Source organism: Pleurodeles waltl, chromosome 10 (genome assembly GCF_031143425.1).
Source record: "Pleurodeles waltl isolate 20211129_DDA chromosome 10, aPleWal1.hap1.20221129, whole genome shotgun sequence".
In the NCBI taxonomy this organism is placed as follows: Eukaryota; Metazoa; Chordata; class Amphibia; order Caudata; family Salamandridae; genus Pleurodeles; species Pleurodeles waltl.
The window spans coordinates 917099707-918253139 of NC_090449.1; the positions used below are offsets into that span (position 1 = coordinate 917099707).

Here is a 1153433-nt window from a genome sequence, read left to right on the forward strand (position 1 = left end):
GTATGTGTGTCAGTGGGTGCCCCTAGGCCAGGTCTGACATTGCAGCATAGGTCCCCTGGTGGCTAGGGTTCAGAAGGGATAATCTTGATACCTAGCTCGTAGGCATCCACAACTGGTCAGGGCTGGGTGGGTCCCAGGTGTGCAGCATTTGGCGGTGTGTGCCCCTCCATTGGCTTGGCTGCTAACTATTTCTCTGCTAGTGCTACGGCATATTGCATAGGGCTGTTCCCTGTGTGTGAGGGTGCTGTGTATGCCAACGGTAGTGTTGGTGCAGCCCTTGACCACGTGTATCCTTTGTCTCCCCCCCTTTTTTTGTCACCCTGTCCTTATATGCATTAGCATCATCTGGCGGAGGCGCAGATGCACCGGCGATGGACGGAGCTGCATCCCACAGGGCCCAGGAGTCAGAGTCCCCCGACGGTGGGGCACCAGTGGGACGGAGGACGAGAGGAGCACCACAGCAGAGACTGGAGGGGACAGTTCTGACAGTGATTCCTCCTCCGATGGAAGCTCCCTGGTGTTGGCAGACACCTCTGTGACTACCCCAGCTATAGGTACATCCGCCACTCCCATACCAACACTGCCCTCCCAGCAGCCCCTCAGCGAGTTGCCCATGCCCGCTCACCCAGGAGAGTGGCCATCTCCTTCGCCCCAGGCACCTCAGGACCTGCCCCACTTAACCCTGCTGCTCTGAGTCAGGAGGCTATTGACCTCCTGAGATCCATCTATGTAGGGCAGTCAACCATTGTGAATGCTATCCAGGGGCAGGCAGCCCAGATGCAACAGACTAATGCATTCCTGGAGGGCATTCACACTGGATTGGCGGCCCAACAGAGATCGATCCAGGCTCTGGCCTCCTCTCTAATGGCAGCCATTGTCTCTGTTTCTACCCACCCCCTCCAACTTCTTCTTCCCAGTCCCATTCTCCTCAACCCCAGCCCATCCCAAGCACACAGACAGACGAGCATGCACACAAGGCAACACACAAGAATGGTACAGGCAAACACAAGCACCACACTTCAGCCCACGGGCACTCACAAACACCATCCAGATGCAGACACACCAACATCCACTATTTCCACTGTCTCCCCCTCCTCCTCCACCACCTCCCTCCCAGTTCCGTCTACACTCACACCTGCATGCACTGCATCATAATCCATTACCAGCATCATCACCACACCAGGTGTAGGAAAGTAGCATCTTTCTAGCCTTGTTACCCCCACTTTTGGCCTGTTTGTGAGTATATGTCAGGGTGTTTTTACTGTCTCACTGGGAACCTGCTAGCCAGGGCCCAGTGCTCATAGTGAAAACCCTATGTTGTCAGTGTGTTTGATATGTGTCACTGGGATCCTGCTAGCCAGGACCCAGTGCTCATAAGTTTGTGGCCTATATGTGTTCCCTGTGTGGTGCCTATCTGATTCACTGAGGCTCTGCTAACAGACCCTCCGTATCTATGCTCTCTCTGCTTTTAAAATTGTCACTGCAGGCTAGTGACTAATTTTACCAATTCTCATTGGCACACTGGAACAACCTTACAATTCCCTAGTATATGGTACCTAGGTACCCAGGGTATTGGTGTTCCAGGAGATCCCTATGGGCTGCATCATTTCTTTTGCCACCCATAGGGAGCTCAGACAATTCTTACAGAGGACTGCCACTGAAGCCTGAGTGGAATAACGTCCATGTTATTTCACAGCCATTTTACACTGCACTTAAGTAACTTATAAGTCACCTAAATGTTTAACCCTCACTTAGTGAAGGTTAGGTGCAAAGTTACTTAGTGTGAGGGCACCCTGGCACTAGCCAAGGTCCCGCAACATTGTTCAGGGCAATTTCCCCGGACTTTGTGAGTGCGGGGACACCATTACATGCGTGCACTACATATAGGTCAATACCTATATGTAGCGTCACCATGGTAACTCTGAACATGGCCATGTAACATGTCTAGGATCATGGAATTGTCACCCCAATACCATTCTGGTATTGAGGGGACAATTCCATGCATCCCCGGGGCTCCAGCACAGAGCCCAGGTACTGCCAAACTAACTTTCCGGGGTTTTCTCTGCAGCTACCATTGCTGCCAACCCTCAGACAGGTTTCTGCCCCCCTGGGGACTGGGCAGCCCAGTCCCAGGAAGGCAGAACAAAGGATTTCCTCTGAGAGAGGGTGTTACACCCTCTCCCTTTGGAAATAGGAGTGAAGAGCCTGAGAGGAGTAGCCTCTCCTGGCCTCTGGAAATGCTTTGAAGGGCACAGATGGTGCCCTCCTTGCATAAGCCAGTCTACACCGGTTCAGGGATCCCCCCAGCCTTGCTCTGGCACGAAACTGGAAAAAGGAAAGGGGAGTGACAGGCAGACAGGGAAGGCAGAACAAAGGATTTCCTCTGAGAGAGGGTGTTACACCCTCTCCCTTTGGAAATAGGAGTGAAGAGCCTGAGAGGAGTAGCCTCTCCTGGCCTCTGGAAATGCTTTGAAGGGCACAGATGGTGCCCTCCTTGCTTAAGCCACTCTACACCGGTTCAGGGATCCCCCCAGCCTTGCTCTGGCACGAAACTGGAAAAAGGAAAGGGGAGTGACCACTCCCCTGACCAGCACCTCCCAAGGGGAGGTGCCCAGAGCTCCTCTAGTGTGTGCCAGACCTCTGCCATCTTGGATGCAGAGGTGTGAGGGCACCATGGACACACAATGGGCCCTCCTGATAGGTGCTTACCTTTCTCTGTAGCCAATACTAGTCTGAGGGCTATTTAGAGTCTCTCCTGTGGGTTTCTCATCAGATAACGAATGCAAGAGCTCACCAGAGTTGCTCTGTTCTTCCCTCTTCGATTTCTGCCAAGGATTGACCACTGACTGCTCCAGGACGCCTGCAAAACTGCAACAAATTAGCAAGAAGACTACCAGCAACATTGTAGCGCCTCATCCTGCCGGCTTTCTTGACTGTTTCCTGGTGGTGCATGCTCTGAGGGCTGTCTGCCTTCACCCTGCACTGGAAGCCAAGAAGAAATCTCCTGTGGGTCGACGGAATCTTCCCCCTGCCAACGCAGGCACCAAACTTCTGCATCACCGATCCTCTGGGTCCCCTCTCATCCTGACGAGCATGGTCCCTGGAACCCATGAGCTGGGTCCAAGTGTCCCCGACAGTCCAGTGGCCCTTCTGTCCAAATTTGGTGGAGGTAAGTCCTTGCCTCCCCACGCCAGACAGTAATCCTGTGTACTGCGTGAACTGCAGCTGCTGGGGCTTCTGTGCACTCTTGCAAGACTTCCTTCATGCACAGCCTAGCCCAAGTCCCGAGCACTCCATCCTGCATTGCCCAACTCAGTGAGTAGGACTCCCTTTTGTTGTGCTGAGTCGACTGTTGTGCTCAGATCTTCTGAACGCCTGTTGAGGTGCTTCTGCGGGTGCTGCCTGCTTCAGCGTGGGCTCTCAGTGATGCTGAGCACCCCCTCTGTCTCCTCCTCCAAGGTGCGACCTCCTGGTCCTTCCTGGGCCTTGGCAGCACCCAAAATCCTCAACCACGACTCTTGAAGCTAGCAAGACTTGTTTGTAGTCTTTCTGCGTGGATACAACTCTGCATCCTCCAGCGTGCCGTGGGACATTTTCTGACCAAAGGAGAAGCTCCTGGCACCTTCCGTTGTTGCAGAATCTTCGGCTTCTTCCACCTGGAGGCAGCCTTTTTGCTCCTGCCCCCCCCTGGACACTTTCGTGACTCTTGGACTTGGTCCCCTTCCTTTACAGATCCTCAGGTCCAGGAATCCGTCTTCAGTGCTTTGCAGTCAATTGTTGTCCTTGCAGAATCCACTAGCTCGACTTTACTGTCTTTCTGAGGTAGTAGAGTAACTTTACTCCTACTTTTCAGGGTGTTGGGTTGGGGTATCTTGGACACCCTTAGTGTTTTCTTACACTCCCAGCTACCCTCTACACACTACACTAGGCCTGGGGTCCATTTGTGGTTCGCATTCCACTTTTGGAGTATATGGTTTTTGTTGCCCCTAGGCCTATTGTCTCCTATTGCATTCTATTGTGTTCTAAAGTGTTTGCACTACTTTTCTAACTGTTTACTTACCTGATTTGGTTTGTATATGTATATTTTGTGTATGTTACTTACCTCTTAAGGGAGTATATCCTCTAAAATACTTTTGGCATATTGTCACTAAAATAAAGTACCTTTATTTTTAGTAACTCTGAGTATTGTGTTTTCTTATGATATAGTGCTAAGTGATATACGTGGTATAGTAGGAGCTTTTCATGTCTATGAGTTCAGCCTAAGCTGCTCTGCTATAGCAAACTCTATCAGCCTAAGCTGCTAGAACACCGCTAATCTACTAATAAGGGATAACTGGACCTGGCACAAGGTGTAAGTACCCCAAGGTACCCACTACAAGCCAGGCCAGCCTCCTACACCAAGCAGAACACACAGCTCACTGACAGATACCTCCAGAATAGCCACGCACATGCCCCATGTCCTCTCCCACTGTGCCTGTCCCCCCCTCCTAAGGTACACAAACGCAAGCACTCAGACACCCGACAGCCATCCGCCTCACAACAGCATACAGCCCATGCACCTGCACCCAAAATCAGCAGACAGACACCTCCAACAACCACTCCCTCTTCTTCCACTCCCATTCCCCAATGTCCCTAAAAAACTGTTCCTATCCACCATTGACCTCTTCCCTACCCCTCCCCCGGTCCTGCACGTATAGCCAGGGTGGGAAGAACCCAGCCAAGCACCTCAGCCACCCAGTCCACAGACCCAGTCGTCACCACACCCACTTGTGGCAGAAAAGGATCCAGGCCACATGTCCTGAAGGTGAAGGAAACTGCACCAGGCAGGTAAACGAGCCTGTCCCAGCTGCCAGGAAGAGCAAGGAGCCTGAACCAGCAGGCAGGAAGAGCAAGGGGCCTGGGGCAGGAACTGTAACGGAGCCCCCGCCACCAACCATGGTTGTGCAGCCATCCGAGGTTGCAGGGGATGGTGCGGCCTGCCCCCTGCAAATCCAGTGGGTATGACACCCACCTGAGAGACTGTGACCTTGCACTCCCCAGGATCAAGATCACAGGGCACGAGTCCCCTTTCAGAACCAGTGGGTAAGATACCCACCTAGCCAATACTCTCCAGGATCAAGAGCACAGGGCATGAGGCCCCCTCCAGAACCAGTGATCAAGTCACCCACTCAAGAGACTGTGGCCTTGCACTCCACAGGATCAAGTACAGGGCATGTTGCCCCCTCCAGTGCAAGTGGGCAAGTCACCTACTCAAGAGACTGTGGCCTTGCACTCCCCAGGATCAAGCACAGGGCATGTTGCCCCCTCCAGAACCAGTGGTCTTGTTCCATCTCCTAGCTGAGGTGCCCCCCCCGCCCCCTGTCCCCCTGAGGTGCCTGCCTATTTACGAACTGATGCCCCTGCAGTGTTCTTCTCTCCGTGTTGATGCAGGTGACATGTGTGGTCTTGGACTTTGGCTTGTGGCCGTTTGGCCTACGAACATTGTAGACTGGACTGTGTCCCTTTTTGTGTACATATGAACATACCTATTATCATGCATAACTTATGTTTCTTGATGTGTTGCTCTCATTACATTCACTTTTTCAAATCTTTTTATCCTTGCATTATTCTTCCGAGTTACGGGGTAAAAATATTTTAGTAATGCAGCTGATTGTGTGTATGGTGTTGGGGTGTGTGTGTGGTTCGTGTGTGTGTGTGTCACTGTCATTTTCCTCCCTTCCTACCTTGTGTGCTAGGTGGCTGTACTCACCGTTGTCGTCTTCGCCGGCATTGATGTTCGTGTTGGAGCAGCATATAGAAGATCATAGGAAAGACATGCAGCTCGGGCTCCATGGCGGCATGGCTATTCCCTGTGTCTTCAATGGTGAGTCCTTTACCTTCTGAGGTCTGTTTCTGCCAGGCTTTTGATATTGTTGGTACCGTACCGGAAAAGGTTTGCTGTGTCTTAATATGGTGGGCGGAACATTGACATCCGCCTGGCTGTAGACGACTACCGCTGCGGTGTCTGTTGTTTCTGCTCTGGCGGTCAGTGTGGTACATTGGCTGTCTATTGGAGATCTTTCCGCCATGGTCATAATTTGGCGGTAATTACCACCAGCCTGTTGGCGGTATTACTGCCACTTTAACACCAACCGCCAGGGTTGTAATTAGCACCTTTGTCTTTTTTGCATTCAACACCATAAGTGCAACTGGTATGCCCAGACATTGGTCTGAGGCTTTAACTGGCTGAAGGGCTCTAACTGGGGGTGAAAATGATCTAAGGTTGTTTGTGTTCTGGTTCAAGGAGGACCTCGACTTGTACTTTGGGCTGGATTGTTTCCATGAAGAGCACAGTCAAGACTGATTTGCATATGGCTAGGTCCAAACTGGCGTAGTATGGTAGCCAAAAAAACATTGGATTAGTAGTTGGTCTGAGCAATTGCCAATGACTGAGATTAATTCAAGAATTCCATCCATCGTTTTTGCATTTGATGTCCTAAGTGCTTTTGGTATTCCCAGACAAGTGTCCCGGGCTCACTGCACCACTGAACCAAGCTATACCTGGCTGACAAGCCCAAACGAAGGCAAAACCAGTCCAAGGTTGTTAGGGACATATTTACAAGCCCCTAGCATCAACTTACACCACCCAAGCATAATTTGCTTGACACTAAGGTGGCTTTAAGAAGGCCTTTCTCCTGCATCATATTTACAAATTGGTGCAATTGCACCACTTTGTAAACACTTGCACCACATTATTCCTGTATCAGGCATCATTTATGCTAGGTAGCGTTCCGACACACGGAGCCCCAAAAAAATGGAGCACTGAAATTGCTAACATTTCACTGCGTCATTCTTTCCATCATTTTAAACACCTGCTCAGAGCAGGTGTCAATATGACACACCCATTTAAATCAAAGGGCCTCCCTGTGCTTTGCTGCACTAGCGTCAAAAGACACTGGTGCAACAAAGTGCCATAAAAGCATCAAAAATGTTGATGCTATTGTCCTATTGACCACCATGGTGTGCCATATTGTAAATACGGCGTGGCCATGGTGACAATAGGTGGGGCAGGGGCGACACAAGAAAAGTGGTGCATCAGGACTAATGCACCACTTTCTTCTGAATATGTCCCTCAGTGTTCTGATTCAAGTAGGACCTGGTCTTGAAGTTCAGGCTGTATTGTTCCCATGAAGAGCAGGGTTAAGACTGATTTGCTTATGGATGGGCCCAAACTGAGGTGGCATGTTGAGCAAAAAATAATGGATTTGGATGTGGCCCGAGCAATTACAATTACCTGTGGCTGACATTATTTCAAGCATTCCATCCATCGCCTTGCTGTTTTTGCACTCGTCTGTGCATGTCATTTATTAGCTGAACAAACAATGGTATTGCTGTGTTAAGTAAAACACCAACAAGTTTCCTTAATTACTTAGACATGGCCCTACCAAAACGATGCAAACAGGCAGTAGGGTCTGTAGAAATATCTTATTTACCTGTGCACTGATTGGTTTTTCTGTTTGCAGCATTTCTAGTTCAACCGTCATGTCATAATACACCATGAAATGTATGAGGCTTCTGTATTCTCATACCTACCTTTGGAGACAAGCTAATCTTTTAGCATTTTTCTTCGTAGGCAGGCTCTGCGCTAGTCGATTTATTCATTTATGTTTAAATCTTTCCTTGAGTTTCGTTTAGAAGCTGACCTTACGTTAGTCTTCTGCCAGAGGTTTACTTTGCCTATTTTATTGACATGGATTACTAAATAACCAATTACTTTCTGTTCTCTATAGTGATTATATTTTTGAATAAACCCATGAATTTCTAATCTGGAATCCTTGCCTCAAACAGGTTTGTTTTTTAGCCTTGGACTGAGTGATATGACGAGTCTCAAGGACTTGTGAAGACAGACAGTCACCATCTTGTGAATCAACCACCATAATCAGTCATTTAGAGCATTGCAACATTCAAATGATTACATATATAGAATGTAAGCGTTCTTGTCATTCATTACACCTCTCAGCTGAAGCTCTTGTTGAACAGTAGGGATCTAAATAAAACACTGACACTGCCGTTGAAACTACATTTCACTCAGCAGGCTAGATATTTGAACATTTGTAGAAACTGTCTCCTCATTTTAGCTTTCTAGAGCTCAGCACTTCTTACTTTTTTCTCACGTGAATGAGGAAGATATTTGTCGATCTGTAGTACGTTTGTTGTTATTCTAACTTCTGAAACATTTATCGTAATTTTCAGGAGAAAATCATGAGAGAAAAAAAATCTTTCTCTGAAATATGGTTTATCAAATCCTGCCAGAGGACCAATACTGTATTTTTCAAAGGTTTGAAGCACCTTATAACTCATCACATTTCCTTAAATTATAACACTATGAACAATGATTTGTAGTGTGAATAACATTTCTTTCACTCTTTCTATATATTCCTTCAGACAAGCATTTACTATAGTACGTTTCAATAGAGCAAAAATGGCAGAGAATTATCACCTAAATAACTGCATCTGATATGCTTCTTTTAAATGTCCACCTAAATAATCCCATGAAAGCCATTCGATCCATCAAATACTTTGATGATTTTTCCCTACATTTCAAGCGCCTGATTTACAATAGCATATTATCCAAGGAGGAGGACACTAGCATATAGATATGGACTAGAATGGATTTCTCTTCCCCCAGGCCCTTCTCATTCTATTTCTTTCAATGTACTCCTTAATTATTCTGTTTTTGGGTGAAATATCTGTTTTCAAATTTTGAATGTTAAACATTAAAAAGGATCCTCATTTTGATCAGTAGTATCTATTATATCAATACACCCTCAACAGCTCACGTTTTATTGAAATAATTTTAAGAACTCAAAACCAAACAAAGGGAATACATTAAGCAATGGTCGACATTTGGATTTGGAGAAAGGCAGATCTCACTATTCACCTTGAACTTTGTGAAATACATAACAAACAATATAGCTTTCAATAGACATTAAGGGCTCGTTTGGATTGATTTCTGCACAAGATAATGTAACTAATTTATAGTCTAAGATTTAAGTAAATTTAAAACACAAAACTGAAACTATAGTACAACCGCATGCAATCACTAAAACATTACAATATGAAAAAACAAAGAACGGCATTCCTTTAAAAAAATTACTTTCTATGTTCAGTATTAATTTTGTTGATCATGACAGTGCAATGATCATTTGAAACAAATAAATAAAAAGTGACCTATTTGCCCCTTCTGACTCCACCAACAAAAAGGAGATCGTCACATACAAATATATCATCAGAATGCCCAATGCTTCAAAAACAAAGCTATTTTGCAAAGAGGTCCTACCAAAATTTAAAACACTCTTGAGCAATCATACGAGTGCTTCTTCCCATGAAACATTCTGCATTTAAAACATTAGTAAACACAAATTAATTTCAGTGTACATCACAGAAACAGTTTCCAAAAATTGGCGATAATTTGAATGACTAATGAGAAACCTGTGCATTTACTAAATCGTAGTATAAGCCTTGCTTTGCTAATAATTCACTGTGGGTGCCTTGCTCAACAACTGAACCGTGATGAATGACTGCTATGACATCAGCATTCTTTATAGTTGACAAGCGATGAGCAATTACAATGCAGGTTCTTCCCAGCCTGGCATCATCCAACGCTTTCTGGACTACCTGTAAATAGAATGATGTTCAATACATTATTTATCTGATTCAGCACTATTCTTTAAGTTCAAAGTTCTTGGGCTTTCCTGTGCATGTTTATAATTGATTTCCTGTTCATTTTTCTAATTGATTTTTAAATATTTAGTAACACTTTTCACTTCAAATAAAATGTGGACAGTTTCCAGCGCACTACAGATTTTTTCAAGTTGCATAAATATAGAATGAAGAATAGTTAATCCATACCTCCCTCTGTGCATTTACCGCCTTGATATTTTGTTGTTTTTTTATATTTTGCTCAAGGTATGTGGTGACTTGATATTCCATGCCACAATCCAGAAATTTCAGCACTAATTTGAAAAAAACAGTACTAGTCCACTTCAGTTTCGTTAAATGTCCAAGTGTGAAGACATATGATGCTAAAGCCCAAGGTAGATAATGACTTTTGTACCCCTTCATCACCAGGGGCCAAATGTATCAACGTTTTTTGTCACCCTTATGCATGGCTTAGTGCAGTTAGAGCAATGCAAGACAGTGTGCATCGCTACCTTGCATTACTCTGCCCCAAGGAGGCATTTGAGGGTGGAGCCTGGTTGTTCCCACGCATTGACCCATGGATTTCAGTGCATTCCTAGATTTGCTATTAGTAGTAATCCTCGGAATGCGTCAAAATGCTACACTTCCCTAGGTGAGGCATAATGAGGAAAAATATATTTTTGTTCTCCTTTTTTAAATCTTTCTATGTGTGCTGCATTCTGCATCACAAATAGAGTAAAAGAGGAAAATGCCTCTCAGCATTGTTTTTTGCAGGAAGGAGTCCCTTCTTGCATAAAAACAATCCTGCCTAGAAACCAGGCATCCTTGCTGCATGACACAAGGGTGCCTGCATTGGCACTAGGCAACCAAAAGTCCACCAGCAATGGGAAAAGGCAGTATAATGTTAAATACAGCACATTCATGCCCTTTCCCTTTCATGCAGTGCAGCACAGCAAGGTGGCTTGCTGAGTTGTTTGTGCTACATGAAAAAGTATAAATATACCCCCATATGTTAAAATACTTAGGGCCTCATTTACAAGGCCTGTGGTTCGGGGCGACACAGCAAGTGCCTTGCTGTGCGGCCCTGCACCACTGGAAAGGTCAGAAATGCACTGTATCTAGAAGATACAGTGCATTTCTGTCCCCCTCTGCACTGGCGCACAAATTGCTGCCATGCGCCAAACCAGGCACCCTTGCACCCTGGTGCAAGGGTGCCTGCGTTGTGGGGATGATTGTTTTTGTGCAGGAAGGTACAGCTTCCTACACAAAAACAATCACAAGAGGGGTTTTCCTCTTTCTGTGTGTGCTGCAAAATGCAGCACACATAGAAAGAGTAAACAAGGGGGAAAATAAATGTATTTCTTCCCATTGTGTCACTCTTACGCCACCCCTGAGGTTGCGTAGGAACCTGACGCATTCCCAGACATGGAAATCTGGTAATGCTTCGGATTCTTTCATGTTCCTTGGGTGTTTGCATAGCAACACCCATTGAACGCCCCTTTTGAGCAGTGTTTTGCGTTAAAGGAGTCCATACTTACAAGGCCATGAAAAGCCATGCAAGGTGGCTTTGCTGACCTTGTAAATATGGGCCAGCTCACTGTGCCGCCAGAGCTTCAAGAAAAATGACACTCCAGTGGTGCAGTGAGCCACAAGGGCCTCATAATTGAGGCCCTCATTACCTTACACTGAAATTGACTGTGCATACCTAGTAAGCATTTTTAAATATCTAAAACCAAACTACAATGTGGCAAGTCAAGCCTTGTCCTCTGATTTGCGGTCACAAAGTACTTAGGCCCATATTTATAGTTTTTTATCACCTCATTTGTGCCGCTTTTTGACGTAAAAGCGGCGCAAACTTACAAAATACAATTGTATTTTGTAACTTTGCACCTCTTTTGGGTTAAAAAATTATGCAAATGCAGAGCTAAAAAAGTATAAATAAGGGCTTTATACTTTACCTAGCCTGTCATTCTGAGTCATATCATGACATTCTGCAGTGGGTCATCACAGAGTCAAGCGCCCTTTCTTTTGCATTTGTAGTGTGTAAAATGTTTAACTATACCAAATTAATGCATGGAATCCAGACAGCACAAGGCAGGAAGACTGAGTTGGAAGTGTCTCTCTCTGTTTCAAACTTGTGGTCTCTCAAGTACATGCATTAACTGGGAAAAATTATTTGTTATATTTATGAATTTTAAACACCTCATATGTAATAAACCAGTGCAGCTCTTCATAATACTTTCACCCAGGGCTATGCTGTTTTCTGCTTTGCACCAGCCGAGAAGGGGTCAGTCCACTTCCTTTTGAAGCATGCAGTTTGTTATGCTTTTCAGATTAGCTTGCAATATATTTTCTAGCTCTGTCTAGTATTTGGGTAACTTACTTTTCTTCTCGGTTCTCTATTTCATTTATTAATGAGCTTTACACAACTGTATAGATCTCTATGTGCCTTTCTACATAGAAGGGAAAACTTAGGCATCTCTTAAGGTGAATAAAGGTAAGATATCATAAATATCTTTTAGAGAAATTGCATAAGAAGTGTTGGCATTTTTCTGTAAGGTGTTTTGATAATAGTGCAAATGAAGAATACATTACAGTGATGTCTACTCTATTTCTACAATAGCTTCAATAACAAGTATGTACACAGATCTATGGTACTCTCCAGAAAGGTTCTCATTATGAAAATATCACCACATACATATGCATACGTGAATACACACATACAACTGTCCTGTGAAAAACTGATGCATCAACCAAATTAACATTAGTGACGTGCTAAACATTTGATTTATTCATTGCTGAAAATTTTAAAATGAAGTGCAAGATAGTAATGTTCAAATATGGAAAAGTGTTTCTTTCCACACACTGTGAAGTTAACATGGTTTGCGAAGTTTAAAAAGTTGGGGAAAATACTCACAAAATTATGCGGCATACTTTTCAGAGAATTGCGCGCCCGGAGTGTCACTTTTCATGATGGTCCGGCACTACAAGCCTCTTAACCATATCTTTTAGGGCAGAATGCAGCAAACATAGAAAGAGGAGAGGAAAGCACCTCTCTGGATTTTTTTTGCGCAGGAAGGTGCCCCTTCCTGCACGAACAAAACCCTGCATGCAATGCAGGCACCCTTGCACTATTGTGCAAGGGTGACTGTGTTGGTACTAGGCAGCCAATTGTGCACTAGTGCAGGGGGGAAGAACAAGAATGCAACATATTGCATACTACAGTGCATTCCTGCCCTTTCACATTGGCGTACAACAGTGCAGCAAGAAGACTTGCAACGCTGCCCTACGCCAATTTCCCATAAATAAGCACCTATGTTTTGTTGGAATTGACTCCTGTTAAACATTTACACATGAGGGGCTCATTACGACTTTGGCGGACGGCCCTCCACGGGCCTTATTACGAGTTTCCAGCTGGGCCGGTGGGTGTAAACAGAGTTTCTACCCCCCGGCCCAGTGAGAAACTCACCACAGCATTGGCGCTGGCTCGTAATCGAGCCTGCGGCAATGTTGCATTGCGTTGGGTGTGACAGCACCCATTGCACTTGCCACTGCCCGTAATTCAGGCAGTGAACAGCTCAATGGGGCTGTCCATGGTTGCCCCTCCACTTCCCATGCCAAGTGCATGGGCAGTGCAGGAGCCCCCATGGGGACCCAATGCCCCCTTTCCAGTCCAACCGTTATACAAAGGCTGGCGGAATGGGGACATGTAATCCGGAGGGCAGCTCTGCTTGCAGCGCTGCCCTGGTGGATTACGACCACCGAGACCACCAGGCTGTTGACTGGTGGCAACCTGGCGGTGCAGGCGGTCCCACCACCACACTCATAATGAGGGCCTGAATGTTTGGTCAGGATTGTTGCCCACAGGAAAGGTGTTTTTTCGGGGGTGGAAGTGACACATTTTGGGAACTGGGAAGCTTGCCATGGTGACAGCAATTTGTTAATTTGGTACATGCACCTTCATAATTCAATCTTAACTACACTAGTCGGGAAAGCGAAACATTAGCTTTGATCTGAATTGTAGACATAAAGGAAATATTGGGATTAATTATGATAGCAATTCAACAATTTTACTTTTTGTACAATAATGAATGCAATGTTTTCCTCTAATGTCATTTTACAAACCTTTTCACTCTCGGTATCCAGGGCAGAGGTAGCTTCATCAAGAAGCAGCACTTTCGGTTTCCGGACAAGAGCTCGAGCAATTGCAATTCTTTGTTTCTGTCCTCCTGAGAGCTGGGTTCCTTTATCTCCAACTGGTGTGCTGTATTTCTAAATTTTGAAAGAGAACGAAGCAAAGATAAATTGAACTCAAATTGATAGAATTTCCTTATTTAGAAGTTCAAAAGACCACGCATCCATCCACGCAAAACAAAAATAGTTCAGTTCCCCACTGACAACTAAGTGTAAACTCAATCACCATCAGACATGCAACACTGTTGTAACAGTCATTTTTCTGCCAAAACCACATCTGAATTGAATAATGGGTTCTAAAAAGATGTGGGCTGAGCGTTTCTTAACAGAAATTAGATAGAAAAGTTTAAATCTTCCTATTTTCTTTACAATGAAAAAAGCAGTGGTTCCTCATCTGTGGTCTGGGCCCCAAGGGGTCCACAACACCTACTCAGGGGGTCATGACTACTTGATTGATCTAGTATGAATAAGTAACGATTCAAATTGTTAAATTGAACCTTTTAAGACATTCTGTAAAGTTTAAAATTGGAGGCTAAAAATTAAGTTAGCATCCACAAATTGATTTATGGGAGGAAGTGCATTAAGCGTAATACAGAATGGACGATGAGTGCCTTCAACTGAACTTAGAAAAACTCCAACCTTCCCATTGAAATTATCTTTTTCAATGTGTTTGTGAATGATATACAATATTTCATCATTGGTGTACTTGTTTGATGAAGATTTGTTTCTTTATTTGTTTTTCAGTTCACATCATTGAAAATGTTTAGGCTGGGCCCTCCAGCTTTCAGTAGTGACTCAGTGGGGGTCCCCGGATTCCACTGGTGGTCCCCTTATTCCAGTAATGAATACGTAGGGTCCACAGAAGTCAAAAGGTTACGATCCACTGAAATGCAACTGTTTTATCGATTCTGGGGGTCAGAGAGACCATGTTACTTACAGAAGCTCCCTGGTATCCACCCAGATATAATAATTGTCTTTCCAAACACCTATTTCAAAAGTTCATTGTAAATATGTGCATTTCATAAAAAGCTGAAAACGTCCATTTTTAATCAAATAGGGAAATCTCACTGTGACCCCTCACCTCCATAAATACCCCATTTCTCTCTCTATCTCTCAAGGCACAACCCACCACCTCTTCTGGATCTAGATCTTGTGACGGGTATCTGTAACCTCTCTGTGTGCACTGGTTTAACTTACTTTGTCATCATGAACGTGTCTTTCCATGACTTTAACCCCTTGGGTGTGGGCGTCGGCCAGTGGCCGACGCCCGCACTACCTCCCTGGTGCTGGTCACAACCAGTGGCCGACACCAGGGAGGGGATTAATAAATCCTCGGGTGCGTCACACCTGAGGATTTATTTGTTTATTTTTTAAACCCCGGGAGACACAGAAGATTATCCGTGTCTCCCCCGCCCCCCACCCGCCCCTTTCACGGCGCGCTGACGTCACTTTGTTGATTTCCCCATCAGAGCAGGTAGCGGCCGCAATGCTCTGATGGAGAAAACGGCCCCAAACGGCCTTCCCCATGTTCGGGAAGGGCTCGTAAGAAAGGGGAGACTCTCCCCTTTCTTACAAGGCCTTCCTGAAAGTGTTTCCTACCCTTCGATCGCAGCACTGCTGCGATCGGGGGCCAGGAAACACCACTAGACACCAGGGATTTCACTTGGGGGGGTCGGCCCCCCCAGGGGCTAAATTTGATTAAAAAAAAAAAAGAATCCCCCTGTGGGGGCAATATTTTTTTTTAGTTGCTGTAGGGTTTCCCTGGGGGCCATTTTGGCCCCCAAGGAAACCATACAACTACTAAAAAAATACAGATATATATATATATATATATATATATAGATATATCTATGTAGATATATCTTTCTACATGGATATATCTATAGATAGATCTGTATATATATATATATATAGATCTATCTATAGATATATCTATGTAGATAGATCTATATATATATATATATATATATATATATATATATATATATATATATATATCACTTTTGTCAATACATGTGTGGTTTCCCAGGGGGCTGCGATCGGCCCCCAGGAAAACAAGACCCACATATAAAAGTGATCTATATATATATATATATATATATATTTGCCACCAGTTCTCTTGCAGTTGCAGCTGGCGTCTTCAAAGCAATGCACATACTTCAACTGACGCGTTTCAACTGTAGCTTTTAGGCAGCAATAAAAAAGTCAAGTAAGTATTGTGATTATGCTTCTGCTACAAAAGGATCAGACTTTTGTCTAGTGGCAGTTTTAGTGCCATAAAGAAGCGCCATAAAGAAGCGCAGAAAGTTTATATCCCTAGTGCAAAGAGCAAATCTGTATTTTATGTAAATAGCTGAGTACATTAGTAAAGTCAGCCATTACCTGCGCTATAATACAAATGAAATGTATGTGCGGGTATGTGCGGGTTGGAGGGTGGCTATGGAGAGATGAAGGGCACTTTTGCTGGGTGGTAATGAGGGAATCCGAGGAGGAGGGAGTGGGAGCACCAATAATGATTGTTGGACTGGGCGCAGGAAGTGCTAAAGACTGTGACGAATGGTATGTGACAAGGTGTTTTTTGAGTGTCTTGAAAGAACGTGCTGATTGAGGGAAGAAGCGCAGGTAAGGTGGCCTCTACTGTTGCACGTATCTCACACACACCATGGATTTTGTGACTGTCTACGTAGGCTAGTGTTTTAGAGCAACAGTTTAGCCAATAGCAGAGATGGCATCTTGATGGATGACTGCTGTCGTCACTCGGGTTATAGAGGACAGCTCTGACATTGGATCAGAGACTGAGACATCAGATACTGAGACAGCATCTGAGGGATAGGACAATGGCGCAGACTCTGGGAGTAATTTTTCAGTCGGAGGAGTCCCATTCGATAACTCCTCTTCCAGTGAATTATGAGGGAAGTGATGAGGACAGTCCTGCTGTCCCTTCGCCAGCACAGTCTGTGCAACGGGGTAATAGTGGGTTAGCCCAACCCAGAGAGCAGGTGAATGCGGCGGAAAGCAGAGAGAGAGAGTGCTCTCTGGGGAGCTCCCCAATTTAGTTCAGCCCCAAATTCCACCGCCCAAATCGTATTGTGGAGACATCAAAATTATCTATCACAAAACAAACTGGTTTTGTAAGGCAGGCACCTGTGTTTTTGGTCCTGGGTTCGGCGGCCATATAGAGAAACATACTAAACCCAAACATTTCTGGAAACTAGACCTTCGGGGGAGTCCACAGAGGAGTGACTTGTTTGCATTCCCCAAAGTTTTCTTACCCAGAATACCCTGCAAAGCTGAAATGTTGAATAAAAACTCTATTTTTCTCGCATCTCTGTCACACAAACTACAGGAATATGCTGAGATCCACAAAATTCCTACCACCCTGTGATTCCTCACCTGTGCTGATAAAAACACGTTCCCCACTTGAGTGCCTATACCTAGTGCCTGCGTCAGGAATGGATCACCCCAGGGTCAACAGCTGCCTTATGTAAGGAACAACATTGACCGTTGTGTGATCTATTCCTGTCGCTGGCACCAGGCCTACCCACACAAGTGAGGTATAATTTTTATTGGGAGACTTGGGGGAACGCTGGGTGGAAGGAAATTTGTGGCTCCTCTCAGATTCCAGAACTTTCTGTCACCAAAATGTGAGGAAAAATTGTTTTTTTAGCCACATTTTTAGGTTTGCAAAGGATTCTGGGTAACAGAACCTGGTCAAACCCCCACAAGTCACCCCATCTTGGATTCCCCTAGGTCTCTAGTTTTCAAAAATGTACAGGTTTGGTAGGTTTCCCTAGGTGCCGGCTGAGCTAGAGGCCAAAATCTACAGCTAGGCACTTTGCAAAAAACACGTCAGATTTCAATGTAAAAATGTGATGTGCCCATGTTGCGTATCCTGCCGCGAGCATTAGGCCTACCCACGCAAGTGAGGTACCATTTTTTTCGGGAGACTTGGGGGAACAAAGAATAACACAACAAGTGTTATTGCCCCTTGTCTTTTTCTACATTTTTTCCTTCCAAATGGAAGACAGTGTAAAAAAAGACATCTATTTGAGAAATGGCCTGTAATTCACATGCCAGTATGGGCACCCCGGAATTCAGAGATGTGGAAATAACCACTGCTTCTCAACACCTTATCTGTTGCCCATTTTGGAAATACAAAGATTTTCTTGATACCTATTTTCCACTCTTTATATTTCAGCAAATGAATTGCTGTAGACCTGGTATAGAATGAAAAACCATTGCAAGGTGCACCTCATTTATTGGCTCTGGGTACCTAGGGATCTTGTGGAACCTACAAGCCCAATATATCCTCGCAACCGGAAGAGTCCAGCACACGTAACGGTATATTGCTTTAAAAAATCTGACATTGCAGGAAAAAGTTACAGAGTAAAACGTGGAGAAAAATTGCTGTTTTTTTTAGCTCACTTTCCATTTTTTAATTTCAGCTGTTATTTTCAGTAGGAAATGACCCCTTGCTGAATTCAGAATTTTGTCTACCTTTCAGAAATGTTTAGCTTTCGGGATTCAGCATTGGTTTCACACCCATTCCTGTCACTAACTGGAAGGAGGCCGAAAGCAACAAAAATAGTAAAAATGGGGTATGTCCCAGTGAAATGCTAAAATTGTGTTGAAAACTGTGGTTTTCCGATTCAAGTCTGCCCGTTTCTGAAAGGTGGGAAGATGGTGATTTTAGCACCAGAAACCCTTTGCTGATGACATTTTCAGGGAAAAAACCACAAGCCTTCTTTGGCAGCCCTTTTTTCCCATTTTTTTGAAAAAAACTAAATTTTCACTGTATTTTGGCTACTTTCTTGGTCTCCTCCAGGGGAAACCACAAACTCTGGGTACCACTAGAATCCCTAGGATGTTGGAAAAAAAGGACGCAAATTTGGCGTGGATAGCTTATGTGGACAAAAAGTTATGAAGGCCTAAGTGCGAACTACCCCAAATAGCCAAAAAAGGGCTCAGAACTGGGGGGGGGAAGGCCCAGCAGCTAAAGGGTTAATAAGCATAAATATATCAGAAATGGCTGTCAGGAAGCACGTATCATGCCAAACAAACCATGCTCAGTAGGACAAGGAGTAGGCATTTAGGACGTGTACAAACATAAAGGAAAATGTTGACCATCTTCTGAAGGATGATAAATGTGTTTGCATGACACATTAAAGGTGTTTTAAGAAAATCACTGTAACTCTTCTCTAGGATTAAGTTATGTAATTCCTGCCTTACAAAGGTACATATTGTTAGAACACAGGACTATTGTGGGATAGTCACAATGTTAAGGTGATTTACATTTGTAACATGTTGGAAGATACTTACTAGTTTGCGGTATTACTGAAGATTAGATGAGAATCTTCCTATGAGTAACCAAAAGTCCTTCAAGCTTGTAGTGGTAAATTTATATGAGCCCAAAACTAAATGACAGGTTAGGTAGCCTAATAACCTCATCCTACCATTTTAGCTAAGGTGCTTATAAAATCAAAAGTGCATATTTATTTATAAAATTAAACCATTGATTTTAAAAGTCCTAAGACGTCCATGCAATGGCAGTATATGCTGAAATATCACATTGAGGATCCAAAATGTTCAAAATCATCACCTTTTCTACATAACAAAATGGAAAATCATGCAGTAACTTGTATGCTGGTTAGTTCTTGTTCATTTTACTAAACATATAATGCATAGAAAAATATTTTTCTTTTTTTGTAACAAGCAGATTTTTATAATAAATTAAATTTACCTCAGGAAGAGTTTCAATGAAACTATGAATATTTGCTGCTTTGGCTGCTTCTTCAATTTCCTCCTGACTGACATTTCTGCTGTTGTCTCCATATTGGATATTTTCAGCAATGCTGCAGTCAAATAGAACAGGCTCTTGAGACACAATACCTAACTGCGATCTGAACCACTGCAAGTTCAATGATCTTGTGTCAATACCATCAGCAAACTGGATTGGGAAAAAAGCAAAATGTTCCTTTAAAACTCAGCTATTTTCAACCAGTCCAATCAATACTTAAATTATATGGCTCTAAACAGCAAGGTAGAAATATTTACCCTGGTACTTTGTATAAACACACAGTTAAAGTAAGAAAGTGAAGAAAGTTACCTTTTAACAGTGTTAATTTAGCTATAGAAAATACATTTCAAGGTTTCACTACTTATTCATAACATGAGGTCCAGTTGGCTTTGGAAAATTGATTTGTTTGCTGCATTCATACATTTGCAGCAACTTCCTAGCTTCCAGTTCACAAATATATCCAGTTGTACTCCAATAATACAGTCATCCTTGCAGTAAATATTTACTAACTCTGACGTGGCAAGTGTGGGGGTAAATGGGTGCATTTAATGCATCAGTGCATTAGCTACTGCTTTTGTCTGCATGAGAAAAGCATATTTCTTGATGGAGAACTTTCTGCTCTATATACCCAAAACATATTTGGGGCTGGTGGTGAGGAATCTCAATGAAGATGAATGAGAACAGATGGGGGCTTCAGAGCCCCATTTACACACTTAAAACAAATTTGATACTCTCCTTGGCAGGGGTAATTCGGTCAATGTTTTCAGGATAAGAAGTTATTTGCAAAATGGAGATGACGCATGCTGATTTGTCAGTGTTCACTATCTTTTGCAGATGTCCTCCAGCTGGAATGCCCACAATCCAACAGTGTTAAAAGATATTATTTATAATAAATAAAATTAAACAACAATTGCAGAAAATCAATTCACAAGAGAATAGTCATGCTTTGTTAATCACAAAATGGAATTTACACTTGTAAACTTAGATACTTGCATGCATATTTTTTGCTTAGATATACAAATAACTTTTATAACTTGGCCCATCTTCTCTAAATGATTTGTTTTTTCTACAAGTTATCTCTAGAAGGGAACATAAAACCTATGGGATATTAAGTGATTTAGAATGAGCACACCTTACACATGAAAACAAGATTTAATATGTATAGTGATATTTTTGTAAGATGAAAGTAAACATATGTCAGACACTTCTATTTTTCATTTATTCTAAAGGGTAAAATAGCCTCCAGCAAGGATGATCAGTTTTGAGCTCTCATGTGCCCATGATTATTCTAGATGGTCAAACACTGAATTCTTCTAGGAACCCTGCCATATATGATGTCTCATATCAGGATAATCAACAGGTACTTGCTGAGGTTTACCTCCTGTCCCCAAAATGTTCCCGTCTTCTTAGTACTGAATTGACACAGCCGAGGGTTGCTTGGGTATTCAACATGGGCTCTACCCAGGAGAACAGGAATGTGAGAACTGCAGCCCTGTACCTTATTTGCATCGCTGGTGTCTACAGAGAGTCTCTTTAAAGCATTGATAAAACAGGGCCAGTAAGGGCATACAGGAGAGGTCACTGCATGTCTATACATCAGAGATAGCCAGGTTTAGACTCATGTCATGCTCAACAGAAAAAGGGCCAGGCTTGGAATTGGCCATACTGTTGCTGTTCTGACCCTGCAAGATAGCCTGTTCATTGAAGATTATATAACTTGCACAGGTCCTGAGCAGTGCTCCTGGTCCTCTTGACTCCAGTCAGTTTTGCAGTGCAGGCTGGACCGATGCACAAGCCTAGATTTCCATCAAAAGCTCTCACTGAATCCTTATGTGAGGAGTGTCCCCGCAGAAGACCCAGGTTCCTGGGATCAGACTCATGGTGGCAAACACATTCACTTTCATCTGTAAGAAATCCCTATGGAAACACAATGCCAGATCAACAAATGATAATTGCTGTTCCTTTGCTGAACTTGGTTTTGTTGGATTTTAGGATTTTTGCACTTAATTCAATGTTTGCACTTTCCCTTCTAAACATTCTAAAATTGGCTTACACATGATTGACACACTTCATTTACTTATGGGTTCCTAGTATATGGTACTACATGTAGCAAGGGCTTGAAAACAAAATGCTGCTAGTGGCTACAACACTCATTGTGCCACCATCTAAAGTAGCTCTGTTAAGCATGTCTTGGTCTTTCCACTCCAGCCTGTAGTGCTGTTTTAAAAGGCCTGGACTATGCATCCTTTTTCATACCCAAAGTCACTCCTAAGGTAGGCACTAAAGGCTCATACAGCAGAGTGCATTGTTTAAAAAAAATAAGAATGTATACTGTAGTTTTACAGTCATTGACAATGAAAAACTCACAAAGGCATTTTCACTGTAGCAAGGCTATCTCTCCAATAGAATAATAATGAGTTACCTTATTACACTTAATAAGTGAAAGCACCACTTTGGGAACCAACAGAGAAATACTTTTTCAAGTTCTTTGAATTGTATTTTAAAATACTCGTTAAAGGTAAAGCCGGGTTTTGAGTTACTACTTTGAAAATACCACTTTCAGACATTCAGGGCATCAAGAAAAAGGTGATAGGTGGAATGGCTAAATTAATCTCAGCCACTGGCAAACACTTGGGCCGAATCACAATTTATTGTTTTTCACCTATCATGCCACCAGAGATTGAACTCAGCTATATGCAAATAAGTCTTGATCCTGCTCCAGTGGGAATAGTCCAGTCCAGACTGCCAGGACAGGTCCTCCCTGAATTGGAACAAAAGCAAGGACTGTTTTTGCCCCCAGTAGGCCTGCGGCCGGCATAAGAGGGGAGGTGGGAGGGTGGAAGTGGCAGCTGGGAGGAGGGAGGGAAACCTCCAATGGGAGTGCGGGGGTGGGGGCAGCAGGAGTCAGGAGCGGGAAGAGCTCCGAGGAGGAGGGAGGGGGCGGGGCCTTCTGGGAGAGGAGAAGCCAAGAAGCCCAAACAAGCCCAAACAAGCCCAGACGAGCCCAGACAAGCCCAAGCAAGCCCAAACAAGCCCACAACAATGGCAACACTTACCGGAGCAGAGGTGAGGAGGAAGCGACCTGCCTACAAGTTTATTGCAGGCAGCTCAGGTGGTTTATTGAGTATTCCATTCAGACTAGCTGACAATAGGGCCCTGGGTGTGGGGCTGGGTGTTCCTTTCCTGAGCAGGATGTCCTTAAGCATTATACTCAGTGCCCACCTCTTTTTCTTTTCTGGGTTTTAAGAGGGGGGCTGCCTGCCACTAACAATTGCAGCTCCCACCTAGATCCATTTGTCTCTCTAGATAGATTGAAGTCAAACCCAGGGCAAGGGGAAGATATAAACTGAAATATTTTGTTTGTAGACCAGAGATTGCTCCCCCACACACACAAAGGTTACCACTGGCTATAAGAATGGCACCCTCATGACCTCTTATCAGAACACTCCTTGATCTGCGAAAGGTTCAGAAATAGGTCTGCCCCACTATCTAAAGAAGGAAAACTGGACCTGCTTGCCATAAACACAGGACCCAAAGAAGTGACTCAAATAGAAAGATGATTGACTTCCTTTCAGAGCTATAGGGACACAACACGCTTCCAGAGGCCTTCCCTGAAACAGCCCAGCTAGATCTGCCTGAGCCCTGCTTCTGTCCTCTGCTGGAGTGAGTTCTGATCCCCAAGAGGTGATTCCCATGTTCTGAGCCCTGGGCTAGCATTAGAGAGTACTCTTGCTCCTTCAAACTAAGCTCTGGACTTTTCGGGATCTTCACAACTGCAAGCAGGCTCCTTGTGTCAGCAACTGTCACCGTGCCTCCTGCTCCAATGTGAAGTTCCAACAGCGACCTGCTCTTCAGACTAAAAAGTGACTGACCAAATCTCCTGCCAACATAAAGCTCTACTGAAGTCCTGCTCCTCAGTCTGACAACAATCTCCTTGTGGAACTCCAGCAGAGGCTCCTCTTGGGAACCAGTACTTTTTGAAGGTAAACTCTTCATCTAGCTCAATTTGGTTCCTTTATCTGACCCACATTCTATTGTGGTCAGTCTGAACTTGTGACTTTCACCAAATTCACGACCAGCTACCAGCAAGTTACGCCTTGTGCAGTTCTGCCTACTGAAGTTTTGTTGATTTTGTGCTATTTTATTTATTAAATTATACTCTATTTTAGGTTTGGGATGTTTATTGTGTTGTGTTTTAACTAATGCCTGTTTGAGTGGTGCTGCAATACTTTAAACATTGTCTGTTAGTTATGCCTGATTGCTTTTTGCGCCAAGCTACCAGAGGGTTAAGCATTTGTTTATTTAATAACTTTTTAGTTAACCCTGACAATGACAGTGGCCATTATTTCAATGGGGCTCTCACCCACTCAACAGATAACCCAATTTCTTACAACACTGCAGGGATTGAGGCCAAAAATCATCTTTATAAAGTATACTGTGAGAAATTAGGTTGTTGGTTCACTGGGGTGTTAGCCCTGGTCAAGCAAAAGCCACAATCCCTGTCAGTGTAAAACAGAAAGACCTCTAAATTGACCTGTGCTTATCCCTGTGTACCATGGCACCAAAAGCAGTCAGGCTAAACTTAGGGGCAATAACTAGAGTGTTTATGTAGCACACAAACAGTAATAAAGTGAGAACATGACACAAGAAAAATCCCACACCAATTTATACAAATAAAGTAGATTTGAAAAACTATTTGAGACCAAAATGACAAATATCCAGTCAATCAAACTGGAGTCATGAATTTTTTAAGTTTTTAGTAAAAACTAACACCTAAAATATCAAAGCACCAACTGCATATATCTTTTCACATGAGACTGGGTCATATTAAAAAAATATGGCCTACTGCAATGGAGTGCAGTTTAGATCCAAGAAGTGGATTGGGCCATGTCAGAGCTTACCTTCGGACTTAGAAGAAATTTTCAAGAAAAAGTTCTGAGAAAGTTGAGTTCAGTGGGGCAAGGCTGAAGGTGGTGTCTGAGGAAGAAGCAGTATCATCAGGGGGTTGCTGGACGAAGTCGCTGTAAAGATGTCTACATTTTGAATGGTCCCTTTTATGTAATTTGAAAATCTCCTGGCAGGATGAGGCAGGGGGCTCTAGCTGACAAGAGTTCTGGGAGTCCGGATATCCATTTAGAGAACGATTGTTGAACAGGATTTGCTGGTGCAGAAAAGAATGTAGCGTGAGCTGTGCTAAGTCAGACCAAACCGCAATGTACCTTGGGCAGATAGACAAGCAGGTCTAGAAAGTGAAATGAAGAGTGGGTTTAAGGGCCCTATTTTTAGGATCGAGGCTGCGTCGCATGCGCTTGTTAGAGTCGAGCCTGCGTCGCATGTGTTTGCGCATGCGTTATGCTTGCGAGACGCTTCAGGAATTAGAAAAGGGCTCGGAGCCCCGTTGACGTCACACCAGTTGTCTTTCCTTGGTTGGCTTGCCTGTTAAAATCTGCTCGCTTTCATTAGTTGAAGGCACACATATGTCATGCCTTTTTGGGTGGATAGCCCTCCTCCAGCACAGCGACCAAGTACTGGAAACATGCAAGGCTCGCTGTTTCCCCTCAGGTTTGTTGACTACTTTTTATCTTTTGTTTGTAGCACGAACTCGCTTGGCAGAAGTCGAGCGCTTTGCATAACATTGACTATAACACTTGTACTTATTCAAGTGTACACAGCATCTGAAAAATATGTCACTTTCTCCCCGGGACCCGGCTAGCCCTCACTGTCTTCAATGTGTAGCTCTCAATCAACTTGAACCCTTCTGTCTTCCTGAGCTCCTTTGTGTTCATTTTACTCTAACAGGGCTTCTCTGCAGCCCCCCCGTCCTCTTCACCATGCTTCAGTCCTCGATGTTCATCTGTTCTCCGTGATCTACTTTCCATCCCCAGGTTCTCAGCTGCCCTCTTTTCGTTGTCCACTTGTTCTCTGGGTTGATCTCTCTGACAACTCTCCCTCCCCATATCGGCTGCCACTGTTCATGGGCGAGTTAAGGCTGATCTCTCTCGCCGAAGGCTCCATGCTGTCATCCTATGCACCTAAAACACTGGTTCCCCTCCACATGCAACAGAGAATGTTATGTGCTCCCTGGTCACCAGCACAAACTTGTATCCCCCAAGACTGTCCCCACCCTCCGACCTCAGCCCCCATAAGGCACCCTCCGGTAAATCAGGATAATGATGTTTAGTGTTCTCAAGGTTGAGTACGCCTCCCTGAACCTGCAGCTGTCATACTCGTTCCTCTTAAATCACGCACTTGCAAGGTAGTGTGGGCTCTCTGTGCCCAAGCACTCCCCTCTGTTCTTGAATCAGTCATAGATAATGCCCGGGGGCGTCTCCCCTCTGCAATCATTGAGCCACACGTTTTCACTACTAAACGCTTCACCGGCTAATCGTCCTGCCTCAGAAGTACTGCCTGTTGCAGGCCTTAGCAGAGGGGGCTGTTCAAGGAGGTAACATACCCCCCAATCCTCCATTCCAAGCCTGTGCCATGGGACACGTTATTCCTGGACGCTTTCACAACCCGATTAAATTGGGCATCCTGTATATAATGGTACTCGATCTACCGACTTGGGAAGGTTGGACGGCTGATTTGCCCATGCCAGGGTTTGAACTCGAGTCGGCTGAAGAGAATACTGGTGTGCAGTTGTCAGGTCTACTCCCCCTGCACCCTCCCCCTCCAAAACATGTTACTCGCATTGTTGTGTGTGAGGGTGGAGGTTCCAACGGGTTTGTTTTCTCCCTCTCACATTTCACATTCAAGAAGGGTTGGGGCGAAGGGTGTCCAATGGCTCTTCCATGCCAGGGGTGATGCCCCACTCCACCTGTCACTTGGCACTTACAGGTGGGGTCAGAATCCCACTCCCAGGTTTGTCATGCTTTCGCAGCACTGCACCATGGGAATCAGCACTGCTTATTCTTCGGTGACCATGGACTGCGAGCCACCATCCATGACGTGTCCATTTAAATCTGAGTCGGGGATGGGGCGCAACCTCAAACGTGCAGCATTCAGCAAGGTGCGCAAACCAATGGATGCCAAGCACACGAGCAAGCCTTAGCTAAGCCAGTCGCTCTGGCCTTTTTGTAGCAAAAAGCTTTTTCTAAGCGCCAGTAAGACACAAATAAAGGCCTTGACAAAGTTGGAGGTTTCCCTGCAGGAATACGGAGTGGGCAGTGCATGAAGTCTCTGCCTCTCAGGCAAGGAGAAGTGATGAGAGCTTCCCTCACATGGATGATGCGGAGCAGAACAGGCTACGCTGTAATTTTAATATTTCACATTTTTATCAGCTTTTATCGGCGCTAAGCGTTAACCACCTGTACCTGCAAAAAGAGGTTGTGGCACTAAAGTGTATGCTCGGCTACAGTTCTAGAAGCAGCACTGCAAGCTTCCCTCCCACAGAGCAGACCGAGGTGGCAATTGAAGGAGCAGACAGGGGCTTTACGTGGGGAGACACTAAAAGGGGGGGGGCAACGCAACTGAAGGTGTTCTTAAGCGCATAATATAAAGCTTTCTGTTACTGCATCCGGATACATACACAACTACTGACGTACGTCTAAACCTGCCAGGACCATTGGCTTTCTATCATAAACGAGTAACAATGATTTTGTTATGGATAATTAATTACGAGTCAACTGCAGCAGCTCTGTTTTTTCTTTCAATGTGGAAAGAAAAATCCAATTGGGAGTTTACAACTACTAATAACAGCGTGATCCTGCTGTTATTTTCTTTCAATATGGAAAGAAAAATCCAGTTGGGAGTTTACAACTACTAACAGCAGCGTGATCCCGCTGTTTTTTTCTTTCAATTTGGAAAGAAAATCCAGTTGGAAGTTTACAACTGCTAATAGCTGTAACTCGGAGAAATGCGAGACCCTAGTGCATTGTAAATGCTTGTTATACCTGGTGCCTTCATTGAAGTAAGAGAAATTTCTAAAGGTTTTTCTTTAAAGTATTTCCTGACTCTCTGCTCTGGCTGGCTACAGAAAAAGCTCAGAGGTGATACGCAAAAGCCCTTTGTGTAAAATTAAAGTACAGCCTCTTCAGTTGAAGTGGGGCTGTGGCTAGCTCTGCACTCCCATCCTGTGGGCAGATGGCCCATTCTGGCATACTCCTCCCTCTATTGTGTTACTGTCTGGGAGGAATTTACAAAGTCTGACTTCAGTCTTGTTACCTAGGACAGGCTGCAAGCACCAAATGGCAAAGGGCAGGAAAATGACAGCTTTCTAAAATTTGCTCTTTCAAAATTGTAATTTAAAATTTGACTGTACCATCAAAGAGGATTTTTATAGATACAAACCATGAAATGCTATCTGCCCCCAGTCAAATGTCACACCTATTAAAAGTAAGAGGGCATCTCAACGTTATCCTATGGGACAATTAGGGCCCACAATAGTGAAAAACGAATTTGGGAGTTTTTCACTTCCAGGATGTGTAAAACTTGAAAAAACATGTCCAACCTTTTAAGTACATTGCACCTGCACTATGAGCTACCTATGCCCTACCCTAGGGAAGATTTATATGTAATAAAAGTAAAGTTTGATGCTGTGAAAAGGGGCTATATTACCAAGTCAAACTGGCAGTTTAAAATTGCATTCAGGCTGCAATGGAAGGCCCGGGACAGGGTTTAGAGGGCTAACTAAGTAGATGAGACAATCATTGCTACAGGCTCACTACTTACATTTAATTTATAGGCCCTAGGCATATGGTATACCACTCTACATGGGACTTCTAAGTAAATTAAAGATGCCAATGAGGAGTAAGCCAATTTTACCATGTTAAGGGGACAGATCAGAAACACTTTAGCACTGGTTAGCAGTAGTAGAGCACACAGAGTCCTAAAGCCAACAAAAATAAATCAGCAAAATAGGAGGAGTGAATGCAAAGAGTTTGGAGAGCCCTGCAGATAGTACCAAGTCCAACATCAACCAGGTTTAATTCTTTAATCAAGGGGATAGTCTAAACTACCCATCTCGGAAACCATGAGCTCCAAGTCTAACTTTCTCAAATCTCACAGGAAATGATAGTAGGGCAATAGTCTCCTTATACCAACACGTTTCCCAAGACCTGAAGCTGCTCCCTTGGATATAGTAATTGCTATGAGGCTCTAGAAAATAAAATTATGTTTCTATAGGCTAACCGGAAGATAAAAACTAAAGAAAGATTCCCTATACAATATTAACAAGACCAAAGACAGGTTCTCCTTTCACTAGCTTTATAGGAGTCTAGCAGAGCATCTGCACTGAATTCTCACTCTGATTCTCTAGCTCACAAACACTCATGATATAAGCATTCCATGACTCCAGCATGCTGTATTTCTCCCCACTAGATTGCCCCCAGTACTCTAGCTCCATTTTACGTGATGGAACTCAGTGATTCTCTGTCTCTACATGAGTGTTTACAAAAAATAGGTAGGAGCACCCACAAAAATGTTATCATCCTTGTCTATCAAATATAACCTTAAGTAACTTTACATCTAAGGTGATAAAAGACTACTCAGGATCCTTTATCAAGGACCAATGTCATGGCATACAAAAGATTCATTAAAAACAAGCCTCTACCTTTTCTTCTGCAACATATTTGATTGGACCAAAACCCTAAGGAGGAAAGTTAAGGTGTCATTATCCAGGAAAATATCAGATGGAATAAAGCTTACAATTTCCTCCATTGAACATTTCAAAGCTGATTCCACCATCTCCATCTTTATCATTGGCAAATTATAGATTCAGTCTATGGTTTAAGTCTATGAACACCACATTTACCAAATTTAACTGACAATTCGAAGCCCTGCTTTATGCACATGAAGCATATTTATCAAAGGTTTTGTGCCACACCTGCACCATGTCAGGGGGTGCTAGGGTGACCCAAAATCTAATCCAGATATACCAAGCCATGCAAGGCCTCCTAGCATGGCCCTGGGTGACTTTATCAATAGGGAGTAATGCAACGTAGTGCAAATCACTATGTTGCATTACTCTGTCGCTGAGAGAGGCATTCCATGGGTGGAGCAAGGGTGTTCCTATGCTTCCACCTATGGATTTTGGTGCATTCCCATATATACTACTATTAGTAGACCTGGGAATGTGTCAAAATCCTACACCTCCCTAGGTGAGGCGTAACGAGGAGAAATATCTTTGTTTCTCCTTGTTTTCCTCTTTCTATGTCCTGCATTCTGAAGCACACAAAGAAAGGGGCAAATGCCTCAGATTATTGTTTGTGTGAAAGAAGGTACTGCAAAAAAAATCCCTATCTACAAAGCTTGCACCCTTGCACCACTGGGCAAGGGAGCCTGTATTGATGCTAGGCAGTCAAAAGGGCACCAGCACATGGAAAGGACAGGAGTGCTCAGAATGATGTTGTATATGGCAAACTCCTGCCTTTTCATGTAACGCAGTGCAGGAAAATTTGATAAATATGCCCTATAAGTGGCATATCATCACCACCAGCTCTACCTCACCTTATAACCAGATTCACCCTCCACAGCAATCACTTGATCCTCCTTCATCTCCTGCCCAACCTTCCTCTCCACTCAACCCTATTTCTCTCTGGTCATGCAATCCATGCACTTCAGACACCCTAGTGTGAACAACATAGGAGTTATATCATCAACCTGTAGTCTCATGTCTAAAGAGATTGATTCTAAAGCAAGAGCTATTCCTCTACCAATTTCCTCACCGGACTACAATCAACTATATCTTAAGTCACTTGAAATCCGTGTAGTGGGTGTAAAAGCTTAGCCAAACACTAACACATTTTGCCTAATACCTCATGTTTCATTCAAGATGCAATCTATCTCAAATTCATGCTCACAATATGAAGATTCCCTGTTCTCCATTGAACATATTCCTTCCTATACCTAGAGCACACCCCTACCTATCAAAATCGTTCCTGGCTCACTCCACACAGTAACAAAGAGCCACTGTCAATGATGTGCCCTGTAATGCTCAACTGACCATTCCAACCAACTTACAACTCAGGTCAAAACACAGGGACCAAATGCAAGCCCTAAAAACCTCTACTGAGTATCAATCCTCTCACACCCAATATTGAAATATTTAAACGGAATCACCTACTCCACAAATGTAGATAAACCTCACAACACATTCTAGAAATTGCAGATATGATTGTCCCTAAACATTTTGACTGACTGATGGAAACTTGGTTAACAAGATAATTTGAACTAGTCCTGGACTTACTCATCCCTCTGACCCTAAGATATTTTTTCTGGGCCAGAAAGAAGAATTTGGTGGTGATGCAGCTGTCATTCACATATGCTCCATCGAAGGTAAAAGTATATCAATACATCAACTCTCAACATCCTAATGTTTGTCAGTGAAAGTAAGAATATTATATAGACCCACAATCTCCAACACCATGTATCATCCAAATGGGGTCAATATCCTATTTACTAAAATATAATGGAATTCATAGCAGGGAAAACAACTCTGCTATAACCAACATTTTCCTAGGAGACACTAATCTTAACCTGTGAGAAATCCATGATCCAGGTACATCCAAATTGGCACTATTCCTGCTGGACAATAACCTCACTGAATCTTACTTCTCTCCAACCCATGACAAGAGCTTAGACCTCGACCTTTTAATCATATTCAAAGAACTAATTCTGCCTGAATTCATTGTTCCAATAGACTAGTTAGACCATCACCAAATCCCCTTCTTGCTCTTGAACACCACCAAAGCACTTCCTTAGGTAAATCAACAAAAAAGTTCTGGTCAGAGACTTCATCAAAAAATCCGGATTCAGATCCAGAACAATTTCTACCCTATTTCAAACATCCCCTTCTTGGCTAAAGTTCTACAACATTGTGTTTCAAATTCACAGAAAGAATACATAGAAAAGAAAACCTACTTTATGGCCATCAATCAGGTTTGAGATCCCAATGTAGTACAAAAATAACTGTCCCTGATAAGCTGAATGCTAAGTTACATATCTTAGACAAAGGCAGGGCCGGATTTGAGGCATTGCAACCAATGCAGCCGCACCTGGGGCTGACCTAAATTGGGGGCACTGACTTCAGAGGGGTGCTGTATTTAGCAATACCTTACGAAGCATGCCATTTAAAAGCACCTGCTAAAAAGTCCTTGTGTGTCCACCCTTCAGGAAGCAATTTAAATGTCAAGATAATGCTTGTGATTAATGTTCCTGCTAGAGAGCGACTGCAACAATGCACCACACTTTAACAAACTTGGCTGACTACTGACAACCTACACGACTTCAAATTAACCACTGTAAATCACTTCTGGATGAAGATTGCTAGGCTTGAGCCTGCATAGCAAGCTAAACTTGCATGCACAACTCTTGCTAGAGTTAAGAGCACCCACCATAAAATTAATTGTCTTGCAAAAATCAAGCCTGTTATCTATAAAAGAACATTACAAACCAACAGTACAAGCATTGTGTTAGACTTGGCATCATTGGCATGGCCTCCCCTAACTTTTTATTTCTACTTCCCAGGTTGCTTCTGTGTGCTGGACTCTGTTTTTGCTCATTTTGTTTGCTCTGGACACTTTACCACTGCCGACCAGTGCTAAAGTGTAAGTGTTCCCTATATAAAGAATATGTGTACATTGGCTTATCCATGATTGGCATATTTGATTTACTTGTAAGACCCTAGTAAAGTGCACTAGAATGCCAGGGCCTGTAAATAAAATGCTACTAGTGGGCCTGCAGCACTAGTTGTGCCACCCACATTAGAACCCCTGTAAACATGTCTCAGACCTGCCACTGCAGTGTATTTGAGTTCAGTTTTGAACTGCAAATTTGACTTGGCAAGTGTACTCACTTGCCAGGCCTAAACCTTCCCTTTTCAGTTATGTAAGGCACCCTTAAAGTAGACCCTAGGTAGCCCTATGGGCAGAGTGCAGTGTATGTTAAAGGTGGGACATGTACTTATGTGTTTTACATGGCCTGACAGTGAAATACTGTCAAATTTTGTTTTCACTGTTGCAAGTCCTATCTCTCTCATAGGTTAACATGGGGGAACCTTTAAATATGATTAAAGTGTGGATTCCCTTTGGTAGTAGATAGACATGTGGAGTTTGGGGTCTCTGAACTCACATTTTAAAAATACATCTTTTAGGGAAGTTGCTTTTTAGATTGTTAGCTTGAAAATGCCACTTTTAGAAAGTAGGCATTTTCTTGCTTAAATCATTCTGTGACTCTGCTTGTTTGTGGATTCCCTGTCTCAGTCAGTTTGACAGTTGGGCTGTTTGCACCTTTCCTCTAGACAGTGAAACAAAGGGAGCTGAGGTGGGCCATCTGGGCTGAGCGGAGGGGAGGAGAGGAGTGGTCACTTACACCAGAAAGGGCTATGCCTGCCCTCACACAATGCAGTCTCCAACCCCCTGGTGTGTGTCTGAGGCCTAGCCTGAGCAAGGCAGGATCTTAAAAAAACAACAGAGACTTCTCTTTGAGGTAGGGCTACCTCAAAGGCAGAAAGGGGTATAAGAAGAGCACCCAAAACCTCTGAAAATCAGACTACTTCTGGAACCAAGAGGAGCCTCTGCCAAGGAGAAAAGCTGGAAGCTGGAGGAGGAGTAATGCCCCTTTACCTGTGACTGTGCTTTGCTGGGTTGTCCTGCAGTAGCTGCTTCAACCTGAGAGAGTACAAAGACTGACTTTTGTGCGACTTCCCACTGGTGAAGAATCTCCAAGCGCTAGACCTGACTTTGCCTCCTGTTGTTGAAGTCTCAGGGACCTCAAAGACTTCTCTCTGCCAGCACCTGGGCTTTCTGCTGAGAGTCCTACCTGCCAAGTGGTGCTCTAACCTATCTGTGGGCCCTGGAAAGGTGAAGCTGGTGGAAAAGGATGGAAACCCATACATACACCGCCGTGCGGGGAAACTTTCGGCTGTTATACGATGCACTGCCAGCCTCACAGCTCAAAACGATGCTCCACGTGCATTGTGACTCAGAGATCGATTCTACGCAGCTGGAGAAATGACACGCAACACCTGTAGCGGCTGCTGTTAACAACGCAAGCCCCACGCAGCGTGATTTCTTGACACCATGCGATCGGATGTCAACGCAACATCGCTGGGTGTGTAAAATCAATGCAAAGCCTGCCTGGAACCAAGGTGCCCGTCCGGACTGATGCATTGCTGTCTTGCAGGAGAGAAGAAATGATACACGCCAATCCGACCAGAGGAGGAATGACGCACGCTCTCAATTGCAATTCAGAAATCGACGTATTGCTGGCCTTCTCCGACACACACTCGCCCATGCGCCTTTATTTTGATGCTACCCCGGTACGTTTGTGCGCTAACAGCATTCTCACTGTTTTCTAAAGGATTTAAGACTCTTTCAATTTTTATATCATAACTTGACTTGTGTATGTTGGATTTTTGTCATTTTGGACTTGTTTTGTTTAGATAAATACTATCTATTTTTCTAAACCTGTGTTGTGTCATTTTGTAGTCCTTTGGCTGAGTTACTGTGTGTGTTGGTACAAATACTTTACACATTGCTTCTGAATTTAAGCCTGCCTGCTCATGCTAAGCTACCCAGGGGGTGAGTAGGGGTTAACTGAGGGTGATTCTCCTTCACCCTGACTGGAGTGAGGGTTCCTTGCTTGAACGGGGGTAACCTGACTGCCAACCAAAGACCCCATTTCTAACATATTTCTACTCTCAAAAAGAAACTACAGAAATGTTCTGCCACAGGGATTCCCAAAACATAACTCCTTGTAGGGCTGCCTATAATGCTGCAGAGTGACTCATACCAGTTGCAAAAGGTCACCCTATTATGGATCCAGTTGATGGAAGATGAAGCTGGCCTGAATTCTTCACTAGACCTTACCTGTTTTAGCATTCTATTTATCACAGACTCTCATTTTATCTGGAAATGAAGCACCAGAACCAATCTTTTTTTTGGGAGTACCCTAAAAGTTTGGAACTCCATTCTTTCTACCTGAAAAACTATTGCAGCAGATGGTACCTTGTGGAAGAACTCAAAGTGCTGCTCATTCAAAGGCACCTGCAGATACAACAATAAAATATCCAAAGGAACCCCCAGAGGGATGGAATATGTAGCATATGTTACCTAATTTGTTTCCCTACTTCATGTGCATCTGCACTACTATATTCACCCTAGCTCCTCAATCACATAAAATTTCCATAACTACAGTATGAAGACCTCCTCTTTCTGTGAACTACCCCACACCAAGAACTGTGCATTCACTGCTTGCATAGTTTTTTGATAATTTTTATATACTGCCTCATTTGTTTTTAAGTTTTGTATATGATCTCTCTATTGCCTTTTGATTACATCACTCTTCGCTTTATGAAGCGCTGCGCTACCCGATAGTAGTGCCAGGCGAAACTTGCATAGGTCTGTCTGCAGAATTCCCTAGAGCTACAGGAAAACATCAAGATTCTGTGGAATGCCACAAACTGGTGAAAAATATACAGCTTGCATTGCAATATAGTACTAGTAGCACCAGTTGGACTGAAAAGCAGCGCAAATGGCACCATGAGTTGCTCAAGAGCACCTGTCTACTCAAGATGGTTTTGCTGTCACTCTAGTAGAAAATCTATTGAACGGCTGCCATCTGACTGCAATCACTATTGAACGACGGCCAACACCTGCATTAGAAAATTACAATAGGGGATGACAAATCTTGCTCGTGGTCACCAGCTCGCACATTCTGAAGCTGTGCAGAAAAAGTTAGCCATGCAGCGATCGACAAAATTTGGCTAGAACTCTGCTTTCATGAGTAACGCGAAGTGGCCAAAATTCCACCAATTCTGCAGGCGGAACAGAATATTTCACATCCCCCCTATTCAATAGGTGTGGTTAGTGCAATGTAAATTGCACATAAATAAAATTGTATGGTGTCTTGCCCTAATGCCCCTGCAGATTTGTCTTATATGTCGATTGTGATTATCATGCCCCTGTGGCACAAATGGCAGGAATTGTGTTTCGGGTGTGCAGGTGATTCAACCTGACATAAAATACAGACAAAAGAGGTGTGCATGTTTTTGTAAGATGTGGCATGCATATATGAAAATAATCTTTCACTGTGACTATAAACAAGGTAATAACAAAATACACTTAAAAGGGTTCCATTCATGCAAGGCTTGACATGTAATATTGCTATTAGTTTTCTTAGTTTATTATTTGATCATTTAAATAGTGCACATTCTCTTGATTTCCGTAGAGCTTGAAAGTAAATTACTATAGTTAGATTTCACAAAAGAACCATGTATTTATTGTTTTGCCTAATCTGTAAATGAATAAGAACAATATATCACCAAAACATGAGGGTACTTCAGGATAAACTTAAAAGCATGGATCATGGCAGTAAAAATGATCGATATTTTTAGGTAGTAAACACGATCTGCTATAGTGTCACAAACATCCTAGATTTTTTTCTTCAAATAACCAACATTCTAATGATTTTGTGTGTGGAGGAATGTTTCCCTGGGTCCGAAGTTCAAAGCTTTCTAACATGGTTGAGTATGACATACTTCAGTAAGCAATTACATAAGGAGATAATATGGAGTAAGCCATGAGCAACATGGGTGGATCTGACTTACTCCACTACACAGTTAAATACAGGAGAAAATATGGAGTAAGCCATGTGAAAGACACACATTTGCAGAAAATAATCTTTGCTCAACAGCTCCTTTAAGAGTTGATATGAGAAAAATCAATAGGGCACTTCCACTGGCCATAATCTATTGACACAAGGTAATCTGGGCAGTTGTAGGGTGCCTCTAGAGCTTGGTGTGTCTCTGTAGCTCAGAACAGGAGGTCAGCTTGCTGACCCTTGGAGTCACTTCAGACTGGGATGAAGGGTGGAGATCCAATCCTCCTTCTCAGCAAGCAGGGCAGCAGGTAGCAGAGCAGCAGACTAGCAGGGCAGCAGAGTGACAGTCCTTCTGGAAGCAAGGGAGCACAGAACTCCTTTTATGTAGTATCCACAGCTTCCTATGTCCATTGCTTATACCTGGTGCCTCACTTGAAGTGGAAGAAGATCCTAGAGGTTTCCCTTTTATAGTGCACAGTTTTCCTGTATGCAATCCTTTGTGAGAAGGTATAACACAGCCTATTCAGGTATAAGTGAAACTGTGTCTAACTTTGCAAGTGATGGTCGATCAGAGCACACCTTTTGTGTGTGACTGAATAGGAGGAATACACAAAGTCTAACTTTCAACTACACCCAGGCATATGACTCAGAGACAGACTGACAGCACTAAATAGCTACAGTAGGCAAATGCCAACCTTCTGAAAGTGGTAATTTCAAAATTGTGATCAAAAACCTGAATTCACCATAAAAGAGGATTTTTTATTGCAGTTCCAGAGACACCAAACATTAACTGTTTTCCTGTTCCCATTTGGAAGTTAAAGCTTATTGAATGTAATAAGGTAACTCCACTGTTGTCCTACGGCAGCAATGAAAAAATGAATCTAAGAGGTGTGCACTATCAGGACATGTAAAGCTTAAAAGTATGTGTCCTACTTTTTTCTAAACATTGTACCCTGCCCCCTTACATTTCACATTCAAGAGGGGTTGGGGCGAAGGGTGGCAATGGCTCTTCCATGCCAGGGGTGATGCCCCACTCCACCAGTCACTTGGCACTTACAGGTGGGCTCAGAATCCCACTCCCAGGTTTGTCATGCTTTCGCAGCACTGCACCATGGGAATCAGCACTGCCGAGCTGTCAGTGGGCCTATGTTCTTCTCATGTGCTCTGCCCACTTCCTCCCGCATTCAGGGCAGACTCACACGTCCGGATGTGTCCCTGCTTATTCTTCAGTGACCATGGACTGCGAGCCACCATCCATGACGAGTCCATTTAAATCTGAGTCAGGGATGGGGCGCAACCTCAAACGTGCAGCATTCAGCAAGGTGTGCAAACCAATGGACGCCAAGCACACGAGCAAGCCTTAGCTAAGCCAGTCGCTCTGGCCTTTGTGTAGCAAAAAGCTTTTTCTAAGCGCCAGTAAGACACAAATAAAGGCCTTGACAAAGTTGGAGGTTTCCCTGCAGGAATACGTAGTGGGCAGTGCATGGAGTCTCTGCCTCTCGGGCAAGGAGAAGTGATGAGAGCTTCCCTCACATGGACGATGCGGAGCAGAACAGGCTATGCTGTAATTTTAATATTTCGCATTTTTATCAGCCTTTATCGGCGCTAAGCATTAACCACCTGTACCTGCAAAAAGAGGTTGTGGCACTAAAGTGTATGCTCGGCTACAGTTCTAGAAGCAGCAGTGCAAGCTTCCCTCCCACAGAGCAGACTGAGGTGGCAATTGAAGGAGCAGGCAGGGGCTTAACGTGGGGAGACACTAAAAGGGGTGGGGCCAACGCAACCGAAGGTGTTCTTAAGCGCATAATATAAAGCTTTCTGTTATTGCATCCGGATACATACACAACTACTGACGTACGTCTAAACCTGCCAGGACCATTGGCTTTCTATCATAAACGAGTAACAATGATTTTGTTATGGATAATTCATTACGAGTGAACTGTAGCAGCTCTGTTTTTTTCTTTCAATGTGGAAAGAAAAATCCAGTTGGGAGTTTACAACTACTAATAGCAGCGTGATCCTGCTGTTTTTTTCTTTCAATTTGGAAAGAAAAATCCAGTTGGGAGTTTACAACTACTAATAGCAGCGTGATCCCGCTGTTTTTTTCTTTCAATTTGGAAAGAAAAATCCAGTTGGAAGTTTACAACTGCTAATAGCTGTAACTCGGAGAAATGCGAGACCCTAGTGCATTGTAAATGCTTGTTATACCTGGTGCCTTCTTTGAAGTAAGAGAAATTTCTAAAGGTTTTTCTTTAAAGTATTTCCTGACTCTCTGCCCTGGCTGGCTACAGAAAAAGCTCAGAGATGATACGCAAAAGCCCTTTGTGTAAAATTAAAGTACAGCCTCTTCAGTTGAAGTGGGGCTGTGGCTAGCTCTGCACCCCCATCCTGTGGGAAGATGGCAAATTCTGGCATACTCCTCCCTCTATTGTGTTACTGTCTGGGATGAATTTACAAAGTCTGACTTCAGTCATGTTACCTAGGACAGGCTGCAAGCACCAAATGGCAAAGGGCAGGAAAATGACAGCTTTCTAAAATTTGCTCTTTCAAAATTGTAATTTAAAATTTGACTGTACCATCAAAGAGGATTTTTATAGATACAAACCATGAAATGCTATCTGTCCCCAGTCAAATGTCACACCTATTAAAAGTAAGAGGGCATCTCAATGTTATCCTATGGGACAATTAGGCCCCACATTAGTGAAAAACGAATTTGGGAGTTTTTCACTTCCAGGATGTGTAAAACTTGAAAAAACATGTCCAACCTTTTAAGTACATTGCACCTGCCATATGAGCTACCTACGCGCTACCCTAGGGAAGATTTATATGTAATAAAAGGGGAGTTTAATGCTTTGAAAAGGGGCTATATTACCAAGTCAAACTGGGAGTTTAAAATTGCATTCAGGCTGCAATGGAAGGCCTGGGACAGGGTTTAGAGGGCTAACTAAGTGGGTGAGACAATCATTGTTACAGGCTCACTACTTACATTTAATTTATAGGCCCTAGGCATATGGTATACCACTCTACATGGGACTTCTAAGTAAATTAAAGATGTCAATGAGGAGTAAGCCAATTTTACCATGTGAAGGGGACAGATCAGAAACACTTTAGCACTGGTTAGGAGTAGGAGAGCACACAGAGTCCTAAAGTCAACAAAAATAAATCACCAAAATAGGAGGAGTGAATGCAAAGAGTTTGGGGAGCCCTGCAGATAGTACCAAGTCCAACATCAACCAGGTTTAATTCTTTAATCAAGGGGATAGTCTAAACTACCCATCTCGGAAACCATGAGCTCCAAGTCTAACTTTCTCAAATCTCACAGGAAATGATAATAGGGCAATAGTCTCATTATACTAACACGTTTCCCAAGACCTGAAGCTGCTCCCTTGGATATAGTAAATGCTATGAGGCTCTAGAAAATCAAATTATGGGGGTGATTCTGACCCCGGCGGTCTTAGACCGCCGGGGCCAGGGTCGGCGGGAGCACCGCCGACAGGCCGGCGGTGCCCCGCAGGGCATTCTGACCGCGGCGGTAAAGCCGCGGTCAGACCGGCAACACTGGCGGGCTCCCGCCAGTGTACCGCTGCCCTGTTGAATCCTCCAAGGCGGCGCAGCTAGCTGCGCCGCCGAGGGGATTCCGACCCCCCCTACCGCCATCCAGTTCCCGGCGGTCCGCCCGCCGGGAACCGGATGGCGGTAGGGGGGGTCGCGGGGCCCCTGGGGGCCCCTGCAGTGCCCATGCCACTGGCATGGGCACTGCAGGGGCCCCCGTAAGAGGGCCCCTACAAGTATTTCACTGTCTGCTTGGCAGACAGTGAAATACGCGACGGGTGCAAATGCACCCGTCGCACCTTCCCACTCCGCCGGCTCAATTACGAGCCGGCATCCTCGTGGGAAGGTCGTTTTCCCGCTGGGCTGGCGGGCGGCCTTTTGGCGGCCGCCCGCCAGCCCAGGGGAAAACTTGAAATACCCGCCGCGGTCTTTTGACCGCGGCGCGGTATTTTGGGGGCGGAATTCTGGCGGGCGGCCTCCGCCGCCCGCCAGAATCAGAATCACCCCCTATGTGTCTAAAGGCTAACTGGAAGATAAAAACTAAAGAAAGATTCCCTATACAATATTAACAAGACCAAAGACAGGTTCTCCTTTCACTAGCTTTATGGGAGTCTAGCAGAGCATCTGCACTGAATTCTCACTCTGATTCTCTAGCTCACAAACACTCATGATATAAGCATTCCATGACTCCAGCATGCTGTATTTCTCCCCACTAGATTGCCCCCAGTACTCTAGCTCCATTTTACGTGATGGAACTCAGTGATTCTCTGTCTCTACATGAGTGTTTACAAAAAATAGGTCAGAGCACCCACAAAAATGTTATCGTCCTTGTCTATCAAAGATAACCTCAAGGAACTTTACATCTAAGGTGATAAAAGACTTCTCAGAATCCTTTATCAAGGACCAATGTCATGGCATACAAAAGATTTATTAAAAACAAGCCTCTACCTTTTCATCTGCAGCATATTTGATTGGACTAAAACCCTAAGGAGGAAAGTTAAGCTCTCATTATCCAGGAAAATATCAGATGGAATCAAGCTTACAATTTCATCCATTGAACAATTCAAAGCTGATTCCACAATCTCCATCTTTATCAATGGCAAATTATAGATTCAGTCTATGGTTGAAGTCTATGAACACCACATTTACCAAATTTAACTGGCAATTCGAAGCCCTGCTTTACGCACATGAAGCATATTTATCAAAGGTTTTGTGCCACACCTGCACCATGCCAGGGGGTTCTAGGGGGACCCAAAATCTAATCCAGATATTCCAAGCCATGCAAGGCCTCCTTGCATGGCCCTGGGTGACTTTATCAATAGGGAGTAATGCATCATAGTGCAAATCACTATGTTGCATTACTCTGTCGCTGAGAGAGGCATTCCATGGGTGGAGCAAGGGTGTTCCCATGCTTCCACCTATGGATTTTGGTGCATTCCCATATGTACTACTATTAGTAGACCTGGGAATGTGTCAAAATCCTACACCTCCCTAGGTGAGGCGTAACGAGGAGAAATATCTTTGTTTCTCCTTTTTTTCCTCTTTCTACGTCCTGCATTCTGAAGCACACAAAGAAAGGGGCAAATGCCTCAGATTATTGTTTTTGTGAAAGAAGGTACTGCAAAAAAACATCCCTGTCCACAACGCTTGTACCCTTGTACCACTGGGCAAGGGAGCCTGTATTGATGCTAGACAGTCAAAAGGGCACCAGCATATGGAAAGGACAGGAGTGCACAGAATGATGTTGTATATGGCAAATTCCTGCCTTTTCATGTAACGCAGTGCAGGAAAATGTGATAAATATCCCCTTAAAGTGGCATATCATCACCACCAGCTCTACCTCACCTTATAACCAGATTCACCCGCCACAGCAATCACTTGATCCTCCTTCATCTCCTGCCCAAACCTTCCTCTCCACTCAACCCTATTTCTCTCTGGTCATACATTCCATGCACTTCAGACACCCTAGTGTGAACAACATAGGAGTTATGTCATCAACCTGTAGTCTCATGTCTAAAGAGATTGATTCTAAAGCAAGAGCTATTCCTCTACCAATTTCCTCACCCGACTACAATCAGCTAGATCTTAAGTCACTTGAAATCCGTGTAGTTGGTGTAAAAGCTCAGCCAAACACTCATACAATTTGCCTAATACCTCATGTTCCATTCAAGATGCAATCCACCTAAAATTCATGCTCACAATATGAAGATTCCCTGTTCTCCATTGAACATAGTCCTTCATATACCTAGAGCACACCCCTACCTATCAAAATTGTTCCTGGCTCACTCCACACAGTAACAAAGAGCCACTGTCAATAATGTGCCCTGTAATGCTCAACTGACCATTCCAGCCAACTCACAACTCAGGTCAAAACACAGGGACCAAATGCAAGCCCCAAAAACCTCTACTGAGTATCAATCCTCTCACACCCAATATTGAAATATTTAAACTGAATCATCTACTGAAATTGCAGATATGATTGTCCCTAAACATTTTGACTGACTGATGGAAACTTGGTTAACAAGATAATTTGAACTGGTCCTGGACTTACTCATCCCTCTGACCCTCAGATCTTTTTTTTGGACAAGAAAAGAAGAATTTGGAGGCGATGCAGCTGTCATTCACAGATGCTCCATCGAAGGTAAAAGCATGTCAATACATCAACTCTCAACATCCTAATGTTTGTCATTGAAAGTAAGAATATTAGATAGATCCACAATCTCCCACACCATGTATCATCCAAATGGGGTCAATATCCTATTTACTAAAATATAATGGAATTCGTAGAAGGGAAAACAACTCTGCTATAACCAACATTTTCCTAGGAGATACTAATCTTCACCTGTGAGAAATCTATGATCCAGGTACATCCAAATTGGCACTATTCCTGCTGGACAATAACCTCACTCAATCTTACTTCTCTCCAACCCATGACAAGAGCTTAGACCTCAACCTTTTAATCATATTCAAAGAACTAATTCTGCCTGAATTCATTGTTCCAATTGACTAGTTAGACCATCACCAAATCCCCTTCTTGCTCTTGAACACCACCAAAGCAGTTCCTTAGGTAAATCAACAAAAAAGTTCTGGTCAGAGACTTCATCAAAAAATCCGGATTCAGATCCAGAACAATTTCTACCCTATTCAAACCTCCCCTTCTTGGCTAAAGTTCTACAACATTGTGTTTCAAATTCACAGAAAGAATACATAGAAAAGAAAATCTACTTTATGGCCATCAATCAGGTTTGAGATCCCAATGTATTACAAAAATAACTGTATAAGCTGAATGCTAAGCTACATATCTTAGACAAAGGCAGGGCCGGATTTGAGGCATTGCAACCAGTGCAGCCGCACCTGGGGCTGACCTAAATTGGGGGCGCTGACTTCAGAGGGGCGCTGTTTTTAGCAATACCTTATGAAGCATGCCATTTAAAAGCACCTGCTAAAAAGTCCTCGTGTGTCCACCCTTCAGGAAGCAATTTAAATGTCAAGATAATGCTTGTGATTAATGTTCCTGCTAGAGAGCGACTGCAACAATGCACCACACTTTAACAAACTTGGCTGACTACTGACAACCTACATGACTTCAAATTAACCACTGTAAATCACTTCCGGATGAAGATTGCTAGGCTTCAGCCTGCATAGCAAGCTAAACTTGCATGCACAACTCTTGCTAGAGTTAAGAGCACCCACCATAAAATTAGTTGTCTTGCAAAAATCAAGCCTGTTATCTACAAAAGAACATTACAAACCAACAGTACAAGCATTGTGTTAGACTTGGCATCATTGGCATGGCCTCCCCTAACTTTTTATCTCTACTTCCCAGGTTGCTTCTGTATGCTGGACTCTGTTTTTGCTGATTTTGTTTGCTCTGGACACTTTACCACTGCCGACCAGTGCTAAAGTGTAAGTGTTCCCTGTATAAAGAATATGTGTACATTGGCTCATCCATGATTTGCATATTTGATTTACTAGTAAGACCCTAGTAAAGTGCACTAGAATGCCAGGGCCTGTAAATAAAATGCTACTAGTGGGCCTGCAGCACTAGTTGTGTCACCCACATTAGAACCCCTGTAAACATGTCTCAGACCTGCCACTGCAGTGTCTTTGAGTGCAGTTTTGAACTGCCAATTTGACTTGGCAAGTGTACCCACTTGCCAGGCCTAAACCTTCCCTTTTCAGTTATGTAAGGCACCCTTAAAGTAGACCCTAGGTAGCCCTATGGGCAGAGTGCAGTGTATGTTAAAGATGGGACATGTACTTATGTGTTTTACATGGCCTGACAGTGAAATACTGCCAAACGCGGGTTTTGACTGTTGCAAATCCTATCTCTCTCATAGGTTAACATGGGGGCAGCCTTTAAATATGATTAAAGTGTGGATTGCCTTCGGTAGTAGATAGACATGTGGAGTTTGGGGTCTCTGAACTCACATTTTAAAAATACATCTTTTAGGGAAGTTGCTTTTTAGATTGTTAGCTTGAAAATGCCACTTTTAGAAAGTAGGCATTTTTTTGCTTAAATCATTCTGTGACTCTTCTTGTTTGTGGATTCCCTGTCTCGGTCAGTTTGACAGTTGGGCTGTTTGCACATTTCCTCTAGACATTGAAACAAAGGGAGCTGAGGTGTAGCCTGCATATCCAGATGGGCCATCTGGGCTGAGCGGAGGGGAGGAGAGGAATGGTCACTTACACTAGAAAGGGCTGTGCCTGCCCTCACACAATGCAGTCTCCAACCCCCTGGTGTGTGTCTGAGGCCTAGCCTGAGCAAGGCAGGATCTTAAAAAAACAACAGAGACTTCTCTTTGAGGTCGGCCTACCTCAAAGGCAGAAAGGGGTATAAGAAGAGCACCCAAAACCTCTGAAAATCAGACTACTTCTGGAACCAAGAGGAGCCTCTGCCAAGGAGAAAAGCTGGAAGCTGGAGGAGGAGTAATGCCCCTTGGCCTGTGACTGTGCTTTGCTGGGTTGGCCTGCAGTAGCTGCTTCAACCTGAGAGAGTACAAATACTGACTTTTGTGAGACTTCCCACTGGTGAAGAATCTCCAAGCGCTAGACCTGACTTTGCTTCCTGTTGTTGAAGTCTCAGGGACCGCAAATACTTCTCTCTGCCAGCACCTGGGCTTTCTGCTGAGAGTCCTACCTGCCAAGTGGTGCTCTAATCTGTCTGTGGGCCCTGGAAAGGTGAAGCTGGTGGAAAAGGACTGAAACCCATACATAAACCGCCGTGCAGGGAAACATTTAGTTGTTATACGATGCACTGCCAGCCTCAGAGCTCAAAACGATGCTCCACCTGCATTGTGACTCGGAGATCGATGCAACGCAGCTGGAGAAATGTCGCGCAAACACCTGTAGCGGCTGCTGTTAACAACGCAAGCCCCACGCAGCGTGGTTTCTTGACACCATGCAATCGGATGTTAATGCAACATCGCTGGGTGTGTAAAATCAATGCAAAGCCTGCCTGGACCCAAGGTGCCCGTCCGGACTGATGCATTGCTGTCTTGCAGGAGTGAAGAAATGACGCACGCCAATCCGACCAGAGGAGGAATGACGCATGCTCTCACTTGCAAGTGAGAGTTCGACGTATTGCTGGCCTTCTCCGACACACACTCGCCCATGCGCCCTTATTTTGATGCTACCCAGGTGCTTTTGTGCGCTAACAGCATTCTCACTGTTTTCTTAAGGATTTAAGACTCTTTCGATTTTTAAATTCATTACTTGACTTGTGTATGTCGAATTTTTGTCATTTTGGACTTGTTTTGTTTAGATAAATACTATCTATTTTTCTAAACCTGTGTTGTGTCATTTCGTAGTCCTTTCGCTGAGTTACTGTGTGTGTTGGTACAAAAACTTTACACATTGCTTCTGAATTTAAACCTGCCTGCCCATGCTAAGCTACCTAGGGGGTGAGTGGGGGTTAACTGAGGGTGATTCTCCTTCTCCCTGACTGGAGTGAGGGTTCCTTGCTTGAACAGGGGTAACCTGACTGCTAACCAAAGACCCCATTTCTAACATATTTCTAATCTCAAAAAGAAACTACAGAAATGTTCTGCCACAGGGAATCTCAAAACATAACTGCTTGTAGGGCTGCCTATAATGCTGCAGAGTGACTCATACTGGTTGCAAGAAGGTCACCCTATTATGGATCCAGGTTGATGGAAGATGAAGCTGGCCTGAATTCTTCACTAGACCTTACCTGTTTTAGCATTCTATTTATCACAGACTCTCATTTTATCTGGCAATGAAGCACCAGAACCAATCATTTTTTTGGGAGTACCCTAAAAGTTTGGAACTCCATTCTTTCTACCTGAAAAACTATTGCAGCAGATGGTGCCTTGTAGAAGAACTCAAAGTGCTGCTCATTCAAAGGCACCTGCAGATACAACAATAAAATATCCAAAGGAACCCCCCCAGAGAGATGGAATATGAGGCATATGTGACCTAATTCGTATCACTACTTCATGTGCATCTGCACTACTATATTCACCCTAGCTCCTCAATCACATAAAATTTCCATAACTACAGTATGAAGACCTCCTCTTTCTGTGAACTACCCCACACAAAGATCTTTGCATTCACTGATTGCATAGTTTTTTGATAATTTTTATATACTGCCTCATTTGTTTTTAAGTTTTGTATATGATCTCTCCGTTGCCTTTTGATTACATCACTCTTCGCTTTATGAAGCGCTGCGCTACCCGATAGTAGTGGAGGGCGAAACTTGCATAGGTCTGTCTGCAGAATTCCCTAGAGCTACAGGAAAACATCAAGATTCCGTGGAATGCCACAAACTGGTTACAAATATACAGCTTGCATTGCAATATAGTACTAGTAGTGGACTGAAAATCAGTGCAAATGGCACAATGAGCTGCTCAAGAGCACCTGGCTACTCATGATGGTTTTGCTGTCACTCCAGTAGAAAATCTATTGAACGGCTGCCCTCTGACCGCAAGCGCTATTGAACGACGGCCACCACCTGCATTTGAAAATTACAATAGGGGATGACAAATCTTGCGCGTGGTCACCAGCTCGCACATTCTGAAGCTGTGCAGAAAAAGTTAGCCATGGAGCGATTGACAAAATTTGGCTAGAACTCTGCTTTCATGAGTAACGCTAAGTGGCCAGAATTCCACCAATTCTGCAGGCGGAACAGAATATTTCACACACCCACCTATTCAATAGGTGTGGTTAGTGCAATGTAAATTTTAGGTCAAGACCGGAGGCTCTATTATGCGTTCTTTTCCAGTCCTATCTCCCACCATTTCCAAAATTCTCTCTCGAAATGTCCTCTCTCATTTCTTTAGAAGTTCAATCCCTACTAAACAAAAATGCCATCCAATTTTGCACTCCAGATCCCACCGGCTTCCTCAGCTCTATTTTTCTCGTCCACAAAAAGAACAAAAAACTAAGACCGGTAATCAACCTAAAAGCATTCAACCAATTTGTCGTCTATTGACACTTCAAGATGGAAACCATCATCCATCTCAGGGATATTTTACTCCAATTCGATTGGTTAGTCAGACTAGATTTGCAAGACGGATATCTGACAATTCCTATTCATCCTTCTCACAAAAAATATTTACAATTCCATTGGGATTCAAAAACTTATCACTTTTCCTCCCTTCCTTTCGGTCTATCGTCGGCACCTTGGTGCTTCACAAAACTTTTGAAACCGGTCGTGGCCTACCTTCGTTCTCTGGGCACCAGACTTATTATCTATCTCGATGATATCCTTATCATGCAGCAGAGCAAGTCTTCCCTTCTATCCCATCTACAGATAAAATCCACTCTCCTCACAGATCTCGGTTTCCTCATGAATCGTGAAAAATCTGTAGTAATCCCATCGCAACAAATAGAATTTCTGGGCTTCCAGATAGACACAGTATCGGCCTCTCTTTTCCTTCCACGTGCCAAAGTCTCCGCAATCAAAAAGGAGCTGGTACTGACACTTCAAAAAGACTCTGGGGGTCATTCTGACCCTGGCGGTCTTTGACCGCCAGGGCGGAGGACCGCGGGAGCACCGCCGACAGGCCGGCGGTGCTCCAATGGGGATTCCGACCGCGGCGGTAAAGCCGCGGTCGGACCGGCACCACTGGCGGGGTCCCGCCAGTGTACCGCGGCCCCATTGAATCCTCCGCGGCGGCGCAGCTTGCTGCACCGCCGCGGGGATTCCGACCCCCCCTACCGCCATCCAGATCCCGGCGGTCGGACCGCCGAGATCCGGATGGCGGTAGGGGGGGTCGCGGGGCCCCTGGGGGCCCCTGCAGTGCCCATGCCACTGGCATGGGCATTGCAGGGGCCCCCGTAAGAGGGCCCCTACATGTATTTCACTGTCTGCTGCGCAGACAGTGAAATACGCGACGGGTGCAACTGCACCCGTCGCACAGCTTCCACTCCGCCGGCTCGATTCCGAGCCGGCTTCATCGTGGAAGCCTCTTTCCCGCTGGGCTGGCTGGCGGTCTGAAGGAGACCGCCCGCCAGCCCAGCGGGAAAGTCAGAATTACCGCCGCGGTCTTTCGACCGCGGAACGGTAACCTGACGGCGGGACTTTGGCGGGCGGCCTCCGCCGCCCGCCAAGGTCAGAATGAGGGCCTCTATTTCCCTCAGAGCGCTTGCAAGAGTCGTCAGCCTTCTCTCCTCTTCGATACAGGCCATTTTTCCAGGTCCACTTCACTATCGCGCCCTCAAGCGTCTCAAAATCCTTCATCACCGCCGAGGTTTGGCCTTTTCCGACCTTGTGTCTCTAGATCAAGAATCTCAAATGGAGATTCAATGGTGGATATCCCATTTAGAGGCTTGGAACGGCAGATCCATCTTCCCCTCTGTGCCCGATCTTGTGTTAGAATCAGATGCAAGTCTCACTGGCTGGGGCGCCCGCTGTGGTTCGATATCGACTGGAGGTATATGGTCCGCAGAGCAGTCCAGATTGCACATAAATTGTTTAGAGGTTCTTGCAGGCTCCTTTGCAATCAGAAGCTTTACAAAAAACAGAACAAGATGCTCCATCCTGCTCCGTATGGACAATATTTCCGCGGTTCGTTATATCAACCACTTAGGAGGCACAAGGTCCAGGCCCCTTGCACTTCTGGCCAAGAGCCTCTGGGAATTTTGTCTGTCCCACAATTTTTCCCTTCTGGCCGAATATCTTCCAGGTTCCTTGAATTCCAATGCAGACTGGCACTCGCGCCATCTCACGGATTCCAGCGACTGGAAACTACACCGCTCAGTTTTTCTCCAAATCAGAAGAAAATGGGGTCCTTTGCAGATAGATCTCTTTACATCCAGACTCAAGAATCAGCTGCCACATTTCTTCAGTTGGCGTCCGGACCCTCTAGCCATCGCTACGGACGCTTACCTCCAAGATTGGTCCAGGACCTTCAATTATGCTTTCACTCCTTTCATTCCGATCAACAGGGTATTGAATCAGGTCAGACGTCAAAAGGCGTCTCTTGTTCTGGTAGTTCCTTTCTGGCAATCACAAGTCTGGTTTCCACTTCTCCTCGAGCTAACGGTGGACTTTCCAATCTTTCTCCTGTCATTTCCGTCCCTTCTCCTGGATCCTTTCGGGCGTCCCCACAATCTCATTCTCAACAAATCACTAACCCTGACGGCTTGGAACATTTCCGGTCTTCCCAACAGTCCTTCTCTATTTCATCAGAAGCTTCAGAGTTTATCAATAACGCATGGGCTCCAGGAACAGGGCGAGCCTACAGATCAGCTTGGTCTCTTTGGTCAGGCTGGTGTGTGGGAAAATGTGCCAATCCCTTTTCAACAGATTTAAATTTAATTATCAATTTTCTAGCTGCCCAGGTTGGTATAGGTAAATCCTATCGGACAATAAACCTTTATAGATCTGCTATATCCATGGACCACGCGAATATTGATGGCAATCCAATCGGAAGCCATCCTTTAATATGCCGTCTCCTAAAAGGTGTGAAACTATCGAGACCTCCAACTGCCAAATATTCCCATGTCTGGGATGTTTCTCTTGTCTTAAATTTACTCCTTTCCTGGCCGGACAATTCAAACCTATCTCTTAAAATGCTTTCTGCCAAGCTTACTATGTTACTGTGTTTGATTTCTATCAAAAGGGTGTCGGATGTTAAGTCTTTAGACGCGTCCGCCCGTCAGTTTTTACCCTCAGGTGTTTTGTTCCATATTTCTAAACGCACAAAAACTAATTTACATTCTGTCTTCTATCCTTTCTTTCCTGACAAACCAAAACTGTGTGCAGGTCTTTGTTTAAAGGAATATGAAAAAAGAACTGGTGACCTGAGAACGTCCTCTTCCAATCAATTGTTGATCTCTTTTCGCAAACCACACAACCCAGTGTCTTCTGCAACTTTAGCTCGTTGGGTTAAATGGATTATGTCCCTGGCGGGGATTGATACCACTGTTTTCAGAGCCCATTCTTCCAGGGGAGCTATGGCCTCCAAAGCCTTCGCCTTGGGGTCCAGTTTAGAGGACATTCTCAGGTCAGCAGATTGGTCTAACGACAATGTTTTCAAAACTTTTTATTGTAAACCTGTTAGAACTGCCTCTTCTTTGGTTATTGACAAGCTTTAAACTTGCATAATAGAGCCTCCAGTCTTGACATAAAATGTCGATTTTCCTAGTAATTTATGACGGAAAGTCTTAATTTTATTAAAGACACGGAGGCGAATATTATCCCACCGTAGTACCTTTATTAATATGTACTTTCTGTCTCCCTCCCAGCGACTCCTGCATTGCCTCCAGCTTCCAGATAATGCCACTGGCTCCATCCTCTCCGTCTTCAAAAAGAAACCTCCGGATTTCTGGCAACTTACTCAGGATCATCTTCCTTCTTCAAAGACTTCTTGGTTCATTGCTGTGGTTCAAGACTTTTGTTCCGTTTCCTTGGCTTTGGCAATTGTTGGTCTTATTTACCCACTGTTTTATGACTCCATTTGACTAACTCGCTCAAGAAAAGAGGGCTGCTTGCAGTCAAGGGTATACTCTATGGTTGATGGCCTCTTCTGATTGGCCTAGCTTAGTTTCTGTTTTTGCTCCCATTGGACAGCCTGTTGCTATTCCTCTTGGGAGCTGTAGTTCTTGACTGCTGCTGTTCAAAATAAAGTAAGAAAAGAACGCATAATATTTGCCTCCGTGTCTTTAATAAAATTAAGACTTTCCGTCATAAATTACTAGGAAAATCTACATTGCACATAAATAAAATTCTATGGTGTCTTGCCCTAATGCCCCTGCAGATTTGTCTTAGATGTGATTATCATGCCCCTGTGGCACAAATGGCAGGAGATGTGTTTCCGGGTGTGCAGGTGATTCAACCTGGCATAAAATACAGACAAAACAGGTGTGCATGTTTTTGTAAGACGGTAATAACAAAATACACTTAAAAGGGTTCCATTCATACAAGACTTGACATGTAATATTGCTAATAGTTTTCTTAGTTTATTATTTGATCATTTAAATAGTGCACATTCTCTTGATTTCCGTAGAGCTTGAAAGTCAAATTCTATAGTTAGATTTCACAAAAGAACCATGTATTTATTGTTTTGCCTAATCTGTAAATGAATAAGAACAATATATCACCAAAACATGAGGGTACTTCAGGATAAACTTAAAAGCATGGATCATGGTAGTAAAAATGATCGATATTTTTAGGTAGTAAACACGATCTGCTATAGTGTCACAAACATCCTAGATTTTTTTCTTCAAATAACCAAAATTCTAATGATTTTGTGTGTGGAGGAATGTTTCCTTGGGTCCGAAGTTCAAAGCTTTCTAACATGGTTGAGTATGACTTACTTCAGTAAGCAATTACATAAGGAGAAAATATGGAGTAAGCCATGAGCAACATGGGTGGATCTGACTTACTCCACTACACAGTTAAATACAGGAGAAAATATGGAGTAAGCCATGTGAAAGACACGCATTTGCAGAAAATAATCTTTTGCTCAACAGCTCCTTTAAGAGTTGGCATGAGAAAAATCAATAGGGCACTTCCACTGGCCATAATCTATTGGCACAAGGTAATCTGGGCTTGGTGTGTCTCTGTAGTTCAGAACAGGAGGTCAGCTTGCTGACCCTTGGAGTCACTTCAGACTGGGATGAAGGGTGGAGATCCAATCCTCCTTCTCAGCAAGCAGGGCAGCAGGTAGCAGAGCAGCAGACTAGCAGGGCAGCAGAGTGACTGTCCTTCTGGAAGCGAGGGAGCACAGAACTCCTTGTATGTAGTACCCACAGGTTCCTATGTCCATTGCTTATACCTGGTGCCTCACTTGAAGTGGAAGAAGATCCTAGAGGTTTCCCTTTGAAGTGCACAGTTTTCCTGTATGCACTCCTTTGTGAGAAGGTATAACACAGCCTATTCAGGTATAAGTGAAACTGTGTCTAACTTTGCAAGTGATGGTCTATCAGAGCACACCTATTGTGTGTGACTGAATAGGAGGAATACACAAAGTCCAACTTCCAACTACACCCAGGCATATGACTCAGAGACAGACTGGCGGCACTAAATAGCTACAGTAGGCAAATGCCATCCTTCTGAAAGTGGTAATTTCAAAATTGTGATCAAAAACCTGAATTCACCATAAAAGAGGAATTTGTATTGCAGTTCCAGAGACAACAAACATTAACTGTTTTCCTGTTCCCATTTGGAAGTTAAAGCTTATTGAATGTAATAAGGTAACTCCACTGTTGTCCTACGGCAGCAATGGAAAAAAGAATCTAAGAGGTGTGGACTATCAGGACATGTAAAGCTTAAAAGTATGTGTCCTACTTTGTAAACATTGTACCCTGCCCTCTGGGCTGTCCAGGCCCCACCCTAGGGGGGACGAATATGTTTTAAAAAGGAAGGTTTGTGCCTGGCAAAAGGTTTATCTTGCCAGGATGGTATGGAAGCTCACAACTGCACACACAGGTTGCAATGGCAGGCATGAGACAGGTTTCAAGGCTTACTTAAGTGGGTGGCATAATCAGCACTGCAGGCCTACTAGTAGCATTTCATTTACAGACCCACTTTACTAGGTACTTATACATAAACTGAACATGCCAGCTGGGGATAGCCAATGTTATTATGTTTTAAGGAGTAAGCACACATACTTCAGCACTGGTTAGCAGTGGTAAAGTGCACAGAGTCCTACTGCCAACAAAAACAAGCTTGGAAGACATGGAGGAGGAAGGCTAAAGGTTTGGGGGAAGACCACATGAAAGCTGGCAGGTCTGACAAATGATTTGCAGAAAACATACTGGAAAGTACCAGCAGAAGAATTAGACAATTCAACCTGTTGGAGTTAAGAGGCAATGGTAAATAGCACTATTTTTTGCAGACACATGGAAAGTGACAATCAGTGCCTAAGATCTGTTTTTTTTAATTTATGCCAGGTATTTTCAAAAATTTGTGTGAGCTATGGTTATTTGAAGGAGTCCAGGAAAACTGCTGTTTCGTTACTAGATTTTCAGAGAGTTGCAAAAAGAACTCTTTCATTATTTGATTGAGGCAACTATTAAAATGGGAGTTTTGCACACAAATTCTTGTGATAATTGTAGTTGAATCCTCACATGAGATATGGTGCAATGAAAAATATTGTAATCCTAAAGGTTTGTCAGTTTGTTGAGGTACCAAGCATAAAACTGAGGAATAACAACTTTTGGAGTTTCTTTGTTACTCATTGAGTGGAACATGATGGTGACTTCAAGAAGGATGTGATCCTGATGAAATTCCTTGGTCTGTTAGATGAGATTTAAATGCTTGGAAAATGTTGGCTACCTTGGTAGGTTGAGGGTAAGTTGTGTGGAACATCTGGAATGTTTTGCAGTCTTCTGAATGTTTGTTTTCCTTCAATTTCCTTCATATCTAAGAACTGTTTTCATCTTTGAAAATCATTGGAAAACCAACTTCTGCCCTCTTTATTTTTTATGCAATTCACTTTTCAGGTATAAGACTATGGGGGTCATTCTGACCCCGGCGGTAAAATGCACTTACCGCCGGTCATAAATCCTCCATAATCCCGCCGCGGTCGCGGAAACCCGCCACGGTCATTCTGACCCGCAGAAGGCAAACCTCCGAAAATCCGACAGCCACAACCGACCGCCAGACCAGCGGTCGGCGGAAAAGTGGAGGTGACAAAACCTCCACCGCCACGCCAACAGAAATACGCCCATGCCATTACGACCCACGAATCCACGCGGCGGTCATTCAAACGCGGTATTCCATTGGCGGGACACACCGCCGCGGTCAGAATACACACAAACGAACAAAACTCAGCCACATTGGACGATTTGAATCCCACACACCTGATACACATACACACACCACTCCCACACACACAATACAATATAAAACACACACCCACATCACCCACAAACCCCTACGCAAAAAAATTCTGAAAGACGGCCAGAGCGAGACACCACCATCCACAAACTAGCAGCCAAAGCCACTCCACACCATCACCCACACACTATCCACACACAAAACAACACACACCACCACACTCAACACACTTAAATACACATACTCCACCCCACACATCATACACACCACCCCATGGCACCCCAAAGACAACCCCGCTTCACAGACGAAGAACTCAGGGTCATGGTGGAGGAAATCGTTCGGGTAGAGCCCCAGCTGTTCGGCACACAGGTCCAATACACCAGCATTGCCCGGAGGACGGAGCTATGGCAGAGGATTGTCGACAGGGTCAACGCTGTGGGACAGCACCCCAGAAATCGGGAAGACATCAGGAAGCGATGGAACGACCTACGGGGGAAGGTGCGTTCCATGGTATCCAGGCACAACATCGCCGTGCAGAAGACTGGCGGAGGACCCCCACCTCAACCCCCACAACTTACATCATGGGAGGAGGAAGTCTTGAACATCCTGCATCCTGACGGCCTCGCAGGAGTCGGCGGAGGAATGGATACTGGTAAGTTGAAGCTTCACTACTGCTTCCCCCCCACCTGCATGCCAAATCATACCCCAACCCTCACCCCCATCCTCGAACCCCACCCTCACCCCCACCCCCACCACCATCCTCAGCCCCACCACCATCCTCACCCCCACCCTCACCCCCACCACCATCCTCACCCCCACCCCCAGCACACCTATTCCCCGCCAATGTCTCACCATCACAACCCACACATCCCAAAACCTAGGCCTGCATGCGTCCACTAAGCATGGACACCCATCACCAAAGCATGCCCAATGCATATACACATCCCCCCCACAAGCCACCCTCACCAAAGCCCCCACACACGAATGCCAGCACTTGGGGACACGGGAACCCACAGATACACCCATATGGCACACATTGAAATTATAACCATACCTCTATACCCCTGCAGGACCCGACCGTCAACACACCGCCGCGGAGGGCCCAGAATTCTCCACACCCCCCACCCAAGAGGCCATCAGCGATGACAGCAGCTCTGTCGACCTGAACACCGATGACCAGCCCGGACCATCGGGGACCTCTGGACAGTCGGTTCCCCTCACACAGGCCCAGGCCACTACAGACCCAAACCCCTCTGGGAACACCAGCACAGCTCCCACCCAGCGGGCCCATGCCTCTGTCTCCAGGGCGCGTCAATCTGCGGTGTGTCTACCACTACAGGGCACCCAGGATAACCCACCACCCCAACAACTACAGGTACCTGGGGGCAGTGGTAGTGGGCACACCGGCCAGGGGGCAGAGGCCCAGAGAAACAGGGCAACTCGGAGGGCAGCTGTGCGACAGGGGGGGGACGGGCCCAGGGAACCCACTCTCCACGAGGTCCTCACCACCATCATGGGAGCATACAACCGCTCCCAGGAGACGATGGCGACGGTACTGGCCCGGTTCCAGGAGATCCAGGTACTGCAGGAGGAACACTATCGGGGGTACAGGGAGGACATCAGAGCCCTCACCTCCACCCTGGTTACCATGGTAGGGCTGCTGCAGGACCTCGTCAACACCAGGGCGGACACTGAACAACACCCAAGGGCCCCTGCCACTAGCCTGGACCAAGAACAGCCAACCACCTCCACCGGCGCTAGTGGACAGGAGGCCCCCGCACAGCAGCAGCCCACCAGACCCCCACCTCCTGCAGGAGAAGAACCACCCCGCAAGAGGGCCCTGAGATCTCGCAAGAAGACAGAGTAGGATGTCAAGACCCCCGCCAGCAATGGATACCACCTGATGTCATCCCACTGTCCCACATTGTCACCCTGTCCATCCTTGAACTGCCCATGCTCCATCTCTCCACAGGCCTCTGGACAATGCACCTGTGTGACTGTTACTCTGGACTCTGCCATGGACATTCCTTCACCATAGCCCCCACCCACTTGAAACCACCCATCCCATTTTGAGCACTTCAATAAACACCTATTTTGCACAAAACTATCTGGAGTCTGGCTGTGATTTCAATATATTGTAATTGACATGACAGTGCAAATATGTCCTTGTACATGGTGAAGTCAACAAACAGCTGCCACAAAGCTGTAGTCCATGGGGAAACGAAGCACAGGACTCGTAGTGGGGACCCCAGATCTGAAATAGGGAGGGAAAAGCCACAACTCAGTCATCATACACTGGGGCAAATAGACAGGCAGCAGAGATGCAGGAGAGTAGTTCACATTTACTAAATTATCTTTGAATTGTTACCTGTGTCCTATTGGAAGTACTGTTCAATGATTCTGTCCCTGTTGTCTGTTTCAGCCCCGTCGTCTTCCTCCTCGTCACTCTCCTCAGGTTCCACAGCTGCCACAACACCACCGTCTCGACCATCCTCCTGCAGGAAAGGCACCTGGCGGCGCAAAGCCAGGTTGTGAAGCATGCAGCAGGCCACGATGATGTGACACACCTTCTTAGGTGAGTACATTAGGGATCCACCTGTCATATGCAGGCACCGAAACCTGGCCTTCAGGAGGCCAAAGGTGCGTTCGATCACCCTCCTAGTACGCCCATGGGCCTCATTGTACCGTTCCTCTGCCCTTGTCCGGGGATTCCTTACTGGGGTCAGTAGCCACGACAGGTTGGGGTACCCAGAGTCCCCCACTAGCCATACACGGTGTCTCTCTAGCTGTTCCATCACGTAAGGGATGCTGCTATTCCTTAGGATGTAGGCGTCATGCACTGACCCTGGGAATTTGGCATTTACATGCGAGATGTACTGGTCAGCCAAACACACCACCTGGATGTTCATTAAATGGTAACTTTTTCTGTTCCTGTACACCTGCTCCCTGTCTCTTGGGGGAACCAAAGCCACATGGGTCCCATCAATGGCACCAATGACGTTGGGAATATGTCCAAGGGCGTAGAAATCACCCTTCACTGTAGCCAATTCGCCCACCTCAGGGAAAATGATGTAGCTCCTCACGGATTTCATCAACACTCTGGATAACACCTTCGAAAACATGGGCTGAGACATCCCAGAAGCAATTCCCACTGTTGTCTGAAATGACCCACTTGCCAAGAAATGGAGTACTGACATGACCTGCACCAGAGGGGGAATCCCTGTGGGTTGGCGGATGGGGGACATCAGGTCGGGCTCCAGCTGGGCACACAGTTCATGTATAGTGGCACGGTTAAGACGGTAGGTCAGGATAATGTGGCGTTCTTCCATTGTCGACAGGTCCACCAGCGGTCGGTACACGGGAGGATTCATCCGTCTCCTCGCCAAACCCAGCGGACGGTGCCTAGGAAGGACAACATGGAGCACACAGTCAAGCAACCCACAGGTACGTACTCACAGCTAGCACAGTAAACGATTCTCTATGCAGTGAATGGCGTGTCTGAGTGGCTATGCAAGGCCTAGGCCTGTGTGACGCAGTTGAAATAGAGCCATGTGGGCCCTGGAAATGGCGGCTGCCTGACCTGTGAAGTGTGACAGTGGGATGTGAGGTCAATGCGCTGGCGTGGCACACCGCGGCGGGCGGCGGGCGAAGACCGCGGCGCGAAGCCGCATTGGTTAACATTGAAGCCTATGGGTTTCAGGAGCCAATGGCGAAGGGCGCCGGCGGTGGCGGGACGCACCGCCGCGGTACGCACCGCCGCGGACGTGACCGCCATTTTCTATCTACTAATCCACTTGCGACTTGAACTTTCACAGGAGAGGACCTATACTGCAAGTGTTGCTGTGACCTCGGTCTGGAAGGGACAATGGCTGCTGCGCCTGGGGAAAGGGCCCCTGCCTTCACTGGAGAGGAGTTGGAGAAACTTGTGGATGGGGTCCTCCCCCAGTATGCGCTACTCTACGGTCCTCCAGACCAACAAGTGAGTTTAATTCAATCTGGATTTGGGGCCACTGGCTGGCTTGGGGGCCTGGCGGGGGGCCTGGCGGGGGGCCTGGCGGGGGGCCTGGCGGGGATGGGGGGCATGTTGGGCCTGGCGGGGGGCATGGCGGGGGGCATGGCGGGGGGCCTGGCGGGGATGGGGGGCATGTTGGGCCTGGCGGGGGGCATGGCGGGGGGCATGGCGGGGATGGGGGGCATGTTGGGCCTGGCGGGGGGCATGGCGGGGATGGGGGACATGTTGGGCCTGGCGGGGGCATGGCGGGGGGCATGGCGGGGATGGGGGACATGTTGGGCCTGGCGGGGGGCATGGCGGGGGGCATGGCGGGGGGCCTGGCGGGGATGGGGGGCATGTTGGGCCTGGCGGGGGGCATGGCGGGGGGCATGGCGGGGATGGGGGGCATGTTGGGCCTGGCGGGGGGCATGGCGGGGATGGGGGGCGTTGGGCCACTGGCAGGGAAAATGCAGACAAACTTGAACGTGGTATTTCTCCCTCCCTGTACGTGTCACATAGGTCCGCGCCCATGAGAAGATCGGGATTTGGCGTGCCATCGCCAAGGGAGTCCGGACCCTGGGGGTCCACCATCGACGGGGCACCCACTGCCGCAAGAGGTGGGAGGACATCCGCCGCGGGACCAAGAAGACCGCCGAGTCTCTGCTGGGGATGGCCTCCCAACGTAGGCGGGGTGCCTGCCGTCAACTGACCCCCCTGATGTTCCGGATCCTGGCGGTGGCCTACCCTGATTTGGATGGGCGCGTGAGGGCAGCACAGCAGACACAAGGGGGTGAGTACAAGCATTATCTACTCTGTTGTCGCGCAGTGGAGGTGTCTGGGTGGGGGAGGAGGGCTGTGGGTCCCCCTAGGCCAGGGCGATATCTGTAGGCTGGGCACCCCCGTAAGCCCCTGTGTCCCCAGCCACCACCCTCAGTAGTTTGTCAGTACAGCCATCCCTGGGTCGTGTCATCCATGGGTGCAGTTGTCAACTCTAGGCGTGTAGGGCATGTTCCACGGAATGCGTAGCGGACCACAAGTGCGCAACTTAGTGCAGGGGGCATCTGTGTCTGTCATGTCCGCTAACTGTACCGGAGATCCATGTGCTCAATATCCCTTTATTTCTCTCTCCCCCCCCCTTTTTGTTTGTCTTTCTGTGCTTGTGTGCATCAGCATCATCAGGCGGAGGAGAAGTGGCATCGGGGCAGGAGGGAGCTGCATCTCACATGGCCCAGGAGGGCCATGCCACAGAGTCAGACTGGACCAGTGAGACGGAGGGCGAGGGGAGCTCCACGACGGGGACGACTGGACCCTGCAGCGACACGGACACGTCCTCGGAAGGGAGCTCCCTTGCGGGGGTGGCACCATCCGTGCCCCCCGCCATTACAGGTACAGCCGCCACCCAGCGCACCATCTCCGCCCTCCCAGCAGCCCCTCAGCGTTCGCCCCGTGCCCGCTCTGCCAGGAAGCCGGGCATCTCCTTCGCCCCAGGAACCTCAGGCCCTGCCCCTGTTACCCCCGCTGCCCTCAGTGAGGAGGTCATTGACCTCCTCCGAACGCTCATTGTTGGGCAGACTACCCTTTTGAATGCCATCCAGGGGGTGGAGAGGGAGGTTCATCGCAGCAATGCGTACCTGGAGGGCATTCATTCGGGTCAGGCTGCCCATCAGCGATCGTTCCAGGCTCTGGCCTCAGCACTGACGGCAGCCATTGTCCCTGTCTCCTGCCTCCCTCTACTAACTCCCTCCTCCCAGTCTCCTGTTCCTCTGCCTGTCCCACCCACACCATCAGACCAGCCTGCACACACCTCAACACCCAAGAGAAGCTCATCCAAACATAAGCACCACAGATCACGCAGACATTCACACACGCAACATTCCGATGCAGACATGCCAACAGTCACTACCACCTCTGTGACCCCCACCTCCTCGTCTCCCTCCTCCCTCCCTGTGACGTCTACACTCACACCTCCATTCACCTCACCATCAGCCAGTGTTTCCATCACCAGCACACCCTCCACTCCAGTCCGCACACGTGCAGTCACCACCCCCACTGCCATTTACACGTCCCCTGTGTCCTCTCCCACTGTGTCTGTCACCCCCTCTTCCACACCACACAAACGCAGCCACCCACCCACCCAACAGCCATCCACCTCACGACAGCCTATCCCTCCTGCACCTGCACCCAAAGACAGCAAACGTGACTCACCTACAACCACATCCTCTCCCTCCACTCCCATTCCCACTGTACCTACCACTCTCCATTGTCCCAAGAAACTCTTCCTCGCCACTGCTAACTTCTTTCCTGACCCTGAGCCCCCCCCTCCTTCTCGTCGGGGTAAGAAGAGCACCTCAGCCACCACCAGCCCTGCAGCCCCCTTGACAAGGGTGCAGGGGTATTGGAGCCCGCCAGCCCGCATGTCTGGATCTTCGCCCAGCAGCAAGGGGACAGCCAGCCCACCCCCTGGGAAGAGGAGCAGAAGGCGGAAGGGGCGCCGCAGGAGCCCGCCTTCTACATCCCCCCCGGACACCACCCAGAGACAGTCACCAGCCACAGCTCCAAAGGGAGGAAAGGGCCACAGACTCACGACTAAGGAGGGCAAGGGCAGCAAGTCGGAGAGGTCAGGCAGCAGGCATGCTGCCCAGGAGGAGCCCACAACCCCCATAGCCGCTGCCCCGGGAGGAACCGGCACAGCTGCCCCGGGAGAGCCTACCACCCCCATAGCCGCTGCCCAGGGAGGACCCAGCCCAGCTGGCCAGGAGGGCCCCACCACCCACAGCCCAGGTGGGCATTGAAGGAGCACCATCCCCGCTGCCCAGGAGGGCACCACCAGGCAATGAGCAGTTGGCCATAGACCGGCCGCCGTCTCAAGCACCGCTCCGCTGGGCCCCGCCGTCTCAAGAACCGCTGAACTGGGCCCCGCCATCTCAAGCACCGCTCCGCTGGGCCCCGCCGTCTCAAGAACCGCTGAACTGGGCCCCGCTGTCTCAAGCACCGCTCCGCTGGGCCCCGCCGTCTCAAGAACCGCTGAACTGGGCCCCGCCGTCTCAAGAACCGCTGAACTGGGCCCCGCCGTCTCAAGCACCGCTCCGCTGGGCCCCGCCGTCTCAAGAACCGCTGAACTGGGCCCCGCCGTCTCAAGAACCGCTGAACTGGGCCCCGCCGTCTCAAGAACCGCTGAACTGGGCCCCGCCGTCTCAAGCACCGCTCCGCTGGGCCCCGCCGTCTCAAGAACCGCTGAACTGGGCCCCGCCGTCTCAAGAACCGCTGAACTGGGCCCGCCGTCTCAAGAACCGCTGAACTGGGCCCCGCCGTCTCAAGCACCGCTCCGCTGGGCCCCGCCGTCTCAAGAACCGCTGAACTGGGCCCCGCCGTCTCAAGAACCGCTGAACTGGGCCCGCCGTCTCAAGCACCGCTCCGCTGGGCCCCGCCGTCTCAAGAACCGCTGAACTGGGCCCTGCCGTCTCAAGAACCGCTGAACTGGGCCCCGCCGTCTCAAGCACCGCTCCGCTGGGCCCCGCCGTCTCAAGAACCGCTGAACTGGGCCCCGCCGTCTCAAGAACCGCTGAACTGGGCCCCGCCGTCTCAAGAACCGCTGAACTGGGCCCCGCCGTCTCAAGCACCGCTCCGCTGGGCCCCGCCGTCTCAAGAACCGCTGAACTGGGCCCCGCCGTCTCAAGGACCGCTGAACTGGGCCCCGCCGTCTCAAGAACCGCTGAACTGGGCCCCGCCGTCTCAAGCACCGCTCCGCTGGGCCCCGCCGTCTCAAGAACCGCTGAACTGGGCCCTTCAAGGCAAGACCCGCTGAACTGGGCCCTTCAAGGCATGAGGCGCTGAACTGGGCCCTTCCAGGCAAGAACCGCTGGCCCTTTGGCAGACGTGGCAGGGCAGGATCTATCTCGGGCAGGGCTGCAGGATGTCCTCTGGCCAACATGCCTCCTCCAGTGGCAGTGGGGTCTGTTATGGACTGTATGGACTGTGGCTTTGCACTCCCCAGGATGGCCCAGTGGGCAGGCCACCCACTGTATGGACTGTATGGACTGTGGCTTTGCACTCCCCAGGATGGCCCAGTGGGCAGGCCACCCACTGTATGGACTGTATGGACTGTGGCTTTGCACTCCCCAGGATGGCCCAGTGGGCAGGCCACCCACTGTATGGACTGTATGGACTGTGGCTTTGCACTCCCCAGGATGGCCCAGTGGGCAGGCCACCCACTGTATGGACTGTTTGGACTGTGGCTTTGCACTCCCCAGGATGGCCCAGTGGGCAGGCCACCCACTGTATGGACTGTTTGGACTGTGGCTTTGCACTCCCCAGGATGGCCCAGTGGTCATGGAGTCCCCTCGTGGATCTGGCGTCGTGTACTCAAGTGGCTGAGGTGCCCCCCCTTCCCTTCCCCCTGAGGTGCCTGTCCTATTTTCTTTCTGATGCCCCTGCAGTGTTCTCTCCGTGGAGTTCTTGTCGTGGGACTGGGCCTTGCCCCTTTGCACAGGACCCCTGTGGTCCACGGACAGTGGTTGGACTACATTTAGTAGCTGTGTATATTTTGTACATAGTTTATTTATTTATTGGGATTACTGGTGTCCATATTTCAATATATCTGCCCGTTTATGATCTCTTCTTTTGGTCTTTGCATTATTTCAGAGGGGGGGGTTTGTGGGTTGTGACAGTGATCTGTGGGAATGCATTGATGTGTGTGTTGTAGTGGGTATGGGTGGGTGGGTGTGTGCCGGTAATCTTTTCCTTCCCCTGTGTCGTAGGTGCAGTACTCACCGATGTCTTCCGCGCCGCCGGGCGTGCTCCTGGTATATGAGCAGGTATAGGAGTGCGGGGATGACCTGCAACTCTGGTTCCATACTGCCGGAATCTCGCGTGGAGTGCGTAGAGGTGAGCGTTTTCCCGTTCGTAGTCTGTTTCCGCCGTGTTTTTATCGGCGGTGCTCCCGCCCCGGAAAAGGTGGCGGATTGGTGGGTCGTGATAGGGTGGGCGGTACATTGTCTGCCGCCTGGCTGTTGGCGGGGACCGCCGCGCTGTTTGTTTGTACCGCCGTGGCGGTCGGAGTGTTAATGCGGCGGGCTGTGTTGGCGGTTCCCGCCAGGGTCAGAATTGCATATTTTGGACCGCCGGCCTGTTGGTGGCTTGGCCGCCGCTTTATCACCGACCGCCAGGGTCAGAATGAGGGCCTATTTGTTGTAACAGGGTAAGTATGAAGGCTGATTATATGTGGGAGAAAGTACCCCATACCAAAAAATTATAAGGATATTGCAAATGCCAGAGTAGTTCTGTAACCATGAGGCCAAAAGTTGAGTGCCTTCATAAGGTTATTGACTTTCAAGGTCACTTGCAGTATTCTTTTTACCTACGGCAGAGACTTTTTTATTTTTTTAGACATATTGTTATGCCATCACCCTTCCTAAAAGAACACTTAAATTGGTAGTGTCCTGCTCTTTCGCATAAAATAGGCACTACGGTTGCACTAAAAAAAATCAAAGGGGAGTATGTAGTATGAAAATTACATAAAAAGGAGTTAGAAATGTATTGACAAAATATAGTAGAATCAGTTTCATGTTAGCCAGATTAAAGTCTTGGATGCTCAGAATGTGGAAAAGCGTGCAGAGAGGTTTTATCTTTATTGACATGACCTATAGTATGACCAACTAAGCTTGTTAACACGATGTATAACTTGAACCAATAAGTGTGTTGTCATCGCCTTTCTTCTGAACACTGCTTGTTTTAGCAAACTGAACCAAACAACAGTTCTAATTCCTTGTTTAAACTGCATCTGCTAACTTCAGTTGATGGTCTGAGAGGACGCACGTATCATATTTAGGAAGACACCATACTTTCCAGCTGATGACAAGACTGATTTCTAGGGTGGCAAAATTATTCCTCTCAACAAGTCAACCATGTTCCTAGATCAGGTAAAAACATACAGGCTTGAATAGATATTGGTAGTATGTTGTGAAAGGCTTGGGATAAATACAGAAACTCTCACATTAATATCTTTGAATCACTTTAATCTATTTATTCTGTAATTAAGATCCAAGATAATCAAAGATCACACATTGTTTCAGATGTCCTTCAAATATTGGTTGACTTTTGCCTCACAGTGACGTGTAATTAATACATCTGTAGGAAGCTGGTAGGTACCTAAGGTACTTACACCTAATACCAGGTCCAGGCATCCCCTAGTAGTGTAGTGTAGTGTAGTCAGTGTCTGGAAACCAGGCTCTCTAGAGGTAGCTGTAGTTGAGCAGCCAAGGGTTATCTGAGACATGCAAAGCTTATGCAATATCACTTTAGTCACACAGCACTTATACACATAAAGGAATACACTCAGTGTTGCAAATGAAAGGTATTTTATTATGGTAACACAAAAACAAAATTACTATAGAAGGAGTACTCCCTTAGGAGGTAAGTAATACACAAGATATATACACTAGTTGCCAGATAGCCATAAGAACAGTTGGGAAACAGTGCAAATAGTAGAAAACACAATTGAGAATAGTGGCCCTATAGGGAGCACAAACCATATACTAAGAAATGGAATGTGAGAGTGTCACCCTCACCCAGGTAAGTGGAGTGTGTAGAGAGTCGCTGGGGTACCAGGAAAGCACAAAGGTAAGTACCACAACACCTCCCAGCAACCAGGATAGCAGGAGTAAATTACTAGAATTTCCCAAGAACATCCACTTAGAAGAAAATAAGAGAATTGCAGAATACAAAGATGACTTCAATAAACCAACAGTGGATTCCTGAGGAGAAAGACCTGTGATAAGAGGCGACCAAGTCCAGAAGACACAACAGAGTCTAGTGAGGGCAGGAGCACCAACCCACCAAGCTGAGGATTGCAGGAGTTGGTCAAGGGTAAAGAAGGAAAGTCAGCACTGCAGCCCTAGAGTCGGAGTTGAGTTCCTAGAGGATGCAGGTGTTGTCCCACTCTGGAAGGAAGATTGCAGTTGGGTTTGCATGTCTGGATTCCACCAACAAGCTGTGGCACAGGCAAAGCTCGTGGTTGGCAGAAAGTGGTCCTGTCAGGGACCAGCAAGGCCCAGGAGGACTCACGCCAGGAGGGGGAATCAGAGAGGGCCCTCAGCGTGGCAGAGAGCCCACAGACACAGAGGCAGCATGCACGGGAGTCCCACAGGATGGGGACTCAGAAAGTGCAAATAGAGCCCATTCAGCATTACGAAAAGAAGTCCCACCCCGCAGGAGAGTTACTCAGGGAGCTGTGCGCTACACGAAGGAGTGCTGGGGTCTGGAGTTACATGAAAGACTGAAGACCCCTTGGAAGAAGTGCCAACAAGCATTGGCAGCTGCAAAGGTCGCAGTGCATGGGGGTACTGCTCTGCATGAGGCAAGGGCTTACCTCCACCCAAGTTGGACAGCTGGTAGAGAGGACCATCTGGAGCACTTCTGACCACCACCCGTGTTGCAGGATCCAGGCAGCTCAACAGAAGAGGGAACCAATGCAGCCCGTCATCTATGCTATTGGTGCCTGCAGATGCAGGGGAGTGACTCCTTCACTCCAATGGAGAGTCCTTCTTCTTTCCTGTGCAGACTGAAAGCGGGCTGTCATCAGAGTATGCAGAACTGGGCAAATGTTACAGAAGCTGGAAGGAGCTGGAGAAACAATGTTGCAGGTGAAGTCTTCAACTTTGTTGCAAATTCTTGGGTCCTGTCGATTCCAGATGCAGTTTGTTTGGTCAGAAGTCGAAGTAAGGGATGCAGAGGAATAATGCTGGAATCTTGCAAGCCGAATCTGAGGAACCACCCAAAGGAGAGACCCTAATCAGCCCTTAAAGGGGGATTGAAGTCCTAGCTGGGTGACCACCTATCAGGAGGGGGCTTTGATGTCACCTGTCTGACCTGGCCACTCAGATGTTCCCAGAGATCCCTGCCAACCTTGGATTCAAGATGGCAAAACCAAGGAACCCCCTGGAGGAGCTCTGGGCACCACCCGTGGGGTGGTGATGGACGGGACAGGGGAGTGGTCACTCTCATTTTCATTGTCCAGTTTCATGCCAGAGTAGGGACTGGAGGTCCCTGAGCTGGTGTAGACTAGTTTATGCACAGAGTGCACCAAATGTGCCCTTCAAAGGATACCAGTGGCTTTGGGAGGCTAACCCCCCCCCCCAAGTCCAGTAACCCCTATTTCCAAAGGGAGAGGGTGTAACACCCTTTTCCAAAAAGAAAATCATTTGTTCTGCCTTCCTGGGCTTGAGCTGCTCGAGCAACTGGAGGGCAGAAACTTGTCTGTGAGGTAGAAGCAGCTACAGAAAGCAGTAGGAGCAATGCTGGAGGTCCTCTAAGGAGCCCCCAGAGTGCATGGAATCATCAAACCAATACTTTGAAAAGTACTGGGGTATGATTCCAACATGTTTTATACCAAACATGCCTAGGTTCGGAGGTATCATTATGTAGCTTGACATAGGTAGTGACCTATGTCCAGTACATGCATAAAATGGTGTTACCGCACTCACAATGTCCAGAAGAGTGATCTGGAGTTTGTGGGGTCACCTCTGCTAGTGCAGGGGTGCCCTCACACACAGCCCTCTGGGTTGAGAGGGCCTATTGTAGGGGTGACTTACAGTAACCTGGTGTAGTGACCTATAGTGAAAATGGGTGAATGCACCTGGTTTACACAGGCTGCAATGGCAGGCTTGCAGAACCCTTTGCATGGGCTCTCTATGGACGGCAGAGTAACTGCTGCAGCCCATAGGGATCCCCTGGAACCTCAATGCCCTGGGTACCTAAGTAGCATATACTAGGAGCGTACATGGGTGCACCAATATGCCAATTGTGGGATGAAATATTACCAATAACCAAATTTAAAGGAGAGAGCATAATCACTGGGGTCCTGGTTAGCAGGATCCTAGTGAACACAACCAAACACATTGACAAACAGGCCCAAAAGTGGGGGTAACCTAGCTAGAAAGAAACTACTTTCCTATACAAGCCCCTCCCCCCCCAAAAAGGACAATAAGGCTAACCTTGGCCATTTGAGACTCTATTGTTTAAGTGGTGATAAGTGGAGAGTAGCTCTGCAGTAGAGTGGTTACTCTCTTTATCATCCACTATGTGGTTCCTTCCCTGTGGGGAGATGAACCACCCTATTTAGTTACTTCTACCTGACGTACATTTAAACTGTGGACCCCGTGATTCTCTAATTTTAAGGTATGGTAAAAGCTTTAGTGTGGGACAGTATGACAGTCCCTGGGTCCCTATCTTAGGATAGGGTTGCTGTCCTAAGAGTTGTACTGCTAGCCAGGGGTACTGTTTGAGTGGGTCTAGAGCAGGACAAAAAGGTTGTACAAAAGTTTGGAAAGGAGGACAAGGTTGCTGTCATTCTTGGGGTAGAGCAGGGCAGGACCTCTGTTCCAAGGGCTCTGCATAAGGAGAGGTTTGCTGTCCTAAGGTTTTAGGGATGGTGCAGCGATGCTGCACTAAAGTTTTTCTGGGAGGGCTGGAAAGTTGCTCCAGGTTTTGTAAGACAGGGCAGGTTTGCTGTTCTGTCTTATGTTTCTCACATGGGGGTACTTTTACCCATGGGGGCTCAGCTGTGGAAGCTTTTTGCTCCTGTGGTTCAGGCTCCATCTTTGGGGTGAAATCCTCCATCAGAGGAATGGGATCCTTAGTGGGGGAGTGGGTAGGGCATAATTTTGTATCCTAAATGCTTGTGTTTTTAGGAGTTTCCTGGGCCATTATTTCAGGCTCAAGGGCTGCTTTCCTACTTTGCTTTTTAGTCTCTTTTGAGATTAAAGGGACCAGTTGTTTTGGGATACACAGCATGGATGCATGGGTAAGGAACTCTACCTCAGCTCAATCAGAGGTCTCTAGGCAATTTCCTAAGAGACATTCAACAGGTAAACTAGATGATACTACCACCTGTTTAGGGCCAGTAACTCCACCCCAGCTAAGGTGTATCACAGCTGAGGGGAGGGACTGAGTGGAGTTGTTAGCATCAGTGACTTGGTACTGGTGACCATGTAGGTTTTGTACAGGTGACATTGCTTTTTTAGTACCTATGGTGACACTTGCACCTGTGTCCCTGTAGGCCTGGGACTCAACATAATTTATATGAATGTGCTGCTTGTACTTATCCATATTAAGAGGACAAGCAGCTAGGGTGGCAAGGCCAGTGCCACCCTGTGAGACAGAACATCAATCAATCAATCAATCAATCAATCACTGTATTTGTAAAGCGCGCCACTTACCCGCAAGGGTCTCAAGGCGCTGGGGAGGGGGGGTGCTACTGGTCGAAGAGCCAGGTCTTGAGGAGTCTTCTGAAGGCCAGCAGGTCCTGGGTCTGTCGTAGGATGGTGGGGAGAGTGTTCCAGGTCTTGGAGGCGAGGTAGGAGAAGGATCTGCCGCCGGCAGTGGTTTTTCGGATGCGGGGGACTGTGGCGAGGGCGAGGTTGGCTGAGCGGAGGCTTCGGGTGGGGGTGTGGAAGCTGAGTCGGTTGTTGAGGTAGGTGGGTCCGGTGTTGTGCAGTGCTTTGTGTGCGTGGATCAGGAGCTTGAAGGTGATCCTTTTGTTGACGGGGAGCCAGTGCAGGCCTCTCAGGTGGAGTGTGATGTGGCTGCGGCGGGGGACATCGAGGATGAGTCGGGCCGAGGCGTTCTGGATGCGTTGGAGTCGTCTCAGGAGCTTGTTTGTAGTTCCTCAGTAGAGGGCGTTCCCGTAGTCGAGTCTGTTGGTGATGAGGGCCTGGGTAACGGTTTTTCTCGTGTCGAGGGGGATCGTGTCGAGGGGGAACATGTCTTGGGGGTTGGGGGTTTCTACACCTACCACAGTTTCTACTATGGACCCAAATGTGAATCCAACTACACCTTTTGGGCTGACTACTGCCAGTAGCCCCACCACTATTAATACTACTACTAAGGGTACTAGGAGTGGAGGTGGAGGTAGTAGTGGAAGAAGAATCAGGGCCTTTACCAGGACAGGATTTGTCCCCTGGTCTATGGCCTTTATTTCTGCATGCATAGCACCAAGGCGTTTTACTGTGTGCAGAGTAGGAAGTGGTTTTGGTCCCACCCCCAGAGGAGGACCTGATGAGGAGCCTTCACTACTATCTTTGTCTCCACCTGTGGTAGGCTGGCCTGGTGTGTGGTGGGTACCTATGATACTTACACCTTATACCAGGTCCAGGTGTCTCTTATTAGTGTAGAGTAGTCTGTGTCTAGAAGCCAGGCTCTCTAGAGGTAGCTGTGGATGAGCAGCCAAGGCTTATCTAGGAGACATGCAAAGCTTATGCTGTATCACTGTAGTCACACAGTACTCATACACATGAAAACAACCCTCAGTGTTACAAAAACTAAGGTACTTTATTTTGGTGGCACAAATACCAAAAATGCCATAGAGGCTATACTCCCTTAGACGGTAAGTAATGCACAAATTATATACACTAGTATGCAGAAATAGGCATAAAACAGTTAGAAAACGGTACAATTAGTGAACATCACAATAGAGAGAAATAGCCCTAGGGGAGCACAAACCACATACTAAAAACATTTAATGCGAAATGCGGTCACCCACCTAGGTAAGTGGAGTCTGTAGAGGGAAACTGGGGTTACTAGGAAAGCCCAAAGGAAAGTACCACAACCCACCCCGGCGACCAGGAAATCCGGAGTAAATCACTGTAAATTCCCCAGAACACACACTTAGAATAATAGAAGAATATTGCAAAACCCAGAAGAGACTTCAAGACACCAACCGTGGATTGCTGGACAAGAGGACCTGTGGAAGAAGGGGACCAAGTCCAAGAAGCACAGCATGTAGGAGGCTAGCCTGGTTTGTAGTGTGTACCAAAGGTACTTACACCTAATACTAGGTCCAGATATTCCTTATTAGTGAAATGTAGCCATTGTCTAGAAGCCAGGCTCTCTAGGGATAGTGTGGATGAGCAGCTAAGGCCTAACTAGGAGACATGCAAAGCTCATGCAATACTGCTGTAGTCACACAGTACTCAAACACATGAAAGAAAATACTCAGTGTTTCAGAATTAAAGGTACTTTGTTTTGGTGACAGAAATGCCAAAAATACCTTAGAGACTATACTTCCTTAGGAGTTAAGTAATATAGACAGTATATACACTAGAATTCAGGAATAGCTGTAAAAAACAGTTACAAAACAGTGCAAATAGTGAAAATAACAATAGTTAGAAATGGGCCTACAGGGAACACAAACCATATACAAAAATAGTGGAAAGCGAAAGTAGGTTTCCCACCTAGGCAAGTGTAGTGTGTAGAGGGGCACTGGGAGTATTAGAAAACACCATAGGTAAGTAATGGAACCCACCCCAGAGCCCAGGAAGGCAGGAGTAATTCACAGTAACTTTCCTAGAACACACAAGAACACGTGGAAGAATATATTGCAAGAACCAGAAGAGACTGCAAGAAACCAATGATGGATTCCTGGACCTGAAGACTGTGGAATAAGGGGGATAATTCCAAGAAGCACTGAAGAGTCCAGGGGGAACATGAGCCCCTGCTAACCCAGATGAAGGTGCAAAAGAACAACCACCAGTGAAGAAGAACAGTCAGTACTGCATCCAAGAAGATGGATGTAAGTTTGTGGTTGCCGCATATGATGTCCCACACCGGATGAATGATTGCAGTCTGGTTTGCATCACTGGATACCGCCAACAAGCCTTGGCACACGCAAAGCTCGTGATTAGCACAAAATGGCACTGCCCGGGACCTGGAGGGACCTGGTGGACTCTACCCAGAAGAAAGAGTCAGAGGGGGGTCTCACCAATTCAGAGAGCCCTCAGAAGATTAGGCAGCATGCACAGGAGCCCCACAGAACAGGGACAAAGAAGGCGCAAAAGGAGGCCCATGCAGCACTACACAACAGATCCCACGCTGCCGAGAACCACGCAGGAAACTGTGCGTCACTGGATAGAGTCCTGGAGGCCAGAGCTCCACGGTGCATGAATAACTTTGTGGAAGGATGCCAACAAGCCTTGGCAACTGCAAAACATGTGGTGCATGGGGGTACTGTCTTGCCTGGGGAGGTAAGCTCTTCCGTCCAACAAAGTTGAACATCTCAACGGTCTGGACCACTTCAGTCCACTACCTGTGTTACTGGATCCACACACACCTTTAGGAGAAGGGCCCCAAGACACCAGTTGTTGCTGCAGAGGGGTGCCAGCTGAAGCAGGGAAGTGATTTCTTCACTTCATGGGAATACCCTTGGTACTTAAGTAGCATATTCTAGGGGCTTACATAGGGGAACCAGTATTCCAATTGTGTGATGAAATGTTACCAGTAACCAAATTTAAAGGAGAGAGCACAATCACTGGGGTATTGGTTAGCAGGATCCCAGTAAACACAGTCAAACACACTGACAAATGGGTCAAAAACAGGGGGGTAACCAAGCTACAACATCTATAGGTAGCTATAGGAGATTGTAAAGCTGCCTTCTTATCTCAAAGTGCATATGGATTGACAGTAATGGATCAAATACATGTTTATATTGGTTTAATGGCTATCATTAAAAAGAGATACCTATAACATTTACTTACCACATGTCCGCCAATGGGATCATAAAATCTCTCGAGGAGTTGAATTGTGGTACTCTTCCCACATCCACTGCTTCCGACTAAGGCAAGAGTTTGGCCTTTCTTAACCTGAATGTTAAGTCCCTGCAGAACTTTAACTTTTGGTCTTGTTGGATAGACAAATCTGGCATGTTTGAATTCAACATCCCCGTCAAAAGTATCCTAAAGATAACAGAAAAAATGCAGTGTACAATTACAAAGCAAATCATCATGGTAATTTCACTAGAGTTGCTATTGTGGTAAGAAGGAAAATTACAATACGTTGTTTTAGTTATTCTCTCTTCAGGTACCTAAATAGTGCGTTACCTTGACCCTTTGTCACTTCCTGATTGTGAGCTTTGTCGCAGTCATGGTTGGGTGAACCAAAGTTCTTTCAGATTACCTGCAATTACTGTTATGAACTACAGAGAAGTAGAGGAGTCCTGTGTTACAAAGGTTAGCTATCCATTGCTCTTGTAAAAAAATACACTGGAACTTGGATCACTTTTGGTACTAAATTACATTAATGGTACAACCAATATGTGGTGGTCCTGGATCACTCGATAGCACTAAAAGTAAATTGACATTATGATATTACTCACAACTTGTTCCACAATGTTTAATGTTGAACATATAATGTGCTGCCTAAAGCCTTTACAGAATCTGGCTGCTTCAATAAATATTCTTTGCAGTCAGTAGCACACAAATGTGTCACCTGCTATTTCAGCTCAAGGTGTACTCATAACCTATAACTAATGTCTGACTAAGAGAGCTCATGGATTATGAAAAGAGAACGCTCTGCAACTTGGAAACTATGGAAAATCAATGTAGCATGTTCATGCATATGAAAAGAACAAAATGATATTTAAAATGAATCATTGCCTTTCCATTGAAATACATAGGCCCTCATTATGACATTGGTGGTAAATCCTACTTACCGCCATGCTGACTGGCGCCAAAAATAACGCCGCTGTGGCGGATATCCACCAACCATATTATGACACACACATACCAATCCGACACTATAAAGCCACACACAAAAGTCCGCCAGCCCAAAGGTCAGTGATAAATTGGAGGTATCAAAACCCACACCGTTACACCAACAGAATTAGGCCCATCACATTATGACCCACAAATCACCACGGCGGACATTTAATGGCGGTAAACCATTGGCGCTACATACCCCCATGCTCAAAATACACACACATACAAAACAACACCACATTCAAACTGTACAAAAATACACACACCTGACACCCATACACACACCACACCCACACACCCACATCACTATAAAACACACACCCACATTATCCAAAACCTTTTACGACTACAAAAAATTACCAACAGAGAGAGATACAGCAAGAGAATCCACACAACCAGAGCCACATACCACCATCACCTATATACCACCCACGCACCTTACATCACACACCCTAAGACATCACGGCACACACCCTCACCCACACCACTCACACTACACTCCTGGCACCACAACAACACCCCAGGTTCTCAGAGGATAAGCTAAGGGTCATGATAGAGGAGATCATCCGGGTAGAGCATGAGCTATAAGGATCACACGGACAGCAGATATCCATTGCTAGGAAGATGGAGCTATGGAGGAGAATCGTGGACAGGGTCAACGCTGTGGGACAGCACCCCAGAACAAGGGATGACATCAGGGAGAGGTGGAACAACCTACGGGGAAGGTACGTTCCATTGCAGCTAGACACCAGCTTGCAGTACAGAGGACTGGGGTGGCCCCCACCTCCTCCCCCACAACCTACAAAATGGGAGGAACAAGTCTTGGCAATCATGGATCCTGATGGCCCCCCTACCTGCATGCCATCACATACCCCCACCCCTACCCTCACTCCCATCACTCCACCACCTCCCACATAGCCCATCGTCACAACCCACTCATCCCAATACCAAGCCCTGCATGCAACACTAATGCATGGACACCCCTCACAAACCTGAATGGACACCTATCACCATTGTATGCATGCTAGAAAGAATCACCTAGCCCACCAAATAACAACCCACACAAGGCAGGGCTATAACAACCAAAGAGGCAACACACCCATGCCCACAGGTACCCCAGCCAATGTCACCGGAGAAGAGGTGCCAGCAACATCCACTCCCCCCACATTAGAGGCCGACAGTGATGACAGCAGCTCTGGTCTCCTGAATCTGGATGACCAACCTGGCCCAGCAAGGATCACCGGACAGTCGGTTACCCAGGCACAGTCTCACAATACCACAGAGCCTCCCCCCTCAGGAAACACCACCACATCACCCTTCCAGCGGGCCCATGCCTCTGTCCCCAGAACACGTCAATCAGCAGTGTGTCCACCACTACAGGGACCCCAGGCCACCCGACAAACAAAGGATGATCAGGGACCTTGGGTCAGTGGCAGTTGGCACACGGTTCAGGGGACAGAGTCACAGGAACACAGGGATGCTGGGAGGACTGCTGTGCGACAGGGGGAGGACAGGACCAGGGAACCGACTCTCCAGGAGGCACTCACCGCGATCCTGGGAGCATACAAACATTTACAGGACATGCTGTGCCAGATACTAGACAAGTTGCAGGAGAACATGCGGCTGCAGGAGGGACAGTACCTCGGGATCAGGGAGGACCCGAAGTACATCAACACCAACCTGGTCTCTATTGCAGGGGTGCTGGCAGACGTGGCCAACACTATGAGGGAGGAAGTGGCACAAAACCGGGCCTCTGACACTAGCCAAACCACCGAACAGTCCTCCACCTCCACAGCCGCTAGTGGACAGGAGGCCCTGCCACAGGAACAACAGGCCACCAGCCCCCTCCCCATGTAGAAGGAGGACCACCCAGCAAACGGTCCCTGCAATCCAGGCAGAAGCCAGAGACTATTGCTAAGACCCCTGCCAGGAAATAAGATTCTCCTGATAGTTACCCTTGTGTCCCACTCTGTCACCCTGTCCACCTTGAACTGCCATTGCTCCCCTTCCTATGCCCCCTTGGACAATGCACCTGTGATACAAATAGACTGGACTCTATCCTGGACTTTTCTCCATCATCACCCCATCCCAATGCACTTACCCCTCTACGATTTAGAAAACACCCATTGAAAAAAAAGTAAGTCAAATGATTTAGTAGTAAACAGAGTTCTCAAAGGGTACAGTGAGTGGCTATTGAAGTTGTAAATCACAGCCTGCCAGTGACAATGTCAAACACAAAACTGTCAATAAAATCTGAAGTTACACTGCCTTACCTGTGTGTCATTGGAAGTATTGACGAATAATTGCACTTCTGGTGTCCTCATCCTCATCCTCTGCCTCCTCATCTTCACTGTCCACAGGGACCGCTGCTGCCACTCGGCCATCTCCAGCCTCCTCCTCCTGCAGAAAAGACACCTGGCCATGCAAGGCAAGGTAGTGCAACATACAGCATGCCAAGATGATCTGGCAGACCTTCTTGGGTGAGTAGCACCTGTTAGATGGAGACAATAAAACCTGGCCTTAAGGAAGCCAAAGGTCCTCTCTATAATTCTTCTTGTTCGCCCATGTGCCTCATTGTAACGTTCCTCTGCCCTTGTTCTGGCATTCCTCGCAGGGGTCAGTAGCCATGAGAGGTTGGGGTAACCAGAGTCACATGCAAATATCGAGGAATAACTGTTAGCCACACACTAACCCTTAGGGCCCACACCAGACCCATACACCAATATATAGTGGGTGGGAACCAGGGCTCACCTATTAGCCATACCCTGTGCCTCCTGAGTTGACCCATCACATTGGGATGCTTTTATTCCTCAGGATATAGGCCTCATGTCATGCACAGACCCAGGATATTTTGCATTGTCATGGGAGATGTACTGGTCTGCTGTGCAAACCATCTGCACATTCGTGGAGTGAAAGCTCCTTTGATTTCTGAACACCTGTTCATTTCACCAGGGGGGGCGAACAAATGCAAAATGAGTTCCATCAATGGCCCCAATAATGTTGGGGATATGTCCCATTGCATAGAAATCAGCTTTCACTAAGGCCAAATCCTCCACCTGGGGGAAAATGATGTATCTGCACATGTGTTCAATCAGGGCAGACAACATTCTACTCAGCACTATTTAGAGCATTAGCTGAGACATTCCTGCTGCCAAGCCCACTGTCACTTGAAAGGAGCCAGTTGCCAGGAAATGGAGCACTGATAGCACTTGCACAAGAGGGGGGATCCCGGTGGGGTGACGGATAGCAGAGATTAGGTCAGGCTCCAATTGGACACACAGCTCCGTTATTGTGGCCAAGTCAAGCCTATAGGTTGCCAAGTCCACCAGGGGTCTGTACACGGGGGGATGTCTCCATCTCCTATTCATCCGTAGCGGTTGCAAACTATAGGGTAAAATAGTGAGCAGCTGGTCATTATCTCAACATTCCAACCACTACAGTTCAATGCATGTTGTGATTGTAACAATATTTAGTTGTAGATGTCCAAATGATGCAGTTAGGATCCATGGTCTGCACCCCCCCTGAAATGATGTTCGCCTGTCCTGGAGGGACAGGTGGAAATGAGGTAATTCTGCTGACGTTGTGCACCGTTGCTGGAGGCGGTCTAGAACCGCAGTGCAACTCCTCATTGGTTAACATTGGGCCCTATGAGGTACAGGGGCCAATTGTGATGAAAGCCGGTGGGAACGGTATGCACCGCCGCGAAAGTCACCACCATTTTCTATCTGATTCCTCACTTGCTACCTGACCTTCAACAGGAGAGGACCTACACTGCATGTGCTGCTATGACCTGTGTCTGGAACTGACCATGGCTCGTGTGACTGGGGAAAGGGTCCCTGCCTTCACCTTGGCGGAGTTGGAGCGACTGGTGAATGGGGTCCTACCCCAGTACCAACTGCTGTATGGGCCTCCAGGCCAACAGGTGAGTATACCGTGAGTACGATGCATGGGGCATAAATGCACAGAGTGCTGTGTGTGAAGGCCTCATGTAGGGGGTGGATCGTGGATAGGCCCTGTGCCGCATGCAGCATGTATGGTGGGCCATGTCTGTGTTAATGGGCCATGATTGTAAGGGTCGGACTAATACATTTCCCTGTGTCTATTTCCCTGCAGGTCAGCGCCCATCAAAAGAATGGAATATTGAGTGCCATCGCCAAGGATGTGCGGACCCTGGGGGTCTATGGCAGGCGGAGCACCCACTTTCGGAAACGGTGGGAGGTCTTGAGACGCTGGGCACGGAAGACGGCGGAGGCCTAGCTGGGGGTGGCCTCCCAACAAGGAAGGGATGCCCGTTGACCCCTGTGGTGGCCCACACACTGGTGGTGGCCTATCCAGAGCTAGATGGGCGCTTGGGGCATCACAGCAGTCACAAGGGGGTGAGTACAGTGCCCTAATACACAACTTGTGCCTAGTAGAGTGGTATCTGGGTGGGAGGTGTGGGCTCTGTGGGTGCCCCTTTCCCAGGCCTGGCATTGCAAGGTAGGTCCCATGTTGGGCAGGCTTCTGATGTGAAAGTACTCCAACCAGGCAAGTAGGCATCTACTACTGGGCAGGGATCTGTGGGTCTCAGGTATGCTGCAATTGGCGTTAGGTGTCCCTATCCATGGCTGGTGACTAGCATTGTGACTGGTAGAGCATTGCCTAGTGCATAGGGCTATTCCCTGTCTGAGAGTGTGTTGTGTACGCCAGCAGTGGGTTTGTTGGTGCCATTGACCAAGTGTATCCTTTGTCTCCCCACCTTTTTGTTTTGTCACCCTGTCCTTATGTGCATTAGCATCATCTGGTGGAGGAACAGAGGCACCGACGACGGAGGGAGCTGCAGCCCATGGGACCCAGGAGGCCGATCCACCAACGGTGAGGGCACCAGTGGGATGGAGGGTGAAGGGAGCACCACAGTGGAGACAGGAGGGAACAGTTCGGACTCTTCTGTTGGGAGCTACCTGGTGGTCGTGGACACTTCTGTGACCACCCCAGCTACAGGTACAGCCACCACACCCTGTACCAGAATTTCCTCCCAGCACCCCCTCAGCGAGTTTCTTGTGCCCGCTCACCCAGGATGGTGGGCATCTCCTTCGCCCCAGGAACCTCAGGCCCTGCCCCAGTTAGCCCTGCTGCCCTGAGTGAGGAGGTTATTGGGCAGTCAGCCATTGTGAATGCCATCCCGGGGGCTGGCAGGACAAATGCAACAGACAAATGCATTCCTGGAGGGCATTCACACTGGCTTGGCAGCCCAACATAGATCAATCCAGGCTCTGGCCTCCTCTCTGATGGCAGACATTATCCCTGTTTCCAGCCTCCCCCTTCCAACTTCCTCCACCCAATCCCATTCTCCTCAACCCCAACCTATCCCAAGCACACAGTCAGACGAGCATGCACCCAGGACAACACACAAGAGTGGACATGGCAAACACAAGCACCACACTTCATCCCACAGGCACTCATACAGACACCACCCAGAAGCAGCCATACCAACATCTGCTGCCTCCACTGTGGCCCCCTCCTCCTCATCGTCCACCTCCCTCCCAGTTGCATCTCCACTCACACTTGCATGCACTACATCCTCACTCACTACCACCATCACTAGCACACCTATCAGTACACACCCCTCACTGGCAGTCACAACCCTCACATCCATGCACACGTCCCCTGTGTCCTCTCCCACTGTACCCCCTTCTCCCAAAGTACACAAACGCAAGCACTCATACACCCAACAGCCATCCACCTCACAACAGCATCCAGCACGTGCACCTGCACCCAAACACAGCAGACAGAAACCTCCTACCACCACTCCCTCTTCCTCTGCTCCCAAACCATCTCCCTCTTCCTGCCCCAATGTCCCTAAGAAGGTTTTCCTCTCCTCCATTGACCTCTTCTCTACCCCTCTTCCAGCCCCAGCTGCAGGACAGAGGGGCAAGGAGGCAGCACCAGCTACAGGCTGGAACAGCAACGGGGGCAGTCCCAGCTGCTGGACGGAGGGGCAAGGGGCCTGCAACAGTAGGCAGTAGAGACAAGGGGCCTGGTGCTATTTGCATAGAGTATTTTTTTGCACAGGAACGCCTACCTTGCATCTCATTAAGACAAGGTAGGTTTTCACTTCCAAAAAATGACTTTAACTCCATTAATTTTGCGCTAGACGGGTCTAGCACCAAAGTATAAATATGGAGTTAGTTTTGCACCGAATTAGAGTGAAGAAAATGACACTAATTCAGTGCAAACAGAGTATAAATATGCCCCTTTGCGTCAAAAAATGACGCTAATCTGGTTAGAGTCATTTATTTTGACTCTAACCTGCCTAACGTCATTTTTTTTACGCTAGCCTACCCTTTGCACTGGCTTGCACCATTCCATAAATATGGTGCCCAGTTGGTGCTAAAAAATGGTGCAAGCCGGTGCAAAACCTTTTGGTGCAAAAATGCATTAGTGCAGTTTTGAACCAAAAAGTATAAATAAGGCCCTCAGTCACTTGAAGGGTGAGCGCAGGGGAAACCACTTGTGGTGAATGTTGTGCAGGTCTTAAGACCAAGCTGTAACAGTCATACTAATGTTACCTCGCTCGTGGGGTCCAGGTGCAGAGGTGTCCCAGCTGTCCTTGGTGCTGAAATGGGAGCCGTGAGTGCTGAAAAATGGTACTTGTGATACTGGGTCACATGCAGGTCGAGTACATGAGAGCACTCTGTGGTTAAGCTTGTGTGGGTCCCTGGACCAGGATCCACCAAACAGAACAGCTCTGCTAGTCTTGGTGTCTCAGGTACAGAGGTGTGCTTGGCTATCCTTTATGCTGAAGAGGAGCTGTTGTTGCTGGTTTTACTACATAGAGGGTGCGGGGAGGAAAAGGATGCAAAAACATGACAACAGAGCCACAAGTGATGTTGGTGTTGAAGTGTTGCCTCGACTTACAGCGTCAAGTAAAGATGGTGATGACCGGACTGGCCACCAACAAGCATTGGCAGTGGTAAGATGAAAGAGAGCCTATCACCCTTTCCAAAAGTCCAGTGAAAAATGGCAGTCAACTGTAACTTGGCAGAGAGCAGAATTACACTTCCCAAAATGACCTGGGCCACCTGTCCTTGGACAATCCCTGGGTGGGCCTGATGGCCAGTGTGTCTTCAGATCCGGTGAGTATTTTTTACCTACAGTGGGTGTGGTACTATTGCCACTAGCCCAAGGGAGTCTCTTCTTGCGTTTGGCTCTCAAAAGGTTCCTCACATGCTGGGGAAAGCACCCCTTGGTGCAGGGTGAGCCGCAGTCAAGCATTTTAAGGATGTTGTCGCAGATTCAAGGTATCACGCCTTTTGTTATGGCAGGGCTCTGTTGTTATTGATGCAGGTCTTCTTTTGTCACAAGTTGTTGCAAATCTGTGGTTCTGATGACAGGGGAGCCCTTTAAATCCTAGAGTTGGAGGTTTTAGGGGTGTGGGTGCAAGTACCCAATGGGCTGCTAGCCCCAGTGGCTAATCTGCTCCTTAGATGACCTCATCTGATTGGCTGTGGCACCTTTTCTACCCAGAACCCTCTTTTCTGCCTCTCTCCAAGTTGGCAGAAGTCTTACTTGACTGTACAGACCAGGCTGCTCACCCTAGAAGTGTGGCTAGGCCTCTGGGGCTGTACGTCTCCTGACTAATTTTACTACCTGCCTAAATACACATGTGCCTGGGGGCAGGAGAACAGCTTTGTCCTCCACTAGGAGAAAGTCTGCCTGCATATCAGAGGCAGTGTGCCCCTTGAAGCTCACTGCCTTGATGTGCCACTTCACTAGTCTTCCTGGGAGGAAGAGAGGTGTGACCTCCTTCCTATCCAGGCCATTGTCCTCACTTCTGGGAGTGTTCAAACCTCTGCCCAGGTAGTCAGAATCTTGTCTTGGTGGAAGCAGCTGCATGCTGGCAGCCAGCGCACAGGAAAAGTGTGCTACCTCAATAATCAACATCTAAGGTTGCTTTCAGGGTCCATGCCGCCTCACCCTGGACACCAGAATCATGTCAGGGGTGAGAGGGCATGTTGTTTGATACCAAACAACCCATTTTGGCGGTACCATAATGGAACTGGCGACTTCAGGTTTGCCCGGGTGCCAGTCCATGTAATTCTATGGCCCCTCGCTCAATTATAGTAGCCTTTAATGGAAAAGGCTACTATAGGGACATATAAGCATGGACCTTTATGTCCACACCTTTAATATCATGCACCCTGCCTCCTGGCCTCTGGAGGCCTATCTCAGGAATGACTACATATATTAATGGCAGTGATGTGATTGTGACACAGATGGTGTGGGTCACAGTTGAGTAGACCTGGCAGAGTTTGCAGTGACAAAAAAACTCTGCCGCACTACACAGAGTTCCACAAGCAGCAGAGTGCGTTAGGTCTTGCTGTTTGTGTTGAATTTTTATGCTGAGTGTTTATCCTGTGCTGAAAAAACAGTGTGAATGGTACCAGGCATTGCACAAGAGGGCATAGCTTCTTTTTTGGCCATCAAATAGATTTTCTACTCGAGCAGTAACTTCCTCAATACAAATGGAAGATTTCTCATTGCAGGTGGTAGTGACCATCCACGATCGCCCGCATTAAGAAATCTTACTGGGAGGTGGTGATTTTCCTCGATCATGCTTGCCAACTTAACAATGGCGAGCGCAAAATAGGAACAAACTCTGCTCTGCTCTGTTCCTCAGGGTTTTTCAGAACTCTGCACTCTATGTGGAGCGCAGAATTGGAAAAACTCTGCAAACTCCGCGACCGGAGCGGAGTTCACCGCCCATCCCTACAGTTGAGTTCAAGAAGTTTGCACAAATTCCCCAGTCTGCAATGGCAGACCTGCAGTCAGTAGTTTGCGTGGGTCATGCACGGTGGCACAACCTGTGCTGCCCATGCCCTGGGTACCACTGGTACAATACAGTAGGGACTTATAATGTGGTAAAAGTGCTTGCCATTGGGGATACACATTCCCAGTTACCTATTTAGTAAGACAGCACTGGGGCCTGTTTGTAGATTCCAGTGCACTTTCAGAGTCATAGCCAATTGCAACTAGAGCAAAACATGGGGGGTGGCCATCCAAATAGGGCACTTTCCTACAATATTGCTGTATATGTTACTGTTTGGTGCACTTTGAAGCTAACATTTTTTATGGATTACAAATATTAGGTATTAATATAAAGTACGAAGACTTCACTGAAATCCCTCTCTCTAACTGCATAAGAGGTGGTACACATAATAAACAGTGCTCTCCTGGCTGCAGATAAAGATGAGCTCTGCACCATGTAATAGCTAAACCTCTCACCTGCCTTTGACACAGTTGGCTACGGCACCCTTGTATGAAACCAAAAGTCTTGAAATGGATTCACTGACAATATGCTTCACGGGTTCTCTTCCAACATTTCCAAACAACACAAGCTTGTTCACATGGGTATCTTCACGTCCTAAAAGATCCCTATCACTTGCAGAGTCCCTTATGGTTCTAAATTGTCCAGTGTCATCTTCAGCCAGTAAACAGATGTAGATGATTAACTTGTCATCTAAAACTGAGTAAAGTGCATTCCATTGTCTTCTTCACACAAGGTTCCCGAATGACTGCATTTCATGTTATAAAGTTTGGAATGGTGCTTGATCCTGGAGGAGGACTAGAGAATTTGTTAGAATATCCCTTATAAGCCCCATGCAGCGACTACTGACCTTACACAGACTTGTCCACGTCATTTGAAAAGCAGTAGATTCAGATTCCTGTGGCTACTTCTGATCCGTTACCACCAACCACAGTACTAATAACATCAGTGCTGCTCTAGATGGACCAATAGGCATTAAATGAAAAACAGAAGGAATGACTAGCGTAATGCACCCCCCCCCCACTTAATCTTATTCTTCTTGGTCAGAACTTAGGGCCAGATATACGAATTTCCGAGTTGCAATATCGGATGCAGAACGGTGTCTCAGACACCGTCTGCGACTCGCTATGGGGTCGCAAAGACCCACCTCATAGATATTAATGAGGTGGGTCGCATTTTGGGACCCCATAGCGAGTCCCTGTACTCACAGGGATGGTGGCCTGCTGAAGTCAGCAGACCTCCATGTCTGTGACTGCTTTTAAAATAAAGCAGTTTATTTTTTTATTTTGCAGCCCGCTTTCCTTAAAGGAAAATGAGTTGCAAAATAAAAAAAATAACGAAACCATTGGGACCCCTTCCCTTTTGCGAGTGAGTTACCACCAGTGTGACACTGGTGGTAACTACGAATTGCTTTGCAACCGCATTCGCGGTCAACAATTAATTCTGCATTGCGATGTGAGTCGCAAATAGGAAGGGAACATACCTTCCTATTTGCGAGTCGCATTTACAATTTGCGAGTCGGTACCGACTCGCAAATTGTGAATGTGCATCGCTGAAGGATGTTTGCATGGCGCAAACTGCGATTTTCGCAGTTTGCACCATGCAAACGGCTTCCTACATCTGGCCCTTAATGCCTAAGTTATTTCTGCAGTGGGGACATTCAACAAAAGTAGGTGAAATCTTCATTCTTAAGGTGTACATGTGCTTCTGATGACTAGAATGGCTTCTTATGTATTTGTCTAATTGACAATAACGATAAGTGTAAGCAGCATCTTCACCTTAATCAGGGTTTAACGTCTAGTTAAGCATCAAGATCACTCTTCTAGCCCATCTTTGTTTGGCAAGAAGGATGACACCATCAAGGCCCAACAAAACCTCTGCCCTTCAATCTACTATATCATAGTGGGCAGAACACTACAAAACATCATCATTTGGCATGAAAAGAGTCTGCATTACAAGTGGGAGTAAGTTACATAAATCCTTGAAGTGTACTCATGCAGAATTCTGTGAGATTATAGTTGAATTACGCAAGAAGATTAATTCTGTATTGAGCATTATTTCTTAGTGCAAAAATCCCCGCTCTTGTCCAAAATGGACATCAGGGTGCATTTTGCACTAAAAAATAGCACTAAATGGAACAGAAGGTGAATAGTGTTAGAAATTGGGTCTCCATTTGGCAGAGGTATACACCCTTGTCCTAGTAGGGACCACAATCCTAGCCAGGGTAAATTACACACAATCCAAATTATCCTGTGCCCACGCTCTGGTAGCTTGGCACTGAGCAGTCAGGCTTAACTTAGAAAGCAATGTCTAAAGTATTTGTGCAATAAATCATGCCAAAACACAGTGAAAACACCACAACAATACACTACACAGGTTTAGAAAAATACAAGATATTTATTTGATTAAATAAAGGTCAAAGTTATAAAGATTCAAAAAGCACAAGTTGAAATATCACTTTTACAATGTTAAGAAGAACCTTAAGTCTATAAAAATCAGAAATTGCCTCTTGTGTGCACAAGTACCTAGTTTGCTTCAAAATTACAGACACGGAGACTGCAGAGGATGAGATGCGTGGAAAAAGGAAGGTGTGCGTCGGATTTCCCAACGCGGCACAGACGATGCTTCATTTCTTCCCATGCTGCAAGGGATTTTCAGCGTGCAGTCTTGGATCCTCACTGCGATGCAGGATTCTTTTGACACCGAGGGATGATGCGTGGAAATCCTGGGTGTGCGGGATGAAATCACAGGCACTGTATTGATCTGGTGGGGGGCGATGCGTTGGAGTTTCTGTCGTACAGCAGGCGCTGCATTTATTCTTCACTCAGGAAGTCGGCTGCATCATTCCGGCTCGGCTGTGCGTCAATCTGATATGGCTGTACATCAAAGTTCTGGTCGCAATGCAGGCGTGGCATCATTCTCCACTCGGGGAGCCTGGCTTCATCATTCCGGTTCTGCTATGCGACAATTCTATCACGGCTGGGCAGGCTGTGCATCGATTCTGGCAGGCTATGCGTCGATTTTTACCACACAAGGAATTTTGTTGAAAAGTAGAAATCATTTTGGCCCTGAGACTTCAGGAACAGGAGGCAAGCTCAATCCAAGCCCTTGGAGAGCACTTCACAGAGGCCAGCAAGGCAGCAGGGTAACAGCAAGGCAGCAGTCCTTCACAGCACAGCAGTCCAGGTGAGTCCTTTGGGCAGCCAGGCAGCACCTCTTGGCAGGTTGCAGGATCTGGTTCAGTGTCTGGCCCATTAAGTGTCTCATTTTATGGGGTCAGTTACCCAGTTTATATACCCAAAAATGCCTTTGAAGTGGAGGAGACTTCAAAGAGTGGATTTGAAGTGCACAAGGTCCCCTTTCAGTACAGGTCTGTCTGCCAGGGTCCCAGTAGGGGGTTTGGCAGTCCATTGTGCAAGGGCAGGCCGCTAGCCTTTGGAATATAAGTGTCAGGCACCTCCACCTTTCCAGCCCAGGAAGACCCAATCCGTATGCAGATTAGTGGAGGTGTGACTGAGTATCCTGTGTATATGGTGTCTGGGTAAAATGCACAAGGGAGCTGTCAACCAGCCCACCCCAGACATGGGTTGGAGTCAGGCTGTTAGGCACAGATGGATTTTAGGTGCAGAGTAATGCTCACTTTCTAAAAGTGGCATTTCTAAAATAGTAATATAAATTCCAACGTCATCAAAAAGCAGGATTTTCTATTACTATTTTACCCCTTTCTGATCAGAATCTACCACTCAAACAGTACATGAGGGTATCCCTAATGATAGCCTATAAAAAAAGAAGCAGGCCTCACAGCAGTGGAAAACGAATTTAAGAGTGTTCCACTACCAGGACACATAAAACACACAGGTATATGTCCTGCCTTTTACTTACACAGCACCCTGCCCTCAGCTAGTCACCTAGTGTGACTTATATGCAGAAAAAGGAGACATTAAGGCTTGGCAAGTACTTTTACATGCCAAGTCAAAGTGGCATTGAAACTGCTTACAAAGGCCTTGCAATGGCAGGCCTGAGACATGGTTAAGGGGCTACTTATGTGATTGGCACAACCAGTGCGGCAGGCCTGCTAGTAGCATTTAATCTAAAGGTCCTGGGCACAGGTACTGCACTTTACTAGGGACTTGCAAGTAGATCAAACATGCCAATTGGGTATGAACTAATATTACGATGTTTTCAGCAGCGATCCTATAAATGGAGGTAATTTGCTCCTCACTCATTTTTAATTGTGCCTTTTAAGTTAGCTCATGCTGTTTTTTAAAATATGTTTTAATACGTTTGTATACTTTTTACTTGTTACTTGCTCAGTGTTTCCTACCCGATGCCCGTGTTCAGTGGCATCCGGTAGGCTTAGCTAAAACCTATCATTTTTTTGCCTTTCTCTCATGCTGTGAACTGCTTTCACTATTGTTGTTGCACTTAGCGTTCTCTTGGCCTCCCACTCACCTGGTGGTCAGCTTCTCTCGGGCCCTGTCAGTCCCCTAAGCTGATCTTCGTAACTTCCATTTTTCCTCTTTAGTTTGGTCCCAATTAGATCTGACATTTTGAGAGGTGGTCTAGTTGTGGAACCAGCTGCCTCCCCGGCCCTTTATAAGGGGCTCCATGCGGCGGACATGCGGAGATCCTATAAACAGAGGTGATTTGCTCCTCACTCATTTTTAATTGTGCGTTTTATGTTATCTCATGCTGTGTTTTTAATGCTTTAATACGCTTAAATACTTTTTTGCTTGTTCAGTGTTTCCTACCTGATGCCCATGTTCAGTGGCATCCGGTAGGCTTAGCTAGAACTCATCACTGTGTTTGCCTTCCTCCTGTGCTGTGTACTGCTTTCACTATCGTTATTGTGCTTAGCGTTCTCTTGGCCTCCCACTCACCTGGTGGTCAGCTTCTCTAGGACCCTGCCAGTCCCCTAAGCTGATCTTCGTAACTTCCATTTTTCCTCTTTAGTTTGGTCCCGATTAGAACTGACATTTTGAGAGGTGGTCTAGTCGTGGAACCAGCTGCCTCCCTGGCCCTTTATAAGGGGCTCCATGCGGCGGACATGCAGAGATCCTATAAACTGAGGTAGTTTGCTCCTCACTCATTTTTTATTGTGCCTTTTATGGTACCTCATGCTGTTTTTTTAATGCTTTAATACGTTTAAATACTTTTTACTTCTTACTTGTTACTTGTTCAATGTTTCCTACCCGATGCCCATGTTCAGTGGCATACGGTAGGCTTAGCTAGAACCCATCACTGTGTTTGCCTTCCTCCTGTGCTGCGTACTGCTTTCACTATGATTATTGTGCTTAGCGTTCTCTTGACCTCCCGCTCACCTGGTGGTCTACTCCTCTCAGACCCTGTCAGTCCCCTTAAGTGATTTTTGAAACCGCCATTTTTCCTCTTTATTTTGGTCCTGATTAGATCTGCCATTTTGAGAGGTGGTATAGTCGTGGAACCAGCTGCCTCCCCGGCCCATTATAAGGGGCTCCATGTGGCGGACATGCAGCGATCTTATAAACTGAGGTAATTTGCTCCTCACTCATTTTTAATTTTGCCTTTTATGTTAGGTCATGCTGTTTTTTTAATATGTTTTAACACGTTTATATACTTTTACTTGGTACTTGCTCAGTGTTTCCTATTTGACGCCCATGTTCAGTGGCATCCTTTAGGCTTAGCTACAACCCATCACTGTTTTTGCCTTCCTCTCATTCTGCGAGCCGCTTGCACTATTGTTATATCGTTATTGCGCTTAGAGCTCTCTTGGCCTCCAGCTCACCTGGTGGTCGGCTCCTCTCGGAACCTGCCAGTCCCCTTAGCTGATCTTCATAATAGCCATTTTTACTCTTTATTTTAGTCCCGATTAGATCCGCCATTTTGAGAGGTGGTCTAGTTGTGGAACGAGCTGCCTTCCCGGCCTAATATAAGGGACCCCATGCGGTGGACGCGTACTGGGCACGACGCTGGTGCACCGAAGGCACTTCAAAGGCAAGCCCGTCTGCGTCCATTGGCTCCAGGGCAGGACCAAAGGCCAGAAATGCTACCCACTTAGGCTCAAAGAAACTAGTCTACTCAGCACACCAATTTCTGTCATGCAGGAACTACACTATGAACACTTGTCAGCATCTTTTAAACTTTGAGCACTCTATCAAGGCTTGAACCACCTGCCAATAGTCTCCTTAGCCTAACCTCCCGCCGCCTCAGGGGAAATACAAGGAACTAGCTGGCAAGTTCCTTTGCCCGTCCTCAACTACTCACAAATTACATATTCACTCACTGTTGAGTGACTATTCCCCAGAAGCTCTGTTTTTAACAGAAACCTGGTTATGCTGGGCATCCTGTCCTGATGTAGCCTCCTGCCTCAGGATCGACTGCCTTACTCACTTTATGTCTATACCTGACTGCAAAAGTATGTCCTTTTCTTTAGCAGTAAGTGCTACTCTTACTCTCTCTGGAGTACTGATACTCCCCATGGGGAGTTCCTACAGACTCTACCAGATATAGTAGCAGATCTATCCTGCAGGAGCTCCAGCTTCACCATCCTTGATGACTTTAATATTCATGTGGATGGGGCAAGTAATTTATCCCCTAACTCCTTACTCACGGATCTAGTGGCACTAGACCTCATTCAGATGGTAAATGGCCCCACTCATATTAAAGGCCATACATTAGATCTGGTATCTAGCAACAGTTCGAACCTATCAGCTCAGGCACTTCTTCCTCTTGTCTGGTCTGATCATTTCTTAATCACGCTTACGCTTCCCAACTCTTCTCCCTCTATACAGCAACAGCCATACAAGCAGACCTATCATCAGTGGTCAAAACTGAGCCGCAGTGAATGGACGGCCACCCTAGAAAACACTCACACTAGTCCTTCCATCCTTGGGCCTTGCTCAGCAGACTAGTTCAACAAGTGACTTTCCACCTCCCTTGAAACTATACTTCCTATGAAGACTGTTTGCAGAAGCACTCAAAGTAAGAAATCATTATGGTTCACTCCCCAGCTGCTGCAGTTAAAAAAGAAGTGTAAGCAACTTGAAAGAAGGTGGAGGAAGATCTAAGATGATGCCTCCACACTCACAGATAGGAAAGTGAATAGATCCTTCTATGCGGAAATTAAATCAGGCACAAGCGGCTTTTTATGTTTCCAAAATAGAACAGTCCTCTAATTCCCCAAAATATATTTTTCTAATTTTTAAAGAGATGATTCAGGACCCACCTCCTGTTGATAAAACTGAAGCCTCCCAGGAACACAGCAATAACCTGGTGTGTTTCTTCCAAAAGAAAATTCTATATATTTATGCTACTTTCCCTAATAATTCCTCTCTAGAGGTTGATTTGGTAGCTCAGGATGAATCTCATCTTCCCAGAGCGGTATTTTCAGTCTTTCGGCCAGTTATGGAATACTTGGTAGGAAATCACCTATGTACCATAAAATCTGGATCTACTTTGGACCCTGCTCCTCCCCACATTTTAGCTTTAGGCTCTGACATCATGGTTCCTGTTTTAACTGAAGTTCTTAATGAATACCTGACATCTGGCCATTTACCGCCACTCTGAAAACATGCAATTGTTAAACCCTTGCTTAAAAAACCCAGGCTTGATGCTACTCTATTAAGGAATTATAGACCTATTGCCTCCTACATATAGCAGCTAAATGAAAAACATGTCAACAGACAAGGGACAGGCTTTCTTGAAGACCATAAGCTTCTTCACCACACTCAAATGGGCTTCAGTCCTCAACATAGCACTGAAACTGCCCTCTTGGCTGTCACAAAAGACACACATCAATGGCTAGATGCTGGTGGATATGCAGCAATCATTTCATTAGACCTGAGCACCGCATTTGATACCGTGGATCACAACATATTGCGTCAAAGAATATCAGATGCAGGAATCAAGGGGACAACATTCAAATGGCGCTCATCTTTTATTTTAGAGAGAAGACCTTTCAAGTTTTCAATTGTTTCTTTCTCTCTAATACTCTCTCCCTCAGTTGTGGGGTTCTACAGATCTCTTCTTTGAGCCCCACCCTTTCAATATCTATATGTCTCCATTGGCTAAGATCGTATATCCCTATCCTATGCCGATAATACACAGTTGGTCTTCTCTTTTTCGACCAATTTCAACTTAGAACAGTCTAGTCTATCATCGTGTCTGCTGGAGGTCACCAAGCAGATGGTGGACTGAAAACGCAAACTTAACAACAAGAAAACAGAGGAAATAATGTTACTGAATCTCTCTCTCCTAAGTCCTTGTTCTAGTCCCTGAAGATTTAAAAGACCTCCCCTCCAAAAGAGAACATAAAAAGCCTAGGTTATTGGTTAGACTCTCGCCTTACGATGGAATGTCATTCCAAAAAACTTGTGGCTACTTGTTTCAGTTTGTTAAGAATCCTTAGGAAAATCTTTAAGGTCCTCCAATTTCTGGCCAAAAGACTCATTATATTGTCATGCCTAGACTATGGGAATGCTCTCTTATTGAGCTCTCCTCACTATGTAATTAAGAGATTGCAGGTGGTGCAAAATGCAGCTGCCCACTTACTCACGAACACCCCTATACATTGTTCTGCCAACTCACTCTAGTTTCGCTCCACTGGCTCCCCACTGAACGGCATATTAACTTGAAAGCTATGTGCAAATTGCATGGAGCCCTTCACAACAAGGGTCCAGCCTTCCTCAGGTGGATCCTAACATTCTACACTCCTCAGAGGTTGCGTAGATCATCAACAGCTTCGCTAATCAACACTTCTCATGTTCAGAAAGCAAGATGGGGAAGCAGATCCTTTGCCTTTAGAGCAGCTAATCTCTGGAATTCACTTACTCTGGAGCTCCGTCAAGATAATGCAGAGCTTTCTTTTCGTAGAAAACTGAAGACTTTATTGTTCTCAGCATAGACTCTCTTTTAGTTTATTGGTCTTGCTTTAGCGCTGGGAAGCCTTTGGGTAGCCATGCACTCTATAAATCCAGTAAACTAAACTAAACTGAGGGAGAGAGCATATGCACTTTAGCATTGGTTAGCAGTGGTAAAGTGTGCAGAGTCTTAAAACTAGCAAAAACAGTGTCAGAAAAGTGGAGAGAGGGAGACAGGCCAAACGTTGAGGGATGACCACCCTAAGGTTGTCAGGTCTAACCAATAGTAAGAGTGAGCAGCCACTTGCACTTGCTAAATCTGCTCTTGGGATGGGATTTCCCCGAAATTATTACTGCCATTTAGCGCTATTTCCTTAGCACAAAATGCACCCTTGAGTCCAAAATGGATGTGAGGATGTATTTTGTGCTAAGAAACGCCTCCAAATTCAGAAGAACATGAATAGCGTACAAAAGTGGCTGCTCAAGCTTGTTAAGTGTGCTCTTGCAGTAGGATTTTTTCTCCCAAATTACTCTTAATTATCCATGGATGGTGTGGCATTTTGTATAACAAGGATTAAAGAAACATTTTCTCTGAGAAGCATATTTCAACAGGGGCGGCTCCTCTGAAGTGACGGAGGAGCGTTGCCCCCCCCGGCTTCACTATTGTTTTATTTTTCATCTGCTGGAACGGGGAGGGGCAAGGCTGTACTGAGGGAGGTGGCAGTGGGGAAGGAAGAGAGAGTGCACTTAAGTGTGCATGTTTGTTTTGCCGGCCATCTGAGGCCGGCCAAACACACATGCAGACTTAGGTTTCTCCTGCCTAACTGTGTTTAACAGCCAGACTGGAGAAAATGCACAGATCCCAGTGTTGTGTCTGAGTCGCAGTCCGAGCTGCTTAGACCAATACTGGTGCTGCTTTCATGCTAGCTTTAGCATGAAAGCAGTGCAGGGATTGCTGGGGAGTCTGTGCTGGTGTCCCAGTGAATGCTGGGACACCAAAAGAGGAGAGACGAGCAATGCGGCAGGAAGCAGAGGAGGGAAAGGAAAGGTAGGTGCTTTTGTTTTTTTAAATGTATTTTATTTTGTTCTTTCCCCCATTGTCCCCGTCATCCCCCTGCCCGCCCCCACTGAGATTTGTAGCAGTCACCATTGTATTTCAGCCCTGTCTATTGCGAACAGTCTAGTCCTTAAAATTATTACTTTAGATCCTGTTAAAACCTTTTTTGTGATACCAGAAGATGTCTCCTATGAGACGCTGATAGAGAGAACGTTTGAATATAAACAGCTGTCACTTTTTTAGGCCATTCTATAGAGAAGGTATGGTGTCTGCGCCACTGGAGACAGATCAAACAGCATGGTGGTGCAACATGGTCCATGTAACAGACCGCCCTGAAGGGAAAGGGTTTAATAGACAAGATATGGTTTATTTCCCCTGTTGAGAGGAAGGAATGTGTTTACATGTATTTAATTGCTGTCCAAATAAAGAAACCATTTCTATGGGCTTGCATAAATAAAATAAAGGAAATACGTGCAATACTATTGCACTGTTAAAACAGTAATATTTAATATATAGATGTAAGAATTTAACTTATTATGTTGTGGATTTTAAATACAGAATACCTGGAGGAGGCTGGCCTGCTGTGTAGTGGGTCACAAAGGTACTTGCACCTTATATCAGGTCCAGTTATCCCTTATTAGTGAAATGTAGTCAATGTCTAGAAGCCAGGCTCCCTAGTGGTATTCTGGATGAGCAGCCAAGGCCTAACTAGGAGACATGCAAAGCTCATGCAATGCCACTGTAGTCACACAGTACTCACACACATAAAAGAAAATACTCAGTGTTACAAAAATAAAGGTACTTTATTTTGGTGACACACATGCCAAAAATACCTCAGAGACTATACGCCCTTAGGAGGTAAGTAATATATACAATATATGCACTAGAATGCAGAATTATCTGTTAGAAAACAGTGCAAATAGTGAAGATCACAATAGTTAGAAATGGGCCTTGGGGAACACAAACCATATACTAAAATAGTGGAATGCGAAAGTCAGTTCCCCACGTAGGCAAGTGTAGTGTGAAGAGGGATGCTGGGAGTATTAGAAAACATCAAAGGTAAGTAATAGGACCCACCCCAGAGCCCAGGAAAGCAGGAGTAAATCACAGTAACTTTCTTAGAACACACAAAAACACGTGATAGAAGATTATGCAAGAACCAGAAGAGACTGCACGACACGAATGATGGATTCCTGGACCTGAAGACCTGTGAAAGAAGGGGACCAAGTCAAAGAATCACTGAAGAGTCCAGTATGAAGGTGCAAAAGAAAAACCACCTGTGAAGAAGAACAGTCAGTACTGCACCTAAGAAGATGGATGTGGGTTCCCGGTTGATGCAGATGATGTCCCACGCCGGATGGATGATTGCAGTCTGGTTTGGGTCGCTTGATTTCGCCAACAAGCCTTGGCACACGCAAAGCTCACGGTTAGCAGAAAATGGCGTTTCCTGGAATCAGGAGGGACCTGGAGGAATCTACACAGGAGGGAGAGACAGAAAGGGCTCTCAGCAACTCAGTGAGCCCTCAGAAGACCAGGCAGCACTCCCAGGAGTCCCACAGCCCGGGGACAAAGAAGGTGCAAAAGGAGGCCCATGTAGCACTACACAAAGGACTCCCACTCCTCCAGAGAACCACGCAGGAGGCTGGGTATCACAGAAGGAGTGTTGGGGGCTGGAGCTGCATGGTGCATGAAGAACTTTGTGGAAGGATGCCAACAAGCCTTGGCAACTGCAAAACATGTGGTGCATGGGGGTACTGTCTTGCGTCGGGAGGCAAGATCTTACCTTCATCAAAGTTGGACAGTTGGACGTCTGGACCATTGGGACCACTTCAGTCCATGACCCATGTTGCTGGATCCATGCACTTTTTCAGGAGAGGGGACTCAAGCCACAGGTTGTCGTTGAAGAGGGGTGTCTGCTGAAGCAGGGAAGTGACTCCTTCACTTCAAGGGAGATTTCTTCATTCTTCTAGTGCAGGCTGTAGACAGGCACTCCTCAGAGGATGCACAACCTGGTAACAGTTGCAGTTGCTGGTAGGAGCTGAAGTTACAATGTTTCAGAAGTCATCTTTGCTTCTTTGTTGCAGTTTGTAGAGTTCCTAGAAGGTCCAGATGCAGTTCTGTAAGAAGGTGAAGTAAAGAATGTAGAGGATTCCAGCTAGAGTCTTGCAATCCTAATCTGAAGAACCACCCAAGAGGGAGACCCTAAATAGCCCTGAAAGCTACACAGGTAAGCACCTATCGGGGAGGGCTCTGACGTCGCCTGCTGTCACTGGCCACTCAGTTGCTCCCAGAGTGCCCCACCACCTTGGAATCGAAGATGGCGAAACCCAGGGACATGCTGGAGGAGCTCTGGGCACCTCCCCTGGGGTGGTGATGGACAGGAGAATGGTCACTCCCCTTTCCTTTGTCCAGTTTCCTACCAGATCAGGGACTTGGGGTCCCTGAAATGGTGTTGACTGTATTATGCAAGTAGGGCACCATCTGTGCCCTTCAAAACATTTCATGAGGCTCTGGGAGGTTACCCCTCCCATTCCTGTAACACCTATTTCCAAAGGGAGAGGGTGTAACATCCCTTTCCCAAAGGATATCCTTTGTTCTGCCTTCCTATACTTGAGCTGCATGAGCAGCAGGAGGGTAGGAGCCTGTCTGTGAGGTGGCAGCAGCTGGGGCTGCCTGGAAAACCTCAGAAGGCCAGAAGGCTGTAATGGCGGTACTGGGGGTCCTCTAAGGAGCCCCCAGAGTGCATGGAATCATATGACCAATGCTTGCAAAAGCCTTGGGGTATGATTCCAACATGTTTGAAACCAAACATGGCCATATTCGGAGTTACCATTGTGAAGCTGTACATAGGTGACCTATGAAGAGGGCATGCGTAAAATGGCTTCCCTGCACTTACAAAGTGTGAGAAAATGGTCCTGGACAATGCGAGGGCACCTCCGCTCTTGCAGGGGTGCCCTCACAGACCGGTACTCTGCACCCAGCCTTCAGGGTTGGAAGGCCTGGAATGTGGGTGACTTATAAGTGACCTGGTGCAGTGTAAATGGCAGTGAACGGGTGTATGCACCATTTCACACAGGCTGCAATGGCAGTCCTTTAGAAGCCTTTGCAAGGGCTCCCTATGGGTGCCAAAAGTAATGCTGCAGCCCATAGGGATCCCCTGGAATCCCAATGAACTCGGTACCTAAGTACCATATATTAGGGACTTATAAGGGGTGAAAAAATGCCCATTTTGGTTGATATTCTGGGTTACCAGTATGCAGTGACAAAATTTAGAAGAGAGAGAGAATAAGCACTGGTGTCCTGGTTAGTAGGATCCCAGTGACACAGTAAAACACACTGACATCAGGCAGAAATTGGGGGTAACATGCCAAAAAGGGGGTACTTTCCTACAGCACCTTATAAGGGTTATCAATTAAATTGAACTGTAGCTGCGCTTAACTGTTGCTGTTAATCGTGTGCCAGTGTCAGCCAGCAGGAGACACCCTCCCCTTCACAGGAAAATGCATGTTACATAAAATGCAAAAATCATTTTCATAACAGCGCTCATGGAATAGGACCATGAAATAGCATTTTCATAATTCATCAGTTTAAAATGTAATATAATGCAACACAAGATAGACTCACGAGTACTTAAGATATACTCACCAGTACTTTTCCCTTTTCACTATAGCTGTCTATTTGTGGTTTCCGATCCAAAAGTTTAGCGATTCTTTGAACAGCAAGGTTTGCTTTGCTGAAGTCTGGTGCAAGTAAACTGGCCTGTCCAATACTCATGGCAGCAAATACAATAGCAGAAAACACTCTACAAAGCAAACAAAATATAATTTAATTGCTCAAATGTCACCAAATACGTCGTATGGCATAGTTATCCAAAGTTTTATGGGTGTAAAGAGATTTAATTTAACCCTGAAACTTAGGGCCATATGTACGAACACTTTTTCCCATAGACACAGAATGGGTAAAAACCTTTGCTACATCTGGCCCTTAGATACTTAATCCAATCTATTCAACAGCATACTTTCGAGTTGCAGTTGCACCGCAACCATTATTAAAGCCAACAGTTCCTACCATCATAGAAGTGGAAGTGATTCTTCATTAATTGGTGAATGCAAGCACGAGCCACAGGTTGGAACAATGGATGGCTTGGTGACTACCTACATGCATGGCGAGTCAGTCATTGAGTGCATGAATGGAAGCATGGATGAATGGTTTCTACCGTAACCTCTTTCCCATCACTCTCCAGTTTTGTAAGTGCGTGATCAAATCTTTCCACGTGGGAGTGGATTACCACACTGACGGTAATAGTCATATATATTGCAATTCACCTGGTGATATTCGTTGCCTGTTTACGTTCTAGCAATACATGGACTGGGTACGTGCAGGCTGAGGACAATACTCCTGCGGCACTTTCTCAACTTCCTGTCGCGAAGTAATTGCGGCACTGGTCATGATAGCGAATATCAGTGGTTAACTAGGATCAATAACCACCCACTGACGGCCACATTGTCGCTCATGGAGGAAACTGCAGTAACTCTCCTGTTTTAATTGGACGCACTTGGCTTGGAGCCAATCTATGCATTTGAATTTCTGTTTGTTCATTTTAACAGCTCAAATTACGTGAAGTTTTGATCTCTTTATTAGAGGAACACTTTTATAATCTTAGGCTGATAGCTGCACAAAATGGGATTTTTAGTTCGAGGTATGTTACATGTCTGAAAGAATCTATGGTGCATATTTATGATGAACCTAGCGCCACCTTGCGCCACATTTGCATCATTTTTTCATGCAAATGTGGCGTTAAGGTGGCATTTCACTCGCACCATAGTTACAAAGTGATGCAATGCAAGCATTGTGCCTCTTTGTAAACCCTAGAGCCACATATGCCTGCACCAGCAATAATCTATGCAAGGGAGCCGTTTCCACGTAGGGAGGCCCAGAAAAATGGTGCAGTGAAATTTACTAGATTTCACTGCACCATTTTTTAGCGTCATTATTAAAGCCTACCTTTGGCGGTTGCTAAAATGACACTCCCATTGCAAACAATGGGCCTCCCTGTGCTTTGATGCATTAGTGCCATAATTTTTGGCCGTAATCCAGCAAAGCGCCACACTAGCGCCATAAATTAGGACGCTAATGTGGACACAACCGTCATGGTGCTCTGTATTGTAAATGCAAGGTATGGTATTGTTAGGGGGATGCAATGGGGCACTAGAAAAGTGGTGTATCATGAATGATGCGCCACTATTTATAAACATGCCCCTTGGAGTCCATGGTCTATAAGAGAGAAATGTATACACAATGTTATATGGTATGTTATGTTGTTATGCTAGTTTTCGCTATGGTGTGTTAGGATATATCACATTATGCTATGTTATGCATGTTATCCTTTTTGTGAAGCACAATTACCACCACAAAGTCTCTTGGCTTTAAAGGCTCTGAAAACTAGAACCTACCAGAAATAAAAAACATCCCTTAAATTCGGAAAAGCATTTCAATTTAATCACGGTAAAAAATAGTTTAAAAAACAGGAACAGATATGGTTTATTAAGCAAACATTCTGAGAACTTAGGGAAGGAAAGCATTTCCATTTCCAATTGCATGCCATCTGCATTGCTGAAAAATGTAACACAAAAAGACTGAAATAACTTTGAAATTGCAAACTAATACGAATTTAATGAGAGAGTTCAAAGGCCATGAATGCTTTGGATCTCAAGATACTTTACTTTGTTGAGGAGGATAATCTTTTCAACAATCATGGAACACACATAGAATCACACGTGATTTCTAACTCCTTTTGGTTGGACTCCATGTGATTCAATTTTTTCCATGGGCATTTACTGATGTTTTAACTTAACCCTTCCTTGGTGACACAGCTGGCAATTTTTGCTGGATCTGCACCTATGCACTCTTCTGACTGATTATCACATTTACAACCAGAATAATCATGTCTCTGTATGTATGTGCAGCCAATGAGTTTTCTGCACTATCTGGTATCCACTTTCTATTATCCACTTCTGCATGGCACTTTTGGTGGACCTTTGGTCGTAGCTTTGACCAGATGACATGTTTAACTTGCATCTACAAGATGGTTCTCTGTCATCGAGTTTGATTTACTATATTTTTGGTGTCTTTTTAATATACTTCCACGGCCTTGAAAAAGTCACTGTTGTGACGAAACACATGTCGGCCTGTTGTATTGGAAACTTGAGAAGTGAAAGAATTGATTACAACATATATAATACAGGAACTGAACTTCTTATTGGCTTCTACGTTTTCTTATCATGGAGAGTTTTGACAAACTATTGGACTTTGTTTGGTGTGCATTTGGTACCTTCTGGACTAAAATGGAACAAGACAAATCAGAGCTCTGGCATGCTGCCATTGATGTCACATTTCAGTTCAAGCATGTAAGAAATCTCAGACAACAGGTCCCAAGGCAGTCAGAAGGTACTGAGTCCCAACTGGGACAACTGAGGTCTTTTACCTTTGTACTATGAATCCCTGAAGTAGGACTTCATAAGACTTGGCAGGGTAAATAAAGCATTCAGGGCATGGGTTAAGAACTCATTAGCACAACATATTGCAGACAGAAGGAACAAATATATTTACACAACAGCAGTTGGAAATATCTATGTTGACACCATCTGAATGGCCTCACAATCTAGAAGGGGTGCACACTAAAAAAAGTTGATGAGTTTCAAGTAAGTCATTAAATGTACCCCATACCCCTTGGTATGCTAAAAGTATGACTAAAAGCCTTAATTCCTAAAAACAAAATATCGCCACATATAACTATCACAAACATGAAGCATGCACTTAAGAAAAGCACGCCTACTAACTTTAACCCATAAAAAACAACTGTAGAACATAATCCCTTTTACAATAAGACATTTCGACAATGCTGGAAGTAATGTTAAGTATTACTCGCATTGATATTAGAATGCAGTGTTTTGACAGAATGCAGCATACATGTAAAGAGGAAGTAACAAGGAAAAATTTAGATGTTTGTTGTTATGTCAGCTTCAGAGAGAGGCTTAAATTAAATAACAATTGAGTAGCAAAAATGATATAAAATCAACTCCAATAGAGGAACTCAGAAATACATTTTTTAAGTGTTAGAGCAAAAACACCAGGAAAGAATAAAGCATGAATCAGATGTCATTTTTCAGGTTTGAATGGTACCTAGGTGCAATTTGAGGCCAACTGAAATGGAGTGGAATTCAGATACACCAAGTGTTTAGCCTTCTGAATTAGTCACTGAAATGGGATGTGAAATCCTTCAGCAGGGCAAAGTTGCAGGTTGTATCCATGGAAGTCTTCTCTAAGTTGGACAGTCATTGGACAAGGCCCAGCAAGAGCCATTAGTTATGGCAGAAAAAGCTCCAAGTGAGAAAATTCTAATTTTGCATCCATCAAAGTCATCTAGTCAGTCAAATACTTTTCACATTTTTTCCCAGTCAAGATTTCTACCTTCGAACTTAAGGGTAGAGCTAGAGTTTGGTGGAGAGGATGCTCCATCACATAAAAGACTGAGTACCCTCTACACCAAACTGAATGTCCAAGCACCTGATTTACACACAGGTGTCCTTCCACTATGCAGATGGCAGAGTACTCTGTCTTAGCTGCCTACATACCCATTCAACAGCTCAAAAGAGTAAAGGTTTGGTTATTTGTCTCCCTCCTGACACTTGGCCAGTTTTTCCTTTCACAAATGGCCACCCAAAACGGGAAATGAAAGTGTACAGTGTGGCAGTGCCATGTTACATTTTCAATGCATTTTCAATGCATTTGCAGGAACTGCTGTGATGACGGTTCTTGTAAATGCAAGATATGTCTGCTAGATCAACAGATATCTTGATATTTGGTGGGTGGATTACCCTCACCATGGTGACAGTAAGGTACTTTTGAAGCTCATAATCTTACCGGGGCAAGCCTGAAGCTGTATCTGATGAAATAGGACACCCCTGCAGAGAGAATTTGCTGATGCTCTTGAGTTCAGGAAGTCCAAACAGTTCCAAAAGTGCCAACATTTGAGACTTTCTAAAAAAATGTTTTTGGTCTCCTCTAAGTCTCCTACGATCTCAACATATAAGGGGTAGGACTCAGTTTAACACAAGCCACCAGAAGTGTCCTGTTGGAAATTACTTTTGTGCGGTAATCCTACAGATTTTGGGGGTCATTCTGTCCTCGGCGGTAAAAGGCGCCTACCCCCGGTCAGAAGACCACCATAACACCGCCGCGGCCGCGGTAAACCGCCACGGTCATTCTGACCCGCAACTGGCAAACCGCCAAAAACCCGACATCCACAAAAGTCCGCCACACCAAAGGTCAGCGAAAAAATGGCGATGACCAAACCTCCACCGCCATGCCAACAGAAATATGCCCATGCCATTCCGACCCACGAATCCACGCGGCGGTCATTCATCCGCGGTATTCCATTGGCGGTACACACCGCCGCTGTCAAAATACACACACACTTACAAAACACAACCACATTGGACAATTCAAAATACACACACCTGACACACATATACACACCACTCCCACACACCCAATACAATATAAAACACACACCCACATCACCCACAAACCCTTACGACCACAATTGCGAATCAAGGACAGAGAGAGACAGCACTGCTTAGAGCAGACCATCACACAGAGGCAAATCACAACATCACCCACACAATTACCACGCACAAAACACCACACACCACCACACACATTACACTCCACAACACATACAACTTCCCTCACCTCATCCACACCACCCCATGGCACCCCAAAGACACCCCAGGTTCTCTGATGCAGAACTCAGGGTCATGGTGGAGGAAATAGTACGTGTAGAGCCCCAGCTATTCGGGGCACAGGTGCAGCACACAACAATTGCTAGGAAGATGGAGCTATGGCAAAGGATTGTCGACAGGGTCAACGCGGTGGGACAGCATCCACGCAATCGGGAGGACATCAGGAAGCGATGGAACGACCTACGGGGGAAGGTGCGTTCCATGGTATCAAGGCACAACATTGCAGTGCAGAAGACTGGCGGCGGACCCCCACCTACTCCCCCAGAATTCACAGCATGGGAAGAGGAAGTCTTTCACATCCTGCATCCTGAGGGCCTCGCAGGAGTATCTGGAGGAATGGACTCTGGTAAGTCTATTCTAACTACTAATTCCCACCCCCACCCCACCTGCATGCCAGCACATACCCCCACCCTCACCCCCACCCCTATCACACCAATTCCTTGCAAATGGCTCACCATCACAACCCACCCATCCCAACACCAAGCCCTGCATGCGACCACAAAGCATGAACACCCATCACCAAAGCATGCCCACTGCACCCCCACATCACCCCCACCAGCCACCCTCACAAAAGCCCCCACAAGGGAATGCCTGCACTTGGGTACACGGACACCCACCCATCACACGAAATGCCACACATAGAAGCAATAACCATACCCTATACCCCTGCAGGACCCGAACGCCACCACTCCACCACGGAGGGTACAGAGATGTCCATCCCACCCCCAGAAGAGGCCCCCAGCGACGACAGCAGCTCTGTCTCCCTGGACCCAGATGACCAGCCCGGCCCATCGGGGACCTCTGGACAGTCGGTTCCCCACAGACAGCCACAGGCTACAGCAGACCTAACCCCCTCTGGGAATACCAGCACAGCTCCCACCCAGCGGGCCCATGCCTCTGTCTCCAGGACACGTCAATCAGCGGTGTGTCCGCCACTACAGGGCACCCAGGTTGACCCACCACCCCAACAACAACAGGGACCTGGGGGCAGTGGTAGTGGGCACACCGTCCAGGGGACAGAGGCCCAGGAACACAGGGGAACTGGGAGGGCTGCTGTGCGACAGGGGGGGGACAGGCCCAGGGAACCCACTCTCCAAGAGGCCCTCACCACCATCATGGGAGCATACCACCACTCCCAGGAGACGATGGCGACGGTACTGGCCAGGTTCCAGGAGATCCAGGCACAACAGGAGGAACGGTACATGGGGTACAGAGAGGAACTGAGGATCATTGCTTCCGCAATGGGGACCGTCGTCCTGGCCCTTAACCAGATAGTCACCACATTGCGGGACCATGTGGCACCCCAAAGGGCCCCTGTCACTAGCCAGGACCAGGAACAGCCTACCACCTCCGCTGGCGCTAGTGGACAGGAGGCCCCCACACAACGACAGGCCACCAGAACCCCACCTCCTGCTGAAGAACAACCACCCCGCAAGCGGAACCTGAGATCTCACAAGAAGACAGAGTAGGATGCCAAGACCCCGCCAGCATAAGATACCCCCGGATGTCATCCCACTGTCCCACATTGTCACCCTGTCCAACCTTAAACTGCCCCTGCTCCATCCTTCCACAGGCATATGGACAATGCACCTGTGCGTCTGAGAACTGGACTCTGCCATGGACATTACTCCACCCCCACCCATGACGTTTTATAACCTGTACCTATATGTAGCACTTGAAATAAATCACTTATTGCACTTACAATAACAGGAGTCTGCTTGTATTTTTCACAAAAGTATTACACATAACGGTCCAATAATGTCCAGTTACATTGTGCTGACAACATACCAATCTCAATAAGCTTTAGTCCATGGGCAAACAAAGCAGAAGTCACGCAGTGGGTCACACAGCTCTGAAAAGGGAAGGGAAAGTCACAACTCAGTTAAAAGGAACTGGGGGGAAACACAGACAGTAGAGACGCAGGAGGCCTCAAGTAAATGTGAAATGGCGTGGGTGATTCATACCTGTGTGCTACTGAAAATATTGTTGTATGACTGTATCCCTGTTGTCCGTGTCGTCCCCGTCGTTTTCCTCCTCTTCACTCTCCACAGGCTCTACAGCTGCCACAACACCACCATCTGGACCATCCTCCTGCAGAAAAGGCACCTGGCGTCGCAAAGCAAGATTGTGAAGCATACAGCAGGCCACGATGATATGGCACACTTTCTTTGGTGAGTACATTAGGGATCCCCCTGTCATATGCAGGCACCTAAACCTGGCCTTCAGGAGGCCGAAGGTCCGCTCGATCACCCTCCTAGTACGCCCATGGGCCTCATTGTACCTTTCCTCTGCCCTGGTCCTGGGATTCCTCACTGGGGTCAGTAGCCACGACAGGTTGGGGTAACCAGAGTCACCTAATAACCACACACGGTGTCTCTGTAGTTGTTCCATCACATAAGGGATGCTGCTACTTCGCATAACATACGCGTCATGCACCGACCCAGGGAACTTGGCATTTACATGTGAGATGTACTGGTCAGCCAAACAGACCACCTGGACATTCATCGAATGATAACTTTTTCTGTTTCTGTACACCTGCTCACTTCCCTTGGGGGGAACCAAAGCCACATGGGTCCCATCAATGGCACCAATGATGTTGGGGATATTTCCAAGGGCATAGAAATCACCCTTCACTGTAGCCAAATCATCCACCTCAGGGAAAACAATGTAGCTCCGCATGTATTTCATCATGGCAGACAACACTCTGGACAAAACCTTAGAAAACATAGGCTGAGACATCCCTGATGACATGGCCACTGTTGTCTGAAAAGACCCACTTGCCAAAAAATTGAGTACTGACAGAACCTGCACCAGAGGGGGAATCCCTGTAGGTTGGCGGATGGGGGACATCAGGTCTGGCTCCAGCTGGGCACACAGTTCATGTATAGTGGCTCGGTCAAGCCTGTATCTAAGTATAATGTGTCGTTCTTCCATTGTCGTCAGGTCCACCAGCGGTCGGTACACGGGAGGATTAATCCTTCTCCTCGCAAGTCCCAGCGGACGGTGTCTAGGAAGGACAACATGGAGCACAGAGTCAGGCAAACCACAGGTTTGTTCACACAGCTTGCACAGTAAAAGATTCGCAATGCATAGAAAGGCTTGTATGAGTGGCAATGCACGGCCTAGGCCTGTGTGACGCAGTTGAAATTATGCCATGTGGGCCCTTGAAATGGCGGCTGCCTGACCTGTGAAGTGTGACATTGGGATGTGAGGTCAATGCGCTTGCGTGGCACACCGTGGCGGTAGGCGGTCGAAGACCGCGGTGCTAAGGCGCATTGGTTAACATTGAAGCCTATGGGTTTCATTAACCAATGACGATGTGCGCCGGCGGTCGCGGGACGCACCGCCGCGGTACGCACCGCTGCGGGCGTGACCATCATTTTCTATCAGCTTAATCACTCGAGACCTGATCATCCACAGGAGAGGACCTATACTGCAAGTGCTGCTGTGACCTCGGTCTGGAAGAGACAATGGCTGCTGCGACTGGGGAAAGGGCCCCTGCCTTCACTTCAGAAGAGTTGGAGAAACTTGTGGATGGGGTCCTCCCCCAGTATGCGCTACTCTACGGTCCTCCAGACAAACAGGTAAGTAAACTGGGAGCACGTAGTATGGGCTTTGCCTGTGTTGAGTGGGGTGGATGTAAGATGGTGGGGAGGGGAGCGAATGAGGAGTAAAAACGCACGACAGATGAGAGCATGTGCCACATGGCAAGGTTGGGGAGGGGGGGCCACTCACATCGACCATGCAGAAAAGTGATGATATCTCCTTTCCATCCCTGTACATGTCACATAGGTCAGCGCCCATCAGAAGATCGACATTTGGCGTGCCATCGCCAAGGACGTCTGGGCCCTGGGGGTCCACAACAGACGGGGCACCCACTGCCGAAAGAGGTGGGAGGACATCCGCCGCGGGACCAGAAAGACCGCCGAGTCTCTGCTGGGGATGGCCTCCCAATGTAGGAGGGGTGCCAGCCGCCAATTGACCCCACTGATGTCCCGGATCCTGGCGGTGGCCTACCCCGATTTGGATGGGCGTGTGAGGACATCACAGCAGACACAAGGGGGTGAGTATCACCACATTCAGCTATCTTTGCGCGCAGTGGAGGTGTCTGGGTGGGGGAGGAGGGCTGTGGCTATCTCTAGGCCAGGGCGCTTTCTGTAGGCTAGGCCCCTCCGTTAGGCATGGCCCCGTGCCCCGCCCCCCACCTCTGTAGGGTGCCAAGTACAGCTATCCATGGTCCTACATCACCCATGTGTGCATTTGTCGTCGATAGACCTGTAGGCCTAGTCACAAGTGCCGATTGCGCGGCGTAGTGCAGGGGGCTTCTGTGTCTGTCCTCTCCGCCAACGGTGTTGACAATGCATGTACTCAACCTGTCTTTATTTCTCCCCCCACCCTTTTTGTTTTTCTTCCTGTGCATGTGTGCATTAGCATCATCAGGCGGAGGAGAATTGGCATCGGAGTACGAGGGAGCTGCAACTCACATGGCCCCGGAGGGCCATGCAACAGACTCCGAGTACACCAGTGAGACGGAGGGCGAGGGGAGCTCCACAACGGGGACCCGTGGAGACGCCAGCGACACCGACACGTCCTCAGAAGGGAGCTCCCTTGCGGTGGCGGCAACATCCGTGCCCACCGCCACAACAGGTACAGCCGCCACCCAGCGCACCAGCCCCGCCCTCCCAGCAGCCCCTCAGCCTTCGCTCCGTGCCCGCTCGCCCAGGAAGGCGGGCATCTCCTTCGCCCCAGGCACCTCAGGCCCTGTCCCTGTCACCCCTGCTGCCCTCAGTGAGGAGGTCTTGACCTCCTGAGGACCATCATTGTTGGGCAGTCTACCCTTTTGAATGCCATCCAGGGTGTAGAAAGGGAGGTGCATCGGAGCAATGCATACCTGGAGGGCATTCATTCGGGTCAGGCTGCCCATCAGCGATCGTTCAACGCTCTGGCCTCAGTACTGACGGCAGCCATTGTCCCTGTTTCCAGCCTCCCTCTTCTAACTGCCTCCACCCAGTCCCAGTCTCCTGTTCCTCTGCCTATCCCATCCACACCATCAGACCAGCCTGCACACACCTCAACACCCAAGGGCAGCTCATCCAGACATAAGCACCACAGATCCCACAAGCATTCACCCAAGCAACATCCAGATGCAGACATGGCAACAGTCACTACCACCTCTGTGTCCCCCTCCTCCTCGTCTCCCTCCTCCCTCCCTGTGACGTCTCCACTCACACCTGCATGCACACCACCATCAGCCAGTACTTCCATCACCAGCACACCCTCCAGTACAGTCCGCACACGTGCAGTCACCACCCCCACTGCCATTTACACGTCCCCTGTGTCCTCTCCCACTGTGTCTGTCACCCCCTCTTCCAAACCACACAAACGCAGGCAGCCACCCACCCAACAGCCATCCACCTCACAACAGCCTCCAGCACAGGCACCTGCACCCAAAGACAGCACACTAGACTCTCCTACAACCACATCCTCTTCCTCCACTCCCATACCCTCTACACCTACCCGTCCCTGTCTTTCCAAATTGCTTTTCCTTTCCAACCTTGACCTCTTTCCAACCACTGACCCACCCCCTCCATCTGGTAAGAGTCCAAAGAGCACCTCAGCAACCACCAGCCCTGCATCTAGTGTGATCAAAGTGCAGGGCTTTTGGAGTCCACCTGCTCCTAGGGCAGGGACATCGCCCAGCAGCAAGGGGACAGCCAGCCCACCCCCTGGGAAGAGGACCAAGAAAAATAAGGGCCGGCGCGAGAAGCCTGAGACGGCTGCCACCAAGGAGAGTGGCCTTGCCCCGTCACCTGCCACATCATCTAAGGGAGGCAAGGGCCAGAGAGCTGCATCGAAGGAGGGCAAGGGCAGCAGGGCGGAGAAGTCATGCAGCAGGAGAGCTGACCAGGAGGGCCCCACCAGCCCCATTCCGGGTGTGATGGAGGACACCCACGGGCCCAAGATTCCATCACAGGAGGGCCCCGCAAACACAAGGTCGGAGGGCGACTGAGTGGGGAGTCTTGGCCAGGTCTGCCTCCCTAGAGAGACAGGACAGGCACCGCTGAACAGGGCCCCGCCAGGACAGGCACCGCTGAACAGGGACCCGCCGGGAGAAGCACCGCTGAACAGGGCCCCGCCGGGAGAAGCACCGCTGAATAGGGCCCCGCCGGGAGAAGCACCGCTAAACAGGGCCCCGCCGTCTCAAGCACCGCTGCGCTGGGCCCTTCATTTCAAGCACCGCTCCGCTGGGCCCTTCCTATCAAGCACCGCTCCGCTGGGCCCTTCATCTCAAGCACCGCTCCGCTGGGCCCTTCCTGTCAAGCACCGCTCCGCCGGGCCCTTCCTGTCAAGCACCGCTCCGCTGGGCCCTTCATCTCAAGCACCGCTCCGCTGGGCCCTTCCTGTCAAGCACCGCTCCGCTGGGCACCGCCGTCTCAAGCACCGCTCCGCTGGGCCCTTCCTGTCAAGCACCGCTCCGCTGGGCCCTTCCTGTCAAGCACCGCTCCGCTGGGCCCTTCATCTCAAGCACCGCTCCACTGGGCCCTTCATCTCAAGCACCGCTCCGCTGGGCCCTTACTGTCAAGCACCGCTCCGCTGGGCCCTTCATCTCAAGCACCGCTCCGCTGGGCCCTTCCTGTCAAGCACCGCTCCGCTGGGCACCGCCGTCTCAAGCACCGCTCCGCTGGGCCCTTCATCTCAAGCACCGCTCCGCTGGGCACTGCCGTCTCAAGTACCGCTGCACTGGGCCCTTCATCTCAAGTACCGCTTCACTGGGCACCGCCGTCTCAAGCACCGCTGCACTGGGCCCTTCATCTCAAGCACCGCTCCACTGGGCACCGTCGTCTCAAGCACCGCTCCGCTGGGCCCTTCCTGTCAAGCACCGCTCCGCCGGGCCCTTCCTGTCAAGCACCGCTCCGCTGGGCCCTTCATCTCAAGCACCGCTCCGCTGGGCCCTTCCTGTCAAGCACCGCTCCGCTGGGCACCGCCGTCTCAAGCACCGCTCCGCTGGGCCCTTCCTGTCAAGCACCGCTCCGCTGGGCCCTTCCTGTCAAGCACCGCTCCGCTGGGCCCTTCATCTCAAGCACCGCTCCACTGGGCCCTTCATCTCAAGCACCGCTCCGCTGGGCCCTTACTGTCAAGCACCGCTCCGCTGGGCCCTTCATCTCAAGCACCGCTCCGCTGGGCCCTTCCTGTCAAGCACCGCTCCGCTGGGCACCGCCGTCTCAAGCACCGCTCCGCTGGGCCCTTCATCTCAAGCACCGCTCCGCTGGGCACTGCCGTCTCAAGTACCGCTGCACTGGGCCCTTCATTTCAAGCACCGCTCCGCTGGGCCCTTCCTGTCAAGCACCGCTCCGCTGGGCACCGCCGTCTCAAGCACCGCTCCGCTGGGCCCTTCATCTCAAGCACCGCTCCGCTGGGCACTGCCGTCTCAAGTACCGCTGCACTGGGCCCTTCATTTCAAGCACCGCTCCGCTGGGCCCTTCCTATCAAGCACCGCTCCGCTGGGCCCTTCATCTCAAGCACCGCTCCGCTGGGCCCTTCCTGTCAAGCACCGCTCCGCCGGGCCCTTCCTGTCAAGCACCGCTCCGCTGGGCCCTTCATCTCAAGCACCGCTCCGCTGGGCCCTTCCTGTCAAGCACCGCTCCGCTGGGCACCGCCGTCTCAAGCACCGCTCCGCTGGGCCCTTCCTGTCAAGCACCGCTCCGCTGGGCCCTTCCTGTCAAGCACCGCTCCGCTGGGCCCTTCATCTCAAGCACCGCTCCACTGGGCCCTTCATCTCAAGCACCGCTCCGCTGGGCCCTTACTGTCAAGCACCGCTCCGCTGGGCCCTTCATCTCAAGCACCGCTCCGCTGGGCCCTTCCTGTCAAGCACCGCTCCGCTGGGCACCGCCGTCTCAAGCACCGCTCCGCTGGGCCCTTCATCTCAAGCACCGCTCCGCTGGGCACTGCCGTCTCAAGTACCGCTGCACTGGGCCCTTCATCTCAAGTACCGCTTCACTGGGCACCGCCGTCTCAAGCACCGCTGCACTGGGCCCTTCATCTCAAGCACCGCTCCACTGGGCACCGTCGTCTCAAGCACCGCTCCGCTGGGCCCTTCCTGTCAAGCACCGCTCCGCTGGGCCCTTCATCTCAAGCACCGCTCCGCTGGGCACCGCTGTCTCAAGCACCGCTCCGCTGGGCCCTTCATCTCAAGCACCATTCCGCTGGGCACCGCCGTCTCAAGTACCGCTGCACTGGGCCCTTCATCTCAAGTACCGCTCCGCTGGGCACCGCCGTCTCAAGCACCGCTGGCCCATTGACAGTGCCGGTTCTGTGTCGAGCAGGTGTTCACGAAGCACTCTGGGCACCATGCCTCCTCCTATACCAGTGGAGTCTGTTATCCATCTGATGGACTGTGGCTTTGCATTCCCCAGGATGGTACAGTGGGCAACCCAGCCACTGTAGAGACTTGAGAGACTGTGGCTTTGCACTCCCCAGGATGGTCCAGTGGGCAACCCACCCACTGTATAGACTTGTGAGACTGTGGCTTTGCACTCCCCAGCATGGTACAGTGGGCATGGAGGCCCCTCGTGGATCTGGCGTCGTGGACTCATATAGCTGAGGTACCCCCCCTTCCCTTCCCCCTGAGGTGCCTGTAGTTTTATCATCTGATGCCCCTGCAGTGTTCTCTCCAATGGTATCCGGTCTCCTGTGTGGGCTTTGCCCATGTGTTTTACACATTGGCCCACGGACTATGGGAATTTAACTGACTGTGCAGGACTTATTGCCTATGTTTCAAATTTGCACTACGTTCATTCATTTGTTCTTTTGTTTATTTAATATTGCATATTTACCACAACTTAAATGAACCTATTTTATACATAAATATTTCTGATCATTTTAATAATGTCTTTGCGTTATTCTTGGGGGTTTGGGGGGTGTCACTCTGACTTGTTGCTCTGCATTGGTGTGTGGGGATTGGGGGTGGGGGGGTGGGTGTGTCGCGTATGTGTGTGCCCGTAACCTTTCCTCCTCCCCCCTCCCCTGTGTCGTGGGTGCAGTACTAACCGTTGTCGTCTGCGCCGGCGTTCGTACTCGTGGTAGATGAGCAGGTAGACAATTGCTGGTAGGATGTTTAATTCGGGTTCCATGCTGTCCTCCTTCCTCGTGGAGTGTGTTTCGGTGAGCGTTTTCCCGTTCGTAGTCTGTTTCCGTCGTGTTTTTATCGGCGGGGCTCCCGCCCCGGAAAAGGTGGCGGATTGGTGAGTTGTGATAGTGTGGGCGGTACATTGTCTGCCCCCTACCTGTTGGCGGTGACCGCCAACCTGTTTGTCTCTACCGCCGTGGCGGTCGGAGTGGCGGGCTGTGTTGGCGGTTCCCGCCAGGGTCAGAATTCCATTTTTTGGACCGCCAGCCTGTTGGCGGGTTGGCCGCCGCTTTATCACCGACCGCCAGGGTTGGAATCACCCCCTTTATGTCTTCTTAGAGGAATCCATTTTTTGTTGGCAATTGAAATCTGCACATGTTACTCCTGCTAAACCACTGTAAATTAATTGTGATCTCCCTTTCAAAGATGGCAGAGCTGGGAACTGCCTGAATGAGTAGTTTTTAACTGCCATCTTAACCTGCGAAATTAAACCTTTAGGCAGGGCTAAGCCATCCTTCTTAGGTTGAGCATAGCAGCGCACAAGCACTGCTTATCCAATGTGCTGGGATTGATGTAGGCTTTTAACTGCACCTACCTCATGGCCATCGCTTCCACTCCTTCATGGACTTGCCTTTCAGAAATCCTTAGTTAACATTTGTCCCTCCTTGGGGCAGTTTTGTTACTGCCTTGGGAACTGACCCTGTTACATGGATAATTGCACGTTTGCTGATATGTTTGACTGTGACTGAACTTCTTTTTCCTTTTATGTGACTCCTTCCTGCTCACGCTCATGTTACCTCTAGTAATATTGTTGACGTGTATGAGTCCTCGCTGGGCTGACTTGGCATTTCGTCATACTGAAGTTAATAAAATGAATACACTTTACTACCAAATGCTTTTAGTGTTGCATAAAAAGGATGTTATTCTTTACACAGATGTTTTTCTTTTTTATTACATGAGGTGTGTGAGAGCATGTCTTATTTGGCACCCCTTTTCCTAGCGAGTTCTTGTTAATGGGAACATGTTTGAAAGAGTGCCACAGCGGAATGATATGGCATTGATTGCTGCTGCAAAGCGATCAGGCTATCGTGCCAGCTTGGCTTGCAAAATATTTTTCCAGTGATAAAATACCACTGCAGCAGGTTATGAAAACCTACTGATAGACTGTGCCGGGCAGTTTCTCTAGGGCATACCAAGCTGCTGCACGCACATATAGGATATTCACACAAGGCAGCATAACCTTCCATGGAGCATCTACCCGGGAATGCATGGCAGGTTAAACTGACGGACGGTTAAGCACATGGAAGCAGCCTGAGGTGCTCTGGCGGCGTTAGTATGTGGCACATTGAACCTGCATCTCCTGTTCTTGTTTGTGTTTTATAGCACAGGCTTATGGATAACTGTCAGTGGATGTGTAACAACTCAGGGAAAAAGGTAACACTATCCTTGTAGGAGGCTGGCCTGGCTTATAGTGTGTACCTGATGGTACTTACACCTTGTGCCAGGTCCAGTTATCCCTTATTAGTAGATTAGTAGAGTTCTAGCAGTTTAGGCTGGTAGAGGTAGCCATAGCAGGGCAGATTAGGCTGAACTAGGGGACATGCAAAGCGCCTACTATACTACTTATATCATATAGGTACTATATCATAAGAAACACAATACTCAGGGTTACAAAAAATAAAGGTACTTTATTTTAGGGACAATGTGCCAAAAATATTTCAGAGGATATATTCCCTTAGAAGGTAAGTAAAATACACAAAATATACACACAAACCAAAATCAGGTAAGTAAACAGTTAGAAAAATAGTGCAAACACTGTAGAATACAATAGGATGCAATAGGCCTAGGGGCAACACAAACCATATGCTATGAAAGCGGAATGTGAACCACGAATGAACCCCTAGGCTAGTGTAGTGTGTAGAGGGTCACTGGGAGTGTAAGAAAACACTAAGGCCCTTATTTATACTTTTTTAGTGCCGCATTAGTGCCGCTTTTTGTCGCAAAAACAGCGCAAACTTACAAAATATAATTGCTTCAAGAAGCGGCGCAAATGCGGTGCTAAAAAAGTATAAATAAGGGCCTAAGGGTGTCCAAGCTACCACACCCCAAGACACTGGAAAGTAGAAGTAAAGTGGAAGTAAAGTACTGCTTTTTCCCCAGATACACACTAAACCCTTGACAGAGGATTTTGCAAAGACCACAACAGACTGCAATGCACTGAAGACTGATTCCTGGACCTGAGAACCTGCAAAGGAAGGGGACCAAGTTCAAGAGTCGTGAAAGTGTCCAGGGGAGCAGGAGTCCACTAATCCCCGGATGAAGGTTCAAAATGGCTGCCTCCGGATTGGAAGGAGATGAAGATTCTGCAACAACGGAAGGTGCTAGGAACTTCTCCTTTCTGCAGAAGATGTCATATGGAATGCTGGAGGATGCAGAGTTGTTTCTATGGCAAATGACTGCAAACAAGCCTTGCTAGCTGCAAGAGTTGCTGTTGAAGAAAAAGGGTACCGCCCGGACCCAGGAAGGACCAGGATGTTGTCACTTGGGAGAGGAGACAGAGGGAGCCCTCAGCAACGTAGAGAGCCCATGCACAAGAAGGTAGCACCCACAGAAGCATTTGAACAAGGGTTCAAGGAGTCTGAACACAGCAGTTGTCTCAACACTGCAAAGGAGGGTCCCATGAACCCGGAGGTCAACCCAGGGAGTTGAGCAATGCAGGACAGAGTGCAGGGGACCTGGGCTTGGCTGTGCATGAAGGATTCCATGGAAATGTGCTCAGGGGCCCTAGCAGCTGCACTTCACGCTGTCCACAGGATTACTGTCTGGAGAGGGGAGGCAAGGACTTACCTCCTCCAAATTTGGACAGTTGGACCACTGGATAGTCTGGGTCATTGGTTCCACCACCTGTGTTCCAGGGGCCACGCTCGTCAGGATGAGAGGGGTCCCAGAGTACAGGTGATGTAGAAGTTTGGTACCTGCTGAAGTAGGAGGAAGATTCCCTCAACCCATGCGAGATTTCTTCATGGCTTCCAGTGCAGGATGTAGGCAGGCAGCCCCCAAAGCATGCACCACCAGGAAACAGTCGAGAAAGCCTGCAGGATTAGGCGCTTCAATGTCGCTGGTAGTCTTCTTTCTACTTTGTTGCAGTTTTGCAGGGATCCTGAAGCAGTCAGCTGTCGATCCTCGGCAGAAGTCAAAGACGGAGGTGCAGAGGAACTCTGATGAATTCTTGCAAGTCGTTATCTGAGGAAAAGCCCACAGGAGAGATCCTAAATAGCCCCCAGAGGAGGATTGGCCACCTACTCAGATAAGCACCTATCAGGAGGGGTCTCTGATGTCACCTGCTGGCACTGGCTACTCAGAGTCCTCCATAGTGCCCTCACACCTCTGGATATAAGGTGGCAGAGGTCTGGGACACACTGGAGGAACTCTGGGCACCACCCCTGGGGTGTTGATGGACAGGGGAGTGGTCACACTCCTTTCCTTTGTTCAGTTTCACACCAGAGCAGGGACTGGGGGTTCCCTTAACCGGTGTAGACTGGCTTATGCAAGGAGGGCACCATCTGTGCCCTTCAAAGAATTTCCAGAGGCTGGGAGAGGCTACTCCTCCCCAGTCCTTAACACCTATTTCCAAAGGGAGAGGGTGTAACACCCTCTCTCAGAGGAAAGTCTTTGTTCTGCCTTCCTGGGACTGGGCTGCCCGGACACCAGGAGGGCAGAACCCTGTCTGTGGGGTGGCAGCAGCGGTAGCTGCAGAGAAAACCCCAGAGAGCTGGTTTGGCAGTACCCGGGGTCTTTAGTGGAGCCCCGGGGATGCATGGGATTGGCACCCCAATTCCAGATTTGCCATGGGGGGACAATTCCATGATCTTAGACATGTTATATGGCCATATTCAGAGTTACCATTGTGAAGCTACATATAGGTATTCACCTATATGTAGTGCACACGTGTAACATTGTGCCCGCACTCACAAAATCCGGGGAAATGGCCCTGAACTATGTGAGGGCACCTTTGCTAGTGCAAGGGTGCCCTCACACTTAGTAACTTTGCACCTAACCTTCAGCAAGTGAAGGCTAGGCATATAGGTGACTTATAAGTTACTTAAGCACAGTGAAAATGGCTGTTAAATAATGTGTGTGTTATTTCACTCAGGCTGCAATGGCAGTCCAGTGTAAGAATTGTCTGAGCTACCTATGGGTGGCAAAACAAATGCCGCAGCCCATAGGGATCTCCTATAACTCCAATACCCTGGGTACCTAGGTACCATATACTAGGGAATTATAAGGGTGTTCCAGTGTGCCAATTAGAATTGGTAAAAAAGGTCACAAGCCTATAGTGACAATTTTAAAGACAGAGAGAGTATAAGCACAGAGGTTCTGGTTAGCAGAGCCTCAGTGACACAGGTAGGCACCACACGTGGAACACATTTAGGCCACAAACTATGAGCATTGGGGTCCTGGCTAGCAGGATCCCAGTGAGACAGGCAAAAACAAATTGACGCACAAGTAAAAATAGGGGTAACATGCCAGGCAAGATGGTACTTTCCTACACAACCCCCCCCCCCAAACGAGGGACAATAAGGCTAACCTTGCCCAGATGAGTCAATTAGCTCATCTACCCTGGGTATAGGGTGAGCATCAGTTTTGGTTACTTGATTGAGACCTCTGTAGCCAACACAAAACTTAATTTCTCTTTTACCATCTTTACTGTGAGGTTTTGGGACAAGCACCACTGGGCTAGCTCAATCACTCCTAAGTCTAGCATTTTCTGTACCTCTTGTTTTATGCAATTCCTGACATGGTCAGGCTGCCTATAAATCTTACTTTTTACAGGTAAACTGTCTCCAGTATTGATTGTGTGCTCACACCAGGTAGTGGTACCTGGTATCAGTGAGAAGAGGTCAGAAAATTGGCCTAGGAGATTTACACAGTTGTCCTTCTGCTCAGCAGTAAGGCAATCTGCAAGCACCACTCCCTCCACTAAGCCATCAGCTCCACTTCAGCCCAAGCTGATGTCTCCAAATCATTGCCTAGTAAGCAATATACAGGTAAATCAGTGGCTACCACAACTTTCCTTGGACCAGTTACCCCCTCTCCCCAGTTGGGATTCACAATAGCCATGTGGTGGCTAAGAGTGTTTTTTTGAGCATCAGTCACTTGGTACTGCTCACCAGGTAGGTGTTGATCAGGGTGAACCAATTTCTCAATCACCATAGTGACACTGGCTCCTGTATCCCTGAAGGCCTCAACCTCAACACCATCTATTAGGGGTAGTTGCTTGTACTTACCATATTAAGGGGGCAAGCAACCAAGGTGGCAATGTCAATACCACCATCAGAAACTAAAACAGCCTCTGTGGTCTCCCTAACAAGACCAACCCCAACTACATTACCAATGGTGAGCCCAGCTACACTCTTTGATTGGGTATTTGTAGTATACTTCCCACCACCACTACTATTACTAGGGGCACTAGAGGACACAGTTGAGGTTGTGCTAGTGGGAGCCTTGGTGGTTTTTTTTGGACTAATGGAATCATTTGCCCAATGGCCTTTACTCTTACATAAATAATACCATGGCTTCTTTTGATTGTGGGAAGAGGAGTTGGACCAACCACCCCCAGAGGATTTTTGTGGGCCTGATGAAGACTCAGAATGATTTTTATCTTTGTCCCCACCCTTGTCAGAAGACTTACCATCCTTCTTCTTGCCATCCTTGTCACCCCCTGTATGAACTTTTCTGTTCACTCGTGTTCTGACTTATGTGTCTGCCTTCTTTCCCAATTCTTGGGAAGAGATCAAATCTGAGTCTACCAAGTACTCGTGCAACTAATCAGACACACAATTGTTCAAAATATGCTCTCTCAGGATTAGATTATACTAGCTTTCATAGTCAGTCACCTTACTGCCATGTAACCAACCCTCCAAGGCATTCACTGAACAGTCTTCAATGTCTGTCCAGTCTTGAGAGGACTCCTTTTCTGGTATCCCTGAACTTTATTCTGTATTGTTCAGTGGTGAAGCCAAATCCATCCAAGAGTGCATCCTTCAAAATTTGTCATTATTAGCATCACTTTCTCTGACAGTAAGGAGCCTATCACTACACTTACCAGTGAAAGATAGCCACAAGATAGCAGCCTCCTGCCTTTGAGGGACAAACTGTACCATACAAGCCCTCTCAAGTGCAGCAAATCACTTGTTAATGTCACCCCCCTCCTTGTAAGGGGGGACTGTCTTATGCAGGTTTCTGGAATCTTGTTTTCTTACAGGATTACTAGCAAAAACACTGCTGCTGCCACCATAGGGAAGTAACCCCAACCTCTGACTTTCCCTCTACATCTAGAGATTCCCTATCTAAGGTCACCTGCTGCTGTCTCAGCTTCAGTCTGGCCTCTTCCAACCTCAGCTTTCTGAGTTCCCTTTCATTAGTGTTATCCTCAGGGTGGGAGGCTTCGGAATTCTGAGACACAGAGGAGATGTGGGAATTGGCAGAAGTGGACCTGTCTCTAACTGGCTGGACTCTAGTGACCTGGCCTTTTGGAGTGAAAGGTGCCCTTGTAGTGTGTGACTCCATCCCACTACCAGTGTCACTAGGTGGCCTGTTAGCTGGCAGGTCTTTGGATGAACCATCCTCATCATCCTCAGGGGACTCCTCTGAGTCTTGCTGGGTACCCCACTCCTCTACCTCCTGATCCTTGGATGGGCCAGACTCGTTCTTTTCACTTTCTAGGAGAAGGCTAAGGAGAAGATCTTTGGTAGGGTTCTTACCAATGCTTAAACCTCTTTCTATGCAGATATCCCTCAAGTTTAAACTATCATAGGTTGCCTGGACAACTGTGGGAGTAAGGCCTACTGCAGACATGATTGTTAGAAAGGGTTTAGGACAGAGAAAACTAAAGTTTAGAAACTTTTAGAAAAAAGAAAAAAGTTTTTCAAACTTTTAAAAACTTTTAAAAACGTTTTAGAAACGTTTGAGAAAGTTTGTAGAAAGAAAGGTAAACTGTTTAGGTTAACTGAGTATATTTGTAAGTATTTGGTATATGTTTTTCCTATGAAAAGCACCAATGGCAAAGTGGTAAAGCAATTACAAGTACTTATCCTACTGCTGCACCACCAATGTAGGAGCCTGGCCTGACTTACAGTGGGTACCTGATGGTACTTACACCTTGTGCCAGGTCCAGTTATCCCTTATTAGTAGATTAGTAGTGTTCTAGCAGCTTAAGCTGGTAGAGGTAGCTATAGCAGAGCAGCTGAGGCTGAACTAGGAGACATGCAAAGCTCCTGCTATCCCACTTATATCATATATCACTATATCATAAGAATCGCAATACTCAGAGTTACTAAAAATAAAGGTACTTTATTTTAGTGACAATGTCCCAAAAATATCTCAGAGGATATACTCCCTTAGGAGGTATGTAAAATACACAAAATATGCACACAAACCAAAATCAGGTAAGTAAACAGTTTGAAAAGTAGTGCAAACACTGTAGAATATAATGGGATGCTATAGGCCTAGGGGCAACACAAACCATATAATAAGAAAGTGGAATGCAAACCACTTAGGGACCCCAGGCCTAGTGTAGTGTGTAGAGGGTTGCTGGGAGTATCAGAAAACACTAAGTTTGTCCAAGATACCCCACCCCAAGACCCTGAAAAGTAGGAGTAAAGTTACCCTACTTCCCCAGAAACACATTTAAGTTGTGATAGGAGATTCTGCAAGGACAACAACTGACTGCAAAGCACTGAAGATGGATTCCTGGACCTGAGGACCTGCAAAGGAAGGGCACCAAGTCCAAGAGTCATGAAAGTGTCCGGAGGGGCAGGAGCCCACTAAACCCCGGATGAAGGTGCAAAATTGCTGCCTCTGGGTAGAAGAAGCTGAAGATTCTGCAACAACGGAAGAGGCCAGGAAATGGTCCTTTGCACAGAAGATGTCCCTTGGTGTGTTGAAGAATGCAGAGTTGTTTCAACGCAGAAAGACCACAAACAAGCCTTCCTAGCTGCAAGGGTTGAGGTTGAAGAAAATGGGTGCTGCCCGGGCCCAGGAAGGACCAGGAAGTTTCCCCTTGGAGGAGGAGACAGAGGGCGCTCAGCAATGCAGAGAGCCCATGCAAAAGGAGGCAGCACCCACAGAAGTGCTTGAACAGGGGTTCAAGAAATCTGAGCATGGCAGTCATCTCAACACTACAAAGGAGGTTCCCACAAAGCTGGTGGTCAACTCAGCGAGTTGAGCAATGCAGGACGGAGTGCTGGAGACCTGGGCTATGCTGTGCACAAAGGATTCCTTGCAAAAGTGCACAGAAGCCCTAGCAGCTGCAGTTAACACAGTACACAGGATTACTGTCTGGCGTGGGGAGGCAAAGACTTACCTCCACCAAATTTGGAAGTGTCGGGGTCACTTGGATCCAGCTCCTGTGTTCCAGGGACCAGGCTTGTTAAGATGAGAGGGGACCCAGAGGACCGGTGAAGCAGATGTTTGGTGCCTGTGTTAGCAGGGGGAAGATTCCGTCGACCCACAGATTTCTTCTTGGCTTCCAGTGCAGGGTGAAGGCAGACAGCCCCCAGAGCATGCACCACCAGGGAACAGTCGAGAAAGCTGGCAGGATTAGGTGCTACAATGTTGCTGGTACTCTTCTTGCTACTTTGTTGCGGTTTTGCAGGCATCCTGGAGCAGTCAGCGGTCGATCCTTGGCTGAAGTCGAAGAGGGAGATGCAGAGGAACTCTGGTGAGCTCTTGCATTTGTTATCTGACGAGAAACCCACAGGAGGGACCTTAAATAGCCCTCGGTGGAGGATTGCCCACGTAACCAGGTAAGCACCTATCAGGAGGGGTCTCTGATGTCACCTGCTGGCACTGGCCACTCAGAGGCCTCCTTTGTGCCCTCACACCTCTGTATTCAAGATGGCAGAGGTCTGGGACACACTGGGGGAGCTCTGGGCACCACCCCTAGGGTGGTGATGGGCAGGGGAGTAGTCACTCCACTTTCCTTTGTCCAGTTTCGCACCAGAGCAGGAGCTGGGGGATCCCTGAACCGGTGTAGACTGGTTTATGCAAGGAGGGCACCATCTGTGTCCTTCAAAGCATTCCCAGAGGCCAGGAGAGGCTACTCCTCTCAGGCCCTTCACACCTGTTTCTAAAGGTAGAGGGTATAGCACCCTCTCTCAGAGGAATTCCTTTGTTCTGCCTTACTGGGACTGGGCTGCCCAGACCCCAGGAGGGCAGAAGCCTGTCTGTGGGTTGGAAGCAGCGGTAGCTGCAGTGAAAACCCCAGAGAGCTAGTTTGTCAGTACCCGGGGTCCATCCTGGAGCCCTGGGGATGCATGGGATTGCCACCACAATACCAGATTTGGCATTGGGGTACAATTCCATGATCTTAGACATGTTACATGGCCATATTTGGAGTTACCATTTTGAAGCTACGTATAGGTATTGATCAATATGTAGTGCAAACGTGTAATGGTGTCCCTGCACCCACAAAGTCTGGGGAAATTGCCCTGAACTATGTGGGGGCAACTTGGCTAGTGCCAGGGTACCCTCACACTTAGTAGCTCTGCACCTAACCTTCACTAAGTGAGGGTTAGACATATAGGTGACTTATAAGTTACTTAAGTGCAGTGTAAAATGGCTGTGAAATAACATGGACGTTATTTCACTCAGGCTGCAGTACCAGTCCTGTGTAAGAATTTTCTGAGCTCCCTATGGGTGGCAAAAGAAATGCTGCAGCCCATAGGGATCTCCTGGAACCCCAATGCCCTGGATACCTGGGTACCATATACTAGGGAATTATAAGTGTGTTCCAGTGTGCCAATCAGAATTGTTAAAAATGGTCACTAGCCTGCAGTGACAATTTTAAAAGCAGAGAGACCATAAGCACTGAGGTTCTGGTTATCAGAGCCTCAGTGACACAGTTAGGCACCACACAGGGAACACATTTAGGCCACAAACTATGAGCACCGGGGTCCTGCTGGAGTAAGGTCCAATGAAAGGTTTTCCTCCCACAGCAAGACCCCCGAAAAGCTGTAGGACAGGAGGGCTGCGACTGCAGCTAAGCAAGCATGACCTGGCCGCAGAAGAGGAAAAGTCAATAGCTCGGAGAATGTTAGAGGAGAAAAGCCTGGCTGGTAAGGAAAAATGCAGTTTTTTCCTTCATGAGAAAAGGTTGTCCTTGGAGGACAAAATGCCTTGTTGGCTCGTGGATTGAGTTAGAAAGATCTGCACTTTTAGACAAGATAAAGTCTAGTGATAATGGTGAGAGCAATAATGCAGTGTCTAAGTAATGTAAACTGAATCACATATGAAAAAAACACGGTGCCTAGCTTTGTCGGGGGTGACATTAATCAATTAATAAATTATTTTGAGGCCTATGAGGTGGCCTTAGAGATGCACAGAGTATCTGAGGGGGATGGAGGGACTAGTCCATGGAACCATATGCCCAATTCAGGGAAGGATACCCTACTGGCCTGGGAAACGGGGCCCATATGAAGTGTGCCCCATTGAAAGAAGCTGAGGTAATGAAATGTTGTCATACCACAGAAAGGCAAAGGTTGTAGTTTAGAGACAGTCATGAGCTGTATAACTAGTCTTGTGTACATTTTGTGGAATATTCCAGCAAGGCTCTGAATGGTTGAAGGACAATAAAGTAACTATGTTGAGCTGTGCAATCTGCGCATTAAAGAGCAAGTATTCGGTAATTATCTTCTAGATCTGGGCCAACACCTAGTTGAGTTTAAGCTAAATGTACCCAATGAGCTTAGAAAGGAAGCACGCCTCTGGCTTAGCTCCAGAGTCCACAAGAAATTGCTTGAGGGGGGGTCACCAGAAGAGTTGGCAGGATCCTCACTAGAAGAAAGAGGGTGAAGACTAAGAAAAACTAAGAGAGTTCCTTAAAGGCCTCCCAAAGAATATTCAGAGGAAGTCTTCCCATTCAAATGCTGAGCAAAAGAAGGATGGTTTAATGGGAAGAAGTCACCGGGCTACTTCTGGCCAGAGTGCCATGAGTTTTACCAGTATGGGCTGCTTAGATGGGATTCCATCTGTCAGGAATGGTCAGTGTAGTGCTGGAGGAGGAGTGTCCCTAGATGACAAGGAGATGGTGCCAAAGTCTCACATGGCTGACAATATAAAAAAAACTATAGGCAGTTGTTCCTCCTGAATGGACAGAGGGTGATGGCTCTGAGAGACAAAGGAGCTAGTATGACTACTATTAGGTGTCATCTGGTGTCCTCAGTGCAGTTAGTCCCTGATGTAGTCTAAAGGATTGTGACAGGAGACACAAAGGTCAGCCACTATCCGGTTGCTCTAGCATCCTTTGAATGGCTGGGGTCACAGGTTCCTTAAAAGTAGCTGTGAGTCTAGCCATGCTGTTTGACTGTCTGTTGGGGCTTGACCTACATCACACAATCTGGATAGAGATGGAGCTCAGGGCTTACGTGGAGATGATTGGATTGTCTGAGTGGGTGTGTCTGACTAAATGGTCCGCTGCAGTCCATCAGGGGAGTGAAAAGGACCAGGACCCTAGAAAAATGGCACAAGTACCTGCCAAAAAGAGGAAAGGTAGGGGGTGTAGGAAATCCGTCCCAGAGAATCCTACAGTCCAAGAGCAGTGTGATCCTGAGGATGATGTCCGGAACCTACAGGGGAAGACACAGTTGTCCTGTGAGACATACCTGGGTAGGCCAGGTAGCAAATGGAAGGGAGTTATGCAAAGCTCAGAAGGAGTGTCCTGCTATTGTGGGCCTACAGTGGCAGGCTGAGGCCCAGGCAGCAGGCAACACCTCCGATGATCACCATATTTACTGGGAAAATGGTCTCCTGTATAATGAGGCTAAGGTCCCTAACCCTGAAGCAACTTGTGTGTTGGTGCTCCCCTAAGCTATAGAGCCTTCCAAATGGACTTGCCACATTGATATCCCCCTGGCAGATCATCTGGGGTCGGTCAGAACCTTTGACCAACTAGTCACCCACTTTTAGTGACCCAAAACGAGGATGCAGTCAGATGCATTCTGCAGATCATGCATTACCAGCTAGTCCAGTAGGATGTCAGAGGTAAAGCAAAATGACCCATTTCCATTCCCTTTAGCAGGAGCTCCCTTTAAAAGGGTGGGTATACAAACTGTTGGGTGTCTAGATCCAAGGTCTCCCTTAGGCAACAGGTTTATTGTGATCTTGGGGGACCATGACCCATGGTACCGTGAGGCCATACCCCTGAGGACGGTGACTGTGCCCACACTGGTCAGGGCACTGATGGGTATACTTACATGTGCTAATTTCCCCACAAAGGTTGCGCCTGACTGGGACACCAACTTAATTTCTGCCTATATGAAGTACATGTGGAAAGAGTGTAGGATAACCTACAAGTTCTCTGCACCATACCACCCCTAGAACAAGTAACTTGTTGAAAGGGGCAAGGTTTTTGTAAATCAATTTTGGATTTTTTTGTGTTGTGTTTTCACTTTACTACTCTTTGAGTGCTGTACAAATGCTTTACACATTTCCTCTAACTAAAGCCTGACTGCTCTTGTGTCAAGCTACCAGAGAATTAAGCAGAGGTTATCACCCCATTCAACCAATCATCCAGTTTCTTACAGGTGCAGTCCAGGTCCATTTGCTACTGGTCAGCCGGTTACATCAGGAAAAGGGAGCCTGCAGCTTGTTGTGCCAAGTAAAACTTGGAGTCAACTTCTCAGTCCTGTATACAAGAGGGATCAGGTCCAGCTTCTCAGATCTCCACACAGGTCTCAAACAGCAGAACCAGCCCTCTTCTGTTCTTTCAGAGTTCCAGGTGTGTTCTATGGTGGGTACAGTTATACTTTTGAAGGATTCAATAGCTAGTAGGTGAGGATGACTCTTGGATACTCCCTAACCAATGAGGAAAAGGTCCCAGGTGCAGGCCACATTTGCAGCACATCTTGGTTGCCTTAGTGCAAAACCAGTCACAGTTAACTATTCTGGGTAAAATCCAACAAGGCTGCAACCTTCGACCCTTGGGGGATTCTAGTATTGAAGCTTGAACTGTGACATGGAAATGAGCATTCCCCTCCTGCTCAATTACACTTAACTGGGTTTGTGACCAGATCTCAGTTCCACTGGATTGGTGTCTAGCTGGCTATAGTCATCTCAGTAAGTAAATACTTATCTTCCTCAAGTCTCTTTTCACACTTGATAATGAATGGGCAGGCCTCATACTGGTCCCTGTCAAGTTAATAAAGTCCCTGAACCCTGCCTAGTTGCTCTTCCTGAATTGGGAGAAGTCACATACCTCACACCTAGGTGTTCCCACCAAAATCTTCAAGCCATTGTTTCTGCTCTGGGAGCAGTTTTCACACCACATGAAGAGAAACACTGGCAGGGGCAGCTGCTGGCAGCCTAATGTTTGCTAGTCTATTGGGGTTTTAGCCAGACAAAGTATAACCTTTCAAAAGTCACTTTCCTAATGTTTACCAAACATTCATCTTCACTATTGAATTGGATTGTTTATAAATGTTAAAAATAATGGCTGAATTATTTCTGTAGTGCTTCTCAACTGCAATTAGGAGAAATGGTGTTTACGCTGACATTTAATATTTTTCTCATAGGAGCAGTTATAGCACTTTCTAAAGAAAATAACTGGGGGGTGGTACTAAATATAGGAACACATCAGCATTAGATACTTGCATGGCCTATTTTTAGATGCAAAGCGCCCTACCTTTTGCCACATGTAGGCCTGAAGCCATGTATTTCTTTCCCAGCTTAGAGGATGGCAATATATGTGCTGAATTCTACAAGTGACATTTAACATTCAATACCATTAGTGTATTGTTCCGTACCATATGCTATGGGCTTACTGGAACATTATATAATCTGAATATGAATTAGCCAATTTTAACATGTTTTGAGGGTCAGAGCACATACACTGGGGACCAGACAACAGTGTCCTAGTGTGCAGAGTTCAAAAAGTAGCAATACAAATCAGCATAAAATGGAGGTGATCAGATAAAAAGAGGGCTCTTATTCCCCTAGTGCACCAGCTCACCCCAGAGGCGAAGGTGAAATACTGGAGTACAACATAATTGTGGCTAAAGGCACCCCCTATACTATCTGCCATTCCTGTGGGTGTATTCAAAAACTACTAGATGTGGTAAAGATTTGCTCAGCTTTGCAACTATGAAGATCAGTTATATAAGTTATGCAGCCTTTCCATGAAGGGGCTACGGGAGGCTAGCTCTCTATTTAGTGTGCAAAGCTAGGCACACTGTGCAGAAAGTCCAAGCAACCACACATTGGTATACAGAGGTAAAAACTAGACCACCTAGTGCTCTCATTTTTATGGTAGCTTGGTCGAGCAGTAAGGCCAATCTTGGAGAAGTGCAAAGCACTTGTTGTACTCACAATTTCAATCTTGCATCTCACACACTCAAAGGAGTAACTCAAGACCAATTCATAATAATACTAAGACCAAGGTCATCAAAATTGGCTATGCACTTTTTGAGGTGTATGAAGTTTTGAAATTCAATAAAAATAGTTTTTTTGTGCGTAATTACGCACCATCAAAATCAATGGAGGATAACCTTTACAAATGCATATAAAATAATGCAGTAGGTTTAGCAAGCTCTACTTTCATACGTTGGTCGAGGCCGTCACTGGGCATACAGTGCCACCTGGAAAGGTTCTGGCGGCTCCCGGCTCTGGCGAGAGCAGTGGGAAGAGATCTCTGGAGATGGTGCAGGACCGCTGCGGGGGACCACATGGAAAAGCACTGCACAGGTAAGTTTAGCTGTGAATCCTGGAGGTTCCCTTGGACTGTGAAGGTCACAAGGGGTGGGGAACCCTTAGGGCACAGCTGGTTCTTTGGTGCAGGGCACAGCGCAGCCGGGTGCAGAACAGATCGGTGAGCCAGGAGCTGTGCTCAAGGATGCCCTCAGAAGCAGAAGATACGCTGCTTCAAGGGTCTATTGCAGGTCAATGGGGGTGCTCTGGTGGGAGGTCCATTTTTTTCTGAAATTGCTTGACTGGGCTTCCTCCTGGTCCTTTTTTTACAGACCCGAGAGGGCTGATTTTTGGTGACCGATACCCAGGGTGTTGATGTAGTTCAGCTGCTGAGGGTGCAATGCCACATACCTTGGCACACTGGCAGGGTTTGTCCTTGTGGTCTTTGGTGTGAAGTTCCATCCATCTTTGGTGTCCAGTTCTAGAGATGCATTCAGTCAGTGAAGTGGACTTCATTGCCTTGCTGGTTCCTTGTGGATTTAGAGTGGTATCTCCACTCTGGATGGAGTTCTCTGGCAATTTGTGAAGCCTGAAGTTCCTCTGGTGTTCTTCTCAGGAGTGATTGTCGGGTCGTGCATGCAGCAGGCATGGTTTGGTGCCTTTTCTTTGTGCAGCAGTTCCACAGCACTTGTGCCTTTGGATCTTCTTGTTGCTGGTCTTCTTCTGTCTGTTAAAGAGTTTTTGGTCTAGGGATGCCCACTTAGTACTGTATTTAGTAGGGGGAACCTGGTAGTGGCCAATGGGCTATCAACCTTAAGGTGGCTACACCCACTGAGTGACCACTTATGGTGAGCAGAGGTCAATTCCCTACACCTGATTGTCTATTTCTCTTCCATCCAAGATGGAGGAAAATGAAATGGAGAATCTACATCGCATACAACTCCTTAGGAGTGGTGTATGCTAGGGAGGGCCACACCTCCTATCCTTTGCTTGATTTTCCCACCACTGCTACTGCCAAAAGTGGGTGTTTGCAATGGGAGCAGCTATCTCCTGCTAGCAGCAGGCCTTTCAGGGGAGGTGGACCCTTTAAAGCTGACCAACAGGGCAGTGCACATTTCTAAGGGAGGAGGTATTAGCACCTCCACTCAGGAAGGGCTTTGTTCTGCATCCCAGAGGGCAGATGTCCTCATTACAGGGATGTAGATTTGTGTCTGGTGTTGGCAGGCTGGTCAGGACTAGTCTACAACCATTGTGAGGTAGGTAGATTATGCAGGGGGCACCTGTAAGGTGATCCCTGGATACATTTTATAATACATCCAAAGCTGGTACCAGTTTGGAATTTCAACCAAACAACCCAAGGTTCAGAGTGACCATCATGTAGCTGTGAAACTCTATTTTCCAGTGTCCAGCACATATATAAAAATGGCTGCTCTGTTCACTCACTATGTCCCAGGTTTGGCAAGGACACATTGGGGGCAAATTGCTCATACAACTATACCCTCACATACAGTATAGTGCACCCTGCTTCTGGATTGTAAGGCCTGCCAGAGAGGTGTCTAACCCATAGTACAAGCAGTGTATAATGGACAGGGCACACAGGCAGTGTGCCATGTTGAGATTGTGTTTTAGGTTTGCACCAGGGCACTCAGCCTACAAGAGTAGGACTGGGTGAATCTGAATGCATGGGCCTAGAGGGTGGCTTAATCAGTGCTGCTACCTTCAGGGGCCTACCCTTAGTACCCCTTGCCCTGGGTGCCTAGGTTCCATTTAATATGTACTTATAGTGGTAGCTAAATGTTTTGTCAATTGTGCCAATGCTTTACAACATTTTATGGAAAGAGCTCTTTAGGGGAACCTGATTAGCAGGGGCCCTGGGCACTAACAACTTCTAGGCTACATCATATATCAGGCAAAAAGTAGGTGCAACCTTTTCTCACAGGGGCTACACAGATGCAGATTTATTTAGCCCTGTTTGTGCGATGTGGTTTTTAGTTTTGGATTCCTGCTGGCAAGCTCCAAAAACACCATGTCATATTTTTATTGGACCTCCTGGGTGCTACAAATGTCGCAATTTCTTATGGGCCACATGGCCTTAGACGTTTCTGGAGGTTTCATGTTGGGCTGCTTCCTTTCCATTGCAGGAGATCTTCAGAGATGTATACCCCTGCCCCTTTATCTATTAGTATATGTTTGGTCCATGGTCATCTAGTAACAGCATCCTGAAGCTCTCAAGGCAGTCCACACTGCCTTTCTATATTTCCCAGATCCCACAGGTCCCTTGCCTCTAGTCATGGTACCCATGTGTTTTACAGCTCTCTAGAGTACAGTTTAATAGGGCATCTTGCGCTGGAAGTAGATCACAGAAATCTAAAGAAACTCTCTTCGTCTTCATCAGGGTTCCAAAAAGGAGTGTGGAGGTCAGTAACACTGGCCCTGGAGGCCATGAAGTCCTTAGAAGTACAAGACACACGTCTCCATGATGGTGTTCAGTCAAAAAAGGGCCTATCCTCTCTTTACTTTCCTTGTGCAGGAGTTTAAAAGTAGGGATAGAAAGTTTTAACTGATGGGTTTGCTTACTCAATTCAAAGACACCACAACACTTCCCTGACAGCCACATTCTGGGAGCAGCTCACAGACCTATTCTTGGGTCCTTCCATAACTGACAATGCAAGACTGGCTCTCATTTCCAAGACCTCAATGGGAGCCATTGGCGTGACCGATGCCAGAGGCCACCTGTTTCCCTCTTTTTCCCTGTAAGGAGGGCATGCCCAGAATTCTCAATGGAATTTCAGCTAATTACCATATGATTATTTTATTCACCTGCCTCCTTCTTCTGCCAAGAGAACACTAATCCCATGCAATTCGGTGTGATGCAGTGAATTCAACATATCTGGGTGCTAGTAGAGTGGCCCAGAATGGCAGTGTAGGAAGCTGGCCTGGTGTGTGGTGGGTACCTATGGTACTTACTCCTTATTCCAGGTCCACGTATCCCCTATTAGTGTAGTGTAGGCAGTCTCTAGAAGCCAGGCTCTCTAGAGGTAGCTGTGGATGAGGAGCCAAGGCTTATCTAGGAGACATGCAAAGCTCATGCAATACCACTGTAGTCACACAGCACTTACACACATGAAAGAATACACTCAGGGGGTCATTCTGACCCCGGCGGGCGGCGGTCGCCGCCCACCTGGTGGGAACTGCCATTTGACCGCTCTGCGGTCAAAAGACCGCTTGCGGCATTCCGAACTTCCCGCTGGGCCAGCGGGCGCTAACAATGTTAGCACCCGCCGGCCCAGCGGGAAGGGGGCCTGCAACATTGAAGCCGGCTCCGAATGGAGCCGGCGGTGTTGCAGGTGTGCGACGGGTGCAGTTGCACCCGTCGCGCTTTTCACTGTCTGCTAGCTAAGCAGGCTGGGGCCCTGTTAGGGGGCCCCTGCACTGCCCATGCCAGTGGCATGGGCAGTGTAGGGGCCCCAGGACACCCGTTCCCGCCAGCCTCTTCCTGGCGGTGTAAACCGCCAGAAACAGGCTGGCGGGAAGGGGGTCATAATCCCCTGGGCAGCGCTGCTTGCAGCGCTGCCCTGGCGAATTCGCCCAGCCGGGGGAAATCCGGCGGGAAACCGCCGGACCCGGTTTTCAATGGGCAGGGAAGCACCGCCAGCCTGTTGGCGGTGCTTCCGTCATTCGCGGCCCTGGCGGTGTTTGACCGCCAGGGTCGGAATGACCCCCTCAATGTTACAAAAATAAAGGTACTTTATTATGGTAACACAACACCAAAATTAATACAGAGGCAATACACCCTTAGGAGGTAAGTAATATACAAGTTATATACATTATTTGTCAGAAAACGGCATCAGAATAGTGCAAATAGTGTAAAGCACAATAGAGAATAGTGGACCTAGGGGGAGCACAAACCATATACTGAAAAAATTTAATCTGAGAGTGTCATCCCCTCCCAGGTAAGTGGAGTGTGTAGAGGGTAGCTGGGGGTACGGGTACAGCACAAAGGTGAGTACCACAGCAATCCCCAGCAACCAGGAAAGCAGGAGTAAATCACTAGAATTTCCCTAGAACACCCACTTAGAAGAAAAGAAGAGAATTGCTAAACCCAGAGATCACTGCAAGAATCCAACGGTGGCTACATGAAGACTGAAGTCCCCTTGAAAGAAGTCCCAACAAGCCTTGGCAGCTGCAAAAGATGCAGTGCACGGGGGTACTGTCCTGTGTGGGAAGGCAAGTGCTTACCTCCACCCAAGTTGGACAGCTGGTAAAGAGGGCCGTCAGGACCACTTCCGACCACCACCTGTGATGCCAGATCTATGTAGCTCAGCAGGAGCAGGGAGAAGGAAGGTAGCCTCTTTCTAGCCTTGTTACCCCCACTTTTGGCCTGTTTGTGAGTATATGTCAGGGTGTTTTTACTGTCTCACTGGGATCCTGCTAGCCAGGGCCCCAATGCTCATAGAGGAAACCCTATGTTGTCAGTGTGTTTGATATGTGTCACTGGGATCCTGCTAGCCAGGACCCCGGTGCTCATAAGTTGGTGGCCTATATGTGTTCCCTGTGTGGTGCCTAACTGTATCACTGAGGCTCTGCTAACCAGAACCTCAGTGCTTATGCTCTCTCTGCTTATAAAATTGCCACTGCAGGCTAGTGACTAATTTTACCAATTCTGATTGGCACACTGGAACACCCTTATAATTCCCTAGTATATGGTACTTAGGTAAAGAGGGTATTGGGGTTCCAGGAGATCCCTATGGCTGCAGCATTTATTTTGCCACCCATAGGGAGCTCAGACAATTCTTACACAGGATTGCCACTGCAGTCTGAGTGAAATAACGTCCACGTTATTTCACAGCCATTTTACACTGCACTTAAGTAACTTATAAGTCACCTATAAGTCTAACCCTCACTTAGTAAAGGTTGGGTGCAAAGTTACTAAGTATAAGGGCACCCAAGCACTGGGCAAGGTACCCCCACATTGTTCAGGGCACTTTCCCTGGACTTTGTGAGTGCGGGGACACCATTACACGTGTAACCTACATATAGGTCAATACCTATGTGTAGCTTCACAATGGTAATTCTGAACATGGCCATGTAACATGTTGAAGATCATGGAATTGTCCCCCCAATACCAGAATGGTATTGGGGGGACAATCCCACGCATCCTCGGGGCTCCAGCACGGACCCCGGGTACTGCCAAACTAGCTCTCTGGGGTTTTCTCTGCAGTTACCGCTGCTGCCAACCCTTGGACAGGTTTCTGCCCCCCTGGGGCCTGGGCAGCCCAGTCCCAGGAAGGCAGAACAAATGATTTCCTCTGAGAGAGGGTGTTACACCGTCTCCCTTTGGGAATAGGTGTTAAGGGCTTGGGTTAAGGGTTCCTAGCCTCTGGAAATGCTTTAAAGGGCACAGATGGTGCCTTCCTTGCATAAACCAGTCTACACTGGTTCAGGGAACCCCCAGCCCCTGCTCTGGCGTGAAACTGGACAAAGGAAAGGGGAGTGACCACTCCCCTGTCCATCACCACCCCAGGGGTGGCGCCCAGGAATATGTGAAAGAACAACTAGGTCCTAAACAACTATAGCCTAAACCACTACTGCTAAACAACTAAAAAGTCTCCACAACGAAGTACTGAACAACTACTGTCTAAACAACAATTGTGCCTGAATACCAATTGCCTGAACAACTAATATATATACATTTTCTAAACAACTAATAAACCATAAAAACCAAAAACAAAACCTTACCTTAAAATTAGTTGTTCAGGAAATTGTTATTCAGGCACAATTGTTGTTTAGACAGTAGTTGTTCAGTACTTAGTTGTAGAGACTTTTTAGTTGTTTAGCAGTAGTGGTTCAGGCAAGTAGTGGTTTAGACCTAGTTGTTCAGGATGTTTCCCGGCGCCCAGAGCTCCTCCAGTGTGTCCCAGACCTCTGTATCTTGAATGCAGAGGTGTGAGGGCACAATGGAAACCTCTGAGTAGCCAGTGCCAGCAGGTGACGTCAGTGACCCCTCCTGATAGACTCTTATCTGGTTAGGTGGCCAATCCTCCTCTGAGGGCTATTTAGGGTCTGTCCTGTGGGTTTCTCATCAGATAATGAATGTAAGAGCTCACCAGAGTTCCTTTGCACGTCTTCTTCGACCTCTGCCAAGAATCGACCGCTGACTGCTCCAGGACACCTGCAAAACCGCAACAAAGTAGCAAGAAGACTACCAGCAACATTGTAGCGCCTAATCCTGCAGCTTTCTCAACTGTTTGCTGGTGGTGCATGCTCTGATGGCTGTCTGCCTTCACCCTGCACTGGAAGCCAAGAAGAAATCTCCTGTGGGTCGACGGAATCTTCCCACTGCTAACAAAGGCACCAAACTTCTGCATCACTGGTCCTCTGTGTCCCCTCTCATCTTAATGAGCGTGGTCCCTGAAACACAGGAGATGGATCCAAGTCACCCCGACAGTCCAGTGGTCCTTCTGTCCAAATTTGGTGGAGGTAAGTCTTTGCCTCCCCATGCCAGACAGTAATCCTGTGTACTGCGTGAACTGCAGCTGCTCTGGCTTCTGTGCACTTTTTCAAGACTTCCTTCACGCACAGCACAGCCCAGGTCCCCAGCACTCCGTCCTGCTTTGCCCAACTTCCTGAGTTGACCTCTGACTTCGTGGGACCCTCTTTTGTTGTGCTGAGACAACAGCCGTGATCAGATTTCCTGAAACGCCTGTTCAGGTGCTTCTGCGGGAGCTGCCTGCTTTTGCATGGACTCTCTCTATTGCTGAGTGCCTCCTCTGTCTCCTCCTCCAAAGGGGACCTCCTGGTCCTTCCTGGGCCCTGGCAGCAACCAAAATCCTCAACCGCGAATCTTGCAGCTAGCAAGGCTTGTTTGTGGTCTTTCTGTGTGGAAACAACTCTGCATCCTCCAGCACGCTGTGGGACATCTTCTGACCAAAGGAGAAGTTCCTGGCCCTTTCTGTTGTTGCAGAATCTTCTGCTTCTTCCACCCAGAGGCAGCTCTTTTGCACCTTTATCCGGGGTTTACTGGTGCTCCTGCCCCCCCAGACACTTGCATGACTTTTGGACTTGGTCCCCTTTCTTTGCAGGTCCTCAGGTCCAGGAATCCATCTTCAGTGCTTTGCAGTTAGTTGTTGCCTTTACAGAATCCCCTATCTCAACTTTACTGTCTTTCTGGGGTAGTAGGGTAATTTTACTCCTACTTTTCAGGGTTTTGGGGTGTGGTATCTTGGAAACCCTTAGTGTTTTCTTACACTCGCAGCAACACTCTACACACTACACTAGGCCTGGGGTCCATTTGTGGTTCGCATTCCACTTTTGGAGTATATTGTTTGTGGTGCCCCTAGGCCTATTTTCTCCTACTGCATTCTATTGTGTTCTACAGTGTTTGCCTTATTTTTCTAAGTGTTTTACTTACCTGATTTTTGGTTTGTGTGTATACTTTGTGTATTTTACTTACCTCCTAAGGGAGTATATCCTCTAAGATACTTTTGGCATATTCTCACCTTTATTTTCAGTAACTCTGAGTATTGTGTTTTCTTATGATATAGTACTATATTATATAAGTGGTATAGTAGGAGCTTTGCATGTCTCCTAGTTCAGCCTAAGCTGCTCTGCTAGAGCTACTTCTATCAGCCTAAGCTGCTAGAACACTACTAATCTACTAATAAGGGTTAACTGGACCTGGCACAAGGTGTAAGTACCATCAGGTACCCACTATAAGGCAGGCCAGACTCCTACAGCGGGGATCCATGCAGCCGGTCGTCACTGCTGTTGGTGCCAGCAGATGCAGGATAGTGACTCCTTCACTCCAATTGAGATTCCATCTTCTTTCCTGTGCAGACTAAAGACGGGCTGTCCTCAGAGGATGCACGACCGAGGAAATGTTGCATAAGCTGGAAGGAGCCGCAGAAACAATGTTGCAGGCAAAGTCTTCATCTTTGTTGCAGATTGTTGGGTCCTGGAGAGTCCAGATGCATCTTCTTTGGTCAGAAGTTGAAGTAAGGGATGCAGAGGAATCCTGCTGGAATCTTGCAAGTCGAATCTGAGGATCCACCCAAAGGAGAGACCCTAAATAGCCCTGAAAGGGGGTTGGTCACCTAGCTCGGTGACCACCTATCAGGAAGGGTCTCTGACATCACCTGCCCGACCTGGCCACTCAGTTGCTCCCAGAGTTCCCTGCCAACCTTGGATTCAAGATGACCCTCTGGAGGAGCTCTGGGCACCACCCCTGGGGTAGTGATGGACAGGAGAGTGGTTACTTCCCTCTTCCATTGTTGAGTTTCACGCCAGATCAGGGACTGGAGGTCCCTGAACTGGTGTAGACTGGTTTATGCATGGAGGGCACCAAATGTGCCCTTCAAAGCATACCAGTAGCTTGGGGAGGCTACCCCTCCCAAGCCATGTAACACCTATTTCCAAAGGTAGAGGGTGTAACACCCCTCTCCCAAAGGAAATCCTTTGTTCTGCCTTCCTGGGATTGACCTGTTCAAGCAACAGGAGGGCAGACACTTGTCTGTGAGGTGGCAGCAGCTAGTGCTGGCTGGAAAACCTCAGAAGGCTGTGAAAGCTATGCTGATGGTCCTCTAAGGAGCCCCCAAGTGCATGGAATCATGCAACCAATATTTGCAAAAGTATTGGGTTATGATTCCAACATGTTTGATCCTAAACATGCCTAGGTTCAGAGTTACCATTATGTAGCTGGACATAGGGAGTGACCTATGTCCAGTACACACATAAAATGGTGTCCCAGCACTCACAAAGTCTAGGAAAATGGGTCTGGGGTCTGTAGGCATACCTCTGCTAGTGCAGGGGTACCCTCACACACAGGTAAATGCACCCTGCCCTCTGGGCTGAGAGAGCCGACCATAAGTATAACTTATAGTGACATGGTGCACTGACCTATAGTGAAAACAGGTACATGCACCCGGTTCACGTAGACTGCAATGGCAGTCCTGCAGAACCCTTTGCATGGGCTCCCCATGGGTGGCAGAATAACTGCTGCTGCCCACAGGGATCCCCTGGAACCCCAATGCCCTGGGTACCTAGGTACCAAATGATAGGGGCTTCCAGGGGGGCACCAGTAGGGCCAACTGTGGGATCAGTACAGAGTTTTGGGAGAGAGAGCATAATCACTGGGGTCCTGGTTAGCAGGATCCCAGTGAACACAGTCAAACACACTGACATCAGGCAGAAAAAGGGGGTAACCATGCCAAGAAGGATGGTACTTTCCCACACAGCAACCCCAAATGAAGGTAAAGAAGGCTAACTTTGCCCAGATGAGTTTTCATTTTCTAAGTTTAAATATCTGGAGTGTCCATCTGCATTGGAGTGATTATTCCCAGTTCTATGTTTCACTGTATAGTCCATTCCCTGTAGGAAAATGGACTACCTCAACAATTTGGGGTTTTCTCGTTTCTTCTGTGTTAGCCATAAGAGAGGTTTGTGGTCTGTCTGAACAATGAAGTGAGCACCAAATAGGTATGGTCTCAGCTTCTTTAGGGCCCAGACCACAGCAAAGGCCTCCCTCTCTATGGCTGAGCACTGTTTGTCTCTGGGGGTCAACATACAGGTTGATCCTGGCCCTCCGTATTGAGTTGTGAGAGAACTGCCCCAACCCATTCCTCTGAAGTCTCAGCCTGTACTATGAACTTCTTGTAGTAGTTAGGACTTTTAAGAACAGGTGCAGAGCACATGGCTTATTTCAGTTTCTCAAAAGCTTTCTGACAGCTGGATTTTCATAATATCTTTTTAGGCATCTTTTTGGATGTGAGGTAATTAGGAGGGGCTACAATGGAGCCAAAGTGCTTAATGAACCGCCTGTAGTACCCAGTGAGACCTTACTTGGGTTTGTGTTGTAGGGGGAGTCCAATCCAAAATGGTTTGTATTTTCCCCTGTAGTGGCTGAATATGTTCCCCACCTACCAGGTGTCCCAGATAAGCCAGTTTCCCCTGCTCTATCTGGCACTTTAAAGCCTTGATAGTGAGGCCTGCTTTTTGCAGAGCCCCCAAAACATTCCAGAGATGGACCAGGTTATCATCCAAGGTGGAGCTAAAGACAGCTATATCATCTAGTAATGCTGCACTGATTGGATGAGCATCGGTTTTGGTCACTGTGTTGAGCCCTCTATAATGAACACACAACCTTATCTTTCTTTTCCCATTCTGAGAGTGTGGTTTTGGGACTAAGACCACGGGGCTAGCCCAGGGACTATCAGAGTGCTCAATCACTCCTAGATCTAGCATCTTCTGCACTTCAGCTTTGATACAGTCCCTTGCATGGCCAGGTTGTCTTTAGATTTTACTCTTTACAGGCAAACTGTCCCTTGTGTCAATGGTGTGTTCACACCATGTGGTCTGACCAGGAGTAAGGGAAACTAGTTCAGAGAACTGGTCTAGGAGGTTTCTACAGTCTTCATTTTGTGACTCAGCGAGGCAGTCATCAAGCACTACTCCCTCAACTGAGCCATCAGCTGAAGAATGTGAGAAGAGATCAGGTAGAGGCTCACTGTCTTCCTCCTGTCCCTTATCAGTTGGCCATGAACAGGGTTATGTCAGCCCTGTCATAGTAGGGCTTTAGACGGTTCACATGAAGCACACTGAGGGGTCTTCTAGGAGTACCCAGGCCAACCAAATAGGTGACCTCACGCTTTTTTCCACTATAGTGTGGGGGCCACTCCACTTGTCCTTAAGTGCATTTTGGAGTCACAGCCTGAAGGACCTACACCTTCCTCCCTGGCTGGTAAACAGTCAGAACAGCCTTTTGGTCATGCATTTGCTTCTGCACTTCTTGGCTGGCCTGAAAGTTTTTAGTGGCCTTTTTCATGTACTCAGCCATTCTTGATCTGAGGCCAAGTACATAGTGCACATTATCCTGCTTAGGGGGCTTGATGAGTTGCTCCCATCCCTCCTTCAAAAGAGCAAGTGGACCCCTAACTGGATGCCCAAACAGAAGCTCAAAGGGGCCGTAGTCCACTCCCTTCTGAGGGACCTCCCTATATGCAAAAAGGAGGCATGGTATTAGGACATCCCATCTGCTCCTGAGTTTTTCAGAGAGTCCCATTATCATACCTTTGAGAGTTTCATTAAACCTCTCAACTAACCCATTTGTTTGGGGATGGTAAGATGTGGTGAACTTATAGGTTACACCACACTCGTTCCACATAGCTTTCAAGTATGCAGACATGAAGTTACTACCCCTGTCTGATACTACCTCTTTTGGGAAGCCCACTCTGGAGAAGATACCCAGGAGGGCTTTGTCTACTGCAGGAGTTGTAGTGGTCCTTAGAGGTATGGCTTCTGGATACCTGGTGGCATGGTCCACCACCACCAGTATAAATCTATTGCCAGAGCTGTGGGAGGGCCTAGGGGCCACCAATGTAAACCCCTACCCTTTCAAAGGGTACCCCAACTACTGAAAGTGGGATTAAGGGGGCCCTTGAGGTGCCACCTGTCTTACCACTGGCTTGACAGGTGACGCAGGAGCGACAGAGTACCTTTGTGTCTTCAGACATATGGGGCCAGTGAAAGCGAGGAACCAGTATGTCCCAAGACTTACTTTGACCCAGGTGACCAGCTAGGAGAATGTCATGCGCCAAGGTCAATAAAAACTCTCTGTATTGCAGAGGTACTACCAATCTCCTGGTGGCATTAGGTTTGGGTTCCCTTGGTTCTGAATACAGGAGATTATCTTCCCAGTATACCTTGTGGGTGCCACTGACATCCCCTGTGTCCTGTTGGACAGCTTGCTGTCTCAAAACCTCTGCTGTGGGACACGTCTGTTGAGCCACACTTAACTCCTCCCTGGTAGGCCCCCCTGCACCTAGGAGATCAGCTCTGTCACCCTTGAGTTCTTCAGGTGTAGGTTCTGTCCAGGGAATGGATTTCTCCTCCTCAAAGGGGGAATCCTCAGTGGATGGTGGGAAAGGGGATAATGTCTTACCCTTCATACCTTTGCTTTTAGGAAGCTCTTGGTCCATGGTTTCAGGATTCAAGTTTCCCTGTTCTCTTTGCTTTTTGGTCTGAGCCCTTGTCAAAGCAAATATGTGCTTGGAATCCCAAGCATTGCTGCATGGGCTTCCAACTCTACTTCAGCCCAAGCTGAAGTCTCCAAGTCGTTCCCTAGTACACACTCTACAGGTAGGTCTGTGGACACTACAACCTTTTTAGTACAAGTAACCCCCCTCCCCAGCTGAGATCAACAACTGTCATGGGGTGGCTCACAGTATTGTTTTGGGCATCAGTCACTTGGTCATGGTGACAAGGTAGGTGTTGCTCAGGAGACACCCGTTTTTCAGTCACCATGGTGACGTTGGCACTTGGGTCCCTGTAGGCCTCTGCCTGAATACCATTTATCAAGGGTTGCTGCTTGTACTTATCCATGTTAAGGAGATAAGAAGCAAGGGTGGCAAAGTCCATGCCCCTATCAGGCACTAAAACAGCCCTTTCCCTAACTAAACCAGCCCCCACTCCACTTCCCAGATTTAGCCCTGCTGCACCCTTGGATTGGTTATTGTTATTGTTATTCCCACCACTACTGCTGTTGCTAGGGGCACTAGAGGTAGGAGTGGAGGTTGCAGTGATGGGTGGCTTGGTGTTTTTCTTAGAACAGGAGCTGTCTCCTGGCCTATGGCCTTTGTTCTTACATATGTAACACCAAGGCTTATTCGCCTGATTGTGTGAGGAAGAGGTTTTAGACCCACCACCAGAAGCGTGATGTGGGCCTGATGAAAACTCCTTTTTATCTTTGTCCCCATCGTTGTCATGAGACTTACCTGCTTCCTTTTTCTTGTCTTTGTCACCCCCATGTGAGCTTTTCTGCTCACCCTTGTTCTGACCCATCTGTCTGCCTTCTTTCCCAATCGAAGGGGAGAGGTCAGGTCTGAGTCTACCAAGTACTGGTGCAACAACTCAGACACACAATTATTAAGTGTATGCTGTCTCATAATTAAGTTATACAAACCCCCATAATCAGCCACTTTCCTGCCATAAACCCAGCCTTCCAAAGCTTTAACAGAACAGTCCACAAATTCTATCAAATCTTGTGATGACTCTTTTCTGGTCTCCCTGAACTTTATTCTATAGTGCTCAGTGGTGAGACCAGGCCCATCTAAGAGTGTAGACATAAGAATGTTGTAGTTATCTGCAACCTCTTCTCTGACAGTGAGAAGTCTATCCTTCCCCTTGTCAGAGAAGGCTAACCAGAGGATAGCAGCCCACTGCCTTTCAGGAACCCTCTGAACTTTAGAGGCCCTCTCAAGTGCAGCAACCCACTGGTAGATATCATCCCCTACCTTGTAGGAGTGAACAATCTTGTGCAGGGTTCTAGAGTCAAAAGAGTCCTCCCTGACTCTGTGCTTGCTGAAACCTGAACGGCTGCCACCAAGGGGTGTTAGCCCCAACCCTTACCTTTCCCTCTCAACTGCTAGGGCCTCCCTATCTAGGGCTAGCTGTTGCTGCTGCAGCCTCATCCTGGCCTCTTCCAACCTCAGTTTCCTGAGTTACCTGTTGTAGGAGACTGGCCTGGTTTGTAGTTGGCACCAAAGGTACTTATACCTCATACTAGTTACAGTTGTCCCTTATTAGTGAAATGTAGTCAGTATCTAGAAGCCAGGCTGCCTAGAAGAAGCTGGAGGCAGAGCAGCCAAGGCTGAACTAGGAGACAAGCAAAGCTCTTGCAATAACACTGTAGACACACAGTACTCACACACATCAAAGACAATACACAGTGTTACAAAAATAAAGGTACTTTATTTTAGTCACACAATGCCAAAACACTTTTGGAGACTATACTCCCTTAGGAGGTAAGTAAATTACACAAAATATACATTAGTAACCAATAACAGGTAAGTAAATAGTCAGAAAAAGTGCAAACAGTGAAAATCACAATAGGTTGCAATGGGCCTAACGGGAACACAAACCATACACTAAAATGGTGGAATGCAAAAGTCAGTTTCCCACCTAGACAAGTGTAGTCTGTAGAGGGGAGCTGGGAGTGTGAGAAAACACCAAAGGTAAGTAAAATACCCCACCCCAGAGCCCAGGAAAACAGAAGTCAAATACAGCAAGTTTCCTAAGACACACTAGAAGTCGTGAAAAAAGATAATGCAAGAACCAGAAGAGACCGCAAGACACCAATGATGGATTCTTAGACCTGAAGACCTGTGAAAGAAGGGGACCAAGTCCAAGAAGCCCTGAAGAATCCAGGGAGTACAGGAGCCCCTGCTAACCTGGATGTAGGTGCAAAGGTGAAACCTCCGGTTAGAAGACAAAGGCCCTCATTGCAACCCTGTCGGTCAGTGTTAAAGCTGAGGTAGGACAAAAGGAATTGAGTCAAATGAGTGCCATATTAGAAATAGTCAGATATACGTTATAAATTGAAAAACTGTATTTACAAAATATACAATTTGTACAGAAGGCGGTACATTGTCCATTCAAAATGTTCGTGGCCCACTGGGCCAAAACTCATATGCCAAGCCCACACTAGACTCCTGCCTCAATACGGAGAGAAAACTGCAGGGGCGTCAGGCCGAAAACACACAGGCACTTCATGTGTACGGGGAAGGAGGGGCCCCTCAGCCGGAAGTTGGGACAACGCCACTGCTCCTGGAGGGGGCTCCATGCCACCAGCGATGCCCTGGGGCGTGCAAGGCCACAGTCTCTTAAGTCTCTCAAGTGGGTGGTTTGCCCACTGCCTGGTCCGGGGGAGTGCAAAGCCACAGTCTCTCAAGTGAATGGATTGCCCACTGCCTTGACCTGGGGAGTACAAAACCACAGTCCCTCAAATCTCACAAGTGGGTGGTTTGCCCACTACCTGGTCCTGGGGAGTGCAAAGCCACAGTCTCTCAAGTCTCTCAAGTTGGTGCTTTGCACACTGCCTGGTCCTGGGGAGTACAAAGCCACAGTCTCTCAAGTCTCTGAAGTGAGTGGTTTGCCCACTGCCTGGTCCTGGGGAGTGCAATGCCACAGTCTCTCAAGTGGGTGGTTTGCCCACTGCCTGGTCCTGGGGAGTGCAAAGCCACAGTCTCTCAAGTGGATGCATTTCTCCACTGGTTCTGGAGGGGGCTTTGTGCCCAGTGTGCTTCATCCTGCCAAGGATAGGGTGAGTGGATGCATTTCTCCACTGGTTCTGGAGGGGGTTTGGTGCCCAGTGTGCTTCATCCTGCCAAGGATAAGGTGAGTGGATGCATTTCTCCACTGGTTCTGGACAGGGCTTGGTGCCCAGTGTGCTTCATCCTGCCACAGATAGGGTGAGTGGATGCCTTCTTCCACTGGTTCTGGAGGGGGCTCTGTGCCCAGTGATGCAACACTTCGGGTGTGGCAGTTCACTGTCCCTCACATGGGTGTCCGAGCCACGAGATTTACATTGACCAGGATGCATGATAGTCCATGGAGGCAGGGCTGGAGTCCATCCGGAGGCGGCTACGGCTGCGCAGTGATGGTAGTGCCGGTGCTGGTAGGGGTGCTGCCAGTGGTGCAGGGACGCTCCAGCCCCTCTCCTGCAGCCTCGAATGGCTGCCCACTGGGGCTGCTGTTGCTGGCAGTGGTGCTACTGTCAGCGGTGCAGGTGGCGGTGCTTGCGGTGTGGCTTGCGGTGGTGCCGGTGCTGGCGCGGTGCAGGTGTCGGTGGTGCCAGTGGTAGGGGGAGGCTCCAGCCCTTCTACTGCAGCCTCGGACAGCTGCCCACTGGGACTGCTGCTGCTGACAGTAGTGGTACTTGTGGCGGTACAGGTGGCGGTGCAGGTGCAGTGCTTGCGGCGGTGCTAGCGGCGGGACTGCTGGTGATGCAGGTGAGGGAGCTGGCGGTTATGCTGGTAGCAACCAGGCCTTCACCTGCAGCCTTGGACGGCTGAAGTGCCTTGCCTGGTGTTTTGTGCCCCTTCCTCACCTTGGCAGATGGTGGTGTCACCTTGGGTATAGCAGATGGAGTCTTTGAGGTGGCCTTGCTGGGTGGTTGTGGCTCCTTCCCCTTGCTGTATGCTGTCCCCTTCTTCACCTTTCCAGGTGGAGGAATGGTTTCTGTCTTGGCAGGGTTTGGTGGCACACTGGCTGGGCTGACGGGTGCCCCCATTGAGCCTCTGACAGCTGCAGGAACCACAGCAGTTGTGGACTTGGTGGCTGAGGTGCTGGGCTGGGTTTTGGTCACCCTGGCAAGAGGGGAAGGATGGGGGGTAGGGAAGAGGTCAATGTTTGCCAGGAAAAGCTTCTTAGGGACACTGGGAGGGGAAGAGGGAGAAGGTCTGGGAGTGGAGGAAGAGGGGGTGGTTGTAGGAGGTGTCTGTCTGCTGAGTTTGGGTGAAGGTGCAAGGGCTGGATGCTGTTGAGAGGTGGATGGCTGTTGGGTGGGTGGGTGCTTGATTTTGTGTACTTTGGGAGGAGGGGGTCACAGACACAGTGGGAGAGGACACAGGGGATGTGTGCATGGATGGGGGGTGACTATCAGTGAGGGGTGGGTAGTGATGGGTGTGCTGGTGATGGAGGTAGAAGATGAGGATGTAGTGCATGCAGGTGTGAGTGAATACGCTACAGGGAGGGAGGTGGATGAGGAGGAGGAGGGGGACACAGTAGAGGCAGTGGATGTTGGTGTGTCTGCATGGGGATGGTGCATGTGTGAGTGCCTGTGAGATGAACTGTGGTGCTTGTGTTTGCCAGAGCCACTTCTGTGTGTTGATTTGTCTGAATGCTGGTCTGAAGGTGTGCTTGGGATAGGCTGGGGTTGAGGAGATTGGGACTGGGTAGAGGAAGCTGGAGGGAGGAGGCTGGATACAAGGACAATGGCTGCCATCACTGCGGAGGCCAGAGCCTGAAATGCTCTCTGCTGGGCCACCACACCAGAGTGAATGCCCTCCAGGTATGTCATTTGTTTGTTGCAAATGCCTCTTGACACACTGGATGGCATTCAGAATGGTTGACTGCTTAACAGTGAGGGATATCAGGAGGTCAATAGCCTCCTTACTGAGGGCAGCAGGGCTGACTGGGGCACGGCCTGAGGTGTCTATGGCGAAGGAGATGCCCACCCTCCTGGGTGAGCAGGCACGGGAAACACACTGATAGGCTGATGGGAGGGCCGTGCTGGAATGGGGTGGCGGCTGTACCTGTTGTTGGGGTGGGCACAGAGGTGTCCGCCACCGCCAGGGAGCTTCCATCTAGGGAGGAGTCGCTGTCTGTGGTGTCCCCTCCTGTCCCTGTCGTGGTGGTCCCCTCGCCCTCCGTCCCACTGGTGCCCTCACCATTGGTGGATTCGGCCTCCAGGCCCATGTGGGATGCAGCTCCCTCTGTCGCCGGTGCCTCTGCTCCTCCGCCAGATGATTCTGATGCACACAAGGACAGGGTGACAAAACAAAAAGGGGGGGAGACAGAGGATACAATTGGTCAATGCCAGCAACAACACTACTGTTTGCATACACAACTCACAGTGAACAACCCTATGCACTAGGGCATGCACTACCAGTTACAATGCTAGTCACCAGCCCATGGAGTACAATGCCTAACGCCTTCAGCTGCACACATGAAACAAACAGGGCCCTGACCAGTAGTAGATGCCCACTAACTCTATTGGGGTTGGAGTGCTTCAGAGCCTGCCCAACAAGGGACCTACCCTGCCAAGTTTGCCCTGGCCTAAGGGCACCCATAGTCCACATCCCCACCCAGGTAAAACCTTAACACACAAAGTAATGAATCTGAATTTGTACTCACCCCCTTGTGAGTGCTGTGATGCCCTTAAGCGTTCATCCAACTCCGGATAGGCCACCGCCAGGATGCGGAACATCAGTGGGGTCAGGGTACAACGGACACCCCTTCCTTGTTGGGAGGCCAGCCCCAGCTGGGCCTCCGCCTTCTTCCTTGCGCACTGTCGCAGCTCCTCCCACCGTTTGCAGCAGTGGGTGCTCCTCCTGTCTAAGACCCCCAGGATTCGCATCTACTTGGCGATGGCACGCCAAATACTCTTTTTCCGATGGCCACTGACCTGCAGGAAAAAGACAGCAGAAAAGCGAATTAGTTAACCATCTGGACCGTCACACTCATGGCCCACCACATCCCTCCCATCCCCTGACGCACATACATTGACCAGTATACATGCAGCACTCTGGCCAGGATGCCTCAGCCCCCCCCTACATGTGGCTTACACACACACCACTCCTTACATTCATGGCCCACGCATCATGCTCACAGTGTACTCACTGGGGTAGGACCCCATCCACCAGTCTCTCCAACTCCTCCACAGTGAAGACAGGGGCTCTTTCCCCAGACCTTTGAGCCATTGTCGCTTCCAGCTACAAGTCACAGTAGCACTTAAAGTGTAGGTCCTCTGCTGTTGAAGGTCAGATAGCAAGTGAGTGAATAGATAGAAAATGTCTGTCACGTCCGCGGCGGTGCGTACCGTCACAGCCGGCCTACATCGCCATTGGCTCCTGGAACCCATGGGACCCAATGATAACCAATACGAAGTTGCGCGGTGGTCGTCGACCGCCTACCACAACTGTGCACAACGCCAGCGGGATTACCCAATTTCCACTTGTCCCTCCTCACAGGTCAGGCAGCCACCATTTCAGGGGGGCACAGGCCATGGCACCTAACTGCGTCACATCAGACATTGGCACAGCAACTGACTCTCGGATTGATATACTGGTTCTGTAAATGGAGAAATGCATCATTATTGCGATAGATGTGTGATTATGACCCTCTGCTCACCGTTTTCCTCCATAGGCTTCAACCGTTAAGGATGAATATGAGATGGAGACATCCTCCAGTCTACAGACCACTGGTGGACCTTGCGACAACGGAGGAAAGACACATTATGCTAACATACAGACTTGATCGGGCCACAATCCAAGAACTGTGTGCCCAACTGGAGCCAGACCTGATGTCAGCTATCTGCCAGCCCACAGGTATCCCCCCTCTAGTGTAGGTCCTGTCAGTGCTCCATTTCCTGGCAAGTGGTTCCTTCCAAACAACAGTGGCCAGGGCATCAGGGATGTCTCAGCCAATGTTCTCAAACGTGTTGACCAGAGTGTATTCAGCCGTTCTTAAACACATGTGCAGCTACATTGTATTCCCACAGGTGGAGGATTTGGCCACAGTGAAAGCTGACGTTTATGCCCTTGGACATAGCCCCAACATCATTGGTGCCACTGATGGTACACATGTAGCATTTGTCCCCCCCCCCCCCCGGAGAAATGAACAAGTGTTCAGGAATAGAAAAAGCTATCACTCTATAAATGTGCAGATGGTGTGTTTGGCAGACCAGTACATCTCCCATGTGAATGCCAAGTATCCTGGCTCTGTGCATGACGCCTTTATCTTGAAGAATAGCAGCATCCCATATGTGATGGGCCAACTCCAGAGGCACCGGGTGTGACTAATAGGAGAGCCTAAGGTCCCCACCCAGTATATGTTGGTGTCTGGGTATAGGGTTGTCCCTAAGGGTTAGTGTGTGTCTAACAGTTGTCCCTCAATGTTTTCAGGTGACTCTGGTTACCCCAACCTCTCATGGCTACTGACCCCAGTGAGAAATGCCAGGGCAAGGACAGAGGAACGTTACAATGAGGCACATGGGCAAACAAGGCAGACAATTGAAAGAACCTTTTGCCTCCTGAAGGCCAGGTGCCGGTGCCTCCATCTGACAGGTGGATCCTTGTACTAAGGTGTGCCAGATCACTGTTGCATGTTGCATGTTGCACAACCTGGCCTTGAGACACCAGTTGCCTTTTGTGCAGGAGGATGAGCCTGGAGATGGTTTTGTGGCAGCAGTGAAGCCTGTGGACAGTGAGGAAGAGGAGGCAGAGTAAGAAGATGTGAACAACAGAAGTAATATCATACAGCAGTACTTCCAGTAACACACAGGTAAGACAATGTAACTTCACTTTACTTTTAAGTTTTCTGTTGGACATTGTACATGGCAGCCTGATTTCCCTATGCCTATGGTCACTTACTGTACCCTTTGGCATCTCTATTTTCAGATCTCTGTTTCTCACTCTGGTTCCTGGTATGTTTACTGCTGCCCACTAATGGTCATACCAATGTATATATAACTGTCCATATGTCTTGCAATGTTTTCTGAATGTTGTACTAATACATATTTCAATCATTTGACAGACTCCAGGTTTGTATTTGTTCCAAGGGTGTTTATTTAAGTTCTCATAAGTAGAGGGGGATGTGCAATGGGCTGGGGTGATGGTGGAGGGAAGTCCAGGGTAGAGTCCAGTCTCTTGGTATCACAGGTACATTGTCCAAGGGTGCATAGGAAGGGGAGCAATAGCAGTTCAAGGTGGACAGGGTAACAGAATGGGACAGAAGGGTGACAATTAGGAGAGTCTTATTTCCTGGCAGGGGTCTTGGCAATGTTCTCTGGCTTCTGCCTGGATCGCAGGGACCGTATGAGGGGTGGTTCTCCTTCTGCAGGGGGTGGGGTGCTGGTGGCCTGTTGTGTCTGTGGCGGGGCCTCCTGTCCAATAGCGCCAGTGGAGGTGGAGGGCTGTTCTTCGGTGTGGCTAGTGTTAGGGGCCCGTTGGTGTGCCACGCCTCCCTCATGGTGTTGGCTATGTTAGCCAGCACCCCTGCAATGGTGACCAGGATGGTGTAGATGTGTTTGAGGACCTCCCTTATGACCAGGTACTGCCCCTCCTGCAGCTGCTGGGTTTCCTGCAACATGGGCAGCATCTGGCCCATCATCTCCTGGAAAATGCTCCTAGGATGTTGGTGAGTGCCTCCTGGAGAGTGTGTTCCCTGGGCCTATCCTCCCCTCCTGTTGCACAACAGTCCTCCCAGTTTCCCTGTTGTCCTGTGGCTTTGTCCCCTGAACCGAATGCCCACTGACCCCAGGTCCCTGATCATCCTGTGTTTGTGGGGTTGCCTAGGATCCCTGTAGTGGTGGACACACTGCTGATTGACGTGTCCTGGGGACAGTTGCATGGGTCCGCTGGTTGGGTGCTGTGGTGGTGTTTCCTGAGGGGGGAGGCTCTGTGGTGGTGTGGTACTGTGGCAGGGTAACCGACTGTCCAGAGGTCCCTGATGGGCCAGGTTGGTCATCGTCATCCAGGCGTGCAGAGCTGCTGTCATCATTGTGGGTCTCTGGGGGGGGGGTACTGGATGTTGCTGGCAACTCCTTTCTGGTGACGTTGAGTACGGGTCCTGTGGGGATGCAAATGCATTGTTATTATATCTGCATGTGCCATCTTCAGCATGGGTGTGTTTCCCTGTATGGTTGTGATTGCCCTGTCAGCTTTGCCTTGTGTGCGTGGTGATTTTGTGGGATAAGTGATTCTCTCTAATGGGCATGCTGTGGTGATGGGTGTCAATGCAGGTCTGTGATGGGGGTCCATGGATTATTTTGGCATGCAGGGCTTGGTATTGGGATGTGTGGGTTGTGATAGTGGGGTATATGTGAGGTGGTGGAGTGATCGGGTGAGGGTAGGGATAGGAGTTTGTGATGGCATGCAGGTAGGGTGGGGGATATAGTAGTAAAGATTTGACTTACCAGAGTCCAGTTCTCCTGCTACTCCTGCCAGGCCCTCAGGATGCATGATAGCCAAGACTTGCTCCTCCCATGTTGTTAGTTGTGGGGGAGGAGGTGAGGGTCCACTGCCAGTTCTCTGTACGGCTACCTGGTGCCATTCAACCACGGAACACACCTTCCACCGTAGGTCATTCCACCTCTTCCTGATTTCATCCCTTTTTCTGGGATGCTGTCCCACGGCGTTGACCCTGTCCATGATTCTCCACCATAGCTCCATCTTCCTAGCAATGGGCTTCTGCTCCACCTGTGCTCCGAATAGCTGTGGCTTTACCCGGATGATTGCCTCCACTATGACCCTTACGTCCTCCTCTGAAAACCTGGGGTGTCTTTGGAGTGCCATGGATGTGGTGTGAGTGATAAATGTGAGGAAGTGTGGGGTGATGTGTGAAGTGTTGAGTTGTGGTGTGTGCTGTGAGGTGTGTGGATGGTGTATGGGTGATGATGTTCTGTGGCTCAGATTGAGGGGGTGTTCCTGCCTTGTCTCTCTCTGTTTGCTATCTTTTTTTTTGTTGAAGCGGTTGTGGGTAATATGGGTATGTGTTTTATAGTGTTGTGGGTGTGTGGGTGTGGTGGGTGTATGTGTGGCAGGTGTGTGTAGTTTGAATGGTCCAATGTGGTGGAGTTTTGTTAGTGTGTATATATAATGAGTGCGGCAGTGTGTGTACCGCCAATGGTTTACTGTGGTTGAAAGACCGCTGCGGTGATTCGTGGGTCCTAATACTGTTGGCGTATTCCTGTTGGCATAACAATGTGAGTTGTGGTACTGGCAATTTATCACTGACCTTTAGTCTGGCGGACTTGTGGGGGGGGTTCTGTATAGTGGCAGATTTCTCTGTGTGGGTCATAATACCCGTAGCGGTATACCGCCGCGGTCATGGTATGTTGGCAGCCGTCAGCACAGCGGTAGGCGGCATTAAGCGCCAGGGTTGTCATGAGGGCCAAAGTCAGCAATGCATCAAAGAAGACAGCTGCAGGGTCCTGGTTGGTGCAGATGTCCCACGTCAAGTGCAAGATACGTGTTTGGCAGGAAATGGCGCTGGCTGGGCCCAGGCGGGACCTGTAGGTCTCAACTTTGTGTGAGGAGACAGAGGGGGCTCTCAGCAACTCAGAGAGCCCTCGGATGACCAGGCAGCACCCACAGGAGTTCCACAGGATGGGGACAAAGAAGGTGCAAATGGCGGTCCATGCAGCACTACACAAGGGGTTCACACACTGCCGGAGAACAACTCTGGGAGCTGTGCTTCGCAGGAGACAGTGCTCAGGACCTTGGTTGTGCTGTGCATGAAGAACTTCTTGGAAAGTCGCAGACAAGCCCTATCAGCTGCAAAACCTACAGTGCACACGGGTACTGTCTTGCATGGGGAGGGAGACCTCCACTCTTGAGACTGCCACAGTCACTTTAGTCTACCACCCATGTTGCTGAATCCACACCTGTCTTCTGGAGAGGGGAGCAAAGCCACTGGTCGTCATTGCAGAGAGATGCCTGCTGAAGCAGGGAAGTTATTCTGTCACTCCACTGGAGATTCCTTTGGTTCTTCTGGTGCAGGCTGAAGACAGACAGTCCTTGAAGGATGAACGACCTGGAAACTGATGCAGTTGCTGGCAGGAGCTGAAGATACAATGTCGCAGAAGTCATCTTGGCTTAGTTGTTGCAATTTAGTAGAGTTCCTGTAGCCGTTGATCCATCGGTAGAAGATGAAGTAGAGGATGCAGAGGCTTCCTGCTGGAGTCTTGCATTCCGAATCTGAGGAAACACCCATAGGAGAGACCCTAAATAGCCCTGAGAGGGGGGATTTGTCACCTAACCAGGTAAGTACCTATTAGGCGGGGTCTCTGACATCACCTGCTGACACTGGCCACTCAGCTGCTCCCAGAGTGCCCCACCACCTTGGAATCCAAGATGGCAAAACCCAGGGACAGTCAGGAAGGAGCTCTGGGCACCACCCCTGGGGTGGTGATGGACAGGGGAGTGATCACTTCCCTTTCCTTTGTCAAGTTTCACGCCAGAGCCGGGACTGGGGGTCCCTGAACCGGTGTAGACTGGATTATGCAAGGAGGGCACCATCTGTGCCCTTCAAAGCACTTCCAGAGTCTCTGGGAGGATACACCTCCCATGCCGGTAACACCTATTTCCAAAGGGAAAGTGTATAACACCCCTCTCGCAAAGGAAATGCATTATTCTGCCTTCCTGGGATTGAACTGCTCAAGCCCCCGGAAGGCAGATGCCTGTCTGTGAGGTGGCAGCAGCTGGGGCTGCAGAGAAAACCGCAGAAGGCTGGTATGGCAGTACTGCAGGGCCATGGTGGAGCCCCCAGAGTGCATGGGATTGTGCAATCAATACTGGAATCAGTACTGGGTTACAATTCCCATTTGTTAGGCACCTTACATGGCCATATTGGGAGTTACCACTGTGAAGCTATATATAGGTATTGACCTGTATATAGTGCACACTTATAATGGCATCCCGCACTCACTAAGGTGGTCATTCCGACCGTGGCGGTCGGCGGTGAAGCGGCGGTAAGACCGCCAACAGGCTGGCGGTCTTTTTTCAGGTATTCTGACCATGGCGGTTACCGGGATGGCCAGCCGCCGCTTCACCGTTCCGACCGCCACAGCGGTAATGACCGCCGGGCTGGAGACCTCCAGGGTCTCCAGCCCGGAGGTCGTCACATACCGCCGGCGGTATTCCAACCCGCCTGACCCCGGCTTACCGCCATGGATTTCATGCGGATTGGGACCGCCATGAAATCCATGGCGGTAAGCACTATCAGTGCCAGGGAATCCCTTCCCTGGCACTGATAGGGGTCTCACCCACCCTCAACCCTCACCCCGACTACCTCCCCTACCCACCCACCACCCCTGCCACCCCCAAAAGGTAGCAGGACCCCCGTCCCCCACCCTGATCCCCAACATATACACACACATACACTCACGCATTCATGCACGCATTCATGCACATACACCCCCCCGCATTCATGCATGCATTCATGCACATACACCCCCCCGCATTCATGCACGCATTCATGCACATACACACACCCCCCCGCATTCATGCACGCATTCACACGCCCCATCAACATACACACACCGCCATGCACGCACACAACTCACAACACCCCCCCACCCCTCTTCCCTAGCGGACAATCACCTTACCTGTTCCTGGTGATCCTCCGGGAGGGAACGGGACCCATGGGGGCAGCTCCGCCGGCACCGCCACGCCAACAGAACACCGCCACAGCGAATCACAGATCGTGATTCGCTGGGCGGTGTTCTGTTGGCGTGGCGGTGGAGGTGGAGCTATCTCCACTTCCCCGCCTGCCGCCAGTATGGCTGTTGGCGGCACTTCGTCCGGAAATGGGCGGAGCGCTGCCAACAGTCATAATGACCTGTGCGGAAGACCGCCAGCACTGGCGGTCTTCCGTACGGCGGTCCCTCAGCGGTCTATTGTAAAGACCGCCGAGGTCGGAATGACCACCTAAGTCTGGGAAAATGGGCCTGAACGACGTGGGGGTACCTCTGCTAGTGCATGGGGACCCTCACACACAGGTACTATGAACCTAGCCTTCAGGGTCTGAGGGTTAGACATATAGGTGACTTATAAGTGACCTGGTGCGGTAAAAATGGCTGTGAAATAGTGCTTACACTATTTCATTCAGGCTGCAATGGCAGTCCTGAAGAAGTGTTTGTATGAGCTCCTTATGGATGGCAAAACAAATGCTGCAGCCCATAAGGATCTCCTGAAACCCCAATGCCCTGGGTATGTAAATACCATATACTAGGGACTTATAAGGGGGGTCCAGTATACCAATTTGGAGTAGAATACTGGGTTACCAGTATGTAAGTACAAATTGGAACCAAAGAGAGCATAAGCATTGGAGTTCTGATTAGCAGGACTCCAGTGACACAGTCAAGCATACTGACTGAAACAGTAAAACAGACTGACATGTAGGGCATAAGCCAAAAGCACTGTGGTCCTGACTAGCAGGATCCCAGTGACACACCCAAAACATACTGACAAACAGGCCAAAAATGGGGGTAACCATGCTAGAAAGATGCTACTTTCTCCCACCTGTCTAGGAAGTCTCCTTCTGGGTTCGAACAGTTGGTCCCCTCAGACACTGAGGTGACATGGGAATGGAAAGAGTAGGATCTGTCCCTAGTCTTACTGACCCTTTCCACTAGCACTCTGGGTGTAAAAGGAGCCCTATCAGTCTGGCTTCCTCTCCCACTTCTTGAAGTGCTTCCAGCTATGCTAGTGGGTCTGCTAGGAACATTCCGACCCAGTGAGGAATCCTGTTGATCCTCCCCGAGATCTAAAAGGTATTTTTCCATCTCTGAGGAGTTAGAATCTACTCTCTCCTCCTCCTCTTCCTCCTGGTCACCCGCTTGTTCCTGATCATCCTGAAGAAGGAGGCCTAAGAACAGGCTCTTATTAGGATTCCTCCCTATGTCTAACTTCCTTTCAGCACACATCCCTTTCAATCCTTTGAAAGTCAGGTTCCCATAAGTAGAATCCATGGTGTGCCCAATTGCAGACATGGTATGTGTTAGAGTGGTGGAGGGTGTGCCTAACCTCTCTACTTCTAGTCTTGATCAAGAGGTGTAGAGCAAGGGCTATGTCTAGACCCCTAGCTTACTGAAACACAAATACTAGATTACTAACACAAGGTACTATGTGTACCCCTAAGTAAAGAGTGGTCTTTTCTGTGGAAAGTATCAGGTGACAGAGTGATAAGGCAGTTGCAACTGCTTATCCCACCGCTGCAGCATCAATGTAGGAAGCTGGTCTGGTGTGTGGTGGGTACATAAGATACTTACACCTTACACCAGGCCCAGGTATCCCCTATTAGTGTAGTGTCGGCAGTGTCTAGAAGCCAGGCTCTCTAGAGGTAGCTGTGGACGAGGAGCCAAGGCTTATCTAGGAGACATGCAAAGCTCATGTAATACCACTGTAGTCACATAGGCCCTCATTCTGACCTCGGCGGTCTTTTCGCAAGACCGCCGAGTTACCGCCGCGGTGAAGACCGCCGACCGCGGCGGTATGCCGCTGTGCGCATTCCGACCGCTGGGAGCGTTCCGCCGGGAAACCGCCGGCAGCCAGACTGGCGGTCGGTGGGAAAGTGGAGACTGGTCAACCTCCACCGCCACGCCAGCAGAACACCGCCCCCAGAATTACGACCCACATTTCTGTGTGGCGGTCTTCTGTTGGCGGTGTGCTGTCGGCAGTCACGTCCCTATGGCTCCCGTCGCCTCCCGGAGGACCAACGCACAAGGTAAGTTGATCGTCCGTGAGGGGAGGGGGTGGGGGGGTGTTGTGTGATGTGTGCGTGCATGGGGGTGTGCAGATGTGCATGTTGGGGTGCGTGCATGTCGGGGTGCGTGTATGTGCATTTCGGGGTGGGGGTGGGGAGGGGGTTCGTACCACCTCTGGGGGGTGGCAGGGGGATGGAGGGGGTGGGGGAGGACTCGGGGGGGCAGTGGGGGGTGGGGGGGACCCCTATCAGTGCCAGGGAAGGAATTCCTGGGCCCCGATAGTGCCTACCGCCATGGTTCGCATGGCGGTTCCCGACCGCCAGAAACCGCGGCGGTAAGCAGGGTCATGATACGGGTTGCGGTCTTGGGGCGACCGCCGGGCCGGAGTGCGCAAACTCCAGCCCGTCGGTCATGACCGCCGTGGCGGTCGGAGTGGGGAAGTGGCGGTCGATCGCGGCGGTGACCGCCGCGGTCAGAATGCCATTTTTTGGACCGCCGGTCTGTTCGCGGTCCGACCGCCGCCTCTCCGCCGACCGCCAAGGTCAGAATGAGGGCCATAGTACTTACACACATGAAAGAATGCACTCAGTGTTACAAAAATAAATCTACAGGCAAGCTAGGTGATACCACCACCTGCTTTGGGCTAGAAACTCCACCCCAACTAAGTTGTACTACAGCTAAGGGGAGAGACTGAGTGGAGTTATTGACATCAGTAACCTGTCCAAGGAGGTGTTGTGCAGGTGACACCAGGTTTTCAGTCACCAAAGTGATACTGGCACCTGTGTCCCTGTAGGCCTGAGGCTCAACACCATTTATTATAATTGACTGCTTGTACTTGTCCATATTAAGGGGACAAGCAGCCAAAGTGGCAAGACTAATGCCACCAGGTGTGCCAGAAATTGTCCTGGGATTTTCTATACCTACCCCAGTTTCTATAATGGACCCAAAAGTGAACCCAACTACACCTTTTGTTTGACTACTGCCAGTAGTCCCACCACGATTACTACTACTGCTAGGTGCACTAGAAGTTGATGTGGACATATTCGTCGTGGTAGGATCAGGGGCTTTACCTGGGCAGGACTTATCCCCTGGCCTATGGCCTTTACCTCTGCACACATAGCACCAAGGCTTTTTATTGTGTGCAGAGTGGGAAGAAGAAGAGGTTTTATCCCCACCCCAAGAAGAGCATTGTGGACCTGTAGAGGAATCTGTATGTTAATGTTTGTCCCCATGCTTGCCCTGAGATTTTTCACCATCTTTCTTCTTTTCTTTGTTTCCCCCCGTATGAGCTTTTCTGCTCACCCTTGTTCTGACCCATTTGTCTTTCTTCTTACCCAATTCTCGGAGGGAGGTCAGATCTGAGTCCACTAGGTGCAGGTGTAACAAATCAGATACACAACTATTCAGTAGATGCTCTCTCAAAATCAGATCATTCAGAATCTGGTAATCAGACACTTTACTGTCATGTAACCAACCTTCTAATGCTTTGACAGAACAGTAGAAAAAGTCAACCCAATCTTGTGAAGATTCTTTCTTGGTTTTACTGCACTTGATTCAGTATTGCTCTGCGGGGAGCCTAAAACCATCAGTGAGTGCATTTTTGAGGATGTTGTTATTGTCTGAGTCCTCCTCCTTAACAGCGAGGAGTGTTTCCCTCCGCTTACCAGAGAAGGACAATTAAAGAATAGCAGCCCACTGCCCATGAGGGACCCTCTGAGCTTTACTGGCCCTCTCAAGTACAGCAAACCACTCTTGGATATCATCCCCCTCCTTGAAAGGGGGAACAATTTTGTGCAAGTTTCTGGAGTTAATGTCCTCCCTGACCTCATAACTTTTGAAACTGTTATTGCTGCTGCCTCCATGGGGAACTAATCCCAACCCCTGTCTTTCCCTTTCTACAGCTAAGGCTTCCCTATCTAGGGCCTGCTGTTGCTGTTTAAATCTCAGTCTAGCTTCTTCCAATCTCAACTTTCTGAGGGTCAGATGTATCAAAGTGTTTTGCGATTGCAAACGTTCCTCCACAAAAACTGCATTTTGGTATGTACCAAATCCAATTTGCGATTCAGTAACTTGTTACTGAATTGCAAATTGCAATTGCGACTACATACCGATTCGGTATTAGGAAGGGGCGTGTCAAGAGCTACCCTTCCTAATACCGCATCACAGAGGTATGTATGATTGTTTTTTGACTCTGAATAGGGTTGCAAAACAATCATGGTTACCACCAATTTCAAATTGGTGGTAACCCATTTGCAAAGGGGAAGGGGTCCACAAGGGACGGCTTCCCCTTTGTGAATGGATGAGAAAACATTTTTTAGGAGCCGTCAGTGGTCCCACGGACCACTGCCTACTCTTAAAAAATGAAAGGAAAACCTTTAATTTTAAATTTTTAAACGCATACCGTTTTCCTTTACGTAAAACGGGCTGCATTTAAAAAAAAAGATTGTTTTATTGAAAAGCAATCAGAGACATGGTGGTCTGCTGAGCCCAGCAGGCCACCATCTCTGTGATTTTAGCCATTCGCAATAGCTTGCAAATTGCGAACTACCTCATGAATATTAATGAGGTAGGTCCATTTGCGAGCCCTTGCGAATCACAGTATGAGACTCCTGGAGTTTCATACATTCCAATAGCGACTACTTAATTGCAATTTGCAAACAAATCACAATTAGGTAATCGCTATTAGATAAAATGATACATCTGGCCGTGAGTTCCCTTTCTAGGGAGTTATCCTCTGGATTGGATGTGTGACCCTTCAGAGACTGAGGTGATATTGGAATGAGCAGAAGTGGATCTTTCCCTAACTTATGTAATCCTAGTGACCTGGACTCTAGGTGTGAAGGGAGCTTTACTTGTGTGTGACCCCACCCCACTGTTGTGTAGCCATTTTAGTTATGGCTTCATAAACGGTCTTGTTTTATTCTTCTCTATCTAACTGTTTTTTGCCTAGGTCAGCACTGCTTTTTTAAACAAGACATTTCTTTCACTCTGTGCTTTTCTCAAGGCTGCAGTAAGATAGGTTGCCGGTAAACGTGGTAATGCTTTGTCTCTAGTGTTCAAAGAAACGTACACATCCTTACGTAGGGCCAATTACTAAAAACACCAGCTGTTTTATTATAAAAACACTTCTCTGTCCCATACATGTTAGAGGGATATTCCAGCCAGATGACCACAACTGTATGCTGATTGCTCAATGCTTCGCTACAGCTGCTTATGTAGACTACAGGCATTTTGCTCAGGTATGATGATGATGTCTTCCCAGGGGAACCTGAATGGAAGAACTAGAACTTAACATGCTGCGCTGTTACATAGCCTAGGTAGGAATTATTATTTGAGTGACAATATGGTAGTTATTTTTAAGCTTTACTCTCCTCGTCACTATTTTAATCCTGTCATGCTTCATCGTCCTAGTTATTGCAGTACATGCTTTGTTATCTAAGATGCAGTTGCTTCATTAAAACCTTATTGAAACATATACTGACTCTGATTGTCCTTGTATATGTGAGACCAATGTAACTGAGAGAAATGGATGCAATCTGAGTGACCACGATTTCCCTGAGGAGTAAATTGTGTCATGCGCTCGGCTGCCCAATCATCCCTGCTCTTGGGTAGAGATGAGGCACTGCTAGTTAGCCGGAGCAAAACCAGGATTAGACAGACAGGTGTCACCTGTAGTGGGTTCAGACTGAGTCCCCCACAGTGCAAGTGATTCTGCCACCCAAAATCCATAGGTTTAATTATAATAAGGAGATCCTATGCGACATGTTGCTGCCAATGTTTGGTCAGGCTCTAATTTTCGGGTCCTCATGAGTATCTCTGTCTCACTACATACAAAGACACCTGTGATATTTAGGATTTTCCTCCTCAGCTAAGTAGGTAGTATCTAACTAATGCTGTAGGTTGTTCAAGCTTGAACCATTAAAAGGGTAATCCCCATTTGGTGTGCTTATCTCTGAAAAAAATAACCATTCATCATGGCATTTCCGCAACAGGTAGCAATTGCAGTTAATATGCGACCATCCCTTACTGCACATTTGTTGTTGAGGCTCATTCAGCTTATAGAACAGATTTTTTTTTTCTTGGGTCACATTTCAAGCAGCTGATGGGAACACAAATACATGTCATCACTATACACCTGCAAACGCACCTGCACAATACAGAGAATATGCATATCTAGAAATACCTCTATCTTATCAAGAACTTAATTATTGACTTGATGGCCCCCTACTCCATACAATTCTACATGTTAGGTTAGGTTCTCTAAGTACTGATGGTCCGACCTGGCCTTTATTGGCCACTTATACATCTCACCTTGCTGCAGCAAACCTAACCCTAGCTGAAGTCTGTCACTTATATGCTGAGCTTACGGCAATATACAGACGATTAGTACAGTTTGTAATGCAAACATTAAACACAAAACTTGCACATGCTGCTCTGGCGCAACCACATGCAGTAACACCAGGCATTAATCCAGTGACTGTACATTCGATCATGGGTAAAGTACCCACCAAATGAGAAGAGATTCCGTTTCAGTTAGCTCAAAAAGTAAATGCACTGGAAGCAGTATTTTCTTATACGGAACCTCAGGATAAACATAGAATATTAACTATGTGCTTGCCATTTGGGATGGTTCCCACAATAGATAACTGCAATACTTGGGGCACGGTATTTGCCAGTCTCTGAACTACCGTACACCAACACTTGCCAATTTACCGAGAATGTTGAAACAAATTCAAGATGAATACGGGGCTGCCCCGGCCCTGGATTTGGGGACGCAACTTATGGGCAATTTTGCTACAGTATCCTCAATTATATTAAGTTACCTTAAAAGGGAAGCAGTTGCACCAGCGGTGCACATGAAGCTCGGGGACGTTCCGCCACAGGATCAAAAACGCGAGCTGCCAAAGATTATTGGGGACACCTACTCTAGTATTGGTCGAGGTAGTCTGGGGCCAGACCAACAAAACCATCATTTCAGGGTAAATCTAATAAAGATTCTACCAAGCAAGCGCATGAGGGTACAGTGAAACGCTAGGATAAAAAACAACAAACACCTTAAAAAGTGAGGGGAGAATCTCTGTATAGGGAAACGCCTGACAGACATCAATATACTGATACACGCCAATCTCGTTCATTTCAGGACTCACAGGAAAAACGCAGTGAGAGAGGTGGGAGGTCAAAGTCAAGAACTGAGTACGTGAAACAGAGTGCTCAACAGAAGTTTCTGTTAAAAAAGAAGAGAAAGTTCTGCAGCAAAAACACCAATTAAAAAAGAAAAAAGTGGAAGCAGGTGCAGTTTGACATGCCACTCAAGAAGAGGGCTCTATTGAAGAACAAGAAGTGGGCATTAGCACTATTAGACAGTGCGACAGAGGTCACAATAGTTCGCCGGAATCTTCTAGAGGATCTGGAGGAGAAAGCAACTGATGACTTCCTACAAGTTAAAAGAGCAACCATGCGTGTCTCCACACCTCATAGGGTGTACAAAGTAACTTTACAGTTAGAAGGAGACATTGAACTCACAATTGACGCAATCTTTTGGGACCATGTTGTGAATATATATGATATTCTACTGGCTGAAAGGGATTGGCCACCTGAATTTGTCTGTACTTGCCCATATGGGGAAGAGGTTATCAAACCTTCTTTCTCGCCCCTTGTTCCCGATGTGCTCACAGAATCCTACGCCAGCAACTGGGTATTGGTGTAGGCACCCGTGTTATTTGGCAACCACGTAGGGTGGGATAAAGTCTCGCCCATCATGTAATTCCTATTAAAAATCAACCCCAACCTCAACCCCAGTATCCAATAAAACATAATGGTAGAGCCCCTGTGAGGGAAATCCTCACACAACTGAAGTACCAGAGTGTAATTGAACCCTGTTTCTCACCAATGAATAATCCCTTATTCCCAGTAGCTAAACCGGACCATTTGTAGAGAATAGTCTTGGACTGCATGCATTTAAACAGTCATACAGGCACATATTCTACACAAAACCCACATAGCACAGCACTGATGAACAAAATGGTGCGCACAAAATACAAAACAGCACTGGATATTTCCAATGGTTTCTTCTGCCAAAATATAGCACCTGAGAGGAGAGACTTAACAGGTTTCATAGCACTAGGCTCCCAGAAAAGAGTCTGTCCTTTACCCCAGGGGTACAAGAACAGTCCAGGACTGTTTGCGGCTCGTGTGACTTCAATATTGCACAACATTGATCCTAAGCATTGTCCTATGTAGATGATATTTATCTCAAGGATGATGAATTACTGCAACATCTAAGACCCGTAGCCCGCACTGTTGTAGGGCTTGCTGAATTCTGCTATAAATTCAACTTTAAAAAAACAAAAATAGCCTTCCTTAGCATCCTGTTTTTGGGACTTGAGCTATCAAGTGAAGGAAAGAGCCTAGCGCAACAATTCTTGGAAAAACGTACGCAGTTGCAACCTCCAAATATAATTAAAACTCTCCAGTCCCTACTTGGTTTCCTAAAGTTTGGCAGAAATTGTATTCCAGAGTACTCATCAAGCACAAAACCTTTATATGACTTAATACGTCCTGACTTTTCCAGGAAATGTTGGACAGTCGAACATACACGCATTCTCAGAGCTTTGCAAACAGACATGCTTGCAGCAAAAAAATCTGGCCATCAGAGTAATTGCTGGTGCCAATGGTTTCACCTATGTAACTTTCAATGAGGGTGAGACAGTCCCGATTGCATACAAATCACATTTGTATTCCGCAGGAGAACAACGCTTCACTCCCACTGAGAAAACTTTCACTGCTGTTCAGATGGCCATCATTAAAGAAAGACCACTAGCTCAAGGGAAACGGATTATTGTTGTATCTCCAATTCTAGCTCTTGAGGCTGTTACTAAAGCCAGCATTTCAAATGCTAAAGCATTACATCCACGTTGGATTCAATGGGCAACATCTTTCACAGCCACTGATTTTGACTACATTTTTATCCGAAATTACAAACTCAAGAATTTTTGCAATATGAAGTAGAGTACCCTCTGCCTATTGATCAATATCAAAGAGTCAGGTACAGCACTGGCTCACAACAACCTGTAAGAGGCACAAAACATCAATACTCCACTGCTTGCACAGTTATAAGTGGCTACATAGAGGATAATACATTTTGTCCTCAACATACATTCATGCAAACCCAGTGCATTGGAATACATGTTGCTGGAGATGCACCGGCTGATGAAACAGCCAAATCAGCAGTAGCTACGGCTGCTGTTGCTGCAGTAACTCGTTCAGGAATGAAACCGGACAGTGACATATGGGCTGCCGTGAAAGCTACAATCGAAGGCAAGCCCTATCCAAAAGCATTTCCTGGTAAATATTCTTACTGAATGGGAGGCTTCCTTGACGCCGAAGTAAAGATACCATGCGTATGAGTTCAAGTAATTCCCAACAAAGACATGAGACCAGAGTTGATTAAAGCAGCACATGAGGGGGTTGCATCTGTCATGCTGGTGTGAAGGCTACAATGTCATTATTGCAAGCACATTATTGGTGGCCAGGTCTATGCAAACAGACCAAGCAGTATGTCCTTTGTTGTGACATCTACCAACAAATTAAGGGGTCCATCATGAAACGCCCACCACAGATACCCCTCCTAATTTCCAACAAACCATTACAATGTGTGTACTTGGACCATTGTGGTCCCCGAACGCCGGATAGTGCATACAAATACATTTTAATCGCTGTCGACTTTTGCTCCAGATTGTGCCACCACGCTCGGCTGATGCTCAGACTGTTATTAAGGTTTTGCAAGTCTTTATCGGCACATATGCAGTTGTGGCTTTCCACTCAGACCAGGGCCCTGCTTTTGCCTCAAGGGCATTCAGGGATGCCATGGCTTTGTTAGGGGTCCAACTTCATTACGCGTCTCAATGTATTCCTGAGTTAAATAGTGTCATGGAGCGACAAAACCGTGATTTAAAGCTGTCCTTAACAGCCAGAGTATTAGGTACGGCTTGTAGTTGGCTTAATCACCTGTATGGAGTCCAGAGGCCACTTAATAATCTGCTTAGAAGGTCCCTGGGGGTTGTACTTCATACAAGTGCATGTTTGGAACTCGAATGAATGTTCCAGATTTTGATGGTCCTGGCATGGAGGAGGCAGAAGCACCTTTTGACATTATTGAAAGTGTCACTTTCTTGCAGGAATTACAACAGTTCTGTGACGACAACGCTTCTGCCACTGCTGCCTCCAGAGGAATTAAGTATGTACTAACAACATCCACCAACTGGATTCCAAAAGTTGGGGGTCTAGTACGTGAAAAGGTTGCTATGAAAAAGGAGTTTGGACCTTCTTATCGTGCACCGGTCCCAGTCTTGGGAATACATGGTACAAGAACTGTCATTCTACCACCATTGGCTAGTGCGAAAGAAGATCGCTTTGTATCTATCGTCAATGTCAAATTACGTCATGTGGCCGATCCTGCACAGCAGACCAAGAGGAGCAACCTGTAGCTCCCAATCCCTCTCAGTACTGGTCAAGACGCCACTCTACAAGTTTTGAGCTGCAATGCTGACACCTCTGCGAGCTTGGGGAGGGTGGAAAATGATCTTGCATTAGTTCCACTAACATCTGTTACAACAAACAACACTGAAATTACTGATTGATTAGACACAACTTCAACCCAGATGGATGGCGGCATTACTGTGAACCGCCACAAGAGACCCCTACCAATTCTCCTCCTACAAATACGGCTCCAGTTTTTACACAAACTGCTTCTGGATACTTTGCCGACATCAACAACACTTTCTCTGACTCATTTGCCTCTTCTACAACTGAACTGCCAAAAATACGTACGCGGATAAACTTTATTTTCCCATGGAACTCTCTGTGGCTTTCCTTGACTGAGTTAGCTTTCCTCCCTTGAATTGGCTTTGTCATAACATTCTTTCTATTAATATATGGTCATTTTCTAAAAGATCAACAGTTGAACTGGTAGATGTGGTCCTAAAACCCAATTTTTTTCTCACAAGGTCCGCAGAGACTTGTCTTTCGTGAAGATTTCCGCTATACCAATTCCTGATGGGATTGTTTGGGATAAAGTCAGATTTGATATATACAGCCCCACAAAGTCATTCAAATACCACATGTGTTTAAACTTTCAATGAATAATGTAATAATACTCAGGGTTGTTTCTGATGACTGGGATGTGAAAACAGTTGATTCTATGATGACTAAATTGCAGTATTCCACTTTATTTGAAAGTGAAGATGTTTATCAATCTAATGAGAATTATGGTGTTCTGTTTTGCTATGATTATTATGGACACCATTTCGTTCACAGAGCTAGCATACCAAAGACTATATTTAATTACACACAATGGGAACATTGTCCAACTCCACCACAAGGGAGCTCTAAAACATATTCTGAAAAGTTTGCATATTTTTCTGGGCACTGTGTTAAAAATGAGGAGTTATATTATTTCAAATTACCATTGATGGAAAATGTACCGATATTATTGACAGATATGAAATTCATTGATTTGGATTCCTTTGTTTCCCGGTTGGCTATAGAAGGCTATGAATACTGGTTGAAGTCGATTGACTTTAAAAGTGTGTGGGGAACAAGACATTGACAAATAAGGGGCATGGAAGCTTTATTCAGATCATGCCTGATACCTGTTCAGATGATATTTTTAAATGAAACTGTACAACAGACAAGTTGTTTAGTCTTAGCAAAGATTAAGGAATTGAATGCGCCCAGTATTAATGCCCATGCTACATTTTACAAATGGCAAACGTATATAAATACAACTGAAGATCAGCTCGATGAATGGGTCCAGAATGGCAAGTTTAATGCTTCACTGTCCCATCCTTGTGGGTGGTTATTGTGGCTAATAGATACTAATGGGCGTCATAAATGTTTTATAAACTCCACGGGGGGGTTTTAAGAACAAGTAGGCCGGACCCTGCTATGTGTCATCTAAACATTCTCGTACAGTAGCAACATACACTGTACGGAAACTATGCCAGCAATGGTTGAAGAGTTCCTCACTAGATGCTGTTAGAGAACACCTCAGTCTCCTGTCTAATAACACCGACTTACAGGATTTCCTGTTATGCCCCAGAAAACAATGCAGAAAGCGCTTCTTATATGCAGTCTATAATGAAAATTGGAAGCTTTCTCAACAAGAAGTTGCTGCCTGATTAAGGCAAATTGATCAGGAAAACTTAAATAAGGCATTAGCTGTTGTAGATAATGGGGTTAATACCCTCTCTGACCGGACATACACCTTAAACAACATTGTTTCTTTCGCAATAGACATAATACACAGTGATATGTCTTCTTTATACCATGGACAGAGTCAACTAAGGTCCATTAGGCAGTTCGGTTGGACACTTCGAACACTAAAGGCAGATCATGCTCCCTGGTAACACGTTAGCGCAAGGGATATATTTTCAACATTAAATTTAATGTGACAACAACTAATGGCTAAGAAAGAAGCGACTTATGTCATATTAAATATTGAAAAGTTAGAAAAGTTGCCTTTTACTGTGGCCGAAATACCATCTAACGAGTGGCTAATACACGGGGTCATTATTCTGCCTATTTCAACACTTCTGTTCAGGTCCTGCTTAAAACACACTCCGGTAGGCAAATATGAAAGGCTTGGAGATAGTTACATCCATTAGGTGTGCGAGCTACCCATCTTGTACAAATGTCTCAGTGGCATTAAAGAGGTCTTTCTTACCGGTAGTGAATGCAAGACTTCTGTCAGCCATTCAATGGTTTGTAAACAGTTGTCCTTGCACGGGGCGTGTAACACTTCGGCAGTGAACTTGGCTTGTTATCTGAAGGGAGTTCCAGTCCCCTTGATTAGACCTGCGTTCCAGGTGCTCTCAAACGGCAGCTATGTCATCCGCAGTAGTGAAAACTGTTGTGGGATGCGAGCAGGAATAGTCTATATTGTTTTGGTCTCTAAGATTGTTACATGCTCCGGGAAAGTTTTTTTTCCTCCTACACAACTGAGGGAAGTAGGTTAGATTTGGCCCCATATGGCTACATCAAATGTGAATTTTGACAAGTTGAGCAGACTCGAGGCTTTATTGTTTCAAAAACATGTGGTGCGCACATCTGCACACAAGACCTATGTGCTGCAGGTGGCAAGGTCATCAGCAGAGATACAGTCTCTTTTAAGTACCAACTTTCCGAGACACTTTGGTGAGCTGGTGGGACGAATATTTAATGCGACCAGCACTACTGGAATCACAAATTTCTTTAAGGCTGTTGGTTCTGGTTTCATTCACACCTTCTCCTCTACATTCAGCTTAATACCATCAGTCATCCACTCAATATTCTCCATTATTTTTGGGGGATTTCCAATAACTTTGGTTATAAAAGGTGGGATCTTGCTATTGGCACTTGTTCTGCGCAATGGCTGCCATGCTGCAACGAGGAGGACTGAAAGCGCTCCCACCAGCACATCTGTGTCGTGAACGCATGATGCAGTACTTTGGAGAAATACTCCTGGAACAATTGGAGTGTGACTGGTCTCTGTCATTGAGTCGGTTTTGCATTGTGTGCAGCCTGTGTTTCGTTGCCTCTGGTGGTCGTTCGAACATGCACTGAAAGTTTGTCTTTCTACGCAGCACTTGCTTTCATCGGACGCTGATCTGTTGATGTTCTCACTGAGGGCTTATTACCAGATATGTGCGTTGAGGGTGCGTTTGCTACGGGAAGCTGCCTATGAGTTGCCCTTTGTGGAGAATGCAGCTCTAAACGCATTCTTGGGCACACCACAGAATGCTGCTGCCTTGGCTGGACCTCAGGCTTTGGAACACGAATGCTCCTTGGTTTTCCTTGACAATAAACTTCCTACCTTACCACCTGCTGAAGTGGAAGATTTGCTGTCTTTAATTATCCTGGATTTGATTGGCAACTTCCAAAATGACTCTGACTCTTGAAATTCGGCTTTTTTACACCCCAGTTAACATTTTAAATTGTCCTTTTGTTTACAAATGCTCAAGTGTCTTTTTAACTTGTCATTGTTGACATTTTTATATATGCCTTAGGTTAGATTTTAATAGCTTTTAATTAGGCTTTGAACCACCTTTGAAAGGGGAGGGTGTTGTGTGGCCATTTTAGTTATAGCTTCATACACAATCTTGTTCTATTTCTCTCTATCTAGCTGTTCTTTGCCTAGGTCAGCACTGCGTTCTCAAACAATACATTGCTTTCACTCTGTGCTTTTCTCAATGCTGCAGTAAGATAGGTTGCCAGTTAACATGGTAACGCTTTGTCTCTATTCTTCATAGAAACATACACATCCTTACGTTGGGACATCTTCTCAGAACATCAGCTGTTTAATTATAAAAAAACTTCTCTGTCCCATACACATTAGAGGGAGATTACAGCCAGATGACCATCCATAAGGAGCTCATACAAACTCTTCTTCAAGGCTGCCATTGCAGCCTGAGTGAAATAGTGTAAGCACTATTTCACAGCCATCTTCACTGCACCAGGTCACTTATAAGTCATCTATTTGTCTAACCTTCAGACTCTGAAGGCTAGGTGCATAGTACCTGTGTATGAGGGCCCCCATGTACTAGCAGAGGTACCCCAACATCGTTCAGGCCCATTTTCCCAGACTTCGTGAGTGCAGGAACGCCATTATAAGTGTGCACTATATATATGTCAGTACATATAGATAGCTTCACAGTGGTAACTCCCAATATGTCCATGTAAGGTGTCCAACAACTGGGAATTGTACCCCAATATTGATTCCAGTATTGGTTGCACAATCCCATGCACTCTGCGGGCTCCACCATGGACTCCCAGTACTGCCAAACCAGGTTTCCACTGCAGCCGCAGCTGTTGCCACCTTACAGACAGGCTTCTGCCCTCCTGGGGCTTGGGCAACCCAATCCCAGGAAGACAGAACAAAGCATTTCCTTTGGGACAGGGGTGTTATACCCTCTCCCTTTGGAAATAGGTGTTGCAGACATGTGAGGGGTATCCTCCCCGAGCCTCTGGAAGTGCTTTGAAGGGCACAAGTTGTGCCCTTTTTCCATAATCCAGTCTACACTGGTTCAGGGACCCTCAGTCCCTGCTCAGGTGCAAAACTGGACAAAGGAAAGGGGAGTGACCAATCCCCTGTTCATCACCACCCGAGGAGTGGTGCCCAGAGCTCCTCCACAGTGTCCCTGGGGTTAGCCATCTTGGATTCTAAGGTGTTGGGATACTCTGGGAGCATCTGAGTGGCCAGTGCCAGCAGGTGACATCAGATACCCCTCCTGATAGGTGCTTACCTAGTTAGGTGACCAATCCCACTCTCAGGGCTAATTAGAGTCTCTCCTCTGGGTGTTTCCTCAGATTCGGTTTGCAAGACTCCAGTAGGAATCCTCTGCAACCTCTGCTTTACGTTCGACCATCGGATGAACCGCAGAACTGCTCCAAGAATCTACAACTGCAACAAAGTATCTAAGAAGGCTACTGCAACTCTGTAATTTCAGCTCCTGCCAGCAACTGCAATAGTTTCCAGGTTGTGCATGCTCTGAGGACTGCCTGTCTTCAACCTGCACCAGAAGGACCTAAGGAATCTCCAGTGGAGTGACAGAGTCACTTCCCTGCTTCAGCAGGCACCTCGCTGCAGCGATGACTTGTACTCTGGGTCCCCTCTCCTGACAACGATGGTGGATCCTGGAACATAGGTGGTGGACTGAAGTGACCCTGACTCTCCTAAGGTACAAATTTGGTGGAGATAAGAGCTTGCGTCCCCGAGCCAGACAGTACCTCTGTGCACTATGTACGTTGCATTTCCTAGACCTTCTGTGCACTTCTCCAAGGAGTCCGTCATGCCCAGCGTAGCCCAGGTCCCCAGCACGCTTTCCTGCGATGCTCAGCTCCCTAAGTTGCTCTCCGTCAGTGTGGGATCCCTTTATGTAGTGCTGTGACTACCACGATTTGCAACTCCTTTGTCCCTGTGTCTTGGGACTCCTGTGGGTGCTGCCTGATCCTCTGAGGGCTCTCTGAAGTGCTGAGAGCCCTCTCTGTCTCCTCAGTCTGAGTTGAGACCTCAGGTCCCTCCTGGGTCCAGGTTGCACCTTTTCCCATCAAACTCGTCTTTTGGGTGAGCCAAGGCTTGTTGGCAGAATCCAATGACGAAAACCAGCTTGCATCCATCTACTCAACTTGGGACATCTCTTGCACCAATCAGGAACCCGCAGCTGTCTTCTTTGGTGCACTTCTGACTTTTTCTTCTAACCAGAGAACCCACTTTTGCACCTTTATCCAGGTTAGCAGGGGCTCCTGTTACTCCTGGACTCTTCAGCTGTTCTTGGACTTGGTCTCCCCTTTCCACAGGTCTTGAGGTCCAGGAATCCATCGTTGGTGTCTTGCAGTCTTGCTTGGTTTTTTCATTATTCTTTATCACGACTCCTAGTGTGTTCTGAGAAATCTTGCTGTACGTTACTCCTATTTTCCTGGGCTCTGTGGTGAAGTACTTTACTTACCTTTGGTGTTTTCTTACACTCCCCAGCACCCCTCTACACACTACTCTTGCCTAGGTGGGAAACCGACATTCTCAATCCACTATTTTAGTATATGGTTTGTGTTCCCGCTAGGCCCATTATAGCTTATGGTGATTTTCACTGTTTGCACTATTTTTTGACTATTTACTTACCTGATTTTGGTTACTAGTGTACAGTTTGTGTATAGTACTTACCTCCTAAGAGCGTATAGCCTTTAAGATAATTTTGGCCTTGTGTCACTAAAATAAAGTACCTTTAGTTTTGTTAACAATGAGTATTGTCTTTCTTGTGTGTAAGTACTGTGTGACTACAGTGGTATTGCAAGAGCGTTGCATGTCTCCTAGTTCAGCCTTGGGTGCTTTGCCTACAGCTACCTCTAGACAGCCTGGCTTCTAGACACTGCCTACATTTCACTAAAAAGGGGTAACTGGACCTGGTATAAGATGTAAGTACTACACACCAGGCCAGCCTCCTACAGTAACACAACACCAGAATTACAATAGAGGCAATACTACCTCAGGAGGTAAGTAATACACAAGCTATATACACTAGTTGTCAGAAATAGGCATAAGAATAGTTAGAAAACAGTGAAAATAGTGTAAAACACAATTGAGAATAGTGGACCTAGGGGGAGCACAAACCATATTCTAAAAAATGGAATGCAAGAGTGTCACCCCCACCCAAGTATGTGGAGTGTGTAGAGGGTCACTGGGGGTACCAGGAAAGCACAAAGTTAAGTACCACAACACCCCCCCAGCAACCAGGAAAGCAGAAGTAAATTATTAGAATTTCTCCAGAACACCCACTTAGAAGAAAAGAAGTTAATAGCTAAACCCTGAGATGACTGCAGGAAACCAAGGGTGGATTCCGGAAGAGGAAGCCCTGTGGAAAGAGTGGACCAAGTCCAGAAGACACAGAAGTGTCCAGTGGGGGCAGGAGCCCCTACACACCAAGCATAGGATAGAAGGGGTTGGTTGACAGTGAGGAAGAAGAGTCAGCACTGCAGCCCTGGAGTTGGAGTCAAGTTCTTGGAGGGTGCATGTGATGTCCCACACCAGAAGGAAGATTGCAGTTAGGTTTGCATGTCCAGATTCCACCAACAAGCCTTGGCACAGGCAAAACATGCATTTGGCGGAAAGTAGTGCTGCTGGGTACCAGCAAGGCCCAGAAGGACGCACCCAGAAAGCAGTATCGGGGGGGCTCAGCATTTCAGAGAGCCCACAGAAGTACAGGCAGCATGCACAGGAGTCCCACAGGATGGGGACACAAAAGGAGCAAATGGAGCTACGCAACACTACAAAAAGGAGTCCCACACCACAGGAGAGCCACTCAGGGAGCTGCACATCACAGAAAGGAGTGCTGAGGGCTAGAGCTACACGAAGACTGAAGACCCCTTAAAAGAAGTGCCAGCAAGCCTTGGCAGTTGTAAAAGATGCAGTGCATGGGGGTACTGTGCTGCTTGGAAAGGCAAGGTCTTACCTCCACTCAAATTGGACATCTGGTAGAGAGGACCATCTGGACGACCCCTGATGCAGGATCCACACAGCTCAGCAGAAGAGGGGATCCAGCAGCCATTCATCACTGCTCGTGGTGCCTGCAGATGCAGGGGAGTGACTCCTTCACTCCAAGGGAGATTCCTTCTTCTTTCCTGTGCTGACTGAGGACGTGCTGTACTCAGAGGATGCACGACCGGGGAAATGATGCAAAAGCTGGAAGGAGCTGTGGAAACAATGTTGCAGGCAAAGTCCTTGTCTTTGTTGCAGATTGTTGGGTCCTGGAGAGGCCAGATGCAGTTTCTTTGGTCAGACGTTGAAGTAAGAGATGCAGAGGAGTCCTTCTGGGATCTTGCAAGTTAAATCTGAGGAACCACCCAAAGGAGAGAAACTAAATACCCCTGAAAGGAGGGTTTGGTCACCGCGCTGTGTGACCACCTATCAGGAGGGAGCTCAGATGTCACCTGCCTGACCTGGCCACTCAGATGCTCCCAACGTTCCCTGCCAGTCTTGGATTCAAGAGGGCAAAACCCAGGGACCCTCTGGAGGAGCTCTGGGCACCACCTCTGGGGCGGTGATGGACAGGCGAGTGGTCACTCCCCTTTCCATTGTCCAGTTTCACAGCAAAGCAGGGACTAGAGCTCCCTGGACTGGTGTAGACTGGTTTATGCATGGAGGGCACCAAATGTCCCCTTCAAAGCATGCCAGTGGCTTGGGGAGGCTATTCCTCCCAAGCGATGTAACACCTATTTCCAAAGGGAGAGGGTGTAACACCCCTCTCTTAAAGGAAAACCTTTGTTCTGCCTTCCTGGGCTTGGGATGCCCAAGCAACAGGATGGCAGAAACCTGACTGTGAGGTGGTAGCAGCTGGGTCTGCCTGGAAAACCACGGAAGGCTGTGGAAGCAATGCTGGGGGTCCTCTAAGGAGCCCCCAGAGTGCATGGATTCATACAACCAATACTTTCAAAAGTATTGGGGTATGATTCCAACATATGTGATACCAAACATGCCTAGGTTTGGAGTTACCATTATATAGCTGGTCGTAGGTAATGACCTATGTCCAGTACACGCGTAAAATGGCATCCCCGCACTCACAAAGTCCAGGAAAATGGGTCTGGAGTTTGTGGGGGTACCTCTGCTAGTGCAGGGGTGCCCTCACACACAGGTACATGCACCCTGTCCTCTGGGCTGAAAGGGCCTACCATAGGGGTGACTTATAGTGACTTATAGTGAAAACGGGTGCATGCACCCAGTTCTTGGAGACTGCAATGGCAGGCTGCAGAACGATTTGCATGGGTTCCCTATGGGCGGCAGAATAACTGCTGCAGCCCATAGGGATCCTCTGGAACCTCAATGCCCTGATTACTTAGGTACCTTATAGTAGGAGATTACATGGGGGCACCAGTATGCCATCTGTGGGATAGAGTGTACATAGTTTTGGGAGCAAGAGCATAATCACTGGGGTCCTGGTTAGCAGGCTCCCAGTGAACACAGTCAAACACACTGACATCAGGCAGAAAAAGGGAGTAACCATGCCAAGAAAGAGGGTACTTTCCTACAGGCAGTTCAAAACCAGAGTCTAATTAAGGGGTCAATGCTAAAAATACAATAAATATCAGATTACATTTAGGAACAGATATATGGTGAAATTAATATTTTATTTGAGGTTGGGACCTTTGAAAATGAAGAAAATGTGAGTCAAGCATTTCATCATGGTGACCTAATTCAGAAGTAATGTTATGTGCAGTTGTTACCTAAAGTGTAAGCAAAGTGGAACACAGCAGGTTTATATTTAAGTCATAAAAATGAAGACATTTCTTTTTCTATGCCCAATTAAGTTATAAAGCCTACATGTATGATAGAGATTTCATTCAAGGTTCCATCAGCTACAGGCTCCCTTTGTGCAGGTATCCAGCTGAGTCAGATGTCAGTTTTTCTCACTCAGTCGACACAGGGGCACAAGATGGGGACACACCTCTGTGTGTAACCAGTGCAGAGACCCTTACTTCATACTGCGTTACTTACTCACAGCATAGGTCCAACTACCAGAGGTCCACAAGATCAGATCCTTCTTTCCATTAATGTATTACAATTGTCAATATGCATTCATTGCTGCAGAAGGGTGAAGTCCAATAACCTGCTTTCAGTGAAGGACTGCATTTCTGTGACCATAGATTGCTACAACTGCCTTTCAGGATCAACTTGGTACATTTTCATGAGTGGTGCTCTTAACAAAGCTGTGGAAGGTGCACCATCACTGTTGCTCAATACTATCCATACCCTCAGCGCAGAAATCACTATTTACAAGGGAGACCTACACACTGATGTGTAATCACAAACTGCATATTGCAATACATTTAGTAGTACTACAATAGTACTACTCAGGTACTATCAAATGTTAATCACTAACCTACATGCAGATGTCTCCCCTGCCACTTCTCCTATCTTTTCCACACAAAGATTTCTGCAATTTTAGTAGCAACTGTGGTAGGGATGGGGGCCAGAAAATGTGAAAAGCAGACTATAAAAAGGGAGGGTTCAGGGAGGGTTAAGTCTGGGTTTAGGAAAGGACATGCACCAACCGTCAAAATAGTAAGCCCATTCTTATTCACAAATTGCACTTCTATAGTTTCTGCATCCAAAAAGGTCTAAAACGTTGTAAGTGTAATCCAGATCCGACCCTGAATAAGTTCAGCACTACACACGTTGAACCCCTAGTACTGCAACACAACTGTCATAGGAAATAATGGAGATGACAGACACTTGAATTAGAATCCCATTGTTGTACTTTGATACAATACTAACCAAAGTTAAATCCCTGGAAAATGACATGTCCCTCTTGTTTCAATCAATAGATACACACAGTCCCCAGTCATCTAAACTGGTGGATCACCATGTTCCTTACCTCATGTTTGATGCTTTGTCTTATCCTCTTCTTCTGTCTCTAACAGGGTAATAACACTACCGTCCTTCCTGGAGGCACACACCCCTTTTCCTGAAAGGATAAAGTGTGCTTGACTATTGATCCTATCCCAGGATAATGATATGGGACATAGTACAGGACAGAGTAGGAACATCCTTACTGGAACACTATCACATCGCTCTTCAAGAACTAGGGCAACCACAGGGTTTAAGGAGAGTAATATGAATAATAATAGTGTCAACAGAGTTATGGGCTCTGACAAAGACTCTTTAATTAATAATTCCAATTTACACTTACCCATACAGGCAACACCATGGGGTGTCATTATGGATTTGTGGACGGAAAAGGTTGTCAGACAAAATCCACCGGTGAAGTTACCCCCACTGGGGTCCACTTCCCACGGGCCCCATTAAGAGTTTGCCGCTGGGTCAGCTGGCGAAAACAGAGTTCCCGCCGCGCTGCCTCTGGCCAATTGGGAAATGACGTATAACATTGATGCTGGCTCATAACAGAGCCAGCGGCAATGATGTAGAAGGCAGACAGTGAAAATCATGACGGGGCTGGCCATGGGGCCCCTTCACTGCCCATGCCAAGTGCATGGGCAGTGCATGCCCCCCAGGCACTCTGCACCCCGTCTCTGCCAACATTTACAAGGCGGGGCTACTGCCATGTAATCCCCAGCAGAAAAGGGACTTGTAATCCCCAAGGCAGTGCTACTTGCAGCTCTGCCCTGGCGGATTAGGACCACCAGTACCTCCAGCTCTCCTGACTGTGGCACAACCACGACAGTCGTAATGAGGCTGTTGGACTGCAACATTGGCACCGGTTCAACTGCCACTGTGGCTGTAATGAGGCCTCATATGTTTTGATATTTAAAAATATTCTGCTTCTCCTTTGTAACCAAGTTGATTCTCATGTGGCCTTGAAAAATAAAAATGGTTAACTCCCTTTCAAATAGGGTGGGAAATACACATTAGATCTATAAAAAGATTTTGCTAGTCCGAAGGGTAAACTTGATTGGATACTCAAGAAAATCATGTGCTGGAGATTGTAAAGTAGTTCATTTCAGAAATCTAGGCCTTGTGAATTTCATTTTTGAAAAAATCATCATTGTGGTTTACAATTTACTCACGTCACAGCCATTCCCTTAGGTTATTTTTATAGACTCATTGATGCTTGTCCGGGAAGGACATTTCAAAATAATCTATGGCTAAAGGGTTGAATGATGTCACATGTAATGTTAAAACTTGTAATAGTTTTGAACAGTTAAAATCCATTAACAGTTTAGATTTATTCTCTGGGCTACGCTAGGAGGTTAGTTTTCCTTCCTCTGATGCTATGGCTATGGAGTAAAGGGACACTCCTGTGTCTGCCAGCTTATGCATGGTGGTTCCATTGCCATGCAAAGGCTGGAAGAGATGGGAGGCCCCCATGGGCAGCCCTGTTGCGCTTTTTACTGCCTGAATTACAGGCAATGAAAAGCGCAATGGGTGCTGTCGCACCTGACGCACTGCAACATTTCCGCCGGCTCGATTTCCAGCCTGTGTCAATGTTGTGGGAAGTTTCCCGCTAGGCCAGCGGTCAGAAACTCTGTTTCTGCTCATTGGCCCAGAGGGAAACTCATAATAGGGCCAGCCGGCGGAAGATCGAGCTGGCGGTCTTCCGACCTAACGAGTTTGGCTGGCGGCCTCCGCCACCTGCCAAACTCATAATGAGGCCCTCAGTATTGTGTGCCTTCAGGAGATACGGGTCTAAGATACTTTCATTGTAAATGGCTTTATGACATATGTCACCCTCTAGAGCTGAGTGAGCAAAAAGGGGGAGTAGCGATCCTGGTCACCAGCCTTTTTACCAGTAATATATAGGTGGTTTTGTTAATGATAATCCTTACTTTCAAATGCTTTGTTTAGGAATTGATTCAAGTACCAACTTCATAGTAATTAAGCATTATAACTATAGCTTTAACACAAATAATACAGATGTGCTGGTAGCTATAGACTCAGCCTTTAGCAAACACATTATTCCAATAAAGCACAAATTATGCCTTGCTTGAGCTGGGGATTTTGACACTCATTGTGTAGACATGGTCTCAAGGCAGTGTGTGGTTTTGAAGATGATATAGGAGGTGTACAAACTCATTTCTTTTATTCACATTAGAGATGCTTTAAATACTATTTTGTTTATTGAATCTGAGGCATGCTAGGGAATTTTGACGTATCTGTCAGGGGGTCTTGCCCACCTTTCCAGGACTGTGTGCCACAAGTATTGTGAAATACATATTAGGTTCAGAGAACATACCCTAGCTTTTCAGAAATGTCAAGCTTACCCCTATATGCCTGATTGACCATAATACAGTTAAAGTAAATCTCAACCTGGGGATCACCTGAAATGTTGATTTGCTCATAGTAAGAAACCTAAATGTAATTGATCAAATGGGGTCCATATTAAATAGTCTGGGGGTGAACCTAAGAGGTATCTTTCTGAATAATTACTCAGAACAGGGATCACTTTGCAACCTGTCTGACAGAAGATGGCCCATTTGAGATAGTTAAGTCATTTGGAGCTATTTGCTCTGCCATCAAAGTGAAGTTAATTGCAAATATTACCCCACAGACAAAATATGCTAAAAGTTATTTTGATAATAGAAGTAGGAAAGTCATTCAAATTAAAAAAGGTGTTAAAACGAATCCCAAACATCGGGTCTCAATTGCTCATTGTAGAGCCCAATACAAGCAAGAACTAAAACCACAGACGTTTATTATAGGGGAGGTGACCTGTGTTTAATTGGTCAAAGCTAGTGCTTTCACAGATTCAAGATTGTTTTGGTCTGTATGCAATTATCCATACTTTAGGAAAGAAAACTACCCATCATTAGACCAGGGTGTTATAGAGGACCAGTTGGTAGCCCACTATATCAGAATTTTCTCAGATGATATTGAAAATAGAGATATTATTGCTGGCCAATCTCTGCGAGTTCCAAATGATTGTCACATACCTTTTTGTATTGCTGAAATCCAATAAGCATTGACTAGGAGCCACATGGGTAAATTGGTATGACTCAATGGTGTTCCTATTGATTTGTTTGAAGATAACCATGAACTGTGGGTTCCTTTACTTGCCAATGTGCTGAACACCATCAGCAAGGGTGGTCTTTCTTCCTCTTGCTCTAGAATATTAACCCAGTTTTTAAGACAGGGGACAGACATGACCCTCAAAATTATCAATGTCTTTTCTTGATAGCTCAGTAAAAAGTCAGAGTAGGGTGCTGTTGGAGAGGCTAGAAAATCAGGCAGAGGAGCATGCCATTATTTATGGTGCACAATGTGGCATGCAGACATGGATACGGAGGAGAGGATTGCTCTGGCACAGAGAGAGATGCATTTCTAGCAGCTCCCTATGTGCAGGAGCAATGTCGGCTCCCGCAAGGGGTCGGTAGCTGGCTGGGACCGCGAAGGCCTTCAGGTTCCCCCCCAGAGTCCTCAACAAATCTCTCATTGTTATTGCAATAGTCTCTTCATACAATGACTTCAATGTGTCAAACTAGCAAGATGGTTGCTTCACATGTCATAGTTATGTTTTGATGCACAACAGAATAGAGTCACTTGTGGTCTTCTAGGGAAGCTTTTTGACTGTCACTCAGTAGGTTGGAGGTTCAAATCCTCGTATCTCATGGTAGTGTGCCTGTATATTTACTAGTGTTTTGAATGTTAAACATTCCTTATGATGTAACATTGGTGTGTTTTTCCAATCAAAATCTTTGAGTTGAATGTCATAGTTATATCTGGACAGTGCAGCATAAAGAGTCATCTGTAGCCTAGTAGTTAAGATCTAAGACCCTAATGTTGAGGGTTCCAGTCTAGATATGCCAGTGGTCATTTCCCTGTTTTAATTTAATTTCAACTTCAAATATTTAAGGTACATACTGAAAGGCGATCTCACTCTTTTTACTTGACAAATACGTGTTTTCTTTTTAATTTGCCTTGAAATATTTATTTCTAATTGTATCATTTATCAAAGCCTTAAAAAGCTCTATCTCTCTCTCAGTCTCTCTCTCTCACTCTCTCTCTCGCTCCCCTTCTCTTCCATCCAATAATGAGATAGAACAGAGACAGAGAGATTGTTAATGCAATGGTCTCTACATAGAATGGCTTCAAAGCATCAAACTAGCAAGATGTTAGGTTTGAACGTTAACTCTACTTTTTGATGCACAGCAGTTTTGAGCCACCTGTGGCCTACTGAAAAGCCTTAGGACTATCACTCAGTAGGATGAAGGTTGAAATCAACATATCTCATGACAGTGTATCTGTTTATTTTCTCATGTTTTGAATGTAAGGCATTCCTAGTCATAGAACGTTTACATTTTTGGCCCATCAAAATCTTTAGGTTCAATGTCGTACCTATGTCTGGACACTGCATGGTAAAGCGTCACCTGTGGTCCATTGGAAAAGGTCTCAGACCCTACACTAAGAGTTGAGGGGCCCAGTCTAAATGTGTTAGTGGTGGTTTCACTTCTTTAATTTCTTTTGAACTTCAAATCTTTAAGGTACACACAGAAAGTTGATCTCACTCTTTTTACTTGTCAGAACATTTTTAATTCTAAATAAATAAATTCACCAGTGCCTAAACACCCCCCTCTCTCTCAATTTCTCTCTGTCAATCTCTTTCTCTAAATCTCTCTCAATCTCTCACTTTCTCTCTCTTTCATGCCATAATGGAACAGAAGAGAGAAAGAGAGATTGCTATTGCACTGGTCTCTCCATACAATAACTTCTAGGCATCACACTAGCAAGATGTTCGGTTTTTGATACACAGTCCCTTATTGCTTAATGGTAAAGCCTTTAGACTGTCAGGTGGTAGATTGAAGGTTCAAATCTGGAATCCTCATGGCAAAATGTCTGTTTATTTACTAGTGTTTTGAATGTTAAACACTCCTAGTGATAGAACATTTATGTTGTTTTCCAAACAAAATTGTCGCACTGAATGTCATAGAGATGTTGGAATCTACCCGGGAGCTTTGTTCAAAATAAGCACGGTAGACCGCTCTTGCTTTTTAAAAAAATGTTTGCCATGGATTTGCAAATCTGCAACAATTTTGCAGCAAAGATTTTAAAAAAATGCATTTATGCCTTGGCTATTAGTACCATGCCCCTTTTTCTTTTGTTTCCCAAGACTGTGTTTGACCACTTAGTGGGGTTTTCCCCTTCCACCCTGGCCACCCCTTGACTCCCCAGTGACGTCTGATGACATCAGTACGCGATCACATGCTGACCTTATCAGATGCTGTCCCCACTGTGGTGGAAGCTCAGCTTCCAGCGCGGATCGGAAGAGAAATGCAAAAGCATTTCTGTTCCAATCACATGCTGGGGGTGGGAGAGGCATCAAAGGAAAGAAAAGCTTTTTCCTTTCTTTTGATGTCTCTCTGAGCATTTCTGCAGCCCGATCGTGAAGCGATCAGGCTGCAGAAATGCCAACTGGACCCCAGGGGTGTTTTGTTTATGTGTGTTTATATGTGTCATTGACATGAGGGGAGTGACTCCTTGGGTAAGGGTGGCTCCCCACGGGGGCAAGTTATTTTAAAGCCATTTCTGCCCCCTGTGGGGGCATATCGGCCTATTTTAATTAGACCGATCTGCCCCTGGGGGTAGAAACCTCAAGACTCAAGGGATCAGTTTTATTTGTTTTACTTTTTTAACCGGGGGAGCGACCCCTTATGCAAGGTTCGCTCCCTTGGAGGGCAAATTATCATTAGGCCATTTCTGCCCCCCTTGGAGCCGGATCAACCTATTTTTATTAGGCTGATCAGCCCCAAAGAGGGGCAGAAACCACTAGACACCAGGGATTTTTTTTTTAGGTCAGTTTGACGCAAGGGGAATAACCCCTTAGGCAGGGATCACTCCCCAGGGGGAGGGTTGAATTTATTTTAGGCCATTTCTGAGCCCCATGGGGGCAGATTGACCTATTTATATTAGGGCAATCTAACCCCAAGGGGGGCAGAAACCACTAGACACCAGGGATTTTAATTTTTTTGTGAAAATCTCACGCAAGGGGAGCAACCCCTTTGGCAAGAGTCACTCGCCTAGGGGGCAAATTAATTTTAGTCCATTGCTGCCTCCCTTCGGGGCAGATCGGCCTATTTTTATTAGGCTGATATGCCCCAAGTGAGGCAGAATCCATTATGCACCAGGAATTTTTTTTGCGCCAATTTCACTCAAGGTGAGCAACCCCTTAGGCAAGTATTGTTCCCCTGGGGGGCAAAGTTATTTTAGGCCATTTCTGCCCCCCTTGGGGACAGATTTGCCTATTTCTATTTGGCTGATCTGCCCCCAGGTGGGCAGGTGGGGGAGAAACCACTTAGGCACCAGGGATAGGTATGTGTGTTTTGTCGGGGGGGCAGCCCTTATTTAAAGTCTTTCTGCTCCCCCACACAAAAAAACATCTTATCCCACGGCAAGAAAGAGGACATTTGATTATTTTGGGTTTTGGTTTTACATGTGGGCCTTGAGAGCTTGTCTAACTCTCAAAATCGTCCCTCTTGAAATGGTGAGGGCTGCACTTTTTGGACTTTGGAACGCTGCGCTGTAGAAAAATCTACAAGACCCAGACACATCTGAAAACTAAACATCTGGGTGAGTCCCGGGTGGTGTGCTTCACATTCACCCTGTGCTATTTTCTTACCCACAATGCCCTGCAAACCTCCAACTTTGCAGGAAATCACACATTTTCCTACACTTTTGTGATGGAACCTTCCATAATCTGTAGGAATCCACACAATTACTACCACCCAGCATTGCTGCATCTATACTGACAAAAATGTTGCCCATTTTTTTCTAAGCTGCCCTTTGGGACCTGCTTTGGTTCCCCCTCATTTTCAATATGTTTTTGGCTCTTCCCTTTTCACAGGCACTTGGCCCACCTACACAAGTGAGGTATCATTTTTACCAGGAGACTGAGCAGAACATTGGGTGGTAGGAAATTTGTGCCAGTGCAGTGATCCCATACAGAAATGTGGGAAAAATGACATTTTTTAGCTAAATTTGAGGTTTGCTGAGGATTCTGGGTAAGAAATCACTGGGGGATCCACACAAGTCACACCTCCCTAGACTTCCTCAGGTGTCTAGTTTTCAGAAATGCTTAGGTTTGGTAGGTTTCCGTAGATGGCTACTGAGCCCAGGACCAAAAACTCAGGTGCCCCCCTCACAAAACAAGGAGTTTTGCATTTGATCATTTTGATGTGTCCACATGGTGTTTTGGGGGATTTCCTGTTGCGGGGACTAGGCATACTCACACAAGTGAAAGTACCATTTTTATCAGGAAACCTGGGGGAACGCTGGGTAGATGGAAGTATGTCACTCCCCTCAGATTCCAGAACTTTGCAACACCGAAATGTGAGGAACAAGGCCCATATTTATACTTTTCGACGCACAACTGCGCCAACGCTGTTGTGCGTCAAAAAATGTAACGCCGGCTAACGCCATTCTGAAGCGCCATGCGGGCACCGTATTTATTCAATGACGTTAGCCGGCATTAGCCGGCGCTGCGGAGTGGTGTGCGTCAAAAAAAATTACTTACACCAGGCAGCGCCGGCGTAGGGGAAAATGGAGTTTGGGCGTCAAAAAATGGGGCAAGTCAGGCTGAGGCAAATTTTTCGCCTCAACCCGATTTGCGTAATTTTTTTTCACTCCCAACCCCCATTGAAATGACTCCTGTCTTAGCAAAGACAGGAGTCATGCCCCTTGCCCACTGGCCATGCCCAGGGGACTTATGTCCCCTGGGCATGGTCATTGGGTATAGTGACATGTAGGGGGGCACAAATCAGGCCCCCCTATGCCACCCAAAAAAAAAAAAAATACCTACCTGAACTTACCTTAAGTTTCCTGGGATGGGTCCCTCCATCCTTGGGTGTCCTCCTGGGGTGGGCAAGGGTGGCAGGGGGTGTCCCTGGGGGCATGGGAGGGCACCTCTGGGCTCCTTCCGAGCCCACAGGTCCCTTAACGCCTGCCCTGAGCAGGCGTTAAAAAATGACGCTAACGATGGTAGACGTCATTTTTTTTGACCCACCCACTCCCGGGCGTCATTTTTGCCCGGGAGTATAAATACGACGCACATGCCTCGGAGTCATTTTTTAGTAGGGAACGCCTCCCTTGCATATCATTAACGCAAGGAAGGTGTCCACGCTAAAAAATGACGCAGACTCCATGAACTTTGACGCTCGACGCGTCTAACGCCAAAGTATAAATATGGAGTTAGTTTTGCGTTGGATTTGCGTAAAAAAAAACGACGCAAATCCGGCGCAAACAGAGTATAAATATGCCCCCAAGTGTTTTTTTGCCAAATTTTGAGGTTTGCTTGGGATTCTGGGTACCAGAACCCGGTGAGAGCACCACAAGTTACCCCATCCTGGGTTCCCCTAGGTGTCTAGATTTCAGAAATGTCCGGGTTTGCTAGGTTTTCCTAGGTGCCGGCTGAGCTAGAGGCCAAAGTCCACAGTTAGGCACTTTTAAAAAAACAAATCAAATTTCAGTGTAAAAATGTGATTTGTCCATGTTGCGTTTCCTGTGGTGGGCATTAGGCCTACCCAGGCAAGTGAGGTGCCATTTTTATTGAGAGACTTGGGGGAACACAGAATAGCAGAACCAGTAATTGCCCCTTGTCTTTCTCTACATTCTTTCCTTCCAAATGTAAGACAGTGTGTAAAAAAGATGTCTATTTGAGAAATGCTCTATAATTCACATGCTAGTATGGGGCCCCCGGAATTCAGAGATGTGCAAATAACCACTGCTTCTCAACACATTATCCTGTGCCCATTTTGTAAATACAAAGGTTTCCTTGATACCTATTTTTCATTCTTTATATTTCACTAAAAGATTTGCTGTAAACCCGGTATACAAGGAAAACCCATTGCAAGGCTCTGGGTACCTAGAGTTCTTGATGAACCCACAAGCCCTATGTATATCCACAACCAGAAGAGTCCAGCAGACGTAATGGTATATTGCTTCTGAAAATCTAATATTGCAGGAAAAAGGTAGAGAGCAAAATGTGGAGAAAAATGGCTGTTTTCTTTCACCTCAATTTCGATATTTTTTATTTCAGCTGTTATTTTCAGTTGGAAAACCTTGTAGGATTTTGTCTACTTTTAAGAAATGTTTAGCTGTCCAGGATCCAACATTGGTTTCACAGCCATTTCTGTCACTAGCTGGAAGGAGAATAAAAGCACAGAAAACAATAAAAATGGGTATGTGCCAGTAAAATGCCAAAATTGTGTTGAAAATTTTGGTTTTCTGATTCAAGTCTGTCTGTTTCTGAAAGCTGGGAAGATAGTGATTTTAGCACTGCAAACCCTTCGTTGATGTCATTTTCAGGGGGAAAAACACAAGCCTTATTCTGTAGCCCTTTTTCCCATTTTTTTTATAAAACTAAATTTTTGCTGTATTTTGGCTAATTTCTTGGTCTTCTCCAGGGGAACCCACAAACTCTGGGTACCTGTAGAATCCCTAGGATTGCAAATTTGGCGTGGGGAGCTTATGTGGACAAAAAGTTATGAGTGCCCCAAATAGCCAAAAAAAGACCTGGCACCTGAGGGGGGAAAAGGCCTGGCAGCGTAGGGGTTAAATAAATAAAGAAATATTGTCTTATTTCATGATAGCAAAATGCCTAGGCATGCGTCTGTGAATTTTACAAAATGTCCCCTGCCTCTACGGTGTAAAATCACAATGGCCATCATTATGACATTGGCGGTAAATGCTGCTTACTGTCATGCTGACAGCTGTCAATTTACCGCTGCGCTGGCGAATATCCGTACACCATATTAGGACACACACACACCAATCTGACAGAATACAGCCACATACACAAGTCCGCCAGCCCAAAGGTCAGTAATAAAGTGGCATTCCAAAACCCACACCGTTACGCTAAGAGAACAATGCCCATCACATTATGACCCACAAATCACCACAGCAGACATTTAACGGCGGTAAACCATTGGCATTACATACTGCTGTGCTCTTAATGGACACCCACACACAAAACAACACTACATTGGACAATTCAAACAACACATACCTGACACCCATACACACACCAAACCCACACCACTATAAAACAGACACCCACATTACCCACAACCCCTTATAAATAAAAAGCATCGCTACCAGGCAGACACCAAGACCACTGTCACAATTAGACACACACACCACTCACACCCATACACCCCTCAAGCACTCCACATCACACACTCCAACACATTACCGAACACACACTCACCAACACACATCACATAACACCCATGGCACCACAAAGGCACCCCTGTTTCACTGAGGAGGAGTTAAGGGTCATGGTGGAGGAAATCATCAGGGTAGAGCCACAGCTATTTGGAGCACAGGTGCCGCAGATATCAATAGCAAGGAAGATGGAGCTATGGAGGAGAATCGTGGGCAGGGTCAGCGCCATGGAACAGCACCCAAGAACAAGGGATGACATTAGGAAGAGGTGGAATGACCTATGGGGAAGTTACGTTCCATAGCAGCAAGACACCAGCTCGCTATCCCGGGGGCTGGGCGTGGACCCCCACCTCCTACCCCACAACTCACAGCATGGGAGGAGCAGGTACTGGCAGTTCTGCATCCTGAGGGACTGGCCGGAGTTGGAGGAGGACTGGACACTGGTAAGTCAACTTTTAACAATAATCACCCCCATACCTGCATGCCATCACACTCCCACACCCTCAATCCCATCACTCCACTTCAACCCACACACTCCACCATCACATCACACTGATTCAAATGCCAAGCCCTGCATGCTGTACCAATGCAAGGACACCCCTCATAGCCCTGCATGGACACTCATCACCAAAGCATGCACAGCATAGGGACACAAACATATCCACTATACACTAACGTACACGAGCAAAAGCTGGCTGTAGAAGAACAACCATAGAGGGGAAGCTAAAGAATTAAAAATGTGAGACACCTCAAAGATAATATATCATTTACATCCCCACAGGTACCCCAGCCAATGTCACTGGAGAGGAGGTGCCACCACTCTCCAGTACCCCAACAGAAGAGGCCCACAGTGATGACAGTAACTCTGGACTTCAGGATCTGGACGATCTACCTGGCCCATCAGAGACCACTGGACAGTCGGTCACCCAAGCCCAGTCACAGACCACCACAGAGCCTCCTCCATCAGGAACCAACACCACTGCACTCACCCAGCGTACCCACAGCTCTGTCCAGAGGACACATCAATCAGCAGTGTGCCCACCTGTACAGGGAACCCAGGCCACTCCTCATACCCAAGACAATCCGGGATCTGGGGTCAGTGGCAGTGGGCACACCGTTCAGGGGACAGAGGCACAGGCCGACAGGAACACTGGGAGGACTACTGTGAGCCAGAGGCAGGACAGGCCCAGGGAACTGACTCCCCAGGAGGCAATCCTGGGAGCCTACCAATATTCCCAGAACACCATGGCCCAGATCCTAAACAATGTGCAGGAGAACAGGCGGCTGCAAGAGGGACAGTATCAGGGGATCAGGGAGGACTTGCAGGCCATCAACAACACCCTGATTTCCATAGCAGGAGTGCTGGCAGACATGGCCAACATTATGCGGGAGGCAGTGTCACTCCAGCAGGCCCCTACCACTAGCCAGTCATCTGAACAGCCCTCCACTTCCGCTGCAGCTATTGGCAGGAGGCCTGCCACAGGACCAACTGGCCACCTGCACCCCTCCCCCCGCAGAAGGTGAACCGCCCTGCAAACGTTCCCTGCGAACCAGACAAAAGCCAGAGACACTTGCCAAGACCACCACCAGGAAATGAGACTCTCCTGATTGTCCCCCTTTTGTCCCACTCAGTCACCTTGTCCTCCTTGAACTGCCATTGCTCCCCTTCCTATGTTCCCATAGACAATGCACCTGTACTACAAACAGACTGGAACAATACCCTGGACTTTCCTCCATCATCTCCCCATTCCATTGCACTTCCCCTCTAGATATTAGCACTGCAATGAACACCCTTGGATAAAATGTGAATACTAGTAATCCATGTATTGCAAATTTGTATTGATTGAAACAGCTACACCCATTGCAAATGAACTGTACATAGGATGAACATAGAATTAATGACCTGTAGCTGGCTGTTGTGATCACACCAGGCGAATGTGTCATATCACCATCATCTGCAAAATTATTATTCTGAAGTAACAGCAAGTAGGGCAAAGAAGTAAGGAATGCCAGCATGGCAATGCCACACAGGATACACCAATAGTTATAGAAATGTAAAGTTGCACTGTCTCACCTGTATGTCATTGGAAGGACTGATGTATCACAGATGTTCTGTTGTCCACATCCTCATCCTCTGCCTCCTCATCCTCATTGTCCTCAGGGCCCACTGCTGCCATAGGGGCATCTCCAGTCTCCTCCTCCAGCAGAAGAGGTACATGGTGTCTGAGAGCCAGGTTGTGAAACATGCAGCATGCCACTACTATCTGGCAGACCTTCTTGGGTGAGTAGCACAGGGATCCACCTGTCAGATGGAGGCACCTGAACCTGGCCTTCAGTAGGCCAAATGTCATTTTTATGATCTTTCCGGTTCTCCCATGTGCCTCATTATAATGTTCTTCTGCTCTTGTCCTGGCATTCCTCACAGGGGTCAGCAGCCATGACAGGTTTGGGTAACCAGGGTCAACTACAAATATTGAGGGACAAAATTTAGCCACACACTATCCTATATGGCCAACACCATAGACATAAACCAACATATACTGGGTGGGAACCAGGGCTCACCAATCAGCCACACCCTGTGCCTCTCTAGTTGGGACATCACATTTGGGATGCTGCTATTCCTCAGGACAAAGGCATCATGCACCAACACAGGATACTTAGCAATGACGTGGGAGATGTACTGGTCCGCCAAGCACACAATCTGCACATTCATGGAGTGGAAACTCTAACGATTCCTGAACACCTGTTCATTCTGGCAGGGGGGTACAAATGCAAAATATGTTCAGTCAATCGCACCAATTATGTTGAGGATATGTCCCTTTGCATAGAATCCGGCCTTCACAGTGGCCAGATCCTCAACCTGGGGGAATGCAATATAGCTGCACATGTGTTTTATCAGGCCAGACAACACTATGGTTAGCACATTTGAGAACATTGGCTGTCATTCCTGCTGCCAAGCCCACTGTCACTTGGAAAAAAACAGTTGCCAGGAAATGGAGAACTGATAGCACTTGCACAAGAGGTGGGATCCCAGTGGGGTGAGGGATAGCAGATATCAGGTCAGGCTCCAATTGGGCACACAGCTCTATGACTGTGGCCCTGTCAAGTCTATAGGTGAGTATTATGTGCCTGTCCTCCAGTGTAGCCAGATCCACCAGCGGTCTGTACACAGGGTATGTCTCCATCTCCTATGCATCCGCAACAGTAGGTATCTAAGGGACACAAGAGTGAGTATGCTGTCATAATTGGAACAACTGATCCACAACAGCACTCCACAATGTGCAAACATGTAATAGGACAGTGTAATTAGTGAAGTATGTGCCTATTGATCCTGTGACGCAGCAATAATCGATGGGCCTGTCCACCAGCCCTGAAATGGCAGCCGCCTGTCCTGTGTGGCGGGACAGGTGGAAGTGAGGTAATGCTGCTGACGTTGTGCGCCGTGGCGGTAGGCGGTCGTGAACTGCTGTGTAATTCCTCATTGGCTAATATTGGGCCCTATGGGGTACAGTGGCCAATGGAGATCTATGCCGGTGGTGATGGTATGCACCGCCGTGGACGTGACCGCCATTTTCTATCTGATTCCTCACTTGTTTCCTGATCTCTCACAGGAGAAGACCTGCACTGCATGTGCTGCTGTGACCCGTGTCTGGAACCTACCATGGCCCGTGTGACCGGGGAAAGGGCCCCAGCCTGCACTTCTGAGGATTTGGAGCGACTGGTGGATTGGGTCCTACCCCAGTACGGACTGCTGTATGGGCCTCCAGACCAACAGGTGAGTACACCTTGTGCACGATGCATGTGGTATAAATGCTTGGAGTTGTGTGTGAAGGCCTTGTGTAAGGGAGGTGGGTGGATGTCCTCTTGGCAGTGTACATGTTGTGGGCTGGGCTATGTGTCTGCCAATGGTGACGGAAATGGGTATGGTGGGCCATTTGTGTGACAGCCTGGACTGTTTTCCTAATGTTGTTCTCCTGTCTGTATTGCCTCTGCAGGTCAGCGCCCACCAAAAGAAAGGAATATGACGTGCCATCACCAAGGACATGCGAACCCTGGGGGTCTATGGCAGGTGGAGCATCCACTGTCGGAAACAGTGGGAGGACCTGAGACACTGGGCACAGAAGACTGCAGAGGCCCAGCCAAGGATGGCTTCCCAACGAGGAATGGGGTGCCCGTCAGAACCTGACCCCCCATGATGGCCTGCATACTGGCAGTGACTTAGTCTGAGCAGGATGGGCACTTGAGGTCATCAAAGCAGCCACAAGGGGATGAGTACTGTGGCTTTCATTACAATTTATGGCTGGTGGGGTGGTATCCGGCTGGTGGCTGCGTGTCCTTGGGTGCCCCTAGGCCAGGCCAGACATAGCAGCATAGGTCTTCTGGTGCCTAAGGGTCTAAATGGGAAATGCTGCTTACCTCGCTTGTTAGAATTCACTCCTGGGCAGGGCTGCGTGGGTCCCAGGTGTGCTGCAGTTTGCGGTGTGTGCCCCTTCTCATTCCTTAGTGACTAGCCAATTCACTGGTAGTAAAATGCATATTGCGTAGGTCTGTTCTCTGTGTGTGAGGGTGCTGTGTACGCCAACGGTGGTGTTGGTTCAGTCATTGACCCTGTGTATTCTTTGTCTCTCTCCCCCCATTCTTGTTTTGTCTCCTGTCCTTATGTGCATTAGCATCATCTGGCAGAGGAGCAAAGGCACCTGTGACAGAGGGAGCTGCATCCCACAGGACCCTGGAGGCAGAGTCCACCGATGCTGAGGGCACCAGTGGGACAGAGGGTGAGGGGAGCACCACAGCGGAGACTGGAGGGGACAATACAGACTCAGATACCTCCTCCGATGGGAGCTCCCTGGTGGTGGCAGACACCTCTGGGACCATCCCAGCTTCAGGTATAGCTGCCACGCCCATACCAGTACCGCCCTCTCAGTAGCCCCTCAGTTGGTTGCTCGTGCCTGCTCACCTAGGAGGGTGGGCATCTCCTCCGTCCCAGGCACCTCAGGCCCTGCCCAAGTGAGCCAGGCTGCCCTGAGTGAGGAGTCTATTGACCTCCTGAGATCCATCTCTGTAGGGAAATAACCATTGTGAATGCAATCCAGGGGCTGGAAGCCCAGATGCAGCAATCTGATGCATTTCTGAAGGGCATTCAGACTGGATTGGCGGCCCAACAGGGATCGATCCAGGCTCTGGCCTCCTCTCTGATGGCAGCCATTGTCTCTGTTTCAACCGTCCCCTTCCAACCTCCACTTCCCAATCCTCAGCCACAACCCATCCCAAGCACATGCAGACGAGCATGCACACAAGACAACACCCAAGAGTGTCACAGGCAAACACACGCACCACACTTCATCCCACAGGCACTCACACAAACACCGTTCAGTTGCAGACACAACAACATCAACTATCTCCACTGTCTCCCCCTCCTCCTCCTTCTCCACCACCCACCCAGTTGCGTCTACACTCACACCTGCATGCACTACGTCAATATCCACTACCAGCATCATTATCACACCAAGCAGAACACACACCTCACTGGCAGACACCTCCACAACATCCATGCACGCGTCCCCTGTCTCCTCTCCCAACGTGTCTGTCCCTTCCTTCCTACAGTACACAAACGCAAGAACTCAGACACCCAATGGCCATGCAACTCACAGCAGCATACAGCCCATGAACCTGCACCCAAATCCAGTAGACAGACACCTCCAACAACCATACTCTCATCCTCAACTCCCATTACTCCTCCCTCTTCCCTCCCCAACGTACCTAAAAGCTTTTCCTTTCCACAATTGACCTCTTCCCTACCCCTCCCCCACCATCCTGCACATATGGGCAGGGTAGCAATGACCCAGCCAAGTACCGCAGCCAAACAGTCAATTGGCCCAGTGGTTGCACCTCCTACTCGTGGTGGAAAGGATTCCAGGCCAACAATACTGGAGGGGAAGAAGCCTGCAGCAGCTGCTTAGAAGGGGAGGGAGCCTGCAGCAGCTGCTAAGAAGGGGAAGTAGCCTTGTTAGACATGACAGCCTTAGGGTGGTCACCCCTAACTTTTTGCCTGCCTCCCTCCACTTTTTAGATACTGTTTTTGCTGGTTTTAAGACTCTGCGCACTTTACCACTGCTAACCAGTGCTAAAGTGCATATGCTCTCTCCCTTTAAACATAGTAACATTGGATCATACCCATTCAGACTATTTAATGTACTTATAAGCCCCTAGTAGAATGCATTATATGTGCCCAGGGGATGTATATTAAATGCTATTAGTGGGCCTGCAGCACTGATTGTGCCACCCACTTAAGTAGCCCCTTAACCTTGTCTCAGGCCTGCCATTGCAAGGCCTTTGTGTGCAGTTTCACTGCCAATTTGACTTGGTATTTAAAAGTACTTGCCAAGCCTAAAACTCCCCTTTTCCACATATAAGATACCCCTAAGGAATGCCCTAGGTAACCCATAGGGCAGGGTGCTGTGTAGGCAAAAGGCAGGACATGTATCTATGTAGTTTACATGTCCTAAATTCATTTTTACACTGCTTTGAGGCCTGCTCCCTACATTGTTGGAGTGGTAGCTGCTAATCTGGAAGGCGTAGGAAGGTCATATTTAGTATGGCCAGAATGGTGAAATTAAATCCTGCTGACTGGGGAAGTTGGATTTAATATTACTATTTTAGAAATGCCACTTTTAGAGAGTGAGCATTTCTCTGCACTTAAATCTTTCTGTGCCTTACAATCCATGTCTGGCTGGGTTTAGTTGACAGTTCCTTGTGCATTCACTCAGACACACCCCAAACACAGGATACTCAGCCTTACTTCCATACATCTGCATTTTGAATGGGTCTTCCTGGGCTGGGAGGGTGGAGGGCCTGCTCTCACACAAAGGACTGCCACACACCCTACTGGGACCTTGTCACACAGGATTGAACGGAAAGGGGCCCTGGTGCACATTTAAGCCACTCTTTGAAGTCTCCCCCACTTCAAAGGCACATTTGGGTATACAAACAGGACCTCTGCCCCTACCAACTCAGACACTTCCTGGAGAAGAAATATGTAACCAGAACCTGCATCCTGCCAAGAAGAACTGCCTGGCTCCACAAAGGACTCACCTGACTGCTTTCTGTAAAGGACTGCTTCCTTGCAGTTGCCCTGCTGCCTTGTAGCTTTCTGGCTGAGGTGAAGAAGTGCTCTCCAAGGGCTTGGATAGAGCTTGCCTCCTGTTCCCTGAAGTCTCAGGACCATAAAGACTTCATCTCTTCAAGAAAGACTGCTTGTGCAGCGCAATTCGACTCACAGCCTGTCAGAAACGACGCATATTGATACAAGGTGCCGCACACCCAACAGAAACTTATTATGAGCTTATATGCAAATCATCAAAAAAGAGCAAAGTCCAACATCAATGTTTAATACATATTTGAAAGAGTCCATTCTTATTCAGTAATTTAAATACTTATTCTCATAGGTGTATGCATTTCTCAGTAGCGATGCAAATCAAGCTGTGATTAATAACACATCCATAGTACTACAATTCAAGCCAACACGTGTTTCGTCTTGGGAAAAACTTCAATCCAATCCCAAATGACTTCTTCAGGGCTAAAATTGTAAATAAATTGTTGAGTTAATAACCAAAATACTACAACTAAGTCTTCAAATTTGCCTACAAAAGGACAAGGTAATGGTAGAAATTCAAATTGTGGTTTAAACAAATAGCCGAAGTAATAACCCCATAGTGTCTCATAACTTGTACAAATGTCCCAAATAACGAAGGGTGGAATGAGAACCAAAGAAACACGAATAATTAAAGACTACCATTAAGTACATTAAGTGAGAATATAAAGCTCAAGAACAGACTACATGCCCAAACATGCACTAGCCGAAAGCTCCAATATTCAACTGTAAAAACACCACTGTGTTCATTGACATGCAACAAAAAAATGTGGAAGTCATACCTCCTTATTTAACCAATTGCAACCGTCAATAATCAATATCCAATCGATGTCAATCGGTAAGTAAATAGTGAACTTTGGAAAACAAAAATTAAAAAATAGAAGATAACTTCATTTATATCTCCTTATTCAGGAAATGTTCAAAATGTCAGTAAGTTTATGAGACTCTATATATAGAATTACCTATTGCCACATGGTTTGTATGCTCCAGTGAACAGTTTCACCTCTCAGTACAGGTAGCAATATTAGTCTAGTGCAATAACCAATATTTGGCCTCAGGTCTAGTAAGAAAACAAACAGAATAAATATAAGTCCAAAATATTCTCCTTATAGTGGTCTACACACCTCGTAGACCATTAATAATTAATAAATAAGAGACCTCTAAATATCTCTTAGAATCATTATCTAGTTTAAACGCATGTAAACTGAAATACCAAAAGCATTAAGACAACCTTCCCGTTTCCCGTTGTCACGGAGATCCCTATCAATTATATTACAGAACCAGCGCCGAGTCTGCCCAAGGAATAAATCTATTCGAACCAAAACCGAAATAACCAATACTCGCCGTATCTGGAAACAAGCACGGTCTGTTCCACACACCTCTTTCTTGTATTGAGAGAAGCGAGTGCGCCACTCCCAACGCGGTCAGTGCAGCCGAAAACGCGAGTGCGCGACTCCCGAGCCCGGCGTCTGGGACCCGGAAGTCGAAATGCACCCAATGGTATGAGAGTAGAGAACGGACTAACGCAAACACCAGCACAAAACTAAAAAACAGACTACCTCTAATATATAACTTCGGAGTAACTTTGTGATGGGTACATGAAGAGCACCGGTGTTCGCTGGCTCAAACAAACTATTACTAGACGTAGATCAGACAATCAAAAAAAACAAATGAACAATGCTTAACTGGAATAACATTGTACACTTAAAAATAAATTACTCATTCAGGAAATGTAATATCTTGAAATGGGATAACAACTAGAAAGACCATCATGAAAAACGAAGAAATGCACAATAAACCCATCTCAGGAAAACCATGTCTGGCTATAAACTGAAAAAACCATGGAGTTTATTCCTCCCAAACCCGTTTCTTTGTGTGGCACCTTCCAAATTCTAATGTCTCCACGCATAAGGCACCTTAAATATGTTCATAAAAAGAACCAACCAACTAACTCATACAGAGGTGGTCTCACTTATATGGGTGAGTGCTCGATCGTGGCAATTTGGCATACTGTGTTAGTATGTAATATAAAAGAAACCCCACCGACTTAGTTGAAGGATTTTGATTAATATCTCAAATGCTGCAAAGCCATTGACAAAAGGGAAAACTAATATACACCAAATATCACATCCTATTTGAACAAAGGGAACAATAGTAATAAATAATTAAGTTGACCTGCAATAACTTAAATACATGAACAAGTTATCTTAAATTAGACCAGGAAGAATTCCAACTCCCTATCCGAGTTGAGACCAGATTCCACGGCCCTCAGTCTCATAATCCAAAGTGCCTCACTTTGACGTAGGGCTAGTTCCCTATTACCTCCCCTGAAATCTTTGGGGATGTGTTCCAGCCCAAAAAATTCAAAGCTCTTATGGTTGGTCTGTGAGTTACAGTTCATTATGTGGATCACTAATGGATATTTCATATCAACGTTGTTAAGTGCTCTCACATGTTCACCAATCCTAATCTTCAGTGCACGAATTGTACTACCTACATATATCTTCAGGCATTTGCATCGTATGATATATACGACAAACGTAGTGTTACAATTAATCATTGAACAAATCTTGAATTGTGTTCTCCCATCGGAGAACTCTTTTACATTATGACAGGCCCAGCGGCATACTCCGCAGCTACCGCATCTAAAAAACCCTACCATTTTTGTGGAAAGCCATGTCGTCTCAGGAGGATTAACAGTAAAGCTTGGACTTAATATGCTTTTTAAGTTCCTGCCCTTACGAAATGCTACTGGTATTCTTTTTGGCAAAATATCCTTCAGTGATTCGTCTTGGGACAATGAACTCCAATGTTTGTTCATGCATTTTTGCAAAATCAGCGAAGCATCATTAAACTCTGTAATAAATAGAACTATGTTGGGTTGATCAGTCTTCTTAATAGTGTTATCCTTCTTGAGTGTGTCATATCTCTTTAAACACTTCGCTTTGCGATGGGCCTTCCTGATCAACTTATTTGAATAGCCCCGTGCTAGGAATCTTCTGCTCATATTAGCTAACTCATAAAAAAACTCATCATCTAGACTACAATTGCGTCTAGCCCTCACAAATTCTGCATAGGGGATAGATGCTATTTGATACCTGGGGTGCGAACTATCAGCGTGTAGTATGGAATTACAAGAAGTAGCTTTACGAAATAGTCTACTCTGGATCTTACCTTCACCAATGAAAATTTCAACATCGAGAAACTCAATACTTGTTGTGCTGAATTGATATGTGAATTTCACATTCAAATCATTGGAATTCAAAAATTCACAGAAATCAAACAGTTTCCTTTCACCACCTGTCCAAATCAAAAAACAATCGTCTATGTATCTTCCCCAGAATAATATATGAGTCTGCCATTCACTTGCATCAGGGCCCCAAATCCATTTGTGCTCGAACCACCCCATAAAAAGATTTGCATATGAGGGGGAGAATTTGGAACCCATGGCCACACCCTGCTTTTGTCGGAACCAGTCTTTGTTAAACAGGAAAAAGTTGTTGGTCAATATAAGATTCATCATTTCAATCAACATTTCAGTATGCTCCCAATAGCTTGCTGATCTTTTGTGTAGAAAAAAACGAATAGCTTCCTGTCCTAGTTCATGATTAATACATGTATATAATGAAACCACATCCAAGGTTACCAACATCATGTCATTGTCCCAATCTACATCATTCAAAATGCTCAGAATATGCGTTGTATCTTTAAGGAACGATGGTAGGTTGCATACTATTGGTTGCAGAAAACAATCTACAAATTCTGAGAGTTTCTCAGTAGGACCTGAAATACCTGAGACAATGGGTCTGCGACGCATAGCCTGCACCGTAGTAAAAATGTCACCGTATGCTGAACCGGAACGACGCAGCCTGACTTTTCAAAGAGAAGATCGATGCAGCACCAGCGTAGCAACCGGAAATTCGATGTATGGCCCACTGGATTGACGCACAGTAGAGCCGGAACAACACCGCCTGACTTCCAGAGAAGAATTGATGCAACGCTTGTCATGCATAAAAAAATGTGACCACCAGATCGACGCAGCTCCTGTGACTTTGTCCTGCCAGTGCAGGAAATTCATGCACCATCCCCGGGACGTCTGAAAACCCCGCAACCCGAAGAGGATCCACGACCAAGTGGCAGAAATTGACACACAGCCGCCCCTGCTTGAAAACTAAACGACGCATCGCCACGTGCAGCCCGAGAAATCGATGCACACCCCTCTTTCCACGCATCTCCACCTCTGTGGTTCTTTGCGGAGATTTTTCACGCAATCCACGTACTTTGTGCTTGAAAGAGACTTTGGGGGTCATTCCGACCCTGGCGGTAAAATCCGCCAGGGCCGGGGACCGCGGATGCACCGCCAACAGGCTGGCGGTGCATCCCTGGGCATTCTGACCGCGGCGGTACAGCCGCGGTCAGAAACGGGAAACCGGCGGTGTACCGCCGGTTTCCCGCTGCCCTGGGGAATCCTCCACGGCGGCGCAGCTTGCTGCGCCGCCATTGGGATTCCGACCCCCATTACCGCCATCCTGTTCCTGGCGGTTTTGGCCGCCAGGAAAAGGATGGCGGTAAGGGGTGTCGTGTGGCCCCTGGGGGCCCCTGCAGTGCCCATGCCAATGGCATGGGCACTGCAGGGGCCCCCGTAACAGGGCCCCACCAAGATTTTCAGTGTCTGCCATGCAGACACTGAAAATCGCGACGGGTGCAACTGCACCCGTCGCACCCTTTCCACTCCGCCGGCTCCATTCGGAGCCGGCATCCTCGTGGAAGGGGGTTTCCCGCTGGGCGGGCGGGCGGCCTTCTGGCGGTCACCCGCCCGCCCAGCGGGAAACTCAGAATAACCGCGGCGGTCTTCTGACCGCGCAGCGGTATTCTGGCGGCTCCCACCGGCCCTGCGGTTACCGCGGCCGGCGGGAGTCAGAATGACCCCCTTTGTTTGCTTTTAAAAGACTTAAGACACTTTGGCCCTCATTACAGCATTGGCAGTAAGTGCCGCTTACCGCCATGCTGACTGCCGCCAACATTCCGTGACCGTGGCGGTACACCGTTATGGTTATTATGACCCACACATAGAAATCCACCACTATACAGACACCTACACAAGTCCACCAGCCCGAAGGTCAGTGATAAAGTAGCGGTACCAAAACCCACACCGTTACGCCAACAGAAATATGCCCACAGCATCATTGTAATCGTATTGTAATCATATTTATATAGCGCTTACTACCCCTGACAAGGTGTCGAAGCGCTTTTCGATGAATAGCACGCTACTCTGGAACCCAACAAGAATTAGTGATGGATTAGTATCGGGAAATAATGAGTACAGTTTTAGTATTATTATGAGTTAATTTGAGCTGCGGATATGAGAATTTGTTAGTTAGATTGACTGGAGTAATGGAGGGGTGGAGGTGGAAAGAAATCCAGAAGTGTTAATTGGGAGTATATCCTTCATTTACTCAACCCAAAGGCTTGGGATGAGTAAAGGGGGGTGGAGGAGGAAACAGTATGTGGAAGGGTTAGGGAGATCATAGTAGCAGGGTGAGATAAATGCGGGAGAATTTAGTAGGGTTGTGTGGGAGGTCACAGTAGTAGAGTGAGGTTTGGTGAGTTAGATGTGGAAGCGGAGGGAAGAGCTTAGGCAGAGTTATTTAGGAGATGAAAGTAGTAGAAGGGATTTGGGATGAGTCAGAGTGAGAATGGAGGATAGTTTGATAGACATATGATGATGAGTAGATAAGTGTGATAAGATGAGAGCAGGAATTCATAGATATCTAGTATAACAACCCACCCAGGAGCCATGCAATGATCCACGAACATGCCAAGCACAGAAACAACATACACACATACATATATATATATATATATATATATATGTATATATATATATATATATATATATATATACACACACAAACACACATGAATACACACACATATGCACATACAATACATAATTAGAACCATGGGTGAAATATACTTAGTCAAACAGTTTTAAAGAGTGTGTGTGTATTTTATTGTTATGACATAGTAGCGATACATATTTTCTAAAGAAACTATAAATAAATAGAAATATACACATAATCTGAAAAAAATATTTATCAACATAGGCATATGCAGTTCATAGTTGTTAGAATATGGTGGTTATGAAGGAAAGAGCCAACTCTTGAGTAGTTTTCTGAAGACAAGAAAGTTATCTGTGGCTCTTATAGTTGGGGATAATGAATTCCATAGTTTGGCTGCTTGGACGGAGAAGGATGTACCACCTATAGTCTTGTTCTTGTATGGTGGTGTTCTAAGGCTGGGTGCCAATCTTGAGCAGAGGTTTCTTGGTTGGATGTATTTGGTAATTTTGTTTCTGATAAAAAGCTGTCCTGTTCCATGTATAGCTTTGTGGGTGATACAAAGCAGCTTGAAAGTGCATCTTCTGGCAACGGGTAACCAGTGTAGTGCTCTCAAGTCAGAGGAGATGTGGGCTTGCGGCTTTACATGTAATAGTAGCCTGGCTGCGGAATTCTGGATACGTTGTAGTTTTTTCATAACAGATCCATGGTAGAGGCCATTGGCATAATCCAGTTTGGATAGTACAAGCGAGATAGTAGCTTGCACCTTGTGTGGAAATCCGAGGTGGGGGAAGATGCGTCGTAAAGTCTTCAAGGTGATGAAGCTTGTTCATGCTAATTTGTCCACTTGGGCATTCATAGTTAACTTGGAATCCATGGTGATTCCTAGGTTTTTAACTTCCTTGGATATTTGAGGAGGTGGTCCGAGATTGTCAGGCCAGACGCACAGAGGGTCATAATTTTTCCACTCACCACATATGAGTATTTCTGTTTTGAAGGTATTTAGTTTGAGATGGCTCCAGGTCATCCACTGATCAACGGCTCTGAGGCAACTGAAGATTAGTGAGTTTTCACTGTTTTTGAGGCATTCTAATTTAAGTAGTATTTGTGTGTCATCTGCATCGTTGTAGCATGTGAGATGGAAATCATTGATCAGTTCTGGTAAAGATATCATGTAGATGTTGAAAAGCAAAGGTGAGATGATTGACCCTTGGGGGACCCCTGCTTTTGTGAGGTAGGGTTCGGACGAGAAGGGGGGGAGTGGATGATATTAGATCTTTTTTGAAGATGGGAAGTAATCCAGTCGAGAGCAATCCCTTGTATGCCGGCTTTGTGGAGTCTTTGAGTTAGGGTGTCATGGTCAACCGTATCAAAGGCAGCTGAGAGGTCCAAGAGAGAATAGTGCAGCACCTCCATTTCGGTCGACTGTGTTTTTAAGATCATCCCAGATTGCTATGAGTGCCGATTCAGTGCTTCTTCCTGGGCGGAATCCAGTTTGGAAGTCTGAAAGTATAGAATTGTCTTCAATGAATTGTGACATCTGGCCAAATGCTGCTCTTTCTATCAATTTGCCCAGGAAAGGTCCATTTGTGATTGGTCTGTAGTTGTTGGGGTCTTGCGGGTCTAGGTTTGTTTTCGTTAATAAAGGTCATATGTATGCCTTTTTCAGGTCTACAGGAAAAGTTCCTGAAGTTAAAGAGTTGTTGATGATTCTTCTTACAGGTGTGGCAGCAGAAGTAGATAGAAGAATGTTCTTGAAGATTTGTGGTGGGCAAGGGTCAGAAGGGCAACCAGAAGGTCTGCTTGCTTTGACCAAATCCATAAATTCATCCTGGGATATTTGTTTGAAGGACTATAGAGGTTGGGTTGGTTTATTCTTAGAGGGTATTTTAGGGAAGGGGTTGGTGCTGGTGGTTTTCTTTTGTTTTAAATAGGAGTCCAATGTGTCTGCCTTGGTTGTGTAGTGAGTTGCCAATTTGTTAGTGCTGGTGAATGGAATTTGAGTGTTAGATGGGGTGTTGATGTGTTTTGAAGATGAATATACGAGGTGTGTAAGAGGTGATGGGTGTGTGTCAGGGAAGTTAGTATTAGTTGCGAAGACTAGAAGAGGTAATATGTGTGGTGGAGTGAAGTGTAGGGATTGTATGGTTGTGTGTAATTGGTGAAGAGAGGGGAAGAGTGTTTGTAGATGGTGTGTTTGAAGGCAGGGTTTGGGCATTGTTACGATGACAGGTGGTCTGTGGGGAGCAAACAGCGGATAGTGTTGTTGGTTAGTATGAGCAGAGAGTGTGTATCTGGAAGGATGAGAGAAATGTATACTGTAGTTTTGTATTGTGTGAGTGATGGCAGGTTGTGTTAGTGGGAGTGGACAGAGTAGTGTTGGCTGTGAGAATGCAGGTGTTTGACTGTAGTAGTTGTGGGGGATATGTGTATATGTGTTGTATATAGGGTATTGTGTTGGGTGATGGGGCAATGCAATCTGTCTGTGGTCAGTTTGTGATGCATGAGTTTGATGCCTTTGTAGAATATGTGTTTGCATGTTGAGGGATGTGTAGGGGCTGGAACCATTCCTGGTCCACTGAGAATTGGGCAGCATTTCTAGCCCTAGTCCCTAGTCCCTACCTGTCCCAAACAGGCCCAAACAGGCAACTGCCCTTGTCCTCTCCGTCCTTTGCCTCGACGCCCGGGCTCAGACGCCCTGAATCCTAGCCTTTAATAGCCCTACTGGCCAATAAGAAGCTGGTCCTAACCCTAGACAATCCAATTTCAAGCCCTGAATCAACCAACTAATGGGAGACCCAGCCCCAATCACCAATCATAGCCCTATTCCTGACCACCAATCACAGCCCCAGCCCTAAAACCAACAGCCAATCAGAATCCCAGCCTTATCCACCAATCACAGCCCTAGAACCAACAGCCAAAAATAATCCCAGCCCTATCAACCAATCACAGCCCTAGAACCAACAGCCAATCAGAATCTCAGCCCTATCCACCAATCACAGCCCTAGAACCAACAGCCAATCAGAATCCCAGCTCTATCCACCAATCACAGCCCTAGAACCAACAGCCAATCAGAATCCCAGCCCTATCCACCAATCACAGCCCTAAAACCAACAGCCAATCAGAATCTCAGCCCTAGAACCAACATTCAATCAAACTCCCAGCCCTATCCATCAATCACAGCCCTAGAACCAACAGCCAATCAGAATCCCAGCCCTATCCACCAATCACAGCCCTTGAACCAACAGCCAATCAGAATCTCAGCCCTAGAACCAACAGACAATCAGACTCCCAGCTCTATCCACCAATCATAACCGCAGCCCTGGAGCCAGCAACCAATGAAAGACCATCCCCCAACAACCTATCACAACAAAATATGCAACAACCAATAGTAACTTAAATAAGGAACAAGTTAACTGAAGTCCAGTTCCTGTGGTCAGGGGGAAAGGCAACTGCTGCTCTATTCAGAATCTCCTTGGATACAGACAGGCTGAATCCTGTTTAAGAAAAATACACTGGAATAGTGCTGGGAGCGCACTCTAAAATCGGGCTTTTTTAAAGGCAAAAATACAGGGGGGCAGACAGTTTTTAAGCACAATTTAAATCACATAAACAGATTAAAACAGTCTCCTAAAAACACACTCTGCAAGATGTATGTAGCCTTTTTACTTAGAAGAGAAAAAAGGGGTGGAGGGGAAGTGCCACAAACTAGGAAGGCAATTCACACAGTCACGGCAAAAACAAATTAAAAAAAACACCACTTTAAAAGAGGCCAGGCTGCCTGAAACACAGAGAGTCCACAGTTAAACAGACACAGGTAGCTGAAACAAACACCTTTGAACAAATAAAACTATTTACCCAGAAAAATCTCAGGGCTCCTTACCTAGGTCCTTTTGCAATCCTTGAACACTGGGCTGTATCAGGACACAGGGGAGATGCACAGAGGCTCACAAAATGGAGGTGGCTGTCTTGGGCTTCCCTCCACAAACTTAAGGGGCCAGAGCAGGTGGGGGGGAGGGTCTCAGGTGGATCAGGGACTCAGGGAGCCAATCAGCTAAGTCCAGTCCCTGTGGTCAGGGGGAAAGGCAACTGCTGCTCTATTCAGAATCTCCTTGGATACAGACAGGCTGAATCCACACTTCCAAGCTAGCAGAGTCTACTTTCCAGGTAAGGGAGAGATTGTTTGAGATACACTGGAATAGTGCTGGGTGCACACTCTAAAATCTGGCTTTTTTAAAGGCAAAAATAAAGGGGGGCAGACAGTTTTTGAGCACAATTTAAATCACAGAAACAGATTAAAACAGTCTCCTAAAAACACACACTGCAAGATGATCATGACCCACGAATTACCGTGGTGGACATTCAACCACGGTAAACCATTGGTGGTACATACCGCCGCACTCAAAATCCACACACACTAACAAAACAGCACCACATTGGACAATTCAATCTACACACGTGACACACATACACCCACCACACCCACAACACTGTAAAACACACACAACCCAAACATTTTGGCAAGTGAGAGAGAGACAAGCCAGGAGCACCCACTGAATCTGAGCCACAAAACACGATCACCCATACACAATCCACGCACCTCACAGCACACACCCCAACACATCACCCCATACACCCTCACACATACCACTCACAATACACCCATGGCATCACAAAGACACCCCAGGTTCTCAGAGGAGGACTTAAGGGTCATGGTGGAGGAAATCTTCTGGGTAGAGCCACAGTTATTTGGATCACAGGTGCAGCAGACATCTATTGCATGGAAGATGGAGCTATGACAGAGAGTCGTGAACAGGGTCAACGCTGTGGGACATCACCCAAGAACAAGGGATGACATCAGGAAGAGGTGGAACGACCTACATGGGAAGATGCGCTCCATGGTAGCAAGATACCAGGTAGCTGTACAGAGGACTGGCGGTGGACCCCCACCTCCTCCCCCACAACTAACAACATGGGAGGAGCAAGTCTTGGTGATTATGCATCCTGAGTGCCTGGCAGGAGTAGCAGGAGGACTGGACTCTGGTAAGTCAAATCTTTATTCCTTTATCCCCCACCCTACCTGCATGCCATCACAAACAACAACCCCTACCCTCACCCCCATCACCCCACCACCTCATATATACCCCACCATCACAACCCACCTGTAAGGAAATGCCTCCTTGGCATGGTTACCCCCTAACTTTTTGCCTTTGCTGATGCTAAGCTTTGATTGAAAGTCTGCTCGGACCCTGCTAACCAGGCCCTAGCACCAGTGTTCTTTCCCTAAACTGTACCTTTGCTTCCACAATTGGCACAGCCCTGACACTCAGATAAGTCCCTTGTAACTGGTACCCCTGGTACCAAGGACCCTGATGCCAGGGAAGGTCTCTAAGGGCTGCAGCATGTCTTATGCCACCCTGTGGACCCCACACTCAGCACATGCACACTGCCTCACAGCTTGTATGTGCTGGTGGGAAGAAAAGACTAAGTTGACATGGCACACCCCTCAGAGTGCCATGCCAACCTCACAATGCCTGTGGCATAGGTAAGTCACCCCTCTAGCAGGCCTTACAGCCATAAGGCAGGGTGCACTATACCACAGGTGAAGGCATATGTGCATGAGCACTATGCCCCTACAGTGTCAAAGCAAAACCTTAGACATTTTAAGTGCAGAGTAGTCATAAGAATATATGGTCTGGGAGTTTGTCAAACACGAACTCCACAGTTCCATAATGGCTACACTTAAAACTGGGAAGTTTGGTATCAACCTTCTCAGCACAATAAATGCGCATTGATGCAAGTGTGCAATTTATTGTAACATACACCCAGAGGGCATCTTAGAGATGCCCCCTGAACACCAAACCGACTTCTAGTGTAGGCTGACCAGTTTCTGCGAGCCTGCCATGCACCAGACATGTTGCTGGCCACATCGGGAGAGTGCCTGTGTCACTCTGTGGCCAGGAACAAAGCCTGTACTGGGAAGAGGTTCTTCACACCTCCCCCTGCAGGAACGGTAACACCTGGCGGTAAGTCTCAAAGGCTCACCCCTTTTGTTACAATGCCCCATGACATCCCAGCTAGTGGAGATGCCTGCCCCTCCGGCCACTGTCCCCACTTTTGGCGGCAAGGCTGGAGGAGGTAATGAGAAAAACAAGGAGGAGTCATCCGCCAGCCAGGACAGCCCCTAAGGTGCCCTGAGCAGAGGAGACCCCTGCCTTTAGAAATCCTCCATCTTGAGTTTGGAGGATTCCCCTAATTGGATTAGGGATGTGCCCCACTCCCCTCAGGGAGGAGGCACTAAGAGGGTGTAGCCACCCTCCCGGACAGTAGCCATTGGCTACTGCCCTCCCAGACCTAAACACATCCCTAAATCTAGTATGTAGGGGCACCCCAGAACCCAGGAAATCAGATTCCTGCAACCTGAAGAAACAAGAAGGACTGCTGTCCTACAAGCCCTGCAGAGAAGACAGAAGACGACAACTGCTTTGGCCCCAGCCCTACCAGCCTGTCTACTGACCCGAAAACCTGCAACCAGCAATGCATCCGACAGGGACCAGCAACCTCTGAAGCCTCAGAGGACTGCCCTGAACCTAAGGACCAACAAACTCCCGTGAGCAGTAGCTCTGCTCAACTTCAACAACAACTTTGCAACTTTCTTGCAACTTTAAAGAACTTCACTCTTCCTGCTGGAAGCGTGAGACTTCACACTCTGCACCAGATGCCCTCGGCTCACGATCCAGAGAAGAAACACCACAGGGAGGACTCCCCGGCGACTGCAAGCCCGTGCATAGCCTGAGACGACCTACCTGAAGCCCCTACAGTGACGCCTGCAGAGAGAATCCAGAGGCTCCTCCTGACTGCGACTGCCTGTAACAGGGGACCCGACGCCTGGAACCAGCACTGCACCCACAGCCCCCAGGATCTGAAAGCTTAGAACCTCAGTGCAAGAGTGATCCACAGGTGACCCTCTGCCTAGCCCAGGAGGTGGCTGTCCCAAGAAGCCCCCCATGTGCCTGCCTGCACCACTAGAGTGACCCCTGGGTCCCTCAATTGTTTTCTATCTGAAACCCAATGCCTGCTTTGCACACTGCACCCGGCAGCCCCTGTGCCGCTGAGGATGTGTTTTGTGTGCCCACTTGTGTCTCCCCCAGTGCTCTACAAAACCACGTTGGTTTGCCCCCCGAGGACGCGGATACTTACCTGCTGGTAGACTGAAACCGGAGCACCCCTGTTCTCCATAGGCGCCTATGTGTTTTGGGCACCTCTTTGACCTCTGCACATGACTGGCCCTGAGCTGCTGGTGTGGTAACTTTGGGGTTGCCTTGAACTCCCAACAGTAGGCTGCCTATGCCCAGGAACTAAGACTTGTAAGTGTCTTACTACCTCACAACCTAACCTTTACTTACCTCCCCAAGCAACTGTTGATTTTTGCACTGTGTCCACTTTTAAAATAGCTTATTGCCATTTCAACAAAGACTGTATGTGATAGTGCTTTTATTCAAAGTTCCTAACTTACCTGTGTGGAGTACCTTGCATTTTATGTATTTACTTCAAATCTAGAACCTATGGTTCTTAAAATAAACTAAGAAAATATATTTTTCTATATAAAAACCTATTGGCCTGTAGTGAGTCTTTGAGTATGTTTTCTTCATTTATTGCGTGTGTGTGCAACAAATGCTTAACACTATCCTCTAATAAGCCTACTGCTCAACCACACTACCACAAAATAGAGCATTAGAATTATCTAATTGTGCCTCTATCTTACCTCTAAGGGGAACCCTTGGACTCTGTGCACACTATTTCTTACTTTGAAATTGTATATACAGAGCCAACTTCCTACATTGGTGGATTTGCTAGATTATTCAGCCAATAACTGATCACACAACAAAATTCAAAAAATTGTCATTAGAAACTGATTTTTGAAATTTGAGCTATTTTTCTAAATTTTTAAAAGTCCTGCTAGGGCCTTGTGTAAGTTCCTGTTACCATTTTGTTTAGAGTTTAAAAGTTTGCAAAAGTTTGGATTTAAGTTCTAGAAGTAGTTTTTAGATTCTTAAAAAGTTATCCCAACTTTTAGAGAAATAGGGGGTTATTCTAACTTTGGAGGAGGTGTTAATCCGTCCCAAAAGTGACGGAAAAGTGACGGATTTACCACCAGCCGTATTACGAGTCCATTATGTCCTATGGAACTCGTAATACGGCTGGTGGTATATCCGTCACTTTACCGTCACTTTTGGGACGGATTAACACTCCTCCAAAGTTAGAATAACCCCCATAATGTCTAGCACAGAAGAGATGGTGGTGGAACTCAACCTCACCACTTACCTTCATCTAGGGATGTCAGATCTAAGGACTCTCTGTAAACTAAAAAATATAAAGACTGGGTCCATCCCTACCAAAGATAAGCTGCAGGAGCTTTTGGCAGAGTTTGCAAAGGACCCCCCTCTGAGGATAATCCTACAGAGGGGGAAGCTAGTGACCAGGAGGATGATTCCCTCCCTCCTGTCCTAGTTAGGGAGGCCAGGGTACCTCAAACCCTCACTCCCCAAGTGATAGTCAGAGGTACTGATTCTTCCACAGGGGAGACCAGTAACTCTGGAAGCATTGAGGGCAGCCTCTATTAAGATGACCTCCTGTGAGCCAGGATGGCCAAAAGATTGGCTTTGGAGAGACAGCTCCTAGCCATAGAGAGGGAAAGACAAGAGATGGGTTTAGCTCCCATCAATGGTAGCAGCAACATAAATAGGGTCAGAGAAAGTACTGACATGCTAAAAATCCCCAAAGGGATTGTTACAAATTGTGAAGATGGAGATGACATCACCAAATGGTTCACAGCTTTTGAGAGGGCTTGTGCAACCAGAAAAGTAAACACATCTCACTAGGGTGCTCTCCTTTGGGAATTTTAAATGAAAAGTGTAGGGATAGACTCTGGTAAGGATGCAGAATCCTATGACCTCATGAAGGCTACCCTGATTGAGGGCTTTAGATTCTCAACTGAGGAGTACAGGATTAGGTTCAAGGGGGCTCAAAAATCCTCAAGCCAGACCTGGGTTGATTTTGTTGACTTCGTAGTCAAAACACTAGATGGTTGGATTAATGGCAGTGGTGTAAGTGAATATGATGGGCTGTATAACTTGTTTATGAAAGAACATCTGTTAAGTAATTGTTTCAATGATAAACTGCATCAGCATCTGGTAGACCTAGGTCCAATTGCTCCCCAAGAATTGGGAAAGAAGGCAGACCACTGGGTCAAGGCAAGGGTGACCAAGGCTTCCAAGGGTGGTGACCAAAAGAAAGGGGTCACAAAGCCTCCTCAGGGGAAGAGTGTTGATCCCAAAAAGGCCTGTTGTTGCAGCTGTAATCAGCATGGGCACCAAACTGGAGACAAGGCCTGTCCCAAGAAAAGTTCCACAACAACTACTACTCCAGTTAGCACTGGAATAGCCATTCTCCAAGTGGGATCAACAGTGTGCCCAGAGCAAATCAGGGTTCCCACTGAAGCTACATTAGTCACAGAGGGTGGGGTGGAGCTAGCCACACTTGCTGCCTGACAGCCTAACATGCAAAAATACAGGCAGCAGCTCTTAATTAATGGGACTAGAGCAGAAGCCCTGAGGGATACAGGTGCCAGTGTCACCATGGTGGCAGACAAACTGGTTTCCCCAGGACAATACCTGGCTGGACAAACGTATCCAGTCACCAATGCTCACAATCAGACTGAAGTCCATCCCATGGCAATGGTAACTTTAGAATGGGGAAGGGTCACTGGCCTGAAACAGGTGGTAGTCTCTTCTTCTATACCAGTAGAATGCCTGCTTGGAAATGATCTGGAGTCCTCAGCACGGGCTGAGGTAGAACTCAAAACCCATGCAGCCATGCTGGGTATCCCTGAACTGGTGTGTGTCAAGACAAGGGCACAGTGCAGGGCGAAAAAGACGTATTGGAGTCTGCAATAATGGCCCAACTTTCCAAGAGAAAAAGAAAGAAGACTGGGGAACCAGCTTCAGCACAGAATGAGGAACAGAACCTCTCTTCCCAGGAAGAAGTTCTATCCCCTGAGGGAACTGAGTCTATGGAGCTAGAACCTTACCAGGTTGAGCTCTGTGGCCCAGGGGGGCGCTCAAGGGAACAGCTGTGCAAGGGGCAATAAACTTGTTCCTCTCTTGAAGGCCTAAGACAGCAAGCAGCTGAACAAGAAAAAGGAATTGTCAGTGGAACACACAGGGTCTATTGGGAAGATGGACTCCTTTACACTGAGGCAAGAGATCCCAAACCTGGTGCCACTAGGAGAGTGGTAGTGCCTCAGGAGTTTAGGAAGTTCATTCTGACCTTAGCCCATGACACTCCCCTTGCTGGGCATTTGGGACAAACCAAGACATGGGAGAAGTTAGACAACCATTTCTATTGGCCCAATATGTCCCAGAAGGTAAAGGAGTTTGGTACCTCTTGTGTCACCTGTCAAGCCAGTGGTAAGACAGGTGGCCATTCAAAGCCCCCCCCTCATTCCACTTCCAGTGGTGCGGGTCCCCTTTGAAAGAGTGGGAGTGGATATAGTGGGTCCACTTGACCCTCCCACAGCCTCAGGGAATCAGTATATCCTAGTAGTAGTGGACCATGCTAATAGGTACCCAGAAGCAATTCCCCTTAGGTCCACTACTGCCCCTGCAGTAGCCAAAGCACTCATTGGTATTTTTCATAGAGTGGGATTTCCTAAGGAGGTGGTTTCTGGCAGAGGTATGAACGTCATGTCAGCTTACCTAAAACAAATGTGGAATGAGTGTGGGGTGACTTACAAATTCACCACACCATACCATCCACAAACCAATGGTCTTGTTGAGAGATTTAACAAGACATTGAAGGGCATGATCATGGGGCTCCCTGAAAAACTCAAAAGGAGATGGGATGTCCTATTGCCATGTCTGCTTTTCGCCTACAGAGAGGTGCCTCAGAAGGGAGTAGGGTTTTTACCCTTTGAAGTTCTGTTTGCCCATCCTGTTAGGGGACCACTAGCTCTTGTGAAAGAAGCCTGGGAGCGACCTCTCCATGAGCCTAAACAAGATATGGTGGACTATGTACTAGGCCTACGTTCAAGGATGGCAGAGTACATGGAAAAGGCAAGCAAAAACCTTGACGCCAGCCAACAACTCCAGAAGATGTGGTATGACCAAAAGGCTGCTATGGTTGAGTTTCAGCCAGGACAGAAAGTCTGGGTTCTGGAGCCTGTGGCTCCCAGGGCACTACAGGACAAATGGAGTGGCCCTTACCCAGTGCTAGAAAAGAAGAGTCAGGTCGCCTACCTGGTGGATTTAGGCACTAGCAGGACCCCCAAGAGGGTGATCCATGTTAACCGCCTCAAACTCTTCCATTATAGGGCAGATGTAAACATGTTAATGGTTACAGATGAGGACCAGAAAACAGAGAGTAAACCTCTCCCTGATCTCCTCTCCACTAACCCTAAGGATGGCACAGTAGATGGAGTGATCTACTCAGACACCCTCTCTGGCCAACAGCAGGCTGACTGCAGGCAAGTAATCCAGCAGTTTGCTGAGCTCTTTTCCCTACCCCTGGTCAGACACACATGTGTACCCATGATGTGAACACAGGAGACAGCATGCCTGTCAAAAACAAAATATTCAGACAGTCTGATCAAGTTAAGGAAAGCATCAAAGTGGAAGTCCACAAGATGCTGGAGTTGGGAGTGATTGAGCACTCTGACAGTCCCAGGGCTACCCCAGTGGTCTTGGTCCCCAAACCTCACACAAAAGATGGCAAGAGAGAGATGAGGTTCTGTGTGGACTGCAGAAGGCTTAATTCTGTCACCAAGCCAGATGCTCACCCCATTCCAAGGGCAGATGAATTAATTGAAAAATTGGGTGCTGCCAAATACTTAAGTACCTTTGACTTAACCGCAGGGTACTGGCAAATAAGGATGGCACCAGGAGCAAAAGAGAAAATAGCACTACCAGTTTACTGTGATGCCCTTTGGCTTAAAGAATGCCCCTGCCACCTTCCAAAGCTTGGTGAATCAGGTCCTTGCTGGCTTGGAGTCCTTTAGTGCAGCTTATCTTGATGATATTGCTGTCTTTAGCTAAAGCTGGCAGGATCACCTGGTCCACCTGAAGAAGGTTTTGCAGGCCCTGCAAGCTGCAGGCCTCTCTATCAAGGCATCTAAATGTCAGATAGGGCAAGGTACTGTGGTTTACTTGGGTCACCTTGTAGGTGGAGGCCAAGTTCAGCCACTCCATCCCAAGATCCAGACTATTCTGGAATGGGTAGCTCCAAAAACCCAGACTCAAGTCAGGGCATTCATTGGCTTGACTGGGTACTATAGGAGGTTTGTGAAGGGATATGGATCAATAGTGACACCCCTCACAGAACTTACCTCCAAGAAAATGCCCAAGAAAGTGAACTGGACAGTGGACTGTCAAAAGGCCTTTGACACCCTGAAGCAAGCAATGTGCACAGCACCAGTTTTGAAAGCTGCAGATTACTCTAAGCAGTTCATTGTGCAGACATATGCATCTCAACGTGGGATAGGAGGAGTCCTGTCCCAGACAAATGATAATGGCATTGACCAGCCTGTTTCTTTCATTACCAGGAGGGTACTCCCCAGGGAGCAGCGTTGGAGTGCCATTGAGAGGGAGGCCTTTGCTGTGGTCTGGTCCCAGAAGAAGTTGAGACCATACCTTTTTGGTACTCACTTCATAGTTCAAACTGACCAAAGACCTCTCAGATGGCTAATGCAAATGAAAGGAGAAAACTCTAAACTGCTGAGGTGGTCCATATCACAACAGGGAATGGACTTTGTAGTTTAACACAGACCTGGGACTGCCCATGCCAATGCTGATGGCCTTTCCAGGTTCTTCAACTTAGAAAATTAAGACTCTCTTGGGGAGCCTCAAGGCTCACCCTTTTTGTTACAACGCCCCAGGGCAACCCAGCTAGTGTAGATGCCCGCCCCTCGGGCCACTGCCCCCACTTTTGGCAGCAAGGATGGAGGAGGTAATGAGAAAAACAAGGAGGAGTCACCCACCAGTCAGCACAGCCCCTAAGGTGCCCTGAGCTGAGGTGACCCCTGCCTTTAGAAATCCTCCATCTTGAGTTTGGAGGATTCCCCTAATAGGATTAGGGATGCGCCCCCTCCCCTTAGGGAGGAGGCACTAAGAGGGTGTAGCCACTCTCCAGAAGAGTAGCCATTGGCTACTGCCCTACCAGACCTAAACACACCCCTAAATCTAATATTTAGGGGCACCCTGAACCCAGGAAATCAGATTCATGCAACCTGAAGAAACAAGAAGGACTGCTGTCCTACAAGCCCTGCAGAGAAGACGGAAGACGACAACTGCTTTGGCCCCAGCCCTACCGGCCTGTCTCCTGACCCGAAAACTTGCAACCAGCGACACATCCGACAGGGGCCAGCGACCTCTGAAGCCTCAGAGGACTGCCAGGATCCTAAGGACCAACAAACTCCCGTGAGCAGCGGCTCTGCTCAACTTCAAAAACAACTTTGCAACTTTCTTGCAACTTTAAAGAACTTCACTCTTCCCGCAGGAAGCGTGAGACTTTACACTCTGCACCCAACGCCCCCGGCTCGAGATCCAGAGAACAAACACCACAGGGAGGACTCCCCGGTGACTGCGAGCCTGTGAGTTGCCTGAGACGACCCCCTTGAGCCCCCACAGTGACGCCTGCAGAGAGAATCCACAGGCATCCCCTGACCGCGACTGCCTGTAACAAGGGACCCGACGCCTGGAACCAGCACTGTACCTGTAGCCCCCAGGACCTGAAGGAACTGAACCTCAGAGCAGGAGTGATTCCCAGGCAACCCTCTGCCCAGCCCAGGTGGTGCCTGTCCCGAAAAGCCCCCCTGTGCCTGCCAGCACTGCTAGAGTGACCCCCGGGTCCCTCCATTGTTTTCTATCTGAAACCCGATGCCTGCTTTGCACACTGCACCCGGCCGCCCCTTTGCCGCTGAGGGTGTGTTTTGTGTGCATACTTGTGTCCCCCCCAGTGCTCTACAAAACCCCCCTGGTCTGCCCCCTGAGGATGCGGGTACTTACCTGCTGGTAGACTGGAACCAGAGCACCCCTGTTCTCCATAGGCACCTATGTGTTTTGGGCACCTCTTTGACCTCTGCACCTGACTGGCCCTGAGCTGCTGGTGTGGTAACTTTGGGGTTGCCTTGAACCGGTGGGCTGCCTATGCCCAGGAACTGAGACTTGTAAGTGGCGTACTTACCTTACAATCTAACCTTTACTTACCTCCCCCAGGAACTGTTGATTTTTGCAGTGTCCACTTTTAAAATAGCTTATTGCCATTTTAACAAAGACTGTATGTGATATGGCTTTTATTCAAAGTTCCTAACTTACCTGTGTGAAGTACCTTGTATTTTATGTATTTACTTCAAATCTTGAACCTGTGGTTCTTAAAATAAACTAAGAAACAATATTTTACTATATAAAAACCTATTGGCCTGGAGTAGGTCCTTGAGTGTGTGTTCCTCATTTATTGCCTGTGTGTGTACAACAAATGCTTATCACTACCCTCTGATAAGCCTACTGCTAACCACAAAATAGAACATTAGAATTATCTAATTTTGCCACTATCTTACCTCTAAGGGGGACCATTGGACTCTGCACACTATTTCTTACTTTGAAATAGTATATACAGAGCCAACTTCCTACACCACCCTTCCCAGTACCAAGCCCTGCATGCAACACCAATGCATGGACCCCCATCACAGACCTACATGGACACCCATCACTACAGCATGCACACTAGTGACAATCACTTAGCCAAACCAAGCACAACTCACACAAACCAAAGCAGCCTTGCTAATAACAACCATGGAGGGAAATATATCCATGCACAAGATGTCACATGCAGATACAATAACACTGCATTTACATCCCCACAGGACCCCCACTCAGCGTCACCAGAGAGGAGGTGCCAGCCACATCCATTCCCCCCTCAGAAGAGGCCCACAGTGATGACAGCAGCTCTGCACGCCTGGATCACGATGAACAACCTGGCCCATCAGGGACCTCTGGACAGTTGGTGACCCAGCTACAGACCCAACCCACCACAGAGCCTCCCACCTCAGGAAACACCAGCTCAGCACCCACCCAGCAGGCCCATACCTCTGTCCCCAGGCCACGTCAATCAGCAGTGTGTCCACCACTACAGGGACCCCAGGCAACCCCACAAACACAGGACGATCAGGGACCTGGGGTCAGTGGCAGTGGGCACACGGTTCAGGGGACAGAGGCACAGGACAACAGGGAAGCTGGGAGGACAGGGGGAGGACAGGCCCAGGGAAACGACTCTCCACAAGGCACTTGCAGGGATCCTGGGAGCATACCACGATTCCCAGGAGACCATGGGCTAGATACTGTACAAGCTGCAGGAGGGACAGCTCCTGGGGAGCAGGGAGGACCTGAAAGACATCCACACCAACCTGGTCACCATTGCAGGGGTGCTAGCTGACATGGCCAACACCATGAGGGAGGCAGTGGCACACCAAAGGGCCCCTGACACTAGCCACACCAAAGAACAGCCCTCCACCTCCGCCGGTGCGAGTAAACACGAGGTCCCGCCACTGGAACAACAGGCCACCAGCACCCCACCCCCTACAGAAGGAGAACCACCCTGCAAACGGTCCCTGCGATGCAGGCAGAAGCCAGAGAACATTGCCAAGACTCCCGCCAGGAAATATGACTCTCCTGATTGTCACCGTTCTGTCCTACTCTGTCACCCTGTCCACCTTCAACTGCCATTGCTCCACTTCCTATGCCCCTTTGGACAATGCACCTGTGATACAAATATTATGGACTCTACCCTGGACTTTCCTCCATCAGCAACCCAGCCCATTGCAGTACCCCTTACACCTATTAGCACATAACTAAACACCCTTTGAACAAATGCAAGTATGGAGTCTGTGAATTATATGACAAATGTATTACTTTCACAAACTGTAAACATTGCAATTCAAATGTACTGTAATATTTACATAGTTATGACCTGTAGTGGGCAGCAGTAAACACACCAGGAGCCAGAGTGGGGCACAGAGATCTGAAAATAGAGATGCCAAAGGATACAGTAAGTGGCCATAGAAATAGGGAAATCAGACAGCCATGTACAATGTCCAACACAAAACTGCAATGGAAAGTGAAGTTGCAGTGCTTTACCTGTGTGTCACTGGAAGTACTGTTGAATGAGTGTACTTCTGTTGTCTACATCTTCTTCCTCTGCCTCCTCTTCATCACTGTCCACAGGCTCCACCGCTGCCACACGACCATCACCAGGCTCATCCTCCTGCAGAAAAGGCACGTGGCTTCTCAAGGCCAGGTTGTGCAGCATGCAACATCGAAAGATGATCTGGCACACCTTCTTGGGTGAGTAGTACATCCACCTGACACAAAGAGGCACTGGACTCTGGCTTTCAGGAGGCCAAAGGTACTCTCAATGATCATCCTTGTTCGCCCATGTGCCTCCTTGTAACGTTCCTCTGCCCTTGTCCTGGCATTCCTCACGGGGTCAGTAGCCATGAGAGGTTGGGGTAACCAGAGTCACCTGCAAATATTCGAGGGATACCTGTTAGCCACACACTCACCCTTAGGGCCAAACCCACACCCATATACCTACATGAAGTGGGTGGGGACCATGGGCTCACCTATTAGCCACACCCTGTGCCTCTGGAGTTGAGACATCACATATGGAATGCTGCTATTCCTCAAGATAAAGGCATCATGCACAGAGCCAGATACTTGCCATTGACATGGGAAATGTACTGGTCCACAAAACACACCATCTGCACATTCAGAGAGAGAAAGCTTTTCCTATTTCTGAACACTTGTTCATTTCGACGACCGCCGCGCAACTTTACGTTAGTTATCATTAGGCCCTATGGGTTCCAGGAGCCAATGGCGATGTACGCCAGCAGTGACGGTACGCACCGCCATGGACGTGACTGCCATTTTCTATCTGTTCACTCACTTGCTACCTGACCTTCAACAGGAGAGGACCTACACTGCAAGTGCTGCTGTGACGTGTTTCTGGAAGAGACAATGGCTTGAGTGTCTGGGGAGAGGGCCCCCGCCTTCACTTCAGAGGAGTTGGAGAGACTAGTGGATGGGGTCCTACCCCAGTACACTTTACTCTATGGTCCTCCAGACAAACAGGTGAGTACACTGTGAGCATGATGTGTGGCCCATGAATGTATGGATTGCTGTGTGTGTAAGCATCGTGTAGGCAGGCGTCTGAGGGGTCCTGGGCAGAGTGCTGCATGTATGGTGGGGAATGTATGTGCGTAAGGGGATGGGAGGGATATGGTGGGCCATGGGTAAGAAAGTCCGGACGGTCTCACTAATCCCTTTTCTGCTGTATTTTTGCTGCAGGTCAGCGCTCATCAGAAAAAGGGTATTTGGCGTGCCATCGCTAAGGAGGTGCAGACCCTGGGGGTCTTTGACAGGCTGAGCATCCACTGCCACAAATGGTGGGAGGACCTGCGCCGATGAGCAAGGACGATGGCGGAGGCCCAGCTGGGGCTGGCCTCCCAACGAGGAAGGGGTGCCCATTGTACCCTGACCCCCTGATGTTCCGCATCTTGGTGGTGGCCTATCTGGAGTTGGATGGGTGCTTGAAGGCATCACAGCAGCCCCAAGGGGGTGAGTACAGAATCTGAATCATGTTTTGCGCATGTTAAGGTTTTACCTGGGTGGGGGATGTGGGCTGTGGGTGCCCCAAGGCCAGGGTGAACATGGGAGGGGATGTTCAATGATGGGCAAGATCAGATGCACTCCAACCCCAATAGAGTTAGTGGGCATCTACTACTGGGCAGGGTCCTGTGGGTTTCAGGTGTGCAGCTAATGGCGTTAGGCATTGTACCCCATGGGCTGGTGACTAGCATTGTACCTGGTAGAGCATGGCCTAGTGCATAGGGCTGATCCCTGTGTGTTTTGTACGCCAACGGTAGTGTTGTTGCTGGCATTGACCAAGTGCATCCTCTGTCTCTACATCCCTTCTTGTTTTGTCACCGGCGGTCATGTTCCTGGTGTATGAGAAGATACACCAGCATTGGGAATACCTGCAGCTCAGGCTCCATGGCGTCCTGGTTGTTCCTTGAGTGTTGAGAGGTGAGTTGTTTCCCTTCTGTGTTCTGTTTCCGCCGTGCTTTTGATGGCATTGATACCGCCCTGGAAAAGCTGGCAGATGGGCGGGTTGTAAAGCAGTGGGTGGTATATTGTATTCCGCCTGGCTGTTGGCAGTTCCCGCCGTGGTGTTTGTTGCTACCGCCGTGGCGGTCGGATTGTTAAAGTGGCTGTATCTGTTGGCGGTTTTCGCCGTGGTCATGATTCCATTTTTTTTACCGCCGGCCTGTTGGCGGTATTACCACCGCTTTATCACCGACCGCCAGGGTTGTAATGAGGGCCTTTATATCACTTTTCAGTGATATCTCTACATTTACCTATTGCATCTTTGATCGTTTTGACCTGCATTTATACATATAAATGTTATATATTTTTCTAAACACTGTGTGGTGTATTTTTTATGGTGCTATATGGTGTTATTGTATGATTTATTGCACAAATACTTTACACATTGCTTTCTAAGTTAAGCCTGACTGCTCAGTGCCAAGCTACACAAGGGTGGGCACAGGATAATTTTGATTGTGTGTGACTTACCCTGACTAGAATTAGGGTCCTTGCTTGGACAGGGGGTAACCTGACTGCCAACCAAAGACCCCATTTCTAACAAGCCTGCAGCAGCTGGAAAGAAGGGGAAGAGCCTACACCAGCAGGCAAAGGGGGGAAGAGCCCATCCACCAGTGCCAGTAAGGGTAAGGGATCCCCAACCCATGTGTAGCAGGAGATGAGGCACTCTACGCCAGCGGAAACTGCCAGCCAAACACCGCCACCACCACCAGCTGTCACCGTGTCCCCACCACCAGCCGTACTTGTTTAGCCATTAGAGGGTGCAAGGGCTGAGCAGGAGCCTCCCATAACCACCACCACAGTGCAGCCAGCAGAGGGTGTAGGGGCTGAGCAGGAGCCTCCCACAACCACCACCTCAGTGCAGCCATAAGGGGGTGCAGGGGTTGAACAGGAACCTCCCACAACCACCACCACAGTGCATCTGTCACTGCCGGCGAACACCATATAGTCCAGCCTCCATGGGCTGCTGTGTGGCCTGCCCCCACCAGAACCAGTGGGAAAGACACCCACTCAAGAGTCTGTGGCCCTGCACTCCCCAGGACAAAGCACAGGGCATGTTGCCCCCTCCCGAACCAGTGGGGAAGACACCTACTCGAGAGACTGTGGCCTTGCAGTCCCCAGGACAAGGAGCAATGAGCATGTTGCCCCCTCCAGAACCAGTGGGGAAGACTCCCACTCGACAGACTGTGGCCTTGCATTCCCCAGGACAAAGAGCAATGGACATGTTGCCCCCTCCAGAACCAGTGGGCAAGACACCCACTCGAGAGACTGTATCATGGGCAAATCGGAATTATCATTTTATTGTTGGACTGATTACAATCATTTTCATAAATTCCTGTTGTCCTTGCATTATTCAGCAGATTTTCGTGGTCAGATTGTTTTTGTAATGCAGCTGGTTGTGTGTATGGCATGTGTATGTATGGTGTGTGTGGTGCGTGTGTGTGTCACTCTCTTTTTCCCCCCTCTTCCTTGTGTGCTAGGTGGCTGGACTCACCGTCGTCATCTTCACCGGCGTTGGTGTTCAAGGTGGAGCATAAAGTAGAATATCATAGGGAAGACTTGCAGTTCGGGTTCAATGGCAGCATGGTTCTTCCCTGTGTCCACAATGGGGAGAAAAGGTGGCGGGTTGTAGTGTCATAATATGGTGGGCGGAACTTCCACCTGGCCGTAGGCGGCTACTGACATGGTGACTGTTGTTTCCGCCCTGGCGGTCGGTGTCGTACATTGACTGTCTATCGGAGATAACACCTCCATGGTCATAATTTGGCGGTAATTACTGCCAGCCTGTTGGCAGTATTACCACCACTTTATCACCGACACCCAGGGTGGTAATGAGGGCCAATATATTTTCATCTGAGAATGAGAGGTAGTGTTTGAGATTGAAATTAGCGGCACTTAGGACGGGATGCTATTCAGTATACCAGTAGCAGCGGCTCCTCTGCTATGGCGGAGGAGTGTCACCCCTCCCCCAGCAACAGCCGCTGCAAACCTTTAACAACGAAGGGATAATAAAGTAAGTTTAAAGGGGTGGGGCATTGGGAATGACTGGGACGAGGGAAGCACACTGTGCAATCCCCTTCATTGCACATGTGTGGTTGGCCGGCCGTCTCGGGCCGGCCAAACACACATGCGTACTGTGCTCTCTCCAGCCTGGCACTGTGTTGCCGTGCGAGAGAGAAAGCACAGGCTCCCAGTCTACCTGGGAGCAGCCTGGCTGGGCTCTCCAGCCAATCCTAATGCTGCTCTGAGCAGGATCAGGATTGGCCTCATGGCAGGCTGGGAGCCTGAGTTGCCTGCTGAGGAGACAGAGGAGCAGCAGCATGGCGCGCAGGTAAGTTTTTGTTTCTATCTTTATAATATTAATATCCCCTTGTAACCCCAGCGAGTCGCGACTATTTAACAGTCATGTGATTCGACCACATGAGGGACATAATCACACTGTATGACAATGAACCTGAAATTGTCTCTGTGATGTGGAAACATGGGCAATTATATGACCCTGCGAATTGCTTGACGAGCAATACAAATGTATTTGTGCTTCTAACTAGAAATTTGACATGGTTGCCATATTTATTTAGACAATACATTAGCAACTACTATCAATTGACTCTAAAATATTTAATGTTGTCTTTAAAAATACGTTTAGAACCAGTCGTGCCAAGCCTACACTTCCATAAGGAGAGATCAAACCTAGGGCGCCCCCTTGTTGGTTACACGAAATTTCAACTAAAGATGAAAAATTGCCCTTTTGACATGTAGGAAAAGAAGGCGAGCAAGCAAAATCGTTTGCCTCCAGTGCTGAAAGTCTTTGAACAGTTCCTGGGCCTTTTTAACTCAAGGGGACTACCAGAAGATTGTATTCTCGTCCAATGAGCAAGAACAACGAAAACAAAAAGAAAGCAATGGATTAGGAAGACTACCAATCGACTCTTCGCCCACCCCAAATGATGGTAGCATAAAATGTTGTCATGTAATAATAGTATTACTTCATGAAGGTGGGCGGGCTAAAAGTAACCGGGTGCTTAGAGTAGAGAAAAGTCCGTTCTGATCCTGCATAATGAAACCACAAACACATGCCCTTATACTTTCGATAAAAATATAACTTAAATTCCGGTGCAATTCATTGTTTTGTTTCCACCGACGGAATAGTGTTAAACTATCAGGAGCCTCAACGCACTTGCATGAACAGATGTGTGACTGAGAGCGTGAAAGGCTGTGCAAATGTCACCATTGTACTGTAACAAGTATATAGATGTTCACTAATAGCATCACTGTTGTCATTCCAGGTGTTAAGCGTGTGGTCCTAAATAAAAGTAAATGCACTGTCAACCATGTTCTAAACCCATTTGTCTAATTGCCGTTTTGTACGAACTGTCTTCAGATTAACCATATTGTTTTTTATAGCATAATTTCCTTGTGTTACTTGTATTGTCTCAGTAGGTGCTATTTATTGGAACTGAAATTTAGATAATTAATTTCAGGTCGGTCAGAAAAAAAACCAATGAAAGTCAATTACGAAAGCCGTTTCTCAAATTTCTATAAGAGAGAAACAATAGCTTTCTCTAGTATTTCATAAAAAAACTATTGTTGTTTTTATGTTGCAACTGCTACAAAACGAATCAACTCAATGAAACCTAAACTACCAATTGTAGAAAAGTGGATTATTATTTAGGCGGCCAAGTACTCACCTCAAAAAATACGATCACCACCTGCCAGATGTGCCACAGACTGCATAAAATAAACCTGTGCTCGTTCCCTTGTAATATGACACAAAGCAGTCAGACTTAAATTAATGCCAACCTGTACATTATTTAGGCTGTCTATAAACAGTGGAAAAAGTAACACAAAACAAAATAAAACTGAACAACCAATTTTAGACTAAAGAGAAAAATTAAATGATTGAAATATGAACAAAACAATAGAAATCCAAACGGGGAACTAAGGTTATGATTTTTTTTAACAATTAAAGTGACTCCCCTCTCCCAAAAAAAAGTGCACAATGTAAGTCAGTAGTTACTGTAAACCAGGACCAAGGTACAATTTCACGTCAACCAGGATGTGGGTCAGGAACACTAAATGGACTTCCAAGAAGGACTTTGTCACTTTTCTTTTTGGAAAAATATTGAAACCTCTTCAAAGCCCCAATGTAGAATGGACTTTGTCATTTTTTGAGAAAGATAATCCTCTCCATGAGGGATGACACTGAAACTGTAACCACTGCTGTGGAACCGAACAGTCGATGTTTGAAGCAACTTGGTCTGGTTGGTGCTTTGGTGCTTTTGATATTTCTCACAATAAATTTTCTAAATACCAACTCAGAATAGGACTTAGACATTTTTCTGGGAAGTAAAGAAATGTCTGCACAGGTGAGGCTGAAATCCAATTAATCGCTGTGGAAGTGCAAGTTGGATACTATTTATATTCGATCCCTCTGACGCTCTTAAGCTTAAGAGGATGTTTTACAAAGTTTCCAAACTTTCTTCTGGTGCCCAAACATTCACATAATACACTTCTAAGACACCTAGTGCCCTAGAGGAATGCATTTAAAGGTTCTAAGGATGTCAGACAGAGGCCAACAGCAAGTCCAGTCCCCGTACCACTGGTGCAATGGGATTATTCACAGGAATGTCCTCTTCAGCCCTTTATGTTCCTGAAACTGCCCACAGTTATATCAACCATATGACCCTTTGCACTCTTTCTGTCCTTTTAGTTCTAGTGGAAGGAGGGCAACCTTCCTAGGTTCTTCTCACGTGTCATGGATGCCAAGTGCAGCGTGTTATGTCAACATGGTATGCTTTCACAAGTCTAGTAGTGTTCTGAGGAAGGCTGGGTGGGGGTCCAGCTATGTATTGTTCATAAGCTTGTGGGTGGGGGACACCTTATGACATTCTTAGTTCCTCTCTGACCAATAAAGTAAATATTCCCAGGACCTTGCCCATCTATTTTTTAGTAAATATTTGGCTTATTGCAAACAGGCCCAAAATGCAATGTGTTTGGGCACACAAGACTGACAAACTCTTCAACCACACTACGCTTGGGCTCTAAGATCTAGTGGTCTGTAGGGTAATATACTGTGGAATTTACTAGTGTCCACCCACATGTAGCACTAGAATCTAGTTTGAAAGAGGCCCTTGGCCCACACCATAAAGAAGAGAGAATTCTAGTAAGATAAAGCAGGGTCCATCAATAACCCGACCAGGGATAGACATGTATTGCAATCTGGTCTTGTTTGATCACTTTCAAGAGCTCAAAAGTTTTACATGTGTCTCAGACAGGCATCCCATGCAGTATTCAAGATTGCTGTGCAAACTGGAGGAGCAGCAGCCCCAGCTTTATTATCCTGCTGAGCTCAAAAAAGTCATCTCTTCTCATTTAGGTTGACCTATCAGTCAAACGGTCCATTGTGCACCTCCTGAAAGGAATTTTACATCTTATTACAGCCAAGGCAGGGATAGCCAGCATCTGCAGACTAAACCTAATTGGCCAACAGAGGATCATGCAGGTAAATATAACTTTTCTGAAAGTTATATTTAATAACCAGTCAAAAGAAATCCAAACCTTACCAACTAATTGGATTATTGAAAACACAAAACACATTTCCTAAAGCTGGTTCCTACGATTAATGCAGAAATAGTGATTTAATCTTCTTTGCCTGTATTTCCTATGGGGACAGCTAAGCCCAATAGAGTGGAAATAGTATGTGGTTATTTATTCACTGCCTAGGCACACAATAACATTAATTTAGGCATGTTCCACTTCAAGTCACTATGCACTCTACTGTAGAGGCAATAAGGTAATTTTATGGACTGACTTATGTAAAGCTTAGAAGCAGGTTTAGGCCCTTTCTAATATCACATCACAGCACCATTAGCTTATGGAAAAAAAATCGTAAATGGGCTTCATGTAAAACGTTTAGCTATTAATGACTCAGAAGATTCCAAAGTCAGATACTTACATGAACATATTTTCAAAATTCATGTAGCAGTGCACAATTAGCCATGCTCCAAATCTGAAAATAGCTGCATTCAGAAAGTACTGGATGGACTGTGCTAGCCCATAAACCAATCCCTTCACTGGTCCACTTTTTATTGCAGCCCTGAGAAGCAAGAACAGGGAAAATACAAATGATAATGTGAGACTAATTCACATCACTGGCAAAGACTGAGGGCTGTTCAACATTCTGTGGAGAATGAATTGCTGTTTACTGAAGCAACTGGGAAACAAGACATTTCATGATATTTTACATTCTGTGTTCAAATTATATTAAAACATCTCTGGATCCCCTCGGCGTAGCTTGATCAAGACTGGGGAGGTTGTGAACTTCAGATTTCCCAACAATCTTTGCTGCTAAATTATAATAAAATACATCATATGAGAAGCAGGACATGGGGGGGTTAAGAGCTAGGGGAGAGGGAGAGGGGTGCAGCACAGTTCACAATCTCAAACAATTTTCGCTAGGGAAAGAGGGGATCCTAGGACAACATTAAAGCCAATAACTGTAAAAAAAAAACTTCCTCTAAAAGTTGGTTTTGATGGCTGTTTACTCCTGAATTGACCATTACATCTGTATTCAAAAGGTCCTAACAAACCTACCTTGCCACTCCACTCTCTTATCCCCTCTTACATGCCCAGAAATTCCCCTTGCACAGTTGTTTTGAAAATCATCAGTATTTGGGCAGAATCCTCTGTCAATATGGTGCTAGCTAATAGAGGATAAGCACAGATGAGCATTTCCTTGGCCTATATTTTGCCTAGGTGTATCCCAAACAGTTGGCTTTTGTCCATGGACAAGAGGAATGGGCCTAAAGGTAAGGACCTGGTCCTCTTTGTCCTCCATTTGCCAAAGTCCTCTTCTATGTTATATGGCCTCTTCCAATGAGTCCCACACAATGGAAGAAGCTGCTGGCTTTTGACTTAAGTTTAGATTTTCTTCGGCTGTGGTGACACAGTAGCTTCCCATCCTATCATCCCTTGTCAGCAACCTAATTTAGTCATCTTCAGTGTTGTTTATCAAACTATTAACATAAGATAATAATTCTAATTGTGATATGGCGAAGTTTAACTTTCAACTCTTGCTGAGAGGAAACTTTTTTAATTGTGGCCCAGTTGATAAAAAGGAAAAAGAATTAGAAAGCACCTTTCTTCAGTAAGCCTCACCTGTATGGTCTCTTCAAACTTGTTGTATATCTTTCATAAAATGCCACTTCTCGGGTTAAGGAAGCCACAGTTCTTATGTTGTCCACAGCTTCTGTTGATATCTATTATGAAAAGACAATACAAAAATGTTACTAATCAAAGAATGTCACATTAAATGATACCTTTATTGAAATGTGTTTGAGGCTAATATTCCATTGGAGATTTACAATTCAACATAAGCAGACTCCTTTGTCTAGAAAAAATACAGTAGTGAGTCTCTGCTCCTCTTCTTTCAATACAGTCCTTCGCAAATCTAAATTTCTTACTTCGAAGGAAAACGTGTGATGTGTTTACTATGTCAGATGATGAAAGTTGGAATTCAGGCTCTCAGAAATCCATTGGAATACTATGATCCAGTTTGAGAAGTGCAAATCAAATCAGAGAGTATAGCGCAACTTCTATAACCTCTTTTCTTTCTGTATTCAGAGTATTCCACATATTGCTCTAGGGCCTCATCATGGCATCATTATTTGCACTGCACGGGAGCAGATGGGGTCTCCACATTTCAGTTTTTTGCCTATGGAACATATATTAATTTGAAAAATCTTTAAGTTAATGCATGTGCTGCTGACATCTGAGCTCGAAATTACTCATCTGTTTTTCCGCACAACTTTGATCTTGTGAAAATACTCACAATTTGACTAGTAATCATTGGGCGTGTGAGTCTCAGGCTGATAAAAATGAAATGTCAGTATCCTAAAAGATACATGACTTTCTTTCACTGTACTTTTAATTAAAAAATTCTAAAATCTACTCTGAGTTTAACATTAACTACTTCCTTGTGGTAGTTCTGATGTGCATTACACTCTAGGAATATTAAAACTCTCACTTTTGCCCATGTTCCTACCGTGTATCCGTTTGAGCTTAGCACAGGAATGTTGTGGAATCAGATAAGACATCTGGATCCTCCATAGCTATTTGTACCACACATTCACATTAATGATAAATGTTGTTAATGTGTCCTTTAAATTGGGAATAATTCAACTGAAATTCAAAACAACCATGATCACACTACTAATGAAAAAACCTTGAATGGTTTACTTGGATTTATCTAAATGACGTCCCACCATTTGTTTTCTTGTTACCCTCTAACCTGACCATGGACCTTATTACGAGGCTGGCGGGCTAACCGCTAACCCACCAGCCCCATGGGGAGGAGACTGCAGCAGAGATGGCAGTTTCCCCCTGGCCCTATTGTGATGTTTCCACTGGGCTGACCGGCAGAAACCTCCATATTTGGAGTCAGCCCAGTAGAAACCATGCATCGCCACTAGCCTCTGCTTCACATGGAGCCGAGGCCAATGCCGTCACACAGAGGGGGCCCACAGCGCCCTCGGAATGTGGACTACTGGCCAGAGGAGACAGTGCGCATTCCAAGGGTGCTGGGCAGGGGGTCCCTCTACTGTAATATAAAATACTCTTTAATGATAAAGTTGGTATTTTAAGTTATGATTTTGAAAATGCCATCATTTTCTTGCCCTAACTATTTGGTGCCTACAGCCTGTTCCTGGGTAATATGACTAGGTGTGAATAGTAGTTGGCCTTCTCAGATAGCCACACAATAGAGCAACTAGGTGTGCCTGAATGGGCCATCAGTGGCAGGAAGGAGCTTTTTGTGCCTGTATCATGGCTGGAGCCAGGGCATGGAGGCATAAACCTCCAAGCAATTTGCAAGGGGAAACTCTAGAAACTTCTCCTACTTCAGAATAGCCTATAAGTCCAAAAGTAACCGGAAACCAGGCCCAATCCACTTCGTGTATCCGACCTGTGCTCCATCACTGTCGAACATAATGTTGCATGGTCTTTAGCGACCAAATAACCACGGTTGGTGCTTTGATCCTGTAGGTACTAAATTTTACTTTTAATTAATCAATCATACATTTGTAAAGCGCGTTACTCACCCGCAAGGGTCTCAAGGTGCTGAAGGGGTGAGGGAAGGACTGCTACTGCTCGAATAACCAGGTCTTGAGGCGTTTCCTGAAGGTCAGGAGGTCCTGGGTCTGTTGTAGGTGAGCGGGGAGGGTGTTCCAGGTCTTGACGGCGAGGTGGGAGAAGGATCTGCCGCCGGCTGTAGTTTGATAAATGCGAGGGACAGCGGCGAGGGCAAGGTTGGTGGAGCGGAGTTGGTGGGTGGGAGTGTGGAAGGTGAGTCGCTTATTGAGGTAGGCCGGGACCGTGTTGTGAAGAGCTTTGTGGGCGTGGATGAGGAGTTTGAAGATGATCCTCTTGGTGAAGGGAAGCCAGTGAAGGTCTCTGAGGTGGGCTGAGATGTGGTCGCGGCGTGGGATGTTAAGGATGAGGCGTGCGGAGGTGTTCTGTATACGTTGTAGTGTTTCCTGGAGCTTGGCTGTGGTTCCTGCGTAGAGCGTGTTGCCGTAGTCCAGTCTGCTGCTGACGAGGTCGTGGGTGACCGTCCTTCTTGTTTCGGTGGGGATCCATCTGAAGATCTTGTGAAGCATGCGGAGGGTATTGAAGCAGGAAGATGAGACGGCTTTGACTTGCTGGGTCATGGTGAGTGATGAGCCTAGGATGAAATCTAGGTTGCATGTGTGGGTGGTGGGTGTTGGTGCGGTTCCTAGGGTGGCTGGCCACCAGGAGTCGTCCCATGTGGAGCGGTTAGAGCCGAGGATGAGGATCCCAGTCTTTCTTCAAAAATTCATAACTTAGATTCTACTGCTTGGATTGTTGTCATTTTTGTTGTTAAATAACTTACCAATATGTACTCTATTTTTCTAAATTGGTGTGGGATTTTTCTGGCATTGTGTTTTCACTTTATTACTGTTTGTGTGCTTCATAAGTACTTTAGTGATTGCCTCTAAGTTAAGCCTGACTGTGTGCCAAGCTACCAGAGGGTCAAGCACAGCCTAATTTAGTGACTTCTTATGGTTCACCCTGATAGGGATTGTGACAGTTGCTTAAGCAGGGTTTTACTGCACTAAACCAGCCCCCAATTTCTAACATTGCGGGATCAAGTCGTATCAAAATAGGCTTCAATTTTAATCTGGGTCTTTTGAATTGAACAAAGTTGGTGGGCCTGTCTCCGAGAAAAGCGATTGTTTCCTATCTGGGAACAACACGAGGGAGATTTGGGAGTTGATGAGCAATTACATTCCCGAACGCAAGTTCAGTCTATCTTTCAAATAAGAGTGGTAATATTATTTTCAAACAAGTGTTCAAGTAACGTTTCATGCCGCCAACAGTAAGAATCGATTGGTAAACATTGAAAAAAGAACACAGTATATCAGTCATAATATATGACTTGGGAATCTATATGAAAGGGGCTTTTCCTTTAGCAATGGAATAACGCGCAAATAGATACTACAGTATTTATATATCAACACATACTTATATCAGTGAATTTCCATGGTGCGAACGTTTCTGGAGAACTAAAATGATTTGAGGGTGTCTGTGTAGCCTTAAATATTCAGGTCAATTGCACCGGGATAATTTCTAATTATTATTTTTGCAATATAGATACTGCAACACATAAGTAGGTAAATAGATATACACAAGAAATCTCTCAGCACCAAAAGTGACAGACGAACTGGCCAAAACTGTTCTCTTGTTGTGGACGTGTGTATTTTGAAACTACAGGGGAGCATTGCTGATTACGTAATATGTTACTAACTCTTAAAGTATTCAGTGCAAGTCTGATATGATATGATATCTGGAAAACTTACTATGCCGAGACAGAAATGAAAAACAAAAAAATCAAAGAAAATGTGTTGAATCACGAAACCTGTAAGAAACGGTACACATTGTTTCCCGTGACCTCCACAGTTTAGAGGTGTGCATAATCCAGGGTGACATTTCACGTCTTCAAAACCATACAAGTGCAATTGTGATTGCAACTCCTGGTCATTAACCCCTTAGCTGCTGGGCCTTTCCCCCCCCAGTGCTGAGCCCTTTTTTGGCTATTTGGGGTAGTTCGCGCTTAGGGCTTCATAACTTTTTGTCCACATAAGCTAACCACGCCAAATTTGCGTCCTTTTTTTCCAACATCCTAGGGATTCTAATGGTACCCAGAGTTGGTGGTTTCCCCTGGAGGAGACCAAGAAAATAGCCAAAATACAGTGAAAATTTTGTTTTTTCCAAATAAATTGGAAAAAAGGGCTGCCGAAGAAGGCTTGTGGTTTTTTCCCTGAAAATGCCATCAACCAAGGGTTTCTGGTGCTGAAATCACTATCTTCCCACCTTTCAGGAACGGGCAGACTTGAATCAGAAAACCGAATTTTTCAACACAAATTTGGCATTTTACTGGGACATACCCCATTTCTACTATATTTGGTGCTTTCAGCCTCCTTCCAGTTAGTGACAGGAATGGGTGTGAAACCAATGCTGGATCCCGGAATGCTAAACATTTCTGAAAACTAGACAAAATTCTGAATTCAGCAAGGGGTCATTTGTGTAGATCCTACAAGGTTTTCCTACAGAAAATAACAGCTGAAATAAAAAAATATTGAAATTGAGCTGAAAACAACAGCCATTTTTCTTTATGTTTTACTCTGTAACTTTTTCCTGCGATGTCAGATTTCTGAAAGCAATATACCGTTTTGTCTGCTGGACTCTTCTGGTTGCGGGGATATAAAGGGCTTGTAGGTTCATCAAGAACCCTAGGTACCCAGAGCCAATAAATAAGCTGCACCCTGCAGTTGGTTTTCATTCTATACTGGGTATACAGCAATTCATTTGCTGAAATATGAAGAGTGAAAAAGAGGTATCAAGAAAACCTTTGCATTTCCAAAATGGGATCAAGATAAGGTTTTGAGGAGCAGTGGTTATTTGCACATCGCTGAATTCCGAGGTGCCCATACTAGCATGTGAATTGCAGGGCATTTCTCAAATAGACGTCTTTTTTACACACTCTCTTATATTTGGAAGGAAAAAATGTAGAGAAAGATAAGGGGCAATAACACTTGTTTTGCTATTCTGTGTTCCCCCAAGTCTCCCGATAAAAATGATACCTCACTTGTGTGGGTAGGCCTAGTGCCCGCGACAGGAAATGCCCCAAAACACAACATGGACACATCCTATTTTTTTTATAGAAAACACAGCTGTTTTTTCCAAAGTGCCTACCTGTAGATTTTGGCCTCTAGCTCAGCCGGCACATAGGGAAACCTACCAAACCTGTGCATTTCTGAAAACTAGAGACCTAGGGGAATCCAAGGAGGGGTGACTTGCGGGGCTCGGACCAGGTTCTGTTACCCAGAATCCTTTGCAAACCTCAAAAAGTGGCTAAAAAAACAAGTTTTCCTCACATTTCGGTGACAGAAAGTTCTGGAATCTGAGAGGAGCCACAAATTTCCTTCCACCCGGCGTTCCCCCAAGTCTCCCGATAAAAATGATACCTCACTTGTGTGGGTAGGCCTAGCGCCCGCGACAGGAAACGCCCCAAAGCGCAACGTGGACACATCAAAATTTTTGGAAGAAAACAGAGGTGTTTTTTGAGAAGTGCCTACCTGTAGATTTTGGCCTGTAGCTCAGCCGGCACCTAGGGAAACCTACCAAACCTGTGCATTTCTGAAAACTAGAGACCTAGGGCAATCCAAGGAGGGGTGACTCGCGGGGCTCGGACCAGGTTCTGTTACCCAGAATCCTTTGCAAACCTCAAAAAGTGGCTAAAAAAACAAGTTTTCCTCAGATTTCGGTGACCGAAAGTTCTGGAATCTGAGAGGAGCCACAAATTTCCTTCCACCCGGCGTTCCCCCAAGTCTCCCGATAAAAATGATACCTCACTTGTGTGGGTAGGCCTAGCGCCCGCGACAGGAAACGCCCCAAAGCGCAACGTGGACACATCAAAATTTTTGGAAGAAAACAGAGGTGTTTTTTGAGAAGTGCCTACCTGTAGATTTTGGCCTCTAGCTCAGCCGGCACCTAGGGAAACCTACCAAACCTGTGCATTTCTGAAAACTAGAGACCTAGGGCAATCCAAGGAGGGGTGACTCGCGGGGCTCGGACCAGGTTCTGTTACCCAGAATCCTTTGCAAACCTCAAAAAGTGGCTAAAAAAACAAGTTTTCCTCAGATTTCGGTGACAGAAAGTTCTGGAATCTGAGAGGAGCCACAAATTTCCTTCCACCCGGCGTTCCCCCAAGTCTCCCGATAAAAATGATACCTCACTTGTGTGGGTAGGCCTAGCGCCCGCGACAGGAAACGCCCCAAAGCGCAACGTGGACACATCAAAATTTTTGGAAGAAAACAGAGGTGTTTTTTGAGAAGTGCCTACCTGTAGATTTTGGCCTGTAGCTCAGCCGGCACCTAGGGAAACCTACCAAACCTGTGCATTTCTGAAAACTAGAGACCTAGGGCAATCCAAGGAGGGGTGACTCGCGGGGCTCGGACCAGGTTCTGTTACCCAGAATCCTTTGCAAACCTCAAAAAGTGGCTAAAAAAACAAGTTTTCCTCACATTTCGGTGACAGAAAGTTCTGGAATCTGAGAGGAGCCACAAATTTCCTTCCACCCGGCGTTCCCCCAAGTCTCCCGATAAAAATGATACCTCACTTGTGTGGGTAGGCCTAGCGCCCGCGACAGGAAACGCCCCAAAGCGCAACGTGGACACATCAAAATTTTTGGAAGAAAACAGAGGTGTTTTTTGAGAAGTGCCTACCTGTAGATTTTGGCCTCTAGCTCAGCCGGCACCTAGGGAAACCTACCAAACCTGTGCATTTCTGAAAACTAGAGACCTAGGGCAATACAAGGAGGGGTGACTCGCGGGGCTCGGACCAGGTTCCGTTACCCACAATCCTTTGCAAACCTCAAAAAGTGGCTAAAAAAACAAGTTTTCCTCACATTTCGGTGACAGAAAGTTCTGGAATCTGAGAGGAGCCACAAATTTCCTTCCACCCGGCGTTCCCCTAAGTCTCCCGATAAAAATGATACCTCACTTGTGTGGGTAGGCCTAGCGCCCGCGACAGGAAATGCCCCAAAACAGAACGTGGACACATCACATTTTTTCATAGAAAACAGTGCCTACCTGTGGATTTTGGCCTCTAGCTCAGCCGGCACCTGGGGAAACCTAGCAAACCAGCACATTTTTGTAAACTAGAAACCCAGGGGAATCCACGATGAGGTGACTTGTGGGGCTCGGACCAGGTTCTGTTACCCAGAATCCTTTGCAAACCTCAAAATGTGGCTAAAATACCACGTTTTCCACACATTTCGGTGACAGAAAGTTCTGGAATCTGAGGGGAGCCACAAATTTCCTTCCACCCAGCGTTCCCCCAAGTCTCCCGATAAATATGATACCTCACTTGTGTGGTTAGGCCTGGTGCCTGCGACAGGAATAGATCACACAACGGTCAATGTTGGTCCTTACGTGAGGCAGCTGTTGACCCTGGGGTGATCCATTCCTGACACAGGCACTAGGTGTAGGCACTCAAGTGGGGTAGTGTTTTTATCAGGACAGGTGAGGAGTCACTGGGTGGTAGGAATGTTGTGGATCCCAGCATATTCCTGTAGTTTGTGTGACAGAAATGCGAGAAAAATAGAGTTTTTTCTCAACATTTCAGCTTTGCAGGGTATTCTGGGTAAGAAAACTTTGGGGAATCCACACAAGTCACACCTCTGTGGACTCCCCCGAATGTCTAGTTTCCAGAAATGTTTGGGTTTAGTGTGTTTCTCTATATGGCCGCCGAATCCAGGACCAAAAACACAGGTGCCTGCCTTACAAAACCAGTTTGTTTTGCCATAGACAATTTTGATGTCTCCACAATATGATTTGGGTGGTGGAATTTGGGGCTGAACTAAATTGGTGAGCTCCCAAGAGAGCACTCTCTCTCTGCTTGCCCCCGCATTCACCTGCTCTCTGGGTTGGCCTAACCCACTATTACCCAGTTGCACGAACAGCTTGCGAAGGGACAGCAGGACTGTCCTCATCACCTCCCTCATAATGTACTGGAAGAGGAGTTTTCGAATGGGACTCCTCTGACTGAAAAATCACTCCCAGAGTCTGCGCCATTGTCCTATCCCTCAGATGCTGTCTCATTATCTGATGTCTCAGTCTCTGATCCTATGTCAGAGCGGTCCTCTATAACCCGAGTGCAGGCAGCAGTCATCCATCAAGATGCCATCTCTGCTATTGGCTAAACTGTTGCTCTAAAACACTAGCCTACGTAGACAGTCACAAAATCGATGGTGTGTGTGAGATACGTGCAACAGTAGAGGCCACCTTACCTGCGCTTCTTCCCTCAATCAGCACGTACTTTCAAGACACTCAAAAAACACCTTGTCACATACCATTCGTCACAGTCTTTAGCACCTCCTGCGCCCAGTCCAACAATCATTATTGGTGCTCCCACTCCCTCCTCCTCGGATTCCCTCATTACCACCCAGCAAAAGTGCCCTTCATCTCTCCATAGACTTTACTAATGTACTCAGCTATTTACATAAAATACAGATGTGCTCTTTGCAGTAGGCATATAAACCTTCTGCGCTTCTTTATGGCACTAAAACTGCCACTAGACAAGTCGGACCCTTTTCCCCCCAGGGAAACCACACACATATTGACAAAAGTGATGTATATATGACAGCCAACCACCTGAAACTCAACTCAAGCAAAACCGAAATAATCCTCTTTGGCCCTCACCAAAAAAACCTGGGACCCCCCATGGTGGCCCACCACGCTAGGCCCTGCACCCACCCCCGCCAACTACGCACGCAACCTCAGCATCATCCTAGACTCCTCCCTCTCTATGACCCAACAAATCAACGCTCTTACCTCCTCATGCTTCAACAAACTCCGTATACTGAAAAACATTAAAATGGATCCCCACAGAGACCAGAAAAACTGTCACTCACGCACTCATCAGCAGCAGGCTTGATTACAGAAACGCCCTCTACGCCGGCACCACTCTAAAACTCAAGTGCAAACTACACGCATCCAGAACTCAGCAGCACGACTCATCCTCGACCTCCACCGACACGAACACATCTCTCCACACCTCAAATCCCTCCACTGGCTCCCCATTGACAAAAGGATCACCTTCAAGATCCTCATCCTCACACACAAATCACTCCACAACACAGGCCCTGCCTACCTCAACGAGAGTCACCTTCCACACCCCCACACGAAACGTCCGTTCAGCTGACCTCTCTCTCGCCTCTGACCCCGCATCAAACACACCACCACCGGGGGCAGATCCTTCTCCTACATTGCACCCAAAACATGGAACGCACTCACAACCCACATTCGCAAGACCCAAAACCTACTTCTTTTCAGGAAGGGCCTCAAAACCTGGCTTTTTGAACAGTGAACCTCCTAGCCCCTTTCCCTCCCCCCCGTCCCCCCCCCAGCGCCTTGAGACCCTCACAGGTGAGTAGCGCGCTTTATAAATCTCTTTGATACAGATCTACCTATATATATATATATAAATATATATCTACATAGATATATCTATAGATATATCCATGTACCTAGATATATCTATCTACATAGATATATATATATAGATATATACATATATTTTTTTTTAGTTGTTGTATGGTTTCCTTGGGGGCCAAAATGGCCCCCAGGGAAACCCTACAACATCTAAAAAAAAAATTGCCCCCACAGGGGGTCACCCTGCCCACGGGCGACCCCCTGTCATTTCATTTTTTTTTTTTTTTTCTTTTTTTTTTGAAAAAAAAAAAAAATCCCCTGGGGGGGGGGGGCGCAATCGCGCCCCCCCCCCCTCCCCAGGGGGCACCTACCTTTTTATTTTTTTAGGAAAATTATCCGGGGGGGGCGGCCCGTTTTCCGGGGGGGGGCTGCCCCCCAAAAGTGAAATCCCTGGTGTCTAGTGGGGTTTCCTGGCCCCCGATCGCAGCTGTGCTGCGATCGGGGGCCAGGAAACCGTTTCAGAAGGCCTCATAAGAAAGGGGAGACTCTCCCCTTTCTTACGAGGCCTTCTGAAACTGTTTCTGGCCCCCCATCGCAGCACAGCTGCGATCGGGGGCCAGAAACAGTTTCAGAAGGCCTCGTAAGAAAGGGGAGAGTCTCCCCTTTCTTACGAGGCCTTTTCAAAATGTTTCCTGACCCCCCCGATCGCAGCTGTGCTGCGATCGGGGGAGCCAGGAAACCTGAAAGTGTTTCCTGGCCCCCGATCGCAGCACAGCTGCGACCGGGGGCCAGGAAACACTTTCAGGAAGGCCTCGTAAGAAAGGGGAGTGTCTCCCCCAGTATTTATTGTATGCTCACACCAAGTAGTGGTACCTGGTATCAGTGAGAAGAGTTCAGAAAACTGACTTAAAAGATTTACACAGTTATCTTTCTGCTCAGCAGTAAGACAATCTGCAAGTACTACTCTCTACACTGAGCCATCAGCTTCAGTGGTGGAGAAGAGATCAGGGAGAGGGTCACTCTCCTCTTCCTGTCCCTCATCAGTTGCCATGAGCAGGGTGAGATCAGGCCTGTCATAGTAGGGTTTTAGGCGGTTGACATGGAGCACCGTAAGGGGACTCCTGGCAGTGCCCAGTTCTACCAAGTAGGTAACCTCAACCTTTTTCTCTACAATTAGATGGTGTTCTCTCCATTTGTCCTGGAGTGCTCTTGGGGCCACAGGCTCAAATACCCACACCTTCTGTCCTGGGTGGTACTGGGTCAGGACAGCCTTCTGGTCATGCCATTGCTTTTGCAGCTCCTGGCTGGCCTGAAAGTTGTTACTGGCCTTTTTCATGTACTCAGCCATTCTTGATCTTAGGCCAAGTACATAATCCACAATGTCTTGTTTAGTAGCATTTAAAGGTTGTTCCCAACCCTCCTTAACAAGTGCAATGGGACCTCTCACAGGGTGCCCAAAGAGGAGTTCAAAGGGGATAAAGCCCACTTATTTTTGGGGTGCCACCCTGTAAGCAAAAAGGAGGCAAGGTAACAGAACATCCCGTCCCCTTCTGAGTTTTTCAGGGAGTCCCATTATCATGCCTTTGAGAGTTTTATTGAACCTCTCAACCAGACTGTTTGTGGATGATAAGGAGTAGTGAACTTGTAGGTTACACTACACTCCTTCCACATTCCTTTGAGGTATGCAGACATTAAGTTACTACCTCTGTCTGACACCATTTCCTTAGGGAAGCCCACTCTGGAAAAGATTCCCAGGAGGACCTTTTGCCACTGCAGGAGCTGTAGTGGTCCTTAATGGGATGGCTTCAGGGTACCTAGTGGCATGGTCCACTACCACCAGGATAAACCTATTGCCTGAAGCTGTTGGAGGGTCAAGGGGGCCAACTATGTCAACCTCTACAGTTTCAAAGGTCAGCCCAACCACTGGAAGTGGAATTAAGGGGGCCTTTGGAGTGCCACCAGTCTTGCCACTGGCTTGACCGGTCACACAAGAGTGACAAAACTCTTTGGTGTCCTCTGACATATGAGGCCAGTGAAACAAGGGAACAAGCCTGTCCCAAGTTTTACTTTGGCCCAAATGCCCAGCCAAAGGAATGTCATGTGCCAAGGTCAGAAGAAACTCTCTATATTGCAAAGGGATGAACAATCTCCTGGCAGCTCCAGGTGTAGGGTCCATTGAGTCAGTATACAGGAGGTTGTCTTCCTAATACACCTTCTGGCTATCACTGACATCCCCATTCTACTGTTTGACAGCTTGCTGTCTCAAACCCTCAAGTGTGGGACAGGTCTGCTGTGCCACACTCTACTCCTCCCTAGCAGGCCCCCCTGCACCCAAATGCTCAGCAGTGTCTGCTGCCAGCTCATCTGGTGTATGTTCTGCAAAGGGAGAGGATTCCTCTTCCTCAAAAGGGGAATCTTCTGGTGGGGGAGGGGATAGTGGGCACGGATTCACCCTTCCTACTCCTACCTTTTGGGAGCACTTGGTCCATTGTTCCAAGATCCAAGTTTCCCTGTCCTTTTTGCTTCTTGGCCTGAGCCTTTGTTAAAGCAAGATATGCCCAGGAATGTCCAACATTTCTGCATGAGCCTCCAACTCCACTTCAGCCCAAGCTGATGGCTCCAAATCATTGCCTACTAAGTAATCTATAGGTAATTCAGTGTCTACCACAACTTTCATTGGACCAGTAACCCCCCACCCCCAGTTGAGATTCACAACAGCCATGGGGTGGCTAAGTGTGTTATTGTGAGCATCAGTCACTTGGTACTGCTGACCAAGTAGGTGTTGATCAGGGTGAACCAGTTTCTCTATAACCATAGTTACACTGGCTCCTATGTCCTTGTAGGCCTCAACCTCAACACCAATAATTTAATTAGGGGTAGTTTCTTGTACTTACCCATATTAAGGGGACAAGCAACCAAGGTGGCAAAGTCAGTGCCACTGTCAGAGACTAAAACAGCCTCTGTGGTCTCCCTAACAAGACCAACCCCAACTACACTGCCAATAGTGAGCCCAGCTGCACCCTTGGATTGGCTATTTGTAGTAGACTTCCCACCACAACTGCTATTACTAGGGGCACTAGAGGTTGCTGTTGGGGTTGTGGTAGTGGGAGCTTTGGTGTTTTTCTTTGGACAAGTGGCATCACTTGCCCAATGGCCTTTTACTTTACATAAATAACACCATGGATTTTTCTGATTGTGAGAAGAAGAGGATTTGGACCCAACACCCCCAGAGGATTTTTGTGGGCCTGATGAAGACTCAGAATGTTTTTTAACTTTGTCCCAACCCTTGTGAGAAGACTTACCATCCTTCTTCTTTCCATCCTTGTCACCCCTGTATGAACTTTTCTGTTTACTCTTGTTTTTATCTTTGTCCCCACCCTTGTCAGAAGACTTACCATCCTTCTTCTTGCCATCCTTGTCACCCCCTGTATGAACCTTTCTGTCTACTCTTGTTCTGATCAATTTGTTTGCCTTCTTTCCCACTTCTTGGGGAGAGGTCAGATCTGAGTCTACCAAGTACTGGTGCAACAAATCAGACGCACAATTGTTCAAAATATGCTCTCTCAGGATTAGATTATACAGGCTTTCATAGTCATTCACCTTACTGGCATGTAACCAACCCTCTAAGGCCTTCACTGAACAGTCTACAATGTCTGTCCAGTCTTGAGAGGACTCCTTTCTGGTGTCTCTGAACTTAATCCTGTATTGTTCAGTGGTTAAGCCAAATCTACCCAAGAGTGTATCCTTCAAAACTTTGTAGTCGTTAGCATCACTGTCTCTGACAGTAAGGAACCAATCCCTACCCTTACCAGTGAAAGATAGCCACAAGATAGCAGCCCACTGCCTTTGAGGGACCAACTGTACAATACAGGCCCTCTCAAGTGCAGCAAACCACTTGTTAATTTCATCCCCCTCCTTGTAAGGAGGGACTATCTTATGCAGGTTTCTGGAATTTTGCTCTCTTATAGGAGTATTATAAAAAGTACTGCCGCTGCCACCATGGGGAACTAACCCCAACCTCTGCATTTCCACATCCAGAGATTCCCTGTCTAAGGCCAGCTGCTGTTGTTTAAGCTTCAGCCTGGCCTCTCCCAACCTCAGATTTCAGAGTTCCATTTCCATTAAGTTATCCTCAGGGTGGGAGGCTTGGGAATTGTGAGACACAGAAGTAATGTGGGAATTAGCAGAGTTGGACTTTTCCCTGACTGACTGGACTCCAGTAACCTGGCCCTTAGGAGTGAAGGGTGCCCTGCTAATGTGTGACCCTCTCCCACTACCAGTGTCACTAGGTGGCATGTTAGCTGACAGGTCTTTGGAAGAACCCTCCCCAGTAACCTCAGGGGACTCCTCTGTGTCTGACTGGGTACCCCTCTCCTCTACCTCCTGATCCTGGGATGGGCCAGGCTGGTTCTGGTCACTTTCTAGGAGAAGGCTAAGGAGAAGATCTTTTGTAAGATTCTTACCAATTGCTAAACCTCTTTCAATGCAGAGACCCCTCAAACTTTTAAATTTAGATTCCCATATGTTGCCTGGACAACTGTGGGAGTAAGCTCTACTGCAGACATGATAGAAAAGGTTTGGGACAGAGAGAGAAACAACTTTTTGGAACTTTTAAAAGACCGAGAAAAACTTTTGAAAACTTTTGAAAGTTTTCAGAAACTTTTTAGAAAGTTTTAGAGAAGGAAAGTTAAACTGTTTAGGTTACTGTGTATATTCTGAAGTATTTGGTATATGTTTTTCTTATGAAAAGCACCAATGACAAAGTGGTGAAGCAGTTACAAGTACTTATCCCACCGCTGCACCACACATGTAGGAGGCTAGCCTGGTTTATAGTGGGTACCTTGTGGTACTTACACCTTGTGCCAGGTCCAGTTATCCCTCATTAGTAGATTAGTAGTGTTCTAGCAGCTTAGGCTGATAGAGGTAGCTATAGCAGAGCAGCTTTGGTTGAACAAGGAGACATGCAAAGCTCCTACTATACCACTTATATCATATAGCACTATATCACAAGAAAACACAATACTCAGAGTTACTAAACATAAAGGTACTTTATTTTAGTGACAATATGCCAAAAGTATCTCAGAGGATATACTCCCTTAGGAGGTAAGTAATATACACAACATATACACACAAACCAAAATCAGGTAAGTAAACAGTTAGAAAAGTAGTTTAAACACTGTAGAACACAATAGAATGCAATAGGGGACAATAGGCCTAGGGTCAACACAAACCATATACTCCAAAAGTGGAATGTGAACCACAAATGGACCCCAGGCCTAGTGTAGTGTGTAGAGGGTCACTGGGAGTATAAGAAAACACTAGGGGTGTCCAAAATACCCAACCCCAAGACCCTGAAAAGTAGGAGTAAAGTTACCCTACTACCACAGAAAGACAGTAAAGTCGAAATAGGGGATTCTGCAAAGGCAACAACTGATTGCAAAGCATTGAAGACAGATTCCTGGACCTGAGGACCTACAAAGGAAGGGGACCAAGTCCAAGAGTCACGCAAGTGTCCAGGGGGGCAGAAGACCACTAAACCCCGGATGAAGGTGCAAAAGGGCTGCCTCTGGGTGGAAGAAGCCAAAGATTCTACAACAACGGAAGATGCCAGGAACTTCTCCTTTGGTCAGAAAATGTCCCACAGCGGGCTGCAGGACGCAGCGTTGTTTCCATCCAAAAAGACCACAAACAAGCCTTGCTAGCTGCAAGAGTTGTGGTTGAGGATTTTGGGTGCTGCCCAGTCCCAGGAAGGACCAGGAGGTCGTCCCTTGGAGGAGGAGACATAGGGGGTGCTCAGCAATACAGAGAGCCCAAGCAGAAGCAGACAGCACCCACAGAAGCACCTGAACAGGCATTCAGAAGATCTGAGCATGGCGGCTGTCTCAGTAGAACAAAAGAGGGTCCCATGAAGTCAGAGTCGAACTCAGTGACTTGGGCAATGCAGGAAGGAGTGCTAGGGACCTGGGCTATGCTGTGCACGAAGGAAGTCTTGCAAAAGTGCACAGAAGCCCTAGCAGCTGCAGTTCGCATCATACACAGGATTACCGTCTGGCTTGGGGAGGCAAGGACTTACCACCACCACATTTGGAAAGAAGGGCCACTGGACTGTCGGGGACACTTGGATCCAGCTCCTGTGTTCCAGGACCACGCTTGTCAAGATGAGAGGGGACCCAGAGGACCAGTGATGCAGAAGTTTGGTGCTTGTGTTGGCAGGGGGAAGATTCCGTTGATTCACGGGAGATTTCTTCTTGGCTTCCAGTGCAGGGTGAAGGCAGACAGCCCTCAGAGCATGCACCACCAGGAAACAGTTGAGAAATCCGGCAGGATCAGGTGCTATAATGTTGCTGGAAGTCTTCTTGCTACTTTGTCGCGGTTTTTCAGGTGTCCTGGAGCAGTCAACGGTCGATCCTTGGCAGAAGTCAAAGAGAGAAGTGCAGAGGAACTCTGATGAGCTCTTGCATTCGTTATCTGATGAGAACCCCACAGGAGAGACCCTAAATAGCCCTCAGAGGAGGATTGGCTACAGAGAGAGGTAAGCACCTATCAGAAGGGGTCTCTGACATCACCTGCTGGCACTGGCCACTCAGAGGTCTCCATTGTGCCTTCACACCTCTGCATTGAAGATGGCAGAGGTCTGGGACACACTGGAGGAGCTCTGGGCACCTCCCCTGGGGAGGTGCTGGTCAGGGAAGTAGTCACTCCCCTTTCCTTTGTCCAGTTTTGGGCCAGAGCAGGGCTGGGGGGGATCCCTGAACCGGTATAGACTGGCTTATGCAAGGAGGGCACCATTTGTGCCCTTCAAAGCATTTCCAGAGGGCAGTAGAGGCTACTCCTCTCAGGCCCTTCACACCTATTTCCAAACGGAGAGGGTGTAACACCCTATCTCAGAGGAAATCCTTTGTTCTGCATTCCTGGGACTGGGCTGCCCAGGCCCCAGGGGGCAGAAACCTATATGAGGGTTGGCAGTAGCGGTAGCTGCAGAGAATACCCCAGAGAGTTAGTTTGGCAGTACCCAGGCTCTATGCTGGAGCCCCAGGGATGCATGAAATTGTCCCCCAATACCAGAATGGTATTGGGGTGACAATTCCATGATCCTAGACATGCTACATGGCCATGTTCAGAGTTACCATTGTGACGTTACATAAAGGTATTGACCTATATGTAGTGCACACGTGTAATGGTGTCCCCGCACTCACAAAGCCCGGGGAAATTGCCCTGAACAATGTGGGGGCACCTTGGCTAGTGCCAGGGTGCCCTCACACTAAGTAACTTTGCACATAACCTTCACTAAGTGAGGGTTAGACATAAAGGTGACTTATAAGTTACTTAAGTGCAGTGTAAAATGGCTGTGAAATAATGTGGACGTTATTTCACTCAGGCTGCAGTGGCAGTCCTGTGTAAGAATTGTCTGAGCTCCCTATGGGTGGCAAAAGAAATGATGCAGCCCATAGGGATCTCCTGGAACCCCAATACCCTGGGTACCTAGGTACCATATACTCAGGCTAGGTACCAAGGGTATTGGGGATTATAAGGGTGTTCCAGTGTGCCAATCAGAATTGGTAAAATTAGTCACTAGTCTGCAGTGACAATTTTAAAGCAGAGAGAACATAAACACTGAGGTTCTGGTTAGCAGAGCCTCAGTAATACAGTTAGGCACCACACAGGGAACACATACAGGGCACACTTTATGAGCACTGGGGTCCTGGCTAGCGGGATCCCATTGACACAGGCAAGAACAAACATACATACAAGTAAAAAATGGGGTTAACATGCCAGGCAAGATGGTACTTTCCTACAAGTGTGCACTTTAATTTGTGTGTTAAGTATACTGCACTTTATAAATGATAAAAAGAAACATGCACTGTTTATCATTCAACCACAGTTCACAAAGTAAAGTACTTTTTTAAATGCATTCAAATAGTTAATTCTTCCTAATTCTTAAAACCTTCTTATATATTTAGAAAAAATGCTTTGCTTCTTTGTTGCATGTGGGTAAATGGTTTTCAGGAAAAAACGCTGTCGCTAAAGCAATAAAGAGCGTTTAGAAAATTACTAATTTTAAACATTAAGGACCCGATCTCTGTATCCTCTACAGTATATGTGGATACCATGTCCTCTCTTACATGGCATGGAAAACATCTTGTGCATGCTTCAGAGGTGTCTGCTGAAGCCCCACCTCCAATTGCAAAGGAAAAGGTTTCCTTTGTTTGATGAAAAACAGCATGCCATGGGCTTTGATGAGCTGTGAAACTGATAAATTGATAGGACAACTCAGCCACCACAGCTTTGATTTGGGGACGATCAACACCACTGGAAAGGGGCGATGCACCCCTTTTCCTGGGTGCCTCTCACTATTATATCCCTACTCAAAGGATCAGTGCAGGAGTGTCATGCTGCGGTCTCCTGTGGCCCAAGCAGAGGGCTCGGTTCAGGCTGCGGTGGGAGCCACGGTCCATTTTCCCTGCCGCAGGACTTGCCGCGGCCTCTTTTTTCAGCTGCGTCTTGCGTTGTTTCCCGCAGAGTGGTCGAGTTGGGTGTCGACCCTCGCTACGTTCAATGCACAGCATGGATTTTTGCCGCAAGGTGTCTGCGTCCCCCCGAAAATTCACTTACCATGTGCCCTGCTCTAGGGCTCTTTTTTCTTCCCTTATTTATTTCTTTTTCTTTTTCTTTTTTTCCTAGTGGGGCCATATTCTCTTCTTCCCAGCATGCCCTTTCTTCTTGGCTTTTCCTTGCATGCATCTGGTTCCCTTGCTAATATGGCGCCTTTTTCTACCTTGTTCTATAGTCTTCTTTCCAATCCAAAATGGCCTTCTTGCTTTTTCCTGCATGTCACTTCCTGCTAAGGGGTATATAAGAGATTAGATTCTTGTTCTCCTTGCGCTGCAACACTTCCTTTGGTGGTGATCACACTCCGGCTGGTTTTTCTCCGATTCCAGTTTTTGTTCCTGTTTTTTCCAGCTTTTTCCAGTTATTTTCTTGGAGTTAGAATTCTGATTTTTCACATGTCCTTTTTCTTCTGTTCCAGGGAGTTCCTGTCATAGAGGTTTTTTCCCTTAGGGGTTTTTCCTTCTGAAAAGGGTCACCCCTACCTTGGCCAGAGCAGCCCCTGCAAGAATCGACATGGCACGTTAGTTCCAGCTGACAAAGGCAGTAAGCGAAGAGTAGATTGTGACAAGGAGGGCAATTCCAGACCAAGAATCAACACAATTGAACCAGAAGGGAGAATTAAGGGTCATTGACCCCATGAGATGGGATATTGAACCATTCTACTGAGGCCCCAGTTTTTCTGGCTGCTATTGGGTATATGTCCAATCATCCTGCCTCAACGGAGATGAAAGCCCACAAGACAATAGGACCTTTTGTCAATCACATTGGGCCTCGTATTGCATCGGACCCCACACCCCAACTGAAACAGAAGGAAATCTTTGTGTCTCCTGGGTGGGCAGGTTTGGGTGCTTAGCCCAACAATGCTCACCCAGGGGTGATTAAAACCCAGAAGAAATCATTCTGCCACCTTCAGAGGCAAAATTAAGGGATTTACTTCCAAATTGCCAGACAAAATATGAAAACTACCCTCAAAGAATTCTCAATTTCCTTTACTTTTTCAAAGCAAAACTTTGGCTAGGGGTCTGTTAGAAATTGGGTCTCTAGTTGGCAGTCAGTTTGCACTCTGTCAAGCAGGAGCACTCACTCTAGTCAGGGTAAGGGAGATACACACTTAGGATAACTCCTGCTCAACCCCTTGGTGCTTGGCACAAACAGTCAGGCTTATAACAGAGGCAATGAGTAAAGTATTTTCACAAAACACACACAGTGACACAATGACAACACCACAAAAAGACTCCACACCAGCTTAGAAAAATAGTCAATATTTATCCAAATTAAACAAGACCAAAATGATAAAAATCCAACATACAGGGGGCGTGGCTAAGGCGTCTTGTAGTGCTCCGGACCCCTTCGTCATCCGCCTTAAACCGCATATGTAATCCGCCTTCATCGGCGGCACCTTCCTGCTCCAGGGGCTGGATTGCCCCCTTAGAAGAAATTGGAGAAGCTGTGTTTGGCTCGGCTGAGCGGTGTAGGGCGCCCGTGGCTGCCGCACCTAAAATGGCGGACAGCGGGTGACTTCGGTGATACTGGCGGTGGAGAGGGCCCGAGACGACGCTGTGCTGGCTCCAATTTGGGGGCCGCGCAGAAGCCGGAGCGACGCTGCTGGGAGCTGCGGGCAGAGTCACTGGTGAGCGCACCTGCCGTGGGGGCCGGCAGAGGATCGGACTGGATCACCTGGACATCAGGAGGCGAGGGGCAGCAAGACTGAGGCCCGGAGATCGGGTGAGCTGAGGGGGGTGGTGCAGGGCAGGGAATCGGGGGGCACGCATGCAGTGAGGAGGTGAGGCCCCCCTTTCCTCCCCCCTGGGACTGTGGGACCAGCAGAACGGTGGTAGGATAAGCACAAGGTTTGGGAGTAAGAAACGCAGCGTCACCGGAGGGACATGACCTGGATAGCCTATAAGGCCAAATAGATGACCTCTGATGATGGACAGCTACGGGCGGCGATGAGTGAAGTCAGCTGGTGATCATAGACCCCAGGATAATGGAGCCCAGCCTGCTGCCTTGTGGAGTGTGAAATCGCGCGTCAGACTTGGGGCCACAGAGGAGGGCGATGACGGCCCTGGAACCTTGTGTGACGACTTAGCTGGGCATTACCAGTAGACTTCCACCAAGGAATTGAAATTTAAGCTCGAGGAATTTCCGACCATGCACCCCTTTGATTTGCTGTGGGACCCACTCAATCACTGATTCGCCCTATGTGGCGACTGATCTCTGGTATCTGCAGGATGAGACTTACATCAGGCAGCTGCGGCGGGCACTTCGTGAGTACTTTGCTCTTAATGAGGGGTTCGTGGCTTCTCCGGGAACCTTGTGGGCTGCAAGCAAGGCGGTCCTACGAGGGGCGGCTAGAGGCCTGATATGAGATCAGGAGCTCTCTCAAGTTCAAAATATTGAACAACTGGAGGTACTGGCAATGCATTTAGAAGCTGAACAAGAAGCAAGGCCCAGTGATGGCGTAGCTCGACAGCTTCTGTTAATACGTGAGGAAATCCGTGATCAATCTCTGGGAGCTGCAAAGTACCCTTGGCAGGCAACCACTGCAAGGATTTATGGTTGGGGGGACAAAACTGGAAAGTTGCTATACTGGCTGGCATCCCACCATCAGAACTCTAAGATCATTCCCGAAATCTATGATGGGAAAGGGGTCCGCGCCTCAGGACACCAAGAAATAGCTAATGCCTTCGCCCAGCATTACTAGACACTGTATTGGGCTTCGCCATTGATAGTGCCAGACTGTGCCCACCAACTACTGGAGGATGTCCCTCTTCCATGGTTGCCACTGGCAGAGGTGCTAGTCCTGGATGAACCTCTCAGTGGGGAGGAAGTCGGGCTGCTATTTCTGTGCTGGGAACGGGAAAAAAAACAGGACCTGATGGTTTTCCCTTGGAATATTATAAGGCTTTCCGGGAGGATCTGGTGCTGAGCCTATCAGGACTCTTTAGGGAAGTGGAACAACAAGGGTCCTTCCCGGTGGGACTGGATACTGCTTCCATTGTGGTGCTTCCTAAAACCCAGCTCCCATCGCTACAATGTGCGGACTATAGAACGATATCTCTGATTAACAATGAGGTAAAAATCTATGCCACTATCCTCACTACCCGTCTCAGGAGGGTTCTACTGTTGCTAATCCATCCCGACCAGTGCGGGTTTATGGCAACTCGTAGCACACGACATTGCATCCACTGATTGAATGTGGCTTTGGCCGAACGCCACCGATTGTCCCGAGACCTTGCTCTTCTATTTATAGACTTTGAAAACGCCTTCCACTCGGTTGACTGGGGGTTTCTCTTTTTGGTGCTTCGGAAGGCGGGTCAGTGTTGGTGCCCCTGGTGAGTTTGCGTGACTGTTACGACTGGCAGGAGATGATACCCTTACACAGACTCAGTTTTTAAATACCTTGGTATTTGGGTAACCCTTCTGCCTGAGTTGACGTGAGCCAGGAATCTGGCCTCCCTCTTGGCACGTATCAGGGCAGACTTGCAGAGGTGGCAAGCATTGCCATTAAATGTGATGGGCCGTGTAGCCCTGTACAAGGTGATGTTCTTACCAATACTTTTATACGTTTTTCAGAACTTTCCTCTCCCAATCCCACGCTCGTGATTCAAGGCTCTAGAGAGCACCGCCACGTCATTCCTCTGGAAGGGGGCGAGACAACCGGTGGCTGCACAACACTGCCGGAGAGGAATATACAACGGGGGCTTGGGTACTTCGGATCCATATCTACATTACCTGGCAGCCCAGCTTTTGGTGATTCATGATTGGTTTACTGGGGGGTGAGCAGACCCGGCCTATCGGGTAGAGTTGGAGATACTGGGTTTCCCACTTTTCCTTGATATGCTATATGTTGCACCCCTCCTCCAGGACATGGAAGCGGTAACAAAGGTGGTTTATTTGGCATGGCGTGCTGCGCTATGGCACACCCATTGGAATGCTATTGTCACTCATCAGACTTTGCTGTGGCGGGGAAGGTGGCTGAGTGCAACGGTGGCACTGGAAGGGGTCGTGGAGTGGGATCTCTTCGGTATTTCGCTGTTAGGAGATGTGTGGAAAGGTGGTGCATTTAAATCATTTCAGGAACTGCAGGCAGACTTTCAGTTATCCCGGATGCAGTTCTTTAGATACCTCCAGCTTCCGTATGCTCTGATGGTGCCCATACCGGCCGCGGGCCCTGTGCCAGAGTTCAGCCCACTTGAGGCCAAGCTGCTCCTGGGTAATCTGGGAGGGAAGGGGGTTTCCCAGGTTCATAAAATGTTAGTTAACAATGTTCCGGGAGATCTGGATTCGATTAGGACTAAGTGGGAGTCATGGGTGAGGGCTTTTGAAGAAACAGAATGGAGGAAGGCATTGATTGAGCCTAGGCTTCACACAGTACAATTTTCCTATTTACATAGAGCACATCTAACGCCTAACAGGCTGCACCGTGCTGGTCTTCGCCCCACTGATCAGTGTCCACGATGTGCAGGGGAACCAGCAGGTTTTTTCCAGATGGCGTGGTCCTGTCCAGTATTGCACATATACTGGGGTAAAGTAGTTCAAGAACTGAGCATGGTGTTGTAGCACAAGCTGCAGATGTCCGCCAAACTTGTCTTATTGGGTGTGATTGAGGAAATAGGAGGATTACGAGTGATCCGTGCCTTTGAGGGTACGGCCCTGCTGGTCGCAAAGAGAGACATTGCTGCCACCTGGAACTCTCCTACAGGTCCGTCCCTCCAAAAGTGGAAAAGGGGGGTGGACTGGTGCGCAAGCCAAGAAAAACTGGTGTATGAATCTAGGGTTTGCCCCCGGAAACATGAGAAGGTATGGGGAAAGTGGCTGCGGTTGCTGCCATAGGTCAATGGAGGGGTAACGACTCTCAGTATTGTGTCAAGAAATGGATCGAAGTCTGTCCCCTGGAATGTTTTAATGTAAATCATCAATGCTGTCTGGATTTGGATCTCACTGTGCTCACCTGTGCAAGTTGTTTTGTAATTTCCTCTTTTAAAAACAATAACAATTTGTTTATCAAAATACAATCCAACATACACAAGCAAAGATATGAATTTTTAAAATCAAAAGAGTCTTCATCCATAGAAATCCAGGGATGCGGTTTTCTAGCACTAAGTACCAGGTTTGCATCAATAATGAAGCGGTAAAGGCGAAGTTGTGTCAGAAAAGCAAGCAATGTGTTGATTCCTCACTTGCAAGTCAGGCCGTGTTTTGATTCTTTCCTCACAAGGGAGGCCGTGCATCGATTCCGGGTGCACAGCCTCACGTCCGTGTGGGGATGTTAAAGATGTTGACGCCCAGGATCAGTGTGTGGAAATTTCTGATGTGCTGTGCAAAGGGTCCACAGTGAGAACAGGCACTTCGTCGCATTTTTCAGCTGCGGGGCGGGACATGTGTTGATTTTTCAGACGTGCACACAGCTGTGCATGGATTTATCCCTGCAGGTCACCAGCTTCCACTTCTATGGACCCAGTGAATGGATGTGGCACCACTTAGCAAGTCAGGACTCCCAGCAAAAGAGCACATGCACTGGCAAATTAAGCCTTTGATGTCCCAGAGAGTTCAGAACAGGGGGCAAACTCAGCCTAAACCCTTGTAGAAACTTTGCAAGCAGGATTTCAGAAAGCAAAGTCCAGTTCTTTCCCTCTTCAGGCAGAGGCAGCAGCAGCCGGACAGCAGAGGAAAGCAACAGACAGAGTGTCAGGTCCTCCTCAAGCATCAAGCTCTCATCCTTGGCAGAGGTTCCTCTTGATCCAGAAGTAATCTGAAAATATGGGGTTTTGGGTCCACTACTTATACCCAGTTCTGCCTTTGAAGGATGCAAGCTTCAAAGGAAAGTCTCCTGCCCTGCCCAGGCCTGGCCCCAGACACACACTAGGGGGTTGGAGACTGAACTGTGTGAGGACAGGCACAGCCCTTTCAAGTGTAAGTGTCAGCTCCTCCTTCCCCACTCTAGCCCAGGAGACTCATCAGGATATGCAGACTACACACCAGCTCCCTTTGTGTTACTGTCTAGAGATAATTTACAACAGCCCAACTGTCAGTCTGACTGCAACATGGAATACACAAGCAGGCAGAGGCACGGAATAGTTAGGCAAGAAAATGCCCACTTTCTAAAAGTGATATTTTCAAACAGACAATCCGAAAAACAACTTTACCAAAAGATGTATTTTTAAATTGTGAGTTCAGAGACCCCAAATTCCACTTTTCTATCTGCTCTCAAAGGGAATCTGCACTTTTATAATATTTAAAGGCAGCCCCTATGTTAACCTATGAGAGAGATTGGCATTGCAACAGTGAAGACTGAATTTAGCAGTATTTCACTGTTAGGACATGTGACACACATCAGTACATGTCTCACCTTTTACATGCAGTGCGCCCTGCCCATGGGGCTACCTAGGGCCTACCTTAGGGGTGACTTACATATAGTAAAAGGGAAGGTTTAGGCCTGGCAAGTGGGAATACTTGTCAGGTCGAATTGGCATTGCAAGACTGCACACACAGACACTGCAGTGGCAGGCCAGAGACATATTTACAGGATTATACATGTGGTTGGCACAATCAGTGCTGCACGGCCACTAGTAGCATTTGCTTTACAGGCCCTGGACACCTCTAGTGCACTTTAATAGGAACTTACTAGTACTGTAAATCAAATATGCTGATCATGGATAACCAATCACCAATAGCATCAAAACCAGCAAAAAGAATTACAGCACAGGGTCCAAAAACAGGAGGTCAGAAGCAAAAAGTACAGGTTTACCACGCCAAGAGCTGCCAGGTCTAACAGGGTCTATTGGTGAAAATGGAACGAGATCAACTCTGGGAGTTTGTACCCATTAGATGCATGTGTCAAATCCAAGATTGTGTGTTTTACATAGAGAACTGCAAATATTTCTACTCAAAATGTCCTGCAAACATCAACACTATTCAATCCAATTTTGTCTAAGTGATGGATATCTGGGATATTTGGAATTCTGATAAACCAGCACTGAGAGGACCCACTCAAGAAGCATCTGTGAGTACTAGAGACCTAGGGGAATCCAGTGGGGCGTAGCTTGTATAGCTCTCTGAACGTTTTCTTACCCTACCCAGAGTGCCATCCAAACATCAATACTATGTGTAAAAACCCTTTATTTAATCTCAGTTTCAAATCTATACCTACAAATGTATTTTCTTTCAATAACCTAGGGAATGGTTTGCGTACTGAGGCACAGGCAAAGTCAGTACTTAAGTATACTACAAATGACAGATTTTTGAAAACTAGAGATTCAAAAGGACCCAGGGTGGTATCTCTTGCACTAATGACAGCAGGTTTTCTTATACATAACATCCTGTGAGTGCAAAAAATATGCCTAAAACCACCCAATATCTTTTTACATTCCACAGTGAGTGGCTGCAGGTTTTGGGCAAGGGGTTGGCTAAAATCCAGAAGACAACAACATTAAAGTCTAAGCATTTGTGAAATCTAGAAATTAACTGATGTCCAAGTGGTTGTGACTTGTGTTGATACCTGCAAATGGTTTACAATTGTCAACACTACATACAAATAAATTAAACTCTGCTTTCATTGGAAAAGTCTGTGGGTTTTGTGCTGGGAGCAAGGAGAGGTGGGCTACCAGTAGCTAGAAACCCCTACTAACCCTGGACATTTCTGACAAATAAGGTTTTCTGGAATTTCGGAATTATCAGATCACATGGAGCTCACTATCTTACAGATACTGCCTTGCAAATGTCAATATTTGGTGAAAGTATCTGACCAGGAACTTGCAGCCAGTGGCAAAAAGACTTTATATTCTGCATTCATCTTCTTTCCTAATAAAATAAGACCTCACAGCTACCTGTAAGCCTCTTTGTGTGTGATGGAAACAGACCAAACTGTGACCATGTAATGATTATAATGACAATAGTGAACTTTACACAGTCACATTTCTGCCCCTTATCTATTCAGCAGCTACCAACTTTTCAAAAGCATGCCTTTTCCAAAGAATGATAAAAGTGTTTTTCTTATTTTCTGCCCTGTGCTGTGGGTTCCTCTGCACCTTTTGGCACAAACAGTACTAAGAGGGGAACGGGAACACTGGGGGGAGGGTCGCTTTTGAAGCTTTCACGTACGTTTGGCATTTTCTTTCAGGGAATCCTGTTTTGAAGCATAGTTTGTTATATGCACGTCCAGATGTTAATAGTAACTTGAAAAAGCATTGGTATTCATAGGGAAACTCCTAAGTACAGGTTATAAGTTCAGTAACACAGTTGAACTCTCATTATCAGTTCCAAAAATAAAGTATAATAAGAAGCAAATCTTTTGTGTGTTTCATTTCCAAATAATACCATCTGGTTTACATATACAATTTATACATTTGAAACAAGGGCCTGACATCTCATTGTCTGCCTTACTAAAATGTATTATGTTCTGTAACACATGTAATAAGGTGTACGTTGTAACCTTCACATTTGTGACAGAGTAACCCTTCCAATAACATGTAAATCAGACCCGAAATCGGCTTTCACAGAACATGCATTTCTGACATTTTAGCAAAAATATGTGACGATTTAAATGGTAAATATTTGCTTTATGAGAGAAAAGCAAATGCAATTGTTAACCTGAATTTAAAAGCCATTTGCGATTCATAAAATTCTCTTGAAAGCATATTTTCATGGAAATATTTTCCTCACACTGGAGAAGCAGCCTGAATTCACAGATTTTACTATTTGGTAGGAGATACTGTGAATATTTTGTTGTTGTTATTTTTGTAAATTGACCTTACAATTCAAGCCACCCTCATTTAGGGCCAGATGTATCAAAGCTTTTTGCATTCGCAAACGGTGCGAATTGCAAAATTCCACCATTTGCAAATGCAAAAATGCCTCTCAGAATGTACGAAAAGCTTTCACAGTGCAATTTCAAGTAATCGCTAAAATAGCGATTTCCTAAAATTGCGACTCCATTTAGGGAACAGCAAATTGTGATTCCCTAAATAGGTAAAGGCACATAGGGAATACTTATTTGTGATTACCAATGCACATGTATCATGCATTTATTTTCTAAATGCAAATTTGGCATTTAGGAAATGCAATTACCACAAATTGAAGTTTGGTGGTAGGCATGTGCAATTTTAAAAAATGCATTAAAAATGCATTTTTAAAAATGACATGTAGGGCACACATGCCCCTAGGGCATGTGTGCACTTTACATGTCCACAAGTATTTTTTTGGGGTGCATCAAAGGGGGCCTTAGGCACCCAGCACCCTGGGATTTGCATTTCCCAATTTGCGATTTCATTACAGGAATTCGCAAATTCGGAAATGCTAAACCATTCGCACCTATGGGGCTATAGGCCCATAGGGCTGAATGAAGTCCCATTCCCTAATAGTGGTTTGCTAAAAGCAATTGCGATTTTTAACAAATCGTTATTACCGAATCGCAATTTTTATGTATCCCATTTTGTATTTCTCGAATAGCGATTTCTTAAATTTCGCTATTGAAGAAATGCAAACCGGGAGCTTGATATATCTGGCCCTTAGTGTTTAGTGCAAAATTCACACTCAAATTCAATTGCAAGAAGGGCTACTCAGAACAGAGTAAACAAATAAATACGTCAACAAAACATACTCTTCCAGCTTCTTCCAGAGCAGCTTGGTCCTTAGAAGCATGGCCAGACATAGATGTTGTCTTAATTACGAAGGCAGCAAGGATTACTGGTATACAGCCAAAAATCAGGAGGGTGAGTTGCCATCCATAAACAAATGCAATTACAATAGCTGTCAGCATGGTGCAGCTGGCTAAAGTAATAATAAACAAACGGCCTCCAGTAGCCTGTAAAAAAGGATACAATATTTAAATATTTCACAAATATTCACTGAATTAGATGTTTGCAATAATACACGATGATTATTTTGGCATACCCCTTTGGCTTGAGATGCATCTGTTGAAAGACGTGTGATCAAAATTCCTACAGCATTCCTTCGATCATCAAACCATCCTATTTCCTGGAAAAAATAAATATAAACATCATATAATAGCCTTTGTACTCTCGGCCTTACACAATCAAGTATATTTTTCTCACAGCAGGATCTTTAAAAAGTTTATGTTCCATGCTATGTTCTGATTAGTATTGAATCAAACCTTTATGTTATGGAGAACAGAATCACAAATTGAATGAACCACCTCAACATTAATGGCCTTACTATTGCTTCCCTGAGGGGTGGAGGGGAAATTACGGCCTGTACTCCTGGGAACCTAAATCTAGAGATTATGATTTATTTCCCTAGTAATGTGGGAAAACACTCACACTCATGAATTCTCGGTCCAAATCCACAGGTTTTTGTCCTTCTGGGGGAATACCTTTCCCAAATTCGCAGCCACTTGCCACCTGTTTGATAGTAAATTGATGCAGAGGCTTTGTTGAGGGCAACTTGGGTATGGGGAGAGATAAGGAGAGAATTATCAGCTCTCCTCATTGTGCAGGAACAGGGAGGTCAGCGACTGGCCAGGCAAAGGTGTTACCTGTAGCTCAGCTGCTTTAAATCCATTTCCAAATTCAGTGTTCGCGAACCTAGGATTGACAGGTCTGGAAACACAAGGTTAATCAAAAACACTTGTAGTGACATCTCCCTGGGAAGTACCCCTCTGCGTCACATGTAGTGAGGTCCCAAGTAGCTTGCTTACAGTTGGAGTTATTCATGTATCATGCTTCTATGCAGCATTGTATTAACTTTGTCTGAATTATTCGCCCACAGCCCATTAATTGTCACTTAGGCCCCTATTTATACTTTGTTTGCCCTGCATTTGCGTCATTTTTTTATACAAAAGCGGCACAAACGTACAAAATATAATTGTATTTTGTAAGTTTGTGTCATTTTTGCGTAACAAATGACATAAATGCAGCCCAAAAAAAAGTATAAATATGGGCCTTACTGTCTAAATTCCCTTGAGAACTTTGCATTATATATCCTTTAGAAAATATTATAAAATATAGCTCAACGTATGGAGTCTTCTGAACATCAAATTAGAAATCAGCTTAGGATGTCCAAGTATTTATTTCACATTCGAGCCAAAACGTTGCCAGTGGTAAGGTACCACAGGGAGAACTACTGCAATGCATCTCATTCTGGTGAAAGACTGGCACCTATATAGTGACTCTCTTTACGAATGCCCGGCTGGGCAGTCGAATATTATCGCACCTTTTAAAGTCCAATGCCACGGGGGTAAAATTTAAAAGGTGTGATAATTATGATTTATTACAAGTTGTGCGCTTAAAAGTGAGCCATAACATGCACAATCTGCATTTAACACACCAAACGCCAGATGTACAAAGCTTTTTTGAGGTCGCAAATGTTATGATTGATAGAGGCAGGCCATTTGGTACTGCAAAAAGGCATTTTTTTAATTTACAGAGCCCTATTTGCAATTTGGTCACCTTTTACCGAATCACAAATTGGGTTTGCGAGTCAGTGTTAGGAAATAGCCTGTTTAGGGCGCACCTTCCTAATACTGAATTGCAGTGGTATATGTGAATGTTTTGTGGTTTGAAATGCGTCACAAAATATTGACACTTTGCTTCAAGTAGGTGGTAATCCATTTGCAAATGGACCCCTTCCCCTTTGAGAATGTTTGTAAAAACATGTTTTTAATAGCAGGCAATGGTACCACAGACTACTGCCTACTCTTAAAAAATGAAAAGAAAACTTTTTGGTTTTCTTTTTCAAATGCATACCATTTTCCTTTAAGGAAAGCAGGCTGCAATTCAAAAACAAAATTGCTTTATTTAAGAGCAGTCACACACATGGTAGTCTGCTGACCCCAGCAGACCACCATACCTTTGATTTTCCTCTATTTGAGACCCACTGAGAATCTCAGAAAATGTGTAAATCACACTTTCGTACTTTGGTGTTTCCGATTACCAAATAGGAAATCACAAAAATTTGCTACTTGGTAATTGCAAACATTTAGTTACATACATCTAGCTCCAAATTAAGTATGTTTTGCCATTCTTAAAGGCCTTTTCCCCCAATAAATTTTAGCAGGTTTGAACTGTCGAAATTTATCATGGAAAACTCTGAGAGTATCATAATTATCACACAACTCGTAATTCCGATCCCTGTGCAAACACGTGTTTGCACAGGGATCAGAATAAAGCCCTTCAGTATCAGGGCCAAAGTGTTTAAGGTTTTGATGTGTATTTAGTTTCAGGGAAACTTGTATGTAAGTGACCCCAAATCACCAAAATATTGTTAAAAAACATACATGCACTCCTTTTAGAATTCCTCATATGATTTGAGTAAATATTTTACTTTTATCAGGGTGTCAAAACCTCAAAACATACTCATACGTTTGACAATGTCAATGATTTATGTGAGCATGAGTCAAAATTTGCTGAGTTCCAAAAGCAGCAGGTTTGTGATGTGTGAATAGGGCAAAAGTCATCATGTACACAATTAAAATAAATTGCTATTGTGAAGCACTAAAAATTGTATTTAGGAAAATCATATATTGGCCTCTGACAACATTGCAGTTGTCTTGTGGACATGGAGAAAAGCCTAAAGTAGGACAGCAAATACAGTCTAATAAGAATCCCCAGCCATTATTCATCACAATTGTCTGAGGAGAAGGAAAGCCCAGTGAGAGTGTCAAAAGAAGGTTTTACTAAGGCAGTAAAACTCAACACTTCGACTGATATATTGGCAGGGAGTCTTTCCATGTTGTCAGTGTGGCTGCACCATGATGCCCAAACCCCAAGGACCAAAGAAGGCAGATAAGGATCCTACCCAGTGCTAGCTAATTTCTTATCTTGTTAATTAAATCTAACAGGAACATTTCAGTTAAAGCAATTGTTAATAGGCCTCCTAAGCCATATTCAATAGAATCAAGTAGGCTTGGTACCTGGTCAATCCTTCATGAACCATATTTACTTGTTGACCAATGGCAGGTGAGAAAATACCCAGATGACAAGCTATTTCTGTCATTGGACACCAAAAAAGAAATTTTACAGAGTTTAGTGGAGATATGTATTCCATATGTTTGAAAGAGCAGGGATGGGATCAATTTTCTTGGTAACAATAAAATGCCTATATACAGACATGTTTGCTCATGTAGACTGTGGAGGGCATATGTCCCAGAACTGCCCAATACATAGTTGGACAAAATGGAAGTGCCCTCTATCTCTGCTCCTGTTTCTATTGGCCTTAGACCTGCAAGCAGCTGGTTTTAGACAAACAGACTTAATACAGTTAATAGAGACACCAGCAACACAGACACAATCAATATTATTTGTTGACAATGTACCCTTGACACTCAGTGATCTTGATGTATAGAAACCACATCTGAAGTCCCTGTTTAACACTTTCTCTGTATTTTCAGGGTGCAAAATCAACTGGAGTGAAAGGGAAGCACTCTCTATAATGACCAGACATTCAGTTACAGATTACAAGTTCACATTGAAAGCCTCTAAGTTGAAAAATCTGGGCATTCTCCTACATAGAGGCCTACGAAAGATGATTAAGGACAATCTGCAGCTCTTACTGGTTAAAACTAATAATAAATTCTTCACATGGTCTTGCTACAAATTTTGTTGTACAAGTGGTAAAAGTGGTGACTTGGTTGTTATCATTTGGGAATGATAGTCTCCAACTCTGTAAAGTTGTACTACCCACAAAAAAACAAAATCATCAAGGCCCCGATTTACAATATTCTGGCGCATCAGTACCGATGCACCAGATTTCTTGCACCCCCTTACCACCAGCTATTAACACAATGTGTGCGGCTTATTTATAATATGGCGCACCATGAGACACGTTAGGCCAATAGCGTCAACATTTTTGACACTATTGTGGCGCTTTGCTGCACTAGTGTCAACATATTTGACGGTAGTGCAGCAAAGTGCAATGAAGCTTATTGACTTGAAAGGGTGCATTCTTTCAACGTCTGCCTTAAACAGACATTAAAAATGATGGCAAAAATGGCACAATGAAATCTCGTAGATTTCATTGCAACATTCATTGCAACATTTTTCCCGAACTTCTCACGAGGGACCACCCCCTGTGCATTCATTATGCCTGGCACAGGCATAATGTTGCGCAAGAGTTTGCAAAGTGGCAAAATGTATGCATTGACCACTTTGTAAATATGGCGCTGCAATTTTTGCCTCATTGAGGCACATTAGCATAAATAAATTACGCTAATGTGGCACCAGGAGGTGCTAGGGCCCTGTAAATCTGGCCCTATATGTTTTTTACGGTTAGTCAGGAAACTTAGGCCCAGATTCACCAATGTATAGCTTAGGGTTACTGTTACTTTCTTAATGTTAAATCAACGCTAAATCTTTTTGGGGATTTAAAAACCAATGCAAATTGGTATTTGCAATGGTTTGTAAGGAAAAGTAACGCAAAGGAGCGCAAAACGCTGCTTTCCATCACTTTGCACTAATGCAGTGTTTCATGGGTGGTTCATGGGAACACCCATGCTACCACCTATTCTTTTGAATGCAAAACCTTTTTCACTCACATTAATAGACAGAGTTTAGAGCCAAAAATTGATGGTTTTTGAAAGCAGGTGTTAAACAGAGAAATGTTTTCATTTCTCTGTGCCTTTCCAACTTTGCATGTGTGTTGCACTGCACAGCACACATACAAAGTAGGAAAAGCTTTTTCACTTGGCCGGGCATAGTATTTTGTAAAGGAAGGATACCCTTCCTGAACAAAACCCATGGTAGACTTAGGTACGCATCATAATACTATGGTGCTAAGGTGTGTGCCTGGCACACAGCACCTGAAATCAGCGCATGGCATAAGAGAGAGGGGAGAGGATAGCCATTTCTATGCAAATAAGGTGCTCTGGTGCTCCCTCCCTGTCACGTAACACAGCACAGCATCTTTAGCTGCCTTGATGTGTTGTCTGGCAGCTTTCAGAATCTGGGCCCTAATCTTAAACTTTCTGAACTGCATGCAGACACAATTGCAAGCCTACTAGACATATACCTACGCTAGCTTACACACCAACGATTGCAATTGGTATGCAATGTGGATGATAATAAAGAACGACTAATGTGGGTGTGAGAAAACAGGGCTGATTGCAGAGATCCCCTAACTTTTTGCTACCATTTTTTACTTTTTGCTGGTGTTTTCCTGGGTTGTACGACGGACCGCCAACTGCCAAAACATCGAGTGCCTGAACAACGAGGTCGGAACACCGACTTCGTTGTTACTACTAATGCCTTTACCACAAATGGCTTAACAACGATATTTCGTTGTAAAGGCATTCCTGGTAAAAGCATTAGTAATAGGCACCCATTGATCCTGCATGCGTCACCCCAACCCCCCAACCCCACCTGAATACCTAAAACGCCCGCCGCCCAACCCCACCACAAAACCTAAAACCCCCTGACCCCACACCCCGCCCCAAAACCTAAAACGCCCCATCCCCCAACCCAACCCCAAAACCTAAAACCCCCTGACCCCCACCCCAAAACCTAAAACACCCGCCCCCCAACCCCTGCCCCAAAACCTAAAACCCCCTGACCCCCCACCCCGCCCCAAAACCTAAAACGCCCCACCCCCCAACCCTCCCCAAAACCTCAAACCCCCTGACCCCCACCCCACTCCAAAACCTAAAACGCCCCACCCCCCCAACCCCACCCCAAAACCTAAAACCCCCTGACCCCCCGCTCCAAAACCTAAAACGCCCCACCCCCCAACCCCACCCCAAAACCTAAAACCCCCTGACCCCCCACCCCACCCCGCTCCAAAACCTAAAACGCCCCACTCCCCAACCCCCGCTCCAAAACCTAAAGCCCCCCAACCCCCCACTCCCCCAAGACCTAAAACCCCCGACCCCACCCAAAAACCTAAAACGCCCATCCCCCCAAATCCCGCTCAAAAACCTAAAACCCCCCAACCCCGCCCCGAAACCTAAAACGACCCGCCCCCCAACACCCGCTCCAAAACCTAAAACTCCCAACCCCACCCCAAAACCTAAAACGCCTCACCCCCCCCAACCCCCGCTCCAAAACCTTAAACCCCCCAATCCCCCACCCCGCCCCAAAACCTAAAACCACCCCCCCCAACCCCTCCCCAAAACCTAAAACCCCCCACTTACCTGAGTTGTTGCCTCATCATCCACGTCGTCCTCCTCAGCCGACTCCCTTGTTTGTACCTTAACCACGCATGTTCGTTGTTCAGGACATGCGTGGTTAAAGTACAAAATAACGAAGTCGTCGTTAAAGAAAGCGTTGTTCCGCTTTTGTTAACCAGGACTTCGTTATAAAAAAGTCCGCGTAGAGGACGTTTCCCGTTTTCGTGACTCTGATGGTGCCCTGGGTACTGCTAACCTCTCCCAGGGCCTGTGGTCTGTATCAAATAAGTATGCAAATGAGGCTAATTATAGTTGGCTATGTCAACCTACCTATAAGTCCCTAATATATGGTAGGGCATGTAGGTTTAGGGACCTCATCATAGGTAGTGCACCCATAGGTGCACTGCTGAGGTGCCCAGTGTCATTTTAAAGGCATGCTTGCCTTGCTGGCTGCTTTTAAATGAAAGTTACAAGCAAATTCGACTTTGGAATTAAAATTACTTCCAAAGTCTTTAACTACCTTATTTTCACACAATTGCAAGCCTACTAGACATATACCTACGCTATCTTACACACCAACGATTGCAATTGGTATGCAATGTGGATGATAATAAAGAACGACCAATGTGGGTGTGAGAAAACAGGGCTGATTGCAGAGATCCCCTAACTTTTTGCTACCATTTTTTACTTTTTGCTGGTGTTTTCCTGGGTTGTACGATGGAACGCCAACTGCCAAAACAACGAGTGCCTGAACAACGAGGTCGGAACACCGACTTCGTTGTTACTACTAAAGCCTTTACCAAAAATGGCTTAACAACGATATTTTGTTGTAAAGGCCTACCTGGTAAAAGCATTAGTAATGGGCAACCATTGATCCTGCATGCGTCACCCCAACCCCCAACTCCACCTGAATACCTAAAACGTCCGCCCCCCCAACCCCACCCCAAAACCTAAAACCCCCTGACCCCACACCTGCCCCAAAACCTAAAACGCCCCACCCCCCAACCCCACCCCAAAACCTAAAACACCCAACCCCCGCCCCAAAACCTAAAACCCCCTGACCCCCCACCCGCCCCAAAACCTAAAACGCCCCCACCCCCCCAACCCTCCCCAAAACCTAAAACCCCCTGACCCCCCACCCCACTCCAGAACCTAAAACGCCCCACCCCCCCAACCCCACCCCAAAACCTAAAACCCCCTGACCCCCCACCCTGCTCCAAAACCTAAAACGCCCCACCCCCCCAACCCCACCCCAAAACCTAAAACCCCCTGACCCCCCACCCCGCCCAAAACCTAAAACGCCCCACCCCCAACCCCCGCTCCAAAACCTAAAACCCCTCAAACCCCCACTCCCCCAAGACCTAAAACCCCCAACCCCACCCAAAAACCTAAAACGCCCGTCCCCCCAAATCCCGCTCCAAAACCTAAAACCCCCCAACCCCGCCCCGAAACCTAAAACAACCCGCCCCCCAATGCCCGCTCAAAACCTAAAACCCCCAACCCCACCCCAAAACCTAAAACGCCCCACCCCCCCATCCCCCGCTCCAAAACCTAAAACCCCCCAATCCCCCACTCAGCCCCAAAACCTAAAACCCCCACCCCCAACCCCGCCCCAAAACCTAAAACCCCCCACTTACCTGAGTCGTCGCCTCATCATCCACGTCGTCCTCCTCAGCCGACTCCCTTGTTTGTACCTTAACCACGCATGTTCGTTGTTCAGGACATGCGTGGTTAAAGCACAAAATAACGAAGTCGTGGTTAAAGAAAGCGTTGTTCCGCTTTTGTTAACCAGCACTTCGTTATAAAAAAGTCGGCATAGAGGACGTTTCCCGTTTTCCTGACTCTGAAGGTGCCCTGGATACAGCTAACCACTCCCAGGGCCTGTGGTTTGTATAAAATAAGTATGCAAATGAGGCTAATTATAGTTGGCTATGTCAACCTACCTATAAGTCCCTAATATATGGTAGGGCATGTAGGTTTAGGGACCTCATCATAGGTAGTGCACCCATAGGTGCACTGCTGAGGTGCCCAGTGTCATTTTAAAGGCAGGCTTGCCTTGCTGACTGCTTTTAAATGAAAGTTACATGCAAATTTGACTTTGGAATTAAAATTACTTCCAAAGTCTTTAACTACCTTATTTTCACATATAAGTCACTCCTAAGGAGTGCCCTACGTGCACATAGGGCTGGGTGCTATGTAACAATAAGCAAGGACCTTATAAAAATAGGTTTATAAGCCCTGGTGAAGTAAAACAGCCAAATTCGTTTTTCCCTCATTGTAGTGAATGGCCTCCATAGGCTTGAACGGGGAGACTTTATTTTAATTTCTAAAGTTCCCTTAAGTATCAGATACATCAAGTTTAGTATCAAAATAATTGTTATAATAAATCCCACAGCTTATAATTGTTGGATTTAATATAAATTGTTCAGGTAAAGAGTTTTAAACTCTACCTAAAAAGTTGCCAACTTCAGTCCTGTAATGTCTGCTCTAATTGGCCAGCCTCCTGCAGCCTGGCCAGGCTGCGTTGATGAAGTGTGAAGTAGCCTGGGCTGAACACCACAAAGGAACGTGCCTCTGGGAGGAGATCTTCCCTCAGCAGATGGAGAAGCAGGAAGGCGGGAGGGCTGCCAAACTGGTCTTCAAAAGCAGGGAAGGACATTTGGAGCAACCCAGTACCTTCCTCACATCCTGCAACCCAAGACAATTAGGTGCTCTCCTAATTAGATTAGAAGAGGGCAGGAGAAGGGTGTGTTTAAGATTTTTAGCCACACCGGTGGGTGGCCTCAGCCAGATTTAACCTCCAAAAATCAGTTTCAGCCAAGATGGATTTTTGAGGAATGTTGCTTCCTGGGATTAAATTTTGCCACACTTCCTACGAAGTGGTCATCACAGTGGGAAGGACCCTGCACCTGATTGGAGAACCGGGACCCCCCCTGTTTTTCACCGAGGAGCAACAATAAATATGGCAGAACTGCACCCACACCTCAGATCCCTACCAGATTCCAACAAGGAAGAACTACCGGAGAAGAAGGACTGCTCTGCTGGACCCCTGACCTGCACCTGGACAATGCACTCTGGAGGACTCCACCAGCTGCACACTTGGGCTCCACCACAAGAAGGACTTAGCCTGGCTTCAACTGGTTCAGGGAGGGACTCCCTGTGTGCTACAGGTGAAAAATTGCTTAGAAGAGTCCCCTGCACCAACTCCTGTAGAAACTGACCAGCTGACCACTGTTTGGAGAACTTTTGGAAAATAAGCTCCATACCGACCGACCCGCAGCAGCAATTCTAGCAGGCTTTTCTCTATCGCGACACAGCCTGACTTGCAGGTCTCCAAAAAAATGACTATGTCCGAACATAGAAACTTGACTGGGACCTCCCAGGCAGTGTACCCGAAGAGGGCTCCAGGGGCATCGTAACAAGATTCAGGTTTGTCTCAGTCGAAAGATTTTCATCTCGAAAAAGTGACTACCTCCGAAGGTAAAAATCTCCACCAATGGCTCCCGCCACGCGTATCCAAGGAAGAGTTCTAGGAGGTCGGATTGGACTGGCGACTTGATCCAGCTGAAGAAAATCTTCAAGAAAATGACTAAGTACGAAGGTAAACTTTTGAACTAAGCCTCCCACGAGCTGTAGCCGAGCAGGACTCCATCGCAGTCGTCCTCAAACTTTGACTTTGCCCCGGTCGAGGTGCGACCAGATGACCAGATTTGCGCTATTTGTTTCTAAGTTCTAAAAAGCATTAATTCTTTAAAAATTCATATCTCCAGTTCCCCTTATCCGATTCGAATTGTTTTGGTGTAATTTTAAAGATAAAAATATAATCTATTTGTATAAATTGGTGTTGGATTTTTATTGTGTTTTGTGTTTCACTTATTTACTGTTTTGTGACTTTTAAATGCTTTACACATATGTCTCCTAAGTTAAGCCTTGTCGCTCGTTGCCAAGCTACCAAGGGTTGAACTGGGTTTAATTTATTGAGACCTAACTGGACCTAAGTGGAGGTTAGTGGCCTATTGCTAAGTGTAGGTACTTACCTGCCCTTACCAATAATCAATTTTCCAACAGTGAGTATCAGTGGAGGGATTTTCTTTCATCGCCTAACCTGGTTTGGGTATCCTCTACAGTAGAAAAAGATAGAAAGCTGTCCCTGCTAAACTTTTGTGAAGGCTATGCTTGCAACCTGCATGGACTTGCATTAGTTACTAGAGATAAATGGTCGCCTACATCAAAATGTGTCAATGTGGTTCGACGCTGAAATCACAATTGGGCAGTGTTAGAAACTAGGTCTATAGTTGGCAGAGGTATGCTCCCTGTACAAGTATTGAACACAATCCTAGTCAGGGTAAGTCACAACACAACACAAATTATCCTGTGCTCACCCTTGGGTAACATGGCACAGAGCAGGCTGGCTTAACTTGGAAGGCAATGCATAAAGTATTTGTGCAATAACTCATACACTAAGATAGCAAAAACACAACAAAAAGTACTCCACACCAGTTTAGGAAAATAGATAATATTAATCTGAATAAAATAAGACCAAAACAACAAAGATCTAATTAGAACAAGAGATATCACTTTTTAAAGGTTTAAATGAGTCTCAATCCTTAAGAAACAGCAGTTGTATCCTTTTACCACACAGTACCTGGGATGCGTAAAAAATAATGATGCATGGGGGCTGCACAGGAGGAGATGCATTGAAAAAAAATACGCTTAGTTGAATTTTCCGGCTGCAAGGTGATGTGTCAATTTCCAGGAGCGCAGGCTTGGTTCCTCATTGCTATGTGCGGGTATTTCGATGCCCAGAAACAATGCGTTAAAATCCTTGACACACTTGTAAGAAGGAGCAGGCGCTGCGTTGATTCGGTAGGCTATGCAGCGATTTTTCAGGCGCAAGGCAGGCACTGTGTCAATTTCTGCAGGTGTTGCTTTGATGTTTTGACACACTGGAATTTATTTCTCTTGGTGAAGTCTTTGTGGTCCTGAGACTTCAGAATAGGAGGAGAGCTCCACTCAAGCCCATGGACAGCAATTGTGGAGGAAGGCAGAGTCCTTCCAGCACAGTCAGGGGCAGCAGGGCAACAAGCAGGGTAGCAGTCCTGCCTTCAAAGCAGTCCAGATGAGTCCATTGGGCAGCCAGGCAGTCCCTCTGACAGAGTGTCTGGTTTGGTGGAAATCCATTATATATACCCAAAAATGCCTTTGAAGTGGGGGAAAGTTAAAAGAGTGGTTTTGAAGTGCACAAGTTCCCCTTTCAATCCAGTCCTCTCTGCCAGGATCACTGTGGGGGAAGGTGATTGTGATCAGTTATTTGTGAGAGGGCAGGCCAATGGCCTTTGAAGTGTAAGAGAGAGCCTCTCCACCCTTCCTGCCCAGGGAAACTCATGTGTATGCAGATAAATGCAGTTCCAGCTGGGTGTCCTGTGTTTATGGCTGTCTGGGTGGAATTCACAAGGGGAGCTGTCAACCAGCACAGACCACATGTGGATTAGAGACAGCCTGTAAGGCACAGATGGCAGTGAGTACAGAGAAATGCATACTTTTTAAAAGTGGCATTTCTGAAATAGTAATGTAAAATCCAACTTCAGTAGAAAGTAGGATTTTCCATTACCATTCTGGCCATACTAAACATGACAGGGCTTCTCCTTTCAGATCAGAATCTACAACTTAAAAGTATATAAGGGTAGTTTCAATGCTGGCCTATGAGAGGAGCAGGCCTCGCAATAGTGGGCAACTAATTAGTTAGTTTTTCACTACCAGGACACGTAAAACACAAAGGTGCATGTCCTGCCTTTTACTTACATAACACCCTGCCCTATGGGTTACCTTGGCCCTAACTTAGGGGTGACGTATATGTAGAAAAAGGAGAGTTTAAGGATTGGCAAGTAGATTTAAATGTCAGGTGGAAGTGGCAGTGAAACTGCACACAATGGCAGGCCTGACACATGGTTTTGGGGCTACTTATGTGGGTGGCACAATCAATGTTGCAGGCTCACTATTAGCATTTAATTTACAGGCCCTGGGCACCTCTAGTGCACTTTACTATGGACATGCAGGTAAAGTAAATATGCCAATTGGGTAGGAGCCACTGTTACCATTTTTAGGGGCGATAGCACATGTACTTTAGCACTGGTTATCAGTGGCAAAGTATGCAGAGTCCTACAACCAGCAAAAAAAGGATCAGAAAAATGAAAATAGGCAGGCAAAAAGTTGGGGGAAGACCACTCTAAGGCTGCCAGGTCTAACAGGCAGGAGTTGATTAAATAGACATCATGTAATATATGTGGGATCAGATCACTGGGTGAACTTTCCTAGGGTGACATGCTGAAACCATTTGAGAAAATACCTACTGATTTTGGACTACCTTACTCACAACTGAGTAGTAGATTTGGCACTGATCCTACATTCTGCATGAGTAACCAATGCAGAAAATTCAGTGACATTAGGAAAGTGTAAAGCTAGTTTCCAACATATATCAGATTCTTACACATTGGTTATAGTAAGCATCTAATGAGTTATAAATAAGACATATGAGAAAGTGTGTTTAAACATAGGCTGCAGAGACAAAAACTGGACAGACATAATGAAGGTCCAAGACTTGGACATCAGAAAAGCCAGATTCAAATACACACATTTTGAAGTGCTGAACAATGAGGCACATATATTTCAAGGGCTTTCATTGCTTTTGCGTCACGCAAGGTGACGCAAGCCCTTAAGTAAGATTTAGTATGCCATTACAGGTCTTACGTAGCACTGTGTGGCATAGTAAATCTTGAGTACCGTAAGACAGTGCAAGTCGCTGCCTGGTGTTACTCTGTATTGAGAAGATGCTCAAATTGAAAATATATTTTTTAATTGGTTTGAGATTTTTCTTGTGTTGTGGTTTTCACTTTATCACTGTGTGTGTGCTGCATACATGCCTTACACATTGCCTCTAAGTTGAGACCAACTGCTTTTTGTGCCAAGCTTACCATGGTTAAGCACAGGTTATTTTAGTGACTTTTTGTGGTTCACCCTGTGAGGAATTCTGGCTGTTGGTTGACGAGGGTTCCCCCCAAGTCAACCAACAAACCAATTTCCACCACCATATAAATAATTTGACATCTGAGCTGACCTTTTTTTAAAGTTCTCCTTAGTTGCTGATTGCTCTTTTTTTTTTACTTTTTATATATGTAAGTTCCCTACCTCCTTTTTGTCTATCATTGGAGGTGGAGCTGCTTAGTATTTACAGCATGAGCAGGGATGACCTGGAGAGGATCTGCAAAGATAAGGGGCTCAATGCAGGCAAGAGGGCATCAAAACTGTACCTTCAGATAGGCCCATGTGCCTATGAGGTTGACATGAGGGGAAAGTCCAACCCAAAGGATAACAGTTCTGGGAAAGCTGAAGTAGACTTGGGTGAGGCAGAGGAAGGACCAGCCATATGCCTTAGCTGCAGGAGAAACACAACTCACCCTCAGGAGAGGAAATTCGTGTGGGTGCAGGAAGCAGTATGGCTGCCTGGGGTCTTTCCCCAGAGGAGCTGGAGGGCAAAAAGGCAGATGGGGGGGTCAAATTGCAGTTGTCGAAGATAAATCTAGAAGCAGAGAGAAACAGGCTGAGCGGGCCTAGGCTGAAAAGAAACCTCTGCTGGAGCATGAGAGAAGCATTAGGGAGTTAGAGCTCGAAGTTGGACAAACCTCACAGTTCACTATCAATGGTGTCAGCATATCTTCAGTGTCCCCGGGAGAGCCAGGGTCCGCATACCACAATACCTGGTGCCCTGATATGTGCTGGGTGATGATATAGACAAGTGTTATTCTGCCTATGAGGTACCCCTGAGAATACACAGGGTCCCAGAGAAGTATTAGCAGGCTAACATATGGAAACACATACCCAGAGCGGGGATGGATGCCCTTTTTGCACTTGAGGTGAGTTAGTGGACAAAACACATCCCCATGAAGATCATAATTTTCTCCAAATTTGGGATGACTCCTCAGAAGAACCATCAGAGGTTAAGAGAGAGAACCTTCCAAACCAGTCTTGGGTGGATTTCTATGACTTTTCCAGCAAGGCACTGAATTGCTGGGTGAGGGGCAGCAAAGTTGATGATTATGTTTGGCTGTACAGAAGATGCTCAATGCCTGTTTTACAGATCTGCACCAGCAACTGGTGAATAGTAAGCTCACTCACCCCCGGTAGCTTGCTGAGGAGGGATAACTCTGGTTTAGTATCAGAGTGGCCAAGAAAGTTCCTTTTGGGGGGACACCAACAAGGGTGGCCAGGGTTCCCACCAGGAAAAAGAAGAGGAGGTAAAAATAGGAGGCAGTTAGTCGAAGCCCCAAAACTAATTTATAGGGGAAAAGGAAGCTCCATTCTGATCAAAAGGGAAACTGGTTTGTAGACAAGATCACACTACATTTCTCGCTAGGTTCTGTGAATGTGCCCAGATTGGGCACACCAAGGGAGATGCCAAGTGCCCCAAACAGGCACAGCCCCCCCACTGCTGGGCATATCCCTGGGTTCGCCAGTACAGTGATTGGAGCGGAGATGGCCCCAGTTCATGGGGGGAGACAGCTGAGGTTACCCCGGTGTGCCTAGGTAACAGAGACATGGGCCCTCATTCTGACCTTGGCGGGCGGCGGAGGCCGCCCGCCAAAGTCCCGCCGTCAGGTTACCGTTCTGCGGTCGAAAGACCGCGGCGGTAATTCTGACATTCCCGCTGGGCTGGCGGGCGGCCGCCTTCAGGCCGCCCGCCAGCCCAGCGGGAAAGAGGCTTCCACGATGAAGCCGGCTCGGAATCGAGCCGGCGGAGTGAAAGCTGTGCGACGGGTGCAGTTGCACCCGTCGCGTATTTCACTGTCTGCACAGCAGACAGTGAAATACTTGTAGGGGCCCTCTTACTGCAGTACTGAAATACTTGTAGGGGCCCTCTTACTGCAGGGGCCCCCAGGGGCCCCGCGACCCCCCCTACCGCCATCCGGTTCCCGGCGGTCGGACCGCCGGGATCTGGATGGCGGTAGGGGGGGGTCGGAATCCCCTCGGCGGCGCAGCAAGCTGCGCCGCCTTGGAGGATTCAATGGGGCGGCGGGACACTGGCGGGAGACCGCCAGTGTTGCCGGTCCGACCGCGGCTTTACCGCCACGGTCGGAATCCCCATTGGAGCACCGCCGGCCTGTCGGCGGTGCTCCCGCGGTCCTCCGCCCTGGCGGTCTTTGACCGCCAGGGTCAGAATGACCGCCATGGTGTCCAAAGCCCACATGCTTTCTAATAGTTCAAAGTATAGCCAGTAGGTCAATGAGCAGAAAGTGGAGGCTCAAAGAGACACATGAGCCAGGATGGCTACTATCAGGTTCATCTGGTATCCTCAGAGCAGGTGATACCTAATACATGCCACCAGGTTGTAGTAGCAAACAGCTGTGAAACCCACTACAAAGTTGCTCTGGTTCCCTGTGAATGGAGGGAGGTCTCAGGTTCTCTTATGGTAGCTGTGAGCCCTGCCATGCCTGTGGATTGTTTCTTTGGAAATGATCTAGAGTACACTTCTTGCAAGGAAGTGGAGCTCTGGTTACACCTGGAAATTTTGGAGTTACGTGAGTGGGTCTACATGACCACATGGTCCATGGCAGCCCAGGAGGGGAGCCAAGGAATCCTGGAGCCTTGAAAAATGGCCCAGGCAGCTGCCAAGAAAGGGAAAGAAGAGGGCATAGGAAATGAGCCCCTGAAACTTTAATCATTCAGGTGGTTGGAGCTTTAGTAGAGGCAGCTCTGGAGCCTACTTGGTAGGTCCTTGCCTCCCTAGGAGATTTGCCTTAATGTGCTAGATGTTCTGCAATGCACAAAAGGAGTGCCCAAACAGAGAGGGCGTCAGGTAAAAAACTGAAGCCCAGGCAGCGGGTGGTACCTATGGAGTTCACTTCATTTATTAGGCAAGTGGCCTCCGGTATAGTTAGCCTATGATACCTATGCATGGGGCAACACTAGTGTTGGTGGCCCCCCAGTGCTACAGGTCCTTCTAACTGGGACTGGTTCACGAGACACCCCTGGCAGGACATCTGAAGAAGCCTTTGCAAAGCTTGCATCCCGCTTTGTTGGCCATGAATGAAGAGATCGTTGAATACATTTTACAGAACTTGTCTCATCTGCCATGCCAGTATAAAAACAAGGAAAAAAGCTAAAGCCTACTCTGAATCCTTACCTGTTAGAGATACTCCCTTTGAAAGGGTGGTCATCGACATTGTTGGATCCTTGGGCCCCAAAACGGTCCTAGACAACAGGTTTATCAAGACTTTGGTGGGCCATGCCACTAGATACTCAGAGACAATACCTCAGATGACTATGATTGTGAAACAGTGTCTGACTGGGTCACCAAATTTCTGTTTGCCTGCATGAAGTCCATGCGAGAAGAGTGTGGTGTAACATACAAGGTTCCCTCACTCCATCATTCTAAAACTAGTGGGCTTGTTGAATGGTTCCACAAGACCATAAAAGGCATGATTGTGGGTCTACCTCAGCCCAGGAAGTGGATGTGGGCTTCCTCTTACCATGCCTGGTCTTTGTCAACAGGGAGGTACCACAGAAGGGAGTTTAGCCCATTTGAAAACCTCCGTGGTCACCCTGTGAAGCGACCTCTCAGTCTGGTTAAGGAAGGGTGGAAACAAGCTTCCAAGAAATCCCCTCAAGATATGATTAGTAACATGCTAGCCCTCAGGAACAAATGAACAAACTATGGAAACAGGCGTCTAAGAACTTGGAAGCCAGCCAGGAGGTCATGAAGCATTGATGTGACAAGAAGGCCACTCTGGCAGAGTTTTAAATTGGCCAGAAATTGTGGGTTATAGAGTCAACGGATCACAGGGTCCACCAAGACCGTTGGACAGGGCCCTATAAAATGAAAGACCGCCAGGCCCACACACTTGTGCACCCATGATTTATATACTGGAGGCAGCCTGACTCTCAAGAATACATTATACCGACTGTCAGACAAGGTTTAGCATTAAAGAAGAAGTATTTAAGGTGTTTGATATGGGAGTGATGGATCACTCCAATAGTCCCTGGCCCAGTCAAGTAGCGCTGGTACCCAAAACTACCTATTGCTTGCCTCTCAAGAAGTCAGATTCTGTTTGGACTACAGGGGGATCAATTCAGTCACCAAAACTGATGCACACCCCATCCCCATAGCTGATGAGCTCATAGAAAGGTTCGGGACTGGCATGTTCTTGACCACTTTTGACCTTCAGGGTACTGGCAGATAGTCATAACTGATGAGACAAAAGAAAAGACAGTATTCTCTACTCAAGGGAGCCACTACCAGTTTAGGATGATGGCCTTTTGACTCAAGAATGCCCCTGCTACCTTACAGAGGTTGGTGAATCAACTCCTTGCTGGGATGTAGGCCACCAGTGACACCTACGTGGTCCACCTCAAGCAAGTGTTTCATGCTCTGCTATAGGGAGGCCTGACTATCAAAGCCAACAAGTGCCAGAGAGGGCAGGGTTCTCTGGTGTACTTGGCACACTTCATGGTAGGGAAAAGGTGCAGTCCCTCCAGGCCAAATAGAGACCATCCTGGGAGCCCCCTAAAACCCAAACAAAACGGAGGGCCTTCCTGAGCCTCACTAGATACTACAGGAGGATTTTTAAGGGATGTGGCATATTTGTTGCCCCTTAACTGAGCTTACTTCCAAGAAACCGCCCAAACAGGCAATGTATACAGCCCGATATACTCAAGGCCCTTGAATTTTCCCACAAGTTCATTGCACAAACTAATGCCTCAGAGCAGTGGTTCCCAACCTGTGGGCCGGGGACCACTGGGGGTCCGCGAAGCCTCCTCAGGGGGTCCACGACTGCTTAGAAAATTTAATAATATTAGGTTCCAACTATCAGTAATGATTCTGCGGGGGTCCCCGGATTTAAAAAATGATTCAGTGGGGGTCCCCGGACTGCAGTATTGATAAAATGGGGGTCCACAGAAGTCAAAAGGTTGGGAACCACTGCCTCAGAGCATTGCATAGGGGCAGTGGTATCACAGTTGAATGAGGAGGGCCTAGACAAACTTGTAGCCTTCATCAGAAGGAGGTTACTTCCCAGGGAACAGAGGTGGAGTGCTATTGAAAGGGAAGCCTTTACTGTGGTCTGGACACTGATGAAGCTGTGGCCATATTTGTTTGTGAATCACTTCTGAGTTCAGACAGACCATAGACCCCCCAGGTGGCTCATGCAGATAAAGGGTGAGAATCCTCAAGTGTTGAGGTGGTCTATCTGCATAGATGGAATGGACTTTATTGTGGAACACCATTCTGGGTCAGACCACTCCAATGCTGATTGCCTATCCAAGTTCTTCCGCCTTAGGGATGAGAGCTCCCAGGACAATGGGTAGTTATTTTCACTTTAAACTGGGAAAGACATATCAGCCCTAGGGAGCTTTTGCCTCAAACGTTTTGCCTTTACCCTCCTATTTTTCTGAATTTGTTTTGCTGGACTCGTGCCCTTTACTACTTCTAGTACAAAGTGTTTGTACTTACTCTCCAACACATGGTCAAATTGGCTTACACCTCATTGGCATATTACATTTACTTATTAGTCCCTAGTAAATTGGTATACCATATAGACAGGGCTGGTAAATTAAATGCTACTAGTTGGCTTGCAGCATTTATTGTGCCACGCACGTAAGAAGACCTTTAAAACAAGTCTTAGAACTGCCATTGCAGACTGCTGGTAGCTTTAAAACTGATAATTTGATTTGTCAAAATACCCACCTATGCCAAGCCTTAAACTTTAAATTCCCATTTTATTATGTATGTCACCCCTAAGGTAGGACCTAGAAAGTCCATAGGGAAGGGTGCTTTTAATTAAAAGGATGAACATGTACTTTTAAGTTTCACGTCTCGTAGTGAAACAAATTATAAATTCATTTTTCAATACTGTGAGGGCCTACCTCTCTCATACAATAACATTGGGTTGCCTTATTACATATAATAAATGCTAACTTTTGATTTGGAGCAAGTAGGACCCTCATCTTTGGTATCTGAGAAAACGTATTGATAAATTATCTCGGATTTTAAATCACAGCTTTGACAATGGTACATTTAAAAAGTTTGCATTTTCCTGCCCTAACTATTTGGGGCCTGCATCCTAATCTTTAGTCACATGACTGGGTGTTGTTGTCAGTTGGACTTTGTATATTGCTCCCAGACACTCATGCACTAGAGGGACTGAGTGGTAGCAGGGTGAGCCATCGAAGCAGGATGGGGAGTGTAGGAGGCTGGCCTGGCTTATAGTTGGTACCTGATGGTACTTACACCTAGTGCCAGGTCCAGTTATCCCTTGTTAGTAGATTAGTAGTGTTCTAGAAGTTTAGGCTGATAGAGGTAGCTATAGCAGAGCAGCTTAGGCTGAACTAGGAGACATGCAAAGCTCCTACTATACCACTTATATCATATAGCACTATATGATAAGAATCACAATACTCAAAGTTACTAAAAATAAAGGTACTTTATTTTAGGGACAATGTGTCAGAAATATATCAGAGGATGTACTCCCTTAGGAGGTAAGTAAAATACACAAAATATACACACAAACCAAAATCAAGTGAGTAAAAAGTTAGAAAAATAGCGAAAACACTGTAGAATACAATTGGATCCAATAGGCCTAGGGGGAACACAAACCATATACTAAGAAAGTGGAATGCGAACCACTTGGGGACCCCAGGCCTAGGGTAGTGTGTAGAGGGTTGCTGGGAGTGTAAGAACACACTAAGGGTGTCCAAGATACCCCATCCCAAGACCCTGAAAAATAGGAGTAAAGTTACCCTACTGCTCCAGAAACACATTAAAGTTGTGATAGGAGATTCTGCAAAGACCCCAGCTGACTGCAAAGCACTGAAAACGGATTCCTGGACCTGAGGACACCTAAAGGAAGGGGACGTCCAAGAGGCACGAAAGTGTCCGGGGGGGCAGGAGCCCACTAAACCCCAGATGAAGTTGCAAAATGGCTGCCTCCAGGTGGAAGAAGCTGAAGATTCTGCAACAACGGAAGATGCCAGGAACTTTTCCTTTACACAGAAGATGTCCCACTGCGGATACAGAGTTGTTTCCACGCAGGTAGTCTGCAAACAAGCCTTCCTAGCTGCAAAGGTCGCAGTTGAAGAAAATGGGTGCTGCCCGGGCCCAGGAAGGACCAGGAGGTCGCCCCTTGGAGGAGGAGACAGAAGGGGCTCTTAGTAAAAAGAGAGCCAACGCAGAAGCAGGTAGCACCCGCAGAAGCACTTGAACACGGGTTCAATAAAACTGAGCACGGTGGTCATCTCAACACTACAAAGGAGGGTACCACGAAGCTGGTGGTCAACTTAGCGAGTTGAGCAATGCAGGACGGAGTGCTGGGGACCTGGGCTGTGGTGCTTATGAAGGATTCCTTACAAAAGTGCACAGAAGCCCTAGCAGCTGCAGTTCACGCAGTACACAGAATTACTGTCTGGCGAGGGGAGGCAAGGACTTACCTTCACCAAATTTGGACCAATAGACCATTGGACTGTCGGGGTCACTTGGATCCAGCTCCTGTGTTCCAGGGACCACGCTCGTCACAATGAGAGGGACCCAGAGGACCGGTGAAGCAGAAGTTTGGTGCCTGCTTTAGCAGGGGGAAGATTCTGTCGACCCACAGGAGATTTCTTCTTGGCTTCCAGTGCAGGATGAAGGCAGACAGCCCACTGAGCATGCACCACCAGGAAACAGTCGAGAAAGCCAGCAGGTTTAGGTGCTACAATGTCGCTGGTAGTCTTCTTGCTACTTTGTTGCAGTCTTGCAGGCGTCCTGGAGCAGTCAGCGGTCGATCCTTGGCAGAAGTCGGAGAGGGAGATGCAGAGGAACTCTGGTGAGCTCTTGCATTCGTTATCTGACGAGAAGCCCACAGGAGAGACCCTAAATAGCCCTCAGAGGAGGATTGGCCACCTAGTCAGGTAAGCACCTATCAGGAGGGGTCTCTGACGTCACCTGCTGGCACTGGCCACTCAGAGGCCCCCATTGTGCCCTCACACCTCTGCATTCAAGATGGTAGAGGTCTGGGACACACTGGAGGAGCTCTGGGCACCAACCCTGGGGTGGTGATGGACTGGGGAGTGGTCACTCCCCTTTCCTTTGTCCAGTTTTGCACCAGAGCAGGGGCTTGGGGATCCCTGAACCGGTGTAGACTGGCTTATGCAAGGAGGGCACCATCTGTGCCCTTCAAAGCATTTCCCCATGCCTGCTCATTGATCAACTCATTGTACAGTGCTGGTCAGCCTGACTTTGTGGTACTTCCTGCCACATTCTTTCTCCCAGCAGCAAATCCTGCTCAGCAGCTCTTCACAGAGGGATTACCTTGCCTTTTGGAGCCCTTGTTGGCTACAGCCTTTATCCTAATTTTGACTTCCAAAAATGCGACCAATTTCAAACATAGAAATATTCAGTGACTTCATTTAGAGGCTCCCCTGACAACAACCCCTCCTCCACTTCAAACACTGCATACATCCCTGCCCAACTGAACTTCACCATCTCAGATCGTTTTCACAAAATTTCGGAAGATAAAGGAAGACTGGGCCCAATCCCATCCTTTAATTTAATGACTTTAGTGGTTCACCTTGACAAGGATTTTACTGCTGCTTGAGCAGAGTTTCTAATACTCAACCAACAACCCAAGTCTCACAAGCCCTAAATACTAAATGTTCCATGATGGAATGAGCAAGTTGTTTTGCATTCCCCAAGGTTTGGCTTGTGCTGGACTCCAACTATCATTCTTGCAATCGCGCTTCAATACTATGTGGTCCTCTGATGTACTCATTAAATTAAAAAACAGTGAGCCATTCTTACAGAATACAACACCTCACAAATGTAATTAGTGACCTCATGAACAGATTTAACTACACTATGCCCCCAACATTCTCATGCCGGACATGCTTTTCTAAGGTAAGGTGTCTCCCTTGACTTGCTATAATTAGATGGCACATCTGATTAACAGCCACCTTCATGCCTTGTTGTCTACATATCATGGGCCACCTCAGGCACTACAGGCACACACAGACCCACCCTGCTGGGTGCCAGATTAGTCCTCCTCAAGCACTCCAGCAGCACAAAGTTAAGAACCTATGAAAGAAACCAGTAAGATTTTGATCAAGAAATGACTGCCTGTAAAGAGATAGTGAGAATGCCATTTGGATAACTGGTGGTGATTGAAATGAAAGACCTACTTAGTTCTGTGGGATATCTTTTCCAGAAGGCCCACACTAGCGTACCCCCTGTGCCATAAGTATATTATAGCGGCTAATGTGATCAGAAAGATAATTAATTATTACCTTGTGTTGGAAAATGGGTTATTGGCAAGGGCAGGTAGGTTCCTACACTTAACAATAGGCCATTAACCTCCACTTAGGTCCAGTTAGGTCTCAGTAAATTAAACTCAGCTCAACCCTTGGTAGCTTGGCAACGAGCGCCAAGGCTTAACTTAGGAGACAGAGTGTAAAGCATTCAAATATCACAAAACAGTAATTAAATAAAACACAGGAGACAGTTCAAAAATCCAAATCCAATTTATGAAAATAGATTATATTTCTATCTTTAAAATGACACAAAAACAAATAAAATCGGATAAGGGGAACCGGAGATATGAATTTTTAAAGAATTATAGTTTTTTAGCGCCTAGAAACAAAAAGCACCAATCGGGTCATCTGGTTGCACCTCGACTAGGGCAAAGTCAAAGTTTAAGGCGAACCACGATGGAGCCCGGCTCGGCTACAGGCGGCGGGAGGCCTCGGTCAAAAGTTTACCTTCGCACTTAGTCGTTTTTCTGAAGATTTTCTTCAACGGGACGAACCTGCCAGTCCAATCCGACCTCCTGGAACTTTTCTCTGGATACGCGTCGCGGGAATTCTCAGTGAAGATTTTTACCTTCGAACTTAGTCGGTTTTTTTAGGTGAAAATCCTTCGACCGGGGTAAACCTGGATCTTGATCCGACTCCCTGGGAGCCCTCCTCAGATACGCTGGCTGGGAGGTCCCGGTCAAATTTTTAAGTTCGGACTTAGGGGGTCATTCTGACCTCAGCGGTAAAAGGCCCTTTCCGCCGGTCAGAAGTCCTCCATTATACCGCCGCGGCCGCGGTAAACCGCCACGGTCATTCTGACCTCCAACTGGCAAACCGCCAAAAAACCCGACATCCACGGAAGGCCGCCTCATCAGCGGGCAGCGATAAACTGGAGATGACCAAACCTCCACCGTCACGCCAACACAAACACGCCCATGCCATTACGACCCACGAATCCACGCGGCGGTTTTTCAACCGCGGTATTCCATTGGCGGTACACACCGCTGCGGTCAAAATACACACACACATACAAAACACAGCCACATTGGACAATTCAAAATACACACACCTGATACACATACACACACCACTCCCACACACCCATCACCATATAAAACACACACCCACATCACCCACAAACCCCCACAAATCAAAATTCAGAGACAAGGCGCAATACAAAGAGAGAGAGCACAGGGAACGCAAACCACAACACACACAGGAACCCAACATCATCACCCACACCACATCTATGCACACATCACCACACACCACCACTCACATCACCACAAACACCACCCCACACCTCATCCACACCACCCCATGGCACCCCAAAGACACCCCAGGTTCTCGGACCAAGAACTCAGGGTCATGGTGGAGGAAATAATAAGGGTAGAGCCCCAGCTCTTCGGCACACAGGTGCAGCACACCACAATAGCCAGGAAGGTGGAGCTATGGCAAAGGATCGTCGACAGGGTCAACGCTGTGGGACAGCATCCCAGAAATCGGGAAGACATCCAAAAGCGCTGGAACGACCTACGGGGGAAGGTGCGCTCGATGGTGTCAAGACACAACATCGCTGTGCAGAAGACTGGCGGCGGACCCCCGCCCACTCCACCCGAATTCACAGCATGGGAGCAAGAGGTCTTTAACATCCTGCATCCTGACGGCCTCGCTGGAGTAGCCGGAGGAATGGACTCTGGTAAGTCTAATCTCAACTACTTCACCCCCCCAACCACCAGCATGCCAACCCACACCCACACCCTCACCCCCAACCCCCAGCACACATCCTCCCTGCCAATGTCTCACCAGCACAACCCACCCAACCCAACACCAAACCCTGAATGCCAACACAAACCATGGACACCCATCACCTATGCATGACCACTGCACATACCCATCCCCCCCATAAACCACCCTCACAACTCCTCCCACAAGGGAATGCCAGCTCTGGGGGACAAGGGCACCCACAAATCGCACGCCATGGCACACACAGAAGCAATAACCATACTCTTTTACCCCTGCAGGGCCCGAACGCCAACACACCGGCCAGGAGGGTCCAGATTTGTCCATCCCACCCCCAGAACAGGCACCCAGTGATGACAGCAGCTCTGTCGACCTAGAACCTGATGACCAGCCCGGACCATCGGGGACCTCTGGACAGTTGGTTCCCCACACACAGACACAGGCCACAGCAGACCTAACCCCCTCTGGGAATATCAGCACAGCTCCCACCCAGCGGGCCCATGCCTCTGTCTCCAGGACCCATCAATCAGCGGTGTGTCCGCCACTACAGGGCACCCAGGCTGACCCACCACCCCAACAACAACAGGGACCTGGGGGCAGTGGTAGTGGGCACACTGTCCAGGGGACAGAGGCCCGGGGAAACAGGGGAACTGGGAGGGCTGCTGTGCGACGGGGGGGAGGACAGGCCCAGGGAACCCACTCTCCAAGAGGCCCTCACCACCATCATGGGAGCATACCACCACTCCCAGGAGACGAAGTGACGGTACTGGCCAGGTTCCAGGAGATCCAGGCACAGCAGGAGGAACGGTACATGGGGTTCAGCAACGAACTCAGGACCATCGGTTCCGCAATGGGGACCATAGTCCTGGCCCTCAACCAGATAGTCACCACATTGCGGGACCATGTGGCACCACAAAGAGCCCCTGTCACAAGCCTGGACCAGGAACAGCCTACCACCTCCGCCGGCGCTAGTGGACAGGAGGCCCCCACACAACGACAGGCCACCAGAACCCCACCTCGTGCTGAAGAACAACCACCCCGCAAGAGGAACCTGAGATCACAAAAGAAGACAGAGTAGGATGCCAAGACCCCCGCCAGCATAAGATACCCCCTGATGTCATCCCACTGTCCCACATTGTCACCCTGTCCAACCTTAAACAGCCCCTGCTCCATCCTTCCACAGGCATATGGACAATGCACCTGTGAAACTGAGAACTGGACTCTGCCATGGACATTACTCCACCCCCACCCATCACCGTTTTACTATCAAGGACCTATATGTAGCACTAAAAATAAATTACTAATTGCACTTCAAAAATCTGGAGTCTGCTTGTATTCTTAACAAATGTATGAGACATAACTGTTCAATAATGTTCAGTTACATTGTGATGACAACATACCAATGTCAATGAGCTTTAGTCCATGGGCAAACAAAGCAGAAGTCACGCAGTTGGTCAAACAGCTCTGGAAAGTGAATGGAAAGTCACAATTCAGTGAAAAGGAAATGGTGGGGAACAATGAAAGTAGAAATGCAGGAGGCCAGAAGTAAATGTAAAATGGCGTGGGTGATTCTTACCTGTGTGCTACTGAAAATACTGTTGTATAACTGTATCCCTGTTGTCCGTGTCGTCCCCGTCGTCTTCCTCTTCTTCACTCTCCACAGGCTCCACAGCTGCTACAACACCACCATCTGGAGCATCCTCCTGCAGGAAAGGCACCTGGCGTCGCAATGCAAGATTGTGAAGCATACAGCAGGCCATGATGATATGGCACACCTTCTTTGGTGAGTACATTAGGGATCCACCTGTCATATGCAGGCACCTGAACCTGGCCTTCAGGAGCCCGAAGGTCCTTTCTATGATCCTCCTAGTTCGCCCATGGGCCTCATTGTACCGTTCCTCTGCCCTGGTCCGGGGATTCCTCACTGGGGTCAATAGCCAAGGCAGGTTGGGGTAACCAGAGTCACCTATTAGCCACACACGTTGTCTCTATAGCTGTTCCATCACATAAGGGATGCTGCTATTTCGCATAACATACGCGTCATGCACTGACCCAGGGAACTTGGCATTTACATGGGAGATGTACTGGTCAGCCAAACAGACCACCTGCACATTCATCGAATGGTAATTTTTTCTGTTTCTGTACACCTGCTCATTGTCTTTTGGGGTACTAAAGCCACATGGGTCCCATCAATGGCACCAATGATGTTGGGGATATGTCCAAGGGCATAGAAATCACCCTTCACAGTGGCCAAATCACCCTCCTCAGGGAAAACAATGTAGCTCCGCATGTGTTTCATCAGGGCAGACAACACTCTGGACAAAATCTTAGAAAACATAGGCTGAGACATCCCTGATGACATGGCCACTGTTGTCTGAAAAGACCCACTTGCCAAAAAATGGAGGACTGACAGAACCTGCACCAGAGGGGGAATTCCTGTGGGTTGGCGGATGGGGGACATCAGGGCTGGCTCCAGCTGGGCACACAGTTCATGTATAGTGGCTCGGTCAAGTCGGTATCGAAGTATAATATGTCGTTCTTCCATTGTCGACAGGTCCACCAGCGGTCGGTACACGGGAGGATTCCTCCTTCTCCTCGCAAGTCCCAGCGGACGGTGCCTAGGAAGGACAACATGGAGTACAGAGTCAAGCAACCCACAGGTACGTAACCACAGCTTGCACAGTACACGAATCACTATGCATTGAATGGCTTGTATGAGTGGCAATGCAAGGCCTAGGCCTGTGTGACGCAGTAGAAATTAAGCCATGTGGGCCCTTGAAATGGCGGCTGCCTGACCTGAGAAGTGTGACAGTGGGATGTGAGGTCAATGCGCTGGCGTGGCACACCGTGGCGGTAGGCGGCCGAAGAGCGAAGCCGCATTGGTTAACATTGAACCCTATGGGTTTCAGGAGCCAATGACGAGGTGCGCCGGCGGTCGCGGTATGCACCGCGGCGGCACGCACCACCGCGGGCATGACCGCCATTTTCTATCTGAATAATCACTCGAGACCTGATCATCCACAGGAGAGGACCTATACTGCAAGTGCTGCTGTGACCTCGGTCTGGAAGAGACAATGGCTGCTGCGACTGGGGAAAGGGCCCCTGCCTTCACTTCTGAAGAGTTGGAGAAACTTGTGGATGTGGATGGGGTCCTCCCCCAGTATGCGCTACTCTACGGTCCTCCAGACCAACAGGTAAGCACACTGGGTGCACGTTGAATGGGCTATGCCTGGGTTGTGTATGGTGGATGTAAGATGGTGGGGTGGGGAGAGAATGAGGAGTGCAAGGCACGACAGATGAGAGCATGTGCCACATGGCAAGGTTGGGGAGGGGGGGCAATCACATCTAACATGCAGAAAAATGATGATATTTCCTATTCCGCCCTGTACATGTCAAATAGGTCAGCGCCCATCAGAAAGTCGACATTTGGCGTGCCATCGCCAAGGAAGTCCGGGCCCTGGGGGTCCACAGCAGACAGGGCACCCACTGCCGAAAGAGGTGGGAGGATATCCGCCGCGGGACCAGGAAGACCGCCGAGGCTCTGCTGGGGATGGCCTCAAAAACGTAGGAGGGGTGCCAGTCGTACCTTGACCCCCCTGATGTCCCGGATCCTGGCGGTGGCCTACCCCGATTTGATGGGCGCGTGAGGACATCACAGCAGACACAAGGGGGTGAGTACCAGCACATTCTGCTATCTTTACACGCAGTGGAGGCGTCTGGGTGGGGGAGGAGGGCTGTGGGTGACATTAGGCCAGGGCGCTTTCTGTAGTGTAGTCCCCTCCTTTAGGCATGGCCCTGTGCCCCCGCCCCCCACCTCTGTAGGGTGACAAGTACAGCAATCCATGGTCCAGCATCACCCATGTGCGCATTTGTTGTCCATAGACCTGTTGGCCTAGTCACAAGTACTGAGTAGTGTTGGTCAGCTTAGAGTCCACTAGATACTGGTGTAACCTTTCTTGGATACAATTGGTCAAGATGTGCTCTCTCATGATCAGGTTGTATAACCCCTCATAAGTATTTACTTTGTTACCATGAATCCAGCCCTCTAGTGCCTTAAGTGAGGTATCTACAAAGTCAACCCAAGACTGGGTATTGACCTTCTGGGTGTCCCTGAACTTCATCCTATACTGCTCTGGGGTTAGACCAAACTTCTTGGTTAAGCACCTCTTCATACTAGGGTATGAATCTGCCTCCTCCCCACTTAAGGTCAGAAGCCTATTCCTCCCTGAGTTGGGGACCAACTGCGATAAAAGTGAACCCCAGTATTGAGGCCTAACCCTTCTCATTTGGAGTGCCCTCTCAAAGGCCTCCAACCATTTGTCTATGTCATCCCCCTCTAAATAGACAGGAACCACCCCTCTGGGTAATATGGGGCAAAAACCACCACACATTGACACCTCAGCTTCTCTGTAGCTGCCACCATCTCTTTTCTCTTTCTTTGCCCACTTCTTCTTTTCTAGGGCCAGCTTCTCTGAGGGACAGGTTCTCTCCTCCTGAATGGACCCCCTTCCCCCAACTAACTTTGGGTATGACTCTAGTGACTGTGTGTAATGAGGACCGGTCTACCTCATCCTCACTTAGGCTCAGATGCCCTCCCTCTCCTGAGTGGTTGGAGCCAGCATCCTCCCCTACTTCTTCCTCCTCTGGAGCTTCCTCTGGGCCTACTTCTTGGGCCTCAGCCCATGCTGTCAGGGATTTAATCAGGACATGCTCCCTGAGGTCAGTGGTTGCAGACAACCCCCTTGCAGTTAACAAACCCATAAGCTGGACTACTGTCAGTATGGGTAGGCTAGCCAGATCAAGCTCCATGGTTCCCTAGTTTTGTGTCAACAAAAACATTTTGCAAAAATTGGAAACAAGAATTTAGAAAAATCACACAAATTCAATAAGTGAAATTAATTCAAATTAAAAAAGAAAAACAATTTTTGCACTAGGACAATTTAAAGGATTTTAAATTTGTTTTACTTAAAACTGTAATGTGACACAAGTACAGGATCCCACCACTGCGCACCAACAAATGTTGGAAAATGGGTTAGTGGTAAGGGCAGGTAATTACCTACACTTAGCAATAGGCCACTAACCTCCACTTAGGTCCAGTTAGGTCTCAGTAAATAAAACCTTGCTCAACCCCTGGTAGCTTGGCAACGAGCGACAAGGCTTAACTTAGGAGACAAAGTGTAAAGCATTCAAATATTGTAATTGTGATTGTATTGTAATAGTAATTTATATAGCGCTTACTACCCCGGACGAGGCGTCAAAGCACTTTTCGGCGAGTAGCATGCTACTCCGGAACCCAAAAGGAATTAGTGGTGGATTAGGATAGGGAAATATGAGTACAGTTTTAGTATTATTATGAGTTAATTTGAGCCGCGGATATGTGAGTTTGTCAGTTAGATTGACTGGAGTAATGGAGAGGTGGAGGAGGAAAGAATCCAGAAGTGTTAATTGGGAGTTTATAGTAACAGGATTTAGGCTTGGGATGAGTGAAAGGGGGATGGAGGAGGGAAGACTGTGGAAAGGGTTAGGGAGATCATAGTAGCAGGGTGAGAGAAATGAGGGAGAATATAGTAGGGTTGTTTGGGAGATCATGGTAGTAAAGTGAGGTTTGGGTGAGTTAGATGTGGAAGCTGAGGGAAGAGCTTAGGCAGAGTAATTTAGGAGATTAAAGTTGTAGAATGGATTTGGGATAAGTCAGAGTGGGAATGGAGGATAGATTGATAGAGACATGACATATGTTGATGGGTAGATAAGTGTGATACAAGATGAGAGCAGGGATTCATAAGTATCTAGTATAACAACCTATCTAGGAGTTATGCAATGACATATGAACATGTTAAGCATAGAATAACATACACATATTTATATATATATATACACACACACACACACACACACAAATAAACACACATATGTACATACATATACATATTTAAACCATGAGTAAATATACATATATATATATCAGTTAAACAGGTTTAAAGAGTGTGTGTGTAGTTTATTGTTATGACATAGTAGCAATACATATGTTCTAAAAAACTATATATAACTAGAATATACACATAATCAGATAAAAAATATGTATCAACATAGGCATATGCAGTCCATAGCTGTTTGAATATGGTGGTTATGAAGGAAAGAGCCAACTCTTGAGTAGTTTTCTGAAGACAAGAAATTTATCTGTGGCTCTTATACTTGGGGGTAATGAATTCCATAGTTTGGCTGCTTGAACGGAGAGGGATTTAACACCTATAGTCTTTTTCTTGTATGGTGGTGTTCTAAGGTGGGGTGCCAATCTTGAGCTTAAGTTTCTTTGTTGAATGTATTTGGTTATTTTGTTTCTGATAAAAAGTGGTCCTGTTCTGTGTATAGCTTTGTGGGTGATGCAAAGCAGCTTGAAAGTGCATCTTCTGACAACGGTTAACCAGTGTAGCACATGACATGATTTGGCAAGAGGCACCCATTTGAGTAAAAAGGAGTAATTTGACACTCTTCGTAAGTAAGTGGTTGGATGTATACTGCACTGAATACCAGCCATAGTGCACACCACACAAGGCTAAAGGTACTTGGCAAAGTTTGATTAATGTATGCTGCTACTGACAAACAAGAACAAAATGGTTTCTTACCTATTGAAGTTGTTTTGCAGCTTAAAGAGGCTTCTGAATTCACATGCTTTGCACCACTCTGCCAACCAGTGGCTGGGTCTGGAAAGCCACGCTCCAGTCAGACCCGCCCCTGGGGGATCCCGGACCACCACCCAACGCCCGTCCCGTCCTCCACAACATGCCAGATGGTGCCCCGGAAGCCGACACGCACGGCCACCATCCTCAGACTCTCCCCACTCCCCCTCCCCATCTTGTGGTGAAGAGTAGAGAGCAGTGATGCAGTGTTGATTGGAGTAGAGAGGAGAGTGCAGTCGTGTACAGTGGTGGAAAGTACAGTTAAGTGGGGCAAAGTAGAGTGTGCATGGTGTGGTAGCTCACTGCTATTACAGGTAACACTTCATTAATTGAAATGACCATTGCATTTGCACAAACACATTTTTATTTATAAAAATATACAGGCACAACAATGTGTGGAAATGTCATCAACTAGTGTATTGATTTGTTTAGATCCTATTAAAATATTTGTTTCCACCACGGTTCAGAATTGCCAAAAATGTGCTTCATTTGTGCTTTTTTAATTCTGATATATTCTAAAATATCTGCACAGCTCATTAACAGGCATTTACGTTTTGTGTGCTAGAAAAAAATAACACTGTAGAGCCATTCTCGAGCAAACTCCCAGGAGCCTGCATGATTTTCACACAAATACTCTCACTTTGAAGTCAGAGAAGGAAAGCTCCCTTGGAAGACGGAGTCTGACATTTGACCTTGGTCTCTGAATGCACAGCAAATATAACAAGATAAGAACAAGATTAAAAGGCTCCTTGTATATCTTGTACAGAGCACATTTACACAAAAGTATTTTCACTAAATTCACTTTCACTGTGCCATCACTATAGGTGCACCATAAGGATTGAATTCAAAATCAAGAATGACTGTTTTTGTTAGTAAAGATATAATAAAATATGAATTAGTGTCAAAATTAGCTCGTCCTTCTTCTCCTGTAGTTTTTCCTTGTTGGAATCTGAATGGGATCTGAGGTGTGGGTGCAGTTCTGGCAGTTTTATCCCTGCTCCTGGGTGAAAAACAGATGGGTCCTGGTTCTCCAATCAGGTGCAGGGTCCTTCCCCCTGTGATGACCACTTCCTGGGAAGTGTGGCAAAAATCAATCCCAGGGAGCAATATTCCTCAAAAATCCATCATGGCTGAAAGTGATTTTTGGAGGTTACATCTGGCTGAGCCCACCCACTGGTGTGGCAAAAAATACTAAACACACCCTTCTCCTGCCCTCTCCTAATCTAATCAAGGGGGTACCTAATTGTCTGGGTTTTCAGGATGTGGAGGTGTTGCTGGGTTGCTTCAAATGTCCTTCTCTGCCTTTTCAGACCAGTTTGGCAGCCCACCCCTTCCTGCCTCACCATCTGCTGCGGGGAGATCTCCTCCCACAGGCACATCTCTTTGTGTGAAGCCAGGTCACTTCACACCTCATCAAGCAAGCCTGGTTAGCCTGCCAGAGGCTGGCCAATCAGAGCACAGCAGCAAAAACAATGCAGGGCTGAAATTTGCAACTTTTCAGGTAAAGTTTAAAACTCTTTACCTGAACAAGTTATATTAAGTCCAACAACTGGAAGTTGTGGGATTTATTATAACAATTAATTTAATACCAAACTCCTTGTATCTGTCATTTAAGGGGACTTAAAAAAAAAAAAAAATCTCCCTATTCTAGCCTATGAAGGCCATTCACTACAATGAGTGAAAAACAAATTTGGCTGTTTTTACCTCACCAGGGCTTATAAAACTATTTTTATAAGGTCTCTGCTTATAGTTACATGTCACCCAGCCCTAGGGGCACATAGGCACACCTTAGGGGTGACTTATATGTAACAATAAGGTAGTTTAAGACTTTGGAACTAATTTTAATTCCAAAGTCGAATTTGCATGTAACTTTAATTTAAAAGCAGCCAGCAAGCCAGGCCTGCCTTTAAAATGACAGCAGGCACCTCAGCAGTGCACCTATTGGTGCACTACCTATGCTGTGGTCCCTAACCCTACATGCCCTATCATATACTAGGGACTTATAGGTAGGTTGACTTAGCCAATTATAATTAGCCTAATTTGCATATTGATTTTACACAGAGCACAAGCCCTGGGACTGGTTAGCAGTACCCAGGGCCCCATCAGAGTCAGGAAAACACCAGCAAAAAGTGGAAAATGGGGGAAATAAGTTAGGGGGTCTCTGCAATCAGCCCTGTTTTCTCACACCTTGTCCGCAGATTGGTTAATTATAGATATCCTAATGAGGTTTCCTAACTAGGATATCATTTCCAGTTTTATTTATGCCTTCTTAATTTTTGATGGTCAGGCGGCCCACAAGGCAGAGCCATATCTACAAGGTCAGGTAGAGCCACCATGCATGGCTTTTAATAGCTTTGTAGATATGCAGTGAGGCTACGCAGTGCAGGTGGCTGCATTGCCTCACACTGTGATAGGGAGGTGTGTCATGGTCATAACAGTGGGTGTTCCCATGTAACATGGCAGTTGACATATTCCCAGGTTTACAACATGCTGTAAACCTGAAAATGGGTCAAAAGGCAGTGCCTCCCTAGGGAAGGCATTAGGGAGGTGCAACAAGGAGAAATAACATTATTTCTCCTTGTTTTTTCTTCCTCTTTCTATGCATGGTTCATTCAGCAGCAAACCATGGTGCAAGGATTCCTGCGTGTGCTCATGAGAGCCAATTGTGCATCAGCACTGTGGAAGAGTACAGGAATGCACTGTATCTTATAGATACTGTGCATTCCTGCCCTTTTCTCTTGAAGGAGGGTGCCACAGCAAGAAGGCTTGAGGTGCTGCCCTGTGCAAAACAATATAAATGAGGTCCTTTGTTTGAAAATGTAGTTAGTAATATGTATAAGGGTAAACGTTAATAGTCAATAATCTTTTCGGTACTTTGTACATACAATGCATGCCTCTTTTGTGCCCATTACAATGGAGGTTTTTATTAATGTGATACAATCAATTGGATTATGTTTGGCTGGTTTTATGATTTTAATGTTGGAATAAACTAAACTATTGATTTATTAATGACATTTCAGATGCAGATCCTATATGATTCCCCTTTGCTGGTATGCACACTCACAATGTTATTAGTGTTTGTAGCAGGTCAGGTCCTTTTGGTCTGCAAACGTTGAATTACCACAATGTTTGACATTGTAGTATTTTGTTCAGAGATGTTTTTTTACCTCAAATGGTCATGTGAGTTTTGGAGAGGAATACACACTGTATGATATTGCAAATGTTTGCTGTTCAAAATCTGCAATTTAATTGTATTTATTATACAGACCTGTCGAAGCAATGCTTTGAATGATAACAATCGTAGTCTCATTGTAAGATTTTCACCAGCTCTTCCTATGGTATATCCCTGAAAACAGAACAAATAAGCATCAGTGTGAGTATTTTTGTTGTCTCTTGGGTAAAAATAAAAGCCACACTGATGTCAGAGGCAATTTTTGCACATACATTTGTATTTTGTAAATCACAAGAACAGAACCAGGGAAATCACATAGGCCCACATTATGAGGTGCCCAGAACGATATCCCTTGGGGGATGCCACTTCAGATGGCTACAAGTGGGCCAGTGTTTCTGGGTCTTGGAACACCTGACAGTTTTCTGTATGTGATTCAGCACCTTGTAAAATTGTGGATGGAGATAGGCAGTGACTGTGGGCAGAAGCACAGCCCAGCCCCTGTTCAAACCTTACAGAACTACTGTGGAGGGAGCAGACAGTGCTCTCCCAGCGAGACTGTAACTCCTCACCACTCTGAAGCCATCATCGCCCAACACTGTCCAGCCACACCAGATTCCCTGCCATATTTCTTCCTATATCCTAAGCGGAAAACCCTGTAATTTCTGGTGTTTTCCACCTAAATTAGCCCTACTACTTGGGTTGACTACATTTGACAGCCTAAATAAGCAAGCAACAACACCATACTTTGTTTCATTGTATTATGTAACTCTCCCAGACACCGTACAAAGCTGGCTATGGTGTGCATTCTTGGGCACACATATAAAGTGGAAAAAGCCATGAGAGTAGTATACATTCTTGCACAAAAATCATTATGACCACTACATAGTCACCCTTGGCAGGGGGTGATTCACTAAACTTTGATGCAACACATTGCAGCAAGGGACATTACTATACTGCATTGCATCAATAGCAGAGAGCAAAAGTGAACCATATCTGCTGAGATATGGTGAGGATCTGATCTCAGATAGAACTAGCACACTTCTGGCTGTCAACAAAGGCACACTTACACCATGGCACAAAAGTGCTTTCTTTTCTGGTCAGATTAGTCTTTGACAACAGTAGCATGGAGGTTGAATGTTACTTGTGGACTGCAATATGTATTATTCCATTCACTAGACTAACCAGAAACATTATTGTTTCAGGCCTATGTGTGTAGCCTGACTGCTGCAACTTAATAAACTGCAGGCAGTCCTGTGAAAATATACCCCTTTTCCAATAGAAAACCCTACACTTTCTCTAAGTAGGCCTTCCTGCTCTAAAGAGAGGGTGCCTAGTGCTTTTAATTAGTACATGTAGGAATTAAAGGTGGCTATGTTCCTACAGCAATAGCTCTTGAAATCTATTTTCACTGTACTTTTGTATTCAGCTTTGCCCTAGAAAAAGTCACAGAGTCCCTCTAACTAAGGTGCTGGATATGTATTACACATCTAATTCAATGTGGATTTAGATTTTTGACAAATGTGCAAGAAAATTGAAATCTAGGAACGTCTACTTTTTCTGTCTTAAGCTCTGAGAGTTCAATTAACTTTGACCTGCTTTGGTTGACCTCCCTGCCAGTGCCTACCCCTAGAGGTGGTATAATACTGCTCCCAGAGAAGAAAAATGGCTTAGGCCTTTATCAGGATGGCCAGGGTGTGAGTTATGTGTCTCTGGTTAGCTCTGGAAGAATTATATGGGAAGGTCGGTGGGACAGTTTGCAGTAAAGCAAACAGGATGTACTCAAAAAGGGAAAAGGTTGATTAAGAACTGTCCAGGAGTAATCTCCACTGACTGACATATATACTATATGAAAGTAGCACCTTATCCTTAGATTCTCTGAACATATCTGGACCTGTGGATGACTAGATAATGAAGAAGCCTTCTGTGAGAAAACTGATAGCTGAACCTGCTTCCACTTGTTTGTGGTACTGAGAATTGGACTCCAAGGGTGAGTTGGGCTGACCTCCTGTGTAGCAAGTGGGACATAAGAAGCTGCAAGGGCCTTCCCAAGAAGTGAACAGTTGACCAGTGGCAAAGGATCCTGATTGGAATATGATGATTGCCTCTTCCAGAGTAAGTCCTGATCTCTAAATGCTGTTGCTGAAGTACTTGGATGCTTAGGATGGATAAAGAGTTGTTTTGACCTCTGTAGGATCGCCAATAACCAGCAAGGCATTCCAACCAAGGCACAAACTTGGCAGACAACATAATCAGGTTGGTCCCACTATGAGATTTTTAATACCTAATGACAGACTTCAGTGGACACTCACAACTAAGGTATCCAGCTTCAGTGCACCATGCCCTGCTATTGCTTCCTAGTTTAGACCTCTGGGGTTGTTCAAGATTCAGAAAGATCCTGACTCCCATTGTAGAATGCTTGGCTGGGCAAAAGTGCCACACGTGTCCAGCCCACAAGGAGACCTTGGCAGTGCCAAATTAGAATTTTTATGCATCAACTTCTTCCCATTAAAACTAAGGGCTTTACTGGGAACATGTTCAATGTGCTTGCAACATTAAGAGGGCTTTGCCAAACACAGACTTCAGTCTTGCCCTGCTGAAGAATTTCTCCATTCAGAAAAAATGCAAAGTTAGAAAGTAAAATCTTTAACCATGTCAATTCAAGAGGCTTAGCTGGCTTCCTAAGTGCAAATATCTGACCCATCCAACCACACACATATATATGTTTTTTTTTTTTTTTAATTTAAAACATTAACATTTAATTTTTTGTTCCCCATACTGGATTTTACGATTTTTTAATTTAATTTTGTTAGACTTTCAGTAATAGTTTGATGCAATTTTTATTGTGTTGATTTGTGCGTTTTTAATTTTTTGGGTACTGACAAATAATTGACATTTCTTCTTTCAGATTACCCTGTATGCTCTGTGTCATAGTTTCCAGTTGGTTGATTCCAGGTTTGTTTGCTGAATATTGAGTGTGGCCTCACAAGTCTTTGGATTTCTACCAGGAAAGGACTTTGTTCTTCATAACTAATAACCACCTTTCTGGCATGCTGCTTTGATGATTTCTTGTGGAAGTCAAGTTTTACTTTCCCTTCATCTTTTAGGTCCTGTAATGTGTATTTCATCCTTCAGTTAGACCAGTAGATCAGTGTGCAGTGTATTTCACAATTTGGGTGCAACATGTAATTTTAAAGGTATGAAAATATGATACTAGGACCCATACTGCAATGTGGCATGATAGCACTTAGAAAGAAAGGCAGCACAAAGCATTCAGTTTACTGGCTGGTAGGCATGTCAAAGGCTGGTCTGAATTACTGCCAACACAAGCACTTTAATAAGTATGGGTGTAGGTTATGTATGATTGGATTCGATCGGACCGGAGTGAATTTAATTGAAATTATTGCACTGGTTTTGATTGTGATACGCAGGGCTAGAATGAAGGTGCAACTAATGCCCAACATAAAAAACTCTCAATAGTGAAAATTGGGAACTTTCCCCAATCAGGTTTCCACAATTGGTGTAAATTTCCACTTGTCATCCTTGTCAGATTGTTGAGGAAGTGGGATTTTGCATACAGATGTTTGATACAAATAAGGCCAGTATGCTTGTTACAACCTTCAAAAATTCTAATGTGTTATTATGCTGCAAGTATATGGCAACATTGTCCACCCACAGGGGAGCATTCTGCTAGTAGCAATGAATGCAGCATATATGTCAGGTATATAGGATGACCTATCCATCATATGATTGCAAGGGTAGCTGTTTGACTGCATGCTTATTATGCACATATTTGTGGCCAGAGAGGACAAAACATAGCCCAGCTCCCCAAAAGGGGCATTTGGGTTAAGCATTGCAATGTTCAGCTGGGAAATTTCCATGTGGAAGCTGACACCTCTCATGGACAAAGTGGGACTACAGTCAGCAATCCCATTCGATCTGGATCCTGGAGATTGCCAATGCATCTACCCTGGAGACAAAATTGTAATGGAGATACATCTGTCCAAGGCCAACATTTAAAAGACTACCATAACAACAACAGACTGTAGCTTGAACTAGTATTTGTAAACATTCAGCTAACCAAACCAAGTGTATTGTCTTATGGGTTGGAAATGACAGACTCCTATTGGCTCTTGATAGAAACAATAGAGCTGTAACAGAATTATAAGAGAGGAATGCAATGAAAGCAAGTTTAGAATGTTGAGTTTGCAGTTACACACAGACGAATAGAGACATGTATTTCTAAGCTCCGTGTGTGGCGCAGTCATTGGCACATACCTGGGCTGGTGAGGATGCTACAACTGCCAATAAGATAGGGGATATGTAACCTAAAGACTGACAGTGCTCTCCCTGAGGGTTTGCCATGGTCTAAGCAAACTGCTTGTGCATGCCACATGTCAGCATTGAAGTAGGAATTGATGCCTAATGCTTGTGGTGTCAAAGCTCAGCTCCAGCCACAAGGAAGAAATTGAAAATAACAAAAGCATTGCAGAGAATCGATACGTCAGTTGGCAGAGAACCTGCTGATCAGGCCACGCTTAAAGCTTCCGGGCTGCCATGAAATGCAAAAGTTATACAGTATGCTGAGTGCTAATACTAAAGGTGAATAAAACCAAGTTTTCAAAGAGCAATCATAGAGTTCTACCAGCTACAAGATAACATTGCAAATAGAAGTGCTGCATGGCAGAGATCAACTAGGTGTTAGCAAGTGCAAGCTGATGGTCAGAAATAAAGAAACAATCAACTTACCAAACCTGTGAAAGAGATTCTTCATACCCCAGCACTCAATGAAGTGGTTCAAGGAAGAATGCCCAGGGTTATGTTTACAGAGGTGTCCATACCCAAAGCAGCTCACCACCACAGCTGGTGAGAGGGGCTCTGAACATAACTGCAAGCCACAGAAGAGCGAGTGATGAGAAAAATGTTCAGAACAGTGAAAGACTGTTTTTTGATGAAGACCAAGGAGGAAGTCCATTTCCAGTTATCATTAAAGATGATCCAGAGGTAAGTCCATTGCAACATCTCAGAACTGGTGAGGAAGAAACCACCTCATTCAGTTCCACACTAGTCTGCAGTGCTGCTGCATTCAGGAGACCAATAAAAATCAAAATATTGGTGATAGTTAGACTATGTGGATAGAGACATTTGATGTTTCATTGATGCACTTGAAGAGACTGATTGCAGAAAGATTATCAAGTATCTAAAAAATCTTGCTGATGATGGTGTGAAAGAGGTCATAAAGAAAATGCCACACAATGACAAAGAGGTCACATACTGTCAGATTAAAGAAGTTTTGAATCGCAAATATAATCCACTGCCAAATGTTGATTACAAAAGATACATCTTCGGTCAAAAATGACAAAAGGTTGGTGAAACCATTGCTGAATTTGTGAAGAGATTTGATGCATTCATCAAATACTGGAAGTTTACTTAATTTAATGATGAAAAAGCTACGCGTCTGAGAGGTTGTGATGGATGCTCATCAGATTTATTCAGGTGACAAATGCAAAGAGAAACTATCAGTCTAGAGCAAGTATTAATGGCTGCCACAGATTAAGACCGTGCTGAAAGACAAGCTGCTGACATGGAGGCCGAAGGTGCCCAGACTGAATCTGTCATGAGTGTGAAAAGTAAATTCGAGTCTAAGACAGAGGTACACAAAGCGATGTCTACATGTAAAAAGAAGTTGTGTTTTAGATTTTTGATTCCACATAAAGGTGAATGTTGTGCCTTGCATCGATATGCAAAGGCTGTCAATCAATCAATCAACCAATCATTTGTGGAGTGTGTTGCTGTTCCTCCTGGGGGTATCTTGGCACTGAGGTGCAATGTCTCTGTCAAAGAGCCAGGTCTTGAGTTTCTTCCTCAAGTCTGCCAGTGAGGGTGCAGTTCAAAGGGAAAGGTTGTCCCAGGCCTTGGTGGCAAAATAGTAAAAACAGTGTATGCCGCTGCAGCTGTGCTGAATTTTGGGTGTGTGTATGAGTGCCAGAAAGAAAGAGCACAGGTGTCTGGTGGGTTGGTCGAACTGTAGATGGTGGTTGATGTACTCAGGTCCTTGATCAGGTAAGGCTTTATAGGCATGAGTGAGAAGTTTAAAATTACATCTCTTCTGGAGGGGGGTCAGTGGAAATTTCTGAGGTTTCTGACATGAGGGAGAGATATGGGTGCACCTGGGAAGGTCCAGGATGTGTCTGGCTGCAGTGTTCTGTATTGTCTGGAGTCTCTTCAAGAGGGGGAAGGACATGCCAGCGTAGAGAGCATTACCATAGTCGAGGCAGCTGGTGATGAAGGCCTGAGTGTCAGTTTTTCCTGGGGTTGGCAGCAACATCTCTGAAGATTCTGTGAAGCATGCAGAGGGTGTGGAAGCAGGTAGAGGTGATTATGTTGATTTGCCGCTTCATGGTCAGCTCACTGTCAAGGATGATGCCAAGGTTGAGAGTGTGGTCTGTAGTCGTGGGAGAGGGTCTAAGTTTGAATGGCCACTAGTTATGGTCCCAAATGGTGGTGTTTTTCCCAAAAATCTGTTTTTCCGTTTTGTTGGTGTTGAGCTTCATGCAGTTAGTTTTCTTCCAGTCGGCTACTGTAGTCATGGTGTTGCGGAAGTTGGTTCTTGTGGTGGAGGGGACTTCATGATTGAGAGGATCTGTTGAGTATAGGTTGCATAGGACATGATGTTGAGTCCATGAGATCTAATGATGTTGGCCGGGGGGTCATATAGGTATTGAACACAGTGGGACTGAGGGATGAACCTTAGGGTAAGCAGCAAATAATTATTATGGGTGCAGATGTGAAAAGGGGTAGTTGGATGCTCTGAGTGCATTCTGTCAGGAAGGAGGCGATCTATTTGAGGGCGTTGTTTTGTATTCTGATTCTGTGGCGTCTGTTGATTATGGTGTGGTGGGAGAAGGTGGAGGACAGGGCTGATAGGTTGAGGAGGATCAGGGTGATGGTGTCCCTGTGGTTGAGAAGTGCTGTAATGTCATCATTGAAGGCAATGTGTGTGGTCTCCTTGATGTAGTTGGAATGATAACCTGATTGCGAGGTGTCCAGTAGCTTGTTTTCTCCCAGGTAGCTGGTGAACAAAGTTGTTGTGATGGTGGGGATCTTGTTGTGGAAGTAGTCTGAGAAGGTGTTGCAGAGTTCTTGGGAGGCGTAGATGATGTCTGTGGCTGCTGGGTTGGAGTATAACTAGACTAATCTGAAAAGTTGTTTCGTACAGTTGATGCTGAGTCGATGAGGGTCATGATAGCCACTCTCTTGGACTCCTTGAGCTATCGGTGGCAGTTGCTGAGGGCTGCTTTGTAGGCTGTTCTGCCAGAGGGCTTCCTAGTGAATTCTCCATTGTTTCTCAAGTTTTGGCAGCTGCGCTTAGTGTCGCTGAACTCTGGAGTTTACCTTCTGCTGTTCGTAGAGATTTGTTGGTTCTGACTGGTTTCAGTGGGGCAACTGAGTCGATGCATTCGGTGCTACAGGAGGAGAAGTTCAGAATGGCCTGGCAGCCATTTTCTCTTCACGCCATGACCCATGTCATCAGATAAGCCGACTGTGACAAAGTTACTCTGAACCAGCTGCAGTAGCTGTCTCTGTAGTTCTTGGTGGTGGTGTGTTGGGTGTCGGTGATAGTGAAGTAGACGATGCTGTGGTCAGACCAGGAGAGTTCTGTAATGTAGCTGAATTTGAGTCTGTAACTGGAGTTGACGAAGGGGTTGAGGGTGTATCCAGCCTTGTTTGTGGGTAAGTTGACCAGTTGGGTGAGGCTTATGTTGCTCAAGTTCTTGGGAAGGGTGGTGAAGTTGGCGTAGTTGGGGTTGTCAAGGTGGAAATTGAGATTACGAAGTAGAATGTAGTGGTTGGAATTGATGGCTAGTGGTGTGATGATGTTAGGAATGGTGTTGTACAAGGCCAGGCATGGTCCTGTGAGTCTGTATAAAAGGGTACCTGGGGGTCTATATATGAGTGTGCTGTGAGAAGGAGAACCTTTTTGTAACAGTTTGCAAAGGGAAGGAAAAAGTAAGTGTGTCATGGCGTGAAGACAAAATGGCTGCCAGAACATTCCAGAAACAACATTCGATGCACACCCACAAGGCCAAAAGGCAACATCAGTTGAGGCAAATTGACAATGAATCATCATCTAAATCTCTGTCAAACAGTTCTTCAGTATCAACATCAAATGAAAGTGAGGAAGATGGTTGTGCAATATCGATGTATACCTCAGAAAAATATGTGCATGTTGGATTGGCCGCATGTGAAGAGAAATGTCAGTCAAAGAAATCTCAACATGCTAAAGCACCAAAGTAATTCAAACATTTTCCAAATTAATTATTGACAGTGATGCATCTATATACATTATGCCTGAGCAGAAACACAATGAACTATCTCCCTTACACTGACTTGCACCACTGAAAATCAAAGTGTATACATGGGCTGCAACAATACCCATAAAAAGTGAAGATTCATTTGTAGCAACAATGAAACACAAGTAAGGAAGGTTCAAGAACCAATCCATATGCTTCAAGGTGCAGAGTCAAGCAGCTGTCTGTTCAGTTTCAGCACTGCTGCTGATATGGGACAAATGTTCATGAATCACAACATGAATGTTCATCACAAAATAGAAAGTCAATTTCCTTTGTCGTTTCATGGTTTAGGAAAGCTTAAGGCTATGAAGGTAAAGTTGCATGTTAATGAGGACATCTGTTCTGTTGTTAAGAGAGACATACAAATTGCTTTTCATTTTCAAGAAGCTGTTGAAAAGGAACGTAAACCTTTGCTTAAACATGATATCATAGAGCGTTCGGCTGGTCCAACACCATTAGTGTCTCCCATAGTGATAGCGCCTAAAAAGGACAGTGAAGGAGCTGTAGGAATACTCGTTGACATGCATCAGGCAATATGGGCAATTGAAGGAGAACAACATGATGCAAAGGTCTTTTCTCGTCCTGACTTAAATAAAGGTCATCATTAGTTGGAACTTGAAGAGAATTGCAGGTACATTACAATCTTTTCTACACATGTTGGTCTGTTTCGATACAAAAGATTGAGTTTTGGGGTCTGCAGTTGAACATCCAAGACGTTATTTGAAATGTCATACAGACTGTTATGAATGCGTACCATTATAGCAATATTATATATATATATATATATATATATATATATATATATATATATATATATATGTATATATATAGATATAGATATAGATATAGATATATATATACATACATATATACATATACATATATATATATATATATATATATACTACTGGTGATTACCAGTAGGTAGTTATAGTTGGGCTAGGACCTAGTTTCCACAGAAAAGCATTTCTAGACTTGGCTATAGCTTTGACACCATCTGATAAATCACAATCTTTTTTCAAAAAATTGTGGACTCATTTTTGTTGTGCCTGGAAAGTTTCAGGATGATCCGTCAAGTGGGGGCCAAGGAAAAAGGGAGGATCGAAAAAGTATGTTTCCCATTTTAATTCCCAGAGGGGTTTGAACATGAAATTACACCAAACACTCCATCCATCATTGTTTTGCTAAAGTTGCCCTAAGGGGGAAGGGTATGCCCAGACGTGGGTACCTTGCTAACTGTGCCACTGGATTCAAGCTAGCCTGGCTGATGAAGGGTGATACCCTGAAACCAGTCCCAGGATGCTTGTTTCCGGTCCAGGGAGGACCTGGCTTGGTAGTTCGGGCTGGACTGTTCCCATGAGGGTCAAGACTGATTTGCTTATGGCTGGGTCCAAACCGGAGTGGCATGGTGAGCAAAAGAACAATGGATTAAACCCAGATGTGTGACAGGGGGTGAGTGTTTGCATTGTTCAGCACTCTATCCATCATCCTCTTGTGTTGCTAAAGTTGCCCTAAGTGGGAAGGATATGCCCAGACGTGGGTCCCTTGCTCATTGTGCCACTGAATTCAAGCTAGCCTGGCTGATGAAGGGTGATACCCTGAAACCGGTCCCAGGATGCTTGTTTCTGGTCCAGGGAGGACCTGGCTTGGCAGTTCGGGCTGGAATGTTCCCATGAGGAAGAGGGTCAAGACTGATTTGCATATGGCTGGGTCCAAACTGGGGTGGTATGGTGAGCAAAAGAACAATGGATTAAACCCAGATCTGTGACTGGGGGTGAGTGTTTGCATTGTTCAGCACTCTGTCCATCATCCTTTTGTGTTGCTAAAATTACACCAAACATATACATATACATATACATATACATATACATATACATATACATACATACATGCATACATACATTCATACATATATATATGCACATAATATACACACACACATATATATATATAAAAATACACATATATATATATATATATATATATACACACACAAACATATATACATATATATATATATATATATATTTTTTTTTCTCTGCAAATAAACAAAGGTTACAGGGGTGTTATGGTTAGGTTCTAAGGGCCAGATGTAGCAAAGGTTTTTACCCATTCTGTGTCTATGGGAAAAAGTGTTCGTACATTTGGCCCTAATTTACTTGTACAAAACCATTTCTATTTTTTTTTTTTATGTATAGTCATTTTAATTACTAGACGTTAATCCAGCCACCGCAGTGCACGGCCTTTTGCCATGTGCGGTGGCGGTTGGCCAGGCCTTGAAGCTAACCCCCAAAATGTACCCAACCATGCACATCCTTCACCAATGCACAGGAGAGCTTGACCACAAGACATGGGCTGCAGCCAGACCCTGCGGCCAACACTCCCCAACAACCCATACCCATAATGTGCACAGCCCTTTCGAGTGCGCAGCAGAAGATAGCAGCAGCTTCTCTGGGTGTGGGAATATGTGTGAGAGGGTGTATCTGGGGGTTGAGGGTGACTGTCAGATTGTCTGTCTGGGTGTGGAAGTGTGTACCTTAGTGTTTTAGTGGGTGAGCCAGTCTGTGTGTGGGTCTGTGGTGGCTGCATGAGGGTGTCAGTGGGTCTGTGAGTGGGTGCGTAAGTTTCTGAGTAGGTCAGTGAGTAGGTGCATAAGTGGGTGTGTAAGTGGGAGCAATTGATTGAATGAGTAACAGAAAGAGAGAAAGAAAGTGAGAGAGAAGGAGAGAGTTTTCTTCGGCTTTGATATCACATACACTTAGAATGAGATAATTGTGTTAGATGAAACAACAAAAAGTATCTAATATAGTTTGAAAAGTTTTTTAAATAAAAGCAAAAAATGGAAATGAGTGCAGCTAGACTCGAACACCCATAGCTCAGTGTGAAGGTCTGCGACCTTCACACTGAGCAATGAGGGTGTTCTCTTTTTTTTTAGCCCTTTCTGGGCTTTGTATTTAAAATAAAAAACAAAAATAGGGACCGCGTGGGGAGCCCTCAAGGGCTCTTACACGGTCCCTACTTTTTAATTTTTTTAGTTTTTTATAATAAAGTCCTTTACGGGCTATGTGGGACCACTAGTGAGCCCTCAAGGGCTCCCTCTGTGGTCCCTATTATTTTCTCAAATAAATTTGTTTTGCATAATGTCCTTATGGGCTACCCAGCGCTACAGCGTAAGTCTGAAGGCTTTCATTGCAGTGCTTTGACAGCAGCTCCCTGCTTGCTAAAGCATTTTATCTCTGTCCTCTCTGAAAAGAGGTGAAACTTCAGATTTTGATAGCGGGACCTGCTTTAAAGGTGCCGCTGTCAAAACCTGAAGTGTTTGCTGTGGCTTGGCTGCAGCACTGCAGCCACGCCACAGAAAATATATATGTCCCATGGGTGGTCACCCCGTGACATAGCAGGAGCCGGCCCCTGGGGCGTGGTGGTCCCAAGGGCCATCAGAGGCTCCACGAGGGGGGCCCCCTCCAATGAGATCTTAGCGCAGGAAGGTGGTGGTCCCAAGGGTGCGAGATCCCATAATGACCCCCTTTATTTTATAAAATAGTTGCCCTGTGGATGGTGGCCACCCGGGGGCATTAGACTAACAAATCCTGGGAGCCCATGCTTCAGTTTTTTTATTTTTTATTTTATGAGCGGATTCGCAGATCCACTGCATCTCCCTCGTAAAATTTTAAAAACTCTTTTTAGCACTGGGGGGTCCCTTTGGGACTCGGCTTCAGCCAAATCCCCCCCCCAAAAAAAAAGTTACAAAAACTAAATGGGCCAGGGTAGGAACACCCTGACCCCTTAGCTCTGGTGCCGGGGAGCATGAGTTATAGTTACCTTAAGGCACTAGTTATAGTTATTTGATATAACTATAACTATAACCAGTGAATTTCAATGGTTTTATACGGTTAAAATGTTAGCCTAACTATAACATCCCTGTAACCTTTGTTTTTTTCTTAATTGAATATGTATATATATATATATTGAACATTCAGAGGCACATGCATGGCATTGTACTGGTATTAAAGTGTCTTAGGTGACAAGATAATTTATTGTGTCTTTCTCTAGCAGCAGCAGAGAAGGGAGGAGGGCAGCCATTAACCTACAAGGATGGTTAGCTCTCGCTTGAGAGTGCAACTCTCACCTGACTTTTTTAACCTGCACCAATTTTATTGTACAGTTCTTTTCTTCCACACAAATACATATCTATTCTCCTGCTTCACCTGACCATGCAGCATTTCTTTACAGTCAGACCTACTGGCATTGCCAGTGCTTGCCTAGTATTGCTGCAGTGGTGAAGAAGCTGATGCTGCAAGTGTGCTTTCTAATGCCTGCCAAGGGAACTTTACAGTGTTTTAGGCCAATTTCTTAAATTTCAAGACCAAGGACTTGATCAGGACTGGATGAGATAGTTTTCTCATCTGGTTAACATAGACTTTACTCTGCAGTCAAACCCTGCATCCTGCAAAAACATGCTTTAAAGAGTTTTGTGATGTTAAGCTGTAAACATTCTGGATCTAAGAGAATCCCGAGCCAAGTAAACTTGTTGCTAAATATCTAGTCCTGAATATCATTGGTTTGGATCCATAGAATACTAAGAATCAAAGAAGAGTCTTTCTACACTGAAAAAATGTCATGCTGACCTGTGAGTTGCAAGGAAGAACAAAAATCACCTTTGTGGTCTGCTGGTTGTATCAATTTTGTCGAGCATGATAGAACACATTTGGAAGCATCTGAAGACTCCTTGAAACACATTGACACATTTTTATAACCTCACTACTAGAGGGGCAGTTTGCATCAATTCATACTGACTGATTAAGGATCCCTATTTGCCACTTGTAAAAAGCATTCCTATGGCTTGTTGCTTTACCTTCAATGAAAAATCTAAGTACACTTGTCTCCAAATGAATAGTGTTTTTTTGCTGCTTTACTCTTCCACCTTGATTATTTGCTTGTCCTTTTACAGTGTTGCAATTGATAAAACTTTACCTTTCAAAATAAGCTTGTTAAACAACTTAAAGTTCTCTCTGAAACTAATCACTGTTTGTACTGTTATTCTTAAACCTCGCACATTTTATTCAGTGATTGACTTGGCTTGTTACAAGTCCACTAAAGTTCAGCCAAGGAGTCTTAGAGGACATTTGTTTACCTTGGTCAGCAGGACTATGACCATAGCACAACAGGACAGATCCTTGCATGATATATGATTAATGAAGCATTTATATCACTGGCTGAATGCCTATTCACTAATACCCAATTAACAAATGCATTTGATGATTTCTTAAACCCACTTTCCCTGTTTGACTTGTACATGTTACAAAACATTATACATTAAATGGTAACGAGGAAAGTGTCACATCCATGCTTGGGCATTAACAAGGGTGATTAACTGTCAAAGGATGACTGTGTGCACTGCATAATTAGATAACGTGTTGCTGAAAGCAATACCAAGCTTGTAGCAGAGCATCCTCATGGCCTGAACCACATTGATGGTTCTGAAATCAAGTTCATCTGCAGGGGTGCTCTGTGATAAGATAGAGGTATACGCCTGCACCAGTAGTGCTAGAGCTGCGGAACCTGGCAGACAACACCATCATTCGAACGGAGTCAAGATCAAGCCTATGAAATACCCTTCCTAAAATGGTGCATTGTCCTGAGAAATCTCTTGGGGTTTCTCAAGGCAAAATAAAGCATGTGTCTTTCCAGTGATGTCAGTTCCTGTTAAAATCCTTCATAAAGAAAGCAGTCATGGGAATTAGATGCGTCACAATACATTTTTGAGCTATTTTTGTTAACTACATAGCCCAGCTATCTGGCTTACATTTTTGCTTCTTGCAGATGGATTCCCTTTGGGTTCTTCCTGTGATCTTCTCTTTTACAGATTTCAAAATAGTTTGGAACATTGCTTATATACTCTTGAATACGTCTCCATCATCAAACAAGCATTACCACATTATCATGAATCTTTTGCCTTTGTTTTTACCTCTTAAGGAGACACCTGATACATTTCACATGTGTTATAGTGTGAAGGGGGTTGCGTGGCTACTGGCAGGAGCAGCACTTTCCTCGGACAGTGAAGAAGAAAATTGAATAGACCTTCAACTCTCTTAAGGATGCACTTGGCATTTTTCAAATTATACTATATGGGGGACAGTGTGGCTGCTATGATGAGTTGCCCTTTTCTCTAACAAGCAAGAAAGAAAGTGAGAAGTCCCTCACTGTGCCCAGTCCTTAACAGAAAGACAGACACTGCACTTGAAATGCTCAACATAATGGGATGGAACCTGTCAAACGGATCACAAGTGTAAGAAACATTTATGTATCAAATTATATCCCAAAAAAGAATTCATAGCATTTTTCTTAAACAAGATTAACACAACAAAAAAAGATTTTAATTAACATCAGCCTAGATTTAAAGCATGGTGATGAGGAATACTGAAGGATTTACAAGAACACAATTAACTTTGAATCGTCCAATAATCTTTCCATAATTTATTTTATGAAACGTATTCATGGTTACTAAATATTAGATTGACTTACGATAATGAGGTAGACAATTAGACTAATGATTCCCAAAATGAAGAACATTAATGAAACCACATTAGTGACTTTGAGCCGTTTTTGACCATCGATTTCTTGAAAAGCCTATTAATAGAAAACACAAAACACATAACACAACTATCAGCATGAATATTTGATATATATCAATCCATAAAAGAAACAAATATTCATGGATATTTAAAAAGATAGACAGTTAGCACCAGGCACACATGAATTTTACTTTGACAAACTCCTGATGGAATATACCCTTTTGAAGTGGAAATATCTGTGTAGCATACTTCGTGTCCACATCTTATCAATTTAATAATTAATACATGTGGCATTGGGAGTAATGCTGCAGACAACCTAGGTATCTAAAAACCTATTTATGAAGGCCCATCTTGATGATTGCATGTTAAACATCAGGCATAACATTGTGATCTCAACTCATAAATGCATTTTCAGATTATGGTATTAGGTCAAACTTCCTGCAGATTAATGAATTGATGTCAAAGTTATTCAGTTATACAGAAGTACACATTCTTTTACTGCAATGTTATTTATATAAATGTGTTATTTATATAAATGTGAAAAAAAGAATAGATATAAATTCGGACCGCACTGTGTAGATCTATAGTAAGTCAGAGTTTCCATAGGAAGAGCTTTTTTATTTTGCTAATAAAGTTTGCACCATTTGATGAAACTTCACAAACTTTCCAAACAACATGTTTATCCATTTAAGCTCCTTCCTGGAAAGTTACAGGCCGGATGATTAATCAAATGGGGGCCTAAAAAAGGGGAGATCCGAAAACAAAAATTTCCCATGTTAATTCCCATAGGAAATTTTGGAAAGCCATATAGGAAAAAAATTGGCTGTAGGGAATTACACCAAATTTGGTAAAAAGTTGGAGTTCTGCTCAGAAAGTATGCTTTTTATTATTTGGTGCAAATACATTAGGCAGTTTCAGAGAAATTTGCATTTAGGTAGGTGCTTGAGATAGTCATGAAGGGATTAAAAATAGGTATATCTGAACTGTTGGTGTCAAATTATGCTCTAATTGGCCACTTTAAAGGGACTAGACAATCCTTATTGGATGGTCACAACCTGAACAACATGTTATGATAACCATGACAGAACTCAGAGACATGTCCTGAATACAAAATATATAGGAGAGGGGAAGGTGAGCACACCCTACCCCAAAATAGTATGGGTGGGTTCTCCAAAGGACTCTCCGCTTGATTGACTGACACAACATGGACATGATGTTGTGGCAGCCATTACAGTACTGGGTGACATGGTGCCTATTCAAATTCATTGTAGTGAATGACAGGCTTGGGGAGTCTCCAAAGGGAGCAAATATAAAGGGTGCTATGATATTTTAGTCACAATATAAAATATTTATTGACGACACCGCACTCATTTTAGAAATTGAGGTATGTTCTAAGGTTTTTTTTACACAGTGAAACATGCTGATCCTCTACTAGGATCACATGAACCAGGTCTGCAAAAAATGTTTTCTCTCATGATTTTCTCATAGAGGTTTTCTAAGGTCTACTAAAACTAAATTGAGGGCACATTTTCTTCAAACAGATGAAATCTTCCTCAGCAGTGTGAGAATAAAATCTGAGGAAACCATGTACTTAAAAACAGAAGAAGCAGTCTGCTAGTTGATTCCCTAGATTTCTCTTGCAGGCTCCTCAGAGTTCTAACAAACAACTAGAGCTAACATTCGGACAGCAATTTGGCTCACCTAGAACCACCATGTTTGCTTCAGAAGTGTACAACTAAAAAGAAATCCTTTGAAAAAGAACAAAGTTAAGGGGCTCATTTTGTATAGATAGGATGGTTAGCACTCTAGAAAGCTAGAATATGGACACATTTTCAATAAGTTCTCAAACGTATTGTTCTTCTGTGTCAGTAAAACCTTCTGGCATGCAAACTGAAACATCCCCATTGTTTTACTGCAGCTTGACACCATGCTTTAATAAACAACTAGAACTCAAACATTTGTATGTATGACAAAGGTGTGGTACACCCGCAGCCACATTGATGGAGCCAAAGCCCCACAAGTTAAAGCATTTCCTCTAGATATTAACAAACAGAGGTGGGCTGTTTTGCCAAATAAATTAAAGTTAGAACTCTAGCAAGCTAAAATGTGGGTACATTGTCAGTGAGTCCCCACATATATTTCTTATCCATGTTAGTAAACAATTCTAATATGCAGACAGAAACGTGTATTTTCAACACCTGTAGCAGTCTGTCAGTTAATTCCACAATGTACCAATACACCTTCCCACACTGCTCTAATAAAATACTAGAATACTTACATTTGTATTTATAATAGTGTGACACAACTGTAGCCATCTCGATGGAATCAAAGCTGTAAAACCTCATTCCATTGAGAAATGAATAGAATAAACTGATTCTTTGTCATAGATTTTTTGTTTAGTGCTCTAGAACGTTAAAATGAGAGCATAGTCTTGGACATTTGATGGCTGGAGGGGAGGGGTAGGGGCAGGGACATCAAGCTGAGTAGGCAGGGCAGGCAGCAGGGGCAGTGGTAGTACAATGGACCACTTAGGGCAGGAGAGATGGGGTAGGGGCAGTGGTTAATTTGAGCCAGTGGTTTCCGGAGTGGGGCACCAGTACTTATTTTTGACGGCTGGCACTTATTTTTCTATCTCAAGCATTTACTGCGAGCAAAAGACACACTTGGGAGAGACGGAGAAAGAGAAAAATGAGAAATTGTCACAAAGGGAGAAAGCAGAAAGCTGAAAAAGTGAGCTGAAGGGGCAGGGAGTGGCTGTAAATGGAGTGAAGAGGCCTGAGATGGCTTCAGGATTACGCTGTCTCAGTATTCCATGCTCGCACCATTTAAATGCAGCAGCCGCATGTTTCAGCAAAAAGCTTCGGGGATTGGCACGTTTTCATGTACAAATTAAACACTAGGTAAGGAGCACGCACAAGGACAACAAAAGGCAGGGGAGGAAGAAAGGGCAGGGACATCAAGCTGACCTGCCAAAGAAGGTGATGTGAGCAGAATGACATACACCATTAAGACAACACTTTCAATCATACTGCTATTTGAACTGTATGTAGGTCATTCATACAATATATATTTTCATAAATGTATAATGTCACCAACTTTATGAAATAAAAACCTGCACTTTAAAAATCATTTATATGGAAACTGTCAATAGTATGACATGGCAACTCATTAACATCAGCATGTGCACAGAAATTCTAAAAATTCAAAGATAAATAATTTATTTCAAAGATCAGCTTTAGTTTTTCTCACATACTTTGATGTAAGTGACAACCGAGTTGTTATTTTGTTATATATATATATATATATATATATATATATATATATATATATATATATATATAACAAATATGTATGTATTTCTATCTTATTTAAATGTAGCACTGTTTGCACTTTAAAAGTTTGATTTTAGTTAGTTAGCTAATATGTGCTCCATGTAACTATTATCATAGTAAATCAAACTTGTATTGCACTATTTATATTTTGGACATGCTCACATGTGCATATAGTCAGTATATGCTGTATATGCTTGTGGACCCTTTACTACTGGTTGTGTGACAGACCCCGTATACATTTACCCTGCACGCCTTTACAACACAGTCTCTACCATGACCGCAACATTACCACGCATTACTTTACCATGCAAGTTGTTACAATGACTTGCCTCAGGGGGCACTGGACTTTGGAATAGTGTAAGTTACTATCCCAACTCCAGTCTCCGCAACTGTAGGGAAGGTGTTGGACTTACAAATCCAACACCAGTCAACAATATGCCCTCTAAAACAAGTTGTTGTAATTCCTTGTGTGGTAAAGTAACTCATGGTAATGTTGCAGTCATGGTAGAGACTGCTTTGTAAAGGCAGGTTGTGGTTCTGACTGTGTGGTAAAGTATGTTGCCCTTTACTACCTACTTGGGGGCATATTTATGATGCTCTAGCGCCACCTTGCGCCGCATTAACGTCACTATTTTTTATGTTAGTGTGGCCCAATGAGGCAGAATTCTCTGCGCCCTATTTACAGAGTGGCACAATGCACAATTGCGCCACTCTGGAACCCTTTGTTCTACATTATGCCTGCACCAGGCGTAATGTATGAAACTGGGGCGTTCCCCTGTTAGGGGAGCCGTACAAATGGCACAAGGAAATCTATGAGATTTCCTTGTGTCATTTATTATGGCTCTTTCAACGCCTGCTCAAGAGTAGGCATTAGAAAGGGGGCTTCCATTCTTTAGAATGGGCCCTTATGTACTCTGCAGGAGTAGCACCAACATGTTGGCGCTACTCCTGCAGAGTACATCAATAGCGTCATGAGAAATTACGCTATTGCCCCCTACCCTGCGCCATGGTGCGCCATATTTTAAATACGGCGCACACATGGTGGCGGTAGGTGGGTGCTAAGGGGTGCAGGGAAATTGGTGCTGCACTCGGTGCAGCGCGACTTTCCATCAATCTGCTCCTTTGTTTTCTAAAATGATCTAGGGGTTTTGTAGAGAAATTAGAGGAGCAGTAGCTTGGACAGCGTCATCAGTGCGTCAACAATGATGCCATTTAACATGTCATAAGTGGTGTAATGTGTGAGATCATAAGCAGTGCACGTTAAGGGCATACGTTATAGTTGGCTATAGTTAGTTTATTTAATTATTTTTATTTATTTCTTACCCAATGTGTCTGCTTTGCTTTTATCTCTATCCCTCCATTTCTCACTCTATTTCTTTGCTTCCTTCACTTGTTCTCTGGTCTCTGTATTTTTTACTTCCTATTTTTTTCTTAATCGTCCACTCTCCACTCTACCTCTTTCTTGGTTTTCATCTCTTACTGTTTCTATGTCTCTTTCTCTCTCTCTTACTTTACTTCTATCATTCCTGCACTTTTTCGCCCTCTTTCTTGCTTATTCACCCTGGTTCTCTTATTCTCCTTCCTATGGTTAGAGATTTTTTATATTATGATTTGATTATGTTCTTTATCTAATGTGTCCTTGATAGGTTTCTTAAACTTTTCAAATGCAGATAAAAATGGAAGTCCACACACAACAAAGAACTGTATACAAGCAAAGATTTCTCAAACATTGGCTTGATAACATATTTCATGGGATGGGTTACCAATTAAAAGATGCTGTATTGTTTTATACAGTGATATTTTTAAAGGTATTGTATTCTCAGAAACTGTTTTACCTTGAGAACTGTACTAACTCCAGTGTACAGAGGGCACATAAAGGCCCTTCAAAGACCAACCACCAGACAATCCATTGCATGAGCATATTTTTTCTAAAAGATGATATTATGTTTTACACATACCCCAATGATCTTTCCAAACATCACAGAAAAAGTAGGCGAAATACCCCCAGCGATAGCAGAAGCAATCACGCACGAAATAAGGTAAGGCCATTCTGGTTTGTTCCAGCGCAGAACCATGGTAAATGGCACCCTTGGAAGATCATCCTGTAATGAAAATTAAATGTAGAAGGCCCATTTAAACTTTGCAAGTAAACACATTTTCAACAGTTTTAGTACTGATCAATGGAGTTCTGTGCCACTGTGATGCCTGCCACTCGGCAGGATCAAAATGAAAATTGTCTTATAATAGATGAGTCCTATAAATTTTAAATCTACAAAGCTAACAGACCCCACAGAGTGATTCACTAATGTTCAACAAAGGGAAATGTTGACATTCAATGACCCCCTCTGCATGTATTTAGAGCTTAAAAACTAAAGCAATGTTGTTGTTTTTTTTCAATTTATTATGCACCATCATGTAAAATTCAGAGATAGTTTCATGTTGTAACAATTTTGAGAAATCACAAGAAAATCTACACACACATTTGCTATTGCTTGATTTAATACATTTATGGCAACATATACCTGGTTCGGGTCTGGTGTTTATATTGGGTAGATTTAGAAATACAGCATAACATGAGTCCAAGATATGCAGTCACTGCGTCACAAAAAGTGACACAGCAGCGGCGCAAGGGGATCAGAAATATGCCCGATGTATTTCCCCATTCCATATCATATCAGTAGTCTATTGGTGCAAGGCAGAGCTCTCTATCCCTCACTGGCTTGATGGTAGAACAAGTTGAACATAGCAGATGTCAGATTTTGAACTTTTTTACACAACATGGGATCTACCTCACAAGGGAACATATCCTTGGCAAGGCTTGACCCCTGTCTTTGCTCCTTTGGGTTTCCTGAGCCTGAGGTTAGCATACTTGTATGGATTTTCTGTGGGTTCAAGATACCTACAGGCAGAAAAAACTGGATGTTGGGCAATATAGAAATTTGAAAATCATATCCAAGCAAAATTCTAGTTTAGCCTACATGTTTTTTATTCATGTGGTATCACCCTTGGGCAGTTTGGAATCATCCCACCATTATACATTTGAAACATCAACACATCCTAAGCTTTCTATTGCTGTGTTGTAGGTTTCCATTACATTGATTCACTGACTGGGAGATTGCACTGAACATGGCAAATCCCCCCAGTCTCTACCCCCAGCTTTGCTCCCATTTATCTCCTAAATGTTTGGGATTCAGGGTACTTTATCAATTAAAATAAAGTCTCCCCATTCTAGCCTATGGAGGCCGGTCACTGCAGTGAGGGGAAAACAGATTTGGCTGCTTTACCTCACCAGAGCGTATAAAACTATTTTATAAGGTCCCTGCCTATAGTTGCATGGCATTCAGCCCTAGTTGTAGTCCCAACTCCCAAGGAACAACTCAAAGCTTCTGGAACCTTAGATCAAAGTTGTGGACACTTTAAGGACCCAAATAGGACCTTTGAAGAAGATCCAGAAGTTTGGAGAAGTTTGGTGCAACTCCACATGTTGAAGAGGTGCATTGTGGGAGTTGCAGCCCCAGACTCCACGAGGCAAACCAGAGCCTTTGAACCCTTGGCTGGTGCTGTGGACCACTTTACTGAATCCAGAAACACTTCTAAAAGTAAATGTGACAGTGCTACCTAGTGGGAGGCCTGAACTCTGGACTTTTTCCCTTTCCAACGTGACCTTTTTAAACCTGTTAAGCGATACTTGCTTGTATGCTATAGAAAACATGAATCCTTTAAAAATTCATATCTCCGGTACTCCCGATCCAATTGTAATCATTTTGGTGTCATTATAAACATAACAATATAATCTATTTGTATAAATTGGTGTTGGATTTTTTTGTGTTTTGTGATTTTTAAATGCTTTACACATTTTTCTTGTAAGTTAAGCCTTGTTTCACGTTGCCCAGCTACCAAGGGTTGAGCTGGGATTAATTTATTAAGACCTAACTGGACCTAAGTTGTGATTTTTAAATGCTTTACACATTTTTCTCGAAAGTTAAGCCTTGTCGCTCGTTGCCCGGCTACCAAGGGTTGAGCTGGGATTAATTTATTAAGACCTAACTGGACCTAAGTGGAGGTTAGTGGCCTATTGCTAAGTGTCGGTACTTATCTGCCCTTACCAATAATCAATTTTCCAACACCCATTTAAGACCTCCAGCTCTTTAAGGGAGAAATGGGTGGAGATCTGTGGGGGACTACAAGGTCAGCTTGGCTGTATGAAAAACTGTGGGCCAAACCACAAGTACTATGAAGATAGCTGCAATATAGATCTGTGGGTTTTGCAGATTTCTACATCTTCATCTACTTGCACGTCTGCCAGTCCCACCTGTGCTTTATTTTTAGTTTTCTAAACTTAATCATTCGTTCTGTGCTGGGGGAGATGTACGTTTTTTCCTTCCGTCTCCTGATGAGAGGCAAGTCCTATGACTTGACCCCTCCAGGCCATTGCCTTTTGTCCCTGTCAGAGACTGTGACTGAGACTGTATCTGTAACTGTGACTATGGATGTGTCTGTGACTCCTTTGGCTCCTGTAGCTCCTGTGACACCTGCCTCTGCAACTCCTGGGCCATGAGATGATCAATGTGGTTAACAGGAATATGGTGGGTCTTGGCCTACACCAGCAACAATCCTGAGTTTGCTGGGTGCTGTACTTACCAACTTGCCCTGTTTTTAGGTTTGTGCTTTTGGGCTCCCCGTCCTTAACTTCTGATGACAAGCTCGCATGTATTTCAACAGGTTTGTCTGGTTTAGGTTCAGCAGAGAAATGTCCACTGGCTTTACGCCTGCCCCTACTCCCTCTTTACTTGATTCCTCTCATTTTCTGGGCATGTCACAATACCCCGGACAGGATAACACAGTTGCTGTACCTCTATGGCCTTCTACAAGCAAGAGGCGGTTTGCCACATAAATGGGATTGCAATAGATCTGTCAGCAAAGTCTCACAAGTGCCAACCGGTTGTGTCAGATTGCGAAGAAAAGCTGGACATATCTGCTGTGGATCCAAGGGGAGAAGTGCTATAAAATGCTACCCTGCACCAGGCTCAGCTGGGCATAAGCTGGACATCAATTGGATATTCAGCAGCAGCCAGGAGCACACTAAACAGACAAAGCGGTAGACTGTACTGCCTTTCTCATTCACACTGAGTCATATTTTCAGCTACTTAGACAGGTCACTCCTAGTCATACACAGTAAGGATTTTTGAGCAACACACTAAACAGACAGAGCGGTAGACTGTACTGCCTTTCTCATTCACACTGAGTCATATTTTCAGCTACTTAGACAGGTCACTCCTAGTCATACACAGTAAGGATTTTTGAGCAAGGTTGTGTGGGAGGGACCCATCCCCAGAGCGTGAGCACTTCAGGAACAACAGTGCATTGAATTAGATCCTCAGTGAGCTTTGTTCACACAGGCAGACACTTTTTCGCAAGACACCAACTACCAGTGTGTTGCTTCACTAGGCGTTGTCATACTGCTGAGGGACAGGGCTCATGAGAAATGGTATGGTGAATCAGCAAGCGTTTAGCAGCCTTGTCTGCCATCCACCCCTTCGTTACTTACTCTTTAATTATGCAGTGTCAAAACAATGACAAAGACCTAGACGTTGACTACCCAAACAGGACAGAATTGTGCCTGCACAGATCACATGCCTGCAACGTTTGTGCAGTTCGACCAATGTACCCCACATTCTCCTTGAAATACATTCCTGGGGATGTTTCCTTCTAAATCAATTGTTTTTGTTTGATCACTATTTGAAAATTGCATTCATTATTTCGCGAATACATTGGTCATAAATGAAAGCATTGTCCTACAGTGCATTAAAGGCTATGGTATTAGATATTTGTGGCTTTCAATCAGCCGTTCATCACTTTGAAATTAGACAATATAAAAGATCCGAAGATGTTCTGCTTGCTAATTTGTCCAAAGATACACAACTACATACTAAGAATAGGGACGATGTTTATTGTCGTGATTCAAATGCATTTATTCTATAGAAAGGTGCACTTGCTTTTCAGAACTTCAGAGGCAATTTTGACAAATCATGCTTACCACACCCTCCCTATTTTAAGGATAGGCATTGACATCTTAATATCACATTTTAATAGTACGTAGAGCTAGCACGAAATATTTTAGAGCAGGTCTGGACAGGGTAGACTAAAGAGAAATTCAAGAATCCAAAACTGGCTGTGTTGCTATCAACAGGAGGAATCGACTTGGCCTACCATCAGTAATAATTGAAGCAATATTAGGAGTCGAGAATAGCAAAATCATGGATGTTGTTTTACGAACATGCCAGCAGTAGCTCAAGTACGCTGACACATTGTTTAACCTCAATAACATCATAGAAAGTGATATGATATTACCTTTAACTTTGATGTTAAGAACCCCATAACATGCACACAAATAATATATTGACATAGAAGTTAAGAAAACAAATTTCAGATACCATCTGTACTTTAATTAGGAGTTGACATGAAATGCAAGGAAAATATTACACTTTATTTTTGTTTAAAGTGGAGGATATATTGATACAGAACAGAGAAAACTAGGAACCAAAACTATGACTACCACAAAAGATCACGGAATAATAGTTCCCCTAGTTTACACCAAAAATTGACAATATATTGGTACATCATTAAAAAAGATTAAAAAAAATAATCAATAAATATTATTTTAGTGGTTTACAGTATTCCTTATTCTTGCTAAAGTGTTTTGATTTATGACCATTTGAAAGACACTTTCACTCTTTCTAAGCACTGATCTCAATGTTTCCTTTGACCAAGCATTTTTAATACTTAGAAAAATATGTTTATTTATATGTGTTCAAGTTAAAATAAATAGGCTGCAAATGTAATTTACTGGACCGCAGTCTGCTTGCACTGACATCCATTTGAAAGTTACTGAAGAAAATGTGCTTTTCAATTTTAAACATTGCATGAACACTTTTCCTACATGCATTTCTTGCTTCTCGGTTTTTTTCTTTTCATAAAAAAGACAAATTGTTACTCATTTTATGATGTTGTTTTCTTGTACTGAATAAAATGCGTTTACAAGGGTGCCTTAGGAGGAAAACATGTTCTTGCATGCTGTAATATTCAAGTCCTGCTGTGGCTCAAGTCACAACTGTACTTCAAATAATTTAATGTTTTTTTTTTCAATAGTGCAAAGTCATTTACCTTGTTCGTAGGGTAAACAGTGTTTAACCTGTATTCATGATGCAGGCATTTCCTAAAGGCATTTATTTTACATAGCATAATTTTGGCAATCTTGATTGGTTTGTGTTATGTACTATATGCCATTCAAGTGTGCTGTTTTTAACTTCTCTGACACTACAAACTGTGCCTTTTCTTGGATTTATGGGGGACATTTCCTTATCTTCTAAGTTATGTCTATGTCAAATTGTTCTCTAGCTTTATATTTAGACATTTCCTTGCTTTCATACTGAGCATTCTTAGGGGCATATTTATACTCTGTTTGCACTGAATTAGCGTCATTTTTTTAAAACTCTAATTCTGTGCAAAACTAACTTCATATTTATAATTTGGCGCTAGACCCATCCAGCGCCAAAGTTATGGAGTTAAAGTAATTTTTGGGAAGTGGAAACCTACCTTGCCTTAATGAGATTCAAGGTAGGCGTTCCCATGCAAAAAATGACTCTATGGCCATAACGCCATATTTACACTGCTGTGCAAAAATGGTCCAAAGGAGGGAGGAGGGGTCAAAAAATGGGGCAAAGCTTGCTTTTCCCCATTTTTTACTGCCTGGGTCAGGGCAGGCATTAGGGCACCTGTAGACCTACTTCCATAGTTGAACACCATGGAATAAGCCCACAGGTGCCTTCCCTATGCCCCAGGGACACCCCCCCATACACCATAGGGACTGCAGAGGATGGGGGGCCCCATCCCAGGTAATTACAGGTAAGTATTGTATTTTATTTTTTAAAGTGCCATAGGGGTCCTGAAATGGGACCCCCTACTTGGCACTGGGTGCAATGGCCATGCTCAGGGAACCCTGGTACCCTGTGCTGGCCATTAGGGTGGTGGGCATTATTCCTGTCTTTTCTAAGACAGGAGTCCTGTGGTATGGATGGTTTTGCATCAGAGAATGACTTTAGGCAGGTTAGAGTAATTTTATTTACTCTAACCTTCCTAATGTCATTTTTTTGGTGCAAAACCCCCTTCTTCCATAGCGCCAGCCCCACCCTACTTCTGTCCTCATTTTTTATGCTAGCCCACCCTTTGCACCAGCTTGCACCATTCCATAAAAATGGTGCCTGGTTGGTACACAGAAATGGTGCAAGCCGGTGCTAAACCTTTTGGTGCAAAACTGCAATAGTGCAGTTTTGCACCAAAAAGTATAAATCAGGGCCTTAATGTCAGACTATATGACTTCATAATTAGACTTTCTTTGCCATTCTGAACTGTGCATTCTCCATGTTAGACTGCTGATTTATATTTTGACCCTAGGCTCCTATCTCAGAAGCAGAATTCTTGTTGACTCTCTAGCTGATGTACTCTCCTTAGACTTATGACCTGAGTAGATTATGATAGTTTTATTTTTACCTATATTTAGGGATAGGATACATTGTTTTACAATTGATTTAATTTTATGCATTGTTAATGCTGATTTCAATCTTCCTACTTTTTGACTCCTGTTATAACTCTGCAATTTTGACTAAACCGTCATGAATTTGACTTTGAATTTTGTCCTGTGAAGGTTTTTTTTTTTTATTTGTACACAATTCCCCCTCCTATGGGATTCACTTGCCAGATCTTGCCTATCCATCCTTTGCGTTTATTAGTGAAAAGCAGTAACACCTTCAAACAGAATTTTCAGGTATTCACAAAAACAAAACATGAGTTGTTTAACAGTGTGTGTTTTTATTTCATGGTTTCTTTGATTCATAAGTGTGGATTACTCTGCTGAATTTACTTAGTTTACATATGTGGTTCCCAGTTTGAGTAGCTGAATATAACCAACGTTCCTCTGTGACAAATGTAGATTCTGTTTTTGGGCTAGGTGTCACAATGGCAGTGCCAGGGATTGCAAGATGAAGGCGAGGGATCACAGCAAGGACCCCTGCATCGCTTAAATTACATCCATGAGAAAAATACCATGTTATATAGTACTTGGAACTTGTTCAACAATCCTTGACTCTGGTGATTGGGTAGAGGCTGCTTAGGTGTGAAATAGTTTCGACAGTCTCACCTTGAGTTGAAATATCAAGGCCCATATTTATACTTTTTGGGCGCAGCATTTGCATCATTTTTTTATGCAAAAGTGGCGCAAACTTACTAAATATAATTGTATTTTGTAAGTTTGCGCTGCTTTTGCGTAAAACAATTACGCAAATGAGGCGCAAAAAAAGTATGAACATGGGCCTAAGTATTTTACCCTGAAAAGCTCACCTCTGGATTATTGTTCCTTTTTTTCTTCGATCTCATTTTCTTGATAGATGACTTTCTTCTTGAGAGTTTGCTGAATGTGCTCATTATACTTTTTCTTCTTTCACCTTTTTCTTTTACAATACTGTCATCAAAGGTTCCTAATTCGTCATCTGTTTCGTCTTCTGTCTCAACTTCCTCTTCATCGCTGTCTTTCTTTTGACTCTAGAAAAATATTTAATTGATTATATAGATCATAGAAGTTTACCATTTTAACTACATTTGTGCTGATATACTGATGGAAAGTATGTTAAATGAGTCAAATGAGTCTTCTCAGATACAGGCCTCAAAAAGGTAGGAGTCATTCTGGAAAGCAGCCATAACTCTGTAACCCCACTTTACAACAGTGTGTGGGTGCTGTTTTCCAACTGTTTGATAATTTCATTTTTTACTTATATAAGCTTGAATGTGTTGCATCACTTTAGGCATATTTCTAGAGTTTATTTTTGAGAATTCTTCATTCTTAGACTAAAATGTACACATGTATATTTTTTATGAGAAAAAAAGAGAGAGGAGAGTTCAAATGTGCATGGTAGCTTTGTTTTGGGAATAATATATGTTGCTCTATGGAGGGATGTTTTTTTCCTACAGCCCCACCAATTTTCAGTGGGGGCTCTCTCTATTTCTCATCCTGAGACTTACTCCTTACCTTCACAGGAGTAATTATTCAACCCTTTTCACAGTGGAATGCTATTGGAAACAGTTTGGTGAATATTCACCTCTGTGAATATTTCTGGATGTTCACAAACTTCCAGTGCATTCCAGTCTTGGAATGCCAACTTCTAACTCACAGGAGGAAATTAACTTTCATGGAGCATCCATATGAGAAAATCATTTTAGAAGGGTGGAACCAGCTTCTGGGAACTTGAAAACTGATGTCAGTGAGGTCCAATGTCTCACATGCAGTATACATGTTTCCAAAGCCACGTATTGCTGTACAGTGTTAATATGCCCTTCAAATCCACCACATCACAGAGCATGGTGGCAAAAGATAATTCAAACCATAATTTCCATCAGATATTTTAAGATAACCAGTTTAAGAAATGGATCTGAATTGCCATATTTATACTTGTTCCTGGGTTAGTAAGTGGGGGTGAGCCACTGACCAGTGGGGCACAGGGTGCCACTCTCTGGGGTGACCACTTCCTTTGAAGTGTGACATAAATCAGTCCCATAAAGCAACATCTTTAAAAATCCATCATGGAGGAAATCTCTCCTTGAAGGTTAAATCTGGCAGAACCCACCCACTGGTGTGGCCAAGTGTCCCTAACACACCCCTTCCAGCCCCTCTCCTAATCTAATTATTGGGGCTCCCATCTGGCTGGGGAAAAGGGAAATGCTGGACGTCCTGTTTCGGTCCCAGGTGACTTTCCTTCCTTTGAAAATCAGTTTAGCCAATCTACCCCATCCTGCTCTGCCATCTGTTGTAGCAGCAGCACTCCTCCCAACATACGCTTCTTTGTTTCAGCCCAGGCTGCTTCATAACTCATTAAGGCGGCTTGACTTAGGCTGCCAGAGGACCAGCCATGAAAGGGTACTACAGAGCTGATTTTGGTAACTTTGAGAAAGAGTTCTAAAACTATTTCTCTGTTTTATTTATACTAAAGTTAACCTTGGCAAGCTGTCGGATTCATTCTAACTTTTATTTGATTGTCAAACATGACAGATTTAGCTCTTTTCTAGTGGAAATGACACTTTATTAATTTTAAATAAAGTCTCACAATGTTAGCCTAAGAAGGTAATGTACTATTATAGGGAAAATTATTTTGACTGTTTTTACCCCTGCCAGGGCTTACAAAACGTATTTTATAAAGTCCCTGCTTATATTTACACTGCATCCAACCCTTGGGGCACTTAGGGCAGACCTAAGGGGTGACATATGTTCAAATAAGGTGGTTTAGGGCTTTAGAAGTACTTTTAATTCCAAAGTCATATTTGGGGTTAACTTTAACTTAAGAACAGTCAGAAAGGCAGGCCTGCCTTTAAAATGGCATTGTGCACCACAGCAGTGCACTTATGAGTGCACTACTATACTGCGGTCTCTATACCTACATGCCCTACTGTCGACTAGGGACTTATAGGTAGGTTGTCAGAGCCAATTATAAGTAGGCCTAATTTGCATATACTATTTACAACAGAGCACTGGCCCTGAGACTGGTTAGCATTACTCAGGACACAGTCACAAAACATTAGCCTTAGCTACAATTGGGGGCAGAAAGTTGGAGGGCTTCTGCAATAAGCCCAGTTTTCTCACACTCCGGCCTGCATTACGAGTTTGGCAGTATTTCGGCATGACCACTCTGGCGGCCACCGAAATACTGACAACGATGCCGCATTACGAGTCACACACTGGAGACAGCCGAAATACGGTTGAATTCCAAACACCGCCAGGCTGACTGAGGGCGGGAGAGAGGCGGTCCTACCACCAGCCCCACCATGATGTCAAGACTCCACCTGCCATATTACAAGCCACAATTGAGGAATGGCGGTCTCTGCACAGCGGTGAACCATTGGTAGGTTGCACCACCGTGCACCAACTAATGGGATACCATTGCTGCCAATGGGGGACTGGGGCCTATGACAACAAACACTGGCTGTGACAGTCTGGTATGCGACGGTCATCACCACCATCAACCGCCCCCTACCTGATGACCTCCACAATGTGGGCTGCTGTATGTTCCTGACAGGTAGGTAGGACAACTGTAATAGGGGGGAGTGTTGGTGAGATGTGTATGTTTGTGGTGTGTGCATATGTGTGTATGCAGGCATGTGTCTGAATGGGTGTGTGTAGGTGTGGGGGTGCTGTTGAGTCCGACAGGAATGAGTTTATTTATCATCGGATGCATTACCATCAGGGTTTTCATGGCAGGGTCACCACAGTGAAAACCCTGGCAGTATGCACCCTTGTAATACGGTCAGCGGTGTGTAGAATGCCGCCGGCCCAGAGGAGGCACCCGTCAGCCATGGCAGTCAGCCCGCACTTGCATGACTGGCGGTGATGTGGCTGTTTTTAGTCGGCCACACCTCCTTCCTCGTGATATGGAAGTCTTCACCACCGGTACTGCGGCGGTGGAACCACCACTTCCACTGCGGTGGATCCTGGGCCGCCAGAGTCATAATGAGCACCCCAGTGTTTGTTATATTTCTGGAAAAAACATGCATGTGTTTAAGAACACTAAACCAACAGTGTTTGTTTGAAGATCTGTGTGAATACTAGAACTGTACAGAAACAGAGCAAAATGTAATTTTATATACTACGCACAACAGCAAACGAATTGATATATATGAGACTTCCTTCAACCTGATTGGCTGAGCAGAAGTTTTACCAGCTGATTTGGACTCATCATCCCTGGAATTGTCGCTTGTGCTCAACTATCAGTTTCCACCCTTTCTTAACAATAAACATATATCAAACCATTCCCCTTACAAACAGAGACACATCAAGTTTCTATTATCCACTGCCCCTAGACTGACCAAAGTATGTGGGAACTGAGTTCTATATCATGGCCTTGTTCCAATACATATTTTTTGCAGTTTTCCACCTTGAAAACTGAACTCAACACAACTTACAGTGTGTGCTCTCCTAAACTACAGGTCTACAGCTACATTTTTTCTGTTTCCTTTTCTGTTTCCTTTTTTAGACCAAAAACTTGACTTAGGTGTGTGTGTTTTTCACTCATTCTGACCTCTTTTTGGCAATCCTTTGCCAGCAAATTACTTACCAATAGGACCATGAAAACAAACATTGAAGCAGAATAGCCATCACACACAAAAATATTTTTCATGCTCTATCACTCCTGCTGAAATCTTCAAATCTCTTTAAGTCAAGGAGCACACACCATGGATTTCAAAATTGAAATGTGTCAAGGTGCACAAATTCTGCATTTCAAGGTTGAAATGCGTAATATCATATTACTTTGCAGATTACTGCACCTCCTATGTAAATGCACTTACAAATCTCCTCACCTCCCTAGCTTACTCTAAACAACACAATTTTCCTCTTCCAACAACATCTTGAGACCCGTTAGCTCCACACCACTCCTCTTAGCCAAACTCTTAGTCAATACAACATGAAACCATGAAACCATTATGAGAGCCATCCATCTCAGTATTGCTAGTCAAAATCTCCAAATCTCAAATCTTGTCTGAAGAAAATGGTTAGAACACTCTGAAATCCTTGTCAGCATTTCAGAACATATTTTAGTAAATATCATCCAGAGAAACAGGAATAAACTTATTAGAGTAGTTTTAGAAACAAATAGCCAGACTCACAAAGATAAATACACATATACATATTTAATTCCTTGTATATCTACATCCATACTCTTTATGCTTTACGTTGAACCAATTCCACATCTAAACCCAGAAGCACAAAAAAGTCGATTTGCAAAATTGGACCATTTGTGACTGCAAAATTGCCTTTTTGTATGTACCAAACCCAATTTGTGATTCTGTAGCACTTTATTGAATCACAATTTGGGTGTGTGACTACAAACAGAATCAATATTTGGAAGCTGTATGTTTAGGCAACCCTTCCAAATAGTGATTTGGAATGGATTGTAGTAACATTTGTCAACCAAAACCTGGTTGCAAAAAGCAACATTTTACAGACTATGGAAATGTAATGATAAGTTACTTTCAAGTTTTTTAATGCACCCAAGTTCTGTTAGAGGGAAATGGGCTGCATTTAAAATAAATTATGGATTTTTTCTAAAATGAATCCCAAAAATGGTGGCCTACAGACCCCAGCAAGCCACCATCCCTGCGATGGCAGTGATCCACAGTAGGCCTCAATTTGTACCATGCCTCATTAAAATTCATAAGGTTGGGCGAATTGCGGCCCATTGCAATCTGGTATTTTGGAAACCATGTAGTGCTCCGGACGGTTCATAGGTCAGTTTGCAAAATCTACATAGGTTGCAAAAATACTGGTTGAAAATTAAAATCAATCTTTTGCAACTAATTTTTAGTACATCTAGACCCCTAACGTTTTACCTCAACTTAAGTGTCCACCAGTTTGAAGGTATATCTAACATTTAATTCTCATGATTTCATCAAAATTCTAAAATATCAACTTGTGTACATACAATAATGGATGAAGCAATGACTTCTAAATTAAAGAAAGCAAAGACTGATTTTTTTCTTTTAAATCCTAGCCAAAACAAAACCCTTGCTAACCCTGATGCAAAATCACTGTAGGCAGCAACTATCACATTCAAAATGGCTACCCCAGCAAAATCGCTTGCCTTCTTTCTTGATTGAGCTTTAAAAAATACGGCCATAAAAAGTTGGCAAGATTTGACCTATGAAAGGAACATTCTCAAACACACCATCTTCCAATATCTTAAAATAGCAGTGAAGGCCCTATTAATCTCTCTTTTAGATGAAGGTTGTGACTATTATACTACTCTTCCAACAAAACACCTCAGCCCACCTAAATCTGTTCAATCCCCAGCAAAATTACTTGTCTCATTGATTGAAGCTTTAAAAAAATACAGGTCATAGAAATTGGCCAAAATGTGACCTATCAAATAAACATGCTCAAACACAGCCTCTTGCATTAGTTTCTTACATTAGTTGTGAAAACCCTAGTAATCTCCCTTTTAGACAAAGTTTGTGACTACTATACTACTCTTCTAACAAAACACCTCAGCCCACTCAAATCTATTCAATTTTTTACAATGCCACAGCTCAACTTCCTAATATTGTAAAAAACAGCCACACTATTCCTGTCTTGTTAAGCTAAAATTGGCTACTGATTGATGCCAGATTCTAACTCAGAACAGTGTGCATGTCTTACAAAGCACTTTCTTTTAACAGCCTGAAATGACTAAGAAATAAACTCAAGATCTTGGGAGGGTCAAGGGAACTTATGTCCTGATTATGAGTTGTGAAGAATTCTATAAGGAGATACAAGGTTACTGGAATCACGGGTGATGAACAGAATCTTCACATAAAAATCCGTTAGTTATGATTAATTCATCAAAATGGGCAAAACTGTGGACTTGGATATTCCAAGTGAAATATCTTACAGTGTAACCAAGTCCTGGGGATTTAATGGAGATATTTACCACTTGCTCTGAACATGTGATAAATATCTGCAAAGACTTCTATAGAGGAAGGGAGAAAATGTTGGGGAGAGGAGAGGACTGGGGAGTATGTTACTTTAACAGTCATAGACCATTACATGCTCCCTCAATCAGTGTTAGAGGGAGGAATGGAGAATAGGTGCAATTCAGCCCTTGCCGATTGTATTTGACCAGCTGCATATTCTGGGTGATGAAATCCTGTGTTCCTGAACTGAGGATATCTTGGTGCCGGAACACCAGCCACCAATTATTTGTGCAGGAGGAAACCCACATTAGGACATTGCCCCCCACAACTTGTAAGCAGACACTTCCAGAAACAAATTCATTCTTATCACTCATAGGGGCATATTTACACTTGTTTTGAATCGAATTTATGTAATTTTTTCACACAAATTCGGTGCAAAACAAATTCATATTTATACTTTGGCGCTAGACCCATCTAGCGCCAAACTTATGGAGTTAAAGTCATTTTTTGGACGTGGAAACCTACCTTGCATTAATGAGATGCAAGGTAGACATTCCCGTGCTATGGTCTTAGTGCCATATGTATCCCCGTGCTAAAATCAGGCACGGGGGGAGGAGGGGTCAAATAATGGTGCAAACCATTATGAAATGCCTGGGTCAGGGCAGGCGTTAGGGGACCTGTGGAACACCATGGAATACTCCCACAGGTGCCCTGCCCAGGCCCCAGGGACACCCTCACCCAGACCAGAGGGACAGCGGAGGATGGAGGACCCCATCCCAGGTGAGTATAGGTACGTACAGGTAAGTTTTTTTTTTTAAGTGCCATTGGGGCCCTGAAATGCACCCCCCCCCCACATAGCACTGGGTGTAATGGCCATACCCAGGGAACCCTTGTCCCCTGTGCTGACCATTGAGGTGGTGGGCATGACTCCTGTCTTTTGTAAGCCAGGAGTCATGTGGTATGGATGGTTTTGTGTCAGAAAATGAGGCTAGACTGGCCAGAATCATTTGTTTACTCTAGCCTGCCTACCATAATTTTTTTGGTGCAAATACCACTAGCCCCACCCAGCTAATGTCATTTTATTTTATGCTAGCCTACCCTTTGTGTCAGCTTGCACCATTCCATAAATATGGTGCCCGGCTGGTGCTCTGAAATGGTGCAAGACGGTGCAAAACATTTTGGTGCAAAACTGTGTTAGTGCTGTTTGGCACCAACAAGTATATATATGCCCCATTGTGTCTGAAATCTTTCTCAGAACTTGCACATAAAATATGTAAAGCCATGCCATCCCATATCAGAAATGTAGACTTCAAATACTATTGTAAAAACTCCTCAATATGAAGCGGTATTTTTAGCAACCCTTTGCAGTATCACAAGGTTACAGAAAGTGCAAAGTGTTAAGAAGGTATTTACTTTCCAGAGCAAACTATTTTTTTGTGCAGGGAAGTTGTCTTAAATTAGTTCAAATATCAATTTGCCTGGCTTTGAACTACTTTAAGTTCAGCGGGGGGAGGCATTGGTGCTACTATGCTACCGCCCATGGCTTTTTATGCAAAGTTAGATCTAAATATATTGTCAGTCCTGGTTTAGCATTACAAAATAACCTGGTATACTACAGTACAAAGGTGCATGTGTGGTGCTAGGCAGTCTGTTGCACCAGTGCATGGTACGAGAGCAGTAGCAGTAGCTGCCCATATTTAGTAACTGTAGCTCTCTGCTGCTTTCTCTCCTAGTGCAATATTTTTGCAAAGCTACCCTTAAATATAGAAATGCATTACTCATTACTTTATGCCTACTGTAACTTAAGATTCCACATTTCTCAATAACAAACATGTCTATTATGATACTTCTGATGTAGTCCTTTAAATAAACCTACATTTAATAAGAAAACTGTAATGCTAACATTTATAAGACCAGTGCAGAAAAATATTATTATTCTTTAACCCCTTCGCTGCCAGGCCTTTTCCTCTCCTGTGCCGAGCCTTTTTTTTGGCTATTTGGGGCAGTTTGTGCTTAGGCCCTCATAACTTTTTCTCCACATAAGCTACCCATGCCAAATTTGCGTCCTTTTTTTTCCAACATCCTAGGGATTCTAGAGGTATCCAGACTTTGTGGGTTCGCCCGAAGGAGACCAAGAAATTAGCCAAAATACAGTGAAAAATTCATTGAAAAAAAAAATGGGAAAAAGGGCTGCAGAAGAAGGCTTGTGTTTTTTTTTCCTGAGCATGGCATCAAAAAATGGTTTGCGGTGTTAAAATCACCCAGCTTTCAGGAACAGGCAGACGTGAATTAGAAAACCCCATTTTTCCACACTATTTTGACATTTTACTGGGACATACCCCATTTTTACTATTTTCCAGTTAGTGACAGAAATGGGTGAGAAACCAATGCTGAATCCCAGAAAGCGAAACATTTATGAAAATTAGACAAAATTCTGAATTCAGCAAGGGGTCATTTGTGTAGATCCTACAAGTGTTTCCTACAGAAAATGACAGCTGAATTAAAAGAATATTGAAATTGAGGTGGAAAACAGCCATTTTTCTCCACGTTTTACTCTGTAACTTTTTCCTGTGATGTCAGATTTTTTAGAGCAATATACCGTTACGTCTGCTGGACGCTTCTGTTTGCGGGGATATATACGGCTTGTAGGTTCATCAAGAACCCTGGGTACCCAGAGCCAATAAATTAGCTGCACCTAGCAATGGGTTTTCATTTTATACCGGGTATACAGCAATTAATTTGCTGAAATATAAAAAGTGAAAAATAGGTATCAAGAAAACCTTTGTATTTCAGGAATGGCCACAAGATAAGGTGTTGAGAAGCAGTGGTTATTTGCACATCACTGAATTCCGGGGTGCCCATACTAGCATGTGAATTGCAGGGTATTTCTTTAATAGACGTTTTTTTACACACTGTCTTACATTTGGAAGGACAAAATGTAGCGCGAGACAAGAGGCAATAACACTTGTCTTGCTATTCTGTGTTCCCCCAAGTCGCCCGGTAAAAATGATACCTCATTTGTGTAGGTGGGCCAAGTGCTTGTGACAAGGAAGAGCCAAAAACATGTGAAACTGAGGGGGAACCAAAGCAGGTCCAAGAGGGCAGTTTGAAAAAAAGAAAATTAGGCTTACAAGTGCAGCAGAATTTTTATCGGTATAGATGAGACAAAGCTGGTTGGAAAGAATTGTGTGGATTCCTGCAGATTCTGGAAGGTTCCATCACACAAATGTGGGAAAAATTTGTGATTTCCAGAAAAGTTGGAGGTTTGCAGGGCATTGTGGGTAAGAAACTGCTGTGGGGTGCATGTGAAACACACCACCCTGGAATCACCCAAATGTTTAGTTTTCAGATGTGTCTAGGTCTTGTGGATTTTTCTACATGACTGCGTCCCAGAGTCCATAAAGTGCAGCCCTCACCATTCCAAGTGGGACGATTTTGAGAGTTAGCCAAGCTCTTATGGCCCAAATAGAAAACCGAAACCCAAAATAATCAAATGTCCTCTTGCTTGCTGTGAGATAAGATGTTTTAGTGTGCAGCGCAGGCTGAAAGACTGTTACCCCCTTCAGTTGGGTGGGGGCATAACCAGGCCCATACTGGTTGGCAGCCACCACCCCAATATATGTATATTTTTTTAACTCCCTGGCATCTAGTAGATTTCCTGCCCCCTGGGGTGTGGATCAAGGGTAATTGCCCCATCTACCCACTGGTGGGCAGAACATCTTTGGCCCCATTTATTTGGGGTGGGGGTATGGCCATACCCCTCCCCTTTTATTTTGAAAAAAAAAACTTCCCTGGTCTCTAGTGGACGTTCTGCCTCCCCCTTGGGGGCAGATGGGCCTTCCAAAAATAGGCCAATCTGCCCCCAAGGGGGGCATTTATGGCCAACAGTAATGTGCCCCCATGGGGGGCAACCCTTATCCAAAGGGCTGCCCCCTAAAGAAAACACACACACAACACTCCCTGGTGCCTGAGTGGTTTCTGCACCCCCCTCCAGGGGCAGATCAGACTAATAGAAATATGCTGATCTATCCCAAAGGGGATCAGAAATGGCCTAAAACAAATTTGCCCCACCAGGGAAGCGACCCCTGCCTAAGCGGTCGCTCCCCTTTCGTGAAATTGGCGGAAAAAAAAATCCCCGGTGCCTAGTGGTTTCTGCCCCCCCTTGGAGGAAGATCAGCCTAATGGAAATAAACGGATCTGCCCCCTAGGGGAGCAGAAATGGCCTAAAATAAATTCCCCCCCCCCCAGGGGAGCGACCCTTGCCTAAGGGGTCACTCCCCTTATGTGAAATTGGTGCAAAAAAAAATAATCCCCGGTGCCTAGTGGTTTCTGCTCCTCTTGGAGGCAGATTGGCCTAACAAAACAATATGCCCCCCAGGGGAGCGACCCTTGCCTGAGGGGTCACTCCCCACCTCTAACAAACAAAACAAAAAAACTAAAACAAAATAAATGATCCTTGTCGCCTAGAGGTTTCTGCCCCCCCGAGGGCAGATCGGCCTAATGCCAATAGGCCGATCTGCCCCCGGGGGGGCAGAAATGGGCTAAAAAAAATCCCCCCCGGGGAGCAACCCTTGCCTAAGGGGTCTCTCCCCTTGCGTGAAATTGGTGCAAAAAAAAATCCCAAAAATCAGCCGATCTGCAGAAATAGTCTAAATACAATTTGCCCCCCAGGGGAGCGACCGTTGCCTATGGGGTTGCTCCCACCTCTAAAAAAAAAAAAAAAAAAAAAAAAATGATCCCTGGCCATTAGAGGTTTCTGCCCCCAGGGAGAACAGAAATGGCCTGAAATAATTTCTCCCCCCCCCCCACCCTGGGAGAGACCCTTGCCTCGGGGGTTGCGCCCCTTGCGTGAAATTGGTGCAAAAAAATAAAATCCTTGGTGCCTAGTGGTTTCTGCCCCACTTTTGGGGGCAGACTGGCCTAACAAAAATCGGCCGATCTGCAGAAATGGTCTAAATACAATTTGTCCCCAAGAGGAGGGACCCTTGCCTAAAGGGTCGCTCCCACATCTAAAACAAAAGAAAAAAAAAAAAAGATCCCTGGCGCCTAGAGGTTTCTGCCCCCAGTGAGGGCAGAAATGGCCTAAAATAAATCCCCCCCCCCCGGGGGAGCGACCCTTGCCTTAGGGGTCGCTCCCCTTGCATGAAATTGGTGCAAAAAAATAATCCCCGGTGCGTAGTGGTTAACAAACATTGGCCGATCTACCCACAATGGGGGCAGAAATGGTATAAATACAATTTGCCCCACAGGGTAGCGACCCTTGCCTAAAGGGTCACTCCCCATCTATGAAAAAACTAAACAAAAAAAATGATCCCTGGCACCAGGAGTTTTCCTCTCCCCCGAGGGCAGATCGGCCTAATAACAATAGGCCGATCTGCCCCTGGGGGGGAAGAAATGGCCTAAAATAAATTTGCCCCCCCAGGGAGCGACCCTTGTCTAAGGGGTTGCTCCCCTTGCGTGAATTCATCTTTAAAAAAAAACTCCCTGGTGTCTAGTGGTTTCTGCCCCCAATGGGGGCAGATTGGCCTCATACAAATAGGCTGATTTGCCCCCAAGGGGGGCAGAAATGGCCTAAATATAATTTGCCCCCTAGGGGAGCGACCCTTGCCTAAGGGGTCACTCCCCACTTCTAAAAAACAAGAAAAAGTTTTACCAAATTTTCCCCTGCGCCTAGAGGTGTCTACCACCCGGGGGCATATCAGCCTAATAACAATAGGCCGATCTACCCCCAGAGGGGCAGAAAAGGCCTTGAAAAAACTTGCTCATGTGGGGATGGCCCTTGCCCAAGGGGTCGTTCCCCTTCTGCCAATTTCTAATTGTAAAATAAATCTCTGGTGTCTAGTGGGCATTTCAGAAGCCTTGAAGCCTCTTAGGCCCCCATCACATGATGATGATCACATGATCGGAAGAGAAATACTGAGCATTTCTCTTCCGATCAGCTTCCAGCACAATGTGGAAGTGGCCTCTGATGAGGTCAGCGCACGATCGCGCGCTGACGTCATCAGATGTCACTGGGGGGTGGGGGGGTCGGGTGGAAGGGAGGGGAAGCCCATGGAGGGAGTGCTAGTGCTCCCTCCGAGCTCCAGGCCGAGGACACAGGAGCACTGTGTCGGTCGACGCAACAATTACGTCCCCGGCACAGAAGGGGTTAAAGAAAACTGGTATAAAAAAATTATCACTTTTTTTGGAAAAGTAAAATGAATTGTACTATGTAGCTAAATGTTAAATCACATATTTATGATGTAAAACAATGCATGTAAAATTTAACAAGTTTTTTTCATAGATGAATTCCAAAATAAAACCCCAAATAATGCTACAAAACTAATGTCAGCTGTTGGCGTGTTAGCTGGTATTGATTGAGGCCCACCACAATAATAAAGCCTTTATCTTGTTAGATTAAGAGAAATGTTTCAGTAATTTAAATATGAGCTAAATATGGTAATTTAATTTAATTTATATATTAAATATGGTAGCGAAGGCACACAGCAGGAAGGCTTAACATAGAGAAAATGTGTAATGTATTTAGTAGTACTAAAACAGGAAAAAACCTGAAAACAGTAATGTATTGTATAAAATGCAATAAAGCAACAAATATCCAATAATTGTATATGATTTAGGTAAAAATAGTACCAAATGTGGGTCTTCTTCTTATTAATATATAGCATTTGTAAAGCACACTGTGACCAGTTCTGGTATCCTGGCACTGACGCTCAGCCAACTCAGTGTGGAAAGAACCACAATAAGCCCCAACATCAATATTTTGGAAAAAGCCAGGTTTTTAAATATTTTCTGAATTCAAGCAGATCTGTGTGCAGCCTCAAGGAGGCTGGAACCTTGTTTCACAGTTCAGCTGCAGCAACAGAAAAGCCCTGCCTCCTTTTTGAGTTTTGTAGATCCTGGAAACCTGCACCAAATTAGCCATAGTAGATCGCAAATGTCTACTAGGGACATACTGTTTCAATCTGTGCTGCCACAAGGGACCCATCCTGTGAAGCCCCTTAAACGTAATACACAAGGACTTGAACTGAATGCTCTGCTCCAACGAAAGCCAATGAAGCTCCCTAAGAGCGAGGGAAGCAGATGACCATTAGTTTTGCAGCCGCTGTCAGCATTCTTTGAAGTCTCCCAAATATAAAGTCTGGAGCTCCAAAATGGATGGCATTGTAGTAGTCCACTTATTTACATGTTTCTCCAGAGAGAGCTGGGCATTATAAATGATGCCAAGATTCTGTACCTCTTCGAACGGGGTACATTTCCCCTTCTACTGAAATAGGCCAAAGCTTTTGAGGGATTGGCAGCAGAATATTTTAAGCTGAACAGTAGAGAAACTTTGTCTTGTCTCCATCCAGTTTAAGGGAGTTCGCATTCATCCAATTAACAAAATCAGAAATACATCTCTGGATAGAGGTGAATCCATCCTGTTGAATTTTACTACAGGAAAGTATCAACTGTGTGTCACCCACATAATTAATCACTGAAATATTATGTGCTTTGATCAAGGGAATCAAAAGAGGCATTTAGATATTAAATGGAACTGGACTAAAAGCTGATCCCTGCTCCATGCTGGATGAGCAAGAAGTCAGAGCAAAAATGAGGCAGAGCCGCTACCTGGCAGTGATCCTGCAGGTATGATCCTATCCAATGAAACACCGTACCACCCACACTAAATGACCCTAGTTCAGCAATGAGGGTGTTGTGGTTCTGCTAATAGATCCAGCAGAATGATTTCCACAGGCTGATCAATATCAGCCAGGCGGCGCATCTCATCCATCCCACTCAGGAGGGCTGTCTACGTCCCATGGCCAAGCCCAGACCGAAATTGCGTCTCCTCTAGTAGTGAATGCTATTCCAGCTATTGTGAGACAACCCTACTGACATGGAGTTCTACTATCTTTACAGGAAAAGGAAGAACAGAGATGGACCTATAGTTAGCAAGTATTCCTGGTTCAGCAGAAGTTGTTTTCAAAAGAGGCATAACTATAGCCTTTTTTCACTTACTTGGTACCTGCCCCAACTCAGAGATTGATAACAAAGGATTTGGACAAGGTACCTGTGAAGCTATTGGTTTTGTCTGGAGAACCTCTGTGCAGAAAAATGTGCATTTACCTCCAGGAAAGTCCCCTAGCCATCAGGATACTTATGGCACCTTCATCACCAAGAATTCTAATTTTAGAATTAGTCATTTATTAGGAGCTCAGAATCGTCTAGCAGGGTATGGTTGTTGGATGTGTCTGTCTAGTGCTCCTGAGGCCTCCTCACCAAAATCCCACTGAAATGGATTTGTTGCTGTGGGAGAAGTTACAAGCAGAGGAAACCTGTTTGTTCACCCAGCAATGTAGTAGTGTGATGCCATAGACCACTGCAGTGTCCCTTTTGCGGGCTGCAGTCGGGCCGGCAGTCCGCGTTTCGGTACGCTGGACCCGCAGCAGCCTTTTTTTTGGTCCTTCCCTGGCATTTTCTGCTACGGTGCAGCCCTGGAGTCTCATTTCGGGCTCTAGGTCACGCCACGACCCCTGACAGCCTCCCTGATTTCCCACTTACCTTCACTTGGGTCCTTTTCTTCTTTTTTCTTCTTTCTTCATATCTTCTTTTTTCTAGGGTGGCCATATTGTCTTTTTATGTCCGTGGTTGTCTTTCCCAGCATGCATTGTTTCTTTCCTTTTCTACTTGGCTTTTCTTCCCGTTCATTTCTATTTAGTTTTTCCCAATCCAAGATGGTGTTGTGCATTCTTCCTGTTTGTCACTTCCTGTCTGATGGCACGTAAGCACGACAGTTCCCTCTTTCCTTGCGTTGCAAACACTTCTTGGTGGTGATCCTCACTCCTGTCTCCATTTTCCCCCACTTGCTTCTTCTTATTTTTTCCCTGCAAATTTGACTTCTATTTTTGCCTTTTCTCCATTTTTTCTCCTCTTTTTCAGGAGTTCCTGTGGTAGAGGTTTTTTCCCATTACTTGGGTTTTTCCTCTGGAACTCCTTCTGGAGGGTACAGTCTGCTTTTGCGTTTTTCTAGTCAGCAGCACTGTCGCTACTGGAAGGGGTCTTTCTTAGGCTGAGTTTTCCTATAACAACATAGTTCATAGTGCAACGGGATCAAAACCTTTTTTTTGGCACCTACCGTTTCCATCCCAAGACCTTTCCGACAATACCCAGTGAGCTACCTACAGTTTCTGTGGTCACCTCATTTGCTCAGCGACTCAGCCATATTCAGGACATGATTCGCACCACTCATTTAGCCTCAAAACAATATATGCAAAGAGTAGCTGACGGTCAACGTCGAGCTGCACCATCTTACCAGCCTGGAGACAGAGAATGGCTTTCTTTCAAATTTCTGCCTTTTCCTCTAGCTCAGAACAAATTCAAACCCTCCTATTATGTACCTTTTTGGTACTCCACTTATTAAATCCAGTTGCTGTTCAACTTCGTTTACCTCAGACTTGGAAGGTCCATCCAGTTTTTCATGTCTTGCAACTCAAGCCTTTTGTCTCTGAACCTTATCATAGCCAAATCCAATGTCCTCCTCCTCTTTCTGTGGATGACCATCCTGAATATGAGGTACAGGAGATCTGTGATTCCTGCATGTTCCGGAACCATCTGCAGGTCTTGATCCACTGGAAAGGTTATCTCATCAGTGACTGTTCTTGGGAGGATGCATCTTCAGTCCATGCATCCCACTTGATTTGCAGTTGTTACTTTTGTTTCCCGGACAAGTCCGGGGCCTCAGAAAGGGAGCTTAATGTGATGCCGCAGACCACCGCGGGGTCCCTTTTGCTGGCCGCAGTCAGGACGGCAGTCCGTTTTTTGGTCCTTTTTCTGTCGTGGTGCGGCCTGGGAGTCTCATAAAGGGCTCTGGGTCACGCTGTGGCCTCTGACAGCCTCCCTGATTTTCCTTTTCCCACTTACCTTCAATTGGGGCCTTTTCTTTTCTTCTTTTTTCATCTTTCTTCACTTCTTCTGTCTTCTTGGGTGGCCATATTGTCTTCTTCTGTCTGTGGTTGTCTTTCCCAGCATGCATTGTTTCTTTCCTTTTCTACTTGGCTTTTATTCCCATTTATTTCTATGTGACTTTTCCCAATCCAAGTTGGTGTTGTGCGTTCTTCTGGTTTGTTACTTCTTGTCTGATTGTATATAAGTATTGCAGTTCCCTCTTTCCTTGTGTTGCAAACACTTTCATCTTGGTGCTCAGCCTCGCTCCTGTCTACATTTTACCCTACTCGCTTCATCTTATTTTTTCACCGTGGATTTGACTTCTATTTTTTTCTCTGGAACTCCTTCTGGAGAGTGCGGTCTGCCTTGATGTTTTTCTAGTCAGTGGCACTATGGCTACTGGAAGGGGTCACCTTTATCTTGGCCAATCCAGAACCAGTAAAAAAACAGGCATCCTTCCGAGTACTGCAGCCTACAGCGGTGAGAGACATACAGACCGTGACAAGCAGATGAGATGGGAAGTTTTATTCCAGGGCTCCAGAGAAACTGAAGTCCAAAAATCTTCTACAAACCAGATTTTCAGAAGTGATAGGAGAGGTGCTGATACGCACAGCTAAGAGTCCCAGGCCCTTAGGAACAGCCCTTGTGGGTCAAGACTTACCCCAGCAGAGGCCATCTGACATATCTAGGTCAGGTCAAGTTGCTAATGGTAAGCTGGATACATAAGGAAAAATGCATCTGACAATTGACAATTAGAGTCTAATTTGTTATCCTGGGTACTGATGGAGTGTGATTAAAATCTAATAATTATCAGGAGAAGCTTGCAATATAATGCTTAGTAAAATCGCATAGAAAATGTAAACGTTAACGCACGTGTATGACATGTGCCCACAGGGAGTGGCCACCAATGTACACGATGATTAATGAAACTGACTAATAATAAAATATTAATGTACTAATGTATGATTTTGTACTAGTATTAAGAGTTATATGTTAAGGTTTTGCTAATTAATCCCTAGGCCTTAGTTAGCATGAGTCGGGGCCTAGCTGCCCGGTTTCATATTAAATGTGTTTTTCTAACGCGCAGTGTGCTGACTTGCTGAAGGACATGGAGCTGTACTTTTCCAGGAGTTAGAGATGTGTGTGTAACCGCAGTAAATCTTCTCATGAGAACCCGACTTGCTCAAGGAGACATTCTTGTGGAGGGCAACAGTGTAATTTGCAACAGGTACAAGGTCATTTAGACTAGGGAAGACAATGGGACTACTGACTGGAGTAACAAATGTCACTTATTCCTCACCTGACATTCTACCCGTTGGAGGCATCAAACTAAGGAACCAATAAACTACTTGAGAACTGTTATGGGGTGACAATCGTAATGAGACGACAAGTAAACCATTGGATGGAGATGATGGTGCGCCAAAACTTGCCCAATTGGAAATTAGGGGACTGTACAACAAGATCGATGTAAAATTCTTGGACACGAGGAAAAATCAGCTATTATAAGCCATTATAGGCCATTACAAGCCATTGTGTGCCTTTTGCTATTGCCCAGCCACTTTGTTACTCTGCCCAAAGACTTTGCTGTTTGAACTTTGCAAACCATCCTTACTTACTTTGCCTTGCCCGATTCATACTTTTCCTCCTTATGAGGGAGGTATTCCCTTTTGCCCGGTCTTACCAAACTTTGCTGTGTTTCCTGGCTGATAGCGAATCAACGGATGTCCTGAGGACAAAGACAGACTCTGTATGCTGACCCATTACGGAGGGTAACTATATGATGATGAAATTGTATTGTCTGTTTGCCTTTTCTTTCTAGGTACCAACTGCTTCTTTTGATAGATACCATAGATAGATGTTTTCTAAATTGGTGTTGCTAAATTGTTTTGCATGAAGCCCAACATGCTAATGCTGATTCAAGGTTAGTTAAGGGGGACACTAAACGGACGCAGGCAGACAAATGACTGAATCTATGCTTTGTTGAATAATGCGCTAGTGATACTCTGCTAAAGTTAATCGATGTTGACATCATGCTATGTTCTAATGTTCATGATCTTTGCTTTGATGAAATCCTATTCGAGTTGCCATATTATGACAATGTTGATGTGTTTTCTGGTTTTGAGACTAATAAACTTGCTAGTAGAATTGTAATCAATAGGGAGTAAATATCATAAATCTTACTTAATTTTGTGTGGTTATTCATGGCTGAAAGGTCATGGTGGTTTCCGAGTCTTATTGATGCCATTGATAAATTTGATTCACATGCTATTGTGAATATTAATGAGGTTATTGATTTATCGATTGACATGTTGACTGGTTATCTCGTCTTAAGGAGACTTCAATCAGGGTCAAAAGATTGATCGGCCTAAAACGAGGCCCAGGGTGAATAGATTATCTAGATTGGTACGCATTATCAGTACAAGTTGGAGCAGGCCCAGACCTTTATGTCTCCTTAAAGGTCTCAATCATCAGGTATAGTCTTATTTCCATGCTTCCAAAGGTCCTGAGTGTTTCCAAGAAAGTGTCTTAATTTGTCACATGTACACCTGGCACTAGTTTTTGGGTAGGGTTGACTCCTGGTGCCTCTTTAAAAAAACAGGATAACAGATCCCAGGGATACCCTTACCCAATTTTGTCAACAGTTCCAGTACACCCTATTGCAAACAACCATATAGTGCCCCTCACTCACTAGATCCAGGATGGAGAATCACTCCCCCCTTGTGCAGAGCATATGTTCCCGCATAGGTATGATCACGGGGATAGGCAGCCTCTCCTCTATGGTTACTCCAAACCAAATCTGGCATAGCTTCCCCCACTGGGAACTCCCAATCAGACTACCTGTCTGATTGGGAGTACAAAGGAAGTGCCCGTTCATCTGGCATCTGCTTGTGACTGGGAGGCCACTTTGAAGTGAAATGAGTTCCTGGTCATTGCACCTCCCCCACCCAGGCAATTATCTTTGCTTTGAGAGCAGTTGTCATACTCCATCAAGGCTACTCACCTCTAAGGTAATAGGAGGAGGACTAATGCAAATTAGCCTTCAGAAGCTCAGGGATAGAAAAGGTAACCTTCTAAAATGTCCCCTTCCTTAATATTTATCAAACATGCAACTTCAACATTAAGTTGGGTTTTAATAATATTAACATAGTGATATAATCATTCTTCAGCTGTTCTCCCACTTAAGATAGCAGAATCATTTTTTTAGTATTGCTTCCTAGTGTTTCTCTGTGGGTCAGCCAGCTAGCTGTGTAAATAGCTTTTAAGTGTGAGTCACTGTAAGGACATATTAACTTTAAATGTCTCCATTCCATGCTTTTAAATAACATGCACACAGTGTTATAGGCTATAATACCTACATATAAATTTATACCTATAAAGGAGGTTTTCTCCTGTCATTTTGACAGGCCAGGCTACAGTTTAAAACTGCAGGAGTCTGTCTACAGTGGTAAGCCTGAAGTCTTACTTATCTAGTCACACTTGTAAAAGGAAAAGTAGTGCTGTAGTCTATTGGTGACATTTAACTTTCCTAGCCTTGCGTGTATTTTGAGACACTGTATAGTGTGGCCTTATAGGAAAATAAATAGGACACTTAGGATTAACCAATTTTCTACATGTTTTATGGGTCAGAACACATGCACTATAGTGGTTAGTACTGTGCAAGTGCAGAATCTAAACAACAGTAGTATCAGTCCACAAAAAATGTTGGTGACCACACAAAAAGACACTTTCTCACAAATAAAATTAATAAACCAGGATGGCGGTCACTACAAAAGGTAAACAAAACACAGCATAAAGTGGTCCTCAGAAAGGATGGCTCGTGGGGTATAGGACTTACTATCATTTTATGGTCGATATTGGCCCCAGAATGACAAGAAAATAGTTAACAGAAACTTTTAAATCATACCTTATCTGATAAGTTTCCATTCCAATGAGGAATTTGAACAGGCTGCCCGTTGCTACCTGCTCAGATAACTTTCCATATTGAGAGATTTATCACAAAAATTAAACCATTACCTCACGTAAATCAATTTAATTCCCTTGGCAGCACTACTAAATTACCGGCATAGGACATTGTTATTTAAATGTCTAAAAATAGCAACAAAAGCTGTTAGCAATATAGCAAATGTTTACAGATTTATCTGGGGATATGCACTGAAAATATATAAAACATAAATTATTACAGTCAATATGGACAACCATGGGAAAGAAAGAAGACAACATAAAATAGTATAGGCCATTTGGGGTCAAGGTACATAGGGATCATGACAAAATATGGTGAATTAATTTGGAACATTTACTTTTACTAGACACAATAAACCAGGTGCAGGAGAAATGACACAGTTTATATTTCCCACTTCTGTTAAAAATGCATGCACTCCGTTGCTTCTTTATATTTTCAGAGCTATTACCTGTTACCTTCCTCAGATTTTTCTTACAGCTTTAGTTATTGAGGTGGAAGCCAAATATCTTTGTAGAGCTCATTATTTACTAAGACAAGCAAAAATGGAAATTTAGCATTATATTATTCTACGTGGAATTGCTGGGTGTCTCTCAGGACCAGAATAGTTCGTGCCATGAATTTGGAAAATATGGAGAAGCCTAAAACTAATCATTTAATTCCAATTTCTGAATGTAGAAATCAGGAGTGATGTGTGGTCAAGGTCTTCCAAATTAAGCAGCATTTTCATTTTTTTTTTTAAACTAGGAGTCTCGAGATGCTGATGGAATGGCTTTAAAAGGCCTACATGAGCACGATAGCAGCTTCTGCAAGAGGGAAAAAGGTAATTGGGATGTACAGCCTTTCAGGTGAGACCAGCAGTTTTGTATTAGTTTCTAATCAGTCGGTAGCTTGCTGAGAGATTTGAAAACAGGATGTAAGTGGTCAACACTTCTGATATATGGGGCACGTTTTTCAGCAGAGTGAAAAACTAATTAGGAAAAAGGTTACCAGGCTTGAGGAGATCAGGGAAGACAACTTTTTGCAAGCAACCCAAGACTTTTGGCCTAGGAGATCAGTTAGGACATCTGCTCTGCTCTAATCTATTTACATAGTTTGAAGGAAAAGTGGAGCAATTACTCTGGGGATATGAGAAGGGAATAGTTTGTGTGATTGGGATACCACATTGGCAACACAAGGGGCACATTAGGCATGTCAGTGTTCATATCTACTAAGCGTGGTGAAGAGATCAGATTGTGAGAAACTGATTACGCAATATAGTTCACATTTGAGTAGAAATGCATCTTCTGATGTACAGCCATCCATTGAGGAATGAATGTTAAAAAGACCTGGTTACAGTAAAGGATTCACATGTTAAGCTATTGAAACAGCAGGGTGTGGCTGGTGCATTGGTACATAATATTGGGGATACCTTATAGCAATAAATGTCAATGATTACCTGCTGCATTACAAGAGAGTAATAGATTCCTTTTTTCTCCATGAGTTCACTGTGTGAGCCCTGCTCAACGACAATGCCATTTTCAAATCCTGCTATGACGTCAGCCGTCCTTACAGTGGAGAGGCGGTGAGCAATCAAAATTGTAGTGCGACCATTTCTAGCCTTGAAGATATAACAAAACATATATATTATCAAATTAAGACTGAATACTGTTGTAACATGTGTGACATTGTAAGAGCTATTCTTAACTCCGATAGCCATATCATGTTTACTGCATCAGTGTTAATTAGCATATTTCAAAGAACCAATTGCAGTGGCAGTCAACACAGTTTCTGCACACATTATGTATATTTTGGTTACTTGACATTTTACAGTGCAACAACTTCCTCACACTATACCCATGTCAGACACTTTTCAGGAACTATAAGGCGTGAGTTATTTTTCCTTATATGTTGATACTGGTTTTCACAACATAATGCAATGGTTTCCATATAAATATATTTTATATTTTTCAGACATGCACTAGTGCATTTCATAAAGAAAACATGCAAGCCATTGAGATAAAATACCAGTTCTAAATGGCTGTTGCATAATTTTCAAACTTCATTGCAAAATGACAAATAACTGATGCACATCCGTTTCTAGACCTGTTTCCTTTGAAAAATTTGAGAACTTGATCTGAAATTTAGAATTGACAAGAGAAAGTCTGCAGCGGTCATTCTGAATGTGGCGGTCTTTTACACAGATCGCCAAACCTGTGGGCACCAGAAGACTGCCAGCGCTGGCGGTCTTTCGACCATAATATTATGAGCACTGAATGATTTCTGCCACAATGTGGGTGGAAATCCTTCAGCAGTAGTGCTGGCGGTCAGAGGTGAATTTGCGAAGAGGGGGGTCAGGGAGGGGGTGTTGTGTTGGAAGGGTAGGGCTGTGGGAGTCGTCTGCCAGCGAAATATCCTGTCGCCAGAGCCTTTCAGGCAGGGATTTTGTGGCAGTGCTACCACCATGAAATCCCTGTCGGAAAGGGGATCTGTGATACCGCTGGCAGTATTGGGTGGACCGCTGGGTCGGAGATGCCTGTAAGCAGGGGGAAGTGGCAGATTGGCACAGGCCAAACCACCACACTTGGAATGTGATGATCTTTACTGCCGGCCTGTAGGCGGTGGAACCGCCATGGTGGCCCTGGCGGTCTTCTGGACGCCAGGGTTAGAATGACCAGCAATGTACACTCCTACACGCCTCTATCTATTTAAGCATTTGAAATCAGTAGAAGATGTATGTAGATGGGTTATTCCTCACAAATGCAATGAATATGTCATGGCTGTATTACAAGCACCTATGGCTATGCACTGGTAATACGGTGGACGAGGTATGTGTTCTGTTTGTGACATAGTAACCCATCACCAAACTCTAAATCATTCCCTTTCAACAGAAACGGGGTACAGACTCTGCCAAATCGGAGGTCTAACACCTCATTTATAAATGGCCAGACCTTCAGTGTGCAGACAGCAGAGACTACTTCCTACATTCACCGCCAGTGATACAACGGAGTAGGGGCCATCGGTTGTTTGGCCATGTGTCTGCCTGTCCTATTTGGACTGAGTGGGCTCATGGCCAGTTTCCAGTGGCCATTACTGCCATATAAAACGTGGCACTAAGGGTCGGTGGAAACTTTTAAATGATCCCCCAGCCATGCTTAAATGCATCACGGGCAAGGGGGAAGTAAAGTTTTCCAGTTGCTAAGATTGTAATTAGCTACTAAGTTATGTTATGCTTGGACACAAATTAGGTTTCAGTTCTACTACCTCAATTGTCATTTACGTTCCACATTGTTGTTTATTTCTTTATTGCATTTACAACTTTTGCTAAATAATAGAAACTTTGCACCTCTACAAAAAAATCATTTACGCCAGTGTTGCTGAGTGGTATCTGAACATGTAGAAATGTGAATGTTTTAGGTAGTGTAGTAAAGTGAATTATTACAAAAATAAAATGTATATTTTTATTTTCTAAAACTGAAATACGTATTTTTTTTTTTAAGGTTTTATATGGGTTAATTCGCAAGCTGTTGTATTGTTTCCAAATGATGTTTTAGGGCACAGTGATGAGTTTTGCCTTATTACCTTTTACGGTGCAGTGATCGGTTCTGCCCTGGGTTATGTATTAAGTTTTAGGTTGCAGGGGTACTGCACTGGGATACTGATACGTTTTTAAGGCACAGGGGCAGTTTTTGCACTGGCTTAGTGATTAAGTTTTAGGGCACAGAGACGGACCTTGCACTGAGTAGTTTTTAGGGTGCAAGGATGGGTATTACATCAGGTTACTGATTAGTTTCAAGGGCACATAGATTGGTATTACACTGGATTATTGATTAGTATTAATGGCTCAAGGATAGGTGTTGCAACAGGTTACAGATGATTTTTCTAGGGCACTGCTGTTGGTATTGCAACAGATTACTAATTCATTTTTTGGATGCATGGAGGGGTATTCCACCGTATTATTGATTAGGCTTTAGGGTCCAGGAATGGGAATTACACAGGTTTGCTGATTTATTTTTATGGCACCAGTGTGGGTATTGCATTGCGTTACTAAAAAGTATTTAGAGCGCAGGTTTTGCACCATGCTACATGCTACTGATTAGTTCTTATAGTGCTTATAGTATTTAGCTTGGTATATGTATAGAATAGTGGTACAACAGAGTTTTTAAGGTTCAGGGATGGGTAGAGAATAGGCGTAGTAAGGACTTTTATATATATATATATATATATATATATATATATATATATATATATGTGTGTAATTTTATTTCAGGGATTATGTTTTTAAATTGTTTTTAAAAAAATGTTTTTAGTATTTTAAATGTTCATTTTTTAATGTTTTATATTTAGGTAGATTTGTGATTATATTTTAATATATATATATTGTTCTGAAATACTTACACATGTATCATGTTTTTGTATAGTTAAATATATTTATTTTAATGATATATAGTTTATATAATAAACACAGTGTTCATTTACTCTAATTTATTTTAACTACATTTTATAAATATGCTTGTGGATTGTACATGCTTATAATCATTTTCATTTAAATACATTTAATATTTAAAAATTATCAATTATTTAGGTTTATAATTTGATTTTCAATATTCTGGTTATTTTTTGTGTCTAGATATTTTTGGATAACAATATTTTGGATGTCATTATTCTATTGAGAATAATAGATTTGTTAATATTATAGGTGTCAATATTTTGACATCAATATTTTTAACCCTCGATATTTTTGGAGTTGATATTTACTAATACAATACATATGTGTAGTAGGCAACTATCCGAAAATGTAATTTTTATGAGTATACCCACAAAATGCAACACACAAATCAGTGAACCAGTTCCTCGCTCGCAGATATCTGGCTCATTGATCGCTATGCAATGATTCCTGTCGATGAAATGTCTTTCCCTCTTGCGGGGGGGATGACGTGTATCAAAGCTGTTTGAAAGTGAATTATTAATTGGAGTAGATGGAAGTTCATCCCAAGTAATAAAGTCTGTAATTCCTGTAAGTCCAGTGAAAGGTTTCAGTAAGTTAAACCTCATCACAATCCTTGGTAGCTATGACATAGAGCAGAGATGCTTAACATAAAAAAATATGCAAAGAATTAAAAGTACCAAAGCAGTTAAAATGTCAAACAGACAACTCAATAAAAATTCCACTCCAATCAAATAATAGGTACCACAGGTCAGAATATTAGATTAAAAGCAAAAAGAGGGAAGAAAAAGTGAAATGAGACTAATAGTCTAAGTTTGTAGTTCACGGGGATATAGGCACAATTTCACACCAACAGGAATGGCATGTAGGCTGGCTAGATGAAGAGTATTGTCCCAGGGATTTTACCTTGGGACTTAGGGCCAGATTACGACATTTGTGGTCTGAGGACCACCAATGTCATGGTGGCTGTCAGACCGCTGTGGTTGTGGCAGTCTGACGATCACATAACAAGTTTGTCGAGCAGACCTGCCAACCTGCTGCCATCCCCGCCAGGATTCTAGATCCCGACGAGCTGACAGCAGTGCAGGTTGCATTCAGCTAGGGAGGCGCTGAAATCAGCACCATCCTGCTTATTACAATCTTGTTCTCCGCCATCATTTTCACAATGGGGACCACAGGGGAGCCCCTTCACTGCCCATGGCTTGGGCAGTTCGAGGGGTTCCTCTGCCCAGCACCCTTGAAATGAGCACTATCTGCTGTGCAGACAATGTGCATGTTGCGGGTGCTGGTTCCCCCCCTGTGTGCAGCAGCATTGCCACCTGCTCTATTATGAGCTTGCAACATTGCTGCCACCATTTTCCCACTGTGCTGACCGGCGAAAACCTTGGTTTCCACCACTCAGCCCAGTGGGAAAGTCCTGTTGGGGCTGGCCAGGAGTTCACCAGAACGGCAGTGACCAACCTTTCGGCAGTTTGGAGGGCGGGTGTTCCAGTTGGACAGACTCATAATCAGGCCCTTAGTTCCTGAAATGGAAGTCAAAATCTTTCAGTGGGGCAAGGGTGCGGGCTATATCCAATGATGGGTTCTATGAGGCCTAATGCCTTCTCGCTGAGAGCCCTTTGAAACAGATTTGCTGCTGTGCAGAAGCTCCAAGCGGAGGAACCTTGTTTCTTCAGCCAAGCAAAGTCGTGACTTGGCCAGATCAGGTCACTTGGTTGGTCCTGGGACTCCAATGGCTGGAAGTTAGGATTTTTTTAAATTGTAGATGTCCAATTAGGTAATGCCAATAGTCCCAGGACCGCAGATAAACCACATATGGGTCAAGACTCACTCTAAAAGAGGCCATCATCAGGGTCCAGGTTAGGTGCTGTTGTAAACATCTAATAGTAGGCACTTGTGGGAAAACGCCACCACCAGCTTGTTGTGTCCCTGTCACCCCACAGGATGTTAGCCAACTGACCCTTGAATCCCTTTCCTTCTCCCGGGTACAAGTCAGATCAAGCCCAGACACTTAGGTTTCTTTACATATTCCAATCCATCCTTTGTTCTTCCACTGGTTCAGAATGTGTTCTGGTTGACACTAGTTAGTGTGCAGGGGTTACTACTGCCTCGTTCCTAATCAATGGGGTAAAAGTTCCTAGGAGCAATCCTACCCACTTTAACACCAATTCCTATTGGTCCTCCTGTAAATGATCCCACAGTACACCTTATTCCCAAAATCTGAAATCTGAACCTTTTTCCTATGTACAGAATCTGTGTACCCATCCGGAGGCGCAGCCTGGGAAATTGGCAGTCCCCTCCTTTGTGTCCACTTTAAACCAGTTCTACCAACCATGCTGGGTTTTGGACCCAGTCTGGCTGGGGGAATAAATATTTGCCTTTTGTAGGTCTCACCTAACATTTACTCGTGAAAGGTCAGACGTTTTACCAGTTAATGAATTTCCTGGGTCCACCCTAAGTAGTCTTTCTAAAAGGAGAACAAAAATATCTTGCCATACTCAGGACATTGTCTCTGCTCTGTCAGCAGTTTTTACACTTCATAATGGTCAAGCACTGACTGGGCAGCTGTTGGAGAGCTAATGCAAGGGAGGCTCTAGGACCTTCATGCAGCGAAATGTAATTTTGTTAAAGATATGCTTTCTAGATATTTACCAAAAATCAAACTTCATCTTTAAATTGGGCTTTTTGTAAATACTAGAAATAGTGACAGTCATTTTTCTAGCTGGTCTAAAACCTGAAATAGCAGGAATTAATATGTTAATCTGCCCTCTAGTACTCCACATAGGGTAAGCCACTTTCAGTAACTATGCACCCTACACTGTGAGCTTCATGGTTTACAAAGATTTACTTATCGGTACTTAAAAAGTAGGTTTTGCCTGTCAAAGGGTTATGTTGGCAGGTAAAGCTTCCAATTTTACACTGCAGCAGTCAGACAACAATGATAGCCCAAAGGCCATATTTTCCTTCGTCACACTAATGGGTGGCACTATAACTGCTTCAGTCTACATGGGATAGTTAACTTTCAGTGTCATGTGTGTATTTCTATACCATATACTGTGGCCTTTCAGGGGTGTTATATATGTCAAACAGGGATTAGCCACTTTTTATATGTTTTGGGGGTCAAAACACATACACTGAGCAGTGTACAGCAGTACCCATTGCCCAGAGACTAACAAACAGAAATAAGGTTTAGCAAAATATGTTGGTGACCAGTCAAAAAGGGTGTATTTTCTCACAGAAACAATCAATGTTACATAAAACCCAGGATAATTGGGCAATGGAATAAATTCACACAGACTAAAAAGTCTAATTATTTCCCCTCTAAAGGGACACATTTATTTATTGTATTTATCAGTTGTTTAGTAACCTGCACCAAGAAGTATTACAACGAATTAGAGAAGAACAATGGGATTTGAAACACATTAGAACATTGACTGTGAGGTGCAATTACTCAATTTGTGTGTCTATTTGGGCACATGCTCATTCTAGTACATTCAGAACAGGGGTGTTTTAGTTGTTTCCTAATTCATAGTAGTATAGGTTCATTGAAATGGTATCAATGGTTGCTATTAATCCATAGAGAGGTTGGTTAAGCGCTTAAGTATAGGTGCTATGAGTACAAAACAAATTGATACTGAGACACTTATGCTGCAAAAAGCAATTGGCTAAGGAGGGAAATGTATATGAATAGCTGCCTAGGAGAATCTTGCATTTGATCCTCAGTGTTTTGGCAAATGTCACACCTCTTTTAGACTAAACAACATGCTGTTCAAACGTTTTGTAGCTGTGATTAACCTATCTGAAATCAATCTACGAATACCCTTTCCTCATTTAAATCACTTACCCCTTAATCTGAAAATTGTGTTTCTCTACTGATTTATCATTTGAAAATCATGAATGATGAAGATATAACAAATTGCACTAGATGAAAAACAGAATTCCTGGTTCTTGCCCATAGTCTTTGGAAACACTTAAGAAATCAGAAAACATCTTGCTAATGTCCTTTTAGGTAGGGGACTAATAACCATTACCTCAAGGACAGCCTACACCTCCTTATCATTCCAGGAGTAAGTGTGGGCAGGTAGCTGAATATGTCTCTGCACCACAAAAGCATTTGGGTTAGTGCTTAAACATGTTGATTGTTACGCAATTTTTAGTCATCAAAATGAATGCTAAATATATATCACCAATAATATAAAGTTGTAATAAACTTCAGAAATTACACTGCATATCAGGCACTTTTAATTTACTGTTCTTCGGTTTTAGTAAATGAAGTACTTTGACTACACTATTGAGAGAATTCAGTTTCTTCTTTTCTCTAATTTTTATTTGATCTTCCACTAATGGGTGGGGCCTACTTAGCTGCCTCTGACCGCATGTGCTTTCGTACATGGAGATTACTCTTCACCATGTGTAGTCTAGCCAGGTAAAATTAATTGGATGTGAAACGTGTAAATGTGTGGGTGTTTTGCTGTATATTCATTGCCATCCTTGCTGTCATTTTTAAAAGAAGAAAAAAGTTTATTGCTAATGACAACTAATGCACTTTAGTCTATCTTTCTGTACCAGATAGCACAGGGACTGATTTAGATCTTGGTGGTTGGAGAAACTACCATTGCCATGGTGGAGTTCTTCACTCCTGCCATGGTGAGAGTACTCTGCCCTCCATATTTAGAGAGGTTCACTGGCCCAGTGGACATCTCTTGCACTTCCGGGAAGCGGTCCAGGGAAATGCATTGTTAGTTTGACATACAGCTCTGTCAACATGACAGTTCCTGGAAATGCATAGTAAGTTAGACAAACAGCTCTGCCAGCATAACAGAGTTGTACATCAAACTTACAACTTTCTTTTTATTTTATTTTCAAAATGAAATTATGTTATTGGAATTTTTTTTAAAACAATGACTTCCTTTTGAGAAAGCTTGGATGACTGCAGAAGCCTCCTCACTTTCTGCCCCCATTTTTAACTGATACTGGTGTTTTCTAATTCTGATTGTGCCCTGCTAACCATGCCCTGGGTCTGTGCTCTGATTGAGAGGGTATATGCAAATTAGGAATAATTATACTTGGCTCTGACAACCTACCTATAAGTCTCCAGTATATGGCAGGGCATGTAGGTTTAGGGACCTCCGTGTAGTTGGGGCACCCATGGGTTCACTGCTGTGGTCTCTGGTATCATTGTAAAAGCAGGCCTGCCTTGCTGGCTGCCTTTAAATGAAAGTTAGCCCATATTCAACGTTGGAATTAAAAGTACCTCCAAAGTCCCAAACTACATCATTTTTACACATGTCACCCATAAGGTCTGCGAAAGGTACCACAAGAGGTGGGCACAGAGTAAATATAAGGAGGGACTTTATTAAAGATGCTTGATGAGTCCTAGTGAGCAATAAACAGCCAAATTAATTTCTCTCCTTGTAGTACCCCGGGTCCGTACACTAACATTGGGAATCTTCATTTTAAAATAATAAAGTCTAATTCCTGCTAGAAAACAGCTAAATATGTCATGTTTGATAGAAAATTAAAAGTTGGAATAAATCCAACAACTTGCCAATGGATGCATTATGACTAGAACAGTGAAAGAGTTTTAGAACTCTTTCTGAAAGTTACCAAAATCACCCCTGCAGTACCCTTTCCTGATTGGTCATTCCCTGGCAGCCTGAGCCAAGCTACCTTAATGAGGTGTGAAGTAGTCTAGGCTGAAACAAAAAAAAACATCTGGTGGGAGGAGAACTGTTGCAGCAGATGGCAGAGCAGTGTGAGGGTAGGGTGGCCAAACTGGTTTTCAAAGTAGGGAAAGCCACCTGGGACAAAAACCAGACCTCTCTCATTTCCTGCTCCCCCAGCCAGATGGGAGACCCAGTAATTAGATTGGGAGAGGGATTGGAAGGTGTGTGTTAGGGAAACTTAGCTATACCAGTAGATGGGCTCAGCTCAGATTTTCTCCATGATGGATTTTTAAAGAATGTTGCTTTCTAGAAGTGATTTTTGCCACACTTCACAGGAAGCGGTCACCCCACAGGGTGGCTCCCTGCACCCCATTGGCCAGGGGTACCCCCCGCTTGCCAACCCCAGAGCAAGAATAAATATGGTAGAGCTGTCCAGAAATTTGATCCCTGCTGGTAGAAAGTACTGGAGAAGAAGGACTGCCCTGCTGAAACCCTGGTCTGCACCTGACGGACTGCACCCACAAGGACTGCACCAGCAGACCACTCTGGGCTTCACCAGAAGAAGGACGTTGCCCTGCTTCTGCAACTCGAGGAGTAGACTCCCTGGGAGCTGCAGGTACAAAGGAGCTGACAAGAGTCGACTACATCAAGTCCTGCAAGAAGATCCCAGCTGAATAGAGTCCAGTGGTCATTTGAGGATTCTGAAGGTGCCCTCTGGGAATTGTAGTCTCAACTTCCAAAGAACAACTCAGAGATTCTGGAACCTTGGACCAAGTTTGTGGGCACTCCAAAAAGGACTTCTGTAAGAAAAGGTTTGGAGAAGTTTGGAACAACTTTGTGAAAAAGCTCCAGATGGTGACCGAACCGTTGACGAGAGTCAAGCTGGCACGGTTGTACCACGATCCGGCCTGAATTTCAGGTTTGGCTGAAGCTCTGGAGTTTTCTCCATTGACGAGACTTCCAGGAGCTGATCGGGACCTCGCTCTTAGCCAAGCCGACTATGTTGCATCTCTGGATGGTCTGAAGAGAAGCCTCGACCGATGACAAGAGAAATACCTTCAAAAAAGCACTAAGTCAAAAGGTACATTTTTGACCAAGGCTTACCTGCTCAGTGTATCTGATTTGGGCTCCATCGAAGTCAGCCTCAAAGTTTGACTTTGACCCATCAAGCGCAACCAGATATCCCTGGTTGGTGCTTTTTTGTTTTTAGGCACTAGAAAGAAGATTTACATTTAATCTTTAAAAAGTCATACCTCCGGTTCCCTGCATTGGATTTTTGACTTTTTGGTGTCATTTTAAAGATACCAATATTTCCTATTTTTATAAATTGGTGTTGGATTCTTATTGTGTGTTGTGTTTTACTTATTTACTGTTTTGTTGATGTTAAATGCTTTACACGCTTGTCTTCTAAGTTAAGCCCAATTGCTCGTGGACCAAGCTACCAAGGGTTGAGCAAGGATTAATTTACTAAGACCTTGACTGGACCAAATGTGGGAATGTGGCCTTTTACTAGCTGTAGGTACCTACCTGCCCTTACTAATAGTCCACTTTCCAAGATCCCTTCACCATGAAGTATTCTACTATGGCATGGAGGTGCTTTAAATATGTTCACTGCCCATTGCCTCCACTTTTTTTGTGGCGGTTTAGGGCAGTGAAAAATGACCATGTATCCATCGACTCAAAATAGGTTAGGCAGAAACATGGTGAATGTAGGCAGCAATAGCAGAGTTGTCTCTGTTGTCTACACACTGAAGGTCCATCTGAATCTATAGAAGGTGGATGGACTTTTGGGTTGGGGGAAAGGGAATTCCTTTGCCATCGCACTGGAGTACCCTTTCGATCAATATCTAAATTAGGCCAACAGTTCTTTGTGAATTAATTTATGAACATTTCAGAGGACTGTATAATTATAAACCTTTTCTCTGAAAATGTCATATTCAGATGTACCTTAAGGTTTGCAATAAAATGCAAATGCTATTTACAACATTAAAAAAGTTTGTATTAAATTAAACATTTCATTTTGTGTAATTATTAATTTTTTTTATTAAACACACTTGCAACCTAGCCCTGCTTCTAAGTCTGATCCTCATTACAAGCTTTGACCTTGATAAAAGTCTAATACTAGCCTTCTCCTATCCAAAATATCCTACACAAAGCTTTGTTTCTAAGGCTCAGCCAACCCACAACATAAGTATAGTGTTTAACATACTGTTATCCCTACCCAAATTAGTGCCAGATTCACAAAGCTATTTTCCTGAACTGCACCGGGACAGATTGGAAAAAAACACATTTTGAGCAAGTGCTAACTCACATTTGCACATGCTTAATCTACCAATGTGCATTATGCAGGAGCACTGCCACATTTGCCCACTATTGATGTTCACATACAACCAGCCTTAGATGCAGCTGGTGCATATCCCTGTGAAGCCTTTATCTCCCAAGGAATTTCAGCTCAGGGCAAGCCTTTTGCAGAGGAATGTGGAATTCTTACTGGAACATAAACATCACTTTCCACCATTGAATATCCCTGCAGCCCACTGCTCATTCAGACTTTGACCTGTGAAGGGTTGTGTAACTTGTCTACCCTGCGCTGGGTAAGAAATGCAGGCAGATTAAAGTAAATTTACCTCACCTAATTTATTTTCAGGTGAGCTATCTAATATGAAAATTAGTGGCTTATGATCTTTAAGGACTGCAAAGTAGGACATCTCACTTAAAAAAGCGCCAAATATAATTTTATCTTATGCTATCACATTTCCTTTGAGGCTAAAAAACACAAAGTGGGATGAGTACTAACGAAAGTTAATGTTCATAGCAAACTCACAATTTTGGAGTCTATCTATGGTTCAAACTTTGATCTAGAACTACTTTCTGAACTGTGACTAAACCTGGCAAGGTTGAACACTACCTCTTGGTGGCAGGTTGAAGCGTTAATAGGACCCTCTATGGAGAGATGAGACTGTAACTATGTTTGAACATATGTGGGTGCTTCCACACCATTGCTCGTATGCCCCTTATTCACTTTATCACAGGATGTACTCAGGAAAAGATCTAGGGCCCAATTTACAAGGAACTGGCACATTGGCTCCGATGCATCATTTTCCTTGTGCCACCCTGCATACCTTTGACTATACCATGGTAGCGCTGTATTCATAATACAGTGCAACATGGTGCTTGTTAGCACGACTGTATCAATTTTTTAAACTCTTTTTGCTGCCCTTTCCTGGACTAGCATAAAAAATGATCAAACTAGTCCAGCAAAACTCAGGGAGGCCCATTGAACACATAAAAAAATGACACTAGAATGGCGCAGTAAAATCTTGTAGATTTGACTATGCCATTTTTTTGAGTCTCCCTGCAGAGAAACGCCTCCCTTGCTCACATTATACCTGTTGCATGCACAATGTGGCACAAGGGTTTTCAAACTGGCACAATGGTGACATTGCGCCAGTTTGTAATTAAAGCATGGGATTGGGGACTGTTTGGCGCCACTGTAGCGTCAAAAAAGAATGGTGCTATAGCGCTGGAAGTGGCCTGTTAATGTGCCCCCTAGATTTGATATAAAAAAGATTTGGGGGCATATTTATGAGAGGCTTGCACCTCTTTTGTGTCACCCTTAGCGATGCATCAGCAGCGCAAACCTCTCAGCCATATCTAGGAGGCCACACAAATCACTGTGTTGCCTTACTCTGCATTAGAGAGGTGTTCTATGGGCTTTATGATGGGTATTCCCATTCACCACCAATGGATTTTAATGCATACCCAGATTTACAAGGCATGTAAACCTGGGGATGCATCAAGACCTTATGCCTTCCCAGGGGAATCGCAATGAGAAATATCTTGTTTTCTAATCATTTTTCCCTCTTTCCGTGTATGCTACAAGATTCTGCACATATGGGAATATGAAATAACCCCCCCGGATTGTTTTTGTGCAGGAAGGTAGACCTTCCTGCACAAAAACAATGCTGCAGGCAACACTGCACCCTTGCACCATGGGTGCCTGCTTTGGCGTTAGGATGCCAAAACAGAGCCAGCCCACGGGGAAAGGACAGTAATGTGCCGTATGCCATGGATATTGTGCATTCCTGCCCTTTGACTTTGAAGCAGGACAGCACAGCAAGGTGACTTGCTGCACTTCCCCGAACATAATCCTCATAAATCTGAACCTGTATGTGGGAAGAAGCAGTAATGCACTTCTATTTCTTCAAACCATGAATTGTTAGAGGTAACTGTACTCTCTACTGCTGAGAGACATCATGAACAAAGGATCACTCAACACCATCATTCTCTACACTCACAAGAAATTATGCCTGATAAACATGAATTTCCAGCAATACCTCTCTCACCATGCAAACCACTAAGAGATTACAATGTCTGGCCCTTCCACTAGTCTTCATAGATTTTATTTTCTGAGGGGAGCAGCCCCTATGCTCACCTCACCCCCGAATAATGCTCTTTCAGGGGACTCAAGGGGGATGTTTACCCTTAGTTCCCCCACATCCCCTTCAGGAGTGGAAATGCCACCAGACGCCAGGGAAAATTAAAGAAAACAAAGGCGTGGTTGTGGCCAACATTGCATAGGTCTATAGTCCCACCTAAAAGGGGCCATTACAGTCTTTCTGCTCCCTTGGGGGGGGCATATTGGGCTTTTTCCTCCAAACACCTTCCAAGGGGCAGAAAACCCACTAAACATCAGGAAATCATTAAAAAATAAACAAAGGGTTGGCGTGGCTGACCATGCACAGGCCATGCTAAATCCCTAAAGGAGCCATTACAGTCTATCTTCCCCCTTCCCCCCAGTCTTCAACCCCATGGAATAGAAAGCCAATTAGATGCCAGGAATGCATTAAAATAAAAACAAAAGGGTGGGGCGCCCTATTCTGGCCTAGGAACAATGTCACTACCTCAAGTAACTATAACTTGTGCCCTAAGGTAACTAAATTTCGTGCCCTGACCATACACAGTTTTTTCCTCAAATATGTTACTGCAATGATTTCATTGATCTTATCAATGATTGTATTAAAGATGTCATGACTACCGTAATTTGTGGGGTAATTAGCAGAGCATGGTGAGGGTGTGAGTTATAGTTACCTTAGGGCACGAGTTATAGTTACTTGGGATAACTCTAACTATAACAGGTGAATTTCAACTGTTTGTATTTTTAAAATGTGAGCCTTACTATAAAGTCCCTGTAACCGTTGGTGTTTTTTAAGTGAATTTCTATGTTTTTTTAATTCTATTTCCTAACTATAACGTTCATCTAACCTTTGGTTTTCTCAGTGTTTCTATGTTTTTTAATGTCATTACAATACGTTAATCCAACCACTGTTGTGCAAAACCGAAGACACGCCCTGAGACCAACCTCCTCCAAGCACCCAACCTTGCGCTATGCACAGCCTTTGGCCGTGCACAACAGGGATCGCCCACAAAGCCTGGCCTGTGGCCAGACCCTGCGGCCACTCGGCTAGCCACCCTACCCCCCTGTCTCTCTGGGTGTGAGAATAGGTGTGAGAGGGTGCATCTGGGGGTGAGGGTGACTGTGAGAGTGTCTGTCTTGTGTGAGTGTGGGTGCATCTGTGTTTTAGTGGATGCATCAGTGTCTGTGTGGGTATGGTAGTGGGTGCATGAAGGTTTCAGTGGGTGTGGGAGAGTTTGAGTGGGTCTGTGAGTGAGTGAGGGTCTGAATGAGTCTGTGAGTTGACATGTGAGGGTTCGAGTGGGGCTGTGGGTGGGAGCTTGAGGATGTGAGTGGGTCTGTCAATGTGTGAATAAGGGTGTAAGTGCATCTGTAAGTGGGTGCGTGAGGGTGTGACTAGGTCTGTGAATTGGTGCATCAGGGTGTGAGGTGATCTATGAAGGGTTGTAACAGGCCAAGCCCCAAAATGGCTGCAAGCACTTGCTGGTTGAAGTTTTGGCAGCCAATCAGAGCTGTGCATTTTCCTCCATCATTGTTCACGAAGTCGTCTCAAAGTCGTTGCGGCCAGAGATATACAAATTTGGATTTCCTTAAATTACTCAAAAACAACTGAACATATTTATACCACACAATCAAAAGTGTAATCTGCGTACCAAAAGCTACCTTTCTACCAACTCTGGGGTAATTCCATCCAGCGGTTCAGGCTGTAGTTTTGTTCAAAGGTCGCATGGGAATTAACATGAGAAATGCCCTCCTTTTTCTGGGCCCCTGCTTGACGGATCACCCCCAAACTCTCCATGCAAAACACGGATAACCAGCACACTTTTTTTTTTTTAATTGAGTACCTTAGTAAATGTAGAAGTCCTGCAGAAGGGAAATATCAAATTATCAGAGCCAGATAGGACATTACCAAAATTATGTTGAGGTTTCGGCAAGGAATATTTTCCTTGTTACTGCCAAAGCTGATGTCATTGCTCCCAGTAGACAAGACTATTTAGATTAAATGCTTGTGATCCATTTTGAAAAGTAATTCACCATCTAGTTTATGACATTCACCATAGTTTTGTAGTGGGTTGTATTACAGCGGAGTATATCAGATTGATTGTAGAAGTGTTGACTATTGCAGAAGTCAAAATTAACTTAGGTCATATTACTATACAAAAAGAAAAAGGGTTCCATCATTTCTTATTGAAGTTCTCAATGACAGTTAGTCAGCAAATCAGTTTCCGATCTCAGTTTCTAACCTTAACTAAATTATTATAAATGGAAGTCATTCGGGGGGTCGCCAGGGTTCACAGCTGCGACCCCCAGCTTGATCCTTGCGAACCCTGGCACTGCCTCTGCGAGTCCTGGCCTCCGAGGTTGCAAAATCAGTGCCAGTAAAAACAGGGTCAGCTCATCCATGTGGACATTGGTTGGGGCTCCATTTCCTTCCTTTCAATCAGTTTGGTATTACAGTAATAATCAATAATATGATATTCACTAATAGTGTAATAAAACATGGAGTACAGTTAGCTGGAATATGACCTCCTTGATAGCTGAGGTAAGTTAAAAAAAAAAGTAAATATCTGTTGTGTGTGTTTGCGGGTGAGAGTGTGTTTATGTGAGAGTCTGTATGAGTGCATGTGTGTGTATGTGTAAGCAAGTGTGTGTGAGTGAAAGTAAAAATCGAAAGACGTGTGATGTCACTTCCTACCCCTGACATTTTAGTGAATTGATGTTCATGTACGGGACCAGGGGTGGCTGCTGCTAGGAAGAGCTGGTGGGGCAGCACGCAGATCGGGGTAATAATAAATACATTTAAAAATAACACTTAGTTGCCTCCTCCGCCGCTCCTGCCATCTCGGTGATTCTGCCTTGCTCCCCTCCCAACCCAAAATCCAGATGCTTCTCTGAGGCTGAAATGCAGCTCAGGGAGGGAGTGGGAGACTGCACTTGGTCTCCACCCGGCTGTGGAATACAGCCGGTGGAGAGTTATAATTGTGCGTGTAAGTTTGGCCAGCCACCTACCATCTCCTAGAATGCACCTACCACTCCTCCTCCCTCGTGACATGGAGGATGTTGGCCCGTCCCACCCTACCTAAGTGGAAAAATAAAATGAAAAAAGAAATGCTTTTCTGCTTCCTTTCATCGAGGGGATGATACTCCTCTGCCATAGTGAAGGGGCTGCCTCAGTGCGGGACACTAGTCACCTGAGTGCTTTTTAATCAGGCACTTCTGGAATTAATATACCATTAGCAGAAGCACTAGATACGTTGCCTTTTATACCTCATTATACTTGTACTTACCCATGAAGCTCCTTTCAATACTGCATCAACATTACTTTATTTCAAACAGAGACGGTTGGCCTAAAGTAAAGATCCTAGTAAATAGGGCTGATGTTGTGGCAGTGATGTTACAAATCACACCAGAACTACATAATTTTCTGACATGGGAGCAATAATTTGGGAGTGTTTCTTTGGAACCTGAATAGGTCGGAAACCTTTAAGTCAAACACTTGCAAATCAATTTAATCTGGCACTTTATAAAATGTGCTAATGAAAGATGCATTTGCAAGATGAGTGTGGGAGCTTGGAAATAGCTAATGTCAATTTCTATGCCCATTACACATCAACAGCCTTCAAAGCAGCTACTGTTTGGGGCCGTAAGCCCAAATAATTCTTTGGTTCCAGCCGCCCCACAAGCCACATTGATTAGTCCAAATGCTGGCCAAACATACATCACGGATTGGTTTCTTTCAGCAGAGAATACAGCCCAGTGATCAAGGATTCCTAAACGACCTAGGTAAGGAGCCCCAGACTTTTCTGGGAAACTGTATTATTTGTTTAAAAGTGTTTTTTACTGCTACCCGTGCCTGTTTACTGTAGACTCTTTGTGTTTCAGGGAGCTTGGCCTTTTAAAGAGGTGTTTTTATAGCCTTGACTGTGTGAAATTTCCCATCTAATTTGTGGCACAAGACTGCATAAAAGTCCCCCCCCTCTTTTCTAAGTAAAAAGGCAACATACATCTTGTAGAGTGTGTTTAGGAGACTGCTTAATCTGTTTCTGTGATTCATATTCTGTTTAGAAACTGTCTGCAACCCCTTTTTTCACCTAAAAAGAGACACATTTCGGAGTGCACGACAAGCAGTATTTCAATGTTTTTTTACAATCTCTCCCTTACCTAGAAAGTAGACTCTGCTGGCATGGAAGTGAGGATTCAGCCTGTGTTAATACAAGGAGATTCTGAACAGAGCGGCAGCTGCCTCTTCCCTTCCCACAGGGGCTCGGCTTAGCTGATTGGATCTCTGAGTTCCTGGCAACCTGAGCCCTTCTCCCACACCTGCTCTGGCCCAGTTAAGTTTGTGGATGGAAGCCCAAGACAGCCACCTCCATTTTGTGAGCCCAGCATTTCCCCTGTGCTCTAATACAGCACAGTGATCAAAGATTCTCTCAAAGACCTAGGTAAGGATCCCCAGAGTTTTCTGGGAAATCTTATTATTTGTTTAAAAGTGTTTTTTACTGCTATCCGTGCCTGCTTACTGTAGACTCTCTGTGTTTCAGGAAGCTTGGCCTTTTAAAGAGGTGTTTTTATAGCCTTGACTGTGTGCAATTTCCAATCTAATTTGTGGCACAAAACTGCATAAAAGTCCCCCCCCCTCTTTTCTAAGTAAAAAGGCAACATACATCTTGCAGAGTGTGTTTAGGAGACTGCTTAATCTGTTTCTGTGATTTAAATTGTGTTTAGAAACTGTCTGCATCCCCTGTTTTTTGCCTTAAAAGAGACACATTTCAGAGAGTGTGACAAGCAGTATTTCAGTGTTTTTTTTACAATATCTCCCTTACCTGAAAAGTAGACTCTGCTATCTTGGAAGTGTGGATTCAGCCTGTCTGTATCCAAGGAGGTTCTAAATAGAGCAGCAGCTGCCTCCTCCCTTCCGACAGGGGCTGGGCCTAGCTAATTGGCTCTCTGAGTCCCTGCAATCTGAGCCCTCCTACCATACCTGCTCTGGCCCCTTAAGTTTGTGGAGGGAAGCCAAGGACAGCCACCTCTATTTTGTGAGCCCAGCATTTTCCCTGTGCCCTAATACAGACCAGGGATCAAGGATTCCTAAAAGACCTAGGTAAGGAGCCCCAGACCTTTCTCGGAAATCTTATTATTTGTTTACAAGTGTTTTTTACTCCTAATTGTGCCTATTTACTATAGACTCTCTTTGTTTCAGGCAGCTTGGCCTTTTAAAGAGATTTTTTTTTTGCTATGACTGTGTAAAATTTCCCATCTAGTTTGTGGCACACAACTGCATAACCCCCCGCCCCTTTTCTAAGTAGGAACAATACATACATCTTTCAGTGTGTGTTTAGGAGACTTCTTAATCTGTTTCTGTGATTTAAACTCTGTTTAGAAACTATCTGTCACCCCTTTTTTGCCTTAAAAAAGCCACATTTCAGAGTGCACAACAAGCAGTATTTCAATGTTTTTTTACAATCTCTCCATTACCTGGAAAGTAGAATATGCTGGCATGGAAGTGTGGATTCAGCCTGTCTGTATCCAAGGAGATTCTAAATAGAGCGGCAGCTGCCTCCTCCCTTCCCACGGGGGCTCGGCTTAGCTGATTGGATCTCTGAGTTCCTGGCAACCTGACCCCTCCTCCCACACCTGCTCTGGCCCAGTTAAGTTTGTGGATGGAAGCCCAAGACAGCCACCTCCATTTTGTGAGCCCAGCATTTTCCCTGTGCCCTAATACAGCACAGTGATCAAAGATTCTCTCAAAGACCTAGGTAAGGATCCCCAGAGTTTTCTGGGAAATCTTATTATTTGTTTAAAAGTGTTTTTTACTGCTATCCGTGCCTGCTTACTGTAGAGACTCTGTTTTTCAGGAAGCTTGGCCTTTTAAAGAGGTGTTTTTATAGCCTTGACTGTGTGAAATTTCCTATCTAATTTGTGGCACAAGACTGCATAAAAGTCCCCCCCCCTCTTTTCTAAGTAAAAAGGCAACATACATCTTGCAGAGTGTGTTTAGGAGACTGCTTAATCTGTTTCTGTGATTTAAATTGTGTTTAGAAACTGTCTGCATCCCCTGTTTTTTACCTTAAAAGAGACACATTTCAGAGAGTGTGACAAGCAGTATTTCAGTGTTTTTTTTTACAATATCTCCCTTACCTGGAAAGTAGACTCTGCTATCTTGGAAGTGTGGATTCAGCCTGTCTGTATCCAAGGAGGTTCTAAATAGAGCAGCAGCTGCCTCCTCCCTTCCGACAGGGGCTGGGCCTAGCTAATTGGCTCGCTGAGTCCCTGCAATCTTAGCCCTCCTACCACACCTGCTCTGGCCCCTTAAGTTTGTGGAGGGAAGCCAAGGACAGCCACCTCCATTTTGTGAGCCCAGCATTTTCCCTGTGCCCTAATACAGACCAGGGATCAAGGATTCCTAAAATACCTAGGTAAGGAGCCCCAGACCTTTCTGGGAAATCTTATTATTTGTTTACAAGTGTTTTTTACTCCTAACTGTGCCTATTTACTATAGACTCTCTTTGTTTCAGGCAGCTTGGCCTTTTAAAGAGATTTTTTTTTTTTGCTATGACTGTGTACAATTTCCCATCTAGTTTGTGGCACACAACTGCATAACCCCTCCCCCCCCCTTTTCTAAGTAGGAAGAATACATACATCTTTCAGTGTGTGTTTAGGAGACTTCTTAATCTGTTTCTGTGATTTAAACTCTGTTTAGAAACTGTCTGTCACCCCTTTTTTGCCTTAAAAAGCCACATTTCAGAGTGCACAACAAGCAGTATTTCAATGTTTTTTTACAATCTCTCCATTACCTGGAAAGTAGACTATGCTGGCATGGAAGTGTGGATTCAGCCTGTCTGTATCCAAGGAGATTCTGAATAGAGCGGCAGCTGCCTCCTCCCTTCCCACGGGGGCTGGGCGTAGCTGATTGGCTCTCTGAATCCCTGGCAACCTGACCCCTCCTCCCACACCTGCTCTGGCACCTTATGTTTGTGGAGGGAAGCCCAAAACAGCCACCTCCATTTTGTGAGCTGAGCATTTTCCCTGTGCCCTAATATAGCCCAGTGATCAAGGATTCCTAAAAGACAGAGGTAAGGAGCTCCAGACTTTTCTGGGAAATCGTATTATATGTTTAAAAGTGTTTTTGACTGCTACCCGTGTTGGTTCACTGCAGACTCTCTGTGTTTTTAGGAAGCTTGGCCTTTCAAATAGGTGTTTTTTAGCCATGACTATATGAAATGTCCCATCTAGTTTGTGGCACAAAACTGCATAAAAGACCCCCCTCTTTTTTAAGTAAAAAGGCTACATACATATTTCAGAGTGTGTTTAGGAGACTGCTTAATCTGTTTCTGTGATTTAGATTGTGTTTAGAAATTGTCTGCATCCCATGTTTTTATACATAAAAGACCCATATTTGAGAGTGCGCGACAAGCAGTATTTCAGTGCTTTTCTACAATCTCTCCCTTACCTGGAAAGTAGACTCTGCTAGCTTGGAAGTGTGGATTCAGCCTGTCTGTATACATGGAGGTTCTAAATAGAGCAGCAGCTGCCTCCTCCCTTCCCACAGGGTCTGGGCCTAGCTGATTGGCTCTCTGAGTCCCTGCAACCTGAGCCCTCCTACCACAACTGATCTGGCCCCTTAAGTTTGTGGAGGGAAGCCAAGGACAGCCACCTCCATATTCTGAGCCCAGCACTTTCCCTATGCCCTAATACACACAAGGATCAAGGATTCTTAAAAGACCTAGGTAAGGAGCCCCAGACTTTTCTGAGAAATCTTATTATTTGTTTACAAGTGTTTTTTACTCCTATCCGTGCCTGTTTACTGTAGACTCTCTGTGTTTCAGGCAGCATGGCCTTTTAAAGAAGTGTTTTTTTAGCCATGGCTGTGTGACATTTCCCATCTAATTTGTGGCACAAGCCTGCATAAAGCACCCCTGTCTTTTCTAAGTAAAAAGGCTACATACATCTTGCAGAGTGTGTTTAGGAGACTGCTTAATCTGTTTCTGTGATTTAAATTGTGTTTAGAAACTGTCTGTATCCCTTGTTTTTTGCCTTAAAATAGCCACATTTCACAATGAGCGACAAACAGTATTTCTGTGTTTTTTACAACCTCTCCTTTACCTGGAAAGTAGACTCTGCTAGCTTGGAAGTGTGGATTCAGCCTGTATCTAAGGAGATTCTGAATAGAGCAGCAGCTGCCTCCTCCCTTCCCACAGGGACTGGCCTTCAGTTATCTTGGCCCTTATATAAGTTTCTATTGTTTTTTTCATATGGTGTTGTTGGGGGCTCGTGTTTCTATTTGCTTAGGGATTAGAGGTGGGCTTGTGATTGGTAGTAGGGTTGAGATTTTGATTGGTTCCTGGTTCTAGGGCTGGGCTTGTGATTGGTAGTAAGGCTGAGATTCTGATTGGTTCCTGTTTTTTAGGGCTTGGCTTGTGATTGGTAGTAAGGCTGAGATTCTGATTGGTTTTTGGTTTTCAGTGCTCAGATTGTGATTGGTAGTAGGGTTGAGATTCTGAATGTTTCCTGATTTTTAGGGCTAGGCTTATGATTGTAGTAGGGCTGAGATTCTGATTGTTTCCTGGTTCTAGGGCTGGGCCTGTGATTGTTAGTAGGGCTGAGATTCTGATTAGTTCCTGGTTCTAGGGCTGGGCTTGTGATTGGTAGTAGGGCTCTGATTCTGTTTTGTTACTGGTTCTAGGGCTGGGTTTGTGATTGATAGTAGTGCTGAGATTCTGTTTGGTTCCTGGATCTAGGGCTGGGCTTGTGATTGGTTGTAGGGAAGAGATTCTGATTGGTTCCTGGTTCTACGGCTGGGCTTGTGATTGGGCTGAGATTCTGATTGGTTCCTGGTTCTTGGTTTGGGGTTTGTGATTGGTTGTCAGGATTAGGGGTATGATTAGTGATTAGGGCTGGGTCTCCCATTGGTTGTTTAAAATAGGGTTACAAATCTGATTGGTTAGGGTTAGGACTAGGTTTCTATTGGCCAGTAGGGATATTTAGGCCTCGGGCTCAGGGCGTCATCAGCTTGGGCATCGAGGCTAAGGACGGAGAGGACAAGGGCAGTTTCCTGTTTGGCCTGTTCAGGACAGGTACGGTCTAAGGCCAGAAATGCTGCCCTATTGTCCATTTACCAAAAAGGACTTTATACCCTATACGTCCATCAACATGCAAACACATTATCTGCAAAGACATCCAACTCCTGCATCACAAACTGACCACATACAGATTGCAATGTCCCATCATCCAACACGATACCCCTTACACAACACATATACACATATCCACCACAACTACAACAGTAAAACACCTTCATTGTCACAGCAAACACTACTCTGTCCACTCCCACTAACACAACCTGCCATCACCCACACAACACAAAACCACACTATATATTACTTTCAACCTTCCAGATGCACACTCCCTGTTCATACAGAATAGCAACACTATCCTCTATTTGCTCCACACAGACCATCTTTCATCATGACAATTCCTAAACCTACCCTTACAGCACACCATCTACTAACGCCCTTCCCCTCTCTTTACCAATTACGCTCAACCATACTATCCTCACACTCCACTCCACCACACATTCTACCTCTTCCAGTCATCACAACTAACACAAACTGCCCTGACACACATCCATCCCCTCGTACACACCTCATATATTCATCTTCAAAACACATCAACACCCCCTGTAATACTCTAATACCACTCACCAGCACTAACTCACATATAAATCCCTCACCAAAAACAACTACATCAATATCCCCTCTCACTATTCCACAAAAACAATACAGGCCACACACATCAGCACATCCAATCAACACAAACTTTCGTTATACTTATCATCACACCCACTCCCACCCTCACGACTACAGAAAGAATACAAATCCTGTCCAATCTTTACCCTTACATTCTCACTCTTCACAAAAATCTACCACAAGCACCCCAATCCGGCAACTTTCAGTCACCCGCCTCTCCTCCACTGCACAATTTAGAGCTTTACATCATGATCCACATGCTCCTCTACCACCCCTAACCCATACTCCATCCACACTAAGCAGACGCAAACAAAATAAACAATATGCCACTCTTAACAACTTTGCATCCTGTTGTCTACTACATAATAAGGCTACCCTACAAAAAACAGTACACTCTTCATGTCTCTCAGCTACCAAGTCCACCACCCACACACACATACCCAACAAAATGCCTCCTAAACCTGCTGGAAGAGGAACACTAAATTGAAAAACACCCTCACACAGTTATCACAACTAACAACACACCTGCTATAAACTCAAAATACACTGCTTACCCTTCTCCTTAGTAAAACAACACCGCCACTAATACACTTTTTCTAAACTGCTTGCTCATAAATGCTCAGTCACTCTCAAAAAACAAGCACCACATCTATGACCTGCTCACAGACACACAATCTGATTTACTATTCATAACAGAATTATGGTTGGGAGATGACATGGCCCCATTGTTACATAAAGCCCTTCCTCCGGACTATCAAACCATCACACAAAACAGTACAGGCAAGAGAAGATGTGGATTATTATATTATATTCAAAGAGGCAATAAATCTCAGTAAAACAGACAAAATTTTCATAGAAGGTGCCAGATACCAGATGCCACCCTACTCCAACGTCCTCCTGTAACTTTCTCCTCCTTTATAGACCTCCACCTAAGAACTCCACATTCCCAGACGCTTTTCTAGATACAGTCTCAAGCCCTATTACATTATATTCGAACCTATGCATTCTTGGGGACCTAAACATTTGGTTTGACATACCCAATATGCCCCATCCAAAAGCTATCACCACTGGCCTAGTCTCATTGAACCTACGTCAGATTGTACACAATCCTACACACATTGCTGGACATATCCTGGATGTCATTTTTGCTAAGCCTGAACTAGATACCCTTCATAGCATCAGACTAATCACATGGTCAGACCACATTTGATAAGTTTCCAACATAAAACTCCACAAATTAACACACCCCACAACTACTTACATACATGCACCTATCGACCTTGGAGCAAACTCAATTTTGATGATTTAGAAACACAACTAACAGCCAACACAGATCTAGCTACAATTAATTATGTTCCAATACTTTATGAGTGGCTACAGGAAGCTTTTGATATCCTAATGCCACTCCGAAAAACTAAACACGACAAAAGAAAACCAACACCTTGGAGAAACACAGAACTTAAAAAGATAAAGCAACAAATCAGAAAGTTGCAGTGCACCTGCCTCAAAACAAACAACAGTCAAGACAAACTGAAGCTACACAAACAGAACAGAATATACAAATCTAAAAAAGTACTACTCAGACATAATTCAAAATGCTAAATCTGCAGCCAAATAATTTTATAAAATTCTTAATGAATTTTGAAAACATGCATGTATGGAAGGGAGTCATCCCACTACTCAAGATTTCACAAACAAAGTGGCAACTCATTATGCAACCAAGGCAGACACATTGGACTCCTATTTAAAACAGAAGAAAACCATCAGCACCAACCCCTTTCATAAAATACCCTCTAAGAATAAACCATACCAGCTTCTACAGTCCTTCAAACAAATATCACAAGGTGAATTTATGGATTTGGTCAAAGCAAGCAGGCCTTCCAGTTGCCCTTCTGACCCTTGTCCACCACACATATTCAAGAACATTGTATTATCTACTTCTGCTGCCACACCTGTAAGAAGAAGAATCAATAACTCTTTAACTATAGCAACTTTTCCTATAGACCTGAAAAAGGCATACATATGACGTTATTAAAGAAAACAAACCTAGAACCACAAGACCCTAACAACTACAGACCAATCACAAATGGACCTTTATTGGGCAAACTAATAGAAAGAGCAGAATTCACCCAGATGTCACAATTCATTGAAGACAATTCTATACTTTCAGAATTCCAAACTGGATTCCGCCCAGGAAGAGGCACTGAATCGGCACTCATAGCAATCTGGAATGATCTTAAAAACAAAGTCGACCGCAATGAAGTTGCTGCACTACTTTTCTTGGACCTCTTGGCTGCCTTTGATACGGTTGTCCATGACACCCTAATTCAAAGACTCCACGAAGCTGGCATAGAAGGTTCTGCTCTGACTGGAATACATCCTACCTTCAAAAAATAACTAATATTATTTGCCCCCATTCTTGTCCAAACCCTACCTCACAAAAGCAGAGGTCCCCCAAGGATCAATCATCTTACCTTTGCTTTTCAACATCTACATGATATCATTACCAGAACTGATCAATGATTTTCATCTCACATGCTACAACTATGCAGATGACACACAAATACTACTTAAATTAGAATGCCTCAAAAACAGTGAAAACTCACTAATCTTCAGTTGCCTCAGAGCCGTTGATCAGAGGATGACTTGGAACCATCTCAAACTGAATGCCTCCAAAACAGAAATACTCATATGTGGTGACTGCAAAAACTATGAGCCACTGTGCGCCTGGCTTGACGATCTCGGACTACCTCCTAAATTATCCAAGGAAGTTAAAAACCTTGAAATCACCATGGACTCCAAGTTAACAATGAATGCCTAAGTGGACAAATTAGCACGAACAAGCTTCATCACCTTGAAGCGTCTACGACGCATGTTCCCCCACCTCAGATTTCCACTCAAGGTGCAAGCTACTATCTCGCTTGTACTATACAAACTGGATTATGCCAATGGCCACTACCATGGATCATCTCTATCTATTATGAAAAAACTACAACATATTCAGAACTCCGCAGCCAGGCTACTATTACATATAAAGCCACAAGCCTACATCTCCCCTGCCTTGAGAGTACTACACTGGTTACCCGTTGCCAGAAGATGCACCTTCAAGCTGCTTTGTATCACCCACAAAGCTGTACATGGAACAGAACCGCTCTTTATCAGAAACAAAATAACCAAATGCATTCAACAAAGAAACCTCCGCTCAAGACTGGCATCCCACCTTAGAATATCACCATACAAGAAAAAGACTATGGGGTCATTACAACATTGATGGTAAAAGTTGCTTACCGCCGTGCAGAAGACCGCCAACACACCGCCGCGGCCGCGGAATTCCTATCAGCTATTATGACCCACAGCTCAGAATCTGCCAAAATCTAGACACCCACACAAGTCCGCCACACCAAAGGTCATTGATAAACTGTCAATAACAAAACCTACAACGTCACGCCAACAGGAATACGGGCACACTATCACGACCCACGAATCTACGCGGCGGTCTTTCAACCGCGGTATTCCATTGGAGGTACACACCGTCGCGCTCAAAATATACACACACTTACAAAACACTACCACATTGGACAATTCCAAATACACACACCTGATACACATACAGACACCACTCCCACACATCCAATACAATATAAAAGACACACCCACATCACCCACAACCCCTACAACCAAAAATGTTGATGAAGGCCTGAGAGACAGCACAGCAAAGACAACACCAGCATACAGAGGCACTCAACATCATCACTCACACAACATCCACGCACCTCACACAACACACCTTTAAATATCACCCCACACATCATAACACACACCACCCCACACATCACCCACACCACCCCATGGCACCGCAAAGACACCCCAGGTTTTCTAAGGAGGAGCTCAGGGTCATGGTGGAGGAAATCATCCGGGTAGAGCCACAGCTATTCAGATCACAGGTGCAGCACACCACTATAGCTAGGAAGATGGAGCTATGGCGTGGAATCGTGGTCAGGGTCAACGCAGTGGGACAGCACCCAAGAACTAGGGATGACATCAGGAAGAGGTGGAACGACCTACGCGGGAAGGTGCGTTCCGTGGTCTCAAGACACCAGATTGTGGTTCAGAGGACTGGCGGCAGACCCCCACCTCCTCCACCAGTACTAACAACATGGGAGGAGCAGGTCTTGGCTATACTGCATCCTGAGGGCCTCGCAGGAATAGCTGGAGGAATGGACTCTGGTAAGTCAAACCTTTAACTACCATATCCCCCACCCTACCTGCAAGCTAACACATACCCCCATCCTCGCCCTCACCCCCATCACTTCAACTCCTCACACATGTCCCACTATCACAAACCACACATCCCAAACCCATGCCCTGCATGCACCACCAAAGCATGGACACCCATCACCAAAGCATATACCCATACATCCATTTAAACTGTTATCACACAAGGTCCGACACAAGAATGCAAGCACTGGGGTACAGGGTCACCCACCCATTGCACACCATGGCACACACAGATGCAATAATCATGCCTTTACACCCCTGCAGGACCCCTACCCAACGTCACTGGACAGGAGGGTCCAGACATGTCCACTCCACCCACAGAAGAGGCCCACAGTGATGACAGCAGCTCTGTCCAACTGGATCTAGATGACCAGCCTGGCCCATCTGGGACCTTGGGACAGTTGGTTCCCCTCACACTGGCACAGGCCACTACAGAGCATCCCCTCTCTGGAAACACCAGAACAGCACCCACCCAGCGGGCCCATACCTCTGTCCCCAGGACACGTCGAGCAGCAGTGTGTCCACCACTGCAGGGAACCCAGGCTAACCCACCAACCCACCAACACCAGGGACCTAGGGGCAGTGTCAGTGGGCACACGGTTTAGGGGACAGAGGCCCAGGAACACAGGGGAACTGGGAGGGCTGCTGTGCGACAGGGGGAGGACAGGCCCAGGGAACCCACTCTCTATTCCCAGGAGACGATGGCAACAGTATTGGCCAAGTTTCAGGAGACCCAGCGGCTGCAGGAGGAACAGTATTTGGGGTTCAGATAGGAACTCAAATCTATCAATTCCACCCTGGGCACCATTGTAGGGGTGCTGAAGGAGCTCGTCAACACCAGGAGGGACACTGTGGCACAAGAAGGGGCCCCTGACACTAGCCTGGACGATGAACTGCCCACCTCCTCCGCCGGCGCTAGTGAACAGGATGCACCACCACAGGACCACGACACCAGCACCCCACACTCTGCAGATGGAGAATCAACCCGCAAGCGGTCCCTGAGATCCAGGACAAAGACAGAGAACAACGCCAAGACCCCCAACAAAGAAATGAGACCACCCTGATTGTCATCCTTCTGTCCCACTTTGCCACCCTGTCCATACTTACACTGCCATTGCTCCACTTCCTATGCCCCTTTGGACAATGCACCTGTGAGACTAATAGACTGGACTCTGCCATGGACATTCCTCCACTATCAACCCTGACCATTTTACAACCCCCTCCACTATTTTGCACTTAAATAAAATCTGATTGGTTAGGGTTAGGACTAGGTTTCTATTGGCCAGTAGGGATATTTAGGCCTCGGGCTCAGGGCGTCATCAGCTTGGGCATCGAGGCTAAGGACGGAGAGGACAAGGGCAGTTTCCTGTTTGGCCTGTTCAGGACAGGTACGGTCTAAGGCCAGAAATGCTGCCCTATTGTCCATTTACCAAAAAGGACTTTATACCCTATACGTCCATCAACATGCAAACACATTATCTGCAAAGACATCCAACTCCTGCATCACAAACTGACCACATACAGATTGCAATGTCCCATCATCCAACACGATACCCCTTACACAACACATATACACATATCCACCACAACTACAACAGTAAAACACCTTCATTGTCACAGCAAACACTACTCTGTCCACTCCCACTAACACAACCTGCCATCACCCACACAACACAAAACCACACTATATATTACTTTCAACCTTCCAGATGCACACTCCCTGTTCATACAGAATAGCAACACTATCCTCTATTTGCTCCACACAGACCATCTTTCATCATGACAATTCCTAAACCTACCCTTACAGCACACCATCTACTAACGCCCTTCCCCTCTCTTTACCAATTACGCTCAACCATACTATCCTCACACTCCACTCCACCACACATTCTACCTCTTCCAGTCATCACAACTAACACAAACTGCCCTGACACACATCCATCCCCTCGTACACACCTCATATATTCATCTTCAAAACACATCAACACCCCCTGTAATACTCTAATACCACTCACCAGCACTAACTCACATATAAATCCCTCACCAAAAACAACTACATCAATATCCCCTCTCACTATTCCACAAAAACAATACAGGCCACACACATCAGCACATCCAATCAACACAAACTTTCGTTATACTTATCATCACACCCACTCCCACCCTCACGACTACAGAAAGAATACAAATCCTGTCCAATCTTTACCCTTACATTCTCACTCTTCACAAAAATCTACCACAAGCACCCCAATCCGGCAACTTTCAGTCACCCGCCTCTCCTCCACTGCACAATTTAGAGCTTTACATCATGATCCACATGCTCCTCTACCACCCCTAACCCATACTCCATCCACACTAAGCAGACGCAAACAAAATAAACAATATGCCACTCTTAACAACTTTGCATCCTGTTGTCTACTACATAATAAGGCTACCCTACAAAAAACAGTACACTCTTCATGTCTCTCAGCTACCAAGTCCACCACCCACACACACATACCCAACAAAATGCCTCCTAAACCTGCTGGAAGAGGAACACTAAATTGAAAAACACCCTCACACAGTTATCACAACTAACAACACACCTGCTATAAACTCAAAATACACTGCTTACCCTTCTCCTTAGTAAAACAACACCGCCACTAATACACTTTTTCTAAACTGCTTGCTCATAAATGCTCAGTCACTCTCAAAAAACAAGCACCACATCTATGACCTGCTCACAGACACACAATCTGATTTACTATTCATAACAGAATTATGGTTGGGAGATGACATGGCCCCATTGTTACATAAAGCCCTTCCTCCGGACTATCAAACCATCACACAAAACAGTACAGGCAAGAGAAGATGTGGATTATTATATTATATTCAAAGAGGCAATAAATCTCAGTAAAACAGACAAAATTTTCATAGAAGGTGCCAGATACCAGATGCCACCCTACTCCAACGTCCTCCTGTAACTTTCTCCTCCTTTATAGACCTCCACCTAAGAACTCCACATTCCCAGACGCTTTTCTAGATACAGTCTCAAGCCCTATTACATTATATTCGAACCTATGCATTCTTGGGGACCTAAACATTTGGTTTGACATACCCAATATGCCCCATCCAAAAGCTATCACCACTGGCCTAGTCTCATTGAACCTACGTCAGATTGTACACAATCCTACACACATTGCTGGACATATCCTGGATGTCATTTTTGCTAAGCCTGAACTAGATACCCTTCATAGCATCAGACTAATCACATGGTCAGACCACCATTTGATAAGTTTCCAACATAAAACTCCACAAATTAACACACCCCACAACTACTTACATACATGCACCTATCGACCTTGGAGCAAACTCAATTTTGATGATTTAGAAACACAACTAACAGCCAACACAGATCTAGCTACAATTAATTATGTTCCAATACTTTATGAGTGGCTACAGGAAGCTTTTGATATCCTAATGCCACTCCGAAAAACTAAACACGACAAAAGAAAACCAACACCTTGGAGAAACACAGAACTTAAAAAGATAAAGCAACAAATCAGAAAGTTGCAGTGCACCTGCCTCAAAACAAACAACAGTCAAGACAAACTGAAGCTACACAAACAGAACAGAATATACAAATCTAAAAAAGTACTACTCAGACATAATTCAAAATGCTAAATCTGCAGCCAAATAATTTTATAAAATTCTTAATGAATTTTGAAAACATGCATGTATGGAAGGGAGTCATCCCACTACTCAAGATTTCACAAACAAAGTGGCAACTCATTATGCAACCAAGGCAGACACATTGGACTCCTATTTAAAACAGAAGAAAACCATCAGCACCAACCCCTTTCATAAAATACCCTCTAAGAATAAACCATACCAGCTTCTACAGTCCTTCAAACAAATATCACAAGGTGAATTTATGGATTTGGTCAAAGCAAGCAGGCCTTCCAGTTGCCCTTCTGACCCTTGTCCACCACACATATTCAAGAACATTGTATTATCTACTTCTGCTGCCACACCTGTAAGAAGAAGAATCAATAACTCTTTAACTATAGCAACTTTTCCTATAGACCTGAAAAAGGCATACATATGACGTTATTAAAGAAAACAAACCTAGAACCACAAGACCCTAACAACTACAGACCAATCACAAATGGACCTTTATTGGGCAAACTAATAGAAAGAGCAGAATTCACCCAGATGTCACAATTCATTGAAGACAATTCTATACTTTCAGAATTCCAAACTGGATTCCGCCCAGGAAGAGGCACTGAATCGGCACTCATAGCAATCTGGAATGATCTTAAAAACAAAGTCGACCGCAATGAAGTTGCTGCACTACTTTTCTTGGACCTCTTGGCTGCCTTTGATACGGTTGTCCATGACACCCTAATTCAAAGACTCCACGAAGCTGGCATAGAAGGTTCTGCTCTGACTGGAATACATCCTACCTTCAAAAAATAACTAATATTATTTGCCCCCATTCTTGTCCAAACCCTACCTCACAAAAGCAGAGGTCCCCCAAGGATCAATCATCTTACCTTTGCTTTTCAACATCTACATGATATCATTACCAGAACTGATCAATGATTTTCATCTCACATGCTACAACTATGCAGATGACACACAAATACTACTTAAATTAGAATGCCTCAAAAACAGTGAAAACTCACTAATCTTCAGTTGCCTCAGAGCCGTTGATCAGAGGATGACTTGGAACCATCTCAAACTGAATGCCTCCAAAACAGAAATACTCATATGTGGTGACTGCAAAAACTATGAGCCACTGTGCGCCTGGCTTGACGATCTCGGACTACCTCCTAAATTATCCAAGGAAGTTAAAAACCTTGAAATCACCATGGACTCCAAATTAACAATGAATGCCTAAGTGGACAAATTAGCACGAACAAGCTTCATCACCTTGAAGCGTCTACGATGCATGTTCCCCCACCTCAGATTTCCACTCAAGGTGCAAGCTACTATCTCGCTTGTACTATACAAACTGGATTATGCCAATGGCCACTACCATGGATCATCTCTATCTATTATGAAAAAACTACAACATATTCAGAACTCCGCAGCCAGGCTACTATTACATATAAAGCCACAAGCCTACATCTCCCCTGCCTTGAGAGTACTACACTGGTTACCCGTTGCCAGAAGATGCACCTTCAAGCTGCTTTGTATCACCCACAAAGCTGTACATGGAACAGAACCGCTCTTTATCAGAAACAAAATAACCAAATGCATTCAACAAAGAAACCTCCGCTCAAGACTGGCATCCCACCTTAGAATATCACCATACAAGAAAAAGACTATGGGGTCATTACAACATTGATGGTAAAAGTTGCTTACCGCCGTGCAGAAGACCGCCAACACTCCGCCGCGGCCGCGGAATTCCTATCAGCTATTATGACCCACAGCTCGGAATCTGCCAAAATCTAGACACCCACACAAGTCCGCCACACCAAAGGTCATTGATAAACTGTCAATAACAAAACCTACAACGTCACGCCAACAGGAATACGGGCACACTATCACGACCCACGAATCTACGCGGCGGTCTTTCAACCGCGGTATTCCATTGGAGGTACACACCGTCGCGCTCAAAATATACACACACTTACAAAACACTACCACATTGGACAATTCCAAATACACACACCTGATACACATACAGACACCACTCCCACACATCCAATACAATATAAAAGACACACCCACATCACCCACAACCCCTACAACCAAAAATGTTGATGAAGGCCTGAGAGACAGCACAGCAAAGACAACACCAGCATACAGAGGCACTCAACATCATCACTCACACAACATCCACGCACCTCACACAACACACCTTTAAATATCACCCCACACATCATAACACACACCACCCCACACATCACCCACACCACCCCATGGCACCGCAAAGACACCCCAGGTTTTCTAAGGAGGAGCTCAGGGTCATGGTGGAGGAAATCATCCGGGTAGAGCCACAGCTATTCAGATCACAGGTGCAGCACACCACTATAGCTAGGAAGATGGAGCTATGGCGTGGAATCGTGGTCAGGGTCAACGCAGTGGGACAGCACCCAAGAACTAGGGATGACATCAGGAAGAGGTGGAACGACCTACGCGGGAAGGTGCGTTCCGTGGTCTCAAGACACCAGATTGTGGTTCAGAGGACTGGCGGCAGACCCCCACCTCCTCCACCAGTACTAACAACATGGGAGGAGCAGGTCTTGGCTATACTGCATCCTGAGGGCCTCGCAGGAATAGCTGGAGGAATGGACTCTGGTAAGTCAAACCTTTAACTACCATATCCCCCACCCTACCTGCAAGCTAACACATACCCCCATCCTCGCCCTCACCCCCATCACTTCAACTCCTCACACATGTCCCACTATCACAAACCACACATCCCAAACCCATGCCCTGCATGCACCACCAAAGCATGGACACCCATCACCAAAGCATATACCCATACATCCATTTAAACTGTTATCACACAAGGTCCGACACAAGAATGCAAGCACTGGGGTACAGGGTCACCCACCCATTGCACACCATGGCACACACAGATGCAATAATCATGCCTTTACACCCCTGCAGGACCCCTACCCAACGTCACTGGACAGGAGGGTCCAGACATGTCCACTCCACCCACAGAAGAGGCCCACAGTGATGACAGCAGCTCTGTCCAACTGGATCTAGATGACCAGCCTGGCCCATCTGGGACCTTGGGACAGTTGGTTCCCCTCACACTGGCACAGGCCACTACAGAGCATCCCCTCTCTGGAAACACCAGAACAGCACCCACCCAGCGGGCCCATACCTCTGTCCCCAGGACACGTCGAGCAGCAGTGTGTCCACCACTGCAGGGAACCCAGGCTAACCCACCAACCCACCAACACCAGGGACCTAGGGGCAGTGTCAGTGGGCACACGGTTTAGGGGACAGAGGCCCAGGAACACAGGGGAACTGGGAGGGCTGCTGTGCGACAGGGGGAGGACAGGCCCAGGGAACCCACTCTCTATTCCCAGGAGACGATGGCAACAGTATTGGCCAAGTTTCAGGAGACCCAGCGGCTGCAGGAGGAACAGTATTTGGGGTTCAGATAGGAACTCAAATCTATCAATTCCACCCTGGGCACCATTGTAGGGGTGCTGAAGGAGCTCGTCAACACCAGGAGGGACACTGTGGCACAAGAAGGGGCCCCTGACACTAGCCTGGACGATGAACTGCCCACCTCCTCCGCCGGCGCTAGTGAACAGGATGCACCACCACAGGACCACGACACCAGCACCCCACACTCTGCAGATGGAGAACCAACCCGCAAGCGGTCCCTGAGATCCAGGACAAAGACAGAGAACAACGCCAAGACCCCCAACAAAGAAATGAGACCACCCTGATTGTCATCCTTCTGTCCCACTTTGCCACCCTGTCCATACTTACACTGCCATTGCTCCACTTCCTATGCCCCTTTGGACAATGCACCTGTGAGACTAATAGACTGGACTCTGCCATGGACATTCCTCCACTATCAACCCTGACCATTTTACAACCCCCTCCACTATTTTGCACTTAAATAAACACCCTTAAATCCCAAACAATCTGGAGTCAGTCTGTGCTTTCGAAAATGTGTATTTGCAATAACTGTGGAAAAATGCTATATCTAATGTAATGTCAACATACCTATGTCACACAGCTCTAGTCCATGCGTAAACAAAGCAGAGGTCACAGTGGGACCCACATCTGTGAAATCGAAAGGGAAAGTGACAACTCAGTGTCCATACACTGGGTGAAAATGACAGACAGATGAGAGGTAGAAGAATTAAATCAGATGTAGCAGGCGGTGTTGTATTCTTAACTGTGTCTCACTGGAAGTATTGCTGGATCACAGTGTTCCTATTGTCTATGTCCTCTTCTTCTGCTTCCTCGTCTTCACTGTCCACAGGCTCCACAGCTGCCACAACACCTCCATCTGGACCATCCTCCTGCAGAAAAGGCACCTGTTGTCGCAAAGCCAAGTTGTGAAGCATACAGCAGGCCACGATGATCTGGCACACCTTCTTTGGTGAGTAGAATAGGGAACCACCTGTCATATGGAGGCACCAGAACGTGGCCTTCAGGAGCCCGGAGGTCCTCTCTATAATCCTCCTAGTTTGCCCATGTGCCTTATTGTAGCGTTCCTCTGCCCTTGTCCTGGGATTCCTCACTGGGGTTAGTAGCCATGACAGGTTGGGGTAGCCAGAGTCACCTGAAAATGGCGAGGGACAACTGTTAGACACACACTAACTCTTAGGGACATCCCCAGACCCAGACACCTAGTCACACTGTATTGGGTCCAAATACCCACCTAATAGCCACACATGGTGCCTCTGGAGTTGGCCCATCACATATGGGATGCTGCTATTCTGCAGAATGTAAGCGTCATGCACTGAGCCAAGAAACTTGGCATTTACATGAGAGAAGTACTGGTCGGCCAAACACACCATCTGCACATTCACAGAATGGTAACTCTTCCGGTTTCTGTACACCTGTTCACTCCTGCAGGGGGGGACCAAGGCCCCATGTGTCCCATCAATGGCACCTATGATGTTGGGGATATGTCCCAGGGCATAGAAGTCACCGTTCACCATAGGCAAATCCTCCACCTGAGGGAACACAATGTACCTGCGCATGTGTTTCAGCAGCGCAGACAACACTCTAGACAACACTCTAGACAACACGTTGGAGAACATAGGCTGGGATATCCCTGATGCAATGGCCACTGTTGTTTGAAAAGACCCACTTGCTAGGAAATGGAGTACTGACAGGACCTGCACTAGAGGGGGGATTCCTGTGGGATGGCGGATAGCTGACATCAGGTCTGGCTCCAACTGGGCACACAGTTCCAGGATTGTGGTACGATGAAGTCTGTATGTGACAATTACATGTCGCTCCTCCATTGTCGACAGGTCTACCAGCGGTCTGTACACCGGAGGATGCCGCCATCTCCTCACCTGCCCCAGCGGACGTGCTCTATGGAGGAGAACAGGGAGCAGAGAGTCAACCAACACTGAGGTACGTTAACAGAACTATATTGCAAAGTATTTGAAAATCGATATATGGCTGTATTAGTGTTTAAACAAGGCCTAGATAGGTGTGACACAGTCAAAATTATTGCCATGTGGCCCCCTGAAATGGCGGCTGCCTGACCTGTAATGTGGGACAAGTGGATATGAGGTAACTGCGCTGGCGTTGTACACCGTTGTGGTAGGGGGTCGAAGACCGTGGCACAATCCTGCATTGGTTAACATTGGACCCTGTGGGGCCCAGGAGCCAATGAAAATGTACGCCGGCGGTGACGGTATGCACCGCCGTAGACGTCACTACTATTTTCGCTCTGTTCAATCGCTTGATACCTGATCTTCGACAGGAGAGGACCTACACTGCAAGTGCTGCTGTGACCTCAGTCTGGAAGAGAAAATGACTCATGTGTCTGGGGAAAGGGCCCCTGCCTTCAGCACGGAGGAACTGGAGAAACTAGTGGATGGGGTCATCCCCCTGTAAACGCTACTCTACGGTCCTCCAGACAAACAGGTAAGTGCACAGTGAGCATGCCGAATGGGCAATGCCTGTGTGGATTGGTGTTGATGAAAGATAGTGGGGGGGAGAATGAGGCGTGCATGATACGACGGTGAGTGCATGTGTGTCATGGCAAGGGTAGGGATGCGGGCCAATGACTGTGACGGTGCGGACGGTTATATCTTCTCCTTTTCCCCTGTACTATTCCTGTAGGTCAGCGCCCATCAGAAGAAGGATATTTGGCATGCCATCACCAAGGAAGTCCAGACCCTGGGGGTCAACCACAGACAGAGAACCGACTGCCGTAAAAGATGGGAGGACATTCACCGCTGGAGCAGGAAGACAGCAGAGGCCCAGCTGAGGATAGCCTCCCAACGTGGGAGGGGTGCCCGTCGCACCATGATCCCCCTGATATTCCGGAACCTGGCGGTGGTGTATCCAGAGTTGGATGGGCACTTGAGGGCATCACAGCAGCCACAAGGGGATGAGTACACTCTCATTCTGCTGATTCAGCGTGCATTGTAGGTGTCTGGGTGGGGGAGGTGGGCTGTGGGTTCCCCTAGGCCAGGGCGAGTTTAGTAGGCTAAGTCCCTTCTTAAGGCAGGCCCTGTGGCAGCCCACCCCACCTGTGTTCATAGCGAACTACACCTAGTCAGGCATGTGTGCAGCAATCGGGCATAGGCCTTGTAACCCATGTCCCTGTGATTAATTAGGGAACTCAAAGTGCACGGTGTAGTGCAGGGGGCTTCTGCGTCTGTAGTGTCCGCTAATGGTAGCAGTATTGGATGCACTCAACATGTCTTTCTTCTGTCTCCCCCCCCCTTTTTGTGGTCTCCTTGTTCTTGTGTGCATTAGCATCATCAGGAGGAGGAGCAGTGCCACCGGAGCAGGAGGGACTGCATTCCACATGGCCCTGGAAGGTGACACAACGGAGTCAGAATCCACCAGTGGGTCAGAGGGTGAGGGGACCTCCACAGCGGGGACAGGAGCTGAGACCAGCGACACAGACTCCTCCTCTGATGGGAGCTCCCTTGCGGTGGAAGGCCTCTCTGTGCCCACCGCGTCTACAGGTACAGCCGCCACCCCCCTACCAGCACCGCCCTCCCAGCAGCCCCTCAGTGTGTGCCCCGTGGCTGTTCACCCAGGAGGGTAGGCATCTCCTTCGCCCCAGGCACCTCAGCCCCTGCCCCAGTCAGCCCTGGTGCTCTCAGTGAGGAGGCCATTGACCTCCTCAGGTCCCTCACTGTTGGGCAGTCTACCATTTTGAATGCCATCCAGGGTGTAGAGAGGCAGTTGCAACAAACCAATGCATACCTGGAGGGCATTCATTCTGGTCAGGCAGCCCAACAGCGAGCTGTTCAGACTGTGGCCTCAGCACTGATGGCAGCCATTGTCCCTGTCTATAGCCTCACCCCTCCAACTTCATCCACCCAGACCCTAACCCCCGTACCTCACCCTATCACAAGCACACCATCAGACCAGCATGCACACACAGCAACACACAAGGGAAGCTCAGGCAAACATAAGCACCACACATCCCACAGGTACTCACGCAAGCATCATACACATGCAGACATACCAACATCCACTGCCTACACTGTGAACCCCTCCTCCTTGTCTCCCTCCTCCCTCCTAGTCTCGTCTCCACTCACACCTGCATACACTACATCTTCAGCCACTACCTCCATCACAGCACACCCACCACCACACCCCGCTCATGTGCAGTCACCACCCCCACTACCATTCACACATCCCCTGTGTCCTCTCCCAGTGTGTCTGTGAGCCCACCTCCCAAGGTACACAAACGCAGCCACACACCCACCCAACAGCCATCCACCCACAACAGCCTCCAGCCCATGCACCTTTACCCAAAGTCAGCAAAAGTACACCTCCTACAACCACTACTTCTTCCTCCACTCCCAAACCCACTTCATCTACCCATCCCAGTGTGTCCAGAAAACGTTTTCTGTCTAACCTTGACCTCTTCCCCTCACCTCCCCCACCCCTTCAGTCCCCTAGGGCCCGCCTTTCAAGGTCCCAACCCAGCACCTCAGCCACAACATCTGCGGGAACAGTGGTGCCAGTAGGAACCGGCTTATGGAGTGCACCAAACAGCAGGGCAGCCAGTGTGCCAAGGAGCCAGACCACGGACAGTCCCCCACCTCAAAAGCACAATAATTTGGCCAGTGCACGGCGGGAGAGAGGCAAAACATCTACCACCAAAGCCTCTCCCAGTGGTACAGTTGGGAGTGGGAAGACAGCTGCACCACCATCCAAGGTGGGGAAGGGGCACAGAAAAACAGGCAAGTCGGCAAAAACATGCACAGCGGACAAGACCGCCACCAGCACCGCTGCCAAGGACACTGCCGCCACAAGCACCGCTGAACAGGACACTGCCGCCACAAGCACCACTGCCAAGGACACCGCCGCCACAAGCACCGCTGAACAGGACAATGCCGCCACAAGCACCGCTGAACAGGACACCGCCGCCACAAGCACCGCTGCCAAGGACACCGCCGCCACAAGCACCGCTGCCAAGTATACCGCTGCCACAAGCACCACTGTACAGGACACCGCCGCCACCAGCACCGCAGGCCAATGAGCGCCTAAGCTTCCGACGCTACTGAGGCTGCCACGAGCAGGATGAATCACCCTGGGCATAAGGCCCCCTCCAGAACCAGTGGAGAAAGACATCCACTACCTCTGTCCTTGGCAGGATGAAGCACTCTGGCCACAAGGCCCCCTCCCGAACCAGTGGAGAAAGACATCCACTACCTCTGTCCTTGGCAGGATGAAGCACTCTGGGCACAAGGCCCCCTCCAGAACCAGTGGTGACTGTTATCCACTTCAGAGACTGTGGTTTTGCACTCCCCAGGATACAGCAGTGGGCAACCCGCCCACTGTAAAGACTTGTGAGACTATGGCTTTGCACTCTCCAGGATACAGCAGTGGGCAACCCACCCACTGGAGAGACTTGTGAGACTGTGGCTTTGCACTCCCCAGGATACAGCAGTGGGCAACCCACCCACTGGAAAGACTTGTAGGACTGTGGCTTTACACTCCCCAGGATACAGCAGTGGGCAACCCACCCACTAGAAAGACTTGTGAGACTGTGGTTTTGCACTCCCCAGAATACAGCAGTGGGCATGGAGCCTCCTTGTAGATCTGGCATCGTGCACTCATCCGGCTGATGTGCCCCCTCCTCCCTTCCCCCTGAGGTGCCTGTTTTATTTCGATCTGATGCCCCAGCAGTGTTCTCTCCGTTTTGATTGGGTATTGAGTGTGGGCCTCGCCCATGCATTTTGGGCCTAGTGGTCCACGGACTATGATGGTGGAATACCTTGGACTTGTATTTTTGGGGTGTATATTTGTTTATAGTGTAAATATGTGTATATATATTTTTGATTACTGTATTTGAATAGATTACAAACGTTTGACTCATTTCCTTTTGTCCTTGCATTCTTCCAGGGGGGTTGGGGGTTGTAAATGGAATGTATCTACATGTACTTGTGTGTGTGTTGTAGTGGGTGAGGGTGGAGATGGGAGTGTTGAGTGTTGAGTGTGTGTGTCACTCTTTTTTCCCTCCCCCTCCCCTGTGTCATAGGTGCAGTACTCACCGTGGTCTTACCACCGTCTTTGTTGTTCCTGGTAGAGGAGTAGGAAGATAAAGGCTGGGAGAATCTGGAGTTCGGGTTCCATGGAGTCCTAGTTCCTCGTGGGGTGTGTAGAGGTGAGCGTTTTCCCTTCCAAGTCCTGTTTCCACAGTGTTTTTGTTCATGGTGAATCCGCCCCAGAAAAGGTGGGGGAATGGCCTGTTGTAATACAGTGGGCGGAACCTTGTCTTCCGCCTGTCTGTTGGCGGTTACCGCAGCGGTGTTTGTTTGTACCGCCGTGGCGGTCGGAGTGTTAAAGTTGCTGTCTATGTTGGCGGTTTCCGCCACAGTCGTGATTCCATTTTTTTTACCGCCGGCCTGTTGGCGGTTTTACCGCCGCTTTAACACCGACCTCCAGGGTTGTAATGACCACCTATAGGTGGTACATCGTTCTCCGTTTAAGCAGCCAAACTATGGAATTCATTACCTTCAACTATAAGAGCCACAGATAACTATCTTGTATTCAGAAAACTACTCAAGAGTTGGCTCTTTCCTTCATAACCACCATATTCAAATAGGTATGGGCTCCATATGCCTATGTTGATAAACATTTTTTATCTGATCTAGTTATATATAGTTCTTTAGAAAATATGTATCGCTACTATGTCATACACACATAGGGGGTGATTCTGACCTTGGCGGTCTTTTCGCAAGACCGCCGAATTACCGCCGCGGTAAAGACCGCCGACCGCGGCGGTATGCCGCGGCGCGTATTCCGACCGCTGGGAGCGTTCCGCCGGAAAACCGCCAGCAGCCACACTGGCGGTCGGCGGGAAAGTGGAGACTGGTCAACCTCCACCGCCACGCCAGCAGAACACCGCCCACAGAATTACGACCCACATTTCTGTGTGGCGGTCTTCTGTTGGCGGTCTTCTGTTGGCGGTCACGTCCCTATGGTTCCCGTCGCCTTCCGGAGGACCAACGCACAAGGTAAGTTGATCGTCCGTGAGGGGAGGGGGTGGGGGGGTGTTGTGTGATGTGTGCGTGCATGGGGGTGTGTAGAGGGGGTGTGTGAGTGCGTGCATGCGGGCGGGGGGTGCTGCTGTGCCTATGGGCAATGTGTGTAGTTCGGCGGGTGTTCATGTTGGCATGTATGTGTGCGGGTATGTGCCCCCGTTGTGTATGTGTGTGTGTAGGGGGTGTGCATATGTGCATGTTGGGGGTGCGTGCATGTCGGGGTGCGTGTATGTGCATGTCGGGGTGGGGGGGGCAGGGGGTTCGTACCACCTCTGGGGGGTGGAGGGTGTGGGGGGAGGACTCGTGGGGGGTAGTGGGGGGTGGGGGAGACCCCTATCAGTGCCAGGGATGGAATTCCCTGGCCCCGATAGTGCCTACCGCCATGGTTTGCATGGCGGTTCCCGACCGCCAAAAACCGCGGCGGTAAGCAGGGTCATGATGCGGTTGGCGGTCTTGGGACGACCGCCGGGCCGGAGTGCGCAAACTCCAGCCCGTCGGTCATGACCGCCGTGGCGGTCGGAGTGGGAAAGTGGCGGTCGATCGCGGCGGTGACCGCCGCGGTCAGAATGCCATTTTTTGGACCGCCGGTCTGTTCGCGGTCCGACCGCCGCCTCTCCGCCGACCGCCGGGGTTAGAATCACCCCCATAGTCTTTAAACTTGTTTAACTAATGTATATTTACTCATGGTTTAAATATGTATATGTATATACATATATTTGTGCATATGTGTTTGTATTCATGTGTGTGTGTGTGTGTGTATGTGTATATATATATGTATATAATATATATATATATATATATATATATATATATATATATATATATACATATACATATGTGTGTTATTATATGCTTAACATGTTCATAGGTCATTGCACAACTCCTAGATAAGTTGTTATATGAAATACTTATGAATCCCTGCTCTCATTTTATATCACACTTTGTCTACCCATCACCATATGTCATGTCTCTATCAATATATCCTCCATTCCCACTCTGACTCATCCCAAATCCATTCTACTACTTTCATCTCCTAAATAACCCTGCCTAAGCTCTTCCCTCCTCTTCCACATCTAACTCACCTAAACCTCACTTTTGCCAAAATGATCTCCCAAACAACCCTACTAAATTCTCCCTCATTTATCTCACCCTGCTACTATGATCTCCCTAACCCTTTCTACAAACTCTCCCCTCCTCTATCCCCACTTTACTCATCCTAAGCCTAAATCCTATTACCATAAACTCACAATTAACACTTCTGGATTCTTCCATCCCCCACCCCTCCATTACTCTAGTCAATCCAACTAACAAACGCACATTTCCGCGGCTCAAATTAACTCATAATAATAATAAAACTAAACTCATATTTCCCTATATTAATCCACCACTAATTCCTTCTGGGTTCCGGAGAAGCGTGCTACTTGCCAAAAAGTGCTTCGACGCCTTGTGAGGGGTAGTAAGTTCTATATAAATACTATTATAATACAACACAATACAATGATATAATGCCAAGTCGTTTGTAGCTGAGTATTTTATGCAAAATTTAATCCAGGTCCTCTCATGTTACAACAGCTTATCTTCGTAAGTGACTTTTCAAGTCCATTCTGTATACATGTAAAATAATCTTCAAGCTGCAGCACCTTGTTCAGTGTCTTAGCCCTCTTCTTAATGCAACAATGGTCTCCTTGAATTCTAGTAATCTATACTAGCAAGCATAAAAATTACCTACACTTGTTATTAGACCAGACAGCCTTAGGGTGGTCATCCCCCAACTTTTTGTCTGCCTCCCCCAACTTTAGTGACACTTTTGTTGCTGGTTTTAGGACCCAGCATACTTTACCACTGCTACCCAGTGCTAAAGTGCATATGCTCTCTCCCCTAAACATGGCAACATTGGTTCATCTCCAATTGGCATATTTGATTTATTATATGTACCTAGTATCCGTAAAGTGCGCTACATGTGCCCAAAGCCTATAAATTAAATGCTACTAGTGGGCCTGCAGCACTGATTGTACCACCCACACAAGTAGCCCATTAACCATGTCTCAGGCCTGCCATTGCAAGGCATGGGTGAACAGTTTCACTGCCACTTTGACTTGGCATTTAAAAGTACTTGCTAAGCCTGAAACACCCCATTTTCTACATATTTAAGTCACCCCTAAGGTAGGCCCTGGGTAATCCATAGGGCAGGGTATTATGTAGGTAAAAGGCAGGACATGTGCATATGTGTTTTATATGTCCTGGTAGTGAAAAACACCTACATGTGTTTTCCACTACCTTGACACCCGCTCCTTTCATAGACTAGCATTAGGCCTGCCCTCATACACTTTTTGAGTGATAGATTCTGATTTGAAAGGGGTAACCAGGTCATATTTAGTATAGCCAGAAGGGTAATAGAAAGTCTTGCTTCCTGATGAGGTTGGATTTTATATTACTATTTTAGAAATGCCACTTTTAGAAAGTGAGCATTTCTCTGTACTTAAAAAACATATGTGCCTTGCAGCCTGTCTCCAAACAACATATGGGCTCGGCTGGTTGACAGCTCCCTTGTGCATTTCACCCAGACAACCACAAACACAGGACACTCAGTCACACCTGCACTCATCTGCATTTTCATTGGATCTTCCTGGGCTAGAATGCTGGAGGGCCTGACACTTACATTTCAAAGACTAGTGGCTTGCCCTCACACAATGGACTGCCAAACCTCCTACTGGGACCCTGACAGATAGGAACATGCTGAACCACTCTTTGAAGTCTCCCCCACTTCAAACACATTTTGGGGGTATATAAACTGGGTCTCTGGCCCCACCAACTCAGACACTTCTGGATCTACACCTGCAACCTGTCAAGAGGAACTTCCTGGCTACCCAAAGGACTCATCTGGACTGCTTTGCTGTGAAGGATTGCTGCCCTGCTAATGCCCTGTTGGCGTCTGACTTTGTTGAGAAGGACTCTGCCTTCCCCAAAAGTGCTCTCCTAGAGCTTGGATTGGGCTTGCCTCCTGTTTTCTGAAGTCTCAGGGGCAAAAAGCCGGAAAAAACGCACTACTGGCGGTGGCGGTAATGGTAACTACCGCCAACATGTTGGCGGCCTGGACCGCCAAACAATGAAGCACATGAAAAACAGGCAGCCTGAAAATCACTCACCGCCAGCAGAAGAGTGCTGACAATGACGGAAGAGGCCACCCACAGACCAACGGAAAGGCCATACCCGCCCAACAAATAATAAAGCGCAAGACCGCTGTCAGTTCCGGGACGGGAACCACCACCACTCAAATTCTGGTGGAAATTAACCAAATAAAAAGAAACACTCACGGGAGGCACACACAACACCCCGAAGCAGACATGGAGAAAGAATTGGAAATCATACCAGTGCTGCTCCTTGCCATATACCTCCGCAACTGTGACCACCGATGAAGACGACGACGGTAAGTACCGCAACCTACCAAACAGGGGACGAAAGGGCACAGTTACATACCCACCCACTCCACCTACCCCGCAACATACCCACAACCCCTCACAACATCACAAGCCATACACACCTGAGCAAGAGGTACTTACCCGACACAAGGCCAAGACAACCTGCCCAAAGTACGCACATGTGCACAATACCCCCCCACAATAAAACGACGGACCACGTATCCAGAGTGTGCCAACACCAACACTGGGCACACAAACTTTATTACAGATGAAGTAATAGCAGATTGTCCAAATGAGGCCATTGGCCAGTCCAACACAGAGAGGCTGATGGGCCCAAATGGCCCGAACTTGACTCCCACATGTGCATATGGTACTTCACCATAAAGGGAAATCAATGGGGTAGCCAGGCACCTCAGTGGACAGGGGCAAGGGGTGGGGACTTACGACTGGGAGGGGGGGCTTGGGCTTATGTTTGGGAGGTGGAGGGGTTTGGGTTTAGCCTTGGAAGGTCAGGGAGCAGGCTTGGACCGGGTGGGGTGGCAGATGGACCAGGGCTAGCACGTGGATTCTTGCTCACTGGGGAAGGGGCACAGGAATGGGAAGGGCGGACAGGGCAAGGAGGTGGGCACATATTGGGACAAGACGGGGTGGGCCAGTGGGTTCGAAAAGGTCAACACAGGACAGGAAAAGATTTTTAGGGGCAGTCAGGGTGGACATGGAGGAAGGTGTGGGAGTAGATGTAGAGGGAGTGGTTGTAACAGGTGTAGGTGTGCGTGACGTGGATGCAGGTGCCTGTACAGTATGATGAGGTATGGTTGATGTGTATTGGGTGGGTGTCTGGGAACGTTTGAGTGTCTTGGGAGGAGGGGGGTGGACACAATGGGACAAGACAGGCTGCCAGTGTAAATGGATGTTGTCTGGGTGTCTGCAGGTTTGGTGAGTGTGCTGTAAGTGTCACTCAAAATCGTTGTGGTGAGTGCAGGTGTGGTGTCTGGGGTACATCACAGGATGTCTGATGTTGTGGTGACTGCAAGAGTGGGGACAGCAGCAGTGACTGAGGGTAAAGTGCTTGTGAGTGTGCAAGTAGAGGTGACAGACAGATATTCGGGAGAGGTGGATACAACATTGGGGGAAGTGGATGTTGTCGTGTGTGCCTTTGTATGTTGGCTGTGTGTATGCCTGTGGTGGGAAGTGTGGTGTTGTGTTTCTCTGTATGTTTTGTTGTGTGTTGAGATGTGTGCATGGCTGTCTGAACGTGTACTTGGGATGAGTGAGGGGAGTGGGGTGCTGAAGGGGTAGAGGTGGTTGGAGGGGGGACGGAAAGGCCAGAGACACTGGCTGCCGTCAAAGAGGAGGCCAGAGCCTGAAAAGATCTCTGTAGGCCAGACATAGCACCGTGAATGCCTTCCAGGTATGCATTGCACTGCTTCCTCTGGGATGCTAGACCCTGGATGGCATTCACAATGGTTGTCTGCCCTACAGACATGGTCCTCAGGAGGTCAATAGTCTCCTCAATGAGGTACAGCAGGGCTGACTGGGGCATGGGATGAGGTACCTGGGGCGAAGGAGCCGCCCACCCTTCTGGGTGAGCGAGCATGGGCAACTGGGTGGGGAGCAACTGGGAGGGTGGTGATGGTATAGCGCGCGGCGGATGATGTCAAAGTTTGGGTGGGCCCACTAGGGTCGCCACCACTAGGGACCTCCCATTCGAAGAAGTATCAGAGTCACTAACTCCAGTGGTAGTAGCCTACCCAGTGGTACTCCCCTTGCCCTCCAACCCACTGGCCCCCTTGGCATCGGTAAGCTCTGCCTCCTTGGAACCGTTGGCTGCCGCATACCCACTCGCTGGTGCCACTGCTCCCTCGCCAGATGATGCTGATATACACAGACAACACAAGAGTACAGGGAGACAAAACAGGAGAAAAATATGTTAACGCCTGAATGGATGTACGTATTTGGTTCACTCATACTCCCACCCAGCTAATACACCGACATGCAGCACCTACAGCTATAGTCATGCCTATGCCCCTGACTAGTGGCCACAACCCTAGCAAACAACCATCTCCCACATTACAGAAGGACCTGAGGAACTTTAGACCTGTCCCTAATTATCTAATTGCCCATGGGGGCCGTATTGCTGTAAGACACCAGTCAGAATCCCTGCCACTAGACAGCATACATAATACAGCACCCTCAGACATCCAAAAAGGAGGCACAACATGGTCTCAGTACTCACCCCTTTGTGTTTGCAGTGCAGCCTTCAAGCGCCTATCCAAGTCTGGATATGCCACCACCAGAATGTGGTGCATTTGGGGAGTCAGGGCCCGATGGGCACACCTTCCTCCTTGGGAGGACTTCCCCAGCTGGGCCTCACAGGTCTTCCTCGCCGAGAGTCACAGGTCCTCCCACCGTTTCCTGCACTGGGTGCTCGCCAGTTGTAGACCCCCAGGGTCCACACCTCCCTGGCGATGGCCTGCCAGAGTCCCCTCTTCTGATTGGCGCTGACCTCTAGGGGACAAACAGAAAATAAACACACAGGTCAGAAAAAGCACCTTTGATACCACTGGCCATATGTCTCTTATGTGACAGACACTTAAAGCAGCACTCCAGCACCTCACTCCCGCTGAATGTCTTGCATTAAATGGCTGTGCAGTTACAAATCGTGCACACATGCATACAGCCATTCACCACCATCACACACATCTATGCACCCCATCCGCCTACTCACCTGCACTTCTGGTCGACCATATAACTTGGCATACAGTGGTAGGACCCCGTCCACCAGCTTCTCCAGCTCCTCTGTGGTGAAGGCCCGGGCCCTTTCCCCTTTGCTTGTGCCATTTCCATGACCAGAGTCAGGACACAGCAGCACACTCAGTGGACTACTTGCAGGCACGGAATCCGGGAGTCAAGTGAACCTGGGGTGACGAAATGGCATAGGCTCCGGCGGCGGTGTGCACCGTCACCGCTGGCAGCGATCATGATAGGCCCATATTCCCCATTGACAACCATGTTAACCAATGAATAGGTGCACGGCGGTGATCACCGCCTTATGCCATTACGACAACCGCTAGCGGTATGAGGTCACTTCCACTGCTACAAATCTGGATGACAGGGGGCTGGCATTTTGCAAACTACTACGCAGTTATTATTTGGTCATGGGCCCCATGCAGGCCCTATGGACCCCAGCCCTCAAACGCATGCCCAAAAGACTATTTACTCACCACAACACTCCAGCTTTATAAGTTAAGGACATGTCACTCCAGTTTAACATCCTACAATGCTTATGTGTCACCTAAATGTTTGACAGCAGTGTTGAATACACCACATTTTGTGCTAATGAATTTGTGTCCCTCTCATGTGTTCTCCACTCCTCCTAGGTACAGACCCATGTGGCGAGGGAGGGCCCCATTTGTGTACAGACCTCTTGTTGATTTGGAGACCATGATGGAATGTCAGATCATTATCAAATACAGACTCACTTGTGCTACTATTCATGAACATTGTGCATTACTGGATCCTGTACTGAGACCGGCAAATCTGAATCAGCATGCCATCCCTACTGAAGTGCAAGTGCTCTCTGTTCTCCATTTTCTGGCCACAGGCTCACTTCGGGTGACAGTGGACATGGGTGCAGGGTTCTCACAGCCAATGTTTTGCCTTATCCCATCCAAATTCCTGGATGCATTTGTACAACACCTGCAGACATATGTGAATTTTCCCCAAAGTGCTGAACTTCCGGCCATCAAGTCAGACTTTTATGCCTTTGCCAACATTCCGCATGTGATAGGAGCCATCGATGGCCCCCACATAGCTCTCATCCCCCCAAGATTAAGTGAACAGGTGTACAGAAACAGGAGGAACGTCCACTCAATAAACATACAATTGGTGTGTACTGCAGACCAGTACATTTCACATGTGAATGCTATGTTCCCTGGATCAGTCTATGATTAATTTGTCCTGAGGAACAGAAGTGTGCCACACATGATGGAACAACTACAAGGGGACGGAGGATGGATCATAGGTGAGTGTGTTTGACACTTTTTCTGTACATAGCTGACAGCCAGGCTGTCTGCAACTGATGGTAGTTCTGTTTCGCCCACTTTTGCATGTGATTCTGGCTACCCCAACATGCATTGGCTCATGACACCAGGGAGGAATCCTAGAACAGATGCAGAGAGGAATTACAATGAGGCCCATGGACGTACTAGGTGGGTGATAGAGCACACTATAGGTCTCCTGATGGCTAGATTCCGTTGTCTCCATCTCTCTGGGGGATCCCTGTGCTATGGCCCTGAGAAGGTGTGTAGAATAGTGGTGGCCTTCTGCATGCTGCACAATGTGGCTGTGAGGAAATCTATCCCACTACTGGAGGAGGAGGGTGCTGTATATCCAGACCTGCTTCCCCTGAGATGGGATGAGAGTGATGGTGATGATGAAGAGGGGGAAGATGTTCACTCCAGGAACCAACTCGTCCAACTATACTTCCAGTGACTCTGAGGTACTATTCACTGATGATGTTGTCTGCATTGCATAATATCAGTCTGACTTATTCACCATGAGGATGTGGGGTCTGTAGTCATTGACACTGTTACATGAATTTCAGGTGCCATGTGCCATGATAACCAACATGGTGTACATTTCTGTTTACTCCACATAATGTTGTGAGTGGGGTGCCATTCCTGCAATAAAGGTCTGATTTTTAATTTAACTGGCAAGTGCATTCACACTTACAATTGATTCAACATAATGACAGGGGACATAGAAATTGGTGTACATGTGTTTTAATTGTTGCCAGGGATGCATCAGTGCTCTTTACAGTGATAGGAAGTGGGCTGATGGTGGATGTCCATACTGGCTACTTGGTCTCACCGATTGGTGCAGTGGTTATGGGCCCATCTCTACCTTGCAAGTTGTTGATTTGCTATTGGCGGATGAGGATGGTGGCAGAGTGGCACACTTGGGCGACAGTTCATGTCAAATTCACTTCTTTAAGAGTGCCTTGGTCTTAGCAGATGTTCCAGTGTCATATCTGGGTCTGAGGGACCGTTTGAGTGTCTGGTGCTGGGCTGTACGGGTAGGGGTGCTGGTCTCCTGTGAGTCCTTAGACAGTGGCACCAGTCCAGTTGCTGCTGCTGATGTTGATGGCTGGTCTGTGTCCTGGTCATTGGTAGGGGCTTCCTGGTTTGTGGGGATCTCAGGCTGGGTTGGGTTGTGGTGCTGCAGCACCCCTGCAATAGTGGCCATGGTGGCATTCAGTTGTTTCCACTGCTCCATGGTCTCTTGATGTTGGGATATCTGTAGCCTTTGACTCTGCTCCAGAGTGGCCAGGATCTGGCCCATCCTGTCCTGGTATGGTGGCATGCTCCCAGGACCTCGGAGATCACCTCCTGGGCTGCAGCATCCATCCTTTGGCCTCCCCCCTGGGCCACTGATACCCACCCACTGGGCCTAGACCCCTGTGCCTGTGTCCCCTGCACAGGTCTGGAGGTACCACTTGCACTGGGGCCATAATTATCCTGCCTGTTGGTAGGTGGAGACTGTGGCCTCTATACTTGTGTTACACCAGTCTGTGACTTGGATGCACTGGTGTGGGGTTGTTTGGCATGTGCAGATGTTGGTGGCTGGGTGGTAGGGGTGTAAGTGGTGTCCTGGGTGGGGCTGCTGGGGGTGACTGTCCTGGACTGTGTGATGGACCAGGGTATTCCTCAGTGTCCACAGTTCCCTCTCCAGTGTTCTGAGTGGTGCCTCTGTCTCCATGTGGGGCACTGGTGCTCCTTGTCCTTTCCATCAGGGTGGCATGGGTGGTGGTGCCTGTGGTGGGGAATGAACCTGTATGTTACATTTACTAATTCGGATGAGAGTGCACAGCTCTGGCCTATTTTGTGCAGTTTTGTCCCCTGTTGGGCCATGCAGGGACCTTTTGCGGGGTTAGCATTACATTTTGCATGGGATGTGGTGGTGCATTGGGGGTGGTATAGTGCCATTGTGATAACTTTCAGGGGTGGGTGGCTGTGAACAGGGAGAGGGATGTGGGCCTGTTGGTGGTTTTGTGGGCATGCAAGGTGCCTGGATGTTGTGATTGAGGCCAGGGTGGGATGTGATCCTGGTGGTAGTTGGAGGGGTGAGCTGGTGCATGGATTAGATGTGTGGTAGATATGAGGTAACTGTAGTTGACTTACCCGAGTCCATTCCTCCAGTGAGTCCAGTGAGGCCCTCAGGATGCAGGATGGCCAGTACCTTTTCCTCCCAGTCTGTGTATTTGGGGAGTGTAGGTGGGGATCCTCCTTCAGTCTTCTGTACAGCAATGTTTTGCCTGGATGCCATAGACCTCACCTTCCTGCGCAGGTCATTCCATCTCTTGCGGAAGTTGGCCCTCATGCATGGATGGTTTCCCACTGCTTTGACCTTGTTCACTATTGTCTGCCATAACTCCATCTTCCTGGCGATGGGTGTGTGCTGGACCTGTGTCCCGAAGATTTGTGGCTTGATCTTGAGTTCCTCATCCACCATTGTTCTTAGCTCCCTTTCTGTGAAGCGTGGGTGCTTAGGGGGTGCCAGGATGTGTGTTGTGGATGCTGTGTTGTGTGGATATTGGTGAGGGTGCTGTTGTGTGGTTGGGTGTGTGAGTTGTGTGATGTTGCATTCAGTGTCTGCGTGTAGTGTTTACCGTCTGGCTTATCCTATTGGAGATGCAAAGGATTGTTGGGTGTGTCTGTCCAGTTTTTATGGTGTTGTGGATGTGTGTCAGGTGTGTGGATTTCAAACTGGCCAATGTGTGCTTTTCTTGCTATTGGGTACCATTGCTGGCTGTTAGCAGTCTGTACCGCCAATGGTCGTTTGGCATTCACTAACCGCTGCAGTGATTTGTGCATCATTATTTGGAGGGCAGGGAATTTGTATGCTTGGCGGTGGCGGGGTAGGATGTGCAGCCTTTCCGCCAACTAGGCCCTGGCTGTTGGTAGCAGAAATGTTGGCAGATTCTGTTTACGGCATCTTTATATGGTAGGTTTCTGTTCACTGCCAATGGCGGTCTTCTGGTCACCGGCGCCACGGCGGCCGATAGTGTTTACCGCCATGTTCATTATGACCCCTTAAATCTCTTCAGGAAACTCCTTGTGTATCAAAAGACGCACCACCTGCCAAAATTGACGCAAAGCCTGCCTTATGACCGACAAATCACTGCATAGCTGACCAGAACAACGCAGCCCGAATTCCCGAGTGGAAATTCAATGCAGTGACTCCCTTGCGACAGAAAATTCAATACATCGTCTACCGGATTGAAGCAGTGCCCATGCCTTCTTCCAGCGTGTCAAGGATGTTCTCAGCTTCATCACTGGGCATCAAAATGTCCCCGCAATTCAGTGAGGAACCAAGACTGCATGCTAAGAAAAAATGCAAGCCCCTTGCAGCGTGGAAAGAAGCAACGCATCGTCTGTGTCATGCCCAAAAATCCGACACACACCTTATTTTTCCACACATCTCCTCCTCTGTGGTCTCTGTGCGTCGTTATTTTTGACGGATACCGGGTACTGTGTGTAACAAAGAGGCAACTGTTTATTTCCAATGATTAAGACTTTTAAAGCTTTCAAATGTGTTACTTCAACTTGTGCTTCTTGAATCTTTGTCGTTTTTATCTTATTTTATTCAGATAAATATTATCTATTTTTCTAAACCTGTGTGGTGTATTTTTGTGGTGTTTTCACTGCGTTACTGTATGATTAATTGCACAAATACTTTACACATTGCCTTCTAAGTTAAGCCTGACTGCTCGGTGCCAAGCTACCATAGGGTGGGCACAGATTAATTTGGATTGTGTGTGACTTACCCTGACTAGGATTGTGGTCCCTACTTGGACAAGGGTTTATACTTCTGCCAACTAGAGACCCCATTTCTAACACCTGTATTTACATTTTAATTTCCAAAATCAAACTAAATTAAAATACTGGTCTTTCTGTGTTGCAAATGTCTTTTAACTTACAGTTACCGATATTCAAAGTATGCATATATCTCTCAAATTGTTTACTCACACCGCCCTGGTTGGCTTCTCTGGCAAGCAAATTCTTAATCAAAGATTTAGTTCAAATCTTTTTCTTGCATCCAAGAAATATATTTACAATTGCCTTCCAAATTTAAGCACTGCCAGACCACACATCTGACACTTTAGCCTCACCCAAGAAAAGATTCACTAAAAACACACTTTGCATTCCTACCCCACTAAATGTGTTTCCAAAAATTCTGGTACGCTCTTTTTCAGGGTCTATTGCTCTTTCTTAATACGCATATATTCTACATTTTGTGATTTTTGCTAAATCAAAGATGATGTAAAATAAATGATCCCTGAGACTCCCATAAGAGAAATGCCTATGAGTAGTCATTTATATACTTGTTACTATCTAAATTTCTGTGAATAAATGTAATTTCTGTTGTTTTTCAATGAAAGACACTTTTACAGACCATGACATTCTAGTTAGAGTTAATCGAGTATCCCTCATGGAAACATTTGGGGCAATTGTTAACATTGATACAACATTTACTTTTCTATTTACCCATTTGAGATACCACATTGCTTAGCTAAGTACGGATATATTGGTTGGTGATAGCATTTATCTTTTTAGCACTTAGAAAGGTTAAAATGTGTTTAGAGGTTCTACTTCAAAATATGTTAATAAGAATATTAATAATCTAATCACTATAAACATTATTCAAAGGTTCCTTTTTAATATTGCCCCCACTTAGAGCAATATAACAAAAGCTCATTCACACAAAACGCATCATGTCAGTTAAGCACTTAATCACATGAGTTTATGGCAGTTTAATTGCTAAAGGTGCGCTTACCTTATCCAAAGCTTCTTGCACCACAGCTTCACTCTGAGTATCCAGAGCAGATGTTGCTTCATCCAGCAATAGAATCTTTGGGTTTCTTGCTAGGGCACGAGCAATAGCAATCCTCTGCTTTTGCCCTCCACTCAGTTGAGCCCCTCTTTCACCAACCATTGTGTTAAACTTCTAAAAAAAAAAGAATAAATATGATGTAAGCTTACTTTGCTTTCTCTTGAGAGACCATTGTTGTATATCACTTACTTGTGAGATGAGAATGATATTTGAACTACACATGGCTCTCGAATAATCCCCTCTCATTAGCATGATTTTGAGAAAATGATAGCACAGTCTGTTATATTGAAAAAGTGTGAATCATAGAAAGTGTCTGGACAATGCAAACATCACTTTGTGCAGTACCAAGAGCGCCCCAGAATTTGCACCAGTTTCTAAAAACATTTAATTACATTTTAAGGTTTAGTGATTGTCCATTTTTAAGATTTAACCACATTATTTGCTTTAAAAATACACCTAATGGATTTTTAAATCTTTAGTCAGGTTTCAGAGTAATCACAATGCAATCAAGTTGCTTTAGAAAACACAGGACTTAATCTGGTCTTTGAAAATGAAATCCTCTAATTTCAAGAGGAACATTGATGCACAGGTACTGAGTGAATCAGGATCAACAGTCACATTGGATAATTTGATTGGTGGCAATACATTTGAAACTGGAGACCATCCCAAAATTAAGGAAACTAAATAGTGAGTGCAAACACAGTTGTCATGACTAGCTGTGTGTACTGAAGAGAAAATGCACATAGTTAAAGTTATTCCCGTGACCTTAACCCAGACCTAGATGTGAAAAAGCAAAAAAACACAAAACGTAATAACTCTTCTTAAATGTAAATGGGAACTGGTGTGTCCTCTTGAAACTGATCTAGTTACAATTATTTCTTGATTATTCAGAAGATTAGCCCAGGATTCCATCTATATTGTCTCACTGAGCAGTTAGTATTATGCTGAGTGAGATGCAAGTTAATTCTGTCATTGCTGTGAATATAAAGGAAACACATATTTTCAACTGTAATGTTTTTTTATATTCATTTTGACTTTTTCGTTGACTGGTTCTAGTCCCATTCTAATGGCTATGAATGTCCTATTACTTACCTATAATCTTCATTACTCCATTCCCTGTAGCCCTCATCACATGCATTACTAATGTAGATAACAACTATCCCCACAACAGAAAAAGAACAAAATGAATGCTGAAATCCCCTCCCCCAATCCCTCCCAAAGGCAGTACTGAGCTACCAAGCCCCCAAAATGAAGGCCAGCCATTCAGGAGGGAGAGTGTGATGTAATGTATGGGAGGAGGACTACAGGACCAGGAGTAATGAAGATTATCGGTAAGTAATAGGACATTACTCCCAGGTCCCTTCAGGCTTCCTCCGATTTATTACTAATGGAGAATACCCAAACCAGAAAACCTAACCTTCATAGACAAAGAACATGACATCACAAAAGGATACAACACAATGCAGCAGCACCCAAACGTAATTTATTAACACAAACCAAAGCATTACAGAACCAATCAGGAACTCATGACCTGCAACACTCCCCACTCAAAATTCCTATCACCCCCCAACACATTCTTGAGACGATAATGCTTTACAAAGGTATTGGAGGCTGCCCAGGTAGCCACCCGCAAATCTCAGAAATGGACGCCCCCTTCAACACATCCCAGGACATCGTCACCACACTAGCAGGTGGAGGAGCGCCAGCCAAAGAATAAGTCAGCTCAATCAATTGCTTGATCCATCTGTTGATTGGCAAAGATGAAGGTATATCCCCCTTAGAGGAGGCCCCAAAGGGCACAAATAAGGAGTTGGTCTTCCGAAAAGACTTGGTCCGATCCATCCCGTCCATCAAAGCAAAAGCCAAGTCCCCCCCCCCTCCATCTCCCCAGACTTGGCATCCAAGGCAGGTAAGGTCTCTTCCTGACAAAAACTGAAACTGGGAAGCCACCTTGGGCACAAAAGCAGAATCCAGCTGCAGCACCACCCTATGTAAAGGTAAAGACAGGGAGGGTTCCCTGGCCATCAGAGCCCCTGATTCACCAATCCACGTGGCGGAAGTAATAGCCACTAGGAAAACCAACTTGAACGTCACAAATTTAATGTCTGCCAACTCCAAAGGCTCAAAAGGGCAGGACATCAGAGCCTTCAACACCAGAGGCAAGTCCTAAAATGAAAAAAGAGTCTTCACCAAAGGACGGGAAATAGAGAAGCTAAGCAACACCCTGGCCCCCAGATCATCCACATAGGCCAGGTTCCTCCAAGAAGACACTTTAATAGGGGCCCGCTGAGCCCGCAAGGTAGATACTGCCAAATTCTTCTCAAAACTTTCCCACAAAATTGCAGCACATCTAGCCTGACGCCTCATATAAGATTTCAACATTGAAGGCTTATGGGACTGCTGAATAGCCATCACTAAGTGGTGAGTGATGAGTGAAATCCCCATTTGCTCCAACCCCTGCCTTTCAACTTCCAGACTGACGGATGAAGCCACAGGAGATCGAGAGAGGAAACTGACCGCTGAGGAGAAGGGGAGCACGGAATTTTCCTTGGGGAGCAAGGAATTATCCATGGGCCTGAACTGCCATGAGTTTGGAGTTGCAAACTAAAAGAACTGTGGCCGAAATGGTAACTCTATAACCATCACCCTGGATTCCCTTATCAACACTCATCAACCCGGCCAGAAACCTGGGAATGAGAACAATCGGGGAAAGGCATACAACAGATGCTCCGGCCAGGGAACTGTAAGAGCGTCCAACCCCCCCAGGTCCGCCCCCCCTTATTGGAACAAAGCAGGGCCACTTCATTGAGAGACTTGAAGTAGATCCCCACCCACCCCCCCATTTTTGAGATACTGTGCAGTCACCTGGTTGTTGGAACGTCCCACCATGTTGTGCCCCACCAAAAGATGATGTAACCCCATGACAGGCCTAAAGACTGCCAACAGTGACCTCCAATTGGAAAAGCATCTCCGCTCCTGAAGAGACCACTGAGCCTGCAGAGACCTGCCCCCAGGGTCGCTTCCCAACAAAAGGCACTGGCATCCATTGTTAGGACCAGCAGAGTATCTGGCTGCAAGGGAACTCCCTTGGATGGATTGTCCTTTACTGTCCACCTCCCTAGCTTTGAAAGGACCAATGGAGATCCATCAGATAGAAGTTCCTGGAGTGTGGGTAGCAGATGATTCCAAAACAGTCTAAGGTGAAACTGAGCACAGGGGACCATAGAAACAGCAGTCGCCATGTAGCCCAACAAGCTAAACCACCTACTGACCAGAAGGGAAGTGCAAAACTGTGCCTCAATAAATGTCAGATACTGAGAGGGGACCAACTAACACTTCTCCATGTTCATGAGAAAACCATGAGCCCTGAGAGATGCACACACATCTTCTCATCGACTGAGCGTGGACCAGCCAATCATCCAGGTAAGGGTACAGGTGAATGCCCTATAGATGGAAAAAGTGACTAGAGGAGCCACCACCTTCGTAAACGCCCTTGGAGCTGACCGAAGGTTGAGTGGCAGAACACACAACTGATAATGAGTCCCCTGGACATAGAACCCCAGAGACTGTAGGGAATGTGGATGGACTGGGACATGGTAATAAGCGTCATGCAGATGAAAGGTGCACATCAGAAGAACCTTGACCACCAATAGGGTTATCTTCTGCAACGTCTCCATCTTGAAAGGGACATGCCTCACAGAGCCTTCAGGTCTGAAAACAGACGTAAGCCTCCTGTAGATTGCACCACCGGGAAAATAATGGAGTAGAACTCCCTGCCTTTTTCCATAGAAGGGACTTTCTGAGTGGCCTTCCACAGCAGAGAACAAATCCCATGACCGAAAGCTTCCCTTTTCACAGAACAGGAGGGCCAGGGAGTCAGGGGAACCCTTGAAGCAGGAGGGACCTCCCTGAACTTGACTCTATAGCCATGCCTCAAAACGCAGGTTCCCGTGGGAACAGACAAACTGGCTTCAAGACAGCAGACAAAAAGAGGATTTGCACTTTGAGGGCTGCCTGTCTCCTGGCTATGACTTAAAGATAAGGAAAGCTTCTTCTCTTTGAGCAGCTTGTGAAGCCTATTCTAGTTCAACCCCAAACAACACAGTTCCTTCTTTGGGCAGCCTGAGGGTGGGGGACTTCTGGGTCACATTACTTCTCCAATCCTTCAGCACCAGATTCCGATGAACCAGCACACAAGCTGTCATCTGAGAGAGCTGAAGATCCCACCATGTCAAAGGACACATCAGAAAGATATTCCACCTGGTGCTTAATATGTTCAAGCAACCCAGAACAGTCCAAAGAGCCATCCAAGGACCTATAATGGGACTTAATGTCAGAAATCAGAAATTGTGCCACATATGTGCCATAAATGCCAGCCCTAAGGTCCAGATAGGCACCCTAATACACTTTCCTGAGGGACATATCAACCTTCCTAATAGTAGCATGCCATTCCAAACTACCAGGCCAGGACCTTCCTGACCAGGAACACAAGAAACCCTGGATCAGTTTTGTCCTTATTAGGGATCTTCAGCACAGTGAGCACGGGACCCATGTCTGGGCATACCTGACACAATTAGGGTATCAACTGCAAAAACAAGAAGGTGGTGGATGGAATGGTTGAATTAATCTCAGACACCTGCAATCTCTTGGGCCGTATCCCAATCCATTGTTTTTCTCCCACCATGTCACCTCAGTTTGGTCCGAACCATATGCAAATCAGGCTTGGCTCTGCTCCTCATGGGAACAGTCCATCCTGAACTGCAGGACAGGTCCTCCCTGAACTGGAACGCAAACAATCCAGGATCAGATTTGTCCTCATTTGAGCTCTTCATCCAGGGATAGCTTGATTCCAGTAGCACAGTGAGCCTGGTACCCAAGTCTGGGAATACCCGGCAAATTTAGGGTGTCAAATGCAAAAACAAGAAGGTGATGGATAGAATAGTTGAAAACATCTTAGCCACTACTTATTGTACACTTAAGTGTGCCACCCTGTGTGGGACAGGTATGGCAGACGTGGGTCCTGTACACAGTGTGTTGCTGAAACCAAGCTATACCCAGCTGATACCCAGCTGATGAGCCCATTAAAAGGGCGAAATTGGTCCTGGGTGACTTGCATTCTGCTTCAAGGAGGGCCTGGTTTGGACGCTGGAGCCAGATTGTACCCATTGGAGCAGGGCCAAGCCTTATTTGCACATAGTTGGGTCCAAACTGAGGTGGCATGGTGTGAAATGTAACAATGGATTGGGATGGAGCCTGAGTAATAACCAGTGGCTAAGATTAATTCAAGCATTTCATCCATCACTTTTTGTATACTTTTCTTTTTATTGTAATCATTGTGGAATGTGATATTTGGCATAGAATCCAAGAAATGAACTGCAAAGCACAGGAAGGTTTACTGAGTCTCCTTTTGTTGCAGATAAATGTGAGTTTGAAAGACCCTTGCAGAAGCTTTATTGTGGAGGATCCTGGAAAACCGATGACCTGAAGGCTATCCTTTTACTCAAGCATGATTGGATTGTTCTATAGGAACTATGTGTAGGTGTAACTTTTGTTAAAATTATGTAATTTCAGCTAGTGTGGTGTACGTTACAGTTCAGAATGCTGATACTCTTACTGAGCAGAGCAGGATATTTAGGATACTCCCTTTATGGGAATAGTGATTTACATAAGAGTTCTATTTTAGACAACTCTACCATACTTTGTTCTCTTGCTTTTTAAGGGTCATCTATATTTTATTAGGAAAAATAAATCCATCCTACACAATGTCTAAATTCAATAAAAGTATACCTGTCATTTTCCCCCCAGTTTCACAATTCATTTCAAGAATGTAGAATGCACAGACTAGATATCACCATGTCGATTTACAAACGCACCTGGGGTAGCTGAAGTGACTCAGCATTTTTTGATCCTCACTGACTGTAAGGGTTTGGCAACAGAATCCCATTATTAGGCCCACCAGAGCGTTCCAAATGTTGTGGAGTAGCTAGTTGAAAGTTAAAGAGCACACGTTAATCTGGCCCCTAGAGGCCTGTTTAGATTTTGTTCTTGTCACTACTCTCCTGGGAGAGCAAGGACACTGCCACGGGTACCCAAGGGTAAGTCAAGTTTCACTACTGCTACCTCGGCTACCCCTAGTAGATGCCCATAGGAGGTATTATAAACATTTATGGTAATCATGTCTAATACAAACAACATTATATTATGGCAAACAATGTAGCATCTCACTTCTGGGAGGTTGGCAATGAAGTCATAAGCATTGGCTTCTTTGGCAGCCTGCTGAATTTCAGCGTCAGTTACATCTTCTCTGCCATATCGAATATTCTCTGCAATTGTTGTACCAAACAGAATAGGTTCCTGGCTCACAACTCCAATCTTCTCTCTCAACCATTTCACATTGAGGGTTCGAAGATCTTGTCCATCCAGAGTAATCTACAAAATAGCAACAGTAACCACTGAATTGGTTAATTATTATTTGAATAGCAATAGAAAAACAAAGGATATCACCTACAAAAAATAAAGATGTTAGCCTCTTTAAAATTCCTAATTAAGACATACATTTCAAATCATTGCCAGTTTATGGATTGCCATTACTGATTACCAGCTATCACTTATTATCTCCAGTTTGGACATTTAGCGCCCAGTATGTTAAATTTGTGAAATGGAAAAAGTGGAGTGCTTTTTATGTTTTCAATGCTTCAGCAAGTAGGAAAACACTTATTTTAAATAGTCTTATCAAAATTTAACAGTTTACCTCCTACTTCTCACATTAATTTTATAAGATTTCTTAATCCCAGTGTACATTTCTACTGAAGTTGGGAGAAATAATATTTGCTCGATGTCAATGTCTAAGTGGCTTTTATTTGTACACATTGGGATTCCTTGGCTGTCTATGTCTTAACTGTTTGGTAGCTTATTTGTGTTAAATCAGGAGACAGATGCTCCCTTGATCACCACAGAATGTGATTGTAAAGAGAAATCTAACATTCTATATATCATAGGAATATGATATGATATGATATGATATGATATAATATAATATAATATATATTTTTCACTGAAAAAATACAAGTTAAAGTGATGTTACAATTTGGTGAAAGTTAACGTTGTAAACTAAAACAATACGGAAATTCACCAGTTATAGTTATCTCTAGTAACTATACCTTGTGCCCTAAAGTAACCATAACTCACACTTACACCTGCGAGCAGCCAGCCCCATGTCATGCATGGCCTTCTACAACACCAAAATAGAAAAAGAAAGCCTATTGGCTTCATCAAGGGATTAGAATACTAAGCTAAAAAAAATATAAACTTTAAAGTCCTTGTAGGGCCTTATGGAGCACAGCAGGAGCTGTGAATAAATATTGAATAATGCTGCTGCTCATTTATTATTAAATTTTATTTCAAATAATTTACTGTTGGTGATGCGGTGCACAACCAGGACCCCCATATATTCTTTTAATAGGGGAAGGGGGTGTATGGCACCCCCCTCTGAGCCACTCTTGTCTCTGGACCCCACAGGGACTCTTTTTAAAAATAAGGGGAGGGGCACGTGGCACCCCTTCTCATGCCAGCAAGGGACTTGGGGACCCCATTTCTGGGGATTTTTCATTTAAAACAAATGAATGAATGAATTAAATTATATTTATAAAGTGCAGTTGCTTCTTCAGAAGGAGCATCTTGGTGCTGAAACACAACAGGAAAGAGAGAGATTCTAAAGTTCATGGAACAAGAAAGTTTTCAACAGGGCTCAAAATATATTTTCACTAGGAATCCTGTGAAGATGTGGTGGAAGAGAATTTCAAATGGTTGGTGCAAGAAAAGAGAAAGATCTGCCACTGGATTTAACTTTATGCGCTTTTGGGACATGAAGTAAATTAGGGTTAGCGGAGCAGCGCACCCTGGAGGGAACATATTTTTTAGCTTATTTTTAATATAGGGCGGACTGTTCTGTAAAAAACCTGTGTGTGTGTTTAAAAGAGTTTTAAATTTAATTTTGGGACCAGTGAAGAAATTCTAAGCCTACTCGGATGGAACGTCTTTATGGAATATTTAATACAAGATGAGCAGTGTCGTTCTGAATGTGTTAGAGCAGTATAAGCAGCTTGTGAGAGATTGACAAGTACAGGTCATTCTCACAGTCCTCTCTGGAGGCAACCAGTAACCGGCAACTAGAGGAAGACATTTTAGGGACTTTTTCAGAGATTTCTAGTGGTCAAGCAGATAGCAACAATAGGAATTACTTGGGTCTTGAAGGACAAAGTTGAATCAAGCAAGACCTCTGAAGTAAGTACACTGGCTCTTCTTGTTCTTTCCTTAAAAGTTTATTTCCAGTTATAATGTACAGACAGAGATACATGCGCTCGCCATCCCCAAACCGGCACAACTCCGACCTTTCATATGAAAACATTCCAATCCCTCGTCACAGCCTGCCCCGACATTCCACTGCCCCTGATGTCATAGCATTCTTCTTTGGAGGATTCAATGGGGCGGCGGTACACTGGCGGGAGCCCGCCAGTGGTGCCGGTCCGACCGCGGCTTTACCGCCGCGGTCGGAATCCCCATTGGAGCACCGCCGGCCTGTTGGCGGTCCTCCCGCGGTCCTCCGCCCTGGCGGTCTTTGACCGCCAGGGTCAGAATGACCGCCATAATGTCTAAAGCAACTTCTTCCCATGGTATATTAGGACAACTTGAAGAAAAAATTGTCGGGTTAACTGTCTTTTGAGCTTTGCCACTATTCTCACACTCCATGCAGTCACGTACATATCTCTCAATTTCTACATCAATTTTTGGCCACCAATAAAGTACTTTAATTCCTCTTTTGGTGCAAGATATTCCTGAATGACCTTCATGTCCAATAGCGATATGTTTATTTCTAATACCACAGGGAGGAATAATCTTCCCACCTCTACACACAAAATCACCTTTAATACTCAATTCATCTCTCACTTCCCAAAATGCTCTTAACATATCACTGCTTTTGACTTTCTTGTCATTATACCAGCCAAACATCACTTTGTTTTTAACTTCTTTCAACACTTCGTCTTTCTCATACTCCATGATCCATTCTTCTTTTTGCAATGAGCTTAAAGTATTCTCATCAAACACACCAGCTACACACCAGTCATTCCATGGATGTTGATCCAGCTCTCTTAAAGGTAAGGACATTCTACTTAAAAAATCTGCAGTAAAATATTTTACCCCAGGAACATTCTGCACTTCATATAAGACATCTTGTAGTCTCATAGATAGTCTAGCTATTCTCGCAGATGCTCTACATAAACCTTCCGTAGTTAACAATTTAGTAAGGGGCTTATGGTCAGTCCGTGTGATGCATTTTTGCCCCCAAGCAAATTTCCAAAAGTGTTCTAATGCCCATACACATGCCAAAGTTTCTCTCTCTATTACAGAGTATTTTTCCTCTGTGGGAGACAAAGAACGGGATGCAAATGCAACCACATATTCTTTACCCACATTGTCACTCTGTGTTAATACACTACCAAGGCTCTTACCACTCGCATCCGTAGTGATAATAGAACAAGCTTTTGGATCGTACCCATGCAACATTGGAGCACTCCCAATTGCATTCTTAATTTCCTGAAAAGCCTTCTGACAACTTACATTCCATTCAAATTTCACTTTGTTTTTTAGTAACAGTCTCATTTGGTAGGTTTTAGCTGAAAAATGTTCTACAAATTTCGAATAAAACTCGGCTAGACCTAAAAAGGATCTCAAATCATCTTTAGATGTGGGGCATGGGGCATTCTTAATAGCTTCCACCAACTTTTTTTTAGGTCTTATGCCTTCATGATCAATCTCATGTCCTAAATACATTACTTTTCTCTGTGCAAATCTACATTTACTGCTCTCTGCGGTCAAACCTTTTCCTTGTAAGATGTTCAAAACATTCCTCAATTCCTTATCATGATGTTTCTTGCTACTTCCCATAACTAAAATATCATCCTGAAAGAACGTAACATTAGGCAAATGTCCAAATAACTGTGCCATCAACCTTTGAAAGACGGCAGCCGCCGACACCAAACCAAATGGCATACGTTTGAAACGAAAACAACCCCATGGTGTACAAAACGTTGTAAGATGTCTGCTATGATAGTCCAACCTAACCTGGTGGTAAGCAGACGACAAGTCCAAAGTGGAAAACCATTTAGCATCTCTCGTGGCAGACAACATCTCATCAATACGAGGCAAAGGAAACTCATCTACTATGATATTATTGTTCAAACCTCTCAAATCCACACACAAACACACTTTGCCATTAGCTTTACGCGCAACAACCAAAGGTGAAACCCACTCAGAAGCTTCAACTGGTTCTATAATCTGTGAATTTTGTAACCTGTCCAACTCTTTTTTTTACCTCATCCCTGACAATAAACGGAATATTCTGTACCCTATGAATTTTTGGTTTGGCATCCTTTTTGAGTCTAATCTGATGTGTGAAGCCTTTCAGTTGACCTACTTGCCCATTGAACACTCCTGGAAACTCTTGTGTGACCCATATTTTTGTGTCTTCTTCATCACTAAGACTTGCTCTACACTGTTAGGATCAAGCACAATATGCAGTTTCTTTTGGTCTTTCCAGCCTAATACCGACAGACCATCTTTAGCCACATATAATTTACATATTGCTTGTCTTTGCTTAAATTTGAATACCAGCAATCTAAAACCAATAATATCTATTCTATCACCAGTGTAACTTTCAGGAGAAATGTCAGAGGTTTCTAAATGTTCCCCTGAACTATGTACAAAATGCTTTTGCCATGTGCATTCTGAAACAATAGTGTATGGAGAACCAGAGTCTGCTGCCACTTGCAGCATAACTCCCCAAAATGATACCCAACACAAGGGTTTGTTTGACGTTTGTCCTGAAATGTTCAAAACCACAGTTTTGTGACCCCTCAGTTTATAATTCACGTCTTCATCACTGTCATCAGAACAGTCTTCCACCACTTCCTTAATGCAGGCCACTTTACTGTTCACCTTCTTCATTTGTTTCTTCCTGCACACCCTAGCAAAATGGCCTACAATTCCACATTCCAAACATTTAGCATTTTTAGCTGGACACCCATCAAATTTTGCAGAATGATAGGAACTCCCGCAAGGGAAACACTAATTTCTGGATCGATCAGGCATGTTAGATTTTTGATTCTTTGCAAGAGTTTGATTTTTCTCTTTTTTAAAGTCATTATCCTGCTTATCTATGGACCATTTGTTGTGCTTGTGATCACTAACTTTGGCAATGACTTCTTCAGAGTTCTTAATCTGTGCCAAAGTGATTTTCGCACATCTTTCGGATAATTCTGCTTTCTTCACTAAAGCAATAATATCCTTTAGACTGGATTCGCCTTCAATCCACAACCTCTCTTGAATAGATTTGTTTTTAGTATACATTACAATCTGGTCCCGTACCAGTTCATCATGTATACCAGCAAACCTACATGAGCTAGCTAAATGTTTTAAAGCAGAAACGTAGCTCTCTATTTCCTCGTGTTTCTCTTGTTTCCTGTGGGAAAATGTGTGACGAGTAACTGCAATGCAAACAGCAGGAGAAAAATGATCATTTAAATCCAAAATAGCACTTTGAAACACATCTTCATCGCCTCTATCGTGTTTTTGTAGTTGATTGTAAATACGAAGACCTTCAGGACCTAAACAGTGCATTAAGATCCTTTTTTTTCTGTCAGCAGAGATTAAACCGTTGCAATCTTCTAAATTTGCGATGTAATTCAAAAAATATTCCTTCCACTCCTTCCATTGTACAGCTGGTTCACCAGGAGATGCTAAAAATTCCTTGGGTGTACTCAACTGCAAAGAAAGCGACGTCCCTGTACCAGAAGAATCTCCACTCGAAGACGTAGTGTACTAAAAATTACAGCTGTAAAATATAACTCTTTAGCTTACTTCTTCAGCAAGACATGTATCTCTGTTATAATAATTTCTGTTAATTTTCCTTTGTGATGGTTAAACTCCAGCAATGAAGTTGCTAAAAAGTTAAGAACAGTAAAAATAATACCATGTACTTGGTACTAATTAACATTAAAAGGACGCTGTTCCTGCTCCCATGTAACTTCCAGCGCAAGAACCAGCACGTTCACAAGACATTGTTATTAAGCATTATGTTGTCCAGGCAACCAGTAACTACGCAGGGGTGCACGCGAGGGCCGACGCGATGAAAAATCTAACGTTTGAGCAGTAAACACGTGCCTCAAACAAAGTAAACAAACGGCAACTGTATTAGAGAAAGAGAAACATAAAAATAAATAAATAAATAAAAAAAACTTCCCTCACTTGCTTAAAATAAGTTTCCTTTAACAAAGCAGGTCCAAAAATAGCTGCTCTCCAATCCTCAGTCTGATGTCTGTTGCGTTGACTTCCAATAATTGCAGTTTTCTCAGTCCAATGCTTGCTGCTTTACGATCCTGCTCGTCGCCATGTGAAGTAAGTATACTGGCTCTTCTTGTTCTTTCCTTAAAAGTTTATTTCCAGTTATAATGTACAGACAGAGATACATGTGCTCGCCATCCCCAAACCGGCACAACTCGTACCTTTCATATGAAAACATTCCAATCCCTCGTCACAGCCTGCCCCGACATTCCACTGCCCCTGATGTCATAGCATTCTTCTTTTACATACAAACTAGTACATCACTACAACCTCCAGATTTCTGACAACTGTAGATGGAGTAGGTGCTTGGCCCAACTTGGGCAGCCAAAGTATTGAAGAATCAAGTGGTGGTATACCAAACGTAAGAAAATCAGTTTTGCCAGCACTAAGCTGCAAGCATCTATTATACATCAAGTCCCCAACTGCAGTAAGACAGCCCTCAAAGTCACTTTCCACTTAGTCATCAAGATAGTCAAAGGCCAATATCTGTTGAGTGTCATCTGCATAAGATATGATGATTACACCCCATGGTTGCACCACAGGGGTCTGAGGGGACATGTAGATGTTAAATTGAGTGGGGCTCAAAGCTGTGCCCTGTGACATCACATCTGATGGGTCTAAACTGTGAAGTGAAAGGAGCTAGAAATACAGCATGATGCCTTTTGGAAAGAAAGAAATGTAACCAATCAAAGGCCCTGCTCACAATTCCAATCTTCTCCAATAACTGAAGGATAATTTTATGGGACACCATATAAAGGCAGAGGACAGATCAAATAAAATACCCACTGCCTTCTGACACAAATCGAGTTTGGTTCTGATATATTTGGAAACCTCCAAAAGTGCAGTTTCCATGTTAAACCCAGCACAAAAGCTATACTGGGAGGAATGGAGGATGTTTTGTACTCAACATAACTGGTAATTTGACTGTTTGAGAAAGTTTCTTACACCTTTCCTAAGATAAAATAAAGGGGAGGGGTCATGTGGCTCCCCTCCCCTGAGTCTAAAGAGTCCTGGGGATCTCATCTACTCGGGCCAATGGTGCCATTGGAAGATACGTCAGTGTCCACCCATGGCATACACTAAACATTGTGTTGGGGGCTTTGGGGAAAGCCCCAGGGCACCCGTGGACGCCGTTTGGGCCTCCAGCCAGAACCGTCCCAGATGGTGGCAGGAGCTGGCACCAGGAGGAAGTGGGTACCTTTTATTTTCTCCCACATGGTGGAAGCAGCTGTTTTTAGCTGCACTCGCCCAGTATAGAAAAGTGGAGTTCTTTGCTTGGGAAAGTGCAGGCAGGGGATCACTGGGACAATGCTGATTATCCCACCTCAGGGGACGGAGGTCTCTGGTGGCAATAGTGGTAGAGGGTTGGGGGGTGCTTGGCCTCCTTGCCCACTATTAAGCCACTGGACTCTTGTAGCACTGCAGCCTATTTTTATTATGCCTTCATGCAAGATCTAGGGGCAGGGTATCCCGACCCTGGTCCCTTACAATTTTAAAAATAAAATAAAAGTCATTTTTATAATAAAATACAAGGACTAAAAACCTCATTGTGACTTTGGAGGGTGGCGGAGGTGGCCCACTAAAGTCCCGCGTAGGGAAGACCGCATATGCGGACGTCCCTCTGCGTTATTTATCACGAGATTCCTGCTGGGCCGGTGGGCTGAAACACACTGACCCAGAAGGAAACACAACACAACATTGACGTCGGCTCATGATAGAGCCGGCGGCAATGTTGTGGTGTGTCTTGTGAGACAGCACCTGTCACGCTTTTCACTGCCCGTAATTAGAGCAGTGAAAAGCATGACGGGCTTTCCATGGAGGCCCCTGCACTGCCCATGCCAAGTGCATAGGCAGTGCAGGGGCCCTCATGGGTCCCCAGCACCCTCTTTCCACCAGCCTTTGCATGGCGGTGGGACTGCCATGCGAAGGCTGGTAGATTGAGACCACCAGCACCATCAGGCAATCAGCTGGTGGCAACCTGGTGGTGCCGGTGGTCGGACCGTGGCGGCTCCACCACGGTCATAATATGGCGGTCGGACCACCCCTGTCGGTGGCGGTCTGAGTGCCACCATGAGTCTGGCGGTCCATGGACAGCCAGACTCGTAATGAGGCCCTGAGTCCCCTTGGGAAAATCAGAATGCTTGATTTTTTTTATTACTGAGTTTGAGGGTCTCTTGTGAGAGTCCCCTGACCCCAAACTTTCAAATATACTGATATTTTTGAGACATAGTATCTCAAGAACTACTGAATGGATGTTCACCGAAACACATGAACCAGACCAAGATCCAGCTTCCTGCCAAATGCTGCTCTAGAAAAGTCTTTATAAAATGCAAATTTTTGTTTTTGTTTTTGTTTTTAGACACACCTTTTTTTCTCAGCCCTTGCTTGACGGATCCCCTGAAACATTTCCATGCAAAAACTAGGAAAAAAAACACTTCTTTGGAAAGTTTCCTGAAGATTTCCAGAATAACACCACAGAGATTAGCAATACAAAAAATGCATTTCCCATGAAAATGCTGACCTCCCTCTATGTAACCAGTGGTCATTGACACTGGGTAATATAGATACATATAAATATATATATAACTCAAATTTATGATTATTCAACACATACAAATTCACAAAGTTGTACAAATGTACAAATGATCCAAGTGATCGTTCTGTGCAATTAATGACTTGGTTAGTAATTTCATAGTTTTATGCTTCAGAATAATAACAGTTCACAATACACAGTTTTATATCACATCCAGCACATTTTGAAAACACTCTGGTTTAGCAGGGCTATGCTGATTGTAATCACTAATATGATCTGCAATATGTACTAATCAAATCTATAGTATGTACTAATCTGTAATTGATATTTTTTCACTAGTACTCTCACAGATTAAGAGTCACAATACCTTATTTGTCTTATTGGGATATTGGTCATGAGATCCAAAGAGAAACACAGACTAAATTAAACTGACATTTGAATAAATACAATACTGAAAACAGCAATTGTTAGAACTGGGAGTTCTGGTTGTCAGAGTATGCATCCTGTACAACCAGGAACCACCACATCTTTTGAGGGTAAGCTAGATACACACTTAGAGATAACCTGTGCTCACCATCTGATAGCTTCACACAGAGCAGGCAGGCTTATCTAAAGAGACAACGTGTAAAGTATTTGTGCAACACACACACAGTAACACAATGGAAACACCACAAAAAGACTCCACACAGGCTTATAAAAATAGAGAATATTTAGCTGAGTAAAACAAGACCAAAACAACAAAAGTCCAAACAGTAGAAGTCGAGACATGCATTTTTAAATCATAAACAAAAAATAGTGCTTAGAAGACACTAGCAGTCAAAAGGTTACTTGAGGTTGCGAGGGACCTGTGCAAATCCAAAATTTAGGCTGACCACAATGGAGGGTAGGTCGGCTACAGAACCCATGCAGTGTCTGCTGATAAAGTACCTTAGATGGAGCAAAGCGTCAACGTCCAGGGAATGATGCATCAGTTCTGATCTATGCAGTCAGGTAGATGCATCATCATCAAGCCTCACATTTGGGTCCCATGTCAGAGTCAAGCTAAATTGAATGAATGCAAAGTTTAGTCATCGCACCATGCAGTGTCATTGTTGGGCCCCTCAGCCTGTGGATCTGATATTGTTAAACAGCCTCTGGGTCAGCATGGAAGGGCGATGCATTAGTTGCGACCAACACAGTGGTGATAATGTATTGTTTTTTGCAGAAAGCAGCTGCAGCAGAACCCACTTCTGTGGCCCAGGACTGGAGGGGGCACCTCAGGCAAGGTTAGGGCTCTCAGATGGCCAAGTCCAGCAGCACCAGGAGAGTTGCAGGCAGTGTTTGGTGTCCGTGAGGCTGCAGGAGAACAGGGGACAAGTAAGAAAGCCCTTGCAGTCACTTTGGAATCAAGTGAGATGGATCCTCAGCAGGGCAGAGATCAGCAGGCAGCAGGGCAGCTCAGCAAAGCAGAGAATCAGTCCCTCAGAACAGTCAATCCAGGCAAAGTGGCAATCCTTACAGCACAGCAGCCTTTATTCCAACAGAGTTCTCCCCAGGACTACTACTGTACTGATCTTGTAGGGTCTGAGACCCAGTTCTTATTCCCAAATGTGCCGTTAAAGTGGGGGTGATTGCAAATAAGGGTCTAATGAAGTAAACAAAGGTAATTTCTTTCTAAACCTGGCTCCAGACTATCATTAGGAGGTAATCAACTCTTTCTGTGGAGACAGGCATTTCTCTTTTCAAGTGTGTCAGCTCTTCTTCACCTTTTCTGCTTAGGAAGGCTCATACAAAAGCAGATGAATGCAGATGAGTTCTCTGTCACACCCACCTTTCGTGTGTTTGTGGCTGTCTAGAGGGAATGTACAAAGTGTAGCAGTCACCTACCACAGACCTATATTTGAGACAGGCTGCAATGTACACAGAGTAGTAAGAGCAGAGAAATTTCCAATTTGAAAAGCGGCATTTCTAAAACAGTAATGTTAAGTCCACCTTTACCAGTAAAGAACCTACCATATATCATTTAGCTTACGTCAAGTACGGAGGATTAGGGTCAATTTCCTCCAGTTTGAGTTCCCACGTCTATCACATGAACGGGCAATTGGTTAAACCATTTCTGTGGCTCTGCCTGTTTGTGGATTCCCTGTTTGGGTCAGTTTGACAGTTGGGCTGGTTGCACCTCTCACTAGACAGTGACACAAAGGGAGCTGGGGTGCAGTCTGCATTTCCTGATGAGTCTTCTGTGCTAGAAGGGAGGGGAGGAGTGGTCACTCACACGTGAAAGGGCTGTGCCTGCTCTCACACAATGCAGTCTCCAACCCCCTGGTGAGTGTCTGGGACCTGGCCTGGGCAAGGTAGGATTTCACAATCAAGAGAGACTTTCCTTTGAAGTAGGCCTACTTCAAAGGGCAAAATGGGTATAAGAAGGGCACTCAAAACCACAGACTATAAAACACTTCTGGAAAACAAGAGGAACCTCTGCCTGGAGAAGAAGAGCTGCCCTGGCTGTGACTGTGCTAGAGGACAAAGACTGGCCTTTGTGTTGCCTTACTTCTTGTGAAGATCTCCAAGGGCTTTATTTAGAGGTTTCCTCCTGTTGTTTGAAGTCTCAAGGACAGCACAAACTTCTCTCTGCCAGCACCTGGAGCCTCTGGAGAGACTCCCACTCTGCCAAGTGGTACCCATCCAGTTCCTGGGATCCTGAGAAGAGTAGCTGGCAGCCCAAGAGGGAAAAATCCACATGCATTGACCGCCGTGCAGGGAAAAGATCAACGTGACTCTGATCTGCAGCTGAAAATTTGACACGCCATCGGCTGAAAATCGTCACTCGCCTGCAACGCGACCGGAAGATCGATGCCTGTGGCTGGAGAAATGACGCGCAGCATCGCTGACGGAGGCTCGTGTGATTGCTGCGCTGCAATTCAGAAGGACTGCCTTGTTCTACAGAGGCCTCCTCTACTGCTTGAGGCTTACGTTGCTGCTTGAATGAGGAAAGACCCTCTCCTTGTTCCCAGGAAGACTTCAAGGGTCAGTTGGCTCACCTCCTGCTCTGAACTACAGAGTCAGAACAAGTTCCAGAGCACCCCGCTAACTGCTCAGTTGACCTGCTGCAACTGGACCTACCTGAGCCCTACTGGCCTCTACTAGAGTGAGTCCCTGAACCCCAAGAGGTGCCTCTCTAAGCCCCGAATCCTAAGCTGGCATCAGAGTACATTCCTCTAGAAAAAGAGGAGATTTCCTGAAATTTGGTATCCAAAAAAATTGTGCCTAAGTTGTCTGTCAGGAGCATTAAGGATTAGAAGAAGCGCAAGGCCTGTAATCCACCTTTATACCTTATTAAATTTAACATTGCAATAGGTTGCACTTGAAAGATAGCTATTTAGCACTTGCAGTGAATAAAGTAACCTTAACCTTTGCACAGTTGCTTAAGTAAAAGACTTGTTGCTATAGGTAATAGAAGATCACAATAGAATTTGAAAGACCAATACATCAATATTTATTTGATAACAGACACTCACATGTACATCTGTGCTTAAATAAAGAAATGAGCAGGGCTTTAATGATTTACCCCCAGTTTTATATAAAAAAATGTTTACCTCTCCTTGCTGCGGATCATAAAATCTCTGTAACAGCTGAATAGTGGTACTTTTTCCACAGCCACTGGAACCAACAAGAGCAATGGTCTTTCCAGGTTCCACAGTTAGATTTAATCCTTTAAGAATCTGAAAGATTCAAAATAGATATCAGCCATAACTGAAGTATTACAGTGAATGTTAAGTCACAACATGCAAAAAACAAAAAGCAAACATACAAATATTTCACCTTCAGTTCTAAGATCTAATTTAAAACATTTTGCTACAGTAAATTGGAAGGAATGTGGTAATGTGGATGCTCACTGTGACAAAAACAGTGAAAAAAATCAAAAGCAGCTGTTCTAAGAATTTGCATTGTTCTTGTGTGTCGTGTGGTTTCATAAACACAAAGTAATGTAATTCAGCCTGTAGCGCTGCCTTGCATTACTTTGCATCGATTATGCATTAAATGGGTTGAACATGGGCATTCCCTTGCATCCACCCATGTATTCTGAGGCAAACTTGGATTTACAAACACTTGTTACAGAGATGTAATGACGAGAAATATCTTTAGTTCTCCTCGTTAATTTCTCTTTCCTCTTGTGCTGCATTAGCACATATACAAAGAGGAATATGCCTCCCAGGATTGTGTGGTTTGTGCGGGAAGGTGGCCCTTTCTGTACAAAAACAATCCTGTCTGTAATGCAGACAGCCTTGCACTATGGAGAAAGGGCCCCAGCGTTGATGCTAGGCAGCACAGAGCGCACCAGTGCAAGGAGAGAGCAGAAGTGCTCCATTTCTTTGTAAATATGGAGCATTTCTGCCCCCTCCCTTTTGCACAATGCAGCACACCAAGATGCTTTGCTGAGGTGCATGAAAGAATGGTAAATCTTCCTCTACGGGTTTATGGTAATAATAAATATAGTAACCTCTGGGTTCACATATCGGATTCATAATCTGTGTATACATTTTCTGCATGTTAACACAGGGAACAGTGCATTTACTGACCAACAAATGACAGTTGTGCATCTATGGGTTCAAAAAAGGATGAGGCTAACTCACAGTGAGTAGCACCCACTGATCATGTAGTGATGTACTAGGTCGTGTCCCTTCTCCTCACAACAAATCCTGATGTGGTGCCGTACATAAATGTTAATGAGATAAAGCAAGTAAAGCACCAAGACTTAGTCAAATTTATTCATGGACATGTTACACATTGTCAATTATGTCCAAATGCTTCTTAGCTGAAAGCACTAGTGGGCAGATTATTGACTGCAGTGTTGTACTAAAATGATTCATTGCTGAGTCGCACATCTGTATAGCCCAAGTGGGTATTTTCAAGTTGTCCCATCAAAATATGCTGTGAGAAAACTGGGCTTTTTGCCGAAGCCCCCTCACTTTTGGCCTCTATTTTTTGGTTGATACTGGTGGTTTCTGATTCTGATTGTGTCTTGGGCCCTGCTATCCTGGCCCAGTGTCTGTGCTCTGGTTAAAAAGGTATATGCAAATTGGGCATAACTATAATTGACTATGACAACCTCCCTGTTAGTCCCTAGAATACAGTAGGGCATGAGGGCATGTAGGTTTAGGGCCCCCAGTGAAGTTAGGGCACCTCTTTGTGAATTTCTGTGGTGTCTGCAGTAATTTTAAAGTGGGCCTGCCATCTGGCTGCTTTTACAATACAATTAAGCACAAAGTCGACTTTGGAATTAAAAGTACTCCGAAAGTCATAAGATACATTTTTTCACATATGTCAATCCTAAAGTCTGCCTTACTTGCCCCAAGGGTTGGGTACAGCAGAGAAATCATACACAATTATTTATGAGCCCTGATGAAGGAAAAACTGCCCATTTCAGTTTTCCTCATTTTAGTACATTAGCTCCATAAGCTAACATTGGAAGGCTTTATTTTAAAATAATAAAGTCTCTTGTGCTGCATTAGCACATATACAAAGAGGAATATGCCTCCCAGGATTGTGTTTTGTGCGGGAAGGTGGCCCTTTCTGTACAAAAACAATCCTGTCTGTAATGCAGACAGCCTTGCACTATGGAGAAAGGGCCCCAGCGTTGATGCTAGGCAGCACAGAGCGCACCAGTGCAAGGAGAGAGCAGAAGTGCTCCATTTCTTTGTAAATATGGAGCATTTCTGCCCCCTCCCTTTTGCACAATGCAGCACACCAAGATGCTTTGCTGAGGTGCATGAAAGAATGGTAAATCTTCCTCTACGGGTTTATGGTATTAATAAATATAGTAACCTCTCGGTTCACATATCGGATTCATAATCTGTGTATACATTTTCTGCATGTTAACACAGGGAACGGTGCAATTACTGACCAACAAATGACAGTTGTGCATCTATGGGTTCAAAAAAGGATGAGGCTAACTCACAGCGAGTAGCACCCACTGATCATGTAGTGATACTAGGTCGTGTCCCTTCTCCTCACAACAAATCCTGATGTGGTGCCATACATAAATGATAATGAGATAAAGCAAGTAAAGCACCAAGACTTAGTCAAATTTATTCATGGACATGTTACACATTGTCAATTATGTCCAAATGCTTCTTAGCTGAAAGCACTAGTGGGCAGATTATTGACTGCAGTGTTGTACTAAAATGATTCATTGCTGAGTTGCACATCTGTACAGCCCAAGTGGGTATTTTCAAGTTGTCCCATCAAAATATGCTGTGAGAAAACTGGGCTTTTTGCAGAAGCCCCCTCACTTTTGGCCCCTATTTTTTGGTTGATACTGGTGGTTTCTGATTCTGATTGTGTCTTGGGCCCTGCTATCCTGGCCCAGTGTCTGTGCTCTGGTTAAAAAGGTATATGCAAATTGGGCATAACTATAATTGACTATGACAACCTCCCTGTTAGTCCCTAGAATACAGTAGGGCATGAGGGCATGTAGGTTTAGGGCCCCCAGTGAAGTTAGGGCACCTCTTTGTGAATTTCTGTGGTTTCTGCAGTAATTTTAAAGTGGGCCTGCCATCTGGCTGCTTTTACAATACAATTAAGCACAAAGTCGACTTTGGAATTAAAAGTACTCCGAAAGTCATAAGATAAATTTTTTCACATATGTCAATCCTAAAGTCTGCCTTACTTGCCCCAAGGGTTGGGTACAGCAGAGAAATCATACACAATTATTTATGAGCCCTGATGAAGGAAAAAATGCCCATTTCAGTTTTCCTCATTTTAGTACATTAGCTCCATCAGCTAACATTGGAAGGCTTTATTTTAAAATAATAACGTCTCATATCTGCTAGGGAAGAGCTAAACGTTTCATGTTTGATATCAAATTATTTGTTAGAATAAGTCCAGTAACTTGCCAATGTTATATTTATTGTAACAAATACAGGGAAAGATTTTTAGAACTCTTTCTGAAAGTTACCAAAATCAGTCCTATAGTGCCCATTCCTGATTGGCCAGGCTCAGGCAACCTGAGCTAGGCCACCTTAATGAGGTACAAAGTGGCCTGGACTGAAACAAAGGAAGCATCTGGTGGGTGAAGAACTGCTGTAGCAAATGGCAGAGCAGGAAGGATGTAGGTTGGCTAAACTGGTCTTCAAAGGAGGGAAAGCCACTTGGGACAGAAACCAGACCTCCTCCATTTCCTTCTCTCCCAGTCAAATGGGAGCCCGAGTAATAAGATTGGGAGAGGGACTGAAGTGTCAGGGAAACTTAGCCACACCAGTGGCTCCGCCAGTTCCAACCTCCCAGGAAAGACTTTCTCCATTGTGGATTTTTAAAGAATCTTGCTTTTTGGGACTGATTTTTGCCACACTTCACAGGAAGTTATCAGCCCAGAGAGTGGCACCCTGCACCCAATTATTCAGTGAAGCCCCATGATAGCCAACCTAGGAGCATCGATAAATATGGAAGAGCTGCTCAGCAACTGAGATCCCTGCCTGGAACTAACAAGAAGAAGAAGGCCTACCCTGCTGAACCCCTGGTCTGCACCAAAAAGGACTGCACTCACAAGCACTGCACCTGATGCACACTCTGGGCTTAACAAAAGAGGGATTTGCATCTAGGAGTGGACTCCCTGTAAGTGACAGGTATAAAGGAGCTACCAAGAGTCACCTGCATCAACTTCTGCCAGAAGACTCCAGAAGGACAGCATTCAGTGCACTTTTAGGAATTTGGCCAAATGCATTGTGGGGATTGTAGTCCCAATGTCCCAAGGAGCAACTCAGAGATTCTGAAACCTTGGATTGATGTTGTGGACCCTCAACTACCCAAATGATACAACTGGAGAAGAAGAACTGCCCTTCTGGACACTTGGACTGCACAAGAGGAGACTACACTCCTAGGGAGTGCACCTGCTGCACTTACAAGACTTTGGGGGTCATTCCAACCCTGGTGGTCAGTGTTAAAGCGGCGGCCAACCCGCCAACAAGCAGGCGGTCAAAAAAATGGAATTCTGACCCTGGCGGGAACCGCCAACACAGCCCGCCACTTTAACACTCCGACCGCCACGGCGGGACAAACAAACAGCGCGGCAGTCACCGCCAACAGGCAGGCGGCAGACAATGTACCGCCCACCCTATCACAACTCACCAATCTGCCACCTTTTCCGGGGCGGGAGCCCCGCCGATAAAAACACGGCGGAAACAGACTACGAACGGAAAAACGCTCACCTCTATACACTCCACGAGGAATCTGGACAGCATGGAACCCGAATTAAACATCCTACTAGCTATTGTCTACCTGCTCCTCTACCAGGAGCACGAACGCCGGCGCAGACGACAACGGTAAGTACTGCACCTACGACACAGGGGAGGGGGGAGGAGGAAAGGTTACGGTCACACACATATGTGATACACCCACCCCCCAACCCCCCCCAAATACCCACTCACCAATGCAGAGTAACAAGTCAGAGTGACCCCCCCCCAAACCCCACGGAATAATGCAAAGACTAAATAAAATGATTATTAAAATAGAAGTATATTATAGCAAAATTTAAGTAATGTGAATAATGAAATATATAAATAAAATAAATCACATCATTTACAATATATACATCGGGCAAAAGTCCAGCACATTTTGGCAACCTTCCATTGTTCGTGGGCCAATGTGCATAAACACATGGGCAAAGCCCACACACGAGACCAGATTCCATTGGAGAGAACACTGCTGGGGCATCAGATAAAAAAACTACAGGCACCTTACGGGGAAGGGAAGGGGGGGGCACCTCAGCCACATGAGTCCACGACACCAGATCCACGAGGGGCCACCATGCCCACTGTACCATCCTGAGGAGTGCAAAGCCACAGTCTCACAAGTCTCTACAGTGGGTGGATTGCCCACTGTACCATCCTGGGGAGTGCAAAGCCACAGTCTCTCAAGTCTCTACAGTGGGTGGGTTGCCCACTGTTACATCCTGGGAAGTGCAAAGCCACAGTCTCTCAAGTCTCTACAGTGGGTGGGTTGCCCACTGTACCATCCTGGGGAGTGCAAAGCCACAGTCTCTCAAGTCTCTACAGTGGGTGGGTTGCCCACTGTTACATCCTGGGAAGTGCAAAGCCACAGTCTCTCAAGTCTCTACAGTGGGTGGGTTGCCCACTGTGCCATCCTGGGGAGTGCAAAGCCACAGTCTCTCAAGTCTCTACAGTGGGTGGCTTGCCCACTGTTACATCCTGGGAAGTGCAAAGCCACAGTCCATCAGGTGGATAACAGACTCCACTGGTCATGGAGGAGGCATGGTGGCCAGAGTGCTTCGTGAAGCCCTGCCCGACACAGATCCGGCCCTGCCAATGGGCCAGCGGTGCTTGAGATGAAGGGCCCGGCAGAGCAGTTCAGAGACGGCGGTGCCCAGCGGAGCGGTGCTTGGGGTGAAGGGCCCAGCAGAGCGGTGCTTGAGATGAAGGGCCCAGCAGAGCAGTTCAGAGATGGCGGTGCCCAGCGGAGCGGTGCTTGAGATGAAGGGCCCAGCAGAGCAGTTCAGAGACGGCGGTGCCCAGCGGAGCGGTGCTTGAGATGAAGGGCCCAGCAGAGCAGTTCAGAGACGGCGGTGCCCAGCGGAGCAGTGCTTGAGATGAAGGGTCCAGCAGAGCAGTTCAGAGACGGCGGTGCCTAGCAGAGCGGTGCTTGAGATGAAGGGCCCAGCGGAGCGGTGCTTGAGATGAAGGGCCCAGCTGTGCTTGAGATGAAGGGCCCAGCGGAGCAGTGCTTGAGATGAAGGGCCCAGCGGAGCGGTGCTTGAGATGAAGGGCCCAGCGGAGTGGTGCTTGAGATGAAGGGCCCAGCAGAGCGGTGCTTGAGATGAAGGGCCCAGCGGAGGGGTGCTTGAGATGAAGGGCCCAGCAGAGCAGTTCAGAGACGGCGGTGCCCAGCGGAGCGGTGCTTGAGATGAAGGGCCCAGCTGAGCGGTGCTTGAGATGAAGGGCCCAGCAGAGCGGTGCTTGAGATGAAGGGCCCAGCAGAGCAGTTCAGAGACGGCGGTGCCCAGCGGAGCGGTGCTTGAGATGAAGGGCCCAGCGGAGCGGTGCTTGAGATGAACGGCCCAGCGGAGCGGTGCTTGAGATGAAGGGCCCAGCAGAGCGGTGCTTGAGATGAAGGGCCCAGCGGAGCGGTGCTTGAGATGAAGGGCCAAGCGGAGCGGTGCTTGAGATGAAGGGCCCAGCGGAGCGGTGCTTGTCTTGGCGGGGCCCTGTTCAGCGGTGCTTCTCACGGCAGGGCCCTGTTCAGCGGTGCTTGTCTTGGCGGGACCCTGTTCAGCGGTGCTTCTCACGGCGGGCCCTGTTCAGCGGTGCTTCTCACGGCGGGGCCCTGTTCAGCGGTGCTTGTCTTGGCGGGGCCCTGTTCAGCGGTGCTTCTCATGGAGGGGCCCTGTTCAGCGGTGCTTGTCTTGGCGGGGCCCTGTTCAGCGGTGCTTGTCTTGGCGGGGCCCTGTTCAGCGGTGCTTCTCACGGCGGGGCCCTGTTCAGCGGTGCTTCTCACGGCGGGGCCCTGTTCAGCGGTGCTTGTCTGGGTGGGGCCCTGTTCAGCGGTGCTTCTCACGATTATATTTTGTCCGGATACTACGGAACGCCGCGCAATTACTTGAACGCGGTTTCCCTTTCTCTTCTACTTCACATAGAATAGGATACTCGGTATCATAGATTGTTCAACTACCTACTATTTCTCTCTATCACAGATACAACAAGTTTCAGATCCCTGGGATTGCTCAGGAGTACAATATTGATAGCAGTCTTGACTTGTAGCTCAGCCCTGATGAAGTCTTTGAGATTTATCTCTCATAAGACGAAACAGGTGTTGGGGTTTGTTGCTACATGATTACCTATCGGCTGTTATGATCACAGATGTGCTGACCTTGAGGAATGTTTCCTATAACTGTGATGTAATCTATCTTTCAAGAATAAATTGAAGGTTCCTGCTTTCATGATTCCCGGTCTTACAACAAAATTCTTTACTAGCACAATATGGACTCTAAATACCTCTAACGTAATTGATTATGACTCATGAGTGCCCTGGTTTTCGTTTTTTTCTATGTACAGCTTCTTCGGAAACTTTAGAGGACAAGGGAAGATCCTCTTGCCAGGAGCACCGTGCCTTACTTGCTATGTTTATCTGTTACTATGTGGATTCACTGTGAGCGCCCAAGTACTATGTCCTTTCTTCCTGGTTGCTAGTGTCTTGCTTCTCACGGCGGGGCCCTGTTCAGCAGTGCTTCTCACGGTGGGGCCCTGTTCAGCGGTGCTTGTCTTGGCGGGGCCCTGTTCAGCGGTGCTTCTCATGGCAGGGCCCTGTTCAGCGGTGCTTTTCTTGGCGGGGCCCTGTTCAGCGGAGCTTCTCACGGCAGGGCCCTGTTCAGCGGTGCTTCTCATGGCGGGGCCCTGTTCAGCGGTGCTTGTCTTGGCGGGGCCCTGTTCAGCGGTGCTTCTCACGGCGGGGCCCTGTTCAGCAGTGCTTCTCATGACGGGCCCTGTTCAGCGGTGCTTGTCTTGTGTTCCTAGGGAACCAGACCTGGCCAATATTTCCCGCTCAGTCGCCATCCGACCTTTCGCTTGCGGGGCCCTCCTGTGCTGGAGTCCTGGGCCCGTGGGTGTCCTCCGTCACACCCACAATGGGGCTGGTGGGGCCCTCCTGGTCAGCTCGCCTACTGCCGGACTTGTCCGCCCTGCTGCCCTTGCCCTCCTTCGCAGAATCTCTGGGGCCCTTGCCTCCCTTTGTGGATGTGCCAGGTGACGGGGCAAGGCTAGTGTCCTTGGGGGCAGCCGTCTCAGGCCTGTGGCGCCGGGCCTTCACTTTTTTGGTCCTCTTCCCAGGGGGTGGGCTGGCTGTCCCCTTGCTGCTGGCCGATGTTCCTGCCCTAGGAGCTGGTGGACTCCAATAGCCCTGAACTATGGTCCTAGTAGATGCAGGGCTGGTGGTGGCTGAAGTGCTCTTTGGACTCTTACGAGATGGAGGGGGTGGGTCAGTTGTTGGAAATAAGTCAAGGTTGGAAAGGAAAAGCAATTTAGAAAGAGAGGGACGGGTAGGTGTAGTGGGTATGGGAGTGGAGGAAGAGGATGTGGTTGTAGGAGAGTCAAGTGTGGTGTCCTTGGGTGCAGGTGCTTGTGACGGAGGCTGTCGTGAGGTGGATGGCTGTTGGATGGGTGGCTGCCTGCGTTTGTGTGGTTTGGAAGAGGGGGTGACAGACACACTGGGAGAGGACACAGGGGACGTGTAAATGGCAGTGGGGGTGGTGACTGCACGTGTGCGGACTGTTCTGGAGGGTGTGCTGGTGATGGACGTACTGGCTGATGGTGGTGTGCATGCAGGTGTGAGTGGAGACGTCACAGGGAGGGAGGAGGGAGACGAGGCTGTTGGCATGTCTGCATGTGGATGTTGCTTGGGTGAATGCTTGTGTGATCTGTGGTGCTTATGTCTGGATGAGCTGCCCTTGGGTGTTGAGGTGTGTGCAGGCTGGTCTGTAGGTGTAGATGGGATAGGCAGAGGAACAGGGGAGTGGGACTGGGTGGAGGGAGTTGGAGGACGGAGGCTGGAGACAGGGCCAATGGCTGCCGTGAGTGCTGAGGCCAGAATGTTGAACGATCGCTGATGGGCAGCCTGACCCGAATGAATGCCCTCCAGGTATGCATTGCTCCGATGCACCTCCCTTTCTACCCCCTGGATGGCATTTAAAAGGGCAGACTGCCCAACAATGATGGTCCTCAGGAGATCAATGACCTCCTCACTGAGGGCAGCAGGGGTAACTGGGGCAGGGCCTGAGGTGCCTGGGGCGAAGGAGATGGCCGGCTTCCTGGCTGAGCGGGCACGGGGCGAACGCTGAGGGGCTGCTGGGAGGGCGGTGCTGGTAGGGGAGGTGGCGGCTGTACCTGTTGTAGCGGTGGGCACGGATGTTGCCGCCACCCCAAGGGAGCTCCCTTCCGAGGACGTGTCGGTGTCGCTGACGTCTCCACGGGTCCCCGTTGTGGAGCTCCCCTCGCCCTCCGTCTCACTGGTGACTTTGGAGTCGGTTGTATGGCCCTCCGGGGCCATGTGAGATGCAGCACCCTCGTGCGCCGATGCCACTTCTCCTCCGCCTGATGATGCTAATGCACACATGAACAGGAAGACCAAAAAAAAGGGGGGGAGAAGAAAGAAAGACATGTTGAGTGCATGCATTGGCGACACCGTTGGCGGAGAGGACAGACACAGAAGCCCACTGCACTACGCCGCGCACTTGGGGTACACTACTCAATCACTGGGACATGGCCTACAAGCCTATGGACGACAACTGCCCACATAGATGACCCAGGGCCATGGATAGCTGTACTTAGCACCCTACAGAGGTGGGGGGCGGGGGCACAGGGCCATGCCTCACGGAGGGGCCTAGCCTACAGAAATCGCCCTGGCCTAGGGATACCCACAGCCCTCCTCCCCCACCCAGGCACCTCCACTGCGCGCGAAGATAGCAGAATGTGCCGGTATTCACCCCCTTGTGTCTGCTGTGATGTCCTCACGCGCCCATCCAAATCGGGGTAGGCCACCGCCAGGATCCGGGACATCAGGGGGGTCAAGGTGCGACTGGCACCCCTCCTACGTTTTTGAGGCCATCCCCAGCAGAGCCTCGGCGGTCTTTCTGCTCCCGCAGCGGATGTCCTCCCACCTCTTGCGGCAATGGGTGCCCCGTCTGTTGTGGACCCCCAGGGCCCGAACGTCCTTGGCGATGGCACGCCAAATCTCGATCTTCTGATGAGCGCTGACCTATGTGACATGTACAGGGTGGGAAAAGAAACATCATCACTTTTCTGCATGGTCGATGTGAGTGGCCCCCCCTCCCCAACCTTGCCATGTGGCACATGCTCTCATCTGTCGTGCGATGCATTCCTCATTCGCTCCCCTCCCCACCATCATTCATTCACCCCACTCAACCCAGGCATTGCCCACTAAGCATGGTCCCAGTGTACTCACCTGTTGGTCTGGAGGACCGTAGAGTAGCGCATACTGGGGAGGACCCCATCCACGAGTGTCTCCAACTCTTCTGACGTGAAGGCAGGGGCCCTTCCCCCAGTCGTAGCAGCCATTGTCACTTCCAGACCGAGGTCACAGCTGCACTTGCAGTATAGGTCCTCCCCTGTGGATGATCAGGTCTCGAGTGATTAAGCAGATAGAAAATGGCGGTTACGCCCGCTGCGGTGCGTACCGCGGCGATGCGTACCGCGACCGCCAGCGCACATCGTCATTGGCTCCTGAAACCCATAGGGTTCAATGTTAACCAATGCGGCTTTGCACCGCGGTCTTCGACCGCCTACCACCACGGTGTGCCACGCCAGCGCAATGACCTCACATCACATTGTCACACTTCACAGGTCAGGCAGCCGCCATTTCAAAGGCCCACATGGCTTAATTTCTACTGCGTCACACAGGCCTAGGCCTTGCATTGCCACTCATACAAGCCATTCAATGCATAAGAATCGTGTACAGTTCAAGCTGTGTGAACGTACCTGTGGGTTGATTGACTCTATGCTCCATGTTGTCCTTCCTAGGCACCGTCCACAGGGACTTGTGAGGAGATGGAGGGCTGTTCCCGTGTACAGACCGCTGGTGGACCTGTCGACAATGGAAGAACGACATGTCATACTGACATACAGACTTGACCGTGCCACTATACAGGAACTGTGTGCCCAGCTGGAGCCAGACCTGATGTCACCCATCCGCCAACCCACAGGGATTCCCCCTCTAGTGCAGGTTTTGTCAGTACTCCATTTTTTGGCTAGTGGATCATTCCAAACAACAGTGGCCATTTCATCTGGGATGTCTCAGCCTATGTTTTCGAAGGTTTTATCCAGAGTGTTATCTGCCCTGATGAAATACATGCGGAGCTACATTGTTTTCCCTGAGGTGGAGGATTTGGCTACAGTGAAGGGTGATTTCTATACCCTTGGACATATTCCCAACGTCATTGGTGCCATTGATGGGACCCATGTGGCTTTGGTACCCCCCAGAGGAAGTGAACAGGTGTACAGGAACAGAAAAAGTTATCATTTGATGAATGTCCAGGTGGTCTGTTTGGCAGACCAGTACATCTCCCAGGTAAATGCCAAGTACCCGGGGTCAGTGCATGACGCGTACATCATGCGAAATAGCAGCATCCCTTACATGATGGAACTACTTCAGAGACACCGTGTGTGGCTAATTGGTGACTCTGGTTACCCCAACCTGTCGTGGCTACTGACCCCAGTGAGGAATCCCAGGACAAGGGCAGAGGAACGGTACAATGAGGCCCATGGGCGTACTAGGAGGGTGATTGAGCGGACCTTCGGCCTCCTGAAGGCCAGGTTTAGGTGCCTGCATATGACAGGTGGATCCCTAATGTACTCACCAAAGAAGGTGTGTCATATCATCGTGGCCTGCTGTATGCTTCACAACCTGGCATTGCGCCGCCAGGTGCCTTTCCTGCAGGAGGATGGTCCAGATGGTGGTGTTGTGGCAGCGGTGGAACCTGTGGAGAGTGAAGAGGAGGAAGACGACGGGGACGACACAGACAACAGGGACAGAGTGATACTACAGTATTTTCAATAACACACAGGTAAGATTCAACACCGGCATTTTACAATTACTTACAGTCTCCTGCCTCTCTACTGTCTGGCCTATTCCCCCAATGTATGTTAACTGAGTTGTGACTTTCCCTTCCAATTTCAGCGATGTGGCCCCCACTGCGTGACCTCTGCTTTGTTTCCCCATGGACTACAGCTGTATGACATTGGTATGTTTTCATCACTGTGTAACTGGACATTTTGGCAGCATTATGTTCAACACATTTGTTCCCAATACAGGCAGACTCCAGTTTGTTTTTGTTCAATAAGTGTTTTTATTAAATTGCTGAATTTAGGGACATGGTGGGAAATCGGTGATGGGTGATGGTGGAGGAATGTCCATGGCAGAGTCCAGCTTTTCAGTCTCACAGGTGCATTGTAAATATGCCTGTGGAAGGTGGAGCAGGGGCAGTTAAAGGTTGGACAGGGTGACAATGTGGGACAGTGGGATGACATCAGGGGGTATCCTTTGCTGGCGGGGGTCTTGACATCCTACTCTGTCTTCTTACGAGATCTCAGGCCCCGCTTGCGGGGTGGTTCTTCTTCTGCAGGAGGTGGGGTTCTGGTGGCCTGTTGTTGTGTGGGGGCCTCCTGTCCACTAGCGCCGGCGGAGGTGGTTGCCTGTTCTTGGTCCATGCTAGTGTCAGGGGCCCTTTGTGGTGCCACATGGTCCCGCAATGTGGTGACAATCAGGTTGGGTGCCCCAACGATGGTGCCCATTGCGGAACTGATGGTTCTAAGTTCTTCCCTGAACCCCATGTACTGTTGCTCCTGCATGATCTGGATCTCCTGGAACCTGGCCAGTACCGTCGCCATCGTCTCCTGGGAGTGGTGGTATGCTCCCATGATGGAGGATAGGGCCTCGTGGAGAGTGGGTTCCCTGGGCCTGTCCCCCCCCTGTCGCACAGCAGCCCTCCCAGTTCCCCTGTTTCCAGGTGCCTCCGTCCCCTGGACCGTGTGCCCACTACCACTGCCCCCAGGTCCCTGTTGTTGTTGGGGTGGTGGGTTAACCTGGGTGCCCTGTAGTGGTGGACACACCGCTGATTGATGTGTCCTGGAGACAGAGGCATGGGCCCGCTGGGTGGGAGCTGTGCTGGTGTTCCCAGAGGGGGTTAGGTCTGCTGTGGCCAGTGGCTGTGTGAGGGGAACCGACTGTCCAGAGGTCCCCGATGGTCCGGGCTGGTCCTCCGGGTCCAGGGAGACAGAGCTGCTGACATCACTGGGGGCCTCTTCTGGGGGTGGGATGGACATTTCTGGACCCTCCTGGGCGGTGTGGTGGCGTTCGGGTCCTGCAGGGGTATAGAAGTATGGTTATTGCTTCAGTATGTTCCATATCGGTCAATGGGTGGGTGCCCGTGTACCCCAGTGCTGGCATTCCAGTGTGGGGGCTTTTGTGAGGGTGGCTTGTGGGGGGGATGGGTATGTGCAGTGGGCATGCTTTGGTGATGGGTGTCCATGCTTTGTGGACGCATGCAGGTCTTGGTGTTGGGATGGGTGGGTTGTGATGGTGTGCCATTTGCAGGGAGTAGGTGTGATGGGGGTGGGGGTATGATTTGGGATGCAGGTGGGGTGGGGGTGGGAAGAAGTAGTTAAGATCTGACTTACCAGAGTCCATTCCTCCAGATACTCCTGCGAGGCCCTCAGGATGCAGGATGAGCAAGACTTGCTCCTCCCATGCTGTAAATTCTGGGGGAGTAGGTGGGGGTCCGCCGCCAGTCTTCTGCACCGCAATGTTGTGTCGGGATACCATGGAATGCACCTTCCCCCGTAGGTCGTTCCATCGCTTCCTGATGTCATCCCGATTTCGTGGATGCTGTCCCACAGCGTTGACCCTGTTGACTATCCTTTGCCATAGCTCCATCTTCCTGGCAATGGTGGTGTGCTGCACCTGTGTCCCGAAGAGCTGGGGCTCTACCCGAACTATTTCCTCCACCATGACCCGGAGTTCGGCGTCTGAGAACCGGGGGTGTCTTTGGGATGCCATAGGGTGATGTGGATGGGGTGTGGGTTGGTGTATGTGTTGATGAGTGTGGTGAGTGTGGTGATGTGTGGTGTTTTGTGCATGGATATTGTATGGGTGATGGTGTGGTTTGCCTCTGTGTGATGGTGTTGTCTGAGCAGTGCTGTCTATCTCTGGCTTTCTGTCGATTTTGTTTTTCGAAGGGGTTTGTAGCTGATGTGGGTGTGTGTTTTATATTGTATTGGGTGTGTGGAAGTGTTGTTTGTATGTGTATCAGGTGTGTGTGTTTCAAATTGTCCAATGTGGTTGTGTTTTGTAAGGGTGTGTGTATTTTGACCGCGGCGGTGTGTACCGCCAATGGAATACCGCGGGTGAAAGACCGCCGCGTGGATTCGTGGGTCGTAATGGCATGGGCGTATTTCTGTTGGCGTGACGGTGGAGGTTTAGTCATCGCCAGTTTTTCGCTGCCCTTTGGTGTGGCGGACTTTTGTGGATGTCGGGTTTTTGGCGGTTTGCCAGTTGCGGGTCAGAATGACCGTGGCGGTTTACCGCGGCCCCGTCTGTGTTATGGCGGTCTTCTGACCGGGGGTAAGCGCCTTTTACCGCCGAAGTCAGAATGACCCCCTTTGTCTTTAAAGGATAAGAAGTAGATTCGATGATCAGCAACAGGTAGGAAAGTACTGGAAGGGCTACCTGCAACACCAACAACAAGGATAACTCCAGCTGACAAGCTTCACCTGGCTTTTACTTGGATTGACCAGGTACATTGTGGGATTTGTAGTCCTAGACCCCAAGAGACAAAGCAGCGTTTCAGAACCCTTGACTGGTACTGTGGATCACTTTCCTGCATAAAGAAACATTTCCGGAAATAAGTGTAAAAGTGTTACATCGCAGTCTGGAGTATTCTTGATTTTGTCCCGGTCCAGCATAACCTTTTTTTAAACCCTTTGTGCACTATTTGCTTCTAAGCGCTAGTTTTACTTTTAATCTTTAAAAGACCATATCTCTGATTTTTTGTCAATTTGGTGTAATTTTAAAGATAACAATGTTTCCTATTCTTATAAATTGGTGTTGGATTTATATTGTGTGTTGTCTTTTACTTGTTAACTGTTTGTTCATATTAAATGCTTTACATGCTCGTCGACTTCTTATGGGCCAAGCTACCAAGGCTTGAGCAAGGATTAATTTATTGAGACCTTTAGTAGACATTATGTGAGATTATGGCCTATGACTAAGTGTGGGTACCCACCTGCCCATACTAATAATCCACTTTCCAAAATATGCTATAAACCATCAATTTCAATTCCATTGAGAGTAAAATATCTAGTTCATACATACAACACTATGCCTCGTATACATTCAAGGGGTAATTCATTGATGATAAATCATGTTTTTTTTAAATACTTGAAATGTGAAGTGAAAACACACATATAATTCTAAATAATTAAGAAAATTAAGATTGACATAAAGCGATTCCTTCCATCAGTATCTCTACATCAGTGATCAAAAATAAAATTGCAAAAAAAAACTACACAAAACAAAACTAGATTACTAAAAAATCGAAATGACACTCAGGTCATAAATCTCTTTGTTGTTTAAAAGAACAGAGACAATGTGCTGAGAGAATCTAGCTCCAGATGTATGTATTATTCTCCTTCAGTGTTTAACCCGATGGGTATTTTACTATTCAAATTTAGAATATACTTGGATTTAAGCCTCCTCAATCACTGCTTCATATGGCTACTCCTCATGCTCTTGGGCAATGAGTCAATTACAAAATAGCTAAAATCTGCATCATTGCTGCTGTGAACATCCTGAAAATGACATGCCACTGGGTAACCATGGTCTTTGTTTTTTATAGCTCTAATGTGCTGCAGGATCCTCTTGTGGACTATCAGGATTGTACTCCTGCATATATTTTGGGGAATGTGCCCTTCAATATTTACAGAACTAAATCACTTTTAAAATGAAACACTTTGCAGATTTTAAATATAGTGTCCACCAGAGGTGGCATGACTTTTGTTGTGTTTATCCAATAGTGGCAGGCTTTACATTTATGTCATCTTTTAAATTGTGGGTTACCAACTAACCATCCCTCAAAAACTGAAATCTCAGGCTGCTCTCAAGAAATTTCTGTTGAATAGACCTTGGCCTTCGAGATATGTCTTATAATCAGATTGCTTTTTATAAGGTGCCAGTGCTTTAATCATCCTTAACTCTTGTTTGCTTTGTTTATGGTGAGCCATCTTGAAGAACAAAAGAGTCTCACAATTGTTTATGTTGGCTTTGTGCCTAGCTGCTTCATCTACCTCCTGGCTGTAGCCTTGTGCTAAGAATCTGCTAGTTAACTCTCCACCTCCACCAATTGTTGCTGGTCACTGCAATTGTACCTCATTCGCAGATTCTCAGCAAAGGGGATACTATATTTAAACTTATTTGGATGGAAGCTCCGAGCATATAATGTGGAGTTACCAGTAATGGGTTTCCATAAGTTTTTGTATGAACCCTGCCATCTTTCACAAAGACTGTTAGATCTAGAAAGCAAACTTCCTTTCTACTGAAGGTAGTGGTAAATTGTAAATTCAACTAGTTATCATTCAGCTTGTCAGTGAAGACCTCATTTCCCCTGCAAACGACACATAAGTTGTCAATGGAGCTTGTTCAAAGGACTACTTTCTTTGACCATTCAACAGTTGTATGAGCACCTCCCATCAGCCCCCATGCACATTTTCATAGCTGGGGGCAAAGCAGGTGCCTATAGCTGTTCCTTTCACCTGCCAGTAGATCTCTTTGTCAAACAGGAAATAAAATATTATGGAGGCACCAATGTGTCATGGCTAATAACATTTTTATATGTTTGTACAGGGACACCGGTCTAGCAACAAGAATGTGTGCTGTGATCTTTAGGCCATCTTGGTGGAAAATAATAGTATAGTGGTATGTCACATCCATGAACATTAATACATAACTCTCCTCCCAAGCCACATCATAAATTCTTCTTAAAAGGTTCCCAGTGTCCTTAATATATAAAGTCAAATTTGAAACATACTCGTACAGGAAGAAATCACTGTATCTGGATGTGTTTTCAAATAAACCATAGGTGGCTGAAAGTATTGGATTACCAAGGGGAGCACTGGCATTTTTGTGTACTTTAGGTATAAGATATACATATACTGGTGGTCGCCAGTAGGTAGTTATAGTTAGGACATGGTTTCCATAGGAAAAGAGGGTTTTTTTTGCCAATAACTTTGGAATCATTTGATGAATTGTTACAAACGTTTCTAAACTAGTATGTCATTCAGTTCAGCAGTTGTGTTGAAAGTTGTGGGGGCCAAGAAAAAGGGGGGGGGGGCAAAGCTCTTTCCCCATACAATTTCCTATAAAGCCTGAACCACTGGGCAGAATTACACCAAATTTGGCAGAAAGGTATTTCTTAGTCCAGAAAGAGCCCTTTTAGTTATTTGGTGTATATCTGTTCAGTAGTTTTTGAGATAATAAATGGAAACCAAATGTATCTATCTCGAGCTCGAGCCCTTTGTGAATCCAACCGACCTGTTGCAGAGATCTGACAGGCTGGCAACACTGTGTTGGCAGCCATTTTGGGAATCAAACTCAACAGAACCACAAACAAAACGATAAGAAATAATAAAAGGGGGCAGGTTAGGAATACCCTGAATACCTAAGCTTGATGCTGGGGTCTCCCAGGGACCTTGGCTGGGCCAAACATATTATTTTTTAAATTATTCACAGCAAAAGTCATGGTGGATTCATAAATTCAGACAAAAATGTAAAAAAAAACAAGCACACTGTCCCGTGCTTGCTCACAATTTTGTTCCTGGCTGGGCCAGGGCCCAGGAGCATGCGCAATTTATAGAAAAAAAGGAGGTAGGTGCTTCGGACCCCACTACTAGGGCTCTTGTGAGCCATGGGGACCACCACCTCCCTGAGGCTTTTTACAGATATTGGAGGGGGGCTGTGAGGTACCCCTCCATTGAGCTCTTAGGAGCCACAGCGACCACCACCTCCCTGGGACTTGATTCTTAAGATGGAGAGGTGGCACACAGACCCACCCTCTTGTTGCTGTTAGGAAGTCCTGATGACCACCCCATACCCAGGGCAAATGTAAAAACTTTGAAAGTGGGGCCCTGCAGACCCCCCGGGCTCCAGGGATCACCACCTACCTGGGGCAGGCCCCATAAGCTGACAGTCCCCACCAAGCAAGTCCACTCTTAGCAGGCAGGAGTAGGAAAACTGCGTCTGCTCACTGGGAGCATAGTTTGCATGAATGGCACAAGGTTATGTGGTTATAGGGGTTTGGCCACAGGCTAGGCCCTGTGGTCAACTGCTGCCATGCACAGCCAAAGACCGTGCGCGGCCTCGGTTAGATTAACGTATAGTAATTCAAATTGCTTTACATTAAAAAAACACAGAAATTCACTTAAAAAACAAAGGTTCCAGAAACGTTAGGTAAGGTAACTATAACTCGCGCCCTCATCATGGACTACTAATTACCTGACAAATTACAGTACTCATGACATCTTTGAAGACAGCATTTATTAAAGCAATGTAATATTTACAGTAAAATCTTTGACGAAAAAACTGTGCATGGCGAGAGCCCACTTATCGTAGACCATGTGTTATAATTATTTGAGATAACTCTAACTATAACTGGTAAATTTCTATGGCTTTGTACATTTACATTTATCCATATCTGTATATCTATATATATATATTTATATATATATATATATATATATATATATATATATATATATATATATATAGCGCATATAGGGCCTCTATCGAGACTTATAATTCTATGCTCCTGGATTGGTATGACCGAGGCTTAGTGAACAAAGATGAATTTGACTTTTTGATGGTGAAAAAACCAATAGCACCGTGTTTTTATATATTGCCCAAGATTCATAAAGATAGTGAGAACCCGCCAGGAAGACCAATAGTATCAGCAAAAGGCAGTCTCCTGGAAAATACATCTATTTACCTGGCTCATTTCTTATGTCCTTATGTTTTGAGTTTGGCTTCATATTGTAGGGATAGAATGGATTTTATTACTAAAATTAAAGACATCCCTTGGAAGCAGAGTTACATTATGGCAACTATAGATGTGGTATCCCTTTATACCAGTATTAATCATGACTTAGGGATCAAGGCCTGTGAATACTTTTTTAGGGACAAACATTTGAAGATGTGTGCACATACAAAAATTTTATCAGAAATGTTGAGATTCTGTTTGGAAAATAACTTATTTTTATATGATGATAAGTGGTTCAGGCAGATTACAGGAACTGCGATGGGGAGCTGCTTTGCTCTGAGTTTTGCATATCTATTTATGGGCTGGTGGGAAACCCAACATGTGATGACAGAAGATAATGACAGATGGATGCAATATTTGATTTTTTGGACAAGATTTATAGATGCTACCTTTATAATATGGCATGGCCCGGTGGATGTTCTATTGGAATTTGTGGAAGGTCTACAAAGGAATGAATTTAATCTGAAATTTACATATAAAATGGATAGGTGGATGATGGAGTTTTTGGATGTTTTAGTCAGAATAGAGGGTGACAAAGTACAGACAAGTCTACAGAGGAAAAGTACAGCAGGTAACAGCATTTTACATGCTAGGAGTGCCCATCCCACCAAACTTAAATGGAGTATACCCTATGGGGAACTGTTAAGGGCGAGGAGGAATTGTAGCACTAATATGGGTTTTGAGAAAGAACAAAGGAATATGATTGCCAGGTTTAGAGCTAGAGGTTATCCTGGCAGTGTCATTAGGGATGCTTGTAACAAAGTAGCAAATATTAATCGGGAGAGCATCCCTTTCCCAAAAAAATGAGTTAGTAATGAGAGGGTGATAAGATGTATCACTACCTTTAATGCCGGCTCTAAAGCAATGGTGGATATTTTGAAGCAATGTTGGCATTTAATCAAAACGGACAAGATTATAGGTTCATTAGTTGGCCCTTATCCGAGAACAACATATAGGAAGAATAGATCTCTGTGGGATATTCTGGTACATAGTTATATTAATGAAAATAGGAATGGACATATGGGATTTATGAAGCAGATAGGCTTTTATAAATGCATGAGATGTAAGGCATGTAAGTATAGTAAGAACTGTAAAACATATATGTTGCCCACAGGGGAGGAGAGGAAAATTAACAAGTTTATAATTTGTAACTCAGATTATACTGTATATGTTATTAAGTGCCTGTGTAACCTCTGGTATGTGGGCAGCACAATCTTCCCTGTCAAGAAAAGGATATTGGAACATTGGAGTGTATTAAGAACAATGATGTTAATTACCCAATAGCTCGACACTGCAGAGAAACCCATGAGGGGAGAGTTGATGGTGTGTATTTTTTTGGAATTGACAGGGCTATTTTATCCCCACGAGGAGGAGACAGAGAACAGACCTTGAGAAAGATGGAATCAGAGTATATTATTAGACTTAATAGCAGAGCCCCGTGGGGGTTGAACCAGGATGAAAAACTGTATGTACATGTGGGTTAATGGGATTTGTATGATGATTAGGCGCTGTTTTGACTTGATTAGCTGATACCATCACCCCGGATTGTGAAATTAACTGTAAGAATTAATTATTATGAAAGCATGTTTGCGTTAATAGTCTTAAATTTTCTTAGTAGTAATGAATTTGGGTTTAAAATGTTATTAGTAGGGATAAGATTATGAGTTAAATTCCCTATCGGAGATATCGTTATGATGGGATAATGAGTGATATCTGGGTTATTTATTCAATTATTTAGCAACAAATGTTGAGATTGATGAAAAAATTGCCCCTTTTTTGTGAAATGAATTTTGGGAGAAGTTATGAGACAATGATCTAACATTGAAGGAAATATTTGAATTATTAGAGTTGGTTGAGTATTGTTTTTTGATGTTTAAGACTGTTAATTGGGTAGTATTTTTTCCATGTCTATTGGTAAACAGGATATAAATAAGGAGGGGGAGGGGGTGCAGTTTGTATATTTATTCTTTGAAATAAGGTGGACTATGAAGAAGACCGTTCAGGTTGAAACGCGTTGCCCGTAGCCTTAGAATGTTACTTCAGTTTCGTGTTACCGGTTTGGAATAAATCAATTATTGTGCAGCAGTACAGAGTGCCGGTGTTCTCCTTTGATTGCGGACTGGGAAGACATTTTTAAATAATTACGGAGCCTGCATCCGGAATCATGCACCGGCCCCGTAGGTGGTCGTAGTCAGCTGCTGCAGCACGTTGCTTTAATATATATATATATATATATATATATATATATATATATATATATATATATATATATATATCCATATAACCTTTCATCTTTCTGGGTATCATTGTTACATCTACACATTCCTACTAGGGAATACATTCAGTTTTTTCGCTATTATCTGTCTGGATATGCTATTGGTCTCTCTCGTGTATTTTGGAAATGTTACTAAAAGCGAGCTTTCTTAGACAGGGCAACCCCAATTCAAACCAAGCGCCTCTTTCTACAAATATCATCTGTGTAACCACAGAAGTCACATTTTTTAAATTTTGGTGCAACTTACCTGAGTATTAGGTCTTGTTGGATATGAAAAATGGATGTTTTTGAATTCAACCCTTCCTGTGAATCGGTCTGGTTTGTGTCCATCTGTGGAGCTGCTATCTATAAGACGTTTCTAAGTAATTAAAGTAAAACAAAGGAGATCAATAAACTGTCTGAATATGAAAAACAAAAGTCAGTTTGTTTTAGTGCTTGGAAAGCCAACCTGGCAAGGATTTCATCTGAGAGTACAATGTCTGACAATGCTAGAGATGTGCAATATGTAGTATATTAGTAAACCAATAATGATTAAGTTTAAAAAAAGGACGTGGCAACTACTTTTTAACAGTTCAGACTTACCATAAATTTACCACATATCCTGAAAACATAGAATACGATTGGCAAAGCTGCCTAGCATTTTCAAAATATTAATCTATGATATAGTTGTGAGTTAGGAAAAGCACCAGAGCTAAACCTTGTTTTTACTGGGACACTGGAACGAGTGGAAGAAAAAAACATTGCTACCCAAGTTTTCATTCAATAAAGCATAACCCTTTATATAAATACTGTGTGAAATGTAGTTACTGGTTGAGGGCAAAACCCTATTCAAGCATCAGCCATGACTCTAGTCAGATTGAAGTCACAAGCAACCCCCAAATTAATCCTTGCTTAACCTTTTAGTATCTTGGCACAAAAACAGTCAGGCTTAGCTTAAAAGATGCAGTATTAAAGGAGCTATGCAGCATTTCAAACAGTAATAGACCGAGAACAACACATAAGAAAAGTACCACACCAATTCAGAAAAATACAGTAGAATGCATTCAATTATTTGACACCAAAATTACAAAAATCCAATCAATAGAACTGAAGATATTTATTCAACTTCAAAGAATTAAGTGTAAATTGTGCCTAGAAGCATGAAGAACCAAGTGTGGTTATCTAGACACACTGGACTGTGACAAAGTCACAAGTTCAGGCTGACCATGATGTAGCTTCGCCCGGCTACAGGAATCAAGTTAGGCATGCTGAACAAAAGTACCTTAAAACCTGGTTGGTGAAGCATTGCGAGATCCCACTGCATCTTGCAGTGGCAGTTCCGAGGACCTGTGGAGCTGTGATGCAGAGTCCTGCATCATCGTTGAGGATGCAGTCCAGAGGGGCTTGTGATTCAAAGTTATGTGTCGAAGATGGCTTGTGCACCGGTGGTTCCGAAGAAGATGCAGAGTTGTGATGTGGTGTTCTGCATCATCATTGAGGATGCCGTCAACAAGGGGATTACAATGCGAAGCCCTGCATTGAGGATGCATCACTTAGTAGAGGTTCAGAGGATGCTGCAGCCTGGAATGCGAGTTCCTGAATGTTTCATGCAACAATGGTTTTGAAGAGGCTGCATGGAGATGCACTGAGCTGGATCAGTTATTCACACAGGACCACACAGGACCACAGCTGGGCTGGCAGAACTCCTTCAGGCCCACTTCCAAGGGCCCAGGACTGGGTTGGCACCACTTGGAGGGCAAAGCTCCGAACAAGTAGCTTCAAAGTGCTTGGTTCAAGTTGGTTGGAGCCTTTTTTGTCCCCGAGGCTTTGATAAGCAGGCCAGCCAACTAGCCCTTGGAGTCACTCTGGTGGTTATGGCTTCAAGATGAAGGTCCAGTCCTGTCACTCACTCAGCAGAGCAGCAGGACAATAGATTAGCATTCCTTCTTGTAGTGCAGCAAAACAGTTACTTTAAGTCTTTGTTAGGTCCAGGGATGTACTAAAGTGTTGAGTCTGATAGTCCATTAATCATACCTGGTACCCACTTTAAAGTAGGAGAAGGTTCCAGAGGTTTTCACCCCAGAGATATTTGCAATTTCCTGCCCCCCCTTGTCCTGGCCCCAGCTTGTCTGGGGTCACAATTGACAAGGGTCAAGCCTTTTGTTAGTGTGCCCAGGCAAAATCTTTATGATGTGCAAGAGTTACTCTTCAAGTCAGACATGGCCCATCCTGCCAACACCTACGCTCCTTTGCCTCACTGTCCGGGAGCAATACTCAACGATTAACTGCCAGCTACACATAGTTATGTGACCCAAGAAATAGGCTGCAAACACTAAATGGCTGGACCAAAATAAATGCCAACTTTCTAAAAGTGTCATTTCCAGAATTGTGACTTAAAATATGACTTTACTAAGAAAGAGGGTTTTAAATTACAATTCTTTAGACACCAAACTCAACTTTCCCACTTGCTTTCAATTGAAAGGTATCACTTATTTTGAGTAATTGGGATGTTGGTTGACCTGGGTGTTCGATCTGGCCAAGCAGCAGCCACAATCCCTGACAGAGTGAACCACAAAAATTCCCTAAATTAACCTGTGCTTAACTCTGGGTTGCTTGGTGCTAAAAGCATTCAGGCTTTACTTTGAAGAGCGTTTATAAAGCACACAAACATTAATAATGTGAAAACACAACACAAGAAAAATCCCACAACCATTTAGGAAACTAGAGTACATTTGACACCAAAATGAAAAAAAAAACAATCAGCAGAACCAAGGTTACAAAATTTTAAAGATTTAAGTGAAATGAGCACTAAAAAGTACAAAGTGATGGTCGTGGCTATCTGTTTGTGCAAGACCAGATGAAAGTTACAAGTTCAGGCTGCCCAGATAAAGGGTCCTGATTATTCCAGCTGAAAGAGTTACCTTTATAGCCTAGCACAAAGAGTTCTGTTCTCAGTGGCAGGGGTCGGCAGGGGCAGGAAGAGCGTCACGGATGACTGTCAATGTAGAGCGGAGGGCAGGCTAAGCATAATGGATGGTCAGGGCTGGAGCTTGTCATTGGTGGGCTCCATAAGTAGTTGATGCTGTGGTGCAAAGAGTTGGTTTGACTGAACTTTGCATTGGTGGTTTGCATGGATGACAAGGCTTTTGTGCCAACAGGCCAGTTCGTTCTGCTACAAAAACTTCAGGTTAGATCAACTGAGGTTACACCAAGGGTCCAGGACATGAGGAGGCACCATGTGGGGGTCAGGAGCTCACTTCAACTAGGTCTAGGTGCTAGTTCAAGATGGTTGGAGCCTCTAATGTCACTCTGCTTCTGAACAGGAGGCCAGAACACTAGCCCTTGATTCACTCCGATAGTTCTGAGTTCAGGTAAAGAAGTAGTGTTCAAGCAGCAGGGCTGGCCTATGAGGGTTTGAGGCAAGCTCCAGGCAGCAAGGCCATCATAGGCAATATAGTCAATAGACTGCATTCATGCTGCTATGGCAGACCACGGACATGTTTTAAGGTTCTACTTAGGTGGGTGATGCAATCAGTGCTGCAAACCCACTAGTAGCATTTAATTTACAGGCCGTGAGTAAATAAAGCACCTCTTTGCAAGGGACTAACAAGTAAATCAAAAATGCTAATTGGGAGTAAGCCAGCTTGACCATGTTCAAAAGAGAGATCACATGCACTTAAGCACTGGTTAGCAATAAAGTGAGACCTAAGGTCAGCAAAAACGAGCACGGCAAAAATGGAGGGGTAAGGCAAAGCAAAAGGTTTGGGTGAAGAACACCATAAGGCTGACAGATCTAACAAATACAAAGCAAATTCATCCACTCAATTAAAAATGTCAGAGCGACAATCAAATCCATCATCTGTGATGAATTAGAGCATAAGATAATGTGAAAACATATAGGAACCACCACAGAGTTATGAAAGTTATACAGGCATCTTACACCATTAGATATATTGAGCATGTGTGTACGCAAACATATTTTCCATGTATATAGTGATGCAGCTCACAGTGAGGGTTGAGCTGTACACACATTTGTCTACTGTTAGCAGTGCATCCTCTTTATGTGTAGCTGTCCTCTCCACTTGAAATAAAAGTTGCTAGAAATGCTGACATTGATGTCCCGAGGTTAGTAGGCAAATCAATCCTTGTTCTGCTGTTTAATGCAGTGGGGGAGTCCATTTTTGCAAAGCATGTCTTTATATCTATCATCAGTTAGTTTTCCCGGGACAAAGACTCAGCAATCCTATTAGCTGAAACTAAATTAACAGTGCTAAATGTCGGAAAAAGTGGAAATGGTTGGATATAATACAATGAATGTAATTAGTACATGTGAGGAAGTGCCCCTTTTGTGTGGTCATCCCAATATTGTTTAGACTTGTGCTGCTGTTTTTTGCGACTTTATGAGATACTGTTAAATAGACCCTAGTGCATGTGTTGTGACCTTTAAAATATAGTAATAGCTACTAACTTCTATTTGTCATATTAAACTTTCCTAAGAGGCCCTGTATTATGGTGCAGAAATACACCTATGGCATGAAAAGTTACATTTTACCTGTGGACTGCAGTACTTACTGTGTCATTCACTAGCATGAAAATATGAACATGGCCTCAGGCCTACAATTGTAGACTGACTGCTGTAGTTTAGACCTGCACTCCTAAATGTCAAAATAACCCTTTTGTTAGGAGAAAAACGTACATTTGAAATAAATAGTCACCTCTATGTAGACTTTGTAACCCACAAGGTATTGAGGACGGTATTGAAAAGCGAGACATGAGGATACATAAGGTTAACGTATAGCTACAGTGACAAGGACCCAAAAGCTATTTTCACTGTGAAGCCTCTGGTTGGCCATAGACAAAATTGGCAAGCAATATCAATTATTCATTTTGTTATCTCAAGGTCGAGACAGGTAAGAAATAATTCAACCCCTATGTTTGTTATTAAAATCCAATGTAATGTTAAAGTCACATTTTAGCAGATATTTGTGAAAAGTTACCTGCTAAATGTACTGATTTCCTGTCTGAAGCCCATGGAAGCCAATTTGCATTATCCCACTTCCACAGCTGCTCCACCAGTGCTTGACATTAATGAAATGTGAAAGTTGCTCTCAGAGCAGAATCAACTGCCTAGGCCTGGTCACACGATGGGCAGGGTGTGGACCATGTGATGCATTTCAGCTCAGGCAGGGCAGCTGGGGAGGATCCTGGAACTACATGAGATTGAAAGAAACAGAGACAAGGTCTTCCCATTCATGGTTTAGTGTAAGGGGAGACCTGCGACGGGGAAGTTGTTTGGTTCCATGTCTAACTATAGTCACCCTAGCACCTTTACCAGTAGGATGGGAGCAGGATTCAGGACCAGTATGCTGCATCTTAGGAGGAGGGTATTGCTTATAGTCTTAAATACACACTGCTGTTTTGCTCCTGCTTTCCAGTTCTGGAAGATGGGGCCTGCCATAGTACATTCTCCTAGAATATTAATGTTTGGCACAGTCTGCAGAGAAGCAAACAGGAAGTGTTACAAACGTGAGTGTGGTGGACCCTGCAAACCTTTTCCTCATTACTTAGGTGGGTCCAGGAGTCACCCCACCAACTGGCTACTGAACTGTACAAAAATGGACCTCACCACCATCCCTCAGAACACTCTCTGAATACCATTTTTTCTACATTTAGCACATACTAAGGATGCAGGACTGCAGGATGACCACCACACTGTATACACACTGTATTCTTTAGCATATCTGTGTCCATCAGCAGGAATCCTAAGAGGTGGGATGGCCCACCACCAGGAGACACTTCCTCAGTGATCGCTTCTGCACTACTAGCCTCTGGGCCCAGTAAGCAGAAAAACTCATGAATTATACACTTGCAGAATGACTTTCCTACATCATGCCTTGGTGTTGAAGCACATGAAAATGATTCAGTGCAAGAGTGGCACTGCAGATTTACTCAAATAAATACATAAAACTGTGTTGCTTCCTAAAATATATGTCATACATGTTAGATTTAAAAAATAAATACTGGATTTATTTTCAACAAAAATTAGAACGACCTTGATGTTTCCTTCACTTTCTGGAGAAACCTGAGACCTTAAAAGATTATTTGCCAGATGTACAAAAGTTAGTGTTTGTGACTACCAAACAGCCCATTTTTGCGATTCGCTATTTGGTAATTGCAAACACATATGTACTGAAGTGTGTTCAACACTTATTGTGCTTCCCAGCGGATTGCAAATAGACCTACCTCCTTAATATTCATGAGGGATGTCTCGGTTTGTGACACATTGTGAATGGCAAACATTACTGGGATGGTGGACTGCTAGGTTCAGCAGACCACCATGCCTGTGATTGCTTTTTAATACAACAATGTTTTTTTTGTTTTTTTTACATGTAGCTCGTTTTCCTTAAAAAGAAAACAGGATGTGTTTCAAAACGAAAAATGAAATGCTTTCATTTTATAAGAGTAGGCAGTGGTCCCTCATTAAAACAATTTTTACGTCTATTCTCAAAGGGGAAGGGGTCCCTTGAGGACCCCTTCCCAATTGCAAATGGGTTACCACCTCCTTGAAGAAGGCAGTAAAATGTGAATGCTTTGAGACTGCATTTCATTCAAGAAACAGTCACGCATACCAGTGGGATTTGTTCTTAGGAAGGGATGCCCTAACCACATCACTTCCTAATACCGAATCGCCAACTCTATTTACTATTCGGTAATAGGTTACTGAATCGCAAATAGGGCCTTTGTACATACCAAAATGTACCAACTGCAATGCAAAAGGTATCATCACATTTTACCATGGCCGAAGAGGGTAATAAAATAGTTTCCCAATTGAATAAACTAAAAGTATAGCTCTGCAATAGTAATTATCCACACAGACTGAATGGCAATAAAGAGAGGGTATATAAATAATGCACACTAGGTCAACTTAGGTTTTTGTCTATTTCTTCAGATGGAAAGATATATTTTGTAGCATATGTGTTTTCAACGGTAAGCACATTGGATGTAAAAACAATGTTTGCAAACTGTAGTTAGAAAAGCGATTGACTTTGGTTTCTGACCTTTTTGATAACCTTGTAAATTCCATAGGCAGCCACGCGAGAACTGGCAATACTTTCCAAATTTGGGGATGTTTGGCCAAGCTGGAATGAACCCATCATAACCGAAAAGAATATCTGAAAGAGAAAGCAGTCAGGTAGTGAATTAAATGCTTCCTTATTTATCTGTACGTTTTGGAAAAAGAAATACTTTAGAATTTCTTTGAAAATTGTAAAATTAATGGAGCATACCTAAGAAAGGCATAGTCAAACATTTCAAAGATTATGTAAACCTAAGAAAGTTTACAAAGAACAGATTGGTGTATATTGGCCAAAACAATACGGTTATCACATTGACCAAAATCAACGTGGACATTATTACAGAATATGGGTTAAGAAAATAACTTTCGCCCTACGAGTTAGCCACCCCATTTCTCTGAGCAGGCCCTCCAATTATAGAAAAAAACGAAACATATTTCATAAATACCTGATCACACAAATACACTATCAGTGACAAAAACTGCTTAGTCATGTTTAACGCACCTAGTCAGTTCTCATTTTCCCAGGACAAGTGCTTAACAATACTAGCTGTTTTAAAAAATAAAGTCAGTATTTAATAATAGACTTTGTAATATCAATGTGTGAAATGTCCGAAGTAGGTTGACTGAATATTTTCTAATTACGAACATCAATATGATGCTTCCGACTTAACAATCCTTCTAAATTGATTTTGATAAACCTCTAATACCTTTCTTGAGTGACTGAGATCGAACTGTGTCAATTTGAAAAAAAGGTCTATAGCATTTTTTTTTTAATTTGTCTGTTAACATCATTATTAGTTGAATATTGCACACAATATATATGATGGAATTATTGTACATTTCCTATATTCCATGAATAACCACTACCTGCTAATAGTTTTATTACATATCCATGCACTGTAACTATTCTTGTTTTGTGCTCCCAAGTACAGTTCATAAAAGCTTTTTCTTTCTCCCTGAAACAATTTCAAAATATGCTTGAGTAGAAATAATGCCAATGGTGGTGTCTTTGCTTTGAGTCATTCATTTTCTAATAATAATAATAATAATAATAATTCTGATAATAATAATAATAATAATAATAATAATAATACTCATCATCATCATAATAATCATAATAATAATAATGTGTCACTTATAAAGCGGGTAGCTACTTCAAATTGTACTCCAGTGCTGCAGACCAACATCTCATATGCTACATTCTTGCAGGAAATACTAGTTTTGTCTGAAGAGTCATGTTTTTAATTTTGTCCTAATATTCAGCTCCTGAGGGGCCTGTCAGACAGAAAGTGGTTGTGAATTACAAAGCTTTGAAACCAGAAAACTAAAAGAGCTGCTCTGAGGCTCAGTCTTCTAACTTTAGGGACACAAATTCCCCTAGCCCCAGACGATCTAAGACTCCTTGGAAGCATGCAGGGCTGTATAAAAGTCTCTATATACCAAGGGACACTATTTGCTAAGCCCTAAAGGACATTCTTTGCTTCACTGGAAGCCAGTTAGCCATGACAGCATGTTTAGGAAGATTGAGTACCTGATGAGCCTTCGGGTTCTGCACTCATTGGATTTCCATTTTACATCCCGGCAACACTCCCAGGTACAACACATTGCAGAGTCCAGCCTTGAAATAATGAGGGTTGGATCATTGCTTTCCTCACGGTCTCTAAGAGCAGGCCCAGGATCTTTTTCAGGGTCTTAAGGGCTCCAAAACTCTTTCCCACTAGTAATGTAATTTGGTTGTCAAAGGACAGATTATAATCAGACAAGGTACCCAGGTTTTTAACCTTGGGCTTGGGGTTGGGTAAATGGCGTCAGACCAGATATTAGGTTGTTTTGCCCAGGATTACAATCTCAGTTTTACCTGTGTTCAATTTTAAACAATTATGCTCCATCCATCCAGCAACCTTCTCCAGACATGAGCTTAATAAAGTGCCCGCACCTGCTGCTTTCTGGGAGAGGGTGATGATCAGCTGAGTATCATCCGCATAGGTGTTTACTGTAAAACCATAATGTTCAATAATCTTAGCCAGTAGGAGCATGTAAATGTTAAATAAGTTTGGACTTAAGGATGAGCACTGAGGTACACACTGATGCAGCTTAAATACCTTGGAGTAGTATGGATTTTGGCACACCTGAAAGGCTTGTCCCTGTAAAATGGAAGCAATCCACCGTAGAGCCATATGATGATCCTCACATCTCCGCAGATCCTCAATGAGCAACATGTGTGATACCATGTTGAAAGCCGCACAAAGATTAAGGATCTAAAGCTGCACTAAGACCAAGCCTCAGAGGAGCAGCAGTGTCCCCTGTGTCCAAGACCTAGAGGAACGATTCTGAGGCTAACAGGAGGGCCAACTCCATATTACAAGATGAACAGAAACCAAACTGTGTCCTGTGGAGAATATCATTGGTCTCAACAAACTGGGAAAGCTGACAATTAACATAATCTGTTCCAGTACATCAATGCATCTACTCTATTTGTTAACAAGCACTGGCAAAGCCTTTAAGTTTAATTTTCATGTGTGAGTGCATTCAAGTAGCATTTCTTCATACTAGGGTTTAGGTCTCACTTACTAGATAGTGCAGCTGCCTGGTTGGAAAACGCCTCTTGTGGATTTACCAGGAATTCCTGTGTAGCACTGACTTTCAGATGAATGGCATTGTGTGAATATAATGATGGAAGAAAGTCTTGCCACACTCATTTATAAAACAAACCCTGAATGCCAAGCTCCATATGAAGAATCAAAATACATATGCAATATTTGTATTTGCATATCTCACAAATACCCAAATACACTTTTGTTATACTCACAAGTCAAAATATATTCTTTAATAGTTTTAACTGCAGAGATAGGTTTCCAATTTTTGCCGTTTTTAGTGTTTTATGTAAGTGCAAAGTGCATAAAGACATCCCAGAAAATGAAGAAGTTACATTTTTTTCCATGTGTATAGTGTATATAATTTAGAAATCATAAAACTAAAGAATGCTCATATTTCTGAATGTCTTACGTCTAAAGAGTGATGTTGGACAAATGATGTGAATGTAGAAGATAGTTAACTTTTTGAGTTACATTGAAAGATGCAGCCACCTTAGATTGAGGGTTTTATAACCGACACTGGAAAAGCACATTCAACTATTGTACTATTTACCCATATAACAGAGGACTTGAAATACACTCCTATGAAATGCCCCACCATCAAAGAATGCCGAGACACTGTGGGGCAGAAAGAACAGATCATTAAATATGAACTTCCATTACAAAAGACTGATAAAACTTCTAGTATCTAGGACTAAAATACAGGACATAACTTGTTACGTTCTACAAGGCTCTGTGCTCTTGCTAGCTATCATAGAGTCATCTGTTGCATTTTGCTTTTCAAAGTCAATCTTAGACACAACTCTTTCAAGTGTGAGAAAGCATTTTGTAGCCCTGTATCGATCTGACAAATCCTCAGTGAGTAGATGAAAACACAATATATGAATGTGTTAAAAATAATTTAGCAACAATGGAAAACTGCCTGGCTTTAGTTTCCAGCTTTGCCCTGTTGAAGGATTTAGACTTTCAAAAAAGTGACTAAATGAGAAGGTAAAACTACAGACCGGAGGAGATGACAAATCTATCTGACCTTTGAAGAGACCTCAGTGGCTACAAAATCCAGGCTTGGCTCACTCAAAGCTTTCGAGCCAAAACCAACGGCATCAGCGGAAGGTATACAATGATCTATCTATCTCTGAAGGACCCTCAACAAACAGAGACTTGTACTTTGCCTTAATGGAAGATTTTCACTTCAATTTGAGAGACTTAGGGGCATATTTAAGAAAATTGGTGCTGCACACAGAGCAGCACCACTTTTTTGCGCCCTTTACCGCCCCCCTACAGCCTCCATGTGTGCACATTATTTAAAATGTGGCACACCATGGCGCAGGATAGGGGGCAATACCATCATTTTTGAGGACACTACTGATGTACTCTGCAGGAGTAGCACCAAAATGTTGCCGCTACTCCTGCAGAGTACATAGAGGCCCTTTGTAAACAATGGTGTGCCCCCTTTTAACGCCTGCTCTTAGCAGGCATTTAAAGTGTCAAAAAAATGACGCTAGGAAATCTCTTAGACTTCTTTGCAACATTTTTTCAGCCCCCCCAATGGGGGAATGCCCCCTTTGCCTACATTATGCCTGGAGCAGGCATAATGTAGCGCAAAGAATTACAAAGTGATGCAATGCAAGCATTGCACCACTTTGTAAATATGGCGCATGGATTTTGGCCTCGTTGGGCCACATTAGCGTGAAAAATAATTATGCTAATGTGGCTCAAGGAGGCTCTAGGGGCTCTTAAATATGACCCTTAGTTCAAGGTAAAAAACGTGACAGAAAAGAGTTGGTTGACACATTTCACCTCCGCTCCGTTCCAGTCAGCCTAAAATCATGCAACCATGCTACCTCTTTGAACCTGGCAGTCAACTGAGAACTTTTGTTTGTGACTGATACTTTAGTTATTTTTAGGAGGATGTTTGCTATAGAAAAATCTAAATTTATATCTCTGGTCACCCTTAACCTTTTCTAATGGTCTTATTTTCATTTGACTCATTTCCTCCCTCCCTATTTATGTAATAGATATGGGATTTTATTTTGGTGTGCTCTTTTAGTTAAAAAGTAGCAGCACTGCTTGAGCTGAAAATATATTGCTCTGGAGATTCCCGTTGCTTGTGACATAGTGAGAGAAATTGTGTGGTGTTGGTTAACTGAGGTGAGAGCCCTGATCAGACAAATGGCCACAGTCCATTACAGGGTGAACCACAAAGTGACAAAAATCCAATCAGTAGAACTAGAGTAATTAATTTTTAAAGAATAAAGTGTAAAATAGCACCTAAAGGCAGAAGGAGCCAACCGCAACTATCTGGTCATAGTGGACTGGGTTGTTGTAAAATTTCAGACAGACCCCAAAGGAGAGTGGACGGATACAGTCCCAGGTTAATCTAGCTGAACTGTTTCCTTCTCATGTTTTGTGCCAAGAGTCCTGTTCTTGTTGAAGAGGGTCATGAGGAGCAAGGAGAGTGTTGTGGGTGGCAGTCAACATGGTGCGAAGAGCAGAGAGGCATTGTGTATGGGCAGGCTGGAGCTTCCCATTAGTGGTCCCCCATGGACTGTATACGTTTTGTTGTGAAGAGATGGGCTGGCGGCAGCTCGTGCTGAACTTCAGTGCCAGAGGCATAGTTCTGGGCAAATGGGCCCGTTTGCAGTCATGAAGCACTGTAAAGCTTGATTTCAACAGCACATGAGGCACACCAATGATCCAGGACCAAAGAGGCACCACGTAGGGGTCAGAAACATGCTGAAGACGGGACCAGGATATTTAAGGGAGCCCTTTTTGTCAATGAGGCTCAGATCCGGAGGCCAGCAGACAAGCCCTTTGAGTTACTCTGTGTTTCCAGGTACAGGATGAAGTTGCAGGTCCAGCTCTTCTTCTCTAGGCCAGAGGGCAGCAGGCAGCAGGGCAGCTCCGAAGGGCAGCAGTTCCTTTCGAGCAGCAGTCCAGCAGAGTGGCAGTCCTTGTAGCAGCACAACGGTCCTTCTTCCTGGCAGAGTACTCACAGATCCAGAAGTGTACTTAAGAGTGGATCTGATGGTCCTACCTTTTTATCCTTTTCCCTTTCTTATGGAATGTGGGAGAAGCTTCTGGAAAGACTACCTGAAGTGCATGGAATTTCCTGACTTGGCTCCAAGGTGGCTGCACTGACAATAGAGGGTTGTCAAGCACTTTGTGTGAAGGCAGAGCACAGGCTATTCAGGTGTGAGTGGGGACTGTGCTCAGCTCCACACCCCCATCCTGTCAGCAGATGGCCTAATGAGGCACACCTAATCCCCCTATTGTGTGACTGTCTAGGAGAAATTCACAAAGTCTAACTGTCAGCTACACCCAGTCATGAGACCCAAGACAGGCTTCAGGCACAAAGGTCTAGAAAAGACAGGAAAATCATAACTTTCTAAATGTGGGATTTTCAAACTTCTAATGAACAATCCGACTTACCATCAGGGGTTTATCATTACAATTTTGTAGGTACCAAACGTGACATATCTACCTGCTCCTGGACACAGTCTATTCAGGTGTAAGTGAGGCTGTGGCCATCTCCTCCCGCCCGTCCTGCCAGTGATGCCCATTGAGCATTAAGGGCCAGATGTAGGTAGTAATGGTTTTGCGACTCGCAATTTGCGAGTTGCAAAACCATATGCAGAATGGTGCCGCTGAAACCATCTGCAAATCGCAAGGGGGTCGCAAAGACCCACCTCATTAATGTTAATGAGGTGGGTCGCAATTTGTGACCCCCTTGCGATTCCCTGCACTCACAGGGATGGTGGCCTGCTGGAGACAGCAGAACACCATGTCTGTGACTGCTTTTTTAATAAAATAGTTTTTTTTTTTTTCTTTTGTATTGCAGCATGTTTTCTTTAAAGGAAAACGAGTTGCAATACACTCGGAAAAATGAAACCATCTGGTTTCATTTTTTCAGAGTAGGCAGTGGTCCATTGGAAAAAATATTTTTGGCGACATTCACAAAGGGGAAGGGGTCCCATAGGGACCCCTTCCCTTTTGCGAATGAGTTAGCACCCACTTCACATGGGTGCTAACTGCGAATTGCTTTGCGACCGCGTTCACGGTTAGAAAGGAATTCTGCATTGTGGTGCAACTCGCAAATAGGAAGGGGAACACCCCTTCCTATTTGCGAGTCGCATTCCCATTTTGCGAGTCGGTACATCGCGATGCCCATTTTGTATAGCGCAAACGGCAAATTTCGCAGTTTGCGCCATGCAAAATGGTTCCTACATCTGGCCCTAAGTCACACCTAAGCTCCCATTATGTATTGCTGTCTGACAACTACACCCAACTATGTGACCAGAGACAGACTACAGGCACCAAATGGTTAAGGGAAAAAAATGGCAACTTTCTAAAAGTAGCATTTTCAGAAATGCAATTTAAAATCTGACTTCACCATCAGTTAGGATTTTGAAATGAGATTCCAGAGACTCCAAACATAAACACCAATTGCTTTCCATTTCGAAATTACACTTATGAAGTGTAATAAGGCAGCTCCAATGTTATACTCTGGGACAGATAGGCCTTGAAGGAGTGAAAAATGAATATAAGACCTTTTCACCATCAGGACATGTAAAACTTAAAAGTACATGATCAACTTTCAAATACATTGCGCCCTGCTCTCCTAGCTGTCTCGGGCCTACTCCAGGGGTGACATATGCATTAAAAAGGAAGGTTTGGATCTGGCAAACGGTTTATTTTGCCAGGTCGAAATCACAGTTTAAACTGCACACACAGGCTCTGCAATGGCAGGCCTGAGACATGTGTAAAGGGCTACTTAGGTAGATGGCAGAACCAGTGCTGCAGGCCCACTAGAAACATTTAATTTAAAGGTCCTTGGCACATAGAGTGTCATTTAACAAGCAACTTATAAGTAAATTAAATGTGCCAGCTAGGGATAAGCTAATGTTGTGATGTTTGGAGGGTAGCACAGGCACTTTAGCACCAGTTAGCATTGATAAGGTGTACAGAGTCCTAATACCAGTAAGAATGAGGTCAGAAAAAGTGGAAGAGGAAGGCAAAAAGTTGGAGGGAACCCCATCCTAAGGCTGACAGGTCTAACAAGCCCTGAACCAAAGTGTTTTTTTTATTTTAAAAAAGAAAATCTAGAAGCAGGACTTTCCTTTTGAAAATAACAAATAATTGTTTCCACTCGCAATGGGAGTCCTCGCCCATAGTGAGTGGACCACTTGGCAGCTTTCACTGCCCCTGGCTGCCAGGATTTTCCTGGTGGTGACAAGCAGTAAAAACTGACCTCTAATTCCACCCATCTAAATTAAGTGGGTGGAATTCGAGGTCTCCGCCCAACACCCCTTAGTCCACAGCATTGTTGGAGGCTTATATCATGAAAAAAGAGAGCAGTCTCTGCCATGATTAAACTTATGGTACACCTGCATTTAAATCGGGTGGGCAGACCATTATCTTGGCAATATGTATGCTCTGATGTGGTTGCAATGGAGTATACATTCTGCTAGCATATGAATTAGGCCCCTATTCAGTCAACTCTGATATCATATTATGTATCTGTACAATGAATTGCATTATATATTTTTTGCATTTTGTTTATATAGAACTGACAGTTCTGATGTATGTACTTACAATCATCACATGACCGATTGAATAGTTCTCAGGTTCATCCACAGTTAATTTTGTTCCATACCAAAGCCCAAGTCCATAGGTTGAAAATGTAAGAAATTGAGAGATGCCCATAGATAGATTTGTTGTAAAGGCTTTCCTCATGCCAGCGTTTCTTGCCTCCCGTAGGTTAACCTCATACCTAAGCAACAGAAAACAACAATTACAATTACTACTTCTGTAATCAAATCTAAGACAACACTTCACTAGCCTTTTAAAGCTTCAGCATTTATGATAATTCCTCAAATTAATCTCAATAACCAAAAAGTATTTCAGGAAGTTTTTTTTGTATTTTTCTTTTAAATACAGCTGATAAGAAAAGTCACTTCAACATACACCATCAGTAAATCAATAAACGGTTACAGCATCTACACCATTACCAACAAAAAGTGTGGTATAGCTGTGACAATAAGAGACTACCAAAAGCCTCAAGACATCAAGACAGAAAATGGCAGGATTGCTGATAGGTACCTCTTGAGCAACCAAGACTCTTTTACATTTAATTGGCAAAAGGATTATACAATTTGCTCACATTTTAGAAAAATATTCATGAAATATACATAGATCAGACATTTCAGTTCAATATTTCAAGATGTAAACTTAACTACTTTACGCCAGGGATCTACAAAGGAGTATGAAATCAAGAAGAGACAACTTGAGGACAGGAATACACAAGGATTCAATATTGTTGCAGCAAAAAAATAGTTTCAAGGCCTAAAATGAGAAAGGCTCAGTGACCCAACATTTTTATTGAACACTAACACTAGTAGATATGGAACACCAAACGCACATCGCTTTTAAGCCACATCAACACTGACATTAACAACAGCAAGGAAATCATCACCATCATCAAATATTTCACCATGCCATCCACTGCCTTAAACAACCTCACCCCTTCAAAAGACTTTTGGAACAAGCTCTATGAATTCTTCTTAACTGAATCACCTTCATATACAGCATCTTTGACTCTCAAATGGACCCGTCACCATTGCAAATTAACGACCCATCACAACTGAACAATAAACCCTGACCTTGTGGCCCACCATAACCACTGTCAAAATCTCTGCTCTCATATAGAGCATCCACTTAGGTTCACATATGGCCCTTTTCCCCACCAATGCTTCTCTGAAGGGCTTCTAATGATCAGTGAAGCACTATCAGCTATATTTAATGCCAAAATCGACTCAGCCACATTTCTAGACCCCTGAAAACATTCTGCCATCATGCCCCTGCTCAAAAAAGGATTCTTTGACTGATTCATCCTCTTCAACTATAGATCCATCTCCCTCCTATCATACATGGCAAAGGTCTTAGAGAATCTAATCAGCTGGTTGCTCACTAATCACCTCAGCAACCACCAGCTCCTTGATGCAAGCAGTCCGGATTCTGTGCACAGCACAGAAACAGCACACATGAACACCACTGTTGACATCTGTTTGATCATTTACAGCGGAAACATGGCAACCTTCATTCGACTGGAGCTCTCTGCAGCACTTGGGCTGGTCTCTCACCCCATTCTCATCAGAAACCTGCACTAGACTGGTATGCAACGACCGCTGCCCACTGGACATTCTTCTTCTTAACAGAGAGAACACAAACTGCCAGTCTCACCCCTTACTCCTAGGAAGATGACAAAGTCATCTGTGAAGTGCATCAAGGTTCATCCCGCAGTCCCCCCCCTCTTCAATGCATACATGTTTCCTCTGACGAAAGTAATTTATTAACATGACATCAACATCCTCTCCTATGCTGAAATCACAAAACTCATACTCTACTCACGGATACAACAGGAACACAAGAAACAAGTTCACTGCCTGCATCATGAACTGACTAATTTGATTGAAGCCAACAGTCTCAGGCGCAACAGCGACAGGACAGCAGTACTGTTTTTCAACAAGAACACCTCACCAGGACCTAATCATCAACACAAATCATCATCGACAGAGTGAGAAACTGGGTTGTTGGTTAAGTAAGGTATAGGGCCCTGGTGAAGCAACAGCCACAATCTCTTGCAGGGTGAACCACAAAAAGTCACTAAATGACCCTGTGCTCAAACCTCTGTAGTTTGGCATGGAGCAATCAAGCTTAAATTAGAGGCAATGTTTAGAGTATCTGTGCAACCATCATACATTAATAAAGGAAAAACATCACACAAAAATAATTAGAAAAAAGAGACAAATTCAAAATTAAACAAAGCCAAAAGGACAAGAACTAAATCGGTAGAATCAGAGTTATGAATTGTAAAGATTTTTGTGTAAAATGGCACCAAAAAGCACAACACTCCAACCACAGCCATCTGGTCGCACTGGACAGGGTCAAAGTCACACTTTGAGGACGAATGCGATTGAGCGTAGGTTGGATATTGTGGTGTGCTCGGTAGATGATTCCATTTGTGAATGGAATCATCTACCATGGCAACATGATTTGGGTGGGGCGCGTGGTGTGGAGACGGTTGAAGGGTCGATAAAGAGCCGATGGTTGAGGCGTTTGTTAAGATTAAACCTATGTTTATTATTGACACAACGGTGTCAATTTTCGTGATTTCTGAACCTTCACATTGGCAACGAGGGTGTGTGAAGATATATTGCGCTTCAACATGGCACGGCTCCCTGGTGAGAAGCTCTTACCGCTTTTATGAGAGAAGTTCTTCGTCTGAGGTTCATGAGCTTGTGCAGTCTCAGTGGGTGATCTTCGTTGTAGCGGCAGAGTGGAGCGGACGTGCAGTGATTTGGGAAGTGTCTTTTATGACGATGCGCATGATTAAAAATATGTGACTGAAGATGGCTGAGTACATTTCCATATTCTAAAGGTGCTGAGAAGTTCGCCTGGCATTTCTGCTTTCGATTGAAAAACTTTAAGGAACAGGCAGCCTTAAAGGGGCAGGCAGCATTAAAGGAACAGGCAGCCTTAAAGGGGCAGCCAGCCTTAAAGGGGTGGATTTTCCTGATCTTTATGGAGGAGAAGGTTTGCTCTTAAAGGAGAGGAGCACTCAGAAGTAAAGGAGTTATATATATTTTTTCTTCATTAAGTTTTTATGAGGATTACAGAAGAACACGGTGATAGGCACACCACTGCCTGTTGTTGTGTTAAAATTTGACGTTTTAAGACTAAAGAACACAGTGATAGGCACACCCTTGCCTGTTGTTGTGTAGAGACTGGAAACTATAAGTATCTGTTGGTGGACTGTTAGGGTCAACTTCATTGTGTTGGTTCTTTTTTCATTGTATTTTGTTACAAGTGTATTCTTTTTGGATGCTATTTTCGATTCTTGGGTTCTTTGAGGGTTTTTTTCATAAGTGTGTGGGTACAAACAGTATTTGTAACATATGCAATAGGGGAGTGTAATATTGGTTAAAATGCAGAATTTAACTCCCCCACCATTTTTTCTGAGTAGTCCAGGAGAGCCAGTGTTTCACTGGGCTAAATGGAAGAAAATGTTTATGCACTGTGCAAGAGTGTGTGGACCTACGTTAAGTGTGGAGAGGAAGCATGCTTTATTAATGCATTGTCTTGGTGGGGAAGGACAGGAGGTGTTGGAGAATTTACCAGAGTTGGGAAGTGAGGACAGTAGGAATTTGAATGACTTTGAAATATGTATTTAGAAGTTGGATAAACACTATCTGCCAAGAGTATGATTATGGAAAGATATTATTGTGGGAAAAGAGAGCAGGGTAAGGATGAGTCGGTTGAGGAGTACATAACAAGTTTAAGGAAGTTGTCATTTTCGTGCAAGTTTCGTAGATGATAGAATTCATGATCAGTTTGTGTTGAAGTGTTGTAGTGACAAGATTACAGAAGAGTTTTGGTTGAAGGATGAGCCACCTTGGAGGAAGTTATTATGGTTGCAAAAAGGTTTTAACATATGTTGAAATGTGTCACGGAATTGAGAGGTACTATGTGAGGTGAAAACCAAGGAAGCAGTGAGTGGGAGGAAAAAAGAAGAGCAGAGTAAATTCAAAGGGGGGTGCTTTAGGTGTGGAAATAGTGGACATAAAGCGAATGCAAGTCATTTTTCCAGCGTTATGTGCGTTTTGCAATGGATGTGGAAAGAAAGGTCATTTTCACAAGTGTTGTCACAAGAAAGAGTAATCCTAGTAATATGATAAAGGAGGTGAAGGAAGTGTCACAAGAAATTGTTTTTCAGGTAGACGTGCACAATCAGAGTAGTGATCATCCCAGTGAAATTGTACTGGTGGATGGGTCAATTTGTTGATGCATTTTGATTGGTGCTCACATTTGACAATTATTTCAAAATGCAGTTTTGATGCTATTCGTACTGTGAGGAGAATTTTTTTTTTAAATGGATGTTTGTCCAGGTGGGAATGGTGGTCAACCTATTAAGATGTTAGGTTTTTTTTAAGGACATTTGGAGTTGAAAGGAAGACATATCGTAGGGAAAATGTATGCCTCAAGTAAAGGTGATGATTGGTTGGGGTGGACATATCAGAAATTATTGAGGGTGGTACTTAATCCAAATGCACAGCCACAAGTACAGGTACAAGAGGTAGGAGTTTGGGAGTGTGATCATGAAGAGACATTTCCAGAAGTATTTTCAGATGTTTTGGGTTGTCTCAAAGGTTACAAACACTAGATGAGACTAAAAAGAAATGCATTGCTGGTGGTGGCAAAAGTGAGGAGGATTCCCTTGACATTGCAGGAATAGGTGGAGTTGGAACTGAAGAGACTTGAATTGTCAGGATTTATTGAGGAGGTGGAGGCTACAGAATGGTTGGCTCCTATTTTAGTTGCGAGGAAGGGTGATAGTGACATCAGGTTGTGTGTGGATCTGAGAGTGTTTTCTCTCCCCAACATAGAGGAGATAGTCTCTGTGATAGGTGGAGCGAAATATTTCTCCACACTGGATTTAGCTTCTGCCTACCATCAGGTAGAATTGGAAGAAAGTTCGGAAGAACTTACTGCCTTTAAAACGCCATTTGGGGCGTTTAAGTTTAAAAGAATGCCTTTTGGACTAGTGTCAGCTGCGTCGGTTTTTCAACGTATAATGAGCAAACTGTTGAAGGGAATGAAGGGTGTAAAATGATATCAGGATGATGTATTGATTTTTGGTGACACAGCAGAAGAACATATGGATTGAGTGAATAATGTGTTGGAATGTTTAAGTCAGGCTGATCTCACACTTAAGAGGAAGAAATGTCATTTTGGTGTGACTGAAGTTGAGTATTTGCGGCATTTGATTTCAGGCGAAGATGTTAGACCCAAACCAGAACTTGTCAACATTATTAAGAATTTGGTATCTCCCTAGACCAAGGAAGAGGTGAGATCCTTTCTTGGGATGGTGGAGTACTATGGAAGATACATAAAGAATTTGGCGGAAAAGTCAGTGAACATGAGAAGTTTGCTTAAAAAAGGAAGAGAGTTTAGCTGGGATGTCCTTTGCGAGAAAGAATTTCTGGAAATAAAGGAAGAATTGGAAGAAGTGCCATGTTTACAGGCATTTAAACCTGGTAGACAGATGTTTGTGGTCACAGATGCCAGTGCTAAAGGTTTGGGAGCTTTACTATTACAAGAAGACAATTGGAAGAAAGTGTTAATTGCCTGTGCGTCAAAATCATTGTGTGAGGTTGAAAAAAATTGCTCTGTCATTGAAAGAGAGTCTTTTGCCATATTGTGGGCGCTAAGAAAATTTAAACATTTTATTTGGGGAACAGACTTTGTGGTTCTGTCTCATCATAATCCTTTAGTTGAGGTTTGTGACAGCAAAGGTTTGAATTGCATTTCTGCTAGAATTCGAAGGTGGATTATTGGTTTACAAGAATTCAGTTTCAGAGTTGTGCATGTCCCTGGTGCAATGAATGTGATTGCAGATTGTTTATCAAGATTGTTTGAGGTGAATAAGACTAGAGGAAGTGTTGAAATGCCTATGGTGGAAGAGGATGTGTGTGAAATTTATGAAGATGCGAGTTAAATTATTTTTGGGGCCATCACGGAACATGAATGGAAAGATGCTTTGGAGGATGATGAGGAATTGATCAAGGTAATGGAAGCAATCAGAGATGTGAATGTTTCTGGGTTAAGTAAAAATTGGAATTTGATAAAAAAAAAAGAATTGGCACTAGATGGGTCAATTCTATTGAGGGGAACAAGATTAATTCCACCAATTACTCTAAGGAAGAAGTTAATGGATCAAACTCATGAGGGTCATCTGGGTATAGTAAAAACAAAAGAAAATTAAAGAGCATGTTTTTGGTGGCCAGGAATGGATTTGGTGATTGAACTGGTGGTTTGGGAGCGTGTAGAATGTTTGTGCAGTGACAACATTGTGAAAGCTCGTAATATACCTATGGTTTGTAGAAATTTCCCTAGCAAACCGTGGGATGAAGTGGCAATTGAGATTGTGGGGCCTTTGCAAAGTGAACAGTTTACTCCGTATCTGATTGTGTTGATGGATTTGTATTCAAAATGGGTTGAGGTTAACAATGTACGAGATATTTTGTCTTCAATAATGAAAACATTTTTAGAAGTTGTGTATAGAAAAGAGGGTTTTCCAAAATCCATCTTATCTGATAACGGCCCTCAGGTTTGTTCTAAAGAATTTCGAAGTATTTGAAAAGTTGTGGTATAATACACAAAAAAATCTGCCATTTATCATCTAGAAACAAATGGTGCTGTGGAGAGGTTCAACAGATATATAAAGGAAAGCATACAGTTGTCGAGGGTGAATTACATGGATTGGAAAAAAGAGCTTTCAAGAAGAATTACAGCTTAGCATTTTTCTCCACACATGTGAACTGGGAAATCACTGTTTGAACTATTCAGAAGAAGAGTGCCCAATACAAAGTTGTTTCCAGGTTGGATGGATTGGGTAAAGAATAGTTTTAACGTGGATGATAAGAACTGGAGGACAAGAGAGGAAAATGCAATGATAAAAAGAAAACATGATTTTGATTTGAGGAAGAAGGTTTGTGATGTGTAAGTTGAAATGGGTGATGTTGTGAAGATCAGAGCACCGGTTGGTAGTGCGAATTGGTCAAAGTACACTAGACCTTTGAAGGTACTTAAATGTTTCAGGAATGAAGTAAAGACATCTGATGGGAAAATATGGAATTTGAACAGAGTGGTTCCTCTGAATGTGTTGAGAGAGGAAAAGCTGTCCGAATCTGCAGACAAGGACAATGGACAAGATGAACAATCAGTACGATCTGAGGGCAGTTCTATGAAGAATGTGGTGTTTGAAGAAAGAAAAAGTAATAGAAGTAAATTTGCTCCGGGATATTTTAAAGACTATGGGGTTTATTATAACTTTGGAGGAGGTGTTAAGCCGTCCCAAAAGTGACGGTAAAGTGACGGATATACCACCAGCCGTATTACGAGTTCCATAGGATTTAATGGACTCGTAATATGGCTGGTGGTATATCCGTCACTTTACCGCCACTTTTGGGACGGATTAACACCTCCTCCAAAGTTGTAATAACCCCCTATATATTGAATTGATGGTGATCAAATGAAAGTTCTGTTGGGGGTAATGTGGGAGATGCTGTTTTCTATTTCTTGCAGAACTCATTGAGGCATTTCTTATGTAATTTGAGCAATTGTTATTTTTACATTGTGCTATTGTAACTGTTATATTGAGGACTCAATATTTGTATTTGCATTTGATAAATGTCAAAAGGAGATGTGTGGTGTGCTCGGTAGATGATTCCATTCGCGAATGGAATCATCTACCATGGCAACATGATTCAAGGGGCACGTGGTGTGGACACGGTTGAAGGGCCGATAAAGAGCCGATGGTTGAGGCGTTTGTTAAGATTAAACTTCTGTTTATTATTGACACAATGGTGTTGATTTTCGTGATTTCTGAACCTTCACAGATATAGGCCCTCATTACAACTTCGGTGGTCTTCACAGAAGACCGCTGAAGCTGCGGCCGCCAGTATACTGCTAGTGCTGGCGGTATTTCTGGCTCCTTATTTGGACTTTTCTGCTGGGCCAGCGGACAGTAACAGTGTTACCGTCCACTGGCCCAGCGGAAACGTCACATCAACATTGCTGCCGGCTCATAATAGAGCCAGCTGCAATGCTGATGTGCAGCGGGTGCAGTCACACATTTCACTGCCTGAAATCTGGGCAGTGAAATGCGTGATGGGGCTGTGCCTGGGGGCCCCTGCACTGCCTATGCCAAGTGCATGGGCAGTGCAGGGGACCCCAGGGGCATCCCAAGTCCCCCTTACCACCAGCCTTTCCATGGCAGTGTTTACTGCCTTGGCCAGGCTGGCGGTCAAGGACTCATAATCACCAGGGCAGCGGTGCTTGCACCTCTGCCCTGTGGATTATGACTGCCAGGCGGAAGCCTGGTGGTATAGTGGAGGGACCGGCGGTATGGCTGTGGCTATTACGCCACTGTCATAATAGCTGGCAGAAAACTGCGAGCCTGTTGGCGGTGTTACCGCCAGCTTACCGCTGGCCGCCAGGGTTGTAAGGAGGCCCATAGTCACCAGGTTAGGCCTTCTAACGTTTATCTTCTCAAAGTTTGTACCGCTGAGGTACGTTCACAATTTCATATGTGTGGAATGTATGTGTTCTTTGGTCAACCTCAGGAAAGGTGTCCCGTTCACATTGAAGGGGGCTGTGAGGAACAGGTAAAGTGTCAGAAGAGGCTGACAGCATAGGGCATAATGCAGGCCAGAGGCCTCAAGCAAGCATTGCTGGAGCATCGCATTAGCAGTCTCTGCGTTGGTTGATGCTATAGTGTGAAGATTTGGGCTGATGGTGCTTGGCACTGAAATGCGGTGTAAGCGATGAGGTCTAGGGACATACGGGGCCCATTCCCAGTGACAAAGAGCCAAAAAGCTTGATTTCAGCTCATGGAGTCGCACAAGAGTCCAAGACCTGGGGGGCACCACCTGGGGGTCTCATACTCACTTCAGCTGTGGGTCTTTGGTTGGCAGTCAGGTTACCCCTGTCCGCGCAAGGACCCTCACTCTAGTCAGGGCAAAGGAGAACTATCCTTGGTTAACTCCCGCTCACCACCTTGGTAGCTTGACACAAGCTGAGAGGCTTAACACAGAAACAATGTCTAAAGTAATTGTACCAACTCACACAGTAATACAGTGAAACTCTACAAAATCAACGCCACAGAGGTTTAGAAAAATAGTAAATATTTTTCTAAGTAAACAAGACCAAATACAATAAAAGCCCACAATACACAATCAAAAATGTGACTTTAGCAATTAAAAACACAAGAATCATGCCTAGAAGCACCAATGCTGCAATTTGATGTTAAGCGGCATCGTGACAAAGTCGTTTCCCACAATAGGATGCCCCTGCTGCCGTTTACGGAGTCACAGGGACCCCCCAGGTACAGTATCTTAGTAAAAGTGTGGAAAACAGGCTGGTGCATGGAGTTGGGGAGCGTGGCGTCACTGGATCCGAGGAGGCATCAGTTCCGGTTCCGCGAGGTGAAGGAGCAGAGGCGTCAGGGAGAGGTGTTGGGTCCTTGCTGGGGACCGGTGGAGGTGAGGCGGCGTCAGTTGCGAGGAGTCGATCCCTGGGCACCTCCAGGAAAGTCAAAGTCTGGTGAAGTCACCATGCTGTGGGGCGACCACATGGAGTTCTCGTCAAGTTACAGGGTCACAGGCGCTGTGATGGAGTTCGGTGTCACAAACATCGGTGCTACGTCACTCTGATCTTTTGAGTTCTTGGAACATCAGCGGCATAGGTGATGCAGGGCCAGCGATGTCGGTGGGATTGTTGTGCTTCTTCAAGCTCCTCGGCATCAGGTGCAGGCGCATTCACGAGTTCTGTGCAGCATCGTCACTGTGTAGTCGCATGGTGTCATCCGGCGTCGTTTCACAGGATTTTACCAGAAATTCACTCTCAGGGGCCCAGGAAATGGAACGGCACCCTCTGACAAGCTAGAATCCACAGCATGCAGACATAGAGACTGGTTGGTGAAGCCTTTGCTGGCCCTGAGGCTTCAAGAACAGGAGACAAGCTCAGTCCAAACCCTCGGAGATTCTTCTAAAGCAGGAATTTACCAAAAAGTCCAGTCTTTGTCCCCTTTCACAGGCAGAAGTAGCAACTGCAGGATAGCCCAACAAAGCACAGTCACAGGTAAGGGCAGCACTTCTCCTCAGCTCTTCAGCTCTTCTCCTTGGTAAAGGTTCCTCTTGTTTCCAGAAGCAAATCTTGAAGAAATCTAAAGTGTGGGGTTTTGGGTCCAACAGGTATACCCCTTTCTGCCTTTGAAGTTGCCAAACATCAAGGGAAAGTATCTGTTGTTTACAGTACCCTACCTAGCCCAGACCAGGCCCCAGACACCCACCAGGGGGTTGGAGACTACATTGTGTGAGGGCAGGCACAGCCTATTCAGGTGCAAGTGACCGCTCCTCCCTCAACTCTAGCCGAGATGGCTCATCGGGATATGCAGGCTACACCCCAGCTCCTTTTATGTCACTGTATAGAGGAGATTCACAAACAGCCCAACTGTCAGTCTGACCCAGACAGGGAATCCACAAACAGGCAGAGTCACAGAATGGTTAAAGCAAGAAAAAGCCTACTTTCTAAAAGTGGAATTTTCAAACTAACAATCTAAAAACCACCTTCACTAAAAGATTTATTTTTTATTTGTGAGTTCAGAGACCCCAAACTACCCATCTCCATCTGCTCTCAAAGGGAAACTGCACTTTAAGAATATTTAAAGGCAGCTCCCATGATAACCTACCAGAGAAACCAGCCTGCACCAGTAAAAACCAAATTTGGCAGTATTTCACTGTTAGGACATGTAAAACACATCCATACGTGTCCCACCTTTAACATACACTGCACCCTGCCCATGGGGCAACCTAGGGCCTATCTTAGGGGTTCCTTACATGTATAAAATGGGAAGGTTTAGGCCTGGCAAGTGCGTACACTTGCCAAGTCGAATTGGCAGTTTAAAACTGCACTCTCAGACACTGCTGTGGCACGTCCAAGCCATGTTTACAGGGCTACTCATGTGGGGGGCACATTCTGTGCTGCAGGCGCACTAGAAGCATTTGATTTACAGGCCCTAAGCACCTCTGGTGCACTTTACTAGGGAAGGGACTTACTAGTAAATCAAATGCCAATTAGTGAAAGGCCAATTACGCATATAATTTCACAAAGGGAGCACTCGCACTTTAGCACTGGTCAGCACTGGTAAAGTGCCCAGAGTAACAAAAACAGCAAAAACAGAGTCCAGCACATAACAACCTGGGAAGCAGAAGCAAAAAGTTATGGAAGACCATTTCAAGGATGCCAGGTCTAATAAGCTGGGTCCAGGGGTTGGTGCAGGATGTTGGGGAGGCTTCTCTGTCCCTGGGGCTCAGATCAGGAGGCCAGCAGACTAGCCTTGGAGTCACTCTAGTGTCCTAACTTCAAGATGAGGCTGCAGGTTCATTTCTTCCTCCCCAGGCAAGAGGGAAGCAGGAATGCAGGTCAGCACAGCAGCACAGCAGTTCCTTCAGAGCAGCAGTCCAACAGAGGGCCAGTGCTTTAGGAAGCACAACAGTCGTATTTATTGGCAGTATTATTCACAGGGCCAGAAGTGTACTGAAGAGTTGGTGTCTGAGGTCCAGTATTTATACATAGTTGTGCCTTTGAAGTGGGGAGAAGCTTCTAGAGGCATGCCTTTGAAGTGCACAGATGCCCTGCATTCCTGGCCCTGGCTCCAGACAAATTACAGGGGGTTGGTTGCCCTTTGTGTGGAGAGAGGACACAGGCTATTCAAATGTAAGTGAGATTGGACTCAGCTCCTCCCTCCCATCCTGCCACTGATAGCCCATACAGTAACACCTGAGCTCCCCATTGTGTGTGGCTGTCTAAGAGATATACACAAAGCCCAACAGCCTACTACACACAGGCATTTGACCCAAAGACAGGCAGCAGACACCAAATCACAAAGACTAGAAAATGTTAAATTCCTAAGTGTGACATTTTCAAAATTGTAACTTGCAATCTAACTTTACCAGCAGTTAGGATTTTTCTATACAAATCCAGAGACACCGAACATGGACTGGTTACCTCTTACCATTTGCAAATTGCACTTATAAATTGTAATAAGTTAACTCCGATGTTATGCTATGGGGGAGGTAGGCCTTGCAGTAGTGAAAATCGACTTTAGGACATGTAAGCATAAAAGTACATGGTCTACTTTTTAAATACACTGCACTCTATGTTCTGGGCTGTCCACGGTCTACCCTAGAGGTGCTATATGTGTTAAAAAGGAAGGTTTAGTACTGGCAAAAGGTTTATTTTGCCTGGACAAAATGGCAATTCAAAACAACCCACACACAAGCTGCAATTGCAGGCCTGAGACATTTTAAAGGTGCTACCTAAGTAGGTGGCACAACCAGTACTGCAGGGTCACTAGTAGCATTATACTGTATTTACAGTCCCTGGTCACAGGTAGAGCCACTTTACCTGGGCCTTATAAGTAAATTAAATATGCCAACTTGGGTGTATGACACTTTCACCATGTTTAAAAGAGAGAGCACACACATACAAGCACTGGCTAGCAATAAAGTGCACAAAGTCCTAATGCCAAAGTAAGTTAAATATGCAGATTGGGAATAAGCCAATCTAACATGTTTTAGGTAGAGTGCGCAAGCACTTTGGCACTGGTTAGCAGTGGCAAAAATGCACAGAGTCCTAAGGCCAACAAAAAATAATTCAGCAAAAATAGGAGGAGGGAGGCAATAAGGTCTGGGATGACTCTGCTGAAAGGGCCAAGTCCAAAAAACAGCAAACTGGAAAGGACCTCACAAGTCATCCCTGTCACTGCATCTTGATTCTATCCTTGAAGATGCTGAGGAAGATCTTCAAATCACTTCCAAGCAACACTAGGGAAACTGTCCCTCACATCCTAAAAAGTGTGAGAGTAGAGGCTCAGTAGTTTAGGCCCAGCCATGTGTTAGAACAAAGATCAGTGGGCATCATTGAGATGGTGAGCATGGGCCAAGAGGTTTATCAGACATATGTACATATTTCAAAATGAGCACGTTCTTAGGAAGGAATTTAAAACTGTGAAAGGATTGAACACTCCTATTATGGAGATGGAGAGCATTTTATATTTTGGAAGCATTGCTAGAGATGAATTCTTGAAAAAGTGGAGTGGAGAGAGATATTGTCCCTTTGCAGTGTAGAGTTACAGCCTCTGTGTATTGATAGCTTCTGCAAGAGATATTTGGAAGATAGGAAGTTCAGAGATGTGTACTTAATGTAGTCATATCTCAATGAGCAGTGTACCTCGATCATCAACTATTTTGATAGGCTAGTGCACTATTAAACGAGGGGTGGTTATGGTATTGTACATATTGGTGAAAAACAGCCTGGCAACAGTATTTAGACACATTCGCCCTTGGTAATAACTGGCCTAAACCTTGCATTATATTCTGGGACATTGTAAAAACTGCCAATGATAAATTAAATACTAGGGCACTGTTAAAGGCTATCAGTGGAGCTTTATATGTTAAGGCATTCTGTAATTTCTCCCGGCTACAGTATTTTTCGGATTGGCAATTTATGATAGATGGCCTGGAAATAGCACGTTTTGTAACGTTTCCCGGTATAAAACAGCCTGTAAATGGTGTTTGAATGCTGACGAATTCTGGAAACCGGCAAGGCTGTGATGGTTTCCGCATTGAAACATTGCGAAAATATTCATCAGTATATTTTAGCTACTGGGCATTAGGATAGGGTTTGTGTTTTTCATGCTGTACAATTGTATAAAATCAGCTAGATTACATGCCGTCCTTAGAAGTATGGTAGTTTTTGGTGCTGGGATACTGGAGGGCCAGAATCTTCAATTCCGAAGGGAATTCCTGCACCAGATACCAGTAATCAGAACTTTTCTCCCTGGAACTGTGACTAGCTACATAGTAATACTGGGTCCCTTTCTGTGCCGTTTTCCCTGATTCCAGAGAGAAAACCACTATCGTTTTTCTCCTACTCAGAACAGGTGGAAAGTGTCAGCGGAATGGTCAATACGGGTCCGGGGGGAATTGTTGTTGGGTCAAATCAGGGCAGGGTTCACAGTCTGTTCATCGAAAGCATTGTCTACTCTCCTGTCCTGCTACAGGAATGAATGGATCGGGGGATGTGCTGCTGCTTGCGGCTACTGCATCCTGGTAAATTATCCGATGTGTCGGAACCTGGAACTACCTTTTGAAATGATACTAGTTACAACGAGACCTTCAGGGTTTACGCACTTGATCACCGAGAACTGGCTCGCTGTGGAGCACTGTGAAAACCAGCTTCACTGTGGGGTACAGAGAGCGAGATTATTTCCATGCACAGAACTTTAAACTCGTGATGTTGTACCTGATGTTTTCGATGGGCAGTTTCCAGTACGTAACACCACATAAGAGAGGAACTACTTCATTTGCATCACACATATCTGTTTGATTTGCATCCAGTTTTGCTTTGGACACATTGTATAAAATGAGCATGTTTTATTGCAAAACTGAAATATTTTCCTCGAATATTTCACCAATTCCCCTTTCAAAACTGACGGCGAAACCTATTGTCTTCCAGTTATTCTATTTGAAAAAGTGTGCAGTTTAATTCACTATTTATATCTTAAGGAGGAAGCACCAACCTCCATACCCTCCTGCACAGGATCAGGCTTGCTTATGCAGCGAAATTTGCAGCTCAAAATCCAGTGTTTTCCATGCTCCTGTGGGTACCATTTCAAAAACTGCATCTTGTAATGTGTTTGACATTGAAGTGATTCATAAGTCATTTAGTGACTTTGTGCTCAAAATCGCCATACCCCAGTGTTAACTGATGCCGAACATTGTTCCTGTAGTTCCTGCGTCCTGATACATTTTGATCTCATTAACTGCAGGCCAGTAAGTGCTGCAGTACTCATCAGTAACCGACGATCTCCTGCAGATTTTGGGACCAATTTAGGTGTGGCAAATGTGACGTCTGCAGTTCCTATTGTGCGCCTTTTTCAGTATTGGTAGCGCAACAGTCTTTTAAAAATCAGTCACCTCTTTTCCTTATGTCACATGTCTTCATTTGGTAATGCGTCATTGCAGCACAAAAAGTTGCAAATGCATTCTTACTATTCAGCCTTGCCAAGAACTTGGCCAGGACCCAGTGTATTCGATGAACGTTTGTGCACATGTGCTAAAATACGCGCAAATACATCTTATTGTGGACTGAGCAGGACTCAGTGAGTCTGAAACGTGTAGTAGTTTTTCTCTCCAACATCCCTTTAAAATGCGACATGTATGGTGAGCTTCAGAATTGTCCACCTCAGTGAAAATGATTTAATTGCATGCTGTGACAGCTTGTGATACATCTGCTCTTTGCTCTTCCCAATGTGGACGTCTCCCAGATAAAATAACCCACTGACAACTCACCTGCATGCCATGCCCCCTTCTAAGTAGATACAACACTACTTTTCTAAACGAAAAATTTGGTATGTTTTTTTGCTTAGGTGAAACTCGTTGCAGCCGAAAATATTTTGCTGGGAGACATTTTCTGCTTGAACTAGTGGTACCTCAAGTATCTTTTCTATGCGATGCATGACAACTAAAATTTCATGCGAGATACTGGACCAAAACGTTTACTCACATTATTTGTCATTTTGGATTATTATCTCAAAATGTATTCTATATTTTGGTGGAAGGGGACATGGCGCAGATTCGGCACAAGTCTACATTTAACAGCATTCCTTTGATAGATGCTGAAGCTTAAATCCCTTTTTAAATCTTTATTTTGGTTATTCTCTTTCATATTGATTCATTGGCCAGTAGCTTACTCCAGGGTGGTAATCCCAAAGACCACCCGATTCCATGTGCCACATATTACCAAAAAGTATCTGGTGGGATACTCCGTAGAAGGTCAAACTGCACTCTGGCGCTCTATGGCAGACACCAGTCCGTCACTGTCAATTTCAAATGAATTGGAGAAAGTTCAAGGGCAAAAAATATTCACCACTTGCCACTCCTAACTTCCTTTTGATATTTAAACACGAATAGTGGGATGGGAAATGAGAGAATGAGAGCTGATTTATGTGATCCTTTTCTGAGTATTGTTGATTGGGGAATCTCATGGAGATTCCCGAAATGTGTGAAAAAATCCACGTGGATTCTGCTTTCCCCGAAAAATGCAGAGCACCATCACATTAGCAGAGGCATTTCCAGTCGGTGATTCTGTCGGCTGCTGGAGGAAATAGCCTGGTAAGCATCTACAACTTTGGCTACTCCTTTTGCCACCCAACTAGGGATGGGCAGATTTAGGCCCATATTTATACTTTTTTAGCGCTGCATTTATTTGCGCTGCTTTCTAACGCAAAAGCGGCGCAAATTTACAAAATCCAATTGTATTTTGTTAGTTTGCGCCGTTTTTGCGTCAAAAAGCGGCGCAAATGCGGCGCTAAAAAAGTATAAATATGGTTAATTCCTTACTATATGTAAATATATGAAGCCCAAGAGAATTATTTACTACCCATTTGGGCAGGAGGTACAGTTCGCTAATTGAGGACCCTTAGAAATCCTGTTCGAGAGTGCGTAGGGTTCTGTTTTAAATATTTGGAACATGATAATGAAACATAGGCACTGTATGGTCTCATGATGAGAAAATCTCTCACACCTTTTCCTTAACTCATTTTATCGATTGTGTTTGTGGGTGATGTTCTATACTAAAGGCGCGGCTCTAGATTTCGCTATCTCTGACCAGGGTCATACATGCCAGCACACACTATTTTGGAAGGGAGATTTTTAGAGAGAAACGTGCGTTTATTTTATCTTTCTCCTTCCTAATATTGCCTCAACTCAAGACAATAAGAATACAAATCTCTAGGTTTACGTTTTTAAATCTTCCTATTTCCAGCTTCCAAATGTCATGTGTGCCAGGTATCAAGCACCTGTGTTCATTTCATCCAGGAATATGATGATACATTTGTAATCATTCATCTTGCGCTTTAGATCTTTAGCCCATTTTGGCACTCTAATTTTTTAATTATGATAAAGCGGTTTTAAATCCTGCCAATTGCTATTGTTTATTGTGTTGATTATATATACACAGTAAGCTGCGTTTTACATTTGACTTGCTATTATACACAGTGTGTTATAAACGACTCTGTGTTGACGTTATTCTTATTTATATGCATGCTTATCCATATTTGATCCAACAATTATGTTTACATCATTTAAAACCAACTGCAATCGCCTCAAATTATTTAAATTTGTGCCTTAAGCTACAGATATGGATAAATATAAGCACATTTCAAAATGTCACACATCCTCTTATTACGAGATAATTGCACATTACCTTGCCACTGCTTTCTTCTGACCGTTAAAGGCAACAACTGTCCTTATTGCAGACAGAATTTCTTCGGCTATTGCCCCTGCCTTTGCATATGCGGACATTTCCTTGGCTGCCAGTGATCCTAGGAGCTGTCAGGGAATCAAAAAGTGAAACTAGATTTAATATTGTTTCTACTATATGTTTGATTGGAAGTATTGCAAGTAAGCATATTAAACAACACTCAGTTTAGTATCCCCTGTGCCACCCTTACCCTATGTCATTTTAGGAACATCCCAAATTACTACACCAAGGCCGCTATTATGAGTCAGGTTTAACAAAATGAACTAATTTCTTTATGCCTCAATGTTGTTACGCCTAACTATTACATGTTAGGTTTTTCCACACCTGAATTTTTTCTAGATGTCGAAGAATCCGAGTAGATTATTTTGGACTGTAAAACTGGTTGGAAAAATCGCTTGAGGCATTGGCTGATAAAGAAGCTAAGTGTAGTTCCCATTTTTTCTTTAATGGGAAAGCATACAAAGCATACAATTCATAACTGTAACATATGTGAATTAACAAACTTTACTATAAGATCATGGGCCCACAGGGATACACTCCTAGTTACACCCTAAAATGTAGTACTTTCCCACAAATGCTAAAAGTAGAGACACCTTCTCAACCAGAGACACCTTCTCTCCCTAGTAGACACAGTACAGTAATGCCGGATAGAAGAAGATATAGTAGGAGTTCCTAGCAGGTAGCCATAGGGCCCAGCAACACCTGCATGCCTTTCAGAATGTATACAGGACTTTAGTATTCCAACTAGAAGGCTGTGTCCAGCAACAGTTCCATGTTGTTCTTGGAGGAGGGGTCACTCCGGTGAGTCCCCGAAACTGCAGCAAGTAATGCTCTCGTGCCCTCCCTGAAGTAAGGAGAGGGGGGGCACACTCCCACCAAAGTATTGCAGGGAGACCCTACTTGAGCCCCTGCATGGAAAATCGCCAAAGAGGTAGTGGTTGAGGGGCAAACTCTTGGGCAGCCTGTCTCTGTCCCGGGTGAGCTGTGTGCAGGGGAGACAGGCTGCAGGGCGCCAGTGGCAGACCAAGGGGACGGGACTGCTGGGCAATGAGTGGTCATTGTCCTCCAAGGTTGGCACTCATCCTCAGGTGACCAATGCCTACCACAGCACTGACTTCCCGCTCCCTGGAGAGGCAGTGCTAGCAGAACCCAAAGTGATCTGCCCTGTAGTCCATAGGACACTTCTCCTCACCATGGGTGCTGGATTTAGGGATCAGCCCAATCGCAGAACCCGCTGTGGGCACAGCAACTTCAATTTCACCCAGGTAACTTAAATAATTATGAAGAGCGCTCAACACACGCTAGAGGGGGAGGTGCTAGAGGGGGCTCATGGGTCCTCTGATGTCTTCTAAAGCCTCCACAAGAATAGGGAAGGACATGTCCATAGTCCCTGGAGAGCACTGTGGGCACAGAACAGGATGCAGGCAGGCCAGCACATCACGGTCTTCTTAGGAATGTGGCAGTCCTTCTTGTGACTTAGCAGGCCCCAGGTCAGCACAACAAAGCCAATGGTTCAATCCTGGCAGCACCCAAGTGCCTTAGTGGGACAGGGTCAAGGAGCAGCTGGCAGCAGGGCAACAAACAGAAAATCACTCCAGTGAGTCCTTTAGGCCACTCAATCGTAGCAGGAGCAGGGCAACAGCAAAAGAGCAGTCTTGATGAGTCCTTTGTGCAGTGCAGCATGCCTTCTGACAGAAGTTCAGTTCCAAAAGTGGTCTAAAAATCATGAGATCAGAGCCTCTGGACTTATACTCCAAAATGTCTTTACTCAAGGGTTGACGTCAAAGGAACCCTTTCAAGTGTAGCACACCCCGTTTCAGTTCTGCCATGGCTCCAGACATCAGTAGAGGGTAAATCAGCCCATTGTGTGAGGCAGGGATACAACCTATACAAATGTAAGCGTGGCCTTCCTCCCTCTCTCCCAGCCCAGGAGGAGTATCAGTATGCAAATGGATGCAGATGCTTCTCATGTCACATCCATCCCCTCCCATGTTGTGGCTGTCTGGGAAGTATGCAAAACGTGCAGCTGTCACTCTGCCCTAGACGTGGATTGGAGTCAGGCTGCAAAACACTCAGGGATATAAGCACAGAGAAATGCCTACTTTCTAACAGTGGCATTTCGAAAATAGCAATGCAAAATCCACCTGCACCAGTAAGCAGGATTTCTCACTACTATCTGAAACATACCAAACATGCCCTGGCTACTCCTTTCAGATCAGCACCATGCCCATAGAGATTCCTAGAGCATTCATTAGGGGTGACTTAGGTGTAAGTAAAAAGGGCGTTTAGGCTTTGGCAAGTAGTTTGAAACTTCTCACACAGGCTCTGCAATGGCCGACCCGAGACTGGTTTAAAAGGCTACTGCTGTGGGTGGCACAGTCAGCTCTGCAGGCCCACTAGTAGCATTTGATTTACAGACCCTGGGTATATGGTGTACCGCATTACAGGGGACTTACAGGTAAACCTAATATGTCAAACGGGTGTAAGCCAATCATACCAAGTTTGAGGGTAGAGTTCACATGCACTTTAGCACTGAGTAGCAGTGGTAAAGTGCCCAGAGTCCTAAAGCCAACAAAAAGAGTGTCCGAAAAACAGTTGGAGGAAGGCAAAAAGTTTGGGTATAACCCTGCAGAAAGGGCCATTTCCAACAAGATACCATGGACATTTTGACTTCCTGTGCTTCATTTTGAAACAGCAATTCAAATTACTCTTATTTTTTAACACTGAGTCATTTTAGTGGAAGGAGTACCAGGAGCCGTCTGACAACCAAGCACTTCTAGTCAGCAAGAATGAACGTTCTGAACAGCATAAGAAATGGGCCTTCATTCCAAGACCTTTTCAAAGCATTTTGAAATTCCCTGACTAATTTCCCAAGGTACTGAGTAAGAAATGTGTGTGAAAAACATTATTCTAACAATTGGTCCCACCACAATAGCTCCCTTTCAGCATTTATGGTCCTATTTAGAGTTTGACAGAGCAGAATAGCAAAGCAGACTATCTGCCAAAAAGTGTCACTGACTCTTAATAGGGCAGACAAATAATACAATCATTACTTGTGAATCGCAAAGTTATCTGTTGATTTCCTTTTTAAAATTGTGCTTCTCATGCTCATGTCTCAAGAACAAAACAAATCAACATCTCCCATCTAGCTTCAATACAATAAGGAAAACTAATTTAAAATGTAACTTGCTTCTTGGTGGGCTCCATCTCAAAGTATGGAGACACCCACATCCAAGAGACCTGATGTATTCATTCTATTACCCCCACATGGCTCGTACAATAGGATAGATTATCTTTTCAAAAGTCATTGTGCTTTGGGTAGGAGCTTTGCTCTGTACTTCTTCAGGAAAATTATATCGATTAATTCTTCTCATTGTATGGAGCATACATGGCATGGATACAGAGTTAGGGTCCCCAGTAGAAGGCCAACTGGGGTATTTAATCTAATAGAATTACAGAATCATACTTCGTGAAGGTGGCAATCAAAGTAGCTTCCGCCAGGGAGATATATAGGTTACAACAGCAGCTAAAGGTGGTTATATAAAGAAGATGGAAGTGTTAATCCCCGACCTAGACAGCAGTGTTAAAGATAAAGATGGACTAATATAGTCAAGGACAGCAGAAGTAAATATAAAAAAGTTGGCAGCGTCGTGCACCATCATTTTCAAAATGCAGGTATGCACCGTATTTACTAGAATACGGCGCACCCCTGTGTTTCACCCTGTACTAAATTTGCTGCTGTGCGACAACGCAGCCACCCTTGCACAATAGTGAAGGGAGAAGGTGTGAATGAAACCAGAACCAACAGCCTTAAAGAAATGTAAAAACCCAGTAGTACTAGGCACGTTAAAAATGTGTCCCGAAAGTTCACCAAAGTGTCTGAGAAAGTTTGTATCTAAAAGGGACTGTATTTCTGCAGATGACCTCGCCATGTGGAACGTGCAGATGTAAACGCCACGTCTTTTTGAAACAAAAAGCCTTTGGTCTTCTCAACTTGTCAAAATTCACATTTGAAGTAGCAATGTGAGTCCAAATATCTGCCACTTTTGTCTGTTGTGTAGGGAGAAAAAGAACATTCCTGCAACAGGTGACAATTTGGGAGCCCGAATCGACATAAGCTATTCCAGCTCGCATTCCAACAGCTCTCACTGTTAAGAAGTAGATAGCTTCCATTATAGAGCACCTGGTATGCAGGTCTAATCAAGGGGACTGGAACGCCTTTCAGATACCAACTTAAGTTCACTGCCAAAGCATTACATGCCCTGTGCCAGGACAGCTGCATGCAAACCATTAAATGGCTCAAATAAGGCTTGCATTCTCTGCTGCTAAGAAAGACCTCTTTCATCCCATTGAAACATTTGTGAGAAAAGGGAAGCTCCCACACCTCATGGATGTAGCTATCTCTTAGCCTTTCATATCTGCCTACTGGGATGTGTTTGAAACGGGACGTGAATTGCAGTGTTGAAATAGGCAGATTAATAACACCATGTATTAACCATTCAGCAGATGGTACTTCAGCCACAGTAAAAGGCAACGTTTTCAATTTCTCGATTTGTAGCATAACATAAGTAACTTCCTTCTTTGCCATTATTTGTTGTTCTCATGTCAAATTGAATGCAGAAAATATATCTATTGACATTTTGCGAGGGAATGCAACCTGATTTCAGTGTTGTAGTCTCCAACTCAACTGTATAATAGACTTAGCTGACTGTCCATGTATAAATTACATGTCACTTTGCACAATGTGTATTGCAGAAGAAACAAGGTTTTTTAAAGTGTATATGCGGTCAAACAAGGTGTTAATCCCATTATCTACAATGGCTTATGCTTTCTGTAAGTTTTCCTGATCTCTTTGCCTTAACCGGGCAGCAGCTTCTTGTTGGGAAAGTTTCCAAATTTCTTTGTAGACTTCATATAAGAAGCACTTTTTACGTTGTTTTCTGGGGCCTAACAGAAATCCCCGAAGTCTATGTTGTTAGATAGGAGACTGAGGTGTTCTTTAACAGCATCTAGTGAGGAACTTTTTAACCATTGCTGGAATAATTTTCCTACACTGTATGTTATTACTATACCCAAATGTTATGATAATACATAGCAAGAGACTGGTCTATTTGTTCTAGAACACCCTGTGGAGTTTACAAAATATGCATGACAACCATTGGTATCTATTGGCCACAATAACTACCACCAAGATGAAAAAGTGATGTATTAAATGTTCCATTTTGGACCCACTCATCAAGCTGATGTTCAGTTGCATTAATGTATTTTTGCCGTTTGTAAAATTTAGCAAGGGCAGGGATACTGGGTCCATTCAAATCCTTAATCTTTGACAAGCCTAAACAATTTGTCTGTTGTATGGTTTCATTAAAAAATATCATTTGAACTGGTATCAGACATGCTCTAAATAAAGCTTCCTTTCCCCTTGTTTGCCAATTTTTTGTTCTCCACACACTTTTCAAATCAATTGACTTCAGCCAATATTCATAGCCAACCAGGACACAAATAAATCAGAATAAATCAATTTTGTATCAGTTAATACAATTTGTTGTATTTCCATCACAGGCAATTTAAAATAATATGACTCAGCATTTGTAACATTGTGTCCAGAAAAATATGTAGACTTTTCAGAGTATGTTTTCGAACTCCCCATTAGTAGAGTTGGACCATGTTACCATTGTGTATAATTAATTATAATCTTTGGGGTACTTACTCTGTGAATGTAATGATGTCCATATTAATTATAACAGAACATACCTCCATTATTTTCTTTCGATTGATAAACATCTTCACTTTCATATACAGTAAACTATTCTAATTCAGATAGCACAGAATCACCTGTTTTTACACCCCAATGATCAGAAACAACACCAGGTGTTATTACATTATTCATGAAAAGTTTGAATACATATGGAATTTAAATGACCTCAGTCAGCCCAGATATATAACAAAGGTACTTTATCCCAAACAATCCCATCAGGAATTGGTGTAGCTGAAATATTCACTAGGGACAAGTCTCTGCAGACGTTATGGGAAGAAAAATGTGGTTTTAGGTCCTCATCCACCAGTTCAACTGTAGAGCATTCATGAAGTTAATGACCATATATTAGTAAGAAAAAAATGATGACAAACCCAATCCAGAGAAGTAAGGCAAGTACAGTTAATAAGAGCCACGTGTAGTATGATGGCAGAATGAAATAGTTAATTTTGAGCCAATTTATCAGCTTATGTGCTCTTGACAGTCTTATTGCAGAAGAGGCAGATGAGTTAGTAAAAGAGTCATTGACGTCGGCAAAGAATCTATAAGCAGTTTGTGCAAAGACTGGAGCGGTGTTTAGGAGAGTAGAACTGGCAGAAGTCTTCCTTGGTGGTTCATAGTATACTGTTCCATCCGTTTGTGTCGAATTTGAGTAAAAGCGCTCAATATTGTTGACATTATTTGGCACAGAAGAAGTTAACATGACTAATGAAAGATAATTTTCCACCCTCCACAAGCTTCATGAGGTGTCAGCATTGCTGCTTAAAACCTGTAGGGGAACATTCTGGTCTGTTGTGGAGGGATTCTGGTACTACCCAAGAGTCCTCTAAGTCTGAGGTGCAGGATCGGCCATGTGGTGTAGCTTGACATTTTCGATGGAAACAAAGCAAATTTCTTAAGAACCAGGCAGCGGTGGTAGAATAACAGTTCTGGTACCGTGTATTCCCAGGACTGGAACAGGTGCATGATAAGAAGGACCAAACCCCTTTTTCACTGCAATCTTTTCACACACTAGATCCCCAACTTTTGGAATCCAGCCAGTTGGTGTTAATGGTACATCCCCTATTCCCAAGGAGGTGGCACTGGCAGATACATTCTCGTCACAGAACTGATGTAAGTCCTACAAGACAGTGACACACTCATTTATGTCAAAAAGGGTATCTGCCACCTCTGCACCAGGACCATCAAGATAGTGGAACATACATTTGTGTTCCGAACAAGCATTCATATTGGGTATACCCTCCCAGGGACTTTCCGGGAACATTAGTACATGCTTTCTGGACTCCATATAGTTGAGTAAGCCAACTAGGACCTGTGCCTAATAGTGTAGCTTTTAGGAATTGTTTTAAATCCTAGTTTCTTCTCTCCATGACATTATTTCTCTTGGGATGATACAGAGACGAATAATACAGTTGAACCCCTAACAAAGTCATGTTGTCCCTGAATGCCCTTTAGGCAAAAGCAGGGCCCTGGTCCGAATGGAAAAACAAGAAGGTATATGTGCTAATAAAGACTTGCAAATCTTTATTAACAGCTCAAGCCTCAGCCAAGCATTGTGGCCAGACCCATAGAAATATGGAGCATGAGTCAACAGCCACTGAGATGTATTTGTATCCATCAGGTGTCAGGGGACCACAGTGGTCCACATACACACATTGTAGAGGTTTGCTGGAAATTAGGAGGGATGTCTGCGGTGGACCCTTTTATGTGCTGAGAGGTGCACAGCAAAGGACATACTGCTTGCTCTGTTTGTATAGACCTGGCCACCAGTAGCGTCCTTGCAACAATGAAATAGTAGCTGCCACACCAGCATGGGCAGAAGCAACTCCCTCATGCACTGCTTTAATCTACTCAGGTCTTTGATCTTAGTTGGGGATCACAGATCACCCACCCCTGGCATTGTTACTATGGCCATATTGATGCTAGATATGCTGTAGGAATATTTGGCAGGATATGCCTTTGGCAAGGGCTTGCCTTCAGCAGAAGCTTTCACAGCACCAGGGTTTCATCATCCAACCTCAAATGTGAACAAGTTATTGCAACAACAAAAGCCATCGCTACTGCTGACTTGGCCTCTTCAGCCAAGGTATTGCCAGTAACGTGTATTCCAACATGTTGATGTCCCAATGTATGAACTACATGGACATCAGTGGCCGTCAGTAACATTGCCCATTGAATGCAACATAGATGTAGCGTCTTAGTGTTGGAAACGCTGGCTTTGGTAACAGCCTTGAGGGCTGGGATTGGAGATACAACAATGATGGGTTTCCCCTGAGCCAGAGGTCTCTCTTTAATGACAGCCATATGAACATCAGTCGGTATTTTGTTTTGTGGGAGCAAAGGGTTGTTCAGCTGTGGAATACAAATGTGATTTGTATGTGTAGGAAAGTCCTCCTTTTTGCCCTGGTCACCCCCACACTTTTTGGACAGGTACTGGTGGTTACTGACTCTTGGCTGTGCCCTGGGTACTGCTTACCAGTCCCAGGGCCAGTGCTCTGTGTAAAATGGATATGCAAATTAGGCTAATTATAATTGGCTAAGTTAACCTACCTATAAGTCCCTAGTATATGGTAGGGCATGTAGGTTTAGGGACCACAGCATAGGTGGTGCACACCTAGGTGCACTGCTGAGGTGCCCAGTGTCATTTTAAAAGTAGGCCTGCCTTGCTGGCTGCTTTTAAATTAAAGTTATATGCAAATTCGACTTTGGAATTAAAAGTAGTTCCAAAGTCTTAAACTACCTTATTTTCACATATAAGTCACCCCTAAGGTGTGCCCTATGTGCCCCTAGGGCTGGGTGCCATGTAACTATAAGCAGGGACTTTATAAAAATAGATTTATAAACCCTGGTGAGGTAAAAACAGCCAAATTCGTTTTTCCCTCATTGAAGTAAATGGCCTTCATAGGCTAGAATGGGGAGACTTTATTTTAAATTTTAAAGTCTCCTTAAATGTTGCATACCAAGAATTTGGTATCAAATTAATTGTTGTAATAAATCCCACAACTTCCATTTGTTGGATTTAATATAACTTGTTCAGGTAAAAAGTTTAGACTTTACCTAAAACGTTGCCAATTTCAGCCCTGCATTGTTTTTGCTGCTGTGCTCTGATTGGCCAGCCTGCAGCAGCTTAGCCAAAGCTGCCTTGATGAGGTGTGAAGTGGCCTGGCTTCACACAAAGGAATGTGCTTGGGGGAGAGAATCTCCCCTCAGCAGATGGTGAGGCAGGAACGGGGAGGGCTGCCAAACTGGTCTTCAAAGGCAGAGAAGGACATCTGGAGCACCCAGCAACACCCCCACATCCTGCAACCCCAGACAACTAGGTGGCCCCTTGATTAGATTAGGAGAGGGCAGGAGAGGGGTGTGTTTATGATTTTTAGCCACACCAGTGGGTGGGCTCAGCCAGATGTAACCTCCAAAAATCAGATTCAGCCATGTTGGATTTTTAGAGACTGTTGCCTTCTGGGATGGATTTTTGCCACACTTCCCAGGAAGTGGTCATCACAGGGGGACGACCCTGTACCTGATTGGAGAACCAGGACCCCCCTGCTTTTCACCCAGGAGCAAGGATAAAACTGGCAGACCTGACCCCACACCTGAGATCCCTGCCAGATTTCAAGAAGAAAAGAACTAAAGGAGAAGAAGGACTGCCCTGCTGGACCCCTGGCCTGCACCTGGAACCTGCACTCAGAAGGACTGCACCAGCTGCACACTTGGGCTTCACAACAAGAAGGACTTTGCCTGGCTTCAACTGGTTCAAGGAGGGACTCCCTGTTTGCTACAGGTGAAAAATTGCTATAAAGAGTCCCCTGCACCAACTCCTGAAAAAAGAGACCAGTTGACCACTGCCCAGTGGCCAAAAAGGAGTTTGCGCCAGGTGCATTCTGGGAGTTGAAGTCCGCACCCCCCAAGGACCATCACAGAACTTCTGGACCCTTGGGGTGAGCTGTGGACCCCAAAAGAACCTTAAAAGAACATCTGGTGAAGCCCCAGAATTTTGGAGAAGATTTGAAAATTTTTGTAAAAAAGCTCCAGAGATGGACCGACCCGCCGCGGAAATTCTAGCCGGCTTGCCTCAACCGCGACCCGGCCTGACTTGGTGGTTCGTCCCGGTAAAGAAAAACCTCCGAAAAAGAGACTAAGTCCGAAGGTAAAAAGTTGACTGGGACCTCCCATCCATCGTATCCGAGAAGGGCTCCACGGACGTCGGATCAAGATCCAGGTTTACCCTGGTCGAAGGATTTTCACCTCGAAAAAACGACTAAGTCCGAAGGTAAAAATCTCCACCGAGGAAACCCACATCGCGTATCCGGACAAGGGCTCTAGGAGGTCGGATTCAACTGCCAGGTTCGTCCCGCTGAAGAAAATCTTCAAAATAAAGACTAAGTCAGAAGGTAACTTTTTAACCGAGGCCTCCCGCGACTTGTAGCCGAGCATGGCTCCATCGCGGTCGGCCTGAAACTTTGACTTTGCCCCGGTCCTGGTGCAACCAGATGACCCGATTGGCGCTATTTGTTTCTAAGCGCTAGAAAAATAATCATTCTTTAAAAATTCATATCTCCGGTTCCCTTTATCCGATTTTATTCGTTTTTGTGTCATTTTAAAGATAAAAATATAAACTATTTTTATAAATTGGTTTTGGATTTTTAAACTGTTTCCTGTGTTTTATTTAATTACTGTTTTGTGATATTTGAACGCTTTACACACTGTCTCCTAAGTTAAGCCTTGATGCTCGTTGCCAAGCTACCAAGGGTTGAGCTGGGATTAATTTACTGAGACCTAACTGTACCTAGGTGGAGGTTAGTGGCTTGTTGCTAGGTGTAGGTACCTACCTGCCCTTACCAATAACCCATTTTCCAACAGTATGCAATAGGGACGGTATCACCCTCATTGAATGTTTCATAGGTGAAACCGATGGCACCAGCAACTACTCTGATGACAAAATGTGTTTTGTTGTCCCTTGTGTGTAAATGTTTAGTGCAAGCATGTCTTCTTGCAATGCTCTAAGAATGCATGTGTGATTGACTGTCCAATATTTGCTTTATAAAGTCAGGACGTTTTAAGTCATACAATGGTTTAATGTGTTGTGCATAATCTGGAAAGTAAGTTCTGCCAAAGTTTAAAAAGCACAACAGTGACTGGAGCTTCTTGATAGTGTTTGGTGGTTGTAAATGTGTGTATTTTTCTAAAAATTGGGGTGAAAGGCTCTTGCCTTCACCTGATAGTTTGTATCCCAAAAATAGGACACTAAGGGGGTGATTCTAACCCTGGCGGTCGGTGATAAAGCGGCGGCCAACCCGCCAACAGGCCGACGGTCCAAAAAATGGAATTCTGACCCTGGCGGGAACCGCCAACAGAGACCGCCACATTAACACTCCGACCGCCACGGCGGGACAAACAAACAGCGCGGCGGTCACCGCCAACAGACAGGCGGCAGACAATGTACCGCCCACCCTATCACAACTCACCAATCCGCCACCTTTTCCGGGGCGGGAGCCCCGCTGATAAAAACACGTCGGAAACAGACTACGAACGGGAAAACGCTCACCTCTACGCACTCCACGAGGAATCTGGACAGCATGGAACCCGAATTAAACATCCTACCTGCTCTCGTCTACCTGCTCATCTACCACGAGTACGAACGCCGGCGCAGACGACAACGGTGAGTACTGCACCTACAACACAGGGGAGGGGGGAGGAGGAAAGGTTACGGCACACACATATGCGACCCCCACCCCCCCCAAACTATGTACACACCAATGCAGAGCAACAAGTCACAGTGACACCACCCAAACCCCCCGGAAAAATGCAAAGACATAATTAAATTGATAAACAAAATTTATGTAAAAAATAGCCTCTGATAAGTCATGGTCAAATAGCAATAAAAATTATAAAAATATAACAAAATATTTTGTGCAATCGATAAACCGAGGCAATTAGTCCAGCACATTTAATGAAATTCCAAGTGTCCGTGGGCCAAAGTGTATCAACACAAGGGCAAAGCCCACACAGGAGACCTGAGTCCGTTGGAGAGAACACTGCTGGGGCATCTGATGATAAAACTACAGGCACCTCAGGGGGAAGGGAAGGGGGGGGCACCACAGCCACATGAGTCCACGACGCCAGATCCACGAAGGGGCCACCATGCCCACTGTGCCATCCTGGGGAGTGCAAAGCCACAGTCTCTCAATGTCTCTACAGTGGGTGGCTTGCCCACTGTGCCATCCTGGGGAGTGCAAAGCCACAGTCTCTCAATGTCTCTACAGTGGGTGGCTTGCCCACTGTGCCATCCTGGGGAGTGCAAGGCCACAGTCTCTCAATGTCTCTACAGTGGGTGGCTTGCCCACTGTGCCATCCTGGGGAGTGCAAAGCCATAGGCATGGTGGGCACAGTGAACCGTGAACAGTAGCTCGACACAGATCCGGCACTGTCATTGTGCCAGTGGTGCTTGAGACGGCGGGGCCCAGCGGAGCGGTGCTTGAGACGGCGGGGCCCAGCGGAGCGGTGCTTGACAGGAAGGGCCCAGCGGAGCGGTGCTTGAGACGGCGGGGCCCAGCGGAGCGGTGCTTGACAGGAAGGGCCCAGCGGAGCGGTGCTTGACAGGAAGGGCCCAGCGGAGCGGTGCTTGAGACGGCGGGGCCCAGCGGAGCGGTGCTTGACAGGAAGGGCCCAGCGGAGCGGTGCTTGACAGGAAGGGCCCAGCGGAGCAGTGCTTGAGACGGCGGGGCCCAGCAGAGCGGTGCTCGAGACGGCGGGGCCAAGCGGAGCGGTGCTTGACAGGAAGGGCCCAGCGGAGCGGTGCTTGAGACGGCGGAGCCCAGCGGAGCGGTGCTTGACAGGAAGGGCACAGCGGAGCGGTGCTTGAGACGGCGGGGCCCAGCGGAGCGGTGCTTGACAGGAAGGGCCCAGCGTAGCGGTGCTTGACAGGAAGGGCCCAGCAGAGCGGTGCTTGAGACGGCGGGGCCCTGTTCAGCGGTGCTCTTCTGCACGGCGGGGCCCTGTTCAGCAGTGCTCTTCTGCACGGCGGGCCCTGTTCAGCGGTGCTCTTCTGCACAGCGGGCCCTGTTCAGCGGTGCTCTTCTGCACGGCGGGGCCCTGTTCAGCGGTGCTCTTCTGCACGGCGGGCCGTGTTCAGCAGTGCTCTTCTGCACGGCGGGGCCCTGTTCAGCGGTGCTCTTCTGCACGGGGGGCCCTGTTCAGCGGTGCTCTTCTGCACGGCGGGGCCCTGTTCAGCGGTGCTCTTCTGCACGGCGGGCCCTGTTCAGCGGTGCTCTTCTGCACGGCGGGGCCCTGTTCAGCGGTGCTCTTCTGCACGGCGGGGCCCTGTTCAGCGGTGCTCTTCTGCACGGCGGGGCCTGTTCAGCGGTGCTCTTCTGCACGGCGGGGCCCTGTTCAGCGGTGCTCTTCTGCACGGTGGGGCCCTGTTCATCGGTGCTCTTCTGCACGGCGGGCCCTGTTCAGCGGTGCTCTTCTGCACGGCGGGGCCCTGTTCGGCGGTGCTCTTCTGCACGGCGGGCCCTGTTCAGCGGTGCTCTTCTGCACGGCGGGGCCCTGTTCGGTGGTGCTCTTCTGCACGGCGGGGCCCTGTTCAGCGGTGCTCTTCTGCACGGCGGGCCCTGTTCAGCGGTGCTCTTCTGCACGGCGGGGCCCTGTTCAGCGGTGCTCTTCTGCACAGCGGAGCCCTGTTCAGCGGTGCTCTTCTGCACGGCGGGCCCTGTTCAGCGGTGCTCTTCTGCACGGCGGGGCCCTGTTCAGCGGGTCTTGTCCAGTAATTCAAGGGAGCCAGACCTGGCCTGGACTCCCTGCTCAGTCGCCCTCCGACCGTGCAGTTGCTGGACCCTTCGGTGACGGAGTCCTGAGCCCTTTGGTGTCCTCCCTTACACCCGGGATGGGGCTTGTGGGGCCCTCCTGCTCCGCGCTCCTGCTGGCTGACTTCTCCGCCCTGCTGCCCTTTTGCTCCTTAGAAGAGGCTCTCCGGCCCTTGCCTCCCCTGGATGTTGTTGCAGGTGAAGTGGCCGAACTTTGGTCCTTGGGGGTAGCCGTGTCAGTCCTCTCACGGCGGCCCTTGAGTTTCCAGGTCCTCTTGCCTGGGGGGGGGCTGGCTGTCCCCTTGCTGCTGACAGAAGTGTCACTTCTGCCAAAGGGTGGACTCCAGAACCCATGCACCACAGTGACACTTGCAGCTGGGCTGGTGGTGGCTGAGGTGCTCTTGGGACTCTTAGCAGATGGAGGGGGTGGGTCAGGGGAGGGAAAGAGGTTAAGATTTGAGAGGTAAATTTTTTAGGACCAAGGTAAAGGGTGGGAGTAGTGGTGATGGGAGTGGAGGAAGAGGATGTGGTTATAGGAGAGTCAGGTGTGCTGTCTTTGGGTGCAGGTGATTGTGACGTAGGCTGTCGTGAGGTGGATGGCTGTTGGGTGGGTGGCTGCCTGCGTTTGTGTGTCTTGGAAGAGGGGGTGACAGACACAGTGGGAGAGGACAAAGGGGACGTGTAAATGGCAGTGGGGGTGGTGACTGCACGTGTGCGGACTGTACTGGAGGGTGTGCTGGTGATGGAAGCACTGGCTGATGGTGGTGTGCATGCAGGTGTGAGTGTAGACGTCACAGGGAGGGAGGAGGGAGACGAGGAGGAGGGGGACACAGAGGTGGTAGTGACTGTTGGCATGTCTGCATCTGGGTGTTGCTTGGGTGAGTGTTTGTGGGATCTGTGGTGCTTGTGTCTGGATGAGCTGACCTTGGGTGTTGAGGTGTGTGCAGGCTGGTCTGATGGTGTGGATGGGATAGGCTGAGGAACAGGAGACAGAGACAGGGTGGAGGCAGTTAGAAGAGGGAGGCTGGAAACAGGGACAATGGCTGCTGTCAGTGCTGAGGCCAGAGCATTGAACGATCGTTGATGGGCAGCCTGACCCGAATGAATGCCCTCCAGGTAGGCATTGCTCCGATGCACCTCCCTTTCTACCCCCTGGATGGCATTCAAAAGGGTAGTCTGCCCAACAATGATGGTCTGAAGGAGGTCAATGACCTCCTCACTGAGGACAGCAGGGGTAACAGGGGCAGGGCCTGAGGTGCCTGGGGCGAAGGTGATGCCCGCCTTCTTGGGCGAGCGGGCACGGAGCGAAGGCTGAGGGGCTGCCGGGAGGGCGGGGCTGGTGCGCTGGGTGGTGGCTGTACCTGTAGAGGCGGGGGCCCGGATGTTGCCGCCACCGCTAGGGAGCTCCCATCCGAGGACGTGTCGGTGTCGCTGGTGTCACCACCGGTCCCCGTTGTGGTGCTCCCCTCGCCCTCCGTATCACTGGTGCCCTCGGTATCTGTACCACGGCCCACCGGGGCCTGGTGACTTGCAGCTCCCTCGTGCTCCGATGCCAATTCTCCTCCGCCTGATGATGCTAATGCACAGATGCACAAGAAGATGAAGAAAAAGGGTGGGGGGAGAAAAAATAAAACAGGTTGAGTGCATGCAATGTCAACACCATTGGCGGAGAGGACAGACACAGGAGCCTAATGCACTACGCTGCGCTATCGGGGTATACTACTCAGTACTTGTGACCAGGCCTACAACTCTATGAACAACAAATACACACATGGATGATGCAGGACCATGGATAGCTGTACTTGGCACCCTACAGAGGTAGGGGGCGGGGGCACAGGGCCATGCCTAAAGGAGAGTACTACACTACAGAAAGCGCCCTGGCCTAAGGTCACCCACAACCCTCCTCCCCCACCCAGACGCCTCCACTGCGCATAAAGATAGCAGAATGTGCTGATACTCACCCCCTTGTGTCTGCTGTGATGTCCTCAAGCGCCCATCCAAATTAGGGTAGGCCACCGCCAGGATCCGGGACATCAGGGGGGTCAGGGTACGACTGGCACCCCTCCTAGGTAGGGAGGCCATCCTCAGCAGTGACTCGGCGGTTTTCCTGGTTCCGCGGCGGATGTCCTCCCACCTCTTGCGGCAGTGGGTGCCCCGTCTGATGTGGACCCCCAGGGCCCGGACTTCCTTGGCGATGGCACGCCAAATGTCGACTTTCTGATGGGCGCTGACCTAGTTGACATGTACAGGATGGGAAAGGAAATTTCATAATTTATCTGCATGTTAGATGTGATTGCCCCCCCTCCCCAACTTTGCCATGTGGCACATGCTCTCATCTGTCGTGCGTTGCACTCCTCATTCGCTCCCCACCCCACCATCTTACATCCACCCCACTCCACACAGGCATAGCCCATTCAATGTGCACCCAGTGTACTTACCTGGGTGTCTGGAGGACCGTAGAGTAGCGCATACTGGGGGAGGACCCCATCCACAAGTTTCTCCAACTCTTCAGACGTGAAGGCAGGGGCCCTTTCCACAGTCGCAGCAGCCATTGTCACTTCCAGACCGAGGTCACAGCAGCACTTGCAGTATAGGTCCTCTCCTGTGGATGATTAGGTCTCGAGTGATTAATCTGATAGAAAATGGCGGTCACGCCCGCGGCGGTGCGTACCGCAGCGGTGCGTACCGCGACCGCCGGCGCACATCCTCATTGGCTCCTGAAACCCATAGGCTTCAATGTTAACCAATGCGGCTTCGTACAGCGGTCTTCGACCGCCTACCGCCACGGTGTGCCACGCCAGCGCATTGACCTCACATCCCATTGTCCCACTTCACAGGTCAGGCAGCCGCCATTTCAAGGGCCCACATGGCTTAGTTTCAACTGCGTCACACAGGCCTAGGCCTTGCATTGCCACACATACACGCCTTTCAATACATAGATAATCGTGTGTTATGCAAGCTGTGGTGAACGTACCTGTGAATTGCTTGACTCCATACTCCATGTTGTCCTTCCTAGGCACCGTCCGCTGGGACTTGCAAGGAGAAGGATGAATCCTCGCGTGTACCGACCGCTGGTGGACCTGTCGACAATGGAAGAACGCCATATTATACTACAATACCGACTTGACCGAGCCACTATACATGAACTGTGTGCCCAGCTGGAGCCAGCCCTGATGTCCCCCATCCGCCAACCCACAGGGATTCCCCCTCTACTGCAGGTTCTGTCAGTCCTCCATTTTTTGGCAAGTGGCTCATTCCAGACAACAGTGGCCATGTCATCTGGAATGTCTCAGCCTATGTTTTCAAAGATTTTGTCCAGAGTGTTGTCTGCCCTGATGAAACACATGCGGAGCTACATTGTTTTCCCTGAGGAGGATGATTTGGCCACTGTGAAAGGTGATTTCTATGCCCTGGGACATATCCCCAACATCATTGGTGCCATTGATGGGACCCATGTGGCTTTAGTACCCCCAAAAGACGATGAGCAGGTGTACAGAAACAGGAAAAATTACCATTCGATGAATGTCCAGGTGGTCTGTTTGGCTGACCAGTACATCTCCTATGTAAATGCCAAGTTCCCTGGGTCAGTGCATGACGCGTATGTTATGCGTAATAGCAGCATCCCTTATGTGATGGAACAGCTACAGAGACAACGTGTGTGGCTAATAGGTGACTCTGGTTACCCCAACCTGCCTTGGCTATTGACCCCAGTGAGGAATCCCGGACCAGGGCAGAGCAGCGGTACAATGAGGCCCATGGGCGAACTAGGAGAATCATAGAAAGGACCTTCGGCCTCCTGAAGGCCAGGTTTAGGTGCCTGCATATGACAGGTGGATCCCTGATGTACTCACCAAAGAAGGTGTGCCAGATCATCGTGGCCTGCTGTATGCTGCATAATCTAGCATTGCGACGCCAGGTGCCTTTCCTGCAGGAGGATGGTCCAGATGGTGGTGTTGTAGCAGCTGTGGAGCCTGTGGAGAGTGAAGAGGAGGAAGACGACGGGGACGACACAGACAAAAGGGACACAGTTATCCAACAGTATTTTCAGTAGCACACAGGTAAGAATCACCCACGCCATTTAACATTTCCTGAAAGCCTCCTGCATCTTTACTTTGTGTATTTCCCCCCAGTTCTTTTTAACTGATGTTTGATTTTCCCTTCCCTTTTCAGTGCTATTTGACCCACTGCGTGACTTCTGCTTGGTTAGCCCATGGACTAAAGCTTATTGACATCGGTATGTTGTCATCACAAATTGACTGAACATTATTGAACAGTAATGTGTAATACATTTGTAAAAAATACAGGCTGACTCCTGAATGATTTTAGTGCAATGAGTGATTTATTTTTAGTGCTAGATATTCGTACATGATATTAAAACGGTGATGGGTGATGGTGGAGTAATGTCCATGGCAGAGTCCAGTTCTCAGTTTCACAGGTGCATTGTCCATATGCCTGTGGAAGGCTGGAGCAGGGGCAGTTCAAGGTTGGACAGGGTGACAATGTGGGACAGTGGGATGACATCAGGGGGTATCTTATGCTGGCGGGTGTCTTGGCATCCTACTCTGTCTTCCTGTGAGATCTCAGGTTCCGCTTGCGGGGTGGTTGTTCTTCAGCAGGAGGTGGGGTTCTGGTGGCCTGTCGTTGTGGTGGGGCCTCCTGTCCACTAGCGCCGGCAGAGGTGGTAGGCTGTTCCTGGTCCTGGCTTGTGACAGGGGCCCTTTGTGGTGCCACATGGTCCCGCAATGTGGTTTCTATCCGGTTGAGGGCCTGGACTATGGTCCCCATAGCGGTACCGATGTTCCTGAGTTCATTGCTGAACCCCATGTAGCGTTCCTCCTGCTGTGCCTAGATCTCGGTGAACCTGGCCAGTACCATCGCCATCGTCTCCTGGGAGTGGTGGTATGCTCCCATGATGGTGGTGAGGGCCTCTTGGAGAGTGGGTTCCGTGGGCCTGTCCTCCCCCCCCCTGTCGCACAGCAGCCCTCCCAGTTCCCCTGTTTCCCCGGGCCTCTGTCCCCTGGACGGTGTGCCCACTACCACTGCCCCCAGGTCCCTGTTGTTGTTGGGGTGTTGGGTCAGCCTGGGTGCCCTGTAGTGGCGGACACACCGCTGATTGACGCGTCCTGGAGACAGAGGCATGGGCCCACTGGGTGGGAGCTGTGCTGGTGTTCCCAGAGGGGGTTGGGTCTGCTGTGGCCTGTGTCTGTGTGTGGAACCGACTGTCCAGAGGTCCCTGATGGTCCGGGCTGGTCATCAGGTTCTAGGTCGACAGAGCTGCTGTCCTCACTGGGGGCCTGTTCTCGGGGTGGGATCGACAAATCTGGACCCTCCGTGGCGGTGTGTTGGCGTTCGGGCCCTGCAGGGGTAAAATAGTGTGGTTATTGTTTTTGTGTGTGCCATGGCGTGCATTTTGTGAGTGCCCTTGTCCCCCAGTGCTGGCATTCCCTTGTGGGAGGTGTTGTGAGGGTGGTGTATGGGTATGTGCAGTGGTCATGCTTTGGTGATGGATGTCTATGGTTTGTGTTGGCATTCAGGGGTTGGTGTTGTTTAGGGTGGGTTGTGCTGGTGAGACATTGGCAGGGAGGATGTGTGCTGGGGGGTTGAGATTGGGGGTGAGGGTGGGGGTGTGGGTTGGCATGCTGGGGGGGGGTGAAGTATTGGAGAATCGACTTACCAGAGTCCATTTCTCCGGCTACTCCAGCGAGGCCATCAGGATGCAGGATGTTTACTACCTCTTGCTCCCATGCTGTGAATTGGGGTGGAGTGGGTGGGGGTCCGCCGCCAGTCTTCTGCACAGCGATGTTGTGTCGCGACACCATCGAGCGCACCTTCCCCCGTAGGTCGTTCCATCGCTTTCGGATATCTTCCCGATTTCTGGGATGCTGTCCCACAGCGTTGACCCTGTCTACGATCCTTTGCCATAGCTCGGCCTTCCTTGCTATAGTGGTGTGCTGCACCTGCGTGCCGAAGAGCTGGGGCTCTACCCTAATTATTTCCTCCACCATGACCCTGAGTTCTTGGTCCCAGAACCTGGGGTGTCTTTGGGGTGCCATGGGGTGGTGTGGATGAGGTGTGGGGTGGTGTTTGTGGTGATGTGCGTGGTGATGTGTGGTGATGTGTGCGTAGATGTGGTGTGGGTGATGATGTTGTGTTCCTGTGTGTGTTGTGCTTTGCGTTCCCTGTGCTCTCTCTCAGTTTATTGCGCCTTCTCTCAGATATTTGTGGTTGTAGGGGTTTGTGGGTGATGTGGGTGTGTGTTTTATATTGTATTGGGTGTGTGGGAGTGTTGTGTGTATGTGTATCAGGTGTGTGTATTTCGAATTGTCCAATGTGGCTGTGTTTTGTATATGTGTGTGTATTTTGACCGCGGCGGTGTGTACCACCAATAGAATACCGCGGTTAAAAGACCGCCGCGTGGATTCGTGGGTCAGTATGGCATGGGCGTGTTTGTGTTGGCGTGGCGGTGGAGGTTTGGTCATCTCCAGTTTATCGCTGCCCGCTGATGAGGCGCGCTTCCGTGGATGTCGGGTTTTTGGCGGTTTCACAGTTGGAGGTCAGAATGACCGTGGCGGTTTACCGCGGCGGTAGAATGGCGGACTTCTGACCGGCGGTAAGGGCCTTTTACTGCCGAGGTCAGAATGACCCCCTAAGTGTAGGAGGCTGGCCTGGTTTGTAATGGGTACCTTGGGTACTTACACCTTACACCAGGTCCAGTTATCCCTTGTTAGTGAATGTAGTAGTGTTCTAGCAGCTTAGGCTGATAGAGGTAGCTATAGCAGAGCAGCTTAGGCTGAACTAGGAGACGTGCAAAGCCCATGCAATACCACTTATAGTTACACACTACTTATACACAAGTAAAGACACTACTCAGTGTTACCAAAAATACAAGTATTTATTTAGGTCACACAGTACCAAAAATATCTAAGAGACAATACTCCTTCTGGAGGTACGTATTATACACAATATATAAACTAGGCACCAAAATTAGACAAGTAAATAGTCATAGAACAATGCAAACAGTAGGAGATCCTATAGAATGCAATGGGAGAAAATAGGTCTGGAGCAACACAAACCACATACTAAAAAAGTGGAATGTGAATCACAAATTCTCCCCTAGACAAGTGTAGTGTGTGAAGAATCACTGTGAGAGTAAGAATACAGTAAAGGTAAGTAAATTACCTCACCCCAGAACCCAGAAAAGCAGGAGTAAAGTACTGCAAGTGTCCTTAGGACACACTACACCTCGTTTTGGGGATTTTGCTGCAGCCAACCAAGTCTGCAAAGACCAACTGCTTGATTATTGGACCTGAAGACCTGCAAAGGAAGGGTACCAAATCCAGAAGTTGAAAGAAGTTCCAGGAAGGACAGGAGCCCCTGCCAACCCAGAAGAGGGTGCAAAAGAAGAGTCCCCAGTTAGTTAAAGACTGCAGAAATGCACTCTAGGAAGATGCCAGCGGGTTCCTGCATGATGCAAAAGATGTCCCAAGGTGTGAAGATCGTTGCAGATGAGATTTCATGTTGGAAGGCGCCAACAAGCCTTGGCTACAGCAAAAGAGCGTTTTTCATCAAAATGGCACTGGATGGACCCAGAAGGGATCTGGGGGCCTCAACTCTGTGTGAGGAGAAAGAAGGGGCTCTAAGCACTTTAGAGAGCCCTCAGGATGCCAGCCAGCACCCCCAGAAGCCACAGGATCCAGGTTAAAAGGAGATGCAAAACACGGTTGATGCAGCACAACAAAAGAAGGTCCCACACCGCTGGAGAAATACTAAGCGAGTTGAGCATCACAGAGTGGAGTGCTGGGGACGTGGGCCAGGCTGTGCATGAAGGAATTTTGCAAAGAGTTCACAAAGGCCTCAGGAGGCTAGAAAGACATAATGCAAAGGGGTACTGTCATTCTTGGGGAAGGCAAGGTCTTACCTCCTCCAAATTGCGTCAGCAGGACCTCAGGATAGTCTATGTCGATGTTGTCCACCCTCTGTGTCCTTGGGATCAAGCTTGTTGCCAGGAGAGGAGTCCCAGGGTACCGGTTGTCACCTTGGAAGGTGCCTGCTTGGAGCAGGGGAGTGACTCTGTCACTCCACGGGAGATTTCTTCAGCCCTTCTGGTGCAGGATGAAGACAGGGAGTCCCCAGAGTGTGCACACCATGGAAACTGTTGCAGTTGCTGACATGGAGCTGAGGTTGCTGAAGAAAAGTGTCTCTTGTAGACACTTTGTTCTAGTTACAGTGTTTCTTAGAGCAGGCTGTGGTTGATCCAAGGTCAGAAGATTCTGAAGTTGTTGCAGAGGATTTCTGAAGGAAACGTGCAAGCAGAATCTAAAGAGAACCCACAGGAGAAACCCTAAATAGCCCTGAGAGGGGGATTGGCTACCTTATCAGGTATGGACCTATCAGGAGGGGTCTCTGACATCACCTGCTGGCACTGGCCACTCAGAGCCCACCAGAGTACCCCCACACCTTGCAAAGCAAGATGGCTGAAGTATGGGACACACCGGAGGAGCTCTGGGCACCACCCCTGGGGTGGTGATGGACAGGGGAGTGGTCACTCCCCTTTCCTTTGTCCAGTTTCCCACCAGAGCAGGGGAGAAGGGGTCCCTAAACTGGTGTAGACTGGTCTATGCAAGGAGGGCACCATCTGTGCCCTTCAAAGCATTTCCAGAGGCTCGGGGAGGCTACCCCTCCCCAGCCTGTAACACCTATTTCCAGAGGGAGAGGGTGTAACACCCTGCTCTCAGAGGAAATGCTTTGTTCTGCCTTCCTGGGACTGGGCTGTCCAGATCCCAGGAGGACATACCCCTGTCTGTGAGGTGGCAGCAGCTGTAGCTGCAGTGCAAGCCTCAGAGAGCTGGTTTGGCAGTACTGGGGGTCCATGGTGGAACCCCCAGGATGCATGGAATTGGCTCCCCAATACCAGATTTGGAATGGGGGGACAATTTCATGATCGTAGACATGTTACATGGCCATATTCAGAGTTACCATTGTGAAGCTACATATAGGTATTGACCTATATGTAGTGCACACATATAATAGCGTCCCCACACTCACAAAGTCCGGGGAAATGGCCCTGAACTATGTGGGGGCATCTTTGCTGGTGCAAGGGTGCTCTCACACTCAGTAACTTTGCACCTAACCTTCAGCAAGTGAAGGTTGGACATATAGGTGACTTATAAGTTACTTAAGTGCAGTGAAAATGGCTGTGAAATAGTGTGTGCACTATTTCATGCAGGCTGCAATAGCAGTCCTGTGTAAGGGTTTGTCTGAGCTCCTTATGGGTGGCAAAAGAAATGCTGCAGTCCCTATGGATCTCGTGGAACCCCAATGCCCTGAGTACCTAGGTACCATATACTGGGGACGTATAAGGAGGGTCCAGTGTGGCAATTGAAATTGGTAATTGAAGTCACTGGCCTACAGTGACACATTTAAAAGCAGAGACAGCATAAGCACTGAGGTTCTGATTAGCAGAGCCTCAGTGACACACTTAGGCACTACACAGGCATACATATTAGGCTTCAAACTATGAGCACTGGGGTCCTGGCTAGCAGAATCCCAGTGAGACAGACAAAACAAACTGATATATAGGTTTATATCTATGAGCACTGGGGTCCTGGCTAGGAGGATCATAGTGACACAGTAAAAACACACTGACACACACTCACAAACAGGCCAAAAGTGGGGGTAACCATGCTAGAAAGAGGCTACTTTCTCACACTAAAGAAGGCTATTTTGTCTTTTTTAAATTGAATTAGTAGTCTAATTCGGTAAATCCCACAACAATGCGACCCACCCACCTTACATGTTGAAGGAGATCATCATCTGTAAAGTAGATATCATCTAGGTAGGACAGAGCCTCAGGGTCACTGTTGCATAAAATTGAAGTAAAACGAGCGGAAGACTCTCCTTGACTGTTTTTATACTCTTGTGGGAGTCAGCAAAATTGGATCTGAGAGCACAAACTTGTTAAGTCCCTATTTTCAGGTGCTATATTTTTGCAGAAAAAACAGTTGGAAATATCGAAGGTTATTTTTAATTTTTTTTTTATGCACTATATTGTTAATAAGTGCTGTACTTTGTGCATTTTGAAAGGCAAATATATGTGTGTGACTATTTAAATGTCTGGAGTCTAAGACTATTCTTTATGAATGGTCCGGTTTAGCTACGGGGAACAACGGATTGTTCATGGGTAAGACACTGAGTTTAATGATGCCCTAGTATTCTAGCTGTGTGAGGAGCCCCCTCACAGATGCTCTAGGTTCATGGTTTATTGGGTTTTGGGGTTGGGATTTCATTGGTATTATATGGTGGGAGGAATCTTTATCCCATCCTACGTGGTTGCGATATAACATGGGTGCCTGCGCCAATACCCTATCAGTGGCGTAAGCCTGCCTGAACTCTCTGGGAACAAGGGGAAAGAAAGAGGGTCAATTACCTCTTCCCCATATGGTAGATTATGGACAAATTTTGGTGGCCAATCCTTTTTGGCAAGAAAGATATCATAAATGGTAACAACATGATTCCAAAGATGATGTCAATTGTGCTTTCAATGTCTCCTTCTAATTGCAATTTTACTTTATACACCCTATTGGTTTTGGAAATGTGCATATCCAAAGTCGCTTTCACCTCCAGATGCTCATGAAGATTCCAGCGAGCTATTGTGACCTCTGCTGCTCTGTCTAGCAGTACCAGTTCCCAGTTCCCATTTTTCAGTAAAGCTCTCATCCTGAGTGGTATTTCATATAAAAATCGCTGCCACTTTTTCCTTTTTGAATTGAGGTTTTTGACGAGCAGTGTAAGTCGTTTTGCAGTTTCATGCTCTCGGTTTGCTGCTCTGACCGCCCACCTCTCTCAGTACATTTATACAGAGAGTCCTGAAAGGAACGAAATTGGTGTATATCAGTATATTGATATCTATCAGGCATTTTCATATTATCTCTATTTCTAAGATTTTAGTTATTTTGTGGGGTGTCTGAATGTGGAGATTCTCCCCTTTCTTTTTTTGGTTTTTGTTGTTGTTTATCCTAGCTTTTTTCAGAACCCTCAGCTACTTGCTTGGTAGAATCGTTATTGGATTTACCCTGTAATTGTGGTTTAATATGTCTGGCTTCTAGATTGTCTCGAACAATACTAGAGTAGGTCTCAGCGATAATCTTTGGCAGCTCGCGTTCTTGATCCTGCAAAGGAATGTCCAGCAGCTGCATGCACACTGCAAGTGCAACTGCTTCCCCTTTAAGGTTACGTAATATTATTGAAGTTACAGTGGCAAAATCACCAGTTAATTGCATCCCCAAATCAGGGTCGGGGCAGCTCGGTATTCATCTTGAATTTGTTTTAACACTTCCAGAAGATTGGAAAGTGTTGCTGTACTATGTGCGGAAGTATAGAGCATGGCAAATACCATGCACCATGTGTTACAGTTATCTACTGTTGGAACCATCACAAACAGCAAGTATATGGCGTAGGAAAGTCCTCCTTTTTCCCCTGGTCATCCCCAAACCCTTTGGACAGATACTGGTCATTACTGACTCTTGGCTGTGCGCTGGGTACTGCTTACCAGTCCCAGAGCCAGTGCTCTGTGTAAATTGGAAAAGCAAATTAGGCTAATTATAACTGGCAGTTTCAACCTACCTATAAATCCCTAGTTTATGGTAAGGCATGTAGGTTTAGGGACCCCATCATAGGAAGTGCACCCATGGGTGCACTGCTGAGTTGCCCAGTGTCATTTTAAAGGCAGGCCTGCCTTGCTGGCTGCTTTTAAACTAAAGTTATATGCAAATTCGACTTTGGCATTAAAAGTACTTCCAAAGTCATAAACTACAATTTTTTTACATATAAGTCACCCCTAAGGTGTACCTTATGTGCCCCTATGGTTGGGTGCCATGGAACTTTAAGCAGGAACCCTACAAAAATGGCTTTATAAGCCCTGGTGAGGTAAAATAGCCAAATTTGTTTTTCCTTCACTGTAGTGAATGGCCTCCATAGGCTACAATGGGGAGGCTTTATTTTAATTAATAAAGTCCCCTTAAGTGTCAGATACCTTGGGTTTTCATCAACTAAATTGTTACAATAAATCCCACATCTTACAATTGTTGGATTTAATGTAACTAGTTGAGGTAAAAAGTTCTAATACTCTACCTGAAAAATCTGTAGTGCCGTTCTCTGATTGGCCAGCCTCTGATAAGGTGAGAAGTGGCCTGGGCTGAACACAAAGGATGTGCCTAGTTAAGGAGATCTGCCTCAGCAGATGGGGAAGCAGGAAGGGAGAGGGCTGCCAAACTGGTCTTCAAAGGCAGGGAGGCACATTTGGAGCAACCCAGCACCTCCCTCACATCCTGCAACCCCAGACAATTAGGTACCCTCTTGCTTACAACAGGAGAGGGTGGGAGAAGGGTGTGTTAGGATTTTTAGCCACACCAATCGGTGGGCTCAGCCAGATGTAACCTCCAAAAATCACTTTCAGCCATGTTGGATGTTTGAGGAATATTGCTCACTAGGATTGATTTTTGACACACTTCCCAGGAAGTGGTCATCAAAGGCGGACGGAGCCTTTCCCTGATTGGATATTCCAGGAACCCCCTGTTTTTCATATAAAAATGGCAAAACTGCACCCACACCTCAGATCCCTACAAGGAAGAATATCAAAAAAATAAGGACTGCCTGCTGGACCCCTGACCTGCCCCTGGACACTGCACTCTTAAGGACTGCACCTGCTGCATACTTGGGCTTCACCATAAGAAGGACTTTGCCTGGCTTCAACTGGCTCAAGAAGGGACTCCCTGTTTGCTACAGGTGAAAAACAGATAACCAGAGTCCCCTGCATCAAATCCTTAAGAAACTGACCAGCTGACCACTGTCCGGTGGCCAAATTGGAGTTTGAGCCAGGTGCATTCTGGGAGTTAGAGTCACACCCTCAAGGAGCAACTCAGAGCTTCTGGACCCTTGGGGTGAGCTGTGGTCTCCAAAATGACCTTAAAAGACCTTCTCGAAGAAGATCAAGAAGTTTGGAGAAGATTGGTGAACTTTTTGAAAAAAACACCAAAGATGGATTGACCCGCCAAGTCTAGCCAGCTAGACCCGGCCTGACTTGCAGATTCGTCCGCTGAAGAAAATCCTCAAAAAAGTGACTGAGTCCAAATGTAGAAAGTTGACCGGGACCTCCTACGCAGGGTATTAGAAGAGGGTTCCAGGGACGTCGGATCAAGATTCAGGTTGGGACCGGTCAAAGCATTTTCATCTCAAGAAATTGTCTAAGTCCAAACGTAGGAATCTTCACAGAGGTCTCCTGCGACGCATATCAGAGGAAGGGAGCAGGGAGGTCGGATCGGACTGACGACTTCAGCCTGCTGAAGAAAAGGCCTCCCGCTTGCTTTAGCTGAGCCGGTCTCCATCACGGTTGGCCATAAACTTTGACTTTGCCCCAGTCGAGGTGCGGCCGGATTGGCGCTATTCGTTTCTATGCATAAATAAAACACACATTTTCTAAAAATTCATATCTCCGGTTCCCCTTATCCGATTTTATTCGTTTTGGTGTCAAATTAAAGATATGTTTATAAATTTTGGGGGATTTTAAAACTATTTCCTATGTTTTATTTGATTACTGTTTTGTGATACTTGAATGCTTTACATACTTTGGCCCTCATTACAACATTGGTGGTAAATACCGCTTACCGCCGTGCAGAAGACCGCCAACATACCGCTGCGGCCGCAGAAATCCGCTAGAGCTATTACAACCCACAGGCCAGAATCTGCCAAAATCTAGACACCCGCAAAAGTCCACCACACCAAAGGTCAGTGATAAACTGGCGATAACAAAACCGACACCGTCACACCAACAGGAATACCCTCAGACTATCACGACCCACGAATCCACGCGGCGATCTTTCAACCACAGTATTCCATTAGCGGTACATACCGCTGCGCTCAAAATACACACACATTTACAAAACATAACCACATTGGACAATTCGAAATACACGCACCTGAAACACATACACACACCACTCCCACACACCCAATACAATATAAATCACACACCCACATCACCCACAAACCCCTATGACAAAAATTGAGAATGAGGCACAGAGAGAGACACCACCATCAACAAACTAGCATCCACAGGCACACAACACCATCACTCACACAACATCCACGCACCTCACAATACACACACAAACACATCCCCTCACACATCACAACACACACCACCTCACACATCACCCATGGCACCGCAAAGACACCCCAGGTTCTCTGAGAAGGAGCTCAGGGTCATGGTGGAGGAAATCGTCTGGATAGAGCCACAGCTATTAGGATCACAGGTGCAGCACACCTCCATTGTTAGGAAGATGGAGCTATGGCGCAGAATCGTAGACAGGGTCAACGCAGTGGGACAGCATCCAAGAACACAGGATGCCATCAGGAAGAGGTGGAACGACCTACGGGGGAAGGTGTGTGCCGTGGTCTCAAGACACCAGATTGCAGTTCAGAGGACTGGCAGCGGACCCCACCTCCTCCCCCACAACTAACAACATGGGAGTAGCAGGTTTTGGCTATACTGCATCCTGAGGGCCTCGCAGGAGTACCAGGAGGAATGGACTCTGGTAAGTCAGATCTTAACTACTTCATCCCCCACCTTACCTGCATGCTATCACATACCCCCACCCTCACCCCCATCACTCCAACACCTCACATATGTCCCACTATCACAAACCACCCATCCCAACACCAAGCCCTGCATAGAACACCAAAGCATGGACACCCATCACCAAAGCATGTTCACTACAGATACCTACACAGATCCCCAAACCAAATATCACACAAGGTCCTAAAAAAGAATGTAAGCACTGGGGTACAGGGTCACCCACCCATTGCACATGATGGCACATACAGATGCAATAATAATGCCTTAACACCCCTGCAGGACCCCTACCTAATGTCACTGGACAGGAGGTTCCAGACATGTCCACCCCCCCACAGAAGAGGCCCACAGTGATGACAGCAGCTCTGTCCAACTGGATCTAGATGACCAGCCTGGCCCATCTGGGACCTCGGGACAGTCAGTTCCCCACACACTGGCACATGCCACCACAGAGCCGCCTCCCTCAGGAAACACCAGCACAGCACCCACCCAGTGGGCCCATACTTCTGTCCCCAGGACACATCAAGCAGCAGTGTGTCCACCACTACAGGGAACCCAGGCAAACCCACAAACCCAGAACATCAGGGACCTGGGGGCAGTGGGCACACGGTTCAGGGGACAGAGGAACAGGAAAACAGGGGAACTGGGAGGACTGCTGTGCGACAGGGGGAGGACAGGCTCAGGGAACCCACTCTCCATGAGAACCTCTCCAACATCATGGGAGAGTACCATCATTCCCGAGAGAGACGTTGGCAACAGTACTGGCCAAGTTTCAGGAGACCCAGCGGCTGCAGGAGGAACAGTATTTGGGGATCAGGGAGGAACTCAAGTCCATCAACACCACCCTGGTCACCATTGTAGGGGTGCTGAAGGACCTTGTGATCACCAGGAGGAACACTGTGGCACAACAAGGGGCCCCTGACACTAGACTCAATGATGAACTGCCAACCACCTCCGCCGGCACTAGTGGACAGGAGGTACCACCACAGGACCACAACATTAGCACCCCACCCCCTGAAGATGGAGAACCACCCCGCAACCGGTCCCTGAGATCCAGGACATAGACAGAGAACAATGCCAAGACCCCCGCCAAGAAATGAGTGCACCCTGAATGTCATCCTTCTGTCCCACTTCTTCACCCTGTCCATCCTTAAACTGCCCTAGCTCCACTTACTATGCCCCTATGGACAATGCACCTGTGAGACTAATAAATGGACTCTGCCATGGACATTCCTCCACCATCACCCCTGACTATTTTACAACCACCTCCACTATTTACCACTTAAATAAACACCCTTGAATCACAAAACAATCTGGAGTCAGTCTGTGCTTTCACAAATGTGTATTTGCTATAACTAACGAAAATAGCAATGACCATTGTATTGACAACATACCTATGTCACACAGCTCTAGTCCATGAGGTAACAAAGCAGAGGTCACACAGTGGGACCCACATCTGTGAAATGGAAAGGCAAAGTCACAGGTATGGGTCCATACACTGGGTGAAAGTGACTGACATATGATAGGTCTAACAATTGTATGAGATGTAGGAGGCAGTGATGTCTTCTTACCTGTGTCTCACTGGAAGTATTGCTGGATCACGTTGTTTCTGTTGTCGATATCCTCCTCTTCTGCCTCCTCTTCTTCACTGTCGACAGGCTCCACAGCTGCCACAAGACCTCCTTCTGGACCATCCTCCTGCAGAAAAGGCACCTGCCGTCGCAAAGCCAGGTTGTGCAGCATATAGCAGGCCACGGTGATCTGGCACACCTTCTTTGGTGAGTAGTAGAGGGAACAACTTGTCATAAGGAGGCACCGGAACCTGGCCTTCAGGAGGCCGAAGGTCCGTTTGATCACTCTCCTAGTTCGCCCATGTGCCTCATTGCAGAGTTCCTCTGCCCTTGTCCTGGGATTTCTCACTGGGGTCAGTCGCCATGACAGGTTGGGGTGCATAGAGTCACCTGCAAATGTCGAGAGACAACTGTTAGACGCACACTAACACTTAGGGACAACCCCAGTCCCAGACAACTATTCACAGGGTATAGGGTCCTTGTCCTCACCTATTAGCCACACATGGTGCCTCTGGAGTTGCCCCATCACATAAGGGATGCTGCTATTCCTCAAAATGTAAGCGTCATGCACTGAGCCTGGAAACTTGGCGTTCACATGGGAGATGTACTGGTCGGCCAAACACACCATCTGCACATTCATTGAATGGTAGCTCTTCCTGTTTCTGTACACCTGTTCACTCCTGCGGGGGAGGGGTACCAAGGCCACATGTGTCCCATCAATGGCACCTATGATGTTGGGGATATATCCCAGGGCATAGAAGTCAACTTTCACTGTGGGCAAATCCTCCACCTGAGGGAAAACGATGTAGCTGCGCATGTGTTTCAGCAGGGCAGACAACACTCTGGACAACACGTTTGAGAACATAGGCTGGGACATCCCTGATGCAATGCCCACTGTTGTTTGAAAAGACCCAGTTGCCAGGAAATGGAGTACTGACAGGACCTGCACTAGAGGGGGGATTCCTGTGGGATGGCGGATACCTGACATCAGGTCTGGCTCCCTCTGGGCACACAGTTCCTGGATTGTGGCACGATCAAGTCTGTAAGTGATAATAATGTGTCTGTCTTCCATTGTCGACAGGTCCACCAGCGGTCTGTACACCGGAGGATGCCGCCATCTCCTCACCTGCCCCAGTGGACGTGCCCTATGAACGAGAACAGCAAGCACAGATTCAGCCAACACTGAGGTAATAAAAAAAGATTTTATTGCACACATTTGTCAATCCGCTATGTGCCTGTCACTGTGTGTATGCACGGCCTAGATATGTGTGACGCATTTAAAAATAATGCCATGTGGCAACCTGAAATGGCGGCTGCCTGACCTGTAATGTGGGACAAAGGGATATGAGGTAACTGCGCTGGCGTTGTACACCGTTGCGGTAGGCAGTCGAAGACCACGGCGCAATCCTGCATTGGTTAACATTGGGCCCTATGGGTCCCAGGAGCCAATGATGATGTACGCCAGCGGTGACGGTACGTGCCGCCGCAGACGTGACCGACATTTTCTCTCTGTTCACTCACTTGATACCTGACCTTCGACAGGAGAGGACCTACACTGCAAGTGCTGCTGTGACCTGTGTCTGGAAGCGACGATGGCTCATGTGTTTGGGGAAATGGCCCCTGCCTTCACTTCGGAGGAGTTGGAGAAGTTAGTGGATGGGGTCCTCCCCCAGTACATGCTACTTTACAGTCCTCCAGACAAACAGGTGAGTACACTGTGAGCATGCTGCATGAGCAATGCCTGTTTGGAGTGGTCTGGATGGAAGATACGGGGAGGACTGAGGCCTGAATGAGCGGACGGTGAGTGTATGTGCGTCAGGGCAAGGGTGGGAACGTGGGCCAATGACTGTGACGGTCCGGACAGTTAAAGATCATCCTTTTCCCCTGTACTATTCCTCTAGGTCAGAGCCCACCAGAAGAAGGATATTTGGCGTGCCGTCACCAAGGACGTCCGGACACTGGGGGTCCACCACAGACAGAGCACCCACTGCCAGAAAAGATGGGAGGACATTCGCCGCTGGAGCAAGAAGACAGCGGAGGCCCAGCTGGGGATGGCCTCCTAACGTGGTAGGGGTGCCCGTCGCACCATGACCCCCTGATGTTCCGGATCCTGGCGGTGGCATATCCGGAGTTGGATGGACGCTTGAGGGCATCACAGCAGCCACAAGGGGGTGAGTACAGTCACATCCATCTGGCTCTGCGTGCAATAGGAGGTGTCTGGGTGGGGGAGGTGGGCAGTGGGTTACCCTAGGCTAGGGCGAGCTTTGTAGGCAAGGACCCTTTGTGAGGCAGGCTATGTGGCACCCCAACCCCACCAGTGGTAAAAGCCATCTACACCTAGTCATGCTCCTGTGACTTCCATGTGTGCAGCAATCGGGCATAGGCCTTGTACCCCATGGCCCTTTGATTAATTAGGGAACTCTAAGTGCATGGTGTAGTGCAGAGGGCTGCTGTGTCTGTAGTGTCTGCCAACGGTGGCGGTATTGCATGCACTGAACATGTCTTTCTTCTTTCTCCCCCCCCTTTTGGTAGTCTCCCTGTTCTTGTGTGCATTAGCATCATCAGGCGGAGGAATAGTGCCACCGGAGCAGGAGGGAGCTGCATCCCACATGGCCCTGGAGGGCGAGACAATGGAGTCTGAAATCACCAGTGGGACAGAGGGCGAGGGGAGCTCCACGGCGTGAACAGGAGCAGAGACCAGAGACACCGACTCCTCCTCTGATGGGAGCTCCTTTGTGGTGGCGGGCCCCTCTGTGTCCACCGCATCTACAGGTACAGCCGCCACCCCCCTACCAGCACCGCCCTCCCAGCAGCCCCTCAGCGTGTGTCCCGTTGCCGCTCACCCAGGAGGGTGGGCATCTCCTTCACCCCAGGCACCTCAGGCCCTGCCCCAGTCAGCCCTGCTGCCCCCAGTGAGGAGGCTATTGACCTCCTGAGATCCCTCACTGTTGGGCAGTCTACCATTCTGAATGCCATCCAGGGTGTAGGGAGGCATTTGTAACAAAGAAATGCATACCTGGAGGGCATTCATTCTAGCCAGGCTGCCCAACAGCAAGCATTTCAGGATCTGGCCTCAGCACTGATGGCAAACATTGTCCCTGTGTCCAGCCTCCCCCTCCAACCTCCTCCGCCCAGACCCAATCCCCTGTACCTCAGCCTTTCCCAAGCACACCATCAGTTCAGCATGCACACACCTCAACACACAAGGGTGGCTCAGGCAAACATAAGCACCACACATCCCACAGGCACTCACACAAGCACCATACCCATGCAGACATACCAACATCCACTGCCTCCACTGTGTCCCCCTCCTTCACGTCCTCCTCCTCCCTCCCTGTCTCGCCTCCACTCACACCTGCATGCACTATATCTTCAGTCACTACCTCCATCACCAGCACGCACATCACCACACACCGCTCACGTGCACTCACCACCCCACTACCATTCACACATCCCCTGTGTCCTCTCCCAGTGTGTCTGTAAGCCCTCCTCCAAAAGTACACAAATGCAGTCACACACCCACCCAACAGCCATCCACCTCCCAACAGCCTCCAGCCCATGCACCTTCACCCAAAGTCAGCAAACGTACACCTCCTACATCCACTACCTCTTCCTCCACTCCCAAACCCCCTCCATCTAGCCGTCCCAGTGTGTCTAAAAAGCTTTTCCTATCAAATGTTGACCTCTTCCCTACACCTCACCACCCCAGTCCGTCCCCTAGGGCACGCCTTTCCAGGTCCCAACCCAGCACCTCAGCCACCACATCACCGGGCACAGTGGTGCCAGCAATAGCAGGATTTTGGAGGGCGCCAAGCAACAGGGCTGCCAGTGTCCCAAGGAGCGAGGGCAAGGACATTCCCCCACCGCCAAAACAGAAAAAGTTGCCCACATCCCAGAGGGAGAAGGCAAAAACACCTGCCACCAAGGGCTCAGGCAAAACAAAAGTGGTAAGTGGGAAGACAGCTGCGCCACCATCCAAGGTGGGAAAGGGCCAAAAAATCAAAGGCAGGTCCATGTGGACGCCAACCTGCACGGCGGACAAGACCGCCACCAACACCGCCACCTGCACTGCCGCCACAGACACCGCCGCCAGCACCGCAAACACAGAGCCCTTCACCAGCACCGCAGTCGGTGAGCCCGCCACCAGCACCGCCGCCACAAAGTCCACTGCCAGCATCTTTTCCACAGAGCCCGCCGCCAGCACCGATGCCACAGAGTCCGATGCAAGCACCGCCGCTACCGACACCGCCGCCAGCACCGCCGCTACTGACACCCCCACCAGCACTGCCAGCGGCCCGCGACATCCTGAGCCAGTGGCACCACCGCAGACATGGCTGTCATCCCCAGTGGTCAGTCGTACGAGGCTGGTGGTCAGTTCCAGGAGCCTGGCCAGCTTGCATGTTGCACCACCGTCCGTGGAGTGTCACATCCACTACCTCAGTCCTTGGCAGGATGACGCACTCTGGGCACCAAGCCCCCTCCAGACCAATGGAGAAAGGCATCCAATACCTCAGTCCTTGGCAGGATGAAGCACTCTGGGCACCAAGCCCCCTCCAGAACCAGTGGAGTATCACATCCACTACCTCAGTCCTTGGCAGGATTAAGCACTCTGGGAACCAAGCCCCTTCCAGAACCAGTGGAGAAAGGCATCCACTACCTCAGTCCTTGGCAGGATGAAGCACTCTGGGCACCAAGCCCCCTCCAGAACCAGTAGAGTATCACTTCCACTACCTCAGTCCTTGGCAGGATGAAGCACTCTGGGCACCAAGCCCCCTCCAGAACCAGTGGAGGATGGCATCCACTACCTCAGTCCTTGGCAGGATGAAGCACTCTGGGAACCAAGCCCCCTCCAGAACTAGTGGAGTATCACATCCACTGCCTCAGCCCTTGGCAGAATGAAGCACTCTGGGCACCAAGCCCCCTCCAGAACCAGTGGAGAATGGCATCCACTACCTCAGTCCTTGGCAGGATGAAGCACTCTGGGCACCAAGCCCATCCAGAACCAGTGGAGAAAGGCATCCACTTGAAAAACTGTGGCTTTGCACTCCCCACGATAAAGCAGTGTGCAACCCACCCACTGAAAAGACTTGAGAGACTGTGGCTTTGCACTCCCCAGGATAAAGCAGTGGGCAACCCATCCACTGGAGAGGCTTGAGAGACTGTGGCTTTGCACTCCTGAGGATACATCAATGGGCATGGAGCCCCCTCGTGGAGCTGGCGTCGTGTACTCATCCGGCTGAGGTGCCCCCCCTTCGCTTCCCCCTGAGGTGCCTGTTTTATTTTGATCTGATGCCCCAGCAGTGTTCTCTCCGTTTGCAGTCTGGAATTGAGTATGGGCCTCACCCGTGCATTTTGGGCCCAGTGGTCCACGGACTTTGAATGGTGCACTATCCGGACATTTATAGTTGATGTACATAATTGTTTATACTGTATTTAAAGTTTTGACTAATGGATTTTTATTGATTACAATTGTTACAATCATTTCCTTTTGTCATTGCGTTCTTCCAGGGGGGTGGAAATCTATTGTTGCAGCATGTATTGGTATGTATGTTGTGGGTGAGGGTGGGGGTGTTGCGTGTTGTGTGTGTGTCACTCTCTTTTCCCTCCTCCCTCCCCTGTGTTGTTGGTGCAGAACTCACCGTGGTCGTCGCCGCCGTCTTTCGTGCTCCTGGTAGAGGAGCAGGAAAACTATCGCAGGGAGGTTTTGGAGTTATGGCGTCCTGGTTCCTTGTGGGCTGTGTAGAGGTGAGTGTTTCCCCTTCCAAGTCCTGTTTCTGCCGTGTTTTTGTTTGCGTTGAATCCGCCCTGGAAAAGGTGGCGGATTGGCCTGTCATAATAGTGTGGGCGGTATATTGTCTTCTGCCTGTCTGTTGGCGGTGACCGCCATGGTTGTGATTCCATTTTTTTTACCGCCGGCCTGTTGACTGTCTTACCGCCGCTTTAACACCGACCGTCAGGGTTGTAATGAGGGCCTTTGTCTTCTAAGTTAAGCCCTGTCACTCTTTGTAAATTTATTGAGACGCAACTGAACCTAGTGGGAGTTAGTGGCCTAAGTGTAGGTGCTTACCTGCCCTTACCAATAACCCACTTTGCAACATTTTTGATGCGCAATGGTGGTATCCAGTACTTGTGTTCAGTATAATGCTACAGTTTTAATTACAAAAATTAAAAGTGCTTCAAATTGTCCTAGTGCAAAAATTGTTTTTGATTTTTAATTTGGATTAATTTCTATTATTGAATTTTTGTGATTTTTCTAAATTCTTTTTTCCAAATTTTGTAAAAAGTTTTTGTTGACACAAAACTAGGGAACCCTGGAGCTTGATCTGGCTAGCCTATCCACAATGACCAATCCAACTTAGGGAGTTGTGTACTGAGCGAGGGTTGCCTGTAGCCACTAACCACAGGAAAAATGTTTTGATTAAATCCCTCACAGCCTGGGCTGAGGCCCAAAACGTAGGCACAGAGGAAGCTCCAGGGGAGGGGAGAAGAAGGGGAAGGTGCTAGCACCACTTAGAGGAGGGAGGGCATTTGAGCCTTGGTGAGGATGAGAAAGACCTGTCCTCACTACACATAGGCCCTCATTTTGACTTTGGTGGTCTTTGAGCAAGACCACCAAAGCCACGGGCACCAGAAGACCGCCAGTGCTGGTGGTCTTCCGCCCACCATAATACAGGTACTGCTGGATTTCCACCACATTTTGGGAGGAAGTTCATCAGTAGTCGTGCCGGCGGGCGAAGGTTTTGGGGCAGTTCTACCACTGGCCCCCCAGAAGGACGCCACCTGACATATTATGTGCAATAATTCGACCTGGTGGTGTCCTGATGGCGGGGCACTGCTGGAAGTGGAAGCACCCATTCTCTGCTGGACGACCTCCTCGCCAGATCAGGTAAGTTGATTGTCTGACAGGGGAGGGGGTTGGAGGGTGGGGGGTGTTGTTTGTGCATGTGTGAGTGTGTGTTGTCTGGCGGTGTGCATGAATGTGTGTATACAAGGTTGTATGTGTGTGTGTATGTGAGTATGAGTGTTGTGGTGAATGCAAGTATTAGTGTTGTGATGAATGCGAGTATGAGTGTTGTGGTGAATGCGTGTATGGATGCATGTGTGTGAATGCGTGTATGTCAGTGTTGGTGAATGAGTGTATGTGTGGTGCATATGGGTGTCTGTGTGCATGTGCATGTATGCCGGGCAGGGAGTGGGGGTGGGTGTAGGTATGGCGCTGTATCTGGTGGGGTAAGGGGGCACTGTACTTGGTGGGTGGTGTGGGAAGTGTGGGGGTATTGTGCTTGCTGGGGGGTGGAGGAGTCGTCTACCGGTGACAGGGAAGGAAATCCCTGTCTCCTGTAGCATTTTTGCCAGGGTTTTCGTGGCGGTGGTATCGCCACGGGAACCCTGGTGGAAAGGCTGCTCATTACCGCTGGCAGTCTTCTTTGGACTGCCGGGTCGGAGATGCTCATCTCTAGCCCAGGGGGTCCGACCACCCTGGTGGTACAAGTGGGATGTGGCGGGTAGGCAGAGGCCAACCCGCCACACTCATAATGTGGCGGTCTTTACCGCTACCCTGTTGGCATTAAAACCGCCACCTTTGCCCTGGCGGTCAGAAGACTGCCAGGGTCATAATGACCACCACAGTTACCAAGGCCATACCCAAAGCTAGTTGGGGGCAGGGGTTCCTTCAGAAGGAGAGAACCTGTCCCTTAGGGAAAGAGAGCTGGAGGCCCAAGTAGCATATATAGCTTTGGAGGCAGATGAGCTGGCCCTAGAAAATAAAAAGTGGGCAAAGGAAGAGAGAAGAGATGGTGGTAGCGACAGAGAAGCTCAGATGTTCATGGATGGTTGGTTTTGTCCCAGACTACCCAAGGTGGTGGTAGAGGGGGATGATATAGACAAGTGGCTGGGGGCCCTCCAAATGAGGAGAGGTAAGCCTTTATACTGGGGTTCACTTCTATGGGAGTTGGTCCCCAACTCTGGGAGGGATAGGCTTCTCACCTTAAGTGGGGAGGAGGCAGATTCATACCCTAGGATGAAGAGCTGCTTAACTAAGAAGTTTGGTCAGACCCCAGAACATCATAGGCTTAAGTTTAAGGATACCCAGAAGACAAGTACCCAGTCCTGGGTTGATTTGGAAGATATCTCAGTTAAGGCACTAGAGGGCTGGATACAAGGCAACAAGGTAAGTACCTTTGAGGGGCTTTACAATTTTATTGTGAGGGAGCACCTTTTGACTAATTGTTCCCAAGAGACGTTCCGCCAGTATCTAGTTGACTCTAAGTTGACCAACCCCAGAGAGCTGGGGGAGGCGGCATATGACTGGTTAAGAACTAGGGTTAACTAGAAACCCCTAGGGGGTGACCAGAAAAAGGGAGGGCATGGTCCTTCTCAGGAGAAGAACCAAGGGAAGAGTGATAAAAAGTCAAAAGAGTCCTCACAAGAGTCCTCAAAACCTTCTCAGGGTGGGGGAGCCCTGGGCCATGACACTTCCAAGGGATGGGGTACCAGGGAATGTATTATGATCCTGTTAAGGCAGGAAGATTTCAGGAGCTTGCTAAGGGTGGCAAGTGCGTTGAGTGTCATCAACCTGGACACAAAAGAGGGGATGATATCTGCTCCAAGAAGCCCCCCACTGGTGGGCAGTCCTAAGGGATTGCTAGTGTAGGTATGGGGGTGGATGTTGGTTCAGTGCTGGGATCAGGGTACACAGAGGTCACCTTAGTGTCTGTGGGGCTGGTGGACATTGCACCTATGGAAGGTATGAAGGTATTCCAGCATGGAGAGGTATAGGCAGAGGCCTAAAGTGAATGGGACTGAGGAGGAAGCTCTGAGAGATACAGGAGCCAGGGTTGTAGTGAATCCTAGTTTGTTTTACCGGGATAACAGGAGTTAGCTTAGCCATAGGCTTGTAAGCTCATGCCCCCGTCACCCAGTGACTTTTAGCCTACTTAGCTTGCTCTGTCTTAGTCCATTTAATTATTTATTTTCGTTAAGATGGCGGCCTTGTTTATAGTTAGGCCACTTGTTATGGGTTCTATTATCAGTGTCACTGCGCCAAGGCGTCAAGATCAAGCACGAAAGACAAACATACAGTAGGCATTCACACTTAGGGATTTTCCCTCTCTATACTTTCGAGGGATTGTTGATATTAATTGCCGTCCCAAGCATGCCTGTTATCTATTGTTATGAATAACACTTATGTCAAAGGACCTTGTAGATCTGTATAAATACAACACACTTTTAGACAGATAATCAGAGGGATTCCGACCAGAGGGCATCGCCACCATCACTGATACTGATGCTGCAGTCATCTTGACGCTGACCCAGTCTTCGTGTCCCTGCGGAGTCTGAGATAGAGACCTCATTCCAAGGTAACGAGGGTTGGGGGCTCCTCTCACGGACACAGCTTTGGCAGATTAGGTTTAACGAACCCAGCTCTCCTTTTTTAGGTATGAGGTTAGACTTACTCTATTCAGGGTATTAGGGCTTATTCCATTTTCTCTCTATATATATATATTCCTATCATATATTGCATAATGGTGGGGGTCTTTATAACTATGACTCTCCTCTTCACAATACTGTTGCTTGGTATATTCATTATCCTAATCATTGCAGTTCATGCAACTTATCGCAAATTGCAGTTATGTTGAATAAAAACTATTTGAACTTCACTGCATCTCTGTTTTTGCCTTTGTTTGTATGAGACATAATAAATCTGTGAGAAAAGGGTAATTTCTGTTTAACCATGACAACCATGAGAGATCTTACTTTGAGTCCATGCGTAAGCGACTGCTACAAATCACCTTTTACTATTATGTTTCTGGTGAGGTACTGCTAGTAAGCCGGTAAGGTTTGGACAACAGTTACAACTAGTTGTAGGAAGAGACTTAGGGGGTTATTCCAACTTTGGAGGAGGTGTTAATCCGTCCCAAAAGTGACGGTAAAGTGACGGATATACCACCAGCCGTATTACGAGTTCCATAGGATATAATGGACTCGTAATACGGCTGGTGGTAAATCCGTCACTTTTCCGTCACTTTTGGGACGGATTAACACCTCCTCCAAAGTTGGAATAACCCCCTTAGTCACCTACATACGAAAGTACTGTCATCCTGAGACCAGCAGTCTTGCTCAGAGCAAGAGTCCAAACTACGACAGTGTCACAATGGACACAGAAAAGCTGTTTTTTCCAGAGGAGGTTTTACCTGGAGTCCTCCACCAAGTAACATATGCAGATAGCAGAACCAAACTCCATTCTGTAGCTATGGTGAGCTTGGAATAGGGAGGTGTGACTGGCTCTAAAAAGGTAGCAGTAGCTCCTGTTCTCCCAGTAGAATGTCTGCTGGGAAATGATCTGGAAGCATCTGAATGGTCAGAGGTGGAAAGAAGGGTCCATGCACAGATACTGGACCTCCCTGAATGGGTGTGTGCTGTGACCAGGTCACAGGCAGCACAACAGTGAAGTGCTGGACACTTGGACTCTGGAACATTGGGGTAAGCCTCCAAGAAAAAGAGAAAGGGCACTGTGTTCTGGCTTGCCAGCCCAACCAAGTACAGAGAGTCAGGAGGAATCCAAACCTGAGGGGGTGGATCTGACCTCTGATGCAGGGCCCCTTCCCCTGCAAGCTCTGCCTGACTAGGCAGAACTGCAAGGGGCAGGTGGGCCCACCAGAGAGGAATTGTGCCAGGGACAAAGAGAGCATCCCACTCTTGAGGGCCTGAGGCAGACTGCTGCCAGACAAGAACAAGGGGATACTAGTGGTACCCAAAAAGTTTATCAGGAGGATGAAGTTCTCTGCAGGTAGGCAAGGGACCCCAAACCAGGGGCAACCAGGAGAGTGGTGGTCCCCCAGAGTATAGAGAATTCCTCATTCCTCTTAACACAGCCATGAAATTCCCTTAGCTGGACATTTGGGACAGACCATGACCTTGAACTGGCTGGTCAAACATTTCTATTGGCCCCACAAGTTAGAGAAAGTCAAGGTATATTTTGTAGCCCCTGTGTCACCTGCCAGGCCAGAAACGAGGCAGGGAGCAAGCCAAAGGCTCCCTTGACACCACTGCCAGTGGTTGGGACTCCTTTTGGAGGGTGGGTATTGACATTGTTGGTCCCCTAGATCCACCAACTGCATCAGGCAACAGGTACATTTTGGTGGTTGAGGACCATGCCACCAGGTACCCTGGGGCAATACCCCTCAGAACAGTCACTCCTCCAACAGTGGCTAGGGCACTACTTGGTGAGTTCACCAGAGTGGGATTCCCAAATGAGGTGGTCTCAGATAGGGGTACACATTTTATGTCAGCCTATCTGAAAGCAATGTGGGATGAGTGTGGTGTTACATATAAGTTTACCACCCCCTATCATCCCCAGACCAATGGTCTGGTGGAAAGATTTTACAAGACCCTGAAGGGCATGATCATGGGTTTGTCTGACAAACTCAGGAGGAGGTAGAATGTTCTCCTCCCTTGCCTGCTGTTTGCATACAGGGAGGTGCCACAAAAAGGGGTTGGATTCAGCCCCTTTGAGTTACTGTTTGGGCACCCTGTAAGAGGCCCATTGTGCTTGGTGAGAGTCTTGGGAGAAACCTCTCATAGAATCCAATGAGAATGTGCTAGATTATGTGCTGGGCCTGGGGTCACGCATTGCTGAGTTCATGAAGAAGGCAAGCAGCAACCTGACATCCAGCCAAAAGCTTATGAAGCTCTGGCGTGACTAGAAGGCTACCATACCTGAGTATCACCCAGGTCAGCTGGTGTGGGTTTTGGAGCCTTTGGCTCCTACGACACTTCTAGCCAAATGGACTGGGCCCTATCCAATTTTGGAGAAGAAGGGTGAGGTCACCTACCTGGTAGACCTTGGCACCCCAGGAATTCTCATATTATCCTGCATGGCAACATACTGAAACCTCACCAGTACAGGGCAGACATGACTATGCTTATGGTCACTGATGAAGGGAAGGAGGAGGAGAGTGATCCTCTGCCAGACCTCCTTTCGACAAATGCACAAAATTGGCCAGTGGAGGAGGTGGTACTCTCTCCCAAATTGACAGCCCAGCAGCAAAGTACTGCAGGCAAGTTTTGGAGCAGTTTGCTGGTCTGTTTTCTTTCACCCCTGAACTCACCAATTGGTGTGTCCATGATATTGAGACTGGTGACAGCTTACCTGTCAAGAGCAAGCTGTACAGGATGTCTGACCAGGTCAAGGCCAAAAACAAAGCTGAGGTGGCTAAGATGGTGGATCACAAGGTAATTGAACCCTCTGATAGTCCTTGGGCCAGTGCAGTGATACTGGTACCCAGCCCCAATCCCCAAGGTTGGAAAAAGGAATTAAGATTCTGTGTAGACTACAGAGGTCTAAATGCAGTCACCAAGACTGATTCTCATCCCATAGCTAGAGCTGTTGAGCTCATTGATAGGTTGGGGGCTGCCAAATTCCTGAATACATTTGACCTGACCTCAGGATACTGGCAGATTCCCTTAAGTCCAGGAGCTAAGGAGAGGTCAGCATTTTCCACCCCAGAGGGCCACTTCCAGATCAAAGTGATGCCTTTTGCTTGAAAAATACTCCAGCCACCTTCCAACGGTTGGTGAACAGAGTCCTGTCTGGTTTGGAATCTTTCAGTTCAGCTTATCTGGATGCTATAGCTGCATTCCGTTCCACCTGGAAGGACCACTTGGTCCACCTGGAGGAAGTGCTTTAGGACCTGCTTCAAGCAGGCCTGACTATCAAGGCAAGTAAGTGCCAGATAGGGCAGAGTACATTGGTTTACCTGGGCCACCTCATTGGTGGAGGCCATGTACAGTCTCTCCAGCCCCCCAAGATCCAGACTATCCTGGACTGGGAGGCTCCTAAAACCCAGACTAAAGTCAGGGCCTTTCTTGGCCTGACTGGGTACTATAGGAGGTTTGTTCAAATTTATGGAACCACCATGGCCCCTCTGACAGAACTCATCTAAAAAAAACAGACCAAGAAAGTTATTTGGACCCCGGAGTGTCAGAAAGCCTTTGACACTCTGAAACAGGCTATGTGTTCAGTACCCTGTGTTACTGGCCCCTGACTATAGCAAAGAGTTTATAGTGCGATACAGATGCTTCAGAAGAAGGGATTGGGGCAGTGTTAGTGCAAGTTAATGAAGAGGGCCAGGTTCAGCCAGTTGCCTTTATCAGCAGGCGACTACTCCCCAGAGGGAACAGATGGAGTGCCATTGAGAGGGTGGCCTTTGCTGTGGTCTGGTGTCTGAGGAAGTTGAGGCCATACCTGTTTAGTACTCACTTCCGTGTTCAAATTAACCAAAGACGTCTCAGATGGTAGATGCAAATAAGGGGGGAGAACGCAAAACTGTTAAGGTTTTCTATTTCTCTACAGGGGATGGACTCCATAGCGTAACATAGACCTGGTAGTGCCCTGCCAACGCAAATGGCCTTTTCCACTTAGCTGATGAGGACTACAAGGGTGTAGGTTAGTACCCATCACCTTTTATCTGGGGGTGCAGTTTAGGAAAGTCCTCCTTTTTGCCTGGTCACCCCCAAACGTTTTGGACAGATACTGGTGGTTACTGACTCTTGGCTGTGCCCTGGGTACTGCTTATCAGTCCGAGAGCCAGTGCTCTGTGTAAAGTGGATATGCAAATTAGGCTAATTATAATCAGCAGTATCAACCTACCTATAAGTCCCTAGCATATGGTAGGGCATGTAGGTTTAGGGACCACAGCATAGGTAGTGCACTCATAGTTGCGCTGCTGAGGTACCCAGTGTCATTTTAAAGGCAGGCCTTCCTTGCTGGATGCTTATAAACTAAAGTTACATGCAAATTTGACTTTGGAATGAAAAGTTCTTCCAAAGTCTTAAACTACCTTATTTTTACATATAGGGCACCTCTAAGGTGTGCTGTACGTGCCCCTAGGGTTGTGTGTAATGTAACTATGAGCTGGGACCTTATAAAAATTGTTTTATAAGCCCTGGTGGGGAAAAATAGCCACATTTTGTTTTCCCTCCCTGTAGTAAATGGCCACCATAACCTAAAACTGGGAGACTTTCTTTTAATTAATAAAGTCTCCTTAAGTGTCAGATACCTTGAGTTTGATATCAAATTCATTGTTAGAATACATCCCACAACTTACAGCTATTGAATTTAATATAACTAGTTCAAGTAAAGAGTTTTAAAACTCTACCTACATGTTGCCAACTGCAGCTTTGTAGTGCCCTTCTCTGATAGGCCAGCCTCTGGCAGCCTGGCCAGGCTGATTGATGAGGTGTGAAGTGGCCTAGGCTGAACACAAAGGATGTGCCTGGGGGAGGAGATCTGCCTCAGCAGATGGGTAAGCAGGAAGGGAGGAGGGCTGCCAAACTGGTCTTCAAAGGCAGGGAAGGACATTTGGAGCAACTCAGCACCTCCCTCTCATCCTGCAACCCCAGACAATTAGGTGCCCTCTTGATTAGATTAGGAGAGGGGTATGTTTAGGATTGTTAGCCACACCAGTGGGTGGGCTCAGCCAGATCTAACCTCCAAAATCACTTTCAGCCATGTTGGATTTTTGAGAAATGTTACTCCCTGGGACTGATTTTTTGCCACACTTACAAGTAAATGGTCATCAAAGGGAGAAGAAGCCTGCCCCTATTTGTAAATCCAGGACTCCCCTGTTTTTCACCCAGGAGCAAGGATAAATATGGCAGAGCTGCACCCACACCTAAGATCCATACAAGGAAGAACATCAGAAGACAAAGGACTGCCCTTCTGGAACCCTGACCTGCACCTGGACACTGCACGCAAAAGGACTGCACCAGCTGCACACTTGCGCTTCACCACAAGAATGACTTTGCCTGGCTTCAACTGGTTCAAGAAGGGACTCCCTGTTTGCTACAGGTGAAAAACAGCTAACCAGAGTCACCTGCATCAGATCCTGAAGAAACTGACCCAGCTGACCACTGTCCATTTTGGAGTTTGAGCCAGGTGCATTCTCGGAGTTGGAGTCTGCACCCTCAAGGAGCAACTCAGTGCTTCTGGAACCTTGGCATGAGCTGTGGACTCCTATATGACCTTAAAAGACCATCTGGAAGACGATCCAGAAGTTTTGAGAAGATTGGTGAACTTTTTGGAAAAAGCTTCACAGAGGGACTGACCCGCCACAGTGAGTCTAGCTGGCTTGCCTCAACCGCGACTTGCCCCGACTTGCAGGTTCATCCCGCTGAAGAAAATCTCAGAAAAAGTGACCAAGTCCAAACATAGAAAGTTGACTGGGACGTCCTGAGCAGTGTATCCAAAGGGGGCTCCAGGGATGTTGGATCAAGATTCAGGTTCAGCCCGGTCGAAGGATTTTCATCTCGAAAAGTCATCTAAGTCTGAACATAGAAATCTTGAAGGCTATCAGAGGAAGGGCTCCAGGGCAGTCGGATCTGACTGGAGACTTCGTCCCACTGAAGAAAAACTTCAAGAAAACGACTAAGTCCGAAGGTAAACTTTTGACCAAGGCTTCCCACTTGTTGTAGCCGAGCAGGGCTCCGTCAAGGTCGACCTTAAACTTTGACTTTGCCCTGGTCGAGGTGCGACCACATGACCAGATTGGTGCTATTTGTTTCTAAAAAAAATCATATCTTCGGGTCCCCTTATCTGATTTTATTCGTTTTGGTGTCAAATTAAAGATAAAAATATGATGTGATACTTGAATGCTTTACACACTTTGGCCCTTATTATGTACATAGCGGTTCAGACTACCATGCCTGCGATGGTGGAAAAGACCACCACCCGCATGGCGGTCTGAACCGCCATATAAACAACGCAGGGAGGGCCGCCTGTGGTGGCCCTCCGCCACTGCCAGGCTGCCGCCGACAGGCAGCCTGACGATGGCAGATAACATAATCCGACAGGGCACGCTGCAAGCAGTGCTGCCCTCCGGATCATGTACCCTGATTCCTCCAGCCTTTTCCTGACGGGTTACCCGCCAAGGAAATGCTGGCGGAAGGGGTGCCCGGGCCCCCCTCGGGGCCCCGTCACGCAGGTCACTGCCTGATTTACGGGTAGTGATCTGAGCGATGGGTGCTACTGCACCCATGGCACATCGGCATTGATGGCGGCTCCATGAGGAGCTGCCAGCAATGTCCCGGCCATGCATTCTGCTGGGCCACAGGGAGGAAACAATGTTTTATAATGTAGTGTAGTGAATTCAGGTTTAGGATGTTAAGTTCATGGTTACATGCAGACAAATAAGGACGTGTACTACACAGCTCGATGTGTGGTGTTGTTATTGGCGGGTACCCCTAACTGGGGAGGACGCAAGAACTGGTGACTAGATATGGGATAAGTAACCCAAAGATTGACAGTGCTCTCTCAGAGAGTTTGCCGTGGTCCAAGCAGACTGGTTGTGTGTGCCACGTGTGCCTCTGTCGAAGTGCAGAGTTGACATTTGCTGTATGTTGAGTCAAAGTTCAGCTCTAGCCAATGTGAAACAGTTGAAGATAAAGAAAGCTTCACTGAGAAGTTTACTGTTCGGTGGCCAAAAACCTACTAGCAAGGCCATAAAGAGAGGCATTTTAGACTGTGCAATGTAAAGCTATATGTCATAGAGTGATAACTTTAAAGGTTGATACAGCCGCATTTTGAAAGTACAGCAAATAGTGACAGCAAATTGCAAGATAACGGTGCGATATATTTAGATACAAGAAAAGGTCACCTGCTTACCAAACCCAATTAACAAGAGTCATCATACCATAGCACTAGTGGGTGCCCCAGGGAGAAGTGCCCAGGGTTGCACTTATGGAGCCTTCCATACCTGAAGAGATGACTGGAAGAGTCAAAGACTGTTCTTGTAAAGGAGACTAAGAAAGAAGCCACGTTTCCCGCAGTTGTCAAAGATGACTCAGAGGCCAGCACATCACAGGGCCTTAGAGATGATTGTACGGATGCACTGGATTCTAGTGGACAATGGATAGTTGACAGTATTGGAGAGAACTCCATTTTCAGCGTTAGACAATCCCATAAACAGTTATAATGCTGTTGCCTTCCTAAGATACCACTTTCATTTAATACTGCCAAAAACCAAAATATTGGCAATAGATGGACTACTTGAATAGAGACATTTGATGATTTCATTAATGCACTATAAGAAACAGATAACAGGAAGATGATCAAATACTTCAAGAATCTTGCTGGTGAAGGTGTAAAAGAAGTGATGAAGTAAATGCTGCAAAGTGATAAAGTTGCATGCTGTCAAATTAAAGAAGCCTTGAAACACAAGTTCAATCTAATACTGAATGTAGATTATGAATGGAACATTTTCAGTGAAGGATGACAAAGAGTTGGTGAAATCATAGACAAATCTGTTGAGAGACTAGATATGCTCATCAAGCACTGTAGGTTTAATGTATTTAATGATGAGGATGCAAGACATCTTTGAGTTACTGATGGATAGCTGTCAGATTCATTCAAATGACGAATGCTGAGCGAAAATCCTTGCGACATTAGTTAAGACAAATCAACACCAAAGTCAATTCTCATCTAAATCATCGTCAAAAGGTTCCTGTCTATCAATATCAAGTGAAAGTGAAGAAGATGATTGTACAATGTTGATGTTTATCTCAGAAAAGTGTGCCCATGTGGGACTGGCTGTGTGTGAAGAGAATTATCAGTCAAAGAAAAGTTGATATGAAAAAGCACCGAAGTCATTCAAACATTGTCCAAAAAGTGCACCTAATTTAAATGGATGTTCATTACCTTTCATTATTGACAGTAGTGTGTTGCGAAGAGAAATATAATGAACTATCTCCATTACCACAACTGATGCAGTCGAAAACTAAAGTATACACATAATCTGTGTCAACACCATTGAAAAATCAAGGTTCATTCATAGCAACAATGAAACACAAGATGACAAAAGTGCAAGCGCCCATTCATGTGCTTCAATGTACGGTGTGAATTGCCTGTTTACTCAGTTTTAACATAGCTGCTGATATAGGACTGATCTGGATGAACTCCAACATGAATGGTCATCACAAAATAGTAAGTCAGTTCTCATCTCTGTTTCATGGGTTAGGAAACCCTAAGACTATTAAAGTACAATAGCATATTAATGAGGATGTATGTCCTGTTGCACAGAGACACAGACGTATTGCATTTCATTTATAAGAGGCTGCTGTAAAGCAACTCAAATCATTACTTTAACATGATATCATTCAGCATTGTACTGGCCCAATACCATGGGTTTCTCCCATAGTAGTATTTCCCAAAAAGGCCAGTGAAGGAGCTGTACAAATCTGTGTGGATATGCGTCAAGTGAATAAGGCAATTGAAAGAGAATGACACCCAGGTCCACACATTGCTGATGTGATAACTCAATTGAATGGTGGCAGAGTCTTCTCTCACCTCAATTTAAATAAAGGGTATCATCAGTTAGAACTCAAGGAGAATTGTTGGTACATTACAACCTTTTCTACATGCATTTGTCTATTTCAATATAAAAGACTAAGGGCCTGATTTAGATTTTGGCGGATGGGTTACTCCATCAAATGGGTAACAGATAGCTCGTCTGATGAAATATACATCCCATTATAGCCTATGGAATTTATATTTCGGCGGATGGGCTACCCATCATCATTGTGACGGAGTAACCCCTCTGCCAAAATGTGATTTAGGCCCAAAGTTTTTAGGTGTCATCAGCTGCAGAGGTTTTTCAAGATGTCATAAGATGTATCATGCAGCCTGTCATGAATGCTTTCAACTATAGTGATGACATACTGGTTTTCGGAGCTACACAGAAGAAGCAGAATAAAGCTCTCAAGCAGGTGTGGTGTTTACTGGATGATGCCAGTTTAACTTTGAATGCTGAGAAAATTGAGTTCAGTAGGACAAAGCTAAAGTTCTTTGGCAATATCTTTTTTAATGGGGGCATGACACTTGATCCTACTAAAGTGCAAATGTTGTGAACCCCACAAGAGGTTTCCATGTTAAGTTCATTCTGGCTAGTTACTGTTCCAGAAAGAAACAAGACTTTACCACTGTGTGTGCTCATTTCATTGGCTACATGAGCAAGGCTTTAAAATAATTAAACAAGCTATTGAGAAGGCTACTGAAGTGGAATATTTTGATTCAAAACTCCATTCTGAAGTTGTTGCTGACACTTTCAGGTTAGGCGCAATCCTTTCACAGCACAGTGGACAACCAAATGCTCAAAGACGTATTATGGTAAATGCAAGGAAATGTTTGTCCCAAACTGAACGTGCTTATTTACAACCTCAAAAAGCAATTCTAACAGTGGTGTGGGTTTTTTAATATTACATGTGTTCTTGTACGGAATGCCTTTCATGCTTATGACAGATAATCAAGCATTGTTTACCATATTTGGCAATCAAAAAGCCATGTTGCCTACTCTCATTGAACACTGGGCTCTACAATTACAAGAGTACAAAATTACAATTGTGCATTGTCCAGGGAAGGATTAAAACCCTGGTGGCGGTTTTCCAAAGTGCCTATGTACTGTCATGGTACCCCTTCAAGACAACTGAAGACTACATAAACTTAATTGTGAAATTAAACATTGGGGAAAATCATCACTGCCATCAATCAAGATAGTGACATGTTAAAACTGAAAGACTTTATCACAAATCAGTCTTGAATATCAGAAGTTCAAGAATGTCAAAAATGACCCATCAGTGATTCAAGAAGGCATTATCCTGGAAGGTTTAAATACTATTATTCCAGAGAGGCTGCAACAACAGATAACTCAAGTGGCCATGAAGGACATTGTTACTACAAAACGAGCTCTCCATGACCGAGTTTGGTTTCCTCATCTCAACAAAACAGAGTTGAAGGTCTTTCACCTATGTACTGCCTGTCATTGCAAACCACTCAACACCCCTTAAGCATGTCAGAGCTGCCAAAGCATGCATGGAAATATTGCTGGTGACTTCTTCAGTGCTCTTGACAATAAACATCACCTGATGGTGATTGCTGATGAATACTCCCATTTTCCATTGGTAGAAGATCTCCCATCTATCACTCAAGAGAGAGATTAGATGGTATCCTTGCAACATGGGTATTCCTGCCATCTTAAAATCTGTCAATAGCCCACCTTTCAACAGTCGAGAAGTCAGAGATTTTCTCAGTCATAATAATATGAAGCATCAGAAGATCACACCTCTTTGGCTCTAGGCTAATGGCTTTGTCAAACGTTTCATGAGTACATTATAAAAAGCTGTTCAGCATGCCATATTGGAAAAGCTCAATCTAAAACCTGAATGCTAACCCTACAAGCTTACTGCTCAACTCCTCACTCAAACACAGGTGAAAGCCCTGCAACTTTGATGGTTGGTAGAGCAATGATGACCAAGTTACCTCAATGGACCAACACAAGATCAGGTGCTGAGGAATGAAACCTGTACTAAAGACTATAATCGTAAAAAAGTATGACGGCCTATGGAGACAAGTGACAACATGCCAAAGACATTGTTTTCATAAGAGGAGATCGAGTTTTTGTCCATCAGACAAGAAAAAATTGAGACTGGGCCATTCCATGTTGTAACCAGCAAAGGACACAGGGTGACTGCCCAATGTCCTGGAAAATCCATGAAGCAAAATTTCTCGCATTTCTTGCAATATGTGGCTTACCATTCTTCATTGTAAAGATTGGTTCAGAAATGAAAATTGACAAACTCCAGACTGCCATTGCTTCTGCATCACCAACGCAGATCCTGGACACTTCTATTGCTGTTTCCCATTTTCCAAAGACACGATCGGATCAAGTAATTAGAACACCATGAAGGCTCATTGAAAACCTATGGTTGTGTATAGTTTGTCAAAAATATATATTTTTTTTATTTAACAGAGGGGGTGATGTTGTGTCGTGTGAGTTATGAATGACGTAACCCTTTTGGCTTCTGAAAGACTCAGAAGAACTGTGACGAAAGTGTGAGAACGTAGTGAAGTGATTGCAGGTTTAAAATGTTGAGTTTGCAGTTACATGCAGACATACAAAGACATGTAATACACAGCTCTGTGTGTGGCATAGTTATTGCCAGGTACCCCTGGCTGGGGAAGACGTTACACCACTGATGAGGGCTTGAGATGCAAAGTCCAATGTTGAGGCTGCGTCACACAGTTGAGGCGATGCTTCACTTACAAGGAGCTGTGAGGCTGCGGTGCGGAGTCTGATGTCTTCATCAAGGCTGCCGTTGACATAGGATACAAGGGACTGTGCAGAGGATGCCTTCTACAGCAGCGGTTCTGACGTGGTTGCAGGCTGTGGTGGTGATGCAGGTCTTTGTGACGGGTCCAATCCAAGCAGCAGTTGCAATGCATTGATTTTGCTTGAGGTTGTGCTGCTCAGCAGAGGAGATGTTTCAGTTCCGCTGGATACAAAGAGGCTGGAAAAGCACCCTGGGCCCAATTCCAAGAGTCTAGGACTGGGGTAGCACCACTTGGCAGGGTAAACTCACAGATTGCAGTGCCAAGGTGCAAGGTTGTTGGACGCCTGTGGCATCCCTGAGGCTTCAGATCAGAATGACAGTCAACTAGCCCCTGAAATCACTCTGGGGTTCTGGGTTTAAGTGATGCAGGCCCAATCCTTACCAGGTCCAGACAAGAGAGCAGCAGGGCAGCAGAGCAGGGCAGCAGTCAGGCAGAGTGGCAGTTCTTTCAGCAGCACAGCAGTCCTTCTTAGCAGAGTATTCACAGGTCCAGAAGTGTACTGAAGAGTTGGTGTCTAAGACCCCCTTTTTAAACCTTGGTGCCCACCTTCTGGAAGGTTGGAGAAGATTCTAGACATTGTCTTTGAAGTGCATGGAATTTCCTGATCCCCCCCACGCTGGTTGCAGCGACAATGTGGAGCTGATAGATCCTTTCTCTGAGGGCAGTTCATGAATCAAGAATGCCAAGCCCCTCAAAGAAAGCCTGGAGTTCACTTCTGTTTTTTAATAGCTGTGTTTGAAAGAAATGAAGACATGGGTATTGCACATAGAATTATTCACCTACTTGTACACCCCAGGTGGCCATTTGCCCAGGCACCATAAAAGAATCTACATGGACTTAATACATCATTCAATTCCAAAGAATAGACTTCACCAAATTAATCACAACATATCCAAACGGTTCTTTTTGTCTTCTCTACTGCACTATTGGTAAGACATATAATAACACAAGTATTCCTAATAGCATTTATTTCCACAGATTTAGCTGCAGTACTTATGCTATTTTTTGGGATGGAGATTAGATCTATGTTTTTATAGGTAACAGGTTTAAAAAAAAAACAGGCAAAGTTTTCTCTTAAAATTGTTCTTCATTTACTTACTTTTGACCACACAGCTGCTGATGCAGCAAGTAATGGACAGACTGATAAAATCACTAGTGTTAATTTCCAGCCGTATACAAATCCAATGACCATCCCTGCCACAAATGTAGAAAGATACTGTGCAAACATTGAAAATTTGTCACCAAGGCCATCACGAATGGTGTTGATGTCACTGTATGAAAAGAGATGAAGGTTAAGGAGGTGAGGACAAGAGAAATAGAGAGAGACAAACATGATGACACAGTCAAATTAATATGTGTTTCCTACATACAAAGCACAGTGATATAAATAAAACTCCAAATGTTGATGGGCTATATTTAAATGATCACTTTGGCAATCAATAATCAGTTAAATATTAGTGGGTAACATAATGACCCACATCTGGGTGAAGAAAATATGTATATAAAGAGTATATGCATATGGTAAGGGACTATTTGGATAATATCGATCATTTATGACTAGCTGGTAGATCAGTAGTACTGTTAGCATAACAATATGCCTCTAAATTTCATGTAATGTGTTTAGAGATGATCAGCAGGTAGTTGCAAATTGCATTTTCAAGACTCATCTAGCTTGTCTAATTCTCAATTGTTTAAAAAAATATTTTATATAAATGGTTTCAGATTTTAGCTGTGCAGCATTTATTGATTTGTGTGTAATGTCTCACTACATTTAACACAAAAAAGTAACACATTTTACACTCGGGGCACATGTACTAATTATTGACACAGGACAGCACATCAAGTCACTTTGCTGTGCTGCCCTGCGTCAAAAGAAAAGGACAGGAATGTGCTGTATCTATGAGATAGAACACATTCCTGTCCTCTTCCACTTAGCTGGTGCACAATTTGCTGCCGTGCGCCAATGCAGGCACCCTTGCACTATGTTGCATGGGTGTCTTTGCTGCGGGAATCATTGTTTTTGTGCAGGAAGGGACACCTTCCCACACAAAAGCAATCAATGAAAGTGTTTTCCTCGTTCTATGTGCAGAATTCTGAACACATAGAAAGAGGAAAAAATTAAGAGAAATAAATATATTTCTCCTCGTTATGCCTCCCCTGGGAGGCGTAGGATTTTGACGCATTCCCAGATTTACAAATCCTTGTATATCTCAGAATGTGCCAAAATCCTTGCCCATGGAATTAATATTTTGTTGCAGGGTAAGGCAATGCAGCGACTTGTGCTGTGATGTCCTACTTCATATCTACAAGGCCATGAAAAGCCACGCAAAGTGGCTTTGCGTGGCCTTGTCGCTATGGGTCTGCAGCCTGTGCTGCTGGTGCATCACAAAAAGTGAAGCGGATGCAGAAACCCTAACTTACCTAAAAACACAGGAGTGGGAAGATCTGCTTGTTGCATGTTCTCAAGACTCCCCTTCTGTCACTAGACTCACCCCAGAGCCTAGCCAGCAATCTCCAGACCACAAGCCAAAGAAAAACCAGGCCATTCCACTTCCAAGCCAACCGTCTCCCAATGACGGTGCAAGGAACAGAGCAAGCATGAACACTAGTGCCACATCAACAACTGGACAGGAACCTGCCTCAAACCATCTCAATCCGCACACGGATGGCACCTGGGCCTCCCTGCTCAACACCTTGCAGCTCCTAGTTGAAGCACTCCACTACCAATCGGACAAAATGGACGTTCAGGTAACCCTTCTCAACACCTTGGCAGTATTCGTGGCAGGTATTGATGAGAAATTAGGCAACCTCAAATCCCTCTTTATGCAACCACAAGAAAACTCCACAAATTCTTCTACAAGCTTCCTGTGTGGCCCCATAATTGACAAACTAGCCACGCTACCTTTGATGCTAACCAACCTCTGTGCATCTCTAAAGATGAGACCCTCCAGCCAGCATCCACACTTGCATCCCTCTCCTGGCCCTACCATACTACTCCAGGGAAAGACTCACTCGGACGCACTCGAGACCACAACCATCCGCCTGGGATCAAAAAGCCGTGACAGTGCAAAAGGCCCCTCCAGGAGACTCCAGTGATCGCAAACTCTTGCAATCCGACTCCAACAGTAACCGCGCTGCCACCTTCAAGGGACATACTCTTATCTGGCAGCCCTGGGGACAACAAAGCTGCGGTGAAACTCAACGCCAAGCAGAGACGCACTCAACGGAGGAAAGGCCGCAAGAAGCGTATCGCAGGGATCGGAGCGATCCCAGATGCAGCACCTAAACTAACAGTACCTGACATCTGGACCTCCAAAGAAGTTATGTCCCCCGGGTCACCTGCTCTGACAATAATCTTGGCAGTTCCATCCTTGAACGTGGCTACAAAACAGAAGAACGCTGCCAAAAGCAACCACCCCTGGTCTGTAGAAGGGACGGGCAACACTGGGGAACTCCGTACTGCACCTTCTGGAAGTCACAGTCAATCCACACAAGTAACTTCCCCCACACAAGTAACTTCCCCCACCCCCTCCCTGGTCCAGCCAACGGCTCCTCCTCCTCAGGCCCTGAGAGCATCTATTACGCCTCCTAGCCCCACATATCATGCACAATTGGAAAACTTTACAATCAACAGGACTAACAGTTGTTGGAACCAGGGAGAAGACCCCGTCCTAGGGTCCCTTTGGCATCCCCTGCAGAAATTCAAGACTTTACCAGATTCGGCCACCACCAACTCATTAATTTTTCACACGCCAATCCAAAGGATCTGGCGACATTCTGAACAGGGGGAACATCCTTTGGGTACTCTCACATATCCCCTCCACAAGTGGCCTCAATTCAATTGAACTTCTAGCAGTTGAATTTCTCCATCCAACTAACCCCACCCCTCCCGAACCCACTAAAGCCACATGGAAGACAAGCCTGATTGTCCAAACAATCCTAGGAGAAAGTACAACCTTCGAACGCTGGGGTATCAGTATTACCACTTACTGTGAGGTTGGCTACCCAACTCACCTGCTAACACCAGATCCCGCTTTAGAACCAGGCCCCCAGTGCTGGGAAACACGCTCCGTACTCAGGAGCGCTCGAGGCTGCTGTCTGGTAAACTCAAGTTCCTCCAGGACTGCTAGAGGGGAATCTCGGCCCCAAAAATCCATCACCTCAGTCAACCTCTTCTCAAACAATGAAGACTTAAGGTGGTTTTCAAAAACAATCAACAACTGCAAAAGGCAAGGGTGACAAACTTTAGATAAAAAAGATGGCCTTTACATCTATAAAGGAGACCCTCCATATGTGCTCATTGAACGTCAATGGCCTCCTCTCCAAAGTACAGGATCCTGATTTTATCAAATACAACAGCACCTTTGACATCATATTAATGCAGGAAACCTGGCTGGAGGAACCATTTCACTTGCAGGGCTATATGTGTTTCATTACCCCAGCAATCAGGATAGCGAAGTATAGGCATCTGCAAGGTGGCCTTGCCACCTATGTCTCCTTAGCACTGTCGGCTAGGGTCACCCCTATGCATTCTACCTGCTACTCCACCAATATGGTGTCAATTGCCGCTACAACAAGTGCGTACGCAGCAGAGATATTTCTTGTAAACATACCTTCACCCTAAAACTAAACTCAGTGAAGCCAATAATTTAGTGGCTCTCCTCAAGAACTTCATAAGCAGCGGCATCATAGCTGACGCGGCAGACATCATCGTCTCAGACGACTTCAATCTGCACCTGCTAGGATCCTCAACAGATAAAGCTACAACTGCTCTTTCAAGCACCTGAGACCTCCCAGCACAAGGGGCTAACAAACATGGCCGTCCAACAAAGATCAGCAGGATGCTGCTCAATGGCTTAGAACTGTTACAGCTAAGAGCCCTGAATGCCAGATTTACTGAAGACTTGCCTCCGGCAGCATCATATTTTTCAACAACAGCATCCACCACAATTGACTACAAATTAGTTTCTCTTCCACTATTCAAGCAAGTAGCCTCTTTTCAGCTAGGCAACAGGTGTGAGAGTGATCACTGCCCACAGGAAGTATCCATCAAACTGGGGATAACCGAAATGGAGAAAAAAACATTGCACAAATCATCACTTTTACCACAAATTGCAAGCGTGTCAAATGTGGGCAATCAAACATTGACCAACTCATCAAAACAGCAATGGATCTCGAACTTGAAACAACTAACGATAGGGAAGTGCAGAAAAGGGAACAACTCACAACCAGGCTTAGCGGAATGTTTTGGGCACCAATTACCAACAGGCGACCACTACCTCCTGCAGCAGCAACTCACCTGGCGCAATCCCACAGGACAGCACTGCGAGATGCAAAGAGAAAAATCAACTCCAGCATAAGGCGACTGCATGGCAGCCTGGGTAATCCAGAACTTCTGACAAACCTAAGGCACCACAAACAGGAACTGAAAAAGCTAAAGTGGGCAATCCATAGGAGTTGCAATGAAGACTTGTGGGCCAGGCTACATTCGGATGCAAGGAGTAACAACAGCTTACGCTTCTGGCGCACAATATGCAACCTCACACGTCCATACCATGGTGCCATTACGTCGCATATACCAAAAGCTGTCTGGGCCAAATATCTCAGACTGCATTTCAACGTACCAATATAATTTAGCATTGAAACACAAAGCATGATCACACCAGGAAGTCTTCCTCTACACATACCTGCACCAAAGACTATGTATTCATTACTCACCGATTCTGTCACTATACATAACCAGCTAGCCAAGGGCCGGAGAGATGGCGCCCCGGGACCAAATGGCCTCCCGCCTGCAGTCTTCAAGCACAATAGACACTTCTGGGAAATGGTTCTTGAACCCATCTACCTGGAAATAGGTCTGACAGGAACAATCCAGGAGTCCTGGAAGGGGTCCATAATCTCCCTCATCTATAAAAATAGGGTACAGGTCGCTACCCGATAACTATCGTCTGATTGCCTTAATTGACAACAACGCAAAGTACTTTGCAGGCCTGTTAGTGGATCATCTGCTGGCATGGGCTACCGAAAAGGAATTAATCCCTACGATTCAAACAGGATTCTCCAAACATACCGGCACCATCACGAACATCACGGCCATTGCCCTCTTAAGTGACAAAGCAAAAGCACTGAAACGTCAGCTCCACCTATGCTTTTTTGACTTCAAGGCGGCATTCGACCATGCGGACAGGAACCGGTTGTGGAAGAATCTTGCAACCTGGGGGCTTCCCCATCCACTTCCATGCCTAATAATAGCTCTCCACCCAGACACATGGGTCCAGATAAAATTAGGCACAGGCACTTATCTTTCAAGGCGGATCCCTACAACCAAAGGCCTAAAACAGGGGTGTGTTCTGGCACCCACACTGTTCAATCTATATCTAGCAGACTTAGCGGGTGCACTCCCCCTTACAAACTCGCACCCTCCAAAAATTGAGGACCTTGAGCTACCATTCCTCATGTACGCCGACGATCTCGTACTACTCAGCCTCATGGAGGTAGGCCTTCAGAGACTACTCAACCCCACTCAGCTCTACACAGCTACAAATGCCTTGACAGCAAACTTTGGCAAAACATGCACACTGTCAATTAGGTCAAAGCCATCCACGAGAGCCTGGTTCTGGGGTGAGACACGACTGGTCCACACAGATAAGTATAAATATCTTGGATTCACTGTTGACAAATCGGGGAACTTCGTGCATCAAAGGGAAAGCATAATGAGAAAAAGTCTAGCCATAGCACTCTCACTAAAAAGACTAAAAAACCTTCTGAATGGGCTATCATACACCCCCCTTTTAAAGGTGATAAAGGCCAAGCTCCTCCTCACTATAAAATACGGGAGTGAATCTCAAAGAGGCAGGGACTCTGATATCTTAAATCGTGCAGTGAGCAAAGCTTACCGGACGATCTTTAACATACCCAGATTCACCTCCCCTGCCCAACTGAGTTTGGAGTTTGGTCTGCTGAACCAATCCCTGGCTCAACCTGTCGCCTACATAAACGTTTGGAGCAAAGCCCGCGGTACCTCCCTGGGCACTCTCAACTATCATTTGTGGCAAGAGCTTGAAACTGAGTACACCTCCCCATTCAGAATTCACTTAGATAACTCTCTTAAGAAGACCAGACTAACGGACTTGCGGAGGACCTCAGTCCCACACAATGCCTTTAAGAAAGCAGCTAGGAAATCACTTAGGCTCCAATCACAACTGGAGGACAAAGCAGCCTTCTCAAGGAGGTCTCACACCTGGATGACCCTGCATACCTACACATCTTCGACACCACAACCATACCTCACCAGGGCTTCTCGAAACAAACAAAGGACAACTTCTTAAAGTACTGACTTGGGCTCCTACCACTTGCCTTGTATGCGGCCCCCTGGTTGAGGGACGTAACTAACTCTATCTGCCACCTGTGCGGTGAGGACACGGAAGATCTCCTCCACGTCCTTTGTTCATGCAATCATCTCGCACTAGAATGAAAAGCCCTACTGAAGAGCAAATTTAATGAAAAGGGCATACGGACATGGAGACGAGCAGTAATGGCATGCTTTGTACCTGGTGACCTACAACTGAATTGTGCCTTGGTAAAGTTTCTACTGCAGGTGTCACAAAAGCAGGACTTAAACGAGCAGCACTGCCCCCGTCGATCTAAAGGAGGCGGACAGGCGTAATGCCTGACAATGGACTACAATGGCATTATGCGCTGCTCTACTCACACTGGAGCAATGAAAAATGTTTAAATAGCAACACTTAACCATCATTTAAAGCGAGCTCCTATGGAGCCGACCTGAAATGACTGAACAATGATTTTTCTTTTTTACCTTTTTATATAGTGCTTATCTATTTTTATTTTTTGTGTTATGGTTTTAAGTAACTAAACAATAAAATCTCTCTCTCTCTGCACTGCATCACAGAAAGTGACATATCGGTGGTGCAAGCCACTTATGAATAGGCCACTGAGTGTTCATTGCAAGGGCAATTCAATTGGCAGTAAGGATGATGGATTTTTCAGCAGGTGATACAGAGCTGAGTCCAAAGATCATAGTATAATATGGACAAAAAGGTATTTCTTGATGCTGTAAACTAGAAACAGGCCAACATTTATTGTGGTCAATACTCATTATTTCTAATATCACTATTAGGAAACCCCGAATCTATTCTTCTATTATTCCATATGGTCAAGCAGTCATGGAGGATTATGGGGGTGATTCCAAGCTTGGCGGGCGGCGGGAGCCGCCCGCCAAGCGGGAACCGGCAGGAGACCGTACCGCGGTCACAAGACCGCGGCGGTCATTCTGGGTTTCCTGATGGGCTGGCGGGCGACCGCCAAAAGGCCGCCCGCCATCCCAGCGGGAAACACCTTTCCACGAGGAAGCCGGCTCCGAATGGAGCCGGCGGAGTGGAAGGTGTGCGACGGGTGCAGTAGCACCCGTCGCGAATTTCAGTGTCTGCTAAGCAGACACTGAAATTCTAAGTGGGGCCCTCTTACGGGGGCCCCTGCAGTGCCCATGCCATTGGCATGGGCACTGCAGGGGCCCCCAGGGGCCCCACAACACCCCATACCGCCATCCTGTTCCTGGCGGCCGAAACCGCCAGGAACAGGATGGCAGTATGGGGGTCGGAATCCCCATGGCGGCGCAGCAAGCTGCGCCGCCATGGAGGATTCCCCTGGGCAGCGGAAAGTCAGCGGTACACCGCCGACTTTCCGTTTCTGGCCGCGGCTGTACCGCCGCGGTCAGAATGCCCAAAGGAGCACCGCCAGCCTGTTGGCGGTGCTCCCACGGACCCCGGCCCTGGCGGTTTTTACCGCCAGGGTCGGAATCACCCCCTATATCTTTCTGAAAACTGCTAAAAATCCATCTTGAGTTTTAGGTGATTCCAGGTTTTTCAAATAACACAAGGAATCTTAACCGCAGTATACAATATCAGTAATTCAAGTGGTTCTTCTTTAGACAATCCTCACATTTCCTCCACTGAAACTGTGGAAATATCTTCCACTATAAAATCAGCAATAATGAACAATAATTACATTTATAGCACAAGCTGACATTTGGCTGGTATCTAGGCACTGATATTAGGTGTTGTAAACCCACCTCACCCCGAACGGATGAAAGGATGAAGGGAACCATTGTGATTCAAATGCATGGTCTTTAAATTACACATTAATCTCTGCAATGGATGCAGTATGCTAATGGGGTATTTTATCTGCTCACCAAAATCACTTTTGGAGAAGTGGATGTTTTACAGGTTTCAGCATCCCAGGACCGTATACATTTTACCCAGCAAGCTGCATTTCTCTTCAACCAAAGAATTCACCATTTCAAAAAGGACAGTCTTTTATTGGTCTTAGCAATTTTTTGGTGTAGGCAGCTTATGGGTCATATTTACAATCATCTTGCACCACGATTGCATCATTATTTTTTAGACTCCTGAGGTGCAGTAAGTACAGTATATTTACAATGCAAAGTGTTTAGGCCAAAGCTTCCGTTTTTGTAGGCCTGTGCTGGAAAATACCTATGGCAGAACTGTCCGCACAACGCACATTTTAAAATATGCAAGGTAGGTATTCCCACTTACATACTAATGTGAAACTGATGCACTGAGATTTTTGGAAAAAGTGACACATCATCGTCAAGCAGCGTGCAGATCATGAAATGTGTCAAAATGTCTGTGCATCAGCAACCCAGCCATAAGAAATGACACATTGGCTTTGGTACATAGATAGTACACACATAAAGCACTTTGGCAAGCTCAACCACACCAGGGAGGAGCACCTTTTTATGTTCGGAGTTGTGAAGAGACCACCTCCACCACCACCAAGTAGGCAGTGCAGGAGTAGGTAGCGTGTCAACCACCAGAGGATTTCCCTCATTGACCTCAGGGAGGATTATAAGCCTGATGAACCATATTGCACCAAAACTGCAGCCAACAGCTGACAGGTCCACCAACATCCCTCCACAGATCAAGCTGACAGAAGTCCTCCACATGCTGGCATCTGGTTCATTCCCAATGACCACAGCAGCCAGAGTGGCAGATAAATCCCAGCCATCTTTCTCTGTTTCCCTCCCCTCTTGCCTGGATGCAATTATCAGCCTCATACCCCAGTACCCCCTGTTCCCCAAGACACAGCAACAACAGCTGGACACTAAGCAAGGCTTTTATGCCATTGCTGGCTTTCCACATGTCTTGAGGGCTATGGACTTCACACATTTGCCACTTGTTACCCATGCTACAACATCACATCTGTACAGGAACCGGAAGCACACGTACTCCATCGATATGAGGCCATCGTGGACCATTGGGGCAATTTTCACAAATGTGCTTTCAAGATACCCCGGGAGTGCGCATGATGCATACTTCTTCAGGCACTCCATAATAAATTACACACTCCAGAATGAACAATATAGAAATGAGGTACTTGTTGATAAGCAAAAATGAAGTACATTACAGATCAACCAACAGAAACAAGTAGCCATCTCTGTGTCTGTTGATGAACACTGGGACATATGTCTGACAGGTGTGTCTCATACATGCATCATGGTACATGTGTAATGCAAACCCACAAGTCATACAGGCAAGCAAAGCAACTTTCTCTGACTTTGAATGGTGAAAAGGTAAAGAGAAAGGCAACGCTGGCCAAAAGGCAGAGTAGCATCACTGTGTGCAAGGGAGGGTTCCATGGCTGTTCTGGGATGTCTCCATGTAGCTCCAATACTTCATGAGGCATGACACCACAATTCAACACCGCAAAAATATACCACACAGGTACAAATAGATAATATTTATCTGAATAAAATAAGAGTTAAAAAACAACAAAAATCCAGTATGCTTGATTTGAAATAACACTTTTTAAACGTTTCAAAGAGCCTCAGTTCTTAAGAAACCAGTGGTTGTATCCTCTTAACACACAGTACCTGGGTTGCGTCAAAAATATGATGCACGGGGACAGCAGAGGTAGAGATGCTGTAAGGCAATGCCTTGTTTTTCAGGAGCGCTGTCTTGGTTCCTTTCTTCAATGCTAGGATATTTTGACACCCAGGGAGAGCTCTTTAGGAGCAAGGCTGAGTCCTTCCAGCAGAATCAGGAGCACCAGACATCAGAGCAACAAGCAGGAAAGCAGCCCTTCAAGAAAGCAGTCCAGATGAGTCCTTTGAGCAGCCAGGCAGTCTCTCTGACAGAGTCCAGGTGTAGGTCCAAAAGCGTCTGATTTGGTGGAGTCAGGGGCCCAATTTATATACCCCAAAATGATTTTGAAGTGGGGGAAACTTCAAATAGTGCTTTTGAAGTGCACAAGTTCCCCTTTCAGCCCAGTCCTCTCTGCCAGGATCCCAGTGGGGGTGTTATCATTCCTTTGTGTGAGGGCAAGCCATTGGCTTCTGAAGTGTAAGAGAGTGCCCCTCCACCCTTCATGACCAGGGAGACCCATTCAGTATGCAGATGAATGCAGATGTGACTGAGAGTCCTGTGTTTATGGTTGTCTGGGTGGAATTCACAAGGAGTTCTGTCACCCAGCACAAACAGGACGTGGATTATAGAGAGGCTGTAAGGCACAGATGGAAGTAAGTGCAGATAAATGCCCACTTTCTAAAAGTGGGATTTCTAAAATAGCAATATTAAATCCAAATTCACCAGTAAGCAGGATTTCCCATTACCATTGTGGCAATACTAAATATGACAGGGCTATTCCTTCCAGATCAGAATCTACCACTTAAAAGTACATGAGGGCAATTCTAATGCTAGTCTATGAGAGGAGCAGGCCTCACAGTAGTGGAAAATGAATTGGTGAGTTTTCCACTACCAGGACATGTAAAACACATAGGTATATGTCCTGCCTTTTACCTACATAGCACCCTACCTTATGGGTTACCTAGGGACTACCATAGGGGCGACTTATATGTAGAAAAGGGGGTGTTTAAGGTTTGGCAAGTAGTTTAAATGCCAAGTTGAAGTGGCAGTGGCACTGCACACACAGGCCTTGCAATGGCAGGCCTGAGACATGATTAAGGGGCTACTTATGTTGGTGGCACAATCAGTGCTGCAGGCCCACTAGTAGCATTTAGGTTACAGGCCCTGGACACCTCTAGTGCACTTTACTAGGGACTTACAAGTAAATTAAATATGCCAATTGGGTAGGAGCCAATGCTACCTTGTTTAGGGGACAGAGCGTATACACGAATGCACTTTAGCACTGGTCAGCAGTTGTAAAGTGCACAGCAGAGTCTAAAGCCATCAAAAAGAGGGTCAGGAAAATGGAGGAAGGCAGGCAAAAAGTTGGGGGATGACCATCCTAAGGTTGTCAGGTCTAACAATCAGTCATAATGTCTGCACCATGAACGCAATGACTCACATATAGGTGAACTTTCAACATAGACATGCAACACATCCCAAGTCTTCAAGCCTGTCAGGTAAGAAAAGATGAGCACTGAAAGTGTGCCCAGGGTGTGTAAACCTGCTTGCACAATTCACTACACTATATCACATATAATAGGCAAGTTGCATGGATCAAAACACACGCATTGGCCATTTGCACAATGCATTGTTCCCGGAGCATTCGACGGAAGCCATGCATCAACACCAATGTATCAAAAACAATGCATTGTGTATTGGCATGCATTGTGCCTTAATCATGCATTGGCTATTTCTCTACCGATGCATCATAAAAAGTGATGCAATTGTCAAAAATGGGTCCAATGCTTCCACGAAATGACACAATAGCTGTGCCATCCTGCAACCTAAGAAGGGTGAAGTTAATTTATGACAAGGTGGTGCTAAGGAGGCCTTTTCCCGTGCTACATTTACAAAGTAGAGCAAAGCATGCACTGTGCCTCTTTGTAACGCCTTGCGCCACATTATGCCTGTACCAGGCATAATGTATGCAAGGGAGCGTTCCCCCATTAAGAGTCCTGAAAAAAATGGTGCCTGTAAAATTGAAAAGAGCAGGCGTTAAAATGACTCACCAATTTAAATCAATGGGCCTCCTTGCACTTTGCTACACTAGCAAAGTGCGACAATAGCGTAAAATGTTTTGAAGCAATTGTTCTAACTACCGCCATGGTGCACTATACCATAAATACAATGCACACATGGTGGCGTTAGGGGGGCACATGGGTGCACAAGAAAAGTGGTGCTGCATTAATTGCAGAGCCACTCTTCCTAAATTCAGCACATAGTCGTTTGTCTGTACTGGCTTTAGGAGGAGTTTTGTGATTGGTCTTTGTGGTTTTTGCAAACTTTGGTCTTGCGGGTGTTTGTGCGGTCCCTGTTGTGTGCCAGATTTGTTAATTTTGTGTTGTATTTGTCAATTGTTTTTGTCACTGTATTGTTGGGTTCCAGTCTATTTAGGGGTATTGTAGATATAGCAGTAGGGTGTAAGGTTACATTTTAGTTTAGATACTGTTAAAGGGGGACAATGCAGATAGGGACTTGTTGGGGAAAGGCAGAGTTAAGAACTTGTCTAAGAGAGAGTTGGGGGCCTGCTTTTGCTGCTGGCCCATTATCTGCTAGGCTATCCCACAAAGCAGCACAAGGAGTGAAGGGAGAAAGTGCACTAGCTTATGAGCCTGGTGTTTGGTGTTCACTGCACTGTACACCAGTTGAAGCACTGAAAGTCAGATGCTGTGAGCAGGGAGGCATATCTACTCAATCACCATGGAAGTTGGTGCCCTGTTGTTAAGTACATATTTACCATACGCTTGTAGTTGTGTGTGTGAGGAAACAGGTCGGCTTGCAGAAGCCCCTTCACTTTTTGCCCACATTTTTCACTATTACTGGTGTTTTCTGACTCTGATGGTGCCCTGGGCACTGCTAACCAGTCCCAGGGCCTGTGCTCTGATTAAAATGCAAATAAGGTCTAATTATAATTGGCTCTGAGAACCTACCTATAAGTCCCTAGTATATGGTAGGACATGTAGGTTTAGGGACCCCTGCATAGTTAGTGCCCTCATAGGTGCACTGCTGTGGTGTCCAATGTCATTTTAAAGGCATGCCTGCTTTCCTGGCTGCTTTTATATTAACGTTAAACCCAAATTCGACTTTTGAATTAAAAGTACTTCAAAAGTCCTAAACTACTTTATTTTTACATATAAGTCACTCCTAAGGTCTGCCCTAGGTGCCCCAAGGGTTGGGTACAATGCAAATATAAGCAGGGACTTTATTAAATATGTTTTGGTGAGGGAGAAACAGCCAATGAGGTGAGTTGGCTTCAGAGGCTAACATAGGGAGACTTTATCTAAAATGAATTAAATCTCTTTTCTCCTAGAAAGGAGATAAAACTATCAAGTTGCCATGATTAGATTTATTATAACTAGTACAGAGAAAGAGTTTTAGAACTTAAAGTTACCAAAATCTTCCCTATACTGCCCTTTCCTGATTGGTCAGCCTCTGGCAGCCTGAGCCAAACTCCCTTGATGAGATGTGAAGTGTCTTGGGCTGAAACAAAGAAAAACATCTAGAGGGAGGAGAACAACTGTAGCAGATGGCAGAGCAGGATGGGGGAGAGTGGCCAAAGGGAAAGCCCCTTGGGACTTATACACAGCCCTCCCACATTTCTGGTTCCGACAGCCAAATGGGAGCCCCAATAATTAGATTAGAAGAGGGGCTGAAAGGGGTGTGTTATGGAATCTTGGCCACACCAGTGGGTTGGCTCAGCCAGATGTAACCTTCAAGGGGAGATTTCCTCCATGTTGGATTTGTAAAGATGTTGCTTTCTGGGATTGATTTTTGCCATACTTCACATAAAGTGGTCACCCCGAGGGTGGCACCCTGCACCCCATTGGTCACCAGTGCACCCGCCTTACAAACCTAGCAGCAAGGATAAATATGGCAGAGCTGCTCAGCAATTCAGAATCCTGCTGTAAGAAGATACTGGAGAAGAAGGACTGGCCTGCTGGACCCTTGACCTGCATCAGGAGAGCTGCACTCACAAGGACTGCACACTTTGGGCTTCACAAGAAAATGACTTTGCCTTACATCTGCAACTCCAAGAGTGGACTTCCTGTAAGCTACAGGTTTAAAAGAGCTATTCAGAGTCCCCTGCATCAGGTTCTGCAAGAAGGGCCCAGCTGGCCAGCATGCAGTGTCCATTTGAGGATTCTGGACTGTAGTCCCAACTTCCAAGGAGCAACTCAGAGCTTCTGGAACCTTGGATCAAGTTTGTGGACACTTCAAGGTCCCAAAATGTTCTTCTGGAAGAAGATCCAGAAGATTGAAGAAGCGTGGAGCAACTTTAAAAAAAAGCTCCATAAGGTGACAACCCATCATCGAGAGTCTAGCCCCTGACGTCGAACCGCAACTCAGCCTGAATGTTAGGTTTGTCCTGCTGAACCTCCAGAGCTTTTCCAGTCGATGAGACTTCCAGGAGTTGCTGTGACACTGTGCTGCGTCAAGCCACCATCATCGCATCGAAAACCCTTCCTGAAGATGAACTTTGCCGGACGATGAGAAGAAAGTCTAAAAAAAAGTGACAAATTCAGAAGGAAAAATATTGACCGAGGCCTCCAGCTCAGTGTATCCGAGCAGGGATCCATCAGGATCAGCCTCAACTTTTGACTTTGCCCCGGTCAAATGGGACCAGATGTCACCGGCTGGCACTTTTGTTTTTTAGGAGTTAGAAAGCATTTGTTTTTCATTTAATCTTTAGAAATTCATATCTCTGGTTCCCTACATTGGATTTAGTGTCTGTAGGAAAGTACCATCTTGCCTGGCATGTTACCCCCATATTTCACTGTATATATGTTGTTTCAGTGTATGTGTCACTGGGACCCTGCCAGCCAGGGCCCCAGTGCTCATAAGTGTGCCCTGTATGTGTTGCCTGTGTGATGACTAACTGTCTCACTGAGGCTCTGCTAACCAGAACCTCAGTGGTTATGCTCTCTCTTTGCTTTCCAAATTGTCACTAACAGGCTAGTGACCAGTTTCCCCAATTCACATTGGCATACTGGAACACCCTTATAATTCCCTAGTATATGGTACTAAGGTACCCAGGGTATTGGGGTTCCAGGAGATCCTTATGGGCTGCAGCATTTCTTTTGCCACCCATAGGGAGCTCTGACAATTCTTACACATGCCTGCCACTGCAGCCTGAGTGAAATAACATCTACGTTATTTCACAGCCATTTACCACTGCACTTAAGTAACTTATAAGTCACCTATATGTCTAACCTTTATCTGGTAAAGGTTGGGTGCTAAGATACTTAGTGTGTGGGCACCCTGGCAAGAGCCAAGGTGCCCCCACATCGTTCAGGGCAAATTCCCCGGACTTTGTGAGTGCGGGGATACCATTACACGCGTGCACTGTACATATGTGACTACCTATGTACAGCGTCACAATGGTAACTCCGAACATGGCCATGTAACATGTCTAAGATCATGGAATTGTCACCCCAATGCCATCCTGGCATTGGGGTGACAATTCCATGATCCCCCGAGTCTCTAGCACAGACCCGGGTAGTGCCAAACTGCCTTTCCCGGGGTTTCACTGCAGCTGCTGCTGCTGCTGCTACCAACCCCTCAGACAAGTTTCTGCCCTCCTGGGGTCCAGCCAGGCTTGGCCCAGGAAGGCAGAATAAGGACTTCCTCAGAGAGAGGGTCTCTTTGGAAAAAGGTGTCAGGGCTGGGGAGGAGTAGCCTCCCCCAGCCTCTGGAAATGCTTTGATGGGCACAGATGGTGCCCATCTCTGCATAAGCCAGTCTACACCGGTTCAGGGATCCCCCAGCCCTGCTCTGGTGCGAAACTGGACAAAGGAAAGGGGAGTGACCACTCCCCTGACCTGCACCTCCCAGGGGAGGTGCCCAGAGCTCCTCCAGTGTGCTCCAGACCTCTGCCATCTTGGAAACAGAGGTGCTGCTGGCACACTGGACTGCTCTGAGTGGCCAGTGCCAGCAGGTGACGTCAGAGACTCCTTCTGATAGGCTCTTACCTGTGTTGCTAGCCTATCCTCCTTCCTAGGTAGCCAAACATCCTTTTCTGGCTATTTAGGGTCTCTGCTTTGGGGAATTCTTTAGATAACGAATGCAAGAGCTCATCAGAGTTCCTCTACATCTCTCTCTTCACTTTCTGCCAAGGAATCGACAGCTGACTGCTCAGGACGCCTGCAAAACAGCAACAAAGTAGCAAAGATGACTACTACAACCTTGTATCGCTGATCCTGCAGCCTTCTCGACTGTATTCCTAGTGGTGCATGCTGTGGGGGTAGTCTGCCTTCTCTCTGCACTAGAAGCTCCGAAAAAATCTCCTGTGGGACGACGGAATCCTCCCCCTGCAACCGCAGGCACCAAAAGAACTGCATCACCGGTCCTCTGGGTCCCCTCTCAGCACGACGAGCATGGTCCCTGGAACTCAGCAATTCTGTCCAAGGGACTCCCACAGTCCAGTGACTCTTCAGTCCAAGTTTGGTGGAGGTAAGTCCTTGCCTCCCCACGCTAGACTGCATTGCTGGGTACCACGTGATTTGCAGCTGCTCCGGCCCCTGTGCACTCTTCCAGGATTTCCTTTGTGCACAGCCAAGCCTGGGTCCCCGACACTCTAACCTGCAGTGCACAACCTCCTGAGTTGCCCTCCGGCGTCGTGGGATCTTCTTTTGTGACTTCGGGTGAGCTCTGGTTCACTCCTCTTTGTAGTGCCTGTTCTGGCACTTCTGCGGGTGCTGTCTGCTTCTGTGAGGGCTTCCTATCTTGCTGGGCGCCCCCTCTGTCTTCTCACGCAATTGGCAACATCCTGGTCCCTCCTGGGCCATAGCAGCATCCAAAAACCCTTACTGCAACCCTTGCAGCTAGCAAGGCTTGTTTGCAGTCTTTCTGCATGGGAACACCTCTGCAAGCTTCTTCACGACGTGGGACATCCATCCTCCAAAGGGGAAGTTCCTAATCTTCTTCGTTCTTGCAGAATCCACAGCTTCTACCATCTGGTGGCAGCTTCTTAGCACACTCAGCTGGCATTTCCTGGGCATCTGCCCAATCTCGACTTTGTCGCGACTCTTGGACGTGGTCTCCTTGTTCCACAGGTACTCTCGTCTGGAAATCCACCTTTGTTGCATTGCTGGTGTTGGTCTTCCTTGCAGAATTCCCCTATCACGACTTCTGTGCTCTCTGGGGAATATAGGTGCACTTTACACCTACTTTTCAGGGTCTTGGGGTGGGCTATTTTTCTAACCCTCACTGATTTCTTACAGTCCCAGCGACCCTCTACAAGCTCACATAGGTTTGGGGTCCATTCGTGGTTCGCATTCCACTTTTGGAGTATATGGTTTGTGTTGCCCCTATACCTATGTGTTCCTATTGCAATCTACTGTAACTTTACATTGCTTGCATTACTTCCTTTTGCTATTACTGCATATTTTTGGTATTGTGTACATATATCCTGTGTATATTTGCTATCCTCATACTGAGGGTACTCACTGAGATACTTTTGGCATATTGTCATAAAAATAAAGTACCTTTATTTTTAGTATATTATGTTTTCTTATGATATTGTGCATATGACACCAGTGGTATAGTAGGAGCTTTGCATGTCTCCTAGTTCAGCCTAAGCTGCTCAGCTATAGCTACCTTCTATCAGCCTAAGGTGCTAGAAACACCTCTTCTACAGTAATAAGGGATAACTGGACCTGGTAGAGAGTGTAAGTACCCCTTGGTACCCACTACAAGCCAGGCCAGCCTCCTACAGTGTAATTTTGGTGTCATTTAAAAAATAAAAATATGTCCTATTTTTATTAAATGGTTTTGGATTTTTATTGTGTGTTGTGTTTTACTTATTTACTATTTTATTGATATAGTGGGCCAGATGTACATAGATTTTTTCTTGTCACATCGGGCCATTTGCGGTAAGAAAAAAGCATTTTGGTATGTATCAACCCTATTTTGCAATTCGCTAATCTATTTACCAAATAGCAAAATAGGTTTGTGAGTCGCTATGTGGAAGGGGCATGCCGAGGGTGTCCCTTCCAAATAGCGAGTTGCAGTGTTATGTAAGATTGTCTTGCGGCAGTGAATGCCGTCGCAAACAATCGCAGCTACCACCAATTTCAAGTTGGTGGTAACCCATTCGCAAACTGGAAGGGATCCCCAAGGGACCTCTCCCCCTTTGAGAATGGGGGTACCAAAATGTTTTCAGAGCAGAGAGTGGTCCCATGGACCACTGCCTATTCTGAAAAAATGAAAAGGAAACTTTTCATTTTTTTGTAATGAATCCTGTTTTCCTTTGAGGAAAATGGGCTGCATTTTTTAAAGAAAACTGTTTTATATATAAAGCAGTCTTAGGCATGGTGGTCTGCTGTCCCTGGCCGGCCATCATTCCTGTGAGTGCAGTCATTCCCAAAGGGATCACAAATTGCGACCTACCTCATGAATAATTATGAGGTAGGTCATTTGTGACACCATTGGGAATTCCAAACAGAGTGCATGACACTGTGGTATATTTTCTTTTGCGACTCGCAATTAGCAATTCCCAAACAGATTGCAAATTGCGAGTTGCAAAATAAAATTTCACATATCTGGCCCTAAATGCTTCACATACCTGTCTCTTAATTTGAACTTAGCTGATCATGGGACAAGCTACAAAGGGTTGAGCAAAGATTAAGTTGAGCATGGATTAATTTATTGAGATCTTGACTGAACCAAGAGGGGGTTTGTGGCCTATTGCTAAGTGAAGTTACTTATCTGCTCTTAACAATACTCCACTTTCCAACAGTGTGCGTTTTGCACAATTATGGAATTGATTTATCAACAGGAAGATGCAGATATTCTGAGGGGTAGTAGGCCATAATACAGGCTAAATCTGTCAAATGGTAACACCATACCCCAGGTGCCTGTTTGCAGTGGCATAACAATAGTCCCTGCAGACCACGCAGTACAGGGGAGGTCTAGTGCCCTGGGTCCCCCTCTGACACTGTGCAGGGAATTGTGGCCACTAGCCTGAGAAATCATGACTGGGTCCAGTACAGGGGGGGGGACCTGCAATGTATGTTGCAGGGGGCACTCTCACATTTCATCACACCACTCGCTGGACATGGTGTTTGGTTCATACCATATAAATTCACATGCATGTATTTGTGTACATGACCTCAATTCACAAATGAGCCTGTACAGAACAAAAATGTTTAATGTTGAAATCCCCTGCACTTGTAACACGTAAGGAGCAAAGTAATAAAAATCACCTATCATGTGGAATGTCTGATGAGTGTTTGATTATTCAAAAGATGTATAGAGTTGGGCATGCCCCAGCCAAATTAATAACCTGCAGAACGTGATCTGTCAAAATTTGAGTGTTTATATAGCCTTCAAAGCCATGCATGCTTGCACCATGTAGCACGGAGGGATGTTTGTACATACTCTGAAATTTGTGCACCAGGGACATGATTATTTGATATTGCCCTTAAACACTTCAATATGGCATATATCTGTCCCTAATGAAGCCATGTCAACTTTGCCACGTGCTACATGTCCAACGTGCAGACGATACCAGCCATTTGTGAAGTCATTATACTGTGCTTCATATGTACACAGCGCACATGTTCAATATTCACAGAGCAATGTACCATGTTTTTGCCTTGCTGGTGGTCCCGCACCATACACCCAGGCCGAGGTGGAGTCCTTCAGGGATCCTAATGCTACCAGTGAGAGTCAACAGAATGTTATTTTAGCTCTGTAAGAATTGTGTGTGATCTATGATATTAGTAATATTGTGATGTGTATTGGGTAACATCATTCACCTATAACCAAGTTTCTGCACATGTCAGTTCACCAATGAAGTGGCTCACAGTGACATGAGCAATAGATAAAGACAAATGTCAATGTGCATTTATTGGCAGTGTTTGCAGGCCCTCATGATTACTGGCTCATTATCTGGTGTGGTAATATTTGGCCAGCTATTGTTTGGATGCTTATGGCGCATGTACCATCACCAGTCACAATATCTACAGATGGTCAGAAGTTTATTTGTCTAGCACCCATACCATGGCAAAAAAATAAAAAGTATTGAACAAAGATATGTGACAGAAAAGTGACCTGAGATAGGCTGAGATTTTCAGGACACAGTATGTTTGCAGATGTCCAAATATGAGCATAAGACAGGTGGGGGTGCAATGTAACACATACCTTAGAAAACATTAACAACTGTCAACATTACAGGGTAATGGAATACTATAAACAGTGAACATCTTTTAAAAAATAATACATCTGCTCCTGTTGTTTAGCATCATGCTATTCCCATACATGCATAGTGCATTTGTCTTCACTACCAAAATTAGTACAGTGTATAAGACAATGGGGGTCATTACAACCCTGCCGGTCTTTGACCGCCAGGGCTGTTTTGACGGAAGCTCCGCCAACAGGCTGGCGGTGCTTCCTGGGGAATTACACACCGCCAGGACCAGCAGTTTCCCAACACTTTCGTCCCAGCGGTTTAAATCCCCTAGGGCAGCGCTGCTTGCAGCGCTGCCCAGGGGATTACGATTCCCCCTCCCACCAGCCTTTTCATGGCGGTTTGAACCACCATGAAAAGGCTGGCGGAAAGGGGAGTCGCGGGACCCCTGGGGGCCCCTGCACAGCCCATGCCAGTGGCATGGGCTGTGCAGGGCTCCCCTCCCACAGCCCCAGGCAGCTTTTCACTGTCAGACTAGCAGACAGGTAAAGCGCGACGGGTGCAACTGCACCCGTCGCACAGCCGCAACACCGCTGGCTCCATTTGGAGCCGGCTCCCGTGTTGCGGCCGAGATCCCTGCTCTGCGCCCGCTGGCCCAGCAGGGATCTCCAAATAGGCCCTGCGGGAGTGCGGCTGCATTGGTGGCCGCCGGGTGGTTTCAACTTGCCGGCGGCGGTAAATGTTTTGTGGTCCATACATGTACCAGTTGCTAGGGGTGTAGCCAAATTTCACAATTAGATAAACTTGAGTGACCATGTGAGCAGGCTAGGCCTCACAAAATATACATCCTTCCTATGATGGATGCTACATATGAAGTTATGATCATTTACTTTGTTTCACCACTAAGGCCACAACAATCATGATTTATGGCAAATGTTATCCGGCCTCATGGGTACATGAGCATCCCTCAGAATACTCTATATCATCAACATGTGAGATGGGGTGACAGAGGAATATTTACCAAGATGTCGGGGGGGTTTAAGGATGTAGGAGATAAGATCGGCTCCATGCATGGATATGGTTTTTGTTAATGTGCACCAAGGAAATAAGCCTTGTTGACAAGTGTGGCCAGGTACTAGGATATGGAAAGGTCCACATGGTATTGCTGGAAATGTATTCCATAAGCTATGTGTTAGAGTTCCTGGTATTTTCTGAGTCAATATCTGAGCAGTGTCCAACAGGTCTGTTGTACGGGAGATAGCTAGACATCCTCCATTTACGTTTTAACTACCTGGCACAGAATCAGTCAATGCAGCAGTGTATATGGCCTTGTGAATTTGCCATAAGAATTAACCAATGTGGAGGCACACTACCTGTACTTGCTTGACATTACTCATTTCACATAGGTTATTGACCAAACCTATACCCTGTTTCATGCTGCATAACCAATACCAGTGTTCAATTCTATGTGTACACCATATTATGGTTCCAACTCAATCTCTCGACTGATATGGTTATAAGTATATTTGTGTGGACATTGCCATTTCATATACCTAGAATGCCAGCACTTGATTACATTTCCATTGTTATATTAGGAAAACAATATGTTTTAAAGGAACATTGTTCATTTCTCTTTTACTAAATGGGGGTTTGTCTGGACATGCCACATGTGATGTTTAGAAAAAGTGAGCCTATTATTGCTGACACTATGCACAAGTTCAGATTTGTCTAATAAATATTTCCTTCATCTCCACCAGACAACATGATGGCAGAAGAGGAAATGGTGCATTTCATTTAGCTGGAGCACTACCACCATACAAGGCATGTTGGAAAGGTCTACAAATGGATGGAGAGAATCTACAAGGAAGGGAAGGTGGCTGGCACATGAAAGACAGGCAGGCAGGGGCGACATCGAACGACAAAGGCAACAACACCACAGGATGTAGACATGCACCACAGTAGAGTCCCAGTGGCGGTTCCTGGTACATCAGCTGCCCAGCAGGGCCAAGCAACACAGCCCATGCCATGATCCCTGCAGTGAGCTCATTGTTTGAGACACAGATCCAGAAGGTCCTCCAGGATCTTAAACAGAGGATGGTTTCCATGGAGGGTGAACTATCTAGTGTGCACGCTATGATGCAGACCTTGAGGCAGACAGTGTATAGAATCAGTGCCCAAATTTAAATTTCCTCTGGATGCTTCCCTTTCCCTTGTTTATCCGTAGTCTATACTGTTTAGTCATTTTAACATAGGTTACAGTAGGTTTCAGCATAGGTATAGGTTAGGGAAATATTAGTTAGTTTAAGATTTTATTACGAGTAGTTTTTAGGTGGGTATATAGGTAGGTGTGTTTTTTAGTGGATAGGGGGTTGATGTATGATGTGTGTTTTATAACAACTTATATAACATAAAAAAGTACAAATATATTTGTTTACATTATTTGTTTAGGTAGTGTATGTTTAGGATGTTTTTGTCTTGTGTTGTGAGGGGTTGATGTTTACATGGTTGCTGTGTTACATGTGTAGCATAGATTAGGCTATGTTTAGGTAGGTTAAGGTAGTATTAAGATAAGTTAGTGTAGGATAGTTTGGTTAGGTTATTTTAGGCTTAGGTTAGAAAGTGTTAGGTAGTGTAGGCTAGGTAATTTTAGGTAGTGATATTTCAGATTTTCATATATTATTTTTTTTCTACATTCATACATGCCTAAGTATTTACTGCATAAGAGTTGTCATGATTGCTAACGTTGGTTTGAGTAAATCATGTAAGATTTGCAAGCAGTGTTTGTGGATATGTATAACTTAGTAAGAGGCCTATGGACAAGAGTCAGTCAACATTGCAATGGAGTCACTCAGGGAATCTGCATCATTTGTTGGGCACTATAAATGGTCCTCCTTGTGTGACTGGACACACAGCCCAACATAGATATTCACCTTCTGTATGTAAGTTGAGATACACATCCTGGAGGGATTGATCTGTCACCCAATGGAACATAACCATGCCTGTGTTGGTACACACACTGGTGCCTGATAGTTACCCACTCACACTTGCAGCTTAGCACAAGTATGTCATTGTGGCTTACTGGTTTGTATCCATAACAGTGGTCCTCACCTGACTGGAAATCATCCTTGTCATTGAGTACTTGCTAAGTGTGGCACTTCCTTAATGGGAATTAGGGCTACTTGCTGATTTAGAATACAAAATTGTATGACGTTTCCTCTCAGCCTAGGAATCTGTAACTTGCTTCCAAGGTCTGTGATCTGCTGTTCTATGTTGTCATGTGTGTATATTATGCAATTCAAGTCATGTGTGCCTACACTCACAATTAATGCCTGTGAGGGCTCTCCATGTCAAAGGTAGACATTGTCCCTGTGTAGCCTATTGTGCCTTGATACACCATTTTTCGTTTGACACAGGTCCACAAATACTTAGCAGTTGCTGTTCATGCTTAATGACCCCCATGGGGCTGTACTGAGCTTATACATCCTTGATTGGCATAGCTATGATGCTATATTCAAAGAATCTGGGCATTATTATGATAGTACTTAGAAGGTATGTTCAATGAAAGCATTGAAGCTGACATATGTGCATGATGACATTATCTTGAGAACTGAGCTAAATATCTGTGGCTGTGTGGGCATGCGTTAGTGGCTCATGTGTGTCACAGGCCCCAATTTGTGCAGTCCATCATATGTGTGATTTGTTGCCCTAATTCACTGTGTGGCAGTCAAGGTACCAATGAGTACTGTCCCACCACGACATTAAATCATTCAATGAGATTTGCAACATCATGCCGTGGCAGGGAAGGTCCATGATGACCTTGTCCAACAAGCGAATGTGATAGGGACTGTAGCACAAATCCGTTCAGATGATAGAAATTGCCTTTTGGGTCTGCAGATCCACCATGGTCTAGTTTGTTCTATCTCCAACAGACATACAACACACAGGTTCAAGCTAGTGCATGTATTTACAGGTGTGTACTTAGACTGACTCATAGTAGCAGTTCTTACAGCAACAACCCCAACATTGTGTGAGAGCTAAAAGATGTCCAGAAAGAGTCAATGAGGGATACATGTCATGCAGTGGGCAAACACAAAGGAGACCGTATCAGGTGACAAGGACAATGGCATGATAATCAAAATAGGTCCAATGGGAAACTGGCCAGGAGCCACAGACCAATGTTACTGACTAGTTCTCTGCTGCAAAACGGTAAAGTCCTCATCTTCCTCCTCTGATGTGTTGTGCCTCTCCTGAGGTTGATGGTGTTTGTGCAGGAGGCATCTGAAGCACCCACACATCAGGGGCTGAAGATGTTGCTTCTCAGTTCCCAGCAGCATTTGCATGTGCCTACAAGGAAGGCAGTACAGCACTGAGAAGGGCCTGCTGGCTTCTCAGCACAGCACCAACATCACAATGAAAAGCACCATTGTTTCAATATAGGAGTCCTGCTCCCACTGCATAGATTCAAGAATGATGCATATAGCTCCCAGATGAGTGGCGAACTCACTGGTATCACAGTAGCAGGGCTGTTTGTTCCAATTTCTGGAGCTGAGGGTAGGTGCCTCTTATTGCCTCAGAGGTGTCCATACAGGGACTAAGGCACCTATGGACTACCTATAGGGTTCATGTGATAGTCTCCATCCCCGGCCACACCTCATGTACTCTGGACTCCTACCACCTGCTGTTGGAAGACAACCTGGGGGCCCTCAGAGTCCAGGACAGGGCTTGGGCAAGCAGATGGGGTAGGTCCTGTTGTAGGCAGTTCCTCTGGAGATCCCATCAATGCTGTCAGCCCCTCCCCCAACCGGAGAAGGTGAGACAATGTAGTTCTGGGTTTGCTGAAACTGTAATTGCCAGCAGGATGATCACCCAGGACAGGCAGCTGGCCAGGAGGAGTAAGTTTTACCTCTGCGATAAAGTGGAGATATGTCAATTGTGATCTCAGCTAGATGTTCAGATGAGTAATCTGGCTGACATACAGTATTTATCCTCATTCACGTCCAGTTCAACATTGATGTGTAGGACCTATGTGACTTGAGGCCAAGTGGCACTATAGTTGCATTTATATGGCATTCTCTGTGCATTGTTCACACATCATTGTGTGACAAGGGTGACACAGTTACACAGCTTGCTGGCCTGCCCTGCCAGTGCCAGTAAGTTGAGTTATGGTCCACATCTGCCTTAGAGATTACCTTTCCGTTTCATAATGGGTATCCTGAATGTGTTTGCAAGTAACAACACTACTGTGCATATTGCATCAAGTTACCAGGGTGCCCTGCATTCCCTTTGGCCACTACTCAGACCACTGCTCATTTAAAAGTGATGTAGGTTTGGTAATGTATTTAATTGGATCCTGCTGCTTGCCTTACACACACTACACCACAGCAGTCTGCCTTGTGCTGTCTTGCATGTACATTGTGCGTTCATGTGGCCAAGGGCTCAATTTGGTCAGACATCCACACTACTCTACACAGCTAGCAGGCTTGCTATACTGTGTGAATGTGTACATGTACTTACCATGTTTGTGCTATCTGTGTATACACATGGGATTTCATTGCACACACACAGTTGCCTCCATAGTTGTACACAGTGGTAGTGTGTGCTAACTCTGAGGGATAGGCCCAGTCAAACTAGATAGATTGCTAGCACTGATGCTCACCCCATTTCATCACTGCCAGAATTGTTTTTTTGCAGAGTATCACACATCTCTTGACTCAGGCTTGCTTACTTGCACATGTACATGACCTCTCCACTAATCCTCATTTCGGCTCAGGGACTCCACTCACTGTCACTCTGATCATACATTGACTCTCATGTGACGTCAAGCCCTACAATATGAGTCACCACCTCTAATTGCCCAAAATGACTGCCTGTATTTGAGGGTTATGTGTCAAATTGTACCCCCACATGGTAGTTGTGATAATGACATATTCCTAAATTGACATATGTAGCCTGGTAAGAGATTTCTTATTCAGTCTCTCTCCTGACAAGTGCTACATCTTTACCTGGGTCCACATCACATGTAGGATGTAGTACACCTATACTCTCTTCTTTGTCATTCCTTCCCAGCTGCAACAGAAGTGTGACACTAATAGACACAACAGTGTGTGCATATTGCTCAGGATACCATACAGTACATGCACCACTTCTCACCTCCTTGCTATGCAATGTGTCTCTATACAAACATAGTGACAGTCGAATGTGCTTAGCCACACTTACATTAAACAGCACTACCAGGGGACAACCTGTTTCATGCACCAGCTATTCTTTGACAAAACACAAAGCTTCTTATTTTATGTATCACTTGCTTCAACTCCCTGAGAATTTTTACATACCATTGCAGGCTACACCTGTCTGCTTACACCCCACACATCAGTGCAGCTGGGTGTATTGTAGTTTCATGCTCATGTCTATAGATGTGGCTCTTCCAATGTTCCTATGAGGTGGTACTTTACAGGTCCAACTCCTTACCCTCCTCTCAGGTGAAGAGTGTATCCTCTGACAACCTCATTCCATTCAATTGATTTGTGGTCCAGATTTGGTTGCATGGCTCCAAGACAAACACACTAGCCTCATGGTGCGAGGAGGCATGCATTTTGCAAGTCAGGGTTCCAGTGTCCTGGCATGTTGTGGTGTTCCAGTCCAGATGTTTTGCTTAGTATTGTGGGACTTGTGGTCCTGATCACTAATGTTATACATTGCATAGTAATTCCCAATATACAAAGGTGAAGCAAGACTGGTGCTGCACATCTGTCAGGAATCCCCAAGGTGCCTCCTGCATTATCTGTCAGCATCCCCAGGGATTAGGGTTAAATCATATCTCTGTTCTTGGTTAAACCTTCATGTTTCTGAGTAAACATAATGTGCTGTGTTACACAATTGGTTTTATCAATGCTTGTTTTACCAATGCTTGTTTGCTAATATGAGCAGGTGTAGACATGTGTTTCTAATTGGGTGTGTTGTAGACATGTGCTTCTAAGTGGGTGTGGTGACTCATCCACATGTGGAAACTCAACTGCTTTCCTGATTGGCTATAAATAGCAGAGTGAAGCATGCCTCCCTGCTTTGCTTTGTTTTTCTTCCTGATCTCAGCATCTGATTTGGAAGTTCAGCCCCTGATGTCATCCTCATATTCAGGACTTTTGAGGCAATTATTCTCTTCATTCCTATACCAGCTGACACCAGGAATTCCTCCAGCACTCCGGAAAAGACTTCAGCTAATTGACAAGTATTCTCCAGGGAGTTTGTTCTTTGAGCGCCGGGCTTTCCTAGAACATTTGGTGTATTTCAGACCTCGTATTTTGGCAGGGTGCTTATCTTGAAGAGACAAATGCATTTCTGAACATTCTACATCATTATTGTAGTTACTTGCCTAAATGTGCTTCAGGAAATCTGCTTGAGCTCAAGTACTACAAAAACTGACAGTGCAATTTTAAAAGAGCATTTACGTGACTTTTCTTTCTCAATAGCATAACTCTTGGATTTAAATTGTGTCATTCATGCCTGTGTTTCAGGTTTGAGGAAATTGCTTTTGAAGGGTTTTTCACACACACAGTGAAACCAAACCAAACTGTGCCACCCTAACTGTTTAAACCCAGAATGGACATTTGTATTTCTTGGATTGTTTTTGTTCCTTTTAGTTTAACCCTATGCAGGCAGGGAAGTTATATCTGGTATAATGAATGCCCTTATTTTTTTGTGCATGATAAGTGCAACCACAGTTCTAATTGCAGAGTGCAACAGTGAATCTCTGTAAAGCCAGCCCTAGTGTCGGAGTACTTCTTGTTATGGTACTCAGTTTGGGTTTAGTAATTGTGCCAACAGTTATTATTATCCAAGAAAAGTGTTGGAGCATCCCGGTGTTCTTCAACTGCTCCTGTGCCCATATCAGAAAGTGAGATTCAGTTTCAAGGAAGTTGAGTGCACTAACTCTACTATCACTCTGTCAACAACAACCTGCACCCCCCCCCAAAGATACAGGGTGCCTGGCTGGACCGGCAAGACGTGGCAGTGTTTTGTCTCTTTCTCTTCCACTCCCCCTTTCCTTTTGGGACACCTGCTTGGGTTTCTGTGTCCACCAGTAAGTGCCGAGAGGTGTTACAGGAGATCGGGGGCATACCATCGCCCCTGCAGACATCCTGCTTTTCAGGTAGACTGGCAAGATGTGGCAGTGTTTTGTCCCTTTCTCTTCTACTCCCCCTTTCCTTTTGGGACACCTGCCTGGGTTTCTGTGTCCACCAGGAAGTGCTGAGAGGTGTTGCAGGAGGTCGGGGCATACCATCGCCCCTGCGAACATCCTGCTTTTCAGGTGAGTGGCCCCTTCTCAACATCACACATGGACTGGACAAACTTGACAAAGCTGGACTGGGCTGTGCAACATGTGACTGGTCATTTTGACTTACATGTCTATGGTGTATGAACGGACTTGTGGACAATTTCATCCCCATCCTTTATACCCAGCGCAGTGCAGTGCAGGAATGTAGCCTGCTGTGTGGCAGAGCATGACATATTTGGTAATATTGTTGCATGTTGTCACTTACTATTTAGGTTTTGTTGGACCTCATAGGCTGCACTGTCGGGTCCTTCACTCCTGCCACCAATTTTGCTGGGATGACTGCTGCCACCCGCTCTTCCAAGGACATCAGCTCCTCTGGAACCTCAGGTCCTCTCCCTCTGGTCCGCAGGCCAGACTTCAGGTTGCTGGACAGTTTCTCCTCATTCCTGCTCTTGTAATTGTGCCAGCGCTTCTTGCACTCTGACAATGTCCTTTGGACTTGCTTTACACTGTTGATCTTGTCCACTATGGACTGCCTAATGGCCTTTCTTCCCCAATGGCAATTTGGAGGTTACAAAGAGTTGTTGTTCATATTTTGTCACCTTTGTTATGGGTATTTGATTCTCCTCCTCATTAAAATTACTCTTCCTTTTCCCATGGGGGTCTGTCTTGAAAACCTGGGGGTGCTGGGATTGTTGGGGTTGTTGCTCTGTCTGCTACTTCCTGCTCCTTTGCTCCCCTTAGAGGCATTGGGAAATATTTTTTATTTAAATGCGTCACTTTTTGGGGGATTTCTGATGCATTACACACTCAAACGTGACACAACACTGATCTTAAATGCTTTATATTTTGTAAAGCAGCCAAGCATCACTTTTGCTGCACATGTATTGGTTTTCGCTACAACAGCCCTCCCATGGATGCCTATTATTTTTTACATACCATGCGACCTTACACCAAGTGCACCGTACCCTAAATACGATGCATCCAAGGCATTTAGAACTGTCATACCGCAGCGCACGTTTTTCTGAGGCATCGCTGCTTTACCGCAGGGATGCCTCACTTCTTGTAAATATGCCCCTTTGTGTCTTAGTACTGTTCAATACAAATCCATATTGTATTGTTTCCATTCACAGAGATTTCCTACTCCTCCACTGATCTCAATAACATGGTGTAGCTCTGTATTTATGTTTGATGGACAGGCAGTCAGACTTGGTTGAAGTGTATTTTCTACAGAAAATTGTTGAAATGACTGCTAGTCGCCCTCACATAATGTAATTGTGCCTGGTAAGCCTGGCCACGCTATTTTAATAAATAAGTTGAAGGTCTCATTGAATTTATGTGGATTGCACCCAACTGTGCTGGTCTTTATAAACCTTTCTTGCTGTCTGGTTCAGTCAATTCTTGAATCATGCATCGAAAAGGAAATTCAAGATGTTTGTGGGTTAAAACCAGTATTACCATGTTTTAGGGAGTGAGCACAAACACTTTATCATTGCTTGGTAGTGGTAAAGTGCACAGAGTCCTAAGATCAATAAAAACAAGTTAAAAAACACAAGAGGGTGAAGTCAAAAAGTTTGGAGGGATAACACCCTAAAGCTGACAGGTCAAACACCTTGGTAGAAAGAAGAAAAATGAATACTGCGACTCTTATTCAAATATCTTTTACACCTATGCAGTTAAATGTCTCGGGCGATTATTTAGAAGTCATGGCACTATTTGTTCTATAAGCCGCAATCAATTCAAAACATTGCTGTTATATATTGATGCAAACTATGAAGAAACAGTCCTTACACATCAGAACTATATCATAAATTGCCGGCAGGAGTTGGCTTTAAATAGCAGCGTTACTACGGAGAATTACACACAGACATTCCACAATCACCTGACAGGCGATACACCTTCACTTCCTCAAGAGTCTTTTCTTTCATAGTTGGAAAGGTTAGGAGCTGCCTTTGACATGTAGTGGTCATACAAAAAGGAACTAGAGAGTGGAAGCAGAAAGGGTTTTGTTTAGTGAAAATGTTAACCAATGTCGGAGAAGGCATTTGGAAATTAAAGCAATAGCCCATAACCTCTTCACTGCCAGGCTTTTTCCCCTCCAGTGCTGAGCCTTTTTTTGCCTATTTGGGGCATTTCGCCCTTAGGACCTCATAGCTTTTTGTCCACATAAGCTACCCACACCAATTCTTTTTTGCTGACATCCTAGGGATGTTAGAGGTACCCAGAGTTTGAGGGTTCCCCTGGAGGAGACCAAGAAATTAGCCAAAATACAGCAAAAATTTAGTTTTTTTAAAAAGAAAAAATGGGAAAAAGGGCTGCAGAAGAAGGCTTGTGGTTTCTTCCCTGACAATGGCATCAACAAAGAGTTTGCGGTGCTAAAATCACCATCTTCCCAGCTTTCAGGAACAGGCAGACTTGAATCAGAAAACACAATTTTTGTGACATTTTACTGGGACATACCCCATTTTTACTATTTTTTGTGCTTTTATCCTCCTTCCAGTTAGTGACAGAAATGGGTGTGAAACCAATGCTGGATCCCAGACAGCTAAACATTTCTAAAAAGTAGAAACAATTCTGAAGTCAGCAATGTGTCATTTGTGTAGATCCTACAAGTTTTCCAACAGAAAATATCAGCTGAAAAAAAATAAAAATTTAAATTGAGGTTAAAAAAACAGCCATTTTTCTCCAAATTTTACTCTGTAAATGTTTCTTGCAATGTCAGATTTTCAAAAGCAATATACCTTTACATCTGCTGGATTATTCTGGTTGCGGGAATATATAGGGCTTGTAAGTTCATCAAGAACTCTAGATACCCAGAGCCAATAAAGGAGCTGCACCTTGCAATGGGTTTTCGTTGTATACCGGGTATACAGCAATTCATTTGGTGAAATATAAAGAGTGAAAAATAGATATCAAGGAAACCTTTGTATTTCCAAAATGGGCACAAGATAAAGTGTTGAGAAGCAGTTGTTATTTTCACATCTATGAATTCCGGGGTCCCCATACTAGCAGGTGAATTACAGACAAGGGGCAATAACACTTGTTTTGCTATTCCTTGTTCTGACAAGTCTCCTGATAAAAATGGCACCTCACTTGCGTGGGTAGGCTTAGTGCCCGCGACAAGAAGCACAACATGGACACATCACATTTTTACATTGAAATCTGACATGTTTTTTGGAAAGTGCCTAGCTGTGGATTTTGGCCTTTAGCTCATCCGGCACCTAGGGAAACCTACCAAACCTGGACATTTCTGAGAACTAGATACCTAGGGGAACCCAGTATAGGGTAACTTGTGGTGTTCTCACCAGATTCCCAGAATCCTTAGCAAACTTCAAAATGTGTCAATAAAAGCACTTTCTCCTCACATTTCGGTGCTGCATAGTCCTGGAATCTGAGGGGAGCCACAAACTTCCATCTACCCAGCGTTCCTCCAGTTCTCCTGATAAAAATGGTACCTCACTTGTGTGGGTAGGCCTAGTGCCCACGAAAGAAAATGCCCAAAAACACTATGTGGACACATCAAAATTATCAAATACAAAACTCCCTGTTTTTGGACTCAGCAGCCATATAGGGAAACCTGCCAAACCTAAACATTTCAGAAAATTAGACACCCGAGGGAGTCCAGGGATGTTGCGTGGATCCCCCAGTGTTTTCTTAACCAGAATCCTCAGCAAACCTCAAATTTAGCTAAAAAATCAAATTTTCCTACATGTCTGTGTGAGATCACCGCACCAGCACTAATTTCCTACCACCCAACGTTCCTCTCAGTCTTCCGGTAAAAATTATACCTCACTTGTGCCAAGGTGGACCAAGTGCCTGTGACATGGAAGAGCTGAAAACATGTCAAAAATGAGAGGGAACCAATGCCGGTCCAAAAGGGCAGTTTGAAAAAAATGTTTTTAGGCTGACAAGTGGGGCACAATTTTTATTGCTAGAGATGCAGCAATGCTGGGTGGTAGGAATTTTGTGGATTCCTGCAGATTCTGGAAGGTTCCATCACAAAAATATAGGAAAAATGTGTGATTTCAAGCAACGTTGGAGGTTTGCAGGGCATAGTGGCTAAGAAAATGGTGTGGGGTGCATGTGAAGCACTTCACCCTGGACTCACCCAGATGTTTAGTTTTCAGATGTGTCTAGGTCTCATAGATTTTTCTACACTGCAGCGTCCCAAAGTCCAAAAAGTGCAACCTTCACCTTTCAAAGTGGGACGATTTTGAAAGTTAGACAAACACTCATGGCCCAAATGCAAAACCAAAACCCAAAACAACCAAATGTCCTCTTGCTTGCCCTTGAGATAAGATGTTTTAGTGTGTAGGACAAGAGCTGAAAGACTGTTATCCCCTTCAGTTAAGGTGGGGGCATAACCATGCCCCTATTGGTTGGTAGCCACCACCCCACTATTTTTTTTTAATTCCCTGGCATCTAGTAGGCTTTCTGCCCCCCCCCCCCCAGGGAGTGGATCGGGGGTAATTGCCTCATCTGCCCACCAGTGTTTTAAAAAAAAAAATCTTCACTGGCCTCTGGTGGGCTTTCTGTCCCCCTTGGGGACAGAAATAGGCCGATCTGCAACCAAGGGGGGCCAGAAATGGGCAACAGTAATGTGCCCACATGGGGAGCAACCCTTGCCGACGGGGATGCCCCCCAAATAAAACACACACACACCAATCCCTCGTGCCTAAGTGGTTCTCCCCCCCCCCCCGGGGGCAGAACAGCCTAATAAAAAGAGGGCGAACTGCCACCAACGTGGGCAGAAATGGGCTAAAATAAATTTGCGTCCCCAGGGGAGAAACCGTTTCCTAAGGAGTCACTCCCCTTGCGTGAAATCGTCAAAACAAATCCCTGGTGTCTAGTGGTTTCTGTCCCCCCCCCCCACAGGGAAACATTTATTTAAGAAAAATAAGCTGATCTGCCCCCAAGGGGAGCAAAGATGGGCAAAAACCAATTTGCCCCCAGGGGAGCGACCCTTGATTAAGGGGTCGCTCCCCACATGCAAAAAAATAAAAAAAAAGATCTGTGATGTCTAGTCAGTTCGCCCCCCTGGAGGCAGATCGGCCTAATTAAAAATCGGCCGATCTGCTCCCAGGGAGGCAGAAACGGCCTATAAATTTAAACAAATTTAGAAATTTAAAAACAGGGGGCCTGCTCCCCTTATATGTAAACACACACAAAACTCACATAAAAAAAATCCCTTGTGTCCAGTGGGCATTTCTGCTGCACGATCGCTTCACGAGCAGAAATGCTTACAGACACATCAAAGGAACAAAAAGGCCTTTCCTTTTCTTTGATGCCTCTCCCGCCCCCAGCACGTGATCGGAAGAGAAATGCTTTTTCATTTCTCTTCCGATCCACGTTTGAAGCTGTGTTTCCAGTGTGGTGGGGGCAGCCTCTGATGATCGAGTTGGGGGTGGGAGGGGAAGCAATTCTTTTTCCATCCCTGCTCCCCCCATGCTCCAGTATGAGGACATAATGGTTACGTCCTCGGCACAGGAGCACTGTGCTGCGGGATGGAATCATTACATATGCGGCACAGAACCAGTTAATCATCTGTGAGACCTACAGCTGTCAAATGTAGGAATGCATTAAAGGGCATGACAATACGATGATTGCTCAAATCAAACTTAAAAAGTTTTGTTTGATGCATATAAAATAACGTTTTATGTTGACTAATGATTTTTGTTCAGTTACATAGAAGAAAGATGTTGCTATCAATCTCTTTACTAGACTTGGACAGACCTTAGCAAGGTCTTACTGTCATATAACTGTTAAGTTTATGATACGAATTGTAACGTGGAAATATATGCAAAGCTTTCATATTCAAGCACTATGCACATGGCCCTTCTTTTAAGGCGTTGCTGAAGCTTACTATTGCAGAGTTACTTAGAGTACCTTATTTGTAAAAATATGTTTTGCATTTACTTTGAGCTTCTAGTCTAGCACAGAGTGCTACATTCCTGTTTTACAGCCCATGGGATAGTGATTCCTTCCAAAAATAGTAAAGAAACCTGTCTGCGGGCATTTTTGGAATTTGACCTCGTGGCAGCGTTCTTCATTTGTGCACAGTTTACAAGTGACTTGCAAAATGCCAAATATGCTGAAGAGAATGGTAACATATTTTCTTTGTTTTCTGGCTTGTTTGTAAGATTAGGGGTCAAAAGATCACTATGGAGAGTCCCAAAAAAAGTAAAACAGTCTGTAGAAGGTGCGAGGTAACAATGCATTTCTCTACAGTAACTCATTGCTTTAATGGGGTTTTCTCTGCAACGTGACTCCCCTGTTACTGGCCTTGATCTGCATCCCAGAAAAATATAACTACCAGGGACCCCTGCTGGCCTTGGGTCAACAGGGTCAATGGTTTGTTGCAATGTTACATTGTCAATGCCAACGCTTTACAGTATAGCTTAGCTGTCTAGTGGTTATCTGAAAAAGAAACTGCTACTATAATCATTAAATAACCATGCCATTGGTAATATGGACCTTTGTTCCTCAATAGGGACAAACGATGAGCTCATTTTGCTTTATCGTGTACCCTGGGCGGGTTACAAGCATTGCACTGGTAACTCTGCTGTTCTACACTGTTGATTGGACAAATATACCCTGGAATTTGTCATGAACAACCAGTGCAAAATGTTATTTTCAGTTAGCAAAAAGTCATTCTCATGCGGATCATTCATGGCAATTTCTATTTTTGACTAGTTGATGAAAATGTTGGTATCATCTGTGCAAGACTGCTCAGTCACTAGTGCAGCAATACAGAGATATGACATGTATAAATGTAAATAGTCTGTTAGAAATGGGGTCTTTGGTTGGCAGGCAAGTTACCACCTGTTCAAACAAGGACCCTCACTCTAATCAGGGTAAAGCAGAATCACCCTTAGTTAACCGCCACTCACCCCCTTGGTAGTTTTGCACGAGCAGGCAGGTTTAACTTCAGAAGCAATGTGTAAATTATTTGTACCAACATAGACAGTAATTCAGTGAAAACACTACAAAATGACACAACACAAGTTTAGAAAAATAGATAATATTTATCTAAACAAAACAAGACCAAAACAACATAAATCTGACATATACAGGTCAATTTATGAATTTTCAAAAGGATAAGGGCCTCATTACAACATTGGCGGGCGGCAAGCGTCGCCCGCCAAGTTGTAACCGTCGGGCGCCCGCCAATGCGGCCGCACTCCCGCGGTGCCCATTTTGACATCCCTGCTGGGCCGGCGGGCGGAAACTAAGTTTCCGCCCGCCGTCCCAGAGGGGATGTGGGCCGCAACATGGGAGCCGGCTCCAAATGGAGCCGGCAGTGTTGCGGCCGTGCGATGGGTGCAGTTGCACCCGTCATGCTTTTCACTGTCTGCATAGCAGACAGTGAAAAGCTGCATGGGGCCCTGTCAGGGGGCCCCTGCACTGCCCATGCCAGTGGCATGGGCAGTGCAGGGGCCCCCAGGGGCCCTACTACTACCTGTTCTGCCAGCCTTTTCCTGGCGGTGCAAACCGCCAGAAAAAGGCTGGCAGAACAGGGAGTCGTGGGGCCCCTGGGCAACGCTGCAAGCAGCGCTGCCCAGGCGGTTTATCACCGCCGGGGCAAAAGTGGCGGAATACCGCCGCAGTCGTAATACACAAGGAAGCACCGCCAGCCTGTTGGCGGTGCTTCTGTCATTTTAGCCCTGGCGGTCTCGTACCACCAGGGTCAAAATGACCCCCTAAGAGTCTTAATACTTAAAAAACAGTGAGAATGCTGTTATTTCACAAAAGTACCTGAGTAGCGTCAAAATTAAGCCACACGGGTGAGTGTGCATTGTAAAAGGTCAGCGATGTGTCGATTTCTCATTCGCAAATGAGAACGTGCATCATTCCTCCACTGGTCGGGTTGGCGTGTGTTGTTTCCTCTCTCCCGCAAGAGAGCGATACGTCGATCCAGACAGGCACCTCAGGTACGGGCAGGCTTTGCATTGATTTTCCACGACTAGCGATGTTGCATTGAAAATGCGGTTGCATGGTACCCCAAAACCGAGCTGCGTGGGGTTTGCTTTGATATCAGCCTCCGTTAGCGGGTGTTGGGCGTCATTTCTCCATCTACGTTGCATCGGTCTTCCAGCCATGATGCAGGTGGAGCATTGATTTTAGCCACAAAGACGACTGCGTGTCAATTATCAGCCGTGTCACGCAAGGTGTCAAACATTTCCTCACACAGGGGTCTGTGCGTGGATTTTCAGTTCTTGTCTGCCAACTTAACCTTTCAATGGCCCAGGAACTGGATAGGGCACCACTTGGCAGGGCAGGAGTCTCAGTAAAGAGTCCAGGTGCTGGCAGGGGAAGTCTTTGATGGCCCTGAGACTTGAACAACAGGGGGCAAGCTCAGTTCAAGCCCTCAGAGATTCTTCTCAAGCAGGAATGCACTACAAAGTCCAGTCTTTGTCGCCTTTCGCAGGCAGAAGCAGCAACTGCAGGATAGCCCAACAAAGAACAGTCACAGATAGGGGCAGCACTTCTCCTCAGCTCTTCAGCTATTCACCTTGACAGAGATTCCTCTTGATTCCAGAAGTGATCTAATTTTCAGGTGTTTTGGGGGCTCTTCTTATACCCCTTTCTGCCTTTGAAGTAGGCTTACTTCAAAGAGAAGTCTTTGTTGTTTTCAAGATCCTGTCTTGCCCAGGCCAGGCCCTCAGACACACACCAGGGAGTTGGAGACTGCATTGTGTGAGGGCAGACACAGCCCTTTAAGGTGTGAGTGACCACTCCCTCCTAGCACAGATGGCTCATCAGGATATGCAGGCTACACCCCAGCTCACTTTGTCACTGTCTAGTGAGAGGTGCAAACAGCCCAACTGTCAAACTGACCCAGACAGGAAATCCACAAACAGGCAGAGTCACAGAATGGTTTCAGCAAGAAAATGCCTACTTTCTAAAAGTGACATTTTTAAACACACTGAGGGTCATTCTGACCCTGGCGGCCGGTGGCCGCCAGGGCCACCGACCACGGGAGCACCGCCAACAGGCTGGCGGTGCTCCAACGAGCATTCTGACCGCGGCGGTTCAGCCGCGGTCAGAAGCGGAAAGTCAGCGGTCTCCCGCTGACTTTCCGCTGCTCGTTTGAATCCTCCATGGCGGCGGAGTGCGCTCCGCAGCCATGAGGATTCTGACCCCCCCTACCGCCATCCTGTTCATGGCGGGAAAGCCGCCATGAACAGGATGGCGGTAGGGGGGGTCGCGGGGCCCCTGGGGGCCCCTGCCGTGCCCATGCCAATGGCATGGGCACGGCAGGGGCCCCCGTAAGAGGGCCCCGCAAAGTATTTCAGTGTCTGCCTTGCAGACACTGAAATACGCGACGGGTGCCACTGCACCCGTCGCACCTTCCCACTCCGCCGGCTCGATTACGAGCCGGCATCCTCGTGGGAAGGTCGTTTTCCCCTGGGCTGGCGGGCGGTTTTTCAGCAACCGCCCGCCAGCCCAGGGGAAAACTTGTAATACCCGCCGCGGTCTTTTGACCGCGGCGCGGTATTTTGGACGGCGGCATCCTGGCGGGCGGCATCCTGGCGGGCGGCCTCCGCCGCCCGCCAGGATCATAATGAGGCCCACTGTCTAAAAACCAACTTCACAAAAAAATATATTTTTAAATTATGAGTTCAGAGACCCCAAACTCCACATGTCTATCTGCTCTCAAAGGGAATCCTCTCTTTAACAAATTTTAAAGGCAGCCCCTGTGTTAACCTATGAGAGAGATATGCCTTGCAACAGTGAAAAACAAATGTGGCCATATTTCACTGTCAGGACATGTAAAACCCTTAAGTACATGTCCCACCTTTAACATACAGTGCACCCTGCCCATGGGGCTACCTAGGGCCTACCTTAGGGATGCCTTACATGTACTAAAAGGGAAGGTGTAGGCCTGGCAAGTGGGTACACTTGGCAAGTCCAATTAGCAGTTTAAAACTGCACACACAGACACTGCAGTGGCAGGGCTGAGCCATATTTACAGGGCTACATATGTGGGTGGCACAACCAGTGCTGCAGGCCCACTACTAGCATTTGATGTAGAGGCCCTGGGCACCTCTAGTGCACTGTATGAGGGACTTACTAGTAAATCAAATATGCCAATTATGGAAAGCCAATTGCACATACATTTTACGTAGCAGCACATGCACTTTAGCACTGGATAGCAGTGGTAAAGTGGCCAGAGAAACAAAAACAGCAAAAACAGAGTCCAGAACACATCAACAACCTGGTAACGGAGGCAAAAAATTAGGGGAGACCACACCAAGGATGCCAAGTCTAACACAGTCATTTTTAAATTTCCACCTAGATTCCTTATTAGGGTGACTGTTCTCTTATGCCAAATTTACTAAACTAGTATGCAGCTTTGATTATTCACATATTTTTTTTACCCAAAGATTTATAAAAGCTGCATAAAGTGTGTTCTTAATCTCACAAAAATCCTTTCACTGACTTAGGCCTCAGGGGGACGGAGGAATCCTTAAACTATTTGTCACATAAGTGATTAAAATTTGATGTTCAAAAGCACTTTCTTACTCTGTTAATCTGCTGTTCAGTGTTCCAGTTTTAGATGAATCAAACCAGGCCATTTCCTGGTGCAGGATGGCATAGAAGAACTTGCGCCGGATCCTGGCTGTTTGTCGTGTTGCAGCAAGGAAAAAGAACCAAACTTGAAAGAAACTCAATATGAGTACAGCAAGTGCAACTCCAGAATAATACCAGGCAATCCTGTTGGATGGAAAAAAGAGTTATTTTTTAAACTATAGAATACGATCTGCATGATCTCAATAATATGCATGTCATTTTTCTATGGTGTACCATTTAATCTACTCACACAATACAGTGCCTTGATCATATGGCAAATATAAGGGTACTATAGAATTACAGAGGAGAGAAATACCCAAAGCATCATTATCAAATCTGTTTTCAGATTGTGAGGATGTGAGTGTATTATATGATATGGCAGTGGGGCCTTATCAAGGGAAACGCTCTCAAAAACTGTCATGGGTCCAGTGTGGCTCATTTGAACCACCTTAATCATAACCCTGCATAGCTATACCTTTCGAGCAGCAAGGCTTGCACAAAGGTACTCAATGTAAAGCATTAAACAATACCAAACAATGGAATAAGAAAGTCTCACAGCACGAAAGAACCAGGACAACAATTTATAAAAATAGACTATGGAGGTTATTCTAACTTTGGAGGAGTGTTAATCCGTCCCAAAAGTGACGGTAAAGTGACGGATATACCACCAGCCGTATTACGAGTTCCATAGGATATAATGGACTCGTAATACGGCTGGTGGTAAATCCGTCACTTTTCCGTCACTTTTGGGACGGATTAACACCTCCTCCAAAGTTAGAATAACCCCCTATATTTTTATGTCCACCAGAGGGCTCTAAAGAAACACATTTTTAAACATATCATTACTTTTAAAACCAACCTATAAAAAAGTTGGTCAACAAATAGTTTAGAAACTTTTCAACAGTTTATAAAAGTTAGGTCAGCTACTTTGACCTTTTTGGGTGACAAAATCTGACAGGATGAAGGTTGGTGGAGGGGGACAATGCAGTAGATTTGGACAGTTACCTGGCAGCTAGAGTGTTTTCCAGTCCAATTCAAAACTTTACAGCACAACCAGCATAGACTAAAATGGAGGGGTCTTGATGCTGGGGATGCAGGAAGCAAGGATGCTCAAGGAGGCTCTGATTGGGGTGTGTTTGTTGGGTGTGGCTTTGTGGTGGTTCCTTGGTTCACAGAGTATGTGGGGTGACTGTGACCACAGAGGTTGAGGTCCCATGAAGCTCTCCTCAAGCCAGTAGAAGGACAGCTGTGGCTGAGCTACTTGTCTCTGGGCACATCATTTGGAGTGCAAATCTTTGATGGGGGCTGGTGTCCCTCCTGGGCAAGCAATCTGATTCTGAGGACACTCTGAAGTCCAGCTGACTAGTGTGCAACTTTTGGCCACAGAGGATCAGGTCTCTTGAAGTGCCCAGCAGTTGATAGCTGTCAATCTTCTGCAGTGGCTACCAACAAGCCGGTTTGGGCTTCTTCAGCTCTTTTGTCACTGGAGCTGATTGCAGGGAATCAGTCAAATGATCCTTGGAGTTACTGCTTTGTTTTGAGGCTGGGGCATGACTTTTCCCTCTGCCAGGAGCCCCAGTCACAATTCTAGTTTTGCTAGCCCAAAGTACAGCAGGTGCAGTCCAACAGACGTTGTGCAGGTGCAGGTCCAAGGCCAGCAGTGCAATCCTTCTTTGGTCCTTGTTCCAGTGTGATCTGAGGTTCAGGATACCAGGGGTGGCATATTTATCCCAGGAAAGTGCCAGAAGAGGACCATGAAGTCACAAGCCAATAGGCTACCAGATCCCCTCCCTTTTGGTGATAAATTTCCAAGGAGGTGTGGCATGTGGCAATCCAAGGGTGTGCTATTATGGCCACACCCAAGATGTCTGAACCTTCCCTCAACTGTGAGGAGCTTGGTAGCCCAACCTAGAGGTGTGTTTACCTGGTGACAACACACCCATGGGGAAACTGGTCTTCCCTCTCTAGCTCTGTCTCTAGCCTGCCCACCTGAACAAAGTGGAGCCTCTTGGGAGTGTTATTACCATTTGCCCCCCAAAGCAGCTTCCCCTTTGATGTTCACCTTTCGGGCCAACAGCCCAAGTGGCTTCCTTCTAAGGTGAGGTAACACCCTGCCCTTTCATGGATGCCTATTGTTCCTAAGCTTGGGAGTCATTCACACAAATTCACTGGTGGACAGAAAGCTGTTAGTTGGCCATCAAATCATCTTGGTCACAGAGAGGTAACTTTCTAAAGGTTGCATAAATTTACTAGTAGTATGAATTAATTAATTTGACCTGGGCATCAGGTTGGGTTTAATACCACAATTAATTTGATAACTTACAGTACCCAAATAGGTAGTCGCATTCAGAAGTTAGCCAGTCTTAGGCGCGAACCAGTAACCCTATACTAATCATTGGGGCTACCAAACTTTCCACAACAAAATAACAATTTGGCAAGTGTTGCTGTTGAGTCCTATGAAAAATATATGCCTCACTCAATATTACACAGCTCCTTGCAAAAGGGCTCTAAAGGCTTTCCTTAGGAGAAACTTACTTATATTGTTAGAGGATGGGTTGACTTTAACCTTGGTTTAAATGGCAAAGTCGAACTGGCTTTGCAAACACTGCCCTGCCAGTCTGCCATAGTAGGCTGGAAGCCATTTTGTTCTTTGTCACACACGTGGTGGCACAATCAGTGCTGCAGCTCTGGATGGACACTCTGCCTTACTGCCCATGGTACCCTGGGTAGCACACACTATGGACTTATAATTAAGGCAGTACTTGCCAATTCAGTAAACCCAATTTGACCTAAACCTTAAACAGGGTTAGAACTCTGGCTCAAGGTCTGGTTAGCAGGCCTCAGTTCACTCTCAGTTGAAAAACCAGCAGCATCTCTCCAAAAGCCTGTGGGTGAACATGCAAAAAGAGACATTTCTTTGCACTGATATCATTTTGAAAAAATACTGGCTACAAGTTAAAGACTCCAATACAAATGGTTTATCTCCCATAATCATATTACTTTGGAAGAACAATCATCACCATGAAAATAGCGGCTACGCATTAACTAATATATTTTAATATGAGTAATATGTGATAATGGACCTGTTGTTGTGCATTATAAGGTCACCAGGGCCGGCTTTTGGGTGGTGCAAGCCGCCGCACCGGATGCCAAGGTCAGAGGGGTGCCATTTGTGCTCTGAAATTGGCACCGATCGCATCGCCCAAAAAAGTCTGCATAAATCACAGTTGTCCCTCTTTCCTTTCAACAAGATTGGACTTCGTAGAAATAGAAGATCAATAAAAGTTGCAAGAGGTCACAGGGGGCACATGACAGAAACACTTCTTTCCTGACCATGATCGCGCCACAGTGAAATATTTTATGGGGCGTCAGGAGTCAGAAAATAGTAGAAAAGTTCTTGCAGTGTTTGGTGATTTCATTTAATTGCTCTTGACATGGAAAGCTGAGCCCTGCTCTTCTGCAGCATATCAAAGGTCAGGCTGATTCAACAATTTATTTTAAGCAAACACTGAATAACCTGTTAAACAATAATGCAAATGATAATGTATAACTTTCTATTTAAATTATGTGTTCAGGCCATTGCAAACTTTTTAAAGTGAACAAATGCCTGCAATATTTCCCTATTTTACCTGGCAACCTTAGTTCCCATATTTCTGTTTTTCCACTTTAACTCCTGCTTTGGGACTTTGTAAAGGAAAATTAATGCATCTTCCATTGGTGCAACAGGTGCAGTGGTGCCAGGGCCCAGGGGCCTTAAGGTCCTATTGGACCCTCAACATTGCTATATTATATCACTCAAGCTGCAGCCAGGTAGCCCATTTCTTTCTTTGCTCTCCGGCCTGTGACACACTATCTACACTAACGATTGAATGGCAAATTAAATAAGTTTATTTTTGAATACCTGGATAAGAAAGCAATAAGAAGAGGGTAACATCAAGTAGGAAAAAACTGCACAAACCGTGGCTGTATCCATGTGATAAGCACATGATGTATATTTCTAGGGGGACATTGTTTTAATACAAATATAATGTAGATGAGTGTTGAATCCTACTGCCAATCATGTTGTTTATTTTATTTTGATGAATGAAGTAGTAATCTGACCTCTGTACACTTACGGACTGGTGAGAGGAAGTGGTGTATATAAATTATAAAGTCCATGACTGCAAGATTGTTTTGTAATTTTGGAGTAGATAAACTCTGAGAATTCTGAACTGTTTAATGGTTCCCTGTACGAGCTATTTTGTTGTTGAGCTCATTGGATGTGTGCGTACATTTGTTTTCAACAAATTAAAATATATTCATTCCTATCAATTTTTGCTAGATTTTCCTTTCAAAATCTCCATTTGCCTTTTTTCATCAAGGGGCTTTCATTTTCTGACCCATGACCCAAGAAATGGGAAGCAGCATTAGAGAACTGTTCCGCTTGAAAGGGGTTAAGCAAAGGAGTAGAGTAATAGGTTAGCTAACTTAGCCAAGCGATAAAGCAGGGGTTAAATTGCATAAAAAGAAGCATGGGAGTGTCCCTCAATCTGAGTGTAATAGGTATTCAGATAGTTAATGTGGGAGATCGCTCAAAGACATAACTTAAAACAAAATATTATGTAACTGTTTCATTGGTCATTCACCTTCAAGTAACTGCACATAAAATATTGCACACAGTTTAAATATAAATAAAAGCAAGTTAAACAAATCAGTGGAAAATGCACTCTTTTATGTTATGAAACATTACTGTGAAGTATCTGTGTGTAACTAAATCTGAATTGCACTTGGTGCAGTGAAGAATAGCGACTTAGGTATTTATAGTGCTTCGAGAGCCAAGTCTGCGACAGAAAGCACTGTGAAAATGTAAGTCATTATTTCAAAATTGTTATACACACAGCATAAAATAGGCTGTCGCAAAATGTTCAAAAATGTTCAGGGCCAGACTTTAAATCATTTTATGCAGTGCAGCAAGACACCTTGTGACACTGTGTTGAATGGGGAGAGGAGGAATGCACCATATTTAGTAATACATGGTGCATTCCTGCTGTCTCTCTGTGCAGGTGGATTGTGTGCTGCCTAGCACCAAAGCAGGCACCCTTGCACCATGGTGTAAGGGTGCATGTGTTACAGACAGGATTGTTTTTGTGAAAACAATCGTCAAAGGCATTTTCCTCTTTCTACGTGTGGTGCATAATGCAGCACATTTATAGAAAGGATATAATGAGGTTAAATAAACATAGTTCTCATTGTTACGCATCTGTTGGGATGGCATAGCATTATGATGCATTCCCAGGTATAATACCCTTAGTAAATCTGGGAATGCTCCAAAATCCTTCGGTGGATGTGTGATAAAGCCCACACTCCACCTATGGAACGTCTTCCCAACACAGAGTAACTGAAGACAGTGATTAAATGTTGCCTTGTGTTACTCTGGAATTACCAAGCCATGCAGGACCACACAAGATGACTTTGTGTGGTTTGGTAAATCTGGCATAGGTCCTTGCGTTGCCTGCTGTCACCTTGTGAGACCCAGCAACACAAAAGCTTAGTAAATCTGGGCATCAGTGTTTAAGAAGAAACAAGCACTTCCAAAATGTATATTTTAGTAATACACAATTAGACTCTGTGAGAGAACAGTGCTGATTGCAGAGTCCCCCTATATTTTTGCCCCCTTTTTCCACTTTTTGCTGTTGTTTTCCTGCCTCTGATGGTGCCCTGTCCCAGGGCCTGTGCTCTGTGTAAAATCAGTATGCAAATTAGGCTAATTATAATTGGCTAAGCCAACCTACCTATAAGTCCCTAGTATATAGTAGGGCATGTAGGTTTAGGGACCCCAGCATAGGTAGTGTATCCATAGGTGCACTGCTGAGGTGCCCAGTGTCATTTTAAAGGCAGGCCTGTCTTGCTGGCTGCTTTTAAATTAAAGTTATCTGCAAATTCGACTTTGGAATTAAAATTAGTTCCAAAGTCTTAAACTACCTTCTTTTTACATATAAGTCACCTATAGGGTTTGCCCTATGTGCCCCTAGGGCTGGGTGCCATGTAACTATAAGCAGGGACCTTATAAAAATAGTTTTATAAGCCCTGGTGAGGTAAAACAGCCAAATTAGTTTTTCCCTCATTGTAGTGAATGGCCTCCATAGGCTAGAATGGGGAGACTTTATTTTAATTTTAACAGCCCCCTTAAGTAACAGATACCAAGAGTTTGGTATCAAAATAATTTTTATAATAAATCCCACAACTTTACCTGAAAAGTGCCAACTTCAGCCCTGCAGTGTTTTTGCTGCTGTGCTCTGATTTGCCAGCCCCTGGCAGCCTGGCCAGGCTGCCTTGATGAGGTGTGAAGTGGCCTGACTTCACACAAAGGGATGTGCCTGTGCGAGGGGATCTCCCCTCAGCAGATGGTGAGGCAGGAAGGGGGAGGGCTGCCAAACTGGTCTTCAAAGGCAGAGTAGGACATTTGGAGCAACCCAGCAACACCCCCACATTCTGCAACCCCAGACAACTAGGTGCCCCCTTGATTAGATTAGGAGAGGGCAGAAGAGGGGTGTGTTTATGATTTTTAGCCACACCAGTGGGTGGGCTCAGCCAGATGTAACCTCCAAAAATCACTTTCAGCCATGATGGATTTTTGAGGAATGTTGCCTCCTTGGATTGATTTTTGCCATACTTCCCAGGAAGTGGTCATTACAGGGGAAAGGACCCTGCCCCTGACTGGAGAACCAGGACACCCCTGTTTTTCACCCAGGAGCAAAGATAAAACAGGCAGACCTGCACCCACACCTCAGTTCCCTACCAGATCCCTACCGGGAAGAACTACAGAAGAAGAAGGACTACCCTGCTGGACCCCTGGCCTGCACCTGGATCCTGCACTCTGAAGGACTGCACCAGCTGCACACTTGGGCTTAACCACAAGAAGGACTTTGCCTGGCTTCAAATGGTTCAAGGAGGGGCTCCCTGTTTGCTACAAGTGAGAAATTGCTAACCAGAGTCCCCTGCACCAACTCCTGAAGGAATCAACCAGCTGACCACTGTCCAGTGGCCAAAAAGGAGTTTGCGCCAAGTGCATTCTGGGAGTTGTAGTCCACACCCCCAAGGATCATCTCAGAGCTTCTCGAACCTTGGCGTGAGCTGTGGACCCCAAAAGAACCTTAAAGGAACATCTGGACGAATATCCAGAAGTTTGGAGACGTTTGGAGTACTTTTGAAAAAAAGCTCCAGAGAGGGACCGAACCGCCCGGCAACTCTAGCTGGCTTGCCTCAACCACGACCTGGCCTGATTTGCAGGTTCATCCCGGTGAAGAAAATCTACAAAAAAGAGACCGAGTCCGAACGTAGAAGTTGACCGGGACCTCCCAGCCAGCATATCCAAGGAGGGCTCTAAGGACGTCAGATCAAGATCCAGGTTTACCCCGGTCAAAGGATTTTCACCTCGAAAAAACGACTAAGTCCAAAGGTAAAAATCTCCACCGAGGGCTCCTGCGATGCGTAACCGGAGAAGAGTTCCAGGAGGTCGATTGGACTGGCAGGTTTGCCCCGCTGAAGAAAATCTTCAGAAAAACGACTAAGTGCGAAGGTAAACTTTTGACCAAGGCCTCCCGCGGGCTGTAGCCGAGCAGGGCTCCATCGCGGTCGGCTTTAAACTTTGACTTTGCCCCGGTCGAGGGGCGACCAGATGACCAGACTGGCACTTTTTGTTTCTAGACACTAGAGAACAATAATTCTTAAAAAATTCATATCTCCGCTTCCCCTTGCCTGATTTTATTCATTTCTGTGTCATTTCAAAGATAAAAATATAATCTATTTTTATCAATTGGTTTTGGATTTTTAAACTGTTTCCTGTGTTTTACTTAATTACTGTTTTGTGATATTTGAATGCTTTACACTCTGGGGGTCATTACAACATTGGCGGTAAAAGCCGCTTACCGCCGTGCAGAAGACCGCCAATACACCGCTGCAGCAGCGGAATTCCGCCACAGCTATTATGACACACATCTCTGAATCCACCGAAATTCAGACACCCACACAAGTCCGCCACACCAAAGGTCAGTGAAAAACTGGCAAAAACAAAACCTCCACGCCAACAGAAACACGCCCATGCTATTACGACCCACGAATCGACGCGGCGGTCTTCCAAACTCGGTATTCCATTGGCGGTATACACCGCCGCGGTCAAAATACACACACATCTCCAAAACACCGCCACATTGGACAATTCAAAATACACACACATGATACACATACAAACAACACTCCCACACACCCAACACAATATAAAACACACACCCACATCACCCACAAACTCCTACGACCAAAAATTTGAGACGAAGGCCAGAGAGACAGAGAGTACAGCAACTGAGAACCCCACCACACAGAGGCACACAACACCATCACCCATACAACAATACACGCACACTACACCACACACCACTACACATTACCACACACATCAACACTGACACCACCCCACACATCACCCAAACCACCCCATGTCACGCCAAAGACACCCCCGGTTTTCCGAGGAGGAGCTCAGGGTCATGGTGGAGGAAATCCTACGGGTAGAGCCACAGCTATTTGGCTCACAGGTGCAGCACACATCTATAGCCAGGAAGATGGAACTATGGCGCAGAATAGTCGACAGGGTCAACGCAGTGGGACAGCATCTAAGAAATCGGGAGGACATCAGGAAGAGGTGGAACGACCTACAGGGGAAGGTGAGTTCAGTGGTCTGCAGGCACAACATCGCGGTACAGCAGACTGGCGGCAGACCCCCACCTCCTTCCCCACAACTAACAACATGGGAGGAGCAAGTCTTGACCATCATACATCCAGAGGGCCTCGGAGGAGTCGGTGGAGGAATGGACACTGGTAAGTCAAATCTTAACTATCATATCCCCCACCCTACCTGCATGCTATCACACCCCCCACCCTCACCCCCTCCCCTATCACTCCAACTCCTCACTAGTGTACTAATAACACAAACCACTCATCCCAACACCAAGCCCTGCATGACACAGCTAAGCATGGTCACCCATCACCAAAGCATGCTCACTGCACATACCCAGAACAACCCCCTAACCATCATCACACAAACCCACACACAGGAATGCTTGCACTGGGGTACACAAACACCCACCCATAGCACACCATTACACACACAGATGCAATAATCATGCCCTTATATCCCTGCAGGACCACTAAGGAACGTCACCACACAGGAGGGTCCAGACATCTCCACTCCACCCACAGAAGAGGCCCACAGTGACGACAGCAGCTCTGCCCTACAGGATCCTGATGACCAGCCCGGACCATCGTGGGCCTCGGGACAGTCGGTTCCCCTTGCACAGGCACAGCCCAACACTGACCTTCCACCCTCTGGTCACACCAGCACAGCACCTACCCAGCGGGCCCATACCTCCGTCCCCAGGACACGTCAATCAGCGGTGAGTCCTCCACTACAGGGAACCCAGGATAACCCACCACCCCAACAACAACAGGGACCTGGGGGCAGTGGTAGTGGGCACACAGTCCAGGGGACGGAGGCACAGGAACACAGGGGAACTGGGAGGGCTGCTGTGCGACAGGGGGCGGACAGGCCAAGGGAACCCACTCTCGACGAGGCCCTCTCCTCCATCATGGGAGCATACCACCACTCCCAGGAGACGATGGCGACGGTCCTGGCCAAGTTTCAGGAGACCCAGCGCCTGCAGGAGGAGCAGTATTTGGGGTTCAGGGAGGAGCTTAGGACCATCAACTCTGCCCTGGGCACCATCGTAGGGGTGCTGAAGGACATACAGCAGACCATGAGGGACACTGTGGCACTCCAAGGGGCCCCTGACACTAGCCTGGTGGATCAACTGCCTACCACCTCCGCTGGCGCTAGTGGACAGGACGCCCCGCCACAGGACCACCACACGAGCACCCCACCCCCTGCAGACAGACAACCACCACGGAAGCGGTCCCTGAGATCCAGGAACATGACAGAGCAAGATGGCAAGACCCCCGCCAGGAAATGAGACCACTCTGATTGTCCCCCCACTGTCCCACTTTGTTACCCTGTCCAGATTGGAACTGCCCCAGCTCCACTTCCTATGCCCATATGGGCAGTGCACCTGTGTGACCAATGGACTGGACTCTGCCATGGATATTCCTCCACCGTCCCCCATCACCATTTTCCAACCCCCCTCCATTTTTGAGCACTTAAAAAACACCCTTGAACCACAAAACAATCTGGAGTCAGTCTGTGATTTGGCAAATTTGTATTATCAATGACAGTGTCAAACTGCGTTCTCAATTGTTAAGCCAGCATACCTATGTCACACATCACAAGTCCTTGAAGGATGCAAGCAGATGACACACGTTGGTAACCACACCTGTGAAACCGTAATGGAAAGGTACAACTCAGTGACCAAATACTGCTATTAAATGACAGACAGGATAGAGGTAGAAGTGTGAAAGTGAATGTCATGGTAAAAAAAAATGATCTCATCTGTGTGTCACTGGAAATATTGCTGTATGACTGACTCCCTGTTGTCTATGTCTTCTTCCTCAGCTTCCTCCTCATCACTGTCCACAGGCTCCACAGGCTCCACAGCTGCCACAACACCACCATCTGGACCATCCTCCTGCAGAAAAGGCACCTGGCATCGCAAAGCAAGATTGTGAAGCATCGAGCAGGCGATAATGATCTGGCACACCTTCTTCGGTGAGTAGAATAGGGAACCACCTGTCATATGGAGGCACCTGAACCTAGCCTTCAGGAGGCCGAAGGTGCGTTTGATCACCCTCCTAGTCCGCCCATGGGCCTCATTGTAGCGTTCCTCTGCCCTGGTCCTGGGATTCCTCACTGGGGACAATAGCCAGGACAGGTTGGGGTAACCAGAGTCCCCTAATAGCCACACACGGTGCCTCTGGAGTTGACCCATCATATCAGGGATGCTGCTATTCCGCAGGATGTAGGCGTCATGCACAGAACCAGGGAACATAGCATTTACCTGGGAGATGTACTGGTCTGCCTAACAGACCATCTGTACATTCAATGATAACTCTTCAGGTTCCTGTACACCTGTTCACTCATGTGGGGGGGGGGGGCAGAGATACATGGGTCCCATCAATGGCACCTATGATGTTGGGGATATGTCCAAGGGCATAGAAGTCACCTTTCACTGTGGGCAAATCCTCCACCTCAGGGAAAACGATGTAGCTCCTTACGTGTTTCAGCAGGGCAGACAACACTCTGTACAACACGTTGGAAAACATAGGCTGGGACATCCCTGATGCCATGGCCACTGTTGTCTGAAAAGACCCACTAGCAAGGAAATGGAGCACTGACAGCACCTGCACTAGAGGGGGGATTCCTGTGGGATGGCGGATTGGTGACATCAGGTCTGGCTCCAACTGGGTACATAGTTCCTCGATAGTGGCACGTTCAAACCTGTAGGTGACGATTAAATGTCGCTCCTCCATTGTCAACAGGTCCACCAGCGGTCGGTACACCAGAGGATTCCGCCATCTTCTCAAATGTCCCAGCTGACAGTGCCTAGGAAGGACAACAGCGACCACAGAGTCAACAAATTCCTAGGTATGTACCCACAGATACACAGAACACAACACCAAACACAAAACCCTTCCTGTATGTGTGTTGAGTGTAGGCCTAGCTATGTGTGACGCAGTAGTAAATGAAGCCATGTGGGCCTCTAAACTGGGACAATGGGAATGTGAGGTCACTGCGCTGGCATTGTACCCCGTCGCGGTAGGCGGTGGTAGACCACAGTGCAATGCTGCATTGGTTAACATTGGACCCTATGGGTCCCAGGAGCCAATGACGAAGTGCGCCGGCGGTGATGATACGCACCGCCGCGGACGTCACCGCCGCGGATGTGACTGCCATTTTCTATCTGTTCAATCACTCGATACCTGATCTTCGACAGGAGAGGACCTACACTGCAAGTGCTGCTGTGACCTTGGTCTGTAAGAGACAATGGCTGCTGCGTCTGGGGAAAGGGCCCCTGCCTTCACTGCTCAGGAGTTGGAGAAGCTAGTAGACGGGGTCCTCCCCCAGTACACACTACTCTACGGTCCTCCAGACCAACAGGTAAGTACACAGGAAGCACGTTATATGGGCTATGCCTGGGTGGAGAGGGCTGGTTGTCAGAGGGAAGTGGGCAGAGTTCAGGGAACATGAATGAGTGTGAATAAATGTGCCACATGGCAAGGGCAGGGATGTGGGCCACTCACTTCGACGGTGCAGTTGGTAATGACTTCTCTTCTTCCCCTGTGCATGTCATGTAGGTCAGCGCCCACCAGAAGAAGGACATTTGGTGTGCCATCGCCAAGGACGTATGGACCCTGGGGGTCCACCAGAGACGGGGCACCTACTGCCGGAAAAGATGGGAGGACATTCGCCGCTGGAGCAAGAAGAAGGCGGAGGCTCAGCTGGGGATGGCCTCCCAACGTGGGAGGGGTGCCCGTCGCCCCATGACCCCCCCTGATGTTCCGGATCCTGGCGGTGGCCTACCCAGAGTTGGATGGGCGCTTGAGGGCATCACAGCAGACACAAGGGGGTGAGTACACCCTCATTCTGGGGAATTTGCCCGCAGTTCAGGGGTCTGGGTGTGCGAGGAGGGCTGTGGGTTTCTCTAGGCCAGGGTGAGTTCCGTAGGCTAGGCCCCTCCGTAATGCAGCCCATGTGGCACTCCACCCCACCTCAGTAGTGGGCCAAGTACAGGTATAGATGCCCCTGTGGTATCCATGTGTGCAGATGTCCACCATAGCCAAGTAGGCCATATCCCAGCAATTGCATCTGTAGAGGCCAAGAGCACGGCGTAGTGCAGGGGGCTGCTGTGTCTGTATTGTCCGTTAACAGTAGCGGTAAGCCATGCACTCAACCTGTCTTTCTTCTGTCGTCCCCTCCCCCTTTTTCTGCTCTCCCTGATCTTTTGTGCATCAGCATCATCAGGCGGAGGTACAGTGGCACCAGAGCACGAGGCAGCTGCATCCCACATGGCCATGGAGGGCCACACCACGGACTCAGAATGCACCAGTGGGACAGGGGGCGAGGGGAGCTACACGTCGGTCACCGGATCACCAACCAGCGACACGGACTCGTCCGCCGATGGGAGCTCCCTTGTGGTGGCGGCACCATCTGTGCCCCCCACTTCTACAGGTACAGCCGCCACCTCCCCTACCAGCAGCCCCTCAGCGTTTGCCCCGTGCCCGCTCACCCAGGAGGGTGAGCATCACCTTCACCCCAGGCACCTCAGGCCCTGCCCCTGTCACCCCTGCTGCCCTCAGTGAGGAGGCCATTGACCTCCTCAGGTCACTCACTGTTGGGCAGTCTACCATTGTGAATGCCATCCAGGGTGTAGAAAGGGAGTTGCAACACAGTAATGCATTCCTGGAGGGCATTCATTCTGGTCAGGCTGCCCTTCAGCGAACCCTGCAATCTCTGGCCTCAGCACTGATGACAGCCATTTTCCCTGTCTCTAGCCTCCCCCTTCCGACTTCCTCCACCCAGACCCAATCCCCTGTACCCCAGCCTGTCCCAAGCACACCATCAGACAAGCATGCATACACCTCAACACCCAAAAGTAGCTCAGGCAAACATAGGCACCACACAACCCACAGGCACTCACACAAGCATCACCCACATGCAGACACAACAACATCCACTGCCTCCACTGTGTCCCCCTCCTCGTCATCTCCCTCCTCCCTCCCAGTATCGTCTATACTCTTACCTGCATGCACTACATCTACAGGCACTAGGACTCGCACCAGAACACCCAGCACCACACCCCGCTCACCTGCACTCACCACCCCCACTCCCATTTACACGTCCCCTGTGTCCTCTCCCAGTGTGTCTGTGACGCCCCCTCCCAAAGTACACAAACGCGGGCACCCACACACCCAACATCCATCCACCTCACGACAGCCTCCAGTACCTGCACCTGCACCTGCACCCAAAACACCTAAAGTGACACCTCCTACAACCACCTCCTCTTCCTCCACTCCCAGACCCCCTCCAGCTACCCATCCCAGTGTTCGTCAGAAACTGTCCCTCTGCAACGTTGACCTCTTTGCCCCCACCCCCACCCCTCCAATTCATAAGTCCGGTCGTAGCACCTCAGCCAAAAAGACTCCAGTACCAGTGGTGCGTGTTCAAGGTGTGTGGAGTGCATCGGCCACCAGGGCAGGCAGTGTGACACGGAGCCAAGGCACTGCCAGCCCACCCCCTGTAAAGCATCTCAAGTTGGAAAGTGGGCAACGGGACAGGGTGAAGACTCCTGGAGGCAAAACTACTCACAAGGGTCCCAGGGGGATTGCAGAGTCAGCTGTGACTCCTCCAAAGGTGGGGAAGTGCCAGAAGAAGTCTGCACAGGCTGGTGTGAGCAGCACGGCGGAGAAGGGCGGCATCCTTCCCGGCGGCCGGGACGCCATCGCCAGCACCGTCGTCACTGGTCAGGAAACCACCGCCACCGCTGGGGTCATTGCCCAGGAGGGCACAAGTATTGTCACTGGTCAGGAGACCACCGCCACTGCCGGAGTCACTGCCCAGGAGGGCACAAGTATCGTCACTGGTCAGGAGACCACTGCCGGAGTCAGTGCCCAGGAGGGCCCCAGCTGCCACAGCCCCGCTGGGCAATGAGGGACTGTCATGCAACACACCAATGCACAGCCCAGAGACCGCCATGGCAAAGCACCGCTGAACAGGCCAGAGACCGCCATGGCAAAGAACCGCTGAACAGGCCAGAGACCGCCATGGCAAAGCACAGCTGAACAGGCCAGAGACCGCCATGGCAAAGCACCGCTGAACAGGGCAGAGCACCGCTGAACAGGCCAGAGACCGCCATGGCAAAGCACCGCTGAACAGGCCAGAGACCGCCATGGCAAAGCACAGCTGAACAGGCCAGAGACTGCCATGGCAAAGCACCGCTGAACAGGCCAGAGACCGCCATGGCAAAGCACCGCTGAACAGGGCAGAGCACCGCTGAACAGGCCAGAGACCGCCATGGCAAAGCACCGCTGAACAGGCCACAGACCGCCATGGCAATGCACCGCTGAACAGGGCAGAGAACGCCATGGCAAAGCACTGCTGAACAGGGCAGAGCACCGCTGAACAGGCCAGAGACCACCATGGCAAAGCACCGCTGAACAGGCCAGAGACCGCCATGGCAAAGCACCGCTGAACAGGGCAGAGCACCGCTGCAGAAGGAAAAGACCGCCACTAGCATCATTATCCCATGTACAGCTGGGACAGTGACGGGACAGGAACTGTCACGGGGAGCCTAATCCAGTCTAGGCACCATTCCCCCTCCAGAACCAGTGGAGAGATCCATCCACTACCTCTGTCCTGAAAACAGGATGAAACACTCTGGGCACCAGTCCCCCTCCAGAACCAGTGGAGGCTGTTATCCACTTGAGAGACTGTGGCTTTGCACTCCCCAGGATTGAACAGTGGGCAAGCCACCCACTGTAGAGACTTGGGAGACTGTGGCTTTGCACTCCCCAGGATGGAACAGTTGGCAACCCACCCACTGTAGAGACTTGAGAGACTGTGGCTTTGCACTCCCCAGGATGGAACAGTGGGCAAGCCACCCACTGTAGAGAATTGAGAGACTGTGGCTTTGCACTCCCCAGGATGTAACAGTGGGCAACCCACCCACTGTAGAGACTTGAGAGACTGTGGCTTTGCACTCCCCAGGATGTAACAGTGGGCAACCCACCCACTGTAGAGACTTGAGAGACTGTAGCTTTGCACTCCCCAGGATGGAACAGTGGGCAAGCCACCCACTGTAGAGACTTGAGAGACTGTGGTTTTGCACTCCCCAGGATAGAACAGTGTGCAGCCCACCCACTGTAGAGACTTGAGAGACTGTGGCTTTGCACTCCCCAGGATACATCAATGGGCATGGAGCCCTGTCGTGGATGTGGCGTGGTGATGTAATCCGGCTGAGGTGTCCTCCCTTCCCTTCCCCCTGAGATGCCTGTTGTATTTCTCTCTGATGCCCCGGCAGTGTTCTCTCCGTTGTGGACAGGTATCTTGTGTGGGCTTCGCCCATACATTTTTAGACCAGTGGTGCACGGACATTGATATGTGCATATCTGCACTACTTCTCGTAATGTATATACTTTTGAATGTGTTTATATCGATCTGTATATATTTGGTACATGTATTTTGATACATTACAATGTTTGAACTGATTTCGTTTTGTCTTAGCATTCTTCCGGGGGGGTTGTGGGTTGTTACTGTGCTGTTTGGAAATGCTTTGGTGTGTGTGTTGTAACGTGCGAGGGTGGGAGTGGGGGTGTTGCGTGTGTGTGCCCCTGAGATTTGCCTCCCCTATGTCGTAGGTGCAGTACTCACCGTTGTCTTCGTCGCCGCAGGTGCTGGTGTTCGTAGATGAGTAGGAAGACATGGGCAGGTAGGATTTGTAATTCCGGCTCCATGGTGTCCTCCTTCCTCGTGGGATGTATTCAGGTGAGTGTTTTCCCATTGCAAAAGCAGTTTCCGCCGTGTTTTTATCCACAGTGAATCCGCCCCGGAAAAGGTAGCTGATTGGCAGGTTGTAATACTGTGGGCGGTACATTGTCTTCCGCCTGTCTGTTGGCGGTGACCGCTGCGCTGCTTGTCTGTACCGCCGTGGTGGGCGGTGTGTTAAAGTGGCTGTCTTTGTTGGCGGTGCCCGCCACGGTCATAATTCCCTTTTTTTGTCCACCGGCCTGTTTGCGGTATTACCGCAGCTTTAACACCGACCGCCAGGGTTGTAATGACCACCTCTGTCTCCTAAGTCAAGCCTTGTCGCTCGTTGCCAAGCTACCAGGCGTTGAGCTGGGTTTAATTTACTGAGACCTAACTGGACCTAAGTGGAGGTTAGTGGCCTATTGTTAAATGTAGGTACTTACCTGCCATTACCAATAACCCATTTCCAACAGACTCTACCTAATACAAACATTTTGTATCTGCCCATTAAAAGTACACACTTCAGAACTCAGCTGGTAAAACCTTTACTCTACCTCTCAAAAAGAAGAACTTTGTCACCGTGAAGCTTCAAATGACTCAGCAAATCTAAAGATTGCTAGGGAGCCAATATAGGCTTTAATTTATTGATTACTAGATGCACACATTTAATTTCTTCAGGTAGCATGAGCCCTGGTGAGATGTTTTTTTTTCCTTATGTACTCTGTAACTCCTTCAGCTTCACAGTGGATCCTCCACTCTTGCCTACTAGTACTAGGCATTTTATGGTTGGCATCATTGGTATGTGTGGTATTTGTGTAGCACAAACCTAGCAAATAGTCTACAAGACATTGTACAGGATCAGTTGCATACATAGAGGCAACACGTGATAGTAGGGATAGCTGGGCTCCTGGTGCAGAAGTGTACCATCATTGTTCTGTTATGTAGGAGTCTTTAAAGAGGTGTGTCTTGAATGCTTGCCACAATTGGAGCAGCATTTGTGGGCAGTCCTAATGGTGTCGCAATGGCTCTGTAAATGATGCAGCTGGTGTTGAAGATGAATGTGATCCAACAGAATGGAGGTGATGTCATATTTCCTCAGGCCCTAGATGAGATGGGCAGTAGTCCGTAGGAAGCCCATACTGTGATAAAAAGAATAGAAAGGAGTTTGCACAAATTGCTAGTCAAGCACAAGCTATGGCCCACTTTAGGACCCCAAAAAATGCACAAGGGTCTGCTATTTTTATTTGGGAAAAGTGGCAACCTTAGCTTGAACCCAAAAGTATGTTACAAAATGTTAGTGCAAACATATAGGCCCTCATTTTAACATTGGCGGTAAATGCGTCCTACTGCCACAGCGACGGCCGCCAAATGACCATCACCGCGGCTAACATCCGTCTGCCAAATTATGACCACAGCCGGATTTCTGCCACAAGAAGGGCGGAAATCCAGCTGTGGCCATACTGGTGGATGGTGTTAAGGTGGCGCTGCTACCACCAGCAGCGCCTGGCCAGTAGACCGCCGCCAGCCATATTATGACAAATAATATGGTCTGGCGGTGTTCTGCTAGTGGGCGCTGCTGGCAGTAGCAACGCCCTATCCCGTTCGCTGCCAGAAGACCCCCTGGATGCAGGTATGTTGGGTTTCCAACAGGGGAGGGGGTTGGGGGGTTTGTGTCGGGTTGTGTGCATGAATGTGTGAGTGTGTGCATGAATGCGACTGTGTGTGTAGTATTATTTGTGTGGGTGTATACACGTGTGAGAATGCGTGTAAGAATGGAAATGTGAATGCATGTCTGCATGTCAGTGTGATAGTGTGTTCAGATGTATGCGAGAATGAATTGATGCATGTGTGACTGTGCGTGGTGCCAGTCTGCGAGTGTGCGTGAATGGGGGGTGGGAGATCAGAAGGGGGAGCGTGGATGGGGGGCGTCTGGGGAGTGTTGGTGGTGGGTGAGCCTCCTACCAGTGACAGGGAAGGAATTCCCAGTCACTGGTAGGGCCTTCCACAATGGTTTTCGTGGCCTTGCGAACGCCACGAAAACCATGGCAGTAGGCAGGGTCAAAATGTTGCCGGCAGTACAATAGCGGCCGCTGGGCGGTAGGAATGGTAAATTGGCAGGTTAGCAACAGCCAATGTCATAATGTACTACCGCCACATTATCACCTACCACTGGGGTCATAATGACCCCCATAATTTGGAAATCTTGCAACAAATTTGCACTGAGCCCATGAAGTCTATGTACTCTGGACCTTAAAAGGAAAGGGATAAACAGGAGATATACAAAGCAGGAGGAGCTGCAAGATGCCTATAGCCGTGTGTGTAACGAGATTCTATTTCAATGCAACAAAGGAGTGCCACTTTTCACCTTCCCATAGTCCTAGTAATTTAAATTAATTACTGATGATAAGTCAACATTGTACTATTGTTCTGTTCTCTCTGTTGCAGTTAGTACTTTGAGAGTAGTATGTAAATGGGAATATAAAGAGGGGCACATTTTGTTATCTGTTCAATAATTAATATGCACTGTTTGCACACATAACACATTTTATTATGAAAATATTCTCTCCATTTGCACGATCTCAGTCTGTAGTTCCCCTCCTCAACCAGGTAACCTTCTACAACTAAACCGGATAGTGGATTGGATAATACCAATATGGACAAAATGCCTGGTGCAGTTACAATGAAATTCAAGTTCTGAGACCCCCCATCCCAGCCCTACCACATGGCAATTGGCACATTAAACTGACTCAGAAATCTTGTGCATTTTTCAGGCTAACATCAGGAACTGTAGTTTGAAAGAATGAGATTAAAAAAGTTATCAGGAGCACAAAGTAGGAAGAGGAAAACAGAAAGTGAACCACAGAAATCTGCGAAAAGCCTCATTAACTTTTTACAACTTGGTGGATCATCTAAAAAGCAATGTGATGAAGAAGCGGGGTCATCGCTTTAGTGTCGGGATTCTACACATTTTTAATTAGAGTCATCTTTGGCTTCAGTTGAAAAAGAAATTGAAGATAACTCAGCTGATGCTCTAAATAATCAAACTAGTACACTGTCAAATGAGAACAATAACTCCTCATCTTCATATATGACATAGCTGATCCAGCACTGTGGACAGACAAATTAAATTCTAAATTTGTGGATAATATTGTAACTTCTGTTCCACGTGAAATAGAGGATATAACATTTCCTTTAATAAAAATAAACGTCATTTATCTAAAATATTTCAGATGAAGAAACTAGACAATGGTGAAATAATAAAGCGCGGATGGCTGGTTTATTCAAAACTTCAGACTGTGCATATTGTTTTTGCTGCAAACGTTTTCCATCCGTAAAGTCACAAACTCCACTAGGAAGTACAGGTTTTTGTGACTGGAGACACATTAGTATTCGTTTGAAGGAGCATGAAAAATCACAGGATCATTTGACATCTTATTGTGTTTGGATGGAAACAGAGGTAGGACTTCGGTTAAATTAAAGTGTGGATGTATCACATCAACAAATGATAAACCAAGAAACTATTCATTGAAGACGTGTTCTAGAAAGGCTTATGTCTGTAATTTTATTTTTATCCGAGCATAACTTAGCCTTCAGGGGATGCTCTGATAAACTGTTTACACGAAATAATAGAAATTTATCGGGATTAGTATAATTTCTTGGCAAGTTTGATCTTGTGACCCAAGAACATTTGAGACATGTTTGTGCTAAGGAGAATACCAATCATTGTCTTGGAAAAAACATACAGAATGAACTAATCAATCTTTTAGCAAACCAAGTAATTAAGGATACTCTACTTTGAGCAACAACAGGACGAAATGATTCTGTTATACACCTGACATAAGCCATTCAGAAAAGCTATCACTGACCATACGGTTTACTGATATTACAAAAAAGAACATCTATGCAAAGGAGCATTTTATAGGTTTTAAAGAGGTGAATGACTCCACAGGTGAAGGACTAACAGAACTGGGTTTTTTTTTCCACATATTTCTTGTAGAACTTCCATTATGACCAGACCCAATATATACTCAGATTCCTTTTGGATCAGGTGAAAGGCCAGCCTTATCCGGAAGACTTATAGCGGAAGGGTGGGAGTAACTACATGCCACCCATGCCTTAAAAATAATCATTGGACAATTTACTCAAGAATAAGTACTTGGAGAAAACCAATTCACCCAGGATTTCCATAATTTTTTAACATCATTGGATCCGGTTCTACAAAGATCTAATGGACAGATTTTCATTGCAGCATCCACCCATTCCAGCCAGGTTGGGGGAGTAGGAGAAATCCAATGCCTACAAACCTCCCCGTCTTGCCAAGAGTATTAAATAAAATAACAAATTCCTATGGGCACTTGAGAGGTTTATCGATTCTAAAGTACCACCAAATAAAACTAAAGCTGGGGAGGCCACCAATGGGACCTGCATCACAGAAGATAAAGTCTCAAACACATCCCCCCTGAAATTTGAAATCCGAGAACATAACATCAACATATGAACGTCGTCTGCCCCCACTAACCCACACGTTTTACAAGCTACATGGGCATTTTTGTTGAATTTATTTAACTTCTTTGGAGTATAATATGCTCTGTGCAAAACAAATAGATGGTTCTTTCTAAGAGCAGCAGTCTTGACCACTCTATAAATACGTTGCCAAGAGCCTACCCATAACGTATTGATCTCCTCTTTACTTGCCACCTCCGCCGACTAACAGAACTGTTATTAGGAGAGATGAAAAAGCATGACTTTAATTTACAAGATCTACGCAGTCAAGACTATGATAACGGGGCCAACATGAAAGGTCAAAATAAAGGTGTCCAGGCCAGAATTCTCTGAATTAATTCAAGAGCATTTTTTCATCCCTGTGGTTGTCATTCACTGCATTTAGTGACATCAGATGCAGCTGCAGCATCTATAGGAGCTGTTTCACTTTTTGAGGTGCAACAAAGAACTTACACTCTGTTTTCTGCTTCAACTCAATGGTGGAAGATTTTACTAAATCATGTATCTACCCTATCTCTAAAGCCATTAGGTGTAACTCAATGGGAAAGCTGCATCGAAAGTGTAAAAGCGTTGTGCACCCAAACAAAAGAAATTTATGATGCCTTAACAGAAATACATGATTCAAATGCAGTTGATGCAGGTATCTGACACAAAGCATATTGCCTGACTGTGAAACTTATAGACTTCAAATTTCTGATAGCCTTTTCTGCATGGTATGACATTTTATATCAAATCAATACCGTCAGCAAACAATTGCAGAGCGAAAAAGTTGATGTTACAACTGCAACAGCGTTGATAGACGGCAATCTGTACATTTTGTCCTCATACAGAGAGAAAGGATATGAAGAAGCAAAGACGAAAGCAAAAATATTAGCCACATCTCCTGAAGCAGACGCTACTTTCAAAGATACACGCAGACGTAAAAAAAAGAGGATGTTTGATTATGAAGGTTTTGATGAATTGACTATAAACCCATAGGAAATATTTAAGCGAGAATTTTTTCTCATCACAGTCAATGCAGCTTTAACATCTTTGAAGGAACATTTCCAGCAACTATTTGATCATACAAAGTTGTGGGAATTCTTGTATGATTTGAAATCTCTACCTGAAGGTCTTTATGCTTGTTGCAGGGATTTACATATAGCCCTTCATGATGGCGAGTCGTCTGATACTAACGTGTCGGACCTAAATGAAGAATTAAAGCACTTTCAATTTATTCTCCCTGATGGTAAAAATACACCTTGGGAAGCATTGCAGTTTCTAGAAGACATGAGTATGCAAGATATCTTTCCTAATATTTGGGTGGCTTTGAGCATACTTTTAACTCTTCCAGTGACAGTGGCTAATGGAGAGAGAAGATTTTCTAACTTAAAATTAATTAAAACATATTTAAGATCCACAATGACAGATGAAAGGCTATCGTCTTTGGCAATCCTATCCATTGAAAATGATAATACACTACAGCTGGACTTACCCACATCAATCTTGGCATTTGCAAAAACGAAAGCCCGTAAAGTTAAATTTACTTGAATTTTGCTAAATGTATTTTATGAAATAAACACAGTTAGAAATTGTTAATAATTACATAAACAAGATATGCATATTATTTTAGGCTATATAATACAAGTTATATTTGACTCATGGTGTCTTGATTTCTTTTTCCTATATAATCATTATCACATTTACATGGTATTTGAGCATCTATTTTATATGCTCTGAGTAAGCATACAACTCAACATAAAAAATAATGGGTCAGATTTAAGTCCACTTGCTTTGCACCCAGTGCAGAAGCACTTTTCTTGCGCCCCTTAGCGCCCCCCCACCACCACCATGTGTGCGCCATATTTAAAATACGCCGCACCATGGCGCAGGGTAGGGGGCAATAGCATAATTTTTTTTATGCTACTGTTGTACTCTGCAGGAGTAGCACCAAAACCTTGGCACAACTCCTTCAGAATACACATGGGTCCATTATAAATAATGGTGTGCCTCCTTTTAACGCCTGCTGTGTGCAGGCGTTAAAAGTGCCGAAAAAAATGGTGCAAGGCAATCTCTGAGATTTCCTTGTGCCATTTGTTCGACCCCCCTAATGGGGAACACCCCCCTTGCATACATTATGCCTGGCGCAGGCATAATGTGGCACAAGGGTTTACAAAGTGGCGCAAAACATGCATTGTGCCAGCTTGTAAATATTGTGCAGGGAAAATGACACTTTAACGTCACCATAGTGTAAAAAAATGACGCTATGGTGGTTCTAAGGTGGTGCTAGGGGCTCTTAAATATGTCCCAGTGTTAGTTGGGGTGGGGCGTCAACAGAGGTTGTCGCACAGGGCGCCACACACTCTAAAGCCGGCCCTGAAGGTCACTGTTAGTAACCGAGGAGCGCAATGTCCATATAGAGGTACAAGGCCGGAGTCCGAGCTCTGATGCAGTTATACTTTTATGCAACCAGGTAATATAATAATTGCTAACAAGTTACATGTATGCATCCACCCATTCGCTAAATCCCCAATTTACTAATCTATCCATTGATCCATTTACATTTACATTCAACCAGGCAGCCACCTTCTCACTCACTCATGCACTCGTCCATCACTTACTTATCCATCTGTGCAACCACCACCCCGGCAGTCAGTCACTCAATTGATGTATCTATTCATCCATTCATTGTCAGAACCAACGACTGATTCTCACTTTCAGCCACTCGTTCATGCACACGACGCCACACAAATCCAAACGATACCGATGCAGCACTTTCTTTCATTTCCTACAAACCCTGAGATATGGGTTTGTCACTCCCTGGTATTTTCCTTTTTATTCAGCCGTGGCATGCGTTAGCTTGTCTTGGCAAAAGAGACCTGTTCTTCTTGCCTCTGGGCACAATGTGCTTCTTAGAACATGTTTAAAGTGTCTTATTCACACGAGTCACACCTTGCACTGGGTCTCACATTCTCCCGCCCTGCGTTTCCTTTTCAGTATTTACCTCGCATTTTATGACTACACACCATTTTTGGAATACAGTGGGTCTTATCCAACGCCTCTAAATTGACACTGACACTATCTCTTTCTGTCTCATTTGTATTCTTGGCTAGCTGTGGGTTAACTCTTTACACCATAGGTAATTGTAAAGTACAAATTCGCCTGTTTGCATCTTGATGCCGAAAAACAGATCTTTGTTCTTACCAATCCAATGGTACTCATTTGATTGCCCTCAGGAGAATGAAAGGCTGATGCACTCCTTGGGATTCGAACCTGCTACCATTGGGACAAACATAGAACTCTGCAGTGAGAGCATTAGAAAAGCCAACAGATCTGGCTTTTCGCCTCGATTTGCAACCTAAAAATCATTGGACATGTTAATGGGTGTGCCACGCAAAAAATCACATATTATGTTCTAAAATAATATTAAATGAATAATATCAGATCCAACCAATGGATCAACAGCCTGTTCCATGATGCAAATGAAAATAACTGCATAACTTTATATATGTTCCTACGAAGCACACACATTCATATTCGAGCAATGCGAAACATGAAACCCAGTTGTTACTAGTGCTCTTGAATCTTCACTAATTTCCTCTTTGTTTATTACCTCCTCTTACACAGGTAATATATTTCAATGTAGAATATTGTGATTAGGATTGTGCGGCTAAAGTTTCTCTTAAGTGTTGTCCATTTTGAATTCCTCTTCCGGAGAGTGGGGAGAGCAAACTACAGCTATCCTCCCAGAAAAAGATAAAAGATTGCCAGAAACCGTATAAAAAAGAAGACGGGGGAAACAGGCTGCCCCTCTTCCTTGCCCCAGTCATTGTAGCATAAGAATATGTTAATTTTAGGTCACCTAGGGCTATATCTCTTAAGAAACCAACTTCATGTATTAACAGAAGAGCAACTCATCAGCAATGTGGAGAGTCATTACTGGACTGTCACACTGACAACAGGCAGTCCAAGTGACAGAAACATCCAAGAATTAAGCCCACATCACATATAAAATATATTCTACCAATGGGTCATCCAATATTCACCTTTATAAATCCAGATTGCTTTAGTTTGCTGCTCAAATACATGTTTGCTTGGTCTTAAAAATATCTGTCCAGTGCCCTTGCTATATAAATTGCTAAAACAAAATAAATCCCCCGAGATGCGTGAAATACCTACGTAAAAGCTGTTTCTCTGATATTCACATACCCGCTTTACACAACTCTGCCTTTCATGTTTTTACTATTTTATTTTTTAATATCTTGTATAGGTGAAACTCTTGACTGCCTCTGTGGCATGGCCCCATTATACAAATATAGTTGTAAATATTGCCTTTCAGAGTGCTACCTTATTTCATCAGTGTGACTATTTCTCGTTTTGGGCTTCACTTGAGAAGTCCAGGCGTTTCAAGTGTTGACTCGTCTCACCCATCCATTTGCTCTTTTCCACCCCATCTCTGTTATACAACTTCAGACCCCTGACACATTCGTAGGCTGGGTACACATCCATCCATGTAAAGTGCATCTTTCTACCCTAGACTGGCAGTGTGTGGTGCTTGTGGTTTCAGGGGAGTGACCCTTTGATCCATACTCTGTTCACACTAAACAAACTACAACCTTTAGTGGGCACTTTGACCAGTACCAGTATCTGGGCCCAATTTTGCTTCTCAGGTGAATAAAATACTTGTTTTTATTTGCTTTGACGTTTAGGAAGTTTCTTCATCTACATCTCTTTGAGAGATCAGTTATAATCCAGCTTTGGGCATATTTGCTGGCTGGAAACAAGCACTACATAACCTCAGGCAAAGGCACTCAAGGCACAATTTGGCTTCACTTTACCTTTAGGTCCCCAGTAAAACCCTCTCCTCTCTCGGAGCCCAGGGCAGCATGCTCAGCTCCCAGAATACACTTCCTAATCAGCAGTGTCATAACAACAAATTGTGTGAGCTGTGGAGACAAAGCTCCGGCGATATTTATTTTTGAGAGCCCTGTTAAAGTAACAATAATTTGTAAATAAAAATGTGCTGGTGCCCAAAGTCCTCCTCTTAAACACGCGGCTGCTGCAATTAAATGTGTGAGCACGGAATACTGAGGCAGAGTAATCCTGAAGCCATCTCAGGCCTTTTCAATCCATTAAAAGCCTATCCCTGCCCTTTCAACTCACTCTTGCAGCTTTCTGCTTTCTCCCATCATGACGCTTGTTCGTTTTTCTCGTCCTCCGTCTTTCCCGTTTGTGTCTTTTCCTCGCAATAAATGCTTGAGGCAGAAAAATAAGTGCCGGCCCTCAAAAATAAATGCTGATGCCCCACACTGGAAACCACAAGCACAAATTAAGCGTTGTGTGACATTTCACTTTGTTAATCTGGCTCCGAACTGTTTGAAGGTTCTGGAGACATTTATGTTTATCTGTTCGAATGTAAGCAGCTCTGCTTCCAAGAACGCAGCTATTTGTGCTACTGCAAACATAGGATTTTATCACTTTATTTAGTTTTTTAAATAGGCAGTCTCAACGTAGGCCTTGTGATATACGAGCCAGGCCTATTGACTTTGACAATATTTGTGAGTAGAAGGGATCAACTTGGTGCACTGAACTACAGCAGAGGCACGGTAACAGGTAACAGCAAATTCTTTCTGGAATGCTGATAGGCAGGTGTGGCCGAGCACTAGAAGTTAGTAGCCACCGCACCATAGGAGATGAGCCAGCGTGTGTGTTGACTGCACAAGTAGAATTCCAGCATCAAAGTAGATGAGATACAGTGGGGTTTTTGGTGAGATTAACATCCTGGTAGTAGGTGAGATTTGCTGAAGGCTGTCCATCATTGTGCTAGCAAAAAAGAAAAAAACAAAAACAATACAATCCTTTATGCCTTCAATAAAGTCATACTGAGATGCTATACACAGATCAATCATTAATCTATTTTTTATCACTCAGTCAGTTGTTTTTATTCTTGCTGTCAGGACACAAGTATGATCCTGACAATAAAAATGCCCACTTTGACAGCACTGGATAGAAAACAATGGATGTCATCTGCCAGTCTTAGATGTCATTGCTGAAAAAAATGAAGAATGTCCTGTAGTAATAACAAAAATGAACGCTTTGTAAATAACATGTATCTAAGAAATAAATGTGAATGAGTGATGATTGCCATACCTTTCAGATATGAAACAAAGCCTCATGCATCACATCACAATAGATGCAAACGTTTACACCCAAATAACTAATAAAAGTATGACCAAATGTGCCCAAACAGTCTTCAGAAAGTACTCCTGTGGGGTAATCCAGGTTTTGCTTGATGGTATCTACTAGGGACTTACAGAGGGTGCTAAAGCTTTTGCCAATTGGGAAACAACTGTGCAGTTTTAGGGGCAACAGTTCTGGCACTAGGGTCCTGGTTAGCAGGTACCCAATGCACTTTCAGTCATGATTACATCAGACACCAATCAAAAAGTGAGGGGCTAACCATGACAAAAGGGGTGCTTTCCTACAAGAAACTTTCAATATTCTGATATCACTTAAAACCAGAATGGGCAAAAAAAAAACAAGCACCTTGGAGAAATACAGAACTAAAAAAGAAAAAAACAACATATCAGAAGGCTGCAACTAACCTGGCTCATAACAAATGGCATTCAGAACAAACTTCACATATGCAAACTAAACAAAATATACAAGTCATGAATCTAAAAAAAGCAAAAAAAGGTATTAAGACAGAATTCAAAATGCTACATCTGCAAATAAAGAATTTTATAACATTCTCAATAAATTTAAAAAGCCTAAATGCATTGAAGGAACTCATCTCATTACTCAAGAATTCAGACAAACTGGCAACTCATTAGCGAACCAAGGAAGACTCATTGGACTCCTATTGAAAACAAAGGAAAACCTCCAGCATCAACCTGTTTCCAAAAATCCCCTCCAAGAGCCAGCCAACCAAGCTTCTGCACTCCTTCAAACAAATACAACAGAGTGAATTTATGGATCTGGTCAAAGAAAGCAGGCCTTCTGGTTGCCCTTCTGACCTTTGTCCACTGCACATCCTCAAAAACATACATTTTTCTACCTCTGCTGCCACACCAGTAATAAGAATCATCAGTAATTCTTAAACTGCAGGATTCTTTTCTGAAGACCTTAACAATGTATACATGTGCCCATTATTAAAGAAAACAAACCTGGACCATGGACCCACATGACACTTCAGATCAACTACAAGTGGACTTTTCCAGGGCAAACTGATAGAAAAAGCAGCACTCTCCCAGATGCCACAATTCATTGAAGATAACTCCATACGTTCAGGCTACCAAACTGGATTCCAACCCAGGAAGAGGAAATTAATATGCCCTCATCACCATCTGGGATGATCTTAAACCACAGTAGACTGCAATGGAGTTGGTGCACTACTTCTCTTGGACCTCTCAGCTCCCTTTGACACAGTTGACCATGCCACTCTAATAAAAATACTCTATGAAGACAGCATAGAGGGTACAGCTCTCGGCTGGACCACATCCTACCATCAAAACAAAGCAAATGTCATCCATACTTCCACTTTGTCAACCAAACCCTACTTCACAAAAACAGGGGTCCCTCAAGGCTCAGTCATCACACCCATGCTTTTCAACATCTATATGAAGCCATTACCAGCAAAGACCAATTAATTTCAATTAATATGCCACAACTATGCAGATGGCACACAAATACTCCTTAAATTAGAAGGCCCCAAAGACAGTGGAAACTCACAAATCTTCAGTTGCCTCAGAGCCATTATGACCCACTTGGCGCCAGGCCTGATGAACTGGGACCACCTCTTAATGTATCTAAGGAAAATAGAAACCTTGGAATTACCATGGACTTCAAGTTAATAATGAAGGCCTAAGTGGACAAATTAGCAAGATCAAACTTATCACCATGAAAACTCTGTGATGCTTCTTCCCCCACTTTGGATTTCCATACAAGGTCCAGGCTTCTATTGCTCTTATACTGTCGAAACTGTATTACGCCAATGGCCTCCTACCATGGATCATCTCTATCTACAATGAAAAACTACAAGACACTCGGCACTCGGCTGCCAGACTAATCCTACACATAAAACCACAAGCCCACATCTCCCCTGCCTTGAAAGCCCTACATTGGTTACTGGTTGACAAAAGATACACCTTCAAGCTGCTTTGTATCACCCACAAAGCAATAGATGGAACAGGACCACTTTTCATCAGGAATAAAATAACCAAATACATTAAACAAAGAACCTCCTCTCAAGATTGGCAACCCGCCTCAAAACCCCACCATACAATAAAGACCCCATCTTTGGTGCATCTTTCTCTGATCAAGTGGCCAAACTATGGAATTCATTATCCCCAAATATATAATCCATAGATAGCTATCTGAACTTCAGAAGACTACTGAAGAGGTGTCTCTTTCCTACATAACCAACATAACCAAACAATGGACTGAATATCCCTGTGTATGTAAACATTTATAATTTTATTATACCTGTATATCTAGATATCTGAGGTAACGATAACTGCCAAATTTCACTGGTTTTGTATGTGTGAAATGTGAGCCTAACTATAACATCCCTGTAACCTTTTGTATTTTCAGAGAATGTAAATACATATATATATCTATGTTTTTTTAAATTCTATTTCATAACCCGAACGTACCTGAAACCTTTGGTTTTGTTCAGTAAATATATATACATAGATATATTCACTTAAAAAACCAAAGGTTACAGGGACGTTATAGTTAGGCTCACATTTTAAACGTACGAAACTATAGAAAGTCACCAGTTATAGTTAGAGTTATCTCAAGTAGTTATGACTCGTGCCCTAAGGTAACTATAACTCGCGCCCCCGCTGTGCATAGTTTTTTTGTCAAAGCTTTTACTGCAAATATTATACAGATATTATGATATTATCAAAGATGTCATGAGTGCCATAATTTGTGGGGTAATTAGCAGTGCAAGGCGAGGGCGCGAGTTAAAATTACCTTATAGCGTGAGTTATAGTTACTTGAGGTATTTCAAACTATAACTGTTGATTTTCTATGATTCCGTACATTTAAAATGTGAGCATAACTATAACGTCCCTGTGACCTTTGGTTTTTTAAGTGAATTTCTATGTTTTTTAAAATATTATTTCCTATCCATAATGTCCCAGTAGCCTTTGTTTTTTTCAGTCAATATCTGTTTCTTTTTACGTATAGTAATTTTCACTGCTATATGTTAATCTAACCACCGCCACATGACCGTTAGCCTAACCCTCTATAAGTACCCAACCTTGCATCATGCACAGCCTTCGCCCATGCACAGTGAAGGTTGCCTGCAAGACCTCACCTGCAGCCAGACCCTGTGTCGCACCCCCCTAATCACCCAACACCAGGCTGTATACAGCCGTTTGGCGTGTGGTCAGAATAAACTGTAAACTTCGTACTTGTATAGCACACTTTTACCCTGTAAATTGGGCTTCTTGGTGCTCTACGCATACCGCTGTGGAACCCTTCCTGGCTTTCCCTGTGAAGTGCCCACTCCTGGGTACCCCCAAGGTGAAGCCAGGCATCCCAGCGCTGTTGGGGCGATTAAGCAAGCTATTGCCCAGAGTTACATAGTGGGACCCATGATTAGATTTGGCACCGAGGTGAGAAAATCAGGTCCGAGGAAATTGAGCCCAAGACCCGCTGAGGGGGGAATTGAACCTTGGTCCTGGCCAAACCTCTGCATCAGGGTCTGCCGCTCTAACCATTGAGCCACACTTATCCACTGGAATAGGTGTGAGAGGATATATCTGGGGGTGAGGGTGGCTGTGAGAGTGTCTGTCTAGGTGTGAGAGCGGTTACATCAGTGTTTTAGTGGGTGCGTCAGTGTTTACCCAGGTCTGTGAGTGGGTGTGTGAGGCAAACAGTGGGTCTGTGAGTGGGAGTGTGAGAGTCTCAGTGGGTCTGTGAGTGGGTGCGTAACTCTGTGAGTGGGTCTCTGAGTGGGTGCGTGAGGGTCTGGCAGGGCATGTGAGTTGCATGAGGCTCTGAGTGGGTCTGCGAGTTGGTGCATGAGTGTCTGAGTGGGTCTGTGAATGGGTACATAAATGTCTGAGTGGGTGTATGAGTAGGAGAAATTGATTGAAAGAGAGACAGAGAGAAAGAAATTGAGAGGAAGAGATAGAGAATTTTTAGGCTTTGTTGTATGATATACTTAGAATGTGATATTTCTGTACAACTTAAAAAAATTATCTGTAATTTAAAAAAATAATTTGTACTTAAAAAAATCAAAATTAGAGAAGCAAGTCTAGCTGGAGTTGAACCCTGTGTGCTCATTGTGAAGGTCTGTGATGTCACACTGAGCTATTGCCGGCTTTTTTTTAACAAAAACATTTTAGCCCTTTTTTGGGCTACCTGAGACCACTCCACTGTGGTCACTACATATTTATTTATTTGTTTCTTTTAAATATTGAAAATGTTCTTTATGGGCTACCTGGCACTGTGGGGGAAGCCTTAGGCTTCCCTCATGGTGCCATTGCTTCAGGAAGCGAGGAGCTGCTTTAGCAACAGCTCCCTGCTTGCTGAAGAATTTCATTTCTGGAAAGCTCTGATTTTTGACAGTGGGACCTGCTTGACAGCAGCTGACCTGACTGGCAATTTGTTTTGGAAAGTTTTGTGAAGATTCTTCAAGCGGAGCCAAAATATAGCCAAGTAAAAAATCACTTTTTTATAGCTACTATGTCCCAACTATAACTACCTAGTAGGTAATATATGTATACATGTTTATGTATATATATTAATAGAAATAGCGCGAATGAGTCAGCCCCAAACGCGGCAGGCTGTAACAGGGTCGCGAACCCTAAAAAACTACAACAAATCACTTCTTGAAAAAGAAGAAGTTACAGCCACTCGGGTCACTAAGAAAAGAAAATTTAATATGGCAGAATAGACAAAACAGAAAATAAACTCTAACGCGTTTCAGGAGACAAAGCTCCCTTGTTCACAGAGATATCACCCGGCCCATTTCCATCTCCATTTTACATACGACCAAAACATTAACATAAAAGATGGACCAAACTTCCTTTGTGCATTGATGGCTGCCATATTTGAATGTACCACTATTGCCATAAACTAACCACAATTAAACACTTTTAAACCTAACAGTCAGTCTTATTAACCAAATGCTCCATGTGAAAATATACATATTTATTACTTTAGTCCTCCTGTAGGAGGGAAAATAAAATACTCTCTCAAAAGCTTTACTCTCTCACCATCAGCCTACACCTCTATCTATCCTCTAACACCCCTCTCTGACTCATCCCAAACCCATTCTACTACTATGATCTCCAAAATAACCCTTCCTAGACTCTTACCCCTCCACCCCTCCTAGGTCACCCCAAACCTAATTTTACTACTATGATCTCCCTAATCCATTTTTACAGACTGTTCCCTTGTAGTCCTCTCCCTTACTCATCCCAAACCCCATCCTACTACTGTAAACTCCCAATTAACACTTCTGGATTCTTTCCTCTTATATCCCTCCATTATTCTATTCAATTCAACTAACAGACTTGAATGTCTTCTGCGCAAATTAACTCACACCTCCCTACACTAATACTATACTAATATTTCCCTATACTAATCCACCACTAATCCTTTGTGTTCCAAAGTAGCATGCTACTCACCGAAAGTGCTTTGACGCCTTGTCAGGGTTAGTAACCACTATATAAATACAATTACAATTACAATATTTCAAGACAGTGGCTGAAGGAGAATGTCCTGAAGAAGTAAATTACTGGAGACTGACTCAAAGCACATCCGATGCATTTAACATATCGTTTATTTAAAATTAAAGGTGTTGTCCTAATCTGGATATAAATAGTCACTGAAAAGCTAGTTAAGATAAATCATAAATTAACTAAGTTTAGTAATGTAGTACATTTTCTTTAGTAAATTCGGCTCCTCTGAAAAATGAGCAAAACAAGTTATTTTAGTTATTAATGATAAACTTGGCAAGAATGGTATAGAAACAGAATAAAGTTGTAGGAACGATATTTTATCTTCCAGACACAAGCACACTTTGGCGACTGCTTAGCAATTAACATGTTCAAATGCCCAGATGCAAAACACATATATATTAAACGTGTACCTAACAAGGAAGCCAGAGGGAGAATAAGAAGAAAAAGAAACGGCTAAACATAAAGAGGAGTGGGACAGACAAAGAGAGAAACAGCTAGTGCCAGTCACTGTGAAAGACATGAACAGTATGTGTCTATAGCAACACTAATATCACGCTGATTGTCAACAAACACTGGTTCATTTCTAGTAATTATAGGACACCTGCCAGTATTACAACACATACACTTGGCATTCTGTGAAAATCGTTTTTTTTTCTTACCTTGACATTTCTCCTTCAAGATCTATTCCAGGAGAACCAATGCATTCGGAACTGTTTGCTGGCACAGCTGAAAATGAACAGAAAATATATATTTATCTGAAATCCTTAACTTTAGACATGTTGTGAAAAAGATGAAAATTATGAAACAAGTAAATTAAACCTTGCATACATGTTATATTTTATAATCTCCAGTCCCACCCCAACTTTCCAGCCGTAACTGTCACGGAAAAAAACTTAAACACCAACCTCTGAGCAATAAGTTGAGTTTGAGAGTTAAGAAAAGGAAGCTTTGTGCAGTGAGATGAAAATGTCAGTGAGTGTTACCAGATTTACTCCAAGTATATTTGATTTGGATCTGAACGTTTCTAGGGTTAGATAATCTCAGTTGCTGTCTGTAGCACCCTCTTTTTCAGGTATATCTTTTTTTTATTGAGACTATGACGTTTAAAAATGTAACAGAATAGGTAAATAAGTAGAAGGAAATAACGGTTCTGTAGCTATGACAATTTCTATGAGAACGTATACATAGAGCTAATATAGTAACATACTTTCGAAGTCAAATGTATTACATTAATAACATTAGCATTGCTCATTGCAACTATTAATAACATTATTATGGTCGATTATATGTTTAATTTTGGGACACATGCTCTGATTTGATGTAGGATATATGGGATAAGTAGCTGAAAAGAGGAAGTCAAAATACATCTTTCACCTATTATTTTGAATTGAGATTGTAATAGCTATCTACTGTGTGGTTAAAAGAAATGCCATTCCACCAAGATTGGAAAGGTAACAGTAAAATCTTTCAAACATAAAGTTATTGTACCTAAGGCAAACAAGTCCATTAACTTATAAATATTTGTTTCAAAGAAGAAAATATTAGGGAAGGCAAAAAGGTCACGCTAACTGCATTATAATTTTAACTTTACACCAAACGAATTTCCACAATATAGTCATATATTTACTTATTAACTGAATCAAGAAAATTACAAGACCCACACGGTTGTAAAAGGATCAGAGAAGTGCTTTATTTTTGCTTGCGAGAAGAAATGTTTACTAATATAAAGAATTTGAGGAGCATTAGCTGCACTCAACACTGAACATTTGCTCTTGTAATTTACATGACAACGTTGCATGTTTTTTGGCTTGCATGCACGTTAATAATTCCCTGTCAATTACTGAGTGTTTTGATTCATCTCATTTGCATGACACAAATACAATTGTAAATCATTTTTCACAACAACTGAGCTCAGGATGGCACCTCTGCTAATTTTATTACCTCAACCCTCACCAGTGATCATAAACATCAATCAAAAGCTTTCAGGGATGGAGCAGCTATTGTGCTAGTGTCACAACTTAAGCCCCACCTGAAGCCAATAACTTTTTCGACCGGTTTCCTCTTCGGTGACTAGTTTTTAACAACTTTGAATAAAATTCACCCATCTCTAGAACAGATGGGACATCTTCTTTATTAGTTGGTGATTTTATTATTCAGGTTCTACTGATAGTTGTGGATGAAAACATACTCACCAACAATATGCCCTAAGTATTCAGCACCCATTTTCAAGAATTTACACATTTAGTTTGTTAACCCCTTCGCTGTCAGGCCTTTTCCCTCTCAGGTGCCAAGCCTTTTTTTTGCTATTTGAGGCAGTTCGCGCTTAGGTCCTCATAACATTTTGTCCACATAAGCCACCAATGCCAAATTTGTGTCCTTTTTTTCCAACATCATAGGGATTTTAGAGGTACCCAGACTTTGAGGGTTGCCCTGAAGGAGACCAAGAATTTAGCCAAAATACAGAGAAAATTTGTTTTTTAAAAGAAAAATGGAAAAAAGGGCTGCAAAAGAAGGCTTGTGTTTTTTTCCCCTGAAAATGGCATCAACAAAGGGTTTGAAGTGCTAAAATCACCATCTTCCCAGGTTTCAGGAACAGGCAGACTTGAACCAGAAAACCCAATATTTCAACACAATTTTTGGCATTTTACTGGGACATACCCCATTTTTACTATTTTTTGTGCTTTCAGCCTCCTTCCACTTAGTGACAGAAATGGGTGTGAAACCAATGCTGGATCCCAGAAAGCTAAACATTTCTAAAAAGTAGACAAAGTTCTGAATTCAGCAATTTGTGTAGATCCTACAAGTGTTCCCTACAGAAAATAACAACTGAAATAAAAAAATATTGAAATGGAGGTAAAAAAAACAGCCATTTTTCTCCACGTTTTACTCTGTAACTTTTTTCTGCGATATCAGATTTTTGAAAGCAATATACCGTTACGTCTACTGGACTCTTCTGGTTGTGAGGATATATAGGGCTTGTAGGTTGATCAAGAACCCTAGGTACCCAGAGCCAATAAATGAGCTGCACCTTGCAATGGGTTTTCATTCAATACCGGGTATACAGCAATTCATTTACTGAAATATAAAAAGTGAAAAATAGGTATTAAGAAAACCTTTGTATTTCCAAAATGGGCATAAGATAAGGTGATGAGAAGCAGTGGTTATTTGCACATCTCTGAATTCCGGGGTGCCCATACTAGCATGTGAATTACTGGGCATTTCTAAAATAGACATCTTTTTTACACACTGTCTTACAATTGGAAGGACAAAAAGTAGAGAAAGACAAGGGGCAATAACACTTGTTTTTCTAATCTGTGTGCCCCCAAGTCTCCTGATAAAAATGGTACTTCACTTGTGTGGGTTGGCCGATTGCTCGCAACAGGAAACACAACATAGACACATCACATTTTTACATTGAAATCTGACGTGTTTTTTGCAAAGTGCCTAGGTGTAGATTTTGGCCTCTAGTTCAGCCGGCACCTAGGGAAACCTACCAAACCTGCACATTTTTAAAAACTAAACACCTAGGGGAATCCAAGATGGTATGACTTGTGGGGCTTTGACCAGGTTGTGTTACCCAGAATCCTTTGCAAACTTCCCAATTTGGCCCAAAAACATTTTTTCCTCTAATTTCGGTGACAGAAAGTTCTGGAATCTGAGTGGAGCCACAAATGTTCTTCCACCCAGCATTCCTCCTAGTCTCCTGATAAAAATGGTACCTCACTCGTGTGGCTAGGTCTAGCGCCCGCAGCAGGAAATGCCCCAAAACACAACGTGGAAACATCACATTTTCCCAAAGAAAACAGAGCTGTTTTTTGCAAAGTGCCTAGCTGTGGATTTTGGCCTCTAGCTCAGTCGGCACCTAGGGAAACCTAGCAAACCTGTAATTTTTTTTAAAACTAGACCCCTAGGGGAATCCAAGATGAGGTGACCTGTGGGGCTCTGACCAAGTTCTGTTACCCAGAATCCTTTGCAAACCTCAAAATCTGGCCCAAAAAAAACTTTTTTCCTCTCAGTTCGGTGACAGAAAGTTCTGGAATCTGGAAGAAGCCACAAATGTCCTTCCACCCAGCGTTCCCTCAAGTCTCCCGATAAAAATGGTACCTCACTTGTGTGGTTAGGCCTAGTGCTCGCAAAAGGAAATGCCCAAAACACTATCTAGACACATCAAAACGTTTTTTTTTTGGGGGGGAGGCCACCTGTGTTTTTGGTCCTGGGCTCAGCAGCCATCTGGGGAAACCCACAAAACCCAGACATTTCTGAAAACTAGACACCCGAGGGAGTCCAGGTAGGTGTGACTTGTGTGGATTCCCTCATTGATTTCTTACCCAGAATCCTCAGCAAACTTCAAATTTAGTTAAAAAAATATTGGTTTTCCTACACTCCTGTGTGGGATCACCGCACCAGGACAAATTTCCTACCACCCAATGTTCCCCTCAGTCTCCTGGAAAACATGATACCTCACTTGTGTAGGTGGGCCAAGTGCCTGTGACAGGGAAAAGCCAAAAACATGTTGAAATTGAGGGGGAACCAAAGAGGGTCCACAAGGGCAGTTTGGAAAAAAACATTTTTAGGCTGACAAGTGCAGCAGAATTTTTATCGGTATAGATGAGACAATGTTGGGTGGTAGAAAGTTTGTGGATTCCTGCAGATTCCGGAAGGTTCTATCACAAAAATGTGGGAAAAATGTGTAATTTCCAGCAAAGTTGGAGGTTTGCAGGGCATTGTGGGTAAGAAAATGATGCGGGGTGCATGTGAAGCACATCACCCTGGAATCAACCAGATGTCTAGTTTTCAGCTGTGTCTGGTTCTTGTGGATTTTTCTACATGGCAGCGTCCCAAAGTCAAAATAGTGCAGCCCTTACCATTCCAAGTGGGACGAATTTTGAGAGTTACCAAGCTCTCATGGCCCAAATGTAAAACTAAAACCCAAAATAATCAAATGACTTACTGCTTGCTATGGGATCAGATGTTTTAGTGTGCGTGGGGAGAACTGAAAGACTGTTACCCCCTTCAGTTGGGGTGGGGGCATAACCAGGCACATACTGGTTGGTAGCCACCACCCCACTATATTTTTTTCTTTAATTCCATGCCATCTAGTAGACTTTCTGCCCCCCCCAGGGTGCGGGTCGGGGGTAATTGCCCCATCTGCCCACTGGTGGGCAGAACAACTTTGGCCCCATTTATTTGGGGTGGAAGTGTGGCAATACCCCCACCCTCTTATTTTGAAAAATAAAAAATCTTCCCAGGTCTCTGGTGGACTGTCTGCCCCCCTTGGGGGCAGATGGGCCTTCCATAAATAGGCCAACAGTAATGTGCCCCCATGGGGCGCGACCCTTGCCCAAGGGTCATCCCCACCAAACAAAACACACACATTCACACACACCAATCCCTGGTGTCTAGTGGTTTCTGCCCCCCCCCCCCCCCAGAGACAGATCGGCCTAATTATATTAGGCCGATCTGTCTCCAGGGGTGGCAGAAAAGGCCTAAAATATTTTGCCCCCGGGAGCCGCCCTTGCCCAAAGGGCCGCTCCCCTTATGCGTTAGTATAAAAAAAGAAATCCCTGGTGTCAAGTGGCCTAAAAATAATTTGGCCTCCGGGGAGCGAACCTTGCCTAAGGGATTGCTCCCAACAGATAAGACAAACAAAAAAAAATATCCCTGGTGTCTAGGGTTTTTTTGCCCCCCCGGGGGCAGATCTGCCTAATTATATTAGGCTGATCTGCCCCGAGGGGGGGGACAGAAATGGCCTAAAAATATTTTGCCCCCCCCCCTTGGTGAGTGGCCCTTGCCCAAGGGGCCGCTCCCCTTATGCGTAAGGATAATAAATAAAAAACTCCCTGGTGCCTAGGTGTTCCTTCCCCCCCCTGAGGGCAGATCGGCCTAATTATATTAGGCCAATCTGCCCCCGGGGGGGTAGACATGGCCTAAAAATAATTTGGCCCCACAAGGAGCGACCCTAGCCTAAGGGGTCACTCTCCCACATAAAACAAAAAAAAAATATCCCTGATGTCTAAGGGTTTTCTGCCCCCCTGGGGGGCAGATTGGCTTAATTATATTAGGCCACCTAGGGGCAGATCGGCCTAGTTATATTAGGCTGATCTGGCCCCAGGAGGGGCAGAAACGGCCTAAAAATATGTGGCCCCCCGGGGAGCAGGCCTTGCCCAAGGGGCCGCTCCCCTTAGTCGTAAGGGTAATAAAAAAAGAAACTCCCTGGTGCCTAGTCGTTCCTTCACCCCTGGGAGGAGATTGGCCTAATTATATTCGTCCGTTCTGCCCCGGGGGGGCAGAAATGGCCTAAAAATAATTTGGCCCCACAGGGAGTGGCCCTTGCCTAAGGGGTCACTCCCCATACAAAAATGAAAAAAAAAAAAAAATTGTCCCTGGTGTCTAGGGGTTTTCTGCCTCCTCTGTGGGCAGATCGGCCTAATTATATTAGGCCGATCTGCTCCCTTGGGGGCAGAAATGGCCTAAAAATGATTTGCCCCCCTGGAGAGTGGGCCTTGCCCAAGGGGCCGCTCCCCTTATGCATTAGTGTAATAAGAAAAACAATTCCCTGGTGTCTAGTGGTTTCTGCACCCCCTGGGGGCAGATCGACCTACTTATTTTCAGCCGATCTGCCTCCAGGGGGGGCAGAAATGCCCTAAAAACAATTTGCCACCCCAGGGAGCTGCCCTTGTCCAAGGAGCCGCTCCCCTTATACGTAAGTATAATATTAAAAAAAATCCCTGGTGTCTAGTGGTTTTGATCAGGCAGCAGAAATGCTTGCAGAGACATGAAAGGAAAAGAAAGGTCTTTCCTTTCCTTTCATGCCTCTGCTGGCCCCCTCCTCCCGAGCGGAAGAGAAATGCTGAGCATTTCTCTTCCGCATCACGCTGGAAGCATGCTTCCAGCGCGATGGAAGGTGACCTCTGATGAGGACGGCACGCTCTCGCGTGCTGACCTCAGCAGACATCACAGGAGGGGTAGGGGGGTCAGGGGTTGAAGGGGAAGTGATTCCCCTTCCAGCCCTGACCTGGGAGGGTGGGGGGGCGGCCCTCGGCGAGAGCACTAGCACTTCCCCCAAGGGCCGTTAATCGGACATAATGGTTACGTCCGTGGCGCCCGAGATGCGCAGCCATGGAAGTAACCATTACGTCCGTGGCCCTCAAGGGGTTAAAGTTAAAACACGGTCTTGCACTTTTGGCAAACTCTTGTATGGCATTGAAACATGTTTTTCCTTTGGCGAATTGTAGATCAACACCTTTCCTGGAAGGCATGCGTATCCTCCAAGCCATCAAAAAAGTCTGATAATGAATCTTTGGGAGAAAGCTGATGTAGAACTTAATCTGAAGAATCTTTCGCAAAACATATACATTTCTTTTGATGTAATGAAAACTGTATACCCTCCTCGACAACCTTTGTGTAAAATGACTTATTGTTCCGAAGAACTGAAGACTAGTGCTGGTAAGAAAGTTTGCCTTTCCGAGAATCACAACAATCTCTTAAATCAAGGGTAAGGGTGAACAGTTGACAACACAGTAGTGATTTAATTGTCACTGTTCTATGCAAAGTTTTTTTTTGGTCAACCTTCTTTTTGTCTTTCCCTTTTTTAAAACATCAATTGAGATGCACTGACGAGTTCAATAGCATCAGCAGCTCACAGTTTATTAAAAATGTTGCTCACTTCTTTTATTGTGTGTAAAAGTATTAAGTAAATTTTTCTTAAAATGTTGTTCTAATTATGTCAGAATGATGTGTGGTATGAATCATTTTAAATGCATGATTGTTTTTTTCCAAATATTATTGAGTTTGTCTATTATTGTAGCTAGATTTTCCATGATTTTTTTTTACTGTAGAAAATTGGGTTTTTGGTTGACATTACCCCTGGGGGCAGAGCTTGCCGGACCTGAAGATGGCTGCCATTTAGTTGTACTCGTTAAGCCGTTTATTAATACTTTGTGATCCCGGTGCCTAAACAGCACTGACCCTAGAGGTGGTAACCTGCAGCACTCATCGAAGCTAGGTGCATCCATATTTGGGAAGAGACAGATTTTTGGTGCCTCAGAGTGGGTGGGGATCGACCCACACATTGCATCTTGGCTGGGCCTCCGTGTTGAAGAGTAATGCGCCAGAGACTGCAGTGGTACCCGGCATGAGAGAGACTTCCCACAGCTATGTTTCACTCTGCTAAGATCGCAGGTGGGTCACTGAGTGCAGCCCACTGAGTGCTCAGAAACTGGGAAGGCGGGACCTGGCAGCTGGTGTGGGATGGAGCGCAGCTGCTGGAGAACCTGCAATGCACTGATTGAGGCCGCAGGCATGTGTCGGGGCCCCTGCCAGCAGATGGGTGGCCGAGAGGCAGGGGACCACCTGAGGAGAGTGGCTGCCATCATCCCATCAAGCCAAGGTCATAGCCAACCATGAATATAACATAGTTTTATTTTACGCTCATGGTGATATTCATTTGATACTATATATATACATTTAAGCAAGAATCTAAAACACCTGGGGAAAGCCACAAAAATACCACAAAGAAAAGAAAAGACATAAACAGATAATAAACCAATCACACACCTCCACTCACTCTAGTTAAAAACAGATAAGACAACAAGACCAATGTCTAGAAACCATAGATCCCCCTTCCCCGCCCCAAACTGTCCCGACTCCAAAGATCCCAATAAAATGCTTCCCATGTATTTTCAACAGTCTCACTGAAATGGAAATTCTAGTGCATACACAGAAACAAAATTTTTTTTAGTCACTTTGGCTTCTGTCCCTGGGGGTACTGTGACAGTCCTGCACTGGGTGAGTTGCTCCAGTTTGGGACTCTCTGGGTGGACCTGAGGGCCTGTCTACACTCTTGGTGGGGGCTCAGGTGTTGCCAGGAATGCAACAACGGACTTGAAACAAACTCATGCAAATGCCACATATGCTGGAGTGTGGTAAGAGGGTTCCTGCATCTGCACTAAGTTTTTCTGATAGGCTGAGGCCTTCTGCATTGCTGGGACCATAATGTTAATGTTGTTATCTTTCTAATGTCGCAAGTGCACACTGTCCTTCGTATATGGGCACCTGCTGCATTGGGAACTAGGGTGGGCAAAATCTGTCCTTGTGTGTGCACCACCTGGTTCTGTTCAAAGCCTGTTAAGGGGGGTAAGGGTGGGACTGGGCGGGCAGATGCATCACTGTGTAAGTTGTGGAGATTTACAGCGTGAGAGGGGGGTGGGTATCGTTTTCTGCAGCTGTATTTTTAAGTGCTGGCAGTGGCTGCAAGTTTCAAATTATTCCTGGCTATAAGTAGCAAAATGTTTGAAAATTATGGCTGATGGTGGATGAGACGAGACATGCAGCGTATGGATCTTCGAGTCACTCACTGCTACGGTTTATCACATGCAATGTTAGGAGAATGAATGACTGCAGAAAGATATGTAAAGTTTCCAGCAACATCCAGTCCCCCCTGAAGAGGCCCACATTGATGACAGCAGCTCTGCATGCCTGGATCAGGATGACCAACCTTGCCCATCAGGGACCTCTGGACAGTTGGTGAAACAGGCACAGTCCCATACCACCACAGAGCCTCCACCTCAGGAAACACCGGCACAGCACCCACCCACCCAGAGGGCCCTTCCCTCTGTCCCCAGGACACGTCAATCAGCAGTGTATCCACCACTACAGGGACCCAAGGCAACCCCACAAACACAGGATGATCAGGGACCTGGGGTCAGTGGAGGTGGGCACACGGTTCAGGGGACAGAGCCACAGACAACAGGGAAACTGGGATGACTGCTGTACAACAGGGGGAGGACAGGCCCAGGGAACCGGCTTTCCACAAGGCACTCACCAACATCCTGGGAGCACACCACCATTCCCAGGAGACTATGGGCCAGATACTGGCCAAGTTGCAGGAGACCCAGCGGCTGCAGGAGGGACAGTACCTGGGGATCAGGGAGGACCTGAGGGACATCCACACCACCCTCGTCACCATTGCAGGGGTGCTGGCAGACATGACCAACACCATGAAGGAGGCAGTGACACACCAACAGGCCCCTGACACTAGCCACACTGATGAACAGCCCTCCAATTCTGCTGACGCTATTGGACAGGAGGCCCGCCATAGGAACAACAGGCCACCAGCACCCCTCCCCCTTAAAAGGAGAACCACCATGCAAAAGGTCCCTGCAATCCAGCCAGAAGCCAGAGAACATTGCCAAGTCCCCCGCCAGGAAATATGACTCCCCTGAATGGTACCCTTGTGTCCCATTCTGTTACCCTGTCCACCTTGAACTGCCATTGCCCCACTCCCTATGCCCCCTTGGACAATGCACCTGTGATACCAATATACAGGACTCTATCCTGGACATTCCTCCATCATCAACCCATCCCATTGCAATACACCCTACACTTATTATCACATAAATAAACTCCCTTGGAACTAATACAAGTATGGAGTCTATCAACTGATTGAAATATGTATTAGTTTAACAAGCTGTAAACATTGCAATTCAAATTTTGTAGGAAGGTAGCCTCTTTCTAGCATTGTTACCCCCACTTTTGGCCTGTTTGTGAGTATATGTCAGTGTGTTTTTACTGTCTCACTGGGATCCTGCTAGCCAGGAACCAGTCTCATAGTGAAAACCCTATGTTGTCAGTATGTTTGATATGTGTCACTGGGATCCTGCTAGCCAGGACCCCAGTGCTCATACGTTTGTGGCCTGTATGTGTTCCCTGTGTGGTGCCTAACTGTATCACTGAGGCTCTGATAACCAGAACCTCAGTGTTTATGCTCTCTCTGCTTTTAAAATTGTCACTGCAGGCTAGTGACTAATTTTACCAATTCTGATTGGCACACTTGAGCACCCTTGTAATTCCCTAGTACATGGTACCTAGGTACCCAGGGTATTGGGGTTCCAGGAGATCCCTATGGGCTGCAGCATTTCTTTTGCCACCCATAGGAAGCTCAGACAATTCTTACACAGGACTGCCACTGCAGCCTGAGTGAAATAACATCCACGTTATTTCATAGCCATTTTACACTGCACTTAAGTAACTTATAAGTCACCTATATGTCTAACCTTCACTTGGTGAAGGTTAGGTGCAAAGTTACTTAGTGTGAGGGCACCCTGGCACTAGCCAAGGTGCCCCCACATTGTTCAGGGCAATTTCCCCGGACTTTGTGAGTGCGAGGACAACATTACGCCCGTGTACTACATATAGGTCAATACCTATATGTAGCGTCACCATAGTAACTCCGAACATGGCCATGTAACACTTCTAGGATCATGGAATTGTCTCCCCAATACCATTCTGGTACTGGGGGGACAATTCCATGCATCCCCGGGTCTCCAGCATAGAGCCCGGGTACTGCCAAACTAACTTTCCGGGGTTTTCTCTGCAGCTACCGCTGCTGCCAACCCTCAGACAGGTTTCTGCCCCCCTGGGGCCTGGACAGCCCAGTCCCAGGAAGGCAGAACAAGGGATTTCCTCTGAGAGAGGGTGTTACACCCTATGCTTTTTAAAATAGGTGTGAAGGGACTGGGAGGAGTAGCACCTCCTGGCCTCTGGAAATGCTTCAAAGGGCACAGATGGTGCCCTCCTTGCATAAGCCGGTCTACACAGGCTCAGGGATCCCCCCAGCCCTGCTCTGATGCGAAACTGGACAAAGGAAAGGAGGGTGACCACTCCCCTGACCAGCACCTCCCAGTGGAGGTGCCCAGAGCTCCTCCAGTGTGTCCCAGACCTCTGCCATCTTGGATGCAGAGGTGTGAGGGCACAGTGGACAGCTCTGAATGGCCAGTGCCGGCAGGTGATGTCAGAGACCCCTCCTGATAGGTCCTTACCTTTTGTTGTAGCCAATCCTCCTCTGAGGGCTATTTAGGGTCTCTCCCGTGGGTATCTCACCAGATAACGAATGCAAGAGCTCACCAGAGTTCCTCTGCACTTCCCTCTTCGACTTCTGACAAGGATCGACTGCTGACTGCTCCAGGACGCCTGCAAAACTGCAACAAAGTAGCAAGAACATTACCAGCAACATTGTAGCACCTCATCCTGCCGGCTATCTCGACTGTTTCCTGGTTGTGCATGCTCTGAGGGCTGTCTGTCTCCACCCTGCACTGGAAGCCAAGAAGAAATCTCCAGTGATTTGATGGAATCTTCCCCCTGCCAACACAGGCACCAAACTTCTGCATCACTTGTCCTCTGGGTCCCCTCTCATCCTGACGAGCATGGTCCCTGGAACACAGGAGCTGGGTCCAAGTGTCCCCGACAGTCCAGTGGCCCTTCTGTCTAAATTTGGTGGAGGCAAGTCCTTGCCTCCCCACGCCATACAGTAATCCTGTGTACTGCATGAACTGCAGCTGCTCGGGCTTCTGTGCACTTCTGCAAGACTTCCTTTGTGCACAGCCTAGCCCAGGTCCACAGCACTCTGTCCTGCATTGCCCAACTCGCTGAGTTGAACTCTAACTTTGCGGAACCCCCTTTTGTTGTGCTGAGTCGACCGTTGTGCTCAGATCTTCTGAACGCCTGTTCAGGTGCTTCTGCGGGTGCTGCCTGCTTCTGCGTGGGCTCTCAATGTTGCTGAGCGCCCCCTCTGTCTCCTCCTCCAAAGGGCGACCTCCTGGTCCTTCCTGGACCCTGACAGTACCCAAAACCCTCAGCCCCGGCTCTTGCAGCTAGCAAGGCTTTGTTTGTGGTCTTTCTGCGTGGAAACAACTTTGCATCCTCCAGCACGCCGTGGGGCATGCTATGACCAAAGGAGAAGTTCCTGGCACCTTCCGTTGTTGCAGAATCTTTGGCTTCTTTCACCCGGAGGCAGTCCTTTTGCACCTTCATCCGGGGTTCAGTGGGCTCCTTCCCCCCCGGACACTCGTGTGACTCTTGGACTTGGTCCACTTCCTTTGCAGGTCCTCAGTCCAGGAATCTATCTTCAGTGCTTTGCAGTCAGTTGTTGTCCTTGCAGAATCCCATATCTTGACTTTACTGTCTTTCTGGGGTAGTAGGGTAACTTTACTCCTACTTTTCAGGGTCTTGGGTGGGGTATCTTGGACACCCTTAGTGTTTTCTTACACTCCCAGCAACCCTCTACACACTACACTAGGTCTGGGGTCCATTTGTGGTTTGCATTCCACTTTTGGAGTATATGGTTTGTGTTTCCCCTCGGCCTATTTTTCCCTATTAGCATTCTATTGTATTCTACAGTGTTTGCACTACTTTTCTAACTGTTTACTTACCTGATTTGGTTTGTGTGTGTATATTTTGTGTATATTACTTACCTCCTAATGGAGTATTTCCTCTGAGATATTTTGGCATATGGTCACTAAAATAAAGTACCTTTATTTTTAGTAACTCTGAGTATTGTGTTTTCTTATGAAATAGTACTAAGTGATATAAGTGGTATAGTAGGAGCTTTGCATGTCTCCTAGTGCAGCCAAAGCTGCTCCGCAATAGCTATCTCTATCAGCCTAAGCTGCTAGCACAACTTTAATCTACTAATAAGGGATAACTGGACCTGGCACAAGGTGTAAGTACCACAAGGTACCCACTGTAAACCAAGCCAGCCTCCTACACATGTGCCTTGTTGTAATGTTCCTCTGCCCTTGTCCTGGCATTCCTCACTTGGGTCAGTAGCCATGAGAGGTTGGAGTAACCAGAGTCACCTGTAAATATCGAGGGATACCTGTTAGCCAGACACTCACCCTTAGGGCCAAACCTGCACCCATTTACCAACATAAACTGGGTGGGGACCATGGGCTCACCTATTAGCCACACCCTGTGCCTCTGGAGTTGAGACATCACATATGGAATGCTGCTATTCCTCAAAATAAAGACATCATGCACAGACCCAGGATACTTTGCATTGACATGGGAGATGTACTGGTCCTCCAGGCACACTATCTGCACATTCAGAGAGTGAAAGCTCTTTCGATTTCTGAACACCTGTTCATTTCTCCGGGGGAGGACAAAGGCAATATGTGTACCATCAATAGCACCAATGATGTTGGGTTTATGTCCCATTGCATAGAAGTCAGCCTTCGCTGTGGCCAAATCCTCCACCTGGGGGAATACGATGTAGCTGTGCATGTGTTTCATCTGGGCAGACAACACTTTGGTCAGCACGTTTGAGAACATAGGCTGTGACATCCCTGCTGCCATGGCCTCTATCGCTTGGAAGGACCCACTTGCCAGGAAATGGAGCACTAACAGGACCTGCACAAGAGTAGGGATACCAGTGGGGTGGCGGATAGCTGAGATCAGGTCTGGCTCCAATTGTGCACACAGCTCATGGATTGTGGCAGTATCAAGTCTGTAGGTTAGGATAATGTGTCTGTCCTCCATTGTCGCCAGGTCCACCAGGGGTCTGTACACAGGGGAATGTCTCCATCTCCAATTCATCCTCACCGGTTGAACTCTAGGGCAAAAAACAGTGAGCAGATGGTCATATTAAAAGATATCCTCTGATTAATATGACTTGCATTTTTTTACAGAAACAGTATGTGAACGTGTAGGTCCGTTGATGTGCCTATGTCTGCTGTGACACAGTTAGGTGCCATGGCCTGTTCCCCCCTGAAATGGCGGCCGCCTGACCTGTGAGGAGGGACAAGTGGAAATTAGGTACTTCCGCTGACGTTGTGCGCCTTTGCTGGAGGTGGTCGACGACCGCCGTGCAACACATCATTGGTTATCATTGGGGCCTAAGGGTTCCAGGAGCCAACCGTGAAGTACGCCGGCAGTGACGGTATGGACCGCCCCGGACGTGACTGCCATTTTCTATCTGTTCACTCACTTGCTACCTGACCTTCAACAGGAGAGGACCTACACTGCAAGTGCTGCTGTGACCTGTGTCTGGAAGCGACCATGGCACAAGTGTCTGGGGAATGGGCCACTGCCTTCACTTCAGAGGAGTTGGAGAGACTAGTGGATAGGGTCCTACCCCAGAACCCTTTACTTTATGGTCCTCCAGACAAACAAGTGAGTACACTGTGTGCACGATGCATGGGGCATGAATGTATGGTGCTGTGTGTGTAAGCCTTGTGTGTGGGGGCTGAGGGGTCCTGGCCAGAGTGCTGCATGTTTGGTGGGCAATGTCTGTGCGTAAGGGGATGGGAGGGATATGGTGGGCCATGAGTGTAACAGTCCAGACGGTATGACTAATACCTTTTCTTATGTATCTTTTTCTGCAGGTCAGCGCCCATCAGAAAAAGGGTATTTGGCATGCCATCGACCAAGGTGATGCAGACCCTGGGGGTCTTTGACAGGCGGAGCACCCACTGTCACAAACAGTGGGAGGACCTGCACTGCTGGGCAAGGAAGACAGCGGAGCCCCAGCTGGGGTTGGCCTCCCAACCAGGAAGGGGTGCCCGTCGTACCCGGACACTCCTGATGTTCCGCATCCTGGCAGTGGCCTATCCGGAGTTGGATAGGAGCTTGAAGTCATCACAGCAGCCACAAGGGGGTGAGTACAGATTCAGAATAATGAAGTTGCGCGCATTGAGGTGTTACCTGGGTGGGGGATGCGGGTGTGTGGGTGACCCTAGGCCAGGACGAACATGGCTGGGTAAGTTCCATGATGGGCAGGCTCAGATGCACTCCAACCCCAATAATGTGAGTGGGCATCTACTACTGGGTAGGGTCCTGTGGGTTTCAGGTGTGCTGCTAATGGCGTTAGGCATTGTACCGCATGGCCTGGTGACTAGCGTTGTAACTGGTACTGCATGGCCTAGTGCATAGGGCTGTTCCCTGTGAGTTGGGTACGCCAACGGTGGTGGTGTTGCTGGCATTGACCAAGTGTATCCTCTGTCTCTTCTCCCCCTTTTTGTTTTGTCACCCTGTCCTTGTGTGCATTAGCATCATCTAGCAGAAGAGCAGAGGCACCTGTGATGGAGGGAGCTGCATCCCAGATGGGCCTGGAGGCCGAATCCACCGACGGTGAGGGCACCAGTGGGACGGAGGGCAAGGGGAGCACCACGGCGGAGACAGTAGGGGACAGTTCTGACAGCGACACCTCCTCCGATGGAAGCTCCTTTGGGTGGTGGACACCTCTGTTCCCGCCCCAACAACAGGTACAGCCGCCACCCCCCCCTACCAGCACTGCCCTCCCAGCAGCCCCTCAGCATGTTTCCTGTGCCCGCTCACCCAGGAGGGTGGGCATCTCCTTCACCCCAGGCACTTCAGCCCCTGCCCCAGTCAGCCCTGCTACCCTCAGTGAGGAAGCAATTGACCTCCTGAGATCCCTCTCTGTTGGGCAGTCAACCACACTGAATGCCATCCAGGGTCTTGCAGGGCATTTGCAACAAACAAATGCATTCCTGAAGGGCATTCACTCTGGCATGGCAGCCTAAGAGAAATCATTCCAGGCTCTGGCCAACTCACTGATGGCAGCCATTGTCCCTGTCTCTAGCCTCCCACCTCCAACTTCCTCTACCCAGTCCCATTTTCCTCAACCCCAGCCTAACCTAAGCACACCTTCAGACCAGCATGCACCCAAATCAACACACAGAAGGGGCTCAGGAAACACAAGCACCACACTTCATCCCACAGACACTCACACAAACACAATCCAGATGCAGACAAACCAACATCTACTGCCTCCACGGTGTCCCCCTCCTCCTTGTTGTCTATCTCCCTCCTAGTAGCATCTCCACTCACACCTGAATGCACTACATCCTCATCCACTAACTCCATCACTAGCATGCCTATCACTACACGCCGCTCACTGGCAGTCACCACCCCCACATCCATGCACACGTCCCCTGTGTCCTCTCCCATTGTGTCTGTGCCCCCCTCCCAAAGTACACAAACGCAAGCACTCAGACTACCAACAGCCATCCACCTCACAACAGTATCCGGCCCATGCACCTGCACCCAAACACAGCAGACAAACACCTCCTACGATCACTCCCTCTTCCTCCACTCCCAAGCCTTCACCCTCTTCCAGCACCAGTGTCCCTAGAAGGCTTTTCCCCTCCATCTTCGACCTATTCCCTACCCCTCCCCCCCGTCCTTCACTTCGGGCCAGGGTGGGCAGAACCCAGGCCAGCACCTCAGCCACCCAGTCCACAGCCACTGTAGTTTCTGCAGCTACTGCATGAGTGAGAGGCTCCAAGGAGGCACCCATCAATACTGCTAGTGTGCCTGCACTACCTGCCAAGGGCAAGAAGGGGGCGCCAGCTAGCAAGGGCAGGAAGAGAACACCAGCCGGCAAGGAGGCACCACCAGCTAGCAAGGGCAAGGAGGCACCACCAGCTAGCAAGGGCAAGGAGGCACCACCAGCTAGCAAGGGCAAGGTGGCACCACCAGCTGGCAGAAGCAAGGAGGCACCACCAGCTGCCAAGGGCAGGAAGGGAAAAACAGCTGCCAAGGTCAATGTAAAAGGAACAGACGCCGCAGGCTGGATGGATCTGGTGGCTCTGGTTGGAGCAACATCTGGGCAAACAACACTAGTCATAGCACTTCAGATGTCCCAAGGCTGCAGGGGAAGGGCTGGAGCCTCCCCCCACCACTGACAGCACCGCCACCAGCAATGCCACCTGCACCAGTGGAAGAAGGCATCCACTTATCCTCTCTTTGCCAGGATGAAGCACACTGGGCACAAGGCCCCCTCTAGAACCAGTGGAAGAAGGCATCCACTCACCCCCTCCTTGCCAGGATGAAGCACACTAGGCACAAGGCCCCCTCCAGACCCAGTGGAAGAAGGCATCCACCCACCCCCTCCTTGCCAGGATGAAGCATACTGGGCAGGAAGCCCCCTCCAGAACCAGTGGAAGAAGGCATCCACTTGAGGGACTGTGGCCTTGCACTCCCCAGGACCAAGCAGTGGGCAAACCACCCACTAGAGAGACTGTGGCCTTGCACTCCCCGGGACCAGGCAGTAGGCAAACCACCCACTTGAGAGACTGTGGCTTTGCACTCCCCAGGACCAAGCAGTGGGCAAGCCACCCACTTGAGAGACTGTGGCTTTGCACTCCCCAGGACTAAGCAGTGGGCAAACCACCCACTAGAGAGACTGTGCTTTGCACTCCCCAGGACCAAGCAGTGGGAAAACCGCCCACTAGAGAGACTGTGGCTTTAAACTCCCCAGGACCAGGCACTGGGCAAACCACCCACTTGAGAGACTGTGGCTTTGCACTCCCCAGGACATTGCAGAGGGAAGGTAGCCCCCTCCAGGAGCAGTGGTGTTGTACCATCTTCCGACTGGGGTGCCCCCCATTCCCCTTCCCCCTGAGGTGCCTGTGTATCTTCGACCTGATGCCCCAGCAGAATTCTCTCCGTACTGAAGCAGGAGACAAGTGTGGCCATTGCCTATGTGTTATGGCCCTGTGGGACACGGATATTTGGACTGTGCATTGTCCCTCCATTTGTATATATTGTAGATACTGTTTTGTGGTTTACGGACGTATTTATCTAATTTTTAATTATTACACTGGCTTTAATCACATCCTTTTGTCCTTGCGTTATTCCTGAGGGTTACGGGTGGATATGTAATCTTGTTGCATCTGTTTGTGTGTATGATGTTGGGGGTGTTACGTGTTGCCTGTGTGTGTCACTCTCTTTTTTCTACCCCCTCCCTTGTGTGCTAGGTGCGGTACTCACTGTGGTCGTCTTTGCCGCCGTTCGGGTTACTGGTGTAGGAGGAGGCAGACCAGCATGGGAAATATGTGCAACTCAGGCTCCATGGCGTCGTGGTTCTTGCTTGAGTGTCGAGAGATGAGTTGTTTCCCTTCTGTGCACTGTTTCTGCCGTGCTTTTGATGGCATTGGTATCGCCCCAGAAAAGGTGGCAGATTAGCCTCTCATAATACAGTGGGCAGTACATTGTCTTCCACCTGCCTGTTGGCCGCTACTGCCACGGTGGTTGTTGCTACCGCCGTGGTGGTCGGTGTGTTAAAGTGGCTGTCTGTGTTGGCGGTTTCCACCGTGGTCAAAATAAAAATAAAAATACCGCCGGCCTGTTGGCGGTATTACCACCGCTTTGTCACCAACCGCCAGGGTTGTAATGAGGGCCATAGACTCTTGTACCTTAACAATATCAACGGGGTATACTACATGCCTGTTCATCTGTACAGATATGCACTGCATGATAGTGTGGGCTGCCCGTGCTGCAGTGAGGGGGAGGCAGGATTTGCTCATCTTGCATGGTTTTGTCCAAGAGTGCAGGAGTTCTGTCTGGCTGTGTTCAGGGAGATAGAGGCTACCAATGGTGAGACACTGAAGCCTACCCATTTGCTGGTGATGCTGGGTTATGACAGGGATATCCGGGGGTCCGTTAGGAAATTGGTGGCCATCTGCTTGTTGCTCTCAAGGAGCCAGGTGGCAATCCTCTGGGTCCTCAGCCCGCTCTGAACCTTGAGGGGTTAGCCTATTGTAATGCGAAGTTGGACAACAGCAGTGAAATGCTCTCGCCTAAAAGCCATGCTAGAGATATTTTGGACTGTATCAGGCTCACCTGACTAGCCTTGAGGTAGAGGAGCCAACAAAGGAGACTGTTGATGGTGTGGTAGATAAATGACGGACTCAGTATGCCTCTCTCCCCGAATGATGTTATTGGTGTATTGCTGTGCAGCCATATATGTGCATTTTGTCTCTCTGAACCTGATGTCAGAGGTTCTGACTGTAAAACCAGGCTTCTGAAGGTACCCAAGGGGACCGGGTTGTTGTAAATCAGTATGTACTAATTTAATATGAAAATGTGTCTGCTACCGGTAGTCCAGTCACAGTTTTCTTTTCTTGCAGTCCATACAGCCTGCATCATTGTACTCGTAGCCATGTCAATGTCTCTATCCCATATTAAGCAGCATGCTTCATGTAAACTTAAAATAAAGGTTATTTTAGTTAACAAAACATCATTATCTCTGTCAGTGGGAACCATAAAAAGTAATTGAATTAACCTGTATTTACCCTCTGGTAGTTTGACACAAAAGCAGTCAGGCTTCATTCAGAGGCATTGTGTAAGGTATTTATGCAGCAAACAAGCAGCAATAAAGTGGAAACACAATACAAGAAAAATCCCATACAGATTTAAAACAATAACGTTTTTTTAAAATAATTAATGTGAGACCAAAATGACAAAAATTCAACCAGTAGAACCAAAGATAAGAATTTTTAATGTTTTATTAAAAAACGAGTGCATAAAAAGTCAAAGCACCAACCGCAGGCATCCAGTAACGCAAGGCCGGGCAAAGTCCAAAGATATGGCCAACCACAAAGGAACGCTGTTTGGATACACAACGTAGATTGGGCCTGGTCTCAGCTTACCTTCTGACTTAAAATCTTTTTTTAACTAAAATATCTGATGAGGTAAAGTTCAGTGAGTCAAGGGGGCAGAGGTATCCGACAAGGAGTCGCTGCACAAAGGTGTAAAGATTTCTAAGTTTGGACTTCGTCACTTTATTACAAGTGAAAATCTCCAGAGGGATGAAACTGATGAGGGCTTGTTGGACATGCCCTTTTTGCAGGGTCATCCCAAAACATTTTGCTTCCTTCCTCCTACTTTTTCTGACCTGTTTTTTTTTGGGCTTTAGGACTCTGGGCTTTTTGCCTCTGCTAACCAGTGCTAAAGTGCCTATGCTCTCTGTCTAAATTGTATTGGTGATTGGTTTAGCCATGATTGGCATATCTGATTTACTAGTAAGTCCTTAGTATAGTGCACCATGTGTGCCCAAGCCATGTAAATCTAAAGCTACCAGTGGGCCTGCCGCACTGATTGTACCATCCAAATGAATAGCTCTGTAAACATGTCTCAGACCTGCCATTGCAGTGTCTTTGTGTGCAGTTTTGCACTGCCAATTCAACCTGGCAACGGGCCCAAAGCTTCTTTTGTAATACATGTAAGTCACCCTTAAAGTAGGTAGCTCCATGGGTAGGGTGCAGTGTATTTAAAAGGTAGTACATGTATTGGTATGTTTTACGTGTCATGATAGTGAATTACTGCCAAATTTGTTTTTCACTATTGTAATTCCTAGCTCTACTATACGTTAACATGGGGATTGCCTTTAAATATCTTTTAACTGTAATTTCCCATTGGGAGCAGATAGATATTTGGAGTTTGGGGTCTCTGAACTGACAATTTAAAAATACAGCTTTTGGTTTAAGTTGGTTTTTAGATTGTAAATTTGAAAATGGCACTTTTAGAAAGTAAACATTTTCTTGCTTAACCATTCTGTGCCTCTGCTTGGCTGCTGAATAAATGTCTGTGTCAGACTGACAGTTGGGCTGTTTGTGAATTCATTCTAGACAGTGACACAAAGGGAGCTGAGGTGTGTCCTGAATATCCTGATGAGTCTTCCTGGGCTAGAGTGGGTCTGATGAGCTGACACCTCTCACAATACAGTCACCAACCCAATGGCATATGTCTGGGGCAGGGCAAGGAAGAGGCTTGTGTACTACAAAGACGTTCCTTTGAAGTTGCCCTACTTCTAAGGCAGACATGAATATATGTAATAGACTGTTGACCCTACAACTTTAGATTACTTCTGAATCAAGAGGAACCTCTGCCAAGGAGAAGAGCTTGATGCTTGAGAAGGTCCTGCCACTCTGCCTGTTGCTTTGCTGTGCTAACCTGCTGCTGCTGCTGCTTCTGCCTCAAGAGGGAAAAGACTGGACTTGAGAACTTTCTCCAAGGGCTTGGACTGAGCTTGCCTCCTGTTAAGAAGTCTCAGGGACACCAAAAACTTCACCTGCAAGCATCTGGGTACTCCTGCTAAGTACCCTGACTTGCAAAGTGATGCAAAGGGATGCCAGTCCAGTTCCTGGGTCCTTAGAAGTGAGTTCTGGTGAGAAAACAAGAAGATCCAGGCACCTTGACTCTGGACGACTCCAGAGCCGGTGCCGCTGCACGACCCATCACTGCTGTCTGCAATTCAAAACCATGGTACCCGCTGGAGTGCGACAACCCCAACCAACCCCCAGGCCCTGATGACGCTGCATCCTCGCTAAAGTTCCACAACTCTATGAGTCCTGAAGTGCTGTGCCACTGACATCCCTGACACATGACTCCTGCAGCCCTTTGGCATGACCGCAACCCCGTGAGGTTGCCAATCGAGTTTTGATCTGCTGGATTCATCAACTTTGCCACATCATCAGGAACCGATGCCTCACACCGGCGCCACATCACCTTCCCTGCTCTGCAGTGAGGAACCAACACCTCCCTATAGGAGGCTGGCCTAGCTTATAGTGGGTACCTTGTTGTACTTACACTTTGTGCCAGGTCCAGTTGTCCCTTATTAGTAGATTAGTAGTGTTCTAGCAGCTTAGGCTGATAGAGGTAGCTATAGCAGAGCAGTTTAGGCTGAACTAGGAGACATGCAAAGCTCCTACTATATCATATAGCACTATATCATAAGAAACACAATACTCAGAGTTACTAAAAATAAAGTTACTTTATTTTAGTGACAATATGCCAAAAGTATCTCAGAGAATATACTCCCTTAGGAGGTAAGTAAAATACACCAAATATACACACAAACCAAAATCAGGTAAGTAAACAGTTAGAAAGGTAGTGCAAACACCGTAGAACACAATAGAATGCAATAGGACACAATAGGCCTAGGGAACAAACCATATACTCCAAAAGCGGAATGCAAACCATGAATGGACCCCAGGCCTCGTGTAGTGTGTAGAGGGTTCCTGGGAGTGTAAGAAAACACTAAGGGTGTCCAAGATACCCCACCCCAAGACCCTGAAAAGTAGGAGTAAAGTTACCCTACTACCCCAGAAAGTCAGTAAAGTTGAGATAGGGGATTCTGCAAAGACAACAACTGACTGCAAAGTACTGAAGATGGATTCCTGGACCTGAGGACTTGTAAAGGAAGGGGACCAAGTCTAAGAGTCACGCAAGTGTCCAGGGGGGGCAGGAGCCCACTAAACCCCAGATGAAGGTGCAAAAGGGCTGCCTGTGGGGGGGAAGAACCCAAAGATTCTGCAACAATGGAAGGTGCCAGGAACTTCTCCTTTGGTCAGAAGATGTCCCACGGCGGGCTGGAGGATGCAGGGTTGTTTTCATGCAGAAAGACCACAAAGCAACCTTGCTAGCTGCAAGAGTCACGGTTGAAGATTTTGGGTGCTGCCAGGGCCCAGGAAGGACCAGGAGGTCGCCCCTTGGAGGAGGAGACAGAGGGGGCGCTCAGCAACAGAGAGAGCCCACAGAGAAGCAAGCAGCACCCGCAGAAGCACTTGAACAGGCGTTCAAGAAATCTGAGCACAGTGGTCATCTCAGCACAACAAAAGAGGGTCCCACGAAGTCGGTGGTCAACTCAGTGAGTTGAGCAATGCAGGACGGAGTGCTGGGGACCTGGGCTAGGTTGTGCATGAAGGAATCCTTGCAAGAGTGCACAGAAGCCCTAGCAGCTGCAGATGACGCAGTACACAGGTTTACTGTCTGACGTGGGGAGGCAAGGACTTACCTCCACCAAATTTGGACAGAAGGACCACAGGACTGTCGGGGTCACTTGGATCAAGCTCCTGTGTTCCAGGGACCACGCTCGTCAAGATGAGAGTGGACCCAGAGGACCAGTGGTGCAGAATTTGGTGCCTGTGTTGGAAGGGGGAAGATTCCGTCGACCAACAGGAGTTTTCTTCTTGGCTTCCAGTGCAGGGTGAAGGCAGACAGCTCTCAGAGCATGCACCACCAGGAAACAGTCGAGAAAGCTGGCAGGATTAGGCACTACAATGTTGCTGGTAGTCTTCTTGCTACTTTGTTGCGGTTTTGCAGGGGTCCTGGAGCAGTCAGCGGTCGATCCTTGGCAGAAGTCAAAGGGAGAAGTGCAAAGGAACTCTGGTGAGCTCTTGCATTAGTTATCTGAAGAGGAACCCACAGGAGAGACCCTAAATAGCCCTCAGAGGAGGATTGGCTACCTAACCTGGTAAGAGCCTATCAGTAAGGGTCTCTGACTACACCTGCTGGCACTGGCCACTCAGAGGTCCCCATTGTGCTCTCACACCTCCACATTCAAGATGGCAGAGGTCTGGGACACAGTGGAGGAGCTCTGGGCACCACCCCTGGGGTGATGATGGACAGGGGAGTGGTAACACACCTTTCCTTTGTCCAGTTTCGCACCAGAGCAGGGGCTGGGGGATCCCTGAACTGGTGTAGACTGGTTTATGCAAGGAGGGCACCATCTGTGCCCTTCAAAGCATTTCTAGAGGCTGGGGGAGGCTACTCCTCCCCAGCCCTTAACACCTATTTCCAAAGGGAGAGGGTGTAACACGCTCTCTCAGAGGAAATCCTTTGTTCTGCCTTCCTGGGACTGGGCTGCCCAGACGACAGGAGGGCAGAAACCTGTCTGAGGGTTGGCAGCAGCGGTAGCTGCAGAGAAAACCCCAGAGAGCTAGTTTGGCAGTACCCGGGGTCCGTGCTGGAGCCCCGGGGATGCATGGGATTCACACCCCAATACCAGATTTGGCTTGGGGGGACAATTCCATGATCTTAGACATGTTACATGGCCATGTTCGGAGTTATCATTGTGAAGCTACACATAGGTATTGACCTATATGTAGTGCACACGTGTAATGGTGTCCCGCACTCACAAAGTCCGGGGAAATTGCCCTAAACAATGTGGGGCCACCTTGGCTAGTGCCAGGGTACCCTCACACTTACTAACTTTGCACCTAACCTTCACCACGTGAGGGTTAGACATATAGGTGACTTATAAGTCACTGAAGTGCAGTGTAAAATGGCTGTGAAATAACGTGGATGTTATTTCACTCAGGCTGCAGTGGCAGGCCTGTGTAAGAATTGTCTGAGCTTCCTATGGGTGGCAAAAGAAATGCTACAGTCCATAGGCATCTCCTGGAACCCCAATACCCTGGGTAACTAGGTACCATAATCTAGGTAATTATAAGGGTGTTCCAGTGTTCCAATCAGAATTGGTGAAAATGTTCACTATCCTGCAGTGACAATTTTAAAAGCAGAGAGAGCATGAACACTGAGATTCTGGTTAGCAGAGTCTCAGTGATACAGTTAACCACCACACAGGGAACACATTTAGGCCAGAAACTATGAGCACTGGGGTCCTGGCTAGCAGGATCCCAGTGACACATATCAAACACACTGACAAAAAAGGTTTTCCACTATGAGCACTGGGGTCCTGGCTGGCAGGATCCCAATGAGACAGTAAAAACACCCTGACATATACTCACAAACAGGTCAAAAGTGGGGGTAACAAGGCTAGAAAGAGGCTACCTTCCTACACAACCCCGCCCCCAAACGAAGGACAATAAGGCTAACCTTGGCCAGTTGAGTCTTTATTGTCTAAGTGGTGATAAGTGGGGAGTAGCTCTGCAATAAATTGGTTACTCCCTTTATCACCCACTATATGGTTACTTCCCTGCGGGGATGTGAACCACCCTGTTTGAAGTTTTTTGGCTAGCCAACAATGTGAAGTTATATTCTCAGAGTTTCTATTAGTATGTTTTAGTTTAGAGCAGGCGGAATTGTCCAATGGATCTATATCAAGTGATGAGAATGCCAGACAGGGATGCTGTCTCAATAAAGCCAGAGCTGGGCAAAAACTTTGTCCATATGGCTGTAAGAGAGAACAGGTTGCTGTTTCTCTTGAGTCGGAGCAGGGCAGGGCATGCTGTCCTATGAACTCCACACTAGAGCAGGGCTGCTGTCCCAAGTGTTGTGAGGCAGTGCAGGGTTGCTGCACTAAAGTTTCTCTGGGAGGGTGGGAGGGATGCTCCATGTTAACTAAAATGGTGCACTTTTTCTCACCAATATTAGTTATCCCACAGAGAGGTACTTCTACCTCAGGGAGTACAACTGTGTTATCTGATGATTCCCTTGGTACAGGTGCCACCCTAGGAGAGGTTTCTCCTACCACAGGAATGGTATCCTGAATGGCGTAGTGGGTAGGGGATACTATGATGCCCTTTTTACCTGTTGTTGGAGAAGGATCCTGAGTTTTCAGGCCTTTTTCTATCCTTTGCTTTTTCATTTCAGCTGAAATGAGAGGAAGCAATTCTTCAGGGATACCCAGCATGGCTGCATGGGTATAAAACTCTACCTCAGGCCAACCTGAGGTCTCTAGGTCATTACCTAAGAGGCAGTCTACAGGTAAGCAAGGTGATACTACCACCTGCTTAGGGCCAGTAACGCCACCCCAACTAAACTGAATTATAGCTAAGAGGAGGAACTTAGTGGAGCTATGGACATCAATAATCTTGTACTGTTGTCCAATGATGTGTTATGCAGGAGACACTAGGTTTTAAGTCACCAAAGGGATACAGGCACCTGTGTCCCTGTGGGCCTGAGCCTCAACACCATTTATGGAAACTGTCTGCCTATACTTATCCATTGTCAGGGGACAAGCAGCCAGTGTGGCAAGGCCAATGCCACCAGGTGTGACAGAAACTGTGAAACTGTCTTGGGACTGACTTCCCCAGTTTCTATGACGGACCCAAAAGTGAACTTAACTACACCCTTATTTTGACTGTTGCCGCAGTCCCACCACTATTACCACTACTGCTAGGGGCACTAGAGTTTGTTGTATTAGTGGTGGTAGGCTCAGGGGGTTTACCTGGGCAGGACTTATCCCCTGGCCTATGGCCTTTATTTTTACACACATAGCACCAAGGCTTTTTAATGTGTGTGAGTTGTGCAGAAGAGGAAGAAGTTGATTTATCCCCACCCCCTGAAGAGTGTTTAGGATTTGAAGAAGGATCTTTAGTTTTACCTTTATCCCCATGCTCATCCTGAGATTTCTCACCATCTTTCTTCTTGCCATCCTTGTTACCTCCTGTATGAACTTTTCTGTTCACTCTTGTTCTGACCCATTTGTCTGCCTTCTTTCCCAATTCTTGGGGAGAGGTCAGATCTGAGTCCACCAAGTACTGGTGCAACAAATCAGTCACACAATTGTTCAAACTATGCTCTCTCAGGATTAGATTATACAGGCTTTCATAGTCAGTCACCTTACTGCCATGTAACTAACCCTCTAAGGCCTTCACTGAACAGTCTACAAAGTCTGTCCAGTCTTGAGAGGACTCTTTTCTGGTGTCTCTGAACTTAATCCTGTATTGTTCAGTGGTTAAGCCAAATCCATCCAAGAGTGCACCCTTCAAAACTTTGTGATTGTTCGCATCACTTTCTCTGACAGTAAGGAGCCTATCCCTACCCGTACCAGTGAAAGATAGCCACAAGATAGCAGCCCACTGCCTTTGAGGGACCAACTGTACCATACAGGCCCTCTCAAGTGCAGCAAACCACGTGTTAATGTCATCCCCCTCCTCGTAAGGGGGGGCTATCTAATGCAGGTTTCTGGAATCTTGCTCTCTAAAAGGATTGTTATCAAAAACACTGCTGCTGCCACCCTGGGGAACTAACCCCAACCTCTGCCTTTCCCTTTCCACATCCAGAGATTCCCTGTCTAAGGCCAGCTGCTGCTGTTTAAGCTTCAACCTGGCCTCTTCCAACCTCAGCTTTCTGAGTTCCCTTTCAATTAAGTTATCCTCAGGGTGCGAGGCCTGGGAATTGTGAGACACAGAAGAAATGTGGGAATTGGCAGAGTTTGACCTGTCCCTAACTGGCTGGGTCCTAGTAACCTGGCCTTTAGGAGTGAATGGTGCCCTACTAATGTGTGACCCCCTCCCACTACCAGTGTCACTAGGCAGCCTGTTAGCTGCCAGGACCTTGGAAGAACCCTCCCCAGAATCCTCAGGGGACTCCTCTGAGTCTGGCTGGGTACCATCCCCCTCTACCTCCTGATCCTGGGATAAGCCAGACTGGTTCTGGTCACTTTCTAGGAGAAGGCTAAGGAGAAGATCTTTTGTGGGATTCTTACCAGTTGCTAAACCTCTTTCAATGCAGAGACCCCTCAAACTTTTAAAGTTTAGATTCCCCTATGTTGCCTGGACAACTGTGGGAGTAAGTTCTACTGCAGACATGATAGAAAAGGTTAAGGACAGAGAGAAAACAAGTTTTGGAACTTTTAAAAGAACAGAGCAAACTTTTTTAAACTTTTCAGAAAGTTTTTACAAAGTTTTAGAGAAGGAAAGTTAAAACTGTTTAGGTTACTGTGTATATTCTGAAGTATTTGGTATATGTTTTTCTTATGAAAAGCACCAATGACAAAGTGGTAAAGCAGTTACAAGTACTTATCCCACCTCTGCACCACCAATGTAGGAGGCTGGTCTGGCTAATAGTGGGTACCTTGTGGTACTTACACTTTGTGCCAGGTCCAGTTATCCCTCATTAGTAGATTAGTAGTGTTCTAGCAGCTTAGGCTGATAGAGGTAGCTATAGCAGAGCATCTTAGGCTGAACTAGGAGACATGCAAAGCTCCTTCTATACCACTTATATCATATAGCACGATATCATAAGAAACACAATACTCAGAGTTACTAAAAATAAAGGTACTTTATTTAGTGACAATGGGGGTCATTACAACCCTGGCCTTAAAAGGCGCTTACCGCCGTGCAGAAGACCACCAATACACCGCGGCGGCGGCGGCGGTATTCCGCCACAGCTATTATGACCCACATCTTGGAATCCGCCGAAATTCAGACAACCACACAACACCGCAACACCAAAGGTCAGTGGTAAACTGGCGGGAACAAATCCTCCACCTCCACGCCAACAGAAACACGCCCATGCTATTACGACCCACAAATCCACGCGGCGGTCTTTCAACCGCAGTATTCCATTGGCAGTACACACTGCCGCGCTCAAAATACACACACATCTCCAAAACACCACCACATTGGACAATTCAAAATACACACACCTGATACACATACAAACACCACTCCCACACACCCAACACAATATAAAACACGCACCTACATCACCCACAAACCCCTACGACAAAAAATTCAGAAAGAATGCCAGAGGGAGAGCACAGAATAGGCAACTCCATCACACAGAGGCACACAACACCATCACCCACACAACATCCACGCACAAAACACCACACACCACTACACTCACCACACTCATCACCACATATACCACCCCACACATCACCTACACCACCCCATGGCACGCCAAAGACACCCCCGCATCTCCGAGGAGGAGCTGAGGGTCATGGTGGAGGAAATCATATGGGTAGAGCCACAGCTATTTGGCTCACAGGTACAGCACACATCAATAGCCAGGAAGATGGAGCTATGGCGCAGAATAGTGGACAGGGTCAACGCTGTGGGACAGCACCCAAGAAATAGGGAGGACATCAGGAAGAGGTGGAACGACCTACGGGGGAAGGTGTGTTCAACGGTCTCCAGGCACAACATCGCGGTGCAGCGGACTGGCGGCGGACCCCCACCTCTTCCCCCACAACTAACAACATGGGAGGAGCAAGTCTTGACCATCATGCATCCAGAGGGCCTCGGAGGAGTCGGTGGAGGATGGGACACTGGTAAGTCATATCATAACTATCCTATCCCCCACCCTACCTGCATGCTATCACACACCCCCACCCTCACACCCTCCCCTATCACTCCAAATCCTCACTAATCTACCCATAACACAAACCACACATCCCAACACCAAGCCCTGCATGACACAACTAAGCATGGACACCCCTCACTAAAGCATGCCCACTGCACATACCCAGAACACCCCCCAACCATCATCACACAAACCCAAACACAGGAATGCTTGCACTGCGGTACACAAACACCCACTCATTGCACACCATTACACACACACCTGCAATAATCATGCTCTTATGCCCCTGCAGGAACACGAAGGACCGTCACCACACCAGAGGGACCAGACAACACCACTCCACCCCCAGAAGAGGCCCACAGTGACGAGAGCAGCTCTGCCCTACTGGATCCTGATGACCAGCCCAGACCATCGTGGGCCTCGGGACAGTCGGTTCCCCTTGCACAGGCACAGCCCAACACCGACCTTCCACCCTCTGGTAACACCAGCACAGCACCCACCCAGTGGGCCCAAACCTCCCTACCCAGGACAGGTCAATCAGTGGTGTGTCCACCACTACAGGGAACCCAGGCTAACCCGCCACCCCAACAACAACAGGGACCTGGGGGCAGTGGTTGTGGGCACACAGTACAGGAGACAGAGGCACAGGAACACAGGGGAACTGGGAGGGCTGCTGTGCGACGGGGGCGGACAGGCCAAGGGAACCCACTCTCCACGAGGCCCTATCCTCCATCATGGGAGCATACCACCACTCCCAGGAGACGATGGCGACGGTCCTGGACAAGTTGCAGGAGGCCCTGCGCCTGCAGGACGAACTGTATTTGGGGTTCAGGGAGGAGCTCAGGACCATCAGCTCTGCCCTGGGCACCATCGTAGGGGTGCTAAAGGACATACAGCAGACCTTGAGGGACACCGTAGCACTCCAAGGGGCCCCTGACACTAGCATGGACGATGAAATGCCCACCACCTCCGCCGGCGCTAGTGGACAGGACGCCCAGCCGCAGGACCACCACACCAGCACCCCACCCCCTGCAGACGGAGAACCACCACGCAAGCAGTCCCTGAGATCCAGGAACAGGACAGAGCAAGATGGCAAGACCCCCACCAGGAAATTGGACCACCCTGATTGTCCCCCCACCGTCCCACTTTGTTACCCTGTCCATACTTAAACTGCCCCAGCTCCACTTCCTATGCCCAGATGGGCAGTGCACCTGTGAGACTAATAGACTGGACTCTGCCACAGACATTCTGCCGCCATCACCCCTCACCATTTTACAAACCCCTCACATTTCAGAGCACTTCAATAAACACCCTTGAAACACAAAACAATCTGGAGTCAGTCTGTGATTTAGAAAATATGTATTATCAATGACAGTGTCATAATGGGTTTACCATTGTAAGGCTAACATACTTATGTCACACATCACAAGCCCTTGAAGGATGCAAGCAGTTGACACTTAGGTAACCACACCTGTGAAACCGTAATGGAAGGGTACAACTCAGTTACCAAATAGTGATTTAAATCGAGAAACAGGACAGAGGTAAACGTGTGAAAGTTAAGGTAATGCTAAAAATGAAAATGTTCTCACCTGTGTCTCACTGGAAATATTGCTGTATGACTGACTCCCTGTTGTCGTTGCCTTCTTCCTCAGCTTCAACCTCATCACTGTCCACAGGCAAAACAGACTCCACAGCTGCTACAACACCGTCATCTGGATCATCCTCCTGCAGAAAAGGCACCTGGCGTCGCAAAGCCAAATTATGGAGCATGGAGCAGGCGATGATGATCTCGCACACCTTCTTCGGTGAGTAGAATAGGGATCCACCTATCATATGGAGGCACCTGAACCTGGCCTTCAGGAGGCCGAAGGTGCGTTCGATCACCCTCCTAGTCCGCCCATGGGCCTCATTGTAGCGTTCCTCTGCCCTGGTCCTGGGATTCCTCACTGGGGTCAATAGCCAGGAAAGGTTGGGGTAACCAGAGTCCCCCAATAGCCATACACAGTGCCTCTGGAGTTGACCCATCATATCAGGGATGTTGCCATTCCGCAGGATGTAGGCGTCATGCACTGAGGCAGGGAACATATCATTTACTTGTGAGATGTACTGGTCTGCCAAACAGACCATCTGGACATTCATTGAATGATAACTCTTCCTGTTCCTGTACACCTGTTCACTCCTGTGGGGGGGGGACCAGAGCTACATGAGTCCCATCAATGGCACCTATGACATTGGGGATATGTCCAAGGGCATAGAAGTCACCTTTTACTGTAGGCAAATCCTCCACCTCCGGGAAAATGATGTATCTCCTTACGTGATTCAACAGGGCATATAACACTCTGGACAACACGTTGGAAAACATAGACTGGGACATCCCTGATGCCATGGCCACTGTTGTCTGAAAAGACCCACTTGCAAGGAAATGGAGCACTGACAGCACCTGCACGTCAGGGGGGATTCCAGTCAGATGGCGGATTGGTGACATCAGGTCAGGATCCAACTGGGTACATAGTTCCTGGATTGTGGCACGGTCAAACCGGTAGGTGACGATGACATGTCTCTCTTCCATTGTCAACAGGTCCACCAGCGGTCGGTACACCGGAGGATTCCGCCATCTTCTCATATGTCCCAGCTGACGGTGTCTACGAAGGACAACAGCGAAGAACCAGTCATTATTCCTCTAGGTATGTACCCACAGTTACACACAAGACTACACCACTCACAAAACCCTTCCTGTATGTGTGTTGAGTGTAGGCCTAGCTATGTGTGACGCAGAGGTAACTGAAGCCATGTGGGCCCCTGAAATGGCGGCTGCCTGACCTCTAAACTGGGACAATGGGATTGTGGGGTAACTGCGCTGCACACCATTGCGGTAGGCGGTCGTAGACCGCGACGCAATTCTGCATTGGTTAACATTGGACCCTATGGGTCCCAGGAGCCAATGAACAGGTGCGCTGGCGGTGATGATTCGCACCGCCGTGGACGTCACCGCCGCGGACGTGACCGCCATTTTCTATCTGTTCAATCACTAGATTCCTGACCTTCAACAGGAGAGTACCTACACTGCAAGTGCTGCTGTGACCTCGGTCTGGAAGCGACGATGGCTGCTGCGTCTGGGGAAAGGGCCCCTGCCTTCAATGCACAGAGTTGGAGAAACTGGTAGACGGGGTCCTCCCCCAGTACACGCTACTCTACGGTCCTCCAGACCAACAGGTTAGTACACAGGGAGCACGTTGTATGGGCTAGGCCTGGGTGGAGAGGGCTGGGTGGAAGAGGGAAGGGGGCAACAATGCATGGGAATGAAAGGGCCACATGTCCAGAGTAGGGATGGGGCCACTCACAACGACGGTGCAGTTGGTAATGACTGTTCCTCTTTCCTTGTGCATGTCATGTAGGTCAGCGCCCACCAGAAGAGGGACATTTGGAGTGCCATCACCAAGGAGGTCCAGACCCTGGGGGCCCACCAGAGACGGGGCACCCACTGCCGTAAGAGATGGGAGGACATTCGCAGCTGCAGCAAGAAGACGACGGAGGCTCAGCTGGGGATGGCCTCCCAACGTGGGAGGGGTGCCCGTCGCACCATGACCCCCCTGATGTTCCGGATCCTGGCGGTGTCCTACCAGGAGTTGGATGGGCGCTTGAGGGCATCACAGCAGACACAAGGGGGTGAGTACAACCTAATTCTGCGGACTTTGCATGCAGTGGAGGTATCTGGGTGGGGAGGTGGGCTGTGGGTGTCCCTAGGCCAGGGCGAGTTAGGTAGGCAAGGCCCCTCCGTAATGTAGCCAATGAGGCACTCTACCCCACCTCAGCAGAGTGCCAAGTCGAGGTATAGTTGCCCCTGTGGCATCCATGTGCGCAGATGTCCACCATTGCCATGTAGGCCATATCCCAGAAATTGCATGTGCAGAGGGCAGGAGCACGGCGTAATGCAGGGGGCTGCTGTGTCTGTCTTGTCCGCCAAAGGTAGCGGTATGCCATGCACTAAAACTCTCTTTCTACTGTCTCCCCCCCTTTTTCTGCTCTCCCTGTCCTTTTGTCCATCAGCATCATCAGGCGGAGGTACAGTGGCACCGGAGCACGAGGGAGCTGCATCCCACATGGCCATAGAGGGCCACACCACGGACTCTGAATGCACCAGTGGGACGGAGGGCGAGGGGAGCTTCACGTCGGCCACCGGATCACCAAGCAGCGACACGGACTCGTCCGCCGATGGGGGCTCCCTTGTGGTGGCGGCACCATCTGTGCGCCCCACTTCTACAGGTACAGCCGCCACCCCCCCTACCAGCACCGCCCTCCCAGCAACCCCTTAGCGTTCGCCCTGTGCCCGCTCACCCAGGAGGATGGGCATCACCTTCGCCCCAGACACCTCAGGCCCTGCCCCAGTCACCTCTGCTGCCCTCAGTGAGGAGGCCATTGACCTCCTCAGGTCACTCACTGTTGGGCAGTCTACCATTGTGAATGCCATCCAGGGTGTAGAACGAGAGTTGCAACATGGTAATGCATTCCTGGAGGGCATTCATTTTGGTCAGGCTGTCCTTCAGCGAACCCTGCAATCTCTGGCCTCAGCACTGATGGCAGCCATTGTCCCTGTGTCCAGCCTCCCCCCTCCAACTTCCTCCACCCAGACCCAATCTCCTGTACCCCGGCCCATCCCAAGCGCACCTACAGACCAGCATGCACACAAGTCAGCACACACAGGTAGCTCAAGCAAACATAGGCACCACACAACCCACAGGCACTCATGCAAGCCTCACCCACGTACAGACACAGCAACATCCACTGCCTCCACTGTGTCCCCCTCCTTCTCTTCTCCCTCCTCCCTCCCAGTCTCGTCTACACACACACCTGCATGCACCACATCTACAGGCACCATGAATCGCACAAGGACACCCAGCACCACAAGCCGCTCACCTGCACTCACCACCTCCACTGGCATTTACATGTCCCCTGTGTCCTCTCCCAGTGTGTCTGTAACGCCCCCTCCCAAAGTTCACAAACGCTGGCAATCACTCACCCAACATCCATCCACCTCACGACAGCCTCCAGTACCTTCACCTGCACCCAAAACACCTAAAGTGACACCTCCGACAACCGCCTCCTGTTCCTCCACTCCCAGGCACCCTCCAACTACCCATCCCAGTGTTGCGTCAGAAACTGTCCCTCTGTAAAGTTGACCTTTTTGCCCCCACCCCCCTCCAATTCATCAGTCCTGTCGTAGCGCCTCAGACAAAAAGCCTCCAATACCAGTGGTGCCTGTTCAAGGTTTGTGGAGTGCACCGGCCACCAGGGCAGGCAGTGTGACCCGGAGCCAAGGCACTGGCAGCCCACCCCCTGTTAAGGCTCTAAAATTGGAGAGTGGACGACGGGACCGTGTGAAGACTCCTGGTGGGAAAACAACTAACATGGGTTCCAAGGGGATTAGAGAGTCAGCTGTGACTCCCCCAAAGGTGGTGAAGGGCCAGAGGAAGTCTGCCCAGCCTGTTGTGAGTGTCACGGCGGAGAAGTGCGCCATCATTTCCGGCGGTCGAGACACAACCGCCAGCACCGTCATCACTGGTCCAGAGACCACCGCCAGAGTCACATCCCAGGAGGGCCCAAGTATCGCCACTGGTCCAGAGACCACCGCCGGAGTCATTGCCCAGGAGGGCACATTTATCGTCACTGGTCAGGAGACCACCGCCAGAGTCACAGCCCAGGAGGGCCCAAGTATCGTCACTGGTCCAGAGACCACCTCCGGAGTCATTGCCCAGGAGGGCACACGTATCGTCACTGGTCAGGAGACCACCGCTGGAGTCACAGCCCAGGAGGGCCCAAGTATCGTCACTGGTCAGGACACCACCGCCGGAGTCACAGCCCAGGAGGGCTCAAGTATCGTCACTGGTCAGGAGACCACCGCCGGAGTCACAGCCCAGGAGGGCCCAAGTATCGTCACTGGTCAGGAGACCACCCCCACCGCCGGAGTCATTGCCCAGGAGGGCCCCGGCTGCCACAGCCCAGGTGGGCAATGATGGAACGTCATGCCACACACCAATGCCCAGTGTAGGGAACGTCATGCCACACACCAATGCCCAGTCTAGGGAATGTCATGCCACACACCAATGTCCGTACCAGAACCGCCATGTTAAAGCACCGCTGAACAGTCCAGAACCGCCATGGCAAAGCACCGCTGAACAGTCCAGAGACCGCCATGTCAAAGCACCGCTGAACAGTCCAGAGACCGCCATGTCAAAGCACCGCTGAACAGTCCAGAACCGCCATGTCAAAGCACCGCTGAACAGTCCAGAGACCGCCATGGCAAAGCACCGCTGAACAGGGCAAAGACCGCCATGGCAAAGCACCCCTGAACAGGGCAACAACCGCCATGGCAAAGCACCGCTGAACAGGGCAACGACCGCCATGGCAAAGCACCGCTGAACAGGGCAACGACCGCCATGGCAAAGCACTGCTGAACAGGGCAACGACCGCCATGGCAAAGCATCGGCAGAACAAGGCAACGACCGCCATGGCAAAGCATCCTCTGAACAAGGCAACGATCGCCATGGCAAAGCACAGCTGAACAGGGCAAAGACTGCCATGGCAAAGCACTGCTGAACAGGGCAACGACCGCCATGGCAAAGCACCGCTGAACAGGGCAACGACCGCCATGACAAAGCACCGCTGAACAGGGCAACAACCGCCATGGCAAAGCATCCGCACAACAGGGCAATGACCGCCATGGCAAAGCACCGCTGAACAGGGCCACCACCACCATGGCAAAGCACCACTGAACAGGGCAACGACCGCCATGGCAAAGCACCGCTTAACAGGGCAACGACCGCCATGGCAAAGCATCCGCAGAACAGGGCAACGACCGCCATGGCAAAGCACAGCTGAACAGGGCAAAGACCGCCATGGCAAAGCATCCCTGAACAGGGCAAAGACCGCCATGGTGAAGACCGCTGAACAGGGCAAGCACCGGGTAGGAATGAATAGACCGCCACATCAGGCATCGTTATCCCATGTGCAGCTGGGACAGTGACAGGACAGGTACTTTCACGGGGAGACTCATCCAGTCTGGGCACCAGTCCCCCTCCAGAACCAGTGGAGACCTGCATCTACTTGAGAGACTGTGGCTTTGCACTCCCCAGGATAGCACGGTGGGCACCCCACCCACTGTAGAGACTTGAAAGACTGTGGCTTTGCACTCTCCAGGATGGCACAGTGGGCAAGCCACCCACTGTAGAGACTTGAGAGACTGTGGCTTTGCACTCCCCAGGATGGCACGGTGGGCACCCCACCCACTGTAGAGACTTGAAAGACTGTGGCTTGGCACTCCCCAGGATGGCACAGTGGGCAAGCCACCCACTGTAGAGACTTGAGAGACTGTGGCTTTGCACTCCCCAGGATGGCATGGTGGGCACCCCACCCACTGTATAGACTTGAGAGACTGTGGCTTTGCACTCCCCAGGATACATCAATGGGCATGGAGCCCCATCGTGGATCTGGCTTTGCGTTCATCCGGCTGAGGTGCCCCCCCTTCCCTTCCCCCTGAGGTGCCTGTAGTATTTCTATCTGATGCCCCGGAAGTGTTCTCTCCGATTGTAGTCAGGTATCCTTTGTGGGCCTCGCCCATGCATTTTTGGACTGTTGGTGCACGGACATTGTTATGTACATATCTGCACTACTTCTCGCAATGTATATATTTTATGACTGATTTTCATATATATCTCTGTATATTTTTGTATAACATGTATTATGCCACATTACAATGTTTGACTGAATTTCGCTTTGTCTTTTCATTCTTCCGGGGGGGTTGTGGGTTGTTACTGTGATTTTTGTGAATGCATTGGTGTGTATGTTGTATTATGCGAGGTTGGGGGTGGGGGTGGGGGTGTTTGGTGGGTGTCCCCCTAACTTTTGCCTCCCCCATGTCGTAGGTGCAGTACTCACCGTTGTCTTCGGCGCCTACGTAGATGTTGGTTGTAGAGGAGCAGAAACACAAGGGCAGGGAGTATTTGGAGTTCCGGGTCCATGGAGTCCTCGTTCCTCGTGGGATGTGTTCAGGTGAGCGTTTTCCCATTGCAAAAGCTGTTTCCGCCCGTGTTTTTATCCACAGTGAATCCGCCCCGGAAAAGGTGCCGGATTGGCGGGTTGTAATACTATGGGCGGTACATTGGGTCCGCCTGTCTGTTGGCGGTGACCGCCCACTGCTTGTCTGTACTGCCGTGGCGGGCGGTGTGTTAAAGTGGCTGTCTTTTTTGGCGGTTTCTGCCAGGGTCATAATTCCATTTTTTTATCTGTCGCACTGTTTGCGGTATTACCGCTGCTTTAACACCGTCCGCCAGGGTTGTAATGACCCCCTTTGTGCCAGGTCCAGTTGTCCCTTATTAGTAGATTAGTAGTGTTCTAGCAGCTTAGGCTGATAGAGGTAGTTATAGCAGAGCAGTTTAGGGTGAACTAGGAGACATGCAAAGCTCCTATTATATCATATAGCACTATATCATAAGAAACACAATACTCAGAGTTACTAAGAATAAAGATACTTTATTTTAGTGACAATATGCCAAAAGTATCTCAGAGGATATTATCCCTTAGGAGGTAAGTAAAATACACAAAATATACACACAAACCAAAATCAGGTAAGTAAACAGTTAGAAAAGTAGTGCAAACACTGTAGAACACAATAGAATGCAATAGGACACAATAGGCCTAGGGGCAACACAAACCATATACTCCAAAAGTGGAATGCGAACCACGAATGGACCCCAGGCCTAGTGTAGTGTGTAGAGGGTTCCTGGGAGTGTAAGAAAACACTAAGGGTGTCCAAGATACCACACCCCAAGACCCTGAAAAGTAGGAGTATGGTTACCCTACTACCCCAGAAAGACAGTAAAGTCGAGATAGGGGATTCTGCAAAGACAACAACTGACTGCAAAGCACTGAAGACGGATTACTGGACCTGAGGACCTGTAAAGGAAGGGGACCAAGTCCACGAGTCACGCAAGTGCCCAGGGGGGGCAGGAGCCCACTAAACCCCAGATGAAGGTGCAAAAGGGCTGCCTTTGGGTGGAAGAAGCTGAAGATTCTACAACAATTGAAGGCGCCAGGAGCTTCTCCTTTGGTCAGAGGATGTCCCACGGAGTGCTGGAGGATGCAGAGTTGTTTCCATGCAGAAAGACCGCAAACAAGCCTTGCTAGCTGCAAGGGTTGCAGTTAAAGAGTTTGGGTGCTGCCAGGGCCCAGGAAGGACCAGGAGGTCGCCCCTTGGAGGAGGAGACTGAGGGGCGCTCAGCAACAGAGAGAGCTCATGCAGAAGCAGGCAGCACCCGCAGAAGCACTTGAACAGGCATTCAAGAAATCTGAGCACAGCAGTTGTCTCAGCACAATAAAAGAGGGTCCCACGAAGTTGGTGTTCAACTCAGCGAGTTGAGCAATGCAGGACGGAGTGCTGGGGACCTGGGCCAGGCGGCGCACTAAGGAATCCTTGCAAGAGTGCACAGAAGCCCTAGCAGCTGCAGATCACATAGTACACAGTATTACTCTCTGGCGTGGGGAGGCAAGGACTTACCTCCACCAAATTTGGACAGAAGGACCACTGGACTGTCAGGGTCACTTGAATCGAGCTCCCGTGTTCCACAGACCATGCTCGTCAAGATGAGAGGGGACTCAGAGGACAGGTGATGCAGAAGTTTGGTGCCTGCATTGGCAGGAGGAAGATTCAGTCGACCCACAGGAGATTTCTTCTTGGCTTCCAGTGCAGGGTGAAAGCAGACAGCCCTCAGAGCATGCACCACCAGGAAACAGTCAAGAAAGTCTGCAGGATTAGGCGCTACAATGTGCTGGTAGTCTTCTTGCTACTTTTTTGCGGTTTTGCAGGCGTCCTGGAGGAGTCAGCAGTCGATCCTTGGCAGAAGTTGAAGAGAGAAGTGCAGAGGAACTCTGGTGAGCTCGTGCATTTGTTTTCTGAAGAGGAACCCACAGGAGAGACCCTAAATAGCCCTCAGAGGAGGATTGGCTACCTAACCAGGTAAGAGCCTATCAGGAGGGGTCTCTGACGTCACCTGCTGGCACTGGCCACTCAGAGGTCCCCATTCAAGATGGCAGAGGTCTGGGACACACTGGAGGAGCTTCTGGGCACCACCCCTGTGGTGGTGATGGACAGGGGAGTGGTCACTACCCTTTCCTTTGTCCAGTTTCGCACCAGAGCAGGGGCTGGGGGATCCCTGAACCGGTGTAGACTGGTTTATGCAAGAAGGGTACCATCTGTGCCCTTCAAAGCATTTCCAGAGGCTGGGGGGTCTACTCCTCCCCAGCCCTTAACACCTATTTCCAAAGGGAGAGGGTGTAACACCCTCTCTCAGAGGAAATCCTTTGTTCTGCCTTCCTGGGACTGGGCTGCCCAGACCCCAGGAGGGCAGAAACCTGTCTGAGGGTTGGCAGCAGCGGTAGCTGCAGAGAAAACCCCAGAGAGCTAGTTTGGCAGTACCCGGGGTCCATGCTGGAGCCCCGGGGATGCATGGGATTGGCACCCCAATACCAGATTTGACTTGGGGGGACAATTCCATGATCTTAGACATGTTACATGGCCATATTCGGAGTTACCATTGTGAAGCTACACATAGGTATTGACCTATATGTAGTTCACACGTGTAATGGTGTCCCCGCACTCACAAAGTCCGGGGAAATTGCCCTGAACAATGTGGGGGCACCTTGGCCAGTGACAGGGTGCCCTCACAGTTAGTAACTTTGCACCTAACCTTCACCAAGTGAGGGTTAGACATATAGGTGACTTATAAGTTACTTAAATGCAGTGTAAAATGGCTGTGAAATAACGTGGATGTTATTTTACTCAGGCTGCAGTGGCAGTCGGTTAAGAATTGTCTGAGCTCCCTATGGGTGGCAAAAGAAATGCTGCAGCCCATAGGGATCTCCTGGAACCCCAATACTCTGGGTAACTAGGTACCATATACTAGTGATTTATAAGGGTGTTCCAGTGTGCCAATCAGAATTGGTGAAAATGGTCACTAGCCTGCAGTGACAATTTTAAAAGCAGAGAGAGCATAAACACTGCGATTCTGGTTAGCAGAGTCTTAGTGATACAGTTAGGCACCACACAGGGAACACATATAGGCCACAAACTATGAGCACTGGGGTCCTGGCTAGCAGGATCCCATTGACACATATCAAACACACTGACAAAATAGGGTTTCCACTATGAGCACTGGGGCCCTGGCTAGCAGGATCCCAGTGAGACAGTAAGAACACCCTGACATATACTCACAAACAGGCCAAAAGTGGGGGTAACAAGGCTAGAAAGTGGCTACCTTCCTACTCTAGAAAGTTAACTTTGTCCTACCTGAAGCCTCTGGAATGCAATTTGCATGATCCCAACTGTAACCTGGCAGCTGAACAGCTTCCATGAGGAAGTGTGAACTTGCACCCAGAGCTGAGACATAGGACTTGGGTGTGATGAGGTATTCTGTTCCTCTGGCAAGACGGCCTTATGGACTGTTCCCAAGAAAGTAATTAATTTTAAAGAGGGACATCCTTTTTCAGGCAAGTGTCAGCTGACACCAAGCAGTGCTCTTCCTCTGCCCCCTGTCAATCAGGAAGGCATAAATCCCAGATGGAAAAGAGCTGTCCACAGAGCTGGTTTAGAGTGATTGTAGGAGAGGGGTTGTTCATATCTCTAGTTACAGCGCTGGCTTGAACACAAGGGGAAAATAGTTTCACCATCTTGGATTTAGAGAAGGAGTGCTACTGTAGAACAAATTTCAGTAGGACATTTAGGAAGTGCTACAGAAGTGGCTGGGTTGCCCTGAGAACTTTTACTGTATTGTCACTCCCAAACACAGACTGGTGCCAGGCATAAATGTGCACCATTAGTACCCTCCTCAGAACACTTCCTGGAAATATGGAAGAACAAAGTTTCTGTAGGTGACCTGAGAAAAGTCTAGAAGACTGGACATGCTCTCCCTGTTATACCCAGGGCAAAATAGTGAACGTCAAGAGGCACAGGGCAGATTTTTGCTTCAAGCTACAGGGAAGCAACAAGTAACAAGAAGGCTCTTTCTGCGTGTGCCCAGCTGATTAGCTCCAATTGGTTCTGCAAGGACGCTGCTGCAGGTCACTGCTGGAGTGAATCTTGACCACCAAGCACTCTCTCTAAGGTCCTGGACCCTTGACTAGTATCAAATTGTACTCCTCTTGAAAGCTGCAAATGTTTTGACTCCAAAGACCTCAGAAGGGCCAGGAGCAACCTGCCAAGTTGATTGGAAAATGGTCTGTTGCCAATGGATCAAAGGTACAGCTTACTCCTATTTGGAGCTCTTCTGTAGCAACAAATCTGATATAGTGGGACCTCACAGAGAAGATGTCTGGCCACATGGACTTCTCCTTGGCTACAGCCTGCAGCCTTAACCAGATGGAATCCAAGCTCTGAAAAAATGTCTAAGTCCAAAGGTAGAAATCTTCACTCCCTAACAGTATCCATTCAGCGAGGGTCCTGTTCTAGGCATGACATTAACATTTCTCCTCCTCTGAGATTTCATGCCAAAAGTCAATGGCTTTACCTAGACCTCATCCAGTGGCTATCCGGTGATGTGGAGTCCTCTTTGGCCACAGTCTGCTGCTTTGCCCTGCAATGTACTATTTGCCTTTCATTTCAGAAACTATGGGGGTCATTATGAGTCTGGAGATCCAAGGACCGTCAGACTTGCGTTGAAAGTCAGACCGCCGCATTCCAGTCGGTCCAACTGCCACATTACAGCCCTGGCGGTCAGACCGCAAGGTGACTGCCTTCACCCCCAGGGAACATGGTTCCCGACGGGCTGACGGCAGTTAGAGTTGTGTTCAGCCACGGAGTGCTGGGGTGCTATGGCATTGGCCTCAGCTAGCACCGTGTTCCACCAGTGAGCCCAGCAAGAACGCTGTAGTGCATTGTTCCAGCCGGTCAGCACGGTGGGAATATTGTAATACAATGGGGGGGTGCCACCGGCATGACAGTGGTCCAATGAGGTCCTAAGTCTAAAGGTAAAACTTCAGACCTGGTTGAACCTGATTCCTGTACCTGACCTATACTTCTTTGTTTTTGGCTTTAACTTATAGCTAGGTACAGGTCAAGTATGACCATGTGCCCACGGTTGGCTTCTAATGCTTTTTGGGGCTATTTTCATATTTAAACTTTAAAAACTCCTAACTATTTTTTCCTTTATTTGCTTTTTGTCATGTAGATGTCAATTTATTTATTAAAAAGTATTCTATTGTTCTAAATTGTACTAGAATTTTTCTTGCTTTGCATTTTGATTTCATTACTTTTTTTGGCACCTCCTACAGTGCCTCTAAGTTAAGACTGCCTGCTCTGTGCCACAGCTACCAGTATGTTGAGCTCTGGTTAATTTAGTGACTTTAAGACAAGCATGTGGAGCGCAATTTGGAGTTTTGGTTTGGTATAGTGGAGCATTTGAGAGTGGGGAAACCGGTGGGCCAGCTGCTGAGTGCCCCCGCAAGTCTGACACTGATTGCCCAGATACTGCTGAGTGGACCTGCATGAGAGGAATGAGGCTGAGGACTGGAGATGCTGCTGACAAACGACTTTGGAGTGTGGGATGAATGGACAGTTTGCGATGGCAGTTAATATCGATTAACTCCACTGACCCTGAAATTATTCGGGTGGGATCCAAGGACAATTATATGAGTGCAGCCTTGTGGCTCATGCTGCAGAGTGCGAGACGTGGTTCTCTGATTATTAATCCCTTCCCTCCCCCGCCTGACCAAATTGAGACGGCTGATTGTGATTTGTTCTTTTTGTTCTCCCCCAGGGCTTTCTGTCTTCCCCCTACTCTTCCTGCTTTCATCACTGAACGTTTATTGATGCTCTCTCCTACTAATGGGATTATGTGATTATGCACTGCTAACCTGCCATACTATTACTACTGACTACTGTTTGGCCCTGTACTGCTTGAACTGTTTTTTTTAAATGCGAATAAATAAATTTGCAAAAAAAAAAAAAAAAGAGTGACTTTAAGGGTTCACCCTGGCAAGAACTGTGGTTATCACTTGGTGTGTTGCAAAAGTGGGAATGGCATCACCTTAGAATGTTTTCCATTATGTAGGGGGTGTCCAGGAGTCACTCCCAGTCACTATCTAGTGAATCCTTTAAAAGTAGAATCTCACTCACAGTTCATCAGAACACATTTGGATCTTTGGAAGAACTCAATAGGACTAGGCCTGCTGCCCGTGACTTGTGGGGAGACCTGGAGGACTAAACCTGTCTCACATGTCCCCAGAAGTAAGAAGTGGACTTCAAGTGTCAGCTGGCTAACCTACTGTTTGGTTATGAGCTGTCACGTAGCAAATTTTTTAAAATTATTTTTATGTGCGGTATCATAATATTAAATAGAGATACAATAGAAATTACAACATACCACAGTCAGTCATTAAAATAGAAATCAAAAATTTGCACCACCATGCAGGATGTAACTGGATAAAAAAAAAGAAAACAGACACAGAAAAAAGAGAAATTCTACTATAGCAATTATAAATGGTGTGATGTTGTCAGCGAAAAACCAAATTAATCACTAAGAAGCCAAAACAAATGTCAAAACAAAAACAAGCTTTGTTCTTGAGTTAGTCACAGGGGAGATGTTTGTGGTACTAAGACCCCCTGTGTTTGTCTATTTTTTAAACAGGAAAACTAGATACAAACTGACTAGACGTCAACTAATTTAAGCACACAAAACAATATGCAGTCTGCTCATTAGCTCATTTCTTCCATTCATTGACTTATGGCTGTGCTTTCATTATAGTAGCTACTCCATTGTAACGAGGAAGGCGCTAAATAGCAACATGTTGTGCGGCACAACACCCCCCATATGTTATTTAACTGAAACAATAAAAAAATTCCAGTCTCATATAAAGGGTTTTCTCAGATTCTTCCACATAGTGTCAATGCCTTTCATCCCGCCTTCTTTTGGGTCTCCCCAGGACAATAAGGAAAGTTGACCTTCACTCCAGAGGCTAATTACTTCATCTCCAGGTGGGTTCTTTTGCATTCCATTGAAAATTCTATCAATAGCAACAACCAGAATGAACCTGACGATTGGGAACATTAGTCAGACGTTGTCAAGCCAAATCAGAATTCTGATTACTTCTCCTTGCATTCCCTATACTGCCAAATGTGATACAGATGTACAGCCTGACAAGAGTCCCCCCCAATGGATCCCAGATCTTCCACAGCCTACTTCTTCACTCGTCATTATCAAAAATCAAAGTTTTCAGAAGGCCCATATTAATGAATTCATGCCACCAAAGCATTGGATTAGGAGCCTAAGCCAATACCAATGATGGGCCAAAATTAATTGTGTCAATACAATAGCAAAAAAACAAGTTCCACCCAGATGACTAGGAATGTATGGTGAATAACCTAAAATAATTAGTTTTGGTTCCCAGATCAGACTAGTTGGAAAGAACTGACTAAGCTTCCCATAGACTGTCTGCCAATAATAAGAAATAACAGGACAGGTGGCAAAAGTATGGACAGATCAGTCTGATCTGCCAAGCATCGAAAACATTTAGCATCCTACCTACGATTCCTAATATGTAGGCAGAAATGAGTCTAGTAGAAGTAATTAATTAATTTAAACTGATGGATTTTAACCCACAAGATATTTAAAATGGTATGACGGAAAACATTTGTGCATTTTATGTCATCAGAGGTAACTTCCCCACCGAGGTGGTGGCTCCACTTATCTGTGGCATGTTGAAAAAGATCCGGCTGCTGTCGAACCTCAGCCGATAAAGTAATTTTATATGCAAGCTAATGCACTTTTTAGGTGGGCCATACCACAAGTAATCCAGAAAGCTGTTAGGGGAGCAATCAACATCCTCCATCTTCAAACGCCTAAGAATATGCCGAACCTGAAGATAGCAGAAGATCGAGAACTGGGAAGAGAAAATCTTTTCATATGAAAGAAGAGTCTCACCCTTGTAAAAATGACCCAGCGTAAGAAGCTGGGAGGCCTCCCAGTAGTCTATAAAACTCTCATGTACTTGCAGAGGAAAATAAGGGCTATAGCCTAAGTATGAGTATTTATGATAGAGAGTAATACTCAAAGCTCTCATTTTCAAATATGCCCATATGGAATGGAAGACCAGCAAAGTCTTAAACTGGGCCCCTTTGAAATATACTGTATCAATGATTCTACTGCTTGGAACAATACCCCCCAGGGGAGATATTCTGGAGACTTACAGGCTAACTTCCACGATTCGATGCCCAAAACCTTGGTGAGGTGAGCCATAAGCGCAGCTAGATAATAACTTTATAGGTCTGGTAATGAAAAACCTTCCTTCTCATGAGGCCTCAGAAGCAGTAGTATGCTGGATCTAGGCTTTTTATACTCCTGTGTAATTTTTTGCCAGGAAGTCTTAACCTGAAAAAAAGGCTTTGGATAAGTAAAGAAATATGCAAAGAAAAGATATAAGCATCAGTGCATTATAACATTTTAATATGATTGCCCCTTTCAATTAACCCAATATATCATCCCTTCCATTTATTAAATATCTCGATCATTCTTGTGAAAAGTTGTCCAAAATTGGACTCAGTTACCTCTTCCATCTTCAGAGAAATTTCTACCCCTAAGTATGTAGCCAAAAGGGCCCAGACTTATCTTAAACCAAAAGAGCTTTATTTGTTGAGACCCTTGTCTTATCAAGGTTAATAGTTTATACCCTGATATAGCCCCTAATTTGCTTGCTATAGTTATGACTGCTGATAAAGAGACCACGGTGGTTGAGGTCAAGATATTAAGATTGTCTGCATATGCTAGATGTTTGAGCTCCAGTTGGTGGTCCTGTAATGGAAGAATATCCCCAGCTCTCTTAAGGGCTTGAATGTAGGGTTCAATTTAAAGCACATAAAGCTGGGGTGACAACGGGCACCTCTGGCTTTTACACCGGCCGATCAGAATAGAGTCTGTTGCCCTTCCCAAACTGAGAACTCTAACAGTAAGGCTCTGATATAGTTGCTGAAACCGAGTGATAAACCGCGGGCCAAATCCTGATTTCTTCATGTTGCCGAAAGGAATGGCCAAGAAAGCTGGTCGAAAACCTTTTCTGCTTCCAACATTATAATTCTGACCGGGTTTCCCTGTCATGAACCTGCCTCAAGAGCATATAAGTACTATGTTAACATGAGCGGAAGTGTTTCGTCCTAGAAGAAACCCAATTCTGGATCTCATCCACCAAATTGGATATCACCATAGATAATCTGTCAGCAAAGATCTGAGTGTAAATCTTAGAAACGGCATTGATCAGTGATATGGGGGGTAAGAACCACACAGCAAAGGACCTTTCCTTTTGTTGGGGACAATAAAAAGACTCAGGGACCTAGCCAAAAGGCTCAAAAGAATTAAAGAGATGATATAAGACAGGCACCAACACACGTGAAAGTCTGGCGTAGAGCTCCAAAGAAATTTGACCGGGCCACAAGCTTTTGCCCATGGTAAATGGACAATCACAACCTCAATTGCGAAAGGCTAATTGGGCCTTCCAACCTAGGCCATTGTGAGTCAAACAACTTCTGGTGATGATACGCCCTAAGAAACTGATCGATGAGTTTGACGGAGGGGACTGCCTCCTCACTACAGAGCTTCTGATAAAAGCTAAGAAACACCTTGTACATAAGTTAATGGTCAGTCACCTGCTTGTCCTTATTGTTCATAATTGTATGAATAGTACTAGCATTCGCCTTTTCCCTGTCCCTGAAAGAAAGAGTTAGGCCCATTTCTTTGCTGTTTTCAAAGGTAGTTGTTGCTTAGCCTGCACCATCTTCATCGTTTTATCAAGTAATTATTCCCAGAGGGAAGTTTGAGCAATTGAAAATTGCTCTGCCAAAGAAACAAAAGATACCCTATGTTGAACAATTGCTCTATGTACCAGGAGTTGTTCATGATAAGGAAGGTAAGATTGTATACTTGCTTCGGTCATATACATCTGTTTCTGGTGGTATAAGTAGTATTTTAGAGTATGGCCTCTGCAGAAAGCTTTACAGGTGTACCAAACCAAGAGAATGGAAGTTGAGCCAAGGTTCTGCTCTAGAAAAATCCTTACCTCCCTGTCCATAGAGTGAGTGAACACTTCATCAACAAAGAGCTTCCTATCAAAGGTCCATAAACGGGACTTAGGAGTTAACAGAGAATTAAAGAAAGAGAGAGAGTGATTTATGGTGAGAGATCACCCTTGTATTCAGGCAAATACTAAGATGTGATAGGAGAGATTGGCAGGCAAGGGGCATGTCTATCTGGGAAAATGAATTGTAGGGAGTCGAATAATAGGTGAACCCGAGTTCCCCCGTCAAGAGTATTGCCAGACATTAACAAGAGCATTGGAATCCCTAACTTGGTGCAGAGCAACCCTAGAGCATTTTTTCCTGCAAAGATAATACCACTGGAGGCAGTAATTCTTCTCCACAGATAAGAGGAGTCAAATCTTGGATGAAGAGTGACATTGAAGTCACCACAAAGTAACATAGGTTCCAGCCACCGATGCAGCATTGACAGAAGACTGTTAAAAACAACACAGTAATTAATAGTAGGACCATAGTGTATACATTCCATAAGCCAAAAGTGGTCCCTGGTAACGACAGAAATGATCTATTGATCACATGAATAGAAACAATGACCTGCAAGAGCCTAACTCCTATCTCAAGGCAGAAGAGCAATCCCTCTCTGGGCAATGTGTAGCAAGCAGTGATCAAGCTATGATAACCCAGATCATCCAGAAGAGGTATCTGGGTATAAGAAAGGTGGGTCTCCTGCAGACAGACTAAATATGGACACAAATATGTGATTATGGGGCAACTTCATGCCATTTATGGGCCACTAAAGGATATGTAGGTGCTGGTCGTGACTACCCACTGAACTAGCTATTGTCAAATTCAACGCACATCCAGCATACCCTGCATAAAAATGAAAACTTATAATCTGACTTTGGGACAAGAAGCAACTGAACCTGGACTGGAACCTGTTGGTGTCCATCTAATGGAGTGACTTCTGACCCCTGAGTGCTGTCACTGAGGTCATGGAAACCTTTCAAGAGACCTAGAGGAACTGCTCCAGAAAGCCTAAAAAAAGATGGGACATTTTTGAACTTCAAACACCTCTGAGGTATCAGTAGTACTTTGCAGCAAAGATGTTTAACTACAACTTCCAGACTTACCCCACTGGAGGATATTTAGCTTAAAAAAAGATTGTGTCTGAAAGGAGAAACTTAACTGGATGAAAGTGAAAAAAGTATCTGTCTGATGACAGGTCTTTGGTGGCTGCAAAATTAGAAGTTTACTGTTTGGCTATATTCCTACTAAGACCAATGGTTTCAGTGGAACGTCATTGAGTGGGTATCTGACTTTGAGAGGAGTTTTCTGGATACAGCCTGCTACCTTGCAACCACTGGAGAATTTCAACTTCCATAATAAAGAATAAGTCAAAAGGTAAGGTCTTTCACCTGGAAAAACTAGTTGTGGCATCTGAACTCCGCTCTATTGTGGATAGCCTGAACTCCCATCAAGGTCCCAGCCAACCACGAATAATTACTTCTGATTGGTGCTTTACTTTTCCTCGTGTTCTTCACCGTAAAATGTCTAAAAATCATAATAGCTGTTCCTCTTATTGGATTTTAGCCATTTTGGTGTCACTTTTCATGTGGAATATTTAGCAATCTTTAATAATTGGTTGCAGGTCTTCCATTGTGTTGTAGTTTGATTTTCTGATTATTTTGGTACTGCTAAATACTTTGCAGTCACCAAGGGAGAGACAGAAGAAAATTGTTCAAGTATGTATTGCTAGCAAAATGCATATATCACAAAAAGTACTGGGGTGACAAATTGTGTAATTACTTTAATGCACTATTAATAGTCACCTCAACCACAACTTAATGTGGTATGCTTCATCATTGAGGACTCTCCCATATCAGAGTAAGACAATACTACTCTGGTGTGCTCAACAATATAGGGAGTGCTTGACATGTTTTGAATCAGGATAATAAGAGAAGTCCAGATGTAAATTAAAAATATGTAAGGGTAAACCCAAAAGGTTTTTATATGTGTGGGTACGTTTGATAAAATTAAAATGGTGAAGGTGGGCATGTGGGAAAAAACAATAATTAACCTAATTAAATGCCACAGTTTCAAAGAGTACCAAGGGCCACATAGGTCAGCAGCCTTTTTCAGGACATGGACTCTCCCTCTCTAACTACTCCATTCATGTCATAGCTCTCATATCTTTCTATGGTAGTTCTTTCCTGATACATATATGTGGCAGTAAAATACAATAACTGCTTCTCTATGCAGGTGAAGGAGAGGCTCTCCAATTGTCATTTGAAGAAGGCTACATGAAACAATGCACAGAAATCAAAGGTCATCACTGATTATGTGTATCCCACAATGACTTGTGTCAAGGCATACTAACCCCACTCATGAAAACTGAAAATCAGCAGACATGCATACTTTCTGTATAAAAACTGGGAGATAAAATGGAGAAACACATGCAGGTCTTGATACATATTCATTCCTTGTTCCTTATGTATGTCTACTCTTGAGCCTCATGGAATGGATAGTAGGGCACCTCCTTTGTAGTCACAAACTGAGAATATAAAAAAGTGTGTTTTTCTTAAAATAATAGTGTCTGTGGGTCATTCCTAAAGGAAGTGGGGGAACACTTTGCACTTTATGATGAAGTAATCAGAGGACATGATCTTTGTTATAATCAGGTCAGCAGCAGTAACCAAAAAGTGGGCAAGAACTGGCATTTGTTATGTTACACCACATTGTTCCATGAACATTTGCTCAGACATAAGCTTAAAGTTATCCATAAAATATTAATCTTCACGATGAAATATAAGACAGGTAATCGCTTTGTTTTTTCCAGGGATGTTACACATAAAGACACAGCACTTATAGAGGCACCCAAAACAATCTTTAAAATAAAGATCATGTTATCAAGAAAGAGAGGTGTGACTCCAAGAGGAAGACATGTTTATTTCTTGCCATGTGGTTAAAGGATTTTTTCTTTCTTTCTTAATCTATAGTGTAGTCATTGTGTTTCATTAGATAATCCCACTCCAACAATTTGCTGATGAGTAATCCCGTTTCTCAGTGCAATTTCTTCTCAATCGTAGGACTTGCCCTACTGGAATGTTGTCACATAGGGATTTTGGGTGGAAGCTGTCATAGCATAACAGGTTGTATGGTCCATGGGTTTCTCACTTAGAATAGAATGCTTCACATTTCTGAGCACTCTCAACAGCTTTAATCATCAGATCTTAAAAGCAGATATCCTTTCTACTCGTAGTCATGTTGAACTCGAGAAACATAACTGACCTGTTCCTCCACTCCAACTCCAGGGATTGTTCTTCATTCCCTGTCCAGATTATAAAAATATCATCAATGTAGTGTTTCCACAGAGTGATACAAATATGTGTTTTATCAAAGTTGTTCATAGATAAACTACCCACACTGGGGGTAAAGGTACTGCCCATTGAAGAACCATGGGCTTGTAAGAAAAAATCTTTTCATCTCAGAAAAAAATCAGGGCATTACATAGAAAACTACTTGTACCTTTACAGTTTTGTCATAAATAGGGTCCTCAGTCTCAACATTGGTATTACTACAGCTTCAGGGATATAATCAAAGGAGTGAATTGCTGATGTAACAAGTATGACTCAACGTTGAAATATCTCTGTTTATGAAACTGTGAAAAAATCTGGGCAAAATGTAGAAGTATACCTGTACTTTTAAAATTTTGTGATGAATAGGGGCCTCAGTCTCACCATTGGTACTGCAATAGCATCACGGATATAATCAAATGATTGAATTGCTTAAGTAGCAGCTATGACTCTAAATTGAATTATCTCTCTTTCTGAAGCTGCTCTGTGCACTACTAAAGATAAAAGTTGTTAGATAACAACGGTGAAATATGTAAGCAGTGTATATTATGAGAGAATGTGATTTTTTTTCTTAAATGCATCCTCAGATTTCAGAATGTATGTTCAATTTCATGCCTAAGTTAAAGTTACATAATGATCTAACCAAATAGTGACATATCATATATTACAGTGCTAAACTGTTATCTCTTTAAATGTAAACTTCATTTTTACACAGTAAAATGAACCAAAGAACAATGCAATGAACCGGAAAAAACTTATTTGAAACTCAAGATATAAATAATTGGTTTAAAATTCTTTTTACACATACGCTTATAAAGTAATTATATCTCTCTATCGAAAAATATATGGATATAGATATTTACCTTAGAAACATATGTGGAAAAAGGATATATATATATATATATATATATATATATATATATATATTCACTTAAATAAAGAAAAACAAAGATTACAGGGACGTTATAGTTAGGTTCACATTTTACTCACACAATACCATAGACATTCAGCAGTTATAGTTATGGTTATCTCAAGTAACAATAACTCATGCCCTGAGGTAGCTATAACGTGACCCTTGTTATGCACTGCTATTTACCTCACATACTACATCAATCATAATATCTTCTATGACATCATTGATAACATCACTGAAACATTTGCAGTAAAATTATTGATGAGAGATCTGTGCGTAGTGGGGTTGCTAGTTGCAGCTACCCTGGGGCAAGGCACATCTGAAAAAAGCACCATGTTGATCCTGAACAACTGCAGTATTCAATGATTGATACTATTGCAAAAAAGCTCTAGGGGTGGGAATAGAGAGAAAGTGCTACACAGGTTGGAAGCACAATATATACTAAAGCTTGAATCATTGGAATCAAGAAGTTTGAATGTAGATACGGAGTTGCACGTGCTTATTTGAGATTGTGTTTCTGCTCTCTCTCTTGTTTTGTCCATACTAGGAATTTTTAAGTGTCTTTGATTCTCGTTTGTCTTTATTTTCAGTTACTACAGTACCAGGAACACAATCTAGAATAGGGTAGTTTAAAAAGACTGTCCGTCGTGGATTCCCATCAAGTATATTTTTGATGTTTGAGTTTATGAGAAATAGGTAAATGAAATTTAGTTTTTGAATGAAGGAATTGCAGCTGTTTTACATAAGCCCACAGGGGTGGAATTGGTATGATGACATGAGTATTATTCGTCTTTTTTCTTAATCTCTATCACCTGGAGATGGTGAGTGGAACTGACAAATTGGTTCATAATTATGAAGGCAATATGAGATGTAATATTGTATACATATTTAAGGATTTCAAAGCTGCTGATTTTGATTTCAGTTTTTGATAACCTTTTGTGCTGATTGTCCTCAGATAATGTAGTATTGAACTCTACTTTGTAAAAACAGTTTTATTGTAGTATACTTTTTGATGTGTAATTTCCATGACATAATAAGATAGCTGCCACATTTCCAGTACCTCTATGTAGCTAATAATGGTCCATTGTTTGTGTTTATGATTAAGTGCTTACACACATTTAAAAGTGATGGAAAATATGGCACTAGGAACCATGATCAAGGTCCTGTGTGGACTGAAACGTGTTGGTTGAAATCAGCAAAAAGAAAAGAAATTACAGAGCACACATGCTCTGAGTGCTACTGTTTTCTTGACAAAGTGACGCTCGGGTGAGTAATTAGGTGTGTTAAATGGAGCACCAGCATCTGTTAGGGGCACACCATCACAGCCAGCTTTTGAAATTCATAGATAGATAGATAGATAGATAGATAGATGTAGTTATAGACAGATGGATTTTCAAATTAATAACTGCCCAATAAAAAGTAGATACTATGTAGTAACCACATCTGGTTACTTTGCTGCCAACAAATTTAGAAGAATGACATGAATAATGCACTGTGCTGTGACCTTCCAACAATATTTACCTTCTGAAGAATTTGTAGTACCACTATCTCCCTTCACAAAAATGTCAATCATCTGACCAAAGATAACAATCATAAGTGGCAGTCCAAGACCATTGACAATCGCGCAGATTATGCCTGCAGTCATCAAGAAGATATCAATGCGATCAGCAAAACTGAGCTAGAAAGAAAATAAATGAAAATACAAATTGTTAAAGAAATATTATTTCTCTCTGATTAAAAGTTAGAATTATACAAATGTGCACCCTTCTATATTTCTGACTAGGTATACCGTTTTGACAGACACTGGGCCTGATTGAAGGTGAGAAGTTACAGCATAAAAACAGCTGTCATGTTCTCCCATGTTGGGGGAATAGCCTTCCCAGTAGAAAAGCTCCAGCTGCCAACAGATTTGGAAACTGGTGGTCAGCAGTGGAGGAGGCACTGAACATGGAAGAAGACAATCACCTGATTCAGGATTGATGATCTGCCATTATTTATGGTAGTTCCTCTTCTGTTACAGTCTGCCTTGTTAACCATGGTGGTCTGTAACAGAACTGCATGAAGGTGTCCCCAACATGTAGGGGCAACAAACTTCCCTGTATGTTATGAATACTTCTAATGAAAAAAACTGAAAAAGTAATCACAACTTGGAGGTGCATTTTGAGTACACATGTTAGTAACAGCAAGTAATCCATTCTGAATGGGCATTGTAGAATTTCTAAAATGATTCCTGTTACTGTGATTAACAACAAAGCAGCAGGGGGTGTACATTTGTTAAAAAAGATAGGGATGGGGATCTTAAATGTGGTAGACCATCTACTGCTGGTGTGGTAGCAGTCTATCCCACACCAAAGAGGTAGCATGCCTCCCAACTGTAAATGTACTCTAAGGACCCAATTTAAGGTTTGGAGCATGGTACACCATTCAGCAGGGTGGTGAAGGATATCCCCCACCACCCTGATGGACTAGCATTAGTCAAATTTAGAGACGACCACTGTCCCAGCCGTCATCTCTGTACACTGAAAGGATCCATAATCACTGCAGTTCCTTTCAACGTACAAGATGTTCGGTGGACAGCTACCATTGGTTTTGACAGCTGTTCATCAAACTATTCACATATGTTTGTTTTTCAGAAATAAACTCTGAAAGTGGGAGCATGTTTCTTAAAAACAAAATAAATGACCCCCACTCCCAAAAACACTTTGAGAGTTTTCTCCCAGAGTACAGAGTTCATTATTGTTTTTTCTGTCCTTCACCGCTATGTTTTTCCTGGAGTTGACAAACAGAAAAAATACATTATTTTATCCTATATAAGGCAGATGGTGTAATGTAATTCCTCTGATGGACACTACTCAGTCAGGGCAAGGTTCTGTTAAAGGAGCCAACAAGGGCTTGGTTGACTTGAACCTTATTTTCTACCCATGTCTAAATGAGGGGGGTGGACCCACATTTGGGGGACATGGTTATTCAATGCATTTTAGATGGTGTGCCCTGGCTACCAAACTGTAAAACAGGCTTGAAGTCTTTAATTAACTCACCATCTCTAGTAATCCAACCATTTTTGCCGTAGGCTCTTCAAACTTGTCATTTTCATCTCTAGAAATTAAATGAAAGAAAATTAAAATATTTGTCTTTGTGATTTCTTTGTGATTCAATAGTTTACTACATGTGAGTAGTTAAAAGATATGCATACCGCTTTTTTCTTTTCTTTGGTTTTTCCCATTTTGATTTATTTTCATCATCTTGGAAGGGTGGCTTTTCATACCCTTTCATCGGGAATTCTGCTGTGAATAGGAAAACATACTAAAATCACTTTGTAAAGTCTCACTCCCTTCTTTTCAAATGGGGTTGTATTAAAATAAGGATGATTTCTGCTAGAATCATCTTCATACTCAGAGAAGCAACTAATGTGAATGCTCTATTCAACTGCACTTTACTAGTTTCACTTTTAAACAATTCATTTTCTCAAGTGCAAAGTAACCAAAGAATTATTTGAAGTGAAAGATTAATCCTATGAAGACAAGAACATAATCTCCTTATAATTCCCACTAGTGCCAAACTTAATAAGTACATTACTTTATTGTTGGAACACAACTCTGAGTGAGTGTGAGGAGTTGTGTGTGAATATAGCTATAGTTATATATTATTTCTCACTGAAAAAACTAATGGTGAGAGTATGGTTGGCATCGATATACACCATAAAGCATACTTGTTGGAAAATGGGTTATTGGTAAGGGCAGGTAGGTACCTACACCTAGCAACAAGCCACTAACCTCCACCTAGGTACAGTTAGGTCTCAGTAAATTAATCCCAGCTCAACCCTTGGTAGCTTGGCAACGAGCGTCAAGGCTTAATTTAGGAGACAGTGTGTAAAGCATTCAAATATCACAAAACAGTAATTAAATAAAACACAGGAAACAGTTTAAAAATCCAAAACCAATTTATAAAAATAGTTTATATTTTTATCTTTAAAACGACACAAAAACGAATAAAATCGGTTCAGGGGAACTGGAGATATGAATTTTTAAAGTATTATTATTTTTCTAGCGCTTAGAAACAAAAAGCGCTAATCGGGTCATCTGGTTGCACCTCGACCGGGGCAAAGTCAAAGTTTCAGGCCGACCGCGATGGAGCCCTGCTCGGCTACAAGTCGCGGGAGGCCTCGGTTAAAAAGTTACCTTCTGACTTAGTCTTTATTTTGAAGTTTTTCTTCACCGGGACGAACCTGCCAGTTGAATCCGACCTCCTGGAGCCCTTGTCCGGATACGCGATGTCGGTTTCCTCGGTGGTGATTTTTACCTTCGGACTTAGTCGTTTTTTCGAGATGAAAATCCTTCGACCGGGGTAAACCTGGATCTTGATTCGACGTCCGTGGAGCCCTTCTCGGATACAATGGCTGGGAGGTCCCGGTCAACTTTTTACCTTCGGACTTAGGCCCTCATTACGAGCCTGGCGGTCTGTGACCGCCAGGCTCGCGGTTGGCGGGAGCACCGCCGACAGCCTGGCGGTGCCCCTTAGGGCATTCTGACCGCGGCGCTTTGGCCGCGGTCAGTGCAGGAAAACCGGCGGTCTCCCGCCGGTTTTCCGCTGCCCGTCAGAATCCTCCAAGGCGGCGCAGCATGCTGCGCCGCCTTGGGGATTCTGACACCCCCTACCGCCATCCTGTTCCTGGCGGTTCGCCCGCCAGGAACAGGATGGCGGTAGGGGGTGTCGCGGGGCCCCTGGGGGCCCCTGCAGTGCCCATGCCAATGGCATGGGCACTGCAGGGGCCCCCGTAAGAGGGCCCCGCTTGTATTTCACTGTCTGCATAGCAGACAGTGAAATACGCGACGGGTGCAGTAGCACCCGTCGCACCTTCCCACTCCGCCGGCTCGATTCCGAGCCGGCGTCCTCGTGGGAAGGTTGTTTCCCGCTGGGCTGGCGGGCGGCCTTAAGGCGGCCGCCCGCCTGCCCAGCGGGAAACTCAGAATGCCGGCCGCGGTCTTCAGACCGCGGTGCGGTATTCCAGCGGCGCAACTTTGGCGGGCGGCCTCCGCCGCCCGTCAAAGTTGTAATGAGGGCCTTAGTCTCTTTTTTGGATGTTTTTCTTTACCGGGACGAATCACGAAGTCAGGCCAGGTCGCGGTTGAGGCAAGCCGGCTAGAATTTCCGCGGCGGGTCGGTCCCTCTCTGGAGCTTTTTTCCAAAAATTCTCAAATCTTTTCCAAACTTCTGGGGCTTCTCCCAGATGTTCATTTAAGGTTCTTTTGGGGTCCACAGCTCACCCCAAGGGTCCAGAAGTTCTGTGATGGTCCTTGGGGGGTGCGGACTTCAACTCCCAGAATGCACCTGGCGCAAACTCCTTTTTGGCCACTGGACAGTGGTCAGCTGGTCGCTTTCTTCAGGAGTTGGTGCAGGGGACTCTGGTTAGCAATTTTTCACCTGTAGCAAACAGGGAGTCCCTCCTTGAACCAGTTGAAGCCAGGCAAAGTCCTTCTTGTGGTGAAGCCCAAGTGTGCAGCTGGTGCAGTCCTTCTGAGTGCAGGTTCCAGGTGCAGGCCAGGGGTCCAGCAGGGCAGTCCTTCTTCTCCTTAAGTTCTTTCTTCTTGAAATTTGGTGGGGATCTGAGGTGTGGGTGCAGGTCTGCCAGTTTTATCCTTGCTCCTGGGTGAAAAGCAGGGGGGCCCTGGTTCTCCAATCAGGGACAGGGTCGTCCCCCTGTGATGACCACTTCCTGGGAAGTGTGGCAAAAATCCATCCCAGAAGGCAACAGTCTCTAAAAATCCAACATGGATGAATCTGATTTTTGGAGGTTACATCTGGCTGAGCCCACCCACTGGTGTGGCTAAAAATCATAAACACACCCCTCTCCTGCCCTCTCCTAATCTAATCAAGGGGGCACCTAATTGTCTGGGGTTGCAGGATGTGGGGGTGTTGCTGGGTGCTCCAGATGTCCTTCTCTGCCTTTGAAGACCAGTTTGGCAGCCCTCCCCCTTCCTGCCTCACCATCTGCTGAGGGGAGATTCTCTCCCCCAAGCACATTCCTTTGTGTGAAGCCAGGCCACTTCACACCTCATCAAGGCAGCCTGGCAGAAGCTGCTGCAGGCTGGCCAATCAGAGCACAGCAGCAAAAACAATGCAGAGCTGAAATTGGCAACTTTTTAGGTAAAGTCTAAACTTTTTACCTGAACAAGTTATATTAAATCCAACAACTGGAAGTTGTGGGATTTATTACAACAATTAATTTGATACCAAATTCTTGGTATGTAACATTTAAGGAGACTTTAAAATTTAAAATAAAGTCTGCCCATTCTAGCCTATGAAGGCCATTTACTTCAATGAGGGAAAAACGAATTTGGCTGTTTTTACCTCACCAGGGCTTATAAATCCATTTTTATAAAGTCCCTGCTTATAGTTACATGGCACCCAGCCCTAGGGGCACATAGGGCACACCTTAGGGGTGACTTATATGTAAAAATAAGGTAGTTTAAGACTTTGGAAGTACCTTTAATTCCAAAGTTGAATTTGCATATAACTTTAATTTAAAAGCAGCCAGCAAGGCAGGCTTGCTTTTAAAATGACACTGGGCACCTCAGCAGTGCACCTAGGTGTGCACCACCTATGCTGTGGTCCCTAAACCTACATGCCCTACCATATACTAGGGACTTATAGGTAGGTTAACTTAGCCAATTATAATTAGCCTAATTTGCATATCCATTTTACACAGAGCACAGGCCCTGGGACTGGTTAGCAGTACCCAGGGCACCATCAAAGTCAGGAAAACATCAGCAAAAAGAGGAAAATGGGGGCAAAAAGTTATGGGGCCTCTGCAATCAGCCCTGTTTTCTCACACAACCCCCCCCCAGCCCACACGCCCCGAGACTCAGCCCAACCCTGGGAGAGTCTTCCTGGCTTGTTAGGCGAGGAAGACAGTGAAGAAAACTGGCTGTCCCTTTGCAGGGCCTACTCTGCCTTATATCCTACTGTCAGGGTCACTCCCTATGGGTAGTGAAGCCATCCCAACAGTAAAAGGACCCAACTCAAACTGAAACTTTCGTCTAGGGGGGTCTTCCTCCTTTCTCTCTGCCAACTTGGGTAGTGAGGTGCCCACCTCCCCTACTCCAAACTTTGCTAGGGCAACACCTAGCTTACCCAAAGAGGTCACCCAACACTCAAGCAACCCCACCATGACCAATAGGGTCAGGGGGCCTACTTTGCTATTGGCCCTGGGGTCTGCCTCCCAGGCCAAGTACATTGCTGCCAGGAAGGCTAGCACCCAGCAGAGGCTACTGACAGCTGTCAGTACCCAGAACCACACCCTAAGCTCTCCACTGACAGGTGGCTGAGCTGCTTTAGGGGCATCTTTGGGGACCTGGCACCCCTCTTGCTGTCTAGAGTGGGGGGCTACCACCTCCTGTGGCAGACACCCTCCTTCCACTCTCCCTTCTGTCAATATAGGGGCAACACCTTGCATCTGGACAGCTGCCTGACTACTCAGGACTTCCTTGGGGTCAGGTGATGCCTCACCAGTGCCAACTCTGGGCTTCCCCCCTACTGAGGCAGAAGGCCCTTGGCTCCCTGGAACTCTCTTTAAGAGTGGCCTACCCTTCCTTTTCTTCTTTCCTTTTCTTGGGGACCCCTGTCTCCTAACTGTAGGGACTGACTCCCCAGGACTTTGGCTTGGGGGGCGCCCTGGGCGACCACCCCATCTGTGACCAGACTCACCTCTGGGAGGTCATTGCCCAGGATACAATCTAGGGGAAGGTCAGCACTGACTACCACCCTAATCCAGTCAAGGATACCCTCCCTCTCTAGGGGCACTATGGCTACAGGTTTGGAGGTGACCTCCCCTGTGGCTATCCTGACTTTCTTTGTCTTTCCTGGGACATACATGACTGGGGTCACTAACCGGTCACTCACTATAGTGTGACTGGCACAGGTGTCTCTCAGGCCAGTGGTAGGGATCCCATTCACTTGAATGTGGTGGAAGTGCCTACTCCCACCCTCAGGGATCACCAGCTTACCATCTGGTCCTGTATCCCAGCTCAATGCTAGGAGGACTTCATCATCTGAGGAATCCTCCTCTATGGCTACACTGGACAGCCCAGTGCTAACCACCTTCTTTGGACAGGCTGCATCTCCTCTGAAGTGACCTGTCTGCTGACAGTCAAAGCAAGCCCTACTGTCCAAGAGCTTTTTTAACCCTGGGTCTAACTGTCTCTGCTGGTCAGAGTGGGAGTGGAATTTACTCTCCTCCTTCTTAGGGTTCTGGGGTACAGAGGGAGTCTCTGTGGTGGGCTTACCACCTCCCTCCTTAGGTTTTTGGGGACCTGTCCCCCCCTTCTTGGAGTCTCCCCCCTGGGACTTGACAACCACCCTGGTTCTCAACCACTCATCAGCTGCCTCCCCTAGCTCTCTAGGGTTGGTCTGCTTAGAGTCCACTAGATGCTGGCGTAACCTTTCTTGGGTACAATTGGTCAAGATGTGCTCTCTCATGATCAGATTGTATAACCCCTCATAAGTATCTACTTTGTTACCAATAATCCAGCCCTCTAGTGCCTTTAGTGAAATGTCCACAAAGTCAACCCAAGACTGGGTTCTGACCTTCTGGGTGTCCCTGAACTTCATTCTATATTGCTCTGGGGTCAGACCAAACTTCTTGGCTAAGCACCTCTTCATACTAGGGTATGAATCTGCCTCCTCCCCCCTTAAGGTCAGAAGCCTATCCCTCCCTGAGTTGGGGACCAACTCCCACAAAAGGGAACCCCAGTATTGAGGTCTAACCCTTCTCATTTGGAGTGCCCTCTCAAAGGCCCCCAGCCACTTATCTATGTCATCCCCCTCTACATAAGCAGGAACCACCCCCTTGGGTAATCTGGGGCAAACTCCCCCACCCATGGACACCTCAACTTCTCTGTCGCTGCCACCATCTCTTTTCTCTTTGTTTGCCCACTTTTTCTTTTCTAGGGCCAGCTTCTCTGCTTCCAAAGCTATGTATGCTAGCTGGGCCTCCAGCTCTCTTTCTCTGATGGATGGGTTCTCTCCTCCTGAAAGGACCCCCTTCCTACCACTAGCTTTGGGTCTGCCCCTAGTGACTGTATCTACTGAGGACCGTTCTTCCTCATCCTCACTTGGGCTCAGATGCCTTCCCTCCCCTGAGAGGTTAGAGTTAGCATCCTCCCCTTTTTCTTCCTCCTCTGGAGCTTCCTCTGTGCCTAGCTCTTGGGCCTCAGCCCATGCTGTCAGGGATTTAATCAGGATTTGCTTCCTGACATCAGTGGTTGCAGGCAACCCTCTTTCAATACACAACCCCCTAAGCTGGACTACTGTCAGTGTGGGTAGGCTAGCCAGATCAAGCTCCATGGTTCCCTAGTTTTGTGTCAACAAAAACTTTTTGCAAAAATTGGAAACAAGAATTTAGCAAAATGACAAAAATTCAATAATTGAAATTAATCCAAATTAATGAAAAAAAATGTACAAAAATTTTTTTTTTGCACTAAGACAATTTAAAGGATTTTTAATTTGTTTTACTCAAAACTGTAACGTGATACTGAACACAAGTACAGGATCCCACCGCTGCCACCAAAAATGTTGGAAAATGGGTTATTGGTAAGGGCAGGTAGGTACCTACACCTAGCAACAAGCCACTAACCTCCACCTAGGTACAGTCAGGTCTCAGTAAATTAATCCCAGCTCAACCCTTGGTAGCTTGGCAACGAGCGTCAAGGCTTAACTTAGGAGACAGTGTGTAAAGCATTCAAATATCACAAAACAGTAATTAAATAAAACACAGGAAACAGTTTAAAAATCCAAAACCAATTTATAAAAATAGTTTATATTTTTATCTTTAAAATGACACAAAAATGAATAAAATCGGTTCAGGGGAACTGGAGATATGAATTTTTAAAGTATTATTATTTTTCTAGCGCTTAGAAACAAAAAGCGCCAATCGGGTCATCTGGTTGCACCTCGACCGGGGCAAAGTCAAAGTTTCAGGCCGACCGCGATGGAGCCCTGCTCGGCTACAAGTCGCGGGAGGCCCCGGTTAAAAAGTTACCTTCTGACCTAGTCTTTATTTCGAAGTTTTTCTTCACCGGGACGAACCTGCCAGTTGAATCCGACCTCCTGGAGCCCTTGTCCGGATACGCGATGTCGGTTTCCTCGGTGGTGATTTTTACCTTCGGACTTAGTCGTTTTTTCGAGATGAAAATCCTTCGACCGGGGTAAACCTGGATCTTGATCCGACGTCCGTGGAGCCCTTCTCGGATACGATGGCTGGGAGGTCCCGGTCAACTTTTTACCTTCGGACTTAGGGCCTGATTCTAACTTTGGAGGACGGTGTTAAACCGTCCCAAAAGTGGCGGATATACCACCTACCGTATTACGAGTTCCATAGGATATAATGGACTCGTAATACGGTAGGTGGTATATCCGCCACTTTTGGGACGGTTTAACACCGTCCTCCAAAGTTAGAATCAGGCCCTTAGTCTCTTTTTTGGATGTTTTTCTTTACCGGGACAAATCACGAAGTCAGGCCGGGTCGCGGTTGAGGCAAGCCGGCTAGAATTTCTGCGGCGGGTCGGTCCCTCTCTGGAGCTTTTTTCCAAAAATTCTCAAATCTTTTCCAAACTTCTGGGGCTTCACCCAGATGTTCTTTTAAGGTTCTTTTGGGGTCCACAGCTCACCCCAAGGGTCCAGAAGTTCTGTGATGGTCTTTGGGGGGTGCGGACTTCAACTCCCAGAATGCACCTGGCGCAAACTCCTTTTTGGCCACTGGACAGTGGTCAGCTGGTCGCTTTCTTCAGGAGTTGGTGCAGGGGACTCTGGTTAGCAATTTTTCACCTGTAGCAAACAGGGAGTCCCTCCTTGAACCAGTTGAAGCCAGGCAAAGTCCTTCTTGTGGTGAAGCCCAAGTGTGCAGCTGGTGCAGTCCTTCTGAGTGCAGGTTCCAGGTGCAGGCCAGGGGTCCATCAGGGCAGTCCTTCTTCTCCTTAAGTTCTTTCTTCTTGAAATTTGGTGGGGATCTGAGGTGTGGGTGCAGGTCTGCCAGTTTTATCCTTGCTCCTGGGTGAAAAGCAGGGGGGCCCTGGTTCTCCAATCAGGGACAGGGTCGTCCCCCTGTGATGACCACTTCCTGGGAAGTGTGGCAAAAATCCATCCCAGAAGGCAACAGTCTCTAAAAATCCAACATGGATGAATCTGATTTTTGGAGGTTACATCTGGCTGAGCCCACCCACTGGTGTGGCTAAAAATCATAAACACACCCCTCTCCCTCCTGCCCTCTCCTAATCTAATCAAGGGGGCACCTAATTGTCTGGGGTTGCAGGATGTGGGGGTGTTGCTGGGTGCTCCAGATGTCCTTCTCTGCCTTTGAAGACCAGTTTGGCAGCCCTCCCCCTTCCTGCCTCACCATCTGCTGAGGGGAGATTCTCTCCCCCAAGCACATTCCTTTGTGTGAAGCCAGGCCACTTCACACCTCATCAAGGCAGCCTGGCAGAAGCTGCTGCAGGCTGGCCAATCAGAGCACAGCAGCAAAAACAATGCAGAGCTGAAATTGGCAACTTTTTAGGTAAAGTCTAAACTTTTTACCTGAACAAGTTATATTAAATCCAACAACTGGAAGTTGTGGGATTTATTACAACAATTAATTTGATACCAAATTCTTGGTATGTAACATTTAAGGAGACTTTAAAATTTAAAATAAAGTCTGCCCATTCTAGCCTATGAAGGCCATTTACTTCAATGAGGGAAAAACGAATTTGGCTGTTTTTACCTCACCAGGGCTTATAAATCAATTTTTATAAAGTCCCTGCTTATAGTTACATGGCACCCAGCCCTAGGGGCACATAGGGCACACCTTAGGGGTGACTTATATGTAAAAATAAGGTAGTTTAAGACTTTGGAAGTACCTTTAATTCCAAAGTCGAATTTGCATATAACTTTAATATAAAAGCAGCCAGCAAGGCAGGCTTGCTTTTAAAATGACACTGGGCACCTCAGCAGTGCACCTAGGTGTGCACCACCTATGCTGTGGTCCCTAAACCTACATGCCCTACCATATACTAGGGACTTATAGGTAGGTTAACTTAGCCAATTATAATTAGCCTAATTTGCATATCCATTTTACACAGAGCACAGGCCCTGGGACTGGTTAGCAGTACCCAGGGCACCATCAAAGTCAGGAAAACACCAGCAAAAAGAGGAAAATGGGGGCAAAAAGTTATGGGGCCTCTGCAATTAGCCCTGTTTTCTCACAATACTTAAAAAATCTGCACTTCACCTAAAAATCACAGTTGAAATCCAGCTGTGTTTATGAATTACAAACAGAAAGCACTGACATTTTCAAATCATGGTTAGCACCACAATCAATAACTCACAGAACCCACATGCAAGCCATACATTGCACATTAAAGACAATGGCCCTCATTACAACTTAGGTGGTCTTTTCACAAGACCACCAAAGCCGCGGGTGCCAGAAGACCACCATATTTTGAGTACTGCAGTATTTCCGCCACATTTTCGGAGGAAATCCTGCAGTAGTCGTGCTGACGGTCGGAGGCGCATGGGTGGTTCCACCACTGGCCCCACCAAAAGGACTCCACCAGCCATATTACAACCTGTAATATGTCCTGGTAGTGTCCTGATGGTGGGGTGCTGCCGGCGGTGGAAGCACCAGTTCCCCGCCGGACGACATCCTCGCCAGACACGGTAAGTTGGGAATCCAGCAGGGGAGGGAGGTGGAAGGGTGGGGGGTGTTATGTGGGCTTGTCTGAGTGGCTGTTGGCTGCAAGTATGAATGTAAGTGTGTATGCGTGTTTGTACGCCTGTGTGTAAGCATGCGTGTATGCATGTGTGTATGCGTATGGGTGCGTGTTTGCATGCGTGTATGCATGTGTGTATGCATATGTGTATGGATGTGTGTATGCATGTGTGCATGTGTGTGCATGTGTGTGTATGCATGGTTGAATGCGTGTATGAATGTTGAAGTGAATGCATGTATGAATGTTGAAGTGAATGCGTGTATGTATGTTGAAGTGAATGTGTATATGAATGTTAAAGTGAATGTGTGTATGAATGTTGAAGTGAGTGCATGTATGGATGTTGAAGTGAGTGCATGTATGGATGCATGTGAGTGAGTGCGTGTATGGATGCATGTAAGTGAATGCGTGTATGGATGTATATGAGTGAAAGCGTGTATGCCAGTGTTGGTGAATGAGTGTATGCGGGGTGCGTGAATGAGTATAAGCGGGGTGCTTGCAGGTGTCTGTGTGAGTGTATGCAGGGAGGGGGCGCTGTTCTGGTAGAAGGGAGAGGGGATCTGATATGGAAGGGTGGTGGGGTGGGTATTGGGATTGCTTGGGGGGGAGTCATCTGCCGGTGACAGGAAATACATTTCCTGTCACTGGTAGCCTTTCCACCAGGGTTTTCGTAGTGGTGCTGCCACAGAGGAAACCCTGGTGGAAAGCCGACTACTTATACCGCCGGCGGTCTTCATTGGACCGCCAGGTCAGAGATGCTAATCTCCGGCCCGTCAGGTCCAACCATCCTGGCAGGATAAGCGGGGATGTGGCAGGTTGGCAAAGGCCAGCACGCCACACTCATAATGTGGTGGTCTTTACCACCGGCCCGTCAGCGGTAAGACTGCCACAGTGGTTGTCGCGGTCAGCAAACCGCCAGGGTCATAATGAGGGCCATAGTCTACACAATGATGGGTGACTGTAGTGTCTTATCAACTATCAGATATTCTTGCCCTTTTGAGTGATTTTCAATCAGTGGATCTGAAATGGGATCTACAGATCCAGGGTAAGCTTCCTTAGCCCTGGTGCCATGGACCTGTGCAAGGTTCCCTTACTGGTGCTGGATTGAGAATCCTCTATGGATTCTCTGTGTATACTCAATTTCACAGTGGATCCTTGAATCTACATGGGAAGGCCTTGCTGGGATTAATGGTTAGGTGGATGCAGTGAGAAAGTATCTTTGTATTATATTCATAAGGTGCATTACTTTGGGATCCACCCACAAGGGTTTGGGAGTCACGGTATGCTAATTTGTCACCTTATGCTTCTTTTCAAATTTTTGCTCAGGACATGTTTGGTGCTCGTGTCCTTTAATGGCTGGCACAACGTTTTTTTTCAGTGTTGTGGCAGCCCATCAGATCATTATGGAAGATCAATGGACATATCAATGTCTAAAATATTCTGAGTTTTTATCCCTACATTCCAAACTCAGGTCCGTCTTTAAATCCTAATTTCTCGAAAACTAATGAATGGATTGATAAGAATCCAAGCAAAGACACTTACTTGAGAAAAGTTCTACTTTAAGTCCAGCAGTTTTTCCTGTGTCAAAGAGTAAAGGATCATGTGTAAATAAAAAATGTGCAAATAGCAATTTTGAGACTCTTTTTTGTATATATTTGGGTGATATATATTTGGGTGGTATATAATTTTATACTTCATAGGCAACCATGCAACATAAAAATATTTCTTTGTTCCATATGGAATTGGATGTTGTTAATGTGATGGCAGCCCAAACTCATGGGCAGTGCCTTACCATTGACAGGGTTATAAGGATTATGAGGCATGAAGGATCATATTGTGCACCATGGTACTCTAAATCATTTGCAGTATTTTCATCCATTTGACCTATAACTGAGTAGCTATAGACAGATATTAGGCAAGCAATTTTTGTGTTGCTAATAAATCTGGTGCCATTTGATGATTTTTCAAGAAACATTCCAAAAAAGGTTCACTCACCTCAATTCCTTTCTGGAAAGGAAAAGGGGCCCATATTTTCAAGGACATGAAAAGCCACATGAGGTGGCTTTGTGTGGCCTTGTAATTATGGGCTGGCACATGGTGCCACAGGAGCGTAAAAAAAATGACCCTCTGGTGGCACAGTGTACCGGTAGGGTCTAGTAAATGAGGCCCTATGCATATATAATACCACAGAGGAGCTGCTGATCAGCCAGATCCATAAATAAAATCTAATTGGCTTATATCACAAAAAACAAACAATAAAAAAAAAGAACTTTGGCCTTATTTGGTGTAAGCCTATTCAGTAGTTTTTAAGAAATCAAGGTTCAACATTTATGATTAGATGAAGGTTCTTTTTTGGCGCGAGGCTCTCTGACTGGCTGGCCACAATATAAACAGAAATGTTGCAGCGGCTGTTAGAGGACTGGGGAATTTGGTCACCTGCCCTAAAAATCCTTAAAAATACCACATAAGGGAGCACGGTAGGAGCATCCTGCCCCCCATCCCTTGGGGGTGCAGATGAAAAGAAAATAGTTTGAAGCATTTGGAGTAGGTTACTGTGATCGAACAAGACTCCAAGCACGCCCCAAGTTAACTATAATTCACACCCATGCCGAGCGGTTTCTCATCAATAATTTTACTACAAATGTTGCAGTTGTATAATCAATTATGTCATGGAAGATGCCATGATTGTAATATGTGTGATAATTAGCAGTGCATGGCAAAGGCACGCATTATATTTACCTAAGAGCATGAGTTATAGTTTACTGAGATAAGTATACCTATAACTGCTGAATTTCTATGGTTATGTGTGTGGAAACTCTGAACCTATAACATCTCTGTAACATTTGTGTTTTAGTGAATTTTGAAGTTTTTTTTTTTATTGTATTTCCTAACTATAACTCCCCTATAACCTTTTTTTCAGTGAGTTTCTAGGGTTTGTTTTAATGTAAAGTAATATTTAATTACCATAAGGTTGTCCAACTGCTACCATTCATGGCCAAACGCTGTCAATCCCCTGCATGCAGCCAATCCCACACTGTGCAGGGCCTTTTGCCCGATGCAAAGGGTGTTGGCCCAACCACTGCATGCAGCCAACCCCATGTTGTGAGTCTGTCAATGGGTGTGTGAGTGGCTGTACGAGTGTGTGACTGGATGTGTGTGGTTGTGTGGGTGTGTAAGTGGGTGTAAAAGTATGATTGGGTATATGAGTTGGTGTGTGAGTAACTGTGTGGGTGTGGGAGTAGGTGTGTGAGTGGTTTTGTGGGTCTGTGAGTGGGTGGCTGAGTGTGTGAGTGGGTGCAGGAGTGAGTGTCTGAGTGGCTGTATGGGCCTGTGACTGGGTGTGGCAGTGGTTTGTGGGTGTGTGAGTGTGTAAACTGGTGTGTGAGTCTGTGAGTGGGTGTTTTTTAATTGGGCTCTGGATCTGTAGATCGGTCGTGGATTCACACTGGGGGGGGGCTGCGTTGAGCATTGCAGAGGATCTTCAGGACCTTGTGGAAACCCAGAAAACATTTTGGGCAATTTCTTACCCATGTGGGATTCCTCAAAGACCCTTCCATCAGTCCCATGGGGTCAGGATACCTCTATTCTGACCCCATCTATCTCATTTATTCTTCATTACCCCCTTTACTGATTCACAAAACGGTGGCCACAACTTTTCTCTCAGGTTGCAGCCAGCCAATCATGGCATTGCTGTTGGTGCCAGGAAGTGTGGATCCACTGCAGTGGAACTGAGTCTCTAGATATATATACATTATTTTTTTTATTAACTCCAAAACTACTGAACAGATTAAAACCAAGTTACAAAAAGAGAGATCTTTCTGGACCAAGATCTAGCTTTCTGTAATTTGGTGTAATTCCTTTCAGCAGTTCTGGCTGTAATTGTGTCTTTTGGGACTCCCCACCTTTTGAAAATGTCATGAAGATTTATCATACAGCGCCAAAGTTATTAGCAAAACAAAAAATGATTTTCCTATGGAAACTAGGTCCTAACTATAACAACGTTATCTATCTATCTATCTATCTATCTATCTATCTATCTATCTATCTATCTATCTATCTATCTATCTATCTATCTACATATATATATATATATATATATATATATATATATATATATATATATATTTACACACATTTATGTGTAGTTATTATTAGAACCTAGTTTCTATAAAAAAAAAATACTTTTTTTAACTTGCCTTTATCTTTAGCAATGCTCGGCGAATCATCACAAACTTTTGCAAACCGAAATGCCTTCTAAAATCTTGTTGTGCATGGAAAGTCAAAAAAGTACATCCCCATGGACTCTTTAGACACAGCTGCAGTCCAAACCACTGGACAGAATTACAGCACATTTGACAGAAAAGTAGCCCTTGGTATGCAAATTAGCCTTCTCCTATTTGGTGCAAATCCATTTAGTAGTTTAGAAGAAATTAAAGAAAATTCACATTTGTATATATAGGGTCTGGGCGACTTCACAAATACCAACAATCTCTGGCAGAAATTTGATTGGCTGCCAGCACCTCCACTAGGAAGTGTTGGCAGTAATTTTAAGACTCAGCTTCAGCCTAGTCTAAAAAAAAAAAACTACCTCCCCCCTCAGCCTTGGTGCAGGAGTCCTCCTATGAACCCCCAGGGCTAAAAGGTTTGGTGATGTCTTAGTGGAGAGGCCAGTCCTTCCCCAAACCCTACTGTGCACACCCATCACAGAGGGAAGAGATCTCAGCAGAGAAACCAGTCCCTCTTTCAATCCTAGTAGGTATATCTATCATCCTCGAGAGGTGTGAACAAAGAGGCTATTGCCTCTCCACAACCTACTCTGCATGCCTGTCACCTGGGGAAGAGGTCTGATTGGAGAGGTCACTCCCTCTCCACAACATTCTATGTATGTCTGTCACCTTGGTAACAGGTCTAAGCAGCAATGCCACTCCCTCCTCACACTCTGCTATGCATGCCTGTCATCCTGGGGAGAGGTCTGAGTGGGGAGGCTGCTCCCTCTCCACACCCTCTTATGCATGCATGTCATCCTGGGGAGAGGTCTGAGCACAGAGGTCACTCCTTCTCCACACTCTGCTCTACATGTCTATCATCCTGTGTTGAGGGCTCAGCGAAGAGGCCAGTTCACCTCTACATCATGCTACACACTCCTGTCATCCAAGATAAAGGTCTCAGCTGAGAGGGCAGTCTCTCTCCACACCCCGATATGCACACCTGTAATCAATGAGAGAGGGTTCAGTTGTGACGCCTGCCCCTATTCATACCTCAATACACACTTCTGTCATGCAAGAGAGAGGTCTGAGCAGAGAGGGCAGCCCTTCCCCACCCTCTATTATACACACCTATCATCTAGAAACAGCTCCGAGTGGAGATGTCAGTCTCACCACACTCCCTGCAGTGTTAGAGTTATCATTACAAACACCATTTTAAAAAACCATCAAATCTGTGTTTCCTATAAAATTGTAACTTCATAACTTAAATGCACATTGAAAGAGTGGCAGTGTAGTAGTAGTAGGCAATCATTTTCATACCTTTCATTCTCCTTTTTTAAGATATTATTATTTCTGGGTGCTTGTTTCTAACTTATTTGGAATAAAAATATTATAATTGCTGGGTGCTTGCTTGTAACTTACTTGGTTAAAAATATCACTTTACCTAAAAATCCCTACAAACTCACTCACGAAAACAAAGGTTAAAGTGACATCAAAGTTAGGACTTGTATTTATATTTTACTTTATGTTAAAAGAAAAACCTAGAAATTCACTGTAAAAAACAAAGGCTAAGGTGATGTTATACTAAGGGATTTAAATTATATTTTAGTTTACAGAAAAAAATGTAAAATTCATTGAAAAAAACAGAGGTTTAAGTAATGTTATAATTAGGTGAAAATTTTGGTGACAACGTAATATTTAAAACTAAAGAAATAAACACAAAATTCACCATTTATAGTTAGCAGAGCGTGCTATAATTTACAAACTTGCATGCAGTGCTTATGACCTCACTTATTACATCACTTACAATATGTTCAATTACATCTTTATGATGTCACTAATAACATCGCAAATGACATCATTGATGACATCACTTTGTTAAGGATATGCCCCTTAGTAACTACTCCATAAAAACTTTTATAAATTGTTTTTGCAAACACAAGTCATCAACATTTACCTGAACACAGCATTAGTGTCAGGAAAACTATTGCCAGCATTGTTATGTTCTTCCCTCAGCATAAATGATTCCCCTTTTACTTGTACCCAAGTTGGTGGCAGCGGCGTCCTCATTCCCGGTGGCTCTTGCAGAGGCTTTTCTTAGAACTAGCTTCTTCAGGTTTAACTGCCACTCAAGATGGTGGCCGCAAATCCTTGTGAGCACTCTAGTGTTTCTACCTTAGTCTCGTGCTGAAGCTTCCCACAGCTGTTTCTCTCTGGGAACCCTGCACTTCAACTGTCATCTTGAGGAGAATAAGCAGTGTTCCTGAGGTGCTTCGTTTTATAGAGAATTCTTCCAGTTTTGAGTAATTAATTATTTTTCTTGTTACGATGTGCACACCAGATACTTTTCCCCTATTGAAGAAGCTGACGTTTTTCCTTCTTCCAACAATCAGCTTTCTGAGGAGAATTTGTTTTGGCTGAACAGAACTTCAAGCAACTGCAGTAAGGAATCCTTTTTTATGATTTCCAGACTTGCCAACACATATATGTACATATATATTCAAGAAGTCTTTGCTAATTGACTAATTCCTAGAGACTTTGATTGAGAAAACTGAAACTTGAGAAGGAGTTTTTTGTTTCCTGTAAAAGACATTAGTAGTTTGTATATTTGTGAACTTTTTAACTGTTCTCCAGAAAACCTTGGAAACCTCTGACTCCTGGAGAAAAGAAGATATTAAGTTAACATTGTTCTCTAACAGAGAGGCTAGACTCTCAAAAGACCCAGGTTAGGAGAATGATAGAATTGGATGGATGTGAATGGCTGAACCATTGAATGTGCAGTAGAAATGTACTTATCTATGCTCTTGTCACCCAATTGCAGGTCCTTCCTTTAAAGAAATCTTAACAAGAAGAAAGGTGCAGGTTTTCAGAGACACACACTGAATATCCTATCTTAAAGTGGAAAACACAGGCTGGAACTGGATCTGGAGGCAGTCTCTCTTTTTCTATTCCCATTCCCCTTTCCCCCTAGCGGATGCAGGGTTCAGATACTCAGTTAAGGACTGAGCACGCATCTGTTGGAGGGAGTTGGGTAAAAGGCATCTGCTCCTGTGGAAGTTTGATTTCATGGGTAATCTTCTGAAAATTAGTTCTGTGCACAAACATTCATAACATGCTCAGTACCTCTACATTCCTATCATACATTAGGAGCAAAAGCATTTTATAAACATTTATGCCAAATAGCAGGAAAGAGGCTGCACAAAATTAGGTACACAAGTAGGATTATAATCACCTGCTATAAATTATAATTACTTGATATAAAACAATATAACACAGTCATTGGATGATGTCATCAGTGACGTCACCAATGATGTAATCAATATTGTCATTTGAGATGTCATAAATGATGTAATAGAACATGTCATAAGTGATGTAATATGTGAGGTCATAAGCAGTGCATGGCTGCGGTGCAAGTTACTTAGCTCGTCTAACCAGAACTGATGAATTTCTGTGTTTTCTTTGATTTAAAATGTTAAGTTTTTCACCAAACTGTAACGTTACTTTAAACTTTTGTTTTTTCAGTCATAAAATCAATTTCTGTCACTATGGCCCTCATTACGACTTTGGGGGTCTTTTCACAAGGCCGCCAAAGGCGTGGGTGCCAGAACACCACCATATTACAAGTACTGCAGGATTTCCACCACATTTTGGGCGGAATCCTGCAGTAGTCTGTCCAGGCGGTTGGAGGCGCATGGGCGGTTCCACCACCGGCCCCGCCAGAAGGACTCCACCAGCCATATTACGACCTGTAATACAGCCTGGCAGTGTCCTAACGGTGGGGCGCTGCCGGCAGTGGAATCGCCCGATCCTGTTCCCTGCTGGACAACCTCCTCGCCGGACAAGGTAAGTCAGGTGTCCAAAAGGGGTGGGGGGTGGTAGGGTAGGGGGTGTTGTCTGTGCGTGTGTGAGTGGGTGTTGTCTGCATGTGTGAATGTAAGTGTGTATGCGTGTTTGTATGCATGTGTGTATGTGTGTATGAGTGTGTGTATGTGTGTGTGTTTGCATGTGTGTATGCATGTATTTATGCATGGTTGAATGCGTGTATGAATGTTGAAGGGAATGCGTGTATGAATGTTGAAGTGAAAGCGTGTATGAAGTTGAAGTGAATGCGTGTATAAATTTTGAAATGACTGCGTGTATGAATGTTGAAGTGAGTGCATGTATGGATGCATGTGATTGAGTGTGTGTATGGATGCATGTGAGTGAATGCGTGTATGTCAGTGTTGGTGAATGAATGTATGCGGGGTGCTTGAATAGGTGTATGCGGGGTGTGGATGGGTGTCTGTGTGCATGTATGCGGGGGCGATGTACTAGAAGAGGGGGGCGCTGTACTAGAAGGGAGTGGGGTTGGGGGGAGGGTGGTGCTGTTTTGGTGGGGAGTGGGGGGTTCTGGTATGGGGGGGTGAGGGTATTGGGCTTGCTGGGGGGCAGTCGTCTGCCGGTGACAGGAAATTTATTTCCTGTCACCGGTAGCCTTTCTGCCAGGGTTTTCGTGGTTGTGCTACCACCCCAGAAACCTTGGTGGAAAACTGACTCCTAAAACCGCCAGCGGTCTTCATTGGACCGCCGGGTTGGAGATGCTAATCTTTAGCCCAGCGGGTCCAACCGCCCTGGCAGTATAAGCTGGGATATGGAGGGTTGGCAGAGGTCAACCTGCCACACTAATAATGTGGAGGTCTTCACCGCCGGCCCGTCGCCGGTAAGACCGCCAACGGTCATAATGAGGGCCTATATATTACCCAGTGGCGGTCACTGCTGGCTAGTTATAGTTAGGAGTTAAGCCAACCTTTCAAAAAGAAAAGCATTTTTTAGTCTGCTTATAACTTTGCCATTGTTTAACACATTTTCATGAAACTTTCCAAAAAAAGGTCTCATCTGCCTCAGTTAATTCCTGGAAAGTTTTGGTGCAATCCTTCAAGCTAGGCTAAAAAGAATGGGGGGGTGGTCAAAAAGCATTTTCCCCATTAATTTTGCCATTGGAAAATTGAATGGATAGAGCAAAAAGTCCTAAACTAAATTACAACAAAATTTGCGTCCATAAAGTGTGCTTTTTTATGTGATGTATCTTCACTCAGTACTTTTGATAAATTAGGGCTTGAAATGCACGTACACCCTGCCACCTAGATCTGGTGGTCGGGTACCAGAGGGACCCCCAGTCGATGCACCAAAAGCATTGTTTTTTTTAATGGTATTACCAATCTGTGGAGAATCTGTTTTAATTTTTTATGGATTTTCTGGTGCCCACCCGAGGCACCCACAACAAGCCAATTTTAGGGGCTGCCCCAAAGCCACCAAAGCCACCAAAGCCCCTTATCCAACTCCCTGGCGGGAGCCAGCCATGTTTTGTTTTAAACTGGAAATGCACTGGTGCACTCCTGGTCCACTCACATCTTCTTGTAATGATGGGGGCCTCCGTGGAACCCAAAGGGCCCTGCAGCCCCTCCTGACTTAAGAGCCAATTTAGAGGTGTCCTACCACCCATTTTATGTCAAAACAAGAGCACAGGATACAAGTAGAGCAAGGCTATTCTGTGAATGTTAAAGGACACAACAAATTAATCACTATCTAATAGTAGAATCAGGACTATAATAAATTGTGAAATTAAATAAGTGAATGGTCTTAGTGTAATACAATACCAGTCCCCTTCATGTCACAGAAGGCAGAACAAAGAAACTAAACAGACAACTGAAGAAAACATGAATATTTATTGTCAATGAATTATGATTAAAAGTGCATTTCCACAGATGTCTGTAGGCTGGAGGAACCATTCACCGTAGAAGGGTCATAGGCAGAAGAGTACAAAATGCACATATTTTGCTTTCATATTATGTGGCATTTCAGCAAAATTATATGAAATTATGTCTGATGAAGAAAGATGCAAATCCATCACTTAATGCTATATTTTAACATGAAATGTATCCTGCTAAAGTGCTAAAAAACGAAAGTACCACAAATAATAGCCAATCCAGTTCAGTTGTTATGGTGTGTTTGTGGTAATTTTTTGCCAGAAATGATGTGCTTGTGCTAAGTTTTTATTTTGGATGTTATGTAAATACCGAAAATGATGTGAAATTCCTGAAATTAGACAAATCATGATAGCATAATTTAAATTTCATCCAGGACCAATCTTGAGTATGAGAAAAAAAAATCCCTGCCCAATGGAAAAGCAGCAGGAAATAACTCATTGCCTGCAGAGATCCATAAATCATTCGGGGTAGTTCTTGATCCTATCACCTACATGCATTCATAAGTGTCTCTAATGGAGCAGCAGTTCCCAAATCCTGGGACTCTAGTTGTCTTTAAAACAAAACGTAAAGCAAGATAAGAGAGAGCCTCCTATAGGCCTTTCTCTCTAGCTAACGTGGATGATAATGATAACTCCAAGGTTTAGCTACCCAGTTAGCTTCTGTAATAGACTATAGCCTTAGAACCCGCCGTAGTGGACTCTACTGGCTATTAAAGGCCCGCTCCCCGCGTTAAATGCCCGAGCCGAAGGCGAGGGCATTTAACAAGGGAGAGGGACTTTAATAGCCGGTAGAGCCCGCTACGGCGGGTTCTAAGGCTATTAGAACATTCTGCCACACAGGGCAGAATGTTCTATTAAAATAAAAAAATGTTCATGGAGCCCGAGGGGATTAAAATCCCTCGGGCTCCGTGAGGCTTTGTTCAGAGCTGTTGCTGTGAACAAAGCGAACATTGGAATGTTGGCGCTGCAGGCTTTTACCGGCCAGTAAAAGCCCGCAGCACTCCATTGTTTTCAATGGAGCCCCCAGCATTCCAATGTTCTAATATGTGGTATTTCAGCAACAGCATGGGTTTTTCCCCATCACAATACCACAGACCATGCAAACATGGAAAGAATGCAATTTGAAGTTGCACAGACAGGGCAGGCAGATGTGTCTATGATGCTTTTGGGTGAGGAACTCACTCTATGAATCTTATAGATGCTTTTTATACTAAACCTCAAGCTAGAATCATAATTAATGGATCTGCCTGTAGGTCTTTTAAGGTTATGAGCAGTACTTACTGAGAATGTCTCTCTACTGCTACTGATATGTGTTTGAAGCATATACACATAACGTATATTGAATGAGGCTGATATTTTGCCAGTAGAAATGTTCAGGTATGTGTAAAAACTTTCTGCTTGCGCAGATTATGTTGCAATATATACCACTAGTGTTAAGGGAGCAAATGAGAAGCAGGAGCCTTTAAATTTGGTAAGATTTCCGGTTACCATCTTAAATTTTCTAAAACTCAGATACTCATGAATCATTGTAATGATATACAGGGCAATAGGGTTGTCAGTGAATTTATATATCTTGGTATAATCATCAGCCAGAAATAGAAACAACAGTTAAGATAAAACATGATTTTTGTTTCAGGAATAGCGTCATACCAATGCATAATTGGCACAGATCACCTACCAGCATTATTGAGAGATATAACCTGGTCAAGATGGTTATGCTTCCTAAATCCCTCTATCTGTTTCACTGTATGCCATTGTTTGCATCCAACTCATTTTTATTAGGAAATGAGAATCTGATATAAATAGGTTTATATCGGGCTGTAAAAAAAGTTGACAGGATTTTTAAACTTTCACCTTTCTTAAACTTTCTACTCTAGCTCTGCCGATAACATAGTCCTCCAATGCCAATTGTTAGAGATTTACATATAACCCCCTCTTGACAATTTAGAGTGGATGGCATTATATATTTTTTCTGTTGGTCATCACCCCCAAAGACAGTAAAACGTAATGACCCCCACACTACAGTACCTAGCACCTATAGTGTATGCATCATTAGTTTTGATTATTTTATAAACAACATCCCACTTTGGGATTTTGTTTTTAAAAAAAGCAAACACATGTTAAGTGTCTGTCGCGTTTGACGGAGCCATCCATCAAACCTTTAACACATTAATAGCAACTACCATGTCAGTGCTTCCTGCCAATGACTAGAGATGTCAGTAAGGCCAATGGGCACTACATCAAGGTGATATAGTATTTTACTTCATTACCATGATGTAATAAAAACTGTAGTCCACACTCTCGCTCAAGCAATAATTTATATGATGTATACTGTACTAAGTACAAACTTTTTTATCTAAATTTGTATATTGTTTTAGTTTTCAAAATATTTTCTTCTTTTGTACCCATGTATGGCATATTGTTTTCTCCTTTTTTTCTTTCACTTTATATGCTTTCTCAAACCAAATTTAAAAAAGAAAGGGTACAGTTTCAGTAAAAATTACCTTACACAATTTTTTTCGTACATTGAAGTTTTGCTGCACAGTGCACCACACATGCAGTTTGCGAAACATTAGGAGAAATGAAAATATTTCTTATTGCTAATGTTTACCTCAAGGGGACATTATATTTGACACAAAGGGTGTGATTACAACTTTGGCGGGCGGCGGAGGCCGCCCGCCAAAGTTCCCCCAACAGAATACCGCTACGCGGTCAGAAGACCGCCGCGGTTATTCTGTGTTTCCCGCTGGGCTGGCGGGCGACCGCCAGAAGGCCGCCCGCCAGCCCAGCGGGAAACCCCATCCCACGAGGAAGCCGGCTCCGAATGGAGCCGGCGGAGTGGGAAGGGTGCGACGGGTGCAGTAGCACCCGTCGCGATTTTCAGTGTCTGCATGGCAGACACTGAAAATCTTTTAGGGGCCCTCTTACGGGGGCCCCACGACACCCCTCACCGCCATCCTGTTCCTGGCGGTCAAAACCGCCAGGAACAGGATGGCGGTGAGGGGGTCGGAATCCCCATGGCGGCGCAGCAAGCTGCGCCGCCATGGAGGATTCCTCAGGGCAGCGGAAAACCGGCGGGAAACCGCCGGTTTTCCGTTTCTGACCACGGCCATACCGCCGCGGTCAGAATGCCCTTGGGAGCACCGCCAGCCTGTTGGCGGTGCTCCCGCGATCCCCAACCCTGGCGGTCTCAGACCGCCAGGGTTGGAATCACCCCCAAAGTCCTGTCTGCCATATTTAGGGCTTTGGAACAAGCCTCCTATCTGGACTGCGTTAAAGGAAAAAGGCAGGTATATATTTTTCCATATAAGGCACATTCCGGTCTGGTCCTAGTGCTGGTGCACGTTTGGCTGCAAGTTGCCAATACAAGCACCCTTGCGTCAAGTTGCAAGGGTGCCTGTGTTGCAGGCAGAATTATTTTTGTGCAGGAAGGAATATCTGTTTGTTTTTGTTTTGATAGGAGTGTTCCAGTTCCATCACAACAACCACACTGCAGCCCCACTGTCTCCTCACACTGAGTGGAAGCCAGCATCTGCTATGGGCTGTGCCTGCCCACGCTGTTCCCTGTGGGGGGTGAGGTGGGAGCCCAGGAGAGTATTCCTCTCACCGCATGAAGTGGGAGGTTTTCTATTTGATGTGTCAGCCCCTACTGACATGGATCTTATGGGTGAGTAAGCACCCAGAAGGCCAGCTTTCTGCTTCTTGATCCTATGGAGGGATCCTGGGACCTCTTCTCCACATAAGCCGACCCTCTTCTTTCTGTGAATCAGCCTCTGAGGAGATAGGTTCTTCAAGGGCTAAATAGCATTCAGAGGAGACAGCCCGAGCATATCTTTTCCCCAGGGAGGACAAACATCAATTATACACTAAACTTGGGCCTTGGCACACCCCAGGGATATTCTGTAGGGTCATGGTGGGGCCCCACATGCTCAGTTTCATTATTTAGTTTCTTGAAACAGCAAATATGAATTTGAAATTTGCAGAAAGCTTGGTCTTCTGACTCCCTGTTCCAGCCTTCCCTCCTGCATGACTCTTAGTGCTCCTCTCCTGCTGGTGGGGGCAGCTTGTGCAGCCCTTCTGCTACCAGCTAGCAGAACACCTTCCTGCCCTCTCTTCTAGGCCCCATAGCCTACAGGCTATCTTGCTGAGCACATGAAGTGGCAGTGGAGTCCAGGTATTCCCTCAAATGGTCCCCGAAAGACATAAGAAGGCCAGTACTACTAGCTCTGCAGAGATAAATCCCAGTGTTTGGGTCAGCTGGATTAAACGTTTTATAGTCCAACTTGGCAGGGCATCAGGTGGCTCCTTTTTCCAGCTGGCCATTCTTCTGCTGTTATCTTCCAGGTCCAGGATCTCCTTGTGCAAGGGTTTATAAGAAGTGGTGGAAACTTCTATATGCCAGGCACCCCATGCCTGTCCTATGATGTCACATCCCTCCACACCTGTTCCAACAATCGCCCACAGCATTCTTGGACAAACCAAAATCATGCTATCAAATTTTCTCTGAACAGAGCTCCTCTGAGGGCTTCAGCTGCCTCAATAGGTGGAATCACTGCCAAATCCATTTAAAAAAAACCTCAAATGTGAGGCCACATATTTGTTGGCTACAGATGTTTGGGATTCCTCCTTTGTTCCGACATTATGACAAGCTAATTATCATAAACAGATTTACCCCACTCCCCTTTCCTTTCCTTTCATGAGAACAGGGTCAATTACTGATACTTTTGTGTGGTAAGCCTTTTTCTCTCTGCTGAGGAGCAAAGTAGTTAACTTGGCCCATGAGTGAGGACAAAGGCCTGGAATCTGATTATAGGCAGAGCCAGAGAAATATGTCATGCATGTTTTCTTCCTGTCTGACACCTTATTGAAATGTATAGACCTAAGTAGAGCAAAACTACACTTTAAGACATAGTTTACCTATACACACAATACAGTGAAGCATTACAAATCTATGAATACCTGCTAATATTGTAATTCCTATCTCAGGTCAGCAACTATTCTTGCAGAGTCCATCTTCACCAGGCTACGTGTGCACAGTTATTGGGCTGCACGCAATGGAAGCCAAGCCTATACACTTGTGCATACAAGTGTGCACACGTGTTCATGTGTATCCAGCCTAATGCCTTTTACCCTAGCTGTGCCATGATGGTTTTATCTTAAAAGATGGACATTTGTGGTAAACATGCACACTCATTTACTGTGAATTTACTGGGAGTTAGATGCAGATGAGACTCACCCACTAAAGGTCCACAAATTGGGTGATCAAAAGCAAAAAATCCTAGTGGTGTAAATGGGCATAACCCATTTGCAACACCCACATTCCCATCCTTTGTATCACCCCATAACAGTCATGGAGAATGTCCCATGGTGTAATAAGGTGACTACAGAGAGCTCCATCACCACAATGACTGTCACACACGTGTGACTGGGAGATCAATATTTGATTTGATGTTATCTTATTCATTAACCATCATGATCTGACTATTTAGTGCTCATCACAAGTGATAAAGGTTTGTGTGTGCCCTTATTAATTTCTGGAACCACTATAATCATGCATCCTGCTTAGACATAGTGATTTCAATTACACTTGATGCTCCACTAAAGTATGAAGAAACCTTTACCACAACTCAATTCCTCATAGACCAACACTTGCCATTATCCAGCCTGATGGGCATAACGTTACTATTAAGCCTATGGGGGTCATTCTGACCGCGGCGGACGGCGGTCGCCGCCCTGCCACGCGGTTCCCGCCGAAAGACCGCGGCGGTCATTCTGGCTTTCCCACTGGGCTGGCGGGCGACCGCCGAAAGTCCGCCCACCAGCCCAGCGGGAAACACCCTTCCCACGAGTACGCCGGCTCAGAATTGAGCCGGCGGTGTGGGAAGGTGCGACGGGTGCAGTTGCACCCGTCGCGAATTTCAGTGTCTGCTAGGCAGACACTGAAATTCTTTTTGGGGCCCTCTTATGGGGGCCCCTGCAGTGCCCATGCCATTGGCATGGGCACTGCAGGGGCCCCCAGGGGCCCCACGGCACCCCCTACCTCCATCCTGTTCCCGGCGGGAGAACCGCCAGGAACTGGATGGCGGTAGGGGGTGTCAGAATCCCCATGGCGGCGGAGCGTGCTCCGCCGCCATGGAGGATTCTCAAGGGCAGCGGAAAGTCGGCGGGACACCGCCGACTTTCCGTTTCTGGCCGCGGCTGAACCGCCGCGGTCAGAATGCCCAGCGGTGCACAGCCAGCCTGTTGGCGGTGCTACCGCCGACCTCCGCCATGTCGGTAATTACCGCCAGGGTCAGAATGACCCCCTATATTACAAATCTAATGTTTGACAGTTTGAACAATGGTCTAACTTCAGAAAGAGTGAGTCCCTGAAATCTTTTGGGGCCATATGTACCAAAGGGTTTTTCCCATTCTGTGTCAATGGGAAAATGTGTTCGTACATATGGCCCTTGGTTCTTTACCCAATTAATTTCTAACAATTGTGGGCGCTAATGAAGGCAATGTTGCAAAAGAGTGCAATTATACCTTTTATGTTTCCCTTATTGTACAGTTCTCTGTGAAATATGTTTTGTGTCACTCATTAGTGTGCAAATAAATCCGTTGATAAAAACAAACCGTCAAAACTGCATTCAAATGATAAAGGCTGAATTTGGGTAAAACATAGAAATCAATTTTAAGAATTACATACCAGGATCATTTATTGTCACAGCTTCCTCCATCATCTTGCTACTTTTCTATAGCGTGGCAAGAGTCATTCACAGCCAATAAAATGTTGATTACTATAACAACATCAAAATAAATTGAATTACACTTTAAACATGGATTATGTATCTTAGTCATATATTCCTTCTGACATTGGCAGGTTCTATGGTTAAAGTGCTTTTTGTTACTTGTTGTCATCCAAGCTTTATAATTTCAGCAGTACCGTTCAACATAGATGGATCAGATAAATTGTTCCTTCAAAAGACTCCTACACGTATTCATACCATACAACAACAATGCATCAACAAGAAGTGCAAAAAAAAGAGAATGTATTGGTGAGTTAAAAAAAAAAACTACTGTTGCTATGTAAATCTAAATTAACAAGTTTGCTTTAATGTAAGACTTGCAAGGTTTTTTGTGAAATAAGCACAAACATGCAGGTAAATGAATAAATGGTATTCACAACTAATAATCAACTAATTACTGGCGTACTGAGTTTGATTTTTCTGTCGCTCAGAACTACCTGCTCACCATAAAACTATGATCCGAATTTAAGACAAGTGGCGCTGCATCCAATGCAGTGACACTTTTCTTGCGCCTCTAGCACCTCCTTAACCCATCATGTGTACGCCATATTTAACATACGGTAGTAAAGGAACTAGCGTCAACATTTTTTATGTTAGTTTGGCGCTTTGCAGGATTAGCACCAAAAATGTTGACGCTAATCCTGCAAAGTACATTGCGGCCATTGAAAACAAGGGTGTGCCTCTGTTTAATGCCTGCTCTGTGCAGGCGTTAAATATTCCGCAAAAAATTGTGCAAAGAAATCTTTTAGATTTCATTGTGCCATTTGTTCGCCCAATAAAGGGGGACCGCACCCCTTGCATACATTATGTATGGCACAGGCACAATGTGGCAGACAGGGTTACAAAGTGGCGCATTGCATGCATTGCACCACTTTGTAAATATAGCACAACGTTTTTGCCATAATATCACCACATTAGTGTAAACATAATGACGGTAATGTGGCAATATATGGCACTAAGCCCTCCTAAATCTGGGCCTATGTGTTATAATGTCATCGTTTATCATTTAAAACTTTAGAAAACTCACACCTCTCACAACTTTCATAAGACAGCTCAAATCACACCAATTCAAAGAATTTCTAATCCACTACTAACATAGTCCAAATGACAGCTCTACCAGCATAGACGATTGTAATGGTACCAATTTTTCGACATCCAGCTTATTTTATTCTGCACGAAAATGTATTGATCGGTATAAACTTTATGCTCATTCTTCCCTTTCCTTCACGTATCCATTTTCTAAATTTTTGGTTACATGTAAAGTGCCCTCCGTTGTATACTTGTGTCCCAGAAATATCTGAAATACAATTAGGTAAATGGTTACACTAGTAACTCTATAACACCTCATACTTGTTTATCTCACCATAATAATGCAGCCATTACATTTTCCTCTCAATAAAATCAGATACCATATCGATGGCTTCAAAATGAACTCTTTCTAGTAACTCTAATGTGTTGTAACTTGAAAACTTTGACATATCACTGACATCACTTTTTAGTTTACAGGCGAGAGCATATGATGTGCAACTTTAATTGTCTCCACATTATCTTGAGTCACTGCTCATCTGATGTACAGCAAACACGTTTTCAGTCTCCATTGGAAAATATAATTCTTCCATTTTCTTCAATATAAAAAAGATTGCCAGACAATTTTTCTGTGCCAGTTAAGTTCCCATTTCAGCTAATATCTCTTTATTTGTGACTTCGTGTCTTTTAAAATTGAAAGCCGTTGCCTTCAATTTTCCTTAGGCCTAAATCAAAACTACTTAAAGTTCACTTAAAGTATACGAGCTGACTTAAAGGAACACTTAAAGGAACCCATTTAGGAATTTCGATGTAGGGTTGTTATATTTTCCTAATTGTTTTTAGATACCTATCTAATACATTCTGTCGATGCTAAATTCCATACAATTTAAGGCTTCTACTTGGTAAGTTATCTTTTATGAGCACATCTGTTTTCTAACACACCAATAAAATTATTTTTCATCCATCACGTTTTTTTTATGTCAGATCTGTGGAAGGTACTGTAGTCTGCTAAAAATGTGTATCTGAAAGTGGGGGTACCCTTGTCCGTCTATAGGCCAATCCTGATGGTAATACCATAACTAAACCCTCTTGAATATATTATCTCAAGTAATTACAACTCGTGCCCTAAGGTAACTATAACTTGTGCACTTGCCATGCACAATATATCCGTAATAGATTTTATTGAAAATATTACATTGTTGTTACCAATGATGATATGAAAGATGTCACGAGTGCTGTAATTTATGCGGCAATTAGCAGTGCATGGAGAGCACCAGTAGGGAGTTATGGTTAGGACCATGTTTCCATGGAAAAAGCATCTTTGACTTGCCTATATCTTTACCACTGTTTAACAAATCTTCACAAAGTTTTCCCAAAAAAGTGTGCTGGTGATTCTTGTTGTGCATGGAAAGTTTCGGTGTGATCCATCAACTGGTAACAAAGACAAATGGTGGTAAAAAACTTAACTTCCATAACACATTTGAACACAACTACAAATGAAACCATTAGATGGACTAACAGCAAATATGGCAGAAAGGTAGCTTTCGGAACGCAGATTGTGCTTTTGCTTATTTGGTGTAAGCCCATTCAGCAGTTTTTGAGATATAAAATGGGAAATACATTTGTACATCTAGGGCCTCAGACATGTTGCAATGTCTTTGCAATTATCGCGGCAAATTCACAAATGTATGCAACAGCAGAATTGCTGTGATTGGCTGCCCGCAATCTGATCAGAATATGCAGCTGCCATTTTAAGTAACAATACACATGCTGAAAAATAAAATTAAAAGTGACATAAGAGGTCAGGGTGGCAGTATCCTGACCCCAGGGATGTGATATAGGGGTGTTTGTGAGTCACATCAAAGAATATTCAAGGATATTAGAGAATGTTTGAGAATATGCTAATAAAAATAAATTAAAAAGCATTCTCAGGCTCATTCGTACACTAATTCATTCACTCATACATGCACTGAGTGACTCATGCGCCCACTCATACACCCACTCAAACACTCATGCACCCACTCAGACCCTCTTATAGATTCAAACACCCACTTACAGAGCCACTGACAGAGACAGGCATGAGTGGCACAGAGTTGGGTGGTTATAGGGGCTTGTGTGTGGAGCCTGGCCGCAGTCTAGGCCCTGCGGCCAGCCCCCCCACCGCACACAGTCTCCGGAAGTGAGCTGCAGTGGTTGGATTAACATATAGTAATTTAAATTACTTTACGTTAAAAAAAACATCGAAATTCACTGAAAAAAACAAAGGTTACAGACACGTTATAGTTAGGTTCTGAATTTACTCGTACAAAACCATAGAAATGCAGCAGGTATAGTTGGAAGTATTTCAAGTAACTAGAACCTATGCACTAAGGTAGCTCTGCTTTATCAGTGTTGAATTTGAGGGAGTACTCTTGCATCGAGTTTGCTATGTTGGACGTGCAGGTGGTGAAGTTATTCCTGGTGGTGATGTTCATGTCAGTGAAGGGGAGGATGAGATGAGTGTCATCAGTGTAGGAGACAATGATGATGGCATAGGTTCTTATGATATGGGTGAGAGCTGTTATGTACACATTGAACAGGATCAGACTGAGAGAGGAGCCCGAGGAAGAGTTTGACTGACTGTGTCCTGTTCGAGAGGAAGGAGGTGGTCCAATTTAGGGTGAGTCCTTGGACTGCTACTATCTGAAGACTGGTGATGAGGGTGCTGAGGCAGATGGTGTTATGTGCTCCTGAGAGGTCGGGCAGGACAATTGCAGCAGTTTCTCCTCTGTCTGTGATTGATTGGATGACGTCTGTTGCTTCCAGTCTCCTCGCTGTGGTTCCTTTGGAATCCGGATTGGGTGGAGTCTGTACAAGATGGGCGGGGAACTGCTTGTTGATCTTTTTTTCAGGACTTTGGCCAGGAAGGGTAAGAGCAAGATGGGCATATAGTTGCTGAGATTCTTAGGATTAGGCGAGGGTTTCTTCAGAAGAGCAGTGACCCCCACATGTTTCCAGCTGTCTGAGAAGTATCCGCTTAAGATGGAGGAGTTGATGATGGTGGTGAAGTTGGTGCTGATCAGTATGCTTCCCAGGTTGTAGATGTGGTGATGTCAGAGGTCTGATATTAACCTTACTGAAGCCTTCTCCATCACTCTCAAGTCATTGTGCTCCCTTAACATAGGACACTGAAAGATTGTGTTGCCTAACTCTAAAAAGTTATTTTGAAAAACCCAAACACTGAGAGGGTCCAGTCTTGCTTCAACAGTAGCAGAGTGTATGCAGAGCTTCTTACATAGACGAAAGATGCAAGAAGCAGAGAGTTTGAAATCTGCTGTGAACAAAATGAACCAGACAAGATAGGATTTATTTTGTTGCCTGTGGCCTGAATGAAAGAGATGAGTAGTCTTTTTCCTACTAAAACCCAAGAGTTTGTGTATAGGAAATATTTCCTGAAAATGTAGGAACTTATGCTACAAGTTCTGAAATTATTGATTTTAAAACATTTTATGTCTGGGTGGCCATGGTGCTTAGGCTAATCACTGAAAACTAAACTTTGATGGGCATGTGTAATCATTCTGCTAAAAACACACAAGATAAATCCATTTCAAGTACTTTGTAGAAACCAATTTAAAGTTGATGGAATTAAAATACCAACTCTGTGAAATAACATGCCATATTCTGTGATTTTTTTGCTGTTTGTGGATAATCCTCACATGAATTGTGCCCATTCTGGTCTTGTGCCTAGACTCCCCAGAGGCAATTCCTAATCATTTAGTTGGTGAGCAAGTCTTAGTATTTTTTCACTTCAAGCTTTTTGCCATAAGAGCTATTGCTCAGGGAGCACCTCAAGAAATAGGGCCCCTATTTATCCTGTTTTCACAAAGCGCAACACAGCAAGCCACATTGCTGCAATGCACTGCGTGAAAGGTAAAAGGCAAGAATGCATTGTATGTAGCATTGTATGGAGCATTTTTGTCCTTTCCTAGAGCTGCCACTCTTTTGGATGCCTAGCGCCAATGCAGGTACCCTTGTGTCATGGTACAAGGGTGCCTGTGTTGTAGGCAGGATTGTTTATGTGCAGGAAGGTACACTTTCGTGCACAAAAACAATCCTGGGATGTATATCCCTCTTTCTATGTGTGCTGAAGAATGCAGCACATGTAGAAAGTGGAAAAGCAAGGAGAAGTAAACATGTTTCTCCTTTTTACATTTCCCCTGGGGAGGCATAGGGTTTTGACGCATTCCAAAACCTACTTTTAAGCGCAAATCTGAGAAAACGGCAAAATACGTGGGTATGTGATTGGGAACACCCATGTTCCACCCATGTAATGCCTCCTCGGTCAGAGAAATGCAAGACAGTGATTTGTGCTGCCTTGCTTTACCCCAAATTTATCAAGGCATGCAGTGCCAATGAATGTGGCCTTGCGTGGCTTGATGAATCTCACTTAGGTTGTGCATCACACTTGCACCCTCTTGCATGGCGCAAGGGTGACACACAACCTTTCTAAAACTGGCCCCTGGTATCTGACCTTGTGTAACCATGCTCAGCGTTGCTGTGTTCAACCTATAGAAAAGGTTCTAAGCCAAAAGGTAATCTGTAGTTGTGCCTAGTGATGAAGGAGTCTTTGCAGCTACAATATCCCAGGTTGTCCTGCTCTTTCCCTTGTAAGATACAGCTTGGAGATTCATTGAGACTGTGAAATTAGCATATCCAGCTTTTTGAGGCCTATATTCAACATAGACACCCACCTTGAGCAGCTGGTGGATTTTATTTTCCAAAAATATGAGAAAGGTAAACTTTTGAAGGGACAAAGTGCTATGCCTTACCTGACTTTGTTCAACGCCAAGTCATTAATGGAGGGTACCTTGGCTCCATACACATGCGTCCGTAGGAAAACATTGAATCTTCATATTTGTATGGTTTTGGTGGAAACCTTTTAACATTTTCAAATGTAGAAACCCTATATATTATTTTGATGTTCTAGTGTTATTTTACTCATTTTAAATCTAAAATAATTTGTGATTTGTTTAATGTTTTTATTTGATGCTGGTTTGATGTTGTAGCAAGCACTCTCTTCTGGGAGGGGTGTGTTGCTGCTTATGCTAATTTACCATAGAAAATCTCTGGATTCTTCATGAAGCCTGGTTTTACTTTTAGGTGCCTTATTTTTCTGACTGTGTGGATGGGAAGTCAAATATGGTATAGATAGAGGTCTCAATCCTACCTCGTTTTACATTCTGGTTTATTACAGTTGTGTCTTGGTATATTGAGTATTTAACTGGTGCAGCTTTGAGGTCTAAATCAACCCACAGTGTTATCACATGGAATAAACAAATCTATTAATGGTCATATTAAACATACACAAAGCAAGCTGTGTTTTCTTTACAGCCCCTCTATCGCTGGAATTACCTTCAGCCTATTCTCCAACACAGGTTTTTTTCTCAGTCTTGATTCAAAATTACATGTGTGCCTTAAACAAGCTTGTGGTATGACACTCAGGGGAACACCATCCTCTACAAATGATGGAGGCAGCCAATCAAATATATTTGTGCAGGCCGTACACTGATTCAAAATAGGTTTAGCAAAATGTTATGCCGCAAATCACTCATTCCTAAAAGGTACAATAGAAAATACAGTGCAGTATACCTATACACTAGGTCACTAGAACAGTGCTACAAAATTGCCAAAATCACATAAAATAAAATCAGTACAAATACCGTAATACCACTCAACACTCCAACAATGAAATGTTCCACAGAGAACATGAATGTCACAGACAAATACTATGAAGGCATACTCAAACCATTATTTATTTATCTATTTGACCCAGCACATTACCACAATTGCTTTGTACTGCAGTGAAATAGTGAGGGTAACGGTGCTTGTGTGGAAGGGGGTTCTTATGGAGCAAAGTCCTTCCTATTGTGTTCATTTGTCAAGGATTCCAAAATAAGTATTCCAGGGATCAAAAGAGTGCTTGAAGAGTTTTTTTTATAGTGCTCTTTTAAAGGCAGATAGGTTTGCCATATTTCAAATGCAAGGGTTTAGAGTGTTTCTGTAGCAAACTAGTTCCACCAATTTAGTTCACCAGGATTTAGACTTTTACTGTGGATAAGTCTCAATACATGACTCTCACTCATTGTAAATTCACAGAAATTGGACTGAGCATGTATACCACCATGCCTTAAGATAAGGCCACTGATGTGCAGCTAAGGTAAGAGGAACTGGGCTAGTTACATGTCTTGGTATCAGAAAAGTCAAATTGAAATTAAAATTGACAGATGACTTTTCAGCCCTGTTTATGTGACCAAACAGAACTGAAAACTGATTAACAGAAAAATTACAATTTCCACACATGCTGCTAGATTATAAACACTTGGAGACACACTAATCGTACATTCAAAGTCATGGCAAGTTAGTAAAGCCCATGTTTGACCAATTATCATAATGGGCTTTGAATACACTGTTAAATACACGTATCAAAGCCACACTACACCTGGCTTTAGTCCCTAACAAGCCAGCAGATAGTAACCACTTTTACGTTCCTCTCATTTCCTTTCACACATTTTATTCCTTCCAAAACTAAGATGCCAACTAGACGAAGGAGCTTATGAACCAGAGGAACAAATCTTAACAAAGTCAACAAATTCTCTCTTTGCTTAATTAAGAGCTTATCTTTTTAATTATACCCAAAATATGTACAATAGAGAAACTGGTATTAAAATCTGATCCCAGTACATGCCTTAAAGTGCCTGCCATGTAATATGTCTGTGGAAAAGGAAGAGAAAGCAACATCTTAGCCACTCAAATGTCTGAGAAACGTGTACATTTTCAGAGAAAAATCTACTTTAGCTAAAATGCCATCAACTATTTTAACCTGTTCAAAAGTGAATTTCCTACCAGCATAAAAATTACTGATGCCAAAGAGAAGAGTTCACTGTACAGTAATGCTACTGAAGTAGGCGTACTTAAAATGAAAGAAGCATTAAGTGTTTTTCCCTATGGCTGAATAGGTGGATAAATATGGATCATCCATTTTGTTTTAATACCGAACAATTAAAGTGCATCCAAGTGTTTGAAAAATCAAAGCAAATGCTTTAGAAACACTCACAGTAATACAGTGAAAAAACTTAAAAAAGGGACACAACACCAATTTAGAAGAATAGCCAATATGTATCCAAACCAAACAAGATCAAAACTACACAAATCCAACATACACAAGCAAAGTTATGAATTTTTAAAGTTAAAAAGAGTCTTAATCCATAGAAATCAATGGATACATTATTTTTACACTAAGTACTTTGTATGCATGAAAAATAAAGCCACATGGACAAAGGTGCATAGGAAAAGTGAGCAATGCGCTGTTCCCTAACTCAAAAAAAAGGCTGTGCATCAATTCTTCTCCGGTCGGATAGATGATCTCTCTTCCCGCAGAAGAGCGATGCATTGATTTCTGGACAGGCAACCTGGGGTCCGTACAGGTTTGCTGTGGTTTTGACGCCCAGTGATGATGCATGCAAAATCCAGGCGCACAATGGTGAAAAGCTGCATTACGTGGGTGATGCATCAATTTTGGCAGCTAAAAGGTGGTTTCGCATCGATTTTCCAGCCACAATGCGGGTGGTGCATTGATTTTTCAGCCACAAAGCGGGTGCTGCCTTGATTTTTCTCCCAGCTCAGGTGTGTGTATTTCAGCCTTGGTTCCATCAGCTTCTCCTTTCAAGGGCCCAGGGACTCGATAGGGCACCACTTGGCTGGGTAGGAGTCTCAACAAAAGAGTCCAAGTACTTGCAGAGGAAGTCTTTGATGGCCCTGAGACTTCAAAACAAGGGCAAACTCAGTCCAAGCCCTTTGAGACACTTTACAAGTAAGAAAACACAGCAACATCAATTCTTCATCCTCTCAAAGGTAGAAGCAGCAACTGCAGGCCAACCCAGCAAAGCACACTCACAGGCAAAGGGCAGTACTCCTCCTCCAGCTCTTCAGCTCTTTTCCTTATCAGAGGTTCCTCTTGATCCAGAAGTAATCTAAAAGTCTAGGGGTTTGGGTCCACTACTTATACTCATTTCTGCCTTTGAAGTAGGCAAACTTCAAGGGAAAGTCTCTGTTGTTCAGGGCGTTGTAGACTGCATTATGTGAGGACAGGCACAGCCCTATCAGGTGTAAATGTCAGCTCATCCATCACCACTCTAGCTCAGGAGACTCATCAGGATATGCAAGACACAACTCAGCTCCCTTTGTGTCACTGTCTAGAGGGAATTCGCAAACAGCCCAACTGTCAATCTGACCCAGACATGGATTTCACAGGCAGGCAGAGGCAAAGAATGGTTAAGCAAGAAAATGCCCACTTTCTAAAATGGGCATTTTCAAACAGACAATATGAAAACCAGCTCTACCAAAAGATGTATTTTCAAATTGTGAGTTCAGAGACCCCAAACACCTCATCTCTATCTGCTTCAAATGGAAGACTGCACTTATTATTTAATATTTAAGGGCAGTCCCCATGTTAACCTATGAAAGAGATAGGCCTTGCAATAGTGGAAAACAAATTTAGCAATATTTCACTATCAGGACATGTAAATAAAACTGTGCATGTCCTACCTTTTAAATACACACTGCACCCTGCGGCTACCTAGGGCCTAACTTAGGGGTGCCTTACGTGTACAAAAAGGGATGGCTTGGGCCTGGCAAGTGGGTGCACAGCAAGCCCTTGCACTTTAGCACTGGTCAGCAGTGGTAAAGTGCCCAGAGTACAAAAAGCCAGTTAAACAAAGTCCAGCACACAGTCAAAAACACAGGAAACAGAGGCAAAAAGACAGGGAAAGTACGCCAAGTTTGCCTGATCTAACATGCATTCAAATAAATATAAACTTAATGTTTCTGGGTACTGTAGGAAATTGGGTTACTGTTTGAGGAGGGTGAATCCCTATTGAAGTAGGAACCACAATTCGTGTCAGGCTGAAACAGAAGCAAACCCCAAAATGACCTGTGTTAACCATGTAGTGGCCTGGCAGAAAAGCAATCAGGCTTAATTTAGAGGTCAGTTGTAGAGTATTTATAGAGCACCTCAAACAGTATTAAAGCATTGAAGTTAAAACACAGCAGAAGAAAAATCCTACACCAACTTAGAAAAATAGATCACTGGTCAGCAGTGGTAAAATGGCAAGAGTACTTAAAGCCAGTAAAAAAAAGTCCAGCATGCAGTCAAAAGCAGAGGAAGCAGAGGCAAAAAGACCAAGGAAACTACGTCCAGGATTCCAGGTCTAACATGCATTCAAATGAATATAAACTTAATGTTTTTGGGTACTGTAGGAAATTGAGTCACTAGTTGAGGAGGGTAAACCCCTACTCAAGTATCGACCACAATTCTTGTCAGGCTGAAACAGAAGCAAACCCCAAAGTGACCGCATTACCCATCTAGTGGCCTGGCACAAAAGCAGTTAGGCTTAATTTAGAGGTAAGGTGTAAATTATTTATGGAGCATCTAAAACAGTATTAAACTATTGAAGTTAAAACAGAGCAGAAGAAATATCCCACACCAACTTAGAAAAATAGAGTTAATTCTAATACATTATTTTACACCAAAACAACAAAAATCTAATTAGTAAAACCATAGATTTGCAGTTTTAAAAATGAAGGTAAGAATAGTGCATTGAAGCACCAAGTGTCAATTGTGGTCATCTGGTTGTGTTGGATCAGGACAAAGTCACAATTTCAGGCCGGCCACGATAATGCGTGGGCTGGATAAAGGGAGCAAGTTAGGAACACTGAAGAATGTACCTTAACTCTGGATTGCGGAACATTGCAAGATCCTGTGTGGTGGATGCATCATTCGCAGCAGTTCGGAGGAGCTGTGGGCTGTGACACAGGGACATGCATTGGAGATCCATTGTAGACCCATGGCTCTGATGCGTTGTGGGGCTGCAATACAAGGTCCTTCATCTAGGAGACATCACACAGTGGTGGTTCCGGAGAGCTGTAGAATCCTATTTTGGGGATGTGTCCCACAGCAGTGGTTCTAATGCAGAGCTGCAAGGCTTCCTGGACCACAATTGGCAGAGCACCTTCAGGCCCACTTCCAAGAGCTGGTGTGGCTGCTGTGTTCAATGTGGTTGGAGCCTTTTGGCCCCTGAGGCTCCGATCAGGAGACCAGCCAATTGGCCCTTAGAGCCACTCTGGTGGTCCTTGGTTCAAGGTGCAGGCCCAGTCTTTTTCACTCAGATACCACAGTAGCAGGGCAGTGTAGCAGAGCAGCCAAGTAGCGGCCCTTATTGCAGCAGAGCAGCACAGCATTCCATTCTGAGACTTCCATAATTCCCAGGTATACAGAAGAGTTGAGTCTGAGGGTCCACTATCTATACTTGATACTAGCTTTGAAGTAGAAGATGGTTTTGGGGGTTTCCTCCCCCAGTAGTGTCTGGAAATCCCTGTCTCACTGCCCTGGTCCCAGCTAGTCTGGAGGCAAAAAAGTCTAGTGTCAAACAATATGGGCCTGATTCTGAGTTTGGTGAACGGTTTACACTGTCCGCTGAACTTCTGAAGGGGAGGTTGCCACCATACTGGCTACCTCCCCACTGGGCCCGTTAAGAGTTTCCAGCTAGGTCAGCGGGCGGAAAGGCCTAGCGAAAAACAGCCTACAGCATTGCCTCCAGCTCATAACTGAGTCAGCGGCAATGCTGTAGGATGCAGGGTGCACCAGCACCCTTACAATGTTCACTGTCTGCAGAGCAGACAGTGAACCTTGCGATGGTGCTGTCCAGGGGACCCCTCCTCTGCCCATTCCAAGTGCATGGGCAGTGCAGGGGCTCCCTGGGTCCCCCCGCACCTGTTCCCTGACAGCCTTTTCATGGCAGTGCTATCACCATGAAAAGTCTGGCAGAGAACAAGGTAATAATTCCCAGGGCAGCGTTGCTTGCAGCCCTGTCCTGGAGGAATAGGACTGCCGCAACAACCAGACTGCCGGGATTTCCGATCCTTGCGGTGCTGGCAGTCCCACCACAGCCTAACCAGGTGAAATATGGTAATCAGACCACCTCATTGGCATTGGTCTGACCGGCGTCCGCAAGTCTGGAGGGCTAATGACTGCCAGACTCATAACGGGGCCTACGTGACGGTGATCAGGCAGAGCCTTTTTGATGTTCAAGTGTAGTAAGTGCCAGCTCTGACCCCCTATCAAGTCAGAGATGGCCCATACTGCTAAACCTTTCCACCTTTGTCTCACTGTCTCTGAGTAATATACAACAACCAACTCTCAGCTACAACTAGTCATATGACCCAGGATAAGACTGCAGGCACCAAATGGTTAAGACAAGAAAATGCAAATTTTCTAAAAGTGCTTTTTTCGGAATTGTGACTTAAAATCCAACTTTACCATTACCAGAATTTTTCAATTACAATCCTTTAGACACCAAATTCCTACAGGATCTAAATTGAAAGTTATCAATTATTAAATGTAATAAGGTAACCTAATGTTGTCCTATGGGAGATATAGGCTGTGCAGTAGTGAAAAATGGATGTAAGAATGTTTCATCGCCAGGACATGTAAAAGTTAAAAGTACATGTCCAAATTTTAAGTACACTGCACCCTGCCCAATGGGCTGTTTAGACCTAACCTATAGGTGACATATGTGCTAAAAAGGAAGATTTAGTTCTGGCAAAAGGTTAGATTTTCCAGGTCAAAAATGGTAGTTTAAAACTGCACACATAGGCTGCAATGGCAGGACTGAGGCATATTTAAAAGGCAACTTAAGTGTGTGGCACACTTAGTGCTGCAGGCCCACTAGTGGCATTCACAGTCCATGGGTACATGTAACATCCCTTTACTTGGGTCTTACAAAAACGTCAAATGTGGCAATTGAGTGTAAGCCAATTTCATCATGTTTAAAGAAGAGAGCACAAGCACTTTACATGGGTTAACAGTGGCAAAGTTCACAGAGTCTTAAAGCCAACATACCTGGTCTCAGAAAACAGGAGAGTGAAGAAAAAATATACAGAAATGTTGAGGGGGGAGCCACTCTCAAGCAGATTTTCTTCTGGATAAGAGTGGCCTTTTACCATGTGATTCTTTATGTGTGATACAACACAGCTTGAAGGTGGATATTCTTTCAACTGGTAACCAGTGTAGGGCCCCCAAGGCAAGGGATAAATGTGTTTATGGCTTTACATGTAGGAGGAGTCTAGCAGCAGCATTCTGAATTCTCTGTAATATTCTCATAGTTGACAAATGTGAGCTGTGATCTAGACCATTACTGTAATCCAATTTAGGTAAAACAAGATAGGATAAGTGTAATGGTAGCTTGAACCTTGAGAGGAAATTCTAGGTTCGAAAAGATTTGTTGCAGTGTTTTCACTGTTAGAAATCTTGATTTGGCTTACTTTATCTACTTGTGCATTCATTAACCACTTAGCGTCCATGGTAATTCGGAGCCTTCTTACCTCAGATATTTTTGGTGTTGGTCCTAAATCATTAAAACAAGTGCAGAGAGGTTTTCCAATCACCACAGGTGAGTAATTCAGTTTTGGATGCATTGAATTTGCGGTAGCTCCAGGTAATCCATTGGTCTACAGTTCAGAGGCAACTGATGCTTTTTGATGTTCAATATCCTTAGGGTTTTCCAATTTCATGAATGTTTAAGATCAGACATGCAGCAGCGTTCTGCATTAATTGCAGCTGTTCAATCTGAAGTTTTGGAAGGCCTGCCATTGATGCATTAACGTAACCTAGTGTAGCATAAAGTAGCTCCCATTATTCCTTTTCATGAGACTGATCAATAAATGGAAGGCATTATTTTTGATGCCTCAGGATAAAAATACAACTGATCTTATACCTATTTGAATGTTGGCACTGGAACAAAGTTTAAAATCCCAAATCACTCAAATATTTCTCACTTTGTCAATTATATTATGGTAATAACAAATGATATAGGTTGTGGCAGAAAGTTTCTAGGAATAGGACTTCATATCAAGAAGCTAATAAAATAATATCTGTCTTAGATCCATTTAGTTTGAGTCTGGTTTACATGGAGGGATTCTTTTCAGATTGCATTAAGGTGGAAAATTCCTCCGGAGCATTATTTGACATAAAAATAAAAATCTGTGTTACCTGCCTTTACATGGTGCAAAAGTCTTAAATGTTTCACAATCTGAGAGAGAGTAATATATCAAATACCAAGGAGGTATGGAAAGACTTCAAAAGATCCTGAAAGCAACCAGGACTTCGGAAGAGAGAAATGATCTTAGCTTGATACCATTTCTCATTTTCTGACAGAAATATCTGAAACAATTTAAGGTCTGGAAAAGATGAATGGACAACTCTTTATTACCAACTAAAGAGAGGTTTGAAATCCTGTGTCAAATGCAATGTGTAAATCAAAAGGGTCAAGAAAAAAGAGGGCTTCTTCATCTTCCACTGCTAAGATGTTTACATGAGTAAGAACAATACAGTTTTGGTCAGTTATAGGGGCATATATGCTGACTTACATCTGTCCAGCAGGTCAGATTACTCCAAGAACATCTGAATATGTAAGCCTACTCTACCAACCAAAGGTTTAGATCGCCAAGGCACTCCTTGGATTGAAGACATTTTTTTTTCTTTTCAGATGTGTCTAATACCATTTTTAGAAATTTTAACTTGATTTGTAATTGGTTCAGGACTATTTTAGTCTTGCCTTGTTTCATCTTTGTGAGTCTGTGCATTAGTGAGTGGATGCCATTAGTGCTATAGATATTCCATGGTGATCTTTATGTCAATATCCGGTTCATGTCCTGTTTACTTCTGATCAGCTTCCTGCATCATTACCAGACTTCGGGTATGTGGTTCATGTTCTTCCTTCTGTATATATTTTGACTAGAATGGTCATTTTTCAAGAGTGAATCAAGTTCTATATTCCTGGAAATTATGTGTTTACTTGTCAAGGACATCAGTTTCTCAGCTTTTATTATTTTTTGTCCCTTAATGTTCAATGGTTCCTTTTGCCTTTCAAGTCTGACCCTTGCACTACTATCAAATATGTGACTTCACAAGAATCTTGGCCATTGGTTGTGGTGTGGGCTCGACTGTCTGAAACAGACCTACTGCATTAGCAATCTTTGAACCTGGTTGAAGCCTCCCAGGGCCTCCTTTGCACCACTCGGAAAGGGCAGAAATGTGCAGTGTCTACAAGATACAGCACATTTCTGTCCTCTCCACCTGCGCTGGTGCACAAAATACTGTCATGCGCCACTGGAGGCACCCTTGCACCATGGTGCAAGGCTGCCTGCGTTGTGGGGATGATTGTTTTTTTGCAGAAAGAGACACCTTCCTGCACAAAAACAATCACAAGAGTTGTTTTCCTCTTTCTATGTGCGCTGCAAAATGGTTCACCACTCTTATGCCACCCATGAGATGGCTTAGGAATCTGGTGCATTCCCCGACTTGTAAATCTGGGAATGCGGCAGATTCCTTTGGGTTCCATGGGTGTTACATGGGAACACCCAAACCACACCAAAGATGTTATGCATGAAACGGGTCCATATTTACAAGGCCATGAAAAGGCATGTAAGGTGATTTTGTGTGGCCTTGTAAATATGGACTGGCACACTGGGCCAAAAGGGAGTAAAGCAAATAATATCTGGTGGTGCAGTGTTCTGTTAGGGCCTCGAAATGAGGCCCCCAGTTTTGAAATATTTATATGATAGCAGTATACTGTGAGGCTTGAATGAGTTGACATGTTGTCAGGCAGGTCCATTCAAATATGGACCAGGAAAACTACTTATCAAATGAGCAGGCCACCAGCAACATAGACCCAAATTTACTACAATTTTGCATCTGGGTTACGTCACTTTTGAGGTGCAGCCTTATGCAAAATCCTGTTTGGCATTTACTAAGTGAAGCAAAGGGACTGTGCATGGCTTTGCATTGTTTAGTTAATGCAAAGTAACACACCACAATGCATAGCACTGCCTTGTATTACTTTGAGTTAGATAGGCATTACTTGGGTAGAGCATGAGCATTCTCATGCATCCACCCAAGTATATGTCCTGACTGTAACACAGGCACCCTTGCACTATGGTGCATGGGTGCCTGTGTTGGCACTAGGCAGCACACAGTGACCCACTGGAAGTAGAGAGCAGAAATGCTCCATACGTTTTCTAAATATGGAGCATTTCTGCTATCTCCCTTTCATGCAATGCAGCCCAGCAGTTCCTTTCCTCCTCTGTGTTAGGTTGAATAATAGTAAATGTGCCTCTCAGTGTGCAAACGTATTGCAGTTCTATAGTTTGAGCATGGAGCCACTTTATTTATATTCCTATATTGCACTCTTAACATCAATAATTTATGAAACCCATGGTCACACGTACCAGCTGAATAATCTTGATTTAATTTAATGCAGGGAATAAATTGTTATTTACTGATACTCGCCCAAACACACCGATGTTAATATGAAAGATGAAAAGATTTTCTGTTTTCTGTCAAATAAAGCTTATGCAAGCTTTAATTTATCCTGGTAACTACAGCTGGGATTTATAAATCATCTTTGCTAATTGTATTTAATAAATTACTTGATTCATTATTTTTAATATCGAGATCCACAAAGATGGCCATCCTCCCTTTCATCGAGTTTTGGAAATTTTAAAATTCAGGGGTGCAAAACATAAGTGATTGAGTAACAAACCACAGTAGAACTTACATTTTGTGTAAGAATTACATGCTGAACCATGTAAAAGATGGATAACTAACTTGTAGTAGCAGTTATCTGTTTTACAAACGGTCACACACTTTTAAATGCAAGTCAATATGGACTAGAGTATAAAATGTAATGAAGGATTTCAGTTGCAAAGAAAATGATGACAGCCATGCAACATGTGAAAAAGTGTAAATAATAAGTGCAGATAAATTTCTTCCATTAAACGTGGCTTAAATGCAGGTAATATACCACAAGAATGATGAATTATATTATTCAACATTAATTTACTTACATGTGTAGAAGGAAAGCACTATACTACTTCAATTCTCCTATTTGACAACATTGAAGGTTGTTCACAATGGCTGTTACACTGATCTGCTTTAAACTACACAAGCAATACTATTGACTGTGTGCATTATTTGGCTTTCTCAGGAAAACAAAGGTTATCTTGGATATGGATGTTGCAATTTGGGTAAATATTCCATAAAGTGTCAAGATTCAGATGGGAATGGTGATGAACGAAGTAGTACTTGAGTGAAGTTTCCAAATAGAGTGCCTCAGGTATTCTAAGTAGGAATATTTCTGTTTTCTGTTCTTGTCTTTCAAGTTCCAAATTGTGTCACTCTAATAAAATGTTAAACTGCTTACTAGAGGGGTTGAAGAAATGTTTGGGCTTTGAGAGTTCCAATGCAAACAGCCTAAAAGGGCGAGGGCTAGGCAATGGCACTAGATGGCTTGGGTGTAACAAAAATCGCATGGTTAATGGAGCTTTTGTTCCGGGTATGTGGGTTTCAAGATAAGACATCAGAGATGTAATTAGGGTCCAGGCCATTTATTACTTTAAAAACACATGTAACTTGCTAGTACAAGGCATTTCACTGGTGGTTAGCCAGTAAGCTTTTTGTTTGATATAGAGAGGAAGGGGTTATGTATGGGTACCGTGTAGAGAATATGGAGAGCAAAATTTAGGATCTTGTACTGCAAAGGAGAAATTGTGAAAACCTACCAGAAGACTGTTGCATTAAGCCAATCTTTTCAATACTGATTAGTTGAGTTTTTGGCTCTGTTGAATGGTAAGTCAGAACTTGGTGTTTATGCTCTACTGTTGTAATTGTGCTGCTTTTGCTGTGTTGTCATGAAGAATTCCATTTAAAAATGAATTGCAATAGAAACCAAAGGTGTCTCTCTGTATTTCAGAGGGTCTGGACAAAAGTAGTTAGATTCATTAAGAGGAATGGCTACTAACGATAGGTGGAAGTTTAATGTGATAAATTAGATTATTAGTTGGGAAGGATAATAGTTCACCTCAAGTATGAGGTCACTATTCGTGCTTGGTCCAGTATATGTGTCTGTCGCGTGGGCTCTCATTATCCTAAATGAGACTACTGGATTTCTAGGTAGCAGGATCGTTTCCCGGTGTGGGGGACTGAGTCTGACCCACTTGGAAGGACCCCTGTCACCCTAAATCCGGTTTTGCTCCGGCTAACTAGCAGTGCCTCATCTCTCCCAAGGGGAAGGGATGATTGGGCAGCCTAGCGCATGACATCTTTGGAACTTCTCAGGGAAGTCGTGGTCACTCAGATCCAAACAAGCTCTCTCATTTACAGTATGATCTCATATACAAATGACAAAGGCAGTTTGAGTTTTATAGATTGTTTTAATAAAACGACTGCATTTTAGATATTAAGGCGTGAGCCGCAATACCCAGAACCATTCAACACAGTAGGATTGAAATAGTCATGAGGAGAGTGAAACATAAGAATAACGCTATCATGGTGTTAATAATTTCTACTCTCTCTCAGCACAGCACAGCATGTTAAGCTTCTAACTTGCCTTTCAGATTCCCTGGGAAGCCATCAACCCTCATACCTGAGCAAAGGCCTGTGATCTGGTTCAGCATCTGCAACAAGGCAGTCTGCGTCTAGTTGTGGTTCCCTGGTCGGAATCTCCCTCTCGCGTGTATTAGGACAAGGAAGTTTTATAACTAACATGTCAGTCTGATCACAAAATGTCCCTATGCAAGAATGCCAAAGACTAAACTCTTACCACGTCTATCGGCAATGTACCAGACTGTATCCTTGACTGAAGCACAGAGTGAACAAGAATGTGTTATTGTGTGATATAAAAAATAAAACAAGACCGCAGAACTGGTTATTTGAAAAATACGTACGAAGCCGAATAAAAAGCATTTAGAGCAAAGTGCACAGAGGCTCTAGGCTGTGAGCAAAGGAATAAAATACATCCAGGGCAAAGTGCACAAAGGCCTAAAGCCTGAAGCTAACGCGCAAAGGATACATAAAACTGACTACACTACACCCTCCCCTTGTCGGTAGCAAGTGGTTCTTATAATATAAAAATATGCCCCAGATACAAAAAATACACCAAATATATTTCGACAAGTCCAGAGGACAGCAAAGCAGAAAACTAATTTAAATTGGGAAGCATGTGACGTTAAAGCCAAATTAGATACAATGTCAATGTAAAAAAAATCCAATTCTTAGACGGAAGCCACGGAAAGCAGGAGATCCTCCACTTCGACAGATGTCAATATCGGAAAATCAATGCCAAAAACTATCATGGAGCAGGTGTGTTCCAAAGCCTCAGAACCATCCAGGGCGGCACCCCGTGCAGGGCCTATAAATGAGACAATACCATCTTCCTCCAGGAAGGGAATCTCATAAACTGCCTCACGAAGCAAACGCAACCGTAGTGCACAAGTCTGGGAATGAGCCCTAATCGGGAACATCAACAGATCAGTATCGACCACTGGGGGGCGCTGCAGTGAGAGCCAGAGAGCCAGTGCATGTTCAAACGAGCACCAAAGGCACCGAAACACGGGTTGCACACAATCCAAAACCGGTTGGAATGACAGAGACCAGTCACACTCCAACTGGCCCAGGAATGTTGCTCCAAAATGCTGCATCATGCGTTCACGACACAGCTGCGCTGACGGGAGCACCAATATGGGATCTCGTCGCAGCGGGACAGCCATTGCGGAAGAACAACAGCAACAGCAAAACACCAGCCAACAAAGCCAAAGTAATCGGAAATCCCCCAAAAATGCTTCCAAAAATAGAATGAATAGCCGAAGGTATTAAACCAAATATGGAAGAGAAGGCATGAACAAAACCAACACCAACGGCTTTGAAAAATGTGCAATTCCAGCAGTGCTGGACGCATTAAATATACGTCCCACGAGTTCACCAAAGTGGCTCAGAAAGTTAATATTTAATAGGGACTGTATTTCCGCTGATGACCTTGCCACCTGAAGTGCGTAGGTCTCGCTTGCAGATGTAAGGGCCACATGCTTTTGAAACAATAGAGCTTTCAATCAACTCAACTTGTCGAAATTCACCTTGGAAGTAGCAATATGAGGCCAGATGTCCGCTACCTCCCTAATTTGAGTGGGGGGAAACAACACATTCCCGCAGCACGTAACGGCCTTGGTGACAATGACTACGTAAACTATTCCGGCACGCATGCCACCACAGGCTTCACTGTTAAGAAGGATGTAGCTGCCGTTTGAAAGCACCTGGAAAGTGTTTTTAATTACTGGGACTGGAACTCCCTTAAGATAGCAAGCTAAGTTCTCAATCGAGGCATTACACGCCCCATGCAAAGACAGCTGCTTACAAGCCATCGAATGGCTGACAGAAGTTTTGCATTCGCTACCGCTGAGAAAAACCTCCCTCATACCATTAAGACATCTGTATAGAAAGGGAAGCTCCCACACCTCATGTATGTAACTGTCTCCCAACTTCTCATATCTGCCGACCGGAATATGCTTTAAACAAGAAGTGAATTGCAGAGTGGAGATAGGCAAATTAATAACCCTGTGAATCAACGGAATCTCAGCCACAGTAAAAGGCAACTTCTCCAACTTTTCAATATTTAACATAACATATGTCGCTTCCTTTTTAGCCATAAGCTGTTGTTGATGTGTCAAATTAATGGAAATAAATATCTCCCTGGCTCGGATGTGCTGCCACAGAACGCGACCTGCCTTTAATGTCTGTAGAGTTCAACCCAACTGCATGATGGACCGCGTTTGACTCTGCCCATGATATAAAGAAGACATATCTTATTTAATAATGTCTATAGCAGAGGAAACAATGTTGTCAATCGTATATACACGGTCGGAGATGGTATGCATTCCATTATCCACAACAGACAAAGCTTGTATCAAATTTTCCTGATCAATTTGTCTCAACCGGGCCGCTGCCTCTTGTGAAAGTTTCCAAATCTCATTATATACTTCATACAAAAAACGTTTCTTCCGTGGTACTCTTGGTCCTGACAAAAAATCTTGCAAGTCAGTATCATTAGACAGTAACGTGAGATGTGTCTTAGCTGCATCCAGCGTGGATGACTCAACCATTGTTGACAAAGTTTCCCCACGCTGTATGTAGTAATGATATCAGCATGTTCTGGTGATATGTAGCGAGGGTCTGCCCTACTAGTCCTGAACGAAGAGGTGACAAAACGCTGATGACACCCATTAGTGTCTATGGGCCACAATAACCACCCACCCGGACGTATCAATGAAGTGTTAAGCGTACCATTCTGGACCCAGTCTGTAAGCTCACTAAATGTGGCATTGATATATTGCTGCCAATTTTTTAATTTGGAAGGGACAGGTATGCTAGGCAAATTCAAGTCTCTAATTGTTGCTAAGCCCAAACAGCTAGTCTGTTGTACAGTGTCATTTAGGAAAATCATTTGGACAGGAATAATACATGCCCTAAACAATGTGTCCCTACCCCGCATTTGCCAATTTTTCGTTCCCCAGACACTTTTCAAATCAACAGTTTTGGACCAGTATTCATACCCCTCAACTGAAAGTTTGGATACAAACAAATTTGAATACAGTAATTTAGTATCAGTCAATAACATTTGCTTATTAGTATGCGGAGTAACCTTATAATAGTAAGACTTAGGACTCTGTTGATTATGCCCAGAAAAAATATGCACATTTTTCAGAATAAGTTTTAGAAATCCCCTGTGGAGGAGTCAGGCAATGTTCCCATTGCATATATTCAAATATTGATTTAGGGCTACTAGCTTTATGAATAAAGTGGTGTCCATAATAATTGTAGCAAAACATGTCACCATAATTATCTCTAAATTGGTAAGCATCTTCATTTTCATAGACAGTATAATATTGCAATTCTGTCAACATAGAATCCACTGTTTTTACGCCCCAATCATCAGAAATAATGCCTGGTACAACTATATAATTCATTGACAACTTCAGAGCATACGGTATCTGAATCATCTCAGTGGGACCATATATATCAAACATCACTCTATCCCACACATTCCCATCCGGAATTGGTACAGCAGAAATGTTCACAAAGGACAAGTCTCTTCGAACCATATGTGACGAAAAATGTGGTTTCAACACCGTCTCCACATGCTCAATGTCAGATCGTTCAGGAAGAAAATGACCATGTATTACCAGAAAAAAGGTAACTACAAACCGCAGCCATAGGAAAAGAGTCATCACAGTCATAAAAAGCCACAGATAGTTCCAAGGAACAACAAACTATGTATGTTTGAGCCAACACAGCAGCTTACGTGGACCCAGGGCTGATGTTGAAGAGGACGAGGAGTCCGACACGGTATCATCAGTGGTGTTGAAGCAGCCGGAGGCAGTTCTCGCAAAAGGTGCAACCGTAAACAAAGAAGCAGACGGTGGCTCTCGCCTTGGCCTGCTATAAACCACATGCTCAGCAATATCAGTAGAACTTACAGCAACTTGATCAAAAGATTCCAAATTATTCACCGTCAGTGGAACAATCGCAAGATCATCTTCCACCCTCCTCAAGTTCAGAGAGGAAATAGCGTCGGTGCAAATCACTTGCAGCAGAACTTCTTCCCCAGTAGTAAGAGGGATTCCGGAACTACTGGGCGTCCCTCTTGGTCTGCTGTGCAGAATCGGCCACATGTTGTAACTTGACATTATCAATGGAAACAAGGCGATTTCCTTTGGCCCCTTGCAACGGTGGCAAAAGTACAGTTCTTGTGCCGTGGATCCCTAGCACAGGGACAGGCACCCGATAGGAAGGACCAAATTCTTTTTTCACTGCGACCTTTTCACGCACAAGATCCCCAATCCCGGGAATCCAACCAGTAGGCGTTACTGGTTCATCCTTAATTCCTGTGGAGGCAGCACTGGCAGAAGAGTTATCTTTACGGAATTGTTGTAAATCCTGTAAAACAGTGACACGATCATTTATGTCAAAGGGCGTATCTGCCGTCTCCACAACAGGACCATCCAGATCAGGAACATACATTTGTGTTCCAAACAGGCACTCATATGAAGTACGACCCCCCAGGGACCTTCTAGGCAAGTTATTAAGTACTCTCTGTACTCCATACAGGTGGGCTAGCCAACTACGACCCGTACCTATAACTCTGGCCGTTAAGGATTGCTTTAAATCGCGATTTAAACGTTCCACGACAGAATTTCCCTCGGGAAGAAATGGAGACGAGAACTGGAGCCGGACCCCCAATGAAGCCATGGTGTCCCTGAATGCCTTAGAGGCAAAAGCAGTGCCCTGGTCCGAATGAAAAGCCGCAACTGCATATGTATGGACAAAGATGTGCAAATCTTTAATAACAGTTAGAGCGTCAGCCGAGCACTGTGGCCAGACCCACACAAACCTGGAGCACGAATCTACAGCAAACAATATATATTTGTATGCACTATCTAGCATCAGCGGACCACAATGATCCAAGTACACACACTGTAAAGGTTTATTTGATATGAGAAGGGGCGTCTGCTGCGGGCGTCGAGCTGTGGAAACTTTAATTTGTTGGCAGACATCACAACAAAGGACATACTGCTTTGTCTCCTTATAGAGGCCAGGCCACCAATAACAAGCCTGTAAAAGTGAAATTGTGGCAGCCACGCCCGCATGTGCAGATGCCACTCCCTCATGTGCTGCAGTAATTAATCGAGGTCGCTCAATTTTATTGGGCATTTCACGTACACCAATGCCTGGGATTTTAACTACAGCGTTTAGCATACCACCCATACAGTAACTATATTTAGAAGGGAATCCTCTAGGAAATGGCGTGCCATCAGCCGTAGCTTTTATGGCAGCCAAAATCTCTGTGTCTGGTTTGGAACTCGAACGAGTTACTGCGGCCACAGTGGCAACTGCCACTGCTGATTTCGCGGCTTCATCAGCCAAAGTATTCCCAGCAAAGTGTATTCCAACGCACTGGTGTCCAAGTGTATGCACAACATGGACTTTAGGAAGTGTTTCCTTCAGATTCGCAACCTTCCCCCAAAGCAATTTGTGTTTAATGGTGTTACCTTTGGAATCTCTGAACCCATTCAACTTCCAGTAGTGTAAATATTCATTGAAAGACTGAACACAGTAATAGGAATCACAAACCAGCAATGTAAATAGTGCCGGATCTGCATGTTCCAAGGCTAAAAATAGAGCTTTCAGCTCAGCCAACTGTGCCGTACACTCTCCCAAGGTCTGTGTATAAGTATGTTGGGGGCAGAATACTTCCCCCTCCATACAGCCGCTCACCACTGCACATGCAGCAGAATACTGTTGTTTAGTCCCAACCGCTGGTTGCGCAGAGCCATCTGTATACAGGACCACCTGAGATTGGTCAATAGGCAATGTGCCAGCAGGAACTGGGTACTCCATTTCATATTGAAGAAATTCTTGAGTCTGCAGTTTAGGGTCAAATATGTAATCTACATCAGTGGCTGTCAAAGACGTTGCCCATTGTATCCATCACGAGTGTAAAGCTTTGAATTAGGAACACTTGCTTTTGTAACAGATTCTAAGGCTGGAATCGGGGAAACGACAATGATGTGTTGGCCCTGGGCAAGAGGTCGTTCTTTAATCACAGCCATCTGTACATCAGTGAGAATTTTTTCAATTTGTGCAAAACGCTGTTCTGCAGCAGAATACAAGTGTGACTTATATGCTATCTGGACTGTCTCATCCTCATTAAAGGTGACATATGTAAACCCAACAGCCCCAGGTATTACCCTGATGACTAGATGCGTTTTATTGTCCCGTGTGTGTAAATGCTTTACTGCTCAGAGATCAGTTTGCAAATCGCGAAGAATATGTGTATGCTCATTCGTCCAAAATCTACTCGAAAAATTTGGGCGAATGAGCTCGTATAATGGTTTTATACGTGTAGCGTAATCAGGAATGTAAGTTCTGCCAAAATTAAGAAACCCCAATAACGACTGAAGTTTCCGAATCGTATTAGGAGGTTGCAACTGTGCACATTTTTCCAAAAAGTGTGGCGCTAAGCTCTTGCCCTCATTTGACAACTCATATCCCAGGAAAATGACGCTGAGGAAGGCAATCTTCGATTTCTTTAAATTAAATTTGTAGCCAATTTCAGCAAATCCCACAACAATGCGCGCTACCCCCTTAAATGTTGCAGTAACTCATCGTCCGTCAAATATATATCATCAACATATGATAAAGCTTCAGGGTCCAACTCGTGCAGTTTATCAGTTACACAAGCCGAAAATAGTCCTGGGCTATTCTTATACCCCTGAGGCAGACGACAAAACTTTTTTGTGAGCCAAACGCACTAAAGCTCGTATAGTCCCTACTTTCGGGCGCTATATTTTGGCAGAAGAATCCATTCGAGATATCTAATGTTGTTTTGTATTTCTTACGCTCAATATTATTCATGAGCGCTGCGTTGTGTGAGTTTTGTATTGCATATGTGCGTGTATGTCCATTCAAATGTCTGTAATCCACTACTATCCTATAAGAATGGTCCGGTTTAGCTACTGGAAATAAGGGATTATTCATCGGCGAGACACAGGGTTCAATTACTCCCTGATACTCCAATTGTGTAAGTATTTTCCTTACCGATGCCCTTGCTTCAAATTTTATAGGATATTGCGGTTGCGGCTGAGGTTCGCCCCTTATGGGAATTACATGATAAGGCGACTCCCTATCCCACCCCACATGATTTCTATATAAGGCGGATGCCTGTGCCAGAGCACATGTTTTACTACAGGACTCTGCTATTTCTCCTGGAACAAGTGGTGAGAATGAAGGTGTAATAACCTCCTCCCCAACTGGACAGTCACGAACAAAGTCAGGGGGCCAATCCTGTTCGGCCAGCAGAATGTCATACAATTTGACCACACGGTCCCAAAAGATGGCGTTTATAGTGCGCTCAATGTCCCCTTCTAATTGTAAAGTTACTGTATAAACTCTATCGGGATCAGAGACACGCATATCTGCTGTTTCGACTTGTATGCAGTCATCAGTTGCTTTCACCTCCAGATGCTCTAGAAGATTTCGGCGAACTATTGTGACCTCTGCCGCGCTGTCTAACAGTGCTAACGCCCATGTCTTGTTCTTCAAGAGAACCCTCTTCTTGAGTGGCATGTCTAACTGAGACTGCTGCCACCTTCTTCTTTTTAAATTGCTGTTTTTGTTGGATCGGTTTCTCTTCTTTCTTGACAGAAACCTCCGTTGAGCGTTGTGATTCCTGTCTCGGTTTCACGTACTCTGTTTTCCGCTCTGACCGCCCACCTCTCTCATTTCTCTTTTCCGATGAGTCCTGAAAGGCACGAGATTGGCGTGTATCAGCATATTGATATCTATCAGGCGTCTTCAAATTATCCCTATTCCTGAGATTATACCTAGTCTGTGGGGTCTCCGGCTGCGGAGATTGTCCCCTGTTTTTTTTAGGTTTTTGTTGTTTTTTCTCCCAGCGCTTTTTAGTACCCTCAGGTTGCTGTTGTTTAGTAGTATCTTTACCATTCTTACCCTGTAACTGGGGTTTTTGTGGTCCAGCCCCTAGGCTATCACGACCCATACTCGAATATGTTTCTGCTATTATTCTCGGCAGCTCCCGCTCTTGATTAATTTGCGGGACGTCTCGAAGGCGCATACGCACAGCTAGCGCTACTGCCTCCCCTTTGAGATTTCTCAAAATAATAGAAGAAACTGCGGCAAAATTGCCTATCAGCTGCATCCCTAAATCTAAGGCTGGGGCAGCCACATATTCATCTTGAATTTGTTTTAGCACTTCCGGTAGATTAGCCAATGTTGGTGTACCGTGTGCTGTAGTGTAGAGCGCGGCAAACACCGTGCCCCAAGTATTACAATGATCCACAGTAGGAATCATTCCATACGGCAAACACATTGTCAATATTCTATGTTTATCCTGATGTCCCGTATGGGGAAATACTGCTTCCAGCGTATTAATTTTTTGCGCCAGCCAAAATGTAGTTTCCTCACGTTTAGCCTGTACTTTACCCATAACTGAGTGTACAGTGACCGGATTGATACCCGGAACCACCGCAAGTGGGTGCGCCGGAGCAGCACGCGCTGCGTTAGTATTTAAAGTCTGCATCACAAATGTAACCAGTCTTCTGTATGTAGTAGCTAAGTCTATATATAAACGACGAACTTCAGCCACCGTCAAGTTAGCAACCACAGGATATGGTGTATATGTAGCCAATAAAGGCCAGGTAGGACCATCAATACTCAGTGGACCTAACCTAACTTGTGCAACTGTGTGTGGGAGGGCGCCATCAAGCCAATTATTGTGTTCTTGATAAGATAAAGGTATCTCTAAGTATGCATATGCCCTGTATTGTCCAGGAACATTTGCAATAGTGCATTCATGAAAAGTGTTTGTTCCCCCATCAACTGCTGGAAACACGACCCAAGAATAAAACAGCTCTGTTCTATAAGCTGCATGGGCGTCCACCACAAACGTGACCGGACCCCCCTGGTTCGTCAGTCCATGTGCTATCAGATATCCTGTGTGCGGTTGGCGCATATTAAGCGCTATATTCACTACATTAGGATTCGCCATTATAAAAACAGCACTAGGTCAGAGAAGGCACACCAATATCGGGGTTTTCCTTTCAAAGTTCAAGCTTGAACAACCGACCACTAAGCAATAGGATGTACCTATCCCGTGGTGGCGGAAATCCTCAGCGCCACGGACGTCTCCGTTAACGGAACCGAGGAGTCAATGTACATATGAGACCGAGAGAGTCAGCCGGACCCGAATATTAGAGCCAGACCAATCGTTGGCGGCGCCATGTCGCGTGGGCTCTCATTATCCTAAATGAGACTACTGGATTTCTAGGTAGCAGGATCGTTTCCCGGTGTGGGGGACTGAGTCTGACCCACTTGAAAGGACCGCTGTCACCCTAAATCCGCTTTTGCTCCGGCTAACTAGCAGTGCCTCATCTCTCCCAAGGGGAAGGGATGATTGGGCAGCCTAGCGCATGACATCTTTGGAACTTCTCAGGGAAGTCGTGGTCACTCAGATCCAAACAAGCTCTCTCATTTACAGTATGATCTCATATACAAATGACAAAGGCAGTTTGAGTTTTATAGATTGTTTTAATAAAACGACTGCATTTTAGATATTAAGGCGTGAGCCGCAATAACCAGAACCATACAACACAGTAGGATTGAAATAGTCACGAGGAGAGTGAAACATAAGAATAACGCTATCATGGTGTTAATAATTTCTACTCTCTCTCAGCTAGTTCTATTTCGAGCACAGCATGTTAAGCTTCTAACTTGCCTTTCAGATTCCCTGGGAAGCCATCAACCCTCATACCTGAGCAAAGGCCTGTGATCTCGTTCAGCATCTGCAACAAGGCAGTCAGCGTCTAGTTGTGGTTCCCTGGCCGGAATCTCCCTCTCGCATGTATTAGGACAAGGAAGTGTTTTTATAACTAACATGTCAGTGTGATCACAAAATGTCCCTACGCAAGAATGCCAAAGACTAAACTCTTACCACATCTATCGGCAATGTACCAGATTGTATCCTTGACTGAAGCACAGAGTGACCAAAAATGTGGTATTGAGAACTCCAGTGCTGAAGTAGGCTAAACAGTGTGATATAAAAAATAAAACAAGACCGCAGAACTGGTTATTTGAAAAATAACAGTACCAAGCCTAATAAAAAGCATTTAGAGCAAAGTGCACAGAGGCTCTAAGCTGCGAGCAAAGGAATAAAATACATCCAGGGCAAAGTGCACAAAGGCCTAAAGCCTGAAGCTAACGCGCAAAGGATACATAAAACTGACCACACTACATGTCAATATTTAAACTGGTGCCCAACTCATGGTAGCTACAGTACAAAGCAGACAGGTCTAACTTCAAACATGTGTAAAGCATTTAGAAGTACCAAAACAGTTAAAACATGTCATAAAAACACAATACAAATCCCATCTCAATTTATAAACGTAGAGAAAACTGGATTGAACACAATGACACCAAAATTACAAAAAAAACAATAAGAGTACTGTATATATAAATGTTTAAGGTTTTCAATAGAAATACCACCACAAATCATTAAAGAACAAGCCTGGTTATCTGATTTTGTTTGACCAGGACCTAGGTGTGATTTAAGGCCTAAAAACGATGGAGCATGTGTGTGCTGCAGAACCCAGGCTTGACCCAGTCAGAAGTTTTACATTGCCGCAGCTGAGAATTTCTGAATTCCAATTGCACGACTAAGGTCCTGTTTGAAGTTTCAGCAGATGGGTTACTCCATCACAGACATCACCGATATCCTATTTGCTGTATTGTAAATGCATTGTATCCAATGGCAGTTATAACACATCGGATGGGATATCCGTCATGTTTGTGACAGAGTAACCCAACTGCCAAACTCTAAATCAGGCCATTAGCCTTTGAATTGGAAGTCAAAATCCTCAGAAGAGCAAGGCAGCAGGCTGTGGCTGTTAGACATGGCATCCTTGATGTAGTATCCCTTGTCTTTTTGCCTCTGCTTCCCATGTTTGGACTGTGTGCTGGACTCTCTTTTGTTGGTTTTGTTACTCCGGGCACCTTACCACTGCTGACCAGCGTTAAAGTGCCAGTGCTCCCTGTGTAAATTGTATATGTAATTGTCTTTTCCATGATTGGCATATTTGATTTACTAGTAAGTCCCTAGTAAAGTGCACTGGAGGTGCACATGGCCTGTAAAGCAAATGCTACTAGTGGGCCTGCATCACTGATTGTGCCACCCGCATAAGTAGCCCTGTAAACATGGCTCAGACCTGCCACTGCAGTGTCTGTGTGTGCAGTTTTAAACTGCCAATTCGACCTGGCAAGTGTACCAATTTGCCAGGCCTATACCTTCTCTTTTTATACATGTAAGGCACCCCTAAAAGAGGCCCTACGTACCCCCATTGGCAGGGTGCAGTGTATGTTAAAGGTGGGACATGTACTGATATGTTTTACATGTCCTAACAATGATATACTGCCAAATTCGGTTTTCACTGTTGCAAGGCCTATCTTTCTCATGGGTTAACATGGGGGCTGCCTTTAATTAATTTTTAAGTGCAGTTTCCTTTTGGAAGCAGAGAGAGATATGGAGATTGTGGGTCTCTGAACTCACAATTTAGAAATAAATCTTTTGGTAAAGTTGTTTTTTAGATTGTCAGTTTGAAAATGCCACTTTTAGAAAGTGGGCATTTTCTTGCTTAAAGCATTATTTGACTCTGTCTGCTTGTGTATTTCCAGTCTGGGTCAGAATGATAGTTGGGCTGTTTGTGAATCCACTCTAGACAATGACACAAAGGAAGTTGGGCTGTACCCTGCGTGTCCTGATGGGCCATCTGGGCTAGAGTCGAGGGAGAAGTGGTTACGTACACCTGAATGGGCTGTGCCTGCCCTCACACAATGCAGTCTCCAACCTTCTGGTCTGAGTCTGGAGCCAGGCCTGGGCAAGGCAGGATCTTGTGAACTACAGAAACCTTCCTTTGAAGTTTGCCTACTTCAAAGGCAGAAAGTGTTATACGTAGTGCACCCAAAACCCCAGATATTCGGATTACTTCTGGAACCAAGAGGAGCTGAAGAGCTGAAGGAGGAGTACTGCTCCTTTGCCTAGGACTGTGCTTTGCTGGGTTGGCCTGCAGTTGCTGATTCTGCCTGAAAGAGGACAAAAACTGGACTTTGTGGTATTATCCTGCTTTTGAAGTGTCTCCAAGGGCTTGACTGAGCTTGCCTCCTGTTTTGAAGTCTCAGGGCCATCAAAGACTTCCTCTGTCAGCACTTGGACTCTCTGCTGTAAATCCTGCTTTGTGGTGCCCGATCCAGTCCCTGTGCCCTTGAAAGGCATTGCAGGTGAAACTTTCAACACACCACCTGCAACACGGATGTAAAATCAACGCAATCCCTCGCAATGTGATTTTTCCATCACCGTGCGTCCGGATGCCACATGTATCATTGCTGGGCATCAAAATCATCATGAACCTACGCAGATCTGAGGTGCCCCGTCTGAAAATGGACTCATTGCTCTCTTGCGGGAGAGAAAAACAATGCATTGCCTACCTGACCGGAGAACAAACGATGCACAGCCTCACTTGCGAGTAAGGAATCGACACATCACTGACTCTGGACGGATCCAGTAGAACTTCGTCCCTTAGCCTTGAAAAAGTCACCAGTGTGACGAAACACGTGTTGGCTGTGTTTGGAGTGATGTTCTTTCTCAGTGAATGTAACTGCGCTTTCAAATAAAGAGACTTTCTTCCAAGAAAAAGATGTGAATACCGACGTGCCGTCTTCTTCTTCTGTCCAACGGAACTCATGCACTACAGATTCTAATATTTATTTCATACTGTTGGTTACACTGTGTGCTGTGGTCTGTTTTGCTCATTATTATTTGTGTATAGCCTTACACATTGTCCGTGCCTATGGGTAGTAAGGCACCTTGACCACCTGCACTATATTTTATTGTATTATTTCTACTACCGTGTTTACTTCCCTGTGAGAGCGGCTATCTTCACCCATACTAGCCCATCAACATAGTCCTTTAGGCCTTTTCACATCACTAACTTTTTCGAGGCACGATCGCCGTGCGGCTTTATTTTTTATGCAAACTAGGTACTTTGTGTAACAGCAATGTTTCCATTGCTTTCTATGGAGTAAGACTCTTTTTACTTTCAAAATTCATACCTTGACTTGTGTATGTCAGATTTTTGTCATTCTGGTCTTGTTTGATTTAGATAAATATTGGCTATTTTTCTAAACTGGTGTTGTGTCCATTTTGTAGTCTTTTCACTGTGTTACTCTGTGTGTTGGTACAAATACTTTACATGTTGCCTTTGTGATAAGCCTGACTGCTTGTGCCAAGCTACCAAGGAGGTGAGCAGGGGTTGTCTTAGGAGTGTAACTCCCTTGCCCTGACTGGAGTGAGGGTCCCTGCTTGGAGAGAGCGCAAACTGACTGCCAACCAGAGACACCATTTCTAACAGTGGCCAAACAGGTTTCCATATTTCCAGACAGCTGTCAGCTGAGGTCTCCATGAAGCTGTTGACCTTTGGTGGGAAAGCTCTAAGTGGAAGAAATTCCAAATTTGTGGCTGAGAAAGGCCTTTCACCAATTGGATACTTTTGGCCCAGTAAAGATTTCTACAATTGGAATTAGTCCCTTTTTTTGGAGTTCAGAATCCCCCAGGAGGGCAAGGCTGCAACCTGTAGCCGAGCAGGACTTTACAAGGCTGGATACCCTCTCCATGACATCCTGTTGAAACTGATTTGTTGCTAAGGATAAGCTTCCAGATGGAGCAACCTGTTTCTTTGACCCTGCAGCAAATCACCTTCATTGAATTGACTTGGTTGGTTTGTCCAAGTCCTCTGATGTCTTTTATTTCAAAATGTTTCTAGGTCCCAGGTTCTAGGATATTAGGAGAAATCTTTGAAACAGGCAAGGGTCCAAAACCTCAGCAACACTACTTTGGGAGTGAAGGCTCACTCTGGCACACTCACTCCAGCAGAAGCCACTAACCAAGTCCAGGGCAGACCCAGTTGGAACCGGTCAGCAAAGCTCTTTAGGAATATGTGCTTTTTGTAGTCCTGTAGTGTTACAGGCGGTCAGCTTACTGACCTTTCTAGTATATTTCTTTGTCCTGGATACAAGTGGGAACAGGCCCTGTCTCTCTGGTCTCCTCAGAGATCTCACCAGCATTTGCAGTCCATATTCTGTCTTGCATAAGCCCATTAGTGTCCTTACAGTGGTACCCAGGGATGTCACATTCATGCCTGGCATTGCACTAGCTTGTGGGTGGTTGAAGACTCCTGGCCCCTTCATGACAAATAGGGAAAAATAACCAGGGGTTACCCTACCCACTAAAGCAGTAGTTCCTATTTGCATTACAGTCACTTCCACCCTGCACCTCGCTAGCTAAATCTGACATGGCAGAACAACCCTTCTTCCCCTGTTCAGAGCCTGTGTGGCCAACAAGAGGCCTATTTGAATTTAAATAATTTTCTGGGTCCAGCCTGGCATGGGAATAAAAACACCCCATGCCCAAGTCAGCTGTCTCAGCTCTGGGAGCAAGTTCACACCTCATCGAGTGGACTGTTAAGCTCCTGGGTGACAGAACTCGTGCAAATAGGGCTCTAGGGGATTTAGATAGGGAATTGTAACTTTCTAAAAGCACCTTTTCCTTAATAGGTATGAACCTTCTAAAAGTAATCTTTCCTAAATAGTTATCACAGATATGACTTTACCATTAAATTGGAATTGAAACAACTGTTGAAAAGAGTCTGAATTACTTTTCTGTTATTGAGTGCAACAATGGAATTCAGGGCTTTCCTATGGAAAAGTCGCTTTTGGCTCATTTTCACATTAAGGACATTTGTAGCACAAATGTGCTACATTTAAGTACCATGCACCATGACTTTGAGGCAGCAAAGCGTACCTAGGGGTGACTTAGTAATATTTAAAAAGGTCTAGGTATGATGAAAGGGTTTATTTTGCAAGGTCAGATTTGCTGTTTAAAACTACCACAGCCAGGCTACAATGGTAGACATGCAGACATGTTTGCATTGTCACTGTAGTGGGCGGCACAATGGCTGCTGCAGTCCACTGATGATATTAAAATTACAGGCCCTGGGCCTGCTTGGTACCATATACTAGGGACTTATATGTAGCTTAGGTATGCCAATTAAGAGTTTAAACAATTTCAACATATTTTAGAGGTCAGAGTACATGTACTAGGGCCTGGTTAGCACAATCCCACTTCACAAATGGGGGTGATCATGCAAATGAGGCATGTTTCTACAATTGGTAATTGTATCTGACTTTTATAGATCAGCATGATTGACTACAGAGCCGTTCAATGGCATTAATTTCCTTGAATTATAGTCGATTGAGAAAGAGCAGCCAGATTTGGGAGAAGTAGTTGTGTACTAGGCCTTTGATGAATAATGAATCTAAAAAAGGACACTTCAGTTGGATGATCAATAATGTCAAAGCCAGTGGATGGGTCATAAATATTTTAGTAATCAAGACACAATGCCACAGTAGTTCATGCCTACAACTATTTAGTGGTATTATAACATCTCTACAATACAGGAATGAGAATAAAAGATAAATATTAGATTTTACATGATTAAAGTAGTTGCTAGAAATCATCCCTTTGTTTTTCCCTGCAAAAAAGAATTTTTTAAGTAGTTCTGTTGGATAAACTTGGTGGATAGATATGTGTGTACCTTCAAGTCATGTGTAGTAATGTAACTTATACAACTGCATTTTCTGTGGCTGCTGATAACAGATGTCATCATTGTCCATTTCATGTGGGCTAATTTTACCAAACAATGTGGATATCAACCTCAAGCCTGCATTTTCAAGGCAATGCTGTGGATGTAGCATTTTTCTTTCAACAGGATCTATGATTTTACTCACTTTTCGATCAAAAGCAGACAGTCAATAAGCAATATTATCTAGGTAATTTTACATAGATAATATCGTCAGATTCTATCCTTGTTTCATGTTTCATTCAGATATTTCACTCAAATATAAAGTATTTCTCTCCTTTCCATTAAATGATCAGAGAAATACATTATTTTCAAACTCCCCATAGGATCAGAGAGACAGAGAAAAGTTTAGAAAATATATTTCTACATTTCGTCGATTATGTCCCTGAGCAGTCTTAATAATGCACTGTGTGACACTGGCTGCCAATATATGTTGAGCAGGCCATCGCCGCCGTAAATGATCTCACTGCAATTAGATTTTGAAATTTACAGGCAGTGCTTAATTTGTGTAAGTGTTTGTAGGTGCTTTCCACCAGCACTTATTTTTCAACTCTGGCATTTATTTCTAACACTTGAAGTCATGGTAGTGGTGATGTCTTTCTCTTTTTTGAGCAAGCAGCTGAGTGTTTAAAATATTAATATGCATAAAAATTAAAATAATAATTTAGATTTTTGGGTGGTACAGAATAGTCAAAGTTGAAACATTTGATGGTTAGTGGTAACAATTCTATTGCCATTTGGCAGTGCTTGCAAGGGTATTGAATGGCTGAGGTTGCAGCTGCTTTCTGTGAACACCATGGGCACTGCCACGTTTTTTTTGTTTTTGTTTTACAAATGAAGCACGGTCTACAGGTTTGTTTACAATGATGATAAGGACTCATTCATCTTTCTCACGTGCAGGAAGGAGAAGAGACAAGCACATATTTTGCCCAGCCCAGCCTCCTCCTGATCTCAAAGTCAATCTCATTAGGTACACAGGAAGATTAATTTATAGTTTGGAGCCTTAAAAAAGATTGGGAAGGCTGATGGAGAGTCAGTTGCATATTAGGCAGATCGTGGATCTGCTGCGAACTCTCCAAATTACCTTTCAAACCTTCTTTGCTCTGTGTGAAATCTCTATGCTTTAAAGTTATCCATCCCAAAAGATCTTTCTGTTCACTCCCCTCACAATAACAATAGTGTGCGTTTCCCCGTGGGTGGATTCAAATCTGTCACATACGGGTAATTCACAGGTGAGTGCAGTAGAATTAACCAAATCAATCATTTGAATGCAGAGTTAAATTGAGCCTAGACTGTCTCTTCCTCACTTGACCTTTTGCCCTCCTCCCTTCTCAAGCCACACCTACCTCCAACACGCCCTCCCTTTGAAGCTGTGTTTAAAAATGATTCACAGCATCAATCCAACCTTTGCTGTGGATCATCCAGTCGGTCCTGTGAGATTTGCACCAGTTCTTAGCACAACTAAATAATTGTTTATAGTTGAGTAGTTAATGCTATTTTACCTACTGTGGTGTTTTAGTATAAACTAGCTAAAGCAATGTGCACAGCGATGCAGGGACTTTTCCTCCATCACAGGTGCGAGTGGGTAACAGCAAACTGGCTTATTTCGAACTCCAGGGACCCAACAAAAAATATATATGCCTTTCACATATTCCAGAATGTGGCTATAACAGCCAGTCAAGCAAGTAGATATGACTAAGCATCTTGCAATTAACATCCTATAGGTATTTTAAAAGATCACTTTCCAACTGCCAATAAAATCATGCTCTTATGTAGGGCCCGTGGCGAGAGGGACTCAATCCAGTCTCTCCATGGAACTTTCAGGCCACGCTTCGTGTACTCGGCGAAGCCGGTCGTAGCGACCTCCTCAGGCCTGGTGTACTGGACCAGGCCTGGGTGGGGATGACGCTGCAGCGGTTGCCCCCTGCTGCTCGCCATCCAGTGGGGTAGGAGGCGGTCGAGGGGGGGGCGGGGATGCAGCATGTCCACCCCAGAGGCAGAATATGTTGGAGGAGTCACGGGCGGAGCCTGAGAGGAAGCAGGTGAAGGGGGGCAGATCCAACACACAGCAAGGCTGGAGAGCCAGCAGGGCCCGGTGCCCCGGGCCTGCCTGACGGGCAGGGCCCACAGGAGGAGGAGCAGAGGCCCAGGGGTCTTGGGGTTTGGAGCAGCCCCTGGACCTCACTGTGGCCAGACAGCCTGCCAATGCTGGGAAGAAAGGTGCAACTGGAGGTAAGGGGCGAGCAAGGGCAAGGGCAGGAAGGCACAGGCTCAGGAGGGGGGGCCCAAAAGGGATCTCAATTAGGCAGTGGCAGGGAGGTAGCACTAGGGGAGGCTGGGGAACAACTGGAGGCAGGTGGATTGGGACAGGGTGGGAAGGTGCCCCAGCAACAGCCATCCACTGACTGGTCAGCAGTAGATATTGAAGCCATGATCCAGGAACAGAGGATGCTTGTGGCAGAGACAGAGGAGTGGTGGGCCCTGTTATGCCAGGGGAGGTGGAGAGGAGAGCCAGGCAGGCAAAGTGCAAGTCTGCAGGTGCTAGTGAAGTACCCAGGGGGAGCAGTTTGGGGCAGGCAGTTGGGTGTGGGTCCCTGTGGAGGAGAAGGGTAGAGGGCGGGAGGTTGATGCGGCCAGTGGGCAAGGCAGCTCGATGAGCGCACAGGGTGCATACGGCCAGGTGTGGCGTGGGGAGTCAATGCCAGCGTCATAGGTTAGTAGAAAGGTGACAAAGATAACGGGGCTCATCACAGCTTCTGGACGTTGGTCTGAAGCACTAGAGGGGACTTCTCTACACCGGGGGAGTGCACAGAGTATGCGTATGGCATATGCCCTGAGGGCCACGGGACGTATGAGGAGCATGACGTGGCAGATGCGGATGGTGCAAAGGATGAGTGCAGGATGGACGAGGAGGATGTGGTTGAGCTGGATTATGAGGACGATTTAGAGGAATGGGAAGATGAGAGAGATTTGTGAAAAAGAGATGAACGGGGAACTCGGGAGGGGAATGGGGAGCACAGGAGCAGTGCAACCCCCTCTTCTCTTCCTGTTTTGCAAGCATCAAAGACTGCCACACGAGTCCAGGAGGTTTCACGCACGGAAGGCAGTGGGCTCAAGTCACGGGTGGAAGGGAACATTCAAGCCCACGGAGTACAAGGTAAGGGAGACTGGTGGTCACCATGGGTTGAATGGAAAGGCAAGGCTGGTGCAGCCCATTATAAGTCCATATGAGTGGGGGACGACTCGGTACATAGCATGCCTAGTGCAGATGCTGTACAAGTAGGCAGCAACATACAGGCAGAGGTCAAAGGGTTGGCACCCCAGGGTGGGGAGGGGGAGACTGTGAAGGGCAGGGACAAAGACAGTGATGGTAAGGAGGGGGACAGCCATAAGAAGCAGCTCCCCTATATGGGACTAGCGATGCCTCTGGGGTCTCACGCAGCAGACAAGACAAAAGCACGATCTTGAGGCATGAGTATGTTGATGTTTTTAGGCTCCTTCATAGGGATATTCAGGCAAAAGAAGGCTCTAAAGAGAAGGAATGGGAACTGGCGCATAGACCTCGGGTCCCCATAACTATGGATAATTGGACCTCTGCTTTTTTAATCTATGCTAGTATCTACTGAGAAAAATACGCGGACAGAGCCATTGCCATGTTTAAACACATGGACATTATTTGCAAGGCCCAAATGCATTTTGAGGGGTTTGCGTGGCTGAGCTACGACAAAGAGTTCAGGGCCAGATTGAGTGTTAATCTGGAAAAGCCATGGGGGGATGTAGACTCGGAGTTGTGGATGCAGTGGATGGCCTCTTCGCAGTTGGCTGCATCCACCCACACAACTAGTGCCCTTCCAGTGGTCTATAGGCCTTTTCAGCAGCGTCCCACCCCAAGAGGGGCGGTCAGGAACAAAGGGCCCCAGTGCCTAACTCAGAAGCATGTTGGAACTACAAGGTGTTTTGCTCTAGGCACCCCTGCAAGTTTAAACATGAATGTTCAAAATGTGGATGGAGGCACCCGGTCACACAATGTTTTTCCCTTGCCAGTCCGGCGGAACAGTGAAGATCTACCAGGGGCAGAGGATGGCACGGCATTCCTGGGCCGAAAGGTGCCTCCTCCAATTAAGTTGGGTAGGTTACTGCCCTGGTTGCGCATATAACTGGATATGGACATGGCGTGCAAATTGGAATGGGGTTTCAGGCAAGGGTTTTGGGCAGGCGAAGAGATGGGCAGACAATTTGCAGTTGGCAAAAACAATGCCTGAGGTGGTAGTGACAAAATTGAAAAAAGAAGTGGCGGAGGGCAGAATTACAGGCCCCTTTTACGGGCGGCCTATGGATGACCTGATGATTCACATATGGGTGTGGTCCCCAATAAGACAAAAGGGGAGTTCTGACTGATTTGCCCCTTCTGGCCATTTGTCATGGCCAGAACGGGCATCGTTCAATGATTTCATCATGCCGGAGGACACATGGGTAGTTTATGCCTAGGTAGATGGTGCCATTCGGCTCATACGGGGTGTGGCAGGAGTGCTGAGTTGGCTAAATACAACATCAGGGCAGCTTTTCGGCTGCTTCCTATTCACCGTGAGGATTTCTCTTTGCAGGGGATGCAGTTGGGGGGGGTGCCATCTACGTAGACAAAGTGCTGCCCATGGGGAGCGTAATTTCCTGTGCACTGTTCGAGACCTTCAGTACCTTCTTGCAGTGGGTTTTTGTGCAGGTGAGTGGACATCGGACGGTGTCACACTACTTGGATGATTTCCTTTTCGTGGGTTCACCACGGTCTGGTTTGTGTTGGAAGGCTTTGCAGTGCTTCGAGAGTTTGGCGCAGGAGTTTGGGGTACCCCTGGCCCCAGAAAAGACAGAAGGTCCTAGCTGCGTGCTGACTTTTTTGGGCATTGAATTGGACACGTGGCCTTCATGGCACGTTTGCCTGCTGCAAAGGTTGAAGAAATTTTGCGCTTTTTACAGTAGATCTGGTTGAGATAGAAGATATTATTGTGCATGGTGCAACAACTCCTGGGTTTCCTTAACTTTGCATGCAGGGTGGTCCGGGGAGGTAGGACTTTTACAGATGCAGAGGGCTGGCTATGTCTGGTTCATCTCTCCCTCATCACAGGGTGCGGCTGACCGTAGGCTTGAGGGAGGACATCAAGGTGTGGGAGCTTTTCCTTACACAGCTTAGTGGGTTATCTATGTCTTTTCGTAAGGAGGACACTGATTGGCAGGTGCAGATTTTTCAGATGAGGTGGGGCCTCTGGTTTTGGCCTTTTTTGGGATGGAAGGTGGTGTGCGGCACCCTGGCCTTCACAATGGTTGGGTCAGGGCAGGAGCACTGTGTACCTGGAATTCTTCCCACTGTTGGTCGTGTGGGGTGAAGAACTGGCCAACAGGACAATAATGTTCCATGTGGACAGTTTGACAGTGGTTGATCTGGTGAACCGACAGAGAGCTAGGGATCTCAGGGTGCTACCCCTTTTGCAGAGGTTCATGCTTTGTTGTTTGATATTGAATATAATATTTAAGGCTACACACATTTCTGGGGTCAACAATTCTATCGCAGATTCCCTGTCTCGTTCGCAGTGGCAGCGTTTCCGCACACTGGCACCAGGGGCAGGAAAGCACACAACAGCGGTCCCGGCAGACATTTGGGAATGGGGGGCATGATGGTCATGAGACTGGTGGAGATGTCGCTAGCGGAATCCACCCTAAGGAGTTATTGCCTGGCATGGTTGGGGTTTCAGGACTTTGAGATTTTTGCAGGGCGATTCTGGAGGCAGGGCCAGGGAGTGTTTGTGTTATTTTTGATTCGGAAAGGTTTGTCGCTTGCCATGATTCGGGGCAAGTTGGCAGGACTGTCCTTTTATGGGAAGTTGTTTTTTGTCTGAGACCCGGCGAAGGGCAACATTTTGGGAAGAATGCTAAAAGGTTGGGGGTGGGCACAATTGGCGTCTGTTAAGGTGGTGCGTGAGGCTATCACATTTGACCTGCTTGTACACATTCTGCATGTATTACCAGTTTATTGTGTGGATGCATAGGAGGTGGCACTTTTTTGTTTGTGTATGATATGGATGTTCTTTGGGGCTTTTTGTGTGTCAGATTTGTTGGGAGTGGGGATAGCTTGCGGAGTATGACAAGGGGATATGCAAAGGCACAGTGTATCTGGTTGAGATTATCTAAAACGGATCAGCTTTGGGAAATGCCCAATAAAATTGAGCGACCTCGATTAATTACTGCAGCACATGAGGGGGGCCTCACTTGCGAGTAAGGAATCGACACATCACTGACTCTGGACGGATCCAGTAGAACTTCGTCCCTTAGCCTTGAAAAAGTCACCAGTGTGACGAAACACGTGTTGGCTGTGTTTGGAGTGATGTTCTTTCTCAGTGAATGTAACTGCGCTTTCAAATAAAGAGACTTTCTTCCAAGAAAAAGATGTGAATACCGACGTGCCGTCTTCTTCTTCTGTCCAACGGAACTCATGCACTACAGATTCTAATATTTATTTCATACTGTTGGTTACACTGTGTGCTGTGGTCTGTTTTGCTCATTATTATTTGTGTATAGCCTTACACATTGTCCGTGCCTATGGGTAGTAAGGCACCTTGACCACCTGCACTATATTTTATTGTATTATTTCTACTACAGTGTTTACTTCCCTGTGAGAGCGGCTATCTTCACCCATACTAGCCCATCAATATAGTCCTTTAGGCCTTTTCACATCATTAACTTTTTCGAGGCACGATCGCCGTGCAGCTTTATTTTTTATGCAAACTAGGTACTTTGTGTAACAGCAATGTTTCCATTGCTTTCTATGGAGTAAGACTCTTTTTACTTTCAAAATTCATACCTTGACTTGTGTATGTCAGATTTTTGTCATTCTGGTCTTGTTTGATTTAGATAAATATTGGCTATTTTTCTAAACTGGTGTTGTGTCCATTTTGTAGTCTTTTCACTGTGTTACTCTGTGTGTTGGTACAAATACTTTACATGTTGCCTTTGAGATAAGCCTGACTGCTAGTGCCAAGCTACCAAGGGGGTGAGCAGGGGTTGTCTTAGGAGTGTAACTCCCTTGCCCTGACTGGAGTGAGGGTCCCTGCTTGGAGAGAGCGCAAACTGACTGCCAACCAGAGACACCATTTCTAACAGTGGCCAAACAGGTTTCCATATTTCCAGACAGCTGTCAGCTGAGGTCTCCATGAAGCTGTTGACCTTTGGTGGGAAAGCTCTAAGTGGAAGAAATTCCAAATGTGTGGCTGAGAAAGGCCTTTCACCAATTGGATACTTTTGGCCCAGTAAAGATTTCTACAATTGGAATTAGTCCCTTTTTTTGGAGTTCAGAATCCCCCAGGAGGGCAAGGCTGCAATCTGTAGCCGAGCAGGACTTTACAAGGCTGGATACCCTCTCCATGACATCCTGTTGAAACTGATTTGTTGCTAAGGATAAGCTTCCAGATGGAGCAACCTGTTTCTTTGACCCTGCAGCAAATCACCTTCATTGAATTGACTTGGTTGGTTTGTCCAAGTCCTCTGATGTCTTTTGATCCAAAATGTTTCTAGGTCCCAGGTTCTAGGATATTAGGAGAAATCTTTGAAACAGGCAAGGGTCCAAAACCTCAGCAACACTACTTTGGGAGTGAAGGCTCACTCTGGCACACTCACTCCAGCAGAAGCCACTAACCAAGTCCAGGGCAGACCCAGTTGGAACCGGTCAGCAAAGCTCTTTAGGAATATGTGCTTTTTGTAGTCCTGTAGTGTTACAGGCGGTCAGCTTACTGACTTTTCTAGTATATTTCTTTGTCCTGGATACAAGTGGGAACAGGCCCTGTCTCTCTGGTCTCCTCAGAGATCTCACCAGCATTTGCAGTCCATATTCTGTCTTGCATAAGCCCATTAGTGTCCTTACAGTGGTACCCAGGGATGTCACATTCATGCCTGGCATTGCACTAGCTTGTGGGTGGTTGAAGACTCCTGGCCCCTTCATGACCAATAGGGAAAAATAACCAGGGGTTACCCTACCCACTAAAGCAGTAGTTCCTATTTGCATTACAGTCACTTCCACCCTGCACCTCGCTAGCTAAATCTGACAAGGCAGAAGAACCCTTCTTCCCCTGTTCAGAGCCTGTGTGGCCAACAAGAGGCCTATTTGAATTTAAATAATTTTCTGGGTCCAGTGTGGCATGGGAATAAAAACACCCCACGCCCAAGTCAGCTGTCTCAGCTCTGGGAGCAAGTTCACACCTCATCGAGTGGACTGTTAAGCTCCTGGGTGACAGAACTCGTGCAAATAGGGCTCTAGGGGATTTAGATAGGGAATTGTAACTTTCTAAAAGCACCTTTTCCTTAATAGGTATGAACCTCCTAAAAGTAATCTTTCCTAAATAGTTATCACAGATATGACTTTACCATTAAATTGGAATTGAAACAACTGTTGAAAAGAGTCTGAATTACTTTTCTGTTATTGAGTGCAACAATGGAATTCAGGGCTTTCCTATGGAAAAGTCGCTTTTGGCTCATTTTCACTTTAAGGACATTTGTAGCACAAATGTGCTACATTTAAGTACCATGCACCATGACTTTGAGGCAGCAAAGCGTACCTAGGGGTGACTTAGTAATATTTAAAAAGGTCTAGGTATGATGAAAGGGTTTATTTTGCAAGGTCAGATTTGCTGTTTAAAACTACCACAGCCAGGCTACAATGGTAGACAAGCAGACATGTTTGCATTGTCACTGTAGTGGGCGGCACAATGGCTGCTGCAGTCCACTGGTGATATTAAAATTACAGGCCCTGGGCCTGCTTGGTACCATATACTAGGGACTTATATGTAGCTTAAGTATGCCAATTAAGAGTTTAAACAATTTCAACATATTTTAGAGGTCAGAGTACATGTACTAGGGCCTGGTTAGCACAATCCCACTTCACAAATGGGGGTGATCATGCAAATGAGGCATGTTTCTACAATTGGTAATTGTATCTGACTTTTATAGATCAGCATGATTGACTACAGAGCCATTCAATGGCATTAATTTCCTTGAGTTATAGTCGAGAAAGAGCAGCCAGATTTGGGAGAAGTAGTTGTGTACTAGGCCTTTGATGAATAATGAATCTAAAAAAGGACACTTCAGTTGGATGATCAATAATGTCAAAGCCAGTGGATGGGTCATAAATATTTTAGTAATCAAGACACAATGCCACAGTAGTTCATGCCTACAACTATTTAGTGGTATTATAACATCTCTACAATACAGGAATGAGAATAAAAGATAAATATTAGATTCTACATGATTAAAGTAGTTGCTAGAAATCATCCCTTTGTTTTTCCCTGCAAAAAATAATTCTTTAAGTAGTTCTGTTGGATAAACTCGGTGGATAGATATGTGTGTACCTTCAAGTCATGTGTAGTAATGTAACTTATACAACTGCATTTTCTGTGGCTGCTGATAACAGATGTCATCATTGTCCATTTCATGTGGGCTAATTTTACCAAACTATGTGGATATCAACCTCAAGCCTGCATTTTCAAGGCAATGCTGTGGATGTAGCATTTTTCTTTCAACAGGATCTATGATTTTACTCACTTTTCGATCAAAAGCAGACAGTCAATAAGCAATATTATCTAGGTAATTTTACATAGATAATATCGTCAGATTCTATCCTTGTTTCATGTTTCATTCAGATATTTCACTCAAATATAAAGTATTTCTCTCCTTTCCATTAAATGATCAGAGGAATACATTATTTTCAAACTCCCCATAGGATCAGAGCGCCAGAGAAAGGTTTAGAAAATATATTTCTACATTTCGTCGATTATGTCCCTGAGCAGTCTTAATAATGCACTGTGTGACACTGGCTGCCAATATATGTTGCGCAGGCCATCGCCGCCGTAAATGATCTCACTGCAATTAGATTTTGAAATTTACAGGCAGTGCTTAATTTGTGTAAGTGTTTGTAGGTGCTTTCCACCAGCACTTATTTTTCAACTCTGGCATTTATTTCTAACACTTGAAGTCATGGTAGTGGTGATGTCTTTCTCTTTTTTGAGCAAGCAGCTGAGTGTTTAAAATATTAATATGCATAAAAATTAAAATAATAATTTAGATTTTTGCGCGGTACAGAATAGTCAAAGTTGAAACATTTGATGGTTAGTGGTACCAATTCTATTGCCATTTGGCAGTGCTTGCAAGGGTATTGAATGGCTGAGGTTGCAGCTGCTTTCTGTGAACACCATGGGCACTGCCACGTTTTTTTTGTTTTTTTTTTACAAATGAAGCACGGTCTACAGGTTTGTTTACAATGATGATAAGGACTCATTCATCTTTCTCACGTGCAGGAAGGAGAAGAGACAAGCACATATTTTGCCCAGCCCAGCCTCCTCCTGATCTCAAAGTCAATCTCATTAGGGACACAGGAAGATTAATTTATAGTTTGGAGCCTTAAAAAAGATTGGGAAGGCTGATGGAGAGTCAGTTACATATTAGGCAGATCGTGGATCTGCTGCGAACTCTCCAAATTACCTTTCAAACCTTCTTTGCTCTGTGTGAAATCTCTATGCTTTAAAGTTATCCATCCCAAAAGATCTTTCTGTTCACTCCCCTCACAATAACAATAGTGTGCGTTTCCCCGTGGGTGGATTCAAATCTGTCACATACGGGTAATTCACAGGTGAGTGCAGTAGAATTAACCAAATCAATCATTTGAATGCAGAGTTAAATTGAGCCTAGACTGTCTCTTCCTCACTTGACCTTTTGCCCTCCTCCCTTCTCAAGCCACACCTACCTCCAACACGCCCTCCCTTTGAAGCTGTGTTTAAAAATGATTCACAGCATCAATCCAACCTTTGCTGTGGATCATCCAGGCGGTCCTGTGAGATTTGCACCAGTTCTTAGCACAACTAAATAATTGTTTATAGTTGAGTAGTTAATGCTATTTTACCTACTGTGGTGTTTTAGTATAAACTAGCTAAAGCAATGTGCACAGCGATGCAGGGACTTTTCCTCCATCACAGGTGCGAGTGGGTAACAGCAAACTGGCTTATTTCGAACTCCAGGGACCCAACAAAAAATATATATGCCTTTCACATATTCCAGAATGTGGCTATAACAGCCAGTCAAGCAAGTAGATATGACTAAGCACCTTGCAATTAACATCCTATAGGTATTTTAAAAGATCACTTTCCAACTGCCAATAAAATCATGCTCTTATGTAGGGCCCCGTGGCGAGAGGGACTCAATCCAGTCTCTCCATGGAACTTTCAGGCTACGCTTCGTGTACTCGGCGAAGCCGGTCGTAGCGACCTCCTCAGGCCTGGTGTACTGGACCAGGCCTGGGTGGGGATGACGCTGCAGCGGTTGCCCCCTGCCGCTCGCCATCCAGTGGGGTAGGAGGCGGTCGGGGGGGGGCGGGGATGCAGCATGTCCACCCCAGAGGCAGAATATGTTGGAGGAGGCACGGGCGGAGCCTGAGAGGGAGCAGGTGAAGGGGGGCAGATCCAACACACAGCAAGGCTGGAGAGCCAGCAGGGCCCGGTGCCCCGGGCCTGCCTGACGGGCAGGGCCCACAGGAGGAGGAGCAGAGGCCCAGGGGTCTTGGGGTTTGGAGCAGCCCCTGGACCTCACTGTGGCCAGACAGCCTGCCAATGCTGGGAAGAAAGGTGCAACTGGAGGTAAGGGGCGAGCAAGGGCAAGGGCAGGAAGGCACAGGCTCAGGAGGGGGGGCCCAAAAGGGATCTCAATTAGGCAGTGGCAGGGAGGTAGCACTAGGGGAGGCTGGGGAACAACTGGAGGCAGGTGGATTGGGACAGGGTGGGAAGGTGCCCCAGCAACAGCCATCCACTGACTGGTCAGCAGTAGATATTGAAGCCAGGATCCAGGAACAGAGGATGCTTGTGGCAGAGACAGAGGAGTGGTGGGCCCTGTTATGCCAGGGGAGGTGGAGAGGAGAGCCAGGCAGGCAAAGTGCAAGTCTGCAGGTGCTAGTGAAGTACCCAGGGGGAGCAGTTTGGGGCGGGCAGTTGGGTGTGGGTCCCTGTGGAGGAGAAGGGTAGAGGGCGGGAGGTTGATGCGGCCAGTGGGGCAGGCAGCTCGATGAGCGCACAGGGTGCATACGGCCAGGTGTGGCGTGGGGAGTCAATGCCAGCGTCATAGGTTAGTAGAAAGGTGACAAAGATAACGGGGCTCATCACAGCTTCTGGACATTGGTCTGAAGCACTAGAGGGGACTTCTCTACACCGGGGGAGTGCACAGATTATGCGTATGGCATATGCCCTGAGGGCCACAGGACGTATGAGGAGCATGACGTGGCAGATGCGGATGGTGCAAAGGATGAGTGCAGGATGGACGAGGAGGATGTGGTTGAGCTGGATTATGAGGAAGATTTAGAGGAATGGGAAGATGAGAGAGATTTGTGAAAAAGAGATGAACGGGGAACTCAGGAGGGGAATGGGGAGCACAGGAGCAGTGCAACCCCCTCTTCTCTTCCTGTTTTGCAAGCATCAAAGACTGCCACACGAGTCCAGGAGGTTTCACGCACGGAAGGCAGTGGGCTCATGTCACGGGTGGAAGGGAACATTCAAGCCCACGGAGTACAAGGTAAGGGAGACTGGTGGTCACCATGGGGTGAGTGGAAAGGCAAGGCTGGTGCAGCCCATTATAAGTCCATATGAGTGGGGGACGACTCGGTACATAGCATGCCTAGTGCAGATGCTGTACAAGTAGGCAGCAACATACAGGCGGAGGACAAAGGGTTGGCACCCCAGGGTGGGGAGGGGGAGACTGTGAAGGGCAGGGACAAAGACAGTGATGGTAAGGAGGGGGACAGCCATAAGAAGCAGCTCCCCTATATGGGACTAGCGATGCCTCTGGGGTCTCACGCAGCAGACAAGACAAGAGCACGATCTTGAGGCATGAGTATGTTGATGTTTTTAGGCTCCTTCATAGGGATATTCAGGCAAAAGAAGGCTCTAAAGAGAAGGAATGGGAACTGGCGCATAGACCTCGGGTCCCCATAACTATGGATAATTGGACCTCTGCTTTTTTAATCTATGCTAGTATCTACTGCGAAAAATACGCGGACAGAGCCATTGCCATGTTTAAACACATGGACATTATTTGCAAGGCCCAAATGCATTTTGAGGGGTTTGCGTGGCTGAGCTACGACAAAGAGTTCAGGGCCAGATTGAGTGTTAATCTGGAAAAGCCATGGGGGGATGTAGACTCGGAGTTGTGGATGCAGTGGATGGCCTCTTCGCAGTTGGCTGCATCCACCCACACAACTAGTGCCCTTCCAGTGGTCTATAGGCCTTTTCAGCAGCGTCCCACCCCAAGAGGGGCGGTCAGGAACAAAGGGCCCCAGTGCCTAACTCAGAAGCATGTTGGAACTACAAGGTGTTTTGCTCTAAGCACCCCTGCAAGTTTAAACATGAATGTTCAAAATGTGGATGGAGGCACCCGGTCACACAATGTTTTTCCCTTGCCAGTCCGGCGGAACAGTGAAGATCTACCAGGGGCAGAGGATGGCACGGCATTCCTGGGCCGAAAGGTGCCTCCTCCAATTAAGTTGGGTAGGTTACTGCCCTGGTCGCGCATATACCTGGATATGGACATGGCGTGCAAATTGGAATGGGGTTTCAGGCAAGGGTTTTGGGCAGGCGAAGAGATGGGCAGACAATTTGCAGTTGGCAAAAACAATGCCTGAGGTGGTAGTGACAAAATTGACAAAAGAAGTGGCTGAGGGCAGAATTACAGGCCCCTTTTACGGGCGGCCTATGGATGACCTGATGATTCACATTTGGGTGTGGTCCCCAATAAGACAAAAGGGGAGTTCCGACTGATTTGCCCCTTCTGGCCATTTGTCATGGCCAGAACGGGCATCGTTCAATGATTTCATCATGCCGGAGGACACATGGGTAGTTTATGCCTAGGTAGATGGTGCCATTCGGCTCATACGGGGTGTGGCAGGAGTGCTGAGTTGGCTAAATACAACATCAGGGCAGCTTTTCGGCTGCTTCCTATTCACCGTGAGGATTTCTCTTTGCAGGGGATGCAGTTGGGGGGGTGCCATCTACGTAGACAAAGTGCTGCCCATGGGGAGCGTAATTTCCTGTGCACTGTTCGAGACCTTCAGTACCTTCTTGCAGTGGGTTTTTGTGCAGGTGAGTGGACATCGGACGGTGTCACACTACTTGGATGATTTCCTTTTCGTGGGTTCACCACGGTCTGGTTTGTGTTGGAAGGCTTTGCAGTGCTTCGAGAGTTTGGCGCAGGAGTTTGGGGTACCCCTGGCCCCAGAAAAGACAGAAGGTCCTAGCTGCGTGCTGACTTTTTTGGGCATTGAATTGGACACGTGGCCTTCATGGCACGTTTGCCTGCTGCAAAGGTTGAAGAAATTTTGCGCTTTTTACAGTAGATCTGGTTGAGATAGAAGATATTATTGTGCATGGTGCAACAACTCCTGGGTTTCCTTAACTTTGCATGCAGGGTGGTCCGGGGAGGTAGGACTTTTTACAGATGCAGAGGGCTGGCTATGTCTGGTTCATCTCTCCCTCATCACAGGGTGCGGCTGACCGTAGGCTTGAGGGAGGACATCAAGGTGTGGGAGCTTTTCCTTACACAGCTTAGTGGGTTATCTATGTCTTTTCGTAAGGAGGACACTGTGTGGCAGGTGCAGATTTTTCAGATGAGGTGGGGCCTCTGGTTTTGGCCTTTTTTGGGATGGAAGGTGGTGTGCGGTACCCTGGCCTGCACAATGGTTGGGTCAGGGCAGGAGCACTGTGTACCTGGAATTCTTCCCACTGTTGGTCGTGTGGGGTGAAGAACTGGCCAACAGGACAATAATGTTCCATGTGGACAGTTTGACAGTGGTTGATCTGGTGAACCGACAGAGAGCTAGGGATCTCAGGGTGCTACCCCTTTTGCAGAGGTTCATGCTTTGTTGTTTGATATTGAATATAATATTTAAGGCTACACACATTTCTGGGGTCAACAATTCTATCGCAGATTCCGTGTCTCGTTCGCAGTGGCAGCGTTTCCGCACACTGGCACCAGGGGCAGGAAAGCACACAACAGCGGTCCCGGCAGACATTTGGGAATGGGGGGCATGATGGTCATGAGACTGGTGGAGATGTCGCTAGCGGAATCCACCCTAAGGAGTTATTGCCTGGCATGGTTGGGGTTTCAGGACTTTGAGATTTTTGCAGGGCGGTTCTGGAGGCAGGGCCAGGGAGTGTTTGTGTTATTTTTGATTCGGAAAGGTTTGTCGCTTGCCATGATTCGGGGCAAGTTGGCAGGACTGTCCTTTTATGGGAAGTTGTTTTTTGTCTGAGACCCGGCGAAGGGCAACATTTTGGGAAGAATGCTAAAAGGTTGGGGGTGGGCACAATTGGCGTCTGTTAAGGTGGTGCGTGAGGCTATCACATTTGACCTGCTTGTACACATTCTGCATGTATTACCAGTTTATTGTGTGGATGTGTAGGAGGTGGCACTTTTTTGTTTGTGTATGATATGGATGTTCTTTGGGGCTTTTTGTGTGTCAGATTTGTTGGGAGTGGGGATAGCTTGCGGAGTATGACAAGGGGATATGCAAAGGCACAGTGTATCTGGTTGAGATGGTCTAAAACGGATCAGCTGGGACGGGGTAAGTGGATATAGTTGGACAGAGGGGGTGAGGGGAAAGCATGCCAGTGCAGGAATGGGACTCTTTCAGGGAGCATATAGCAGGAAAAGAGGGGGGTGGGGGGTTCTGGCATGAGAACGGTAAGAAGCTTACGACTTTCCAGTTGTTGGCTGTTTTGAGGATGGCTCTGCAGTGTCTTGGGAGTCAGGCATGTAACTTTGGTACTCACTCTTTCAGAATTGGTGCAGCCACTGAGGCGGCTCGTTTAGGTTGGGCCTGGGATCAAATCAGGCGCATTGGGAGATGGAGATCGAAATGTTGTGAGAGATATGTGAGGGCATGATGTGGATAATTTTTTGCATAGACAGGACAGTTCATGCCCGGGGGGTGGCGGTTTCTTCAGGTTGGGTTTTGGGGGGTGGGGGAGTTATTGTCTCGCCATGACATCTGTTTATCCTTCTAGGTTGTGTGCACGGCCCGGAAGACGATAATGCCGTTACATGGCTGCTGTACACTCGTTTATTCACTGGGCGGTAAAATATGCGGAAAAGCAGGTCTATGGATGATCTCTGGGACTTCCAAGTAGCAAGCACGTGGTGTTGTGGTGGGGGAAGAGTGGCATGAGGTGGGGCAATTTGCTTCCTTTTATAACTTCAATATTGCCGACATAGGGTTGTCCTGATGTTTTGGTATTGCACCTGAGGGAAAATGATCTTCTATGTTTATCAGGGCTCACCCTACTGCAACACATTCAGCAGGATTTGGCACTGCTGAGGCAGCAAATGCATGGGACTTGTTTGGTATGGACAGAGCTTGTGCCCAGGAGAAAATGAAGAGGAGCTCTGAAACACAGGGCCATTGAACGGCCAGGAGGAAGGTTAACCGGGCTATGCAGGTTTTCGGAGGGACACATCACATCACGGTGCTGATGCACGAGGAGATTAAGGAGAACCAACAGGTGCTCTTCAGGGATGACGAGGTGCATCTGTCAGAAATGGGGAATTTCTTGCTGACTAATTTGTGGGGGGAGAGGTTGTGGAGGAGTGAGCCTGTTTAAAGTTCCTGTGGTTGCAGTGGGTTCGCAAGTGGTGCAGCAAAATGCCCAAAGAGTTTATGTTGGGTGGCAGTAGATGGGGGAGGGTCAGCTGCAGGCAAGGTCACCCTTCCAGCGGGGAAAAAGAAGAAGGTGAAGGATGACAGAGTGGGGGATGCCCGATTTAGGCACGAGACGAAAGCAAAAGGGGGATGTGTGGGAGAAAGAAAGTGGACGCTGGGTGACTGGAGGATAAAGTGGGGAATGAAGTGAGAATGACGGGGGGTTCCAAAGGTGAAGATGGAAAGTGTTCATTTAAAGTTACAGTTATGTTAATGTTATGTTATGATGAGCAAGCCTGTCCTAATAAATGGCCTTTTACACTAGTAAAATGGGTGTCGATGTCTATGTCCCAATGTAGGGCCCTGTGGGAAGAGGGAGGCAGTCCAGTCTCTCCACAGGAACTTTCAGGCCAGAAGGAGATGGCTATAGAGGGGATAGGCTGGGGGGATAGAAAGGGAGGGTCTAGGGAAGGGCATTTGCTTCCTTTTATAACTTCAATATTGCTGACATGGGGTTGTCCTGATGTTTTGGTATTGCACCTAGGCGTAAATGATCTTGTGCGGGGTAGGGATAGGCCTCTTCTGCGCAGCCTGTCACGCTGCACTGAGGTTGGCCACCCACCCACCCTACAAGATGAAAGTGAAGTGCTTTGGGAAATGCGGTAAGTGAATGGAGGTGCTGTGCATTGGGTAAGGGGGTGGTATGCCAGGGTTAGGGTAGGTTGCTCAGTGCAGGCAGTAGATGGGGGAGGGTCAGATATGGGCCTGGCCACCCTTCCAGTAGGGAAAAAGAAGCAGGTGAAGGATGACAGAGTGGGGGATGCCCGATTCAGGCAGGAGACGAAAGAAAAAGGGGGACGTGTAGGAGAATGGAAGTGGACGCTGGGTGAACGGAGGAAAAAGTGGGGAATGAAGTGAGAATGGAAGATGGGGGAGTTACAAAGGTAAAGATGAAAAATTTTCATTTAAAGTTACACTTATGTTAATGTTATTTTAGGATGAGCAAGCCTCTCCTAATAAATGGCCTTTTACAATAGTAAAATGGGTGTTGAAGTCTATGTCCCAAAATGCTGCACCCAGTATAATTAGGTACAGAGCATATGCGCTGGAAGTAGGGCTGCAAGGAGGTGTGATTCAGCTCCCCCAAAAATAACCATGCTGACGTTCAGAAGGTAAAATAGTAACAAAGATGCCTTTCAATATCCTGTTTATCGTGTCAAAGTTGCTGTGTGTTCAAAGACAAAGGTAAAACTTTCCTGTAGGTGGTCTGACAAATTACTTCTTATTGTGAAACTGGTGTTTACATTATTTCTTTGCCAGCAAAGGGACAGCATTTTGTGAAAGTGGTCTAGGTTACACTCCTGATGGAGTACAGGAATGGAATTGAAAGGCTTTAGGATGTCAATTGTTTTGTAACACACAACATTTAAATACCTGTAAATGAACTATGCATATATTGAAAAAGTATTAGCAATTAGAAAAGCGCAAATGAAGCACATTTTTTTCGTAATTCTGCAGTGTGATGAAAACAAAGATTTTAACAGCGTGAAAAAAATCAAGACTCTTTGCTTGGTAACATACAAATTATACATATTTGCCGAAACCTGATTTCCACACATTATTGTTTGCACTATATAGTTATACAGCAAAACTGAATACGTGAGTGCTTTGAAGATATGTTAGCCATGCCAATTAGAAGGGCAGGTATGGAACATTGGGAAGATCTTTTTAGGGATGGAACCCTACGCTCCTGGGATGAGCTAAGTGAAGAAACAGGGTGATGTTTGTCCAACTTAAAGTACAATCAGCTGAAAGGTTGGTCACAGAGCATCCATGTGAATCTGGGATCACCAAATCATCTGGAGGAGAAATTACTTAGAGACCCTCTAACTACTAGGGAAGTGTTGATTTGGTACTGGGAAATCCTGGATATGCTGGACGGTGACTTTAAGTTGGCGAAAAATCTTTGGGGGGGAGGGGTACATGCCAATGGAGCAGCTATACAATTTGTGGCAAGTTTTAATGTGTACTTTATTTGATGCAATGAAACCGCTCAATTAAGGAGAAATCATATTTTTTTTCTATTCACATAGTCTACCTGTCACCATATAAACTTTCGAAAATGAGGAAAGGGGAGTGGTAAAATGTTCAAAATGTGGTTTGCTGATTGCAAGGGATAGTCATATGTTCATGGAGTATCCAGCTATTCATTCATTTTGGGAAGAAGTGGGTAAGACTGTTTCGACTATATTGGAATGAGATATCAAGGTAAGCCTCTCTGATTATTTTTGGGATAATGAAAGAGTCTGCAGAGTGTAGTAGGGATAAGCGGAACCTGCTCTTTCACTTTATATTTTTGACCAGAAGGGAGATCTGCTGAAAATGGGTAGGAGAGGCATCTTCGACGCATACAGATTGGCTTAAAGCACTTTTTTATACTTTGAGAATGGATAAGGCCGATGGTCGTTCTAAAAGGAAAAAGAAATGTCTGCCTCTGGTGGAGTGGTTGGGGAAGCAATAGTATACATAGGGCAGTAGAAGTATTTAGGTTTGCAGATTACATACAGTCCAATGATTACACTTAACTCCTGCTTCTTAGTTTTGGCAGCAAAGTGGCTCCCCTAATGGGGCTAAGTGAGAGAGTTCCTGTCATGGTCAGCTCCGTGAGCAAGAGGGTGTGAAATGATATAGCTCAGAGATGGCCTGGAGTCTGACGTGAACGAGGACAAAAAATAAAAAATATATAAAAACTGCATATTTATGCAGATGCAGTGCTGTTTTTAACAGAAAATGTGTTGTTTATAAATGACAGTGTGCTACCACACCAATACTCCAAAATGCACCACCAGCAACATGCAAAATCCTTAATGCTCTCCTGATGAATGGGCATGATACATTTGACACAATTGTTTTTATGTGATGCTTAGATTTTTTACAATCCCTAAGATTTCTGTGATATACACTAATGGCAGCATCTCTACTTTGAGAATTGTTTAATCACCACTGGTACAGAAAAGGTAATTTTTGTTCACCAGAAATAATTAATGTTTGATCTTTTTTTGGTAAATTGTTTTTCTTCTAGCAATCTTAATAACATACTTCAAGAGAAAAGTAACAACCATATCTTAAAGAAAACAATAATATGAACAAAACAAAGTTGTAATCGTTTAATCATTAAAATGTATTGGCTCACTCAGAAATTTTACATTTGCCAACATTTCCACAAGGCAAATTATTATGGAAAACTTTAAATCAATTCCTAGGATTTTTAGAGGCTGAATCAAAAGATTTTCAAAACAAGTAATTTCCTAACGCGGCCCAGGCAAATCATTCAATATTATGTTTGCTTGCAATTTGTTCTCCAAGGCATGTATCAAATGCAAAGATGTCTTAGTGAATTAACACTCATTTGAACGGCTGAATCAATCTGACGGTCAATAACATGGTATCCTCAAGAGACAAACTCATCCTCTACACTCTGTAGGATTAAAGCGCTATTTTCTAGTATGTCTTATATCACAGCACACAGTGATGTATAAAAAAATATATATCACTAAACTGATACATAAAATACACATTATGAGACCTTCAACATTCATTAGAAAATCAGTTGTTTTGGGCGTTAAGGGACTAGTTAGTAAATATGTCCTAATCTGCAGGGTGCCAGGTCACTTTCTTCTAACACATTGTTAGTGATCCATGCTATTTTCAGGTGCTAAACGTTATACATATATCTTGTCGATTTACCAGTCTTTAAAGTTTGTTTTCTACATTCAAATTCTGTTGCTATTTTTTTCTAAATTCTAAAGTTTCTGTACAGAGATCCCAGGTTCCTTCTAAATGTGCATAAACAGCTTTCTATAGGATTTTAAAACAAAACTTGTGACCAGAATTCACTTCTCCGCTTGGTTAGGACTACCTTTAAATGTGTGCTCTGGTTCACCAACCGCAACTAAATTATCAATCTTCTTTCAAACATGCACTAGATTTCTTGCAGTTTCTTCGATCAACAGTCCAGAAATGTTGATACTTCATCAGTTTCAATTATTCCCCAGAATGTTTTTTTTTAAGTAACTCCATGTATAGACAATGGCAGTAAATTAAAACTCAGCACAGGTGCAGACAATTCGGAAGTTAGATAAATTCACATATTTTCCTATTGATCTTCAAAGACATTTCCAAGAAGAGAGGCATAACGAACCTAATTTATAAATGTGTAAATAAAAAATATTCAGCAGTTGTCATTCTACTTTGATTTAACAATTACACGCAAGTTAACTACTTTTGCAACCCAAAGACATTATTTCTAAAAAAACTAACAACTGTACTCATAAATCTTGCCTTCTCAGCAACAGTTTGAACCTGTCCACGGATTAGTCTGTCCCTGGGTGTGCGTTCCCTTGTCTGCACGTAGATTTCTTTAGCGACACTGACCTATTGTGGCAGGCAACCACTTTTTGAAAGCTGCAAAATTCAAATCTTTGATTATGACGTGGACCAACCCATTTCCCCATTTTCTCTGCCACCTCCTTGGCACCTCCACAGTAATTATATAAACAGGTATGTTTGAATTATTATACCTGCCATTTCCTGTAGCACAAGCATTTGTCAACTGAATTTCGAGCTTGTACATTTGTAAATCCTCCCTAACAAATGTGTGTGTGGTTGAATCTTAATGATTCAACCACACACCAAGTTTAGTGTTACACGCCTTTATTCCTCAGCATTTGATTGCAAACTCAACATTCTAAATCATGAATCATATTCACCACACCAGAACACTTAGAGTTATATTTCTATAGAGTCCAACAGGAACCAAAAGGGTAGAGGCAGATTACAAGGGAAGTTTTCCTGTGTACAGTTTGCGTTCTTTTAACCTAGTGTTACAAAGTGTATTTGTTCTCCACAATTGCAACATAAAACCATTAAATACTGGAATGACCTGAATTATTCAATAAATAGGACATTTCAAAAGCCTATTTTTAATGTGCAACAAAAGAGTTAGGGGCAGATTCACTAGCCCCTTACGCTACCGGAGCATCACTTTTTGCGATGCTCTAGTGGCGCATTGCCCTGTGCCATATTTACAAGGCAGTTTTAAGTCACTTTTTGTGAAATATGTGAAACGTAAATATGTAAAACGTAAATATGGGCTTCCCCCATGCAGTTTTCTGTGGCAAAGGGGTGTGCAGTCTTTCTGCGCCAAGCTGCACCAAGCTGCGTCATTTTCAGAACACAGGGATGCACAGTATTTACAAGAACACGGCACATCCCTGTGTTCTCCCGTGTGCTGGCTCTAAATGAGCGCCATGGTGCAAGGGTGCCTGCGTTGTGGGCGTGATTGTTTTTGTGCAGGAAGGGGCACCATCAAGCACAAAAACAGTCACTAACGGCGACTTGGTACTTCAGGTACTTCACACTTTTTCTAATAGTGCATCATCTGTTTGCTTGCTGCAAACCTTCTACAGCTGAAACAAGTATGTTAGTATAATAAATTTACTAGAGTAGTAGGGATGTAAATGAAACTCAAACAAATCATGGAAAATCATGGGCTTAAACTGAATCCACAATTTCACTCATTTGGCATATTAAGAGACAAAGGGCCTTATTTCGATTCTGCAAGATGCTCTGCTCTGTTGGTCTGCCAGGGGGAAGGTGAGGAAGTTCGGGAAAGGGGGGTGTTGAGACTATGGCCTCTGCCACATTGTCAGAGAGCTGTTTGCCCATTTTTTGTAGATTCCTGCTTTCCTAGCAGGGATCTCTACATTGTGAAACTCCATGGTGCCAGGATTTACATGCCCAGGTTGTGACAAACTCTTGCTTTTGTTTTTCACTACTGCACAGCCTACCTCATTTATAGCATAATATTGGAGTTACCTCATTACATCTTATAACTGTAAATGGTAATAGGTGAGCAGTTCTTGTTTGGTATCTCTAGAATCCTCTTTTTTAAAATCCTAAACTATGTAGAAGTCAGATTTTAAATTACAGTTTTGAACATTCCACTTTTAGAAATATGGCATTTTGCTGCATTAGCCATTTTGCTTCCTGTAGTTATTACCTCAAATTACCATTCACACCTCATAATCTACATTCCTGACACACATTACATCTTCATCCATTAACCAATTTTCACACTCCACTCTACACCACTCCACTCTATGTGACTCCACTCTATACCACTCCACTGTATGCTATTACACTTTGTGCTATTCCACTCTGTCATTTCACTATACTCCACTCAATGCTAATCCACTGTACACCACTCCACTGTACACCACTCCTCTTTATGCCACTCCACTCTACACCACTCCACTGTACTCTATTACACTCTATGCCATGCCAGTCAATGTCACTCACTGAACATTATTACACTGTTCGCCACCATAGTCTACCCTACTACATTCTATCCCGCTCCACTCTACAACACTCCACTCTGCAGTATTACAGTCTACACCACTCCACTCTATGCCACTTTATGATAAACCACTCCATTGTATGATATTACACTCCTCACCAGTACACAGTACTCCACTCTACTCCACTAATGTCTACACTATTCCACTGCATACCACTCCACTGTACCTCACTTCAGCCTGTGTCACTCCATCTATGCCATTACATTCTATGCCAGTCCACTCTACACCATTCCACTCTATGCCACTCCACTCCAAGCTATTCTACTCTATCCCACTATACTCTGCGCCACTCCGATCTATGACACTCCACTGTATGCTACTTCGCTCAACTCTACTCCACTGTATACTCTTCTACTCTATGGCACTTCACTCTACGCCAACCCACTGTACCCCACTTACTCTACCCCACTACACTCTACGCCACTCCACTCTAAGCTACTTCACTCATTGCTACCCTACTCTATGCTATCACACTGTACAAAAATCCTCTCTATGACATTCCACTCTATGGTATTCCACTCTACGCTACTCCATTCAATGACACTCCACTATACGCTATTCCACTCTATATCATTCTACTCTATGCCACTCCACTCCATGCTATTTAACTGTATGCCATTACACTCTACCTCACTCCACTCTATGCTACTCCACTTTATGCTACTCTACTCTATGCTACTCCACTGTAACTATTTCACTCGACCCCACTACACTCTTCACCATGCCACTGAGTTCTATTCCACTATACGTCACTCCACTCCATGACATTCCACTTTGCAACACTCCACTGTACGCCACCCCACTATAAGCTATTTCACTTGTCGCAACCACACTCCATGCTACTCAACTCTACTCTATTCAACTCTATGCCACTCCACTTTACTTCTCTCCACTAAATGCAACTCCACTGTACACCATTTCACTATATGCTACTCCACAGTATGTCACTCTATGTGACTCCACTCTGCCCCACTCCACTGTATGGTATTCCAGTCTTTGTCACTCCCCTCTACACCACTCCATTATACGCCTCTCAGCTGTATGCCACCCCACTCTATGGTACTCCACTTTATTCTATTTCATCTTTAAAGAGGGCTCCAAGTCCCACAATGCTTTTCTGCCCACCCCAGGAGGAGACAGCTTCCAGCAGGTGGAGGAGCACCATTACTTCCCATAGCTTATTGCGCATTGAGCACTTCAGCAGTGCAGCATCATCTTTTAAGGGGACTCCAAGTTTTAGGGCACTTTTCTGCCTGCACCAGGAGGTGCCAGCATCCAACAGGGTAAGGAGCACCATTGCTCCCAGTGCTTTTAGAGCATTGAGCACCCCCCCAGCACAGGATCATCTTTAAAGGGGTCTCCAAGCCTCAAGACACTTTTCTGCTCATGCCATGAGGCACCAGCATCCAGCAGGGGGAGGAGCAGCAATACCCTCCAGCGCTTATAGTGGGTTGAGCATTCCTGCAGCGTTGGATGCCTGTGGGCTGTGTCTGGACAAAACCCAGGATAAGGGCGGGCCCATCCTGCGCCCGTCAGTTCCAGGAAGAGGCAGGGCAGGGCCAACCCTCTTGACTCTGTACCTCAACAGGTCTTTGTGTTTTGGGTAAGAACTTTCTTACTACACCAAGTTATGCCCTCACGTGATGCCTCTTTACTCCAGCCACACTATCCACTTTTTAGGATTACTTTATTTGTATGGTTGTTTTTGCACAAGATTAACTTGAAGGGAAGTGCAAGAGACGCTGGGGGTGTGCATCTGTTTATTATCGATGACATACCCCCGTTTTCAATGGATGTGCTGACACACTAGTCAAACTCTCTAAATGTTTTTAGGGACCCTTCAACATATAGATGATGCTTAGTACACCCCTGCTTACTCTTTCCCATTAAAAAAACATTGTTCTCTGCTTATTGTTGGAGGGGGTGTGTTGCCATCGATTGTATCACTTGATGGACAAGCAGAAAGCCACAGAAACCCTGCCTGGGAAGAGCAAGAAGAGCTCAAAGCTAACCACCAGTGAACCGGCAATTGACCTCTATCCAAATACAATGTAAGAAGACATTGCCTGTCTGATTGAGGAACTTGACATGCCTTTGAGGGGCAACAAAAGAGAAAGTCTGATCCAGGGGAGAGGGGGATTTCACCTATATTTGCAAGTAAAGGGAAGAGCAAACCATCTAGCTCAAGCAAGCGTTCAGCCGGGTCAAAGAATTTACTGCTTGAGACACCATCAGAGCCTACTAGAGATATCTCAGTCAACCCTAATTCTATGGGAACTGTGACTATGCCAGTAGAACCAACTATTGCATGTGCTAATACATATGCTGTTGTTGCTGATCATCACCCGTGCACTGACTTAGAGGAGGGGAAAAGTACTGAACTGACTATGGGGATCCACAACATGATGAACTGCAGCACTGTGGTCCCTGGCATAGGGCCTTTAGATAATGTGAACATCACTAATAGTGTTATGTTGGCTAAAAGATTGCAAAAAGAAGTATTTACAGTAACATAGAAAGTAGCAGTCTTGTCGAATGAAGTTGGGAAATTAAAGCAACATGGAAGTGATCTGAGACCTATGACCTCCCAAAACTTACCCACTAGCACATATAGCACTCTAATTGACAATCAAAACAGGCAAAACAGCATAAATGATAAAACTGGGCATCCATACGCTGTGGAGTTCCACTTGGGCACTCTTTGGCTTCAAAGCTGTTCCCCCTGATTGAGAGCATAGAATAACCCCCTTCTACTAGTCGGGTACAGGTTGCGCTCAATGACCCTGGGGAGCTGGACGTAATTCATGTGGAGTATTCTGTGGTCAGTTCCCTCCCCCAAGGACCAAGCATAAGGGCCAGTAGATTGAGGGGGCCTGAGAGTCAGTTAGGGACATCGAATAGGGGGTCATATTTACAAGAAAATGGCGCATCATAGATGATGCAACACTTTTCTTGCATCCTCCTACTGGCACCTAACAACAGCATGGTTGCACCGTATTTACAATACAGGTCACCATGGCGATCATTAGCAAAATAGTGTCAAAATATTTGACGCTATTGTGGTGCTTTGCCACACTAGCATCAAAAATGTTAACACTAATGCAGCAAAAAACAGAGAGGCCCATTGAACATAATGGGTACGTCATTTTAACCTGCTCTGAGTGGGAATTAAAAATGATGGGAAATGTGCAGCGAAATGTTGTAAATTTCACTGCGCCATTTTTTCATGTCTTCCTGTGCCGGAATTCCCCCTGCATACATTATGCCCTACATAGGCCTGACATAGGCATAATTTGGTGCAGGAGTTTACAAAGTGGCACAATGCCAGCATTGCACCACTTTGTAAATATGGTGCAGCAGAAAAGCCAACTTAGCGTCAAAAACGAATATGTTATGGTGTGCCTAAGGTGGCACAAGGGACTTGTAAATGTGCCCCAGGGTTTTTATTACTAAAGTTCCCAAATTGAAACCTGGGGATAGACAGGATATGGACCTAGTAATAAACAAAGGCACCCTGTATAGGAAAGTACCATCTTGCCTGGCATGTTACCCCCATGTTTCACTGTATATATGTTGTTTTAGTTGTATGTGTCACTGGGACCCTGTCAGCCAGGGCCCCAGTGCTCATAAGTGTGCCTGAATGTGTTACCTGTGTAGTGACTAACTGTCTCACTGAGGCTCTGCTAATGAGAACCTCAGTGGTTATGCTCTCTCATTTCTTTCAAATTGTCACTAACAGGCTAGTGACCAATTTTACCAATTTACATTGGCTTACTGGAACACCCTTATAATTCCCTAGTATATGGTACTGAGGTACCCAGGGTATTGGGGTTCCAGGAGATCCCTATGGGCTGCAGCATTTCTTTTGCCACCCATAGGGAGCTCTGACAAATCTTACACAGGCCTGCCACTGCAGCCTGAGTGAAATAACGTCCACGTTATTTCACAGCCATTTTACATTGCACTTAAGTAACTTATAAGTCACCTATATGTCTAACCTTTACCTGGTAAAGGTTAGGTGCAAAGTTACTTAGTGTGAGGGTACCCTGGCACTAGCCAAGGTGCCCGCACATTGTTCAGGGCCAATTCCCCGGACTTTGTGAGTGCGGGGACACCATTACACGCGTGCACTACATATAGGTCACTACCTATATGTAGCTTCACAATGGTAACTCCGAATATGGCCATGTAACATGTCTATGATCATGGAATTGCCCCCTCTATGCCATCCTGGCATAGTTGGCACAATCCCATGATCCCAGTGGTCTGTAGCACAGAACCTGGTACTGCCAAACTGCCTTTTCAGGGGTTTCACTGCAGCTGCTGCTGCTGCCAACCCCTCAGACAGGCTTTTGCCCTCCTGGGGTCCAGCCAGGCCTGGCCCAGGATGGCAGAACAAAGGTCTTCCTCTGAGAGAGGGTGTTACACCCTCTCCCATTGGAAAATGTTGTGAAGGCAGGGGAGGAGTAGCCTCTCCCAGCCTCTGGAAATACTTTCATGGGCACATTTGGTGCCCATTTCTGCATAAGCCAGTCTACACCGGTTCAGGGACCCCTTAGCCCTGCTCTGGCGCAAAACTGGACAAAGGAAAGGGGAGTGACCACTCCCCTGACCTGCACCTCCCCTGGGAGGTGTCCAGAGCTCCTCCAGTGTGCTCCAGACCTCTGCCATCTTGGAAACAGAGGTGCTGCTGGCACACTGGACTGCTCTGAGTGGCCAGTGCCACCAGGTGACATCAGAGACTCCTTGTGATAGGCTCCTTCAGGTGTTGCTAGCCTATCCTCTCTCCTAGGTAGCCAAACCCTCTTTTCTGGCTATTTAGGGTCTCTGTCTCTGGGGATTCTTTAGATAACGAATGCAAGAGCTCATCCGAGTTCCTCTGCATCTCTCTCTTCACCTTCTGCCAAGGAATCGACTGCTGACCGCGCTGGAAGCCTGCAAAACTGCAACAAAGTAGCTAAGACGACTACTGCAACTCTGTAACGCTGATCCTGCCGCCTTCTCGACTGTTTTCCTGGTGGTGCATGCTGTGGGGTAGTCTGCCTCCTCTCTGCACTAGAAGCTCCGAAGAAATCTCCCGTGGGTCGACGGAATCGTCCCCCTGCAACCGCAGGCACCAAAGAACTGCATCACCGGTCCCCTGGGTCTCCTCTCAGCACGACGAGCGAGGTCCCTTGAATTCAGCAACTCTGTCCAAGTGACTCCCACAGTCCAGTGACTCTTCAGTCCAAGTTTGGTGGAGGCAAGTCCTTGCCTCCCCACGCCAGACTGCATTGCTTGGAACCACAACTTTTGCAGCTACTCCAGCCTCAGTGCACTTCTGGCGGAAATCCTTTTTGGACAGTCCAGCCTGGGTCCACGGCACTCTAACCTGCATTGCACGACCTCCTAAGTTGTTCTCCGGCGACGTGGGACTCCTTTGTGCGACTTCGGGTGAGCACCATTTCATGCATCCTTGTAGTGCCTGTTTCTGGCACTTCTGCAGGTGCTATCTGCTGCTGAGAGGGCTCCTTGTCCTGCTCGACGCCCCCTCTGTCCCCTGACGCAATTGGCGACATCCTGCCCCCCCCCTGGGCTACAGCAGCATCCAAAAACACTAACCGCACGATTTGCAGCTAGCAAGGCTTGTTTGCAGTCTTTCAACGGAAAACCACTTCTGCACGACTCTCCACGGCGTGAGGGATCTGTCCTCCAAAGGGAAAGTCTCTATCCCTTGTCGTTCCTGTAGAAACCTACGCTTCTACTGTCCAGTAGCAGCTTCTTTGCACCCACAGCTGGCATTTCCTGGGCATCTGCCCATCTCCGACTTGCTTGTGACTTTTGGACTTGGTCCCCTTGTTCCACAGGTACCCTCGACTGGAAATCCATCATTGTTGCAATGCTGGTTTGTGTCTTTCCTGCAGAATTCCCCTATCACGACTTCTATGTCCTTTGGGGAACTTTAGTGCACTTTGCACTCACTTTTCAGGGTCTTGGGGTGGGCTATTTTTCTAACCCTAACTATTTTCTAATAGTCCCAGCGACCCTCTACAAGGTCACATAGGTTTGGGGTCCATTCGTGGTTCGCATTCCACTTTTGGAGTATATAGTTTGTGTTGCCCCATCCCTATGTGTCCCCATTGCATCCTATTGTAACTATACATTGTTTGCACTGTTTTCTAATACTATTACTGCATATTTTGGTATTGTGTACATATATCTTGTGTATATTTGCTATCCTCATACTGAGGGTACTCACTGAGATACTTTTGGCATATTGTCATAAAAATAAAGTACCTTTATTTTTAGTATAACTGTGTATTGTGTTTTCTTATGAGATTGTGCATATGACACTTGTGGTACTGTAGGAGCTTCACTCGTCTCCTAGTTCAGCCTAAGCTGCTCTGCTAAGCTACCATTATCTATCAGCCTATGCTGCTAGACACCCTATACACTAATAAGGGATAACTGGGCCTGGTGCAAGGTGCAAGTACCTCTTGGTACTCACTACAAGCCAGTCCAGCCTCCTACATTGGTTGTGCAGCGGTGGGATAAGTGCTTTGAGACTACTTACCACTCTTCTCATTGTACTTTTCATAAGAGAAAAATATACAAAACAAGTTCAGTGTGTGTACACATAGCTAAAAAGTTTTGCATTTCCTCTTTTCACTCTTTTCTAAGTGCTGAAAAGTACTTCTAAACTTTCTAAAAGTTCTAAAAAGTTTTAAAAGTTTTTTTTTCTGTCTTTCTAAAAAGCTCTGACAAACTTTTTTCTCTTTTTCTATCACTTTAACTCTCTCTAAAAATGTCTGGCACAGGCCAAAATGTTGATCTGTCCAAACGTGCATATGATCACCTTAGCTGGAAAGGAGCAAGGAGTCTCTGCATAGAGAGAGGTTTGAGTGTAGGGAAGAATCCTTCCTTGGAATTGTTACTTAACATGCTTAGAGAACAAGATAAGGCCAAAAGGGCCCCATCTGTTGCAAAAATAGCTAATGGTTCCCAATCTGATCCAGGGACACCCCTAGGAAAAGATTCAGGAAAGAAACTTCAGAGCCTGCCCATTACTAGACAGTCTAGAATAGTTGGTATTGATATTGAGTCACACCATACAGATAGTGTTGTCTCACATCATAGTAAGAACATTCATTCTCACCACAGTAGAAGTGATGTTTCTGTTAACCAAGCTGTTAGGGTGCCCTCTGTAAGGGACAGGTCTCCTTCTGTCCATTCTCACCATACTTCTGTTTCAAGGCATGTCCCTCCCACCCACCCTGATGACAGATTGTTAGAAAGGGAGCTCAATAGATTGAGAGTGGAACAAACCAGACTGAAGCTCAAGAAGCAACAGCTGGATTTGGATAGACAGACCTTAGAAGTAGAGAAGGAGAGACAGAAACTAGGTTTAGAAACCCATGGTGGCAGCAGCAGTATTCCCCATAGTCATCCTGCAAAAGAGCATGATTCCAGGAATCTGCACAAGATAGTTCCCCCTTATAAGGAGGGGGATGACATTAACAAGTGGTTTGCTGCACTTGAGAGGGCCTGTGATGTACAGGATGTCCCTCAAAGGCAGTGGGCTGCTATCCTATGGCTATCATTTAGTGGAAAAGGTAGGGATAGGCTCCTTACTGTGAAAGAAAGTGAAGCCAATGATTACAAAGTTCTTAAGAATGCACTCCTGGATGGTTATGGCTTAACCACTGAACAATACAGGATAATGTTCAGAGAGACCAAAAAGGAGTCTTCACAAGACTGAGTTGATTTCATTGACCATTCAGTGAAGGCCTTGGAGGGGTGGTTACATGGCAGTAAAGTTACTGATTATGACCGCCTGTATAACTTGATCCTGAGAGAGCATATTCTTAATAATTGTGTGTCTGATTTGTTGCACCAGTACTTGGTGGACTCTGATCTGACCTCTCCCCAAGAATTGGGAAAGAAGGCAGACAAATGGGTCAGAACAAGGGTGAACAGAAAAGTTCATACAGGGGGTGACAAAGATGGCAACAAGAAGAAGGATGGTAAGTCTTCTGACAAGGGTGGGGACAAATCTAAAAATGAGTCTTCATCAGGCCCACAAAAACACTCTGGTGGGGGTGGTGGGCCCAAATCCTCTTCTAATCAAAACAAGGAAAAGAAACCATGGTGCTATGTATGTAAAATAAAAGGCCATTGGACAACAGATCCCAGTTGTCCAAAGAAAAGCACCAAGCCTCCTACCACTACAACCCCTATTGCTACACCTAGTGTCCCTACTAATAGCAGTGGTGGTGGGAGCAAACCTACTAATAGCCAATCCAAGGGAGTAGCTGGGCTCACTTTTGGTAACTTAGTTGGGGTTGGTCTTGTTGGGGAGACCACAGAGGCTGTGTTAGTCTCTGAGGGGGCTATTGATTTAGCCACCTTAGTTGCTTGTCCCCTTAATATGGATAAGTACAAGCAACTACCCCTAATAAATGGTGTTGAGGTTCAGGCCTACAGGGACACTGGAGCCAGTGTGACTATGGTCATAGAGAAACTGGTCCACCCTGAACAACACCTACTTGGTCACCAGTACCAAGTACCCGATACTCACAACAACACACTTAGCCACCCCATGGCTGTTGTAAATCTCAACTGGGGGGGGGTTACTGGTCCAAAGAAAGTTGTGGTAGCCACAGATTTACCTTAGACTGTCTACTAGGAAATGATTTGGAGACATCAGCTTGGTCAGATGTGGAGTTGGAGGCCCATGCAGCAATGCTGGGCATCCCAGGGCATATTTTTGCTTTAACCAGGGCTCAGGCCAAAAAGCAAAAAGGACAGGGAAGCTTGGATCCTGGAACAATGGACCAAGTGCTCCCTAAAGCTAGGGCTAGTAGAAGTAAAGCACTTCCTACTATCCCTCCCTCTACAGTGGATTCTACTTCTGAGGAAGAAGAATTTCCACCCTGTGCAGAACCTACACCAGAGGAGCTGGAAGCAGACACTGCTGAGCTTTTGGGTGAAGGGGGGCCTGCCAGGGAGGAGCTGAGTGTGGCACAGCAAACCTGCCCCACACTAGAGGGTCTAAGACAGCAAGCTGTCAAACAGGCTAATGGGGATGTCAGTGACTCTCACAGAGTTTACTGGGAGGACAACCTCTTGTACACTGAAGCAAGGGATCCTAAACCTGGAACTGCCAGGAGGTTAGTGATTCCTCAGGAGTACAGAAAGTTCCTCCTAACTCTAGCCCACGACATTCCCCTAGCTGGGCATCTGGGACAAATGAAAACTTGGGACAGGCTTGTTCCCTTGTTTCATTGGCCTAGGATGTCTGAGAACACAAAGGAATTTTGTAAGTCCTGTGAAACCTGTCAAGCCAGTGGCAAGACAGGTGGCACTCCAAAGGCACCCCTTATTCCACTGCCTGTGGTTGGGGTTCCCTTTGAAAGGGTAGGGGTTGACATAGTTGGCCCCCTTGACCCTCCTACAGCTTCAGGCAATATGTTTATCTTGGTGGTAGTGGACCATGCCACAAGATATCCTGAAGCTATTCCTTTAAGGACCACTACAGCACCTGCAGTGGCAAAGGCCCTCCTGGGAATATTTTCCAGGGTGGGCTTCCCAAAGGAAGTAGTATCAGACAGGGGAAGCAATTTCATGTCTACATACTTAAAGGCCATGTGGAAGGAGTGTGGTGTGACTTACAAGTTCACTACACCCTATCATCCACAAACAAATGGACTGGTGGAGAGATTTAACAAAACTCTCAAAGGCATGATTATGGGTCTCCCTGAAAAACTCCGCAGGAGATGGGATATCCTGTTACCATGCCTCCTTTTTGCCTACAGGGAGGTACCCCAGAAAGGAGTGGGCTTCAGCCCCTTTGAACTCCTCTTTGGACACCCTGTTAGGGGTCCACTAACACTTGTCAAGGAGGGTTGGGAACAACCTTTAAAAGCTCCAAAACAAGATATTGTGGATTATGTACTTGGCCTCAGATCACGGATGGCTGAGTATATGAAAAAGGCCAGTAAAAACCTTCAGGCCAGCCAAGAGCTCCAGAAGCAATGGCATGATCAGAAGGCTGTTTTGGTTCAGTACCAACCAGGGCAGAAAGTGTGGGTCTTGGAGCCTGTGGCCCCAAGAGCACTCCAAGATAAATGGAGTGGACCCCACACAATTGTTGAGAAAAAGGGTGAAGTCACCTATTTAGTTGACTTAGGCACTGCCAGGAGTCCCCTTAGGGTGCTCCATGTCAATCGCCTGAAACCCGTCTATGACAGGGCTGATCTCCCTCTGCTCATGGCAACTGATGAGGGACAGGAAGAAGACAGTGATCCTCTACCTGATCTCTTCTCTTCCGCAGAACAAGATGCTCTAGTGGAAGGTGTAGTTTTGGCTGATTGTCTTACTGCTGAGCAGAAAGACCATTGCATAAATCTCCTGGGTCAGTTTTCTGAACTCTTCTCTACTGTGCCAGGTACCACTTCTTGGTGTGAGCACATTATAGATACTGGAGACAGCTTGCCTGTCAAAAGTAAAATCTATAGGCAGCCTGACCATGTCAGAGACTGCATAAAGCAAGAGGTGCAGAAAATGTTAGCACTGGGAGTGGTTGAGCACTCTGAAAGTCCATGGGCTTCCCCTGTGGTACTTGTACCAAAACCTCATTCCAAAGATGGAAAGAGAGAAATGCGGTTTTGTGTTGACTACAGAGGTCTCAACCAGGTAACCAAAACTGATGCTCACCCTATACCCAGGGCAGATGAGCTCATAGATACACTGGCATCTGCCAAGTATCTAAGCACTTTTGATTTGACTGCAGGGTATTGGCAGATCAAATTATCAGAAGATGCTAAACCTAAAACTGCATTTTCAACCGTTGGAGGCCATTACCAATTTACAGTAATGCCTTTTGGATTGAAAAATGCACCTGCCACTTTTCAGAGGTTGGTGAACACAGTCCTGCAAGGGCTGGAAGCTTTTAGTGCAGCATATTTGGACGATATAGCTGTCTTTAGCTCCAGTTGGGATGATCAGCTGGTCCACCTATGGAAAGTTTTAGAGGCCCTGCAAAAGGCAGGCCTCACTATCAAGGCTTCAAAGTGCCAGATAGGGCAGGGTAAGGTGGTTTATCTGGGACACCTTGTTGGTGGGGAACAGATTGCACCACTTCAGGGGAAAATCCAAACTATTATAGATTGGGTTCCCCCTACTACTCAGACTCAGGTGAGAGCCTTCCTAGGCCTCACTGGGTATTACAGGAGGTTCATTAAGAACTATGGCTCCATTGCAGCCCCTCTTAATGACCTCACATTTAAGAAAATGCCTAAAAAGGTATTATGGACAGCAAACTGTCAGAAAGCTTTTGAGGAGCTGAAGCAGGCCATGTGCTCTGCACCTGTCCTGAAAAGCCCTTGTTACTCTAAAAAATTCTATGTCCAAACTGATGCATCTGAATTAGGAGTAGGGGCAGTCCTATCACAACTTAATTCTGAGGGCCAGGATCAACCTGTTGCTTTTATTAGTAGAAGGTTGACCCCTAGAGAAAAGCGTTGGTCTGCCATTGAGAGGGAGGCCTTTGCTGTGGTCTGGCACTGAAGAAGTTGAGGCCATACCTGTTTGGCACTAACTTCATTGTTCAGACAGACCACACACCTCTACTTTGGCTAAAACAAATGAAAGGTGAAAATCCTAAATTATTGAGGTGGTCCATATCCCTACAGGGAATGGACTATACAGTGGAACATAGACCTGGGAGTAGCCACTCCAATGCAGATGGACTCTCCAGATATTTCCACTTAGACAATGAAGACTCATCAGGTCATGGCTAGTCTTATTGTCCTTCGTTTGGGGGGGGGGGTTGTGTAAGAAAGTACCATCTTGCCTGGCATGTTACCCCCATTTTTCACTGTATATATGTTGTTTTAGTTGTATGTGTCACTGGGACCCTGTCAGCCAGGGCCCCAGTGCTCATAAGTGTGCCTGAATGTGTTACCTGTGTAGTGACTAACTGTCTCACTGAGGCTCTGCTAATCAGAACCTCAGTGGTTATGCTCTCTCATTTCTTTCAAATTGTCACTAACAGGCTAGTGACCAATTTTACCAATTTACATTGGCTTACTGGAACACCCTTATAATTCCCTAGTATATGGTACTGAGGTACCCAGGGTATTGGGGTTCCAGGAGATCCCTATGGGCTGCAGCATTTCTTTTGCCACCCATAGGGAGCTCTGACAAATCTTACACAGGCCTGCCACTGCAGCCTGAGTGAAATAACGTCCACGTTATTTCACAGCCATTTTACACTGCACTTAAGTAACTTATAAGTCACCTATATGTCTAACCTTTACCAGGTAAAGGTTAGGTGCAAAGTTACTTAGTGTGAGGGCACCCTGGCACTAGCCAAGGTGCCCCCACATTGTTCAGGGCCAATTCCCCGGACTTTGTGAGTGCGGGGACACCATTGCACACGTGCACTACATTTAGGTCACTACCTATATGTAGCTTCACAATGGTAACTCCGAATATGGCCATGTAACATGTCTATGATCATGGAATTGCCCCCTCTATGCCATCCTGGCATAGTTGGCACAATCCCATGATCCCAGTGGTCTGTAGCACAGACCCTGGTACTGTCAAACTGCCTTTTCAGGGGTTTCACTGCAGCTGCTGCTGCTGCCAACCCCTCAGACAGGCTTCTACCCTCCTGGGGTCCAGCCAGGCCTGGCCCAGGATGGCAGAACAAAGGACTTCCTCTGAGAGAGGGTGTTACACCCTCTCCCTTTGGAAAATGGTGTGAAGGCAGGGGAGGAGTAGCCTCCCCCAACCTCTGGAAATGCGTTCATGGGCACATTTGGTGCCCATTTCTGCATAAGCCAGTCTACACCGGTTCAGGGACCCCTTAGCCCTGCTCTGGTGCGAAACTGGACAAAGGAAAGGGGAGTGACCACTCCCCTGACCTGCACCTCCCCTGGGAGGTGTCCAGAGCTCCTCCAGTGTGCTCCAGACCTCTGCCATCTTGGAAACAGAGGTGCTGCTGGCACACTGGACTGCTCTGAGTGGCCAGTGCCACCAGGTGACATCAGAGACTCCTTCTGATAGGCTTCTTCAGGTGTTGCTAGCCTATCCTCTCTCCTAGGTAGCAAAACCATCTTTTCTGGCTATTTAGGGTCTCTGTCTCTGGGGATTCTTTAGATAACGAATGCAAGAGCTCATCTGAGTTCCTCTGCATCTCTCTCTTCACCTTCTGCCAAGGAATCGACTGCTGACCGCGCTGGAAGCCTGCAAAACTGCAACAAAGTAGCTAAGACTACTACTGCAACTCTGTAACGCTGATCCTGCCGCCTTCTCGACTGTTTTCCTGGTGGTGCATGCTGTGGGGGTAGTCTGCCTCCTCTCTGCACTAGAAGCTCCGAAGAAATCTCCTGTGGGTCGACGGAATCGTCCCCCTGCAACCGCAGGCACCAAAGAACTGCATCACCGGTCCCCTGGGTCTCCTCTCAGCACGACGAGCGACGTCCCTTGAATCCAGCATGTCTGTCCAAGTGACTCCCACAGTCCAGTGACTCTTCAGTCCAAGTTTGGTGGAGGTAAGTTCTTGCCTCCCCACGCCAGACTGCATTGCTGGGAACCACGACTTTTGCAGCTACTCCGGCCTCCGTGCACTTCCGGCGGAAATCCTTTGTGCACAGTCCAGCCTGGGTCCACGGCACTCTAACCTGCATTGCACGACCTCCTAAGTTGTTCTCCGGCGACGTGGGACTCCTTTGTGTGACTTTGGGTGAGCACTGTTTCATGCATTCTTGTAGTGCCTGTTTCTGGCACTTCTGTGGGTGCTACCTGCTGCTGAGAGGGCTCCTTGTCCTGCTCGACACCCCTTCTGTCCCCTGATGCAATTGGTGACATCCTTGTCCCCCCTGGGCCACAGCAGCATCCAAAAACACTAACCGCACGATTTGCAGCTAGCAAGGCTTGTTGGCGGTCTTTCGGCGGAAAAACACTTCTGCACGACTCTCCACGGCGTGAGGGATCCATCCTCCAAAGGGGAAGTCTCTAGCCCTTGTCGTTCCTGCAGAAACCTACGCTTCTACTGTCCAGTAGCAGCTTCTTTGCACCCACAGCTGGCATTTCCTGGGCATCTGCCCATCTCCGACTTGCTTGTGACTTTTGGACTTGGTCCCCTTATTCCACAGGTACCCTCGACTGGAAATCCATTGTTGTTGCATTGCTGGTTTGTGTCTTTCCTGCAGAATTCCCCTATCACGACTTCTATGTCCTTTGGGGAACTTTAGTGCACTTTACACTCACTTTTCAGGGTCTTGGGGTGGGCTATTTTTCTAACCCTAACTATTTTCGAATAGTCCCAGCGACCCTCTACAAGGTCACATAGGTTTGGGGTCCATTCGTGGTTCGCATTCCACTTTTGGAGTATATGGTTTGTGTTGCCCCTATCCCTATGTGTCCCCATTGCATCCTATTGTAACTATACATTGTTTGCACTGTTTTCTAATACTATTACTGCATATTTTGGTATTGTGTACATATATCTTGTGTATATTTGCTATCCTCATACTGAGGGTACTCACTGAGATACTTTTAGCATATTGTCATAAAAATAAAGTACCTTTATTTTTAGTATAACTGTGTATTGTGTTTTCTTATGAGATTGTGCATATGACACTTGTGGTACTGTAGGAGCTTCACTCGTCTCCTAGTTCAGCCTAAGCTGCTCTGCTAAGCTACCATTATCTATCAGCCTATGCTGCTAGACACCCTATACACTAATAAGGGATAACTGGGCCTGGTGCAAGGTGCAAGTACCCATTGGTACTCACTACAAGCCAGTCCAGCCTCCTACACCCTGTTAGACCTGACAGCCTTAGGGTGGTCACCCCTAACTTTTTGCCTGCCTCCCTCCATTTTTTAGATACTGTTTTTGCTGGTTTTAAGACTCTGCACACTTTACCACTGCTAACCAGAGCTAAAGTAAATATGCTCTCTCCCTTTAAACATGGTAACATTGGATCATACCCAATTGGACTATTTAATTTACTTATAAGTCCCTAGTAGAGTGCACTCTATGTGCCCAGGGCCTGTAGATGAAATACTACTAATGGGCCTGCAGCACTGATTGTGTCACCCACTTAAGTAGCCCCTTAACCTTGTCTCAGGTCTGCCATTGCAAGGCCTGTGTGTGCAGTTTCACTGCCAATTCGACTTGGCATTTAAAAGTACTTGCCAAGCCCCAAACTCCCCTTTTTCTACATAAAATATACCTGTAAGGCATGCCCTAGGTAACCCATAGGGCAGGGTTCTGTGTAGGCAAAAGGCAGGACATGTACCTATGTAGTTTACATGCCCTTTTAGTGTAAAATCCCTAAATATGTTTTTACACTGATGTGGGACCTGCTCCCTTCATAGGCTAACATTGGGGCTGCCCTCATACATTGTTTGAGTGGTAGCTGCTGATCTGAAGGGAGTTGGAAGGTCATCTTTAGTTTGGCCAGAATGGTGATACAAAATCCTGCTGACTGGTGAAGTTGGATTTAGTATTACTATTTTAGAAATGGAACTTTTAAAAAGTGAGCATTTCTCTGCACTTAAATCTTTCTGTGCCTTACAATCCATGTCTGGCTGGGTTTAGTTGATAGCTCCTTGTGCATTCACTCAGATGCACCCCAAACAGGGGATACTCAGCCTGACTTGCATACATTTGCATTTTGAATGGGTCTTCCTGGGCTGGGAGGGTGGAGGGCCTGCCCTCACACAAAGGACTGCCACACCCCCTACTGGGACCCTGGCAGACAGGATTGAACTGAAAGAGTGCCTGGTTCACTTCTAAGTCATTCTTTGAAGACTCTCCCACTTCAAAGGCACATTTATGTATGTAAACAGGGCCTCTACTCCTACCAACTCAGACACTTCCTGGAGAAGAAACCTGAACCAGAACTTACATCCTGCTAAGAAGAATTGCCTGGCTGCCCAAAGGATTCATCTGTCTGCCTTCTGTGAAGGACTGCTGCCTTGCTGTTGCCCTTCTGCCTTGCAGCTCTCTGGCTGTGGTGAAGATGTGCTCTCCAAGGGCTTGGATAGAGTTTGCCTCCTGTTTCCTGAAGTCTCAGGACCAAAAAGACTTCATCGCTTCAAGAAGGACTACTTGTGTGGCAAAATTCGACACACAGTCTGCCACAAATGATGCACAGCCTGCACTGCGGTGAAAATTTCACAGCATGCTGAACCAGAACGACGCAGCCTGTCTTTGCAATGAGAAGATCATCGCAGTGCCAGCGTAGTGACCGGAAATGCGACGCACAGCCGAGTCAGAACAACACAGCCCAACTTCCAAAGAGGAATCGATGTAGCGCCTGTCGTGCAGTAGAAAATTTGACAAACGCCCACCTGATCGATGCAGCTCCTGTGACTTTGTCCTGCCAGTGCAGGAAATCCACGCACCGTCCCTGGGGCGTCTGAAAAACCCCCAAAACCCAAAGTGGATCCATGACTGAGCATGGAAATCGACACACAGCCGTCCCTGCATGAAAACTAAACGACACATCGCCGTGTGTGACACGAGAAATCAACACACACCCCTTTGTTTCCATGCTTCTACTCCTCTGTGGTTCCTTTGAGACGGTAGCAACAAACACCGTGGCGGTCACTGCCAACAGACAGGCGGAAGACATTGTACCTCCCATCCCATTACAACCTGCCAATCCGCCAGCTTTTCCGGAGTGCTACGAACGCCATCAAAAGCACGGCAGAAACAGTGTTTGGAAGGGAAACTACTCACCTCTCGACACTCCACGAAGAACCAGGGCACCATGGAGCGCGAGTTACAGGTCCTCCCCATGCTGGTGTACCTCCTCTTACACCAGGAATATCAAAGGCGGCATTGATGACCACAGTGAGTACTGCACCTAGCACACAGGGGGGGAGGAAAAAGAGAGTAACACACACGCAACACGCAACACCCCCACTCTCACCCACAACACCATACACACAAACACATGCAGCAACATTACATTTACACCTCGTGACCCCTTGGAAGAACACAAGGACAAAAGGAATTGAGTTAAACAGTGATATTTCAGAAATAGTCAGATTTACGCAATAATTAAAAAAACAGTATTTACAAAAATATACAATATGTACATAAAGTCGTACATTGTCCTTTGCAAATGTCCGTGGGGCACTGGGCCAAAATTCATGGGCCAAGCCCACACTTGACTCCTGCCTCAATATGGAGAGACCACTGCAGGGGCATCAGGTCGAAAACACACAGGCACTTCAGGGGGATGGGGAAGGGGGAGCATCTCAGCTGGAAGATGGAATAACGCCACTGCTCCTCGAGGGGGCTCCATGCCCACTGCTTGGTCCTGGGGAGTGCAAAGCCACAGTCTCTTTAGTGGGTGTTTTGCCCACTGCTTGCTCCTGGGGAGTACAAAGCCACAGTCTCTCAAGTGGGTGGGTTGCCCACTTCTTGCTCCTGGGGAGTGCAAGGCCACAGTCTCTCAAGTGGGTGGTTTGCCCACTGCTTGGTCCTGGGGAGTGCAAGGCCACAGTCTCTCAAGTGGGTGGTTTGCCCACTGCTTGGTCCTGGGGAGTGCAAGGCCACAGTCTCTCAAGTGGATGCCTGTCTCCACAGGTTCTGGAGGGGGCTTGGTGCCCAGTGTGCTTTATCCTGCCAAGGATTGGGTGAGTGGATGCCTTTCTCCACTGGTTCTGGAGGGGGCATTGTGCCCAGTCTGCTTCATCCAGCCAAGGATTGGGTGAGTGGATGCCTTTCTCCACAGGTTCTGGAGGGGGCTTGGTGCCCAGTCCGCTTCATCCTGCCAAGGATTGGGTGAGTGGATGTCTTTCTCCAACAGGTCTGGAGGGGGCTTGGTGCCCAGTGATGCAGCACATGGGGTGTGGCAGTTCACATTCCCTCACCTGGGTGTCTGAGGCATGGGATTTGCAGGGGGCAGGTAGCAAGAAAGTCCATGGAGGCAGGGCCAGACTCCATTCTGTGGCGACTAAGGCTGCAAACTGGTGGTTGTTGCGGTGCTGGTGGGGGTGCTCCAGTGGTGGTGGGAGGCTCCAGCCAGTCTCCTGCAGCCCCGGATGGACGCACACTGAGACTGCTGTTGCTGTTAGTGGTCCTACTGTCAGCGGTGCAGGTGGCGATGCTTGTGGCGGCGATGCTGGCCTTGCTGGCCGTGGTGCAGGTGCCGGTGCTGCCAGTGGTGGAGGGAGGCACCAGCCCTTCTCCTGCAGCCTCGGACAGCTAGCCACTGGGGATGCTGCTGCTGACAGTAGTGATGGCAGCAGCAGTACAGGTGACGGTGCAGGTGGCGGGTCTTTCGGTTCTGATGGTTGCCACCAGGCCCCCACCTGCAGGCTCCGACACCTGAGGTGTCTTGCCTTGGCTTTTCTGCCCCTTTTTCATCTTGGCAGCTGCTGTGGGGACCTTGGCTCTGGCAGCTGCAGTTTTGCCGGAGGCCTTGCTGGGTGGGTCGCAATCCTTCCCCTTGGTGCATGCTGTCCCCTTCTTCACCTGGGCAGGTGGCGGTATGGTATGGTCCTTTGCAGGGGTTGATGGTACACTGGCTGGCCTGACAGGTGCCCCCTTCAAGCCCCTGGGAGCTGCAGGTACCATAGCGGATGCCGACTGGGTGGCTGAGATGCTGGCCAGGGTTCTGGACACCCTTGCCTGAGGGGAAAGACAGGGGTAGGAGTAAGGAAAAGGTCAATGTTTGCCAGGAAAAGTTTTTTAGACACACTGGTGCCAGAAGATGGAAAGGGTTTGGGAGTGGAGGAAGAGGAAGTGGTTGTAGGAGGTGTCTTTCTGCTGATTTGGTTGAAGGTGCATGGGCTGGATGCTGCTGTGAGGTGGATGGCTGTTGGGTGGGTGGGTGCTTGCATTTGTGGTTCTTTGGGAGGATGGGTCACAGACACACTGGGAGAGGACACAGGGGTCGTGTGCATTGTTTTGGGGGAGGTGACTGCCAGTGAGGGGTGTGTTATGATGGGCGTGCTGGAGGTGGAAGTAGTGAATGAGGATGTAGTGCATGCAGGTGTGAGTGGAGACGAAACTGGGAGGGAGGTGGATGAAGAGGAGGAGGGAGACACAGTGGAGACAGTGGATGTTGGTGTGTCAGCATGGGTATGGTGCTTGTGTGAGTGCCTGTGAGATGAAGTGTGGTGCTTATGTTTGCCTGAGCCACCTTTGTGTGTTGATTTGGGTGAATGCTGGTCTGAAGGTGTGCCTGGGATAGGCTGGGGTTGAGGGGATTGGGTCTGGGTAGAGGAAGTTGGAGGGCGGAGGCTAGACACTGGGACAAGGGCTGCCATCAGTGCTGAGGCCAGAGCCTGAAATGACTCTGTTGGGCCACCACGCCAGAGTGAATGCCCTCCAGGTATGCATTTGTTTGTTGCAAATGCCCTGCTACACCCTGGATGGCATTCAGTATGGTAGGCTGCCCAACAGTGAGGGAACTGAGGATGTTAATAGCCTCCTTACTGAGGGAAGCAGGGCTGACTGGGGCAGGGCCTGAGGTGCCTGGGGCGAAGAAGATGCCCACCCTCCTGGGTGAGCGGGCACGGCAAACATGCTGAGGGGCTGCTGGGAGGGTGGTGGCTGCACCTGTTGTTGGGGTGGGCAAAGAGGTGTCCACCACCGCCAGTGACCTTCCATCGGAGGAGTAGTCGCTTTCTGGGGTGTCCCCTCCTGTCCCCATCGTAGTGCTCCCCTTGCCCTCTGTTCCACTTGTGCCCTCACCCTCTGTGGATTCGGCCTCATGGGCCATGTGGGATGCAGCTCCCTCCATCGTCGGTGCCTCTGCTCCTCCGCCAGATGATGCTAATGCACACAAGGACAGTGTGACAAAAACAAAAAAGGGGGGGAGGATACACTTGGTTAATGCCAGCAACACCACTAGCGTTGGCGTACACAACACACAGGGAGCAGCCCTATGCACTAGCCCATGCCCAACCATTTACTAAGACAGTCACCAGCCCCGGTGGTTCAATGCCTAACGCCATTAGCTTCACACCTGAAACCCGTAGGACCCTGCCCAGGAGTAGATGGGCACCAACACTATTGCGGTAGGAGTGATACTGAGCCTGCTCAACAAGGGACCTACCCTGTCATGTTCGCCCTGGCCTACGGGCACCCACTGCCCACATACCCCACCCAGGTACCTCCCAACGCACGCAAAGTCAGGGTCCGCACCTCCTTGGCGATGGCACGCCAAATACCTTTTTTCTGGTGGGCACTGACCTGCAGGGAAAAGACAGCAGAAAAAAGAATTATTCACCCGTTGGACTGTCATACTCATTGCCCACCAGATCCCACACGTACCCTGATGCACCTTACATTCACCTCCTTACATGCAGCACTCTGGACAGGACTCCCCTGCCCCCCCCCCTACATGTGGCTTACACACACAGCAGTCCGTACATTCATGGCCCACGCATCATGCTCACAGTGTATTCACCCGTTTGTCTGGAGGACCGTAGAGTAACGTGTATTGAGGTAGGATCCCATCCACCAGTTTCTCCAACTCCTCCGCAGTGAAGGCAGGGGCCCTTTCCCCAGACACAAGAGCCATTGTCACTTCCAGACACAGGTCACAGCAGCACTTGCAGAGTAGGTCCTCTCCTGTAGAAGGCCAGGTAGCAAGTGAGTGATTAGACAGAAAATGGCGTTGACGTCTGCGGTGGTGCATACCATCACCGCCGGCGTACATCACCATTGCCTCCTGGAACCCCTAGGGCCCAATTATAACCAATGCAAATTTGTGCAGCAGTCATTGACCGCCTACCGTGACGGCACACAACGCCAGCACAATTACCTCATTTCCACTTGTCCCTCCTCAGAGGTCAGGCAGCCGCCATTTCAGGGGGGCACAGGGTATGGCACCTAACTGCGTCACAGCAGACATTGACACATCAACGGACTCTCGAGTTCACATGCTGTTTCTTTAAAGTCAACAATTCATCATTAGTGCAATATAAGTGTGATTATGACCCTCTGCTCACCGTTCTCTTCCATAGGCTTCAACCCCTGAGGCAGATTATGAGATGGCGGCATCCTCCGATGTACAGACCCCTGGTGGACCCAGCGACAATGGAGGACAGACACATTATCATTACCTACAGACTTGATCATGCCACAATCCAAGAACTATGGCGGTCACTACAACATTGGCGATAAAAGCCGCTTACCGCTGTGCAGAAGACTGCCACCACACCACCGCAGCTGCGGAATTCCGCCTCAGCTATTGTGACCCACATTTCGGACTCCGCCAAAAATTCAGACACCCACACAAGTCCGCCACACCAAAGGTCAGTGATAAACTGGTGAAAACAAAACCGACACAGTCACGCCAACAGAAACGCGCCCACTCTATCACGACACACGAATCCACGCGGTGGTCTTTCAACTGCGGTATTCCATTGGCGGTACACACTGCCACGCTCAAAATACACACACATTTCCAAAACACAGCCACATTGGACAACTCAAAATACACACACCTGATACACATACACACACCACTCCCACACACCCATTACAATATAAAACACACACCTCCATCACCCACAAACCCCCACAACCAGAATCACTGAGAGAAGGCCAGAGAGAGACACCACCATCAACAAACTAGCATCCACAGGCACACAACACCATCACCCACACAACTTCCACGAACCTCACACAACACACTACTACATATCACCACACTTATCACCACACACTCCACCCCACACATCACCTACACCACCCCATGGCACGGCAAAGACACCCCAGGTTCTCGGAGGAGGAGCTCAGGGTAATGGTGCAGGAAATCATCCGGGTAGAGCCACAGCTATTCGGGGCACAGGTGCAGCACACCTCAATTGCAAGGAAGATGGAGCTATGGCGAAGAATAGTGGACAGGGTCAACGCAGTGGGACAGCACCCAAGAAATCGGGAGGACATCAGGAAGAGGTGGAACAACCTACGGGGGACGGTGCATTCCATGGTTTCAAGACACCACCTGGCGGTTCAGCGGACTGGTGGCGGACTGGTGGCGGACCCCCACCTCTTCCCCCACAACTAACAACATGGGAGGAGCAGGTCTTGGCGATTCTACATCCTGAGGGCCTCGCAGGAGTAGGTCTGGTAAGTCAAAGCTTTACTATTACATCCCCCACCCTACCTGCATGCTATCACATAACCCCACCCTCACCCCAGCACCCCAACTCCTCACATATGTCCCAACATCACAAACCACCCATTCCAACACCAAGCACTGTATGCAACAACAAAGCATGGACACCCATCACCAAAGCATGCCCACTGCACATACCCATACACCCCCCTAAACCATCATCACACAAGGTCCCACACAGGAATGCTAGCACTGGGGTACACGGTCACCCACCCATAGCACACCATGGCACACACAGATTTAATAAACATCCTTTTATACCCCTGCAGGACCCCTACCCAACATCACCGGACAGGAGGGTCCACACATGTCCACACCACCAACAAAAGAGGCCCACAGTGATGACAGCACCTCTGTCCAACTGGATCTAGATGACAAGCCCGGACCATCGGGGACCTCTGGACTGTCTGTTCCCCTCACACAGGCACAGGCCACCACAGACCTTTCCCCCTCTGGAAACACCAGCACAGCACCCACCCAGCGAGCCCATGCCTCCGTCCCTAGGACACGTCAATCAGCAGAGTGTCCACCACTACAGGGAACAAAAGGATAATCCACCACCCCAACAACAGGGACCTGGGAGCAGTCGTAGTGGGCACATGGTCCAGGGGACAGAGGCCCAGGAACACAGGGGAACTGGGAGGGCTGCTGTGCGACAGGGGGCGGACAGGCCAAGGGAACCCACTCTCCACAAGGCCCTCTCCTCCATCATGGGAGCCTACCACCACTCCCAGGGGACGATGGCAACGGTACTGGCCAAGTTTCAGGAGACCCAGCGCCTGCAGGAGGAACAGTATATGGGCTTCAGGGAGGAACTCAGAACCATCAGCTCCACCCTGGGCACCATCTTAGGGGCGCTGAAGGAAGTACTCAACACCAGGAGGGACACTGTGGCACTACAAGGGGCCCCTGACACTAGCATGGACGATGAACTGCCCACCACCTTCACCACCGCTAGTGGACAGGACGCCCCGCCACAGGACCACCACACCAGCACCCCACCCCCTGCAGAGGGAGAACCACCCCGCAAACGGTCCCTGAGATCCAGGACAAAGACAGAGCACGATGCCAAGACCCACGCCAAGAAATGAGACCACCCTGATTGTCATCCTACTGTCCCACTTTGTCACCCTATCCATACTTAAACTGCCCCAGCTCCACTTCCTATGCCCATATGGGCAATGCACCTGTGAGACTAATAGACTGGACTCTGCCATGGACACTCCTCCACCATCACCCCTCACCATTTCACTACCCCCTCCAATATTGAGCACTTAAATAAAAACACCTAAAGCAGAAAACAACCTGGAGTCTGTCTGTGATTTCAAAATAGTGTATTAGCAATTACAGTGACAAAATGCTTTTTAAATAGTAATGTCAACATACCTATGTCACACAGCTCTAGTCCATGAGGAATCTAAGCAGATGTCCCACAGTGGGACCCACATTTGTGAAATCGTAAGGGAAAGTGACAACTCAGTGACCGAGTGAAAATGACAGACAGTAGAGAGGTAGTAGTGTTAAAGTACATGTAGTAGGCAGGTTTGTATTATTACCTGTGTCTCACTGGAAATATTGCAGGATCACTGAGTCCCTGATGTGCATGTCTTTTCCTCTGCTTCCTCCTCTTCACTGTCCACAGGCTCCACAGCTGCCACAACACCGCCATCTGGACCATCCTCCTGCAGAAAAGGCACCTGTCGTCGCAAAGCCAAGTTGTGAAGCATCGAGCAAGCCACGATGATCTGGCGCATCTTCTTTGGTGAGTAGAATAGGGATCCACCTGTCATATGGAGGCACCTGAAGCTGGCCTTCAGAAGCCCGAAGGTCCGCTCAATCACCATCCTAGTTCGCCCATGGGCCTCATTGTAGCGTTCCTCTGCGCTTGTCCTGGGATTCCTCACTGGGGTCAGTAGCCATGACAGTTTGGGGGTAACCAGAGTCACCTACAAATGGCGAGGGACAACTGTTGGACACACACTAACCTGTAGGGATAACCCCAGACCAAGACAACCATTCCCAATGACTTGCTTCCAGGTGCTCACCTAATAGCCACACAGGGTGCCTCTGGAGTTGACCCATCACATAAGGGATGCTGCTATTCCGCAGGATGGAGGCGTAATGCACTGAGCCAGGGAACATGGCATTCACATGGGAGATGTACTGGTCTGCCAAACATGCCATCTGTACATTCATCCAATGATAACTCTTCTGGTTTCTGTACACCTGTTCACTCCTGCGGGTGGGGACCAAAGCCACATGTGTCCCATCAATGGCACCTATGATGTTGGGGATATGTCCCAGGGCATAGAAGTCACCTTTCACTGTAGGCAAAACCTCCACCTGAGGGAAAACGATGTAGCTCCGCATGTGTTTCAGAAGGGCAGACAACACTCTGGACAATACGTTGGAAAACATAGGCTGGGACATCCCTGATGCCATGGCCACAGTTGTTTGAAATGAGCCACTTGCAAGGAAATGGAGCACTGACAGCACCTGCACTTGAGGGGGGATTCCTGTGGGATGGCGGATTGCTGACATCAGGTCTGGCTCCAACTGGGTACACAGTTCCTGGATTGTGGCACGGTCAAGCCTGTAGGTGATAATCAAATGTCGCTCCTCCATTGTAGACAGGTCCACCAACGGTCGGTACACCGGAGGATGCCGCCATCTCCTCACCTGTCCCAGCGGACGGTGCCTATGAAGGACAACAGCGAGCACAGAGTCAACCAACTCAGAGGTACGCACCCACAGTTTACACAGAACACCATTCATACACAAAAGGTGGTCTGTATGTGTGTTGAGTCTAGGCCTAGGTTTGTGTGACGAAGTTGAAAATGAAACCATGTGGGCCCCTGAAATGGCGGCTGTCTGACCTCTAAAGTGGGACAATGGGATGTGAGGTAACTGCGCTGGCGTTGTACACCGTCACGGTAGGTGGTCGAAGACCGCGGCGCAATGCTGCATTGGTTAACATTGGACCCTATGGGTCCCAGGAGCCAGTGACGATGTACACCGGCGGTGACGATACGCACCGCCGCGGACGTGACCGCCATTTTCTATCTGTTCAATCACTCGATACCTGATCTTCGACAGGAGAGGAACTACACTGCAAGTGCTGCTGTGACCTCGATCTGGAAAAGACAATGGCTCGAGTGTCTGGGGAAAGGGCCCCTGCCTTCACATCGGAGGAGTTGGAGAAACTTGTTGATGGGGTCCTCCCCCACTACAAGCTACTCTACGGTCCTCCAGACAAACAGGTAAGTACACAGGAAGCATGTTGTATGGGCCATGCCTGTGTGGAGAGGGCTGGATGTAAGAAGGAAGGGGGCAGAGTGCTGCATGCATGAAAGACGGTGAATGCATGTGCCACATGGCAAGGGTAGGGATGGGGCCAAAAACTTTGACGGTGCAGTTGGTAATGACTTCTCTTTTTCCCATGTACATTTCATGTAGGTCAGCACCCACCAGAAGAAAGATATTTGGTGTGCCATCGCCAAGGACGTCCGGACCCTGGGGTCTACCACAGACGGAGCACCCACTGCCATAAAAGATGGGAGGACATTCGCCGCTGGATCAAGAAGATGGCAGAGGCTCAGCTGGGGATGGCCTCCCAACGTGGGAGGGGTGCCCGTCGCACCATGACCCCCCTGATGTTCAGGATCCTGGCAGTGGCCTACCCGGAGTTGGATGGGCGCTTGAGGGAATCACAGCAGACACAATGACACTCCTTCAGTTGGCTTTGCGTGCATTACGAGGTGTCTGGGTGGGGGATGTGGGCTGTGGGTTTCTCTAGGCCAGGGCGAGTTCCGTAGGCAAGGCACCTCCATAAGGCAGGCCATGTGGCACCCCACCTCCGTAGAGTGCCAAGTACAGCTATTCATGCCCCTGTGTCATCTATGTGTGCAGATGTCGTCCATAACCTTGTAGGCCATTTCCCAGGAATTGAAAAGTGGAGCCCAAGAGCGCGGCGTAGTACAGGGGGCTTCTGTGTCTGTCGTGTCCGCCAACGGTAGCGGTAATGTATGCACTCAACATGTCTTTCTTCTGTTTCCCCCCCCTTTTTGTGGTCTCCCTGTTCTTGTGTGCATTAGCATCATCAGGCGGAGGAGCAGTGGCACCGGAGCACGAGGGAGCTGCATCCCACATGGCCCTGGAGGGTGACACTATGGAGTCTGAATTCATCAGTGGGACGGAGGGTGAGGGGAACTCCACGGCGGGGACAGGAGCTGAGACCAGCGACACAGACTCGTCCTCTGATGGGAGCTCCCTTGTGGTGGCGGCAACATCTGTGCCCCCCGCATCTACAGGTACAGCCGCTACCCCCCTACCAGCACCGCCCTCCCAGAAGCCCCTCAGCCTTTGCCCCGTGCCCGCTCACCCAGGAGGGTGGGCATCACCTTCGCCCCAGGCACCTCAGGCCCTTCCCCAGTCACCCCTGCTGCCCTCAGTGAGGAGGCCATTGACCTCCTCAGGTCCCTCACTGTTGGGCAGTCTACCATTTTGAATGCCATCCAGGGTGTAGAGAGGCAGTTGCAACAAACCAATGCATTCCTGGAGGGCATTCATTCTGGTCATTTGGCCCTTCACCAGGCTTTTCAGACTCTGGCCTCAGCACTGATGGCAGCCATTGCCCCGTCTCTAGGCTCCCCCCTCCAACTTCTTCCACCCGACCCAATCCCCTGTACCTCTGCCTATCTCAAGCACACCATCAGACTAGCCTGCACACACATCAACACACAAGGGAAGCACAGGCAAACATAAGCACCACACATCCCACAAGCACTCACGCAAGCATCACACACATGGAGATACACCAACATCCACTGCCTCCACTGTGTCCCCCTCCTCCTCGTCTCCCTCCTCCCTCCCAGTCTCGTCTCCTCTCACACCTGCATGCACTTCCTCTACAGCCACTACGTCCCTCTCCTTCACACCCACCACCACACCCCGCTCACGTGCAGTCACCACCCCCACTACCATTCACACGTCCCCTGTGTCCTCTCCCAGTGTGTCTATGACACCCTCTCCCAAGATGAACAAACGCAGGCACACACCCACCCAACAGCCATCCACCTCACGACAGCCTCCAGCGCATGCACCTTCACCCAAAGTCACCAAACGTACACCTCCTACAGCCACCACCTCTTCCTCCACTTCCAAACCGCCTCGAGGTATCCGTCCCAGTGTGTCCACCCTTGACCTCTTTCCGACACTTCCCCCACCTCGTCCATCTCATAGGTCCCAAAGTAGCACCTCAGCCACAACATCTCCGGGACCAGTGGTGCCTGTAGTCACCAGAATGTGAAGTGCGCCGGCCACCAGGACAGCCAATGTGGCATGGAGACACAACACAGACAGTCCCCTACCTGTGAAGCATCAGAAGTTGACCAGTGCCCAGCAGGAGAGGGGGAAGACTCCAGCCACCAAAGCCACTCCCTGGGGTCCCGTTGGGAGTGTGGAGTCAGCTGTGACACCTTCCAAGAAACCCAGCAAGTCTGGGAAGAGCAGCACGGTGGAGAAGACCGCCATCATCCCCCCTGCTCAGGAGGCCACCGCCAGCCCCAGCCCAGCTGCCCAGGAAGCCACCGCCAGCCCCAGCCCAGCTGCCCAGGATGCCACCACCAGCCCAGCTGCCCAGGAGGCCACCGCCAGCCCGAGCCCAGCTGCCCAGGAGGCCACCACCAGCCCCAGCCCAGATGCCCAGGAGGCCACCGCCAGCCCCAGCCCAGCTGCCCAGGAGGCCACCACCAGCCCCAGCCCAGCTGGGCCACGAAGGACCGCCAGCAAAAGGCACGTTGGGCTATGAAGGACCGCCAGCAGCTGAGACCCTGAAATGTAGACCGCCATCTGAAGCACCGCTGAACAGGGCACCACCATCTCAAGCACTGCTGACCAGGGCACCGCCATCTCAAGCACCGCTGCACAGGGCTCCGCCATCTCAAGCACCGCTAGCCCATGAGCGGCAGGGGCACTGATGCAACTGGGTCTGTCACGGGGTGAATGATGCACTCTGGGCACCAGTCCCCTTCCAGAACCAGTGGCGAGATCCATCCACTACCTCTGTCCTTAACAGGATGAAGCACTTTGGGCACCAGTCCCCCTCCAGAACCAGTGGAGACTGTCATCCACTTGAGAGACTGTGGTTTTGCACTCCCCAGGATTGAACAGGGGGCAACCCACCCACGGTAGAGACTTGAGACTGTGGCTTTGCACTCCCCAGGATTGAACAGTGGGCAACCCACCCACTGTATAGACTTGAGAGGCTGTGGCTTTGCACTCCCAGGATTGAACAGTGGGCAACCCACCCACTGTTGAGACTTGAGAGACTGTGGCTTTGCACTCCCAAGGATTGAACAGTGGGCAACCCACCCACTCTAGAGACTTAAGACTGTGGCTTTGCATTCCCCAGGATTGAACAGTGGGCAACCCACCCACTGTAGAGACTTGAGAGACTGTGGCTTTGCACTCCCCAGGCTTGAACAGTGGGCAACCCAACCACTGTAGGGACTTGTGAGATTATGGCTTTGCACTCCCCAGGATTGAACAGTGGGCATGTGGCCCCCTCGTGGATTTGGCGTCGTGCACTCAACCGGCTGAGGTGCCCCCCCTTTCCCTCCCCCTGAGGTGCCTGTTTTCTTGCTCTCTGATGCCTCTTCAGTGTTCTCTCCGTCATGGTCGAGGATCTTGTGTGGGTCTCGCCCATACCGTGTGGTCCCAGTGTTCCACGGACTTTCTTTGTGCAGTACCTGGACTACTATGCCTGATATTTATTTTGTACATTGTGTATATATATATATTTCTGGCTACTTGTTTTTAATATATTCTGATGGTTACACTCATTTTCTTTGGTCTTTGCGTTCTTCCGGGGGGGTTTGGGGGTGTAACTGTGATTTATTGATATGCATTAGTGTGGGTGTTGTGGTGGGTGAGGGTGGGGGTGTTGCATGTGTGGGTGTCCCTGTTTTTTGCCTCCCCCTCCCCTGTGTCGTAGGTGCTGTACTCACCGTGGTCTTCGCCGCCGGTGTTCGTGCTCCTGGTAGAGGAGCAGGAAGACTATCGCAGGGAGAATTTGGTTCCGATTCCATGGTGTCCTCGTTCCTCGTGGAGTGTGTAGAGGTGAGAGTTTTCCCTTCGAAATTCCTGTTTCCACCGTGTTTTTATCCGCAGTGAATCCGCCCCGGAAAAGGTGGCGGATTGGTAGGTTGTGATACTGTGGGCGGTACATTGTCTCCCGCCTGTCTGTTGGCGGTGACCACTGCGCTGTTTGTTTGTACCGCCGTGGCGGTCTGAGTGTTAAAGTGGCTGTCTTTGTTGGCGGTTTCCGCCACGGTCGTAATTGCGATTTTTTTACCGCCGGCCTGTTGGCGGTCTTACCGCTGCTTTAACACCGTCCACCAGGGTTGTAATGACCACCTATATGTCCAATTGGAGCCAGACCTGATGTCTGCTATCTGCCAACCCACAGGTATCCCCGTCTAGTGCAGGTCCTGTCAGGGCTCAATTTCCTGGCAAGTGGTTCCTTCCAAACAACAGTGGCCATGGCATCAGGGATGTCTCAGCCAATGTTCTCTAACGTGTTGACCAGAGTGTTGTCTGCCCTACTGAAACACATGCACAGCTACATCATGTTCCCCCAGGTGGAGAATTTGGCCACAGTGAAAGCTGACTTTTATGCCCTGGGACATATCCCCAAAATCATTGGTGCCATTGATGGTACACAAATGGCATTTGTCCCCCCCCCCCCGGAGAAATGAACAAGTTTACAGGAATAGAAAAATCTATCACTCAATGAATGTGCAGATGGTGTGTTCGACGGACCAGTACATCTCCCATGTGAATGCCAAATTTCCTGGCTCTGTGCATGACACCTATATCTTGAGGAATAGTAGCATCCCATATGTGAAGAGCCAACTCCAGAGGCACCGGGTGTGGCTAATAGGTGAGCCAAAGGTCCCCACACAGTATGAGTAGGTGTCTGGGTATGGGTATGGGGTTGTCCCTAAGGGTTAGTGTGTGTCTAACAGTTGTCCCTTTATGTTTCAGGTGACTCTGGTTACCCCAACCGCTCATGGCTACTGACCCCAGTGAGGATTGCCAGGACAAGGGCAGAGGAACTTTACAATGAGGCACATGGGTGTACAAGGAGGATTATAGTAAGAACCTTCGGCCTCCTGAAGGCCAGGTTCCGGTGCCTCCATCTGACAGGTGGATCCCTGTACTTCTCACCCAAGAAGGTGTGCCATATCATCGTTGCTTGTTGCATGTTGCATGTTGCACAACCTGGCCTTGAGACACCAGGTGCCTTTTCTGCAGGAGGATGAGCCTGGAGATGGTCTGTGGCAGCGCTGGAACCTGTGGACACTGAGGAAGATGAGGCAGAGGAAGAAGATGTTGACAAAAGAACCAATATTATTCAGCAGTACTTCCATTGACACACAGGTAAGACACTGTAACTTCACTTAACATTTCAGTTATCTGTTGGACATTGTACAAGGCAGCCTATTTCACTATGTCTATGGCCACTGACTGTACCCTTTGGCATCTCCATTTGCAGATCTCTGTGCCCCACTCTGGCTCCTGCTATGTGTAGTGCTGCCCACCAGAGGTCCTCCTAAAGTATATTTCACTGTACTTTTGATTTGCAATGGTTTGATAATGCTGTACTAATACATATTTGAATCATTTGACAGACTCCAGATTGGTATTTGTTCCAAGGGTGCTTATTTAGGTGCAAGGGGGTGGGCTGAAGGTGGCAGGAAGTTCAGGGTAGAATCCAGTCTCTTGGTATCACAGGTGCATTGTCTAATGGGGCATAGGAAGGGGAGTAATGGCAGTTCAAGGTGGACAGGGTGACAGTATGGGACACAAGGGTGACAATCAGGAGACAATCAGGAGAGTCTTATTTCCTGGCGGGGGTCTTGGCAATGTTCTCTGTCTTCTGCCTGGATCACAGGGACCGTTTGCAGGTCAGTTCTCCTTCTAAGGGGGGTGCTGGTGGCCTGTTGGTCCTGTGGTGGGGCCTCCTGTCCACTAGTGCCGGCGAAGGGGGAAGGCTATTCCTCAGTTTGACTAGTGTCAGGCGCCCATTGTTGTGCCACTGCCTCACTCATGGTCTTGCCCATGTCTGCCAGCACCCCCGCAATGGTGACCAGGATGGTGTATATTTTTGTTAGGTCCTCCCTAATCCCCAGGTACTGTCCCTCTTGCAGCCGCCGGGCCTCCTGCAGCTTGGCCAGTATCTGGCCCATCGTCTCCTGGGAATGGTGGTATGCTCCCAGGATGTTGTAGAATGCCTCGTGGAGAGTGGGTTCCCTGGGCCTGTCCTCCCCCTGTCCACAGCAGTCCTCCCAGCTTCCCTGTAGTCCTGTGTCTCTGTCCCCTGAACAGTGTGCCCACTGACCCCAAGTCCATGGTCGTCCTGGGTTTGTGGGGTTGCCTGGGGTCCCTGTAGTGGTGGAAACACTGCTGATTGACGTGTCCTGGGGACAGTGGCATGGGCCCGCTGGGTGGGTGCTGTTTCCTGAGGGGGAAGGCTCTGTGGTGGGTTGGGATTGTGTCTGGGTACCCGACTGTCCAGAGGTCCCAGATGAGCTAGGTTGGTGATCGAGATTCAGGTGTGCAAAGCTGCTGTCTCCCCTGTGGGCCTCTTCTGTGGGGGGACTGGATGTAGCTGACCCCTCCTCTCCAGTGACGTTGACTATGGGTCCTGTGGGGATGCAAATGCAGTGTTATTGTATCTGCATGTGCCATCTTGTGCTTGGGTGTGTTTCCCTCTATGACTGTGATTTCCCTGTTAGCTGGACCTTGTGTGAGTGGTGATTTACTGGTGATGGGTGTCCATGCAGGTCTGTGAGGGGAGTCCATGCATTGGTGTTGCATGTAGGGCTTGGTATTGGGATGGGTACGTTGTGATGGTGGGGTATATGTGAGGTGATGGAGTGATGGGAGTGAGGGTAAGTGTGGGGGTATGTGATGGCATGCAGGTAGGGTGGGGGATATAATAGTAAAGATATGACTTACCAGAGGCCAGTCCTCCTGCTGCTCCTGCAAGGCCCTCAGGATGCATTATCACCAAGACTTGTTCCTCCCATGTTGTTAGTTGTGGTGGAGGAGGTGGGGTCCACTGCCAGTCCTCTGTACGGCTACCTGGTGTCTTGCAACCACGGAACACACCTTCCCCCGTAGGTCATTCCACCTCTTCCGGATGTCATGCCTTGATTTGGGGTGCTGTCCCACAGCATTGACCCTGTCCACTATTCTCCGCCATAGCTCCATCTTCCTAGCTATGGACGTCTGCTGCACCTGTGATCCGAAAAGCTGTGGCCTCCACCCGGATGATTTCCTCCACCATGACCCTTAGCTCCTCCTCTGAGAACCTGGGGTGTCTTTGGGGCGCCGTGGATGTGGTTTGCGTGAAATGTGTGAGGATGTGTGGGGTGATGTGTGGGGTGATGTGTTGTGGTATATGCTGTGATGTGCGTGGATGGTGTATGGGTGATGGTATACTGTGCTTCTGATTGAGTGGATGCTCCTGCCTTGTCTCTCTCTCTGTGCTATCTTTTTTTTCACTATAAAGGTTTGTGGGTAATGTGGGTGTATGTTTCATAGTGGTGTGAGTGTGTGGGTGTGGAGTGTGTATATGTGTCAGGTGTGTGTAGTTTGAATTGTCCAATGTGGTGGTGTTTTTAAATGTGTGTGTATTTTGAGCGCAGCGGTGTGTACCACCAATGGTTTACCGCGTTTGAAAGACCGCCACAGTGATTCATGGGTATTCCTGTTGGCGTAAGGGTGTGGGGTTTGCTATCACCAGTTTATCACTGACCTTTGGTGTGGCGGACTTGTGTGGGCGTCTGTATTGTGGAGGATTTCTCAGTGTGGGTCATAATACCCGTAGCGGAATACCACCGTGGTCAGGGTATGTTGGTGTCGTCAGCACGGCGGTAGGTGGCATTTACCCACAGGGTTGTAATGAGGACCTTTATATCACTTTTCAGGATATCTCAACATGGACTTATTGCATTTTGATCGTTTTGACCTGCATCTTATCAGATAAATGTTATATATTTTTCTAAACACTGTGTGGTATATTTTTGTGGTGCTTTATGTTGTTATTGTATGATTTATTGCACAAATACTTTACACATTGTCTTCTAAGTTAAGCCTGACTGCTCAGTGCCAAGCTACCAGAAGGGTGGGCACAGGATAATTTGGATTGTGTGCGACTTACCCTGACTAGAGTGAGGGTCCTTGCTTGGACAGGGTGTAACCTGACTGCCAGCCAAAGACCCTGCTTCTAACACACTTTTATGTATGGTGGGAGCACCAGTGCAATTCTTTAATTCACTCAGATATCTTACATGCCAAAAGGTTCCAAGATCCATCCTTGCATGACGGAACCTTTGAATATACTGAGCTTTGAGTAAAGCATAGCTTGATGTTAGGAGGGCTTGTGGGGCTGGAATTGCACAAAAATCTCCCTATTGGCTTCCAAATCAGCCTCAAACTCAGGGGCATATTTTGAGTCCCTAGCTTGCGCCATATTAACATCATTTTTTTTACTCTAATGTGGCCCAACGAGGGCAAATTCCTCACACCATATTTACAAAGTAGCACAATGCATGCATTGTGACACTTTGTAACCCTTTGCTCTACATTATGCCTGCACCAGGCATTATGTATGCAAAGGGAGTGTTCCCACGTTAGGGGGGGGCAAAGAAATTGTGTAATTTTTTATGGCACTTTTAACGACTGCTCAGAGCAGGCTTTAAAAGGGGGCATACCATTGTTTAGAATGGGCCCCTATGTACTCTGCAGGAGTAGTGCCAACATTTTGGAGCTACTCCTGAGGAGTACATTAATTATGTCACATAAAATGATGCTATTGGCCCCTACCCTGTGCTATGCTGCGCTGTTTTTTTAATACGGTGCACACATGGTGATGGTAGAGGGGTGCTAAGGGTCACAGGGAAAGTGGCCCTGAACTCTTTGCAGTGCCACTTCCATAAATCTACCCCTTAATCTCTCATGTCCCCTGCCGCCCCAATCCATTGCTCAACCCTTAACTTCCACTATGATTTTGGAACATCAATGGTGGATTGACTCAGTAGTAGTAGTGATTATTCTCCTGCAGGATGAGAGGATCCCCTTGCTTTTGGTGGAACAAAATCATTGAAAATATTGCATATCAATTTAAAATATCATGCTGAGGCAGGAGGCTGACGCTGAGCCCCTGCCTTGTAGATCTTTACCATTAAAAACTTTATTAGTGTCAGTTGGAACCAAACCAATGAATTTGAACAATGCAAACATTCTGTATTGAAATGTGGTGGGTGTTAGGTCTAAGCTTGGTGATCTTGAGTTGGGTTTGGTCATAGGGCAGTTTGGCATATGTTTGTTTCAAGAAGCATGGTGCCTTAAACCGGTTCATAAGGCGGGCTATGTTAATTTCTTTGTTCCAGCTAGTTATAATGGGAAATGTCACTCTTTTGGAGGCCTTCTAGTCTGGATACATCTCTCTCTAAATGTCATATTGTCTTCTATTTATATTGCTTCCACTGATGTCCAAGGTATAACCATTTCAGGAACGGATAATCACATGTTTCATTCATATAATGTGTATAGTCGTGGGACGAGAGGAGGAGCTGAACACCCCACATTGAAAGCTGTTATGGCAAACAGGGAGAATTTTGATAACATGACACCCTAATTGTTGCAGGTGACTTCAACACTAAGTTTGAGCCACTTGACAACAATGGTCTCTCTCTGAGTGATGCAGAAGATGAGGAATGGGGGGGTTCCCACATTAGATACTGAACCTGTGAAGCTATGGACTGAGACAGCTTTCCAACTCTCTCACTTACCCTTTTGTTTAGATTAAGGGTGTGTAATGGTCATATGAAGCATTACCTTCCTTCAATCGCTCAGGGAAAGCCAGTAGAATCAACTGTATACTAATTGCCCTCTCTCTATGGCAATTTGTAGTTGATATGACAGTCATTCCGAGAAACAATAGTGATCACAATGCTATGCACTGTACTCTGTCTAACCATTTTAATTATCTGAAGGACGCCGCCCCTCAACTGTCCACTGGTCTGACCCTATTGAACAATAGGCATAGACTCAAAGGACCAACAATCAAAATGGATCTAGAGTGTAGGGCCATTATGAATAAGTACCCTTAGATGCTCTATGGAACCTAGATACCATATGGTCACAACAGAACAGAAACTCTGTGGTTTCATCCATTTATGTGAATCTCTTTAATACCATACCATACCATACCATAGATCAAGGTTTTTGGGGGAAGCCCACTCAGGGTTCAATGCCAGCAAAAGCAGTCAGTTCATGGTACAAGACATGTTGCAGGCAAGAGAAACCAAGTTATGTCACCCTAGCAAAAGAGGAAATGCTTTTGATATTAGGCAAAAGAGGAAAATCTATAAACAGGTCCAGGTAAAAGCATGCAGAAGTTGGGAAACCTAAATTTCGGGAAGACCTCTATAATGCAGCAAAGACTGTCGATGCTAAGAGATAACGGAGCATTGTTGCTAATGGGAGGAGGGTAGGAAGTGTCATCTAGTAGACACCATCAATTTGGACACTTGGTTTAAACACGTCTCTGACCTTAGTGGTCCCTCTTTGTGGCCAGAGGAGGTGACAAGCGTCATTCTCATGTGAACCTCAAGATTCCATCCCTACTTTATCAATAGACATAAAAGTAACCATGTATGCAATTAATAGCATTGCCCTTGGTAAAGCTCCTGGACCTGATGGGATCCTGTAGGATCCATTCTGCGCCGACCTAGAGAATTGGGATAGTTACATCAGCAAGCTTTTTAATGCAATTCTCAAGGGTATGGAAATCTCTGCCAGCTGGAAAGCATCAGAGATTGTCCCTGTCTACAAGAAGGGTTTCAGGGACTCCCCTCTCAACTATAGGCCAAAAGCCTTTTAGACATGACCAAGAAGGTTTTCTGCAGGTTGATATTGAATAGACTTGACCTCTGGATAAGAGAATGATCATGAACCCTTTTGCTGCTAGGCCTTTCCCCTCAGTGCTGAGCCTTTTTTGGCTATTTGAGCAGGAACAGGCAGACTTGAATCATAAAACCACATTTTTCAACACAGTTTTGGTATTTTACTGGGACATAGCTAATTTTTCCTATTTTTTGTGCTTCCCGTTAGTGGTAGAGATGGGTCTGAAATCAGTGGTTGATCCCAGAAAGCTATACATTCATCTGTAACTTCGTCTATCAATGGCAGATGTTTGAAAGCAATATGCTGGTGTGTCCACTAGACTCTTCTGGTTGTGGTGATATATAGGGCTTGTAGGTTCAACAAGAACTCTAGGTATCCAGAGCCAATAACTGAGCTGCACCTTGCAATGGTTTTTCATTGTGTACTGGGTAAAATATACAGAGTGAAAAATAGGTATCAAGGAAACCTATGTATTTCTGAAATGGACACAAGATCAGATTTTCCTCACATTTACGTGTTGGACCACCATGCCAGCATAAATTTCCTACCACCTAGTGTTCCCTTCTGTCTCTCAATAAAAAATGGTACTTCACTTGTGTAGGTGGGCCAAGTGCCTGCAACAGAGAAGGGCCAAAAATCTGTTGAAAATGAGGAGGATCCAAAGAGGGTCAAAAAGGGCAGTTTATTTCAAACGTTTGTAGGCTGACTCTGCTTTGGGCACCCACACAAGTGGGGTCCAGTTTTTATCAGTAAAGATGGGGCATGCTGGAGGGTAGAAATTGTGTGGATTCCTGCTGATTCCAGTAGTCTCCATCATAGAAAAATAGGGAAAATGGATGATTTCAGGCAAATTTGGAGGTTTGCAGGGCAATGTGGGTAAGGCAATGGTAGGGGGAGCACTTGAAGCACACCACCCTGGACTAACTCAGATGATTAGTTTTCAGAAGTGTGTGGGTTTGGTAGGTTTTTCTAGATGGCAGAGTACCCAAGTCCAAAAAGTGCAGCTGCTCACCATTGCAAGTGGGATGATATTGGGAGTTAGCTAAGCTCTCTTGGCCCATATGTAAAACCAAAATCCAAAAGAGTCAGATGTAATCTTGCTTGTCATTGGGATGAGATGCATTAGTCTGCAGGGTAGAAAGACTGCTGCCACATTCAGTTGGGGTGGGGGCATAACCATGCCCCTAATGGTTGGTAGCCACCACCCCACCTGGTGTCTAGTGGGCTGCCTGCCTCCCTGAGGGCCTGATCGGGGGTAATTACCTCCCTCTGCCCACCAGGGTAGCGGAAAGACAGTGACCCCATTTATTTGGGGTGTGGGCAGGGCCACACCCATGGTGGGCAGCCCCCACCCCTCTCTTTAATAATAAAATTATTCCCTGATGTCTAATGGACTTTCTAATCTCCTGGGGGGTCAGATCAGTGATAATTACCCTATCTGCCCCGGGGGGGGGCACAAAGACTTTAGTCTCCATTTATGTGGTGTGGGGGCAATGCCATGGCCATGGTGTGCAGCCCCATCCGTATTTTATACACAAGTATTCCTGGTGTTCAGTGGGCTTTTTGCCCCCTGAGGGGAATACTGGGGGTAATAACCCCCAATCTGCACCCCAAAAGGCAGAAACACTGTTCCTATTTGGGGGGGAAGCATTGCCGTGCCCATACTGGGAACCCCCCGACACTTTTCTAAAAAAATCCCTGGTGCCTAGTGTAGGAGGCTGGCCTGGCTTATAGTGGGTACCTTGTGGTACTTACACCTTGTGCCAGGTCCAATTATCCCTTATTAGTAGATTAGTAGTGTTCTAGCAGCTTTGGCTGATAGAGGTAGGTATAGCAGAGCAGCTTAGGCTGAACTGGGAGACATGCAAAGCTCCTACCATACCACTTATATCATATAGCACTCTGGGGGTCATTACAACCTTGGCGGTAAAATCTGCTTACCCCCGTGAAGAAGACCGCCAACACACCGCCGCGGCCGCGGAATTCCGCCACAGCTATTATGACCCACAGCTCGGAATCCGCCAAAATTTAGACACCCACACAAGACCGCCACACCAAAGGTCAGTGATAAATGGGCGATATCAAAACTTCCACCATCACGCCAACAGGAATATGCCCACACTATCACGACCCACAAATCCACGCAGCGGTCTTTCAACCGCAGCATTCCATTGGCGGTACACACCGCCGCGCTCAAAATACACACACACTAACAAAACACATCTACATTGGACAAATCGAAATACACACACCTGATTCACATACACACACCACTCCCACACACTCAATACAATATAAAACAAACACCGACATGACCCACAAACCCCTACGACCACAATTGCGACTGAAGGCCAGAGAGAGACACCACCAGAAAGAACACTAGCATCCACAGGCACTCAACACCATCACTCACACAACATCCACGCACCTCACACAACACACCCCTAAATATCACCCCACACATCACAACACACACCACCCCACACATCATCCACACCACCCCATGGCACCGCAAAGACACCCCAGGTTTTCTGAGGAGGAGCTCAGGGTCATGGTGGAGGAAATCTTCTGGGTAGAGCCACAGCTATTCGGATCACAGGTGCAGCACACCACCATAGTTAGGAAGATGGAGCTATGTCGCAGAATCGTCGACAGGGTCAACGCTGTTGGACAGCACCCAAGAACACAGGGTGACATCAGGAAGAGGTGGAATGGCCTACGGGGGAAGGTGCGTTCCGTGGTCTCAAGACACCACATTGGAGTTCAGAGGACTGGCAGCGGACCCCCACCTCCTCCCCCAGAACTAACAACATGGGAGGAGCAGGGCTTGGCTATACTGCATCCTGAGGGCCTCGCAGGAGTAGCAGGAGGAATGGACTCTGGTAAGTCAAATCTTTACTACTTCACCTCCCACCCTACCTGCATGCTATCACATACCCCTACCCTCACCCTCACCCCCATCACTCCAACTCCTCACAGATGTCCCACTATCACAAACCACACATCCCAAAGCCAAGCCCTGCATGCAACTCCAAAGCATGGACACCTATCACCAATGCATGGCCACTGCACATACCCACACACCCCCCTAAACCATTATTATAGAAGGTCCCACACAAGAATGCAAGCACTGGAGTACAGGGTCACCCACCCATTGCACACCATGGCACACACAGATGCAATAATCATGCTTTTACAACCCTGCAGGACCCCTACCCAACGTCACCGGACAGGAGGGTCCAGACATGTCCACTCCACCCACAGAAGAGGCCCACAGTGATGACAGCAGCTCTGTCCAACTAGATCTAGATGACCAGCCCGGCCCAATCTGGGACTTTGGGACAGTCGGTTCCCCTCACACAGTCACAGGCCACTACAGAGATTCCCCCCTCTGGAAACACCAGCACAGCACCAACCCAGCGGGCCCATACCTCTGTCCCCAGGACACGTCAAGCAGCAGTTGGTCCACCACTACAGGCAACCCAGGCTAACCCACCTACACAACAACACCAGGGACCTGGGGGCAGTGGCAGTGGGCACACGGTTCAGGGGACAGAGGCACAGAAACACAGGGGAACTGGGAGGGCTGCTGTGCGACAGGGGGAGGACAGGCCCAGGGAACCCACTCTCCACAAGGCCCTCTCCAACATCATGGGAGCCTACCACCATTCCCAGGAGACGATGACAACGGTACTGGCCAAGTTTCAGGAGACCCAGCGGCTGCAGGAGGAACAGTGTTTGGGGTTCAGGGAGGAACTCAAATCCATCAATACCACGCTGGGCACTATTGTAGGGGTGCTAAAGGAACTCATCAACACCAGGAGGGACACTGTGGCACAACAAGGGGCCTCTGACACTAGCCTGGACGATGACCTGCCCACCTCCTCCGCCGGCGCTAGTGGACAGGAGGCACCGCCACAGGACCACAACACCAGCACCCCACCCCCTTCAGATGGAGAACCATCCAGCAAACAGTCCCTGAGATCCAAGACAAAGGCAGAGAACAATGCCAAGACCCCCGCCAAGAAATGAGACCACTCTGAATGTCATCCTTCTGTCCCACTTTGTCACCCTGTCCATCCATCAACTGCCCAAGCTCCACTTCCTATGCCCCTTTGGTCAATGCACCTGTGAGACTAATAGGCTGGACTCTGCCATGGACATTCCTCCACCAACACCCCTGACCAATTTACAACCCCCTCCACTATTTTGCACTTAAATAAACACCCTTAAATCACAAAACAATCTGGAGTCAGTCTGTGATTTTGAAAATGTGTATTTGCAACAACTGTGGAAAAATGCTATATCCAATGTATTGTCAACATACCTATTTCACACAGCTCTAGCCCATATGGAAACAAAGCAGATGTCACACAGTGGGACCCACATCTGTGAAATTGAAAGGGAAAGTGACAAATCAGGGTCCATACACTGGGTGAAAGTGACAGACAGATGAGAGGTAGAAGACTTATATCAGATGTAGCAGGCAGTGTTGTCTTCTTACCTGTGTCTCACTGGAAGTATTGATAAATCACTGTGTTCCTGTTGTCTATGTCCTCTTCTTCTGCCTCCTTGTCTTCACTGTCCACAGGCTCCACAGCTGCCACAACACCTCCATCTGGACCATCCTCCTGCAGAAGAGGCACCTGTCGTCGCAAAGCCAAGTTGTGAAGCATACAGCAGGCCACGATTATCTGGCACACCTTCTTTGGTGAGTAGAATAGGGAACCACCTGTCATATGGAGGCTCCTGAACCTGGCCTTCAGGAGGCCGAATGTCCTTTCTATAATCCTCCTAGTTCGCCCATGTGCCTCATTGTAGTGTTCCTCTGCCCTTGTCCTGGGATTCCTCACTGGGGTCAGTAGCCATGACAGGTTGGGGTAACCAGAGTCACCTGCAAATGTCGTGGGACAACTGTTAGACACACACTAACTCTTAGGCACATCCCCAGACCCAGATACCTAGTCACACTCTATTGGGTCCATGTCCTCACCTAATAGCCACACATGGTGCTTCTGGAGTTGCCCCATCACATAAGGGATGCTGCTATTCCTCAAAATGAAAGCGTCATGCACTGAGCCAGGAAACTTGGCATTCACATGGGAGATGTACTGGTCGCCCAAACACACCATCTGCACATTCATCGAATGGTAACTCTTCCGGTTTCTGTACACCTGTTCACGCCTGTGGGGGGGGACCAAGGCCACATGTGTCCCATCAATGGCACCAATGATGTTGGGGATATGTCCCAGGGCATAGAAGTCACCTTTCACTTTAGGTAAATCCTCCACCTGAGGGAACAAAATGTAGCTGCGCATGTGTTTCAGCAGGGCAGACAACACTCTGGACAACACGTTAGAGAACATAGGCTGGGACATCCCTGATGCATTGGCCACTGTTGTTTAAAAAGACCCACTTGCCAGGAGATGGAGTACTGACAGGACCTGCACTAGAGGGGGGATTCCTGTGGGATGGCTGATAGCTGACATCAGGTCTGGCTCCAACTGGGCACACAGTTCCAGGATTGTGGTAGATCAAGTCTGAATGTGACAATTACATGTTGCTCCTCCATTGTCGATAGGTCCACCAGCGGTCTGTACACCGGAGGATGCCGCCATCTCCTCACCTGCCCCAGCTGACGTGCTCTTTGGAGGAGAACAGCTAGCAGAGAGTCAACCAACACTGAGGTACGTAAACACAACTTTATTCCATAATTTCATTAAATCGATATATGCCTGTATTAGTGTTTATGCAAGGCCTGGATATGTGTGATGCAGTCAAAATGAATGCCATGTGGCCCCCTGAAATGGCAGCTGCCTCACCTGTAAGGTGGGACAAGGGGATATGAGGTAACTGCGCTGGCGTTCTACACCATCGCAGTGGGCGGTCGAAGACCGCAGCGCAATCCTGCATTGGTTAACATTGGACCCTATAGGTCCCAAGAGCCAATGACGATGTACGCCGGCAGTGATGGTACGCACTGCCGCGGATGTCACCGCCATTTTCTGTCTGTTCACTCACTTGATACCTGATCTTCGACAGGAGAGGACCTACACTGCAAGTGCTGCTGTGACCTCAGTCTGGAAGAGACAATGGCTCATGTGTCTGGGGAAAGGGCCCCTGCCTTCAGCACAGAGGAATTGGAGAAACTAGTGGATGGAGCCCTCCCCTAGTACACGCTACTCTACGGTCCTCCAGACAAACAGGTACACTGTAAGAATGCCGAATGGGCAATGCCTGTGTGGAGTGGTGTGGATGAAAGATAGGGGGGAGAATGAGGCGTGCATTAAACGTCGGTGAGTGCATGTGCGTCATGGCAAGGGTAGGGATGCGGGCCAATGACTGTGATGGTGAGGACGGTTATATCTTCTCCATTTCCCCTGTACTATTCTTGTACGTCAGCGCCCACCAGAAGAAGGATATTTGACGTGCCATCGCCAAGGAAGTCTGGACCCTGGGGGTCCACCACAGACGGAGCACCCACTGCCGGAAAAGATGGGAGGACATTCGCCGCTGGAGCAAGAAGATGGCGGAGTCCCAGCTGGGAATGGCCTCCCAAAGTGGGAGGGGTGCCTGTTGCACCATGATCCCCCTGATGTTCCGGACCCTGGCGGTGGCGTATCAGTGTTGGATGGGCACTTGAGGGCATCACAGCAGCCACAAGGGGGTGATTACACTCTCATTCTGCTGATTTAGTGCGCATTGGTGGTGTCCGGGTGCGGGAGGTAGGCTGTGGGTTCCCCTAGGCCAGGGGCGAGTTTAGAAGGCAAGGTCCCTTCTTAAGGCAGGCCATGTGGCACCCCACCCCACCTGTGTTCAGAGCCAACTACACCTAGTCTGGCTCCTGTGACTTCCATTTGTGCAGCATTCGGGCATAGGCCTTGTACCCCATGTCCCTGTGATTAATTAGGGAACTCAAAGGGCAGGCGTAGTGCAGGGGGCTTCTGTGTCTGTAGTGTCCGCCAATGGTAGTGGTATTGCATGGACTCAACATGTCTCTCTTCTGTCTCCCCCCCTTTTTGTGGTCTCCCTGTTCTTGTGTGCATTAGCATCATCAGGCGGAGGAGCACTGGCACCGGAGCAGGAGGGAGCTGCATCCCACATGGCCCTGGAGGGCGAGACAAGGCAGTCTGAAGCCACCAGTGGGACGGAGGATGAGGGGAGTTCCATGGCGGGGACAGGAGCTGAAACCAGAGACACGGACTCCTCCTCTGATGGGAGCTCCCTTGCGGTGGCGGGCCCCTCTGTGCCCTGCATCTACAGGTACAGCCACCACCCCCCATACCAGCACCACCCTCCCAGCAGCCCCTCACCCAGGAGGGTGGGCATCTCCTTCGCCCCTGGCACCTTAGCCCCTGCCCCTGTCAGCCCTGCTGCCCTCAGTGAGGAGGCCATTGACCTCCTCAGGTCCCTCACTGTTGGGCAGTCTACCATTTTGAATGCCATCCAGGGTGTAGAGAGGCAGTTGCAAAAGACAAATGCATCTCTGGGGGGCATTCATTCTGGTCAGGCAGCCCAACAGCGAGCTTTTCAGAGTCTGGCCTCAGCACTGATGGCAGCCATTGTCCCTGTGTCTAGCCTCCCCCCTCCAACTTCCTCCACCCAGACCCAAACACCTGTACCTCTGTCAGAGTCACCAGGTCTGTGCACGTTCCCAACACGTCCACCACTGAAATCACAGAGACTGAGAGAGTTCAAAAGGGGAAGAGGGGATTAGGAAGGGAACAGCTGGGAAGGAGACCTCTAGTATGAAAAAGGTTAGAACACATGATATGAAAATTATATCTCCTGAAATCAATACTAGAGGGTGATTCTAAGCCTAGTCACTCTGAAAACATGAACAATCTGAGAGTTAAGTTTAAAATGATTAAGTTTCAAGATGGCCGGATACCTGTAGGGGAATCAAGATGAATTACATGAAAACTTTCTTATTCAAGTACTTTCCTTTACATGAGAATCAGAAAAACATTCTGACAAAATTTTAAACCAGTCATACAAATCCTGTTTTGAGAATGTATACTAGGACCATACAATATTGCATCTAGAAACTCTGGCCTTCTGTGTACTCTTAAAATGTTTCAACACAAATTGCGCATATTGCAGATATGTATATATATATATATATATATATATATATATATATATATAGTAAACACCATAAAAGGATTGTGCACCATGAATAACACGATATGGATTCAGGAAACAAATCACATAACTTGTCAACTCGAATATTACATAATAAATATCTTAGAATAGTGGCATACAATAAACAACATGAAATAAACTCAAGGAGAGAATCGTGCGTCTTGCCGATTCGAGTGTCACCATGTAAAATACCAAGAAATGAATATCAAGGTCAAATCATCATTAATCGAATTGCGCGTCTTGCCGATTCGTAAAACACGATGTAAATGTCAAGAAATAGCAGCTCACAATAAATAACAAGATCAAAGTACAATGAAACGAATTGCGCTTCATTTGCCGATTCTTAAGCCACCATGTAATGTCAAGAAACAGTAGTGCGCAATGAACAACAAAGTTAAATTCTCATGAAACGAGTTGCGCGTCTTGTCAATTCATAAAACATCATGTAAATGTCAAGAAATAGTAGCGCGCAATGGACAACAATGTTTAAACACCATAAAACGAATAGTGCATCTTGCCGATTCTTAAGCCACCATGCCAATGTCAAGAAATGGTAGCACGCAATGAATAACAAAGTCAATCCTTTATGAAACCAATTGCGCGTCTTGCCTATTTGTAAATTACCATATAAATGACAAGAAATGGTAGCGCACAAGTAATCTGTTACTCATTTAAGAATTAAACCAAGAATATGAAAATTCTCAATAACGGTGTCAGGACAATCCAACCACCGTCTTATGCCTGGAACAATGAAGGATGAAGGGCAGAAGACTGGAAAATCCAAATAGGCTACCGGAACAGGAGCTCTGCACCGGGACCTCTGAATAGTGAGCACTGGGAGTTGGGCTGGCTCTCTTTTATAGAGTCTTGGCCCAGCCCAGAACCACACCCAGGCATGTTTCAGGGATAGTCTCTGGAAGGCCCTGGAAAGGGGCCACACCCTAACACACTCTGAAAACCTGCAGCAATACATTGCAAAGGAACAGTGTTTGTAAGCATATTAAAAATAAGTTTTCAGGATTGAACTCTGAAATGCAAAAGGTTAAACCACAACATATCAGCACAATGCATAAATTGCTTTGTTTTGAGAGTGCTGGGTTTTTGCATTTTTGTCGCCAGTAGAGCGCTTACTGCTCTGGTGTTGACAACCTCAGCCTATCCCAAGCACACCATCAGACAAGCATGCACACACCTCAACACACAAGGGAAGCTCAGGCAAACGGAAGCACCACACATCCCACAGGCACTCACGCAAGCATCATACACATGCAGACATACCAACATCCACTGCCTCCACTGTGTCCCCCTCCTGCTCGTATCCCTCCTCCCTCCTAGTCTCGTCTCTACTCACACCTGCATGCACTACATCTTCAGCCACTACCTCCATCACCAGCACTCCCACCACCACACCCGCTCACTTGCACTCACCACCCCCACTACCATTCACACATCCCCTGTGTCCTCTCCCAGTGTGTCTGTGAGCCCACCTCCCAAGGTACACAAACGCAGCCACACACCCACCACCCAACATCCATCCACCTCACGACAACCTCCAGCCCATGCACCTTCACCCAGTCCTTGGCAGGATGAAGCACTCTGGGCACAAAGCCCCCTCCAGAACCAGTGGAGTATCACATCCACTACCTCAGTCCTTGGCAGGATGAAGCACTCTGGACACAAAGTGCCCTCCAGAACCAGTGGAGACTGTTATCCACTTGTGAGACTGTGGCTTTGCACTCCCCAGGATACAGCAGTGGGCAAAGCACCCACTGTAAAGACTTGTGAGACTATGGCTTTGCACTCTCCAGGATACAGCAGTGTGCAAAGCACCCATTGTAAAGACTTGTGAGACTGTGGCTTTGCACTCCCCAGTTTACAGCAGTGGGCACACCACCCACTGTAAAGACTTGTGAGACTGTGGCTTTGCACTCCCCAGGATACAGCAGTGGGCCTACCACCCACTGTAAGGACTTGTGATACTGTGGCTTTGCACTCCCCAGGATGCAGCAGTGGGCAAAGCACCCACTGTAAAGACTTGTGAGACTGTGGCTTTGCAATCCCCAGGTTACATCAATGGGCATGGAGCCCCCTCGTGGATCTGGCGTCGTGCACTCATCCGGCTGAGGTGCCCGTCTTCCCTTCCCCCTGAGGTGCCTGTTGTATTTCTATCTGATGCCCCAGCAGTGTTCTCTCAGTTTTGATCGGGTATCGAGTGTGGGCCTCACCCATGCATTTTGGGCCGAGTGGTCTACGGACTTTAATGGTGGAATACCTTGGACTTGTATTCTTGGTGTATATATTTGTTTATTGTGTGTATATATATTTCTGATTACTGTAGTTTAATAGATTATAAACGTTCAACTCATTTCCTTTTGTCCTTGCATTCTTCCAGGAGGGGTTCTAAATGTAATGTATCAACATGTACTTGTGTGTGTGTGTTGAAGTGGGTGAGGGTGTTGGTGGGAGTGTTGCGTGTTGCGTGTGTGTGTCACTCTTTTTTCCCTCCCCCTCCACTGTGTCGTAGGTGCAGTACTCACTGTGGTCTTCGCCACCGTCTTTGATGTTCCTGGTAGAGGAGCAGGAAGACAAAGGCAGGGAGTATCTGGAGCTCGGGTTCCATGGCGTCCTGGTTTCTCATGGGGTGTGTAAAGATGAGCGTTTTCCCTTTCAAGTCCTGTTTCCGCCATGTTTTTGTTTGCGGCGAATCCGCCCCGGAAAACGTGGCGGATTGGACTGTTGTAATACAGTGGGCGGAACCTTGTCTTCCGCCTGTCTGTTGGAGGTTAACGCCGCGGTGTTAGTTTGTACCGCGGTGGTGGTCTGAGTGTTAAAGTGGCTGTCTATGTTGGCACTTTCCGCCACAGTCGTGATTCAATTTTTTTTACCACCGGCCTGTTGGCGGTTTTATTGCCGCTTTAACACTGACCGCCAGGGTTGTAATGAGGGCCTATATCATAAGAAACACAATACTCACAGTTACTAAAAATAAAGGTACTTTATTTTAGTGACAATATGCCAAAAGTATCTCAGAGGATATACTCCCTTAGGGGGTAAGTAAAACACACAAAATATAGACACAAACCAAAATCGGGTAAGTAAAACATTTAGAAAAGTAGTGCAAACAATGTAAAACACAACAGAATGCAATAGGCAAAAATAGGCCTAGGGGCAACACAAACCATATACTCCAAAAGTGGAATGCGAACCACGAATGGACCCCAGGCCTAGTGTGGAGTGTAGAGGGTCACTGGGAGTGTAAGAAACCACTAAGGGTGTCCAAGATACCCCACCCCAAGCCTCTGAAAAGTAGGAGTAAAGTTACCCTACTACCCCAGAAAGACAGTAAAGTCGAGATAGGGGATTCAGATAGGGGATTCTGCAAAGGCTACAACTGACTGCAAAGCACTGAAAATGGATTCCTGGACCTGAGGACCTGCAAAGGAAGGGAACCAAGTCCAAGAGTCACGCAAGTGTCCGTGGGGGCAGAAGCCCCCTAAACCCCAGATGAAGGTGCAAAAGGGCTGCCTCTGGGTGGAAGAAGCCGAAGATTCTGCAACAACAGAAGGTGCCAGGAACTTCTCCTTTGGTCAGAAGGTGTCCCATGATGTGCTGGAGGATGCAGAGTTGTCTTCATGCAGAAAGACTGCAAACAAGCCTTGCTAGCTGCAAGAGTCACGGTTGAAGATTTTGGGTGCTGCCAGGGTCCAGGAAGGACCAGGAGGTTGTCCCTTGGAGGAGGAGACAGAGGGAGCATTCAGCAATAGAGAGAGCCCATGCAAAAGCAGGCAGCACCCGCAGAAGCATCTGAAAAGGCTTCCAGAAGATCTGAGCATGGCAGTCATCTCAGCACAACAAAAGAGGGTCCCATGAAGTCGCAGTCCAACTCAGCGAGTTGGGCAATGCAGGACAGAGTTCTGGGAACCTGGGCTGTGCTGTGCACAAAGGAAGTCTTGCAAAAGTGCACAGAAGCCCTAGCAGCAGCAGTTCACGCAGTACACAGGATTACTGTCTGGCGTGGGGAGGCAAAGACTTACCTCCACCAAATTTGGAGAGAAGGGCCACTGGACTGTCGGGGACCCTTAGATCCAGTTCCTGTGCTCCAGGGACCCTGCTCGTCAAGATGACCCAGAGGACCCAGAGGACCCGTGATGCAGAAGTTTGGTGCCTGCTTTAGCAGGAGGAAGATTCCGTCGACCCACAGGAGATGTCTTCTTGGCTTCCAGTGCAGGGTGAAGGCAGACCGCCATCAGAGCATGCACCACCAGGAAACAGCCGAGAAAGCTGGCAGGATGAGGCCCTACAATGTTGCTGGTAGTCTTCTTGCTACTTTGTTGCAGTTTTGCAGGTGTCCTGGAGCAGTCAACGGTCGATCCTTGGCAGAAGTCAAAGAGAGAAGTGCAGAGCTCTTGCATTCGTTATCTGGTGAGAAACCCACAGGAGAGACCCTAAAGAGCCCTCAGAGGAGGATTGGCTACCTAACCAGGTAATAGCCTATCAGGAGAGGTCTCTGACGTCACCTGCTGGCACTGGCCACTCAGAGGTCTCCATTGTGCCCTCACACCTCTGCATTCAAGATGGCAGAGGTCTGGGACACACTGGAGGAGCTCTGGGCACCACCCATGGGGTGGTGATGGACAGGGGAGTGGTCACTCCCGTTTCCTTTGTCCAGTTTCACACCAGAGCAAGGGTTTGTCAGCTCCCTGAACCGGTGTAGACTGGCTTCTGCAAGGAGGGCACCATCTGTGCCCTTCAAAGCACTTCCAGAAGCTGGGGGAGGCTACTCCTGCCCAGCCCTTAACACCTATTTCCAAAGGGAGAGGGTGTAACATCCTCTCTGAGAGGAAATCCTTTGTTCTGCCTTCCTGGGACTGGGCTGCCCAGACCCCAGGAGTGCAGGCACCTGTCTGAGGTTTGGCAGAGGCGGTAGCTGCAGAGAAAACCCCAGAGAGCTAGTTTGGCATTACCCGGGGTCCATGCTGGAGCCCCTAGGATGCATGGAATTGTCCCCCCAATACCAGAATGGTATTGGGGTGACAATTCCACGATCCTAGACATGTTGCATGGCCATGTTCGGAGTTACCATTGTGAAGTTACACATAGGTAATGACCTATATGTAGTTCACACGTGTAATGGTGTCCCCGCACTCACACAATCTGGGGAATCTGCCCTGAACAATGTGGGGTCACCTGGCTAGTGCCAGGGTGCCCTCACACTAAGTAACTTTGCACCTCACCTTCACTAAGTGAGGGTTAGACATATAGGTGACTTATAAGTTACTTAAGTGCAGTGTAAAATGTCTGTGAAATAACGAGGACGTTATTTCACTCAGGCTGCAGTGGCAGTCCTGTGTAAGAATTGTCTGAGCTCCCTATGGGTGGCAAAAAGAAATGCTGCAGCCCTTAGGGATCTCCTGCAACCCCAATACCCTGGGCACCTAGGTACCATATACTAGGGAATTATAAGGGTGTTCTAGTGTGCCAATAAGAATTGGTAAATTTAGTCACTGCAGTGACAAATTTAAAAGCAGACAGAGTATAAACACTGAGGTTCTGGTTAGCAGAGCCTCAGTGATACAGTTAGGCACCACACAGGGAACACATATAGGGCACACTTTATGAGCACTGGGGTCCTGGCTAGCAGGATCCCAGTGACATAGGCAAAAACAAACATACATACAAGTAAAAATGGGGGTAACATGCCAGGCAAGATGGTACTTTCCTACACCTATTGACCAGGGGGACAGATCAGGGGTAGTCACCTAATGTGTCTCCTGGGTACCTGAAAGACTTTGGTCCCATTTATGTGGTATTGGCAGCCCTCACCCCTCTTTTATAAGGGTATGGCCATGCTCACGCTACCACCCTTCTTTAATTAAAAAAATCCCTAGTGTCTTATGGGCTTTCTGACCCCCCCTGCCGGGGGCAGATTGGGGGAAATAACCCACAATCTGCCACCCAGAGAGACAGAAAGGCTGTGCCTAATTTTTTGGGGTGGGGCATTGCTGTACCCATTCTAGGCAGCCCCCAACCCTAGACTTTAAAGAAAAAATCCCTGGTGCCTAGTGGGCTTTCTGACCCCCGAGGGGCAGATTGGGGGTAATAACCCCCAATTTGCCACCCAGGAGGGCAAAAAGACTGTGCCTATTTTTTAGGGGTAGGGCATTGCTATACCCATTCCAGGCAGCCCCCACCCCTAGACTTTTCTAAAAATAATCCCTGGTGCCTAGTGGGATTTCTGCCTCCCCTCAGCTGTGACAGATATGGGGTAATTACCCTATCTGTCCCGGGTGGGACAGAAAGACTTTGGTCACCATTTGTGTTGAGTGAGGACATGGCCATGCCCATGGAAGGAAGCCCTACATCTCTTTTATAAAAAAAAATCCCTGATGTCTAGTGAGCTCTCTGGCCTCGGGTTGGTTGGATTGGGGATGATAACCCCCAATCTGCCCCTTGGGAGGCAGAAAGACTGTGCCTATTTTTGGTGGTTGGGTCATTGCCGTGCCCGTATTGGGCAGCAGCCCCTTTTCCTAAATGAAAATAATAATCCCTGGTGCCTAGTGGGCTTTCTGCCCTTCCAGAAGGTAGATCAGGGGCTGCTGCCCCTATCTGCCCCACAGGGGGACAGAAATACTGAATAAACCCAAAACATTAGGGGGAGCAAAAGCCCTTGCCCAAGAGGCTACTCGCCCCCCCTGGTGTCTTTTTGGTGAATCCCTGCGGCAATCCACAAGTAGAGATCCAAGACAGAAGGGTACCACTGGATAGGGGAGATTCTTCCCTTTCCATTGATATTGCTCCCATCTGCCACATGACTTGCTGTACATCTTTGTGCATTTGCATCAGGATACTTATTCTCAGGTACATGGGGGGCATCAGTGGGAGCTGACAGAATGTAAAGGGATCCATAAGGGCATTCAGCAGGAATGTGTACTTGCCCCTACCTTATTTTCTCTCTATCTCAATGATGTGGTAGCTTACCATGATGTCTGTGACTATGATGAACCCAGGGTTGCATTCCTAAAAGTCTCTCTGATTCTTTTTACAGATGGCACCTTGTTGATCTCCAACACCCCACCTGGCCTGCACACCTTGGTGGACCATTTTGCTGCTTTTTGTGCTGAACGTGGGATGATAATTAATCATGCAAAAACTAAATACATGACTTTCAACCCCCAAAGGTCATTTAGGGATTCCATCATTCTTGATGGACGCAGCCTTGACTGGGTAACCTCCTTTACCTCAGAATAAGGCTAACCCAGTCTATGCAATGCATCCCCTGAGTTAAGAAAAGCAGTTTGAAATTATGCCATCATACTTTTGGAATGTTGAGGCGTACCATAAGTGAGACCTATTTCACCAGCTCTAAAGGTATACAGAGCCTATGCTGAGGAGAGCGCTTTATATGTTGCGGCATATGGGGCTCATCTTGTCTGGCTCTGCTGGGAGTAGCAGAAAATAACTTTTTAAGTCCCTGTTGAAGCTTCCCAAAAGTACACCCCACCTCCCCTTAAGGTGGGGAATGGTTATTAACACCATTGATCACAAGGCTCAGCTACAACATCTTTTGTACTTTTTGTACCATTGCAGCCTGAAGTACACACCAGCTCTTGCCAAATACTGTAATGCATTTAGGGACATAATTGAAGCAGATATAAGTCAGAAAATGAAGTGGGTATGCTGTGTTGAGGACACACTGTCTCAATTGCGTTTGGAGTATTACTGGCTCAATAATGAGAGTTGCTCTCACCTTCCTAAGCATACTCTAAAGGACACTTACTGGGCTCAGGTGAGGGAACTTGAAGTGAGCAATAAGAAACATGGATCTCTCACTATTGAATTTTTAGATTTTAAACCGTAAAGGCTGTCATTATGACATTGGCCATGAGTGTTAAAGTGGTGGAAATTCTGCCAATAGGATTGTGGTAAATACAGCCAAATTATGACCATGGCGGTGATATCTTCCATAGATAGCCAATGTACTACACCATCCACCAAGGCGTTAACACCACTGACCACGGTGGTAACCATCAACAGCCAGGTGGAAGCCAAGGTACCATCCACCATATTATGACATAGCAAACTGCCAGATTTTCCGGGGTGGTACCAACACATTCAAAAGCCTGGTGGAAACACTGCACAGAAGATGAAAGACTATCCTTCAGGGACACAGAGGATACTGCCTCTGCCATGGAACTGGAACTTCAGGTCTTCCCAATGCTCTTCTACGCCATGGCCCACCTGGAACACCAACGCTGATGAAGACGATGACGGTGAGTACAGCCACCTAGCCACAAGGGAGGGAGGGAGGAAAAGAGAGTGACACACCCGCACAGAACACACCATTCACACCACACCATACACAGAACCAGCTGCAGAGTAAAACGAATGTCACAGGACCCACGTTAAATTAAAACAAGGACCACAATGAGAATGAACGAACTCTGTAATTTGATGCCAACAGCCACCATATTGTCTATTCGAAAGCAAATGCGGGCATTAATGTCCAGAATGGGCCAATGGCCAGTCCAAAGTATAAAAGGACCACATGGCCACAGGGCACAGTCCAAGGCCCAACTTGAGTCCTGACACAATCTGGAATCTACTGTGCAGGGCATCATGTTGGGAATGGGAAGGCAACTCAGGGGGAAGGGGGTGTTGGGGTGGGGAGGGCACCTCAGCTGAAGTGTGGAATATGCCCACTGGTTCTGGAGGGGGCTCCTTGCCCAATTGTCTCTGGTGGGGAGTGTAAGGCCACAGTCTCTGAAGTGGGAAACATGGCCACTGGTTCCGGAGGGGGCTCCTTGCCCAATTGTCTCTGGTGGGGAGTGTAAGGTCACAGCCTCTGAAGTGGGGAACATGCCCACTGGTTATAGAGGGGGCTCCTTGCGCAACAGTCCCTGGAGGGTGGCCTACATACCCTCTGCTGGAGGTGAGGGCTGCTGTGCCTCTGCTGAAGGTGAGGGTTCCTTGCCCCCTTCTGGTGGAGATGTAACCCTAGCTGCCTCTGCTGGTGGAGAGGGCCTCTTGCCTTTCTTTGGTGGTGGAGTGGGAACCTTCCCTTTCTTTGGTGGTGTATTGGGAACCTTTCCATTCTTTGGTAGTGGATTGGGAACCTTCCCTTTCATTGATGATGGAGTGGGATCCTTGGCAATCTTTGGTGTTGGAGGGGGTTCCATGTGTCCCCTCTTGTGATGGGTACACTTGGCCTTTGACATGTCACTTGTGTCCTTGCCTCCAGGAGTAGGAGGTCCCTCCAATGTACCCGTCTCCTGTCCCTTGGTTTTCACCACCCTAGTCCTCCCTTTCTGAGGCAGAGGTGTGCTCTCAGTAGAAGTGACAGCTGTTACACTCTGGGGCCCCTTTGTGCCAGAAGCTGATGACTTGATGGGAGCATTGGCAGACTGTTTGGCTGAGGTGCTGTTCTGGGTCATTGGGACCCTGCTCTTACGGGCAGGAAGAGGGTTGGAGGGGGAGGGAGGAGGTCAAGATGTGCAAGGAAAAGCGTCTTAGAGGCGCTGGGCAGGGATGGTGGAGGAAGGATAGGAGTGGAGGTTGAGGGAGTGATTGTCAAAGGTGTACGTCTGCTGGACATGGGTGCAGGTGCATGGACAGTGTGCATGTGTGAGGTGGATGGCTGGCGGGAGTCTGAGTGAAAGCTTTTGTGTCTCTTAGGATGGGGCAGACAGGGTACGAGAAGACAAAGGGGACACGTAGATGGATGTTGTTGAGGTGTCTACAAGTGAGGTGTGTGTGCTGCTTGATGTCGTGATGGTGGTGGTGGCTGCTGATGCAGTGCATGCAGGTGTGAGTGTGGATGTCAATGTGAGGGAGGTGGAGGAGGAGGAGGAGGGGGAGACAGTGGAGGCAGTGGATCTTGTTGTGTGTGCAACTGTCTGTTGTTTGTGAGAGTGCTTGTGGCCTGAAGTGGGCTGCCTGTGTTTGACTGTGCTTCTCTTTTGTGATGTTTTGTGTGCATGCTTGTCTGCATATGTGCATGGGATGGGTTGGGGTTGAGGAGACTGGGACTGGTAAGTGGTAGTTGGAGGGGGGGATAGTAGGAACAGGGACACTGGCTACCATCAGAGAGGAGGCCAGAGCCTGAAATTATCTTTGTAAGGCTGCCAACACACCGTGGATGCCCTCCAGGTAGGCATTGCATTGCTGTATCTGGGATGCCAGCTACTGGATGGCATTCACTATGCTTGACTGCCCTACAGAGATGGATCTCAGGAGGTCAATAGCCTCCTCACTGAAGGCAGCAGGGCTCACTGGGGCAGGGCCTGAGGCCTGGGGTGAAGGAGATGCCTCCCAAGGAACCTTCTCTCTACTTGGGGATGGGCGACCTGACTTAGCCAGTTTACTTCAATGTAAGTGATCGTTTTTTTCTACCCTAATTTGAGGTTTTTTTTTTTTTATGAAGAGGTGACTTACTTTTTGAATGTGTTTGGTCCTGATGAAGCGTCAATGGATCCGGCTGGACCGCAAGACACGAAACATGTCGACCCGAGCTTAGAGGTCCTAGAATAGTCCTCTGAGATTTATCTGTTCTTTGAAAGTAATTGAGCATTATAACTCAATTTGTGACTTTCATTTCTGGTTTTAATCTTGGTCTTCATCCTTTTTGTACTGATTAAACTATGATATAGATTGTGTGATGAATAACCAATTTTAACAAATTTTGTCCTCTCTTATGTGTACTGGTGCCTGAATGCAGGCATCTTGGTCTATATAGTTGAACTTACCAGTCACTATCAGAGTAGTACGGTTTAGAGCCCCCCTCTCGGGGTGCCCACCAGGCATTGCAGTGCCAGCCTGGCGAGGAGCATTTCCCGATGATGATCCTAGTCATCCATTGTGATGCTTGAGGGCTCTTGCTCCTGAGACCTTCGGTCTCCTAGGTTGTCAGCCAATTTTGGAACAGTGTACCTTATACATATTCATTATAGTTGGGAGACTATACACTGGACCATATAACCTCCCGGTCCCTCACCCCCCCTTTTTTGATTTAGACATTAGTGAGTACATCCTGGACAGTCGGTTCCCTGGGCCTGTCCTCCCCCGGCACACAGCTGTCCCCCGAGTGTCCCTGTCCCCCGTGCCTGTGTCCCCTGAACAGTGTGCCCACTGCCACTAACCCCAGGAACCTGATTGCCTTAGCTGTAAGGTGTGGACTGGGGTCCCTGTACAGGTGGGCACACTGCTGATTGATGTGTTCTGGGGACAGATGTGTGGGGACGTTGGGTGGGTGCTGTGGTGTTGGATGCTGAGGGGAGGCTCTGTGGTGGACTGGGAAAGGGCTGGGGTGGCCGATTGAGCAGTGGTCCCTGATGGGCCAGGAAGTTCATTCAGATCTAGAAGTCCAGAGTTACTGTCATCACTGGGGGCATCTTCTGTTGTGGGACTGGATAGTCGTGGCATCTCCTCGCTGCTGAGATTGGCTGGGGCACCTGCGGGGATGGAAGTTATGTATTATGCTTCATGTCTGTGACATATTCTACATCCCTAGCACCCCCTATATCGTTGCTGTTGCCCTGCCACCTTTGTTTGTGTATGGTAATGTATTGTGGGATTGTTAGTTCTTCATGCTGTGCATACATTAGTGGTGGGTGTACATGAAGGGGTGGGAGGGCTGTACATTCATTGGTATGGCATGCAGGGCTTGGCACTGGGGTTAGTCAAATGTGTAGGTGCACTGTGTGGGATGGAATAGAGTGATGGGAGTCAGGGTGAGGCGGTGAGATGCCATGCAGGTATGGGGAGGTGATAGGTAGGAAATATTGACTCACCAGTGTCCAATCCTTCAGCAACTCCAGTGAGTCCCTCAGGATGCAGTGTTGCCAAGACTTGCTCCTCCCATGCTGTCAGCTGTTTGGAAGGAGGTGTGGATCCACCGCCAGTCCTCTGGATAGAAAGCTGGTGCCTTGCTGCCATGAAACATACTATCCCCTGTAGGTCATTCCACCTCTTCCTAATGTCATCCCTTGTTCTTGGATGCTGTCCCACCGCATTCACCCTGTCCACGATTCTCCACCATAGCTCCATCTTCCTTGCAATGGAGATTTGCTGTACCTGTGTTCCAAACAGCTGTGGCTCTACCCTGACTATATCCTCCACCATGATCCGCAACACCTCACCTGTGAAACGGGGCTAGTTTTGTGGGGACATGGGTGTTGTGTGGTGTGTGTTGTGCAGTGGGTGTTGAGTAATGTGGTGGGGCGTGGGGTGCGTGACCGATGGCTGGGTGTTAGTGGTGTATGTAGTTGTTGCTGTGATTTGTGTGGCTAACTCTTGGCTGTTTTTTGTGTTCGTAAAGGGTTGTGGGTAATGTAGCTGTGTGTTTTATAGTGCTGTGGGTGGGTGGGTGTGATGTGTGTATCAGTGTCAGGTGTGTGATTTTAGTTTTGGCCAATGTTGCGTTGTTATATATTTGGGTGGCCATTGTGACCGCATCAGTGTATACCGCCAAAGGTTTACCACTGTTGAATGTCCGCCATGGTGATTCGGGGGTTATAATGTGGAGGGCCTTGTTTTGTTGGTGTGACGGTATGGGTGATAGTAGCGACACTTTACCACTTACCTTTGGACTGGCAGATATGTGTTTGTGGCAGTATTCTGTCGGTTTAGTGTGTGTGTATCATAATATGGTGAACCGATGTTCGCCTCCGTGTCGGTATGTTGCCAGCCATCACTGCGGCGGTAAGTGACATTTACCGCCAATGTCATGATGAGGGCCATAGTCAGTTGAAACGTTTCTTAGCTTTTACTCCAGTTCATGCTGCTAGACTTCTGTATAACAAGTTTCGCCATGGCACTTTACCAAATCTAGACTTTTTGGTCTAGATGTAAATCCAAAATTGATGAGAGCACTGCCAACCCAGAGTGTCGTTATGCAGAGGAGACTCTATTTCACTTCTTTTTCTTTTGCCCTGGGTATGCAAGACAGGGGAAGTGTTGACTCCTTCCGAATTGTAGACTGCTTGGGGTCAGACAGTGTGCAGTAGCACTTAGGCTGCTGCATGTTGAGACTAAAGAACCTATTGCTTGCTATATTGCCAAATAATTGCACTGGTGTTGGAGTATCAGAGCCAGAGCATTGGGGTATTAGTGGCAGACCAGATAGTGTGGGATCTAATATCCATCAGTGTAGGGTCTTTGAGAATTATCTACCAACTTTGGTGCAAGCCCGATGGGCCATAAACCCATAATTTTATTAATGGAGAGTTTTATGATTTTTATCTACTGTGATTTTTATAATGCATTGTATATGCATTCACACTGCAATATATATTGATTTTATTTGGATTGATCACCTTAAATTTATTATATCAATTTTGTATTGCTATGATTATGCTGTGTACTTTTATTGTTTACTAAACTTGAATAATGTATTTTGACTGACTGACTGACTGGCTATTTAGAGCTTATGCTCTTCTACTGTATGATAATCCAGTGTAGGCCACTGCACTCCCCACTACTTTCCTGTATGGCACAAGACTCTACCCCACTCAAGACTATGTCACACCACTCCACCCCAGTCCACTCTATGCCACTCCCCTATACACCACTCTATTTAATGCCTCTCTACTATACACCACTCCACTCCACTCTAAGTTACTCTATTCTATGCTATTGCACTCTATGACACTCCACTCTATCCCAGTCCACTCTACGCAATTCACAACTATGCAACACCACCCAACTCAATTGTACCCAATAACACTTTATACCACTCCACTCTACACCACTCTAGTGCATTCTACTCCACTCTGCAGCGCTCCACTCAATGCTATTTAAGTGTTTGCCACTCTATCTATCTCCATGGTATGTCACTCCACTGTACTTTGCTTAACAACAATATACTCCACTCAATGACAGTCTACAACCCTCCACTTTACCGCACTGTGCTCTACTCCAGAGCACTCCACTGTACAAAAATGTACTTCTGTCAATGTCAGACTGCAGCACCTTCCTTTATTCTAAGCCACTCTACAACACTGTATGCAAGTCCCCCTATGCCACTGTACCACACTTTACTGTACTGTCCTCTATGAGACACTACTTCAATCTACATTGTACTTCACTACTGCACTCTACACCACTCCACCCTATGCTGCTCTTTGCCACTCAATGATAAGACAGTTTATACCACTTCACTCTAACAAACTGTATCACACTCTACTCTACTTCCTACCACTCCACTGTAAAACAATGTAATACACTCTGTGGCACTCTATCCACTCCACTCCACAATACTTTGTTACACTCTACACTACTCCACTCTACAACACTTTACTCCATAATATGATATGCCAGTCCACTCTGCTCCACACAAGTCAACTCTGCAATATGCTGCTCTACTTTATGCTACACTACTCAGCTGGACTCTAGTCATGTCTACTCCACTGCACTGCACTTTACCCCACTCTATGGCACTGTACAATACTCCACTCTACACCAGTACGCTATGCCACACCTTTTTCCACTATATGCAACTCTGCTCTAAAAGACTCTGGGCCATATTTACAAGGCCCTTTGGTCCATCGGAACGTCACTTTTAGTGACGGTCTGGCGGTGTACACTGCAGAGCCATATTTACAAGGCCACATAAAGCCATGTGCATGACTTTTCATGGCCTTGTCAATGTGGACTGAGTCAACACAGTCGCTACGTAGACTGACCCTGCCACAGGGAGGGGATGCATCAGTGTTTTGAGGTTGGTGTTCTTATGCAACACCCATGGATTTTGATGTACACCTAGATTTACAATGATTTGTAAACCATGGAATGTGTCAATTGCCTATGCCTCTCCAAGGGAGGTGTAAGGAAAGCGCAACAAGGGGAAAAACATGTATTTTTTCTCAGTTTGTCCTTTTTCTATGTGTTCTGTTTGTGGAGAAAGGTGTTCCTTCCTGCACAGAAACAATCATCCCCGCAACACACTATGGTGCAAGGGTGCCTGCTTTGGTGCAAGACAGCCCATTGCGTACCAGTGCAGGGGGAAAGGACAAGAATGTGCTGTATCTTGTAGACATGGCGCATTCCTGCCCTTTTCTTTTGACACAGGGCAGCGCAGCAAGAAGGCTTGTGGCGCTGCCCTGCACCAAAAGCTTGTGTGGAAATAAGCCCCTCTGATTCTACTCTTTGCCACTATACCACACTGCACTCAACTGTCTGCCCCAACACTACATTATACAACCCTGTACTCCATACCATATTTACCTTTATCTAAGGGCGTAATGCAGAACATAGCCAAAATGTATTTAAAACAACATGGCTTTCTGGAACTTTTGTGAAGGCAGTCATTAGCTAAACTACCACACCAACAGCTATCACTAAGTTGAAATGCCTTATAACTTAAAAGATACTTACCTTACCTACTGTAGTACCCAAAAGGATTATCTGCACACTATAACGTGCAATTCTGCCTAATTTTATGTAAATTTGAGTGGGGCATCTATGAAAAATACACTGGGGCAAAACGTGCTTTGGAAGCTCCCGTTTATCTGTTGATTCTCTTGATGAATCTCCAGCAAAGGTTTGTATCGTCTGCCAGAGTAGAAAAGGGAACAGGTCTGGAAAGTTGTGTTGGTATTCATCAATTGGGCAAATATCTTAGGAATGTCTATCTCTGGTAATCCTTCCTATAACTATAGAGTGGCTACATATATATTCATATATACAGATATATACACATATATATTCATATACCTATTGATAATGATATGCATATCCATATATTTACCACACTTTGTAGATTTACATTCACCTTCTCACCAAGGAAATTGACTTACTACATCACAAAAAGTGAAAATACATTTCTGACCATTACCACGGTGGGAAAGGTGAGATACTTTTTAAATTGCCAGAAAAAATGTGTCATTTGCAGCTTTCCAGGCATAATCCCTGAAACGTGTGAATTCCTTTCTGGGGTCTTGCTACAATTGTCTTTAGTTGTAGGACATGATCCTGATGTCACCACTGTATACAAAATACACTAGTACACACAACAAACTATAAAACATACTATATAATATACAATGTACAGAAAATGACTTTGGAGCATTCTTTAACAGTGGCTGTTGAACAGCCTTTCACAGTGGTGTTAATTTCCTATAATTGGCCCTGAAGCAATGGTGGGGCACTATTAATTTGCTACTACAATCTACCAGAATTCAGCGGATCCGTTATGCTGCCCCTGCTGCTCATCATTCCTCTTCCGGGCCCCCTGGCATTACGAATGCTTGTTCTTATAAAGTGGTGGGATTTGCTCCAGGACAGTGGCTGCATTGTGCATTGAGGGAGTGGACTGTTTAAGCTGGTGAGGTGCAAGCTTTGTCATACATCACAAGTTTCCATAGCTTTACTGATGGCTGTTGTTGCCTAATGGGGCTCCTCTTATTTCTATTTGGAAGTGGAGGAGTCTTTATTCTAAGTATAGTTGAGATGCATATGCCTTTTTGCTGTGCATCTATGTACTGTTGAAGATGCTGCGCTTGTTTGAGGTAAAGTCTTAATTCTGTTTCTTTATAAGTGTCATATGCTTAGGGGTATATAAGCTTCCGTGATTGGCCCATGCCTCCTTTACTCAATGCCTGTTGCAAGACTAGCTCTACTTACATGCCTGCAACTGCGATATGCTACTTGTATTCAGTTAATATATTGAACATATATTTATATATATCTTTAGACATGCCTGCAGCCCAAACCGCTGGAAGGAATTACACCAAATTTGGCGGAAAGGTAGCTTTTTGGCTAAGATCACACTTTCTGTTATTTGCTGTATATCCGTTCAGTAGTTTTCCAGATAGTAAAGGAAATCCATTCTTGTATATCTAGAAGCAGAAATACTTTGCCACAAATTTGTGATGAATCGCGAATGCGCGCACCAATAGGTATGCCGTGATTGGCTGGCCACAACCGGAGTAGAAAGTTGCAGCTGCCATTTTTTGTAATGGGAAATGGTCCATGGGGCTGAATATTATGAAGAAAAGTGGCGTAAAGTGTCAGGGTGGAGGTAACCTGACCCCAGAGGTGGAATATAGGGGACCTTGGCAGTCATATTATCTGGTCAAAACATTGAAAATGTTTTTATTACCTCTCGCTATATTTGTAAATATGTTGTAGAGCTCAGCACGGCCCCCCTGTGTAATGTTGTGATGAATTTGTGAATATCAGTGAAAACAAAAGTTTGAGTTCAAGACAGTAATACACTCAATTACAGATGCACTCAAGCACTCATGCACCCACTTATAGTCCCACTCAGGTACTCATGCACCCAGTGACATGCCCATTCAGACACACCCACACTCACAGACAAACTCAGAGACTCCTGCACCCACTGACAGACCCACTGAGGTACTCATGCACGCACTCACAAACCCACTCAGAGTCTCATGCACGCACTCATAGACTCAGAGACTCATGCATCCACTCTCAATCCCACTCAGACACTCATGCACCCACCCACAGGTCAACTGAAGTACTCATGCACACACTCACAGACCTACTCAGAGACTCAGGCACGCACTCATAGACTCAGAGACTCCTGCACCCACTCAGAGACCCACTCAAAGACTCATGCACCCACTGGCAGACACACTCAGAGACTCATGCACACACTCAGACTCAAAGACTCATGCACCCACTCACACACCCATTCACAGACTCCTGCACACATTCATAGACCCAGAAACTCATGAATCCACTCACAGACCCATTCAGAGACCCATGCACTCACTAACAGACCCACTAAGGTAGTAATGCACCCACTCATAGAGCCATTGAGAGACTCATGTACATGCTCAAAACTGAGAGACTCATGCACCCACTCATAGACCTGCTGAGGTACTCAGGCATCCACTCACAGCCCTACTCAGAGACTCCTGCACACACTCATAGTCTCAGAGACTCATTCACCCACTCACAAACCCACTCACAGGCTCATGTACCAACTGACAGGCCCACTGAGGTACCTATGCACCCAATCACAAACCCACTCAGAGACTCATGCAAACAGACATAGACTGAGAAACTCATGCACCCACTCACAGACCCACTCAGAGACTCATACACCCACTGAGGTACTCATGCACAGACTCACAAACACACTCAGAGATGCATGCATGCACTTGTAGACTCAGAGACTCATTCACCCACTCACAGACTCATGCACCCACTGATGGAACCACTGAGGTACTCATGCACACTCTCACAGAGCCAAGGCTGTTCATGGCATGCAGTTAGATGATTAAAGGGGGTTGGCAGCAGGACCTTTGGCAGCCTCACTGTGCACTGCTATTACCCCAGATATTATAACGTCACTGCTAATATCACTGTAACATTTGCACTAACATTATTGATGGGAAAACTGTGCATGGCCGGGGAGCGAGTTATAGTTACCTAAGAACAGGAGTTATAAAAATACTTCTAACAATAACACTATAACAGCTGAATTTCTATAGTATCATATGTTTAAAATGTGAGCCTAACTATACATTCCCTGTAAACTTTGTTTATATATATATATATATATATATATATAGATATATATATATATATAGTAGGTAGGTAGTTGGGACCTAGATTCCATAGAGAAAGCTTTTTTTGACTTTGATATATCATTGGTGAAGTTTAATGAATCTTTCTAAAAATTTGCCAAAAATGTGTGCCCAAAGGTGTTTCTGTACATGCAAAGTTTCTGGGTGATCCGTCAGGCGGAGGCCAAGAAAAAAGGAGTGGGGGTAAAAAAAAGTGTATTTCCGATTTTAATTCCAATAGGGATTTTGAACATGACTAAAAACCGAACTGCAGGACTGAATTACAACAAATTTGGCAGAAAGATAGCCTTTACTCTAGAAAGCACGCTTTTTGTTATTTGGTGTGAATCCGTTCAGATAGTTTTTGAAATAATTGAAGAAGACCAAATTTGTATTCCTGGGTGGAGCCACTGCACAGACCTCATGGTGAGATCTGATTGGCTGCCAGCACTTCAACCAGGACGTTCTGGCAGCCATCTTGGGACCAATATACATGATAATACCCTGTTGAAATGCATTGTAGTGAAAGGAAGGTTTTGAGGGTCACAAAAAGGAGAACATAAATAGGTTGATAACAGACTTTAATTACAATATAAATCATTTGTTGACGGTACCATACTAATTTTCGGAATTGTGGTGTGTTCTAAGGTGAATTTACCCTGTGAAAAAGCCTTCTGCTGTGATTTCATGATTCATGTTTTCTCATGATTTATTTTCATAGAGGTGATAAATGGTGCCCCAGAACCTAAATATATATTCTGTAAGCTCACACTATCTTTCTCAGGCATGTGAGAATGAAGTCTGATATTCTCAGTAAAACGTGTACTTAAACAGGTTCAGCCTTTCAGTTTGATTACGCGTCCTTTTATGTTAATTAATACACATTAGGACTCGTTTTTAGGCCGATGAATCTTTGGACCCAGTGGTGAGACACCGTAACACAAGGTAACTGATTAATATATCAAGCAATACATTGATAATATCGTCAACATATATCACCACAATATATTTCACTTTAAACATTAGTTAAATCTTTTTGGTGCAACCACGACCTTTCAGTCATGAATAACCACACCTTATTGAAGTTTTTGTGAATTTTATTCCCTATTGATTGCAATCTAATAGCAAACGTATTAATCAAGCAACAAAGGCATAATAATAATGCGATAATAGTGCAAAGATCTCAAACATAGGATAGTAACATGAAGATTAACAAATCTAACGCGTAAAACCTTGTAAGTATTTAGTTCAGCATAGCATCACGTCAGTCTCGTCAGTTTTGTCAGTCGAGATGAATGCCTCATCTACCCACTAATTAGCATCGGCATGTTGGGCTTCATGCAAAACAATTTAGAACACCAATTTGGAAAACATCTAAACTAAGGTCTCTAATCAAACATATACAGCAGTTGGTACCTAGAAAGAAAAGGCAAATAAGTGAATTTCAATAGGCAACATTATAATTACCCTCCTCAGGATAGGTCATCATACAGGATCAGTCTTCATCTTCAGGACATCAGTTAGATCGCCATCAGTCTATCTATTCTAAGGGCAAGGAACACTTCCCTCATAAGGAAGAAAGTGTACTGGGGCAGTTTATGGGTGAGGATGGTTTTGTCTAAGTCTCAAATCACCAAATAGAGTGACAGAGTTTCTGGATGCAATCAATATCATTCCCTACTTAATGCTCTTGAGTCTCCTGTGTCATGACTTTTTTATCTCTTTTCCGAAATACATTCCCCCAAAATTCTATTGGACAGTCACTTCACCCCACTATCTGTGGCCTATTAAATTATACATTAAGTAATGCACATGTCATTCTTTGATAGTTTTCCACACTTTGATTGGTCTTCTTAATTGACGTTTTTCGTAGGTGGCACATCCGGGTTTACTTCATTTTCTGGCACCTTCCTCGGGTCAAGAGTTCTCTTCGCGATTCAGTGTCCTTGGAAGTGTCCATTTTTGTTGCAAAGTCTACATTTTTATATACTAAAGCTGCTAGTATGCGGGTGAAAATATAGCAATGTTACATACAATGGAGAAAAGAACAATTGCTGGTTCATGGCCTTTTGCGAGTCAGCACACTGAAGGAACAGAAAAATACGCTTTAATATGAGAGCTGCATAACTAGTTTTCCTACTGACGCTAACTTAAGATGTATGAATTCTAATGCAATATTATATATGTGTTAATAATTTTCAGTTCGTCATAATACAAACAGTTAATTTTTACAGTCAACATTAGTCAATGCATATGAAAAATTCTCCACGTTAAAATATGTTTCAATGAATAATATTATTAATGCAGCATTGTTAAATATAGGCATTTCGCATTTAAAATAGGTAATGTTTAAACTACGCTCTCTCAGTCCCTCCTCTGATGACGCTCGTCATCACACAATTTTTCTCTAGTTTTAATTTTTCACCTTGCGCATGATACGCATTTCAACATCTTGCCCTTTATGTGAGCTTTCCCATATTTCATCGAACATTTTCTCTCTTTCACTTTCTTCGTTTCTTCTAGTTCTTTTAGTCCAATTTCTTTTTATTTTGTCATTAATTTTACATTCCCCCCATAATCCTAATAAACAAATCAAAACAATTAATAGACCCATCATAATTTTTGCAAGTACCCCATTCCAAATGTTGGTAAACCAGCTTCCCACTCGGGCAATTCCTTTCCCAAATTTCTCTCAAACACCAGGTTCTTTCAGATCCTTCAAGTCTGTACTATCTCTAGTAAGGTTAGTAAGCATGCTTCTAATTTTCTTACTGTTATCTGGAATAAATGAGCAACAATGACGCTCATTAAGCATTTTGCAAACACCTCCACTCTTTGCTAAAAGAATGTCTAAAGCAAGCCGATTTTGAAGAGTCATAGCTCTTTCTGCAGCAAGTTCAGTATCCATCAGGAGTATTGCTCCTGTAAAGTTTGTCAGCATGTTATCCACAATAGTGGACAACTTTTGAATTTTCATAGAATTCAAGATAACCCCTACTGATGGGATTATGGCTCCAAATATATCACCAATGACAGCCGCCACTGATTCTCGTTTTTGTCTAGGATGTTGTAATTCGGACGTTTTAGGTGTTTGTTTTAAGTCATCGATCTGGTATATCTTTGGAAATACTATTCCCAAATAACATGTCCCATACCATACCTTAGGGAGACGGTATTATGCATTCAGTCCACAAATGTAATAGATTGCAGGGATTGCTGGATCTTGTCCATTTAACATAAAGGTCCATTTACTCTGACACAAAAACACATGCCTACATTCACTCGTACCCACAAACAAATTGTCTTGATCGGATTTTGGTCTACATATACAGAGCCTACCTACGTGTAATGCGTCTATAGCTAATTTGCCTTGTGTTTTGATTGCAGTGTAAGCATAATCATTTGCATAAGTACGTTTTTCTAGGCCTTTTTCTAACCTTTCTTTCAGTGCTTTGCGTTTATCATCTGTGTGATCTAAAAAGCTTTTCTCTACAGGAGATAATAAGCAAGTCAAATTATTGCGATGTGCATAAGCAGTTCCAAATGTAAGTGTTGGCTCAAAGAATCCTCTAACTATTTTAATATCATGCTCTTTAGCTAATTTATTTAGGAATTCAATCACAGGCAGAAAAGAAAACACAACATCCAAATTTGAATAAAAGTATTGCACATGCTCTTGATTATAGAATCTTGTTAATAGCAAGCTACAACTAATTCCATAAGTAAGAGGGAGGCTATGATAAGTAACTCCCTCCTGCACAGATGAAGGAATTTTAGTACATACATAACAATCTTTCGCATCCATAGTTTCCACATACTCATTTAGTAAGCGATAGAAGACATTAGTAGAAAGTTCCCCTTTTGCATTAGTTCCCTCATGCATATGTCTTGCATCTTGCTCAAATCTCTCCCACGGTGATAGTTTAGTAGTAGTAGTTTCAGGTTTTGAAGTTGCATAAATAGTTTCTTTCTCTCTCCATGGCATTCCCACAATCACTCCCACAATCATTACTGCGCATACAACACCTATTATAAGACCTAACCAACCACACACCTTACTTCCTTTTCTACTACAGGCCATGTTTGTATAGAATCAGAATAGAAGATCAACAATCAACTTGAGAAGAAAAAACTCTTTTGGCGTATATTACAGCGTCTTCACTCACTCCAGGACCCTTTTCGTCAATTCAGGTTAGCAGCTTGTCGTACCAGGTTTTCCTTAAAGTCAAATCCAGGTTTAGTGTCACTTTCCAGTAGTTTATAAAGTCTCTTTCTCTTTTCAGTTTTCACAAATTAAATTTTTTGCCAAGTTTTCCCTTTGAATATCTTCAGGTACTGTAGTATTGGCCTGGTACTTCTCGATCAAAGCAGAATGCTAAGAATTTTTGTTGCCATTCAGAGGTTGTAGCATGTGCCCATTCAGGACCTGTATATCTTCTGTTTGCTATTCTTTTTCTTTTTAATCTTCGTTCACCTTGTTGTTCTCCTTCACTCAGATCATCGGCTTGTGAAGTATCACTTTCTTCTATTATTGTCTCATTTGATACTTCTCTTATTTTAGCATGTGACTTGTCTGGCCAATTATCGCCTCTATGTGTCTTGGTTCGGTGTTTTCCTTCAGGACGTTGGACAGCACCCTCCTCTTGTGATATGGTGTTTTCTCTTGACGGACCTGCAACTAGTTCAGGGGACTCTGACACGTTTTGATTTGTATCTACAATTTCTCCTTCTCTTTCGTCTTCTGGTTCTATGCTGAGTTCGGGCTCTAGTCCGTATTCGTCTACTTCTGGGAGAACCTCTCCTTGACTTAGTTCTCCTGCTGCCTCAACTGAGATAGGCACTCTGTCGCCTCTCTCGAACTCATTGACAGTTTGAGGGAAAAGGCTGTTCTCAGTGGGCTCTCCAGTAGTCTCAGTTCCTTCTTGACTGATCTCTGACTCTGAGATTTCTCTTCCTGAAGTTGCTGTACCGGAAACTTCAAGTTCCTCTTCAACAGGACACGTTACCCTTTTTGTGTGACTGGCATGTATCCAGTTGGGAACCCCGGCACACTTCACCGCAGTGGTGGTCGTCAATATTACTTGATACGGCCCCTTCCAACGCGGCTCAAGACACGATTTTCTCACGTGCTTCTTGACAACCACCCAATCTCCAGCTTGCAGAGAGTGACCTGGTTCGCCAATTGGTGGCAACATGTTAGCTTCCACCTGGTGAGAGAAAGAGCGAATCACGTCAGCCAAACCTTTGCAGTAATCCAACACCATATCATCTGTAATATTCACTAGGGCATTGGCAGGTACCGCTGGTAATCTCATAGCTCTGCCCATGAGGATTTCATGGGGGGACAGTCCCGTTTTCTTATCTGGGGTGTTTCTCATAGACATAAGTACTAGAGGTAAAGCATCTGGCCACTTCATGTTTGTTGCAGCACACATTTTTGCTATTCTTGATTTTAAGGTACCATTCATCTGTTCAACTAGTCCTGATGCTTCAGGGCGATAGCTACAATGCAACTTTTGTTCAATGTTAAGTGCGGCACACAGAAGTTTAATCACCTCATTGTCGAAGTGTCTTCCCCTATCTGATTCTATAGAAACCGGAAACCCGAATCTTGGTAGTAGTTTTGCAACTGTAAGACTGTCATTCCTACGTGTGGGATATGCCTCAATCCAATGACTGAACACACACACAATCACTAACACGTATTTCAATCCTCCACACACAGGCATTTCGATAAAATCCATTTGCATTTTGTTGAATGGACCTCCAGCTCTCCCAATGTGGCTCAAAGTTACCACAGTCCCTTTTCCCACATTCATCTGTTGACAGATGATGCACCTGTGACAAGTGATCTCTGCGGCATGTCTGAATTTTGGATTGAACCAATCAATCTTAAAGGATCTGATCATGGCGTCTCTTCCTAGATGGGCCTGCCTATGGTATAGCCGGGCAAACTGTGACAAAAGGCTATTTGGCAAGACCAATTTTCCCTCTTCTGAAACCCATAGATCATCTGCTCTTTGTACACATTGCATTCTCTGCCAGGAACGTTTCTCTTCTTTGCTAGCACGACTTTGTAGTGTCTTTAGTTCGTCTAAGGTATCAACCACTCGTAATGCTAGGCTTAAACTCATGTCATTTTCCGGGTGTGGTAACAATTCCCACTGCTCCTTAAATGATATACAATTTAGTGCACAAAATCTTGCAACCTGATCTGCATAACTGTTTCCCATTGACATAAAATCTTGTGATCTGGTATGGGCACTGCACTTCACCACAACAATTTCAAGAGGTAACTGAATCGCAAGTAACAAATCTCTTATTTGTTCACCATTTTTCACAGGAGAACCAGAGGAGGTCATGAAGCCCCTCTGTGACCAAAGTTGGCCAAAATCATGCACAATTCCAAATCCATATCTGCTGTCAGTATAGATGGTAACTTTCGAATTTACAGCCGCGTGGCATGCTTTTGTAAGAGCTATTAATTCTGCCACTTGTGCGGAAAAAACTTTCTCGAGCCAAGGGGCTTCGACAATGCCAGTTATGGTGCATACTGCGTAACCGTCTCTCAATGCTCCTGCTGAATCTCTTAGACAGGACCCATCAACAAACATAATGTAATCGTTTTCTTTTAACTGGGTATCCTGTATGTCTGGGCGAGGTTTGGTACAGAGCTCAGTCACCTCAAGACAATCATGCTCAAATTCTTCCCCATCTTTGATCTCTGTATTTTCATTGGGAAGTAAAGTTGTCGGGTTCAGCACAGTGCATCTCTTTAGTGTGACATTTGGTGACCCCAGTATAATCGTCTTGTATCTAGTAAGTCGTGCATTTGTCATATGTTGTGTCTTAGTTCGTGTCAACAGAATTTCAACTGAATGTGGGACCATTACTGTCAGAGGGTATCCCATAACTATGCCTTCACATTGTGACAGGCTTTGACCAACTGCTGCAACTGCTTGCAAACAACCCGGCAAGGCTGCTGCGACAGGGTCCAAAGTAGCTGAAAAATATGCTACAGGGCGATTTGCATCTCCGTGGACCTGTGTTAAAATAGACAAAGAACAAGCATCACGTTCATGACAGAACAACAGAAAAGGTTTTTCATAATCAGGCATTCCTAATGCTGGTGCCCTGCACATGCATTCCTTTAATTCTAGAAATGATTCAAGCTCCTCTTTTATCAAAGTTATGGTGTACGGTTCGTCCTTGACTTCTTTTCCTGTCAATTTTATTAAAGGTTTTGAGATAATCGAGAAGTTGGGTATCCACTGACGACAGTAGCCCACCATTCCCAAAAACATCCTGACGTCTCTTTTTGTTGTTGGGGGATTCATTTGTAAAACAGCTGTTATTCTCTCCTTTGATATTCTACGGGACCCTTTTTCAATCAGATGTCCCAAGTATTTCACTTCTTTTTGGCAATATTGCAACTTTCTGGGTGACACTTTGTGCCCATTCTTTCCCAGATGATTCAATAATGCAATGGTATCGTATTTACAGCTGTCTCTGGTCTTTGATGCAATTAGCAAATCATCAATATATTGCACAAGTGTTGAATTAAAAGGCAGCACAATTGGTTCCAAATCCTTTTTCAATATCTGATTGAAGATGGATGGTGACTCAGAAAACCCCTGGGGAATTCTGCACCAACTGTACACCTTATCCAGGAATTTGAAACTGAACAAAAATTGACTGTCTTCATGAAGTGGTACCGAAAAGAATGCTTGTGACAGGTCTATCACAGTAAACCATTCAGCATCACAAGGGACTTGGAACATTATTACTGCTGGGTTAGGTATCACAGGGCAGCATTTGATCACAATTTCGTTTATTTTTCTCAAATCCTGCACAATTCGAACTTTCCCACAGGGCTTCTTCAAACCCATAATGGGAGAGTTACATGGACTGCTCAGAACTTCTTTCAGGACTCCCTGTCTGAGGAAATCTGCAATTATTTGTGTTACCTCAATGAGGACATCCTGGGTCATGTGGGAGTGTGGTACTTGTGGGAACACTGCATTGGGCTTTATTTGCACCTTGACTGGTTCTACTCCCTTTATCAACCCTACTTCTTTCCCGGTCAAATCCCACACCTTTTCTGTTACAGTCCCTTGTAGATCGGCAGGTAAGTCGATCAAGATGTGTATTGGAAATAAAGTAATCAAAGGGTAGTCTTCATTTTTCTCTCCCCATTCCTCTATGCATTGACTTTCATCCCCCTCATCGTCACTGTTTGTCTGTACTTCTATTCCATCACTGGAACAGGTAATCGAGCATTTTGTCTTACACAGTAAGTCCCTTCCTAGTAAGGATACTGGACTCGAATCGCATACAACAAACCTATGCAGGCCTTGGAAATTACCAATTTCAACCTGCACCGGATCAGTAATCGGATTAGTCAGGTACTGGTTTGCCACACCAACCACTCGTATAGTACGCCCTGAGAGAGGTAATCTCGGGACTTCTGCACTTCGAACTGTAGAGCGTGTAGCTCCTGTGTCGACCAAAAATGAAACCTTATAGCCCATTACTTTTCCCTCTACATATGGGCCTCTCTGATCCACCTCTAAAGATGCTGCAAGCCTACACTCTTCACTGTCTGAGCTGTCATCTGACCAATCCTCATTCATGCCATTTTCACCTCGTAATGGGAATTGCTGCACAGTGTTGTTTTGATTGGTTACCTGACCTGTGACCTGCTGAGGAAGCATCACCTGTTGCTGTCCCATCGGAGCCATGGGTAATTGCATTTGCTGTCTAGGCACCATAGGAATCTGCTGCGGCACTGGTTGCATTGACACTGACTGGAAACGCGGCATTTGCATCTGTTGCATGGGCTGTGCCCCTTGCATTTGTACTAAATTATTCTGAAAATTCGGGTTCTGATGTCTCACTTTTGGACCTCGTGTATTTTGTAATGCACCGACATTAATGCTCTGCTGAACTGCACCATCCTGTACCATATTCGGACAATCCCGTTTCCAATGTCCCATGCCCCCGCACGCATGACATGGTGACATCTTTTTCACTCCCTGACCGTCGTTTTGAATAATAACATTATTCATGTCCGAACCACGGTTCACAAACCCTCGACCTCTACATCTCGGCTGTGCCTGAAACACACGATTCATTTGTGGTTGTTGCTGTATCATTTGCTGAACTCCATTCCCCTGGATTCCAGCTTGTGCAGCTCTTATCTGCATCACCATCACTTTCTCCTTCAACTTTTTCTGCTTTAACTCAATCTCGTCACTACAGTATTTCGCATACTGCAACACCTCATCAATCGGTTTAGCTTGCCAACAAATAAAATGGTTCTTAATCATCTGGCCGACCTCTGGCCTCAACCCTTCGACGAACCTAAACACAAGGTGGTTCATGTCCTTCGGTTCAATAGTCTCAGTACCACTGTAGTGTTTGAACGCTTTAATAATCTCTCGCAATATGCGTGTATTGACTCCTTAACCTCTTGAGAAGTCCGGTCAATTTTCTGCCAATCGGTCACCTTCGGCGACACCTTTTGTTTCAAAAACTCAATTACTTTGTGATAATATTTAATCACTTCTTCTGAAGGTGCTCCAGTCACCTTATCTCTCGCCGGCTCCTTTGTGGGCCAATCTACCCCTCTCTTGCACTCGAGCCACAAATCTGGCGGAACAATAATCTCAAACAAGGTATTCAAGTCTTCCCAGAGACACTTTGCAAGTTTCACGAACCTATCCGTCTGTTGATACCACTCGACCGGATTTTCTCTTAGCCTAGGATATTCATTCGTAAAGGATAAAATGTCTCCTCTAGTCCAAGGCACATGTACCAAAACACCACCAGCTGTTTCTCTCATAGGTAAGATTTTTACTGAATCTAGATTAGGTGTAGCCCCACCTTTATTAGATCCTGGACTATCTCCCTTTCCCTTATCTCTTTTCTTTGCCCATCGGCCTTCCCATTTTTCTAATGCGCCCCAAACTTGAGCATTCTGCAACAATTCTCTTAAGTGTGCTTTCATGCCTGCAGATCTCATGTGTTCAAAATCTCTTGAGTCAAAGTCTAATCTGTAACTCCTTTTCAAATGCTTAGTGTTTCCGATATCGATGTTATATTTGTCTGCAAAGTTTGCTAATCTCTGATGTATTTTGCCCACCTCTTTGGTGATCTTGGGACATAAGTATCTCAATTTCTGCCTCAGTGTACAATTCCAACCTATTTACTCCCATAGTTCCTTCCACTAACTCGGCAGCTTCTGCCCCCAATCGTACAAGATTCAAGTATTCATCTTGTTTTTCCCTCTCTGGTTCAACTGTAGTTACTGCAGTCTTTTGTGAGGTGTATGTTTTTTCTAACCATCTGGACCCAGACTCCTTGGAGCAGCAACACCATAGGTCTGCTCCAGCGTACCCGGAACAGGTACTAACGGTGGTCCCGCTACAGGGTTATACCCTGGTATCAGCTGTGGAGGTTGAGACACCAATTTCGGAGTCGATTCAATCTGTATTAACTTTGGCTTTGTGTATATCGGGTCTGGCGGCACTATCAAGTTTGTAGTAGTCTCAAGTACTGGGACATCAGGGTAAATTCTTTTTATCTGTGGTGGAGGCTGCAACTGTATCGGCAAGTCTGGTGCAGTGGGTACAGTGACACCATTCTGTATCAAAGCTGTATCGCTAGTCTGTGCCGTATCAGTAACTCCCTTCTCTTGCGTCTGGTTCCCAGGGTCCAAGCTAGTACTTTGAGCGCTGTTGCTCCCCGCATACGGTGGCGGACGATCATGTAACAATCTATCCATAAATTCCTCATCATCTGAATCATCTTCCTCTTCCCAGGACCTCTTATTGTCTTTGGTTTGGCCAGAATCTTTGTTGGTTTTACAAGAGGCTTTCTTTCCCTGTGTCTCTTCACCCTGGGTTATTGCTGGGAATAACTTTAACCCAACTACAATCCCCCGTCTCCAAATCTTGCTCTCATTGTCCCATCTAGCTTCAGCATATGATTTTTCTGCCCCTTTCAGCCTTCTCTGAAACCTTTCTTGTCTGTGTTTAAGAGCCATCAAGTACCAGATCGCCAAAGCCTCGTATTGTGCCGGTCTCGGAGGTGGTTTCTGCGTACTTAACATCCACCTCAAATTTTCTAGTACCTTTGGATTAAATGTCCCATGTTCTGGGAACGCTAGACACCCCTCTTTCTCTGTTAGTTTGCACCATTGTTTCATCCATAAACAAGGAGCAACACCCTTTTCTTCCATAACCGTGTAAGCCGGAGTACCCTCAGGTGGTGTAGGTTCCCCATCGGTTGCAACAATATATACATCTCCCTTTAAAGCGCTTTTGAATGCCTTGACAAAATTCATTTTTCAATTCTTTATTTCGTATTTTTAATCGGAAATGGCTTAGTTCCCAGGACACTCTTCACCTGCCCTTTCTCAACCTATTGCCTCTCACGGACGGCAGCCAATCCGTGCGCGACCCCTCTCGGCATCTGACCTATCTCAGCGCGGCACCACTGACGTCACACTCTCACACACTGCAGCTGACAAAGTCTTGCGGCTCGTCCGCTCTTCACTAACCCCTTACAACTCATACAAACTAACGCGAATTATTGCGAGCAACTTAAAATGACAACACAAATCTGTCGGTTTACTACAGGAAAGGGTAACACATTAGCTTCAGAACTTTACAGAGATTTCACTTGAAGCCTCGGCCGCTACTCTCTCCTTCTCAGTTCCCTCATACGCAAGCAGAATTTGACCTGCAAATCCTACTCTCGACTTGTCAATGACTCCTTCTAGTGCACTTTAGAATTTGTCAAATCTCCATCGAAGGTTTCACACATAAGTCATAACACAAACTCGACTTGTCAACCACGTCGGATTGACCTATTAAACCGCACAGATTACAACATAAACCACATTTATCATCAAACTCCGGAGTCTTAGACCTCAACAGGTCCGTACACGATAGTCAACCATGTGGATAATTTTAAGCAACAAGCGCTACATTCACATGAAGTATGCCAATTTCCCTACTCTCATACTTGTGGAGTACGCCCACTCCTACTAAACAACATTTAATTTGGCCTAAATACACACAAATTTTCACAATCTCCTGCAAGATGCATAAGCTTTAGGCAAGCGCAAAGACCCTAACCACACATACTATGGCGCCAAGAACATTCCCAACTCATTTAGGCAGGTTCCGAGATCCCGGGGAAGCCATGGCGAACCTAGCAACCAATCATCTCCTCAAATTGCATTATCACAGAAAAACAAATTAAACAATGAAACTCCGTCCTAGGGCCCCCAAGGGCCAAACCGTCGCTCTGCTACCAGAACTGATAACGCGTCCTTTTATGTTAATTAATACACATTAGGACTCGTTTTCAGGCCGATGAATCTTTGGACCCAGTGGTGAGACACCGTAAGACGAGGTAACTGATTAATATATCAAGCAATTCATTGATAATATCGTCAACATATATCACCACAATATATTTCACTTTAAACATTAGTTAAATGTTTTCGTCGCAACCACGACCTTTCAGTCATGAATAACCACACCTTATTGAAGTTTTTGTGAATTTTATTCCCTATTGATTACAATATAATAGCAAACGTATTAATCAAGGAACAAAGGCATAATCATAATGCGATAATAGTGCAAAGATCTCAAACATAGGATAGTAACATGAAGATTAACAAATCTAACGCGTAAAACCTTGTAAGTATTTAGTTCAGCATAGCATCACGTCAGTCTCGTCAGTTTTGTCAGTCGAGATGAATGCCTCATCTACCCACTAATTAGCATCGGCATGTTGGGCTTCATGCAAAACAATTCAGAACACCAATTTGGAAAACATCTAAACTAAGGTCTCTAATCAAAAATATACAGCAGTTGGTACCTAGAAAGAAAAGGCAAATAAGTGAATTTCAATAGGCAACATTATAATTACACTCCTCAGGATAGGTCATCATACAGGATCAGTCTTCGTCTTCAGGACATCAGTTAGTTCGTCGTCAGTCTATCTAATCTAAGGGCAAGGAACACTTCCCTCATAAGGAAGAAAGTGTACTGGGGCAGTCTATGGGTGAGGATGGTTTTGTCTAAGTCTCAAATCACCAAATAGAGTGACAGAGTTTCTGGATGCAATCGATATCATTCCCTACCTAATGCTCTCGAGTCTCCTGTGTCATGAGTTTTTATCTCTTTTCCGAAATACATTTCCCCAAAATTCTATTGGACAGTCACTTCAACCCACTATCTGTGGCCTATTAAATTATACATTAAGTAATGCATTTGTCATTCTTTGATAGTTTTCCACACTTTGATTGGTCTTCGTAATTGACGTTTTTCGTAGGTGGCACATCCGGGTTTACTTCATTTTCTGGCACCTTCTTCGGGTCAAGAGTTCTCTTCTCCGCGATTCAGTGTCCTTGGAGGTGTCCATGTTTGTTGCAAAGCCTACATTTTTATATACTAAAGCTGCTAGTATGCGGATGAGAAAATCTAGCAATGTTACATACAATGGAGAAAAGAACAATTGCTGGTTCATGGCCTTTTGCGAGTCAGCACACTGAAGAAACAGAAAAATACGCTTTAATATGAGAGCTGCATAACTAGTTTTCCGACTCACGCTAACTTAAGATGTATGAATTCTAATGCAATATTATATATGTGTTAATAATTTTCAGTTCGTCATAATACAAGCAATTAATTTCTACAGTCAACATTAGCCTATGCATACGAAAAATTCTCCACGTTAAAATATGTTTCAATTAATAATATTATTAATGCAGCATTGTTAAATATAGGCATTTTGCATTTAAAATAGGTAATGTTTAAACTACGCTCTCTCAAGTTGATGCCCTTGTGTTCTACTGTAGCATCCCAGAGTTTCTAAAGAACAACTAGAGCACTAGCAACCTTACTTATGACAAACGTGTAGCATGCCTGAAGCCATAATAATTGAATCAAACTGGTAAAACTTCAAATATATATTTTAGAAAGAACCATACTTAGGGGGTTCATTTTGTCATCGAAATTATGGTTAGTTCTGAAGAAAGAAAAATGAGGACATGTTTTAATTGAATTTTCAAATATCATTCTCTTCTACTTCATTAAAACATTGTGACATGAGGACTGGAACATGCATTTTCAACACCAGCAACAGACAGCCAGTTTACTTCCTGGTGACCAGCAGCTTGCAGTGTTCTAATGAGCAGCTACAGTATTAACATTCAGATTTTGTAAGTGGAAAACTGAAAGCACATTCTACTGAGGATACTGCAGTAAATAAGGAAATTAGGGAACTTCATGACAAATAAGTCTCGCAAGATGGCCACCAGAGATAAATGAGACCAAATGTAGAACTCTTCTCACCCAAATGTAGCCCAATGACAGAAGTGTGCAAAACTCATTGGCCCATATTTATGAAAAATGGCACACAAGTGCACTAATGCAGTTGTGCGTCATTTTTTTAGCGCTAGCTAACGCCATTCCCTAACACCATCCGTGCGACCTATTTATAAAATAACACACGATTGTGCTAAGGAATGGCTAGCGTCTCAAAAAAAGACGCTAGGCGGTAACACATGGCATTAGGGGAAATGGCGCTAGTGGATCAGAAATGACTGTAGGCTATTTAGCAGCAAAATATCTGCCACTAGCCAGCCTAGTGTCCTTTTTTGATGCACAAGCAACCCAAAACATTCTCCTATCTTAGTATAGACAGAAGTCATTACCTCCATACCAATGTCCACCACAGGGGACCAGTGTCCCCTGGGCAAGCCCTACATACTCAGTGCCAAGCAGGGGGCCCCATATAAAGGGCCCCCAAGGGCACCCCACACACATAGACATACACTTACCTGGGGTGGGCTCCCTCCTTCTGTAGTGTCCCTGTGGTGTGGGTGGTGGTGATGCTGGGAATTGGGGTGGGCATCTGTGTGCCCATTCTATGGTGTTCTTCCATGGAAATGGACCCACCTGCACTTTAACGCCTGGTCTGACCAGGCATTAAATAATGGTGCTAAACGGGCTTAGCACCATTATTTATGCCCACCTCCTCGTTGCACGTCGTTTCTGTGTCTGGAGTTAATTATGGCGCTGGGGTGCTAACGTCATTTTTAGGAAGGGAATGCTTACCTTGCATCTCATTAAAGCAAGGTGGGTTGGCGTTCTGCAGCACACACAGAAGTGCCAAAACACCTTTGTGATTGTCTATGTGCAGGAAGGGACACCTTCCCGCACATAAACAATAACACCCCTCAATGCAGACATCCTTTTTCGATGGTGCAAGGTTTCCTGCATGGGTGCTAGCAGACAAATTTAGCACCAGTGCAGGGGACAACACAGAGGTGCACCGTATTCAATTAAATACATCGCGTCCCTACATTGTGAAAATGATGGAGCGCAGTGCTATAAATTTTGGTGCAGCGTTGCACTCCGTCAATTTCCCATAAATATGGGTGACAGATTGTTAGCAATCTAGTTATTCATTAGAATACTGTGGGGAGGCAGAGGTCAGAGGCATGAACTCAGATAATTTAGAGCCGGTCGGAGGGTGCAGAGGCAACAGATTGACCACACTGGGCAGGTGGGAGAGCCAGGGACAGTTCAACAGACCATGGATGATAGGTGAAAGGGGGCCAGGGGCAACAAACCAACTATGCAGGACAGTCAAGAGAGGCTGTGGCAATATAACAGACCATTGACAGCAGAAGGAAGAAGCAGTGGCAGTACAACCATACATGCCAACAGACCAGATTCAGACAGGGAACTCCCAATATTTTTAAACCCCAAAAAGGCTTTATTTTATCTGCCTCTTGCCTAAAGTCTCCACTTTTTCAGTGTAAGTCAATTGGGAAAATCAAATCCTCTGGTTTTTTTCAAAACCTTCCTCTTACCAAGTTAAAAATGTTGGCAAGTCTGATTCATTGGATCACTGAGGGCGGGAGGAATGGGGTAGGGTCAAGGACTCCGATTACAGAGGGCAGGAAGGACTTGAGGAGGGGCACCAAATTGACCTTACAGGGGAAGAGTCAGGGGTAGCAGCAGAACAATACACTAGACAGGGCAAGCGGGATGGCAGTGCAGCGCAATTGACCATGGAAAGCAATAGGGAGGGGACAGGGCCATGTGCATAGACAACAGAGAGCAATGGGGAAAGAGGCAAGGGCAGCAAGCTGCCCATTCCCGACAGACAGGAGGGACAGTTACAGCATAATAGACCATGAAGGGCAGGAGGGAGGGGGCAGTGGCAGCTCCTCAGACCATGCAGGGCAGGAGGGAGGAGGCTGGTGTGTAGACTCAGACAACAGAGAGTAGGGAGGAAGTGGATGGGACAGCAAGCTAACTGTTCAGGGCAGGCGGGAAGGGCAGTGGCAGAACATCGGCCACACAGGGCTGTAATGAGGAAGCAGGGGCATTGACTTGGACAATGGATGACAAGGAGGAGGGGGCAGGAACAGCAAGCCTTTGTTGGGGCAGCACAATGCCAGGCCACATCCTTCACTGAAAAACTCAAAGTTACTGGACATCAAAGTTAGGCCATAGAGTAAAAATAAACGATAGAAATTCACAAAAAAAACAAAGGTTACAGGGATGTTATAGTTAGGTTTAGATTTTGCACACACAAACCCATCACACACAAACCCATAGACATAAAGCTGTTATAGTTAGAGTTATTTCAAGTAACTATAACTTGTGCCCTTGTCGCGTCAGCTCTCATTATTCTAATGAGACTACTGGATTTTGAGCAGCAAGATCGTCTGCAGTGTGGTAGACTAAGTCAGACCCATGGTGGATGACATTTGTCGCTCCAAATCCGGGTTTTGCTCCGGCTAACTAGCAGTGCCTCATCTCTCCCTAAAGGTAGAGATGATTGGGCAGCCGAGCGCATGACATATTAGTACTTCTCGGGGAAGTCGTGGTCACTCGGGTCGCAACTGGTTCTCTCATACACAGCTTGGTCTCATATATAAATGATAATAAAATCCGGGTGAGTTTTAAAGATTGGTTTAATAAAACAACTGGATTTTGGATAGCAAAGCCTGAGCTGCAATAACCAGAGCTACACAACACAATAATATTAAAATAGTGACGATGAGAGTGAAGCATAAGAATAGTGCTATCATAGTGCCACTAGAATCGATGGATTATTCCCTCTCTAAATAATATTTTGAGCACAGCATGTTAAGCTCTAAGCCTGCCTTTCAGGTTCCCCCGGGAGGACATCAATCCTCATACCTGAGCAAAGGCCTGTAATCTGCATCAGCATCTGCAACGGGGAATTCAGCATACAGCTGTGGTTCCCCGGCTGGAATCTCCCTCTTGATGTGTAACAGGTCTAAAAAGTGTTTTTATAACTAACACTGTAGATGTTCAAGGAAAATGTCCCTACGTAAGGATGTGTATTTTCTACGAATGTTGGAGACTAAACTTCTTCCACGTTTACTTCCAATGTACCAGACTATAGACTTGACTAAGGCACAGGGTGATCAAGAATGCGGTGTTTGAGAACACAGTGCTGAACTAAGCAAAACAGTTTGATAGAAGAAAATAAAACAAGACCGTGAAACTGGTTATTGTAAAAATAACAATGCAAAGCTGAATAAAATATATCTAGGTCAAAGTGCACAGCAGCATAGTGTATGAAACTAACGTGCATGGTAGCTATACTTAAAATGTCTGTTTTTTTAGCAAAGTTTTTAAGGATAGGATTGGCACAGTGACATCCACGCTGACCTAGAATTTGACAGTCTTTTGCCATTTGCACAGCAAAATCTTTAAGCATAGGATTGGCCCAGTACCATCCTTGCCGAGCTGTCAAATGACAATAGCCTTTCGCCACTCCAGGCACAGTATTACAGCTTTGGACTGGTAAAATTCCATCCAAGCCAACCTGGAATGAGCAAAAGCAACCCCTGACATGTGTTTCAATGTCATTATATCTATTCAGAGAAACATAACTTTGTCCATACACAAGGAGCACCCAGTATAAGTCACACAACACCCTTTCAGGGTTAGAGTGACACATAAATTATGCAAAACAGAAGAGAAAACTCTGGGTAGTACCCAAGTTTAGGTGGAGAGCAGCTCCTGTGAGGAGCACCCTGCAACACCAGTGACACTCTAGATTTGGTCACCTCAAATTTCTGTTTTTCTAGCAAAGTTTTTAAGCATAGTGTTGGCACAGTGCCATCCACGCCGAGCTAGAAAGCAACTACGTTTTTTGCCATTTGTACAGCAAAATCTTTAAGCATAGGATTGGCCCCCTGCCATCCTTGCCGAGCTGTAAAATGACAAAAGGCATTCACCACTCCAGGCACAGTATTACAGCTTTGGACTGCTAAAATAATATCCAAGTCAACCCGGAATGAGCAAAAGCAACCCCTGACATGTGTTTCAATGTCATTACATCTCTTCAGAGAGGATTAGCTTTGTCCAAACACAAGGGAGCACCCAGGATAAGTTAAAACAATACCCTTTCAGTGTTAGAGTGATGCACCAATTATGCAAGACAGAAGAGAGAACTCTGGGTAGTTCCTAAATTTAGGTGGAGAGCAGCTCCAGTAAGGAGCACCCTGCGATCCCAGTGACACTCTAGATTTGCTAACCTGAAATGTCTGTTTTTCTAGCAAAGTTTTTTAAGCATAGGATTGGCACAGTGCTATTCACGCTGAGCTAGAAAGCAACAGAGTTTTTTGCCATTTGTACAGAAAACTCTTTAAACATAGGATTGGCCCAGTGACATCCTTGTTGAGCTGTAAAATGACAAAAGCTTTTTACCACTCCAGGCACAGTATTACAGCTTTGGACTTTTGGCATTCTACAGCACACGTAGAAAGAGGGAAAAACCCTCCATGAATTATTTTTGTGCAGGAATGTGTACCTTCCTGCACATAAAAAAGTGTCTGCAATGCAGGTATCCTTGCACCATGGTGCAAAGTTGGGTGCGTTAGTGCTAGGCAGCCCATTTTGCACCAGTGCTGGGGCGAGGACAGAAATGATCCGTATCTTGTAGATACAGTACATTTCTGCTCTTTCTCTGTGGCTAAGGGCAGAGTAGCATGGTCATTTGCTGCACTGCCCTGCACCACAGGGCTTGGAAATAAGCTCCTTAGTCTATTTTCTAGAGCTTTTCTTGCATTATCAGGCAGGGATCCTCTCCAGGCCAGCTTCAATGTGAAGCCGGTGTCTCGGCTCAGCGCGAGGTCCAGGTTGACTCCTGGAAGTCTTGCCGATGGTGAAAAGTTCCAGAGCTTCAGTGGACAAACGAAATTCAGGCTGTCATGGTTTGAAGTTGCCGGCTTGACTCTTGTCGACGAGTCGGTCACCTTAAGGAATTTTCTTTCAAAGTTCCTCCAAGCTTCTGGATTTTGTTCCAGAAGTCCGTTCTGAGGTCTTTTCATGCCAACAAACTTGAGCCAAGGTTCTAGAAGCTCTGAGTTGCTCCTTGGAAGTTGGGACTTCAATTTCCAGAATGCATCTGGTCAAAATCCTTAAAAGGCCACTGGATACAGGTCAGCTAGACTCTTCTTACAGGACTTAATGCAGGGGACTCTTGGTAGCTCCTTTGTAACTGTTGCTTATAAGGTGTCCGGTCCTGGTTCTTTAGAAGCAAGGCAAAGTCCTTCTTGTGGTGAAGCCCAGAGTGTGCAGCTGGTGCAGTCCTTGTGGGTGCAGTCTTTCAGGTGCAGACCAGGGGCTGAGCAACGCAGTCCTTCTTCTGATTTTCTTCCAACAGGGATCTGAGTTGCTGGGCTGCTGTGCCATATTTATCCGTGCTTGTGGGCTGGCAAGCAGGGGAGCACCTCTGAACAATGCGGTGCAGGGTGTCACCCTCTTATGTGATCACTTCCTGTGAAGTGCTGTATTTTGCAATCCCAGAAAGCACTAGTTCACAAAAATCCAAAATAGAGAAAATCTTCCTGGAAGGATAGGAATGGCTAAGCTTACCCACTGGTGTGGCTAAGTTTACCTAACACTCCCCTTCGAGCCCCCATGGGAATCCAATTATAGGTGTTCCCATATGGCCGGGGGTGCAGGAAGTGGGGGAGGTCTGGTTTCTGTCCCAACTGTCTTTTCTTTCTTGGCCCAACCATCCCTCATCCTGCCCTGCCATCTGCTCATGCAAACTCCTTCTGCCAAATGCTTCCTTTGTCTCAGTCCAGACCACTTCACGCCTCATTCAGTAGCTTGGCTGAGCCTGCCAGCGGCTGACCAATCAGGAGAGTCTAGTACAAGGCTGACTTTAGGTAACCTTTAAAAAGAGTTCTAAAGCCAGCATTAGCAGGTTGTTGGATGTATTCTAACTATTAATTTGCTATATTAAAAGTAAAATTATTAATTTAAAATTATGTCTTCCAATGTTAGTCTATGGAGCTAATGCACTGCCATATAGAACAACAAAGTTGTCAGTTTTTCCTTCACCAGACTTACAAAACATCTTTTATAATGGCCCTGCTTATAATTACACTACGCCCATCCCTTGGGGCATCCAGGACAGACTTTGGGTGTGACCTATGTGTGAAAATAAGGTAGTTTGAGACTTTGAAAGTACTTTTAATTCCAAAGTCGAATTTGGGCTTAATTATAGTTTAAAAGCAGCCAGAAGAGTATCACCCCTGACCTGTGGAAAGGGTTTGCCGCCACAAGCGTCCCTACCATTTTGTCTTCGAGGGTACCACTCCTAGCACTCCTAGAGGAAGGATGCAAAACCCCGGTAGGGGGTGGGGGGAGGACTCACCTTTGACCCCAACTCAACCCACGGGTACAGACCCTGAGTTGGAAGACAAGTTGCACAGATGCACCACTGAACTGGTGGGAGAGCTGAGCAGAATGGCTGCCACAAATGCCCTTACAGTTCTGGATTGTGGGGCTACCACTCCCAAAAGGAGGGTATGCAACCCCAGAAGGAGGGGCAGGGGGAGCAAGGACTCGCCTCTGACTCCTGTCCATCCTAAGGGTACAGGCCTTCTGCTGGATGATCAGCCTCAGGATACCATCCCTGAGCTGGTAGGAGGTGGAGTGAAGAAAAGATGTGATGCACCTGAAGCTACTGCCCCCTACTTTGAGAAGCCACGGAGACCCTTGGGTGACCTGTGGTCTGGCTCTGGATGCTGACAGCTTTCAGTGGCCTCTGTTGGTTGCTGTCCTTGCGGACAGATTTATTTTGGTTGGGGCTAGAAGTCAGGCCCAAACGATGGGATGGGCCAAATCAATTTGTTGCCTATGGTGGTCGTGTCTGCCTACTGGGATGCATCTGTGAGCAGATTAATGTTAGGTGAGAGTATAATCAGAGGGACCCTACTGAAAGGCATAGAACTGGCATGTGTCCCTGAAGTTGGTGGCCAGGGTCCATGTCCTATCGTCCTAAGCAGAAAAGCACATCAAGGTATTGATTGGTCTACCCTCCCTTTAGGCTGGGCGGGAGGTGTGTTGGACTTGGCCCTTTTGCAGGGTTGTCCCAAACCTTTTGCCTGCCTCTTCTTTTTTTTTAGATACTTTTTGTTGGCTTTAGGACTTTGGGCATTTTACCACTGCTACCCAGTGCTAAATTGCATGTGTTCTCTCCCCTAAAACATGGTATGATTGGCTAACACATGCTCCGGGTTAGAAATTAGGTCTTTAGTTGGCAGTCAGTTTGCACCCTGTCAAAGCAGGGACCCTCACTCTAGTCAAGGTAAGGAAGATACACAGATCAGATAATCCCTGCTTACCACCTGGTAGCTTGCAACAAGCAGTCAGGCTTATCTCAGAGGCAATGTGTAAAGTATTTGTACAAACACACACAGTAACACAGTGTTTCCACCTCAAAAGGACGCCACACCAGTTTAGAAAAATATACAATATTTATCTAAAACAAACAAGACCAAAATTACAAAAATCCAACATTCACAAGCAAATAAATGATTTAAAAAAATATAAAGAGTCTTAATCCATAGAAATCAACAAATATGTTGTTTTAGCACAAACTACCTGGTATGCATCAAAAATAAAACCGCATGGTCGAGTGTGCCCCGGAAAAGCAAGCAGTGTGTCTAGTCCTTACTCACAAGTAATGCTGTGCCTCGATTCTTTCTCCGCTGGGTAGGGGATGAGTTGATTCTTTTCTCGCAGGGAAGGGATGCATTGATTTCCAGACAAGCAACCTCAGGTCAGTGCGGTGATTTTGAAGATTTTGACACCAAGGGTCAATTCATGGAAAATTCCAACGCGCTCTGTGAAGGGTCCGCATTGAAAACAGATGCAGTGTCAATTCTCCAGCCACAAGGGAGGCGGTGCGTCAAATTTTCAACCACTGGACAGGCGCTGCACTGATTTTTCTGACGCGCCCCCAGCAGTGCGTCAAATTTCCCTCACAGGTTATCAGCTTCCACTTCCAGGGACTGGATTTGGCACCACTTAGCTAGTCAGGACACTCAGCAGAAGAGCCCAGGCACTGGCAGATGATGTCTTTGATGTCCCTGAGACTTCAGAACAGGAGGCAAGCTCAGTCCAAGCCCTTGGAGAAACTTCACAAGCAGGTTTTCAGAAAGCAAAGTCTAGTTCTTTCCCTCTTCAGGCAGAAGCAGCCGCAGCAGGTCAGCAAAGCACAACAACAGGCAGAGTGGCAGGTCTTCTTCAACCATCAATCTCTTCTCCTTAGCAGAGGATCCTCTTGAACCAGAAGCAATCTAAACGTCTAGGGTTATGGGTCCACTATTTATACTTATTTCTGCCTTTGACGTAGGCAAACTACAAAAGAAAATCTCTTGTTCACAAGATTGTGCCTTGCCCAGGCCCCAGACAAACTCCAGGGGTTTGGAGTCAGCATTTGTGAGGACAGGCATAGACCTTTCAGGTGAAGGTGCCAGCTCCTCCCTCCTCACTCTAGCCCAGGAAGACTCATGAGGACATTGTAGGAGGCTGGCCTGGCTTATATTGGGTACCTTGTGGTACTTACACATTGTGCCGGGTCCAGTTATCCCTTATTAGTAGATTAGTAGTGTTCTATCAGCTTAGGCTGATAGAGGTAGCTATAGCAGAGCAGCTTAGGCTGAACTAGGAGACATGCAAAGCTCCTACTATACCACTTATATCATATAGCACTATATCACAAGAAAACACAATACTCAGAGTTACTAAAAATAAAGGTACTTTATTTTAGTGACAATATGCCAAAAGTTTCTCAGAGGAAATACTCCCTTAGGAGGTAAGTAATAGACACAAAATTTACACACAAACCAAAATCAGGTAAGTAAAACACTTAGAAAAGTGGTGCAAACAATGTAGGACACAATAGAATGCAATAGGAAACAATAGGCCTAGGGCCAACACAAACCACATACTCCAAAAGTGGAATGCAAACCACGAATGGACCCCAGGCCTAGTGTAGTGGGTCTCTGGGAGTGTAAGAAAACACTAAGGGTGTCCAAGATACCCCACCCCAAGACCCTGAAAAGTAGGAGTAAAGTTCCCCTACTAGCCAGAAAGACAGTAAAGTCGTGATAGGGGATTCTGCAAAGGCAACAACTGACTGCAAAACACTAAAGACGGATTCCTGGACCTGAGAACCTGCAAAGGAATGAGACCAAGTCCAAGAGTCATGCAAGTGTCCAAGGGGGCAGGAGCCCACTAAACCCCGGATGAAGGTTCAAAAGGGCTGCCTCTGGGTGGAAGAAGCCAAAGATTATGCAACAACAGAAGGTACCAGGAACTTCTCCTTCAGTCAGAAGATGTCCCACGGCGTGCTGGAGGAGGCAAAATTGTTTCCATGCAGAAAGACCACAAACAAGCCTTGCTAGCTGCAAGAGTCACAGTTGAGGATTTTGGGTGCTGCCAGGGCCCAGGAAGGACCAGGAGGTTGCCCCTTAGAGGAGGAGACAGAGGGGGCGTTCAGCAAAACAGAGAGCCCATGCAGAAGCAGGCAGCACCCGCAGAAGCACCTGAAAAGGCATTCAGAAGATCTGAGCACAGCAGTCATCTCAGCACAACAAAAGGGAGTTCCATGAAGTCGGAGGTCAACTCAGCGAGTTGGGCAATGGAGGACAGAGTGCTGGGGACCTGGGCTGTGCTGTGCATGAAGAAAGTCTTGCAAAAGTGCACAGAAGCCCTAGCAGCTGCGGTTCACGCAGTACACAGGATTACTGTCTGGCGTAGGGAGGCAAGGACTTACCTCCACCAAATTTTGACAGAAGGGCCACTAGACTATCATGGACACTTGGATCCAGCTCCTGTGTTCCAGGGACCACACTTGTCAACATGAGAGGGAACCCGGAGGACCGGTGATGCAGACGTTTGGTGCCTGCGTTGGCAGGGAGAAGATTCCGTCGACCCACAGGAGATTTCTTCTTGGCTTCCAGTGCAGGGTGAAGGCAGACAGCCCTCAGAGCATGCACCACCAGGAAACAGTTGAGAAAGCCGGCAGGATGAGGAGATACAATGTTGCTGGTAGTCTTCTTGCTACTTTGTTGCAGTTTTGCAGGCGTCCTGGAGCAGTCAGCGGTCAATCCTTGGCAGAAGTCGAAAAGAGAAGTGCAGATTAAGTCTGGTGAGCTCTTGCATTCATTATCTGAAGAGAAACCCACAGGAGAGACCCTAAATAGCTCTCAGAGGAAGATTGGCTACAGAGAGAGGTAAGCACCTATCAGGAGGGGTCTCCGACGTCACCTGCTGGCACTGGCCACTCAGAGGTCTCCACTCCTCTGCATTCAGGATGGCAGAGGTCTCAGACATACTGGAGGAGCTCTGGGCACCTCCCCCAGGAAGGTGCTGGTCCGGGGAGTGGTCACTCCCCTTTCCTTTGTCCAGTTTCACACCAGAGCAGGGCTGGGGGGATACCTGAACCGGTTTAGACTGGCTTATGCAAGGAGGGCACCATCTGTGCCCTTCAAAGCATTTCCAGAGGCTGAGGGAGGCTACTCCTGCCCAGCCCTTAACACCTATTTCCAAAGGGAGAGGGTGTAACACCCTCTCTCAGAGGAAATCCTTTGTTCTGCCTTCCTGGGACTGGGCTGCCCAGGCCCCAGGGGGTCAGAAACCTGTCTGAGGGTTGGCAGCAGCAGTAGCTGCAGAGAAAACCCCAGAGAGCTAGTTTGGCAGTACCCAGGTTCTATGCTGGAGCCCCAGGGATGCATGGAATTGTCCCCCCAATACCAGAATGGTATTGAGGTGACAAATCCCTGATCCTGGACATGTTACATGGCCATGTTCGGAGTTACCTTTGTCAAGCTACACATAGGTATTGACCTATATGTAGTACACATGTGTAATGGTGTCCCCGCATTCACAAAGTCTGGGGAAATTGCCCTGAAAAATGTGGGGGCACCTTTGCTAGTGCCAGGGTGCCTTCAAACTTAGTAACTTTGCACCTAACCTTCACTAAGTGAGGGTTAGACTTATAGGTGACTTATAAGTTACTTAAGTGCAGTGTAAAATGGCTGTGAAATAACGTGGACGTTATTTCACTCAGGCTGCAGTGGCAGTCCTGTGTAAGAATTGTCTGAGCTCCCTATGGGTGGCAAAAGAAATGCTGCAACCCATAGGGATCTCCTGGAACCCCAATACCATGGGTACCTGGGTACCATATACTAGGGAATTATAAGGGTGTTCCAGTGTGCCAATCAGAATTGGTCAAATTAGTCACTAGCCTGCAGTGACAATTTTAAAGGCAGAGAGAGCATAAACACTGAGGTTCTGGTTAGCAGAGACTCAGTGATACAGTTAGGCACCACACAGGGAACACATATAGGCCACAAACTATGAGCACTGGGTCCTGGCTAGCAGTATCCAAGTGACACATATCAAACATACTGACAAATAGGGTTTCCACTGTGAGCACTGGGGTCCTGGCTAGCAGGATCCCAGTGAGACAGTAAAAACACCCTGGCATATACTCACAAACAGGCCAAAAGTGGGGGGTAACAAGGCTAGAAAGAGGCTACCTTCCTACAGATGTGCAGGACACACCTCAGCTCCCTTTGTGTCAATGTCTAGAGGGAATTCACAAACAGCTCAACTGTCAGTCTGACGCAGATGTTGATTCCACAGGCAGGCAGGGGAACAGAGTGGTTAAGCAAGAAAAGGCTCACTTTCTAAAAGTGGCAATTTTAAACAGACAATCTAAGAACTAACTCTACCAAAATATTTGTATTTTTAAATTATGAGTTCATAGGCCTCAAACTCCATATCTCCATCTGCTCCCAGTGGGAAACTGCACTTAAAAGATATTTAAAGGCAGTCCCAATGTTAACCTGTGGGAGAGATAGGCCTTGCAATAGTGAAAAACTATTTTGGCAGTATTTCACCATCAGGGCATGTAAAACACACTAGGACATGTCCGACCTCTTAAATACACTGCACACTGCCCATGGGGCTACCTAGGAACTACCTTAGGGGTGACTTACAGGTAGTAAAAGGGAATATTTGGGCTAGGCAAGTGTGTACACTTGCCAGGTCGAAGTGGCAGTGCACAACCACACATACACACACTGCAGTGGCGAGTCTGAGGCATGTATATAGGGCTAATCATTTGAGTGGCACAATCAGTACTGCAGGCCCACTAGTAGCATTTGATTTACAGGCCCTGGGCACACATAGTGCACTTTACTAGGGACTTACCAGTAAATCAAATGTGCCAGTCATGGAAAATCAATTACCAATATGATTTAGACATAGAACATATGCACTTTAGCACTGGTTAGCGGAGGTAAAGTCCCAGAGTTCTAAAGCCAACAAAAACTGGTCAGAAAAAATAGGTGGAAGGGCGAAAAAGGTATAGGGATGACCCTGCAAAAAGGGCCAGGTCTAATATTTGGCCTATTTAGCTTAGCCTTAAGTCCCTTCAAAATGTGTATACCATATGCCAGGGCATGTAAAGTTAATAGAAGTAGCCTTTCAAAACTGTCTCCGGCCTGCCACTGCAGGGCCTGAGTGTGCAGTTTACTGCTACATTGACTTGGCATTTCAAACTACTTGCCAAGGCATAGACTCCCCTTTTATTACACATAGGTCACCTCTAGAGAAGGCCCTAGGTAGCCCTATGGGCAGGGTGCTGTCCAAGTAAAAGTAATGGCGTGCCCTAGTATTGACAAACAGCCTATTTCATTTTTCACTACTGTGAGTGCTGCTCCTCTCATAGGTTAGCATTGGGAATTCCCTTATATACTTTTAAGTAGTAATTCCTGATCTGAAAACAGTACTTTTGCCATATTTGGTATTTTGGAATGATAGTGAGAAATCCTGCTTACTGGTGTAGTTGGATTTTACATTTCAGTTTTAGAAATGCCTCTTTAGAAAGTCTGCATTTCTCTAGGTTTATAACTCAATGTGCTTTGCTGCCTGACTCCAATCCATGTCTAGGGCTGAGTGACTGCCACATTTGTCGCATAGTTTCCAGACAACCACTACACAGGAAGAGTTGGGTGTGACACCTGCATTCATCTACATACTGATAGTCTTCCTGGGTTGGGAGAGGGAGAGGTCATTCACACTTTGCATTTGTATAGGTTGTGTCCTGCCCTCACACAAAGGGCTGATTTACCCCCTTCTAATATCTGGAGGCAGGGCTAGGCTGAAATGGGTTATTGTGTACTTGAAAGGGTTCCTTTGAAGTTACCCCCTACATTAAAGGAATTTATGAGTATATGTACAGGGGCACTGACCCCCTGTTTTCACAGCACGTTTGGATCGGGAACAGAGCCCCTGTCAGAAGGACTGCTGTGCTGTTTAAAGGACTCCTCTGGACTGCTGTTGCCCTGCTGCCTGCTAATTGGTGGGTGTCCTAAAATACTCAGTGGATTGCTTTACTGCTTGTTGCTCCTTTGCCCTCTTCTCCCTGACTCTGGTCTAACCAGACAGTACATGGAACTTGTAACCAGAGTCTGCTGGCTCTACGTTCTGCACATTACCAGGGGGACTGTGAGCTTTCAGGAGGAGCCACAATTTGGACTCATTGTTTTGTTGGGCCAGTCTGCTGCATACTGATTTCTGGACTACAGAAGGGACTGCCACTGTGTTGAAAGTAGCCGTAAGTGTTGGTCTACTGTCTGCTTCCCTCTTTTGTGCCCCACAACAAATGTTCTCCTAGCACTCTGAGTGCGGCAGCCCAGGTGTCAATTACTTAAACGCTTCTTGTGCAGTAAGGGATTGTCTCACCTGAAGAGGGTCAGTGGACTGTTGAAGCCCTGTTCTTCTCCCTTTGATTCACACCTCAAAGTGAGAGCCTTCTCCTGAGAATGGTGCCACATCTTGTCATCAAGCCGGTGTGTCCTGAGTGGCAGGAAGAGTCCGTCATTGTGAGGTACATCCCAGACCCCGTCCCGAAGGACAGACCAGTGCAGCTGTCATGACAGCTGCCCATGCCACCCCCTCGCCCGACAGAAAGAACTGGATGGTTGGAGGCATGCCTGGTATCAGTGCTGCTGTCCTGCGCTCTCCCGTGCGTAGCCCGGGAATGATTGCCCTGTCAACTTAGACATGTGACAAGCTTGAAAGGACACCCTGAGCATTTTGTTTTTGGCCCTCACCTGTATGTTGTGGTTCCTAAATTTCACTGTTTCCATACCTCACACGTACAGGGGCTGATCCACAATAGGGATCACAGTCATGTTCCCTTCACAAGAGTATTGTATTCTTGATCACAGAGGTACAGTGACTGCTATGCCGTGCAGGTGAGATTACCAAATAAACCTAATATAAGCACAGAGGTTTCTATGTTCTTTGCAAATGCGTATGTTTTCAGTAGTGCAAAGTGGTTACCGTATTTGACCTAGTAGGAGCGCAAGTATGCTGGTGCACTATAATTGTATATGGTGATTTGTGTGCTTTCACAATAAAAATGTATTACATACACTAATGTGGTGTTTATGTACTTTTTCTTCTCATAACCTAATGCATTTCATGGCCTAGGCACTGACTGAACTTAGGATGCATATTGTGTTGATTCTTACATTAGCAGGATACTGAGTCCTATTACAGTTTTTGCTTCATATGCACAGTTCTTATAGTACTTATAATACATGTTGTGGGGTCTCTTTTATGGTGTATTTATTGAGTTACTGGTGTGAGTGTGTTGCTCAAATGCTTTACACATTGCCTCTGGTGATAAGCCTTTCTTCTATGCACCAAACTACCAGAAGGTGAGCAAATGTTGTCTTTAGTGTGTAACTTACTTGCAGTGACTGGATTGGTGGGTTCTGCCAGGCTTATGTGCATATCTCAGCCAGTATATAGCGAGGATATAGAATGAAAAAAATCTTACATGCCCCAAGGCCCCTGCAGTCCAGCTGGCTCCCCACCTCCCTTGGAAGCCAGCATTGCTGTTATATAGATAGGGCTGCTAAACATGCAGCCACTCTCTGTGAGAGCAATTGTTTCCTCTGTTTCCCTGACTTCATCTCTGCAGACCGGAAAACAGAGGAAACCTCCATTTCCAACAGTGAGAACTGTTTGACAGCTCTTACTTGCTTGAAATGGAGTGTTTATTCTGACTTTGCGGGTGCTGTCAAAGCTCCTGTCAAGTCAGAGGAAACTGCCATGTCCTGGGGATGGGTACCCCGGGACATACCAGGAGCCGGCCCTGGATGTTGGTGATCCCCAGGGCCATCATTGGCCCCATGGCTGCCGGGGCCGGATAGCCCACCTGAATTTCATTGGATCATAGCCCTGGGGAGATGGCCTTCCCTGGGCTGCAGGGAGTCCCCTCCACATTTCACTGGATCTTAGCCCTAGGGAGGTGTTGGTCTCCAGGGCTACTGGGGGTCGAGTGGACCCCCTGCATTTCATTGGATATCAGCTCTGGGGAGGGGGTCAGCCCTAGGGAGGTGGTGGTCCCTGAGATTGCCAGGGGGCCAGGAGGCCCTTGGTATTTCATTGAATATCAGCCACGGGGAGGTGATGGTCCCTGGGGCTGTGGGGGGGCTGCTTGGACCCCCGCAGCCCCAGGGACCACCACCTCCCCAGGGCTAAATAGGTTGGAGGGGAGCCGTGCAGCCCCCCTGGTTGAACCAATGATGGTACTTGGGACCACCAACCCGCAGGGTCAGCTTCAGCATGGTTAGGGCCTTCTCACTACCCTCTATAAGCACCCAACCATGCTCCATGTACTGCACATGTCTAGCACGTGACCAAAACCTCAAGAAGAAGCCAATGCAGTGCTACGCACGGCCTTCTGTTAATAAAAAAAGAGGGTAGCATATAAATACCCTGACCTACTAGCCCAGGTGCTGCTGCCTTTTTGCCCAGGGCAAAAAAACATTTTCTTAAATATTTTTGCTGCCCCCCCTAACCCCCCCCGGAACCACCACCTTCACCAGGAGTTTATTAATAATATGGAGGTGGGGATGCACAGACTCCCCTCCTGGGGCTTGGAAATGCATTGGGGACCACCACCTCCCTGGGGCTAAATTAACATTTATTGAGGGGAATGCACAGACCCCCCAAGGCTCCCTGCCCCCTCTATGTACAGTTTTCTCATCATTGATTATATTTCAAAAATTGTGAAGATAATATCAACAACACAGACTTTCACCCCCAGCTAGAGGTCAGGGTTTAATCCATTGTTTTTTAGCTCACCAAGCCACCCCAGTTTAGGCCCAGCCATGCACAAATCAGTCTTGACCCTGCTCCCATGGAAACAGTCCAGCCCGAACAGCCAGGTGAGGTCATCCTTGGATATATATAAATATATATATATTAGAAGATGAAGAGTCACAAGAAAACAACAGCCAGAGCCAGGGCAAAAATCTGGATGCCAAAGGATGAAATGAGTCACAAGAAAATGTAATGTCCAAGAAAGAAGTGACTCAAACAGATGATCTTACCAAAGAACAAAAATATATTTCCACTGCAATGTTTCAGCTTCCGCCTTCCTCAGGTAGTACAAGATGGTTTGCTCAGTGGCTGCACAGCTGACACTGCTGGATTTTCAAAAAGCATCATGAGTAAAGATTCCAATTGGAATATGGAATCAATGCAGTCCAGAGAACACTTCAGATATCAGCTCTCTGGGGTTGGTCAGCTTAGGGTCCACTAAATGCTGGCGTAACCTTTCTTGGATACAATTGGTCAAGATGTGCTTTCTCATGATCAAATTGTATAACCTCTCAAAGGTAATTACCTTGTTGCCCTGTATCCAGCCCTCTAGTGCCTTAACTGAAATGTCTACAAATTCAACCCAAGATTGTTTATTGACCTTCTAGGAGTCCCTGAACTTCATCCTGTACTCCTCCGGGGTCAGACCAAACTTTTTGGTTAAGCACCTCTTCATACTAGGGTATGAATCTGCCTCCTCCCCACTTAAGATCAGAAGCCTATCCCTCCCAGAGTTGGGTAACAACTCCCATGGAAGTGAATTCCAGTATTGAGGCGTAACTCTCTTGATCTGGATGGCCCTCTCAAGGGCCCCCAGCCATTTGCATATATCAGCCCCCTCTACATAGGCAGCAACTACCACCTTGGGTAGTCTGCGGCAAAACTCCCCACCCATGGACATCTCAGCATCTCTGTCACTGCCACCATCTCTCTGTTCAATCCTTACCCACTTCTCCTTCTCTAGGGCCAACTTCTCTGCCTCCAAAGCTATTAGGGGTAGCTGGGCCTCAAGTTCCCTTTCCCTGAGGTGCAGGTCTGCTTCTTTTTGGGATGATGCCACAGACCCTCCCCTCCCACTAGCTCTGGATGGGGTCCTAGCTGCTGAGATTCTAGTTTGACAATCATCCTCCTCCTCCTGGAGGTTGGAGAGGTCACCTTCCCTCTCACTTCCTACCTCTGAAGCTTTCTCTGCCTACATCTGCACTATCCAGGCTTCAAGGGACTTGACCATCACAGTCTTCCTAAGGTTGTTAGCAGCAGGTAATCCCCTCAGCTTCAGTGAGTGTGGGCAGGCTAGCCAGAGCAAGCTCCATGGTCTCCCTTACGTTTTGTGTCACTTTGGCACCAATTGATCAGAGCAATTTAGAAAAATCAGAAATGAAGTAATTAAAAAATGTGCCCAAATTTAAAAAATCAAAAATACTTTTGCTCTAGGTCAGTACCCAGGGCACCATCGGAGTCAGGAAAACACAAGCAAAAAGTGAAAAATGGGGGCAAAATGTTAGGGGGCCTCTGCAATCAGCCCTGTTTTCTCACAGAGAGTCACTGGGTGTGAGAGTGTGTGCATTAGTGTCTCAGTGGGTGTGTCAGTGTCTGCTCAGGTCTGTGAGTGGCTGTCTGAGGGTGTGAGTGGGCCAGTGAATGTGTGTGTGAGTCTGAGTGGGTCTGTGAGTGGATGTGTGGGTGTCTGTGTCTGTGAGTGAGAGCATGGGGGTCTCAGTGCAGATGTGAGTGGGTGCACAAGAGTCTGAGTGGGTATGTGACTGGGTGCATGAGTGTCTGAGTGGGTCTGTGAGTGGGTGCGCAGGGGTGTGAGTTGGTGTGTGTGTGGAGGAAAAAGACTAAAAAAGAGAGAGAAAGAGAATGAGAGGGTAAAAGAAAGGGAGTTTTTTAGTCTTTGATGGATGGTATACTTAGAATAAGATATTTCTGCACAAATTAAAAATAAAAATAAAATTTATTTGGCAATTAAAAACAGTAAGATCACCTTTCAGAATGAGCCTTAAACATTTGCAGTTGAACAAAAAACAGGAGGGAAATGACCAGGGAGACACCTGGATTCAAACCCTCAACACTCATTGTGAATAACTGTGACCTTCACATTTGAGCTGTTCTTTTTTTAATAATATATATTTTTAGCCCTTTATGGACTATCTTGGACCGCGGGGGAGCCTTAAGGCCTCCCCCGCTGTCCCATTGCTCCAGCAGGTAGGCAGCTACTTTTAACAGCAGCTCCCAGGTCGCTGGAGGGATGCTTTCATCTCTGTTGTGTCCTTTTCTGTCACCAATTGCATATTTAGTGCTCTCATTTCGTTTCCAAAATGAAGAGAAGCAATTAAAAAATATGATATGATGCTCCATCACATGCAAAGAAGTGGGGTTGCCACTGCACAAGCACAATAAGCTTTCTTTACAATTTAACTTCTAGGAATGGAATTGTATACAGAAATCTTGATATCAATCCATTGAAAGTCTGAATGATTCATTAGTTAATGCTGAAAAAGTTGTATCTATGTGGGGATAAATGATTTATTTATAATTTACCTTAGCAGATTAACTTGTCTATCAGTCCATGTTCTCCGAAAGAACAACTCTAATTGGAACGCTGGTAAATAAAGATACATAACTTTTTATCGAAAATTGCAAATGTAAGCCATTCACTAAACTCCGTCAGTTAATATCGTGGTTATTGTTTTGTGCCATTAGAGTTATATTTTTTCCCTTCTAGCTCTGTTTCTATCTCGATAGATAAAGCGCATCTATGCACATACCACGTGACTAATTGAATATCTGTTTGTCCTCTTTTCAACCCAGTTTGCTTGATTCTTGCTACACCTTTGTAAGACCATATATCGTGAGTGCTCTTTCAGATATATAGCTCTGTATTTCTCAAATGAAACAAAATGCCATGGTGCTGTCAATGTCTGTTTAGAAACCTATCTTGGAGCACACACAACTAGAGAAAAGTCACACAAAAAGTGAAAAAGGTTTCAGAAAACTTCCTATTAAATGAATAAACCTAAAAAAATCATAACTGATTAAGGCATCTGATTCAATTTTAGTCAAACTCATAATTTTGACAAGGACCTTTTGAAGATGCAGTAGCAGGGCCATCACAAGGACAGGATTTGTTGCTCCAGGTTCTATTCTTTTGCGGTCTACATGCTCCCTTTTAACTTTGCAGTTAAATAATAAAAATTGAAGTCTTGCATGTTCCTTTGTGATGCAGCTGGCACAGCACTGTCACTAGGTATCACCAAATTTATTTTTTCTCTTTCCTCGATGTACATTTCGTCTTAATTAAGTGCTACTCCTTGCATTACACACCAAGGAGAGGCAACACAAATAGTTGACCCCCCCAGCCCGACAAAACTTTCATCCATGCTTTGGGAGCGGTAAGCACAGGAAAGTGAACATCTATTATGGGACTGTTGTAAATTAGCAGCCAGTGCAATTATCTCAGCGCTTCCGCTTTACCTGTTCTTTTACGTAAATAGGGGATAAGATTTACACCTGATTCGGTAATATCTGACCCCAGAATAGAAGAAACTGAATATGCATGTTTAGAGGGCATTATTATAAATACTCCAGTTGGCATGCACCATGGTAGGCAGGCGAACCTAACGGGTAGTAGGCTACGTGGGACGAACAGCCTCATATAACCAGAAGGTATGGCGATAGTCTCGTCGATTACACAGTAATGAGGATAACGCGTTAGTCTCTCAACACCTGAGCGTCTCCGTACAAACACGTGCTTTAGAGATACAAATTAAATACACAAATAAATAAATAAATGCTTAAAGCACACAGGCACCACATTGGATCAGTTAAGATAGCTAACGTGTCTGTAGTGCAACAAGGCACACTGTAACTTGTAGGAAAATTTTTTTTTCACTTTCAGATTTAAATATGCTTGCCTCCTTGGGCCCATGAGTCAATGTGACCAATTCCAGAAGTTGGTGGCACTGGTTCCTATTTAGGTTGGGCAGCAGAACAAATCGCGACGTCAGATATTATAAGAATGCCACTATTGTGCCTCCAACTTTGAACTTTCATGATGGTATATGTTCCCTTTTTTCGTCAAGGGTGTTGCTGTTGTGGATAAAAAAGACATCCCATGTTTGGGATGCCAGTGATTAGTTAAAGTTCAAATTTGGATTATCATAGTTCAGGAGGGTAAAGCAAGGGTAACACATCCAGGAATGTGATCATTGTGCCTCTTTAATGTAGCAGTGGGACTGATCTAACTGTTGAAGCACTGAGAAGCTGAGCATCATATAAAAGCTGCACCATCTCCTCTTTGCAAGAAGCTGTAAACCATAAACTAGCCAAATTTAGGAGGTATTAGGATGATTTTTTTTAGATTTTACTTCTTGTATTATTCTTTAGCTCCAATAAGCAGCAGTATGGATGTAGAATGTTTCTCACACATAAACTACTTCCATGTTGGATGTGGGGACTGGACAACAGTCAGAGCCTGTTTGGGGAGGAAATGATGTGAGGAATAGGCTTGAGACAGTAAGGTTTAACCCTTTATAGAGTACTTTTTTTTAACAGTTAAGCACATTTACATTACATTTCCCACTTCCCAGAGGGAGCGGTCAGACAAGCAATGTAGGCAGGAGTGACATTGGTCCCAAATTCTCTGGGCCGTATTTAGGGGCATATTTATACTCCGTTTGAGCCAGAATTGCGTCATTTTTTTTTACGCAATTTAGACGCAAAACTAACTCCATATTTATACTTTGGCGTTAGACGCGTCTAGCGCCAAAGTCCATGGAGTTAGCGTCATTTTTTAGCGTGGACACCTACTTTGCGTTAATTATATGCAAGGTAGGCGTTCCCGTCTAAAAATTCGACTCCGAGGCATGTGCGTCGGATTTATACTCCCGGGCGTGGGCGGGTAAAAAAAAATGACGTACGGCCGCTTTTGCGGCGTTTTTTAGCGCCTGCAAAAGGCTGGCGTTAAGGGACCTGTGGGCTCTGAAGGAGCCCAGAGGTGCCCTCCCATGCCCCCAGGGTCACCCCCTGTCACCCTTGGCCACCCCAGGAGGACACCCAAGGCTGGAGGGACCCATCCCAGGGACATTAAGGTAAGTTCAGGTAAGTGTTTTTTTTTAATTTTTTTTTGTGGCATAGAGGGGCCTGATTTGTGCCCCCCTACATGCCACTATGCCCAATGACCATGCCCAGGGGACAGAAGTCCCCTGGGCATGGCCATTGGGCAAGGGGGCATGACTCCTGTCTTTGCTAAGACAGGAGTCATTTCTATGGGGGTTGGGAGTGAAAAAAAAAATGGCGCAAATCGGGTTGAGGCGAAAAAATTGCCTCAACCTGACTTGCCCCATTTCTTGACGCCCAAGCCCCATATCCCCCTACGCCGGCGCTGCCTGGTGTACGTTGTTTTTTTTAACGCACACCAGACGGCGCCGGGGGCTAACGTCATTCAATAAATACGGCGCCCGCATGGTGCTTCAGAATGGCGTTAGCCGGCGCTAATTTTTTTGACGCAAAACTGCGTTAGCGCAGTTTTGCGTCAAAAAGTATAAATATGGGCCTTATACTTTTTTTAGCGCCGCATTTGCACTGCTTTTTGACGCAAAACGGCGCAAACCTACAAAATACAATGGCATTTTGCAAGTTTGCGCCGTTTTTTGCGTAAAAAAACTACGCAAATGCGGCGCAAAAAAAGTATAAATACGGGCCTCTGTGTTTCTCACTAGGGTACTGATATACACAACCCAAGGTGGACCGTCAGCACAAGTACAAAATGCCCTCAGTTGTGTATCGTTAAGGAGCAACATGAGAAACACAGTTTATCTGACTAGTAAGGTCCTCACACAAAAAAAAATTTCACATTATTTTGGAAATTAAATATTACGAAAAATATAATACGACATTCTCATACTTAAGACGGAAGCTGCCCAAAATCCGGATTTTCATGCTTATTGTCTGCTGATAAAGAGTTAGGTACACGACTTCATCCAGGAAACAATCTTCTGCAACAAAAGAGACAATATTTCAAAGCTGCACTTAACAAAATGCCTTGAATTGTGATGTCGCTGTTGAGGATTTAGAACCAGATGTTTGAAAGTTCTTTGTTCGTAAGATCTGCTCGAATTAGATCTAGTTTTCACTCTCTTTTACTAAATGTGGTTGACGTCTTGATGGGAGATAATCCACAAGGATGCCTGAATCATAGATGAAGATTCTAAACAGTTGGCAACTAAATGCCTTGCTATTCCAGTGCACCTTTATTAGATAGTGAGCCAATGGTCAGCTAACTGCACACTACGAACATTGGACAAAATCTACCAGAAAATGTGTTCTCCTTTGCAATCTATGCACTATACATTCACACATGTTTTAATTATCAATTAGTGTCAGTTCATGCTGATCCTTCCTAAATAATTTTGTATAATTTGATATTTGTATCTTAACAACCCAGGATGCACAGACCCCATGATGCCATTGACCATGTGTGTTTCATCTGGAGATTGTGGCTTCTGAAAGCAGCTGAGATCTCCGGGTGAATCTCTGGGAAAAAAAATATTAGAAGTGCTTTGGAATTCAGCCTCGGAATTCTTAATTTTTAATTTTTAGGGAGACCCACAAGACGCCCTTCGACTCTGATGACTCCCCCCACCCCAAGAGTTAGTTGTGCCTCTCTTACTGATATCTCCAAATGGATCTCGTAATGCGGTACTACCTTTTTGCGTACTAATCCAATATTATAGCATGTGTGTATTGCATTTGAGATATCGCTTGTCCTGCAAAATTAAATGACTTCCTTTTTATACAGTAAAAACACAGTAGTTAAATTAAACATTAAACATTAAATACTAAGGCCCTCATTACAACCCTGGCGATCAGTGTTAAAGCGGCGGTAATACCGCCAACAGGCCGGGGCAAAAAATGGGATCATGACAACGGCGGAAACCACCAACATAGACAGCCACTTTAACACTCCGACCGCCACGGCAGTAGCAACAAACACCGCGGAGGTAAATGCCAACAGACAGGTGGAAGACAATGTACCGTCCACCCTATCACAACCCACCAATCCGCCAGCTTTTCCAGGGCAGTACCAATGCCATCAAAAGCTCAGCAGAAACAGGACTTGGAAGGGAAACAACTCACCTCTCGACAAGCCACGAAGAACCAGAACGCCATGGAGCCCGAGCTGCAGGTGTTCCCCATGCTGGTGTATATTCTGATACACGACGGATATCAAAGGCGGCAGCGACGACCACAGTGAGTACTGCACCTAGCACACAGGGGAAGGGGGGAGGAAAAAGAGAGTGACACACACAAGCAACACGCAACACACCCACCCTCACCCTCACCCACAACACCATACACACAAACACATGCAGCAACATTACATTTACACCCCGTAACCCCCTGGAAGAACGCAAGGACAAAAGGAATTGAGTTCAGTGATATTTTGAAATATGCAGAAATAGCTAACGATTAGAAAAACAGAATATACAAATTTTAACAATGTGTACAGAAGGCTGTACACTGTCCTATGCAAATGTCCATTGCCCACTGGGCAAAAAATAATGGGCGAAAACCCACACTTGACTCCTGTCTCAAAACGGAGAGAACACTGCAGGGGCATCAGGTCAAAAACACACAGGCACCTCAGGGGGAAGGGGATGGGTCGGCACCTCAGTCAGAAGATGGTACTACGCCACTGCTCCTGGAGGGGGCAACATGCCCACAGCGATGTCCTGGGGAGTGCAAAGCCACAGTCTCTCAAGTGGGTGGTTTGCCCACTGCTTGGTCTTGGGGAGTGCAAAGCCACAGTCTCTCAATTCTCTGAAGAGGGTGGTTTGCCCACTGCTTGGTCCTGGGGAGTGCAAAGCCACAGTCTCTCAAGTGGGTGGGTTGCCCACTGCTTGGTCCTGGGGAGTGCAAAGCCACAGTCCCTCTAGTGGGTGGCTTATCCACTGGTTCTGGAGGGGGCTTTGTGCCCAGTCTGCTTCATCCTGCCAAGGATAGTGATAGTGCATGCATTTCTCCACTGGTTCTGGAGGAGGCCTTGTGCCCTGTCTGCTTCATCCTAACAAGGATAGTGATAGTGGATGCATTTCCCCACTGGTTCTGGAGGGGGCCTTGTGTCCAGTCTGCTTCATCCTTCCAAGGAGTGGGTGAGTGGATGCATTTCTCCACTGGCTCAGGAGGGGGCTTTGTGCCCAGTCTGCTTCCTCCTGCCAAGGATAGTGATAGTGGATGCATTTCTCCACTGGTTCTGGAGGGGGCCCTGTGCCCAGTCTGCTTCATCCTGCCAAGGATTGGGTGAGTGGATGCATTCCTCCACTGGTTTTGGAGGGGGCTTTGTGTCCAGTCTGCTTCATCTTGCCAAGGATAGTGATAGTGTAGTGTGGTTAGTTTTACGTATATTTTGCGCATTAGCTTCAGGCTTTAGGCCTTTGTGCACTTTGCCCTAAATATATTTTATTCATTTGCTAACAGCTTAGAGCCTCTGTGCACTTTACTCTAAATGCTTTTTATTAGGCTTCGTACTGTTATCTAACAAAATAGCCAGTTCTACGGTGTTGTTTTTTATTCATATCACACTGTTTTGCCTACTTCAGCACTGGAGTTCTTCATAACATATTCACTCTGTGCTTCAGTCAAGGATACAGTCTGGTACAGAGGTGAAAGCAACTGATGACTTCATACAAGTCGAGACGGCGGATATGCAAGTCTCTGATCCTGATCGAGTATATCTAGTGACTCTACGACTATAAGGGGAGATTGACCGCATTGTACAGGCCATCTTTTGGGACCATGTGGTAAAATCATATGATGTTCTATTGGCCGAACAAGATTGGCCACCTGACTTTGTTCGCGACTGTCCGGTTGGGGAGGAGGTTATTATACCTTCCTTGTCACCACTTGTTCCGAGAGAAGTAGCGGAGTCCTATAGTAAGATATGGGCTCTAGCACAAGCTCCAGCCCTAAATAGAAATAATGTGGGGTGGGATAAACTTTCACCTTATCATGTCATTCCAATAAAGGGTGAACCTCAGCCACAGCCGCAGTATCCTATTAAATTTGAAGCAAGGGCATCGGTTAGGAAAATTCTTACACAATTGGAGTACCAGGAAGTACTTGAGCCTTGTGTCTCGCCGATGAATAATTCCTTATTTCGGTTGCTAAACCGGACCATTCCTATAGGATAGTGGTGGATTACAGACATTTGAATAGTCATACACGCACATATGCAATACAGAATTCACATAGCGCAGCGTTAATGAATAATATAGTGCGTAAAAAATACAAAACAACATTGGATATCTCGAATGGATTTTTCTGCCAGAATATAGCGCCCGAAAGTCGGGACTATACCAGTTTCAGTGCGTTTGGCTCTCAGAATTTTTTTTGTTGTTTGCCTCAGGGGTATAAGAATAGCCCAGGACTATTTTCGGCTCGTGTAACTGAAATGCTGCACGGGTTCGACCCTGTAGCGTTATCATATGTTGATGACATATATCTGACAGACGATGAGATTCTGCAACATCTAAGGTGTGTATCGCGCATTGTTGTGGGGTTTGCTGATATTGGCTATAGGTTTAATTTTAAGAAATCAAAGATTGCCTTTCTCAGCGTCATTTTCCTGGGATATGAGTTATCGAGTGAAGGATAGAGCCTAGCACCACATTTTTTGGAGAAATGTGCTTTATTGCAGCCTCCTAATATGGTTCGGAAGCTTCAGTCATTGTTGGGGTTTCTGAATTTTGGCAGAACCTACATTCCTGATTATGCTACGCATATAAAACCTTTATATGAACTGATTCGCCCGAATTTTTCGAGTAGATTTTGGAGGATTGAGCATACACACATACTGCGAGAGTTGCAGAATGATCTCTTAGCGGTTAAACACTTACACACACGGGACAATAAGACACATTTAGTCATCAGGGTGATACCTGGGGCTGTTGGGTTTACGTATGTCACCTTTAATGAGGGTGAGACAGTCCCGATAGCATACAAGTCCCACTTGTATTCTGCTGCAGAACAACGTTTTGCACAGACTGAGAAAATACTCACTGCAGTACAGATGGCTGTGATCAAAGAAAGACCGCTTGCCCAGGGCCAACGCATCATTGTCGTTTCCCCGATTCCGGCCTTAGAGGCTGTTACAAAAGCGAGTGTTCCTAATTCGAAAGCTTTACACCCGCGATGGATCCAATGGGCTACGTCTTTGACAGCCACTGATGTAGATTACATATTTGACCCTAAACTGCAGACTCAAGAATTTCTTCAATATGAAATAGAATACCCGGTTCCTGCTGGCACATTGCCTATTGACCAATATCAGGTGGTCATGTATACCAATGGCTCTGCGCAACCAGCGGTTGGGACTAAACAACAGTATTCTGCTGCATGTGCGGTGGTGAGCGGCAATATGGAGGGGGAAGTGTTCTGCCCCCGACATACTTATACTAAAACCTTGGGAGATTGCACAGCGCAGCTGGCTGAGCTCAAAGCTCTATTGTTAGCGTTAGAGCACGCAGATCCGGCGATTTTGACCTTGCTGGTCTGTGACTCCTACTACTGTGTGCAGTCTTTCAATGAATATCTGCACTATTGGAAGATGAATGGGTTCAGAGATTCTAAAGGCAACACCATTAAACATAAATTGTTGTGGGGTAAGGTTGCGGATCTGAAAGAAACGCTTCCTAAAGTCCATGTTGTACATACTGTACACTTGGACACCAGCGAGTTGGAATACACGTTGCTGGGAATACTTTGGCTGATGAAGCTGCAAAATCGGCAGTGGCTGTCGCCACTGGAGCTGCAGTGACTCGTTCGAGTTCCAAACCAGACACAGAGATTTCGGCTGCCATAAAGGCTACGGCTGTTGGCACGCCGTTTCCTAAAGGATTTCCTTCTAAATATAGTTACTGCTTGAGTGGTGCGCTAAATGCTGTTGTTAATATTCCAGGCATTGGTGTACGTGAATTACCAAATAAAATTGAGAGACCTCGATTAATTTCTGCAGCACATGAAGGGGTGGCATCTGCACATGCTGGTGTGGCTGCCACGATTTCACTTTTACAGGCCCGTTACTGGTGGCCTGGTCTCTATAAAGAGACAAAGCAGTATGTCCTTTGTTGTGACGTCTGTCAACAAATTAAAGCGTCGTCGGCTAGACGCCCGCAGCAGACGCCCCTTCTGATTTCAAATAAACCTTTACAGTGTGTGTACTTGGATCATTGTGGTCCGCTGACACCAGATAGTGCATACAAATATATATTGGTTGCTGTAGATTCGTGCTCCAGATTTGTGTGGGTATGGCCACAACGCTCGGCTGACGCTTGAACTGTTATTAAAGATTTGCGCATCTTTGTCAATACATTTGCCGTTGCGGCTTTTCATTCGATCCAGGGCCCTGCTTTTGCCTCTAAGGCATTCAGGGACACCATGGCTTTGTTGGGGGTCCAACTCCAATTCTCGTCTCCATTTCATCCAGAGGGAAATTCTGTCGTGGAGCATTTAAATCGTGATTTAAAGCAATCCTTAACGCCCAGGGTTATAGGTACGGGTCGTAGTTGGTTAGCCCACCTATATGGAGTACAGAGAGCACTTAATAACTTGCCTAGACGGTCACTGGGGGGTCGTACTTCATATGAGTGCCTGTTTGGAACACAAATGTATGTTCCTGATCTAGATGGTCCTGGTGTGGAGACGGCAGATACGCCCTTTGACATAAATGATCGTGTCACTGTTTTGCAGGATTTACAACAATTCCGTGAAGATAACTCTTCTACAAGTGCTGCCTCCTCAGGAATTAAGGATGAGCCAGTAACACCTACTGGTTGGATACCCAGGATTGGGGATCTAGTGCGTGAAAAGGTCGCAGTAAAGAAAGAATTTGGTCCTTCTTATCGAGCACCTGTCCCGGTGTTAGGGGTGAGCGGCACGAGAACTGTGATTTTACCGCCGCTGCAAGGGGCCAAAGGAAATCGCTTTGTTTCCATTGATAATGTCAAGTTACAACATGTGGCCGATTCTGCACAGCAGACCAAGAGGGACACCCAGTAGTTCCGGCATCCCTCTCACTACTGGGGAAGAAGTCCCGCTGCAGGTGATTTGCACCGACACTGTTTCCTCTCCGAGCTTGGGGAGGGTGGAAGATGATCTTGCGATTGTTCCACAGTCAACGATTAATATGGAATATTTTGATTAAGTTGCTGTACGTTCTACTGATGTTTCTGAACATGTGATTTATAGCGTGCCTAGGAGAGAGCCTCCATCTGCTTCTTTGTTCACAGTTGCACCTTTTGCGAGAACTGCCTCTGGCTGCTTCAACAACGCGGATGCGGCTGTATCCAGCTCTTCGTCATCGCTGTCTTCTGTCCGAAGTCCACGTAAGCTACTGAGTTGGCTTAAACGTACTTATTTTGCTATTCCTTGGAACTATTTGTGGCTTTTTATGGCTGTAATGACTTTTTTTTATGGTTGGGATTTGTGGTTACTTTTTTTCTAGTAATACATGGTCATTTTCTTCCTGATCGATCAGACATTGAGCACGTTGAGACTGTGTTGAGACCACATTTTTCGTCTCATATGGTTCGAAGAGACTTATCCAATGTGAACATTTCTGCAATACCAATTCCGGATGGGATTGTGTGGGATAAAGTAATGTTTGATATACATGGTCCCACTGAATTGATTCAAATACCATATGTCCTCAAGTTATCAATGAATGATATTGTTATACCAGGCATTGTTTCTGATGATTGGGATGTGAAGACAGTAGATTCTATGCTGAAGGATTTGCAATATTATACTGTCTATGACGATGAAGATGCTTACCAATTTAGAGATAATCATGGTGACATGTTTTGCTACAACTATTATGGACACCACTTCATTCACAAAGCTAGTAGCCCTAAGTCCATGTTTAATTATGTGCAATGGGAACATTGCTCGACTCCTCCACTAGGGAGTTCGAAAACGTGTAATGATAAATTTGCATATTTTTCTGGGCATGATCAGCGGAATGCTAAGTCTTACTATTTTAAAGTTGCACCGTATCCTAATAAGCATATTTTATTGACCGATACTAAATTACTATATTCAAATTCGTTTGTATCTCAACTTTCGGTCGAGGGATATGAATACTGGTTGAAGACTGTTGATTTGAAAAGTGTTTGGGGTACGAAAAATTGGCAGATGCAAGGCAGGGATACATTATTTAGAGCATGCATTATCCCTGTGCAAATGATTTTCCTCAATGACACAGTACAACAGACTAGTTGTTTGGGCTTGGCGTCGATTAGAGAGTTGACTTTGCCTAGTATACCTGTCCCTTCCAAATTAAATAACTGGCAGCACTATGTGAATGCTACTTTTAGTGAATTTACGCATTGGGTCCAGAATGGTACGCTTAACGCTTCATCGTTACATCCGGGTGGGTGGTTATTGTGGCCTGTAGACACTAATCAGTGTCATCAACGTTTTGTCACCTCTTCAGGGGGGTTCAGGACTAGTAGGGCAGACCCTCGTTACATTTCACCAGAACATGCTGATATAATAACTACATACAGCGTGGGGAAGCTATGTCAACAATGGTTGAAGTACTCCACGCTGGATGCAGTTAAGTCACATCTCAAGTTACTGTCTAATGGTACTGATTTACAAGATTTCTTATCAGGTCCCAAGGTGCCGCGGAGGAAAAGGTTCTTATATGAAGTATATAATGAGTTTTGGAAACTTTCCCAACAGGAGGCTGCAGCCCGGTTAAGGCAGATTGATCAGGAAAATCTGCTGCAGACTTTGTCTGTTGTTGATAATGGCATGCATACCCTTTCTGACCGTGTTTACACGATTGACAGCATTGTTTCCTCTGCTATTGACATTATAAAATCAGACATGTCTTCTTTATATCATGGGCAGAGTCAAACACGATCTATCATGCAGCTGGGTTGGACTCTTCAGACCTTGAAGGCGGGTCGCGTTCCATGGCAGCACATTCGTGCCAGAGAGATCTTTATCTCCCTTAATTTAACTCGTCAACAACAATTGATGGCTAAGAAGGAAGCGACGTATGTTATGTTAAATATTGAAAAATTTGAGAAACTGCCTTTCACGGTGGCTGAGATTCCGTCAGCTGAGTGGTTGATTCATGGGGTTATTAATTTGCCTATCTCCACTCTGCAATTTACTTCTTGTTTGAAGCACATTCCGGTGGGTAGATATGAACTATTGGGTGTCAGTTACATACACGAGGTGTGGGAGCTTCCCTTTCAGTACAGATGTGTTAATGGTTTGAGGGAGGTTTTTCTTAGCGGTAGCGAATGCGAAGCTTCTGTCAGCCATTCCATGGTTTGTAAACAGCTGTCCTTGCACGGAGCGTGTAATGCTTCGATTGCTAACTTAGCTTGTTATCTGAAGGGAGTTCCAGTCCCGGTAATTAAAAACACTTTCCAGGTGCTTTCTAACGGCAGTTACATTATTCTTAACAGCGAACGCTGCTGTGGCATGCATGCCGGAATAGTTTATGTTGTTGTCGTCAACAAGGCCGTTACGTGCTGCGGGAATGTGTTGTTTCCCCCAACTCAAATTAGGGAGGTAGCGGACATCTGGCTTCATATTGCTACTTCCAAGGTTGATTTCGACAAGTTGAGTCGGCTGAAAGCTTTATTGTTTCAAAAGCATGTGGCCCTTACATCTGCTAGCGAGACCTACGCACTTCAAGTGGCAAGGTCATCGGCGGAGATACAGTCCCTTTTGAATACTAACTTTCCAAGTCACTTCGGTGAACTTGTGGGACGTATATTTAATGCATCCAGCACTGCTGGTATTGCTCATTTTTTCAAAGCTGTTGGTGTTGGTTTCGCTCACACCTTCTCTTCCATATTCGGTTTGATACCTTCGGCTACACACTCTATTTTCTGAAGCATTTTTGGGGGTTTCACAATTACTTTGGCTTTATTGGCTGGAGTCTTGCTATTGTTGCTATTTTTTCGCAATGGCTGTCCCGCCACGACGAGATCCTATATTGCTGCTCCCGTCAGCGCAGCTGTGTCGTGAACGCATGATGCAGCGTTTTGGAGCTACACTCCTGGCTCATTTGGATTGTGACTGGTCTCTGTCATTCAGACCGGTTTTGGATTGTGTGCAACCCGTGTTTCGGTGCCTTTGGTGCTTGTTTGAACATGCACTGGCTTTCTGTCTCTCGCTGCAGCGCTCTCCAGTGGTCGATCCTGATCTGTTGATGTTCCCGATTAGGGCTCATTCCCAGACTTGTGCACTACGGTTGCGTTTGCTTCGTGAAGCGGATTATGAGATTCCCTTCCTGGAGGAAGATGGTTTTGTCTCTTTCCTTGGCACTGCACGGGGTGCCGCCGTGAATGATTTTGGGGCTTTGGAACACACCTGCTCCATGGTGATTTGTGGCGTGGATCTTCCGATATTGACATATCTCGAAGTAGAGGAGCTCCTACGTTCTATTGCTTCTGTCTGACAATTGGATTTTCTTTTTTCCGACTAAATTGACACTATATTGAATTTCACTCTATCGTCACATGTTTCCTAAATTTATGACTTTGTTGTCTTCTCATCTTGTCGAAATGTTGTGTTTAAATTTAGGGCATGTTTTTTATGTTATTGGAACCACTTGCTACCGACAAGGGGAGGGTGTAGTGTGGTTAGTTTTACGTATATTTTGCGCATTAGCTTCAGGCTTTAGGCCTTTGTGCACTTTGCCCTAAATATATTTTATTCATTTGCTAACAGCTTAGAGCCTCTGTGCACTTTACTCTAAATGCTTTTTATTAGGCTTCGTACTGTTATTTTACAAAATAGCCAGTTCTACGGTGTTGTTTTTTATTCATATCACACTGTTTTGCCTACTTCAGCACTGGAGTTCTTCATAACATATTCACTCTGTGCTTCAGTCAAGGATACAGTCTGGTACATTGCCGATAGACGTGGTAGGAGTTTAGATTTGGCATTCCTGCGTAGGGACATTTTGTGATCACGATGACATGTTAGTTATAAAATCACTTCCTTGTCCCAATATATGGAAGAGGGAGATTCCTACCAGGGAACCACAATAGACGCTGACTGCCTTGTTGCAGATGCTGAACCAGATCACAGGCCTTTGCTCAGGTATGAGGGCGTCTGTCTCCCTAGTGATTCAGAAAGGCAAGCTAGAAGCTTAACATGCTGTGCTCCAAATAGAACAAGCAGAGGGAGAGTAGAAACTGTTAGGAAATATGATAGCTTTATTCTTATGTTTTACTCTCCTGGTGACTATATCAATCCTACTATGTTGTATTGTTCTGGTTATTGCGGCTCACGCCTTAATATCTAAAATACAGTCATTTTATTAAAACATTATATAAAACTTATACTGTATTTGTCATTTGTATATGAGACCATATTGTGAATGAGAGAGTTGGTTTGGATCTGAGTGACCATGACTTCCCTGAGAAGTACCAAAGATGTAATGCGGTCGGCTGCCCAATCATCTCTTCCCCCGTGGGAGAAATGAGGCACTGCTAGTTAGCCGGAGCAAAAACCGGATTTAGGGTGACAGAGTTCCTTACACGTGGGTCAGACTCAGTCCCCCACACCATTATTGATCCTGCTGCCTAGAAATCCAGTAGTCTCATTTAGGATAATGAGAGCCCACGCGACAATAGTGGATACATTTCTCCACTGGTTCTGGAGGGGGCCTTGTGCCCAGTCTGCTTCATCCTGCCAAGGATTGGGTGAGTGGATGCATTTCTCCACTGGTCCTGGAGGGAGCCTTGTGCCCAGTCTGCTTCATCCTACCAAGTAGTGGGTGAGTGGATGCATTTCTCCACTGGTTTTGGCGGAGGCAATGTGATGGTGGGTGGAGGGTGATGCTGCACTTGGGGTGTGGCAGTACACATTTCCTCACCTGGGTGTGTGAGGCACGAGATTTGCAGGGAACAGGTAGCATGATACTCCATGGAGGCAGGGCCAGACTCCATCCTGCTGCGACTAAGGCTGCAAACTGGTGGTAGTGCAGTGCTGGTGAGGGTGCTTCAAGTGGTGGTGGGAGGATCCAGGCCGTCTCCCGCAGCCCCGGGCGGCTGCCCACTGCGGATGCCGCTGCTGACAGTTGTAGTGGCACCTGCTGGGCATATGGCAGTGCTGATGGCGGTGCAGATGGCGGTGCTTGCGGCATTGTCTGCGGCGGGGATGCTGCCGGTGCTGGCCGTGGTGCATGTGCTGGTAGTGGTGGAGGGAGACACCAGGCCGTCTCCTGCAGCCTCGGACAGCTGCCCACTGGGGATGATGCTGCTGACAGTTGTTGTGCCAGCGGCGGTGCAGGGGGCAGTGCAGGTGGCGGAGCAGATGGCGATGCAGGTGGCGGTGCTTTCCGCAGTACAGGTTGCGGTGCTGTTGGTACTGATGGTGGGCACCAGTCCCTTACATGAAGCCTCCGTGGCCTGAAGTGCCTTGCCTTGGGTTTTTTTCCCCTTCCCCACCTTGGCAGATGCTGCTGGGACCTTGGCACTGGCCCCTTGAGTTTTGGAGGAAGCCTTGCTGGGTGGGTTGTGCTTCTTGGCCGTGCTGCATGCTGGCCCCTTCTTCACCTTGGCAGGTGGTAGAATGGGTTGGTCCTTTGCAGGGGTCGGTGGCACACTGGCTGCCCTGACGGGTGCCCCCTTTGATCCTCTGGGACTTGCAGGTACCACAGCGGATGCCGACTTAGTGGCTGAGGTGCTGGCCTGGGATCTTGACACCCTGGCCCGAGGGGAAGGACGGGGGTGGGTGGGAGCCGTAGGGAAGAGGTCAATGTTTGCCAGAAAAAGTTTTTTAGATACACTGGGACGGGAAGATGGAAAGGGTTTGGGAGTGGAGGAAGAGGGAGTGGTAGTAGGAGGTGTACGTCTGCTGAGTTTGGGTGAAGGTGCATGGGCTGGATGCTGTTGTGAGGTGGACGGCTGTTGGGTGGAGGGGTGCTTGTATTTGTGTACTTTGGGAGGAGGGGTCACAGACACACTGGGAGAGGACACTGGGGATGTGTGCATGGTTGTGGGGGTGGTGATGCTCATGAGGGGTGTGTTGTGATGGACGTGCTGGTGACGGAGGTAATGGATAAAGATGCAGTGCATGCAGGTGTGAGTGTAGATGCTACTGGAAGGGAGGTGGAGGAGGAGGAAGGGGACACGGTGGAGGCAGTGGATGTTGGTGTGTTTGCATGAGCATGGTGTTTGTGTGAGTGCTTGTGAGATGAAGTGTGGTGCTTATGTTTGCTTGAGCCACTTTTGTGTGGTGATTTGGGTGCATGCTGGTCTGAAGGTGTGCTTGGGATAGGCTGAGGTAGAGGGGATTGGGTCTGGGTAGTGGACGTTGGAGGGGCGAGGCTGGACACGGGGCAATGGCTGCCACCAGTGCTGAGGCCAGAGCCTGAAATGCTCTCTGTTGGGCCGCCACGCCAGAGTGAATGCCCTCCAGGTATGCACTTGTTTGTTGCAATTGCCCTGCTACACCCTAGATTGCATTCAGTATGGTTGATTGCCCAACAGAGAGGGTTCCCAGGAGGTCAATATCCTCCTCACTGAGGGCAGCAGGACTGACTGGGGCAGGGCCGGAGGTGCCTGGGGTGAAGGAGATGCCCACCCTCCTGGGTTAGCGGGCACGGGAGACACGCTGAGGGGCTGCTGGGAGGGTGTTGCTGGTAGGGGTGTTGGCGGCTGTACCTGTTGTTGGGGTGGGCACAGAGGTGTCCGCCATCACCAGGGAGCTTCCATCGGAGGAGGAGTCGCTGTCACTGGTGTCCCCTCCTGTCCCTGTCGTGGAGCTCCCCTCACCCTCCATCCCACTGGTGCCTTCACCCTCGGTGGATTCAGCCTCCAGGCCCATGTGGGATGCAGCTCCCTCCGTCGCCGGTGCCACTGCTTCTCTGCCAGATGATGCTAATGCCCACAAGGACAAGGCAACAAAACAAAAATGGGGGGGAGAGACGGAGGATACACTTGGTCAATGCCAGCAACAACACTACCATTGGCGTACACAACACACAGTGAGCTGCCCTAGGCACTAGGCCATGCCCAACCAGTCAGTAAGATAGTCACCAGCTTATAGGGTACAATACCTTACGCCAGCATCTGCACACCTGACACCCACTGGACCCTGCCCAGTAGTAAATGGCCACTTTCACCATTGGGGTAGGAGTGCGCCAGAGCCTAAAACACAAGGGACCTACCCTGCCATGACCGGCCTGGCTTGGGGGCATTCACAGCCCACATCCCCCACCCAGCCACCTCCTGAAGTGCCCAAAGTCATGAATCTGAATCTCTACTCACCCCCTTGTGGCTGCTGTGATAGTGCATGCATTTCTCCACTGGTTCTGGAGGAGGCCTTGTGCCCTGTCTGCTTCATCCTAACAAGGATAGTGATAGTGGATGCATTTCCCCACTGGTTCTGGAGGGGGCCTTGTGTCCAGTCTGCTTCATCCTGCCAAGGAGTGGGTGAGGGGATGCATTTCTCCACTGGCTCAGGAGGGGGCTTTGTGCCCAGTCTGCTTCATCCTGCCAAGGATAGTGATAGTGGATGCATTTCCGCACTGGTCCTGGAGGGGGCTTTGTGCCCAGTCTGCTTCCTCCTGACAAGGATAGTGATAGTGGATGCATTTCTGTACTGGTTCTGGAGGGGGCCTTGTGCCCAGTCTGCTTCATCCTGCCAAGGATTGGGTGAGTGGATGCATTTCTCCACTGGTTCTGGAGGGGGCCTTGTGCCCAGTCTGCTTCACCCTGCCAAGGATTGGGTGAGTGGATGCATTTCTCCACTGGTACTGGAGGGGGCCTTGTGCCCAGTCTGCTTCATCCTGCCAAATAGTGGGTGAGTGGATGCGTTTCTCCACTGGTTCTGGAGGAGGCAATGTGCCCAGTTTTGCTGCACTTGGGGTGTGGCAGTACACATTCCCTCACCTGGGTGTCTGAGGCACGAGATTTGCAGGGAACAGGTAGCATGATACTCCATGGAGGCAGGGCCAGACTCCATCCTGCTGCGACTAAGGCTGCAAACTGGTGGTAGTGCAGTGCTGGTGAGGGTGCTTCCAGTGGTGGTGGGAGGGTCACGGCCGTTTCCCGCAGTCCCGGGCAGCTGCCCACTGGGGATGCCGCTGCTGACAGTTGTAGTGGCACCTGCTGGGCATATGGCAGTGCTGATGGCGGTGCAGATGGCGGTGCTTGCGGCATTGTCTGCGGCGGGGATGCTGCTGGTGCTGGCCGTGGTGCATGTGCTGATAGTGGTGGAGGGAGACACCAGGCCGTCTCCTGCAGCCTCGGACAGCTGCCCACTGGGGATGATGCTGCTGACAGTTGTTGTGGCAGCGGCGGAGCAGGGGGCAGTGCAGGTGGCGGGGCAGATGGCTGTGCAAGTGGCGGTGCTTTCCGCAGTACAAGTTGCGGTGCTGTTGGTACTGATGGTGGGCACCAGTCCCTTACATGAAGCCTCCGTGGCCTGAAGTGCCTTGCCTTGGGTTTTCTTCCCCTTCCCCACCTTGGCCGGTGCTGCTGGGACCTTGGCACTGGCCCCTTGAGTTTTGGAGGAGGCCTTGCTGGGTGGGTTGTGCTTCTTGGCCGTGCTGCATGCTGGCCCCTTCTTCACCTTGGCAGGTGGTAGAATGGGTTGGTACTTTGCAGGGGTCGGTGGCACACTGGCTGCCCTGACGGGTGCCCCCTTTGATCCTCTGGGACTTGCAGGTATCACAGCGGATGCCGACTTGGTGGCTGAGGTGCTGGCCTGGGATCTTGACACCCTGGCCCGAGGGGAAGGACGGGGGTGGGTGGGAGGTGTAGGGAAGAGGTCAATGTTTGCCAGGAAAGGTTTATTAGATACACTGGGACGGGAAGATGGAAAGGGTTTGGGAGTGGAGGAAGAGGGAGTGGTAGTAGGAGGTGTACGTCTGCTGAGTTTGGGTGAAGGTGCATGGGCTGGATGCTGTTGTGAGGTGGACGGCTGTTGGGTGGAGGGGTGCTTGCATTTGTGTACTTTGGGAGGAGGGGTCACAGACACACTGGGAGAGGACACAGGGGATGTGTGCATGGTTGTGGGGGTGGTGATGCTCATGAGGGGTGTGTTGTGATGGACGTGCTGGTGACGGAGGTAATGGATAAAGATGCAGTGCATGCAGGTGTGAGTGTAGATGCTACTGGGAGGGAGGTGGAGGAAGAGGAGGAGGGGGACACGGTGGAGGCAGTGGATGTTGGTGTGTTTGCATTAGCATGTGTTAGTGTGAGTGCTTGTGAGATGAAGTGTGGTGCTTATGTTTGCTTGATCCACTTTTGTGGGGTGATTTGGGTGCATGCTGGTCTGAAGGTGTGCTTGGGATAGGCTGAGGTAGAGGGGATTGGGTCTGGGTAGTGGACATTGGAGGGGCGAGGCTGGACACGGGGCAATGGCTGCCATCAGTGCTGAGGCCAGAGCCTGAAATGCTCTCTGTTGGGCCGCCACGCCAGAGTGAATGCCCTCCAGGTATGCACTTGTTTGTTGCAATTGCCCTGCTACACCCTAGATGGCATTCAGTATGGTTGACTGCCCAACAGAGAGGGTTCCCAGGAGGTCAATATCCTCCTCACTGAGGGCAGCAGGGCTGACTGGGGCAGGGCCGGAGGTGCCTGGGGTGAAGGAGATGCCCACCCTCCTGGATGAGCAGGCACGGGAAACACGCTGAGGGGCTGCTGGGAGGGTGTTGCTGGTAGGGGGGTTGGCGGCTGTACCTGTTGTTGGGGTGGGCACAGAGGTGTCCGCCACCACCAGGGAGCTTCCATCGGAGGAGGAGTCACTGTCAGTGGTGTCCCCTCCTGTCCTTGTCGTGGATCTCCCCTCACCCTCCATCCCACTGGTGACTTCACCCTCGGTGGATTCAGCCTCCAGGCCCATGTGGGATGCAGCTCCCTCCGTCGCCGGTGCCTCTGCTTCTCTGCCATATGATGCTAATGCCCACAAGGACAAGGCAACAAAACAAAAAGGGGGGGGGAGAGACAGAGGATACACTTGGTCAATGCCAGCAACAACACTACCGTTGGCGTACACAACACACAGTGAGCTGCCCTAGGCACTAGGCCATGCCCAACCAGTCAGTAAGATAGTCACCAGCTTATAGGGTACAATGCCTAACGCCAGCATCTGCACACCTGACACCCACAGGACCCTGCCCAGTAGTAAATGGCCACTTTCACCATTGGGGTAGGAGTGTGCCAGAGTCTAAACACAAGGGACCTACCCTGCCATGACCGGCCTGGCTTAGGGGCATTCACAGCCCACATCCCCCACCCAGCTACCTCCTAAAGTGTCCAAAGTCATGAATCTGAATCTGTACTCACCCCCTTGTGGCTGCTGTGATGCCCTCAAGCACCCATCGAACTCCGGATAGGCCACCGCCAGAATGCAGAAAATTAGGGGGGTCATGGTGCGACAGGCACCCCTTCCACGTTGGGAGGCCAGCCCCAACTGGGCCTCTGCCGTTTTCTTGGTCCAGCGGCGCAGGTCCTCCCATCTGTTGCAGCAGGGGGTGCTCTGCCTGTGATAGATCCTCAGGGTCCGCACCTCCTTGACAATGGCATGCCAAGTACCCTTTTTCTGGTGGGCGCTGCCCTGGAGGGAAAAGACAGCAGAAAAGGAAATCACTCACCCCTCCGGACTGGCATGCCCATTGCCCACCAGTTCCCACCCATTCCCTGATGCACATACACTGACCACCTCTCATGCAGCACTCAGGACAGGACGCCTCAGCACCCCCCAACATGTGGCTTGCATCCATACCACTCCAAACCTGCATTGCCCACACATCAGGCTCACAGTGTACTCACCTGTTTGGCTGGAGGACGTAGAGTAATGTGTACTGGGGTAGGACCCCATCCACCAGTTTCTCCAACTGCTCCATGGTGAAAGCAGGGGCCCTTTACCCAGACACATGCGCCATTGTCGCTTCCAGACTCAGGTCACAGCAGCACTTGCAGTGTAGGTCCTCTCTTGTTGATGGTCAGGTAGCAAGTGAGTGAATAGTTAGAAAACGGCGGTGACATCCGTGGCGGTGCGTACTGTCACCGCCGGCGTACATCGCCATTGGCTCCTGGAACCCATAGGGCCCAATGATAACCAATGCAAAGTTGTGCGGCGGTTACTGACTGCCTACCGCGAAGGCGCACAACGCCAGCACAATTACCTAATTTCAACTTGTCCCTCCTCACAGGTCAGGCAGCCGCCATTTCAGGGGGGCACATGGCATGGCAGCTAACTGCATTACAACGGACATTGGCACATCAACTGTCTCTCAACTTCACATACTGCTTCTGTGACGTAAATTCAGCAACATTAGTGCAATCTATGTGGAAATATGATCCTCTCCTCACCGTTCTCCTCCATCGGCTACAACCACTGAGGCAGATTATGAGATGGCGGCATCCTCCGGTGTTCAGACCCCTGGTGGACCTGTCGACATTGGAAGACAGACACATTATCATCACATACAGACTTGATCGTGCCACAATCCAACAATTGTGTGGCCAATTGGAGCCAGACTTGATGTCAGCTATCCGCCAGCCCCCAGGAATCCCCCCTCTACTGCAGGTCTTGTCAGTGCTCCATTTCCTGGCAAGTGGTTCCTTTCAAACTACAGTGGCCATGGCATCAGGAATGTCTCAGCCAATGTTCTCCAACGTGTTGACCAGAGTGTTGTCTGCCCTGCTGAAACACATGTGCAGCTACATTGTGTTCCCTCAGGTGGATGAATTGGCCACAGTGAAGGCTGACCTTTATGCCCTGAGACATATCCCCAACATCATCGGTGCCATTGATGGTACACATGTGGCATTTGTCCCCCCCGGAGAAATGAACAGGCTTACAGGAATAGAAAAAGCTATCACTCAATGAATGTGCAGATGGTGTGTTTGGCGGATGAGTACATCTCCCATGTGAATGCCAAATACCCTGGCTCTGTGCATGACGCCTATATCTTAAGGAATAGCAGCATCCCTTATGTGATGGGCCAACTCCAGAGGCACCAGGTGTGGCTAATAGGTGACCTCAAGGTCCCCACACAGTATAAGTAGGTGTCTGGGTATGTGGTTGTCCCTAGGGGTTAGTGTGTGTCTAACAGTTGTCCCTCGATATTTACAGGTGACTCTGGTTACTCCAACCTCTCATGGCTACTGACCCCAGTGAGGAATGCCAGGACAAGGGCAGAGGAATGTTACAATGAGGCACATGGGCGTACAAGGAGGATAATTGAGAGAACCTTCGGCCTCCTGAAGGCCAGGTTCAGGTGCCTCCATCTGACTGGTGGATCCCTGTACTACTCACCCAAGAAGGTGTGCCAGATCATCATGGCATGCTGTATGTTGCACAACCTGGCCTTGAGATGCCAGGTGCCTTTTCTACAGGAGGATGAGCCTGGAGATGGTCTTGTGGCAGCGGTGGAGGCTGTGGACAGTGAGTAAGAGGAGGCAGAGGAAGAAGATGTGGACAACAGAACAAACATAATACAGCAGTACTTCCAGTGACACATAGGTAAGACACTGTAACTCCACTTAACATTTCAGTAATCTGTGGGACATTGTACATGGCAGCCTCTTACCCTATGTCTATGGCCACTGACTGTTCCCTTTGGATTCTCTATTTTCAGATCTGTGTGCCCCATGCTGGCTCCTGCTATATGTACTGTTGCCCACCAAAGGTCATCCTGTAGTATATTTCACTGTACATAGACGTTGCAATGCTTTAATAATGTTGTACTAATACATTTGAGATTCATTACACTGACTCCAGTATGGTATTAGTTTCAAGGGTGTTTATTTTTGTGCCAATAAGTATAGGGGTATGTGCAAGGGTCGGGGTGATGGCCCCCAGGGCAGTGGGGGGATGCAGGACCCCCTGCATACATTACTAATTCTTTGCCCCAGGGACATGGTGGCCCCAAGAGCACGTGGGGTCAGTAGGAACCCTCTTATATTTTTATTATATGTTGCCCTGAGGTAGTGGTGGTCCTTCGGACCTGGGGGAGTTCCGCAGGACCCCCTTCATACTTAAATTAGCCCCTGGGAGGTGGTGGTCCCCGGGGCTTGAGGGTTTGAGTGGCCTTCCTGCATACTTTATATCCATGGCTACTGGGAGGTGGTGGTCCCTGGCTCCTAGCGGGTTACGCAGGATCCCCTACTACATTATTATTTATTTAGCCCTGGGGAGGTGGTGGTTTCTGGGATGCAGGGGTCCACTCGGCCCCCACATACTTTGTATAAATAGCCCTGGGAAGGTGGCAGTCCCAGAAGAGTTCCACAAGACATGCCATTATATATCATCCAATTAGCCCCGGGGAGGTTATGGTCCCCAGGGTGCAGGGGTTGCATGGTCTCCCTCATACTTTATATACGTAGCCCCAGAAAGGTGGCAGGTGTGTCTGCAGGACTGCCTATTACATCATTATTAAATTATTCCCAGGAAGGTGGTGATCCCTGGTGCTTGGGGGACCGTGCAGCTCCCTCGCATATTTATTCAAAAAAGCCACAGGAAGATGGTGGTACCTGGGGCCCATGTGCTCCCCTCCTTTTGTTGGCCACATATTGCCCCCGGGACCTGGCCTAGCAGGGGGAGACAGCCTTTTCAAACAATGGAGACTGTTTTTTTTTTTTTTTTTTTTAATTCACAGCAGAATTTGAAAATATTTGTGAATTTCACTGTGAATTTTAAAAAAATGCTTTTTTGCCTTGGCAGGGTACCAGGGGTACCCTTGCATCAAGGCTATGGAGTTAGAGTTAAATAACCCTGCCCCTTTTTCTTTTTTGTTTCATTTGTTTTTGAGACTCAGCTAAAGCCAATTCTCAAAATCTGTGTCAACAGTTCCTGGCTGACGTGTTGCCAGCCAATTAGATCTCTGCACGAGATCCGCAAAACTCGCAAAGTTGTTGCACTCTGAACAAGTTTGCATTCCCTTTAATTTCTCTTAAACTACTGAATGAATTTACAGCAAATAAAAAGAGAGTCATGTGCGGAGCAAAAGCTATCTATCTACCAAATTACGTGTAATTCCATCCAATATATATATATCTATTTTATATATATATATACATATATATATATATATATATATACACACACACACATGTATATACATATATACACATAGGCCCTCATGACAACCTCTGTGTTCTTTCAAAAAGACCGCTGAGGCTGCGGAAGACAGAATACCGCCAGTGCCGGCGGTATTTCTGGCTCCCTATTATGACTTTTCCGCTGGGCCAGCGAACGGTAACAGTGTTACTGTCCGCTGGCCCAGCGGAAAAGTCACACCAACATTGCTGCTGGCTCGTAATAGAGCCTGCGGCAATGCTGATATGCAGCGGGTGCAGTATCACCCGTTGCGCATTTCACTGCCCGAAATTCGGGCAATCAAATGCGCGAAGGGGCTATGACTAGGGGCCCCCAGGGGCATCCCAAGTCCCCCTTACCGCCAGCCTTTCCATAGCCAGGCTGGCGGTCGGGGACTCATAATTCCCAGGACAGCGGTGCTTGCAACGCTGCCCTGGGGATTGGTTTAGTGGAGGGGCTGGCAGTATGGCCGTGGGTATTGCGCCACAGTCATAATTGCTGGAGTGACACCGTCAGCCTGTTGGCGGTGTTACCACCAGCTTAACGCCAGCCGCCAGGGTCGTAATGAGGCCCAGAATCTTGCCCACATTGGGCGATATGGACTCTGATTTATTAGAAGAGTGGAGAACACAGACATCAGATTGCTCTGTTAAACTTATGGGTACTCTCATTATTCAAGCAAAATGACGTATGGATGAACAGAATAAAATTATAGCGGTATTGATGAAAGAACTGGAAAAAATATCAAACCAGGAAGAAGTGCAGTTGTTATTCTGCAAAATAGAAGAACAAATTACTAAACAGGAAGATGAGATTAAAACACGGGAAGCACATATATTTAATAGAGACAGATTGGATTATGAATATGGTAAAATCTATACTTTTGCATGAAAATAAAATACTCTAAGGATCAAAGAAAAAATTAATAATAGAAAAAAAGTGGCTGCTAGTTATAGCAACACTGATGTAAGTTCAGATCCAGGATCCTCAGCAGATGAGGTGCCACTGAATAAATTGGATTTTCGAGGGGAGATGCGACTCATGAAAATGGCAATGCTGCAATCAGGCAGAAGCAGAGGACGAAGTCGTGGAGACACAAGACAAGTCGGGACAAGGGGAAAAGATGCAAAACACAAAGATTAGACTCAGATCTCAGTTTTGTGACAAACTCCACTACATCTAATAAAACTGTAAATATTTAAAAAAGTATTTTGACCAATAATCAGGAACGGATTCTCAATTTAGGGGTCAGTTTTTGTCCGACCATCGATTGGGACTTGAAATTTACAAATTTGTGCGCAAATTACGTTTTATTAAACACTTTGCAATGAAAGCCCCGGCCCCAACATCAGATAAAGCACCATGTGATAGGATCTTCTCGGGATTCACGATAAGTGACAATTCTGATCTTGTCATGATTAATGGTCTAGTGGATGACAATGCCATAGGTCAATGGAACGTACACACCAGTGGTTATACAGACATTACAAAAATGAAGATGATGGGATTTACCACTGATTCGAACATAGCTAGTTGTTTGAAACCATTGAGTAAGTTTAATCCTCAGTTACCCAGTGGAAATCTAATCAATACGTTGCACGAATTGACAGTAGGTGACATTGACAAATTTCAGAAGAAATCTCAGATAAGTAATACAAGTCTAGAAATTTCACTTCCAGAGACCGGAAAGATTTAAACTTTCTAAAAGACAACCTTTCTATTATTATCGAGCCATCAGATAAGGGTAGTAATATTGTCATCATGGATGTAACCGATTACACCCAGGAAGCCTATTGGCAATTGACAAAAAGTGAGCATCTTGAGAAGTAACAGGTGCATCCCACAGTCAATTACCAGAAAGTCTACCATAAGATGTTATACAATTGGTGGACAGATCAACTTATGGAATATGAATAATATCAAAACTTAAAAGTTGATTTTCGAAGAACTCCATGCATTTACTTCCTACCTAAAGTCCACAAAAATGAACATCACCCTCCTGGAAGGCCAATTGTAAGCATAAACAACTCTCTTTTGGAGAGTACTTCCAGATACTTAGATCTTTTCTTATGTCCATATATTACTGGGTTGCTGTCATATTTACGGGATACCACTGACTTTTTATCCAAGATACACAATATTCCTTGGCAAGATAACTATTTGATGGCCACTATGGATGTATCCTTTCTCTATACATCGATCAAACATCAATATGGCATGGAAGCCTGTAGAAACTTTTTAAGAACAAGGCCTATAGAATGTCTCCAACATACCGAAATGCTCATGTCCATGTTGTTATTCTGTCTCATGCACAATGTTTTTCTATTCAACAATGAATGTTTCTTGCAAAATCAAGGTACAATGATGGGCGCTTCTTTTGCTTCCACCTATGCTAATCTTTTTATGGGACGGTGGGAAAAAGAAATAGCGTGGGCTGACGCATACAATATCTACATGGAAAAGGTAGTATTGTGGGTGCGATATATCGATGACCTTTTTATCACATGTGATGTCCAAAAAGAAGCCCTGCAGGAATATATTAACTTACTTAATAATAATGAATTGAATATTCGATTGGAGATATTATGCAGCAAGAACAAAATTAAGTTTTTGGATGTTATACTCTAAGTTAAAAATGATAAATTAGAAACTTCGGTTTATCGGAAACTCACTGCATGTAATTCCACACTACATGGCAATAGTGGGCATCTTAAGGCATTGAAATGGAGTATACCATAGAGTGAATTCCTGCAGGTTTGCAGAATTTGTTCGGATGATGCCAATTTTGAAAAGGAAACCATGGCCATGACACAAAGATTTTTGGAGAGAGGATACCCTTATAAAATTCTAATTGATGCACAGCACAGAGTGAAATGTAAAACAAGAGAGGAATTGCTTTTTAAAAATCAATTTGCAGACAATGAAGCAATTCCAAATAGATTTTTGCCTAGACTTTTCTTAGAATATAACCAACGATATCCAGCACTTAAAAACATTTTGCAACGCAATCAGCATATTTTACGACAAGATGAACATATAAAAGAGACAATTGGCCAACATCCACAAATCACATACCGAAAGACTCAGCCATTAGGTGATCATCTGACCAAAAGTCTGTTTGCCAAAAATGAAAAAAAGAATAATACATTGTGGCTAACTAGCAAAGGTTTGGGCATTTGGAAATGTGGCCACTGCAAAGGCTTGCAAATATACTACAAATGTACAGAGCTTTCAAACATTTGAGGGCAGAAAATGTGTGATTAGAGATCGTATCACATGTGAAACTGAATATGTGGTCTATGTCATTGAATGTGGTTGGCAGAAAAAATATGTGGGAAGTACCATTCATGAATTAAAAATCAGGTTCTTGCAACATCTTAGAGCAATTAAAAATCAAGATAGAAAGTGTCCTCTGGCCAAACATTTTTGGGACATACATGGAGGAGATTATAGTTCCTTAATCTTTTATAGTATTAGATCGATCAAAATGGGTCCCAGAATGGGTGATAGAACATTAGAATTAACACAAATGGAATCTAAAATGATTTCATGGTTCAGAGAATCCTTGGAGACACAATCTTGATGCTGAATTATACGTGCATTTATAAATAGAAATAATAGAATGGATTCTCCAATGATCATTAAGAAAAAGTGATATAAAAATAGAGGTTTAATACGTTCTTGTTGTATCATGCAACCAGATTCAGAAAAGGACATTTTAAAAAAATCATTATTAATTCAGATGTGTAAATAGCATGGGTTGAACCAAAAAGAGAAGAGACTATGAGCACTGAAATTTGCAAGGATGTTATTATGTTTGAAAAGTATTTTTTTTTTTTTTTATTAGCACCTAGCACATTAGTTTAGGGGATTAGGTTTGTCTCTCAAATCATATTTTAAGATATGGTTACATAGATGTTTTGATATTAATCAGTTTTGATGTGGTCAAATAAAGATATGGAGAGGAGAACATAGGAGGTGAATATAAGTCACATGGTAGATTAAATAAGGGATCACATTCATTAGAATGAGCAGCTGATGTGATTGAGGAATTAGATAGAGAATGTGATCCAGTATAAACTCACATAGAGGGATTGTTGAAGATATTTCACATTCAGAGTGACAATTACAAAATATGGATTTAAATATCAATATCAAGGTTCTTCTTGATTTTACTGGGCCGTAGGAGAAACCATTGATGTAAATGGTTTATGGTTAAGTTGCAGAATTATATGATGCACATGCCACTTTATTTTCATCCATTGGGTATTCATTATATGAGAGTGAGATTCGATTTTAATTGATATATATTTATTATGTTGCATAATTAGGTTCTAGTAGGACAATGAAATTGTTATATTTATGGATATTTATGTTCCATTTAATAATACCTTGATGAAAATATTATGAATGACGACATGGTAGATACTCAAGCATGGGAGCTTTAATAGTACAATATTATTGTCATGTAAGTATATAATTACTGGCAAGTATTATTCTGCAACATATTAACAATAGAAACATGTACGTGACTAATGCGTCAACACTGATTTATTATTGAGAGAAGATGATAAATAACAAAAAGATTTATATGTTAAAAGATGGCCACTTCATTATTCAACATTAGTTTGTAACCGAAATAGATGAGGGACCCCTGTTTGTATTTGAGGAGGACATTATGCGGGGTAGAATTGTCCAGTAGAAGGCGTCAGCTGAAACGCGCGGACAATTCAGTTTCTCATTTGGAGGGGGTATGTTGATGGCACTCAAATTTTGAATAAACAGAAGAGCATCGAACAATGTGAGTATCAGATCTTTCTTTATGGGTCAACAGTTGTGAATATTCCTTCGTGTGCAGCCGTATTTTGAGTTAATTCTCAATCCTGCGCGAAGAGTTTTATATATATATATATATATATATATATATATATATATATATACATACACACATATATGCTCCAAAAATCAGAGTCTGGTTTCAAAGAACAGGCAGCACAAATGGATGTAATACTGTACTCCTTTTATTTATTTTTGTTAGAAATTGGGTCTCTGGTTGGCAGTCAGTTTGCACTCTGTCCAAGCAGAGACCCTCAGTCTAGTCAGGGTAAGGGAGTTACACTCCTAAGATAACCACTGCTCATCCCCTTGGTAGCTTGGCACAAGCAGCTAGGCTTATCTCAAAGGTAATGTGTGAAGTATGTGTACCAACACACAGAGTAATACAGTGAAAGCACAAAAAATGGACACCAACCCAGTTTAGAAAAATAGTCAATATTTATCTGAACCAAACAAGAACAAAATGACAAAAAATCCAACGTACACAAGTCAAGATATACATTTTGAAAGTATAAAGTCGTACTCCATAGAAAACAATGGAGACGTTGATTTTACACAAAGTACCTGGTTTGCGTCAAAATAAAGCCACACAGGTGAGCATGTGTTGGAAAAGTCAGCGATGCGTCAATTCCTTACTCACAAGTGAGGCCGTGTGTTGTTCCTTCTCCGGTTAGGTAGGCGCTGCATCGTTTTTCCTCTCCAGCAAAAGAGCAATGCGTCGATGTCCGAACAGGACACCTCGGATCCACACAGGGTCACAATGACTTTCACGCCCAGCGATGTTGTGTGAGAAATCCAGTCACACTGTGTTGGGGAACCGTGCTGTGTGAGGTTTGCATCATTATCAGCAGCTATAATCGGGTGTCATGTCGTTTCTCCAGCCACAATGCATCAATCTCCCAGCCGCGATGTAGGTGGAGCATCGATTTCAGCCACAAAGTGGGTGCTGTGTCATTTTTCAGCCGTGTTGCAGGTGATGTATCAGAATTTTTCCACACGGCTTCCTGTGCATGGATTCCAGTCCTTGTTCCACCAGCTTCGCCTTTCAAGGGCCCAGGAACTGGATAGGGCACCACTTGGCAGGGCAGGAGACTCAGCAGAGAGTCCCAGTGCTGTTAGAGGAAGTCTTTGATGGCCCTGAGGGCAAGCTCAGTCCAAGCCCTGGAGATTCTTCGCAAGTAGGAATATACCACAAAGTCCAGTCTTTGTCCCCTTTCACAGGCAGAAGCAGCAACTGCAGGTAGCCCAAAAAAACACATTCACAGGCAGGGGCAGCACTCCTCCTCAGCTCTTCAGCTCTTCTCCTTGGCAGAGGTTCCTCTTGAATACTGAAGTGATCTTGAAGTAATCTGAAGTCTGGGGTTTTGAGTCCAATACTTATACCCCTTTCTGCCTTTGAAGTCTCTCAACTTCAAAGGAAAGTCTCCGTTGTTCACAAGATCCTGCATTGCCCAGGTCTGGCCCCAGACAAACACCAGGGGGTTGGAGACAGCACTGTGAGAGGCAGGCACAGTCCTTTCAAGTGTAAGTGACCACTCCTCCTTCCACTCTAGCTCAGATGGCTCATGAGGATATATAGGCTACACCCCAGCTCCCTTTGTGTCACTGTCTAGAGGAGATACACAAACAGCCCAACTGTCTGTATGACCCAGACAAGGAATCCACAAACAGGCTGAGTCACAGATCGTTTAAGCAAGAAACTGCCTACTTTCTAAATGTGACAATTTTAGGGGTGCCTTACATGTATAAAAAGGGAAGGTTTGGGCCTGGCAAGTGGGTACACTTGCCATGTCGAATTGGCAGGTTAAAACTGCACACACAGACACTGCAGTGACAGGTCTGAGCCATGTTTATAGGGCTACTGATGTGGGTGGCACCACCAATGCTGTAGGCCCACTAGTAGCATATGATTTACAGGCCCTAGGCACCTCTAATGCACTTTACTAGGGACATGCTAGTAAATCAAATATGCCAATCATGGAAAAGCCATTTACACATACAATTTACAAAGGGAACACTTGCACTTTAGCACTGGCCAACAGTGATAAAGTGCCCAGGGTGACAAAAACAGCAAAAACATGAGTACAGCTCACAGTCAAAACATGGGAAGCTGAGGCAAAGAAGATAAGGGAGGCCATGCCAAGGATGTCGTGTCTAACACGTGTCCACCCAGCTGAAAGTGGGGAGAACTATCCGACCTCATGGGAGTTCTCATCACTAAGGCAGAAGAATCTGGACAGACCAGGTGTTCTTTTCCAGGGCAGTGTTCCACCATAAAGTTAATCTCCTGTAGGGAAGTGGACCACCTCAACAGGTTTGGATTCTCACACCTCATTTGCATTAACCATCTGACGGGCCTGTGGTCGGTCTGAACCCAAAGTGAGTCCCAAACAAGTAGGGTCTTAGCTTCCTCAGCGCCCAGACCACAGCAAAAGCTTTACACTCAATTGGACTCCACCCATATTGCCAGGGAAGTAATCTCCTATTAATGAAGGATACAGGCTGGTCTAGGCCCTCTTCATTTAGCTGTGACAAGACTGCTCCCACACCATGCTCTGAAGCATCAGACTGCACAACACATTCTTTACAGAAGTCAGGTGTCTTCAGCACAGGTGCCATGACTGCCTACAAGGCATCAAGAGCTGTCTGGCAAGCCTCAGTCCAGATCACTCTCTTTGGTTGCTTCTTGGAAGTTAACTCTGTTAAGGGAGCAACAATGGTGCCCTACCCCTTATAAAATCTTCTATAGTAACCTGTGAGACCTAAAAAGGCTTTCACCTTAATTTGGGTTTTGGTTGGCTCCCATGCCAGAATGGTATCAATCTTTGGCACTTACTTGCCTTAATAGTGAGGCCTGCCTTCTGCGGGGCCTCTAACACCTTGCAGAGGTGCTGCAAGTGTTTCTCCCAAGTGGAGCTGAACACAGCAAGGCCATTCAGGTAGGCTGCACAGAAATCATCCATTCCAGTCAACACCTGGTTAAACAGCCTCTGAAAGGTGGCTGGGGCATTTTTCATCCCAAAGGGCTTTGCCCTAAACCGGTAGTGCCATTTAGGGTAGAAAATGCAGACCTCTCCTTAGCCCCCTCAGTCAGAGCAATCTGCCAATATCCATACATTAAATCAAATGTGCTGATATATTTGGCAGCCCCTAACAGATCAATGAGCTCATCAGCTTGTGGTGGGATGCGTGTCAGTCTTCGTGACCGCATTGTGTCCCCGGCAATCCACACAGAACCTGAATTCTGGAGGGGCACCAGGAGCAGCAGTTTTAGGGACCAAGACTACAGGACTGGCCGAAGGGCTACTGGAGAACCCAATAAGCCCAAGAGCTAACATTTTGGATACCTCAGCCTTAATGTTGGCTCTAACCTTGTCAGTCACCCTGTAAACTTTATGTTTCACAGGAGGACTGTCCCCAGTGTGCGCTTCATGTTTACACAAAGACGTGACGCCTGGGATCAAAGAAAGCAATGAGGCAAACTGTCCCAGCACCTGGCGACAGTCCCTCTGTTACTTTGGGGTCAGTGAGGGGAAAAGGTTCACACCTTCCCCCACCCTTTCTCCTTACCAGACAGGAGGTCAGGAAGAGGCTCACTCTCTTCCTCCACCCTATCGTCTGTTGCTAGGAGCTTTGTCACTTCAGACCTATCAAAATGAGGTTTGAGGTGGTTCACATGTAGGACCCTCAAAGGGTTCCTAGGAGTCTGCAAGTTCACCAGATAGGTGACATCACTCTTGCGCTTCACCACCTCAAAAGGCCCAGTCTACTTGTCCTGGAGAGTGCAAGGCTGCACTAGGGCCATCACCAATTGAAACTCAACCAGAGTGGAATCCTGATCACACCACTGTTTCTCATCCTCCTGGCTAGCTTCCACATTCTCTTGAGCAAGCTTCATGAAGCGGGGAGTCTGGTTCCTAAAAGCCAGCATGTAACTGAATACATCCTGGGGGGGCTTCCTGGAGGCTTGTGGCACCTCCTTGTAGGCATACAGAAGGCATGGCAAGAGAACATCCCACTTACACCTCAAGGGCTGACAGGCCGAAGATCATGCCCTTCTAGGTGCTGTTGAATCTCTCAACCAGACCATTTCCTTTGGGTGGTATGGTGTGGTAAACTTGTAGGTTTCCCCACACTCCTTCCACAGAGACTTCATATATGTAGCTATGAAGTTTGTACCCCTATCAGATACCACCTCCTTGGGGAACCCCATGCGGGTAAAATCCCCCATCAATGCACTTTCCACCGCTGGTGCAGTGATTGATCTGAACGGAATGGCTTCTGGGTAACGGGTGGCATGGTCCACCAAGACCAGGATCAACTTGTTGCCCATGGCTGTCTTGGGATCCAGAGGCCCTACAATGTTAATACCAACCCTTTCAAAGGGGGTGCTGACAACAGAGAAAGGTTGGAGGGGAGCCTTACATTTCCCCCACTCTTGCCACTTGCCTGACAAGTTTGGCAAGATCTACATTGCACATCTGAGTGCCTGCGCATTTGGGGCCAGTAAAAGTGGGTGACAAGCCTCTCAAAGGTCTTTTCCTGCCACAAATGTCTAGCTAAAGACACATCATGAGCCAGACCCAGTAGGAAGACTCTGAAGCACTGGGGTACCACCAGCACACGGCTGCCCTTGGCTCAGCAACCTGAGGCTCACTATATAGGAGGCTGTCCTCCCAGTAGATCAAGTGTGCTCCAGACTCTTTGCCAGATGCCTGGTCTGCAGCCTGCTGCCACAAACTCTTCAGAGTAGGACATGTTGTCTGTGCCTCACAGAATGCTTCCCTGGTGGGTCCCCCTCCCTGCTGCCACTGAGTCAGCTCAGGGACCTCCCCCAGCTCAGCCACCTGTTCCCCTGTAGGCTCCGAGACTTCCCCCCCTTGTCCAACCTCCTCCTGGACTGTGGGAACTTCTGGAATGAGTTTCCCACACTCCTTGCCCTTCCTTCTTCTGAAGGGCATCTGGGACACTCTTTCAGGCTCCAGGGCCTCCTGATCACCCTGACGGGCTGCCATCCAGGGAAACCCAACATCTCGGATTGAGACCTGTGCTCCACCTCCTTCCAAGGGGAACCCTCCAAGTCATTGCCAAGAAGACAATCTACAGTCATGGTATCACTCACAGCTACTCTCAATGCACCTGAGACCCCCACCCACTCAAAGCGAACCTGCGCCACTCTGCACAGGTGCTCTGAGTTGTCTATTGCAGCTATTTGGTGAAGTGCATGGGGAACTACCTGCTCCTCAGACACCAGGGGCCAGATGTAGCAAATCGTCAATTTGCGACTTGCAAATTGCGAGTCCCTGCGACTCGCAATTTGCAAGTCGCAAATTGCTATGCAGTACGGTGTCTCAGACACCGACTGCGACTCGCTATGGGGTCGCAATGACCCACCTCATGAATATTCATGAGGTGGGTCGCAAATTGCGGCCCCATAGCGAGTATAGGCACTCGCTAACATGGAGGCCTGCTGACGTCAGCAGACCTCCATGTTCATGACCTGCTTTTAAATAAAGCAGTTTTTTTTTTTTTTTAAGTGTAGCCCGTTTTCCTTACAGGAAAACGAGCTGCACTTAAAAAAAACCGAAACCTTTTGTTTCAGTATTTTTTCAGGGCAGGGAGTGGTCCTTTGGACCACTCCCTGCCCTGAAAAAATATTTTTGGGTCCAGTCACAAACTGGAAGGGGTCCCATGGGGACCCCTTCCAATTTGCGAGTGGGTTACCATCCACTTGAAGTGGATGGTAACTGCGATGCCATTTGCGACCGCGTACGCGGTCGCAAATGGTATTGCATACAACTCAGACTCGCAAATAGGAAGGGAACACCCCTTCCTATTTGCGAGTCGGAAATGCATTTTGCGAGTCGGTCCCGACTCGCAAAATGCATTTCTGCATAGGAAACTCACATTTGCGACTCGCAAACGGCAAATTTTGCCGTTTGCGAGGCGCAAATCGTTTCCTACATCTGGCCCCAGGTGACTTCTCACAGTAGTCACACTGGCTCCTGTGTCTTTCAGAGCCTCCGCCCTCTGTCCATTGGTGGGCATCCATTGCCTGTACGTTTTAGTGTTCTCATGCACAAAGGTCCTCTGGACCATCTCACTGTCCCCTAGTGAGACAAGGGCCATCTCAGCTGGCTCCCATCCACCTGGAACCAACTCCTTCCCAAGCGCTACACTGATCAAAACCTGTGTCTGAGCACCAGTGGGTGCCCGTGTCCACTTGGGACATTTGGGATTCCCCCTCACATGACCCACCTGGTCACATGCATAACACTTGCCTGGGCCCTTCTCTGCGGGGTTCCCTACAGAGAACTATGGCTTCTTTTCAACTGGGGGCTGGGATTCTTTACCCTGGTATTTAGGTTGGGGCCTTTTAATCTTACCCCGAACTTGTTCTGATGGGGACCCTGCCCACCCTTGTTGGAGTCTCCCCCATACCTCTTCTAAACCCTAGTGCTTTCCCACTGGTACTCTTCCTGAGCAAGCTTTCTGGGGTCCGTCCGCTTGCTGTAAATTAGGTGCTGGAAAACAAAGGCTATAGAAATGCTCCCAAGCAATTAAATTGTACAGCACTTCATAAGTTGTTACCTTACTGCCCTTCACCCAACAATCCAGTGACCTGCAAAAAGAGTCGACACATTCCAACCAGGTTTGGGATTCCCTCTTTTTGTGCGACCTAAACTTGTCCTTGTACTGCTCAGGGGTGAGACCATATCTTGTGAGTAGGGCGTCCTTCATGATAGTGTATATGAGTCCATAAGGACCCTCTAAGGATGTCAGAGTGTCTGTCCCCTTTATCTCGAAGTGCTTCCACAGACCCACCCCCCAATGTGCTTCAGGGACCATGTTCATGTGGAAAGCAGACTCATACCCTTTGAACCACATATAGATGTCATCCTCCCTCCTGTAATCCTTCACCAAATCTTTAGGAATGTAGACCCTCCTCTCAGGCTGCACTGAGGTACTGCTGCCACCACCTCTACTAGACTGGTCCCTCTTGTCCAGGTCCCTTAAATTGAGCTCATGAGCCAAGAGCATCTTTTCAATGGCCAGCCTCCTCTTTTCCATCTCCCTCTCCATCTTAAGCTTCTCTAACTCAAACCGGTGCACCCTCTCTGCCTGTCTGTCCTGCAACTCCTCAGGAGTCAGACCCTTGGATGACACACTGCTGCCTGCCCTGGAGACCCTCCCCCCAGGGAGAACATGTACATCCACTACACCACTTGGATTACTCTGCACCTCCTCACCCTCTTCCTCCTCCTCTGTGTGCTTCCCAGCCTCCTTGGCTGCCATACTGTCCCTCAATGCCTTTTGCAGCTCCTCCTTCCTGGAGGAGCTCTTGATTGGGCAGGCAAGATCCTTACAAAACTGCTTCAGTTGAGCTACTGTGTACTTCTCCAGTTTCTCCAACTCAAAAACAGCCTTTGTAGCCATAGCTGGTGCATCTCCAGATTGAGACATGTTGGTGAGTACTCACAAACAAATGCAAAGTTCCAAAATAGTTCATCGAGTTCCCAAGAGACTCACAAATAAATTTAAGTAAAAAAGTCCAAAAAGAGAAAAAGCAAAAACAAGTAGTATGTGGTCATGTAATGGACTGCACTTAATCACTGTATGGCAAGTACAAATACAAGTTCTATCCTCACCACTGATCACCAATGTTAGAAATGGGGTCTCTGGTTGGCAGTCAGTTTGTACTCTGTCCAAGCAAGTACCCTCATTCTAGTCAGGGTAAGGGAGTTACTCTCCTTAGACAATCCCCGCTCACCCCCTTGGTAGCTTGGCACAAGCAGTCAGGTTTATCTCAAAAGCAATGTGTAAAGTATTTGTAGCAACATACACAGTAATAAAGTGTCAGGTCTGAGCTATGTTTACAGGGCTACTCATGTGGGTGGCACAACCAGTGCTGCAGGCCTACTAGTGTCATTTGATTTACAGGCTCTAGGCACATCTAGTGCACTTTACTAGGGACGTACTAGTAAATCAAATATGCCAATCATGGAAAAGCCAATTACACATACAATTTACACAGGGAGCACTTGTACTTTAGCACTAGTCAGCAGTGGTAAAGTGCACAGAGTACCAAAAACCAAAAACATCAAAAACAGCACATAGTCAAAACATTGGAAACAGAGGCAAAAAAGATAGTGGAGACTACGCCAAGGATGCCAGGTCTAACACTTTTTATTTCTTTTCATTCTCCCAGTGTAGGAACAACACAAGTGGCAATGCGTTTCAGCCAGAGCCTTCAACTGGCTATAGAGTTGTTGCAGGTGCCGTGTTCTTAAAGGGGAATAATCCCCTCCTCCAACATATCTTAAGTGCCAAAGCACAGGAATTACACAGGCACTACTATTCCTTGATGTTTATTCCATATTAGAGAGAGCCCAAACATTATATATCAACAAGCAGATATCATGTAACATTATTGTTCCACTTATTATTGTTTTGCAAACCCACCAAATTGTTGGAGAATCTCTTCTTTGCTATGAGACAGATTCAGATAACAAACGCTTCTCTCCATCTTAATGCTATCCTGGGCAATTTAACTTCTTCAAATGCTTTATGTTTATATTTCTGATTCAATGACGTTTTCCCTAACACAGTGCTGCAACCTTCTTTATTCACTGTAAGTCATAGCTCTTCATTTCACATTTAGAATTCTTACTACATCTTAAATACATTTCTCATCCCAGCTCTTTTGTTATAACTTTGGAGGAGTATTACACCTACTAAGAGCATTTATGGTATATTTCTCAAAGGCCCTATCAAGTGTTTTGCTTGTGAAGAACAAATTCCTTTTAACTTCCTTTAGGGCCAAATAATCATACTCAAAACAATCATCTCAAAATTCACCATCTGCAAACATCTCTTAGTATAATCTATCCAAAACAGATCAAAGATCTATTAACGTAGGGAAAAACAAACATACAATGTACTTCTAATGTTACTTTAAGGTGACACCTGCATGGTCAGCCCTGTTCATTATCCTAGATAGAAAATATCTTCCTAACTATGTCCCATTTGATAAATCATCTTCCTTTAAAAATACATAAAGAAAATCCCCTTCAGAATCCAAAAAGTGCTGTGCCAAAAAGTGCAAATTACCATAAAGTGCAAAACTGCAACATTAAAGTGGTTTTGTTCTCATAAGTGTTGGATTCTTCTCATCAAAATGCAATCTGTAAAACACTAGGATGATGCTCATCAGTTATAAAGTGCAAACCATGAACTATTATTTAATCAAATGATACCATAATCAACACTACTAGTATAAAATCCTAAAATTGCATCCTGTTGGACTCTCCAAAGGTGTAATGCCTGGTATCTAAAGCAGCATTAAGTTAATATCCCAAAAACATGGAGTATTCATCCTCAGGTTGAGTGCACATAAAGTTCTGCATCTGCATTCAAACCCTGAGGCACCTCTGTGCATAGCTTGATAATCCATCTTGACTAATTTTTCCTTAATGCTAACGCCTGATTATCTCCTCTAGGTGATTTAAAAATCTTCTGTATTCCATAATAAAATAGCTCAGACATGTTGCCCTCATGACATTCCCAAATATGCTTGGCCATGACATAGGTGTGACCCCTGTTGGCAATCGCTCGTAAGTGTTGTAATGTACATAATTTATGTTTATTGACGGTACTCCATATGCATATTTTTCTACACTTTTTTTACATCTGCATTCCAGAATGTAAAACCACAAAAGTTGTCTCACATGTTATTCTCTCTCTAATTAGCTTATTTTTTCATAGTTCAATATGAAAGATGTTCTGTTTGCCCATGGCCACAGGCTTTACATTTAGAGCAATGCCAGAAGTCTTTCTGATTCTCTGTCAGCCAATTTGAGCCTTTTTCTATCATGACCGCCCATAAAGCTGTTAGATAAGAAGTCACGCGGCGATCCTGTCTTTTTATATGTTATTTTGGGATGTTCTGGCAAATTGTTATTAAGATCTTCATCCGTTTTCAAAAGAATCCTATTCTCCATAATTTGTCTCTTTTTTAATTGCTAGACACATTAAAGTCAATAATGTACCCTTTATATCTGTCTCATCTCTTAATTTTTACTCTCTTTGGCTTTAGGGACTAAGAGCTCAAATCTTTTACAATGTCCCTCCTCTCAAAACATTGAAACATATCCTCTGCTTGTTTGACAAATTTCTGATCTTCCGAGTTGTTATGTCTTGCTCTTAGGAATTTGCCAAAAGGTATGCTCCACTAAAGTGCACGCAAATGTCCACTGTTAGCATGTAGCAGACTATTAGTGTTAGTGGGCTCCTATAGATCTTACTGCAGATTTTATTTCCATTTAATGTAAATCTTCACATCAAGGAATGTTCTTTCTGTAGCATGAATATCATGGGTAAATTTTAATCTTAGGGGATTGTAATCCGATGATCAAATAAAAATAGTCAACTCCTCTTCACTCCCATCCCAGAATAAAAACAGATCATCAATAGAACAAACCCATAAAATCATCTGGGCAAAACAAAGATCCAAAGTCCTTACGGAATAAACCCACATTCTATATACTTTTCAATGAGGCCATCTCTCACCATTTATTCACCTCTATTATGCATGCCTGTTCCAGTTCTTTCAATAATGTCTTAGGTGCAACATCTTGCTCTCTTCCAGGTGCACCTTGTGCTGTGACAGTATCTGTTTGACAATCAAATAGGGTTTTCAGTACTTGTTTGCTTTCTGAAAATCTATCCGCCATGATTCTATTGTCCATATATTTCTCCCCAAAAAATGTGAAAACAAAAAACAAATTAATAATGGTATAGAAGTTGCCATGAATGCTGTAATGCATGAGGTGATTAGCAGTGCATGGTGAGCGCACAAGTAATAGTTACCTTAGGGCAGTGGTTCCCAAACTGTGCGCCGCGGCTCCCTGGTGCGCCGTCAAAACTAGCCAGGGGCGCCGCACACAGTCTGGAAACCACTGGGAGGTGCTTTGAATCGGTAGCTTTTCCTCGTGGTATTGGAAAAAATACCGTGCATTAATTATTCTGACCAGCGGAGGGCGCCAAAGTACCATTAATAATATCCCTGTAACAAAAATTGTTTCCAATAAATGGTTTTCAGCAACGTGAAGGAGAGAATAAAGAAGACAAACGGTAAATAGTGTAGGTACAGGTACAGGCTGGGATTACGTTCCCCCACCCGCCAAAAAAAGTAACATAACGGGGAGCCGTGGCCAACACGGCCAATAGGTCAAAGGAGCCGGGGATCAAAAAAGTTTGGGAACCACTGCCTTAGGGCATGAGTTATAGTTACTTGAAATAACTCTAACAGCTGACTGAATTTCTATGGTTCAATATGTTTAAAATGCGAGCCTAACTATAATGTCCCTGTAACCGTTGTTAATTCTTCCCCAACCCCAATTTTTATGTATGACGAATTAGTAGCTTTCAAGTCCGCGTTAATCAAACAAAATACATCAGTTTGCAATATACACAGCAGGTTATATTTATAAGATATTGAATGCAAAGCAAAACAAATACTTCACCGTGTGGGAACTATCTACAGCTTCATCTTTCTAAGGTTTGCAAGCTGATGACCCCTGTCAGCCGCGAGAAAGAGATTCATCTACCCACACGGGATTGCCGGCAGCTGGCGCCAAGCTCCAGCACGAGGTCCGGCAGATTCGAATCTGACCCTCTGCAGCCTGTTACATTTGTTACAAAGGTGTGCCCCCTCCTCTCAGACCTGGGAAACTGAGCAAGCCTTTTGGAGACTGGCCAGGTCTCCAAGACTACTCCTGTTCCCAAGCTCAAGCGAAGAGAAAAACACCCATGTACTCTCTCTTATCATGTCTAGTCTACTGTGAGAAAAACATCTTGGTTCTCTGGTGCAAAAACACAGCTTGGAAAAATACAGCTTGGATTCTCAACTGCAATGTCTAACTCCACGTTAAAGGCAATAGGCAGCTAACCTAAATATCAAATGCAATGTCAAAGCCAATAGGCAGCTGAGCTGAATACAAAATGCAATGTATAATATCATATCAAAGCCCATAGGCAGCTGAGCTGAATATAAAATGCAATGTATAATATCATGTCAAAGCCAATAGGCAGTTAAGCTGAATATAAAATGCAATATATAATATCATGTCAAAGCCAATAGGCAGAATATCTAATAGCATGTCAAAGTCAATAGGCAGCTAAATTGAATACATCATGTCAAAGCCAATAGGAATGCAATGTCAAAGCCAATAGGCGGCTAGACTGGATACAGCATGTCAAAGCCAATAGGCAGAATACAGAATGTAATGACTAATGCAATGTCAAAGCCCATAAGCGGCTAAACTGGATACAGCATGTCAAAGCCAATAGGCAGAATACAGAATGTAATGGCTAATGCAATGTCAAAGCCCATAGGCGGCTCAACTGAATACAGAAAGCAATGGCTAATGCCATGTCAAAGCCCATAGGCGGCTAAACTGAACAAAACATACCATGTGCTACTGGTGAACATTGAGCAACTAACATGCGCAGTGGTAAAACACAAAGTCATTGGTGAAAACAAACTTTATCAAATGGCAGTACATTCCGCACTTTGACTAATGAATTTTTGTTTCACATATCTCCTGTTTCAAACAAAAACAAAAAACATCAGCACAAACAAAAAAAACATTATGATCAAAGCAATCCCTGTAAAGCAATAGAAGTGAATTAACACTTTGATTTCATAACCTTTCACATCAGATACATCTATACAGTCTCTAATTCAACAGTGTTAGCAATTTGATGTGGCATGAGTTCTGCTCATGTAAAGGTGCACGGTCCACCTGAAAGGTTTGCTGGAAGGTAAGCAAAAGTCAGAGTTCCATATGAGAGGGAAAAAAAAAGAAATCACAGCTTAGTTCCAGTGGAAGAATGCAATCAAACAAGTTGAACTTGAACTGAAGGCGCAGTTTGCGCAAAATGGATCCATGGTGCTGGCACTTTACTCAGCCAGGTTCAGGTTGGGGATTCGGTCCCTTCCCCGACCCCACACGCACACACCGGAAGGGGGACCACACAGCACACTCAGGGACAGTGGCGAAACGTGGTAGGATCTGCAAAAGAAACAAGTATGACTTTTCTTGCAAATAACATTTTTCATTTAAACTGCACCCTTCCTCTTTCTTTCCCTGTTTTATAATCAGCAGGACGTTTTTGAGGCCCTTTGTTATATTTTCTGCAGGTTCTGGAGGATCACTTGGGGCTTCAGCCCACACATCAGTACTGAGGTTTTTATCTGCTGCGCCACAGCTTCCCTTTTCTTGCACTGTCAGAAGGGCTGGGGCAGACTCATTCTTTACCAAACCTCCATTCACTGCACTTTTGTCAATTTGGGCCATTCTGTCTCCAATTTGTTTGAATGAATCAGATTATTTTCTATGTATCAGCATAATTTCGATTTTTCCTTGGTAATCTGCAGCAATCACTTTCCCTAAAACCTGACCAATTTGCCATTTCTGTCCTGGTAACTTTCCTCTCCCCAACTGCTCTGTGACTGCTTGCATGACAGATTGCTTTTGTGCGTGCTGCACAGTTTTTATCAAATCTAGGGGAATGTGCATCTCTCTCATCTCTGTCCACCTGTAAGTGGCTTTTTCTCTCTGCTTTTCACATTTCTGGGGCACCCACTTAGCCATCCCCACTAAGGCAGAATTCTGGGTGAACACTTCTCTCTCTGAATTTTTCTCATTAACATCTGCAAGGTAATTGAACCAGTTAGGTGCTAAAACATTAGCAATGAACCAAAAATCAGCGTAAAAATGACACATCTCACGTAGCTCTTGCTTTAAAATCTGACGCACATTATACAACGCTGTTCCTTCTACTGTGCCAGAAAACAACATTTCAGTCAATGAATCATTAGTAAAACAAACATGCTTTTTATCTTCAGTGGACACGAATTCAAATGGTGCACACAATTTCACCGGTAATTCTTTTACCTGTGGTACTCTAGCCCTGTCTTGCAAGTACCAGATCCATTGTATGATTCTAGCTAGGGGCACTATTTTCTTTCCTTGTTCTTGAGTTACATGTACATAAGTATTTCCTTCTTGCACTGCGCAGAAACCTAAAGTCTGCATTATTTCATTTGCCAAATCACAAGCGCGCAGCTGCATATAATTTTTCACAGTGACCATATACAAAAGTGTTAGGATTTCACTCAAATGAGAGCTATTCTTTTTCCAAAAATCAAACAAGCTAATGAAAGTCGGCTCTTGCTCTAAAATCTTTGGTTTTACTTGTGCATTTTGCAACGGTAACTCGTAAATCACATTCTGGTCTCTCTCGTCCATGTTATCAGTTAAGGAATGCATTTTGGCTGCCAAAAACCCTGGCTCACACGGAAACTCAGTGCAGCTCGGAGCTGTCTTAACCCCCTCATTACTGGAATGGGACAAGAAAGATTCTTCAAAAACAGCCCTTTTATAACTTTCAGTCGGGCTAATTTGCTCACATAAATTCCTATTTTCATGTTCCAACTTCCTACATTTCTCCTGCATTTCTCTGTAAGCAGATAAAGGTATCCAGACCTTTCTGTCATCATTACTTCCAAAAGACACGTTTTCTACATATGTACAACAGGAATTATTTCTCAAAACACCATCAGGCATTTTAGCTACACATGCATTTTCTTCTGTAATTCCCCAAACAGAAAACAATTCACAGTTTTTCGTAGCACCATCAGGCAGTTTACCAATACATGCATTCCCAGACATTGTCTGCCGTGCTACTGTGATTCTCCAAAAAAAACAATTTCTGTAATTCTCCAAACAACAAAAACAATTACACTTTTAAAGTGTGCACTTAGAAATCTACTAACTCGTCAACACCCTCTTAATCACCTCTTAATGACCGACCCCACGACTCCTGGTACCAATTGTAGTGCTTTCCTCTTATCTAGTTTCTAAGCACTAACATAACACAACAGAAATGCACTTCTGAGGTCAAAGAAGACTTTTATTGTTGTTAATTCTTCCCCAACCCCAATTTTTATGTATGACGAATTAGTAGCTTTCAAGTCCGCGTTAATCAAACAAAATACATCAGTTTGCAATATACACAGCAGGTTATATTTATAAGATATTGAATGCAAAGCAAAACAAATACTTCACCGTGTGGGAACTATCTACAGCTTCATCTTTCTAAGGTCTGCAAGCTGATGACCCCTGTCAGCCGCGAGAAAGAGATTCATCTACCCACACGGGATTGCTGGCAGCTGGCGCCAAGCTCCAGCACGAGGTCCGGCAGATTCGAATCTGACCCTCTGCAGCCTGTTACATTCGTTACAAAGGTGTGCCCCCTCCTCTCAGACCTGGGAAACTGAGCAAGCCTTTTGGAGACTGGCCAGGTCTCCAAGACTACTCCTGTTCCCAAGCTCAAGCGAAGAGAAAAACACCCATGTACTCTCACTTATCATGTCTAGTCTACTGTGAGAAAAACATCTTGGTTCTCTGGTGCAAAAACACAGCTTGGAAAAATACAGCTTGGATTCTCAACTGCAATGTCTAACTCCACGTTAAAGGCAATAGGCAGCTAACCTAAATATCAAATGCAATGTCAAAGCCAATAGGCAGCTGAGCTGAATACAAAATTCAATGTATAATATCATGTCAAAGCCCATAGGCAGCTGAGCTGAATATAAAATGCAATGTATAATATCATGTCAAAGCCAATAGGCAGTTAAGGTGAATATAAAATGCAATATATAATATCATGTCAAAGCCAATAGGCAGAATATCTAATAGCATGTCAAAGTCAATAGGCAGCTAAATTGAATACATCATGTCAAAGCCAATAGGAATGCAATGTCAAAGCCAATAGGCGGCTAGACTGGATACAGCATGTCAAAGCCAATAGGCAGAATACAGAATGTAATGACTAATGCAATGTCAAAGCCCATAGGCGGCTAAACTGGATACAGCATGTCAAAGCCAATAGGCAGAATACAGAATGTAATGGCTAATGCAATGTCAAAGCCCATAGGCGGCTCAACTGAATACAGAAAGCAATGGCTAATGCCATGTCAAAGCCCATAGGCGGCTAAACTGAACAAAACATACCATGTGCTACTGGTGAACATTGAGCAACTAACATGCGCAGTGGTGAAACACAAAGTCATTGGTCAAAACAAACTTTATCAAATGGCAGTACACATACTGAACTGCTAAACTGAATTACACCAATTTTGGCAGAAAGGTAATGTTTGGTCCAGAAAGCACTCTTTTGTTATTTGGTGTAAATCCGTTTGGACAGTTCTTGAAATAATTAAGGAAAACCAAATTGTTATATGTGGGCAGAGCCAATGCACAGATCTCATGTTGCGACCTGATTTGCAGCCAGCACTTCAACCAGGAAGTTCTGGCAGCCATCTTTGGACCAATATATATGATAGCACCCTATTGAAATGCATTGTAGTGAAAGCCAGATGTTGAGGGTCACAAAAAGGAGAACACAAAGAGGGTGATAACAGATTTTAGTTACAATGTGAATCATTTGTTGATGGTGCCGTACTAATTTTAGGGATTGTGGTGTGGTCTAAGGTGATTTTACCCAGTGGTTCCATCTGCTGGGATTTCTTGAATCATGTTTTCTCATGAGGCAAAGAAAGGTGTCCCAGAAGCTGAAATGAGAGCATATATTCTGTAAACTCACACTATCTTTCTCAGTCATGTGAGAATTAATTCTGACATTCTCAGTAAAACATGTACTTCCAACAGGCTCAGCAGGTCAGTTGGTTCCCTTGTGTTCTACTGCAGCATCCCAGAGTGTTCTAAAGAACAGCCAGAGCAGTAACAATCTTACTTATGAGAAAAGTGTAGCACGTCTGAAGCCATAATGATTGAATCAAACTGTTAAAACTTAAAACATTTATTTTAGAAAGGATCACAAATAGGGGGTTTGTTTTGTCATAGAAATTATGGTTAGTGCAGTAGAAAGAAAAATGAGGGGTTATGTTTTAAGTGAATTCTCAAATATCTTTTTCTTCTATTTCATCAAACCATTCTCACATAAGGAACATGCATTTTTAATACCAGCAGAAGAGTAAATTCAGAACCTATTTATTACATCCCTGTTAGACCTGTCAGCCTTAGGGTGGTCTTCCCCAAAAACATTTTGCCTGCTTGCCTCCATCTTGTCTGGATTTTTGCTCTGTTAGCCCTAGTACTCTATGCACTTTTCCACTGCAAACCAATGCTAAAGTGAATGTGCCCACTCTCCTAAACATGGTTTGATTGGCATATACCTGATTGGCATATTTAATTTACATGTACGTCCCTTGTAGAGTTGTATACCATTCACCAAGCGCCTGTAAATTAAATGCTACCAGTGGACCTGCAGCATGTGTTGTGCTACCCACTTAAGTAGCACCTTAAAAATTGTCCTAGGCCTGCCATTGCAGCCTGAAGACAGTGTCTCACTGCCATGTTGACTTGGCATTTAAAAAACCCTTTCCAAACCTTAAACTCCCCTTTTATTACATAGAAGTCACCCCTAAGGTAGGCCCTAGATAGTCCATAGGACAGGGTGCTGTGTAATGAAAAGGTAGGACATATACTTTTTTCCTTGACATCTCCTAGTAGTGAAAAACTTCTAAATGTGGTTTCTCAGTACTGAGAGGCCTACCTCGTCTTTAGGGTAACATTGGGGGTTCCTTAAAAAAATTAATAAGTTGTAATTTCTAAACCAGAGGTGGCAGACATCTCACATTTGGTTTCTATGAACTTGTGATAATAAACCCTCTTTAATGGTAAAGTTAGATTTATTATTACAAGTTTGATAATGCAACAGCCCCACTTGCAACTGAATAGGCTGGGCTCTGCCACCACATAAAGGCCTTGCATTTTCAGTGCAGCCAGCTGGGAGCCAGAGAGAGGACGCAGTAAATTCCTGGAACTTCAAAGAACCCTTATGGAAACGTCTCCCAACTTCTAGAAGCTGGACACCAAGGTATACAAATAGGAGTGTCAGAACCACGCTTCAGTTCATTACTAGACAATGCGGAAGGACTCAGATGACTGCCTGCTGCTGTAACCTGCTGTGTACTCTGCCAGACTGCTGCTGTACCTAGAAGGACTGCTGCTTTGCTGCCCGAGCCTGCATGGGACCCTCAGAAACCAGCTCTGCTGCAGAGCCCTGCACCACCACCCACACCCACAACTTCAGAAGTGACTCCATGGCTAATTTAGCTGGTCTCCAGTTCTGAGCCACAGGGACATAATAGGCTCCTACCATCTTAAACCTGCACTGGACCCAGCCTGAGTGAGTCCTGAACCCCCACGAGGTCTCCGTCCATTCCTGGACCCTTGGTTGTTGTGCTAAAGTTGCTAAGGTGGCCATTTTCCAAAACTGAGGACTTGCTATTTTAAATCTTTAACATTAACAGTTCAGAACTCTGGTTCTACTAACTGGATATTTATGGTTTGTGTGTCAAATAATTTATTAAAATGTTCTCTATGTTTTTAAGCTGCTTTGGGATTTTTATTGTGTTGTGTTTTAACAGTGTTGCTGTTTGTGTACTGCATAGATACTTAACACATTGCTTCTAAGTTTAGCCTGACTGCTTTTAGTGCCAAGCTACCTAGGGTTAAGCACAGGTTAAATTAGTGACTTTTTGTGGTTCACCCTGGAAGGGTTTGTCACTGTTGCTTGACCAGGGTGGCACCCCACTCAACCAACAACCCAATTTCTTACAGTGCCTGTAACTTTAGTTTTTTATGGAATTTCTATGGTTATTTTAATTCTATTTCCTAACTATAATGCCCCTGTAATCTTTGATTTTTTTTTGAGTTTTTTTAACGTAAAGTAATGTTAATTACCATACGGCGAGGGTTGGCCATAGAGCTTGGTCATATAACCACCCAACTCCTGTGCCGCTCACGGCCAAAGGCTGTGCCAAATGCTGTGTGTGGAAGGGGTTGTTCACACGGCCTGTCTCTCTGGGTATGAGGACAGAGTGAAAGTGTCTGTCTGGGTGTGAGAGTAGGTGAGAGAGGGATACTGTGAATGTGAGAATGTGTGTGAGTGTGTCACTGTGAGTGGGTGTGTGAGTGCCTGTGTAGGTCTGTGAGTGGGCTTGTGAGAGTCTGAGTGGGTCTTTTAATGGCTGCACCTGTGTCTGAGTGGGCCTGTGAGTGGATGCATGAGTCTCTGAGTGGGTCTGTGAGTGGGTGCATGCATGTCTGAGTGAGTGTCTGAATGTGTCTGTGAGTGGGTGTGTGAATGTCTGTGTGGGTGTATCAGTAGCTGTGAACAGTCCACAGTTTTGCACAAAATATCTAACCAAGTTGAGTTATTTCTGCCTCCTTGGTTAAATGTCAAGTATGTATTCTACACTACAGCTGTGTAATGGACCACGAGGAACTGTCACCAGTGACCTTGTGTCCATTTTGGTAACATGATTGTTCCTGTTGCCTCTTTCTCTTGAATTCTATGATGACATGAATCCTCCTATAGAGAGGCCAACGAGACTACAAAAACATAAATCTCCTCCATACCAGAGTCTGTTCTGTTATCTATATGAGGTATGTGCTTCTTTGTTTTGTGGACATTTTCTCATATTCCTCGGCATCAAGAATGTGCCACAAAAAATGGTGGCAAATGTACTTGAGGGCCCTTTGGAAATCTCTCTATCATCCTGGCAAAATGCGGGAAGACCTTTGCACAGTACTAAGTTGGACAATGTGGGGCCAACAGGTTATTTGCACATTTGCATACTCATAGCAATTTAAAGGGAAAACAATGGACTTTGCTCTCATCAGAAGGGGACAAGAAAGAACCCACTCATCACAGTCACGTACAGATTGCACTATAGATCAGTGATGCATTCACCTTCACAAAGGAATTCACATTTTAATAGGGGAGGGATCGCTGCGCTTCCCTCGCTAGGCTGATCTTGACCCCAGGACCCCATCCCCCAGTGCCAGGCCTTAAAGTATGCTAGTTTTTGTCAGGGAGGGTGCCTACATGGGCCTTCTCACAGGATGATTTCAGCTCCGGGGACACCATCCCCCATGGCCCAGCCTTAAAATATAAATATATTTTCTTTTTTCAGGGGGGGGCCCATCCCCCTAGGCTAGGCCACGTCACCTGGGTGCAACCCAGGGCACTCAGTCAACAGTGTTGGGGACTGCGGGGAGCCTGAATACCCCCACAGTCCAAGCTGGCTCCCCGCCTCCTGTGGGAATCGGAATTGCTCTCACACACACAGATAGCTGCTAAACATGCAGCTCCCTGTGTGTGAGAACAACCCTTTTGTCTCTTTCCCTTCCCTCATCTCTGCGGACAGGGAAACATATGAAAACTCCACTCCCAGCAAGCGAGTGTTGTTTGACAGCTCTCGCTTCCTGGGAGCAGAGTTGTGGTTGCTCTGACTTGGCGGTAGCTGTCTAAGTTCCTGCCAAGTCTCAGCAGGCAGCTATGTCCTGGGGTGGGCACCCTGGGACATATCAGGAGCCGGCCCTGTGGGTGGCTGTTCCCAGGGCCATTATTGGCTCCATGAGTGGGGCCGTATGACCCCCCTCCAATGATTAAGTTAGCTCCTGTGATGTGGCGACTGACCCCCTTAATTGCTTTATTTCAGTCCTGGAGAGGTGGAAGTCCCTGGGTCTGTAGGAGGGGCCATGCAGGCCCCCCACATACAGTCTTCATTTAGCCCCAGGGAGGTGGCCATACCTGGGGCTATGGGGGAGGCCATCCAGGCCTCCATCATACAAATATAGATTTTGCCCCAGCTGGAGGTGGTGGTCCCTGGGGCACAAGGGGCCACACAGCCCCCTGCAAATTTTAGCATGATTGCCCTGCAGAGATGGCAGGGCTAATGTAAGCCCTAGGGGGAGGTGCATCCCCCTCCTTTTTTAATCCCCCAATGCCCCCCGGCACCAGGGCCACCTGGGGGCAAAATACGAGAAAAGGGCGAGATCCATGGATTATTTTTTTAATTTTATAAAATGCTTGTTTGCCCACTAGGAACCCCTAGCTTAAGACTAGGTGCTCAGGATGACCCTACTCTGGCCACTTTCTTTTTTTAAACTTTTGTTGTGGGACTCGGCTGAAGGAATTGCTTCCTTGTTGAAGTGTTGGGAGCTAATCAGATATCAGTACGGGAACAGTTGGATCTGTGGAGGATCCGTGTCCCTAGATATCTATATTTTTTTAACTCTACCACCTCAAAAACTACTGAATGGATTTACAACAAATCACAAAAAGTACACTTTCAAGTGTAAGTTTTGAATATTTCTTGAAGATTTGTCAGGCGGCACTAAATGAATTGGCAAAATACAAAACCCTCTTCCTATGGAAACTAGGTCCTAATTATAAATACCAACTGTGTGTGTGTATATATATATATATATATATATATATATATATATATACATATATACATAGAGAGAGAGAGAGAAAGAGAGAGAAGCAGCTCCTAATGTGGGGAAGTGTATTCTAGGAAGGTTGGTTAGCAGGGAGCTCCTGTAATGCTGCCTCAAAAAAACTCACAATCTAATAACTCATAACACATATAACGAACCAAAGTATCACACTCAGTGCTGTTCTTAAATATGGGATGCCTTTAATAGCCAATATGTAATTGTTAAGTAGCCAGCAGTTCCACAATCCTAGTCGGATTGAAACTGGGAGAAATCTGGATTATTTTTTTTATTGACTATGAATCCAAATGCACTCCCAGCATTTTGAGATATTGGTAAAACCAGCACCTGTAAACCTATATGTGACTTTTTTACTTAGCTAAGAAATTTAAATCTACATGGGTCCTCCCGAGCTATACTCTAACGTGTAGAGTTGCCGGTCAACTAGCTTTATTACATTTGCTGATGGACTATTACGTTACACCTTATCCAGAATTCCGCATTAGTACCCAAAGGAGGGCCTTCGTTCCAGTTGCTAATGCTAACAGGAAGGATCATGAGTTAAACTTATGCTTTTAGCTCCTGCTGCCTAAACATCGTACATCTATGTAATTTTCTTATTCAATTTGCATCAAATAAAATTTGCAATACTGCTATGGTGCCATTGTAATGGTCGAATATGCTATACAAATTCAAATTTAATAAAATATATTTACTAAGTTATAAAATGATTAACTATCACTTCTACTCCAGACAGTTCCCTCTAGTGCTCATGAGAAATAAAAATTTTTATAGCTACTATGAAATTGTGAAATATCAGTGGCTAAAAAATGTTGCTATGCTGGTTATCATTGTTTTGTTATTGTGTAAGAACTTTCTCATCATTTGAATACATAGCTTTTTGAAGTATTAGTGGCATGTAGGGGGGCACAAATCAGGCCCCCCTATGCCACAATTTTTTTTTTAAAAAAACACTTACCTGAACTTACCTTAATGTCCCTGGGATGGGTCCCTCCAGCCTTGGGTGTCCTCCTGGGGTGGGCAAGGGTGACAGGGGGTGTCCCTGGGGGCATGGGAGGGCACCTCTGGGCTCCTTCCGAGCCCACAGGTCCCTTAACGCCTGCCTTTTCCAGGCGCTAAAAAACTTCGCAAAAGCAGCAGAACGTCATTTTTTTTGACCCGCCCACTCCCGGGCGTGAATTTTGCCCGGGAGTGTAAATACGGCGCACATGCCGCGGAGTCACTTTTTTAGACGGGAACGCCTACCTTGTATATAATTAACGCAAAGTAGGTGTCCACGCTAAAAAATGACGCAAACTCCATGGACTTTGGCGCTAGACGCGTCTAACGCCAAAGTATAAATATATGGAGTTAGTTTTGCGTCGGAATTGCGTCAAAAAAACGACGCAATTCCGGCGCTAACGGAGTATAAATATGCCCCATTATCTCCTTGTGACTACGCGTCATATATTTAAGTGAATCACTTCATCCTCACATCATTCTATGACCAACCCAATGCTCCTCATGAGATGATGACGTTTTGTACTCAATTACTTACTGCTGATGAAGTCTTATGAAAGAAGGGGGTGTCGGTTTCTATCTTTTCACAGTACACTTATACATTTCTGACAAGACTTTGTAAGATGGCTGAAGTACTGGGCTAATTAACACATTACCCCACATATTGACCCCTTTAAATATTCCAAATAGTTACATGATTGACACTACTTCAAACTGTCACAGCTCCTCTGCAAAGCAATAAGGTGGTTTGAGATGTTAAATTTTTCTCAACAATTCTAGGGGTCTGTTAGACCTGTCAACCTTTGGGTGGTCTTCCCCAAATGTTTTGCCTATTTACTTCCATTTGTGGTACTGATATTCGGTTTGTTGGCCTTAGGACCCTCTCTACTTAACCACTGTTAGACACTGCTGAAGCTGGCAATTTCCTGCCATTAGCTTCTTTCTGTATATAGCCTGTCTTGGGTCACATGACTGGGTCTGGATGAAAGTTAGACTTTGTGAAGTCCTCCCAGACAGTCACACAATAGAGGGATTAGGTGTGCCTGAATGGGCCATCTGCTACCACGGTTAGGTAGGTGGAGCTGAGCACAGCCCCACTTGCAACTGAATATGGTGTGCTGTGCCTTCACAGAAATTACCTATCATCTCCACATTGTAACTGCAGCCAGCTTGGAGCCAGGGCAGGGGAGTCAGGAAGTTACATGCACTTCAAAGAGCCTTTCTAAAAACGACTCTAATCTACCAGAGGAAGGGCATCAGGGTATACAAACAGTACCTTAAGACCCATTGTTAATTCCACTCCTGGACCTGAGGAAGTACTCTCAGAGGACTGTCTGCTGCTGTGACCTGCTATCCACTCTGCAAGACTGTTTTGATGTACTTGGAAGGACTGCTTTGCTGCCTGGAGCCTGTCGCAAACCCTCAGAGGCCAGCCCTGCTGTTGAGTCCTGCATCTTCACCTGAGCCCAGGACTTCCAGAATGACTCCAAGGCGTAGTTTGCAGACCTCCTGTTCAGAGTCACAGGGGCACAAAAGGCTACAACCATCTTGACCCCGTACATGGACCACCACGTGCTGCCCCCACAGGACCTGGACCCTTGGTTATGGAGTTAAAGGTGCTCAGGTAGCCAAATCCCAAAACAGAGAATTTAGAATTATTTTGCTCAAAAAGTGCTCCAAGAACCAGAAAGAGATTGGGACCAACCTGCTCACCTATTCACCGAAAGTGCACTGCTGCTTGGAATTATTTTGTGGCTTTGCCTACTATATTCTTCTCTGCAGCAGCAAACCCTTTTCAGTGGTCCTTCACCAAAGGGGTACCCGGCCTTGTGGGACTGTCTTCAGCTACAGCCTTCTAACTCTGAAGATTTTTAACTTACAAAAAAAGAGACTAGTTCTGAAAATAGAGCTCATGGCTTCGACCCAAGGCTCCCTGACGATGACAATCCTCCTTCAGACACCTCCTGCAGCCTTGTCCTGCTGAAATTTATCTTCTCAGAATGTTTTTCTCAAAATGTCTTCCAAGTCCAAAGATGAGCGCTGACCAGGCCCAATCTACTTCTTGTATCCAAACCCTGCTCCATCGCGGTCGGCCACATTTTTCAAGTTTGGCCCAATCTCATGTGACTAGATGTCCACGGTTGGAGCATTGATCTTTTTGGCACTAGTTTTTACTACAAACTTTGAAATTCAAGCGCTGGCTCCATTGTTTGGATTTTTTTCATTTGGAGACAAAAAGTTTAATATAAAAAATACTCTATTTTTTTTAACTTGGTGTGGGGTTTTTCTTGTGTTGTTTTTTCACTTCATTACTGTTTATGTGCTGCAAATATACTTTACTAATTTTGTGTAAGTTAAGCCTGACTGATTTTTTCCCAAGTTGCCCAAGATTAAGGACAGGTTAATTTAATGACTTTTGTGGTTCATCCTACAATGAATGTGGCTGTTGATTGACCAGGGCTCACACTCCAGTCAACCAGCAACCCAATTTCCCAACAGAAGTGAGTCACAAAGGCAGTACTACTTAAAGTACTAGTAAATGTCTTTGTGAATCAGCATGAATCAACTCCCTTTTAGCAAAGGTGCAAAGAGGATATAATCCTTTCTGTGAAATAATAGGATATTTACATTCCCTCAAGATATGTGTTGTATTCACATTGTTAATTCACATTGTTATGCCTGGCTTCCATAAGAAGCCTCTATCATTTACAACACATTCTAAGTCTGGTAACTCACTGCTGTGATATAGCAACAGTTGTGAACACAACTCTTCAGCTGATAAAAAAAACTCATTTTCCACTGTTGCTATGTCATAAGGCCTGACAGATCAGGTTGACAGGACTCTCTAAGAGTCTGTCAGCTCAGCCCTGCTTGTCTGAAAGCAGAAAGCATAGCTGCAGTAGGAGGAAGAAAGACTGAGAAGGTAGTGGAAGTTGACTGAGGATGACAGGTAAAGTATTTTTTTTAATCTGGGACAGGGAGGAGAAGCCATGTTTTGTATCCCTCCTCCATTTCTCCTCTTCCCCAGGTGGGTAGCAAGTGAATTACAGTGATGATTTTCAACTCGGGGCTCTGTGTGACATCATAAGTATCTTGAGTTTCCCTGTGCTTGTCTGTTTGATGGCGCTCAGAACCTCTTGGAGAAAACATTCCTGTTATTCACTGTTGCTCTTCTAAGCGTCTATAGCTATATTTAGAGGTTATGAGATCAAGTCACAATTTATTCAAGAGTAATAGCCTGATTTCGATTTTGATGGACAGGTTACTCCATCACAATGGTGACCGGTAGCCTGTAAGCCAAAATGTAGATCCCATTATATCCTATGGGATTTATATTTAGGCAGATGGGCTATCCGTCACCGTTGTGATGGGTTAACCTGTCTGTAGAAATCTAAATCACGCCCTTAGTTAAGAAATATTAGAAAAGTAAAATTTCATGAATTTGAAAATGTCTTTGCACTATACTGTAGTGCCTTAAAAATGAACGAAGGCGTGGTACAAATGATACATCCCATATATAGTATAGGAAATACCCAAGTAATAGTCTCATGTAACACAACTCTGAATACTATAAAAAAAAAACTGAGGGGCATCTTACATGAATGATGTGAAACTATGAAATGTGAAGCATGCAGATAATCATGTGTGAGTTAAACTGTCAGAAGTGAGACCAGTGCTTGGTACTGAGTACAGGCACTTTTCTTTGTTTCCTCTTCAGTACTGGAACTTTTCCATGCCCAAGGACAGTACCGGTACTGCCTGCAGCATGTCGGGATTTCCAAAAGAAATAGTGATCATGTGAGCATACACAGCATTTTTACTTTGTGGCGCATGTTCACACAATCACCATTTCACACTAGCAGTGATGAGCATGTCGGCATCAGAACAACTTGTGACATCACCACAATGACCGCTGTGTTGCGGAAAAGAAAGGAAACCCTTGGGAAATGCATTTTAAAATGGATTTCCTTACTTCTTTGTTATCTAGCAGCGAAGATTGTTGAGGAGGGACTTGCCAGGAGCAGCAGCTACTGAGCAGGATTGCCTCCAATGCCAGCCAGGGACCCAGGCCAAGAGTCCTCCATCCAGCATCATCCGGGATCCAGGATGCAAGGATCAGACTCATGTAGCTGGGCTCTTCATCCATGCAGTGTTGATGAAGACCCAGGACTTGATTCCTGCAGCTACTGGACTCTCCACCCCTGAAGCGCCTGCTGCAGAGATCGTCAAGGGGTTAGAAAAGTAAGCCTGACTCATCACTATTATCGAGTCCAATGGTTGTGGGTGGATTTTTGGTTTTGGTTTTTTCACATTTGTGTCAAGCTATTAAACCCCAGGAAGAGGCCTAGGTGCTAGAAGTACAGGGTGACTCTCCAAATAACTGTGCTGGAGTTAAGAAGGAGAAAGAGTGAAAAGATGCCTTTAATTTTGTTTTCTCTTGTCACAGATTTCAAACATCAGGCAAATCGCTCCTTATTCTTTTAACATGGAGTTTGGTGTTCACCACTTTTCTCTAACTGCAGAGAGAGAGGATTTTTGAAAGTCTGCTGGATGCCATGTTTTCGTTAAGACAACAAAATGTAAAAACCTGTCAATGAATTGTACAAATATGTCAGAATTACAAGAAAGGAAAATTGAGCAGCTCTTTTGTAATTCTGAAGTGTCATGGAATATCTATTAGGATCAAAACAAAGCACAATTCTTTACTGGGTGATGTAAAAAAATAAATATTGTCTGGAACCAGAGTCCTGGCCTCCATTGGTGTAGCAGGTGCAGCGGAACTGAGGCATAGGGGGCCAATTGAACTGCTGAAGCAGATATTTTAATAAAAATGTCAATGAGTATTCATGTATTCTGAGTAATGGATTTGCGTAGAAAATGAATCAACCTAGAGAAAATAATGCACTCATTTGAAAATGTGACCACGATGAGTGGCCGCCAATGTTCACGAAGTATACTTATTAATATGAAATGTGGAGCTTATGTTTGATTAATGTAGAAATACATCATAATGAGGGTTATGCATTATGTATTAGCTTTATTAATTATAGGCCTTATATTAGCGGCAGATCTTGGCCTAGTTGCACAGCCTCATGTCAAGCTGTATTTCTAAACTGATTAATAAATGGCTGTTAAGAGAATTAAACTGTGATTTTCCACTGTACAGACTAAGGCCCATATTTATACTTTTTGAACACCGCAATTTGCGTCATTTTTTTATCAAAAGTGGCGCAAACTTAAAAAATACAATTATATTTTGTAAGTTTGCGCTGCTTTTGCATAAAAAAATGACCCAAATGTGGAGCTAAAAAAGTATAAATATAGACCTAACTGTGCTTGTAGTTAAAAGTCTTTCTCATGAGAACCGCTTGCTAGAAGATGCTGTTCTTCTGACTGAAACATTGTAAATGTAACGTGTGTAAGACTGACTTTCCCAGGAGAAAACAATGGAGACACTTACTGGAGTATAAGCTGCAACAATATTGTTACCTGATGAGCCGAATGATGAGGACATTACAAGAGAAGCCAATCAGCAACATTTGAACTATGTACTAGTAGAAACTATAGAACTGATGTTTTAATTTTATTGGACAAAGTGTGAACATGTGATCCTTTGAACAAGAGGGACTTGGGAAGTAGTTTTAGGAAATCTAACTTGGCCGGACTGCACTAAGGGAAGACATTGCATTTGCCCATCTTCTTTCTTGCCGAAAGGCCATTACTTTCTTGACCGTCTTGACAAGAGATGTGCTTAACTTTACTGCTTAAAAACTTTGCCTATTCTGAACTTTGATGCTGAATCCTGATGCCTTACTGCTTGAGCCGATGTCCTGATGACGAAGATTATCTTAGCTTTCCGATCCATTTGAGGAGAGGTACATTATTACTGATGTGTTTCTTAAGACTGTTTGATTTTTCTTTCTAGCTACCAGCCACACTATTTTGATAGAGCCATAGTTAGACGTTTTCCAAATTTGTGTGTACTAAATTGTTTTGCATGAAGCCCAACATGCTGATGCTAATCTGGTATTATTCAAGCAATTCTTTACTAATGAAAGTCTGGTACAGAGAATAACTTTTGATGTCTTTTCTTTACCGAATCTAAATATATGTGATATTGTTTGTGCAATTGTTCTTGTTATTAATTTGCACTGTAAATTTAGAATGTGTAGTGGTTCGAGCTTTGATTAGATTGTGTTTCTTTTGTCGCTTTGGACAGCCAGTGTTGTTTCTGTATGTTTATCATTTGATTTTGAGATTATTTTACGTAACATCAGCATTGTTAATATAGGGAAATACATATTCTAACTTTTACTAAAAGGTGTGGTTATTCATGACTGAAAAGTCACGGTGTGTGACAATTACTGACTCCAATTGATAATTGATTTTATTGATTGATTATTGATTATTGGTCTGCCTGTACTGGATCTGGGTGGCAACATCTTATGTGCGAGTCAAAGGGTTTATCGACCTCTAAGCGTCCCGTTGTAAGTTTACTCACTAAGGTCAGATGTGCTAACAGACGTGGTAGCAGAGACGGATGGTTTGTCTCCGTAAGAGCCCATCATAGATGTCTGGTACAGGTTAGTCTCCTTAAGAGCCCATCATAGAAGCCTGGTACATGGGATTGAGTAATAACAGGTGTCCCAGAGATGGTAGTAGCTTGATGATTGCATCTTTTGAGAGTTCATTATTACTGAGATTTGGATTTATTTTTCAATGATGCAAATTGGAGAGAAAATGTTCCCTTAAGTCCTGAAATGACTTTCTCAGAATCATGGAGCCCGCCAATGGTTGTTTGAGGATATTCTCGGCGTTCTAGTGACAGAGTGATTGAATTAGGTTTTGCGCTTGCACAGCTTATGCAAATCGCAGGAGAATTGTGATGTTTGTGAGGGTTTAGGGAGTTTGCATACTCCAAATGAAGTTGTAGGAGTATGTGTACTCCGCAGTGTGAGAGTAGGGAAGTCGTCGAACTTCACATGTGTGTGCTGCTTTGTGCTAAAAAATTGTCCACATAGTTGTTGATGTACAGACCCTGCGTGGTCTAAGACACCAGAGCATATTGAAAAGTGTATGAGGCACTTGATTTTATGTTGTAATTTGTCTGGTTTAGTAGGTCGATCGGGCATGGTCAACAGGTCAGAGTGTGAGTCAAAGTGACTGAAAGAGAATTTAGACTGAGATCTGGCAAGTCCTATGCGCACCAGGACAGACACACTGATCAGTTGAGAGTAAAATTTGCGGGTCAAATTTTGCTTGCAAATCAGGGAGACTGAGAAAGAAGAAGTAGCTGTTAGAGCGAAACACTATCAGTGAAAAATCCTTAAAGTTTCTTAAGCGATTGTATTACCTTTCCTGTAGCAAACCAGCTGATTTGTTTTTTGATTTTGAGTTTAGTGCTCGCAAATTTGCGTTAGTTTTGTGTGAATCAGAAGTTTGGGAGGACAAGCCGCAAGACTTTGTCAGCCGCAGTATGTGCGAGTGTGACGTCATTAGAGCTGCGCTGGGATAGGTTGGTGGTGAGAAGGGTCACGCAAGGATTGACAGCTGTCCGTGAGAGGCAATTGGTTCAGAAGGTGGATGAAGAGAATTCTGGGATTAAAAGTCACTTCCTGATTTGATTTTGAATAACAAAAAGATCAAAAATTTAAATTTTTCAAGGCTTTGAAGAGTGCTGTAAGGGGAGATACGTACATTACAGCGAGTATAGGCGAGGCTACACCGCCAGAAGGTACACCAGCTTACGTTGAAATGGAACAGAAGGGTGTCGCACCATGTTTGTGGCTAAAGCAATGGTACAAGGTGACAGAGAAAGATGGGAACTTAGCATTTCCTACAAATGGGACATTCAATTTGAGGGTTTTAGAGCATTTAAGGATGGTGCTATATGAATTGAAGCCCCTTCCGAGACCAGCATTTTGAGGCATTAGCGATCTGGGAGCTAGTAGCCAGACAGCAACAGCAACAGAAATTCGAGAGGAGAATGAGAGAGGCAGAAAAGATATTAACAGAGGCTCGGTGGGACAGTGCTCAGAGAGTTTCAAGAACGGAGACTTTGCATGGAATTAAGTTGTTTCCAGCAATTACACAGGACAATGAGAAGGAAGGAAGGAAGGAAAGCTACTTGAAAAACAAACAGAAGCCCTTCCGAGAGTAGGGAGGCTAGAAAGTCTTCAACAGTGAAAGAAGAATCAGATGATGATGATTTTATTTTACAGTTGTTAAGAAATCGTCCACCACCATATGCAATACATGAGAGTGGTCTGAGCACCAGTGATGATCCTTCAGCTCCAACACAGGTTAAAGGGACAGTGAGTCCAGTGCAGGTGAATACTAGCCTGACACAGAGTATGATGCAGGGTGGTCTTAACGCACCTACTACTCCAGTGGTACTAAATCATGTGCAACCGCAACAGACTCAGAGAATTTATCCTGAGGTACCCATTATGGAAACGGCTACAAACGTAATAGTGCCTGCAGAACAGGTTTTTGTGAGACCGATGTTGGTTCAGACAGAATCAACTCCACTTTTACTGCCCCAAGCGCAGCCACAAGTCATGCCGAGATGCACTCCGATAGTAGGGAAACAGTTAAATATGTTACTCTCCCACATAATTTAAGTACCAGACCAACCCCAGGTGCTATATCTCTACCTATTACTGTTGGACCACCTGTACCCCTATTTTCACAAAATAAACCTAGCATATATGAGCAGGTTGTCATGACTCAGAATGCAACGGGAGGAAGACATGACGGGAATACTTGAGTAGTCTCTCCTGTGGGACAGACATTTGACGGGTCTGTATCACTGCTGGACCTTAGTCCATTTGAAGGTCTTCCCAGTAGTATGGTAGGGTCAAACACTAGTCAGAACAAGTAAAAGCTAGCAGCATTTCATTGCAAAGTTTGACAGCTCAGCAGTTGACTGAATGGTTAGACAAGCTGAATATCCCACAAAGCGCTCCTAAGGGAGAGGAATGTATGAACTACACTTCTAAACATGGAAACGAGTGAGCTCATTGAGGGAACCATGGGGGTGAACAGGTTGGAATCCCACACAGAAGCAGAGTTGAGATATCTGTGCCCAAAGATTGCAAGAGAAGTGAGCAATGTGCATTAGAGACTAGCAGAATTGGCAGAAACGTATGGCACCGAAATAGAGAAAACTAAGCATTTGAAAAGGAGTTACAGATTAGATTTCGAGACTAAAGATTTTGAACACATGAGATCTGCTGGAATGAAGGCACACTTTAAGGAATTACTTCAAAGTGCCCAGGCCTGGGAAGCATTAGACAAATTAGAAGGCAGATGGGTGAAGAAAAGAGACAAAAGGAAAAGGGATTCTGTGCTGCTGACTGCGAATGCACAGCAGGACAAAGATCCAGTGAGGATTTTGCCAACGAGAGAGACTCCAGGAGGGAATTTTGTTCCTGTCCCTTGGAGCAGAAGTGATATTTTATAATTTAAGAATTATTATCTACAATTGAGAGATATGCCAGAAGAATGGTACTGGCAGACAGACAGATTTCTAAAACTTGCACAGTGCCTGAGGGAGGACTTGAACACTCTATTAGAGATAGTGGTCCCAGATGATCTGTGGATAGAATGTAAGAGGAGTGTAGATCGCCGATAAGAGAACCAGAGAGAGATAAAATGATGGGTGCACTGTCTCCTGAGGTAATGAAATATTACTATAAGGTGATTGAATTTTTGAAATCGAGAATTTCACCCAAGAACATTGATTGGCAGAGAACTGACAGGACAGCTCAGGAAGCAAAGGAATCAATACATGCGTATTATGAGAGGTTGTTACAGGCGTTCAAGCATTACAGTGGTACAGAGACAATTGAGGCAAAGGACATGATTCATTTTATGTTCAGATTTGTGGAAGGATTGAGACCTGAATTTAGCCAGATGATTAAGAGTCATTTGATTTGCTGGCAAGCAAAGCTAATTGATGAGGTATTGCAGTATGCAACGTACTGTAGTGATGAAACTGAGTTGAAGCAGAGATAGCTGAAAGAAAAGGCGATGGTGATGCAGACTAAAGATGCTCAGACAGGCATGCAGGGAAATTTTCCACAACAGCTACTACAACAGCAGCAGGGAAACATAGGGGGTCATTCTGACCCTGGCGGTCATTGACCGCCAGGGCCAACGACCACGGAAGCACTGCCAACAGGCTGGCGGTGCTTCATGGCCAATTCTGACCACGGCGGTAAAGCTGCGGTCAGAAAAGGGAAACCGGCGGTTTCCCGCCGGTTTTCCCCTGGCCAAGGGAATCCCCCATGGCGGTGCTGCAAGCAGCGCCGCCATGGGGATTCCGACCCCCTTCCCGCCAGCCTGTTCCTGGCGGTTTACACCGCCAGGAAGAGGCTGGCGGGAACGGGTGTCGTGGGGCCCCTGGGGGCCCCTGCACTGCCCATGCCACTGGCACTGGCACTGGCATGGGCAGTGCAGGGGCCCCCTAACAGGGCCCCAGCAAGATTTTCAGTGTCTGCTTGGCAGACACTGAAAATCGCGACGGGTGCCACTGCACCGGTCGCACCCCAGCAACTCCGCCGGCTCCATTCGGAGCCGGCTTCATCGTTGCTGGGTCTTTCCCGCCGGGCCAGCGGGAAAGTCAGAATGCCGGGGTCGGAATGACCCCCATAATGTTTCAGCCCCAGATGAGAGGTAGAGGTCGCAGAGGTAATGTGAATAGCATGTGACTTGCTGTCCAGACTTGGGTACCGTAGTGGTTCAGAATGATATACAGTGGATGCAGAAATTGTTGCCTTGTCACGTTTGCGGAGTTGTCTGACATTGGAAATGGGAGTGCCCGACGTTGGTGCAGGAAGGTGTTGTTCAGCAGAATAATGACATCAATTCATTCCAGAACATGAGAGGACCGAGAATGAGAGGTCCTAATCCAAATTTTCTAAATAATGCGAATCAAGTGCAGAATTTTCGAACCAGGCAGCAAGTACAAATGCCACGCGTAAAAGACACAATTGCAGCCAGTGCAACAGCAGGTTCCCATGGTACGTAGACAGCAAATTAAAATACCTCAAGCCCCAATGGAGCAGCAGCAGCAAATTATGCTTTCTGAACAAGTCTGTCAGAGTCACCAGAACCTCGGGGTCTGTGCACGTTCCCAACACTTGACTAGAGTCTCTCTATTCTATTCAGTAAAATAGTTGCCAGTTCACTGGAGGTGGGCAATTTCTTATAGGCAATGAAATGTCCATATTTCGTGAGACTATCTACTACCACCAGAATTACTGAATGCTGTTGAACCACTGGTAGACCGGTAATAAAGTCTAAAGAAATGTGCTACCACGGATGACTTGGGGTAGATGGGTGTAACAACCCTTTCGGTTTTGAATGACTTATTTTAGAACGAGCACAGACTTCGCAGTTGTTTACCATTGTTTATAAATCTTTTGTTAGGGTAGGCCACCAAAAATAGCATTGGATAAATTCAAGAGTTTTAGGAGTACCTGGGTGACCTGCCGTAGGTATAACATGCAACCAATAGAACACTATCTTGTGAAGTTTGGTAGTGGGCATGAACAAACCTGTGTCATGAAAAGGTAGTACTTGCATGATTGACCTTTTGGGATCTGCTCGGGCTCATGTCTGCCATTTCTCAACAGTGAAAGAATTGTGGATGTATTCAAAGAAATCTTCGGTTTTTAGGAAACATAGGACTTTGTCAGGAACAATGATAGCTTTGGAGGTTTGAACTGCAGGCAACGTGGTAGACTCTTAGCAGGAAAAGGCGTCAGCTTTGCGACTATCTTTTCCAGGCCAGAAGGTTACCACAAAATCAAATGCGGCAAGAAACAGCATCCAGAGTAATTGCTGAGGAGTCAAAAGTCTGGCGGAACTCATGAATTGAAGATTATGATGATCAGTGTATACCGTGACAGTGTATTTGGCACCCAACAAATGATGTCTCCATTCTTTAAAGGCGTCACGAATCACCAGAAGCTCTTTTTCTGCAATGACATAGTTCTGTTCGGCTTCATTCAACTTTAATGACATGTAAGCTACAGGATGAAGTTGACCAGTGTCCTTGTTTCATTGCGACAAGACTGTTCCTATTGCCACCTCTGAAGCATCAGCTTCCACTATGAAGGGTCAATCTTCCTCAGGATGAGTCAAGACTGGGGGCAGTGGAGGAAGCTTCTTTCAAAGTTGAAAAGGCTTGGTCAGCTTCTGGGGACAATACAATTTCTCCTTCTTTCTTAATAACTTAGTGATTGGAGCCACTGTCTGGGAGAAATGATTTATGAATCTCCGGTAAAAATTTGCAAACCCCAGGAAACATTGTACATCACGAACAGTTTTTGGGGTGGGCCAATCAGATACTGCCTTTACTTTCTTTTCAGCCATCACCATCCCTTGAGGGGTAAGGATAACTCCCAAAAACTCAACTGTGGTAACATGAAACTCACACTTCGTTAGTTTGCAATATAAATGGTGCTTTCGAAGCATGTTGGACATGTTCATGTTCATTGTCTGAGTAGATCAAAATGTCATTGATGTAGACTATGGCAAATATGTCGAGGTACTCTCTAAGAACGTCATTCAAGAAAAATTGAAATGCTGCCGGAGCATTACACCCGACCAAAAGGCATGACGGTGTATTCAAAAAGGCCATATCTTGTCTTGAACGCTGGTTTCCACTCGTCACCTTCTCTCATTCTGACCAAATGATAAGCACCTCGAAGATCAAGCTTCGTGTAGATTTTTGATTTCTTTACTTGCTCCAGTAATACCGGAATTAGGGGCAAAGGATATTTATTCTTGATGGTGGCTTTGTTCAACCCCCTATAGTCGACACAAGTTCGAAGTTCTCCATTCGCCTTCGGAACAAAAAACAAAGGTGAAGCTGCAGGAGACATAGAAGGGCGAATTAAACCATTCTCCAAGAACTGATCTAGGTATTTTCGTAAATGTTGATTTTCATGTTATTACAGGGCATACACACGACAGTTGGGAAGTATCGCACCAGGGACTAGATCAATTTGACAGTCATAAGATCTATGAGGAGGTAAGTTCTCTGCTTCTTTCTCATCAAATACATCTTCGTAAGATGAATATTGTTTGGGCAACTGAACTTCATTCTCCGCGGCAGTAGCTATGTAAGAGTTGCAAACTTTTGATACTTGAACCTTTTGGAGACATTGTTCTTTACATAGCGCAGATGAGAATACGACCTTTCATTCTGCCCAATTAATCTCTGGATTGTGATGAGTTAACCATGGCAAGCCAAGGATAATCCCATACTGGGGAGCATGGATCACGTCAAGGATGAGTTTCTCTTTATGTTTCTTTCTTTGATTTTTATCTTCACAAATCACTGACAAGGGGACAGTCTGAAGAGTTACTGGACCTCCAGTCAAGAGTTTTCCATCGACTGCCTGGATGATTTCTGGGCTCTTCTTTTCAATACATGGGATCCGCCATGCACGAACATTTGGGTGTCAACAAAGTTCCCTGTAACCCCAGAATCGACTAGAGCCTTGTTGAGCTAGGTCTTTTTCTTAACCTGAACTCTTATTCCCAGTTTGAGATGTCTAGATTGTGAAGGGTCCACGATGACTACCAAAAGCAACCCTTCTCTGCAGCTTGGGTGCTTTAGTTTTCCGACTCGACTTGTGCATTGGCTGCAACCTTCTGAACTGAACCTCGTTTGCTGTTTGGTTTGATTGGACAATCTTTGGCAAAATGACCCTTCTGCCCACAATAGAGACATTGTCCATTCTTTCTACGTAGGTCCTTTTCATCTTTGGTCAAAGGTCTCCTGATGGTTCCAATTTCCATTGGTTCCGGCGTTCTTTCTTTCAGAGTTCTTGAGTCTCTGTTATTGTGAACACGCCAGGAATATTTTTCAGAACTTTTGTGCGTTCCTTTTTGTTCTGTTAAACGATGATCAAGCCTCAAGCCAAGGTTTATTAATTCATGACAGTCTGTATGTTATGGGTCGCTTTGCGCTAAGATATCTTTTAGATCCTCTTTGAGTCCCTTGTAAAACAAGGCCGCTTGTTTTTCTTCAGGCCAGGATGTCTTAGCGACCAGCTGATTAAAGTTGGCTAAATATGACACTAAGGGGGTGATTCTGATTCTGGCGGGCGGCGGAGGCCGCCCGCCAGAATTCCGCCCCCATTATACCGCTCCGCGGTCAGAAGACCGCGGAGGGTATTATGAGTTTTTCCCTGGGCTGGCGGGCGGTCTCCAAAAGACCGCCCGCCAGCCCAGGGAAAAACTCCCTTCCCACGAGGATGCCGGCTCGTAATCGAGCCGGCGGAGTGGGAAGGTGCGACGGGTGAAGTGGCACCCGTCGCGTATTTCAGTGTCTGCAAGGCAGACACTGAAATACTTTGCGGGGCCCTCTTACGGGGGCCCCTGCCGTGCCCATGCCATCGGCATGGGCACGGCAGGGGCCCCGCGACCCCCCCTACCGCCATCCTGTTCATGGCGGCTTTCCCGCCATGAACAGGATGGCGGTAGGGGGGGTCAGAATCCTCATGGCTGCGGAGCGCGCTCCGCAGCCATGGAGGATTCAAACGAGCAGCGGAAAGTCAGCGGGAGACCGCTGACTTTCCGCTTCTGACCGCGGCTGAACCGCCGCGGTCAGAATGCTCGTTGGAGCACCGCCAGCCTGTTGGCGGTGGCCGCCACGGTCAGAATGACCCCCTAAGTCCTGATTCCCTTGGCATAAGTCTAATAATTCACGATCTGCTGACAGTGTTACAGTTCTATGATCAAAAACTCCCTCAAACTCACGAACAAAATTTCTCCAGTTGTACAACAGGGGACTATCTTTACGCACAAGAGGAATAGCCCAGGTAGCTGCATCTCCAGACAGATATGATAACAAGAAAGCTACTTTGGACTGGGCATCAGGGAAAATATGTGGTCTGCAGGTGAAGTGTAATTCTACTTGAACCAGGAAAGATTGCGCTTTCAAGGGGTCACCTGAGAAACGTTCTGGGGGAGCTAAAGGAATGGCTGAAGGAACATTGAGGGAAATGTTTGTCAGATTACCTCCAGAAGCCTGAGAAGAAGTACCTGGCCAAGACACACCTGTGGGACTTTGTTCCTTTTTCTCTACCTTATCCTGTAACTGACTCACTCTCTCAGCTAGGCTAGTTGCCAAATCTTTTGATGATACCACCTCTGCCTGGAGCTGGGTGATAGCCTTGACTAGCTCGTTCAGTGTGGCCATGCTGAGAACATACACAAACCAGGAGGATAATAATTTGTGGGCTCACTATTCTGTCAGAGTCACCAGATCCTCAGAGTCTGTGCACGTTCCTAACACTTCCACCACAAGACAGCTCCAATACTCTGATTAGATTTGTCACAGAGTCTAAGAGAGTCCAAGTGGGGAAAAGGGGATTAGGAAGGGAACCGCTGGGAAGGAGACCTGTAGGAAGCAAAAGGTTAAAAAACACAACATCAAAATTACATCTCATGAAATCAGTACTAGGCTATGACTCTCTGCATCGTCATTATGAAAACATGAACAACCTAAGAATAGACTTAAAATGACTAGGCTTCAAGATGACTAAATACCCATGAGGGAATCAAGAGAGGTTAAATGAAACTTTCAAATTCAAGTACTTTCCTTTGCATGAGAATCAGGAAACAATCTGAATAAATTCTGAACCATTATATGAATCTTTTTTGAGAATACATATTAGGAACACACATCATTACATCTAGAACTCTGCCCTTTTTGTTCTCTCAAAATGTTGGAACATGAATTGCGCACATTGCAGATTTTCATAGGTAGTAAACACCATGGAAGGATTGTGCACCATGAATAACACAACGTAGATTCAAGGAATAAATCACGTGACTTGTCAATTCGAGTACTACCAAGTAAATGCCTTAGAATGGTAGCGCAGAATGAATAACATGAATTAAGCACGAGGAAAGAATCGCGCGTCTTGCCGATTCGAATGCCACCATGTAAATGCCAAGGAAATGGTAGCGCACAATGAATAACATGAATTAAGCACGAGGAAAGAATCTCGCGTCTTGCCGATTCGAATGCCACCATGTAACTGCCAAGGAAATGGTAGCGCACAATGAATAACATGAATTAAGCAAGAGGATAGAATCGCGCGTCTTGCCGATTCGAATGCCACCATGTAACTGCCAAGAAATGGTAGCGCACAATGAATAACATGAATTAAGCACGAGGAAAGAATTGCGCGTCTTGCAAATTCGAAGGCCACCGTATAACTGCCAAGGAATGATAGCGTACAATGAATATCGAGGGTTAAATCACTAGAAAACTAATCACGCCTCTTGCCGATTCGAAGGTCACCATGTAACTGCCAAGGAATGATAGCACACAATTAATATCAAGGGTTAAATCGCAAGAAAACGAATCGTGCATCTTGCCGATTCGAAGGCCACCATGTAACTGTCAAGGAATGGTAGCGCACAATGAATATCAATGGTTAAATCACAAGAAAACAAATTACGCGTCTTGCCGATTCGAAGGCCATCATGTAACTGTCAAGGAATGGTAGCGCACAATGAATATCATGAATTAACCATGGAGAAAGAATTGCGCGTCTTGACGATTCTAGTAACAGCATGCAAATGCTACGAAGCGTCCAAGCGCACATTCACATGCGCAAGAGTAAATTGTTTATCATGCAAGAATTAGGCCCAATAATTCAAGAAGTCCTCGATAACGGAGTCGGGGGCCCAGCCCAACATCCGTCTTACCGCCCTGACTAAGGATCACCAATGTAGAATGAAGGGCAGAGGCCTGGAAGATCAAAGTAGGCCACCGGAACAGGAGCTCAGGAAGTTGCTGCTGCTCTGCACCGTGACCTCTGAATAGTGAGCACGTGGAGCTGGGCTGGCTCCCTTATATAGATTTGTGGCCCAGCCCACAAACCACACCCAGGCATACTGCAGGGAAAACTTCTAGAAGGCCCTGGAAGGGGACCACCGCCTGACACAGTCTGAAAGCCTGCAGCATTACATCACATGTGAACTGTATTTATATGCATGCTGAACATTAGTCTTCAAGATTAAACTCTGCAATGCAAAAGGTTAAGCAACATCATGTCAGCACAATGCATAAATTATGTTAGCTTGAAATTGCTAGGTTTTTGCATTCTAGTCACCCCTAGAGCGCGCACTGCCCTGATGTTGACAAGGTCACAGGTCAGAAGCTTAACCAAAGTAATAATACAGTACACCAATTCCTGTTACACAGTGAGAATGGAACGATGATTGGGTGAGCGAAAGTTCAGATGAGGAGCCAAATGTGCTTGCAACTTCCTTAGAAGTAGGTCAGAGAGGTCCCTATGTGAAAGGAAAAGTCACCGGTCACAGAGTTTCATTCTTGGTTTACATGGGAGCTACACACTTGCCCCTTTCAGGTAAAACAGTTCAGATTGTAGGAGTAGCGAATCAGTATTTGACCAACCTGATTACAGAACCAGTTCAGGTTAAAATTGGCAACTTCCAAAGCTTGCACAAATTTATAGTCTGTGATTCAAGTCCAGTATCCCCTACTGGAAAGAGACTTGCTGTGTGAAACAAAATGCTTGAATACTTGTTCAAATGATGGAATTGAGATTCAGATGAATAGCGGTAGTGAAGATGATCAAGCCCTAGAGACAGAATGTGAGACAACAAATGAGGAATTCCCTCTGAATTAATTTTTCCCAGTGTTCACAGTGAAGGAGCTTCATCATGACTTGCAGGGAATGGTTAAAGAGAAGGTGTGGGATCTGACAGGAAAAGAAATAGGTCTGATAAACGGAGAGGAGCCAGTTAAAGTTATTGTAAAGCCGAATGCTATTACTCCTCAAATTCCCTAGTACCATATGCCACAAGATGACCTCATGAAGGTCGCCCAAATAATTGCAGACTTTGTGAAACAAGGGGTTTTGAAGGAAGTATTGAGCAGCCCATGTAATTCACTGATAATGGGTTTGAAAAAGCCCTGTGGGAAAATTCAAATTGTCCAGGATCTGAGAAAAATAAATGAAATTGTGGTCAATTGTTGCCCCGTGGTACCAGATCCAGCCATGATAATGTTGCAGATTCCAGGTGAAGCAAGTGGTTCACTGTCACTGATTTGTCGCAAGCTTTCTTTTCTGTGCCTCTTCACGAGGACAGACAATTTCTCTATTTTTTTCAAATTTTTCGACCGAGTATACTGTTGGTGTCGAATTCCTCAAGGGTTTTCAGAGTCACCTTCCATATTCAATCAGATCTTGAAAAAGAATTTGGAGTTGTTGGAATTGCCTTTCCAATTAACCTTGGTACAGCACATTGAAGACTTGCTGATTGTGTCCAAAACAAGGGACAAATGCAAGTATGACACGATTGCTTTGCTGAATCATTTGGGAAAGAATGGTCATGAAGTGTCCCCTCGTAAATTGCAATACTGTCAGAAAGAAGTAAAATACTTGGGTCACCAGATTGCGAAGGGATCGAGAGAGATATCCAGAGAAAGGGTTACAACCATATTGCAGATAAACCTCCAACCACACAGAGAGATATCAGGATGTTTCTAGGGATGGTGGGCTACTGCCACCAATGGATTCCACATTTTTCAGTCATTTCAAGACCATTGCAGAAGCTAACTCATAAAGAAGTCACCAATCCCATAGTGCTAGACCAGGCTGGAATGAAATCGTTGACTGAATTGAGAGAGAGTCTGTGCAAGGCTCTGGCTTTGGGAATGCCTGGCTACACAAAACCTTTTACATTGTTTTGTCATGAGTGTGATGCCTATTCTTTGTCTGTCTTGACACAGGTCCATGGAGGTGTAAACCGCCCAGTAGCATATTTTTTAGCTACTTTGGACCCAGTTGCAGCAGCCTTACCAGGTTGTTTGTGTGCAGTTGCAGTAGTTGGCCAGAGCCTTACACAGTGTGAGGGCATTGTAATGGGAAATCCTTTGACTATAATGGTCCCTCACTCTATTGAGATCACACTAACGAAGATGATAACCCAATATTTGACTGGTGCGAGATTGACCAGATATGAAACGAGTATTCTAGGGTCCCCAAATGTGTCATTGAAAAGATGTACAGTGCTGAACCTGGCAACCCTACTTCCTAATGAAAATGTTGAAATTGAAAAATTGGAAGATGTTGAGCATGATTGTCTTGAAGTAACTGACTTGTGCACAAAACCGAGACCTGACATTAGAGACACTCGATTGGAAGAGAATTACCAAATTATCTTTGTTGATGGTTCTTGTCTAAGAGACAATACAGGGACACTGAGAGCAGGATATGCTGTGTGCACAATTACTGGCATCCTGGAAGCTTTTTGGCTTCGAGGAGTGTATTCTGCCCAAGTAGCGAAACTGGTAGCCCTTACTAGACTGTGCCATGTTTCTGCCCAATTGAAAATTACAATCTATACCGATAGCCAATGTGGATTTGGAATAGTCCATGATTTTGGCCAGTTGTGGTCACAGAGAGGTTTCATAACCTCTTCTGGTTCACCAGTGAGGAATGGTGAGAGAAGTAAAGCTCTGTTGCATGCTATTCAAATGCCCAAAAAAGATTGCCGTGGTGAAATGCAGTGCACATCTGAAGTCTTAGGACTTTGTGACATTGAAAAATGGATATGTGAATCAAGTGGCAAGGATTTGCACATTGAACTATATTTAGTTCAAAGATAAGTGGGAACTGTTACCTGAAGAAGATGAAACATGTCCAGGTTTTGCATTGAAAGTAATTGACACCTTGGAGGAATTGAAAATGTTGCAGAATCATGTTGACAGGGAAGAGAAACGGTCATGGAGCAAAATTAAATGTGTACAGAGACAAGATGAATTGTGGGTTTCAGAAGAGGGTAAATGGTTTCGCCTAATAGTCGGTTGTCTCAAATGGCTAGGTATGATCATGGTCAAGCACATATTGGGATAGATGCCATGATTCGTTTGTTTAAGCATGATTGGTTTAACCCACGTTTTAGACAGGTTGCTTAAGCAGTTTGGTATCATTGCGTCACTTGCCAGCAAATGAACGCTGGGAAAGGAAGAGTGGTTAGTATGAGCCACATTGGAAGAGCAGGAGGTCCATTCAGCAGAATGCAGATTAATTTTATTGAAATGCCTGTGTGTGGAGGTTTGAGATATGTGTTGGTGATTGTTTGCATCTTTAGTCACTGGATGGAAGCTTACTCTAGACGGAGAAATGACAGTCTCACAGTAGCAAAACTACTGTTTAGGGAACTGATACCACATTTCAGGTTTCTAATCTCTTTAGAATCAGATTGGGAAGTCACTTAAAAAATGAAGTAATTCAATTACTGTGTGCAGCATTGAACATTAAACAGAAGTTGCATTTTAGTTACCGCCCTGACGACTAGTGGAACAAATTAATGGTACCTTGAAGTCAAAATGTGTGCGCCCACGAATCTGACATGGCCTGATGCACTGCCTTAAGTTCTGATGACAATGAGAAACACACCTGACAGGAAGACAGGATTGTCGCCGAATGAGAACCTTGTGGGCCGAGCCATGAGGTTGCCAGGGGTACCTGCAAATGCACTTGTCAACATTACAGATGATATGGGGTTGGACTACTGCAAAGGTCTGGCTGATATGGTTCGCTCTTTCTCTCAGCAGGTGGAAGACACCGCACTGCCACCGATCCATGACCCAGGGCACAATTGAGGGCCAGTGACTGGGCTATGGTCCAGAAACATGTGAGGAAAACGCGTTTGGAGCCTCGTTGGAAAGGACCTTTCCAGGTAGCTTTAACAACTACCACAGCTGTGAAGTACTCTGGCGTTCCAAAATGGATCCATGGAAGTCATAGGAAGAAAGTGATATGCCCGACTGATGAAGAAGCAGAGTTGTTAAAAGTACCAATAATGGCAAAACAAGCCTCAGGGCCAGAAGGAGAACAAAGGGGAACTGAGACCGGATTTGAGGTCGTTTAGGACCGTTCAGTCACTCCTGTGAGAGACGAAGGAGAAGACCTCCAGGAGGGTGACGGAGAACCTATCTCAATTGAGGCAACAGGAGAGCCTAGTCAGAGGAGGGCTTTCACAGAAGCAGATGATTTTGAGAGACAAACAGAGCAATTGCCACACCCCAAGGGGGAAGGAGTTGAGGCGGATCAGAGCCACTGTGATCTGACTCCTCCTGAACCAGTTGCAGGTCGGTCAAGAGAAAACACCAGAGAGCAAGGAGAAGTTTCAAGTTCAACACTGAAAAGAACATTGACTAAGGGTCCACTGAAAGGAGATAGGTAGCCGGAGTCACAAGCAAAGAGAAAGGAAGCAGTTGTTGAGACAACAATTGAAGAAGAAGTAGATACAACAAGGAGAGAAGATCTAAGTGAAGGAGAATTGAATGTTGATCGAAGCGTATGCAACTAGGAGGGAATGGCAGCAAGATTTTTTTTATTTTTGTTTTGATAGAAACATTCCAGGTCAGTATCTTGGTCTGAGCTTTGATTAGATTGCGTTTCTTTCGTGGCTTTGGACAGCCAGTGTTGTTTCTGTATGTTTATCATTTAATTTTGAGATTATCTTACGTAACATTAGCATTGTTAATATAGGGAAATAAATATTCTAACTTTTACTAAAAGGTGTGGTTATTCATGAGTGAAAAGTCATGGTGTGTGACAATTACTGACTCCAATTGATTATTGATGTTAATGATTGATTATTGATTATTGGTCTGCCTGTACTGGATCTTGGTGGAAACATCTTATGTGCGAGTCAAAAGGTTCATTGACCTATTCGCGTCCTCTCGTAAGTTTATCTATTAAAGTCAGACACACTAACATAACCTATATCACTGCTGTTTTTCACAAATCAAACAGGGGCTGTAGTCTGTTGCCTTTCTTGCACTCAGCACGCCACCCCACTAGCTGGAACCCAATTGCAGATTATCCTTGGAACGCTGTATAGCTTTACCAGTAAAAGTGTATGTCTGTGCAAACTTAGTGGTCATGTCAATGGAAAGTGTGGTATCTCTAAATGACAGTGTGCTACAACACCATGCAAGACCAGTTAGATACCACATGTTACCACTTTCATGCTGGGTGTGACTCATTTGCTGCACTTTAGAATGTGTGATGCTTGGATTTTTCACAGTTCCTATCAATTGAGAGATGTAACTTTAATTGCAGCACACTGACCCATGACTGCGTTTATCAAACCACACTGCAGAAGTGTATCTGTTATTACTCAGGCAAAAAAAATCTTGATTCCCAGTAAATGTTTCATAGTAGCTCCACCCCTGGATTCACCCCTACATCCACCTCCTCACCACGCCCCTTCGGACTTACCTCAATTTCTTGAGTGTCTGCACTTTTCTTTTCCCATTTAAAGCACTAAACGAGACTGGGAATACATGCATTGGTATTAAGTTCAAATTGTGAAAGCACTTTTGCATATCATTCATCTAAAGACTTTACTGAGAGATATTTCGCTGCATACATAAAGATCGATGATAGGTATGATTCATAAAATGCCAATCTACATCTCGCGATCAAGTTTCTTTCAAGTTTCTTTCTCTCCTATTACTGAAGGAGCTTTGTAAATCATGCTCAGTACTCACCTAGAGAGGCATGTTTACTAATGAGAAAATCAGACTTACAATGTTCTAAAGCCTGAACAAGTCCCAATCTACTCTTATTTTTTGTTGTTCTCGGGGTGTTACTATTGTTCGATACATCTCAAAATGCATTCAATGAAAATATTGACGTTCCCATAAAGTATGCCATTATATTCCACGAAACACAACATAAAATCTCATAAAATCACCAAGACAAAGAAATAACAATAGCAATATCAATCATTGTTACAAATAAATGTAAACTACAATTACAATTGCCACTACAGCTATGCACAATACGCATGCCACATCAACATTTTCTCAAACAAGGAAGTGAGAAGATAAATATGAAAAAGCGCACTCACTAGCACTAATGCTCACAAACATGCCTCAAACACCAATGTGCACGTGCATATTAATAAGAATTCAATAAAGCCATACCATAACTAATATATGCATGTTTGATTTTTCAAGTCACAAGGTATCCGACATTGGTATAATGTAAACTTGTGCGCCCACATAAAATATGCTCCAGGTCCCCAGACCTGCAGAAACATTAGTGAACACATTTCATAACTCAGTTCATGTACATTCAGGTTGAAGAGCCATAACGACTATCATGAACAGAGTCCGTGCAATAACTTATCCAGAAACCTCTCAGGAGTATGGAAACATGATTCAGAAGCTGCCTCTACCCAGGAGAAGAGTTAGCAGAGCCAATTTTCATATTTTGGCACTTGACCAAGAAGCACTTGCCAATGATAGACGATTGTTTTTAATAACTGGTGACTTCGGGCATACCAGGCTCCTGTGGAAAAGTGAACAGCTATTATCCAAAGAGGTGAGTCATGTAATTGATCCTGATCAAACAAACGTGCAGTCAATTCCTTGTGAGAGGCCATAATTTGAACAAAAAGATAATGTGCAGATCAGCATCATGATAAAATACAGATGTGAGGAAGTGAAAACATCTCGACACTTTTTTCGTGATCACACAATAGTGAACGCAGAATGTGGATTAAACTGCTTAGTGCAGTCGCATTATTCATGTCAAAGATGTACACTGATTTGTTGGAAGATGGTGTACACACTCAGAAACAGAAGAGCCACCACATTCCCAGAACGCCGCATTGTTACTTTGGAAAAATGTACCAGACCAAATGTATAAAACATTATCCACTACCTCGTGTCAACTCCTGCGTTTGTACAATAGTCTGTACCTGGCACACATGCCCCTGACCTTAATACAGAGATGTATGTAAATTCTGAACTATTCATGACGGTAACTTATGCTAATAAAGATGAGCGCACCCAGTCATACAGTGCCGTGTTCACAGCACTACTTTCCCTTTCAGCTTTGCCTGTTTCATCACCAGCTAAACCGACATAGGGTCATCAACTGGAGGATACCACCGCACACCAGGCATTCAAGCTGGGACAGGCAGGCGGCAAGTGCTCCATTACAGAATAAGAGAATGAAACTGCACATCAACTCAGATACAACAGCCAGTGTCGAAGACGTGGTGGCATCAAGTATTCAGCACCAACTGTTTTTGGATACTTGTGAGCATGATGAGGATAAATGTAAAGGGATCATCATTAGCCACGAGGTGTCATATGCAGAAGCCTTGGACACATCTGCTTGACACAGATGCACTAAGCTAGTACACCACAGGGCCAGTCACTGCACACTCAGCAACTCTAGAGTGGTCACCATCCTCCAAACACAAGTCTGGCTCTGTGGAGGTTAGAATTGGAGAGGAACTAGCACATGTGAATGTTTACACGACGGCTTTACAAGGAGCAGTTTTAATGTGCCCCACCATGTACACTGAGCACCATTAACTGCAAATTCAAGTGATGAGCCTAGTTGTTCCAACAAGAAACACAAATTTATAGCCACCACACAACACAGCAGCCGAACGTGTCGCAGCCCTAAAGGACCCAGAAGACTGGATGCCTCCATCTTGCCACTAGACGCCTCATCTTTCAGTACCATCTGATATATGAGCACACTTGGCATGGAGGAAGGAAAATATCAATGTGGATAAATGTACACCACTGCATGTGTCACATGAGTTAGTTACACCGCAGTATGAGCAAAACACATTGGCAGTCATGTAATAAAAGAGCAGCAGAAGTATGTTTCTCTGTTTTCATCATGAATGGTAGATGGACGCGAAATAGACATACCAGAAGTGGACGAGGTGACAACATGATGACTCCTATGTACCAATAAGGATGAATATAACACATGAAAGACACATAGATCGCCATAGTCCTCCAATTTTCCATTTGAATCCACAGCCATGCTTGTTGTAGGTGAGCAAAGGGATGTCACTTCCATATGGTCCATGAATATTGACAGGTTTTTGTGAGAACATATGATTTTTGTACACATGCATATATATGTTATGTAGCTAAACTTTTTTAGCTCATGTATTATGCGCAAGTGAAGCACAACAATGGGCATCATCTAACACTGTGCAGTAATCCCAAAGCACACACCTACTACATCATGAGTGGTACTGGGTGAGATGATGGAGATGTGATGGGAGGGGATAGTTCTTTATGTTGGATGATTAGGATTCACTCCTAAGTTCTTAACCACAAGGTAATTCACTCCTGTTTGCAAAAGGTTTCTTAGCCAGTGTAAATCTAGGTAACCCCTTCGAAAGAATTGTAATAAACCCCAGTTTCACAAAGTAGGTGGGCAAAGAGGAGAGTTGTTGAAAAATATTTCTGGTCAGAGTAAAATGTTTGTTATATATTGTTCATGTTTTTTTAAATTTATGACACTGCTATTGGAGATCTGCGTCTTTTTTAGAACAGCATCCACTTGTGCATCAAACTTAAGTCATTATTTCCTTGCCTTGCTTAGTTTTTTGAACGTCCGGCAAGGGTTCTGACCCACAAAAAAATGTTGGGCCTCTGAGCTTGTAGATCTGTTGTGTATGTCTCCCTATTGACGACTCAAATCACTCTACGCTATTGTTAAAAGAATTCAATCTAAATCACTGAACACTATTGTTAAATAATTTTGAGATGTAATTACAGTGCACATCTTTTAGAATAAGGTCCACTTCTGCAAAACCGGGTTAAGAGGATCTGTGCTGGTTAAACCTGCATATGAATGCACAAGTGTGTACACATAAGTGCAGGCTGAGCTACGAAGACAGCTTTCTGACTCATTCCGGCATCTACAACTTACTTACGGCCTGCTTAGGCCTTGTAAACCAATTTGGAATCCAAAAAAGCTATGCCACCTTTCATTTTGAGTGAAATGTATCTACTGCCATGTTCAGCTCATTTTACAGTTTAGATAAACAATGTTTAGCATGCAAGTTTTGAATGACACAACATAGCAAAGCCATTCATATGATTTTTCCAGACTTGGTTGAAACTTAAATTACACCACCACAATTAGCTGAATTTTGGTATTTTTGCATTATGCTTGTTTAATAAAATTTCAGCCATTTTGTGTCATTACGCACCATTTGTTGTAATATTTTCCAATGAACGCAAAGAATTCAGGCAACTGTTGTTTATGCTGATATTATTTTTACCCTCAAAATGTTTTCTCAAGGCAAACATTTACCTGAGGAAGCTTGTCATGCTAAAATCGAGCACTAAATAACAGAGTTGGATTTCGCAGAATTTCAGTTATTTTTGCTAAAATCTGCAGATATTTCATGGAATTCAACAAAAGCAAATTACGTAAATGTCGCTCACCCCTATATATATTTGGGATTGTTCTTGCTCTTAAAAGCATATACAGTTACAGTTTTGTCCTACATGTGCCAGTTTATGTATTTTCTATGAACCAGACTTAATAAAATGTTGGGTTTTGAACTACCCTGCTGGGCTAAGTTAATTTCTCTTCTGACTAGCTGCCAATCCAAAGCCCCACCTGATTTATAGGCCCATTTGGCAGAATTAGACAATACACAACGAGGTGCCCCTAACATATACAGTAAACAACAAAATAATATGAAGAAATCACATGTTATTACGATAATCAGTCCATAATGCTACTAATGAGTCTTACAAAGGAGGGCCTTAGAAATAAATTCATTAAATTAGAAAAGATTAAGAAAAATGAACTGTCCAAATGGTGGGATGGGGTAACGTTGAAGCAATATAAAAAGTTGAACCGTATCCCTCGAGGTTTGCGTTCTCAGATTTTTCCAACTTACGGCTGGAAGCTGGAAGCACATATTGCTTTGGATTGTGGACTGATCAATATGAAATCATACTCTGAATAAATCTTGGACTGATTGATTACCTGTACTGATTCACTCTAAGACTCATTAGTAGCATTATGGACTGATTATCGTAATAACATGTGATTTCTTCATATTATTTTGTTGTTTACTGTATATGTTAGGGGCACCTCGTTGTGTATTGTCTGATTTATGAGGTTTTTTTGTTGACCTTACAGGGTTGGGTGTTTCCCTAGTGGGGTTCCCCATTATTTACTTGGGGTGGATTAGGCACCCTGAGCGCCATATTTCCTCAATTTGCACCCGGTTCTTTGTGTTTTCCATTTGGCAGAATTAGTCTTCTCCTGGAAGAGGAAGAGGAAGAGGTAAGGAAAAAATTTGAATATCTGCATATGATGATTTCCCACTTCACTTTGACTAGCCAGGGCCTGTTGCTCTTATCAGAGATAAGATGAGAACAGGTAGAAGCCTAGCTCTGTTCATCCCAGAGGCTCCTTTAAAAGTCTTGAGGGAAGAAACCAGTTATGACTGGATGGAGTTAGTCTCAGACGAGAGATCGTTCTAAAACATAGCTGAAATCACCACCTTGAAATTTATGAGAATAGTGTGAATGGGGTTGGCAGTTGGTGGACTGCTTTAGGAAGTCTCAGTAAGGGATGTAGGAGTGATATGACATTTATGAATCAGATAGTGTCTCTCACATTCTACAACTCTATGTCTCCATTTTTTAAATTTCCACACAATGAAAGAGTCTGAGAGAAGAATGGAACTACAGAAAAGGAAGATGACAGCCCCATCCATGTAGATCGAATCATATCTGGAGTGGCTGAACCCACTTTGGAATGTTATCCTTTACTTTTAGTGGACTAGTTGCCATAGCAGCGGCATCCCATCTCCCTGTGTTGGAGAGTGGAGGACCGACCAGCTGAAGACCCTGAAGAGAAAGGACATGCTTGGATTAGTTTTGGCTATGAGTGTCACCATAGCAGGGCTCCCAAAGATTAGCTGCTGGACAGACATGCATCCGGTAATTCACCAGTTTGGGCACCAGGAGAGTGCAGACAGAAAGCGTACTTTGTCTTAGAGACCGTGGGGAGCAGTTTCAGGAAGACTCTGGGCCAAGACGCTACAAAGAGCTGAACATGAAGGCAAGTTGAGGCTCTTACCTTGGCTGCTGAGCAGAAGGAAGGAGCAGCATTCAGAGGCTGCAAACGGCATGCTAAAAAATCACCCGAAAAAAATCAAATATTTGAAGCTCTTATGGCCCCAAACCACCACCCCTTGTAAATAACGTTCACCGCCAGAAGCAAAACATACCAGCCAGACTGAAAAACGGTGCATGAGAGCCAGACATAACTTATTTTTTTCTGCTGCTTGTGTTTGGCAATCCTGATATTTGAGGCAGTGCGAAATGCTTTCCAAATCTGCTAACCTTAGGTTTCCAGGTGAGAGATTTCTTGATCCAAGAAACTTTTCCTCTAACACTACCAGACCTAGGCCTTTTGCTCAGAGAATCTGGAATGATTGGCTCCTTGAAGTTAATGTAGTTGCTAAGAAACCTGCTAAATGTAAAATATAGATATGAATGAAATATTCATAGTTTTGTAACCATGCTTTATTAATCGTAAACGTTAAAATAGGTGCATATTGTTAGCATCACCTTGAAACGTTGTATAGCATTATTGAAGGGTTTATGTTCTTTTGTTGAATTTATGGTGGCACACTCTAATGAAAACGGGAGACCTGGCTTTATGTTACAGCATATCATGTGTACTTTAAACATATATAATGGGGATTCTGTTATTTTAGGATTTAGGGCCTGATGGAGGGCAAACCATTAAAGAGGCATCCATCCTAAGGAGTTTTAACCTGCTTTTAGAAAGTTAGGATTGAATTGTAACCTTTGTTATCTGTGTAGCCCCTGTAGTTTCTAAGGCCCTTCAAAATGTGTTTCCATTGATATTGCTATCTGCAATCTTGAAAACATTTGTAATTTTGTATTTAATATTATGTTTTGGGTGTTTTAAATCAATTTTCCTTTTTAAGAAAAAAAGAACCAATTTGACATTAATTCAACGAATGTTTGTGGCATTGATGAGTTCTGAATCTGTAGCCCAAAACACCTTCCACAGAAAGCCTTGGACTTCTAGTCTAAATGGGATATGTTAGAAATGGGGTCTTTGGTTGGCAGTCAGGTTGTCCCCTGTCCAAGCAAGGACCCTCATTCTAGTTAGGGCAAAGGAGAAACACACTTGGTTAATCACCGCTCACCCCATTGGTAGCTTGGCACAAGCAGAAAGGCTTAACGCAGAAGCAATGTCTAAAGTATTTGTACCAACACACACAGTAATACAGTGAAACACTACAAAAGGGACACTACACAGGTTTAGAAAAATAGTAAATATTTCTTTTAGTAAACAAGACTAAATACGACAAAAATCCACAATCCACAATTAAAAATATGACGTTAGCAATTGAAAACACAAAAATAGTGCCTAGAAGCACCAATGTGCAATTTGATGTTAAGCAGCGTCGTGACGGAGTCGTTTCCCACAATGCGACGCCACTGACGCCATTTACGGAGTCACATGGACCCCCAGGTACAGTACTTTAGCAAAAGTGTGGAGAACAGGCCGGTACGCGGAGTTGGGGAGCAAGGCGTCGCTGGATCCAATGAGGCGTCGGTTTGTTGCTGCGAGGTGAAGGAGTGGAGGCGTCACAAAGAGGTGTTGGGTCCTTGCTGCAGAGCAGTGGAAGTGAGGCCACGTTGGTTGTGAGGAGTCAGTCCCCATAGGAGATAATAGGATCGTAATACGGTAAACAGGCTATCCGTCACATTTGTGATGGAGTATTTCCCTCCACCATAACCTAAATCAGACCCTTAATCTCTATGTTGGACCTGAAAATAGTCTAGCGGGAAAAGCCTGAAGCTGTTTCCTGTGAAGTATTCTCCTATCTTGAGTACGTGAAGGTGTGGAAAGTTCTCACCCCACAAGAGGACTTTGGTGGCTGCAAATTTTGAATTTTCCTGCTCAGAGCTTCTTTTAACAACAGCTCCAACCGGGCCTCTGTCAATGACTTTCCACCTTTGAGAGGACTTTGCTAGATACATCTTGCAACCTTCTCCTAGAAGGTTTATTTATTGATCAAGCAAGTTGAATCTGACAAGATGTTGGACTATTGGGCTCACATTCTCCCCAACTAATCTGGGGAAGATTTTCAAGATGCTAGGAGATGTTCAAAGTACAAGCCAAGCACTTGGAGACTTTTTTACACCCATGTTTCATCCAACTTTGTCTAACTACTGGAGTAGGTAGTGCTGCACACATTTCCTGTTGAGTCCCTTGCCAATGTTTATGAAAGAAAAATGAGAATATTTGTTTGAGAAGAGTATTGGCTTTCATCCAACTGAAAAACATTTCCACAAATGATATTGTATGGTCAGGGTATGCAACAAACAAGGCTGTTTCAGCTCAACACATTTTTCTTACAGTCTTAGCACTGTTAGAACATTATCCTTTTTAAAATATATGGGATTCTTCAATCCCTGTATAAACACCTGCGTCTGATTTCTTTATAATCAGTGACTTGTGACACACCCAGTCAATGATTATGAAGAAACAACATCAGAACTTAAATGTAATCAGTTATGGCAGTTGAGTTCTGATGTTACAATGCCTGCTGCCAGGACCTGAAGCAGAGGAGAAAGGCAGGTCAGTTATAAGGGCAGCTGTTTGAAACAACAAAAATGAAATATTGTTTTTCTTTCTTCTTCTCTATTTTTCTTGCTAGTAGAAAGAACATGATTATTTGTTACATTCCCTATATAAACATAAAAAGTTATACTCTTTCTGAATGTTGCTCTACATTCTGTGCTATTGCAGCTTTTTTGTTAAAAAACAGACTGTTTCTAATATGTTTTTTGCAACAAATATCTAACAGGTTTTTGATGTGTTTAGTTTTGTACTACAGCTTCTATTTTTATTATTCATGGTTGCAAATATGTTCTCTCTTTCATGCGAAAATGTAATGCACTAGGGTTTTTATTGGTTTGTGGGATAGGTGATGGTGTGACCACATATTTTATAGGATAAAGTACCCCCTCTGTACACGATAAGTATATTACGAGTTACCTTAGAGGTACATAACCTTACAAAGGAACACAGCATTCCGCCCCTTCCTCTATATGGTAAGGGAACTCCTCACTGACTTGCTGTATCCTTACAATGTACAGCACGGTGTCCTTTAAAACTTATATTTTGTTTAGGCTGAACAAGACCAGTTTCGTCCTCATATAATATATTGAATTGTACTGTTAAAACGTGAAAAGGAGTCCAAAGATATTAAGCAAAGTGCTTTAATTTTAGTCTAATATATCATAATGGAATTGCAATTAGGATCTTCCCTTAATCCTCTTTTTTTAGGCATACAGTAACCTCTTTGAAATATTTCTGGACAGTCAAAAGCCCTTTTAAGTATTGCAATTGGCCAATTTAACTTGAGATGTGTGGTTGGTGTCTTCCACTACTACCACTGTAAAGTTCCAATTAGCTTTTGAAGAGAAGTACATTTATCCCACTTGCACCATTATTTCATATGCATTTGGGTGAAAGTAGGTTGTGAAATACTTAATCTGTGCTTGCTAAGAAGGGCGCATTTATATTTGTCGTCTCTTAAATTTTGTGTTCCAAACTAACAAGTGTTATGAACAACATGTTGAATCACATATGAACAAAACAGATAAATCAGTTATAGCTCTATGCTTCTTCTTGAAGTGATGATGTATTACTCCATTATTATTCTCTTATTGAGGATCCATAGCTCATAATAACTAATTACATTTTTTCATGCTTTTTACACACCCATAACCTAATAATTACCCAGTGCGCAAACCCTTATTGCAACATTTGTCAACACAATTTATAATGGCCTATTGCCAATTTTCACAATTGTATGTGCCAACAAAGCAATGCTTTAGTTAGGTGGATGATATGAAAAAGATACATCACCAAAGTCTAATATGTGCATGTATCACAAATGTTGCTGCTGCAGGACCAGTCTCAAGAACTGATAGTTAATGCAGAAAACCTCATTTTCTCTTACAATTTTTCTCTTCTGAAGACAGAACTATGTTGAGTACTTAGGTACTAATAAGGTGTATATGCTATAGCAATACAACACATCAAAGTACATAAAATAGCAGTGTGCCATAGAGTCACATCTCCATCAGAGACGCACTCTCAATGTAGAGGAAATTAAATAACAAATATACCTAGAGTAGGGGTTTGGGTGGCTCAGGCAGAAAAAGTATTTATGCCTCGAACTGAAGACTTGTGCTCCACAATATTCTTTTTTCTATTATTATAAGAAAGATGTTCTCAGTTGTCCATGCATTTTTTAACATTTTGACATAAAAATGATATGAGTTTCTTCATTCTTCAAATATGGGGGCGATTCAAACTGCAATTGTTGAACTTTGTTTCAGATACACCTAACAGTTGGGATGGACATATTTGAACTGCCCATGCACAGCACAATTTTTCATTGTGCTGTGGAGAGTAATGGTTAGCTGCTGGCCTGAAAGATTTCCAATTCTTTGATGAAGAATACAGGCACCCACAGAGGTTCACTCTACAGTTAGCTTCCTTGCCTGTCAAATTATGATTTTTGTCAACCTGCCTTGGTGGAAGATTTTTCTCTATTGTTTTCTGTACTGTCAATAGGGTTAAGTCTATTTCCTTCTTAAATAAACATACTCTTTTTTTGCTAATTAGCCAGTGTGAGAAAATTAATTATTAATTGGGGTGAATGGTAGTCCACCACAAATAATATGTTATATTTGTGGTGTTAGGCCCAGGTAAAGGATTTATTAATTCACACGTGGTAGCTGTGGTACAGAGCAGGTAGGCTGAACTCAAGAAAATGTGTAAAGCATTTAGAAGTACCAACACAGTTAAAAAGTTGAAGCAACACATAATACAAATCCGAATCCAATTTTGAAAAAAACAGTCAATTTTAATGAACAAAATTTCACCAAAACATAAAAAATTAAATGAGGGTAATGTCAGATATGAATTTCTAAAGTTTTAAGTTAGAAAACAGCCAAAAATTGCAAAGCAGCAATGCTAGTCATGGTCAGGTAGACCAAGACCTAGGTACAATTTCAGGCTGACTGCAATGGAGCACAGATTGGATACATCAATGTTCGGCCCAGTCAAAATTTTACCTTGAAACTTAGGGGCAGATTTATGGAAAGTGGAGCTGTTTCTTGTGCCCCTTAGCAGCCCACTACCTCCACCATGTGTGTGCCGCATTTAAAATACGGTGCACCATGGCACAAGGTAGGGGACAATAGCGACATATTTTTGACGCTATTGATGTACTCTGCAACCTGCAGAGCACATAGGGGGCCATCATAAATAATAATATGCCCTTTTTAATGCCTGCTCTGAGCATGCAGTAAAAGGGCCGAAAGCAGTGCTGCAAGGAAATATCTACTTTGTGCCCTTTTTTGCCCCCCCTAACGGGGAAACACCCCCCTTCCATACCTTATGCCTTGTGCAGGCATAATGTGGCACAAAGGTTTCCAAAGTGGTGCAATGCATGTATTGCTCGACTTTGCAAATATGGTGTGGGGAAAATTTGCAAAACTTTAGCCCCACCTTAGTGTCAAAAAATGTCGCAATGGTGGCACTTAAATAGCGCTAAGGGCTCTTAAATATGCCCCTCAGTGTTTTTTCTGGAAGTCAAAATTCTACAGCGGAGACAAGACAGCAGGCTGTATCTAAGGAGGGCTGCACAACATTGGATAGGTGTTGGACAAAGTCCCAGTGAAGCAGTTTGTTTTTGGTAGGACAATCCCCAATCAGAAAAATATGAATTTTGCACCCAGAGATGTCCTTTCACCAATTGGTTACTTTTGGATTTGTTACTTCGGACTTAGGTTCTGATTTGGAACTCGGAGGACAGGTTACTCCATCACAACGGTGAGGGATATACTATCCGTTGAAATTTAAATCCTGTTCTATCCTATGGGGTTTAGATTTCGGTGGACAGGATATCCATCACCGTTGTGATGGAGTAACTCTCTTCCTAAATCTAAATTAGGCCCTTAGTCTCTTTTTCAGAGCCCAGAATTCCCTAGTGAGACAATGTTGTGGGGTGTACTCAAAGAAGGCTATACAAGGCAGGATACCTCCTGGGTATGGTCCTGCTGAATTGGATTTGCTTAGAGCAGTGAAAATCTGTTTCTGCAGCCTAGTGGCAGAACGCCTTGGGAAGATTGATCTGGTATATTTGCACCAGTCCTCTGGAGGTCTTCAAGTCCTCAATGTTTCTAAGCCCCATTTTCAGGTATTTAAAGATAAGTCCAGCTAGGCACAGCCAAGGATCCCAGGACTGGAGGAACAGCACTTGGGTGGGGGGGGGGAGGGTCAGAGTATCTAGTAGAGTCCTTTAGCAGCATCCCAGGCAACTCCACTTCAAACTGGTCTGCTGGGTTCCTCGGGGAAAGGTCTGTTGAAGCTTATTGAGGCCCTGTAGTTTGTACAGGAAGCCAGCCAACCCTTGGAGTCTGCTTATTTGTCCTGGGTACAATTGAGAGCAGGTCCATCCCTTCAGGTCTTCTCACAGGTCGCAGGCTGCCGTTACAGTCCTTCTTCTATTCTTCCACAGATCAAGTAGTTTTTAAAGGAGGGTGCCAGGAGAAGCCACATATATAACTGGCACTAGTTCACTGGACCTGGACCTTCCTAATCAATATGGAAATAGTTCCCAAGGGCAATCCTACTCACTTTGCAGAAGTTCCTGTGTATCCTACTGCAAACAATCCCACATACTCCCCTCACTCACTAAATTCTAGATAGTGAAACCCATCTCCCATTATGCAGAGCTTGCGTGCCCACCCAGCAGTGTGGCAAGGATAATGAGCAGTCTCCTCCTCCTTGGTGACTGCAAACTAGTTCTGAGGGAAGCTTTCCCCTACTGCATTTGGTTACTTTGTGTCTGCCTGACTGCGAAAGCAAAAGAAGGGGCCTGCTAGGTTTCATCTGACATCTGAATGTGACAAGGGAGGCCCATTGAACTAAATTAAGTTCTTGGGCACTGCCCAACTGCTCTTCATGTCACAGGAACAAACCACCTCTCCACACCAGGCCATTGTCTCTGCTCTGGGAGCAGTTTTCATACCTAATCAGGGCCATATATCAACTGGGTGACTATTAGAGGCTAATGCATATTAGCCTCCCTGATGTTCTGGCAGGAAGAAGATAATTTCTAAAAGTTCCTTTTCATTATTTTTATTAAAAATCTGACTTCACCATTAAATTGGGCTTTTACTATTAATAAAAATAGGCCTTGGAATATTGTTCTAGCTGTTCTCTAGCCTGAGGCAGCAAAATTAATATTTAAAATTGCTTCCCAATGTATGGAGGCCAGCCATCCTTCCTACAGTGAAAATAGTTTTTGTGTGCCCTTCACTTTAAGGTCATGTTAATTTTACATTTCTACATGCCCTACTTTTAAATACAATGCACTCTGCCCTGTGGGTTACAAGGCCTATATAGGGGTGACATTACTATTTAAAAGGGAGGTGTTCTCCTGTCTAATGTCTTATTTTGATAGGTAGGGTCACAGTATTATAACTGAAGCTTCCAGGCCACAGTGGTAGGCCTGGAGGTATGTTTGGCTTGTCATACTAGTGAACAGCACAAGAGTGCTGTGAGAAATTGGGTTGTTGGATGACTGAGGTGTGAGCCCTGGTAAAGCAACAGCCACAATTATAGTCAGGGTAAGGCACAAGCAAACTCCAAATTAACCTATGCTCACCTTCTGGCTGCTTGGCACAGAGCAGTCAGGCTTAACTTGAAGGCAATGTGTAACATACTTGTGCTACATTTCAAATAGTAAAACTGTGAAAACACCAAACAAAAAGGATCCCACACTGTGTTTGTAAAATAGTACTTGATTTATTAAATAAAACAAGACCAAAATGAAAAAAATACAATAAGTAGAAATTGAGTCATTCATTTTTAAAGAATACACTATAAAACAGCTTAGAGGCAGGAAGCACCAACCGGGGATATCTGGTTGCAGTAGACTCAGACAATTTTAAAAGATTAGGCTAACCATGATGGAGTGCTGGCCGGCTACATGGACCTAGTTAGGCCAGCTGAACCAAATTACCTTAAATCCTGCTTGTGGAGTATTGTCTAGATCTAAGAAAAAGAAGTGTCATGCAGCCCACGTGATCCATCGGTTTCAAGATTCAGAGAGACTGCAGGGGGAGTGCCTGATGCGTTGACGTTGAGGATCTTATCAATGGGGCTTAGATGTGAAGACCGGTGTCAAGGACGCGTGGCGCAGTAGGTTCCAATCCACAAAGTTGCTGCAATGTGGAGGCAGCTATTGAAGAGAAATGTGAGGAGCTTGCACCATGGAGAGTCTCACACTGCCTCGGTTTCCAAGGTGACGTGTCAGTTCCAAGATGCAGCGATACATGTCTGTTGCATCAGTTCTGACCCACGCTCCAAGAAGCAGCGATGATGAGTCAGTTCTGCTCAAGCAACAGAGGAGGCATTGTTTACATTGGAGCAAACACCATATGCCCACTTCCAAGGGCCCAGGACTGGGGTGGCACCACTTAGCACCCATTGGCAGAGCAGACGCACAAAAGGCAGAGTTCATGTATAGGAACAGGGTGGTTGGAAGTCTTTTATGTTCCTCAAGCTTCCGATCAGGAGGCCAGCCAGTAGCATTCAACTTCCTGGCCCTGGGCACAAGTAGGGGACACAGGCAGGGGACTTACAAGTAAATTAAATATGGCAATTGGGTATATGCCGATGTTGCCATGCTTTAGGGAAAGAACACAAGCACTTTAACGCTAGTTAGCGGTGGTAAAGTGTGCAGAGCCCTCGTGGCAGCAAAAATGAAGTCAGCAAAAACAGGAGGTCTGAAGGGAAAACATCAGAGGGGAACCGTACCAGGGAGGCCAGGTCTCATAAGTGCTTTAATGCATAAGTGACACCTAACTTAGCATGCTATTGATCACAACTTTGATAAGATTACAACCTGTGATAAGAATGCTCGCTGAGTGTTTAAAATCTGACACTATACCACTCAGACTTCAAGTTAGGAATATCCCAGGGGTGTTTATAAATGACAAATAAAGTACAGACAAGGCTTTAGCTACATCGGCACAACTTGCTCAAGCCACTGGATGGTACTAGGTATTGATACAGCAATCGAACACTCTAAAAAACTCCTAGAAGAGATTCTAGATCATGAAAAACAAATTGAAGAATCTAGCCTCATAACCGATGCACAAACCTTAATGAAAGAATCGGGGATACAATCATTGAATTTAACCCCTTCTATAACTGTTATGTCCACCGCCACCAGACAGAAGCGCCTTAGGCACCAAGGATAGTGTTTGTGTGTGTGTATTTAGTAGATGGGGGCAGCCCCTTGAGCAAGGGACGCACCCTTTTGGGGGGGCATGTGTTTTATGGTCATTTCTGCCCCCCCTGGGGGCAGATCTATTTGTTAGTAGGCCCATCTGCCCCTATGGGAGGCAGAATCCACTTAGGCACCAATTTCTAAATGCTTGATCGTGTGGTGTTTGCCAACTGGCAAAGTGTTAGCATTTGTGATAATTTTTTTCTCCTTTTTGTTCTAGTTCAAAGCTTTTGCTTTCTTTGCTGTGGCTCCTTGCGGTTTTGACGGTGGTTGACCTGTGGTTTGCATAGTTGCATGTTTTGGGTAAGTAAAAACAATTTACTCCAAAGGCGTATTGTTGCCATGCATGAATTACATGTTTGTAGGTGGTGTACTAAATGCAGGATTGTGTGTGGAATTGTCCTTAGATTGGAGCACAATGATATTTGTGTTGTCTTATTTCTAATTTGCTTTTCTTTCTTTCTTTTTAGTGGGATATCATTGGGGATTGCTGTGTCTGTGCAGAGTAGTTGCTGGTGAGTCAAGTTTTTTCAGGCAAGTGAGTGGTATAGTTTTATAACTCTTACTGATAAAGCTACATGTTATTACTTATCTTACACAGTGCTGGTTACTGGTGGTGCATTTGTTCAGTTACTTTTCGTAGGAAAGATCATGGCTAGCCGCAGGATGACCACTCAGCAGGTGGTTGGTATGCTTTTTGAGTCATTGTCTGATCATGATTATGAGACAGACTCTGCATCTGAGGCAGAGAAGGAAGTGCGAGATTCTGGCAGTGAAGTTTCTGTCAGAGAGGAATCTTCTGATGAGGAAGCCACTCTCAGTGCAGATGAAGGGTCTGTTTTAGAGGAGGACACTGATGTGCCATTAGTGCAGCAACCTAGGGCTGAAAGGTTTCCCATTAGAAGACCTGAACTCTGGGTTGCCCCAAACATTACTGGTCTCCCGGGGTGTAGAGTCAATGCCGAGAACTTTTTGCCTGTCAATTTCTTTGAGTTATTTGTGGATGATGTGTTTTTGAAAGAGATTGTTGAGCAGACTAATTTGTATGTGGAGCAGTATTTGAAGGACAATGCTGCTAGACTTAGGCCACACTCTAGAGCTACCCAGTGGATTCCCACAAATTTGGAGGAGATGAAAAGGTTTTTGAGTTTGACTCTTTTGATGGGGTTGATAAGGAAGCCATCACTGGCTTCTTATTGGTATACTAGTCCCTTGATGGCAACAGCTATATTTCCTGCAAGAATGAGTCGTAATCGGTATTTGCTTTTTCTTAGGATGCTGCATTTTGTTGACATTGCATTAGCCTTGCCAAGAGACCGCCCTGATTCTGACTGTCTTTTTAAGATTAGGCTTGTCCTTGATCATTTTGTAAATCAGTTTTCAGAGGTCTATGTTCCAGGCAAAGAAATAGCTGTGGACGAGTCTTTGGTCCTCTTCAAGGGTCATTTGGTTTTTAGGCAGTACATTCCTAGCAAGAGGGTACAATATGGAATTACATTGCATATGCTGACTGAAAGTAGTACAGGATATGTGTATAGTTTCTGTGTCTAGATTCCAGTATTGACCCCCTGGTTGTCCTCCCACTTTTGGAGTTACTGAGAAAATTGTGTGGGAACTTGGTAGACGACTATTCAACAAAGGTCAACATTAGTATGTAGATAACTTCTACACTGGAGTGCAGTTGTTCAAGGAATTGTTTAGAGTGGACACTGTTGCTCGTGGCACAATTCGTGGTAACCAGAAAGGCTATCCAGGGGAGCTTGTCTGTAAAAAACTTGAGAGGGGACAGTGCAGTGCCTTGCGGAATGATGAGATGCTAGCTTTGAAATTTTCAGACAGGAGGGATGTCTACATGCGAAGTACCATCCATGATGAGAGTACTTACCCGGTGACTGTTTGGGGCCAGCTTGCTAAAGTGCACAAACCTGTGTGCATTTTAGATTATAATAAGCACATGGGAGGTGTAGTTAGAGTTGATCAGAGGTTGGAACCTTATAATGCTGTTCGTAAGTCTTACGTTTGGTTTAAGAAGTTAGCAATTCACCTCTTCCACTTGGCAACTTTTAATGCTTTTATTGTGTTTAAGGATAGGTCTCCAGAGTCAAAGATGACATTTGTGAAATTTCAGGAGTGAGTGATAGAGAGTCTTATTGTGGTGGAACTGACATGAGTTACCAGAGAAGCAGTGATGGTGGATGTGGCTAGATTGAAAGATCGCCACTTTACTGAGCACATTCCTCCCACACCCAAAAAAGACTTTCCAGCTAAGAAATGTAGAGTCTGTGCTCAAAGAGGCATCGAGAGGGAGACTCAAATGTACTGCCGAGATTGTCCTTCAAAGCCTGGGTTGTGTGAGGGTGTTTGTTTCAAGAATTATCACACCCAGAAGAATTACTGGTAACTACCATGAGTGTAAACTGCCTGTTTCATATTTTCATGTGTTCAGTTTCATGGTTGGCATTTCTGTTATGTACTTAGTTAGAGCTTTTGTGTTTGTACTTTTGTAATTATTACTAATTAATGAGTGGTTTCTTTGTTTTTAAAACAAAAAAAGTTATGCCCTTGTGTGTGGAGTGGCGCTTGGCTGACGGTGTACATATTGACTTGCTGTTGGCTACTGCAACACACTGCCAGCCAAACCCCAGTCCACACACTCCCATCAGCTGGTGTGATTGCTGTATCAGGCATGTGGGCATATGTAAGTGATGGGCAGATGAAGTAATCGCACACGTGAACAAATTATACTCAGTTTTTCTTAATGTGAAAAATATATTCAAATCTTATTAAATCCAATTAGTTTAACATTCCTTACAGCAAAAAATATCATACACATTCAAAATTATAGCAGAGTTAAATGTTCTTAATGTCCATAATCCAAATCAAAAGTCATAACTTCATATAGAATCCAGATGAAGATCCGAGCTTATCTCAAGAGTCCCTTTCACGTTTCAGTCCTTCCAAAATTGTTCACTAAATTGTTCGTCCGTCCGTCAACACGTGTTTCATCCAGGGAGTACCCCTGGATTTCATCAGGACCCCCTACAATAGTATATCCATACGTACTGTTAATATTATATCACATAACATTGTACCAATCTTGGTATTTAGTCTTATACTACTCCGAATTGTGCTTTTTACATGGTGGGAACCTCACCAAACCACATGACTAAGTGAAAGTCAATAGTATAACCATCCTTACAAAATATCCAATATATAATCCAGGTGAGCATGGCAAAATAGTAATGGAATGATTACATATTTGTGAAATCTTAGCAACACACCAGTGAGCAAACATATTATGAAACATAACATCACATTGGTGACCACACCCCCCACTAGCTATCGAACATATTTCACACAGAACCTGAATGTGGATACAGATACACATGATACATCCTACATTACAAAATGCTCCAATTGTCTATAATGTTGCTATTATTTCTCATTAATCGATGAATTCTGCTAACATGAAATTAAGTTAAATATTCAGATAGCACGTTACCCAACAACTTGATTATAATTATGATACACCGATGTCCTTATCTTGTGACTCACCACTTGTTCAGTCCTTTTAAATTGTAATAGAATAAATTTTCCGTTTATTATTTTCTCCTATGATAAACATATAAAAATATCTAATTAGCCCTTCTAACGTCAAAAGCATGCTCCACAAAATTTAAACGTATCGTTAAATACGAGCATTTCGAATATAAGATTTGCCACCGACTCACCTGCCAATAATATAGCTTATTGCGAGCGAGTATGCTCCCGAATGTCGAAGACGAGGCTCTACGGCTTCCACATATTTAAACTGCAGTCTCAACACTGCAATAGACGACGGACTACGCACACTAGCGTCCGTGATCCCAAAGAACAAAAAAATAAAAAACGGACTTCAAGTAATCCGAGTTCTTGTATCTTCCGAAGCTCCACATCGCCATCTTGTGTAAGAGCCTAAACGAAGGTCCTATATTCTGAGAAGTTATCGTAACTTAGCGAAACTCTCAGAAATAGCAATACATATAGTATTTATGGCACTAGATATTTTTAATTCATATAGAGGCAATCTATATTTACTCCAACCTAACTGTATAATCTAATTAGTATAACCACAAGTAATAGTGACTTATTTGTAATAGTGCAATATCTATACAACATTCAAGGCAACTTTATATCCTTAATGTCATAGTCTACCATATATCTCAAGATTATTTTATACAGAATCGGCCATCTCTATAGATAGACATACATTTATTTTACTTACTATTTATCCCCTAAGAAATACTCCATTTCATAACCAGTATTTAGACCCTGCTCTACAGCTCCTAACCTCAAAATCCATTGTGATTCCCTTCTCCTTAGGGTTAATTCTCTATTTCCACCCCGAGGCTTCACTTCACAATAGTCAAACCCAAAAAATCTGAATATCTTACAATCACCCTGTGCATTGCAAACCCTCATATGGGAAGCTATCGGATAACGAGCATCTTCTTGGCTAATTGTCCTCAAATGTTCTGAGATTCTCACCTTCAACTGACGTATTGTGCTGCCTACATATATTTTACAGCAATTACAGACAATCATATACACTTCATACTTGGTATTGCAATCTATGTGTGATTTTATAAGCATTTTATTTCCTCTCGTATCCTCAAATTCCTTTTTGGGCTGCCATGCCCATTTACATACAGAACAGGAGCCACATTTGTAGAAACCTAGACTACGCCTACTGAGCCAATCTAATTTATTTCTCTCCATTGGATAACTGGGACTTAGAATACTACTAAGGGTATTGCCCTTCCTGAATACTACCTGGGGTCTATTACCAATATATCTCCTTATTGTTTCATCCCGAGTTAGTACAGACCAATGCTTGTTCATGATCCTAATACGTTTTTTAGATTCGTCCGTATAGTCTAGAACAATTCTAATCTTATGATCACTGTTCCTTCCAAATGTATCACCCTTACATACACCTACGCCTAATGTCTGTCTGCGTGATATATTCCTCACTTTTCGTAGAGATTGTTGTATGGTACTCTCTGAGTAACCCCTATCTAGGAATCTTCGTCCCATGTTATTAATCTCTTCATAAAAATCACAATTCTTGCTGCAGTTTCTCCTTGCCCTAATCATTTCACCAAGTGGTATCGCCTCAATCTGATGCGGTGGATGAGCACTAGTTGCATGCAATATATTATTGCATGCAGTTGGTTTACGATACAATCTGCTCTCTATTTTATTGTTCTCCACAAAGAGTTCCACATCCAGAAATTCTAAACATATTTCACTATACATGTATGTGAATTTAATTTTCACATCATTTTCATTGAAATATAAACAAAATTCTTCCAGTGTACATTCATCTCCTGTCCATAACATAAAACAATCATCGATGTATCGTCCCCAATAAAGAATATGGGTGTGCCACTTAGCTGTGCATGAGCCCCAAATCCAGATTTCCTCAAACCACCCCATAAACAAGTTTGCGTATGAGGGGGAAAGTTTCGAGCCCTTTGCCAACCCTGTTTTTGTTTGTACCAGTCACTTCTAAATAAGAAATAGTTGTTATTAAGTATAAAATATATCATATTGATTATCATCCGTGTGTGTTCATATAGACTGGCTGATCTTTTATTCAAAATGTGTTCAATCGCTTTAATTCCACAGTCATGCCGTATACTGGTGTACAGTGCCACCACATCCAGAGTAATCATTCTCATGCCTGCTTCCCACTGTATGTCAGATAACACACTCAATATGTGTTTTGTATCTTTTATGTAAGAAGGCAAATTGCAAACAAACGGTTGGAAGAATGTATCAACAAATTCCGATAGTCTCTCTGTGGGACCTCCCATACCTGAGACAATAGGTCTTCCAGGTGGGAATGTGGACTGTTTATGTATCTTTGGCACCGTATACAAACAAGGAAATTTAGGGCGATATACCTGAAGATACAAATATTCATTCTCATCCAGCAGATCCCTGTCCCTCCAGTTCTTCAACATATTGTTAATCTCCCTAATCGGAATATTCATCGGATTATATGTCAACCTCTCATAACAATTAATGTCATCTAATTGTGTAAGTATCTCCTGCTCGTAATCTTTACGATTCATGATCACTATATTTCCTCCTTTGTCGGCTCTTCTAATAATCAGATCATCATCTGATTTTAGATCTTTCAATGCTGCATATTCCTTATTCTTCAGGTTTGGTTTTCTAAGATATGTCCTTTTCATCCCCTCTTTGTTCAGGTCACTCCATACCATTTTTAAAAAAAGTCTCTATATTACTGTCCCCTGTTGATCTGGGCGTCCAGGTTGATCTCTGTTTCAAACCACTAGTAACATGTATATTAGATGGTAAGTTCAATTCTTGTAAAACAGTCGAGATAGTTGTCGGATGTTCCTCGTAATCTGTGATAGTCATCAGAGCTACTGTGTCATATAGATCGTGAATGGATAAACCACTAAGTGTTGGTTTGATTTTCAAAGCTACCTCCGTATCCTTCTTATGTAAATCAAAATACCTCTTTAATTTCAATTTCCTGATAAATTTGTATGGATCTATCTTTGATTTACAAATGTCACCAACTGATGATGGACAGAAACCAAGACCTTTATTCAAAAGACAAATCATATCTGTAGACAGTAACTTATCCGATAAATTAACCACATTATTTTCAAATTCCATGTGTGGTTCTATGTCTTTTTGTCCCGTGACCTCGTTCTCATACCCGAATATGCTTCGCTTTTTCCCTCCTCTCTTCCCTCTTCTTGTCTACCTGTCCAATTTTTCTTTTGATTTGACTCCCAATTGCCCTGCTTTATTCTTTTTAGCTCCTGTATAAAACCCACACCCAATGTATCCGATCTCATGTGTGCTTCATTACCTTCAGTGTCACTCAAATTAGTAACTAAACTACACCTGGATGTAGATGCTGACTCTGCTGATGTATTGGATTCTACAGTCACCGTAGTACTCTTGACCAAATGATCATACTTTCGTTAGAAGGTAAAGACTCTCCCATTGGCATAATCTAGCTCATCCCTTTTAAACTTCCTAGCTTTTCTCTGTTTGATCGTAAGTGATGGGCCCTTGAGTGGCGCTGTCTGTTGATGCGAGTGTTGTAATGTGCTGGGCCCGTGGCTGGCGGCGTGAATGGTCTTGTGCATGTCATGTATGAAAGGTGTGTGAATGGACTGTAAAGCGGTTGGTGCCTTGTCCTGGCTTTACAGCTCATTGGCTGTGAGTCATTGGTTCAGTTTTCTGGCCTTTCAGTTATCAACAGTGCATTTCATTTTTGTGAAATCTCCTGTTAATAAAATTTTATCCACTAAACCATCACTCACCCTTGTGCCAAATCCAACAAGTATGTGTGGTAAAAATGCCAAAACCTGCTCCACTGTAATCAGGCGTCGCAGCACACCTGTGACACGTTAGGTGTCTCGGCGGGACCCCAATGATGAAGCATGCCACCAACTTGGTTAGTGGGTAAGGGGTCTTTTGAACATAACCTAAGTGCGTTTACTTTCACAATTTTAGAGTTTGGAATGCCACATAAGTATGTGGACACACCAAAATGATCTATTGCAAAACTACCTGTGTTTGGGGGGGGGCACCTATTTTTTTGGCCCCAGGTGCGGCTTTAATCTAGTGCATCCTACCAAACCCAGACATGTTTTAATAATAGACACCCCAAGGAGTCCAAGGAGGTGTGGCTTGCCTGAATCCCCCAACATTTTCTTACCCAGACTCCTCTGCAAACCTTAAAATTTGCTTCAAAAAGCATATTTTCCTCACTCTTCTTTGTAGGATCACCGCTGCGGCACAAAGTTCTTACCACCCAGCATTCCCCTCAGTCTCCCAAGTAAAATGATACCTCACTTGTGTGGGTCCACAAAGCAGAGTCATCCTAAAAGATGTATAAAAGAAAATTATGTGCTTAACAACTCGCTGTGCTATCCCTTCAATCTCTACAGGTTGTTGGCATTTTTCTGTTGCAGGCACCTGGGCCACCCACACAAGTGAGGTACCATTTTTATCAGGAGACTTGGGGGAATGCTGGGTGGGAGGACATTTGTGGCTCCTCTCAGATTCCAGAACTTTCTGTCACCTAAATGAGAGGAAAAAATATTTATTTTGCCAACTTTTTAGATTTGCAAAGGATTCTGGGTAACAGAACCTGGTCATAGCCCCACAAGTCACCCCATCTTGGATTTACCTAGGTGTATGCTTGTAAAAAATGTGCAGGTTTGCATTTCTTGTTGCGGGCGCTAGACCTAATCACACAAGTGAGGTACCATTTTTATTGGGAGACTTGGGGGAATGATGGGTGGAAGGAAAATTGTGGCTCCTCTCAGCTTCCAGAACTTTCTGTCACCGAAATGAGAGGAAAAAGTATTTTTTAGGCCAAATTTTGAGGTTTGCAAAGGATTCTGGGTAACAGAAGCTGGTCAGAACCCCACAAGTCACCCCATCGTGGATTCCCCTAGGTGTCTAGCTTTAAAAAATGCACAGGTTTGCTAGGTTTCCCCAGGTGCCGGCTGAGCTAGAGGCCAAAATCCACAGTTTGGCACTTTGTAAAAAAACAGCTCTGTTTTCTTAGTGAAAATGTTATGTGTCCATGTTGTTTTTTGGGGCATTTCCTGTCACGGACGCTAGGCCTACCCACACAAGTGAGGTACCATTTTTATTGTGAGACTTGGGGGAATGCTGGGTGAAAGGAAATTTGTGGCTTCTCTCAGATTCCAGAACTTTCTGTCACCGAAATGAGAGGAAAAAGTGTTTTGTTTGGCCAGATTTTGAGGTTTGCAAAGGATTCAGGTGCCGGCTGAGCTTGAGGCCAAAGTCCACAGCTAGGCACTGTGAAAATGTGATGTGTCTATTTTGTGTTTCCTGTCGCGAGCATTAGGCCTACCCACGCAAGTGAGGTACCGTTTTCATCGGGAGACTTGGGGGAACACAGAATAGTAAAACAAGAGTTATTTCCCCTTGTCTTTTTCTACATTTTTTCTTTCCAAATGTAAGACAGTGTGTAAAAAAGACGTCTATTTGAGAAATGTCCTGTAATTCACATGCTAGTATGGGCACCCCGGAATTCAGAGATGTGCAAATAACCACTGCTTCTCAACACATTATCTAGTGCCCATTTTGGAAATACAAAGATTTTCTTGATACCTATTTTTCACTTTTTATATTTCAGCAAATTATTTGCTGTATACCCATTATAGAATGAAAACCCATTGCAAGGTGCAGCTCATTTATTGGCTCTGGGTACCTAGGGTTCTTGATGAACCTACAAGCCCTATATATCCCCGCAACCAGAAGAGTCCAGCAGACGTAACAGTATATTGCTTTCAAAAATATGACATTGCAGGAAAAAGTTAAAGAGTAAAACGTGGAGAAAAATGGCTGTTTTTTTACCTCAATTTAAATATTCTTTTATTTCAGCTTTTACTTTCTGTAGGAAACACTTGTAGGATCTACAAAAAATGACCCCTTGCTGAATTCAGAATTTTGTCTACTTTTCAGAAATGTTTAGCTTTCCGGGATCCAGCATTGGTTTCTCACCCATTTCTGTCACTAACTGGAAGGAGGCTCAAAGCTCAAAAAAATATAAAACATAGGGTATGTCCCAGCAAAATGTAAAAATTGTCTTGAAAAATTGGGTTTTCGAATTCAAGTCTGCCTGTTCCTGAAAGCTGGGAAGATGGTGATTTTACCACTGAAACCCTTTGTTGATGCAATTTTCAGGGAAAAAAACACAAGCCTTCTCCTGCAGCCTCTTTTCCCATTTTATTTTAAAAAACTAACCCACAAAGCTCGGGTACCTCTAGAGTCACTAGGATGTTGGATAAAAAGGACACAAATTTGGCATGGGTAGCTTATGTGGAGAAAAAGTTATAAGGGCCTAAGTGCGAACTGCCCCAAATAGGCAAAAAAAAAAACCAGCACAGGAGGGGAAAAGTCCTTGCAGTGAAGGGGTTAACAGATTGGCACAAAACAAAAAATATTACAAGGTTAAAAAGGATATACACAATTATGAGACAGAAAAGACATGCCCATAGCTAAACTATGATTTACACTAATAGGAACTATTCCAACCCAAACTTTGGATGCCGGTGTGGCAGATTTAAGTGACAGAGCACAATAGTTTCATTTACTGACACATCGGAGGACTCAAATGATTACTCTGCCCCAGAAGAAGCTTGCTGCGGATGCTCCTGGCCTTAAACACTTTCTGGTGCCCTAAGGGTATCTATCATATACTGTATGGTGTTAATGGTTCTACTGGGACCCTTTCATTGTTTATTTTATGTATCTAATTTTCCACACATTCTTCATGCATAGCCCCCCAGCTGAGATTACCCTCACAACGGCATCTGTTTGATATGGATTATTTTTTCATTCAGAGGCCGACCATGGCATTGTCTTTATTTTAGGTAAGTTTAGGTAATCTCCCTGTATATTTACATTGGCAATCTACTTGGTTACTTTAGTAACTTTCAATATTCTTAACTAACAGACTCTGAGACTGATGTTTTTGCATGCCAGTTCTCTACATACCTGTATTATTCAATGTATGCATGGTTCGTATAAAGACTTCAGTTTCCACCGCACCCTCTGGTGTTTTACGACCACCTAATATTCTGGTACATTCCTGATACCTTATACCTCATGGTTTATATGGCCACTCTTAGTCTCTTGGTTTTTAATCAATTTTCTCATGTCAATCCCTATTCTAGATTGTTTTATTCTGGGAGGTTACCCCTACCTGGCTGGCCTCTTTACTACCGGTAATTTCACACCCACAATAGAATTGCCTATACTCCAGGTATTTAATAGAGTCTGGTTTCCCTTTTGGCCCCCTTGCATGTGAACATTCCCTTAAATGGGACTCATGTATAGTTGGCCCTAGGCACCTAATGCATCTCACTCCCACAAGCATTGACAAATGTGGTATCCATGCAGATATCATCCCGTTTGCAACGAACTCCTTTTCTTCTCTGTCTTTTGAGTATAAATTCTCAGGAATGATTTGCAAATGTCCTGATGGTGATCCTGTTTTGTGTAAGGATTGAAACATTGTTGACTCTCACTCACTGACCCAATTATAATGTATAGAGTAATGAACATAGGGGCAAAAGCTATGCTTCAGAATTGTGACTAACCATTTTTTTATTTATCTCACATTATTGCCTAAGTCTTTTTTGTTTCATTTATTTTGTATCATTTGTGTGTCCACCCACCGATTTGATTGATTTGCATAATGGTATTAATGTGTCCAATGTACAGGTTGTCTGGGCATAACTGTTTTTCTCAGTTAAAAAAGTACATATGTTTTGTTTAGGGACCTCTGTTCCTTTAAAGCAATAGATCTGTTTTCGGCACAATAAGCCATGGCCTTATGGCGATGATAAATGTGCAAGTTAAGGTTTTAGCCAATTTCCACATGTTGTAGAGGATAGAGCATATGCACTGGTGCCTAGTAGCAGTGTCTGGATGCACAAAGCCAAAAACACAGCATTATCAGTCCACAGATAATGGGGGTGACCATGCAAAAAGAGACATTTCTGACATGGCTGCCTCCACCAAATGAAATGCGAGGAGAAACACAGTCATTCCCTTAGCAGTCCTCACCATTTAAGCAGAAGAAAATGAAAAGGCCACTTGCATAGCAGTGGTCAGTTCCAGGTCTGTGCTCCACTATAAAGACCACGCCCTGTGGGAAAATGGACCACTTCAACAGTTTAGCGTGAGGTGTGAGCAGAACTCATGGGGTTTCACTCTGTGGAATTCCATGGAGTTCGCTAAAATTCTGCAAGATTCCACTGAGTTCTATAAGCAGGTGGAAACCGGTACATTGCGCTGGTTTTTAGAGCCAGGATCTTGTCCTGCAGTGAATGGCACTACATGGCGCACCTTAGGGCACTTCTGCTGAGATTGGTTTTACTGCCCTTCAAGTAGATGTTCTACTGGAGCAGCCGATTTCCCATAACAAATGGACACAACTGAGTGAGTTGGCAAAATCTTGCCTGGTGCCCATCTAGTGCCCCAAAATCTCCCTACGGACACCTACTCTTGCTCGCACTTGCCAACTTACCATTGATTTCTCACTTGAGAAACTTCTGCCATATGGAAGTCATTGCAATTTGGCCAGTAATCTGTGCTACATGTGAAGCACAGAGTGGCCAAAAGTCTGAGAATTACGCTGGCAGAGCGGAGTCTATCACCCACCCCTATTTTGCTTTCTCTCCTTTCATCTGCATTAGCTAGCAGAGAGGTGTGCAGGTGGCTGTCCCAAACAGGTAGGGTCTCAGCTTCTTCCTTGACCAAACCCTCTAGTTTATGACATACTTTGCAAAAAGGTGCAGATGGTGCTATGCTCCATATTGTAAGTGATATGAATGATAAAATATGATACACATATATACAAGGTTGGCATGTCTCCTGTTTGTTCAAACTATCAAGTTCAATACAGATATTGTTCTTTGTGTCATGTTAATACCTGTTAAGGACAATCCCTTGACAGATGCTGAGTCAATCGGAACATTCTGGGCATTTGGGACATTTAGAATCACTGGAATGTGTGGAACATTCAGGATATTCACTACAGTCAGGACATTTAATGAATGCAAAATATTTCCTGTCATAGCTGGACCATAGAGGGGAACAACTGGACCTATTGTCATGGGTATGGTTAATTCATTTGGATTACTGTAGTTCTTCTGCTTTTGTGAAATTGCCATTCCTAAACACTTTCCTGCTACATTTGTATTTAAATTCTATCTTGGTTGACTTGATCCAAACCCTTGTCCTGTCGTATTTAAAATCTTGCTTTGCACTGTCTGGACTCTGGTTAGGACTCTGTGCAACTTAATTCTGTATGATCTGACATTTATCTGTTCATAATTGTAGGAGGCAGATGATTTACCAACAGCAGATTTATAAAATCATCTTCGTCTGAATCACTCTCATAGATCTAAGTATTGTTTCTATGCTTCTTTTGTTGGTTCTGCCTTTTCTGTCTTTTTTTGCCTTTGGTTTAGTGCTTTCTCCTTCTTCACTAGTTATGGCAGATATATTCTAGTTTCCTCTATAATGTCTGCTTTCCAAGATTTTGGCTGATTAGCTCTCATGCATCTGTTCTTATTGTTTTCTTTACTCTACCCTCATATTTCTCTTTTCGGCTCCGATGAGCTATATGTTCCCAAGTATTAAGTGCTTCAAATTGTGCTGTTCTTGGAGGTGATTTCATTTCATATAACATTTGTCTTAAACGTTCAATATTTCTCAAATTAAATGTTTCATAGCAAGGAAATGTTAGTGAACCTTCTTTCTCAGTAACCTCATGCCACTGTTCAAGCCATAAGCATGCATGAAGACCTTTATTGGACATAACATAATGACCTGGAGCCCCTTCAGGTGGAGTCTCCACTCCCTCTCCAAATGGGATAAACACATCACCGCTCAATACAATTTTCAGTGCTTTAAAAAAACGAATTTCTAATCAATATTTCAACTAATTCACAATTTAACTTTTCATTCGCAATTAGGAAGTGAATTTGTTCCCACAATTGTCTTTCACTGTTCTCAACCAATAGCAGCACAACATGTTGTAACATAATCCACCAATACCAGTGTGACACAATGTGATGTCAAACTTACTCCTTGAAGCAGCTCATCCTCCTTTACAATTATCTCTCACACAATCGCACTTCACTCAAGCCTAATGCAAAATACTGTGAGCAAAACCCAACAACAACTGTCTGCTCACAACAGGATAGGGAAATCAAACACTTCAAAGCAATTTCTGACTATGCTTTCACAAGTAAATAACAAATGAGACGTGACCAGCAGATCTCACTCTGGTTGACACAGATCCCCCATGTGCACTCAGGATTCAGTTAGTACCAACCACCCACAATTACTCAAGGAATACTATTGGCACCCTCAACAACGTATCCTGACAAGCATTTTACACTGCAAAACAATACATTAACCAAGTGTCTTCTACACTTGTGCATTACCCTGGGATCTTAGCCCATGTTGGACCCATTCAACAACAACTGCAACTTCTTACCAAAAGTGTCACACACATTCAACTTTCAAAATTCAGCAAAGCACTTCACAGCCTCACACTTCACTAAAATCTATTACTCTATGTAACTTATTAATACTCAAACATCTGCTGCAAAGAAACAATGTTGGAACTTCTTCAATCTGAATGAACCATGGGACCAAACATTTGGGATTGGGTCAAACAAATCTGTATTTTAGGACTAGCCCCATCTCTCTCCCTCTCATGGGAGTAAACCACTGCTCTGCTGCCAGATTTGCTAAAGCATTTCTTTCTTAGGTATGTTTTAAATAAGGTCCACTAACCTTTTCAACCTAGCTAGAGATAAGAGATAAGGGCATCACAAATCCAGAAAGAATTTAACATTTACAATATGACCAATGTGGCTACACAAGGAAAATCCGAGTCAAAGTAAAGTTAAAGGGTTTTATTACAAACAAATACACAGCTTAATGTAAAAAAAAAGCCTCAGGACGTCGCGCCGCTGCGCTCGGCACGAGCTGAACATTCAGCTCGGGCCGCAGCACGCGGTCCTCAGACGCGATGCACCCCCAGTCTGCTGTGTGCTATAAGAGGCCCCAAATTGTGCATGGGGCCTCGTTCTTTTTCTGTGCACCACGTTTTTAGGCATGTCTGACCCCCCACTCACCTGTTCTTTTCTTTTCTTTTCTTCTCTTTTATTTTTTTATTTTTTATGGACATCTGGTTGTGCCTTTCTTTATGTTTTTTCCCCCTTCCCATGTTTCCTTTCTCTTCCCAGCATTCCTTGTTCCCTATTCTCTATGGTTCCTAGTCCATTCTGTTCTATGTGCTTTTCCCTATCTAAGACGGTGTCCTTTTACTTCCTGTTGGTTGTTTCCTGTTTGTTGGTATTTAAGGGCTGTAATTCTTTCTCTCCTTGCGCTGCAACACTTTCTGTTTGGATGGTGTTTTCCCTTCGGCTTCCTTGTATTCCTGTGCTGGTTCTCGTCAGTTCAGAATACTTTTTCCTGTATTTGTTCTTGCTGATACCTCTTTTTTTTGTTCCTGTTGTAGGAACATATCTTTGTGGAGGTTTTTTTCCCTTTCAGGGTTTTTTACCCTCTGGCGCTACTTCTGAGGGACACGGCCTGCTCTTTGCGTACCCATTGCCTGCAGCACCGTGGCTACCAGAAAGAGTCACCCCTACTTGGACCAAGGCTGAACATTCAAGAACAGGATCCACGCCACTCGCTCTGCAGCCTCCAGGGTAAAGCAGCATGTAGATTGTGACACAGGACCAACTATAAACATAAAAAATCCCCATGAGTTGTCCAAGGAGTTGAAAGAAACAAATTGCATCAACATAAAACATACTAAGAATTCTATTAGTGCAACACAAAACAGTAAAATGACTACTTGGTGGTCAGAAAACAATCTCTGGCCAGCCCTCCTTAACAAGAAGATAACCAAAATACATTGACGGTAATAAAACAACCAAAGGGAAATACCTATAAGGACTAGTCACTAAATAACATTTGCGGGGCTAAAATTTGTAGACAAAAGGAAAAAATAGGACAAAAAGAATTTGATAAAGTGACATCTTAGCCAAATAGAGACTAACTAAAGTTGGCAAAAAGTAAAAATAGAAAGTGTCAACATTTAGAAGCTTGGTCAAGAGTCTTCTTAAATAGGATCAAAAACATAAATCTTCTCTGACAGCATCTTAGAAAGGGTGAGAAGCAAGGGCATTGAGGTCTGTACCACTGAGAGTCCATAGAAAAGTCCAAGCTGACTTCACCAGCAATAGTGGCAAGTGTTAAGAGGCTCTGCAAAGTCTCTCTGGTCATGCAGCAAAAGGGAGGGACATGAAGAATTAAAAATGGGACCCTCAAGGGTGTCCGAGCAAGGCTATAGTGAAGAGTGCTCCCGCAAGCAAAATGGAAATTGCTGCTTGTTCTTCAGGAAACAGTAAATTAAAGTCCAAAGAGAGTTCTGATTAGTTGAAATGTTCATGACAAGGTAATCAAAAGATTCCACTATCCAATCAAAATCTATCATGTGTTGGGCATCTGCAACATTCAGAAAGATTCCTGTTACCAACACAGGAAAGTTAGCCATATTTGTCTCCTATACGAATTTGAAACAGTTGCATATATCCATGTCCATAGTTTCTCCATGTTCCGGATTTATAATCACTTTCTCTGGCTCACTATGTGTAAAACAATGTGATTCTGTTTCCAAGCTAACATTTCATGGGAACAAAGTCTGAAAGGAATGACACGTCAGCAAAAGAGGCAACAGCTTTCTCACACTTTTGCTAAATCAGAGGCCGAGCAAAGCTAAACAGAGTTATATGGCACTCTTTATTCTGAATCGAATAGAACACATAAACATAAAACTTACTATCTTCTCATTAGTAATTCTGATTCTTAATTCATATTAAAGTTCAGTGAAAATTAAAAATGACTTGTAAAATCATAACCCTTAGTATAACCAAGAACTCCATTAATCATTCATTAGCATATGGCATTAATCATTAACATCAAGAAAGTAATAATAATTTTAGACACAAATGATTACAAATGACCTTCCTCATCAATATTCATGAGGTAGGTCGCAATTTAAGACCCCATTGGGAATGGCTGCACTCACAGTGATGGTGATCTGCTGAGGACAGCAGACCACCATGTCTGTGACTGCTTTTTAAATAAATCATTTTTTTAAAATGCAATCTGTTTTTCTCAAAGGAAAACAGAATGCATTTCAGACAGAAAAATGATGTTTCCTTTTCATTTTTTCAAAGTAGCCAGTAGTCCATTCACGGTTGCAAAAAATCTTACATACCACTGCGATTAAATAGATAACCAAATCACAAAGTAGAGTTTGTACATACGAAAATTCTTTTTTCATGTTGCAAAGCCGTTTGCGACAAGAAAAAAGCTACGCACATCTGGCCTCATATTTAAAGGCTAATTCGCAGTGAATGCACATTAATATAGACTTTTCAGTGGACCACTCTACAGCTTCACTTTTAGACATTAATACATTATCAATGAAAGTGTGGCCACTCTAAGATCATTACTGTGACACCACATTAGAAGCCTTATCTCTGCTGTATCAAAATTGACCACCTAACACAAATGGATCAAAAAACACATAAATGCTTGATACATCAATGCTTTTGCCACAAAACGATGTTGAGCTGAGTCCCTGAGAAACCTTTCTCATCCATCACTTAAATTATGGTATCCTTCTGTTTGAAAATTTGTATGATTTGAATACGATTCATTTTGTTGTGTTTCTGTGTTCTATTTTTCAGCTGCTGTAACACAAGCATTACAACAACTCTTTGTTTCATATTAACATATGGACAAGTATTGACCTATTAAGTTTTGTGCTACAGTGTGGAACCATTGTATCCTGTATTCTCAATACGTTTAGTTTAGAGTTGATTTCTCCAGAATTAAATTATGTGATTGTCAGTCATAAGCAGAGGAAAGAGGGACAGGTGTTATCCACAAGAATAGGAGTGGAGTGGATAGTGGGTTGTATGAATTTGTGAAACATGGTGTTAGAAATGGGGTCTCTGGTTGACAGTCAGGTTACGCCCTGTTCAAGCAAGGACCCTCACTCTAGTTAGGATAAAAGAGAATCACCCTCAGCTAACCCCTGCTTACCCCCTTGGTAGCTTGGCAGAGCAGTAGGCTTAACCTCAGAGTGCTGGGCGTAAAGTATTTGTACCAACACACACAGTAACTTAATGAAAACACTACAAAATGACACAACACCAGTTTAGAAAAATAGGAAATATTTATCTAGACAAAACAAGACCAAAACGACAAAAATCCAACATACACAAGTCAAGTTATGATTTTTTAAAGGTTTAAAATAAAAAGAGTCTTTAGGTAGTTGTAACCACACACTAGTGCTGCTAGCGTGTAAATGTACCTGGTTTGCGTCAAAAATAACCCCGCACGGGCGATGTGCGTCGAAAGTAACCCTGCACGGCTGTGTGCGTCGAAAACCACTCGGTACGGCGGTGCGTGTTGAAAAAGCCAGCCACACGACGATCCGAAAGTCCCGCGGCGCAGGGTGCGATCTCTCAGCCTCCGTCAGCGATGCTGCGCGTCGTTTCTCCTGCTCCGGGCGTCGGTTTTTCGGTCGCGTTTCCTGCGGCGTCGTTTCTCAGCTGCGGAACCGGCGTCGCGTCGTTTTCTCAGCCGCGATCGGGTTCGCGTCGATCTTTTCTCCGCACGGCACTCGGTGCGTGTATTTTTGTCCTTAGGCTGCCAGCCTCTCCTTTCAGGGTCCCAGGAACTGGAAGGGCACCACAGAGCAGAGTAGGGGTCTCTCCAGAGACTCCAGGTGCTGGCAGGAAGAAGTCTTTGCTATCCCTGAGACTTCAACAACAGGAGGCAAGCTCTACATCAAGCCCTTGGAGATTTCTTCTTCAAGATGGAAGGCACACAAAGTCCAGTCTTTGCCCTCTTACTCTGGCAGAAGCAGCACTGCAGGAAAGCTCCACAAAGCACAGTCACAGGCAGGGCAGCACGTTTTCCTCAGCTATCAGCTCTTCTCCAGGCAGAGGTTCCCCTTGGTTCCAGAAGTGTTTCTGAAGTTTGTAAGTTTGGGTGCCCTTCTTATACCCATTTTAGTCTTTGAAGTCACCTTCCTTCAAAGGGGACTCACACCTTCTTGTGAAATCCTGCCTTGCCCAGGCAAGGCCTCAGACACACACCAGGGGGTTGGAGACAGCATTGTCAGAGGCCGGCACAGTCCTTTCAGATGAGAGTGACCACTCCACCCCTCCCTCCTAGCAGAGATGGCTAATCAGGAAATGCAGATTACACCCCAGCTCCCTTTGTGTCACTGTCTGGTGTGAGGTGAAAAACAACCCAACTGTCAAACTGACCCAGACAGGGAATCCACAAACAAGGCAGAGTCACAGAATGGTTTAAGCAAGAAAATGCTCACTTTCTAAAAGTGGCATTTCCAAACTCACAATCTTAAAATCAACTTTACTAAAAGATGTATTTTTAAATTGTGAGTTCAGGGATCCCAAACTCCACATGTCCATCTACTCTCTAGGGGAATCTACACTTTAATCATATTTAAAGGTAGCCCCCATATTATCCTATGAGAGAGACAGACCTTGCAACAGTGAAAACGAAATTGACAGTATTTCACTGTTAGGACATATAAACCACATTACTATATGTCCTACCTTATCCATACACTGCACCCTGCCCTTGGGGCTACCTAGGGCCTACCTTAGGGGTGCCTTACATGTAAGGAAAGGGAAGGTTTAGACCTGGCAAGTGGGTACACTTGCCAAGTCGAATTTACAGTGTAAAATTACACATACAGACACTGCAGTGGCAGGTCTGAGACATGATTACAGAGCTACTTATGTGGGTGGCACAACCAGTGCTGCAGGCCCACTAGTAGCATTTGATTTACAGGCCCTGGCACCTCTAGTGCACCTTACTAGGGACTTACTAGTAAATCAAATATGCCAATCATGGATAAACCACTTACATTCAATTTAAACAGGAGAGCATATGCACTTTAGCACTGGTTAGCAGTGGTAAAGTGCTCAGAGTTGAAAAGCCAACAGCAACAGGTCCGAAAAAATTAGGAGGCAGGAGGCAAAAAGACTGGGGATGACCCTGCATAAGCAAAAGTCCAACACATGGTATTACACAGGGCATAGATGCTAAGGTTAATAAACTGAAATCTCTGGTGGAAAGCGTTACAAATCTACTTGAACATGATTTTAGGTAATGAGGATTGTGTATTTAAGTAACTAATGACATTGAAAAAGAGATCTGATAAGGGTCTGATAGTTTGTAAATAGAGACAGAATACTAGGTCATGCCTTTATTCTGTAGCTCAAGTGCAGTCATCTTCAGAAAGGGGTGTGTTTTCCACCGGAATCAGAAAGAGAAACGTGACCACATGAAATTTGAACCATTAGACGAGGTGCACGAGTAGAAGACCACAAATAACCTTACTGACTATTTAAATCATTATTTCTCTGTATGTTATTGATCATTTTCCATTAAAATAAAATTGATCCACTGGATTCAGAACCGGGTGACCTAGGTGAGTCCTTTATAACTAAAAGAAGACACTTTTTGGCCTTCTGGAGTGTGTGTATTCAGGGTGTCCCTTCAAAAGTCAATTCAAATGCAGGCAGAAACAGACGCAGATTTTTGCAATTAGGAATATGGGACAGATGTACTAATGCATTTTCTTGTCCCAAACCCTGCTATTCAGTAAATCTTAGGATTGCAATGATAAAATGTGTTTTTGAATGCACAAAACCCATTCAGTAATTTGGTAACATGTTTCCAAATTGCTATTTGGAAGAGGCAGGTTTAGGGTGTTCCTTCAAAATAGTGGTTCCTAATGGTTTGTATTAATGTTTTGTGACAGAAAAGTGTTCACAAAACATTAATGTTTTATCAACACCTCACAGGATGTAATAAGCCATTTACAAACAGGAAGGGGTTGCTGGGGATACATTCCCTTTTGTGAACTGTCCAAAACCTTTTTAGGAGTAGCTACTGGTCAATGGGCCCACTGTCTACTCTTAAAAACAGTTTTACACATTTTCCCTTTCTTGGTAAAGACGTCACATTTTTCTTAAAGGAAAACGGGCCACATTAAAAAAAAATACTTTATTTACAAGCAATCATAGACATGGTAGTCTGCTGTTCCCTAGCAGGTCAGCATCCAAGTTATGGCAGCAAATCATAGTGGGTCAGAATTTGTGACCTACCTGATATATCTTTATGAGGAACTTCAAACTGCTACCCACTGTGAGTCGGTATTTTGTGAACCCACAAAAATGCTGTTGGATTTGGTAAATTTCAATGCATTGCGGCCACGGTTAACGAATCAAATATACATACATCTGGCCATTGTTCTTAAATATATTTCTAAATGCACAGGTTAAAAGGTTTGAAGTACATATGATTGAAATGAGAGTATACTAATGCCTCATTTGAACTTAGTTTCTCAGCATCATGTATGTAACAAATATTTAAAAAGAATAAAACAGATGAATGTTATTTTGTGTCTTTTCACGCATATTCTGATTCTACACTACATTGTGTAGTCTTACACCCTACCAAACCAATCAATCAAATAACATATGGATCCATAAAATATACACACTAATAAAAATACTTACTATCTTGTAGGATAATACACTCTAAAGGGCAGTTATCTTGCTTCTTGTGATATAATGCGCCGAATTGCATACGTCAAATGAGCAATATGGCACTGATCTTTTCAAGCATTCAGTTACAGAGTGCACTTTCAGATGTGCAAAACTTTACATTATAAGACTGCACTGTAGTACACCCAAGGAATATTCCCAAGTAATAAAGGGGCTCTCCTTAAATACGTTGTTCAAACTAAATGTAAATTGATAAAAACATATTTAGGGACTCGGAGTTCTGATATTGAGCAGACTAATGGTGAAATGATTCATGTTTTATAATCACAAACTTTGACAGCAGGTCTTTTCTACTCCTGCATCATGGGAGAAATGCATTGTACTGCTCACTACTGAGTCTTGTTTGCCTTAGGCCGTCCATTCTAAATAGCTCAGAAGTGTTTTGAAATACCAAATATCAACAGGTGAGATACATCCATTTTTCACAGCATTAGTACTGCCTATTTTTTTTATCTCAAATCTATGTTTATTGGCACTGGAGTGAATATTGTTTTGGAGGTTCATATATTGAAGGGACAGAAACTGTTACATTTGACAGAATTTGGGTGGATGAGCCAGTTGTGTCTATACCTTTGTTATGGCAACAAAGTCCCCCCTTTGGAACTTCAGGCACAATCACTTTGCCCAATGGCTGCACACAGTCCAACTAATGCTCAAACCTGATGAATGAATTAGACATGTGGTACTGATCTGTTACCTTTCTCAGGTTTGTGTGACTTGTTATTACTTGATCACTTTCTGTCCAGAGACTGCAATATTTGAGAGGTAGTGATGTGAGGTGACTGCAGGTAAAACCAAATGATACCCAAACTAATCAGTCACAGCTGTTTATTTTCATATTTAAACACTCCACCCTATATCATCACAACATCCTTAAGGGTATCTCCAAAACGTCAAAGTTCTTTGGTCCTCCAAAGACACACCACTAGAGCAAAGCTTTGAGACCTGCCACTGGCTCAATAATTGTATGCCCCAATTTAAAATGCAGTACAATATTTGGGGTGCTTTGAGGTAAACCCAGGAGGCTTCTTTGAAAACATAATCTCTGTGAATGATAAAAACATATTTCCCCAAATCTATCAAGGGTACACAGGTGTAGCCATGGTTGTGAGATTTACATAATTCCTGGTGGCCTAGCTGTGCCTCCCAATATTTTTGCAAACTGGTTTACAGCCTGAGTCCTTCAAAACATAACAACATTGTTATCAACAATTTGTTTTTCCCATATTCAATCACAACATCATCTGGTAGGCTTGTAGGTAAACTCATTTACTATGTCTAGGAATTAACCTCCCAACATTAAATTGCTCTGAAGGGTCCTAGAAGAATTCAGACTCATGAGTTAGTTTTAATGTGGTTGACCTCTAGCTCATTCAATTCTCAGAATTCTTGAAAAGTATGTAACAAGTTCTGAATCCAGAGCAGAGTATGTGAAACTAATAACTTGTGATCAGCAAATAGAAGGGTTATGATATTTTTGTCATCCCTGAAATTTTGCATCATTTATACGACCAGCTCAGAACATTTTCTATTTAGAAAAAAAAGAGTATATGACATACTCCCTGATTTACTGAGAAGGCTTTATAATTTCATCATTCACTCCCATTTTAGTTGTTCCTGTCCACATTTTTAAACAATAAAATTATGTGAGTCTAAAGAGACAGCAGTTCTTTTCAGTTAAAGAAAGCCTTTACACAACAAACATAAAGGTCAAAACCATCCAGGTTTATTTAAATGTAAGGATCAATACAGAAGGCAAAATGAATAATCAAATCAGCATCAACAATTCATTAAATAAAGTATATGTGAGAGAAATCAAAATAGGGTCACACTCCAAAGCAGGTAAATATCTAGAACCAAAGTATAGTTTAAAAAAGTACTCAAATAAATCCCCTCAATCCATAAGTCAAGAAAAGCCTCAGTATAAATCAACAAGCAGAATGACATAGATACTGCTGAGTTTGAAAGGCAAGAAAAGTCAAAGCATAAATCTATAGACAGACTAGTACAGAGTCTGCTCAGTTCAGAGAGCAAGAGAAGTCTAGCAAATCTCCCAAAAAGGACATATTTTATAAATTTCAGGCAATGAAAACTATACTTTCATCATGATGAGATCTTACGTTATATGGCTGTTCAAATAAAGTTTCATTAATTTATGCCAGTAGTTTTATAACATTTTATGCATGTTTAAGAACACCTACTTTCATGCATAGTTATAATGAGGTATACATAGAAAATGAGGGAAATAACATTTGTGCAACAAATAAAGACAGTACTTAGACCAGACTCAAGCAAAATTGTAGTTTGTGTCTTGAGAAGCACAAATTGATCTACTTCAGATCAAAAAATGAACAACACCAAAAAATGATTTTTATTTCTATTATTTCTCCTATTTCCTGAAAATGGATAGATACACGGAGAAACATGCACACAGGAAAATCATTCATGTAATTTAAAAAATCTGTCATGGCAAACCAAACATAAATGAAGGCTGACTTCGGCCTAGTCATGTATACTGAATCAAGCATTCTTTTTTATTAATTATGCTCTGACACTCCCATGTAAGTAAATGATGGCATTGAGTAGGTATGGATGCAGCTCTGTTTGACTTGGCCCTTTCTGCAGGATCTTCCGCAAAACCTCTTGACTTCACCATCATGTTTTCTGAGCATGTTTTTGTTGGCTTATAGGGCCTTTACAACTACTAACCAGTGCCTATGGACTCGTTCTCTGTCATTTAAACATTGTGGAATTGGTTTAAACCCAAATGGAATATTTAATTTACTTGTAAATTCCTAGTAACATGGTACTACATGTATCCGGGGCATGTAAATTAAATGCTACTAGTGGGCCTGAAGCACTCATTCTGCCATCCACTTAAGTAGCATTTTAAACCTGTCTCAGGCCTGCCATTGTAGCATGTGTGTGCAGTGTTAGTCTGCCATTTCAATGTAGCAAAATAGACCTTTTGAAAAGACCAGATATTCCTTTTTAATACATATAGATCATGCCTAAGATAGGCCGTGAACAGCCCAGAGGGCAGGGTGAAGTGCATTTAAAAAGGTGGCCATGTACCTGTAAGTTTTACATGTGAAAAAAAATCTTAAATTAGTTTTTCACTAGTGCATGGCCTGCCTCTCCCATAGGATAACATTGGTGTTACCTTATTACACTTAATAAGCTGTAACTTCCAATTGGGAGCAGGTAAATAGGTTGAGAGTGGTGTCTAAAGAATTGTAATTAAAAGCCCTCTTTAATGGTAAAGACATGTGTTTAGTCACAATTCTGAAAATGCCACTTTTAGAAAGTTGCCATTTCCTTGCCCAAACCATTTGCTGCCTGTAGCCTCTCCCTTGGTCAGATGACTAGCTGTAGCCGACAGTTGGTCGTTGTGTATTGCAACCTACACAGTGAGACAAATAGAAGCTAGCTGTTGGCAAGATGGTCCACTCACAAAAAGAAATGGCTAACTGATTTCATGACTGGCATGTAGCATCTAATACTCCTGCTTCTATATTTCAGGGTATCTAGACATACACATCCTTGAAAGTGAATAATAGGAACCTGAATGCCCTGCTAAGTGTATGGATCAAGGTACGAGGGGGCAGTATTAACAAACTGTGCACAGTTTTATACTGCATATAACTCTCTTGTGCTCGCTTATGAACATCTCCTGTGCTCAGCCATTCAAGCAGTCCCAGGTATACAATAATGTGCACTGACATAAGAGCATCTAAATGAGCATTCAGGGATCACCTAACAGTGACAAAGATCATGCACTTTGCAGGATCTGGCACAGGTTGCACTCTCCACCAAAATATTTAAGTTCCTTCAACAATCTATTTTCAGTAGTGTACATATTAACAACAATACTGGCAAAAACAGAAGATGTGTATTTTTGGCTAGTCATACATTTGAATTATCTTTGTCAATCTTGGCTCTGTGAGACAGGCATTGAGGCCAAAGTGTCCCCAAGCTGAGATGACAACATTGACGTTCGTAGTGCCTAGAGTGAGTGTTACTGGTTCATTCTCCAACCCACAAGAGTATTCTGTAAGTTGAAATCCACTGATTAAGCACCAGGGCCTATTTTACCAAGTGCTGCTGAGAATAAATGCTGATGCATGAATTTAGCTTTCTCAAAAATAACCTTTGGTATAATTTTGCAAATGAAACCAAATGATAAATGAGCTGAAATGCCGCAGGCAAGTTTTCATCTCCCTTTTTGAATAATGGAACTGGCCAAACCACTGAATGACTATAAAACAATCATATTTCAGCAAAAGAACTGAACACTTCTGAGAAAATGCTGTCTCATTAGCGCTATGAAGATTAATTGCTTCCAAGAAGGGATTCAGAATGTTCCTACTGTTTTAAATGGAAATTACCTTGGGCACAAATAAAAAAAGAATTGGCAAAGACACTGTGTCTAGGTTAAATGTGAAAATGCATATAAAGACAGGGATGCAAAAGTGTATATTGTGCATGTGTTAGCAAGGAGAAGCTGACAGAATGAGATCTAAATTAGTCCCTCCTTCGTGACAATACATGCACTCTACTGGAGGTGGAAGGATCAGCTCAAGCAGTCAGTTGCATTAGATGAGAGAGGATACTCCTATGGACTTAACCAAGATATGAGGTACAATATTTGATGGTTAAAATTAACAAATTAAAAGCCCACTACATGACCGGGATTGTTAATCTCAGTCTTATGAAAAGGCCACCTGAGTAATGACTAAGTCATGAAATAGTTCAGAGTGTTTGGGGCATATTTTTGAGCCCCTAGCGCCACCGGAGCTTCACTTTACATTGCTGCTCCGGTTGCGCTATGCCCTGAGCCAAATTTACAAGATGGCGTGAAGCCACTTTTTGTGGCTAAAGCCACCTTGAAAATACGGTCCCTTTGCATGCAGCAATTTGCTTGGAAGGGGCGTGCAATGGGTGTTGCTGTGGGCGTGCCACAGCAACACCCATTGCATTTTGACACTGCCCCAGATTTATGTGTTTTCATAAACCTGAGGCAGCACCAAAATCTAACGCCACCCCAGGGGTGGTGGTAGCAAGGCACAACGAGAAGGAATACTTTTATTATCCCTCGTTTTTTCTGCAGCATGCATAGAAAGAGCAAAATGACGGAAAGTATTGTTTATGTGCTGGAAGGTGTCCCTTCCTGCACATAAACAATCATTTCAAAATGACGCTTTGGCACTTCTGTGTGTGCTGCATTCTGCAGCACACACAGAAGTACCACATCGTCATTAGTGATTGTTTATGTGCAGGAAGGGACACCTTCCCGCACATAAACAATCAGATCCCTAAGCACAGGCATGCTTGAACGATGGTGCAAGGATACCTGCGTTGACGCTAGGCAGCTCAATTTAACAGCAGCGCAAGGGGAAACGCAGGGGCGCACTGTATTCTAAGAAATATGGCACATCCCTGCTTTTCTAAAGTGACACAGCGTGACACTGCCAATTTTTTGTAAATCTGGCCCTTTGTATTTAGCTATCTGAATGGTATTTCTGACTAGTGGCCTTGAACAACAGCAGACAAATAATCAAACAGGGCTAGGGGAGACACTGCTGAGTCCATCACAATCCTTGGGAACAGTTTGCAGCATATCTGTGAATTTTGGTTGACTGTTGCTCTTTGGAGATAAAACTACTTCTCAATGGCGTAATCTCCTTTTGTTATTCATATTTGTTAGACCCGACAGCCTTAGGGTGGTCACCCCTAACTTTTTTTCTGCATTCCTCCACTTTTGAGATACTGTTTTTGCTTGTTTTTAGACTCTGCTCACTTTACCATTGCTAACCAGTGCTAAAGTGCATATGCTCTCTCCCTTTAAACATGGTAACATTGGATCACAACCAATTGGGCTATTTAATTTACTTATAAGTCCCTAGTAGAGTGCATTATATGTGTCAAGGGCCTGTAGATTAAAAGCAACTAGTGGGCCTGCATCACTGATTGTGCCGCCCACTTATGTAGCCCCTTAACCTTGTCTCAGGCCTGCCATTGCAAGGCCTGTGTGTGCAGTTTCACTGCCAATTCGACTTGGCATTTAAAAGTACTTGTCAAGCCTAAAATCCCCCCTTTTCTACATATAAGGCACCTCTAAGGTATGCCCTAAGTAACCCCTAGAGCAGGGTGCTGTGTAGATAAAAGGCAGGACATGTACCTGGTAGTGTAATACTCCTAAATTTGTTTTTACACTACTGTGAGGCCTGCTCCCTTCATAGGCTAACATTGGGGCTGCGGTCATACATTGTTTGAGTGGTAGCTGCTGATCTGAAAGGAGTAGGAAGGTCATATTTAGTATGGCCAGAATGGTAATACAAAATCCTGCTGACTGGTGAAGTTGGATTTCATATTCCTATTTTAGAAATGCCACTTTTAGAAAGTGAGCATTTCTCTGAACTTAAATCTTTCAGTGCCTTACAATCCACGTCTGGCTGGGTTTAGTTGACAGCTCCTTGTGCATTCACTCAGACACACCGCAAACACAGGATACTCAGCCTCACTTGCATACATCTGCATTTTGAAAGGGTCTTCCTGGGCTGGGAGGGTGGAGGGCCTACTCTCACACAAAAGACTGCCACACCCCCACTGGGACCCTGGTAGACAGGATTGAACTGAAAGGGGACCTGGTGCACTTCTAAGCCACTCTTTGAAGTCTCCCCCACTTCAAAGGCACATTTGGGTATAAAAACAGGGCCTCTGCCCTACCACCTCAGCCACTTCCTGGAGGAGAAACCAGAACCTGCACCCTGACAAGAAGAACTGCCTGGCTGCCTAAAGGACTCACCTGACTGCTTTCTGAATGGGACTGCTGCCTTGCTGTTGCCCTGCTGTCTTGCTTCTCTCTTACTGTGCTGCAGAAGTGCTCTCCAGGGGCTTGGATAGAGCTTGCCTCCTGTTCCCTGAAGTCTGAGGACCAAAAATACTTCTCTCCTGCAGCTGAAATCCCCGTCCGCTGAAAATTTGATGCTCTGCCTGCGAATAACGACACACAGCCTGCTCACAGTGAAAATTTCACTGCACGCCGAGTCTGGAATGATGCAGCCCGACTTCGCAAACAGAAGATCGACGCAGCGACAGCGATGCAACAGGAACTTCCATGCACAGCCCCACTTGATCGACACAAGCCAACTCAGAACGAGGATGCCGACTTCCTGAGAGTAATTGACACGGCGCCTACCGTGCGGAAGAAAATTCCATGCATCGCCTACCGGAATCGGCGCAGCCGCTGTGACTTCGTTCCGCAAGCCCAAGAGGGGCATTTGAAATCCACGCAACCCGAAGAGGATCCAAGTGCGCACGCCGGAAATCGACTAAACATCTTCCCCGCATGAAAAATAATGAAGCAAGTCTCTGTGCGAAGGGGTGAAACTGAAGCACACTCACCGTTTTCCACACATCTCCTCCACTGCGGTCCCTTGGGAGGATTTTTCAATGCAAACCAGGTACTTTGCTCTGCAAAAGACACTTGTTGTTTCTAGGAGAACTTAAGACACTTTTTATTGCTTTTACAGTAATCTTTTAACTCTAAAGACACTTGATATCACTTTCAGTGATATCCCAACATTTGCTTATATAATCTTTGATTGTTTTGACCTGCATTTATTCAGATAAATATTACATATTTTTCTAAACACTGTGTGGTGTATTTTTGTGGTGTTATATCGTGGTATTGTTACCTTCTAAGTTAAGCCTGCCTGCTCATTGCCAAGGTACCAGAGGGTGGGCACAGGAAAGTTTGGATTGTGTGTAGCTTACCCTGACTAGAGTGAGAGTCCTTGCTTGGACAGAGGGTAACCTGACTGCCAACCAAATACCCCATTTCTAACAATATTGTTGTACACAGCTTCCGGAGGATAGCATTCTTTATTGACGCCAAAGAGCTACATTTGACACCTCAACACCTTATGAAACATCCTTCTGTCATTTTGGCATTCCTTCTAGTACAAGACGTTTTAGTGACTAGTGAGAACAACATGTCAATAAAAGCTGCATAGGTCTAAGATATGATCCTACGTTGATCACATCCCCAATGTGGCTCCTGTGAAACAGCTATGAACTCTTTTGTAACATCCTTCATTTCTACTGAGGATCAAATTGGCAATCATTTGCATATGGCTGGGTCTAAACTGGGGTGGCATGGTGAGCAAAAGAACAATGGATTAAACCCAGATCTGTGACTGGGGGTGAATGTTTGATTGGTTCCACATTCCGTCCATCTTTTGTGTTTTGCTTTGCTTTTGCCGCCATAAGTGCGCTGGGTATGCCTAGACATGGGTCCCGGGCTCACTAAGCCACTGGATTCAAGCTAGCCTGGCTGATGAAGGGTGAAACCCTGAAACCGGTCCTTGGATGCTTGTTTCCGGTCCAGGTGAGGACCTGGCCTGGCAGTTCAGGCCCGACTGTTCCCATGAGGAACAGGGTCAAGATTGATTTGCGTATGGCTGGGTCTAAACTGGGGTGGCATGGTGAGCAAAAGAACGATGGATTAAACCCAGATCTGTGACTTGGGGTGAATGTTTGATTGGTTCCGCATTCCGTCCATCATTTGTGTTTTGCTTTGCTTTTGCCGCCATAAGTGCGCTGGGTATGCCCAGACATGGGTCCCAGGCTCACTATGCCACTGGATTCAAGCTAGCCTGGTTGATAAAGTGTGAAACCCTGAAACCGGTCCCAGGATGCTTATTTCTGGTCCTGGCAGGACCTGGCCTGGCAGATCATCGGGCTGCATTGTTTCCATGAGGAACAGGGTCAAGACTGATTTCATATGGTTGGGTCTAAACTGGGGTGGCATGGTGAGCAAAAGAACAATGGATTAAACCCAGATCTGTGACTAGGAGTGAATGTTTGATTGGTTCTGCATCCGTCCATCATTTGTGTTTTGCTTTGTATAACCATACACATCCAGTTTTTGGAGCTGAAATTTCCAGAAATAATTCCCTACTTCAGGGGCATTATCACCCTTATTCAACATCTGCTATCAGTAGGTACTAAATGGGAGTGGGTGTCAGATATAGGCAGGGCTGAAAACAGGATGGGAAGGGACACATGGGAGAGGGGGCATGTGGAGCTGGGGCCAGGCTGTGCAGGAGAGTAGTTTAGGGATGAGTGTTTGGGGTGTTACACCCCTGCTAAAAATTCATTATGTAGTAAATAGTTAGGTGCAGGTGCTTTCATTCGGGTATGGTGAGGTGTCTGTCGGTTTTCACTGAGATTTACATACACACAGACAAACACACACACACACACACACACACACTCTTTCTATTGTCTGTTTTGAAGTACTTAAAAATGTTGCTTGATTTGAAAAATATTGTGTTGCAAGTAATCTTAACAGTACTCACTGTGCTTTAAGACTTCCTCCTGTTCTGCTTCTCATATGATATACCTTCATAAGATATGCCAGCATTACTGTCGGGAAATATGAAGTTCACATCCCTCTAATATTATTGACCAAGCTGCGCTTCTGAGGCTGGGCTTCAAATCTGACCATCATGCGAGTTTAACAGCTGGATTTTCTGGCTGATATAATTGGGGCCGATATTCCTGCATCCAGGAAATCTGGGTATGGGATCACCAGGCTAAATGTAATTGGATATTTTCCATTGAAAAACAATCTGTTGTGGTTAAGACCCATTGGAAAAATCATATATTGTAATAAATAATAGCAATCATTATAACAGCAAAGCAATAGATTGTGTGAAAAGTATGGTTATTTCTGAAAATGACAGATTTTCCGAGGTACAGTAATTACACACATTGATCAATGATAATAACAATCAAACCTCAATTAAATAGGTGATAATAATATAATTCAACTTTTCAGAGGTAAGACTGTCAACACCTCTGATTTTTAATTGTGATAAATAAACCTGACACTTTTCAAGTTTCAGTTGAAACACATATTGGCTGTGTCAACCACTGACACTATTAAGGAAACTAGTTGGGTTGTTCAGCGTTTCAAATCTCTGGTATTTTATAGTTGGGTTCCGTTTGGAAAACATGAAGGAGGTCTTGCAGGAGGTCTGGTATGTTGCTCTGTTTTTAGTTTAAACTGTAAGCGCTTTTTAGCAACAACAGTTGTGTAGTTTTCTAAATGCAGGCTTCTCTAGTTGTACTCCTTGGTCTGCTTATATATTGCGTTTTCTTAGGGGGCATCCCTTTCTTCTCAGTACTGCATCGCCCGTTCAGCCAAAACAACCATAATAGGATTGTACGCCCGAATGTTGTTTAGAGAAATATAATTCGTCATAAATAATGTGCCCTCGACATGGTTTGCAAAGCTATTGCCCGATGTGTGCAGATGGTCTTATAGCAACCCCAATAAAGTGATATATTTGTGGACGATATTTAGGACACAATATGTGAGCCAGGCAAAACTCTTACAACGAAATTCTGTTACCATATCTGTTACCATATCGGAGATGTTTGACTCAGCTGTTCCTCCCTAACCTAATCAAATATTCATACATGTCGACTATCCTCTTATGAGCCTGTATTTCATTGTATTCCTACAGTAAACAGAAAAACCAGAAGAGGTGGCCAGTGAATGTCAAATCGGGCACAAATCAATATTTAAACTAAGTTTGACATCTCAGGACAGGTTTAAAATGCATTTTTTGCATTAAACATAAGTTTACAGCTCAAAATGTCTTCATTTATGCTAGTCAGAAATTCGAAAAGACGTAAATGGATGTGCTGCTGCATATTTCTACAGGATGACTGTGGAAATATGTGCATTAGTTAGTACCTCTGACATAAGGGGTGTGCTATGGGCTGAAAAGGGCGTAGTTAGCTTTGTAAGATCGTGAAAGACCATACATTTTTGACATTTGTGGGCATTCACAAACATAAATCTGACTCAGTCCAACCCTGGAAAAAGTATGAGATTTTAACTCCTTTCCATCGAATTGAATTTTGATAGATCTCTCCCTGATTTTGTTTGGTGGGTGAAGGGGCAAGGTTTCTCCACAGGGAAAATTATTCCTAAAATGTGCATCTGCAATCGAGCTCGTATTTGTACACTAGGCACATTAATCCTTATGGCAAATGGGAGCCCAGAAGACATTTGAAATTACATTCTCAGTGTTAGAAATAGGGTTTCTGATTGTCGGAATATGCACCTTGTATGAGGGGGAACCACAAATCTGGTCAGGGTAAACTAAAAACACACTTAAAGATACCCTGTGCTCATCCTCTGGAAGCTTGGTACAAAGCAGTCAAAGTGGGGGGTTGTGTGAAATATTTGTGCAACACACACAGTAACACATAAAAAACACCACAAACCTCCAGATAGGTTTAGAAAAATACAAAATATTTAATAGAGTAAAACAAGACAAAAACAATAAAAATCCGGTCAGTAGAATTTGAGGTACCAATTTCTTAAAGAATAAGCCAAAAATAGTGCTTAGACGCGCTAAAAGGTTACTTGAGGTCGAGCTAGACCAGGGTTAATCCAAAGTTCAGGCAGACAGTGTTGGAGGGCAGGCAGGCTTTAGGGCTCACTCAGAGCCTGCTGAAAGAGTATCTTGGGTGGAGCAAGCGTTGTTGTCAAAGACTCGATGCATCAATTCCATTCCCCACAGTCAGGTGGAGTCAATACCCCTTCCCGATACATGTGATGTGTCATCGTCAAGACGCGCAGCAATGTCCTGCTCAGTATTGAACTGTACCAGCTGTAGAACCACTGTTTGCAAGCAGCTGCTATGTTGGCATCGAAGGGCAATGTGTTGATTACGGTTGGCACAAAGTCACTGATGCATCGAGGTGGAGAAAGCTGCAGAAGCCTGTTGGACTTTTGCTTATGCAGGGTCATCTCCAGTCTTTTTCGCCTCCTGCCTCCTATTTTTTTTCTGACATGTTGCTGTTGGCTTTTCAACTCTGAGCACTTTACCACTGCTAACCAGTGCTAAAGTGCATATGCTCTCCTGTTTAAATTGTATGTAAGTGGTTCATCCATGATTGGCATATTTGAATTACTAGTAAGTCCCTAGTAATGTGCACTAGAGGTGCCAGGGCCTGTAAATCAAATGCTACTAGTGGGCCTGCAGCACTGGTTGTGCCACCCACATAAGTAGCTCTGTAATCATGTCTCAGACCTGCCACTGCAGTGTCTGTATGTGTATTCTTACACTGTAAATTCGACTTGGCAAGTGTACCCACTTGCCAGGCCTAAACCTTCCCTTTTCTTACATGTAAGGCACCCCTAAGGTAGGCCCTAGGTAGCCCCAAGGGCAGGGTGCAGTGTATGGATAAGGTAGGACATATAGTAATGTGGTTTATATGTCCTGACAGTGAAATACTGCCAATTTCGTTTTCACTGTTGCAAGGTCTGTCTCTCTCTCATAGGATAATATGGGGGCTACCTTTAAATATGATTAAAGTGTAGATTCCCCTAGAGAGTAGATGGACATGTGGAGTTTGGGATCCCTGAACTCACAATTTAAAAATACATCTTTTAGTAAAGTTGATTTTAAGATTGTGAGTTTGGAAATGCCACTTTTAGAAAGTGAGCATTTTCTTGCTTAAACCATTCTGTGACTCTGCCTTGTTTGTGGATTCCCTGTCTGGGTCAGTTTGACAGTTGGGTTGTTTTTCACCTCACACCAGACAGTGACACAAAGGGAGCTGGGGTGTAATCTGCATTTCCTGATTAGCCATCTCTGCTAGGAGGGAGGGGTGGAGTGGTCACTCTCATCTGAAAGGACTGTGCCTGCCTCTGACAATGCTGTCTCCAACCCCCTGGTGTGTGTCTGAGGCCTTGCCTGGGCAAGGCAGGATTTCACAAGAAGGTGTGAGTCCCCTTTGAAGGAAGGTGACTTCAAAGACTAAAATGGGTATAAGAAGGGCACCCAAACTTACAAACTTTAGAAACACTTCTGGAATCAAGAGGAACCTCTGCCTGGAGAAGAGCTGATCGCTGAGGAACAAGTGCTGCCCTGCCTGTGACTGTGCTTTGTGGAGCTTTCCTGCAGTGCTGCTTCTGCCAGAGTAAGAGGGCAAAGACTGGACTTTGTGTGCCTTCCATCTTGAAGAAGAAATCTCCAAGGGCTTGATGTAGAGCTTGCCTCCTGTTGTTGAAGTCTCAGGGATAGCAAAGACTTCTTCCTGCCAGCACCTGGAGTCTCTGGAGAGACCCCTACTCTGCTCTGTGGTGCCCTTCCAGTTCCTGGGACCCTGAAAGGAGAGGCTGGCAGCCTAAGGACAAAAATACACGCACCGAGCGCCGTGCGGAGAAAAGATCGACGCGAATCCGATCGCGGCTGAGAAAACGACGCGACGCCGGCTCCGCAGCTGAGAAACGACGCCGCAGGAAACGCGACCGGAGAATCGACGCCCGGAGCAGGAGAAACGACGCGCAGCATCGCTGACGAAGGCTGAGAGATCGCAACCAGCGCCGCGGGACTTTCGGACCGTCGCGTGGCTGGCTTTTTCGACGCGCCTCGCCGTGCCGAGCTGTTTTCGACGCATATACCCGTGCAGGGTTATTTTCGACGCACACCGCCCGTGCGGGGTTATTTTTGCCGCAAACCAGGTACATTTTCACGCTAGCAGCGCTAGTGTGGTGTTACAACTACCTAAAGACTCTTTTTATTTTAAACCTTTAAAAAATCATAACTTGACTTGTGTATGTTGGATTTTTGTCGTTTTGGTCTTGTTTTGTCTAGATAAATATTTCCTATTTTTCTAAACTGGTGTTGTGTCATTTTGTAGTGTTTTCATTAAGTTACTGTGTGTGTTGGTACAAATACTTTACGCCCAGCACTCTGAGGTTAAGCCTACTGCTCTGCCAAGCTACCAAGGGGGTAAGCAGGGGTTAGCTGAGGGTGATTCTCTTTTATCCTAACTAGAGTGAGGGTCCTTGCTTGAACAGGGGGTAACCTGACTGTCAACCAAAGACCCCATTTCTAACATTGGTGACCAGCGGTCGGGATTTGGACTTGTATTTGTACTTGACATACAGTAATTAAGTGTACACTACTGTTTTGATCTCAGACCACTACGTGACCACATACTACTTGTCTTGTGATTCTGCTTTTTGTTCTCTGATGTCCTCCTGGAAGTATTGCTAATATTTTTGGACTTTGTTTTTTTGGTTGTGAAGCCTTGGCAGAATGGAAGTCAATTTCTGGCACCTATTTATGTATAAAAAGTGGCAGCTTAAAGCATTCTGCATGGAAAGGGGACTGGCTGTGAACAGGAAATCCAGAAGGGAGGATCTTGAGTCAGCCCTGTTTCAGTATGAATTGAAACGTTGTCAGGCAACACCACCAAATGAGTCTGAGGAGGATAACTACTCTGAGGAGGAGGACTACTCCAAAGAGGAGGGCAGTGGCCCTGAGGAGGGAACAGAAAGAGATGATTGGCTCCTAGCTCTAATCCGGAGTCTGGAAGAGCTAGATGCAGAGCTTGAGAGGGCTGAGGAGAAGAGAGCCTTAGTCCTGGAAAAAGAAAGGATTGCAGCTCAAGAGCTGAGCTGTGAAGAGCTGAAGCTGGAGGCCATGAGGGCTGAGTCCAGTTCAGATGGTGGCAGCAAAAATCTTGTATCCAGTACTGCTGAAGAAGTGCACATGCCCAGAGATGTGGTGCCCTACTTGAAGGAGGGAGTTAACACACGCCAGGAGGTTCAGGGGTATGAGGTAGCTCCAGTGATGCACAGGGTCCCTGAGGTGGATTGGGGAACTGGCATGGGGAGTCATATTCCTACTGGTGGGAGGGACACTCTACTGACTCTAGGTGAGAGTGACAGGGAGAGGGGTTCCCCCCAGGTAGAAGTCCTGGTTATGGAGTGTGAAAACATCCCAGAAGAGTGTGGGTTGAGTGTCAGGGACAGTCAGGTACTGTCTCACCAGTCTCAGGAGGGTGATGTGGGGTGCTTTTTCAAAGCAGAGTCACTGGATGGTTGGGTGAAGGGTACTTTGGTTAATTCATGTGAGGGGCTGAGTGATGTAATTGCTGGAGAGCATATGTCTAGTCCTTATTTTCCAGAGCTATGCCAACACCAGGTGGAGTGTGAGTTCTCTGACCCCAGGGAGCTTACAATGGAGGCAGACTTCTGGGTGAGTACCAGAGAGTCTGAAGAGGCATTTGGGGGTGCTCCTGAGAGGAGTGGTCTAGGTAGTTCCCAACCAGGTGAGGTAGGGAAGGATTGTAGTGTCCCAGGTAGGTCCCAGTGTAGTGGGATGGGTGAGGGACCCCATGTCCAGTCTCAGAGGAGAGGGAATGGGGATGGGTTGAGGCCCAAGGTGCCCGAGATCCGGTCCCAGGTCCTGGAGGGTTCCCTGCGGGAACACCAGGAGGGGAGCCTAGCCTGTACCATAGGGCCATCTGTTGAGGGAGACCCCACAGTGTCAGGGGAACTTGGGGGGGCGGCTGTAGCCAGCGTCCCACCAGTTCTGGTGTCTGGCAGTACCACTCCTAGTGAGGGGGGGCAGAAGTCCAGACAGAGGGTTGAGAGGGGGTTGCGGACCCCAGTGGAGAACCTGGAGGGTCAGGGGTCAGCTCTGAGAGCAGAGCCCCCCATGAATGACCTTGGTAAGACCATTTCTGGGTTGGGGGGAATCCAGGCTCTGTCAGATGGGCAGAGGTCAGGAGACCTGCGCCAGCCAGACTCTTGTGTGGCCCTTCGGGACAGTGTGTCCCTGGAGGGGGGTAAGTGTGCCCCCCTGGAAGTCCTGGTGTGCCAGGCAATGGTTCAACCGCAGGGTGGTGACTCTGGGTTGAATGATCAGGTTCAGGGGGTAAACTCTGACCTGATGGGGGGTAAGTGTGCTCCCAAGGAAGTCCTGGTGTGCCAGGCAGTGGTTCAACCGCAGGGTGGTGACCCTGGGTTGGATGACCAGGTTCAGAGGGTAAACTCTGACCTGGTAGGGGGTAGGTATGCCCCCCAGGAAGTCCTGGTTTGCCAGGCAGTGATCCAGTCTGTGGGTACAGACCCTGGATTGGGAGGCCAGGTTAAGGGTGTCCCCCCTGACCTGGAGGAAGGGGCCACTGCTAACAGTGCCCCTACCATGTTGTCTTCTGGGGGGGCCGCTCCTAGTTGGGTGGTTCAGGACCCCAGAAGAGAGGGCAGGGGGAGGGAAGCCTCACCCCTGGCCCAACCTGAAGGTACAGACCCCAGGTTGGAGGATCAGTTGCAGGTTAACATCCCTGCACTGGTGGAAGAATTGTGCAGGACTGCTTCTACAAGCACCCTGACAGTTTTTGACTCTGGGGGTGCCGCTCCTGCAGGGAGGTTACAGAGCCCCAGAGGGGAGGACCAGGGTCAGGTTGTCATCCCTGACCTGGTGGAAGAGAGAGTGGTCAAAGGGTGCCAGGCACCTGGGGCTACCACCCCCCACTCTCCACAGTCACAGTGGTTAGAGAGGCCTGAGGTCGGGCTCTCATCCCTGACAGTTGTCTGGGGCCACTGTGGCTTGCTGTCCTGGTGGACAGAGTTGCCCCTGGGGGGGGGAGGACGAGAGTCACACCCCGGGGGTGGAGTGGGCAACACCACTGTGTTGGCCCTGGTGGTACTGTCTGCCCATTGCAATACATCTGTGAGCAAAGTAAAGTTAGGTGTTGCACAGATGGTGTCTGTAGATGTGGAGAAGGGTTCCCCATGGGTTAGCTTAGTGGGCCCTGAGAGTATGGACAGAGGGATCCAACTGGAGTCAGGAAGGCGTAGAACGGGAACATGCCCCTGCTGTTGTGGGCCTGGGTCCCTGTTCTATCGCCCCAATCAGGGAAGTACATCAAGGTATTGATTGTTCTCCCCTGGCTTTAGGCTGGTAGGGGGTCGTGTTGGACTTTTGCTTATGCAGGGTCATCTCCAGTCTTTTTCGCCTCCTGCCTCCTATTTTTTTCTGACATGTTGCTGTTGGCTTTTCAACTCTGAGCACTTTACCACTGCTAACCAGTGCTAAAGTGCATATGCTCTCCTGTTTAAATTGTATGTAAGTGGTTCATCCATGATTGGCATATTTGAATTACTAGTAAGTCCCTAGTAATGTGCACTAGAGGTGCCAGGGCCTGTAAATCAAATGCTACTAGTGGGCCTGCAGCACTGGTTGTGCCACCCACATAAGTAGCTCTGTAATCATGTCTCAGACCTGCCACTGCAGTGTCTGTATGTGTATTCTTACACTGTAAATTCGACTTGGCAAGTGTACCCACTTGCCAGGCCTAAACCTTCCCTTTTCTTACATGTAAGGCACCCCTAAGGTAGGCCCTAGGTAGCCCCAAGGGCAGGGTGCAGTGTATGGATAAGGTAGGACATATAGTAATGTGGTTTATATGTCCTGACAGTGAAATACTGCCAATTTCGTTTTCACTGTTGCAAGGTCTGTCTCTCTCTCATAGGATAATATGGGGGCTACCTTTAAATATGATTAAAGTGTAGATTCCCCTAGAGAGTAGATGGACATGTGGAGTTTGGGATCCCTGAACTCACAATTTAAAAATACATCTTTTAGTAAAGTTGATTTTAAGATTGTGAGTTTGGAAATGCCACTTTTAGAAAGTGAGCATTTTCTTGCTTAAACCATTCTGTGACTCTGCCTTGTTTGTGGATTCCCTGTCTGGGTCAGTTTGACAGTTGGGTTGTTTTTCACCTCACACCAGACAGTGACACAAAGGGAGCTGGGGTGTAATCTGCATTTCCTGATTAGCCATCTCTGCTAGGAGGGAGGGGTGGAGTGGTCACTCTCATCTGAAAGGACTGTGCCTGCCTCTGACAATGCTGTCTCCAACCCCCTGGTGTGTGTCTGAGGCCTTGCCTGGGCAAGGCAGGATTTCACAAGAAGGCGTGAGTCCCCTTTGAAGGAAGGTGACTTCAAAGACTAATATGGGTATAAGAAGGGCACCCAAACTTACAAACTTTAGAAACACTTCTGGAATCAAGAGGAACCTCTGCCTGGAGAAGAGCTGATCGCTGAGGAACAAGTGCTGCCCTGCCTGTGACTGTGCTTTGTGGAGCTTTCCTGCAGTGCTGCTTCTGCCAGAGTAAGAGGGCAAAGACTGGACTTTGTGTGCCTTCCATCTTGAAGAAGAAATCTCCAAGGGCTTGATGTAGAGCTTGCCTCCTGTTGTTGAAGTCTCAGGGATAGCAAAGACTTCTTCCTGCCAGCACCTGGAGTCTCTGGAGAGACCCCTACTCTGCTCTGTGGTGCCCTTCCAGTTCCTGGGACCCTGAAAGGAGAGGCTGGCAGCCTAAGGACAAAAATACACGCACCGAGCGCCGTGCGGAGAAAAGATCGACGCGAATCCGATCGCGGCTGAGAAAACGACGCGACGCCGGCTCCGCAGCTGAGAAACGACGCCGCAGGAAACGCGACCGGAGAATCGACGCCCGGAGCAGGAGAAACGACGCGCAGCATCGCTGACGAAGGCTGAGAGATCGCAACCAGCGCCGCGGGACTTTCGGACCGTCGCGTGGCTGGCTTTTTCGACGCGCCTCGCCGTGCCGAGCTGTTTTCGACGCATATACCCGTGCAGGGTTATTTTCGACGCACACCGCCCGTGCGGGGTTATTTTTGCCGCAAACCAGGTACATTTTCACGCTAGCAGCGCTAGTGTGGTGTTACAACTACCTAAAGACTCTTTTTATTTTAAACCTTTAAAAAATCATAACTTGACTTGTGTATGTTGGATTTTTGTCGTTTTGGTCTTGTTTTGTCTAGATAAATATTTCCTATTTTTCTAAACTGGTGTTGTGTCATTTTGTAGTGTTTTCATTAAGTTACTGTGTGTGTTGGTACAAATACTTTACGCCCAGCACTCTGAGGTTAAGCCTACTGCTCTGCCAAGCTACCAAGGGGGTAAGCAGGGGTTAGCTGAGGGTGATTCTCTTTTATCCTAACTAGAGTGAGGGTCCTTGCTTGAACAGGGGGTAACCTGACTGTCAACCAAAGACCCCATTTCTAACAAAGCCCAATTCAGTGCCCCAGAAGTGGGGTCGCACATGAGGCAAGGGTATGACTCACAGATGGCAGAGTCCAGCAGCCAAACAGAAGGGCATATTTACAAGAAATGACACATTGCTGCATTGCAGCAGTGATGCGTCAAAAAAATGTGCGCTCCGGTAAGACAGAATCCTAAGCCATGGATGCATCATATTTACAATACGATGCACGATGGCATAACCATCCTGTGAGTGTAAAAAAACTGGCACATCCCTGTGCACTATGTTGTAATGAAATCTGACACTACTGCTGCAAAAGTCTCACAGGGCAAGAGGAAGTGTAACTTCAGTGATCAGGAGACTAACATCTTGATCAATGAGGTGACAGAGCACCAACATCAGCTCTTTGTCATCGCTAAATTGTTACTAGGGAGGAAAGAGGCCATTTGGCAGTCCATTGTGGAAAAAGTCAACAATATGGGACAAGTGAAAAGCACTGTTACCAAGAAGCGATGGAACGACTGTGTGTCCGACAAAGGAGAAAGTGACTTAGAACTTGAAGGCAACAATGCATACCAGAGGAGGGAGCCCTGCACCCCAGGACAAGCTGGTTGCCTTGGATGAGTTTGGAGCAGCTGTCATCCCAGATGAGTTGGTGGCTGTAGCTCCCGGCCAAGACAATGCAGCACACGAGTAACTACCAACTGCAGAGGGTAAGTATCAATGAAGGGCAATGGGCACAGGAAATGTCAAGTGTTGCAGTCCTCCTAGCTATGTCTGAGTGCTCTGCTGCACTGTCTGCAGGGCATAGGGCAGGAAGCTGGGCCATGTCCCGTCAAATGCCACAGAAAGATCACTCACACTGTCCTGCAATATGTTGCACAGCTCAGTCAGGCTCGTCACATGTATCCATAACATTTATAAAGTGCAGCACCAGTTCATCCCAACCTACAATACAAATTGTAAAACACAGAAGGGGGCATTTTTACTTCTTTTTCGGCACAGGGCAGTGCCGCAAGCCTCCTTGTGGCACTGCCCTGCGTCAAATGAAAATGGCAGGAATGCGCCATATCTATGAGTTACAGTGCATTCCTGTCCTGTTCCACTGTGGCCTGCCATGCACCAATGCAGGCACCCTTGCACCATGGTGGGTGTAGGAAAGTACCATCTTCCTTGGCATGTTACCCCCATTTATACCAGTATGGTTTTGCCTGTCTCACTGGGATCCTGCTGGTCAGGACCCCAGTGCTTATAGTTTATGGCCTAATGTGTGTGTCTGTATAGTGCTTGACTGTGTCACTAAGGCTCTGCTAATCAGAACCTCAGTGCTTATGCTCTCTCTGCTTTTAAATTTGTCACTATAGGCTAGTGACTTCATTTACCAATTTCAATTGGCACACTGGACCCCCTTATAAGTCCCTAGTATATGGTACCTAGGTACCCAGGGCATTGGGGTTCCAGGAGATCAATATGGGATGCAGCATTTCTTTTGCCACCCATAAGGAGCTCAGACAAACCCTTGCACAGGTTTTCACTGCACTTAAGTAACTTATAAGTCACCTATATGTCTAACCTTCACTTACTGAAGGTTAGGTGCAAAGTTACTAAGTGTGAGGGCACCCTTGCACTAGCAAAGGTGCCCCCACATAGTTCAGTGCCATTTCCCCTGACTTTGTGAGTGTGGGGACACCATTACACGTGTGCACTGTGTATGCCTATATGTAGCTTCACAATGGTAGCTCCAAATATGGCCGTGTGACATGTCTAAGATCATGGAATTGTCCCCCCATTCCAAATTTGCTATTGGGGAGCCAATTCCATGCATCCTTGGGGCTCCACTATGGACCCCAAGTACTGCCAAACCAGCTCTCTGAGGCTTGCACTGCAGCTACAGCTGCTGCCACCTCACAGACAGGGTTCTGCCTTCCTGGGGTCTGGGGAGACCCAGTCCCAGAAAGGCAGAACAAAGCCCTTCCTCTGACAGCAGGGTGTTACACCCTCTCCCTTTGGAAATAGGTGTTACAGGCTGGAGAGGGGTAGCCTCCCCCAGCCTCTGGAAATGCTTTCAAGGGCAGAGAGGGTGACCTCCTTGCATAAGCCAGTCTACACCGGTTCAGGGACCCCTTCTCCCCTGCTCTGGTGCAAAACTGGGCAAAGGAAAGGGGAGTGACCACTCCCCTGTCCATCACCACCCTAGGGGTGGTGCCCAGAGCTCCTCCAGTGTGTCCCAGACTTCATCCATCTTGCTTTGCAAGTTGTGGGGGCACTCTGGAGGCCTCTGAGTGGCCAGTGCCAGCAGGTGACATCAGAGACCCCTCCTGATAGGTCCACACCTGATAAGGTAGCCAATCCCTTCAGGAATCCTCTGCAACTACTTCATCATCCTCTGACCTCGGATCAACTGCAGCCTGCTCCAGGAACAGCTGTAACAGAGATACTTTCCCTCTGCAACTTCAGCTCCAGCCAGCAACTGCAACATTTTCCATGGTGTGCACGCTCTGAGAACTCCCTGTCTTCACCCTCCACCAGAAGGACTGAAGAAACCTCCCGTAGGGTGACGGAGTCACTCCCCTGCTCCAACAGGCACCTTCTAAGATGACAACCGTTTTGGACTCCTCTCACAGCGACGAGCGGGCTCCTAAAGACACAGAGGTTGGAACACATAGACTGTCCTGAGGTCCGGTTGATGCAATTTGGAGGAGGTAAGACCTGTAAGGGGCCCTGTTAGGGGGCCCCACGACACCTGTTCCCGCCATCCTGGTTCTGGCAGTGACAACCGCCAGAAACAGGCTGGCAGGAAGGGGGTCAGAATCCCCATGGCGAGGATTCCCTGGGCCAGGGGAAAACCGGCGGGAAACCGCCGGTTCCCCTTTTCTGACCGCGGCTTTACCGCCGCTGTCAGAATAGCCCAGGAAGCACCGCCAGCCTGTTGGCGGTGCTTCCGCTGCCCTCCGCCCTGGCGGTCACAGACCGCCAGGGTTGGAATGAGGGCCTTAGTTGGTTACTGAAAAATCCTAATTACGACGTTTAGTGTGTCCTAAGGAAACGTGCAGTACTTTACTCCTGCTTTTCTGGGCTCTGGGGTGGGGTAATTTACTTACCTTTACTGGATTATTACTCTCTCAGCGATTCTGTACACTCTACACTTGTCTAGGGGGGAGTTCGGGATTCACATTCCACTTTCTTAGTATATGGTTTGTGTTGCCCCAGACCTATTTTCTCCCATTGCATCCTATAGCATTTCCTATTCTTTGCATTCTTCTATGACTATTTACTTGTCTAATTTTGGTGTCTAGTGCATATATTGTGTATAATACTTACCTCCAGAACGAGTATTGTCTCTAAGATATTTTTAGTACTGTGTCATCCAAAGAAACACCTTTATTTTTGTCTTTACTTGTGTATAAGTCCTGTGTAACTATAAGTGGTATTGCATGAGCTTTGCATGTCTCCTAGTTCAGCCTAAGCTGCTCTGCTATAGCTACCTCTATCAGCCTAAGCTGCTAGAACACTACTACTTCACTAATAAGATATAATTGGACCTGGTATAAGGTATAAGTACCCAAGGTACCCACTACAAACCAGGCCAGCCTCCTACAGTGGGGATGATTGGTTGTGTGCTGGAAGGGACACCTTTCTGCACAAATACATTCACAAGAGGCATTTTCCTCTTTCAGAGTGGGCTGCAGAATGCAGCACACAAAGAAAGAGGGAAAATCAAGGAGAAATATATTTTCCCTCATTGCGTCTCCCTTACGCCTCCCCTGGGGTGTCATTGGCATTCCCAGGTTTACAAATCCTTGTAAATTTGGGAATGTGTCAAAATCCATGGGTGTTCCCTGGGAACACCCACAGCAACAACTATGAAACACCTCTTTTACACTGAGTAAGACAAAACAGCGACTTGCGCTGCATTGCTGTACTCCAAATCTACAAGGCCATGTAAAGTCAAGCAAAGTGGCTTTGCATGGCCTTGTAGACTTGGGCCAGCAGCCTGCACTACCTGTGCATCACAAAAAGTGAGGCACCGGTGGTGCAAGCTGGGGCTCAATCACAAGGTAAGTGGTGCAGTGCAGAAATGCAAGTAATCTTGCTTCCCCACTATGTGCCACATGGAAAGGTGAGGAATGTCCTATACCAACAATTTGACATTTATCCCTGTTCACTAACCCTGCAATGATGCACACTGGACTGCTGAGGGCCTGGGGCAAGCACCCTGGCATACATGTTGCAAAGAAGACTGCGTTGCAGAAAGGATTGTCCCTGTGCAGGAAGGAACACCTTCCTGCACAAAAGCAATCATGTCAGATTTTGTCCTCTTCATTCATGTGCGCCAGAATGCAGCACACATGGAAAAAAGATTAAAAATAGGATAATAGAAGATACCACTCTTCATTATAGCTCACCTGGAGAGGTGTTACATTTAATGGCAATACCAGAGTGACAACATCTAGTAAGTGATGGCTGTGCAGGAGAAACTGCCAATGTGTCTGAATGGGGAAACATTTCATTTCAAGGACATCAGATTCAATATGTGTTCTTAAAGGTAACTTAAATGATACAAATGCACTGCTGTGTCTGACAGGGTCACATTTGTGTTGCATCTGGAAACAGATGACAGACAATAGGCCATTGAGTACAACATCCTACATTTTATGTAGTCCCGGGTGAAGAAGTAGCATCAGCAGTTTTTTTTTGATTACTTAAAATTATAGAAGAAATATATACATCATAGATTAAAACTATCTAGAAACAATCACAAGTAAAAATAATGACACCACATTTAAAACAATCCATAAAAATCCATGCTGACAAAGATAAAAAAGACAAAAATATAAAATGTACCTTGTATCCTGTTAAATATCAGATGATTAGGACTAAAAAATCATTGGGGCTAAGAGTTTCTTTATTGATCGCAAGGCCCCTGCTAAGGGAAAAGATCAAAACAGACTCTAGCACTTGTCAACATCTTTAGAAATAGGACGGCTGGTCTGACCTGCACAAAGCTCAACCCTCTCACTAGGGACAGAATATACTTTGTCTCAGGGAAAAATAATGATTGCAGAACATTACAAATTGCATTGTGACTTGAGTCGAAAAGTTGTCACAGCTGCAAGGGCCCAAGTTGGATACTGAAGTCCATCTTAGCGGTTCTGTTAACAACCAATGCAGAAGGTTCAGTCTAAATCTGATAACAAGGAACCTGTGTAAAGGAGTGGTTACTATACAGGGGTACGGTTCTATTGCGGGCCTGATTTTCATTCAGCGTGCACCCAAACTAGAGGTTTCCGCTGTCTGCTAGCTTCTCTTTCCTCTTAAGCAAAGGATAGGAAGTGTTTCCTTACATAAGCAAATTCCTTTCCATAAATTGTTGCAGGAGAGCTAAACCATTTGGGGCAATTCAGTTTGTCCATGACCAGTCCAATGTCGTTGATTCACAAGGTCTTATTACCCTTCTTTAGTGCTAAACAGTCCAATTCAATTTAAGTTCCGGTTTAGTCCAGATCCTGAGCCATCTGGTTACCTGACCTAACGCTAAAAGATCAGAGACATATTCTGCACCCAGTTCCTCATGTAGAATATAAGAGGCTGTGGACTAGGGGACCTTAACATTCTTCTCAAAACCTTGCTCTCTTCCACCTGTATTCCCGGCATAAGTTTATAATCCCAGCTACCACATCCAACGCTACTCAACGCAATACATTTTGAATGCTTAACTTTCAGAAGGGCATTGGTAGGCTTAGAACCCAATCTTTTAGGAAAATCAGAAATGGCCGCAACAGTTCTGGCCTTAACATTTCGCTTTACCCTCTTTAATGTAGCCCAAGAACCTGTGTCATCAAAGAGCACACCCAAGTAAGAGAAAGCATTGACCCATGTGACCTCAACCCCACCCAAAGCATTTCTTCAGGATCTTGTTATTCCGCCTGGAACCCATAATCATAATCACAATCATAATGTGTGATTTAGTATAATTAGTGCTTAAATCAAGTGAGGTCATAAAGTCCACAAAGCTATCTAGAAGATTTTGCAGCCTTACCCCAATTAGAGCCAATAACACGGCATTGTCCACATATAGCAGGGCAGCAATTACAAAAGAGCCCATACGTGGAATATCGGTGTTAGAAGTACTTAACTTGGGTCCCAATTTGATAATGTACAGAGTAAAGAGTAATGGTGCTAGTATACAACCCTGCCTAACACCTCTACTTACAGTAAATGAAGGTGACAATGTCCCGAAGGTGACAAGTGCTAGCATACTACCTAGTGTAATATTAACCATATCCTCTAATTTGGGACATATTGCCCACTGTTCACAATGATGGTCCCAAAAGTGTATTCAATCATTACAAATGAGGACACACAGTCTTTGCAGTCGTACGTTTATGTGTGTACGGTTGTGCAGGATAAGTGTAAGAAAATCAACCCTTGAATACATAAATAAATGATGTGCATGGTAGACAGCCCAACAAAGCAGAGTCCCCTAAAGTACAGTGTGAAACTTAGATGGCAGGATCATAACATCATGAGTAGAACTACATCACATGCAGAGGAGCAGTAAAATACAATCACTATAGGCATCATGTCAACCAATGCAAATCAACTTGACAGATTTCTTTACATATGTCCAGGAAAGGTAGGCCCAGTGACCTGTGTAACAGTGTTGCAGTATGTGCCATGAGTCCAAATGTCTGTCTGGTCACACAGTGGTTGTAGTGAAAATGCAGAGATACTGCTATTCCAAAGGCAATTACAGTGCAACGTGGACTCAAAGACTCTGTGTAATAGACATTCTGGACAAAAAATTTCTTTTGAAAGTCAAACATTACCAAGTCTCATTATCAAACAGTTTACCCATGTCAATATCTCAAAAAGGACACCCTTAACATTGCTCTCTCTCCCTGCAGAGGATGTACCTACACCTCTCGAGCAGCTGCCTGTTTGGGATGATGATCTGGCGGAGGATGACAGCCTGCCCACCCTTGATCAAGACATTTTCTAGGAAAATCCAGGGCTCCCTTGACAGACCATTTCCAGTTGCCGGATGTCCAGAAATTCCACCCAGCACATAACAAACATCACTTGCCACACCACCCCCAGCCTGGGAGAATTTCAACATCGGGTGGTAGGAGTCCAGCAGGAGTTGCTAGATGTGGTGTGGGTGGGGCTGGAGACCATGGAGGGTACCTTAGAGGCAGTCCATAGGTGCCTCAGTCCAAATAAGGACACTTTGTACACTATATGCAGTACTTACATGCTGCTCTCTGGACTCCAACAGTCCTTGGCTGATATTGTTGGTATCAAGGGGCAGAGTCATGAACAAATGCCCTTTGAAAGTAGCACCAGCGAGGTTGCCACACAGCTGGGAGCTATACATAAGATCCTGGAATTTAACTGAGATCTGTACCTGTCAATGATGCATAGTACCAGACATTGTCCACACAGGTCCAGTGGAGTCCCAAAGATGACATTTTAAAAATGTAAAACCAACCTGAATGAGATATGTTCAGAGACGTCCAATTCAGCCTGTCAGACATTTGGATAAAGTTACATGTGAGTGTGGTCCACTGTAAAATAAATGGGGCCTCATTTTCAAGAGACATGAACAACTAGATTGTCATTTATCAGAATCACTCCATTGGCTCTGCCCTCTCAATCTTTTGTATGAGGCCATGCAAAGCCCCCCTGAATTGCTTGGTCAGAATTCAGAGGTATGGAGTAAGGCATGGCAATGCAAAGCACAGTATAGCCATACTTTACATCAAGGAGGCATTCATTTTCTATTGCATTTGCTGTCCCTAACAAAAGAAATGTGTTTTGACAACGTTCCCAGAATTGCAAAACAATGTAAAGCTTGGAAGGGCTCATTACTGCATGCGTACACATTGGAGCAATAATGAGGACGATCATTCGCTAATATCTATGTGTTTTTTGAGTATTGAATGTGTGCTGCTTTACACTGCACACATCAAAAATTGAAAACACCTCCATTGAATATCTTTGTGCAGAAAGTAGTCCCTTCCAGTACAAAAACAATTGTGTGAACAATGCAGACACACCTGCACCATGGGGCAAGGGTGCCTGGGTTTGTTAAAGGCACCCATTAGGGCACCTGTGAAGGCATAAAGCAATAGAATGCCCCACATTTCCTGACTTCTGACCAATTCTGCTCTTTCAATTGGATGCTGGCCAGCGCAGCCAGAAGACTTGTTGAACTGACCTGCACCATAACTTGTGAATTTTGCTTCCACAGAGTGTTGCTGAAAACTTTGTGTGCCACTTATGTTCTGCACTGCCCACTTATGGTCTGCATTGCCCCATTACAGCAGTACCTGACAAAATATTGTGGTGCAAAAAGCACCTCTGTAGCTGAGCTGCACCACCTGCGTTGGAAACAGAGAAGTGGCCCGGGGGTATTACAGGCATGTGCTGCTGCTTTATGGTTCCCTGGAACACTTTCCTATTACCAAAAGGGCAACAGACACTTGTGCTGGCCTGTCTGTGGCACAGATATCACTGAGGCATATATAGCACCAGGGCTATTGCTAACACCATATTCTACTATTTGCTTGGGGGCATGGCACATACAAATGAGGGAATCCTTTTGCCTCTGTATTTACATCATATATTATATCGGGCACAAAGGCAAATAAGCTGTCAGGAGATGCACTGACAGTGCTTCATCTAAAAGGGGGTGCCCTGTCATTTTGCCCTCTGATGTCCGACTTCTGGAGGGGTGAAATGGGGTATATTGTACCCCCAGACATCCATTTCCTGGTGGGTGAAGTCACTCACTGCGTCGGCCTTCAAGGGGATAAGCATACCAAAGTGCAGGCGGTTTGGCACATGCACGGTGAAACACAACTGCTGCATTATGCATGCTCCATTTCTCAGGTAACAGTGCTGCCTCAAGGGCAGAGCAAGTGGGCGACTGGCCACTACATGGAATGGTGCACATTTTATCTGTTTGCCCAGAGCAGACCTGTTTTCATGTGCTCCAAGGGGCAAACTGAGTAAGTGTACACTATGTATAATTGGGCCACTGGTCAGTGCGGGCTAGTGACAGTCTAGTGTTTTAATGCCTCCGTAGCATGCTTCATCTTTAAAACATATTTTTGTGGGGGCATGACGCTTTTGCCCGAACACATATGTGCACCATAGAAACTATGAACACAAATCTTTAGGCAAATAAGACACAGAAGAACTCCTAGAATATGTGTACTTACTAACTTTGGCACCAATTAGCACTCCAATGTGGCTCAGTAGCTAACCCACCCAGCTGACCACATCCAACCAGTGATGTTTGAGTTGGTGGAGCGTCCAATTAATCTTATATAGGCGGATCATATGTTGCCGCACCTTCTTCCACCTGGTATTCTGCTCCTGCATGGGGTGTCCTTGGATCACCCATCCACCACTTGCTATCATGTAAGACAGATGGTGGGTGATGAGCCACAGAAAGCCTCTGAACTCCTAGGCATTCATATTACGTGGCCTTCGATCCTCAGACATATCCCTCCCCAACAACAATCTGGCCCTCAAAAATCCTAAACTACCAAAAAAAAACACAATTAACCCTAAGAACAATAAAACCCATAAAAGACAGACCCCTGACAATACATAACACAGAACAATACAATAAAAAAACACAAAGCATAAATTAAACTTTAGGGACACTACAGGGAAAGGACACATTACAACAATTCCAAAAGACACTCTGACTCTGCAGCACAGCCAAAACACACCCTCCACTAAGGACAGCAGACAAACTGTGAGGCAAAGTGAAAGTAACTTAACATTTCCTGGTTTCCAGAATGCCAGAGCCATTGCATCATTTCCAGGGCAGATCCATCATGTTTTCAGCTAATGGGTCGTTTTTTAACCATTTGAGATAGGTACATATCCAATGCACACATTTCACACAAGGCCTGACAAGGCATCATGCAGTAATTCTGATGCATCAGCTGGAATGCATCACAACCACCTAATGCAATGGCTGCAAAAAAATCACACATTACGCAAATGCATCTTTTTTGATGCAATGGTGCAAATATGTGTTTTAGTGTATTGTGTGTTGAAATGCATTTTAACAAATATGCAAATCTGTGTATTGCATAGGACTATTGGAGGGGACATGTTTGGGGCCTCATTTAAGAGGTTTTGGTGCAGGTCAGGTCCCCAAGGATTCTTGATGCACTGCCCTTCATCAAAAGACAAGGGCAAGAATGTGCCATACCTATTAGATATGGTGCATTCCTGTCCTTTCCGCCTGCTCTGGCTCACAATGGGCTACCATGTGCCAAGGCAGGCACCCTTGCACCATGGTTCAATTGTTTTTGTGCTGGAAGGGACATGTTCCTGCACATAAACATTAACAAGAGGCATTTAGCTCTTTCAGTGTGTGTTGCAGAATGCAGCATTCATAGAAAAAGGAGAAATTAAAGGTATTTTTCCACTTTGTGCTTCCCTTATTCATTCCCTGGGGAGGTGTATGCATTTGATGCACTCCAATGTATACAAAATCTCATAAATCTTGGAATATGTGAAATGCCATGGGTGTTAATTGGGAACACCCACTGCAAAGCCAATGGCACACCTCCCTATTACAGGGTGAGGCAACGCAGTGACTTGTGCTGCAATGCCTCAGTCCATCTCCACAAGGCTATGAAAAGCCATGCAGAGTGGCTTTACGTGGCCTTGTAGATATGGCCCTGCAGTGTGCCCCGCAGGACTGTCACTAAAAGTGACATTCTGGTGGTACACATGGGTTTGTAAATAAGCCCTTGGTGTCTATGAATGTGAGGTATGTGTATGTTGAGAGTGCACATATGAGTAGCTCATTGTATCATTGGGGAGCCACTACCTTTAGTGGACCTTTCTTCAATATATGTAACTGCACAGCTTACAAGATGTGCATCCTATACTAACTCTGAAAATGCACACAATTTACCTAAGGTCAAGTTTGGGGCAGAGTTGCATTGCTCGGGTGGCTGCATATTGAAGTGTTACACAGGGGCATTTATTCTGAACAGCTCCAGTTTGCACTGTGCATGCCACTCCAAGCTGCCATTTCATGGGCTATCACAGATCCCCTAACAAAATAATCATTGGTGCTATACAGTGCAACAAGGCAAGTTGATGCTCTGCGTTTTGCGTCATGGAGAGGTCAAAAATCTACCATGAACATGAAGAGATAGTGTTTTGTCTGCATCTCCATGTGCTGATGCAGTGCAAGCAAACTAGCACCAACACAGGCACCCTTGCACCATGGTGCAAGGGTGTGTGTGCTGTTTGCACAATTGTTTATGGAAGAAGGGACTCCTTCCTGCTCAAAAAACTAAAAATTAAGTTGATTCATTTTACCTATGTGTGCTGCAGATTACCACACATATGGATTTAGTCAATAACAATGTCACAGACATATTTCTCTTATGGTCACACCACCCTCCATAATGTGTTGGTTACGTTTCAGTCCCTGTGTTTTATACCTTGTCTAATCAGTTAGTTCCTGAAATCCATGGATGGATGCATGATAACAGCCTGGATCCCCACATGGAATGCATTCCTGAATGAGATGTAATGCATTGCATCAATGGATGCAGATTTGTATGCATTTACTTTAGGCACACATAAGAGGTGTCTGATTACCCCTTCCCTTACTTTTGGATTGTGTTTAGAACTTTCAGCTAATGGGTGCAGAACAACAGTGGGGCAAGGTTGACACAAAATGGTAGGTGATTGAGGCAGTAATGTTTTACATTTATTGACATTATGCTGTCCCACTAAAACCTTTCTTTCTTGAATGTTGTGGTGCACAGGTCTCTCACTCATACTGTTTGTGCAATGCAAAGCAAACATGCATAGATGTGCATTACCTCATAATCACTGGGTAAGGCAAGGAAGTGTGAATCACAGCAAAGCTTGAGTTGGTATCAAGGAGGTGTGGCATGTGTGTTGCAGTGGCTGTTCGCAATAAAGAACTATGGAGTTTGACAATGAACAAGGTTCTTGGGCTCACATGAACCTTGTGCAGGGCAAACCTTTACACGTCCCCAGAAGAGGCATAATAACATGAATCTTAATAAAACATCCTGATCTTACAATTTACCATGTGTGCAGCAACATGTAGCACACATGGTACATGCCATAAAACATCTTTGGGTCATGCACATGAAGCTGCATAGGTACTTTTGGTGAAAGCTGACATCGGATTGGATAAAGGCATAAGCCTTTTCAGGTACTCCATGTTATAATCCAGAAATTAACTTTACTCATCCTAGATATCCATGTTTGTTGGCCTGCAAAACACCTTGCAAGTCACATAGAATGCACACATGCCAGAGAGTGGATCAAGGCAGCCTATTGATGTGCCTTGATTTACCTGTTTACCTATGAGGCAAGGATAAGCCATCCAGGACGATTTGGCAAGCACTTATGGATATGTTTGAGTTGCTTGTTTCACCTAAGGTCCATGTTGATATGTGCATACCAACAGGTACCAGAGAGCCATGTTGAACAACCACTGTATCATATCATGGTACACACACATCTGCTGTATGAACTTGAATATGGAAGGATATGTGTTGCACGGGCATAATTCAACCATACAATAGTAATATATTTCTCATCAGTTTTGTGTTGATGAGGCCAACTTGGCTAGCCAAAAAGTATTCTGATTTATTACAAACAGGGATCCATTTGCTATTTGCAGGCATACCCATATGTGGAAATATTGATGGATAGCTTGTACTTCGGATGTGGGCATGCATTCACACAAGTTGTTAAGCTGTGAATGTATTGTCACATTTTGCCACTCTGACGTGGAATGCACCTGTGCATGCTACCTTGACTGTATTTAGCTTGCATTGTGTCCTTGCTTCTGTGTATAGGTTACATTACATGATCAGACTCTTTGTGTTGGATTTTAAGATTCACACATGACATGCTGCTAGAGGAGTTGGGCTATTATTTAGAGCTGGTCGCAACACAGGAGCATACTATAAGACATCCCTGCTTGGTCCATTTTCATTATCGCTTAGTGGGGCTAACGGGGCAGCATTAGTAGTAGATAGAAAATCTTGTACTGCAGAAGTGTGTGTATATTCTACTGATATGTGTGTCGTGATATGTCAACATTTATTTTATATTTGCTTGCACATATTGGTAAAGCATATCCCTAGTGTATGGGTTGGACTAGGTTCCCAATCACACTCTAAGTGCCTCAACTGACAGGCATCAGACTATGAGTTCACTCTACTATTCTTCACAAGTATGTTACAGTGCAAATGGATAGCTGAACAACACATACATAGTGTTTGGACAATACTTACTTTTACAAAAATGTTTGTAATTCTGTTTTTCTCTGACATTAGTTACAATGCAACATAACACATTAAATGAGCTGTACAAACTTTACCACATTACAATAAATGTTTGTGATCTGCATTCCCAACAGATATGCTCTTTCCACAGGTGTTAGACCTTACAGCCTTAGGGTGGTCACCCCTAACTTTTTGCCTGCCTCCCTCCACTTTTTAGATACTGTTTTTGCTCATTTTAAGACTCTGCGCACTTTACCACTGCTAACGAGTGCTAAAATGTATATGCTCTCTCCCTTTAAACATGATAACATTGGATCATACCCAATTTTATTATTTAATTTAATTATAAGTCCCTAGTAAAGTGCACTATGGTGGTCATTCCAACCCTGGCGGTCGGTGTTAAAGCGGCGGCAAAACCGCCAACAGGCTGGCGGTAAAAAAATGGAATTCCGTCCCTGGCGGAAACCGTCAACAGAGACCGCCACATCAACACACCGCCCGCCACGGCGGTACAGACAAACAGCGCAGCGGTCCCCGCCAACAGACAGGCGGGAGTCAATGTACCGCCCACAGTATCACAACCTACCAATCCGCCACCTTTTCCGGGGCGGTAGCCCGCCGATAAAAACACAGCGGAAACAGCCATTTCGAAGGGAAAACGCTCACCTCCATACACCCCACGAGGAATCCGGACAGCATGGAACCCGAACTCCACATACTCCCAGCGATAGTCTTCCTGCTCCTCTACCAGGAGCACGAACGCCGGCGCAGAAGACAACGGTGAGTACTGCACCTACGACACAGGGGAGGGGGGAGGGAAAAAATTACGGGGACTCACATATGCGACACACCCACCCCCACCCTCACCCACTACAACACACACATCAATGCATAGCAATACATCATAGTTACCCCCCCCTCAAACCCCCCGGAAGAATGCAAAGACAAAAGGAAATGATTCTAAACTTAGAAATATATTGCAATACAGCCATAAAAATATATATACACATCGAAAACTCATATATACAGAAATGTACAAGTCCGAGCATTGTAGCAGGCATTGTCCATGGACCAATGGGCCCAAATCACATGGGCAAAGCCCACACAGGATACCTGACTCCAACGGAGAGAACACTGCAGGGACATCAGATAGCAAAACTACAGGCACCTCAGGGGGAAGGGAAGGGGGGGCACATCAGCCAGATGAGTGCACGACGCCAGATCCACGAGAGGCCTCCATGGCCACTGTTCAATCCTGGGGAGTGCAAAGCCACAGTCTCACAAGTCCAGACAGTGGGTGGGCTGCCCACTGCTCAATCCTGGGGAGTGCAAAGCCACAGTCTCTCAAGTCTCTACAGTGGGTGGGCTGCCCACTGCTCAATCCTGGGGAGTGCAAAGCCACAGTCTCACAAGTCCAGACAGTGGGTGAGCTGCCCACTGCGCAAAGCCACAGTCTCACAAGTGGATAACAGTCTCCACTGGCTCTGGAGGCGGCCTGGTGCCCAGAGTGCCTGTGCAGCCCTGCCCGACAGATGCGGGCCAGCCCCTGCCGCTCATGGGCCAGCGGTGCCTGCGATGGAGTGGCCAGTGCAGCGGTGCTTGAGATGAAGGGCCCAGTGCAGCGGTGCTTGAGATGAAGGGCCCAGTGCAGCTGTGCTTGAGATGAAGGGCCCAGTGTAGCGGTGCTTGAGACAGCGGTGCCCAGTTCAGCGGTGCTTGAGACGGCGGTGCCCAGTGTAGCGGTGCTTGAGATGAAGGGCCCAGTTCAACGGTGCTTGAGATGAAGGGCCCAGTGCAGCGGTGCTTGAGACGGCGGTGCCCAGTTCAGCGGTGCTTGAGACGGCGGTGCCCAGTGTAGCGGTGCTTGAGATGAAGGGCCCAGTTCAGCGGTGCTTGAGACGGCGGTGCCCAGTGCAGCGGTGCTTGAGATGAAGGGCCCAGTTCAGCGGTGCTTGAGACGGCAGTGCCCAGTGTAGCGGTGCTTGAGATGAAGGGCCCAGTGCAGCGGTGCTTGAGATGAAGGGCCCAGTGCAGCGGTGCTTGAGATGAGGGGCCCAGTGTAGCGGTGCTTGAGACGGCGGTGCTCAGTTCAGCGGTGCTTGAGACGGCGGTGCCCAGTGCAGCGGTGCTTGAGATGAAGGGCCCAGTGTAGCGGTGCTTGAGACGGCGGTGCCCAGTTCAGCGGTGCTTGAGACGGCGGTGCCCAGTTCAGCGGTGCTTGAGACGGCGGTGCCCAGTTCAGCGGTGCTTGAGACGGCGGCGCCCAGTGTAGCGGTGCTTGAGTTGAAGGGCCCAGTTCAGCGGTTACCGACATGGCGGGGAGGTCATTTGCCACCTGTCCTGTGGCTGGCGGGGACCTCCTGCCCATCTGTCCTGTGGCTGGCGGGGCCCTCCTGCTCATCTGTCCTGTGGCTGGCGGGGCCCTCCTGCCCATCTGTCCTGTGGCTGGCGGGGCCCTCCTGGGCAGCTGTCCTGGGGCTCTTGGTGGCCTCCTGCCCACCCGGGATGGGGCTTGCGGGGCCCTCCTGGCCAGCTGGGCTGATGGCGGTCTTGTCGGGCGTGCTGCCCTTCCCAGCCTTCCCTGATCGCCTGTGGCCCTTCCCCACCTTGGGCGGTGTGCCAGCTGTCTCCACACTCCCTGCCGGAGTCCTGGTAGGGGTTTTAGTCCCTGGTGTTTTCACCCTCTCGCGCCGGCCACTGCCTATCTTGGGATGTTTCTCCGGGGGTGGGCTGCCCGTGCCTTGGCTTCGCACCAAACTGGCTGCCCTGGAGGGTGGGGCACTCCACAGTCCATGGCAGACTGTGATAACAGGGGCCGGTTTTGTCGTGGCTGAGGTGCTGACTGTAGCCCTATGACATGGACGGGGTGGGGGAGTTGGTGGAAAGAGGTTGAGTTTGGATAGGTAAAGCTTTTTTGGAGCAGTGGGACGAGTAGGTGTAGTGGGTATGGGAGTGGAGGAAGAGGTTGTGATTGTAGGAGTTGTATGTCTGGTGGCTTTGGGTGCAGGTGCTTGGGCTGGAGGCTGTCGTGAGGTGGATGGCTGTTGGGTGGGTGGCTGCCTGCGTTTGTGTATCTTGGAAGAGGGGGTCACAGACACACTGGGAGAGGACACAGGGGACGTGTAAATGGCAGTGGGGGTGGTGACTGCACGTGTGCGGGGGGTTCTGCTGTGTGTGCTGCTGAGGGACGTAGTGGCTGAAGATGTTGTGCATGCAGGTGTGAGTGGAGACGTCACAGGGAGGGAGGAGGGAGACGTGGAGGAGGGGGACACAGTGGAGGCAGTGCGTGTTGGTATGTCTGTATGTGGATGTTGCTTGTGTGAGTGCCTGTGTGATGTGTGGTGCTTATGTCTGGCTGAGCTTCCCTTGGGTGTTGATGTGTGTGCAGGCTGGTCTGATGGTGTGTCTGGGATAGGCAGAGGTACAGGTGATAGGGTATGGGTGGAGGAAGTTGGAGGGGGGAGGCTAGAGACAGGGACAATGGCTGCCATCAGTGCCGAGGCCAGAGTCTGGAACGATCGCTGAAGGGCCGCCTGACCAGAATGAATGCCCTCTAGGTATGCATTACTCTGGTGACCTCCCTTTTTACACCCTGGATGGCATTCAAAATGGTAGACTGCCCAACAGTGAGCGTCCTCAGGAGGTCAATGACCTCCTCACTGAGGGCAGCAGGGGTGACAGGGGCAGGGCCTGAGGTGCCTGGGGCGAAGGAGATGCCCACCTTCCTGCGTGAGCGGGCACGGGACAAACGCTGAGGGGCTGCTGTGAGGGCGGTGCTGGTGCGGTGGGTGGCGGCTGTAACTGTTGTTGCAGGGGCACAGATGTTGCCGCCACCACAAGCGAGCTCCCTTCAGAGGACGAGTCGGTGTCACTGATGTCTGCCCGAGTCCCCGCTGTGGAGCTCGCCTCGCCCTCCGTCCCACTGGTGAATTCGGAGTCCGTTGCGTGGGCCTCCATGGCCATGTGGGATGCAGCTCCCTCGTGCTCCGATGCCACTTCTCCTCCGCCTGATGATGCTAATGCACACATGAACAGGAAGACAACAAAAAAGGGGGGGGAGAATAAAGACATGTTGAGTGCATGCATTGGCGACACCGTTGGCGGAGAGGACAGACACAGAAGCCCCCTGCACTACGCCGCGCACTTGGGGTCGACTACTCAATCCGTGGGACATGGCCTACAAGCCTATGGACGACATCAGCACACATAGATGACACAGGGCCATGAATAGCTGTACTTGGCACCCTACTGAGGTGGGGGGCGGGGGCACAGGGCCATGCCTTACGGAGGGGCCTAGCCTACAGAAATCGCCCTGGCCTAGGGATACCCACAGCCCTCCTCCCCCACCCAAACACCTCCACTGCGCGCAAAATCAGCAGAATGAGAGTGTACTCACCCCCTTGTGTCTGCTGTGATGTCCTCACGCGCCCATCCAAATCGGGGTAGGCCACCGCCAGGATCCGGTACATCAGGGGGGTCAAAGTCCGACTGGCACCCCTCCCACGTTGGGAGGCCATCTCCAGCTGAGCCTCCGCCGTCTTCCTGCTCCAGTGGCGGATGTCCTCCCATCTCTTCCGCCAGTGGGTGCCCTGTCTGTGGTGGACCCCCAGGGTCCGGACGTCCTTGGCGATGGCACGCCAAATATCGATCTTCTGGTGGGCGCTGACCTATATAAAATGTACAGGGGGAGAAGAATAGTCATCACCTTCTGCACCCTCAATGTGAGTGGCCCCCCATCCCTACCCTTGCCATGTGGCACATGCTCTCAGCCATCGTTTGATGCATGCCTCAATCGCTCCCCTCCCCCCCATCTTTCATCCACCCCACTCAACACAGGCATAGCCCATAAAGCATGCTCCCAGTGTACTTACCTGTTGGTCTGGAGGACCGTAGAGTAGCGCATACTGGGGGAGGACCCCATCCACAAGTTTCTCCACCTCCTCCGCAGTGAAGGCAGGGGCCCTTTCCCCAGTCGCATGAGCCATTGTCTCTTCCAGACAGAGGTCACAGCAGCACTTGCAGTGTAGGTCCTCTCCTGTCGAAGATCAGGTATCGAGTAATTAAGCAGATAGAAAATAGCGGTCACGCCCGCGGCGGTGCGTACCGCTACCGCCGGCGCACATGGTCATTGGCTCCTGAGACCCATAGGGTTCAATGTTAACCAATGCTGGATTGCGCCACGCTCTACGACCGCCTACCGCCACAGTGTGCAACGCCAGCGCATTTACCTCACATCCCATTGTCTCACTTTAGAGGTCAGGCAGCCGCCATTTCAGGGGCCCACATGGCTTACTTTTTACTGCGTCACACATACCTAGGCCTTGCATCAACACTCATACAAACCATTCAATGGATTGAGAATCGTGTTCTGTGCAAGCTGTGGTTACGTACCTGTGGGTTGATTGACTCTCTGCTCGCTGTTGTCATTCATAGGCTCCGTCCGCTGGGACATGCGAGGAGATGGAGGCATCCTCCGCTGTACAGACCGCTGGTGGACCTGTCGACAATGGAGGAAAGACATGTCACACTGACATACAGGCTTGACCGTGCCACTATTCATGAACTGTGTGCCCAGCTGGAGCCAGACCTGATGTCAGCAATCCGCCAACCCACAGGCATCCCCCCTGACGTGCAGGTGCTGTCAGTGCTCCATTTCCTAGCAAGTGGGTCATTTCAAACAACAGTGGCCATATCATCAGGGATGTCCCAGCCTATGTTTTCCAAGGTGTTGTCCAGAGTGTTGTCTGCCCTGCTGAAACACATGCGGAGCTACATCGTTTTCCCTGAGGTGGGGGATTTGCCTACAGTGAAGGGTGATTTCTATGCCCTTGGACATATCCCCAACTTCATAGGTGCCATTGATGGGACCCATGTGGCTTTGGTCCCCCCCCACAGGAGTGAACAGGTGTACAGAAACAGGAAGAGTTATCATTCCATGAATGTGCAAATGGTGTGTTTGGCAGACCAGTACATCTCCCATGTAAATGCCAAGTTCCCAGGCTCAGTGCATGACGCGTACATCATGCGGAATAGCAGCATCCCTTACGTGATGGATCAACTCCAGAGGCACCGTGTGTGGCTAATTGGTGACTCTGGTTACCCCAACCTGTCATGGCTACTGACCCCAGTGAGGAATCCCAGGACAAGGGCAGAGGAACGGTACAATGAGGCCCATGGGCGGACTCGGAGGGTGATAGAGCGGACCTTCGGCCTCCTGAAGGCCAGGTTTAGGTGCCTCCATATGATAGGTGGATCCCTATTCTACTCACCAAAGAAGGTGTGCCAGATCATCGTGGCCTGCTGTATGCTTCACAACTTGGCTTTGCAATGACAGGTGCCTTTTCTGCAGGAGGATGGTCCAGATGGTGGTGTTGTAGCAGATGTGGAGCCTGTGGAGAGTGAAGACGAGGAAGCCGAAGAAGACGACATAGACAACAGGAACACAGTAATACAGCAGTATTTCCAATGACACACAGGTAAGAATACACACCAGCATATTACATATACTTAAACACTACTACCTCTCTACTGTCTGTCCTTTTCACCCAGTGTATGGTAACTGAGTTGTGACTTTCCCTTCCGATTTCAGAGATGTGGGCCCCACTGTGTGACATCTGCTTTGTTTCCCCATGGACTACAGCTGTGTGACATTGGTATGTTGGCATCACAATGTAAATAAGCATTTTGGCACGGTAATGTCTAATACATTTGTTCAAAATCACAGCCAGACTCTTGATTGTTTTGTGCAATAACTGTGTTTATTACAGTGCTCTATATTGGTGGGTTGTTGCAAGTCGGTGAGGGGTGATGGTGGAGGAATGTCCATGGCAGAGTCCAGACTATTAGTATCACAGGTGCATTGTCCAAATGCCTGTGGAAAGTGGAGCAGGGGCAGTTTAAGGATGGACACGGTGACAATGTGGGACAGTGGGATGACAATCAGGGAGGTATCCTTTCCTGGCGGGGGTCTTGGCATCTTACTCTGTCTTCTTCCTGGATCTCAGGGACCGCTTGCGGGGTGGTTCTCCCTCTGCATGGGGTGGGGCGCTCGTGGCCTGTTGGTCCTGTGGCGGGGCCTCCTGTCCACTAGCGCCGGCAGAGGTGGTAGGCAGTTCTTGGTCCATGCTAGTGTCAGGGGCCCTTTGTGGTGCCACAGTGTCCCGCAATGTGGTGACTACCAGATTCAGAGCCCCTACAATGGTGCCCAGGGCGGAACTGATGGTTCGTAGTTCCTCCCTGAACCCCAAATACTGTTCCTCCTGCAGGAGCTGGATCTCCTGAAACCTGACCAGTTCCGTCGCCATTGTCTCCTGGGAATGATGGTAGGCTCCCATGATGGAGGAGAGGGCCTCGTGGAGAGTGGGTTCCCTGGGCCTGTCCCCCCCCTGTCGCACAGCAGCCCTCCCAGTTCCCCTGTTTCCCTGGGCCTCTGTCCCCTGGACCATGTGCCCACTACCACTGCCCCCAGGTCCCTGTTGTTGTTGGGGTGGTGGGTTAACCTGGGTGCCCTGTAGTGGTGGACACACCGCTGATTGACGTGTCTTGGGGACAGAGGTATGGGGCCGCTGGTTGGGTGCTGTGCTGGCGTTTCCAGAGTGGGGAAGGTCTGCTGTGGCCTGTGGCTGTCTGAGGGGAACCGACTGTCCGAGGTCCCCGATGGGCCGGGCTGGTCATCTAGATCCAGGTCGACAGAGCTGCTGTCATCTCTGTGGGCCTCTTCTGGGGGTGGAGTGGAAATTTGTGGACCCTCCTGCGCGGTGATGTGGCGTTCGAGTCCTGCAGGGGTATAAAACCATGATTATTGCATCTGTGTGTGCCATGGTGTGCAATGGGTGGGTGCCCGTGTACCCCAGTGCTTGCATTCCTGTGTGGGGGCTTTTGTGACGGTGGTTTGGGGGGTGGGTATGTGCAGTGGGCATGCTTTGGTGATGGGTGTCCATGCTTTGTGGTCGCATGCAGGGCTTGGTGTTGGGATGGGTGGGTTGTGATGGTGAGACATTTGCAAGGAGTATGGGTGATGGGGGTGAGGGTGAGGGTGGGGGTATGAGTTGACATGCTGGTGGGGTGGGGGGGTGAAGTAGTGAAGAAGAGACTTACCAGAGTCCATTCCTCCAGATACTCCTGCGAGGCCCTCAGGATACAGGATCGCCAAGACCTGCTCCTCCCATGTTGTAAATTCTGGGGGAGGAGGTGGGGGTCCGCCGCCAGTCCACTGAACCGCGATGTTGTGCCTGGATACCGTTGAACGCACCTTCCCCCGTAGGTCGTTCCACCGCTTCCTGATGTCATCCCTATTTCTTGGGTGCTGTCCCACAGAATTGACCCTGTCGACTATTCTGCTCCATAGCTCCATCTTCCTGGCAATGGACGTCTGCTGCACCTGTGTTCCGAAGAGCTGTGGCTCTACCCGTACGATTTCCTCCACCATGACCCTGAGTTCATCCTCAGAAAACCTGGGGTGTCTTTGTGGTGCCATGGGGTGGTGTAGGTGATGTGTGGGGTGGATTGTGTGGTGCTAAGTGTGGTGATGTGTATTGGTGTGTTGTGTGAAGTGCGTGGTAATATTGCTGGGTGATGGTAATATGCGCGTCTGGGTGCTCGGTTCTCTATTTCTCTGTGCGTGGTCTCGATTCTCTAGGAGTGGGGGTTTATGGGTGATGTGGGTGTGTGTTTTATATTTAATTGGGTGTGTGGGAGTGTTGTTTGTATGTGTATCAGGTGTGTGTATTTTGAATTGTCCAATGTGGCTGTGTTTTGTAGATGTGTGTGTATTTTGAGCGCGGCGGTGTGTACCGCCAATGGGATACTGCGTTTGAAAGACCGCCGCGTGGATTCGTGTGTCGTGATAGTGTGGGCGTATTTCTTTTGGCGTGACGGTGTCGGTTTGGGTATCGCCAGTTTCTCGCAGGCCTTTGGTGTGGCGGATTTTGTGGGTGTCTGTATTTTGGCGGATTGCGTGTTGTGGGTCAGAATGACCGTGGCAGTTTACCGCGGCCGCAGCGGTATGTTGACGGTCTTCTGACAGCGGTATGCGCTTTTTACCGCCAATGTTGTAATGACCCCCTATATGTGCCAAGGGCCTGTAGATTAAATGCTACTAGTGGGCCTGCAGCACTGATTGTGCCACCACTTAAGTAGCTCCTTAACCTTATCTCAGTCCTACCATTGCAATTCGACTTGGCATTTAAAAGTATTTGCCAAGCCTAAAACTCCCCTTTGTCTACATATAAGTCACCTCTAAGGTATGCCCTAGGTAACCCATAGGGCATGGTGCTGTGTAGGCAAAAAACAGGACATATACCTGTGTAGTTTATGTGTTCTGGTAGCGTAAAACTCCTAAATTTGTAAGTAACACTGCAGTGAGGCCTGCACCCTTCATAGGCTAAGATTGGGGCTACTCTCATATACTGTTTGAGTTTTAGCTGCTGATCTGAAAGGAATAGGAAGGTCATATTTAGCAAAAACAACCTGCTGACTGGTGGAGTTGGATTTAATATTACTATTTTAGAAATACCACTTTTAGAAAGTGAGCATTTCTCTGCACTTAAATCCTTCTGCGCCTTACAATACATGTCTGGCTGTGTTCAGTTGACAGCTCCCTTGTGCATTCACTCAGACATACCCCAAACACAGGATACTCAGCCTCACTTGCATACATCTGCATTTTGACTGGGTCTTCGGGGCTAGGAGAGTGGAGGGCCTGAAAATTACATTTCAAAGGACAGTCGCCTGCCCTAACACAAAGGACTGCCACACCCCCTACTGGGACCCTGGCAGACAGGATTGAACTGAAAGGGGACCTTGTGCACTTCTCAGCCACTCTTTGAAGTCTCCCCCACGTCAAAGGCAAATTTGGGTAAGTAAACAGGGCCTCTGCCCCTACTAACTCAGACACTCCCTGGAGAAGAGAACCTGCACCAGAACCTGCATCCTGCCAAGAAGAACTGCCTGGCTACCCAAATGACTCACCTGACTGCTTTCTGTGAAGAACTGCTGCCTTGATGTTGCCCTGCTGCCTTGCTGTTCTCTGGCTTTTGTGAGAAGTATTCTCCAAGGGCTTGGATAGAGTTTGCCTCCTGTTCCCTGAAGTCTCAGGACCAAGAAGACTTCATCTCTACAAGAAGCACTCCTTGTGCAGTGAAAATCGACACACAGCCTGCCAGAAACAATGCACAGCCTGCATTGAGGTGAAAAATTCACTGCACGCCGAACGGGAATGATGCAGCCCGACTTCACAATAAGAAGATCGATGCAGCTCCAGTGTGGCAACTGGAAATTCAACGCACGGCCCACTGAATTGACGCACAGCTGAGCTGGAACGGCATAGCCCGACTTCCAGAGAGGAATCAACGCAGTGCTTGCCATACGGTAGAAATTTCCATGCAACGCCCACCGGATCGATGCAGCTCCTGTGACTTCGTCCTGTCAGCGATAGAAATCTATGCATCGTATCCGGGGCATCCGAAAACCCCGCAACCCTGAAGAGGATCCTCTACCAAGCACCGAAAATGGATGCACAGCCATTCCTGCATGAAAACTAAATGACGCATCGCCGTGTGCAGTCCGAGAAATTTACACACACCTCCTTGTTTGCAACGAATCTCCGCTGCAGTTGTTTGCAGAGATTTTGAGTGCAAACCAGGAACTTTGTGCCTGAAAGAGACATTTATTGCTTTTAAAAGACTAAAGACACTTTGGCGGTCATTCTGACCGCGGCGGGCGGCGGTCGTCAAAAGACCACAACGGCCATTCTGGCTTTCCCGCTGGGCCGGCGGGCGACCGCCAGAAGGCCGCCCGCCGGCCCAGCGGGAAACCCCCCTCAACAATGAAGCCGGCTCCGAATGGAGCCGGCGGAGTTGTAGGGGTGCGACGGGTGCAGTGGCACCCGTCGCGATTTTCACTGTCTGCAAAGCAGACACTGAAAATCATTATGGGGCCCTGTTAGGGGGCCCCTGCACTGCCCATGCCAGCGGCATGGGCAGTGCAGGGGCCCCCAGGGGCCCCACGACACCCGTTCCCGCCATCCTGTTCCTGGCGGTAAAAACCACCAGGAACAGGATGGCGGGAAGGGGGTCGGAATCCTCATGGCGGCGCTGCAAGCAGCGCCGCCATGGAGGATTCCCTGGGCCAGGGGTAAACCGGCGGGAAACCGCCGGTTGCCCTTTTCTGACCGCGGCTTTACCGCCGCGGTCAGAATGGCCCAGGAAGCACCGCCAGCCTGTTGGCGGTGCTTTCTCAGTCCCCGGCCCTGGCGGTCATGGACCGCCAGGGTTGAAATGACCCCCTTTATGTCACTTTTACAGTGATATCTCAACATATACTTATTGCATCTTAATCGTTTTGACCTGCATTTTTATCAGATACATATTATATATTTTTCTAAAAACTGTGTGGTCTATTTTTGTGGTGCAATACTGTGTTATTGCATGATTTATTGCACACATACTTAACACATTGCCTTCTAAACTAAGCCTGATTGCTCAGTGCCAAGCTACCAGAGGGTGGGCACAGGATAATTTGGATTGTGTGTGACTTACCCTGACTAGAGTGAGGGCCCTTGCTTGGACAGGGGGTAACCTGACTGCCAACCAAAGACCCCATTTCTAACTACAGGTCTTTGTCATAGGCACTCTTTATGGATTACAAGATGTTGCCCAGCCCTGTTTGTTACACATTGCAACATACCTTTGTTGTGTACCAATGACTAGAAATTATGAATAGACGGTTTAGATATTTACAGTAGTTTGGAATAAAGAAAGCTTCCACATTTTAAATGGTCCAAAATAATTTTGGGTTTATTATCATTTTGTCAGGTACATTATGCATTTATTAGTGGCATTAATTTTCTCATGCCTCTGTGAAAAGATTATTCACAATTTGTTCTCTCCAGCGTGTCCCGGCAATTTTTGCAACATTTTGATGTTGGCCGTCTTCTTCATCTTCATCCGCAGCAGGGCCTTCTTGTACCATATGTTCTACATCCCATTGGACATTGATCCGCACACAAATATTGTGAAGAATGCAGCAGACCAGGATGACATTACAGACCATAGAGAGGGACTAAAGCAATCTCCTGTCTGACAAATCAAGACTCTAAAGCGTGATATGATAGGACCAAAAGTCTGCTTGACAATGGGCTTGGTCCTGCTGAGGGCATTGTTGTAGTTGCCCTATGCCTCCATCTGGAGATGTGCATATGGAGTCATGGCCCATGGTGGCAGACCATATCCTTGGCCAGCTGTAAAGCCAGGAGGGGAACAATCAGACAATGCTCATAATGATTGCTGTGCCCACATTCATTTACATACTGTTTTATGTCCTGATTGACTCAATAGTTTTTCACAAAGTATGGGAGATGTACTGACAATTTTTGACATACACATACTTTTACTTTTTTCTGGTATAACTGACACTGTACTACACAGATAGGTATAATTCCTTTTGTGTTACACTTACTATTTGTCTAACTTGTGAGTTCCGATGACATGACCATGGGGAGTCAGCAGTATTATGGATAGTCAGTTGGCAGTTGAGCTGTCACTTCTATCACACTTCTAAATTGGTTTTTTGGTACTTATGTTGCCAAAAATGACACAATACATGTTGGAATGTTCAAGATTTTTCAAGTGCTGATGATGTTGTCCCATTCATTGACACATAATTGGATGTGACAGTAGTAGTAACTGTTGTTCATTAGCTACAGCCATGGAGAGTTTTTAAGTGCATATCATTATGCTATGATATTCCACACATGGCAATGCACTGTGTCCACTGTGTGGACTATACGAAACTTGAGAGATTTTTTGGACTTCAGTGGTGTACAGTGCAACTGTAAAACTCTCAAAACTACCCTGCCTCACTTATTGTGGACAGTGTTGGAAACATTTTTATACATGCTTCATTGTCATGGGTTTGCCATCTGCATTTGCAGACAATGGGAGCATTACACCGAGACAGACAAAAGATGGAAATGCTGAATGTGTGGCTGTCTGGTGTATGAGCTAAACTTTGTGCCTAAGGGTGTACCTTGCTGCACAAATACCTTGAGTGACTGTTGGCTTCGGTTCTTGTGTTACAAAATAAAGCAGACACAGGAGGACAAGTGTATTAATATGATGAGTGAGGTAATTTCTCAAGGTTCACATGAGCTGGGTATGATCAAATATTGTTTTCCTTTAAGTTTCACAAATATTTGACAAATTACATGCCTCATGTCCCTGGGCGTTACCTGTGGACACAAAAAACTCAAAAGGTGGAGGTCCTTCCTTGAACACAATATTGTAACTCAGTATTTTACATGTTGTTGTATTGCTAAGGATCTTTCAACCATTTGGAGGCACACACAGGGACTCATTTCCAGATTGGTGGCACAGGGCAACAAAGGGAGTCACTTAACTACACTGCCCTGCATTAAATAAAAAGGGCATGAATGTGTCATAATAATGACATACAGCACATGTGTTCCTTATACATGCACAACATCACAGATTGGTGAATAGTGGCAACACATGCCCCTTTCACCATGGAGCAGGTGTGTCTGCATTGTGGATTCACTTGTATTTATGCTATGAGGGAAACCTTCCTGCTTATAGACAGACAAGGGAGGCTTATGACACTTTGTATGAGTGGTGCAGAATGCTGCACACATATGAAGAGTGACTAACTATAAACATTAGGTTATGCTTGTCCTTGTTACACCTCCCCTAGGGAAGCACATATATGTGAAAAATGTGCAGTTCACCATGTTCTTTTACACTGGGGAATGTATCAAATGCATTGGATGTTGCGTGGATAAACTCAGCATGAGGCCCACGTGATATGTCCTTGATGCAGAGTAACATAACAGAGCACTTTGCACTGCCTTGCCTTTGCCCATATCTATAGGGTGACTTTGAGTAGCTTCACATTTATAATTGGAATTCCTGTCTCACCAGAGGCCGGCAGTGGTTTTGCAGGCCTTGACATGTGTGAGTTGTAGGGTTATATTGCACAAGCATCATGTGTTAGTTTGCAAGTATGAGGCACACACCTGCTGCAAATACACTGTCTTACTCCCCTAACTCAAATATAGTTAAATTCAACAACATTATTTACTGTAATGAGGTAATTCATGTGTTTTCAAATTACTTACCAACCAGCAGGCCGTTACTATACCACCCGTTCTGGAAAAGCTTGTGGATGATGATATGTCAGAATATTTATGAATCATGAGCACTTCTAGGGTACATTGCTCGCACAAATTTTGAACATCACCCGATGGTCCAGTATTCCCTGTGTCTGCTTCTGGTTTCAATACACCTGGGAGGTAGCAGCAGGAAGCACCAGATGCACATGGGTGAAGTCCATTGCCCCTATCACAGGAGTAGGAGCAGCTCAATGGCATGGTTGAGCTTGCCAGACTGATTTGGGCATGTTCTGCTCATGTACCATTGCCAATGTATCATTTGTATGCCTGGGTTGCCAACGCACAGGATTTTTGACGCATGTTGGAATCAACGCTTCATTTGCCAATGATGCTTCCCTTTCACAAAATCTAATAAATGTGGCTGCATCAGTTCTGCATGGATTTTTTAAGTGGGAACCTGATACTGTGGTAGTTGCTAAACTAGAGCAGGACAGGGAAAAGTGACACATTTCACCAAATGTGTCACTTTGTAAATATGTAGCAGTGACTGCACTGTCACTGAGTCACAAAAAATGATGCAGCAACAGTGCAAGCTCCTTGTAAATATGGGTAATAGTTTGTAGGAAGCTGTTGATTACCCTGAGACTTCAGAATCAGGAGGTAAGCCTGCAAACTCTGGGTTCAAGTGAGAGGGTCCAGTCCTTGTCCTCAACAGAGCAGAGACTAGCAGGCAGCAGGGGAAGCTCAGCAAAGCAGTGAAGCAGTTTCTTCAGAACAATCAGTCAAGCAGAATGGCAAACCTTGTAGCACAGCAGTCCTTATTCCTGTCAAAGATCTTCACAGGTGTAGTAGTGTACTCTCTTGGTAGGGTTAGAGCCCCAGTACTTATACCCAAATGAGCCTTTGAATTTGGGGTGAGTTCAAAGCAGTTGTTTTAAGTGCAGACGTCCCCTTTCATCACAGCCCTGGCTCCAGACTTTCAGAAGGCGGAATCAAACCTTTGTGTGGGATGCTTCTTAAATTAACCTTGGCATTTGAGTGGTATTATTGTTTATTAATATAACTTGCATCTAATCACATGGTCCCAAACTGATATATCTTCTATAGCCTATCTTTTATTCTAACACGGTCCAACACATTCAAAATCATATTACGTCTAGATAGATAGTTTATCGTTTTCTGAAGCTGTTAAATATGAATTCCCCAATGTCTTTATTTCATGCATGCATCCCAACAGATCCAATGAACCTCGAGCCCACCTCTGTGCTTCCAAGTCCAATCCAACAACATCTAATGAACAGCCAAAAGCTGTGCCGACAATAAAACCTATATAGGTAGAAACAATAACACTACTACTTCAAGGACTATAATAATACTTCTTAAGAATTCCGCTCTAACTCCCATACTGCTAGGGAACTGCCACATACTGGGGCCCATATTTGTGAAAAAGTGGCACAACATCACAGCTGATGCAGCACTTTTTCTGCGCCCCTTACCGGCACCTAACAACACCATGGTTGTGCCGTATTTATAATATACAACATTTTGTACGTTATTGTGGTGCTTTGCTACAGTAGCATCAAAAATCTTGACACTAGTGTACCAAAGTGAAAGGAGGCCCATAGGTTTCTATGGGTGAATCATGTTAACACCTGCTCTGAGCAGGCATTCAAAAATGACACCAAAAATGTCGCTGTAAAATCTGTTAAATTTCACTGCAACATTTTTGCGGGCCTCCTAATGCCAGAACGCCCCCATTGCATACATTATGCTTGGGGCAGGTATAATGTGGTGGAAGAGGTTACAAAGGGGCACAATGAATGCATTGCACCACTTTGTAAATATGGCGCAGGAAAAAGGCCACTTATTTTTTTTGCTAATAGGGGCCATAGGGAGGCCTCACTTGGCTCCGCTACATGGTCATTGGGCTGGGGTCATGTCCATGGGGGTTGTGTGTGGAAATAATGATGCTAATCAGGTTAGAGTCATTTTTTTGCTCTAACCTGACTAGCATCATTCTTTCACGCACAACCTTCAGTTTCCCCTATACCTCCCCCACCCGGTTAGCGTCAATCATTTTGACACTAACTGGGCCTTACCGCCGGCTAGCATCATAGCTTAAATATGACACCCGGCTGGCCTCCAGGAATGGCCCTAGCCCGCTGTATACATTTTGATGCAAACCTGCGCTAACGCAGGTTTGTGTCAAAAATTATAAATCAGGGCCTAAATCTGGTGTATAGGGGACGTGCCACAGGATGTAAAATAGTATCAAAAAAGTGCTCAAACTCATAATGACACTTACATGATAAAAAACTGTCCGTCATACTACCCGACGGGACAGTTGCTAATATTGACGTTTGCATACTCACCCAGTATGCATCCTTCAGGTTCTGCAAGGCATTTTTTGGAAGGGCTTCTGTGCACCAGATCTGAATCCATTATTGCAACAGCCTCATGGCAGCAATATCTGCAATAGAGTGTAGGTTCAGGTCCATTCGGATAGGCAAGGTAGGAGAACTCACGGGAATCTTTAACAGGGCCTCAATGAAGGATATTTCTGCTCTTTCTATATCATAGAGTTTACCATGGCCCCTTAGCTCAGCACCTTACAAGGCCCCTGCTCTGGCTTGTGTTTTGTAAATTTCTACCGCTGGTTTGATGGAAAAGATAGGCGTTCTAGCAGCAAATCTCAAAATGCTCCCTGTCTTTCATTTGAGGGACGTGGTACATTTTATCAAATGTGCTGACCATTTATGAGAATTCTCAAATCAGACTCCCAAATAGTCTAAATTGATTACACATTCAAGGACCTCGCCATCCAGCACTATGCTTGTCTTTACTCTGAACTTTAGATCACCAAATACCATGCATTTGGTTTTGGTGCTGTTTATTTGGAGGCCGTGGTCCCTGCAAAACCCTAAACATTTCTCCAGAAACATGGATAATCCAGAGGCAGTTTGGGATAAAAGCAGGGTATCGTCAGCAAACAACAGACACAGGGGGTGATTCTGACCCCGGCGGTCAAGGACCGCCGGGGCCAGGGTCGGCGGGAGCACCGCCAAGAGGCTGGCAGTGCCCCGCAGGGCATTCTGACCGCGGCGGTTTGGCCGCGGTCAGAACAGGAAAACCGGCGGTCTCCCGCCGGTTTTCCGCTGCCCTATGGAATCCTCCATGGCGGCGCAGCTTGCTGCGCCGCCATGGGGATTCTGACACCCCATACCGCCATCCTGTTCCTGTCCCACTGCAGGGGCCCCCGTAAGAGGGCCCCACAAAGAATTTCAGTGTCTGCCTAGCAGACACTGAAATTCGCGACGGTTGCAACTGCACCCGTCGCACCTTCCCACTCCGCCGGCTCCATTCGGAGCCGGCTTCCTCGTGGGAAGGGGTTTCCCGCTGGGCTGGCGGGCGGCCTTCTGGCGGTCGCCCGCCAGCCCAGCGGGAAACACAGAATCACCGCAGCGGTCTTTAGACCGCGGAGCGGTGTTCTGCCGGGGGAACTCTGGCGGGCGGCCTCCGCCGCCCGCCAGAGTTAGAATGACCCCCACAGTGTCTTAATCCCACCCAATTTAGGAGCGTTGTTTGAGCTGTCAAATAAATACAAATACAAACATTTATAAAAAGTAAAAAAACAATAGGAGCCAAGACACAGTCCTGTCAATCACCCTTCTGTATGGGGAACTCATCAGATAGTTCTCCATTCTTTCCCCACCTTTCTCTAGCAAAACTCTCTGAATACACTAATCAAGTTTAGCAGAGGGCCAGGGACTCCAATTTTGCCCAAGATCCCCAATAGCTTGAACCAGGGGATTAAATCAAAGGCGGATCTGAAGTCTACAAAGGTGACAAACAACCTACCGCCGTCCTGGTCCACCACTTTCCACTTCATTGTGAGAAAGTGGAAGACCTGGTCCACCTTGGGCGTTTTCCGCCTACAGCCTGCCTGCAAATGACTTAGGACCCAGTTCTCTTCTATCCAGGCTCTGAGCCTACCCAAAACCTGATGGGAAAATATCTTCTGGAGATTATCTAAAAGGCTATTCAGTCTATAATTACCCGGAGCCGATTTGTCCCCTTTCTTGTGAATAGGGACAATTATTGCACCCTTCCAGGAGCAAGGAAGGATGTTACTATCCAAAATGTCATTTGAGACTTGATTAGTATAAAGGCGCCATGGTTTCAAATCAGACTTGTACAGGTCAGACGGTATCCTGTCTAGCCCAGGAGCCTTCCCTGGTTTTTGGGCCATAATGGCTGTCTCTGTGTCTTTTCTAGTGAACAGGATGATAGAACCTGCCCCATCAATCTTATCCATATCTAGGCTCTCTATATTCGCTACGGAAACAAACTCCTGGCTGTAAAGTTTAGTCAAATGTAAAATCCAGTTTTGTGCAGGGATGTGGCAGTCAGGCCTAGAACTCGAATTGCGTCCATTTTTGGAAACCAGGGACCAGAACCACTTTACATTGGAACCCTTGGCTGCTATCAGCAATTCTTGCCATATATCCCCCACCCACTGTGCCTTACTGGACTTGATTGCAGCAGCATACTCGTGCCTTTTCCAAAATTATTGCTGGTCTATTCTGTTGTGTAACAGCTTCCAAAAGGCCACACTTGGCCATCCTACAAGCATTGTTAAACAATCTTTTTTGTTTGTGCACTTTAGGCTTCCCACTTCCCCTGTTTTCCCTGGTAAAGAGACCTTCAGGGAAGCAAAAAGCTCAGCATGGTTTGCCATAATCTGGTCTGGAGAGTAAGGATTGGAAGCAAGGGCAACTGTATAACTGAAGTCTAAATCATACATTCTGGTGACTAGTGCACCTGTGCTCATTGAAGCTTCCCATCTTAATAAACACTTATTACTTGCCACCTCCAGGAGGAGCATATTCTCCTGCTCTCGTTGGTTTATCCCACGATCAGAGAACCACCTCTCCGACTAGCAGAAGGGGTCACTATAGCATTGGTCTCCCACTCTGAGGTCCTTAATTTCCTGCCAGATCTTAACATCAATGAGCAAATAATCAATAAGGCTACTATAAGACCCTCTGGAAAAGGTGGGGCAAGCTGAAGTGTCTAAGAGAAATCGCCCATTCTCTGGCAGTAGGCCATACGACAGCATTAGGTCAACAACCTGCAACGCCCTTGAACTAGACTTAGGCTGATTCCTCACATGGAAAAAGGTGGAATTCCCCATATTGCATCCTCTTCCTGGGTTAGCTCAGCAAAGAGGGAATTAGGCTCTTAGAAAGCATTAAAGTCACCAGTTATGATGATGCAATGCAAAGGAAGTAGTTCTGCCACAAGGGTATTTAGCAAGGATATTGTTTCTGAGGTTTTACTAGAGGGACCTGGTCTATTGAAGTGAATGACACACAGAAGCCGGGGACCCAGTTTTGGCTTGATTGAGACTGCCAAAATATCAGCTGAGTCCACATTCATTTCCTTCACTTCTCCTACCTAGGAAATTTGTACTCACCTGATGAAGCCCGCTCCTGCCCTCCCAGCTGGTGAAGGGTTGGCCTCCTTACAGAATGTAATATACCCCTGTCTGTGCACGTTCATGGTAGCCTATGTTTCCTGGAAAAGGCATATGCTAAAGGAATCAATGAGGGAGCCCCAATCAGGATCATCAGTCTTGTTCTGTATGCCTGCTATGTTCCATGTAATTAATGATGAGTAAAAGGGCCTAGATCCTAAATGGATGTTGCTGGCAGCCTTGGGTCAAGGTGCTAAATTCAATCTTACAGAGTCTTCTACTACACTTGGGCTCTCATCCTGTATGTCACCCCCGTGGTGATCTCCTGGGGGTGCCCCTTTGGGTTCCTATGTAAATTACCACCCTCATGCAATGAAATGGTATTTGAGGGGCTTTACTGGACTTGTTTCTCTTAGTCAATCAATGTCTGAAAGGTCAGAACTTTGCATCTCGACTGCCCAAGGTCTCACACTCCCTCCAGGTAGTGGCCACAGAATGGGCCCTTGAAGAAGAAGCTGGCTCGACAGAGCCCGTGGTGGAAACCCCATTCTCAGGGTGATGGATAGCTCCTTAGCCTGGGTACCCCAATCGGGCCAGTTGGTTTTGAGAACAATATTTGATCTATTATGTAGTGGGTAACAGGCCTCCAGGGATATCAGACCTTTGACTAAATCAGGACTGGCTGAGGCTAGCTCTATAGTGTCCCAATGACGTGACTTTCCTTTATGACCCCTGGCGGAGATAATATCTGAGTATATGATGGAGCACATTTTCTGCCATGCCTTATTCAATGAGTAACTTTATTTTTTAGCGACAGGCTGTCTTTTTAAGTATTTGTGGGTAATTTTGGGACCTTGCACATATATATTAAGTGCCCACTGTTATAATTAGTTTCTATGGATTGCCTGGCGAGGAAGTTCCATGGCTCACCCATACAAAAGCTGGGCTGTAGAGAATGACTGCTGTAGCTAGACACCCTGGTGGCATTTTTAACGCTTCCCAGTGATGGTCCTGGCCTAATCGGTGCCTTATCAGGCTCCACTTCCGGTACATTCCTCCACTCCTTAACGGTAGGCAGGGTGGATTTAATACTTTTTCTGGGGGGGGGGGTCAACCCAGCCCGCTTCTTTACGTCTGGACGTAAGGTAAGAACCTCTAAGCATTTGTTTTAGGTCCTTTACCTCTTGTTTTACATCCGTAATTAGGTTGGCCACTTCGATCTGGAAGTTTCCATATCTAACCTGCCTGCTAGATCTTTCCAAATTAGGATCCGATCAGCCCATCTCTGGATGATGATCAAAATCTCCTAATAAGGAAAATCAATTAGAACAGGGTATATCATGCACTACAGTGGTTCTGTTAGTGACACCCACATCTACCATTTGCGTGGGACATTGTTTTTCGGCCTCTGGATCATCTGTATCATTACACCCCTGATGTTGACAATATTGGGACAGAATCTATGCAACTAGCTGAGTTATTCCTTTTGGGCAATCTAGACCTAAAAATGATGAAATTGAGTCGCTATTTGTCTTCATAGTTGCTCAACTCTCCTTCCCTTTCAACATAGATGTCAATTTAATTAGTGGCACGGTTAGAAAATCTCTTTGAGGTTTTATGAGATTTGGTGATTTTACATGATGTAGCTGCTGCCTCAGGACTCCATTGTGCTTTGCGCTTTCCCCTCCTTTAGTTAAATTCAGATTATAAGCAAGAGCGGTTAGGATGTCAAACCGAAAGGCCTTTATCTTATGTTCAAGAGGTGTGGCCCAACCCGGCCTCTTCCGGACTCTGACGGGCACGAACAGACCCGCCCTTGGCCTGGACGTGGCCAAAGTGCGGCTCGCGCAGCGGGATCCCAGGCACGCTTTTACCGGTCCACTGTTTGGTTCTGCTCCAACCTGGGGCCTTCTGGGACAGGGACTCCCTCCGGTGTCTGTGGCTGTATCTCCACCCACACAGCGGGATCCCAGGCGTGCTTATAGTACTCTGCTGTTTGGCGCTGCCCCCACCTGGGGCCTACTGGGACAGGGAGTCTGTGGCTGTATCTTGATCCGCACAGCGGGATCCTAGGCACGCTTTTAGTGCTCCACTGTTTGGCTCTGCCCCCACCTGGGGTCTACTGGGGACAGGGAGTCCCTCCGGTGTCTCTATCTCAACCCACACAACGGGATCCCGGGTGTGCTTTTAGCGCTCTGCTGTTTGGCTCTGCCCCCACCTGGGGCTACTGGGACTGAGAGTCCCTCCGGTGTCTGTGGCTGTATCTCAACCAGTGCAGCAGGATCCAAAGCGTGCTTTTAGTGCTCCACAGTTTACCCCCATTCACTCCAGTATCATTGAAGATGTCCCTCCCAACCTGGTACTTGGCATCACTGGAAAACTGTTTGCTTGCATGTAGAGCTGATGAAAGTACTTCATGCCACAAGCTGCAAATGCTGGGATCTCCTCAATTGTACCCTCTGATATTTTTGGCGGCAGACAAAAACAGTGAATACAGTAGTTGGTATGATATGATCCTTCCTGCTTGGGTGATAGATTTTCAATGGCTTCTGTGGCCTTTCCCTGTCATGTCATGATTGGTTTAAATTCCGCCAACAAACTGTTCATGTGGACATACAGGGCCATATTTACGCAAAATGGTGCAGATCTTAAGTGAGATTTATAAAGCAAAGCAAGGCCAACTGGCGTGGTCCTGCATTGCTTCATAAATCTCTAGTAATGTAACACAGCAATTACTCTGTGCCATGGGGGCATTTCCACTGGTGTTGTGTGGGTGTTCCCACACAACATCCATGGATTTTGATATATTTCCAGATTTACAAGAACTTGTAAACCTGGGAATGCACCAAACAGATACACCTTCCCAGGAGAGGGATAAAAGGGACAAATATCTTTATTTGTTCCTCTGTGTTCCTCCTTATATGTGTGCTGCAGAGAAATATCTTTATTTATCCCTGCTTGTTCCTCTTTCTATGTGTGCTGCATTCTGCAGAGGAAAGAGGATAAAGTATCTCAAGATTGTTTTTGTACAGGAATGATGCCCCTTCAATCCTGAGTGGAATGTAGGCACTCTTGCACCATGGTGCGAGGGTGCCTACATTGGCACGAGTTTGCCTAAAGGGTGTCAGCACAGGGAAGAGATAGGAATATGAGGTATCCTTTTAAATACAGCACATTGCTGCCCTTTCCCAGTGACGCAGGCAGTGCAGCGAGGTGCCATGCTCAGCTGCCCTACACCACAAAACCCATAAATCTGGGTCAAAGTGCACTGCTGTTCACTGAGCTTCTATGAGAGAAGTGAGAAGGACTTCCAATCATTTGCAGTTGACAATCTAGCTAGCACGTTCCCCAAATAATTGATATAAAGACTGCAGTTTGTAAACAGACAATCATGCTGATGGTTACTGTATTCCAGCGAGAATGAGGGCCTTGCAGAAATCGGCACCAAAAGAGGATGGAAAGCAATGGATGTGTTCTGTTCATTCAGATTCTTGCTCTGTTAGGTCTACATCATTGCACTTCAAGCCTCTATGATTCATCAGCTTTTGATCATTATCATGCCTTCATTTTGATTTATGCCTCTTTGACTCCTCCTCACACTTTGATTGCTTTCACTCTTTTTCAGGAACTTGGCATTCAGTGCATAAATTAATACTTACCACAAGTTGAGTAGTTAACTTCAGTTTTTTGTGGGTAGATGAACATTGAACATGAAGTGTTTGTGATTAGGTTCCTCACTTTGAATTAAAGGAACTTTTCAAGACTTATTTTTCTTGTAATTTTTAAACTTGTGCTATAAGGAAACAAGAGATTACTGGAAAGCTTATTTTGAGTCTGGGATACTTGGGTTTCTTCTTTCGAAATAAATTCTCATTGAAATAGGTAGGTGTTAAAATCTTGGGGAGGACAATGTAAGAGATTGCGTTGTTAAGCTGGGCGAAAGCTCTACTCAGCAACAACTACAGTCCTTGTCAGGGTAAACAACAAAGGTCACTGAAATCACCTGTGCTTAACTCTCTGATCACTTGGAACACAAGCAAACAGGCTTAACTTAAAGACAATGTATAACGTATTTATGCAGCACACAAACAGCAATAATGTGAAAACACAGCACAAAACACAGCACAAGAAAAGTCCCAAACCAGTTTAAATTAAATAAATAAAATGACACAGAAATGATCAAAGTCCAATCAGTAGAACCATAGATATCAGTTCTTAAAATTGTAGGTGAGAATAGGCACCAAAAATATAAAAGCACCAACTGTGCCTGTATGGTCACACTGGACCATTCAGGACAGCCTTATTAGACAGCAATCTGGTCACAGGACCAAGTTCGACCTGCTAGACGTTGTAACCTATGTCATTGTTACAAGGTCTATGCAGTGATGTTTTGTGAGGCTTTGCATTGCTCAGCGTCATCTCCAATGAGTCTTTCAGCAGGGTGACAAGGCTTTGTGATGCTTTGCATGACTCAGCATTGGTTTCATTAAAACTTAAAGCTAGGTGATGAGGATCTGCAGGGCTTTGTGTTGTTCTTCATTGGAACCAATGAAGCTTTCAGCTGTGTGGAGAAGCTTTAAGGAATTCACATTGCGCAGCATCGGTTCCAATGAAGCTTTCAGCTGAGAGGCAGGCTTTGCGGGACTTAACGTTGCTGGGTTTCAGCTTCAATGAACCTTTCATATAGGAGGCAAGGCTTTGCATGGCTTTGCCTTGCAGGCATCAAATCGAGTGAAGATTTCAGTTCTGAACTGTGAAGCTTTGCGGGGCTTTGCATCGGTTCACACCAGATCTGATGGATCCTTCAGTTAGGCAAGGAGAAATACTCTCTGATGCCAGCCAAAGATCCAGGACCTGATGGGCACCTCTTAGGGACCCGGACTCACTCCAGCAAAGGCCAACAGCAAGGCTAAGGCAGGTCGAGGCAGGTTCAGACAGGTCTAGTTGGCACTGGTCAGCTGAGGCAGTTCAGGAAAGGCCTTTGAAAGCTTGTTGTGTCCCTGTAAGTCAAACTTGAGGGCAGCCAACTGACCCTTGGAGTCACTCCGGATAGGCTTGATCAACGTAAGCAGGTCCTATTTTCCTTTTTCAGACAGCAAGGTAGTCCTACCGGACACAGGGAAATCGATCTGGTGGTGGCAGTCTTTTTTTCTAAAACTTCTACAGGTCCCGGAATGTTCTGATGAGGGGTTCTGAAGATCCTCTTTTTATATCTGCTAGCCTTTGGGGGAATCCTATGAACTCCTCCCACAACTGGTTCTGGTCAGTTCTTCCATCTCCCCTGGTCCAGCTCTAAATTGTCTGGGGTGACAAAAGGTAGGACAGGCCAGGTTTCAGGTTCCTTTGTGTTTGCTGTAGCCAAAGCCCTTTGAAGTGTAAGTGAAGCTGTTACCGCCCCTCCTCAGTCATCCTGTCATGAGGGTCCAAACTGTCTCACTGTCTAGAAGCAATAGTCAAACCCCAACAGCAGAGCCATTAACAGTTATCTAACCCAGACACTAACAGAAAGGAACAGTTTGTTGGGACAAAAATATGTCAACTTTCTAAAACAGTGACATTTTCAGAATTGTAACTTAAATCCAACTTTATGGTTAAAGAGGATTTTAAATTGCAATTCATTTGAGTGTAAACAGCATATCTCTATCTTCTCCGAATCTGAAGTAAGCACTTATTAAATTATAAAATGTAATGAGGTGGCAGATAGGCCTTACAACAATGAACAACGACTTCAGGAGTTCTCACTGCATGGACATGTAAAACTTAACCCCAATTTTACTACTCTTTAAATACCATGCACCCTGCCCTAAGTGCTCATAGGCCTACATTAGGCATGACATAAGTATTAAAAAGGAAGGTTTAGGCCTGACAAAAGGGTTATTTTGCAAGGTAGGTCAAAATGGCGGTTAAAAACTGCACTAGAGGCTGCATGTTCAGGCCCGAGATGTTTTAAACCTACTTCAGTGGGTTGAGCAATGAGTGCTGCATCCCACTAGTACCATTTAACATACAGGCCTTGGATACAGGTAGTTATGTTCTAAGTCATTCTTGCAGTGCACCTTTATGGAAGGTTGCTTTCTGCGAGTTCCAAACCCCGAGGTGGTTCATTCCATGTTTGGCAGTTGAGAGGGTGCTTTCCTTTGGATGGCTGCTGAGGACATCGGTGTTGATTTCATCCAATAAACCATCTTTTCCAGACAGTTTATTGCCTGTGGTTTATCTGTACTCCATCCAGGATACCACATAATTTAGTGCTGAGTTTCTATCAACACTTTCTGTTCACGAACCTACACATTTCCATGGTTCTGTTAAGGTCCTCACAGCACATTGTTTTACTTTCATTCTTCCCGGTAAGCTGAGATTTCATTCATAAGTATGAGCGGCAGTCTTTCAAAAGCGTGTGCAATCCTCCCTATACTATTTAACAGCAACCTGCAGTTGATTTTCATAATCCCTCAGAAGGAAGGAACTTCAACAGTTTGGCGGCAGCATGTGTGGTTAATTATGCGCAATTAATATTCTTTGACAACTTGTATTTGACAGCGTTGCTATGGGAATAACCATATGCTCGGTAGGAGTTTCAAATTTAGCGTTGCCGTGGTTATGCGTGCTCACGCGGCTCATTGCTTACTGGGCCTATCTGGGAAATACTTTCAGGCTATACTTTTGACAGAGTCAGTATTGTTGTGGTGAGTGCTCTCACAACTCATTGCTGATTGGGCCTGACCAGGGAAATTCCTACATACCGTATTTTTTTATTTTTGACCCGACGTGTGTGTCTCGTTCAGTGATTCGCACATTTGATCTGTCAGTGAATACTTTTGACGTTTGGAGTCAGCATTGCTGCAGTAACACATGCTCGCATGTGTCATTGCTTTTGGGCCTGAACGGGGAAGTTCCTCAGAGCTGTACTGCTGATTTTGACACAGCGTGTGCAGCTCCTTCCGAACTTCATTGCAACAGTGATTCGCACACTTGACCTGTCAACGAGTTTCAACAGTAGGAGGACACTTCGTACTGGAAATTACAGCGACTTGTACACTCTTTAGATTTTCTTTTGCGAGTTAGCTTGGAACATTTGATCTTATTGCTCAAATTGAAGTAAGGGTTCATGAGCGAGTTGATTCCACAGTGACTCACACACTTTCTGCAACATATATTTTACAAACAGATAGTAGTCAAAGTACTTTTGTAGTAAGAATTGTATGTAATGGTTATTTAGTTCATATTAGTTTATGTTGTGTAGTGTATGTCTATGTTTTTATTTTTGCTATCAGTGTTGTTGCGTTGTTTAATTCGTCATGGAACCTGCAAATTGACCTGTGGTGTTTCTGCCTGAACCAGGCATTCCTACAGTCAAATGGCATCATTGGTACAAATCTTTTGAAAGCTATTTAGTAGATATTGATGGGTTGAAATTTTCAGCCATTAGGAAGAAAGCTATTTTGTACTCTTGCCTGGGAACAGAAGGACAAATAATTTTTTATCACCAGCTTCGCGCACAACCTTTATCAGCTGCTCAATGGGATGTTTTTATGGAGGTGATTAATAGGCTTGAAAAGGATGATCATAGTATTATTGTTGAAAGGCACACATTTTTCATTGGGAAAGAGTTTCGACATGAGTCAATTGACAATTTTATATCAGAGCTTAGAGTGTTAGCTTCTACTTGTGATTTTTTTGGGTCCATTGGACCAATATCCTAGGGATCAATTAGTGGTGAATTGTTGTGACTCAAGAATACAATAAACAATCTTTTGTTGTAGATACCCTACATTGTATGAAACTTTAGAGATAGCCAGAGGTATTGCACGGTCTTTAATCACATCAAAGGATTTGAGCAAGACTAAAATGAATATGGTAGAGAATGTGAGCATGGTATTGCCTAAAAGTAAAGTATCTATGTCTGCACTGCCTGATATAAAGGAAAATAATAAGAATGGTATGTGATGTTTTAGGTGTGGCTCTAAGTTACATGTAGCTAATGCAACAAATTGTCATGCAATCAGGAAAATTTGTATAAAGTGCAAGAAAGCTGGTTATTTTGCACAAGTGTGCAAGCAGTCTCAAAAAGTTATGTTAGTGGAGCAACAATAACCTTTGCAGGTAGATGACAATGAAGTTGATTCGATGAGAAGGTGTGTTTTAGTTGTTGACGCTGTTTCTCATCTTCACACTGTTGGTAAATCTTCAAAAGATCCAGTTTGTGAAATCAAAATTGGGGATGTCTTGTTAGGTGTGACGGTGGACTCCAGCCCACCTATAACCATAGTTTCAGATGAGAATTATTATCTGAATTAGAAGAGGTATGCGTTACAACCACCTGACATAAAGACGGTTGCTTTTGATGGTCAGGAAATAGACAAGATGGGTATTTTAATGAGAAGATCAAACATCAACATAAAACTATTAATATAAAAATATATGTGGCTAAGAGAGGTTACAATATTTTGAGGTGGAGAGACCAAGGGCAGGTTGGAATGGTACTTAACCCCAGGCCTTTTCCCCCTCAGGTGCCAGGCCTTTTTTTGGCTATTTGGGGCAGGGCGTGCTTAGGACCTCATAACTTTTTGTCCACATAAGATACCCATGCCAAATTTGCGTTCTATTTTTCCAACATCCTGGGGATTCTAGAGGTACCCAGACTTTGTGAGTTTCCCTGAGGGAGACCAAGAAATTAGCCAAAATACAGTGAAAATGTCGGTTTAAAAAAAAAAAAATGAAAAAAGGGCTGCAGAAGAAGGCTTGTGATTTTTTCCCTGAAATTGGCATCAACAAAGAGTTTGCAGTGCTAAAATCACCAGCTTCCTAGCTTTCAGGAACAGGCAGACTTGAATCAGAAAACCCAATTTGTCAACACAATTTTGGCATTTTACTGGGACATACCCTATTTTTATGATTTTTTGTGCTTTCAGCCTCCTTCCAATCAGTGACAGAAATGGGTGTGAAAACAATGCTGGATCCCAGAAACCTAAACATTTCTGAAAAGTAGACAACATTCTGAATTCAGCAATGGGTAATTTGTGTAGAGCCATTTTTCTCTACGTTTTACTCTGTAACTTTTTCCTGCAATGTCAAATTTTTGAAAGCAATATACCCTTACATCTGCTGGACTCTTCTGGTTGTGGGGATATATAGGGCTTGTAGGTTCATCAAGAACCGTAGGTACCCAGAGCCAATAAATGAGATGCACATTGAAATGGGTTTTCATTCTATACCGGGTATACAGCAACTAATTTGCTGAAATATAAAGAGTCAAAAATAGGTATCAGGAAAACCTTTGTATTTCCAAAATGGGCACAAGATAAGGTGTTGAGGAGCAGTGGTTATTTGCACATCTCTGGAGTCTGGGGTGCCCATACTAGCATGTGAATTACAGGGCATTTCTCAAATGGACGTCCTTTGTGCACACTGTCTTATATTTGGAAGGAAAAAATGTAGAGAAAGACAAGGGAAAATAACATTTGTTTTGGTATTCTATGTTCCCCCAAGTCTCCCGATAAAAATGGTACCTCACTTGTATGGGTAGGCCGAGTGCCCGCGACAGGAAATGCTCCAAAACACAAAGTGGACACATCAAATTGTTTAAAAGAAAACAGAGGTGTCTTTTGCAAAGTGCCTACCTGTGGATTTTGGCCTCTAGCTCAGTTGCCACCTAGGGAAACCTACCAAACCTGTTCATTTTTTAAAACTAGAGACATAGGGGAATCCAAGACGGGGTGACTTGTAGGGCTCTCACCAGGTTCTGTTACCCAGAATCCTTTGCAAACCTCAAAATGTGGCTAAAAAAACATTTTTTCCTCACATTTCGGTGACAGAAAGTTCTGGAATCTGAGAGGAGCCACAAATTTCTTTCCACCCAGCGTTCACCCAAGTCTCCCGATAAAAATTGCACCTCACTTGTGTGGGTAGGCCTAGTGCCTGCAACAGGAAATGACCCAAAACACAAAGTGGACACATCACATTTTCTCAAAGAAAGCAGAGGTGTTTTTTGTAAAGTGCCTACCTGTGGATTTTGGCCTCTAGCTCAGCTGCCACCTAGGGAAACCTACCAAACCTTGCATTTTTAAAAACTAGAGACCTAGGGGAATCAAAGACGATGTGACTTGTAGGGCTCTCACCAGGTTCTGTTACCCAGAATTCTTTGCAAACCTCAAAATGTGGCTAAAAAACACTGTTTCCCTCATATTTCGGTGACAGAAAGTTCTGGAATCTGAGAGGAGCAACAAATTTCCTTCCACCCAGCGTTCCCCCAAGTCTCCCGATAAAAATGGTACCTCACTTGTGTGGGTGGGCCAAGTGTTTGTGACAGGGAAGCGCCAAAAAAACGTCGAAATTGAAGGGGAACCAAAGTGGGTCCAAAAGGGCAGTTTGAAAAAAAACATTTTTAGGCTGACAAGTGCAGCAGAAATGTTATCGGTATAGATGAGACAATGCTGGGTGGTAGGAATTTTGTTGATTCCTGCAGATTCCGGAAGGTTCCAGCACAAAAATGTGGGGAAAATGTGTGCTTTCCAGCAAAGTTGCAGGTTTGCAAGGCATTGTGGGTAAGGAAGTGGTGCGTGGTGCATGTGAAGCACACCACCCTGGAATCAACTAGATGTTTAGTTTTCAGATGTGTCTAGTTCATGTGGATTTTTCTACATGGCAGCTTCCCAAAGTAAAAAAAAAGTGCAGCCCTCACCATTCCAAGTGCGACGATTTTGAGAGTTACCAAGCTCTCATGGCCCAAAAGTAAAACAAAAATAATCAAATGTCCTCTTGCTTGCCATGGGAAAAGGTGTTTTAGTGTGCGGGGGAGAGCTGAATTACTGTTGGCCCCTTCAGTTCGGGTGGAGGCATAACTAGGCCCATACTGGCTGGTAGACACCATCCCACTATTTTCTTTTATTGTTTTTATTCCCTGGCATCAAGTAGACTTTCTGATCCGCCAGGGTGTGGATCGGGGGTAATTGCCCAATCTGCCCACTGGTGGGCAGAACAACTTTGGCCCCATTTATTTTGGGTGGGGATATGGCCATACCCCCAACCTCTTATTTTTTAAAAATAAAATCTTCCCTGGTCTCTAGTGGGCTTTCTGCCTCCCTTGGGGGCAGATGGGCCTTCCAAAAATAGGCCAATCTGCCCCCAAGAGGGGCAGTTATGGCCAACAGTAATGTGCCCCCTGTGTGGAGTGACCCTTGCCCACGGGGCTGCCCCCCCAAAGCAAAACACACACATACACACACACCAATCCATGGTGTCTAGAGGTGTCTGCCCCCTTTGGGGCAGATTGGCCTAACAAAAATAGGCTGATCTGCCCCCGGGGGGGCAAAAATGGCCTAATAATAATTTGCCCCCTGAGCGACCCTTGCCCAAAGGGTCGCTCCCCAAACATAAAAAATTTAAATAAACAAAAAAAATTATCTCTGGATCGGCCTAATAATTTTAGCCCAATCTGCCCCCAAATGGCCTAAAAGTCATTTGCCCCTCTGGGGAGTGGCCCTTGCCCAAGGGGCCACTCCCCTTATGCGCAAGTAGAAAAACAAAAAAAAATCAGGATATGCTGGCACAATTGGGGGGTATGAAAGTATTTTCTTCAAATGATCTCAAATCAGCATATCACCAAGTTGAGCTGAGCAAAGAATCTCCTTATCTCACTACTTTTGTCACGCCATTTGGTGCTTACCATATCTTACAAATGCCACTTGGATTGGCTTCAGCGGCATCCGTTTTCCAGAAGCTCATGTATCAACTTCAAGGTGATGAATGCAGTGTTTTGTCTTATCAAGATGATATTCTAATTGGTTCAGTTCAAGAACATGTACACAAACTCGTAAGGAATTTTGGAGGATCATGGGATTACAGTTCAGAAAGAAAAGTGCAAATTTATGGTTCAGTCTGTAGATTACTTGGGGCACAGAATTTCTACCCAGGGAATTTTAACTAAGGAAGATTTACTAAGTGCAATTGAAAATGTACCTTCTCCCAAAGATAAAGACCAATTGAGATAGTTTTTGGGTCTCTGTGAATAGTACTCACGGTTTGTGCAGAATTTTGCTTATCAGACTGAACTTATGCGAAAGCTTATGAGGAGTGGGGCAAAGTTTGAGTGGAAAGAAGAGCAGGTGCAAGCGTTTTCTACACTCAAAGCTTTTATAATAGACACTCCACCTCTTCATGTACCTTCCATCATTACGGTGGATGCCAGTGGTATAGTTTTGGGTACCGAACTGAGCCAGATGGTTGAAGGCTTGGAGCATACTACTGCATTTGCATCTAGGCGTCTTTCTAAGGCTGAAAAGAATTACAGCACATTAGAGAGAGAAACTTTGGCTTGTGTCTGGGGTTCAAACCATTTTTTGGCTTATGTGTTTGGGAGAGAGTTTACTGTAGTCACAGATCATAAACCTTTAGTATACTTGTGGAATGATAAGTTTTTTTAACAAAACCAGTCCCAGGTTGACCAGATTGTTGGCTAGATTATATGAAGTCACTATGAAAATGAAACATACAGCTGGGGGAAAAAATTGCAGAGCATATTTTCTTTCTAGGTGTCCGGTACCCAATACGAGTGAAGAGAAGGAAGCAGAGGAAGAAGATTTTATTGTAGGGATGATTGATGGAGTGTTTGTTTTGGAAGGGGTTATTTCCAGACAGTCCTGGAAAGAAGCAGTGATCAAGGACAATTCTCTCTCACTTGTTAAGAAGTATGTTTGTGAAGGTTGGCCTGGAGAACATTGTGAAGCTGATGAGATTAAACCTTTTTGCAAGGTGAAAGATGAGTTGAATGTGGAAGATAATTTGGTGATGAGAGGGGTGCATTTGGTTCCGCCTAGTGAGTTAGGAAACCGATTGATTAAATTGGCTCACAAAAGACATATAGGGATTACCGGGACAAGGAAACAGTTGCGTTTGTATTATTGGTTGCCAGGCATGGATTCTGAGGTGGAGATGACGGTCAATAATTGCAGTGAGTGCAGAAGAGCTGACAAGAGCTTACATACGAGGGAGGTGCCATTATGTCCAATACAATATCCTGATTGGCCTTGGGAAAAACTGGGTTTGGATTTAATTGGTCCTATCGGGGGTCAGAAAGAGGGCAAGAGGTATGTGCTGGTTGCTGTGGACTATCATTCTGAATGGATTTCTTACAAGATTTTGATTTTTAGAGAGCCAAACACAATTAATGTAATTGAGTTCTTGAAAGAGATTTTTAGTTGTGAGGGAATTCCTACATTTCTGGTTATGGAGAAAGGTGTCCAATTTGTGTTGCATAGAATGATTGAATTTTTGAAGGGGTACAATATCAAGCATCTAACTACTGCTTTATATAGTCCACAAGGGAATGGTCTGGTGGAGAGAGTTTATTTAAAATTTGAAAATAAACAATACAATTGGCCATTCGTGTTGGGAGTTGTGTTCAAGAGTTGGTGGCTGAAAGGATTTGGTGTTATCACAACACTCCACATGCTACGACGGCCGTTGCCCCTTTTGTTTTAATAAAGGGTAGACACTCTTTCAATGAGTTGGCTCCTGGGTGGGTTGTATTGAAAACGATTAAGGGGGTGTCTATTTCATACATCAACCAAGTTAAAGGTATGGTTGTGAAGTTGCAAGCTAGAAGTAAAATAAGATACAACAGCCTTAAAAGGGTTTTGGATGTGCAATTTTGTGTGGGGTAGAGAGTCAGAGTGAAGAGGCCTCAAGGCAGAAGTTGTGGTGGGTCAAGATTTTATCCAACTTCTAAAGTTGTCAGAGTTTCAAAACATGCCATCATGTTAGAAAATGGGAAGTGGTGGAACAAAAGAAATGTGGTGATGGTCACTGGGGAGCCTGATGTGGTTTCTGTCAATTCTCATGCAGGTGTTCATGCTGGAAGTGGGTACAGTTTTTGTGGTTATTGTGGAATAGGTGAGAGTGGTGAAGTACAGGGTTTTGCTACATGTGTAGGTGATAATGCTCGCAATGTGGGATTGGGTGAGAGTGTTTGTGGAAGGTTGGCGCTACATGAGTGTGAGGATATGGGTGTGTGTGGAAATGTCGAGCGGTGTGACAATGGACAGCTTGATGAGGGGCAAGACCAGGGTGCAAGTGTTCACAGGCCTAGAAGGAATATTGTTAGACCCAAACATCTAAGCCAGTATGTGATTTAATAACTTGTTTCTTGTTGGGCAGTATATTTTGTAACCAAACATCTGAGCCAATATGTGATGTATTAACTTGTTTCTTGTTGGAAGAAACATTTTTGTAACCTTCTGTTGTTCCTTCTTAGCTGTATTGTTAAGGGGGAAAATGTGTGTTATGTTCTAAGTCATTCTTGCAGTGCACTTTTATAGAAGGTTGCTTTTTGCGAGTTTCAATGCCTGAGGCGGTTTGTTCCATGTTTGCCAGTTGAAAGGCTGCTTTCCTTTGGATAGCTGCTGAGGGCATCGGTGTTGATTTCATCCAATAAACTATCTTTGCCAGACAGTTTATTGCCTGCAGTTCATCTGTACTCCATCCAGGATACCACAGTAGTATAATGTATTAGGTACTTACAAATAGTTACAAGTAAAAGAATTGTGCCAATGATGTGTCGTCCAGTTTTACTATGTTTTAGGGAGAGCACAAGCACTTTAACAGTAGTTAGCAGTTGTAAAGTGCACAGAATCCTAATGCCAACAAAAATGAGTTCAGCAAAAATCAAGGAGTTAAGGTAAAAGGTGTTCAGGAATACCATATTAAGGATGACAGCTCTAACATATAATAATATTTTTAGGAAATGTGGCTAATTGAACTTTTACTAATTATGCTACATGGATGGTTTCTCATTTTGTTTTTATTCAAAGGACTGATGATCTTTTTAGTTTCTTACAGCATCATCCCGTCTCAGGTAAACACAGTTTAACACGAATGATGAACTTACTAGCAAATTGTTTATGATTTTGAATAAGCAAATACATATACATATATTGCTTGTCTTTTCTAGGACAACATCAATTCCAAAAATTCTGTGAAGGTGTAATTGTTTGAGTGTGTCATCATTGATCAGGTATTTGTGAACAGCAAATCAACAGTAGGGACTAAAAAAACTATAGATGGCTATTTTGTGCTTAATGTCATTTGCTTCTTTATTAGGAGGACCCTTACACAAAATTTGGATCAAGCAAGTCATTACTCAGAAAACTCCATCATCCAATGATGTCTTATTTCTCTCTTTCAAACCAATTCCACTTTCCCCAACTGGTTCACTTTATTATGATTTAACCTGTGAATGTCTTGTTAGACAGCATAGTAAACTGCAGGTTTTACAATTGGGTATCGACATCGTATATTTAGAATTAATCTACAGTTTAGTGGTTCTTCAGCTCTCAAACTGATGCCACCATGTTAATCTGACAAATACATCACTCCTATCACTGGCAAATCACAATGAGCAGCATGTTGCAGTTGCAGGAAGAATACAAAATGAAATAATAGCTGATTTCTAGCTGTTTAAAGATATACCATATATGGTTAAAGCCACTGATTGTGCACAGGTCACTATTCCCCAAATGAATGTGAACAGGGAGCCCCACAACTGGAGGCGGATAAAATCCATTTACAGATTAGAGGTACACATTTCTCAATCTGATCTTCCTTGCTATTGTACCACTTACAGTACTTGTATTATGAGACACTGGTGGTATATCCAAGAAAACAGCAGGTTGCAGTTTCCATGGTGGCTGGCCGCCATGTCAGCCATAACAACAATGAGCGTGGATAGCAAACAACCTGAGAGCGACTCCTCTCTACAGTGACAATGTTGAAGTTTCCATTGTGGTCTATTTCTGTGTCTGCCATAATATTAAGAGGCATGCAAGATAGACAGCCTAATGGAAATTCAACCTTTCCACCAACAATAATGAACTTTCCATTGTCTTCAAATTAAGCATGTACTTATTGATGTGAACATTGCATTTTTGTACATGGGAGCGTATAGAGAGATAGGTTATAGCTCCTTTGAATTCCTTTTAGACAGTAGTACTGTGAAATTCATTTGTTCAAAGGATGTTTTTCATAATCAGTTTACAGTGGCTGGCTGTCGGAAACGTGTTAGACATACGTTGGCTTGTGGGACTGTATACTTTGTTCAAGAGGTGAACACCCAATAAAGGCCTACACACAGGCTGCAACAGTATCACTCTACTATGTGTCTGAGTAGTTCAGTATTTGCTGAACTTGCATGAACAGTATGAGGCAACAGTGGCCAGTCTCTGCTAGCAGTGAACTGTTCTCATGTCAGCCTTCTCTCATGTGACAGTGTCTAAACAGTGCAGCATGTAATTTACCCCAACACGTCTCTTACGCTAACATACTAAATCACTATCTAACAAGGCATTGCATGTCAAAACCATTTACCAAAGATATTTACACTCTGCACATGTGAGGTCCCAATGTGAACACAGTGCATTACTTGAATGTGAATAACAGTTTCTAATTCATTCACAGCAACTGACCACTGTCTATCTTGTCAATGTAGTCAAGGGCACAATACTAGACAAATGTGGCATTTATCTCACACCATGTAAGGTGATGTGTCTAACGCGTATGAACACGACATGCAAGAGCGGGACTTCATCCAAATTTGCATACTGAATTGTACTACTACATTGGCACTAATGGGCATGTTAAAGGCAACTCTTGATTCTCGAATGTTCATCCAGATTAGAATGCAGCCACTAGTGAAGGTGATGTCACTTCTGAAGTTTTTGTGTAACTGAATCTTTCTATAAGACTGTAGCCCTTTTGGACTCTAACAGCACACTTTCTTGGCAATACTCTCCATAGTTCTGGATTCCCTGCTGGAATGTCTTCATGACCAAATATACCGATTTGTGGATGGAAAAATACCGAATGACATAATAGATAATTTCTATCAATTTAAAGGTATACCATGTGATGGTTAGATCCATGGATTGTACACATATCACTATTCGCCCAAGTAAATGTGATCAGGGTGTTCCAGAATTCTAAATGAATAGATCCAACGCATTTGTTATTCACAGTTTGCTGCACACTCCTTTTAATTAAATATGACTATGGGTTAATGATTGAGCAGTTCAATAATTAGACTAATTTGTGTCTAAAACTCTACTAACATTTTCATGAAGCAGTAAAATCATAATATGACACATGCTAGAGATATGTCACATTCATCTTTCATAAGCTGACCATAATGATTACAACTTCAACTGAGTAATGCATGACAGATTATTGCACCCTTAGTAATGCAGGCACATTGTTTCCCTTGCCTACATGTCTATTTACTATATCATTTCCACAGTCATATTGTGGGATTACACAGCATTTGCATGGTTAGTGTGAACTACTGTTGAAGAACCTTGGCACTTATTTCTGCTGTGGAGACATTATCAACATACCCTGCAAAAGATCCTATTTATGTTCAGTGGTTGTTTACTGTGGTGTATTGATTGGTTTCAGCATACGCCTTTGCTGTTCAGCATGGTGGACCGCCCCATAAGACTGATCGTTATACTCCCCCATTGTTTGTGTGACAGCCACAGTGGCCAGCCATAAATCATGTACAAAGTGGTGCAGCCCTATTGTGTTGTGATATCCTATGTAACCTTCAAGTATTTTGAAAAGGTAGGGTATTTTTGTGTCTATATATAGTGATGGTGATAGTAGGTTTTCTGTCAACAATGTTGGTTGTGCTGCATTGACGTTGTAGACACTTTTTTGAGTGGATGGCTAGAGAGGATGGCTAGATGCACTAATTTCTGTGCAGGATGACCTCATGTGTGCTAAGTGGTCTGAGGTTGTCAATTCATCTGTGTGCTCCAGTCATTTGCTCGACAATGTGAGGGATTGAGGACTTTGTAGTTGACTATCACTTTAGTTGATGCCATAAGACAGTTAAAGGACTTACACCATTGTGATTATTAATTATTTGTCAAATCTACTGGCCAGGGATGTGTGGTCATCATTTTTGATTATGCAGCCCCCTGCTGACCAGTTCAGACCTGTGTACCAATGTAATTGGTTGGACAATTGTAAGTGTTTTTATTTGCTCTTCTAACCCATACAAGTTAGGAGAGGGATTGGTTTGAATACTTTCAATCAATCAATAGTTTATTCGGTCCAAATTTAGGCCATTTTTAAAAGTAAACATACATACATAGAAATAAAAACCATAAACCAATGTATAGTAAAAGAAAGGATAAGAAGGGGTCGTATAGCTAAAATATTTCCATAAATAGTTGTAAAAAGAAGAATACTCAGGGTGGTCTCCGGATCTTGCCCTGTACATAATGCTGGACACTAAAATAATACTAATCAATTATTAAAAAGATAAAAACTGTTCTAGAACCAATCTAATCGATTATTAAAAAGATAAAAACTGTTCTAAGACCAATCACTATATAAAATCAGACATTAAAACTCCAGAAAATAGCACAGATTAAAAAAAAAGAAAGTTAAGAGGTCGGGCCATAAGGAATGGTACCCATGATTGGTCAGTTCTATTAAATAGATTGGTCAGAATAGGATATAACTTAGCATTTATAAAATTATATAGTTGTGGTAACCCACTAAACAGCATACTCGGGGATACAATCTAATATCCATGATAGCTCTCGGTTTTCGTTAGAGTCCCAGACTAATATGATCGAATGCTGGTTTACTGGCTGCTAGACCGCTCTTCAACTGATGGATTGGGATCTGAAATAATCCTGCTGCGAATTTTCCATGCTGCTGCCAAATATTTGGAAACAGAGCACACTGTCAGTATGGAAGTATCATATTTACATATTCTGAGTACACTATTGCGAGATGGCGAGGGCAGTGTTCTGCACAGAGGGGTAATCCACTTCCCTCGAGGACATTTATACAGAGGGCAAAAAAATAGAACGTGTTCATAAGTTTCCTTACATAGGTGACAGTTTATACATTTGTCCGATGGAGAACTGTTAGTCGACCAGCCGGCCGTGAAACTGTTGACTGCCAATGTTCCGTACCTAAGTTGGAGTAATAAGGAGCGAGCGTGGGCTGGTATAGGGAGGTCCAGGAAGCTTTCAGACAGAGGAACATGCTTTACCAGCAGGAACTCTGCTGTCAGCCGACCTGAACTATTTGAGCCGAGGGATTCCTCATAGATCTTTTCCCAATAGTGGTCTTTGATCAGGCGTTTAGCATTGCCAGGAATCATCTCGGGATTCTCCCAATAATGGGATAGACTCAGTTTGGTCCATGCTGCTTTCATCTCCCTAAGCCACCGTACTTTTTCCCATCCATGACGAGGTGGCAGTAGTTCTTTAACTGCTGCCCTGTAGGGTTCGAGTTCATCCGTTTTCCATAGTCTGACCCAGTACAGGAGTGGTCTTAGATATGCTATGTCTTTGATACTGTGTAGACCCAGGTCCAGTCTGAGGGGGAGCATTGGTGTGCCCCTCCCCAGTCTGGCTATGTGTCTGAAGAAGTTATTTTCTTTGGTTTGAAGAGTATCCATTTGTCTGTGGGATCCCCAAAGTTCTGCTCCATACAGGGCCGCAGCACTGATTTGTACTTTGTATATTTCAGAGATGAGGATCAGAGGGGGGCTTGTTGCGGTGCTAGCTTTACGTCCTAGTACTCCACATCTTTGGCTGATTGTTAATGCCCCTTTCCTTATAGCTGGATCCCAACCGCCCTTGTCAGATAGTCTGATGCCCAGATAATCATATTCCGTTACTCTCTCCACAAGGATTGAATCCATCTTTGTGTTTGCGCTGAGCTTCTTTTTCCTGGCGCTGTATATCATGAGTTTGGTTTTCTTAAGATTAATGTCTAACCCAAAGTCTCTGCAGTATGCACCGAACTGGTTGACCAGATTTTGTATTCCCATAGATGATTTAGACAGAAGAATAGTGTCGTCTGCATAGAGTAAGCAGGGGACTTTGGTTCCAGCCTGCATGGGGGAGTCATTTGTGCAATTTACTAAGTACTTGATACAGTTATTGATATATAAAAGAAAAAGAGTTGGGGCCAACACACACCCCTGTCTGACTCCTCTCTCGATAGCCACTGGTTCAGTAAGATCACCATTCTTGCCATTCCTAATTTGGGCATAGGTATTCTCATGTAGTCGGGCGATAAGTTTCAAAAGGCCATGCGGGACACCCATGTTGGCTAGTGTCAGCCATAACTGATTTCTAGGGACCAGATCAAACGCGGCTCTAAGATCGATAAAAACTACATAAAGGTTACCCCCTCCTACTTCTACGGTATTCCATTTTATTGTTAGAAATCTTAGTACTTGATCTATGGTACTGATTGCTGGTCTAAACCCTGCTTGTAAATCAGAAATGGCATTGTTTTCCAAAATCCATTCCTCTAGACAAGACAAAGTTTGCTTTGCAAAAATTTTTTGGAAGTTGTCGAGTGAGGAGATTGGGCGGTAGTTAGCAGGGTTAGAGGGGTTGCCTTTTTTAAAAATGGGAACTATCTCTGCTCCTAACCAGGAGCTCGGAACAGGTGCTCCTGCAGCTATCACATTAGAGATGAGGTTTAAATATGGAGCCCAAACATCTGGGTCAGTCTTGTAGAGATCACCTGGTATTTTGTCAAGGCCGGGGGCCTTTCCCCATTTAAGTGAGACAATCGCAGCCTTGGTTTCTGCCAGGGAAAATTCAATTTTGGGGGTCTCAGTGGTCATGATGTGGGTCAGTTCCCTGGCGGTGGCACCAATGGTCCCAAGATATAATCGGGAAAAATGATCGGTCCACTCTACAGGGAGTATTGAGGCGCCAGGCAAACAGTTAGGTTCATCGCTGGCATCAGCCACCAATTTCCAAAATTTAGAGGTGTCGTTTATTTTAGCAGATTCCAGAAGGGAGACCCATCTTGATTCGTCCCATTTCCTACGGGCTCTAGCTTGTTCCTGTTTATAGGCTTTCCTAGTTTCCCTTATAAAGTCTATCTGACCTCCTCTTAGAGCTCTCAGCAATTTGTGCTGTGCTTCTCTACATGCGGCGTTGAACCATCTTGTATTACATTTCTTTTTAGGTTCTCTCACCGACTCTTTGGTAAATAGATTTTTTAAGGAGTTAAAAAATTGTGTGGGGGCTGCTATAAGCCCACCACTATCTTCTGGGAATTGAGATATATGGTCCATATGATCTGCCAGCTGCCTATACGCCGTTGTCAAAATGGTTGTTTCAGTGTTCAGGGATTCCCATCTGACATTACGTCTATTGTTGGACAGTGCGAGCTGTTGTCCGTAGGTCTTGGGACAAGAGACTTCAGGAAGGGGTAATAAATTCCTAAGAGATAAAATCAGTGGTTCGTGGTCACTTTCCTCATGTTCTACAATGTTCATGTCGACCATATGGCCCCACAAGCGGATATCGAGCAAGATATACTGTAATCTATTTGGCTCTTCTGTGACCCGCGCCTAAATGTAGGGTGGAGATTAGGGTCCGAACGGGAGCGACCATTACAGGCCCGCAAGCCATGTGCCAGTGTAATGTCCATGACCTGGTGAGATAATCTATTAATTTTTGGTCTTTTTCTTGACACCAGCTGGGGAATACCCCAATAAGCGTCTTCATCTTTATATAATTCCTGGGCCAGCGAGTAGGGTTCAAAAGTGGCATTAAAATCTCCAGCAATGAGAATAAAATGAGAAGGTGATTTATAAGTAAGAAAACTATCCAAAATAGTCAGTGCGTCGGACTCATACTTGCTGCCCAGACTCCTATTGTAAATATTAATTATTAAAAATGGTTTCTCTCTAAGGGATGGTATTAATAAACCCATTAAATCAGGGCAGCCCAAGTCAATTATTTCAATCCGACATTTAAAAGAGCAACTGAGCCATATTAGCAGGCCGCCTGAGGGCCTCCCTGAATTCGTCTTAATTGCTGGGACCCAGTAGCTTTTATAGCCAATTCTATATTTGGGTTCCAGTGCCCATGTTTCTTGGAAAAGACATAGATTGTGTTCGTCTATAAATTTGCCCCATTCAGGGTTATTCATTTTGTTCTCCAAGCCTGCAATATTCCAACTAAGGATGGTAACTAGGCCGTCTATTTTGTCATGGGGAGCTTCAGCCACAGAGTTCTCTCTTGGAGATCGGGTACCGTGGGGAGATTTTATACCCTTTTCAATCGAATTTGGAATTCCTACTACGTTAATGCCCGGGGTGTTTCTTGCCCCATCTGAATCGGAGAGTAACCTGAGCTGTTCGGATGCCTGGAGTGGGGGCGGGTCTCTGTGTTTGCTACAATCTGGTAAGTCTGTGACTAAGTTAATCTCAGTCACCATACGCTCCTTGTCTGCACCCCCGATAAGGATTTCAGAACTCTTGGATGGATCTAACTGAGCAAGTGTGGGAATTGGGATAGGGTCACTAGTGTCGATGGTAAAAGTATGTTCAGCCGCATGATTGTTTTGCCCAACTTCATAAGTTTCAATTTTCCCAGCTATAGGAGACTTTTTATCCCGGTTGTTTGGGCCTTGGGAGTAGGGTAAACTGTACATAGTGCTTACTTTTAGTCAGTCGTTTTCAGAAAGTGTGGGCGAAGAAGCATTGCAACTTGGCCGAAAATCAGGTGACGTCTGTGCCCTAGAAGGACCTCTGGGTGAGATTGTCACCCCCTTAGTGCTTGGTACAGCTATATGAGGGTAGAAAGCCTGGAGCCTACAGAGTGAGATTACCCCCCCTAGGGGGTTAGAATGACACACATTTAGAGAAAGCTGTTGGACAAGGGAAGGCGTATCAAAATTAATAACGATACAATCCCCTGTACCAGGGTTTTTGAGTGGGCCCACCCAACCCACCCTCCTCACCATCAGTATTGAGGGTATCATATGAAAGGCGAATCTAGCGTGTCTGTGTAACCAATGGATGACCTTGTTTTTCAGTTCTGTGAATGATTCGGAAATGTTGGACTTGAGCTTAGGAACATTCGTAATAACTAGTACATAGGGGCAAGCTTCCGGTGGTAGATGTAAAGTTCTCAGGTTAGTTCCTGGATCCCTACACGTCTGGTCTGCTGGAATATTGGAATGGTTCCTGTGCAGTTTAGTGCCCATGTTTATGGAAGAGGCAATTTCACCTGGCCGCCTTGGGTAAAGGGGGTCACTTTTTGGGTGCCAAGTTTTAGGGGGATTGGCCAGGTTAGGTGTGGAAAGCTTCGCTGGTAGGTGGAGAGAGTCAGAGCAAGGTGGTTGAGGCTTATGAGCCGTACTTGGGGGTAAAAGAGGAATACTGGCACTGTTAACAGGGGGACATGGGAGAGAGTGATATTGCAAATAATGCAGGTCCGATGAGGAGGAGGAGATTGGCTGGTTAAATTTGATGAGAGCGTCGAGTTTCTCCTCAATGGCTGATAAACGGGTTATTATAGGGTGTAATTTTTTTGAGAGCTCATCCTTTATAAAGTCTGTAATGAAAGCTGTGTCCAGTTTGCCGTAGCAAGTAGTTTCGTCAGGTGTGCAATCCTTAGATCGAGTAGACACAGGATGATTGGGGGAGTCCAAAACTCGGGCCGTTTGTTCTTTAGGTTCACCTCCCCTCGCTTCCTTTTACCCTTTGAGCTATGTTTTGGGGAGGATACGGGCCTGTTTGACATAGGCTGGGTAGTTTCTGAAGGGTGCATAGCTCTGCCCGTGGGTTCTGTATTGGGTGTTCGGGCAGTTAGGATGGTTAATGGTGGTGATGCTGCCGGGGTAGGCTGGGGAGCTGGTGGATAAAAAGATTGTAATGAGGTTTTCAGTGGAGCGTCAGTTGATGGTGGAGCGGTTAGACGGCGCTCAACCAGTTCAATTTCTTTTTCTAATGCCCCTACCGCTTTTTGGAGGAAGCCGTCTAAAGTCTTGTTGTTGGCTACTTCTTCCAAAGGCTTCCCCCCCTTCCGTCTGCCCATCTTGATTTGGTAAGGTACTCAGGACCAACCCCAAAGTTTAACAATCTATTTCCAGAGATGCTCTTCCTCGCCCTTTCTCACCCTATCTTGCTCTATCTTGCTCTACTGGAGTTTTTATTAGGAGAGACTGAGAAGCCTGAAGGGCCTAGAGAACTGCTCACCTATATTACAAGAGTGACCGGGTGGGTAAAAGAAGGTCGTCCGCTGGTCAGCTGCCTTGGGGAGTCCGGGTGAGAATAGTGTGGCCCGGCCCGGGCTCCTCAAATCATGCGTTTGGTTTAGTAGGGTTTCTGACCTTCGAGACCTCCCGGGTGGTCTTGGCAGCAGCGTGCTTCCTGTATGTGAAAGAGGGGTGGCCCAGCCCAGCCTCTTTCGGGCGATGACGGGCAAGGACGGGCCCGCCCTTGGCCCGGGCTTCGCCCGGGCGCCGCCCACGCACGTCCCGCAACGGCGGGAGCGCGACTCAAGTTTTAAAGGGCTCCTGCCCTGGCTGGACGGCTCGCGTCACTCCCGGGGCTTCCCTGGCCCCAATCAGCGCTTCCCGCGACGGCGGGAGCGCGACTCAAGTTTTAAAGGGCTCCTGCCCTGGCTGGACGGCTCGCGTCACTCCCGGGGCTTCCCTGGCCCCAATCAGCGCTTCCCGCGACGGCGGGAGCGCGACTCAAGTTTTAAAGGGCTCCTGCCCTGGCTGGACGGCTCGCGTCACTCCCGGGGCTTCCCTGGCCCCAATCAGCGCTTCTTTAATTTCACAGATACTGTGTGTGCACATTTTCACACAATTGTTGTTCTGGGCAAAACAATCCAGAGGGCAAAGGCTCCCCAGCAATCCTGGTGCTGCTCTCATGCTAAACCTGGCATGAAAGCAGCACCAGGATTGGTCTGAGCGGCAGTGACTGCTGCTCAGACACAGCTCTGGCATCTGTGCAGTTTCTCCATCCCACTGTTCAACACAGCCGGGCTGGAGAAACCTAAGTGAGCATGTGTGTTTGGCCGGCATGAGACAGCCTGCCAAACACACATGCGCACTTAGGTGCACTCTCCCCTCCTCCTCCTTCCCTTCTCCCGTGGCCTAGCCCCGCCACTCCCTGCACTGCCAGCTGAGCCAGTAGCAGAAAAATAAAACAATAGCAAACTACCCAAAAACTTTCCACAAAGCCTACTCAGGGCAGGGATCTGTGACTGCTTAGAAAATTAAATAATATTAACAAAATAACGAAGTATATATAAATGAAGAAGCAATATGTAAAGCAGAACATTTTAACATGTTCTATAAATGTGAAGGATTGTGAAATTGGAGCAATGAAAGTGCATCAAACAGAATACAGTATGGATGACAAGTGACCTCAATTGTCAATTGTGTTTAGAAAAGCTCCAACATACATTTTCAAATTTAGATTTTTATATATTTGTCAATTTGTCAATTTAAGAAAATTATCATTTGTTTGATTAATGCTTCTTTCTGTATTCTGTGTGTTAGAAATGGGGTCTTTGGTTGACAGTCAGGTTACCCCCTGTTCAAGCAAGGACCCTCACTCTAGTCAGGGTAAAAGAGAATCACCCTCAGCTATCCCCTGCTTACCCCCTTGGTAGCTTGGCAGAGCAGTAGGCTTAACTTCAGAGAGCTAGGTGTAAAGTATTTGTACCAACACACACAGTAACTTCATGAAAACACTACAAAATGACACAACACTGGTTCAGAAAAATAGGAATTATTTATCTAAACAAAACAAGACCAAAACGACAAAAATCCGACATACACAAGTCAAGTTATGAATTTTTAAAGATTAAACTCAAAAATAGTGCTTAGAAACAAAAATGCTTTGATGAGATGTTAACACGGCGTCGTGACGGAGTCGTTCCCAACAAGCCGACACCAGCGGCGTTGGACACGGAGTCGTGTAGACCCCCAAGTACAGTACATTTGGTGAAGAGTGAAAACAAGCCGATGCGCGAAGTCGGGGGTCGCGGCGTCTGTGCGAAACGTTGAATCCGTGCACTTCGAGCGGCGTCGGTCACGACGGTGTGCGGCGACTTCCACGGAGTCGCGGACTTCAGCGGTGCTGCTTTGGCGCCGGGCCTGCGAAGAGCGTTGCGTTCCAGCGAAGGTCACGGCGTCAGGTGCAGACGGCATTACCGGATTCAGCAGCGGCGTCGGTCCGGAGTCGTCCGAAGTCGATTTCCTTGGATTTCCACCAGCTTTTCTTTCAAGGGCCCAGGGACTGGATAGGGCACCACTTGTCAGAGCAGGAGTCTCTCCAGAGACTCCAGGTGCTGGCAGAGAGAAGTCTTTGCTGCCCCAGAGACTTCAAACAACAGGAGGCAAGCTCTAAATCAAGCCCTTGGAGATTTCTTCACAAGATGGAAGGCACACAAAGTCCAGTCTTTGCCCCCTTACTCTGGCAGAAGCAGCACTGCAGGAAAGCTCCACAAAGCACAGTCACAGGCAGGGCAGCACTTCTTCCTCAGCTATCAGCTCTTCTCCAGGCAGAAGTTCCTCTTGGTTCCAGAAGTGTTTCTCAAGTCTGTAGATTTGGGTGCCCTTCTTATACCCATTTTAGTCTTTGAAGTCACCTTTCTTCAAAGGGGGCTCACACCTACTTGTGAAATCCTGCCTTGCCCAGGCAAGGCTTCAGACACACACCAGGGGGTCGGAGCCGGCATTGTCAGAGGCAGGCACAGTCCTTTCAGATGAGAGTGACCACTCCACCCCTCCCTCCTAGCAGAGATGGCTAATCAGGAAATGCAGGTTACACCCCTGTCCCCTTTGTGTCACTGTCTAGTGCGAGGTGAAAAACAACCCAACTGTCAAACTGACCCAGACAGGGAATCCACAAACAAGGCAGAGTCACAGAATGGTTTAAGCAAGAGAATGCTCACTTTCTAAAAGTGGCATTTTCAAACGCACAAACTCAAAATCAACTTTACTAAAAGATGTATTTTTTAATTGTGAGTTCAGGGACCCCAAACTCCACATGTCCATCTACTCTCTAGGGGAATCTACACTTTAATCATATTTAAAGGTAGCCCCCATATTATCCTATGAGAGAGACAGGCCTTGCAACAGTGAAAAACAAAATTGGCAGTATTTCACTGTCAGGACATATAAACCACATTACTATATGTCCTACCTTCTCCATTCACTGCACCCTGCCCTTGGGGCTACCTAGGGCCTACCTTAGGGGTGCCTTACATGTAAGAAAAGGGAAGGTTTAGGCCTGGCAAGTGGGTACACTTGCCAAGTCGAATTTACAGTGTAAAAATACACTTTCAGACACTGAAGTGGCAGGTCTGAGACATGATTACAGGGTTACTTGTGTGGGTGGCACAACCAGTGCTGCAGGCCCACTAGTAACATTTGATTTACAGGTCCTGGGCACCTCAAGTGCTCTTTACTAGGGACTTAACAGTAAAACAAATATGCCAATCATGGAGAACCAATTACGTACACATTTTAAACAGGAGCACTTGCACTTTAGCACTGGTTAGCAGTGGTAAAGTGCCCAGAGTAACAAAAACAGTAAAATCAGAGTCCAGCACACATCAACAACCACATTTTGTGGTTTAAATCATAGAAAATACTTAAGTTTCGGCTTCCAGCTTAGATTAATGACTCATTGGAGCCTCTGGATTGCAATAATGATTCAGTGATGGTCCCTGGTTTCCATTAATTATTAAGTGGGGGTCCACAGAAGGCAAAAGGTTAAAAAACACTGCTATAATGGACAACCACATCAAACTAGTCATGGAGCAGATATTGATTGATTGATCTATCCTTGCATGATTGCAGAATCATGCTATTTTGTTTCTGAAATGTAATGTGCATATTTTGGATTTGTTGTTGTGCTGTGGTATAGTATATTGTAGTGGATGAGGCTGACATGAGAACCATGTATGACATTAATTGCAAGACTGACATAAAAGTCATGAGATATTGTTTGCATACTAGCACTGATTTTGTGTACTTGTTATACAATCTGCCTATCTATGTCCTCTCCACCTTTGATTTCCTCTAATGTTTTTTGTGCATGATGTTTATGACCTTCTCCCTTCCAAACAGGCAGCACCTTTAAGGATCTAGGTGAAGTGATGCACCACTGGAGCCCAGGGCATTTAGGCTTGATGTGGCTGTTACAAAACAGACTCTCTATACAAGTCACATGGGGCAGATTTACAAAGGGCAGCAAGCAAAGTTGTTGAGCTGTGTTGTGTGAAATGGAGAGAGAAGAAATGCATTATAGCTCCTAAGAAATGGTGCACTTCTGCCCATGCCTTGCTCTGGTGCACTAGAAGCTGCCTAGCTCCAATGCAGGCACCCTTGTGCCTTGCTGCAAGGATGCCTGTGTTTGAAAGAGGATTGTTTTTATGCAGGAAGGGGAAGCTTCAGACATTAAAAAAACTCAAAGCCATTTTCATTTTACTATCTGTGATGCAGAATGTATCACCCAAAGAAAAAGGAATTGATAAGGAGAATTAAATATATTTCAGCTCATTAAGCTTTGGTCTGGGAGCTGTGCCATAAGTGCAGTGTAGGTTTAAAGACCTTATTAGATCTGGGATTAGATCAAAATCCATTAGTTGATGAATGGGAACACCAGTGCACTGCCCATGGAAAGCCTTCCTGTTGCATTTGTTTACAAATTCAGGTAAGACGCCAGATATCGGACCTTCAGTGGCTTTTTAAATCTCTGTTATAAATAGGAACTCTAATTGGCAGTCAGTTTACACTCTGTACAAGTAGGGACCCTCACTTTAGTCGGGGTAAGGGAGATACACAGCTCAGATAACCACGGCTCACCCCCCCTTATCGCTTGGCACAAATAGTCAGGCTTATCTCAGATGCAATGTGTAACATTTTTGCACAAACACATAGAGTAACATAATGAAAACACCACAAAAGGACACCAGTTTAGAAAAAATAGCAAATATTTATCTAAATCAAGCAATACCAGAGTAACAAAATTCCAGCGATGTAAATATATCAAATTTTAAAGTAAAAAGAGTCATAATCCTTAAGAATCCATAGAAGCCTCGTTTTAGCACAAAGTACTTGGTATGCATTAAACATAAAGCCTGAGGGGCGAGGGTGTGTCAGAAAAGCAAGCAATGCATTGATTCCTTCCTCACACTGAGGCCAATCGTCGATTCTTTCTCTGCCAGATCTCCTCGCATGGAAGGGATACATCAATTTTCCAACAAGCAGCCCGGGGTCTGTGTGGTGAAGTTGAAGACTTTGATGCCCAGCAATGATGTATGGAAAATGCTGAGTTATGTCTCAGTAAAGATGGGAAAAAAGCTCAGAGCAGAAAAGGCTGGATTTTCCGGCAGAGGAGTTCCTCACTGTTGATTGGGAGCCAGTATCCATCGAGCTCAGTGAGATTTTTATCACCAGACTTAGGCAACTTTTTCAAGGTCAAAAACATCCAGAGTGATGGCTGCAGATTGTAGCAGAAGAGAGCTCAATGAGGCTAGGGACCATTGCTGAGAGATCCCAATGAAAGAGGTTCACTGGAGCAAAGAAGAATGTAGTGGAATGTGAGAACACAGGGCAGATTGCAGAGGACCCCTATCTTTTTGCCCCCATTTTTCACTTTTTGCTGGTGTTGTCATGACTCTGATGGTGCCCTGGGTACTGCTAACCAGTCCCTGGGCCTGTGCTGTGTATAAAATAAGTATGCAAATTAAGCTGATCATAATTGACTGTGTCAACCCACCTATAAGTCCCTTGTATATGGTAGAGCATGTAGATTTAGGGACCCCAGTATAGTAGTGAACCCATAGGTTCACTGCTGAGGTGCCAAGGGTCATTTTAAAGGCAGGCCTGCCTTGTTGGCTGCTTTTAAATTAAGTTAAATGCAAATTCAACTTTGGAATTAAAAGTACTTTCAATGTCTTAAACTACCTTATTTTTAAATTTAAGTCACCCCTAAGGTGTTCCCTATGTGCCCTTAGGGTTGGGTGCCATGTACCTATAAGCAGGGACCTTATTAAAATAGTTTTATAAGCCCTAGTGAGGTAAAATAGCCAAATTAGTTGTCCCCTCACTGTAGTGAATGGCCTCCATAAGCTAAAATGGGGAGACTTTTTTTTAATGAACAAAGTCCCCTTAAGTGTCAGATACATTGAGTTTGGTAATTGTTATAATAAATCCCTCAACTTACAATTGTCGGATTTAATATAACTAGTTCAGGTAAAGAGTTTTAAACTCTACCTGAAAAGTTGCCAGCTTCAACTGTGTAGTGCCCTTCTCTGATTGGCCAGCCTCTGGCAGCCTGGCCAGACTGCCTTGATGAGGTGTGAAGTGGCCTGGGCTGAACTCAAAGTATGTGCCGGGGGGAGGAGAACTACCTCAGGTGATGAGGAAGCAGGAAGGAGGGAGGGCTGCCAAACTGGTCTTAAAAGGCAGGGAATGGCATATGAAGTATCCCTGCATCTCCCTCACATCATGCAACCCCAGATAAATAGGTGCCCTCTTTATTATATTAGGAGAGAGCAGGAGAGGGGTGTGTTTAGGATTTTTAACCAGTGGGTAGGCTCAGCCAGATGTAACCCTCCAAAAACCAGTTTCAGCCATGATGGATTTTTGAAGAACGTTGCTCCGTGGGATTGATTTTTGCCACACTTCCCAGGAAGTGGTCATCACAGAGGGAAGGACCCTGCATCTGATTGGAGACTAGGACCCCACTGTTTTTCACCCAGGAGCAAGGACAAATATAGCAGAGCTGCACCCACACCTCAGATCACTACCAGATCCCTACAAGGAAGAACATCAGAAGAAGATGGACTGGCCTGCTGGACCCATGACTTACACCTGAACACTGCACTATGCAGGACTGCACCAGCTGCACAGTTGGGCTTCGCCACAAGAAGGACTTTGCCTGGCTTCAACTGGTTCGAGGAGGGACTCCCTGTTTGGTACAGGTGAAAAAGTGCTAAACAGATTCCCCTGACTCAGATCCTGAAGAAACTGACTAGCTGACCCCTCTCCAGTAGCCAATTTGGAGTTGAGCCAGTTACATTCTGGGAGTTGTAGTCTGCAATCTCCAGGAGCAACTCAGAGCTTCTATAAGCTTGGGATGAGCTGTGGACTCCTAAAGAACCTCAAAAGACCTTCCAGAAGAAGATCCAGAAGTTTGGAGAAGATTGGAGAACATTTTGGGAAAAAACTCCATAAAGGGACTGACCTGTACTGACTTGCAGGTCTGCCCCGCTGAAGAAAATCTCTGAAAAAGTGACTTAGTCCAAGCATAGAAATTTGACCGGGTCCTCCCGAGCAGTGTATCCGAAGATGGCTCCACGGACATCGGATCAAGATTCATGTTTGGCCAGGACGAAACATCCCGAAAAATTGTCGAAATCCGAACGTAGAAATCTTCACAGAGGGCTCCCGCAAAGCGTATCCAAGGAAGGGCTCCAGGGAGGTCGAATCAGACTGGCGACTTCGTCCCGCTGAAGACAATCTTCAAAACTTTTGACTGAGGCCTCCCACTTGCTATACTCCATCACAGTTGGCCTTAAACTTTGACTTTGCCCCGGTCAAGGTGCAACCAGATTGGTGCTATTAATTTCTATGCCCTAAAAATCACAAATTCTTAATAAATTCATATCTCCGATTCCCCTTATCCAATTGTATTCGTTTTGGTGTCATTTTAAAGATAAAAATATAATCCTTTTTTGTAAATTGGTGTTGGATTTTTATTGTGTTTTGTGTTTTACCTATTTACTGTTTTGTGTTTTTTAAATGCTTATTGAGACCTAACTGGACCTAAGTAGAAGTTAGTGGCCTATTGCTAAGTGTAGGTACTTATCTGCCCTTACCAATAATCCATTTTCTGACACGGTAGCTACCACAATGTTAGGCTCACTGGCAATGCACCCTGACCGGAGCAACTAGCAGGTAGGTCCCACTGTTCTGTAGGTTCTCAAGGACATTTTTGGTGAAAAACGTTCTAGGTTCCAGATTTTAGGGTTAGGCAGTAGCAGTACCACCAACACGACTTCCAAGGGTCCTGGACCAGGGGAGCACAAAATTTAGGGACTTAGGACTCACTCTAGCAGAGTCCAGGTACAGGGTTCTAGGCGTACGCAACTAGGACTAAACAGGGGGCTGTAACCCGAACAAGAGCAATTAGAACGCTAGCGCTGAGACACGGCATGGCGTCTAGAAGGAGGAAATTAAACAGACATATGTTCGTAAAATGCAGAGCGAGGATGTCCTCAATGGTGAGCCAAAAATGGACACTCACTCACCTCGTAGATGGTGTTGTCCCTATGTGCGGTATTGATCTATGTCTTTCCATAAAAATGTAAGCATGCCATTTAAGTAGACATTTAGAAATAAAGGAACAACTTGTAACATTGAATTGGAAGGAGAGAGAAACGGGCGACATCTTAAAGTGGTTTGAACAGTAAAAACGAATACAAATGATGTTTCTTATTAAAAGACGGACAAAGTGAGCGAGAAAGCATAGAGTAGATACTGTGAAAGCAGTGAAAATATAATTGTTAGTAATGATACAGTGAAGAAAGAGGTATCAGAGAGCCTAGTGACACAGGAATATCCAAAAACAAAGTGACACTAAATGATCAGTAGGCAACAGTCATGTAGATAAATAGAAAATGTGTGACAGAGATCTGTTCTATGTCATGAAGAGAAAAAATGGGCATAGAATTTATACATATACATGTATTTAGAATATTTCAAAATACACAGTTGAGTTCCATATTAGGTGTATGCACATAAATAAAAGACCTACTATGTATACGTCCTTGCATGGAGAGTCACATGCAGGATCCATATACTGTATGTATGGGGGAGAAGGTGTGGAAGCTGATGTCAGAATGTGAAGTTGTTGATTAAAGAAAAACGTGTAGATCTTTTTCAATATTGAGACCCTCCTCCACAGCCCTAAGTTTAATGATCCAATTACTTTCTAGCCATCTCAAAGCTAGGGTTTTGTTGCCCCCCATGGTGAGGTGTTCACAGTATCTGTGCCATGTGCAGTGATGCCTAAGATTTCACTTTGTCCATGAGCGGCGTTGTATTGCGTGGCAAAAGAATAGTTGGTATTGTTTGTGCGAATGGCTCTGACATGTTCTTGGATTCTCTCTTTTAATGATCTAATGGTACTGCCGACATAGATGCGACTACATATGCATACGAGGCAGTAGACAACAAATTTGGTGTTGCAGTTGATAAGCTTGAGGATTTTATGTGGAAACTTGGTGTTATTTTGGAAACTAACCATCTTGTATTTTATGAAGCAGCATATGTTACAACGGCAACATTTAAAGGAGCTAGTAGGTGGTTTAGATAACCATGTGTCAGTGATGTTCAAAGGTGTAAAGCTGTGACACAAAGAGTCCCGCAGTGTGCGGCCTCTGCTGTAGGTAATGCTTGGTCTTTTGGTAAGGCCCTTTTTAAGTGTATTATCTGCTAGTAGAAAAGACCGATGTTTATGTACAATTCTGAAGATCTGTGAGCTTAGAGCTCTGTGTGTCATGATTAAGGGTAGTTTATTGTAGTTCTTATGTTTATTGAGGGTGGTCAATAAATCTGAGCGTTGTATATTCCTTATTCTGTTTATAGCCTTATGTAAAATGTTTTGGTGGTAACCCCTCTGTGCAAAACGTAGTTTCATATAGTCAAGTTCTTCCACGAAAACATTATCCTCACTACAGTTGCATCTGATCCTAGTGCTTTCGCCAGAGGGGATGGCTCTAATTTGTGCAATAGGATGAGAATTGGTGGCATGCAATAAGGCATTGTAGGCTGTTGGTTTTCTATATAGCTTAGAACAGATTTTACTTTGCTTAGTGTAAAGAGTAAGGTCTAAGAAGTTTACAAATGTAGTCCTGTATTCGTGTGTGAAATTTATGTTGAATGTGTTAGCATTCAAGTGTTGAAAAAGTAAGTTAAGGAGATAGACGTCCCCTGACCAAAAGAGGAGAATGTCATCAATAAACCTCCCCCAGTATAAAATGTGTTGTGTCAAATCTGGGGGGCATTCTTTCCATAGACGTGTTGTTTAGAAGTAACCCATATAGAAGTTGGCAAAGGATGGTGAGAATTTTGCTCCCATAGCTACTCATTGTATGTGACGATACCAAGTACCGTTATGTAAAAAAATGTTGCTGTCTAAGACATTTTCAATAAAGTCTGTCAGCATGTTGGACTGTTCATACAAAGCGGCATCCTGTGAATCTAAAAAGTGTTGTATGGCAACTACACCCTTTGTTCTAGGAATGCTGGTATATAGTGAAGGAACATCTAAGGTCACTAGAAGGTGATCCTCTGTCCATTTAAAATCACTGATTTTGCATAAAAGATCTTTAGTGTCTTGGATGTGGGAGGGTAGATTGATGGCAAATGGTTGCAAAAACTTGTCAATGTACTCTGATAATTTTTCTGTGGGGGATCCTATCCCTGAAATAATAGGTCTGCTTGGTGGGAAGGTACCTCTTTTGTGTATTTTTGGATATATATAAATACATGGTGATGTAGGGGAGGGTTGTATATATAACAGTATTTCATGTCAGTGATAAGACTTCTGTCAAGCCAGAATTTCAATTTCTGATGTGTGCAGTTTTTAGCTTCCTTCAGAGGGTTGTGAAAGAGTTTCTGATATGAAGAAATATCAGAGAGTTGTCGATCTATTTCATTTAGATAGTTTGTTCATGAGGACAATGTTGACCCTTTGTCTGCTTCTTTGATGATGATGTCATGTGTGTTAAACAGGGAATATAGTGCCTGTCTTTCTTCTTTAGTGATGTTATGTGCGATGGTTTTGCGACCCATATGGTAAAGATCTTCAAGTTGATAGAGATCTGAGGTGACTCTTTTGTAAAAAATGTCTATGACATTCATCAGTCGGTAGACAGGGTGTAAATTTGAAAGAAGATTTGAGGCCACTGTCTGCCCTTATGTTGGATTCTATCTCAAGATGAACCATGATGTCAGAGAGTGAGAGGGAAAACCCAGAGGTGTGTTCTAATGAAAGTAAAGTTTGAATATCTTTGATGTCTTTTATAGCCATGGTATTAGAGGTAGTACATGTAAACGGAAGTGGCTTTGGTATTGTGTTTTTACCTTGAAAATACTTAAACAACTTACATTTTCTTACAAACTTGTAGAAACTGATAAGCAATTGGGTGAAGTTAGGCAGTGATGTGGGAACAAAGGCCAATCCTTTGCTAAGAACATTTATTTGTGGTAAATTAAATTCAAGTTTGGACAAACTGACAATGGATATTTCATTTTGTGTACCTGGTAAAGCCCCTGGATTGTAAATCAGTGTTTCAGGTTGTGAGATATTGATCTCGTCATGACCCCCTCTCGTTCTTTCTCTGTGTCTTCGGCTTTTGTTTTTCCCTCTCCTGATTGTCTTGCGTATAGTTCACCTCTCTTGCGTGGTTGCTTTTGTCCCTTGTGATACCTTTCTAATTCTAATGAAAAAGGAGATTTGTGAGCAATTGGGTCAAAGGGTTGTCATGAGGAGTCACATATCTCTCCACTGGTAATACTAGAGGTGCCAGATAGTTCCTTGTCACTAGTAGAGGCATTTGAGGGTATGTTAAGCTTAAAATTGTACCCCTAATTTTTGTCTGTTCTGATGTTGTCAATTTTATGGGCAAAAGTAAAAACTCTACCATTTTTGTAGTCATTGTCATCTCTTCTTAGTTTGCATAGTTTTTTATCTTTGATATATTCTTGATGCTTGAGAATGATGTCCTTAAGTATTCTATAGTTTTTTTCTTTTTGCTTCTGGTAGATTTATGTCCTTGATATCTTTTTCCAAATCCGATATAACTTCTAAGAGTTTATCCCTTTTGTTCTTGGCATCTCTAATGAGTATGTCCATCATCCCAAATGAGGATTTAATTAGAAGTTGTTTCCATTCCTTGAGAAGGTCAGGACTTAGGTCCTCAAATGAGGGAAAAAGGATAACCCGTAACCCCGTTGGTATTTGTTCATTGTCAATTTATTTTTGTGGGATGGTGTAATCCCACCGTCAGGAGAGTTCCTGTTTTTTTAGAAGTTTAAATTGAATAAATTTCATCTTTAGACCTTCTTGTTTTTATAATATATAATGGAAAACGAGGAACTGGTTTTAGACTGAAAAATGTCTTCCAGTAGGGAATCCCTGTTATCGTCAAAAGTTGCGATGTTGTATTACTGGTTACAGACAAATATATGTGTACTGCTGCTATATATATATGCCTAAGAAATCAAATATTATAACAGAGGGAGTGCAGGACAGCATACAATTCATATGATATTGGAACAAAGTGGTTAATGCCAAAAAAGCTCACACATACAAATACAAATCATGAGAACAGTTGTAAGAAAAACACTTGTCAAGAGGAGGATGGAAGGGGGTGCCAGCCTGGTGTGACACCCAAACACCAAAGGTGTCAGAGTCCTGATCGGGGAGCCAATCAGAACTGAACAATGTTACTGAAAACCAGGGCACACCGGTGTGAGCCAAAAGTATAATCCAAGGGGAGGAATAAATCCAAAGTCCAAAAACCACAGGTATTTGATTGGTCCAGGTTTATTCCTTTTAGTGGATAGTGCATCCAACAAACAGCCGACACATGCTTCTTCAAATTGACTTTATTAAGGCTGTGAATCAAAGTAAACAAAAATGCACAGTGATAATATGAATATTAAGAAAAGGAAAACAGGCAACTGTTATAAAATACAATGAAATAGACATGGGAAAGAGCAAGAAATGCTGATGAAAATCATGCCCTATAGAGGAAAGAAAAGATATCAGTGTGAAAGATAGTAGTATTGTGAAGCTACAGAGTGGGGTACACAATAATGTAATGAAAAATGCCCAAAGGGAGATGCTGATGTGGAAGTGATATAGTCCTTAGACGTAAACATGTAAAGTAAAAATGTTGTTACAGTATAAAGTGCCACCAAACACCAAGTGAGGAGTTAAAAGCACTCAGAGGAATGTAATGAACATACCTAAGGATATAGTTGTATGTATGAAGCAGTTCAGGAAAGGGAATAGTCAATTGGGTTCGCGTTTCCAGTTGAAGAAAGAAATATATACATATACATTTAATTTTTGAGGGTCCGTAGCGAATACTTCTCAAGGTTTTCAGAAGTCTGTACATGGACATCTTTTATAAAGTAGGTTACAGGTTGTGACCATGATAAGCCTAAAGGAAAAAATTGGAACAGTAGAGGAGACGTTTGAGAATTAGCAGAAAAAAAAACACATACATTATGGTGTTTGTGGGTAGTACTGTACATTGTAAAGAAGGTATAAATGTGAAAACACTGAAGTTTCTCATGGGTTTAAAAATCACCCTCAACAGACGTTCCTCATCTTAAACATTGCACGCGGTATATAATGGGAATAATGATTCCTAGAAAACACGAGGAGTAGAATAAAAGACTGAGAGTCTTTCGACCAATGTCTACGGAGTAATACTGGATAGTTCTCTGAACATGTGTGGTACTTATTTGATAGGCTGTGTAAATAAAATAAGTGTTGGCAGCAGTAGCCAGACCAGCACAAAAAATGCCGATGAGTCGGAGCCCAACAGAGATTATCTAGAGTAAGAGAAGAACAATATCGTGACTCGGGCTGTAGTCCGAACAAAAACAAATATAACGCTATTGCACAACAAACCGGCATGACGTCTGGAAGACGGCAATTAACAGCCATATGCAACTAGGACTAAAAAGGGGGCTATAACCCGAACAAGAGCAATTACAATGCTAGCGCTGAGAAATGGCATGGTGTCTAGAAGGTGGAAATTAAACAGACGTATGCAAGTAAAACGCAGAGCGAAGATGTCCTCAATGGTGAGGCAAAAATGGACGCGCACTCACCTCCTAGCTGGTGTTGTCAGTATGTCTGGTATTGATGGTATGCCTTTCTGTAAAAATGTAAACATACCATTTAAGTAGAAATTTAGAAATAAAGGAAGGACTCGTAACATTAAATTGGGAGGAGAGAGAAACTGGCTCCATCTTAAAGAAATGATCTTACAAATGATTTTTCTTATCCGAGTAGAGTAGATTCTGGGAAAACAGAGAAAGCATCGTAAGCAGACAGTGAACATCGCAACGGGGCCGGTCGGGGGGCCCCTTCACCCTGCCTCTGGTAGCATGTGGACTCCTAATCCCCAGTGCAGTACTGCTCGAAGCACAGCCTTGACGGACAAGTACCGCCAGCACCACCAGGCCGACAAAAACTCATAATCTGGCGGTGCTGGTGGTCCAACCATGGCGCTACAACCACAGTCAGAATGTGGTGGTCGGACCGCCACATTGACAGCGGTCCGACCACCACAGCGGCCCTGGCAGTCACCCTTCATCTCTACCTGCTCTCAATCAAAAGTTAGCATGTGTGAAATATAATGAGATAACCCAGTAAACAACTTTAGGAGTTTTTCTCAACAGGATATGGAAAACTTAAAAACATGTCCTCTATTTTAAATACAATGCACCCTGACCTATGGGTCCTTAGGGCCTACCTTACAGGTGACACATATATTAAAAAGGAAGGTTTAGGCCTGGTAAAAGATTTATTTTGCCAGGTCCAGTTTAAAACTGCACTCCAGGCTGCTTTGGCAGTCCTAAGTCATGTTTAAAAGGCTACTTCCGTGGGTGGCACGAGTGCTGCAGTTCCATTAGTAGCATTTAATTTACAAGCCCCATGTACAAACAGTAGCATTTACTAGGGACTTACAAGTAAATCAAAAGTGCCAATTAGATGCTAGTTTTAACACGTTTTAGATAGACAGCACAAACACTAGCACTGGTTGGCAGTGGCAAAGTGCACAAAGTCATAATACCAAAAAAAAATGAATTCAGAAAAACAGGAGTGGTGAAGGCAAAAAGTTTGGGGTTGGACCTGCAGAGAGTGCCAGGTCCAAGAAGGGTACTTAAATATTCTTGGCATGTCAGTGCAAGATGAATAAACCTTTCCTCCGCACCTGGTATAATAAAACTCCACTACCTGGAAGAGACACACCTATAGAAAACCACAATGACATAATTTACATAATTCTGTACAGCTTGAAATTTTTGGAGGTGTGCCTGCTTAAAGTACACACTTCAATTGTTTGATGTACATGCAATAAATCATAACTAATGTCAGTGTTAATTTTATTTCTGTGCAAATTATCGTCCACACCCCAATGAATCATCTTATACCTAATTCAATGGTGGTGATAACAGTAGCTTGTCCTTATGCACCAATAAGTGAAATAAAGGGGCATATTCATGAGAGGCTTGTGCCACTGGAGCGTCATGTTTTTTGATAATCTTGCAGTGAAAGCCTCTCAGCCATATCTATGAGACCACACAAAGTCACTTTCTGTGGCTTGAAACGGCCTCATAGATATGGAGTAAGACAAAGCAGTGCAAGACGCTGCACTGCCTTACTCTGCACAACAGAGAAGTTACATGGGCATTGCTGTGGGTTTCCCATGCAACAGCAATTGATTTTGTAGCTGCCCTAGATTTACAAGATCATGTAAACCGTGGTCAGCGTCAAAATCTTATGCATCCCCAGAGGTGGAGTAACAAGGAGAAATATTTTTATTTTCCCTAGTTTTTTCCACTTGCCATGTGTGCTGCAACATAAAGGTGTCTCTTCCTTCACAAAAGCAATCCTGCATGCAACACAGGCATCCTTGCATCATGGTGCAAGGGGTCCTGGGTTGGTGTCAGGCAGCAAATTGTGCACCAGTGCATGGGGAAGGGACAGGAATGCACTGTATTGCATAAATACCATGCATTCCTGCCCTTTCACATTATCATAGGGCAGTGTAGCAAGAAGACATGCGGCGCTGCCCTACACCAATAAATAAGAGCCACAATTTATTGGAGCAGGAGTAAATTGTGACCCCCAAACATATTGGCGAATGGACAAGATAGTTAGATATGTGAGAGCAGGCATTAAAAGGGGCCTTCCATTCTTTTCAGTGGGGATTGACACTATTTCCCCCTACCCTTTGCCATGGTGGCGGTAGTGGGGTGCTAATGGGCACAGGGAAAGTGGCACTGCACTCGGTGCAGCACCACTTTCCATAAATCTGCCCTATAATTTGGAGACTACTTAATTGCTTCTACTTAAGAGAATTGCACTTTTAAAAACCATTCATGTTTGCTAAACAGACAACATAGCAGATATTGTAAATCGTACATCCAAGATCGCCTCTTGTTACCAATTTAGTGCACATTTTAAGCAGTACCAGCTGCTAAAAATACTTCTGCAAAGCAGAAAAGCACATTATAATAAGGTTACTAGTACACCTGAGGTACAGGATAAAGATTCCAATATGACCAACTTTCATTGTGTTCCTTCTCTCACTGTACATAGCTAAAATCAAAAACATTTCATACAACACTGTTGTTATCATTTAGCAACTTTCACAAGTATTGGAAGACAAGAAAATAGAACAACAGGATTTTTGTTCAACCTTGTATCTTACATCAGCCTACCATTCATATGTTTTCAGATTTAGGGCCTCATTATGAGTTTGGTGGTTCTACCACAGGACTGCCAAACTCACAGGGGGATGCTACACCTACAGCAGTGACGTTCCCCCCGAGCATATTACAAAGTTCACGTTGGGCTGACCAGTGGGAACATTGTAATATGCGTTCCTGCCAGTCTGACTGGCAGGAACAGTGTTAGTATAATGGCCTCGGCTTCCTTAAAAGAGCTGAGGCCAATATCCAGACAGTGGACATCCAACGGTGCTGTGCAGGGGGGGCCCTGCACTTCCTTTCCACAAGCCTTTTCATGGCGGGCTCCCCGCCATGAAAAGGCTGGCAGAAAGAGGGGTTGTAATCAGCCAGGTGGTGCTGTGGCTGGTTGTAAGCCCGACCACCATCATGCCTTCGGGAACCATATTCTCGGTGGGGATGGCGGTCCTTAAGTAGTCTGTCTGCCAAAGTCATAATTTTGTGTATGACTTCCAAAGCCGCAGCGGTCTGACCGCCACTCTGAGTTTGGCAGTCTCATGGACCGTCAAATGTTTAATGAGGCCCTAAATCACTAAACCCTTACACAATTGAGTACCAAATAATGTTTGAATTTCTCAAGAAATTCTGCTGATGATGTAGGACCTCAACTCCTAGCATCACCATCTCAACAGGTTATGGACCAATTTCCAGTACTGATTACAGCTGCATGGGGAGAGGATCATAAAGACTCAAAGAGTGGACAGGCCTTTCGAATAAAGGCCGCACCATGGGTGGCCCATACAATGTTTGTGCCGAGTGCACATCTGAGGCCTTTAATAGGTTGTGCCCCTACTAATATTTTATATATTTTATAATCACTTGTTCATTTTAATTTATTTTGTTTTTAAATTCTGGTTTGTGTTAATGCATTTTGAAGTACATTGTAAAATTCTCCTGTAACGGAGAATTTGAATATGGAGAAAAAGGAAGTCAGTATCATTCCTACATAGAAAGGAAAGCCCAAAAAACATTACTTTCTACTTCATCTTTGCTTGAAGAGATTGAAGAGCTTTCAGGCAATGCTGGTTTTTATATTTCTTCTGAAATCCAGTACTGTTGCCAATACTGAGTAAATAATGTGAAGCAATACTAAAGTGTGGCAAATTCGAGAGAAATATTTATACTCAATGTAATCTAACATACAAATACCTGTGTGTAAGCCTGAATCTAAATTTGATTGTAACAATTGTCTGTTATTAAATGTGGTAAATGATAATATGATTAGGACAAATAATACCCGTGGTGATAAATTATAGGCAATAAAGACCCATCAATGAAAGGAGAAACCCATGTGTGATTAATATAGCCTTATAGCATGCCGTTTAGGACTGTACCAGCCATTAAAGACCCGGTCTAGTATTAAAGGCCTGAGCCAAAGGCAAGGGCCTTTACAAGGGAGTGGGACTTTAATGCAGGTATGGCCCAGCTACAGAGGGCTATAAGATTATTAGAACACTAGAGGGCAGAATATTCTGATAAATAAAATAAAGGCCTATAGAGCCCAAGGGGATTGAAATTCCCTCAGGCTCCGTGAGGCCTTTGTTTACAACAATAGTTGTGAACAAAATTATTGGAATGTTGGAACCCAGGGCTTCTACCAGTCATTAGAAGCCTGGAGCACACCATTGGTTTTCAGTGGAGCTCACAACATTCCAATGTTCTAATATCCGTTGACCTAGTTCTTCTAGTCGTGCGTGAAGTACCTGCCTGCAACCGAGCATGAAGCAAACCTTTAAAACAAGCAAAGGCAAATTTGGTAGTTGTCATCATGTGTTGATCTGGTTTGCTCTTTGCAAATAAGAGTTTTGCAATTAGAACTGCACTGCAATAAGGAGATTTGGTCCACTAGGAAAACAAACAAAAAAACATTCCGCAATGTGCTGATGTAAATGATTTTAATTCCTCCATTAATAAACTGGATGTGCAAAATGTGAAAGTTTGTCAGTTATTCAATAAGGCTAATTCTGATTTTCATATACAGGTTGCCCCTAAGAGGATATTTGATTCAAGGACAACTGTGTACTAGAGGTTCCTAACAAAGTAATAACAGATGATAACAGAGAGAGCGGAGTCAAGTGCTAGCTGGCAATTAAACTATAAATATCATTATACATGTATGGTGCAGCAAAGCAGTCTCTCATTCAATCAGAGAAGTGATACATTCATATTAACAAAGGAGTCCAAAGGATTAAAATGGTGAAACACGGTTACACTGCTGCTATATTGAATATTATTGATACAAATTGCTTCTCAATAAAAACTATCAAAGCCATCCACCCACGTCTATAAAAATCTAACCTAATTCAGTTTTCCTAAGTACTGCTATAACAGCTAGTGATAAACTAGCGCAAACAAATCTGAATATTTAGGGCATCATTACAACTTTGGACTTCGGACTGATCCGACCGCCAAAGCCACAGGGAAAAGGCTACTGTCATACTGGCAGCCTCCACCCCAGTCTCATTATGAAGTTTCCACCGGGCTGACTGGCAAAAATATGGTATTACAAAGTTTCCACCAGTTAGCCCGGCGGAAACAGTGCCATGGCATTGTCCTCAGCTCCTTTAAGGGAGCCGAGGCCAATGCCATCGCACAACAGCACCCTTGGAATGCACACTGTCTGCAGAGAAGACAGTGCATATTCCAAGGGTGCTGGCAAGGGGGCACCTGCACTGCCCATGCTGCGGCAGTGCAGGAGTCCCCCTATAGTCTCAGCACTGGGTTTCGGCTAGCCTTTTCATGGCAGGGACCTCGCCATGAAAAGGCTGACTGAAAGAGGAATCGTGATAAGCACAGTGGCATTAAACTCAGCCCGCTGCCACCACGTTGGGATCCATGATCCTGAAAGTGGCGGCGGTCCGACCACCAGGGTTCTAATATGGCAGGCTTGGTGATTCTCAGACCACCAAACATGTAATGGGGGCCTTAATCAGTGAATTATGAGACTGGTTGACATAGCACAGTTCGATCGAATCGGTGGCAGCAAGGCATGAGATTATCCCTACCCAGTGGTGGTGAAATTCACCCTTTCAATTGTGAGAAACATATTTTATTTCTGAAGCTTTTTCATACACCTCTGGAGAAGAGAAAGTATTTATACCTTACCACATGGTGACACTGTGTTTTTAACAGCTGTACCACTGTTATTTCATTGAATGCTAATGACAAAAGCAGTGGTCTTTTTGTCACTGAGAACCCCCTCCCATTCATATTGTACCTTTAATACTGCAAGTTCTAAACAGAAGAAAGGTGAGTCTGAGAGTCCAAGTCCCCCTCTATCTGTGTATTTCAGAAAACCATATGAAATAATATCCACACACACAAATGTTTAAGTACAATAATATTGTGGTAAAAATATTAAGATCCAAAATATTAACTTAACATTTATATGTATGCAGAAATATCTACTTTCAAAATATTGTGCCCCCCTACCACCACCATCTGTTTGCCGTATTGAATATTTGGCACACCATGGCACAAGGTAGGGGGCAATAACATCATTTTCTTTATGTTATTTATGTGCTCTGCAGGAGTAGTGCCAAAAATCTGGCAATACTTGTGCAGAGTACATTAGGACCCAATATAGATAATGGAAACCCCCCCTTTAATGCCTGCTCTGAGCAGGCCTTAAAGGTGCTAAAACAATAGCGCAAGGAAATCTCTTAGATTTCTTTGCACCAATTTTCCAGCCCCTTGAATGCCCGCCTTGCATATATTATGCCCGGTGCAGACATAGGGGGTCATTACAAGCTGAAGCCGCCCACCAAGGTTGGACCGCCGGACGGTCACCAATGCAGCCGCACTCCCGCCACGGCCATTAGGAGATCCCCGCTGGGCCTGGTTTGAAACCAGGCCCAGCGGGGATCACGGCCGCAACAAAGGAGCCGGCTCCAAATGGAGCTGCCGGTGTTGCAGCTGTGCGACGGGTGCAGTTGCACCGTCGCGCTTTTCTCTGTCTGCACAACAGACAGTGAAAAGCTGCACAGGGCTGTGGCAGGGGGCCCTTGCACTGCCCATGCCGCCCCAAAGGGGCCCCGCGACTTCCTTTTCCGCCAGTCTTGGCAAACCACCATGAAAAGGCTGGCGGGAGGGGAACTTATAATCCCTGGAGGATTACTCTCGCTGGGACAAAAGTTGCGGAAAACAGCCAGTCTCGGCGGTGCGACCATGGCACTTCCGCCGCGGTCGTAATACCCTGGATTTCACCACCAGCCTGTTGGTGGTGAAATCTTACGAAACAGCCCTGGCGGTCAGAGCCCGCCAGGGTTGTAATGAGGGCCATAATGTGGTGCAAGGGTTTGGCATGGGGAAAATGCCACTTTAGCGCCACCTTAGTGTAAAGAAAATGATGCTATGGCGGCGCTAAGGGGCTCTTAAATCTGCCACTCAAAGCTTAGTAAAAAATGTAAATAATTTAAAGCACCCTCCAAAACTATTAAAAAAATAAATACAAAATAATTCAAATACTCTATGCTAACCCCAATTCTAAAATAGTCAGGAAATGTGTAAATTGTTGGCACTCTTACTATTCTAAAAGCAGCCTTACTAACATGAGGAAAAGAGCATACATGGGTGTGGAGAGATCAGATTTAGGGCCTCATTACGAGGCTGGTGGTCACAAGACCAGCAGCCTCACCATGGCGGTCCGACCGCCAACTTACGAATGCCATCTGACTGCTGTCTCTACCAGGATTCTAGATCCAAACCGGGTGACAGCAGCCTTGGTTGGAATCAGCCAGAGCCGTGCTGAACTAAGAGCTGCGCAGCTGATTACAACTTTGTTCTCCACCAGCCTTTTCATGGTGGTTTCACCACCATGAAAAGGCTGTCAGAAAACAAGAGCAAGGGGATACAGGGCATGGCATGGGCGGTGCAGGGGTCTCCGGCCCATCACCATCAGAATGCACACTGACGGTGTGTACTCTGAGGGTGCTGGGTGGCTCCCTTTGTACTACGAGATAGCACTCAGCTCCTATAAGGGAGCCAAGTGGTATCTTGTAGCACTGTTCCTGCCTGTCAGACCGGTGGGAATGTTCTATTTCAAGGTTTCCATCAGCCAGCCAGGTCATTATGATAGAGCAGCAGGGGAAGCCACCTCCATGGCTGTGGTGGCCTCCCCTTGAGTTTTGGGGTCCCACATTGCGGGGCTAAGCTCATAATTAGTCCCTTAATGTTGTTACTACAGCCTAACAATCACAGAGGAAAGTACCTACATTTGGCATGGTCAGAGTTACTCTTTTAACTCCGGTCCAACAAATATTGGTGCAGGTGGATATATTGGGAGGAACCTACTTAAGCCTAACAAAAATTGGAAGTATATTCCATGCCAAATTTACTATTCAGTCCCACAGACACTGGGCTAAGTGCATACAAAACGGGCATCACATTTACTATTTGAACTCCGGTATCACAATGATGGGAAAAGTGCATACATTTGGGGTTGATTTGAGTTACAATTTTCATTTCATTTTAAAAAACATGGGGAAAACGCACACATCTAGGGGGTCAGATTTACTAATTTAACAGATTTAATGGTGTGATTTACTATTTATAGGGGCACATTTAGTACTCTAAATCCAACCTGACAGATATTCGGGAAGTGCATAAATTGGAGACAGTTGGGTCAGATTTACCATTACAAGTCCAACACAACAACTATTAGGAGAAAGGGCATCCGCTGGAAGGACAGCAGGGTCGTATTTAATATTCTAATTCTCATCTAGCAAACATTGTGGAATGTGTGTATATAGAGCTGGGCTTGGGGAGGGGGGCTAGGATTTAAACTGTTTTCACTCTAATATAATAAACACTGGGGAAAATACAAACATTACAGAGGGGTAAGATGCAGTATTCTAACTCCAATCCATCAAACATTATTTAAAGTGCATACACTGGAAGTCAGGTTAATTAAACCCAAGTAATATAAGTACCTAATCAGAATTAAGGAAACTTGAAAAAAATCTTTTACAAAATAGTTAACAATCTAATATTGTAACATTTGAAAAAACATTAAAATATTTTTTAAAGAAATTAAAATAAAACATTGAAAAACTACTGAAATCAATCACAAAAGTCAATAGAAAAATAGAAAACTTTGTTATCAACTGAAAACATTTTTTTGTTACCAAGTAAATGTTTAATCTAGAAATGTAACACAGCTTACTTTGAGTTACTTATATCAAAATTATGTATTAAAAGGTAATTCCACCAATGTACCCCAAAATCTGTCTTAGAAAAACATTATTTAGTAATTTTAAATTGAACATTTTATTGTAGCATTCATTAATCTAAAACATTAAGGGCTACATGTACGAAGCTAAAGAATTGGAGTCGGAAATAGGGACTCAATGTGAATCACTATTTCTGACTCGCAAAACGTGATGTAAGTACAAATCGCAATTCCATTTTGCGATTTGGTGCGGAGTCGCATTGCTATTTGCGAAATCGCAAACTGTGATTTTGCAAATTGCACAAGGGTGTGGCCCAGAGTTGCAAATTGTGATTGTGTTGCAAATTGCGAGCGGGTGCCAAAAACACACTTCCTAGTTCTGAGTGATGACATCAGAATTAGGAAGTACCTCCCATGGAACTGGGAGGAGACTACCCAGCACAGACAGCAGAGGCACATCCAGCTGAGAGGAGCAACTGCAGCCATCTCAACTCAGACCAAGGAGACACACACTGCAGGGACGAAGAGAAAACTGAAATTCTCTGATAGGGAGCTGGAGGTCTTGACTGAAGAGTGCTGCCTGCGCCATGAGGTCCTGTTTGGCAAGGCAGCAATGAGTGTTCCTGACACACAGATGAAGAAGATCTGGCTGGACATTCAGAGTAAGATCAATGCAATTGGAGTCAGCCATCGCATCATTGATCAGGTCCGCAAAGAAAGGACCAAAGAAAGGGTGGCAGAGCGGATGAGGGAGGTGCATGGAACTGGTGGAGGATAATCCACAGTACCTTCTCCTACAACCATATAGAGTATGTTGGAGACCACAATGGAGCTGGAGGCTGTCGTAGGAATTGGGGACCTGGACAGTTCAGCACCGGGAATATCCAAAAGGAAGTAGCAAATCTCACCTATTTACACCATCCAATGCAGCATGCACACAACCACAGTACACAAAAGCATGCATCATCCAAATTTGTTCCACGTCTATAGTGCAACCTACAGAACAATGCATTATGGGCAATGTAGTACAGTAGTCCAACGTTTGTGGAATATTTATTTTGATACACCACACATCTGAGAGGCACTGACAGTGTATCCCCTGTGTCCCACAGGTCTCTCACAAGTACCTACTGATTACCCTAGTGTGCAGGGAGAAGAAGCTGCTACCATCACAGCAGACGAGGCGGCAAGCATATCTGCTGGGGGTGCATGAACACACCACTTGTCCACCATGCACGTGAGACCACTGAGGAGACAGATGTGGACACTGAGACAGGAAACCTGACACCGGGGCCACAGATGAGTGTGAGTCGGCCACATAGAACAGCTGGTTCTGGGCGGAGACAGCGTCATCAAACACAGTCAGCGGGTGAGGAGGATGTCACCGATGAACAATTCCTAGGACTGGAGGCATCCCTACTGAGCAGTCACCGCCTGCAAAATAAACAAATGTGGTTGATGAACAGGAACCTGCACAGACTGCAAAAGACCCTCACAGAGGGATTTGTCAATGTTGACACACAATATACCAACATGAACAACAACATGGTAAACCTCACCACCACCATCAATGACCTGTGCAGGGAAATGGTAGCGGATATGGCCCATGCAAGGCGCAGAGAGCGCAACACTGCTGCCCGTTTGGACTGGCTCAGTCAGTCGAGTGGCCGGCTTGCAACCACAACTTCCTGCCTGTCAAGGTGCACTGTTACGCCCAAGGCTGTTGTTGTGGTGGATATTGCTCCTCATCCTCCGAATCTGTGTTATCTAGAGTGAGATGTAGCCCACGTCTGGTTGCTATGTTGTGTAGGATGACACATGTCGCACAATCTTTCATGCATTTTCTGGGGCATACTGGAGTGCCCCTCTACTTTTGTGCAGGCCACAAAACGGGACTTCAACATGCCAAAGGTCTTCTCAATGATGGTTCTGGTTCGCTGATGTCCAATGTTGTGGCGCCTCTCATTCTGATTGGCAGGTGTTAGGTATGGTGTATGTATCCCTGGCCTCAGAGCATAGCACTGTCATCTGTGTAACAAAACAGCAGATATGAGCATGGCTTCACATGGTTATGCAGTGAGTTGTATTTAAGACATAGGTGTGTACTACACAGTACCTAATAAATATCTTTCACCAAACTCCCCACATTTCAGCCGTTTCAGTATCCCACTGTGCCTGAATATGTATGTATCATGCGTGCTCCCTGGATAGTTTGCCACTATATCAGGTATTACATTATAGGCATCACACACCACCTGGATGTTGAGTGAGTGAGTACATTTCCTGTTGTGGAACACATATTCCACATTTGCTGGTGGGCAAATGGGTATGTGTCACGTCCACACACCCTATTACATGGGAAAAGTTTGCAATTCTGTAGAAGTCCAATTTGTTGTTGTGTATTTCCTCCTCATTCCTGGGAAGGTATTTGTATCAGGACATGTGTGTGAGTATGGCATCTAAAGAATCGTGACAGGGCACTTTGGGTCACCCCACCAGAAACAGCAATCACCCCCTGGTAGCTACCGAGGCCAACAGGTGCAGTGAGCAGAGCACTTGCACATGTGTGGGGATAGAGCAGCTGCGCAAGGTCTGGCATTCTAGTTGAGGTTTCAGCAGTTCAATAATCTCTGCACTGCTCAGTCTGTATTTATCATATATTTCCTCATCAGTTTGATGAAATATGGTCTGCCTGGTTCTGTGTATCCTCTCCCGTCTCCACCTCATCCTCCTCCTCTGCTGGGCAGCCTGGACTGTCTGCCTTCATCCAATCATGTAGATTGCAGCCATTTTGAGAAACCCAGCTGCCTTCTGGGTCTGCTTTTATACTTTGGTTCTGATTACCACCTGTTTGGAATCAGTGCTAATCTGGGTGTGCAAAACGGGCTTTTTGCAACTATTCGCACTTTACGACTGCCTTGTAAATGCGGTTTGGGACTCGCAAATTGCGATTTCTTATTTGCGAGTCGCAATATCAAGTCCCAAATTTTGCGAGTCGGGAATTGGTTGCATCGCTATTTGGGACTCCGAAAGTTGTTCGCAAATAGCACTGCAACCAATTTGCGACTCGCAAAACATACGTACATGTAGCCCCAAATGTGATAATAAGCTACCAAACAAGGTCAGGTAAAAATGCATATGATTTATAGATTAATCAGTAAATAAACAGTGATATATTCCTAAATTAAAAGACTATCTACCAAAATCCACAATAAACCCCACATGTCTCTTTTTAATTTATGAATAAATAAACATACAAATCAATTCTCATGTAAAATAATTGCATAAGTAATACATTAATCATTCAATATTAATTATACATATTTGATAGAAAAACCTCAATTAAACCCACAGCCCAAATCTAAATGTAGTACTTACTCAATCAATCCCCAAAATATCAAACACAGAAGAACTATTAGACATTACAAAATTATAATTTGAAAATTATTTAATAACATTCACATGAACATATATAGCGAAATAAAAACAGACTACAATGGGGAAAAAAATAGTAACATAATTTTTAACACATAGGGGGTCATTCTGACCCTGGCGGTCTAAGACCGCCGGGGCCAGGGTCGGCGGGAGCACCGCCGACAGGCCGGCGGTGCCCCGCAAGGCATTCTGACCGCGGCGCTTCGGCCGCGGTCAGAAGAGGCAAACCGGCGGTCTCCCGCCGGTTTACCGCTGCCCTTTGAATCCCCCATGGCGGCGCAGCTTGCCGCGCCGCCATGGGGGATTCTGACACCCCCTACCGCCATCCTGTTCCTGGCGGTTCTCCCGCCAGGAACAGGATGGCGGTAGGGGGTGCCGCGGGGCCCCTGGGGGCCCCTGCCGTGCCCATGCCAATGGCATGGGCACGGCAGGGGCCCCCGTAAGAGGGCCCCGCAAAGTATTTCAGTGTCTGCTAAGCAGACACTGAAATACGCGACGGGTGCAAACTGCACCCGTCGCACCCCTGCAACTCCGCCGGCTCAATTCTGAGCCGGCGTCCTCGTTGCAGGGGCATTTCCTCTGGGCCGGCGGGCGCTCTTTTGGAGAGCGCCCGCCGGCCCAGAGGAAATGTCTAAATGGCCGCCGCGGTCTTTAGCAACATTAGAATCAGGCCCATAATATTTAAAATGTCAACATTACTGCAAACATTTTTTTTACAAAATATTTTTGTTCCCAATAGTTTGGTAAGCATGATAATTGGGACACAATATTATGATCAACAATATTTTGGAGTTTACATTTAGGTGGAATACTCCGTAGTCCATTTTCACTACAAAGGATATACTATTTTTCAATGTACACAATCGTAGTACAACCACTAAGGGCCTCATTATAAGTCCGGCGGTCCTAACTCTGGACCACCAGACCCATGGGGAGGAGACTGCCATTGAGGCTTGCGGGCTCCTCTCCAGCCCCATTACAAGTTTTCCACTGGGCTGTCTGGCAGAAATCTCTGAAATCGGAGCTTTCCAACAGTCAGCCCAGTGGAAACCATGCAGCAGCATTGGCCTTGGCTCGTCATGGAGCTGGTGCCAATGCTGTAGCACAGGGGGTGCTCCCAGCACCTCCAAAGCATACACTGTCTGCCATAGCAGACATTGGTCATTCTGAGATTGGTGGGCAGGGGGGCTCCTGCACTGGCCACAATATGGTCACAGGCAGTGTGGAGGCCCCCCTGTGGCCTGGAGCACTGGCTTTATGCCTGCCTTTCCATGGCGGGGACCCCACCATGGAAATCCTGACAGAAAGTGAAGTTGTGATCAGCACAGTGGTACTGCTTTAAGCACTGTCTTGGCTCAGCACGAATTTGACCGCCGCCTACCCAATGGGATCTGTGAACCTGTTTGTGGCAGTGGTCCCCACTGCCAGGGTCATAATATGGCAGTCAGGACCACCTGGTGTGAGGCAGTCCCACCGCCACTGTGGGTTTGGCGGTCCCCAGACTACCAACCTCACAATGAGGCCCTATGTCAGAAACACAAACTATGGCTTTAATAGTTGCATTATTGTGAAGGTACGGGAAGGATCATTTTGTTTTTATTGTTGGGAGTTTTAATACTACTTTTTAATTATTGTAATATGGTGAATTTATGGTTCAAGAAGATTAATTTTTGACCATTCCAAGCATACAGTTTACATCTCATAGCCAATGTCCAGCTGGGAATCACCAAATAATGAACTTGACATAAAATCCCCACAGAATGTATAAAAATATATTTATAGCTGATTTAAATTGCAGAATCGCTAATGTAAATTGATTGTATTTAGAGTAATTATGAACCCCTCACTTTAATTTTATTCCGCTTTCATATTGGTTGGAGATGATAAAGATGTTGATAACACAATCCAACCACTTACTGGCTTACGTAATAATGTCAATGGATTTAAATGGCCTGTCTTAATTTACAGCAGTGTTTCCCAAGTTGTATTGAACAATTTTCGATTTAGTAATGCTCATTACTAATATTCAGCTAGTTGATGGGTTTCATTGTTCCCTTTGGTACCAAAGATTCTAAAATTTGAATACCATCCTCTTTTTCATTTCATCCCTTATGTGACAAGGAGTGCAAGCATTGCAAATGTGAACGGCTATCGGTAATTGAAAATAAAGATTAACAATGGAAATCTTTGTTCTATAATGTCTAACAGCAAATAACAAAAGCTGAAAAAGCAAATTAGGCATCAATCAATCAATCAATCAGAGAATTTGTAAAGCTTGCTACTTACCCGTGAGGGTCTCAAGGCACTGATGGGGGTGCTGCTACTGCTCAAACAGCCATGTCTTGAGATGTCTCCTGAAGGTAAGTAGGTCCTTAGTCTGACGCAGGTGGGTGGAAAGAGTGTTCCACATCTTGGCAGTGAGGTGGGAGAATGATCTGCCGCCACCGGTTGTTCTGCAGATGCTTGGGACGGTAGCAAGGGCAAGGTCGGAGGAGCAAAGCTATCTGGTCGTGGTGTAGAAGGGGAGCCGTCTGTTGAGGTATTCTGGTCCGGTTTTGTGCAGTGCCTTGTGAGTGTGGGTAATGAGTTTGAACGTGATTTGCTTGTTGACAGGGAGCCAGTGTAGGTCTCTCAGGTGGCTGTGATGTGGTAGTGGTGGGGGATGTCCAGGATGAGGCGTACGAGGAGTTCTGGATGCGTTGAAGTCTTGTCTGGAGTTTGCCCATGGTTCCTGAGTGGAGGGCGTTGCCGTAGTCCAGCTGGCTGCTCACGAGGGCTTATGTGACCGTTCTTCTGGTTTCCGTGGGGACCCATTTGTAGATCTTCCGAAGCATGCAGTGGGTTTTGAAGCAGGAGGAGATAGTGTTGACTTGCTGGGTCATTGATAATGAAGAGTCCGGGGTGAATCCCAGGTTGCTAGCGTTGTCGGTGGGTGTCGGTGCGGTTCAAAGTTTGGCAGACCACCATAGCATGCGGAAGGGGTGGAGTCGAAGATGAGGACCTAAGTTTTGCCAGAATTCAGTTTCAGGCAGTTGTTCTTCATCCATTCGGCGATGGCCTTCATTCCTTAATTAAGGTTGGTCTTGGCGGTGGCAGGGTCCTTAGTGAGGGAGAAGATCAGCTGGGTGTCATCGGCATATGAGATGATGTTGAGGTTGTGAGATCGGGCGATGTTAGCGAGCGGAGCCATCTAGATATTAAACAGGGTCGGGCTGAGGGATGAACCCTGGGGTACGCTGCAGATGATTTTGGTGGCTTCAGAGCAGAATGGAGGGAGACAGACTCTCTGAGTTCTGCCGGTGAGGAAGGAAGTGATTCAGTCCAGGGCTCTGTCATGGTTTCCTGTGTCATTGAGGCGCGTGCGTAGGGTGTGGTGGCAGACGGTGTTGAATGCGGCTGAGAGGTCCAGGAGGATGAGGGCTGCAGCTTCGCCGTTGTACAGTATGGTACTGATATCGTTGGCGGCAGAGTGTTGTTCTCCTTGAGGAAATGTGTCAGTTGTGTGTTGACAATTTTCTCTATGACTTTTGCCCGGAAGGGAAGCAGAGAGATGGGTGGGAAGTTCTTGAGGTCCTTTGGGTTCTTTGGGTCCACCGGTATAAATTCACTGGAAAGATTAAATATAGGCATCTCAATCCAAATGTTCATCTATGTTGTGGTGTTTATGAATGGAAATTAGAACATGGAGCAAGACTGGTATATCCACTCTTTTATATGACGCAAAGACCAAGATTTACTAAACATTTTTTGACACAGCCACAATGCAAAATGCTAATCAAGATTTACAAACCCATGCCAGTCCAATTTGTATCATCTTGCATGGGTTTGTAAAAAAGTAAAGTAACACAATGTAGATCCTTGTGCTGCATTGCATTAGACTGTAGCAGGTAGGCATTACATGGGTGGTGCAGGGGCACGCCCACGTATCTATCCATTTATTTTGACACAAACCCAAATTTACTTGCTTATTTACTTATGCCTACTATCCCTTCTCAGGTATAGGCCATCAACCAGGACTCTCCAGACATCCCTGTCCTGGGTCTTTCTTTTTATCTGACTCCAGGTGTAACCCATCTCCTTCCAGTCAGTCTCAAAACCTCAACACCAGGCGTCTCTTCGCATTCCTCTTTTCCTTTTCCCTTGAGGGCTCAAGGTTAGGTCTTGCCTCATAGTGTTTGATGTGGGCTTACAAAGGGTTTGACCTCTCCAGTCCCTGGGTCTTTTCATGATTTCTTCATGAGCAAGGAGTTAGAAGTCTGCTCCCATAAGTTGTTGTTGCTGATGGTATTTGGCCAAGAAAGTTGGAGAATTTTCCTCCGACAGATGTTAATGCAGGTTTGAACTTTGTTGGTGGTGGTCACCATTGCCCTCCTAGTTTCTGATAAATACAGAAGGACTAACTTTACATTGGTGTTAAAAAGTCTGGTCTTGGTTTGCAGGATTAGATCCTTGGAGCTACAGATCTTCTTTAGCCTTATGAAGAGAGCCCCTGCTTTACCGATTCTTGCCTTGGCATTAGCACCTGTGCCATGCTGCATGTCTATGACACTCACCAGGTAGGTGAAGGCCTCAGCATCTTTCAGTGCATCACCGGCAAGAGTGAGTACTGTTGTAGTTTGGACTCTTGCTCTGAGCAAGACTGCTGGTCTCAGGATGACAGTACTTTTGTTTGTAGGTGACTAGGTTTCTTCCTACAACTAGTTGTAACTGTTGTCCAAACCTTACCGGCTTACTAGCAGTACCTCACCAGAAACACAATAGTAAAAGGTGATTTGTAGCAGTCATTACGCATGGACTCAAAGTAAGATCTCTCAGGGTTGTCGTGGTTAAACGGAAATTACCCTTTTCTCACAGATTTATTATGTCTCATACAAACAAAGGCAATAACACAGATGCAGTGAAGTTATAATAGTTTTTATTCAACATAACTGCAATTTGTGATAAGTTGCATGAACTGCAATGATTAGGATAATGAATATACCAAGCAACAGTATTGTGAAGAAGAGAGTCATTGTTATAAAGACCCCCACCATTGTGCAATATATGAAAGAAATATATGTATATGTATAAGATGGAACAAGCCCTTATACCCTAAGGAGAATATGTCTAACCTCCTACCTAAAAGGAGAGCTGGGTTCGTTAAACCTAATCTGCCAAAGCCGTGTCCATGAGAGGAGCCCCCAACCCTCGTTACCTTGGAATGAGGTCTCTATCTCAGACTCCGCAGGGACACGAAGACTGGGTCAGCGTCAAGATGACTGCAGCATCGGTATCAGGGATGGTGGCGATGCCCTCTGGTCGGAATCCCTCTTATTATCTGTCTAAAAGTGTGTTGTATTTATACAGATCTACAAGGTCCCCTGACATAAGTGTTATTCATAACAATTGATAACAGGCATGCTTGGGACGGCAATTAATATCAACAATCCCTCGAAAGTATAGAGAGGGAAAATCCCTAAGTGTGAATGCCTACTGTATGTTTGTCTTTCGTGCTTGATCTTGACGCCTTGGCGCAATGACACTGATAATAGAACCCATAACAAGTGGCCTAACTATAAACAAGGCCGCCATCTTAACGGAAATAAATAATTAAATGGACTAAGACAGAGCAAGCTAAGTAGGCTAAAAGTCACTGGCTGACGGGGGCATGAGTTTACAAGACTACGGCTAAGCTAACTCCTGTTATCCCGTTAAAACAAACTAGGATTCACTACAGTACAGTTGTGCTTGCTGTGTTAGCCTTCCTCGAGGATTTTGGTTTTCCTCTCTGGCTGTTTGTGCTGATGTGCCACTTTGTCGGTCTTCTCTTGTATCAGTAGATTGGTATGGGAGAGTAGGGCCATGTTACCCACAAGGTCCAGGTCATTGAGCTGTGTCCGAGGTGTCTACTGGATCCCATTTCTCCTCTTTGCTGTGGATGACTTCAGTCTATGGGCAACAGGAAGAGAAAAGGAAAGAGCAAACAAACTTAGCGTACTCTGGTTTTCACTTCAAAGGTGTCCATAAGTTGTCCTCCATGGACAATCTTGCAGGCCATTCCCTCTTAAATGTTCCTGATGACTCTTATGAGTTCATCTGCCACACGGTAGTGGCGGAGGAATGGCTGAGTGTACTCCAATAGTAATTGAGTCACTATCTTGTTAGGTTAGGTAAAAGGTTTAGTATTTTAAATCCGAACTCACCCCAAGGTAGCCATGGCATGGAACAGAAATGGCCTAACTTAAAGCAAATGTGCAAAGCATTTAAAAATACCAACGCTGTAAAACAAAACTCAAAACATCCACACAATAAAAATCCCACTTTAATTTACAAAAATACAGAAAAGGTTGATAAGCATAATGACACCAAAATGACAAAACTCCATTAAGGGGAACTGGAGAGGTTAATTGTTTGTGATTTAACTGAAAATTGTTCCGAAAATGCAAATCACCAATGATATCATAGTCACAATTGGAGGCCAACTGCGATGGAGCATGGGTCGGAAACAACATGAGGATTGGCCCTGCTAGGGCCTGGTTGAAGAGCAGTTTAAAATATAGCATTTTTGAGGAAAAACCCTTCTCTCAGGGTACACTTGACATTCAATCCAACACCGGAGAATGACAATTACTTTTCACGACCAGTCCCCTTAGACCACTGGAGCAAAAACTTTGATGAAGTTCCCAAACATATTTTGTAATTGTAATTGTAATTGCATTTGTATTAGCACTGATTACCCCTGTTGCAGCACTTTACGCTGGCAGCCCTCTACTCCAGAACCCAAGGTTAGTGATAACTCTAGTGTCATTTGTTACTGTCGCTTTTTGGGATTAGTCTTGTGTGCTCAAGCAAACCAGTCCACATATTCACTCCATTTTCTGCTAGTAACTTAGAGAAGGTTGTGCTCAGAGAGAAAAGACATGCAGAGGATGGGAGAGGAAAAAGAGAGTAACGTTAAAGAAAAAAGAGAGATGACAATTTTAAGGTAAAGTAAAAGTTCAGTTTTTCAAGCTGGATTTTTTAATTATAGAGGACATTTTGTTAGAATAAACTACTTGCATATGAAGATATGTTTAGCACAACTGCCTGTTGAAGCGAGGGTACCGGACAAACAGCACTTACGCATTGAAACTGATCATTTTAGGGGTTGAAAGTGTAAAATAATAGCCCGGAAAGAAGATTTTCAAATGCTGGAGGTGATGTCTTCTTAAGTTTGGCTGACATTATTAATTTTAAAGCCAGGTGGAATCCATTTTGGACACCTCTGGTTTGCAAAGAGAAAAAGATGGGGGTGGCTTCCCCAGACATTGGAGGTGTATTAACTGCATTCCTGTGGCTAGAGGGTTGAGACCTAGAAACTGAAATTCAATTAGGTTTTTGGTAGCAAAGGACTGCTCATTAAACGTCCTGAAGCTTTTTCATGTGGTAGACGGTAGGGTTGAGAAGTGGAACTGCAGAATCAGTTGACAATGTGAAGGGGACATAAGGGAAGGCCCAGCATTTTGTCTTCTTTAAAAACACTTTCAGTTGAGCTGAAAACATCCATTGCAAAATCTCACACCTCTTTGTGTCTTTATTGTGGGTGTTGAAGGATTGAGACCACCCTACTGTGAAGGGCATCACTGCACAAGGCTGTGTCTGGAGGGCAGTCTGGAAAGGACATTTGGAAGGAGAATAACTCCAAACTATTTCTGTAGCATGCGAACTTGAGAAATATTGCTCACCCTTTGTTTTAAAGCACTCCCAGACTCTGTTAAACCAGCCAAAGTAACACTCAGCACTCTAAATAGTTACTTTTCATGCCCAAACAGCCACATGTATACACTCCAAAGGCCATCAGGACTTCAGGGGAATTACCTAAAGGCGCTTAGGGTATTAGGCATAAGGAAACTGCAAAGTCCAGTCAAGATTCATTTGTCACTTGTCAGCTGGTATTCTTCATTGATGGAAAATGGGTTATTGGTAGGGCAGGTAGGTACCTACACCTAGCAACAAGCCACTAACCTCCACCTAGGTACAGTTAGGTCTCAGTAAATTAATCCCAGCTCAACCCTTGGTAGCTTGGCAACGAGCGTCAAGGCTTAACTTAGGAGACAAAGTGTAAAGCATTCAAATATCACAAAACAGTAATTAAATAAAACACAGGAAACAGTTTAAAAATCCAAAACCAATTTATAAAAATAGTTTATATTTTTATCTTTAAAATGACACAAAAACGATTAAAATCGGTTCAGGGGAACCGGAGATATGAATTTTTAAAGAATTATTACTTTTCTAGCGCTTAGAAACAAAAAGCGCCAATCGGGTCATCTGGTTGCACCTCGACCGGGGCAAAGTCAAACTTTCAGGCCGACCGCGATGGAGCCCTGCTCGGCTACAGGTCGCGGGAGGCCTCGGTTAAAAAGTTACCTTCTGACTTAGTCTTTATTTTGAAGTTTTTCTTCACCGGGACGAACCTGCCAGTTGAATCCGACCTCTTGGAGCCCTTGTCCGGATACGCGATGTGGGTTTCCTCGGTGGAGACTTTTACCTTCGGACTTAGTCGTTTTTTCGAGATGAAAATCCTTCGACCGGGGTAAACCTGGATCTTGATCCGACGTCCATGGAGCCCTTCTCGGATACGATGGCTGGGAGGTCCCGGTCAACTTTTTACATTCGGACTTAGTCTCTTTTTTGGATGTTTTTCTTTACCGGGATGAACCACGAAGTCAGGCCGGGTCGCGGTTGAGGCAAGCCGGCTAGAATTTCCGCGGCGGGTCGGTCCCTCTCTGGAGCTTTTTTCCAAAAATTCTCAAATCTTTTCCAAACTTCTGGGGCTTCACCCAGATGTTCTTTTAAGGTTATTTTGGGGTCCACAGCTCACCCCAAGGGTCCAGAAGTTCTGTGATGGTCCTTGGGGGGTGCAGACTTCAACTCCCAGAATGCACCTGGCGCAAACTCCTTTTTGGCCACTGGACAGTGGTCAGCTGGTCGCTTTCTTCAGGAGTTGGTGCAGGGGACTCTGGTTAGCAATTTTTCACCTGTAGCAAACAGGGAGTCCCTCCTTGAACCAGTTGAAGCCAGGCAAAGTCCTTCTTGTGGTGAAGTCCAAGTGTGCAGCTGGTGCAGTCCTTCTGAGTGCAGGTTCCAGGTGCAGGCCAGGAGTCCAGCAGGGCAGTCCTTCTTCTCCTTAAGTTCTTTCTTCTTGAAATTTGGTGGGGATCTGAGGTGTGGGTGCAGGTCTGCCAGTTTTATCCTTGCTCCTGGGTGAAAAGCAGGGGGGCCCTGGTTCTCCAATCAGGGACAGGGTCGTCCCCCTGTGATGACCACTTCCTGGGAAGTGTGGCAAAAATCCATCCCAGAAGGCAACAGTCTCTAAAAATCCAACATGGATGAATCTGATTTTTGGAGGTTACATCTGGCTGAGCCCACCCACTGGTGTGGCTAAAAATTTTAAACACACCCCTCTCCTGCCCTCTCCTAATCTAAACAAGGGGGCACCTAATTGTCTGGGGTTGCAGGATGTGGGGGTGTTGCTGGGTGCTGCAAATGTCCTTCTCTGCCTTTGAAGACCAGTTTGGCAGCCCTCCCCCTTCCTGCCTCACCATCTGCTGAGGGGAGATTCTCTCCCCCAAGCACATTCCTTTGTGTGAAGCCAGGCCACTTCACACCTCATCAAGGCAGCCTGGCAGAAGCTGCTGCAGGCTGGCCAATCAGAGCACAACAGCAAAAACAATGCAGAGCTGAAATTGGCAACTTTTTAGGTAAAGTCTAAACTTTTTACCTGGACAAGTTATATTAAATCCAACAACTGGAAGTTGTGGGATTTATTACAACAATCAATTTGATACCAAATTCTTGGTATGTAACATTTAAGGAGACTTTAAAATTTAAAATAAAGTCTGCCCATTCTAGCCTATGAAGGCCATTTACTTCAATGAGGGAAAAACTAATTTGGCTGTTTTTACCTCACCAGGGCTTATAAATCTTTTTTTATTAAGTCCCTGCTTATAGTTACATGGCACCCAGCCCTAGGGGCACATAGGGCACACCTTAGGGATGAGTTATATGTAAAAATAAGGTAGTTTAAGGCTTTGGAAGTACCTTTAATTCCAAAGTCGAATTTGCATATAACTTTAATTTAAAAGCAGCCAGCAAGGCAGGCTTGCTTTTAAAATGACACTGGGCACCTCAGCAGTGCACCTAGGTGTGCACCACCTATGCTGTGGTCCCTAAACCTACATGCCCTACCATATACTAGGGACTTATAGGTAGGTTAACTTAGCCAATTATAATTAGCCTAATTTGCATATCCATTTTACACAGAGCACAGGCCCTGGGACTGGTTAGCAGTACCCAGGGCACCATCAAAGTCAGGAAAACACCAGCAAAAAGAGGAAAATGGGGGCAAAAAGTTATGGGGCCTCTGCAATCAGCCCTGTTTTCTCACACAACCCCCCCCCCCCCCCAGCCCACACGCCCAGGAGACTCAGCCCAACCCTGGGAGAGTCTTCCTGGCTTGTTAGGCGAGGAAGACAGTGAAGAAAACTGGCTGTCCCTTTGCAGGGCCTACTCTGCCTTATATCCTCCTGTCAGGGTCACTCCCTATGGGTAGTGAAGCCATCCCAACAGTAAAAGGACCCAACTCAAACTGAAACTTTCCTCTAGGGGGGTCTTCCTCCTTTCTCTCTGCCAACTTGGGTAGTGAGGTACCCACCTCCCCTACTCCAAACTTTGCTAGGGCAACACCTAGCTTACCCAAAGAGGTCACCCAACACTTGAGCAACCCCACCATGACCAATAGGGTCAGGGGGCCTACTTTGCTATTGGCCCTGGGGTCTGCCTCCCAGGCCAAGTACAGTGCTGCCAGGAAGGCTAGCACCCAGCAGAGGCTACTGACAGCTGTCAGTACCCAGAACCACACCCTAAGCTCTCCACTGACAGGTGGCTGAGCTGCTTTAGGGGCATCTTTGGGGTCCTGGCACCCCTCTTGCTGTCTAGAGTGGGGGGCTACCACCTCCTGTGGCAGACACCCTCCTTCCACTCTCCCTTCTGTCAGTGCAGGGGCAACACCTTGCATCTGGACAGCTGCCTGACTACTCAGGACTTCCTTGGGGTCAGGTGAGGCCTTACCAGTGCCAACTCTGGGCTCCCCCCTTACTGGGGCAGAGGGCCCTTGGCTCCCTGGAACTCTCTTTAAGAGTGGCCTACCCTTCCTTTTCTTCTTTCCTTTTCTTGGGGACCCCTGTCTCCTAACTGTAGGGACTGACTCCCCAGGACTTTGGGTTGGGGGGGCGCCCTGGGCGACCACCCCATCTGTGACCAGACTCACCTCTGGGAGGTCATTGCCCAGGATACAATCTTGGGGAAGGTCAGCACTGACTACCACCCTAATCCAGTCAAGGATACCCTCCCTCTCTAGGGGCACTATGGCTACAGGTTTGGAGGTGACCTCCCCTGTGGCTATCCTGACTTTCTTTGTCTTTCCTGGGACATACATGTCTGGGGTCACTAACCGGTCACTCACTATAGTGTGACTGGCACAGGTGTCTCTCAGGCCAGTGGTAGGGATCCCATTCACTTGAATGTGGTGGAAGTGCCTACTCCCACCCTCAGGGATCACCAGCTTACCATCTGGTCCTGTCTCCCAGCTCAATGCTAGGAGGACTTCATCATCTGAGGAATCCTCCTCTATGGCTACACTGGACAGCCCAGTGCTAACCACCTTCTTTGGACAGGCTGCATCTCCTCTGAAGTGACCTGTCTGCTGACAGTAAAAGCAAGCCCTACTGTCCAAGAGCTTTTTTAACCCTGGGTCTAACTGTCTCTGCTGGTCACAGTGGGAGTGGGATTTACTCTCCTCTTTCTTAGGGTTCTGGGGTACAGAGGGAGTCTCTGTGGTGGGCTTACCACCTCCCTCCTTAGGTTTTTGGGGACCTGCCCCCCCCTTTTTGGAGTCTCCCCCCGGGACTTGACAACCACCCTGGTTCTCAACCACTCATCAGCTGCCTCCCCTAGCTCTCTAGGGTTGGTCTGCTTAGAGTCCACTAGATGCTGGCGTAACCTTTCTTGGGTACAATTGGTCAAGATGTGCTCTCTCATGATCAGATTGTATAACCCCTCATAAGTATTTACTTTGTTACCAATAATCCAGCCCTCTAGTGCCTTTAGTGAGGTGTCTACAAAGTCAACCCAAGACTGGGTACTGACCTTCTGGGTGTCCCTGAACTTCATTCTATATTGCTCTGGGGTCAGACCAAACTTCTTGGCTAAGCACCTCTTCATACTAGGGTATGAATCTGCCTCCTCCTCCCTTAAGGTCAGAAGCCTATCCCTCCCTGAGTTGGGGACCAACTCCCACAAAAGGGAACCCCAGTATTGAGGCCTAACCCTTCTCATTTGGAGTGCCCTCTCAAAGGCCCCCAGCCACTTATCTATGTCATCCCCCTCTACATAAGCAGGAACTACCCCCTTGGGTAATCTGGGGCAAACTCCCCCACCCATGGACACCTCAGCTTCTTTATCGCTGCTTCCATCTCTTTTCTCTTTGTATGCCCACTTTTTCTTTTCTAGGGCCAGCTTCTCTGCTTCCAAAGCTATGTATGCTAGCTGGGCCTCCAGCTCTCTTTCTCTGATGGATGGGTTCTCTCCTCCTGAAAGGACCCCCTTCCCACCACTAGCTTTGGATCTGCCCCTAGTGACTGTATTTACTGAGGACCGTTCTTCCTCATCCTCACTTGGGCTCAGATGCCTTCCCTCCCCTGAGTGGTTAGAGCTTGCATCCTCCCTTCTTTCTCCCTCCTCTAGAGCTTCTTCTGACTCTACCTCTTGGGCCTCAGCCCATGCTGTCAGGGATGTGATCAGGATTTGCTTCCTGAGATCAGTGGTTGCAGGCAACCCTCTTTCAATACACAACCCCCTAAGCTGGACTACTGTCAGTGTGGGTAGGCTAGCCAGATCAAGCTCCACGGTTCCCTAGTTTTGTGTCAACAAAAACTTTTTGCAAAAATTGGAAACAAGAATTTAGAAAAATTACAAAAATTCAATAATTGAAATTAATCCAAATTAAAAATTAAAAACAATTTTTGCACTAGGACAATTTAAAGGATTTTTAATTTGTTTTACCCAAAACTGTAACGTGATATTGAACACAAGTACAGGATCCCGTCGCTGCTTCCAATTATGTTGGAAAATGGGTTATTGGTAGGGCAGGTAGGTACCTACACCTAGCAACAAGCCACTAACCTCCACCTAGGTACAGTTAGGTCTCAGTAAATTAATCCCAGCTCAACCCTTGGTAGCTTGGCAACGAGCGTCAAGGCTTAACTTAGGAGACAAAGTGTAAAGCATTCAAATATCACAAAACAGTAATTAAATAAAACACAGGAAACAGTTTAAAAATCCAAAACCAATTTATAAAAATAGTTTATATTTTTATCTTTAAAATGACACAAAAACGATTAAAATCGGTTCAGGGAAACCGGAGATATGAATTTTTAAAGAATTATTACTTTTCTAGCGCTTAGAAACAAAAAGCGCCAATCGGGTCATCTGGTTGCACCTCGACCGGGGCAAAGTCAAACTTTCAGGCCGACCGCGATGGAGCCCTGCTCGGCTACAGGTCGCGGGAGGCTTCGGTTAAAAAGTTACCTTCTGACTTAGAGGGTCATTCTGACCCTGGCGGCCGGTGGCCACCAGGGCCACCGACCACGGGAGCACCGCCAACAGGCTGGCGGTGCTCCAACGAGCATTCTGACCGCGGCGGTTCAGCCGCGGTCAGAAGCGGAAAGTCAGCGGTCTCCCGCCGACTTTCCGCTGCTCGTGTGAATCCTCCATGGCTGCGGAGAGCGCTCCGCAGCCATGAGGATTCCGACCCCCCCTACCGCCATCCTGTTCATGGCGGGAAAGCCGCCATTAACAGGATGGCGGTAGGGGGGGTCGCGGGGCCCCTGGGGGCCCCTGCCGTGCCCATGCCAATGGCATGGGCACGGCAGGGGCCCCCGTAAGAGGGCCCCGCAAAGTATTTCAGTGTCTGCCTTGCAGACACTGAAATACGCGACGGGTGCCACTGCACCCGTCGCACCTTCCCACTCCGCCGGCTCGATTACGAGCCGGCATCTTCGTGGGAAGGTCGTTTTCCCCTGGGCTGGCGGGCGGTTTTTCAGCAACCGCCCGCCAGCCCAGGGGAAAACTTGTAATACCCGCCGCGGTCTTTTGACCGCGGCGCGGTATTTCGGATGGGGGAATTCTGGCGGGCGGCCTCCGCCGCCCGCCAACATTGGAATGACCCCCTTAGTCTTTATTTTGAAGTTTTTCTTCACCGGGACGAACCTGCCAGTTGAATCCGACCTCCTGGAGCCCTTGTCCGGATACACGATGTGGGTTTCCTCGGTGGAGACTTTTACCTTCGGACTTAGTCGTTTTTTCGAGATGAAAATCCTTCGACCGGGGTAAACCTGGATCTTGATGCGACGTCCATGGAGCCCTTCTCGGATACGATGGTTGGGAGGTCCCGGTCAACTTTTTACGTTCGGACTTAGTCTCTTTTTTGGATGTTTTTCTTTACCGTGACGAACCACGAAGTCAGGCCGGGTCGCGGTTGAGGCAAGCCGGCTAGAATTTCCGCGGCGGGTCGGTCCCTCTCTGGAGCTTTTTTCCAAAAATTCTCAAATCTTTTCCAAACTTCTGGGGCTTCACCCAGATGTTCTTTTAAGGTTCTTTTGGGGTCCACAGCTCACCCCAAGGGTCCAGAAGTTCTGTGATGGTCCTTGGGGGGTGCGGACTTCAACTCCCAGAATGCACCTGGCGCAAACTCCTTTTTGGCCACTGGACAGTGGTCAGCTGGTCGCTTTCTTCAGGAGTTGGTGCAGGGGACTCTGGTTAGCAATTTTTCACCTGTAGCAAACAGGGAGTCCCTCCTTGAACCAGTTGAAGCCAGGCAAAGTCCTTCTTGTAGTGAAGCCCAAGTGTGCAGCTGGTGCAGTCCTTCTGAGTGCAGGTTCCAGGTGCAGGCCAGGGGTCCAGCAGGGCAGTCCTTCTTCTCCTTAAGTTCTTTCTTCTTGAAATTTGGTGGGGATCTGAGGTGTGGGTGCAGGTCTGCCAGTTTTATCCTTGCTCCTGAGTGAAAAGCAGGGGGGCCCTGGTTCTCCAATCAGGGACAGGGTCGTCCCCCTGTGATTACCACTTCCTGGGAAGTGTGGCAAAAATCCATCCCAGAAGGCAACAATCTCTAAAAATCCAACATGGATGAATCTGATTTTTGGAGGTTACATCTGGCTGAGCCCACCCACTGGTGTGGCTAAAAATCATAAACACACCCCTCTCCTGCCCTCTCCTAATCTAAACAAGGGGGCACCTAATTGTCTGGGGTTGCAGGATGTGGGGGTGTTGCTGGGTGCTGCAAATGTCCTTCTCTGCCTTTGAAGACCAGTTTGGCAGCCCTCCCCCTTCCTGCCTCACCATCTGCTGAGGGGAGATTCTCTCCCCCAAGCACATTCCTTTGTGTGAAGCCAGGCCACTTCACACCTCATCAAGGCAGCCTGGCAGAAGCTGCTGCAGGCTGGCCAATCAGAGCACAACAGCAAAAACAATGCAGAGCTGAAATTGGCAACTTTTTAGGTAAAGTCTAAACTTTTTACCTGGACAAGTTATATTAAATCCCACAACTGGAAGTTGTGGGATTTATTACAACAATCAATTTGATACCAAATTCTTGGTATGTAACATTTAAGGAGACTTTAAAATTTAAAATAAAGTCTGCCCATTCTAGCCTATGAAGGCCATTTACTTCAATGAGGGAAAAACGAATTTGGCTGTTTTTACCTCACCAGGGCTTATAAATCTATTTTTATAAAGTCCCTGCTTATAGTTACATGGCACCCAGCCCTAGGGGCACATAGGGCACACCTTAGGGGTGACTTATATGTAAACATAAGGTAGTTTAAGGCTTTGGAAGTACCTTTAATTCCAAAGTCGAATTTGCATATAACTTTAATTTAAAAGCAGCCAGCAAGGCAGGCTTGCTTTTAAAATGACACTGGGCACCTCAGCAGTGCACCTAGGTGTGCACCACCTATGCTGTGGTCCCTAAACCTACATGCCCTACCATATACTAGGGACTTATAGGTAGGTTAACTTAGCCAATTATAATTAGCCTAATTTGCATATCCATTTTACACAGAGCACAGGCCCTGGGACTGGTTAGCAGTACCCAGGGCACCATCAAAGTCAGGAAAACACCAGCAAAAAGAGGAAAATGGGGGCAAAAAGTTATGGGGCCTCTGCAATCAGCCCTGTTTTCTCACATTCATAATAATGTCCTCCTCAGCTTTGTTATGTTCCTGGTGCGACCCAAGGGATAAGCCTTGACGTCCTTGGAGATCTTTCTCTCCTTGGATTTTGAGTGAAAGTGGGTCCAAACTCATCAGCCCCTTCTCATAGCACACAGATGCCAAGTGAAGCCAGATCAGTCCACCTGGTATCATTTTGCAAGTCCAGCAGTGTTCGGAGGAATTCAGGCTGAGGATCGAGCTTTTTAGGGTTCCCCAGGCTGTAAGTGGGGGCACCTTACAACACTACATACTTTTTCAGTAGTTGCTATGGCCCATATTTATACTTTTTGACGCTAAACTGCGCTAACGCAGTTTAGCGTCAAAAAGTTTTGCGCCGGCTAACGCCATTCTGAAGCGCCATGCGGGCGCCGTATTTATTGAATGGCGTTAGCCGGCGCAAGCAGACCGGCGCTGCCTGGTGTGCGCGAGAAAAACCACGTACACCAGGCAGCGCCGGCGTAGGGGGAAAATGGCGCATGGGCGTCTTAAAATGGGGCAAGTCAGGTTACGTCGAAAAAATCGTCGTAACCCGACTTGCGCCATTTATTTTCGACGCCCATCCCCCATCAACATGACTCCTATCATTGTAAAGATAGGAGTCATGCCCCCTTGCCCAATGGCCATGCCCAGGGGACTTCTGTCCCCTGGGCATGGTCATTGGGCATAGTGGCATGTAGGGGGGCACAAATCAGGCCCCCCTATGCCAAAAAAAATTATTAAAAAAAAATAAAAAAATACTTACCTGAATGTCCCTGGGGTGGGTCCCTCCAGCCTTGGGTGTCCTCCTGGGGTGGGCAAGGGTGGCAGGGGGGGTCCCTGGGGGCAGGGGAGGGCACTCTGGGCTCATTTTGAGCCCACTTGTCCCTTAACGCCATGCCTGACCCAGGCGTTAAAAAGCGGCGCAAATGCGCCGTTTTTAGCCACGCCCACTCCCGGGCGTCTCTTTTGCCCGGGAGTATAAATACCACGTAAAGGCCTGGGAGTCATTTTTTAGACGGGAACGCCTCCCTTGCATATCATTAACGCAAGGAAGGGGTTCACGCTAAAAAATGACGCACATTCCGGGAACTTTGGCGCTATTCGCCTCTAACGCCATAGTATAAATATGGCGTTAGTTGGCGTTAGTTTAGCGTCGAATTTGCGTCGAAAAAAACGACGCAAATTCGGCGCAAACGGAGTATAAATACGGCCCTATGTGCTTTACTGCAAACAGGCACAAATTACAATGAGCCAGGGTAAATCCAAGCCTGAAAAGGTCTTCAGCTACAATAAACATCGGCACTAAGGGATGTGGATGTGTCAGAAGTAAACTAAGGTAATCATTACTGATCTGCTACATTTAACACTAAAATTCATTTTGAAAAATTCAGTCACTGTGCCCACAACCAACCCAGATACAGATGTTTGGTAGGTCAAAAACAGGGTCCTTCAGCAACCAGGCAGGGTGTAGACGAGAATAGTCCTGCTAATCAGTTCTCTCCCTTTTGAGTGCACCAAAGTGCTACATGTGGCTTAACAGCCCTGTTAGGCAGGATTCGACACTACAGCTTCATAGAATGCCCTCAGCCCCTATCCAATGTCCTGAACTGAGTCATCTCTGCCCATTGAGAATATTCTATTATACGCTCCTGGGAGGAGTTTCACACCTGTTTCACACTTTTCCCTGGGCTGAGCCCAGGCTGGAGGTTGGCAAAGGCAAATGCTAGTTAGCCTTCCAACAGTTCAGACAGGTAAAGGATTACTTTTCCATAATATGTACTGTTAAACCTGACATCTTTGGTGTGGGTTTCCCCCAAAAGTGTTACATTAACTCCTGGGTTGCTGGATTTGGTTTCTTTGGCTTTACAGCTCTGTGCACTTTACAAACTGAAAACAACTTCTAAAGTGCTTTTGCTCTCTCCCATTAACATAGTACAAATGGCCTACACTCAATTGTCTTATTTAATTTGCTTGTAAGTTTCAAGTAAATTGGTACTAGATTCATCCAGAGCCTGTGTATTAAATGCTACCAGTTGGCCTGCAGCATTTATCATGCCTCCCACTTAAAAAGCCTTTTTAATCATGCCTCAGGCCTGCCAGTGCAGACTGTGTGCAGTTTTAACCCAGCAAAATAAATCTTGTATCAGGCCTCTTTAATACATTGAGTTAAATAGGTCAATAATGTATCCATATTTTAGGGGTCAGAACACATACAATTGGCACTAGACAGCAGTGTCCAGTGTGCAGAGACTAAAAAGCAGCAAACAAAACCAACAATAAATTTGGGGTAACCACATAAAAATAGGCATACTCTCACAGTGATCATCACAATTTACTTGCTCATGATCATGCAGAGGCAGAGAGTATGTGCCCAGGAAATTCTGCTATCACCTCAGGCTAACATTGGGTCCTATGATGATGTTAGGCACTTGAGTTGTGTGCATGCACACACAGCATGCTTTGAGAGGGCTTGCATGAGCATATAGAGAGGGTTAGGTATGACATTTCTCACTCCAGAAAGAAGATTCAAAGGTAATTGGCAACACCTTTAGCTGCCAATATAATCCCAGGTAAATGGTACTTAGGTATACAAGGCATGGGGTACTAAGGGTAGGCACCTTGAGGGCAGCAGCACAAATTGCGCCACCCTCTATGGCCATGTATACAGATGTACCCAGGACTGCCATTGTAGGCTGAGTGTCCTGGGGCAATCCCACAATGCAAACTCCGCTATACACAGCGTAAATATAGGTAATTTACCCCTCTGGTAGGCTTTCTAAACCATATGTGATGACATAGCTGCATGAGCAATATGTCCCTACTGTGTCCTTGAACAGAGCAGCCATTTTAAACGCATGTGCTGGACACTGGTCAGTAAGAGTTTCCCAGCTACATGATGTCAAATCTGAATCCTGCATTGTTTGGTATCAAACAACTCAGAATGATTAATCTAATAGTTGCCGGCTGGTTCTGACCGACCTGCCACTACCAGACACAAAGCTGAACACCTGGGGTAAGGGCCTCTGCCCTCTGGGATGCAGAACAAAGTCCTTCCTGGGTTGAAGTGCTAACACCCCCTCCCTCAGGATGTGTACTTCCCTGTTGGTGAGCTTCAAAGGGCTCACCACCCTTGAAACTCGACTTCCAGGCCTGCTAATAGCAGCAGATGCCTGCCTCCATTGCAAACCCCACGTTTGGCGGGAACAACGGCAGGAAACTCAAACAAAGGACAGGAGGAGTGGCCCTACCTTACATGCACCACCCATAAGGTGTTGCATGTGAGGTGACCACTCCATTTCATTTTCCTCCATCTTGGATGGAAGGAAAATAGCCAATCAGGTGTAGGCAAGTGACCTCTTTCCACCGGAAGTGGTCACTTAGTGGGTGTAGCCACCCCATGGTAGATAGCCCATTAGCCATTGCCAGGTTCCCCCTAAAATGCCCACTAAATACAGTATTTAGTGGGCATCCATAGACCAAATATTCAGATTTGACAGACAGAAGAAAACCCGCACCAAGAAGATCTTAAGGCATGAGAACTGTTTACCTGCTGCACAAAGAAAAGGTGCCAAATCCTGCCTCGCTGCCGAGAAGCTGCTGGACAACTACAAAAACTCTAAAGGATGCATTAGGACCTCTATCCCTTGCAAATTGCCAGAGAACTCCCTCCATAGTGGAGGTGCCACTCTAAATCCACAAGGAACCAGCAAGCAAGTGAAGTTCACTTCACTAACTGGATGCTAACTCTAGAACCAGATTCCACAGCCAGGGTAACCTTCACATCAAAGACCATGAGGAAAAACCCTGCCAGTGTGCCAAGTTTAGTGGGGCACAGTGCCATTAAACTTGGCACACTGGCAGGGTGAACCATAAAATACCCTAGGTCACCTAGCTTTGGACATACTGAAAAACAGACCAACTGGGACAGTAAAAGGACCAGGAAGAAGCCCCAATCGAGGGACTTCAGAAACAACCTGGACCTCCCACCAGAGTGCCCCTATTGTCCTGCAACCAACCCTTGCACCAACCTGCCTCCTGCTTCTGAAGGCATCCTTGCACACAGCTCCTAGCTCACTGATTCGCTCTGCACCTGGCCACCCTGTGCCCTTCACTGAAGAACCAGCTGTGCCCTAAGGGTCCCCCATCCTTTGTGACCTTGACACTTCAAGGGACTCCCAGGATTCACCTTTAAACTTACCTGTGCTGTGCTTTTCTAAGTGGTCCCTCGCAGTGGCCCTGAACCCGCTCCAGAGACATTTCCCAGCTGCTCCCACCCAAACCGGGAGCTGCCTGAACTTCTCCCGCTGGCACAGTGTGTCTAGTGATGGCCTCAATCAACCTGCAAAAGAAGATTTTGGTAAACCTACTGTATGACTTAGTATGCATTTTTAAAGGTCATCCTCCATTGATTCCTATGGTGTGGAATTACGCACAAAAAGACTATTTTTTTATTAAACTTCAAAAATTCATATCTCAAAAAGTACTTAACCAATTCCAATGATCTTGGTCTTAAAATTGTAATTTTGATAAATTTGTCTTGAGTTAATCCTCTGAGTGTGTGAGTTGCAAGATTGATGCTGTGAGTTCCACAAATGCTTTGCACTTCTCCAGGATGGGCCTAACTACTCAACCAAGCTACCATAAATATTAGAGCATTACATGGGGGGGTCATTACAACATTGGCGGTAAAAGTCGCTTATCGCCATGCAGAAGACCGCCAATACACCGCCGCGGAAATCCGCCACAGCTATTAAGACCCACATCTCGGAATCCGCCGAAATTCAGACACCCACACAAGTCCGCCACACCAAAGGTCAGTGATAAACTGGCAAAAACGAAACCTCCACCGTCACGCCAACAGAAACACGCACATGCTATTACGACCCACGAATCCACGCAGCGGTCTTTCAACCGCGGTATTCCATTGGCGGTACACACCACCGCGCTCAAAATACACACACATCTCCAAAACACCGCCACATTGGACAATTCCAAATACACACACCTGATACACATACAAACACCACTCCCACACACCCAACACAATATAAAACACACACCCACATCACCCACAAACCCTTACGACCAAAAATTATTGACGAAGGCCAGAGAGACTGCACAGCATAGACAACCCCACCATACAGAGGCAAACAACACCATCACCCACAAAACATCCGCGCACAAAACACCACACCACACACCACTACACATCACCACACTCATCACCACATACACCACCCCACACAACACCTACACTACCCTATGGCACGGCAAAGACACCCCAGGTTCTCCGAGGAGGAGCTCAGGGTCATGGTGGAGGAAATCGTACGGGTAGAGACACAGCTATTTGGATCACAGGTGCAGCACACCTCCATAGCTAGGAAGATGGAGCTATAGCGAAGAATAGTCAACAGGGTCAACGCAGTGGGACAGCACCCAAGAAATCGGGAGGACATCAGGAAGAGGTGGAACGACCTACGGGGGAAGGTGCATTCCGTGGTCTCAAGACACAACATTGCGGTACAGTGGACTGGTGGCGGACCCCCACAACAGGAGCAGGTCTTGACCATTATGCACCTTGAGGGCCTCGGAGGAGTCGGTGGAGGAATGGACTCTGGTAAGTCAAATCTTAACTATCATATCCCCCACCCTACCTGCATGCTATCACAGACACCCACCCTCACCCCCTCCCCTATCACTCCAACTCCTCACTAATGTACTAATAACACAAACCACACATCCCAACACCAAGCCCTGCATGATACAACAAAGCATGGACACCACTCACTAAAGCATGACCACTGCATATTCCCATAACACCCCCCAACCATCATCGCACAAGCCCCCACACAGGAATGCTAGCACTGGGGTACACGCTCACCCACCCATTGCACACCATGACACACACAGATGCAATAATCATGCTTTTACACCCCTGCAGGACCACTACCCAACGTCACCAGACAGGAGGGTCCAGACATCTCTACCCCACCCACAGAAGAGGCCCACAGTGATGACAGCAGCTCTAGCCAACTGGATCCAGATGACCAGCCCGACCATCATGGGCCTCGGGACAGTCGGTTCCCCTCGCACAGGCACAGTCCAACACAGACCTTCCACCCTCTGGAAACACCAACACAGCACCCACCCAGTGGGCCCATACCTCCGTACCCAGGACACGTCAATCAGCCGTGTGTCCACCACTACAGGGAACCCAGGATTACCCACCACTCCAGTAACAACAGGGACCTGGGGGCAGTGGTAGTGGGCACACGGTCCAGGGGATGGAGGCCCACGAACACAGGGTAACTGGGACTGCTGCTGTGCGACAGGGGGCAGACAGGCCAAGGGAACCCACTCTCCACGAGGCCCTGTCCTCCATCATGGGAGCCTACCACCACTCCCAGGAGACAATGGCTACGGTCCTGGCCAAGTTTCAGGAGACCTAGCGCCTGCAGGAGGAACAGTATTTGGGCTTCAGGGAGGAACTCAGAACCATCAGCTCCGCCCTGGGCACCATCATAGGAGTGCTGAAGGACATACTGAACACCATGAGGGACACCGTGGCACTCCAAGGGGCCCCTGACACTAGCATGGACGATGAACTGCCCACCACCTCCACCGGCGATAGTGGACAGGATGCCCCGCCACAGGACCACCACACCAGCACCCCACCCCCTGCAGACGGAGAACCACCCTGCAAGCGGTCCCTGAGATCCAGGAACAGGACAGAGCACGATGGCAAGACCCCCGCCAAGAAATGAGACCACCCTGATTGTCATCCCACTGTCCCACTTTGTAAACCTGTCTATATTGGAACTGCCCCAGCTCTACTTTCTATGCCCATATGGGCAGTGCACCTGTGAGACTAATAGACTGGACTCTGCCATGGACATTCCTCCACCATCCCCCCTCACAATTTTACCACCCCTCCAATATTTAGCACTTCAATAAACACCCTTGAAGCACAAAACAATCTGGAGTCAGTCTGTGATTTAGAAAATGTGTATTAGCTATGACAGTGAGAAAATCCGTTCTCAAATGTAATGTCAACATACCTATGTCACACATCACAAGTCCATGAAGAATGCAAAGCAGATGATACACGTTGGTAACCACACCTGTGAAACCGTAATGGAAATGTACAACTCAGTTACCAAATACTGCTTGAAATTGACAGACAGGATAGAGGTAGAAGTGTGAAAGTACTTGTAGTAGGCAAGAAAGTGTTCTCACCTGTGTGTCACTGGAAATATTGCTGGATGACTGAGTCCCTGTTGTCAATGTCTTCTTCCTCTGCTTCCTCCTCATCACTGTCCACAGGCTCCACAGCTGCCACCACACCATCATCTGGACCATCCTCCTGCAGAAAAGGCACCTGGCGTCGCAAAGCAAGATTGTGAAGCATACAGCAGGCGATGATGATCTGGCACACCTTCCTTGGTGAGTAGAATAGGGAACCACCTGTCATATGGAGGCACCTGAACCTGGCCTTCAGGAGGCCGAAGGTGCTTTCGATCACCCTCCTAGTCCGCCCATGGGCCTCATTGTAGCGTTCCTCTGCCCTGGTCCTGGGATTCCTCACTGGGGTCAGTAGCCATGACAGGTTGGGGTAACCAGAATCCCCTAATAGCCACACACGGTGCCTCTGGAGTTGACCCATCACATAAGGGATGCTGCTATTCCGCAGGATGTAGGCGTCATGCACTGAGCGAGAGAACATAGTATTTACCTGGGAGATGTACTGGTCTGCCAAACATACCATCTGTACATTCATGGAATGATAAATCTTCAGGTTCCTGTACACCTGTTCACTCCTGTGGGGGGGACCAAAGCCACATGGGCCCCATCAATGGCACCTATGATGTTAGGGATATGTCCCAGGGCATAGAAGTCACCTTTAACAGTAGCCAAATCCTCCACCTGAGGGAAAACGATGTAGCTCCTCATGTGTTTCAGCAGGGCAGACAACACTCTGGACAACACATTTGAAAACATAGGCTGGGACGTCTCTGATGCCATGGCCACTGTTGTTTGAAAAGACCCACTTGCTAGGAAATGGAGCTCTGATAGCACCTGCACTTGAGGGGGTATCCCTATGGGATGGCGGACAGCTGACATCAGGTCAGGCTCCAACTGGGTACACAGTTCCTGGATTGTGGCACGGTCAAACCTGTAGGTGATGATTAAATGTCGCTCCTCCATTGTCAACAGGTCCACCAGCGGTCGGTACACCAGAGGACTCCGCCTTCTCCTCACATGTCCCAGCTGATGGTGCCTAGGAAGGACAACAGCGACCACAGAGTCAAGCAACTCAGAGGTATGTACCCACAGCTACACAGAACACGAAACATAATCCAAAAAGTTGTCTGTATGTGTGTTGAGTCCAGGCCTAGGTATGTGTGACGCAGTTGAAAATGAAGCCATGTGGGCCCCTGAAATGGCAGCTGCCTGACCTCTAAACTGGGACCATGGGATGTGAGGTAACTGCACTGGTATTGTACACCGTTGCAGTAGGCGGTCGAAGACCGCTGCACAATGCTGGACTGGTTAACATTGGACCCTATGGGTCCCAGGAGCCAATGACGAATTGCGCCGGAGGTGATGATACGCACCGCTGCGGACGTCACCGTCATTTTCTATCTGTTGAATCACTCGATACCTGATCTTCGACAGGAGAGGACCTATACTGCAAGTGCTGCTGTGACCTTGGTCTCGAAGAGACAATGGCTCATGCGTCTGTGGAAAGGGCCCATGCCTTCACTGCACAGGAGTTGGAGAAGCTTGAGGACAGGGTCCTCCCCCAGTACACTCTACTCTACGGTCCTCCGGACCAACAGGTGAGTACACAGGGAGCAAGTTGTATGGGCTATGCCTGGGTGGAGAGGGCTGGTTGTAAGAAGGAAGGGGGCAGAGTTCTGCGAGCATGAAGGACTGTGAATGCATGTGCCACATGGCAAGGGTAGGGATGTGGGCCACTCACTTCGACGGTGCAGTTGGTAATGACTTCTCTTCTTCCCCTGTACATGTCATGTAGGTCAGCCCCCACCAGAAGGATATTTGGCGTGCCATCGCCAAGGACGTCCGGACCCTGGGGGTCCACCAGAGACGGAGCACCCACTGTCGTAAAAGATGGGAGGACAGTCGCCGCTGGAGCAAGAAGACGGCGGAGGCTCAGCTGGGGATGGCCTCCCAACGTGAGAGGGCTGCCCGTTGCACCATGACCCCCCTGATGTTCCGGATCCTGGCGGTGGCCTACCCTGAGTTGGATGGGAGCTTGAGGGCATCACAGCAGACACAAGGGGGTGAGTACAACATCATTCAGCGGTCTTTGCGCGCAGTGAAGGTGTCTGGGTGGGGGAGGAGAGGGTGGTGGGTTTCCCTAGGCCAGGGCGAGTTCCGTAGGCTAGGCCCCTCCGTAATGCAGGCCATGTGGCACTCCACCCCATCTCTGTAGAGTGCCAAGTACAAGTATACATGCCCCTGTGTCACCTATGTGTGCTGATGTCCACCATAGCCATGTAGGCCATATTCCAGGAACTGCATCAGTAGTGCCCAACAGCGCGGTGTAGTGCAGGGGGCTGCTGTGTCTGTATTGTCCGCCAACAGTAGCAGTAAGCCATGCACTCAACCTGTCTTTCTTCTGTCGTTCCCCCCCCTTTTTGTGCTCTCCCTGTTATTTTGTGCATCAGCATCATTAGGCGGAGATACAGTGGCACCGGAGCACGAGGGAGCTGCATCCCACATGGCCATGGAGGGCCACACCACGGACTCTGAATACACCAGTGGGACGGAGGGCGAGGGGAGCTTCACGGCGGGGACAGGATCAGCAACCAGCAACATGGACTCATCCTCTGATAGGAGCTCTCTTGTGGTGGCAGCAAAATCTGTGCCCCCCACTTCTACAGGTATGGCATCCACCCCCCCTACCAGCACCGCCCTCCCAGCAGCCCCTCAGCCTTTGGCCCGTGCCCGCTCACCCAGGAGGGTGGGCATCACCTGCGCCCCTGGCACCTCAGCCCCTGCCCATGTCACCTCTGCTACCCTCAGTGAGGAGGCCATTGACCTCCTCAGGCCACTCAATGTTGGGCAGTCTACCATTGTGAATGCCATCCAGGGTGTAGAAAGGGAGTTGCAACACAGTAATGTATTCCTGGAGGGCATTAAATCTGCTCAGGCTGCCCTTCATCGAACCCTGCAATCTCTGGCTTCTGCACTGATGGCAGCCATTGTCACTGTGTCTAGCCTCCCCCATCCAAATTCCTACACCCAGACCCAATCCCCTGTACCCCAGCCTATTCCAAGCAAACCATCAGACCAGCCTGCACACACGTCAACACACAAGGGAAGCTCAGGCAAACATAAGCACCACACATCCCACAGGCACTCACGAAAGCATCAGACACATACAGACACAGCAACATCCACTGGCTCCACTGTGTCCCCCTCCTCCTCGTCTCCCTCCTCCCTCCCAGTCTTGTCTACACTCTCACCTGCTTGCACTACCACTACAGCCACTAGGTCCTGCACCAGCACACCCACCAGCACACCCCGCTCACCTGAACTCACCACCCCCACTACCATTTACACGTCCCCTGCGTCCTCTCCCAGTGTGTCTGTGACGCCCCCTCCCAAAGTACACAAACGCGGGCACACACACACCCAACATCCATGCACCTCACGACAGCCTCCAGCGCATGCACCTGCACCCAAATCAACAAAAGTTGCACCTCCTACAACTACCTCCTCTTCCTCCACTCCCAGACCCCCCCAAGCTACCCGTCCCAGTGTTCGTCAGAAACTTTTCCTGAGCAACCTTGACCTCTTTCCCACCACCCTCCCTCCAATTCATAGGTCCCGTACTAGCACCTCAGCCAAAAAATATCCGGTACCAGTGGTGCCTGTTAGAGGTATGTGGAGTGCACCGGGCACTAGGGCAGCCAGTGTGACACGGAGCCACAGCACAGCCAGTCCCCCCCTGTGAAGCACCAGAAGTTGGACAGTGCCCGAACGGATAGGGGGAAGACTACAGCCAGCAAAGCCGCTCACAAGGGTCCCAGGGGGACTGTCCACTCAGCTGTGACTCCTCCCAAGGTGGGGAAGGGGCAGAAGAAAGCGCCAAAGTCTGGGAAGAGCAGCACAGCGGAGAAGCCCGCCATCATCCCCGCTGCCCAGGAGGCCACTGACAGCTCCATCGTCACTGGCCAGGAGGCCACCGCCAGAGTCAGTGCCCAGAAGGGCAGTCCCATCGTCACTGGCCAGGAGGCCACCGCCAGAGTCAGTGCCCAGGAGGGCCCCGGCAGCCACAGCCCCGCTGGGCAATGAGGGACTGCCATGGCAAACACCGCTGCACAGTTCAGAGACAGCAAAGTCAAGCACCGCTGAACAGGGCAAAGACCACCATGGCAAGCACCGCTGAACAGGTCTTAGACAGCAAAGTCAAGCACTGCTTAACAGGGCAAGCACCGCTGAACAGGGCAAAGACCGCAATGGCAAGCACCACTGAACAGGTCAGAGACAGCAAAGTCAAGCACCGCTGAACAGGGAAAGCTCAGCTGAACAGGTCAGAGACAGCAAAGTCAAGCACCGCTGAACAGGGCAAGCACCGCTGAACAGGGCAAAGACCTCCAGGGCAAGCACCACTGAACATGTCAGAGACAGCAAAGTCAAGTACCGCTGACAGGGCAAGCAACGCTGAACAGGGCAAAGACCGCCATGGCAAGCACCGCTGAACAGGGCAAGCACCGCCAACTCAAGCACCGCTTGCCCATGTGCGGCAGGAACAGTGACGGAACTGGGACCGTCACAGGGAGAGTGATGCACTCTGGGCACCAGTCCCCCTCCAGAACCAGTGGAGAACAGCATCCACTCCATCTGTCCTTAACAGGATGAAGCACTCTGGGCACCAGTCCCCATCCAGAACCAGTGGAGCCTGTTATCGACTTGAGAGACTGTGGTTTGCACTCCCCAGGATTGAACAGTGGGCAACCCACCCACTGTAGAGACTTGAGAGACTGTGGCTTTGCACTCCCTAGGATTGAACAGTGGGCAAGCCACCCACTGTAGAGACTTGAGAGTCTGTGGCTTTGCACTCCCCAGGATTGAACAGTGGGCAACCCACCCACTGTAGAGACTTGAGAGACTGTGGCTTTGCACTCCCCGGAATTGAACAGTGGGCAAGCCACCCACTGTAAAGACTTGAGAGACTGTGGCTTTGCACTCCCTGGGATTGAACAGTGGGCAACCCACCCACTGTAGAGACTTGAAAGACTGTGGCTTTGCACTCCCCAGGATACATCAATGGGCATGGAGCCCCCTCGTGGATCTGGCGTGGTGCTGTCATCCGGTTGAGGTGCCCCCCCTTCCCTTCCCCCTGAGGTGCCTGTTGTATTTCTATCTGATGCCCCAGTAGTGTTCTCTCCGTTTTGCTCAAGTATCGTGTGTGGGCCTCGCCCATGCATTTTGGGCCCAGTGGTCCACGGACATTGAATGGTGCATTACCTGCACTACTAATCGTGATGTATATTTTGTTGATTGTGTATATATATCTGTATATATTTGGTTACTGTATTTTGATATATTACAATGGTTGCCCTCATTTCCTTTTGTCTTTGCATTCTTCTGGGGGGTTTGGGGGCTGTTACTGTAATGTTTGGATATGCATTGGTGTGTGTGTTGTAGTGGGTGAGGGTCGGTGGGGGTGGGGGTGTTGCGTGTGTGTGTCCCTGACTTTTGCCTCCCCCCTCCCTTATGTCGTAGGTGCAGTACTCACCGTTGTCTTTGGCACTGGCGTTGCTGATGATCGTACACGAGCAGGAAAACTATCGCATGGAGTATTTGGAGTTCCGGCTCCATGGTGTCATCGTTCCTCGTTGAGTGTGTAGAGGTGAGCGTTTTCCCATTGAAATGGCTGTTTCTGCCGTGTTTTTATACACGGTGAATACGCCCCGGAAAAGGTGGCGGATTGGTAGGTTGTGATACTGTGGGTGGTACTTTGTCTCCCGCCTGTCTGTTGGCGGTGACCGCTGCGCTGTTTGTCTGTACCGCCGTGGCGGTCGGAGTGTTAAAGTGGCTGTCTTTGTTGGCGGTTTCCGCCACGGTTATAATTCCCTTTTTTTTCCACCGGCCTGTTTGCGGTCCTACCGCCGCTTCAACACCGTCTGCCAGGGTTGTAATGACCCCCATGGTCTAGTTTTTACCCCTGTAAACCAACGTTTGGTTGCCTAGGCTCCCTGCACAGTGTGCTTAGCTTTGCACACTACACAGAGGGCAAGCCTCCTACAGGCATGCCAGGGAGGGCAGAGATGGAAGTGCCTGGCATGCCCAAACTGAGCATGCCCAGGTGAATGAATCAACCAGAGGGAGGTATTTGTGGGTAAGTGAATACCACAGGCTATGGCAATCTCTTTCTCTCAAGAATGCCTGATACTGTGACACTGACGTTCTGCTAAGTGAGCAACAGCCTCCTAATTTCTTGGTTATTTGTCAGTAAATAACATGAGTTATATTATTTTGGTACTTTGAAAGTGCCAGGATTGAATTCATTGTTTGCAAGAAATTTGCTGTTCTCAAAAAAGTGCCACTGCTGTGTACTAGCACAAATGACTAGTGATCTGGAGAAAGACTGTGGTTTAAGATCAACTGCAATGACAAGAGTGAATTAAGCACTGACTGAATGGATGCCCCAGGGATATCCCCAACACTAGTCCCAAGAATACCCCTGCGTACTTTGTCCTAATTGCAATTTGTAGAATCTGGACATACACATCAGCATGATTGTGGTTCAGAATATAACAGCATAGATGGACTCAAACACCTACCATGTTGGCCAATACACCTCACTGGAGTGCATGCAGCATAGATCTCCCGTTTTACAAGCCATCTGCTTCAACATCTCCCAAGTCCCTAATAAGAAATTTATCAATTTACAGTTGCACACTTTGATTGTGAAGTTAAATAACTCCATTAATTTCTGAATGCCAATAAATAAAACATACTAAAATGTATTTGAAGGTGTACACTAAGAGTCTGGAGCCTTCCTTGGAAGCTCTTGCTCATATTGTTTCTTTACAGTGTGTTTTCTGTACTACAGAGATCTGAGTATAGCAAGAGACCACCTGAATCTCACCCACAACTATTTTCGGATGTATAAAGGACCACTGTTTTTGGAGGGATATGAGATAACCCACAATTGTGTGGGAAGCCAGAAACTGAATCCACAAATATGTCTCCCACACCTCAGCACAGGCACAATTCAGCTGGTCTGAAATATCTTTAATTGGCTTTACAGTGTTGGAAAGTTACAGTCTTGGTAAAATTTGTGACTAAGCACAGGGAAGCAGGTTCACTTAGGTGAACATTTTCAGTAAAGGTCACCTTTGCCCAGCCTTGAGAACATATTCTGAATAAGACAACACTGTGCTGGGAATATTGGTAATAACCCAAATCCACATTCAACCTAAACAACATTCTAGTGTCCACCCCAGCCTTGTAAGATATAAATAACCATGCAACAAATGGAGCCCTGTAGCATACGTCTTTATTCCTCAGCATAAATCACATACTGCCCTCTGATTATGTCATAACTTTTAATGACCACACCTTAACACCGCCCCAAATGGTACATATTCCTTCTGTTAAATTTGCACATAGGCCATCATTACGACTTCTGTGGTGTTATCCAAATACCGCCAAAGGCGTGGGAGCCAATATACTGAAATTGGGTGGAATTCTGGGACCACCAGTACCGCCATGCCAAAATGAGACCTCATACCATATTACAACCCGTAATATGGTGTGGTGGTGTCCAGATGGCGAGACGCTGCCGGTGGTGTAAGATTACCATGTGTCATGAGGTGCATACTACCCATAGTCCTGTCATCGTCCGGATGCCTTTCTTGACGGATGAGGTAAGTGGATGGTCTGACAGGGAGGGGGTGTTGTATGTATGTGTGTGTGAGTATGTGTGTGTGTGTGAGAGCATTTGTGATTGTTGTGAATGCTGGGGAAGAGGGGGTGTTTGTGGGTGCATGTCTGCGTATGTGAATGAATGTTTGTGGATGGGTGAGGGGGGTTAGTGAGTGTTTGTGGATTGGGTGGGGGTGTGAGTATTTCTGGATGGGAGGGGGTGAGTGAGTGTGTGTGGAATGGGAGTGTTTGTAGATGGGGAAGAGGTGAGTGCATGAGGGTGTGTTTACAGGTGTGAGCAATTGAGTGTGTGAGTGTAATTGAGTGGATAGAAGGGGTGAGTGAGTGCATGAGTGTGCATGTGTATGTAAGTGGATAGTGGAGAGGGGTGCGTGTTTGTGTGAGTGAACCAGGAAGGGTTGTGTGTGTTTGTGCGAGTGAACAGGGAGAGCAGGTGCGTGTTTGTGTGAGTGAATGAGGGAGGGGGTGCATGTTTGTGTGAGTGAACGGGCCGAGTGGGTGCATGTGTATCAGTGGATGGGGAGAGCGGGTGAGTGCATGTATGTGGTGGAGGGGAGGGGAATGTGAATGTATGTATGCGCTGTGGTGGGAGGGGTTGTGAATGTGTGTATGCGCTGGAGAGGGGGATGTGAATGTATATATGCGCTGGGGGAGGGAGGACAGGATGCGTGTGTATGCAGTGTTTGTTAGTGTGATTGGGTGTGAATGTTGTGTTTGCGTGGGTGACTGGGGGTGTGTTTGTTTGTGTGTAGAAGTGTGGAAGTGCATGACTGCGGGTATGTATACATGTGTGCGATTCTGTCTTGGTGACAGGAATGTTTATTTCTGTCACCAGGGTGCAAGACCGGCAGCTTTTTCTGGTGGTACGACCGCCAGAAAAAATGCTGACAGTCTCCCGCCTTGGGATATCACTAGCACTATCACGCCATCCGCCGTGCTGGAGGTGCTCAACTCCAGCCCAGCGGAACGCGGTAATGTGTTAGGACAGGTGGACCCTCGGCGGTTTGGGTTCGGCCAAACCACCAAACTCCTAATTGGGTTCGTTTTCACCGCCGGTCCGTCGGCAGTTACACCATAGCTGCCCTGGTAGTCTTTGGTCTGCCATGGTCATAATGAGGGCCGTAGTCTCACGACACTACATCGCCCCCGTTGTTAAATAAAAAGTGCAAACAGTCACAATATATTTCTTCAATAAGTCATCGAGATGGTTGAAATGCACTCTGGTTGTGCACCAATGACCCAGAGTCCGATGCTTTATCTGGACTACTTGGAGGGATTGTCTCATTCATAATTGCAGGAACCAACAAACAACAAGGTAGGTGCTTATCGTGTGACGAGTCCCAGGTGATGGACTTTCCAGGACTGATCACCATCTATCCTTTGTATGTCACAACCCTCCAACGATTGACAGCAATTGGAGTGTGTTTTCTGCTTTTGTTTCTCCTTGACCAGGTCCCAGTCACCTTCATTAAAGACTGTTTCCTGAGCTAGTCAATGCTGATCAGGATTTGTTTTCATTTTGCCCTTTTAAGAAGTGTCTGTGACACAAACCTAATCAGCTTTCAAGGGTCTGTCCAATGTCCACTGTCCACTGTAGCAGTTTGGTTCTGATGGCTCTCCCAAATAGCAGGCAGGACTCTCACCAGTTTTGGAGTGAGGAGCTGAATGATAAGCATGGAGGGCTTGACATAAGGCCTGGTTTAACTCGACCCCCTCAATCGATGCTTGTTGAATTACCCTTTTGAGGGTACCCATAAATCGTTCCACCAAACCATTGGCTTGGGGCCGCAGAGGTGTACTCTTTTGATGTTTGAGATTTAGTCTGACTAGAAACTCCTCAAACTCTTTGCTACTGATTTTGACTATTGTGAGATTTGAGAATGACAGGGGTATCCAATGCTGCAAAGATGTCATCTAGCCATTCAATGACCTTGTCATGGGTTGGTAATGATACCTCCTCTACCAAAGGAAATCATGAATATATTTATCAGTGATTACCATGAGATAATATCCATTTCCAAAGGGCCCAAAGAAGTCAGCTGCAGCTCTTTCTCAAATCTGTGCAGAAAAGTCAGACATTGTCAATCGATGTTGACTTTGGGGGGAAAGGAAGTTACAAAGATGCACTCTTTTAGTTCCCGCTCAACTTGATCGTCTAGGGGCAGGAATCACACTCTGGGCCTGCTTTAGATTTCGGTGGCTGGTTACTCTGACACAACAGCAGCAGAATCTATTTCAGGCCCTTAGTCTCTTAGAGCTCTTTTGATGGCTACAAATCAACTATGTCCTAGAGTACCTAGAGTTCTTGATGAACCTATAAGTCCTATATATCCCCGCAACCAGAGGAGTCCAGCAGATGTAACGGTATATTGCGTTCAGAAATCTGACATTGCAGGAAAAAGTTACAGAGTAAAACGTAGAGGAAAATTTGAGTTTTTTTCACCTCAATTTCAATATGTTATTTTTCACCTATTATTTTCTCTAGGAAACCCTTGTAGGATCTACACAACTTACCCCTTGCTGAATTCTGAATTTTGTCTACTTTTCAGAAATTTTTCGGTTTCTGGGATCCAGCATAGGTTTCACGCCCATTTCTGTCACTGACTGGAAGGAGGCTGAAAGCACAAAAAATCGTAAAAATGGGGTATGTACCAGTAAATTGCCAAAATTGGGTTGAAAAATTGGGTTTTCTGATTCAAGTCTGCCTATTCCTGAAAACTGGGAAGCTGGTGATTTTAGCACCGAAACCCTTTGTTGAGTCCATTTTCAGGGAAAAAAACACAAGCCTTCTTCTGCAGCCCCTTTTTCCCATTTTTTTAAATTTCTTTTATTTTTCACTGTATTTTGGCTACTTTCCTGGCCTCCTTCTAGGGAACCCACAAAGTCTGGGCACCTCTAGAATCCCTAGGATGTTGGAAAAAAAGGACGCAAATTTGGCGTGGGTAGCTTATGTGAACAAAAAGTTATGAGGGTCTAAGCCCGAACTGCCCCAAATAGCCAAAAAAAGGCTCGGCACAGGAGGGGGAAAAGGCACGGCAGCGAAGGGGTTAAATTCACCTCATATGCAACCTCATTCGTCATTAACTGCATGGCACGTTTCCACAAGGCTGGGCGGTGGGGATTAAAAAGCATCCTCTTTCTGACTAATTTACACTTTCATCTGTACACTCTGCCCAAGACTCTTCTCTCGTTCGAAACAAAGAAACTTCCATTCAGACACTCCCTGCTTTCCTCTGCCAGCATTAAAAGCACTTAGGCCCGTATTTATACTTTTTGACGCTAAACTGCGCTAACGCAGTTTAGCGCCAAAAAGTTTTGCGCTGGCTAACGCCATTCTGAAGAGCCATGCGGGCGCCGTATTTATTGAATGGTGTTAGCCGGCGCTAGCAGACCGGCGCTGCCTGGTGTGCGTGGAAAAAAAACACGTACACCAGGCAGCGCCGGCGTTGGGGAAAATGGCGTTAGGGCGTCTTAAAATGGTGCAAGTCAGGTTGACACCAATATATCGCCTCTACCCGATTTGCGCCATTTTTAACGACGCCCAGACGCCATTTACATGACTCCTGTCTTAGTAAAGACAGGAGTCATGCCCCCTTGCCCAATGGCCATGCCCAGGGGACTTATGTCCCCTGGGCATGGTCATTGGGCATTGAGGCATGTAGGGGGGCACAAATCAGGCCCCCCTATGCCAAAAAAATATATAAAAACAATAAAAAATTATACTTACCTGAACTTACCTGAATGTCCCTGGGATGGGTCCCTCCATCCTTGGGTGTCCTCCTGGGGTGGGCAAGGGTGGCAGGGGGGGTCCCTGGGGGCATGGGAGGGCAGCTGTGGGCTCACTTTGAGCCCACAGGTCCCTTAACGCCTGCCCTGACCCAGGCGCTAAAATTCGGCGCAAATGCGGGGTTTTTTGCCCCGCCCACTCCCGGGCGTGATTTTTGCCCGGGAGTATAAATACGACGCATTTGCGTCGCAGTCATTTTTTTAGACGGGAACGCCTACCTTGCATCTCATTAACGCAAGGAAGGCGTTCACGCAAAAAAATGACGCTCTTTCCTCATACTTTGGCGCTAGACGCATCTAACGCCAAAGTATAAATATGGCGTTAGTTTTGCGCCGAATTTGCGTCGAAAAAAACGACGCAAATTCGGCGCAAACGGAGTATAAATATGCCCCTTATTTTCCATCTTCGATCAATGTTAATCCCCCACATCCTAACCCTCTGTCCCACTCCTCTGCTTCCATTTTTGTCAGTTTTGCATTTATGAAATGTATCTGCTACTCTCAGATTTTCTCCCTTAAATTCTTCTCTATCAACACTTTTCCTGGTGAAGCACTTGCTCCCACTGTTTCTCCATCATCACACACCCTTTTTTCTTTCTAAAATAAGCCACCCGTATGGATGCCCCTATGGTTCTTTTCCCTTTCCCTATTTCTCTCGACTCTGTCATTTCCACGTATCACTGACAAAAAGCAGTCATAATTCCACCCTACTCTAATTGCACTAAAGTAATTAAAACAGGGTTAAAGTAAAGATGTATAATTTGTTATAAAAATGCTGTTTTGAATTACTCTTTATCTTTACAGAGTAAAGTCTAACTGACAGACACTGTTCTCACGCCAAATTTTCACAGACCCTATCTTCAAAGCAGACATTGCACACGCTAAATATGTTTCGAAAGTAACAATTATTTTATTTTCCCAATCAGACACTTTTATAGAGGATAGATCATGTGAAATGCTGTCCTACCGGGCTTTTCATGATGGCAGTGGGCTTTCATAAGACACTCTGATGTGATTACGCAATACATTTCGACTGGTAAATAGGTTTATAAAACAAGGGTGATGCACAGGATTAAAGACGCACATATTTTATTACAAGCGGTGTGTACCTGCAGCGTTGGTTTCTGGTGAGCAGAGCATTGTGAGGTTTACACAAGCTATTTTACACTGGAAAGTAGAAAGGACATGGTAATGAAATGGCATTTCCGAGCTTCCATATGAAAGATCAAATCATTTATTACTAGTGAAATGTATTTTGAACTGAACCCGAAAGACAGGAATAGTTTTTCCCCTTAGGACACCCACACATTCAGTATACCATTAGAGTCCAATCCTTGTCAGTGTGTGACATACTGTCACGCATCGTGATAATACCGAAACCAAATGTGCCTTATGGTTTGTCTTTTTGGCACATAATATAATTTGATTCATTATTTGATCAATGTAGTCTATATTGCTACATGAATCCAATGGCACAGCTCAAAAGAGCCTTGCAGAATCTAACTGAGAAGATGGATTCAACCTACGTTTTCTAGAAAAACGTGTGCAATTGGGCAGTGTGGGGAACATTAATAAAATTTTAATAACAGGACAATTATTTTTTTTAAAACACATTTACAGAGACAATGGACCACAGAAAGAAAAATTATGGAAATGTTTACATTTAAGCACTCAACGTTGTATTAGAGTAAATAAGGCATATAATATTTGTGTTAGAAATGGGGTCTTTGGTTGACAGTCAGGTTACCCCCTGTTCAAGCAAGGACCCTCACTCTAGTCAGGGTAAAAGAGAATCACCCTTAGCTAACCCCTGCTTACCCCCTTGGTAGCTTGGCAGAGCAGTAGGCTTAACTTCAGAGCGCTAGGTGTAAAGTATTTGTACCAACACACACAGTAATTTAATGAAAACACTACAAAATGACACAACACCGGTTTAGAAAAATAGGAAATATTTATCTAAACAAAACAAGACCAAAACGACAAAAATCCAACATACACAAGTCAAGTTATGAATTTTTAAAGATTAAACTCAAAAATAGCGCTTAGAAACAAAAATGCTTCAATGAGATGTTAACACGGCGTCTTGACGGAGTCGTTCCCAACAAGCCAACACCAGCGGCGCCGGACACGGGGTCGTGTAGACCCCCAAGTACAGTACCTTTGGTGAAGAGTGAAAACAAGCCGATGCGCGAAGTCGGGGATCGCGGCGTCTGTGCGAAACGTTGAATCCGCGCACTTTGAGCAGCGTTGGTCACGACGTGGTGCGGCGACTTCCACGGAGTCGCGGACTTCAGCGGGGCTACTGCTGCGTCGGGCCTGCGAAGAGCGTCGCTTTCCAGCGAAGGTCACGGCGTCAGGTGCAGGCGGCGTTACCAGATTCAGCAGCGGCGTCGGTCCGAAGTCGTCCGAAGTCGATTTCCTTGGATTCCACCAGCTTTCCTTTCAAGGGCCCAGGGACTGGATAGGGCACCACTTGTCAGGGCAGGAGTCTCTCCAGAGACTCCAGGTGCTGGCAGAGAGAAGTCTTTGCTGTCCCTGAGACTTCAAACAACAGGAGGCAAGTTCTAAATCAAGCCCTTGGAGATTTCTTCACAATATGGAAGGCACACAAAGTCCAGTCTTTGCCCTCTTACTCTGGCAGAAGCAGCACTGCAGGAAAGCTCCACAAAGCACAGTCACAGGCAGGGCAGCACGTCTTCCTCAGCTATCAGCTCTTCTCCAGGCAGAGGTTCCTCTTGGTTCCAGAAGTGTTTCTCAAGTCTGTAGTTTTGGGTGCCCTTCTTATACCCATTTTAGTCTTTGAAGTCACCTTTCTTCAAAGGGGACTCACACCTACTTGTGAAATCCTGCCTTGCCCAGGCAAGGCATCAGACACACAGCAGGGGGTTGGAGCCGGCATTGTCAGAGGCAGGCACAGTCCTTTCAGATGAGAGTGACCACTCCACCCCTCCCTCCTAGCAGAGATGGCTAATCAGGAAATGCAGGTTACACCCCAGCCCCCTTTGTGTCACTGTCTAGTGCGAGGTGAAAAACAACCCACTGTCAAACTGACCCAGACAGGGAATCCACAAACAAGGCAGAGTCACAGAATGGTTTAAGCAGGAAAATGCTCACTTTCTAAAAGTGGCATTTTCAAATGCACAATCTTAAAATCAACTTTACTAAAAGATGTATTTTTTAATTGTGAGTTCAGGGACCCCAAACTCCACATGTCCATCTACTCTCTAGGGGAATCTACACTTTAATCATATTTAAAGGTAGCCCCCATATTATCCTATGAGAGAGACAGGCCTCGCAACAGTGAAAAACGAAATTGGCAGTATTTCACTGTCAGGACATATAAACCACATTACTATATGTCCTACCTTATCCATACACTGCACCCTGCCCTTGGGGCTACCTAGGGCCTACCTTAGGGGTGCCTTACATGTAAGAAAAGGGAAGGTTTAGGCCTGGCAAGTGGGTACACTTGCCAAGTCGAATTTACAGTGTAAAAATACACACACACACACTGCAGTGGCAGGTCTGAGACATGATTACAGAGCTACTTATGTGGGTAGCACAACCAGTGCTGCAGGCCCACTAGTAGCATTTGATTTACAGGCCCTGGCACCTCTAGTGCACCTTACTAGGGACTTACTAGTAAATGAAATATGCCAATCATGGATAAACCAATTATATACAATTTACACGGAGAGCAAATGCACTTTAGCACTGGTTAGCAGTGGTAAAGTGCTCAGAGTTGAAAAGCCAACAGCAACAGGTCAGAAAAAAATAGGAGGCAGGAGGCAAAAAGACTGGGGATGACCCTGCATAAGCAAAAGTTCAACACGACCCCCTACCAGCCTAAAGCCAGGGGAGAACGATCAATACCTTGATGTACTTCCCTGATTGGGGCGATAGAACAAGGACCCAGGCCCACAACAGCAGGGGCATGTTCCAGTTCTACGCCTTCCTGACTCCAGTTGGATCCCTCTGTCCATACTCTCAGGGCCCACTAAGCTAACCCATGGGGAACCCTTCTCCACATCTGCAGACACCATCTGTGCAGCACCTAACTTTACTTTGTTCACAGATGTATCCCAATGGGCAGATAGTACCACCAGGGCCAACACAGTGGTGTTGCCCACTCCACCCCCGGGGTGTGACTCTCGTCCCCCCCTCCCCCAGGGGCAACTCTGTCCACCAGGACAGCAAGCCACGGTGGCCCCGGACCACTGTCAGGGATGAGAGCCCGACCTCAGGCCTCTCCAACCACTGTGACTGCGGAGAGTGGGGGGTGGTAGCCCCAGGTGCCTGGCACCCTTTGACCACTCTCCCTTCCACCAGGTCAGGGATGACAACCTGACCCTGGTCCTCCCCTCTGGGGCTCTGTACCCTCCCTGCCGAAGCGGCACCCCCAGAGTCAAAAACTGTCAGGGTGCTTGTAGAAGCAGTCCTGCACAATTCTTCCACCAGTGCAGGGCTGTTAACCTGCAACTGGTCCGCCAACCTGGGGTCTGTACCTTCAGGTTGGACCAGGGCCAGGGGTGAGGCTTCCCTCCCCCTGCCCTCCCTTCTGGGGTCCTGCACCCCCCAACTAGGAGTGGCCCCCTCAGAAGACAACATGGGATGGGCACTGTTAGCAGTAGCCCCTTCCTCCAGGTCAGGGGGGATACCCTGAACCTGGCCTTCCAATCCAGGGTCTGTACCCTTAGATTGCACTGGGGCCAGGGGTGAGGCTCTTTCTCCCCTGTCCCTACTCTCAGGGTTCTGCACCCCCCCTCAAGGAGAGTACCCCTTGAAATCACACCATGGGGGGTGATTGGGGAAACCGCCCACCCCTTCAGGTCAGGGTTTACCCCCTGCACCTGATCCTCCAGTCCAGGGTCTGTACCCACAGACTGGACCACTGCCTGGCAACCCAGGACTTCCTGGGGGGCATACCTACCCCCCACCAGGTCAGAATTTACCCTCTGAACCTGGTCATCCAATCCAGGGTCACCACCCTGCGGTTGAACCACTGCCTGGCGCACCAGGACTTCCTTGGGAGCACACTTACCCCCCATCAGGTCAGAGTTTACCCCCTGAACCTGATCATTCAACCCAGAGTCACCACCCTGCGGTTGAACCATTGCCTGACACACCAGGACTTCCAGGGGGGCACACTTACCCCCCTCAAGGGACACACTGTCCCCAAGGGCCACACAAGAGTCTGGCTGGCGCAGGTCTCCTGACCTCTGCCCATCTGACAGAGTCTGGATTCCCCCCAACCCAGAAATGGTCTTACCAAGGTCATTCCTGGGGGGCTCTGCTCTCAGAGCTGACCCCTGACCCTCCAGGTTCTCCACTGGGGTCCGCAACCCCCTCTCAACCCTCTGTCTGGACTTCTGCACCCCCTCACTAGGAGTGGTACTGCCAGACACCAGAACTGGTGGGACGCTGGCTACAGCCGCCCCCCCAAGTTCTCCTGACACTGTGGGGTCTCCCTCAACAGATGGCCCTATGGTACAGGCTAGGCTCCCCTCCTGGTGTTCCCTCATGGAACCCTCCAGGACCTGGGACCGGATCTCGGGCACCTTGGGCCTCAACCCATCCCCATTCCCTCTCCTCTGAGACTGGACATGGGGTCCCTCACCCATCCCACTACACTGGGACCTACCTGGGACACTACAATCCTTCCCTACCTCACCTGGTTGGGAACTACCTAGACCACTCCTCTCAGGAGCACCACCAAATGCCTCTTCAGACTCTTTGGTACTCACCCAGAAGTCTGCCTCCATTGCAAGCTCCGTGGGGTCAGAGAACTCACACTCCACCTGGTGTTGGCATAGCTCTGGAAAATAAGGACTAGACATATGCTCTCCAGCAATTACATCACTCAGCCCCCCACATGAATTAACCAAAGTACCCTTCACCCAACCATCCAGTGACTCTGCTTTGAAAAAGCACCCCACATCACCCTCCTGAGACTGGTGAGACAGTACCTGACTGTCCCTGACACTCAACCCACACTCTTCTGGGATGTCTTCACACTCCATAACCAGGACTTCTACCTGGGGGGAACCCCTCTCCCTGTCACGCTCACCTAGAGTCAGTAGAGTGTCCCTCCCACCAGTAGGAATATGACTCCCCATGCCAGTTCCCCAATCCACCTCAGGGACCCTGTGCATCACTGGAGCTACCTCATACCCCTGAACCTCCTGGTGTGTGTTTACTCTCTCCTTCAAGTAGGGCACCACATCTCTGGGCATGTGCACTTCTTCAGCAGCACTAGATATAAAATTGTTGCTGCCACCATTCCAGCTGGATTCAGCCCTCATGACTTCCAGCTCCTTCATTTTGAGCTCATAAGCCCAAATCCTCTTTTTGATCTCTAAGTCCCTCCTCCTTTCTTCCAACTCCTTCTCCCTTTGCATCCTCAACTCCTTGAACCGGTGAGCCCTCTCTGCCTGTCTGTCCTGTAACTCTTCAGGAGTCAGACCCTTGGATGACACCCTGCTACCCCTCCTGGGGACCCTCCCCCCAGGCGTAACAGGTACCTCCACTACACCACTGTGTATCCTCTGCACTTCCCCACCCACATTCTCCTCCTCTGTGTGCCCTCCAGCCTTTTTGATTGTCACCCAGGCCCTCTGTGCCTTTTGCAGCTCCCCCTCCCTGGTGGAGCTCTCAGTGGGACAGTCAAGATCTTTAAGGAACTGTTTCAATTGAGCAACTGAGTACTCCTTCAGTTTCTCCATTTCAAACACAGCTCCAGCTGTTGCATCTCCAGATTGAGACATGATGGTCACAAGTGCAAAGTTCCAAAGGCAGAAAATAAGTTCCCAATGAAGTAAAAAGAATCAGTCAAGGGATCAGCAAAATCATGGAAGTAAAACAAAAAGGAGTCCTTAAGAGAAAAAGCAAAAGATCACCAAACAAGTAGTATGTGGTTACGTAGTGGTCTGAACTCAAACAGTAGTGTACACTTAATCACTGTATGTCAAGTACAAATACAGGTCCAAATCCCAACCGCTGATCACCAATGTTAGAAATGGGGTCTTTGGTTGACAGTCAGGTTACCCCCTGTTCAAGCAAGGACCCTCACTCTAGTCAGGGTAAAAGAGAATCACCCTCAGCTAATCCCTGCTTACCCCCTTGGTAGCTTGGCAGAGCAGTAGGCTTAACTTCAGAGCGCTAGGTGTAAAGTATTTGTACCAACACACACAGTAATTTAATGAAAACACTACAAAATGACACCACACCGGTTTAGAAAAATAGGAAATATGTATCTAAACAAAACAAGACCAAAACGACAAAGATCCAACATACACAAGTCAAGTTATGAATTTTTAAAGATTAAACTCAAAAATAGCGCTTAGAAACAAAAATGCTTCAATGAGATGTTAACACGGCGTCGTGACGGAGTCGTTCCCAACAAGCCGACACCAGCGGCGCCGGACACGGAGTCGTGTAGACCCCCAAGTACAGTACCTTTGGTGAAGAGTGAAAACAAGCCGATGCGTGAAGTCGGGGATCGCAGCGTCTGTGCGAAACGTTGAATCCGCGCACTTCGAACAGCGTTGGTCACGACGTGGTGCGGCGACTTCCACGGAGTCGCGGACTTCAGCGGGGCTACTGCGGTGTCGGGCCTGCGAAGAGCGTCGTGTTCCAGCGAAGGTCACGGCATCAGGTGCAGGCGGCGTTACCAGATTCAGCAGCAGCGTCGGTCCAAAGTCGTCCGAAGTCGATTTCCTTGGATTCCACCAGCTTTCCTTTCAAGGGCCCAGGGACTGGATAGGGCACCACTTGTCAGGGCAGGAGTCTCTCCAGAGACTCCAGGTGCTGGCAGAGAGAAGTCTTTGCTGTCCCTGAGACTTCAAACAACAGGAGGCAAGTTCTAAATCAAGCCCTTGGAGATTTCTTCACAAGATGGAAGGCACACAAAGTCCAGTCTTTGCCCTCTTACTCTGGCAGAAGCAGCACTGCAGGAAAGCTCCACAAAGCACAGTCACAGGCAGGGCAGCACGTCTTCCTCAGCTATCAGCTCTTCTCCAGGCAGAGGTTCCTCTTGGTTCCAGAAGTGTTTCTCAAGTCTGTAGATTTGGGTGCCCTTCTTATACCCATTTTAGTCTTTGAAGTCACCTTTCTTCAAAGGGGACTCACACCTACTTGTGAAATCCTGCCTTGCCCAGGCAAGGCATCAGACACACAGCAGGGGGTTGGAGTCGGCATTGTCAGAGGCAGGCACAGTCCTTTCAGATGAGAGTGACCACTCCACCCCTCCCTCCTAGCAGAGATGTCTAATCAGGAAATGCAGGTTACACCCCAGCCCCCTTTGTGTCACTGTCTAGTGCGAGATGAAAAACAACCCACTGTCAAACTGACCCAGACAGGGAATCCACGAACAAGGCAGAGTCACAGAATGGGTTAAGCAAGAAAATGCTCACTTTCTAAAAGTGGCATTTTCAAACGCACAATCTTAAAATCAACTTTACTAAAAGATGTATTTTTTAATTGTGAGTTCAGGGACCCCAAACTCCACATGCCCATCTACTCTCTAGGGGAATCTACACTTTAATCATATTTAAAGGTAGCCCCCATATTATCCTATGAGAGAGACAGGCCTCGCAACAGTGAAAAACGAAATTGGCAGTATTTCACTGTCAGGACATATAAACCACATTACTATATGTCCTACCTTATCCATACACTGCACCCTGCCCTTGGGGCTACCTAGGGCCTACCTTAGGGGTGACTTACATGTAAGAAAAGGGAAGGTTTAGGCCTGGCAAGTGGGTACACTTGCCAAGTCGAATTTACAGTGTAAAAATACACACACACACACTGCAGTGGAAGGTCTGAGACATGATTACAGAGCTACTTATGTGGGTAGCACAACCAGTGCTGCAGGCCCACTAGTAGCATTTGATTTACAGGCCCTGGCACCTCTAGTGCACCTTACTAGGGACTTACTAGTAAATGAAATATGCCAATCATGGATAAACCAATTATATACAATTTACACGGAGAGCAAATGCACTTTAGCACTGGTTAGCAGTGGTAAAGTGCTCAGAGTTGAAAAGCCAACAGCAACAGGTCAGAAAAAAATAGGAGGCAGGAGGCAAAAAGACTGGGGATGACCCTGCATAAGCAAAAGTCCAACAATTTGCATATCTTAATTATTTGCTATATTTCACCATCAAGGGAATAGCCAACAAATGTTGGCAGTAGGCTGTCAGAAGGAAAAGCAATAACATTGGGGTCAAAACCAATGATTGCACTCCAACAACAAGAAGAGGATGCCGAATGTACCTTGAACGACAGATCAAATCCAACAGTGGTCAATGTGAATCTTGTGGAAATGGATGTTGGGTAGGGGATGAAATGACTAAGGAGGATTTCTAAAACGCATTGACTGATCAAGGTTGAAAAGTGGGTCTATTTCCCCCACCCAATCCTTAAGATGACCTTTCACAATAATTGGGGCAGTCCAGGAAGTAAGAGTAAAAGAGATGGGCAAGCTTCCATGAATTTCAGAAGTTTAGGAATAACAACCCTTCATGGAATAGTACTTGTCATTAAACCCTTCGCTGCCAGGCCTTTTGCCCCTCAGGTGCCAGGCCTTTTTTGGCTATTCAGGGCAGTTAGCGCTTAGCCCCTCATAACTTTTTGTCCACTTAAGCTACCAAAACCAAATTTGTGTCCTTTTTTTTCAACATCCTAGGGATTCTTGAGGTACCCAGATATTGTGGGTTCCCCTGGAGGAGACCAAGAAATTAGCAAAAATACAGCAAATAGTTTTTTTTGATTTTTTAATGGTAAAAAAGGACTGCAGTAGTAGGCTTGTGTTTGTTTCCCTAAAAATGGCATCAACAAAGCGTTTGCTGTGCTACAATCACCATCTTCTCAGCTTTCAGGAACAGGCAGACTTGAATCAGAATACCACATTTTTCAACACAATTTTGGCATTTTACTGGAACATATCTAGTTTTTAACTATTTTTTGTGTTTTTAGCCTCCTTCCAGTTAGCGACAGAAATGGGTGTGAAACCAATGCTGGATTCCAGAAAGCAAAAGATTTCTGAAAAGTAGAGGAAATTGTGAATTCAGCAAGGGGTCATTTGTGTAGATCCTACAAGATTTTCCTACAGAAAATGACAGCTGAAATAAGAAAAATATTGAAATTGAGGTGGAAAAAAACAGCCATTTTTCTCCACGTTTTACTCTGTAACTTTTCCCTTCAATATCAGCAATATACCATTATGTCTGCTGGACTCTTCTGGTTGTGGGGATATATAGGGCTCGTAGGTTCATCAAGAACCCTAGGGCCCATATTTATACTTTTTATGCGTCGCATTTGCGCCGCTTTTTGACGCAAAAACGGCGCAAACTTACAAAATACAATTGTATTATGCAAGTTTGCGCCGTTTTTGCGTCAAACAATGACGCAAATGCGGCGCTAAAAAAGTATAAATATGGGCCTAGGTACCCAGAGCCAATTAATGAGCTGCACCTTGCAATGGGTTTTCATTCTATACCAGGTACATAGCAATTCATTTGGTGAAATATAAAGAGTGAAAAATAGGTATCAAGAAAACCTTTGTATTTCCAAGATGGACACAAGATAAGGTGTTGAGAAGCAGTGGTTATTTGCACATCTATGAATTTTGGGCTCCCCATACTAGCATCTGAATTACAGGGCATTTCTCAAATAGACGTCTGTTATAAAAACACTGTCTTACATTTAGAAGGAAAAAATGTAGAGAAAAGCAAGGGGCAATAACACTTGTTCCTATACTCTGTGTTCCTCCAAGTCTCCCTATAAAAATGGTAACTCACTTGCATGGGTAGGCCTAATGCCCGCAACAGGAAACACAACATGGACACATCACATTTTTACTTTGAAAACTGACGTATTTTTCGGAAAGTGCCTAGCTGTGGATTTTGATCTCTAGCTCAGCTGGTACCTATGAAAACCTACAAAACCTGTGCATTTCTTAACACTGGACACCTAAGGAAATCTAGGATGGGGTGACTTGTGAGGCTCTCACCAGGTTCTATTACCCAGAATCCTTTGCAAACCTCAGAATGTGGCCAAAAAACAATTTTTTCTCACATTTTAGTGACAGAAAGTTCTGGCATCTGAGAGGAGCCACACATTTCCTTCCACCCAGCATTTCCCCAAGTCTCCCGATAAAAATGGTACCTCACTTGTGTGGGTAGGCCTAGTGCCCGCAACAGGAAATGCCCCCCAAAAAAACATGGATACATCACATTTTCCCAAAGAAAATAGAGCTGTTTTTCGCAAAGTGCCTAGCTGTGGATTTTGGCCTCTAGCTAAGTTGGCACCTAAGGAAACCTACCAAACCTGTGCATTTTTTAAAACTATACACTTGGGGAATCCAATATGGGGTGAATTGTGGGACTCTTGCCAGGTGGGACTCTTGCCAGGTTCTCTTACCCAGAATCCTTTGCAAACCTCAAAATGTAGCCAAAAAACACTTTTTTCTCACATTTCGGTGACAGAAAGTTCTGGAATCTGAGAGGTGCCACAAATTTCCTCTTACCCAGCGTTCCCCCAAGTCTCCCGATAAAAATGGTACCTCGATTGTGTGGTTAGGCCTAGTGCCCGCGACGGGAAATGCCCCCAAAACACAACGTGGATACATCACATTTTCCCAAAGAAAACAGAGCTGTTTTTTCCCTGGCACCTAGGGAAACCTACCAAACCTGTGCATTTTTCAAAACTAGACACCTAGGGGAATCCAAGATGGGGAGACTTCTGGGGCTCTCACCAGGTTATGTTACCCAGAATCCTTTGCAAACCTCAAAATTTGGACAAAAAAACACTTTTTCCTCCCATTTCGGTAACAGAAAGTTCTGGAATCCAAGTCTTCTGATAAAAATGGTACCTCACTTGTGTGGGTAGGCCTAGTGCCAGTGAAAGTAAATGCCCCAAAACACTATCTTGAGACATCAAAAGTGTATCAAATACAAAACGACCGGTTTTTGTGGTGGTGGGAACCTGTGTTTTTGGTCCTGGGCTCAACAGCCATACAGGGAAACATACCAAATCCAGACATTTCTGAAAACTAGACACCAGAGGAAGCCCTGGGAGGTGTGACTTGCACAGATTCCCCAGTGTTTTCTTACCCAGAATCCTCATCAAACCTCAAATTAGCTAACAAATCAAATTTTTCCCACATTTCTTGTGGGATCACGGCACCAGGACAAATTTCCTACCACCCAACGTTCCCCTCAGTCTCCTGGTAAAAGTGATACCTCACCTGTGTAGGTGGGCCAAGTGCTTGTGACAGGGAAGAACAAAAACATGTCAAAATTAAGGGGGAAACAAAGGGGGTCTAAAAGGGCAGTTAGAAAAAAAACATTTTTAGGCTCACAAGTTGGGCAGAATTCTTTTCGGTATAGATGCAACAATGCTGGGTGGTAGGAATTTTGTGGATTCCTGCAGATTCTGGAAAGTTCCATCACAAAAATGTGCGAAAAATGTGTGATTTTCAGCAAAATTGGAGGTTTGCAGTGTATTGTGGGTAAGAAAATGGTGCGGGGTGCATGTGAAGCACACTACCCTGGACTCACCCACATGTTCAGTTTTCAGATGTGTCTAGGTCTTGTTGATTTTTCTACATAGCAGTGTCCCAAAGTCCAAAAAGTACAGCCCTCACCATTCCAATTGGGAAGATTGTGAGAGTTAGACAACCTCTCATGGCCCAAATGTAAAACTAAAACCCAACATAATCAAAGTCCTCTTGCTTGCCGTGGGATAAGATGTTTTAGTGTGCGGGGAAGACCTGAAAGACTGTTAACCCATTCAATTGGGGTGGGGGCATAACCATACCCATACTGGTTGGTAGCCACCACCTCACTATTTATTTTTTAATTCCCTGGCATCTAGTAGGCTTTCTGCCCCCCCGGGACTGGCTCAGGAATAATTGCCCCATCTACCTACCAGTGGGCAGAACAACTTTGGCCCCATTTATTTTGGGTGGGCAAATGGCCATAACCCAACCTCTTTTTTGAAAAAAAAACCTTCCCTGGTCTCTGGTGGGCTTTCTACCCCCCCTTGGAGGCATATGGGCCTTCCAAAAATAGGCCGATCTGCCCAGATATGGCCAACAGTAATGCGCCCCCATGGAGAGTGACCCTTGCGCAAGAGGCTGCCCCCCAAACAAAGCACACACATACGCACACACCAATCCCTGGTGCCTAAGTGGTTCCTACCCCCCGGGGGCAGATAAGCCTAATATAAATAGGGTGATCTGCCCCCAACGGGGTCATAAATGGGCTAAAATAAATTTGCTCCCCCAGGAGAGAACCCCTTGCCTAAGGGGTCACTCCCCTTGCATGAAATTGGCGCAAAAAAAAAATCTCTGGTGCCTAGTGGTTTCTACCCCCATTGGGGTCAGATCGGCCTAATAAAAATAGGCCGATCTTCCCTCAAGGGGGGCAGAAATGGCCTAAAACCAATTTGCCCCCCAGGGGAATGACCCTTGCCTAAGGGGTCAGTCTCCTTGTGTGAAATTGACGCAAAAAAAATAAAAATCCCTAGGGGGCATATTTATACTCTGTTTGCTTTTTTTTACTCTAATTCAGTGCAAAACTAACTCCATATTTATACTTTGGTGCTAGACCCATCTAGCGCCAAATTTATGGAGTTAAAGTCATTTCTTGGAAGCGAAGACCTACCTTGCCTTAATGAGATGCAAGGTAGGCGTTCCCGTCCAAAAAAATGACTCAATGGCCTTAACGCCATATTTAGGGCCATATTTATACTCTGGGGCATATTTATACTCTGTTTACACCGAATTAGTGTCATTTTTTTTTACTCTAATTCGGTGCAAAACTAACTCCATATTTATACTTTGGGGCTAGACCCGTCTAACACCAAGGCCCTGATTTATACTTTTTTTGCGCCACATTAACATCATTTTTTGACAAAAAAGTGGTGCAAACTTACAAAATATTGGCCCTTATTTATACTTTTTGGTGCAAAACTGCACTAACTCAGTTTTGCACCAAAAAGTTTAGCACCGGCTTGCACCATTTCTCTGCACCAGCCGGGCACCATATTTATGGAATGGTGCATGCCGGTGCAAAGTGTAGGCTAGAGTAAAAAAAAATACTTTAGTTGGGTGGGGCTGGTGGTATAGAAGAAGGAGGTTTAGCAACAAAAAATGGCTTTATGCAGGTTAGGGTAAAACAAATATGACTCTAACCAGATTAGCGTCATTTTATGGTGCTAAACCTACCATGCCACATGACTCCTGCCTTAGAAAAGGCAGGAGTCATGCCCACCACCCCAATGGCCAGAACAGAGGACAAGGGTAGGTCGCTCCCCCTGCCGCTGCAGCTCCTCCAAGTTCCCGAGTTCCTGTGTTCCTGAGACCCACCTAACTGTAAGTACCCCCCTCCTCCCAGCCCCTCGCCCTGCCCCGCGCCACTCACCTTCTCTCCTGCTCCTGCTTCTTTTCCTCCTCTCTGTCTCTTCCTCCTCGCCCCCCCTCTGCAATCTTCTTCTGTGTTCTTCTGTTCTTCTCTTCTGTTCTTCTGTTCTTCCCTTTTGTTCTTCTTTGTTCTTCCGGTCTTCTGTGTTCTTCTTCTCTGTTCTTCTCGGTGCTTCTGTGTTCTTCTCTGTTCTTCTCTGTTCTTCTGTTCTTCTGTTCTTCTGTTCTTCTGTTCTTCTGCTCTTCCGGTCTTCTGTTCTTCTATTCTTCTGCTCTTCCGGTCTTCTGTTCTTCTGTCTTCTGTTCTTCTGTCTTCTGTTCTCCTGTCTTCGGCTCTTCTACCTCCTCCGTCTTCTTCCCCCGAGCCTGCCCTCCTGCTCCTTCCTCATCCCCCTCCCTCACTCGCCTCCCCCTCTCTCACCCCTAGCTAACCCGTTCGCTATCTACCTCCCTCACTCCTCCTATCTTCCTATCTCTCTAGCTCCCTATCTCACTATCTAACTCCCCCACTCTCCACCTCCTCCTACCTACCTATCTGTCTATCTATCTATTTCCCTATCTATCGACTTCTCTATCTATTTTCTCTATCTATTTCTCTATCTCTCCCCCCCTCCCGCCACCCCCTCTACTACCTATCTCCCTATCCTCTCACTCTACCTCTCTCCCTCACCCACCTCTACAACCCCCCCTCCCCTATCTTCACAACCCTACTCCTATCTCTCTCCCTAATCTCCAAACCTCCTAACACTCACCCTCCTCCACCCTAAACCCCCTCCCCCAGCTCCTCTCACTCTACCTGTCCCCCCCCCTCCCTCGCGCTTTCCCGCCGCGACCTCCTGCACGCCCCCGCCCCCCAGCTCCCATTCGCCCCCAGCTGACCCCTCCCCCCCTCCTACCTCTTATGGCGGCCGCTGCGCGACAGTGGTAGCGACCCTTGACCCAAGGGTAGGTCGCTCCTCCTGCCGCTGCAGCTCCTCCAAGTTCCCGAGTTCCTGTGTTCCTGAGACCCACCTAACTGTAAGTACCCCCCTCCTCCCAGCCCCTCGCCCTGCCCCGCGCCACTCACCTTCTCTCCTGCTCCTGCTTCTTTTCCTCCTCTCTGTCTCTTCCTCCTCGCCCCCCCTCTGCAATCTTCTTCTGTGTTCTTCTGTTCTTCTCTTCTGTTCTTCTGTTCTTTCCTTCTGTTCTTCTGTGTTCTTCCGGTCTTCTGTGTTCTTCTTCTCTGTTCTTCTCGGTGCTTCTGTGTTCTTCTCTGTTCTTCTCTGTTCTTCTGTTCTTCTGTTCTTCTGTTCTTCTGTTCTTCTGTCTTCTGCTCTTCCGGTCTTCTGTTCTTCTATTCTTCTGCTCTTCCGGTCTTCTGTTCTTCTGTCTTCTGTTCTTCTGTCTTCTGTTCTCCTGTCTTCGGCTCTTCTACCTCCTCCGTCTTCTTCCCCCGAGCCTGCCCTCCTGCTCCTTCCTCATCCCCCTCCCTCACTCGCCTCCCCTCTCTCACCCCTAGCTAACCCGTTCGCTATCTACCTCCCTCACTCCTCCTATCTTCCTATCTCTCTAGCTCCCTATCTCACTATCTAACTCCCCCACTCTCCACCTCCTCCTACCTACCTATCTGTCTATCTATCTATTTCCCTATCTATCGACTTCTCTATCTATTTTCTCTATCTATTTCTCTATCTCTCCCCCCCTCCCGCCACCCCCTCTACTACCTATCTCCCTATCCTCTCACTCTACCTCTCTCCCTCACCCACCTCTACAACCCCCCCTCCCCTATCTTCACAACCCTACTCCTATCTCTCTCCCTAATCTCCAAACCTCCTAACACTCACCCTCCTCCACCCTAAACCCCCTCCCCCAGCTCCTCTCACTCTACCTGTCCCCCCCCCTCCCTCGCGCTTTCCCGCCGCGACCTCCTGCACGCCCCCGCCCCCCAGCTCCCATTCGCCCCCAGCTGACCCCTCCCCCCCCTCCTACCTCTTATGGCGGCCGCGCGCAGCGGGCACGCCGCTGGCGCGCCAGAGGCGCGCCAGAGGCAAGCCCGTCTGCGCCCGTCCGCGCCTGGCCCGCGCCCAGCGCCACGACCCCTGGTCCCCAGCTCCCCCAAGCCCCGCTGATCCGCTACGACCCCACCACCCTCCACGCCCTCAACCCAGGGCGCTCCAAAACCTGCTTCCTAGCTCACCCCAAACGCACCCATGGACCCTTCGCCTGCAACTCCTGCAAACGCATCTTCCACCACGCAACTACCACGACCACAAGCCCACGCGCCATCAACCACCTCAAGTGCATCCTGATCAACGCTCGTTCCGTCCACAAGCACGCCGTTGAACTTTGGGACCTCCTGGACTCCACAGCCCCGGACGTCGCCTTCATCACGGAGACATGGATGAACGCCTCCTCTGCTCCAGACATCGCTACCGCCATCCCCGAAGGCTACAAGATCTCCAGAAAAGACCGCACCAACCAAGTAGGAGGAGGTGTCGCCATCATCTTCAAAGACTCCATCAGCGTCACCACCTCCACCGAAGACCCCCCCCTCGCCGCTGAACACCTGCATTTTCAGATTCGCACCGACCCAAGGACCACCCTCAGAGGATCCCTCGTCTACCGTCCTCCCGGACCTCGCGCCTCTTTCAGCGACGCCATCGCCGACTTCATCTCCCCGCACGCCCTCGCCTCACCGGACTACATCCTCCTAGGCGACCTCAACTTCCATCTGGAACAAAACAACGACCCCAACACCACCACCCTGCTCGACAACCTCGCCAACCTCGGCCTCAAACAACTGGTGAACACCGCCACCCACATCGCCGGACACACGCTCGACCCTATCTTCTCCGCCAGCAAACACGTCTTCTTCAGCCACACCTCTGCCCTACACTGGACCGACCACAGCTGCGTCCACTTCACATTCCGACGCGAGACCTCCCACCTCCGCACTCTACCCATCCCTCATCGACAGTGGAACAAGATCCCTGAAGAGCAACTCTTCTCCGCTCTCGCCGCCAACCAACCCACCCTCACCACCGACCCCAACGACGCAGCTCTCAACCTCACAAACTGGATCTCCAACTGCGCTGACAACCTTGCTCCCCTCAAACGCACGCATCGACAGACCAACACCAAAAAACCTCTCTGGTTCTCTGACACCCTCAAAGAATCAAAGAAAACTTGTCGTGCCCTTGAGAAGGCCTGGCGCAAGGACCACACCGCTGACAACATGACCGCCCTCAAGAACGCTACACGCGAACACCACCACCTGATCCGCACTGCCAAAAGGAACTTTTTCACCGACAGACTAGACAAAAACAGCCACAACAGCAGAGAACTCTTCAGCATCGTCAAAGAGTTCTCCAACCCCAGCGCCAGCGCCAACGCCGTCACGCCCTCACAGGATTTGTGCGAATCCCTCGCCACTTTCTTCCATCGCAAAATCAGCGACCTCCACGACAGCTTCGGACACCAGACCCAACCATACACCACTGAACCCGCCTCCCCGGACATCACCCTCAACAACTGGTCCCACATCAACACGGAAGAAACCAAATCCATCATGAACTCTATCCACTCCGGCGCCCCTTCGGACCCCTGCCCGCACTTCATCTTTAACAAAGCCGACGACATCATCGCCCCGCACCTCCAGACCGTCATCAACACTTCTTTTTCTTCTGCTACCTTCCCCGAATGCTGGAAGCACGCTGAAGTCAACGCCCTACTAAAGAAACCTACGGCTGACCCAAGCGACCTGAAAAACTTCCGCCCCATCTCTCTTCTACCTTTCCCAGCCAAGGTAATAGAAAAGACCGTCAACAAACAGCTGACCACCTTCCTGGAAGACAACAACCTGCTCGACCCTTCACAAACCGGATTCCGAACCAACCACAGCACGGAAACCGCCCTCATCTCAGTCACAGACGACATCAGAACCCTGATGGACAACGGTGAAACAGTCGCCCTCATTCTCCTCGACCTCTCGGCTGCCTTTGACACCGTCTGTCACCGCACCCTAATCACCCGCCTACGCTCCACCGGGATCCAAGGCCAGGCCCTGGACTGGATCGCCTCCTTCCTCGCTAACCGCTCCCAAAGAGTTTACCTCCCTCCGTTTCGCTCAGAACCCACCAAGATCATCTGCGGCGTACCTCAAGGCTCATCGCTCAGCCCGACACTCTTCAATGTCTACATGAGCCCCCTCGCCGACATCGTACGCAAGCACGACATCATCATCACCTCCTACGCCGACGACACCCAACTTGTACTCTCCCTCACCAAGGACCCCGCCAGCGCCAAGACCAACCTACAAGAGGGTATGAAGGACGTCGCAGATTGGATGAGGCTCAGCCGCCTAAAGCTGAACTCTGAAAAAACGGAAGTCCTCATCCTCGGCAACACCCCGTCCGCCTGGGACGACTCCTGGTGGCCCACGGCCCTCGGCACCGCACCGACCCCCGCAGACCACGCCCGCAACCTCGGCTTCATCTTGGACCCTCTTCTCACCATGACCAAGCAAGTCAACGCCGTGTCCTCCGCCTGCTTCCTCACTCTCCGCATGCTCCGTAAGATCTTCCGCTGGATCCCCGCCGACACCAGAAAAACCGTGACCCACGCCCTCGTCACGAGCCGCCTGGACTACGGCAACACCCTCTACGCCGGGACCACAGCCAAACTCCAAAACCGCCTGCAACGCATCCAAAACGCCTCGGCCCGCCTCATCCTCGAATTACCCCGCAACAGCCACATCTCCGCACACCTGAGACACCTGCATTGGCTCCCAGTCAGCAAAAGGATCACCTTCCGTCTTCTCACCCACGCACACAAAGCCCTCCACAACAAGGGACCGGAATACCTCAACAGACGCCTCAGCTTCTACGTCCCCACCCGCCCCCTCCGCTCCGCTGGCCTCGCACTTGCTGCCGTCCCTCGCACCCGCCGCTCCACGGCGGGTGGGAGATCTTTCTCCTTCCTGGCGGCCAAGACCTGGAACTCCCTCCCCACCAGCCTCAGGACCACCCAGGACCACTCCGCTTTCCGGAGACTCCTAAAGACTTGGCTGTTCGAGCAGCGATAACCCCCCCTTTTCCCCCTAGCGCCTTGAGACCCGCACGGGTGAGTAGCGCGCTTTATAAATGTTAATGATTTGATTTGATTTGGGCATAGCCATTGCACCCTGTGCCATGTATGGGGGCCCATTTCAGCCCCCCCTATGGCACTTTCAAAAATAAAATGCAATCTTACGTGTACTTACCTGGGATGTGGTCCCCCATCCTCCGCAGTACCTCTGGTGGGACTGGGGGTGCCCCTGGAGCCTGGGGAGGGCACCTGTGGGCTTATTCCATGGTGAACGCCTGCCCTGACCCAGGCTTTAAAAAATGGGGCAAAGCAAGCTTTGTGTCATTTTTTGACCCATCCTCCCTCCCTTGAACCATTTTTGCATGGGAGTTTAAATATGGCGTTAAGGCCATAGAGTAATTTTTTAAGGCAAAGTAGGTTTCCACTTCCAAAAAATGACTTTAACTCCATAAATTTGGCGCTAGACGGGTCTAGCACCAAACTTTAAATATGGAGTTAGCTTTGTACCGAATTAGAGTAAAAACAAATGACACTAATTCAGTGCAAACAGAGTATAAATATGCCCCTTAGCGTCAAAAAATTACGCTAATCTGGTTAGAGTCTTTTATTTTGACTCTAACCTGCCTAACGTCATTTTTTTTTACGCTAGCCTACCCTTTGCACCGGCTTGCACCATTCCATAAATATGGTGCCCAGCTGGTGCTAAAAAATGGTGCAAGCCGGTGCAAAACATTTTGGTGCAAAACTGTGTTAGTGCAGTTTTGCACCAAAAAGTATAAATAAGGCCCCTAGTGTCTAGTGGTTTCTACCCCCCTTGGGGTCACATTGGCTTAATAAAAATAGGCCGATCTGCCCCCAAGGGGGGCAGAAACAGCCTAAAAATATCCCCCCCGAGTGGAGCGACCCTTGCCTAAGGGCTGGCTCCCCACATATTAAAAAATTAAAGAAAAATAAAAGTGTTCCCTGGTGTCTGGCGGTTTCTGCCCCCCCCCCCCCGGGGCAGATCAGCCTAATTAGAAAAAGCCAATCTGCCCCCAGGGGGGCAGAAAAGGCCTAAAAATAAATTGCCCCCCTGGGGAGCGTCCCTTGCCCAAGGGACCGCTCCTCTTATTCAATAATAAAAAGACAACAAACTCCCCAGTGTCTAGTGGGCAGAAATGCAGAGAGAGACATAAAAGGAAAGGAAAGGTCTTTTCTTTCCTTTCATGTCTCTCTCGCCCCCTCCACATGATCATAGGAGAAATGCTAAAGCATTTCTTCTCCGATCCATGCGAGGGGGCAGCCTCTGATGAGGTCAGCATGTGATTGCGCACTGACATTATCAGATGCCACAGGAGGGTCCCCTTTCCCTTTCCATTCCTGCCCATGGAAGTGGGGTGGGAGGCCCCCGGGGAAAGCGCTGGCGCTTCCCCTGGGGGCCGGTACTTGGACAAGGTGGTTACGTCCCTGGCACATAAGCACCACGGCAGCGAACATAACCACCTCATCCAAGGCACCGAGGGGTTAATAGAGAGGGCTTGGGCATTAGAGGTCAGGCTCAGCAGCATACTGTTGGTGTCTCTGTGCTACCGGGTGAGAAAAGAAAGGACTAATTTGATGACAAGGCAAGAAAGCAGGAATTTCCTCCTTGGTCTAAATAAAATTGGATCCTTGCAATGGGAATCAAACCTAAAGGAGAATGCCCAAAGTGTAGAGCTAAGTAGTGTAGTGTTGGACCTTGTGGCCTGGGCCAACACGTTTAGGGGGATCAGGGGGGACACAGACACTAGTTCCATTTCTGGGCATGTGTGCAAATGACTCATCAGCCAAGCACTTATCTTTGCAATATGAGCTGGAACATACCGAAGCGGAACATAGGTAGGTTAGGACAACCTGACCACCTCTTAGTTGTGTAGGGCTGTGCATCATTACATCCCTTCCCAATTTTTATAAAAACAAATAATCACATATTTTTCTGAACATGGTGGTAGGCACCAAAAGCATAGCTGTCACATCGCCAGGTCAAAGACAGTGTGTTGTTCTATTAGAAACAGCCTACTCTTCTATTGTGGCTTCACACCAGGAAATTCTTCTAGTGGGTGGAGGGCACAAGATTGTCTCTCAGGTGTTACCTCAGATAGTCATCTCAACCTGATGACGTTGGGGTAGCAGATGTTGTCATGGATGTGTCTTTAGCGATTCCATTGGCAGGCAATCAGACTTGATCTTGACTGCTCTGGTCTGTCAAGGACCTCTGCTAGGTTGCCTGTAGGGGATAAGGAGTTCAAAAGGCATCTGTCACAGCCTTCTCTGGGGAAGCATGTGGAGGTGACCAAAATCCAGGCTGGCACACTCCCTGGACTGTTGGAAGCCTGGCTTGGTAAGTGCTTGGTCTGGTGCTTCAGAGGATCCTGATACTTGGCACCACTGACAGGATCTCACCGCTGCCTTGACCATTTCATTCATGGAGGAACCAAACTTTTTTTTTGGAGTCTGTTCTTAGTTTTTACTATGCCCTGGTGACCGTGGTGGGCAAGTTGTACTGCTTGGTCCATTAGGATGTGGGGCATTATTAGGTGAGGTGCTCTCAGTACACACCCTTTTGAATTAGTCATGAGCTTGTGGCAAACATAGAATAGTGATTGTAATGCTCTTTTAGACTCTGAGGTTCTTTGGAATATGTGTGTCTTCAGCGTGCACCATCTGGCTGATTGAATTGCTGCAATGACAAGTTGTAGGCATTCGTTGGCTTGAGTAGCAGACAGTATGGTGTTGAGGGATAACGGGAGTGACCTGGTCTTCTTGATTATATATTGGACACATTCTTCTGCCTCTTCTGTGCAGTCCCCATGGTACTGCTGTTGGGTAAGAATGGCTCCTATTCTTTTGGGCTTGTATCAGCTGTTATAGTTGTTGGTTTCAGTGGGTCAAAGTATAATAGGGTGATATCGGCTGAAAAGGCTTGCTTGCTCAGCTAGAATGCCTCTTTTTGTGCTGTTCCCCATGTCCATGGGGTGTTGGCTTTCGTGAGCTCAAGGGATGGCTGGATGGCTGGATAAGACCAGTAAGTTTGGTATGAACTGCCCACAATAATTTACCATTCCGAGTAAGCTGCAGACTTCAGACATGCTGGTGGGGACAGGAGCCTTTTGCACGCCGCACAATTTCTCCGGGTCTGGTGTCCCTCTGTTGGCTGAGAATGTGTAGCTGAAAAAACTGATTTGTGGCTTCCGGGACTTTTCTTAGTGGAAGGTCACACCTGAGTCACAGATTCTTTGGAGGACGCCTTGCAGGTGTTCATGGTGTTCCCTCACAGATTTGGCAAAGATCAGGATCACCTTACTGACACTGATGGCTCCTGGTAAGCCATCAAGCAATTCTTGGATGGTGCTTTGGAAGACCTTGGCTGCAGTGAATATTCTGATGGTATCTTCTGAAGCCAACATGGGTTGCAAATGTTGCTACATACATAGTTGGAGTGCAGTGGCAACTGGTGGTATCCTGAGCGAAGGTCAATCTTTAAGAACCACTTCACCTCTTAGAGTTCTCTCAGAAAGTCATGGTCCATCGGGCCAGAAGGCATTGTCATTTCAGAGCCTCATGTCCTTGCAAATGCAGACATCTCTGGCTTGTTTCTGCTTCTTTCCAACCAGAACTGGGGATGACAAAAGTGTTGGGTTGTTTACCTTTGCAATTACACCAACTTGCTCCAGTGCTTCTAGCTTCTAGCTCCACTTCCACCTTCAGCCAGAGGTGAAACGCAGTGTGTCTATGACACAGAGCTACAGGTTGTTTGGGCTGATTGATGCGTAGCCTTACCTCTTTGCCTTTTAGGCACCCAGTCTCCTGCAAGACATCTTCAAAACTCACTAAGGATGTTTGATTTATACTCTGAGTGCATTGGAGATAATCAGATTCAGTGTTTCAGCCATACGGCCGCTGACCAGCATGCTGTTACTTCAGTCAGCCATGTAGATGGTGGTGTTGATGTTCACTTCTCTGTGGGACCCTTGAAGCTTCTGAGCATAGGAAGGGGTTTTGACTGTCCAAATGCAAAAACTGTCACACTGGCCATGCCCAGCTGTGGGGGCTTCACTAGTGCGTGGTATTTGTCGGCAGACATGGGCCCTCATTACAACCCTGGCGGTTGGCGGAGAAGTGGCAGTCTTACCCCCAACAGGCTGGCGGTAAAAAATGTTGAATTATGACCATGGTGGTTACTTGGGTCTCCAGCCTGGTGGCCGTCACAAGACCTCCGGCGGTATCATGACCCGGCTGACCGCCATGGATTTCCAGGTGGTTGGTCACCGCCATAAAATCCATGGTGGTAAGCACTATCAGTGCCAGGGAATCCCTTCCCTGGCACTGATAGGGGTCTCCCCCACCCCTGAGTCCTTCCCCGTCACCCCCCACCCCCCAAAGGTGGCAGGACCCCAACATCACTACACAGACACACACCCGACACGCATGCAGACACCACCAACACACATACCCGCACACACACGAACAAACATGCCAACAGCCACACACACAGTCATACACCCACACCCACATTCAGACATACACGCACACATCCATACAGACATATAAACAGGCAGACACGCATACATTTCAAAACACACTACACCCCCGCATGCATACACGCACTCACACACCCCCTCTTCATACTCACACCCCCATGCACGCACACAACACACAACACCCCCCACCCCCCTCCCCTAACGGACAACTTACCTGGTCTGTTGATCCTCCAGAAAGGGACGGGATCCATGGGGGCTGCTCCGCCACCAGCACCCTGTCAACAGAACACCGCCACGCCAAATCACGTAACGTGATTTGGTGGGTGGTGTTCTGTTGGCGGGGCAGTGGAGGTGGAGCAAGCTCCACTTCCACGCCGACCGCCAGTATGGCTGCTGGTGGCTCTCTGTCCGCAAAAGGATGGAGGGCTACCAGCAGTCATAATTTGGCAAGCGGAAAACTGCCAGCACTGGCGGTCTTCAGCACGGCGGTCCCTCGGCGGTCTTGTGAAAAGACCGCCGAGGTTGAAATGACCCCCATGATGTCTATGAAAGCCCCAATGTCAATTGGTGCAGTGAGGTTTTGGGGTCCCATTATTATCTGGCACTGAGGAAGTGGTCTCCGTGTTGAGTGGGCTGGGCTGACTACAAAGACTGTGTGAACAGCATTTTCTGTGAGATCGTCGTCCATGCCTTCTGGTTCGCTGGTGACCTTTACCACCATTTGAACCCGCTCTTTCATGGGTTTCCATTTTGCTGATCTGCAGACTTCAGCAAAATGGTTATATTTTCCACAGGATGTGCACTTTCTGTGTCTTGTTGGGCAGTCATTTGGCCTGTGGGTTTGTCCCCAACAGTATCCACATGATTTCTTCATTTCAGTGGGACGTTTTTGGGGTGTCTGTGGTGCAGCATGTTTGGATGGCATTGACAGATTCTGCTCTGATGACCATGTGGAGGGCTGCCTCCATATGGGATGCTCTTGCTTTGGATATTTCTGTTGACCATGCAACGTTCAGAATGTCTCAGAGTGACTTTCCTGATTCTTGGAGCATGGTTTCTCAGAGCTTGCAGACAAGCATCCTTGAATGATCTGGCCTCATATTTCTTGTTGGTCATCATGAAAGTCCCACTTCTCGCAAGCTCTTTCAGTTGTCTGCGAAATGTGTGGAACAACTTTTCCTGTTCTTGACAGGCCCGTTTGAAGACAAATCTTTCATAGTCCCTATTTACCACAGGTTCAAAGTCTGCATTCAGGGCTGTGATCAGCATAGCAAATATCTTAGGGGTTGCTTCCGTGAAGGTTCTATAGATCTTTGGATATCTGTGCCTTCTAGGTGCGGTAGGAGTGTGCGACGTTGTTCTGCTACCATGTCAGCGCCTTCAAAACAGAACTGGAGAGGCTCAACCCCGTTTATCCACTTCGGTGCTTGTGATGAGGAGGTACACTTAATGATGAATGACTGCATGCTTGGATCCTTGGTCATGACATCACAGATAATGTTTTAGTTTCTGATAGATCTTCGCTAAACTTATTGATAGGGTGAGTAGGTTTGTCTCATGGCACAAGCTCTGTCACTACCTGACCAAGGGATAGTGTGCAATTCTATTAAACGGTGGAGGGTCCTTTTGCTGATGATGGTCGCATATATGCAGGCCTTGTTTGGACAAGTATGTCTCTTTTTTTCTTTTTCTTTTTTTATTTTTTGTTGGAGACACAATTGGTTTTATGCAAGAGTGTCCACTTTGTGCAACTTGCTAAACAGGCATGCAGCGCTGCACTCACTGTGATTGGTGTGCAGCCTCAGATGGAAGACCATGGCTGTGTGGCAAACACAATCACAGTTGCCATTTAGAGCTGACTCATCAGCCACACGCACATGCTTTTATTTGCAATATGCATAGTGCCCTGGAACAAGCCAAAACCACACATAGGTGGGTCAGGACAAATAGACCCCCTCTGAGTTGTATCAGGGTATGCAACATTAGGCAGTAGACAATATTGATATAGTTAAAATGCAGTAGTCATAAAGAGAAGTTAGTTAGTTTGCTGATTGAGAGGGAGGAGGCCCAAAGTGATGCACATCCCATTCCATACTACAAAGAATGACCAGGCTGTCTTGTGGAATCTTTTAGTGCCAGGTACCCATAATGTAGACAGTTATCATATCTAGTGCGCTTAAAACAGCAAATATCATTGCTATTATGTATAGCTGCCTTACGTGCGCCAGGGATGCACCAACAGATTTTTTAATATATTAGCCTGTATAACATTAAGGGCCCCATTACGACCCTGGCAGCTGGCGGTAACACCGCCAACAGGCTGGCGGTGTTCCTCCAGCTATTATGACTGTGGCGCAATAGCCACGGCCATACCGCTGCCCCTCCACTATACCACCAGGCTTTCGCCTGGCTTTCGCCTGGCGGTCATAATCCCCAGGGCAGCGGTGCTAAACACTGCCATGGAAAGGCTGGCGGTAAGGGGGACTTGGGGTGCCCCTGGGAGCCCCTGCACTCCCCATGCACTTGGCATGGGCAGTGCAGGGGCCCCCAGGCATAGCCCCATCGCGCATTTCACTGCTCGAATTTCGGGCAGTGAAATGTGCGACAGGTGCTACTGCACCCGCTGCACATCAGCATTGCCGCCGGCTCTAATACGAGCCGGCAGCAATGTTGATGTGACTTTTCCGCTGGGCCAGCGGATGGTAACACTGTTACCGTCCACTGGCCCAGCAGAAACGTCAAAATAGGGAGCCAGAAATACCACCAGCTCTGGCGGTATTCTGGTGCCTGCTGCCTCGGCTGTCTTCTGAGAAGACCGCTGAGTTTGTAATAAGGGCCTAAGTGAGCACAGGGAGCAAAGTTAATGATTAGGTCCTAATCAAGAAACATTTTACCTGTGATATTTCATTTTCTTGGTGGTTGATCTGAACACTTTTTAGCACTGTCTTATTAAAAAAAATATTCTGGAGGTGGCAATGTGTGACAACAATGTTTGTGTTCATTTCTTATGTGACATCTTGCTGTAGAAGTGATATGTTCTGTAGTATTTGGGGACACACTGCATCACGCCACTACCCAGGGACTACCTGTCCCAGTGTTCTTTGCACCCAGAGGCACCTGTCGCAATCACCAGTAGCTGAGGTGGGGGAGGAAAGTAACTCCCAGGCACTAATAGCACTGCACCAACCACTGCCCCACAGGATACACTGCAGCGTGCCACTTCCCATGGACTTCCTGTCCCTGGGTTCTTCGGGCCCAGAGGGGCCTGCTGCAATCACCAGCAGTTCAGGAGGGGGAGGAAAGCAATCCCCCATGTGCACCAAACTCCACTGTGCAGGACGCACTTCACCATGCCACTGCTGAGATACTATCTGTCCCAGTGTTCTTTATGCCCAAAGGAACCTGTTGCAATCACCAGCAGCCGAGGAGGGGTAGTAGAGCAGGCCCCAAGCACTTATAGTGCCACACAAAACCCTGCTAAGCGGGACGTACTACACAGTGTCACTGCCCAGGGACTACCTGTCCCAGTGTTCTTAGCTCCCAGAGGTGCCTGCTACAATCACCAGCAGCTGAGAAGGGGTAGAATAGCAAGCCACTTATAGCACCACACCAAGCCCTGCTGCCCCACTGCACTGTGCCTCTTTCCAAGGACATCCTGTTCTAGTGTTCGTCACACCTGGAGGCTCATGCCAGAATCACCAGCAACTAAGAAGGGGGAGGAAAGCAACCCCCAGGCACTTGCACTGGCATACCCAGCCCCACTGCGTGGGACACACTGCACCATGCCACTGCCCAGGTACTACCTTTCCCAGTGTTCTTCATGTTCAGGGATGCCTGCCACAATCAACAGCAGCTGAGGAGAGGAAGGAGTGCAACCACCAGGTGCATCAAACTCCACTGTGAGAGACACACTGCACTGTGCCACTGCTGAGATACTATTTGTCCAACTGTTCTTTGTGCCCGAAGGAGGGAGAGAAGAGCAACCCCCAGATGCTTATAGTGCTGCACCTAACCTCATTGTGCGGGAAATACTGCACTGTACTACTGCCCAAGGACTACATGCCCCAGTGTTCTTCACCTATGGACTCACCTGGCGCAATCACCAGCAGCTAAGGAGGGGAGGAGAGCACCCCAGGCTCTCATAGCGCTGCACCAAATCCTGCTGCATGAAATGTGCCTGGATAAATCCCAGGCCAAAGGTGGACCTATCTGCACTCATCCGTCGCCAGACAAGGCCGAGTTGGGCCCACTCTCTTTGATCTGCCCTCAACTGGTTTCCAAAACCCTGGACTCTTTTCTGCCATTACTGACTTGAAGAGGGCTTGGCGATCTCACATGGTTTACCTGCCTGCAGTCTATAGCTCTCAGATCTTAGCAATCTCTAGGACGTGCAGCAGAACACCCTGCAAGCCTTGCATCTTTGAATACAGAGAGTCCCTTGGAGGCTTCTTCTAAGAGAGACCCCAGTGTTCCTTATCCAGACTGGTTCTCACAGTTTGTGGGTCTGGGGACACGTAGCACCCAGGAGCATCATTCTGCCCCAATAGGAGGCACCTAAAGAAGGACCCCTCTAGCGCTCCTATTAGACCTGGCATCCTTGGCGTAGTCTCCTCTGTCTTTTTTGTCTCTGCTTCCTATGTTTTTATTGTGTGCTGGACTTTGTTTTTGCTGGTTTTGGTACTCTGGGGACTTTATCACTGTTGACCAGTGCTACAGTGCAAGTGCCCATTGGGTAAATTGATTGTGCAGTTGGCATTTCCCTGATTGGCATATTTGATTTACTACTAAGTCCCTAGTTAATGCACTACAGGTACCCAGGGCCTCTAAATCAAATGCTACTAGTGGGTCTGCAACACTGATTGTGCCACCCTCCTGAGTAGCCCTGTAAACATGGCTCAGACCTGTCACTGCAATGTCTGTGTGTGTAGTTTTAAACTTCCAATTTAACCTGGCAGGTGTGTACCCACTTGCTAGGCCCAAATCCTTCCCTTTTTATACATGTAAGGTACCCCAAAGTTAGGCCCTAGGTAGCCCCATAGGCAGGGTCCCATGAATGTTAAAGGTAGGACATATACTGTTGTGTTTTACATGTCCCAACAGTGAAATACTGTCCAATTAGGTTTTCAATGTTGCAAGGCCTATTTCTTTCAAAGGTTAACATGGGGGTTGCCTTTAAATATCTTTTAAATGTAGTTTCCATTTGGGAGCAGATAGAGATTTGGACTTTGGTGCCTCTGAACTCACAATTCAAAAATAAAACTTGAGGTAAAGCTGTTTTTTTAAATTGTCAGTTTGAAAATGCCACTTTTAGAAAGTGAGCATTTTCTTGGTTTAACCATTCTGTGACTCTGCCTGCTTATGTATTTCCTGTCTGGGTTAGACTGACAGTGGGCTGTTTGTGAATCTACACTAGACAGTGACACAAAGGGAGCTGGGGTGTAGCCTGCATATCCTGATGGGCCATCTGGGCTGGAGTAGAAGGAGGAGTGGTCACTTATACTTGAAAGGGCTGTGCCTACCCTCACACAATGCAGTCTCCAACTCCCTGGTGTGAGTTTGGAGCCAGGACTGGGCAAGGCAGGATCTTGTGAACAACTTTCATTTGAAGTTTGCCTACTTCAAAGACAGAAAGGGTTATTAGTAGTGGACCCAGAATCCCAGATTTTCAGATTACTTCTGGAACCAAGGGGAAACTCCTCCAAGGAGAAGAGCTCAAGAGCTGGAGGAGGAGTACTGCCCCTTTGCCTGTGACTGTGTTCTGCTGGGTTTGCCTTCAGTTGCTGCATCTGCCTGAAAGAGGACAAGGAATGGATGTTGTGGTATATTCCAGCTTGTGAATTGTCTCCAAGGGCTTGGACTTAGCTTGCCTCCTATTTTTGAACTTTCAGGGCCATCACAGACTTCCTCTGCCAGCACCTGGACTCTCTGCTGAGACTCCTACCCTGTCAAATGGTGCCCTACTCAGTCCCTGGGCCCTTGAAAGGTGAAGCTGGCTCCACGCAGAGGAGTTGTGCGGGGAAAATTTGACGCACCACCTGCAACGCAGCTGTAAAAACGATGCACCACCTGCATCGTGGCTGAAATAGATGCACCACCTGCATCACGGCTGGGAAATCGATGCATCACCTGCATCCCGGCTGGAGAAACGACCCACCACCCGCTTGTGGCTGCTAAAATTGATGCAAACCCCATGCAGTGCAGATTCTCATCCTTGTGCGGCCGGATTTCACATGCATCATCGCTGCGCGGACCTGAGGTACCCCATCCTGAAAACAATGCATTGCTCTCTTGCTAGAGAGAATAATTACTCATCACAAACCCTACTGGGGAAGAAACCATGCACAGCCTCACTTGCGAGTAAGGAATTGATTGATTTAGAGAAATATAGCTCATATTTCTAAACTGGTGTGGTGTCCATTTTGTAGTGTTTTCACTGTATTACTGTGTGTATTGGTACACATACTTTACACATTCCCTTTGAGATAAGCCTGACTGCTTGTGCCAAGCTACCAAAGGGGTAAGCAGGGGTTCTCTTAAGTGAGTATCTCCCTTGCCCTGGCTAGAGTGAGGGTCCCTGCCTAGACAGAGTGCAAACTGACTGCCAACCAGAAACCCCATTTCTAACAGCTCCCTTGCACAAAGGCGTACTGTTTTGAATTAAATGAAATAATGAACGATTTGTTCTGATGACCCAACTGTGACTTGTTCCATTGGTGAACATTGTATATTCACTTGCTTTTATAATATGCTGTTTATCCAGGTTTTGCCCCACAATGGTTGCAGGGCTGTGAGATTGTATCTCTTTTTAATTATTTTTTGTGAGCTTAGGACCCCCTTCTCCCAGGATTGTCTAGGGCTTGAACACTAGGGCTCATTAACCGGAGCAGAGAACATATGTATCCGCTAACTCCTTATTACTGCACTCTAGACAATAACTGTGTTTTTATACTGTTCATCTATACTATTAATTGATCTGTATTTGATACTATTTTGCCTTCTGCAGGTGTTACAGGGAAGCACAAAGTGACAGAGCCTGCCACAGGAGATGAGACTCATTGTAATACAACTAAGAAGTCCAGTTATTCCACTTTAAATGAAGATTGACCTTTTGATAGAAGAGGTGAAATCCATTATCAGTAATGACAGTCTGCCAAGGGGCCCTTTAGGAAAAAAAAGCACTGCAGCACCAATCTTCGTGCCTAAGGTCACATCTCTGAGAGCTAGCAATGACACTACCAATCATTCAGCCACACCCCATACTTCTCACACTCCTCCCATAGAGCCAAATATAGGTCCTGATTTAGGAAAAATTATGCACAACTGCACTAGCGCAGTTGTGTGCCCAAAAAATGCTGCTGGCTAACGCCATTCCTTAGCATCATCCGTGCGCCATATTTAAAAATGAAACACTATGGCCCTCATTACAATCCTGGCAGTAAATGCTGCCTACCGCTGTGCTGACGGCCGCCAACATACCATGATCACAGCGGTATTCCGCTACGGGTATTATGACCCACACAGAGAAATCCGCCACTATACAGACACCCACACAAGTCCGCCAGACCAAAGGTCAGTGATAAATTGGCAGTACCAAACCACACTGTTACGCCAACAGGAATATGCCCACAGTCTCAGGACCCAGGAATCACCATGGCGGTCTTTAAACCGCAGTAAATCATTGGCGGTACACACCGCCGCTCTCATATTACACACACACAAAACAACACCACATTGGACAATTCAAACTACACACACCTGACACACATACACACACCACACCCAATCCAATATAAAACACCCACCCACATTACCCACAACCCTTTCAATGAAAAAAAAGGATTGCCAACAGAGAGAGACACAAGCCAGGAGCACCCACTCAATCTGAGCCACAGAACACCATCACCCTTACACCATCCACGCACCTCACAGCACACACCCCAACACATCACCCCACACATCCTCACACATACCACTCGCACCACATCCATGGCACCCCAAAGACACCCCAGGTTTTCAGAGGAGGAGCTAAGTGTCATGGTGGAGGAAATCATTGGGGTAGAGCCACAGCTATTCGGATCACAGGTGCAGTAGAGTTATGGTGGAGAATTATGGACAGGGTCAACGCCGTGGGATAGCACCCTAGAACAAGGGATGACATCAGGAAGATGTGGAACAACCTACGGGGGAAGGTGCGTTCCGTGGTTGCAAGAAACCAGGTAGCTGTACAGAGGACTGGCGGTAGACCCACCTCCTCCCCCACAACTAACAACATGGGAGGAATAAGTCTTGACGATCATGCATCCTGAGGGCCTCGCAGGAGTAGCAGGAGAACTGGACTCTGGTAAGTCAAATCTTCACTACTTTATTCCCCACCCTACCTGCATGCCATCACAAACTCCCAACCCTACCCACACCCCCATCACCCCACCACCTCACACATACCCCACTATCACAACCCACCCATCTCAATACCAAGCCCTGCATGCCACAACAATCCATGGACCCCCATCAAGGACCTGCATGGACACCCATTACCACAGCATGCCCATTAGAGAGAATCACCTAGCCTACAAAATCACCATGCACACAAGACAAAGCTGACAGGGCAATCACAACCATACGGGGAAACACACCCATGCACAAGATGGCGCACGCAGATACAATAACACTGCATTTGAATCCCTACAGGACCCCTACTCAACATCACAGGAGAGGAGTTGCCAGCAAAATCTAGTTCCCCCCCCCAGAAGAGGCCCACAGTGATGACAGCAGCACTGCACGCCTGGATCACGATGACCAACCTGGCCCATCAGGGACCTCTGGACAGTCGTTTACCCTGCCACAGTCCTAACCCACCACAGAGCCTCCCCCTCAGGAAACACCACCACAGCACCCACCCAGCGGGCCCATGTCGATGTCCCCAGGACACCTCAATCAGCAGTGTGTCCACCACTACAGGGACCCAAGGCAACCACACAAACCCAGGACGATCAGGGACCTAGAATCAGTGGGCACACGGTTCAGGGGACAGAGGCACAGGGCAAAAGGGAAGCTGGGAGGACTGCTGTGCAACAGGGGGAGGACAGGCCCAAGGAACCACCTCTCCAGGAGGCACTCACCAACATCCTGGGAGCATACCACCATTCCCAGGAGACGATGGGCCAGGTACTGGCCAAGTTCCAGGAGACCCAGCGGCTGCAGGAGGGACAGTACCTGGGGATCAGGGAGGACCTCAAACACATCTACACCATCCTGGTCACCATTGTATGGGTGCTGGCAGACATGGCCAACACCATGAGGGAGGCAGTGGCACACCAAAAGGCACCTGACACTAGCCACACCGAAGAACAGACCTCCACCTCTGCCGGCGCTAGTGGACAGGAGGCTCCGCCACAGGAACAACAGGCCACTAGCACCCCACCCCCTGCAGAAGGAGAACCACCCCGTAAACGGTCCCTGCGATCCAGGCAGAAGCCACAGAACATTGCCAAGACCCCCACCAGGAAATAGGACTCTCCTGATTGTCACCCTTATGTCCCACTCTGTCATCCTGTCCACCTTGAACTGCCATTACTCTCCTTCCTATGCCCCATTGGACAATACTCCTGTGATACCAAGAGACTGGACTCTAACTGGACATTCCTCCACCATCACCCCATCCCATTGCCCATCCCCCTCTACTTATGAACACTTAAATAAACACCCTTGGAACAAATACAAGTCTGGAGTCTGTCAAATGATTGAAATATGTACTAGTACAACATACAGAAACCATTGCAAGTCATATGTACAGTTATAAATACATTGGAATGACCTCTAGTGGGCAGCAGTAAACATACCAGGAGCCAGAGTGGGCCACGGAGACCTGCAAATAGAGATGCCAAAGGGTACAGTGGCCATAGACATAGGGAAATCAGGCTGCCATGTACAATGTCCAACAGAAAATTGAAAAGTAAAGTAAAGCTACAGTGTCTTACCTGTGTGTTACTGGAAGTACTGCTGTATGATATTACTTCTGTTGTCCAGATCTTGTTCCTTTGCCTCCTCTTCCTCACTGTCCACAGGCTTCACCGCTGCCACAAGACCATCTCAAGGCTCATCCTCCTTCAGAAACGGCACCTGGCGTCTCAAGGCCAGGTTGTGCAACATGCAACGATGATCTGGCACACCTTCTTGGGTGAGTAGTACAGGGATCCACCTGTAAGATGGAGGCACCGCAACCTGGCCGAAAGTCTGCTCAATAATCCTCCTCGTTCGCCCATGTGCCTCACTGTAACGTTCCTCTGCCCTTGTCCTGGCATTCCTCACTGGGGTCAGTAGCCATGAGAGGTTGGGGTAACCAGAGTCACCTGAAAACATTGAGGGACAACTGTTAGACACACACTGACCCTTAGGGACAACCCCATACCCAGACACCAACTTATACTGGGTGGGGACCTGGGGCTCACCTATTAGCCACACCCAGTGCCTCTGGAGTTGGCATATCACATATGGGATGCTACTATTACTCCAGATAAATGTGTCATGCACAGAGCCAGGATACTTGCATTTACATGGGAGATGTACTGGTCCGCCAAATGCCCCATCTGCACATTCATAGAGTGATAGCTTTTTCTATTCCTGAACACTTATTCATTTCTTTGGGGGGACAAATGCTACATGTGTACCATCAATGGCACCAATGATGTTGGGGATATGTCCCAGGGCATAAAAGTCAGCTTATACTGTGGCAAAATCGTCCACCTGTGGGGATACAAAGTAGCTGCACATGTGTTTCAGCAGGGCTGACAACACTCTTGTCAACACGTTGGAGAACATTGGCTGAGACATCCCTGATGCCATGGCCACTGTTGTTTGGAAGGAACCACTTGCCAGGAAAAGGAGCACTGACAGGACCTGCACTAGAGGGGGGATACCTGTGGGCTGGCGGATAGCTGACATCAGGTCTGGACCCAATTGGGCACACAGTTGTTGGATTGTGGCCCGATCAATTCTGTATGTTAGTATAATGTGTCTGTCCTCCATTGTCGCAAGGTCCACCAGGGGTCTGCACACTGGAGGATGTCTCCATCTCATATTCATCCTCAGCGGTTGAAGCCTATGGAGGAAAACAGTGAGCAGAGGGTCATATCCACACATCTATTGAAATAATGATGCATCCTTTCCTTTACAGAACCAGTATGTGAATCCGAGAGTCAGTTACTGTGCCAATGTCTGCTGTGATGCAATTAGGTGCCATGGCCTGTGCCCCCCTGAAATGGCGGCTGCCTGACCTGTGAGGAGGGACAAGTGGAAATTAGTTAATTCCGCTGGCGTTGTGCGCCGTTGTGGTAGGCAGCCGACGACCGCCGTGCAACTTCTCATTGGTTATCATTGGGCTTTCTGGGTTCCAGGAGCCAATGGCGATGTACGCCGGTGGTGATGGTACGCAGCACTTTGGACGAGACCAACATTTTCTATCTATCCACTCACTTGCTACCTGACCTTCAACAGGAGAGGACCTATACTGCAAGTGCTGCTGTGACTTGTGCCTGGAAGCGACAGTGGCTCATGTGTCTGGGGAAAGGGCCCCTGCCTTCACTGCGGAGGAGTTGAAGAAACTGGTGAATGGGGTCCTACCCCAGTACACGTTACTCTGCGGTCCTCCAGACAAACAGGTGAGTACACTGTGAGCATGATGCATGGGCCATGAATGTATGGAGTGCTGTGTGTGTAAGTCACATGTGGGAGGGTGAGTTGTCCTGGTCAGAGTGCTGCATGTATGGTGCTCAATGTCTGCGTGTCAGGGGATGGGAGGGATATAGTGGGCCATGAGTGTGATGGTCTGGATGGTTAACTAATTCCCTTTTCAGCTGTCTTTTTCCTGCAGATCAGTGCCCATCAGAAAAAGGGTATTTGGCGTGCCATCGCCAAGGTGGTGCGGACCCTAGGTGCCTTTGACAGGCAACGCACCCACTGCCGCAAATGGTGGGAGGACCTGCGCCGCTGGGCAAGGAAGACAGTGGAAGTCCAACTGGGGCTGGCCTCCCAACGAGGAAGGGGTGCTCATTGTACCCTGACCCCCCTGATGTTCTGTATCCTGGTGGTGGCCTATCCGGAGTTGGATGGGCGCTTGAGGACATCACAGCAGCCACAAGGTGGGTGAGAACAAATTTAGATTCATTAATTTGCGCGCATTAAGGGTTGACCTGGGTGGGAATGTGAACTGTGAGTGCACCTAGGCCAGGGAGAACATGGCAGGGTAAGTCCCTTGTTGGGTAGGTTCTGAAGCACTCCAACACCAATAGTGTTAGGGGGCATCTACTACTGGTCACGGCCCTGTTTGGTTCAGGTGTGCAGCTGATGGCGTTAGGCATTGTACCCTATGGGCTGGTGACTAGCATTGTAACAGGTAGTGCATGGCCAGTGCATAGGGCTGTTCCCTGTGAGTTGTGTACCCCAACGATAGTGTTGTTGCTGGCATTGACCAAGAGTATCCTTTGTCTCTCTCCCCCCCTTCTTGTTTTTTCACACCGTCCTTGTGTGCATTAGCATAATCTGGCAGAGGAGCAGAGGTGCCGGCGATGGAAGGAGCTGCATCCCACATGGGCCTGGAGGCCAAATCCACCGGGACGGAGGGCAAGGGGAGCACCACGACAGGGACAGGAGGGGACACCACAAACAGCGACTCCTTCTCCGATGGAAACTTCCTGGCGGTGGCGAACACCTCTGTGCCTACTCCAACAACAGGTACATCCACCACGCCCCTTACAAGCACCGTCCTCCCAGCAGCCCCTCAGCATGTTTTCCCTGCCCACTCACCCCAGAGGGTGGGCATCTCCTTCGCCCCAGGCACCTCAGGCCCTGCCCCAGTCAGTCCTGCTGCCCTCAGTGAGGAGGCTATTGACAGCACCCCACCAGCAACAGCACTACTACCACTGTGCAGCCATAGCCACCGCCGGATGGACTGTAGCCCTGCTTCCATGGACTATCATACATCCTGGCCACTGCAAATCTCGTGGCTCTGACACCCAGGTGAGGACTTTGACCTGGCACGCCCTACGTGCTGCATCACTGGGCACAAAACACCCTCCAGAACCAGTGGAAGAAGCCATGCACTCACCCTATCCTTCGCAGGATGAAGCACACTGGGCGCAAGGCCCGCTCCAGAACCAGTGGAGAAAGGCATCCACTCACCCTATCCTTGGCAGGATGAAGCACACTGGGCACAATGCCCCCTCCAGAACCAGTGGAGAAAGGCATCCACTTGAGACCTGTGGCTTTGCACTCCCTAGGACCAAGCAGTGGGCAAACGACTCACATGAGAGACTGTGGCTTTGCACTCCCCAGGACCAAGCAGTGGGCAGAGCACCCACTTGAGGGACTTGAAAGACTGCGGCTTTGCACTCCCCAAGACCAAGCAGTGGGCAGAGCACACACTTGAGAGACTTGAGATACTATGGTCTTGCACTCCCCAGGACATCGCTGTGGGCATGGAGCCCCCTCCAGGAGCAGTGGTGTTGTCCCATCTTCTGGCTGAGGTGCCCCCCCTTTCCCCGTCCCCATGAGGTGCCTGTGTGTTTTCGAACTGATGCCTCTGCAGTTTTCTCTCTGTGGGCCACGGACATTTTGAGTGGACAATGTACTGCCTTATGTAAATTACAATGTATATCTGACTATTTCTAATATAACACTAATTTGACTCAATTCCTTTTGTCCTTGCATTCTTCCAGAGGGTTATGGGGTGTATATGTAATGTTGATGCATGTGTTTGAGTGTATGGTGTTGGGGGTAAGGGTGGGGGTGTTGTGTGTGTGTGTGTCACTATCTTTTTCCTCCTCCTCCCCTGTGTGCTAGGTGCAGTACTCACCGTGGTCGTCGCCGCCTCCGTTCGTACTCCTGGTAGATGAGAAGATACACCAGCATGGGGAGGACCTGCAGCTCGGGTTCCATGGCGTCCTGGTTCTTCGTTGGGTGTTGAGAGGTGAGTGGTTTCCCTTCCAGATACTGTTTCCGCAATGCTTTTGATGATGTTGGTACCGCCCCAGAAAAGATGGAGGATGGGCGGGTTGTAATGGGGTCGGCGGTACATTTTCTTCCACCTGGCTGGTTTGTTGCTCCCGCCGTGGTGGTCAGAGTGTTAAAGTAGCTGTATGTGTTGGCGGTTTTTCGCCTTGGTCGTGATTCCAATTTTTTTACCACTGGCCTGTTGGCGGTATTACCGCCGCTTTAACACCGACCGCCAGGGTTATAATGAGGGCCTGTGGCTCTAAGGAAAGGTTAGGTGCCAAAACAATTTGCTGCTAATCATTGTGACATGCCGGAAAGAAATATTATGCTAATGCTGTAAAAGTGTTGTTAGAACATATTGCAGCCCATTTTTTGATGCTAAACATATTAGCGCCATATTTAACAGCATTATCTGAAGAAAAAATGTGCGAGCAAGAAAAAAAAATTGGAAGACAAGATGGAGAATGCAGGCCAGGAGGAGGGACCAGCAAAGTCCCAGGAGAAGTAGAAGAGGAAGCTGAAGTGTCGCTTTAGTGAGGAGAATGACATCTTGGTCAGAGAGGTGACGGAGCACCAACACCAGCTCTTCATCACCTCCAAATTGCTAATAGGTAGGAGAGGGGCTATATGGTGGCAATAGTAGATAAAGTCAACAGTGTTGCAGAGGTGAAGAGGACTGTCACCAATTGTAAGAAGTGCTGGCATAATTGCAAGGGCAGAACTAAAGAGAAACTGGCCGGGTTCCCAAAGGCAGCACTGCAGACTGGAGGTGGAACTCCTGCACCCCAGGAGGACCTGGATGAACTGGAGGAGATGGTATTAACCCCAGAGGAGATAGTCACTGGAATCGCGGAAAGGACGGCACAGACTACCAAGACCTATCACAAATGCACCGTAAGTTGCAGGGGAGGTCTATCTGGAATTTTACAAATGGCATAAGGGGGAGGCACACAGGACACACTGAATGCATGCAAAAGGGTTGCATCGGGACACATAGTGCCAGAATCAAAAGGCCCCATCGTCACCAGAGCCTCACTTTTAGTGAGGCTCTGATGGAGCTATGCACTCCAGCATATTCACAACGTGGTGTTAAGCCACTTACTGTGGCTTAACACCACCTTGTAAATATGGCCCCTCTACACGCAGCACTTTACCTGGAAGGTGCATGCAATCAGTGTGGCTGTGGCCGTGCCACAACACCCATTGCATATTGTTGATGCCCCAGATTTAAGACTACATGTAAACCTAAGGCTGTGACTAAATCCAACACCTCCCCAGAACGTGTCCCTTCCTGCACAAAATCCATGACCCCTGCAGTGCAGCCATCCTTGCACCATGGCACAAGGTTGTGTGTGCTGATGCAGGGGCCAACACAGGGCTGCACCATATACCCTTTAAAATGGTGCACCCAACCATATTGAAATTGACTGAGTGTGGCACTGCTAAATGTTGTACTACATTGCACTCCGTCATTTCCCTTGACACCTGGGCAGTAATGGGCAAACACTTCAGATGCGCCCACACCTTCCCCCCTATGTTCACCAAACATTTTTCACCCATCCCAGCAATTGCTTCACTGTTGCCACTGATCCACCTGCCCATGTGTATCACTCAGCGTCCAACATGTCCTACGCTAGTTGCACAGGGTGGTTCAACAGCAATTCTCACACACCTCCATGCACCATTTGGGAATGGGCACACATGTGAACATATACAACATTTGGGGCATGTCTGTGATCATTATTTTTGCTGCTGTACAATTAACTTCCATTTCACCATGTAACAAGGTTGTCTGTGTTGTGGGAAAGGTTGGTGTCATGCACAAAGGGACACCTTGATGTGTAAGAACAGCTACAAGTTGCATCAATGTTGCACTATGGGTCCAATGTCACTAGCCCATGATGCAACAGTACCATCATACAAATAGTTGCCAATATAGATCCAAGCTGCCCATTCCCCTTGTGCCACATTAACAAAGTCACAAAATGTATGCATTGATCCACAATGTACATCCTTACATTGTACATTCTTACACTAACATAAAGTCCACGTGTTTGCAGCAGTCTCAGGATGAGATCAACCATAAACAGGTCCATGGCCAGATTCTTGGTTTATGGAGGTACCACTAATATCCATATATTATTTGTGCAGGGCCAGCCCTCCAAGTCTTCCAACTTCTCTCACAGCTGTTCTATTGTAGCTTCACATCATTTGTCATACATGGCCACATGCTCACATTTGCATTCCACAACCTATGTAACATGCCCACTGAGTGTGTTTTGGTACTGTGATGACTCATGTCAGCTGAGTAGAGGGAATTACACAATCAAGCTTTCTATGTAATTCATGGCATACAATTTGCCAGGGGTCTGTGACTTGTTAGTACATTGCTTGACTTACATGCACATTCTAAGTTGATTGGGTTTGATACACCTAGACATTTATGTGTATTGGTCCCTGTATGTCACTCTCTTGCTAATACATGTGAGTGGCACTGAGAAGTAAGTTAACAGTACTCATATCTGATATTGTCATTCAGACTTAACTAGGTTGCCTAGCAGACACAAACCTACATTTGTATGTACTTTCAGCCTTTTCCTACCTAGCCCACATATCTGACCAGCAGTCTTCACATATATTCGCTGAATTGCTACAGTCATATGTCAAGCCAACACACTTGTGTGATATGTGTGTGAGAATGTAAAATGTATTTGCTACAGACAATGCATACATTCTACCAACACATTTATGTGGTAGTGAATTTTTTTAAAGATGTTTAATGTTCCTGACTATGGGGCAGATTAAAGTGAAGACGCAGAGCAACCATTCAGGGTCACTTTCCCCCCCCCCACCTTGGCATCCCCCTTACGTCACCATGTATTTTACAGACTGCACACCATTGGACAGGGTAGGGGGCCTACAGCTTATAAGATATTTGATGCAATGGACGTAATGTTCAGGGTCAGAGCTAACATTTTGTCCCTTACCCTGATTTGTAACAATGGTGTGTCCCCTTTAAACAGCTGCTTTGAGCAGGTGTTTAAAGTAGCAGCAAAATAGGGCGCAATTGATTTAGTTAGAGACCGCTGCACCATTTTGGCTCCCCCCTGTAGGCTGTATACCTCCATTGCATACTTAATGCCTTTCACAGGCATTTTCGGAACAAGGTGTTACAAATTGGCCCAATGCCTGACTTGTGCCACTATGAGTTTCTTCTGCTTAGATATTTGCCTAGTTGGGCCACATTAGGGTAAGACATTTAACACTAATGTGGAACAAGGATGCACTAGGCCCTCTTTAACCATGGCCTATGTTCCATAGTTGTTTACAACTGTTGTGGTGTAGCATTGTCCTCAGAAATATGGGCAAGTTACTATTGGTATGTAATGGTGTAAAAGTGTATTCCTTGTACATTCTGAGTTTACATGATTTTATTGATTTATTTACATGATGATTTTTGGATGATTCTTGGAGTAAAGTTCTATGTGAAAACGTTTTGCACTATTAGTTCATTTCTGCGTACTCCTTCAGCAGTGTTTTGTTGTTCCCCCTCCTCCAGTTGTGCTCTATAGTTGTCATCCTCCTCATTGGGGACATCTACTTGTTCATCCCAAGGGACATGTGTGAGTAGCCAAATGTTGTGCAAAATGGACACACAAGGATTATTTTGCAGACAAGGGATGGTGCATATAACTGTCTTCCTCCTGTGAGATGCAGGCACCTGAACCTTGATTTAAGGAGGCCAAATGTTCGCTTCACAAAATTTCTGGTCCTTATGTGGCCTTCATTGTATGCCCACTCTGCATCCGTTGTTGGATTTCCAAAAGGCGTCATGGCCCATAGCTAGATGTCGTAACCTTGGTCAACTGCAATGGAATGTGAGAACATGTGTCAATAATTGCTAGGTGCCATTGGCTGTATTTGTCTTGAGTGGAGTGGTGTATCAGACATCCATCTGGTATTGTGTGTGTTCCTATGTGGATGGATGGTTGGATTGTTCTGTGGTGGTGCATTTTCCGATCATGGGTTGTGGCTTAGGTACATGGTGATTGTAACTTGAATTTGTGTTTGACAGTTCACCCATGCCAAATGTGTGTGGTGATCTCTATATCTGAGCCAGGGCACCAAATTTACAAGGCCCTAGCACCTCCTAACACAACATGAGCCTAGTTTTAATAGACACTTATGTGGGCCAACTAGGCACATGATCCCAGCGCCATGTTTAGTATGTGACACTACCCATGCAGTGCAATACTTAGTGAACCTTTGTGCCACATTATGCCTTTGCAAAGCATCATATATGCACAGGGTGTGTTACCCCATTGGCCAAAAGCTAAAATGGTGCAGAGGAATATGAGAGGTTCCAATGTGTACTTTTTATCAGATACTTTTGGCGCCTGTACAACCCAGGTGTAAGGATCTGTTGTATAGCTATTTTAGCCATGTTTTAGACACGTTGTTTCAAGTTAACTAGGCCTGCCGCTGCGCACTTCAACGCTGTTACAGTTTATTCAGCATTGCTTTATTTTTCTAGCAATAGCCACATTTGCGGTGCTGTTTTATTTTCTTTATCTCATTGCACTTTTGCCTAGGAAAGCATCACGTTTTTAGTAGAACACTTATTTCACTTTGTGCTTTCCCCAAGACTACAGTCAGAAAGGGTTGCCGACAAACGTGGTATGCTGTGTCTCCAACATTCATAGAAAGCACACACTCATGCATGGGGACCATTTCTTAGAATATCAGTTGTTTTATTATAAAAACATCCCTTTGTCCCAGACATGTTAGAGGGAGATTCCAGCCAGATGATCACGACTGTATGCTGATTGCTGATTGCTTTGATGCAGCTACTTGCTGAGACGGCTGGACCCCTGATCCACATGGGGATGGTGTCTCTCTAGACTACAGGCTTCTTCCTCCAGGTATGAGGGATGATGTACCCCCAGGGAGAAAACACGAAGGGCAGATTAGGCTTATTACCCTGTGCTCAAATACAGTATAGGTAGGAGAAATATATATCACTCCTAGTGATGGTATGGTAGGACTTTTCTTGTGTTTTACTTTGTTAGTCACCCACTTGTTTTTATTGTGTTTTATCATCCTAGTTATTGCAATGTATGCTTTCTTATCCAAGATGCAGTTACTTGAATAAATCCGTATTAAACTACATTCTGCCTCTGTTGTCTTTGCCTGTCTGAGACCTTTTGGTAACTGAGAGGAAGGGATGGGATCTGATCGACCACGAGTCCCCTGAGGAGTCTTCCAGTCATGCTCCCGGTTGCCACAATCATCTCGGCCAGAGATGAGGCACTGCCAATTAGCTGGAGAACCCGGATTAGGCCGACAGACATCATGTGGTGTACAATCATACTTAGTACTCACAATACATGTGATCCGGTCTCCCAAATCCACTAGCCTCATTAGCATATTGAGAACCTACATGACAGATGGGGCAAACCATTGCTGTGACCCTGTACTTTTCAGGATTTGCACCATACATTTGTTATTTATCCTACACTGTCCATCGATGGTATCCAACTTGTTGACAGTATTGCACCTATTCTGAGCCGTGGTGCGCAATATATTGACTACAGCACACACATATTGGGTGTAGGGGGCGCCTCGGTGCACAAGTAAAGTAGCACTGCTTTAGATGCTGCCCAACATTTCTAACATGTGGCGCTTAGTGCCTTCACTTTAGAACTGCAGAAGAGTAATATAGTGGACATTGGTACCTATTTTGTGTGTTGTGTGCCATGTGTCAGATGTAGGGCCCTGTGTATTGCATGTTAATCCCACCTGTTTCCCCTTGAAATACCTCCCTTGAACAAAATATTGTTGTTGGCAATCGCTGGCTGACAGACATTTGTGCATGAGGTTCATATGCACAGTGTCGGACAGTTATATGGGATGTGTTCTGATGTATGAAAGATTTTTTAGACAGATGTGGGGCAGGACAGGACATGCTGTGTTTTTCTGCACTGCCCTGCATCAGGAGTCCAGCCCTGCTAAGTTCCATGTATCCTCATTCATGTGCATTTCTGGCCTCTCCTTGTACATTGTCAGTGGAAGATCAACTGCAGACCATTGTTGGTACCCTTGTATCATGGTATGTAGATGTGGTGTTTACAGCTATTTTTGATAGTATGCTGTGAGGTGTCCATTCCTGCACATGATCTTTCATTGATGGTAATGTTCTTTTTCACTGTGTGCTGCACTATGCATCACACAAGGTAAAGTTGTACACAATGAGCATACCTATAATATTTTGCTGATATGTAGATGGTGATGGGATCACTCAGGTGGCAATAGATATCAGTGCTGCCTGAGATTTCTATAACATAGTTAATGTGGGGCAGTGTCAATATGTGAGTATTGTGATATTTGCGTGGCCAGTGCAATTCACATAGCAGAGTAGTTCCTTGGTAAGTGTTAGGTGGGCCCCTTCCCCTTTTTTTATATTGGTGAAAATATTTTTTATGAGCAGGCAGTGGTCCCATGGACCACTGCCGACTCTTAAAAAATGAAAAGAAAACTTTTTCTTTTTTTAAAATGCATCTCATTTTCCTGTAAGGAAAATGGGCTGTGTTAGAAATGGGGTTTTTGGTTGGCAGTTAGGTTGCCCTCTGTCCAAGCAAGAACCCTCACTCTAGTCAGGGTAAGACACACACAATCCAAAATCAGCCTGTGCTCACCCTCCGGTAGCTTGGCACGAGCAGTCAGGCTTAACTTAGAAGGCAATGTGTAAAGCATTTGTGCAATAAATCATACAACACCATAGCATAACACCACAAAAATACACCACACATTATTTAGAAAAATATATAATATTTATCTGGGTATCTTCAGGTCAAAACGATCAAAGTTGCAATATGAATTTGTAAAGATATCACTGAAAAGTGATATAAAGGGGGTCATTACGACTCCCGCCGGATGCGGTGACCGCGCGCCTGGCGGGAGCCGCCAAAATACCGTACCGCGGTCGCAAGACCGCGGCGGGTATTTTGAGTTTTCCCCTGGGCTGGCGGGCGGCCTTCAAAAGGCCGCCCGCCAGCCCAGGGGAAAACGACCTTCCCACCATGAAGCCGGCTCGTAATCGAGCCGGCGGAGTGGGAAGGTGCGACGGGTGCTACTGCACCCGTCGCGTATTTCACTGTCTGCTATGCAGACAGTGAAATACAAGCGGGGCCCTCTTACGGGGGCCCCTGCAGTGCCCATGCCATTGGCATGGGCACTGCAGGGGCCCCCAATGGCCCCGCGACACCCCCTACCGCCATCCTGTTCCTGGCGGGCGAACCGCCAGGAACAGGATGGCGGTAGGGGGTGTCAGAATCCCCAAGGCGGCGCAGCATGCTGCGCCGCCTTGGAGGATTCTGACGGGCAGCGGAAAACCGGCGGGAGACCGCCGGTTTTCCTGCACTGACCGCGGCCAAAGCGCTGCGGTCAGAATGCCCTAAGGGGCACCGCCAGGCTGTCGGCGGTGCTCCCGCCAACCGCGAGCCTGGCGGTCACAGACCGCCAGGCTCGTAATGAGGGCCAAAGTGTCTTAAGTCTTTAGAAAGTAAACAGAGTCTCTTTCAAACACAAAGTACCTGGTTTCTGGTGGAAAATCTCCTCAGAGGGCCACAAAGGAAGAGGTGCGTGGAAAAAGGGTGTGTGCGTCGATTTCTCCCCAGCACACACGGACTTGCGTCGTTATTTTCTACGCGGGTAAGTCGGGCGTCGTTTTCTGGCACGCGGACAGTCTCTTTCTGTGGGTCGCGGGATTACCAGATGTCCCGGGTCTGTGCGTGGATTTTCCTGCTTGTTTTCCGGCTGCGCGTCGTTCTGCGGGGCTGCGCGTCGAAGTTTCGATCTCACGGCAGGCGTCGCGTCGATTTCTCCTGCGGAGTCGGGCGGCGTTGTCCTTGCGAGGCCGTGCGTCAAAGTTTTGATCTCACGGCAGGCGTCGCGTCGATTTCTCCTGCGGAGTCGGGCGGCGTTGTCCTTGCGAGGCCGTGCGTCAAAAATTTTATCTCACGGCAGGCGTCGCGTCGATTTCTCCTGCGGAGTCGGGCGGCGTTGTCCTTGCGAGGCTGTGCGTCAAAGTTTTGATCTCACGGCAGGCGTCGCGTCGATTTCTCCCGGGAAGTCGGGCGGCGTTGTCCTTGCGAGGCCGTGCGTCAAAGTTTCGGTCGTCCCGAAGGCGTCGCCTTGATCAGCGTCGGTGTGCGGCGTTTTTCTTGCCGCGGAACAAGCTGTGCGTCGAAAAGTTCGGTGCACGGAGCGTCCAAGAGGAAGAGTGAAGTCTTTTTGGTCCTGAGACTTCAGGGAACAGGAGGCAAGCTCTATCCAAGCCCTTGGAGAGCACTTTTACAGCCAGGCAAGAGTTCAGCAAGGCAGCAGGCCAACAGCAAGGCAGCAGTCCTTTGTAGAAAAGCAGACTGGTGAGTCCTTTGAGCAGCCAGGCAGTTCTTCTTGGCAGGATGTAGTTTCTGGTTCAGGTTTCTTCTCCAGCAAGTGTCTGATGAGGTAGGGCAGAGGCCCTGTTTTATACTAAGTTGTGCCTTTGAAGTGAGGGTGACTTCAAAGAGTCTCTAAGAAATGCACCAAGCCCCCTTTCAGTTCAATCCTGTCTGCCAGAGTCCCAGTAGGGGGTGTGGCAGTCCTTTGTGTGAGGGCAGGCCCTCCACCCTCCCAGCCCAGGAAGACCCATTCAAAATGCAGATGTATGCAAGTGAGGCTGAGTACCCTGTGTTTGGGGTGTGTCTGAGTGAATGCACAAGGAGCTGTCAACTAAACCTAGCCAGACGTGGATTGAAGGGCACAACAAGATTTTAGTGCAAAGAAATGCTCACTTTCTAAAAGTGGCATTTCTAGAATAGTAATATTAAATCCGACTTCACCAGTCAGCAGGGTTTTGTATTACCATTCTGGCCATACTAAATATGACCTTCCTGCTCCTTTCAGATCAGCAGCTGCCACTTCAACAGTGTATGAGGGGAACCCCAATGTTAGCCTATGAAAGGAGCAGGCCTCACAGTAGTGTAAAAACAAATTTAGGAGTTTCACACTACCAGGACATATAACTACACAGGTACATGTCCTGCCTTTTACCTACACAGCACCCTGCTCTAGGGGTTACCTAGGGCACACATTAGGGATGACTTATATGTAGTAAAAGGGGAGTTCTAGGCTTGGCAAGTACTTTTAAATGCCAAGTCGAAGTGGCAGTGAAACTGCACACACAGGCCTTGCAATGGCAGGCCTGAGACAGGGTTAAGGGGCTACGGAGGTGGGTGGCACAACCAGTGCTGCAGGCCCACTAGTAGCATTTAATCTACCTGCCCTAGGCACATGTAGTGCACTCTACCAGGGACTTACAAGTAAATTAAATAGTCAATCATGGATAAACCAATCAGTAGTACAATTTACCCAGAGAGCATATGCACTTTAGCACTGGTTAGCAGTGGCAAAGTGCCCAGAGGTCAAAAGCTAACAACAACAGGTCAGAAAAAATAGGAGGAAGGAGGCAAAAAGTTTGGGGATGTCCCTGTCAAAAAGCCAGGTCCAACATGACCCCCTACCAGCCTAATGCCAGGGGAGAACAATCACTATCCTGATGTACTTCCCTGTTTGAGGCGACAGAACAAGGACCCAGGCCCACAACAGCAGGGGCATGCTCCAGTTCTTCGCCTTCCTGACTCCAATTGGATCACTCTGTCCATACTCTCAGGGCCCACTAAGCCAACCCATGGGGAACCTTTCTCCTTACCTGCGGATCCCATCTGTGCAGCACCTAACCTTTATTTGCTCACAGATGTATCCCAGGAGCAGGATAGTACCACCATGACCAACACAGTGGTGTTTCCCACTCTACCCCTGGGGTGTGACACTTGTCCCCTCCCCAGGGATAACTCTGTCCACCCGGACAGCAAGCCACAGTGATTACTGACAGCTGCCAGGGATGAGAGCCAGGCCCAACGCCTCTCAAAGCTCTCCAACCACTGTGGCTGTGGAGAGTGGGGGGCGGTAGCCTCAGGTGCTGGGCACCCTTTAACCACTCTCCCTTCCACCAGGTCAGAGATGACAGCCTGAACCTGGTCCTCCCCTCTGGGGCTTTGTACCCTCCCTCCTGGAGCGGTACCCCCAGAGTCCAACATGGTCAGGGTGCTTACAGAAGTCACCCTGTACCATTCCTCCACCAGTGCAGGGCTGTTAACCTGCAACTGGCCCTCCAACCTGGGGCCTGTACCTTCAGGTTGGACTAGGGCCCGGGGTGAGGCTTCCCTCCCCCTGCCCTCCCTTCTGGCGTCCAGCACCCTCCAACTAGGAGTGGCCTCCTCAGAAGACAACATGTTAGAGGCACTGTTATCAGTAGCCCCTCCCTCCAGGTCTGGGGGGACACCCTGAACCTGGTCTTCCAGCCCAGGGTCTGTACCCTCAGACTGGATCACTGCCTGGCAAACCAGGACTTCCTGGGAGGCACACCTACCCCCCACCAGGTCAGAGTTTAACCTCTGCACCTGACCATTCAACTCAGAGTCACCACCCTCAAGTTGAACAATTGCCTGGCATGCCAGGACTTCCTGGAGGGCACACTGACCCTCCACCAGGTCAGAGTTTAACCTCTGCCCCTGACCATTCAACTCAGAGTCACCACCCTGAAGTTGAACAATTGCCTGGCACGCCAGGACTTCCTGGAGGGCACACTGACCCTCCACCAGGTCAGAGTTTAACCTCTGAACTTGGCCATTCAACTCAGAGTCACCACCCTGAAGTTGAACAATTGCCTGGCACGCCAGGACTTCCTGGAGGGTACACTGACCCTCCACCAGGTCAGAGTTTAACCTCTGAACTGGGCCATTCAACTCAGAGTCACCACCCTGAAGTTGAACAATTGCCTGGCGCACCAGGACTTTCTGGGAGGCACACCTACCTCCCACCAGGTCAGAGTTTAACCTCTGAGCCTGGTTCCCCAACCCAGGGTCACCACCCTGAGGTTGGGCAATTGCCTGGCACGCCAGGACTTTCTGGGGGGCACACCTACCCCCCACCAGGTCAGAGTTTAACCTCTGAACCTGGTCATCCAACCCAGAGTCAACACCCTGAGGTTGGACAATTGCCTGGCACAGCAGGGCTTCTTGGGAGGCACACCTACCTCCCACCAGGTCAGAGTTTAACCTCTGAACCTGGGTATCCAACCCAGAGTCACCACCCTGAGGTTGAACAATTGCCTGGCACGCCAGGACTTTCTGGGGGGCACACCTACCCCCCACCAGGTCAGAGTTTAACCTCTGCACCCGGTTATCCATCCCAGAGTCAGCACTCTGAGGTTGAAAAATTGCCTGGCACGCCAGGACTTTCTGGGGGGCACACCTACCCCCCACCAGGTCAGAGTTTAACCTCTGAACCCGGTTATCCAACCCAGAGTCAGCACTCTGAGGTTGGACCACTGCCTGGTACACCATGACTTTCTGGGGGGCACGCCTACCCCCCAACAGGTCAGAGCTTATCCCCTGAACCTGGTTAGCCAACCCAGAGTCACCACCCTGAGGTTGAACCATTGCCTGGCAGGCCAGGACTTCCAGGGAGGCACACCTACCTCCCACCAGGTCAGAGTTTAACCTCTGAGCCTGGTTCCCCAACCCAGGGTCACCACCCTGAGGTTGGGCAATTGCCTGGCATGCCAGGACTTTCTGGGGGGCACACCTACCCCCCACCAGGTCAGAGTTTAACCTCTGAACCTGGTCATCCAACCCAGAGTCAACACACTGAGGTTGGACAATTGCCTGGCACAGCAGGACTTCTTGGGAGGCACATCTACCTCCCACCAGGTCAGAGTTTAACCTCTGAACCTGGGTATCCAACCCAGAGTCACCACCCTGAGGTTGAATCTTTGCCTGGCATGCCAGGACTTCCTGGGGGGCACTCTCACCCCCCACAAGGGACACACCGTCCCCAAGGGCCACGCAAGAGTCTGGTTGGCGCAGGTCTCCCGACCTCTGCCCATCCGGCAGAGTCTGCGTTTCCCCCAAACCAGAAACGGTTTCACCTGGGTCATTCCTGGGGGGCTCTGCTCTCAGAGCTGTCCCCTGACTCTCAAGGTCCTCCACTGGGGTCTGCAACCCCCTCTCAACCCTATGTCTGGACTTCTGCACCCCCTCACTAGGAGGGGTACTGCCAGACACCAGAACTGTTGGGATGCTGGCTACAGTCACCCCCCCAAGTTCTTCTGACACTGCGGGGCTTCCCTCAAAAGGTGGCCCTACGGTACAGGCTAGGCTTCCCTCCTGGTGTTCCCTCATGGAACCCTCTAGGACCTGGGACCTACCTGGGACACTACAATCCTCTCCCACCACACTCGGTTGGGAACCACCTAGACCACTCCCTTCAGGAGCACCCCCAAATGCCTCTTCAGACTCTCTGGTACTCACCTAGAAGTCTGCCTCCATTGTAAGTTCCCTGGGGTCAGAGAACTCACACTCCACCTGGTGTTGGCGTAGCTCTGGAAAATAAGGACCAGACATATGCTCTCCAGCAATTACATCACTCTGCCCTTCACATGTATTAACCACAGTACCCTTCACCCAACCACCCAGTAACTCAACCTTGGAAAAGCACTCTACTTCACCCTCCTGAGACTGGCGAGACAGTATCTGTCTGTCCCTGACACTCAACCCAAACTCTTCTGGGATGTCTCTACACTCTATATCCAGGACGTCCACCAGGGGGGAACCCTTTTCTCTGTCACTCTCTGCTAGAGTCAGTAAAGTGTCCCTCCCCCCAGTAGGAATATGACTCCCTGTGCCAGTTCCCCAATCCTTCTCAGGGACCCTGTGCATAACGGGAACTACCTCATACCCTTGAACTGCCTGGGGTGTGTCAACTCCCTTCTTCAAGTTGGGCACCACATCTCTGGGCTTGTGCCCTTCTTCAGCAGTACTAGATGCAAGATTTTTGCTGCCACCATCTGAACTGGACTCAGCCCTTCCGGCCTCCAGTTTCAGCTCTTTACAGCTCAGCTCTTGAGCTGCAATCTTTTCTTCTTCCAGGGCTAAGAGTCTTTTTGCCTCAACCTCTGCAAGATACTCTTCTAATTGTTGCTCCTGTCGCCTTTGACTTCGGAGCCATTCATCTATTTCTGGGTCACTGTCCAACTCTGAGTAGTCTTCCTCCTCATCTGAGTAGTCTTCCTCCTCATGTGCGTAGTCCTCCTCCTCATCTGAGGGGTACTTAGTCATTTGGTTTCTTGCTGCCTCTCTCTCTGCCCATCTTTCCTCCCCCCAGACTATGTAGTGATGGAGCATCTCCGCTTTAGTAGATCTCCTTGCTACAGGAAGGCCCCATTGTCTGCAAAGCTTCCTTAGGTCAGCCTTAGTGAGGTGGTCAGTACGAACAAAGAATGAGTAGGTACACAATCCCATTTTGATAAGATCTTATCAGCAAAAACCAAAATCCAAAGTCTAAAATATCAATAGTATATCCAGGAGGACATCAGAGAACCAAGAGCCAAAAAAGATGAAAAATCAAGTTGACCTTCAACTGTGGGTAGGTAGTGAAATACTTAGCTACTGTATGTCACTGCACAAACACAAGTCCTATCCTCACCGCTGATCACCAATGTTAGAAATGGGGTTTTTGGTTGGCAGTTAGGTTGCCCTCTGTCCAAGCAAGAACCCTCACTCTAGTCAGGGTAAGTCACACACAATCCAAAATCAGCCTGTGCTCACCCTCCGGTAGCTTGGCACGAGCAGTCAGGCTTAACTTAGAAGGCAATGTGTAAAGCATTTGTGCAATAAATCATACAACACCATAGCATAACACCACAAAAATACACCACACAGTATTTAGAAAAATATATAATATTTATCTGGGTATCTTCAGGTCAAAACGATCAAAGTTGCAATATGAATTTGTAAAGATATCACTGAAAAGTGATATAAAGTGTCTTAAGTCTTTAGAAAGTAAACAGAGTCTCTTTCAAACACAAAGTACCTGGTTTCTGGTGGAAAATCTCCTCAGAGGGCCACAAAGGAAGAGGTGCGTGGAAAAAGGGTGTGTGCGTCGATTTCTCCCCAGCACACACGGACTTGCGTCGTTATTTTCCACGCGGGCAAGTCGGGCATCGTTTTCTGGCACGCGGACAGTCTCTTTCTGTGGGTCGCGGGGATTACCAGATGTCCCGGGTCTGTGCGTGGATTTTCCTGCTTGTTTTCCGGCTGCGCGTTGTTCTGCGGGGCTGCGCGTCGAAGTTTCGATCTCACGGCAGAAGTCGCGTCGATTTCTCCTGCGGAGTCGGTCGGCGTTGTCCTTGCGAGGCCGTGCGTCAAAGTTTTGATCTCACGGCAGGCGTCGCGTCGATTTCTCCTGCGGAGTCGGGCGGCGTTGTCCTTGCGAGGCCGTGCGTCAAAGTTTTGATCTCACGGCAGGCGTCGCGTCGATTTCTCCTGCGGAGTCGGGCGGCGTTGTCCTTGCAAGGCCGTGCGTCAAAGTTTTGATCTCACGGCAGGCGTCGCGTCGATTTCTCCCGGGAAGTCGGGCGGCGTTGTCCTTGCGAGGCCGTGCGTCAAAGTTTCGGTCGTCCCGAAGGCGTCGCGTTGATCAGCGTCGGTGTGCGGTGTTTTTCTTGCCGCGGAACAAGCTGTGCGTCGAAAAGTTCAGCGCACGGAGCGTCCAAGAGGGAGAGTGAAGTCTTTTTGGTCCTGAGACTTCAGGGAACAGGAGGCAAGCTCTATCCAAGCCCTTGGAGAGCACTTTTACAGCCAGGCAAGAGTTCAGCAAGGCAGCAGGCCAACAGCAAGGCAGCAGTCCTTTGTAGAAAAGCAGACAGGTGAGTCCTTTGAGCAGCCAGGCAGTTCTTCTTGGCAGGATGTAGTTTCTGGTTCAGGTTTCTTCTCCAGCAAGTGTCTGATGAGGTAGGGCAGAGGCCCTGTTTTATACTAAGTTGTGCCTTTGAAGTGAGGGTGACTTCAAAGAGTCTCTAAGAAATGCACCAAGCCCCTTTTCAGTTCAATCCTGTCTGCCAGAGTCCCAGTAGGGGGTGTGGCAGTCCTTTGTGTGAGGGCAGGCCCTCCACCCTCCCAGCCCAGGAAGACCCATTCAAAATGCAGATGTATGCAAGTGAGGCTGAGTACCCTGTGTTTGGGGTGTGTCTGAGTGAATGCACAAGGAGCTGTCAACTAAACCTAGCCAGACGTGGATTGAAGGGCACAACAAGATTTTAGTGCAAAGAAATGCTCACTTTCTAAAAGTGGCATTTCTAGAATAGTAATATTAAATCCGACTTCACCAGTCAGCAGGATTTTGTATTACCATTCTGGCCATACTAAATATGACCTTCCTGCTCCTTTCAGATCAGCAGCTGCCACTTCAACAGTGTATGAGGGGAACCCCAATGTTAGCCTATGAAAGGAGCAGGCCTCACAGTAGTGTAAAAACAAATTTAGGAGTTTCACACTACCAGGACATATAACTACACAGGTACATGTCCTGCCTTTTACCTACACAGCACCCTGCTCTAGGGGTTACCTAGGGCACACATTAGGGATGACTTATATGTAGTAAAAGGGGAGTTCTAGGCTTGGCAAGTACTTTTAAATGCCAAGTCGAAGTGGCAGTGAAACTGCACACACAGGCCTTGCAATGGCAGGCCTGAGACAGGGTTAAGGGGCTACGGAGGTGGGTGGCACAACCAGTGCTGCAGGCCCACTAGTAGCATTTAATCTACCTGCCCTAGGCACATGTAGTGCACTCTACCAGGGACTTACAAGTAAATTAAATAGTCAATCATGGATAAACCAATCAGTAGTACAATTTACCCAGAGAGCATATGCACTTTAGCACTGGTTAGCAGTGGCAAAGTGCCCAGAGGTCAAAAGCCAACAACAACAGGTCAGAAAAAATAGGAGGAAGGAGGCAAAAAGTTTGGGGATGTCCCTGTCAAAAAGCCAGGTCCAACAGGATGCATTTGAAAAAAATTCTCTATTGAAAAGGCAATCACAGGCATTGATTCTACTGACCGCAGCAGACCACCATCACTGTGAGAGAAACCTACCTCATGACTATTAATGAGGTAGGTCTATTTGCTCCCTACTGAGAATTACTAAAAGTCTGAAACACACTTTAGTACATGGCTGATTGTGATTACCTAATAGTGAATCGCAAAAATGTGCTATTCGCTATTCAAAGACACTGAGGTACGTACATCTGGCTCTAGATGCTAGGAGAGTTCAGGGTACAATGAACACTAAAATCAATAGGAAGTCATGGACTTCAGGCCCAACGTTATTCCAGTCTTGGCCCTACCCTGGCCCTCAAAACCCCTGGGGAAATCCAATTACAGATACCATCAAGCCCCCCATAGACCATGACACTTGATACTTAGGTAGTACTTATAGGATCTCTCAAAATGTATCGTCCCTTGTAGAAATTCACATGTCTCAAGTAAATAGGTACTGTATCCCTAAGAAACCTAAAATCAATGTATCCTCACCAGTGAGATCTATGCGACCAATGTCCCAAAACTTCCTTTTGCATGGAGACAAGAGGATGAGGATTCACTGATTATTAAGGTAACTCACGGAATCTTCTAAGTAAGAGGCTTTAAGATCCATAATGGGGGATGACATCTACCATGCTAGAATATACCTAGTCCTTGGCTCTGAATTTGATTCAATCGCATTGATATTCATTGATAGGAAAGTAACTTGGTAGCCCTTGATGCTAGGACAAGTCCACGTATTGGCTCATCTATCCAAACCAAGGGGGTTATTACAACTTTGGAGGAGGTGGTAATCCGTCCCAAATGTGACAGATATACCACCAGCCGTATTACGAGTTCCATAGAATATAATGGACTCGTAATACGGCTGGTGGTATATCCGTCACTTTACCGTCACTTTTGGGACGGATTAACACCTCCTCCAAAGTTGTAATAACCCCCCAAATGTTTGCAGACTGATCTACATTGGGCTAAACCTAATTTAAGATCAAATCGACCAATTGGCCAAGACTCTGTTTTAGGTAACTTGGAATTACTACCTATCATGAATCCCCAACCCCTTGTGATCCAATAAGCACCTTTCGAGGCTAGCTGCAAGTGGCTATAAAACTAACATCCCTGGCTCAGCAACTCCTATGTATGGCTTTCTTCTCCCCAAATTCCAACTAGCAGGTCTCCACCAAACAAGCCCCCTATGTCACAGAATTCACATTCTTCTATTACCATTAAGGTCTTATTTGACAAAAAAATCTCATGGCAACCAACTTAGTAAATGATGATTCATCTCATACTCTAGCAGGGCAGACCTTGAGTCCAAACTACAACTGCTTGACTGGTTTGATGTTATTGACATATTCAATATATGCCTATTCCAGGAAACCTGAAGCACAGAGCTTGTTTTTTGACCCAGGTATAACAATTATTGGATCCCAGCTAAAACCAACCTTTCTGGAAGGTCATATGGAGGCCTGGTAACATGGCTTAGAACCTCATTAAACTGCTTGACATATGAACAGGCAATTGATTCTCCAGATATTTTGTTAATTCGCACTAGGCCCAATGGGGACCCCGTGTCGACATTATCAACATGTACGCCAGAGGAGTTAGGAATGGTAAAATGTCCGAAACGATCCACTCACTAGAGAGACACTGGGAGAGTAATACCAAGAAACAGAACGTTTTACTTGCTAGGTATTTCTACACCACTTTTGAGCCCTTAGGTTGTGAGGACACTGAATTGTCCACTGAGGAAGATGAGTGTTGAGTTATCATACAACTTGAATTACCTCCTATAAAAAGGTGGACACAAGCTGCTATGCAACTGGCAATGATCCTGGAACATAGACTTAGGACCACAAATGGGACAATAAAATTAGATGGCTGAGGGGCTTCTACATAAAACAAGCCTAACCAGGAGAGTTGCATTGATCATATAGTAATTGATTTAAAACTCTGGCATAGGATGAATGCCATGGTAGTAAACCCAAAAGTTGAGAGTGATCATAATCCCCTCAGTCTCCATCTTTCCTCTCTCTGGGAGAACACATCCCTGGTCTCACTGTCACACACGCTAACTAGAGACCAGCTACAAACTAAAAACAAGCGGAAGCTAAAGTGGCATCAAGTTGTAGCATAACTACAGATCATCATTACTCCAGATCTCGCAAATCCCACTCTTAACCTATTGTTGGCCAAAGATTTAAATATAAAGGAAACCAATAGCATCCATAATACAAACATAATCAGCAACAGGCAAAAAGAAAGTGGGATGAGATTAGAACCCGTGATATGCTCAAATCATGCACTTATAAAGCCCACTGCAAGTTTTGGCCACTTATGGCATGGAAGTGGGGTAAGAGGCTAGACGTCAACCATCAAATCATATATCATCATCTGTTTGGTTTGACCACTTCACAACTCTGACAGCTCACAGAACTCCACTAGTGTAGACCAACTAGAGTTTGACACCATCCAGGATGTTCTCGTATTTGATATTAATGACATTAGATGTGCCCGTGATGTTATTATACGTGGGAAAGCACCTGGACCTGATAGCATCCCTAGTGACACCTTTATCAGCGTAAGGGCCAACTTGTATACATCTATGCTAGCACTATCAAATGCAACTGCTAGGGGTGCACCAATCCTAAACTCCTAGAAGGGAGATGAGGTCATGCTCATCTACCAAAAGGGAGATAGAAGCCTCCCTCAAACTAGAGGCCTATAAGCTTAATAGACACTATTCAAAAGGTGTTCTGTCGGGTGATCTTGGGGGCAATTCATGATTGGATCCATTAAAACAACATATTTTTCATGCTACAGGATGCTTTCAGGAAGAACGAGCTCAAAAGACCAGGTTTTCCATTTTGTGTCAAAGGGTCTGATTTAGAGTTAGATAGAGGGGGTTACTCCATCACCAACACAATGGATATCCCATTCGCCATATTACAATTCCATAATAGCCTAAGATGCTGGTAATACAGAAGACAGGATATCTGTCAAACTTGTGATGAAGTAACCCCTCTGCCAAAATCGAAATCAGGCCTTATGTGCTGGAAGATGGTTCATATTGGCAGGGACCACCTATATGTGGCTTTTGTCGATTTGAAATCTGCCTTCAACCTAGTTCCTCGCCACAACCTGTGGTAGGTGCTAAGGAATAAGGGTATGCCTGCGAACCATCTCTATAAACTTGCAAGAATTAAACCAGTTTTGTTTTGGTTGAGGTTGAGAGTCACACTGGATCTAGCCCCTTATGCTAGAGCTTTGCCAGTACTCATAGAGCTAGAAAGGTTCCACAATTGTGAGTGGCTAAGTAACATCAAGAAACTGTTGGGTTGTTGGAGGCTTTCTGATGTGTGGAACCTTTCTATGGCTGTCCGCCTCCCCCCCAAGGAAAAATAAAAGGGTTATTCTAGTTTTGAGTCAACCAGATTGCAGTCAACAAATAGGGGCACACTGACTAATGATTTTATTATATCTAAGATTCATAGCGTCCTCAAACCTTACCATGATTTCATCATAGAACTCGAAGCTTTACACCCAGTTTTGGAGCTTTACCTCTTAAGACATTCAAAGCCAGATGATCACAATCTGCTACATTGATTTCTACATGCTTCCATCAAAACTGTTGTGCAAGTCATGTTTGTCTGCCTAAGCCATACTTGACCAAGATTGTCTTGGATTAAACCAGTCTGCTCCCTGATGGACACTAGGAGACATACTGATACTTTAAGAATTTTAAGAACAGACCAAAGTTCACTATTTGCCAGTGCAGTAGCCAAACTTCTGGGAAGGATGGCACTTAAGATGGAAAGCTATGGAATCCATTGTCTGAAAACTATTGCTTGCGTAGCTTTGAAAGCTTCTAAGGAAGGAACTATTGCCATCTAATATGTTTTACATATCAAATTACTCATGGCAGAATTTCACTTTAGTACACATAGCGGACCCAAATTAGTTTTTTGTAGAACAAACATGCCTTGACTATTCCTTAGCAGCCCTCCTCGCTTGATTTTTGGTTTTGGCGCATAGGCTAACTATCATATCAAAATTGCCATTTGCACTAGCTTTTTAGGTCTCTTCATCTTATATTGTTTTATTCAAGCAAAAGGTCTCTTTCCACTAGAGATGTGTTTAGCCTTATGCTTTCTATGACCATAGGTCCAGGTGACTCTTGCTCGGTGCCCGTATGCTAATCTTGCACTCTGAATCCTATTGCTTCTGTACTAATCTTTACAGTTTGCAGGATTGAGCCGAATTTCTTATTTATAAGGAATTGTAATGTGCAAATTACATTTAGATACCATACAGAAAATGCACAATGCACTTTAAATCAAACTCAGTATAGATCAGTTTAGTTTTCATTGCTCATCATTATGATGCGATTCCCTGATAACAGCCTTTATGATGGAAATCTTGCTTGCATTGCGGGTGCAATGCTCTGCTTTATACTATATGAAAGGCTGTGATTACTGGGTTGTATAATTTCTTTGTAAAATATTTAGGCGGTCATTCCAATGCGGTTATCGCCGAATGACCGCACCGCGGTCAAAAGACCGCGGCGGCCATTCTGGCTTTCCCGTTGGGCCGGCGTGCGACCGCCAGAAGGCCGCCCGCCGGCCCAGCGGGAAAACCCCTTCAACAATGAAGCCGGCTCCGAATGGAGCCAGCGGAGTTGAAGGGGTGCGACGGGTGCAGTGGCACCCATCGCAATTTTCAGTGTCTGCTTTGCAGACACTGAAAATCTTTATGGGGCCCTGTTAGGGGGCCCCTGCACTGCCCATGCCAGTGGCATGGGCAGTGCAGGGGCCCCCAGGGGCCCCACGACACCCGTTCCAGCCTCTTCCTGGCGGTGTAACCCCCCCAGGAACAGGCTGGCGGGAAGGGGGTCGGAAGCAGCGCCGCCATGGAGGATTCCTTTAGCCAGGGGAAAACCGGCGGGAAACTGCCAGTTTCCCTTTTCTGACCGCGGCTTTACCGCCGCGGTCAGAATTGGCCAGGAAGCACCGCCAGCCTGTTGGCGGTGCTTCCGTGGTCGTTGGCCCTGGCGGTCGATGACCGCCAGGGTCAGAATGACCCCCTTAATATCCTTTTAATGGAATTTTATGATGTTTTTAAATTCTACAGTTGTTAATTACTTTTATGGCATTTTTGCAAAGTTCAATAAAAAAAGTATTTTTCTTGGTGGACTGCGCTACTATTTTCAAAAAATTATTGTGATGGACAATCATTTTTTATATTTGTGAGTTAGCTGGGTGGAGACAAACGAAGGCACTATGGGACGATTACCAGACCCAGTCTTTTTTTTTTAGTAGTAATTGGGTGTGGATAGCTCCACCAAAAATCTGCTTAACTTCAAAAATAAGGCTGCTCTTGATTGGGTAGTTGCAGGGCTGGCTTTAGGGCTGGTGGTGCCCTGTGCAACAGTCTTTTTTGGTGCCCCCCACCCCATGACCACCTCCTCGGATTCACTCACTACCACCCGGAAAATGTGCCCCTCATATTCTCCATAGCATCTCTCTCACATACACTACTTGGTTTTAAAGCACTTGTAAAAGCTGGCTTTACTAATCCACTCAGCTATCCACATAAAATATAGTTCTGCTCTTTGCTGCAGGCATATTAACCCTCTACACTACTGTATGGCGAGTCAAAGCTGCTGCTAGACAATACTCCCATCTCTCTCCCTAGCAGGAACATTAAACACAAGATGTATCTTGACATTTTAAATGCTTCCTTAAGGCTGAACGCACAACGAACTTTTCAGCAGGTGCTTTTAAATCGCAAGTTTCGTAAGTCATTGCTAAACACAGCACCCCCCTGAGGTCAGCGTCCCCCAATCCAGATCAGCACCCAGTGCGGCTGCACCACCCTAAAGCCGGCCCTGGGTAGTTGCATAAACAAATTCTTGAATAACAGTCGATTCTGTTAGTAACATCTTGATGAAGAGATAGCTGCCATCTGTGCCTGTTTATATCTTCGATATACACACACATATGGAGTACTGTAGCAATATAGCCACACTGCTTTTCTTAGGACTGCTGCCCGAATTTCGGGCAGTGAAATGCATGACGGGTGCTACTGCACCCGCTGCACATCAGCATTGCCGCCGGCTCTATTACGAGCCGGCAGCAATGTTGATGTGACATTTCCGCTGGGCCAGCGGATGGTAACACTGTTACCGTCCGCTGGCCCAGCGGAAATGTCATAATAGGGAGCCAGGAATAGCACCGGCAATAGCGGTATTCTGTCTCCCGCGGCCTCAGCGGTCTTTTTGCAAGACCGCCGACGTCGTAATGACCCCCATAGTGTCTTTTAGAATAATTAAAGAAACTCTGTGACAATGAGGTAAAGGACAATGTTTTGATATGTGTCAGATACTGAGGCCAGGTGTTTTAGAAGAGTAGACCAATGACACAGTCCAGCAAGACTGAAACTACTGGTGGCAGGGGACAGTTAGGATGGAGTGTGAGGTCAAGAGGGGTATCTAATGGCAAAGTTAGTATATTTATAAAGCAACTGTAAGTATGGAGAAATGTGTGGGGAAAATAGGGACTTTTATCAGTGCTGGGACAAACAAACTTTTTTGCTGAAGGATTGAACTTCAAGCAGACTAGCTATGCTTCAATGGGACATGATACATGTAGCAAATCACCATTTTTTGCAAGCTGTCTCCTGTATTTTTGACCTATCTATTTTGTAGGCTTTAGAACACTGCGGACATAACCTCTGCTAAGCAGGATCAGAGTGCCTGAAATCTCCTTTTAAACATGGTTGAATTGTAATTTTTCTTACTGGCATGCTTAACTTGTCAGTGAGTCCCTAGTATATGGTGTAGAAAGTTAACACCACGAATGGGCTGAAGATCCAATTGTGGCATCCACTCTACTCGCAGGTAAACATGATTTCAGATGTTCCCTATATAGCCTGACTGATGCAGTGTAAAACCTTCATTGTAGTGTGTCAAAATGGAATGTAACTACCCCCTACTATGAGAAGGCATTCAACAGTGTAGACAGAGAAACCCTTTGAAAACTCCTCCACCACTACGGTGTGCCAGATAACCTTTAACCCGTTGAGTGTGGGCGTCGGCCACTGGCCGACGCCTGCACTACCTCCCTTGTGCGGGTCACGACCAGTGGCCGACACCAGGGAGGGGGTTAGAAAATCCTCGGGTGCGGCGCACCAGAGGATTTTTTTTTTTTTTCACTACCCGGGAGACACAGGAGCTTTTCCGTGTCTCCTCCCGCCCCCCACCTGCCCCTTTGTGACATCAGCGTGCCGTGCCCAAAAGGCCTTCCCCATATTTAGGACGGCCTCGTATAAAAGGGGAGACTCTCCCCTTTCATACGAGGCCTTCCTGAATGCGTTTCCTGGCCGTCGATCGTAGCACAGCTGTGATCGAGAGCCATGAAACGCCACTAGACTCCAGGGATTTCACTTGGGGGGGTCGGCCCCCTTGGAAAATGGGCCGGCACCCCCCCGGGGGCATATTTTTTTCATTATGAGGTAGGTGGCCCCCCCAGGGGTTGTTTTTAAAAAAAAAAGAAAATAAAGAATTTGACAGGGGGTCGCCCGTGGCCAGGGCAACCCCCTGTGGGGGCAATACTTTTTTTTTAGTAGTTGTATGGTTTCCCTGGGGCCATTTTGGCCCCCAAGGAAACCATACAACTACTAAAAAAAAAATAGATCTATATAAATATATATATATAGATCTATACATATATATCTAGATATTTATCTATGTAGATAGATATATCTATCTACATGGCTATATCTATAGATCGATATATATATATATATATATATATATATATATATATATATATATATATATATAATAGATAGATATTATCGCTCTCTCTCTCTCTCTATATATATATATATAGATCACTTTTGTCAATGCATGTGTGGTTTCCATGGGGGCAGCGATCGCCCCCCAGGAAAACCAGACCCACATATCAAAGTGATATATATATGACGAGAGGATGAGAGCGTTTGAAGCCGTTTCCGTCTGCGCAGAGTGCCGGCTTTCTGCGGTCAACGGATCCTGGATCAGCAACACTGTTTTGAGGGTAAATGAAGCAATTGCAATATTATTACCAGTAGCATTTGCTCGCACACAGTTTGTAAATATTGGACATATTTTGATATTATAGACTGCTGTCACTTTTTTTGTTATACAAAACGTTTGAAAAGTGGAAATAACTATAATTATCCACGGGGTAAGGAGTACAATGTTGCAGAAAAGACTATAAGATGCTTATGGATCATCAAATCTTTGCACAGTGAATCGACTTTCTTGACTCCTTTGGATCTACTGACAGCGTGTGTGAATTGGAACCGGTTTTGATACTGAAATCTGATTCATTTTGTAATCAAGCATATAACAATTTGGTACCAAATGCTTATGACTGGCATCAGATAATAAGATAAAGAATAATCTCTCCTTCCTTGTGTTAACTGTGACGGACCTTGTGTGGTGTGGAGTGAGCTTTAGGATTAATATATTATTTACAACATTGCTCACATTCCGTTAGTTGCAACTTTTTTAATTTTTGGGAATTTTAGATTTTTTGAATTCTGTGAAGTTTTTGAATTTTTGAAATTTTGAATTTTGGAGGTTGTTACAGAGATGGCTTCCTCATTAGAAGCTCGCAGGAAAGAGAAATCTAGTAAACTCTTCTTCACTAAACATGCTGATGAGCGAGATATACACCAAGGGGGCTCTACTGTGAGCTCTGATTTACAAATACAACTATTATATGATAAATTGGAGAAACTGATGAGAAAAGAACTCTCCAAGTGATGGGAAATTGAGTCTCTTCAGCAATATATTGAGGTTGAACGGATCCCTAGGGATCTACGTATTTATACAATTCTGGCGTATGAAGACCCGGACTCGGAATTGTTGGAGGAATGGGCAGAAAAATCTAAAGTGAGTTCCCTCAACATGATGAAAATTCTGATAAAATATGCTTCGAAGGATCGAGAAAAAACCTTGGAAGAGATTAAAAAAACACCAAATTGATTTTGACATTAGTCTCGCAGAGCACCCTTGATGAAGTAAAAGGAAATTTGGATCAGAAACTTGCCAAATTTGAAGAGGAGATTACTGTAAAGAAACAGAGAAGTTGAAGTGTCTGGTATTAATTTACGATTGCTTGAAGAGAGTGATGTATCGGATGGCAGTCTTTCTGATGTACCGGATATCCCCTTGGGGAAAAACTCAGATGTGGATACGAGTGTCAGTAGGTTGAATTTTTTAAAACAGTTTCGCCTTTTAAATCAAGGAAGGACAGAACAGAGAAAATATTCTTTCCAACCCAGGAGCAGGGGACGAGGACAGAGAGGCAGAGGAAGAGGAATCATGCAGCGAAAGAAAAGAAGGTCCCACAACATCGGGAATGACAATGAGAGCACGCAAAGTACCGCAATGACTGTGGTAAACCTGTCCAACAGAGTATTGACTAAAGAAGAGGACAATCTCCTAGCCTTAGGTTTATCATTCTGCCCTTCCAACAATTTTGATTGTGTTCAGACTCAGATAGATCTTTTTCATTTTGTAAGGAAGTTAAAATTGAAAAAATGGTATACAAATAGAGTGGCAGGTAAAACTGTTATGATGGAAAAAACTAACACTAGTAAACTATGCATCTCAGATATTGATATGTTGTATACATTATCTGTGTTGGATGATGATACACAGGCACATGACGATCCATTTGTGAATTTGGATATTTTGTGTATAGAAACAGATATTTCGTGCCCTAGTCCTTTTAAGCCCAAATTGACTTTTGTACCAGCAGTTCAGAGTGAAGCTATTCAAGTATTTGAAAAAGATATGATGAATCAATTGAAGAAAATTAGATATGGTTCTGAGAACAAAAAATATGCCAATCTTTCCTTCTCACAGAAAATGGCTCTGAATAGTCTAAAAAGAGATTCAAGTATTGTTATTCGTGAATCTGACAAAGGAGGTAATGTAGTTGTCCTGAATAAGAGTCATTACTTACAAGAAGGAGAGCAACAGTTTAGTGATGTAAAATGTTATACTTGTTCCAATTTAATGGAGTTCAAAACATCCACTCTACAGTATCATGGGTTATTGGTAGAATGGAGAGACAGGGGTCTACTGGAGTGGGATGAATATAAGTTCCTTAAATGTGATCAACCCAAGATTTCGGTCCTTTACATTTTACCTAAGCTGCATAAGAATAAGCAAAGCCCCCTTGGCAGACCAATCGTGTCAGCAATAGAATCATTACTTGAGGATACTTCAAGATATATTGATTTTTTACTCAAGCCATTTGTGGAAAGTCTACCCTCTTATGTGAAGGATACTATGCCATTTTTGAAGATGCTGGATGGCATAGGATGGGAGGATGATTTTCTGTTTTTAACATTGGATGTTACAAGTTTATACACATGCATCCAACATGAATTGGGCCTCACAGCGGTTAGACACTATTTGAGAGCAAGATCTGTATCACATCTAATGCATACTGAAATGATCTGCGACATGATCTGGTACTGCCTTACTAATAACTTCTTTCCATTTGATGATCAGCTATACAAACAAATCCAAGGGACTGCTATGGGTACATACTTTGCTCCCAGTTACGCAAATCTCTTTATGGGGCGTTGGGAGGAACAGTTGTCATCTGACATAGCATATAGATGATATTTTCATCATCTGGAAAGGTGATGTAGAATCGGCACTAAATTTTGTGGTGGCTTTGAATGACAACAACTATAATTTGAAATTAAGTGAGCAGCACAGCAATACATCGATCCAGTTTCTGGATGTGGAAGTGAATGCGAGGATGGTTTGGTGCACACAAAACTGTATAGGAAAATAACAGCAGGCAACAGTTTATTAAATGCCACGAGTGCCCATCCACCAAATCTGATTAAAAGCATTTCATATGGCGAGATGTTGAGAGCAAAACAAATTTGCAGCACTAATGAAAAATACCAGCAGGAATGTATGATCATGTGCACTAGATTTAAAGAAGGAGGTTATGGAGAGAATGTCATCATGCAGGCCGTGAAAAAAGTAGAGGGGTGCTCGAGATTAGAGGTATGATATCGAGCACAACATCACACTAGGATGGATGAAAAAATCTGATTTGTTACGACCTATTCAAATCAGGCATATAACATAAGATAGGCATTGACTAAAAGTTGGCACATCCTTCAGATAGATTTAGATCTAGAAGATTTTATAGGAAGTGCTCCAGCATTAAAGTACCGAAAGGGCAGATCATTACAATACAACCTTAGTCAGAATTTGGTGATGAGTAGCAACATTTATGACAATGTGAGATCCAAAGTGGCTGGGTTTTGCTGTTGCCATCAATGTAAAGCATGTAAGTACAGTAAGGATTGTAAAAATGTTAGATTGGGTAATGGACAAAAAGACTATGAGATCAAGGGATTTTTTACCTGCAATACTGATTTTAGTGTATATTGTTTGAGTTGCCCCTGTGATAAAATATATGTCGGAAGTACAATAAACAAGTCAAAAAAGAGAATGTTAGAACATGTAAGGGCGATCCATAACTTCGATCGCAATTACCCTGTGGCCCGTAATTTTCATGAGATGCATCAAGGGGATGAAAGGTTACTCAGCTATCTGGTGTGTGATCAAATTAAATTAAACTCTTGGGGAGGTGATAGACAGAAAATGCTCTGTATCTTGGAATCCAAGTATATTATTAACTTTATGACTCTCTCCCCTGGAGGTTTGAATTTGAGTGAAGAGATGAACACACACCTGGGTTGATAACTTTTTTTTTCCAAAACGCTTTTTTTTTTTCCAAAATGTTTTTTCCTGATATTTTCCATGTCTTTTTCTTTGTCTTTCCTGTTTAAAATATTTAACAATGTTATTGAGCTGTTTTTTGAGCATATATGGTATTTTAAAGGTATATGTTGGGTGTTTGGAGACTCAAAATGTACATTCTGGTGGGAAATACTAAGTGAAGAGAGGGATGGTGATTGAGATTATGGGACTTGGTTTAATTGAATCAATCAGCTATGAGATGGAGCACTTAAGCAATTCTGATATAATTGATTAAGGACAATGAATTTGTATATATTATTAATGGATTATAAGTCATATCTAACTGACTGAGTCGAAGTACCTATGTGGATTCAGTATGTCTAGAAGCCCTTACAAGATGGTTCCCACCTTTTTCAGAAATTTGTAGTGATGTATTGGAGAATGAGTCTTTCTTTTAGGTTTATGAGGTGTGTATTTAAACTTGATGTATTGAACACTCCCCCATCCGTGAACAAGGCTACGGCTGAAACGCGTTGGGAGGAGGTCATTTTGTACTTCTGTCAATAGATATTTTTTTGCAACTACCGAAGGTGTCTTGGTTTTCCCTTCAAAGCGGTAAGGGAGTATGTGAAGTAATTTAATGGGGTTCCCAACCCCCTGCCAAGACCGCCACATAGAGCCTTGACATTTTGGGAACAATTTATTTGTGTAATATATATATATATATATTTGCCACCAGTTGTCTTCTAGTTTCAGCTTGAGTCTTCAAAGCAATGCACATACTTCATCTGACGCATTTCAACTGTAGTTTTTAGGCAGCAATAAAAAAAGCCAAGTAAGTCTTGAAGTCTTGTGATTCTGATTCTGCTACAAAAGGATCAGACTTTTGTCTAGTGGCCGTTTTAGTGCCATAAAGTAGTGCCGAAGGTTTATATGCCTACTGCAAAAAGCAAATCTGTATTTTATGTAAATAGCTGAGTACATTAGTAAAGTGAGCCATTTCCTGTGCTATGATACAAATGAAATGTATGTGTGGGATGGGTCGCAGCTATGGAGAGATGAAAGGCATTTTTGCTGGATGGTAATGAGGGAATCCGAGGAGAAGGACATGGGAGTGGGAGCACCAATAATGATTGTTGGACTGGGCGCAGGAGGTGCTAAAGACTGTGACGAATGGTATGTGACAAGGTGTTTTTTGAGTGTTTTGAAAGAACCTGCTAATTGAGGGACGAAGCATAGGTAAGGTGGCTTCTACTGTTGCACGTATCACACACACACCAGCAATTTTGTGACTGTCTACGTAGGCTAGTGTTTTAGAGCAACAGCTAATAGCAGAGATGGCATCTTGATGGATGTCTGCTGCTGACACCGTCACTCGGGTTATAGAGGACAGCTCTGACATAGGATCAGAGACTGAGACAGCAGATACTGAGACAGCATCTGATGGATAGGACAATGGTGCAGACTCTGGGAGTGATTTTTCAGTTGGAGAAGTCCCATTGGATAACTCCTCTTCCAGTAAATTATGAGGGAGGTGATGAGGACAGTCCTGCTGTCCCTTCGCAAGCACAGTTTGTGCAACGGGGCAATATTGGGTTAGCCCAACCCAGAGAGCAGGTATATGCGGCAGCAAGCACAGAGAGAGAGTGCTCTCTTGGGAGCTCCCCAATTTAGTTTGGCCCCAAATTCCACCACCCAAATCGTATTATGGAGACATAAGAATTGTCTATCACAAAAAAAACTGGTTTTGTAAGGCAGGCACCTGTGTTTTTGGTCCTGGGTTCGGTGGCCATATAGGGAAACATGCTAAACCCAAACATTTCGGGAAACTAGACATTCGGGGAGTCCACAAAGGTGTGACTTGTGCGGATTCCTCAAAGTTTTCTTACCCAGAATACCATGCAAAGCTGAAATGATTAAAAAAAACTAAATTTTTCTTGCATTTCTGTCACACAAACTACAGGAATATGCTGGGATCCACAAAATTCTTAGCACCCAATGATTCCTCACCTGTCCAGATAGAAACACTACCCTACTTGAGTACCTATACCTAGTTCCTGCATCAGGAATGGATCACCCCAGGGTCAACAATTGCCTCATGTAAGGACCAACACTGACCGTTGTGTGATCTATTCCTGTCGCGGGCGCTAGGCCTACCCACACAAGTGAGGTACCATTTCTATCGGGAGACTTGGGGGAATGCCGAATGGAAGGAAATTTGTGGCTCCTCTGATTCCAGAACTTTCTGTCACCGAAATGTGACTTGTCCATATTGCCTTTTCTGTATGGAGCATTAGGCCTACCCACGCAAGTGAGGTATCATTTTTATCGGGAGACTTGGGGGAACACAGAATAGCACAACAAGTGTTCTTGCCCCTTGTCTTTCTCTACATTTTTTCCTTCCAAATGCAAAACAGTGTGTAAAAAAGACATCTATTTGAGAAATGGCCTGTAATGCACATGCTAGTATGGGCACCCTGGAATTCAGAGATGTGCAAATAACCACTGCTTCCCAACACCTTATTTTGTGCCCATTTTGGAAATACAAAGGTTTTCTTGATACCTATTTTTCACTCTTTATATTTCAGCAAATGAATTGCTGTATGCCCGGAATAGAATGAAAACCCATTGCAAGGTGCAGCTCATTTATTGGCTCTGGGTACCTAGGGATCTTGATGAACCTTCAAGCCCTATATATCCCTGCAACCAGAGGAGTCAAGCACACGTAATGGTATATTGCTTTAAAAAATCTGACATTGCAGGAACAAGTTACAGAGTAAAACGTGGAGAAAAATTGCTGTTTTTTTCAGCTCATTTCAATATTTTTTTATTTCAGCTGTTATTTTCTGTAGGAAAACCTTGTAGGGTCTATACAAATATATATATATGAGTGTGGAACCCACAGGTACCCTCTTCAGAACACTTTCTGACCCTGCAAAAGAAAAGAAGAGGACTGAACCTGTTGTTTGTGGCCTGAGAGGAGCTCTAATGGCCTCACCCTACTCCTTACTATATCCAGGACAAAGAGACATTTTCCTGAAGTTCCCTGCTGACCAGAACCATCTGGACCTGACCTGGACTCTGTTGGTGGCTTCTGCTGGAGTGACTTGTGACCCTCAAGTGCTGTTCCCAAAATCATTGGACCTCTGCCTGTATCTAACAGGACTTTTCCTATCACCCCTCAAAAGCCGGGACTTAGAAACATATTGGCCTTTTACACATTGAAAGGACTGGGACGAACCATCCCAGCCTATTTACCCATACTGTGACTTTGCTGGTCTGAGAAAACTGGTTTCAACTACTCAGAGCTTTTCAACAGAAACAAATCTGATTCAGCGGATCCTTAGAGAGAAGGTATCCAGCCTAGAAGAACCCATCATTGTGTATACCATGCAGGCTTGCCCCGCTGGAGGATCCCAAGCCCCAAAAAAGAGACTAGGTTCAAAGGAAAAAATACTGACCTGGTGCAAAAGTATAGAACAGTTGAAACGGAATTTACATTTCTCCTTCTCTGAGCTTTTTCTGACAAAACCAACAGCTTCAATGGGCCTCATCCACTACCTACCTCACTTCATGACGACTTTCATGGGTCCTGCCACCCGCTGTCTTGACCCACTAAAGGATTTTCACTTCCAAAAAAGAAACTCAGTCCCAAGGTAAAACCTTTGACTGAGCCAAACTTAGGTTGGTGTATCTGACCAGCACTCCATCTCAGCACTCCTTAAGTCATGCCTAGATTCCAGTATACCACGACCATCAACTACCATTGGTGCATTGTGCTTTTTGGCATTATTATCCCTCTATATCTTTAGAAATTTATATCCCCAGTCCTCCTTATTGGATTTTTGACATTTTGGTGTTGTTTGATTTATTAAGTTTTACTCTATTTTTCTAATTCAGTTTGGATTTGTATTGCTTGGTGTTTATTACTGTTTTGGTACTGCCTAAATACTTCACACATGGCTCTCAAATAAGCCTGTCTGTTCTGTGCTACAGCTACCAGGGGTGTAAACGCAGGTTAATTTAGTAACTTTAAGGGTTCATCCTGACAATAGTTGTGAATGTTCCATGAGCTGGGCATGCATCTAGCCCAAATAATATTCACATTTCTTACAACAGGTGTGATAGGAACAATCATGATATCAACAAAATATGGTGGGTTGAATAATGTTATTGAGGGATTGGGTTTTATACGTTTGGCAATCTTGTCAATGTATCATTTTGGTGATTAAAAAAGTTAGGTACTTCGCTGATATGATCTTTTTAATTGTGCTTGTCAGGTATACGGATTAAGGATAAAGAGGAGGCAGAAGACCAGTTATGGTAGGTCAGGTGGTGTGGAGTTGATCCTCTGGTTAGATTGTCTTTAGTTGGAGTATGGTATCCCTCTCAGGGACGTTCTGGATTTATCTCTGTCTCTAATTCTTTCCCTTCCCATAGACCTTCCCTGTTGGAGCAATTGGAAAAATGAAGTCTTGGGCTCTTGTTTGCAGATTTCTGTGCTTTTGCTTAGTTTAACCAGTCACTTTAAGGAGCTTGATATGTGCCAATGGAAGTATTATCCATACTATCCAGGAAACATTCCATGTCGGTTGATTTAGTGTATTCTGAGACTGTTGCAGGTTCGAGTAAACCATATTATTGTTCCAGGAATGCACCTTTGGCATAGGAAGGAGAACTGTTTCAGTTAATTTCAAGGTAGTAGTCTGAAGCCTGTTATATGGATCATGCAATTGCCAACAGCTCTTTTTGGCAAAGTTTATTTTTCTAAATTTCTCAGTATTCATTGAAAAGGAACAGAGTTTCTGTGTGACCTACCTTTTAGGTCTGTACTTTTGTGTGCATTTGTCAGATGTCTGATCATCAGTCAGGGAAATTGTAAAGGTGGGATTCCATACCATAAGTCCATTCATCTACAGAAATCAATCTATGGTGTAGAAAGCCAAATTCAATGTGTAATGACAGATCCTTTGTGATAATCAATATCATCATAATGTCATGTGTCACTCCAGAATTATGCAATGCACTGATCTCTTTCATTATAGTTTCTAATTTAATTTAGTGTGGTTTGCCATGTACCATGGATTGCGAACATTTATTCACAGTTTCTGTAATTAGCAACTGTTGAACAGTTCTCAAGGTAGTCATATTCCTTAAGCCAAGCACATACATACTAGTGAGGAAAAGTCAATATTTTGTTGCACAGGCTCTATCATGGATCAAGCTCCCACTAATGATGTATCCTGTCAACATGGCAAGAGGTTCTCTTCATGGAAACTTCAGATTTGTTTGTGACTGAAGCTGGCTACAAATGCTTGACGGTGCCTCATGTAGCCCGGTCAAGGTTTACGGCCAGGGTGGGCTGTTGTCTTGCATAATGCTGGCACACATCGGTTTAATGAGAGTTCTTAAGCTCTTGCTGTCAACATTAGGCTACGTCGCAGCTCACCAGTACTGTTGAAGATCCACAGCTCAGATAGTGCATTGACCAACAATTATAATCACCTTGCTGGGACCATACAATGTTCTCCAGTACGGTTCTCTTTTTTGCCACTCAGTGTCTATTACCATGTATCCTTGTGGTACACTTAGTGGAACCCACCCATTCACTATTGTTATCCTGCCACCCCATTCCAAGAAACATAGCATTCTTGTTACCGCACATCTGTTTTGGTTCAGCATACATTGTTCAGTTCAAGATGGCTGTCACATTGTGGGCAATAGTCATTTTGCTTTCATTTTCTGCACAATACTGTGTGTAGACTGAGACAGCAATGCAAGCAGTTTCTGAGTTTTGGAGGTAGCGAGAAAGTGTACAGAATGTGTTCAGTACAGTTTCACACCTCCCCTTACTGGCTCCAATATAGCAACAGGTATTCCTCTATCTGAACTGGAGCCATTCACTACAAATCTGCTAACACCTGTCACACATGCTCTGACATGGTCTTGGGACTGGGTCTGGGTGTGTGAATGGTGAATCAAGAAGACACAGGCTATCAGCCCACTCCCACCAGGCAGCTGTGTCAAATGAAGGTTCAGATCTTGGTAAAATTGAGGCATAGGTGTGATGGTGAGGAATGCTGTCACTTTAAGCCCTGGGTTGTTGGGTAGGGACCTCATCTTGTAGCTTAAAAGGTACACATTCCTTTACCCACAATCAGAGATTGAAAAGGCGTGGATAGCCTCCACTTCACAATGTATCTCCTTTTCAGTTTGGCCCATCGGAACTCTATTGAATCCTCAATCTTGTCCGCTTGGCTTTCCCTTTATTTGCCCCTGCTTCGTATAGGCTTTACTTTTTGGCACATAGCCCGGTCTGCCTACCTTCATAGATAGAGTTTTGTTTGAATTCATATGGGTGTTTGTGGTGATCTGCCCTAGTAATGCCCTTGTTTTAGTGTTTTGATCTGTATTGTATTGCAAGCTAATACAACCAATGATACTCTTCAAAAATGGAAAAACTTACAAAAAATCTAGTAACTGCACAAAACATATAGAAATAATTCAAGTGTCAGAAGCAAATCTGGCTGCCACCTTTCAATCATGCATGTGGTGCTGTAGGCGCATAATTTGGAACTACAGCCATTTATAAGCAAAATACATATATTCAACATGTATATAACAGTATAAATATGTGTGCTTTTTATTAACCCAGGGTAGTAGATGGATATATTTACCTTAAGGGGAAGATATAGGTATATATAGCTGATTCATGAACAATATATCCACATTAAGTGAAGTGATGTATGCCTTCCTTAAATGCAATCACTGTATTTGTTTATATTATCTGCACACAATGGGAAGCCATTTAATGTAACTTTAGCCCAACTTGTAACCAGCTCTGAGTAGCATGTATTTAACTTTTTAAAAATGTTTTACAGGTGTCTTGTTTTTCTCTCTTATGTTTGTTAAGTTAGAATAGCCTTATTGTGTACTGTACTAGACTGATAGGTAGCTGCAACTTACTGAGAAGTTGACATCATACATGATGACTGAGACGGTGAGAGAGATCTTTCTGTGCAAAGCAGACTGCACTAGTGTTACGTCCAAGGTGCTCCAAATGGCTGCTTCTTTGTTCAGCTCTGTGGAAATAGGCAGTCTATCTGCTCCTAGAGAGCGCAGTCTCCGTATTGATCCGTTTGGAAGGAACTGATGTGGGGAGGCTTCTAGAAGTTTCTTTAGTTCCTTAAGTACTTGTTTCTTAGTAGAGCATTACACAAGAGGCCCTGTTAAAAAGAACTACCACAGGATGAATAGGAAAAAGGGTGTTCCTGTTAGAAAAACCCTCACCCACCTGAGTTACCCCTTGGTGGCATGCTTCATCATTGGGTTTCTTCCCGTCCCGCTACAGAGCAGGGCGTGCTACGACCTACGGGATACATGGGAACACTGATGTAGTCTTGTCAATGTGAATCATAGGCGGGATCGGAGTGGTGGGGTCTTGGGTGAGTTAAAAATACCTGTCTCCTAGTAATTCCAATGATTTATTAGATCTCCTGGAGGTGGTATGATTAAAAAGGAGCTGCGGAAGTGGGGGATCTAATGTACCTGACTTCCTATTCTACATGTTTTGGAGCCTTACCCCTAGGCTCCTCTTCAGGACCAAGGTGGACTCCCTGGTGCCACTCCTTGTTTGACTACCTCTAATGAAAGCATAAATAACATGCTCTGTGATATGGTGCAATTCACCTAACTAATGTGGTGTTTTAAGATGATACCTATTGTTTATGGTGTCCATCATTGATACTCAGCAGTATTTGGACTCACTTATCATAGCTCCTCTAGGAGGGTGGTGTGCTTGTAGTCACACTTTCCTCAAAGTGACACTCCCGCTCTGTACCTAATGCTCACCTCCCCGGGGTCAGAATCTCTTTCTTTCTCTTTGTTTTTGTATTTCTTAGTAGAGACCAGCAGGCCCTGTCATGATTTTATGTCGAGAAGACTTCTACTTACGCTGCTAATTTCCTGAGTCCGAGTGTTGTGCTTCATGCTTGACCACTTTTGTTTCTTGTCTGAAACTTAAATCAGATGATGCTGATACTGTCCTCTGAGGATTTCCCCTTTCCACTTTTGAAGCTTTATTTAGAACTTGAAAGTTCCTTTATGTAACCTAATTGGTTGACATTTTGCTTGTTATATGTAATACTATTTTGCACCCTTTTCCTTATCATATGCTAATTCAGACCGCATGGTGATGTAAATATGTACGCTCTTCCAATTTTTTTCTTCTTCAGTTTTGCTGATTGAGTTAGCTTGCAACGTGAAATAAATTGCTAATAAAACCATTAAGATTTGGATACCATCTTCTCTGTCCTTTCTGTGGTACCACATTGGTTTCACTGTACTTGGAATGTGTTGCTGATGTTAGCTCCCTTCTTACACTTAAAGTCTAGAATTAAAGGTCCATATGAACAGTTGGGAGTCCTCTTTGCTGACTTCACTGAGAAATTAAGATTCAGCGATCAACTCACCATCAGTGTCATCTTTCATTATTACACTGAGAGTGCCACCGGTTTCCAGTTTACGAAATACCACCTGCGTTTAATCCAAACACTGTTTTTACCAGTCTTCACAAGAGAGGCTGCATCTGATGGCATTAATTCCAATGCCAACTACATGGATTGTGTTATCTGTCACTGATGCAAAGTTTGTCTGTCTCAAAAACCTTGTTCCAATGATCATCATTACTTTGTCATCTATGTCAACAATTCTTAAAATAGAGACTACAAAGCATTCTGGTAAGGAGGAGTGTGCCATCTGCCTGTAAAAGCAATCCAATGGTACCTGCTTTCAGCAATTAATGTACCACTCATTCGAGAGAATATTTCTTCTGTACTGAATGCATACTGTAGATAAGAACTGATCTGTGATGTATAGGACAAAATGTGCTTACTAAGGCTGATGTCCTACATAGGGGTGTGTTGAATGTGGTCCCTACCCACTTGTCACTAATAAGGTAATATAGAGATTCCTTCACCCAAACTTTGACTGTGCTGCCTGACTTTAATCTGTGTACAATGCACATATAATGATGACTGTGCTCCTTGGCCTTAGAAACACAAACATTGTCCAAACTCTCCAATGCAACACATGTGCTGCATGTCCATAAACCAGTGTGCTTCATTTCTGTAATACAGAACATTCAATCCGCTAAAAATAGAGACTTTGCTACCTTTCTTTTATGTCTAGTGGGTGAAATGTTTGAGCGAACAGAGTGCATGCCTTCTATGTTTGTTTTTCTTGTTGACCTTTTATTTTTTCTTTTGTATCTTTACCTATTGATGGACATATACCAGGACATTATTGGCAAAATATAACCTGAGGTAAATATTTTGTCCTAAATATCTCCCCATTTGACTTTACAATACAATGACAGAATGTTTTTTCATTAGCAACATTTAGTGCACAATAGCACGCTCTGAAATGCAACCAATGGGTGTAAGGATAAAAGCCCACAACACACTGAGCATCAGTGCCATAACGGATAATGAGGATGATTGTTATTATTATTATTAATAATAACAACAAAATAATAATAATAATAAAAATATTAATGTGTTCTTATCCTTCACAGGAATCAAAATACTTCTCCAAGGTCAACGGACCTTTTAACCCAGTAAAGAGCAGGGCTAACCATACACAATCATTTCATAAAAACCATGACCAATTTTGCCACAGAAGGAAAACTTCAATCAGTTAAAGTTTCAAGGTTTTCTTTTACATCACATCAAGCTAAATTCACGTAAACTGTGTACAGAATCAAATTGTGAAGATAAATCAACACCATTGGTTTCCTAAAACGATGAAACAAATTTAATGTACTTAGCATCAACAGACTCTGTTGACATTTGACAAATCAAATGAAACTGAAGTGAAGAATCAGGGTTGGACATGATTTATCCCTACAACTAATCAATTTAGGACCTGCATGTGTGGGAACGGACTAACACATGCGGACTAAAGACAAAAGGAGAAAAAAAATAATTTAGAAAATAATCTATCTCGGGCTAATAGAAACCAACTAGAAAAATAAAATAGGTAGGTGTCAACAAGGTTACTTCTATTTTTTAATTAGTTTATCTTGTGCACAAGAGGATACAGAAAAAATCATAATTCAATCAGCCCACATTTTGACAATCATAATTATTAATCACAAAAATTTAATTATATTATCCCATTACAGATACAGAATGGTACCCAAGATGCCAGGCTTTTAGTTCGTAATTCATTGTGTGATGGGTGCCCACACGTTTGCCCTCCTCTTTCGCGCCACCCTGCCCTTCCAAGCATACAGTCTAATATTAAGGTAATAGATTGATAGCAGTTTAGCCAGACATTACTGTTTTAACCAATCAGCCGCTACACAAATCTACATCATTGCCGTTGCCACATATATAAAACTTTGGAATTGAACCATGCCCATAACCTCTCCCACCCCAAGAAGCACAAGTTCTGGTGTAAGACATATATTATGAAACAGTATGCTTCCCAAATATTTTGAAACCTCAGTTTTTAAGACCTCCAGTTTGTCACAGCTAAAAAACATGTGGCAGAGATCTGCTCTCAAATAGTTGCATTGCGAGCAGGTGATCCCAATATTTCGCCCCCATTTAAATATGTTTATCAGAGTGTGATATAAATTAAATAGTGTTTTGTAATGCTGTGCTTGCAGCCCTGTAGAGACTAATAGGTGCTGCCCCATTTCTAAGGAATAAAAACAGTGTCTTACTAACATCAATCCGTCGGGTCCAATATTGAGCTTGGGTCAGAATGTCATCTTGCATAGCTTTCCTAAGCAATGGAGAGATAATGCTCATATTACATTCTGTAGTACTCACAAGAACCTCCATCAGCAAGATTCCCTCCCCTCATGGTCTCCCCCTTAGGTTGGAAAATCCCTAATCTGAAAACAATTAAAAAGAGCCTTGTTATCCAAAGGGAAATCTTTCAATCTAGTAAATGATTTATTCTGACCATCAGTAAATAAGTCACTGATCTAATGAGCACCTCCCAATTTTCATTGCTTGCAGTAATTGTCTCACAATATATTTGGTAGATTTGGGGTATTCCATCACATGGTATAATAATTAACTTGGTCAATTCCCTGTTTTCACCTAACTTGCTGCCAGACACCAAATGCCCCTTACTACTTTAAACCTAACTTTCTTAAAGTAGCTGGGCTCTAGTATCCTTAAAAAAGCTCTTACAGCTATATTGCCCCATATCAAGCTACATATAGTTGGTAAGACTTCTCTTCACGCTTCACCATCATAATCTGGAATAATCAATATTTGAATACATTGCAAGGCAGTGGCCCAATAATAATATCTAAAATTGGGCATAGGCCATCCACCCCTCTCTCTTGGCAGTACCAAATACCTGAGGGCTCTACAAGCCTTGCCATATGTCAATATAAAACTGCTAGCTGTTTCTTCCATCTGCTTAAACCAGATTTGCTCAAATTCCAGTGGAGTAGTCCCCAAAAAATACAACACCCTGGGGAGAAAGAGCATCTTAATACCAATGCATCTGCCTACTATGGAAAGATGTAAAGTATTCATACGCCGCAGTTCTCTCCCAGTTTTGGCTTTTACCAGGGCCAGAATAGTCGCCACGATTGTGTCTACATTTGCCCCCCAGGTATTTGGCTTGTTCCATTCTACGCTCATCCTCCCAATATACCAATATGTTGGCCACTACCTGAGACCTTGCCAAACCTGTCTGTCTCTTTCTCAACCTCTGTTGAGGAGATCCCGGGGTCCGACGATACCACTGCTATAACATCCACGTAAACTAACTTCTTAGTGCTCATCCCATGCATTTCAATTGGCCTTAGTAATGTATTATTTATTAACATCCAAACTCATGGATCTATCTATAGGGCAAAAAGCAGAGGAGAGCAGGGACATCCCTGTCTCGTACCTCTTAAGATCTGACAAGCTTCCAATTCTAATCCAGCAATTTTCAGTCTTGCCATGGGACCCGTATACAGAGCCCGTATGGCTCCTGTAAATCCAGGACCTACACTTTTTTTTCCTCAGAACAGCCCACAGGTAAACCCAATTAACCCGATCAAAAGCTTTTTTAGCATATAATAAAATCAGAGACATGGGGGGTTTAGTCACCCTCATTGTGTAAAACAAGGCTATTACTTGCCTCACATTGTCCACCATACCTCTACCAGGAATAAACCCATGTTGCCAGGGCAAGAACGGTTTGCTTATCACTTTACTCGATCTAGAGGCAAGAACCTTTGCGTAAAGCTTTGCATCTCCATTAATTAACAAAACATGTCTGGAAGAGCCTGGAATAGTTGGATCCTTCTCTTTTTTTCAGGAAGACTGCAGTATTAGCTGCTAGCCAAGATGTCAGGGCTCATCACCAAGACTGCACAGCCTTAAACAATTCCCAGAGTTCGTCCCTTAGCTCCCGGAAGAACACTTTAAATAATCCAATGGGCTCTTGTCCGGACCGGCCACCTTCCCATTCGCCAGTGAGCCCAGTGCACCCTCTTCTTCCACTAGAGGCATTGGGGCTCCAAGCTGGTCCTTTTCATCTTCATTCAGCTGCTCTCCTGGAACACTATCTAAATACGGATGGATATCACAGTCATCCACAAGTGTCAGTTGATCTGATTTATGCTATTAGAGGCCACCTTCTGCCGAGTCATTAACGCTAATAACTTCCCAAGCTTCTCACTGTATTCAGAACAGTCCTGTCCGTGAGCCTGAAATTTAGCCGTAGCCTTCTCCAAAAACCCTTGAGTAATCTTAACTTTGCCAGGGTTATTTTATCCACTATCTCTTGCGGCCCTTACTAACTCAGATTCCAATATTATCAACTCATCCATTGCAGCTCTCGCTTGTTGAGCATATACCTTCACCTTGTTTAAGCAGTTTCCCCTCTTATCCTTGCCTTAAGGTTATCCCAAACCACATAACTAGGGCACTCCCTCAATTAACCTCTAGAAAGGATGAAAACTAGGCTCCCATGTGCTGAATATAGTCTTGACCCATTAATAGGCCTCTATCAAATGACCATGCTGGTGTTTGATGTTCTGTACTCAAAACACTGATTTCTGCCACCACAGGACTATGATCTGAGAATATTCTAGGATGTTTTTTAATCCTTGAATCTTCACAAAGCACGGTTGAAACCAAAAAATAATCCAACCAAACATGCTTCTGATGGGGAGTGGAAAAATAAGAATAGCCCTCATCAGACGCATGCATTTGCTGCCAGGCATCCATTATCCTGTGACGTACTGGCATGGTCTTGGCTGCCTGTTATATTTTAGGCTTCCTTCCTTCATACTGACCCACAATCTGTATGGGCCTATCACCATTAATATGAATATTTAAATCTCCACATACAATGCTGAGTGTTATCCAAGTTGCCATCTCTATATCAATAAATTCAAAAAGTGCAGGATCATCAAGATTGGACCCATACAATGAGCACAATGTAAACTTCCAACCCCTACTAAACATTCTAGTATAACCCAATGATCAAGCTGATCAGTGGACTTCAGAGTCAGCTCTACCAGTCCATTGAAGGACAATACAGCTACTCCTTTGGTAGTCGTGTCCTGTGCAGTATTTGCCAGCAGCTGGTAGGCTAGAAATACCAACATATCTTTCCTGGATCCGATAACATGTCTCCCTTGCGTACAAACAATGGGGGTCATTCCAACCCTGGCGGTCAATGACCGCCGGGTTGGAGGACCGCGGGAGCACCGCCGACAGGCCGGCGGTGCTCCCAAGGGCATTCCGACCGCGGCGGTAAAGCCGCGGTCAGACCGGCAACACTGGCGGTCTCCCGCCAGTGTACCGCCCCCCTTTGGAATCCTCCAAGGCGGCGCAGCTAGCTGCGCCGCCGAGGGGATTCCGACCCCCCCTACCGCCATCCAGGTCCCGGCGGTCCGCCCGCCGGGAACCGGATGGCGGTAGGGGGGGTCGCGGGCCCCTGGGGGCCCCTGCAGTGCCCATGCCACTGGCATGGGCACTGCAGGGGCCCCCGTAAGAGGGCCCCTACAAGTATTTCACTGTCTGCTTGGCAGACAGTGAAATACGCGACGGGTGCAACAGCACCCGTCGCACCTTCCCACTCCGCCGGCTCGATTACGAGCCGGCATCTTCGTGGGAAGGGAGTTTTTCCCTGGGCTGGCGGGCGGTCTTGTATTGCTAGACCATTTACTATAAAATGTTTTACCTATACGTGTGTGTGGAGTTTTATGCCCTGACTTCAGAGCAAACATAAGTATAGGTTTTAGTAGTAAATGTCAGAGGAAAAAAGTGGAATGGACAGGTAATGAGGCACCTTTGTAGAAAGATTATAATCGAAGTTTGGGAATACTCGCAGCACTAAACTTTCTCCAAAATGTAAAATTACTCAAAAGTGTAAATTACCTTTGTGAAGCAGGCCCATAGGCTTGAAGGTGCAGTTGAAAACATTACAGTCGCATATCATTCTGTCAGAATGATGTTCCAGAGCCTGGGTCCTAAAACTCAAAAGGCTCTATCTCCAAATGTAACACCTATGAACCAAGGTACTTTCAGGTTCTGGGAAAACTGAAAAGCAAAGTTCTAGCTAGGCTGTAGGGAGTCTGATTATGTGAAAGAAAGGTTTAAAAGGTTATGTTTGTTAGATATAGAGTTTTAAGTGAATTACCTGTTTTACTGGCAACCAGTCTAGACCATTACAGATGCACTGACATGCAGTCAAATGTACACAGATTCAGTGTTAGCCTCATTGCCAGATTCTGCAGTCTCTAAAGCTTAACTATATCTGGCTCTGGAAGCCCTGGATACAGAGCATTACAGTAATGTCAGGGGGGTCAAGGGGCACACATATGAGCCCAGACAACCTCTCAATGCTGACCCAGAGGTATTTAAGCTACGACCATTTTTAACCTCTTCATCTGGGTACAGCCTATACACCAGGTTTGTGGATTTGAGACCTGAATGGTAATTGATGGTCACTTATAATTTTCAGATTTCAGATTTTGCCCACTAGAATTAGAGAGGGGCAGTATTTTCCTAGACCACAGGTCCTGGGACCAACTGCCTACATCACCTCCCAGGCACAAAATCTCCCCTTTGTCCCCTTTAAATAAAAAAATATGGTCTCCAGTTCTGCATGAAAAACATACAGTCATGTAGTTGACCAGTGGTATGGTCAGAATTCAGCAACAAATGGATGTCATTTTTACAGGGTAAGTGTTAAATCCAGTTGAACAGTTGGATGTACTGAGTGACAGTGTAACTGAATGGGTGAATTGTTGAGGGTCTCTGCAATGTGACTAAAGATCCCAGGCAGGTTGGAGGAAGAGGAACCAAATAAGATGGATTACAAAGAAAAGAAGAGAACCATGACAGGGTATGGCCTTCCAGCCTGCATCAAAGAATGTTATGATTGACTGTGACAAATGTCCTTGTGAAGTCCAATAACATGAAAACAGCCATATTTCCTTCATCCTGCCAGCAACAGAAATCATTCATGATGAAAACTAGCACTGATTCCACACTAAAACCTGTGAAGAAATGTGCTTGATATTCATATATCACCTTCATTGGTTCCAAATGATTTGACAGACATTTTGCAAGATGTTTTTTTCCATAATTTGAGAAACCACTTTTAACTGTGTATTAGGACAATATTTTTTTTTCCAGATGATAATTATCGAGACCTGGTTTCTTAAAGGTGTGTTAGCTCCCTTTTTGAGCACTTCAGGGACTATCCCAGAAAATCTCCCAAAGAATTGAGTCAAAACAAAAGTGAGTCAGTAAACCTTGATTTACTCAGGAGTAGTATAAAGTTAATCTCAAATGTACTTATCAAAGGGATGGGCGGCATATCACCTAAAACAGTGGCTGTGTCTTGTGATAGAGGCTTCCTCACAGGAGAGCCTGATTCTTCATTCTATCTTCTGAAAGCACAGTAGATATTTGCAAACTTAAACTAGAAAAAACATAACCAACTTGCCACACATGGGCTGGGAAGAGGGCATGTGTGTGTGTCAACCCTGGTCAAGCAACAGCCACACTCCCTATCTGGGTAAAACACAAAAGTCACCAAATTAAGCAGTGCTCATCCCTGTAATGGCTTGGCACAAAAGCAGTCAGGCTTAACTTAGAGGCAATGTGTAAAGTACAAATGCAGCATAAAAACAGTAATAAAGTGAAAACACACAACATGAAACATGTAGTAAATTTTAATGAATTATTTTATTATTATTTCTTAGTAGAGACCAGCAGGCCCTGTCATGATTTTATGTCGAGAAGACTTCTACTTACGCTGCTGATTTCCCGAGTCCGAGCGTTGTGCTTCATGCTTGACCACTTTTGTTTCTTGTCTGAAACTTAAATAAGATGATGCTGATACTGTCCTCTGAGGATTTCCCCTTTCCACTTTTGAAGCTTTATTTAGAACTTGAAAGTTCCTTTATGTAACCTAATTGGTTGACATTTTGCTTGTTATATGTAATACTATTTTGCACCCTTTTCCTTATCATATGCTAATTCAGACCGCATGGTAATGTAAATATGTACGCTCTTTCAATTTTTTTCTTCTTCAGTTTTGCTGATTGAGTTAGCTTGCAACATGAAATAAATTGCTAATAAAACCATTAAGATTTGGATACCGTCTTCTCTGTCCTTTCTGTGGTACCACATTGGTTTCACTGTACTTGGAATGTGTTGCTGATGTTAGCTCCCTTCTTACACTTAAAGTCGAGAATTAAAGGTCCATATGACCAGTTGGGAGTCCTCTTTGCTGACTTCACTGAGAAATTAAGATTCAGCGATCAACTCACCATCAATGTCATCTTTCATTATTACACTGAGAGTGCCACCGGTTTCCAGTTTACTAAATACCACCTGTGTTTAATCCAAACACTGTTTTAACCAGTCTTCACAAGAGAGGCTGCATCTGATGGCATTAATTCCAATGCCAACTACATGGATTGTGTTATCTGTCACTGATGCAAAGTTTGTCTGTCTCAAAAACCTTGTTCCAATGATCATCATTACTTTGTCATCTATGTCAACAATTCTTAAAATAGAGACTACAAAGCATTCTGGTAAGGAGGAGTGTGCCATCTGCCTGTAAAAGCAATCCAATGGTACCTGCTTTCAGCAATTAATGTACCACTCATTCGAGAGAATATTTCTTCTGTACTGAATGCATACTGTAGATAAGAACTGATCTGTGATGTCTAGGACAAAATGTGCTTACTAAGGCTGATGTCCTACATAGGGGTGTGTTGAATGTGGTCCCTACCCACTTGTCACTAATAAGGTAATATAGAGATTCCTTCACCCAAACTTTGACTGTGCTGCCTGACTTTAATCTGTGTACAATGCACATATAATGATGACTGTGCTCCTTGGCCTTAGAAACACAAACATTGTCCAAACTCTCCAATGCAACACATGTGCTGCATGTCCATAAACCAGTGTGCTTCATTTCTGTAATACAGAACATTCAATCCGCTAAAAATAGAGACTTTGCTACCTTTCTTTTATGTCTAGTGGATGAAATGTTTTAGCGAACAGAGTGCATGCCTTCTATGTTTGTTTTTCTTGTTGACCTTTTATTTTTTCTTTTGTATCTTTACCTATTGATGGACATATACCAGGACATTATTGGCAAAATATAACCTGAGGTAAATATTTTGTCCTAAATATCTCCCCATTTGACTTTACAATACAATGACAGACTGTTTTTTCATTAGCAACATTTAGTGCACAATAGCACGCTCTGAATTGCAACCAATGGGTGTAAGGATAAAAGCCCACAACACACTGAGCATCAGTGCCATAACGGATAATGAGGATGATTGTTATTATTATTATTAATAATTACAACAAAATAATAATAATAATAAAAATAATATTTGTGTTCTTATCCTTCACAGGAATCAAAATACTTCTCCAAGGTCAACTGACCTTTTAACCCAGTAAAGAGCAGGGCTAACCATACACAATCATTTCATAAAAACCATGACCAATTTTGCCACAGAAGGAAAACTTCAATCATTTAAGTTTCAAGGTTTTCTTTTACATCACATCAAGCTAAAGTCACGTAAACTGTGTACAGAATCAAATTGTGAAGATAAATCAACACCATTGGTTTCCTAAAACGATGAAACAAATTTAATGTACATAGCAACAACAGACTCTGTTGACATTTGACAAATCAAATGAAACTGAAGTGAAGAATCAGGGTTGGACATGATTTATCCCTACAACTAATCAATTTAGGACCTGCATGTGTGGGAACGGACTATCACATGCGGACTAAAGACAAAAGGAGAAAAAAAATAATGTAGAAAATAATCTATCTCGGGCTAATGGAAACCAACTAGAAAAATAAAATAGGTAGGTGTCAACAAGGTTACTTCTATTTTTTAATTAGTTTATCTTGTGCACAAGAGGATACAGAAAAAAACATAATTCAATCAGCCCACATTTTCACAATCATAATCATTAATCACAAAAATGTCATTACATTATCCCATTACAGATACAGAATGGTACCCAAGATGCCAGGCTTTTAGTTCGTAATTCATTGTGTGATGGGTGCCCACACGTTTGTCCTCCTCTTTTGCGCCACCCTGCCCTTCCAAGCATACAGTCTAATATTAGGGTAATAGATTGATAGCAGTTTAGCCAGCCATTACTGTTTTAACCAATCAGCCGCTACACAAATCTACATCACTGCCATTGCCGTTGCCACATATATAAAACTTTGGAATTGAACCATACCCATAACCTCTCCCACCCCAAGAAGCACAAGTTCTGGTGTAAGCCATAGAGGTGGTCATTCTGACCTCGGCGGTAAAAGGCACTTACCGCCGGTCAGAAGACCACCATAACACTGCCGCGGTAAACCGCCACAGTCATTCTGACCCGCAACTGGCAAACCGCCAAAAACCCGACATCCACAAAAGTCCGCCACACCACAGGTCAGCAAAAAACTGACGATGACCAGACCTCCACCGTCACGCCAACAGAAAAACGCCCATGCCATTACGACCCACGAATCCACGCGGCGGTCTTTCAACCACGGTATTCCATTGGCGGTACACACCGCCGCGGTCGAAATACACACACCCTTACAAAACACAACCACATTGGACATTTTGAAACACACACACCTGATACACATACAAACAGCACACCCACACACCCAATACAATATAAAACACCCACCCACATCACCCACAAACCCCTTCGGGAAAAAAAACCAACAGAAAGCCAGAGATAGACAGCACTGCTTAGACAACACCATCACACAGAGGCAAACCACACCATCACCCACACAATATCCATGCACAAAACACCACACATCACCACACTCACCACACTCTTCAACACATACACCACCCCACACCTCATCCACATCACCCTATGGCACCCCAAAGATACCCCCGGTTTTCAGACGCCGAACTCCGGGTCATGGTGGAGGAAATAGTCCGGGTAGAGCCCCAGCTCTTCGGGACACAGGTGCAGCACACCAGCATTGCCAGGAAGATGGAGCTATGGCAAAGGATAGTCGACAGGGTCAACGCTGTGGGACAGCATCCACGAAATCGGGATGACATCAGGAAGCGCTGGAACGACCTACGGGGGAAGGTGCGTTCCATGGTATCAAGGCACAACATCGCGGTGCAGAAGACTGGCGGCAGAACCCCACCTACTCCCCCAGAATTTACAGCATGGGAGGAGGAAGTCTTGCACATCCTGCATCCTGACGGCCTCGCAGGAGTATCTGGAGGAATGGACTCTGGTAAGTCAAATCTTAACTACTTCTTCCCACCCCCACCCCACCTGCATACCAGCACATACCCCCACCCTCACCCCCACCCCATCACACCTACTCTCTGCAAATGGCTCACCATCACAACCCACCCATCCCAACACCAAGACCTGCATGCGTCCACAAAGCATGGACACTCATCACCAAAGCATGCCCACTGCACATACACATCTCCCCCACAAGCCACCCTCACAAACGCCCACACACAGGAATGCCAACCCTGGGGTACACGGGCACCCACCCATTGAGCGATATGGCACACACTGAAGCAATAACCATACCTCTATATCCCTGCAGGACCCGAACGCCACCACACCGCCCAGGAGGGTCCAGAAATGTACATCTCACCCCCAGAAGAGGCCACCAGTGATGACAGCAGCTCTGTCTCCCTGGACCCAGATGACCAGCCCGGACCATCGGGGACCTCTGGACAGTCGGTTCCCCTCACACAGCCACAGGCCACAGCAGACCCAACCCCCTCTGGGAACACCAGCACAGCTCCCACCCAGCGGGCCCGCGCCTCTGTCTCCAGGACACGTCAATCAGCGGTGTGTCCACCACTACAGGGCACCCAGGTTAACCCACCACCCCAACAACAACAGGGACCTGGGGGCAGTGGTAGTGGGCACACGCTCCAGGGGACAGAGGCCCAGAGAAACAGGGGAACTGGGAGGGCTGCTGTGCGACAGGGGGGGGACAGGCCAAGGGAACCCACTCTCCACGAGGCCCTCTCCTCCATCATGGGAGCATACCACCACTCCCAGGAGACGATGGCGACGGTACTGGCCAGGTTCCAGGAGATCCAGGTCATGCAGGAGCAACAGTACATGGGGTTCAGGGAAGAACTTAGAACCATTAGTTCCGCAATGGGCACCATCGTAGGGGCACTCAACCAGATTGTCACACATTGCGGGACCATGTGGCACCACAAAGGGCCCCTGTCACTAGCATGGACCAAGAACAGGCAACCACCTCCGCTGACGCTAGTGGACAGGAGGCCCCCACACAACAACAGGCCACCAGAACCCCACCTCCTGCATAAGAAGAACCACCCCGCAAGCGGGGCCTGAGATCTCGTAAGAAGACAGAGTAGGATGTCAAGACCCCCGCCAGCAAAGGATACCCCCTGATGTCATCCCACTGTCCCACATTGTCACCCTGTCCAACCTTTAACTGCCCCTGCTACACCTTCCACAGGCATATAGACAATGCACCTGTGAGACTGAAAAGCTGGACTCTGCCATGGACATTCCTCCACCATCACCCATCACCGATTTCCACCATGTCCCTAAATTCAGCATTTTATTAAAAACACTTATTGCTCAAAAACAATCTGGAGTCTGCCTGTATTGTGAACAAATGTATTGAACATAATGCTGCCAAAATGTCCAGTTACACAGTGATGAAAACATACCACTGTCATACAGCTGTAGTCCATGGGGAAACAAAGCAGAGGTCATGCAGTAGGGGCCACATCTCTGAAATTGGAAGGGAAAGTCACAACTCAGTTAACATACACTGGGGGAATAGGACAGACAGTAGAGAGGCAGGAGACTGTAAGTAATTGTAAAATGCCTGTGTTGATTCTTACCTGTGTTTTATTGAAAATACTGTAGTAACCCTCTGTCCCTGCTGTCTGTGTCGTCCTTTTCGTCTTCCTCCTCTTCACTCTCCACAGGTTCCACCGCTGCACAATACCACCATCTGGACCATCCTCCTGCAGAAAAGGCACCTGGCGTTGCAAAGCCAGGTTGTGAAGCATACAGCAGGCCACAATGATATGACACACCTTCTTTGGTGAGTACATTAGGGATCCACCTGTCATATGCAGGCACCTAAACCTGGCCTTCAGGAGGCTGAAGGTCTGCTCAATCACCCTCCTAGTACGCCCATGTGCCTCATTGTACCGTTCCTCTGCCCTGGTCCTGGGATTCCTCACTAGGGTCAGTAGCCACGACAGGTTGGGGTAACCAGAGTCACCTATTAGCCACACACGGTGTCTCTGTAGCTGTTCCATCACGTAAGGGATGCTGCTATTTCGCATGATATACGCGTCATGCACTCACCCAGGGAACTTGGCATTTACATGGGAGATGTACTGGTCAGCCAAACAGACCACCTGGACATTCATGAAATGATAACTTTTTCTGTTCCTGTACACCTGTTCACTTCCTCTGGGGGATACCAAAGCCACATGGAACCCATCAATGGCACCAATGACGTTGGGAATATGTCCAAGGGTATAGAAATCACCCTTCACTGTAGCCAAATCCTCCACCTCAGGGAAAACAATGTAGCTCTGCATATGTTTCATCAGGGCAGACAACACTCTGGATAAAACCTTAGAAAACATAGGCTGAGACATCCCAGATGAAATGGCCACTGTTGTTTGGAATGATCCACTAGCCAAAAAATGGAGTACTGACAGAACCTGCACTAGAGGGGGAATCCCCGTGGGTTGGCGGATGGGTGACATCAGGTCTGGCTCCAGCTGGGCACACAGTTCCTGTATAGTGGCACGGTCAAGTCTGTAGGTGAATATGACATGTCGTTCTTCCATTGTCGACAGGTCCACCAGCTGTCTGTACACGGGAACAGCCCTCCATCTCCTCACAAGTCCCTGTGGACGGTGCCTAGGAAGGACAACATGGAGCACAGAGTCAATCAACCCACAGGTACGTTCACACAGCTTGCACTGTACACAATTCTCTATGCATTGAATGGCATGTATGAGTGGCAATGCAAGGCCTAGGCCTGTGTGATGCAGTAGAAATTAAGCCATGTGGGCCTTTGAAATGGCGGCTGCCTGACCTGTGAAGTATGACAATGTGATGTGAGCTCATTGCGCTGGCGTGGCACACCGTGGCGGTAGGCGGTCGAAGACCGCGGTGCAAAGCCGCATTGGTTAACATTGAACCCTCTGGGTTTCACGAGCCAATGACGATGTGCGCGGCGGTCGTGGTACGCACCGCCGCGGTACGCACCGCCGCGGGCATAACCGCCATTTTCTATCTACTTAATCACTCGAGACCTGATCATCCACAGGAGAGGACCTATACTGCAAGTGCTTCTGTGACCTCGGTCTTTAAGTGACAATGGCTGCTGCGACTGGGGAAAGGGCCCCTGCCTTCACTTCAGAAGAGTTGGAGACACTCGTGGATGGGGTCCTCCCCCAGTATGCGCTACTCTACGGTCCTCCAGACCAACAGGTGAGTACACTGGGACCATGCTTAGTGGGCAATGCCTGGGTTGAGTGGGGTGAATGAACAATGGTGGTGAGGGGAGCGAATGAGGAATGCATAGCACGACAGATGAGAGCATGTGCCACATGGCAAGGTTGGGGAGGGGGGGCCACTCACATCGACCATGCAGAAAAGTGATGATGTTTCTTTTCCCACCCTGTACATGTCACATAGGTCAACGCCCATCAGAAGATCGAGATTTGGCGTGCCATCGCCAAGACGTCCGGGCGCTGGGGGTCCACAACAGACGGGGCACCCACTGCCGCAAGAGGTGGGAGGACATCTGCCGCGGGAGCAGAAAGACCGCCGAGGCTCTGCTGGGGATGGCCTCCCAATGTAGGAGGGGTGCCAGTCGGACTTTGACCCCCCTGATGTCCCGGATCCCGGCGGTGGCCTACCCCGATTTGGATGGGCGCGTGAGGACATCACAGCAGACACAAGGGGGTGAGTACCAGCACATTCTGCTATCTTTGCGCGCAGTGGAGGTGCCTGGGTGGGGGAGGAGGGCTGTGGGTATCCCTAGGCCAGGGTGATATCTGTAGGCTAGTCCCCTCCGTGAGGCATGGCCCTGTGCCCCCGCCCCCCACCTCTGTAGGGTGCCTAGTACAGCTATTCATGGCCCTGTGTCAGCTAAGTGTGCAGTTGTCGTCCATAGGCTTGTAGGCCATGTACCAGTGATTGAGTAGTGTACCCCAAGTGCACGGCGTAGTGCAGTGGGCTTCTGTGTCTGTCCTCTCCACCAACGGTGTCGCCAATGCATGCACTCAACATGTCTTTTTTTCTTCTCCCCCCCCTTTTTATTGGTCTTCCTGTTCATGTGTGCATTAGCATCATCTGGCGGAGGAGAAGTCGCATCGGCGCACGAGGGAGCTGCATCTCACATGGCCCCAGAGGGCCATGCAACCGACTCCGAGTTCACCAGTGAGACGGAGGGGAGCTCCACAACGGGGACCCGTGGAGACGTCAGCGACACCGACACGTCCTTGGAAGGGAGCTCCCTTATGGTGGCGGCAACATCCGTGCCCACCGCTACAACAGGTACAGCCGCCCCCCAGCGCACCAGCTCCGCCCTCCCAGCAGCCCCTCAGTGTTGGCCCCGTGCCCGCTCGGCCAGGAAGCCGGGCATCTCCTTCGCCCCAGGCACCTCAGGCCCTGCCCCAGTTACCCCTGCTGCCCTCAGTGCGGAGATCATTGACCTCCTCCAGACGCTCATTGTTGGGCACTCTACCCTTTTGAATGCCATCCAGGGGGTAGAAAGGGAGGTGCATCGGAGCAATGCATACCTGGAGGGCCTTCATTCGGGTCAGGCTGCCCATCAGCGATCGTTCAATGCTCTGGCCTCAGCACTGACGGCAGCCATTGTCCCTGTCTCCAGCCTCCCTCCTCCAACTCCCTCCACCCAGTCCCACTCCCATGTTCCTCTGCCTATCCCAGGAACACCTACAGACCAGCCTGCACACACCTCAACACCCAAGGGCAGCTCATCCAGACATAAGCACCACAGATCACACAAGCATTCACCTAAGCAACATCCACATGCAGACATGCCAACAGCCACTGCCTCCTCTGTGTCCCCCTCCTCCTTGTCTCCCTCCTCCCTCCCTGTGACGTCTCCACTCACACCTGCATGCACACCACCATCAGCCAGTACGTCCATCACCAGCACACCCTCCAGAACACTCCGCACACGTGCAGTCACCACCCCCACTGCCATTTACACGACCCCTGTGTCCTCTCCCACTGTGTCTGTCACCCCCTCTTCCAAACCACACAAACGCAGGCAGCCACCCACCCAACAGACATCCACCTCACAACAGCCTTCGTCACAAGCACCTGCACCCAAAGACAGCACACTTGACTCTCCTACAACCACATCCTCTTCCTCCACTCCCATACCAACTACAACTACCCGTCCCTGTCTTTCTAAATTGATTATCCTTTCCAACCTTGACCTCTTTCCAACAACTGACCCACCCCCTCCATCTCGTAAGAGTCCAAAGAGCACCTCAGCCACCACAAGCCCTGCATCTACTAGGACCATAGTTCAGGGCTATTGGAGTCCACCAGCTCCTAGGGCAGGAACATCGGCCAGCAGCAAGGGGACAGCGAGCCCACCCCCTGGGAAGAGAACCAAAAAAGTGAAGGGCCGGCGCGACAGGCCTGAGACGGCTGCCCCCAAGGACACTACCCTGGCGCCGTCACCTGGCACATCCACAAAGGGAGGCAAGGGCCCCAGAGATTCTGCGAAGGAGGGCAAGGGCAGCAGGGCGTACAAGTCCGGCAGCAGGCGAGCTGACCAGGAGGTGCCCACCAGCCCCATTTGGGGTGTGACGGAGGACACCCACGGGCCCAGTACTCCAGCACAGGAGGGCCCCGCAAGTGACAGGTTGGATGGCGACTGAGCGGGAACTATTGGCCAGATCTGGTTCCCTCGGAACACAGGACAAACACTGCTGAACAGGGCCCCACCGTGAGAAGCACCGCTGAACAGGGCCCGCCGTGACAAGCACCGCTGAACAGGGCCCGCCGTGAGAAGCACCGCTGAACAGGGCCCTGGCAAGACAAGCACCGCTCCGCTGGGCCCTTCATCTTAAGCACCGCTCCGCTGGGCAACGCTGTCTCTGAACTGCTCTGCTGGGCCCTTCCTGTCAAGCACCGCTCCGCTGGGCCCTTCCTCACCGCTCCACTGGGCCCTTCATCTCAAGCACCGCTCCGCTGGGCCCTTCATCTCAAGCACCGCTCTGCTGGGCCCTTCATCTCAAGCACCGCTCTGCTGGGCAACGCCGTCTCTGAACTGCTCTGCTGGGCCCTTCCTGTCAAGCACCGCTCCGCTGGGCCCTTCATCTCACGCACCGCTCCGCTGGGCCCTTCCTGTCAAGCACCGCTCCGCTGGGCCCTTCATCTCAAGCACCGCTCCGCTGGGCCCTTCATCTCAAGCACCGCTCCGCTGGGCAACGCCGTCTATGAACTGCTTAGCTGGGCCCTTCCTGTCAAGCACCGCTCCGCTGGGCCCTTCATCTCACGCACCGCTCCGCTGGGCCCTTCCTGTCAAGCACCGCTCCGCTGGGCCCTTCATCTCAAGCACCGCTCCGCTGGGCCCTTCATCTCAAGCACCGCTCCGCTGGGCAACGCCGTCTCTGAACTGCTTAGCTGGGCCCTTCCTATCAAGCACCGCTCCGTTGGGCCCTTCATCTGAAGCACCGCTCCGCTGGGCCCTTCATCTGAAGCACCGCTCCGCTGGGCCCTTCATCTCAAGCACCGCTCCGCTGGGCCCTTCCTGTCAAGCACCGCTCTGCTGGGCCCTTCATCTCAAGCACCGCTCCGCTGGGCAACGCCGTCTCTGAACTGCTCTGCTGGGCCCTTCCTGTCAAGCACCGCTCCGCTGGGCCCTTCATCTCAAGCACCGCTCCACTGGGCCCTTCCTGTCAAGCACCGCTCCGCTGGGCCCTTCATCTCAAGCACTGCTCCGCTGGGCCCTTCATCTCAAGCACCGCTCTGCTGGGCAACGCCGTCTCTGAACTGCTCTGCTGGGCCCTTCCTGTCAAGCACCGCTCCCCTGGGCCCTTCATCACAAGCACCGCTGGCCCATTGGCAGGGCCGGATCTGTGTCGGGCAGGGCTTCACGAAGCACTCTGGCCACCATGCCTCCTCCATAACCAGTGGAGTCTGTAATCCACCTGATGGACTGTGGCTTTGCACTTCCCAGGATGCAGCAGTGGGCAATCCACCCACTGTTTAGACTTGAGAGACTGTGGCTTTGCACTTCCCAGGATGGCACAGTGGGCAATCCACCCACTGTAGAGACTTGTGAGACTGTGGCTTTGCACTCCCCAGGATGGCACAGTGGGCAATCCACCCACTGTAGAGACTTGTGAGACTGTGGTTTTGTACTCCCCAGGATAGCACAGTGAGCAATTCACCCACTGTAGAGACTTGAGAGACTGTGGCTTTGCACTCCCCTGGATGGTACAGTGGGCATGGAGGCCCCTCGTGGATCTGGCGTCGTGGACTCATGTGGCTGAGGTGCCCCCCTTCCCTTCCCCCTGAGGTGCCTGTAGTTTTATTATCTGATGCCCCAGCAGTGTTCTCTCCAATGGAATCGGGTCTCGTGTGTGGGCTTTGCCCATGTGTTTATGAACATTGGCCCACGAACAATGGAAGGTTGCCAATATGTGCCGGACTTTTGGCCTATGTATATATTGTTCTTGATGTTATTTATTTTATTTATATATTTCATATTTCACATTACTTCAAATGTGCTATAATATACTTCAATTTTAATGATCATTTTATTTTGTCTTTGCATTATTCCATGGGGTTTGGGGGGTGTCACTCTGACTTGTTGCTCTGCATTGGTGTGTAGGTATTTGGGGGGGGTATGGGGGGGTGTATCGCGTATGTGTGTGCCCGTAACCTTTCCTCCTCCTCCCTCCCCTGTGTCGTAGGTGCAGTGCTCACCGTTGTCATCTGCGCCGGCGTTCGTGTTCCTGGTAGAGGAGCAGGTAGACAATAGCTGGTAGGATGTTTAATTCGGGTTCCATGCTGTTCAGATTCCTCGTGGAGTGTATAGAGGTGACCTTTTTCCTGTTCGTAGTCTGTTTCTGCCGTGTTTTTATCGGCGGGGCTCCCGCCCCGGAAAAGGTGGCGGATTGATGAGTTGTGATAGGGTGGGTGGTACATTGTCTGCCGCCTGCCTGTTGGCGGTGACCGCCGCGCTGTTTGTTTGTCCCACCGTGGCGGTCGGAGTGTTAAAGTGGCGGGCTGTGTTGGCGGTTCCCGCCAGGGTCAGAATTCCATTTTTTTTACTGCCTGCCCGTTGGCGGGTTGGCAGCCGCTTTATCACCGACCGCCAGGGTTGGAATGACCCCCATATTATGAAACAGTATGCTTCCCAAATATTTTCAAACCTCAGTTTTTAAGACCTCCAGTTTGTCACAGCTAAAAAAGATGTGGCAGAGATCTGCTCTCAAATAGTTGCATTGCGAGCAGGTGATCCCAATATTTCGCCCCCATTTAAATATGTTAACCGGAGTGTGATATAAATTAAATAGTGTTTTGTAATGCTGTGCTTGCAGCCCTGCAGAGACTAATAGGTGCTGCCCCATTTCTAAGGAATAAAAACAGTGTCTTACTAACATCAATCCGTCGGGTCCAATATTGAGCTTGGGTCAGAATGTCATCTTGCATAGCTTTCCTAAGCAATGGAGAGATAATGCTCAAATGGAACACCTTTGAACCAAGGTACTTTCAGATTCTGGGAAAACTGAAAAGGAAAGTTCTAGCTAGGCTGTAGGGAGTCTGATTATGTGAAAGAAAGGTTTAAAAGGTTATGTTTGTTAGATATAGAGTTTTAAGTGAATTACCTGTTTTACTGGCAACCAGTCTAGACCATTACAGATGCACTGACATGCAGTCAAATGTACACAGATTCAGTGTTAGCCTCATTGCCAGATTCTGCAGTCTCTAAAGCTTAACTATATCTGGCTCTGGAAGCCCTGGATACAGAGCATTACAGTAATGTCAGGGGGGTCAAGGGGCACACATATGAGCCCAGGCAAC

General features: G+C 45.9%; 2 protein-coding genes across 2 annotated transcripts; both read right to left on the reverse strand.

The window, feature by feature from the left end:
• Window positions 1–8809: 8809 nt before the first annotated feature.
• LOC138262462 (ATP-dependent translocase ABCB1-like) lies at window positions 8810–580035 on the reverse strand. The gene is made up of 25 exons (XM_069212358.1): window positions 580017–580035; window positions 579188–579254; window positions 545856–546047; window positions 507081–507252; window positions 455002–455126; window positions 437704–437881; window positions 429498–429611; window positions 422708–422818; window positions 401176–401301; window positions 388894–389097; window positions 382612–382782; window positions 329089–329250; window positions 307679–307879; window positions 300241–300384; window positions 294901–295005; window positions 280121–280198; window positions 245959–246042; window positions 245666–245869; window positions 218099–218199; window positions 216897–217037; window positions 94876–95032; window positions 71532–71729; window positions 19616–19822; window positions 13807–13953; window positions 8810–9657 (listed from the first exon to the last, which is right to left on the reverse strand). The coding sequence occupies exons 1-25, from the start codon at window positions 580033–580035 to the stop codon at window positions 9460–9462; spliced, it is 3606 nt and encodes a 1201-aa protein (XP_069068459.1). The 3' UTR covers window positions 8810–9459.
• A 12865-nt stretch (window positions 580036–592900) lies between these two features.
• Window positions 592901–659682, reverse strand: LOC138262463 (uncharacterized). The gene is made up of 5 exons (XM_069212359.1): window positions 659596–659682; window positions 633413–633503; window positions 633258–633315; window positions 631741–631897; window positions 592901–592914 (listed from the first exon to the last, which is right to left on the reverse strand). The coding sequence occupies exons 1-5, from the start codon at window positions 659627–659629 to the stop codon at window positions 592901–592903; spliced, it is 354 nt and encodes a 117-aa protein (XP_069068460.1). The 5' UTR covers window positions 659630–659682.
• Window positions 659683–1153433: the final 493751 nt, after the last annotated feature.

Coding starts and splice junctions, on each gene's coding strand:
- LOC138262463 (XM_069212359.1), bottom strand. CDS start 659,629: ATGATGGAGGAAGCTGTGACAATAAATGATCCTG. Junction 633,316..633,412: donor CCAAAGAAAAGAAAAAAGCG/GTATGCATATCT, acceptor TTTAATTTCTAG/AGATGAAAATGACAAGTTTG. Junction 631,898..633,257: donor TGGTTGGATTACTAGAGATG/GTGAGTTAATTA, acceptor TTTTCTTTCTAG/CTCAGTTTTGCTGATCGCAT.
- LOC138262462 (XM_069212358.1), bottom strand. Junction 429,612..437,703: donor CAATCGGTCATGTGATGATT/GTAAGTACATAC, acceptor TTTCTCTTTCAG/ATATTCTTTTCGGTTATGAT. Junction 19,823..71,531: donor ATCCCATTGGCGGACATGTG/GTAAGTAAATGT, acceptor TTCCCAATCCAG/TTTGCTGATGGTATTGACAC.